Source organism: Schistocerca nitens, chromosome 4 (assembly GCF_023898315.1).
Source record: "Schistocerca nitens isolate TAMUIC-IGC-003100 chromosome 4, iqSchNite1.1, whole genome shotgun sequence".
Lineage (NCBI taxonomy): Eukaryota > Metazoa > Arthropoda > Insecta > Orthoptera > Acrididae > Schistocerca > Schistocerca nitens.
Genome location: NC_064617.1, coordinates 193,652,616 through 194,646,967, shown reverse-complemented (window position 1 = coordinate 194,646,967; position 994,352 = coordinate 193,652,616). Strand labels below are relative to the sequence as shown.

Genomic DNA, 994,352 nt, shown 5'->3' with positions numbered 1-994,352 from the left:
AAAGCAGCACTAGATTACAAGCGCTCTGGTCCTGGACTCTCAGATATTTACATATCGAAAGGCCGGACATTCCACGTGCCTAGCTCCCCAACTGCCACAGAAGGATATATGGCACCATCCATCTCTTCCGAAAGATAAGCTATAATACAAGAAATGACTTTGTGAAACGCCTTGTTTATTTTATTTAAGGCATTGTTTTGTTTAACATATCACTGTAACAGTATTTTGTCTCTGAGTATTAGCCTAAAAGTGACTACACTATGCCAGGACACTTCTCTTTTGACAAAATAATTTGCAGAAATGTTTATCTCATTTAAAAATTTCTTTCGTATGGCATAGTGATGTAAGAATCTTAACTAAACACTTTCATTAAACACATAACTAGCAAAAATTTTTAATTCATTGCAAAATTCAATATATTTAGAGCAATGAGGGACCCTCACACGTTCAATGTTTACAGACAGTAATACAATCAACAATATAACATCGAACATTAAATACATTTTAGTGACCCTCACACCAGTGTTGCCAATTTGGGGGAAAAGTCGCTAAATACCCGGGTGAGCCAGTCACCCAGCAGCACATTAAAATCCTCTACCTAATATCCGAGGCAACAAATTGGACAGGACACAAAACCGTAAGACCTTAACCACAGTCGTTGCGTCGTCTTGCAAAATAGAGGGCAAATCCGGTGGCAAGGAAACCACCACCCTCTGGTCAGAGAATAAAAGACAGTCAAGTAAAATATGGCGGACAGTAATCTGGACGCCACAAGCACTGCAGATTGGGGGGTCCTCCCGCCGGAGTAAAAAACCATGCGTTAACACGAAAACAGCAATTGAGAGATTCATACCTCGTAAATTGGTAAGAGATGGAACTGATCCCCCATGGTACACAAAACAGGTCCGAACGCTGCTGCATAGGCAACGGAAAAAGCATGCGAAGTTCAGAAGAACGCGAAATCCCGAAGATTGTCTAAAATTTACAGAAGCGCGAAATTTGGCACGGACTTCAATGCGAGATGCCTTTAATAGGTTCCACAACGAAACACTGTCTCGAAATTTGGCAGAAAATCCGAAGAAATTCCGGTCGTATGTAAAGTACACAAGCGGCAAGACGCAGTCAATACCTTCGCTGCGCAGTGCCGATGGTACTGTTACCGACGACTGTGCCGCTAAAGCGGAGTTACTGAACGCAGTTTTCCGAAATTCCTTCACCAGGGAAGACGAATGGAATATTCCAGAATTTGAAACATGAACAGCTGCTAGCATGAGTTTCTTGGAAGTAGATACCTTAGGGGCTGCGAAGCAACTCAAATCGCTTGATACAGGCAAATCTTCAGGTCCAGATTGTATACCGATTAGGTTCCTTTCAGATTACGCTGATACAATAGCTCCCTACTTAACAATCATATACAACCACTCGCTCACCGATAGATCTGTACCTACAGATTGGAAAATTGAGCAGGTCGCACCAGTGTTTAATAAGGGTAGTAGGAGTAATCCATCGAACTACAGACCTATATCATTGACGTGGGTTTGCAATAGGGTTTGGTGTATATACTGTATTCAAACATTATGAATCACCTCGAAGGGAACGATCTATTGATACGCAATCAGCATGGTTTCAGAAAACATCGTTCTTGTGCAACGCAGCTAGCTCTTTATTCGCATGAAGTAATGGCCGCTATCGACAGGGGATCTCAAGTTGATTCTGTATTTCTAGATTTCCGGAAAGCTTTTGACACTGTTCCTCACAAGCGACTTCTAATCAAGCTGCGGGCCTGTGGGGTATCGTCTCAGTTGTGCGACTGGATTCGTGATTTCCTGTCAGGAAGGTCGCAGTTCGTAGTAATAGACGGCAAATCACCGAGTAAAACTGAAGTGATATCAGGTGTTCCCCAGGGAAGCGTCCTGGGACCTCTGCTGTTCCTGATCTATATAAATGACCTGGGTGACAATCTGAGCAGTTCTCTTAGGTTGTTCGCAGATGATGCTGTAATTTACCGTCTAGTAATGTCATCCGAAGACCAGTATTAGTTGCAATGCGATTTAGAAAACATTGCTGTATGGTGCGGCAGGTGGCAGTTGACGCTAAATAACGAAAAGTGTGAGGTGATCCACATGAGTTCCAAAAGAAATCCGTTGGAATTCGATTACTCGATAAATAGTACAATTCTCAAGACTGTCAATTCAACTAAGTACCTGGGTGTTAAAATTACGAACAACGTAATGTAACGTAATAGGGGAGAGAGTGTGGCAGATATGATGCGCGAGTTGGGATGGAAGTCATTAAAGCAAAGACGTTTTTCGCCGCGGCGAGATCTATTTACGAAATTTCAGTCACCAGCTTTCTCTTCCGAATGCGAAAATATTTTGTTGAGCCCAACCTACATAGGTAGGAATGATCATCAAAATAAAATAAGAGAAATCAGAGCTCGAACAGAAAGGTTTAGGTGTTCGTTTTTCCCGCGCGCTGTTCGGGAGTGGAATGGTAGAGAGATAGTATGATTATGGTGCGATGAACCCTCTGCCTAGCACTTAAATGTGAATTGCAGAGTAATCATGTAGATGCAGATGTAGAAGGGACTGTGCCAGATGCGGAGGCGAGTGAGGAGAACCTCATCCCACCTGCATGACTGGTAGGACGTACGCCATGACCGTGTGGTGGCCTTGACCAGACGCAGCTTATTTTCACCGACTGCCAGCCACTCCTCTTCCCATTGACGCATAACACGAAAACGCAAAAGGGAGGTAACAGCATGGCGGGGGACGGCACATTCAACAACGTGAGGGAGGGAACATGCATCTTTGGCAGCCACATCCGCCAGTTCGTTTCCCCTAATACCCACGTGCCCCGGCACCCAGCAGAAAGGAACCTCATTCCCCTGCCATTGCAGGTGGAGTAGGGCATCATGGATGTTCTGGACGACCGTATCCGCTGGGTACAAGTGTTGCATGGTCTGAAGGGCACCCAGGGAGTCAGAACAGATGAGAAACTCAAGACTGGGAACACATCTCGTCTGCTCCAATGCCTGCAAGATCGCAAACAATTCGGCATCAAAGACGGTAAACGTCGCAGGAAGCTGTAACTTGACGACTCGATCAGGGAAAACAACAGCACAACCAACAGAGTCCCCCTGTTTAGAGCCATCCGTAAATATTGGTACATGGTTGGGATGCTGGTTTAAAATATCGTAAAATAAGGAGGTAAAAACTAACGCAGGAGTGCAGCTCCTCCGGTACTCTGACAAGTCTAAAAGGACGCTGGGCCTCTGGAGCAACCAGGGAGATAGGCGGGTAAAACCCTGGAGTTGGGGTGCCACACGCTCCACACCAAGGGACTCAAGCAAATGCTTGGCACGAATCCCAAATGGTCTCGTTGCCCTGGGACGACTGGAAAAGAGACGTTCCATAGGCAGTCGGGCAACGGTAGGGTACGCAGGGGAGGTAGGACAGGCAAGGAATTGACACACCCGTCGCACGGTGAGGAGTTTCCGCCGGATGGCGAGCAGCGGTTCCCCTGCCTCAGCACACAGGCTGGGGATGAGACTGGTACGGAAGGCACCAGTGGCCAGCCTGATACCCTCTTGGTGTACTGCGTCAAGAATCTTCAGATACGAAGGCATAGCTGACTCATACATGGTGCATCTATAGTCAAGACGCGATCGGACGAAAGCCCTATAAAACTGCAGCATATGCGCCCGATCTGCTCCCCAGGACCGATGGCTCAGACACTTCAAAATATTCAGTGCCTTCAGGGCCCGCATCTTGAGGTCTTTAAGGTGCAGCAACCACGACAAATTGGAATCAAAAGTGAGGCCCAGGAACCTCACAGTGTCGCTAAAAGAAGAATGATGTCCGTCAGACGCAATTCAGGGGAGGTAAAAAGACGTCGAGAACGATTAAAATGAACACACACACATTTTTGTCTGCAGAAAAGGTAAAACCCGTCTTCGCAGTCCATGCCTCTAATCGCTTTATCGTAAGCTGCAACTGCCGACTAGCAGTGAAAAGACCGGAGGAAGAACAGAAAACAGCAAAATCGTCCACAAACAAGAAGCACTGGGCAGGACTCCGGATAGTGGACGTGATACTGTTAATGGCGACGGCAAAGAGGGTGACACTTAAAACACTTCCCTGAGGAACACCATTCTCCTGCACGTACAAATCAGATAGCACATTACCAACCCGATATCGACAGAGGCGGTGGGAAAGAAAGGACCGATTGAAGATGGGGAGATGGCCACGAAAGCCCCACTGATGGAGTTGATTGAGGATAAGGCGGCGCCAAGTAGTGTCATAAACCTTAATAATGTCAAAGAATACACCTAGACAATGCTGGTTATGTAGGAAGGCCTGCTGGATGGTCGCCTCAAGCAGGGTCAAGTTGTCTATATTTGAACGACATATCCGAAAGCCACACTGAGAGTGGCTAAGGAGCTCCCTGGTCTCGAGCATCCAAACCAGGCGACGGTTGACCATGCGTTCCAACATCTTCCCGACACAGCTTGTCAAGGCAATACTCTGATAACTACTGGGATGCGTTCGGTCCTTCCCCGGTTTGAGGAGGGGAATCAAAATCGCCTCCCTCCACGAGTCAGGGAACGTTCCAGATAACCATATCATATTAAAACAATCCAGGAGAACTTCCTTGGATGGCAGCAACAAGTGCTGCAGATGCTGTACCGGATTTGATCATGACCAGGCGCAGTATCATGAGCCACAGACAGCGCCGAATCCAGTTCCCACATCGTGAAGGGGCAGTTGTGGGGTTCAGAATTTGGAGACCGGAAGTCCAAGTGACCCCTCTCGATGGCAGTGCGGTAGCGGCAGAAATCTGGATCACAGTTAGTAGTGGTGGTAGATTCCGCAAAATGCATGGTCAGTGTCTGGGCAATGTCTCTCGGCGCCGTGAGGAGACATCCCTGATGCAGCAATGCCGTGACAGGTAGTTGGCTGCGTTTCCCGGAAATCCTCCTGATGGCTTCCCATACTTTCGTAGAACTAGTGGAGCGGGAGATGGAGTTCAAGAACGATTGCCACGACCGTCGTTTGCTCTCTTTAATCACTCGCCGCGCCTTGGCCCTTGCCACCCGAAAGGCCGCAAGATTGTCAGCTGAGGGACAGCACTTGAAGTAGCGCAGAGCTGCACGGTGGGCTCGGATGGCTGAGCGGCACCCAGTGGTCCACCAAGGGACAGGACGCCTCTTGGGATGACCTGAGGACCGTGGGATCGACAATTCAGCAGCATGGGAGATCACAGCTGTAACATGGTCGACCCATTCGTGGACGCTGGCACGGTGTTCCAAAACAGCCAGATGGCTGAAAAGTGTCCAGTCAGCTCTGCAGAGGTGCCACCTGGGCGGCACTGGTAATGCCACAGCCTCATCCAGGAGGCGAATCCAAAGGGTGACGTGGTCACTAGAATGGAGGTCAGCAGCAACCTCCCACAGAGCAGACTCTGCGAGTGCTGGAGAGCAAAAGGAAAGGTCAATAGCTGACGACGACCCAGAAGCAGTACAGAAATGAGTGGGAGCACCAGAGTTGAGGATGCACAGTCCTCTGGATGTCATGAGGCTTTCCAGAACGTGACCCCTGGACCAAGCAGTCGTAGAGCCCCATAAGGAAGTCCCCCAGAAGGAGAAATGGGCGGGGGAGTTGTCTAATAAGGTCTGTGAGAGCCTCAGAGTCTATTGCATCTTGAGGCGGTAAGTAAACGGAACAGATTGTGAGCCTTCGCCCCACAAGAAGGTCAACTGCAACTGCTTGCAAGTCCGTAACGAGAGGGAGCTCAGATGAGTGGTGCATATCACGGACAAAAACCGCAACACCCCCTTTACCCTTACCCCCTCAGATCATCTTTTAGATATACGGTATAGCCCCGTAAAGAAGGAGCATCAGTGGCCCGAAAATGTGTCTCTTGGAGACATAAGCACAAGGGGCGCTCTCGTACAAGGAGTTGTAATTCGGCCACATGCGTCCTGAACCCATTCAGCTTCCACTGTAATATGGGAGTCAGCGATCAGGGTGGCTGAACTTTCACCCTGCCTCTGTGCTTTGGAGGAGAGCCCATACTGGCTGGAGATTTATTCCTGGAGCGAGAAGATCGCCCCCGGTCGACATCAATGTCCATCAGCTCCGATGACGACCCAAGGGAGATGTCAGACAGTATGATGACCTCGTCATCGGACTGACCCTGACTAGTCTCCTCAGGTGGCAAAACCTTCACCTTCGGCGTCTTTGTCTTGGGGGGTTTAGAATGCAGAACCTGGTCAACAGTTGGAGCTTTACTCGCCTTGGCAGAAGGCGCCATATGGGGAGGGGCAGGAAGTACCCAATGTCAGCAACCACGGCCTCGTCCGACGTTGTGGGGAGAGCTGCAGGTTGCAAAACAACCGCAGCAGCACAAGTGCACTGGCAAATGCAGGTATTAGTGCTGACACTAGCAACCTCCGTTTGTGTAACAACAGTGGCCAACTGTACCAGTTTCTTCAGACTGGAAGTGAAAGATGCTGTAAACACAGGAGGCTTTATGGCCTTAAAGAGCTTCTTGGCCTCACCATAGGGGATGCACTTAGATGTTTTGATCTCCTGTATCTTCCGTTCCTCGATATAGATGGGGCAGACTCGGCTCCAGACAGGGTGATTCCCAGAGCAATTCACGCACTTCACAGGCGATGAACAATCGGCTCCTTCATGGGCAGGCTGACCACATTTACCACAAATGGTTATCCCATTGCACCCCAACGTAGTATGCCCAAAGCGCATTGGGTTGGGGAAATATGGCTGTACTGGCAAACGTAAGAAACCCACTTTAACATGCTCTGGGAGTCTCGGGCAACTGAACGTGAGAATAAACGAATCAGATTTGACGAGGTCCCCATCGACTCGTTTCATAATATGCTGCACGTCAGCAATACCTTTGTCAGCCCACTCAGATTTCAACTCGTCTTTGGGGATATCCACCAAGTCCCTACATGTCACAACTCCCTTACTATAGTTCAAAGTGGAGTGGAGCTCGGTCTCGATAGTGTACTCTCCGAGACAGGTTGCTTTCCGAAGAGAAGCGACTAGACGGGAACTAGAAGTCTCAACTAACAGAGTCCCATTGCGCAGTCGCATCACAGATTTCAGTGTTCCTGCAATTCCCTCAAGATCCTTGTGGATGTAAAAGGGAGAAACCTTCTCAAAGCTAGCCTCCTTCCGTTTGACAATCAAAAACACATTCTGGTTATCAGCATGTGCTCTGTTACGACAGGCGCTGGAGGACTCGCAGCACGAAGTCGCTTTTTCGATGGGGTGTATTTTCCTACCAGTGGCCCACCCAATCCACTGGTAGGGGGAAACGTAGAGGTCGAAGGGTCCATTGCGGTCCCACGAGCAGCTAGGAAACTAAAGGTCTGCTCAGACAGAGCCCCGCGTGCCTGAGTAAGCCTTATACAACTGGGGTGCGGCAGGTGCCCCAGAGGTCGCCTGATTGCGACTGTTCCACCCCAACAGCCATGCATCTTACAGGCGCGCAGCACACCGTAAGATTGAGGGATTTTTATAGAGGTTGATCTTCCCCACAATCCAGGCGGTCAAGCCAAGATTACCTTTCCCTGGCGCACACAACATTCCACCATCGCGCCATACGGTCGTCGCTGAAGCATGTCCGGGGGTTACGGTGACAGGAGACTGGCGGCACTGACCAGTCCCCAGCTCAGGACCCCTGGGTCGCCAAGCCCGTACTCAGCAAATGAATGCTGAGCCCCTGGGGGCCTGTAACTCAAGACATGCTCGCTGCAGTGTGGGAACACTTTGAGTACTACATTGTTTAATGTGATTCTGTCTGTTTTAATTATTCGGGAGTTGACCGTCTGGTTTTAAACTTTCTTTGCTTTTTGCCTTTAATTTGATTGGGAAACCATTGAGATTGAACTTAACATATACATGGATGGGCATGAGAAATGAAAGGTTGCAATAAATTTCTCATCTGTGATTATTACTTTACGTATTAAATATTCTGTTGCAGATTAATGAAAATGAATTTCTTTGAATAATCCAAAACAATTATTCAAGTTTTACTTTTATTCAAGTACTAAAGCTGTTTGTGCAAGAATGAAAATATTATTGTCCATCGAACTTAGCAAACATTTTCACGTTGCAGTGGATTTTTGTTTTACTGGACATACCCCAACTAGCTTTGAAGCATAAGACTATCTTTACTATATGAAAATGTTTTTATATTGCTAAGCTCTCCTGAACAATTATCCACTTTTAAATACACTTTACGATATGTTCAGAATTTATCACTTTTTGAATGAAAATTTACAAAAGCTGCAGTTTGTATCCAGCTGCGAACGCACAATATAAAGTCTACTATCTCCTTTTATTCTGCGTCTGGAATGCTGTGAAAAGAAACACGTTATTATTTTCGTTCACCTCTACCTGTACCCTTTTTAGGATGTGGTCGTTATTGCGATCGTATATTTAAATCTGCCGCTGCTGCAGACTGCTCGCTCGCAGCGCAGCTCCGCACCGCCAGCGATAGACAATAAAATGCTGAAATTCCTTAAATAAAATGGGTAATGTCCGGTGCGAACATTGCAGTAAATGTGACAAACAGATTTTACTGGATAAATATATTTTAACAGAAATAATTAAAATATTTACACACATTTTACAATCCCAGCTACAAATGGCGTCGATCATCGAGTTATGACAAATGAAGACTACATAAGATCCTAATGCAACGTCACGGGTTCCTCTCCCATTCAGTCCGTGCAGAAGAAAATGGTTCAAATGGCTCTGAGCACTATGGGACTCAACTACTGAGGTCATTAGTCCCCTAGAACTTAGAACTAGTTAAACCTAACTAACCTAAGGACATCACAAACATCCATGCCCGAGGCAGGATTCGAACCTGCGACCGTAGCGGTCTTGCGGTTCCAGACTGCAGCGCCTTTAACCGCACGGCCACTTCGGCCGGCCCGTGCAGAAGACAAGCGATTCTATTACAATATACTGCCTATTTATATCTTAACTAATTCTTCTACAGTCTTTGTCACTTCTCGTTACATGTCATTTCTTCTGTAGTGGTTTTCACATCCTCCGCCACAGATAGTATTTCACACTCTTTGAATAATCATTTATAATAGCAAAATTCGTAATTATACCTTTCCTCACAAAATTAAGCGTCCTTTCGAAATTCAGTTAACAGAAATACATATAAATTATTTGTTACAGTGAGCATTATACATCGAAATGTTCTTTTAACTTTCACTGTGGATGCGTGCTGCCAGAGAATGTTACAATTGGCATATGCGGTGCATCTCATGGGAGGGGGGGGGGCATATTGAATACTATGAAAAGGCAAGAAAAAATACTTTTTGAGTTTCTTGTTCATCAACAAACAAAATTCATTGTATATGTTTATTAATTTCAGAAATATAGATATGCCAAATCGGATGACGGAAAACTTGAAGATTTTTCACTATCACAACCCCCCAATATTTGGTACTTCTATAATAGTTTTTCAGTCATATGGAGAAAATATGTACACCAAATACCTCTTTGCGATTGTGAGCTCTTTAGAAGAAAGAAATAACTTGTTTTCCATTGTGAGAAACGAGTAAGCCTTATTTTAGTGTATTGCTGACGCTAGCACTCATCTTACATGCCAACAATAATCAGTAAAAGCATCGCCGATGGAACGAGCATGATACCTTCCTGTATTGCACCACATATGAAGCAAGAGCAACTTGCATTGCAAACTCCATCATTCTAATCTAAAGAATAAAACAAGTAAAAAAAGTTACAACAACAAGTCTTGTAGAATGCAGTGTACTGTTATGCACTTTGCTTGCAGTGTTGAGTTGAGTTACATTCACTAGAATGTGTCCATGTGCAAAACTGTGCATTTCAGATAGCAAACGCGCAAGAGAACTCCAGTTACACAGAACTAAGTGTAGAGAAATTATCATAAATGTGTTAGCTCTGCTCTTTCCAGAAGTGCAGTGTCAAGATATTAATGAAATAGGATTCAGCTTAATGGTACATGAATCATTAGATAAATCCATTACAAAATTAATCGGCATTTTAATGCGCTATTTCAGTGCATCAATACAAAAAATAGTGTGCAGATTCTAGGGTTTGGTGCAATTAGAACCCGTCACAGCTGAAGCCATTGTTAATTCAATAAAATCGTTATTGGAGTGTCATAAACTTAACCCAGAAAATATGATTTGGGTTGGGGTTGACAATGCTTCTGTACATACAGAAATAAACAATGGTGTGTATGAGAGCCTGAAACGAGATTTAAACTTACCACACATGATTATGATGTGTTGTGTTTGTCATTCATTACAGTTAGCAATCTCTCATGCAACAGAAGAGACACTCCCAAGGAGTATCGACTTTTTGGTTCGAGAAACATGCAATTGGTTTTCGCTTTCTTCAAAGCACCATGCACTGTATGGGTACGTTTATGAAACATTAAATGAAGGGGAAGAACTTTGAAAATTCTAGCTGTGTGTGAGTCATGCAATGTATAGGGACATTTATAAGATATTAAATGAAGGGGAGGAACCTTTGAAAATCCCAGATGTGTGTGAGACGCGATGGCATTCTATTGAGCCTGATGTTACAGTAATATTAGCATAGTGGGAAGAAATGTAACTTCACTTTCAGATTGTCTGACCTAAAGAAAGCTGCTACACAGCAGAAATGCTGTATAATATGTGTTGCGATCTACATCTACATCTATACACGACCTACATCTACATCTACATACTGCAAACCACGGTGAGGTGCATGGCAGAGGGTATGTCCTATTGTTCGATTCACATATGGAGCAGAGGAAGAATGATTGTTTGAATGCCTCTGTGAGTGCAGTAATAATTCTTATCTTATTCTCATGACTCCTACGTGAGCAACACGTAAGTGATTGTATTACATTCCTAGAGTCACCTTTTAAACCCCATTCTTGAAACTTCAATAAACTTTCTCGGGATAATTTACATCTGTCTTTCAGTTCAGTTCCTTCAGAATCTCTGTGACACTCTCCCGCAGATGAAACAAACCTGTGGACATCCATGCTTCTCTTCCCTGTATATGAGTACATTCAATATCTCTTGTTGATGATATTTGGTACAGGTCCCATACACACAAGCAATAGTCTAGGATGGGTCAGACAAGTGGTTTCTAAGTAATTTCCCTTGTTCGAATTATACCACCTGCTTTACCCATGACTGAGACTATGTGATTATTCCATTTCATATCCCTACAGAGTGTTACATCCAGGTAATTATATGAATTGGCTGATTCAAACAGTGACCAATTGATATTATAGTCATAGGATATAATGTTTTTTCGTTTTGTGAAGTGCATAATTGTATATTTCTGAACATTTGAAGCAAGTTGCCAATCTTTGCACCACTTTGAAATTTTATCAGGATCTGACTGAATATGTATGCAGCTTCTTTCAGATAATATTTCATTAAATATAATAGCGTCATCTGCAGAAAGTCTGATAATATTAATATTGTCTGCAACATCATTAAAATACAACAAGAACTGCTGCAAGGATCCCAACACACTTCCTTGGGGTACACCAAAGTTACTTCCACATCTACCAATGACTCCCTAGCCAAGATGACATGCTGTGTCCTCCCTAGCAAAAAGTCCTCAATCCAGTCACAAATATCAGTTGATACTCCATATGAACAAACTTTTGACAAAAAGTGTAGATGTGGTACAGAGTCAAACACTTTCTGGAAATCAAGAAATACTGCATCCACCCGATTGCCTTGATCCAAAGCTATCAGTGTGTCAAATGAGATAAGTGAAAGCTCTGTTTCATATGATCGATGTTTTTTTGAATCCACGCTGGTCGGCACTGACGAGGTCATTCTATTCAAGATACGTCATTATGTTTGAGCTCAGAATGTGTTCTAAGGTTCTACAACTAATTGATCTCAAGGATATTGGTCGGTAGTTTTATGGATCACTTCTACTACCCTTCTTGTAGACAGGTGTGACCTGTGCTTTTCTTGAAGAATTGGGCACAGTTTCTTGTTCAAGGGATCTATGACACATCATAGTTAGAAGAGGGGCTAACTCAGCTATACATTCGCTATAGAATCTAACAGGAATTCTGTGGGGCCCTGCAGCTTTGTTTAATTTTAACAGTTTCAGCTGTTTCTCAAAATCTATGACACTAATGTTTATTTATTTCATCTTTTAAGTAATATAAGGATGAAACTAGGGCACTTTGCCTGGGTTTTCCTTTGAAAATGGAGCTAAGCATTTCAGCTTTTGCTTTGCTACCCTCAATTTCATTCAATTCCTGTCCCTTTCGGTAGGAACTGGACACTAACTTTCATGCCACTAACAGTCTTTAAATACATCTAAAATTTCTTTGAGTTCTGTGAAAGATCATTTGACAATGTCTTGTTATGGTAGTCATTGAAGGTATCGTGCATTGCTCTCTCAATAGCCAAACGCCTTTCATTCAGCATCTCTCTATCTATAGCTTTATGCTTTGTTTTACAACTATTATGCAATAATCTCTGTTTCTCTACAGTGGGTGTACACCATGAGGTTTAGTTTCCATTATGAAGTGCTTTACTGGATACATACCTAACTAGTGGATGGTCAACTATCCTTAAAACTTGAGCTGTAGTTCCTCTATGCACTCCTTCCCTCTGCTGAAAGTTTAAAGTTCCTAACTGAGATATGACACTACTGATTTTGTATCAAGTTTACTGAGCATACATATATTTCTGCTTCATTTAGTTGCCCTTTGTACTTTGGTAATCATTGTTGCCACAATTGATTCACGTCACTGATACCAGTTTTTATGTGGACATCCTCAAAGAGGTGTGATCTATTTCTTGCCATTAGATCCAACATACTCCTATTGTGAGTGGGGTTTCTAACTAACTGTTCTAGGTAGTTTTCAGAGAAAGCGTTTAGTACTGTTTCACAGGATGTCTTATCACTCCCATCAATAACCAAAGTGTAATTTTACCAGTTAATTGTTGGATGATTGAAGTCTCCACCAACGATTACAGTATGTTTGGGGAACTTATATACAAGTGAACTGAGGTTTTATCTAAAGTTTTTGGTTACATCAGGAGACGAGCCTGGTGGGTGATAGAATGCTCCAGTTATCATTTTATGCCCACCCTTTATACTGAGTCTTGAGCAATCTCACATACAGCTTGAATTTCTATCTCAGTGGATTTGAGTTTCTTGTCTACTATGACAAATACAGCACCTCCATTTGCCATTTGCCTATCCTTTCGATATACATTAAATTTTCTCCAAAAATCTCACTACTATCCTGTGAATAAGTTATATTTCTGTTATTCAAAACCTATAGTACAGGAAGTGCAAAAGACAATGAAGGCTCTTCCAATCAGTGAGTAGGATAATTATAATACTTACAGTGAAAGTAGAGATATCTGACAAGTGACACTAAACCTTATATGGAGTATGAATTTAAGAAAATAGTTTCAGAAATTGAACTCAGCTGTGAAACTAAAAATCTCCTTCGTAAATGGTGCATAGATTGCACTACAAAATTCACTAAAGAACTAAGAAATAGACTTCCTAATAGCATTCACATCCTGAAAAAAATTAACATATTCTGTGTAGATAAGATTCTCAATCCTCTTAAAGAATCAATTACTGAATTAGCTGACATGTTTTATTATACTAAGCCTGACATAAATGAATCCATCACTAATCAGGTTCGTAAAGTGGCGCAACACTAGTAATACAGTAGCTCTTTGGGCTGAGGTAGGTGCTTATAAAGATTCCACAGCTGTGAATGCCTTTCAAGAGTTATGGTATCTCCCAATTAAAGTGTTAAGTCCTTCCCATTAAACTGCAGAACTGGACAGGGTTTTCTGTGAAATGAATATTGTCAAATCAAAATTGCGTAATAAGATAAATGGCAATACTCTGAACTTGATTCTTAGAGTAATAAGTGAGCTAAAGAGCATAGGGAAGTGTTTTCATTCATATGAACCATGGCTTCCATGCTGAAGTTCATAGGTATAATGTCAAGTTACACCAGACAGGCTGCTCCTGACAATGGAGCAGCCAGACCTGGTCAGTCATCTTCAAGAATGGAGGAATATGGAAGTGAGGATGAGCACTTAAAATATAAATGTAAGTTTTTAAAAAACGCTATTTTAGGTGGTATCAGATAATCATTATCAATGTTGCATAAATATAATAATACATTTTAAACGAAAATTGATGTTTTATTTTTATTTATTTGTTGTAAATTTGGAGTATTTTGATTAAAATCAGCGACTTTTTAAATGGTTTTTGGGAACTTTAGGTATCACTGAGATGGCAACACTGCCTCATACAATGAACAATATTTTCTAGTGTTGCCAATCATACAATAAATTATCGTGATATACGATAATTACAATCTAAACACAGTGAACGATTGTACGTTGCTAATAATTGTGGAATCTATGGTAGCTTTTGTAATGATTTACAATGAAAATAAACTGATACTTGAAATAACTTTATATGTTAATAACATGTTTTCATATATTTAAGTCCATACTACATTCAGTATTTCACCGATCCATGCCCCTCAACAGTCCAATGTCTCTAAACTATATACTCGCTTCGAGGGAATACCCTTACTCCCAAACAAATTATGTTTCGCAACTGATATGGGCCATTACCCAATGGGTTGTCATCATCAGTTGCAGGTAAAATTGGGACTTGAATGCAGGGGTTGTTGTCTTTGTGCTCTTCAAAGAATATTAATGTTTTTTGTTCTTAAGGGAAATTATAGTGTTCTTTAAAGAAATACTGTATTTAAATATAAATAATTGAAAGTGACATCAGTAATGTAGATTATCCATCGACTCCACAGAAGAAATTGAGGCTACACGGTGAGCTAAAATTAAAACGTTTGAAACAGAAGTTCAGAAAGGAATAGTTGACTGATTTGTCTTGCCTAGAACCTGTTAGTGATGATATATGTAAGGCTTGATGTAAAGTTTGTAGATGTAAATTCAGTGTGGAGTTGACTGAAGTGAAAAATGTTGCTAAATGAAAAAAGCACTTAAGTGGTGTAAAATGTGCCGGGCCTCTAAAAAAGAAACGAGTTTTTATCACAATCAGAATCATCCAATACACTTGATAAGCAGGGCGAGAGGGCTGAAATACTGATATGTGGATTTTTGGGACAACATAACATCTCTATTAAAACAGCCAATCATTTAACACATGTGATTGAAAGTGCCCTCCCCTTTCTAAAACTGTTGAGAACATACAATCGTGTAGAACAAAAGCGACAGGGGTGATAAAGAATGCCATACATAAATGTGATCTGGATGAACTAAATGAAGTCCTATGGATACAAAAGTTCAGTTTCATAACTGATGAGTCTACCGATATTTCCACTACGAAAAATTTATGTATGTATGTGTGGTATTTTGATGAAATAGTTCCAAAATGCATACTAAATTCTGGCAGTTGTTACAGCTTTTTGAAGAGAAAAATGCAGTGGCTGCTCATGAAGACGCCACTGTAATTGTTTGTGCAGTCTCCTACTTAATGCCTTGTCAGTACATAATGTCTCTCTTTAACATTTAGTCGGATTTCCTTTGGATGAGTGCGACATAATGATGAGGAAAATAATTCTGTTGTTAGTCGACAAATTAGAGATTTTTCTGGTATTTTTATACAGAAATGTATATGTCATTCATTGCAGCTATGCACAAGTGAGGCTTGCAAACAATTACCAAGAATACATAAGACACAGCAAGTGATAAATATTCATTCTTTAAGCATAGTTAAGAAATGATTGCCCAGTTTGTGGAATGCCAAAAGTTTTGGCAATATATCGCACCTTACAAGATACTTCTTCCTTCTCAAATCAGGTGGTTGTCTTTGTTAACTGTTGTTTCACGTATTCTAGAATAATGGACTGCACTGCAATTATTTTTCACTTCCAAGTGGGAAGGAGAAATACTGTATGCAGCTCAAAAGTTAGCAATGCCATTCAGGAACAACTTTGTACGTGTATTTTTTATATTTCTCAAGTAGATTCAACCCAAATAGTGTCACTGAATCAACAATTTCAAAATGAGAAATTAGTAATTTCCTCTTTGTATGATACAATGCGCAAACATACAAAGAAATCTTTATCTGCTACATGTCTCCTGATTATATCAATAAAACTAATTTTACAGACGTATATCCAGCAAACCCAGCCCAACATGTGTCTTATACACAAATGTATTTAAGTATAGGAGTGATGGAGTTCATGAGCTAATCTGAAAACATCTCCAAAAAAATCAAAAGTGACTGATTTCCACTGCAGAATGCAACAGTTTCTTGTAGTACCTTCTTGGGAAATAAAAAAGTAGTATGATTTCAAGAATTCTGTTCTAAAAATGTTGAGTTGACTAACACCAGAAATAGCTTTGGCAAAAAGTACTACAAAGCCATCAACGCTTGTTCTACTTATAAAGTCGGTTCAGAGGATTTATCCAAAAGACAAAAGGCTTATGCAAATGACTGATGATTAATGGAGACCATTGCCACACGCAGAAGTTCCCGAAAATCAACGGTGTAAAGATATGGACGAATTTGGGTGTTCATAAAGAAGGCTAGGGAGCTTCATGGTAACAAAGAATTCCTCCAAATAGGAATCTTTGTGTTAGCTATATCAGTTGTAACACATACTAGTGCTGATTGTGAGTGGGTCTTTTCAGAAATGGATATAGTGAAGATGGAATTGAAAACTAAGTGACATTCGGGTACAGTCAGCTCGCTAATACTCACTTCCCAGTGTGTCAAGGATTTTGTACAGTTAGAACCAACCAGTACCACGATTGCATCAGTGAACTCGTCCAACATTTATGCTAAGGAGAAGGAATCTCATCAGGATAGCGATTACGATTTCGTCAATGTGGAGTTCGATTACAATGCTTATTAGGGCGAGTTTAATTATATTATTATTAGTTGTAATTGTATTACATACACAGTGCTATATCTCGATTGGGGTTAGCAAATTTTCCTTTGCATAAAAACTGTGATGCTTTTGGACACATCCGAGTTTATCTGGTTCTGAACATAGATTAGTGCTTAGGATTGCGATTAGAGATGTTTTGGTTCGTAATTCGCAAATTTTATAGCTAAAAATTTTAAGACTAATTTAACTTTAGCATTCGCCATTGAAAACAAGTATTGTGTACTTCATATTATCAGCATTATTGTTTTTGTGTTTTAAGATTTTCAGTATACTATAATTTTAGATAAAATGATAATTTCAAGTACAAAATGCCATAATTTTATTTTCTGAGGTTGGAAACGCTGATATTGTCTTTTAACCAAGATAGTGCCGAATGTAATTTGCGAGTGTGTAAGCTCTAGCAATAAATCTAAGAATAATGAAGAAAACTGTATGTCCTGTAAAAATTTCAGTTTTTATTGGTATCATTATGCATGACATGTTGTGTCACATTAAAAGTAACTGAGGAAAATAGTGATAAATCCACAAATTGTTATAAAGAAACTGCCATGGCGGGAAACGTGCAAGAGTGAATAAACTCCGCAAACAAAGAAATATGTGTGGAATGTAAGAAATTCGACGGATTTTGCGACAGGAAATGTATCTCTTGTTACCGAATTGTGAAGGTTATGGAAAAAACAAGGATCACAGTGTTTGTTTACCATGAAGTTCGTCATACAGCCACGAAACTGCACTTGAAGATGCAAGAGACAGAAGTCAGTGCTTATATGCTAAGAACGGCGTTAAAGGTGTTGTGTGTTTCAAAAGTAAATATGTTTACCTCTATAAATGTGTTAACACGAACAGTAATCAAAAGATCTAGATATGTGGTAAATGCATAAAAATGAACACCAATGACAGCAGGGAAGAAATAATTTCAGTGTTGCTAGAGGAGTTGCAAATGTTAAAATCTAAATGTGACAACTTGTTACACAAAAATCAACGAAGTAAATGTGAAATCCTAGATGAGATGAATATTTGGCTGTGGCCTAAGAAAATGGGGAAAAAATCTAGTTTCTCTACAAGTGAATCGTGGTTACCATCAACCGTTTTATTGCTTTAGTGGACAAAATCGAGTAAACAGAAAAATCCGACCAAATGATGAAACAAGGCAGTCATTATGCACACGCAGCAAAAAGACCGCTTAGGAGTCACCCTATGAAAAAAATTGTTGTCATACGACAATCACTGTCGAAAATCTGCATCATTGTTGAATGACTTCTGTAAAACCTAAGTACTGTGCAACATCTGCTATTAAACGCGATACATGCCTCAGCAGTTTGGATGAAGGAGCGTCAAAACTTCCTAGTGATTTTAAATGTGATGAAGTAGTATTATTCTTGCAGGAACGAATGACAGTCGTAATAAAAGTTTTGAGAATGTGATCTCAAAACTTCATCACATACATGTATCGGTATGTATTATTCCTTACTGTTATGACATACCAGAAGTCAACCAAACTGTGTATATGTTTAATAGATATCTAATAAATATATGATCAAAGTGTGCTAATATGAAGGTAATTAACATCAATCTATTTTTGCAAAGAAGTGACTGTACTAATCATGGGCTACATCTGAACAAAACAGGCAAGTTAAGACTCTGCAAAAACATTGCAACAACAATAGCAAGCATATGGAAACAAATTGACATAATAAAAACACTTACGACTGGCTCTGCCAGAAAAGTCTCCCTTTGGGCTGCAGAAACCACTCAGACCAAGCTATCAAGCAACACAAATATTAATTCAAGGGGTTGTGTCTTACAGCTTTATTCAAAAGCTGTGTTCAGTAGTGATTTAAATGCATCACAAACACCATCTGCAGAAACATCAGTGATACATGTTGCTTCATCCAAAGAGCCTCAAGAACCTGATATTATTTCTGCTCCTTCATGCATAAGTGAAAAGCTGGACCATGAATGTCAATGAAAGGAAGACGAGTTCCAAAGAGAAGCAGTGATTTTTTTTATGGCTAAGACCTTCATGACTACACCAACATCATCAAGTGGTCAAACCCCCACCTGGAATGTAGGTCACTGTATAAAAAACCCAGAGTGAAGTGAAGCAGTGAAATATTGTGTGTATGTAGAAAAGAGCCACTGTTAGAACAGTGAAGATAGCTTCCTATTTTTCACCTAAATATCAAAGGTCTCAAAAATAAATTAGATATTTTGTCTGTAAATCTAGGCGATATGGATCTTTTAAATCGTGCTTACGTTTTATGTCTTACTCAGCACCGTATGACGATTGGTACTGATGGACTGCAGCTAGAGGGATATAATTTAGCTAGGTACTCACTATTGCAGATCAGGTAGAGAAAAAGGTGATGCTGTAATTTCTATAGAAACATAGTTATTTATAAACCACTAGTTTTAAACAAATATTGTACAGGTCAACATTTTGACGTCTGTGGTACTGAAATTACTGCAAAGGACATATTGATTACAATGCTTACAATTTACAGAGCTCAGGCTGGGAAGTTTTGTATCTTTAGAAAAATAAAGTAGAATCTCTTTTGGTTAAACTATTTTCCAAAACCAGAAATGTAATAGTTACAGGGGACTCTAATGTTGACTACATAACAATAACATTTGTGAGACTGACCTCGAGCATTTAATGAATTCTTGCAACTTGACTGCTATGATTAACTTCCCCATGAGACTTACAGAAAACTGTAAAAATCTGGTAGACAAGAATAGAATATACATTGCAAGTATAAGTCAAGCCATAAATGGTCTTTCTGATCATGATGGCTTAAGATCTACAAAATCCATGTGAGTAACAAAGTTAACCAAACCTATCAGTCCTGTAGATGTATAAACACTGAAACTTTTTCAGCCTTTAATCACCATTTGTCACAGATTGTTTGGGACTCAGTGTGTAGGATAACTAAATAAGTGACTGTTTTAATATTTTCTTAAGTGAATTCATCTCTGTATTTGAAATAAGACCATGGATTACTGAAAGAATTAAAATTTTTTGTAGGACTAAGAGAGAATAAATACCTCATTAAGAGTGTCAAACAACCTGCTTGAAAAATCCTATTATAAATTGTACCATGAAGTTTTAAAACGAGTGATAAATAAATCTGGAAGCTTACATATTAAATCCAGATAACTAACAGATGAAAATCAGTTTGGAATGTCATAAAGAGAGAGTGCAGCAAGAACAATAAGAATGAAAATGTGATAGATGTAAGCTATAATGACAAGGTGACACATAATCCTGTAACGATTTCTAACATATCTAAAATCACTTCTTAACTGCAGTGGAACATGTGAGCTGCAAGGGCTCATCAAATATTGCTATTAATTTGTTACAATGAGGTGACCACAACTTAAATGACCCAATTTATATAGCTCCAGTCAACAGTAGTGAGATTAAAAATATAATCAAGGCATTAAAAATAAAAATACCACATGTATTGACAACATTTCATCCAAAATTATAAAGTACTGTATTGGTTATATTTGTCAAGTCCTGTGTCACATTTTCAATCGATCTTTGCAGCAAGATGCTGTCCCAGAGAGATTAAAGTTTGCTATAGCAAAACCACATTTTAACAAGGGTGACAAAACTAGTGTATCCAACTACAGTTCAATATCGCTGTTAAGTTACTTCTCGAAAATATTAGAGAAACTGATGTGTAAAAGAATTATAGACCACCTGAATACTCACAACTTCCTCAACAAAATCCAACTTGGCTACAAAAAATCAACAGAGCAGGCTGTTTTCTCTATAACAAATGAAATTCTTGGATGAATAAATAACAAAATGTCACCTACTGGAATTTTCTGTGACTTGTCAAAGGCCTTTGACTGTGTAGACCACCACATATTGTTAGGGAAGGCTGATTTTTATGGTTTGAATGGTAGCACTGGGAGGTGGATTGAATCATATATATGCAATAGAAAGCAGAAGGTGATACTTGGTGGTAGAGATGGTTGTCCTGTTTCATGTGACTGGCACACATTAAAATGTGGAGCCCTACAAGGCTCCATTTTGGGAACTTTACTGTTTCTTATCTTCATCAACGATCTGCCAGTTTACTTGAATAATGATAACAAAATCAGAGGCTGCATTTGAATCCAACATCGTTCATTGTTTTTAATACATGACATCAAATTGTGTCATCTTGAGGCTCCAAGCGTAACCTGCCATCCATACCTGTTTCCATGTGCAATGAACTGAATTGTATGTGGCATGCCAAAATTAACTGGATTCTGTACCTTCAGTGGCGATAACAATCCCAGCGTGGTCGTAAAACAATACTCAGTTATGAGGTCCGCAATTCCTGCCGATGAAGGATTGTGAAGATTTTTGGTCACAGGCTGATCATGAGACTGTCACCTACACTATAAGCAAAACTCATGGAAACTTGAGAAGAAATAACATCTGCTCTTCAAGGATATATTCAGGTAATTTAAGCAGTATGAAGCGAAAAGTATCCTTTTTTTATGATAATGTGATAAGTTAGTGATAGTGACATACATCTGACAGACATGCACCACATACATTTCGTGTACTTTTCGAAGTAGAAACATTTTATTGTTCCATTTGTAGCGCATAGTACTATTGTGTGATAATTCCACAAAGTAACATACTTTTCAAATTACGCCTTAGAAAACGTGTCAGTAGAAATTTACTGCTTTGGTATATGTCACGGCATAATGGATTTAAGGTGCATTCACATAATGTCTTTTTCGTGTTGAACTTCAGGCATCTACATCGATTTCCGACGCTTGTGGCACTCACGGAAGTATTGCCCGCTTCAGTGACACGTTCATTGGATCTTAAATCACCGAATCTGTTGACTTATTCATATTCGAGAGTTATACCTATAACTTATATATTGTTTATCGATCGAAAACAATGAAAAATTAGTGTACGACTTACGACGTTATGAACCGACAGTTTTAAGCTGATTTTTGGAATCTGCACACTGCATTTTTTAAATGCAGATAGCGGTAATGTTTGCAAAGATTAATTAATTATGCCTGACAGAACCGTCAAAATGATGTTCCCTAAATGTGATGTTTAAGGCTTTCCCGGCGTACTGATTGTTCCCTAAAGATCACTGTCATTTGTGTTTGAAGATCATCATCACTTGAGGGCATAGAACTGATGATAACTTCGTCAATGTCCGCTCCCGTAATGCCATCTCGTGTCCAGTACTCTTGCTCCATCTGCCCCACATTCGTGCAGTAACCCTGCCAGTCATGCGCAGTAACTGAAAGGAAAGCAATATTAACAAGATTCTGCAATATTTCCTTCGACAAGTAACCAGAGATATTGTTCTCCCTGAAATTGTGTTTTATTTTGGCCTATGCCAATGCTATCGGATTTAGAACACAGTTGTAGGGCGGTAAATGCACTACATTGTGGTCTCTGCTCTGAGCAATTTTAACAGGATGTACACTTTTGAGGCTGGTTCGTTTTCCTTCAGTGCAGATAACAGTTCAGCCTTTTTCAAACGATCTAACAGTGTTCAGAAAGGATAGATTAAATACAGCTGGTGGTGGAGTATTTAAGTCTGTTAGATGTAGTTTGCTTTGTAACAAAATTGAAGTAGATAGTTTGTGTGAAATAGTATGGGTAGAGGTTATACCTGACAATCGGACTAAACTATTAATTGGATGGTTTTACCGACCCCCGACTCAGAAGGTATAGTTGCTGAACAGTTCAAAGAAACCTTGAGTCTCATTTCAAATAGTTACCCCGCTCATACAATTATAGTCGGTGGTGACTTCAATCTACCCTCGATATGCAGGAAAAATTATACGTTTAAAGCCGGCAGCAGGCATAAAACGTCATCCGAAATTGTACTGAATGCTATCTAAGAAACTTATTTTGAACAATTTGTTCATGAGCCCACTCGAAGCGTAAATGGTTGCGAAAGCATACTTGACCTTTTAGCAACAAATAATCCTGGACAATTAGTGAGTATTCTACATTCTACATTTATACTCCGCAAGCCACCCAACGGTGTGTGGCGGAGGGCACTTTACGTGCCACTGTCATTACCTCCCTTCCCTGTTCCACTCGCGTATGGTTCGCGGGAAGAACGACTGCTGCAAAGCCTCCGTGCGCGCTCAAATCTCTCTAATTTTACATTCGTGATCTCCTCGGGAGGTATAAGTAGGGGGAAGCAATATATTCGATACCTCATCCAGAAACGCACCCTCTCGAAACCTGGACAGCAAGCTACACCGCGATGCAGAGCGCCTCTCTTGCAGAGTCTGCCACTTGAGTTTGCTAAACATCTCCGTAACGCTATCACGCTTACCAAATAACCCTGTGACGAAACGCGCCGCTCTTCTTTGGATCTTCTCTACCTCCTCCGTCAACCCGACCTGGTACGGATCCCACACTGATGAGCAATACTCAAGTACAGGTCGAACGAGTGTTTTGTAAGCCACCTCCTTTGTTGATGGACTACATTTTCGAAGGACTCTCCCAATGAATCTCAACCTGGCAGCCGCCTTACCAACAATTAATTTTATATTATCATTCCACTTCAAATCGTTCCGCACGCATACTCCCAGATATTTTACAGAAGTAACTGCAACCACTGTTTCTTCCGCTATCGTATAATCATGCAATAAAGGATCCTTCTTTCTACGTATTCGCAATACATTACATTTGTCTATGTTAAGGGTCAGTTGCCACTCCCTGCACCAAGTGCCTATCCGCTGCAGATCTTCCTGCATTTTGCTGCAATTTTCTGATGCTGCAACTTCTCTGTATAATACAGCATCATCCGCGAAAAGCCGCATGGAACTTTCGACACTAGGTCATTTATATATTGTGACGAGTACAGGGATTAGCGACCACAAGGCAGTTGCTGCTGGGCTGAATACCGTAACACCTACAACCATCAAAAATATACACAAAGTATATCTACTTAAAAAAGCTGATGAAAATGCTCTTAATGCCTTTTTAAGAGACAGTCTTCACTCCTTCCGATCTGATCATGTAAGTGTAGAAAAGTTGTGGAATGTTTTCAGAGAGATAGTATCAACAGCAATTGAGAGATATATACCACTTAAATTAATAAGTGATGGTACTGATCCCCCATGGTACACAAAACGGGTCAGATCGTTGTTGCAGAAGCAACGAAAAAAGCACGCCAAATTTAGAAGAACGCAAAATCCCCAAGATTGGAAAAGTTTTACGGAAGTTCGAAATATAGCACGTACTTCAATGCGAGATGCCTTTAATAATATCCACAACGAAATTCTGTCTAGAAATCTGGCAGAAAACCCGAAGAGATTCTGGTCATACATAAAGTACACCAGTGGCAAGACACAATCAATACTTTCACTGCGCGCTAACAACGGTTCAGTCACTGATAACAGTGCCACTAAATCAGAGTTATTAAACACGGTTTTCCGAAACTCCTTCACCAAAGAAGACGAAGTAAATATACCTGAATTCCAGTCAAGAACAACTGCCAAGATGAGAAACATAGAAGTAGATACCCTCAGTGTAACAAAGCAGCTTAAATCACTTAATAAAGGCAAGGCCTCCGGTCCAGATTGTATACCAGTCAGGTTCCTCTTAAAGTATGCTGATAAAATAGCTCCATATTTAGCAATTATATACAACCACTCGCTCACAGAAAGATCCGTTCCTAAAGACTGAAAAATTGCTCAAGTTACACGAATACCCAAAAAGGGAAGTAGGAGTAATCCGCTGAATTACAGGCCTATATCACTATCGTCGATTTGCAGTAGGGTTTTGGAACATATACTGTATTCGAACATTATGAAGTACCTCGAAGAAAACGATTTATTGACACATAGTCAGCACGGATTCAGAAAATATCGTTCTTGTGAAACACAACTAGCTCTTTATACTCATGAAGTAGTAAGTGCTATCGACAGGGGATGTCAAATTGATTCCATATTTTTAGATTTCCAGAAGGCTTTTGACACCGTTCCTCACAAGCGTCTTCTAACCAAACTGCGTGACTACGGAGTATCGCCTGAGTTGTGCGACTGGATTCGTGATATCCTGTCAGAGAGGTCACGGTTCGTAGTAACAGACAGAAAGCCATCGAGTAAAGAGAAGTAATATCCGGCGTTCCCCAAGGAAGTGTTATAGGCCCTCTATTATTCCTGATCTATATTAACGACATAGGAGACGAAGACGATCAAAACGACTTGCAAAATGATTTAGATAAGATATCTGTATGGTGCGAAAAGTGGCAATTGACCCTGAATAAAGAAAAGTGTGAAGTTATTCACATGAGAACTAAAAGAAATCTGCTAAATTTCGATTACGTGACAAGTCACACAAAGCTGAAGGCTGTAAATTCAGCTAAATACTTAGGGATTACAATTATCTACATTGGAACGATCACATAGATAATATTGTGGGTAGAGCAAACCAAAGACTGTGTTTCATTGGCAGAACACTTATAAGGTGCAACAGGTCTACTAAATAGACTGCTTACATCACGCTTGTCCGCTCTATTCTGGAGTATTGCTGTGCAATGAGGGATCCACATCAGCTGGGACTGACGGATGATATCGAAAAAGTACAAAGATGGGCAGCTCGTTTTGTATTATCGCGAAAGAGGAGAGATAGTGTCACAGACATGATACGTAAATTGGAATAGCAGTCATTAAAACAAAGGCGTTTTTCATTGCAATGGGATCTTCTCATGAAATTTCAATCACTAGTTTTCTCCTCCGATTGCGAAAACATTGTGTTGGCACCCACCTACATAGGGGGAAATGATCATCACGATAAAATAAGAGAAATCAGGGCTCGCACAGAAAAATTTAAGTGCTCGTTTTTCCCGCGTGCGGTTCGAGAGTGGAACGGTAGAGAGGCAGCTTGAAGGTGGTTCATTGAACCCTCTGCCAAGCACTTTATTGTGAATAGCAGAGTAATCACGTAGATGTACATGTAGATTTTTCTCGTTGAGTAGATGCAGTTTATTTGCCCATCTTGCAATCACTCTAATATCGCAATTCTGAAATCATATTTACTAGACATTCTGTCGAACTTCCTGTTGTGGTATTGCGCATTATCCAAACAATCACAGAATTGGGTGGAATGTTACTAACGACCACCTTTGCAACTCCCCCCTCCTCCCTCCCATCTACGTCCGCTAGTTTCGTCAAAGTCGAGAAATTCGCAAGTTAGTGGAAACAAAATTGTTAAGGCTTTCGTGGCCACTTGTTGACAAACTGCCTATTGGCTTCTGTCTCATCTAATGAGATGAACGTCGGCCGAAGAACCCGAGGCAGAAGCCATTAGTGGAAACAATTTCTTACATGGAATTTACTGACAGAACTCTGTGCCAGATCGCGTTCCCAGATTCGTGTCTCTGCCTGGTACACTCCTCTGTGGGGTTAAAATTCGTTCTAGTTTCTTGCATCTTGATGCAAGTACTTGTCGAATTTGTCTTTACATGGAATTTGTTCTCGTACTTACATAACTTGTTTGCGTTTATCGCTTGTGCGAAAGTATCGTTGTTGAAAAGGAGTATGCTACAAATATAGTTGGGCCGAAACAAATCTACTGTTGGAACCCAAATTATTGACACCGTCAGTCAAGGAACTGCGAAATGAGTTTATGTACCAGTTTGTCTCACCCGAAGGCAAAGAAGAACGGCAGTACAGACGTCTTTAAATTTTAGTTGATTTTTTAATTTTACTGCAAATATAAATGCATTACATTTGAGGCAGAAGTAGTAAATACTTCTTGCAAAAATCTTAGTGTAATTAAAAGGCAGTCTCTTGGTTGGATACGGCGCCGCATTTTGGTTTCCTGTTATCGAATACTTCATTATACAATAGGCCAGAGATGTTGAGAATCTGCATACGACATCCTCAAAGTTTTTAATCTAATTGAAGTCCACTGATTTTAGTAAACTGAATAGTGTTCCTCAGTAACATCGATATGTACTCTTTTAATAATTTTTTTATTTTTGTGTTTCATCATGATTTTTATTCATTAATAATAATGCAAGAACAATGGCGACTGCTTTGGCTTTTAAGACGAACTGCACTTCTGTAAAAAGTGCTTACTGCGAGTTCCTGAAATAAACGTGCCCCAGTGACTTGAAGAAGTAAACTTGAGTAAGTTTTTGTTCTAATATAAACACCAGCAAGTGCTTACAGAAGTTATTTGCTAGTGGGCTCATGCCTTTTGTATCATTTCGAATCTAGGGGCAGCTTGACGTTGGCAACACTCCAAGACAAATTAATAATTTCAAGTGGTATCGATTTATGTTCCCCTCCCAGCACTAGCGAAATGATCAAGTTATTGTGGCCAAACATTATGTATATGATTGTGTAGTGTGATGAGGTCATGCTGTGAAGCGATTTATGTGCGATAATGTCTGAAGGAAACACATTTAAATTTATAGGTGATTACAGACAAAAAAAATCGTGTGAAATGCTGCTTCTGAAGGTTATTTGAACAAAAATTCGAGATGTATTGCACTGAGCATCAAGTATTAGATAAAAAGTCACCAATCATATTTCTGTAAAGAGAGTATACCGTAAGTTTCGAAGTAGGAAAACTGAGAAACTAAGCCCAAAATTTATGAACAGTATATATGAAAATTTTGAATTAATAGCCATACTATGGCGACTTAAAAGCACAACTGAGGAGTGTGACATCTGAACAAAGGAAGTGATGGGGTATGTATAGCTCCTCAACAAACTATTAAAATTAGAAATGAAGCACACTGATGATGAAAAAAATACGAAAACACAACCTCCGTTCCAGTGGATTCTGGAGTCTATGAAATTCCTAAATTTGTTGAGCCCGAAGTTGTTAATCTACATATCATATTCCATGATTAAATACAAATGGTGCATTGGAAGTATACTAACCTCCACATAACAACTAAGAACCTCCCCTAAGTATTTCTAAGTTTCATGAATAATCACTTTTATTTTTACTTATTAATTCGTGTTCCATTGATCCAGTATGCAAGAGAATTGTATGCGTATAGAATGAGTCATAATTATATATGAGAATAGTATTTGTGGATGCTAATAGATACAAATTGTTGTATTATATAGGAACATAATATGCAAATAATTAGAAGCTTAGGCATTTCCTACAGTGAAAAGAGGTATAAAACGGTCAGATAATAAATTACAATTATTCCACATCACAGGTTAAAAATTGGATAGAATTGAAATGTTTTCTTTTTTTATTCGCCAGTTACTAGTTAACAAAAATTTTTTTACCAGCTTTACCGCTGCAGTTTTCCAAGCAGAAAATCTAAAATCTCGTTCTGACTTCCTCCTGAAATTTGCAGACAGAACATTCTCATGACTTTGTATTTCTCATACCTCTGTTGTTTATACTCTGCTTTAGCTATCATCACTCTTGCGTTTTCTTTTTCTGCCGCCCTTTCATCACAGCAAACTCATTACGAGCTTCTAAGCAAATGAGGGGATTCATAGCAGACTGCTTGCAGAATGAAGCAACATGTGGATACGGGAACATGTATGCGTACTTGCATTCTTTCTACGAATTTTTGTGCATGCCCTTTTATTCCCATGTGCCTGTGATTGCTCATGACGAAAGAGACATTGTCTGGACACACCATAACAATGTATTTTTCGAAGCAAAAGCCGCCCAGATGTACTGCATAGAAGTTTAATAATCGAATGTGTCCCTAGGTTTCTCCAATGAAGCCATTCAAATTCACAAATATTACTTTCCTTGCACAGATGTATTTAACTGTAATGCTTATTTCTTATGAGACATTTCAAAAAACAATTAAATGTGGTAAGATACGATATTACATTCACTCTTGTAAAACGAGTAATTAGATGTTACACTGTCAGGATTCAAGGTAACTGATATAAAAATTTGTCTCAAAAGAAACTGTTTTAATCTGGCACTTAATTTTACACTAAGGCTTCACTGTGCAGCTGCCAAGTGCTTTGCTGTGTTCGTAATTCATCCTTTGAAATGTGAAAAGTTCACGTCATAAACTGAGACTGTAGTGTGCAGCAGACATTTTTCTTTAGTTGCACTTTTCAGTACTATTACTAGGCTGATATTTTTCTGTCTTACAAGTAGACATGTTTATCGCCAAGGGAACATGAAATACAATTTGAAAAAAAAAATTATGTTTGAAAGAATACCAAGGTAAACATAATTTGGGGAAGATTTCAGAGGTTGATTTGTTTCCTTCCACTTATTATCGAAGCTGATCTTAGTATAGTTTTAGGAAACTTCAACTGAGTAACAAGTAAATTAACTTCAATTGTGTTCAAAGGATATAATTTAGGAAGAAATCGTATCTTTACTTATGGGTTATAACATACAGAGCGAAATTATCTATACCACTAGCTGAATACAACGTGGAAACATCTGTCCTGATTTAATTTTTATCGCTTTTTACTTTAAAAAGCGAATGCATTTACTTTGAAATGGCAGTTATCTGCGCCAATTTCTGCAAAAGGGGCAAGCAGGGTAGTAAAATAATATAAATATAAATAAACGTCTTTCTTTACAGAAAATGGAGTACATTGTAACAGACAATTACGTCTTTCTTTACACAAAATGGAGTACATTGTAACAGACAATTACGGCTTTTGCCTAAAGAAACAGTATAAATCAGATACATTATATTGTACCCTTTTCTCATTGACAACGATTCTGCATGAACATACATTTTCATTTTAGACTATGGTAATTCTCTCCAGTGGCGGCTCTTGGCAACAGATGACTGAACCTGAACTGTCACTGTGGTTACACAGGGCTCTGTTTCTGGCTAGTCTCGTGAACACTTCATAGTCCATTTGGGAAATCCGACTCTGTCTGTCCATTTTCCACTTCCGCAATCGAGTTTCGCTCCCATTTAAACCAAGGTGGTTAAAATAAAGCCTCCTTGATGTAAACGCACAACCGCATTTGAAATGTGCTTGGACTGTCATGTTATGTCTTGTTTCCAAGTATCCAACTAATATGGACGGAGTGACTTATTGTGCGTTGGAGGAGAAGCAGAAATATTAGACTGAGCATGAAACAATGTACGTATAATATTTAAGTGATGAGAAATAGCGATTGTGCTGACTAAATCAGGAGCTGTTTTCCATACACCATATTTAAATAGGCAAGCAAATCCAGGACAAGCAAATCCGCTTCATACTTCGACAGAGTCCACGCAGGATACTATGGCCGATGCGCGGTGACCAGTTTCCATCCAAAGTTCTGGCCGAGTTCATTCTATTGCTCGAAATGAGAGGCCGCCAGTGTTTGTCCTCTTCGGCTGGTCAGCGATGACACTCTGCAATCTTTCTGAAACGATTTTACAGAAACTATTAGGTAGAAAATTTCATTTTTGCTTTACTAACAGCTTTATATGTCAGCTTCATGATGATATGCCCGTCACTTCGTTAATAGTGAGCCTTGAGCAGCCGCTGGTGAAGTATCAGTGCAGCAGCAGTGCAGTAGGGAGCCGCATATTTAGCTTTCGTATTTGTTTTGTAGTTTGATTCTTAATTTCTTTCCGAGTGTTTGTGTGTTTGCATATTTAATTACATAAAATCCTCGCGTATTCTCGTATTTGGGAGGAGTTATATTGCTTATTGATAGCTGTAAAGTATAAATTCGTGGAGTCGTTAGTCAGTTGTTTGTTTTGGACAGCCAGTGCTTTCTGTTTATTTCGTAGAGTCAGTTAGCAGCGGACAGAGGCCAGTGCAGTTTCATCTGTGCTTGCAGAGTGACGTGTGCGAGCAGCAGTAGCAGAAAATAGTCGTATATTCAGTTTTTTGTGTTAGTTCCGTAGGTTTAATTCAAATTACTTTGTGTGTTCGTGTGCTTGCGTGGTGGAATTTTTCGGATCTTTGCGTATTTTCGAATTAGAAAGGGGTAGTATCAAATTTTTAATAACGGTAGAGTGTAACATCGCGAAGGCGGTTGTCATTTGTACTGACAGGGGTAGGATCGCATTGTAATATCTGTATAGTGGCGTAGCCGTGGTCATTTGATTGCTTGGTTCGTAAGTAATTGTTCATATATCGCAACTCAATCTGGCGCTGGTGACGCAACTGTGCAGTCGCATATTGCTGTTTTATTTGTCGCAACTGTATACGTCCAGATATTAGCAGTAGGATGGATAGGGTGTGCGCGTGCTGTGTGCGGGCGCAGGAGGAACTGGCCGCGGTTTTCGAGCAGCTGAGCGTGCTGTTGGCCACGGTCAGCCGCCTTCAGGCTGCTGCCTCGAGGCGCAGCGACGGTAGTGGGTCTGGCGCGTCGCTTGAGACACCCCAGGTGTCGCTTGCTGCGTCCGCTGACTCAGCCGCCGAGGCACCTTCTAGTGTACCTGGCGCGTTGGGGCCGCCCTCACTCCAGGGTGAGTGGCGGACTGCAGTGCGTTCGCGTCGCTCGAGGCGGAGGGACAATGTGGAGGCTGGCCGTCTGGCCTCTCCCGTTCATCCTGTCAGTGGGCAGGTGGCCGCTCCTTCAGCAGGGCCCGAGCAGGCACACGGGGGCAAAGGCTATTGGGAGCTCCAACGTTAGGTGGGTGATGGAGCCCCTTAGGAAAATAGCGTACAGGCCGGTAAAGAATTCCAATGTGCTCTCGATTTGTCTGCCAGGGGCCTCATCCAAGATGTGAAGGCGGTCTTGCCTGCAGCTATCGAGCATACAGGGTGCAGTCGTCTGCAAGTAGTTGCTCACGTTGGCACCAATGATGCCTGTCGCTTGGTTTCTGAGGCGATCCTCAGTTCGTACAGGCGGCTGGCGGATTTGGTGAAGACCGCTGGCCTCGCAAGCGTGGTGCAAGCAGAACTCTCTATTTGCAGCATCGTTCCCAGAGTGGATCGGGGTCCTTTGGTTTGGAGCCGAGTGGAGGGTCTCGACCAGAGGCTTCGTCGACTCTGTGACGGTCTTGGCTGCAAATTTCTAGACTTGCGCTATTGGGTGGGGAATTGTAGGACGCCCCTAGATAGGTCACGGGTGCACTACACAAAGGAAGCAGCTACTCGGGTAGCAGAGTACTTGTGGCGTGCACATGGTTTTTCTTTTTAGGCTAGGCAGTAGTGCGAGGTGTCCTGATGAACACTCACCAGTCGACGTGCAGGCAGGGAAATCAGGACGCGCTCAGTGTAAAGACACTTCAGCTATCAAGATATTAGCAGTAAATTTGTGTTCGGAATTAAGTTCCTGAATTTACTGCCCTCCAGGAAGCGTGTGGCACGCAAATTATTCTCGGGACTGAAACCTGGCTGAACCTTGAGATAGGAAGTTATGAAATATTTAGTGAAGGTTGGAACGTGTTTCGGAAAGACAGTTTAGACACCGTAGGAGGTGGTGTCTTCATTGCAGTTGACAAAAATATTGTGTCTACTGAGGTCGAAGTAGAGTGTGATTGTGAAGTTAGCTGGGCACGTTTAACAGGGCTAGGAGAAATAAAGTTAATTGTTGGGTGTTATTACCGGCCACCAGGTTCCACCGTGACAGTTCTAGAACCATTCAAAGGGAGTCTACACTCTGTATCGCAGAAGTACCCGGATCATGCTATATTAGTCGGAGGCTACTTCAACCTACCTAGTATATATAGACTGTGATGTCTATAGATTCATTACAGGTGGTACAGACAAACCGTCGTGTGAATTACTTTTGAACACATTATCCGAAAACTGTCTTAAGCAGCTAAATCGACAGCCAACGCGTAATGGAAATATTTTCGATCTGGTAGCCACGAACAGATCAGACCTCATCGACGGTGTCAATGTTGAGACAGAGATTAGTGATCATGATGTTATCATTATGACAATGGTTACGAAAGTTAAAAAGTCGGTCAAGAAGGCTAGGAGACAATTCTTACTAGAAAGAGCAGATAAGCAGTTGTTAGCATCCCACTTAGTAAATGAATCGACTTCATTTACTTCCGGTACGATGGACGTGGAAGAATTATGGGCAAATTTTAAACACATTGTAAATCACGCATTGGAGAAGTATGTGCCGAAAAAGTGGGTTACGGACGGAAAACATCCACCGTGGTTTAACAGCGCAATTCGGAGAATGCTCAGGAAGCAAAGACAGTTGCACTCGCGGTACAAGAAAGGTCGGGAGAATGAGGACAGGCAAAAGTTAGTAGATATTCGTGCTGCTGTAAAAAGAGCGATGCGCAAGCATACAACCACTACCACCGTCATACCTTAGCAAAAGATCTTGCTGAAAACCCAAGGAAATTCTGGTCTTACGTGAAATCGGTAAGCGGGTCGAAGGCATCCATCCAGTCACTCACCGATCAGTCTGGCCTGGCAACGGAAGACAGCAAAATGAAAGCTGAAATTTTAAATTTAGCGTTTGAGAAATCTTTCACACAGGAGGATTGTACAAACGTACCACCGTTTGAGTCTCGTACAGATTCCCGTATGGGGGACATAGTGATAGACATCCCTGGGGTTGTGAAGCAGCTGAATGGGTTGAAAATAAATAAGTCGCCAGGTCCTGATGGGATTCCAATTGGGTTTTACAGAGAGTACTCTACTGCATTGGCTCCTTACTTAGCTTGCATTTATCGCGAATATCTTGCCCAACGTAAAGTCCCGAGAGACTGGAAAAAAGCGCAGGTGACGCGTGTATATCAGAAGGGTAGAAGGACGGATCCTCAAAATTACAGACCAATATACTTAACATCGGTTTGTTGCAGGATTCTCGAACATATTCTCAGTTCGATTATAATGATTTTCCTTGAGACAGAGAAGTTGCTGTCCATGCATCAGCACGGCTTTAGAAATCATCGCTCCTGCGAAACGCAACTCGCCTTTTTTTCACATGATATCTTGCGAACCATGGAGAAGGGTATCAGACGGATGCTAAATTCCTTGACTTCCGGAAAGCGTTTGACTCGGTGCCCCATTGCAGACTCCTAACTAAGGTACGAGCATATGGGATTGGTTCCGAAATATGTGAGTGGCTCGAAGACTTCTTAAGTAATAGAACCCAGTACGTTGTCCTCGATGGTAAGTGTTCATTGGAGGTGAGGGTATCATCTGGAGTGCCCCAGGGAAGTGTGGTAGGTCCGCTGTTGTTTTCTATCTACATAAATGATCTTTTGGATAGGGTGGATAGCAATGAGCGGCTGTTTGCTGATGATGCTGTGGTGTACGGGAAGGTGTCATCGTTAAGTGACTGTAGGAGGATACAAGATGACTTGGACAGGATTTGTGATTGTTGTAAAGAATGGCACTTAACTCTAAATATAGATAAATGTAAATTAATGAAAATGAATAGGAAAAAGAATCCCGTAATGTTTGAATACTCCATTAGTAGTGTAGCGCTTGACACTGTCTCGTCGATTAAATATTTGGGCGTAACATTGCAGAGTGATATGAAGCGAGACAAGCATATAACGGCAGTTGTGGGGAAGGCGGATAGTCGTCTTCGGCTCATTGGTAGAATTTTGGGAAGATGTGGTTCATCTGTAAAGGAGACCGCTTCTAAAACACTAATACGATCTGTTCTTGAGTACTGCTCGAGCGTTTGGGATCCCTATCACGCCGGATTGAGGGAGGACATAGAAGCAATTCAGAGGCGGGCTGCTAGGTTTGTTACTGGTAGGTTTGATCATCACGCGAGTGTTACGGAAATGCTTCAGGAACTCGGGTGGGAGTCTCTGGAGGAAAGGAGGCGTTCTTTTCGTGAATCGCTACTGAGGAAATTTAGAGAACCAGCATTTGAGGCTGACTGCAGTACAATTTTACTGCCGCCAACTTACATTTTACGTAAAGACCACAAAGATAAGATAAGAGAGATTAGGGCTCGTTCTGTTTGGGAGTGGAACAGGGAGAGAAGATGCTAGTTGTGGTACGAGGTACCCTCCGCCACGCACCGTATGGTGGATTGCGGAGTATGTATTTAGATGTAGATGTAGAATAGTCATAGTTACTCTGATATTTGCATGTAAGCAAGACACTGCGTGAAGTTCGGAAAAGTTTGCAATGAAAAATAGAGGTACCATTGATTTTGTGTTTCGTGCATATTACATAATATGTTGCTATGTGTAAAATTTAGTAACATATTGCAATTTTCTTTAGACTTGGGTGGATGTCTATGTTCGACATCAATCTCGAGTAAATTGATCTGATGTAGCACACTTATATGGGATCGCGAGCGACAGTGACAAAGCCCGAATGAAATACCATAACATTCTTCATATTTCATAAACGGTTTGAGATATGGAAATAAAATTTTGGCAAAGCACACAAAGAGGAAAATATTTTGTCATACGGTTGCTACGCATAACTTTATTAGCTACAGTGTTATCCAACTAACTACAGACTTTTTCAATGAAGGAACGTAATTTTTAAAGGCCATCGATAGCTGCTGAGACTAGAAATGGTATGGATTTTGGAACAACGTAAGTGAAGACATTACACATTTATTTTTGTACAAAGACTCATTTTTCTTATGCTATTGACCTTACTTTACCTCAGTTCCTCGCTTTGTAATCCTAATTAACCACTGTTTCAGAATTCTCTCGCAGCTGCGTCTGTACGATTTGTTAGTGAGGTGACGCTGTGTAAATTTCGTTGTGTTGTGGCAAAAGAAGCAAATTTTAACATGGCAACAAGAGAAATGTGTAGGTCGTAGCAAAAATTCGCCACTTCTGACACGTATATGAAAGTTAGAAATGCTTAACTAGCCAGGAAAAATAAAACGTTGCATTTGGAGCGGAATTCTTTTTAGCTCTAATCAAAAGAGAGGTGATAGATCTTTTTGAATGGTCATGATGCAAGTCTGCACGCGGGAGGGCTCTACAAAACATTTACAAAAAGAAAAAAAAAGAGAAAAAGTGAGCTTAGGCTTCAGTTTAGAATGGCACTTCTTCTCGAGCACAGACTGGCATTTGGTTTGTGATGGAAAAGAATTTAGTAGCATACTGGAAAAATTAAGAACAAGTATAAATATCTCATGCTATGCGCTAAATACCCATTGCAAAGTTATATTGTACTTAGAATGAACAGATTAAACTGGTGATAGGAATTCTTTTTTCGGATGTATTCACCAGCATTCAAACAACAATCTGAGAACCACGTAGTGCGCCACAATAAGTCGATAACACAATATAAACGAAACGGAAAAGGAAGCCTTTATCATTCCCAAATACATGAAAATGTTCATATTCTCCTGACACTGGAGCGTTTCGTGACAACTGGTATCTGCCCTCTGGTATATAACATAATGCTGAGTAAGTTGGAGGGACTCTTGTATCTCTCAGCAGTGTAGCACATATCCAGAATGCCTAAAATACAGGTTATCAGCAATTGTTCAAGGTCTCTGGTTCTCACTTCAGCATGGCTCAAACCTATACGACCACAAATGGTTCTAGAGAGAGCGCTGCTGATTTGGAGGTTTGTCGAAATCCTTTAGGAAGACTGCTTTCATACTTCATCTGCCAGTCGAGAGATGCAAACAAATATTATCTACCTTAAACATCAACAGAATAATAAGTATCTTAATAGCGCCAGGAATAAACTTTGAACTTCTGGACTAATTTAATCATCCTGATATCAAGAATCAAGATGTTTTGGAACTACAATGTACTGTATTAAAAGCTTCAAGACATTTCAAGTACATCCAGGACTGGTCCACAAAAGAGATTATAGAGGCAGGTATCATATTTGGTAGGTAGCTGTACTCAATAACTTCTTCTTCTTTTTCCTACGATTTAGTAAATCTTTTTCCTGCCATTCAGTAAAAAAGGATAGTCTGAAAATCAGGAACCTTTGTGTATAATACCTAGCAATCAAATAACACAATATTTTCCCACATCTGGCTAGGTGCACACTGGGCTGTTATCCACATGCTTTCTCGGTCTCATTATTAGCAAGCATTTCGAAAAAATGTTTCATATCCATGTCCCTGACCATTCACTTCACTTCTGCTGGAATATAGATTCAAAAGCATCGAAGTCATGACAGAAGGCAACAAGAGGCACTCCACTAACTTCAATTTTGCAAACAAAAACTAACAAAATTTTGGTCATGACGTACATCCTACAGAATGATTGTGGGCAAAACTCAGGAAAGAGAAAGTTCATGTCTGAATATTATGGCTGTGTATAACAAACCACTGTGCAGTCAGCTCATGGCACTGCCGATGCATGACAACTGACTGAACGAGCGTGTCTCATATTCATTACTCTTTGAACAGTAAAAGCTCATCATGAACACACTGCTCTGTTAAATATTGTTTATTTTCTATTCTTAAGTATTTTATATAGGAATTTTTCTCAGAGTTCACAAAATATAATAACATAATCAACTAGTGTGAGAAATTGCTCAGATATAAGCAGACATAACACTCAAAGACTTAACCAGTGAGAGATAATATTGATCTTTAATCTTGGTTTACTCTGCAGAGAGTTTAATATTTTATTACATTTGCGAGTCTGCTTTCTACAGCAGCAATATTTTCTTTCTCCGCTGATCTACAAGCTCTGAAAACTGTGATTCATATGTAACGATATGTTTTTCTCTGCCTATAACTTACTTCAAGATGTAGTTGAGCTGCAATATGTTTGGATGCAAGACTTAATATAAAATAAATACATGACTGTAAAAAAGTAACCGCATGTCATTCAACCAACTAATAAGTATGGTGATTGACTAGAGGGCTCTGACACTATCTGTTCATCCCTTCCTAAACCTGACAAATTTGATTTGAACTTGATAGTGTAGAAGATATTCTCAAAAATGTACTGGGCTTAATTGTCAGAATGTATGTTTTTCAATATCTGCAGTTTCTTTAAAAGAAGTTGGATAAGTTAGCAAATATTAAAAAATAAAACTGAAGTTGACCCATCAAAATTAATTTCAGCTACTTATTTACACATCAGGAATTTATGTTGTAACTCAGCTAATTCTCTTTTTTGTGTAAATGTTCTATGTTGTTATTAAATGTAATATGTATTTACAGAATAACCAGTGTACTTCATAGTGATCATTTAACATCTGATGCCGTCCATGCTCATTATATGACCTATCAGACCTGGTAACAACACTAAATGCAATGAACAATAATACACTCCTGGAAATTGAAATAAGAACACCGCGAATTCATTGTCCCAGGAAGGGGAAACTTTATTGACACATTCCTGGGGTCAGATACATCACATGATCACACTGACAGAACCACAGGCACATAGACACAGGCAACAGAGCATGCACAATGTCGGCACTAGTACAGTGTATATCCACCTTTCGCAGCAATGCAGGCTGCTATTCTCCCATGGAGACGATCGTAGAGATGCTGGATGTAGTCCTGTGGAACGGCTTGCCATGCCATTTCCACCTGGCGCCTCAGCTGGACCAGCGTTCGTGCTGGACGTGCAGACCGCGTGAGACGACGCTTCATCCAGTCCCAAACATGCTCAATGGGGGACAGATCCGGAGATCTTGCTGGCCAGGGTAGTTGACTTACACCTTCTAGAGCACGTTGGGTGGCACGGGATACATGCGGACGTGCATTGTCCTGTTGGAACAGCAAGTTCCCTTGCCGGTCTAGGAATGGTACAACGATGGGTTCGATGACGGTTTGGATGTACCGTGCACTATTCAGTGTCCCCTCGACGATCACCAGTGGTGTACGGCCAGTGTAGGAGATCGCTCCCCACACCATGATGCCGGGTGTTGGCCCTGTGTGCCTCGGTCGTATGCAGTCCTGATTGTGGCGCTCACCTGCACGGCGCCAAACACGCATACGACCATCATTGGCACCAAGGCAGAAGCGACTCTCATCGCTGAAGACGACACGTCTCCATTCGTCCCTCCATTCACGCCTGTCGCGACACCACTGGAGGCGGGCTGCACGATGTTGGGGCGTGAGCGGAAGACGGCCTAACGGTGTGCGGGACCGTAGCCCAGCTTCATGGAGACGGTTGCGAATGGTCCTCGCCGATACCCCAGGAGCAACAGTGTCCCTAATTTGCTGGGAAGTGGCGGTGCGGTCCCCTACGGCACTGCGTAGGATCCTACGGTCTTGGCGTGCATCCGTGCGTCGCTGCGGTCCGGTCCCAGGTTGACGGGCACGTGCACCTTCCGCCGACCACTGGCGACAACATCGATGTACTGTGGAGACCTCACGCCCCACGTGTTGAGCAATTCGGCGGTACGTCCACCCGGCCTCCCGCATGCCCACTATACGCCCTCGCTCAAAGTCCGTCAACTGCACATACGGTTCACGTCCACGCTGTCACGGCATGCTACCAGTGTTAAAGACTGCGATGGAGCTCCGTATGCCACGGCAAACTGGCTGACACTGACGGCGGCGGTGCACAAATGCTGCGCAGCTAGCGCCATTCGACGGCCAACACCGCGGTTCCTGGTGTGTCCGCTGTGCTGTGCGTGTGATCATTGCTTGTACAGCCCTCTCGCAGTGTCCGGAGCAAGTATGGTGGGTCTGACACACCGGTGTCAATGTGTTCTTTTTTCCATTTCCAGGAGTGTATATTCTAATGTCCATTCTATACCATTGCAGAGAATTGCAACTCTAACCACACAACTTACTTTTGCGAAAGCTAGACTCTTAGAGCATAAGGGGAAACAATCATGGCTGGCTCAGCAAGTATGTCAAAGACTGAGTACAGTAAATTCATACAAATAAAGTCAGTCAGTCAGAAATCTTAAATGGGTTGCACACATCTACACAAGTCAAAAACATGCTGTGCCAAAGGGCTCAGTTATAGGTCCTTTGTTAGTTCTCCTTTATATAAATGACCTACCCACATATAGGGCATGTCTATTCACTGATGATACTAATGTCCTAATCTCAAATACAGTTGAACCTCTCCAGTCAACAGTTAATAGATATGCAGCCCAATCAGACTCATGAGTTACGTGAGACAAACTACTCATCAGTCCAAAAAAAAAAAAAAAAAAAAAAAAATCAGAGCAGAACTCCCCATGCGCTAACAGTAACACTAAGTGACAGCAATGCCGAATTTCTCAATGAGACTAAATTCTTAATCTTCACATCACTGACACATTCATTTGGAAAAACTACATCGGCATGATTGGTTCCAGGCTAAACAAAGTCTGTTTTATGCTCCACTCAGTGAGGGATGATCTAAATGAAAGCACTTTGACATGTATATATTATCCTCATTTCTGTTTGGTACTATACCATGGCATTACTTTTTGGGGTCATAGTAGTGAATCAATAAAAGTATTTATACTGCAAGAAAAGCAATTAGAATAATCCTCTACAAGCTGCAAACAGAAACCTGTAAACCACTTTAAAAAAATTAAACATAGTGCTTATCCCTAGTCAATATATATTTCAACTGATTTGTTTTATTAAACAAAATGTCAATAAACTCCACAAGAATATGGATGGTCATCTGGTCATCATCATGACATATGGTCAAAAGAACTATTAAGACTAATTTCCCTGTGTATTGAACTGTATAGTAATAATGTTAAATGTATGGGAATAAAACTACATGATGATCTCCCAAAAGAAGTAGAAAATATTCAAGAACCAGCAACATTTTTTAGAAAGACTTTATGAGCACTCCTAACAAAGTATTGCCTCTGCAGCATACAAGACTTCCTTGAGTATGATCTACTATAAGTTATATTATAGATATTGATTGTCTTTCAAAGCTAAACTGTTTTATGGGAAATAATCTATTGGCCATTACTGAGCTTCTGCTGTTTGATTATGACTAGCGTTTTTACTTGAACTTACTCTTATCCTTATGTTATTATGAATACATATGTGATATATCTTCAGTGTGAAGTACACATAAGAAACAATGTTATGTCTGTATATGTTCTCATGTCATCAGTTTGACTTGTCCTATACCATGTTATACATTTCTGCACATTGAATGATTGAGTGGATCAAGAAAGATACAATACAATAAAATACAATGTACATGGCTGCTGATCGTGTGTAGGTGTATGAAGTTACATTGTCATCTTACCTTGTCTTTTGAGTGCTTTGCTTTATTCTGTGAGGCAGCGAATATCGATGGCATGATAAAACAGTGGAAAGGAACTGAAGAAACACAGACAGAACTTGTGCAATCTGACTGCCACATCAAGACTCACTGCTGTGCCTCAGATACTGAAGACTTCCTGGCGCAATTTTGGGCTTTGGATAGGCACTGGATGAGTTAGAAGTATTAATTTACAATATTTACTTTCATGTCTTATCTATTTTTATTGCATGCACATAAAAAACTTTTACAATGATGTATTCTCACATTCAATAGAATCAGGGTTAAGCAAGTTTATTTACTGCTGTAAATGTTTGTGATACATTTTGAAACACGAAAAAGCACAAAAAGTAATGCAGCATTCCTCATAATATTTGCTTGGTCGTCTGAACAAGACGCAGCCAGGGAAATAGCACCACAGGTGCGAAGATGCGAGCTGGTGCCAGTGCCATAGAGACTCGCCACTTGCGCGAGTTCCACCAGCGCCGACATTAATTCAGAACCCTTATCCTCACTCTATCTCATATTCTTGTACTTTATTTTCATCACAAAAATCCTCTCCTAAGGTTTCCTGCTCAATATTTAATTTTTCAGCTTCAGTATCCCAGCTTCTAAACATTAACATGTTTTTCCAATCTATCAATTCAGAGTTAATTATGCGTATTTCAGTTTTAATTTCCTTTCTTAATGCATCACAAGATTTGGTCAGCTGATCAATTTGGTCATTAATTTTTTTTATAGATCTTCCCTTGTTTCTTTTAATTCATCATTGTCCTGTTTGCTGGTTAGTTTCAGATCCCTATGAAATTTTTTTAACAAATCATTTTTATCTTATGAGAATCATTTGACATCTGATTTCTCGTAACATTAATCTGTATTCAGCTTGTGTTAATCCACAATTCTTTTTATTGCCTATGGTTACTACTTTACTTAAGCTATTATTTACATCGTGTTTGCCTGTCACCTTAACTTCAACACTGCCCTTCACTTTCTGAGATGTATTAACTTCAGCCATTGTAGTACATTTATTATAAGTACCCTATTAACATTACAATCAACATTGATGGTATTCCCCTGCGTGGACGTTTCCTTGTCCTTATTCATATCAGCGTTACTCATTTTGCTGAAGTTACTCTATACCAACAGTCCATAAATCATTAGCCCTAAAATGGCACAGTAAATCACATCAGAGTTCTATTAAAAGTTATTATCTTAAACCAAATATCACTTACTTACCAATACACTGTTGTCATACTCAACATCCTGATATAGCTTGATGAAATAATTTATCGTTTTCACTAATAATTAACTCATTAATATTGTTTTCATTTTTAACATAACTCCGCTGATAGGTAATTTCCTCACCCATACTTTAATCAACAAAGTTCATTTTGTCTAATTTAAAATAACAATTACTTAATGAACTATTAATATTGTCCTTATTGTTAGCTACATGTGTTTGAGCGGTGATCTCATCACACATACGAGGTCTGTTCAAAAAATTCCGAACCTTTGTGCACAAACTTTTTCTACACTTACCTTTTACTTATTGTGCATGGTCTTCTTTGAAATACTCTCCACAATTGATACCACTTCTGGAAGCAGTCTTGGTACGCCTGTTACTGGATCGCGTGGAATGCCATCTTTTCTTTAATCTCGTCTATCGTTACGTAACTTCGTCCTTTCAACAGGGTTTTCAACTTTGGAAATAAAAGGAAAGTCCGCAGAGGCCAGGTCTGGAGAGTACGAAGGATGAGGTGCCACACTGATTTCGTTTTGTTTTTGCAATAGTCGTGCACCAACAGAGGTGAATGTGTGAATGCGTTATCGTGATGAAAGAGTCATAAATTGTCGCGCCACATTTCAGGTCGTATTTTCTCGCAGGCGTTGCAACACATCCAGATAGTACCATTCATTAACAGTTTGTGTCTGTGGCACGGATTCATGATGAACGTATCATTCAAAGTCAAAGAAAACTGTCAGCATGGCTTTGACATTTGACCTGACCTGACGAGTTTTTATGATCTTGGAGAACCTTTCCCGACCCATCTTGAAGACTGAACCATGTGCCGGCTCTGTGGCCGAGCGGTTCTAGGCGCTTCAGTCCGGAACCGCGCTGCTGCTACGGTCGCAGGCTCGAATCCTGCCTCGGGCATGGATATGTGTGACGCCCTTAGGTTAGTTCGGTTTAAGTAGTTCTAAGTCTAGGGCACTGATGACCTCAGCTGTTAAGTCCCATAGAACTCAGAGCCATTTGAACTGAACCATGCCCTCAACATCATAACTGTAGACCCACATCTCCTCACCGGTTATGATTCTCTTTAAGGAATATCTCGTTCTCATTTTTGCGATCCAAAAGCTCTTCACAGATTACAAGGCGAAGGTCTTTCTGGTCTTGACTCATGAAGCCGTGGGACGGACTTGGCGGCAACACTGTGCATTCCATGATGCTATATCACGATTTCATGACATGATCCAACTCAAATGTTCTGCAATTTCTCGGGCAGTCAGTCATCGATTGGTACGCACAATTTCCCTGATGTTCCTGACATGCGCGTTGTCGATAGACGTCGAAGAGCGTCCTGAACGAGGGTCATCTTCAGCTTCCGTTCGACCATTTTTAAACCGTGTGAACCATTCTGACACAGTGTACGGCTTAAACACTCCTCACCATAGACTTCTTACATCATTCGGTGTGTCTGTGTAAACGTTTTCTCGAGCTTCGCGCAACATTTAATGCAGCCGCGTTGCTCCTCTAACTCTTCCATTTCGAAATTCGCAGACTCTGTGACATAACTTTCTACTGAAGACAGCACTAAACAGTAACTAACAGACATACGACAATGAAACTTCCAGTAGTTATACACTTGCGTGTGCAGCGATGCAAACCGCATTTCGATTGAACATGAACACACCATTGGCGCGAAATTACGAATGTTCCGGAATTTTTTCAACAGAGCTCGTATTATCAAGAAAATAATTCATCTTGCCTTATTTGGCATGGTAATAATTCACAAGCAAAGTTTACGAATACTAAAATTGTAAGACGAAATCCCCTGAATTTGCAACAGAAGTTCCATTTTGTAATAATTTTGTAAGTGCAACTTACATTAATTACACTATATGGCCATTAAAATTGCTACACCATGAAGATGACGTGCTACAGACGCTAAATTTAACCGACAGGAAGAACATGCTGTGATAAGTAAATATTAGCTTTTCAGAGTATTCACACAAGGCTGGCGCCGGTGGTGACACCTACAACGTGCTGACATGAGGAAAGTTTCCAACCGATTTCTCGTACACAAACAGCAATTGACCGGCGTTGCCTGGTGAACCGCTGTTGTGATGCCTCGTGTAAGGAGAGGAAATGCGGACCATCACGTTTCCGACTTTGATAAAGGTCGGATTGTAGCCTATCGCGATTGCGGTTTATAGTATCGCTACATTGCTGCTCGCGTTGGTCGAGATCCAATGACTGTTAGCAGTATATGGAATCGGTAGGTTCAGGAGGGTAATACGGAACGCCGTGCTGGATCCCAACGGCCTCGTATCACTAGCAGTCGAGATGACAGGCATCTTATCCGCATGGCTGTAACGGATCGTGTAGCCACGTCTCGATTCCTGCACGAACAGTTCGACGACGTTTGCAACAGTAGGGACTATCAGCTCGGAGACCATGGCTGCGGTTACCCTTGACGCTACATCACAGACAGGAGCGCCTGCGGTGGTGCACTCAACGACGAACGTGGGTGCACGAATGGCAAAACGTCATTTTTTCGGATGAAGCCAGGTTCTGTTTACAGCATCATGATGGTCGCATCCGTGTTTGGCGACATCGCGGTGAACGCACATTGGAAGCGTGTATTCGTCATCACCATACTGTCGTAGCACCCGGCTTGATGGTATGGGGTGCCAATGGCTACACGTCTCGGTCACCTCTTGTTCGCACTGACGGCACTTTGAACAGTGGACGTTACATTTCAGATGTGTTACAACCCGTGGCTCTACCCTTCATTCGATCCCTGGGAAACCCTACACTTCAGCAGCATAATGCACGACCGCATGTTGCAGGTCCTGTACGGGCATTTCTGGATACAGAAAATGTTCGGCTGCTGCCCTGGCAAGCACATTCTCCAGATCTTTCACCAACTGAAAATATCTCGTCAGTGGTGGCCGAGCAACTGGCTCGTCACAATACGCCAGTCACTACTCTTGATGAACTGTGGTATCGTGTTGAAGCTACACGGGCAGCTGTACCTGTACACGCCATCCAAGCTCTGTTTGACTCAATGCCCAGTCGTATCAAGGCCGTTATTACGGCCAGAGGTGGTTGTTCTGGGTACTGATTACTCAGGATCCATGCACCCAAAGTGCGTGAAAATGTAATCACACGTCAGTTGTAATATACTATATGTATCCAATGAATACCCGTTTATCATCTGCATTTCTTCTTGGTGTAGAAATTTTAATGGCCAGTAGTGCACAACGAAGTCAAGCGCCAACTCCACGCTGTCATGACACAAGCCGCACGCGCCGAACTGCCAACCCGGCCAGACCCTTGTCAGTCGCTGGTACTGGGCTGACCTCCGTACTGCTCTTGGCCCACCTCGAGGCGCCAAAGCCGCCAACTTGCAGACGCTCCCGACAATCAGAGTTAGCATGCGGCACCGCCTCCTGTCGCCGGTACTGCGTCTCTGAAGCCAAATTCGCGCACATCGTCCGATGATGACGTCGTCTTCACTTGTCCATCTCCAATAGCTGTATACGCGCCGCCATCAAACTGAAGCCGGCCGTAGTGGCCGAACGGTTCTAGGCGCTTGAGTCTGCAAACGCGCGACCTCTATGGTAGCAGGTTAGAATCCTGCCTCGGGCATGGGTGTGTGATGTTCTTAGGTTAGTTAGGTTTAAGTAGTTTTAAGTTCTAGGGGACCTCTGCTGTTAAGTCCCAAAGTGCTCAGAGCCATTTGACCCATTTTTGACCATCAAACTGATATCGTGGAAACAACCATCCATTCACAGTTCATAAAATCCGTTTTCCATCCACAGTTTAAAAATAATGTTCTTCCGTAACATCTGTCATTCGTGACAAATAATTCAGCGCCTTTTCAATAGTCAAACAGCAATCTTTACATTCACTGTTCACAATGTCATAATCCACAACAAAATTCAAATTCACAGTTCTCTTCAAATATGCACTGTTCAAAACTTCTCCCACTTCAGTTAATCACTGTCTTTAATTGTTTACCCGTAATTTCCAGTCTGCAACTTTCATGTACATCTACATCCACACGACTACTCTGCAATTGACATTAAGTGCTTGGCAGAGGGTTCATCGAACCACAATCATACTATCTCTCTACCATTCCACTCCCGAACAGCGCGCGGGAAAAACGAACAACTAAACCTTTCTGTTCGAGCTCTGATTTCTCTTATTTTATTTTGATGATCATTCCTACCTATGTAGGTGAAAGTTGGTGACTGAAATTTCGTAAATAGATCTCGCCGCGACGAAAAACTTCTTTGCTTTAATGACTTCCTTCCCAACTCGCGTATCATATCTGCCACACTCTCTCCCCTATTACGTGATAATACAAAACGAGCTGCCCTTTTTTGCACCCTTTCGATGTCCTCCGTCAATCCCACCTGGTAAGGATCCCACACCGTGCAGCAATATTCTAACAGAGGACGAACGAGTGTAGTGTAAGCTGTCTCTTTAGTGGACTTGTTGCATCTTCTAAGTGTCCTGCCAATGAAACGCAACCTTTGGCTCGCCTTCCCCACAATATTATCTATGTGGTCTTTCCAACTGAAGTTGTTCGTAATTTTAATACCCAGGTACTTAGTTGTATTGACAGCCTTGAGAATTGTACTATTTATCGAGTAATCGAATTCCAACAGATTTCTTTTGGAACTCATGTGGATCACCTCACACTTTTCGTTATTTAGCGTCAACTGCCACCTGCCACACCACACAGCAATCTTTTCTAAATCGCTTTGCAACTGATACTGGTCTTCGGATGACCTTACTAGACAGTAAATTACAGCATAATCTGCGAACAACCTAAGAGAACTGCTCAGATTGTCACCCAGGTCATTTATATAGATCAGGAACAGCAGAGGTCCCAGGACGCTTCCCTGGGGAACACCTGATATCACTTCAGTTTTACTCGATGATTTGCCGTCCATTACTACGAACTGCGACCTTCCTGACAGGAAATCACGAATCCAGTCGCACAACTGAGACGATACCCCATAGGCCCGCAGCTTGATGAGAAGTCGCTTGTGAGGAACGGTGTCAAAAGCTTTCCGGAAATCCAGAAATACGGAATCAACTTGAGATCCCCTGTCGATAGCGGTCATTACTTCGTGCGAATATTGTCCTACAACAGTTCCTGCCACATCGATTAGACACCGCCGCGCGGGATTAGCCGAACGGTCTCAGGCGCTGCAGTCATGGACTGTGAGGCTGATCCCGGGGGAGGTTCGAGTCCTCCCTCGGGCATGGGGGTGTGTATTTGTGCTTAGGATAATTTAGGTTAAGTAGTGTGTAAGCTTAGGGACTGATCACCTTAGCACTTAAGTCTCAAAAGATTTCACACATATTTGAACATTTTTGATTACACACCGCCTATTGGTCGTTTTCTCCAGTTAGGGATGCCAAGTGTAGCGAATATCACATGAGGTCTACAAAAGCGCTTATTTAAAATGTAGTCTTCCGCTTTAGTCACACATCCCCTCAAGCCGGATGAGAGGAGGGGAAGGGGGGGGGCATAAGGGGGTGTCGGGGCAAAATCCCTGGGGACCAAGGCTCATGGGGGGCAGAGCTCTCTCAAAGTTTTGGATCCCTCAGCATGCTAAATTGGCAAAAAGCTGTTATTGTAAAATAATTTTTGTTGTTGTGGTCTTCAGTCCTGAGACTGGTTTGATGCAGCTCTCCATGCTACTCTATCCTGTGCAAGCTTCTTCATCTCCCAGTACGTACTGCAACCTACATCCTTCTCAATCTGCTTAGTGTATTCATCTCTTGGTCTCCCTCTACGATTTTTACCCTCCACGCTGCCCTCCAGTACTAAATTGGTGATCCCTTGATGCCTCAGAACATGTCCTACCAACCGATCCCTTCTTCTTGTCAAGTTGTGCCACAAACTTCTCTTCTCCCCAATCCTATTCAATACTTCCTCATTAGTTATGTGATCTACCCATCTAATCTTCAGCATTCTTCTGTAGCACCACATTTTGAAAGCGTCTATTCTCTTCTTGTCCAAACTATTTATCGTCCATGTTTCACTTCCGTGCATGGCTACACTCCATACAAATGCTTCCAGAAACGACTTCCTGACTTTTAAATCTATACTTGATGTTAACAAATTTTTCTTCAGAAACGATTTCCTTGCCATTGCCAGTCTACATTTTATATCCTCTCTACTTCGACCATCATCAGTTATTTTGCTCCCCAAATAGCAAAACTCCTTTACTACTTTAAGTGTCTCATTTCCTAATCTAATTCCCTCAGCATCACCCGACTTAATTCGACTGCATTCCATTATCCTCGTTTTGCTTTTGTTGATGTTCATCTTATATCCTCCTTTCAAGACACTGTCCATTCTGTTCAACTGCTCTTCCAAGTCCTTTGCTGTCTCTGGCAGAATTACAATGTCATCGGCGAACCTCAAAGTTTTTATTTCTTCTCCATCGATTTTAATACCAACACCGAATTTTTCTTTTGTTTCCTTCACTGCTTGCTCAATATACAGATTGAATAACATCGGGGAGAGGCTACAACCCTGTCTCACTACCTTCCCAACCACTGCTTCCCTTTCATGTCCCTCAACTCTTATAACTTCCATCAGGTTTCTGTACAAATTGTAAATAGCCTTTCGCTCCCTGTATTTTACCCCTGCCACCTTCAGAATTTGAAAGAGAGTATTCCAGTCAACATTGTCAAAAGCTTTCTCTAAGTCTACAAATGCTAGAAACGTAGGTTTGCCCTTCCTTAATCTAGCTTCTAAGATAAGTCGTAGGGTCAGTATTGCCTCACGTGTTTCAAAATTTCTACGGAATCCAAACTGATCTTCCCCGAGGTCGGCTTCTACTAGTTTTTCCATTCGTCTGTAAAGAATTCGCGTTAGTATTTTGCAGCTGTGACTTATTAAACTGATAGTTCGGTAATTTTCACATCTGTCAACACCTGCTTTCTTTGGGATTGGAATTATTATATTCTTCTTGAAGTCTGTGGGTATTTCGCCTGTCTCATATATCTTGCTCACCAGATGGTAGAGTTTTGTCAGGACTGGCTCTCCCAAGGCCGACAGTAGTTCCAATGGAATGTTGTCTACTCCGGGGGCCTTGTTTCGACTCAGGTCTTTCAGTGCTCTGTCAAACTCTTCGCGCAGTATCGTATCTCCCATTTCATCTTCATCTACATCCTCTTCCATTTCCATAATATTGTCCTCAAGTAAATCGCCCTTGTATAGACGCTCTATATACTCCTTCCACCTTTCTGCCTTCCCTTCTTTGCGTAGAACTGGGTTTCCATCTGAGCTCTTGATGTTCATACAAGTCTCTTGTCTCCCAAAAGTCTCTTTAATTTTCCTGTAGGCAGTATCTATCTTACCCCTAGTGAGATAAGCCTCTACATCGTTACATTTGTCCTCTAGCCATCCCTGCTTAGCCATTTTGCACTTCCTGTCGATCTCATTTTTGAGACGTTTGTATTCCTTTTTGCCTGCTTCATTTACTGCATTTTTATATTTTCGCCTTTCATCAATTAAATTCAGTATTTCCTCTGTTATCCAAGGATTTCTAATAGCCCTCGTCTTTTTACCTACTTGATCCTCTGCTGCCTTCACTACTTCATCCCTCAAAGCTACCCATTCTTCTTCTACTGTATTTCTTTCCCCCATTCCTGTCAATTGTTCCCTTATGCTCTCCCTGAAACTCTGTACAACCTCTGGTTCTTTCAGTTTATCCAGGTCCCATCTCCTTAAATTCCCACCTTTTTGCAGTTTCTTCAGTTTTAATCTACAGGTAATAACCAATAGATTGTGGTCAGAGTCCACATCTGCCCCTGGAAATGTCTTACAATTTAAAACATGGTTTCTAAATCTCTGCCTTACCATTATATAATCTATCTGAAACCTGTCAGTATCTCCAGGCTTCTTCCATGTATACAGCCTTCTTTTATGATTATTGAACCAAGTGTTAGCTATGATTAAGTTGTGCTCTGTGCAAAATTCTACCAGGCGGCTTCCTCTTTCATTTCTTAGCCCCAATCCATATTCACCTACTACGTTTCCTTCTCTCCCTTTTCCTACTACCGAATTCCAGTCACCCATGACTATTAAATTTTCATCACCCTTCACTATCTGAATGATTTCTTTTATTTCATCATACATTTCTTCAATTTCTTCGTCATCGGCAGAGCTAGTTGGCATATAAACTTGTACTACTGTAGTAGGTGTGGACTTCGTATCTATCTTGGCCACAATTATGGGTTCACTATGCTGTTTGTAGTAGCTTACCCGCACGCCTATTTTTTTATTCATTATTAAACCTACTCCTGCATTACCTCTATTTGATTTTATATTTATAACCCTATATTCACCTGACCAAAAGTCTTGTTCCTCCTGCCACAGAACTTCACTAATTCCCACTATATCTAACTTTAACCTATCCATTTCCCTTTTTGAATTTTCTAACCTACCTGCCCGATTAAGGGATCTGACATTCCACGCTCCGATCCGTAGAACGCCAGTTTTCTTTCTCCTGACAATGACATCCTCTTGTGTAGTCCCCGCCCGGAGATCCGAATGGGGGACTATTTTACCTCCGGAATATTTTACCCAAGAGGACGCCATCAGAATTTAACCATACAGTAAAGCTGCATGCCCTCGGGAAAAATTACGGCTGTAGTTTCCCCTTGCTTTCAGCCGTTCGCAGTACCAGCACAGCAAGGCCGTTTTGGTTAATGTTACAAGGCCAGATCAGTCAATCATCCAGACTGTTGCCCCTGCAACTACTGAAAAGGCCGCTGCCCCTCTTCAGGAACCACATGTTTGTCTGGCCTCTCAACAGATACCCCTCCGTTGTGGTTGCACCTACGGTACGGCTATCTGTATCGCTGAGGCACGCAAGCCTCCCCACGAACGGCAAGGTCCATGGTTCATGGGGGGAGGATAATTTTTGTATCATATAGTAAATAAAACAACATTAACCCAGCACCGGCAAAATCAATCTAGCTCTTTCTTTCCACTTGAGTTTTGTGTGTCACACAGCCGAATTGAGTACAATTCTATTTCATGTTTAATCTTGTAGCAAGACATTTTCTTTATATTTTGTGCACTAAATCCACATTGTGATTAATTAGAAAATGCGCTTTCTTTAAATGTAGGAAATCCTACCAAAATGTTTCCGCAAAAAATGTACATGGCAACATCTGTGGAACTTTATTATAATTTGGTAGGTTTGACAGCAACATTCAAAGATAAGGCACTTCTGATTCCATCACAAGATGCTTTTACACGAACAACAAGTAAACAGATAATGTTTTGCAAAAAAATGGTTAATATGGCTCTAAGCACTATGGGACTTAACATCTGAGGTCATGAGGCCCCTATACTTAGAACTACTTAAACCTAACTAACCTAAGGACATCACACAAGTCAATCCCCTAAGCAGGATTCGAATCTGCGGCCGTAGCAAATGTTTTGCATTCAAGAGTAAACACAACATAAAATATTTCCATTTGTATATAGTTGTGGAAAAATCGTAAAACTAAAGAAATGAAATGTCTTGAAAGATGTAAAATGGCTATGGTGATGCTCGGAAGAAAAGAGTTAATCTTCTTCTTTTGTTCGTCCATAGCATACCAACTTACATGAGTACTCTTATGGGGCTTGATGTGACATTATTTCCTGATCAGAGGGTTGGCCTTCAGACGTTCACCTCAGAAAACTGAAGATTCAAATAATGAGTATTTCCCCAGAATATGAGAGTTCTTGAGTCACCATGATACAGTGCCTTAGCAAGGTCAGAGACGTTTACAAGTGCTGTATCTGTCAAATGATGGAATGAATTTATTTCTAATTGTGCCCATCACGTCGGGAGTGCCACTTTGGATCTCAGAGAAAATGAGAAGTGTTACTCAATTATTGTTGATGCCCTTCTGATTCAAACCATAATGAACAAACAACATTCGTCCTGCGTTATATTTACTTCAAGTAGGAAATTAATAAATATGAAGTAAATGAACGGTTTTTGGAATTTGTAGATTTTAATCAGAAGACGAGAGTTGCTATTGCACATTTAATTCGATCAATGCTTGTGAAACATTCAGTTCCTATCTGTGAATGTCACGGACAAGTTTATAATAATGGAAGTGATATTAGAGGATCTTATAAAGGAACTCAGACACATTTTCTTCAGTGAAATCCGGTTGCAAAATTTTCTCTGTGTGCTTTTTATAGCCTTATGTGGAGTACAGTTTACTGAAAGTTGTCATGAAGCAGATACTTTTTGTGGAGTGATTCAGCTACTCTACAAACTGTCCAGTAGCAGTCCACAACGATAGGAAATTCTGAAACATTCTGCTGGATGTTCTTTGTATTCCATGTCTGATACGTGTTGGAGTGCTTGGACTGATGCAGCATTACAAATTGCAGCTCACTTGGATAATATTGCCATTGCTATCGAAACCCTCTGTAAGTTAAATTTTGTGAACTGAAACATGTTTTGTGGTACAGAGCGTTTTGGATTATGTGATATCACTTTGCACGACTCATGATGGTTGATATGAGAGAGTGCTGATGTCTATTTACTGAAGGGTGTGGGCAAGGCAGGGAACGAGTGGGAACGAAACACTCCATATCAACGCGTTACTGGCACTAGACCTTTCGTCAATGTTCAATTCAGTATAATACTTAACCTTTTGTTTTAAAATGAAGCAAAAGGAGATTAAAGCAATTCAAAATATAAAATTAAATCGAGCATAAATAATTTAATAATAATTCATTATTAAGTAGCACCTGAAGCCGAACTTGTAAGTTTATAAGTCGTATCAGTTTTCTGCCTTGCCGTGTAGGTCACGATTGAGCTATCATCCAGTTCCTTACCTGTGGTGGCCTTGTGCTCCTATTAACTGTCTTCGTCACTACTTTTCAAACCAATTTATTACTGTTCTTTCTGTCTCCTAGTCCGTGAAAGTGTCATGGCACTAGTACCCTTCTCGACATATTTAACCTTCGCTATGATTCATGACAGGTCCATTAGTTTTTTCAAAGGCACAGTGGGAGACTGGAGACATGTTTTAGGACTGTTTTTTTGTTTTACTACATTCCAAATACATTCATTCTCATAAATTAAGGATAATGCTGATACATGGTGAAACAACGCTCTGGTGGGCGGTTTGCGGGTTTAAATCACCTCGGGGTATGACCATGCGGTGCATTTGACCTTCGGTCGTCGCACGGTGGCGCTGGCAGCAGTCCACATACGCAGAGATGTGTTGGTGTACGGTGCAGCGAATAAGTGTGCAGACGTTTACAGACAAGCTAATGGTGACTGTGTGTTGAAAAAGAACACATATTGATGACGTTATGAGGGATAGAATACTAGGGCGACTGGAGGCTGGTCAAACACGGCAGGTCGTAGCACGGGCTCTCTGTGTGCCACAAAGTGCGATCTCAAGATTATGGCAACAATTCCAACAGACAGAAAACGTGTCCTGATGCTACTGTATGGGACGCACACAGTGTACAACACCACAAGACGACCGATATCTCACCATCAGTGCCCACAGTCAGACACGGAGTACTGCAGGTAGGCTTGCTCGGGACCTTACTGCAGCCACTGGAACAGTTTTCTCCAGACACACAGTCTACAGATAACTGGACAGACATTGTTTATTCGCCCGGAGACCTGCAAGGTGCATTCCACTGACCCCTGGTCACAGGAGAATCCGTAAAGCCTGGTGTCAAGAACACAGTGCATGGTCATTGGACCATTGGTCCCAGGTTATGTTCACAGACGAGTCCAGGTATAGTCTGAACAGTGATTCTCGCCGGGTTTTAATCTGGCGTGAACCAGGAACCAGATACCAACCCCTTAATGTCCTAGGAATGGACCTGTATCGAGGTCGTGGTTTGATGGTGTGGGGTGGGATTATGATTGGCGCACGTACACCCCTGCATGTCTTTGACAGAGAAACTGTAACAGGTCAGGTGTATCGGGACGTCATTTTGCACCAGTATATCCACCTTTTCAGGGGTGCAGTGGGTCCCACCTTCCTCCTGATGGATCATAAAGCACGGTCCCACTGAGCTGCCATCGTGGAGGCGTACCTTGAAACAGAAGATTTCAGGCGAATGGAGTGGCCTGCCTATTCTCCAGAGCTAAACCCCATCGAACACGTCTGGGATGCTTTCGGTCGACGTATTGCTGCACGTCTTCAAACCCCTAGGACACTTCAGGAGCTCCGACAGGCACTGCTGCAAGAATGAGAGGCTGTACCCAAGCAGCTGCTCGACCACCTGATCCAGAGTATGCCAACCCGTCGTGCGGCCTGTGTAAGTGTATATGGTGATCATATCCCATATTGATGTCGGGGTACATGCGCAGGAAACAGTGGCGTTTTGTAGCACATGTGTTTCGGGGCGGTTTTCTCAACTTATCAGCAATACCGTGGAATTACAGATCTGTGTCATGTGAGTTCCTTTTGTGCCTACGCTATTAGTGCCAGTTTTGTATAGTGCCACGTTGTGTGGCACTATACTCTGCAATTATCCTTGATTTATGAGCATGAGCAAAGTTCTGAGTGTAATACACAATTATGCAAGTTGTATCATAATAGATATTACTGGTTTGTCATTTCCTTTAGATCGGGTATTCTGCCGGTGGTCAAAGCATTTCCAACGCGATATTTCGACCCTGCATCTTTCGACGTCTTTATCAGATGTTTCCTGGGATTCAGGGAACACCTGATTGAGACTCCGAGTCACGACGTCGAAATATCGTATTGGGAAGACGCGGACTACAAACAGAACACCCCATCTCAACGAGGTGACCACGAATCGCGGAGAAAGTCTAAGAGATTACACTAAGTGATCAAAAGTATCCGGACACCTGGCTGAAAATGACTTACAAGTTCGTGGCGCCCTCCATCGGTAATGCTGGAATTCAATATGGTGTTGACCCACCTTTAGCCTTGATGGCAGCTTTCACTCTCACAGGCATACGTTCAATCAGGTGGTGGGAGGTTTCTTGGGGAATGGCAGCCCATTCTTCACGGAGTGCTGCACTGAGGAGAGTATCGATGTCTGTCGGTGAGGCCTGGCTCGAAGTTGGCGTTCCAAAACATCCCAAAGGTGTTCTATAGGATTCGGGTCAGGACTCTGTGCAGGCCATTACGGATGTTATTGTCGTGTATCCACTCCGCAGCGGGCTGAGCATTATGAACAAGTGCTCTATCGTGTTGAAAGATGCAATCGCCATCCCCGAATTACTCTTCAACAGTGGGAAGCAAGAAGGTGCTTAAAACATCAATGTAAGCCTGGCTGTGATAGTGCCACAGAAAACAACGAGGGGTGCAAGCCCCCTCCATCAAAAACACGGCCACACCATAACACCACCACCTCCGAATTTTACAGTGGCACTACACGCGCTGGCAAACGACGTTTACCGGGCATTCGCCATACCTACACCCTGCCATCGGATTTCCACATATTGTACCGTGATTCGTCACTCAACACAACCTTTCTCCACTCTTCAGTCGTCCAATGTTTACGCTCCTTGCACCAAGCGAGGCGTCGTTTGGCATTTACCGGCGTGATGTGTGGCTTATGAGCAGCCGCTCGACCATGAAATCCAAGTTTTCTCACCTCCTGCCTAACTGCCTTAATATTTGCAGTGGATCCAGATGCAGTTTGGAATTCCTGTGTGATGGTGTGGATAGATGTCTGCCTACTACATATTACGATCCTCTTTAACTGTCGGCGGTCTCTGTCAGTCAACAGACGAGGTCGCCTGTACGCTTTTGTGCTGTACGTGTCCCTTCACTTTTCCACTTCACTATCACATCGGGAACAGTGGACCTAGGGATGTTTAGGAGTGTGGAAATCTCGCGTACAGACGTATGACACAAGTGACACCCAATCACCTGACCACGTTCGAAGTCCGTGACTTCCGCGGAGTGCCCCATTCTGCTCTCTCACGATGTCTAATGACTACTGAGGTCGCTGATATGGAGTACTTGGCAGTAGGCGGCAGCACAATACACCTAATATGAAACACCTATGTTTTGCGGGTTGTCTGGATACTTTTGATCACATAGTGTATATTACCAGATTTCTGAAATAATAGCGGGCACGAGATTAAACATTTTTCTTAATGCGCCTTCTTGAACTTGCACTTGAAGAAAACTGTATACTATAATATGTGCAGGACTTCATTGCAAACTGAGGGTGAAATTTAAAGCATGATATTACCAAGAGCACATCACACTGGTGGGATACTAGCTGCTTTCTTTCTATGAGATTGTTATAGTTAAATATTTTGCCGTAGCGGTGAGTCTGGCCCGTCCAGCCGGTTAGCCTGCCTATCTAGATAAAAATAAATTGGTGGGATGACGATGACTTTATTCGTTCGTTGGTCAAATAATACAGAGCGTCTTTCAGACGCAGTGTACGCAAAGACAAACTGGATAGAGGACGAAAAAGCCTCTTGTTGATTCGTCACTAAGGACTATGCAGTCACAGAACTAAACATAGAGTAAACATGAGTTCATGAACAAAACACAGTGCTTCTGGTGGCCGGCGCGGACTAATTTGACAGTGCGAGATTGAACATTCGCAGCACGACACACGCGTCAAACATTCACGCAATACACAGTACAAAACAGCTGGCCGCTGTCACTACAAATACGATGGAATTTACGGTAACATTTATAAATGTCATTTAAATTTGTATCTATGGCAGTCTACTGTAATTCTCTGCAGAAATATGAATACAGAGAATGTGCTTGGAAAGAAATTACATACTGCAGGCAGCAAATTTAATTTTTAATCTCAGTTATGTAATTAGGAAGACAGTCATTCATCACTTTCTTAGAAAAACAATTTTACGACTATTACTACTCGAAATTACGTATAAATAGAGGATATTCTGTGACGAACAGTAACAAACAAAATTTATTCGTTCATTGTTTCTGTGGCAGGGATAAAGCTGAGGCAAAAGCATCTACATTCCGAGTGACGAGCACTGACTTTTGTATAGAAAACGAAGCATTTGCAGAATCTGTATTATATATAAGTAATGTTTACATTTTTGTCCTCTACGACATCACAAGATTAGGAACAATTATTCTGACACACTTGTACGTAAACATTCTACTCTGTGTCGGAAGACGTCACGCTATTTCTTCGGAGCCATCCGCTTTCTATATACACTCCTGGAAATGGAAAAAAGAACACATTGACACCGGTGTGTCAGACCCACCATACTTGCTCCGGACACTGCGAGAGGGCTGTACAAGCAATGATCACACGCACGGCACAGCGGACACACCAGGACCCGCGGTGTTGGCTGTCGAATGGCGCTAGCTGCGCAGCATTTGTGCACCGCCGCCGTCAGTGTCAGCCAGTTTGCCGTGGCATACGGAGCTCCATCGCAGTCTTTAACACTGGTAGCATGCCGCGACAGCGTGGACGTGAACCGTATTTGCAGTTGACGGACTTTGAGCGAGGGCGTATAGTGGGCATGCGGGAGGCCGGGTGGACGTACCGCCGAATTGCTCAACACGTGGGGCGTGAGGTCTCCACAGTACATCGATGTTGTCGCCAGTGGTCGGCGGAAGGTGCACGTGCCCGTCGACCTGGGACCGGACCGCAGCGACGCACGGATGCACGCCAAGACCGTAGGATCCTACGCAGTGCCGTAGGGGACCGCACCGCCACTTCCCAGCAAATTAGGGACACTGTTGCTCCTGGGGTATCGGCGAGGACCATTCGCAACCGTCTCCATGAAGCTGGGCTACGGTCCCGCACACCGTTAGGCCGTCTTCCGCTCACGCCCCAACATCGTGCAGCCCGCCTCCAGTGGTGTCGCGACAGGCGTGAATGGAGGGACAAATGGAGACGTGTCGTCTTCAGCGATGAGAGTCGCTTCTGCCTTGGTGCCAATGATGGTCGTATGCGTGTTTGGCGCCGTGCAGGTGAGCGCCACAATCAGGACTGCATACGACCGAGGCACACAGGGCCAACACCCGGCATCATGGTGTGGGGAGCGATCTCCTACACTGGCCGTACACCACTGGTGATCGTCGAGGGGACACTGAATAGTGCACGGTACATCCAAACCGTCATCGAACCCATCGTTCTACCATTCCTAGACCGGCAAGGGAACTTGCTGTTCCAACAGGACAATGCACGTCCGCATGTATCCCGTGCCACCCAACGTGCTCTAGAAGGTGTAAGTCAACTACCCTGGCCAGCAAGATCTCCGGATCTGTCCCCCATTGAGCATGTTTGGGACTGGATGAAGCGTCGTCTCACGCGGTCTGCACGTCCAGCACGAACGCTGGTCCAAATTAGGGACACTGAGGCGCCAGGTGGAAATGGCATGGCAAGCCGTTCCACAGGACTACATCCAGCATCTCTACGATCGTCTCCATGGGAGAATAGCAGCCTGCATTGCTGCGAAAGGTGGATATACACTGTACTAGTGCCGACATTGTGCATGCTCTGTTGCCTGTGTCTATGTGCCTGTGGTTCTGTCAGTGTGAGCATGTGATGTATCTGACCCCAGGAATGTGTCAATAAAGTTTCCCCTTCCTGGGACAATGAATTCACGGTGTTCTTTGTGGTGTCACCGCTAGACACCACACTTGCAAGGTGGTAACTTAAATCGGCCGCGGTCCTGTAGTACATGTCGGACCCGCGTGTCGCCACTGTGTAATCGCAATCCTAGCGCCACCACATGGCAGGTCACAAGACACGGACATGACCTCGCCCCAGTTGTACGGACGACATAGCTTGCGACCAGACCTACCAAGTCTTCCTCTCATTTGCCGAGAGACTGATAGAATAGCCTTCAGCTTATTCCATAGCTACTACCTAGCAAGGCGCCATTTGTATCAGTGCTTATAGCTTACTACTATTCAAGAGATGTATTCCAACAAGAGAATAAAGTTAAGTATATTATTCCAGCTACGTACTTTTCTTCTTATTCATTAATAAGTCTCATGTTCCAGTACTTCACGCCCGTCTGCGTTAGTTTAGCGTGCACTTTCAGCCACTTCGATCTACAAGGTGTTGGCCCAGCTGCCGACACATCACATGGCGACGAGAGAAAGTGTTTTTTCTGCTTTGGACTGATTTGTTCTTTTTCCCTTTTTGTGCTCTGATTTGCTTGTGTCATGGCTTCGCCACAATCTCCAGATGTACTGTCCGAATTTTTTCGCTTGCAGAATCAGCAGACGCAGGCGTTATTGGAAGCCCTTGGACAGCTCGTCCAGGGTCAACGTGCGCTGCAAACCGATGCGGCAGCCGCCGCTTCATCGTTACCGCAGCCACACAACGCTGTCGCACCGCCATTTAGGCCCTTTGAGGCCACGTGCGAAACCTGGACTGAGTGGGCCAGCCAGTTCCAGTTTCATATCGCAGCATACAGAATTCAAGGTAAAGAGCGGCAGCCGTTTTTGCTTTCTTGTGTCGGTGTGTCTACCTACCGTGTGATAGTGAAATTGTTTCCCCGACGCGACGTAGCAACTCTGTCCTACGAAGAAATTTTGTCTGCTTTAGATGCCTATTTCAAAGAAACAGTCAATGTAGTTGCAAAACGGTATACGTTCTTTCGTACAAAACGTACGGCCGGTCAGACTAATAGGGAGTGGGTTGCAACTTTGCAAGGACTTACTAGGGAGTGCGCCTTTGAATGTGAATGTGGCCTCCCATATTCAGATACTATGGTGCGTGATGCAATAGCACAGAACGTTTCTGATGTTCGAATACGGGAACAGATTTTGAAACTCGTAAATCCCTCCCTTCAACAAGTGATAGACATATTAGATAGGCAAGACACACTTGACTTTGCTCAGGAATCATTTGAACCTTCGCCAGCAGTGTGTCACATTAATCGGCCCGCCGGGCCCGCTGCACGGGACGCTAAGCGGCCCTCGCGCCCATCGCAGCAGCGGCCGCCTAGATTGCAAACACGTGCGCCGCGTAAGCAAGCAACTGCAGTGAAATCATGCCCGCGGTGTGCAACTAGACATTCGCGTGAAAATTGCCCGTCACGCCAAGCTATTTGCTTTTACTGTCAAAAGAAAGGACATGTACAAAGTGTTTGCCAGAAGAAGCTTAGATCAGACAATCGCAATAATTCCAGGCCTTTTGCTTCGCGCCGGAATCGCACCCAGGACAATCAGGCTCGTGGACCTTCGCCCATGGACATTAATGTAGTTCATTCCCACCCGTCCAGTGACACTTTAGCTAACAGTGACTGTGTTCGTCCCACCCAAAGTGTGTGTCGACGTCGCAGGAAATCCCGTAAAGTCGCAAGTGCTTCTGTACCTGTATCAGTTCAATTTGCACGTGACAGTCGCTCTTGTCGTCAGCAGGACAATAAACTTTTTGTGGACTTCGCCTTTGAAGGCAAAGTGATCCCATTCCAGCTCGATACCGGAGCTGCAGTTTCATTGATTAATCACGACACGTACAAACAACTGGGCCAACCGCCATTGCGTGCCGCAAATGTTAAGTTACATAGTTACTCAGGACAGCATATACCTGTGTTAGGACAGTGCAGCCTTCTTGCAACATACAAGGGACAAACAAAACTTGTGTCATTTTACGTTCTTCGTTCTTCTACTGCAGTGAACTTGTTTGGCTTAGATTTGTTTCAATTGTTTAATTTGTCTATAGTAAATCAGGTCCTATCAGTGAATCAGACTGTGCCTTCCGCCAGTGTTTCTAGTCTTTGTGAAGAATTTGCAGACATTTTTGCACCGGGCCTTGGTTGCGCTAAGAACTATGCTGCACATTTGGAATTGAAAGACAACGCGCAACCGACATTTTTCAGAGCGCGCAATGTTCCCCACGCATTGCGTGATGAGGTCGCAAGAACATTGGCCGATTTAGAATCTCAAGGTGTAATTGAACGAGTGCAGGCTTCTCTCTGGGCCTCGCCCTTAGTAATTTTGCCAAAACCTTCCGGAAAACTGAGACTTTGTGTGGACTTCAAGGCAACTGTGAATCCACAACTTGTGGCTGCTACTTTTCCTTTGCCCCACCCGGAAGATCTTTTTGACAAACTGTGCCCGGGAAACTATTTTTCAAAATTGGCCCTAGCAGATGCGTACTTGCAGATACCTGTGGACGAAGACTCCCAGCGCGTCTTGGTGGTAAACACGCATCTTGGCTTGTATCGCTTCAAAAGACTGCCATTCGGGTGTGCCTCCGCCCCTGCATTGTTTCAGCAATATTTACAAACTATTTGTGCGTCGGTCCCTACTGCTGCGAACTATCTGGACGATATTGTGATCTCAGGACAGACAGAAGCAGAACATTTGCAAAATCTCCGAACATTATTTCAGGTATTGCGTCAGAATGGTCTTCGCTTGAGAAAGGACAAATGTGTGTTCTTGGCTCGGGACTTACCCTACCTGGGGCATGTCATAAATGCCCAAGGTATACATCCGAGTCCAGAGCACCTCCGTGCCATACAAGACTTACCTGCTCCGCAAGATTTGAAACAGCTACAGAGTGTGTTGGGTAAAATAAATTATTATCATAAATTTTTGCGCAATGCTTCTTCCATTTCAGCTCCGCTTCATCGCTTACGCCGTAAAGGTGTTCCGTTCGTCTGGACGACGGAATGCGAACGCGCCTTTCGCCAGTTGAAATCGGCGTTACTTTCAAATACTTGCCTTACGCCATTCGATCCCCGAAAACCCCTTTTGTTGATGGTAGATGCATCGGATTTCGGGATCGGTGCTGTGCTTGCGCACAAAGATGGCTCGCATGATCGCCCTATTGCCTTTGCGTCCAAATTGCTCTCATCTGCGCAAAGAAATTATTCACTAATAGAGAAAGAAGCTTTAGCTCTCGTGTTTGGTGTTACCAAGTTCCATGACTTCTTGTATGGTCGTCACTTTACAATCATCACGGACCACAAACCTTTGACATCGCTTTTTCATCCGAACAAGCCTGTACCTCCGCGTACAGCGCAGAAATTCATTCGCTGGTCACTTTTTCTCTCGCAGTACCGCTACGATATTTTGTATCGGTCCACTGCTAAGCACGGCAACGCTGATGCGTTGTCCCGTTTGCCTGTTGCTGCGGATAAAGCATTCGATTCTTCCGAACTTGCTTGCATGTTCATTGATTCGGAAGCCGATGACGTGGTCGCATCGTTTCCGATTGATTTTCGTCGTGTAGCTACAGCCACAGCTGCTGACCCTGTCCTTGCTACTGTTTTGCGTTTTGTTGCTACGCAATGGCCCTTGTCAAAGTCACGGATCGAGGATCCTTTGGTTCGCCGTTTTTTTGCTCACAAGGAGAGACTTTTTGTACGACGTGGTGTTTTGTTGTTGCGTTCTGATAATGATCAATCCCGAGTCGTGGTCCCACGTTCGTTGCAGTCCTCTGTCTTAAAGCTTCTTCACCAAGGACATTGGGGTATAGTGCGTACGAAACAACTTGCTCGTCAGCACTGTACTTGGTTCGGAATCGATGCTGCGATTACGAATATGTGCTCCTCTTGCGTGGCGTGTGCCGAACACCAATCCGCACCGCCGCGTAAATTCTTTGCATGGCCGAACGCCACTTCCCCTTGGCAACGCTTGCACATCGATTTTGCTGGTCCATTCTGGAATGCTCGATGGTTGGTTGTGGTCGATGCTTTCAGTAATTTTCCTTTTGTTGTCCGGATGTCTTCCACGACGTCTTCTGCCACAATCCAAGCCTTGTCTGCTATCTTTTGCATTGAAGGTCTTCCGCAGACTCTTGTTTCCGACAATGGCCCACAATTCATGTCCGCAGAATTTCAGTCATTCTGCAAGGCCAATGGTATTCAACATCTGACGTCCGCGCCGTTTTCGCCTCAGTCAAACGGTGCCGCTGAACGATTGGTCCGGACTTTCAAGTCCCAGATGTTGAAATTGAAAGAGTCGCATTCTCGGGAGGACGCTTTGTTGCTCTTTTTGTCTTCGTATCGCTCTCAGCCTCGTGATGGTCGTTCGCCGGCTGAGTTGCTCCATGGTCGATCTCATCGCACCCTGATGTCTTTGCTGCATCCGCCGCATCAGGTTCCTGTGCAGCGGCAGACTCCGGTTTTTGCTCCTGGCGACGTTGTCTATTATCGCAACTATCGCGGTTCACAGCGTTGGCTCGCAGGGCGCATTCTTCGCTGCCTCGGCCGCGCGATGTATTTGGTTTTGGGGGCCTCTGGTGAGGTGCGTCGGCATCTCAATCAGCTGCGCCTCTGTCGTCGCCTGGGTTCTGCCGCTCCCCGTCTGCTTTCAGCGACGGTGCCGTCAGGTCAGCGCCCTGGGGACCCATCTACTGGCTCGCCTCATCCCCAGGTGTTACCGACGCTGCCTTCCATTTTGCCCCATGGCGTCGCGCCGCCGCCGCAGCCGCCGCCGGCGCCGCCCGCAGTGGACGCGTCGCTGCAACCGCCTGGCGCCTCACTGGGTCACGCGCCGCCGCTCGCTTCCCGTGCCCAGCCGTCCTCCGCCATGGACCTCTTGCCCGCTCCGGACCAGATGTCGTCTTCGCCCGTCGGGTGCTCCGACCACATGGAGGTCGACCCTTCTGTCTCATTACGTGCGCATACACCTCATGTTGACGTGCACCCTGGACTAGGTTTGCAGGCGTTTCCTAGCTCCCCTCGGACCGAATGGCCGGGTGCGGGTGGCACAGCCTCGCCTGTTGTTAGGCTCCCCACCTCATCGCATACGTCAACATGGGGTCCTCCCCACGGCGGGCGGAAGCCTTATCTCACGACCGTTCGCCGATTTGCGGGGGAGGAATGTGGTGTCACCGCTAGACACCACACTTGCAAGGTGGTAACTTAAATCGGCCGCGGTCCTGTAGTACATGTCGGACCCGCGTGTCGCCACTGTGTAATCGCAATCCTAGCGCCACCACATGGCAGGTCACAAGACACGGACATGACCTCGCCCCAGTTGTACGGACGACATAGCTTGCGACCAGACCTACCAAGTCTTCCTCTCATTTGCCGAGAGACTGATAGAATAGCCTTCAGCTTATTCCATAGCTACTACCTAGCAAGGTGCCATTTGTATCAGTGCTTATAGCTTACTACTATTCAAGAGATGTATTCCAACAAGAGAATAAAGTTAAGTATATTATTCCAGCTACGTACTTTTCTTCTTATTCATTAATAAGTCTCATGTTCCAGTACTTCACGCCCGTCTGCGTTAGTTTAGCGTGCACTTTCAGCCACTTCGATCTACAAGGTGTTGGCCCAGCTGCCGACACATCATTCTTATTTCAATTTCCAGGAGTGTATAATGCAATAACATGTCACAGTGTGTATAATTTCCCCGAATGTTGATACGTTCTGTATTACAGGATAACACTGCATCCAGGCTCAATATTCACGTGTGTATACTACAGCCCGCTCTGATTCAACCTAGAGGATCTATACCCTAATCCCCCCAAGCCTGTATATGGTATCCATCCATCCCTCTTTTTTCATTTCCACTGTCTCCTCTCTCTCTCTTCCTCCCAGTGCTTCTATCTCCATGGATATCTCTTTCTCCTTTACCGCCACTATCTTTCACTGACCATCAATGTCTCCTCTCTCTTTCGCTGACACTACTATTGTCTTCATTCATCTCTCTTTCACTGTCACTTTCTCTCTCCCATCAACACTGTCTCCGCTCTCTTTCTGTCCCACTGGCAGTGTCTCCTCTCTTCTATCGTCACTGTCTCTCTACTATTGCCTTTCGGCACAAAAAAAAAAAAAACGCGAGTACATTCTCATGCCAAAATTTTTGGTGAGGAAGGCAGAACGAGGATTGAAGCAGCTAGTCCCAAGTTTGTCGGAGTCTCTTCGAGAGGAACATATTTGCCCTCTTGTGCTGTGCCAGGAACATTTTTATTTTTTTCGCCGGTTCCCCTCTTTTCCCTGCTACAGCATCGTTTGTAGCTTATATAAAGCGAATTCTGTAGGTCATTAAATTTTGGCAGCTTACCTATACATTTCGACATGTTTATACAGAGTTAACAGTAATAAAACCGACAAACTGCAGGGACGGATTCCGAATTGGAAATGGTGGAAGGAAGGTTCTATGAACATGTGTCCAGTCATACAGGGTGACCACAAAGTCTTGCCCAGATTATAACATTTTATTACAGAATAACCGTTTGATATAATAATTTAAATTTGATACCGTTAGACAGGTTAGTGTTACTAGGTTATTTTAAGACCACTTACGTTAGTAAACCTCAACGTGTGCTCCCTTGGTAACTCGGAGAATGTCGAGGCGGTATTACAGTTCCCGCCAGGTGTTTCGTAATATGTGTTCTATCACAGTACCCACAGCAGCTTGTATCCTAGCCTTCAATTCGTCGACGTCAGCAACCGGTGTGACGAAGTCTTTGTCCTTGATATAGCCCCAGAAAAAAAGTCAAGGGGCGTAATGTCTGGAGAGGGGAGTAATGTCCGGATCGGTGGATTCGAAGGAACGGTCAAATACCTTGGCCACCCCGCTCTCCAGACATTGACCATTGTCAGCTAGTATAGCGGCGACCTGAGAAGAGGTTCCATTCTTCCAACACTTTAGAGAGGGCTAGGTGGTGTGGGGATCTATTCGGTGTGACTTCAGGTCACAGCCTGCATTGATTAAGGGAACTCTGCCAACACAACAGTACGTCACAGATACCCTGAGCTCTCATGTGTTGTTTCTCTTGTGACGGTTTCATGGTGCCATTTTTCTAGACGACAATGCTTGTCCACACATGGCACCTGTCTCCATGAACTGTCTACGTGATATCTTTCCTTCCCTCCCTTGTTGGTGCTTCACTTTTCTTGTCAGCTAGTCTAGAAATAGAGGTGGAGAGGACATGTAGCCAGGCAGATGAATGGCAGAGTGACCAAGAAGTTGTTTGCAACATTCTAAGATGTAACGAAAGGCTGTGACGACGACCTAAGGAAAAGGTGTGGATTACAGTAAAAATGCAGGTGCAACATGAAGACATGTGGCTGACATTCATAACGCATGACGAAATCTAGATGACGTCTTTATTCAGCAGCAGGTGTCAAATGTGTGACAGTTATTGTGCTACGGTAGAATGATAGACAGGGTATCGTTCCTATGGTGCCGGCACCGGATTTGAAGTTCCTGGCGGTAGTGTCGAGCTGCACCATGGAATCATATAGAGGGTGAGATTGTCCCTGGACTGCCAGAGGCAGGAGGAAATGTGCGGTGGCCGCCTAGTCTGGACTCCGAGGTTTACAGCAGAACAACTACTAGGCACCAAACCCGTGATTGAGGCTGAGCGAAGGGCTCAGGTTTTACCTGGTGGTCAACTTAGAGGTGTTGGTGAAAGTGGTGGAACTACACCACAACAAATATGTATTTACGTACTTGGTGTCGTCATTAATTATAGTGTTAGCGCGTTTCGAGAAATTGTTGAAGTGGTGCTGTTAAAAGAATAATTATTGTGAAATGCAAAGTGTAACTCGATAAAATCACCATCTATGATATATGATCACGTGTTGAAATTTGAATAAATATTTTAATTGTTTATGGCACCTGACATTTATGTTATGTTTAAGAAATATACTATTTGATAAATATTGAGAAACATGGAGCATGTAATCTACCCAATCCTGCCACTCGTATGTTTTGCAGAGGAAAACCAGGAGCAAAAAGTGTTCAGCATGGAATGAATTCATCAGGAATTGAAAACAGCTTGGGGTGTAAAGGTCTTGAAGTTACTCCTGGTCTTGTAGATTCTGTGCCTGGAAGACATAACGACACAGAGCTTCAAGTACTATTACGCTACATACAGAGGCTTTCGTGAGTACAGTGAATTTTACATACACCATTTTTTAAAGCTTTTGACTTCAGATTTTGTGAACACATGACATTATTTACGTTAAAGAAATATGCTAAGTCAGCTGTCAAATACCAGTGTATGAACAAGAAATGAATAAGGCAATGACCATCTTACATACATAGATAGATGGCATAAAACAAAATATGATTGAGCTCCGTCGACTCAGAGAAACTAAAAACTATAGGCACATGTGGTTTTGAACTAAAATATCACAAATGAACGCACGAAGGTAATAAGGAAATTTAGCAAGACACACGTCTCTCCTAAAACCATCTGACATGTAGTTGCCCAACTTAGTTTTATACAACACTATACATCATATATCAAAGTAAAATCCAATTTAGTGTGTGGGTTAAAATTATGAATATGAATGTTTTAAACATTTTTTGAACTATGTGAAAGATATATTTGTCATCATCATCATTATCATCCTTCCAAGTGTTGGGTCTCTTGACCCATTAGTCTCGCCGAGAAGTTCTCCTGTCACCTATTTATTAGTCAACCTAGCGATCTTATAATGTTGAAGTCTTAGGATAGCATGGATTTTGGGGTCCTCTTTCAGCTGATTCGCTGTAAATGTTTCCTCCAACTATTTTGAAAATTCTAAGTATAATGTGAGATTTCCATTTTAAGTTCCTTTTGTGATCCTGTTTGGTGTAACCAGCTGCTCATCTCAAGAATTTCGTTTCGCAGGCTGTTAGTATTTTGCAATTTTTGCCTTTAATGTTCAGGCTTCACTGACATAGCACAGCACAGGTCTTGCTAAGGTCTTATAAAGGCAGATTCTTGGGTGCTTCTGGAATAGGGAAGGTTTCGTTACATCATTAATGATTCCCACTGTTTTTGTACACCTAGTGGCTTTCTCATTTAGGTATATTTCTTCCAGAAATAACAGTTCATACCTGTGTGGATGTGTTCACTACTTCTAGAATTTTATTTTTCAAACAGAACTTACTTTGTACTGCATATTTTCGGCAGGTGGCCACAGCCTTTTTTTTCGGTGTTGAAGTCCATGTTGGATTTCTCGGATATGATCTGTAAACTGTGTACAGAACTCTGCAAGTAATCCACTGAAGATGCTACAAGAGCTAAATCATTTGCAAAAAGTAAAGCATCTACCTTTGTGTTTTTAATGTTTTGAAAGAAGTCACGTGGCATTTGTCTGCACTCTTAGATTTAATTCATTTAAATACTAAACAATAGTGATGAAAGGCTGCATCCCTGTCATTCTCGTGCGTGTATTCTGCCCCACTTCGATAATTTGTCCTCTTTGTTGACAGATATTAAATTTGTTCCGTAAATTTTGTGTGTTTATTAATAGGTTGCTAAGGAACATGATCATCTACTAGAATCTGCAATCATTCGTTACTGTTGACGTTATCAAAAAGCTTTTTTGAAGTCGACGAAGGCAATATGTGTTTCTAAACTGAATTCTCTTTTTCCATTAGAAATTACAATGAAAAATAGCCATCAAAGCATGGTCTTCTTTTTCGAAAGCTATTTTGTGATGGAATCAGAAGTGCCTTATCTTTGAATGTTGCTGTCAAACCTACCAAATTATAATGAAGTTCCACAGACGTTGCCATGTACATTTTTTGCGGAAACGTTTTGGTAGGATTTCCCACATTTAAAGAAAGCGCATTTTCTAATTAATCACAAGGTGGATTTAGTGCACAAAATATAAAGAAAATGTCTTGCTACAAGATTAAACATGAAATAGAATTGTACTCAATTCGGCTGTGTGACACACAAAACTCAAGTGGAAAGAAAGAGCTAGATTGATTATGCCGGTGCTGGGTTAATGTTGTTTTATTTACTATATGATACAAAAATTATCCTCCCCCCATGAACCATGGACCTTGCCGTTCGTGGGGAGGCTTGCGTGCCTCAGCGATACAGATGGCCGTACCGTAGGTGCAACCACAACGGAGGGGTATCTGTTGAGAGGCCAGACAAACATGTGGTTCCTGAAGAGGGGCAGCAGCCTTTTCAGTAGTTGCAGGGGCAACAGTTGGGATGATTGACTGATCTGGCCTTGTAACATTAACCAAAATGGCCTTGCTGTGCTGGTACTGCGAACGGCTGAAAGCAAGGGGAAACTACAGCCGTAAATTTTCCCGAGGACACGCAGCTTTACTGTATGATTAAATGATGATGTCGTCCTCTTGGGTAAAATATTCCGGAGGTAAAATAGTCCCCCATTTGGATCTCCGGGCGGGGACTACTAGAGAAGGACGTCGTTATCAGGAGAAAGAAAACTGGCGTTCTACGGATCGGAGCGTGGAATGTCAGATCCCTTAACCGGGCAGGTAAGTTAGAAAATTTAAAAAGGGAAATGGATAGGTTAAAGTTAGATATAGTGGGAATTAGTGAAGTTCGGTGGCAGGAGGATCAAGACTTCTGGTCAGGTGATTACAGGGTTATAAATACAAAATCAAATAGGGGTAATGCAGGAGTAGGTTTAATAATGAATAAAAAAATAGGAGTGCGGGTTAGCTACTACAAACAGCATAGTGAACGCATTATTGTGGCCAAGATAGACACAAAGCCCATGCCTACTACAGTAGTAAAAGTTTATATGCCAACTAGCTCTGCAGATGATGAAGAAATTGATGAAATGTATGACGAGATAAAAGAAATTATTCAGGTAGCGAAGGGAGACGAAAATTTAATAGTCATGGGTGACTGGAATTCGTCAGTAGGAAAAGGGAGAGAAGGAAACATAGTAGATGAATATGGATTGGGGGGAAGAAATGAAAGAGGAAGCCGCCTTGTAGAATTTTGCACAGAGCATAACTTAATCATAGCTAACACTTGGTTCAATAATCATAATAGAAGGTTGTATACCTGGAAGAATCCTGGAGATACTAAAAGGTATGAGATAGATTATATAATGGTAAGACAGACATTTAGGAACCAGGTTTTAAATTGTAAGACATTTCCAGGGGCAGATGTGGATTCTGACCACAATCTATTGGTTATGAACTGCAGATTGAAACTGAAGAAACTGCAAAAAGGTGGGAATTTAAGGAGATGGGACCTGGATAAACTGAAAGAACCAGAGGTTGTACAGAGTTTCAGGGAGAGCATAAGGGAACAATTGACAGGAATGGGGGAAAGAAATACAGTAGAAGAAGAATGGGTAGCTCTGAGGGATGAAGTAGTGAAGGCAACAGAGGATCACGTAGGTAAAAAGACGAGGGCTAATAGAAATCCTTGGGTAACAGAAGAAATATTGAATTTAATTGATGAAAGGAGAAAATATAAAAATGCAGTAAATGAATCAGGTAGAAAGGAATACAAACGTCTGAAAAATGAGATCGACAGGAAGTGCAAAACGGCTAAGCAGGGATGGCTAGAGGACAAATGTAAGGATGTAGAGACTTGTCTCACTAGGGGTAAGATAGATACTCCCTGCAGGAAAATTAAAGAGACCTTTGGAGAGAAGAGAACCACTTGTATGTATATCAAGAGCTCAGATGGCAACCCAGTTCTAAGCAAAGAAGGGAAGGCAGAAAGGTGGAAGAGGTATATAGAGGGTTTATACAAGGGCGATTTACTTGAGGACAATATTATGGAAATGGAAGAGGATGTAGATGAAGATGAAATGGGAGATTTGATACTGCGTGAAGAATTTGACAGAGCACTGAAAGACCTGAGTCGAAACAAAGCCCCGGGAGTAGACAACATTCCATTAGAACTACTGATGGCCTTGGGAGAACCAGTCATGACAAAACTCTACCATCTGGTGAGCAAGATGTATGAGACAGGCGAAATACCCACAGACTTCAAGAAGAATATAATAATTCCAATCCCAAAGAAAGCACGTGTTGACAGATGTGAAAATTACCGAACTATCAGTTTAATAAGTCACAGCTGCAAAATACTAACGCGAATTCTTTACAGACGAATGGAAAAACTGATAGAAGCGGACCTCGGGGAAGATCAGTTTGGATTCCGTAGAAATGTTGGAACACGTGAGGCAATACTAACCTTACGATTTATCTTAGAAGAAAGATTAAGAAAAGGCAAACCTACGTTTCTAGCATTTGTAGACTTAGAGAAAGCTTTTGACAACGTTAACTGGAATACTCTCTTTCAAATTCTGAAGGTGGCAGGGGTAAAATACAGGGAGCGAAAGGGTATTTACAATTTGTACAGAAACCAGATGGCAGTTATAAGAGACGAGGGGCATGAAAGGGAAGCAGTGGTTGGGAAAGGAGTGAGACAGGGTTGTAGCCTCTCCCCGATGTTATTCAATCTGTATATTGAGCAAGTAGTAAAGGGAACAAAAGAAAAATTCGGAGTAGGTATTAAAATTCATGCAGAAGAAGTAAAAACTTTGAGGTTCGCCGATGACATTGTAATTCTGTCAGAGACAGCAAAAGACTTGGAAGAGCAGTTGAACGGAATGGACAGTGTCTTGAAAGGAGGATATAAGATGAACATCAACAAAAGCAAAACGAGGATAATGGAATGTAGTCAAATTAAATCGGGTGATGCTGAGGGGATTAGATTAGGAAATGAGACACTTAAGGTAGTAAAGGAGTTTTGCTATTTGGGGAGCAAAATAACTGATGACGGTCGAAGTAGAGAGGATATGAAATGTAGACTGGCAATGGCAAGGCAAGCGTTTCTGAAGAAGAGAAATTTGTTAACATCGAGTATAGATTTAAGTGTCAGGAAATTGTTTCTGAAAGTATTTGTATGGAGTGTAGCCATGTATGGATGTGCAACATGGACGATAACCAGTTTGGACAAGAAGAGAATAGAAGCTTTCGAAATGTGGTGCTACAGAAGAATGCTGAAGATAAGGTGGGTAGATCACGTAACTAATGAGGAGGTACTGAATAGGATTGGGGAGAAGAGAAGTTTGTGGCACAACTTGACTAGAAGAAGGGATCGGTTGGTAGGACATGTTTTGAGGTATCAAGGGATCACAAATTTAGCATTGGAGGGCAGCGTGGAGGGTAAAAATCGTAGAGGGAGACCAAGAGATGAATACACTAAGCAGATTCAGAAGGATGTAGGTTGCAGTAGGTACTGGGAGATGAAGAAGCTTGCACAGGATAGAGAAGCATGGAGAGCTGCATCAAACCAGTCTCAGGACTGAAGACCACAACAACAACAATAGGTCTCAGACAGTACTCAATTCTTTCACTAAGCAGAGTACATGGAACGCTCCCTGCCTGACACCCAACGCCTGATGCCTGACGCTTGGCACCTCACCCCTGATGCCCACTGCAATAGTAAAACATTAAAACCACAGAACCGTACAATACAAGTAGATGCTTGCTGACCACTAGATAATACATATACAATGTGTTTCAAAATTACACTGACAAACTGCGAGATGTGGAAAGTGTCTTGAGGAAAAACATGAAGATAGGAACCCGTATCTGGAAGTGCCATCCAGTGATTCTGTAGATCATTTAAGTTATAGGTGTCGGTCCAGTATATGTATGTATGTATGTACGTTCGTATAGAGGGTGGTCCCATGATGATGTTACAAACTTTCAAGGATGATGGAGAAGAGTAAATGTATCAGTTTGAGGTAAGGGACCCTGGTCTGGAAACGAACAAGTCGGAAGTTATAAGCGAAAATCTTCTGATACCTCTGACAGTGGAATACGTGCTTCAATAGTATTGTTGCTAAGATTGTAGGGTAGGAAACTTTCAGAGGCGGTAGTATGGACCAAAACAAGAAAAAACAAGTATGCTGAACATAGGGTCGAAAATGCATACCTGAAGAGGTATGAGCACTTGTTCCTCATCTTTACTGTGAAACACATCTCCTACCCTACAATCTTATCATCAACACTACCGATGTATGTATTCCACTATCAGAGGTACCAGAACCATTTTCGATTATAACTTTCGACTTGTTCATTTCTGGAGCAGGGTCCCATACCTCAGATTGATACATGTATCCTTCTCCGTCATCCTTCAAAATTTGCTACACCACGAACATGACGTGCTACAGACGCGAAATTTGACCGACAGGAAGAAGATGCTGTGATATGAAAATAATTAGCTTTTCAGAGCATTCACACAAGGTTGGCGCCGGTGGCGACGCTTACAACATGGTGATATGAGGAAAGTTTCCAATCGATTTCTCATACACAAACAGCAGTTGACCGGCGTTGCCTGGTGAAACGTTTTTGTGATGCCTCGTGTAAGGAGGAGAAATGCGTACCATCACGTTTCCGACTATGTTAAAGGCGGATTGTAGGCTATCGCGGTTGCGGTTTATCGTATCGCGACATTGCTGCTCACATTGGTCAAGATCCAATGCAGTTAGCAGAATATGGAATCGGTAGGTTCAGGAGGGTAATGCGGAACACCGTGCTGGATCCCAATGGCCTCGTTTCACTAGCAGTCGAGATGCCAGGCATCTTATCCGCATGGCTGTAACGGATCGTGCAGCCACGTCTCGATCCCTGAGTCAACAAATGGGGACGCTTGCAAGACAACAACCATCTACAGGAACTGTTCGATGACGTTTGCAGCAACATGGACTATTAGCTGCGAGACCATGGCTGTGGTTACCCTTGACGCTGCACTACAGACAGGATCGACTGCAATGGTGTGCTCAGCGACGAACCTGGGTGCACGAATGGCAAAACGTCATTTTTTCGGATGAATCCAGGTTCTGTTTACATCATCATGATGCTCGCATCCGTGTTTGGCGGAATCGCGGTGGACGCACATTGGAAGCGTGTATTCGTCATCGCCATACTGGCGTATCACCCGGCGTGACGGTATGGGGTGCCATTGGTTACACGTCTCGGTGTGCATTGACGGCACTTTGAACAGTGGATGTTACATTTCAGATGTGTTACGACCCGTGTCTCTACCCTTCATTCGATCCCTGCGAAACCCTACATTTCAGCAGGATAATGCATGACCGCATGTTTCAGTTCCTGTACAGGCCTTTTTGGATACAGAAAAGGTCGACTGCTGCCCTGGCCAGCGCATTCTACAGATCTTTCACCAATTGAAAACGTCTGGTCAATGATGGCCGAGCAACTGGCTTGTCACAATACGCCAGTCACTACTATTGATGAACTGTGGTGCCGTGTTGAAGCTGCATGGGCAGCTGTACCTGTACACGCCATCCAAGCTCTGTTTGATTCAATGCCCAGTCGTATCAAGGCCGTTATTACGACCTGAGGTGGTTGTTCTGGGTACAAATTTCTCAGGATCTATGCACCCAAATTGCGTGAAAATCTAATCACATGTCAGTTCTAGTATAATACGTTTCTCCAATTAATTCCTGTTTATCATCTGCATTTCTTCTTGGTGTAGCAATTTTAATAGCTAGTAGTATATATATATATATATATATATATATATATATATATATATATATATACTCCTGGAAATGGAAAAAAGAACACATTGACACCGGTGTGTCAGACCCACCATACTTGCTCCGGACACTGCGAGAGGGCTGTACAAGCAATGATCACACGCACGGCACAGCGGACACACCAGGAACCGCGGTGTTGGCCGTCGAATGGCGCTAGCTGCGCAGCATTTGTGCACCGCCGCCGTCAGTGTCAGCCAGTTTGCCGTGGCATACGGAGCTCCATCGCAGTCTTTAACACTGGTAGCATGCCGCGACAGCGTGGACGTGAACCGTATGTGCAATTGACGGACTTTGAGCGAGGGCGTATAGTGGGCATGCGGGAGGCCGGGTGGACGTACCGCCGAATTGCTCAACACGTGGGGCGTGAGGTCTCCACAGTACATCGATGTTGTCGCCAGTGGTCGGCGGAAGGTGCACGTGCCCGTCGACCTGGGACCGGACCGCAGCGACGCACGGATGCACGCCAAGACCGTAGGATCCTACGCAGTGCCGTAGGGGACCGCACCGCCACTTCCCAGCAAATTAGGGACACTGTTGCTCCTGGGGTATCGGCGAGGACCATTCGCAACCGTCTCCATGAAGCTGGGCTACAGTCCCGCACACCGTTAGGCCGTCTTCCGCTCACGCCCCAACATCGTGCAGCCCGCCTCCAGTGGTGTCGCGACAGGCGTGAATGGAGGGACGAATGGAGACGTGTCGTCTTCAGCGATGAGAGTCGCTTCTGCCTTGGTGCCAATGATGGTCGTAGGCGTGTTTGGCGCCGTACAGGTGAGCGCCACAATCGGGACTGCTTACGACCGAGGCACACAGGGCCAACACCCGGCATCATGGTGTGGGGAGCGATCTCCTACACTGGCCGTACACCACTGGTGATCGTCGAGGGGACACTGAATAGTGCACGGTACATCCAAACCGTCATCGAACCCATCGTTCTACCATTCCTAGACCGGCAAGGGAACTTGCTGTTCCAACAGGACAATGCACGTCCGCATGTATCCCGTGCCACCCAACGTGCTCTAGGAGGTGTAAGTCAACTACCCTGGCCAGCAAGATCTCCGGATCTGTCCCCCATTGAGCATGTTTGGGACTGGATGAAGCGTCGTCTCACGCGGTCTGCACGTCCAGCACGAACGCTGGTCCAACTGAGGCGCCAGGTGGAAATGGCATGGCAAGCCGTTCCACAGGACTACATCCAGCATCTCTACGATCGTCTCCATGGAGAATAGCAGCGTGCATTGCTGCGAAAGGTGGATATACACTGTACTAGTGCCGACATTGTGCATGCTCTGTTGCCTGTGTCTATGTGCCTGTGGTTCTGTCAGTGTGAGCATGTGATGTATCTGACCCCAGGAATGTGTCAATAAAGTTTCCCCTTCCTGGGACAATGAATTCACGGTGTTCTTATTTCAATTTCCAGGAGTGTATATATATATATATATATATATATATATATATATATATATATATATATATATATATATGTGTGTGTGTGTGTGTGTGTGCGTAATACAACAGTTATGTAGAATATATGCCTCACCTAAGGCGATAGTCATCTACAGAAAACTGGTTCAGTAGTTAGATTTTTCTCGTAAAAGAATTTAGTTGACATTAGCAAAGATCACAATGTGGTGGGGGTGTACGCACTAGATCATCTGCCTGTTCAGAGTAGTACTCCGAACCTACAGGGCTGGAAGTGGGGCAGTGACATTTTGTTAACGGTAAATAAAAAGTCAACACATCAGCCTGGCATGCAGGTACAACGTGGTGTAACCAGTGGTGCAGCAACATAACTGTGAAGCAGGCAGAGAAACAAGGCATCTGATGTCGCTCCATGGAGGCAGGATCACCTAGAGAATTTTGAGTTAATGACCACGTGATCACTGTAGTTTGCAAGGCGCACGTCGGGTGCTTCATACAAAATTAATGATGCAGTGCTTCTTGTTTCAGTGTATGTTACTGGTTTATTTTTTAAAAATATCACACTGTGCTAACTGTTAGTCATTTGAAATCGTCTGTTTACTTATATATATTAGAATAGAGAAATGGGGCATTTGGAGAAAAAAATATATAGGTAGGAAAAGGCCTGAACTACTACTTTTTTTTGTGTATGAGGTCTGCTCAAAAAATTCTGGATCTTGGTCCACTAACTTTAGCTACGCTTACCTTTTACTTATTGAGCATGTTCTCCTCGGTTGTACTCTCCTCCACAATTGATACATCGCTCTCAACGCCATTTCCACTTCCGGAAGCAATCATTGGTACGCCCCCTGCTGGATCGCGCGAAGCGCTGTTTGCGAATTTTCTTGCATCTCGTGTATCGTTGCAAATCTCCGTCCTTTTAATGGGGTTTTTAACTTTCGAGATAAAAGGAAAGTCCGCAGGGGCAGGTCTGGAGAATATGGAGGATGGGGCAGCACAGTTGTTTTTTTTTCTTTTTTTCTTTTTTTTCTTTATTTAATAATCACACACCAACAGGAATGAATGTGCGGATGCCTTACCGTGATGCAAGAGCCATGAATTGTCTCGCCACATTTCAGGGCATTTCCTACTCACATTTTCTCGCAGGCATGGCAACACCTCCCGATCGTACCACAGATTAATATTTTGTCCCTGACGCACGAATTGACGATGAACTAAACTTTCAAAGTCAAAGAAAATTATCAGCATAGCTTTGACGTTTGACCTGACCTGACGATCTTTTTTCAATCTTGGAGATCCTTTCCAGACCCCTTGGTATCAACATCATAACAGTAGACACATGTCTCATCACCGGTTATGATTCTCTATAGAAAATTTCGTTCTCATTTGCACGATCCAAAAGCGAGACGAAGGTCTTTCTGGTCTTCACTCATGAGCCTTGGGAAGAACTTGGCGGCGAAATGATGCATTCAAAAAAGCTGTGTCAGGATTTCATGACATGATCCAACTGAAATGTTACATTCTTCTGCGATCTCTCGGACATTCAATCTTCGATTGGAACACACAATTTCGTTGACGTTATTGACATGAGCGTCGTCGGTAGACTTCGAAGGACACCCTGAACGACTGTCGTCTTTAACATCCGTCCATCCATTTTTAAATCGTGTGAACAATTCGTAACACCGAGTACTGCTTAAGCACTCATCGCTGTAGGCTTCCTGCATCATCTTACGTGTCTCTATAAAGGTTTTCTTGAGTTTCACGCAAAACTTAATGCAGACGCGCTGTTCCTCTAACTACCATATCTCGTAATTCGCAAAATGTACGACACTACGTTCTACTCTACACACCACTGAACAATAACAGACATACAACAATGAAACGCCTGTCAGTTACACTATGAACACAGGCACGTTCAGGGATGCTAACTGCAATTCGCTCCAACACACCATTGGTGCGAGATTGCGAATGTTTCAGAAGTTTTTGAAAAGACCTAGTGTATTATCGGTATTAGGCAACCCCATCTGTTGATAACAGTGAGAACTACTTACTCGTGGTACAATCAACGAACTAAGGATGATTTTAACAGTCTCTCCCCTACCCTCCTCGACCTCGACAAGTGGCCTAAGTGCTGATGCTGCTGTCGGCGACATATGATATGTGCCGTTGTCTCTGCTGCAATATGTTGCCACACGTAAGAAAGCACTTGCTGACGTCAGCTCATTTTCCACCAGAACTCTCCTTGCCAACTCACTTAGGGGTTACCAAATGGTAGTGAAAGATTCAGTTTCAGGACCTCAAAACACTCTTGCATCTAATGGTTCAAATGGCTTTGAGCGCTATGGTCTGAGGTCATCAGTTCACTTAAATCTAACTAATCTAAGGACATCACACACATCCATGCCCGAGGCAGGATTCGAACCTGCGACCGTAGTGGTCGCTCGGTTCCAGACTGATGCGCCTGGAACCGCTTGGCCACACCGGCCTCCTCTTGCATCTAATATCATACCATCCACAGAAAGATTTCTAAAATAAACTAAAATGGGTAAAAATTATGTAGAGATGTGTAAGAGCAATACGCTCTGGTGTACAACACTATAATAATCTTTGCATGCTGTATGACGCTAAAAAAATCTATAACACGTATGTAAGCCAGGTGATGCGAAATATCTGTAACATCTCAGGTAATATCTGTAAACAGGAGGTGGGGGCACTCAAACGTAGAGCGCTCACAGAAAATACACAATACAGATGTACAAGACCGCAGGTATGCAACATCAGTTCCAAAAATATTTCTTTTTCTGACATACCAAAAGCAGTTTACCTCTATGTTGTGTCAAACGATGTTAGACTATGTCTTTTATTAACGTTATTTTTCTATTATAATGCTTTCAGTAGTATGTACAGAAGACTTACCTGATAAAAACAGCGTATTCTTTTCAATTGCAGCAGTATGTGTAGAATACTTACCTAGTGTAAACAGTGTGCTCTTTTTAAAAATGAGGGGCTTCATTCGTTAGGGGAACATTAGATTTGCAGCGCTGCCCGATTTACCAGAACGAAGACTGTAAGACATCAGCAGCATGTTGGTGAAAGAGAGTATATGTCTATACCCACAGACTACTACACCGTGCCAGTACTATCTGGGCGAGTCTTATGCATGTTGGTAAAGCCATGCATGACGTCATTACGAAGTATACACGCTGTATCGAAGACAACCGAGGCCGCATATCGACTTTTGTGATCGTTCGAGACGCTAAACTGCGGTAGCCATTCTTGCAGACGAATTAAAGGAGCAACTTACATTTTCAGTTGGTGTATTCACAAAAATTTTGGAATCTATTGATTGCTTTATTTTCTTGGAAAATGTGATCCTGCCAAATTTCGGAAAGAATGAGCTCACATTTTGTTCGCGAATGGTAAGTGTGGAGTTTAAAGTATCATCTCACAGTGGCTCAGACAATTAAATGGAGTTATGCGGTGTGAGATCGTACGGAGTCCATATTAAACTCGACAGAAGAAGGGAATTACCTTCAGAAATGATTCAATTGTTAAAACTAAAGAATGAAATGTCTAACGCCAAAGCATATCCTCCATATTGTAGACTAGTTAAACATATATCAATAAATTGCAGAGTTTTGTAATATTACTTATAATAACCCTAAAAGCTTAGGGAGTAACCAATGGCAATGTACGTAAGAAAAGTTGTCTGCCCTGACACACGAAACATAGATGAAGAAGGACAGATCATTCCATAGATTATTTTCCCATATATTCTCAAAAAAGAATTATTCAATCCAGTATTCATCATCATTTGGAAACTCCAGTGAAAGCTCTCCCGCAAATTTTAAAATGTATAGGAAGTAAGTGTCAAATGAGTAACGTTAACAAAACTTTGTATTTTACTCATACAAAGAACCATTTGCAAATATTGTCAGCTCAGTGCAAACACTTGAAAATGGTGTTTGAAGAAAAGGCATTTTGGTCACCTATTTTCAGCAAAAATGCTGTACCAGTCATGTACACAGAAACGAAACGAGAAGTTAAATTTAGCATTAGATGTGACTAACGACTTCCCTGATGTCTCACGGCAAGTATGTCAGACTGCTACCAGTCTCTCTCTGCTAAGATTGAAAATCTCAAAAGTCTTTGGAGGTCAGAGTCAATAATTCTTACTAATAAACTGGGACAACTTCAGACACACTGCTCAAGTTCTTCAGTGGTTTTGTAACTGGTTGACAGTAAGGAGGATATGTTTCGGCGTTAGACATTTCAGTCTTTAATTCTAACAACTGAATCATTTATGAAGGTAACTCCCTACTTACGTCAAGTTTAACGTAGACTCCGTACCACGCTGCTACTTGGCGAAAATTTTCGCATTAAAAAAATTCTTTTAGTCGTTTCGAACACAAGATCTGCGTCTTAGTCTAACTGCCTTTTACTGACTGAGCCAAATTTACCGTTTAAAAACTGCATTATCAGTTCATTTTTCCCCAAAAGTTGGTAGCTTCACAATTTCAAAGAAAATAAAGACATCAATACCTTCAACAATTGCACTGAATATACCAACTTGAAAATATAGTGAGCTACTCCTTTAATTCATCTGCAAAAATGGATACTGCAGTTTAGCGTCTCGAACGATCAGAAAAGTCGACAAGCGGCCTCTATTGTCTTAGATCCAGCGTGTACACATCATATTGCTGGCGTGCAATAAGACCACGGGGGTAAAAAAAAAATGGAGATAGCACTACAGACTTACGCTGTACGTTGTTTTAAAGACAGAGTGGGCATTGCCTGTCACCATTTTAAATAGCCCAAAACATTAGCGGCTATTGTTTACGAGTGCTTCTTGTTCGTTATTTCTGTTGTCTGTGCGCAACAGCTGTTTTAAGTACTAAAAGTTATAGCGCTTACATGAATAACGCAGTGTCAGGAAAGCAATTTCGAACGTTTTTTGTTCTTAAATGCGTATTTGCTCTTGTAATACGGTGCAGTCAGAGTGACGTCACGGGGAAGTGTCACCGCGGTGAAGTATAGGGGTATGAATGCCGTGAACCTAATGTTTTAGGCTAATTAAGATGGCAGACATAGGCTTCAAGTTTGTGACGTAATGCCATCTCCCTTCTCTTTTTACCTCCGTGAATAAGACTCACCCGTACTCTCCGATGTGAGAGACGACATTTTGATTCTGATGTATTTATATGTTTTGTGTTATAACTTGTAGTATACCATTTCAAGGCAATAGTGCATTGAAGATTTATCACAAACACGTCAACCGTATAATTAAATGGCAGTTAACGTCACATCACGATATAAGCCGTCAAGAGATACTGTGATAGCGGACACAAAACACGGTGCCATTTGGCAGCACATCATAGGCGTAGCGTAGTGGTTCAGGGCGTGGATTACAGAGTTGGAGGAAGTAGGTTTGTGTCCCGCTATTTGTTATTTCTTAACACTTTAGCGTTTTTAACACGTTCTACAACTTTCTTAGGAATTTCATACAAGTATTTTGTGCAATATTTGATGTTATTTGTTATTTCCGTCTGCTTAGATACCGAAGGATGAAATAAATGTTTGTCTGTTTATTTACACGCGCAAACAAAGTTGACACTCGGCGCGGTGGCTGATGGGAACAACTGTAAATGGGAAACGCCTCTATGGCCGCTCCCATCAGCCACCGTGCCTAGCGTCAACTTTGCTTGCGCGAGTAATACTTCCGAATACGTGACGTTTTCGAACAGTGTGGCTAGGCACCAAAGAGGACAGTTAAATTGCTCCAAGTGAAACGAGCAGCAATAACATTCTTGCCACAAATGTTTGGCCATTTATTTGCTAGCGCAAGGAAAGACAATAAAGAGACTGATATTTCACATGGTACAGCCGAGGCACTTCCTGCTGGTACAATCTCGCCTCTAACGATGTGTGTGACCGTGTGTATTTTGGCTGTTGAACCGACAGATAAAAAGACGAAATCTTTATTAGGGTATCGTGCAAAAATTTGATGGAAATCGGTCAAGAACTTTAAGAGATTTTTGTTAACTATTGTAAATACCTTTGCACGTTTTGTAGTTCTTTAGAGGATACAGGAGCGAGGAACAGTGCGGCTTGTGAACGGAGAATTCAGATATTACTTTATTCTACATCTAATATCAAGCAGCAAAAGTATTACATAACTTTGTTTACTATAGTCGCAGTTCCTGCCACTAACAGTAGATCTGAATGTTGAAATATCTACAGTTTCAAAGGTTTACAAATCAGTCATTCTTCAATGCAATGACTAATTCGCAGATGACGAGCCCTAACCGCTGTGAAAGTCCGTAAATGGTATGAAATGCAAACACACATAATGGAGCTCTGTGCTTCGATGTTTGAACTTAAGTAGACCCGCCGCTGGAGTTTATAGGAGTGGCTGCTTGCATATAATTGGCAGCGATTAAGCTTTCGTGGTAGCGCTCTCATCTGGCGGTGGCAGCTGTAGGAAATGCGGGAGTATGACTGGTGGCGCGCGTATTTTGCAGCGCAACCCAATCGGATGGCGGCCGACTTTGAACAATTAGTTGTTCTTGTATAGTAGTATAGATTAAATACATTTTACCATATACAAACTGCGACCAGTTTGGAACCGCGCGACCGCTACGGTCGCAGGTTCGAATCCTGCCTCGGGCATGGATGTGTGTGATGTCCTTAGGTTAGTTAGGTTTAAGTAGTTCTAAGTTCTAGGGGACTGATGACCACAGAAGTTAAGTCCCATAGTGCTCAGAGCCATTTGAACCATTTTGAACCAAACTGCGACCAGTGGTAACTTAGATTTATAAAAGTTTCTCCACTGATGTTAATGAGTGTGAACTTTCCCAGCGGAAAAGACTACTTGTATTAGCTCAGTTACTAAAATCGGCAATTTAAGTTCCTGGTTGAATAAGTTCCATAAAGTTTCCTGCACGTCACAGAAGCCAGTCACAGTCACAATACATAATTGTTTCATTACGTTTTTACACATGTAAGGGTGATTCCCCACTTTCTTGTGATTAAAATCTTTTATACAATGTTACGTTTAATTACTAGTGGTATGAGTACTTGTATGCCTCGGCACTATAGTTATTAGCAGTTAGGAATTATTTTATGAGTTGTATTGCTAAATCAGTTTGTTGTTGTTGTTGTTGTCTTCAGTCCTGAGACTGGTTTGATGCAGCTCTCCATGCTACTCTATCCTGTGCAAGATTCTTCATCTCCCAGTACTTAGTGCAACCTACATCCTTCTGAATCTGCTTAGTGTATTCATCTCTTGGTCTCCCTCTACCATTTTTACCCTCCACGCTGCCCTCCAACGCTAAATTTGTGATCCCTTGATGCCTCAGAACATGTCCTACCAACCGATCCCTTCTTCTCGTCAAGTTGTGCCACAAACTCCTCTTCTCCCCAATTCTATTCAATACCTCCTCATTAGTTATGTGGTCTACCCATCTAATCTTCAGCATTCTTCTGTAGCACCACATTTCGAAAGCTTCTATTCTCTTCTTGTCCAAACTATTTATCGTCCATGTTTCACTTCCATACATGGCTACACTCCATACAAATACTTTCAGAAACGACTTCCTGACACTTAAATCTATACTCGATGTTAACAAATTTCTCTTCTTCAGAAACGCTTTCCTTGCCATTGCCAGTCTACATTTTATATCCTCTCTACTTCGACCATCATCAGTTATTTTGCTCCCCAAATAACAAAACTCCTTTACTACTTTAAGTGTCTCATTTCCTAATCTAATTCCCTCAGCATTACCCAGCTTAATTCGATTACATTCCATTATCCTCGTTTTGCTTTTGTTGATGTTCATCTTATACCCACCTTTCAAGACACTGTCCATTCCGTTCAACTGTTCTTCCAAGTCCTTTGCTGTCTCCGACAGAATTACCATGTCATCGGCGAACCTCAAAGTTTTTATTTCTTCTCCATGGACTTTAATACCTACTCCAAATTTTTCTTTTGTTTCCTTTACTGCTTGGTCAATATACAGATTGAATAACATCGGGGAGAGGCTACAACCCTGTCTCACTCCCTTCCCAACCACTGCTTCCCTTTCATGTCCATCGACTCTTATAACTGCCGTCTGGTTTCTGTACAAATTGCAAATAGCCTTCGCTCCCTGCATTTTACCCCTGCCACCTTTACAATTTGAAAGAGAGTATTCCTATCAACATTGTCAAAAGCTTTCTCTAAGTCTACAAATGCTAGAAATGTAGGTTTGCCTTTCCTTAATCTATTTTCTAAGATAAGTCGTAGGATCAGTATTGCCTCACGTGTTCCAACATTTCTACGGAATCCAAACTGATCTTCGCCGAGGTCAGCTTCTACCAGTTTTCCATTCGTCTGTAAAGAATTCGCGTTAGTATTTTGTAGCTGTGACTTATTAAATCAGTTTATACTCCCATATTCTTGTATGTTTAGGATCTCACTCATGTGGTAAAACTTCATTAGTTTCCCTTATTCCAATGACAATTTATTGGCATTTTTTAAATCCTGAATGTGTAGTTGCACAATAATCGTGTGGTACGTATGCTTCAGCTGTTTGTAAGACGACAGTGGGTGTTCAGTCTCCCTCACAGACCACATTCCTAATTAGGAGGTTTGTCGATAAGCGCAATCTCACAAAAACTTACAGAAACTACAAGTCATAAAAGATCTAATAGAACCCAGTAGGCAGTTTTAGAGACTTATAAACCCATGGATGCAAATTGCATAGGTGTCTTCTTGTATACAATTTTTTTCTTCATTTAGACTTGGACCTTGCCGTTGGTGGGGAGGCTTGCGTACCTCAGCGATACAGATAGCCGTACCGTAGGTGCAACCACAACGGACGAGTATCTGTTGAGAGGCCAGACAAACGTGTGGTTCCTGAAGACGGGCAGCAGCCTTTTCAGTAGTTGCAGGGGCAACAGTCTGGATGATTGACTGATCTGACCTTGTAACACTAACCAAAACGGCCTTTCTGTGCTGGTACTGCGAACGGCTGAAAGCAAGGGGAAACTACAGCCGTAATTTTTCCCTAGGGCATGCAGCTCTACTGTACGGTTAAATGATGATGTCGTCCTCTTGGACTGGCAATTGCAAGGAAAGCGTTTCTGAAGAAGAGAAATTTGTTAGTATCGAGTATAGATTTACGTGTCAGGAAGTCGTTTCTGAAAGTATTTGTATGGAGTGTAGCCATGTATGGAAGTGAAACATGGACGATAACCAGTTTGGACAAGAAGAGAATAGAACCTTTCGAAATGTTGTGCTACAGAAGAATGCTGAAGACTAGATGGGTAGATCACATAAATAATGAGGAGGTATTGAATAGAATTGGGGAGAAGAGAAATTTGTGGCACAATTTGACTAGAAGAAGGGATCGGTTGGTAGTACATATTCTGAGGCATCAAGCGATTACCAATTCAGTATTGGAGAGCAGCATGGAGGGTAAAAATGGTAGAGGGAGACCAAGAGATGAATACACTAAGCAGATTCAGAAGGATGTAGGTTGCAGTAGTTACTGGGAGATGAAGAAGCTTGCACAGGATAGAGTAGCATGGAGAGGTGCATCAAAGCAGTCTCTGGACTGAAGACCACAACAACAACAGACTTCTACAGAAAATACGCCTTACACAAGCAGGTGCCTAACAAGTTTTAAGGAAGGGGAAAGACCCAGAGATGTGATGGATGCTAGGAAAGAAAATAGAGCTTCATCACAGATTCATGCGAAGTCAAACCATAGCTTACAAACAAAAGCGGAACGGAGTGAAAATAAGCGTAAGTCGAGCAATGAGAGAAGGGTTCAATGACTTTTTGCTAACCGATGCAACTAAAAACCCCAACAGGTTTCGGTCTCATGTGAAGTCGGTAGCGGATCTACCCAGCCACTCTGGGTCCATACCAGCACCAAACGGAAGACGATAGAGAGAAGGCCGAAGTACTGAATTTTGTTATCCGAAACTATCTCACTGCGAGACGTCGTAATACGATTCCTCCTTTCAATTATTGCACGCGCTGAAACTGTAGATGTTGGTTGCCGTGGTCGATCTGTAAAACTTCTTCTACCTAACGTTTCGTTCTCAACTACGGAGAACATCTTCGGAGGTGAGTCGTTGACTCACCTCCGAAGATGTTCTCCGTAGTTGAGAACGAAACGTTAGGTAGAAGAAGTTTTACAGATCGACCACGGCAACTTAGCCCGGAAGTGTTCATTGATGAAGACGCCGGCCGTGAAAGCCTACATGGAATGATTGTAGATGTTGGGGTAAGTGGTCACGGAATAAAAAAGCCGCTTCATTCGTTTAACAGTGGAAAAGCATCTGGACTGGTTGAGATACCTGTAACGTTCTTCAGAAATTACGCAAAACAACTTCCTGTCTTGCTACCAGTCGTTTATTGTGAGACCCTGGAGCAATGAAGGATAACTAACCACTGGAAGAAAAGCACAGGTCGTTCAAGAAGCATAATAAGACAGATGCACATACACTGATGTAACAAAAATCGCAATACCAAGAAGCATTTGTGCGACATAAACGAAAGTTGGTAGGGGTGTTTCCACGCCTGAAATATGATACCTATTGAGATTTTCCGCCTGTTGCGTACGAGTGGCGCTAGCAGCGCCATCTTGAGGATGCAAATTACGAGGGTCACTCCAAAAGAAATGCACACATTTTTTTTTTAAATCCATCTTTTATTCTACATGTTTGAAACGCTACGGTCGCAGGTTCGAAACCTGCCTCGGGCATGGATGTGTGTGATGTCCTTAGGTTAGTTAGGTTTAAGTAGTTTTAAGTTCTAGGGGACTGATGACCTTAGAAGTTAAGTCCCATAGTGCTCCAACCCATTTGAACCATGTTTGAAAGTTTTACAGTGTGTAGATGCATCCTTTAGGAACAATATTTTCATTTCTCCACATAATTTCCATCCCTCTCAACTCTCTTACGCCATCTTGGAACCAGTGCCTGTATACACGTACGGTAAAATTCTGGACCAAACTGTTGGAGCCACTGTTTGGCAGCGTGCACAAGGGATTCATCATGTTCAAACCTTGTTCCACCAAAAGTGTCATTCAGTTTCCCAAAGAGAGCCAGGTCAGGACTGTAAGGCGGGTGTTTCATTGTTGTCCATCCGAGTTTTGTGATCGCTTCCATGGTTTTTTGACTGACATGTGGCCGTGCATTGTCGTGCAACAACATCCTGCTTTTGCCGATGTGGTCGAACACGACTCAGTCGAGCTTGAAGTTTCTTCAGTGTCGTCACATATGCATCAGAATTTATGGTGATTCCACCTGGCACGATGTCCACAAGCAAGAGTCCTTCGGAATCGAGAAACGCCGTAACCATAGCTTTTCCAGCGGAAGGAGTGGTTTTGAATTTTTTTTTCTTGGGTGAATTTGCATGATGCCACTTCATCGATTGCCTCTTCGCCTCTGGTGGTAAATAATGGAGCCATGTTTCATCACCTGTCACAATTCTTCCAAGAAATTCATCTTCACCATTCTCATACTGTTCCAAAAGTACGCTGCATACCGTTTTTCTTGTTTCTTTGTGAGCCACTGTCAACATCCCGGGAACCCACCTGGCACAAACCTTTTTTTAACGCCAACACTTTCAGTTTTCTGAAATCACTTCCTTCCCCTATCCCAACGTAGCGTGACAATTCGTTCACTGCGATGCGTCTGTCAGCAGTCACCAATTCGTTAACTCTCTGCACATTGTCTGGAGTGTGTGCAGTACGAGGCCTGCCGCTGCGAGGACAATCCTCAATATTGCCGTGCCTGCTTTCATCACGTAACCAGCTTGCCCACCGACTAACTGTACTGCGATCGACAGCAGCATCTCCATACTCCTTTTTCAACCTCTTGTGGTTGTTTCCCACTGTCTCGTATTCACAGCACAGGAATTCTATGACAGCACGTTGCTTCTGACGAACCTCAAGTGTAGAAGCCATCTTGATGACATGCTGTGACGGCGCCACTCACGGGAAGAGGTTGAACTAAGTTTGAAAACAAACGGGAAGGATGTATCTACACACTGTAAAGCTTTCACACATGCAAAATTGTATTTTTACAAAAATAGTGTGCATTTCTTTTGGAGTGACCCTCGTAATTTTGCTTTCAATACACGCTGTGACGGTCGTGAGCGTTAGCTGCCTTTGAGACTGGAAGTGGTGAGCTATGTTAGACAAGAATGCCTTTAAGGCGCTAAAGACGCCATTATCAGCACCTCACTGAGTTTGAACGGAGTCGTCTAATAGGACAACGAGAAGCTGGATGTTCCTTCTGCTGTACTGCAGAAAGACTTGCAAGAAATCTAGCCTCTGTACATGTTTCCTGACCTCGGTGGTCACGAGAATGTACGGTCGCAAGCAGACTTGGCTCCGGACTGCCACATAGTGATAAAGAGAGGGAACATCATCGTGTTCGGTGAATAGCTCTTGCGCATTATACTGCATCTGGGGCAGCAATTTGAGCAGCATTTGGCAACACAATGGCACGGCTTCGATCCAGACGTCCTCTAGCGTGCATTCAACTGACCCCAAACCATCGCCATTTACGACTTCAGTGGTATAATGCGAGAGCTCATTGGAGGGCAGGATGGAGATCTGTTTCGTTTTCTGATGAAAGCTGGTTCCGCTTCGGTGCCATTGACGGCCGTGTGTGGGTTAGAAGAAGGCCAGTTGAGGACCTGCAACCAACCTGTCTGCGAGCTATACTCCTTACGTCGAGAGAAGAGCTCTGACAGCTGGCAGCGCAGTTGCCAGTATTCAGCACGGGTAGGTGGCAAACCAGCAGCAGGGGGAGCGGGGTGACAGACCTTCCCATCCCACCCTTCAGCCTGCGGCAACACTCGGCTCCTTCAGAACCTAGCAATACCGCGTCATTCATTACAGCATTCTTGTAGGGGCAGCAATGTGCTGACGGATGTGTTCCTTGATGGAATATTTTTTCACAGTGTCTGCCACCTTGCACAAACAAACACATAAATATTTTATTTAATGGTGTTGCAGCCATTTGACGGCAACAATTTTTATTTTATTGTTATACGGTTCAGATTTCGCTGTATCTTCTACCAGTCTGATATCTTTTGACATGAAAATAAGTTACTGTACTTGAAAATGGCCTATGGCCGAACTCTGGGTCCTATAACAATGAAATAAAAATTATTACCATCAAATGGCGGCGACATCATTGAAAAAAATTACCATGACTATGGTTCCAACCAAAATAAAAATTACACACAATCAGATTTTCAACATAAACAAGGTAAAGCAAATTGCACAAATGTTACGTCTAAAATATCGAATAAGCACGTTACCTCTGTTTTTGGTGCGGGAGAATGGAAACCCCGAGATCATCGTCGTCTGATTGGTCATCTCTCGTCACGACCACATAGTCTTCGGTATCTTCGCTGCAGCTATCCTCATCGTCTGATAAAGAAATTACAATATTATGAACGGATTCTTCTCTTACACCTTCTTCTATGTTTGACCTTGTAATCTCTTTCCACACGTGGCTCACGAGGTTCTTTCAGTTTTCTGGCGTTACTCGAGTGACAGACTCATTTACCAGCCTCTCTGTGTCTCGCAACGTAAAGGTTTTGTTTCTCTCCGTAACATATGCTTTTATTTGAGCTCAGATGCGTTCAATTGCGTTGTAATGGCAGTGGTACGGTGGAAGACATATAACTTTGTGGCCGTGGTTCTTTGCTAATGTATCAATCACATAATGCGTCTTCTGCGGCTTGTATCGTTTCACTAATTTCAGAAGGTCCGCTTTCCGCATATTCTGTTCAAAGCCTATTTTATTATCTTTCAACCAGCTGACTATTTCCTCTCTCCTTGCAGCAACTATTCGTGCCTTATTTAATTGTACAGAATGGTACGGCGCGTTGTCCATCACAAAAACACTACCATATCTGACGTTTGGTAGCAAACGAGTAACGAACCCGTATTTGAATGTATCTACATTCACCTCCTCGTGGTAGTTTGACTGAAACATCACCATAGCACCGTGCACAAAACCCCAACCGTTCATAGAGCCAGCATGAACTATAATTAGTCGCCCTCCCTTAGCCGTCGGCACACGGACCGTGTATCCGAACGTTGAGCGTTGAGCGTGCAGAGTTTCTGACGTCACAGCATGGAATAGCACGCTCGGACGTCTTTCCGAACGTGCAGAGCAATATCTGGCATGTCAGATATTCTGAGCGTGCGTATGAGCGTTGACCAATGAGATGGCACAACGCAACTTACGTCACAAGCACGCCGTCTCCTTTCAGTACAGAGTTGTGAGGTGCCATATTGGCATTCATTTCAAGCCTATATGTATATATGCCGTTTCTGAGCACCAGCAAATTGAGAATCACTGGGAAACCCGTTGTTAACTGTGTGATTCGTAAAATAAAATAATGAGAAACATCATATTCGTGGCAAAAGAATTATTGTAAATTGCGTATTATGAGAGTAGGCTATTTGAAGGCAGCGACATACTGAAGATCTACCCAAAACGCATTGTTTTTGGTACAATTTGTTATAACTAAGTTTCAGTTAGTAACATATCTACGAATAAGGTTTTTTTTGCAAGTAATATACTACGATTACATTCGGAATACGTGCTGTTTGTGTAGCGTAATGAGTAGCGTCAGTGTCGTAACACGAGGTTTTTTTGTTGGGGCGGTGGTTCACGTCCTGACACAGCCAATTTTTTTCCTAACATTCGCATTTTTATTAGGTTCTGACGTTTTATTATTAGTTTAATATAAGTATAGACTATATATTTGATGTTATGTAAATACAAGTTCACCTTTTTTTTTGAGGGGTGACATTGTTCGATTGGCTTAATCTAAACGACAGCTTGCGCTACTTGTATAAAGATATTTTGCTCCTTCTTCTTTTACGCTTCGTAATTCACATGTTGCAAAGATTCTGCTACTGGGTAGGAACAGTTATCAAGTAAGACTGACCTTGGGGTTTTGCTAAAATGTGGGAATGATGAAATAATGTTTATATTATGCGGAGAAGTATTCCAAATTTGTAACGCACTGTTTGTAATGGAACTTTTATAAGCCTGTGTCCTTATTGATAGGACATGGTACTTTCCTTTTGATGGACGATGGAAGAAATGTGCGTTTTAATAGAGCTAACGTGGGAACTTTACGCACGCCCGTTGAATAAACAGTGTGATTTACGAACTAGAAACATCCCTCAACTGTCTCTGGAGTGCGTTGCGATCGCGTATACCACGTTGGGGCCCACGTACCGTATGCACAAGTCGCATCGTTCCTGAGCGTTCAGCAGCACGTTGAACTTTGCACGCTCAACGTTAACGTTCCACAGCACGGTCCGTGCGCCGACGGCTTTACCAGTTGCCACACTCGTAGTTCGGTGGTGCGTGTTGTCTGACCATGCGACGGAAAGTGCATAACGCACGTTGACCCCTGATTCGTCAATCCATATTACATTTTCCGGATTCACTGCTAGCAACTCGGATGGAAACGAGATCTCCATGCTACAGTGTCTCCGCGTTCCATTAATATCTTTCGTCCTGAGAACTTTTTACAATGGAAGCAAATTTTTTCTTCAAAACAATGGAGAAACTTGTCGTTCTGCCTGTGAACAAAAACCTGTCCGAAAGTGATGCCATCAATTTTTTAAGTATCAGATACTCATTCCTGCTGTGGCACACGTATATGTGTTGCCTGATAGCACTTTCGTCAAAATTGTCTGTTTCAGTCACATGACACGATATCTTCCTTGTCTTTCCAGGCGTCACAATAACAAGGCTCGCAGCTGAATTGGCAGCCTCTTTATCATTTGTGACTCTCTTCACTGTCGCTGTAGAGATGTTCAATGCTTTGCCACTCTGTCGACCACTTTACTCACCGATATCAAAGGCCCACCATTGTCCCTTTCCCTTTCAAAAACAAACTCGCAATCTGTATATAAATTCGCGTGCTTGGGATTTCAGCGTAGCTCGTTTCCCAAAAGCCCTCTTCTCTGCACTACAGGCAGCCATTTTCCACTTATACACACTTAAACCCACTTTTCCACTTATACACAGAGCAAGAAACTCACAGAAGCAGCGGAATGCACATGTATACACACAAACCTGAACGTAGCAGGTGGCGCAACTGACTGAAAGCAGCGGTCGCCCAGCACTACAACAATGGGGCGTTGCCACGGTAATGTAAACAAACGCTCACGATCTGATTGGCCGTCGTGGATGCGCGAAGCACGTGTGCCAAGGCTGCACCAACTGTCAGAGCTCTTCTCTCGCCGTATGGAGTATAGAGTCGCTGGACCTACACCTGGAGTTATGGTCTGGGGTGCGATTTCATGCGACAGTAGGAGCCCTCTCGTCGTTAATCCATGCAGCCTGACTGCAAATTTGGACGCCAGTCTGGTAATTAGACCTGTTGTGCTGCCATTCACGAAAAGCATTGGTTCAAATGGCTCTGAGTACTATGGGACTTAACATCTATGGTCATCAGTCCCCTAGAACTTAGAACTACTTAAACCTAACTAACCTAAGGACATCACACAACACCCAGTCATCACGAGGCAGAGAAAATCCCTGACCCCGCCGGGAATCGAACCCAGGAACCCGGGCGTGGGAAGCGAGAACGCTACCGCACGACCACGAGCTGCGGACACGAAAAAGCATTCCAGGAGTGTTTTCCAACAGAATAACACTCGCCCAAATACCGCTGTTGTAACCTAACATGCTCTACAGGGTGTCGACATGTTGCCTTGGCCTGGTCGATCACCAGATCTGTCTCCAATCGAGCACCTATGGGAGATCATCGGACGACTACTCCTGCGCGATCAACAAACAGCATTAACTGGCCAAGTGCAGCAGACAGGGAACTCCATCCCACAAACTGACAACCAGCATCTGTACAACACACTGCATGCGCGTTTGAATGCTTGTATTCAACATTCTGGAGGCTACGTCGGTTATTAATGTACTGGCACTTCACATTTGAAATGGCTTATCTTGCACTTACAGTAGGCTGTCATCTTGCTATGTTAATGACTTTAATGAGTTACCTAGAGAAACGTTACGAAACTTCCCCTTTGAATGTAAGGAAAGACTGTGCTGGTAAACGTCTACGTTGTTTGATACAGAAACAACTGCGTAAGACTAAACGTACTGAGACTGTTTTCTCTTTACTTATTCTGACCATTTCTAAACTGACACACAATATTTTAGCGCAACGCAAACTGACATTCAATAATCCCTACAAACGAATAGCCCTGACTAACAATAACCTATACCCTTCATGAATCACTTACCTCACAAAAATCTTCGTTACTCGAATTACTGCAATACAGCGAGCGCCAATACTGCCAGCTAAATAAAAGATTCTAACTACTGAAGGCACTAACTACTGATAGGCATAGTTAGCAAATGAAAGATTTTGATAGAGAACAAACAATGTATTTACCTTAGTAGTGCGCAAAAGTCATAATATATGTATCAGTTCATGACATCCAGTCTTACAAATTTCCTTTTTCTGTCGGACACACGTTCAGATCGTTCGCTTATAGTAACCTCTCAAAACTGTGGCATCTCTCTCTCCATATCCACCACTGCTGGCGGCTCACCTCCAACTGCCCAACGCCACGCGCTGTTCACATCCAACCGCCCAGCACTACATAAGCGAATATTCCAACAATGAGTCCAACCAGCCACAGATTGCACACAGCAGAGTCAGTGATTTTCATACAGAGCACTACGTGGCGTTACCAACATAAAAACCTAAACAGCCTACTTACAACGTACTCACGAAATGTCGTTAGTCATTGGCTTAGAAACTCTGATTGGTTAAGTGGCCTGGCTTAAGATGGAAGTGAAAAATTATAAAATACTGGGCTTTTATTGGAAGACCTAAATATGTATGTCAGCTTAAAAGTTCTCTGATTGGCCCAGGGGCATCGTTTGAGAAGTATTTGAATAAACGTAATTGGTCATTAAAACACGGGCTGTGGTTGGGAGGTATAAATATGGGTGTGCTTTCTTAAAAGCTGTCTCACCAGCAAACGTATGGGTTAAGTTTCTTAAAAGTGGAGGGGCATTATGACGACCTAGAATAGCGTGTGGCATGTGACATCATGGTTATTGTACATATATACTGAAAGGTGTAGGTGTCTTTGAAAAAATCATAGACTACTCCCATTAGTAGTGATAAACAAGACCCGATATTTCCAAGTTACACAAAATGTGTAATTCTAATATCCCAGAGAAACATAATGGAAACCCAGTCTGACTCAAAATTTTTACAGAAATAGTCGCACGCACATAATCACTTTCATAAAGTAAATTGAACTGAAATAAATGCCCCTGCTTGCTTATTACTCGTATTTTGAAAGGATATAATATTCGCCATTGATTGTAGAATTTATTTCTTTCACAGATGCAATTTCGGCCTTTGGGCCATTTTCAAGTGGTATGCAAAATATTTTGCTTCAGTACATGTCAGACGCTAAAATCCATGTCGGCGTCAAAAATGAGCTTCTCATTGTAGAAATACAGTAATATCAAACGAGTGCAAAGCTGTGTACATCGTTAAATGATGTAAATTAAGTCTACTGTTACCAATATTAACATACTTCAAATAAATCGCTACAAATTAATGTTCAAATACACTGCTTACAAGTAAACTAGGACCATTGACGCGAAAACGTTCACAAGTCACTTGTGAATCGCATCGTATTTTGCGCCAACGCTATTAGTTCACTTGTAAAGTGTGTTAGAACATTAATTTCTAGCTATTTATGTGAAGGATGTTGATATTAGCAACTGTTCACGTAATTTTCACGTCACGATGTACAGAGCTTCCCACTCGTTTGATGTTGCTGTATTCCTACAGTTCTAATGGTTATTTTTGATGATGACATGTATACATGTTGGAGGATTTAAAGTGACATGTGCTGAAGCAAAATGTTTTGCAGGACCACTTGAAAAATGCCCCAAAGGCCAAAACTGCAATTGCGGAATAAAGAGTATCTATAGCCAACAGCGAATATGATGTCCTTTCAAAAAATTCTACATGGCTGAGACGCCCGAGAAACTGTACGCTGAATTTTAGGTAAAGCAATGTAATGCAAATTATCATTAGCTAATATCCTTGTGAGAGTAATTTATGTTGCTATAATTTGCTTCCTTTCAATTAAGTATTAGCAATTTACGAGCTCCCATTTTACTATGCGTAAGCCCACAGGCCGATTCCTACTCTTGGACTAATCACGATTTAACAATACGAGTCTAGCCTTGGGTCACAATATATACATCTTCATCGTGGAAAATAAACTGAAATAGTCTCACTCGATTCTTTATTCATTGTAGAATCTGTATGGCAGCAAGGATCTCCAGAGACAAAAGCTATCTTCTCTCCAGATATGTAGACACTTTACAAGAATCCAACCGTCCCCGAACACACAAAGACTCGAATGTAACACAGTAATGGAGAATTTGCATTCAAACAAGGAAGATCACATGTGCAGAATCTACGAACGATTCCTATCGGCCTAAAGCAAACCGACGCGCCAGAGATGTAAAATTGCATTAGTTACTATGCAAAGAAGTTGTTACAGTGCCTTGCGTAACTTAATCGAAATTATAATAGCAGATTTGAGTAAAGTATGGCAAAGGTAAATATCGTCCATCTATTACATACAAAAAAGGGGTATAAATGAAAGTGCCAAGTAAATAGGCGCCTTTCAGTATTTATTGTACGTATGTACGTCGGAAAGTAACCTGGATAGGAAAAATTCATAAAAATTCTTAAGTAACAAGACCAAAAGCAGGGAGACAGTTGATTACAAATTTTATCGGCTATACTAGATAGCTGTATTAGTTTGGTACCTTCTCCCCTCTCTGTCACTTATGAAAGTTTGTGTCGTCATCATAGGACACACTGTACATGGAATGAGGGAAGTATGATTCAAGGATAGAGACAGGCTGTAACTTTTCAACTGATTGAGTTCCTCTACTAAAATTTAAATGGACAAGACAAGCCATATTATAGCAGACTTAGAGTCTTAGGACTTATGCCTCATCTGTGAACAGGTTTCTAATCTGACAAAAGGGCGTTGCATGGAGAGCTCAGAAAATAGAAACTTAACAGACATTTGGTCCTGAGGGTATTCATGCCAAAGATTCTTATGGAACTATTAAATGACCTAAGACTGGGAATTGTCAAAAAGAGTTGGAAAAATTCATAAAAAATCTTAAGTAACAAGTCCAAAAGAAGGGAAAATTTCCTTACAAATTTTATCGACGTGTTTCCCACATCAATACGTTGATTGGGTTGCAGTAGTTTAGTGGCATCTGGGGCCTTATACAGGGTGACAATTATTGAACTGTGTGAAAAAAACGTAAATTAATTACCAACTGCGACCTGCACACACTTCATTCAACATGTAAACGTTACTACAGATACTCGGTTTTAGGTATGACATGTTCAATATACCTGCCATCATTGGCGATGATGTTGCGCAGACGAATAGCGAAATTCTGCGTGACCCGCTAAAGTGTCGGAACATCGATGCTGTCGATGACATCCTTAAGGGCTGTTTTCGGGTCAGCCATGGATTTGGAGTTATTGCTGTACACCTTGTCTTTAATATAGCCCCACAAAAAGGGGTCGCATACGTTCAGAACCAGAGAATATGGCGGCCAATCGAGGCCCAAGCCAGTGGCCTCTGGGTAAACCACAGCCAGAATGCGGTTCCCAAAGTGCTCCTCCGGGAAATCAACTACTCTCCTGCTTCGTTGAGGTCGAGATCCGTCTTGCATAAACCACAAGTTGTCGAAATCAGGGTCACTTTGGATAATGGGGATGAAATCGTCTTCACAACCTTCACGTACTGTTCGGTGACTTTCAGTAGTCACCATGTCATCAAGGAATGTCCGCAGCTCGTGGTCTTGCGGTAGCGTTCTCGCTTCTCGCGCACGGGGTCCCGGGTTCGATTCCCGGCGGGGTCAGGGATTTTTCTCTGCCTCGTGATGACTGGGTGTTGTGTGTTCATCATCATTTCATCATCATTGACTCGCAATTCGCCGAAGTGGCGTCAACTAAAAAGGACTTGCAATACGGCGGCCGAACTTCCCGGCCAACAATGCCATACGATCATTTCATTTCATCAAGGAATATCTCACCGATTATTCCGTGACTGGACACTGCACACCACACAGTCACCCGTTGAGAGTGAAGAGACTTTTCGATCGCGAAATGCAGATTCCCAGTCCCCTAAATGCGCCAATTTCGCTTAATGACTAACCAATCCAAATGAAAGTAGATTTCGTCTCTAAACCATCATAATCATCATCATGCCGTGCGGCCAATCGTGCGGATTGAGCGTCCTAACGCAAACCGTTCAGAAGTTATGACGATTTTATGTCATATGGTTCAGTAAGTTCACCCTGTAATAGGAACCAGTAGAATCAGTGATGTAAATAGAATTGACTTCCCAGATAGTAGATGTGGCAGATATAAGCACAGAACGATAATTCTAGCTCTCAGACTCCGTAATTATTTTAATTATTTTTTTTACAGTCACAGACGATCACACGGAATATTCTGCACCCTACAATAAAAACTTAACTCAGAATGTGAAGTTTCATAATGTTCTGTTTTTGGTCCGATCTCATTTGCTACCTTAATACATATCCTAACCCACTCTGAAGGGTCGAAAAATTTAATTAGGCGCCTAAGTACAAGCATACTAAGACCAAATGTAATTATATTGGAAAAAACACTGACGGTGACTGAACAGGATACTACTGTTTCAGAGCAAATGGTGTAAATAATCGCCTCACAAAGACTCATATTATTGAGTTTCAAACAAATAAAATGACGTTCAGACATCATAAATAGACATAAGTGATCAGATATTTAATGAGATAATATGTATAAAATTCGTGGGCCCAGAAGTATAACAACTCGAAACAGGGTCAACATGTATGTAAATGTAACACAATAAAGTAGGACTTTGTTTCTTATCCATTGAAATCACCAGTATTTCTACCATAGTAAGTTGTCTTAACTGTTATCATTTTCATAACTAGGAGAACACACACAAAAATTTGATGTTATTCAGCAAACATTTACTTTTAAGATCCATGTTTAATGAGTCACCTTTGCCTCTGATATCATGCATCTTCAGGTGTGTATGTGATATTATTGAAAACAGCCTTGACAAATAAGCTCCAATAATATGCAGTTAGAATGTGCAAGAGTCTCTATTTTCTTCTAAAACCAACACTTCAAGAGAGGTAATTAATGTACTGACTGGATAGAGCATAGGATTGAGTTGTACATACCTTTTCCTTTCTTCATTCATTCATTTCTTCATTAACTTTTGTTGTTGTTTCGGTGTAGTAGTCCACATCTTGCATACGAGGTGTGGCTAGAAAAAAACCGGACTAGTACTGGTGAAACAATAAAACGAATGCAATAAGGCTGAAAGTCGCGTGGCCTGTCACGTGACTCTCGCTCCGCCTACTGCTCGAGTTTCATCTGCCTCCTGCACTCAGTCTGCCCGTGGCGTCTGTTTTAAATAGTTGACGTTTTGTCTGTGCGTCGGAAAATGTTGAGTGTACAGAAAGAACAGCGTGTTAACATCAAATTTTGTTTCAAACTAGGAAAATCTGCAAGTGAAACGTTTGTAATGTTACAACAAGTGTACGGCGATGATTGTTTATCGCGAACACAAGTGTTTGAGTGGTTTAAACGCTTTAAAGATGGCCGCGAAGACACCAGTGATGACACTCGCACTGGCAGACCATTGTCAGCAAAAACTGATGCAAACATTGAAAAAATCGGTAAACTTGTTCGACAAGATCGCCGTTAACAATTAGAGCAGTGTCTGAGTTAACAGGAGTTGACAAGGAAAGTGTTAGGCAGATTCTTCATGAAAGTTTCAACATGAACAAAGTGTGTTCAAAAATGGTTCCAAAGTGTCTCACAATTGAACAGAAGGAACGCCGAAGAATGATTTGTTCTGACATCCTGGAAAACATTGAAAGTGATCCCACCTTCTTACAAAATGTTATTACTTGCGATGAATCGTGGTTTTTTACTTACGATCCCGAAACTAAACGCCAATCGATGCATTGGAAAACTCCTGGTTCTCCACGACAAAAAAAAAGCACGAATGTCAAAATCGAAATTCAAGGCAATGATGATTGTTTTTTTGACATCAAAGGGATTGTGCACATTGATTGGGTACCAGAGGGACAAACAGTGAATCAGCATTACTACATTAGCGTCCTGGCTACCCTACGTGAGCAAGTACGGAGAAAACGGAACGATTTGTGGACAAAAAAGTCATGGATCCTTCACCAAGACAATGCCCCAGCTCACAGTGCGTTGTCAGTGAAGACGTTTTTGGCAAAACACAACATTCCCATCTTAGATCATCCACCCTACTCACCTGATTTGGCCCCCTGTGACTTTTTTCTTTTCCCTAAAGTCAAGTCAGCTTTGAAAGGAACTAGATTTGAGACTGTTGAAGCAGTAAAAGAAAAAGCGACGGAAGTAATGTATGAACTTACCGAAAATGATCTGCAGCATTGCTATGAACAGTGGAAAATTCGTATGGAGCGGTGTAGAGACCGAGGAGGAGAGTACATTGAAGGAGATGACATGAAATTGTAAATAATTGTAAATAAATGTTTTTTCCAGCATCAGTCCGGTTTTTTTCTAGCCGAACCTCGTATATGTACTAAGTGTCCCCCCAAGAACAGTCAAGCATTGTATATTTGACATATTTAAAGATATTTTCAATTTTTTTACATGTAGGCGCGATCAATGCGTAACGAAGACTGCTCTTGAGATGTTTAATTGAACCTCAAGTATCAGTTGGAAACAATGGTTTGATTCTCCTTAAAAAAAAAAAATCTTTACTTAAAGTAATAACTATGTGAGCGTACTCGACAGACCCACTTCAAGTTACTGTAATGTGATATTCAATTCAAGGATGCTTATTTACACTGAGAAAAATGCGCAGGGTTATCAGTGTTTCCAGAAGCGAGTGAGTACGGCTTCTGCGTCGTAGCTTGTTAAGACATCGAATGTGATCTACGTGTAGGTAATTTAGTGGCATGATCAAGTTTCCTGCTGAAAATTAGCAGCTACAGAAAACAGGGCGGCAGGGAAAGTCTTTGAAACAGTTTTATTACGAAATTCTTCACATTTAAACTGCGAATACAAAATACAATATCATATTCAGTGAGTGTGAAACCTGAGCGGCTGACGCTGAGATGATATGCCGCAGAAATCGGTCCATTGGTAAATGCTAGTAAGAAACACAGCTGAACACACACATACGAGTACAATCATGTTCAGTGCGTGATAGACAAATGATAACAAACACTTGTGATAATGGTTCCGTATCTGTAAATACTGTTCCAAACACTCCTTGTTAATGTGTAAGCTTGAGTTACATAACAGCGCTAATATGTACAGTATATTTTTAACATGTTTACAACATAAATTTTAACAACACACAAAAATTACTATCCAGTTTGGAACATAAACATAAAATTCCAATATAGTTTGAGCACACAAAATTACACGAAGTGCTTATGTACAACACAATCTGTTTACAAACTGTCTTGGTGCAACATCCTTTAGAAAAATCTCTTTACACACAGAATCATCACCGCACAACTACGTTAGTTCCCAAGTTTTGCAACACAAAACAATCACACTTGTTTGTATGAAGAGTAGCGAAAATATCGCTTGAAGCCACAAGGCGTTCTCTTTAGTAAATGATGTATAAATGATATATTTGTGAGCTTAAGGCAATTTGTTCTCATGTACTGTTTAAGTATTTGAATGGCGTCTTTCTTGTGGTGCGCATTAAATGAGTATTGCATATGGAAATGCATACGCTACTATGTAGAAAGTTCTGGACGTCAGTTTTTTGGAAACATATTAACAGTAAAATACACTTACAAATCTTGTCAACATGTGTCTGCGTTGTTAACAACGCTTAAATGCATTTTCTTGCCTGTTTGTGCTTTCGTATAATATACAGCATTTGAGAAAGTCATGATAAACAGAAACTTCTTTACTGCAGAGAAACACGAAACTTTGTTTACAAATGACAAAGCTACTTGTACAAGGAATCTGGAAAACCTTTATCTGATCACAAACTTTATTTAAGTCAAAAACTTGAAATTGTTGGCGACAGCTTGAGAAACTAACCAAGCTTATAAGGTGACGAGTTCATTAACGTAGCTACAGCATAACAGTTGCAGCAGAAGTGTTCATAAACCAGGAAACGTTCATAGTATCCTTGTCCATACTGATACGGCTTTCTCTCGATAATGAACTAACTCCAAAGCCTTAGGACAAAACGAGTTTAACTGTTTTTCATTGAGGTTATGCCTATGGAGTTGAAGCAGACGTTTAAACTTAAACTGAATGTCGGTAAATGTACTATATGCTACAAAAGATGCTCATTCCCAATAGCATTGATGTTTTCCTTGCAGTACATTAAACTTAGTTAATCATACATTTTGAGAAAAATAAATTTAACTTGTATTTGCATAACACTTTTTTGAAAACCCTGTAGGTTCTGCGTTGCTCAATCACTGAAACTCGCGTTGACAAGACGCAGGACTAGTAACATAAAGGAACTACGTAGAGAAAATCAATGCAAAAGAGTTAGGCCCTACTGCTACACTCTGAGAGGAAATGGTACGTGAAAATGGAACATCGATTGCTGAGTGTTCATTCTAAGAAGACTCTCAGCGTGATGGCCGACAGGAGTAGCTTTATCGACAGGAACCGAATGGCCTCGGTCGATATCGACAGCCTACTCGCCCCCTCCAGTCTGGACTAGCAGACGACACGGTGATCAGTGCATCTGTGTACTGGTAAACGAAAGCAGATGTAGCATGTGGAATTAATGATCACATAAATGTTATGTGCAAATTAGTTATAAATTGCTTAGATATATTTATATGTCCAGTGAAAACACTCTTCCTTCATGGTATTGAAAGCTACGGCTGGCAGTAACCGCAAAAGAAAGAATATTGGTCCAAGGCTCCAGTCAGCCACTGAGCAGAGAGTCCTCATAGAGTGAATGAAGAAACGTACTTTGGAAAAATTCAGAGTCATAGAAGTGCTGCTTGTAAATGACTTATAGCAGCTGAATTTGAAGAGCAAGTCGTGCACTAACCGAATATCGAAAAAGTTTCTTATCTCCTTTACTTTCATTCTGGTATCAAAGAAACGAAAAAAAAACTCTATGTACGTAAACGAAAAGGGGTCACTTAGCAACGATTAATCTCCATGACATTATTAGAATAACAGTTTTCTTGTCTAAATTGGTGATTTAATTTTTTTGAAAGATTTCCAATCTTTACAGCTTCCTGAATGAATAGTAGAACTATTATTCTGTCACTCTGAAATGCTTAATTAGAAATATGCAGAAGGGGAACGCTTTGTAGCACGTATGAATTTTCCCCAACGACGGTGGAGGGAGGGGAGGGGGGGGGGAGGTGGATTGACAGCCATCATGTTCCCGTTCTTCTGCCTTTGATTAAAAGAAATTAAATACATAAAAATATGTTGGTACAGATGAAAATAACGATATTAAGCTTGAGGCGGTAACGAGTGCTTTCTTGAAATTTATAACAATTCAGATGAGACTGGAGACGTGCCGATATGAGATGGGACCTAGGTTCAGAATATACTTTTTCTTCAGATGAGTGTTTCTTTGCATGAACTCTCCATCGTGAACAATGGTCATTATTTTTTGAACAATAACGTTTTCGCTGTGACGCCACTATTCGTTATAACGTTTACAATTCCGAAATTTATTTTCAGTCTTTGAGGTGCTGTAAACACGGCAGTTTTCAACATTTACTCAAATAAGCAGAGGCACCTTAACCAGTTGAAAATTACATAAAAGTCGAAATCGCAGTTGTGGAAGTTATTCAGAATCGTGCACTCCATGTCTAAAATGTCGCCGTCAAAAAAAATTCAAGACAGTTACAATTGTATAATGGAGAATTGTCGTTTTTCTGAATCTAGTCATAGTTCAGATGCTATATAGAAAGGAACAGGATAACAGTAAGCATTAAAAATAAAGCCGTTACAGGAGGTTGACTCTAATCATAGGATGTGATACCTTGTTTGACGCTCTTAACTATTGCCATCTGCAACATTCACGCAGATTTGTGCACTAAATCCAAAAATAACCAATAGTTGTAGGATAACTTCTTTAGGGTCTTGGATTTTCTCTGTATTTGCTTCATTTTGGCCTATTTTTCTTGCTAGTGAATTTTTATATAGCTGTTGGAAGGGCATCAGTTCTCAAAGGTTTCGTAACGGGAATGTCGTGAGTGCGTACCCCGTCTTCAGTTCAGGGGCACATGTCGCAGGTATGGAGTTAACAAACAGTTCCAGTAGTTTCTGACATAGTCGCTGTTTCTGATCGAAAATGGGTGAGGATTTTAAATGGAGCTCGGTGTCTCCTGGTGAACTTTTGGTTATGTTCACAACGTCCAATGAGACTTCGAAGTAGGGCGGTTCCATTGGTATGATCTGCATTTCTGCATTAACTCCTTTTTTGGTGAAAAGGATAGATTGAGATTTGCTGACATTTATTAGATCTTCAAAACAAGACCTATTTTTGGGTGTCTTCAAGATTTTTTTACAATTTGGCAGAGATAAATTACAAACTTGAATTGCTTGTGTAGAGATGTGTGTTATCTCCAAAGATTGAAAGCTGGCTTCCAGGTTATCGTGGGATGTCATTTGTGTAGAACGTGTAGAGAGTTACTACAATGACTGGACCTTGAGGTACTTCTGCCTCAATGTGTCTGAGCTGACTATCTGACTGGTTGTCGCTAGTAAAAGAGGAAGGGATTTAGGAAAGAGGAAATGGGTAGTTGTGCTGTAAACAAGGCAATTTTCAACATTACCTTGTGCCACACTTTATTGAATTATATTTTAAAGTCCAGGTGTTGTGTACAATTTGTCAATCTCCACGATGTGCTTAACAATCCTCTTAATTTGATATTTCGTACTGCATTTTTGCAGAATTCTGTTGCCGAAACGTACACGAAGAAATTTTGCAATAATTCTTTCAAGAACCTTTCCAAAGCAACATTAAAGGGACATGGATCAATAATTTTGTGGAAATAGTCGATTCTTCCCTGTTTTCAGAAGTGTAACGACTTTAGCTACTTTCCAATGTTTGGAAAAGTACGAGACAAGTGTTGAAACTGTTTGTGAGAAAATCAACGCTGTTTGGGCGCAAATGTTTAAACTGCAGCGAAACATCAGCCGTAATCTTCTCAAGGAGAGCACGTTGTAACTTAAACATAATATATGAATTTGTGGGTTTTAAGTATGAAGAGGCATACCTGTTTTATAAAAACAAAGCCCTAATGTACAGCAGCCATAGTGGCATCGTCAAATGTTAAATGCAAAACAAGCTGCCGTACAGTAGACACAAGATGTTTGTATTGTAAGCTCACCAGATGTTGCTGTTCAATTAATTATTGAAAACTAGTGTATGCCGACATTAGCGACATCTGGTGAACATAAAACACAAACATCTTATGGCTACTGTACGGCAGCTTGTTATGAACAGTAGTGCTATTGACAACATGACTCGCGCATATGATGTTATTTATATATATTTGACGATTTTTTATAAAACAGGTATGCCTCTTCATACTTCAAGCGCACAAATGCATATATTTGTCAGTAGTACTTTTCATTATGGTCTATTTATTGTTTTTAAGCTGTAGATAGTCTATGAGAGTATTTATGTTTTCCCCCATTTTTTGCTGCAGATCTGATGATGGTCATTATAGACCGAAAGCGGTAATCTGCTAACAAAAAGTTTGTGACCATTGACGTAAATTAAAGGAAACTTAAACATGTATATGTAGATGTAGAAAGACAAGGAGGAGAAAACAAATTGTCTGTGATCGTATCAGAGAAATCGTCTCGGTATTTGCCTTAACCGATTTAGGGAAACCTCGGTGAATCTAAGTCTGCTTGCCTAGACTGGGATGTTGCCCACTCTCACCCCAAATAGATGTGAACAAAGCTTATTTCTGCATTGTTAGTGGAATTGTGCCAAACAATAAGTTTCGGTCAATAACTTGTAAATATCAGGCGACGGTTTTCAGAGTGACAAAAATTACAATAGCTGTTCTGTTGGAGACGTTCTAGCTGCACTGTTTTCATCTTATTATTTAATTTTTGCTAGTTTTCGAATAAGGTGTGAACTTATTGCCGAATTCGTTTCCAGTGAGGAGAAATTATCTTTGATCTGGTGTTAAGGAATGCCAGAATTTGGTAGGTTTGACTATCTGTTCACTTATACCTGTACTTTAGATAGACTACTTGTTTTCGCCTCAGATACGCGTGTGCTGTAGCAGATTGTGGTTTTAAGTCAATTTCCCTTGTCTGTTTGGGAAATCTGTACGAAGATGGATCGAGTGAGTTTGAAATATACAAAAACCAAGCTGTATAAATGAAAGAGAAAACAAAGCAACCCAGAGATAGAAATGGGAAGACCAACTTGGAAATGGATCGAGATCGTAACAAGCGACTAGATCCATTACTGGATAGGAAGGAGAAGAAGGCACAGAAGAAGCAGAAGATGAAGAAGAAGAAGAAGAAGAAGAAGAAGAAAGAAAACAAACGTGAAAGATGACAGTTATAATGCGCTTTGGAATGAGAATCACCACTCTAAACTCAAATTAGTCATTTCGAGTACAACATAATTTTGTTAAAGTGTTCAGAAGAACAGACGCATCCATATAAGCTCTATTTAAAGATGAATTCACAAGAAAATAGTAATATTTTAAGTAATTTAACAGCATCTTATTGGCACAAGCAATCTGGTGTAGATTTAATGCCTTCGTCTTACCACTGTTCACGAGTGACGAACAAACTACACATTCCTGGTTATCACTGCAACTGGAACAACAATTTGCTTTCGTTGTGCTGACTGCAAAAATTGTGGGCAGTGAAACTGCTTTTATAAATGTATGGTTACCTCAGTTGGCAGTAGTTGTAAGGTTCTCAGTGTTGGTTTAAATGACTTTTAACTCTCTGTTTCCAGCAATGTCTGTTACTGAATATCTGTACACACTTATCACTACTTTGTCGGTGTAAAGGTAATCTTATTATAAAGAGACTGTTTACTTGGCTTAAGAAAAAAATAGAAGATTTGTTGGTGATATCTCAGAAGATTCCGCATACAGAAAGTACGATATCACAGTGATACCTGTGGTACAGTACGGAAACCAAGACAGAAAATTTCCCTGACACAATCGTATTTATTTTTGTATATTTATTTATGCATATATTTTTTCTGACAAGATTAGGTCCATATAGCCTCCCTCACACCTAATCAGGTATTCTTCGTACTTTATCATTACATTCCTTATTGTATTTTACTTAGTATAGAAGCTAACGCTTAGAAATAGTAGTAGAAGTAGGCGCGACAGCGGTATTAGCTTCAACACAAAAATATTAATTATTTACATTAATGTCTGAAGACAGAAATAATAGAGATCATTTATAGGAAGGCAGATTTAAACTGTAGCGATTGATGCGAGGGAATAGGATGAAAAGGAAGAGAGAAAGAAACTGAGGGGTTTGGTGAAGTATAGGAAAGATATGACGTATGTGACAGCCGAAGTAGGTGTCTAGTGTTAGACAAGCACTTTGTGTCCGATGCGGAATGTTCAGGGACGCGCACACCGATGCATTAGACTCAGCGTATGACAGTCACTATCTCGTCTGGTACCAAGTACCCTATCAGGGATAATAAAGCACTGGCATGTTCAGAAAGCTGACGTTGTATACTCAATCCATACACTCATTCACGGGTAGTAATAACGTTTCGCACGAGTTGAAAGTTCAATTGTAGCTGCGAAAAAAGCAACTCTAATGAGGAGATTTGAACTTAGCACTTAACTGTCAGAAAGAAACCACTTGGGAAAAAAAGGAAAAAAGCGAAAGGATCTGTGTGCGTTGAAAGTGTCCATTGTACAACCCGGAAGGTTGTACGTGTAGTTCTCGCTAGAACATGAGAAATAATTTATCATCTGCCCCTGTGTTAAGAAATGTTACGAGCAGCACCATGTTTTCTGGCTTTACCGCGTTACAGAAGCTTTATTAGCGGCTGCATTTATCGGAAACAAAGGGCTCGGTGCCATTCATAGCACGAGTAATACAGTTAGATGGCACAGCGAATTTTCACTGAGTGGATGTTTATTTCCACGGTTTTATTTCGATGATTTCACTGCAAATGAATGTAATTTGAGCATTAACGTCAGGTATTATGTTGTTCACCTCGAATTATAGCGAATGAAGTATTATTGGTCGCCACATTCATTATGTCGTACCTGATACTGCTGGTTTTATAGTGTAATTTAACACTTTCTTTCTTCGGATGTAATCGCTCCGTGCTAATTAGCTTAATCCATTTATTTTCCTTGTTTCTGGCTCTAGCGCAGTATTTATTAAAAGCTTACGAGTATTAACACTCTCATTTTGGATCGGACAGTAAATTGTTACAGAAAAAAAGAAGTGCCATTCGATGCTACGTTACATAGCAGTAGCGATGCCAGATAATTGCTAATTCAAACTGTTTTCTGTGGCCTGTGTTGTATAGTTTCAATGTACACTGTGTACAAATGTTAAAGCGGAAAGTAACTTTCGCATACATGCCACTGCCAAGGAACAAGCTTGATCAAACCATAGAAAGAAAGAAATGCTACAGTGTAGTACAGAAAGTAACTAAAACTAAACTCCTCCCGAACAGGCCATGAAGGCCCAACGGTAGCGACCGGCCGCCGTGTCATCCTCTGCCCATAGGCATCACTGGATGTGGATATGGAAGGGCATGTGGTCAGCACACCGCTCTCCCTGCCATATGTCAGTTTCCGAGACCGGAGCCGCTACTTCTCAATCAAGAAGCTCCTCAGTTTGCCTCACAAGGGCTGAGCGCACCCCACTTGCCAACAGCGCTTGGCAGACCGAATGGTCACCCATCCAAGTGGTAGCCCAGGCCGACAGCGCTTAACTTCGGTGAGAGGGTAAATAATAGGAATACGCAATGAGACGAACAGAAATGATACTTTTATTGAAAGAGAATAATTTTATTGAAGTGACACCGATGGACACTACAAAGGCAGGACATGGGTCTTAATAGGGTGTGCGATCACCACTGACGGTAATGTAGGCTCTCCAACTTTATACCATGCTGGCGCAAGGTTGGCAAGTTGTTCTTGTGGTAATGCGTTCCTTCCTCCACCGACGCTGGTGACAACTGATGGATGGTCCTTAGTGCATGTGAACTTGGCAGCAATAAGTCTCCTCTGCACTTCCCTGTTAAGTTGGCGAACGGGCAGGCCGGTACATTCGCATTCGTGGAATATCCTCTCGTTTCAAGAGTCCAAGAGTACATCCACCTGCCCTGTTAGATGCGATCATCCATAAAAAACGAAGTCAGGGCCGAACGCATGCTTGAAAAGAGGCACGTGGCGAAGCAGTACAGTATCACAATAACTTTGACCGGTGAGTGTGCCGTGTTCAATTATCGGGTTGTCAGCACGTCAGTGGAACACAATAATTGGGCCACCAAGAAGATCGTGTTCGACAATATTTCTGGGTGCATTACATATTCCCACCTCTCACCATATGAGGTTACGACGAGCACTGACGAACATGATTTCTTTGGCGGTCCTGGTGTTATGGTGTGGTGAGGCATAATGTTATGGGCGTACTGACCTCCATATCTTTGAACACAGTACACTTACCAGTCAGCATTAGTGTCACACTGTACTCCATCACAATGTGCGTATTTTCAGGGGTGATGTCGGTCCTGACTTCATTTTTATGGATGCAGCACATCCACATGCAGCAACGACCATCCAACAGTTGTCAATTGCGCTGATGGAGAAATGGAACACCCGACGACAAGGACAAGTTACCAACATTGCGGCCAGCATGGCAGCACTTTGCAAAGCGTGCTCTGCCGTCTATGGTGATCACGTACCCTACTTAGAATCCTGTCTCGCTTTTTTAATGCCCATGGGATCGTCACACATCGTGGTGACTTCAGTTTAATTCTTGTCTGTGGATAAATAGAGTCACTTCTGTTCGTCCCATTGCATATTTCTTACAGTTACCTTATGTGCTACACTGTAGCATTTGTTTCTATGTATGGTCCAAGTTTCATCGAGCTTGGCAGTGACATATCAGGCGAACGTTACTTTCGTACTTAAGTTTTACACACCAGTGTGTTTACGGAACGGCATCATGGGGCCACCAAAAGCTACTGCACTGTGCATTTAGCAGCAGACAAACACTTGTGGTCCAGCCCAATCTTCAAATCACGGGTTAACAATACTTGAAGTTTATGGAAGGTTCCTTGGCATCAGATATATTTTGTCTTTTAGTTGCAAACTAGAGACGAGTGTGTAAAATATGCTGCAACAAAAACCAATTATGTACAGAGCTTCACACCAAGAATCTTCAATAAACTTGATGTGGTGTTAAGCCGTGACATGAAGATGGCCGCTTGATCAGAACTAGTAGTCTGTGCATAAATATTCATTGCAGCGGCTTTTGTGACTCCAAAACGCCATTATTTAAATGTCTTGTAACATACCATTTTCTAGCCACAATAGTGTGTTCTTTCTGTTGATATTGTCCTCGACATGTTCAGTTTCCGAGTGATATCTTCAGCATGGAGTTAGTGGACTGGTTCTTCCCTAATCGTCCTAAATGGGTAGTGGTCGGGGATGACTAGGCTATATAGTAATTCCTGTGACAGCCTGTGCCTTTCAACACTCACAGCGCATAACAGAACCGCTTTCAGCTCGAACGGGAAACGTCGCATGGCCCACACTCACTGCACGGGCAAAGATTCCTTCTGACTGTCGGAACTGGTCGGCGGTTTTATTACTTCTGGTCAGAGGCCCGTAGAGAATGGAACCCATTAATGAGGCAAATTTTCTGAGGTAGGTTTCGTCGGATTTGACTGCTGTCATACTGTTAGACTGTCAACAGACGGTAGACTTTCTACGACTTACAGATAGTTACGTCCTTAAGTACAGTTGCAGAGAAATTGAGGACCCTCAGAAAATAAAACGTCCAATTTGTTGTACATGCAGACTGTATCTTGAGAATAAACGAAATGTAGTTCACAATTTATGAATTTTCACCAGTAACACAATAATAGTTATCTCTCTGGAGACTGAGAAGTCAACTGAAGAAAGGAGACATATGAGGTTCATGAAGGTGTGACAATCTGGGCTCAACAGAGGATAGATCTGACGAACCGCCGACGTCGGTTCCACACAGAAAAGACTGTGCAGAGCTTCCTTTTGTCGGAGGGCACTGGTTGGAGGTTTTATTACCTCTGATCAATGGCTGAAAGCTCTTCCCATCTGAATGTCCGACGTACTGATATGGTGATTTTTCTACGCTGGATGCCAGGTAGCCTCAGAGTTGTCTGCCGACAGACTGATTGTCGATTGATGGTTGACTCTCGGTGGCTACAGAGGTTAGGCGCCAGAGATATTGTCCAAGTTTGGACACATTCAAAATGTACAGAGGAAATCCAAAAAAAATGTGCGGAATTCCTGAATTTTCATCAGTAATATGATAATCATTATTTCGTTGGAGACATTCTGCGATCTCTGTCGATGAAATGTGGCACATGAGGTTGGTGAACTTAAGCTCAACAGCTGACAGGTGTAGTCAACTTTGATGCTGAATTCATACTCATTGTACAGACGTCACACATAGATCCGACTGTCCGTGGACATTGGTTGGCAGGTTCTTTAATTCTAATTTCCAACTGGGGTGCGACCCAATAACAAAGTGATTTTCTTTCTTTGCTAGCTTTCGAGGGGGTTGCCTCAGAGTTGACTGCTGACAGACAGTTTGACCTCTGTGATCACAAGAGGTTTTGCCTATAAGAACAGCACCTTACAAACAAAGACCCGCAAGAATGAAAATGCTCAGTTCACAACACATGCAGAATGAACTGAGGAAATATAAAATTTCAGAGTTTCTGAATTTTCGCATGTAATATGGTAATCACTATTCCGTCGGAGACTCACTGCGAACTGTGTGCATGAAACATGGCACGTGAAGTTGATGAACGTGAGGTAACTTGGGCTCAACAGTTGACAGATCTTACCAATTTACATGTTGGGTCCACATCGTTTGTACAGGCAACACAGAGACCTGTCAGTCGTGGAAGGTTCTGTAAGTTCTGACCAGTGGTCTTCACGCGGTGTGACTCATTAGCAGGGTGATTTATTTTTACTTTTGTCGCTTTCGAGGACGTAGCCTCAGAGGTGACTGATGAAGAACTATTTGACTGTCGACTAATCTCTGTGCCTGCACGTTGTTTCGTCTCTATGTACGGCGCCAGACAAACTAAGCCCCTCAGAAATAATAATGTTCAGCTCAAGTCCCGTGCAGAATGTCCTGAGGAATTAAAAAACTGCACAGTTTTTGAATTTTCGCAAGTAACATAGTGATCATTATTCTGTTGGATACTCTCAGCGAACTCCAGACATGAAATGTGGCACGTGAAGTAGATGAATGTGAGGTAACTAGGGCTCAACAGTTGATAGGTCTGGCCAACTTAGATGTTGGGTCCATATTCATTCTACAGGCAACATAGACACCTGTCAGTCGTGGAAGGTTCTGTAAGTTCTAACCAGTGGTCTTCACGCGGTGTGACTCATTAACAGGGTGATTTATTTTTTCTTTGGTCGTTTTCGAGGACGTAGCCTCAGAGGTGACTGCTGAAGAACTGTGTGTCGACTAATCTCTGTGCCTAGACGCTGTTTCGTCTCTATGTACGGCGCCAGACAAACTAAGCCCCTCAGAAATAATAATGTTCAGCTCAAGTCCCGTGTAGAATGTCCTGAGGAATTAAAAAAGTGCACAGTTTTCGAATTTTCACAAGTAACATAGTGATCATTATTCTGTTGGAGACTCTCAGTGAACTCCATACCTGAATTGTGACACTTGAAGAAAACGAATGTGAGGTAACTTGGGCTCAACAGTTGATAGGTCTCGCCAACTTAGATGTTGGGTCCATATTCATTGTACATGCAACACAGAGACCTGTTAGTCGTGGAAGGTTCTGTAAGTTCTGACCAGTGGTCTTCACGCGGTGTGACTCATGAACAGGGTGATTTATTTTTTCTTTGGTCTTTTTCGAGGATGTAGCCTCAGAGGTGACTGCTGAAGAACTGTTTGACTGTCCACTAATCTCTCTGCCTACACTTTGTTTCGTCTCTATGTACGGCGCCAGACAAACTAAGCCCCACAGAGATAATAATGTTCAGCTCACGACACGTGCAGAATGTCCTGAGGGATTGAAAAAGTGCACAGTTATTGAATTTTCGCAAGTAATATGGTGATCATTATTCTATTGGAAACTCTCAGCGAACTACAGACATGAAATGTGGTACGTGAAGTAGATGAATGTGAGGTAACTAGGGCTCAACAGGTGATAGGTCCAGCCATCTTAGATGTTGGGTCCATATTCATTGTACATGCAATACAGACACCTGTCAGTCGTGGAAGGTTCTGTAAGTTCTGACCAGTGGTCTTCACGCGGTGTGACTCATTAGCAGGGTGATTTATTTTTACCTTGGTCGCTTTCGAGGACGTAGCCTCAGAGGTGACTGGTGAAGAACTGTTTGTCGACTAATCTCTGTGGCTACACGTTGTTTCGTCTCTATGTACGGCGCCAGACAAACTAAGCCCCACAGAGGTAATAATGTTCAGCTCACGACACGTGCAGAATGTCCTGAGAAATTGAAAAAGTGCACAGTTTTTGAATTTTCGCAAGTTGGGTTGGGTTGTTTGGGGAAGGAGACCAGACAGTGAGGTCATCGGTCTCATCGGATTAGGGAAGCACGGGGAAGGAAGTCGGCCGTGCCCTTTCGAAGGAACCATCCTGGCATTTGCCTGGAGCGATTTAGGGAAATCACGGAAAACCTAAATCAGGATGGCCAGACGTGGGATTGAACCGTCGTCCTCCCGAATGCGAGTCCATTGTGCTAGCCACTGCACCACCTCGCTCGGTTTTTCGCAAGTAACATAGTGATCATTATTCTGTTGGAGACTCTCAGCGACCTCCAGACATGAATTGTGCACATGAAGTAGATGAATGTGAGGTAACTTGGGCTCAACAGCTGATAGGTCTGGCCAACTTAGATGTTGGGTCCATATTCATTGTACATGCAACACAGACACCTGTCAGTCGTGGAGGGTTCTGTAAGTTCTGACCAGTGCCCTTCACGCGGTGTGGCCCATTAACAGCGTGATGTATTTTTTCTTTGGTCGTTTTGGAGGAAGTAGCCTCAGAGGTGACTGCTGAAGAACTGTTGGACTGTAGACTAATCTCTGTGCCTACACATTGTTTCGTCTCTATGTATTGCGCCAGACAAACTAAGCCCCTCAGAAATAATAATGTTCATCTCAAGCTACGTGCAGAATGTCCTGAGAAATTGAAAAGTGCACAGTTTTTGAATTTTCCGAGCGGTGTAGGGCGCTGCAGTCGTGGACTGTGCGGCTGGTCCCGGCGGAGGTTCGAGTCATCCCTCGGGCTCGGGTGAGTGTGTTTGTCCTTAGGATAATTTAGGTTAAGTAGTGTGTAAGCTTAGGGACTGATGACCTTAACAGTTAAGTCCCATAAGATTTCACACACATTTGACTTTTTTTTTTTTTTAATTTTCGCAAGTATCATGGTGATCGTTATTCTGTTGGAGAGTCTCAGCGAACTCCAGACATGAAATGTGGCACGTGAAGTAGATGAATGTGAGGTAACGTGGGCTCAACAGCTGATAGGTCTGGCAAACTTACGTGTTGAGACTATATTCACTGTAGGTTCAACAGATACCTGTCCGTTGCTGGCGGTTTTGTAACTTTTGATCAGTGACCTCCAGGGGGTGTGACCCACTAACAAGGCGATTTTGCTCGCTTCGCTAGTTTTCTAGGAGGTAGCCTCAGAGGTGACTGTTGAAGGTCTGTTTGTTGGCAGACTCTCTGTGCCTGCAGGTGGTTCTATCTCAAGGTTCAGCCTCAGAAAAACTAAGGCCCCTCAGGAACGGAACGTCTGAGCCCACGACACACGCAGAATTTATCGAGGAAATAAAGGAAGAGGCTCAGTTTCTGAATTTTTCACCAGTAACACGAGAGTCGTCATCTCGTCGGAGACTGCCTGTGAGCTCCAGCGAAGAAAGGTGGCACGCGAGGTCGGTGGACGAGTCTGCGGCAGCCAGGGGAGGCGGCCCGGCGCCTCCGGCCGGCGGCGCGGGGTGGTGGCCGGCGCTCGGGGCGTCACTGGACGACGCAGCGGCCGACGTCGTCGCCGGTGGCGGCGCCGATGCCGACGCTCCTGCGCACGAGCGCGGCGAGGCGCGACGCGCCCCCCGAGCCGGCGAGCCCCGCGTCGCGGCTGCCGCCGCCGCCGCCGCTGCTGCCCAGCGAGCAGGTCTTGGTGCGCATGATCATGAGGTCGGTCCGGATGGAGGGCCGGCGCACGTTGGGCGCCACGACGCCGCACGCGTCGCTGAGGCGCCGCTTGATGGACAGCGAGCACTTCTTGGAGCGGTGCTGCGGCGCGGGCGGCGGCAGTGCGCACGGGCTGCCGAAGCTGGGGTGCAGCCGGCGGTGGTGGTTGGGCGCCATCTCCAGCGGCAGCCCGGCCGCCAGGAACAGCTCGTAGAACAGGTCGTCCACGCGGATGTTGCGCCTCGCCGACGTCTCCACGAACACGCAGCAGTCGTCCTGGGTGTTGGCGTATGCCGTCGCCTCCTCCACCGTCACCGTCCTGCCGACACGAGCGGTTTGCCCCACGTCAGTCCTGCAATCTTGCACAGTCACAGCGAAAAAGTGCTTAGAAATCTGAACCAGGGATGCAAAAAACTGACCAGTTAAAACCGATACCAGTATTTTAGTTATGAATTACCGGGTTCGATTCCCGGCGGGGTCAGGGATTTTCTCTGCCTCGTGATGACTGGGTGTTGTGTGATGTCCTTAGGTTAGTTAGGTTTAATAGTTCCAAGTTCTAGGGGACTGATTTCCATAAATGTTAAGTCCCATAGTGCTCAGAGCCATTTTTTAGTTACGAATTACCGGCATTTTTCGGTTCGAGGGACATTTCGTGAATAATGTACAGGTAACAACCCGCCAGGGTAGGGGTAGCCGAGCAGTATCGCAACTACCAGAAGCACTACGACAACATGCTAAAGATCATTTTTGAAAGAATGGGTGTCGGTTAAATATGTGGATCCACTACAACACCTTGAACGAGAACGAACAGAACAAAATTAAAAGTCACTTGTGTTCTTATTATTATTTGCTATTACCTTGCTTCCGAAACTTCTATGTTACACGAAGAGTTTTTTTTCAATACATTTTGTTCAGAATTACTCGTGTTCGACTTCCAAAGTATTTGTGTGATTCAACAAGAATTGTTAAGTTTTATCAGTGTTCAGTTTCTACTCAGAGAAGAGGTTTCTTTGTCTTTCTTACATCGGAGAATGGGAGTTTTGTGTTAAGATCTCTGCACACTTAGTGCTATGACCCAACAGGGGACATGAAAAAAGGAGTGGGAGGGGTTTGGGCCTCGACGCACTGCCAGTGCCGTAAAGAGACCCCACTGCTAGTGCGGCGAGTACCACGCCCTGAGCTTTTTTTTTTTTTTTTTTAAAAAAAACGCGCTGTTTCCTGGACTCGAATAGGCGCGCCGGCCCCGGATCGACTCCGCCCGGCGGATTAACGACAAGGGTCGGTGTACCAGCCAGCCTGGATGTGGTTTTTAGGCGGTTTTCCACATCCCGCTAGGTGAATACCGGGCTGGTCCCCCCGTTCCGCCTCAGTTACACGTTCGCACTGGTGAAATCGATTTACTTTAGATGCAGACAGCTGGGGTACACTGAATCCGTCCCAGGGGGCACGGGGTGGCGGCAGGAAGGGAATCCGGCCACCCCTAAAACTAATCTTGCCAAATCCGTTCTAACCACACCGACCCTGCGATCGCTGCAGGACTATGGCGTAAGCGACAAAAAGAAAGAAAACACAGGTCGGTAATACTGAGAGGTGGCATGAGCCCCCTCTCATATTTCTATCTTACGATTCTCCTCTCTAGTTGCATGCGGTGGAAGGTTTGCTTTTCCTTAACACGCGGACTTCCCACGCAGCGTCTCTCGTCACCCGGGTGGTCCGGTGACAGGCGGGCTCTGTGGAACTGGAGAGAGTTAAGCCGACGTGTGTGAGGCAGTCGAGTGAATGCTTTGCAGACGCCGACATTGTCAAGAGACACGCCCGCTGGGGTGTGAAGTAGCGGCTGGGCTAGAGGTTCCGTTACTTCGGAGAAACTTTGCGAAAACACTTTCTGGCGGGCTACCAGCGAGGCGTGGGAATGACTTGTGTACCCACGCAGTTGTGGCGGGAAAATTCCCGCACTTTCTGCAAAATCAGCACAGAAATTGGCGCCAAGAATCTCCATTGGTGGAATGGTAGTGCTCCGGCAATGGAGTGGAATTTCCGCCGGTTTTCGAGTTGCTGATTGGAACGTAACCACGGCCACTGTCGTGGGGGTGGGAATGTTCGGTGTTCGGCCTGTACGGGTGCTCTGGGTAGTCGGCAGTCGCCTTTCGGTCGAGGACGTCGAAGCAACCAGCCCTCGCCTGCGGTACGCCAGATCGTGTTCTGGGAGATAAGAAGACAGTTTGGTAATGTACGTCCGCAGCACCGGCAGATAGGGATTTTCCTAGGTGATAATCAGAGCTCAGCAGAGCGCGCCTGTTCATCCTTTTCTAACTTTGTTCTGTCTTGAGTAGCAGCAATTACTGTGGGGTTAGCTGTGTGTCTCTCTCGAGATTTGAGTGGAAAGGAATTGGCTCCACATACCACTTCGTCTTAAACCTCACGATCTAAGTTAGGGACAACTTCACCTTTATAGCGTTTGTTTGTGTTTCCAATTCGAGCCAATTTAATGTATTGTAAATGTGTCATGTGTTTTGGTTTAGTATTTTGTGTTTAGTCGTAATAAATCATATTGTTATTTTGCACAGAACTTTCATTCTGTTAATCGGTAGAGTAAACCTATCATTCCTCACTAGGTTAATGAAACTTGCCTTTATTTAACTTATTTATCAAATTAAATTATTGCAGGGGCCAAACTCTTTTCTACTCCACTTGCAGGGCTGCTTACAGTCAGTGCGCGTATATTTTTTTTCATCCTTGTGCAACAGCAAAAGTCGGAGTTAGAATAGGGGGGGCTCAGAGCATCATTTACAGATGTAGATTCAAGAATTTAGTGGTAAATACACTGCTAGCCCCGGCACCTCGCATAATATGGCGACCCTTAGCCTCGGATCTTTCCTGAGAATCACTGATTAACAAACAGTATTCTTACTACGAATATTCAAATTTTTTTTCTCTAATTTTTTTATTGATTAATACCCAAGTTTTTTCTGGTAGTTCCGCGTTTAGTTTTAAGTAGCGGCGCATGATTACAGTTTTTGTTTTCAGTGTATATATTTTTTTGTTCATTGTTTTTTGTGTTTCGTTGATGTGGTGTCCGTACCACATCGCACTTTGTCGGATTTGTGTGCGGTTTCTGTACCACATAAAATTGTGCTTGTAATTACAGCGTTGGAACAGCGTTGTTGAAATTTTATGTCTATGTGTAAAAAAAAAATACAGGGAGTAGATTATTTTATTGTGTATTTCAGATAAATTTTGTCTCTCATGAATGATCACGAGAAGTAAGGCACGACTATTAGTGAGCGAAGCTAAAACAAAAGTGGATACTATAATGGATAAGGGGCACGTTACTGACGGGGATAGGTTCGGAGGTGAGATGGGCACATTTTTAGCAAGACAGGACGACAGGGTCATTGATGAGGACGGTGATTTGGACGCGATCTTAGAGCAACGTCGCGGCCGTGATTATGAGTGTGAGGTAGAGGATGAAACAGAGACAGGCACACAGGTCGAGACGGTAGCAGAAGTTTATAATCAAACGAACGAGAGCAGACAGGGGCTAGCTCGGCCACGTCAGAGCTCTAGCGCCCAGGTGTCCAGAGTTACATCTCCCACGTTTGAAGAGGATCAAAAAGATGACGTAAACCCAATACTGAGCTTCCTACGATCAATGAAAGAAGAAGATGAGAAACAGCGTAAGGACACTCAGACTATAATTTCGCATATAGGGGAAATTCGTGGGGAATTAATATCAATAAAGGAAGAATGTAGAGAAGCAAAACAAATGTCAATGGCTGCACAAAAAGTAGCAGGCCTGGCCAAAACGGCAGCAATAGGGGCAATGAAAGTCGCGGAAGCAACTTCTAAACTCGCAGGGCGCTTGCGACGTACAACACAATCCCACTCAAAATCCCTAGCATTCTTAAAAACTCAAGGTAATATCGCGGTTGCAAACACCACGAAACGAATGGAAGAAGTAGAGAGTCGGATAGCAAAACTAGAGCAAAACGGGCACACGAGCACTGCGCGTTCGGATACCAATGATGGAATACACAGAATTGTGTCTCCGAGGAAAAGCCCGCCGTGCTCTAGCCCAGTGACAGAGTGCGGAACTAACAATGCACACGCAGAAACAGCGAGTAATAGCCCCAATAATTATAGCCCACCTAGGAGAGTGAATTCTGAGAGCCACTTCCACTGTGATACAGAGGTAGCACATCACAGTTATCAGCAAGATAGAGCAGGACACTCAGCAGACGTGCAAGTATCGGAAACGAGTGACAACACCAGTGCGAGGATCAGACAGGATTTTGATCACAATCACTTCCTGTCGATACTAAAATTCCAGAAGTTCAAAGAAAATGGAGGGTCGATGCATCCGAAGAGCTGGGTGATGCAGTTCACAAATTCATTACCGGCATCATGGCCAACCCAGGCAAAATTAGAATTCATGTGTGGACACATCGAAGGCCAAGCCGCGGAAAAGATGCGGGGTGTGGCAGTGACGTGTCGGACTTATCAGGAATTTGTTAGTGCATTCCTGCGTACCTACTGGTCAAAGCAAACGCAAGACAGGATTAAAGAGGAAATAATATTTTGTCCTGAACTGGAAGTGTCCGGGCATAGGAGCGCAACCAAATTTCTTGATGAGTTACTCAAGAAGAATCAATTTTTAGATAGTCCATATAGTAACGGAGAAATCATTAAATTTTGCTTTTCCAAATTGCCAGTTAGGTACCAACAGACACTTGTCGGCAAGTGTGGATCTGACATAGAAGCATTCAAGAGTCTATTGCGCGAACTCGAAGTAGTCTTTGATAAACAAGACGCAAAGGACAGGAAGAAGGGGCAAAGTAACAAATACCACGGGCCAGGAAGGGAAGACGACAACAGATCGCATAATCGCACTGGTCAGTTAGGAAACCAGGGTTACGGAAGTCAAGGTTACGCTATTCAAGGTTATGGAAACCAAAGACACGGAAACCAGAACGTCAGGGAGCAGAGTCAATCTAGACAAGGAATCTGGGATAGGAGGAATAACGAACGGCAAAGCGACCGTAATTGGAGAGAGCGAAACCAAGGACAACAGTGGAACCAGGAGATTGAAACTAGACCCGCAAATCCTAATGCACGTCAGAGGAGGGGGAGCTTAACAAGGGATTGACGCCAGACTAGTGCGAACACAGGCCGCCGGAATTTCGCACGTAATCTCGGACCTGGCCAACTACGGATGATACATTACGAAGATTTATCAGAAATCCTGCTCGAGGAACATAAAGCAACTCCTCGACAAGATCGGCAGCCTCTTATCACAGTAACAATAGCTGAAAAGAGTATGAATGCGATAATAGATAGTGGAAGCTACATAACAGCAATATCTGAGGCAGCATACAAGAGGTGCTCTCAGGAGATGGACTGGCCTGTTCTATCGGTTAAGAAAACCAAAATAAAAGGGGCATTAGCGGGTAAATGTACGGAGGTCACCCAACAAACAAGACTGGAATTCTCCTGCCAAGGACACAAAATAGAGTCTAACTTCTGGATCGTGCCAAATCTGGCGATCGACATGATAATAGGAACGGACTTCCTAAATGAACATGAAGCGATAGTTGATCTAGGACGAGGTGAAGTGGTTTTGAGGAAAGGGAATCCCGTCCACATTAAGTTCGACGACCAGCTGATCCCAGCTCAACTACCGTCTAACTGTGTACGAATAAACTATGCGTGTCTGAAAGACAGAAAGGAAGAACAGGTCGACGTTGCGGGTAAGGGAGAGGACACGGATGAGAATGAAGTCGGAATAATGGGAGAAATAAAGGAGAAAATAGGAGAAAAAGTGGAAGCAATAAAGAATATAAGGAGTGACCACCGCAAAGAACTTCATAAATTACTAGTAGAACATGCGGAGGTCTTTCTTCCCAAGACAGGATCAATAAAGAACTTCCAATATGAATTTCGTGTTCGTCCGCACAACCAGTTTCGTGTGCCACCCTATCCAATCCCCTTGGCATATCGACAGAAAGTAGCAGCTGAAATTACGCGAATGCTGAGTGAAGGAATAATAGAACCTACGGCTTCAGCCTATAATAACCCGTTAAGAGTAGTCGAGAAGGCAGATGGTAGTATTCGTTTAGTCTTGGACTCGCGACAAATTAATACCATAATAGAACCCGAAACAGACAGACCGGAACGATTAGAGGAACTCTTACAAAACTTCCATGGAATATCAATCTTCTCATCAGTTGATCTAAAATCGAGTTTCTGGCAGATCGAGCTCCATCCAAATTGCAGACAGTACACAGCCTTTTTAGCATTTGGAAGATGTTACCGGTTTCGTCGTCTACCATTTGGTTTGAACGTTTCATCTGCCGCATTCATTCGGGGGCTGGACGGCATACTAAGCGATAATTTGAAACGTCATGTCACCAGCTATGTGGACGATTTGCTGATCGCGGAGAAATCTTGGGGAGAGCACAATTCGGTCCTCGGTGAACTCCTAGCGACATTCAAGGAATACGGAGTGACTATCAATATCGAAAAATCGAATTTTGGGACGTCCTCTGTGAAATTTCTAGGACATATCATCACGGGTGAGGGCATTGCGCCAAATCCCGAAAAGATCGAAGCGATTGAAAAGTTTCCCATTCCTACGACAAAGAAGCAGTTAAGGGGGTTCTTGGGGATCATAAATTTTTACAACCGCTTTATACATGTCAAAACTCAGAGCAGTCCTCGGTTGCATCAACTTACAGGAAAGAAGATTCCTTGGGAATGGGATGAGGCGGCCGAATCCGAATGGAAAGCATTAAAATTCGCATTATTACAAGCACCCATCCTATCACACCCTAATTTAGCAGAAGAGCTTTGCATAGTAACGGACAGTTCATACTCCGGTCTGGGTGTCATGGTGTTCCAGGACTATGTACATGAAGGAAACAGGGTGTGGAAGACAATTGCGTTTGCTAGCAGAGTACTAGCCAAAAGTGAGAGGAATTACTCAGTAACCGAGTTAGAGGCGCTGGCTATTGTATGGGCGTTTGAAAAATTCAGATACCTTCTGTTTGGTCGCAAGACGAGGGTCTACACAGACCACAAGGCGCTCGAGTTCTTGATGACTGCAAAGCTTAATCACAGGCGGCTCATTAGGTGGGCATCATATCTACAGCAGTACAACTTTTCGATAGAATATATCCCCGGCAGTCAGAACATTATTGCAGACGCCTTATCACGGTCACCGATCGGATTTGAGCACAACATGGAAGAAGATCTGGAGGAAAATCACTACTGCCTTTACTATATGCAGAAAGTAGCCTTTGAAAATTTTATTACCTGTAGTATGCAGGACATCAAGAAGGAGCAAGACAAGGACCCTGCCCTAGTGTTATTGAAACAGAAATGGATAGACAGAAGACACGCCACCATCAGGCAGTTCTACCTCTTGCGGAAAGGCATAATTTTCCACCGAAATTATACCAATGACACTGAATGGGGGGTATGCATCCCTGAACACCTAATAAACAAGGTTATATGGCATACTCACCTCAGCTATGGACACTTCGGACCACGCAAGTGCAATCTCAAGCTAAGGACCATGTGTTACTTTCGAAACATGGAGCGTCGAATTCGGAGGGTACTGTCGGTGTGTAAAGACTGCCAAAAGGCTAAGCACACCACTGTGAGCATGCAGGCACCATTATACCCAATCGTACCGACCAAATTAAGACAATTAGCAGCAACAGATTTGATGGGACCTTTGCCAAGAACAAGAAGAGGATATACTTACGTATTAGTGTTTGTTGAGCTAACGTCCAAATACGTTACCTTTACGCCACTGAAGAGGGCAACAGGACGAACTGTATCACGAGCCCTAATCCGGGATTTCCTACCACAGGTTGGTCATGTGAGTAGAATCATTTCTGATAACGGGCCACAGTTTAAGTCAAAAACATGGAAGGAGACGTTGCGTCGATGTAAAATTGATCCCATTTTTATATCTTCACACCATCCGAGCTCGAATGCTGCAGAACGGGTTATTAAAGAACTCGGAAACTTGTGCCGGTTGTACTGTAACAAACAGCACACGACATGGGACGTTTTCCTTAAAGACTTCCAGGAGGTGATCAATGAGGCACCCCATGGGATAACAAAATTGGCACCCATTACAGTACTGAAAAACCGGATTCCTAAGGACTTGATAACCAAGGTCGTAAACTTCCCACCAAGGGCGCGAACGCAGCACCAAGCCATAGTGGATTTGGCTCTCAAGAGGATACGGGCTGCAGCAGAGGTCAGGAAGAGACGTGCCGACAGGGGAGCTCGTCTACGACACTTCCAAATTGGACAAAAGGTGCTCGTTAAGTCTTTCCGACTTTCGAACAAACAAAAAATGAAATGCCAAAAATTCTATTCTGTTTACAACGGCCCGTACCGTATAAGGAGAGCAGCTCACCACAATGCTTATGAATTGGAGACGCTGAAAGGAAAGAAGTCCATAGGACTCCACCACATCTCTCACATAAAGGAGTTCGTAGAATAGTAGTAGTGTAAGAAGTGTACATAGTAGAATAGGCAAATATATGAACCTTTGTTCGGGGAACAATAATCGTTACATTAATAGATTAAGATTGTTAAAGTATTAACACGCTGCGTTGTCTTGCATAAGAATTTACTGCTGCTATCCTCTTTTTGTTTATGTTCGGGATCTCATCTGTCGTTGCGATAAGAGGGACTACCTTTCCATGAGCAATGTTTTTGTCCTTTCCTATCTGGTGTCCATGTTAAGGGATAAAGATGAGTGACGAGACGTCGCACAAACGGGCGCATACAAGAACGTGCTCTTAGAAGCGTTCTGAGAAGTCGTGATACGCTCAATAGCGGCCACAACCAGTTCGTGAAACGTTCATACCAATGCTTGCAGGCACGCGTCAGTGCACGGCAAGATTGTGGTATATTGCGTGATTTCGAGGATGAATATGGGCAGTATAGTTTCTTTTGCAGAGCTGCGCCAGCATCGTTGTCTTGCAAGTCGGGGTGATCCTGTGAGCGTTTGACTCCAATGGTGCCCTAGACGAGAGAAATGCGAGCATAAAGCCTACCATGCCAATGTGCTGGTTGGGGATTTAGCGTGCTGCTCGTGACTGTCACAGATGAATAACCACGGGCTTATACTTGGATATTCGTGACATACTGTGTAGCTGGCGTGTGTTGGGCGACTGAATCCTCAACAGGAACCACCCCTGGCTTGGTCATATTACATTGCTTCTGGAAAGGTGTGCTTTGATCCCGAAAACCGCATCAGATAGAGAAGGAAGTTGCAACTATAAATTTATTGTCGTGTATAGCCATGGCTAACCCAGTCTCTGGAGTTTCAGTGAGGCGTAGTGAGAAATCGGAGGCCATGTCGTACGGCGCGCACATCACTGTCGTCAATAGCGGCGAGCAGCGAGACATCTCAACGTAACAGGAATTATGTAAGAGTATTGAAAAAAAAAGGTAATAATAATAATAATAGAGTACCATATTCTAGGATAAATTAAACTTTAGGATTTTTACAATAACTAGATTAATATTGTGGGGGTTTTCTACCACAAGTGTTGTGTTTGGCGCGCGCCTGTTGGGATGTTATTTTTCAGATCATGAAACCACAGACCCGAGATGGAGGGACGACCGGCGAGCGAACGTACAATAGTTGCATGTTCGAACGTACAATAGTTGCATGTTCTTTATAGCTCAGTAAAACTTCAGCCTGCATAATAATATAATTTATTTAGAAGACATAGAATGTAGATCGTTGGCATATGGTAGTTAATTCTTGAGCATGTCTACTGTCGATCTATATAATTAATAGTAATATTAGTGCGGGCCCGCACATTTAGTTGTTCATCCATTACAAAGCATCAGTTATCACACACCATGTACAATACTGAGATCGGTCTCTACACATATATCAAAATAAATTATTTCCATGTCTAGATTAGATGTTATAATGATTGCCATAGATTAATAACTATAAAAGTAAAATAAGAGTGTCTGAAATGACAGACCATCAATGTTTCATTATGTAAATTTATTATAACATAGAAGGTCATGGGAAAAAGTTAGGCATAAGATTTTTGTAAGAATTGTGCAGATGACGGGGATCGTGGCAATGCGGAGGCCGGCCGGAGCGGCAACAAGAGGTCTGCGGCTACCTGCAAGAAAAGAGCGTCAGCGCGCTACCTGACGTGAAGGGTGCGAGAGCATCCGGTCCTACAGGCTGTCAGTCATGGGGCCGTGTACCTGCGGGATTACGCGGGACCCTCGCCGGGCCACAAGCGAAAGTGAGGCTGGCCGTTGACCCTGACACGCGACCCACACGCGACAGCCTGCTAGCTCTCCGGACGCGGCAGCCGTTTGGAGGGATTCCCTGCGGCAGACCACGTTGTCGTGAGTACACGAAGAAGATCACATATCGTGTCAGAACTGCGCCTCATGTGCCTCAGGACAGAAAGGGACGCTCTATACTCACCTGTTTGGGTTTTTACAACGCACTAGCATTGGCCGATCTGCATACACAAAGCAGTATCGTGCCACACTAACAAATGTATGGTCTCATTTCTTACTTCTCCTCTCTATTAGAGAGCAGTTTTAACAATAGTCGCTCCTAGTTCGATCCTGTATGGATGACCTCACACACTTGTGGAGTCACTCCACGTGCCATCATCCCTCGTCGAACTGCAATATTGGGAAACGTAAAGTTCTGTCCAGCGAGAGAAGAGACCTAGACTAGTGATGTATCCCAACAAGGAGATCTCAGAGACAATTAATCGACGTGAGGAGAGCCTATCACTGTGTCTTCCTACCGTACTGCCGTGATCATATGCGTGGGTCTGACTACAATCTCAACAGCGTACTGCAGACACTCCAGAACACCCTATTGCCGTTGCAACAACGTAGCAACAACACCCGACGTTTAGCCTTATGTGATGTCAGTACTGTAGAATTTGTGAAGTGCTACGGATATTTCAAACAATGTGATTTAGTGCCTCATTCTCAGCACAGTCGTGAACTTTGTGCAATGTGCACGCACAATTTGATGCCCCATGAACCTTGTTTTTTTCTTAAATTTCTTTCTCTTATGTTGTTTTTGTAATGTATGTTATACCTTGTATGCGTTTGTGTTTTACACTGTAATTCTTATTACAGATTACTGTATTGTTCTCCACACCATGTTTTTTTTGTATTTTGTGTTTATTGTTGTGTGTATGCAAACAGTGTGCCTGAAGTCCCCATAAACTGAAGCAGATACCACCACTGTCATTGTGAATGGACCATCAGTGCAGGGAACATTTTGTAAAGGTTATTCTTGCTGCAGGGAGACAGAATGAATCGGAGGTTGTAATTAGATTCTGAAAGCTCACAAAGAGATTGTTAACTTATATAGTATCATGTGTGAGTGAGTTCAGGTTAGTTTAATGATTAAAATTGTTGTAACATCTTGGGCATTTAATTGCGGAGCACTCCAACTCTGATTGTAAAGAATAAACTGCACCATATTTGGCTCAGATGCCCGGGCCATATTTAGAGAGTGAATGTCTGCGTGAATCGGTGTTTGGGAAGGGGCTCCCTGGGTATGGATGTGTGATGTGAGTGTTAGTGTTCCATATTAAGAAGGTGAAGTTGGCTACATCATAAATAATCCTCCCTCTATGAGTTGCATTTTTCAGTTGCAATGATCTTTTTTATAGAGTGCGGTATGTGGAGTCACTTTGTAAGATTGTTCTTGGGCGATTGACTCACTACCTTGCTCCTAAGTGAGCCAACCGCTCACCAATTACAATCTAAAATGGCGTAGGGGCAATGAGAGGTGGCATGAGCCCCCTCTCATATTTCTATCTTACGATTCTCCTCTCTAGTTGCATGCGGTGGAAGGTTTGCTTTTCCTTAACACGCGGACTTCCCACGCAGCGTCTCTCGTCACCCGGGTGGTCCGGTGACAGGCGGGCTCTGTGGAACTGGAGAGAGTTAAGCCGACGTGTGTGAGGCAGTCGAGTGAATGCTTTGCAGACGCCGACATTGTCAAGAGACACACCCGCTGGGGTGTGAAGTAGCGGCTGGGCTAGAGGTTCCGTTACTTCGGAGAAACTTTGCGAAAACACTTTCTGGCGGGCTACCAGCGAGGCGTGGGAATGACTTGTGTACCCACGCAGTTGTGGCGGGAAAATTCCCGCACTTTCTGCAAAATCAGCACAGAAATTGGCGCCAAGAATCTCCATTGGTGGAATGGTAGTGCTCCGGCAATGGAGTGGAATTTCCGCCGGTTTTCGAGTTGCTGATTGGAACGTAACCACGGCCACTGTCGTGGGGGTGGGAATGTTCGGTGTTCGGCCTGTACGGGTGCTCTGGGTAGTCGGCAGTCGCCTTTCGGTCGAGGACGTCGAAGCAACCAGCCCTCGCCTGCGGTACGCCAGATCGTGTTCTGGGAGATAAGAAGACAGTTTGGTAATGTACGTCCGCAGCACCGGCAGATAGGGATTTTCCTAGGTGATAATCAGAGCTCAGCAGAGCGCGCCTGTTCATCCTTTTCTAACTTTGTTCTGTCTTGAGTAGCAGCAATTACTGTGGGGTTAGCTGTGTGTCTCTCTCGAGATTTGAGTGGAAAGGAATTGGCTCCACATACCACTTCGTCTTAAACCTCACGATCTAAGTTAGGGACAACTTCACCTTTATAGCGTTTGTTTGTGTTTCCAATTCGAGCCAATTTAATGTATTGTAAATGTGTCATGTGTTTTGGTTTAGTATTTTGTGTTTAGTCGTAATAAATCATATTGTTATTTTGCACAGAACTTTCATTCTGTTAATCGGTAGAGTAAACCTATCATTCCTCACTAGGTTAATGAAACTTGCCTTTATTTAACTTATTTATCAAATTAAATTATTGCAGGGGCCAAACTCTTTTCTACTCCACTTGCAGGGCTGCTTACAGTCAGTGCGCGTATATTTTTTTTCATCCTTGTGCAACAGCAAAAGTCGGAGTTAGAATAGGGGGGGCTTAGAGCATCATTTACAGATGTAGATTCAAGAATTTAGTGGTAAATACACTGCTAGCCCCGGCACCTCGCAATACTGTGGCTTGTTTCATGCAACAACAATTAAAATTACGTCATATGTAGTTGGGAGTTTAAGGAAGAAGTACATATTTTTGTTTTTTCCCTGTGTACTGTAACATAAAATTGGCAAGAGGTAGAAACGGACCCAGTCGGGGTTTCGGATACTGCGACTGTTCAAGGCTAGAGGTCGTACATCAAGATGGAAACTTTACGCTGCAAAAACCCGACAGAAATCCACAGTTCGTCAAGTGACGTTTGTGGTGAGTTTACAGTAGACCGTAATAGAGTTTGACGTAGGATGAATCGTTTTCGTGTTGGTCGCATGAACATAGACGATAATCCAAGGCCCCGAAGACCAAAAACTACAACAGATGCACAAAGTGTGAAACTTTTGGCAGATGCTCTTGAAGAAGATCGCACAGACGTCTGAGGAAAATTCCTATCATCAGCATTCTGATAAATGAGTCGAAGAAAAGAAACATTTCCACAAGATGGGTCCCACTTGCTCAGACAACGATTCTACCATGAAGGTCAAGGATTCTTGTGTCGAGCTGTCGCTGCTCATAAAACCTGGATTAGAGACTTTGAACTGCAGTTGAAATCACTGTCCAATTAGTGAAGAGCTTCAGAGTCTACACGTCCAAAAAACTTTCGACGCGCTCTATTAAATCAAGCAAATGATGACTTTTGTTTATGAATACCAAGGGATCATCATGACAGGTGCAGTCCCAAGTAGAATAAGTGTCTCATCAGTGCCGGCCGTTGTGGCCAAGCGGTTCTAGGCGCTTCAGTCTGGAACCGCGTGACCGCTACGGTCGCAGGTTCGAATCCTGCCTCGGGCATGGATGTGTGTGATGTCCTTAGGTTAGTTAGGTTTAATTAGTTTAATGTTCTAGGGGACTGATGACCTTAGAAGTCCCATAGTGCTCTGAGCCATTTGAACCATTTGTCTCAGCAGTGTATTCACGGAAATCCTGCGCAGAAAAATGCGCAAAACCCGACATCTGTTGCTCGAGGCTGGGCCGCCCAATCTCCACGACAATGCCAGCCCGCATGTCGGCAATTTTGCTGTCCAAAAATTGCGTGAATACGGACGGGAAGCGTTGCCACATCCTGCCTAAAGCTCGGACATGATCCACCAGGCTTCCACTTGTTCGCGAAGTTGAAAAAAACCCATGCGTGGGCGTCGTTATCTTTCTTTGAAAGAGCTTTCTATCACTGTTACCCGAGCCATTGGGAAAATGAACAGAAGTGATGGTCCGGATGAAATAACAGAGCTCTCGAGACGTTGGGATTCGGTCACAGGGAAGCAGGGAGACTATACTGAAGGACTGTGAAGAGATACTGAAAAAAATAAACGTGTAGGTAAAAAAATTAGTGTGGATTATTTATGAAATGAATTTGTTTGGTCTCGGTTATAGCAGGTGTTTTTTATTTTTCACTAATGGCCGAGTGAAAAAATGAAATATCAATCAGCCATAGGTAAAATTTTTAGTTTTTACATAAGCGTTTTTTAAAAATGAGTAATTTTTATTCGTAAAATTTGCATTGGTTTGAAATACTGCGTTATAATAAAAAATTGGACGAGTGACTAGTGCTGTTTCAATGACAATGTCGACAGAACCGATCACATGGCATTAGAATTGGTAAAGCATTACTGAGAAACTAATGTCCCTTTTGCCAAGAGTCGTGGCGTAAGGTACGCGTGTACACCCACTGTGCAAGACTCTCCCCCACCTGGTCTATGCGGCAGTTTCTCGCTACCATCGCTGGACATCTGTTGTACTGCACAATGGCACCAATCCTAGTCACGAAATACTTTTACCAAGTGACGTAGCAATGAAGTACAGCGCTTAGTTTGCTTCAAAAAATTAAAGATTTGTCTTTCATTTCTACGAAAGAATAAAACAGGAAGGAGATTATGGTAACATTAATAAATTAAATACTTAACAACAATTCATTCACAGTATACGGTAACCGATCTGCTACCTGAACCCGCATAATATGGCTTTATCGGTTGTAGCACTTAAAAACGGACAAATTAACTCGAAATACAGAGTTCTTCAACTTTAGCTTTTACCCTTTAGCGCAGACTCAAATGGAGGTATGATCTCCGATTACAGAATGATTTTTGAGCAGAGTTTCAAAAAAATAGAATCAGTACGAGAATAGTGGCGACTTTTTGTACAATTCCACCACTTATCACTTCTCGAGAACAGCAGCGGAAGGTGGATGGACTAAGCTTTTTTTTTATTTGTCTATTTAATTTAATATTTTGATTCCATTCATCCTGAAACTGAGAGAGTCAGTTTTTTCAATCTTCGTTCGATCTCTACGTTTATTACAGGAAATAATAGGAATAAAAAACCGAAAAATCGATGATTTCCGAAACCAGTTATTTTGAGCGGTTTTAACAGTCAGTTTAAAATTGCGTGGAAAGAAACCGATATAACCGAAAAGCGGTTGTTTCAGTGAGAACCGCCATGCCTAACCTGAACTATTTCAATGGATCGTAACTTCTTTCCGTAAGGTCGTAGAAACGGCAAAGTTATTTTAATGAGCTCAGTAGCTCTGGCAGAATCAGATCCCTCCCGTTGTTGGCGAGTTGATTGTTTCTGCCCAGTGTTTATGTTCTCTCCGGTAGTGGGAAGAGCCTCTGCTACGTTTTTTTAGCTCTATAAGATATTGTTCAAGGAAATACAGTAATGTATTGATCACAAAAATACTGAAAAATATCAGAATAATATTTTAAAATATAATTGAAAAAAGTATAAAAGAATGAAGGTAGGGTGGAACATGCTACAGTGTCCTTATGAAAACTGGTGTCAGTGGTACAGTTTTATGAAAGTCAGCTGTGAAGGGAAGCCTGGAAGCAATGAATCAGATCTGAGAATGAAGTGCTGACTTAAGTCTACTAAGTACTGAGGGAAAATAAGCTCTTCTACGACAATATAATGCTGTTACTAGAACAGTAAGCATTAGCTATGTTTCTGATATAATCATTTGATATGCGGAAAGCTATATGAGGAAAGATATTGAAATAGATGTGAAATAAAATTTACAAGATCACAGATCAATTACTAATTTTAACAGATTTTGCCTTGTATTCAATGAGTTGCGACACAGTAGAGAAAAAAATCCACAGTGATCCAGGAAGGTATTTATGTATTTATTCCAGTTATAGATCACAAACCTTTTTTTTTTACATATTTCTGGTCAATAATCGCATTCTTCAGACCTAATAAGATGCTTCATAGAGTCAACAAGTCCACTAAAACTGTGTGTGTGGTATTTGTATTACTTATAAATACGACGAAGCTTTGATCGCACCATGTTTACATATGCTGACTCCCTATGAATAGAAAAATGTATATTCAGATCTGAAGACGGTAATTACTGATCGACATTAATAAACTTGTGTCAAAAAATTTCTTGACACGTAATTGGAATAAATATGTAAATTCAGCAACGTAAATTCAGAAATGTATTCTGCGACTTATTTTTTACATACAAAATACAGTAGGTAACTTTTGGCTTACGTAGCATTTGGGGCACGTGTTGGTCTCACCGCGGACTTCTAGACTGAGCCACACACAACTGATTTCATCGAAGTGTACAGGCCTGAAGATGGCGTTGACGCAACGTCGAAACTAGTAGCGAAGTAAATAAAAAATCTTAAGTACAGCTGGAGGAATTTCATTTTTAATAAAAATTCTACCAGCTGTGTCCCACCTTGATCCAGTTTAAATATGGATGTACGAAGATTGAATGAATAAAATTTTTTATTGGCTTTTAGGTCTCTTCCCACAGAGTCATCAATATACAATTTCTAACCTTTAATACTTAATTCTTGAAAATCCTTAGTAAGTTTTTTAGCTGGTTTAAGTAGTTCGTATGTATCATTTTTGTTGAATTAGGTGGAGAAATATGACTAGGTCGAAAATTCAGAATTAGACGTAATGTGCTACTGCGTTAATTTAGTTAAAGAAAGAGGAAATTGTGATAAAACTGTAATGTAAGCTACACACTACATACCTAGATAGTTAATAAATTTGCATTGCTAATAGCAGCACTATCAACACAGATGCTGCATAGATCCTACATTAACTCGTGTAATTAACAGGCAAATTAAAATTTACAACTTTCTTCTACTTCATTTTAACAGTAATTCATTGTATATTTTCTCTGACTGCTCATCTCTAAATAACATGTTTAACTTCTCTGCACACCGTAAGAGAGAGACTTCCCTGTGTACCCTGTAGTCCTTGTCGCTAGGAGAGTCAGCGCAGATGCTGAAAGAGAACATTTTAACGCCGCCAGACGCCAAAACAGTGTTACAGATTGTTGTCTTCAACTGCCGCATACAAAGAACAAGTGGTTCACATCCTTCGTAATTCCACATTCACAAAGTTGTGACTCAACAGCATGAACGCAGTGTAGACGCTGTCTGAAGCGTACGTGATTCTGCCATAACAGCTCTTCGGGCACCTAGGTTTGCTTAGTATTGCTGGTGATATAGTGGCATAATGTTGCCTGTTGTTTTCGTGGGATCTGACAATTACTTGCTCCATTCGTGTCTTCTTAGTTGTTTGTGTTTCTGTAGAAAGTCAAGCCAGTACTGTAATATTGCTTTCTTCGTCGTCATATATGTATTACCTGTTTGGCGACACTAACTGCAATTTCGTTTCCTTTTATCCTACATTAGCCATTTATCCATACATTTTGAAATGCCGTTTATTGTTTTGGGTTTCTCTCAATACGTCTGCTATCCTGTATGCTACAAAACAACTATTGTTTTTGCATGAATATCAAGAGCTCAGATGGAAACCCAGTTCTAAGCAAAGAAGGGAAAGCAGAAAGATGGAAGGAGTATATAGAGGATCTATACAAGGGCAATGTTCTTGAGGACAATGTTATGGAAATGGAAGAGGAGGTAGATGAAGATGAAATGGGAGATATGATACTGCGAGAAGAGTTTGACAGAGCACTGAAAGACCTGAGTCGAAACAAGGCCCCGGGAGTAGACTACATTCCATTAGAACTACTGATAGCCTTGGGAGAGCCAGCCCTGACAAAACTCTACCATCTGGTGAGCAAGATGTATGAGACAAACGAAATACCCTCAGACTTCAAGAAGAATATAATAATCCCAAAGAAAGCAGATGTTGACAGATGTGAAAATTACCGAACTATCAGTTTAATAAGCCACGGCTGCAAAATACTAACACGAATTCTTTACAGACGAATGGGAAAACTGGTAGAAGCCGACCTCGGGGGAGATCAGTTTGGATTCCGTAGAAATGTTGGAACACGTGAGGCAATACTGACCCTACGACTTATCTTAGAAAATAGATTAAGGAAAGGCAAACCTACGTTTCTAGGATTTGTATACTTAGAGAAAGTTTTTGACAATGTTGACTGGAATACTCTCTTTCAAATTCTGAAGGTGGCAGGGGTAAAATTACAATTTGTACAGAAACCAGATGGCAGTTATAAGAGTCGATGGGTATGAAAGGGAAGCAGTGGTTCGGAAGGGAGTGAGACAGGGTTGTAGCCTATCCTCGATGTTATTCAATCTGTATATTGAGCAAGCAGTAAAGGAAACGAAAGAAAAATTCGGAATAGATATTAAAATCCATGGAGCAGAAATAAAAACTTTGAGGTTCGCCGATGACATTGTAATTCTGTCAGAGACAGCAAAGGTCATGGAAGAGCAACTGAAGGGAATGGACAGTGTCTTGAAAGGAGGATATAAGATGAACATCAACAAAAGCAAAACGAGGATAATGGAACGTAGGCGAATTAAATCGGGTGATGCTGAGGAAATTAGATTAGGAAATGAGACGCTTAAAGTAGTAACTGACTTTAGCTATTTGGGGAGCAAAATAACTCTTGATGGTCGAAGTAGGAAGAATATAAAATGTAAACTGGCAATGGCAAGGAAAGCGTTTCTGAAGAAGAGAAATTTGTTAACATCGAGTATAGATTTAAGTGTCAGGAAGTCGTTTCTGAAAGTATTTGTATGGAGTGTGGCCATGTATGGAAGTGAAACGTGGACGATACATAGTTAGGATAAGAAGAGAATAGAAGCTTTCGAAATGTGGTGCTACAGAAGAATGCTGAAGATTAGATGGGTAGATCACAAAACTAATGAGGAGGTATTGAACAGAATTGGGGAGGTGTTTGTGGCACAACTTGACTAGAAGAAGGGATCGCTTGGTAGGGCATATTCTGAGGCATCAAGGGATCACCAATTTAGTATTGGAGAGCAGCGTGGAGGGTAAAAATGGTAGAGGGAGACCAAGAGATGAATACACTAAACAGATTCAGAAGGATGTAGGTTGCAGTAGGTACTGGGAGATGAAGAAGCTTGCACAGGATAGAGTAGCATGGAGAGCTGCATCAAATTAATCTCTGGACTGAAGACCACAACATCAACAACAATCCACAAATAGGTTAAAAGCGCTGAAAATGGGGTTGTGATACCGCATACTGAAGATGTCATGGGCAGATCACGTGAAGTACTCCACTGTGTTGGTATAAATCTTGAAGTCGCCATTGAAACACCATCAAACGTAGGAAAGCAGCGTATTTTGGACGTGTAGTCAGAAGTGAGAAATACACAGCTCGCCACAGAAGGAAAGATAGAAGTAAAAGTGGAACTTGACAGAGAAGAGTTTATCATTGTTGCAGAATCTTCGAGAGCGGCTCGACATCTCAGATATTGCCACATTGATTAAAACAGTTGGGAATAGCGAAGAATACTCCAAAATGGTCAGGAAGTGTCTGTAAAGAGACTTGCTCATAGAGGAAGAGATTATGATACTGTGCTATTTCAAAGCATAAAGGTAAAAAGTAGTTATCAAAAACATTTCATCTCTGACACGATTTGTTGTAGTAGAATTTCGAGAAATGGCACATCGCTGGTTAAAAGTAGTACTATAGATTTAAAACATAAGTCTTAGTTGTGAACAGGATCATTGATTTAATCACAGATTTTTCACAGTTGAGGTGTGTGTGGATCTTCATTGATTATGTAAACATGAGAACTTCGAGATGAGCTTGGAACGTACGGAGGAAAACAAGTGACTGTTTGACATTTCAAGTCAAACTATGCGGTGTATCATAGGTTGTGCCTTTGATAATTGACTGCCTACGGAAGGAAGGGGTGTGGTTTCGAGTGCCGATTTTCCACACAATTATAACGTTTCCAAAATGTTCGTAACTGTTGGTTCACATCCGTTACCGCATAATTTTTCAAGAAGAACCCTCTTCTTTGTGTTAAGCGCTATTCCGCCTTCGCAATCTTTTCCGTGATTTTCTTAGCGCATCTTCGACAATCGAGATTAAAGATTAAGTAGCTGTTCGATGCACGTTCATTTTCTGAAACTAATTCTGTGTGGTCTGCGCAGTCTCAAAGTGCCCTTGGAGAGCGCTGTGGTCGAATAATCGCCCTACTGCGTCTGTAGCGTGTGATCTAATGGATCGCTCCTTAGCGTGCTCAAGGTACATCGGGAAATCCTGGCAGTGCGCTGTATGATGAAGTGCGTGTCCCGCGTAAGGAAGGTTAAGGGAAGGGCCCAGAATATTACTGGTCTGCCCTGAACTTCACTTTGCACCTCCACTGATGACAGCCAAACGGATTGCTTTACACGATCTGTACTCATTGTGTACCGAATATTTTGTTTGACATAGGTTAAACCAGGAATAGATGGCCGTAGGCGAGGGATGACCGATGGTTCTAGTTCTCCAGTTACACGATTTACAGCGCTGCTAGTCAGTTGACAGTAAACCATTGTCTGAGGGACACGTCAATGCTTCTCTTGACTCTTTATTTCAATAAACAGTATTTTTCATGATTTCAGTTTTTAATACACCTTAATATTATACAGCATATCAATTTTTTTTCGTTTTTTCTTAAGTGAGACTGTGAGAAGTTTCGAGAACTTACATTTCAGGGCTTGATAGGTTGGGTGCATACCGTCATGTTGTTTCTTTTTGCGTTCTCGTCCACCATGTTTGATGACACGCTATGTACTCTCTCCCTGCCACATGGGAGAAATGGCTATACCTTCTTTGGGACAGTTAGCCACTCCGTAAAAATCTGTTTATTTTTTAGTTTTGAGGGGAATTCACTTTTTTTACAGATGCCAACTAAGTACGTCCCCAAGGCTGGTTCTGCAAGAGGCAGATGGAAAATAGAAGACCTTCAGATAGCTATTAATAAAGTATAAAATGATGGTTATTCAGCCAGAAAAACTTCTGTAGTGAGTCACCTAACATTACCGCTGGATATATTTCGTAAACCACATCAAATACTGACGAATCGATTCCACAGACCGAACGTGAGGAGAGGGGCTAGTGTAATTGGTTAATACGAACCATAAAAGAATGCACGGAAGTATGTTTTTTAACACAAACCTACGTTTTTTTAAATGGAACCCCGTTAGATTTGTTAGCTCATCTGAACATATAAACAAATACGTAATCAGTGCCGTTGGTTGCATTGTAAAATGTTAATTACATCCGTAGATATTGTAACCGAAAGTTGACGCTTGAGTACCACTCCTCCGCTGTTCGATCGTTTGTATCGGAGAGCACCGAATTACGTAGGGATCCAAAGGGAACGGTGATGGACCTTAGGTACAGAAGAGACTGGAACAGCACATTACGTCCACATGTTAACACCTTTTTATTGGTCTTTTTCACTGACGCACATGTACATTACCATGAGGGGTGAGGTACACGTACACACGTGGTTTCCGTTTTCAATTACGGAGTGGAATAGAGTGTGTCCCGACATGTCAGGCCAAAAGATGTTCAATGTGGTGGCCACCATTTGCTGCACACAATTGCAATCTCTGGCGTAATGAATGTCGTACACGCCGCAGTACATCTGGTGTAATGTCGCCGCAGGCTGCCACAATACGTTGTTTCATATCCTCTGGGGTTGTAGGCACATCACGGTACACATTCTCCTTTTACGTAGCCCACAGAAAGAAGTCCAGAGGTGTAAGATCAGGAGAACGGACTGGCCAATTTATGCGTCCTCCACGTCCTATGAAACGCCCGTCGAACATCCCGTCAAGGGTCAGCCTAGTGTTAATTGCGGAATGTGCAGGTGCACTATCATGCTGATACCACATACGTCGACGAGTTTCCAGTGGGACACACTCTATTCCACTCCGTAATTGAAAACGGAAACCACGTGTGTACGTGTACCTCACCCCTCATGGTAATGTACATGTGCGTCAGTGAAAAAGACCAATAAAAAGGTGTTAACATGTGGACGTAATGTGCTGTTCCAGTCTCTTCTGTACCTAAGGTCCATCACCGTTCCCTTTGGATCCCTACGTAATTCGGTGCTCTCCGATACACACGATCGAACAGCGGAGGAGTGGTACTCAAGCGTCAACTTTAGGTTACAATATCTACGGATGTAATTAACATTTTACAATGCAACCAACGGCACTGATTACGTATTTGTTTATATGTTCAGATGAGCTAACAAATCTAACGGGGTTCCATTTAAAAAAACGTAGGTTTGTGTTAAAAAACATACTTCCGTGCATTCTTTTATGGTTTGTATTAACCAATTACACTAGCCCCTCTCCTCACTTTCGGTCTGTGGAATCTATTCGTCAGTATTTGATGTGGTTTACGAAATATATCCAGCGGTAATGTTAGGTGACTCACCCTGTATATATATATATATATATATGTGTGTGTGTGGGGGGGGGGGGATGAGATGGTTTCAATTAAACAACTGACCAAGCGTTGTTATAGCTCAGAGATGATCAAAGATAGTTCCTGTAGCTACAATCGTCTGAAAAGGAGAAACTATTACCGTGCTAGCATGTTGCTATGCTGATGGGTTGTTTCTTCTTTCTTACGTTGTCATGAAGGAAATTAACACGAGAAAAGAATGGAGGTGTGGGTAACAAGCCACCAGATGGTGAAATAGTGCTATCAAGGAAAACTGCCTACGTGATTGCTGAGATATTTCTCCAATCGCTAAGGGATCATTTTTTCCCTTATAAGCCCCTTGGAAATGTTGTGCAATTTCTGGATGGCCATATTTCACACTCTTAACTCTGTATAGATGTTGGGGTTTGCTGAGATGAACACTATCATTTTATTTTGCCTTCGCAGTCGCACTACGCATTACCTGCAGCCGCTGGACCGATGTGTACTTACATATTATATTATTAATAATATTATTTTTATAGTGCCGCAGCAAAATGGCGAAGGAATCATCGAGATCCGACGCCATATAGATTATAATTTGGCTTCTTCGCCGGCCGAAGTGGCCGTGCGGTTAAAGGCGCTGCAGCCTGGAACCGCGAGACCGCTACGGTCGCAGGTTCGAATCCTGCCTCGGGCATGGATGTTTGTGATGTCATTAGGTTAGTTAGGTTTAACTAGTTCTAAGTTCTAGGGGACTAATGACCTCAGCAGTTGAGTCCCATAGTGCTCAGAACCATTTGAACCATATGAACCATTTGGCTTCTTCATGAATGTTGCGCAAAAACAGTGACGCTGCAAATGCTAGATCTGGATTCAAAGCAACGGGGATCCATCCCTTTAAACCAGATGCAATTCCGTACTACGCATTTATATGTGATTCAGATGGACTTGGTGGGGAATGAAACCATCAACCCACCAGGCCAAAGATCGTTGAAAGAGCTCGTTATCTCTGCCTCAGTCCACCACTAGAGCTGACACATATGTTACAGCAGACAAACGCGGTGAAACCTTCCCTGGAAAAAGAGCCCTGTAACCTCAGTCTGGCCCCTCTACCGAAGTAGACGATATTTGGCCTGCGCCTTTCAGTTGAAGAAACTACATCACATCAATCAAAATGCTGAACAATATTTCATCGATATCGACAAGACTAAAAACCCAAAATAGCAAACGTAGAAAAATTAAACCTACATATTTGACGTCAGAAAAAAATATTAAAAAGTTAAAATTAAAAGTTGATGAAAATAGAGAAGAAGGTAGGCCAAATGGAAAAAATAAATCGTAAGGAAGGTTTTGACTAAGAAGGAAGCTAACGTGACTTCAGACAGTTGTGATTCATCAGAGAAAGTTCAGTACAAGGAAGACTCGAGCGATAGCTTTTAGACGATGTGATCCTGCACGGAAGGAGGCACTCTGGTCAACGGACAACTACGCCAACCATGACGTCAGGGCACCTATGAAACGGGATGGTGTTCGCCGGGTAGCTCCACATCCACAGTCGCTGTGAAACAGTCACAAATGGTGCAGTATGACGCAGAGAAGACACCTATCAGGCTCTCTGCGGAGGGGTGCCGTGGGAAGAATGGAAGCAAGACAGTAGCAGACTGATGTGGCCCGATGGCCTAATGTGAATCGTTCTGTCGTTGATCGGCTGTGACGACAGTTTATAGGAATCGAAACTGTATCCCGAAGACCAGCGCGGAGTCGACCACGTGTAACATCAGAAAGAGGGAACTGTTATTTCGTTGTACGATGGCACCACCTTAGTAGTGCACGGCAACTGGCATCTGACTTCGTAGCATGCTCTGGACGTGTTGTATAGAGGCAAACAGTGTACGGAAGGTTTCAGAAGAGTGCCCTTTATTGTCGGAGACCTGCTGTGTGCGTACTTTTGACGCGTCTTCACATAAGGGAACTTTTAGAGCGGAGCCATCAACGTGCCACATAGACTGTCGAACAGTGGGCTAGTGTTCTTTTCAAAGATGAGTCCCGGTTTGATCTGGAGAGTGATTATCGACGGATTCGCATCTGGAGGGAACGTGGAATACGATTTCGGGACCCAACCGTTGTGGAAAGACACTCACACCGAGTATAATCCCTAATGGTGTGGGCAGGGATTATGTTGACTACTCGAACACCTTTACATGGAATTGTTCGATTAAATTGGTGAGGATTAACCGGTGTCAGGTATCGTGACGAGATCTTGGACCTCATGCGCGGTTGTCGCGAGGTGCTGTGGGCCCAGACTTCGTATTGCTGGACGATAGTGCTCGACCTCATAGAGTACGCGTGGTTGACGTTTTCTTGGAAATGGAAGATACTGCACGCATGGTGTGGCCCGCTCTCTCTCCCGGTTTGAATCCCATAGAACACGTCTGGGATGCACTAGAGACACGAGATCCATCACGTCAGCATCCACCAACCCCTCTCCAAGACTTGCGAGCAGCTATGCAGGAAGAATGAGCGTTATTGCCTCAACATGAGAGTGATGGTATCATTCACAGCACGCTCCATAGTTTATCAGGCGCATATTGCTGCCAGAGGTGGTCGCACCCCATACTGAGCCGATTAACCTGTTGTCGGATTGGTGTGTAAATCAGTTAAGTTGCGAGAAACGAGGAACATTTTTGTCTACCGTTATGTATGCTGCAGTTGTTTATGTTCTGTATTTCTTACATTGTTTCTACGTTATTATCACCTGATTAAACTGTTTTGTGATAAAATAAACATAACCTTGCAAAATTTCGGTTTGTTGCTTTAATTTTGGACACTAGTGTATATACCTTTTGGTATATTAGTTTTAAGTTTGTTTCATTTAAAACCATGTAATTGTCTCAGTTTTCTCTGCAATACTTACGTGAACAAGCAGTTCAATAAAAACATATTAACTGGATATTCTTTTAATACGATTTCCTCTTTGTTTTTATCGCGTTTTGTCAGCTGGCCATCTATCCCTTGCATGTCTGACCATACATCGCTAAAACACGGGTGAAACGGCGAAGTGTTACAAAATTAAAAAAGAAATCGTAGTAAATTTGAAATTTGGTCTAACGAACAAAGTCTTATTTTAGTATTAATTTTTTAGTAAACGTGTAAAGCAATATCCGTAAATTTTCCAGTGTTTTTTGCGTATTAGGGTTTCATATTGGCATCTGAAGAAGTCATGGTAGCCTATCTTTGTTTTACCCCAATCTCAGAAAATGTTTTGTTTTGGTCATCTATATCGGCCAAAAACAGTCATCATGAGGACGACTGAAAGGATCATCAGATGATCAGCAAGTAATAAAGGTGAACAATTTTCTTTTATTTTCTGTGATAGTACCAAGCACAATGTTAAGTTTAGTGGGAACAATGTAGTTAGTTACCTTGTAGGCAAAACAGCTCGGACAATGTAGTTAGTCACCTTGTAGGCAAAATAGCTCATCATATACAAAGCAAAGAGGATATAAGAAGCAGATTAGCACGGGCAAAGAGGGCATTTCTGGCCAAAACAAGTGTAGTAATATCAGCGAAAAACTTTAAATTGAAGAAGAAAATTCTGCGAATGTACGTCTGGACGACAGAACTCTATGGAAGTGAATCATAGACTGTTAAATAGCCGGTAAAGAAGAGAATTGAAGTATTACGTAAGCGTGCTGAAAATTAAATGGATTGATGAGTTTCCCGCAGAATCCGTGAGGAAAGGGGCACGCGAATCACTGACGTCTAGAAGCGTCAGGGTGATAGGACATATGTTCAGACACGGCACTAGAGAGAGTTATAGAGGCCAATAACTGCGTCGGAAGACAGAGGCTGGAATACATGCAAGAAATAATTGACGACGTACGGTGCTAGTGATTCTACGAGATGAAGAGGTTAATCCAGGAAAGGGAGTCGTGTCGCATTGCATAAAACTAGTCAGAAGAGTGATGACGAAAAAAAGGTAGGATTATTAGTTTCTAAAGTGAAATAAACATTTATAAAATTTGGTTTATTCACGAACAACAATTTTCTGAATACCGTTGGTGTCAACCTTCCAGACAGTCCCTAGCCCTAACAGCATTTCGCCGACATTAAAGAAGCCAGTGTCACGCGCAGTTTCGATAGCCTGCCGGACTTCCAAATGATGCTTGTCATAAACGATAAATTCGTGAGCTCGACAACGTTTCTTGCCACACGGGGTAATACAGTTCTTTGCCACTGTTGCGACCTGCCAGAACCGAGTCTACGCAAGAGCGAAAGTCACTCACAAAGGGACCATCGGATTTGTTGATCACAGACTTTCATAAATTTTTGGTACGTTGAAAAGGGACCTGTCCTGAGTATCTGGCTAATGGCTTTTCAGGCGGCGACCCATAGTTTCCGAGAAAATCGAGGTTTAAATTTTTTGCGTACCTCTTATGCCTGTAACGTTAGTTATGTTATGGCTAAGTGAGCGTAGTTTCTTGGAAGCTAAGGACCGTCGCATAAAAAGCCACTAGGCAGGTATTCGGAACAGGTCCCTCTGCAACATACTCAATATGAGGCAGAAGCCTTGATGAACCCCTTTCGTGACCACCGGGACATATGTGTCTCATATAAAAATTTAGTTCCCTGAGTTCAGAAGGATACGGATGTTCCACATCTATGTGATGCTGTGATCTAACGTTGAATGTATCATCTGGTTGGAGCCAACAAGCCCGTTGTTTGGCACGAAATGTGCGAGATTTCGTTTATTTTTCCCAGTTGTGCGTTTTGTGGCTTGTGTTCTGCAGTTTCCTCTATCTTTTCCTGTCTGCAATAGGTAAGCTCAGTAAAGGTATTTATTATAATTTTTACACTGCTTACAAGCAATATACAAATTTCTGCAAATATTTATTAATAAGATACTTTTAAATTCGTTTAATGGTTTTGCATTATCGCCAGTGTGTGTAGAGAATTTCTATTTGTGCCTTTTGTTCATATTTTTGTCTAAATTTTTACGTATATTTTATGCGGTACTGTAATCTTATTTCATTTCCCTTGATTTGATAGGAAACGGAAAACCCCACAATTCGCCATAAATTAAAATAACATCTAGTTTTACTTTATTACTTAAGGTCGACATATCGACTAGATGACGGCAAATGTCACAAACCACAAGAAAACAGGTTTTAATGTGGAACCTATGTGAATTGCGTTACATTATGAGAGCAGTTCAGCATATCAGATTAGGAGACACCTGTACACTGAAGATAGAGCGTGCCGTGGTTATATTGGTATATTTACGGCAGAATACAGGTCTGTTTCTTTTGTGATGCATACTTGCCTTCACCTTCTCTTTATATTTATTCCGGTTGGAAGCTGCCTTACAAGAGCAAGGTGGAAAGAAAGTTGGGCACATTTTGCTCCATTATTATAGTTCCACATGATTAAACTGTTTACTACTGCAGCGTCCAAAAGAAAATAAGGAAGGCGACACCGCCATTTGAGTGACCTACTGGCAAGAGTATGTCTTCCTGTCCGTCCGTCGAACCGTTCTACAGCTCCCTTTACATCTGCGTACCCTGCTATGGATGCAAGGGCAGGAAACAGCTAAGGTTGTACGATCTCTCTTTTTCCTTGTGACGAATCTTATATTTGGCGTCTAGTAATTCTATGGAAACATCTTGATCGCTAAAAAACTTTATGACGTCTTTCGAGTAATCATCATCAGATAAAATATGGTTAGGAAAGCACGTACACCTGAACAATACAAGAAAAACTTTCAATCTCATGTGCAGTTGCCGTTAGGCGTATTTGCAAAATATGTTATTTTGAGAGGTACTGAGCCAGACTGAAGACAGCAGATTCCCTAGAGTCTGCTGTGACGTTTCCATGGAATTACTACATACCAAGTTTCGATGGTCGATACGTTACAAATGGAAGGATTCGGCAGTCAAATGGAAGAGTCGTATCTTTCGGGTGGTGAGCAGTTGACAACACTGTAACTGGCATATTAACTTCGAATTGGTCTGACATAGTAATGGTACTTAATTCCTTCTTTTTGCAGATCGTAATCCCTAGCAAAACAGTTATTTCAGATAGGACTTATTTTTCTCGCCGGAGGAGAAAGAAAGTAAGGGGGCCATTTATTCCACCTCGAGTCCAGATGGATACATACGTCCCACTTACAATAATTATAAAACTGTAAATAACAATCGATATTTATAAACATGGCCTCATTCTCTGTTCATTCCAAAAGGAGAAAACAAGTTTTAACAGTGATTTACGGAAGCTTATGTCCACGAATCAGTAGGGTTTTAAAAAGCATTGCTCGTGTGAAACTCAGTTTGCCCTTTTCTCACATGATATACTGAGGACTATGGTTTAAGGCCAACAGGCAGATTCCATATTCCTTCATTTCCGAAAAGCATTTGACACGATGCCCCACTGTAGGCTGTTAACGAAGGTACGAGCATACGGTTCAAATGGCTCTGAGCACTATGGGACTCAACTGCTGTGGTCATCAGTCCCCTAGAACTTAGAACTACTTAAACCTAACTAACCTAAGGACATCACACACATCCATGCCCGAGGCAGGATTCGAACCTGCGACCGTAGCAGTCTCACGGTTCCGGACTGCGCGCCTAGAACCGCGAGACCACCGCGGCCGGCCGAGCATACGGAAAAGGTTCCCAGATATGTGAACGGCTCGAAGACTTCGTCTAGAGATGACTGGGTGTTTGTGTTGTTCTCATCATTTCATCTTTATTCATTAAAGTGGCGAGATTGGACTGAGCAAAGGTTGGGAATTTGTACGGGCGCTGATAACCGCGCAGTTGAGCGCCCCACAAACTAAACATCATTATCATCATCGAAGACTTCGTACGTAACAGAGCCCAGTATGTTATCCTCGACGACGAGTGTTCATCGTAGACAAGGGTACCGTCAGGAACGTCCGAGGGAATTATGATAGGACCGCTGTAATTTTGCATTTATACAAACGATCTGGAGGACAGTGTGAGCAGCCTGCCGCGGTTTCATTACGATGCTTTGGCGTACGCGAAAGTGTCGAAGATGACTGACTGGAGGAGGATACAAGATGACTTAGGCAAAGTTTGTACTTGATACGATGAATGGCAGCTAGCTCTAAATGTAGAAAAATGTGTGTTAATGAGGGTTAGTAGGAAAGACAAACACGTAATGTTCGAATACAGCACTGCTTGTGTCCTGCTTGACACAGTCGCATCGTTTAGTATCTGGACGTCACGTTGCAAAGCGGTATGAAATGGAACGAACATATGAGAATTATGGCAGGGAAAGAGAACTGACGACCTCGATTTACTAGGAGAATTTTAGGAAAGTGTGACTCATCTGTAAAAGGGATCGCATACAGGACGCCAGTGCGATCTATTATGGAATGCTGCTGGAATGTTTGGAATCCGCACCAGGTCTGACTGGAAGAAGACTTCGAAGCAACTCAGAGGTGGGCTACTAGATTCGCTACCAGTAGGTTCGAACAGCACCCAAGTGTTACGAAGACGCTCTGCGAAATCAAATGGGAATGCCTGGAGGTTTTCAGGGGAAACTATTGAGAAAATTTAGAGAACCGTCATTTAAAGCTGACCGCAAAACTATCTTACTGCCGCCAACACACAAGGACCACGGAGATAACATACGAGAAATTAGGGTTCATACTGAGAAGCATTTAGATAGTCGTTTTTCCCTCGCTCTATCTGCGGGTGGAACAGGAAACCAAACCACTAACAATGATACAGAGTACCCTCCACCAAGTATCGAACGGTGGCTTGCGGAGTATGTATGTATATACAGGGTGTTTCAAAAATGACCGGTATATTTGAAACGGCAATAAAAACTAAACGAGCAGCGATAGAAATACACCGTTTGTTGCAATATGCTTGGGACAACAGTACATTTTCAGGCGGACAAACTTTCGAAATTACAGTAGTTACAATTTTCAACAACAGATGGCGCTGCAAGTGATGTGAAAGATATAGAAGACAACGCAGTCTGTGGGTGCGCCATTCTGTACGTCGTCTTTCTGCTGTAAGCGTGTGCTGTTCACAACGTGCAAGTGTGCTGTGGACAACATGGTTTATTCCTTAGAACAGAGCATTTTTCTGGTGTTGGAATTCCACCGCCTAGAACACAGTGTTGTTGCAACAAGACGACGTTTTCAACGGAGGTTTAATGTAACCAAAGGACCGAAAAGCGATACAATAAAGGATCTGTTTGAAAAATTTCAACGGACTGGGAACGTGATGGATGAACGTGCTGGAAAGGTAGGGCGACCGCGTACGGCAACCACAGAGGGCAACGCGCAGCTAGTGCAGCAGGTGATCCAACAGCGGCCTCGGGTTTCCGTTCGCCGTGTTGCAGCTGCGGTCCAGATGACGCCAACGTCCACGTATCGTCTCATGCGCCAGAGTTTACACCTCTATCCATACAAAATTCAAACGCGGCAACCCCTCAGCGCCGCTACCATTGCTGCACGAGAGACATTCGCTAACGATATAGTGCACAGGATTGATGACGGCGATATGCATGTGGGCAGCATTTGGTTTACTGACGAAGCTTATTTTTACCTGGACGGCTTCGTCAATAAACAGAAGTGGCGCATATGGGGAACCGTAAAGCCCCATGTTGCAGTCCCATCGTCCCTGCATCCTCAAAAAGTACTGGTATGGGCCGCCATGTCTTCCAAAGGAATCATTGGCCCATTTTTCAGATCCGAAACGATTACTGCATCACGCTATCTGGACATTCTTCGTGAATTTGTGGCGGTACAAACTGCCTTAGACGAGACTGCGAACACCTCGTGGTTTATGCAAGATGGTGCCCGGCCACATCGCACGGCCGACGTCTTTAATTTCCTGAATGAATATTTCGATGATCGTGTGATTGCTTTGGGCTATCCGAAACATACAGGAGGCGGCGTGGATTGGCCTCCCTATTCGCCAGACATGAACCCCTGTGACTTCTTTCTGTGGGGACACTTGAAAGACCAGGTGTACCGCCAGAATCCAGAAACAATTGAACAGCTGAAGCAGTACATCTCATCTGCATGTGAAGCCATTCCGCCAGACACGTTGTCAAAGGTTTCGGGTAATTTCATTCAGAGACTACGCCTTATTATTGCTACGCATGGTGGATATGTGGAAAATATCGTACTATAGAGTTTCCCAGACCGCAGCGCCATCTGTTGTTGAAAATTGTAACTACTGTAATTTCGAAAGTTTGTCTGCCTGAAAATGTACTGTTGTCCCAAGCATATTGCAACAAACGGTGTATTTCTATCGCTGCTCGTTTAGTTTTTATTGCCGTTTCAAATATACCGGTCATTTTTGAAACACCCTGTAGATGTAGGCGCAGAAAGTTCTGTAACGAAAGGGTTAATAGGCCTTATGCTCCCCTTGTCAGTCACTGTTAGCTTTGCGAACAGCGACCACTTCCTACCAAAAATGACACTACTCTAAGAGTGGCAGCCAAAGAGCCATAATTAGAATATCGACAAAGAAAAGTCACATATTTAATTTTATTCGTTTGTTTGCGTGAGTAGTAAAATCCCGTAGCACGCTTCTAGAAGACCCAAAACATAGGGTCGCGGCCCGTTGACGAAGTGGAGTATCGCGTGGTAATTCCTGTAGTTGGTGGAACTGTGCAGCAACAATAAAGCGTTATAGGACGCAGTGGTTAACTGGCGCAGACTGTTTCAGTGTGGTCAGATAAGCTAGAATGACAAAATGACGTGGCAGACCACCACTCTGTGAAGGTTTGGGAACTGTAAGAAAAGCAGAAATCTTGCTGCTCGAAGACTGGCGTACCACAATCGATGCGATGTTGGGAAAAGTGAAAAATCAGTTATCGATCAGTTTTCAACAAACTGCACGCTGTTTTAAGAGTGACAAAGGTGGGTTCTGTGATTGCTCACACACATTCAGAAAGCCCTCTAAACCAAGACAGCAGCGGAAATGATGTAACTGTGTCAGGTCAATTAAGGTGATGACTTCTTTAGCCGCTTAATGAACGCGGACGAGTACTCGATGCATAACAATGACCCCGAGACAAAGCAGCAAAGCGGACAGGCGAAATATGTGAACTCACCACCAGGGAAAATGCGAAGATCCAATCATAATCGGGCTTGGTGGTGATGAGCAGTTTTTAGGACTGCCAGGGACTGATGCTAATAGATTATGGTCGTATGGGGCAAACCATCACAAGGGATGATTTTGGAGTCAATCAAAACACTGACTTCTGCATCCAAGGCTGCGTAAAGTTATTCACCGTTGAGAAAAATACATGGTGTTGCAGGGTGAATATGTAGGGAAGGACTAACACCGTGTCTCATGGTCGCAGTTTAATTTTTTCGAGGCATTAATAAGAACGTTATGACAACTGCAGATCCGAAACGGAGTGAGTACGTGTCTTATGTTTCGGGTTGCATACTTTACAAATCACGGAGCCGCTCTTTCTGATCAACTGCGAGGTTGACTAGCCGTCTGCTTGAGTCACGACGTCCATTGTGGTGTTCTTACGTCGCAAAGGATGTAAGCAACCTGTTATTAAATATTATCTCTGCTCCTATTAGTTTCTCGTGTGCTCTGTGATGTCTGTAAACAGCAAGCATAGCTTAAATTGCCGATAGAGAAACAAGTAGCATTTATGCTTTTATTTCTGGTTACGCAAATACTTTCCCGTTTACTTCTGAATTGGGCACGAGTTCCATGTGTAGGGTTAGATAGGAACTTAAGAGCAGAATTTAAGTTACTGCGAGAGAAACAGTTAGTGGTTATGAACATAATGCTGTTTCTTACAATTGTTTCACTTTTTTTGTAATGTGGCAAGTTTTTTTCAGAACATAAGTGAAGCTCTCATATGGCCGTGAGTGCAATCAGTTGCAATGCTGTCATTATTTACTGGTTTTTCCAATAATTTACTTTTTTTTTAAATGTGACGTCGTTAGGGCGTTGTGTACATGAAGTCAACTGTTCTTTTAGGTGTCGTGTTGTTGTTAGATGTGGGTCACTCTTGTAGTAAATGTACTTTCTGGTGATGTGGTTTGTTTGTAATAATGATTTAGTTAATTGGGCTATCCTTTTGGTATCGATGCATACGTTTCAGTTAGACTACTGGCCATTTAAATTGCTACACCAAGAAGAAATGCAGATGATAAACGGGTATTCATAGGAAAAATATATTATACTAGAACTGACATGTGATTACATTTTCACGCAATGTGGGTGCATAGATCCTGAGAAATCAGTACCCAAAACAACCACCTCTGGCCGTAATAACGGCCTTGATACGCCTGGGCATTGAGTCAAACAGAGCTTGGATGGCGTGTACAAGTACAGCTGCCCATGTAATTTCAACACGATACCACGGTTCATCAAGAGTAGTGACTGGCGTATTGTGACGAGCCAGTTGCTCGGTCACCATTGACGAGACGTTTTCATTTGGTGAGAAAAGTGGAGAATGTACTGACCAGCGCAGCAGTCGAGCATTTTCTGTATCCAGAAAGGCCCGTACAAAACCTAAAACATGCGGTTGGGCATTATCCTGCTGCAGTGTAGGGTTTTGCAGGGATCGAATGAAGGGTGTGCCACGGGTCGTAACACATCTGAATCGTAACGTCCACTGTTCAAAGTGCCGTCAATGCGAACAAGAGGTGACCGAGACGTGTAACCAATGGCATCCCATACCATCACGCCGGGTGATACGCCAGTATGGCGATGACGAATACACGCTTCCAATGTGCGTCCACCGCGATGTCGCCAAACACGGATGCGACTACCATAATGCTGTAAACAGAACCTGGATTCATCCGAAAAAATGACGTTTTGCCATTTGTGCACCCAGGTTCGTCGTTGATTACACCATCGCAGGCGCTCCTGTCTGTGATGCAGCGTCAAGGGTAACCGCAGCCATGGTCTCCAAACTGATAGTCCATGCAGCTGTTCGTGAACATGGTTCTTGTCTTGCAAACTTCCTCATGTGTTAACTCAGGGATCGAGACGTGGCTGCACGATCCGTTACAGCCATGCGGATACGATGCCTGTCATCTCGACTGCTAGTGATACGAGGCCGTTGGGATCCAGCACGGCGTTCCGTATTACCCTCCTGAAACCACCGACAGTCATTGGATCTCGACCAACGCGAGCAGCAATGTCGCGATACGATAAACCGTAATCGCGATAGGCTACCTTTATCAAAGTCGGAAACGTGATGGTACGCATTTCTCCTCCTTACACGAGGCATCACAACAACGTTTTACCAGGCAACGCCAGTCAACTGCTGTTTGTGTATGAGGAATCAGTTGGAAACTTTGCTCATGTCAGCACGTTGTAGGTGTCGCCACCGGCGCCAACCGTGTGTGAATGCCCTGAAAAGCTAATCATTTGCATATCACAGCATCTTCTTCCTGTCGGTTAAATTTCGCGTCTGTAGCACATCTTCGTGGTGTAGCAATTTTAATGGCCAGTAGTGTATATAGACCTGCGAAAAATTGTGATACTGCTTTTCACGGTTCGGTTTTCGGTTTCGCTGCCTTCGTCAAGGAAAAAACTCGATTCCAACAGTGTGATCTTTGTGACTTTTATGTTTAGTTTATTCCAGATAAATTCGCTTTTATAAAATATCGATTGTCTTGCTTTTTTTTTCTTTTTGTGAGTTGCATAGGTTAAGCAAATTATTCGATTCCTGTTTCATATTTTTCGTTCCGTTTATTCCGGATGAATTCGCGTATGCCGTTTTTCGATGTCTTGGTTGCTCTGGGATGGTGTTATCTTTATTAAGCTTTTTTTAAAGTTAGTCGCCTCCTAAAACCCTCCAGCCCCGCGGTTGCCTCGTTAATTTAATTTTATTTCCTGACTGAAATACTTTGCGTGTTATTGGCATTTATTGATGAACATAATAGTGTATCTTGTCGTCACTATCTTGAAGAATGCAATCGGCCTGCTATTAAACACAGTCTGTGGTTGTCGTATCCGCCTTCTTAGCTGGGTGGTTACGTGCTTGCCTCCCATGCAGCGGGCGCGGGTTCGATTCCCGGCCGGGTTGCGGATTTTCTCCGCTCAGGGACTGGGTGTTGTGTTGTCCTACACATCATTTCATACTCATCTCCAGCACGCAAGTCCCCCAATGTGGCGTCGACTGAAATACGACCTGCACTCGGCGGCCGAACTTCCCCGGTTGGGGCCTCCCGGCCAACAATGCCATACGCTCATTTCCATTTCTTCTGGTTGTCGCAGTAGCTAAGCTGAACGATCATCTTTAGGCGTAATATGACGTCACTGATTAAAGCAGACGGGTGGGATCGGATCTTATTCTATTCACGCTGTTTCGTCAGTGCTATACCGCTTTCCTTTCTTCCTGCCGTAAACGCGAATATTGCGAGTCTGGCGCTGTAGTGGCTTCGTAATCGTCGACCCGTCCTCTCTTGCAGTAGCGTGCAGGAATGTGTAACGCTACTCGTGAGTAAGTAAGGGAGTTGAGTACATGATCTTCCTATTGTAAAGTAACATTGAAAAACAAAATCACAAACGCTATGTGCAACTTCAAATAAAATCAGCATAACGGACATATGTAAATTAACCATCAATATCTATCATTCAACTTATGTGTGAAAGACAAACATAAATTTTAAAAAAAGATACTCTGAATACCTAAACCACTGAAAAGTGGAAAACACATACGTTACATATACCACAGTTGTCACATCGGGCCGGCCGCTGTGGTCGAGCGGTTCTAGGGCTTCAGTCCGGAACCGCGCTGCTGCTACGGTCGCAGGTTCGAATCCTGCCTCGGGCATGGATGTGTGTAATGTCCTTAGGTTGGTTAGGTTTAAGTAGTTCTAATTCTAGGGGACTGATGACCTCAGATGTTAAGTCCCATAGTGCTTAGAGCCATTTGAACCATTTTTTGTCTCATCGAACAAGGCGAGATGATCGACTGCCGGCATCAGATGGCCATGAACGACGCTGTGTTTTGTGAGATTGTAGAGGGTGAAAGACGAAAATAAAATGATGCAGTGTATATAATTGCAAATGCGTTCCATTGGAGGTGCAGAGACATCTCTAATAACTCCATGCTATAGTTCACACTTTAGACGAAGAACATACAAATTTCGTCCAATAGAAACAAAGTGGTTGTATTCTTGTTTATCCACCATCTTCTCGAGAAAACATATGTGCTGCGTCAGACGAAAACTGGGCGCAGAGTAACGACAATGGTATGTTCCTGCGACCAATAAGTGCTATATTTCTATATTCTTTTGGTCATGGCAAATTGCATTTATGGGCTAACAGTGAGCTCTGTAGCTTATCATTCATTTCCGTAATTTTTGTGAAGAGCGATATAAATTTGTTTTAATAATTAATCACTATTTAGAGAACGCACTTCATTCTCGTTTCTTGCTTCGTTGTGCTGTCAACAAAGACTCAGTAGCCCCTCAAAAGTGTGTGTGTGTGTGTCAGGGTAATTGTTAGATATTAAATATTAAAACAAAGCAGGCTTCAAAAAAGTTTTATACTATAGACACACACACACGCACACACATAAACACATAAGTACACAAGGTGATTCACCTTTTTCTACATATTAGTTTTGTGCAATCTGGAACACCTTCAAAAATCACGCGCGAGATTTTCATACTCTCTCGTTCACCACATTCAAACTTTTAGTCCAACAGAAAATATGAACAGTACCTGTTTGTAGTTAATTTAATGAAGTTAAACTTATTCAAGAAAAACGCGTTTGAACATCACTTTTGTCCGTTTTTCTTGAATAATTCGAAGATCACGGCCTCTAGCAAAGAAGTATCCCAACACAAAATTTAACTACATTGGATTTCCTACAAAGACGCCCTATTCATTTTTTCTGCAGGGCTAATAATTTGCACATAGCAAGGGACAGAGTATGAAAATCTTGCACGTGGTATCTGAATGTATTGCAGGTCGCATAAAACCCCTACATGTATAAGGTTTTTGAGCTGCCTCTAGCTAGGGGTTATAAGGTGGCTCAGCTGCCCCTGTCTAGGGGTTTTATGCGACCAGCAACACCTACAAATACGACGTGCAAGACTTTCATACTCTCTCCATCGCTACATGCAAATTATTAGGCCAACACAAAAAATGAACAGAACTTTTTTGTAGCAAATCCTATGTAGGCAACTTTTGTACTGGGACACTTTTTCGTTAGAGGTCGTGGTCTTCGAATTGGGGAGAGAGAGAGAGAGAGAGAGAGAGAGAGAGAGAGAGAGAGAGAGAAAGAGAGAGAGAGAGCAACAAACTCAAGTGACGAGTTTTCAGTTAAATGAGCAGTGGTGGAGATTTGCAAGTTGAGTCTATAACCACACGGAAACTCATGTTCGGAGATGACATCATAGGACTCGCTGGCGAGTTTAAAGTCAGTACACAAAAATAGCTCTGAGCACTATGGGACTTAACGTCTGAGGTCATCAGTCCCCTAGAACTTAGAACTACTTAAACCTAACTAACCTAAGGACATCACACACATCTATGCCGGAGGCAGGATTCGAACCTGCGTCCGCAGCAGCCGCGTGGTTTCAGACTGAAGCGCCTAATACCGCTCGGTCACAGCGGCCGATTGACACCTAGGGAATATAGCGCTATGCCACAAAGTTTTACATTTGTAAAAGTCTGTACTCTTTTCATTGTGAGTTGCCTGTAAACATAAACTTATTTGATATTTCTTGTTGTTGCCTGTGTGATTATTACGATTCATCGTTCTAATCTCTTTTTCTTTTTGTTTTGGCTTATTAAGTTTTACACCACTACAGCAAAGTGTACGAGAAAGACCCAGTGGCTTTACATGTAGCAAAGCTTGCTTGTAACCATTTTATTTAGGGACTTTGTCTGTAATAATTCTATTTTGATTCGTAACATTTACTCTGGGTTATTGTTTCCTCGGTTCCTAGCGATGTAGCTGATGATCATTGTCGTGTATGATACCACTGCATGTGAAAGATGAAATGTAGCTGCTGAAAATAAGTCTTGTTTTCTAAATTCACACGCGAGTCTAGTAAGTTTAACTTTTTCGTGCTAGTGCTTTGCGGATTAGGGTCATAGCAGTACAGGTATTGCCAATCAGTAATTTCTTAACTTTCCCAGTACTGTCTGGCCAGGGGTGCATTAAACGCGCTACGAACAGAAATTTAACAGCTGATTTAGTTTGGAAACGCTGATTGGATTTGGAGGAACTACTAATTTCGCACTCTACTCTTGTCAAGAGACACATTTGTGGCTGTAAATAATTCATGGGGATCTCGATAAGAGAGCACAGCTTTGTTTGAAACTCAGGTAACCTGACAATTCAAAGCCTATACTCTTACAGAAAGAAATGTGAGCTGCGTAGCGACTGATGACTGACGCACATCACAATTACAGTGCTGGACGGGCGTTTGATACACCCCGTGTGTCAGTGACATATGTAGACAAAAGCGCATTTGGTCGCTGCAAAACCGTGGCCAGGCGAACAACAGGAGCTGTTATCTTCAGAAATGTGATACAGACTGGAATATTTCGACCAAAAACACGCCAACTACAAAGGGGACTGACACGCTACAAAACGCTGATAGCAAAACTCTACTTCCCTATTCTTTAATAAGGCCGGAGGGAAGAGGTTGCAGATGACATATTGCAAGCAAGCATAAGACCCACAAACGGATTACAGGCAGGTGATTACAAAATTAGTTTTCTCGACGCTGTGTTACTCGTAAAGTTAAAAATTCAGGGCCACAACACATTGATGCCGAGATTCTGTTGAAAGCAACAAATATATCACTAGCAGTATTAGCCGTTGATTATTTGAAACAGGCTATTGGTAAATGGAAGGCAGTCCTGTGTGTAATGAATCGTTATTTTTATTTGGGATGCATATGAGAAGAATAATCTTTGGAAGCACGTGTCGTTTAACTGTGGGGAAATGACCACATTATGGAAGAGCAACAAACATTGCTAAGAAATAAATCAATTGGCGAGACAAAAAAGCTACGCTGGCGAATTAGATGTATGGACACGACCGTAACAAATTTTAAAGACTGCTAGAGGAATTACGAGGTACTGACCCTAATGGAAGGTACATAAATTACTGCTCAAATGTCGCTCAAGGTTTTGACACTCAATGTAATGAAAATAAGAGAAGAAATGGGAGAATAATGCATACCACTCAGAACGAACACGGATCGTGTTAAAGCCCACTCGTACAGTTCGTTTAAGTTCAAGGGACCATGGTTACCTTGCATAATGGGCATCTGTAGGGTAACGATATTTCAATTAAGAGAGTCAAAGATAGAACAATCATCTAAATCGCTTGCTAGAGTCTGAATTTATACATATTATGGTGGATATGTTAACAAATGATGCCGCAAAGGAATATGGTGTATTCATTTGTTGTAGCCGCCATAAAATCAAACAGAATTTATTAATTAATTATCAAATATCACTTGTAAAAAACTGTAACAGAAGAATTATAAAATAGAGGTTCGTGGAAGTACAGTATAAGGATTTTCATAAAAACGGAATAGAAGATAAGTGTGCATTAATTAAACGTACAAGTGTCGAAAGCGAAAGAGCTGTGGTTCTACAGTTCGAAATAACACTTCTCGCCTGGTATGACCATCAGTCATGCTGCTCTGCAGACCCATACAGGATGTGCAATGAAGACAGGGGACCAAGTAATAATTACAAGACTATTACTATCAAAACAGGTACTGTTTTTGTATTTCAGGGTGGGTTCAGTTTCTAAGATACAATCTTTGACGTAAAATCTTGCCGGAGATCGCCCACCACATTCTAAGTCCGCACCAATCGCGACATGGGGCAAATAAACTGGCCACACTGACAATTCTCTAAGTCTGGTCATCCGCACAGTGTGGCAACAATGGAGGCTGAGGCATTTTCTGGAGGAAGTTTTGTCTTCTGTCTGCATCCGTGGTCTAGCAGTAAACAGCGCATTGCCCAGTCTCGCGTTTGTAACCGCTCATTGCGCATATTTTTATTGCGCTTTTCATCTGACTGCTGAAGTCTTTAGTGTAGTGGTAGCACAACTACAAGATATTTCACTTTCTGATACACCGGTAGCAGCAGTTCCGCCCAATAACATTTTTGCGAAAGATTTGTTGGCAGACTATCTGCCTCTGAATGCCGCATCTGCTAGAACTCTCCGGGGCCGCCTTGGCTGCTGCGGCGGCACCCTATTTCCTCGTACTTTGTAGAGAGCGTCAGCTACCGCACATCTCTTTGGAGATTAGAAAATGCTTTACTACTGTTGAGTGATGGTCCACAAAAAATGTCTACTATTTGCATTTCATGCTCGATAGCAATAGAGGCAGACGATCTGTTTTTATATGATGAGTAATGTACTACACTAATACGCAAGACACAAATACAGCTCAAAATTAATGTTATAGTTTGTGATCCAGTCCGAGTATCTTTCTTCGTTGATTGATGTTATTCTTAATGCTTTATAGCTCGCTTCTTTCTCTTTTATTAGCGATTCTTCATGGAATTCTTTCATAAAAAATTCTTATGTTTTCATAAAGCCATAGTCAGTTAACTGTGATGTGAGGAGTTTAGCTTTCTTGATTTGATTTCTTGCGGTAAACGTATGCGATAAATTGTGTGAATACCTTGCAGGCATACTGCAGATTTTGAGGTCCACATAATAAGGATTCATGGAGAACTCAACGCTGATTGAAAGCGATATTTGGGGTTAATCAGTTAGATTTAAATCAACAAAATTGCCCATTTTTTCAGCTACCCAGGAAGCTGATAAAACGGTATCACAAATGTCTACAAGAGTGCCTAATTGCACAGAGGGACTGTGTTCACTTCATAATTATTCCTTTGACATATGGGTCCTACGAGACAAACAAATCTCAAATTCTTATGATTAACGGCCGAGTCGAAGTTCTTCAGAGACGTTTGTATTGTGGAGAAGCTTGGTATTCACAAAGCAAACAGCTTACTGAGTCGAGCTTGTGAGAAGACTTAATGCGTAAAGGTTTTATTCAGATTTTGTTAAATAATTTCTGCTAGAAATTTGCGGCAGCGTTAAATAAAAAAGACATTAGTCTGCTCCGCGATTAGAACTGAGAACTCACACCGGGTCTGAATCACAAGACAGGTGTGGAACAACCGAGCCAACGAGACGCTGCTAGGAGCAAGTTTCTCTCATCGTAGTATTGAAAGCTGATCCTCATAAAGGTAAGAACAGTTATTACTTACGTTAATCATGAGATTCCTGGAGTCCAAAATTCAAATTTTCTCTTTCTGTCTCTCATCTTACTTAAGGATTATGTAACATAAGTCATCGAAATGGAAAGGAAATTCCAAGTGAATTTAGCAGAACGAAGTGCACTATCATAGGGTTGCCAAATATTTGCAACGATTTTGCCAACTGTTAGCTGTGCTAGGGACAGCTGTGCATCGAAATGGCTCTGAGCACTATGGGACTTAACATCTTAGGTCATCAGTCCCCTAGAACTTAGAACTACTTAAACCTAACTAACCTAAGGACATCACACAACACCCAGCCATCACGAGGCAGAGAAAATCCCTGACCCCGCCGGGAATCGAACCCGGGAACCCGGGCGTGGGAAGCGAGAACGCTACCGCACGACCACGAGTGCATCGAAATGTCTGACGTGCTCGTCTTATATAGGCTCTCATCGGGGAGGCTGAAGCGCGTTTCGTTTTTATACGGCGTTACGTCCTGATACTTCCTAACGTTACATATTATGCGTGGAGAAACATCCAACCTTCCATTCTTCCAGATTCACTGGTCATGTGCATCGGTGTCAATTAGTGATGGGAAAGCTCTTGCGAGTGAATCCAACAATAATAACGGTAACAATAATGGACTAATAGTGAATGAAATATATGAAGTTTATATTCCATTAGAAGAGAATGTCGACAACTAAACATAAAACTATAAGATGATGTTGAGTTGGCGGAATTCAAATGTTTTCTAGCAGTTTGTTGCGTTTTGTTTTTCCTTTGTGGCTAGTTCCAGAGAAAAATACGCAAGTGATACACATCGGTAGTCGAGCGAGATCTAAACCAGCAGCTACCCTTGTTTTAGGCCACGAGATGAGCATGACGTCACGGAAGAGACATAACATTGTTTCGCTTAGTTCTCTGCCACAACTCTGATGGTATGTCGTGCAGACAGTATAGAACACGAAATACAGAATCAGTTGAAATTTAAGAGTGGAATTACCTTCCTAGGGTCGAAAACTTACATTTGTGATCTTGATCTAATATAAGCGCGATGACTGTTCAGACTACTTCATCAGTATGAAAAGAGGCAATTACGTGAATTTAGCAGGATCACTCAGCAACAGTCCCGAAACTGAATGGACGATCATGAGGTGCCAAACACCGTCAATGATATTGCCAAGTCTCCTGCAGTAGCAGTATGAAGAACTTCACGGCTAGCTCAGAATTTCCCCATCCTGCTCCAGCCAGCCCTCGGATCTGCAGTACCAGATGCCGATCTAAGGGACAGCTTCAAACCAAAAGTAGATTACACCACTGAAAACAACAAATGAGTTGCACACTTATCCTGTTCGGCTTGCGGTGAAAACTTATTTCAGCTAAAAATATGTTTAAAGCGACCTTGCCCTAAATGTCAATAAACAGTAAGGCACAACGTACCTTCAGAAGGACTGTATCTATGGGCCAGTCTGCACCTACATCCACGCCTACATGGATACTCTGCAAATAACATTTAAGTGCCTGGCGGAGGGTTCATCGAACCACCTTCACAATTCTCTATTATTCCAATCTCGTACAGCGCGCGGAAAGAATGAATACCGTACGAGCTCTGATTTCCCTTATTTTATTGTGGTGATCGTTCCTCCCTATGTAGGTCGGTGTCAACAAAATATATTCGTATTCGGAGGAGAAAGTTGGTGATTGGAATTTCGTGGGAAGATTCCGTCGCAACGAAAAACGCCTTTCTCTTAATGATTTACAGCCCAAATCCTGTATCATTTATGTGACACTCTCTCCCATATTTCGTGATAACACAAAACGTGCTCCTTTCTTTGAACTTATCCGATGTACTCCGTCAGTCCTATCTGGTTCAAATGGCTCTGAGCACTATGGGACTCAACTTCTGAGGTCACTAGTCCCCTAGAACTTAGAAATAGTTAAACCTAACGAATCTAAGGACATCACACACATCCATGCCCGAGGCAGGAGTCGAACCTGCGACCGCAGCAGTCGCGCGGTTCCGGACTGAGCGCCTGGAACCGCTAGACAACCGCGGCCGACTCCTATCTGGTAAGGATCCCATACCGCGCAGCAGTATTCTAAAAGAGGACGGACAAGCGTAGTGTAGGCAGTCTCCTTAGTAGGTCTGTTACATTTTCTAAGTGTCCTGCCATTAAAACACAGTCTTTGGTTAGCCTTCCCCACAACATTTGCTATGTGTTCCTTCCAATTTAAGTTCTTCATAATTGTAATACCTAGGTATTTAGTTGAATTAACGGCTTTCAGATTAGACTGATTTATCGTGTAACCGAAGTTTAACGGATTCCTTTTAGCATTCATGTCGATGACCTCACACTTTTCGTTATTTAGGGTCAACTGCCACTTTTCGCACCATTCAGATATCTTTTCTAAATCGTTTTGCAGTTTGTTTTGATCTTCTGGTGACTTTGTTAGTCGATAAACGACAGCGTCGTCTGCAAACAACCGAATACGGCTGCTCAGATTGTCTCCAAAATCGTTTATATAGATAAGGAACAGCAAAGGGCCTATAACACTACCTTGGGGAGCGCCAGAAATCACTTCTGTTCTGACTCTCCGTCAATTACTACGAATTGTGAGCTCTCTGACAGGAAATCACATATCCAGTCACCTAACTGAGACGATATTCCATAAGCACGCAATTTCACTGCGAGCCGCCTTGTGTGGTACAGTATCAAAAGACATCCGGAAATCCAGAAATACGGAATCGATCTGAAATCCCTTGTCAATAGCACTCAGCACTTTATATGAATAAAGAGCTATTTGTGTTTCAAAGGAACGACGTTTTCTAAACCCATGTTGACTGTGTGTCTATAGACCGTTTTCTTCGAGGCAATTCATAATCTTCAAACACAATATATGTTCTAAAATCCTGCTGCATATCGACGTTAACGATATGGGCCTGTAATTTAAGGATTACTCCTACTACCTTTCTTGAATATTGGTGTGACCTGTGCAACTTTCCAGTCTTTGGGTACGGATCTTTCGTCGAGCGAACGGTTGTATATGATTGTTAAGTATGGAGCTAATGCTGGTGTCATACACAACTAAAATACCAGGAATACCACCAAAGTTGAAAGATATTACGGATAATGGACTAATACATCAACGTCACAGGGTAATAAATCAAATTGTGGATCCACAGGGAAAAACTAAACGTATGACTACCGAAGCAGAAACAAAAGAAGCGAATGTGCAGATGTGCACATTCATACTATTTCCCGCTCTAGATCTACCATAGGTAATGCATAGTAACAAGCTTGTTTATTGCTTTCGTGATTTATCCCATCTTGTTTGATACGGAGATGGCGAACAAAATACGTATTCTTGTTACTGACAGCTGCTTCGAATCTGTTCAGAGACTGCCTTGTCTTGTTTTGTTGGTGATGTAACGTAGTATTGGCGATGTAGATGACAATGGCCATTTCTGCAAGGCAGGCAGGAGACACATGACTATGCGTCACTTAGCTTCTGACGGCAGCTCATTTAAAGTCGTAGCGAAAGGAAGTGATAAGATACAGCTTTTGCAGAAAAATTGCAAATGATTTCGAAAGCAGCTACCACTTCAGAAAGGCCACACTTTAGAAATATCCGGACAAGGCATTGCTGTAGTGAACATTCTCTCATTACCATAATCGTCGCTAAGGTAGATAACTCGCAACGTGAAAGGTGAGAGCAGAGGTCGCAAATGCACGAAACGACCTTTTTCTAATCAAAAAAGTTTATTAATTCAATGTGATATTATTTAGAATATTTCATCGAGATGTGAAAGAAAGTCCAAGTGTATTTAGAAGTATCAATCAGTCCCACACCGACAAATCAGTGTTATGATAACAGAGCTGACAAACAATGCCTACGGCGTTTCAAAGTATTGACTCGCTAGTGGCAAGAAGAATGTGTGTTCCTAGTTGGAATCGGGCAAGTTCGGACCTGGACATCGAATCTAGTGCGACACACTGTCTAACGTACAGGGTGTTCAAAAAGTTTTTCCGCAGTGCCGTATGATGTAGGCCGTGCGTGCCGTATGATTGTTCACTCTGCCTGTGTTACTTTCCTTCAAGTGGACTCTCCCCACTTCCCACTGTTTCGTTTATCTCAGCCAGCGTCAGTAGTATCGTTGGTATGTGTCGTTACGTGTTGACGTGAACTTTTAAGGTTTGTTCCTTTGTTCGTTCGTTTCGTTTTTGTCACTATTAAAATGCTAACCATTGAAGAACGTGTATTTTTAGACGAACAAGTGTTCAAAGCTGGCGGTAAATACACATTTTCATTTCGACAAGCATTTAATTCAGTTTTCCCGGAGACAACACTCCCACATCGCGATACTGTGCGAGATTTGATTAACAAATTTCGAAGTACGGGTTCAGTGACAGATGCACCGAGAAGTGGTCGTCCTAGTCTTTTGTCTGAGGATAAACTACTCGGTATTTCCGATAAAATTTCCATGAGTCCGACCAAGATGGTGCAACCGCGCATACAGCTCGCGTTTCAATATCACTGCTTGCTCATGTTTTTAATGATCGCATAATTCACAGGGACTTTGGCCTCAACGATCGCCGGACCTAACATCACCTGACTTTTTCTTGTGGGGATGCAGCCAAAGCAACTGTCTATAAAATCGTCCAAAATCTATCGAGGAAATGAAAACTGCGATATCCACTTTCACTGCTTCTATTACAGAAGAAATGTTACAGCTTCTGTTTGGCAACATGATTCGACGAATTAAACTGTGTATTCAGGTACGGGGGGGGGGGGGGGGGGACTTTTAACATTTAATGTGAAAATATGTAAGTAAAAATGAATATTCAATAAATAAATAACTTGTATTTCACTGAGTTTCATTTCGGTGTTTTCACTGCGGCATACGGCACGCGCGGCTAACAATCATACGGCACTGCGGAGAGACTTTTGAACACCCAATATTTAAGATATTGTCTGCTTTCGGATTGCTGTACGGAACAACTAGCAACTTCGACGATTTGATGGTACAGAACAATGAAGGGCTTTCTGCATGAAAGTTCTGACTGCCAAACGTATGAACACTATCCGAAATCAACGAGGAAGGCAAAAGTGAGAGAAGTTCAGAATACATTCATCCCGTCAAGTGACGTGGTGAAGATTCGTCAGAAACTGAATGGGATGTAACGTATGAAGTTATTTTATCGATTACACCTCGATAATAATTCCCATATTAGTATGCCAACATTGTTGTATCAACACTCAGGCAGTAAATTAGCAGAAACTTCAGGGCACTGCATAAACGTTGCTCATGTACAAGGTGGCAAACGTGGTGTTATTGCTATTATTTTATTTCTTTCGGTTAGAAGTGTACTGCAAATTGAAAATCACGTTCGCCAGACGCTGTTAGCATTTATTGGCAAATCTTCCTGAGTGACCATGTAGTAAACATTACATGTATATTAAACTTAGCCTTCTTTTGATGTATACGCATAAACAGAAGGGCAATAAACTATAGGCAGGTGATGTAGATGGAGTTTTGGTATGTTGGCAACAAAATACCTGACGACGGCAGACGTAACATGGATATAAAATGTATACTGACAAAAGTAAGAACAGCTTTTCTCACAATGAAGGTTAGTAAGTGTTTACTGAAAGTAATTGACAGCCAAAAAAATGTTCAAATGTGTGTGAAACCTTATGGGACTTAACTGCTAAGGCCATCAGTCCCTAAGCCTACGGCCGGCCGGAGTGGCCGAGCGGTTCTGGGCGCTACAGTCTGGAACCGCGCGACCGCTACGGTCGCAGGTTCGAATCCTGCCTCGGGCATGGATGTGTGTGATGTCCTTAGGTTAGTTAAGTTTAAGTAGTTCTAAGTTCTAGGGGACTTATGACCACAGCAGTTGAGTCCCATAGTGCTCAGAGCCATTTGAACCCTAAGCCTACACACTACTTAACCTTAATTATCCTAAGGACAAACACACACACCCATGCCCGAGGGACCAGCCGCACGCTCTATGACTGCAGCGCCTTAGACAATTGACAGCCTTTCCGCTGTTATTTAGTGGTGTAGTTTGTTGTCAGCAACCATAAATATTATCACTAGATGAGCGTTAGCCATGATCAGACTCACAGAAATGGGAGAAACACAATTATCCAGTTTTCTACTTCTTTTAGACAACTGGCCACACCAAGTATCTAAAATCTGGAGGGCGCAGTGTCTCATGCTGAATTGGACAGCTTTACTGTCTGGTGACACAACATAACACTCAAGGAGAGGTAGCGCTACCAACATATTGTCTGTAGATGTGAAGTCAAAAAACTATCTGAAAACTGACAAATAATGATGATAAAGATACAAAAAATCTGTTTTAATAATACGAAGTATCCCAAAATATCACGAGTTCGCAGGATAATAGGAGCAGAGGTAGATAGGTAACAAAATACAGTTAATAAATCGTTTAGTGCCATACTATGTCAATACAATTGACAGAAGCAGAAATATCAGGCAATAAGAATTGTGTAATTCAGAAAGTTTTTCTCCTACAGGATACAGAACCAAAAGAATATGTAAAAATCTTGTCTCGAGCGAGATTAGAACCGAAAAGTAACGCGCTTTTCCGCTGGATAGGCGAACACTTTACCGCTTAGCTAGCATACGACTACGTCAAACTACCGTCCTTTGTTGTCCCAGTGACTGCCACGACAAGAGAATTCGCAGCGTAAATAGCGAAGTAAACCGCAGTTTCTGTTGGAACAAGCTTCCTGGACTCAAAACCATAAATCTGCTACCTGTGTGTCATGCCTTCAGTGAGAATAATTCAGAATATTTAATCTAAATGACAAGAAAATACAGTGTGACTTTACTACGATGATCCTACACCAAACCAGAAAGTAAATCGACCTTCACACAGCTGCCAAAGATATTCTACAATGTTGCCAGTTCTCCATCAAACTAGCGACAGGCAGAATACAGCTGCTTTGCCGATGTGAATCTTGAGCTGACTAGCACCGGGAAAGCTCGCCTTTCGAAGGCACGGCGTTGCCGGTGGCACTGCAGAGATGGGAGCAGAAATACCAAATAAGCCAACGAGTTTTATTCACATTTTTCTAATCTAAATCATAGCATAACGCATAAAAATCATAGTTTTAGGTATATATCGTAGTTACGAATAATATCCAGATGAACAATCTGTAAATCGAACATTCTAAATAAAGACGAGGGGAAAATTATTTCGGCAGTTCTCCTCTTCTGCAGCTGTCATAGTTATTCTTGTTTTGCTGCATTAGGCAAGCTAAACTAAAACTCTTATTAATTGGAAACGATTCATTTTTTAGCATCACCAGAGACTATTAACATTATGAGCAAATAACATTCATTTTAATATTATGTACTTTTCCTTAGAGAAAACTGTCATTCATTCCATAAAAACCAAAGATACGAAAAATATCATCGAACTGTAACGGTTTCAAATAACTGCTGCTGGTGCTTTGTCGAATAACAGCAAAAAGCGCCTGATGAATGGGCTTTTCAGTTGTCACAGAGCTTAAGACAGAGAGGAACCAAAGTAACAAGAAGACGTTACGCTAGGTGGTCGTGGGAAGGAATTCCATGAAGTAGTTCGCCGTTGGCGCATTTTGCTCTTATTTTATTTCTGGGTTGTTTCACGCTAAGATGCCTCTAGGCTATCACAACATTCACATGTGAAACACTGAGGTTTAATTGTTAAAACAGACATTATTTTAAACACTATGACACTTGTGGCCGGATTTGACTCAGCGGAGAACGTTAACTGCAATTTCCTTTCATTTTGGATACTATTGGAAAGACTTAATAAGGCTTCAAAGGTACTCACTGCGCACGTCTATTTGTTTCTTGAGACAACTGCTCATCGGTTGTTGGTTGACTAAAACGTTGAGCGTCACATAAACAGCGTAAAGCCAGAAGGAAAAATAGGCATAGAGACTAGACACTTCTCTTTACGTCACCGCGGAATAAATTGAAAAAGTTAAGCATTGGTAAGGCAGAAAATTTAGAGGAAATGACGTTGATGAAGTTAAACATTTCAAGATAAAGCCAAAATCATTCCTTCCGTAAGAACTTCCGTTTTGAATTCGCCCCTACAAATCTAACAAAAGCCAAATACCTATAACTGAAGATCTCTTTTAGTCGTTTTAGACACTTCAGTAACCCAAGGTAACAGAAGAGGGGGTCTGCCACCTGATACTGACGTCATCGCAGTACCGGTGTGATGCAATCCCCAACTAGTAACCTACAATTTCATCGAAAATCTTGGCAGCAAAATATTTTTAGTAAGAGACTGGAACAAAGAGAATAAAAAATTCCACAAATTCTAGGAAATGAAACACGACAGTTCCACGGAATAAGTACCATGTAATCATTAACAAACCTAATTACACTACTGGCCATTAAAATTGCTACACCACGAATATGACGTGCTACAGACGCGAAATTTAACCGACAGGAAGAAGATGCTGTGATATGCAAATAATTAGCTTTTCAGAGCATTCACACAAGGTTGGCGCAGGTGGCGACACCTACAACGTGCTGACATGAGGAAAGTTTCCAACAGATTTCTCATACACAAACAGCAGTTGACCGGCGTTGCCTGGTGAAACGTTCTTGTGATGCCTCGTGTAAGGAGGAGAAATGCGTACCATCACGTTTCCGACTTTGATAAAGGTCAGATTGTAGCCTATCGCGAATGCGGTTTATCGTATCGCGAAGTTGCTGCTTGCATTGGTCGAGATCCAATGACTGTTAGCAGAATATGGAATCGGTGGGTTCAGCAGGGTAATAAGGAACGCCATGCTGGATCTCAACGGCCTCGTATCATTAGCAGTCGAGATGACAGGCATCTTATCCGCATGGCTGTAACGGATCGTGAAGCCACGTCTCGATACCTGAGTCAACAGATGGGGACGTTTGCAAGACAACAACCATCTGCACGAACAGTTCGACGACGTTTGCAGCAGCATGGACTATCAGCTCGGAGATCGTGGTTGCGGTTACCGTTGACGCTGCATCACAGACAGGAGCGCCTGCGATGGTGTACTCAACGACGAGCCTGGATGCGCGAATGGCAAAACGTCATTTTTTAGGATGAATCCAGGTTCTGTTTACAGCATCATGATGGTCGCATCCGTGTTTGGCGAGATGGCGGTGAACACACATTGGAAGCGTGTATTCGTCATCGCCATACTGGCGTATCACCCGGCGTGATGGTATGGGGTGCTATTGGTCACACGTCTCGGTCACCTCTTGTTCGCATTGACGGCACTTTAACAGTGGACTTTACATTTCAGGTGTGTTACGACCCGTGGCTCCACCCTTTCGCCGGCCGTGGTGGCCGTGCGGTTCTATGCGCTCAGTCCGGAACCGCGTGACTGCTACGGTCGCAGGTTCGAATCCTTCCTCGGGCATGGATGTGTGTGATGTCCTTAGGTTAGTTAGGTTTAAGTAGTTCTAAGTTCTAGGGGACTTATGACCACAGCTGTTGAGTCCCATAGTGCTCAGAGCCATGTGAACCATCTACCCTTTCCTGCGAAACCCTACATTTCAGCAGGATAATGCACGACCGCATGTTGCAGGTCCTGTACGGGCCTTTCTGGATACAGAAAATGTTCGACTGCTGCCCTGACCAGCACATTCTCCAGATCTCTCACCGTTTGAAAACGTCTGGTCAATGGTGGCCGAGCAACTGGCTCGTTACAATACGCCAGTCACTACTATTAATGAACTGTGGTATCGTGTTGAAGCTGCGTGGGCAGCTGTACCTGTACACGCCATCCAAGCTCTGTTTGACACAATGCCCAGGCGTATCAAGGCCGTTATTACGGCCAGGGGTGGTTGTTCTGGGTACTGATTTCTCAGGATCTATGCACCCAAATTGCGTGAAAATGTAATCACATGACAGTTCTAGTATCATATATTTGTCCAATGAATACCCGTTTATCATCTGTATTTCTTCTTGGTGTAGAAATTTTAATGGCCAGTAGTGTAAAATTCTGGGAACTTTTAGAACATTTTGCTAATTTTACTCATGTACTGTGAAGGGCCATATGAGCTGTCTTCTTAATAATTGTTTTCCTATTTTAAAAAGTTGCAGCAGGTAATATAATATTTTCTTCAACTAGCGGATACTAACAAGTCATGTGAGCCTATCTACTTAACAAGTTTTGCTATTTTTTAAATGATTGTGGCAGCTCTTAGAAACGTACAGTGAAGAGTCATATGAGTTGTCTGCTTAATTACTGATTTTTACTTTTAAAATGTTACAGCTGTTGGAACCTTTCAATAATTCAATAAAGGAAACTATATTTAATTGTACAATGAAGGCTTTCATGACCGGATGTTTCAGCTGCCGAAAATTCTTCCGGGTTGTATGGCCGTGGTCCATCGTACTCTTCTATCCTTGACGTTTCGTCCAAAGCTACGTTGCACATCTTCGGAGGTGCTCCTGGTTGTGCTGAATCTTACTGACTGACGAGTCGGACGTCGGAGAACTGCCTAAATACCGTGGAAAGTGGTCGTGGTCTGGATTTCACGTGACAGCAGAGATAAACCTTGTCAAAGATAAAATATATCGATCATACTACGTCAAAGATTCGATTCTGTGGCGCCACTGTCCATATATCGCTGAGTTTCATAGCTTCTTCTTTTCTGTTAAAATTATTCCCGCCTACAGTTGAAGAGGGTGGTAATGTGCAATAGGCAGACATCTATCCAGACCATCACACAGGAATTCCAAACTGCATCAGGATCCACTGCAAGCACCATGACAGGCGGGAGGTGACGAAACTTGGATTTCATGGTCGAGTGGCCGCTGATAAGCCACACATCACGCCGGTAAATACCAAATGACGCCTCGCTTGCTGTAAGGAGCGTAACCATTGGACGATTTAACATTGGAAAAACGTTGTATGGAGTGACGAACCACGGTACACAATGTGGCGATCCGATAGCAGCGTGTGGGTATGGCGAATGCCCGGTTAACGTTATCTGCCAGCGTGTATAGTGCCAACAGTAAAATTCGGAGGCGCTGGTGTTATTGTGTGGTCGTATTTTTCATGTAGCGGGCAGTGAATGCTGAAGCAACTGTGTAGGGCTCCAGTCCTTCCATTAGAGTGACCTAACACAAAGTTCCCTCCCGAAATCCACCCTCCATATATCTTTTTCAAATTATACTTTGTAAAATGCACGTGCAATGTTTACTGTTGTAAGGTATAAGATGGCAGCCAGACAAGGAATAAAATTTTATTTTAAAGGCCTCAGTCAAATCTTCACAAGTTTTCTCCCAGGGTAACTTCGGCTGTGCCTACATGACACAAGCTACCTGCCTTTGAGAACGGAGGCAATTCTGTCCAGTTAAAACTGCTGACGAGAGATGCCTTCAGCCCTCTGCCGAAGTTGCTAGCGAATTCTCGCCATCGATTTAGCCCATAGCGAATATGGGAGGCAGGTCATGTGTGTGGACGCTGGAAGGTTCTGGAGAGGAGAGCTTGATTCCTTCTCTATTTTGTGATCCAGACCTCTAATGGAATAGCCTTTTTTTGTGGGCTCTCTGGCTCTGCGAACCTAGACCGGCCATCAACCGATCTTAACATGAACCGCCACTTGTTCCATTTTCCACTCTTTTTGGTTTGCTCAACCTCCTAGACTGGTGTGCAGTTGCTAACTTCCTACCTCAGGCGGGTCCCGTGTATCCCATACATTGAAATGTATTCTCTTTATTTAGCAAAATTTCCTGTTCTGTCGTTCAACGCCAGCCCTGGACGACCATTCCCGAATCCTGACCGCATCGACCAGCTTTACATTGGCGTCAAAAGCGGGAACTGTTCCCACCTTTCGGTCCATAACGCCATTTTCACTTTTTGTTCATACACTAAGTGATCAAAAGTATCCGGACACCCACAAAAACATACGTTTTTCATGTTTAGTGCATTTTGCTGCCACCTATTGCCACATACTGCCTATCAGCGACCTCAATAGTCATTAGACATCGAGAGTGCAGAATGGGGCGCTCCGCTGAACTCACGGACTTTGAAAGTAGTCAGATGATTGGTGTCACTTGTGTCATACGTCTGTACGCGAGATTCCAAGACTCCACTGTTTCCGATATGATAGTGAAGTGGAAACGTGAAGGGACACGTACAGCACGAAAGCCTACGGGCTACCTCGTCTGTTGACCGACAGATACCGCCGACAGTTGAAGAGGTTCGTAATGTGTAATATGCACACATCTATAGAGACCATCGCACAGGAATTGCAAACTGCATCAGGATCCACAGCAAGTACTATGAAAGTAAGGCGGGAGGTGAGAAAACTTGGATTTCATGGTCGAGCGGCTGCTCATAACTCACATGTAACGCCGGTAAATGCCAAATGACGCCTCGCTTGGTGTAAAGAGCGTAAACATTGGACGATTTAATCGTGGAAAAACGTTGTGTGGAGTGACGAATCACGGTACAGAATGTGGCGATCCGATGGCAGGGTGTGGATATGGCGAATGCCCGGTAGACGTCATCTGCCAGCGCGTGTAGAGCCAACAGCAAAATTCGGAGGCGGTGGTGTAATGGTGTGGTCGTGTTTTTCATGGAAGGGGCTTGCGCTATCACAGATCAGGCCTAAATTGAAGTTTTAAGCAAACTGTTGCTTCTCACTGTTGAAGAGCAATTCGGGGATGACGATTGTATCTTTCAACACGATCGAGCCCCTGTTTCATCATGCATGGCCTGTGGTGGAGTGGTTACACGACAATAACATCCCTGTAATGGAGTGGCCTGCACAGACTCCTAACCTGAATCCTATAGAACATATTTGGGATATTTTGTAACGCCGACTTCTTGCCAGGCCTCACCGACCAACATCGATGCCTCTCCTCAGTGCAGCACTCCCTGAAGACTGGGCTGCCATTCTCCAAGAAACCTTCCAGCACCACAGTGAACGTATGCCTGCGAGTGTGAAAGCTGTCATCAAGGCTAAGGCCAACACCATATTGAATTCCAGCATTCCCGATGGAGTGCACCACGAACTTGTAAGTCATTTTCAGCCAGGTGTCCAGACACTTTTGATCACATAGTGTATTTAATGTGGTGTGGCCGGTCAGTGTTCGCTGCAGTTATTCCGCTGCGTGCCGAGTCGGGGTGCAGCAGTGCACCTGCTATACTGCCCGCCAGATACTGTCTGCTCATTCCAATAGTGATGGGGAGCTCGTGAATGAGTCGTTCAGATGAACGCTTCACTCCAGTGAAGTGTGAACTAACCACTCAATTTCAATGAACTGGTACTTCAAATTTTTCACAGATAGCACACTCCACATTTTTTTCTAGTTCACTCACTCTCTCCCCCTCTCCCACTACATCGGCGCTACGTCACTCATCCTCACTTCACTTCAGTCCTCCCTCTACTGCCTGTCGACGAATCGCGCGGTGTTTGTGGGGAACGATAGGTTTACGAGGGGTTGGGGAGGTGAGGGGCGAGGAGAATGCAGCGTCAGCTGCTTCCTGCAGTGCTGACATTTGTGCAGTTAAACTTCGCGTCTACGGGTAGCCTACCGTTGGCAGCGCTTGCAGACAAATGAATATTAAAGATACAAACGAAGAGGCTGGCTGTGTGAGCATGCACAGCCAACATGAAAATAAGAGGTTTGTTAATAACACTGAAAGAGGGATTTTACGTGAAATCGTACCAATGACTACAGGTGACAGTTTACGTTTTGAATCTGGAGGGTTATTATTCTCAACAAAAATAAAATTTACAGGAAAACTTCTGAATAATTACTTAACGTAGGTATATAGACTTTGTGACAGTGGTAAACACACTCATTCTATTTTGGATTAAGTTTTAAAAGGAACATAAAATTGGACTGCATTTCGTTGAATACAACAAATAATGTTTAATTTGGCACATAAAGACTTTTTTGGGCGCTTCATGAGAAAATGTCGAGCAAGATTAAATGTAATACCTTCTTTATATGTGACAGGCTCCTCTGTTTATCTTTCCTTTGTCCCCCTGTAAGAGCGTAAAACGTTGCGTGCACGTTACTGCATAGTTCGGCCATCTGTTGGTAAAATTATGAAGTATTACGAAGCTTTATTGTACGAGCGAGGCGAAGAGAGCGCAGCCGCGGCTGAGCGGCGAACTGGGCAACTTCGCCAGGCTTCCATACTTCAAGAATGAACTACTTCATTTGAACGCTTCACGGCAAAGAGTGAAATGAATGAAGTAGTTCACGGGAATGAACGAGTTCGACCCATCTCTACGATTCCAAGCCTCCGGAGACGAAGTCCAGCCTGCTGCCGCGAGAAGCGACACGTGCGCACTTTGCACCAGCAGGCGTGTCGCTGGGCGCCGTTGACTATCGACACATCTGCGCCGCACCTGTCGCAAAGCCGTCAGGGCGCACGGGGCGTATAAAAACGCTCCAGTGGTCTCATCAAGCGCACAGATGCTGCCGCCGCCCACCAACTGCACGTCGCCCAATACCGCCGCCCTCCGATGAATACAGCGTGGCTCGCCACGCTACATTCCCGCCTCGCTGCTGACCGGCCGAAATGTCCGTTTCGTGGAGGCTTCTGTTGCTGCAGTATAATTGCGCGGTCCACCCGCCGCCCGTCGCTCGTTTTCGTTATCTTGCAGCCCCCTGCTGCTATTTCCGTCTGCGTCCTGGTCTTAACGCCGGGGCGTGTACATTTGCCGACTTGTAGCCAGCAGCCCCTGCCGTCCATGCTGCTGCTAAGGCCGCTATTACACTATCATATTTCATTGACAAAGATTTGATTAAAGATGTGACCAAATATTCGTCAAATTTGTTTGACAAAGATATTTGACGGCGCGCTAAAAAGGGGCATTACACTGTCATCATATTTTCCGTCAAAGTTCAAGAAGGCTGACAACAATAACTTGTTATTATGCGCAGAAATTGCATCTACCACATTCCACTGTGTGCGCATTAGGAAAACAAGCGGGGAAAAAAAGTAACGTACCTGGTTGAAGGCGTGGGTTTTACGACGAGACGATAAAATCATTCAACAAAATTTATGCGAGCTTCTAGTGGAGGACGTCAAGACGTACATAAATTACTTAAGAGTGGGTGAGCATACATTTCAATATTTGCTCAGAGAAGTGTCTCGTCATATCACACAAAGCACAATATTCGTATAAGAACTGCTATATCTGCAAAAGACAGACTCACAGTATCACTCCGATTTCTTGCTACAGGAGAGAGGTACTCTAGCTTACAGTACAGAACTCGAATATCACAGTGCATATTAACTATAATAATACCTGGAACGTGTGAAGCAATTGGTAAAGCACTAAAAGACCGATATCTGAAAGTAAATAAATGTTCAATACACTTTATGTGCATTAAAAAGTGTTTTAATCGCAGATCAAAGTAATAATCACATTTAGTGTCCCACAACTACAAAATTAATAGCAATGTATCAAGCTGACGAGGCGCTTTACAATGTGAGGCATCCTGAGTACAAAAAATAGATTAAGAAGACTGTAGAGCTCAGAAAATTCATATATACACTACTGGCCATTAAAAATGCTACACCAAGAACAAATGCAGATGATAAACGGGTGTCCGCAGCTCGTGGTCGTGCGGTAGCGTTCTCGCTTCCCACGCCCGGGTTCCCGGGTTCGATTCCCGGCGGGGTCAGGGATTTACTCTGCCTCGTGATGTGCTGTCCTTAGGTTAGTTAGGTTTAAGTAGTTCAAAGTTCTAGGGGACTGATGACCATAGATGTTAAGTTCCATAGTGCTCAGAGCCATTTGAACCATTTTGATAAACGGATATTCATTGGAGAAATATATTATACTACAACTGACATGTGATTACATTTTCGCACAATTTGGGTGCATAGATCCTGAGAAATCAGTACCACCTCTGGCCGTAATAACGGCCTTGATACGCCTGGGCATTGCGTCAAACAGAGCTTGGATGGCGTGTACAAGTACAGCTGCCCACGCAGCTTCAACACGATACCACAGTTCATCAAGACTAGTGACTGGCGTATTGTGAGGAGCCAGTTGCTCGGTAACCATTGACCATATCATCACGCCGGGTGATACGTCAGTATGGCGATGACGAATACACGCTTCCAATGTGCGTTCACCGTGATGTCACCAAACACGGATGCAACCATCATGATGCTGTAAACAGAATCTGAATTCATCCGAAAAAATGACGTTTCGCCGTTTGTGCACCCAGGTTCGTCGTTGAGTACACCATCGCAGGAGCTCCTGTCTGTGATGGAGCGTCAAGGGTAACCGCAGCCATGGTCTCCGAGATGATAGTCCATGCTGCAGCAAACGTCGTCGAACTGTTCGTGCAGATGGTTGTTGTCTTGCAAACGTCCCCATCTGTTGACTCAGGGATCGAGACGTGGCTGAACGATCCTACCGCCATGTCGATGAGATATCTGTCATCTCGACTGCTAGTGATACGAGCCCTTTGGGATCAAGCACGGCGTTACCAATTACCCTCCTGAACCCACCGGTTCCATATTCTGCTAACAGCCATTGGATCTCGACCAACGCGAGCAGCAATGTCGCGATACGATAAACCACAATCGCGATAGGCTACAATCCGACCTTTATCAAAGTCAGAAACGTGATGGTACGCATTTCTGCTCCTTACACGAGGCATCGCAACAACGTTTCACCAGGCAACGCCGGTCAGCTGCTGTTTGTGTATGAGAAATCGGTTGGAAACTTTACTCATGTCAGCATGTTCTAGGTGTCGCCACCTGCGCGAACCTTGTGTGAATGCTCTGAAAAGCTAATCATTTGCATATAACAGCATCTTCTTCCTGTCGGTTACATTTCGCGTGTATAGCACGTCATCTTCGTGGTGTAGCAGTTTTAATGGCCATTAGTACGTCGATAAGTACTTTTGCTTTCTGGAGAGAGTAGTTTGAGCGGAGGCTATTAATTTTCTTTCTCTTGTCGTCAGCCGTGCACCTGGGCCTTATCTCACGGCTAATGACCTCCGCAGTTTCTTTGTAGTTCCCCAGACTTCTTAATCTATTTTTATACTCAGGGTGTCTTACGTTGTAAAGCGCCTTATCAGCTTCAGACATTTCTATTAATGTAGTAGTTGACAGCACAGTCGAATTAAACTTCGCTCCCATGTTTACACATTACTGGTGACAGAACGCTGCAGCGATGCTAGTGCTCCTAGAGATAACATTTCACACTGCAATGAACAGAAGATAAGCGACTCTTATTATCAAATCTAAAGCGAGGTCCTACATTTTATCATATTTATTTGACGACAGGCAAGATTTGACAAAGTTCTCTATTACACCATCAAATTTCTTTTACATATATATTTGATATATCAACTTTGACACAGAAATATGGGTGTGTAATACCGGCCTAAGCAACTATCGCGTGCGTGCGTCCGCCATGCGCTGGACCTACCGCCGCCCCCGCACGCCGCAGCTTCGCTGTCCGCCCCTGCTTATGCACGTTTAGCGGGAAGTGGCGCCCTCAGAGCAGACTGGTCTCCTTGTGCACGTTTAGCCGTTTGAGAGCCCGAAACTAGTGTTTTTGTCCCTATAACTTCAGTTCACTGTACCAGACTGTGGTTTCGTGGACCACTTCCGCTGCTGATTGAATTTTTCTCCTCAATAATTAAAAGTAATTAAGTTTCGTATATTATTTACTTATCGTATTTTGTTGGAAAATATCTTTACCTAGAAATGTTTTAGGTTTAGGTAACCTCCCTGATTTCTTTTGTTATGTGTGTTGTTTGGTTTCATACTGAGCCCTGTTTACTTCATTGTCACGTATTTAATTTCACGGTTAGTTGTGATGAGGAGGAGTTTCTGTAGGTATATTTTTGAGAGTTATTGATTAATCTCGAAGGCTCTTGCATCTTGCGAAATACAAGGCGTTCGCAACTGTCCTTCAAATTTCATTTTCTTGTTGCGTTCCATCCTACTTTTTATCTTTACTATCGAGCCCCAGTGGAAACGGTGTTCTGCAGTATAGGCATTTTACCTTCCGAAATGCTTTCACAAAAGAAGATGAAGTAAATATTCCATAATTTGAATCAGGAACAGATGCCAAGAAGAAGATATCCTAGGAGTAGTGAAGCAATTTAAATCACTTAGTAAGAGCAAGTCTTCTGGTCCAGACTGTTTCCTTTCAAAGTATGCTGATCCAATAGCTCCATAACTAACAATCATTTAAAAACCGTTCGCTCGACGAAAGATCCGTACCTAAAGACTGTAAAATTGCACACGACACATCGATATTCAAGAAAGGTAGTATGAGTAATCCACTAAATTACAGGCCCATTTCAGTAGCGTCGATAAGCAGCAAGATTTTGGAACATATATTGTCTTCGAACATTATGAATTACCTCGAAGAAAACGGTCTATTGACACATAGTCAACACGGATTTAGAAAACATCGTTCTTGTGAAACACAACTAGCTCTTTACTCGCATGAAGTGTTGAGTGCTATTGACAAGGGATTTAAAATTGATGCCATATTTCTGGATTTCCAGAAGGCTTTTGACACTGTGCGACACAAGCGGCTTGTAGTGAAATTGCGTGCTTATGGAATATCGTCTCAGTTATGTGACTGGATTCGTGATTTCCTGTCAGAGAGGTTCGTAGTAATTGACGGAAAATCATCGAGTAAAACAGAAGTGATTTCTGGCGTTCCCTAAGGTAGTGTTATAGGCCCTTTGCTGTTCCTTATCTATATAAACGATTTGGGAGACAATCTGAGCAGCCGTCTTAGGTTGTTGCAGATGACGCTGTCGTTTATCGACTAATGAAGTCATCAGAAGATCAAAGCAAACTCCAAAACGATTTAGAAAATATATCTGTATGGTGTGAAAATCGGCAATGAACCCTAAATAAAGTGTGAGGTCATCTACATTCGTGCTAAAAGGAATCCGTTAAACTTCGGTTACGCGATAAATCAGTCAAATTTAAAGTCCGTAAATTCATCTAAATACCTAGGAATTACTATTACGATCAACTTAAATTGGAAGAAATACATAGAAAATGTTGTGAGGAAGGTTAACCAAAGACTATGTTTTATTGGCAGGATATTTAGAAAATGTAACAGATCTATTAAGGAGACTGCTTACACTACGCTTGTCCGTCCTCTATTAGAATACTGCTGTGTGGTGTGGGATCCTTACCAGAGAGATTGGCGGAGTACATCGAAAAAGTTTAAAGAAGGGCAGCACGTTTTGTATTATCGCGAAATAGGGGATACATAATTTGGAATGGACATCATTAAAACAAAGGCGTTTTTCGTTGCGTAGGAATCTTCTCACGAAATTCCAATCACCAACTCTCTCCTCCGAATGCGAAAATATTTTATTGACGCCGATCCACATAGGGAGAAACGATCACCATGATAAAATAAGGGAAATCGGAGCTCGTACGGAAAGATGAAGGTGTTCGTTCTTTCCGCGCGCTATACGAGATTGGAATGATAGAGAATTGTGAAAATGGTTCGATGAACCCCTCTGCCAGACACTTAAATGTTATTTATAGAGTATACATGTAGATGTAGATGTACTGTGAACAGACGTAGGAGCGTCTGACAGGGAACCAAAACAGATCGCTGTGCTAAGGAACAAGCTAAATTGGTTGGTTGGTTCAAATGGTTCAAATGGCTCTGAGCACTATGGGACTTAACATTTATGGCAATCAGTCCCCTAGAACTTAGAACTACTTAAACCTAACTAACCTAAGGACGTCACACAACACCCAGTCATCACGAGGCAGAGAAAATCCCTGACCCCGCCGGGAATCGAACCCGGGAACCCGGGTGGAGGAAGCGAGAAACGCTACCGCACGACCACGAGCTGCAGCTAAATTGGAAATTTGTAGTAAGGACTATGGAACCAAACTGCTGAGTTCATCGGTCCCTAGGCTTACGCACTACTCAATCTAGCTTAAACTAAGTTATGCTAAGGAGAACGCATTCACCCATGCCCGAAGGAGGCCTCGATCCTCTGACGGGAGGAGCCGCGACAGCCGTGACAAGACGCCCTAGACCGCACGGCTACCCCGCGCGTCAACACGCTAAATCCTTTTAACATTGATGGGAGGGTGTTTTTTATGCAAGACAGGCAGGGACACGAAATTCGCGTCTTGGCCTTGTAAGAAGAGCCACAAACAGTAAAGTTTTTTCCAATCGCGGTTGTGTCTATAAGACTGGTAACGGGATTTGGCAGCTTGAGGACTGCAGTCGTAACACGATTAGCGTCTGCTGCCACCGATCCGTTAGAACGCAGTGACCTTCCAAAACCAAAGGATTGAACTTTCTTTGCCTTTTCTCTGTTTTCTTTCTGCATCTCACTACATTTTGTCTCCCTATCTTGAAGTCTTTTTTTGTGGGTGCCTTATGTTTTTCTAAAGTACTGTTTGCTATAACTGTTCAACTTCGTGCACAAAGTTAGGCGATGTACCGTAATCTGTGTTATAATAAATGATAGACTATTGATCTGTTGTGCCCTGTAAATTGTTGAGTGAGACTATGGCTTTCAGTTGCTATCCCCCAGAGGACAACGAAATTCTGTTGAAATGAAGATATGTATGAGGTTGTTTTTATTGAGGTTATTTGTGAGCGTGTCAGAGGTTTAGTGATAACTGTGGTTGAAGGTAATCATGTGCAGGCAAGAGGTCAAAATGGCTCTAAGCAATATGGGACTTAACATTTGAGGTCATCAGTCTCCTAGACTTAGAACTACTGAAACCTAACTAACCTAAGAACATCACACACATCCATACCCGAGGCAGGATTCGAACCTGCGACGTAGCAGCAGCGCGGTTCCGGACTGAAGTGCCTAGAACCGCTCGGCCACAGCGGCCGGTGGCAAGAGTTCCTGTGTCAGTTGTTTCAAGTGGTGTTGTTTCCGTTTTAAAGATAACGTTTGTGATGGAAGACAGGAGCATACCCTTTCTGATAATATGGAGATGACTGAGTGATGTTAAACGCTGTAGTTTATGCTGTCGCCCCCATAGGTCAGAGTAGAACCGTTAACCATGATTCATTTCACTTCGCAGCAAATTTCCACTTGAGACAACCTGTCTTTGAAGTCATTTAAATTGCAGCCTCTGTCACCTGTGAATACTTGATAAGCAGAGGCCACGAGGCGTAAACTCATGGCCAGGCACAGCTGTCGCCTTGCAGTAAGCAAAGCAATATATAGGTTTTAAGTGGTTGTAAGCGTTAATAGTTTTTTTGAAGCGGCTGGCGAGGTGCATACCTGTTTGCGTATTGTGGAAAGTTTAAGTATTTCTGAAGATTATGAGGTGTTTAAAGGCTATTTGCATTACTTAGCTTTGTTGTAGAATTCTGAAGTACTGTGTTTCCCTTGTAAGTCTCTACTGTTGGTGAAAGATTTTGTTTTGTCTTTCGAAAGAATGCATTAAGTTTATTAAAGTATTTCTTCAATACTTTGTCTTCCAGTTCTGCTTTGTTGAGTGTTCTATTTTGCTGTAAAATCTGGATTGTGCAGCCTCTCTTCGTGATGCCTGTTCTGTTTGTCTTGCATTGTTCTGAGGACCATTATACTTCAAATTTTCGTTTAATTTTTGTAACTCATGTTCCACTTCCCTGCAGACGAGCTAATTCCGTTATCGGTTTAGAAGCGTTTATTTCTATATTTTCTCTAAAGGCGCCACTCACAAGAGTTAAAAATAATTGCGCATTTTTAATTACTTCAGCTGAACTGACAGTTTTTCTTTAATCTCTCCTTATAAAATTTTCCTGAGCTATGTCTAGTGAAATTAATATGCACTTTTTTCCTTACCTACGTGTTTTACACGGCATATGAAGTCCGAACTGCACTGCTGTCATCACTCTCCGACCCTTACACACCGATATTTTCATAGCGACTCTCTGTGGTTGTTATGCGAACAACAGATTCCTAAAATGGATGGCCAATGCCTTCTGAATTTTTTGTTTGCTCAAAATCGGAGCAGAGATGCACTCTGTCATCCTATTTCTGCTTCAAAATTAGAACAAGTACAGTTCTAACAATCTGAACTAAGCTTTCTTAGACCTCTTTTATTGTCATATAAAATTTGAGTTCCTTTAATGTAAAAATTTGGTGTCTCTCTGTACTGTTCTTTGTGTTTAACCTGCCGTCTGATAGCATTGTCCTGTTCTGTTTTTACGCGTACTTAGCGTCATGCTGCTTGAGCATATCACCAACTGTGCTTTACAAACCATATGCTTGCTTCACGCTCGCCTTAGCAGCACCGGTGCGTTTCTCCTCTTCTCCAGCATTGCTGCGTATTCGCTCTATGCCCTTTGCCTCGCCTGCCTCTCCGCTTCTTTTTTCACATCTTCAGTAACATCACGCCTTATGCCTTGCGGTGCTGCATTCTGCGCTTTTTACTCACACAGGACGTGCGTTAAGCCGCAGAGAACTCTCCCCCCACCCCTCCACCCCTTCATCAGTCTACTAGAGAGAAGCGCCATGAAGATTTGTTGACGTCACACACGCAAATCTCTCTGACCCCACCGTGCAATCCATGTGCTCTTTTCCTGTCAGTTCAAAGTTAATTCACAAACATGTCGCGCCAAACAACAGGCTAGCCGTGAACTCTTTTGTATTCAGTGAACTGATTAAAGACGCAATGATTCATTCCCTTCCTTAATATATGTAGTTTTATGAATAGGACCGGACTATTTACAGTTGTCTTGTTCTTATGGACACTTATATTTTATTTGCGTTTATTTCTCCAACTTTGTTTTCCAAGCTTATACCATTTGAAGATCCCGTCTAATCTGAAAATTGTAAACTCTAAGAGTAGCTGATAAGACAGATATTTTTCTTGAGCTTTGTCAGCTTAGAGGAAAAAATAAAATAAGATTGAAATCGATCCTCATTTTCAATTGATAATCCAACGAGTGCTGTTTTAGTCTTGCACTTTAGTGTTACTATTTGCAATTTTAATTATAGAGGATAGTTTGTTAATAATTATTGTAACATGTTTGTAGAGCATTGAGGTTGAGTGACACAATTGGGAAAAATATTAAGTTTGTATGTTATACTGAGAACATCTTCTACGAATATCCAATGCACTGTGGTGAGACCTTAAACTCCTGGTGTATTTTCACATTTTGCCGACTTAAATTAATAGCAGTTAGTAATTTTTTGTGTGCTTTCCTGCCAAAGTGACTTATCATGGTTGTAATGGGATAGAGAGCAGTGTCCTTACGTAAGATGATGGAGATTAACGATTTACCACATATCTGTTCTCTCAAGTACTTTTTCTTTGTGTTATCCGTATAACTGTGAAGTAATGAGGTGGCACATGTCGACGATTTTATTATGTGGTTCTGGAAATTCGATAAGCATTCAAGAGAGTATGTGTTTTCAACCGTAATTAATGAGTATGAGTCGGAAGTTTATGATGACTGGATAGCTCTAACGCTACCTGCTTTCGCCCCACAAATATTTATCTTCATACCAGGTCCTCATTTTGCAACTGGACAACATTGTGTCGAGTCTTGACCAGTAACTTATGAAAAATATTAATTATCATGTGAGGCCCTACTTTAATTATTATTGTTCAATGTATGGAAATAATAACAAATACCTGTTTATTCTATGCCTTGATTATTTAATTCTATAGTTTTATCGTAATCATGTATGACAGTGGTATTTCTCCAATGGTTGGACTGTGCGAAAAGCCCACAAATGTTAGCCCCAAAAGACAAGCTATCCTCAAGAAAATTTCATACAGAGTACTTAGACAATTATTACTTTTAGTATTACTATTGGTATCAAATGCTTTAGTGATTTCTTGTCGGCTTAACTGTAATAACATTTTGACAAGCTTGATAGTGTTCTATACTTTCAACACTTAATGTTTTAGGACTGACTGGAAGCTATTCCATTCCTTAACGAATTTCCGACTATCCGACATTTTGTTCGTCAAAGTTGTATACTGGGAAGATTATTTAATTTCAATGCATTTAAGGTGTTGTGGAACCTCATTTGTAATAACTGACCACGCCATGAGAAGTATCATCTGTCTCCAGGTCCAAGCCCTTCGGTAGTAGTAATTGTTGAGTTTACAATATAGGCTTATTCCTTTAAACCCCTGTTCTGATCAAATAGATGGTTAGGTAAGGCATCGGACGATTCTTTGCAACGCTGTTGTCAACCACATCAAGTGACAAAAAATTTCTAAGAAGCTCTGTGGGACTGACATTTTATGCTAGTTTCAATTCGTTCCGCTACTCTTGTAACGAGCCCATTTTGGAGATGAACATGTCCTTAAAGAAGTCGGCCGTTTCAGCATGTGTTCTCGTGCACAGTCCACTTGCACCTAGGGAAGGACTAATTCTGGAATCCCATTTGAAAATACAAATACTAATTTATAAATAAATTTTTAATTTATGGTTTACTGTTCTCCCTACATTTCGTCAAAGTCACTACTTGTTGCATTTTGTACCTTGTCAGTTTTGTTCTTGTGTTCCAGCATTTTCCTCCTGATTAATTACGAAATCCTCTTTCTTCTGAAATGAACTGTGTTTGGCTTTGGGTCTATTTTGCACCCTCTATTTAATCATAGAACGATGATTACTACTTCAAGTGGAACAATATAATTACATCTCTGCTTCTGGTTGCTACACTGATGCACTAGACACAGATACTTTGCATACCTTTTCGCTTAGTCACCGAAAAATTGCCCAGGCGACAGCTGCGGATTCTATTGCCCTACATCCGCACTGGTTGGCCCCTTTCAGCCAGACATATTCGTAGCTCTGTGGTTCGCCGATATTTTCTCCATCGGCATGCCCTTACTGTTCTCCAAGGTATCATTTTGTTCCCCACCAATAATGACCAATCACATGTTGTGGTTCCCTTGGCTCTCGAGCCTGACGTGCCTCGTTTGCTACACCACAGTCAATGGGGCGTTGGTCGCATGAAGCAGTTGGCGTGGCGTCATTGCACATGGCATGGTCTGGATGCGCAAATTGAAGAGCTGACTTCTCTGTGTCAAGCCTGTGTTGAACATCCGTCAGTCCCGACTCAGCAGTTCCTTAAATGGACCAAACCTCAAGCACCTTGGCAACGCCTGCATTTGGATTTCGTGGGCCCTTACTGAATATGCATTGGCTCATTGTCACTGATGATTTCAGCATGTTTCCCTTCATAGTTTCTAAGCACTCTGCTACTGCTTATTCCACAATCCAGGACTTGTCGTCGATCTTCTGCCTAGAGGGATTGGCTGAAGTGATTGTGACTGGTAATTCAGTTTGTTGTCGCTGAATTTGAACACTTTTGCACCGCCTCTGGCATCAACGACAACATGAATGTACTATTTCACCTGTAATCCAATGGTGAAGCTTAATGCTGTGTACAAACATTTAAGCAACAGATGAACAAACTCAGTGCCTCCCACACACAGGATCAAGCTCTGTTGCGCTACTTGTCCTCCTGTAGAGGACAAGGGGTAATTGTTAGGAAATATGGTGCTAAATGGTGATTCAGTGTGTTTCAGTGCGCGATACGACAGCCTCACGGCAAACGGCGGACAAAGACCGGCCAGCGCATTATGCAGGTGACACAGTTTTGCAACGAGCGTCGGTACGTGTGTACATGCACGGCAGCCATCAGAACGCCGCATTAGCAGAATTATGCAGGCGCGGGCCGCGTGTGCCGCGGTTGCATTAGCCAACTCATCGAGAACCTTCTAATAAACATGCCGCCGCGTAACCGGCGGATTCAGCAGCGGTCTGCACTATTTAAGGGCATCAGAGGTGGGCGTCGGCATTCGGTTCGACCGACTGGGCGTTCGGTCGCTGTCACGTCGTCGTCATCAGTGACGCTGTCCCCGAGGACTGGCCGGCGGAGGGCGTTGCCCGCTGCTGCACCGGCGACTCCCGGCGTCGTCACGAGCCGCCGCGTCTGCAGGGGCGCGAGCTGGGCCGGGCCTCGTGCCGCTAACCTCCTACCGCCTGCGCAGCCATGACCGAGCGTGGCGTCGCGTTCCCTGGGCTGCGTGCATCAGCACGTCTCCACCATGGCTACTGGAAAATGTATTGGGAGAACCAACAATAAAGATGAAGATTGCTAAAAACAGCCACCTTCTTCTACCCAGCCACGTCCTACAACCCCGACCACGTCACCCGCTTCGGTCATCCTATTACAAGTGGTGTCAGTTGGGAAACCTGCGCATCACACACTCCTGTTACAATTGGTGACAGTAGTGGTCTTCTCCTTGGATTTGGAGAAAATTGTGGCTGGTAATCGACGAGGGTATGTGGCACGGGAGAAGGACAACAATGGATCAGCAACTCCTGCAACATGACAATTAAGTGCCAATTTTTTGTTTGGTGGTTTGTCTTCCTGTTCTTCTTTCTGGGCTTACTATAGTCTTGGTTCGATAGCTGGTAGTGATGGAGCAGTCTGTGTCAGATGAAGTGGCTATTCAGCAGCTACTGGAGTGAGTGTCGGAATTAGAGATAGAGCTTGCTAGGTCTAAAGAAGCGAGCAAGGAACGGTCACCTGTTAATGCAGTAATTCTTGTCACTAATGCTGCGTCTGGTCACCCCTTTCTCGGGAAAAGCTGGGGAGGATGTTATGATTTTTTTTAGAACCTTAGCACGGCCGCTAATTTGGGAAATTGGGGTGCAGAAACACTTTTGCATGTGGCTAAGTTGAAAGTAACTGGGGATGCCAGAGCGTACGTTACATTCCATGAAGAATTAAGGGATGCTCGGACATTTGAAGTATCCAAAAAAGGTTGCTGGAAAGGTATCGGAGGAAAAATACGTCTAGATATTATCGGGAACAATTGAATAGAATGCATCAAAGGAATGGGGAATCAATAGAAGCTTTTGTAGATCGGATTCGAAAAATTAATGTTAATACCTATGAGCTAACCTATTCCGATATGGTTAATGAAGCCATTCTGCAGGAAGCTGAGCAGAGGGCACTAGACGCATTTTTGCGGGGAATACAACCCGAAACATCCCGCAAGGTTAGGATGGAATTCCCTAAGACTCTCAATGAGGCAGTCGGAATCGCTGTGGCGTTAGAGGAAGTTGAAGCAGTAACAAAGACGCGGGATAGGAAAGCAGTGTTTAATGCAGAAATAAAATGTTTCAGATGTGGTCGGATGGGACACATTAGACGCAATTGCAAGGAAGTGCAGTGCAGGAAATGCAGACGTTGGGGTCATATGGAGCATGATTGCAATGGGTCCTGGCAGAAACATGATAGGAAACCGCAAGGTGGGCCTCACCCCCCCCCCTCAGTTAAATGGGGCAGGGGGTGGTGTGTCCACTGTGCAACACCTCTGGTAAGGATTAATGCTAGTGCAGAATCAGTGGCAGACTTTTTTCTGACCGGCTTGGTGAGGAGCAGACCGTGCAAATTTTTATTGGATACCGGGTCTCAGGTGTCTGTGGCGAGCAGAAATGTACTCGGTAATGCAGAATGAAAACCACCACGCTGTGCGTTAAGTGGCGGCGGTGGGGGACAGATGAAGTCACTCGGATCAGCGGTGTTAAACTTCCGAGAGAAAATGAGGAACTTCCAGGTGAAGGTAGAAGTTCTTCCAGTTGTTGGCAGCAGCTATGATGTCATACTCTGATTGGAATTCCTGGTTGCAAAAGTTAACCTGGAACGGCGTACAGTAGAACTGGACGGAATACAATTTCGCCTAGGTTCTGCGGCCGAAAAACCATTACTGTCGCAAGGAACCGCCCAGACATCGGGTGGGCCACCTAAAGTGCGTACAAGGTCCCTTAGGGTTAACTCGCGGGATACTATACCGAAGGGTACAGGGAAAATAATCTGGGCAGATGTTGGAGCAAGCATGCCTGTAAATTCGTTGTGTGTCGTTGAACCTTTGTCTGAGAATGAGATGCTGGATAAAATGAAGTGTTTTACGCGCCGTAGCGTGTCCTACGTGCGGGACATAGAAGGAAAAAAGGTTGTGCCTCCCAGTATTGATAATTTTGGCCTTGAAGAGGTACAGTTAGCACGAGGTACCGTAATAGCGAATCTGGAGATGATAGGGGAAGATGAACTGGATAAGGATTTCGCAGCAGATTACACAATGCCGGGAGAGTCTGTCAGCTGGTCCGCACTGAGGGGTAAAGTAGCACATTTAGAAGGGCAAGACAGAGTAGTCATGGAGAACCTTTTGACGGAATATAAAGAGTTATTTAATTCTCATGGTCCACTGCCCGCCACACCGTTAGTTCAGCATTACATCCCCGCTGGGAATGAAGCACCGGTGTATAAACGTCCATATCGTGTTCCAAAAAGTTTACAGCCTGTCATGGAAGAATTTATTAATCAACAGCTTAGGGATGGGATAATAGAAACCAGTAGTAGTCCCTGGTCCGCTCCTGTCATAATAGTGGGTAAAAAATCACCTGATGGGGGCAAGGCATTTCGTTTTTGTTGTGATTATCGTTTCCTGAAACAAAAACTGTATCTGATGCTTAGCCAATGCCTAATGGCTGAAACTCTGGATAATTTCGGTCAGTGTCGGTACTTCACGACCTTGGATCTTCGAAGCAGGTACCACCAGTTGGTCGCCCCGGAAGACCGACCGAAGACGGCTTCTTCAACACTTACAGGTCATTTTCAGTATCGGCGAATGCCTTTCGGTCTCAAAAATGCTCTGGCAACCTTCCAACGGTTACTAGATAGCGTGTTACGAGGGCTGAAACCTAATCAGTGTATGGTATATTTCGACGACAGAATCGTTTTCTCAAAGGACGTGCAAGAACATGTGCGCCGTTTGCGCGAAGTTTTCGATCATCTGAAAGTGTCGCGGTTAACTCTTCATATGGAAAAATGTCATTTTTTGTTGCAAGAAGTCCGTTATTTAGGTCATATTATAGGACAGGAGGGTGTCCACACGGATCCAAAACTTGTAGAGGCGGTAATGAATTTTCGGACACCTACAAAAGTAAAAGAGTTGCAATTCTATTTAGGTCTCGACAATTTTTACAGGAGGTATATTCCAAAATTTGCGGAAATTGCAAGGCCCCTCAAGCAGTGGTTGAATAAGGGAGTAAAATTTCACTGGTCAGGAGAAAGCGAAGAGATTTTCAAAAGCTAAAAAATTTGTGAACTTCTAGTCCGGTTTTGGCTTCAGATTTTATAAAACAGTTTATATTATCCTGTGACTCTAGCAATTTTGCTTTGGGTATTGTATTATCTCAGGAAATAAAGGGGCAGGAACACCTGATAGCATATGCTTCCAGACAGCTAAACAATGCCGAAAAAAATTACTCAACAACCGAGAAGGAGTTACTGGCATTAATTTTCGGAATAACCTATTTCCGGTGTTATTTGTATGGACAACATTTCAAGGTGATTACTGACCATGCAGCACTTAAGTGGTTGTTATGGCTTAAAGATCCAACGAGTAGATTAACTAAGTGGGCTTTGCGTCTTAGTGAGTACGATTTTGAAGTGATTCATCGACTGGGTAAATCGCACGGAAACGCATATGGTCTGAGTCGTAAAGATGCGCCATGGAATGCACAGGAATGAATGAGAAGAAATGGGAGGAGGCACAAACCGCCGACACGGATTGTCAACGATTTATCTCGCAGCGACAGTTCGTCGTGGAAGACGGGATATTGTACCGTAAAACTAGGAATCAAAATTTAAGAAGTAAGCCGGCCGAAGTGGCCGTGCGGTTAAAGGCGCTGCAGTCTGGAACCGCAAGACCGCTACGGTCGCAGGTTCGAATCCTGCCTCGGGCATGGATGTTTGTGATGTCCTTAGGTTAGTTAGGTTTAACTAGTTCTAAGTTCTAGGGGACTAATAACCTCAGCAGTTGAGTCCCATAGTGCTCAGAGCCATTTGAACCATTTTTTAAGAAGTAAATAAGTATTTTTTGTTATCCGTAACTATTTTCCACGCAAAAATGAAAACACGGATTTTCTTGAATTACAGCGCCAACTACCCAGAATCAAAACAAATGTTTAAGACAAAATACACGTAGCTTTTTATGTAGAATCTGATTCTGCAATAAAAAATGGGGGTTCCCATTTCAAAATTTAAAGTTGTCTCCCACCGCACCTCCAGGGGGCTTGTGTGGCGGGCTAATTTTAGCTCCAGAAGGTGTCCCCCTCGAAACTAATCAACTTTGGATTCTATACATTTTTTCGTGTGAAGCTTATTTTCGAGTTATTCTAGTTTGTCAACTTAAATTTTACACCCTGTATCTTGCCTGAAATAGCAGCAGAATCTTACATACCTCTTCAAAGCCTGGAGAAATTTAAAAGGAAACAGAGTAAGCACTTGTTTTATTATTTTGAACAAAATACTGTTGGTATACGACATCACTAGTGGTGAGCCTAGGAAAATGGGGATGACAGACGTTACTGTTGAGTGTATACATTCTGGAGTTGCAATGCTGACTGATCACAATACTGGTTACATTTAAGTGCAATTTAAGTTGAACAGAACAACGAGAACTTTGTGGAACCTTGTGCCATTGGACAGCGTTATGTTACTTACTCAAGGATTTTTTTTTTGGTCATCAGTCTACTGATTGGTTTGATGCGGCCCGCCACGAATTCCTTTCCTGTGCTAACCTCTTCATCTCAGAGTAGCACTTGCAACCTACGTCCTCAATTATTTGCTTGACGTATTCCAATCTCTGTCTTCCTCTACAGTTTTTGCCCTCTACAGCTCCCTCTAGTACCATGGAAGTCATTCCCTCATGTCTTAGCAGATGTCCTATCATCCTGTCCCTTCTCCTTATCAGTGTTTTCCACATATTCCTTTCCTCTCCGATTCTGCGTAGAACCTCCTCATTCCTTACCTTATCAGTCCGACTAATTTTCAACATTCGTCTATAGCACCACATCTGAAATGCTTCGATTCTCTTCTGTCCCGGTTTTCCCACAGTCCATGTTTCACTACCATACAATGCTGTACTCCACACGTACATCCTCAGAAATTCCTTCCTCAAATTAAGGCCGGTATTTTATATTAGTAGCCTTCTCTTGGCCAGAAATGCCTTTTTTGCCATAGCGAGTCTGCTTTTGATGTCCTCCTTGCTCCGTCCGGCATTGGTTATTTTACTGCCTAGGTAGCAGGATTCCTTAACTTCATTGACTTCGTGACCATCAATCCTGATGTTGAGTTTCTCGCTGTTCTCATTTCTACTACTTCTCATTACCTTCGTCTTTCTCCGATTTACTCTCAAACCATACTGTGTACTCATTAGATTGTTCATTCCGTTCAGCAGATCATTTAATTCTTCTTCACTTTCACTCAGGATAGCAATGTTATCAGTGAATCGTATCATTGATATCCTTTCACCTTGTATTTTAATTCCACTCCTGAACCTTTCTTTTATTTCCATCATTGCTTCCTCGATGCACAGATTGAAGAGTAGGGGCGAAAGGCTACAGCCTTGTCTAACACCCTTCTTAATACGAGCACTTCGTTCTTGATCGTCCACTCTTATTATTCCCTCCTGGTTGTTGTACATATTGTATATGACCCGTCTCTCCCTATAGCCTACCCCTACTTTTTTCAGAATCTCGAACAGCTTGCACCATTTTATATTGTGGAACGCTTTTTCCAGGTCGACAAATCCTTTGAAAGTGTCTTGATTTTTCTTTAGCCTTGCTTCCATTATTAGCTGTAACGTCAGAATTGCCTCTCTGGTCCCTTTACTTTTCCTAAAGCCAAACTGAGTGTCACCTAGCGCATTCTCAATTTTCTTTTCCATTCTTCTGTATATTATTCTTGTAAGCAGCTTCGATGCATGAGCTGTTAAGCTGATTGTGCGATAATTCTCGCACTTGTCAGCTCTTGCAGTCTTCGGAATTGTGTGGATGATGCTTTTCCGAAAGTCAGATGGTATGTCGCCAGACTCATATATTCTACACACCAACGTGAATAGTCGTTTTGTTGCCACTTCCCCCAATGATTTTAGAAATTCTGATGGAATGTTATCCATTCCTTCTGCCCTATTTGACCGTAAGTCCTCCAAAGCTCTTTTAAATTCCGATTCTAATACTGGATCCCCTATCTCCTGTTTCTTCTTCTATCACATCAGACAAATCTTCACCCTCATAGAGGCTTTCAATGTATTCTTTCCACCTATCTGCTCTCTCCTCTGCATTTAACAGTGGAATTCCCGTTGCACTCTTAATGTTACCACCGTTGCTTTTAATGTCGCCAATGCTGATTATTTATCAAAATTTAGGCAGTGGCGAGGATCGAACCCAGGACAGAAGACGTTTTGATTATGAATCACAGACGCTACCCCTAGACCACGGGTCTTACAAGGATGGATCTACGCAAAAATTTACATATTCTTGCTCTTTGAGGCCAGATATTCCGTAAATTTGTGTACTGTTTTTACAGTTTTAAAATTATGTTAGTGGAATTACTTTGATTTTATAGGAATGAAAGATTTATCCTGGGTAATTGAACTTTGGACTAAACAAGTAACTGGCAGCGACAGGTAATGACATAATGATCAGTGACTAAATGCTAAATGGAAATGACATTCCTGCAGACTGCATACGTTATCTTACAATGAAAGCATATAAAACAAAACATCTTAAAATAGCAAGAGACAAAGATGTCTCCGATAGACGAACTAAACAGTCCAGTCGATGAAAACTGCCTAACCATAATAGTTTAAAAGTTTCTCTATGATCAGAAAATACGAAAAGTGAATGTAGAGACTCACGAAGTTGTTCAAGATAAAAATAATTTTTCAAATCAGTTAGTTACAGAGGAGGCGACTATTTATTTAACAATGGAATTCTATGGGAAAGTCAAACACCAACTGACATTAAAACAAGAACTTTAAAACAATAATGAGTAGCATTATTGTACGTCGATCGAAAGTTTGTACGGATAAATACCAACTAAACTGAAATGCACTAGTGTCAGAGATAGATTTCTGGAAACCTTCGACAATGAAATTAAGAAAAGAAAAAAAAAACCAAGAAAGGAAATAGCACTCCGTCTTCAGGCCACAAGTGGCCCATCGGGACCATCCGATCGCCGTGTCATCCTCACAGTTGAGGATGTGGATAGGAGGGGCGTGTGGTCAGCACACCGCTCTCCCGGTCGTTATGATGGTTTTCTTTGACCAGAGCCGCTACTATTCGGTCGAGTAGCTCCTCAATTGGCATCACGAGGCTGAGTGCACCCCGAAAAATGGCAACAGCGCACGGCGGCCTGGATGGTCACCCATCCAAGCACCGGCCACGCCCGACAGCGGTTAACTTCGGTGATCTCAGGGGAACCGGTGTATCCACTGCGGCAAGGCCGTTGCCAAGAAAGGAAATAGAGTCAGACAAAATGTTAAAAATTCAATTGCTGTTTTTCTTCATCAGAAATAACTATAATGGTATGGGAGGACCAGAAGGACGCCCATAATACGATCATCTAATACACTAAAAGAAAAAAAAGGAGCACCACGAAGGAGTTATCCGAATGGGAGGTAAATCGGTAAATGTGATGCACATGTGGAGACAGAGACCACCTCTGGCACTTATGCAAGCGGTTATTCGGTTTGGTATTGAATGACAGAGTTGTTGGATGTCCTCCTGGAAGATGTCGTGCCAAATTCTGTCCAGTTGGCGTCTTAGATAGTCGAAATCCCGAGCTGGTTGGAGAGCTCTGTACATAATGCTCCAAACGTTCTCAACTGGGGGGATATCCGGCAACCTTGATGGCCAAGGTAGGGTTTGGCAAGCACGAAGACAAGCAATAGAAAGTCTCACCATGTGCGGTCAGAAAATCAAACCCTTAATGGCTTATCATAAAGGACAACAAAACGGTGCGTACAATATGCCTACGTTACGCTGTACCACAAGGGTTTTTCTACAAAATGAAATCGCATTGTGGGGCGCTCAATTGCGCGGTTATCAGCGCCCGTACAAATTCCCAACCTCTGCTCAGCCCAATCTCGCCACATTCTTGAATTATGATGAAATGATGAGGACAACACAAACACCCAGTCATCTCGAGGCAAGTGAAAATCTCTGACCCCGCCGGGAATCGAACCCGGGACCCCGTGCTCGGGAAGCGAGAACGCGGCCGTGAGACCACGTGCTGCGGACCCTTCAACTGGAGACGATTGACTAAATAATCGGAGTGTATTATTCTTGTCTTTCCATTTGTTTACTCACTGCTGCTGCAAGTGAATGAGTTACGTTACCCTGGTTCAAATGGCTCTAAGCACTATGGGACTTAACATCTGAGGTCATCAGTCCCATAGACTTAGAACTACTTAAACCTAACCAACCTAAGGACATCACACATATCCATGCCCGAGGCAGGATTCGAACCTGCGACCGTAGCAGCAGCGCGGTTCCGGACTGAAGCGCCTAGAACCGGTTACCCCTGGTATCTACACCGTGTGCTGGTATAGGGGAGCCAAAGTCAATTTTGGGGTACATGTTGTGATAACATCATGTTTACGTGATAAGTACACAGTGGTACTTCCCTTGAGGGGAAGAAATGGACTGTCTGTTACAAAAATGTAGTATGCTATTTAATAATGACTTACTGTTGTTCATATCTTCATAACGAAACTATGTTATAGCAAAGACAATCACGCTGGTTAATGTCTCTCTGGTAGCTAAATAACATTTTCTTGGTACATTTTTTATTTTGGTCTAGACAAAAAATTGCGCTGCCGGAAAAAATGCAACATCCTAAAGAACTACGTTCAGTAGCACCAGGGCATAATATACACACGCTAAAGAGCTGTACTCGTAGTTTTAGTGATTGATTTGTCACGCCCATCGGCGACGTGATGGCGCTCAGGAGGCCTGCCTTTGCCTCCACTGTTTTGACTCTGCAGGCAGTAACTGTGCTGACTTTAGAGGTGAACCATCTTTGCAACATTCATTACAGGGTACAACCATGCCTCACCGACGAGTACGTACTCATATTGAACAGCTTCAGCCATTTGAACGGCGTCGCATTGTGATCTTGCGGGATGTTGGACAAGCGTATCGACGGATTGCAACACATTTTTGGCTCAATATATACACTCCTGGAAATGGAAAAAAGAACACATTGACGCCGGTGTGTCAGACCCACCATACTTGCTCCGGACACTGCGAGAGGGCTGTACAAGCAATGATCACACGCACGGCACAGCGGACACACCAGGAACCGCGGTGTTGGCCGTCGAATGGCGCTAGCTGCGCAGCATTTGTGCACCGCCGCCGTCAGTGTCAGCCAGTTTGCCGTGACATACGGAGCTCCATCGGAGTCTTTAACACTGGTAGCATGCCGCGACAGCGTGGACGTGAACCGTATGTGCAGTTGACGGACTTTGAGCGAGGGCGTATAGTGGGCATGCGGGAGGCCGGGTGGACGTACCGCCGAATTGCTCAACACGTGGGGCGTGAGGTCTCCACAGTACATCGATGTTGTCGCCAGTGGTCGGCGGAAGGTGCACGTGCCCGTCGACCTGGGACCGGACCGCAGCGACGCACGGATGCACGCCAAGACCGTAGGATCCTACGCAGTGCCGTAGGGGACCGCACCGCCACTTCCCAGCAAATTAGGGACACTGTTGCTCCTGGGGTATCGGCGAGGACCATTCGCAACCGTCTCCATGAAGCTGGGCTACGGTCCCGCACACCGTTAGGCCGTCTTCCGCTCACGCCCCAACATCGTGCAGCCCGCCTCCAGTGGTGTCGCGACAGGCGTGAATGGAGGGACGAATGGAGACGTGTCGTCTTCAGCGATGAGAGTCGCTTCTGCCTTGGTGCCAATGATGGTCGTATGCGTGTTTGGCGCCGTGCAGGTGAGCGCCACAATCAGGACTGCATACGACCGAGGCACACAGGGCCAACACCCGGCATCATGGTGTGGGGAGCGATCTCCTACACTGGCCGTACACCACTGGTGATCGTCGAGGGGACACTGAATAGTGCACGGTACATCCAAACCGTCATCGAACCCATCGTTCTACCATTCCTAGACCGGCAAGGGAACTTGCTGTTCCAACAGGACAATGCACGTCCGCATGTATCCCGTGCCACCCAACGTGCTCTAGAAGGTGTAAGTCAACTACCCTGGCCAGCAAGATCTCCGGATCTGTCCCCCACTGAGCATGTTTGGGACTGGATGAAGCGTCGTCTCACGCGGTCTGCACGTCCAGCACGAACGCTGGTCCAACTGAGGCGCCAGGTGGAAATGGCATGGCAAGCCGTTCCACAGGACTACATCCAGCATCTCTACGATCGTCTCCATGGGAGAATAGCAGCCTGCATTGCTGCGAAAGGTGGATATACACTGTACTAGTGCCGACATTGTGCATGCTCTGTTGCCAGTGTCTATGTGCCTGTGGTTCTGTCAGTGTGATCATGTGATGTATCTGACCCCAGGAATGTGTCAATAAAGTTTCCCCTTCCTGGGACAATGAATTCACGGTGTTCTTATTTCAATTTCCAGGAGTGTAGGTGGTGTGTCCGCACTCGGTCGTGCGGTAGCGTTCTCGCTTCCCACGCCCGGGTTCCCGGGTTCGATTCCCGGCGGGGTCAGGGATTTTCTCTGCCTCGTGATGACTGGGTGTTGTGTGATGTCCTTAGGTTAGGTTTAGGTAGTTCTAAGTTCTAGGGGACTGATGACCATACATGTTAAGTCCCATAGTGCTCAGAGCCATTTTTTATAGGTGGTGTGTCGCTGCTTTCAACGGTGGTCTGTGGATCATCACCACAACTGTAGACCAGGTTCTGGATATCCGCGTAGTACAGACACACGTCAAGATTGATGCATAGTGCAAGCAGCGGTGACCGACCGAACATCATCCAGGGACGAAATGCGGGCACATGCTGCACATGTAGTGTTATCAGGGACTAATGGGAACCGCCTGCTTGCAGCAGGATTACGTTCATGTGTACTTCTGACCAGGCTACTACCGATACCACGACACTGCCAAGCATGGCTACTCTGGAATGAGGCTCTGTTGTACTCAGGGATGAGGGTGCGTTCAGTCTGTGTGTGAGTGATGATCGTACACGCGTATGGCGCAGACCTTGTGAACTTCCCGTTCCAGAGAGCGTTCGCCACAACATGCTAGTCCCATTCCAGCCTTCATGATGTGGGGAGGATGGGAGCCATCTGTTACAACTCACGGTCAGATTTGGTGTTTCTGCAAGGTAAAGTAACATGGCAGAGGCTGTTATCGTCCTACTAGTGCCATTTCTTCGACAGGAAGGTTATGCGATTTTTCAGCAGGATAATGCAAATCTATGTACATCTGCAGTGATGCAACGTGTTCCTCGTCGTGGCAAGCAAGATCACTAGATCTTTCTCCAACTGAGTGATCTTTCTCCAACTGAATGTGTATGGAACGTGATGAAGAGGGAACTTACTCGGTTTTCAGGTCCTGCAAGAAACAATGCCGAAATGCAGCAAAAAGCACAAGATGCTTGAGATTATCGCAGGATGGCCGGCCGAAGTGGCCGTGCGGTTAAAGGCGCTGCAGTCTGGAGCCGCAAGACCGCTACGGTCGCAGGTTCGAATCCTGCCTCGGGCATGGATGTTTGTGATGTCCTTAGGTTAGTTAGGTTTAACTAGTTCTAAGTTCTAGGGGACTAATAACCTCAGCAGTTGAGTCCCATAGTGCTCAGAGCCATTATCGCAGGATGCTGCTCTACGCCTTTACGACAGTTTACGTGTGAGAATACGTATGTTGCCGCCAGAGGGAGGTATGCTGCGTGTTGATGCTACTGTTTGGGTACCATTTACTGTGATATTTGTGTTTCATTTGATCTGAATTGGTTATCGTATACTCACACAAGGGTGGGCTACTTGTCACCTCACTTGTCAATAAGATAGTCTTGTCTTTGAGGGTGTTTTATTATTTATCCTGCAGTATTTTTGCGGTGATCTGGATAAATAGGACACTTTGTGTAAAAATGGGCATATATTTAGGATTGTATTGAACGAGAGCAAAGTGAAGAATGTTGACGAAGTAAGGGAGTAGAGAGAGTATACGCACCGCATCTCCTTGTCGCACTTGTTGCCGGCGATGACCATGGGCACGCGCGGCATGGCAGCCTTCTTGCGGCTGGACGAGGAGCTGTTGGCCGACGCGCAGGCGCTCAGCTTCGTCTCCAGGATCTGCTCGCGCAGCCGCACCACCTCCTCGAACGACTCCCGGCTGTCCATGCTGAACACCAGCACGAACAGGTCACCTGCGCACACCATCACCACCGTCACACTCAGTGCAGCGCCGGCTATCCGCTACATCAGTTGCGGCGCCCTACAACACTTCTCGCTGCAGAATGGAAATCGGGATAAAGTTAAGCTTCTACGAAAGTAATAGTACAATGTCTGAAGCATATATGTATCGAATTTACTTTGAAGCAGTATATACATATAAGACATAAACAACCCATGGCGGAATTACACTACTGGATAATAAAATTGCTACACCAAGAAGAAATGCAGATCATAAACGGGTATTCATTGGACAAATATATTATACTAGAACTGACATGTGATTACGTATTCACGCAGTTTGGGTGCGTAGATCCTGAGAAATCAGTACCCAGAACAACTACCTCCGGCCGTAATAACGGCCTTGATATACCTGGGCATTGAGTCAAACAGAGCTTGGATGGCGTGTATAGGTGCAGCTGCCCATGCATCTTCAACACGATACCACAGTTCATCAAGAGTAGTGCCTGGCGTATTGTGACGAGCCAGTTACTCGGCCACCATTTACCAGACGTTTACAATTGGTGAGAGATCTGGAGAATGTGCTGGCTAGGGCAGCAGTCGAACATTTTCTGTATCCAGAAAGGTCCGTACAGGACCTGCAACATGCGGTCGTGAATTTTCCTGCTGGAATGTATTGATTCTCAGGGATCGAATGAAGGGTAGAGCCACGGGTCGTAACACATCTGAAATGTAACGTCCACTGTTCAAAGTGCCCTCAGTGCGAACAAGAGGTGGCCGAGACGTGTAACCAATGGCACCCCATAACATCACACTGGGTGATACGCCAGTATGGCGATGACGAATACACGCTTCCAATGTGCGTTCACCGCGATGTCGCCAAACACGGATGCGACTCTCATGATGTTGTAAACAGAACCTGGATTCATCCGAAAATATGACGTTTTGCCATTCGTGCACCCAGGTTCGTCGTTGAGTACACCATCGCCGGCGCTCCTATCTGTGATGTAGCGTCAAGGGTAGCCGCAGCCACGGTCTCCGAGCTGATAGTCCATGCTGCTGCAAACGTCGTCGAACTGTTCTTGCAGATGGTTGTTGTCTTGTAAACGTCGTCATCTGTTGACTCAGGGATCGAGATGTGGCTGCACGATCCGTTACAGCCATGCGGATAAGATGCCTGTCATCTCGACTGCTAGTGATACGAAGCCGTTGGGATCCAGCACGGCGTTCCGTATTACCCTCCTGAATCCACCGATTCCATATTTTGCTAACAGTCATTGGATCTCGACCAACGCGAGCAGCAATGTCGCGATACGATCAACCGCAATCGCGATAGGCTACAATCCGACCTTAATAAAGTCGGAAACGTGATGGTACGCATTTCTCCTCCTTACACGAGGCTTCACAACAACGTTTCACCAGGCAACGCCGGTCAACTGCTGTTTGTGTATGAGAAATCGCTTGGAAACTTTCCTCATGTCAGCACGTTGTAGGTGTCGCCACTGGCGCCAACCTTGTGTGAATGGTCTGAAAAGCTAATCATTTGCATATCACAGCACCTTCTTCCTGTCGGTTAAATTTCACGTCTGTAGCACGTCATGTTCATGGTGTTGCAATTTCAATAGCCAATGGTGTACATTCTTTTATAATACGAGTAACGAAACAAGGCGTTTGCATTACCTGGATGGAAATTGGTATAAAGGCACTCACTGTCCTGTTGTGTTATTGCACTGTTAGAAATCTGTCCAATCTCGGTTGTTCCTAAATAACTCAAAAATTCTCTTCGGCGTTAACTTTGTTAGGTCAGAAGTTCCTGCAGTGAAATAGTCGCCCACTCTTCTCGTGTTGCTCTTTTCAGCTCACATACGGCCTCAAATTGACTTCCATTCATCTACATCTACATGTATATCCATACTCCGCAAGCCACCTGACGATGTGTGGCGGAGGGTACTTCGAGTACCTCTCTCGATTCTCCCTTCTATTCCAGTCTTGTTCGTGGAAAGAAAGATTGTCGGTATGCGTCTGTGTGGGCTCTAATCTCTCTGATTTTATCCTCATGGTCTCTTCGCGAGATATGCGTAGGAGGGAGCCCGTACCGAGCTACTGAGCATCTCTTTTGCAGAGTCTTCCACTGGAGTTTATCTATCATGTGTTAGCAGTGCTTATTAAATGTTATTTGTAATGGACACACGCTTGCTCTAACAGCCTGAACTCTTAAATTTTAATATGAAATGTATAATTTGAATCTGATCACTGATTAGTAATGTTGTTGTTGTTTGTTGTTGTGGTCTTCAGTCCTGAGACTGGTTTGATGCAGCTCTCCATGCTACTCTATCCTGTGCAAGCTTCTTCATCTCTCAGTACCTACTGCAACCTACATCCTTCTGAATCTGCTTAGTGTATTCATCTCTTGGTCTCCCTCTACGATTTTTACCCTCAATGCTGCCCTCCAATGCTAAATTGGTGATCCCTTTATGCCTCAGAACATGTCCTACCAATCGATCCCGTCTTCTAGTCAAGTTGTGCCACAAACGTCTCTTCTCCCCAATCCTATTCAATACCTCATCATTAGTTATGTGATCTACCCATCTAATCTTCAGCATTCTTCTGTAGCACCACATTTCGAAAGCTTCTATTCTCCTCTTGTCCAAACTATTTATCGTCCACGTTTCACTTCCATACATGGCTACACTCCATACAAATACTTTCAGAAATGACTTCCTGACACTTAAATCTACACTCGATGTTAACAAATTTCTCTTCTTCAGAAAAGCTTTCCTTGCCATTGCCAGTCTACATTTTATATCCTCTCCATTTCGACCATCATCAGTTATTTTGCTCCCCAAATAGCAAAACACCTTTGCTACTTTAAGTGTCTCATTTCCTAATCTAATTCCCTCAGCATCTCCCGATTTAATTCGACTACATTCCATTATCCTCGTTTTGCTTTTGTTGATGTTCATCTTATGTCCTCCTTTCAAGACGCTATCCGATCCGTTCAACTGCTCTTCCAAGTCCTTTGCTGTCTCTGACAGAATTACAATGTTATCGGCGAACCTCAAGGTTTTTATTTCTTCTCCATGGATTTTAATACCTACCGCGAATTTTTCTTTTGTTTCCTTCACTGCTTGCTCAATATACAGATTGAATAATATCGGGGAGAGGCTACAACCCTGTCTCACTCCCTTCCCAACCACTGCTTCCCTTTCATGCCCCTCGACTCTTATAACTGCCATTTGGTTTCTGTACAAATTGTAAATAGCCTTTCGTTCCCTGTATTTTACCCCTGCCACCTTCAGAATCTGAAAGAGAGTATTCCAGTCAACATTGTCAAAAGCTTTCTCTAAGTCTACAAATGCTAGAAACGTAGGTTTGCCTTTCCTTAATCTAGCTTCCAAGATAAGTCGTAGGGTCAGTACTGCCTCACGTGTTCCATTATTTCTACGGAATCCAGACTGATCTTCCCCGAGGTCCGCTTCTACTAGTTTTCCATTCGTCTGTAAAGAATTCGCGTTAGTATTTTGCAGCTGCGACTTAATAACTGATAGTTCGGTAATTTTCAGATCTGTCAACACCTGCTTTCTTTGGGATTGGAATTATTATATTTTCTTGAAGTCTGAGGGAATTTCGCCTGTCTCATACATCTTGCTCACCAGATGGTAGAGTTTTCTCAGGACTGGCTCTCCCAAGGCTGTCAGTAATTCTAATGGAATGTTATCTACTTCCGCGGCCTTGTTTCGACTCAGGTCTTTCAGTGCTCAGTCAAACTCTTCACGCAGTAGCATATCTCCCATTTCATCTTCATCTACATCCTCCTCCATTTCCATAATATTGTCCTCAGATACATCGCCCTTGTATAGACCCTCTATATACTCTTTCCACCTTTCTGCTTTCCCTTCTTTGCTTAGAACCGGGTTTCCATCTGAGCTCTTGATATTCATACAAGTGGTTCTCTTTTCTTCCTGTAGGCTGTATCTATCTTACCCCTAGTGAGATAAGCCTGTACATCCTTAGATTTGTCCTCTAGCCATCCCTGCTTAGCCATTTTGCACTTCCTGTCGATCTCATTTTTGAGACGTTTGTATTCCTTTTTGCCTGCTTCATTTACTGCATTTTTATATTTTCTCCTTTCATCAATTAAAATCAATATTTCTTCTGTTACCCAAGGATTTCTACTAGCCCTCGTCTTTTTACCTACTTGATCGTCTGCTGCCTTCACTACTTCATCCCTCAAAGCTACCCATTCTTCTTCTACTCTATTTCTTTCCCCCATTCCTGTCAATTGTTCCCTTATGCTCTCCCTGAAAATCTGTACAACTTCTGGTTTAGTCAGTTTATCCAGGTCCCATCTCCTTAAATTCCCACCTTTTTGCAGTTTCTTCAGTTTTAATCTACAGTTCATAACCAATAGATTGTGGTCAGAATCCACATCTGCCCCTGGAAATGTCTTACAATTTAAAACCGCCGGCCGCGGTGGTCTAGCGGTTCTGGCGCTGCAGTCCGGAACCGCGGGACTGCTACGGTCGCAGGTTCGAATCCTGCCTCGGGCATGGGTGTGTGTGATGTCCTTAGGTTAGTTAGGTTTAAGTAGTTCTAAGTTCTAGGGGACTTGTGACCTAAGATGTTGAGTCCCATAGTGCTCAGACCCATTTTTTTGAAACCTGCCAGTATCTCCAGGCTTCTTCCATGTATACAACCTTCTTTTATGATTCTTGAACCAAGTGTTAGCTATGATTAAGTTGTGCTCTGTGCAAAGTTCTACCAGGCGGCTTCCTCTTTCGTTTCTTACCCCCAATCCATATTCACCTACTACGTTTCCTTCTTTCCCTTTTCCTACTACCGAATTACAGTCACCCATTACTATTAAATTTTCGTCTCCCTTTACTATCTGAATAATTTATTTTATTTCATCATACATTTCTTCAATGTCTTCGTCATCTGCAGAGCTAGTTGGCATATAAACTTGTACTACTGTAGTAGGCGTGGGCTTCGTGTCTATCGTGGCCACAATAATGCGTTCACTATGTTGTTTATAATAGCTTACCCGCATTCCTATTTTTTTATTCATTATTAAACCTACTCCTGCATTACCCCTATTTGACTTTGTATTTATAACCCTGCATTCGCCTGACCAAAAGTCTTGTTCCTCCTGCCACCGAACTTCACTAATTCCCACTATATCTAACTTTAACCTATCCACTTCCCTTTTTAAATTTTCTAACATACCTGCCCGATTAAGGGATCTGACATTCCACGCTCCGATCCGTAGAACGCCAGTTTTCTTTCTCCTGATAACGACGTCTTCTTGAGTAGTCCCCGCCCGGAGGTCCGAATGGGGGACTATTTTACCTCCGGAATATTTTACCCAAGAGGACGCCATCATCATTAACCATACAGTAGAGCTGCATGCCTTCGGGAAAAATTACGGCTGTAGTTTCCCCTTGCTTTCAACCGTTTGCAGTACCAGCACAGCAAGGCCGTTTTGGTTGACGTTACAAGGGCACATCAGCCAATCATCCAGACTGTTGCCCCTGCAACTACTGTAAAGGCTGCTGCCCTCTTCAGGAACCACACGTTTGTCTGGCCTCTCAACAGATACCCCTCCGTTGTGGTTGCACCTACGGTACGGCTATGTGTATCGCTGCGTGCCGCAAGCCTCCCCACCAACGGCAAGCCCATGGTTCATATCACATGGTTTTTAGGATTACCAAATTGTCCCTAAGTGCCTAGTAAATGATTAAAATTGCAGAAAGTGTAACCAGGTTATTACAATAAAAAGTATGTATCAGTCTTTATTATTTCTGTCTGAAGAAAAGAATTTTATTTACGTGAAATGTAGGCCTACCTACACTTTCCTTTCCAGTTCCCAAAATGAAGATACATTCCTATGAGGTTTTCAGCTGCTGCATCGTCATAGACCCATTATCGAAGACAAAATATCAAGATAACTGACAAGAAAGGTAAGCGCATGTATAGTAATGAAGATAGGTATAAAGTATAAATACAAGTGTCTTGGTTGTTTTTCTCTGAAATCTAGTCAGCGTAACAAGGTTTGATGTGCCGTACACTTTGAAGATCATTTTGAGGTCTGTCATGTTCCGCCAGTCTGGCGTTGAAATTTTAGACTCTGAGGAAGTGGAAATAAAAAGACAAGAAGATGAATCAAAACCAATTCCATCTGGCACTCCAAAGTAAGCACGGTTGTCATTGGAATTGTTGCGCATTTAGGTCCTTAGAGCGAAAGTAGACGATGATGGTTTTTCGGCTTTTGTCACAACAGAAAATGCGCTTGACCTTGGAGATCACTGAAGCAGAGGAAGATTACTAATTTCTTTGCAAAATAACTCTGAATTTTTCTTGGGTACTTTCGAAAATTAGTGTATACAATAGCTGATCAAACGTAAGCGGGCACATATTAGAGGACATTAGTGTGATGCGCATCCACTCTTCGCCTTTATGAAGAAGTCGACATTCTACCTCATCCCAAACCTGAACTCTTTTTAATTCTGGAGGTATGCATAAAATATCATCCGAAATTGTGCTAAACGCATTCTCTGAAAATTATTTCGAGCAGTTAGTTGATGAACCCACGCGAATAGTAAACGGTTGTGAAAACACACTTGATCTCTTGTTGTTGTTGTGGTCTTCAGTCCTGAGACTGGTTTGATGCAGCTCTCCATGCTACCCTATCCTGTGCAAGTTTCTTCATCTCCCAGTACCTACTGCGACCTACATCCTTCTGAATCTGCTTACTGTATTCATCTCTTGGTCTCCCTCTACGATTTTTACCCTCCACGCTGCCGTCCAATGCTAAATTTGTGATCCCTCGATGCCTCAGAACATGTCCTACCAACCGGTCCCTTCTTCTCGTCAAGTTGTGCCACAAACTCCTCTTCTCCCCAATTCTATTCAATACCTCTTAGCAACAAATAATCCTGAGTTAATAACGAGCATCAAAACCGATAAATGGATTAGTGAACACAGGGTTATCGTAGCGAGGTTGAATGTTGTAATTCCCAAATCCTCCAAAATCATCCGAAAAATATACCGGGTGATCAAAAAGTCAGTATAAATTTGAAAACTGAATAAATCATGGAATAATGTAGATAGAGAGGTACAAATTGACACACATGCTTGGAATGACATGGGGTTTTATTAGAACAAAAAAAAAAAAAAAAAAAAATACAGAAGTTCAAAAACTGTCCGACAGATGGCTCTTCATCTGATCAGAATAGCAATAATTAGCATAATAAAGTAAGACGAAACAAAGACGATGTTCTTTACAGGAAATGATCAAGATGTCCACCATCATTCCTCAACAATAGCTTTAGTCGAGGAATAATGTTGTGAACAGCACTGTAAAGCATGTAAAGAGTTATGGTGAGCCATTGGCGTCGGATGTTGTATTTCAGCATCCCAAGAGATGTCGGTCGATCACGATACAGTTGCGACTTTAGGTAACCCCAAAGCCAATAATTGCACGAACTGAGGTCTGGGGACCTGGAAGGCCAAGCACGACGAAAGTGGCGGCTGAGCACACGATCATCACCAAACGACGCGCTCAAAAGATCTTTCACGCGTCTAGCAGTATGGGGTTCTAATAAAACCCCATGCCATTGCAAGCAAGTGTGTCAATTTTTACCTCTCTATCTACATTATTCCGTGGCTTATTATGTTTTCAAATTTGTACTGACTTTTTGATCACCCGGTACCTATTCAAAAAAGCAGATAAAAATTCACTTGACGCCTTCCTAGGAGACAATCTCCGCTCATTCCAAATTCATAATATTAGTGTAGACCAGATGTGGCTTAAATTCAGAGAAATAGTATCGGCAGCAATTGAGAGATTTATACCGAATAAATTAACAAACGACGGAGTCGATCATCCTTGGTACACAAAACGGGTTAGAACACTGTTGCAGAAACAACGAAACAAACATGCCAAATTTAAACAGACGCAAAATCCCCAAGGATGGCGATCTTTTACAGAAGCTAGAAATTTAGCGCGGACTTGAATGCGAGAAGCTTCCACAGCGAAAATTTGTTTCGAAACCTGGCAGAAAATACAAAGAGATTCAGGTTGTATGTGAAGTATGTTAGCGGCAAGAAACAATCAATGCCTTCTCTGCGCGATAGCAATGGAGATACTATCGAAGAAAGTGCTTCACAAAAGAAGATAAAGTAAATATTCCAGAATTCGAATCGAGAACAGATCCCAACATGAGTAACGTAGAAGTAAATATCGTCGGAGTAGTGAAGCAACTTAAATCACTTAATAAAAGCAAGTCTTCTGGTCCAGACTGTATACCAATTAGGTTCCTTTCGGAGTATGCTGATGCATTAGCCCCATACCTAACAATCATTTACAACTGCTCTCACGACGAAAGATCTGTACCTAAAGACTGGAAGTTCCACAAGTCACACCAGTATTCAAGAAAGGTAGTAGGAGTAATCCACTAAATTACAGACCCATATACTTAACGTCGATATGCAGCAGGATTTTGGAACATATATTGTGTTCAAACATTATGAATTACCTCGAAGAAAACTTTCTGTTGGCACGCAGTCAGCATGGGTTTAGGAAACATCATTCTTGTGAAACACAGCTAGTTCTTTATTCACATGAAGTGTTGAGTACTACTGACAAGGGATTTCTGATCGATTCCGTATTTCTGGATTTCTGGAAGGCTTTTGATACTGTACCACGCAAGTGGCTCGTAGTGAAATTACGTGCTTATGGAATATCGTCTCAGTTATGTGACTGGATTTGTGAGTTCCTCTCAGAGAGGCCACAGTTCGTAGTAATTGACGGAAAGTCATCGAGTAAAACAGAAGTGATTTCTGGCGTTCCCCAGGTAGTGTTAGTGTTAGAGGCCCTTTGCTGTTCCTTATCTATATAAACGATTTGGGAGACAATCTGAGCAGCCGTCTTGTTTGGAGATGACGCTGTCGTTTATTGACTAATAAAGTCATCACAAGATTAAAATAAAATTGCAAAACGATTTAGAAAAGATATCTGAATGGTGCGAAAATTGGGAGTTGACCCTAAATAACGAAAAATGTGAAGTCATCCACATGAGTGCTGAAAGGAATACGTTAAACTTCGGTTACACGATAAATCATTCTAAAAAGCTGTAAATTCAACTAAATTGAGAGGTATAACAATTACGAACAACTTAAATTGGAAGGAACACATAGAAAATGTTGTGGGGAAGGCTAACTAAAGACTGCGTTTTATTGGCAGGACACTTAGAAAATGTAATAGACCTACAAAGGAGACTACGATTGTCCGTCCTCTTTTAGAATACCGCTGCGCGCTGTGGGATCCTCACCAGATAGGACTGACGGAGTACATTGAAAAAGGACGTTTTGTATTATCGCGAAATATGAGAGAGAGTGTCACGAAAATGACACAGTATTTGGGCTGGACATCATTAAAAGAAAGGCGTTTTTCGTTGCGGCGGAATCTTCTCACGAAATTCCAATAACCAACTTTCTCCTCCGAATGCGAAAATATTTTATTGACACCAACCTACATAGGAGAAACAATCACCACGATAAAATAAGGGAAATCAGAGCTCGTACGGAAAGATATAGCTGTTCGTTCTTTCAGCGCGCCGGCCGGAGTGGCCGTGTGGTTCTAGGCGCTGCAGTCTGGAGCCGAACGACCGCTACGGTCGCAGGTTCGAATCCTGCCTCGGGCATGGATGTGTGTGATGTCCTTAGGTTAGTTAGGTTTAATTAGTTCTAAGTTCTAGGCGACTGATGACCTCAGAAGTTAAGTCGCATAGTGCTCAGAGCCATTTGAACCATTTGAATCTTTCCGCGCGCTGTACGAGATTGGAATAATAGAGAATTGCGAAGGTGGTTTGATGAACCCTCTGCCAGGCACTTAAATGCGATTTGCAGAGTATCCATGTAGATGTAGAACCTGTTGGACGTCATTGCCCGTAACGCATTGCCTCACAGACGCTGCTTTGTGGCGGGGTGCGTTGTCACGTCAATACATACAGCCATCGTCTCCAAACTGTTTTTTTGCTGCACACAGTACACATTATAGTAAAACGTGTTCATATCATTCCGAATTTAGCGTTTTCTTAAGTGCAGTAGGAGAACAACTCCCTGATCACGAACAACACACCCGTATCGTAACATCACGTTCTCCGTACTTTATTGGTGTCAACTACACGTGATGGAAAGTAGCGTTCTCCAGGCATTCATCAAACCCAGACCCATCCATCGAATTTCCGCGGGGTATAGCGTGATTCGTCACTCCAAATCACTCGTTTCCTCTGACCAGTAGAGTCACTCTTTACACCTCCTCTAGTGTCGCTTATCATTGTCTACAGAAATGTGGCCGCGCGGGATTAGCCGAGCGGTCTCAGGCGCTGCAGTCATGGACTGTGCGGCTGGTCCCGGCGGAGGTTCGAGTCCTCCCTCGGGCATGGCTGTGTGTGTTTGTCCTTAGGATAATTTAGGTTAAGTAGTGTGTAAGGTTAGGGATTGATGACATTAGCAGTTAAGTCCCATAAGATTTTACACACATTTGAACATTTGTACAGAAATGTGTGACTCGTGAGGAACTGCCCGACCATTGCAGACTTTTCTTTTTAACTTCTGCTCACAGTCACTGTGCTCGCTGGACTGCTGGTAGCACTTTGAATGCTTGACGATCCCTGCCCGCTAGTACGTGTATTATGCCTGGTTTTGGTTTAGCTATTGTTGTTCCTTCGCGTATCCACTTCAATATCACGTGATCAACAGTTGACTCGAGCAGTCTTAGAACGGATGAAATGTCCCTGACGGATTTATTACTCAGGTGTCATCCAGTGACTGATCCCAGTTGTAAGTCACTGAGGTCTCCTGTTCTGCTGTTACTGCTTTCCTACCGACAGCTTGGTACTTCCCCCCTCCTCTTACACTGGCGGGTCAGCCTCTCGTGACGTCTTGTGTGTGTGGAGCCCGAGTAGTTTGGATCAGACAAGGTACCTTTCATTTGAAACGTTAAAATACATAAAAACTAAAAAAAATTTAAAAAAGTTAACTTTGTATTGAGCTCTGTTTGTTGAAATGTCATTAAATGCGAATATTATTGGCACTACAGTATTCTATGTTAACTTTACTTTTGTGGGGTACAGTCTTACTTAGATTTTATCCTTGATTCCTCAATAGTGAAACTTTCGTTGACTCTAACTCGCACTTATTAGAATTTTTTTTTCTGAGGCCGTTTTAACTTCAAATTATCGAGATTCGACTGTATATGGCTACTGATCACTAAATCAAACAAGAAGACAGAATATAACAAACAGAGTAACATATAATGACATTTTAACAAGGTAGTGTAACATGAATATTTGTTACTTGTATTGATCGTAATGTCTTTTATAATTTTGGGGCCAGTTTCGATGGAAGTTTATGATATAGTTGGTAGAACACGAGGAGATCAAGCCTCTGACTGACGTAGTCACGAGAAAAAGAGTATGACGAATAAAGAGAAGTGGGTGTATTCATTTCTCTTTTGTCGATTCAGATCTTTTCGCCATAAGCGAATTTGAATCTATTTCGTATAGTAGTACGCTGAATCCAGTTACCATACAGTCCCAACTTGGCCCCATCCGATTTTCATCTATTTCCAAAACTGAAAGAACATTTTCGAGGACTTTCCATCGATGGAGAGGATGCAGTGCATGCAGAGGTGTGGTTGTGGCTCCGCCGACAAAGACATTCTTCTGTGACGGTATCAACAAACCGGTCTCTCGGTGGAAGAAATGTGTCCATCTCCATGGAGACTGTGTTGAGAGAAAAATATAGATGTAGAACGTTAAAATAGCTTGCTTTATTTAAAAATCTATAAGAATTTCACATAAAAAATTCGGAGGCATTACTTTTCAGCACCCTCTCATGTGAAAATATAAAAGCATTTGCTAAAATGTATTTTTTTTAGATGGCGAGAGTCATAAACCGCACATTTGTATGTGCCTCTGGTATCAGTGACGTGGCGCAGCAGGGCCTGAAAGAAGCTTCAGCGACTTTGCCTCGGTTGGGGAGTCTCCCAGTGCACAGGTCGCTGACGTTTAGCGCGAACAGACGAGCGAGGCAGCCTCCAGTGGCCTCCAGGTCTCTGGGGTGAAGCGAGTTCTGCAGCCGCAAGCCGCTTACCACCGCCTTCGCCCTCCGGAGGCCATCAGGCTTCCAGGCGAACGCGGAGGGCGAAGCAGTCGCGAGAAGATTTACGTACGTATGTGCTTTGCGTTCGATACACGTCACGCCGGGTGTTCCGCTTGATCGCACGTCTCTATGTAAGACGGTGATGTGCTAACAGATGCTAAATACAAATGTAAATCACCTTATTTCGTCCACGTGCGACTGTTTGAAGAAAATCGACAAAGATTAATGAAAACAATCGCCTGTGTAAGTCGAATTCCATTTTTAATATCTACGGTGCGTTTCGATTGCATTCACTCTCATCCTCAGGCGTATTCATTGGTTTACATGTGTGTATTTGTTTGGTGCAGCAAGCTGTCTGTCACGTATTATAGTTCTAATAAGCTGTATAAGCATTCCAGGATCTTATCGCGCATACCGATACAAAGGAATATCATAAATTTCCTTGAGAGGGAAAAGCTTCCGTCCACAGAACAACATAGTTGTAGAAAGCATCGCTCGTGCGAAACTCAGCTTGCCCATTTCTCACGTGAGATGCTGTGAACCACGAATGAAGGGTTCCACATTCCTAGATTTCTGTAAAGCATTTGAAATGGTGCCCCACAGCCGACCGTTAACAGTGGTACGAACATATGGATTAGATTTGCAGCTATGTGAGTGGCTCGGAGACTTTTCAAGTTATAGAACCCAGTATGTTGTCCTCGACGGCAAGTATTCATCACAGAAAAGGGTATCGTCAGAAGTGTCCAGGGCCGTGTGTTACGACGCTGTTTTTTTCTATACGCATAAATTATCTAGCGGACAGGGCAAGCTGCAGTTTGCGGCTGCTTGCTGATGATGGTATGGTGTACGGGAAACTCTCGAAAATGAACGTCTGTAGGATGATAAAAGGTGTACAACGTTGCTTCCGCCGTTTGTCGACAGGTGGCGACAACGGTAAGTAGCGGTCGAAAGAAACAGATCGCAGAAGTCAGGCAGTTACCTTGGACCTCGGTCAACCTCATTCAAACATTACTCGATTTGTGTCTGCATCATAAAGATGTTCTTGACTGAAAATGTCAGTTTACGAGCGTAATTCTCGTCATTTGTGGGAGGTGTTATACTGTTTTGTTCCAATATGAAGAAAACAGCGGCTGAGTCTCATCGAATGCTCTCAAGTACGCATGGTAAGGACGCTATTAGTGAAAGAACGTGTCGTGAGTGGTTTCAATGCTTCAAGAACGGTGGTTTTAACGTCGTAGGCCGGCATAGTGGTGGAAGAAAGTATGTTTTCGAAGATGCAGAATTGGAGACATTGCTGAGTGAAGACTCGCGTCAAACTCAAGAAGATTTGGCACGATTAGTGGGAGTGACACAGCAAGCCATTTAAAAACGATTCAAGGCTATCGGTATTATTCAGAAAGAAGGAACTTGGGTCCCGTGTGAGCTGAAAGCAAGAGACGTTGAACGGCGTTTGTGAACAGTTGCTTCAGGGGCAAAAACGGAAGGGATTTCTGCATCGTATTGTGATCGGGGACGAAAAATGGGTTCATTACGATAACCCTAAACGCAAAAAATCATGAAGATATCCCGGCCATTCTTCCACGTCGACCGCCAAACCGAATATTCACGGCTCCAAGATCATGCTCTGCATTTGGTGGGACCAGCTCGGCGTCGTGTACTATGAAGTGTTAAAACTAAGTGAAACAATCACAGGTGCTCGTTATCGAACGCAATTGATGCGTTTGAGCAGAGCATTAAAAGACAAACGGCCGCAATACAGCGAGAGGCACGATAAAGTGATTTTGCAGCACGACAACGCTCGACTCCACGTTGCAGAAGAGGTCAAAACGTACTTGGAAACGTTAAAATGGGAAGTCCTACCCACCCGTCGTGTTCTCCAGACATTGCTCCCTGTGACTATCACTTGTTTAGATCAATGGCGCATGGCCTGGCTGACCAACACTTCCAATCTCATGAAGAAGTCACAAATTGGATCGATTCGTGGATCGCTTCAAAAGATGAACAATTTTTTCGACACGGGATTCGTACACTGCCGGAAAGATGGGAGGAAGTAGAGGCCAGCGATGGAAAATACTTTGAATGATACATGTGTAACCAATTTGTTTCATTAAAGCCTCAAATGCTGGGGAAAAAACGGCGGAAGCAAAGTTGTACACCTTTTACAAGATGACTTAGACAAAATTTCTAGTAGTTGTGATGAATGGCAGTTAGCTCTAAATGTAGAAAAAATGTAAGTTAATGCACATGAGCGGAAAAACAAACCCATATTGTTCGAATACAGTATTGGTGGTGTGCTGCTTGACACAGTCACGTCGATTGAATATCTAGGCATAACGTTGCAAAGCGATATCAAATGGGATGAGCACGTAAGGATTGTATTAGGGAAACCGAATGGTCGACATACGTTTATCGGGAAAATTTCAGGGAAGTGCGGTTCATCTATAAAGGAGACCGCATGTAGGATACTAGTGCGATCCGCTTTTGAGTACTGTTCGACTGTTTGGGATCCAAACCAGGTCGGATTAAAGGAAGAGATCGAAGTAATTCAGAAGTGAGCTGCTAGATTTGTTACTGGTAAGTTCGAACAATACCCAAGTATTGAGGAGACGCTCCAGGAACTCAAATGGGAATCATTCGATGAAAGGCGAAATTCGTTTCGAGGAACACCATAGAGAAAATTTAGAGAACCGGCATTCGATTCTGACTGCAGAACGATTCTGCTACGGTTGAAGTACATTTTGCGTGAGGAACATGAATATAAGATTAGGGGGATTAGGGTTCATACGGAGGCATATAGACTGTCGTTTTTTCTGTTTGCAAATTGAATGAGAAAGGAAATGACTAGTAGTGGTATGGGGTACCATCCGCCATGCACCATATGGTGGACTACGGAGACTGTATGTGGGTGTAGATGAATGGTGGCAGACTGTCGACCTTATACGTGATTTTGTAAATTTATTACATTCTGCAGAGTGTCTTTTCTCTCGCCGTGTTTTGTCAGACTTTTTATCGTTCCAGGACGAAAGATCGCCCTGGGAATCGATCTGATTTAGTTTTAATCTTGCTTTTATTCCAATTGGTATTCAACATCCTATGTACCTATAACCACTTTTACTAAACACGGATGATTTCTTGATTGTATGTGTGTGAGTGTAACTGCAACCGTGTGAACGTTGATAAATTCAGGCGCGGCAACGCCCGTTGTGCGGTCTCGCGATTGGTTCCTTCAGACTCGTGCACAAGAAAAATGGTAGTTCCGTTTTTAGATGTTGAGTCGGTAGGAAATTGCGAGCAGAGGAACCAGGCGTTGTGTCTGCTGTGTCCTGACTGGAGGAGGCGCCTGGTACCGCTGCGAATTCGATTTGTCGACTGGTCAGTTGGCCACTGCCAAACCTTTTTTCTGTCTCTGTCCACGGAGTTGGGACAGCCTGAGTTTTTTTCAGGGTTAGCATTCGCTGTTCAGTGGCTGATGAGTATTAAATGTCACTACAATGTGCGATTGGAAAGTGAGTCTGGATGCGAGTTAGCAGGGTCGGTTTAAGGACCAAGTGATGCAAGCGTCAAGCTGAGAGGGTAGCCCAATTGCAAGATACATATTACAGCGCGAGCCACAATTAGTAGCGAGAACTAACTCGGGTGAAAGTCTACGAGGGAGAATTGGGGTGTAATGTATGCTTTGTATGGCAGTAAAGAGAAAATGAAAAAGATAAAGATAACTCAATCTGCTGAAGAGTATGCAATGCATGAGTAAAGGTTTGCACAAAAGCGATGGCACGTCGTATTGAATTTAAACCCACACATCAAATAATTACCCTGTTAATAACTTATTTTCTTCCCTGACAAAATAGCCACTGTTTGTCTGATTGATGAGTGTGTCAGGCCGTGGGTGTTGCTGCACGTACCACTGTTTGATAACCGAAATGACCATAAAAAGTACTAATTTAGTTTCCACCTTAATTAGTGATAGTAATACTGATCCGGACGTTGTACTGAAAAGGTGTAGGTTCTGTCTGAAATTATATGCTTAAACAGCAAGACGCGATACGTGATCGGTCTGATGGCTTTCGAACAATGTACGTTACACTTCGTGAAACAGCTTTTCTAGAACAGAAAATACATATCATGAAAATACATGTGAGAAATCTATAGAGGACTGCTTTAATACTAGACAGTTTTTGAATATTTGGTTACTATGCAGAATAAATCGAATCTCTAGATTGGAACATGTATCTACAACTCTCTCAGCCGAAGGAAAAGACTAAAGAAAGTTAAACGGAAGGAGCCTCTTCCTTTGGAAATCTTTCTACTGTCTTTTAACAACTGATAGTTTTTCCTCCTCATATATCGATACAGTTATCAAAATTTATTTAATTACATTACTCATCTTTTTTTAAATTGTTAATCAGATGATAAAAGTTCTTATCTTACATTTGCACAGATACGACTGGTTATGAGAGCAAGAGGAAAAATATTCATATCCCTTAGACGGAGGGGAGGGAGGTGACAAATGATAAGTCGCTTGTATGGAAAACTGTCCTCGAACCGGCCCTGGGAATTAGCGGTTTCGTGTTAGGAAGTCCCTATAATTTCTAGTTCATTTGTCGAAAGCATTTTTGTGGGAATCTCTCGAGTGGTAGTTTTTCTGTTGTTTAAATAGATTCAGTCATAACCGACTTTGTTCCTTATGCAGTCACGATCCACTTCATGCGTCGCGATGTCGATTAAGTTTGCAATTTCTTTCCACCTTCGGTCAAAAGCCCGGTTTCCACACTTCGAACAGCACTAGGTATGGTTAACTTTGGCTTCCATTACCTTCGAGTGTCTAAATTTTTGTGTCACTTGAATATCGATGTTGCGCACCTAAATTAAACTAAGCCTCGCTGAATACTGATGACTAACTTTGCCTCAAACAGATAACTAATAGGGACCATAGAGATAAGATTTTGTACGTATTAAATCCTTTCTGAACTCCAAGAGCTCGCTTCATTTTCGTAAATATATGTAACTTGGAACCAACTTAGTACGCTAAAGTTCTTCCAGATGTGCGCTCCGGCACACTAACCAATTTTGGTGTATCAATTGCTAATATAATTCGATTAGCATAGGCTGATTTAATTGGAATACATTCGGTTGCTTTTGATTCATATTGTCAATATAATAACGGATAAATACTTAGGGCACAGACGCAAAGCAATATGCCTCAGTACCATTACCCAGTTAACACTTGAAGCCTGCAAGCTATATTCGAGGCATGTTCTTTTTTCTTTTTTTTTTTCTTTTTTTTTCTAGGAACCGTTATTACGTTACAACTGAATTAGAAAGTTATCACATGTATCAACTTTCTGCTATGGTTTTGCTACATGTATATGTGATACCAAGTTTGTTTTTACATAACTACTAGGACAATGTTCTAAGTAATCTGCGACTATTTGCTGATGACACTGTACTGTATGGGAGAGGTGCATGATTGTAGGATTATACAGGACGACTTGGGCAGAATTTCTGTATGGTGTGGCGAATGCCAACTTGCTCTAAATGTAGAAAAATATAAGTTAATGCAGACGAGTATGGAAAATAATCGTGTAATGTTCTAACACAGTATTAGCGGTATGCTGCTTGACACAGCCACGTCGGTTAAATATGTCGGCGCAGCGTTGCCAAGTGATATGAAATACAATGTGCACCTAACGTGGGTAGTGGGGAAAGCGAACAGTTGCCTTCGGTTTATTGGGAGAATTGTAGGAAAGTGTACCTCATCCATAAAGGAGACCGCGTACGGAACACTAGTCGACCCATTCTTGAATAATGCTCGACTGTTTGGGGTTCCTACCAGGTCGGATAAAAGAAAGACATCGAAGTAAGTCAGAGGTATGATGCTAGATTTGTTACCGACAGATTCGATCAACGCGCAAGTTGGTTGGTTGGTTTGTGGGGTTGAAGGGGCCAGACTTCTAGGGCCATCGGTCCCTAACAAGCAAGTATTATGTAAATTTTCCATGAGCTCAAATGGGAATCCCTAGAGAGAAGGAGAAGTTCTTTTCGTGAAACACTGTCGAGAAAATTTGAGAAACGGCACTTGCGGCTGTGTACAGACCGAGTCTACTGCCGCCAACGTACATTTCGTGTAAGGTCTGCGAAGACGAGATAAAAGAAATTCGGGTTCGTTCGGAGGCATATAGACAGTTATTGTTTTACTCCCTACCGAGCGAGATGGCGCAGTGGTTAGCACTCTGGACTCGTATTTGGGAGGACGACGGTTCAAATCCACGTCCGGCCATCCTGATTTAGGTTTTCCGTCATTTCCCTAAATCGCTTCAGGCAAATGCCGGGATGGTTCCTTCGAAAGGGCACGGCGAATTTCCTTCGCCATCCGTCCCTAATCCGAGCTTGTGCTCCGTCTCCAATGACCTCGTTGTCGACGGGACGCTAAACACTAATTTCTTCCTCCTCCTCACGTTTTCCTCGCTTCATTTGCGAGTGAAACAGGAGCGGGAATTACTATTAGTGGTACAAGTATCCTCCGCCATGCACCGAATGGTGGGTTGTGACGTATGTAGATGTAGTAGTAGAATATGCTGGTGTGCACGTAAGAATTTGGGTAGTCCGTAGCAACATTATGCCACGTCCGTCTGTGGCGTGCGCTTCAGGATGCACGTGCAACATTCGGCGTTGATTTTCATGTTAGTTTAGGAATAGTGAAGGTATTTAGTCACTGTAGCATTCGTTACGCGTGTCATAAACCAACCACGAGAAGTACTGTGTTAACTAGCGACACTGATAGTGGTTCGCGCGTATGTTTTTTTCTAGTGAGAATCGGAAGCAGAGTGTAGCGGCCCAACGTGGTGCTCACTCACTCGTTGGCAGTTACCAGGAGAGGCAACGGCTGGACTGTGTTATGTGGAAAGTGACAGCGATCACACTGATAACGCTGCAAAGTGTTCCCCATTCTGTTTGCGAAGAATACATAACGCATCCACCTTCTTGCTTCCATATCACTTATAATAGTCGCCATCTTTTCATTCCGTTTATTTAGTTGTAAAAGCTGTTTTGCGACTTAGAGTTGACGTCTTAATTTTCCATAGCGGAGGTGACGAACACTCGCAGGTTCCTACCTGCGTTTCTTACTACACAAATGGTTCAAATGGCTCTGAGCACTATGGGACTTAACATCTATGGTCATCAGTCCCCTAGAACTTAGAAATACTTAAACCTAACTAACCTAAGGACATCACACACAACACCCAGCCATCACGAGGCAGAGAAAATCCCTGACCCCGCCGGGAATCGAACCCGGGAACCCGGGCGTGGGAAGCGAGAACGCTACCGCACGACCACGAGATGCGGGCGTCTTACTACACATCTCTCAGGCGAACTGCCCGCAGCGGAACTGCAATATAGAGCCTGTCTGGTAAGTTTCCATGCGGCTGATGTGCAGCATGTTTCTTCGGGATTTATTTCGCTGCAGCTACGTGCAGAACTCCCTTACGTGGCTCATGAATCAATTGAGCAAGTCTCTTGGCTATGCACCTCTATGACTTCCTTGCTAGCGTCTTATAATCTATGATACTGGAGAGAGAGAGACAGAGAGAGAGAGAGAGCCGGCCGGAGTGGCCGAGTGGTTCTAGGCGCTTCAGTCTGGAACCGCGCGACCGCTGCGGTTGCAGGTTCGAATCCTGCCTCGGGCATGGATGTGTGTGATGTCCTTAGGTTAATTAGGTTTAAGTAGTTCTAAGTTCTAGGGGACTGATGACCTCAGATGTTAAGTCCCATAGAGTTCAGAGCCATTTGAACCATTTTTAGAGAGAGAGAGAAATAAAAAACAGCATGCGCTATACGTGCACGCTAAGAAGACTCTCGTCTGATGGGAGTTAAAGAGTCGCAAGAAGTCGAATGACATCTATCAGTATTGACTGATTGTTTGTCTCTATGGCCTTAAAACAGCCAGCAGAAGTAACAGGCGAAGTTCACGACCGCTGCAATGTTGTAAATTAGTTTGATCTTCAAATGTGTGTGAAGTCTTATGGGACTTAACTGCTAAGGTCATCAGTCCCTAAGCTTACACACTGCTTGACCTAAATTATCCTAAGGACAAACACACACACTCAGCCCGAGGGAGGACTCGAACCTCCGCCGGGACCAGTCGCACAGTCCATGACTGCAGCGCCCAAGACCGCTCGGCTAATCCCGCGCGGCAATTAGTTTGAAATCATGTTCTTAATAGACATGTATGACGTATTAAACACTGGTGGTAGCAACCGAAAGCAAGTCAATACTCGTCGTCATTTTATTTGTATTGATTTAGCAACTCCTATCAGCCAACAAATATTCTTCTTAGTGTGCATGCACAGTACTTGTATTACTCGATAAACGCAGCTGCAATTTTGGTCGTAGTTGCAGCATTGTAATGTTTATTACAAGCCGGCAGAGGAAGCGAGAAGGAGATATCACTAAGCACAAATTATTAACCTTTGTTGTTGTTGCATCTTGTTTGATTCAAGCAAGCGGGAAACCTGTGCGTATTCAATATCATGTTTTACCCAGTCGATCGGAGAGATATATTTATTGTCATTAAAAATTTAATAGTTTTCAAGACTCAAACTGTATTCTGCGAGAAGCGCTCAATAAGTAATGCAACACATTTTCTTCTAGGCGCTTCAGTCTGGAACCGCGCGACCGCTACGGTCCTGCCTCGGGCATGGATGTGTGTGATGTCCTTAGGTTAGTTAGGTTTAAGTAGTTCTAAGTTCTAGGGGACTGATGACCTCAGGTGTTAAGTCCCATAGTGCTTAGAGCCATTTGAACCATTTTTGAACATTTTCTTCTGAAGGCAGGTTCGTTTTATTCAGGATGGGGTACACCCATTACTCCCCACCCTTAAGGCTACAAAACCCTACTTTTCAACAAAATCTCCTTTCAATGCGATGGTCTTACACTACCTTACTGGCGGGCAACGCCCCCCCCCCCCCCCCTTGCCCCTAAAACACCTCCGTACTATTTTCGGCGGAATGCATCCTTCATTGCACCAAACAGGTAAACATGTGGAAGTCGGAAGGTGCGAGATCCAGGCTGTAGGGTGGGTGAGGAAGTAACGTTTTGTGAGCTCTTCTCGGGTGCACACAGACTTGTGTGAGGCCTTGAGCTGTCATGCCGAAGGAGAGAGGACATCAAACAGAATAACTCCTTCAGACTCCCAGAACATTTTCGCCATGACTTTACCAGCTGAGGTTGCCGATTTGCACTTCTTCTTCAGAGGAAAAGTGATGTGGCGTTGATTGCCATTTGTTTCCGATTCCATGTTTCATCGCCTGTGACGATGTTCGACAAAAAATTGTCACGATCAACCTCTCAGTGTGCAAGCAACTCCGCACAGATGGTCTCTCGTTGCTCTTAGGACGCGAGGAACCCAGCGGTCTCACATCTCTGAGCACCCAATCTGGGGGACGAGTGTGTCAGCACTATCAACTGAGGCGTCCATTTGGGCAGCGAATGAGAGTGTCCGCACGTACAACATTGCAAGAGTCACAGCTGCATGCGTCTGGCCGGAACGCGGGAGATCTGACAGGTTTGCGCGACCTTGTTGCGATGATGACAGACGCCTCGCCCAACGACTCGCCGTGCTTTTCTTCACTGCCAGATCCTCATAGACCTATGACCTATGAATGCTTGCAATGCTCTGGTTTTCCGCCAAAAGAAACACAATGACAGCTGCCTGCATGGAACTTCGTTTTCAAGGTTCCGTATAGCGCCGCCACCTATCGGAACTTCATGAAACTATAGGAGCTGAAGTGCGAATATTCCATAATATCCACCATGAAATTACTCCTTTTTTCAACCAAAATTAGCCGAGAAAAAATGTGTTGCATTACTTACAGAACGCCCCTAGTAATATGGATCGTACAGGAACTCTCCGAGAAGGTGGCTAGTGGTGGTTTCGGTGGCGGCGACGTCGGCGGCGGGGAGTTCTACAGTTTGCTCGCTGAATGTTTTATACTGAATTCACAGGAAGAGTTTAGAGCTGGAGTAAACGAACACTGCCACAGATGATATGCAATACCACCACAGATTACCTTTTTCTCAGAACTGAGTATAAGTGTAACACGTAAATTCGAGCCAAAGCACTTCGGTTTTTGCCGGTCACTGTGACCGAGCGGTTCTAGGCGCTTCAGTCCGGAACCACGCTGCTGCTACTGTCTAAATTCGAATTCTGCCTCGGGCATGGATGTGTGTGATGTCTTTAGGTTAGTTAGGTTTCGGGGACTGATGACCACAGATGTTAAGTCCCATAGTGCTTAGAGCCATTTGAACCATTTGAACTTCGTTTTTTCATGTCTATTCTGCCACATTTTGAAACGGAATCTGTAGTGTTTCGATGTTTGTAGCCGTACCACTAAGGTTCACGTCGCCTTTCCCATATATGGCGAAGAAAGTTCGGTAATTTATTTTAATCCATGGCAAATAAATTATGTTCAAAATACTACCAAATGTTTGTGTTTTTTCTATTCGTCACATGTTTAGCAAGGAGCCTTGGTATCAGAGAACTGATCCTCTGGTGCCGTATGCAGACTTTTTGGTGCCGGACCAAGTTATTGTTGACCAAACGCCCACTCGTTCAATTGGCTCTGAGTACTATGGGACTTAACATCTGAGGTCATCAGTCCCCTAGAACTTAGAACTGCTTAAGCCTAACTAACCTAAGGACATCACACACATCGATGACCGATTCAGGATTCGAACCTGCGACCGTAGCGGTCGCGCGGTTCCGGACTGAAGCGCCTAGAACCGCTCGGCCACAGCGGCCCCAACGGCCATTCTTCGAGTGAAGATTTGTTTCGATATGATAAGAAGGGCTCTGATAACGACTAAAAATGAAAAAGAAAAAGTATGATACCAATGTTAATGAAATCTTATATCAGTTTATTTCCAGCCACTTTTCCTGCACTCTTATTAATTAATTTAGCGTCTATTCTCTAACAATAAAACTGTAAAACTGTCGTGCCTGTCTGTTTGAATAAGCCAGTCTCCAAAACTACTGGATGATTTTTTGCAGAGTTGTCGCAGGTAAATGGAGCGTAGCTTGGGACAATATACAGGCTTCATTTCATCAACATCTGAATACGAAAAAAAAAATCGTAATTTAAAGTTTAACTAAAACCTTCTGCTTGGTTTAGTAGTGAGGATGTTTAATCGTCACGGCCTAGTATAGCAAAGAACAAATAGATGGCACTGTTAGTTTTTTTTAAGTCAGTGACAGGAGTATTTGTGTCGGTGACAGAACAGAGCGCCGCAATCTTATCTTTACGAATATAAACTAACAGCGAATGTACTTGGCTCGTATATACAGTTTTGCTGATTTCCCTTAGTGTCTTAAAAGCTTAACGACATTGCTTTGCGTCTATCTATGGGTTTAATTTTTTTCGTTTCATAGGAAAAAGGAATTTATTAAGTTTGCTTTGTGATTTGGGTTTCTACTCATAACATTTTGAATTCGTTTATGAATAAAAATGTCTAGAAAATGGTCGAGTCTTTCTGAATACACCAGACTGGCTGAAAGACTGGGGGCTGCGCGGTCTCGAGGGTCCAATGAAGATCCTTAGGCGAAACTTGCCGCGGCTCGAGAATATCAGGCTTTCACTCACTCTTTGGAAACTCCTTCCGAAAACGAGGCGCGAAGTAACTGATCTAGAGTGCTATGCATTATCTCGCTCCTCAGAACACTTACGGAGGCTTAAGGCTTCTTCACGTCAGTGGAGCGGAAATTTTGATGGGAAGTGGTGCAGGCGAGCGAGTTTTTATAACTTGAATCCCACTTAATTCAAACAATTATCCATTTCATTTTAAGCGTGTACAATTCCCAGTGAGGTTGCGTCACACAATGATCGTAAACAAAGCACAATGCCAGACGCTACATGTTGCATCGCTAGCTGTATGCATCATGATAGTGAAGCAAACTAGCTCTTCGTTCATGTCCCCAGTCATACTATTCCAAACACTGTATACAAAGAATCTTTACAAGTCAAATTTTTGAATTCCACGTGAACGAAGTCTCGGGCATAGCTATAAATAAATACCCGAGCAACGCCGGTTTTCTCAGATACTTTTTTGATACGTGTCAGTTGTCTGTGTATTATTACAATAAATTATTGGAAGTGTTGCAGATTTCTCAGTGGATGTCTGATGAAATGTTATTGAACACCCTTTTAAGTGAAGTGTTTAATATTTGCGTACACGTAGAATTATTCTGAAAGGCATTAGCAATATTAAGAAAAATTATATAGTAAATACGACGGTCAGTTACCCTAGCGCATTTCTCTGATTCTTTAACGAAAGATTCCAATGCCAACATTAACAAGTGTTAAAGTACTGTTCTCGTCTCTTTGAAAACTATCGAACGTCGGTAAAAACAGTACATTGTTACATTTGGAAAAATGCTTACGGAGTAGCTTGATACAAGAGTTAAGAGTATTATTATTCAGACAATGAAATATACAACATTTTTTATTTTTTCCAATATCTGTCACAGTTGCTATAATAGTCATCTCTTTATGGCGAGTGGTATCTGAGCATGTCCACGTCCACGCCACAAAGAGATGACTGTTATCGCAGTTGTGACGGATACTGGAAAAAAAATAAAAATATTTCACACTCAAGTTGCTGGTCCTATTGTCCATTATGCTGGAACTTCATAAAAAATATGCACTGAATAGCCAAAGAAAATGGTAAACCTATCTAATATCGTGTAAGACCCCCCGAGAGCATGCACAAGTGCCGCAACACGACGTGGCATGGACTCGACTAATGTCTGAAGTAGTGCTGGAGGGTATTGACACCATTAATCCTGCAGGGCTGCCCATAAATTCGTAGGAATACGACGGGGTGGAGATCTCTTCTGAATAGCACGTTGCAAGGCATCCCAGATATGATCAATAATGTTCACATCTCGGGAGTTTGGTGGCCAGCGGAAGTGTTTCAACTTAGAAGAGTGCTCCTGGAGCCACTCTGTAGCAATTCTGCACGTGTGTGTCCTGCTGAAATTTCCCCAAGTCCGTCGGACTGGACAATGGACATGAATGGATGCATATGATCAAACAGGACGCTTACGTACGTGTCACCTATCAGAGCCGTATCTAGACGCATCAGGGGTCCCATATCACTCCAACTGCACATGCACCACACCATTACAGAGCCACCACTCTCCTTCTGACATGGAGGGTCGCCGGCCGCTGTGGCCAAGCGATTCTAGGCGCTTCAGTCCGGAACCGCGCTGTTGCTACGGTCGCAGGTTCGAATCCTGCCTCGGCCATGGATGTGTGTGATGTCCTTAGGTTAGTTAGGTTTAAGTAGTTCTAAGTCTAGGGGACTGATGACCTCAGATGTTAAGTCCCATTAGTGCTTAGAGCCATTTGAACAATTTGAACCATGGAGGGTCCATGGACGCATGAGGTTGTCTCCGTACCCGTACACGTCCATCCGATCGATACAATTTGAAACGAGACTCGTCCGACCAGGCAACATGTTTAGAGTCATCAACAGTCCAATGTCGGTGTTGACGGGCCCAGGCGAGGCTTGAAGCTTTTCTGTCGTGCAGTCATCAACGGTACACAAGTGGACCTTCGGCTCTGAAAGCTCATATCGATGATGTCTGATTGAATCGTAGACACGCTGGCACTTGTTGATGGCCCAACATTGAAATTTGAGCAGTTTGCGGAAGGCCTGCACTTCTATCACGTTGAACGATTGAGTCGTCGTTGGTCCCGCACTCGCAGGATGTTTTTTCCAGCCGCAGCGATGTCGGAGATTTGGTGTTTTACCGGATTCCTGACATTCACGGTACACTCGTGAAATGGTCGTACGGGAAAATCGCCACTTCATCGCTGCTTCGGAGACGCTGTGTCCCATCGCTCGTGCGCCGACTACAACACGACGTTCAGACTCACTTAAATCTTGATAACCCGCCATCGTAGCAGCAGTAACCGATCAGACAACTGCGTCAGACACTTGTCTTATACAGGCGTTGCCGACCGCAGCGCCGTATCCTGGCTGTTTACATGTCTCTTTATTTGAATACGCATGCCTATTCTAGTTTCTTTGGCGCTTCAGAGTATTATGCTTATGTGTTTGGTTTTACAGATTATCATTCTAAGAAACGCTGGGTTAAAGCAGAGGGCAAAAACACAGACGCAGCCAGTCCATGTAGCAGTAGGTGTGAAGGCGTACCTAGGCCCAGCAACAACTCGCGCACTAATATAAAAAGGACAACCACAAGAATTGCTGCATTCGACGCAAACGTGTATACGCCCACGTCCCCCGGCTGCAGTCCGGCAGTTCGACTTCGACCTGTGGCTCAGGCGAAGTGAAGCTGTCCGCGCAGCTGCGCCTGGCTTAGCGACAGCTGACACAAAGCTTGTCACACGCAGCTGATGCCGATTCAGTACTGGCGGCGGCGACTGGCTGTCATAACCTGTCACACTAAGCAGGGCTGTTGCATTGCTAACTGCAGGCGTAGTGGTACTGGGGCAGTGGGATATTGGGGCAGACTCCATACCTCGACGTATGACTGCAGTTGACAGATGACAGCTGCCAAGCTAGTGCTGAACGGATGGATGACCCCGTCGCATGCTTTAGTAGATGAATGGACGTATATAAATAGCGCCTCAGAGACCTTGTTTGCAAGGTGGTCGTTATATGAAAAGTGGTCAGTGGCCTGGCGAATGTATCAGCTGTGAGGAAACTGTAGCAATTGGTGCTGAAAGCATATCATACTTTGATGTCCCTTATTCCCATTAATCACATCCTGGAATCTGGTCTTGATTGTCTTACTGAATGCATCACCATCACCATCGGACGGTAGCTTTGTGGGTCACTTCTGCTATCTTTCTTGCAGACGCGTGTGACATGTGCTTCCTTCCAGCAGCTGGGCACTGTGTTTTGTTCGAGGCATCTACGCTAGATTATGGTTATCAGCGGGGCTAACTCAACTGCAACTTGGGTATAGAATCTGGTAGGGATCCAATCGGGCAGCGCAGTTTTGTTCACTTTTAACGACATCAGATGTATCTCAACGCTACTGCCATCTATATCCATTTCACTCATCTTTTCAATGATACGAGAATTAATTTGGGGCAATACTTCTGAGTTTTCCTTTGTAAACTAACTTTTGAGAACGGAGTTAAGCAGTTTTGCTTTTCCTTTGTTACTCTCAATTTCATTTTCTTTCTCTACACTGAGTTACTGGACATTAACTTAATTGTCACTAGTATGTCTTTGAGTTTTCCGTAAGATCTTTCGACAACATTCTGTCGTTACTATCTTGACAGCTAAACGTGTTTCACTCAGCAAATCTTTACTTATAATCCTATGCTTTGTTTTATACCTATTATACTGTAGTCTCTGTTTCTTTAGAAGTTCCTTTACAGTGACTGTATACCATGGAGGGCCTCTCCTTTCACGAACAGTTCTACTGGGTACTGATCTGTCCAGAGCACAGTCAACAGTTCTATTAAACTTGAGCCATACTTTCTCTCCATGCTCTTGTCCTGAGCTATAAGCGTCAAGTTCCTCATAGAGATCTGTTCAATTTGCGAAACACATAAATCTTTCTATTTGGTCTTCTAGCATTTGTAGTTTGGCATTCATTGTTATTATAACTGCCTCGTTGTCACTGATACCAGTTCCGATGTAGGCCTCCTCAAAGTGGTCTGGTCTATTTCTTACCATCAGATGTAATATATTTCCAGAACTGTCTGTTCTAGGTGGTGTTCAGAGAAACCATTTAGTAATATTTCATAGGATGTCTTGTCACACCCAACACTAACAAAACTGTAATTTAGTAATTCCAACAATTTGTTCGTATCAAGATCAGTAAGTCAATATATTTGTAAGTTGTTATGTAAGATTTCCATCAGAGTTGCATATAACATTTTTATTAGTGACTAGTTTCGAACATTTTCATTCATTCTCGGACTACTACCTGCATTTCTAATGTTTTACTTTACATAATAGATTTGTTTTTACAACAGCGCTATATAACAAATAATATTCGATTGTGTTATGCTTCTCTTGCACCAAGAGAGTCACAGTAAACTCGAATAACATTTCTTACATTCATCTGATTAAAAAACAAGTCTATTATGTACAGTCGAACATTACAAATGCAGTTAATGGTTGTCTTGTGCCAAGACAATCGGCATACAATCAATTACATTTGTTATATTGATCTGATGTAAAAATAAAGTATTACGTACAGCCAAACATTAAAGATACAAGCTATGATTTGAGACTGAACAAAAATGTTCAAAATTTGTCACGATTAAAAATATTATATGGAACGTTGACATAACCCTTCTTCAATAAATAACAAAACTGTAAGTATCCCAGTTGGCTCTTGGATGAATGAAGTCTCCTCTGACAATTACAGTATGATTAGAGAACTTACATATAATCAAACTGTGGTTTGCTCTAATTATATCTATCGCTTGAGCCTTGTCCCGCAGTTATGCAGGGTCAGCCATCGTTAATCGGATTTGGCATGTTAATGTTGAAAGGGTGGCCGGCTGCCCTTCCTGCCGCCACCCCGTACCCCCTGGGACGGAATTAGTGTACCCCAACTGTCTGCGTCGAGTGTAATCCATGGAATAGTGCGAATGTGTTCAGACGTCTGCGAGCCGTGTAACTGAGGCGGAACATGGGGACCAGCCCGGTATTCACCTAGCGGGATGTGGAAAACCGCCTAAAAACCACATCCAGCTGGCCAGCACACGGCCCTCGTCGTTAATCCGCCGGGCGGATTCGATCCGTGGCCGGCGCGCCTACCCGAGTCTAACAAGCAACGCGTTAGCGTTCTATTTTTTTTTTTTTCCCACGCTGACCACTTTTCTTTTTTTTCCTTCGCGGGCAAGTGCTCTACCAACTTTTTTTTTTTAGACGCTACCCCCTTTTTATATATTTTGTTTGTTGTAACTGAAAGACGCCTTTTGTCCATATATATATATATATATATATATATATATATATATATATATATGGACAAAAGGCGTCTTTCAGTTACAACAAACAAAATTAGAAAATTACAGCCGTAACAACAACAGAACAAGAGTTCCTTCTAAACTATGAAAAAGAAATTGAAACTAATAGTGTGATGATAGATAATAACGAAAGAAAAATGTAACCAAATCCCGCACGCCATTCCATGTGCATGGCCCCTCGGCGTACAGAATCCATGTTCCAAATTGTTACAACATTTCGCGCCGTGTGGAGCCCCATGTCGGCGGTCATCCTCTGCCCGGTACTCCCCAACTGTGAGGGGGGTTGTCGAAGACACTGCGCAAATAGTTCGCAAATAGCTGTCGGTATCGGGGTGTACACTCAAGTGTGCTCTGACTGTCCTGGAGAAATTGCCAGTAATCAAGCACCATCTTCTCATCATCGCGAAAGAGGTAGTATATGGACATGCCTTTAAACCACGTGAGAGCGTGAGTCTTCGCAGGTGGGAAATAAGTATCCTCTGGACGAAGGAGGAGCCGTGGCTCAATTGTGCGAGGCGCGATACGTAGGTAGCAGGCGAGGATCTTCTGCACTAGCAGCCATACCTCTAACGCCGATCCACATGTTAAACGGTGTTCGTCAGTATCCACGAGGTGGCAACGTGGGCAAAGGGGGGAATCCGTCATCCCAATAGCGTGCAGCCGTTGTCGTGTTACAACCTTCCCGTTCACCACCTGGTACCACGCGGCTCGTAACCGCGTGGGGAGGAACGGCTTCTGGACCGCTCTCCACACTGCCGGCCATAGGGTCGTAGGGCTCTTCCTCTCAATCACATTCCGAGGTATGGACCTTAGCAGCAATCTGTAAACGTCTCTCGCCTTGGGAGTGCGAGTGTTGGGAAGGTCTGGGTGCGCGTAACTATATTCAAGAATAAATGCCGAGAGGTGCGAGAGTGAAGGTGTAATGTGCGCAACCGTGACAGGTGGCAGAAGAGACGCCGGCAGCAATTCCTCTAACAGACGTCCCGTAAGGGAAGCATCTTTGTGGGTCCACAATTTCACCATTGTGCACAAGTATAACGCTGTAGCTCTTGCTCGTACATTTATAAGTCCCAGTCCGCCATCACGCGGAGGGAGGGTGAGTGTTTCGTAGCGGACTTTGAATAGGTGTCCGGCGGTAAGGTAATATCCAAACGCTGCTTGCAATCTGTGTGCCATCGCTGTCGATATCGGTAGGACCTGGGCCATGTGGATCATCTTAGTCGCCACGTGAAGGTTGAGGTATTCCACACGCTGTAGGAGGTCCATCCGTCGAAGTAAGTTCCGGCGAACTTCTGTGCGTATGGCCTGTAGTAATCGTGCATAGTTCATTGCAGCCGTGCGGCGCACATCCTGTGTAAATGTTATGCCCAAGAACCGGATCTTGTTAACTAGTGGGAGTGGGGCTAAAGCGTCCTCCTGTAGACCTCTCCCAATCGGCATCGCTGCCGACTTGGCCACATTCATGAGGCTGCCCGCTGCCAATCCATAGCGATTGATCCATTGTATCACCGATCGTACCTCGTCACCAGATCGGACAAGTAATAGAAGGTCATCAGCATATATCCTGCAGTGAAAGGTGTGATCCCTCAATATTCCCGAGAGCCTGTTTTTCAACCCTCCGACAAGTGGTTCGAGTGCGATCACGTAAAGGATCATGGAGAGTGGGCATCCTTGGCGAACTGACCGTCGGATCGGAAAGGGACCCGCAATCCGTCCATTCACCAGTACACGGGATGCAGCTCCACGGAAAAGGCGCTGAAAGATGTCGAGAAAGTCAGGCGGGAAGCCCATGCGGGCCATAACGGACAGAAGGAACTTGTGGTGAACTCTGTCAAAGGCGCGGTCGAAATCAATGGAGATCAGAGCAGCTCGAAGGCGACAGCATGTGGCGATGGTTATTAAATCCCTGCATTCGCTGGTTGCCGTTTGCATGTTGGTCACTCCGCCCTGTGTCGTTTGCTCCAGGGGCAGAACCTGCTTTATGCGGCTGGCGAGTAGTCGGGCGAAGATTTTATAGTCCGAGTTGAGCATTGTAATGGGCCTGTAGTCCTCGACCGTCCGACCTCTGGAAGGCTTGTGTATCGGTATAAGGAGACCTTCCACGAATGCAGGTGGCACGTGGGAACCGGGGGTCATCAGTTCTTGGTACATGCTGATCCATCGGGGCATCATTAGATCGCGGAAAGTCCGATAAAACTCGAGCGGCAGTCCGTCTGGCCCGGGAGATTTGTTGAGTGCTCCCTTGTTAAGCGCGTCCTCGATGTCGTCCCGTGTAATTCCACCTAACAGCGTCGCCGCTGCTGCATTGTCGAGGGTGTGCGACACGTGCTGCAGTATGTCGTGATCGTCCGCTTCCTCTTCCTCTGTATTCACCTCGTCGTAAAACTGGCGATAGTAATCTGCAAAGGCTTCTGTAACCGCGGCCTGAGTCAGTACGACCCTACCACCTGGCAATACGAGGTCCGTGATCAGCTGCTGTCGGCGTCGGAGGCTGTCGAGCACGATGTGATGCATAGACGGGTTTTCTCCTTCCGCTCGGTCGTGACGTCGCGATCGCACGACGACCCCCTCCAAACGTTTCCTCGTAAGAGACAATATTTGACCTTTAATTCGGCGGCTTTCCATTTGTCGGTTTGGAGATGGTGGTTGGCCGTCGAGTTCGCGAAGCATCGTGTAATAAAAGTCCAACGTGTGACGATGCCAAGCTGCGATATCTTTACCGAATTGAGTTAGCACACGCCGAAACGCTGGTTTTGCACAGTCCACCCACCATGCTAGAGTCGAAGGATATCGGGGAAGACGACGTTCGCAATCCAGCTATGTGTTGGCGATAATTCGACGGCATTCCGGGTCTTGAAGATGTGCCACATTCAGCTTCCAGGGTCCTCGCGTTCTCGGCTACCCTGGTGGGTATGTGGTTTCCTCTAATGTTTTCTGTTATATCAGGAGGTGAGTCTGGTGGTCGATAGAAGGATGCAGTAATAATTTTATATCCTCCATTCATCAAGAATCTTGCTCGAACAAACTCACAGGCAGCTTCACTTCCTCGGTGAATTTGAGTTTCTTGTCCATTGACAGAAATACACCACTTACCGATATACACAGATAAGCCAGAATATGATGACTACTGCCCACCGCGATGCTGGATGGCACCTGGTGGCGTAGCGGGCAAGTAACGCGGTAACAAAAGTATGTAAGCGGAGCAGAGACGGAGGAGGGATCATCCTAGCGAAGAATGGGTTGCAAATGGAGAACCATTGAGATAAACGACTTTGACAAAGGCTAGATTATTACTACGCAGAGCCTGTGAACGAGTATTTCGAAAACGGCGAAGCTGGTCGAATGTTTACGCCCTACTGTCGTGAACGTCTACGGAAAGAAGTAGAAGGACAGTGAAACTACCACTAGGCACTCAATAGTTGGAATTATACGACTTTTCACAGAACGTGGGGTTCGGCGGCTTGTCCGCTCTGCAAAATAGGATGGATGGTGATCTGTGGCATCACTGCAGAAAGAGCATAATGCTGGTACAAGCTCAAGTGTTTCAGAGCACACTGTTGGTTGGGTGGAAGACCAGACAGCTTGGTCATCGGTCTCATCGGATTAGGGAAGGAAGTCGGCCGTGCCCTTTCAGAGGAACCATCCCGGCATTTGCCTGGAGTGATTTAGGTAAATCACGGAAAACCTAAATCAGGATGGCCGGACGCGGGATTGAACCGTCGTCCTTCCGAATGCGAGTCCAGTGTCTAACCACTGCGCCACCTCGCTCGGTAGAGCACACTGTTCATCGTACGTTGTTGGACATGGAGCTTTGCAGCAGACCAACCCTACGTGTTCATATGTTGACCCAGTGACATCGTCAGTTACGATTGCAGTGGGCATGAGACCAGCGGAATTCCACTGTCGATCAATGGAGACGTTTCGGCTCTTCGGGTGAATCACATTTTTGTTACACTAGGTCAATGGTTGTCTCACAAGCGCCGTCGGTGGCTCGAAACAAGCAGCGTGCCGCGGACAGAGGATGGAGAGATACATTCTTCTGCGCTTGCATGGGACGTGTGGCAGTAATCGAAGATAGGGTGACAACTTTAAACCACCTGTATCCCTTCATGCTTTCTTCCCCGACGGCGATGTCATCTTTCAGCAGTATAATTGTCCTTCCTCGGAGACAGAACTGTGCTACAGTGGTTTGAGAGCATAACACTGGACTCACTTTGATGTCTCGGCGACCAAATTCGCCTGATGTAAATCCTATGGAACACATATGGGTCGCTATCGGGCACCGTCACCGCGTACGCAAATTAGCGGTCCGGTATTTACGTGAATTACATGATCTGTGCGTAGAGATCTAAGCGTCATACCTCCACAAATTTACCAAAAAACTGTCGAATCCCTGATACGCAGAATCAGTGATGTATTTCGTTCCAAAGACGGGACAAACAAGCTATTAAGGAGGTAGTCATAAAGTTTTGGCTCATCAGTGTATATTTAAATTTTACCCCAAAATTTTACATCGTGTACCTCGTATTATGTGAGCTACACTGCTTTTTAGGAGCACTTCGAGCTCTGTAACTTTGATGCAACTGCTTCGGCAGTTAATCATTAGGATTTTAATTCTCTCACCTTTGGGGGGGGGGGGAGATGGGGGGAGGGGGCGTTTCTTTGGATCTTACATTCATACTTGCGGGTTTCCGACAGCTATCATTATCCGGATCGGGTGGAGAGTCATTTAATTAAAAAAAAAAACGGTTTGTGCACTCTACATTGAGGCAGCTGTCTGGGTAACTAGTTCTGATATGTTGTGTATTCCAACATGTTGGACATCTGACACGTTTAAGGGAACCCTACAGTTCTCAACTACATGGCGCTAGTTCAAATGGTTCAAATGGCTCTGAGCACTATGGGACTTAACATCTATGGTCATCAGTCCCCTAGAACTTAGAACTACTTAAACCTAACTAACCTAAGGACAGCACACAACACCCAGCCATCACGAGGCAGAGAAAATCCCTGACCCCGCCGGGAATCGAACCCGGGAACCCGGGCGTGGGAAGCGAGAACGCTACCGCACGACCACGAGATGCGGGCCATGGCGCTAGTCTAGGAACTCCCTGCTTAGATTTTCATAGAACTTTCGCAGTCTCTGTTTGAAGCGTTCCATTCAAATTGAAACTGTTCTGAGAACAATCCTGCAGACAGTGGGCTTCGTTGAAACTCCGTGATCAAGGCTGGTGTTCGCAACCTTGTTTGCTGTTCGCTGCAATGACGCAAGTATGACCTAGGAATCCTGACGACAGACATCGTTTGGTTAACCATAATTTGCAGTTGGTTCCACCCAGTTCGCTCAGTGGCTGTTAGAACAGCATGTTCAATACGCTGAATGATGCACCAGGCGTGTACGCTGCTTGTACCTCGAATTCCTTCTCACCCCCTTGTTGCCATTTCCCTAAGGGATACCATCATTTGCCGTATGTTTGAACTACCGGAAATTAATAGACCCCCTACACACACACACACACTCGCTGTCTCTTGACACAAGACATAGCAGGTTTCCCAAGCATCGTTGGCTCAGTTCCGGTTTCAGTGGAGATAGCCGTTCAGACTTGTCGGCTGTAACATCCTCAGTTCTCTCTGGTCCCAGTCTTCCCCCTATAGGACGTCTAGACCTACCATTGACACACCACTCAGTCAGGTGGACGAGTAGTGATGGATCCTGTGTAAAAAATGTGCAACACCAAGGAGGAGTTGTGCTACATAAACGACGGTTGGTAGGCGTATTTTTGCACCTGAAAGATGATGTATATTCAAATTTAGCGCCAGTCGTATAAAATTGGTGCTAGTGGCGCTTCTATGAAGCTGTAACGGCCGTGAGTGTTAGTTACCTTTGATACTGGACGTCGTGATTTGATGTTAGTTGCAAATTCCTTTAAGGCGACAAAGACGCCATTATCGGCCTCTCATTGAGTTTGGAAAATGGCTACGAGAAGCTGGATGTTGCTTCTGCGATCCTGCTTAAAGACTTGGCAGGAATGTAGACATTATATGATTTCTGGCAGCGGTGGTCATTAGAATCTACGGTCGCAAGAGGAACGGGCTCTGAGCGGACACGTGGCACTACCGATAGGGAAAAAATGGTTCAAATGGCTCTGAGCACTATGGGACTCAACATCTTGGGTCATAAGTCCCCTAGAACTTAGAACTACTTAAACCTAACTAACTTAAGGACATCACACACACCCATGCCCGAGGCAAGATTCGAACCAGCGACCGTAGCAGTCCCGCGGTTCCGGACTGCAGCGCCAGAACCTCTAGACCACCGCGGCCGGCCCGATAGGGAAGACTATGGTGTTAGGCTTCTGGTTCTGGCGCATCATACTGCATCTGCAGCAACAATTTGAGCAGCTCGCGACACCACAGTGACACAACGGACTGTTCCAAATCGGCTACTTCAAGGGCAGCTCCGAGCCAGACGCCCTGCAACGTGCTTCCCACTAAGCCCAAACTACCGTCACTTGCGACTTCAGTGGTGTCAAGCGAGAGATCATTGGAGACCAAGGTGGAGGCCTGTTGTGTTTTGTGATGAAATCTGGGTCTGCCTCGGTGCCAGTTATGGCCGTGTGATGGTTAGAAGGAAGCCAGTTGAGAGCCGCCAACCAACCTGTTTGTGTGCTAGACACACTGTACCTACACCTAGAGTTGTGGTATGCGGTTCGGCTTCGTATGACAGCAGGAGCACACTTGTGGTTATTCGACGCACCCTGACTAAAAATTTGTGCGTCAGTCTGGTGACTCGATCTGTTGCACTGTCATTCACGAACAGCGTTTCAGGGGGTGTTTTCCACCAGGACAACGCTCGCCCACATACCGCTGTCGTAATCCAACATGCTCTGCAAAGCGTCGCTATGTTGCCTTGTCCTCTACGATGACCAGATCTATGTCTAGTCGAGCACATATGGGGCATTATCGGACGACGATTCCAGCGTCATGCACAAACAACTTTAACCGTCCTTGTATTGGCCGACCAAGTTCAACTGGCATGGAACTCTATCTCACAAACTGATATCCGTCACCTGTACAACACAATGCAAACACGTTTACATGTTTATATTCAACATTCTGGAGGTTACACCGATTATTAATGTACCAGTATTTCACATTTGCGATGCCTTATCTCGCGCTTACATTAACCTGTGAGCTTGCAATGTTAATCACTTAAATATATTATCTAGACAAATGTATTCCCGAAATTCCATTACTCCACATTAATTATTTTTTGGCGTTGCGATTTTTTCCGTCAGCGTGTTTCCTGCAGAAGAGACACTATCTACACGAGAGGATAGTACTTTCGGAATGTTTGGCATCTGTGGCGAATGATCTTGGTAGCCGTGCCAACAGACCCATTCTCAGCAGCTTCCAATCGCTTTACAGTAGTCAGAGTGATTTACAGCTGCTTACAAATAGCAACCAACTCATCCCTGCCTGAGAACAGCAAATACAGTGGGTCTACAATGTGCAGGGTGCACAGAACAGTAAACAAATAACTTTAAACCAAGCTTGATGATTCTCTTTTAATTTTTGGGGCAGATATGCTACAAATGTTACCAATAACCTTTTAGAACTAAATATGTTAACATCCAAAACGAAATATCTATTACGACAACAGAAAACATGTTAAAATTTTTCTCTGAAACGTTTTTCAAGTTACGGTCATTAAAAATTTCGACAACAACATTAATTTACGATAAACGCAGACATTGTATGCTGGTAGCCCCTACCTCCACGTAGAAAGAATGAAATGACCAATAAATGAAAAAAAAAAAAGATCTTCACACGTAAACTTCAGCTGAATGTGCCAGACTGGCTCTTAACTGAAATATCGAGAGAAAAAGTTAATATCATATGGGTGCAGTGCCAAAACCTCATGGGATATGACTCAGCTAGAAAAAATTTAATCTTTACAACAGGGTCCTTGATGGGAATGGTTATGGCAAAATTTTGTGTGATGTTGTCATTCCTGCATAGAAGCTGCGGAAGACCATTTCTGACAACTGTTGCAGCTCGTCTAATGTGCATATATAAATGTAGTTATTAGAAAAATGTATCTACTTCGGTTTTTATCATCTGTAATAAAACAGTGATAGAAGGGAAATTTTCATATCTGCTGGCGAATCTTCCAGGTGTTTGGTAATGCCATGAAGCGTTATTGTTCTTGATGTTTCACCTTGAGCTGCGTTGCACATCCACAGCAGTGCTCCTGATTCCGCTGTGTCTTGGCAACTGATGGGTCGAATATCACAGACAGAGGTAAAAACAATGAACGTGTGGTAGAAAATTACACGCCATTCGCACCGATAATTCTTGTCAAAGACGACACTTAAGTATCGAACCAACCTCTGTCAAAGTTAAGACTTATCCGTCGATTCTGTAGAGCTACAGTCCATATACCACTTTCATGGCTTCTTTATCTCTGTTAAAGTTGTTCTCATATTTATGTATTTATGTAGGTTCTCTATATAGCCATGGATACTAGTTCATCACTGCAGATAAAATTTATCATTTTGTTCGTAGTGCCAGCCGGAGTGGCCGAGCGGTTCTAGGCGCTACAGTCTGGAACCGCGCGACCGCTGCTGTCGCAGGTTCGAATCCTGCCTCGGGCATGGATGTGTGTGATGTCTTAGGTTAGTTAGGTTTACGTAGTTCTAAGTTCTAGGGGACTGATGACCACAGCAGTTTGCATCTCGTGGTCGTGCGGTAGCGTTCTCGCTTCCCACGCCCGGGTTCCCGGGTTCGATTCCCGGCGGGGTCAGGGATTTTCTCTGCCTCGTGATGGCTGGGTGTTGTGTGCTGTCCTTAGGTTAGTTAGGTTTAAGTAGTTCTAAGTTCTAGGGGACTTATGACCACAGCAGTTGAGTCCCATAGTGCTCAGAGCCCTTTGAACCATTTGAACCACAGCAGTTAAGTCCCATAGTGCTCAGAGCCATTTGAACCATATTTTTGTTCGTAGTTTTCGACTCACTATTTTCCGTACCGATATTCGTTATCTCAAAACTAATGTAAAACCCCTGAAACGTTGGAAAATTACCACAGGAATGATCCAAGGTATTACAATATATCGTGTACATGTACAAGGAGAAAAAATCGTGTTGTTTTCAACGAGATTGAAAGACAAGAGCAGAATGCCTGTATGGCTGACATGCGAGGGACGTTCAGTAAGTAATGCAACACTTTTTTTTCTGAAAGTTGGTTGGTTTTAAAAATGGCTCTGAGCACTATGGGACTTAACTGCACTGGTCATCAGTCCCCTAGAACTTAGAACTACTTAAACCTAACTAACCTAAGGACATCACACACATCCATGCCCGAGGCAGGATTCGAACCTGCGACCGTAGCGGTTGCGCGGTTCCAGACTTTAGCGCCTAGAACCGCTCGGCAACTCCGGCCGGCGGTTGGTTGGTTTTATCCAGGATTCGAATACATCACGTCATTCCTCACTTTTGTGGCTATGACACCTTATTTTTCAACGTAATGTCCGTTGAATGCGAAGGCCTTACACCACCGTACTGGGAGGGCCTGTATACTCGCATAGTACCACTCTACCCGTCAACGTCGGAGCGAACGTCGTAACCTCCCCATCTCCCACCGGAGTGCGTCCTTCCTGGGCCAAACACAAGGAAGTTTGATCATGCGAGATCTGGGCTTTAGGATGGATGAGGAAGAACAGTCCAATGACGTTTTGTATGCTCCTTTCGGGTGCGGAGATTTCTGTAAGGCATTACGTTGCCGTTTTCGTGAAGACGAACAAGCTGTAGTCGTTTCTTCATTTTCGTGAGGATAGCGTAATTCACTCCAGAGCTGATCGTTGCACCATGAAGGAGGACATAAAACAGAATAAAATGATAATTAAATCAAGACCCTAAGCTGCCGACAGGCGTTGATATACATTAACGGGGACAGTTGAAAATGTGTGCCCCGACCGGGACTCGAACCCGGGATCTCCTGCTTACATGGCAGACGCTCTACCCATCTTTTTTTTTTTAATCTCAGTTTGTTCGCTTTCATTCGTTACATCTGCTCGGGGCGGACGTCGTAAGTCACCCGTTTAAGTTCGTCGTTGATCGATTAACTCAGTTTTTTATTACAGAGAGCAGCTAACCCTCTGAGCGAACACGCTGAGCTAACGTGCCGGCTTTCCATCTGAACTATGAGGGTAGTATCTGTTCTGTCCGAAAGAATAGAAGATAGTATCTGTTCTTTCGGACAGGACAGATACTATCTTCGTACAGCTAAGGGTAACCGGCCCTTGACTTTCTTCTTCTGTGCAGATGCACACTTATTGCCCAAACTCTTACGGGACTCGGTAAGATTGTCTGCCGCGAGTAATGAGTGTAATGGGCAGGGGCACTACGAATGTAGTGTGTGGACATCAAGTTGGGAATGTGGGTCTTACAGGGAGCTTACAGTCGCACTATCCCGTGTGCCCTCGGTAGCACAGATTGCCGGCACGGTAGCTCAGCGTGTTCGGTCAGTGTGTTAGCTACTCTCTGTAATAAAAAAAAAAAAAACGGAGTGAACGGATCAATGAAGAACCTAAATGGGTGTCATCGGACGTCCGCCCCGAACAAATTCCACGAACAATCTAGAACAAAATGATATCAACAACTAAAAAAAAAGAATGATGGTAGGGCGTCCGCCATATAAGCAGGAGATCCTGGGTTCGAGTCCCGGTCGGTTTTCAACTGTCCCTGTTGATGTATATCAACGCCTGTCGGTAGCGTAGGGTCATGATTTAATTATCATTTCATTCTAGAGCGCTGCATTGTCACCGATGGTATCTGTTCTTTCGGACATGTCCGAAAGAACGGATACCATCTTCATATATTCATATAAAACAGAATAATCCCTTCAGAGTTCCAGAACACCTTCGCCATGCCTTTACTGACAGAGGATGCGGCTTTGAACATTTTCTTTGGAGGAGAGGTAGCATGGCGACCATGGATTGCCGTTTTCTTTCCGGTTCGGACTGATGAACCCGTGTTTCATCTCCTGTGACGATCTTCGACAAAGCGCAAGTAGTTCCGCACAAATGGTCCTTTGTTGCTGTTTATGGTCTTCTGCTAGGCGGCGAGAAACTCAGTGGGTACACACCTTTGAGTAACCTACCTAGTGGTCGAGTGTGTCAGAGACGTCCAGTTGAACAGCGAGGTGTTTGCTTATGGCCTGTTGAGCAACGCCAATGAGAGTGTCCGAACGTTCCAACATTGCGGGAGTCACAGTTGCATGCGGCCAACCTGGACGTGGGAGATTGGACAGGTTTGCGCGACCTTGTTATGATGATGACAGACGGTTCGCCCAACGGCTCACTGCGCTTTTGTTCGTTGCCAGGCCTCCATAGACATATTTCAAGAGCCTAGAAATATATGCGATGTTCTGGTTTTCTGCCATAACAAACTCAGTTACAGCCCCCTTCTTCGAACGCGTTACAGGCACGATCTTCGAGGCTACGTATAGCGTCGTCACCTATCGCAACTTCATGAAACTATACGTGCTGAAGCGGGAATATTCCACGATGTCTCAGAACAAATCCACATTTTTTTCAACCGAAATTGAGCGAGAAAAAAAACGTGTTACATTACTTATTGAACGCCCCTCGTATCTAAGTAGTACAGCTTATGGGATAAAAATATGTCTGCGCGTAAACATAGTCAGAATTGTGAGGCAAGGGAGGCTACATGCTCAGCTGGCAATTATTTTGAGAGTAGCGGATCTCCAGCGTTGGCCTCGGCCTGTCACGGCGGAGCTTTATTAGAGGCAAACTCGCATCTTGGCGTCCGAGCTGGCCCAGAGCGCCGTTGCCGGCAACGCGATTAAGCGACCCTCCCCAGGGAAATTACGCCGGTCTGCATTCCCTGCCGCCAGATGGCTGGCGTGCAGCAGTCACTCACCCGCTGCTGATGTTGCCTGCAGTGTACGTACAAGGGGCTGGTCTGGCGAACCGTTACCGTGGCCGCAGTGCAGGGTGAATGGTGCTGGTCCAGTACCACCCAGTAGTAATGGCGCTACACTTTCTTTGGAAGCGCTCGTGGCGTAAGCGCTAATGGTAAGACTCCTATAACCTGAGCTGAACTGTCCGTCATGTTTTCCTCAAATGTAGGATATTCATACTTGTTTGCATGTGAGTCAGGAAGCGAGTGGAGATTTCTAGTTAAATGTATTGAAGAATTCGTCGTAAAATTGGGTTGCTGTTCAGCTGTGAACTGCACTAACACTTGTAAAAATTGCTTTTGCATGTTAGGTTTCCAGGGGACTTTGAACGAAGAAAAAGATGGGCCATAAGTTGCTACAGAGAACTGGGAAACAAGACCTAGCGTGCTGTTGTGTATTGTAAGTACATGTCAATTATAGTAGTCATAAACATGAAACCAAATGTATACAACTGTGTTTCTTCTCTCTGTAGAAAACATTACTCAATCAGTTTTTCTCAAAATTTTTCGATTCCAGAGATATTTTCGCAGTTGGCAAAGTCGAGAGAAATATTTATTGTGATGCATTTATATGTTGTTATCGTAAATACACAAACATACTGAATAATACATACACTTCTTATATAGGTACACTAGGACGAGTGATAATTAATATACTTTTATGGTGGATTGCTCATTGTGAGGTAATGTGCACAAGTAACATAATCTTCAGAGAATAAAGTTTTGACCACAACTCAACAAACAACTAATGAAATTATTCATAAAAATACGTTTCACTGTAATGTGAATCTATATTTTTCCCCCTCTTATTGAGAAAAATACTGCATTTCTTAAAGTGCTGACTAATGATTAAAAAATAAACACCACTTTTGCAAGTGGCTACACACAGGCAAAAACTAATAAATAGGCACAGGTTGTTATTGCATATCATTCATATTTGAAGATATTGGTACCGAGTTCTTAACTCATTACATGTAATGCTTACAAGCTACCATGAAGTTCCGAGCCTACATTTCTGTAGCCATGTAATATTACATCCCAATTTTTCTGTTGTATGAAAAGAGCAATCTAAATATCGGTATACACATTAATTACTGTTCTGTATACTTCATGCGTGTAATATCAAATATGTTATAAGAAATATTGTAAAAATTGTGTGAATAGGTTAATCGTCCAAGTCCTCAGAGTTGGGGAAAATATGAAGGACGATTATATAGGATTATACAGGAGCTCTGACTAGGTGTCATAACAGAGCGAGATATGTACTCTCGGCTTTTCCTTCTATGTAATGGTCTGAAGATTGTGAACTGAAATACAGAGAAGAAATTTTAATTGCTATTATTAATTAAACCTGCTCGGGCTTGTAGGGGCAGTTATAATGCTGAAGAAAGAGTCAGTACATACCATTACCCTTGTGATGAAAATGCAAGGGTAAAATGGATAAGATCAGTTCACCCTGATAATATTATGCCTACAGATGTCTCTGTGGTAAGTAGAAGCTTTAGTAAAATGAACCTATTAAATATTTTTATTTAGACATTAACTGGAATTTGTTAACATAACCTATACACGGAAACCATTTTGTGACACTAACGTGACCTAATCCATAATTTTTAACAGGTTTGTGAGCTCCACTATCGTGCACACGATACTTAAAGAAGTACACCAGTATATCACCCTTAACTGTCCACACCTGATGAAAGGCCGGCCACGGTGGTCTCGCGGTTCTAGGCGCGCAGGCCGGAACCGTGCGACTGTTACGGTCGCAGGTTCGAATCCTGCCTCGGGCATGGATGTGTGTGATGTCCTTAGGTTAGTTAGGTTTAAGTAGTTCTAAGTTCTAGGGGACTGATGACCACAGCAGTTGAGTCCCATAGTGCTCAGAGCCAACCAACCTGATGAAAGGTTAGTCGGATATTTATTGACTTTGAGTGAAGTTACATAATTACTGAATGAATCTGCTATACTTACGACTTGCCAGATGATGGGAATTAATATTTATTATGGGTACAGAACAATTACTTTGCCTGGATCTCTTGGATATTTATTCACACCTTCAGCATGAATGGGGCATTCTGAGAATCAGAGACAGCAGTTGAAAATTCCTTTTGGATGTTCTGCTCTAAAGCAAAGTTTGACTAGTCATGAAGAACATCTGAAGTCAATACAATTCTCTTCCCTGACGGAATTATATGATTAGGTTATAGTTGAGATTTTAATGAGTGGATCTGTGTTAAAAAGGAGACACATGTATATTTCCTTTCAGTTAGTGAAGTCCTTTTTCTGCAAGTTCGGTGTCATGTCACAAAGAGTGCAAACTTATGTCCCACTGCCTATGTTAATGATCTACAGACTGACTAAATAGGGCATGTAAAACTGCCAGTAACTCTAAGTAAAACAAAACAGTTAAGTAATATACTTAATATTGTCGAGTGAAGACTTAGACCCTAGCAATAGAGAAGATCACAGTCCTAATGAGAGGACTGATTAAATAAGTTTAAAGGTGATTTTATAAAAAGAGAAAGAAAGTGTATTATAAACATAAGAGAACAAATATGTATTATTTATAGTATCAGACTTCCTTTTTATTTTAGATAAAGTAAGAATTTGATAAACAGAAGTTCAGTCTAGGCTAGCAGCTGCAAACGTCTCTCATAGTAGTAGGACCACTACAGCTGACATCATGCACAGAGTGTACCGACCCTCTTCCTAGGTGACACTGGTTGGTGGTAGACTGTGTTTTCATGAAGCACAGGATTCGCGCTATTTCAGTCGGAGTCAACGGCTTATCCCAGATGCGCAGAAAGTGTGGGAAGTTCTAAAAGGTGGATCGAGCTTTTGTCTTCTTCAGAAGTTTTTGATATATTTGGATGCAAAATATTTGAGAAATTATCGTATCTAGATGTTCTTCCAGTCGAATAGAGATGCAGAGAGGAAGATAACCGTCTAAAATCTACTGTCCCCTTTTGAAAGTATCGGCATTAAATGTACAGATTCATGAGGCTGTCGCCATACTCGTACACGTCCATCTGCTCGACACAATTTGAAACGAGACTCGTCCGACCAGACAACATGTTTCCAGTCATTAACAGTCCAATGTCGGTGTAGACGGGCCCAGGCGAGGCGTAAGGCTTTATGTCGTGCAGTCATCAAGGGTACACGAGTAGGCCTTCGGCTCCGAAAGCCCATATCGATGTCCCTTCGTTGAATAGTTCCTTCGCTGACACTTGTTAATGGCCCAGCATTAAAATCTGGAGCAAGTAGCGGAAGGGTTGCACTTCAGTCACTTTGAACGATTCACTTCAGTCGTCGTTGGTCCCGTTCTTGCAGGATCTTTTTCCCTTAGTGGCGATGTCGGAGATTTGATGTTTTACCAGATTCCTGATATTCACGGTACACTCGTGAAATGGTCGTACGGGAGAATCCCCACTTCATCGCTACCTCGGAGATGCTGTGTCCGATCGCTCTTGCGCTGACTTTAAGACCACGTTCAAATTCACTTCAATATTAGTGATAACCTACCATTGTAGCAGCAGTAACTGATCTAACAGCTGCGCCAGACACTTTTTGTCTCATATAAGCGTTGCCGACCGCAGCGCCTTATTCTGCCTGTTTACATATCTCTGTATTTCAATAAGCATGCCTGTACCAGTTTCTTTGGCGCTTCATTGTTTTTCCTCAACTCATTTTGTGGGCGCCTTCAGTTTGGTGATTTAGCTAAAGATTTTTTTTGCTAGTTTGCATTCCGTCATTCTGAAGAGATGCACATAAAACTTCAGCCTTTTCTTGGGCATATTCTTTGTGATCTGCTCCACCCGTTTGTACAGGTCTTCATTTTTCTTCTTCTTTCACGCATCGTCGTTTCTTTTTTTCGGTCCAAGGACTTCCTTAGTCCCGCTACAGTTACCCAATACGCAGACATTTCGAAAATTTTCGCTCACATTCACATGGATTAGTGTATGGCTCTGAGCACTATCGGACTTAACTTCTGAGATCATCAGTCCCCTAGAACTTAGAACTACTTAAACCTAAGGACATCACACACATCCATGCCCGAGGCAGGATTCGAACCTGCGATCGTAGCGGTCGCGCGGTTCCAGACAGTAGCGCCTAGAACCGCTCGGCCACTGCGACCGGCCGGATTAGTGTAATTTTCAACGTTGTCATCAAACAATTTAACGCACAAAACTCTTCATTTACATGCCATACGTGCTGACAAAACTTCTTTAGAGCACTCGAAGAAACTTTTGCATTTATTTTTTCGTACTGTTTTAATTCTTTTAAAGAGCGGAAGGCATTGTAAGGCGCGACGATTGCTGGTGAACTCAGAAACCACCATTTTGCATATAATTTTACCATACACTAGCAAGTGTTCTTCAGACTATCCAATACACTAACACTGAGGGATGGACGAGAACGAAAGAGGAACATCATCAATTATTTAATTTCACTTGGCCATCCACCTTGGATGATGCAAAGCTCCAAGCGCTGTTTCTTGTATATTTTAAGTCCACATTTGTCCCCAGAAGGATGAAGCACAGTTGAATGAGTTCACGGTAATCATTTTTCAGATTTTATTCTTTTTGTAGTTTTCGGAAGCATTTAAACGCTGCGTCAATTTCGACATCGCTATAAGCCTCAAGTAAATATTCATGACCACCTTTTTTCCATGCTGTCCCACTTTTCTGTAAGTTTATTGTGGAATGTTTCGTCGGGACTAACTACCACTTGGATGACTCACTTTCGAACACGCTCTGTAGCACTAACTCGTACATGTGGTGATGGCAAGGAAAAATACAGCAGCTCCCTTCCTGCTAACTATTTCAGCAAAGTAACAGCTCCTGTGAAACGACCCGTGTTGGATGCAGTGATTTCACAACAAAGAATTTGATCTTGCTCGTCCACCCCACTAACTTTTATGGCATTCGAAACTGCTCGTGATTGTTTTTCCCACTAGAATTCCATAATGCAGCACACCAATTAATTGTTCCTGATTTCCTTAAGTTATTATGACTGGCAGTCTTTCAGTTCTCGAATCTCTGATATTTAGCTTTATTACCAGATTAATGTCGCAATGAACAGTCACAAAACTCCGATCGTTCTCTGTAAACAAATATTTTTTAATATTTTCTTCCTTTTTCTTTCTGAACTGCTCTCGATGTCTTTGAATCGAAGTACGATGATTAATTGCAATATCATCAACGCTGTATCCCAGGGTTTCAGCTGTACTCTCAAGGACGAACACAGGATCTTTCTGACTTAACTTACATCTGTCTAAAATGGCGGCTGGTTTTGATGTCATAAAAAACCTTCCTCCACGTTTGTCTTCCTTTTTTGAAATTTCTTTATTTTCGTCTACGGTTGCAATGCTACGAGAAACTGAAGCTGAACTCGTGGAGGGTTCTGTAAAAATTGAACCACCGTCACAATGACCCACTTCAACGGTTTCTTCATGCGAATCAGTAGTAGTTTCCCAAAACTGTGAGCTGTTATCGCCTTCATCTTCATAATTTCTCTTTCATAACTCTAATCCTTGCCATTCCCTTTTTTGGCGCCAAATTCCAGTCAACACCTGCAAGATAATCTCTACGCCCGGGCTCTCTTTGGTGTAATACAAAGAGTTTATCCTATCTTATTGTTATCATGTTCAAGGAATTTACATGAGCAACATCGAAGATATTACTTAGATTTGCGAAGAACTTACACTCTCCTTTTTGTTAGTGCTTGTCTTTCTATGAACACTTTTTTTTCTTTTCTCTCTCTCTTTTTTTTACTGCGCCTCTCTGAATTCAAGTCTATAAGTTTCTTTTTCACAGTGAGGCAGAGATCTTGCAGGAATCCCAGCCTTCTCTCGCAATATTACACAATCATGCGCGACTAAATTAACACTCACACTAAGAGTCAATTTCACTTTGAGTCTGCTATAAAAGAAGAGCGACCTAACCTGTCGATTGGATAGTGGTTTATGTACACTTACCTGGTGCTTAACTTCACCAATTAACTAAGTGTGTCACTACTTTTTAAACTACTCGCCATGACGTAAATAGACATTCACCGAGTCCTCTACGACGCTCGCTCAGCTCGAGGTAGACAGTATGACAACAATCGACACACGCATAAACAGTTACACCAACACGTAGCGTCATAACGCAGCCTCTCGGCCACTGCAGCACTGATTCCTCGTCTTCATTTTCAACAAAATTTCTCCTTAAAACAAAATGAAAAAAAAGAAAACAGGGGATGTGCCCAAAGAAATACGAAATTGGAAAAATGGGGACCACACTAATACATATACAACGAATTTACAACCAGATCGCAGCACTCGGTGGCACTTCATGCAAGTCTTTCAGACCATCTTTAAAAGCGTGGAGCAGGCAGTTCTTCCCACAGTGTCCAACTGTCAGTTCCCTAGCAACATAGTCACACACAGCACTTTCGCAATAACCACACTTCTTAAAGATGTGATCACATCTCCCTTGTCACATTCGGATGCAGTTGAGACTCGATCATCTGCAATAGGGAATCTCAAACCCTACAACTGTAACCGTTGGGTTTTGGATTAAGTGAGCGTTCTGGGGTGGATGTTCATTTCAGCGTTCATTCCCCTTGACAGGGGCATCGAAAGTAAGATAAGGATTTTTACCCAGATAACATTATTTATGATTTCTACTTTGAAGAATATAGGCGCACCTCATTGATGATTTGATATAGTCGGCCTGATATTGAGAGTTTGACCCCTGAAATATGTGGCTGTATGTTAACATTACTTTACTATGTGTAGTATGCTAATGGATATAAACGTTTATTCAACAGAATCTAACTCAGTATAGTCCATAAAATGTATGATATTAAAATCAGTTGAACTACTTCAGGGAATTCATGTAGCAGTGAAGTGCGCCGCTTTTTCGTTCCGCCGGAGCGAAACGCGTGAATTTGTTGCGTAGTAAGGCCTGCACACAGCGACTCGAGCGCCGCGCGCAGCGTAAATGAGTTTAGGAATTTGTCGACCCTTCCGCCGCCGCCGCCGCCTCTCAGTCTGGCAAACTTAGGGCCGGCCCACGACCGTAAAACGCGGGAAAGTTGGGGACGCGCCGTGGAAGATGGCGGCCGGGGAACAAAGCTCACCAGTCGTGATGTACTGGCCGCGCTGATAACAATATAACGGCACCGAGGGTCTGCAGTTGGAAACTGCGAGAGGTTATTTCAACACCGAGGAACGCGTTTTTGGGAGATGGGTGTGTAACGAATAATTTAGGGAACTTTCATTAGCATTAAAACTATGAAAAAAGATAAGCGCGCGCGCGCGCGCGTGTGTGTGTGTGTGTGTGTGTGTGTGTGTGCGTGCAGAGCTAGGGTCAACAACACGAAAAACACAAGGGGTAGTCACAAACTTCGTACCTTTCGCTGAAAACAGTGCGTGTATTTGAATAGGTGTGTACGCATTGGATGCTCAGATTGTTTCTCAGTTGTCTGTGCAATTCGCTCCGAGTAGCGTCGCTTGGCGGCGTTGCAGTAGCGGAAACAATCAAAATGGCTGCTGGTCTGCGTATCGTGTCCACGTGTTCAGCTTCTTGTTTGCATTTGCAAGGTAAATCGGTGAAGGACGTTCACGATGAGATGGAGACTTTGTAAGGTAATAATGTGCCAGCGAAGGAGACTGTGGAAAAGAGAACAAAATTGTTTTAGTGTGGTGACACAAATCATTAAGATGCACAGACGCGGCATATAGTCTCTGATGAAGGAACGGAGGTTCATCGCAAAGCTGGCAGCTTTGGTTTTGTCTAGCAGGCACACTACCACAGAAAAAAATTGTCAAACAGAGTGGTAGTGTGTGTGTAGGGTCAGTTCACAAGAAACTGTATGAGATACTGCACACGACAAAAGTGTGAGCACAATGGAAGCTTCGTTTCTTGAGTCCCATTCAAAGGAATGATCATATGACAGCTCCAGTGGAAACACCGAGAATGGGCAAGGAAAGGAAGAGGAGTTTTTCAGACACTTGGCCACAATAGGCAATTCTTTTGCTCGCCACCACAATCCGAAAACGAGGTAAAACATCGAACAATGAGAACACATATATTCCCTTCCACCAAAGAGGGTGTACACACAGTATTCCTCTGGGAAATTTGTTTTGCCTGGCAACTAACTGTAATGTACACGCTCAGGCTCATGATCGCTACTTCGAATAACTGCTAAGTAAGTTATTGCTGTAGGGTGTAAGTTGTTGATGCCAACAAAAAACTGAATATTCTTTCCTGAAAATTATTCCTTTACCTAAAAGTTTTCAGTGTGCGGTCTTCGCTATCTATACTATTTTTACTCTTAAGGATTCAAGAAAAGGGAACAAAGGATTCGCCAAATCAATGTAAAGGGCGAATTTTATACACACATCAAAACAAGTTTTGCGTCACCTCGGTTCCGTCAGTTCCGGAACCTCTACAGAAAATTGCAATAGAGATCAATCTGTGGTTTTCATGAGCAATGGAAATGGCGGAAATGATGTTTACGTTGATGTTCTACCATCATACAATGAGACCTTCAGAGATGGTGATCCAGACTGCTGTCCACACCCAGTACCTCTAATACCCAGTAGCACGTCCTCTTGCGTTGATGCATGCCTGCATTCGTCGTGGCATACTATCCACAAGTTCATCAAGGCACTGTTGGTCCAGATTGTCCCACTCCTCAACGGCGATTCGGCGTAGATCCCTCAGAGTGGTTGGTGGGTCACATCGTCCATAAACAGCCCTTTAAATCTATCCCAAGCATGTTAGACACGGTTCATGTCTGGAGAACATGCTGACCACTATAGTCGAGCGATGTCGTTATCCTGAAGGAAGTCATTAACAAGATGTGCACGATGGGGACGCGAATTGTCGTCCATGAAGACGAATGCCTCGCCAATATACTGCCGATATGGTTGCACTATCGGTCGGAGGATGGCATTCACATATCGTACAGTGGTTACGGCGCCTTCCATGACCACCAGCGGCGAACGTCGGCCCCGCATAATGCCACCCCAAAACAGCAGGGAACCTCCACCTTGCTGCACTCGCTGGACAGTGTGTCTAAGGCGTTCAGACTGACCGGGTTGCCTCCAATCACGTCTCCGACGATTGTCTGGTTGAAGACATATGCGGCACTCATCGGTGAAGAGAATGTGATGCCAATCCTCGTCCATTCGGCATGTTGTTGGGCCGATCTGTACTGTGCTGCATAGTGTCGTGGATGCAAAGATGGACCTCGCCATGGACGTCGGGAGTGAAGTTGCGCATCATGCAGCCTATTGCGCACAGTTTGAGTCGTAACACGACGTCCTGTGGCTGCACAAAAGGCATTATTGAGCATGGTGGTGTTGCCGAGTCTTAATCCGTAGGTAGCGGTCACGTACTGCAGTAGTAGCCCTAGGGTGGCCTGATCGAACCATGATGTCATCGACAGTTCCTGTCTCTCTATATCTCCTCCATGTCCGAACAACATCACTTTGGTTCACTCATAGACGCCCGGACACTGCCCTTGTTTTGAGTGCCCTTCCTTGCAGAAAGTAACAATGTGAAAGCGATCGAACCGCGGTATTGATCGTCTAGGCAAGGTTAAACTACAGACAACACGAGCCGTCTACCTCCTTCCTGGTGGAATGACGAACTGATCGCCTGTCGGAGCCCCTCCGTCTAAAAGGCGCTGTTCATAGACGGTTGTTTACGTCTTTGGGCGGGTTTAGTGACATCTCTGAACAGTCAAAGGGACTGTATCTGTGATACAATATCCACAGTCAACGTCTATCTTCAGAAGTTCTGGGAACTGGGTGATGCAAAACATTTTTGATGTGTCTATATGCAGAAGCAACTAATGCATGGGTGTATATTTTTTTTACCAAATTTCGTGTGTTCTTTAAAAGAATTAGTACAGTGACGTGACAATAATATTCACATTGAATATTTTTGATATCTAATGGGAAAAGGTATTATATTGAAGAGGGAGACTGCTGACTCATTGCAACTTACTTCCACTGCCATGTCTACATCGCACCAGTCGCTGAAACCGTCCTGTGCCACAACTTTCTTAATTTTTTACATTTCCTGCACTTTCTGCGAGAGCTTTTATTATATCTTGTATCACCGGCCTTGTATTTTCAAGAGCTTTTGTATACAGGTCAATTTCAAATATCCCCACTTGCTTTGTTATCTCTGTAAATAAAACCATCAACATTGTTACTCAAACAGCGAAATAGTTTCCCGTTTACATACTCTCATTTGTTACATTTATTTTTTTCGTATTTTGAATTGCTCATCAAACATTGGGGTTGTCCACTTCACGTGGGAGAGACAGTGCTGACCCATTACGCAGGCATTTTGGCTCAGACATGGAGTGTGGGACTTCTCTGTTTTGTGAGTAAAATTGGTTTAGATCAGGGACGCCTAAGAATTTAGCACATGAGCATTGCTCTTAGATGTGTGTGGCGCAGCTCTCTGGTCTGGCTGCACACTTACCCTACCACTATGACACATACTGTGTGTGTGAGGAGGGAGCCGAGTGGGAAAGTGCGAAAGCTCCACATTTAAATGGCAACATAGTCGTAAAGCATACCACTTGATTTCATATTTCAAGTCTCTTAACAACACAGATGACAAACAAAACAAATTTTCAGTATTACTAAATTGTATGTAGCACACTGCAGACATGATGTTACTTTTTACCTGGTATAAACTGTTAGCACAGGGACAATGCAGACAGTTCCAAAGATTTTTGCACTCAGGTTGCCATGTAATAGTGAAGTACTTAGTTTAAGATCCTAAAAAAGCCTTCCCCACACATATGTTGATCGAAATATTTTTATCACGTTTGCAACCTCATTATGGAGTCGTGGAAACTCTTCCAAATTAAAGCCACACAGGCCTCCAGGACAGTTTTAATGTAAAAGAATTCGTCTTCTAAATGGAAATTACACTCCAGATCAAGAAGTTCCCATCTGTACGAGCACAGGGGTACTTTCAACTGAAATGGCAAACCGTCTCGAAAACATCACTAATGCAGATGTAAGTCTGGCAGTGTCCTCAAAACATTTAAAAAACTATTCTCATAATTCTTTCACGGCCACAATTAATTCTTCAAACCTCATAGCATGAAATTACGGCAATGGGCGGCGTTTTTCGTCAGAATTTGTCCTCTCCACAATGCGATTTTCTTTTTAAAATCGTTCCCATCAAATCAGAAATAAATTATTTCTCACCTTGCAGTGTCTTATTGTCGGCCGTGTGGAGTCAAGTCCACTTATAATGCGAGGACTGCAATCCATTCCGAATGTTCTAATTTTCGTTCCTGCTCTCTTTTTTCGTTCATAAATACAGCAATAGCGGGTTTTAAATCGAAAAATCTTTCCAAATTTGACCCTTCACTTAACCAGCGTACTTTGCAGTAATAAATAAAGTCTCCATACTCTTCATTCAGTTCCTCCGGAAACTGTTGCAACTTCATAAAATTTACTATTTGTGCCACCAATTTCATCTCGTGCTCCATGCCTGGAAATCTAGCAGAAGTGCCTCTTGATGTACATAACAATGTTTGTGGATCATTATAATTTTTTGCTCTTCCACTGTCAACTAAATCTTCAGGTTCTTTCTGCATGGTATCACAATATTGTTCCATAACAAATTTGCGGTACCCGTCCATTATGCGACTGTGTATCGCGTTAATACTCGTAGATACTGTATTGGTTCTTCTCTTCTGCCATTCACATTCATTTTTAAGGGCTTATGATGATAGGTCACTAGACTGTCTCTCAGTGCAAACAGCCACCAGACCTCAAACTTCCCCTACACCACGAATACATTATGAAGGGTAAACAGTGCCGACACTACAGTTCTGCTGAACTGAAGAAAGTTGTGCCGACCGAAAAACATCCCACCGCAATGCTAAATGAACTGTCGTGCCTTACCGAGTAATTCCTTGAAATGCCAAGCAAAGATGAGTCACGGCGAGCCGCGGCCCACACGCTGTCCCTACATCAGACTCGCCTGCAGTTTGGCACACTGCGGCTGGCACTGATTTAGACAAATCACTGAGGGAGAATTGAACCTTGAGCTTCAGATTGTCTTGGAAACTGGGGAAGACAAGTCAACTTGAGAGTATCAAACAGTAAGAGAACATACAATTTATACCGTGTTGTAACATTCTCTAAACCGAACATTTATCGTGTCTGTTATGTTGCAGCTGCTATACAGTTGTATCATGAAACCTATCAAGCAAAATATCTGAAATTTTTAGGATGACAGGTTTGCTAAAGATAAATATTTGTTATATATGACGGTAGTGTCTGTTCCCGAAAGAACAGTTACCGTGGATGACCATGCAGCTTTGCTAGAAATGAAATGATAATTAAATGGACACCCTAGCTGCAAACAGGCGTTGATGTACTTCATTGGGGACATGTTGAAAATGTGTGCCCCGACCGGGACTCGAACCCGGGATCTCCTGCTTACATGGCAGACGCTCTATCCATCTGAGCCACCGCGGGCACAGAGGATAGTGCGTCTGCAGGGACTTATCCCTTACACGCTCCCCGTGAGATCCACATTCCCAACATGTCCACACCACTACATTCGTAGTAGCATAACGGGAATAGACACTACCGTCATATATAGTTAAAATATGGCTTCCCGGCCATTTACCTTCTTGTGCGAACGCACACGCTATGCCCGAACTCGTACGGGACTTGGTAGTTTAACCTGCCACGAGTAATGAGTATGATGGGCAAACATCTATTAGGTGCACTACGAATGTAGTGGTGTGGACATGTTGGGAATGTGGATCTCACGGGGAGCGTGTAAGGGATAAGTCCCTGCAGACGCACTATCCTCTGTGCCCGCGGTGGCTCAGATGGATAGAGCGTCTGCCATGTAAGCAGGAGATCCCGGGTTTAAGTCCCGGTCGGGGCACACATTTTCAACATGTCCCCAATGAAGTACATCAACGCCTGTTTGCAGCTAGGGTGTCAATTTAATTATCATTTCATAAATATTTGTTGTTGTAGTGAGAAAAAAATCTTTCAGCACTTTTTAATTTTAGTAAATGTATTTTGCATTGTTTTAAAAGAAAAGCACAGAAGTGTATAAATTGTAAACAAGTTTTATTTATAAAATAGTAACTGTTTAGCTGATGTGGCATTGTTAATTCCACACCATTTATGCAGAGCGTATTAAAGCCTACACATTGCCTGGTATCCACGGAAACGACAGCCAAGTCTTAAGAGTTAACAACAGGGGAATGCTTCGCGAGAATAAGAAGGGAAAAGTGACGAGGCAGGCATGCAATAGTGAGCACCAGAGCATGACAACAGGCTTACATAAAACGTCAGATGCTTCAAGTCATTTAGAAGAAAGCCTTTTCAACCAGTGCAACCATAGAGATGCCAGCCACACTCAAGAAATAACACTGTAAGCATATAAATATCATTTCAGAGCGACAGTAAAGGAGGGAAAAGGGGAGAATTGCTGGAAGGGGTACATACACATCATGTGGAGCATATATCAGGTCTAGGACATGGATTTGCAACAGATGCATCCTATCCTCCACTCAGCTTTTGGAAAACGGTACATAATCAGAGCGAATGAGATGGCGAGGGCCTTTCGACATTACGCCAATTCAAGGTCTGGCTGGAGCGAAAAGGGAAACTGATTAAAACTCAGATTGTCCGAACTGAAGCGCCTACAACCGCTCGGCCACAGCGGCCGGCTAGAGCAAATGTATACTGGATTAAGGGTCGTCTCTATAAAGTCAGGTGTAAAACACTCACAGAGTTCGTCATTCAGTACTAATTCCAATCCCCACTTTTTGTAATAAGGGTATTTTAACAACACAGTCAGGCCAAGACTCCCTCTCACTTAAGCCTATCGACTGTTTTCCTTTCTCCTCGAAGCATCTCGCCCAGTCCCAGGCAACACTCAGCTACGGGATACAACATACAACAGGCACACAATAGTCAGCAATAGGCACACACATAGAAAACATAGAACACCCAATTGGAAATTGCTCTGCCAGCAGAAATGAGATCATAAAATGGATACGTTGGAAGAACTGCAGATGCAACAGCATCTCAAAAAGTGTGAAAACAAAATATTGAATGAAAAAATGGAAAGTAACTCAGTAGATTTCTTCAGATGCTTCGACAGTACCCTCACATAAGTAAACAAAATACAGATAGACGTAAGTACCTTTATAAATATATAAGCAAATAATGATTCAGACTGCATACAAATAATACCCTTACTCTGCTGGTGTTGTGTTACGTGATCTCTGCTGACTATACGTAAAATACCTTCGTGACCGAAAAAATTTTCTCCGGTTTCCAACCCTGCCAATGGTTAACTGTTCACGAGGTTCAGGCCGCGTGCTCCTCTGCCATCAAATCGTGTGACTGCCGCTGCCGTCCTTATACACTGATGAGCCAAAACGTTATGATCACATGCTTAATAACCTCTTTATCCGTCTTTGGAACGAGATACTTCACTGCTTCTACGTAACAGGGATCCGACAGTTTGTTGGTAGGTTTATGGAGGTATGTGGCATTAGATGTCTATGCATAGGTCATCTAATTCGCATAAGTAACGGGCCGCTGATTTCCGAATTCGGTGATTGCACTCGATAGTGACCCAGATGGGCTCCATGGGATTTATATCAGGCGAGTATGATTGCCGAAACATCAACATGAGTTCGCTATAATGCTCCTCAAAAAAATATTGACCCAAATATTAATTTTTTCCGCAGATTCGGATAAGTTTTGTTTGTTTCGTGGTCATGAGGCCATTCAACTTTTAATTATCAAACAAATCATCTGACTAGCTAACTAACTAACCAAACATCCCACCTACTAACGAGTGAACTCATTAACTAAAAAACTAACTGACTCACAAACCTAATACGTTTGCCAGATCGCCTGACCTTACCTCGTCAGATTTTTTCTTATGGAGTTATCTAAAAGATATCGTTTATCAGAAAACGGCTACCACTCGCGAAAACATGATGCAAAGAATAAGAGATGCTTTCGCTGCAATTACACCAGACATGTTATCAAGAAGTGTGCATGGGTTTACAACACGAGCCAATAAATGCATCAAAGTTGGAGTTCATCACTTTGAACATTTGATTTTATAAAACAGTGAGATGCAAGGGATTTACGGACAATAAGCAGGCCGAAATTGAGAGGTGAGGGGAATGACTGCAAACAAGCACCCCGAAATTCATTTACTTGCAAGTATTTGCAAATACTCAACAATAAAACGTAACTAATCGTTCCTTTTTAGGATCACCAAATCTTAAACGGGAATACGTTCACCTTTGGTTAGCGAGTGGGTTAGTCTTTTCCTCAGCTAGTTTTTACTTTGTTTACTGTATGAGTTAAAGAGTTGACTCGTTAGTAAGTAGGATGTTTGGTTAGTTAGTTAGCTAGTCAGATGATTTGTTTGATAATTAAAAGTTGTGTGGCCTCATGACCGCGAAACAAACAAAACTTATCCGAATCTGCGGAAAAAATTAATATTTGGGTCAACATTTGTAAAACTTTACTTCCTCTCTCTCAAACCCCACCCTATGGGGAGAGAAGGAGAGTTTTAGTTTTAGCGAATAAAAATTTACGGAGTAAGTAAGTATTTTTTAATTATCCGTAACCATTTTCCACGCAAAAATGAGAAAATGGATTTTCTTGAATCCCCCGCCAACTACCAAGAATCAAAACAAATGTTTAAGACCAAATGTACGTCATTTTTTTATGAAGGATCTGATTCTGCAATAAAAATTTGAAATTTTAAAGCTGATTCCCGCTGGAGTGGCGGGCTAATTTTAGCACCAGCAGATGTCCCCCTCGAAAATAATCAACTTTGGATTCTGCACTTTTTTCATGTGAAGCTTATTTTTCGAGTTATTCTGGTTTGTCAACTTAAAATTTACACTCTGTACAGGGCGAAACTATTTTACGGTTCTCTTTTTTGCCTTGTTTCACTGAAAAGAATTAAAATTTACCGTTTTCTTGTTTCAAAGGTATCGTCATCTTACTCTACGGGATGTAACCATGAATGTCTCCAGTGAGATATGGTAAACAAGAAGAAACTTTTAGATTCTCTTCTTCACTGAATTGAGGCCTTTATTAAGACTAGAGGTCGTTTTAGACAGTATTAGTGTGATGTGTCCGGGGGATGCGTAACTTTCTGTCCAGTGTCGGCATTAGTTCGTTTGCTGATTATTAAGGTCAGTTTTTCGATAGCCTTAAGATTATTCCGTAAGGAATTACTGCTTAATTTCCTCTTGCCGTCGGCCGTTGTGGTCGAGCGGTTCTAGGTGCTTCAGTCCGGAACCGCGCTGCTGCTACGGTCACAGGTTCGAATCCTGCCTCGGGCATGGATATGTGTGATGTCCTTAGGTTGAAGTAGTTCTAAGTCCAGGGGACTGATGACCTCAGATGTTAAGTCCCATAGTTCTTAGAGCCATTTGAACCATCCTCTTGCCCTTTTCCTCCTAGGTAACTAATGAGAGTTACCCTCTACCCGCCGCCCCCTCATCCCAGCTCACACGCTGGGTACCGTACACATTTGGGCATAGCACAGCTTTACTAACATCGCAGCTTAAATAACATTCCACAGACAGTAAAATCCTGTTCATGAAAGTTATATATGACTGTTATCTTTCGCGCTTCTATCGTGTTAGCCGTGTAGAACAAAAAACGGCGATGGCCGTGTGCCGGCGGCCGCGTTCGCATTCTTGCGTCACGCTTGTTGGTTTCCTCGGCAACGGCTCAGAAGCGCTGCCAGCGGCCATAACTCGCTCGCTGGCGTTTATTTCGGACGGAGCGGCCGCATCCTCGGGCGTCGCCTCGTGCGAGGTGTGGCGTGGTTCGTGTGTGGTGTGCGGTGGGCGTGAGCAGCCGTCCGCAACAACAGGTAGGTCTACACACCTGCGCTTGTACCGCTGCCTTCTCGGCGTCTTCGGCCTCTAGACGCGGCGTGCGCTGTCGTGTTTCGTACTGCCACTATGTAACGCTTCTTTGGGTCTAGTGAAGCAGGGGATACAACCGGTCGGCTGTGACCAATGACATCATACATTAGTCATAGATAGTAATGTCTTCACTTCAAGGCATAGATAATAAAACAGTTCTGTGTTCCGGATAAGCGCTATCATTGTACATTAAAATAACTGAATGTGAATTTAAAAGCGATCGCTTGGTATTCCTTAAATTATTCTTCGTTTGATTTAATTAAATTAATTGGTCGTTTCTCATTCAAACGATACTTAATTTTATTCGTAATGATATTGAGGTAATTTGGAGTATTAGTTTGTCATTGTAGAACATTTTTAGTGTCTTATTTTCGTTTATAGGAATGGATTTGTCTGTTGCATTGGATCTTGACCATTTAAGACAAGCTATGGGTGAAGACATGTTGACCACAATTTGTTTCTTGCAAATGTGTGGTCTCATTGCTGAATACGTCCAATGTCGTGAGTGCGGCGAACATATGCGCCTCACCAGTGTATCAAGTCGCCGTACTCACGACTTTGCATGGAGGTGCAGCAGAGACCGGTTATGGCTATCTATTAGGAGGGGAACGTGGTTCGAGAAATCTAAGCTCGCTCTGAGAGACATAATGAAAATCACTTACTGTTGGTGTTTAAGATATCCTGTGTGGTTCTATGTTCATGAATGTCGTGTGAGTAATCGTACGGTAGTGGACTGGTACTCGTTTTGTACGGAAGTTTGTGGGGAATACATGAAATATAGGGGGCCGTGGGGGAGGGGAGGTGGGGGGGGGGGGTAAATAGAAGTAAGGACGTTTTGGTTAGCTTAATTGAAGATCAGGTTGCAGAGAGTTCTATTGTTATTTCAGACGGGTTTTCTTCATATAGGGATTTAGGGGATAGGGGTTATCAACATCGTGAAGTAAACCACAACATTGAATTTAGATCTTTATCACAGGGGCTTGCACTAACAGTGTAGCGGGTTACTCGTCAGCGGTGAAATCTCTTATAGGGAAAGGGCAACGACAGATTTCGACACTTCAAAGCCACCTAGACGAGTATTCGTGGAGACAAAGCATTCCGCGGGCATATTGCCTTTTAAATGTTTTATTAAAGATGTTGGCAAAATGTAACGTCCCAGATATCTCAGCTAATTTCACAGTGGGGTGGGGCGTTTGGTGAATGAGTGTGTGTGTGTGTGTGTGTGTGTGTGTGAGAGAGAGAGAGAGAGAGAGAGAGAGAGAGAGAGAGAGAGGTTTCGTAATGTTGTGTTTGTTGTGAGTGTGGGTATGTGATTTTCGTTAATGTCTGTCTAGGCGAGCTTCGGTTATTCCTCGATAATTCCGTCTGGTAAGCTCACTTTTCCATTTGCTTCTTTTACTATATTTCACTATTTTGATAGATATCACTGTTTTATTTTACCAATATGTGTATTTTCGTGTTGTGAAGTACGTAATAGAAATTTCTCAGATGTCGATCTTCTTTCGTTTCCCAGCACTAGTATCAGTACGACAATTTCGAATGTGCACTTGCTATATTATAGGCGAAACCCCCGCCACAACTAAAATTTGTATCCCGTCCTTCACTTCGCCTTTACACTGACACTATATATGTCAATTGGCGAGCAAGATACAAATGTTGTGTATAGCTATATAGCTCAAATAACTGCACTAAAGCAATACAGTTCGAAAGAGTTTTGAGATACAAGTGACATACATGTAACATGATGTATTCTTTGCCAGTAATATATTTCATTCATTTCTTTCCATTGTATTTTGCGGAGAAATACTAAGATACAAACACGAGATATCGTTAACGTGAAAATGTGAAGTATAGTTTTTCCACTCTTGCATTCCTTTGTTTCTGAACATTCTTCTCAGCTCTTTCATCTCTGTAATACATGCTCTCTGGCCAATTCTGGCGTCATTGGTCAAAGCCGACGGGTTGTATCCCCTGCTTCACTAGACCCGCTTCTTTTCACAACTTTTTACGCTTTTGTTCCGCGCTATTGCTATGCAAATGCGATCCATCAAAATTTAGTCCACATTCACGTTGGCGAAACCATCTTTAATCACAGTGCGTTAGGTTTTTTGGTTACTTTGTTTTTGTAATTTCAACGTAAAAAAAAAATTAACACGAAAATGTTTCGAAACTGCTGCCCCTCCCACTGTCAGCAGCAAGTGGTGTACAGTACCGTACCTTGAAGAGGGTATCGTCAGGAGTACCCCAGGGAAGTGTGATAGGACCGCTGTTATTTCCTATATACATAAATGGGTAATTTCCAACAATGATTGCCTATCGAAGTCGGAGGAGTCCAAACGATACATATCGAACGTGCGATAGTAAATCGATTAGGGAAGTCCCGAGGCGGGCGTTATGAGTATGTTTGAAGTTATCACTTCAAGCAAAGACAAAAGAAGAGCGTTGAAGAAGCACTTGTAAATTCAAAGGAGACGACTTACCCTACTCATCTTCGGTGTTATCGTCTTGTGACAGTCCGTGTGATGTATAAGCTACAGGGGCAATTCCTTTTTTTCCATAGCCAGAGTAAACTCTGCCAATTCTATCTATCGCTTGAGCCTTGTCCCGCAGTGACGCAGGGTCAGCCATCGTTAATCGGATTTGGCATGTTAATGTTGAAAGGGTGGCTGGATGCCCTTCCTGCCGCCACCCCGTACCCCCCGGGACGGAATCAGTGTACCCCAACTGCCTGCGTCGAGTGTAATCCGTGGAATAGTGCAAATGCGTTCAGGTGTCTGCAAGCCGTTTAACTGAGGCGCAACATGGGGACCAGCCCGGTATTCACCTAGCGGGATCTGGAAAACCGCCTAAAAACCACTTCCAGGCTGGCCGGCACATCGGCCCTCGTCGTTAAACCGCCAGGCGGATTCGATCCGGGGCCGGCGCACCTACCCAAGTCCACGGAGCAGCGCGTTAGCGCTCTCGGCTACCCTGGCAGGTAGAGTAAACTCTGCCAATATCGCGTTGTCATATCGGTAGAGTGTCACATGAATCGAATTTTCCCTGCAAACGCAAGTTGTGGTAGTGTAGGTACTGGAACAAGTACAGTTCGTCTCTTTGTCCTGGACACCCTTCTCTTTTTGTGGTAGACTTGATAGACTTCCACAGCAGCTCAATATTCTGGGTGTGGACACTGGCGTCATCCGAAGAGACGAACTCCACAGAATGGTTCACGAATTCGTGGTCGAGCGCTTCAGCTTTTAGAGTCTTGTACGACCGAAACCCGTCTGTGATGACTTTTGTTCCAGGCAGCATGAAGTGTTTCATGAGACCCACTAAAGGCACCTTGTCTCGGGACAATACCCTCACAACGAAACACTTGCGCGACTCTGTTTCTATCCCACCGAATACCCAAATATGATCTACTTCACTTTTAGAAGGTCGTCCTTTCTGCTTCTTTTGTCTAGCAATATAAGATTCGTCTACTTCACAATTTTATTCGCTCCACCAATTCGCACCCCATCATTTGTCACTACCATTAATAGACTTCTCGGCTGTGGTGTCACCGCCAGACACCACACTTGCTAGGTGGTAGCCTTTAAATCGGCCGCGGTCCGGTAGTATACGTCGGACCCGCGTGTCGCCACTATCAGTGATTGCAGACCGAGCGCCGCCACACGGCAGGTCCAGAGAGACTTCCTAGCACTCGCCCCAGTTGTACAGCCGACTTTGCTAGCGATGGTTCACTGACAAATTACGCTCTCATTTGCCAAGACGATAGTTAGCATAGCCTTCAGCTACGTCATTTGCTACGACCTAGCAAGGCGCCATTATCATTTGCTATTTATCTTGTGATGCATGTACCGTCAGACCGATGTTCACCAATTAAGGATTAAAGTTAAGTATTCCAGAAGCTACGTATCTTTTTTGCTAGTCTCTATTCCTTTAACTGTTCCAGACCTCACGCCAGCCTGCGTGAGCTTAAACGCGTGCCTTTCGGCTTCCTCTCATAGTGGCTTGGCTGTCTTGCCAAGTCACAACATCGGCAAAACTCGAAATGGTCACACACGGTATTTGCGGATAACTCAGTTTCTGATGCTGTGGCTTGCTAGGCGTAATCTCGATTCCAGTCCGACACAAGAATTACGCTCGTCTGAATGGATAATTTGGAGGACTCGAACCACGTATTTTTCCTGATGCTGGGTCGCTTTCCGCAAAGTCCGCAATGGAATTGCAACGGTATCTCAGCGTCGACACTTCTCTTACGAAGTTTTACAGACTTCGCAGCACCACAGTCAACACAGTCCTTCCTTTCCTCGTCCGGCAGAAGTCCATATTTGCGGCAAAAGTCCAACATTTGTCTATGCTGGATACGCATGGAGTTAGAGTTTTCCATGTCAGACAATCTGCAGAAGAAATGTGAGAAACAGCAGACATTACACTCGCTATCGACAGAAACCGTGTGGGTTTCTCAATCAAATAACAAATAATTAGGGCGGGAATATGATGTACACGAGCCAAAGGAACAACGGGAAACAGATAAAAATGACGATCACAAATAATTGATCATAACTCCCGCCACGGGACTTCCATAATCTATTTACTATAGCATGTTCGATATGTATCGTTTGGACCCCTCCGACTTCTATAGGCAATCGTTCTGCAGTCTGCTGCTGATTGCCGATGGTGCTGTGAGGTACGGGAAGGTATCGTCGTTGAGTGGCTGAAGGACGATACAAGATGACTCGGACAAAATTTCCAGCTAGTGTAATGAATGGCAGGTAGCTCTAAATGTATAAAAATATAAGTAAATGCAGATGAGTAGGGAAAACAAAGCCATAATTTTTGAATACAGTATTAGTAGTGTGCTGTTTCGCACAATCAATGCGAATGATCTACTTCGGCTTATTGGCAGAAACTTAGGAAAGTGCGGTTCATTTGTAAAGACGACCGCATTTAGGACATTAGGGCCTCCCAATGTTGTGTCTTGTTCGAATGTTTGGGATCCGCGCCAGCTCAGATTAAAGGAAGAGATCGAAGCATCTCAGAGGCGGGCTGTTAGATTTGTTACCGGTAGATTCTAACAACACGCAAGTATTACAGCTTCGGGAATTCAAACGTGGATTGCTGGAGGGAAGGTAACGTTCTTTTCAAGGACCACTATTAAGAAAATTTAGAGAACCGTTATTTGAGGCTGACTGTAGAACGATTCTACTGCAGCCAGTACATTTCGCGTAAGCGCAATGAAGATAATGTCAGAGAGATTAGGGCTCGCACGGAGGCAAGTAGATAGTCTTTTTTCCCTCGCTCTATTTGCGAGTGGAGCAGAAAAGGAAACGACTGGTAATGGTACAGGGTACCCTCTGCCACGCACCACAGGGTGGCTTGCAGAGTATGAATGTAGATGTAGATGTAGATGTGGATGTAGGTATCACTCAGTATAGCAGAAACACTGCAATCCTGTAGCAATAGGGTTTCCTACTACGTGAAGAAATCCAGAGCTTATTGTGTTTTCAGTGGGAAAGATAATACCCAATTACTCATCAAAAGTGGAGTATACTAAATTACTTGTCCTGGCTGTAATAAGTTTTATATTGGTTAATCCGGTAGAGACATAAGCTGGCTGAACGTGAGCGCAGCTAGAGGTTGCAGTATTATGACCCATTCGCTGAACGTGCAGCGAGTGAGAGCACAACTACCATACACAGTCCTACCCTTCATTAAAATAAGAAAGGCCAAAAACTCAACGTGTTGGAAGTCTTGGAAATCAACAAACATCTAGGCCACAATCCTGATCTAATTTTAAATGACCAAACACAGCACAGTACTTCCCCATTACGTCCCACACTGTCTGTTTCTTTCTATTCCTCCGTTTTCCTGTATTTATTTTTATTTTATTACGATTGTCTATGTGCTCCATATTGCGTATATTCTGTTGCTACAATTGTTAATTCCATCTCTTACTCGGTTTCGGTATCATCTCTTCAACCTATTCTTTAGTATTGTTGTCAATTACTACTTTTCTTTTATTGGGATTATCAGTTTAATTTAAATTGTTATGTGGGCTATGTTTTTCGACTTTAGTGTTAATGTTGTTTTCCTGGTTTATTCCCTTTATACTTATTTGTAGTTCAACTTTTTACCTTTTTAATCGCATTACCATCGCACTGTCGAAGATGACATTTACTATGTGTATTTGTCATATGAGTAACGTATTTTTCATGGCTGTTTACAAACAGTGTAGCGTCTGTGATGCCAACAGTCAGTTAAAATCTAATGAGGGCCATGTAAGCCAAAAACCGATTAACTAAATAAATTGATTTAGCAGAACATACACAATATTGCCGCAGAAGAAGCTGAGTAGCACAGTCACCGCGATGGAGTGATTGTGATACCAGACTATTGCATGGAGGGTCGTGAGCTCAAAACTCACATGCACTGTAAAATTTTAATTTCTATATCCGGTTCGAGTACGTTCTATAAGTATCCACAAATGTTAGAATCATTGTACTGGAAAGTTCTGTAACTGTGTATATACCGTATGTGTTCTGGTCGGAGGCAGTTGTCTCTGCTCTCTTGTATGTGGTTCAAATGGCTCTGAGCGCTATGGGACTTATGTTGAGGTCATCAGTCCCCTAGAACTTAGAACTACGTAAACCTAACTAAGCTAAGGACATCACACACATTCATGCCCGAAGCTGGATTCGAACCTGTGACCGTAGCAGTCGCGGGGTTCCGGACTGAAGCGCCTAGAACCAAACGGCCACAGTGGCCGGACCTTGTATGTGCAAGTGCTGAATAAACCATCGTTAAGTGAAGTTAGTGTTCGTAATTCATGTAATTACACCTTCTTCTACGTCACAATATTTAGAATTAATAAAAAATATAGAAAAGTTAAGATGGTGGTTTTAATACTTCAAATGTTCTAATTAGTCGTCCCTCTTGCAATCCACGGAGATGAGCTGGGAGGAAGCTGAGAATCTAGCAGGTGATCGAGTTACCTGGAGTAAACTTGCTGCCTGATACGCTACACACCATTGGAGGAACTACACTGTCCACTCACATTAATGTGACCACCTGCCGGCGGCCGCTGTGGCCGAGCGGTTCTAGGCCCTTAAGTCCGGAACCACGCCACTGCTACGGTCGCAGGGTCGAATCCTGCTTCGGTCATGAATGTGTGTGATCTCCTTAGGTTAGTTAGGTTTAAGTATTTCTAAGTCTAGGGGACTGATGACCTCAGATGTTAAGTCCCATAGTGCTCAGAGCCATTTGAACCATTTGTTAAGTCCCATAGTGCTTAGATCCATTTGAACTATTTTTGACCACTTGTCAAAAGTCTGAATAACCAACTCTTGGAGCGCGGACTGAAGCGAGACGAGCAGGAAGAGAGCCAGAAAGGCTCTGGAAGGTTCCAACAGAGATGTGGAGCCAAGTAGACTCCAGTTCAATAGCCAGCTGCGCTAGGTTCCTCGGCTGAGGATGCATGGTTCGCACAGTCCACTCGAGCTGATCTTAAAGATTCTCGATTGGGTTTAAATACATGGAGTTTGGTGGCCAGTGGCGTATGGTAAACTCATCTGATGCTCTGTGAACCATGCACATATACTGTGAGTTGTGTGACACGTTGCATTGTCCTGCTGGTAGAAGCCATCGTGCTGAGGAAAAACAATGTAGGAGTGGATACGATAAAAAATTGTTCAAATGGCTCTGAGCACTATGCGACTTAACTTCGGAGGTCATCAGTCGCCTAGAACTTAGAACTAATTAAACCTAACCAACCTAAGGACATCACACACATCCATGCCCGAGGCAGGATTCGAACCTGAGACCGTAGCGGTCGCTCGGCTCCAGACTGTAGCGCCTAGAACCGAACGGCCACTGCGGCCGGCAACAGGACACGATCACCGAGGATGGAAACATATTGATCCATTGTATCTTCCAGAATTACCCAGGGAACTCCACGAACACATTCCCCAGGCCATAACGCTCTTTCCTCCGGCCTGGTCCCTTTGCTTTCCGAGGTCTCACAACGTAAACGCCACCAGCCATCTCTCCGATGGAATATAAGACGTGATTCATCTGATAAGACCGCCTGTCGCTGAGTGGACCCCCAGTTGTAGCACTGGTGTGCAAATTCCAACCTTCATCGCTGATGAACAGCACTTAGCATGGGTGAATGAATCAGGCACTCACTGCAGAGGTGCTGAACGGTCGTTGAGGAGACACTGTTGGTAGGCCATTGGTTCACGTGGGTGGTCAGTTTTTCGTCCGTAAACACTTCCACAGTCGTTGTTCACCCCTACCACTCATGGCCCATGGTGCGCCACAGTTGCCTCGGCACCGGTTTTGGATTAGCACCATTTGACCATTCATGGTATATGAAGATGGTGTCTGTTCCCGAAAGAACAGATACCATTGATGACTGTGCAGCTTCTCTAAAATGAAACGATAATTAAATCGAAGCCCTTACTGCCGACAGGTGTTGTTGATATACATCAATGTGGACAGCTGAAAATGTGTGCGTCGACCGGGACTGGAACCCGGGACCTCCTGCTTACATGGCAGACGCTCTATCCTTCTGAGCCACCGAGGGCACAGAGGATAGTGTGACTGCAGGGACTCATCCCTTGCACGCTCCCCATGAGATCCACATTCCCAACTGTCCACAACCTACATTAGTAGTGTTCCTAAGATATATTTGCCCATTCACTCATTATTCGCGCCAGACTAAGCTGACGAGTCCCGTAAGAGTTCACGCAAAGCATGCACATTCGCACAGAAGAAGGTCAGTGGCCGGGTAGCCTTTAACTACATGAAGATGGTATCTGTTCCCGAAAGAACAGATACCATTGATAACCGTGCAGCTTCTCTACAATACATCAAACAGTGTAGGAGTGTACACGATCACCAGGGATGGAAACATACTTATATTGATCCATTCTATCTTCCAGAATTACCCAGAGAACTCTACGAACACATTCCCCAGGCCATAACGCTCCTCCATGCGGCCTGGACCCTTTGCTTTCAGAGGTCTCACAATTCAAACGCCAACGGCCATCTCTGCGATGGAGTACAAGACATGATTCATCTGAAAAGACAGCCTGTCGCTCAGTGGACGTCCAGTTGTAGCACTGGTATGAAAATTCCAGCCTCCATCGCTGATGAACAGGGAATGTGGGTCTCACGGGGAGCGTGCAAGGGATGAGTCCCTGCAGTCGCACTATCCTCTGTGCTCTCGGTGGCTCAGATGGATACGTCTGCCATGTAAGCAGGAGAACCCGGGTTACAGTTCCGGTCGGGGCACACATTTTCAGCTGTCCCCATTGATGTACATCAACAACACGTGTTAGTAGCTAAGGGTTTCGATTTAATTATCATTTCATTCACGATATACTTTAACCACTGGAACATGTTGGGGTTGGGTCGGGTTGTTTTGGGGGAGGAGACCATACAGCGATGTCATCGGTCTCATCGGATTAGGGAAGGACGGTGAAGAAAGTCGGCCGTGTCCTTTCAAAGGAACTATCCGGGCATTTGCCTTGAGGGATTTAGGGAAACCTAAATCAGGATGGCCGGACGCGGGATTGAACCGTCGTCCTGCACGGGAACAGGCGAAAAGTTTACAAACTTAGCAGCCATTTTGGAAATGCTTCCATGCTTGGACAGAAAGCCAATGGCCATGCGCTTTTGGATGCCAGTTTCCGCATTACGACAACGACTGCACTGTTCTCTGCGTCTCCCCGACACGTTTTATGTACCCTCTACTGCTAGTGCTGCCAGGTGCCGTTTGTGAGTGGTTGTTACACGTCGACGTCGAACTTTAGCGGTCGTCAATTTAATATAATTGGATCGCGTAGACCCTCCGACATCGTCAATAACGATTGCAGTCGTCACAGGGTCATCGAGACTGGACTGAGGATCGATGGAAACGAATCACCTGGTCCGATGAATTGCATTTCTTGTTGCACCAAGTCGCTGATCGCGTCCAGATACATCGTCATCCAGGGGAACGGCTGCCCGAAATGTGTAATGCGCTGCGGACGAAGGCCGGTGGCTGTAGTTTTATGCTACGGGCTACATTCTTTGTTCCTTATGCAGAGGTTATCGGCGGCGAGGGTAATGTAATAACTATGTTGTCATGTGATGAAAGGCTACAGTGTTCCACCAAACTCTCCTTAACTGGCTTACTCTGGGCCATCACAGCGTCTTTGTAACTGTAAGTGGACTCCCGTTTCCCTAACGACCAAACCCGATGTTACAACAGACAACTAGCACATGACATATCTAACAATCGCACCCTGCATGTACTCCAACTTTCCATAGACTCACTTAGAAGGCAATCACAGAATAATCCTCAAGAGCAGACTGCCCTTGCCCACGGACTGTTCTCCAAAGCAACTGGTCTGAAGTTACGCGAATCCCAATAGTAACAAAAAATGGTTCAAATGCCTCTAAGCACTATGGGAGTTAACATCTGAGGTTGTCAGTCCCCTACACTTAGAACTACTTAAACCTAACTAACCTAAGGACATCACACACATCCATGCCCGAGGCAGGATTCGAACCTGCGACCGTAGCAACAGCGCGGTTCCAGACTGAAGCGCCTAGAACCGCTCGGCCACAGCGGCCTGCTAATAGTAACAATACAGAAAGTGCCTAGCAGGCCAGCAGCAATGTCATTTACAAATAAAGATAGGTGGAGCATAAAGAAACATAGTATATACAACAATTTTTACGGGTTTCTGCAAATAATCTTCTGAAGAAATACCGTCAGTGCTGTTATGTTAATACGGACAAGTGCTTACATACAACCTTAGCGGGCACACTCTGTGTGGTGTTACTGCTGAAGCTCAACATCGCGCAGAAGTTAACGGCTATCTGCTATTTTTAAACGCCTGTGATATAAATGCGTTTCTCAAAAATACACTCACACAAAAATAACGAATGCTCCCAGTCGTTTCAGGTAACAAACACGCTGATTTCCTTTCTAATTATACTGCACCGCCCGCTGCAAAATAACGCCAGCTTTCACAGATACAACTCAATTATCATCGCGCGTGCAACGTATTAAGCAGCAGCTAACGACGCTACAATTTTTTCATCAAAACCGATTTCCGCCTGTAATCAGAATTCGTTACCCGCAGGCTAATTACGGGATACGATCGCTAATCCCATTCCGCAGAGTCACGCCGTCCTCGCCAATATAAACTCGGGCTTTTCCGAAGTACACTCAGCTATCGAACATTTTGTCATTCAACACACAAACATTTGACATATTTTTTTCGTTTTATAAATACCGGAGTATCTGTAACACGATCAGAAGATACGGTTCAATGGAGCACCTTTCGCTGTCGCGAGTTCGTAGTCAATTAGATTAGTCGTGGCAAGCTACAGCGATAGCTATCTGAGAATAGAAACGCTTACGCCCACATTGCCCGTGTTTTATTCAATGCTTGGCTACAAAGCTCCTCGTCTGGTACCATACAATACACTTTAGTGCAGTCACCTGGAAAAATGTTATTTTTGTCCGCTGTGCTTACTTCACAGAAGAAAATATAATTTATTTATCTCAAAGCTTATTTTTGGTCTCATCTGTGTCCTGCATTTTAAAGAGTAGTCTACATGTTTCGTCGTATCTCTATTGGAAACGGTTAGGTCAAACCCAGATTATAGCACGAAAAATAACAGAGTGGTGAAACAGTTTTATAGAGAACAACTTTATTCGAATTTGTACATGGAGAACTTCGAGGAGGAAGCCCTGTCGTCATCCGAATGGAAACCTACTTGCTTTTTCCGTTACGTGGACGACACTTTCGTCATCTGGCCACATGGTATGGATAAACTCCTTGACTTCCTTACACATCTAAACTCCATACACCCCAACATCAAATTCACTATGGAGACTGAAACGGAGGGTAAACTACCTTTCCTTGACGTCTTCGTCAAGAGAAGGCCTGACGGCACCCTAGGTCATGGGGTGTATCGGAAGACAACGCACACTGATCTGTATTTGCACGCAGACACCTGCCACCACCCTTCACAGAGGAATGGGGTACTTAAAACTCTAGTACATAGGGCGCGCACTATCTCTGCCGCAGAGAGTCTACCCCAGGAATTGGAACATCTGAGAACTGTATTTCGAAAAAATGGGTACTCAGAGTGGCAGATTCAACGTGCTCTCCGCCCAACCACTACAGCACAACCTGTGGATATGGATGAAATCACGAGGGAGGAGGTAGGCACTGCGTTTATCCCATATACAGGCGCACTCTCGGGAAAGATCGCCCGCATTTTGAAGAAACACCGGGTCGGAACGGTGTTTTGTCCTCCGAATAAAACTCGTGCACTGGTGGGGAGCGCCAAAGATGACCTCGGTTTGAGGAAGGCCGGCGTGTACCAGATTCCGTGTCAATGTGGCAAGTCGTATATTGGTCAGACGATGCGTACCGTCGAGGATCGATGCCGTGAACACCAGAGGCACACTCGACTGATGTATCCGAGCAAGTCGGCGGTCGCTGAACATTGTTTGTCGGAAAATCACGCTATGGAGTATGAACGCACGAGGATTCTGGTACAGACGTCGAGATACTGGGACAGCGTTGTTAGAGAGGCCATCGAAATTCGCACCAATGAAGACCTCATAAACCGTGACTGTGGCTATAATCTTAGCAAGGCTTGGGAACCAGCGATTGGGTTAATCAAGAGTAAATCGAGCAAATGTATAGTTGTGACGACCACGGCGGACGGAGCCATCACACCGACGTCATCTCAGACGCCGTCGCAATCTGTTCCACCGCGCGACCGTGGCGCGGGGCGCGGACGGCGGAGTGAGCGCGCCGCGGGCGGAGGGTATTTAAATCCGCCGCCGCCGCGACCGAATCCAGTTCCACCTGAGCAGCCATAGTGTACGGATCTCCGTGCCGGCACGTTCACAGGAGCTCAGTCCGTCAGTTCACCTGATGATGGCGACATGTATGATCGCCGAAATATTGTGCCCGTTGGACACTGTAGACCGGCAGTACACCCGTGGAGATTTTGATTATCAAATACGCCGGGAGAAACTCAAGAATCACAACTTTATTCGCATTTTGGCCAACTATTGAATTCAAGTGACAAATAGTATTCACGTGACATTTTAAATCATAAACAGGTATACTTTAGTAATATTCATCTTGAGGCTGAAGTTATTCTGTCTGTGTTTGCTTAACAACTAGATTTGCTTTTAGGGGCGGGGGGGGGGGGCACCTTGAGCAAAACACAATTTACCTCCTCTTTTATTTCCCAGACATGTTCTGCTGAAGTTTCAGCATCATCAGCGGGCTTTTATTTCCTTTATGTTTGCACAGGAGAAAAGCTCTTTCTCCATTTGTACACATATACACTTGAATTTTTATAGCAGTATTTTCAGATCTGAAAAACAATCAAAGTATTGTATATATACCTTGTTACTACAAGCTGTGCTTTTCATGGGTTTTTGTGTATTTTATTGTAACTGTGTAGGAGTAAAGGAGACGACTCACCGGAAGGCAGAAGCGCTGTGACCACAAATGAAGGGTACAGAACGTGGCTGGCTTTCGAAATGCTCTTCCTTTTTCAAACTTGTATGGAGAACATGCACAGAAACACCAGTTCCTGTCACAGGTCTATCCTACCCCATCAGACACCAGGTCAACCGTGAAAGCAGCCATGTTATATATCAGCTCTGCTGCAACCACTGCACAGCGTTTTACATTAGTATGACAACCAACTGGCTGTCAACTAAAATGAGTGGCCTTCGCCAAACTGTTCCCAAAAATAAGGTGGATCACCTAGTGCTACAACTTTCAGCAGAGAACAACATGTGGGATTTCAATGGCGCTTCGCAGCCCATGCCATTTGAATCCTCCCCACCACCAACACAGATGGGACCTATCCTTACAGCACATTCTTCGTTCCTGTAACCTTCCTGGCCTAAACGTGAGGTAGCTCGCTCCCTCCCCTCTCCCACCATCCCTCACCCAATAGTATGTGAGCATGTGTGTGTGTGTGTGTGTGTGTGTGTGTGTGTGTGTGTGTGCGTGCGTGCGTGCGTGCGTGCACACCATCCCCTGACCCAGTACCCCTGCCCAATTTGTGTTCCCACATCAGCTAGTTGTGCGCTGATATCTCATACCCTGCTCTATGAAATCGCGTTCCCAGTCGTGTGTCACTAGCCCCCTCTACCAGCACCCCTAACTAGTCCACAGACAGCTCCCCACTCTCCCAAGAGCTGCTAGAAGCTTCCCCCTAATCCCCCTCCGTGCCTCCCACTTCTCTCCATCCGTCACCCCACCTCACCCCCCAGTTCTGCCTCACCCCAGTACACTGACTGTGGGCCAGAAAAAAGCTGGCAGTCGATTGAGCACAATGGAGGGAGACAGGTGTGTGCATGTGATTGAGTGTGTGTGTGTGTGTGTGTGTGTGTGTGTGCATGTTTTTCCTACAAGCTTGAAAAAGGAAGAGCATTCCGAAAGGCAGCAAGTTCTGTACCCTTCATTTGTGTATCTACCGACATCACAGCACTTCTGCCTTTCCCTTACCGTCCCCTTTATTCCTACAAAATTCGTAAATCCCAGCCAGAACCTTCTGCACATTGCTATTGCAAATGTGTTTTGCTCAAGATGGACACCCTCCAAAAAATTCAAGGTAATTATGTCTGCTGAATTTCGTAATATCTGGACTATGTTCAGGCTGCAGTTGTGGATTCACACTTCGCTTCATGGATCAGATTTTAAGACCGTCTTTGCAATTCCTCAACCCAGCTCTTCTTAGGTCTCGCTATACCTCTTCCGCTGTCCGGCTTAGAAACTAACGTTGGTTTGGGGAACTGTTAGTTGTCAGTCTTCTGTTCGTGTGTATTTGTACTGGGACTGCGGCATTTCATACGCAATCGGTTCAGCTTTTAGCTCCTACCGCTGCGTTTCTTATGTCATTTGTTTTCGACAGAACAGAATATTGTGGAATATAATATAACGCCGCGCGGGATTAGCCGAGCGGCCTCAGGCGCTGCAGTCATTGACTGTGCGGCTGGTCCCGGCGGAGGTTCGAGTCCTCCCTCGGGCATGGGTGTGTGTGTTTGTCCTTTGGATAATTTAGGTTAAGTAGTGTGTAAGCTTAGGGACTGATGACCTTAGCAGTTAAGTCCCATAAGATTTCACACACAGGTATTTAGTGGTATTAAAAGTCATTTGCCAACAATGACATCCGCACAGTCCACGTAACCGAAAACGCATTCTTAAAGAAGCAGTTCTACGAGCATCCATAGTCACAACTTGGGTATAGAAAAATATATTCCTGACTTCCATGCTACCAATTAAAATGCCTATAATACTTAATAACAGGCAATCGGACTGATCACGTGTAGTATAATCAAATAGGTAATGTTACATAACAGAATCAATGTGTATGTTACTTTAGTCCCCCAAAATACCAAAGATAGCAGAACTAAACCTTAGTGGCTAAGGATACGTAAAACAATTAACGTAGATATCAGTACCTGTTACTACTCCATATAGTCAAGCAATGTTGTCGAAATCACTTTGATTTGAACATCAGTTACAGAAAATAGAAGTGGCAACAATAAAGAAATGGGAGACCCAGAGGTAGTTGGTTGGAGTCCTGGTGGTGGGAAAAAAATTTCACCATCAGTACTGGACCGGCAGGGGGAGTAGAGGTGTAGGAATGAAGTTCCTGTTCACAGGACTTTGGACCATTGTCCCTGTATTAAATTCCGAAGCTCTTTTGGGCTGTCTCTTGCAGTAAAGATATGTGGCATTGTTGACGGTTATCGCCCAAGAATGGGGTCCTTAAGCTCGTTAGCCCTCTTGCTGCAGTTGGAGAGGTGTAGGTTATTTTCCACACTTTCCCTTCTCTCATCATAATCGAATACAACATGATATTGTACTACACACACATTCATTACACTCGCCTACACTCAACAGATTCACTATGTGATCAAAAGTATTCGGACAACCCCAAAAACACACGTTTTTCATATTAGGTGCATTGTGCTGCCACCTACTGCGAAGTACTCCACATCAGCGACCTCAGTAGTCATTGGACATCGTGAGAGAGCAGAATGGGGCGCTCCACGGTACTCGTGGACCTGGAACGTGGTCAGGTGATTGGGTGTCACTTATGTCATATGTCTGTACGGGAGATTTCCACACTCCTAAGCATCCCTAGGTCCACTGTATCCGATGTGATAGTGAAGTGGAAGCTTGAAGAGACACATACAGCACAAAAGCGCACAGGCCGACCTCGTCTGTTGGTTGACAGCAACCGCCGACAGTTGAAGAGGGTCGTAATGTATACTAGGCAGACATCTAGCCAGACCATCACGCAGGAATTCCGAACTGCATCAGGAACCACTGCAAGTACTATGACAATTAGGCAGGAGGTGAGAGAACTTGGATTTCATGGTCGAGCGGCTGCTTATAAGCCACACATCACGACGGTAAATGCCAAACGACGCCTCACTTGGTGTAAGGAGCGTAAACATTGGACGATTGAACAGTGGAAAAACGTTGTGTGGAGTGACGAATTACAGTACACAATGTGGCGATCCGATGGTAGGGTGTGGGGATGGCGAATGCCCGGTGAACGTCATCTGCTAGTGTGTGAAGTGCCAACAGTAAAATTCGCAGGCGGTGGTGTTATGGTGTGGTCATGTTTTTCATGGAGGGGCTTGAACCCCTTGTTGTTTTGCGTGGCACTATCGCAGCACAGGCCGCTCCTGAGTGGAGCACTCCGTGAAGAATGGGCTGCCATTCTCCAAGAAAGCTTCCAGCAACTTCTTGGACGCATTCCTGCGAGAGTGGAAGCTGTCATCAAGTCTAAGGGTGGGCCAAACGATATTGAATTCCAGCATTACCGCGAGAGTTGAAGCTGTCATCAAGGCTAAGGGTGGGCCAAACGATATTGAATTCCAGCATTACCGATGGAGGGCACCACGAGCTTGTAAGTCATTTTCATCCAGGTGTACGGATACTTTTGATCACATAGTGTACATTTAAGTCACCACCCTCACACCTTATTAATTACATAACACAACACTAACTTTGAGTCCAGGATCACAAACTCGTCCACTTGCTGGAGTTGTCAGGAAACAACAGGTTATCAAGATTTAAGTGAGTTATCTGCCTGAACTGTGTGGCACTCCTTTTACTATTTTAAGCCAATCAGGTATTTTAAGTCGTTTTTATAATTGCAGTACATGTTAAATTAAAGGTGTTAAGTGTTTTAGATATTGGAGAGGTGCCTAAGATAACATGGTCGTTCATCAAAGAAATGAAACTTGATCCAAAGAAACTATTATGTATTGTCCATTATCGCACCGAGATGTGTGTGTGTGTGTGTGTGTGTGTGTGTGTGTGTGTGAGTGAGTGTGTGTGGGTGTGTGTCTTTGACACTTCGAAGTGATACATGAAATTGTTTTGTGTGTGTGTGAACTGTTTTATTTCAGTAATGCCAGCGTAAAATAATTCCTATTTTCATTCAAGTAGTTTTAAGGAAGAGGGAAAAAATGTATAAAGGAAATTTTTGTACCATCACCAATGTGTTGCAAAAACTTGTGCTCTGACATGACTCATTATACCGAGGGGATGGTAAATGAAAGCCAGTTTTGACTGAGCATCCCGTGCCACCTTTGGAATTGCAGTCATTTTAATAAACAGTTTTATGCTCAGTAATTGTACGGTAGTGGAAATCAATACAAAGGCATCGGTATTTGAAGGAAAATTAACATTGTCGTGTGGAACAGTTTCGAGCAGTGTATATGCAATAGTATGAGATCCAGTGTACTGACAGAAGAAGTTAAATGATAGCGCGTTTGATGTCAGCAGTCCGATACACAGGGTGTCCTATTTATCTTGACCACCCTACATAGCTGTTTGTCCAGATGCAAATTACAAAATGTTCAAGCAAATGTTCTTTTGCCGTCAGGGGGACATCAATCAGCATGATTGCTTTCGTTGTAGCTTTGTTTTTAACAAGGGCATGAACAGCGGTATGACTTTTTTAAATGGCACCCTGTTTTTTTATTCGGTAATTCATTTCATCTCCTATAGAACTACTCAAAAATGTATCACAGTGTACCATTCACTGAAAAACAACGTTATTAATTACATAACACAACACTAACTTTGAGCCCAGGATCACAAACTCGTCCACTTGCTGGAGTTGTCAGGAAACAACAGGTTATCAAGATTTAAGTGAGTTAGAACATGGTGTTATAGTCGGCGCACGAGCAATGAGACACAGAATCTCCGAGCTACCGATGAAGCAGGGATTTTCCCGTATGACCATTTCACGAGTGTGCAGTGAATATCAGGAATTCGGTAAAACATCAAATCTCCGACATCGTTGCGACCGGAAAAAGATCCTGCAGGAACGACACCAACGGCGACTGAAGAGAATCGTTCAACGCGTCTGGAGTGCAATCCTTTCGCAAACTGCTGCAGATTTCAGTGCTGGGCCATCAACAACTATCACCGTGCGAGCTATTCAACGAAACATCATTGACATCGGTTTTCGAAGCCGAAGGCTCACTCGTGTATCCCTGATGACTGCACGACACAAAGCTTTACACCTCGCCTGGGTCCGTCAACACCGACATTGGACTGTTGATGACTTGAAACTTGTTGCCCAGTCTCGTTTCAAATTGTATCGAGCAGATGGACGTGTACGGGTATGGAGACAACCCCATGAATCCAAGGACCCTGCATGTCAGCTGGAGACTGTCCAAGATGGTGGAGGCTCTATATTGGTGTGGGGCTTGTGCAGTTGGAATGGTATGGGACCCCTGATACGCCCAGATACGACTCTGCCATGTGAAACGTACGTAAACATCCAGTCCGATCACCTGCATCCATTCATGTCCATTTGTGCATTCCGACGGACTTGGCCAATTCCAACAGGACAATGTGACATCCCACACGTCCAGAATTGCTACAGAGTGGCTCCAGGAACGCTCTTCTGCGTTTAAAGACTTCCGCTGTCTACCTAAATCCCCAGATATAAACATTATTCAGCATATCTGGCATGCCTTGCAACGTGGTCCGTCCCCTCATACTCTTACGGATTTATCGACAGCCCTGCAGGATTCATGATGTCAGCTCCCTCCAGCACAACTTCAGAGATTAGTCGAGTCCATGCCACATCGTGTTGCGGTATTTCTGCGTGCTCGCAGGAGCGCCACACTATATTAGACAGGTGTACCAATTTCTTTGGCTCTTCAGAGTATAATGTCGCTCCCTAGCAAATAAGCACGTCCTACTAGTCATGCAGGCGGGATGAGGTTCTTCTCACTCGCCTCCGCATCGGGCACAGTCCCTTAACGCATGGTTTTCTACTCCGGCGGGAGGACCCCCCAATCTGCAGTGCTTGTGGCGTCCAGATTACTGTCCGCCACATTTTACTTGACTGTCATTTATTCTCTGACCAGAGGGCGGTGGTTTCCTTGCCACCGGATTTGCCCTCTATTTTGCAAGACGACTTTGTGTCCTGTCCAATTTGTTGCCTCGGATTTTAGGGAGAGGATTTTAATGTGCTGCTGGGTGACTGGCTCACCCAGGTTTTAGGTAAGAGGTCCGCCAGTCACGATTACCTACTTGTTTCACTTCGATTTCTGTTCTCTTTTCCTTGTGTTTCCTTTTTTAGTGCGTTTCTTCTCCTCTTGTTTTGCCTCTGTATGTGAGGATTTGGAACTGCGTCAGGTCTGTGTCTTTTAGCCGTTCTCCTTGTTCGCTGTCCGTCTTCGTCCCTTCACCGCATGTGTTCCTGTTTCTATGTGTTTGGGCGCTGATGACCATGCTGTTTAGCGCCCGAAAACCTCAAACCACACACACACACAAATAAGCAGTATCCGTCGCTTACGCAGTTTGATAATTCTCACTCCTCTCTTCTGTAATTCCCATTCATTTTAGTGGATTGTGAAGGTAGGTCGCTCTGCCTCTTTTTGTACAAACAGTACCCGGAACTGTGAATGTCCTTCACATCACAAACAAATAGCGAAGGTTAAACAGCGCTGCAGTCACGATTCTGAGAGTTGTACCGGCCGCAAAACGCCGCACCCGCAATGCTGGATGACATGTGGCGCTGTTCCGGGTACTTCCGAGAAGGATCGAACAAAGCCGAATGACAGGCCGGGCTTTGGTCTGCCCGCGGTCCGAAAGAGCTGGCTCGTGAAGTTTGGCACACCGTGGCCGGCCCCGTCCTAATAAAATCAGTGCCGATGAGAAATTTTGACGTAATCAGGAAGAACTAAATCAGTACCGAAAAGAAATTTTGATGTAGTTACGAAAAACTGAGGATAGACAAAGCACTAACAATGCAATAACGCAACAGAACAGTGAGTGCCTTTATACCAATTTCCATCCAGCAAAAGCAAACGCCTTAGTTTGTTACTCGTGTAATGAAAGAAACTATGTAATTCCGTCATGATAGTTTATATCTCATATGTATCTACTACTAGTAAATTCCATAAATGTATTCTTCAGACATTACATGTTGTTTTCGTTCGAACCCTGTCTTCATATTGATTTCCACTACTGTATTAGCTGACGTATTTGTGGAAGTGCGGATGATCGGTCAGCGTTTCCGACCGACAGTAATTGAAGTATCAAAAAAATGGCTCTGAGCACTATGGGACTTAACTGCTGTGGTCATCAGTCCCCTAGAACTTAGAACTACTTAAACCTAACTAACCTAAGGACATCACATACATCCATGCCCGAGGCAGGATTCGAACCTGCGACCGTAGCAGTCGCGCGGTTCCAGACTGTAGCGCCTAGGGCCTCTCGGCCAATCAGGCCGGCAAATTTAAGTATCCACAAATGAGAGCGCCCTTGGTTCATTGTTAGTTTACGAAGCCTGTTACTGTTACATGGGCCGCATTGGATCAATCTCTATATGTATTTGGCTGCTGTCTTAACGGAACCACGCATAGCAGATACTATTCAGTAACTTTGGCCTGAACTGAACTCAGATGACAGTAAAAGCTAATGTATTCAGAATTCATTTGTTATCAGAATACGCACTATAAAAGAAAGTTTCATTTAAATAACAGAGTATGAATTTCACCTCAATGATCTGCCCTCAGGCTAATACAGTCAACAATGCTATAAGACTCTTTATTTTGGAGACTCAAATAAATAATCAGCTTCCCTTGATGTTTCCTTAAGTAGTGCTTGCTGTATGGACTAAAAACACTGAAAATGATTTCCAAAATGTGGGACTGTTCCTTATATTACATTTCGAAAATTGGCTTTGACAAAGGTTTATTTTCTGATAACAAAATAAACACCCTTTGTCCTAGGACATATCGCATAGTTTAACTACTAATCGTGAGAACTGTGTGTGATAACTAGGTCAAGAACAAAAACTATAATTTAAACTACGGAAATTACCAATGGCACATAGTCAGGCGGCTGTTGAAGGAAGTTTTGCGGTGTATACGAATGTGGCTGCTACACCTTTACAGGCTACGAGTGAATGATGCGACGTCTAACAAAGGTTAATTCCTGTTAGCTCTGTGACGTCGTACTTTTAAAACCTGTATTGAATTGCCATCATGAAGTCACCACACTTGCATTTATCTCCTGCAGAAGGAGATACTTTTTAGAGGTATGGCGTTCAAATTCACAACCAGCCATTGAAATTTAGGATTTTGGAGGGTCTCCTACACCAGTTTTTTAAGGCGACCACACAATTGGTCTTTTGGAAGCGACACGGCCAGTTTCTTTCCTCAACACTGGCCTATACGAGCTTGGGCTCCGTCTGTAATGTGCTCGTCGCCGCCCGCATCTCGTGGTCGTGCGGTAGCGTTCTCGCTTCCCACGCCCGGGTTCCCGGGTTCGATTCCCGGCGGGGTCGGGGATTTTCTCTGCCTCGTGATGGTTGGGTGTTGTGTGATGTCCTTAGGTTAGTTAGGTTTAAGTAGTTCAAAGTTCTAGGGGACTGATGACCATAGATGTTAAGTCCCATAGTGCTCAGAGCCATTTTTTTGCTCGTCGCCGAAACGACTTTTGTATCAAATCATACGTCCATCATAATCCGTGATGCACAACGGCTTCCTTGAAAATTTGGTTCATTTTGATTCCACATCTAACAAGTGATTGTAGGACATTTCTTTGCAAATCTGGAGTTTTCCCTCTGGGCTGCATATGTGGAAAAATAAGTTCTAGGGCCGTCTTTCAAGAGAATTCTCCCTGTATGTGAATTTCCATTGTGATATTTTGGACGATGCGATGATTTATGAAGAAACAGAAAGCATTTATAACTGCAACATCCATTATATTATCCCATAAGACATAAGTATCTTTTGGTCAAGAGAATCCACACCTGATTTCGTTTTGTTATAAAATAAAATTATTTCTGGATTCTTCTTCCAGTGAGTCTCGTAAACTGTGGAATGGTGATGCATGGACCTTAGTAGCACAGTACTTCTATTCTTCTTTGGTTCATAATTCACAACTTTCAGATCATCTTTGAATCCAAATTTTGAAGACAGAACCTCTCGTGTCTTACATGGTTTCATTTCAGGTGGAATTTGTGGTTTGTTATGACCAAGAGTACCGTCTGCTTTAATTTTATCGTTCAGTAAATCTTGAAACTGTGACTGGATGAGCTTCTTCTAGGTGTCTTTGCCAGGGTCTTTACCACATGAGCTGCAACGTCAGTTTGATGAGAGTGATCTGGATTTTTTTCTGAGTACACTAGATCATCTATAGTGTATGATATCAAAGAGTTGCAAAACCAGAATATCGTTATTCCATATTTTTTCCTGGTTTGCTTAGTTCTAGAAATCAGCAACGCCCTCTGAAAGACAGTAGCTCCCCATCTCTTGTGGAGTTCTCTCCTGGATGGAATCTCTGTCTGCAGTTGTTTATCAACAGTTCCTACATTGTAGAAATCTGCCGTATTATCGTCTTGGCTCCTAGCTTGTTGGGTGCATCTATCGTCGAACCTTATAGCTCACTTATTTCCTTAAACCTGGTTATAGAAAAAGTTGAGTAGTGTTACCAGTAGAGTTGTGAAATAATTCTCTTACACGAACACCCCAGCTTCTGTAACTGCCGGCTAATAGGAGAATTTTAAAAAATGCTTTGATTTTCTCATTTTTGACATTACACCATGTTTGACCTTTCCCATTGGCACTGGATGAGCATCTTCGAAACGCTCTAGGGCTTAATAATATTTATAAAGATTTTTTAGATCATCCACATTTCTTCTGTTTGTATTACTGATGTTGCGGTGTTCAGTCCGAAGACTGGTTTGACGCAGTGTACCGCGATAGTCCATCCTCTGCAAATTACCACGACATACATCCATTTGAACCTACTTACTGTACTCGAGTTCTGGTCTCCCTACAAAGTTTTGACCTCCAAATTGACGATTTCTTGAGGTCTTAGGATGTGTCCTATCAAGTTACACTACACATTTTCTCCCAAATTCGACTTAGTACCTCCTCGCTATTCGAGCTACTCATCTAATCAACAGTCTTCTGTTGCACCACATTTCAAAACTTATTATTCTGTTCTTGCTTGAACTGATTAGTGTTCACGTTTCGCTTCTGTATAAGGTTACATTCAAGACAAATACCTCCAGAAAAAATTCTCTAAAATTTAAATTTAAATTCAACGGTAAAAAACTTCTTTCCCGAAATGATTTTCCTCGCTGTTGACAGTCTGCATTTTTATCCTCTGTAATTCAGTCACTATTAGTTATTTTGCTGCCTAAACAGCAAAACTTATTTTCTACTTTTGCTGTTTCGTTTCCTAATCTAATTTCTGCTGCACGGACTGATTTAATTCGACTACATTCCATTATTTTTTCTTTTCTTTTCTCCTTTTACGTCACGGCAACACGGGAATGTTATACGAATCTTTGACATTTCACGCTATTTGTTCTGTGATAAAATGAATAACTATGCATTACTTTTGTTATGTTATAGTATTCATTACTGTATCCAGTCACATTAACGTGTCCACTTGCCAAAAGTCTGAATAACCACCATTTGCAGCACGGAAATCTGCGAGACATGCAAGAAGAGAGTTGTATCTATTGTTTATTAACCGGGGGCCTAGAAACGACGGAGAGGTTGCGTCTCCACCGCAGCCGCAATGGTCCACAACCCCACGACGACTACAGAAATCCACTTCAACCCTCCGCCGCCCCACACCGAACCCAGTGTTATTGTGCGGTTCGGCCCCCGGTGGACAGCCCCCCCCCCCCCCTCCTTCTCACGGGGAACGTCTCACACCAGGCGAGTGTAGCTCCCATGTTTGCGTGGTAGAGTAATGGTGGTGTACGCGTACGTGGAGAACTCGTTTGTGCAGCAATCGCCGATATAGTGTAGCTGAGGCGGAGTAAGGGGAACCAGCCCACATTCACCGAGGCAGATGGAAAACCACCTAAGCCGGCCGCTGTCACTAAGTGGTTCTAGGCGCTTCAGTCCTGAACGGAGCGACCGCTACGGTCGCAAGTTCGAATCCTGCCTCGGGTATGGATATGTGTGCTGTCCTTAGGTTAGTTAGGTTTAAGTAGTTCTAAGTTATAGGGGACTGATGACCTCAGATGTTAAGTCCCATAGTGCTCAGAGCCATTTGAACCATTTGAAAACCGCCTAAAAACAATCCACAGACTGGTCGGCTCACCGGACCTGGACACAAATCCGCTGGGCGGATTCGTGCCTCGGGACCAGTCGCTCCTTCCCAATCCGGAAAGCCATGCGTTAAACCGCTCGGCTAACCGGGTGGGCATAAGAAGAGAGTTAGGTTATGGAAGGCATGCCGACTCCAGTGTCGTTGCCAGCTACACTAGCTTTCTCGGATGAAGATCCGTGGTGCGAACAGCCCGATCGAGGTGGTTCAACGTATTGTCAATTGAGTTTAAATCCGGGGAGTTTGGCTGTCAGAGGAGTACGGTAAAGTCATCCACGCGCTCACACTGCCAGCCAAGTGACACGTTGCATTGTCCTGCTGGTGCCGGCCGGAGTGGCCGAGCGGTTCTAGGCGCTACAGTCTGCAGCCGCGCGACCGCTACGGTCGCAGGTTCGAATCCTGCCTCGGGCATGGATGTGTGTGAACCATTTGTCCTGCTGGTAAACGCCACAGTGCGAGAAACAAATTGCATGTAGGATGGACATGTTCTCCAACGGTAGATGCGTACTTATGTTTATATACTGTGCCTTCCAGAATGTCAAGATCGCCCAGGAAATGACACCTGTCACCTACGACCCGTGGTGCATCGGAGTTTCCTCGGCGCAGGTTCTGGATGGCACCATTTTGACATGCGCTGTTTACTTTAACCACGATGGTATGCGAACAGTTTACAGACTTAACTGTTTCGGAAACGCTTCCACCTTTGTCCTGAAGGCCAAGGATCATTTCCTTATGGACGTCGGCTTAATCACTCTGTTTCCTCTTTACAAATACGCCTCCAGTGTTTTCGCATCCCCCACGAAACGCTTTAAATACCCTCCACTGCTAGTGCTGCCACGTGCCGCCAGAGAGTTGTTATTGCACGTTGACGTCGATCACATGCACTACTGGCCATTAAAATTGCTACACTACGAAGATGACGTGCTACAGACGCGAAATTTAACCGACAGCAAGACGATACTGTGATATGCAAATGATTAGCTTTTCAGAGCATTCATACAAGGTTGGCGCCGGTGGCGACACCTACAACGTGCTGACATGAGGAAAGTTTCAAGCCGATTTCTCATACACAAACAGCAGTTGACCGGCGTTGCCTGGTGAAACGTTGTTGTGATGCCTCGTGTAAGGAGGAGAAATGCGTACCATGACGTTTCCGACTTTGATAAAGGTCGGATTGTAGCCTATTGCGATTGCGGTTAACCGTATCGCGACATTGCTGCTCGCGTTGTTCGAGATACAATGACTGCTGGCAGAATATGGAATCGGTGGGTTCAGGAGTGTAGTACGGAACGCCGTGCTGGATCCCAACGGCCTCGTATCAATATCAGTCGAGATGACAGGCATCTTATCCGCATTGCTGTAACGGATCGTGCAGCCACGTCTCGATCCCTGAGTCAACCGATGGGGACGTTTGCAAGATAACAACCATCTGCACCAACAGTTCGACGACGTTTACACCAGCATGAACTATCAGCTCGGAGACCATGGCTGCGGTTACCCTTGACGCTGCATCACAGACATGAGCGACTGCGATGGTGTACTCAACGACGAACCTGGGTGCGCGAATGGCAAAACGTCACTTTTTCGGATGAATCCAGGTTCTGTTTACAGCATCATGATGGTTGCATCCGTGTTTGCCGACATCGTGGTGAACGCACATTGGAAGCGTGTATTCGCCATCGCCATACTGGCGTATCAGCTGGCGTGATGGTATGGGGTGCCATTGGTTACACGTCTCAGTAACCTCTTGTTCGCATTGACGGCACTTTAAACAGTGGACATTACATTTCAGATGTGTTACGACCCGTGGCTGTACTCTTCATTAGATCCCTGCAAAACCCTACATTTCAGCAGGATAATGCACGACCGCATGTTGCAGGTCCTGTACGGGCCTTCCTGGATACAGAAAATGTTCGACTGCTGCCCTGGCCAGCACATTCTCCAGATCTCTCACCAATTGAAAACGTCTCGTCAATGGCTGCCGAGCAACTGGCTCATCACAATATGCCAGTCACTACTCTTGATGAACTCTGGTATCGTCTTGAAGCTGCATGGGCAGCTGTAGCTGTACACGCCATCGAAGCTCTATTTGTCTCAATGCCCAGGACTATCAAGGCCGTTATTACGGCCAGAGGTGGTTGTTCTGGGTACTGATTTCTCAGGATTAATGCACCCAAATTGCGTGAAAATGTAATCACATGTCAGTTCTAGTGTAATATATTTGTCCAATGAATACCCGTTTATCATCTGAATTTCTTCTTGGTGTAGCAATGTTAGTGGCCAGTAGTGTAAATATGATTGGACTGTGTTAATATGTTCATTTTCGAATGTGTAATATTTTAAATTCACGTAATTTTTGCCGGCCGCTGTGACCGAACTGTTCTAGGCGCTTCAGTCCCGAACCGCGCTGCTACTACGGTCGCAGGGTCGAATCCTGCCTCGGGCATGGATGTGAGTGATGTCCTTAGGTTAGTTAGGTTTAAGTAGTTCTAAGTCTAGGGGGCTGATGACCTCAGAGTTAAGTCCCATAGTGCTCAGAGACGTTTGAACATTTTTGAATGTAATTTTTGTCGTTGTTTCTTTACTAAACATGATGAATGTAATGAACTGCTGTATGAGAGGAAGAGGGCTGATGATAAATAGTCGGTAAATCGAACAGCGTCTCTCTGTATCAGAGCAGAGATAGTAGCGAGTAGGTGTCATGTCGGAATGAAACCTATCCCGAGCACTGCCAAGACTTCGCTTTCGAATACTCTATTGGCTTAATATTGCTATTATCAGTGTGTGAAGACAGCGTTAGACTCATTCGACTAGTGTGAGACTCGTTGAGTGCTACAGAATATGCTGACATTGTATACATGGGCAAGCCGTGGTTGTTGTTTGGCTGGACTGCAAGTTAGCGGAAGTGACGTGAACAGGAAAAATTGTTGAGTTTTATAGTTTTCATTTGCAGGCTTAGATTTTTTTGTGGTCATTAAAACAATGAAAGCGATTATAAAATCTCTTTTCCATATTAACCCCCAGACTGGGATTCCGCGGATTTGACACACGTGTGACAAAAACGTAGGAATCCCCATTTTCATATACCACGAGTTAGAGTGATTCGGCAAACTTCGAAACTGTGAAGCTGACATTAATAGCTGTATCATGTGCGCAAACGTTATTGTGGTGCAAATGTGAACGTTAGTGAACTACGATACTAGTTGATTTCGATAATATATTTCCATAGTAACTGAATTCAAGGATCTACGTTCTAACTATTAGCCATATTATTTCCTTACTACCGTAGTCTGAAAAGTTCCAGTTCGATTTAGACTTAATTAAATTTTTGACTTTGTTATTTTGTGTCTTATCGGAGCTCTTGCACCGCCATGTGTGTGCTCAGTAATGACAGATAATTTTACATGCACATGTTTTATAGTTTGTGAAATTTTGTTATATGTTACATTGTATTCCTTCCTTCGCCGATCCTGCGGAGATCGCCCTTAATTCCGTATTTTATGTTCAACATCCTTCTATAGCACAACATCTCAAACGCTTCGATTCTCATCTGTTCCGGTTTTCCCACAGTCCATGGTTCACTAACATACAACTTACATTCTCAGCAATGTATTCCACCGATTTCAGGCCGATGTTTCATATTAGCAAATTTTTCTGGGCAAAGAATGCTCTCTCTGACTGCTAATACGCTTTTAAGGTCCACCCTGCTTCGTCCGCCATGTGCTTCCACTGTAGCAGAAGCTTTAATTTTGTATATTTGATGGTCCCCAATTTTCGTGTTAAGTTCATCGATAATCTCATTTCTGCCACTCCTCATTACTGACGTTTTTCTTTTCTTTACTCTCAATCCATATTGTGTCTGTCCATTAGGCTGATCGTTCCAGTCAGCACGAACTATGATTCTTCTTCATATTCACTGAGGATAGTTAAATTTCAGTCTTACTGTTGAAGTATTCTTTTATTTCCGTCATTACTGTTCGATGTACAGTTTGAACACTAACGGCGAAAGACACATCCTCATCCAATACCGTTTTGAATCCGAGCACTTCGTTCTTGGCTTCCATTCTTGTTGTCCTCTCTTGGTTCTTACGTTATTGTATGTTATTGGTCTTTTCCTACAGCTTATTCATATTTATCTCAGATTTTCGAACATCTTCCACCATTGAAGTCTTGCTTGCATTATTAATCGCAACGTCAGAACTGTCTGACTCTCTTTTTTCTTTTCTAACTACAGAGACTATAAAAGGACAAATAAAGCAGGCAATTTTGAAATGAGAAACAAGGAAGTGAAAGTGCATTTTTGATTGGGAATTTTGGTTTCAATACCCTTCACTTTACGGACACGGGTATTTATTTACGTGAAGGTGGAATGCGAGGCTATTAACAGCGAATGTTGGAAAAGTTTCTCCAGCAAGTGAATGGAAAAAGAGCGATTAACTTTTCTGTGCTTACCGCTCTTTAACACTCCGTCGACAGAAAAGCCTCGCGGATTACAAGCCGCAACTTTCAGTGCGTTGTAAGCGAACAGGAGGAAAACGTAGAGTAATTACTTACAAAGTTGCTTGATGAGCGGAGCATTTGTGTTGGATACATTGCTGCTCGGTGGTATTTTACTCAAAAAACGAGGCGTTACCTCAGGGAGGCGGTACTCTTTGATGTTTTAGACATGGCAGGTGTTTGATTTTGCATTAAAATTCTCCTTCTCCATATCTTGCCCACAGCAATTAGTGTGTCCAATATGCTTGTTGGATTTGATCAAGATATTCTCAGTACATATGTAACTTTCGTAATACAGCCTATATTTTTCGTTTCAATGTTTATTTCATCGTTTAGATCATATGGATTCCATTTTTTGTAATTTTGAGTGAGTGTCAGTTTTTCTTTTACTATACATCGCGTACAAAGATTTGGCCTCTGTTGAAACATGCACTAGGCTGAGTACCTCGAAACAATTTCATCTCCTTGGAACTACACAAATTAATGGAGCTCCTCTCACCAAGGTGGATATACAGGGTGATTCAAAAAGAATACCACAACTTTAAAAATGTGTATTTAATGAAAGAAACATAATATAACCTTCTGTTATACATCATTACAAAGAGTATTTAAAAACTTTTTTCATTCAAAAACAAGTTCAGAGATTTTCAATATGGCCCCCTCCAGACACTCGAGCAATATCAACCCGATACTCCAACTCGTTCCACACTCTCTGTAGCATATCAGGCGTAACAGTTTGGATAGCTGCTGTTATTTCTCGTTTCAAATCATCAATGGTGGCTGGGAGAGGTGGCCGAAACACCATATCCTTAACATACCCCCATAAGAAAAAATCGCAGGGGGTAAGATCAGGGCTTTTTGGAGGCCAGTGATGAAGTGCTCTGTCACGGGTTGCCTGGCGGCCGATCCATCGCCTCGGGTAGTTGACGTTCAGGTAGTTACGGACAGATAAGTGCCAATGTGGTGGCGCTCCATCCTGCTGAAATATGAATTGTTGTGCTTCTTGTTCGAGCTGAGGGAACAGCCAATTCTCTAACATCTCCAGATACTGTAGTCCAGTTACAGTAGCACCTTCGAAGAAAAAGGGACCAAAAACTTTATTGGCTGAAATACTAACGTTTAATACACCACCTATCAGGAGGTTTAACACCATACTTCGTTCGAAATGCACGTTGAACAACTGTCGTCGATTCACTTCTGCCGTACTCAATAACACAAAAAGCTTTCTGTTGAGCGGTCGCCATCTTAGCATCAACTGACGCTGACGCCTAGTCAGCAGCGCCTCAAGCGAACAAATGTACAACTAAATGAAACTTTATAGCTCCCTTAATTCGCCGACAGATAGTGCTTAGCTCTGCCTTTTGTCATTGCAGAGTTTTAAATTCCTAAAGTTGTGGTATTCTTTTTGAATCACCCTGTATATTCCAATCTCTGGGCTCTCGACTACAGTGTGACAGCTATGGGAATGAGATTGTGCGAGCAAGAATCAAGGCGACCTGGATGTGATTCAGAGGCGTCACTGGTATTCTTTGTGATAAGAAGATGCCTGTCCACCTGAAGTCAAAGCTATACTGCACAATCGCGAGAACACATTCGTTATATGGTAGCGAGTGTTGGCTGGCACACGGAAGTACTGAGCAAGTACTAAATCTCGTCGAAATGCGGATACTGAAAAGACTATTTCGCAGCTCTCTGCTTGACCATATCAACAAGAAAATAATCCGATAACTAGCTGTAGTGGTTGTAATCAGTGAGAAGATGCAAAAGTGGAGGTTTTGTTGCTATGTATACAACATACGGGCACCGCCCAGTGCGTTTATCTGCTCAGCCTATCACCTCACTGTTGAAGGCAAGAGTCAATGTGCAAGACCTAAATTATGGTGGATGGACACTATATACGCAGATCTAAGATCAGGAATCTTGAATCCACAGGATCCACTAGACTAAGAAATGACGCATAATGACCCAAAAAGTGAACCTCATTATAATGAGAAGGTTCTAGGAGGAAGAAGATACTACGTGTTAGGAGTATAAGTACAGACAGTGTGATCGTGGCTACCTTAATATCTACCCACTTCAGCCTTCAGTACGTTAACTGTTTTCTTCTGTGCCGCTGTGGTCGAGCGGTTCTAGGCGCTTCAGTCCGGAACACGCGGCTGCTACGGTCGCAGGTTCGAATCCTGCCTCGGTCGTGAATGTTTGTAGTGTCCTTAGGTTAGTTAGGTTTAAGTAGTTCTAAGTCAAGGGGACTGATGACCTCAGATGTTAAGTCGTATAGTGCTTAGAGCCATTTGAACCATTTTTTGTCTACTAGTCTTCCCGCAAACACTTCACATAATTTACTACCTGATATTTCTGCACAGTTGTAACTGTACCGCCAAGTGTACGCCTGTCATATAGACTAACCGTTTTGCGACTACAGTTCAGCACCACTGCTGCTGCCCAGGGGAAAATAATCATTAACGGCTTCCTCTTCCGACAAGTGCTTGGTGTTAGTAACCATCCTAAAAACGTACTACTCCTTATAGCTGTGATTATAAGTCTGTAAATAAAGGAAATACTGCTGTAACGTTGTTCAATACACTTTCCTCAGTCACCAATAAACATATTTGCGCTTAAACCCTAACACCCTGTATATACACTCCTGGAAATTGAAATAAGAACACCGTGAATTCATTGTCCCAGGAAGGGGAAACTTTATTGACACATTCCTGGGGTCAGATACATCACATGATCACACTGACAGAACCACAGGCACATAGACACAGGCAACAGAACATGCACAATGTCGGCACTAGTACAGTGTATATCCACCTTTCGCAGCAATGCAGGCTGCTATTCTCCCATGGAGACGATCGTAGAGATGCTGGATGTAGTCCTGTGGAACGGCTTGCCATGCCATTTCCACCTGGCGCCTCAGTTGGACCAGCGTTCGTGCTGGACGTGCAGACCGCGTGAGACGACGCTTCATCCAGTCCCAAACATGCTCAATGGGGGACAGATCCGGAGATCTTGCTGGCCAGGGTAGTTGACTTACACCTTCTAGAGCACGTTGGGTGGCACGGGATACATGCGGACGTGCATTGTCCTGTTGGAACAGCAAGTTCCCTTGCCGGTCTAGGAATGGTAGAACGATGGTTTCGATGACGGTTTGGATGTACCGTTCACTATTCAGTGTCCCCTCGACGATCACCAGTGGTGTACGGCCAGTGTAGGAGATCGTTCCCCACACCATGATGCCGGGTGTTGGCCCTGTGTGCCTCGGTCGTATGCAGTCCTGATTGTGGCGCTCACCTGCACGGCGCCAAACACGCATACGACCATCATTGGCACCAAGGCAGAAGCGACTCTCATCGCTGAAGACGACACGTCTCCATTCGTCCCTCCATTCACGCCTGTCGCGACACCACTGGAGGCGGGTTGCACGATGTTGGGGCGTGAGCGGAAGACGGCCTAACGGTGTGCGGGACCGTAGCCCAGCTTCATGGAGACGGTTGCGAATGGTCCTCGCCGATACCCCAGGAGCAACAGTGTCCCTAATTTGCTGGGAAGTGGCGGTGCGGTCCCCTACGGCACTGCGTAGGATCCTACGGTCTTGGCGTGCATCCGTGCGTCGCTGCGGTCCGGTCGCAGGTCGACGGGCACGTGCACCTTCCGCCGACCACTGGCGACAACATCGATGTACTGTGGAGACCTCACGCCCCACGTGTTGAGCAATTCGGCGGTACGTCCACCCGGCCTCCCGCATGCCCACTATACGCCCTCGCTCAAAGTCCGTCCACTGCACATACGGTTCACGTCCACGCTGTCGCGGCATGCTACCAGTGTTAAAGACTGCGATGGAGCTCCGTATGCCACGGCAAAGTGGCTGACACTGACGGCGGCGGTGCACAAATGCTGCGCAGCTAGCGCCATTCGACGGCCAACACCGCGGTTCCTGGTGTGTCCGCTGTGCCGTGCGTGTGATCATTGCTTGTACAGCCCTCTCGCAGTGTCCGGAGCAAGTATGGTGGGTCTGACACACCGGTGTCAATGTGTTCTTTTTTCCATTTCCAGGAGTGTACATGGGTCTCGGTTTTACAAGTACACACACACACACACACACACACACACACATATTAGTCTTCTGGTGGCTTCACTTGCATATTTGTTTGTCACAATACTGTCCATACGTCCATCACCCTCACTGTTTTCACCTCTTGCTCCATCACTCTGTCCACTTCATCCTCCCACCTCATCTCCTTCTCCCCTTTCTCTCTGTCTTTTCATCTCCTCCTCCTACCCTTCTATATCACCTCTTCCCTCTGTGTATGTACATCCCACCCTCAAACATCTCTCTGACTATTTCCTCGACACCCCTCCCTCTGTCCATCCTCCCTCACCCCTCTCTCAGTCCATCCCCTCCTCACCCCTCTCTCTGTCCGTTCCCTCCTCACCCCTCCCTTTGTTCATTCCCTCCTTACACCTCTTCATGGTGTCCACCTTCTCCTCAACCACACTCTACCTGTCTCCTCCTTCCACATTCTCTGCCCTTGAGCGCAAGGACAGGCAGTGTTGAAACGTAAGGGTATTATTATACTGAATTCAAACTTGGTAAGGCTTGTTCCCTCTCCCCCTCCCTCCTGCCCAAAACGAAAAATCAGACAACCTGGTGCATGGCTCCTGTGAACGTGCTTCCTGTATATGCCACAAGTGCTATGGTTATTGCCCTATAAAGTAGTATTACATACACATCTGTGAGCAACTGAATCAGAGACAGCTGCTTCGTTGTGTAAATGGGCGCTACTGTCACAGATGCCCTCAGGCGTCGCAGATGGCATAGGCTACCTCCCAAGCAGTCCTACCGCATATGTTCTGCGCATGCCCGAGACTCTTGGCCAACTCTGCCCCCAGACTTCTGGCTGCCTGCAGGGGGGCACAGGAGCTCGAACGGCCTGGTTTAAGAAATAATTAAGCATATCCAAAGCCTTGGATGTCGTGAGGCAATGTACTCAGTGTTGGCAGACAATCGAGCATATGATGGGCAGAATGTGCAATAAGAGCGTATATCTTCACACCCAGGTCGCGGGTGCCTAGTTTTCATTTCATTAGACACTGCAGTCACTTTTACGAACCATTTTGTCACAGATCCACTCTGAGCATTTCGGCTGGGGGAAAACTGACACTGCTGGAGTCACATGCTGTGGGTGACAATGTATCTCCTCCCGAACAGGCCATGAAGGCCCAACGGTACCGACCAGCCGCCGTGTCATCCTCAGCCCACAGCCGTCACTGGATGCGGATATGGAGGGGCATGTGGTCACACACACGCCATTCTCCCGGCCGTGTGTCAGTTTCCGAGACCGGGGTCGCTACTTCTCAATCAAGCAGCTCCTCAGTTTGCCTCACAAGAGCCGAGTGCACCCCGCTTGCCAACAGCGCTCGGCAGACCGGATGGTCACCCATCCAAATGCTAGCCCAGCCCGACAGCGCTTAACTTCGGTGATCTGACGGGAACCGGTGTTACCACTGCGGCAAGGCCTTTGGCTTGACATTGTATGGATGACGTGAATCGCCAGTGACTACTGCAGACTGCAACAGTAGATAGATGCGTTACAATGATGAAGACCATTCACCAATCCGTCAACCAGAACCATGCATCCGCCATACAATCCATAATCGCCCCCCTTTCTATGGGATGCGGAAGCTGCCGTCCCTCACCTCACAGGGCAGTGGAGCTTGGAGCTGACATGGGCTCAGGAACATGGCCGTTGGACACTCGAAGCATGGGAGAAGATCTAACGGACTGATGAGTCCGTTGTGTTATCAAAGGATCTACTGTCCTCGAGTATGACTTTTGTGTACTGGCTCACTCCCACACCTTGTAGTCTGAGGAGCTCGTATCTCCACTCACGCCGGTGTCTTGGCGAATTTTTATTTTGGTGAGGCTTTCGCATTGTGTGTCACTGGCAAGTAAAATAGCTCGATGAAACTTGAATCATAAATAGAAATTCTGCAGTGTAGTACAGGAGGTAGGGCCTAACTGAAAGAAATACACAATGAGACGAACATAAATGACACTTTTATTGAGAAACAATAACTGCACTGAAGTCAACGCTGTTTATGATAGTCTCCTACACATTACAGAAGGAGGGAAATGATTCTTAATAGAGTTGGGTGATTACCACGGACGGCAAACCATGTTCTGCACAGTGCTCCCATGCTGGCCATAAGGCTGGTAAGGAGTTCTTGTGGTCGGGCCTTCCATTCCACCACGAAAGTGGTTGACAACTGCTGGATGGTCGTTGGTTCGTGTGGACGTACTGCAGTACGTCTCTCCAATGCATGCCACACGTGACCGATGTGATTTAAGTCGGACGAACGACACCAGTTAATAAGCCAACCATCGTCTCGTCCAATACACTCACGAAAAGACCCACATGGGGAAGTACAGTGTCACAATTACGTTGAATGGTGAGCGTATCGTATACAAAGATTTGTTGGTCAATATGCGCATGAAACATTATGCCTCGCCACACCACGACACCTGGACCAGCAAAACTGTCATATTGGGTACTGTCCCTGTGAGCAACTTAGGAAATTAGAGCCCCTCTGGTTTAAGATTTCCATACGTGCGTCAAAATCCTGTTTCTCGTAGATATTTATACCTAGATATTTATGCACTTCTTTTGTTTCCGATAGGGTCATTTATTCCGACTGTGTGGTACCCCGCTCTCAGGGACATTAATTGTTGCTGGGGCTTTGCAGTCTCGTGCATCTGTTTGTGGAATAACCTCACAGGGTGTTCTAGAGACACCTGACAAAATCCATCTGCTTCAGCTTTTGAACAGTAAAGCAACCGTAAACTGTGTCCATCGGTACCGTTCGACTGGCATGTCATCCTCAGCGAATGGAATCACTGGATGCGGGATGGAGGGGCGTGAGTTCAGCAGACCGATCTGCCGGCCATTGTTAGTTTTTGTGACCTGAAGCAGCTACCATTCAGGCAATGAGCTCCTCAATAGGCATCATGAGGCTGAGTTTAACGCTTTCCAGTCCTCTCACCAAGGAACAATCCCTGGCAGTAGTGGCAATCGAGCCCTCGTCTTCCGCACGACTATCAGCGGCGCCGACCACTCAGCTAAGGAGGCGAACTTTGAACAGGAAAGCCCATAGTTAATTAACAGGCGCCTCACCTGTCAATCACTGACGTACGTTTGGTCAGGGGTGCTGGAATATGCTGTGCGCATCGTCACTAACTTTTCTGTCCTGAAACCATACTTCAGAGGCGACGTGGAACGACGACGAGTGCCGTGGCACAACTTTCAGCGATGTATAAGTATAGTCTGAGAGCATGGTGTCGTGATGTGTCAATGTAAAAGCGCAGTATAGTCAACGGTGTGATGATGACGATGTTTGGTTTGTGGGGCGCTCAACTGCGCGGTCATCAGCGCCTGTACGAAGTCCCAATTTTTTCACAGTCCAATTTTTCTCGTAGTCCAATCTAGCCAATGTCCCGAATGATAAGGCGGATGATGAAATGATCAGGACAACACAAACACCCAGTCCCCGGGGAGAGAAAATCTCCAACCTGGCAGGGAATCGAACCCGGGATTGTCAACGGTGATACAATATTAAAACAGTTACCAAAATGTCTGTGCCTAGAGGAAGTATTATGATGTCTGAATAAGAATGTACGGAAAGGGAAAGCATTGTTGACTGTAAGCGACGATGAATGTGCGGGGAGAACGTGAGAGATGGGAAAGGACTGGCCAGTTCAGTTCAGTGGAATGAATAGTGGCCTTGGAAAGGGGTTACAAGACGAACACAAATAAAAACGAAAGCAGGGTAGTTTAATGTAGTCGAATTAAGGCGGATGATTCTGAAGGAATTAGAATAGGCAATGAGACACTGAAGTAGTAAGCGAGTTTACATATTTTGGCAGTAAAATACTGGTAAATGCAAATAGGGTATAAAATGTAGACGGACAACACCAAGAAAGGTGTTTCTAAAAGGAGAGAAGTTTGCTAACATTGAACATAAATTTAAATGTTAGATAGTCTTTTCTGTGAGTATTTTTATGGTTTGTAGCCTTATGTCGAAGTGGAACGTGGGCCATAAACTGTACAGACAATGACATACAGAAGCTTTTGAAATGGGTGCCACGAAAGAATGCTGGAGATTACACGGGTGCATCGTAACCGCTGAAGAACCACGGAATCGGGTTGGGCAGAAAAAGGCTTCATGGCACAGCATGACTAAAGGAAAAGAGAGATTGACAGGATACATGCTGAGGCTTCAAGGAAAATAGTTAATTTCGTAATCGAGGGCAGTGGGGTGGGTGGTGTGGGTATAAGAACTGCAGAGGGAAAGCACGCTTTACTACAGCAAGCAACTACAAGTAGATGTATGTTGTAGCCGTAACGCAGAGATGAACAAGCCTGCACAGGGCACTCCAGCGTCTAGAGAGCATCACACCTGTCGTCGTACTGGTGTTTACAATAAATACCCTTTCATTTAGCCACAAACAATCCTGCCGAAGGAACATCCGCAACTGAGCACTATAGCAGAGATTGATGGTACCGCTTCAGTTGTAAGGTTCTTTTTATTTTTCACTTCTTAAAGCAAGATCGGTTTCGGACTCTTAAATGCTCACCATCAGGTGTGATACTGAAAATAAACAGGAGACCGAAGTTAATGATAATTTTTTCACGCATTAGTACATATGAGATAACAAAAAAGAAATCCCATATAACATTTTAGAAAACAGGCTAGGTGCGGTAAAATCTAAGTCAATGACATAGAGACACCAGACAATACTACGAACGAATTCTTGGGTAAAGAAATATGCAATGAATGCCAGGACACTTATACAGGTACTTTGTGCTGTGACCCAGAGGGCCGCGATTGATGAGTGTAGGACGCAGTGTATCTCCAGCGAGCGCTGAGCACGGAGTAGCGTAAGCAAAGGAGGAAGCAAACCGTACAGCTAAAGCGGCGTCGCCACCCTTTCATGTAAGGTAACAATCAGGATGAGTACCGTCTTAATGTGTATAAAAGCCGAAACCGTATACTGTTTTAGAACACGCACATGAAATGTCTTTTGAAGAAAAAATTACTATTTCTTTAAAATTTTTATGGCTCTTTTAGTCACTTTCTTGCAATTTGAGTAAATAAGTATAATTTTATACTGCAGTGCTATTCCCGCAAACTGCGCCGCTTGAGCAAATGAGGCCAGGTGTGAAAAACAGAGGCGCCTGCGTAAGCGTGAAGTTGTTGCGGAGGTTTTGCTTGCCTTCCGCAATTACGGACCACTTAATCTGGATGAAGGGGCAGGGAAGTGGCTGAAGTGAGGGGCGGGGAAAGGTCTGCTGGTTAACAAGTCACCTTACCTTACCCCTTCTCTCCCTCCCACCCTTTCCTCGTCAACGTTTACCGTACCTGCTGCAGCTCAACGCTTGCCTGCAAGTACTGTTTAGTGATGGTGTAGAGCGTATCATTAGTTGACAAAATAATGATATTCTTGTGCTCTCGAACGAGGAGAAAAAGCATGATGCAGTGTAAATATCTTACGAACAAAAATTATATTGGGACACTAAAATGGTATTCCCAACAATACGAAGTTTGTTTTGTCTACAGGTTGTTTCTTTTTACTTGAGACAACTAAATATCCTGAAAACGCCGTGTCATACGAAAAAAAAAACATTCCAAATGAGAAGTTAATATTAGTAAAGGGGCGTCTGTCTGTGCTGCAACTGGCCACGCTTTCACCACCGCTCCTGCGCGGGCTGGGTCAACTTTGTATTTTCAAATGGGAACCACCCATTTTTATTGCATATTGAGACTCTACGCCAAAAAATACGTACGGTTTACTTAAACCATTGTTTCCCGTTCGTAGCAGATGGGACTGTGATCGACAAATATCAAGTTTGCCTGCTTATGTCATTAAGAACCGACGCATTTTTTTCTACATTTCATTTACGATGTAAATGTGAACTTTTGTGTTCTAACGGGTGATATCTACGTTAGAAATTTACTGTAGTCTTGCTAATCTGATTGTACATTACAGTATGGTTAGCCATTTCAATGTATACAAGAAATGTATTCGCAGTAGCGAATATGGGCAACCATTTGGTGTATAATGGAATGACGATAATGAAAATTCGCGCTGGGACGGGACTCGAACCCGGATTTCCTGCTGATCGCCAGCGGTCGCCTGACCATATGGTTATGCGTGCACGACTCACGGCCCGACCCAAACTTCCATGTGTTGTCAACCACATGCATGCAACCTGTACTCGTACGTACATTATGTGTATTCCCATACAGGGTAGACATTTTACTTGAAAGTCGCTTGCTTGGTGTCGGCGGATAAATACGATATTGCAGGGCCTGTGTTATCCCGAAAGTACGGTGGAAAGTTCCTCTAGGCATGTATGCGTGCCTGGAGGAACTTTGCATCGTAATTCGGAATAACACAGGCAGTACAGCATTGTTTCAAAGTCTGGTTGCACACTTCGTTCAGCGTGATCCGAGAACAACGAAGTGAAAATAATAGTTTACTGTTCCCGTCGGGATGCTTGATATGGGTGAGTCCCATTGTCTCTCACAATTGGGATTCTTTATTTCGGTAGGCCTTCTTGCTCTGACCATTAAGAAGCTATTACAGTGGTTGTGGTTTGCATTTCGCCGGTAGCCGTGTAGCGGCAAAAGCGGGAGCTACGGCAATTGGATGGAAACACACACCGAAATCAGTCGCTCTGTTGGCGGGATTCGAGGGCGGCCACCGAAATCAAGTGTTCTGATGGTTTCAGTACTGACTCCAATCAACCCCATAGGGAACAGAAAACTACGTTACCATTCAAGTACTTCGTTTGCCAGGAACGTCAATGCCTAGCTATAATATTTGCGCTTTGCTGTCATATTTGCAACACTCAAGTAACACTTGAATATCAGTATTAACCGTTAGGGCACAAGGTTTACCTTTAAACCGTAAATTAAGTGTAGAGTCAAATGTTTCGGTTCTTAATTGCAAAAACAGACACACTTGATATTTATATCAGAAAGAACAGACACCATATCCATATAAGTATGTAGTTCTGGCGATACCGGCCATGACCGTCTTCTGTGCAGATGCACACATATTACCCGAACTCTTACGGGACTTGGTGAGAATGTCTTCCACGAGTAATGAGCGTGTTGGGTAGGGACACTACCAATGTAGTGTGTGGACATATAAGGTGAGAATGTGGGTCTCGCGGGGGGCGTGCGCGAGATAGTTCCTGCAGTCGCACTACCCTCTGTGCCATCGGTGGCTCAGATGGGTAGAGTGTCTGCCATGTAAGCAGGAGTCCCTGGGTTCGTCACCCGGTCGGGGCACACATTTTCACTTGTCCCAGTTGACATACATCAACGCCCGTCAGCAGCTGAAGGTATTAATATATAATTCTAATTTCACACTTGAGATATGTCGATTAAAGCGCCGCCGGCAGCGGTGGCCGAGCGGTTCTAGGCCATTCAGTCTGGAACCGCGCTGCTGCAACGATCGCAGATTCGAATCCTGCCTCGCGCATGGATGTGTGTGATGTCCTTAGGTTAGTTAGGTTTAAGTAGTTCTAAGTTCTAGGGGCCTGATGTTAAGTCCCATAGTGCTCAGAGCCATTTTTTTTATTACAGCGCCATCTACCACGAGCGGGAAACAATGGTTTGAGTAAACAGTACGTATTTTTTTTTGCGTAGAATCCATGCAATGCAAGCAATAAAACTGGAGAGCTCCCATTTTAAAATACAAAGTTGACTCCGCCTACGCAGAAGTGATTAGGAGGTGGCCATCTGTAGCACATTTGCTAATATTAACTTTTCACGTAGAACATTTTTTCGAACGTTGTGTCGTTTTTTAGACATGTAGTTGTCTGAAGTTAAAATGAACACTCGGTACATTCTTACATTCCTGGACGTGAAAATGTATTTAAAACCAAACCAGATGTAGGGATGAAATCGCACACAAATAGGAAATAGTTCCTATCGCGGTAATATAAAACATCAACAGCTCGGCTAAAACTGGACACAGACGTGCCCATCTTGGCATCCGGTTTTGCTGTATCGGACACGGCGTCGGACAAAGATATTCATAAATTCTGCAAATTTCATCAACAGCAGGGGAAGAAATCACGTTATCTGACCCGTGACTGTTAAAGAGGATAGTAATGACGTGGGCAGACACTATTTTATTCATAGGTAACGTCTCTAGACACACCGATGGGTCCATTCGTTAGAGACTTGGTGTATCCAAGGACTTTTCGTCGCTTCCGATTCAGCTCGAAAAGGCGTAAGACGCGAAGACTGGTTTACCAGAGTTCTCATACCACCGCTAGCCGACAGATTCATATACATTGATCAGCCAAAACATTACGATCACTGACCACCGCAACGTTGGATGGCGCCTAGTGGCCTGGAGGGCGCGTGACGCGGTAACAAAAGTATGTAAGCGGGGCAGACACGAACGGGGGCAGACACGAACGGCGAAGCTATGGGCTGCAAATGGGGAAGTCCATAGAGATAAACGACTTTGACAAAGGACACATTATTATTACGCAGGGGCTGTGAACTAGTATCTCGAAAACTGAGAAAGTAGTCGAATGTTCACGTGCTACTGTCGTGAGCATGTACGGGGAAGGGTAGAAGGACAGAGAAACTACCACTAGGCGCTAAATGGTTGGACGTCCACGGCTCTTCACAGAACTTGGGGTTCGGAGGCTTGCCTGCTCTGTAAAGTAGGATAGATGGTGATCTGTGGCATCTCTGCCGAAAGAGCACAACGCCGGTGCACCCGCATGTGTTTCAAAGCACACTGTTCATCGAACATTGTTGAACATGGAGCTCCGCAGCAGACCACCCCTGCGTGTTCACATGTTCATCCAACAACATCGTCAATAGCGATTGCAGTGGGCACGGGACCATCGTGATTCGACCGTCGAGCAATGGAAACGTGTCGGCTCTTCGAATGAATCACATTTTTGGTACACTGGGTCGATGGTCGTCTCCGCGAACGCCGTCATCGAGGTGAACGGCTGCTCGAAACGTGCATTGCGCGCAGGCTGGTGGGAGCAGTATTATGCTGTGGGAGACATTTTCCTGCGCTTCCTTGCTACTTATGGTAGTAATCAAAGACACATTGTAAATGAGCGTTTGGCGTCATTGGTCGGAAGACCCTTTGCGGGACAGGTCCAGCCGCCTTGGTGCAGATCTTTTTACATTCGACGCCACATTGGGCGACCTGCGCGCCGGATGGGGATGAAACCTCCGACCCAGCCGGGAATCGAACCTGGGCCTGTAGGACGGCAACCCGTCACGCTGACCACTTAGCTATCGGGGCGGACAAAGACACATTGACAACTGCGAACCACCTACATCCCTTCATACTTGATGTCTTACCCGTCGGCGATGTCGTCTTTCAGCAGTGTAATTGTCCGTGTCTCGGAGCCAGAACCGTGCTACAGTGGTTCGAGGAGAAATACAGTGAACTCACGTTGATGTCTTGGCGACCAAATTCGCCTGATGTAAATCCTATAGAACCCCTCTCGTTAGCTATCGGGCGCCGTCACCGCGTACGGCAATCAGCGGCCCGTTATTTACATGAATTACATGACCTGTGCGTAGACACCTAATGCCACATACGTCCACGAACCTACCAACAAACTGTTGGATACCTGATACGCAGATTCAATGATGTATTTCGTTCTAAAGACGAACAAACAACCTATGAAGCAGATGGTCATAATGTTTTGGCTCATCAGTGTAGATTCTATTCTACTGTACATTGCCATAAAAAGTTCCGGAATAGGAACTATTCTTGTAAATTTTGAGAGGTATTCCACCGTAAAATTGTGCATATGGGAAAAGGCTTTCTTTGTTCACCAATTTCCGTTTATTAGAATGCATTTTTATTCTGCAATATTGTGTGCATTGATATAGAACTTCCTGGAACATTAAAAGTGTGACCCAGACCAGAACTTGCATTTGTGATCCGTGCCTTCCGCGGTAATGTACTCTATAGTGTGAGCTTTCTTATTTTTTTAAACTAAAAATCATTTATTGTGGTGATATTCACTTATGAGCTGAAACATTATGGCCACAGTCCACTCCGAGTGCGGATGCCGCCTGTTCAAATGGTTCAAACGGCTCTGAGCACTATGGGACTGAACTTCTAAGGTCATCAGTCCCCTAGAACTTAGAACTACTTAAACCTAACTAACCTAAGGACATCACACACATCCATGCCCGAGGCAGGATTCGAACCTGCGACAGTAGCGGTCCCGCGGTTCCAGACTGTGGCGCCTAGAACCGCTCGGCCACCCCGGCCGGCAGCCGCCTGTTGGAATGAACACGTGACACTATAAGGAAAGTTTGTAAGCTAAGCAGAGGCGCTAAGCAGAGGCGAATGGAGAATCATACTACAAATGATACGTAAGCAGAGGCGAATGAAGAATCATACTACAAATGATACGTGCCACAAATGGGGGAAATCCCTGACATAAGCATCTTTTGACGAAGGGCGAATTGTTATGACCTGTCATGTGTGAACGAGAGTCTCGGAGAGTGCAAAGCTGGTCGACTGTTTATGTGCTGCTGTCTGGATCATCTACGGAAAATGGTTGATTGAGGGCGAAACTACGAGTAGGTGAGAAGGTGTTGGTCGTCAAGGCCTAATCATAGAACGTGGAGGTTTGAGGATAGCCCGCTGTATAAATCAGTTAAAGGCGACGATCTGTGGCAGATATGGCGACAAATCTGACGTTTGTGGCGGCAAAAATGTTTCGGAGCACACAATGGTTCAAATGGCTCTGAGCACTATGGGACTTAACATCTATGGTCATCAGTCCCATAGAACTTAGAACTAGTTAAACCTAACTAACCTAAGGACAGTACACAACACCCAGTCACCACGAGGCAGAGAAAATCCCTGACCCCGCTGGGAATCGAACCCGGGAACCTGGGCGTGGGAAGCGAGAACGCTACCGCACGACCACGAGCTGCGGACGAGCACACAATGCAGCACACGTTATTGAACATGGTGCACCGCAGCGGGCAGTCGTTACGTGTTCTCATGTTGACCCAATGACATAGTCAATTACGAATGCAGTTGGCACCGAATCATTGGGTTTGTACTGTGGATCAATAGGAAACTGTCGCTTGTTCGGATGAATCACATTTACTGTTACATCGAGTCGATGGTCCTGTCCAAATACACCGTCATCCAAGCGAACATGCACCTAGCTACTGGCACAGGCCATGGTGGCATTATTATGCTATGAGGGAAATACAGCTAGGCCTCTATGAAAATTGTGGTAGTAATCGAAAGCTCCATGACAGCCGTGAACTACTGGAACATCATTGCGGACGCCCCACATTCTTTCATGCTTGATACGTTCCCAGAAGATGAAGGACATCTTCCATCCAGAACGTAGCTAGAGTGGTTTCAGAAGCATTATAGTGAACTCACGTTGATGTCTCGGCGACCAAATTCGCCTCGTATAAATCCTATGGAACACAGATGGGTCTCTCTCGGGCGCCATCACCGCCTGTTATTTACGCGAATTGCATCACCTGTGCATAGACATCTACTGCCACATACCTCCACAAACCTATCAACAAACTTTCAGATCCCTGATACGCAGAATCAGTGATCTGTCCAAAGACGAACAAACAAGCTATTATGCAGTGTTCATAGTTTTTTGGCTCATCAGTGTAATGAGCGAGCGTGATTCTTAAAACTCTGCAGTCTTCTTCAGTATACTCCTGAAACGTAAATATTATTTCGGTAAATATTATTTCGCTGAAATCCGTATTGGGCTGTAAATATTGAGCGTGTGAGGACCCCTTAGATGCTCACAGACTTTCAGTACTCATTGCTCATTAATATTGTGTCAATATACGGCGAGGCCAAGAACGGCACAACATTATTGGGCAATATTTGTGCCTAGGACGTGTTAAAACTATCACCTCTTTGCGAACATGTACGACTTGTGATTGCTTTCACTATGTGCTGCAAAACGAAAAGTAAGAGGTAGTTGCGATGGGTGAAAAGTGGCCTGGAAGCTGTTCTATAAATGGCCGTACTAACATACTACAGCTTTCAGCAAAGCCAGATGACTATTGGAATTTTTTAAGGCTGAACGAGGAATCTGTTAAAGAATTGGTAACTTCGTTATACCTTATGTATACAGAAAAAGATACTGTTTATATACTCGTCGAATTTCACTTTCACAATGCTAGAAGTGATAAAAGTCTTTGCCGACTAGTGAAAACAGACAAGTCAGCCATGGCGGATCATGCTCTTCAGTCGGGTGATCACATAGTGAAATTTTCGGAAACTGAAGTTTTTGTGCTATGATGAACTGTTATCCACGACTATATAGAGAAGCCATCGAAATATATAAACATGGGGATAATTTTAACAGAAATGAAGAAGCTATGAAAGTCAGTGATATATGGACTGTGGCGCTACCACAGTCTAACATAACAGTCGCGACACTCACTGCTGTGAAAGTTGTTGCCGTTTGACAGATGGAGCGACACTAGCGCTCCAAGCGGCAGGTAAGGTGAACGTCAGACGCGTCGTAAGCATAATGTTTGTTTGCATCAATTTCCTACGTAATTTCCGAATTATTCTTGCCTCCAAGAGTTTGTGTAGTATCAGAAGGCATATATGTTTCTAAAAATGATTCTAAAATAAGCGCAAGTATGGACAAAAACCATGAATAGAGTGGCAAGCTACAACACATTCGTGAAGAAACACTTGTGACATTGGAAAGAATTGCAGCTTACCATGTTGATATCAAAAGAATATAAACACACAGATTCACATGTAAGAAGCACAGACATGTACCTCTACATGCAAAAGCGATCGGCAGCTCGTTTATCGTTCTGTAGGCCTACTGTGTTTGTCATTGACGCCTGTTATCAAAAGTACGACCTTCATCTTTATATTATTCTAAGTGGGACAAGCAACTGACAAATAGTGGGAGAAATATACTGAAAACATTATAATGAGCTGGTTACATTACATTTCACGAAAAACCAAATGAATAATTTTCAAACAATCTATCTGTAGGCATTTTCCTTGACCCATAATAGTTTCGCTCGAAGTCTAGCGATCTGCACATTCTGACACTTCACACGCTTTTGTAAGACACGAACAGCTGCACTTAATCTGACCACTTCATCGTTAAAGCAGGTCTGTGTTGATGATTCACACGAATCTGGCACTGATACATGGAGAGTTGAACTGGATGCTTCTGTGTCATACGACAGTTTTACAGCTTTAGATTGACTGTAGAATCTTTGTGGCAGTTTCCTCTTCATCGTCAGCTGAGGTGGCTTATTTGGAATGTCAGACTCTGTGGGTACTGCATTCCACACGAGTTTGTTATTGTCTGCATTCATGAACTGGTTTTGTTCGAAATGTAGCGAACAAAACCTAATATTATTATACAGGTAAACTGGTTCTTTCTTCATAAGGTCTTCTTGTCTGCTATTAACTAGCGATTTTCTGCTCCTAAAACGAAACAGTCATCGTTTATACACATACAGTTTGCAAGTGAATCCTGACGATACAGTTTAGTAACATGATGGTATTTACCTCTCAGGATCCTTAGGAAACCTAAAAAAGACAGCTGTGGTGTCTTCTTCCTGTTTCTGCTGCAATTTATTGCACTACAAAGACTCCCGATGATAAAAACCATTGTATAAATCAAAATAAACAATCACTATTCGCTTTCACGATCGCGCCGAACTCACAGTTCAACCTACCGGCCGCTTGGGGCGCTCTGGCGCTGAAGGCAACAAAATCGAGGCGAAGTGTCGCGACTGTTATGTTAGACTGTGGCGCTACAGAATCGATGAGAAGTTTTTATCTTTACCGTACTATGATCGATAGTTATATTTTATCCTTGACAAAGTTTATCTGTGCTATCACGTGAAATCCAGACCACGCCCACTTTCCACGGTATTTAGGCCGTTCTTCTACGTCCGACTCGTCAGTCGGCAAGACAGCACACCAGGAGCACCTCCGAAGATGTCCAACGCAGCTTTGGACGAAACGTCAGGGATAGAAGAGTTCCATGGGCCACGGCCATACAACCCGAAAGAATTCTTGGCAACTGAAACATCCGGTTGTGAAAGCCTTCATTGTATAAGTGATCTATAAACCTGAAAAGAGTAAGATACTTTATTGTAAACGATGGGTAGTAGTCCTGATATATTTTTCTGCAATAAATAATTCAAGCTCCTGAAACGAACAAATAAGCAGTTGCCCTGCTATTCCCTTACACTTGAACACTTTTGTCGAATGTTTCTACAGCTAATCCATACATTATAAATGCGAAAGTAACTCTGTCTGTTAAGCTTTCACGACTAAACCACTGAACCGATTTTGATGAAATTCGTTATGGAGATGGCCCGAACGCTAAGGAAGAACGTAGAAAGTGTCTATTACAACATATTTATTAATTTCAAGAATATAACGCGGAATATGGAACAATAATTACTCTTTGAAGAATCTATTCACTCTTTGACTTTTGAACTTTTATCATATTTGTGCAAATGCTTTTATTGTTTCGCATGTGTTGAATACAATGCTTATGCAGCCCCCAGCAGGGTAACTTTCCTTATCACAAGACCAAAACCGTGCTGCAGTCGTTTGAGTAACATGACAGTGACCTCATGTCGATGTATTGGCCAGCATTCGTCTCATTCGAACCCGATGAAAGCCATCTGGGACGCTATCTAACGCTAGCTGCGCGCCCACAAACCATTGGTCCGCATTTTACGGGAACTGCGTAATGTGTGCGTAGACCTCTGGTGCCACATACCTCCGGAGGCACACCAAACACTTGTCGAATCCATGATGTGGGAAGTCTCTCCTGTATTGCATTCCACAGGCGAATTAACACCCTATCAAGCAGCTGGTCGTACAATGATTAGCCAGAACATTATGACCACCTACTTAATAGCCGGTATGTCCACCTTTAGCAAGGATAAGAGTGGCGACGAGTCGTCGCATGGAAGCAACGAGGCCTTGGTAGGTCTCTGGAGAGAGTTGGTCCCATATATGCGCACGCAAGGTATCCATTTCCCGTTAAGTCCGCGGAGGATGGCGATGAGCTCTGACACCAAGTTCAGTCACATCCCAGATGTGTTCGGTCGGGTTCAGATCTGGCGAACTGACGGTCCAGCACATCAACTGGAACTCGCCACTACGTTCCTCGAACGACTCCATAACTCTCTTGGTCACGCAGTGGTTAGACACTGGACTCGCATTCGGAAGGACGACGGTTCAATCCCGCGTCCGGCCATCCTGATTTAGGTTTTCCGTGATTTCCCTAAATCACTCCAGGCAAATGCCGGGATGGTTCCTCTGAAAGGGCACGGCCGACTTCCTTCCCCATCCTTCCCTAATCCGATGAGACCGATGACCAAGCTGTCTGGTCTTCCCCAAACCAACCAACCAACCAACTCTTGGTCTTGTGACATGGCGCATTATTTTACTGAAAAATGTCACTGCAGTCGGGAAACACGATCGTCATGAAGGTGCGCACGTGATCTGGGACTAGTGTGCGATACTTCTTGGCCGTCATGGTGTCCTGTGCGAGCGCCACTAGACCAATGGGTGTCCACATGAATGTTCCCCAGAGCACGATGGAGCTGCCACCAGGTTGTCTCCGTCCCGCAGTACAGGTGTCAAGGGGCTGCTCCCCTGGAAGACGACGGATTCGCGCACTTCCATCGGTTTATGATGCAGAAGGTATCGGGATTCTTCAGACCGTGCAACGCTTTGCCACTGCGCCAGCATCCAGCGCTGATGGTCACGTGCCCGTTTCAGTTGTAGCTGCAATCTTGTCACATGATGACATGGTTGGAGACCGCGGTTCTTATTTGAAGACAAATGTTGATGGTATTGAGACAGCAACCAGCCACAAATTTATTTTCGGTTCCTTTATACAAAAGGTTCCGTTACCGGTTTCGAATCGTTACGATTAATCTTCAGACGGTTTTCATGCTTTCATTACAATATGTGGTGCGTTTTTTTACAGATTAATTGTCCTAAAATATAAATAATACATAATTATAAGCACGCCACACAGATGGTTGCGTTAAAGATTTGCACTGGATGTGACTTACGTGTTTGTTTTTATAGTTTTCGTCCAACAGATATGAATACATTCCCACTGCATTCTTATCGTTGCGCACGTAAATTTTTCTCACTGAACACTTTAGATTTGTCACAGAATAGATTTCTAACATGCAGTACGAAGTGCTTACAAAAATATGAGTGTCAAAGATGCTATGATATATCGTAACATTATAGAGGTCCTATGTTTGGAAAAAGATCATATATTCACTTATGCAACTGAAACGCCTTTTACACTAGTACATAGAGACACTGATTTTGTGAGTTTTAGAGTGAATACCGTAATATGTCAAAGACAGATTTTTTTGAGTACTGTATAGGTAAGACAGTACATTATTTATTTACATTTATCATCATGAGAATTGTAGTAACATATAAATTTGCTACTTGATCTGCAGATAGGTGTAGGAATATTATTTGCTGTGGAGGGTGGAAAATAATTTTTGGAAATTTTTCAGGAAAGGTATGTTAGCTAACTCGGTTTGTTCCATAAGGATATAGTCTGGGGTGCTGTTTTTTTTGTGTGTGTATTTCTATTTCTTCTTATATAATCAAAGTGGCTCCTTTTTCTGCTAGATCTAAAAATTTTAAGTTGTTCTCGGTGTTTCTCACTGAATGGTTTTCTTCATCAATATGGGCTGCAAATGCTGATTTATTCAAGTTGCCAAGCCTTAAAGCATCAATTTGTTCTTTGTATCTAACTTCAAAACTTCTGCCTGTCTGTTCAATGTAGGATTTTGGGCATGTATCGCATTTGAGTTTGTGTCTTCCTGATTTACAGTAGGGACTCTTGGAGGTATTAACATCGCGGATTACTTTTTCTGTGATTTATTATTTGTGGAAAAACTGATTGTGATTTTTTCTTTTTAAATAAGTTTGCTATTTGGTATGATAGTGGGCCTAAGCAAGGGAGAGCAGCATATTTAGGTTTGGCTTCTGTGGCACATTGATTTGGTTTGGAGTGCATGTTGTGTGGATTGCTGTTAAGTGGATCTGTGGTTTTTGTTTGCATTTTGTTGTAGAGTTTTTCTACTATTATGGGTTTATATCCATTATTATGAGCAACTGTTTGAATTATATTGATTTCATTTTGTTGGTCTGTGTCGCTCATTGGTACTTTTTTAATTCGGTGTACCATGGCTCTGAAAGATGCTACTTTTTGTTGGCGGCAAGATGAGTTGTCAATACTGACATCTTTGGTGGTAGGTTTTCTGTTAATACTAAGTTGATGTTTATGGTTACTATTGCAAATCTTCAGGTGAAGAAAGCATGAAAACCGTCTGAAGATGAATCGTAATGATTCTAAACCGGTAACGGTACCTTTTGAACAAAGGAACTGAACATAAATTTGTGGCTGGTTGCTGTCTCAACATCATCAACATTGAAACTTCCTGGCAGATTAAAACTGTGTGCCCGACCGAGACTCGAACTCGGGACCTTTGCCTTTCGCGGGCAAGTGCTCTACCATCTGAGCTACCGAAGCACGACTCACGCCCGGTCCTCACAGCTTTACTTCTGCCAGTATCTCGTCTCCTACCTTCCAAACTTTACAGAAGCTCTCCTGCGAACCTTGCAGTTTGGAAGGTAGGAGACGAGATACTGGCAGAAGTAAAGCTGTGAGGACCGGGCGTGAGTCGTGCTTCGGTAGCTCAGATGGTAGAGCACTTGCCCGCGACAGGCAAAGGTCCCGAGTTCGAGTCTCGGTCGGGCACACAGTTTTAATCTGCCAGGAAGTTTCATATCAGCGCACACTCCGCTGCAGAGTGAAAATCTCATTCTGGAAACATCAACATTTGTCATCAGTTGTAGTTGCCAATGTGGCAGTGTTAACATTGGCATATGCACGGGTCGTCTACTTGGGAGGCCCATCGTTGGGAGAATTCGGTGCACTGTGTGTTCAGAGAAACTTGTATTCTGCCCACCATTAAAGTCTGATGTTAGGCCCACCGCAGTTCGCCGCCTGTCCTTTTTTATCAATTTACCCAGCCTACGAAGTCCGATATCTGTAATGGGGTGGCTACCCAATCGCACGACTTCTGCACGTGGCTTCACCTTGCCTTTCACCACTCGCTGAAGTCACTCCCCACAGCAGTCCTCGAACACCCGACAAGTCGTGCAATTTCCGAAATGCTCGTGCCGAGCCTCCGGGCCATCACAATCTGCAGTCGGTCAAACTCAGATACATCGCGAGTCTTCCCCATTCTGCAGACGGTCGGCCCGGCCCGCTCACTCATACTACAGGCATCGTGCGTGAGTTTGATTAGCATTTATTCCTCACCAGCTGACGTTGCTATCGTGTGGACGGGTTTGTATCAATAGTAGGTCGGTGGTCAAAATGTTGTGGCTGATCAGTGTAGTGTTTTGGCTAATCATTGTACTGTCAATTGCATTGATGCAAGGTTTAACATTATGATCACGTTCTTCGAATTAAAAGCATGGCTCTCAGTTCTACTTCCTCCAGTACCTCTTCGTCTACCTTCCAAACTGGAAAGACGTGTTGAAAAACCATTTTACAATATTCCATAACTCTTACAGAAAAAATAGAGTTCTCAGGTACATTAGATGTTGCCATGGGATATCTCACACCAATCATTGCAAACGTCTGTCACTGCTCCAGTAGAAATAATGTCCACCATGAAATCATTAAACTAAAAAACAAATCTCATGGTTATGATAAAATATCAAATTAAAGAGTGTGCTTCTGACTTTAGTAACACTAAAGTTATATGTGTAACCAGTCATTTCGTGACTGGTTGAAGTATGGTGAAGTTAAGCCTTTGCATGAGAAAGGAAATAAAAAGAAATACCGTTATATTTCAGTCCAGTTTCACTTTTGCAGCATTCTCTGAAATTTTAGAAAACGTAATATACAGTCAGCTCATTAACCATCTGACGACAAATAATATATAGTCAGAGTCAGAGGCGGTTCTGATACTGACAGGGTTATCTTCACATACAGCGAGAATGTACTGAATTCATTGGACACTAAATTACTGGTCAATGCTATATTTTGCGGATATACCATAGTTTGTGATCTGTCAACGTATTTGATTGTGTGAATGACAATAGCCTTTTAAGTAAATTAGATTATTATAGTGTAAAACGAAACGGGGCAAAATGGACCTTTCGTTTGTAACATTACCAGACGTCAAGTTTGTTTTATTTGCAGATCATACAAATATCTCAATAAACAGAAAATCATGTATAGTCTTAGAAATGCATGTTAATGAAATTTTCGCAGGCGTTAATAAAAGTTTCCTAGCCAATCCTTTATCCAAAACTTTGAAAAAACACACTAATGCAGTTTAAAACTTCGTAGCGGTTTTGTATCAGTGTGTGCCTAAAATATGACGACAGATCTATAGAAAAAAATGTCAGTGTTAAATTCTTGAGAGTAGAGTTTGATAATAACTGCAACTGGCAGGAGCATACCACAGAACTGCCGAAGCGCCTAAACAAACCACTATTTGCAATGCAAATGTTGTCAGACATACGAGAAAATGATATAAAAATAAAGAAGCTATGTTCACTTGCATTCCATAATGTCATACGCGAATATATTCTGGGATAACGCATCAAGCCATACTACAGTTCTTCCGGGTCCAAAAACGTGTAATAAGAATTATTTGTGGTGTGAACTCAAAAGATCCTGTAGAGGTCTGTTAGGCATACTAACTACTGCTCTCCAATATATTTATTCCTTAATGAAACTTGTCATTAGACATATATCTCCATTTGAAACTAACAGCTCAGTTCATGGAATCAATACTAGAAATAAGAACATCTTCACAAAGAACTAAAATCACTTAGTTTGGCCTAGAAAGATGTCCATTATCCAGGAGCACAATTTTCAATAACTTGCCACCACCATGAAAAGTTTAACTACTAATAGAGTTCAGATTAAGAGGAGCATAAAGGATATTTTGATAACCAACTTCTTCTACTTCATTTATGAATTTCTTCGTAGAACCAACGGATTTGTGTGTGCTACTAATAATATCAAATAATGCGTGTATTACATATAATCTGACATTTGCACAAATTCAGTGTGGAATTCGTAAACAAGTCTTATAAAATGACTTTTGTATTTGTTGATGCGTGGATACAATAGCCTAAGAATCTCAGTGTACTGCACAATTACATGTTTTGTGACATTTTGTTTACAATGGAAACAGCAACTCAGCTGTGTACCCGGAACCACACCATTCTGTATACTCTGAACCACACCATATACTCATAGTAGCTTCAAAGTTTGCATCTCAAAAATTCAGAAAGGGAACGAAGATGTGAATTTGAATGAATTTAAAAATTTCCCGGTTTTCTTAAACTGTTTCGATACACGAAAGCATTAAAAAAATCTGACACAAACAGCAATATCAAATGACACCAAAAATGCCAGATCCGTACCCGAAACAGACACCCACGACTTCTGCGAATGTCTTGCTGTTGCAAGTGTTGTTGTATTCTTCAGAATGCTCATAGGTTTTACGCAGCTCACCACTGGAGTATATTTGTGCCCCTCTACTCATGCCTGTATAGCTACAACAACCTAAATCCGTTAGAAACTAATTACCGTATTCGAATGATCATCTGCCTCAACGGTTTTTATCGGTCAGCTTCCTTCCATTGCAAAATTTACCATTCCCTGATGCCTCAGAACTAATCATTTCAACCGAACACATCTTTTAGTCAAGTTCAGCTAATTTTTTTTCTCTCCAGTTCTATTCAGCATTTCGCAAATAATTGCTTGATCTCTTCATGTAACCTTCACATTTCTTCTGTAGTATCGAGTTTCACAGTTTCTCTTTTTTCTGTGGTTTGTATCGTTCATTTTTCATGTCATACATAAGAAACTCTCCAAACAAATACTTTCAGAAGCACACATTGGTATGTAACCTAAAGATATCGGTTAGTACAAAGTAAACTGAGATGGCTTGCTAAGTTTAAGGATAGAAGTGGCATCAAAAATGCTATGCATCTTGAGAAGCCTCCCGGCTGCGACGGAAGTGAAGGAGGAGAACTCGTTCCATTTTGCAAAGGACCCGTTGAAAATGAGAGGTGCTCCAGAATGTGGAGTACTCACGCATCAAGTAGACACAAGCAGTGCAACTTGCCTGTCTTTAATAAAATGCAGAAGAGGACCTTTACACTGCAAATTCCAGAGTAACCACCATCAGACGATGAGGAGAGGGAAAACAAGACGTGTGTCACGTGAAAATTTTTCACAGCGACCGCTATTGTAGTGGGGAAAATACTCTAAAGGAAAAGTCATGGTATAGCGATATTCACATATATAGATGGCAGCAGCATCGCTTACACAACTTTTAAAAGGGCACTGCATTGGCAGAGCTGTCATTTATTCTCACGTAATTCATGTGAAAAGGTTTCCTGCGTGATTATGGCCGCAACGGGAATTAATAGTCTTTGAACACGGAATGGTAGTTGTAGTCAGACACATGGGACCATCCAACTCGGAAATCGTTAGAGAATTCAATAATCGGAGATACACTGTATCAGGAGAGAGCCGAAGGTAACAAATTTCAGGCCTTACCTCTCACCACTGACAACGCAGTGACCGACGGCCTTCACTTAACGACCGAGAGCAGTAACGTTTGCGTAGAGTTGTCACTGTTAACAGATAAGCCATACTAAGTGAAATAACCGCAAAAATCAATGCGGGACGTACAACGAACGTATCCGTTAGGACAGTGCGGCGAAATTTGTCGTTAATGGGCGATGGCAGCGGATGACCAACGCAATTTCCTTTGCTAACAGCACAACGTCGCGTGCAGCACCTCTCCTGGGCTCGTTACCATTTCGGTTGGATCCTAGGCGACTGGAAAGCCATGGCTGGTCAGATTAGTTCCCATTTCACACTAATGGCCATTAAAATTGCTACACCACGAAGATGACGTGCTATAGAAGCGAAATTTAACCGACAGGAAGAAGTTGCTGTGATATGCAAATGATTAGCTTTCCAGAGCATTCACACAAGGTTGGCGCTGGCGGTTACATCTACAACGTGCTGACATGAGGAAAGTTTGCAGCCGATTTCTCATACACAAACAGTAGTTGAATGGCGTTGCCTGGTGAAACGTTGTTGTGATACCTCGAGTAAGGAGGAGAAATGCCTACCATCACGTTTCCGACTTTGATAAAGGTCCGATTGTAGCCTATCGCGATTACGGTTTATCGTATCGCGACATTGCTGTTCGCGTTGGTCGAGATCCAATGACTGTTAGCAGAATATGGAATCGGTGGGTTCAGGAGGGTAAAACGGAACGCCGTGCTGGATCCCAACGGCTTCGTATCATTAGCAGTCGAGATTACAGGTATGTTATCCGCATGGCTGTAACGGATCGTGCAGTCACTTCTCGATCTCTGTGTCAACAGATGGGTACGTATGCAAGACAACAACCATCTGCACGAACAGTTCGACGACGTTTGCAGCAGCATGGATTATGAGCTCGGAGACCATGGCTGCGGTTACCCTTGACGCTGCATCACTGACAGGAGCGCCTGCAATGGTATACTCAACGACGAATCTGGGTGCACGAATGGCAAAACGTCATTTTTTCGGATGAATCCAGGTTCTGTTTACAGCATCACGATGGTCGCAGCCGTGTTTGGCAACATCGCGGTGAACGCACATTGGAAGCGTGTATTCGTCATCGCCATACTGGCGTAGCGCCCGGCGTGATGGTATGGGGTGCCATTGGTTACACGTCTCGATCACCTCTTCTTCGTGTTGACGGCACTTTGAACAGTGGACGCTACACTTCAGATGTGTGACGACCCGTGGCTCCACCCTTCATTCGATCCCTGCGAAACCCTACATTTCAGCAGGATAATGCACGACCGCAAGTTACAGGTCCTGTACGGGCCTTTATGGATACAGAAATGTTCGACTGCTGCCCTGGCGAGCACATTCTCCAGATCTCTCACCAATTGAAAACGTCTGGTCAATGGTGGCCGAGCAACTGGCTCGTCACAATACGCCGGTCACTACTCTTGATGAACTGTGGTATCGTGTTGAAGATGCATGGGCCGCTGTACCTGTACACGCCATCCAAGCTCTGTTTGACTCAATGCCCAGGCGTATCAAGGAAGTTATTACGGCCAGAGGTGGTTGTTCTGGGTACTGATTTCTCAGGATCTATGCACCCAGATTGCGTGAAAATGTAATCAATTGTCAGTTCTAGTATGATATATTTGTCCAATGAATACCCGTTTATCATCTGCATTTCTTCTTTGGGTAGCAATTTTAATGGCCAACAGTGTAGCTGGTAAGAGCTGGTGGTAGATTTCGAGTGTGCCGCAGACCCCAAGAAGCCATGGTCCCGTTAACAAAACAGTGTGTAAGCTGTTCGTGGCTTCTTAATGGCGTGGCCTGTGTTTATACGGAATAGACTAGGTCCTCTGGTTCAACTCACCCAATCATTGAGTGGAAATAGTTCTGTTTGGCAATTTACAGTCTATTTGCAACCATTCATGGATATATGTTTCCAGACAACGATGGAATTTTTTGGATGACAGTGCCCCACCTCAGAAGATTCTGGACAATTCGAGCGAATGATTTTGCCACCCAGAGCGCCCAACATCAGTCACATCGAACATTTATGGAACATAATCGAGAGGTCAGTTCGTACACTAAATCCTGCACCGATATTATGGACGGCTCAGTGGCAGCAGGCTCTAAAGAGGATTTTCAACTACTTGTTGAGTCCATGACAAGCCGAGTTACTGCACTATGCTGGGCAAAAGGAGGTTCGACACAATATTACGAGGTATCCCGTGACTTTGGTCACTTCAGTGTATATAACATTAAAAATAAATTTATCAAACAGGGTACTGGTTGCAACTGGGGTGCAGAATGGCACTATTTTAATACAAACCTATCAGTGGCCAGGCAAAGTCAGATGTTGCTCGATTATGTCTTTAGCGCTTTATTTACTACAAGAGAAACACGATTATTCATACGCGCCGTAACAATCTGTAGCTGCAGCACCTAATAGCAGCACACTCCGTTAACATTCAGTTAAAATGGGCAGTCACTTGCGCTGCCGAAGCCGGGGACATGGCTTTTTAAATCTGTTGCCATCTAATCTTCCATGCTCCACGTGTCCGCGGCTCGTGGTCTTGCGGTAGCGTTCTCGCTTCCCGCGGACGAGGTCCTGGGTTCGATTCCCGGTGGGGTCAGGGATTTTCTCTGCCTCGAGACGACTGGGTGTTGTGTGTCCTTTCCTCATCATTTCATCCTCATCCACTCGCAAGTCACCGTAGTGGCGTTAAAGAACTTGTGGAGCGGCGGCCGAACCGCCCCGCGAGAGGTCTCCCGGCCACCAATGCCATACGCTCATTATTGTTACACTCCACGTCTTACCAACACTGTCGGATTCCAACTTACGATGTATGTTGTTACTATAGCCATCAATAATAACAAACATTTGTTGCAACTCCACTCTCTTAGCGAAGACAGTGCGCGTTTCAGGGAATATCAGCACGACTTCTGAAAAACAAAAGCGCGTCAAACGGCGTAGTGGGCGTCGGGAGTCGAACTCGGCTATAAATAGCGGCGCGGTACCAACAATAGTTCACCGTCTGGCAGGAGCCGTGGCAGCGAGTACATAAAACAGCAAATCTCGCAGCAGCTGAAGAACAAGAATAGGTCGGTTTTCGAAATATTATGCGTAAAACGAAGTCAGCAACTAGGAACATCACCCGAGAACATACCATTAATCACGCCGAGAAGACCTGAGAGATGAAATCATGACATAAAGTTGTACACGTTGAAGAGCTCTGGAATCCTGGTAAACATTCAGATTGATTGTATAATGGTAAGACAGATATTTTGATACCTGATTTGAAATTGGAAGTCATTTCCAGGGGCAGATGTGGGCTCTGATCATAATTTATTGGTTGTTAACTCCAAAACTTGATTTGTCGAGAATCTGAAGAAACTGCAAAAAAGGTCTCAGAATTTGTGTAGATCTCTACGAGCGGGCCTTACTCAACCGAGTAAAGCCGATACGCCAGCTACTAGTGTCAGAGAAACGGGCTAAAGCGTCATAGGCGATCGAAGCCAACTTCCGCTGTATTAGCTTTTACGCAACGCCGGATCCAACTGCTGCGTCTCACGTGAAACACGTTGTATGTATGCGCCTATGCAGTTATAGTTCTGATTCAGATTAATTAGTGAGTATATGTAAATTCATCTTTCGCACTTCTCACTTTTCACAACTCATTATGCACGATACTTCTCGTGGTGTTTAGTTACGAAGAAACTTTTAAAATATCAGAACAGGTACAACGATACAAAATAATTTTCCCTACATTATTTCTTTATACAAAGGCGGGAGCTATTTCAAAATCAAGTTAAACCTTGTTAGTGGCACTCCTAATTTCTCTACATGTTGCAGGTGTTGAGGGATTTGATTTTAGATTGTTCGATTTCCATTCAGTAGGTTGCCCATTCGTTCTGTGACAAATAACGCCCGCAAATTATGCATTAAAGCACGCAGTTACGGGAATACTTTCATATTTATCTACTCGGAAATCGGTAGCGAGTAGTAACAAACCAAAAACTGTTAAATGCGGCGAAATGCCCTGGGAATATCTGCCAATACATGTACTCTCCCACAACATAGTTTTCCTTTTTTATTTTAAGGGGTCGCAAGAAAATCCTATGGAGCCGATGCTGTGGGCTATGTACACTGCCAAACGCAAGGTATGCCCTGTATACATAAACGATGTGACGGACAGGGTGAACATTAATCTGTGACTGCTTACTGATTACGGGAAAATGTTGTCTTTGAAAGACCGTAGAAATATGTTGTATATTTCGTGTGTTGAATGACAGCTTGCTCTACATGTAGAAAAATATAAGTTAATGTAGATGAGCACGAGAAACAATCCGGTAATGTTCTGATGCCGTATTAGTGGTGTGCTGCTCACACGGTTACGTCGATTAAATATCTAGGCTTAACGTTGTAAAGCGATATAAAATGGAATGAGCATGTAAGGTCGGTATTAAGGCAGGTGAAAGTTCGGTGTACGAGGACTGCTCAAAAAATTCCGGAACTTTCTGAACAAATTTTTTCTACGATTACTTTTTACTTATTGTGCAGAGACTCCTTCGAAATATTCTCCTCCACAATTTATACACCGCTCCCAAAGCCATTTCTACTTCTGGAAGGAGTCTTGGTAACATCTTGCTGGATAGTGCGAAATGCCGTCTGCGAATTTTCTTTTATCTCGTCTATCGTTACAAATCTCCGGCCTTTCATCGGGGTTTTCAAATTTGGAAACGAAAAAAGTCCGCAGGCGTCGTGGCTGGAGAGTACGGACGATGATGCAGCACACTGATTTCGCTTTTTTTTTCATTAGTGACGCACCAACAGGGATGATTGTACGAGTGCGTTATAGTGATGCAAGAGTCATGAATTGTCTCGCCATTTTTAGGCCGTTTCCTTTTCATATTTTCTGGCAGGTGTCGCAACACGTCCCAGCAGTATCACTGATTAACAGTTTGTCCCTTTGGCACGAATTCAAGATTAACTAATCCTTCAGAGTCAAAGAAAACTAACAGCATGGATTTGACATTTGACCTGACCTGACTAGCTTTTTTTGTTCTTGAAGAACCTTTCTCGACCCATTGTGAAAATTGAACCTTGGTCACATCATCATAGCCGTAGACCAGTTATAATTCTCTTAAAGAACATCTCGTTCTCATTTGCGCGACCCAAAAGCTCTTAACAGACTGCTGATCTTGGCTCATGAGCCGTGGGACGAACTTGGCGGTAACACGATGCATCCCAAGATGCTGTGTCAGGATTTCATTACGTGTTCCAATTGAAATGTTATATTCTTCTACAATCTCTCGGACAGTCAGTTTTCGATTGGCACGCACAATTTCGTTGACGTTCAAAACTGGAACGTCGTCGATAGAAAGGCGTCCTTAACGAGGGTCACCTTTAATTTCCTTCCGTCCGGCCATTTTTAAACCATGTGAACCATTCGTAACACCGGGTGCGGCTTGAGCACTGATCACCTTAGGCTTCCCACCATCATTTAGTGTGACTGTAAAGGTTTTCTTGAGTTTCACGCAAAATTTAACGTAGACACTTCGCTCCTCTAACCCTGCCATCTCGAAATTCGCAGTGTGCGACACAACGTTCTACTCAATGCAACACCGAACAATAACTAACAGACATAGAACAATGAAACTTCTGGCAGTTCCACATTAAACACAGACGTATGCATTATTGCTAACCACATTTCGCTCCAACACACCGTTGACTCGAAATTACGAATGTTCCGGAATTTTTTGAACAGACCTCGTATTAGGAGAATTCTAGGAAAGTGTGATTCAGTTATAAAGGAGACGAGGTATAGTACACTAGTGTCATTGCTTGAGTTTTTGAAATCCCTGCCATGACGGATGAAGGAAAACATCGGAGCAATTCAGAGGCGTGCTGCTAGATTTGTTTCTGATAGGTTCCATCAGAACGCGAGTAGTACGGAAATGTTTCCTGAACTGGAATGAGAATTCCTAGAGAGAGGGCGGCGTTCTTTCGCGAAACATTATTGAGAAAACTTAGAGAACCGGCTTTTGCGATTCTACTGCCACCAACATACATTTCGCGGAAGGACCGCGAAGGCAAGATAAGAGAAATTAGGACTCCCACGGAAGCATATCGACAGTCGTTTTCGTTTCGCTCCAACTGCGAGCGGAACAGGAAAGAAAATGACTAGTAGTGGTGCAATGTAACCTCCGCCATGCACCGTGTTATGGCTTGCGGAGTATGTATATAGATGTAGACGCAGATATACTCTTGCAGTATGGGATGGTTCTTTTGAAAACAATAAACGTTCCAGTCCACGGTGTCTATCTTCATTCATGTATAAATTGGATGAATTTTTTTTTAAATACCCCGCATTGGAACACGTGAGGCAATACTGACCCTACGACTTATCTTAGAAAATAGATTAAGGAAAGGCAAACCAACGTTTCTAGCATTTGTAGACTTAGAGAAAGCTTTTGACAACATTGACTGGAATACTCTCTTTCAATTTCTGATGGTGGCAGGGGTAAAATACAGGGAGCGAAAGGCTATTTACAATTTGTACTGCAACCAGTTGGCAGTTATAAGAGTCGAGGGTCATGAAAGGGAACCAGTGGTTGGGAAGGGAGTGAGAAAGGGTTGTAGCCTATCCCCAATGTTATTCAATCTCTATATTGAGCAAGCAGTAAAGGAAACAAAAAAATTTGGAGTAGGAATTAAAATCCATGGAGAAGAAATAAAAACTTTGAGGTTCACCGATGACATTATAATCCTGTCAGACAGCAAAGGACCTGGAAGAGCAGCTGAAAGGAATGAACAGTGTTTTGAAAGGAGGATATAAGATGAACATCAACGGAATGTAGTCGAATTAAATCGGGCGATGCTGCGGGAATTAGATTAGGAAATGAGACGCCTAAAGTAGTAAATGAGTTTTGTTATTTGGGGACCAAAACAACTGATGATGGTCGAAGTAGAGAGGATATACACTCCTGGAAATTGAAATAAGAACACCGTGAATTCATTGTCCCAGGAAGGGCAAACTTTATTGACACATTCCTGGGGTCAGATACATCACATGATCACACTGACAGAACCACAGGCACATAGACACAGGCAACAGAGCATGCACAATGTCGGCACTAGTACAGTGTATATCCACCTTTCGCAGCAATGCAGGCTGCTATTCTCCCATGGAGACGATCGTAGAGATGCTGGATGTAGTCCTGTGGAACGGCTTGCCATGCCATTTCCACCTGGCGCCTCAGTTGGACCAGCGTTCGTGCTGGACGTGCAGACCGCGTGAGACGACACTTCATCCAGTCCCAAACATGCTCAATGGGGGACAGATCCGGAGATCTTGCTGGCCAGGGTAGTTGACTTACACCTTCTAGAGCACGTTGGGTGGCACGGGATACATGCGGACGTGCATTGTCCTGTTGGAACAGCAAGTTCCCTTGCCGGTCTAGGAATGGTAGAACGATGGGTTCGATGACGGTTTGGATGTACCGTGCACTATTCAGTGTCCCCTCGACGATCACCAGTGGTGTACGGCCAGTGTAGGAGATTGCTCCCCACACCATGATGCCGGGTTTTGGCCCTGTGTGCCTCGGTCGTATGCAGTCCTGATTGTGGCGCTCACCTGCACGGCGCCAAACACGCATACGACCATCATTGGCACCAAGGCAGAAGCGACTCTCATCGCTGAAGACGACACGTCTCCATTCGTCCCTCCATTCACGCCTGTCGCGATACCACTGGAGGCGGGTTGCACGATGTTGGGGCGTGAGCGGACGACGGCCTAACGGTGTGCGGGACCGTAGCCCAGCTTCATGGAGACGGTTGCGAATGGTCCTCGCCGATACCCCAGGAGCAACAGTGTCCCTAATTTGCTGGGAAGTGGCGGTGCGGTCCCCTACGGCACTGCGTAGGATCCTACGGTCTTGGCGTGCATCCGTGCGTCGCTGCGGTCCAGTCCCAGTCGACGGGCACGTGCACCTTCCACCGACCACTGGCGACAACATCGATGTACTGAGGAGACCTCACGCCCCACGCGTTGAGCAATTCGGCGGTACGTCCACCCGGCCTCTCGCATGCCCACTATACGCCCTCGCTCAAAGTCCGTCAACTGCACATACGGTTCACGTCCACGCTGTTGCGGCATGCTACCAGTGTTAAAGACTGCGATGGAGCTCCGTATGCCACGGCAAACTGGCTGACACTGACGGCGGCGGTGCACAAATGCTGCGCAGCTAGCGCCATTCGACGGCCAACAGCGCGGTTCCTGGTGTGTCTGCTGTGTCGTGCGTGTGATCATTGCTTGTACAGCCCTCTCGCAGTGTCCGGAGCAAGTATGGTGGGTCTGACACACCGGTGCCAATGTGTTCTTTTTTCCATTTCCAGGAGTGTAAAATGTAGACTAGCAATGGCAAGGAAAGCGTTTCTGAAGAAGAGAAATTTGTTAATGTCGAGTATAGATTTAAGTGTCAGGAAGTCGTTTCCGAAAGTATTTGCATGGAGTGTAGTCATGTATAGAAGTGAAACGTGGACGGTAAAAAGTTTAGACAAGAAGAGAATAGAAGCTTTCGAAATGTGTTGCTACAGAAGAATGCTGAAAATTAGATGGGTAGATAACGTAAGTAATGAGGAGGTATTGAATAGAATTAGGGAGAAGAGGAGTTTGTAGCACAACTTGACAGGAAGAAGGGACCGGTTGATAGGACATACTCTGAGGCATCAAGGGATCACCAGTTTAGTATTGGAGGGCAGCGTGGAGGGTAAAATTCGTAGAGGGAGACCAAGAGATGAATACACTAAACAGATTCAGGATGTAGGTTGCCGTAGGTACTGGGAGATGAAGAAGCTTGCACAGGAGAGCTGCATCAAACCAGTATCTAGACTGAAGACCACACACACACACACACACACACACACACACACACACCGCATTGCACAGTTTTACTGTTTGGCAGAAAACATTTTTTTTTATTTTTTTTCCTTTTTTGCTCGTAATGGTTCGTAGAGAATAGCTGAATATTTAGATGCAGAGGACAGGGGAAGTGCAGAACGCCGTACATGTACGACAGAAGCGTGAATGGAGTCGTGCCGCTGGGCGGTGGCTATTGTGGCCTCTGCGGCGCTGGATTATCTGCCCTACGACTCCCAGGGTACGGGCTAGGGCCGTGTTTACACTGTATGACGGCCCTCCCGAGCCGGCAGGACTGGCCCGAACAGCACCCGCAGGACGTCTGCTCCTGACGTGTCCACGCTGACGATACTCGCACCATGCGGAGACAAGGAACCGTATTCATCTGCCCTGCCACTGGCCCATGTACCTCAACCCTTCAGGCGCTTCACGTCACACAAAGAGGATCATTTTTCTTCGGGGAAGTATCCTCTTTTACCCATCGTTATGCGCTATGTCCATGAGAGGGTTGCATTTGACATGATACACTACTGGCCATTACAATTGCTGCACCACGAAGATGACGTGCTACAGACGCGAAATTTAACCGACAGGAAGAAGATGCTGTGATATGCAAACGATCAGCTTTTCAGGGCATTCACACAAGGTTGGCGCCGGTAGCGACACCTACGACGTGCTAACATGAGGGAAGTTTCCAACCGATTTCTCATACACAAACAGCAGTTGACCGGCATTGCCTGGTGAAACGTTGTTGTGATGCCTCGTTTCCGACTTTGATAAAGGTCGGATTGTAGCCTATCGCGATTGCGGTTTATTCGTATCGCGACATTGCTGCTCGCGTTGGTCGAGATCCAATGACAGGAGAATATGGAATCAGTGGGTTCAGGAGGGTAATACGGAACGCCTTGCTGGATCCCAACGGCCTCGTATCACTAGCAGTCGAGATGACAGGCATCTTATCCGCATGGCTGTAACGGATCCTACAGCCACATCTCGATCCCTGAGTCAACAGATGGGGACGTTTGCAAGACAACCTTCTGCACGAACAGTCCGAAGACGTTTGCTGCAGCATGGACCATCAGCTCGGAGACCATGGCTGCGGCTACCCTTGACGCTGCATCACAGATAAAAGCGCCTGCGATGGTGTACTCAACGACGAACATGGGTGCACGAATGGCAAAACCTCAGTTTTTCGGATGAATCCATTTTCTGTTTACAGCATCATGATGGTTGCATCCGTGATGGCGACATCGCGGTGAACTCACATTGGAAGCGTGTATTCGTCATCGCCATACTGGCGTTATCACCCTGTGTGATGGTATGGGGTGCCATTGGTTACACGTCTCGGTCACCTCTTGTTCGCACTGACGGCACTTTGAACAGTGTAGGTTACATTTCAGATGTGTTACGACCCACGGTTCTACCCTTCATTCGATCCCTGCGAAACCCTACATTTCAGCAGGATAATGCACGACCGCATGTTACAGGTCCTGTACGGGCCTTTCTGGATACAGAAAATGTTCAACTGCTGCCCTGGCGAGCACATTCTCCAGATCTCTCACCAATGGAAAACGTCTGGTCAATGGTGGCTGAGCAACTGGCTCGTCACAATACGCCAGTCACTACTCTTGATGAATTGTCGCAACGTCTTGAAGCTGCATGGGCAGCGGTACCTGTACACGCCATCCAAGCTCTGTTTGACTCAATGCCCAGGCGTATCAAGGCCGTTTTTACGGCCAGAGATGGTTGTTCTGGGTACTGATTTCTCAGGATCTACGCACCCAAATTGCGTGAAAATGTAACCACATGTCAGTTCTAGTTTGATATATTTGTCCAATGAATACCCGTTTATCATCTGCATTTCTTCTTTGGGTAGCAATTTTAATGGCCAGTAGTGGATACACCAATAGTTAACTCACAGTTAGATGGTAAAAACCCTGGTCCATAAAGCTCGAACGCTGTCAGACAAGCAGAGCCTCACCGAAGAATTAAAACACGTTCGAACAGCATTCCGAAAGAATGGGAACTCAAATCGACAAATTGCCTGGCGTTAGAGTCTAAATCAGCAACGCCTGAGAGAGAGGCTGAGACTTACAAGTAAATCCACCCAAGGGATATACTTCGGACTTGATTAGTTTTGAATATGTTGCAGTGCAGAGCCCATACGCTTGTTAAGGCGGTGAAACTCCGCCTTCAAAAGAATGGAGTTTATAATTTCTGAGTGAATACCCTCCAAACGGTAACAGATATTAAAAAAATCAAAGTTCTATTGTCTTCATGGTACGCTACAACAGTGCACCCAGATCTGTTGGGAAAGTCAGTTTTTTCTAAATCCTTTCCCCTTCACCATTTTTTTCATCAAACGTTTGACTAATAGCAAAACGTATAGCATCGTTTACATCAAATTCATTCGTATATGATGAAGTGTTAAACCAAGACGAATTTGTCAGAAGTAAGCTAGAAATATCTTTATATCGCTGTATTCACGCTCGATATGTGTCCGCTTCAACGCCAGTTTTCTTATATTCGGCGCTTTAAAGAGTCTTTCCCAGATAAACATATTCTAAATGTATTTTCTAGATATATCATTCTGTACATATTTTTTCTTTTAATGGAATGGAATATAGTATATCTTGTGTTATATTTGCGTTTCTTTTTACATTTGATATGTTTTTTATTTTCAAGTTGAAACCTTTCTAGATTTAATTATGCTATATTTGGACGTGTTTGTGCATTATTGTTATAGCATCATTGTAAATTTATATAATAATGAGGAATACGCAATATTTTTCGAGTCAAAAATGGTGAATGCACTTTGATACAGAGATAGTTCTAGCTTATTTCTGACAAATGCGTCTTTGGAATACCACTTCATCATATATGACTGAATTTGGTGTTTGCGATAAAGAAATGAAAAACTAAATAGTGGGGAGAAAGGGGTTTCGAAAAAGTTACTTTTTCGATAAATCTGGACCCACTGTTGTAGCGTACACTAAAAGTCATAGAACTTTTACTAGAAGTTCTTTTTTTATTTCTATCACCGTTTCGACGATATTAATTCAGAAATATTAAACTTTTTTTCCAGGTGGATGTTTAATACAGCCGTATGGGCACGCATAAAAAATTTGTGTCTCTTATTTTGCTCTACACTGCGACATATTCAAAGCCGGTAAAAGTCGAAGTGTATATCTTGGGTAGGTTTACTTGATAGAAGGAAACAGCAAAGCCACGAAACTCTTATCTGCCTTATGCTGCACCAGTATGAGGAATGATATGTAGTCTCCTACGGAAATATGGCATCCAGTGGATTTCGCTGTCGTCAACAAAGTTGAACGGTCTCCTTCGTAATGATAAAGACGATCTACGCCTTCCAAAGCCAGGTGTACTCGTATATAGAACTCCGAGCAATTGTCAGATGTGTGTGACAGTAGCTCAATTCTGGACTGCATCGAAACGTTCCTGTTTCGTTTGACTACGTCTCACCACCACAAGGGACAATCGCCGAGTCCTGTACCCAGCACACCTTAACCTTTTCAGATCTGCGCCAATCATCCTGGAACATGTAAGGACCCCATGCGACATTTTGTCACAGTGTTGGTCGGAGACTAACAGCAGCCGGACTAACCAATTACCGTCCTACGCATGGGCGAGGAGCACCACAACACAAATGGCTGCACCTGAAATGTGCAGTGAAGGGAAAGTATGGTCTGCTGGTGAAGGGCATCGCATTGTATTCAGCGATGAATCTCGGTTCTGCACTAGCTCGGATGACCACGGTCAGCGGGTATGGCTGTGACGTGACTTTCTGAAGTGGGATTACTGTGTTACTCGTTGCGTCATGGTGTGGAGATGTCTTGCGTCTAGCAGTCCATTAGAACTGTTGAGGCGTAGCGCCGTATACCGATCCTGCATTGGAGGCGGTAAGTGGGAGATGTGTCTCAGAGCTGGATAGTGACAGATGGTGACGCGAGACTGGACGCGCATGTAGTTTATGTATGAGCCGATGGAGGACAGTATTGGATAGGGGCCTGTGATTCAGTTTCGATTGGGGCCCACTAGAGTGCACTAAAGTAATGGAATGTTTTTCATAAACTGTTCTAGTATTTTCATAAAGTGTTATTATGTCTTTTTGTGTATGTAAAATGTTATAAATGTGTTTTAGCAGTATGAATGATGCATGAGTGTGGTTTTAGATTAATATGAAGATAATTGTCTAGCGCGTTATGTAGTGGGATTTAATGTGGCAACAATTTCGAAGAAGTATGGATGTGGACAAAGGGGATTTTTGTAGAGTAGATTTGTAAAGTAAGTTTATGGTAAAGGGAAAGTTAATTCAGGTATAAATAACAATAGTAAATAACTTTATGCGTAAACAAAACTTCAGCATATTAGATAATTACGTCGGTAAAAAGTGCAGTCAATAGGTTTACTATTTTGCGATTGGTTATTGATGAAAAGCGCGGACTGACGCGGGAGAATGTTGTTATGCTATTGGCTGTTCAGTAAACTGACCAATGGTAAAGCAATATTCTTTGCGCGCCTTTCTCTGATGGTAGAGAAAACTTGGAGTATTCTAGAGAGGAGTCGGAGCCTAGCCATGAAACAGTTCGGACGTGTGTAGTAGTAGTTCCGATGGAAATGATAAGTTACCAGATCTAGCAGTGTTTCATACATCAAAAGTGTTGTAAAGTGACGGCATAATTATTCCGATGAGTGTGTAGAAATTTCGAATTTTTAAGTGCATTCTGTGACGAGAAAAGACATAAATTCTGCGTGGCGTTTTGAGCAGGTCGGTGGCTAAAAACTGTGACTGCATTAGGTACCGACAGACTTAATATTTGTCGAGCATTCTCAAACAAAATCAATCCGTATTTTTGTAGCTATTACGTTTTCGGGAAATGCAACACCATAAACTTGCTAACGTGAGTGATTGTGTTAAGACTAGCACGGGCTTGGCAGTGATACTTGTTCACCTAAGTTTCAGAATATATTAATTAAGTACAAAATTTCCAGCCGGCCGGTGTGGTCGTGCGGTTCTAGGCGCTCCAGTCTGGAACCTGCCTCAGGCATGGATGTGTGTGATGTCCTTAGGTTAGTTAGGTTTAAGTAGTTCTAAGTTCTAGGGGACTGATGACCTCAGATGTTAAGTCCCAGAGTGCTCAGAGCCATTTGAACCATTTGAAAAAATTTCCAACCTTTCATTTCGTGTGAAAACTTTCTTCTGAAACGTAGATTAGTGATTTTAGTTGCATCCTGGTTCACGTCGTAGTACAATAGGTTTCGTTCGGCTTCCCTACTGATGATCTGCTGAGACAATGTTCACAGGTAGGTGCAGGTTCGTCGTAAAGGGACGGAAGGAACCCCGCCGCCGCACTGTGGAGAAGAGATGTGAGAAACATCAGTGATACACGCGACTGAAACAACCCTCGTCAATAAACTACCTCGAATGAAATCGTGAAATGCAGTGCGATGAGACAAGTATTGTGGTGCAACACGTTTTTGCAATATCGTGATTAAGGATTACGGTTTATTAACAATTTTTACTTTATGGACCGTCTGACTACAACTGAATGAAATCAGACGGTCCATAAAGTAAAAATTATCAATATACCGCAACTGAGGAAGACAGGACTACAAAAGTTGAAGATCGTGGTTAAGGAGGCTAACGAAATAAAGATGTCGGAAAAACCGATAAATTGGGACGGAGGTTTCAGTTCAAGCAATGCCAGAGAGCCTGCACTAAATTTATTAAGATGTAACCGGCCACCTCACCCATTAGAGGTGGAAACTGCTGAGGGAATGTGAATTAACACAGAATACAACAGCGCAGCCTCCGAAAAACAAATGGTTCAAATGGCTCTGAGCACTATGGGACTCAACTTCTCAGGTCGTTAGTCCCCTAGAACTTAGAACTAGTTAAACGTAACTAACCTACGGACATCACACACATCCATGCCCGAGGCAGGATTCGAACCTGCGACAGTAGCGGCCTCGCGGTTCCAGACTGCAGCGCCTAGAACCGCACGGCCACTGAGTCCGGCCCGAAAAACAAATAAGCATCAAAGAGAGTAGTGGCCGTCCGGGGGGTGGGGGGAGGAGGGGGTTTATCTTCCCCGTAAATAGCGACGCGACTCCAACAATACTTCCCAGTCAGGTTGGGGACCAGGCAGCGAGTACGCACGGCAGCTTGAACCATCTGAAGAACAGTGGGTCAGAAGTAGAAATATTGTGCAGAAGAATGGAATCTACGTCTCGACTGAACACTTACATCATTTATCGTAGCAACCTGTGGTGCTTTTAAGTCTTCAGCCTTTTAACTAGCATGAAACTCTCACAATCACTTTCCAACTGATTTACCCCTTGCGGTTGGTGTCGTTGACAATAAAAATCAGTTCCAACTGAACTGTGATTTGCAAAATATATTGATACAACACCAAAATAATTTTCAAGCAAAGTTTGCTTCATTGTCTAGAGCTCAGAGTGGAGAGATGTACTCTGATGCTGAATTGTTCAATCAGTTCCTATCTGACATATAACAAAAAATTGCGAATCCCTACCATCTCACAAGAAAATTAAAAACATACCTCATTAACCACTTCTACGAATTACACTGCCTGACAAAAAAAGTGGAGCTGCCAGGAGAGGAAGAGGAAACGAAACTTCACGGCTTGAGAGGATATGTGTTGTTACTGTAGTGATTACAAACTTGAGTCAAATTTAAAAAGAACTTGGCAGTGTGAACCCCACTTATCAATACCACATTGCAAACCCTTTGACCTGGATGCATGCACTGATTTGGAACAGTGCCATAAAGCCGTTTTATTCTCTGCTGAGGCAAGATGGCCCACAACTGCTGTAACTGGTCCCAGATATCGTGGATACTGACATTGGGACGGAACTGACGCTGGGGCTGGTCCCATACACGTTCTGTCATGGACACGTCAGGAGGTCTCGCTGGCCACTGGAGTCCATCAATAACACTCCGCACTTTGTAAGAGACACGTGTCGTGTATGGACGAGCGTTGTCCTGTTGAAAAATGGCACCACGATACTGTCGATTGAGAGGTAACAAATGAAGGCAAGGGTGTCCGTGACGTACTGTTGTGCCGTCATAGTTCACGCAGTCACTACAAACCGTGACCAGACATCATACTCAATGGTTTCACACACTATGACGACAGGAGTAACATCGCTATCAGACCCCCCTCCCCCCCCCCCCTCCCCAAAAATAAAAGAAACTTGGGAGAATGGAATCGCTCCCGAGGTCACCGCCACGCTCGCCTCGCCGACGATGATTATCCGAGGGAGGGCAGAACTGCGAGTCATCGCTGAACATAATGTGATGCAGCTCGTCAGCAGTCCATGCTTCCCGGTCAAGGCACGACCCGAAGCGCAGCCGATTCTGTTGTGATGTTTACAGCAGCATGCACAGAAGAAGGTAATTCCTTGAACTGGTCTCCGACCAACACAGTGGGATGACACAGAATTGCTGCACAATACGGCTATCCTTCCCTGTAGTGGTCGGACGTGGTTGACCAGAACCTTCATAACGAGTAAGCCTGACCTCACATTTCATGCAGTCCAGCATCGCCGCACTACCACATCTGAAACCCCCACAAATGTGGATATTCACGGTTCGACCAGCCGACCAAATACTGTCCTACAATGAAGCCCCCCTTCGAACTCTTGTCAGGTGCTGGCAACGCAGTCTCACACGCACATGGAGCATCTGCGTGTCCTTCGCAGTGATTACTCAAATCTGACGCTGTTCACGCCACTTACACTGAGGTGACTCACAAGTCAATGGAAGTTCTCTGCAGAAATATTGAGCCATGTTCTCTCTATAGCCGCCTGTAATTGCGATAGTGTTGGCAGTGCAGAATTTCGTGCACGAACTGACCTCTCGGTTATGTCCCATAAATCTACGACGGGATTCACGTAGGGCGATCAGGGTGGCCAACTCATTCGCTCGAACTGTCGAGAATGTTCTTCAAATCAATTGTGGTCCAGCGACGTGGCGCATTGTCATCCATAAAAATTCCATCGTTGTTTGGAAACCTGAACTCCATGAATGGTCGCAAATGGTCTCCAAGTAGTCGAACATAACTATTTCCAGCCAGTGATCGGTTCAGATGTACCAGAGGACCCAGTCCATTCCAATGTAAACACAGCTCACACCGTATGGAGCCACCACCAGCTTGTACAGTGCCTTGTTGAAAACCTGTGTCCATGGTGTCTCCGCCACACTCGAACCCTACCAACAGCTCTTACCAAATGAAATCGGTACTCATCTGATCAAACTACGGTTTCCCAGTCGTCCAACCGATACGATCACGAGCCCAGGAGAGGCGCTGCAGGTGATGTGCTGATAGCAAAGGCTATAGTGTCGGTCGTCTGCTGCCATAGTCCATGAACACCACGTTTTGGCATGAGTCAGATAAAAGTAGATATCTTAGGTGTTGCGAAACAACTCATATCACTTAAGAAAGGCAAGTCTTCCGGTCCAGATGGTATACCAACTAAGTTCCTTTCAGAGTATGCGGACACAATAGCGCCTTTCTTAGCAATCATGTACAACCGATGACTTGACGAAAGGTCTGTTCCTAAGACTGGAAAGTAGCACAGGTCACATCAATATTCAAGAAAGGAAATAGGAGAAAGCCATTGAATTACAGACCCATATCACTGACCTCAATTTGCAGTAGGATTATGGAGCATATATGTACTGGAACATTATGAATCACCTTGAAGAAAATAACTTATTGATACATAACCAACACGGATTCAGAAAATATCGTTCTTGTGCAACGCAGATAGCTCTTTATTCCCATGAAGTAATGAGTGCTGTCGGCAAGGGATCTCAGATCGATTCAATATTCGTAGATTTCCAAAAGGCTTTTGATAACGTTCCTCACAAGCGACTATTAATCAAATTGCGTGCATATGGACTATCGTCTCAGTTGTGTGACTGGATTCGTAATTTCCTCTCAGAGAGGTTACAGTTCGTAGTTATAGACGGTAAATCATCGAGTAGAACAGAAGTGATATCTGGCGTTCCGCAAGGTGTCATAGGCCCTCTGCTGTTCCTGATCTACATAAATGATCTAGGTGATAATCTGAGCAGCCCCCTTAGATTGTTTGCAGATGACGCTGTAATTAACCGTCTAGTAAAATCATCAGATGATCAATTCCAATTACAAAATCATCTAGAGAGAATTTTCGTAAGGTGTGAAAAGTGGCAATTGGCACTAAACAAAGAAAAGTGCGAGGTCATCCACATGGGTACTAAAATAAATCCCATAAATTTTGGGTATACGATAAATCGCACATTTCTAAGGGCTGTCAATTCGACTAAATACCTAGGAATTACAATTTCGAGCCACTTAAATTGGAAATACCACATAGGTAATATTGTGGGGAAGGCGAAACAAAGACTGCGCTTTGCTGGTAGAACACTTAGAAGATGCAACAAACCTACTAAAGAGACAACCTGCATTACACTTGTCTGTCCTCTTCTGGAATACTGCTGCGCGGTGTGGGATCCTTGCCAGGTAGGATTGACGGAGGACATCGAAAAAGTGCAAAGAAGGGCAGCTCGTTTCATATTATTGTGCAATAGGGGTGAGAGTGTCTCTGATATGATAGTTGAGGTGTGGGGGCAGTCACTGAAGAAAAGGCGGTTTTCTTTGCGACCAGATCTATTTACGAAATTTCAATCACCAACTTTCTCTTCCGAATGCGAAAATATTTAGTTGACATCCATCTACGTAGGGAGAAATGATCGTAATAATAAAACAGGAGAAATCAGTGCTCGAACGGAAAGATTTAGGTGTTCCTTTTTGCCACGCGCCGTTTGAGAGTGGAATGGTAGAGAAGTAGTATGAAAATGGTTCGATGAGCCCTCTGCCACACACTTAAGTGTGAATTGCAGAGTAACCACGTAGATGTAGATGTTTAGCAGCATTGCGTGAATGGATACGTTCGTCGCACGTCCCACATCGATTTCTGCAGTTATTTCATGCAGTGGTGTTTGTCTCTTAGCACTGCAACTTCAAGCAAATGCCTCTGGTCTCGGACGTTAAGCGGAGGCCGCCGGCCACTACGTTGTCTGTGATGAGAGGTAATGCCTGTAACTTTGTATTCTCAGTATACTGTGTATCTCGGAATATTGAATTCTCTAACAATTTACGAAATGGAATGTCCTTGGCGAGTAGCTCAAACTACCATCCCATGTTCAAAATCTGTTAATTCCCGCCGTGCGGCCACAATCACGTAGGAAACCTTTTCACACGAATCACTTGAGAGCAAATGACAGTTCCGCCAAACTGCCGTTTTATACGTTGTGTACGCGATACTAGCACCGTCTGTGTATGTGCATGTCGCTATCCCTTACCAAGACTGCTAACAACACTAAATGTTACATTAGACTCATAGACAGCTTTCTGCAGGACAGGAAACTGTATGTCCGAGTCGACGACAAAAACTCCGAAATGAAACTGATCTCCGCAGGAATTCCGCAGGGCTCTGTCATTTCGCCTCTGCTTTTCAACTTATATATAAGTGACATCCCAACAGTCCCCCTTGTTACGGCGAGTTTTTATGCGGACGATACGGCTTTTCTGACAACTGGACGACACTTGGACCAGCTAATCGCTAGGATGCAAAGGCAACGTGCTTTAATGGAACGCTGGGCGCTGCAAAATAAGATAACGATCAACCCGACGAAGACGGCAGCCGTTCTGTTCACTCGGAGGAAACCAGTTCTGAACGACAGACTCCAAATAGCTGACCAATTTATCCCATGGTAGCCGGGAGTGAAGTATCTCGGTGTCTACCTTGACAAAAAATTACTCTTTACGCAGCATATTGACGACAAGAAGACGGCAGCCCAGAAGATGGCCAGGTCATTGATTCCGTTCCTGAAGAGTAAGGATCTCAACCCTAAGACTAAACTCCAATTGTATAAGGCAACAGTGGAACCCACAATGTTGTATGGCTCCACCTCGTGGGGAACTACGTGCGTCTCCAACTACAACAAACTCCAAGCGCTGCAAAACATTTGCTATCGATGGATCACAGGAGCTCCATGGTGGACAAGAAACGTCGACATCCGCACCGCACTCCACGAGACCACTATACAAGAGAAGGTCCATGACAAGGCTCTACGAGTTTTTGACAAGATCGATGCCCTTAGGGACGAAATTCGACAATTAGAATCGGTAGGAACGGTAAACCCTGCAAGATGGCACAAGTATCGAATACCGAAGTCAATAACGTTTCACCCCCCATAGGCAATCTGTCATAACACGAGGAAGCAGTCACACACAACAGCCTTGACACATTTCACCCTCCACAGGAGATAGACATCACCAAAGACAGCAGGCTAAAGGACCAATTGCGTGTCAAAGCCTAACTGAATGTGTAATAAATAAAGTGTTTTCCTTTTATCCTGACATCCCATCCTAGAAGAATAAGTCATCAAGGATGATCTCTTCAGTCCACACCACACACTATATTATAAAAATAAAATAAAAAAAATAAAAAATAAAAAAACACTAAACATGAACAACACTGATACACTCTGGTGGCCGTTATAACTGTTACAGACGATTGTAGCTCTAATTTACGTACCTGCCGATTGTGCGTACGCATGTGAAGTTACACTGACATCTGACAATCTCTTCAGCGTGTTTCAGTTTTTTTGTCAGTAAGTGTATCCGTATACACATTATTTGAATTAACACGGTAGCATTTACACTGCTTGGTAAATATCGTAACCACTAAGACCAGCTCTTTGGTTCTTCTTCTCCTAAGAACCTAGTGAACGTAGTATTTCCATATCCAGATGTTAATTTGGGCCTAATGGAACAGTTACTCAAAGCCTTCACCAAAGATGGAAAATGTTAGAAGAATGTCAGCGAGAAGTTTTCCCATCTATCAGGAGCGCAGTTAAAAGAAGCCATGGTTGCTGAACCTGACACCTGAAACTGATATTCGATTCCAACTTAAAATAAAAAAAGAACTAGTTGAAGGAGAGGAAGGTTTGGGTATCATACAAGGAGTTTCTTACTAAGATTCACTGTTCGAAGAGTTTTTTTCCTCGATAATTTGTGCGACGTCAGTGGGGAACAAGGTGAGGTTGAAAATTCCCCTTCAAAAATTAAGAATGACAGTGCTGGTAAACTTCTACGTTATTTGATTTTCAAACAGCTGAGCAAAACTGAACGTACTCAGACAGTTATCTCTTCACTTATTCTGATCATCTCTAAACTGACACACAACATTTTTTAGCGCAACGCAATCTGACTTTAAATAATCTCTACAAAAGAATGGCCCTGACTAACAATAACCTATACCTTTCATGAATCACTTGCCTCACAAAAATCTTCGTTACTAGAACTACTGCAATAAAGCGAGCGCCAATACTGCCAGCTAAATAAAAGATTCTAACTACTGAAGGCACTAACTACTGATAGGCATAGTTAGCAAATGAAAGATTTTGATAGAGAACAAACAATGTATTTACCTTAATAGTGTTCAAAAGTCATTATATATATCAGTTCATGACATCCAGTCTTACAAATTTTCTTTTTCTGACGGACACACGTCCATATCGCTCGCTCTCAAAACTCTGGCATCTCTCTCCCCACATCCACCAACTGCCCAACGCTACGCGCTGTTAACATCCAACTGCCCAACACTACACAAGCAATTATCCCAACAATGACTCCAACTAGCCACAGACTGCACACAGCGCAGTCAGCGATTTTCATACACAGCACTACGTGGCATTACCAACATAAAAACCTGAACAGCCTACTTACAGGGTTTTCATCAAAACATGAGAATGAAGGAAAGATAGTACCGCGGCAGCCTGAATACTGTTATGATGGAAGACAACTATTGGTCACGTCATTGAGACGCACAACTGCCAATTCGTCGGTGAAAAAACTATGTTGCATGCCTTAAAACAGGGCCGGCCACAAATTCTGCACGCGTGCGGTGCTCCTGCACATGCGCAACTTCCGGGTCACAGCGTGCACGCCGCAGCCGTCAGTGTTCAAGTAGTGCATGTTTCTACGCACAGATGTCGCTTTATCCACTTGCTGAGATACTCTGTACGGCGCATTCTAGTGCTATTTCCACAGCTTGCAAGCCAACCGTGGGAAGGTATTTCGCGTAATAAACATTTAAAATACTGTCACAGTCTACTCATTGAGACGTCTACTTTTATGTTAACAGTTTAACCCAGTAAGACAAGTAATACAGTTATCAACCGTGGGTTTTTATTAAGGCAGCTTGACTGACGGCACGTAAATACGCGTAAAGTTTTTGATCTAGTATTTAAGAAGGAGCGCACTTAGCGACTTCCAACGAACCTTAGTCATGATTTCAAATAACATTAAACCAATGCAATTACACCCACATAATTTCTGTCTCGCTGACCTCTGAACAGAATGACAAACGCAGACCTCTTGATGATCACCTGTACCATTATTGCTATATCTTTCATCAGTTCCGTCTGAAATCTGCGTAATAACCGACAATTAGATGAATGTTATGTTTTATCGACTTCAACTGAGCGTAGCCCTACACACATTTAAAAAAAACCTAAATGTATGTATACAACAATCGGTTTAATCACCAATTTTCCTGATAATAATGTAACATGGAGCAGAATGAGGCAATAATGCACAGTTAGTAAACACGAATTTTTAATTATGAAAGGAATAAATCCAAACACGTTTATCACTGGTCATGCGAAATGGAGCAGAATGAGGCAATAATGCACAATTAGTAAACACGAATTTTTAATTATGAAAGGAATAAATCCAAACACGTTTATCACTGGTCATGCGAAATGATATAGTTAATATCGGGCACAAAAGCACGGCTCATTGACAAACGCAAGTAATTGCGGGAGATTTTCATCACTGATGCTTGATTGAAACGACCGAGAGCATAGATCTGCCGTCCTTTGCTTTTTCACAGTACCTGCCATTTCTCAGTTCTTCTCTGTTAAGGTTACGGTCACCAGGGGTAAACGAGACTGGGTATGTTGCGCTCTTGCTTGTACCACATAAACAGGGAAGAGGAGCCGACGCCGTTCATTTAGGACACATGTCTAAAAAAGATGTCGCTGTCGCTCGCTGTCGCACACGTGCGCACATGTCCAGCAGTTCTGCACGTCTGCACACTGTGCAGCGTTTGGCCGGCCCTGCCTTAAGACGACGAGAGAAACGAAACATAAGCCAATAGATGCATGATTCACATGTAATAAACAGGAGTTTTCATGTGCAAACTTCAATAAAACCTTCATTAATATTGAAAAATTAAAAGTTCTTTTCAGTCCAGTTACATTTGTTTTGCTAACTTGATAGTTTACAGTAAGGTCGTATGTATGTGATAGAAATAACAGACGGCGAATACGGATTCAGTGAAAAAAATCGTAAAATTATAGAAAGTAAGTAAATATTTTTTTACTATCCTGCGTAATCATATACAGTGCATTACAAAAAAAAAAATGAAGCTGCAATTCTCTGTGAAAAGGTAAAACGGCCACCAGAATGTATCGGGTGATCAAAAAGTCAGTATGAATTTTAAAACTTTATAAAGCACGGAATAATGTAGATAGAGAGGTAAAAATTGACACACATGGTTGGAATGACATGGGGTTTTATTAGAACCACCCCATATTGCTAGACGCGTGAAAGATCTCTTGCGCGCGTCGTTTGGCGAATATCGTGTGCTCAGCCGCCACTTTCGTCATGCTTGACGTCCCAGGACCCCAGACCTCAGTCCGTGCGATTATTGGCTTTGGGGTTACCTAAAGTCTCAAGTGTATCGTGATCGACCGACATCTCTAGGGATGCTGAAAGACAACATCCGACGCCAATGCCTCATCATAACTCAGGAGATGCTTTACAGTGCTGTTCACAACATTATTCCTCGACTGCAGCTATTGTTGAGGAATGATGGTGGACATATTGAGCATTTCCTGTAAAGAACATCATCTTTGCTTTGTCTTATTTTGTTATGCTAATTATTGCTGTTCTGATCAGATGAAGCGCCATCTGTCGGACATTTTTTGAACTTTTGTATTTTTTTGGTTCTAATAAAACCCCATGTCATTCCAAGCATGTGTGTCAATTTGTACCTCTCTATCTACATTATTCCGTGATTTATTCAGTTTTCAAATTTATACTGACTTTTTAATCACCCGGTACTTGTGCTGTTCGCGTTTAGTGTTATCAGCCTTGGCAGGGAATATAAGGTGTGTGAACAGCGTCAGATGTTGAGTGATCATTGTGACTGACGCAGAGAAGCTGCTACATCCCTGAGGAGTCTCATCGATGAAATCTAAGAAAAATGATAAATGACTGAATGAAAAAGAGGGAAATAAGTGTGCCTGAACTATTTTTGTTGTTTATAAGTGAGGTTGTGGATCAGCATGAACTAAGAATTGTTTGAGTCCACTGGCAGAATTACCTGTTACAGTGAGGCGACGTACAGAGTAAGAGACGCTCGTCGCATCGACGCGCATTGCTTTCATAGCCCGAGACTTTCACATCACAATAAATTTGTTGCACTTTAACGTTGCCTTTGAGAAATAGGAAGTCCCCGTGATAACGATATTGGCGAAGAAGGTGTGCTGACAGAACTTCGAATTCTGAAGATACAGTCATATAAAGTTTGGCGTACTCTACTCTCAGTATACAAAGTGTTTGAATAAAAAATGTCAGCTATTTCTACAGGAAGTAGTATTTGTCGACACTAGAAGGGCAGTTCCTGTAATGAAATATCTGGAAACCAGCACCTGTTGGGATATTGGCCACTCTGTCTTCTCATTCCCATCTGTCTGTTACGCAGAAGTAGACACTAAGACCTGCATGTTGTTAGCAAGCATCCCGATACATACTTCAGCCCTTTTGCACAGTGAATCACGCACTCTTCTAAATACACATGGCTCCATTTGAACTGCGTCACGTGCAATAGGCTCACCTTATTATAACGTCTGCACATTGGCCATCGGTTGGGCGTACACCAATGTCTTTAAATGTCCCCATAGCCAGAAATCCAATGATTCAAGTCTGATAAAGGGGGAGACTCGTCGACCAGTTCATCCCACATGAAACGTTGCGGTGAGGTACTGGCGTACGATCCGTAGAAAATAGTGTGGTGGCTCGGCGTGCGTAAGCCAAAGTCGTCGACTTTCTGCAAGGATAACGTTCTCCAATAGCGCTGGTAGCTCATCGTGCAGAAAATTGTGATACACAGCACCTGTAGATCTTGTTTTGGTAAGGAGTATGGCTTTATGAGTCTGTCACCAATTCCTGCAACACACTGATACTGAAACGATTTTGATGCCTCACCTCCATGATTGCTCGAAGTTTTGCATCTACTCACACGTACATATTGTGGTAATTTACTGTGCTGTCTCTTATGAAAGACGGGGACCACCTCATTTTCTACAGATCGTGTGGCGCAAAGTCCCATGGGCGATGTTTTGGTCCGGTGGTAAGGCCTCCCCAATCACTGGATGTGACTCCGTTGGATTTCTAGCTATGGGGACATTTAAAGTCAATGGTGCACGCACAGCCCATCGACAATGTGGAGACGTTACGGTACCGCGTGACAGATGCATGTGACGGAATCTGAATGGAGCCAGGAGTAATTGAAAGAGTGCGTGATTCACTGCGAAGAAGGGCTCAAAGATGCGTCAGGATGCGCATTATGGGAATTTCTAGTTTCGATCAGTACTGTTTCCTGTTGGAACATGCGACACTTTTTTTAAAACACTTTGTATGCATTGCGTCACGTGCTGTAGACAAAGATCACCAAACGGTTTGGAGGGCACTGCAAGTACAATATACAGAAGTTGTTAACAAAAGGACAACGCGATTTTGCACGTCGAATGAAACATGTGCTGTGATTTCTTCATCGAAATGCAAATGATTATGCCTTTCATTCGTGAATGCTATTTAAATATCATCCCTACTTTACAAGTGTCAATTATTTGAACAGTCTGATTAGTCACAGATGGGAATATGAGAACATACATGCGACTGCACTATTTTTTTGCGTTACCTATAAATACGAGACTGGTCATGAATCTCATTGTCAGATGACTAAACCGACTGGAAATAGAAACAGACGAAAACAGTAACAGCCGTGAAAGACGTAGGAGCGACCTAAACTGTTACGAGTCTAGGACTGTTGATATTTTGAAAAATGTCGGGAATCCGATATAGTGATATTAAAATACAGGATTTTACAAAAAGGTACGGCCAAACTTTCAGGAAACATTCCTCACACACAAAGAAAGAAAATATGTTATGTGGACAAATCTCCGGAAACGCTTACTTTCCATGTTAGAGCTCATTTTATTACTTCTCTTCAAATCACATTAATCATGGAATGGAAACACACAGCAACAGAACGTACCAGCGTAACTTCAAACACTTTGTTACGGGAAATGTTCAAAATGTCCTCCGTTAGCGAGGATACATACATCCACCCTCCGTCGCATGGAATCCCTGATGCGCTGATGCAGCCCTGGAGAGTGGCGTATTGTATCACAGCCGTCCACAATACGAGCACGAAGAGTCTCTACATTTGGTACCGGGGTTGCGTAGACAAGAGCTTTCAAATGCCCCCATAAATGAAAGTCAAGAGGGTTGAGGTCAGGAGAGCGTGGAGGCCATGGAATTGGTCCGCCTCTACCACTCCATCGGTCACCGAATCTGTTGCTGAGAAGCGTACGAACACTTCGACTGAAATGTGCAGGAGCTCCATCGTGCATGAACCACATGTTGTGTCGTGCTTGTAAAGGCACATGTTCTAGCAGCACAGGTAGAGTATCCCGTATGAAATCATGATAACGTGCTCCATTGAGCGTAGGTGGAAGAACATGGGGCCCAATTAAGACATCACCAACAATGCCTGCCCCAACGTTCACAGAAAATCTGTGTTGATGACGTGATTGCACAATTGCGTGCGGATTCTCGTCAGCCCACACATGTTGATTGTGAAAATTTACAATTTGATCACGTTGGAATGAAGCCTCATCCGTAAAGAGAACATTTGCACTGAAATGAGGATTGACACATTGTTGGATGAACCATTCGCAGAAGTGTACCCGTGGAGGCCAATCAGCTGCTGATAGTGCCAGCACACGCTGTACATGGTACGGAAACAACTGGTTCTCCCGTGGCACTCTCCATACAGTGACGTGGTCAACGTTACCTTGTACAGCAGCAACTTCTCTGACGCTGACATTAGGGTTATCGTCAACTGCACGAAAAATTGCCTCGTCCATTGCAGGTGTCCTCGTCGTTCTAGGTCATAGGCTGGAGTGTTCCGTGCTCCCTAAGACGCCGATCAATTGCCTCGAACGTCTTCTTGTCGGGACACCTTCGTTCTGGAAATCTGTCTCGATACAAACGTACCGCGCCACAGCTATTGCCCCGTGCTAATCCATACATCAAATGGCCATCTGCCAACTCCGCATTTGTAAACATTGCACTGACTGCAAAACCACGTTCGTGATGAACACTAACCTGTTGATGCTACGTACTGATGTGCTTGATGCTTGTACTGTAGACCAATCAGTCGCATGTCAACACAAGCACCGAAGTCAACATTACCTTCCTGCAATTGGGCCAACTGGCGGTGAATCGAGGAAGGACAGTACGACGAAACTAAAATGAGCTTTAACATGGAAATTAAGCGTTTTCGGACATATGTCCACATAACATCTTTTCTTTATTTGTGTGTGAGGAATGTTTCCTGAAAGTTTGGCCGTACCCTTTTGTAACACCCTGTATATGTATCGAAAAAGTTCTCGATCCATAGATATATCGACGGAAAAACTATCGACATATCGACGAAAAACAGTATCGGTTACCCACTGTAAATATACTGCCAGTTTTTAGAGGTACATATTTAAGTATTGATTTGTTATTAGATATTCTGTACATCAACAAGCTAGCAGCTCACTTATCCCACTCAGAGCAAAAATTTAAAGGAAAACTATGCACTTTCACGCTTGGCGACATTCACTTTGCTAACAATGGTAACTGCAGGGAAGCGGCACAATAAAAGGTGTCCGATGGATCCGTCGTTCGGTTTCGTCACATATCGGGGTTGTCCGGAACACTTCATGTCGACTTCCCTGTTATTTCATTTCTGCAAGCTCCAGCGACCTAGCAGTTGCAGTGTCAAAACTGCGTGGTGAAATTAAACGTTGCAGCTTCTGTTGACAGCACCGATTACGTTAGCATTTAGACTCATACGTCTCCACCCAATGCAAAATCGATCTTCTCGTTTAGATTTTTGTTTATCAGCAACTGTTTTTGAAGGACGCCGATATGAAGAAACAGCACATTAGTTGGGTTAAAATTGTTTTTAACACAACTGGCGTGCTATTTCTTCAAATCAGATATCTTGTTATTCCATTCTGACCGCAAGCCTCCCCCCCCCCCCCCCCCCCGGTGCAATCGGACATCTTCTTTGTGCCATCTATACTCGATTCACACAGTCAAAGAGGACTGGACGTGATGAAAGCTCGAGAAGTAGTAAGACTTCTTCACACAGTGAAAGTAAAATTATCTTGTACTACAATTTCAAAAGAGCAAATTCAAATATTTATCGAAAATTGCGAAAAAATATAATAGTAAATAAAAATACCGGCACTCGATATTGCCATTTCGATATCGATTCGTCGACAAATCAGTGAAAACGATATATCCGATATGTATCAATTTCTCACGGAAAAAATCGATATATCGATATTTTATCAGCGGTCCTAGTTACGACCACATGAAACCACGAGGGGACTTCAAAAATAAAGTTATAGATTATTATGGCAGGCAGGCCTATTAGTTTTTATGGAACATTGCACTATACTTGAAACTGACGCATATACATGACAATATTTTTCAACATAATCACCAAGTGTCTGAAAGCAACGATCGGAAAGTTCTACCAATCGTTCAATTCCTCGACGTAGAAATCAGCTCCTTGATCACGGAACCATTCGGAAACCTCTGTGTGAATGTCTTCTTCGTCGGAAAATCTCATTCCCGCAAATGTTCTTTCAGACTTCCGAAAATATCTGGTCTTGCCGACGAGCGTCAGCAACATCTGTGTGGTATTGGTCAAATTGCTGGTACCACTTGACAATGCCTGGAAGCGAAATTTCCCTTTGGTCCATGTACCGACAGAGTTTAGCGGTGGCTCCGTGTGCAATTTATACGTTTTGCCCACGAGAATCGTACTGTACCGCGTGCTACAACTTTGGAATACATTTCCAGTAGCCACATTATTTCACCCCCTCCCCCTTTCCCTCGACCCTGGTTATCCGCACTGCAGCAGAACTGTGTTTGCAGCATACCCAGAGCACTCTCAAGTGACAATGCGCCTCTCCTGTTGCGCAATGATCTTAGTGTATGTGTGTGTGTGTGTGTGTGTGTGTGTGTGTGTGTGGGTGGGTGGGTGTGAGTGAATTCCTAAGGGACCAAATTGCAGAGGTCATCGGTCCCTAGACTTACGCACTACTGCGTGCGTGCGTGTGTGTGTGTGTGTGTGTGTGTGTGTGTGTGTGAGTGTGTGTGTGAATTCCTAAGGGACCAAACTGCAGAGGTCATTGGTCCCTATCGGTCCCTAGACTTACACGCTACTTAAACTAACCTGTGCTAATAACAACACACACACACACACACACACCTATGCCTGAGGAGGACTCGAACCACAGGCGGGAGCAGCCGCGCAGTCCGTGACATGGCGCCTCAAACCACGCGGCCACTCCGCACAGCGATCTTAGTGTGGAACTACATGTCTAACTTCCTGAAATCCCTACATAGTCGTGGGGAAAGCAGATATTAGACTGACATTCGTTGGAAGAATCTGAAGGAAATGAAATTCGTCCACGAGAGAAGTGGCTTAAAAAGCTCCTGTTCTACCGATTTTTAAATAATGAAGGTCAGTTATGGACGCTTACCATGTTGAATTAATAAAGGAGATCCAACAAAGAGTGGAGCGTGACACCATTGGTACTTCATCTGGATCTACATTTATAATCCACAAGTCATTGTACAGTGCGTGGCGGAGGGTACCTTGCAACGCTATTAGTCATTTCCTTTCCTGTTCCATTCGTAAATAGAGCGAGGGAACAATGACTATCTACAGTCTCCATACGAGTCCTAATTTCTCTTATCTTATGTTCGTGATCATTAAGTGAAATGTACGTCAGCGGCAGTGGGAGCGTTCTGCAGACAACTGGAAATGTCGGTTCTTTCAATTTTCTCAGTAGCGTTCCTCGAAAAGAACTTCGTCTTCCCTCCAGGGATTCCTATTTGAGTTCCCGAAACATCTACGTAATACCTGCGCTTCTATCGAACCTACCGGTAACAAATTTAGCAGCCGGCTTCTGAATTGCTTCGGTACGGTTGGGCTCTCCGAGGATTGTTCGGAAGGAGTTTAGTTTTTTACTTTAGAATAAGTACATCTCCCTGAGGCACTCCCAACGATACTCTGATGATTACTCGCTGTCGAGGACAATGTGCTGGATCTATTACTCAAGAAGTCTTCGAGACGATGACATATCCGACAACCTATTCCGTACGCTCTTACCTACCTTGGGGCACCCTCTCAAACGTCTTCCGGAAATCTACGTATATGAAAGCTGCCCATTCATCCATGGATTTTAGTAAGCTCTAGAGCAAACTGGAGTGTCAGACGCAACAAGAGAGGCGTTGCGTATCACATTGAAGTTTACTATTAAAATTTCGAGAGCGCACGTTGAGAGAAGACTCAACCAACTAACTGGTTCCTCTTACATATATCTCTCAAAACGGCCAATGAAATTAGAGCTTTTGCTGAGGCTTATCGCTAATTCTTTCTTCCGCGCACCATTCGCGAATGGGACAGAACGAAAGGGATGTTACAGTGCTACCCGAGAGCCGTAAGATGGCTTGCGGAGTGTAGATGTAGATGTAGATTCGTAGGAGTGGTTTGTAAATGTATACGACCTGGGGATCGTCAACTTCATGATATGTTATGGATTCGTAAACTGGACGACAATTTTTTTAACAGTACTGACGATGTTCTCTACTGTTCCACTCTCGAACGGCACGCGGGAAAAACGAGCACTTAAATTTTTCTGTGCGAGCCCTGATTTCTGTTGTTTTATCGTGATGATCATTTCTCCGTACGTAGGCGGGTGCCAACAGAATGTTTTCGCAATCGGAGGAGAAAACGTGATTGAAATTTCATGAGAAGATCCCGTCGCAAAGAAAAGCGCCTTTGTTTTAATGATTGCCACTCCAATTCACGTATCATGTCTGTGACACTATCTGCCCTATTTCGCGATAATACAAAACGAGCTGCCCTTCTTTGTACTTTTTCGATGTCATTCGTCAGTCCTACCTGATGCGGATCCCACTCCGCACAGCAATACTCCAGAATAGAGCGGACAAGCGTGGTGTAAGCAGTCTCTTTAGTAGACCTGTTGCATCTTCTAAGTGTTCTGCCAATGAATCGCAGTCTTTGGTTTGCTCTACCCACAATATTATCTATGTGATAGTTCCAATTTAGGTTATTTGTAATTGTAATCCCTAAGTGTTTAGTTGAATTTACAGCCTTCAGATTTGTGTGACTTATCACGTAATCGAAATTTAGCTGATTTCGTTTAGTTCAAAATGGTTCAAATGGCTCTGAGCACTATGGGACTTAACATCTGTGGTCATCAGTCCCCTAGAACTTAGAACCACTTAAACCTAACTAACCTAAGGACATCACACACATCCATGCCCGAGGCAGGATTCGAACCTGCGACCGTAGCAGTCGCGCGGTTCCGGACTGAGCGCCCAGAACCGCGAGACCACCGCGGCCGGCCTTCGTTTGGTACTCATGTGAACAACTTCACACTTTTGCTTATTCAGGGTCAATTGCCACTTTTCGCACCATACAGATATCTTATCTAAATCATTTTGCAATTCGTTTTGATCAGCTGATGACTTTACAAGACGGTAAATGACAGCATCATCTGCAAACAATCTAAGACGGCTACTCAGATTATCTCCTATGTCGTTAATATAGACCAGAAACAATAGAGGGCCTATAACACTTCCTTGGGGAACGCCGGATATTACTTCTGTTTTACTCGATGACTTTCCGTCTACTACTACGAACTGTGACCTTTCTGACAGGAAATCACGAATCCACCACAACTGAGGCGATACTCCGAGTAATTAATCGTATCGGACTGATATTATTTACGACGACACTGAAATACTTTGAAAGTCGAAACCCAGTCCTGTTTAAGCTAATGCTTCCGTCGCTGTTGATTTACTTATCCAGCACTCTAATGGCGAATTTCTTCTCTTTTACTCTGTCCCAGAAGTCCGGCGCGTGCACAATGAAACTGGAACCGGGGGAAAGATAATATCATTAATTCCGCTACGAAGTCGGAAAGTTGTTCATTATATATTCCGCCGACAGAGCTTTAAAAAATCACAAACGGGAGTAAGCTTTTGTGCTACTGGTGACTATGAGCACGCAATGGGTTCAGGGTAGTGCCAGGCGTAATTTTGCTCTCATGGAACCCACGTCTTATTACGTCAGAATCTGCAACAACGCGCTGTCACAGTTAAAAAAACTGGTGGCATCTACACGTGATCTCTTCAAACGACCAGCGCTTCGACGTGAGACACAGAAGCCTTGCCAGCTAGTTGGAGGCAACCACGTGTTGCGCATATTCCTCTTCCACTTGTGCCTGATTGGTTCTCTACACCAGCCAGGCGATACAGTAGTTATCGGCTACAAACATCCATTGCAATCATATTTAAGTGAGATTGGCTGTATGTTTCTCCAGCGGAATAAGTGTTCCATCAAAGCAATTACGAGTATATTCATTTGTGGAGAGTCGTTAACGTTCAATAAAGACTCGCACGCTGTTGCAATCAGCAGTAGATAAGCACCTTTTTTTGAAATTGTTAGTACTTCGATTAAAGCACTTCATTAAATTATTATCGTGAAACAGTTGCAGTAGACATTACGCTACTTTCAGAATGTAGCTATCAGCTGGGTAACATGCCATTAAGCTAAAGTGCACGCCGTTTGACACACACACACACACACACACACACACACACACACACACACACACACACACACGCTTACACACGCACGTTCACACACATACAAATACGCGTGCGCTGGCGCTTATGGATGCATATTCAGAATATCTACATGGGTAATTATAGACACATGAAGTAAACTAAGGAGATAGAAGTAGGCCCTGACTCATAAGTGAGTGATACGTAGCTGTTATAGGAGCCATGTCGCGAAACCATGGTACATTTCAAACGAATCTTGATGAGTTTTACTTAGCGAGACTTTTGAGGAAGGATAATGTTGTGTGTAAGGATTGATACGAAACATTCGAAAATGACCCAGCAAATTGGTGTACTTGTGAAATAAGTGCAGTTGATGGTTATCCATTCAGACGGCAATACACACATTTAGATTCGTTTCATGCACTGCTCGTAACATTTCTGCATGACTTTTTCTCAAAGCCTCTGCAGGAGCTCCACCGTGTTTGCCTCCCGGCAGGGTCCAAGAACAGGTCTGCAGTAAACTGTTCGTGAACTGCCACTAACAGTAAGTTGTTGCAGAACACTGAAATTTGTAAGAGCATCATGTCACGGGTCGCAGTCGAAAAAAATACAAATCCACAATGAAATTGGAACAGCCATATAACATTAATGGCGGGAAGACCCCATCGAGGTTTTCGTCAACCTAGTGCAAGTCCTATTATTTGACGCTATTCCGGCGACTTGCGTGTCGATGACCAAAAAATGATGATGAGCACAACATCAGATCCAGTCCCTGAGCGGATAAAATCTCCAGACCGGACGGGAATCCAACCTGGGCCCACTGCATAGCTGTCAGTCATGCTACGAAGCCGGAACAATTGCGGAATAATACGCTACGACAAATACACTGATGAGCCAAACATTATACAGGGTGTTACAAAAAGGTACGGCCAAACTTTCAGGAAACATTCCTCACACACAAAGAAAGAAAATATGTTACGTGGACATGTGTCCGGAAACGCTTACTTTCCATGTTAGAGCTCATTTTATTACTTCTCTTCAAATCACATTAATCATGGAATGGAAACACACAGCAACAGAACGTACCAGCGTGACTTCAAACACTTTTTTACAGGAAATGTTCAAAATGTCCTCCGTTAGCGAGGATACGTGCATCCACCCACCGTCGCATGGAATCCATGATGCGCTGATGCAGCCCTGGAGAATGGCGTATTTTATCACAGCCGTCCACAATACGAGCACGAAGAGTCTCTACATTTGGTACCGGGGTTACGTAGACAAGAGCTTTCAAATGCCCCCATAAATGAAAGTCAAGAGGGTTGAGGTCAGGAGAGCGTGGAGGCCATGGAATTGGTCCGTCTCTACCAATCCATCGGTCACCGAATCTGTTGTTGAGAAGCGTACGAACACTTCGACTGAAATGTGCAGGAGCTCCATCGTGCATGAACCACATGTTGTGTCGTACTTGTAAAGGCACATGTTCTAGCAGCACAGGTAGAGTATCCCGTATGAAATCACGGCGGTGAATCGAGGAAGTACAGTACATACTGACTAAACTTAAATGAGCTCTAACATGGAAATTAAGCGTTTCCGGACACATGTCCACATAACATCTTTTCTTTATTTGTGTGTGAGGAATGTTTCCTGAAAGTTTGGCCGTACCTTTTTGTAACACCCTGTATAACCAATTCCCACCGCGGAGTCGAATGCCACCTGGTGGAGTTTCGGTCTTGTGACGCGATGGGAAAGTATGTAAGTGGAGCAAACAGGACTGGAGAATGATTCTAGCGACGACAAGGATCGCAAATTGGGGAAATCCACTGACGTAAGAGACTTTAACAGAGGGCACGTCGTTATGGCCCGGCCCCTGCGAACAAGCATCTCGGAAACAGCGATGCCGCTGGGCTATTAGCGTATTACTGTAGTGAGCATCTACATCTACTTCTACATGGATACTCTGCAAATCAAATTCAGGTGCTTGGCAGAGGGTTCATCGAACCACCTTCACATTTGTCTATTATTCCAATCTCGTATAGCACACGGAAAGAATGAACACCTATATCTTTCCGTACGAGCACTGATTTCGCCGGCCGAAGTGGCCGTGCGGTTAAAGGCGCTGCAGTCTGGAACCACAAGACCGCTACGGTCGCAGGTTCGAATCCTGCCTCGGGCATGGATGTTTGTGATGTCCTTAGGTTAGTTAGGTTTAACTAGTTCTAAGTTCTAGGGGACTAATGACCTCAGCAGTTGAGTCCCATAGTGCTCAGAGCCATTTGAACCATTTTTGAGCACTGATTTCCCTTATTTTATCGTGGTGATCGTTCCTCCCTATGTAGATCAGTGTCAACAAAATATTTTCGTATTCGGAGGAGAATCTTGGTGATTGGAATTTCGTGAGAAGATTCCGTCACAACGAAAAACGCCTTCCCTTTAATGATTTCCAGCCCAAATCCTGTATCATTTCTGTGACACTCTCTCCCATATTTCGCGATAATACATAACGTGCTACCTTTCTTTGAAGATTTCCGATATACTCGGTCAGTCCTATCTGGTAAGGATCCCACAACGCGGAGCAGTATTCTAAAAGAGGACGGACAAGTGTAGTGTAGGCAGTCTCCTTAGTAGGTCTGTTACATTTTCTAAGTGTCCTGCCAATAAAACGCTCTCTTTGGTTAGCCTTCCCCACAACATTTTCTATGTGTTCCTTCCAGTTTAAGTTGTTCCTAATTGTAATACCTAGGTATTTACTTACATTTACGGCTTTTAGATCAGACTGATTTATCGAGTAACCAAAGTTTAACGAGCTCCTTTTATCACTCATGTAGATGACCTTACACTTTTCGTTATGTAGGGTCAACTGCCACTTTTCGCACCGTTCAGATATCTTTTCTAAATCGTTTTTCAGTTTGTTTTTATCTTCTGATGACTTTATTAGTCGATAAACGACAGCGTCATCTGCAAACAACCTTAGACGGCTACTCAGATTGTCTCCCAAATCGTTTATATAGATAAGGAACAGCAAAGGGCCTATAACACTACTTTGGGGAATGCCAGAAATCACTTCTGTTTTACTCGATGACTTTCCGTCAATTACTACGAACTGTGACCTTTCTGACAGGAAATCACAAATCCACTCACGTAACTGAGACGGTATTTCATTAGTACGCAATTTCACTGCAAGCCGCTTGTGTGGTATAGCGTCAAAAGCCTTCCGGAAATCCAGAAATACGGAATCGATCTGAAATCCCTTGTCAATAGCACTCAGTACTTCATGTGAATAAAGAGCTAGTTGTGTTTCACAGGAACGATGTTTTCTAAACCCATGTTGACTCTGTGTCAATAGACCGTTTTCTTCGAGGTAATTCATAATGTTCGAACACAATGTATGTTCTAAAATCCTGCTGCATATCGACGTTAACGATATGGGCCTGTAATTTAGTGGATTACTCCTACTACCTTTCTTGAATATTGGTGTGACCTGTGAAACTTTCCAGTCTTTGGGTACGGATCTTTCGTCGAGCGAACGGTTGTATATGATAATTAAGTATGGCGCTAATGCATCGGCATACTCCGAAAGGAACCTAATTGGTATACAGTCTGGACCAGAAGACTTGCTTTTATTAAGTGAATTAAGTTGCTTCACTACTCCGAGGATATTTACTTCTACGTTACTCATGCTGGCAGCTGTTCTCGATTCGAATTCCGGAATATTTACTTCGTCTTCTTTTGTGAAGGCATTTCCAAAGGCTGTGTTTAGTAACACTACTTTGGCAGCACTGTCTTCAATAGTATCTCCATTGTGTTGACGCAGAGAAGGCATTGATTATTTCTTGCCGCTAACATACTTCACATACGACCAGAATCTCTTTGGATTTTCTGCCAGGTTTCGAGACAAAGTTTCGTTGTGGATACTGTTATAGGCATCTCGCATTTAAGTCCGCGCTAAATTTCGAGCTTCTGTAAACGATCGCCATCCTTGAGGATTTTGCGTCTGTTTAAATTTGGCATGTTTGTTTCGTTGTTTCTGCAACAGTGTTCTAACCCGTTTTGTGTACCAAGGAGGATCAGCTCCGTCGTTTGTTAATTTATTTGGTATAAATCTCTCAATTGCTGCCGATACTATTTCTCTGAATTTAAGCCACATCTGGTCTACACTAATATTATGAATTTGGAATGAGTGGAGATTGTCTCCTAGGAAGGCGTCAAGTGAATTTTTATCTGCTTTTTTGAATAGGTATATTTTTTCGCTTATTTTTCGAGGATTTCGGGATTACAATATTCAATCTTTCTGCGACAACTCTGTGTTCTCTAATCCCTATATCGGTTTTGATGCTCTTTTTTAACTCAGGATTATTTATTGCTAAGACGTTAAGTGTGTTTTCACAACCGTTTACTACTCGCGTGGGCTCATGAACTAACTGCTCGAAATAATTTTCAGAGAATTCGTTTAGCACAATTTCGGATGATATTTTATGCGTACCTCCGGAATTAAACATATAATTTCGCCAACATATCGGGGGTAAATTAAAGTCACCTCCAACTATTATCGTATGAGTCGGGTACGTGTTTGAAATCAAACTCAAGCATGTATGGAAAGTGCTTAAAGGAAGGTGAAACCACGAGTAGGCGACAAAGTGTGGACGTCCACGCCTCATCGCAGAACGTGGATGTCGGAAGCTTATCCGCTCTGTAAGGCAGGATTTATAGCGGCCACACACGAGCGGATTTCCGCGACGGGCTGGGACCACGGATCAGTTTTACGGATATCTGTAACGGCTCCGCTCCGCAGATCTGAGGTCCGTCATTTCCCAATAACGTGCAGTCTCCGCTTGTCTGATCTCGTTCTACGATCTGCTCACATGCCGGGTCCGTTCGTGTGTGCGAGCAAATCGGCGGGTTTTCGTGATTTATCCGTGGATACAGGACTGCCTTGCATCCACGATAGGCCAGAGGCGACGGGCGACGGATTTCAGGAGTAGGCGCTGTGTTTCGCCGCAAGTACGTTGTACACTGCGACGTTCTATATGCACTTTATTTACTATAGTCACTGGAACACGTGAGGCAACACTGACCTTACGACTTATCTTAGAAGAAAGATTAAGGAAAGGCAAACCTACGTTTCTAGCATTTGTAGACTTAGAGAAAGCTTTTGACAATGTTGACTGGAATACTCTCTTTCAAATTCTAAAGGTGGCAGGGGTAAAATACAGGGAGCGAAAGGCTATTTACAATTTGTACAGAAACCAGATGGCAGTTATAAGAGTCGAGGGACATGAAAGGGAAGCAGTGGTTGGGAAGGGAGTAAGACAGGGTTGTAGCCTCTCCCCGATGTTGTTCAATCTGTATATTGAGCAAGCAGTAAAGGAAACAAAACAAAAATTCGGAGTAGGTTTAAAATTCATGGAGAAGAAATAAAAACATTGAGGTTCGCCGATGACATTGTAATTCTGTCAGAGACAGCAAAGGACTTGGAAGAGCAGTTGAATGGAATGGACAGTGTCTTGAAAGGAGGATATAAGATGAACATCAACAAAAGCAAAACAAGGATAATGGAATGTAGTCAAATTAAGTCGGGTGATGCTGAGGGAATTAGATTAGGAAATGAGACACTTAAAGTAGTAAAGGAGTTTTGCTATTTGGGGAGCAAAATAACTGATGATGGTCGAAGTAGAGAGGATATAAAATGTAGACTGGCAATGGCAAGGAAAGCCTTTCTCAAGAAGAGAAATTTGTTAACATCGAGTATAGATTTAAGTGTCAGGAAGTCATTTCTGAAAGTATTTGTATGGAGTGTAGCCATGTATGGAAGTGAAACATGGACGATAAATAGTTTGGACAAGAAGAGAATAGAAGCTTTCGAAATGTGGTGCTACAGAAGAATGCTGAAGATTAGATGGGTAGATCACATAACTAATGAGGAAGTATTGAATAGGATTGGGGAGAAGAGGAGCTTGTGGCACAACTTGACCAGAAGAAGGGATCGGTTGGTAGGACATGTTCTGAGGCATCAAGGGATCACCAATTTAGTATTGGAGGGCAGCGTGGAGGGTAAAAATCGTAGAGGGAGACCAAGAGATGAATACACTAAGCAGATACAGAAGGATGTAGGTTGCAGTAGGTACTGGGAGATGAAAAAGCTTGTACAGGATAGAGTAGCATGGAGAGCTGCATCAAACCAGTTTCAGGACTGAAGACCACAACAACAACAACAAACATTACTATAGTACATTTTCGCACTTTCAAAGTAGTTTACGTCTTTGAGAGAAAATATGGACGATGCTAGGAAGAAATTTGGCAGTCACTGGCCTTTTGAGACTGTGTAAACTACAGTAATTCGTAATACCTGTTAAATAATGGGCATAAAATAATTACAGGCAATACCCTACAATAATGAACGTAGTAGAAGCAACATATTAATGGCACTCACTATAATGTTGCTTTATACGACTCACCCCTCCCCGTTTCACGCTTCTTTCAAGAGACCTACACCTTTATGGGATTATTTCAGAAATTATTTAAGGTATTTTAAATCCGTCTTTGCAACTACAAGAAAATGCGAATTTTTGTCACAAAAATGGGTTTCATTTTATTGAAATAAAGCATCGTAAATTATTTGTAATGAGACATGTTTACAATCTGACTTGATTTCTGAATCTAAAAACAGTTCGTTACAAAAGATGTTAATGTCACTTACGAAACATTATGTCCCATTTTCACTCACATCAGGTATGCCGTCTGGTAGCATGTTTTTGAGGTATTCCTTCGTTTGGCAATGTTGTTAGTTTTTATAACACTTTGGTCCACAGTTGAAATACTGCGTAGAAATGTTTCAACAATCACTTTGTACGTCATATTTTTTAATGTTCTTGTTTGTGTAATGTTCGTCTGTCAATTTTCGCAAACAAGGTATTTCACGGTACAGTTGTATAATTTTTAGATGTCATCATTGGTCCACCCCCTTTAAACTATCCTTGTAGCAGCTAAACCTTGCTATAAGCTGAAAACCACTGCCTCAACAGTATCGAATTTCGAGTGTCACTTACTTGCTGCTAGTTTAAAATTTGCCTCTTTTGTCAGGACAAAGTAGAGTTTACACATTATCACTTCGCTAACATCCTAATGCTGTTACAAATGCGATAGAATACTGAAACAGTGCTTTATTAAACGAGGAACTGAGCACAAGTCAGGCCAAAGGCTTACGAAAATCGCGAAAATGGTTCAAATGGTTCTGAGCACTATGGGACTTAACATCTGAGGTCATCAGCCCCTAGAACTTAGAACTACTTAAACCCAACTAACCTAAGAGCATCACACACATCCATGCTCGAAGCAGGATGCGAACCTGCGACTGTAGCAGTCGCGCGGTTCCAGACTGAAGCGCCTAGAACCGCTCGGCCACAATGGCCGGCGAAAGATCGCATCCTTGTGTAAAAATAAATGTGTAATTTCTTCACTTATCTTGTTGCAAAGCCACACTAATTCACATTTAACCAGCTACCGATGACTCTTAAGAAATTATATAATTCATTGCAAAAGTTTGCAGTTACCTGTATATCACGGTGATAAGAAAATTCCGCATGTTTACCTGTGGCAAAATATTCTTCTCTTTGTGTGCAGTCATTTGCCAAAATCTCGTTTCGATATGTCAAACTGTTTCTGAAATATGAGGGGCGTTATGAGTCGTTCATTCCGGTTTTATTGCTAGCGCGCACTATCGCAAATATGCATAGTATATAAAATCAATTTTCTCGAGAACGGTAATAGATTGAGAGCTCCTCCCAAGTCTAAAGGAAAATTCAATACGTTAGCTAAATTTCATATGCAGCAATATATGGTATAATATGCATCAAACGCAAATTCGTGGCGACCTCTATTTTTCATTGCAAACTTTTCGAATTTTACGCAGTGAGTTATTCATATACGAAATATCACAATAACTACGACCATTAGCGAAATGACAGGCACTTCATCGTGGAGCTGGCACAGAAAGGTGTAACTGACGTAAAAACGATTTTTTTACCTAATAATTTCGTTTGAGAAATATTGCGGGGTAGCCGACGTGGGCGCGCCGTTCTGCTGGAGTAGCGCGTCAGCCACGGGCTCGCCGAAAACTGACGCTCTTGGCTGAACGAACAGTACGCGAAGTGCGACAATAAAGTAATGAGACTGATTTTCTTTGCAGGATGTGGCAAACCTGCAGGCTTGCGTAGGCACAATATCTTTGACCTTGGTCTGTAAGCTGCTTCGAGTCCAAGCGGCACATCGATGCAACTGCTCAGTCGTGAGTTGTGCTGTAGTAAGTTAAAATGTGTTTGTGTCTCTCGTCACGGAAATTTAACCGCATAATATTGCGCAGCGGTATGCCATTTCTTTTTGCGTTAAATTGGGTGAGACCGCGACGAGAACTTGTGGTAAGCTTCAAAAGGTTTTTGGAGAGGAGGTTATGTCAAGAGCGCAACTTTTTCCTTGGCATAAAATGTTTAGTGAAGGCAGAACGAATGTTGAAGTTGAAGACCACAGTGAACGCCCATAAAACTCAAGGACGGATGTCAACATGGCCAGGGTGCATGAACTCGTACAATCTGATCGAAGATTATCCATGAAATTGATTGCAGAGGCGGTTCGTCTAATAATAACTGAAGATCTTGGTATGAGAAAGATATGTGCAAAAATGGTCACCAAAAATCTCACTCCACAACAGCGAGAAACACAGAAAAAAGTGGCAGCCGATCTGTTAGAGCAAATGGAAATCAATCCAAAATTGTTGAGCTGTGTGATGAAAGTTGGTTTTTTCAGTACGATCCAGAGACAAAACGCCAAAGTTCGCAATGGTGCTCAAAGGGATCACCAGACCAAATAAAGCTCACATGTCAAAGTCAAAAGTGAAATGCATGCTTGTGTGCTTCTTTGATTCCAAGGGAATTGTTCATAAAGAGTGGGTGCCTCCTGGACAAACAGTTAACCAATATTACTACAAAGGAATTTCAGAAAGACTTCATAAAAGAGTTCTTCGTGTCCATGCCAACATTGCTGATAATTGGATTCTGCGTCACGATAATGCTCCATCCCATACTGCTCTGCCAGTACAGCAGTTTTTAACCTCAAAACATATTTCAGTACTACCACTGCCACCTTATTCACCAGATATCGTTCTGTGCGACTTTTTTCTATTTCCAAAAGTCTAAACGGAGGTCAAGGTACACCATTTTCAAACAACACAAGATGTCCAAAAAGCTGTGGCGAGGGTCTTGGAGGATATTACAGAAGATGAGTTCCAGAAATGTTACCATCAATGGCAGCAGCGCTAGAAAAAATGCGTGAAGTCAGAAGGGAACTACTTTGAAGGAGACAACACTAAACTTGACTAAAACGGTAAGCAACATTTTTTTTCACATCACTCCCATTACTTTATTGTCGCACCTCGTAAGTATTTCGGAGCACGTCGTTCAGAGCACATTGTTCAAAATGGTGTCTGCAGCAGACGACCTCTAAGTGTTCCCATGTTGACCTAATGATGGCGTCAATTGCGACTGGAGAGGGAACAGGATCATCGAGATTGGACCATGGATCAATGGTAACGTCTCGCTTGGCCGAATGAATCACATTTCTTACGACACCAGGTCGATGTCGTGTTTGGATGCGCCTTCATCCAAGCGGACGGCTGCTCGAAACATACACTGCACCACAGACACAGGCCGGTGGGAGAAGTGTTATGCTGTGTTTATCTTGGTTTCCACGGGTCCTGTGGTAGTGCTCGAAGGCTCCGCGCCATCTGTGGAATACGTGAACACTATCGTAGACCACCAGCTCCATGTCTTCCCCGACAGCACTGACATCTTCCACCGTGATAACTGTCAGCGTCGCAAGGTCAGAATCGTGCTGCAGTGGTTTGGGGAGCATGATAGTTAATTCTTTGACATCTTTGGCAGCATATTCGCCCATTCTGAACCGTATGGTAAGCATGTGAGAACCTGTCGGTAGCCAAGTGCGAGCCCATAGACCTTCGGCTTGTAATTTACGGGAATTGCGTGACTCGTGCGCAGACATCTGACACCACATACCGCCGGAAACCTGTTATGGACTTGTCGAACCCATGTCCCGCACAATCGCTGCTGTATTACATTCCAGACAAGGACCAGTTGTATTTGCTTACCGATACGAGCAGTCGCCTTTTTTTCTGTGTAAGCTACAGTACACATAAAAAAATTGGAAAAGGTTCGTTAACAGTGTGGCAGCCGATAACTTGATTTTTTTCCAGTTCCAACTATTTGGAGGTAACTTATAATGCTATCAAATACGATGAAAAATCTCTACAGCTATTGTATATCAGGACAACTAGGATTTTCATACTGTCATTTAGACAGCAGAAAAACACATATGGCGCGTGAAAAATAGCAGTAAAATGCCGTAGCTTCCATGGCAAAGAGATGTGAATAGTGTTGAGGTTTATAACCAGTGTCATTTTAGTCACATTGTAGACGAATGTATAGCACTAGAATAAAAAAAATAGAAGTATCGGGTGTATCATCTAAGTGTACAGCTCTGCTGTATGGTTATGTGATGTCGACATCCTATTGCTTCCAATATTACGGAGGTAAAAAAACTCCTCTCATTCGGATTTTCTGGGTGGTGAGCGGTGGGAGGAGGACTACTAAGAGGATGGCGTCATGAGGAAAAACAAGAATGGCATTCTACGAGCCGGAGCGTGAAACGGTAGACACCTTAGTCGGGTAGGTAGGCTTCAGACATCAGAAAGGGAAACGGACAGGTGCAAGGTAGATATAGAATGAACTGGTGAGCCAATCTCAGGGCTTCCTCCCATTCCATTCACGTACGAAGCGCGTATAGAATGACTGCTTGAATGCCTTCGTTGCATGCAATAATTATTCCCATCTTACCCTCACGATCCCTATCTGAGCTATACGTAGGGGATTGTAGTGTATTCCTACAGTCATCACTTAAAGCCGGTTCTTGAAACTTCGTTAACAGACTTTTTCGGAATACTTTACGTCTATCTTCAAGAGTCTTCCACTTCAGTCCCCTCGGTATCTCTGTGACGCTCTCCCACGGATCGAACAAACTTGTGACCATTCGTGCAGCTCATCTCTGTATACGTTCTATCTCCCCGTTAGACCTGTTTGGTACCGATCCCACACACTTCAGTAGTATTCTAGAACCGGCCGCACGAGTGATTTTGTAAGCAATCTCCTTTGTAGACTGACTGCACTTCCTCAGTATTCTACCAACAAACCGAAGTCTTTCTCCACCTTTACCCACGACTGAGCCTGTGTGACCGTTCCATTTCATATCCCTACAAAGTGTTACACTCAGGTATTTGTATGAGTTGGCCGATTTCGATAGTGACTCACTGACAAGTCAAAGGATACTACGTTTTTTCGTTTTGTGAAGCGCACAAATTTACATTCCTGAACATTTAAAGCAAGTTGCCAATCTTTACAACACTTTGAAATCTTATCAAGATCTGACTGAATATTTGTGCAACTTCTTTCAGATAGTACTTCGATATAGATAACTGCATCATCTGTAAAAAGTTTGATGTTACTGTTAATGTTGTCTGCTAGATCATTAATATACAACATGAACAGCAAGGGTCCCAGCACAATTCCCTAGAGCACACCTGAAGTTACTTCTACATTTGACGATGACTGCCCATCCTATACAACATGCTGCGTCCTCCCTACCAATACACAATATCAAATACGTATAATGCAGGAGTAAGTCTAATAATTAAAACGAAAACGGTATTGTGAACGCATTATCGTATCCAAGACAGATACAAAGCCAAAACCTAACACAATAGTCCAAGTTTATATGACAACTAGCCCCACAGAATATGAGGAAACTGAAAGATTGTATGACGATGAGATACAAGAAATCATTCAGGTAATTAAGGGATAGGAAATTTTATTTGTAATGGGGGTACTGGAACTGGATAGAAGGAAAAAGAAGAGAGGAAAAAGTATTCGGAGAACATGGACCAAGGAAAGATATTTGAGAGAAAGCCGCCAGGTAGAATTCTGCGCAGAGCATTATTTAGTCATCACTAATTTTTGGTTTCAGAATTATGAAAGGTTTAATACGTGGAAAAGACATGGGGACACCGGAAGGTTTCAGACTGATTCCATAACTACAAGACAGAGATTTTAAAATGCAGAACATTTCCAGGGGCAGATGTGTGTTGTAAGCATTATTTGTTAGTTATGACCAGCAGATTAAAACGGAAGAAATTGCAAAAAAGTAGGAAATGAAATCTGGAGGAATGAAACAAATCTGAAAAACTTAAAAGAACCAAAAGTAGAGGAAAGCTTGAGAAGAAGCTTAGACAACGATCAACTGAAACAGGGGAATTGAATTCAATAAAAGTCGATACAACCAACATACCCTCTCTTGCTGCACGAGATAGGGCAGATAACGCCGATAAAGTAGTGAAAGAACTAGATAGTACCGGATTACTATATTGGTGGTACTTCTAGAGCTTATCACGCCGTTTAAATACCTGTGAAACTATATGAAGTGGGACGCACATGTGACGTTGGTAGTGCGAAAGACGAATAGAAGACATTTTTTGGACAATCCTGAAAAATGTGTCGTTCATATTTAATGGAACTTTCATAGACGAGGCTGGTGTGACCTATCCTGGACTACTGATCCATCAAGCTATTATTAAGCAAGTCTACGTAGAGACAGGGAACGAATTCAGAGAGTACGTAACAGGCCGGTGCAGCTCATTCGAAAGACTGACAGACAGACATCCAGGGAACTTAATAGAGACTCTTTGGAAAATAAATGGGAATCTCTGGAATAAAATAGACGTTATTCTCGCGAAACTCCGTTGAATAAATTCAGAGAAACAGTACTCGACAAGAACTCTGCAATGACTCAGCTGCCATCATCGTACACCGTGTCTAGCGACTATGGCAGTAAGAAATGAGAGATTAAGAATCGTACCAAGCTATGTAGACTCCTTCCGCCGTACTTTACTCGAATGGAATAGGAAGGGGTTGCCTTCCCCCATGCACTGTACTGCGAGGGAAAAAATTCTCTCTCACGTCCGATATATGTGCTGAAGTGGCTCAATATTTCGACGTCAAACTGGGACGCCAGCATTAGGCACTCTGATGTACTGAGGTGCCATCGTCTTGTCTGCTTGCGATGGCACCTCAGTGCATCAGATCGCTTGATGTTGGCGTCCCGGTTTGACGTCGAAATATCGTGCCACTTTAATACATACAATCGCCGCGAGAACTGAGAATTTTTCATCAAGGCGTCGGCCTAGGAAGACTGAAGTCTGACACTACTCAGTGGCTTGGGTAGTGAAAGCCTGTATCTAGATGTAGATGTAGATGGCTGCAAGCTATCATTTAAATATTATTAATCACAAATTGTAGAAACTGGTAGTTAATTTATACACAAAACATGAATTTACTGCCTTTTCACTTATATTTTGAACACCACTACGTACTTCAGTGGTCCTGACAACATCACGAAGTGGATTAAAAAGTTTTCACTTCGGGAATGTACTTGTGACATCCATATCTACGGTTATCAGAGCTGTGCACAAACTTAAACTTAAACCTGTCAAAGTAACGGTAGTCAATCGACGGTTCTTATCGATTGAAACACCTCGTCTTTCTGTATTACTAAACCGCAATGATGGCCATATAGTCTCAGTTCCAGGTTGCCTATCCAACGACTTCCAAGGCAACAAAAATTTGATATTTGATTTATATGACTATTAGTAGAATTTAATAATTGAAGTTGCTACATTAAAGTTAGAAACTGTATGTATGTCTCTCATGGCGCGAAAATTCATCCAGTAACTGAGAACGGAATCACTTGGTGACTTCCAACAAACTTACATAATTTACAACCTTGTCGAAAATTTTTCTCGTTGATATATTCCACAAAATAACGAAAGGAAAATGTTTGTCACTTACTATATTATGGCTGTTCATGTAGTGAAACTTTAGCAGCAGGCATATCGTTTTAATTTATTACTTCTTTACTTCTAACTGTAGTGGCAACACATTTTGCTAATAGTATACACATGTAACACTGAATGTGCCTGCAAAATTATATCTTTGAGTAACACGTATTTTAGGAGATATGACGTCGTAAAGATTGAGATGTGTGATATCTAGGTTTTCTCAAAACCGAGTGCAGATTACTCAGACTACACTCATCCAGTGTTTGATAATAACAGCATTTAGCGACTTACAACAAACTTTAAAGATAATTTAAAATTTTTTCTAAACTTTACCCTGTTTAAGGCCTCACGATATAATAAAAAGGATTAGTTTAGCGCCTACTAAATGTTCATCCAGTAAAGCTTCAACATCAGTCATGACGTTTTAATTTATTATTTCTTTACTACTAACTCTACATGCCACCCACTTTACAGACAGTACCCACGTATACCACAGAAGATACCTACAAAATTATATCACTGTTTAGGAGAAAAACTAACTTTTCAGAATATAGTATGTAGTTCTTAATATCAGTTTACAGAGTTAGCTTCGAAGCTTTGTAAATAGCAGTTCGATTATTTAAAGAACTGGGATGGGGGGAATGTGTTACTTATACGTCGCCAGTTTGGAAGGCAGCGATGTTGCAAAAATATTATGTCTTCTCGCACTAGTGAAGAAGCTTTGTTTACATTAACGAAAGGTTCAAAAATGGTGCAAATGGCTCTGAGCACTATGGGACTCAACTGCTGTGGTCATAAGTCCCCTAGAACTTAGAACTACTTAAACCTAACTAACCTAAGGACAGCACACAACACCCAGCCATCACGAGGCAGAGAAAATCCCTGACCCCGCCGGGAATCGAACCCGGGAACCTGGGCGTGGGAAGCGAGAACGCTACCGCACGACCACGAGATGCGGGCTAACGAAAGGTGTTAACACATTCCTAGATATAGTTAGGAACTGCACTTGATATATATATCTCGATACACTTGCTTTACCTTTCAGTAGCATATCACACGCGTTTGACTTAAAATATTATTTCTTTATTTTGGCTTTGGGTTGCAAGGACCATACGGCTAACTACGATTATAAAGTGCCAAAAAAAACATAATGGCAGAAAAGGAGAATAATATACAATTACGAAGTTAGCATACAAACACACTCGTAAAGTAAAATAAAAGGGCAATTAGACAAACTCCAAGACAGCCGGTGGCAGTGATGACAATTACTCTGGAGCAGAATTACAAACAACGCTATACAGTAACATTATGACAAACATGCATATGTTTTTATAGTAAAAGACAAAACATGAAAGTGCAAGCACCGTACGTCTTCCAATAAGTACAACAGTAGCTGAAGGACAAAACTGCAAATAACATCATATAACAACGTGAGAAGTGTAGCATACAGACAGACGTACTTAAAACAAAAGAAAAACCCAAAATGACAAACACAATACATGCCGGTAGAACAGTGACATAAAATGCACAAGAGAGCAATAATGAAAATTTAATGTACAAATAGAGGTCTGTACGCAAGTTAAAACACAAAATTAAGCACCCGATTACGAAACTGGCTGATGCCATGTGAAAATGAAAACCTCGAAAAATCACAAATTAAATTTGGATATCGGGGCTTTCAAATAGCCTGTGAGCACGTTATATTCGTATTCATCAAAACGGTGTAGTAAAACAGGAACATTGGTGGGGAGGTGGTAACCTGTCGCAACCAATTTCTTATACAAGTCTGATTGTGGAGTCGTGTACTTGGAACATGCCTATATGATGTAGTTAAGATCCACTGCTCTCGTTGTATCCTTATCGCAATGTCGAGGCGTGATTATCTTCAACAGATATTGGTGCACGGGGTAACACCCGTGCCCTATCCTCATGCGAATGATAGAAGGTACATGACGTCTACGAAGCTGCACCGAGGCGAACCATAGTCGAGGAGTGATATTAGGTTGTATGGCCGCCAGGTGGCCTGCCTTAGAGTGCTGAGAGACATGCTAGTTACAGTTACAAGCGTGATAAGCAGTCTTCCGTTGACATAAAATAAATCACACAGTATCCCGAAGATTGTCTTCAGTACTATACGCCTAGACCATCGGAGGTGATATGACGTTGCCTTCCAGCAACCTTTGAAATGGGTTACCCATCTAGTTGTAGGGAGTAACAAGGGACAAATTTAACCTCGAACGCTCGGAACCGCATGAAAACATGCTTAGATTAACACTCGATCATAAAACCAACTGCGGTCTCTATCATTTCCATGCAAAACTCCGCACTTGTCTGTTAGCGCCCTCAGACCGTCGTGGCATGTCGTAGCTTTTCTAACAAGTGCTCGAGTTGCGTCAGTGGTAGAGCAGCAGTACGAATGTGTCTCCTGCAGTGTTCAAATGCGGGTTACTGTGTAAACCATGTACAGTGATATCACGAAGAGAATTAATCCTACGAATGTGATCCAAATATTGGGGACAAATTTGGGGCGTGCTGAATGTGGAAATGAAGTTGGGTTCGAGGATAGAGTTCGCGGATGTATTATATAACAATATATTTTATGTATGTAATATATATAACAACATATATTATATAACAATTCAGAAATATAATGGGGTTGACATAGAAATACATGATGATGTTACGCTGGATGGATATACTGATTTTGAAGGACAGGAGGAACCTGAACCTGAAGGTGTCTGTTCATGTAGTACGCGACAGTCATCTCCAGAGCAACAGGAACAGTCCAGTCAAAGTGAGCACGAAATCTGTCCACTCAAACAGTCGAGGCCCAGTGTATTAGAAGATACACTCCTGGAAATGGAAAAAAGAACACATTGACACCGGTGTGTCAGACCCACCATACTTGCTCCGGACACTGCGAGAGGGCTGTACAAGCAATGATCACACGCACGGCACAGCGGACACACCAGGAACCGCGGTGTTGGCCGTCGAATGGCGCTAGCTGCGCAGCATTTGTGCACCGCCGCCGTCAGTGTCAGCCAGTTTGCCGTGGCATACGGAGCTCCATCGCAGTCTTTAACACTGGTAGCATGCCGCGACAGCGTGGACGTGAACCGTATGTGCAGTTGACGGACTTTGAGCGAGGGCGTATAGTGGGCATGCGGGAGGCCGGGTGAACGTACCGCCGAATTGCTCAACACGTGGGGCGTGAGGTCTCCACAGTACATCGATGTTGTCGCCAGTGGTCGGCGGAAGGTGCACGTGCCCGTCGACCTGGGACCGGACCGCAGCGACGCACGGATGCACGCCAAGACCGTAGGATCCTACGCAGTGCCGTAGGGGACCGCACCGCCACTTCCCAGCAAATTAGGGACACTGTTGCTCCTGGGGTATCGGCGAGGACCATTCGCAACCGTCTCCATGAAGCTGGGCTACGGTCCCGCACACCGTTAGGCCGTCTTCCGCTCACGCCGCAACATCGTGCAGCCCGCCTCCAGTGGTGTCGCGACAGGCGTGAATGGAGGGACGAATGGAGACGTGTCGTCTTAAGCGATGAGAGTCGCTTCTGCCTTGGTGCCAATGATGGTCGTATGCGTGTTTGGCGCCGTGCAGGTGAGCGCCACAATCAGGACTGCATACGACCGAGGCACACAGGGCCAACACCCGGCATCATGGTGTGGGGAGCGATCTCCTACACTGGCCGTACACCACTGGTGATCGTCGAGGGGACACTGAATAGTGCACGGTACATCCAAACCGTCATCGAACCCATCGTTCTACCATTCCTAGACCGGCAAGGGAACTTGCTGTTCCAACAGGACAATGCACGTCCGCATGTATCCCGTGCCACCCAACGTGCTCTAGAGGGTGTAAGTCAACTACCCTGGCCAGCAAGATCTCCGGATCTGTCCCCCATTGAGCATGTTTGGGACTGGATGAAGCGTCGTCTCACGCGGTCTGCACGTCCAGCACGAACGCTGGTCCAACTGAGGCGCCAGGTGGAAATGGCATGGCAAGCCGTTCCACAGGACTACATCCAGCATCTGTACGATCGTCTCCATGGGAGAATAGCAGCCTGCATTGCTGCGAAAGGTGGATATACACTGTACTAGTGCCGACATTGTGCATGTTCTGTTGCCTGTGTCTATGTGCCTGTGGTTCTGTCAGTGTGATCATGTGATGTATCTGACCCCAGGAATGTGTCAATAAAGTTTCCCCTTCCTGGGACAATGAATTCACGGTGTTCTTATTTCAATTTCCAGGAGTGTACATGATGATGTTACGCTGGATGGTTATACTGATTTTGAAGGACAGGAGGAACCTGAACCTGAAGGTGTCTGTTCATGTAGTACGCGACAGTCATCTCCAGAGCAACAGGAACAGTCCAGTCAAAGTGAGCACGAACTCTGTCCACTCAAAACAGTCGAGGCCCAGTGTATTAGAAGATAGAAAGACTGTGAAGACTATTACAATCGTGGGTTCGATCCTACAGCAAAGTGATGAGACGCTGTAAGTACATTAATAGCAAATAAAATTGTAGATTAATTCTAAGTTATATGTCTAGCAAAAGGTGAGCAGTAGCTAGTTTCAAAGTAAACAGACTGTCGCAATTACAAACAATGAAAGGTAATAGTTTGATAGAACAAGGCCGTATGGCTGTACAGTTCACTCTTGACACCTGCAAATGTAGCGAATAGAAGGGTCTAAAATGGTTTGCTTGGACAATTTCAAAGCTTCGATTTCTTTTATTGACAATCTTAAGGCTGACTATGGCATTGCTTCCAGGCGTATTACTACATATCGTAAGGATGTAGAAGACGATAATATTATACATCAGAAGGCACAACAGTTTCTGGAGGAACTGAACATGTTCATGACACAGCAGGGTATGGAGAAAGGAAGTGTTTGGAACAGTGACCACAGTCAATTCCAATGTGAAATGTTTTCATCGTCAACACCGTCTCGCAGAGAAAAAAACCACAGCTAGAGTGTAGCAGTATACATATAGCTCTATCCACAGCTACACAATTTATGTGGCTTTACCAGTAACAGGCAGACTAGAAAACATGTTGTATGTGTCCAGAATCAGATTTTCACTCTGCAGCGGAGTGTGCGCTGATATGAAAAGTTTGGAAGGTAGGAGGCGAGATACTGGCAGAAGTAAAGCTGTGAGTGCCGGGCGTGAGCCGTGCTTCGGTAGCTCAGATGGTAGAGCACTTGCCCGCGAAAGGCAAAGGTCCCGAGTTCGGGTCTCGGTCGGGCACACAGTTTTAATCTGCCAGGAAGTTTCAAGTTGTATGCGTGTTTTCAAGAGGCACAAGACACTTTCGGTCCAAATTTTTCAAAGAAACGTGAAACAAGCTGCTCACGAGACATTCATGTGGAGGCACGCAAAACTGGAAAAATGTCTAAAGAACACACGAAGCGTTTTCTAATTTCAGTCCTTGGCGAAAATGTAACAAGTGAAAACAGCGTACTGTTGCGTGATGCCTGGTCAGGTCATACAGATCGTACTCTTCTAGATGCAAGTTTTCCAAACAAAGATGATATGCTGAAGATATTACCATCGGAAGTAGCAAAATATTCCCAGACCCTTAATGTTTACTACTTTCCGTAATACAAGCTCTATATCAGAAGGATTGCTGATTCTGTAAGACTACAGTGTGACAAACACAAGTGCAGATATATGATTGTTGTTTCATCATTAACTTCACTCTGTGAGTTACAATCAATTTTCTGCTCTTAAGTATACGCCTATGTTGCAATGTGCTTGGTAAAATGACATTGACATATCCATATCATACTTTGAAAATGTAATTAGTGTGGCTTCTGGTACTGGACTGCTTGAATGTGAAATTGATTTTGAATTTAAAAACGTGGCTTTAGTGAGGTATGCGCACATTGTTTTCCTCCACTTTGTTTTTACCACTTCATCGAAATTCTGCATCTGCACTATGAGGAGTAATGTAAGCACTATCAGGTGCGTCGGATATGTGTGTTTTCGGCTATTATAATTACTTTAAGCAAAGGACTCTTGGCAGTGTTGATCGAAAATGTAATGATACACTGATGTCATTGAATTATGTATAATTGCCCTTCTATTGTATTAGTACATTGTTACTTTGTTTTTCTCTATTAAAATATCACTTGTGGTAGAATGCAACGTTTTGCATCGAAATGACACAGACCATTACTGTTCTTATGAACGAGTGTTATTCTAATCATGGTTTCGAGCGGCTCAGAGCGTTGGAGGTTAAAGGTGTCCCTTGCAAGAGATTAACGTGACTCCGAACCACGCTGAAACTCGAAATTTTTCACACTAACAAACATTATCAGAGGTGAAAGAAGTCCTCATTGCAAAATCGCAATATTTTACAAGTCTTACATGCGTATACGTTAAGTATCGCGAAGTTTCTGAACATTGGCAGGAGAAACTGCAAAGATACTGTGCTATACTGATGTCATTCAATATTTTAAGTCTACATAATACTGCAGTAGAATGAAATAATTATTTTAGTTTAAGAAAATGACAGTTATGAAACTCAGTAATATGAATCTGCAGATTCTAGCAGGTTTATATTACTATATCGCATTCGCTAGTGAAATTACGAAATATCTTTCTGTGAAAACTACAAGTAGAAATGAAATACGTAAATACTCAGTACTGATTACCACATACAAATATCTGAGAAAATCTGATTCATCTTTTTTCTTCATTTAGTAGTTTTGCTTCAATGAACGTGTTGTATGTCAAAATATCAAGCTCCCTCTATAAGGCCAGGACCGTATAGGCCCAGCCTTAATCCAGATTAATATTTTATAACTTTTTTGTAGCATTAGCTAAATTTTTTTTGGAAATTTGTGGTAAATTCTATGGGATCAAACTGCTAAGGTCATCGGTCCCTAGGCTTACACACTACTTAATCTAACTTAAGCTAATTTACGCTAAGGACCACACACACACACCCATGCCCAAGGAAGGACTAGAACCTCCGACGGGGGCAGCCGCGAGAACCGTGGGAAGGCGTCCTAGCCGCTCGGCTACCCCGCGCGGCTAGCATTAGTTTTGTTTGAGATTTTCATTTCACTGCACGTACTCTGTGTATCGCAGACTTGCCATCAGAGTCCTCCTTTTTGAAACGACGCTTCGGATCCTTATTGGATTTATTGTATTTTAGGCAAATCTTTAAGAGCATATTGAATAACAAAACTCGGATTGTCTGGAGTCTGCCAGAAAACGGGGAGAACAAAACAAACTTCAAGAATTCAAATTCCCACGGATGATGAATAGATATATGAAAACTGAAAATTTTTACCACAATCATATATAAACTGAGTTGTGCATTGTCCTTTAAATTAAATAAGTTTATCAGAGCGCTGGTGAAATGGTAAGAAATTTAGTAGCCAGTGTACAGATTTGACAGTTTTCAGGTGGAATCAGAACAAGGGTTGTCTAGGTGAGTGAACGCGAACTCGAGGGCAGTAATGCATCTGATCACCACTAACGGAATGCCTACGGCACTGTGACACGGTTTGACAGAAAAGGTGGAGTAGCTACAACTTTGCAAAGGAAACCAATAATTTTAACTGGGGGCGGGGGTTGGAGTAAGGGAAGCACTGAGATAGAAAGACACACGTAAATAAGATTAGGCTCAAATAAATCCTTTCGCTTACCCTTTCATGTGGCATAAAGCAAAACAAATTAGTTTGCGAGGAGCGAGGAACTGGTGTAAGCCATATCCTTATTGGTTTCGTCTGCATATGAACTACTTTTAACACGACACACCTTTTGTTCTTACGGAAAACTTAAAACACGTGTATGTAAATGCTAGGCCGTTCCTCGATTTCTGTCGCTGATCACAAAAACAGAGAGAGGTTCTAGGCGCTTCAGTCTGGACCCGCGCGACCGCTAGGTCGCAGGTTCGAATCCTGCCTCGGGCATGGATGTGTGTGATGTTGTTAGGTTAGTTAGGTTTAAGTAGTTCTAAGTTCTAGGGGACTGATGACCTCAGATGTTAAGTCCCATAGTGCTCATAGCCATTAGAACCATTTGAACAAAAACAGAGAAAGAAGGGAACAATGCCATATGTGTTGCTTCATAGAGGCTCGTCAATTCAGAAATTCCGAATGTGTTCACTACATGCAATGGAGACTTTTTACCTCGATAAGGAGCCTCTGGAGGAATGGTGACTTATAAGATACATTTATTTATTGTGTGCAAGTACACCCATTTGTCCCATATCTTTTCCTGTGGACCATTCTGAATGATTGAATGCGTGTGTGAGTTTGTTTTGGAAACCCCGCGGAGAACCAAAGATAACTCATGTATGTCTGACGTTTGCCAGCCCAGCTGTAATTTTGTAGCCAAGTATAACAGATAAGTAAGGTCAGCGTCAGAGTCAAGAGACGTAGTGTTTCCTCATAACGCCACTGGTCAGGGATTGGCCTCCTCACAGGTGATGGATCCGTTTCTCTCTCTCTCTCTCTCTCACTCCCCCCCCCCCCCCCCCTCTCCCGTTAGGACACCACGAACGAAAGACGATTAAAGCGAACGCAGTTTTACTTTTGGGTACGTAAATATGAAGTACTGATCTGTAGAGCGTTACTGTTACATGTGTTGGAGTCGGGTATGGAATTGAGTAATTACAGTACTTAATAAGACTTACTCTGTTTCTTCCAGTGTTGTAGTAAGAAAGTGTTGCATGATTATATTTTCGATTTCATTAATTCACAGTATAGAATACAGGCTGGTTGGACTTTGTTCAGTCGAAAGTGCAACCACATGCTTCCATAGCTAGTTGACCTTAGTCCTTCATGAGTCGTTTAATTATTAATTTCTACACGTCTCTCATGAGTCATTTAATTATTAATTTGTACGCTTCTTTCCTCACGGTGTTTACAGAAATCATTTTTTCGAAATTATTGTCATTTTTAACCCAACAACTGGTCTTTTGAAACTTGTTCCTTTGTCTGTTGGGCTATCATGTGCTGTCAAGATCAAAGTAAATTTAATCCGAACTGACAAAGTGTAAAGACTAGCTCCTTCAGCGGCTATTTTGCGACCGTTTTCCGTTGTATATTTCACGCAAGTTACTATGTATTCTCTGTGTCTGAAATTAATTTTAGTGGACAGTCTATGCCATGTGTCCCTTGTTTGATACCTGTCAGCTAACACCGTACTCCCTCTCGTAATACGCGAAACTATTTGGATAACTTCATACAAAACGGTAAGAAGAGATGGGCTACAGTGTGGTTTGGCTACTGTTGTCGTATGAAAGCTGGACAGAAGCAGAAATGGTTAGCAAACAGTTTATCACAGTAGACGGAAGATTTACTTAACTTGTATTTCTCCAAGCGTACGAAGACTTATTAGAAATAATGCAGCAAGAAACAGAATCCAGCTGTCAGAAAGCAAGGATGAGGCTCTCTGAGCTAAGCATGAACGATAATGTCAGAGCTGTGAAGAAGCGGCGTCAAGGTAGCATCACGTAAGGCCGGTATTACACTATCAAATTTATCTGTCCAATATCTTTGTCAAAGAAATTTGATGGTGTAATAGGGATCTTAGTCAAATGTCGTCAAAATTATTTGATCAGATCTAGGGCCTCGCTGTAGATTTGATCAAAGAAGTCGCTTGTCTTCTGTTCACTGCAATGTGACATGTTACCACGTGGAGCGCTAGCATCGCTGCAGCGTTCTGTCATCTGTAGTGTTTTTATAAACATTGCCGGTGAATACAATTGGTGTGTACCGACAACTACAAAATTAATAGAGATGTATGAAGCTGATGAGGCGCTTTACAGCGTGAGGCACCCTGAATACAAATATAGATTAAGAAGATTGGAGACCTGACCTAACCTAACCTAATCTAACCTAACTCTCTCCTGTAGCAAGGAATCGGAGTGTTACAGTGAGCCTGTCTTCTGCAGATATAGCAGTTCTTAAGTGAGTATTCTGCTTTGTGATATGAGGATACACTTCACTGAGCACATACAGAAATGTATGCTCACCCAGTCTTAAGTAATTGATGTACGACTTGGCGTCATCCACAATAAGCTCACGTAACAAGTTTTGTTGAATACTTTTATCGTGTCGTCGTAAGACCCACGGCTTCACCCAGGTACGTTTCCTTTTTTCCCCCGCTTCTCTTCCGCGTGTGCACACAGTGCAATTGTGGTAAATGCAACTGCTGCAGTTAATAACAAGTTGTTGTTGTCAGCCATCTTGAACTTTGATGAAAAATATGATGACAATGTAAGACCTCTTTTTAGCGCCACGTTATCAAAGATCTTTGTCAAATATATTTCACGAATATTTGATCACATCTTAGATCAAATCTTTGACAAAGAAATTTGATAGTGTAATATCGGCGTAACAAAGAGGCGTAACAAGTCTGAGCGGGCTGTCTGGCTGCCGCCTGCCATCCTATATTGCGGCGGCAATAGGCGCACATAATCCAGAGCCACTCGAGGTGGGGCTCAAGGGATGTGCCCCTTGGGTCCGTTGGATCTCGCACGACCACTATAGGAGTCTGACAGAACCTTAGAATTCTCTTGCCAATTTTGACGCCTGTGGGGTGGTATCGATACGTGATACCCCCAAAATAATTCTTCTTCAGTGTCCATTTATAGATTTTTACGCACTTTTGCTATCATGGTACAGGGCATGAGATATACCTGTGTCCTCTCTTCTTATGCTGCGATGGTCTTCATTGTAATGATTTATGGTGTTTAATATCACCTGTAGCGTCTTATTACGCTCGACTGTGCGAATATGTGCGAGTAATTCTTACTATCTGTGTTCTACCATACTAATTTCACACCCGTATTGAACATGAAGTGACTGAGGTGGCGCAGTGGTTAATTTACTGGTCTCACATTTAGGAAGACAACAGTTCAAATCTGCAACCAGACATCCAGATTTAGGCTTTCTGTGGTTTCCCTATATTGCTCTAGGCAAATGCTGGGATGCTTTTTTCAAAGAGCACAGTTTATTTCCTACCCCAATCTTTGAAACATTCAGAGCTCATTCTCCTACTCTAATGACCTCGATGTCGATGTGACATTGAAGCCTTATCTTCCTTTCTTCCTTCTTTCAAACACAGGGATAACCTTCCTCATGATAGTACCCTTGAGTCAATTAAATTTTGTAGAATCATTCATGTTAAGGAACGCTCTGTTTAATTAAAAAAACAGAATTATAAGAGAAATTACAGCCTTTTTGTTAATAGCATGAATATATTTGAAGTTTTATCTTCTTTCCCTGTGAATATCGATAGAAAACCTATGTTGTTCATTCTTACATAATCTGCCATTCTCTGTAATAACGATCCATTTCTTTTCTTCATGTATCGCACGATTTGCATCCAGATCTGTTTCCACATGTTAAATCCATTCCCAAGACATGATCTGAATGTTGATGTTCTTGAAAAGGGAAAATAGCTGATTTATAATTCTGAATATCACGACAATCGCTGCCACGTCACCTTTCATTACGTTCGTGTGTTAATATATCGGAGCTATTCGTAGTTTATAATCATTTATAATATTTTTAATTGGGCTTATCAACTCTAGTATGATCAGATAATCCGCACAAATTCAATAGACCATGAATATAACGTAAAAACTGCGATAAATCTTTCCTTTCATCTAGGAAAGCCAGTCTAGCTTTACATGTATAGTTAAATATTTATCATAAAACACGCCCCTTTAAAAGATCTGGATTTAAAGTCCCGTCAGCGACGACGCACGACAATCATTACACACCAAGGGGCCAAAATTGGGGAATAAAGAGAACAAAAATTTATATAATCCACTAGCAGGTGATGTATAGGATGCCACTTTCATATGAAAACTTCGCTCGTAAAAAATTCAGCAACGAGAAAGGACTAGTTGGGATGTATTATTCAGAAGGGTGTCTCTTTCACAGCAGCGTTTCAGTACACAAACTCTATTTTTGGACACTCATTTTCCAATACTGTATCCTATCATCACAACGGATTTGGTTGAGCGTCGCCGCATCGCCGATGCTGGTGGCTGTACCATGCTGGTCGGTGATGAATGTTTGATAACTACAGATTGCGTCACACCAATTGGCTTGTCCCATTAATTATTTCCGCGCAGCGTTAACTGGGCTTGCACCTGACGAAGAGAGGTTGATTGCGGATACGATGAACAGGCATTGATTTTCTAAAGCGTATGTCATGAGACACATCTAGTTTGTACGCTTTCCACGATATACAGGGTGTTTCAAAATTGACCGGTATATTTGAAACGGCAATACAAACTAAACGAGCAGCGATAGAAATACACCGTTTGTTGCAATATGCTTGGGACAACAGTACATTTTCAGGCAGACAAACTTTCGAAATTACAGTAGTTACAATTGTCAACAACAGATGGCGCTGCGGTCTGGGAAACTCTATAGTACGATATTTTCCACATATCCACCATGCGTAGCAATAATATGGCGTAGTCTCGGAATGAAATTACCCGAAACCTTTGACAACGTGTCTGGCGGAATGGCTTCACATGCAGATGAGATGTACTGCTTCAGCTGTTCAATTGTTTCTGGATTCTGGCGGTACACCTGGTCTTTCAAGTGTCCCCACAGAAAGAAGTCACAGGGGTTCATGTCTGGCGAATAAGGAGGCCAATCCACGCCGCCTCCTGTATGTTTCGGATAGCCCAAAGCAATCACACGATCATCGAAATATTCATTCAGGAAATTAAAGACGTCGGCCGTGCGATGTGGCCGGGCACCATCTTGCATAAACCACGAGGTGTTCGCAGTGTCGTCTAAGGCAGTTTGTACCGCCACAAATTCACGAAGAATGTCCAGATAGCGTGATGCAGTAATCGTTTCGGATCTGAAAAATGGGCCAATGATTCCTTTGGAGGAAATGGAGGCCCAGACCAGTACTTTTTGAGGATGCAGGGACGATGGGACTGCAACATGGGGCTTTTCGGTTCCCCATATGCGCCAGTTCTGTTTATTGACGAAGCCGTCCAGGTAAAAATAAGCTTCGTCAGTAAACCAAATGCTGCCCACATGCATATCGCCGTCATCAATCCTGTGCACTATATCGTTAGCGAATGTCTCTCGTGCAGCAATGGTAGCGGCGCTGAGGGGTTGCCGCGTTTGAATTTTGTATGGATTGAGGTGTAAACTCTGGCGCATGAGACGATACGTGGACGTTGGGTCATTTGGACCGCAGCTGCAACACGGCGAACGGAAACCCGAGGCCGCTGTTGGATCACCTGCTGCACTGGCTGCGCGTTGCCCTCTGTGGTTGCCGTACGCGGTCGCCCTACCTTTGCAGCACGTTCATCTGTCACGTTCCCAGTCCGTTGAAATTTTGCAAACAGATCCTTTATTGTATCGCTTTTCGGTCCTTTGCTTACATTAAACCTCCGTTGAAAACTTCGTCTTGTTGCAACAACACTGTGTTCTAGGCGGTGGAATTCCAACACCAGAAAAATCCTCTGTTCTAAGGAATAAACCATGTTGTCCACAGCACACTTGCACGTTGTGAACAGCACACGCTTACAGCAGAAAGACGACGTACAGAATGGCGCACCCACAGACTGCGTTGTCGTCTATGTCTTTCACATCACTTGCAGCGCCATCTGTTGTTGAAAATTGTAACTACTGTAATTTCGAAAGTTTGTCCGCCTGAAAATGTACTGTTGTCCCAAGCATATTGCAACAAACGGTGTATTTCTATCGCTGCTCGTTTAGTTTTTATTGCCGTTTCAAATATACCGGTTATTTTTGAAACACCCTGTAAATCTAATTAACCTAAGGACAGCACACACATCCATGCCCGAGGCAGGATTCGAACTTGCGACTGCAGCAGCTGCGTGGTTCCGGACTGAAGGGCCTAGAACCGCTCGGCCACTCTTCGCCGTCAAGCTTGCATCCAGTACTGATCATTTCTGTTTGATGTTCTTTTTTCCTGCAATATTTGTTGCACATTAACAGTTAATCTCAGTGTGGATAGGTTTATTGGAGAATAGCTTGCCGACATGCACCTCGTGCCGTCGAAGAGCGGCACAATGCCGCTATGCTCAGCTGTTCCCGTAGTGGTGGTAACCTAACACAGTACTTTTGCATCTCTACGTAGGCGCCTAGGACAAACCGGATGCTTCCGAGTTAGACTGATTGCATATTACAGTCTTTTTCACTATTATCGATATATTTTCACAGAAACAAAGGTAACTGGGATAACGAACTGAATAAGTTACACTGCTTGACAATTACTAAGGAGCAGCTGACGCTGGTTAAGGAAGAACCGTCAATTGCAACTGAACAATCGGCAATTGCTACGGAGCACACCACCAACGATAGTAAAAAGAAATATAGAGGGTGGCGCGTGTTAACTGCCGCGAGCTCTGTCGACGAACGCTCCGATGCATTCGACAAGACATACTGTACGGTGTTCGACGAAGGCAGTTGTGGAACCGATTAGTGCAACATTCTTGTTGTATAGCAACGTGTCTGCAGGACATCATTTGAGTGCTTACGGTCGTGGGTGAGTAGTTTGCCGGTTCGAAGTGGTCAGTGTGTCACGCCTAGACCACAGTAATGAGTGTCCAAAAGTGTCATCTCGCGATTAAAAAAGGCCGCTGAAGGTGGAAATACCATGAGGAAGCATTCTGGTGGTCGGAGACGGACCATTACACCGCAAGAGGATCGATACATGGCCCTAGTGGCGAAAAGGAACAGATTTCTCACTTGTAGGCAGATCGCTGCAGACCTTGCACCAGTTACCGGTACACATACCTGTGCCAGAACCATTTCGCGGCGATTTAATCTGGCTGGTTTGTACTCTCGGAAGCCTGTTAAATACAACCCACTTCAACCACGCCATCGACAAGAAAGAGTTTGTTGATGTAGGGAGCATGATGGTTGGGGTTAGCGACAGTGGTCCAGACTGATGTTCTCCAATGAACCCCGCTTCACCGCGGCTGTTAGTGTGGAAGGAGAGGGGAACACGTTACACGCCACGGAATGTTACCGAACGTCATCAGTATGATCTAGTCGTTGTGGTGTGGCCAGACATTATGCACAATGACCGAACACCGCTGCATACCTTTCTGCGCTGTACCATTACAGAACTGCGGTATTGCAAGGAGATTACGTCCGTCTGATTTTGGGTGCGATGGGTCCCGTCGTTCTGTTTATGGACGACAATGCCTGCCCACACAAGACCACTGAGGTGTCGAGCACACTGGAAACTGAAGATTCTGAACGTATGGAAAGGCCTACTACTCCTCGGACCTAAACTCTACAGCGCAGGCTTGGGATTTTCTTGCCAGACGTGTTTCTCAACGAACGCCCCGTTCCCGAAACGTGCAATAACTGAAAACCGCCTTGATGGAGGAGTGGGACAACATCTCCCTAGGACTCCTCAACAGTTAGGTGGCCAGCGTGAATAACAGGTGCAAAATGTGCATTAGTGCGCGAGAAGGACATATTCATTACTGAGAATCTGATATCGACCTTTATGTTGGGATTACAACCTGTGTCAAACATGAACATTATTTATGTCTGTTACCCTGTTTTCCCGTGTGGTGAAATCTCAACCACTCTGCATTATAAATATACCACTCCACCTCTATAACGCTTGTACTGTACTTCATGTCGCCCATCATTGCCTGTGATTATTGCTGTTCAACAACGTGTCTGTTCCTTTGCAATTGTCAAGCAGTGTATAATTATGTTAATGCTGTGTCACGAGCTATCAATAACCACGGCTCTCTTATACCAAAACGCTCAGAAAATGTCTCTGAGCAACCTCTGAAACTTCGAGTATCGAGTTCGGCGTTACCCTGTATGTCACAGCAAGGAGGTTCTTCCTTCTTAACATTTCCAACTTTTCTTTCCTTTTTAGTTTAAACACGTCGTCAGTCCATTTTAATCCTTTTCTCCACAACCACATTTCTAAACTGTCAAGCATCTTTTTTCTTTCTTTTCTGCTGTCCATGATTCATCGAGATACGTATAATGCTTCACTCCAGATAAAACACTTTTCGAATGTCTTCTTCTGTCGAAATTATTTTTGTTGCCAACAAATCTTTCTCAGTTTTTCAAAATCACTTTTGCCCCAACATATTCTACTTGTTTTCTCCTCAACACAGCTCCCGTTTTCTGCTGCTAGACTTCCTAAGCAACTAAAAGATTTTACTTGTTCCAAGGATGTTCCTCCCAATGATACTTTGACGGAGCTACCATACTTATTGATACACATCACTTTTGCTTTTCCTATATTTATCTGCATTCCATTGTGGCTTCTCCATCATCAGTTGCCATCCTTTCTCGGTTGCTGCCAACACTACTTGATTATCTGCATACTTAAAGATGTTTATCCTTTCTCCTTCTACTACTACGCGTCTTGCTTTATTTAATGTATTATCTGTTAATTTCTAAGCTTAAATACGGACGAACAACACCCATGTTCAGAATTTCTACGATTATTATTCTCATCTGTTTGCTCCAAACCAAGCCCCACTGTCACTTTTAGTATTAAGTGCAGTTTCTATACAAGCATTCCGTGTTTCCAGCCTATACTTCTAACTTTCAAGATTTTCAAGAAGATACTTGTCATTTCTGTTCAAATGGCTCTGAGCACTATGGGACTTAACAGCTGTGGTCATCAGTCTCCTAGAACTTAGAACTACTTAAACCTAACTAACCTAAGGACATCACACACATCCATGCCCGAGGCAGGATTCGAACCTGCGACCGTAGCAGTCGCGCGGTTCCGGACTGCGCGCCTAGAACCGCGAGACCACCGCGGCCGGCTGTCATTTCTGTCATTCGCCTCTTATCAGTAATCATAAACTCTGTTAACTTCAATGGTATCTTGTGTTCCTCTTCACTTACTGAATCCAAATAAGGCCTCTCATGTTTTTCTCACTTTTGCTTCCAATTTTTTTCAGTACAGGCCCACAGACAGCCTCTGTGACATGGCATATAAAATTAACTGCCTTATAATATTTGTAACATTTGGTTATGTGTTCCTTTGGTAAAGCTAAATACTTATGTGAAATTCTCTCTTTATATAAATTATAGATAATGATATCAGTCGTTCCAGGAACTCTTCTGTTTCCCATTGTTTCTAGTGGCACAGCTGATATGTTATCATAGCTTGTCTAGCGGTCACTTAAAAAGATCCGCATCTACTCCTACACAATGAGTGTACTTTTTTTTACTGTACACGCCTTGATGTATCTATTACCTCACCCATACCTTAGAGAAGGCTAATGAATATACTTATAATACTGTGCGACTAAACGGCTTGTGATTTTTGCAATCTAATGTTCATTACGTTTGTTGCAACTGTAGTACGCAAATTACGTATACTATATAATGCCAAGCCCTCCGTCAAACGAATGAGCCTATTACGTCAAGTGTAAAGCGCATGATGCGCCACGGAAGTCACGCACTGCACGACTAAGCCGACTGTGACACCACTCAGGCTGGCAGTACCATGGCATACCGTGTACCAGAGTCATTTCATAAGCAGTACACACAATATTTTGTTTGCATACATAGTTATTTTTCTTCGTATCTCTTTTAAACCGTCAATGCAGAGCCCCCTTCTTCCACGGCGATCGAGTTACGTTCCCTTATAGTACTGTCGGTGATAGAAGAACACGCCGCGCTGCCTTGGACGCCTTGCCACGGTTGGCGCTCCCCCCCCCCCTCCCCCCCTCCCCCCCCCCCTCCTCCGGAGGTTCGCGTCCTCCCTCGGGGTGTTGCTGTCTTTAGCGGAAGTTAGTTTCAGTTAGATTAAGTAGTGTGTAAGCCTAGGGACCGATGACCTCAGCAGTTTAGTCCCACAGGAACTTACCACAAATTTCCAAATAGGAGAACATAACTGATAGGTTGCAGCACTGTTTCCGGCTTTCAACTGCGAACCGCTAACGGCTGCAAGCGAAAACGATAGTTGTGTGCAGAAGTGCGACAGCACTGAGGCTGTTTGGCGATTTTTCTGTCGTAAATATTTGATCGCCCACTGTCCCGTATCCACTCTGGATTAACAGAGACGCTGAGGCTTTGCTGTTGACGTGTATACAAAATCACGTTACGTGGCTTATTGAGGTAGATGCAGAAAGTAGATGCGCGTAGCAGCTGGGCCAAGCCCAATGCAGCTGTCAGGGATCTTTCGTCGACTCGGCTATAGTAGGTTCGCTATCCTATCGCCGACACCGTCTCTGTTTATGTATCGAGTGGCACGGGTAACGAGGGCAGAAGGCTGTTGCATGGAAGGAAAACATCGTCTACGGGTAGATTGTTTCAACTCCGTACCCAGGTCCAAGTCTGGTGGACTCCAGTCTGTACTGTACAGAGCATGATGTAACATTGACTGTGTTCTGGCAATTCTGTCGGGTCGGCGTCAACAAAATATTTTTGCACTCGAAGGAGAAGATTCCGCCGCAAGTTTACATGTGTTGTGCTGTTTAGTTACATGTACATTATTTCCTGCAAGGAAACAAGGAGGACGAGCCATATCTTCTACCTGGCCCTCTGAATGGGCGCCTGTACTTGAGATCCATCCAAAGAGTTCTACTTGAGTTGTTGGAGAACGCACACTCGGCTGTTCGCGAGGGGAAGTGGATGCAACATGACGGTGCATCGCCTCACTTCAGTGTGGATGTCTGCAACCATCTCAGTGCTGTATTTCCTGGACCCTGGACTGGAAGGGGAAGTCTTATTCCATGGCCTGTGAGGTCACTTGACCTGAATCCACTTGATTATTTCCTATGGGGATATCTAAAGTCATTTTTGAGTGAGACCCCAGTGGATACGGAGATGGAATTACGAGGGTCACTCCAAAAGAAATGCACACTATTTTTTTTTTAAATCCATCTTTTATTCTACATGTTTCAAAGTTTTACAGTGTGTAGATACAGCCTTTAGGAGCAATATTTTCATTTCTCCACATAATTTCCATCGCTTTCAACTGCCTTACGCCATCATGGAACCAGCGCCTGTATACCAGCACGGTAAAATTCTGACCCAACCTGTTGGAGCCACTGTTTGACAGCGTGCACAAGGGAGTCATCATCTTCAAACCTTGTTCCACGAAGAGAGTCTTTCAGTTTCCCAAAGAGATGATAATCACATGGAGCCAGGTCGGGACTGTAAGGCGGGTGTTTCAGTGTTGTCCATCCGAGTTTTGTGATCGCTTCCATGGTTTTTTGACTGACATGTGGCCGTGCATTGTCGTGCAACAGCAAAACATCCTGCTTTTGCCGATGTTGTAGAACACGACTCAGTCGAGCTTGAAGTTTCTTCAGTGTCGTCACAATGCATCAGAATTTATGGTGGTTCCACTTGGCATGATGTCCACGAGCAAGAGTCCTTCGGAATCGAAAAACACCATAGCCATAACTTTTCCAGCAAAAGGTGTGGTTTTGAATTCTCTTTTCTTGGGTGAATTTGCATGATGCCACTCCATTGATTGCCTCTTTGTTTCTGGTAAAAAATGATGGAGCCACGTTTCATCACCTGCCACAATTCGTCCAAGAAATTCATCTCCACGCCGGCCGGAGTGGCCGTGCGGTTCTAGGCGCTACAGTCTGGAACCGAGCGACCGCCACTGTCAACATCCTGGGAACCCACCTGGCACAAACCTGTATTTAACACCATCACTTTCAATATTCTGCAAACACTTCCTTCCCCTATCCCAACGTAGCGTGACAATTCGTTCACTGTGATGCGTCTGTCAGCAGTCACCAATTCGTTAACTCTCCGCACATTGTCTGGAGTGTGTGCAGTACGAGGCCTGCCGCTGCGAGGACAATCCTCAATATTGCCGTGCCCGCTTTCATCACGTAACCTGCTTGCCCACCGACTAACTGTACTGCGATCGACAGCACCATCTCCATACACGTTTTTCAAACTCTTGTGGATGTGTCCCACTGCCTCGTTTTCACAGCACAGGAATTCTATGGCAGCACGCTGCTTCTGACGAACAAGTGTGGCAGCCACCTTGAAGACATGCTGTGACGGCGCCACTCACAGTAACAGGTTGAACTTACTTTGAAAACAAGCGGGAAGGATGTATCTACACACAGTAAAACTTTCACACATGCAGGATGAAAACTGTATTTTTACAAAAATAGTGTGCATTTCTTTTGGAGTGACCCTCGTAGTTGCTAGAATTGTAGCTGCTAGTGAGGTGATTCGAAACACACCAGGGATATTTGTCAGGATGCGTCAGAATCTTGTTCGCCGATGTCATGTTTGCATTGAGGTTACAGCCGTCATTTTCAGCACGTTTTGTAAGATACAGTACGAATAGTACGTTGATTTTGTCAGTGATGTTATTTGCAGATAACTGTAACTGATTTAAATAAAAATGCACACAGTAAAGCGATTTTATTCCTATTATCTCTTTAAGCTGGCTTCTCCGACCCAGGCTCCCTACCTCAAATTGTTCAGTGTGTAAGTAGCCTGTTCAGGTTTTTATATTGGTAACACCATGTAGCGCTCTCTATGAAAATCACTGACTGTGCTGTATGCAGTCTGTGGCTGGTTTGCATTGTTGGAATTTGCTATTGTAGTGTTGGGCAGTTGGATGTTAACAGCGCGTAGTGTTGCGCAGTTGGAGGTGAGCCGCCAGCACTGGTGGATGTGGGGAGAGAGATGGCGGAGTTTTGAGAGCGGATGATCTGGACGTGTGTCCATCAGAGACAGTAAATTTGTAAGACTGGATGTAATGAACTGATATATATATATATATATATATATATATATATATATATATATATATATAATGACTTTTGAACACTATTAAGGTAAATACATTGTTTGTTCTCTGATTTTGTTCCATTCTGTCTAACTTTTGAAGATTTTGTTACATTCTGTCTAACTTTTGAAGCTTTTGTCCCATTTGTTGCAGTAATTGTAATAACAATGCACTGGTGTCTGAAACATGTTCCTCAGTGCTATTCGGCAGTGCATTTGAACCGGCAATATTCGCATTTTGAAAAGCAGAAAATGTGTCTTGACTTGTTTGAGAATACGGTGAGGACGTAAAACTTGAATCTACAGTATTTGCAAGATTGTGTCCTGATATTTCGGAATCCTGAGGCGAGCTGTTGCCGACCGATCGTTCGATAATGCTTCCCTGTTCACTAATTGTTTCACTGTCTACACCATTATTTGCCGCCCGCTCCATTTCCCTACGCACAATTACCAAATTACAATGTTCAAAATTAGTTAATTCATTACACGGTGGCGCTAACACACTACTCTCGTCTTCACTGTCATTTCTCAGTTTGCTTTGGAGCCTAGTATTAAGTTTTTCACACGCCATTATTGTCACAATATTTCGCACGATAACACAGAAAAGCACAATTTGAAGAGCAAAATAAGAAAACACATTAACATAGCACTGAAAATAATATCTAGTTAATTGCAAGCGCAGCTGCGAAATCCTTGGTGCAAATCTACATGTATGCCACAACTATTTTACTGTAAAACAATGAAAAACTACAACTACAAAGGAAATTCTCTCTATAATTACGCGCTAGCATAAACAAAAGCTACACTAATTACACAAACTACAAGAAAAAATCAGAAGATTCCAGTGAGGTATCCTCGGCTGAGGGTAGATATATGAAACGTCCCCTTAGAAAAATTATAAATGACTGTGCTTAAACTGACACACAATATTTTTAGCGCAACGCAATCTGACTTTCAATAATCCCTACAAAAGAATGGCCCTGACTAACAATAACCTATACCTTTCATGAATCACGTACCTCACAAAAATCTTCGTTACTCAAACTACTGCAATACAGCGTGCGACAATACTGCCAGCTGAATAAATGATTCTAACTACTGAAGGCACTAACTACTGATAGGCATACTTAGCAAATGAAAGATTTTGATAGAGAACAAACAATGAATTTACCTTAATAGCGTTCAAAAGACATTATATATATATATATATATATATATATATATATATATATATATATATATATATATATATATATATATAATGTCTTTTGAACACTATTAAGGTAAATACATATATATATATATTAGTTCATAACATTCAGTCTTATAAATTTACTGTCTGTAATGGACACACGTCCAGATCATCCGCTCTCAATACTCCGCCATCTCTCTCCCCACATCCACCACTGCAGGCGGCTCACCTCCAACTGCGCAGCGCTACGCGCTGTTAACATCCAACTGCCCAACACTACAATAGCAAATTCCAACAATGCGAACCAGCCACAGACTGCAAACAGCACAGTCAGTGATTTTCATAGAGAGCGCTACATGGTGTTGCCAACATAAAAACCTAAACAGCCTACTTACAAGTGGAGCATCCCCTTTATCCTGTTAATTTTTGCACGCTCATACGGAAACACCGTGGAAGAAAGACAACTGATTAAATGAGTCACCTTTCACCCTCAGCAGAGATAAAATTAGAAGGCCACGATAAACTGATAAAATCATACCAGCATACTCTCTCATTAGTGAACCTAACGTCATTTATCCACACCCTAATGACAGATTTGAATAGAGCGTCCCCCATAGCAGCTCGGGACGTGGAAACGTCGAGCAGTTGCCGCAGCTGCGGAGCGCGCGAGTAACGAGATAATTTTCGAAGGGCACCGTGGAGGCGGAAGCTACGTGGGGCAAGTTTTGGCAGCTGCTAGGGCGGAGAGCCGCAGACCGAGCCCAGCCGCTAACGAGGCAGGAGCAGCCGCAGCACGGGGGGTGGGGTGGGGTAAGAGAGAGGGTAAGGAAGGCCGTGCACGCGGTTAGTGACGGCTGGAGACGTCCCAAAAAGCGAAGCGTCACGGCGTCAGTAATTAACGCACCGCTAAGCGCGGTTATCTCGGCTTAAAGGGGGCCGGCCGTCCCGAAAATGTAAACACCGCCCACGTGTCGGCGTCCCGTATTGCGAGTAAGCAGGCAGCGAGCCGAATCGTCTGTAAACACGGCGGTTCCTCGTTTATTCCGACAAAATGCGACCGTAGGTCATCTGGATTATCGAACATCCGGATAATCCCGAGTTTCAGGAAATAACGGAATGGCATGTGTAACGTGCCATAAGCACACTGTTACACATTGAGGTGACAAAAGTCATGGAATACTAAAATGCGTATACAGGGTGTTACAAAAAGGTACGGCCAAACTTCCAGGAAACATTTCTCACAAACAAATAAAGAAAAGATGTTATGTGGACATGTGTCCGGAAACGCTTAATTTCCATGTTAGAGCTCATTTTAGTTTCGTTCTTCCACCTACGCTCAATGGAGCACGTTATCATGATTTCATACGGGATACTCTACCTGTGCTGCTAGAACATGTGCCTTTACAAGTACGACACAACATGTGGTTCATGCACGATGGAGCTCCTGCACATTTCAGTCGAAGTGTTCGTACGCTTCTCAACAACAGATTCGGTGACCGATGCATTGGTAGAGGCGGACCAATTCCATGGCCTCCACGCTCTCCTGACCTCAACCGTCTTGACTTTCATTTATGGGGGCATTTGAAAGCTCTTGTCTACGCAACCCCGGTACCAAATGTAGAGACTCTTTGTGCTCGTATTGTAGACGGCTGTGATACAATACGCCATTATCCAGGGCTGCATCAGCGCATCAGGGATTCCATGCGACGGAGGGTGGAAATTTTGAACATTTCCTGTAACAAAATGTTTGAAGTCACGCTGGTACGTTCTGTTGCTGTGTGTTCCCATTCTATGATTGATGTGATTTGAAGAGAAGTAATAAAATGAGCTCTAACATGGAAAGTAAGCGTTTCCCGACACATGACCACATAACATATTTTCTTTCTTTGTGTGTGAGGAATGTTTCCTGAAAGTTAGGTCGTACCTTTTTGTAACACCCTGTATACAGACGGCGGTATTTTCGCGTACACAAGGTATAAAAATGGAGTGCGTTGGTAGAGCTGTCGTTTGAAGACATGCGCGGGAAAACGGGCTAACACTCGATTGTAAAAACTTAAAATTGACATCTCACTTAGGGGTTAGATCAATGTCAGTTTTTATAGTATTGCTTAAAAATAGTCTTAGTTGCAATTTTATTTTTTTTTTATTTTTCAACGTTGCGCTTCGCCTTATTTAGGCATCTTCAGGTTATCTTTTCTAGGCGCTACAGTCTGGAACCGAGCGACCGCTACGGTCGCAGGTTCGAATCCTGCCTCGGGCATGGAAGTGTGTGATGTCCTTAGGTTAGTTAGTGTGGTGTGCGTACTGTAAGACCTTTGGTACACACACCTTCAGATTATTTGACTTGTCGCTCTAACGAAGTAGGCGAGTGTCAGCAACATGTCTCGTGGTCTTATCGTGGCGTGTTTATCTTCATGCCACTTGCACGCTTAGAGTATCAGATTGACAGTGACCAACTTTAAACAGAACTTGATATATTTCCACATACATTTATTAAAATAATAACAAGCATAAAAATTACTTAACTTGGTTCTGGATGCTATTTACAATTGACAATCTGAATGAAGTTCCTTTGGTATTGGTACGTTAATCTTATTCTCACATATATCTCTGATACTTAAGAAAAGAGTCTATACATTTATCTTCATGGCTATGTACAGGAATATGGTAATCTTATTAGGCGCAGACTGAAACTTGACTATAGACTGGTACAGACAAATGTAGAACTCATACAGACTGTTGCAGACAAATGCAGACTGACTAATCGGAGGTCTTTACACTCGTTATAATACCTCGCGCATTGATGTATCACTGTGCAAGTGTAATCCGCAAGGAGAAAAGGTTCTACGTTAGCAGCAATCTCATTGGCTGTGTTACATATTAATACGCGGATCGGCGGAAGCAGAATTTGGTCCGTCTCTATGGCAGCGCCATCTCGTAGTGCGGAGACGGACGAGCGCTGTGCCTCTGCTGTTGTGCTTAGCGGGGCGCGCTCTAGAGGGAAAGTTGTGTACGCGCTGACTACGCGGAACTATGTACACAACAGTTAGGTTTAATTAGTACTAAGTTCTAGGCGACTGATGACCTCAGAAGTTAAGTCGCGTAGTGCTCATAGCCTTTTGAACCATTTGATGGACGCGAGAGGCAACAAGATCTGCATAACGCGTTCCCGTTCACGGGAGCGAGTAACAGAGTTAGATGGGGGCTCAGGTAGTGAACAGGAACGCGTTATGCAGATCTTGGTGCCTGTCGCGTCCGTCTAGAAAAGATAACCTGAAGATACCTAAATAAGGCGAAACGCGTCATTGAAAAATAAAAAACTAAAATTGCTACCAAGACTGTTTTTAACCAATACTCTTAAGCAGTGGTTTGCTGTATGCCACATATGGATTGGAATAATGTCTCAGTTTTGATAGTTCCCGTATCCAGCAAAAAGATGGCAACACTTGAGATTCAGCCTGTTTTTCCGCGCATGTCTTCATTTGTACTCAGGTGATTTATGTGAAAAGAATTCCGACGTGATTACGGCCACACCACGGGGATTGACAGACTTTGAATGCGGTTGATGAGTTGGAGCTATAGTCACGGGACATTCCACTTCGTAAATCGTTAGATAATTCAATATTTTGAGGTCCACAGTGTCAAGACTGTGCCGAGAATACCACATTTCAGGCATTATGTCTGGCCACAGACAACGCAGTGGCCGATGGTCTTCGCTTAATTTCCCTAAAGAGTTGTCAGTGCTAACAGACAATCAACACCGCCTGAAATAACCGCAGAAATCAATGTTGGACGTACGACGATCTTATCAGTTAGGACAGTGCGGCGGAATCTGGCGGTAATGCGCTATGGAAGCAGATGAGGGACGCGACTGCCTTCGCTAACAGCACGGCATCGCCTGCAGTGCCTCTTCTGGCCTCGTGACCGTCTCGGTTGGACCCTAGACGACTGGAAAACCGTGGCTGGTCAGATGAGTCCTGATTTCAGGAGGTATGAGCTGGCTGTAGGGTTCGAGTATGGCGCAAACCACACGAAGCCGTGGATTCAACTTGTCGACAAGGTTCTGTGCAGGCTTGTGACAGCTCCATAATAGTGCAGGCTGTGTTACGTGGAATGGACTGGGTCCTCTGGTCCAAGTGAATCGATCAGTGACTGGAAAGGGTTACTTTCGGCTACATGGAGACCATTTGCAGACATTCATGGACTTCATGTTCCCAAACAACTATGGGATTTTTATAGATTACAATGCGCCATGTCTCTGGACTACAGTTATTCAAACATTATGCACATTTCGAGCGAATGACCTGGCCAACTGGATTGCTGAACATAAATCCCACCGAACATTTACGGGACATAATCGAGAGGTCCCTTCGTAAAAAAAAAAAATCCTGCACCCGCAACACTTTCGCAGTTATGGACGGCTTTAGAAGCAGCATGACTCAGTATTTCTACGGGGGCTTCCAACGATTTGTTCAGTCCATGCCATGTCGAGTTCCTGCCGCCACGATATTAGGAGATATCGCATGACTTTTGTCACCTCAATGTACGAGGGCAGTTCAATAAGTAATGCAACACATTTTTTTTCTGAAACAGGGGTTGTTTTATTCAGCATTGAAATACACCAGGTTATTCCCCAATCTTTTAGCTACACAACACTATTTTTCAACGTAATCTCCATTCAATGCTACGGCCTTACGCCATCTTGAAATGAGGGCCTGTATGCCTGCACGGTACCATTCCACTGGTCGATGTCGGAGCCAACGTCGTACTGCATCAATAACTTCTTCATCATCCGCGTAGTGCCTCCCACGGATTGCGTCCTTCATTGGGCCAAACATATGGAAATCCGACGGTGCGAGATCGGGGCTGTAGGGTGCATGAGGAAGAACAGTCCACTGAAGTTTTGTGAGCTCCTCTCGGGTGCGAAGACTTGTGTGAGGTCTTGCGATGTCATGAAGAAGAAGAAGTTCGTTCAGATTTTTGTGCCTACGAACACGCTGAAGTCGTTTCTTCAATTTCTGAAGAGTAGCACAATACACTTCAGAGTTGATCGTTTGACCATGGGGAAGGACATCGAACAGAATTACCCCTTCAGCGTCCCAGAAGACTGTAACCATGACTTTACCGGCTGAGGGTATGGCTTTAAACTTTTTCTTGGTAGGGGAGTGGGTGTGGCGCCACTCCATTGATTGCCGTTTCGTTTCAGGTTCGAAGTGATGAACCCATGTTTCATCGCCTGTAACAATCTTTGACAAGAAATTGTCACCCTCAGCCACATGACGAGCCAGCAATTCCGCACAGATGGTTCTCCTTTGCTCTTTATGGTGTTCGGTTAGACAACGAGGGATCCAGCGGAAACAAACCTTTGAATATCCCAACTGGTGAACAATTGTGACAGCACTACCAACAGAGATGTCAAGTTGAGCACTGAGTTGTTTGATGGTGATCCGTCGATCATCTCGAACGAGTGTGTTCGCACGCTCCGCCATTGCAGGAGTCACAGCTGTGCACGGCCGGCCCGCACGCGGGAGATCAGACAGTCTTGCTTGACCTTGCGGCGATGATGACACACGCTTTGCCCAACGACTCACCGTGCTTTTGTCCACTGCCAGATCACCGTAGACATTCTGCAAGCGCCTATGAATATCTGAGATGCCCTTGTTTTCCGCCAAAAGAAACTCGATCACTGCCCGTTGTTTGCAACGCACATCCGTTACAGACGCCATTTTAACAGCTCCGTACAGCGCTGCCACCCGTCGGAAGTCAATGAAACTATACGAGACGAAGCGGGAATGTTTGAAAATATTCCACAAGAAATTTCCGGTTTTTTCAACCAAAATTGGCCGAGAAAAAAAAAGTGTTGCATTACTTATTGAACTGCTCTCGTATTTATTTTCACGTAAACACACAAACTATAATCACAAATTATAAACAAAATATTGTAAGTGTTCTATAATATTAATTAATATTGTTAACCCGTTTTCGGATCAGAACCCAGCATCAGACTTTGAAAACCCATCGACCCGTAAAATGCTGCTGAAAGCCTAGTTAAAATTTTGAAGCAAATTTCACCCTGAATTTTGGCCAAATTTTAGGCCTACTTTACTGATAACGACGATGGTAGCACTTTCACAAGCACAACGGGGAATTTCATAGAAAAGGTTTTGAAGTAACCATTTTTAATAGGCTTGGCGCTGTAATTATGTGGAAGAATCTGGTCCGCACATCTCAGCATACTCCAGCTCGGCCACTTAACTGATAGCTGTAAATACTACGAAAGACACCAGGATAATGCATGGCAAAGTGAAGGGAATATCTTTACTAGTATGACGAAATAATAAAAGAAGAGGGCCAGGTACTGTAAGGGAATCCTTTATTGGAATATCCATATAAAACCACGTGGTTGCGAGTCGAAGAGACAAAACCATTTGCTGGAATAAAAGGCGAACGCCAAATTGTGCTAGAAAGAGATTCTAATACTCAGAAATATTATACACGATACGTAGCCTATATGGGTATTTACGAGTTATCAAATACCACGCAAAAATCAACAAAATATCTGTACATCACAAAATCAAAAATGTTACAATAACAACATTCTTTGTGTCTTTAGCCTCAGGACAAAGAGATATAGAAAGACGAAGCTTGTTTATCACCGATGTTAGCGGATATGAGTATCCTACATGGATATCATCAACCACTGATCCACGTGGTGCCGATCTCATTACAAAAAAAAAAAAAAGTACGCTTTAGTCACAATCTGGACGTATACACACTGCGAGAGTTTGTCCCGTAGAAACGTAATTCAAAAGCAACACAATATGCCTGTTGCGAAAGCCATGCGCATAATGTGCACTGGTTTCGCGCGTGACACTGCGCAAGACTGCCCAGCGATAATTGCTAGAGTCAGCCAAAGTACGCTCCCTGATCAGAGGTCTCTATGCTATAAGGATGTCAGACTCCTGTTGTCTGAACCATAGAGTATAAATGTCTATGAAGTGAGCATTCGGATGCGCAGTCTGAAAAATCTGTCTACAACATCTGCTGCAGCTCAAGTCACGTGATTTTGGGACGGCAAATTTTAGCCTGTATAGTGGTTAGCGTATTTTGAGTGTAATTTCTTCGCTGCTACAGATAAATCACTTTCAGAAGTACAGTGAAACTTTGTATAGGCGTTTTACAGACATTTTAACAATATAACACCAAGAACTAAAGTTAGCTTAAAGATGTGAAAGACAACGGTACTGTGCCTTTTCGCCACAGTATCATACCACAGATTCCCCTTCATTTACGGTTTTCCGGTAACGGGATAAGAAGTAACAGCCAACATTATATTTTTACGTTCACTATTGCACTTATTCATATTGTCGAATATCTGTTCTAATTAATTACGTTACAGTGACACAGTAGAGAGCGCCGAAGTGTCACAAAAAGCAACACATTTGAAAATATGAAACTGTTACGGTATACACGGTAAGTGTTTAGCACCACCTGATTGTCAATTATTATTTTCAATTTTTCTTTATTTGCCCTTCTGTTTTTATAGAGAAGTAAAATATCTATAACATTTTTCTGCCATCTCATGAGAAAAGTAAAATCGCACACTATGTACAAAAAATTGAAAATACAAGATCACTGCTCGAATTTTGGGGAAATAAAAGAAGTGACAGCCAACAATATTTTTTTTCCTTTTCTATTGCGCTGAGTCCTATTGTCGAATCTGTTCTAATTAATTACGTTAAAATGACGCTATATGGGAAACTGTCTCATGCAGAAGTACTTTGAAACACACCAGATTCTTAGAACCTGCATCTGGAGGAATGTATCAATTTTATCTGCGTATGAACATAGCACAGATATGCATACACTGACTGGTGGTATACTCAAACACACTTGCAAATTTATTTAGCACTTATATCATAAGTACATTGCCAAAAAATCGCAGGAACTATCTCTACAATATAAGACTTTATAATACTGTGTCTCGATATTTTTCAACATATACAGTGCCTCATATCAATACATTTACAATTACGCATTTGTTGTAGACATCAAAGAAAAATAACTGGTCCACCTTTCACATACTTCTCTTTCCATTCATACCATCACAGCTGTTACTAAAACTCAAATGTTCAGAAACGTATGCAAAACAAGGGGAATACGTGTAATATTATTACTGCAAATTGTAGACAAGCGTCGTCGTCCCAAAATCAAGTCACTAATCCAATTTGATGTTGAGAACATGCGCAGTAGGCTATGATCACTCCATAGATATCTATACTCTATGGTCTGAATGTGCCAGCCAAAGTTGCTCCTATTTCGTTTCATGCCTAATTATAACATGGCTGCCACAAAAAGTCGCGAGAACGTAAAGCGAAAATACTTTCAATTCTCCTCCCACGTCAGCCTTTTACATCGCATATTGATATAAAGTTTAAAGCCATAAACAAGTAAAGAATTCTTAATCATGTACAGATCGGTGGAAATCTGTTTGTCTAACTGCAGTGTGGTGGGCTATGCAGATGACAAGAATCTGCAGGCATGTTGAAACTATGTGCTCTGAGATCAGAGATCTACATCCATGTAGTATATACACTCCTGGAAATGGAAAAAAGAACACATTGACACCGGTGTGTCAGACCCACCATACTTGCTCCGGACACTGCGAGAGGGCTGTACAAGCAATGATCACACGCACGGCACAGCGGACACACCAGGAACCGCGGTGTTGGCCGTCGAATGGCGCTAGCTGCGCAGCATTTGTGCACCGCCGCCGTCAGTGTCAGCCAGTTTGCCGTGGCATACGGAGCTCCATCGCAGTCTTTAACACTGGTAGCATGCCGCGACAGCGTGGACGTGAACCGTATGTGCAGTTGACGGACTTTGAGCGAGGGCGTATAGTGGGCATGCGGGAGGCCGGGTGGACGTACCGCCGAATTGCTCAACACGTGGGGCGTGAGGTCTCCACAGTACATCGATGTTGTCGCCAGTGGTCGGCGGAAGGTGCACGTGCCCGTCGACCTGGGACCGGACCGCAGCGACGCACGGATGCACGCCAAGACCGTAGGATCCTACGCAGTGCCGTAGGGGACCGCACCGCCACTTCCCAGCAAATTAGGGACACTGTTGCTCCTGGGGTATCGGCGAGGACCATTCGCAACCGTCTCCATGAAGCTGGGCTACGGTCCCGCACACCGTTAGGCCGTCTTCCGCTCACGCCCCAACATCGTGCAGCCCGCCTCCAGTGGTGTCGCGACAGGCGTAAATGGAGGGACGAATGGAGACGTGTCGTCTTCAGCGATGAGAGTCGCTTCTGCCTTGGTGCCAATGATGGTCGTATGCGTGTTTGGCACCGTGCAGGTGAGCGCCACAATCAGGACTGCATACGACCGAGGCACACAGGGCCAACACCCGGCATCATGGTGTGGGGAGCGATCTCCTACAATGGCCGTACACCACTGGTGATCGTCGAGGGGACACTGAATAGTGCACGGTACATCCAAACCGTCATCGAACCCATCGTTCTACCATTCCTAGACCAGCAAGGGAACTTGCTGTTCCAACAGGACAATGCACGTCCGCATGTATCCCGTGCCACCCAACGTGCTCTAGAAGGTGTAAGTCAACTACCCTGGCCAGCAAGATCTCCGGATCTGTCCCCCATTGAGCATGTTTGGGACTGGATGAAGCGTCGTCTCACGCGGTCTGCACGTCCAGCACGAACGCTGGTCCAACTGAGGCGCCAGGTGGAAATGGCATGGCAAGCCATTCCACAGGACTACATCCAGCATCTCTACGATCGTCTCCATGGGAGAATAGCAGCCTGCATTGCTGCGAAAGGTGGATATACACTGTACTAGTGCCGACATTGTGCATGCTCTGTTGCCTGTGTCTATGTGCCTGTGGTTCTGTCAGTGTGATCATGTGACGTATCTGACCCCAGGAATGTGTCAATAAAGTTTCCCCTTCCTGGGACAATGAATTCACGGTGTTCTTATTTCAATTTCCAGGAGTGTAGATCACTGTCTTTCACTCGCATTCGGGAGGATGACGGTTCAATCCCGCGTCCGGTCATCCTGGTTTAGGTTTTCCGTGGTTTCCCTAAATCGCTCCAGGCAAATGCCGGGATCGTTCCTTTGAAAGGGCACGGCCGACTTCCTTCCCCCTCCTTCCCTAATCCGATGAGACCAATGACCTCGCTGTTTGGTCTCTTCCCCCAAACAACCCAACTCAACTGCGTTTCACTTCCTACGCTACTCTAGTGAGAGAACAGAAAACAAACGCGCTGGGTGCTTCTGCGCTCAACTGGAAGGAGCCATTGCGAGCAGCCGACGCCTTTCAACTTTAAGTGATTATCGTCGTCAGAGACGGGAAAACTCTGGCGATCGACACTGAAAAAGATGTCAGTGCAGCGGTAACGTTACTGAAAACATTAAAGTAGGCAGTAAATAAAGGGAGCAAGCCATAAAAACAAATATTAACACTAAAATCAAAATGAAAAACAGTTTCTCTCTCCCATTCTGTTCTGTTGCTCTCTCTCTCTCTCTCTCTCTCTCTCCTCTCTCTCTCTCTCGTACACGCAGCAAAACAGCCAAATAGCATTGAAAACAATTTAAATTAAACTAACAATCCCAATAAAATAAAATTAATACAACACTAGGGTACTGAAGAATAGTCTGAAGTGTTATTGCGCATGGATAATGATGCAAAACAGAGTAAAAGATAGAACTGTCAATTGTAAAAAGAAATAAATAAGCTAAATTATATACGACTGGCCTCAAGAATGTCTCTTACTGTAGGGAAGATGTACATATAATAAAGCAACGGAATATATGGAGTACATAAACAATCACAATTAAATAAATAAGTACAGGAAAAAATAGAGAACAGAATGGAAGAGATAGTGTAGGAATAATTTGAGAGATGTGAGGATTAAATGAAGTTTAGAAGAGGGGAGGTGTGTTTAATATTAAATCAGGACTATGGGTCAGATGTTTAATGACTGCCACGGTTTCCAACGGAATAGGTTTTTGACGATTGTTTGGTAAGTGGAGGATATGGAACTCTGTCCCTCACACAATACATGCTCAGCGATTGTGGAGCCAGAACTCTGCAACCTCCAGCTGCGTTCATGTTCAGCCAACCTGCTCTCTATGTCTCTGTCCCACTGACCAATATAAAACTTACAACAACCAGGACAAGTAATTTTGTATACCCCACTATTGGCTAGTAACTGGTTCTTGCTACTGTTAACAAACTGGGTTGTAGTGTTCCTCGCGTAGCACGAAATTCTATAGTAGCAGGATTTCAGTGTTTTTGCTACAATCTGCGATAACTGTTCTAGATATAGTATAGTTAATCACTTCCTGCAAACATTTGAAGGAACAGCAGTGGGACCATGGACACTGGGTATTACTATGTCTAATGTGGTCACTCGGGACTATGTTATAGTCATTGCTTGGGGCGATAAATTGTACTGTGTTAACTCCACTGTGGAATCTTCTTTGGGTACTGTAACAGATAAGATGCGATGCACCTCACTGAGCGGAACGGTGTGTGTTTCAGTGCTATTAGATGTTGTGAGCAAAGAGTTGTAATTGTGCTTGTTGTTCCGTCAAAGACGTTGCCACCTAGCGATCCAAATAAACCATTATTTTGTCCTGATACGTTGTTGTTACTTTGTGTGTCAACGTTTTCAGAGTGAACGCCACCTTGCTCAGCTAATCTACACAACTGGCCATTACAATTGCTACACCACGAAGATGACGTGCTACAGACGCGAAATTTAACCGACAGGAAGAAGATGCTGTGATATGCAAATGATTAGCTTTCCAGAGCATTCACACAAGGTTGGCGCCGGTGGCGACACCTACAACGTGCTGACATGAGGAAAGTTTCCAATCGATTTCTCATACACAAACAGAAGTTGACCGACGTTGCCTGGTGAAACGTTGTTGTGATGCCTCGAGTAAGGAGGAGAAATGCGTACCATCACGTTTCCGACTTTGATAAAGGTCGGATTGTAGCCTATCGCGATTGCGGTTTATCGTATCGCGACATTGCTGCTCGCCTTGGTCGAGATCGAATGACCGTTAGCAGAATATGGAATCGGTGGGTTCAGGAGGGTAATATGGAACGCCGTGCTGGATCCCAACGGCCTCGTATCACTAGCAGTCGAGATGACAGGCAACTTATCCGCATGGCTGTAACGGATCGTGCATCCACGCCTCGATCCCTGAGTCAACAAATGGGGACGTTTGCAAGACAACAACCATCTGCACCAACAGTTCGACGACGTTCGCAGCAGCATGGACTATGAGCTCGGAGACCATGGCTGCGGTTACCCTTGACGCTGCAGCACAGACAGGAGCGCCTGCGATGATGTACTCAACGACGAGCCTGGGTGCACGACTGGCAAAACTTCATTTTTTCGGATGAATCCAGGTTCTGTTTACAGCATCATGACGGTCACAATCGTGTTTGACGACATCGCTGTGAACGGACATTGGAAGCGTCTATTCGTCATCGCCATATTGGCGTATCACCCGGCGTGATGGTATGGCGTGCCATTGGTTACACGTCCCGGTCACCTCTTGTTCGCATTGACGGCACAGTGGAAGTTACATTTGAGATGTGTTACGACCCGTGGCTCTACCCTACATGCCTGCGAAACCATACATTTCAGTAGGATAATGCACGACCGCATGTTGCAGGTCCTGTACGGGCCTTTCTGGATATAGAAAATGTTCGACTGCTGCCCTGGCCAGCACATTCTCCAGATCTCTCACCAACTGAAAACGTCTGGTCAATGGTAGCCGAGCAACTGGCTCGTCTCAATACGCCAGTCACTACTCTTGATGAACTGTGGTATCGTGTTGAAGCTGCATGGGCAGCTGTACCTGTACACGCCATCCAAGCTCTGTTTGACTCAATGCCCAGGCGTATCAAGGCCGTTATTACGGCCAGAGGTGGTTGTTCTGGGTACTGATTTCTCAGGATCTATCCACCCAAATTGCGCGAAAATGTAATCAAATGTCAGTTTTAGGACGTATAATATATTTGACCAATGAATACCCACTTATCATCTTCATTTCTTCTTAGTGCAGCAATTTTAATGGCCAGTAGTGTATAATCACTATCGTTATTGTTCACAGATGCATAAACGGTGATAATTGTCAGAAGTGATAATTTGAAAAAAAAAAAAAAAGAAGAGAGAGACAACAGTTAATGATGGAAGGACAAAGCGAGAATAAATGCAGATACGGAAAGGTGCCCGATAAGGTTTTACAGTATCAGACATTTGTTTAAATCTGTGTAGCGAAAGGGCACTTAAAAATTTCAGAGAAGAATTACAGACAGGTTTGTCATTATACGGCCAAAGAATGGATATGTTAAGATACGCCAATGATTTAACTGTCCTATCTAAAAGCGCTGTAGATATTGAAGCCATGTTACTTAAAATCGATAAGATTACAGGAAAGAATATAATCCGAAAATAAATAAGTCCAAATAAAATAGATGACGTGATAAAGAAGAGAAAGCCCAAGCTGGAATTTACGTGGATATACAGCTACTAGAGCAATTCGACTCATTTTACATGTTAAGAAAGGAAGATCGTAGGGATGGACGGAGAAAAGCATAAGTCATAAGTAGAATTGCTCAAACAGAAATGTCTTTAGTAAGAAGACGATCTTAACTTCATAAAGCACCAACTTTTAAATCAAGAAGAGGTTTCTCAGATCCTATGTTTCGAGTGTGGCATGTTATGGTCGTGAAACCCGGACTTGGTGTACGGAGGAAGAGAAGAAACTAAACTGTTGGTCAAAACGAAGTGGAGTTAGGTGGTTTCAAACGAAGAGGTCCTTAAAAGAGTGGGTGAGGAGAGAAGTGTGTGGAAGTTAGTTGTCGAAAGAAGAATGGAACTTGTTGGCCGTCTAATGAGACATAAGGGACTATAGAGGACTGTGATGCAGGAGTACGTTATGGAAAGAGACATGAGGGATTATGGCGTTAAAGTACATAGACCAAATTACGAAAGATGTGGCATGTGAGACGATGGAGAAATGAAGAGGAAATCGGAAAGTCGCGAAGAGTGGACATCTGCCGACCAGTCCTCGTGTGATCACTATTAAAGAAGAAGAAGGATACTGTTGAGGTTCCGTCACCAAACGAGTTAGCAATGCTTTTTAACTACTCTCCTATGTCCAACCTAACTTTTTGTCCATGGTGAATACCATCTACATTTTCTATGATGTCTTTTACGATCGTAGCACCTTGTTCACTGACACTTTGCCAGATCCGTTTATTGCGGTTGGCTGCATTTAAATTTAATGATCGTCGTTGCTGGAATTGTCAAACAGTAGTAAAATACCGTACAGTTACTTAAAAAAAACATTCGGGATGAATCGGAGGTATCGATTAATGTAACGAGAATAGGGTAACCGAGATCCCACTTGAAATTAATAAACAAAAATTGAGATTCCGCTGTCAAGAGCTGAAAAATATGGACGTTTCTTTTTTTCAGAGGAACCATTCCGGTATTAAGTGATTTAGGGAGACATTGTAACACCTAAATCTGAATGCCCAGACGGTTACTTGCTCTCCATTCCCCCCGAAACTATATCTACAGCGTGGTTATAATTAAAATTTCGCTATTTGAAAGGGCCTCGATGAACAAAGAGTGATCATAGTACAGTTACACTCCATGGATACATTTTTAAGGGCATGTGGGAGAGAAATAACAAATAAACCATCGAAAGAAACACATTTTAATTTCCACACGAGAGGACAATGCTTGTTAATTGCATACCACGTTTACGTTTCAGGTTACATACGTTACTCAATGTGATGAGCATCTGCAGTGTACGCTATAGATACCATTTCAAAACTGTTCGCAGCACCTCTCGAACGGTAGACGATGGAATATTCAGCTCTCATGACAGAGCTGGTGCAGTGCTTGAAAATCGCACATTGCATCCAGCATTCTCAACCATGGCATCACTATTAACAATTCAAATCTTACAGTGCACAGCCTAAACATCATTACTGTGAAGTTCGTGCCGGCCGCTGTGGCCGAGCGGTTCTAGGCGCTTCAGTCCGGAACCTCGCTGCTGCTGCGGTCGCAGGTTCGAATCCTACATCGGGCATGGATGTGTGTGATGTCCTTAGGTTAGTTAAGTTTAAGTAGCTCTTAGTCTAGGGGACTGATGACCTCAGATGAGTCCGATAGTGCTTAGAACCATTGGAACCATTTGTAAAGTTCAGTACCCATACGGTAAATAGTTTTCCGTCCACAATGGCTCAAGTAGCGAAATTATAACCACACTGTACATCCACACTGTGCAGCCCACTGAGAAGTACATGGCAGAGAGTACTTCTCGTTATACTAGTTATCAAGGGTTCTTCCCCTTCAATTCACGTATGGCCTCGGGGGAATGATTGTTTAAAGGCCTCTATACGCTCTGTAACTAGTCCAATCTTATTCTCTCGATTTTCACGGGAGTGATACGCATGAGGTGTACTGCATTCCTTTATTCGTCAGTTAAAGCTGGTTCTTAAAACTTTGTAAATAAACTTTATAGGGAAAATTTGCTTCTATCATCAACTGTCTGCCAGTTTAGTTTCCCTAGCTTCTCCGTGACAATCTCCCAAGGGTCAAGCAGTCTTCTTACCATCCGTGCTGATCTTTTTTACACGTACAATATCTCCTGTTAGTCCTAATTGGTATGGTCTCACATGCTTGCAATGTTCTAGAATAGGTCGCACGAGCGTTTCGTAAACAGTTTCTTTTGTAGATTTATTGAATTTGCCTAATACTCTACCAAGGAACCGAAATCTGCTCTCTGCTTTACCTACTACTGAGACCGAGCACGGGACCGATATCTTAAAGGAATGAAAGAAGGTTAGTGTTTAATGTTCCTTCAGTGACGGGGTAATTAGAGACGATCCAGTGTTTTAAACGCTACCTCACAATGCTCGGCACTAAACACTACAAAATAAAGGAACAGAACTGATATATATAGAAGTTCTGTTGATGTCTCGGCAGAAAACACTTGTACAAGACCACGTCTCTGATGTGCACGTAAACCTCTACATCTGTTCCTCCGTGCGTGTTTACAGCGTCAGAAACAGTGCCGTATACTTGGCGCGGGCAGCAGTTGCTATCTCCACAGTTTTAAACTCTCCAACGGAGACTATCTCACAGCCTAAGCACTTCATTTTATTACACATTTGATTTGTAGGCAGTAAGTAATGATGAACCTAACAGATTTTGTTAGAGAATTTCATACAGGAAATCAAAATCGGCTTGGGTTACACGTCGTATGTGTTGTTAATGTTGTTTGTTGAGTGTGAGAGTAATGGGATTTTTGCGAATGCGATTCTGGCTAGACTGTCAGACTGTTTTGTGTAAAATATGGTTTGGATTCCACGTTAAACTGCAAGCTTTTCTCCTGCACGTCCCTACCTCTCACCACTCATACCGTATGTATTGTTATATAGGGTGTAAATTTTAAGTTGACAAACCAGAATAACTCGAAAAATAAGTCTCACACGAAAAAATGTGTAGAATTCAAAGTTGATTATTTTCGAGGGGGACATCTGCTGGTGCTAAATCTAGCCCGCCACCCCAGCCCCTGGGGTTGGGGCGGGAGGCAACATTAAAATTTCAAATCGGAACCCCCATTTTTTATTGCAGAGTCAGATTCTACATAAGAAACTACGTACACTTTGTCTTAAAGATTTGTTTTGATTTTTGGTAGTTGACGCTGTAATTCAAGAAAATCCATGTTCTCATTTTTGCGTGGAAAATGGTAACGGATAAGTAAATAATACTCATTTACTTCGTAAATTTTAATTCGCTAAAACTAAAACTCTCCCTCTCTCTCCATAGGGTGGGGTTTGAGAGGGAGGAATTGAAGTTTTACAAATGTTGACCCTAACAACATTGGTCAAATGGGTCAACATTTGTAAAACTTTAATTCCACAGCGCCAACTACCAAGAATAATAAAAAAAAATCTTTAAGACAAAATGTACGTAGTTTCGTATGTAGAATCTGATTCTGCAATAAGAAATGAGGGTTCCCATTTGAATTTTTGAAGTTGCCTCGCGCTCCACGCGCAGGAGCCGGGGTGGCGGGCTATTTTAGCACCAGCAGTTGTGCCCCTCGAAAATAATCAACTTTGTATTCTACACATTTTTTCGTGTGAAGCTTATTTTTCGAGTTATTCTGGTTTATCAACTTAAAATTTACACCCTGTATATAAGACGATCCTGAATACAACAATTTTGAAGTGGTCTCTTTAGAAGTTTCTAATTTTTAACAGTCGCTGGGTAAGGCGCAGAAACAAATTGTCTTAGAGATATAATACATCTTAAAATCCAACAAAAATGTTTTCATCACCTGTTGTAAGTTTATATTAGTCATTGATTGTCTAAATTATAGAAATGAAAGAACAAGAAAAATAAATAAGTACAAATAATTTGCGATACGATTGCAGTCCCTGTGTTGTTAAGAAGTAGTATCCAATGTTCCTCCGGACGTGCCTGGATGTCCGAAGAAACACTGCATCGTTTTCTTAACAACACAGGCACTGTGTAATATCACATCGGGGTTTTAGAGTCATAACGACACCCACATTACAAAATTGGCAGATTTTGACATATCTGCTTCATCGATGACTTTATGTTAAGGTTGGGAGATTACTGAATAAATGTAAACAGAGTCCAATAGCCATGAATATGCCGCGCGGTCTGAGGCGCCTTGTCACAGGTTAGCGCGGCTACCCCGAGGGACGTTCCAGTTCTCCCTTTGGCATGAAAGTGTGTCTTGCCTTTAGCGCAAGTTAGTTTAAGTTAGATTACGTAGTGTGTAAGCCTAGGATCGATGACCTCAGCAGTTTGGTCCCATAGGAACTTACCACAAATTTCCAACATTCCAATAACCATAAGATATCATGTTTATCAGCAACGTGAATTTGTTGGTGGCAGTGATAGTGCTTATCCTGTTGCAAAATTTCTCTTGCTTTCATTTCAAAACACGCATTTTGTAGCAACGTTTTTCTGACTCTAAACCTGTCACATTGATCCACCGATACCATGCAGCGACTTTCAGTTAAAATGTCCTCCCACTGTACGGGGATTACGTAATGTGTACGTGTGCAGGTTGTGAGGCATTCACGACGACATATGGAAGTAGGGGTCTGGTCGTGAGTGGTGCACTGATAGCCAAAGCGGTTAAGGTGAGCGCTCGCGTAAGGCAATAAATCCGAGTTCGAGTCCCGGACCGGCAGAAATTTGCGTTGGCGCCATTCCTTAATACAGCCGATGGTTGCCCCTATTCGTAACGACAAATACGTTTCGTGTCACAAATAATGTTCATGCATGCTTTATTCAACAGAATTTTTCTCTCTTACAGCCAAGGCTAATAGTCTGAAATGTCAACCTTTTTTTTTCTCTAATTCACCGATATCATCAATACTAGCGTCACCAATTTTATGTGTTAGGTCCACTTGCTTTACCATTTTTACGTACTGAAACGCACTCGCTTTGAATTATACGCCGGCCGGCCGCCGTGGCCTAGCGGTTCTAGGCGCTTCAGTCCGGAACCGCGCTGCTGCTACGGTCGCAGGTTCGAATGCTGCGTCGGGCATGGATGTGTGTGATATCCTTAGGGTAGTTAGGTTTAAGTAGTTCTAAGTTCTAGGGGACTGATGACCACAGCAGTTGAGTCCCATAGTGCTCAGAGCCATTTGAACCATTTTTTTTTTTTTTTATCATTCAAGTCAAGTTAGCGTCATTAAGTCTGGATTAAGCAGCTATGAACCGCGATCTTGTGTATTAATATGGCTCAACAATGTCACGGCTATGATTGCATCTATTACAATGTTCAACACTCAAAATGATATAGAAATGAAATGAGCTAAAGTTTATTAATTTAGTGCCACTTCATCCGAAACTGACAATAGAATTCGGATGTTGGCGCTAGTTCTCGAACTGCGGTCATTGCATGTAATTACTCTTTTTTCCACTACATATCGAGCGCAAAATGAAACATTTTTCAGGAGGAATAGTAAATATTTTGGTAGGTGGTATATAGAATAGTTCGAATAAAAAAAATCTATGTAACGTGTGTGCGGTTTTTATTGTTTACAGAGATACAGCTGGTTACAGAAATAAATTTTCATTTCGCGTGTTGGTACTCCATTTACTACGGGTTTATTTATCGGCTATCTTTCTTGTTTGGAAGTTGAAGTTGTGACTGAGTTTACACAATTGAATATTTCAACTCTGTTTGTGATTCGGATTTGTTGGACAATTCTACTGTATCGTTGAAGCATGCCACACGCGTATTAAGATGGTGAGTTTGCTTATATGGTATTTAAGTACGGGTTTTGTAATGGAAAAGCTTCTGTTACTTGTAGAGAATGCCACTTCATCCGCAGAGCATTCTGTGCTCGTTCTGTTAGAACTCACTAGCACAAACACGAAGCTGGCGTCATATTCCGTTTTTGTCCAATAGGCGGCAGTGCAGAACTGTATCGAATGGCTTCCGAAAGCCAGGGAACACGAATCCATAAGAGGTGGACCATTGGCTTAGAAAAGAACCAGAAACACTTCGCCTGCCACCGATTCTTTAAAGAATGGATCTCCCACGTGTAAAACAGCTTCAGACATCTGATTACTTTACAAATGAGTTCATGTGTTAACCATTTGACATTCAGCACCTAAAACTTTCATGGCTGAAGACGCAAAACCCTAATTATAAGGTGAAGTCAAGTGATAACGCGACACATGGAAAAAAATTGTCCATTACTCGCGCACGGAGGGTTCCGCACAAACTTAATTATGTATACACACAGTTCATCCATTCTGGAAATCGAGAATCAATACTGTTTTTGCCTGTTACCGACGTTGATATTGGCAAGATTTCGGTTACAGGGATTCCAAGACTTTCGAGAGTGTTTTAATTTCAGGTTTGAAGTTGAATAACAAATAAGAAAAGAAATATTTTTTCGTATGATATAATTACAATTAACAATTTTCTGATTTTTTCCTATATTTCTATTGTGAAATCACATAACAATACGCCGGAAGAGGGCGGACAAGCGTGGTGTAAGCAGTCTCTTTAGTAGACCTGTTGCGTTTTCCAAGTGTTCTGACAATAAATCGCGGTCTTTGTTTTGCTTTCCCCACAACATTTTCTATGTGATCGCCCCAATTTAAGTTATTCATGTTTGTAACCCTACGTATTTAAATCCATTTACAGCTTTTAGATTTCTGTGATTTATAGTCTGACCGAAATTTAGAGGATTTCCTTTAGTGCTCATGTGGACGACTTTACTCTTCACATTATTCAGGATTAATTGCCACTTTTCGCATCATACAGATACCTTGTCTAAATCGTTTTGCAATTGGTTTTGATTCTCTTATGCCTTTACAACACGGTAAATGACAGCATCATCTGCAAACGATATGAGAGAGCTGCTCAGATTGCTTCATACGTCGTCTATGTAGATCTGGAACAGCAGATGACCTGTAACACTTCCTTGGGGAACGACAGATATTAACGACTGCATTTTCCAAGTTCCCTGCGAATGAACGAAAATCTGTCACCTACCTTACCTACGACTGAGGCTGTATGATCGTTCCATTTCAAATCCCTGCAGTTTTTACGCGTAGGTATTCGTCTGAGTTAAATGAAAATAACTACTTGCTAATTTTTTTTATTCCGATAACCAGTTTCAACTGACTCATCTTCAGATCAAAGCAAAGGGGGAAAGAAGGAAAACATGCAATAGCAATGCGACATTAAAACAAATACGAAAAGAAGCATGCAGCTCTCAAAAGTGGCACTGACAGAAACCGCATAACGGAAAACTAGAAATGGCTATACAATAAATGAAACACTGTAGAGACATGTATGATTATTCGAAAGATATAAACCTCATGAAGGGGAACTAACAAAGCTTAGAAGAAAAGAGAAGGAGCTCTATGAATATCAAGAGCTTAGGTGGCCAGCCAGTACTAAAAAGTAAAAATAAGGTAAGACTGAAATAAGGAATGAATTTATGCGAGGACTCTACATAGGAGACAAACTTGAAGACAATATTATGTAAATACAGAAATGTATCAGTTTTACCCCTACGCGACCTTGGTCCGGAAACGACGAGTAGAAAATTACACTCCTGGAAATTGAAATAAGAACACCGTGAATTCATTGTCCCAGGAAGGGGAAACTTTATTGACACATTCCTGGGGTCAGATATATCACATGATCACACTGACAGAACCACAGGCACATAGACACAGGCAACAGAGCATGCACAATGTCGGCACCAGTACAGTGTATATCCACCTTTCGCAGCAATGCAGGCTGCTATTCTCCCATGGAGACGATCGTAGAGATGCTGGATGTAGTCCTGTGGAACGGCTTGCCATGCCATTTCCACCTGGCGCCTCAGTTGGACCAGCGTTCGTGCTGGACGTGCAGACCGCGTGAGACGACGCTTCATCCAGTCCCAAACATGCTCAATGGGGGACAGATCCGGAGATCTTGCTGGCCAGGGTAGTTGACTTACACCTTCTAGAGCACGTTGGGTGGCACGGGATACATGCGGACGTGCATTGTCCTGTTGGAACAGCAAGTTCCCTTGCCGGTCTAGGAATGGTAGAACGATGGGTTCGATGACGGTTTGGATGTACCGTGCACTATTCAGTGTCCCCTCGACGATCACCAGTGGTGTACGGCCAGTGTAGGAGATCGCTCCCCACACCATGATGCCGGGTGTTGGCCCTGTGTGCCTCGGTCGTATGCAGTCCTGATTGTGGCGCTCACCTGCACGGCGCCAAACACGCATACGACCATCATTGGCACCAAGGCAGAAGCGACTCTCATCGCTGAAGACGACACGTCTCCATTCGTCCCTCCATTCACGCCTGTCGCGACACCACTGGAGGCGGGCTGCACGATGTTGGGGCGTGAGCGGAAGACGGCCTAACGGTGTGCGGGACCGTAGCCCAGCTTCATGGAGACGATTGCGAATGGTCCTCGCCGATACCCCAGGAGCAACAGTGTCCCTAATTTGCTGGGAAGTGGCGGTGCGGTCCCCTACGGCACTGCGTAGGTTCCTACGGTCTTGGCGTGCATCCGTGCGTCGCTGCGGTCCGGTCCCAGGTCGACGGGCACGTGCACCTTCCGCCGACCACTGGCGACAACATCGATGTACTGTGGAGACCTCACGCCCCACGTGTTGAGCAATTCGGCGGTACGTCCACCCGGCCTCCCGCATGCCCACTATACGCCCTCGCTCAAAGTCCGTCAACTGCACATACGGTTCACGTCCACGCTGTTGCGGCATGCTACCAGTGTTAAAGACTGCGATGGAGCTGCGTATGCCACGGCAAACTGGCTGACACTGACGGCGGCGGTGCACAAATGCTGCGCAGCTAGCGCCATTCGACGGCCAACACCGCGGTTCCTGGTGTGTCCGCTGTGCCGTGCGTGTGATCATTGCTTGTACAGCCCTCTCGCAGTGTCCGGAGCAAGTATGGTGGGTCTGACACACCGGTGTCAATGTGTTCTTTTTTCCATTTCCAGGAGTGTATAAGCGAAACTCGTTGTAATACATCTGGCAGTGGACCTCTGCTACTGAAAACACCTTGCTTCCCATATTTTTGGAGGAGGCAGTATGGACGAAAACAAGAAAAAAATATCACGTAAATACAGGTTCTAAAATGCATACATTAAGAGCGATGAGCACTTTTTCAGTAGAAGAGATGTGTTTCACAGTAGCAAAGATGAACGAGTGCTAATAACTCAAGTTATGCGCTTTAGAGACCATATTTTCTGGACATTTTTTTCTTGTTTTAATCCATACTAGCTCCTGCCAAACTATGGAAAGCAAAGTAAGTAATATGGAAAGCAAGTAGTCAATTGTCACAGGCATCAGGACGTTTTGGCTTATATCTTTGACTTGATACATTTACCCTTCTCCATCATCCCTGAAATTTTGTAACGTATCACAGAATCACCATGTATAAGAAGAAATAGGTGAATATGTCATGGGAGATATGATACTGAGAGAAAAGTTTGATAGAGCACTGCAAGAACTAAATCAGAACAAGTCATCTAGAGTAGGCGATGTTCCGTGAGAATTATTAAGGTCTTTGGGAGAATCAGTCACGACAGAACTATCCCACTTGGCAACCAATACATCGCAGAGAAGCAAAATGGCCTCGGACTTCATTAACAATGTACTAACACCATTTTCAAAGAAGATAGGTGTTGTCAGATGTGAATATTACCGACCTATCCGTTTAATAAGGTATGGTTACAAAATGCTAATATTAATTGTTTAGAGAAGAACGAAAGATGGCAGAAGCCAAATGGTTCAAATAGCTCTGAGCACTCTTGGACATAACATCTGAGGTCATTAGTCCCCTAGACTTTGAACTACTTAAACCTAACTAACCTAAGGACATCACACACATCCATGCCCAAGGCAGGATTCGAACCTGCGACCGTAGCGGTCGTGCGGTTCCAGACTGAAGCACCTAGAACTGCTCGGCCACAACGGCCGGCTGGCAGAAGCCGACCTGTGGGAAAGATCAGCTTAGATTGCAGTGAAACGTAGGAACATGTAGAAGGAAGGCAAACTTTCATTTATAGCATTTGCAGATTCAGAGAATACTTTTGGCAATGTTGACTAGAATACACTGTCTGGAAATCTGAAAGAAGCGAGGATATAAACACGGAGCGAAAGATTGTCTACAACTTGTATACTGGCTGTAGTACTAATAGAGATAATTTTGAACAATTCATGTAAGTAAGAGTTTCATGAGAGAAAGAAGGTCAGCATCGGTCGTAATATCATCTGTCTTTTTTGTTGCAGATATAGATTCCAGCTAACAGTGCAGCTATAAACAGTGTGTTATACATAGTCTTGTAGACTCAACGTAATTATGACAAAACATATTCCAATATAACTTAAGGTTGTACAAGCATTAGTTGAACCATCTTGCTGGAATAGCGACCGTGGTAGACCATGCTGGATGGTCCCACAAGTGGCTGAGAAACGTCGTCAGCATAATGCTGGCCCGTTAAGTTTCCACGTTTCACAATTAGAAGGGACCAGCTACCGTAGGCTATGACCTTCCCAGACCATTACGCAGGCTGTGCGAGCGGCGTGGCGCGTGACAACGTGCGTGGAACTGTACCGTTCACCAGGCCATCTGAACACCGGTATGTTGTCGTCATTCGTCCCAAACACGAATCGGGATTCATCTCTAAACAACACTGGACATCTGTGGCAGTCCATGTCTTTCTGGCTTGGCACCACTCTAGACAGAGTGGTGTTAAGAGCATTACATGAAAAGGGAGCTTGGACTGCAAACTCGCGTCCTCGAGGTGTCTGAAAATGGTTTGTGGAACAACGGCATCCGTAAATCTGCTTGTATTGTATGTAGGATCCCTGATCACTTGCCACACGACCCTTCGATCCTCTCGCCTAGTTGTCTTCCTGGTCACTCCAGACCAGGGGTGCCATCTCGTGTCCATTGTTCCAACAATGACTGACGGATCACTCCGAACGATCGACCCGGCGAGCCACACGGCATCTCGAACATCCTGCGGTTTTCATCCCGATGATTAGCCCCTCTCAAACTGGCGTAACTGCGAGAAATGTCATCGAACACTTCTACCTGCCTTTCTGTGCCTGGTAACGTGCTTCTCGAGTCGGTATGTGACCTTCATGAGTGGAACTCGCCCAGTCTGCGTCTTTTAATATTGCCCCTGCCCGATTGCAGCGCCACTGTAAGGTCTGTGGACATGCACATTGGCACCACACTTGAATCATCTCCATATCTAATCTCACTGTACTTACGAGGTCTGTTCAGAAAATTCGAGAACATTCACAATTTCGCGCCAATGGTGTTTTGTAGCGAAATGCGGTTGGCATCCCTGCACACATCCGTAGTTAATGCGTAACCGCCGGAAGTTTCATTGTTGTATGTCTGTTAGTTACTATTCAGTGCTGTACTGAGTAGAACGTGTGTCGCACAGTTTGCAAATTTCGGGATGGCAAAGTGAGATGAGTAACGCGTCTGAATTTGATTTTGCTTGAAACTCACAAAACCTTTGCAAAAACTCACCAAATGAGGCAGCAAGCCTACGGTGTTGAGTGCTTATGCTGTACTCGGTGTTACGAATGGTATACATGGTTTGAAAATGCCGGGACGGAAGTTAAAGAAGACCCTCGTTCAGGACGTCCTTCGACTTCTACCGACGACGCTCGTGTCAGGAACGCCATGAATTCGTGCCGCAGGGACAAACGGTTAATCGGTGGTACTATCGGGCTGTGTTGCGACAACTACGAGAAAATGTGAGAAGGAAATTGTAGTGTCTGACAATTCGCAATTTTTCACAAACACAACTTTTATTTATGTACGTTTACAAGGTCGTTGACTGAACAACAAAAGGAAGCTAACAATAACGATGCCAGTAAAAGTCTCCTAATTGAGGCAAACAAAAGTTCACGTATAATTTTCCACAAAGGTTCGTGGTAACACACGCACACTAGTAAAAGTCCAATTCAGAGACGAAGACGTAATCTTCAGCGGTCGAAGTCCACGAGGTCGGCATCTGGAGTGAACTGAACTTTTGGGGCTGGTTCTAGCCCCTAAATAACTGTCTCCAGCCAGTCAGGTTTTGGCGTAGTGATACTTCTCGCAGGCTGTGGCTCGAGCTCCCCCTGCAGGAAGTAGTGCTCGGAATGTCTGTTTCCATTATCTTGTATGTACCGGGTGATCAAGAGGTCAGTATAAATTTGAAAACTGAATAAATCACGGAATAATGTAGATAGAGAGGTACAAATTGACAGATATGCTTGCAATGACATGGGGTTTCATTATAACCAAAAAAATACAAAAGTTCAAAAAATGTCCGACAGATGGCGCTTCATCTGATCAGAATAGCAATAATTAGTATAACAAAGTAAGTCAAAGCAAAGATGATGTTCCTTACAGGAAATGCTCAATATGTCCACCATCATTCCTCATCAATAGCTGTAGTCGAGGATAATGTTGTGAACAGCACTGTAAATCATGTCCGAAGTTATGGTGAGGCATTGGCGTTGTCTTTCAGCATCCCTAGAGATGTCGGTCGATCACGATACACTTGCGACTTCAGGTAACCCCAAAGCCAATAATCGCACGGACTGAGGTCTGGGGAACTGGGAGGCCAAGCATAACGAAAGTGGCGGCTGAGCACACGATCATCACCAAACGACGCGCGCAAGAGATCTTAGCGGCCGGCCGGTTCTAGGCGCTTCAGTCTGGAACCGCGTGACCGCTACGGTCGCAGGTTCGAATTCTGCCTCGGGCATGGATGTATGTGATGTCCTTAGGTTAGTGAGAATTACGTAGTTCTAAGTTCTAGGGGACTGATGACCACAGATATTAAGTCTCATAGTGCTCAGAGCCATTTGAACCATTTTTTAGATCCTTCAAGCGTCTAGCATCATGTGGTGGAGTGTGCCAGCCCCCCCCCCCCCTTTCACTAAATCGCCAGGTAACAGTTCATGATGCCGATGGATTTTGTACGGATAGCATCGGAGGGTACACCTCCGTGCCAACCAAACAGTACTGTATGGAATGCCGGTGCGACGTGCGACTGCACGAGCTCCTGACTTCCCCGTGCATAGACGAATCCGCTACAGTCTCCATTTCTTCCTGAACTGTCTCAGCAGCATTACGTCTTGTGCTCGGTCGGCCACTACGGGGTCTATCGTCTAAACAACCCGTGGCTTTGAACTTCGAAATCATTCTCGCCACAGCTGCATTTGTCAACGGACCTTTACCCATTCGAATCCCCTTCCTATGGTGACAGGATCGTAACGCTGAACTAGCACATTCCTCATTCTGATAATACAGCTTCATTAAAAGCGCCTTTTCATGTAACGTCAACATGCTGCAACTGCTGGCGCATCTGATACTCTCTCTCATTACAGCTCCTTTTATACACGATTGTCATACGCAGTCACTGAAGTTTCGCTGTCCAGCGCCATCTGTCGGACATTTTGTGAACTTTGCTTGTTTTGTGTCTAATAAAACCCCATGTCATTCCAAGCATGTGTGTCAATTATTACAAATGGCTCTGAGCACTATGGGACTCAACTGCTGTGGTCATCAGTCCCCAAGAACTTAGAACTACTTAAACCTAACTAACCTAAGGACATCACACACATCCATGCCCGAGGCAGGATTCGAACCTGCGACCGTAGCCGTCGCACGGTTCCGGACTGCGCGCCTAGAACCGCGAGACCACCGCGGCCGGCTGTCAATTATTACCTCTCTGTCTACATTATTCCGTGGTTTATTAAGTTTTCAAATTTATACTGACTTTTTGATCTAATAAAACCCCATGTCATTCCAAGCATGTGTGTCAATTATTACCTCTCTGTCTACATTATTCCGTGGTTTATTAAGTTTTCAAATTTATACTGACTTTTTGATCACCCGGTAAACAGCCGGTGTTTACCATGGTGCTTTTGGTATACCTTCGATACAGACAACCCCGTCCTCTGTGGTGTAATATGGGTTGCCGGCCCTCAGGGGCTACCTTGGCTCCGGCATAACAGAAACGGCCTCCTGTTGGTGCGTGACTATTGCACAAAAAACGAAATCACCGTGCTGTCTCATCTCCAATACTCTCCAGAGGTAGCCGCTGCAGACATTTTTTTTCATTTCCTAAGTTGAAAACCCCGTTGAATGCATGAAGATTTGCAACTACGAGGGTTGTCCAGAAAGTAAGTTCCGATCGGTCACGAAATGGAAACGACTGGGAAAATCCGGTAAAGCTTTGCACATTTGTGTTGGGCAGTGTCTCTATTATGCCCGTCGATCGTGTCGCATCGCCCTTTTCAGTTTTGAGTGAACAGTGAGCACGTAAAGATGGGTAGGGAATAGCGTCTCCCACCAAGTATGAGGGCCTGGTTAGAGATTTCGCCTGTGCCATGCAGCCCACATAACACAACTGTCGAGCAGTCCCTTCTTCATGCCAATTCTCGGCAGCACACTGCAGGGCAATGAAGACGCTCCTGCAGCGTTCCCGATGAGAAATATATGATCACCCACAATACAGTCAGTAATTGGCTCCACCTGAGTCACCTCTCTGCTCACAAGAACCGCTGGCTATGAAGACAAAATTTTTCCACAGACAACGAGCTGCAGACCAGTGCAGATAACTGATCGAAAGTACAGGCGGCTGCTTTCTATGACGAGGATATTGGAAAGTTGATACAGCACTACGACAACACTCGAAGTCGGAGCGGCGACTATGTAAAGAAGTAGATGGAACGTGTACCTAAGTGTTGCAAATATAACGTTTCTGATTTTCACTGTGGTTTCCAATTCGTGACGGATCGTAACTTACTTTCTGGACAACCCTCGTATAAACGAGATAAAATAAAATTCTCAGAGGCCTCTTCGTGCGATCAAGCAGGAGGCGTACCTAGACTGCTTCCGGAAGTGGAAACGGCATTGGGAGCCATGCACAATAAGTAAAAGCAAGAGTAGAAAAATTTTGAGGACAGAGTTCCGGAACTTTTTGAACAGACCTCGTATTTGAAAGTTTCGTGTTTGTACTCTTCTTCCCTTTGGGTGCGCTATTTTTTATGTTGCTGAGAGTATTTAGTATTCCTCCTCAAACTCCCCGTGTTACGTGTAAATGAATCTGATCTCTGCGCGCTGAGTAGTTCGGCGTCGCCCCAGGCACAGAGGCCGTAATATAATCCCTCTTGCGCCTGCCTAGGTGGAGCGCCGGCCTGTCAGCTGGTGTCGGGAGGTGCAGCCGCCGCAGTCTACGCAGCTGCGGGAACACGCTACGCACTTGCCGTGGCGGTCGATGGCGTAACGTGTCAGCTTCCAGTGCCGCGTGCCGTCTCTGTCGGTTTTAGCACCCATTTCGCAACGCGTCGCGTACAGTTCTACGCTTCTCTCTGTTCCCTGTCAAATTGTCTCCGTGTGACATTTTGCACTTACTCACTTGCTGTCCCCGAAACAGACACACCGGAGGACCGTGTTTCCTTCCACGTATGCTAATTGGACAAGAGCAGGCAGGGGCGATCTTAACGTTAGATTCCGTTACACAGGCGTTCTCAGCACAGTGGAATACGTTGGCGCGTAATTTTTTTACAATAGTGCAAACTAACACGGAAACTTGCGATTTGTTCAGTGTAGAAATAAAATACAAAATACCGTATACAGACGCGCATTGCACAGATCTCCAGCGATTTCACTTCAGTGGAAATCCGCATGATATTTCAATCGAGAATGTACCTCCTCATCTATATTATTAAATGGCTAAAACAGTTACCCGGTTTCAGTTGCTGGATGCCTATCTAAGGACTTCAAGGGATAATAACACTTGATTTTCAGTATTATATATAATTATTGGCCGAATAAAAAAATTTAAAATGCTGTCTTAATCTACTGACTTACGAGTATAATCTGCAGCAATTTTCATATAATTATAAATAGTTTTGGTTTTAAAAAATCAAAATGTTCAAATGTGTGTGGCATCTTATGGGACTTAACAGCTAAGGTCATCAGTCACTAAGCTTACACACTACTTAACCTAAATTATCCTAAGGACAAACACACACACCCATGCCCGAGGGAGGACTCGAACCTCCTATGTTTTGGTTATAACTTTCTCATTATGGCTGAATAGTTCGAAAGTAATATAACTATAAGGGTAGACAAAATGAAAACGAGGTCAGAGAGATCGCAGTTCGTAGTAATTGACGCAAAGTCATCGAGTAAAACAGGAGTGATTTCTGGCGTTCTCCAAGGTGGTGTTATAGGCCCTTTGCTGTTCCTTGTCTATATAAACGATTTGGGAGAGAATCTGAGCAGCCGTCTCAGGTTGTTTGTGAATGACGCTGTCGTTTGTCGACTAATTAAGCCATCAGAAGATCAAAACAAATTGCAAAACGATATAGAAATGATATCTGAATGGTGCGAAAATTGGCAGTTGACCCTAAATAACGAAAAGTGTGAGGTCATACACAGGAGTGCTAAAAGGAATTTGTTAAACTTCGGTTACACGATAAATCAGTCTAATTTAAAATCCGTAAATTCAACTAAATACCTAGGTATTACAATTACAAGCAACTTAAATTGGAAGGAACACATAGAAAATGTTGTGGGGAAGGCTAACCAAAGACTGCGTTTTATTGGCAGTACACTTCGAAAATGTAACAGATCTACTAAGGTGACTGCCTACACTACGCTTGTCGGTCCTCTTTTAGAATACTGCTGCGCGGTATGGGATCCTTACTAGATAGGACTGACGGAGTACATCGAAAAAGTTCAGAGAAGGGCATTGTATTATCGCTTAATATGGGAGAGTGTCACAGAAATGATACAGGATTTGGGCTGTACAACTTTAAAAGAAAGGCGTTTTTCGTTGCGATGGAATCTTCTCACGAAATTCCAATCACCAACTTTCTACTCCGATTGCGAACATATTTTTTTGACACCGACCTACATAGGGAAGAACGATAACCACGATAAAATAAGGGAAATCAGAGCTCGTACGGAAAGACACAGTTGTTCCTTCTTTCGGCGCGCTATACGAGACTGGAATAACAGAGAACTGTGAAGGTGGTTCGATGAACCCTCCACTTAAATGTGATTTGCAGAGTATGCATGTAGATGTAGATGTAGGTGGGAAAAAAGTAAATTAACTCTTCATTGTTCCAAAAGTTATCGGCATAATTTTTAATACTTTTTCCCCGCTGTGAAACAAGATCGTCAGTGCCTTCTCGAAAAAATATTTACTGTTGTTCCGGCACCATGATTAACCCAGGTGTGTCTCTCTTTGTCCGAAACAAATCAACGGCCATGAATTTTTTCTTCAGGGATCCAAAAATATGGAAATCGCTTGGGGACAGACCGGGACTGTATGAAGTATGTGTAACTCGTTCCCAGCGAAACGTGGGCCACATGTTGCCAAGGCTGTTTCGAGTACGCTGCAGGCCGACCTGTGTGGCCGAGTGGTTCTAGGCGCTTCAGTCTGGAACCGCGCGATCTCTACGGTCGCAGGTTCGAATCCTGCCTCGGGCATGGATGTGTGTGATGTCCATAGGCTAGTTGGGTTTAAGTAGTTCTAAGTTCTAGGGGACTGATAACCTCATATGTTAAGTCGTATAGTGGTGGTGGTGGTGGTTAGTGTTTAACGTCCCGTCGACAACGAGGTCATTAGAGACGGAGCGCAAGCTCGGGTTAGGGAAGGATTGGGAAGGAAATCGGCCGTGCCCTTTCAAAGGAACCATCCCGGCATTTGCCTGAAACGATTTAGGGAAATCACGGAAAACCTAAATCAGGATGGCTGGAGACGGGATTGAACCGTCGTCCTCCCGAATGCGAGTCCAGTGTGCTAACCACTGCGCCACCTCGCTCGGTAAGTCGTATAGTGCTTAGAGCCGAGTACGCTGTAGAAGTTTCACCGGGAAGGCCTCACACATCCTTCACACAGTCCCAATCTCTCCCCACGTGATGGCCATATTTTTGGAGCCATGAAGGAAGACATTCGTTCCCGCCGATTTGATTTGGACGACATGGCACGCGCCTGGGTACAATAATGATTATGTAGGCAACCGTAAATATTTTTCCATTGACACTAACCGACTTGTCTCACAGTGGGATAAATGTATTAACAGTTATGGTGATCACTTTTGAAATAATGAACATTTTACTCACTTTCTAGGGTTCCATACCTCAGTTGGTCAAAACGAAACGGTTACAGAATCATTTTGTCTGTCTGTCTGTCTGTCCGACAGTTCAAAACCCTTGTTCTCAGAAACGGGTAGACTTTCAAAGTTTAAATTTGTCAGATACGAAGGTCTATAGTAATTTGGCGGTGTAATAAATGTAAGCCTCTAAGTCATACATTTTGTTAGTCGGAAGCTCACCCATCGAAAGCTGCAGGGTACTTCCCGTTGACCTAGAATCAGAAAATTTTCATCTCAAGATAAATCCAAGACCCTCCAGACTATCTGGAGTGCCAGGCGATTGGCACCCATTGGGTGACTCCGTCTCAGAGGATGAACTTCGAACCTGCAACTATCAACACTGGCTGACACCTTATAGACCAGCGTCTTTGCCTAGTTAAAGACGTTCGTCGGTGAGCCTCACTGCAAGTTCGACTGATGACTTGCGCGGAGTTGTAAAGGTAGAATGCATGGTGCTAATGGAATGCTGCTATCAGCTGAGTTGTACGTATTTCTACTTACTGCGCCCAGGTTTGTTATGACCGGAGCTAGTTGGTTCAAATGGCTCTGAGCACTATGGGACAACTTCTGTGGTCATCAGTCCCCTAGAACTTAGAACTACTTAAACCTAACTAACCTAAGGCATCACACACATCCATGCCAATCACCTGAGTACAAATGAAGACATGCGCGGAAAAACAGGCTGACTCTCAAGTGTTGCCATCTGTTGCTGGATGCGGGAACTATCAAAACTGAGACATTATTCCGATCCATATGTGGCATACAGCAAACCAGTGCTTAAGAGTATTGGTTAAAAACGGTCTTGGTAGCAATTTTAGTTTTTTATTTTTCAACGACGCGTTTCGCCTTATTTAGGTATCTTCAGGTTATCTTTTCTAGACGGACGCTACAGGCACCAAGATCTGCATAACGCGTTCCTGTTCACTACCCGAGCCCCCATCTAACTCTGTTACTCGCTCCTGTGAACGGGAACGCGTTATGCAGATCTTGTTGCCTCTTGCGTCCATCAAATGGTTCAAAAGGCTCTGAGCACTATGCGACTTAACTTCTGAGGTCATCAGTCGCCTAGAACTTAGTACTAATTAAACGTAACTGTTGTGTACACAGTTCCGCGTAGTCAGCACGTACACAACTTTCCCACTAGAGCGCGCCCCGCTAAGCACAACAGCAGAGGCACAGCGCTCGTCCATCTCCGCACTACGAGATGGCGCTGCCATAGAGACGGACCAAATTCTGCTTCCGCCGATCCGCGTATTAATATGTAACGCAGCCAATGAGATTGCTGCTAACGTAGAACCTTTTCTCCTTGCGGATCACACTTGCACAGTGATACATCAACGCGTGAGGCATTATAACGAGTGTAAAGACCTCCGATTAGTCAGTCTGCATTTGTCTGCAACAGTCTGTATGAGTTCTACATTTGTCTGTACCAGTCTATAGTCAAGTTTCAGTCTGCGCCTAATAAGATTACCATATTCCTGTACATAGCTATGAAGATAATGTATAGACTCTTTTGTCAAGTATCAGAGATATATGTGAGAATAAGATTAACGTACCAATACCAAAGGAACTTCATTCAGATTGTCAATTGTAAATAGCATCCAGAACCAAGTTAAGTAATTTTTATGCTTGTTATTATTTTAATAAATGTATGTGGAAATATATCAAGTTCTGTTTAAAGTTGGTCACTGTCAATCTGATACTCTAAGTGTGCAAGTGGCATGAAGATAAACACGCCACGATAAGACCACGAGACATGTTGCTGACACTCGCCTACTTCGTTAGAGCGACAAGTCAAATAATCTGAAAGTATGTGTACCAAAGGTCTTACAGTACGCACACCACACCACACTAACTAACCTAAGGACATCACACACATCCATGCCCGAGGCAGGATTCGAACCTGCGACCGTAGCGGTTCCAGACTGAAGCGCCGAGAACCGCTCGGCCACAGCTAGTGATACGCAGCAATCCCTTGCCTGACTGGCACGTATCAGGCTCTGTTCATAGTTGACTGAAAATATTCTGTCTCAGCTTTGTTCCCACCGTATAATAAAACAGTCAACACTAGTAATTAATAACGACACTGGTTGTAGGAGTAAACAATCTTCTGTTTTCTGATAGCTGTTTTGGCTATAATTTTCTCTGCAGTTCAGCTAGGAATTTGATACGTCAGTTCCGGCACAGTGAGCAGGCTGGTAACTAGATTTTTGGTAACGTTTTCGGGAAACTGCGATTTTGTAAGCTATTTAAAATCACTGAAAAAACAGTCTAGATCGCCATGGCTACGTTACTAAAAAGAACGGTTTCATCGCAGTCTTAGTACATCTCCAGAGCAGCACCATCAGCTGAAGTTCACGATGTCTGCAACAGTCAGTAGACTGGTGTTGTTTTTAAGATGGCGTAAGACTGGCCCGAAACCGGTCATTTTAATAACATAACCATCGCGATCTAGACCATCTAATCTTTTCCAAGATTTTCACCTGTTAGATTAGTGCTGACATATATAAACAATTGATAATTTTCTTGTTCTCTGTATTTCTTGTGATAGAACAGACCCTGTGATAATTCGTTTCTTGATGTATGCTAGAAGGGAACTTTGTAATAATGCGCACCACATTTTTCTATATTTTGTGAGGTACAACACGCATGTGTCATGTTCGTTAGGGCCACCCCTGTCCTAATTGTTACCCACTGTGCGACACCCATTTCATTAATTGCTTTTGGGACGTCTAATAAGTAAAGCAACATTTTTTTTCTGAAAGCAGATTGGTTTTATTTGGGATTCCAGTACATCATATTGTTCTCCATTCGTTTGGCTACAAACCCCATTTTTCAACATAATCTCCATTCTATGCGACAGCGTTACGCCACCTTACAGGGAGTGCCTGTATGCCCGCTTTGTACCGTTCTACTGGTCGACGACGGAGCCAACCTCTCGCTCAGTGACCTTCTCACCATCCACGTACTGCTTCCCGTAAAATGCTTCTTTACTGGATCAAACAGCTGAAAGATGGAAGATGCGAGGTCTGGGCTGCAGGGCGGATGAGGAAGAACAGTCCACTGAACTTTTATGTGCTCTTCTTGGGCGTGCAGGGCCGGCCGCTTTGGCCGAGCGGTAGTAGGAGCTTCAGTCTGGAACTGCGCGACCGCTACCGTCACAGGTTCGAATCCTGCCTCGGGCATGGATGTTTGTGATGTTCTTAGGTTAGTTAGGTTTAAGTAGTTGTAAGTCTAGGGGACTGATGACCTCAGATGTTAAATCCCATAGTGCTCAGAGCCATTTGAACCATTTTTGGGAGCGCAGACTTGCATGAGGCCTCGCGTTGTCATGGTGAAGGAGAAGTTCGTTTGCATTTTTGAGGCGACGAACGTGCTGAAGTCGTTTCTTCAATTTCCTGAGGTCAGCACAGAACACTTGCCCCATGAAGGAAGGCATCAAACAGAATAAACCCTTCAGAGTCCCAGAACACGATTGCAATGGCTTTGAACTTTTCCTGCAGAGGAGAGATGGTATGAAGTTACGCCATGGATTGCCGTTTTGTATACGATTCGAAGTGATGCACCCATGTTTCACTGCCTGTGATGCTTCGGCAAAGAATTGTCACGAGCAGGCTTGTAATGCACTTGCAATGCCGCATAAATAGTTCGTCGTTACTCTTTACGGTCTTCTGTTAGGCGGCGAGGAACCGAGCGGGCACACACCTTTGACTTCCCCATCTGGTGGGTGGGTGTATACGGACTGCATACAGAGATGTCCAGCTGTGTAGCGAGGTGTTCGATCGTGATCCTTCGATCACCTCAAATGAGAGTGTCCGCACGTTCCAACATTGCAGGAGACAAAGCAGCGTGCGGCCGGCCGGCATACGGGAAATCAGCTAGATCTGAGCGATCTTCTTGCGATGATGACAGACTCCTTGCCCAACGACTCACAGTGCTTCTGTTCATTGCCAGGTCTCTGTAGACACTCCGCAAGAGCCCGTAATGCTCTGGTTTTCCGCCAAAAGAAACTCTATAACAGCTTTCTGCTTGAAACGAACCTCCGTCAGAGCCGCCATTTTGAAGGCTGCTCCCTTTCGGAACTTCATGAAACTATAGGCGGTGAAGTGGGAACCTTCCACGATGCCCCATAACAAACTCTGCATTTTTTCAACCGAAACTCCCCGAGAAGAAGAATGTTTTGCATTACTTATTGAACGCCCCTCTTATATGGGTCCATGGGGAGCGATCTGACTATTGGCCAGACCAACCGATGCGTATCATTACGACATCCACAGTGGTGTGTTGAAGGCTCAGCTACACCCTCACATTAAGCTTTCCGTCACGTAGGCGGGTGTGAAAACGCAGGGCTGTGTTACAGCATGTAGCGATCTATTTAATCGTAAACGGTGTTGCAGCGTCCAGATGCAGAATCTGGAAAAATTCTTCAAGCCCCTGTGTACCGCTCCCTTTCTTCTTACTCCGCAAACACGATTGGAATGGGAAGTGTTCACCACGCATATTACAGTGATTAAGCTTATCCGTCACGGACGTTTAAGAAACCGTGAATGTTTATCCAATGTAAATACATAAAACTGCACCCAGTCACTTTTTGGAAATAGTTATTGATTCATTCCATGAACCGGTTTTCGAACCTTTTCAGGCTCATCTTCATATGGTGTGCAGGTATAGATAGCTATGTAACTTCCTGTATACCATCTGAAGATAGCTATGTAACGTCCTATACACCATCTGAAGACGAGCCTGAAAAGACTCGAAAACCGGTTCATGGAATGAATAAATAACTGTTTTCAAAGAGTGACTGGCTGCAGTTTTATGTATTTAAATTTCTCAGTGATTTACAGAGTATGTGGATGTGATGAACACTGTATCTCTTTTCTATGCTCTAAGTGCTTGTGCTAACAGAATGTCACAAGGCACAGTTGCTTCAGCGGCCGCCACGAAAATAAGTACCAGAACGTCATCTTACCGTCTTAACATCGTTGTCAGTTAGTGACGAATTCAAATGTTAGTAAAAATTCCAAAAAAAGTTTTAGACAACTCTATTTTTAGCCTAGAAAGTGATGTAGTACTTTCTAAACGAAAATTCTTTTTAATTAACCAAAATAAAATCTAATATTACAAGAGAATTTGAAGAAAAATAATTTTTTACTTCAAACTGTCGATAAAACAGAGGCACTGACATATTTGGCCCAGAAAAGAAATAGGCGAGTATTCTGAAAGTTTATAAATGTATGTGATACATATTTTATTGTAAAAATATAAAATTATCCCGAAATAAAAAAAAAATACTGTAACATTTGAGAAACTGTTCAAATTATGTAACGAAAAATGTCGCTCCTGATGAATTTACGTCTTTTTTTAAAGGAACACACAGCAATTTGGTTGTTTTATTGTTTATTTAAGTGCAATCCAGGTTTCGGCCTCTCATGCCGTTTGAAGTATTTGATTTTATGTCTTTTACGCATATTTCAGGACTCTTAACAGTTTCTCTTAAGCTATGGCCAACTTTGAGCTTGAGAACATGTTAAGTGTCCAGGAATATATGTTAAAGACATAAAATCAAATACTTGAAAATGGCATTAAAGGCTGGAACCTGGGCTGTATTTACATAAACAATAAAACAGTCAAACGGCGATGTGTTCCTTTAGAAAATATTGTGTGACTGTTGTTCAGGAACATAAAAAATTAGTGTACTGTTGGACGTTGCAGATACTACCAGCGAGGAAGATGTTAAGAAAACTATAAAATTAATTTTGGTAACATCTGAGACGTCATTATTGAACCGTATCAGTTACGAACGCATTTTATTTGCGAGAGGCTCTTCTCGCGGCAGTGCGCGAGTACCGAATTTCCGCCGCCAGGATTTTAATTATGGGACTTCGCCTCAATACGACCGAGAATATTCACTATCTCTCGAAAATATTTTATTTGCAACAGTTACCCATTACCCAAATGACCGATATATGCTATACCGAAGTGAGTATAAGTACTTTCAGGCGATTACTTCCGTTGAAGTCTAGCAAAATATATTTGTGCGTATGGTTTCGTGAACGCCAAGTTTTATCGAAGAATATTATAATAGCAAGCAATAAGTGCAACTGCAATGTCTCTGCATTCCACTAATTTATTTCGTCCATCGTTATACTTTTTGAATCAAAAACCAATTGAGTGGAGAAGACAAATAACGGAGGTCTCTGAGCAAGAATTTTTCTAGTCGTCGGATGCTCGTCGGTTCGGGAATCTATGTATAGTTAGTTCTATGCATTAACTTTTTGTCAAAATCGTCAAATTCCGTAGATTTCTGTTTTCATTTACGTCCCTTTCTTGGTGAGTCAAAATACACGCACACATCTAGAGGTTATGCCCACGTTACTGGACTGTTAATATGAAATACAGTCGATTCCGAAATACCACAAAATTTTGTCGTGATTTTATGAACTTGCGCAAAATTTATATTATTCCTTGTTTCTTCACTGTTAGCCAAGTCAGTGAATTCGATGCGACAGTTTTAGATTGTTTTCGAATGTCTGCTTCTGCGTTTCGCTCATTACTAAACACACGTCAGTGCACCGTTCCACAGACGACTGGAACCACACTTGAACATACGATATTAGAAGCAAACACAGAACAGTCAGCTGACGCTGACTTGATGCACTGTTAACAGTGTACATACGATAACGAAGTTATGAGGCGTGCGAATCATGGCGCTTAGCGCCTGTAGACTGTAGGGAGCGGATGTGACTTTATGTGACTTTGAGCTGTCTAATTTCGTGACGACCACTTTAACAGCAGCGTTTAAAAAAAAAAAAAAAAAAAAAAAAAAAAAAAAAAAAAAAAAAAAAAAAGAACTAGTATCGCCTGTGGTCGACATTCGATCAACTATGTCGATGTCACTAAAATAAAAATGCACATAACGCGGCTAACGTCTAAACATACACTGAAGCCCCAGAGAAACTGGCACAGGCATGTGTATTCAAATACAGAGATACGCGAACAGGCAGAATACTCCGGTGCGGTCGGCAACGCCTACATAATACAAGTGTCTGGCGCAACTGTTAGATCGGTTACTGCAGCTACAATAGCAGGTTATCAAGATTTAAGTGAGCTTCAACGTGGTGTTGTAGTCGGCGCACGAGCGATGGGACACAGCATCTCCGAGATAGCGATGAAGTGGAGATTTTCCCGTACGACCATTTCGCGAGTGTACCGTGAATATCGAGAAACCGGTAAAAATCAAATGTCCGACATCGCCGCGGCCGGAAAAAGATTCAGCAAGAACGGGACCAACGACAACTGAAGAGAATCGTTCATCGTGACAGAAGTGCAATCCTTTCGCAAATTGCTGCACATTCCAGTACTGTGCCGTCAACAAGTGTCAGCGTGCGAACCATTCAACGAAACATCATCGATATGGAATTTCAGAGCCGAAGGCCCACTCGTGTACCCTTGATGACTGCACTACACAGGGCTTTACGTCTTGCCTGGGTCCGTCAACACTGACATTGGAATGTTGATGACTGGAAACATGTTGCCATTTCGTTTCAAACTGTATCGAGCGCATGGACGTGTACGGGTATGGAGACAACCTCGCGAAACCATGGACCCTGCATGTCAGTAGGGGACTGTTCAAGCTGGTAGAGGCTCTGTAATGGCGTGAGGTGTATGCAGTTGGAGCGATATGGGACCCTGATACTTCTAGATACGACTCTGACAGGTGACTCGTACGTGAGCATCATGTCTGATCACCTGCATTTATTTATGTCCGTTGTGAATTCCGATGGACTTGGGCAATTCCAGCAGGACAATGCGACACCCAACACGTCCAAAATTGCTATAGGGTGGCTCCAGGAACACTCTTCTCAGTTTAAACACTTCAACTGGCCGCTAAACTCCCCAGAGCCGGCCGGAGTGGTCGTGCGGTTCTAGGCGCTACAGTCTGGAGCCGAGCGACCGCTACGGTCGCAGGTTCGAATCCTGCCTCGGGCATGGATGTGTGTGATGTCTTTAGGTTAGTTAGGTTTAATTAGTTCTAAGTTCTAGGCGACTGATGACCTCAGAAGTTAAGTCGCATAGTGCTCAGAGCCATTTGAGCCAAACTCCCCAGACATGAATATTACTGAACATATCTGGGATTACTGAGCATATCCTGGATGCCTTGCAACGTGGTGTTCAGAAGAGATCTCCACCTCTTCGTACTGTTACAGATTTACGGACACCTCTGCAGGATTCATGGTGTCAATTCCCTCAAGCACTACTTCAGACATTAGTCGAGTCCATGCCACTTCGTGCGCTGTGTCCGATCGGTTCTAGGCGCTTCAGTCCGGAACCGCGCCGCTTCTACGGTCGCAGGTTGGCATCCTGCCTCGGGCATGGGTGTGTGTGATGTCCTTAGGTTAGTTAGGTTTAAGTGGTTCTAAGTCTATGGGACTTCAAGAATTCAGATGTTAGGTCCCATAGTGCTTAGAGCCATTTGAACCATTTTTTGAGCCACATCGTGTTGCGACACTTCTGCTTACTCGCGGAGGTCCTACACGATATTAGGCACGTCTACCAGTTTCTTTGGCTCTTCAGTGTGTGTCATTGGACCTGACCGATGATAAAAATTAGTCGTGTGTCTTCATTCCACGTAAAACTAGTCTGAAATTTTAGCATCAGAACTGACAGTAGCAGATGTTGCGTTGTAGCTACGAATATTAATGATATAATTCTTTGATTTCTCTTGAACTTTTCTATCATTTGAGGTGTGTCCTTGGCAAAGTGCTTTAAACAATTAATTTTGTGTTAACGTCGACATACTAACGTTTCCCTTATGACAATAGAATGTCAGTGTCGTTGTACCACTTACAGTAATCTGTGATGTGAAATGTTCTGTATTACGAAATCTATAACGTAAATTGATCAGACCGCAATCGTAACTGTCAATGAAATTATCTTAAGCGCACATATGAAAGTACCGCTCAAAAAATCAGTTCTATTATCATTATGAATTCCCACATTCCTGTTACTTACTCTATGCAGAAACTGTGTCTGTCTAGCTCTGCGTTTTTTACTCCGGCCCGTTAGTGTTCCCCTTCTAGCCATAGCGTAAAACAAATATAGTTTCTATATAATAAGGGATGTCGGAAGTCGTAGATTATTCAAAATGAAGACCTTAAAGACGAGGAACATACTCCAAATCTTCTGGTAACGTCATCAAATGATCACAAAATTACTCTTCCAGAATAGTAATCGAAATAACGATGCTAATATATAACGTTATTTACAGACCTCATTACTACGATATTTCGAGTTCTGATGCTGACAACATCGACGTTGTAGCTGTCGCATTGTAGCTACCACGTAATGCGTGCTGCAAATGAGACATCTAAAACATAAAAGTCCCTTGAATGCGATTTCAAGAAACGTTACTTTCGTGTGTCATATCTACTATAGCACCTTATCAGTATACAGGCAGAAGGTGGCAGCGCTTTGGTTTTCGATGTTCACATATTGGAGATATTACTGCCTGACGGACAGGATATCGTCAGACTTATGAATATGAAAGCATCTACTTCCACTCTTACCGGCTACGTACATACGTGATTTTTTTTCTTTGTGCACATCTATGGCAAAATACCTCCGAATTACATGTTTCATTGAGCTCCTTGTATAATTAATATTAAAAATCGGTACTTCAGTTTTCGTGTTCACTTATTAATACTTTGATGACGCGTCGCAAACGAAAGGCGGAAGTTCTGTTTTTGACGTAGCAGTGAATATATCTTGCCTATTTTCTAAGGTGGAAAGTGGAGTTCTGAGGTGGCGGGAAATCCGCTTTGAAGTCGCGGCGGTAGCTGTCCGCGTAGCCAATAGACGCGCCGCGCGGTGTTAATGGTCTGCCCGCGGTTCTCGAACGTAATCGACTGCTGGCTGGCCGGCGCGGGGTTCAGGGGGTGCGCGGGAAGGCCGCATAATTGTCTCGGCGGACAATGGAACGAAATGTAAAGGGCCGCGCTGCCTGCGAGAAGAGACGGGCAGAGAGGAGGGAACAGGGACGGGACGCTAGGAAGAAGCAGCGTTAAAGCGGATGTGGGCAAAGCGGCCCCAATGATAAAAACTGGCCGCTCCTGTAGCGGCGCTACGAGGACTGTGACGTAATAACTTATTCCAGGTCAAACACTACGATATATATCGAACAGCTTGAGACACAGATTATTCGTCTACATATACAATGGAATATTCCGTAGTATTTAGAATTTACATTAGGTAATTATTGCATACAAATCTTTAGGATAAAATTTTCTCGGGTTTCCAGCTGCATCAAGTAGTATGAAGACCACGAGCTTTCGGCCCAGTACGGCTTAGCCAGCGTCAGGCGGTGACTTTCGTGTGGTTGGTGCTATCGTTCTTATTCAGCCACGCTGCCAACTACGAAGTCACTAGTATTGGTTGCAAGTAGAGCTGGTGATAAAATACCGATATTTTTTCCATTACCTATTGGTGTATGTCGGCGATGCTTTTACCACCAATATATCGAGACATCGACATTAAAATGGCTATATCAAGCGCCGAAATTTTTATTTTATATTAGATTTTTTCTGAATTTTCGGTAAATATTTGAATTTGTTCTTTCGAAATTGTAGAGGGTGAGGCAGAAAGGACGGACGTTTTTAGAACAGCTAGTATTCAGGTTCAGGCGGTCGGAGTGGGGGGAGTGATGTGGTAATGTGATCGGTAGCTCCTGCCATTTTGTTTAGTCAAGGTCATGGAGCTGTGGACTGTGCAACATCGTGTGTTTAGCTACGATAATTTTGTACCCAATATAGAGTCTATCGTTGCAGTGCAGCGTGAGTTTCGTCGCCATTTCAATCTCGCTAGACATGATAGTGTCCCGACTCTTAACACCATTTTACGTTGGGTAGAATCATTTCGAACACGAGGATCAGTTATGAACAAAAAACCACCAGGAGCTCCTCGCGCAGTTCAGACACAAGAAAATGTGGAAAGAGTTCGGCAAGCCATACTCCGTAGTCCCGGTCGATCTGCTAGAAGTCGCTCGTCTGAGCTGCACCTCAGTAATCGCTCGGTAAGGCGTATCTTGCATACTAACCTAAAATTTCATCCCTACAAAATGGCCATTGTGCAAAAATTAAATCCAAGATTTTATGAACAGCGGATAAATTTTACCTGGGGAATGGAGGCCATATTTGAGCAAAATGACAACATTATTTTGCTTATGAGCGATTTCCATTTGAATGGAACGGTAAATCACCAGAACTGTCGTTATTGAGCCAGTGAAAACCAAAAACTACTGCAAGAGAAACCGTTACATAGTCCCTAGGCGACTGTTTGGTGTGCTGTGACAGGTACAGATGTTACTGGTCCAGACTTTTTCCAAGACGAGAATGGGAACGGGAACACTGTAACCGTAAGCTCTGAACAATACAGAGAGATGATCACTGAATCCTTCCTACCTGAATTAAGAAGAAAACGTATTCCTATCCGGCGAGTGTGGTTTCAGCAGGATGGAGCTACAGCTCACACAGCAAGATTGACTGTGGAAGCAACTCAGCCCGTTTTTCGTGGTAGAGCTATTTTCCGGTTCGGGGACATTCATTGGCCTCCTCGTTCCCTTGACCTATCCGTGCGTGACTATTTTTTGCTGGGTTACCTCAAATCACGTGTGTACGTGCATAAACCACGTACACTTGAAGAATTGAAGGAAGCTGTTCGTGTGGAAATCGTCCAAATAGACAGCGGCATTTTGCAGAGAATGCCTTCAGAGCGCCTTGAGAAGTGCATCGCTGAAAACGGCCGTCACTTGGGAGATGTTGTTTTTGAGCATTAATTTTGTTAAATGGCAACATTATTTTAGTGTTATTCTGTAATTAAAAATTTATTGAAGCACTCCTAACGATATATTATTCATTTTAAAGCTGTTCATCCTTTATGGGCCACACACTTGCCGCAATGGCTACATCGCTTTCCGTCAGATCACCGAAGTTAAGCGCTGTTGGGTGTGGCCGACACTTGGATGGGTGACCATTCGGGCCGCCATGCGCTGTTCCCATTTTTCGGGGTGCACTCAGCCTCGTGATGCCAATTGAGGAGCTAGTCGACCGAATAGTAGTGGCCCCGGTCAAAGAAAACCATCATAACGACCGGGAGAGCGGTATGCTGACCACATGCCCCTCGTATCCGCATCCTCCACTGAGGATGACACGGCGGTCAGATGGTCCCGATGGGTCAGTTGTGGCCTGAAGACGGGGTGCTCATCCTTTATGCCTCACCCTGTAGTAGAACATAATTTTACTTTCACTGTATGAAGGGGTCTTGCTACTTTTTGAACGTTCATCACATCCACTCTTTCTCTTTGATGGTATGTACCAAATATATGCGACACAAAAGAAGAGATCCTGTTGCACTGAGCGGTGGTGGTGTGAATGGAATAACAAGATTTCCGACGTTAAGAAATAGCACATCAGTTGCTTAGAAAAAATCTAATGCAACTACTGTGCTATTTCTTCACGCCGGCATTCTTCAAAAACAGTTGCTGAAAATGATGAACAAAAACCTAAGTGACAAGATTGATCTTTATGGTGGGTGAAGCGTTTGAGGGGAAATGCTGATGCAATCGGCCCTCGGCGCTACCAACAGAAACTGGAACGTTTAGCTTCAGCACGCAATTCTGACACTACAGCTGCTCGGTCGCTGGCGTTGGCAGAAATGAAAAAAGAGGGAAGCTGACACGAAGTGTTCCTGATAAATCTGACATGTGACGAAACCGAAAGACGTAGCAAATCAATTAAGACAACAACTTCCGAACAACGACACGCACCACCTGCTTAGGCAAGAGGACACATTCAATGTCTTAAACAAACTTACATATGAGATCTCTAAAAAGGGCCTTAAGCCGTCGGCGCACGGAACGTGCTGTCGAACGTTAACGTTGAGCGTGCCAAGGTCAACGTGCTGCTGAACGCTCAGGAACGATGCGACTTGTGCACACGGTACGTGAGCCCCAACGTGGTATACGTGATCGTAACGCACTCCAGCGGCAGTTGAGGGATGTTTATAGTCCGTAAATCACACTGTTTACTCATCGGGCGCGCGTAAAATTCCCACGTTAGCTCTGTTAAAACGCACATTTCCTCCATCGTCCACGAAAAGGAAAGTACCGTGTCCAGTCAATAAGGACACAGGCTAATTAAAGTTCCATTGCAAACAGTGCAGTACAAATTTGGAATACTTCTCCGCATAAGATAAACATTATTTCATCATTCCCACATTTTAGTAAAACCCCAAGGATAGTCTTACTTGATCACAGTTCCTACCCAGTAGCAGAATCATAGTAACTTGTGAATTACGAAGCGTAAAAGAAAAAGGAATGAAATATTTTTATACAAGTAGCGCAAGCTGTCCTGTAGATTAAGCCAAACGAACAAAGTCAAAAAAAGGTGAATATATATTTACATAACGTCAAATATTATAGCATATACTTGTATTAAAGTAATAATAAAGTATCAGAACCTAATAAATACGCGAATGTTAGGGAAAAAAATGGAAGTGTTCAGACACGAACCACCGCCCCAACAAGGACTCACTACTAGACAGAAACGCTACTCATTACGCTAAACCAACAATAGGCTAGTCGTATTTAACCATATTGTGTTACGCTTTGCTAAAAACGTTAATCGTAGATAATTATGTTACTAATTGAAATTTAATTATAACAAATTGTACCAAGAACAATACGTTTTGGGTGGATCTTCAGTGTGTTGCTGCCTTCAAATATCCTACTCATAATACGCAATTTACAATAATTCTTTTGTCACAAATACGATGTTTCTCATTATTTTATTGGAACGAATCACACAACTAACAACGCGTTCTCCAGTGATTCTCAATTTGCTGGTGCTCAGAAACGGCATATATATACGCATATAGGCTTGAAATGAATGCCAATATGGCGCCTCACAACTCTGTGCTGAAGGGAGGCGGCGTGCGTGTGACGTAGGTGGCGTTGTGCCATCCCATTGGTCAACGCTCAGACACACGCTCAGAATATCTGACATGCCCGATATTGCTCTGCACGTACGGAAAGACTCCCGAACGTGCTATTCCACACTATGACGTCAGAAACACGGCACGCTCAACGCTCAACGTTCGAATGCACGGTCCGTGTGCCGACGGCTTTAGGGAATTTCTAAGGAACCATCCATAACAATCATACCGATTTAGACTCTGCCCACCTTCCCTGTTCCGCCGGGCCTGGACTTGGCCAGCCGCTTCACGGCTGGGATCCACCTTGCCTTGGATTAGGGGGGGAGGGTGTACATCACAACCGGATAAGACACGCACAAAGTGAGACGCTAGATTTAAGAAATAGGTTAGCATGTAGAAAGATAGGATAAGGCTTTTAATATAAACGGCATCGATATGAAGTCATCGGCCAGCCCAGAGCCAGGGGCACTCCCACTGGGATTAGCTCAGTGTTCAAGGCCAACAACAATTAGGTTTATAGATCACTGGCACACTTGTAACGATGCAGGTAGCATAAGCTCGTAGAATTAAGTAGATATATCTTAATAATAACAGAACTAGAGAAAAACATATAAAAAATGAAAAACTCAGACATAGGTAGAAACTAAATACTAGAAAATTAGAGAACCCTGTAGTGGTAGATTGATAATAAGGATTTACCTGTAGTGTAGAAATAACAGCTGTAAAAATATTAAGTATGAAATTAGGACCCACTAATGTATTTATGTAATGGGGTAACATGTATAAATATAATAACTGAATAAAGAATTTAAAAAAAAAGTGGTTCTGCTCCTTTGACACGCCTTCAGTGTCTGAAACGGCTTCCGTTCGATGCACCATGGTCCTCACAAGGGAACCTCCCCATCGCACCCCCATCAGATTTATTTATAAGTTGACACAGTGGATAGACCTTGAAAAACTGAACACAGATCTATCGAGAAAATAGGAAGAAGTTGTGTGGAACTATGAAAAAACTAAGCAAAATATACAAACTGAGTAGTCCATGAGCAATATAACCAACATCTAGGATAGCGTGAGCTCAGCAGCGTGGTGGTCCCGTGGTTAGCGTGAGCAGCTTGGGAACGAAAGCTCCTTGGATCAAGTATTCCCTCGAGTGAAAAATTTTAATTTTTTATTTTCAGACAATTATTATCTGTCCGTCCAATGCGATCACTTTTTTGGGAGTCATTATCACATCTACAAGAAAACCTAAATCGGGCAAGGTAGAAGAATGTTTTTACCCATTCGCCAAGTGTACAAGTTAGGTGGGTCGACAACATATTCCTGTCATGTGACGCACATGCCGTCACCAGTGTCGTATAGAATATATCAGACGTGTTTTCCTGTGGAGGAATCGGTTGACCTATGACCATGCGATCAAATGTTTTCGGTTTCCATTGGAGAGGCACGTCCTTTCGTCTACTAATCGCACGGTTTTGCGGTGCGGTCGCAAAACACAGACACTAAACTTATTACAGTGAACAGAGACGTCAATGAACGAACGGGCAGATCATAACTTTGCGAAAATAACAAAAGTAAACTTTCCGCTCGAGGGAAGACTTGAACCAAAGACCTCTCGGTCCGCAGCTGATCCTGCTAACCACGGGACCACTGCGCTCCAGAGCTCAGTCGCCTTGATGTTGCCTATCTTGCACATAGACTACTCAGTTTGTATATTTTGCTTATTTTTTTCATAGTTCCACACAACTTCTTCCTGTTTTCTCGATTGATCTGTGTTCAGTTTTTCAAGGCCTATCTATCCACTGTGCCAACTTATAAGTAAATATGAGGGGGGGGGGGGGGGGCGATGGGGAGGTTCCCTTGTCAGAACAGAACGTTCCGGTGCTGGGCGGTGGCCGCTGGTAGCGTGCATGTAGTGGTCCATGTGGGTGTGTTTTCGGTAAACACGGTGGCTTAAATAAATCCACAATAGTAACTGGAAAAGCGCGTGAATAGTGAGTCCACATATCTCTTTTTCCAAAGCTGGGGCATTTAATTCAACTTATGAAATCGGTCGTATTCTTGATATGGTGCACATAGTGATCCACATGCAGAGTAAGGAGGCTGGCCAGATGTTTCGCGAGTCAATAAAACGGCAATTCAATGGTGCTCGCTGTGGGCAGTAGGGGTGTGTCCTTCTTATGAACTTTGGAACTGTAGGTGGAAGATATCTGAAGGAGGAGATTTTTAATGATACACACTTCCAGTGGAGACCACTTCAGAAGCTTCGACTTCTTCCTCATTATTCTGAATGTTAGGCTCCGTTATAATCTTTACTGCTCTTCTCTTCCGACAGCAACCGAATATTCAAACCATATTCGTCTTATTCCATTTTCATTGCTGCATTGCCATTGTCGGCTGGCGGGACTACGAAGAGGGGATTAGCGCGGAGCTCTCGAAGGCCATCACCCTCAATTGTTCTGCGCTGGCGACTTGGATTTTCAAAAAATGCGACGAATTTCTTATGCAACTTCACTGGCAACTTTGCAAACTACTTGCTCTACAGTACTTATTATGTCAGCGAAAAGGATACTTCGTGGCAATGAAGTAAAGATAAGACTCGTCTTAAAGGGAGGTCCTAGTCGAGAGCGATGAAAAAAAAATGATTTTCTTTACATAATTTGCATCCCTGAAGTATATAGCCTATTCCTGCAAAAGGATTATTTCTTGTGGAAGTGTTCTAGAAATTATAGCGTGTTGAATGGAACCATGCACCCACTGAAATTTTGGCAACTGAAGACGCTCGACGAATTATTTCAAGAAAAGTTTTCTTAAAAGATACAGTAGTGCCACTATGCAAAATGACGACGAGAGCTTTAACGGGTATATTTCGAAACTGCTACCGAAACATTTTTATTGTGGGGTGTTAAAATAGCAGCGCATATCGATGCAGGTATATTCAACGAAGGATATTCATCAATTCTGAACAGCATGAACGTTTTAGGAATCATCATGAACAGCAAAAACTCCGCGGAGTTATCTGACAGGAAACAGGTTGCTCCCGCAAGGCAAGGATTGTCTCAAATTTGTTAAAAGAGTCCGGACTGAAAAAAATGCAGCACCAGTTTCAGAAACAGAGCATGTTTGAGGAAAAGGCGGATACGTCTATGTCCTGTGATCGCAAATTAACCGTAAGTTTTGAAACAACCTTTATTTTTGTTGCTGGAAACTTAAAACGCTAATTTCTCGAAACATTTTCCAGCGCGCAAAGTGCTCTAGAGCCCCGACAGGTTGACCGATTCATTTGATTTTTTTAAATGACACGTAATTAAATTTAAGGGTCTTAGTGAAAGCTTTTTTTATTAGAATTTAAATGTTTTTTAAACATCTGATCTTAGAAAAAGTATGCCAAGAACTTAATATTTTTTCAAATTACTGTCATTTTTTTATTTCGAGGAGAGTTTCAAACTCCCAAGTTGATGTCTCCCCAATTCAATTTAATTTTAGAATTTTCTATTTTCGTGGCTTTCAGGAATACCCAGGAGTCTGTACAACGCATCGCGCAAACCAGGATGCGCCACGAGATGAATACTTTGACAAGGGCTGCAACCAACATTTCTAATGTGTTATGAGATAAAGTATCCGGACACCCCCAAAAATACACGTTTTTCATATTATGTGCATTGTGCTGCCACCTACTGCCATGCACTCCATATCAGCGACCTCAGTAGTCATTAGACATCCTGAGACAGCAGAATGGGGCGCTCCGCGGAACTCACGGACTTCGAACGTGATCAGGTGACTGGGTGTCACTTGTGTCATACATCTGTGCGCGAGATTTCCATGCTCCTAGACATCCCTAGGCCCACCGTCTCCGATGTGATAGTGAATTGGAAACATGAAGGGACACGTACAGCACAAAAGCGTACAGACTGACCTCGTCTGTTGACTGACAGAGACCGCCGACAGTTGAAGAGGGTCACAAGGATTAGCCGAACGGCCTAAAGCGCTGCAGTCATGGACTATGCGGCTGGTCCCGGCGGAGGTTCGAGTCCTCCCTCGGGAATGGGTGTATGTGTTTGTCCTTAGGATAATTTAGGCTACGTAGTGTGTAAGCTTAGGGACTGATGACCTTAGCAGTTAAGTCCCATAGGATTTCACACACATTTGAACATTTTTGTGTATAGGCACACTTCTATCCAGACCATCACACAAGAATTTCAATCTCCATCAGGATCCATTGCAAGTGCTATGACCGTTAGGCGGGAGGTGAGAAAACCTGAATTTCATGGTCGAGCGGCTGCTCATAAGCCACACATCACTCCGGTAAATGCAAAACGACGCCTCGCTTGGTGTGTAAGGATCGCAAATATTGGACGATTGAACCGTGGAAAAACGTTGTGTAGAGTGCGAATCACGGTACACAATGTGGCGATCCGATGGTAGGTGTGGGTATGGCGAATGCCCAGTGAATGTCATCGGCCAGCTAGTGTCGTACCGACAGCAAAATTCGGAGACGGTGGTGTATGGAGTGGTCGTGTTTTTCATGGAGTGAGCTTGCGCCACTTGTTGTTTTGCATGGCACTATCACAGTACAGGTCTACACTGATGTTTTAAGCACCTTCTTGCGTCCTACTGTTGAAGAGCAATTCGGGGATGACGACTGCATCTTTTCAACACGATCGAGCACCTGTTCATAATGCACGGCCTGTGGCGGAGAGGTTATACGACAATAATATCCTTGTAATGGACTGGCCTGCACAGCGCCCTGACCTGAATCCTATAGAACACATTTGGGATGTTTTGCAACGCCGACTTCATGCCAGGCCTCACCAAGCGACATCGATACCTCTCCTCAGTGCAGCACTCCGTGAAGAATGGGATGCCATACCCCACGAAACCTTCCAGCACCTGATTGAACGTATGCCAGCGAGAGTGAAAACTGTCGTCAAGGCTAAGAGTGGACCGACACCATACTGAATTTCAGAATTACCGATGGAGGGCGCCACGAACTTGTAAGTCATTTTCAGCCACCTGTACGGATGTATAATAAAGCGGCAAAACTACAATTTTAATAAAAACGATCCTTGTATGAAAACAATTCTAAACATTGCCCATTTTTCGTGCTTGTCGACGATGAACTCCCCTTAAGTGCCGAAATGGCACCCGCGTCGATGTCTCTCGTCATCATGTTGGTAACGACGCGTTATGTTGTTTTGGGTTCTGTTCCTGTTGTTGCGAAAGTTGACTGATTTTCCATTTCTGCCTCTCCGTGGTTTTCCCCTGTATCGACTTGCCACTTGTGGCTGTATCAATACAGCCCCAATCGAACGCTGAAATCGAATCCTTCAGTTGCAGGAAACGGTAGTAAAATCGCGGCTATTTGTACCCAGCTGATTTATGCTTTAATGTATTTTTTATCGCAGCAGGATGAAGTTGGCAAGGTGAAATATTCTCCTTGCCCTGCTGTGTCGATATGTTGGTTCACGATAGAAAAACGTGGATTGTCTTTTATTCCCGGCAGTGAAGTAGGAAGGCTAGGGGGTTTCATAAATTACTCTTCTTAACGCCTGCCGCTGTGGCCGAGCGGTTCTAGGCACTTAAGTCCGGAACCACGCCGATGCTACGGTCGCAGGTTCGAATCCTGCCTCAGGCACGAATGTGTGTGATGTCCTTAGGTTGGTTAGATTTAAGTAGTTCTAAGTCTAGGGGACTGATGACCTCAGTTTTTAAGTTCCGTAGTGCTTAGAGACATTTGAACCATTTTCTGAACGCGCAACTTGCCCAGGAGTTTAATGCTGCGCCACGCTTTCTACCCGTAAAGACACGTATAGTTGTGACGACCACGGCGGACAGAGCCATCACACCGACGTCACCTCAGACGCCGTCGCAATCTGTTCCACCGCGCGACCGTGGCGCGGGGCGCGGACGGCAAAGTGAGCGCGCCGCGGGCGGAGGGTATTTAAATCGGCCACCGCCGCGACCGAACCCAGTTCCTCCTGAGCAGCCATAGCGTTTACAGGAGCTCAGTCCGTCAGTTCACCTGATGATGGCGACATGTATGATCGCCGAAATATTGTGCCTGTTGGACATTGTAGACCGGCAGTACACCCGTTGATGTTTTGATTATCAAATACGCCGGGAGAAACTCAAGAATCACATCATACACGTAATATTCTTCATGTTCTCACGGCATATTACGAGGTGCATTCAAGTTCTAAGGACTCCGATTTTTTTTTCTAATTAACTACTCGCCCGAAATCGATGAAACTGGCGTTACTTCTAGACGTAATCGCCCTGCAGACGTACACATTTTTCACAACGCTGACGCCATGATTCCATGGCAGCGGCGAATGCTTCTTTAGGAGTCTGTTTTGACCACTGGAAAATCGCTGAGGCAATAGTAGCACGGCTGGTGAATGTGCGGCCACGGAGAGTATCTTTCATTGTTGGAAAAAGCCAAAAGTCACTAGGAGCCAGGTCAGGTGAGTAGGGAGCATGAGGAATCACTTAAAAGTTGTTATCACGAAGAAACTGTTGCGTAACGTTAGCTCGATGTGCGGGTGCATTGTCTTGGTGAAACAGCACACGCGCAGCCCTTCCTGGACGTTCTTGTTGCAGTGCAGGAAGGAATTTGTTCTTCAAAACATTTTCGTAGGATGCACCTGTTACCGTAGTGCCCTTTGGAACGCAATGGGTAAGGATTACGCCCTCGCTGTCCCAGAACATGGACACCATCATTTTTTCAACACTGGCAGTTACCCGAAATTTTTTTGGTGGCGGTGAATCTGTGTGCTTCCATTGAGCTGACTGGCGCTTTGTTTCTGGATTGAAAAATGGCATCCACGTCTCATCCATTGTCACAACCGACGAAAAGAAAGTCCCATTCATGCTGTCGTTGCGCGTCAACATTGCTTGGCAACATGCCACACGGGCAGCCATGTGGTCATCTGTCAGCATTCGTGGCACCCACCTGGATGACACTTTTCGCATTTTCAGGTCGTCATGCAGGACTGTGTGCACAGAACCCACAGAAATGCCAACTCTGGAGGCGATCTGTTCAATAGTCATTCGGCGATCTCCCAAAACAATTCTCTCCACTTTCTCGATCATGTCGTCAGGCCGGCTTGTGCGAGCCCGAGGTTGTTTCGATTTGTTGTCACACGATGTTCTGCCTTCATTAAACTGTTGCACCCACGAACGCACTTGCGACACATCCATAACTCCATCACCACATGTCTCCTTCAACTGTCGATGAATTTCAATTGGTTTCACACCACGCAAATTCAGAAAACGAATGATTGCACGCTGTTCAAGTAAGGAAAACGTCGCCATTTTAAGTATTTAAAACAGTTCTCATACTCGCCGTTGGCGGTAAAATTCCATCTGCCATACGGTGCTGCCATCTCTGGGACGTATTGACAATGAACGCGGTCTCATTTTAAAACAATGCGCATGTTTATATCTCTTTCCAGTCCAGAGAAAAAAAAAAACGGAGGCCTTAGAACTTGAATGCACCTCGTACATGAATAGCGATAAACTTAATATCAAGCACTATGGGACTTAACATCTGAGGTCATCAGTCCCCTAGAACTTAGAACTACTTAAACCTAACTAACCTAAGGACATCATACACATCCATGCCCGAGGCAGGATTCGAACCTGCGACCGTAGCGGTCGCGCGGTTTCAGACTGAAGCGCCTAGAACCGCTCGGCCACATCGGCCGGCTCCAGGAGAGAGGAGCTTGCAGAAGTAAAGCTGTGAGAACAGTGCGCGGTCGTGCCTGGATAGCTCAGTCGGTAGGGGAATTGTTCGTGTAAGGCGAGGATCCTCGGTTCGAGTCCTGATCCGACACACAGTCGTAATGTGCTAGGAAGTTTCAAAACACAGCACACTTCTCTGCAGAGTAAAAGATTCTTTCTGAAATGATTTTTCCCTCGTACATCGCTTTAATTAAGCCCGATAAACGAACTTCTTAAGCCGATGTTCTTGTGTCATATTGATCTTCAAAAATTTGTTGGGGGAGGGACGCATATTCAACATCGATAAAAAAATTCTGTAATAACTAGTTTCAGTAGAGTAATTAGTTTATTTTTATTTATCATTTGCAGGGTCAAACTGTATAATCACATCATCTTCAAGCTTCAACGCGACCCTTCTACGCAGTGATGCAAATACGTCCAGCCGATCCAAATACATAAGGTACGTACAATAGAAGAGTAAAACCAGATCCTTGCCTTAGTCAAGTGCTTTCCTAAACAAACCCCTCAACGTTCAAATGATAGGAGGACTCGTGCAATGAAGATTCTGCACAAACTTAATTATGTATACATAAATAGTTTATTCATCCCAGGAATCGAGAATTTCAGTCTGTTATCGCTATCAATATTGGGAAGATATTGATCCCAGGAATTCGAAGACCGTGTCAAAATCTCTACAGTAGTTTTCCGACAAGATTGGACATACAATAAGAAGTGCGCAGGGGACTTCAATTTGTATATGTATATTTTTATTTACACTCATGCTCATAAATTAAGGATAGTGCTGATACTAGGTGAAGCAACGCTCTGGTGGGCTGTTTTTGGGTTTAAATCACCTCGGCGTATGACCATGTGGTGCATTTGACCTGCGATCGTCGCACTGTGGCACTGGCAGCAGTCCACATACGCAGAGGTGCGTTGGTGCATGTCAGAGTACGGTGCAGCGAGTAAGTGTGCAGACGTTTTCAGACGTGCTAATGGTGACTGTGTATTGAAAATGGCTCAAAGAACACATACAGATGACGTTACTAGTGGTAGAATACTAGGAAGACTAGAGGCTGGTCAAACACAGCAGGTTGTAGCACAGGCTCTCCGTGTGCCACAAAGAGGGATCTCAAGATTATGGCAACGATTCCAGCATACAGGAAACGTGTCCCGGCACTACAGTACGGGACGTCTACAGTTTACAACACCACAAGAAGACCGATATCTCACCATCAGTGCCTGCAGACGGCCACGGAGTACTGCAGGTAGTCTTGCTCGGGACCTTACCGCAGCCACTGGAACAGTTGTCTCCAGACACACACTCTACAGACGACTGAACAGGCATGGTTTATTCTCCCGGAGACCTGCAAGGTGCATTCCACTGACCCCCGGTTACAGGAGAGCCCGTAAAGTCTGGTGACAAGAACACAGTACATGGTCATTGGAACAGTGGTCCCAGGTTATGTTCATTGACGAGTCCATGTATAGTCCGAACAGTGATTCTCGCTGGGTTTTCATCTCGCGTGAACCAGGAACCAGATACCAACCCCTTAATGTCCTTGAAAGGGACCTGTATGGAGGTCGTGGTTTGATGGTGTGGGGTGGGAACTGTAACAGGTCATGTGTATTTTGCACAGTATGTCCGCCTTTTCAGAGGTGCAATGGGTCCCACCTTCCTCCTGATAGATGATAACGCACGGCCCCACTGAACTGCCATCTTGAAGGAGTACCTTGAAACACAAGATATCAGGCGAATGGAGTGGCCTGCCTGTTCTCCAGACCTAATCTCCATCGAGTACGTCTGGGATGCTCTCGGTCGACGTATCACTGCACGGCCTCAAACCCCTAGGAGACTCCAACAGCTCCGACAGGCACTGGTGCAAGAATGGGAGGCTGTACCCCAGCAGCTGCTCGACCACCTGATCCAGAGTATGCCAACCATTGTGAGGCCTGTGTACGTGTGCATGGTAATCATATCCCATATTGATGTCGGAGTACATGCGCAGGAAACAGTGTTTTGTAGCACATGTGTTTCGGGACGGTTTTATCAACTTATCACCAATACTGCAGACTTACAGATCTGTGTCGTGTGTGTTCCCTATGTGCCTGTGCTATTAGCGCCAGTTTTGTGTAGTGCCAGGTCTGCAATTATCCTTAATTTATGAGCATGAGTGTACTTCCTAAAAGATGACTACAACTTACATTTTATGTTTGTGTGCAGTAATGTTCGTCTGTTGTGCTTTTGACTGACGATCAATGTAAGTATCCTGATAAGCCAAAACATTAATAACACCGACCACTGCGAGGCTGGATGTCGCGTGGTGGCGTTGCGGGCATGTGACGCGCAATGTAAATTACGTAGGCGCAGCAGAGACGGATGGGGTATCATCCTAACGAAGATATGGGCTGCAAGTGGGGAAATCCATTGAGATAAGAGACGTAGTAAAAGGACAGATTATTATTACGCAAAGCCTGTCATCGAGTATCTTGAAAACGGCGAAGTTGGTCGAATGTTCACGTGCTACTGTCGTGAGCAACCACGTAAAGATGTAGAGGGAGAGTGAAACTTCCACTAGGCGCTAAATGGTTGGGCGTCCACGATTCTTCACAGAGCGTGGGTTTCGGATGCTTGTCTGCTTTGTAAAGTAGGATTAAAGTAGGATAGATAGTGATCTGTGACATCTACGTCGAAAGAGCACAATGCTGCACGCACAAATGTTTTGGAGCACACCCTTCACCGTACATAGTTGAACAGAGAGCACCGCAGCAGACCACCCCTACGTGTTCACATGTTCACTCAACGACATCATCAGTTACGACCGCAGTGGGCACGGAACCATCGGGATTTAATCGTCGATCAATGGAAACGTGTCGGCTCTTCGGGTGAATCACATTTTTGCTACACTAGGTCGATGGTTGTCTCCACAAACACCACCGTCGAGGTGAACGGCGGCTCGAAGCGTGCAGCGCGCTACGGACACAGGCTGCTGGGAGCAGTATTATGCTGTGGTAGACATTCTCCTGGGCTTGCATAGAACCTGTGGTAGTTGTCGAAGACACACTGACAGCTGCGAACCACCTGCATCCCTTCACGCTTGATGTTCCCCGACGGCTATGCCATCTTTCAGTAGAATAACTGTCCATGTCTTTGAGCCAGAACCGTGTTACAGTGCTTTGAGGAGCATTATAGTGAACTCAAGGTGATGTCTCGGTCGCCAAATACGCCTGATGTAGATCCTATGGGACCCATCTGGCTCCATATTGGGTGCCATAAACGCGGAAACAAATCAGCAGACCCTTATTTACGCTAATTATGTGACCTGTGCGTACACATTTAATGCCACATATCTCCACAAAACTATCAACAAACTTTCGGATCCCTGATACGCAGGAGCACTGATATATTTCTTTCCAAAGACGGACAAACAAGCTATTAAGCAGCTGGTTATAACGTACTGGCTCATCAGTGTATGTTCAGATGGCACAAGATATTTTTTGTGATATAATTACAGTTTAAGATGTTTCAGATGTTTTGCTTTACTTGTACTGTAAAATCTTTCTTCTTACCGAATTCCATGATTATAGGTCAACGGGGAGTATCCTATAGTTTTTGATAAGTGAGTTTGCGACATACATGACAATCTTTTGATTGCAATGACTTAGAAACTTAATTTTTTTACCCAACAAGGGACCATAGAATTTTATATGTGACATGGATTTGAACGTGATATGCGAAACTATCCAGAAAAATGGGGTCGTAAAAGACGGACAGAGAGATAGGCGGACAAAAAAACAACAACAAAAATTTTTCGTGGGATATAATTACAAATTAACAGATTTCGGATTTTTTCTTTTCCTGTGCTGTAAAATCTTGTTCCTTTCCAAATTTCATGATTCTAGGTCAACGGGAAGCATTCTATAAGTTCTGATGAGTGAGATTTCGAGTATGGAAGTATGTGACATACATTGCCATACTTTTTGATTGAAATGACTTAGAAGCTTAAAATCTGTACACCTCCAAGGGACCATAGACCTTAATATGTAACATAATTTTGAACGTGATACGTATATCCGGCTGATAGATAGACAGACAGACAGAGCAGCATCAGAGAGGGTCCGTGTGTGCTGATTGAGGCACGGAACCCTAACCATCATAAAGCAAGTGAAGTCATCGTGAAATTTTTCATACATCACTCCTTAGAAATTGTGTCTCACTCTAGGTCCTTTCACAAGAGTTCCAAACAACTGTACATGATCTAGCTGACTTTGGTTGTTGAAAGCATATATTCTTCACAAAAATTTTTCAGGTCACATAGATCAGTTTCTGTGTTGCATTTGAAGTTTTCTCTTCACTAGACTGTTCCATATCATATATTCAATGCAATTAGCGGAGAATTTTGGAACGCTTATTATGTTCGAATATAATGACTTTTCTGGAGACTAGAAATCTACTCTGTAGGAATCAGCATGGGTTTCGAAAAAGGCGATCGGTGTAACCAAGCTCGCGCTATTCGTCCACGAGACTCAGAGTGCCATAGACACGGGTTTCCAGGTATATGCCATGTTTCTTGACTTCCGCAAGGCGTTTGATACAGTTCCCCACAGTCGTTTGATGAACAAAGTAAGAGCATATGGACTATCAGACCAGTTGTGCGATTGGATTGAAGAGTTCCTAGATAACGGATCGCAACATGCCATTCTCAATGTAGAGAAGTCTTCAGAAGTAAGAGTGATTTCAGGTGTGCCGCAGGGAAGTGTCGTAGGACCGTTCCTATTCACAATATATATAAATGACCTTATGGATAACATCGGAGGTTCACTTAGGTTTTTTGCGGATGATGCTGTAGTATACCGACAGGTTGTAACAATGGAAAATTGTACTGAAATGGAGGAGGCTCTGCAACGAATTAACGCTATAGTGCAGGGAATGGCAATTGAATCTCAATGTAGACAAGTGTAATGTGCTGCGCATACATAGAAAGAAAGATCCTTTATCATTTAGCTACAGTATAGCAGGTCAGCAACTGGAAGCAGTTAATTCCATAAATTATCTGGGAGTAGGCATTAGGAGTGATTTAAAATGGAATGACCATATAAAATCAATCGTCGGTAAAGCAGATGCCAGACTGAGAGTCATTGGAAGAATTCTAAGGAAATGCAGTTTGAAAACAAAGGAAGTAGATCACTTGTTCGCCCACTGCTTGAATACTGCTCACCGGTGTCGGATCCGTACCACATAGGGCTGATAGAAGAGATAGAGAAGATCCAACGGAGAACAGCGCGCTTCGTTACAGGATCATCTAGTAATTGCGAAAGCGTTACGGAGATAATAGATAAACTCCAGTGGAAGACTGCAAGAGAGACGCTCAGTAGTTCGGTACGGGCTTTTGTTGAAGTTTCGAGCACATAGCTTCACCGAGGAGTCGAGCAGTATATTGCTTCCTCCTACGTATATCTCGCGAAGAGACCATGAGGATAAAATCAGAGAGATTAGAGCCCACACAGAGGCATACCGACGATCTTTCTTTCCACGAACGATACGAGACTGGAAGAGAAGGGAGAACCGGCACAGGTACTCAAGGTACCCTCCGCCACACACCGTCAGGTGGATTGCGGAGTATGGATGTAGATGTAGATGTAGGATATTCTCTTCATGTATAGGAAAGAAATGAACTAAATACGATTAGACTGCTACTAACGATAAAGTAAGTACAAACACCTTCAGGATACATTAAAACTATCTCCGTAATAGTTTAGGACGAGAGTCACACATCCCACAAAATTTTAAAAGTGGTGTCTCGTTCGCCTAATTATCTACTAATGTACAAAACCGATCAGATGGTAAACTAACTACTGCCTTTTTGTCTGTAAATAAAATACATTCATTTAAAATCTGTGCACCACGTTTACCACACATTGGACGGTTCTGCCGCCGCTGTAAAAAGCCATGCGAAATCGGATTGTGTCCTGTCCGAAGGCAGGTAAAAAGTAGTGCATGTCGCCTCTGTGACTACAAGGAGGTAGGCCACGACCAAACAGTTAATTTTACACCTCCAACATACTGTCAGCCATTTTCATTTACTCTTCTTCGCACTGACGATTACTCTGTAGCTAACACCGAAGCTGTTGAATATACGAGAACAAGACATTTACCCATATGATTCAAAATCACAAGCTAATTCATTCCCATTGGTTACCTTGCGCCATGATAGATTTCCCAAGCCTATGTAGATGTAGAAAAGACCCTAGACGTTCTTGACATATCTGTCAGCAGGGTACCACCTTCCATTTCGAAAAACCATATAAAACGTAACTCTGGGTATCCAGGATAACGGTAAGAATAAAAAAAATTTCTGACGACTGTAGTTGGTTGAAACTGCTTTCTCTATGACGCATGTTTTCTGTACAGGATAAAAGACCTGACACTAGAACTTTATTCACAAGAACACAAACATTATGGAAAGTGAGAATAGTGATGTTGTTGTTGTGGTCTTCAGTCCTGAGACTGGTTTGATGCAGCTCTCCATGCTACTCTATCCTGTGCAAGCTTCTTCATCTCCCAGTAGCTACTGCAACCTACACCCTTCTGAATCTGCTTAGTGTATTCATCTCTTGGTCTCTCTCTACGATTTTTACCCTCCACGCTGCCCTCCAATACTGAATTGGTGATCCCTTGATGCATCAGAATATGTACTACCAACCGATCCCTTCTTCTAGTCAAGTTGTGCCACAAACTCCTCTTCTCCCCAATCCTATTCAGTACTTCCTCATTAGTTATGTGATCTACCCATCTAATCTTCAGCATTCTTCTGTAGCACCACATTTCGAAAGCTTCTATTCTCTTCTTGACCAAACTATTTATCGTCCATGTTTCACTTCCATACGTGGCTACACTCCATACAAATACTTTCAGAAACGACTTCCTGACACTTAAATCTCTACTCGATGTTAAAAAATTTCTCTTCTTCAGAAACGCTTTCCTTGCCATTGCCAGTCTACAATTTATATCCTCTCTACTTCTCCTTGGGGAGCAAAATAACTGATGATGGTCGAAGTATGTGCAAAGTGGCTAAAATTCATGGAAACGGATCTAACAGGTGAAAGATTCTGCACTTGCCGAGTACGGCGTGGGGATTTAATAAGCTGAAACGTCCGCCCAACGAACGAGCGTATCAAATATTCATGCTCGTGGCGAACTTCCAGAGAGAACAAACCACGAGGATACACGCGAAATAGTAATCGTATTAGTAGACTACCTAACTAACGGCAGCAGAGCTGTGCGATTTTCACCTATTTAACCGAAATCCTTGTGGAAATGAGCTCATAACACTGAGAGGACTAGACAGAGAGAGTTGCCGCAGTGAATGTGGCTACTCTTGCTTTCGGGAGCAGCGGTTCAGCTCCCCTTCTGGATGCCCAGAATTAGGTTTTCCGTGTTTCTCTAAATGGACGACTACACCCAGGAGACAACTGTCTCCAGAGCATCCAGGACTTTTTCTCCGTCTGCAAAGACTGGGAAAGAGGCAGAACCGTACCGAGGTGGGCCTGCCCTCCAGCACAAGCGTCAAAGCTGCCTCTCCCCTCTTCGATAAAATTGTCTTTCTGCAGCTTTTTCTACGAAGACTTAGCCGATTTTATAAATATGTAAGTAATTTTCATAAAGGCCTACCTTGCCACAGTGCTAACACCGGTTTCCGTCCGATCACCAAAGTTAAACTGCGAAATTAGAATTATATACAATACTGGCCATTAAATTTGCTACACCAAGAAGAAATGCAGACGATAAACGGGTATTCATTGGACAAATATATTGTACTACTACTCCAAGAAGAAATGCAGATAATAAACGGGTATTCATTGGACAAATATACAGGGTGAGTCACCTAACGTTACCGCTGGATATATTTCGTAAACCACATCAAATACTGACGAACCGATTCCACAGACCGAACGTGAGGAGAGGGGCTAGTGTAATTGTTTAATACAAACCATACAAAAATGCACGGAAGTTTGTTTTTTAACACAAACCTACGTTTTTTTAAATGAAACCACGTTAGTTTTGTTAGCACATCTGAACATGTAAACAAATACGTAATCAGTGCCGTTTGTTGCATTGTAAAATGTTAATTACATCCGGAGATATTGTAACCTAAATTTGACGCCTGAAACCTCCGACGTTCAGTTGCGTGTTGTAACAAACATCGCGTTTCTACAGAATGATCTGCCAACGTTGCTCGAAAATTTCACACTGGAAACGCGTCGACGTATGTGGTATCAGCATAATGGTGACCCTGCACATTCCGCAATTAACACTAGGCTGACCCTTGACAGGATGTTCGACGGGCGTTTCATAGGACGTGGAGGACGCATACATTGGCCAGCCCGTTCTCCTGATCTTACACCTTTGGACTTCTTTCTGTGGGGTACGTTAAAGGAGAATGTGTACCGTGATGTGCCTACAACCCCAGAGGATATGAAACAACGTATTGTGGCAGCCTGCGGCGACATTACACCAGATGTACTGCGGCGTGTACGACGTTCATTACGCCAGAGATTGCAATTGTGTGCAGCAAGTGATGGCCACCATATTGAACATCTATTGGCCTGACATGTCGGGACACATTCTATTCCACTCCGTAATTGAAAACGGAAACCACATGTGTACGTGTACCTCACCCCCTCATGATAATGTACATGTGCGTCAGTGAAAAAGACCAATGAAAAGGTGTTAGCATGTGGACGTATTGTGCTGTCCCAGTCTCTTCTGTACCTAAGGTCCATCACCGTTCCCTTTGGATCCCTACGTAATTCGGTGCTCTCCGATACACACGATCGAACAGCGGAGGAGTGGTACTCAAGCGTCAACTTTAGATTACAATAGCTCCGGATGTAATTAACATTTTACAATGCAACAAACGGCACTGATTACGTGTTTGTTTATATGTTCAGATGCGCTAACAAAACTAATGGGGTTCCATTTAAAAAAAACGTTGGTTTGTGTTAAAAAACATACTTCCGTGCATTTTTGTATGGTTTGTATTAAACAATTACACTAGCCCCTCTCCTCACGTTCGGTCTGTGGAATCGGTTCGTCAGTATTTGATGTGGTTTACGAAATATATCCAGCGGCAATGTTAGGTGACTCACCCGGTATTATACTAGAACTGACATGTGATTACATTTTTACGCAATTTGGGTGCATACATCCTGAGAAATCAGTACCCAGAACAACCACCTCTGGCCGTAATAACGGCCTTGATACGCCTGGGCATTGAGTCAAACAGAGTTTGGATGGCGTGTGCAGGTACAGCTGGCCATGCAGCTTCAACAAGATACCACAGTTCATCAAGAGTAGTGACTGGCGTATTGTGACGAGCCAGTTGCTCGGCCACCATTGACCAGACGTTTTCAGTTGGTGATAGATCTGGAGAATGTGCTGGCCAGGGCAGCAGTCGAACATTTTCTGTATCCAGAAAGGCCCGTACAGGACCTGCAACATGCGGTCGTGCATTATTCTGCATAAAATTTAGGGTTTCGCAGGGATCGAATGAAGGGTAGAGCCACGGGTCGTAACACATCTGAAATGTAACGTCCACTGTTCAAAGTGCCATCAATGCGAACAAGAGGTGTTCGAGACGTGTAACCAATGGCGTCACATACCATCACGCAGGATGATACGCCTCAATGGCGGTGACGAATAGACGCTTCCAATGTGCGTTCATCGCGATGTTGCCAAACACTGACGCGGCCATCATGATGCTGTAAACAGAACCTGGATTCATCCAAAAAAATGACGTTTTGCCATTCGTGCACCCAGGTTCGTCGTTGAGTACACCATCGCAAGCGCTCCTGTCTGTGATGCAGCGTCAAGGGTAACCGCAGCCATGGTCTCCGAGCTGATAGTCCATGCTGCTGCAAACGTCGTCGAACTGTTCGTGCAGATGGTTGTTGCCTTGCAAACGTTCCCATCTGTTGACTCAGGGGTCGAGACGTAGCTGCACGATCCGTTACAGCCAGGTGGATAAGATGCCCGTCATCTCGATGCTAGTGATACGAGGCCGTTGGGATCCAGCACGGCGTTCCTTATTACCCTCCTGAACCCACCGATTCCATATTCTGCTAACAGTCATTGGATCTCGACCAACGCGAGCAGCAACGTCGCGATACGATAAACTGTAATCCCGATAGGCTAGAATCCGACCTTTATCAAAGTCGGAAACGAGATGGTACGCATTTCTCCTCCTTACACGAGGCATCGCAACAACGTTTCACCAGGCAACGCCGGTCAGCTGCTGTTTGTGTATGAGAAATCGGTTGGAAACTTTACTCATGTCAGCATGTTCTAGGTGTCGCCACCGGCGCCAACCTTGTGTGAATGTCCTGAAAAGCTAATCATTTGCATATCACAACACCTTCTTCTTGTCGGTTAAATTTCTCGTCTGCAGCACGTCAGCTTCGTGGTGTAGCAGTTTTAATGGTCAGTAGTGTACTTGACTCAGAAGTATGGGCTCCGGTCTCGTAAACTGACAGCGGCCGGGAGAGCAGTGCCCTGACCTTATGCACCTCATTATCTGCATGAAGTGGTGCCTATGCGCTAAGGATGACACGGCGGCCACCTATTACCGTTGTGTCTTCAGTACCTGATCTGACAGAGTTTAGCTTTAGTTTTAAGAAACATTAAGCATTATTGGAAAATATTACTTAAATGGATTACGTTGCCGGCCTCTGTGGACGAGCGGTACTAGGCGCTGCAGCCCGGAACTGCGCTGATGCTACGGTCGCATGTTGGCATCCTGCCTCGGGCATGCATGTGTGTGATGTCCTTAGGTTGGTTAGGTTTAAGTAGTTCTACGTCTAGGGGACTGATGACTTCAGATGTTAAGTCCCATAGTGCTTAGAGCAATTTGAACCATTTTTTTGAATTACGTTGATGAAAAATAATGCAGACAGAGCATTGACGTATCATTGGGGTGAACGAATTACAAATTGATAAACTGTCTAAAAAAACTGAAGGTAAAACAAAATCTACACTACTGGCCATTAAAATTGCTAAATCACGAAGATGACGTGATACAGACGCGAAATTTAACCGACAGGAAGAAGACGCTGTGATATGCAAATTATTAGGTTTTCAGAGCATTCACACAAGGTTGGCGCCGGTGGCGACACCTACAACGTGCTGACATGAGGAAAGTTTCCAACCGATTTCTCATACATTAACAGCAGTTGACCAGCGTTGCCTGCTGAAACGTTGTTGTGATGCCTCGTGTAAGGAGGAGAAATGCGTACCATAACGTTTCCGACCTTGATAAAGGTCGGATTGTAGCCTATCGCGATTTCGGTTTATCGTATAGCGACATTGATGCTTGCGATGGTCGAGATCCAATGACTGTCAGCCGAATATGGAATCAGTGGGTTCAGGAGGGTAATACGGAAGCCGTGCTGGATCCCAACGGCCTCGTATCAATAGCAGTCGAGATGACAGGCATCTTATACGCATGGCTATAACGGATCGTGCAGCCACGTCTCGATCCCTGAGTCAACTGATAGAGACGTTTGCAAGACAACAACCATCTGCACGAACAGTTCGACGACGTTTGCAGCAGCATGGGCTATCAGCTCGGAGACCATGGTTGCGGTGACCCTTGACGCTGCATCACAGACAGGAACGCCTGCGATGGTGTACTCAACGACGAACCTGGTTGCATGAATGGCAAAACGTTATTTTTTCGGATGAATCCAGGATCTGTTTACAGCATCATGATGGTCACATCCGTGTTTGGCGACATTGCGGGGAACACATATTGGAAGCGTGTATTCGTCATCGCCATACTGCCTTATCACTTGGCGTGATGATATGGGGTGCCATTGGTTACAGGTCTCGGTCACCTCTTGTTCGCATGGACGGCACTCTGAACAGTGGATGTTACATTTCAGATGTCTTACGACCCGTTCTTCTACCCTTCATTCGACCCCTGCGAAACCCTACATTTCAGCAGGATAATGCACGACCGCATGTTGCAGGTCCTGTATGGGCATTTATGGATACAGAAAATGTTCGACTGCCGTGGCCAGCACATCCTGCAGATCTCTCACCAATTGAAAACGTCTGGTCAACGGTGGCCGAGCAACTGGCTCGTCACAATACGCCAGTCACTACTCTTGATGAACTGTGGTATCGTGTTGAAGCTGCATGGGCAGCTGTACCTGTACACGCCATCTATTCTCTGTTTGACTCAATGCCCAGGCGTATCAAGGCCATTATTACGGCCAGAGGTGGTTGTTCTGGGTACTGATTTCTCAGGATCTATGCACCCAAACTGTTTGAAATGTAATCGCATGTCAGATCTAGTATAATATATTTGTCCAATGAATACCTATTTATCATCTGCATTTCTTCTTGGTATAGCAACTTTAATGGCCAGTGATGTACTTTGCATTTCTGACTTTAAGCGAAGCATTACACTGGTGCTAAATATAGTGATTAGCAAAACAACTTAAATTTGGAAAATGACATATTACCGCCTTGTGCTGCTCGTAAAATGTTTTATTTACACGAGTTACATTGGTGTGACAACAATCAGATTCATAGAAGTACTCACAGCGTTATGTTCTGCGACAAATAAAATCGTTATCGTCAGGTGATAAAACGATCGTTACATCGTAGTATAAATTACGTTGTCAGTCTGTAAAAACTGTGTTAGGTAGTGTGCTCATACATGTTAAAACTGAAGTCGGCTTAACGCTTTGAGCAGATTCTTAAATGAATCTGTTCACAATGTTGTCGCCGATTACAGTTTTAATATGAATAAGTGAGCTACCTATCACAGCTTTTGTAAACTAACGATTTAATTTATGTGATGATACGATAGCAATGCATACTTCATGGTTTTATCACCTGACTATAATGATTTTATATGTCTCCTAACACAATGCTGTGAATGCTTTTATAAACCTGATGATGGTCAGACGACTGAAAGTGGTTGTGTAAACAAAGTATTTTACCAGCAGCTCAAGGTGGTAATATGAAATTTTCCTAACATTTAAGAGCTGAGAGGCACCACGCCTAAAAAGAAACTTACTATATTCGATGCTTTAGCGTGTGTCAGAGTTTCTTTCGCTCTCGAATCACAATAAAATACCTAATACGTAAGTAAAACCTACTTCTAATGCTGGAACAGAGTAGTCGATCGCCAGTGGTAGAGCACTTACGTTTGTTTACACGAAGGTTCAACTTCGATGAACACAATACAGCTCTCTACAGGCACAACGACAAACAACTCCCATAATACTATTAATCAGCCAGAGAAGGCTTATTCTTAAATTCTTTTGCACATTCTTCCTACCCAGCAGCAGAATCTTTGCAACATGTGAATTACGAAGCGTAAAAGAAAAAGGAGCAAAATATCTTTATACAAGAAGCGCAAGCTGTCCTGTAGATTAAGCCAATCGGACAAAGTCACCCCTCAAAAAAAGGTGAACTTGTATTTACGTAACATCAAATATTATAGTATATACTTACATTAAACTAATAATAAAGTATCAGAACCTAATAAATACGGGAATGTTAGGAAAAAAATTTGGAACGGTCACCACCGCCCCAACAAACAACTCAGTGACGCTACTTATTACGCTAAGCCTACAACACACTTTTGACATCTAATCATATTATCTTACCCTTCCTGGAAACCTTAATAATTGCTAATTGAAATTTAATTATAACAAATTGTACCAAGAACAATGCGTTTTGGGTGGATCTTCAGTATGTCGCTGCCTTCAAATAGCCTACTCTCATAAAACGCGAGTTACAATAAATCTTTTGCCACAAATATGATGTTTCTCATTATTTTATTGGAACGAATCACACAGTTAACAACGGGTTCTCCAGTGATTCTCAATTCGCTGGTGCTCAGAAACGGCATATATACATATAGGCTTGAAAAGAATGCCAATATGGCGCCTCACAACTCTGTACTGAAGGGTGACGGCGATCGTGTGACGTAGTTGGCGTTGTGCCATCTCATTGGTCAACGCTCAGACGCACGCTCGGAATATCTGACATGCCAGATATTGCTCTGCACGTTCAGAAAGACTCCCGAACGTGCTATTCCACGCTATGACGTCAGAAACTCGGCACGCTCAACGCTCAACGTTCGGATACACGGTCCGTGTGCCGACGGCTTTAGGGGCCGCAGCGATAATACGTGCCGCACGCACTGTAGGTTTTCTGCACCGTACAAAATGGCCACCGCTTACGGTAGTAATCAGTTCCGGATAGATTACCAAATATCGAGTTAACCTGAAGATGGCGAACAGATGGACAGCTGAAATATTGTAACAAAATGTTAGTGTTATCCGATTGCGGGATCGACAATAATGTCGGCTAGTACAGAGTAGTTATAGTTAAATTACAATGAAATGAATACCTTTAGATGCATACAGGCGTTGATATAAGTCAACGGGGACCAGGACTTGAACCCGGGATCTCCAGCTTACATGGCAAACGCTCTATCCATCTTTTTTTTTTCATTTTGTTCGATATAGATCGTTGCGTTTGGTCTGGGCGGACGTCACAAGACAGCCGTTCAAGTTGATCATTGATTCCTTGACTCAGTTTTTTTTATTACAGAGGGCGAGCAGCCCTCTGACCGAACACGCTGAGCTACCGTGCCGGCTGATCTATCTGAGCCACCGAGGACACAGATGATAGTGCGACTGCAGGTACGTATCTCTGTCACGTCTCCCGTGAGACCCACATTCGCAACTTATTGTTCCACACTATATTCATAGAGCCCCTATCCTCTGTGTCCTCGGTGGCTCAAATGGATAGAGCGTCTGCCATGTAAGCAGGAGATTCTGGTTTCGAGTCCCGGTCGGGGCACACATTTTCAGCTGTCCGGTGACAAGCGGTTTTCGGCAACTTGAATCCGGTGGTCGTCCGAATACATGGCCAACTGCGTCGAATAGAGTCCCAGGGTGACGTCCATCGTTGTCATGGTCTTCATAATTGCTGAATACCCTTCGTTGAAGCTGCTCGCTCCCAGGCAAGTCGCAATCTCCAGTCTTCGCACCAGAGTGCAAATGCTTGAGGTCTTACTTCCAAACACATGCGTTCAAACTTTCATCTGAATTTTGTGTGTTTCCTCCTCCAAAGCACCGGTACAATAACTCGTTCTCCGAAAGAAAAAAACTGGTGCGTGAGAAAGGCCGATATCAGGTAGGTGAATTTTTTTTTGTTCATCTGCGAATAACAAACATTTCCGTTCCGTATTCGGGAAAACCGTTTCAGGGGCGGATTATAAACACTTTTATGGAGCCAAAAATGGAATTTTAAAAATATAGATTTTTTGAACCTTCCCTTAAAGAGGGTGATAATGAAATTCGAAAACACGGGTGAGCTTGGTGTGGTACCTGGAACATGTGAATCACTTGATACTCGATCTCGTGCTCATCAACAGCGATTCGGTGTGATCGGACCACACATTCTTCCATTTCGCCTCAACCGACAGATATATCGCGTCTTTGTGGCACATATGTTGCCAGAACTGCTGGAGGATGTACCTCTCAGTGGTAGCAAAGGATTTACTTCCAGCATTGCCGTGAAGAATCATTTGAGAGCCACCTTCGGATATTGATGAATCGGCTGAGGTGGATCTGTGGCCTGGCCTCCCAGATTACCTGATCTTACGTGTATGGAGTTGCTCCTCTGGTTGCTTATGAAGCTGATGATGTATGAAACGGTTGTGGTAGCAGGTGAAGACTTCGTCGCTGAAATGCTAACGGTGCTGGTACCATTGCGGACATGCTTGAAATCTTCGAACGGACAGAACAGTCAGTGGTATGATGATGTACTGGGTGCATACAGGCCAATAGTAGTTCAGTCGAGCAGTTCATATTGTGAAATAACGCCTCCCGTGACTCGGTAGAAATAATTAATTATTTATGTCAAAGGAAAGATATATTTTGCGTTAACTGCAGCGATCATTTAACACTGATTGTCTTGAGTGTTAATGCCAAGCTTACTGTGATCGGCGCGGCATTATCTCTGTTACTACTATAAATTACGATGCGTGACTGATTTTGCGCCCTCTATTGTTCTAGCGATTTTCTGTTATCCTCTCGAACTATCAGATTCTATCTTGTCAGACATTTTAGCTCTAGTGAGCTCTATTTATTAATATTGTAATTATTATTTTTATCTTATGGCGTATTATTCATCGCAGTTACCGCGATATTATTATTTCCTACAATGGCACATATGTTGCCAGAACTGCTGGAGGATGTACCTCTCAGTGGTAGCAAAGGATTTACTTCCAGCATTGCCATGAAGAATCATTTGAGAGCCACCTTCACGTAACTAATGAGGAGGTATTGAATAGGATTGGGGAGAAGTTTGTGGCACAACTTGACTAGAAGAAGGGATCGGTTGGTAGGACATGTTTTGTGGCATCAAGGGATCACAAATTTAGCATTGGAGGGCAGCGTGGAGGGTAAAAATCGTAGAGGGAGACCAAGAGATCAATACACTAAGCAGATTCAGAAGGATGTAGGTTGCAGTAGGTACTGGGAGATGAAGAAGCTTGCACAGGATAGAGTAGCATGGAGAGCTGCATCAAACCAGTCTCAGGACTGAAGACCACAACAACAACAACTACAATGATTTGCTCTGCTGATGAGCATTCTAATTTCTAAGCAGGGCCGCGGGATTAGCCGAGCGGTCTGGGCGCTGCAGTCATGGACTGTGCGGCTGGTCCCAGCGGAGGTTCGAGCCCTCCCTTGGGCATGGGTGTGTGTGTTTGTCCTTAGGATAATTTAGGTTAAGTAGTGTGTAAGCTTAGGAACTGATGACCTTAGCAGTTAAGTCCCATAAGGTTTCACACACATTTGAACATTTGTTCTAAACAGAAAATATTAAACTTTATTAACGATAACTAATTTCCACCGTAAGTTGGCAAATTCCATTGTGTTTTCTTTGCAGAAGGTGTCTGCCATGAAACTTGTAAATGTACGAAATAACTTTTCTAAATAATAACCTGCATTGTTGGAAAAAAATAGGGTTTCACCAAATTATTTAGGAGTTATTTCCAGATTCTCAGATATTCTATATTTCATCATTAGTCGACCCCACTTCTGGACACTAATAACAAAAAATACTGCTCTTTAAAAGGTAGTCATCATACAAACCAAAAACGATATATTTACCGCTGAATGACTTCTTCCAGTACTTATCTACACAAACTACAAAAAGTAAATCTCATGTTGCTAACTTCACTTATAAAAGTTACTATTTACTGTCAATAGAAGTCATCTCGATTATAAAAATTCTTTCTACTTAACAAGATTTAACATTCTTTCAAGTAATATAAACAGAAAGTTATATTTTACTACGAATGCCACTGCTGTCATTAGCACGCTAAACCATCTTAACGTAAATCGTCCCTAACATGAGAAATTGTCGTTGGAGACCACATGTACCATAACTAAATATATTTGTTGCTGGAGTGAACCTGGAACCGCAAGACCGCTACGGTCGCAGGTTCGAATCCTGCCTCGCGCATGGATGTGTGTGATGTCCTTAGGTTAGTTAGGTTTCAGTAGTTCTAAGTTCTAGGGGACTGATGAAAATGGCTCTGAGCACTATGGGACTCAACTGCTGAGGTCATTAGTCCCCTAGAACTTAGAACTAGTTAAACCTAACTAACCTAAGGACATCACAAACATCCATGCCCGAAGCAGGATTCGAACCTGCGACCGTAGCGGTCTTGCTGTTCCAGACTGCAGCGCCTTTAACCGCACGGCCACTTCGGCCGGCGGGGACTGATGACCTCAGATGTTAAGTCCCATAGTGCTCAGAGCCATTTGAACCATTTTTACCGCCATGCAACAGCGCTGGTCAATCGCTGCTGGAAAATGTACTATTAGTGACGATTTACATTCCAGTTATTGTATTATTTTATTCTTCTTGCTTCTGATGACTACAATGGAGCAAATGGCTTAAACTGTAGGTGCTCCAATAAATTTGCTGTCTGGACTGCACACTGGTATCACTGCTAGTATGATCGTCAATTTATTCAGATACGTAAATCAAAATATTTGCGTTTTCGCTCTCACCTGAATCAAGAGGAATCTATGGCCTATCACACGTACCTGACGCCTCGGTACGTCCAAACTGCTTTTCGCTATTGAGCAGTTTTAGTCGATTTTGTATTCAGTTTATGACAATTTGATGTTCGTGTGATGACTGAAAGAGGAATCATATTACGATAATCCGCAGTGAAACAATATCGGCACACTGAACTCAGAGTTTCGGTCTTTCCTCTGTCATTCGCGCCTGTGCCAGTAGTCATTCGGCGACTGAATAGATTATTTTGATCTGCTTACTGAAATCCATAAGACTAAAAGTACGGGAAAATTTTACATTCGAATTCGATGAACGCTTCCTGCATTCCTCTCTTTACAACCATTTTGTCTTCGTTCAGCATTTGTTTGCCAACTAGACCCTGAATTCGCTTAAATCGGTGAGTAAGGTGTCTTTGCTTTTGTAGTAACTTCCTAACATGTTTTTTGAAACACGGTGAGGTTAAATGCAGCATCTGACGGTATACGAACGTGCTGGTGTTAGAAGGCACGACCCAGCTGAAGATACTGCCTGTAGTTCAGACGGCGGCTGGCGCACACCGCTTTATCATCCACCCACCTGGGGGACCAGCCGACCCTAGAGAGCTCTTCCATCTGTTACGTCTGCGGCTGCGAGTGCTGGTCGCGGCTCGGCAGCTGTTTTTCTTCCCTTTCTCAGCGGGGAGGCAGGAAGACTGCAGCTGACGAAAGGAGTAAGTGCGGGCGCCTCAGTAACTACGGGAGTTGAGGTGCTGAAATATTCAGTTGTCTCCACGTTACCCCAGCATCAAACGTTGTACATGCCAATTCCAGTTACAATCACAGCAAGTTATCACAAATTTTACACAATGTTAAGCCCGCCTCCGTTACTGAGGCCTGTGCGGTGGCGCTTGACTTGGAGGTACGCCGATTCGAGTCCTGGTGGTGAATTAAATTTTCACTGCCAATACTAGGCCGGTTCAAATGGTTCTAATGGCTCTGATCACTATGGGACTTAACATCTGAGGTCATCAGTCCCCGAGATTTAAAACTACTTAAACCTAACTAAACTAAGGACAACACACACATCCATTCCCGAGGGAGGATTCGAACCTGCGACCGTAGCAGCAGCGCGGTTTCGGACTGAGGGGCCTACAACCGCTCGGTCACAAAGGCCGGCTGGACGAGAGGTGGCAGCGTGAAGTTCCAGAGCCCCAGTGTCGTGGGTTAATTTCCAAACCTTTCCGGAATGTTTCTTGGAGTGAGGGCATGTGACCCTGTTGGTGATCCGTCCGTCTGATGGGCCGTTAAGTTCGGTGGTCCTTTTCAGAGGAGTAGGCTACGTGCGGGCACTTGGTTTGACCCTCCCTCTCCTCTACGTCCAAACAATACTAACCCAACACTATACTGTTAAAGCACTCACCAAAGTCATACACACAAACAGATAAACACTTGACACTTCATACCAAATGGGAGGAAGGCAATGGAAAACCACCTACACTAGGATCTTACCATGACCGGAGCTGTAGAATTCTTGGAAGTATGAAATTTCTTTGACCTTTTGATACAATGTTAACTTATCAGAAATACTGAGGTGACAGGTGTATAGGATGCTGATATATGCAGATACAGATGGCGGTAGTGCAACGTACACAAGGTGTAACAAGGCAGTACATTGGCGGAACTGTCACTTGTACTGACGGATTCGTGAAAAACGGTTTCCGACATGATTATGGCTACACGTCGCGAATTAACAGACTTTGAACGCAGAATAGTAGTTGGAGTTAGACGCATGGGACATTCAAAAAATGTTCAAACGTGTGTGAAATCTTATGGGACTTAACTGCTAAGGTCACCAGTCCCTAAGCTTACACGCTACTTAACCTAAATTATCCTCAGGACACACACACACACCCATGCCCGAGGGAGGACTCGAACCTCCGCCGGGACCAGCCGCACAGTCCATGACTGTAGCGCCTTAGACCGCTCGGCTAACATGGGACATTCCATTTAGGACAATCGTTAGGGAATTCCGAGATCCACAGATCCACAGTGTGAAGAGGATGCTGAGATTACCAAACTTCAGGCATTACCTCTCACCACGGACAACATAATGGCCGACGGCCTTCATTCAACGACCGAGAGCAGCGGTGTTTGCTTACAGACTAGCAACACTGCATGAAACATTTGCTTAAATCAATGTGGATCGTGCGCCGAACGAATCCGTTAGGAAAGTGCGGCAGAATTTGGAGTTAATGGGCTACAGTAGCAGAAGACCGACGCGAGTGCCTTTTCTGACAGCACGACATTAGCCGGTCGCGGTGGTCTCGCGGTTCTAGGCGCACAGTCCGGAACCGTGCGACTGCTACGGTCGCAGGTTCGAATCCTGCCTCGGGCATGGATGTTTGTGATGTCCTTAGGTTAGTTAGGTTTAAGTAGTTCTAAGTTCTAGGGGACTAATGACCACAGCAGTTGAGTCCCATAGTGCTCAGAGCCATTTGAACCATTTTTTTTGCACGACATTACCTGCAACGGATCTCATGGGCTCGTGACCATACCCTTTGAATCTCAGACGACTAGAAAACCGTGGCCAGGTCAGATGAGTTCCTATTCCAGATGGCAGGGTTGGAATGTGTCGCAGTTCCCAAGAAGCCATGTATCCAAGTTGTCTACAAGACACTGTACAAGCTGGTGGTGGCTCAATAATGGTGTGGGCTGTGTTTACATAGAGAGGTCCAACTGAGCGGATCATTGCCTGGAGATGATTATGTTCAGCTACTTGGAGACCATCTGCAACCATTCGTGGACGCAACCATTCCCAAACAACTATGTCATGTCACTGGGCCGCAGTTGTTCGCGATTTGTTAGAAGAACATTCTGGACTATCCGAGCGAACGCTCCGGCCAATCAGGTCGCCCGACATACATCCCATCGAATATTTAGGGACACAATGAAGAGGTCAGTTGGTGCGTAAAATCCTGCACTGGGAACGCTTTCGTAGTTATATACGGCTATAAGTGCATCATCGTTCAGTATTTCTGAATGGAACTTCCAACGATTTGTCCACTTACTGCACTATGCCGGACATAAGGATGACTGATGCGATATTTGGAGTATATCATGACTTTTGTCAATTCAGTGTAGATGCTTGATCGTTTTATCAGCTCAAAGACGGAAGTACGAAGCTCTTGCACGCAAATCGAGTGCGCTTTATGTGTGTAGTTCTCACGAAGCCCTCTGAATTTGTTCGCATGTGATACTTGCAGTACCAACTGTGAAATGCACTATTGGCCATTGAAACTTCAGCGCCATGCAGGCAGCCTGCAACATGGGCCAAATTGGCATGAAGTCTACTACATCCTTGAATATGCAAACGATTACTATTTCCCATCAACAACACGAAGTAAGTGGTGGAAAGCCAACTGGAAACGGTATACAGGGTTTTCCACTGTTTTTGTTTCAAGTTCACAGGCGTTATAGAGGGGACTTAGAAGATAAAGTTGTAATCAGGAAATACTGTACGGAAATGTATCTTTTGAATATTAAATAAGTTCTGAGATCAACTTTCAACTCTCCCGCACACAAATTTAGAAGAGAGCGCCGTCTTCGGTCCCCGTTCTGATTAGGGCATCAAATATCATTTTTGTGCGACTACAGCAAGGGCTGACTGAAACTGGACTGGGTGGTTATTATTAAAGCACAGGTACTCCCAGAGATGCGGGCTGCAATTATCGCATCGTAGCGAAACTTGGATAGATATTCTAATGCGTTACTATGGGGAAAATTTACGCTGGAAAAAATATATTCCAAGTTTGGCCACCAGGTGCAAATCTGCCGCTGTGAATGCAAGAAGTACGTATAGAAATGTTCCCAGTATATAGTGCATTAGGAGCGGGACATCCTCAGAAAAGGTCAAACAAGTGAGTAAGACATAATGTTGATGTTATTATTAACCGCCGCTTACATAATTTGTTCAATATGAGCACCGGAGGCGTGGACGAGATGCTGCATCCGTAAAACGACGGAGGAATCTGAGCAATGTGTTCCTGTATACTGCCCTCAGATCATGTAGAGACCGAACGTATCTGTGGTAAAAGCATTCTTTTCGAAAGCATTCTTTTCGTTATGTCCAGAACCAAAAGTCACGTGGGTTCATGTCAAGTGATCTTGTAGGTCATGTATCTGGAAAACCTCTGAAGAACGCGAAAGAACTTGCCCCCTTCTAACAGCCGTGTACCGCAAGTCCCTAGAGGAACGGGAGGTTACAAATGATTGGAGAAGAGCACAGGTAGTCCCAGTTTTCAAGAAGGGTCGTCGAGCAGATGCGCAAAACTATAGGCCTATATCTCTGACGTCGACCTGTTGTAGAACTGTAGAACATGTTTTTTGCTCGCGTATCATGTCATTTCTGGAAACCCAGAATCTACTCTGTAGGAATCAACATCGATTTCGGAAACAGTGATCGTGTGAGACCCAACTCGCTTTATTTGTTCATGAGACCCAGAAAATATTAGATACAGGCTCCCAGGTAGATGCCATTTTCCTTGACTTCCGGAAGGCGTTCGGTACAGTTCCGCACTGTCGCCTGATAAACAAAGTAAGAGCCTACGGAATATCAGACCAGCTGTGTGGCTGGATTGAAGAGTTTTTAGCGAACAGAACACAGTATGTTGTTCTCAATGGAGAGACGTCTACAGACGTTAAAGTAACCTCTGGCGTGTCACAGGGGAGTGTTATGGGACCATCGCTTTTCACAATACATATAAATGACCTAGTAGAAAGTATCGGAAGTTCCATGCGGCTTTTCGTGGATGATGGTATAGTATACAGAGAAGTTGCAGCATTAGAAAATTGCAGCGAAATTCAGGAATATCTGCAGCGGATAGGCAGTTGGTGCAAGGAGTGGCAACTGATCCTTAACATAGACAAATGTAATGTATTGCGAATACATAGAAAGAAGGATCCTTTATTGTATGATTATATGATAGCGGAACAAACACTGGTAGCAGTTACTTCTGTAAAATATCTGGGAGTATGCGTACGAAACGATTTGAAGTGGAATGATCATATAAAATTAATTGTTGGTAAGGCGGGTGACAGATTGAGATTCATCTGGAGAGTCCTTAGAAAATGTTGTCGATCAACAAATGAGGTGGCTTACAAAACACTCGTTCGACCTATACTTGAGTATTGCTCATCAGTGTGCGATCCGTACCAGGTCGGGTTGACAGAGGAGATAGAGAAGATCCAAAGAAGAGCGGCACGTTTCGTGACAGGGTTATTTGGTAAGCGTGATAGCGTTACGGAGATGCTTAGCAAACTCAAGTGGCAGACTCTGCAAGAGAGGCGCTCTGCATCGCGGTGTAGTTTGCTGTCCAGGTTTCGAGAGGGTGCGTTTCTGGATGAGGTATCGAATATATTGCTGCCCCCTACTTATACCTCCCGAGGAGATCACGAATGTAAAATTAGAGATTCGAGCGCGCACGGAGGCTTTCCGGCAGTCGTTCTTCCAGCGAACCATACGCGACTGAAACAGGAAAGGGAGGTAATGATAGTGGCACGTAAAGTGCCCTCCGCCACACAACGTTAGGTGGCTTGCGGGGTATAAATGTAGATGTAGATGTAGAAGATAACACGTTCGTGTAAGGTAGCATTAAGAGGATCTGTCAGTGGACGAGCGACATGAGGTGTTGCCACATTTTGCATGAAAACAGTTGTTTCTACACAGTTGCGCTCTTCCAGAGCAGGAATCACACGCTGTGCAAGGAAAACTCGATAATGTGCATACGTTATGGTACACCTGACAGGCCTTCTGGGTGTATTCTGTTCAAATAACGGACTAAGAATAAAACTGCTTGTGAATCCACACCACACAGTCACAGTCGCTATTGGTGCACAACACGCGGTCTAACAGTACACCAAACACGGCAGCTTTGTGTGTTCCGTCACTATGTAGAATATTGCCCGGCCAAATCGCATCAACTTCAAACTGTGTCAGAAGCCGAAGAGCAATTTCAGAACGTTGCTGCGGATCATGAGGCATCAGCTGCACCGACTGGATATAGTACTGTACTGGTGTATAACACATTGCAAAACTTGCCGTGCTGTTGACCATGGGATGGACAATTCTTGTGGCACTGCACGAGCAGTAGCACTACCCAGGGCACGCGCTGCCTGGTCAGTTATCACAGTAACCTCGTGGTTAATCTCCGCTGTGATAGAACGCCTTTCTCATCCAGATGCTGCACCAAACTCACCCCTGTATTCGAACTTCATTATCATCTTCTTTAAACCGTTTGATTTAGATTTGGCTTGTGCTCACACATTTCAGTCAGCGATACTTTCTCAATGCAGCATTGTAATTGTTGTTGTTCACATAAACAGTTTCACTAACAGCGCACAGTCTCCCTTCTCGACAGCCATATTGTCCACTCATGCTGTGGCTTGGAAAATGACAGTGTGGATGTCACAGCGTCATACAAACAGTGGGCAGAGCCAAGTTTGCACCTGGTGGCCAACATTAGGACTAGTCTAAATCACTTCCGCATTCACGCGTTGGCGTATCTACCAAGTTTCGCAGCCATACGAGGACGTAACGTAGAAGAGAACCCGACGACGAGTAGTCCAGTCATTGCTCATGCTATGGGCTCCTGTAGATCACACAGGTTGTAGCTTATTGTCTGAGCTTTGTGCATACCGCGGAGCAGGAGATTTGAAAATGACCCGATCTTCAAAATTATTTTACATCCAAGCGGTTCATTTCCGGAGACGAGTTTAATATCATAACTGTACCTACTAACTCCCCTTTGCAAATCCTAGAAGCCTGTAATAGAAATTCTGAAACATCGTGTATAAGGGGAAACATTGCGCAGCTCAGTATTGACACGAAAAGACCTCGGGAAGAGGCATAAAGGGCCTCAATGAAACCACCCCTTTCCTTGGGGCGATGATTCCCTTACATTCACGGCCGAAAACGACAGTTCGCAGTGCGATGAGCAACAGGACTACTGTCTTGACAATATTTGACATCCCTGATACCCCTGGACGTTTCAACCCTTCTCTAAGGACACTGTAGGGTGCATCCCCTGTGAACGTGATTGCACTTGTTTGGAGCTCAGAGCGACTACAATGTTTGCTCCTGTGTATAGTTTGGAGCACAACCACTGGACGAAATCCGAACACAATTCGAAGCGGCAAAGAGTGCTTATGCATTTTCAGTCTTTCTGTTTCGTGTCCTCTTGTGGCGTGACAACCAGGACGGGGGTTCGGCAAGGGCGCATGCGTGAGTAAAACAGCAAAGGGTCCCCTAAGACCACGCAGTTCGGCAACAATTTCAGAAATCGCGTTTGTGTATTGATTCTTTGTGGGAAGATCGTGTGCTATGCCTCGTGCTTCTCCCCGCTACGCTGAATTCAACAGCGGCAAGAGAGTGGTCTGTCGAGACAGTTTATTGTTTCCCGATATTGCTGCTCGCGCTGGACGGAATCCCACGGCTGTCACGAGAATATGAAATCGACAAGTTCAGGAATGCCATGCTGAACGCCGTGTTGGATCTCGACCTCTCCACGCGACTGCGGTCTGAGTGGACAGATATAACTGTTCGTTCTGCCGTTCAGGATCCTACATGCACGTAACACACACCGAGTCACGAAATGGCCCTGCTTGCTGCAACGAAGTCCGCTTCCGTAGAGTGGTCAGCGTGTGTGACTGCTAAGCGGAAGACCCCGGTTTGATTCCCGGTACTGTCAGGGATTTTCCCCTGATAGGTGCAGGGAGGACTGCAGCGGGATGCACTCAACCTCGTGATGCCAGTTGAGGAGCTACTTGGCTGAGATTTGACACGTAGTCAACAAGGATTTAGAAAACATCGTTCTTGTGAAACTCGCCTAGCTCTTTACACACACGAAGTGCCGAGCGCTATTGACAAGGATTTCAAATTGATTCCGTATATCTTGATTTCCAGAAGGCTTTTGACATTGTACCATGCAACCCACTTGTAGTGAAATCGCATGCTTATGGAATATCTTCTCAGTTATGTGACTGGATTCGTGATTTCCTGTCAGAGAGGTCACAGTTCGTGTTAGCTGACGGAAAGCCATCGAGTAAAACAGAGGTGATTTCCCACGATAGTGTTATAGGCAATCTGCTGTTCCTCATATATATAAATCACTTAGGAGACAATCTGAGCAGCCGTCTTAGGTTGTTTGCAGATGATGCTGTCGTTGTCATCAGATGACCAAAACAATTTAGAAACTATAACTGTATGGCACGAAAATTGTCAGTTCACCCTGAATAATGAAAGGTGTGAGGTGATCCATATGAGTGCTAAAAATAATCCGTTAAAATTCGGTCACACGATAAATCAGTCAAATCTAAACTAAATACCTGGGAATTACAATTACGAACAACCTAAAGTGTAATGAACACACAGATAATGTTATGGGAAAGGCAAACAAAAGACCGATATATTGGCAGAACACTTAGAAAATGTAACAGATCTACTGTAGAGACTGTCTACACTACGCTTGTCCGTCCTCTTTTGGAGTACTGCTGCGCGGTATGTGATGCTTACCAGATAGGATTGACGGAGTACATCGAAAAAGTTCAAAGAAGGACAGTACGTTTCGTACTATCGCGAAATTGGGGAGAGTGTGTCACTGAAATGATACACAATTTGGGATGGACATCATAACAAAGGCGTTTTCCGTTGCTGCGGGATATTCTCACGAAATTTCCATCACCAGTTTGCCCCCGAATGTGAAAATATTTTGTTGACGCCGACCTACATAGGGAGAAACGATAATCATCATAAAATAAGGGAAATCAGAGCTCGCACGGAAACATATAGGTCTTCGTTTCTTCCGCGCGCTGTTCGAGACTGGAATAATAGAGAGTTATAGTGAAGGTGGTCAGATGAACCCTCTGACAGACACTTAAGTGTGATTTGCAGAGTTGCCAGGTAGATGTAGATGTAGCCCTTCCAAAGTCAAGAGAGCGGCAACAACCGGGATAGCGGTGTGCTGACGTCACGACCCGCCACACCGCATCCAAATGAGAATGACACGGTGGCTGCTTGGTCCCGATTGGCCCATCAGGGCCAGAGCTGGCAGCTTCGTTTGCTGCGAGAAAGCTATATACGCGAACAGTGTCCAGAGCACCACAGGCCGTCCGCAGAGTTAGGTTTAAGTAGTTCTAAGTTCTAGGGGACTGATGACCTCAGATGTTAGGTCCCATAGTGCTCAGAGCCATTTGACGGCGGTGGTTAGTGTTTAACGTCCCGTCGACAACGAGGTCATTAGAGACGGAGCGCAAGCTCGGGTTAGGGAAGGATTGGGAAGGAAATCGGCCGTGCCCTTTCAAAGGAACCATCCCGGCATTTGCCTGAAACGATTTAGGGAAATCACGGAAAACCTAAATCAGGATGGTTGGAGACGGGATTGAACCGTCGTCCTCCCGAATAGAGCCATTTGATTCCACGTCGTCTTTCCAAAGGAGTCCTTGTTCTAGCAGAATAAAAGTTTCTCTTCCCTGGGTGGTGTTGGTGTAGGAACATCTATTTCTGCTCTTTCCTGTTTTTTATTTTTGTTACTTCTTAAATAGACTTATAATATCCTATTTCCACTTCACTAATTGTTATTTAAAAAACAAGTCTACTTGTTGCAGGTTAACTAAAGATAATATCAAAGAGGAGACAAAAGAACTCCACGTAGCTCCACCTTCACATGGTGCTGGATGGGCAACAATGCCCGCGGCGTCAATCCTGATGCGCTGTGGAGGCCGTGCATACGAGCTACGAGGTCTTTGTGGAGCGCTACGATCTGCATAAATTATTAAGATGGGAGGCCCTAGCAGCCATAATGCACCTTGAAACAAAAATCCAGTCCTCGTTCCGGGTGCAGCATCACGACGGATTCATCTGTCTGTGGAGGCCACAGGAGAACCTCTCTCTACCCGAGGCAACAGAATGGTGTATGGTGAGACAGAGATAGTTGCTCATGCGTCTCACTATCGGGAAAGTGTCTTAAAGTGATCAGTGGAAATTAGACTGGCAAGCAATGTTATAAGCCGAGCGGGGTAGCCTCGCAATCTAAGGCGTCTTGCGGCTGCCCCCTCGGTGGTTCGAGTCCTCCCGGGGACACGGGTGTTGTGTTGTCTTTAGCGTACGTTAGTCTAAGTTAGTTTAAGTAATGTGTAAGACTAGGGACCGATGGCCTTAGCAGTTTTGTCCCTTAGCGATTCACATACACACACAAACAATGTTATAAATAGAGGCAACCCTTGAAATAAAATATAGAATCCTGTTTTATCTGATACCAGTAAACCCCACACCCGATTCTTCGAAGAATCTAACTCCCACGTGTAGATCAGCTTCAGACGTCCGATACCTTACAACACAGTTTTTTCCGTAAATTCTGTTAACATTCATACAGTCCATGTTGAGAACTATTTATATTTATCTGAAAATCTAGTTCACCTCCTAAACCATGTTCGTACAGTAATAAAGAGAGAAATCTGTGTTCGAGTCCCAGTCTGACAAAAATTTTCGTTTGTGCCTAGTAAATTGCGTAGCTGTTGTACAACCGTATTCGCAAACTGCGAATGCATTTCATACTTTAATGCGACTGCCAGCATTCAGCATTTTCTGTTCCGTCGGAGATGCACATTCCATCGAATTATATATATTATGTGGTCAATAGTATTCGGACACCCCCAAAAACATGCGTTTTGCATTGTGCTGCCACCTGCTGCCAGGTACTCCATATCACCGACCTCAGTAGACAGTAGACATCGTGGGAGAGCAGAATGGAGCGCTCCGCGGAACTCACGGACTTCGAACGTGGTCAGGTTATTGGGTGTCACTTGCGTCATACGTCTGTACGAGAGATTTCCGCACTCCTAAACATCCCTAGGTCCACTGTTTCCGATGTGATAGTGAAGTGGAAACGTGAAGGGACACGTAGAGAACAAAAGCGTACAGGCAGACCTCGTCTGCTGACTGGCAGAGACCGCCGACAGCTGAAGAGGGTCGTAATGTGCAATAGGCAGACATCTTGGTGTAAGGAGCGTAAACATTTGACTACTGAACCGTGGAAAAACGTTGTGTGGAGTGACGAATAACGGTACACAATGTGGCGATCCGATGTCAGGATGTGGGTATGGCGAATGCCCGGTGAACGTCATCTGCCAGCGAGTGCAGTGCCAACAGTAAAATTCGGAGGCGGTGGTGTTATGGTGTGGTCGTGTTTTTGATGGTGGGGGCTTTCACCCCTAGTTGTTTTGCGTGGCACTATCATAGCACAGGCCTACATTGATGTTTTAAGCACCTTCGTGCTTCCAACTGTTGAAGAGCAATTCGGGGATGGCGATTGCATCTTTCAACACGATCGAACACCTGTTCATAATGCACGGCGTGTGGCGGAGTGGTTACACGACAATAACATGCCTGTAATGGACTGGCCTGCACAGAATCCTGACCGGAATCCTATAGAACACCTTTCGAATGTTTTGGAACGCCGACTTCGCGCCAAGCCTCACCGACCAACATCGATACCTCTCCTCAGGGCAGCACTCCGTGAAGAAGGCTGCCATTTCCCAAGAAACCTTCTAGCACCTGATTGAACGTATGCGTGCAAGAGTGGAAGCTGCGATCAAGACTAAGGGTGGGCAAATACCATTTTGAATTCCAGCATTAGCGATGGAGCGCCACGAACTTGTAAGTCATTTTCAGCCAGGTATCCGGATACTTTTGTTCACATATTGTATATCACACTGTTACCCGTACAAGATGCAGACGACGCAGCAACTGAAACCGCTTCGTCCTCAGCAACGTTCCGAATTTGCTTCTCGGTTTCTGGCACGGATACAAGCTGGGCATATGGCCGGGCAATATTTTACGGAGTGACGACGCTCATTTTACACCACAGGATGCAGTGAATGCACAGAACTGACGAATTTTGGGTCCTGTTAAACCACGTGTTGTGAAAGAAGAGTCATTTCACTCGCCGTATGTGATTGTGTGGAGTGGATTCACGTGCTTGTGCAGCATGCGATTCCTGCTTTGGAAGAGCGCAACTGTGTAGAAACAACTGCTTTCAAGCAAGATGGGGCCACTTCTCATGTCGCTCGCCTAGTGAAAGATATGCTTAATGCAACCGTCCACGAACGTGTAATCTGCAGATGTTTTCCAGATGCATGGTCTGCAAAATCATCTGATCTGAATCCATGTGACCTTTGGTTCTGGGGCCGGCCGGAGTGGCCGAGCGGTTCTAGGCGCTACAGTCGGGAACCGCGCGATCGCTACGGTCGCAGGTTCGAATCCTTCCTCGGGCATGGATGTGTGTGATGTCCTTAGGTTGGTTAGGTTTAAGTAGTTCTAAGTTCTAGGGGACTGATGACCACAGCAGTTAAGTCCCATAGTGCTCAGAGCCACTTGAACTTGAACCTTTGGTTCTGGAGATATGGAGAAGAACGCGTTTAACAGGGACACGTTCGGTCTGCACCTGGTGTGAAAGCCAGTATACAGGAAGACGTTGCTCACATTCCACCGGAACTACTGCGAGCAATTGATCACATGGTTTTACAGGTGCAGCATTTCGTTGACGTCTCCGGTGCTGATATTAAATAAATTATGTGAGCTGTGATTAACAATAAAGTCAACGTTATGCCTTTCTCGCTTGTTTGACCTTTTCCGCGCACGTCCCGTTCCAACCCAGTACATATGGAAACATTTCTATCCGTCTTTCTTGCATTCACAGCGCTAGATAAGCACCTGGTTGCCAAAACTGGAAAATATTTTTTCCAACTTTTATCGGTTCCGCATTAACGCATTAGAGTATCTACAAAGTTTCGCTGCTATAATATAATTACAGCCCACACCGGGCCTCTGTAAGTGGCCACTTTAATTTAATCACCCGGTACATTATTGTAATCGCTGCCGCTAGAAGCTAAATCGTCCGTGCGGACAACTCGTTGCTCGGTGATTCGGTTAGTTTAATACCTGTTTGTGTCACAGGTGGTGATTTGCCACTCTCCCTCCTACGCTATTCTCCTTGCTTTTTAATATTCCAGTCGACTTGCTCATCGGCTGGCACGAGGGAGGTTCAAGGCCGCGCCAGTATTTGCATTCAAGGCGCATCGATTGAGCTCGAGTGCGGACCACCTGACCGGCTTCCGGCCCGCAAACACCTCGGTGCTCCTCCCACATCGAACGCAGCCCAGCGCCACTTTACGGATCGTTTATATCCAAGCCGCTATTTTCACTGCTCAGTCTGACGCCGGTATAATCGTGTTAGACGTCATACTCTGTCGGAATACATGTGTATTACCTCGAAGGTACAGGGCTATTACAAATGATTGAAGCGATTTCATAAATTCACTGTAGCTCCATTCATTGACATATGGTCAAGACACACTACAGATACGTAGAAAAACTCATAAAGTTTTGTTCGGCTGAAGCCGCACTTCAGGTTTCTGCCGCCAGAGCGCTCGAGAGCGCAGTGAGACAAAATGGCGACAGGAGCCGAGAAAGCGTATGTCGTGCTTGAAATGCACTCACATCAGTCAGTCATAACAGTGCAACGACACTTCAGGACGAAGTTCAACAAAGATCCACCAACTGCTAACTCCATTCGGTGATGGTATGCGCAGTTTAAAGCTTCTGGATGCCTCTGTAAGGGGAAATCAACGGGTCGGCCTGCAGTGAGCGAAGAAACGGTTGAACGCGTGCGGGCAAGTTTCACGCATAGTGATGTGAAAGATTCAGAGTTTAAACCTCCTCTACCAAGAAACGTGCCAGAACTGCGAGCTCGCATCAACAATGCTTTCGAACTCATTGATGGGGACATGCTGCGCCGAGTGTGGGAGGAACTTGATTATCGGCTTGATGTCTGCCGAATCACTAAAGGGGCACATATCGAACATTTGTGAATGCCTAAAAAAACTTTTTGAGCTTTTGTATGTGTGCGCAAAGCATTGTGAAAATATCTCAAATAATAAAGTTATTGTAGAGCTGTGAAATCGCTTCAATCATTTATAAAAATGGTTCAAATGGCTCTGAGCACTATGGGACTCAACTGCTGAGGTCATTAGTCCCCTAGAACTTAGAACTAGTTAAACCTAACTAACCTAAGGACATCACACACATCCATGCCCGAGGCAGGATTCGAACCTGCGACCGTAGCGGTCTCGCGGTTCCAGACTGCAGCGCCAGAACCGCGCGGCCACTTCGGCCGGCCAATCATTTATAATAACCCTGTATAATCAGAGAGAGAGAGAGAGAGAGAGAGAGAGAGAGAGGGGGGGGGGGGGGAGAGAGGTACAACTTACAATGATTGTGTAAATTCTAGTATGATAAAAGAAAACAAAAAAATAAGTTAAATATATATCAATTTTTTCTATTTTCATCTGATTATTATGAATATATTGTGTTTCATACTAGAATGTCGTGTTCCCAGTTTGGCACAGCTTTGCCACAGGAAACACGAAAGCGGTCGAAGACGTCCGTCTTCTGGTCGGCTCCTGATCGTTGTCAGAAGGATGCTAGTATTTGATTACGCAAAGGCTTCTATTATTTGGAAAAGAACAACCCGAATTTCTTTACGTAATCAGTATTAATTTTATAATTACCTAAGGTACCTTTAACAATGAACAATAAAAAAATTGCATTTGCAAATGAAATCATTAATGAATGAGGCAGCTATGAGTTGTGTGGAAGACAAGGGGAGGCCTTCTGTCTGCGACCAGGATGCCGCAGTGTTCCCTGCTGTAGTAAAGGCTGTTTGACATTTATAAAAATAATATGGCATGGAGGTAAAAAAAAGTATATATAAAGGAAAAGAATAGAATAAGAAATCTGGTAAACACTAAATATATTCAAACAATTCTCACAACCAATTAGGGCTTATTTATAAATAGTATAGCTTACGTAAGTAATTTTCTAACTGTGTGGTGCGATCAGATTTCATCCTGTCCTGTGCTAGCTTCTTGGTTCACGTTTTGTCACAAATTACAGTCATTACTTTTCTCCTTCCTTCGAGACAATTCTTGCACCGTTCAACACCTTCATAACAATAACTTGCCGGTTTACAGTATTGAACATAAATTACTTGAATTTTATTAATTAATTACTGTTGTCTGCACGCTGGCAAGACCGCTCACTTTCATGGCATAGAGACGACCTTCTTTACGCTTTCATGTTACAAGCAGAAGTACTATAAAAATCTGAAGATGTACAAAAGTTTTTACTGTCAACTTTTATTTAGATCGAAGCGGAACGTTCAGTTCAGCTTCTGTTAAAAATGTTTCTTTGACTGCGCAATCGATGTATTAGCGACCACGCTAGATGCGCATCTTTACAGTTACCGGTACGTAAATTATATAAAACGAATGTCTTTCAAAGAATAGGTCTCATCTCATAAGTTGATCATTTAATATACAGATAGGTGAATGGCTTTCCAAGGGTACCCACAGTTTTCATACGACGGAAATCACAATAGTATTACAAACTCTAGGAAAAATAAACGATCTATAAGGAAACCAAAGAAGAATTTGGAAAAGTAGTTAAAATTCAGGGAGAGGTAATAGAGATTTTGAGGTTTGCCAATGACTTTGTGTTAGAAGCGATCAAAAAATTTCACTTTGAGAACGTTGTTGTAGAGCGTATGCACAACAGCGCGACTCCGACGCGGGTATATGAGCATCGACATGTAGGCAAGGGATTATTGTGGGATTCCTGTGTTTCCGATGCTCTTGTGGATAATCGGAAATGTGAAGTATGGCAAAGTTATTACCAAATGCGTCCAAATAGGATCAACGTGCTGTTATTCTCTTCCTGGCCGCCGAAGGACAAATAATGGTTCAAATCAAATGGCTCTGAGCACTATGGGACTCAACATCTGTGGTCATCAGGCCCCTAGAACTTAGAACTACTTAAACCTAACTAACCTAAGGACATCACACACATCCATGCCCGAGGCAGGATTCGAACCTGCGACCGTAGCGGCCACGCGGTTCCAAACTGAAGCGCCTAGAACCGCACGGCCAAACCGGCCGGCGACAAATAATGCTCGACAGCCAGTGGAGAAAGACGAATGTGTACGTGGCAGCAAGTCTGTCGATGCTGCTGCTTCATGATACCGCACGTCCCAGTATCGCGAATGTTGTAACACAAATGTTACGCCAAACCAAGTGGGAGACACTTGACCACCCGTCCTATAATCCTGATCTCTCTCCATTCGACTATCTCGCTTTCGGTCCCTTAAAAAAGGCCTTGATTTCTGTAGGACAAGGATGAGCAGCAGGCAGTTACAGACTTCTTTAATGCAGCAGGACATGGTGTTTTACCAAACAGGTATCCTCAACCTGGTGCGTCGAAGGATGATTGCCTCAATGCTCACGGCCTGATTGGCAAACCAATTATGCACTGTACGCCGTTGGAAAGGAAACTTTTTAGTCGCTCCGTGTAACTCTGTCACAGCTGGCGAAGGACTTGGAAGGAATGTTTTACGAAATGGATATTGTCATGGAAAGACGTTATAACACGAATTTCAACGCAAGTAAAACGAGACAAATGGAATGCAGTCGAACCGAATCAGCAGATGCTGAGGGTATTAGATCAGTAAATTAAACATTAAAAGTAGTAGATGAGTTTAGTTATTTCGGCATCAAAATAACTGACGATCGTTGGCTGAGCTAGAGAGGATATAAATGCAGGCTGACAACAAGAAGAAAAAGCGTTTTTAAAAGAGTAAATGTGTCAGCATTGAATATATGTTGTTGTTGTGGTCTTCAGTCCAGAGACTGGTTTGATGCAGCTCTCCATGCTACTCTATCTTGTGCAAGGTTTATCATCTCCCGGTTCCTACTGCAACCTACATCCTTCTGAATATGTTTAGTGTACTCATCTCTTGGTCTCCCTCTACGATTTTTACCCTCCACGCTGCCCTCCAATACTAAATTGGTGATCCCTTGATGCTTAAGAATATGTCCTACCAACCGGTCCCTTCTTCTAGTCAAGTTGTGCCACAAATTTCTCTTCTCCCCAATTCTATTCAATATCTCCTAATTAGTTATGTGATCTATCCATCTAATCTTCAGCATTCTTCTGTAGCACCACATTTCGAAAACTTCTATTCTCTTCTTGTCCAAACTATTTATCGTCCATGTTTCACTTCCATACATGACTAAACTCCTTACAAATACTTTCAGAAACGACTTGCTGACACTTAAATCTATACTCGATGTTAACAAATTTCTCTTCTTCAGAAACGCTTTCCTTGCCATTGCCAGTCTACATTTTATGTCCTCTCTACATCAGCTATTTTGCTCCACAAATAGCAAAACTCATTTACTACTTTAAGCGTCTCATTTCCTAATCTAATTCCCTCAGCATCACCCGATTTAATTCGACTACATTCCATAATTCTTGTTTTGCTTTTGTTGATGTTCATCTTATATCCCCCTTTCAAGACACTGTCCATTCCGTTCAGCTGCTCTTCCAGGTCATTTGCTGTCTCTGACAGAATTACAATGTCATCGGCGAACCTCAAAGTTTTTGTTTCTTCTCCATGGATTTTAATTCCAACTCTGAATTTTTCTTTTGTTTCCTTTACTGCTTGCTCAATATACAGATTGAATAACATGGGGGATAGGCTACAACCCTGTCTGACTCCCTTCCCAACCACTGCTTCCCTTTCATGCCCCTCGACTCTTATAACTGCCATCTGGTTTCTGTACAAATTGTAAATAGCCTTTCGCTCCCTGTATTTTATCCCTGCCACCTTCAAAATTTGAAACAAGGTATATTTACATCAAATTTCCGGCGGAACTTTATACCAGATCTGGACTCGAATCTCTCACATTTGCGTTTCGCTGGCGAGTACTCTACCGACTGGGCAATCATTCATCTAATTAAAATCTTTTATTGTGCTGAAATACAGGGGATGATGTAGAAATGTTAATGCGAAACGTTAGTACTACCATCACTCTTTCAAATTATTTACATTAATGAAAGAATAAATCTAAAAAAATAAAAAATAAACTCGCTGTCACAATACATTGTCCGGTAGCACCTCTCTTCTGCGTTCTACACTGAATAGAAGCTCTCCAACATGAGTGAAGGGACGAGTACTCATGTCAGAAAGGATGATGCGGAGAAACGGCTTAGCCACAGCCGAGGGTATTGTTCCCAGGATGAATTTCTACACTGTAGCGGAGAGTGCACTGATTTGAAACTTCGAGGTAGTTTAAAAGTAAAAACTGAAATGAAGTCTTTTCCAAAGATATTTGCCTGGAGTGTAGTATTGTATGGAACTGAGTCGTGGACGATGATCGGTTCATATGAAAAGAGAAGTGAAAATTTTGAAATGTGGTGCTGCTGAAGATTCGTTGGATAAATCGATAGCTTATGAAGAGGTATTGAATCCCGTCGGGACGGAAAGAAATTTGTGGTACTACTTGACTAAAACAAAGGATCGTTTCACACGGCACGTCGAGGAATCGTACGGAAGCGTCAAGGACAGAGGATATATATAGAGAGAGATCAAAGTTTGAATATATTGAGTAGGTTCAAATATATGTAGATTGCAATAGCTATGGAAAGCTGAAGAACATTGCACAGAATAGACTAGCGTGGAGAGCTGCGACATAACATTCTTCATGCTGAAGACCACAAAAGTAACAATGTTTAGGTGTGTGGGCCGATGTTTCTAAGTATTCAACGTCTAGATCCTCAGTAACCGTATCTCAAGAAATCCGAGATGCAATATTTGATCATGTCCCGTATATTTGTACCACTAAAGCTGTTGATACTTTAGCTATATGTATATCACTATCTCAGGTGCTGTTTAGAAAATACGTTACTATAGTCCGATTAAAATTACTTGATAGCTCAGCTTCACACGTTGAGCTGGTTTCCTCCAATCAGAGCGCTCAACGTCACGCCCGAACCGTTCGCCGTTCCCAAACTACCACAGCGACTGGTGACTTCACTTTTAATTCGTTGTCCGGCTTTCTTTGATGTTTTTGGATCCCGAATCTTGGGTCTGGCCCTTTTATTTCGTATTCCATCAAACATGATAATCACAGCAGAAACAACACACACACATAACAATGCTAACGAAATACACATGTTTCGTACATAGCATTAAGCAAGCACTATAGGATCCTTCCGCACAAGACGCGAAGCAACGGAATATATACAGTTACTATAATCACAGAGATCAGCTTCGTAAGATAAACTTCCCACGACACTCTGTGATGCCGAATTTTTGAAGGCTGCAGTTCAGCTTTGTGACCGGACACCGGAGTCATAAATATACAAAGAAACGCAGTGTAATGGTGTAAGACAAGCGTTACCATATGTATCTGATGTGTAGGTGGTTGCAGATACTAATCGCGTGAAATACACCTAAATTTTTCCTTTCTAAATCTAATAAAGAGACTAATTCTTGTTTTTATGTTATTGATTGGTTAAAATGTAATTTTTTATCTGTAATTCTTTGTCACATCTTTTTTTATCATCGTATTGATTTTTTATTTGCTCTTATTTTTATTCCTATCATTTTTTTTTTCGTTTAGAATGTTCCCATGTCGCCTAAAAACTGTAGTCAAGTGCCAACCAGCACTACTCATCGGTTGGTTACGCGGCAGCTCGTGTAGGCAGAGCGAGGATGGTTTCAGGTGTCAAGTGATAGCGCGAAATTATTTCTCTTTTGGCGCTGAAACTTAATTTTTTCTGTCTTGAGTATGCTCGTAGATGTTAGTCTGAACCGCCATGAACAAATCGTTTGTGATTTTAATTCTGCCGCAGACTGTTGACCGCCGCTTTCTCGGATACATTGTACATCACGAGGTTGTGTTTCGGTTGGAACATGACTCATTCAGGGCTACAAAGCAGGTGCCGCAGTTGATACATTGGTGACTTAAAACCAGCTGTCGACAGAGCATCTCACGTTTCTGTCATACCTCGCTGCGTCCGCATCCAACATTGCTCAGCGTTGCACATAAACAGCGTTTGTGAAGTGATCCGCCCTGTTTGTGTGACGCCTATAACCGAGCCGTAGCCGGTAGCCGATGTGGCAACACTGCATCGGCAAGTGACAGACGTCACATGTCAAGCAATTTTAGTTGGACTTTAGTCACTACTGGCTGCGTTTATCGATCATCACCAAGTGACATTCAGTACAACATAACAGAGGTGCAGCATCTTATCTTGGACAGAGAGACATCGATAGATGAAGAACTAACTTTAGGCGTGACCCATGGAATAATGTTATTTTATGACTCTGCTCTTCATATCGTCGGTTAATGGTCTGACACACAACACTAAAAATAACATTAAACTTCTTGGAGATGGTGCAACTATCCGTAATGAAGTACTGTCTGAAAAAGCATGTTTTGCATTCTTGTACCGTCACTGTTGCTTATACTTTAATGTAGGGGACAGTTTTTTTCGAGAAGGATAGTGTACTTAGAAGCACATGATGATTCCTGGTCGGTCTAGTGACCGATTTTAGAATCACTTGAAGAAATGCGCATCAGAAACCACCATAAGCAGTTTCTGTAATTTTTTAGTACCTTTGTTGTGAGACAATGAGGATGTATATTGTGGAGCGTATCTAAATATTACGAGTTCTACATTTTGTGTTAGCAGAATAGCCAACACCGTGTTACGAGTGGAGGCCGAAATGCACGCGTTTTAGCTCAAGCAGGCTAGCGTGAGGAGGGAAGAACTATACTGACGTACGGTCTGGAACATGACAAGGAATGAGAATTCAGAAAGCGGACGTAATTAGTTTGATACTTAACTTTAATCCATTAATGATGAACGTCGCTCTTGACGATACATGAGTCACAATATTATCTGTTCAGAATACATTCTTGAAGATAGTACTTATAGTAACTGAATATGGCGCCTTGCTAGGTCGTAGCAAATGACGTAGCTGAAGGCTATGCTAAACTGTCGTCTCTGCAAATGAGAGCGTATGTAGACAGTGAACCATCGCTAGCAAAGTCGGCTGTACAACTAGGGCGAGTACTAGGGAGTCTCTCTAGACTAGGCCTGCCGTGTGGCGGCGCTCGGTCAGCAATCACTGATAGTGGCGACACGCGGGTCCGACGTATACTAACGGACCGCGGCCGATTTAAAGGCTACCACCTAGCAAGTGTGGTGTCTAGCGGTGACACCACACTACATATTTATGTTCCTGATAATATATTAAAGCTGTCTGGGCGATATTGTTAACCCGCCAGTTACAAAGTTTCATGATGAGTAAAATTGCATATATTTTTAAAACAAGTTACATAACATGTGGACGGTTAGGTTTTTTGTATCCCGCGTGGGAGGCGACGCGTGGGTAAGAAACAGGAACAGGAACAGGTACTATGTGCTGTCACCGCCAGACACCACACTTGCTAGGTGGTAGCTTAAATCGGCCGCGGTCCATTAGTACATGTCGGACCCGCGTGTCGCCACTGTGTGATCGCAGACCGAGCGCCACCACACGGCAGGTCTCGAGAGACGTACGAGAACTCGCCCCAGTTGTACGACGACGTTGCAAGCGACTATACTGACGAAGCCTTTGCTCTCATTTGCCGAGAGACAGTTAGAATAGCCTTCAGCTAAGTTAATGGCTACGACTTAGCAAGGCGCCAATTGTCACAGTGCATGTATCTTACGAGTCTCATTTGTATAGTCAAGAGAGATGTATCACAAGGATTGATTAAAAGTTAAGTATATTCCAAAGATACGTATTTTCTTTATAGTATTCAATACGTATCCTGTTCCAGACTTGACGCCAGTCGGCGTGTGTGTACGCGTGCCTTTCGGCTCCCTTCTCAGTGTGGCGTAGCGAGCTTGTTACGCCACAACATACTAATCTCTCGGTACTGCAAATACGGTTTAAGCACTTTTACTAGTGGATAAACATATGCAAACATATTAAATAACTTGCAAAGTGGTGCGAAGTGGAAGCGAAGTGTCCTGGCTATCTGCACCTGATGAAATGGGCTGAGGCAGTTTCGGAGCTCGTAGGCCTCGACAGCACCGGCTAGAGGGCTCTGTCGTCGGTGTCTCTCGTAGTGCCAACCTAGCAGAGCGGAACTACGTTGTGGCATCATAGCTATCGGTACCAGAAGGTTGTACATCGTTGGTCGTGTACTATCTTGTACCTTGAAATGGACGGCCGTTTTACCATAGAACAGGTGACATTTGTAAATGAACAGAGTTTCTTTAATATCTTAACTATTTTCTCTGTCTCGAAAATGAAAATGTGTGTTAATCGCCAATTACTTCTGTTTCAAAATGTGTTTAACCCTGTCGCTGCTACAGACGTATTCTCCGCACTGCGGACTGAGCGGTGCTGTATTATGGCTGCACGGCTCACCGAATGATGCTGTATGTGCTGAGAACCAGCATTCTGTCAGCTATAAACTACTAATCGTCCGATTTTAAGAAAAATTTCACAGTGTAACATCTTTACTTGATATACAACTGAATGTTCTTCATTATCTATCATAGTTACTGTGCTGCATCATGTTAAGTAAAACATTGCACGAAGTTTTAAAGCATTTGTGAGGTAAAAGCGCAATGCGTAATCTTTGCGTATGGTTGATTTTAGTTCATACATTGTAGTGTAAGAAATGTAGATAAGATGTCGAAATTTTTTATTTAAAATTGAGAGCAGAATAATATCTCATTATCTCATTTCGTTTTTGAGCTGCTAAATTGTATATCGATGGGTGGTCACGTAACGCGGCCTTCCCCATCCTTGCACATAGCGAATCATGTGGCCAGAACAATCGTCATATTTCATGAAAAGTTAAGCTATCGAAATGAAGTTTTTTGCAAATAATAGCACATAAAGGGGCACATATGCCGTACGTTTAATACTCGTAACTTTTTTATTGACCGTGATATTGAAGTAACACGTCCACAGCAGTGAGAAGTCAATGGAATGGGACGCGTAAACACGTCAACAGCGTTTCAGAAAAACCCAGGGGAAACTTTTACAATGGTCCTCAGCAGCTGGGAAGCGAAGAAGCGCGACGAGTTCATTTTTTACAGCATTCAAAGGGTTAACTTATAACTAGATTTTGATAATACTTCTTAATATGATTTCACTTACTGATTTCCGTTTCTAGAAGAGAACAAAATAACACATAATTATTAAACATTGTATTGAAAAGATTTTCTTGATTGCAACACCCACAAATTTGAATGGAATTTTTATTCCTAGGTACATGATCATGTTGCACCTTGGAACAGTTTTTCATATTTGGAAAACCCATGCTTTTCTGGAGCAAATTTTGTAATTTCAGAAAAAGACTGCACACGTAAAGTGAATGCTATCATTTCAAGACAGAGTAAGAAAATATATTAAACTTCTATTAGAGGGCAGGATAGAGGTGGCAATCTGAAAACTCTTTCATTGTACAACACTCTCCACTATATGTAAATCACCGGATCAGCATGTTGCTATATACCTATCCCCACGATGTATTGGCATAAATACGATTGTAAAATAATAAAGAAAAGCCGAACCAAAGTCTGAACCGGAACCCCCTTCCCCCCTCCCTGTAACTGGTTGGGTAAGTGAATTCAAGGGTACCTGCTGTAATTATACAATACCAAGTTAAGCACTGCAGGTTTTGTACAGCTTTGCCCTCATCTTAGTAATCATTTGGTCGTCATGACCGAACGATTTTGCGCTACAGTTAAAATGTATGCGTAATCGCGGTTCAAATACCTTTCCACTATCCTGATTCAGATCTTTCATAATTTCCCTAAATCATATCAGGCAGATAGTGGAATGGTTCCTTTAATAACGATAGGGTTGACTTCGGTTACCATCACTTTCTTTTCAGAAGTTGTGCTCCGTCTCTAATGAGTTCAACGTTGACGGGGCGCTTAGTTCCCAACCTCCACCGTATGGACGTAATTGTCTGTAAATATCATACATCTACACAACGGTCAGTCCTGTGTGACTGCTGTTTCATTTTCTCCTGCTGATTTACACGGTCCACCACATTAATGTGTCCACCACCTATGTTCGACGACCAAGTGCAATAACAACTCACAGAAGGCAGTTGGCAGCACTAGCAGTGGAGGGGTGTATAAGTGATGTCAGGGGAACGCGAAAAACAGTGCAGCCGTTGTTGTAATGTGGAAACGGTGCGATTTATCTGGCGTCCAAAGGGGCATGATCATTCCTTTAGGCACAAGAGTGCAAATATTTTCTAAACGGCTAAGTCTGTGAATTGTTCGCGTGCCGTCGTGGTTACAGTACACCGTGCCTAGCAAAATGTGGCTATCCAAAACCTGTGCCGCAAACTGTGGTGCACGGCGGGCCATAGATGAACGAGGTGAAGGACAGCTGTGGAGATGTGTAGGAGCGAACAGACGTGCAGCTATTGAGCAACTGACCGCCCAGATGAAACAAGGGGCTACCAATATTGTCTCCTCAATGAACGTTTAGAGAACGTTACTGCGTATAGGCCTTCCACAGCAGGTGCCTGGTTCACGCATCTATGCTAAGTGCTGTCAGGCTGGAATTTGCACACCCGTATCGTAATTGAACGTCCATTGACTGGCTACAGGTCGCTTTTATGCTGCATCGGACAGATGGCCGTTGGGTGTACGGCGTAAAACGTCTGCAAGCAATCGTCGGAAGGGTCCAGGCCGGAGAGCATTCGCTGAGTGATCTTGTCCTTCTGGAAGGTATAGTGGATCATTATAAGTATTCATACATCCCTGAAGACCATGTCCACCCCCAAGATGCAATCTGTTTTCCTTCCCCACTATGGCATCTACCAGCAGAACAACGCAACGTGTCACACAGTTTGCAGTGTGTGTGCTTGGTTCGAAGAGCAGGAGGATGAGTTTATTGTACCCGCCTGGCCATCAAACTCCCCGGATTTAAATACAGAGGAGAATCTACGGGACTACCTCGATCGGGCGGTTCGCGTCAAAAAAATGGTTCAAATGGCTCTGAGCACTATGGGACTCAACTGCTGAGGTCATAAGTCCCCTAGAACTTAGAACTACTTAAACCTAACTAACCTAAGGACAACACACACATCCATGCCCGAGGAAGGGTTCGAACCTGCGACCGTAGCGGTCGCGCGGTTCCAGACTGTAGCGCCAGAACCGCTCGGCCACCAGCGGCCGGCGGTTCGCGTCATGGATCCTCAACCGAGAAAACACGGCACTAGGATCAGCATGGCTGCACATTCCTGCCGGTACTTTCCAGAACCTCACTGACGCCATTCTTGCACATCTCGCAGCGGTCTGCGCTGCAAAAGGTATTCATTTAGGTTCAAAATGGTTCAAATGGCTCTTAGCACTAAGAGACTTAACAACTGAGGTCAGCAGTCCCCTAGACCTAGAACTACTTCAACCTAAGTAACCTAAGGACATCACACACATCCATGCTCGGGACAGGATTCGAACCTGCGACCGCAGCAGCAGCGCTGTTCCAGACTGAAGCGTCTAGAACCGCTCGGCCACAGCGGCCGGCATTCATTTAGGCTTTTGACACGTGATCTCATAAAATAAAATGAGATTGGACAGTGCATTTTAAATGGTTGTGCCGTTTATATACAAGGTGTAAAAATACTAGATATACAGGACTTTAGAGTGTTTAGAGCAGAAAAAATAAACAAAATTTATATGAAAACAATGACACAGGTGTACTGTTCAGGTTCTGGCTCTAGTGATGTCCACAATGAGTATTCAAACGGCCATGTGATGAACATTGTGTCAGAGAAATTGCTGAAAATATCGCCGTTTTACATTAATGCACAAATGGGAGTTGCGTGCTAATGATTAACATTTTCATAACAAACAAATGTTTCGCTAATAATAGTGCAGCTTCATCCAAATTGGCAACTAGCTCTTCTGGAGTCTTGCACCAAACGCTTCGTCTCCAAGCATAAACAAAAATCCATGGGAGTGAGGTCGGGAGAACGAGTGGCCGCGATGCTAGCCCACCCCTCTCAATCCAGTCACTGGGGAAACCCTTGTATAGATGTTCTCTAACGTCACCGGCAAAGTGTGGTGGGGCCCCGTCACATTCGTTGCCTGACAACAGGACTAAAATGGTTCAAACGGCTCGAGCACTATGGGACTTAATGTCTGAGGTCATCAGTCCTCTAGACTTAGAACTACTTAAACCTAACTAACCTAAGGGCATCACACACATCCATGCCCGAGGCAGGATTCGAACCTGCGACCGTAGCAGCAACGCGGTTCCGGACTGAGGTGCCTAGAACCGCTTGGCCAAAACCGCCGGCTGATAACAGGACTTTCTCCGACATTTATGGCAAAAGGTAATTTCCTCCACCGAGCGTGTTAAATGGAAGATAAGGCCCAGTCAGATGGTCGTGAAAAATACCAGCACACACATTTATGACAGACCTCTGTTAATGATGGAACAACAATATAAACATGTTGTGGTCAATGTGTTGCATACGAAGAAGTCAAAACAACAGTGAATGTTGGCATAAGATAATGTGCACTTTTATTTTCACAAGTGCGTCTTGATCACATTGGTTTCTTTACACATTACGAGGTGCATTCAAGTTCTAACGCCTCCAATTTTTTTCCCCAGACTGGAAAGAGATAGAAACATGCGCATTGTTTTAAAATGAGGCCGCGTTCATTGTCAATACGTCCCAGAGATGGCAGATCCATACGGCAGATGGAATTTTACCGCCAGCGGCGAGAATGAGAACTGTTTTAAATACTTAAAATGGCGACGTTTTCCTTACTCGAAAGGCGTGCAATCATTCGTTTTCTGAATTTGCGTGGTGTGGAACCAATTGAAATTCATCGACAGTTGAAGGAGACATGTGGTGATGGAGTTATGGATGTGTCGAAAGTGCGTTCGTGGGTGCGACAGTTTAATGAAGGGAGAACATCGTGTGACAACAAACCAAAACAACCTCGGGCTCGCACAAGCCGGCCTGACGACATGATCGAGAAAGTGGAGAGAATTGATTTGGGGGATCGCCGAATGACTGTTGAACAGATCGCCTCCAGAGTTGGCATTTCTGTGGGTTCTGTGCACACAATCCTGCATGACGACCAGAAAATGCGAAAAGTGTCATCCAGGTGGGTGCCACGAATGCTGACGGACGACCACATGGCTGCCCGTGTGGCATGTTTCCAAGCAATGTTGACGCGCAACGACAGCATGAATGGGACTTTCTTTTCGTCGGTTATGACAATGGATGAGACGTGGATGCCATTTTTCAATCCAGAAACAAAGCGCCAGTCAGCTCAATGGAAGCACACAGATTCACCGCCACAAAAAAAAATTTCGGGTAACCGCCAGTGTTGAAAAAATGATGGTGTCCATGTTCTGGGACAGCGAGGGCGTAATCCTTACCCTTTGCGTTCCAAAGGGCACTACGGTAACAGGTGCATCCTACGAAAATGTTTGGAAGAACAAATTCCTTCCTGCACTGCAACAAAAACGTCCAGGAAGGGCTGCGCGTGTGCTGTTTCACCAAGACAACGCACCCGCACATCGAGCTAACGTTACGCAACAGTTTCTACGTGATAACAACTTTGAAGTGATTCCTCACGCTCCCTACTCACCTGAACTGGCTCCTAGTGACTTTTGGCTTTTTCCAACAATGAAAGATACTCTCCGTGTCCGCACATTCACCAGCCGTGCTGCTATTGCCTCAGCGATTTTCCGGACTCCTAAAGAAGCCTTCCCCGCTGCCATGGAATCATGGCGTCAGTGTTGTGAAAAATGTGTACGTCTGCAGGGCGATTACGTCGAGAAGTAACGCAAGTTTCATCGATTTCGGGTGAGTAGTTAATTAGAAAAAAAATAGGAGGCCTTAGAACTTGAATGCACCTCGTATGACCAGTTTCGGCTCATCGCCATCTTTAGATCGTTAAAATATTCTGATACAAATTAGTGGTGAAACTGTGCATTTTTCGTATTTGTGTCACAGGAAGACTTGTTTCTTTTTACATCATACATTTCTTTTTACATCATATGCACCAAAATTTTATATACGTAGTTTTTTACATCCTACATATTCAGCCGTGTCTTTTTCTTACTACTTGTTGGAACAGTCATCACCGTTCTGTTTTCTTTTATAACGTATCGTTTGATCAGCAGTTAGTTGTAGAGAGCTGAAACGGTTCTGTCAGCACTTGAGCTTCACACGAGAAAGCCCCAACGAATTTGGTCTAAACGCGGATTTTCCATCGAAGCGCGATGCCAACAACAAAGCCAGCTGATAAGAATTCCGTATTTAATCGATGGGATGTAGCTATTCGAGGGTCTGATCGTTTCTGAAAATGCATGGTCATTTAAATGTATTCCAATGCGCATATGCATTTTCACGCCACTCAATTTCTCCCGATATTATCGGTGGTGAACAAACAGCGGGTCAAATCTGCCTCTCGAATTCTAGAGCACGCAGTGTATGCTGAATCCTCGAAGAGACTGAGGCGACAGTGAATGTTTCTAGACCTCCCAATAATATGACGCTGTTTTTTCAGTTGTTCATCGAAGCTCATGTTTCCTATGCCCATCGGCGACCGTTGAATTCTGTAGGGTGAATACAAACTCCTATTAGGAATCGCATCTAAGTATTAGTTGGAAAAAAACAACGATACAGTTTCAAGAAAAATCGTTTCGGCACAAGTAATTCAAGTGTCAATACTTTACAGGCCGTATATCATTTCTTTAAGTGCTTACGGATGACTCTAGATATCAAAATACTTCAGGAGTAGGATGCACTGGGTGGTTAAATTGCTTAAAATATGAGGGCACTATCTGTTTATAAGTGACACAGATGGAAGCACCGTACAGCACACATGACTTTAGCGACTGCGGGGAGTGTAAGAAGAATAGCTTTCTGTATCCAGAAAGGCCTGTACAAAACTTTGCAACATGCGGTCGTCCATTATCCTGCTGAAATGTAGGGTTTCGCAGGGATCGAATGAAGGGTAGAGCCACGGATCGCAACACATCTGAAATGTAACGTCCACTGTTCAAAGTGCCGTCAGTGCGAACAAGAGGTGACAGAGACGTGTAACCAATGGCACCCCGTACCATCACGCCGGGTCATACGCCAGTATGGCGATGACGAAGACACGCTTCCAATGTGCGTTCACCGCGATTTCGCCAAACACGGATGCGACCATCATAGTGCTGTAAACAGAACCTGGATTCATCCGAAAAAATGACGTTTTGCCACTCGTGCACCCAGGTTCGTCGTTGACTACACCATCGCAGGCGCTCCTGTCTGTGATGCACCGTCAAGGGTAACCGCAGCCATGGTCTCCGAGTTGATAGTCCATGCTGCTGCAAACGTCGAAGAGTTCGTGCAGATGGTTGTTGTCTTGCAAACGTCCCCATCTGTTGACTCAGGGATCGAGACGTGGCTGCACGATCCGTTACAGCCATGCGGATAAGATGCCTGTCATCTCGACTGCTAGTGATACGAGGCCGTTGGGATCCAGCACGGTGTTCCGTATTACCCTCCTGAACCCACCGATTCCATATTCTGCTAACAGACATTGGATCTCGACCAACGCGAGCAGCAATGTCGCGATGCGATAAACCGCAATCGCGATAGGCTACAATCCCACCTTTATCAAAGTCGGACACGTGATGGTACGCATTTCTCCTCCTTACACGAGGCATCACAACAACGTTTCACCAGGCAACGTCTGTCAACTGACGTTTGTGTATGAGAAATCGGTTGGAAACTTTCCTCATGTCAGCACGTTGTGGGTGTCGCCACCGGCGCCAACCTTGTGTGAATGCTCTGAAAAGCCAATCATTTGCATATCACAGCATCTTCTTCCTGTCGGTTAAATTTCGAATCTGTAGCTCGTCATCTTCGTGATGTAGCAATTTTAATGGTCAGTAGTGTAGATTCCCGTAAAACCCGGAAGCGGTGAACTGTCCAGAAACTGAGTGACGATATACACTGAAGCGTCAAAGAAACTGGTAGCGGCATGTGTATTCAAATACAGAGATATATAAACAAACAAATACGGCATTACGGTCGGCAGCGGCTACATTAGACCACAAGTGTCTGGCGCAGTTGTTAGATCGGTTACTGCTGCTACAATGGCAGGTTATCAAGATATAAGTGAGTCTGAACGTGGTGTTATAGTCGGTGCACGGGGACACAGCATGTCCGAGGTAGCGATGAAGTGGGATTTTTCCCGTACGACCATTCCACGAGTGTACCGTGAATATCAGGAATCCGGAAAAACATCAAATCTCCGACGTCGCTGCGGTCGGAAAAAGATCATGCAAGAACAGGACCTACGACGACTGAAGAGAATCGTTCAACGTGACAGAAGTGCGACCCTTCCGCAAATTGCTGCAGATTTCAATGCTGGGCCATCAACAAGTGACAGCGTGCCAACCATTCAACGAAACATCATCGATATGGGCTTTCGGAGTCGAAGGCCCACTCGTGTATCCTTGATGACTGCATGACACAAAGCCTTACGCCTCACCTGGACCCGTCAACACCGAAATTAGACTGTTGATGACTGTAAACATGTTGCGTGGTCGGACGAGTCTCGTTTCAAATTGTGTCGAGCGGATGGACATGTACGGGTATGGAGACAATCTCATGAACCCATCGACCCTGCATGTCAGCAGGGGACTGTTCAAGCTGGTGGAGGCTCTGTAATACTGTGGGGCGTGTGCAACTGGAGTGGTATGGGATCCCTGATACGTCTAGATACGACACTGACAGGTGACAAGTACGTAAGCATTGTCTCTGATCATATTGATCCATTCATGTCCATTGTGCGTTCCGTCGGACTTGGTTAATTCCAGCAGGACAGCGCGACGCCACACATGTCCAGAACTGCTACAGAGTGGCTCCAGGAGCACTCTTCTGAGTTTAAACACTTCCGCTGGCCACCAAACTCCGCATAAATTATCTTTGTTGAGCATATCTGTGAAGAAGAAACCCACACCCTTTTGTACTCTTACGGATTTATGGAGAGCCCTGCACTATTTATGGTGTCGTTTCCCACCAGCACTACTTCGGACATTGTTGTTGTGATCTTCAGTCCTGAGACTGGTTTGATGCAGCTCTCCATGCTACTCTATCCTGTGCAAGCTTCTTCATCTCCCAGTACTTACTGCAACCTACAGCCTTCTGAATCTGCTTAGTGTATTCATCTCTTGGTCTCTCTCTACGATTTTTACCCTCCACGCTGCCCTCCAATACTAAATTGGTGATCCCTCGATGTCTCAGAACATGTCCTACCACCGACCGGAGTGGCCGAGCGGTTCTAGGCGCTACAGTCTGGAACCGCGTGACTGCTACGGTCGCAGGTTCGAATCCTGCCTCGGGCATGGATATGTGTGATGTCCTTAGGTTAGTTAGGTTTAAGTAGTTCTAAGTTCTAGGGGACTTATGACCTCAGCAGTTGAGTCCCATAGTGCTCAGAGCCATTAGAACCAACATGTCCTACCAACCGATCCCTTCCTCTAATCAAGCTGTGCCACAAGCTCCTCTTCTCCCCAATTCTATTCAATACCTTCTCATTAGTTATGTGATCTACCCATCTAATCTTCAGCATTCTTCGGTAGCACCACATTTCGAAAGCTTCTGTTCTCTTCTTGTCCAAACTATTTATAGTCCATGTTTCACTTCCATACATGGCTACACTCCGTACAAATACTTTCAGAAATGACTTCCTGACATTTAAATCTATACTCAATGTTAACAAATTTTTCTTCTTCAGAAACGCTTTCCTTGTCATTGCCAGTCTACATTTTATATCCTCTCTACTTCGACCATCATCAGTTATTTTGCTCCCCAAATAGCAAAACTCATTTACTACTTTAAGTGTCTCATTTCCTAATCTAATTCCCTCAGCATCACCCGACTTAATTCGACTACATTCCATTATCCTCGTTTTGCTTTTGTTGATGTTCATCTTATACCCTCCTTTCAAGACACTGTCCATTCCGTTCAACTGCTCTTCCAAGTCCTTTGCTGTCTCTGACACAATTACAATGTCATCGGCGAACGTCAAAGTTTTTATTTCTTCTCCATGGATGTTAATACCTACTCCGAACTGTTCTTTTGTTTCCTTTATTGCTTGCTCAATATGCAGATTGAATAACATCGGGGAGGGGCTACAACCCTGTCTCACTCCCTTCCCAACCACTGCTTCCCTTTCATACCCCTGCCATCTGATTTCTGTACAAATTGTAAATAGCCTTTCGCTCCCTGTATTTTACCCCTGCCACCTTCAGAATTTGAAGGAGAGTATTCCAATCAACATTGTCAAAAGCTTTCTCTAAGTCTACAAATGCTAGAAACGTAGGTTTGCCTTTTCTTTATCTTTCTTCTAAGATAAGTCGTATGGTCAGTGTTGCCTCATGTGTTCCATCCATTTCTACGGAATCCAAACTGATCTTCCCCGAGGTCGGCTTCTACCAGTTTTTCCAATCGTCTGTAAAGAATTCGCGTTAGTATTTTTCAGCTGTGACTTATTAAACTGATAGTTCGGTAATTTTCACATCTGTCAACACCTGCTTTCTTTGGGATTGGAATTATTATATTCTTCTTGAAGTTTGAGGGTATTTCGCCTGTGTCGTACATCTTGCTCACCAGATGGTAGAGTTTTGTCAGGACTGGCTCTCCCAAGGCCATCAGCAGTTCTAATGGAATGTTGTCTACTCCGTGGGCCTTGTTTCGACTCAGGTCTTTCAGTGCTCTGTCAAACTCTTCACGCAGTATCTTATCTCCCATTTCATCTTCATCTACATCCTCTTCCATTTCCATAATATTGTCCTCAAGTACATCACCCTTGTATAGACCCTCTATATACTCCTTCCACCTTTCTGCTTTCCTTTCTTTGCTTATAACTGGGGTTCCATCTGAGCTCTTGATATTCATACAAGTGGTTCTCTTTTCTCCAAAGGTCTCTTTAATTTTCCTGTAGGCAGTATCTGTCTTACCCCTAGTGAGATAAGTCGCTACATCCTTACATTTGTCCTCTAGCCATCTCTGGTTAGCCATTTTGCACTTCCTGTCGATCTGATTTTTGAGACGTTTGTATTCCTTTTTGCCTACTTCATTTACTGCATTTTTATATTTTCTCCTTTCATCAATTAAATTCAATATTTCTTCTGTTACCCAAGGGTTTCTACTAGCCCTCGTCTTTTTACCTATTAGATCCTCTGCTGCCTTCGCTATTTCATCCCTCAAAGCTACCCATTCTTCTTCTACTGTATTTCTTTCCCCCATTCCTGTCAATTGTTCCCTTATGCTCTACCTGAAACTCTGTACAACCTCTGGTTCTTTCAGTTTATCCAGGTCCCATCTCCTTAAATTCCCACATTTTTGCAGTTTCTTCAGTTTCAATCTGCAGTTCATAACCAATAGATTGTGGTCAGAATCCACATCTGCCCCTGGAAATGTCTTACAATTTAAAACCTGGTTCCTAAATCTCTGTCTTACCATTATATAATCTATCTGATACCTTTCAGTATCTCCAGGCTTCTTCCAGGTATACAACCTTCTTTTATGATTCTTGAACCAAGTGTTAGCTATGATTAAGTTATGCTCTGTGCAAAATTCTACAAGGTGGCTTCCTCTTTCATTTCTTCCCCCCAATCCATATTCACCTACTATGTTTCCTTCTCTCCCTTTTCCTACTGACGAATTCCAGTCACCCATGACTATTAAATTTTCGTCTCCCTTCAAATGGTTCAAATGGCTCTGAGCACTATGGGACTCAACTGCTGAGGTCATTAGTCCCCTAGAACTTAGAACTAGTTAAACCTAACTAACCTAAGGACATCACAAACATCCATGCCCGAGGCAGGATTCGAACCTGCGACCGTAGCGGTCCTGCGGTTCCAGACTGCAGCGCCTTTAACCGCACGGCCACTTCGGCCGGCCGTCTCCCTTCACTACCTGAATAATTTCTTTTATCTCGTCATACATTTCATCAATTTCTTCATCACCTCCAGAGCTAGTTGGCATATAAACTTGTACTACTGTAGTAGGCATGGGCTTTGTGTCTATCTTGGCCACAATAATGCGTTCACTATGCTGTTTGTAGTAGCTAACCCGCACTCTTATTTTTTTATACATTATTAAACCCACTCCTGCATTACCCCTATTTGATTTTGTATTTATAACCCTGTAATCACCTGACCAAAAGTCTTGTTCCTCCTGCCACCGAACTTCACTAATTCCCACTATATCTAACTTTAACCTATCCATTTCCCGTTTTAAATTTTCTAACCTACCTGCCCGATTAAGGGATCTGACATTCCACGCTCCGATCCGTAGAATGCCAGTTTTCTTTCTCCTGATAACGACGTCCTCAAAAGTAGTCCCTGCCCGGAGATCCGAATGGGGGACTATTTTACCTCCGGAATATTTTACCCAAGAGGACGCCATCATCATTTAATCATACAGTAAAGCTGCATGTCCTCGGGAAAAATTACGGCTGTAGTTTCCCCTTGCTTTCAGCCGTTCGCAGTACCAGCACAGCATGGCCGTTTTGGTTAATGTTACAAGGCCAGATCAGTCAATCATCCAGACTGTTGCCCCTGCAACTACTGAAATGGCTGCTGCCCCTCTTCAGGAACCACACGTTTGTCTGGCCTCTCAACAGATACCCCTCCGTTGTGGTTGCACCTACGGTACGGCTATCTGTATCGCTGAGGCACGCAAGCCTTCCCACCAACGGCAAGGTCCATGGTTCATGGGGGGGGGGGGGACATTAGTTGAGTCCATTCCACGTGATGTTGCGGTACTTCTGCTGCTCGGGCAGGCCCTACACGATAATAGGCAGGTGCACCAGTTTCTTTGGCTCGTCAGTGTACAGAGGGCCAGGTAACCCACAAAACATTTTTCTTCAACACAGCGAACCCGATGCCTGCTACTTAAAAATACACAGCATTTATAGCAAAACTGAAACTGTCAATGTTTAATTCAGGTTCTATTCGAAAACAGTTGATTTGTAACGTGGAACAGAGGGATGTTTTATGTAGTAAAAATAATGGAAACAATAAATTTTTTTTGAATAGTGCTAGAGGACAGAAATTGGTCAAAATAAAAAACCGCAAAACAACTAAACGGGGCTAGTCAAAAAGAAGAAACAGTTTTCAAACATCTATTGCTTCTATTTTACAGAAGATAGAAACACAGTCCCAACGTTCCTGGAAACGTTCAATTTGAGCACCATGTGGTATAAGACAAATATCAAAACGGTGGTTCATTTACTGTCACAACGAAGCAACTGGCCTTTTGGTATCGGATTCACAGCGTCAACAATGTCACAGACTTTAAAGAGTGTCAGGCATAGGGGGTGGGGGTGGGGGATAAAAACGCGGTCTTTTACGTAACTCCAAGTATAAGTCACAATGAGTGAGGTCTGGAGACCTGGGAGGCCACCGGCGATTAAGTTCATCTTCTGCTACTCCTCCAGTCCAATGTTCTGGAATGGTGTCTTTCAGGTAACGTCGACGTGCTTGGAGAATACTAATAGAGGAAAAGTCTACATATTGTTTTAAAAACTTGAAATGTTGAAATTTTTGTGTGTTCAGTGAATTTTGGGGTGTGTGGGTCGACAGGGGTTCGGCTGTAATTCGTGGAAGCTGCCTGCCACACTGGCGAACACAGTACTCTAGTAACCAAACAAGTAATTCTGACTTGATACTATTTAATAAAATCGTACAATTTTTGCAGTGATGATAATTCACGTTGCTAAGTATTACTGCAAGTGAAGTTTAATTACTAAAAAATTAATTAAACTCGTATGTAAGAAAAGATCTTAGTTGACTTTCCAGATTAAAATAAAAGAATATCTTTGCTGTATTGGCGCCTGTATTACATCGGAAACACCGTCACAGCGAGAGTGTAATTAAGCGAGCTAGAACTCTCTGATCACATTCCTTTTTTAAAATAGAGTCGCCTTATCAGAACATTGTAGGAGGAAATGATTGAGTAAAAAAAAGTTATCTTCAAAGTGTTAATTTATTTGTCCTCTATCAATAATCCAAAAGTCAAAATTTGGTTAATTTACAACTACTTTCATCAGGAGTGATTATCAATATGCTTATTATATCAGAGTTTCACTGAACCACCATCGTGATAATATTCAAATTCTGAAAACACTGTGTCCGTGCAGAAGGCAGCTGAAAGCTGTCTCTAAAACTGTAAATTGAGATATAAATCACTTTCAGAAATCTGGGTACCTCAAAGGCGAAATACTGGATGATATTGACTCTCAACCCCAGTATGATACACCACTATCTATAAAAAGCAATTATAAGTTGAGAAAAGACTCGCAAATTATGAGCTTCGCAGGGCAAAAGCAACGTCAACGTTATACGCAACACTTTTCCAAAACACGCAAAGAAGCGCCAGACTGAAGCCAGACACCAAACAGCGACTCTTGAATAGGGAAACTCAAACAGCGACAATGTTGTAGCTCAAGAGCGACTACTGACTGACGCCGTCATATGCTCGACAGTGCTACTGCAGTAGGGAAGGAATCACCAGGTTTCTCACGGTGACAAATGAGAATGTCTCTCTATCTTCGTGGAAGCATGGGAAGCCTGCAGAATTTTGTCCTCGAGCGCTTGTTGTATTCCCTGTTAACTGGCTTAAAGTTGACACTGTATGGGGAGTCACTTTACGACTGGCGGAAAGATGTCAGGGCATGAAAATGCAGCTCGCTTCCCTGCTGTTTACGAAAAAAAAAAGCAGTGGCTCTTCCTCTGGGCTTTTGTGAAAGTCTCTCGGGAACACACGTGGTCCGCACTGCTCTGAAAAGGGCGCTTTTGTGATACTTTGGCTGGGGAGATAGCCAGAGCAGTCTTCTCGCATGCCCACCATCCCTGGAAAGCCTTCACGTGGAATCTCCCCCCCCCCGATTTTCTGCTACTGACTATTGACTACCCAACGCGTAATGCTTGCAGCTGGCCACTTTTTGCCACATTCCAATAACACTGGAAAACACGAGCTAAAACGCCAGAATTCAAAGGCCCTGCTCTTCAGAAAGGTCATGCAAACACAACATGAAATGATTATACGTATGCTCGCTTAGTGACCTGTGACATACCAGTGTTGTCACAAACTATAAAAGATATGAATTTTTTGGTGTTTAAATTAAAAGTATTAAGTTTGTTGATTTTTTAAAATTAAAAATCGAAGCACTAAAAGATAAAAAACAAAAATATGTACACATTTAAAAACACATCGCAGAAATGGAGACATTCTTTAAAAAACCAGGACTGCAATTTCACTTAAAAACTGAAGGATTTGCACTGGGAGAAGAGGATTTTCGGAGGGGAAAATGTATGTTTGAGGGATGTGGGTGGAAAAAATATGGGTAGGTTGTTTGGAAATGGAGGCAGGTGTTGAGGCAGATGGTAGGAAGCAGAAGGTGAAGAGGGCTTTGGTGTGTGGAGAAGGGATGAGGACTGATTGTGAGGTAAAATGAGATGTGAGCTCTGCTGGGCAATGGGGTAGTTGGGAAGAGTTGCAGTTGGTAGGACAGATAAATATTGGAGCCGATCACATTGTCTAGGAGAGGGAGTATTTTGATATTGCATTGTATAGGAGATGGGATTTGTATGTAGCTGTAGGGACGGTGAGATGTTTTTTTAAAGTTGTGGCAACATATCAGGGCTGGTGATCAGAGGGGAGCAATGTGGCTATAGTTTGTAGATGGTGTAGGATTTGCGGTGGTGTTTGATCTGACACAATCATGGTGCCTATAAATTTTTGTTTTCTCTCTACACAAGTGAGTGGATAATGTGTTCTCTTGACTAGGGTCATGAAATTTTATTTCATCGTCTCTGTACCTAAAACATGTTTCACTATGGCGGACTTATCGATTTGTCCAAAGTGATACTTCCTTTTATGTTCCACTAAACAGGTGTTAATACTTCTTTATGTGGTTCCATTGTATCTTATCTCATCAAACTTATCCAAACTTCCCTATGTAATGTGGAATCGACCACCAGATGCCACAAGAGGTGGACCTGCCAGTATAAAATGAGGAGGTGAGTACTGTGTTGTCATCTGCCCCACCAAAGTTCTATAAATTCCTCCAAATCCTGGAACGTCAAGTTCTCTGTCTTGCTTCCCACATTATTTTACCATCGCCAACTGGGTCCTCTACCATCTCATCAAATTTACATCCCTCCTCACACACATTGAATAGCTATGCATCTCCTATACTGTCCACGAACTAGTTTCCAATAACCCCATTCACTCCCATCTGGTCACCAACTCTGGTATGCTGCAGCTCCTTCTTCACCAATACATCCATCCACCAATACACCTTCACACACTCCATATCCCATCCCAACAAAAACTTCAACCAACTCCCTCTCCTAGAAAATGAGATCTGAATTGATATTTATCCCTTCAACCAACTTTAACCTTCCCCATCTACCCCACTCCACATCAGGGCTCCTGTCTCCTTTTCTCTCTACACACAGTTGTATCCCTTTCTTCTTGTGCCACTACTCTCCTCACACATCATTACTCCTACTCACCCTCTGTCCTTTCCAATGTCTGTATTCCCTTCTAACATTCTGCATGGTGTCTGTTTGTTCTATATCGTGTCTCCCTACCAATTTCGCGCAACGACGCTCTGAGCGTGTTTTTTAGGGAATTGACTAGTTTGAACCTGGGACCTGTTGCTGGTAAGGAGACGCCAGACCACACATGACATGTAGAGTTCAGAAGAGTTCAGTGAGACTATCGATGATATAACCAAACACTTAATGGTTTCAGCGTCAGCTCCACTGCACTCCCTGTAAAAGAATCTTAATACTAACTAAATTTAGTGGAAGGGGTTCAAGGCTTTCCTATTTTTAGTTAGCTGGTAAAATAACGTCGAAAAGCAGTTACGTTTACCATTGGAAATTTTATTATACTCACAGAATTGCACTATTGATAAAAGGAAATGTTTTAATACAGGATGATAAAAACCAACTGCGTTCAACAAAAAATGTGAACGAATATTCCCTGAATGGGATTCCAAGTTCTACAATGTATCGAAGGATGACCTATGCCATATCACATCTATAATCTACGTTTAAATTAAGTTTCACAAAAGAGAAAACTATCAAAATGGTCTACAGTGACCCTCAATTATCTTTAGTTACTTATCTAACTTGTCGTAAATTAAAGTGGCTGATGTGGCTTCTCAATATCTATATAACAGAAAAATCATCGCGTTTCAGATTTTTACTTCAAGTGGCAATTGTGAACACCATGAGCTTTAATTGACGATCGACACTAGTATTATGCAAAAAGGGGGTGTAACAGATGAGACTTCTGCAGTTCTGAGTGAAGCTTTATGCGCTCAAATATGCGGCATCGCATGTGTTCATTACCTTGTCGGTGTTCGTCAGGGGGCGGCGGACAGCACAGCTCCGCTCACCTCGCCGTCTCGGAAGCAACTCTCTCCTAACTTCTCCTTACTACAATTTACCGAAGTTGGTTTAAAAAAAAACTATCTGTGTATTTTCATCTGAACAATCAGGGTCTCAGTGTCAACCTTAAGCTCCGCCTACAAAAATTCTGACTATCCAATGAGAAACGTTATACTTTTCGTGGCGGGGAAATGTTTTCAAAGTTTGCATCGTAACAGAGACGCGAAAAAGTCTCACGCTAAAACTTGCAGCTGGTGTGATCCTTTTAGTGTTATCGTAAGATCTATACTGTTCTTCTGGAGGGCTCTAGCTTTTAACATGGGCTGGGGGTGGTCCTGACGTAACAGAGACGCGAGAAAGTCTCACGCTAAAACTTGCGGCTGGGGTGGTGTGGCCCTTTTTGCGTTATCGTAAGATCTATACTGTTTTTCTGGCGGGCTCTAGCTTTTAACATGGGCTGGGGTGGTCCTAGCGGTTAACTGGCGACGTGGGTGTCCGTCCCTTATCGTAGGGCCTTCAGCTTAACACGGTTCTGCTCTCGGCTTCTGTTCTCGTTTCTCCCCTCGGAACTGCGTCTGTCTCACGGTGGGAAGGTATGACATGCATTTAGGCATTCTTGTGTTAGTCTGTGGTACTCCATTTGCTCACTCGTTACTCGTATTACTTTGGTTAATTTAATGTCACGATTAATTCGGAGCTATGTGACATACTACTGGATGTGCTTATCATGTCAGGGTTTTCATGGAAGGTGTTGGATTTGCCTGACACCTTACACCCTCTATCTGCTTCACCTGCTACCCATCATCTTCACTTAACAGACCCGTATCTCCTTCTCCCTCCCCTCCCCCCCCCCCCACCCCGCCCTCCTCCCTTGAACCTCTATGAATCATATTCTTCCTCAGCTTGTTCAGGTCCTTCAGATGTTAAATGAAAGTGCAGTGCTCCAGTGTTTTCTCATAGAAGAATTTCACCTCATCGCAACTGTGTTTTTAAATGATATACACTGCTGGCCACCATAAATGCAACACCAAGAAAGACAAGAGGTAGCACAACAAAATTTATTTAGTAGATAACATGTTGACCAAGTATCAAATGATTACGTTTACAGACGTCTGTGACATGTGGTTCCTGCCAGAATCAGTAGCCAGAGTAGTTCTAGGCGCGCAGTCCGGAACCGTGCGACTGCTACGGTCGCAGGTTCGAATCCTGCCTCGGGCATGGATGTGTGTGATGTCCTTAGGTTAGTTAGGTTTAAGTAGTTCTAAGTTCTAGGGGACTAATGACCACAGCAGTTGAGTCCCATAGTGCTCAGAGCCATTTGAACCATTTTTGAGTAGCCAGAGTAGCCGCCATTGTTGGAGATCACCGCTGTCACACGTCTCGGCATTGAGTCAAAGAGACGTTGGATGTGTTCCTGGGGTACAGCAGCCCAAGCAGCTTCCACACGTTGCCAAAGATCATCTGGTGTGGCAGCTGGGGATGTAATCTGGGTCACTCGTTGAGCAACCATGGACCACATGTTTTCTATCGGCGAAAGATCCGGAGAGCGAGCCGGCCAGGGAAGCAATTCAATCTGGTTATTGACGAAGAAGAAGAACCTTTGGACAATGCGTGCCACGTGTGGTCGCGCATTATGCTGTTGAAATATGGCTGTGGCTGAGCCCTGAAGGACAACTGGCTCCAGCACCTCGGATATGTAGCGCCGGCTATTTAAAGTACCGGCAATGCGTACTAGAGGCGTGCGAGAGTAATATCCAATACCGCCCCATACCATAATACCCGGTGCAAGACCAGTGTGGCGGTGCATAATGCAGCTGTCCAGCATCCTCTCTCCACGGTGTCTCCACACTCGAATCCGACCATCGTGGTGCTGCAGACAGAAGCGTGCCTCGTCAGTAAAGACAACGTCATTCCATTCTGCCGTCCACATCCGTCTGTCATCACACCATTGGCGACGGAGACGTCTGTGGTTCTGCGTTAATGGTAGACGAAGCAATGGACGTCTTGCGGACAGACCACTCTGCTGTAAACGGCGTCGAATGGTACGCGCAGACACTGGATGATGCGTTACAGACGCAATGTGCTGTGCTATGGTTCGGGATGTCACTGAGCGATCCGTCACTGCCATGCGCACAATTTGCCTATCAGCACGTGCAGTGGTGCACCGAGGTGAATGCGATCGACCACGTCGGTCCGTCGTACCCTCCTGCATCCAACGGTCACATATCCGCATTACAGTTGTTTGGTTTCGTCCAACACGACTAGCGATTTCTCTGTATGATAATCCACAATCTCGGTAAGCCACTATCCTTCCTCTGTCGAACTCGGATACTTGATCAAACGATGTTCGCTGTTGTCTACGAGGCATAACTGATCGTCTTGTGAAACAACCACAAGGTAAACACACGTGCCGAACGTACACTCGTCGAAATCGCCAATCCTTAAATGGCGCTATGAGGTGGCGCCACAGGCGCGCGTGATGTGCGTATGCGCTGAAATTCTAATCAGTTGCATATCTCATCGCTGCAAACCCATGGTGTAAATTTCACTTGATTCGGATGCTTCCTTCAGGGTGTTGCATTTACGTTGGCCAGCAGTGTATATTGTTCGTCCTTTTAGCTGTCTGCCATTAATCTTCTTAACTTACAATGTCAACATTCTTCTCATTTTTATTTTCCTATCACCTTTGTTTTCTTTTAGAAGCACTCTTGGCTGAGGTCAGTAGAGAAGCAGTAACAGCAGAGTGGGTCAGTCAGGAGAGCTCACATGTGGACTGCCTGGCAATCAGATAATGTAATTTTTTACGTTTGTGGTACATGAAGTTAATAACCCATACACCAATCAGTTCAAGCAGTCCGACGCAACTCTAAAAAATCCCCCAGAAAATCGACTTTGAAGATTTCCGAGAAACTGTAGTTCACTAAGTTAAGCTTGTACCCGCTGTGCCGTTTCGGCGATGGACTGTGTGACTGACTCGGTAGCGCTGGAGATTAATAAGCAGTCAATTATCGCTGGTTGAAACCTCAGCATGAGAATTTTCTTTCACGTTTTTTTGAATGATCGAATGGCTTTGTCACTTAAATATAAAAGTCTTGAAAAATATGCTTATTAACAAATAACTAACCATATTTTTTTTTATAAAACTGAATTTCTTCTTGTTTTTAATTACATGTCACACACAAAATTCTAATTTTCATTGAAAACATAAATTCTAAAAGATCAATATATTAGACAAGAGCTATACTAATAATAAAACAGTGAAACCGCCCTGCCTATTCATTTGTCTGTTTGAGAACACTAATATCTAAAAATACTACACGAATTTCCATGGGGTTTTCACAGGTAACTTGATTGTAGCTTGGGCCAACATTACGCTTTGTGTCACCTAAAACGGACCGTAGAAAACAAGATTTCATGATTTAAAGTTTTATCTAAAACTTTCATGTCTGCCTTTTTTATCTGTTTGAACACGCAAAACTCAAAAATTACTAGACTAAATTTCAAGGGATTTTCATAGGTAATTTGAATTTAGCTTGGGGCGACATATAGGTTATATTTCACCAAAATCAGAAAAAAGATACATTAATTAAAATATTTATCTAAAATCATCTGCTCAGCTTAGTAGTTTGAATGTTTACTCATTGTGGCATAATACAACAAAGAACAATTAGATGAGATTGTTAATTTTGTAGTATACCAAAAAACCAATAAGTTATGCTGTTAGTTATGTAACTCAGTGAAAGATGAGTTTTCCAAAGTTTATGTCAGGGACAGAATTAAGTGCCACAGTCTTGTCTTTACGAATACAAACTGAATATACTTGGCAAGGATATACGAATTTACTGATTTCATTTTGAGTATTAAAAACTTAACGATATTGCTTCGCTACTGTCTTTCGTCGTTTTATTTACTTTCTTTTATATGAAAAAGAAATTTATTAAGTTTTTCTTTTGTTATTTGGGTGCCTACTCATTACATTTTGATGTCACTTTGGTTACGAATAATAATGTCTAGGAAACAGTCGAGTCTTTTTGAATACACCAGAAGGGCTAAAATATTGAGAACCTGTGGTTTCAAGAATCTAGTGAAGATCGTGAGACGAGAACATCAGACTTTAACTCACACTTTGGTAACTCCTTCCGTAAGTGAGGTGTGCACCAACTCTGAACGAGAGTGTCAGCCGCGCGGAGTGGCCGCGCGGTTTGAAGCGTCATGTCAGCGACTGCGCCGCCCCTCACCTGAGGTTCCAGTCCTCCCTCGGGCATCGGTGTGTGTTGTCCTTAGCGTAAAGTTAGTTTAAGTAGTGTGTATGTCTAGGGACCGATTAGCTCAGCAGTTTGGTCCCTTAGGAATTCACACACACTTGAACATTCGAGAGCGTCACACAGTATCTCGTTCCCCAGAACCCTTCACTCACACAGACTCGAAGTTACTTCTCACTAACCTAACACCATAGAAGCGTTAATTATGATGCAAAGTGGCGCTAGTGAACGAATTTTCATACCCCATATCTCGCTTATTCCTAACAATCTACCATTTTCCTGTGAACATGTACAATTCCTTGTAAGCTTATGTTACGCCATTACCATAAATAAAGCACAAGGCCATACGGGAAATGCTGGGTTTTCCAGCTAGCTTGTCATTTCTTAAAAATTTAAATTTTCTTTATGAACAACACTGTTTTATACAGTACTGATAATTAAGAATTTATGTTTGGAATGCGTACAGTATGTAATTAGAGAGAAGTAGACGTACAATATTCATAAAAATGATGATCAGATGTGTGATAATTGATGAATGTTATATTTAAATGATGTAGATATTCGAACTCCAAGAAAACAAAAAAGCAAAAAGAAATATCGTACCAAGATTCGATCCAGTGATCCACTGATTACCCTTTACTATTCCCCGATGCTACCAAGGGAGCCATGGAGCCCATAATGAATAATTATCTTAACTTTGGTGAATTAAATTTCCTCGGGAATTTTTGCGAGTTGCGTTCAACTGCTTTTGGTGAATGATATTTGAGTTCTGAACTTGAGGTACCATAAACATAAAAAAAATTACCAAAATCCCATTGTCGGGTGGTCGCCTTGTCAGTGAATTCGAACGTGTACTGGTCACTGAATGTCACATGAGTAGCAGATCTCTCAGGGTCATTTCAAACTTTTATAGCTGTCCACGTCGATTGTAGCGAAGTGATGGTGATGTAGCGACTCGAAGGAATGATCACATCCAAACCAACACCAAGCGGACATCATGTACTGACGAACTGGAACCGTTAAGAATTGCGGAGGGCGGTTGTAAAACATTGTATGAAATCAACGGAAGGAATAGGATGCAATGGTCTAGCAGTTCCTCAAATGCCACACACTTTTTCAGTCAGTGCTAAGTGACGCTTGAGGTGGCGTGAAGGGCGAAGCCACTGGATAGTGGATGTCTTGAAACGAGTGGTTACGAGTGATGAACCACGCTATATCCTGTGGCAATCCCACGGAAAAGTTTGGATTTAGAGAATGCCTTTAGAATGTAACGTCATCGTCTGTGATGCCAACAGAGAAGTACGCATGAGGTGGTGTTACTATATGGAGTGATATTCGTGGTTGGGTTGTGGTCCCCTTATAGCTCTTAAAAACGCTAATGCTTAAGGATATGAACACATTTTAATGCATACACTGTAGGAACAATTAGGTAACTCCACATTAATATCCGTTATTATGATTGTATCCGGATGCCATTGATCAGATAGTGTGTACTTAGCAGCAATTTTTTACACATCAGCTGTCATCAACTGATGACGTGTATCTTTTACAGTTCTAATTTATCTATCTTACTTGTGGGCTAAAAATTGTTTTCATCTCATACACCTCCAAATAACAGTAATGTTGTTAACAAAATGAGGGAAAACTTTCCTTGCTGGCTATTGTTCCTCATTGGTATAGAAATTCTTTCTTTCTGACTCCAGCGTTCATTCCACCTCCCTACTGGAGTAAATGTTTCTCTCAAAAATTAAATGTAGGTAACAGCTCTTCTTGAAAGAAAACCATATAGAATATTTTATTTGCCTCATCCACCAAGGTTTTAATTACACCAATTTTTGTTTCTCTTGGATTCATAAGGACCACTTGTCATCTTCAGTCTGTCTCCATCTTTAAGATCAACTGGATACTCAGAATATCAAGATCACCAGATCAGAAGAGGAAAGCAGAAGAACAACAAAATGTGTTACTATACAGGGTGTTACAAAAAGGTACGGCCAAACTTTCAGGAAACATTCCTCACACACAAATAAAGAAAATATGTTATGTGGACATGTGTCCGGAAACGCTTAATTTCCATGTTAGAACTCATGTTAGTTTCGTCAGTATGTACTGTCCTTCCTCGATTCACCGCCAGTTGGCCCAAAATGAAGGAAGGTAATGATGACTTCGGTGCTTGTGTTGATATGCGACTCATTGCTCTACAGTACTAGCATCAAGCACATCAGTACGTAGCATCAACAGCTTAGTGTTCATCACGAACGTGGTTTCTCAGTCAGTGCAATGTTTACAAATGCGGAGTTGGCAGATGCCCATTTGATGTACGGATTAGCACGGGGCAATAGCCGTGGCGCGGTACGTTTGTATCGAGACAGATTTCCAGAACGAAGGTGTCCCGACAGGAAGACTTTCGAAGCAATTGATCGGCGTCTTAGGGAGCACGGAACATTCCAGCCTATGACTCGCGACTGGGGAAGACCTAGAACGACGAGGACACCTGCAATAGACGAGGCAATTTTTTGTGCAGTTGACGATAACCCTAATGTCAGCGTCAGAGAAGTTGCTACTGTACAAGGTAACGTTGACCACGTCACTGTATGGAGAATTCTACAGGAGAACCAGTTGTTTCCGTACCATGTACAACGTGTGCAGGCACTACCAGCAGCTGATTGGCCTCCACGGGTACACATCTGCGAGTGGTTCACCCGACAGTGTGTCAATCCTCATTTCAGTGCAAATGTTCTCTTTACGGATGAGGCTTCATTCCAACGTGATCAAATTGTAAATTTTCGCAATCAACGTGTGTGGGCTGACGAGTATCCGCACGCAATTGTGCAATCACGTCATCGACACAGATTTTCTGTGAACGTTTGGGCAGGCATTGTTGGTGATGTCTCGATTGGGCCCCATGTTCTTCCACCTACGCTCAATGGAGCACGTTATCATGATTTCAGACGGGATACTCTACCTGTGCTGCTAGAACATGTGCCTTTACAAGTACGACACAACATGTGGTTCGTGCACGATGGAGCTCCTGCACATTTCAGTCGAAGTGTTCGAACGCTTCTCAACAACAGATTCGGTGACCGATGGATTGGTAGAGGCGGACCAATGCCGTGGCCTCTACGCTCTCCTGACCTCAACCCTCTCGACTTTCATTTATGGGGGCTTTTGAAAGCTCTTGTCTACGCAACCCCGGTACCAAATGTAGAGACTCTTCGTGCTCGTATTGTGGACGGCTGTGATACAATACGCCATTCTCCAGGGCTGCATCAGCGCATCAGGGATTCCATGCGACGGAGGGTGGATGCATGTATCCTCGCTAACGGAGGACATTTTGAACATTTCCTGTAACAAAGTGTTTGAAGTCACGCTGGTACGTTCTGTTGCCGTGTGTTTCCATTCCATGATTAATGTGATTTGAAGAGAAGTAATAAAATGAGCTCTAACATGGAAAGTAAGCGTTTCCGGACACTTGTCCACATAACATATTTTCTTTCTTTGTGTGTGAGGAATGTTTCCCGAAAGTTTGGCCGTACCTTTTTGTAACAGCCTGTATAATAGAGAATGGTAGGCATGACTGAAATGTAACTACATGAAGCTACTGTAAGGGTCTCCAGTTTGCGCGCAGTCATACGGTACGTAGCACGCGCTCGCCAGCCGACCTGTCTGGAATGCTGACAATTTGCTTGGTCAGTAGACGCGCATCCCGCCGCACTGCAACGCGGACTGCGCCACTGGCAGTCGTCCGCAGCGCGCAGTATTAAGGGGCTCCGGAAAGGCTCAAAATCACGAAAAGTTCAATTTTTACTTTTTTGCGTTTTCTGAATCTGCAGACTATTACCTTTTAATAGATATATAATTTATTCAATTCCGAAGACTACAACTATTTTTAAATTTTTTTTGAAATGTGTTCTACATGGGCGTGACCCACTGTGGCGCTGTTAAACTGCTGTCAAATGGTGTTATTATTAATGTCCGTGTTCATCAGGTACATTTTAGTGATGTGAGATAAAGTATGTGTTGTGGCTAACCTGTGATGGTTCAATATATATCGCTGGTGTGATTGTCGATTGTTTCATGTTTATTTACTCTGTCGTTATCTCGAAAATATTCGTAATTAATTCTGTTTCTTGAGTCTCTGTTTTGTTGAAGTATAATAATGAGTAAAAGTAAAGTTATTAGAAATCCTCTGAAGGCTTTTAAGAAAAGGAGAAATGTTGGAAAGCCAAAGGTATGTGTTATTACTGTAAACAATAAAGACGATGAAAATCCCCAACATAGCTTGTGTCCCAAAGAAGAAGACAGTTGGTGTAAATATAACAAAGGATTGCTAACTGGTGAAGTGTACACTCATAAGCATAGTCTGCCTCATGCAATAATGGAGGTGATAAAACCTATTTTCAGAGACTTAGCAGCACCTGAACTGTTGAAAAAGTGTATTCACGGAAAAACTCAAAACCCCAATGAAAGTGTAAATAGTGTTATATGGTCGAGAATCCCCAAGAGTGTATTTGTTGGACTAGAAACACTTCACTTAGGTGTGTATGATGCTGTTGCGACTTTCAATGATGGCAACATTGTAAGGTGCAAGGTATTTAGAAATATGGGAATGAAGATAGGTTCTAACATGGTACGAGTGATGCTTGCTTTAGACAAGGAACGCCTTCGGGCTGCAGACAGGGCTGTAAAGAGTCTAGAAATACAAGCAAGAGTAAACAGGAGGAGGAACAAGAGGAAGCTGGAGGAGGAGTTTGCAGAGGCTGAAGATAATCCATCCTATGGACCTGGAATGCACTAAAAAGTTAATCCAATCTTTGTCGCTCGATTCCCAAAACTTTTATTTTCTCATACTAATTACACGTTTACTAAGGATTTTCCAAACATATTTGTTTCAAACTTTCAGTAAATGTTACACAGTACCTTCTGCATAATTTAACACAGCCTTTTTCCAAAAAACTGAAATTTCATTACAATTGAAAAAAAATCATCTTTAATAACAGCACTAAAATTTTGTAAAATCCCTGTGTTAAGTTGTAGCCCATATTCCAATAAATAATCTGTAAAAAGTTCAACTTCCTACCTCAAATACTTTGTGAGGAAAGATGTAATTTATAAGCGTTATTTTAACATTGCAAGTATAGGGCGTTCCGGAGCCCCTTAACCAGCGCGGCCTCGGGCGCGATTATCTCTCTTTTCTTAGCTCACCTTGGAGCCCTTCGATACGACCTTAATTAGCTGGTGTTAGGATGTCAGACACAAGGATGATGGGTACGCGTAGTGTGCGAGTTTTATAATCTGCCTTTGTTAATAAAACTGTTTAAACTTACTTCTCGGTGTTCGCGTATTGCCTGCCGGTGTGGCCGAGCGGTTCTAGGCGCTTCAGTTTGGAACCGCGCGACCGCTACGGTCGCAGGTTCCAATCCTGCCTCGGGCATGGATGTGTGTGGTGTCTTAGGTTAGTTAGGTTTAAGTAGTTCTAAGTTCTAGGGGACTGATGACCTCAGATGTTGACTCCCACAGTGCTCAGAACCATTTGAACCATTTGTTCGCGTATTGCCGTACCTCAAGGACCCATGCTTACAAATCCTGACAAAATATTCTTGTAATCATCATTTGGAGCAAAAACACAAACTATTCCCCTTATACTATAGAGAAAAATGAAATGGTCATCTACATGCGTCTGCGTAGACCTGAGGTTTGTCAAGGCGCACACGTACCACCTGGGGTGAAAATAGAACAGTGTAGTAGTAATATATCCAGATGGAGATATAACTATAATCAGTCGGCAAACCACAAGCTCTTCCTAGACAATCAGTAACAGTTGTAGTAATTTAAACTAATATGCATCTAAGACTTTAATTATATAAAAGAATGGCTCTGAGCACTATGGGGCTTAACATCTACGGTCATCAGTCCCCTAGAACTTAGAAGTACTTAAACCTAACTAACCTAAGGACAGCACACAACACCCAGTCATCACGAGGCAGAGAAAATCCCTGACCCCGCCGGGAATCGAACCCGGGAACCCGGGCGCAGGAAGCGAGAACGCTACCGCACGACCACGAGCTGCGGACTTTAATTATATACATTTTCATTGAATTATATTGTCAATAGTCGTTTTTATTTCTGTATTGTGTATTAGAAATAGTTACTGTTATTGTACCTCACCACTATATAATGTAAAACATTACAATTGCTTTAAGTAAAACGGAGAGACAATCCTATTGGTAACACTGGAAACCAACAGACACATAATACCGAGTGTGAGCTTAGAAGCAAATGAAAACATAATTTTCTTTTTCTCCTTTTTTTAAAATTAGGTTTTAGTTGCGCAACACTAGATTGAGTTGTAAATTCAACTTGATTTTTCGTTCGTTGTTTAATATACAGGGTCGCGCAGATACTGTAAAAGTAGCCGATGTAAATATGAAGGAAATGCAGTGAAATTATAGAAACGAAGATCTGAAATGGACTTACCACTTATTTACAATGACAAATAAAGTGAAAAACACATTCATAGAAGATGTTAAAAGTGACCGCTGCAACATCAATACACAGTTGTGCGCGTCTAAGCACGTTCAGGTACACTCGGCGTAAAGTTCGGATATCAACGGCGACAACTTCACGACTGATGTTGCCTTTCAGTCCCTGTATAGTGTTTGCATTTGTTTCGTAGACCTTGCTCTTCAAGTGTTCCCACGGGAAAAAATCACATGCTGTTACATCCGGCGAACGCGGTGGCCATAAATGCTTGTGGATAGTTCCTCAGCGAAGACACCATGGAATCGTTCCAGGAATACCTCAGACGTGTAACATGTTGCCTCATCTTGCTGGAGAAGCAGTATTGTCTTTCATATTCAATAAGTTGAGCACAAAATGCATCAAAAATTTCCATATGTGCAACCGTACTGACGGTATTGTCGAAAAGTACCGGTGTAATGATGCGCGTTCCTCTAATACCGCACCAAACGCAGAGTTTTTCGTCATGGAGTGGTTGCTGACACACGATGTTAGGGTTCTCCGTTGCCCAGTACATCGTGGCCTGTGAATTCACATGACCGGAAAGATGGAGTCATACTTCATCACTCTTCATGTAATGGAAAAGGTCTAACAAAGCATCGTTGACGATATTCAGAAGCCATGTTCAGTGATCTACACGTTTCTGGGTGTAATCCCCCTGTAATTGCTCCACAATCGTTACACGATATGGCTTCAGATTAAGACTTTTAAATGTCCGCTAGTTAACTGCTCCTGCTTACATGCACCTGCTGGGGAAATTTACGTTTAGACTTCTTTGGGCTATCAATAATTCTTCGGCGAATGTCTACAATAACTGTAGGAATTCTCTCTCCTTTTACATTTAGCACAGATCCGGAGGTGCGCAAAGTTTTAAGCAGAGTCTGTATTGCTCTCGTTGCTGACAGCCTTGTGCCCGTATACTTGACCCCGAAAATTTCGCGAGTCTCCTTAATCGAGCCTGTTTTCACATATGTTTCTACAATTTCAATTCTTTCTTCATCGAGAAAGTCGTTTTGCAGACTTCACTGATGTAATAAACTGAAGTGTTGACAGATGAATGCTAACAATCGGTTATTGCATAAACTGCCATTTGTTGTGGCTGTTTACTCTATTTCAGAAGTCGAAATATTGCAATCGCATTTGAAGGGGAGCCACCCTGTATGTCCATATAAGAACTTTAGTCTTCCATTCTTAGAAGGGGAGGCCGCCAATTGTGAAATTCAGATTCGATTCATACTGCGCATAATAAAAGCTCATGGCCAGAGGTGTAATGTGTCAAAGAACCAAGATGCACTTCTCAGCCGTTGTCGAGAAAATCGACAGTTAAAAGAAACCGTTGCGGTGAAATACTCTCTACAGCGTCGTGGCGCAGCGGTAAGCGCTCGGGTTTGTAATCTGAAGGCCGCCGGAACGAATCTCGCGTCATGCAACCTTTTTTTTTAGTATTTGTTTTCTGTAGTTCAAATATATATATATATATATATATATATATATATATATATATATATATATAATTCTCGGCAATCAGTTTTGCAACAATTATGCGTATAATAAGTTGTTGAAAGTCGTTTGTCGTGGAAAAACTGGCGACTTCGAATATCATTATGTTTTCCGCAAACAAAGTTGTATTTCACAAATGTTATTAATTGTCTTCATAATGTTAACCACGTATAGTTAACGGAAGACGTAGAAACGGTATTCCGGAACGAATACGTATAGCGTAAGTCAAACGTTCGAATTAGAATGGAGACCCCACGAACACAAATTTGCTGCGGCAGGTATGAAATATAAACTCCATTACTCGCTCGTTACACTTGAAGGACAGATGTTGAATGGGCCGAAACGAACCGCCGCATAACAGCGTAGTTGCCTGCTAACTTCGGAAGAAGGTAGATGCGGTCCCTAGCGCAACTTATAACATCGTCGAAAATCAGTGCGGACGGGAGAGCTTTGGTACACCCTGTTTAAAAAAACGGAAAAATGGAGGCGGTACAATTGGAGACCGATCCGCCTTCACCAACATGCATAAGCAATTCATTAATATATATATATATATTAGTTTTTTGTAATTCAAATATATATATATATATATATATATATATATATAATAAAAATAAATTGCATGGCGCGAGATTCGATCACACGACCTACGGATTACGAACCCGAGAGCTTACCGCTGCGCCACGACGCTGTAGAAAATTATTATTCGTAGAGAGTATTTCACGGCAACGGTTTATTTTAACTGTCGATTTTGTCGACAACGGCTGAGAAGTGCAACTTGGTGCTTTGCCACATTACACCTCTGGCCATGAGCTTTTATTATGCGCAGTATGAATCGTATCTGAATTTCACAATTGGCGGCCTCCCCTTGTTAGTTAAATATAACTATTTCTGCATTTCATAAAAATGGGATGCTTTCCTTTACAAACACTCTACAAGGCATCATTTTTGTGTCTTTCGTATTTTCTGTATAAATATTGTCTGCGTAAGTCCGTGTTTGTGACATTCCTGACGATGGCCCAAGAAGCCAACATCTGGTACGTGACTGTAATTGAGCACGAGTCGAACTGTTCCAGCAGTTTACGTCACAGTTCGGGAAATCTCGGGTTCTGTTCGATCTTTAGTTCGGGCTGCGATCTAGTGACTTTTATTGGTAATATCGCAACGTCCTGTCTTAGCGTTTTTAATGCACTGTGGATTTTAATAACAAAAATAATTGTGAAACACGGTCTGTGATATCCTCTAGGGTACAGGGCATGCGTAACAACGGCAAATAATAAATAAATAAAAGATTGAAACCATGATTCTGTTCAATTATCAAGGTTTCCTTCGATCTAGTGACGTTGATGGTACTACTTCCAACAGGGGCGTTGCCGCTGTAATTCATTCTCGTGATGAAAACTGGTCACTTTATTATCATCTGTTTCGTTTGTAAGGCATTTAATTCTTAATTACTTGTCTTGATTGTTTCATCTGAATGTTGCCGTGTTGTTTGCAAACTGATTATAAAATCTGATAACGTTTTTATCTGTTCTTCTAGTATGTGAACAGGGACTGAGTCGCTCATCTGCAACGTACTTCGTAAATCATTTCCGTCTCTCATAAACAAATAAAATATGATATTGGGTTCAGTCAAGTATTGCTTTTTGGAGGACAACATTTTCGCCTTTGCCAATTACCTTTACCTAAAAATCACCACAAATGTCTATATATCTGTACATATCTGTAATACATGAGCGGGTCAAACGTCACGTGATTGTTCGAGCAAGATCGATGCTGTATCGAACGCTGCGTCGTATCGGGTAATCTTGAGCCCTTTCCAACGTGAGTATTGTTTGCCTAGCCCTTCTAAATGATTGTAATTCTGCAGAACATTAGGAAGTGTTTGCTGTTTAATATTATTATCATGTTCTGTCGAGCACCTACGGAAAATTCAGTTAATGATATAAAAGCACAGTATGTTGTCACAATTGTTGAATACATATATGACCTGTTTAGTGTTTCCAGGTAACAGGTCCAAAATTTACGACAATAAATTTATTAAACTGATATGAAATTGCCATTTTTAGGTGCTGCGAGCGATTATTTTATCTGAACTCGCTGCGTAGACTACAGCCGACCAACCAGGTGAAAAAAGGAATCAACTCGGCTGAAAACGCGAAATCTTATGATCAACCAATCGGTTTACCATGACAAAGAGCGCAAAATAATACAAAGCACAACTCAAGGCACATTTTTTTCACACTTTGAGGAACGTTCGCAAGTTGTGGACCAAAAAACGCATTCTAAAGAGAAGTAAACACAGCTATTATAGCGGTTGGCAGAAACAGTAAACAAATCTAGTTTTACTTCAAAATCTAAAGCACTGAAAGTTTGCCGAAGTATTGATGCAGATGACGAACTTGTAGACGTAGTAAAAATGTCACCCGAATGCTGTGTTGTTAAATAAAAATCATAATTGAAATCAATAAGTGTAACATTATCTGTAGGTATTAGTTCATACAGTATTAATTAACTTTTATAGTAATACTAGTTGAGAAACCTGGCATTGCATGGGTATTAATTTATAGCTGCGTCCGAGGATTTGTTCAAGTGGAATTAATTTTTGATTTATAAAGCTTCTTTGTAGTATGATTAAGAACATGAACAATGAGCTTGTTTTTTTTATTGACATGGGTAAAAGTGATGTAGAGCTGGCTATAGGAAAAGCAACTGATACTAAGAGTCGCACCAGCAACACACATCGTATAGCATTGTGATTTGTTTATGATTACGGCATAACATAAGATCACAGAAATTGTATACGTTTAAAGCAAAATCGTAAATTGTTAGCAATAAACGAGGTTTGGGGTATAAAAATTCGCTTGGTAGCACCACATCCCATCAAAATTTCCGTTTTTAAGATGTTTTAAGTTGGAGAGAAGTAACTTGAGCCTCTGTGAGTAAAGGGTTCTAAGGAGCGGGATAATGCATGACGCTCTCGAGTAGAGTTTCGTCACATCTCGCTTTCAGTAGGAGTTTCCAAAGAGCGAGATAAAATTTGATGTTCTCGAGCCGTTCAAGTCTCGTCTCCCAATCTTCATTGGATTCTCGATACCAATAATCCTCAAGTTTTTTGGCCGTTCTGATGTATTCAGAAGGACTCGACCGTTTTCTAGACTTTTTTTCGTAAAGAAAACGAAATGAAAATACAATGAGTAGGCACCTAAACTAAAAGGAAACTCAATAAACACGTTTTTCGTAAAGAAGAATGTAAATAAAACGCATCGAAAGAAGTTATGTTTTTAATACACAAAGCGAAATCAGTAAATCCATATAACCTAGCCAAGCGTATTCGCTCTTCGATTGAACTCGCAAAGATAAAATTACAGCACTTAATTCTGTCTCTGATGTAAACTTTCGAAAATATATCTGTCACTGAGTTTAAAAAAAGAAAAACTAACAACGCCAATTTTTTGTTCTTCGGTGCAATACGAAATTAACAGTGCCATATGTTGCTTCTTTGGTGTATTGTACCGTGGTGATTAAACATACAAACTATCAAGCTGAAAAGACGATTTAAAAAAAAAATTTAAATTACAATATCTTTTTCTCCGATTTTGATTAAATAAAGCGTATATGTTATCCCAAGCTATTAAAACCCAATGAAAATTCGTGTAGTAGTTTTTACGATCAATGTGTTCAAACAGACTATCAGACAGACACGATAGTTTAAGATAAAACTTTAAATCAGACCTTTTTCCGTGATCCGATTTTGATGATACAACGCCTAAGCGTTGCTCCGAGCTATGCTACAGTTACCTATGAAAACCCCATGAAAATTGATGTTGTTTTTCTGGAGATTAGTGCGTTCAGACAGACAGGCACGGCGGTTTGACCGTTTTATTATTAGTATACATATAAGATAAAAAAAACTTTTAATAATTAATAGTCAGTATATTCCAAACCTGAAGTATATTCGGCAACGTCTCACTAAGCGTGTGTGTGTGTATGTGTGTGTGTGTGTGTGTGTGTGTGTGTGTGTGTATGTGCAGGTGGGTGTATGGGTGTAAAAACCCGCATGGTTAACACTTAATGGGAAATTCATTCTGTAAAACAACATCGCTCTTTCTATGATACTGGAGATCTGCTTCCCAAAAAATGTGTTAAGAGACGAAAGAAATTAGATTCTGGTTAGTTTATTTTGTCTTTTATTTCTGCTGTAAAGCGACTGTACAGCGTTATAAAAACTTTTGTTTCTTAGAAACCGAGATCTTTGCACGAATCGTTCCCGAAGGGCAAGCAGAAGCAGGATTACTCACGAGGAAGTAGCACAGTTCGTTTTTAATCTCCGTTTGAAACGTTACAGTATTTGAATAAGGAAGTCGTGTTACTGCCGCTGCAGCGCACAAATTCAGCAAAGCAGAAAACGGAAAATCCATCAGCAGCGCTAGACTGATGAAGCTGTCCCGCTGCAGGCTTTGATCACTGAAGGTGGACAGGCATGTAATCCTGGTTTTTGCATTTACGTGCAGTATTTTCTGATGCTGTTCTACTAGTATTGCTATGCGTACTGGGTACCTCAAATAACAGCTTTGTTTTAAGGCGTACCAACAGCAAATATTTTGTTGATTTTTTTGACAGTACGTACATCTGAAACTATCTACACGTCGCAACATATTCATATGTAAACGTGAGACGCATCAGACGAAAATTGTTACTTACAGGAGAGCAGGCACGGCTCTTGGTTTCCATGCTGGGGACGGTTGCGACATTTATCGATGGCAACTAACCTTACAACCTGGATCTCGGGCTATGCTACAGATCAGTCTGTCACCAAAAACAAAATTTCAGGAAGTGGAGGCGGGGGGCTGCGATATCTTACTCTACTCAAACATCTACATTCTGTATTTCCTTTCTGTTTTATAATAAACTACTAAATAGTATCAGAAGCTAACGCCAAGGTAAAATGTATAGCCTATTCATTCCCCAACGTCACATTTCCCGACAGTTTACTGTGGTGTCACCGCCAGACACCACACTTGCTAGGTGGTAGCTTTAAATCGGCCGCGGTCCATTAGTACATGTCGGACCCGCGTGTCGCCACTGTCAGTGATCGCAGACCGAGCGCCACCACACGGCAGGTCTCGAGAGAGACGTACTAGCACTCGCCCCAGTTGTACGGACGACTTAGCTAGCGATGCACACTGACGAAGCCTCGCTCATTTGCAGAGCAGATAGTTAGAATAGCCTTCAGCTAAGTCAATGGCTACGACCTAGCAAGGCGCCATAGCAATTGATAGTTATCGTATGAAGCATGTCTCATCAAGAACGATGTATACAAATGATGGATTAAAGTTAAGTATTCCAGAAGCTACGTACTTTTCTTTATAGCATTCATTACTTATCCTGTTTCAGACCTCACGCCATCCTGCGTGAGCTTATAGCGTGCATATCGGTCTCCTCAAACCACACTGTGTCGGCACTTCTGTCGACACATCATTTACCACAACAAATCGTACTAAAAGACGCGTTTTGCAGATATCTTTAATGCGGTGTATGTTAACTTCGTTGCATGCTTGATGTTTTTGGTATTTTCATTTCTAAACTTCAGGCTTCAATATTTTGTGCTCTCAAGTCGCGGCGTTTTGAGTTTACGTGACGAAACACTGATGCTTCCATGAGGTCACAGATCTTGTGGATGAATGGTTGACATGAGCAACCTGAGCAATCGCCATGGTAATTTACACACAATATTCGTCATATTTCTACTAGTGGGCTACAAAAATTTGCATTTCAAGTGGAATTATAGCACACAAAACCAGTCAGCTGCACTGTACACTGCTCTGTTAAAATTTTGTGTACATCCTTGCCTGGATTTCCACTCTTTTTGTTCTTGATTCATGTTTACATCGTATCTGGGCGCACCACCCTACTTCACTTTCTAACCCCATGTTCCAAATTTTACCTGATAAACTCGCACTGAATTCATATTGCGTCGTTTACGAAATCGTTGTATGTTGATGTTATTTGCAAGAAAGTAAATCTCACTAAATTCATGCGTAATACACTCCCAAAAAGAAACTTGCTAATACCGTACTTAACCCCCAGTCAGCTAGCAAGGAAACTAAAGTAAGACGACATTGGGTTGCGCCACTCGTTGCGTAGAATAAGTTGGACGCAAATGGTTTCATATTTGACTGTAGACACGGCGAAACAAGTTTCGTCATTTTGTGGGTCCCTGAGTCGTGTCTGAAATGAAAGTTTTGGCAGCTTCACGTCGCACGAGTTGTGATGGACTTAAAGCTTGTTGCGTGGAACCGCTGCATAAGAAAAAGATAATAATAAGAAACGTGTTTCAATTCATGACTGGGTGAAGAAAAGACGTCAGCTCGGTTGCTCAGCATCCTTGCTGAAATAATTTGTAATGGAAGACCCAAGAAGTTCTTTTAATTATTATTTAATTATAATTTAATTATCTTAGAATGATGCTAGAACTGTTAACGTTTCTTCTAAATAGAGTTAATTATGCGGTAAGGAAAAAAGATATTGTAATGCATGAAGCACTGTCGCCAGAACTGAAATTATATAACACATTGCATGCATTACAATTGAGAAAACTCGGCATGTTATAAGATGCGGTTTCAGTTGGTGATGACGCGTTTTCATTAATACCGATAATTATTAACAGTAATGATTACTAGCATTAACTGCAGTAATTATTCGAAGCAGGCCGCATCAAGAAGAGAATGATTTGCAAACCACTCTCTTGAAGATAGATCTGTACAGTAGCAATATTTTAAAATTCAAACACATGTGAATGGGGAACACTGCTGCGACGTTTTAAATGAATACTGAATAAAGAATGTAGCTTCTTGATTTATGTAGCCTTCCCTCCTGTCAACAATATTCCTTTTTTCAAAAAAAAAAAAAAAAAAAAAAGAGTCGGCCAACTCTTGTAGACAAGAGCATTTCTACAGCTAGAATTACATTTGCTCGTATTTTTCTTAATTCAGTTGTATATGTGCTCCTAATTCAATAAATTTTGCAGAGCAGCTCAGATATTGTCAAACCACCTATATTATCATCGCACATGACGGTCACAGGAGCAGCAACATGATGCTTATTTTTGTAATCAGCATTACTGAAATTCCACAAACACCTATGCAAAGCATAGATATCCAAAAGCGAACGTTTTCTCCGTTCCCCACTTCATATTTCAGTTTGTTTACACTCTACGAACACACATGCGCAGTGGCCGGTAGCGTAGTTGCTTGCAACCTAGTGTCGTCGTGTAAACTAAACTTAACGGGGCATTTTCGCGCAGGGGTATATTTCGCGCGCTTTTTTTCTCTGATCATTCACGAAGCTCTCGCTAGGTGGCGTTACTTTTGTTAACTTACTCCAGTACAATCTGGCGAGACATTTGGAAACTAATTCCAACGGTGGATAGAATAGCCAATGGCAGAAACGAAAAAAATTATCAAGACAATAATATTAAACGCCGATTAATGACGCATCAAAGCATAGTAGAGATATACGCAGAAAGGGATTCATTCTTTTTTGATGTACGCAATGGAACTTGAAAATTTTGTGCAGGTGGGTAGAACACGCTTAGGCTGAAATACCAGAGCCTTCGGGACGCCTAGAGTTGTACTCCGAACAAGTAACGCCACCAAACCTCTGCTGCTGAACTAAGTGGCATTTCTAGGCGAAGTCTTAACACTAGTTACTACCTGTTCGAAAAACATCGCTTGGTGTCATGTATCAACAGTTCCAAAAACTTTATCCGGCATTGTATATAAATGCGTGTGGGAAATATGCGAAATGCGTTCTGATAATTTAAATTCTGTAACACGTTATTGAGAACTTTCTTTATGGCGGCTCCGCCTTTACGAGCTGCACCTGCAGAGACATAATGCTAACACTGTGTAGCAGATTTCTGCCCTTTAGATAATCTCATTTTGGCGAGGGAGACGCAGTTCACTCACATGCGATACGATATGCGACACGATTCGTTGTAATAAAGGTCGCGAGTTGCACGGTTATCGATGCGACACTCGAGTTCTCGCTGGGGCGATACTATGTGCTATACGATACGCAATACGACCTGCGCTACGACAAACAACAAGACAGCACGAATCACGTTTCTGGTTCAGTTTAAATCATGAGATCTTCCGAAGAGAACGTCATTGTGGCCTATCAATATTTAAAGTTCAAACAACTGAAAAAGAAAAGGAATCACTGCATGCGCCCATACAATCATACAATGCTATTGATATCAAACACAGTTCAGTTGTGGCTTCTCGTGAGCTCTCTCAAGAAGAACACAAATTCCATGAATTCTTCAGAATGAGTCCAGACAGTTTCTACTTTTTGGAGAAACTAGCCTCAATTTTTTTTTATTTTTTATGAATTATAGAGTGCAGCAATCAGTTGTCCTTTTTTAGATTTTATTACGCAAATCCACATTTCGGCTAGTAGCTAGCCATTCTCAATGCACTAGTTTTAATTCTCAATGCGTATAAGTCCCTGTTGTTCGGGCATCAGTCCCAGGTCTTTGAATACAGTATAAATGTCGTCTGGTCATATTAAAATACCCACAGCCACAGATATGGACCAAACAATCTCTTTGCACATTTCTTGTATTAATTGTGTTTTCAATTAACTGAAAAGTAAAGATTTCATGGCAAAATTTCTAGAGTATTGTGGAAACGGAAATAGCGAAAGATGGCGCGAAGATTTTTCGAAATTCTGATACTGAAATTTGGCGCAATAGGAAGCCAGTCTTGGCTCAGGTTTGGCCTGAGACACATTTAGTGTGACTTTTGAAGTAATTAATATCTGTCTTTGATTTTGTGTTCCGCTGAGTTAATCGTTATTTGAAGCAGCGAGTTATAGCAAATAACAACTTACTTTATATAACACTAGCGACAGGCCACCATTTCATAGGTCAGCACTAAGTATATACGAACTGACAGCTTGTCTGGTGTAGCAGTAATAAATTACACACACATATCTTTCACGTGAATCTGTTTATCTATTGATGATATCCGTTTCAAAATCGCCACAGAAATCCTGAGGTTAGCCTTTATATACAGACATAAATAAACGCAGCGGGGGACTTCAGTTTGTACTGCGCTATCTGATCAAAAGTACCCAGACACTTGCTAGAGGACTTTAATATGAGGTGTGTCCACCCTACGCCTTTATGACGGCTTGAACACTGCTGGGTACACTCTCTATGAAGTGTCTAACTGTCTGTGGAAGATTGGCAGCCAATTCTTCCTCAACAGCCGAAACCAGAGAGGGTGAATATGTCTGACTCTGGAGTCTTGAGCGAAGTCACTGGGTTTAGATCGAGACCCTGAGAAGGCCAGTTCATTTCAGGGAAGCTATCGTCCACAATACCTTGGCTCACACAGGGTGTTTCAAAAATGACCGGTATATTTGAAACGGCAATAAAAACTAAACGAGCAGCGATAGAAATACACCGTTTGTTGCAATATGCTTGGGACAACAGTACATTTTCAGGCGGACAAACTTTCGAAATTACAGTAGTTACAATTTTCAACAACAGAGGGCGCTGCAAGTGATGTGAAAGATATAGAAGACAACGCAGTCTGTGGGTGCGCCATTCTGTACGTCGTCTTTCTGCTGTAAGCGTGTGCTGTTCACAACGTGCAAGTGTGCTGTAGACAACATGGTTTATTCCTTAGAACAGAGGATTTTTCTGGTGTTGGAATTCCACCGCCTAGAACACAGTGTTGTTGCAACAAGACGAAGTTTTCAACGGAGGTTTAATGTAACCAAAGGACCGAAAAGCGATACAATAAAGGATCTGTTTGAAAAATTTCAGCGGACTGGGAACGTGACGGATGAACGTGCTGGAAAGGTAGGGCGACCGCGTACGGCAACCACAGAGGGCAACGCGCAGCTAGTGCAGCAGGTGATCCAACAGCGGCCTCGGGTTTCCGTTCGCCGTGTTGCAGCTGCGGTCCAAATGACGCCAACGTTCACGTATCGTCTCATGCGGCAGAGTTTACACCTCTATCCATACAAAATTCAAACGCGGCAACCCCTCAGCGCCGCTACCATTGCTGCACGAGAGACATTCGCTAACGATATAGTGCACAGGATTGATGACGGCGATATGCATGTGAGCAGCATTTGGTTTACTGACGAAGCTTATTTTTACCTGGGCGGCTTCGTCAATAAACAGAACTGGCGCATATGGGGAACCGAAAAGCCCCATGTTGCAGTCCCATCGTCCCTGCATCCTCAAAAAGTACTGGTCTGGGCCGCCATTTCTTCCAAAGGAATCATTGGCCCATTTTTCAGATCCGAAACGATTACTGCATCACGCTATCTGGACATTCTTCGTGAATTTGTGGCGGTACAAACTGCCTTAGACGACACTGCGAACACCTCGTGGTTTATGCAAGATGGTGCCCGGCCACATCGCACGGCCGACGTCTTTAATTTCCTGTATGAATATTTCGATGATCGTGTGATTGCTTTGGACTATCCGAAACGTACAGGAGGCGGCGTGGATTGGCCTCCCTATTCGCCAGACATGAACCCCTGTGACTTCTTTCTGTGGGGACACTTGAAAGACCAGGTGTACCGCCAGAATCCAGAAACAATTGAACAGCTGAAGCAGTACATCTCATCTGCATGTGAAGCCATTCCGCCAGACACGTTGTCAAAGGTTTCGGGTAATTTCATTCAGAGACTACGCCATATTATTGCTACGCATGGTGGATATGTGGAAAATATCGTACTATAGAGTTTCCCAGACCGCAGCGCCATCTGTTGTTGAAATTTGTAACTACTGTAATTTCGAAAGTTTGTCTGCCTGAAAATGTACTGTTGTCCCAAGCATATTGCAACAAACGGGGTATTTCTATCGCTGCTCGTTTAGTTTTTATTGCCGTTTCAAATATACCGGTCATTTTTGAAACACCCTGTAGATGCTGCTTTATGACTGACTGCACTGTCATGCTGTTGCAGGCAATGATCGTGTCTGAACTGTCCCTCTACTGTGCGCTATATAAAATGCTGTCAAATGTGTTCGTATACTTCCGCATTTATCGTTTTTTTTTTTTTTTACACATTAAGTGGACCAGACCCTGCGGCGGGGAGGGTTAGTCTCTCACTATCCTTTAAACAACCAGTCATCCTACCTGGATAGGTTTTAGGTTGTCTGCCCCTTCCTCTGCGATAGTAGATACTGGTTTAGTACCTGAAAGTTAGTCGAACTATCGAGTGTTCGGGATTTTTGCATGACTCGTTTGAAAAATGTCCAAAAATTCCTTTAAGTTGGTTTACTGTCTTTAAAACACGTAAAATAGCAATCAAGTCCTTATTTAATAGATGACATCAATTATGCAATGTTGGTGACTGTATCTGTTCTAAATTCACACCCGAAAGCAGACAGAAGATATTTAGTCCGACCCGATATTTTGACTGTCCTAAACAGTCACTGACTCACGACTACTTGCGAGTTAACACAGTCAGTCGTTCAGTAAGCTTCTTGTTAAGAAGTGCGTGCCATAATGTCTCGTAATCTACGCGAAACACACCACGCAGAGTTCATGTACGACACGAAATGTTGAAAGCGAATATCTCCAAAAATAAACCACTCACAAAGTTCAAATTTTTACGAAATACTCAATACCGTAGTCGCTTTTCGTCAACAGCACGAGAACCGATAAAACGCGAGAATTGTTTCATTTTGCTACCAATTTGATCACCGCGATTCAACATAGGTGTTTGCCAGAAGAGAGCTCCCAAGCGACTATATCGACTCATAGAGCTGAGGCACAAAGCACTACTCGCGTGAAATGCTGAATTCCCATGTCTAGTATGTTAAGCATCCAATCAGATCACTCGAGCGCTTCTATACTCGCGGTATTTCTAATGTCAGATGGTCAGGTTACCACAAGTAATTTGGACTAGAAATCTTTTAATTCCAAAACTAAAACCGACCGCTGTGACCGAGCGGTTCTAGTCGCTTCAGTCCGGAACCGCGCTGCTGCTACGGTCGCAGGTTCGAATGCTGCCTCGGGCATGGATGTGTGTGATGTTCTTAGGTTGGTTAGGTTTAAGTAGTTCTAAGTCTAGGGGACTGATGACCTCAGATGTTCAGTCCCATAGCGCTTAGAACCATTTGAACCAAAACTAAGTACAATTCCTTTCCACAAAATAAATCACTAATGAATTTAATACTCAACGTCCCATGTGGCTGCCTTTTACAAAATCAAGCTCACTCGGACATACAAGACAAATTTCGCTATCGCACAATTTTCTCACGCAGACATTTACATAGTTTTAATAAAGTATCACATTCTCACTTAATGTGTGTCCTCCATTCACGCTTTCAGTCTCTCCAACACACTCATACAATCAAAACACGATGAAATATTAATTTTTCAAAGTAGTTTTAATTACGTCAGAAATCTGTGATAATGAAACTAAAGAAAATTCTAGAAAATTATGTTACGTCAATCTTACGTCTTGGTTGTAGTTTCAGTTGATACTATAGTGCTTAACCCAGTTTCACAATGCCTATACGGCTGTGATACATTTTAGGTAAAAATTTATATCTTCAAAAGTACTGAAGTTATTGTTTTGAAATTTTAACAATTTGGTTGTGTTATACATAAAATTTGGTATAATTAGTATGAAAAAGATCGCTTAATATTTAATAGTACTACTTCAGATTTATAGAGAATACTGTAACGTATTGCACACAGCGTTAGGCAAGTACACAGCTAGCTCGGCCCAATAGCCAACGTCAGCTGTACCAGCGTGAGGACCAAAATCTGCTCTCCTCCTAGTCCTACGGCAAGCTACGCTTTCAATGCAAGATGACAAGTCGTAATAATTTGTTACGTTACAACTCTAACTTCGGAAGACAAACCCGTACTGTAGCACTATCTCCTCCGCACTTCACTGTTGCCACTGCAAATGATGGAAGTTTAGTCTTGTGAGATAAATCTTTTGAAATAGCATATAGAGTTCGAACATTGGCAGGAACTTTAGATATCTGACATTTTATAGGAAACTTGATAGCTGGCTGTTGTGGCCGAGCGGTTCTAGGCGCTTCAGGCAGGAACCGCGCTGCTGCTGCGGTCGCAGGTTCGAATCCTGCCTCGGCCATGGATGTGTGTGATGTCCTTAGGTTAGTTAGGTTTAAGTAGTTCTACGTCTAGGGGACTGATGACCATAGATGTTAATTCCCATAGTGCTTAGAGCCATTTGAACCATTTTTTGAAACTTGGTAACAGAGTCTTGCCATCCCAGACTGATCGTCAATAAATTGCACTGTGCATGTGTGAGTCACTATAATGGTAACAGCCCAGTCGTTTCGATGCACCATAAGGGTAAAACAGTAATGGGAGTGGTCAAAGATCAGAGAAGCAGTTTTGTCCCGCGGGAACATCCGACCAGTGCAAGGGGGCGAGATGCTGATCAGAGGCCGGTGAGTTAATTAGTATCAGCGTGTTCCTTAACCGCCCCCACCCTAAAGCGGCAGTTTGGGGTAACTTGGAGCGGCGGCAACTTGGAGCATCTCCCCGCTGCGCTGTTCACAGTAATTAGGTTCTCGCGGCGGCCAGCTGTTTGGTATGCGTGCTATGCTTGATAGCGCCTGCCTGCCCGTGCAAGCCGCTCCCCTCAGACAGCAGTACCTCAGCACATTATCACATCCTATCCTGCAGCAACACACCGCACGATTTGCAAGGTAATCTGACTGGAACTAATTGTGAAGTTCGCAAAGCAACGTACGAGATTGAATTCCTGTCAATTCTAATCGGAGTATTTTTATATACCCCGAATACGGACATTTAGCGGTCATCTGGCGAATAAGGCAATTGAGCGGATTTTTTAAATTCCTGAAACTGATAATAATAACGTTCTCTTAGGCACAACAAGGAAATGACGTCATGGTTGTTGAAATCAATGTTAAAATGTTGACTCAACCATCTTTCACAGTGCATAAGCACTAAAACTGACGTGTTTCCAAGGAGCAAAATATCGTCATTAGAATTTATTACACAAAAATCTATAAACACGAGAAATAAAGAAAATAAACAAAAATATTAAAATTTCGTGGTCACTTCTTTGTAACTTTGTCTCCCTAAAACGTTCATCTACAGTAGCGTGTGGGTGGACCGAATATGGTGCTGACAGGGTGTAACTCAATACCTCATCCAAAATTACTTAAGATAATCTGACATTATAATGTGTGACTAAAAAATTGCAGGAAATTCGAAGGGATGCATTTTCCTATCGGCTGTATTACTATAATTTGATGATGTCATGGCATTTTCTATAAACACAGCAACGTATGATCGAGTCTCATTGCTATTTACAATTTTAGGGTAATTTGTTACCCTTTTGACCTATTTTCTCCCACTTTTCGAGATTTTGATCCAAAGACAAACGTAAAGACGCGATTTTTAATGTTCAAAATTACCACAGTGCATTATTCACACAAATAAACTGTCGCCACATACCAAGTCTATGATGAAGTTTCCCTGCATTGTCAGTATGTGATGTCATAGTCGAAAACAATGACATTTTCCGTAATCACTCCAATGTACAACCACATCCAATTGCTATTTATAGTTTTGAAGTAATTTATTACAGTTTTTGGCCGACTCTCTCCCACTTTTCAAGATCGTCATCCTAATGCACGCGTAAATATGAGGTTTCAAATGTTAAACAATGAGCACAGTGTGTTATTTTAACAAATACATTGATATCTCCCATTAAAGAATTAGCATACAGCAACAAATACGCTCTTGCTACATACGAAGTCTACATTTCACTGTAAGGAACTTGTCCCCGCATTTTTAGAGTGTTTCAAACAATGACATCAATATAAGGCTGCCTTACAGGAGTCTGACGCTCTACGATTATAGAAGATTTGTAAATAATGGTGGAAAATCCAGGTATGTTCACACACATACGCACACCACAAGCGCCCGCATCTCGTGGTCGTGCGGTAGCGTTCTCGCTTCCCACGCCCGGGTTCCCGGGTTCGATTCCCGGCGGGGTCAGGGATTTTCTCTGCCTCGTGATGGCTGGGTGTTGTGTGCTGTCCTTAGGTTAGTTAGGTTTAAGTAGTTCTAAGTTCTAGGGGACTTATGACCACAGCAGTTGAGTCCCATAGTGCTCAGAGCCATTTGAACACCACAAGCACACTCACATGACATTGCTAAATTTACACTATAAACAATTACTCAAACCCACCAGTGGTGCTAACCACCACCAACGACATACTAAATACCACCAACGGCATAAAAATGACTTCCTAGTGGGTTAACCATTTCGCGGCGGCGAGGGTCAAGCATCTTGACTGCCTGGCCAGCTGAGGGTGGATGGCTGACTAAGCCCAGCGACCGCTACAGGCTACCACTGTTGGCTGATCGCATATTGCCGCGCTCATACAGCCACTCTCCAATAACACTTTTTTTTTAAAATCACACAGTATGGACACTCTGCTCACACTTTCCGATAAGCATGGAGAGCTTCTTAACTAACCATGCTCTCTGTTATAAATTTAGCCTGGTTTGAGAAAAGGTTACATCAGAAAAATAAGAACTGTAACTTGAGATGCAAATTAACAATGCCTGTAAGCTATTAACATTTCAGAAACATCGAACAAATGCATTTTAAGATATACAGTTCTAAAGTGAAAAGTTACTAGCGAAGATACTCAAAACTCGGACAACTCTTACTACAATGATATACAAAAGTAATTATTGAACTTTAAAACCAAATTGTCTCATATAGACTGAAATAAGGTAAATAAATGATTCAATTCATTTTGCGATAGGTCTGTTGGTTCGTTTGTAATAAAAGCCTGTACTCGATTCTCTATAATAAAAAAATCCAGCAGTAAGTGACCAACCTGCTTCGAGCTTGCCGTTTTCCTTTGCAGCTCGTCTCCTTCGGAACGAACTGGCATAGTGGCTTCCGATCGTCATTTTTGACACAGCATTTGGACTGCCACTGGCTGAATTAGGAGCTTTTTATTTTTATTTCTTTCCTTTTCCTTTATTTTTATTCTTTTTACTTTCCTTTTTTTGAAATATACACAGTCACTGAACCTAATATTTCCTTAGTTGGTGATATTTCTGAAAACATGGCTCCATACAAAGAGCAACGATACACTTTTGCACCTCATGCATGTCATTTATCGTCGTGAATTAGCAGTACATACTACAAAGTGTTTCTGAAGAATGTCCTTTTTCTCCGTTGTTCCGGTGAACCCTAGATAATGTCCTTTATGAAATTTCTTCTTCTTGTGTCCTTGGGATCTCTGGTTTACGTGTTAGTCCATGAAATGTATCCAGAGACTGGCGGATTAGTTCCAATTGGAACTTCTCCAGAGGCATCTTCTTCGGCTTTCGTGTGCAAAAATTATTCGTGCATTCAGCATATAAAAGTCAGTCAAATGAAAGAATGCTTTCTCGTACCATTTCACTATCTTTGGGGTGCACTGTACAGAACTCAACATTGTGACTTTCTTGCCGCCGTGCGGGATTTGCCGAGCGGTCTAGGGCGCTGGAGTCATGGACTGTGCGGCTGGTCCTGGCGGAGGTTTGAGTCCTCCCTCGGGCTTTGGTGTATGTGTTTATCCTAAGGATAATTGGGGTTCAGTAGTGTGTAAGCTTAGGGACTGATGACCTTAGCAGTTAAGTCCCATAAGAGTTCACCCACAACTGAACATTTGAACTTCCTTGCCAACAGCAGAGCCTGACTTGTTATAGCTAACTATACAAGAGGGTTTCAATCAATTTGACCCGGTTTATGTTCCTTTTTTTCAGCCTCATCAAAATCTCGCCCAGTTACCGTGGATAACACCTTGACTTCTTTCTTATCCATTCATGTTAATGCCAATAGTGTTCTATGGAACTCGAATTGTATTTCCTCTTCATTCAGTTTTCGAGGCAATCGTGGTAAACTTTTCGTGCTTTTTCGTACTGTTCCTATGACATTGGTGTGTTTTTCGTGGAGCCACAGGAATAATTCAGAGCTCGAATACCAACTGTCCGGATAAATGGCATGAAATTTATTACAGGTACGGCAACTACGAACTCACCACATCACCTGATTTTCCCCAGTCTGCAATTTTACTTCCGAGGCGGTACCAGTGTAAACAACGTAATCTAGTATATACTTGCTTTGTACATCACAAAGGACGCCAACTTTAATGCCAAAATGGTTACGTTTTTTCGGTACACCTTGCTTAAGTCAGAGCTTATCTTTGAAAAGGAGCAAACCTTGACCTTTCATTAAGTTTTTGAATGGAATTTTCCAATGTGCTCTACAATGAGACGTATTTTCTCAAGAACATCTTGAGACAGGGTCGAATTGTCACTAAAGTGCAATAAACGCAGAATCAGTTTGTGACGGTTCCTGGCCATTATGAGGAGAGAAAATATTGGTGCTTGAAGCAAAGAATCTGTCTATTTCTACACCGCTAAATGTGTTAATGACATTGTGGTGATTCTCCGACCCCTACACACATTCTTTTTCGCGATGAAGTTTTGCTTACCGCTTCATCTTTTCCATCTGTATGAGAAGAAACTTCTGGCAAACTTCCCGGTTGTGTTGAAGATTCAGCAGTAGGTCCAGACATATCCAGATCTTCATCCGAAGAAAGGTCCGAAGTAGAGCTATCATCTTCCTCTCTTCTATTCATGAAGATACCCACGATTTTCTTGTCTGATACATTACGTCCTGACTCTGCAATAACAGCACACGAAAATTCTGTTGTCTCACCAAACATGGATACAGGACTACTCAGATGCTCAGCTCTTTAGCGGAAAGGGCTCAGGAGCAGGTGAAAGCATAGCACTTTACGATATTACTAAGAAGAACAGATAACGTCAGCGATGGCAGGAATGTTGAAACACGGACAACAGCGAGTCGCCATTCCATTGTGCACCTAGGCACCGATGAATGCTCTTAGCTGTCAGTCCGTCCTCCCTGCCTGTATAAACGAATGCCTGTAGCTTTCTGGACGTTCCACTTGCCAGGTATACATGTATGCACATAGCCGCAAAAGGGTTAAAACAATGGCGTCACTAACAGGATGCCGTCGAGGAGTCGGACACTATAAGATTTTAGTAGACTTGTAAATAACGGCGGGAATTCCGTGTAGGAGCGTTTGTACAGATAAGTATATTATGTTTCAAAAAAAGGATAAATTGTAATTTCTCCACCTGTTCTGTTGTTACTGCCACCAATGGTATTGGATAGAAATGAAATAAACGAAAAAAAAAACATTTTCTGCTCCTCTCCGTAAGTGTGCACGACCTCTGCACTGTCCGTATGCGCCATACTGCACCAACGGGGTCAGGATCCTTCCACTACAATAGCAATTATGTTACTGGAGTGCACACGGCCACCTTCTGTCACACAGGCAGAAGAGTCCCACCCACATGACAGAGATAACATTATTGGAGAGGGAGAGGGGGGGGGGGAGAGAGAAAGAGAGAGAGAGAGAGAGAGAGAGAGAGAGGCATCTCTTGGCCACTCTGTCGCACGAGCAACGGACAGAAGTGTTCCACAGACCTGACAACGCGATCGGAGAGAGCAAGTGCGATGGAGAATGGTCTCTTGGCCGTTGTCTGCCACATGGACGACAGCTATCAGCGTCCCACAGACTTGAAGCAAGACTGACAGGCCACTAGTACTGAGATATGGGAGGCTTGCTATCAACAGAGACCTTCATAAGACCGATATGCGGCAACTAACAGTTCGCGGGCAGAGAGTGAAAGCTGTGTTTTATGTGGTGATTCTATATTCATTTAATCGGTATGTATTAACAGCGACATTAAAAACGAAAAGAATAGCTAGTACTCCAACATAGCAAAGTGCTAATCAGCTTCCAGAGCGGGAAGGCGTGCCGGTCCCCGTCACGAATCCGCCCGGCGGATTAGTGTCGAGTTCCGGTGTGCCGGACAGCCTGTGGATGGCTTTTAAGGCGGTTTTCCATCTGCATCGGCGAATGCGGGCTGGTTCTCCTTATTCCGTCTCAGTTACACTATGTCGGCGATTGCTGCGCAAATACTGCCTCCACGTATGCATACACCATAATTACACGCAAATATTTGGGGTTACACTTGTCTGGTACGAGACGTTCCCGGTGTGTGGAGGGGGGGGGGGGGTGTCCACTTGCGGCAGAACCGCACAATAACCCTGGGTTCGGTGTGGGGCGGCGGTGAGGTGTGAGGTGAGTGGTCTGCTGCGCAGGAACGCAGCCTCTCCGTCGTTTCTAGGTCCCAGGTTTAATATACAATACACGAATACACCTTACCCCATTTATACAGGATGAGTGCACTCTTGAACAATCAACAAACTATGATAAAACAATTACAATACTAGAAGGTCTGTTTATCTTGAAGACAGTAGTTTTTTTTAAATGACAAGAATATGGGAGGAGGCAGATTAAGAGTTCTCCGGAGTAATGATCAAATAAAAGTCGCTACTGAACCTTTAATTATACATCGCTTTGCGTTTTCTCACACAGTCAAAAAAATGGCTCTGTGCATTATGGGACTTAACTGCTGAGGTCATCCGTCCCCTAGAGCTTAGAACTACTTAAACCTAACTAACCTAAGGACATAACACACATCAATTTCCGAGGCAGAATTCGAACCTGCGACCGTAGCGGTCGCGCGGTTCCAGACTGTAGAACCTAGAACCGCTCGGGCCGGGCCGGCCGGAGTGGCCGAGCGGTTATAGGCGCTACAGTCTGGAACCGCACGACCGCTACGGTCGCAGGTTCGAATCCTGCCTCTGGCATGGCTGTGTGTGATGTCCTTAGGTTAGTTAGGTTTAAGTAGTTCTATGTTCTAGGGGACTAATGACCTCAGCAGTTGAGTCCCATAGTGCTCAGAGCCATTTGAACCATTTTTGTTTTCGCTCGGGCCGGCTCACACAGTAACAAGTTATCCTTGTCATGTCATGTAGGGGAAATGCTGTTTTTATCATTCTATCGTGTTTCGCACAGAGAAATCAAAGAACTGCACTTGACTCTAAGAAATGATGATCAACTACTGTTTAACGTCACCATCCTATAGACGCAGCCGGAGTGGCCGAGCGGTTCTAGGCGCTACAGTCTGGAACCGCGCGACCGCTACGTTCGCAGGTTCGAATCCTGCCTCGGGCATGGCTGTGTGTGATGTCCTTAGGTTAGTTAGGTTTAAGTAGTTCTAAGTTCTAGGGGACTTATGACCACAGCAGTTGAGTCCCATAGTGCTCAGAGCCATTTGAACCATATAGACGCACGTAGATCACCATAAATAGGAGACTTTGTTTTTTTTTGTTTTGGCAGTGTAGCGAATAAGTATCCAAATATGTGGGTGCAAGACATTTATTAATTTTTGCATATATATTTACACACAGAAAACTACTCTATTTGCTTGGCGCAGTTTTATTAACTTATAATTTAAATCTACATCCAAATCATCTAACTCTTTCTTCAGCCAATAACTTGACAAATACAAAGCACGTATATTCTCGAATTCTAATACATGTCTAATTTTTACCCTGCAAATTACCTCTTTTATGGCTTTAACAATTAACTCTCTTCCTTCTTGCAATTATTCTAGCCAAGAGTGTACACTAAATTCTATATTGCCTCTCGTTTCCTGCATTACGCTACTGTTGAAACATTCCACGTCTTTCTGGGTGTATCTTGGCAGCTCCTACGAGCCACTTTCTTGTACAATTTCTGTATAAAACTTTAAGTTCATAATTTTTAAGAGGCCTTCTAATTGCCAGCTGGGACGTTACATTAAGCGCCACCACTATTTATGCTTCCTGTTTAAATCTCCCTAATAGGAAGGGAGTTCGCAAGGCAGTGATAATTGTCAGAAGCAATTGCGGAATATCAGGCTGTGAGTTTTCTCCAACCCAAACTTCTGATTTTAATGTAGCTGGATTTCCTCATTTAGGCAGGGAATGAGAAGTTTTATTGCCCATTAGAAGGGAATGAATTCTTAAGTAATGAAATGCTGGCTCTTGACTTCAGCCATAAGGGTAAGCCAGGTCTGGCAAGTCTCTTGTGGGGGACAAGGGGACAAATGCATCCATCTCGGAAGTCTCGTTCCCCACCAACTCGAACGCTTTGTGAATAGACAGGCAACCTGCTCTGGCTATAGTTGTGCCACTGAAACCGCTCTCTGACAATAGGTGCATAGCTGCATGTACTATGTAGGTGGTCAGAGGCGAGCTGGAAAGTGAGGATCTTCTACAAGTGCCTGGCTGGAAACATAGAGGCAAGACGCCATCAGTTATGCCTCTTCTCATTGTCTAATAATCGGTCCTTTTCTGGTGGCGCATCCTGAAGGCGCCTAGAGAGGAGAAACTGAGAACATAACTCTTCTTAGTAGACACGCAAGCGTAGAATGGTTAAGAAGCTGCAGTCTGGAACCGAGCGACCGCTACGGTCGCAGGTTCGAATCCTGCCTCGGGCATGGATGTGTGTGATGTCCTTAGGTTAGTTAGGTTTAATTAGTTCTATGTTCTAGGCGACTGATGACCTCAGAAGTTAAGTCGCATAGTGCTCAGAGCCATTTTTTTGGTTAAGAAGGGGAGGGAGGAATACAAGTTCTACAACAGCAAATTTCCTAAGAAACTGCGTTCTCCTGCAAAATGGCAGCAGAAAAATTTGTTGCACAAACATCCTCTCTCTCTTGCTCCTTCTCTCCATCTCTCTCTGGTCGTCGCATGTTGAAATTTCCATTAGATCTCATTAGGAGGGAGTGGTAGAAAGTCGTCCTCTCTCTGTCCCACAGGCTGCTCTCCAAAATTTCACCTAGAAGGAATGTGAAATCTACTGATGTTGGACTTGGAGGAAATCAGCTCCTGACGCGTGACAACACTAATTTCAGAGGCATCCCTGATTTCTTGGTAATAATCACTGTTCCGCGAGTTGTGTGTTAGGTTTGGTTAGGGTTGTTCATTTGTGAGACAACGGTATCAAAATGCGAGTTTTCAGTCAGACCAGTTTCGGTAATTTCTTTAAATTGGCAATCACTTCCTGAATGAATTACAGATTAGGTACTCGTATGCCGATGCTTATTCTTCAAGAACTGCTCATAGAAATTGAGAATAGGCGACTTTGGTTCCCTTCGGATGCATGATTAACCTTTATGTAGCTGTAATAATTATAATGATCCATGAAAATGTTTTTGATTCTATCTGATTATACGAGTCTTGTGGCTGTGGTTACTAACGAGGATCCACTACCGCTTCTCTTGCATCATCCACTTCCTCTGATGTCCATGCACAAGTGTGTTTTATATGCTGTACTAGCGATCCCGTAAGGAGATTAATAATCATTTGACTATTTCATTCGTATAACAATGTAACATAAACTGTTTTGTCACTTAAAATCCTATATTAAATGATCAGAAGTAGTATGAATCAATCGTTTCCTTTCTCTAGGTAATATACACGATGTGATCAAAAGTATGCGGACACCCCCCAAAACATTAGCTTTTCATATTAGGTGCATTGTGCTGCCACCTATTGCCAGGTACTCCATATCAGCGACCTCAGTAATCATTAGACGTCGTGAGAGAGCAGAATGGGGCTCTCTGCGGAACTCACGGACTTCGAACGTGGCCAGGTGATTGGGTGTCACTTGTGTTATACGTCTGTACGCGAGATTCCAACACTACTAAACATCCCTAGGTCCACCGTCTCCGATGTGATAGTGAAGTGGAAACATGAAGGGACACATACAGCATATCTATCCAAACCATCACACAGGAATTCCAAACGGCATCAGGTTCCACTGCAAGTACTATGACAGTTAGGCGGGAGGTGTGAAAACTTGGATTTCATGGTCGAGCGGCTGCTCATAAATCACACATCACGCCGGTAAATGCCAAACGACGCCTCACTTGGTGTAAGGAGCGTAAACATTGGACAATTGACTTGTGGAAAAACGTTGTGTGGAGTGACGAATCACGGTACTCAACGTGGCGATCCGATGGCAGAGTGTGGGTTTGGCGAATGCCCGGTGAACATCATCTGCCAGCGTGTGTAGTGCCAACAGTAAAACTCGGAGGCGGTGGTGTTATGATGTGGTCGTGTTTTTCATGGAGGGGGCTTTCACCCCTTGTTGTTTTGCGTGGCAGTATCACGGCACAGGCCGGCTGGCGTGGCCTTGCGGTTCTAGGCGCTACAGTCTGGAACCGAGCGACCGCTACGGTCGCAGGTTCGAATCCTGGATGTGTGTGATGTCCTTAGGTTAGTTAGGTTTAATTAGTTCTAAGTTCTAGGCGACTGATGATCTCAGAAGTTAATTCGCATAGTGCTCAGAGCCAAGCCATCGCAGCACAGGCCTACACTGATGTTTTAAGCATCTTCTTGATTCCCACTGTTGAAGAGCAAATCGGGGATGGAGATTGCATCTTTCAACACGATCGAGCGCCTGTTCATAATGTACGGCCTATAGCGGAGTGGTTACACGACAATAACATCCCTGTAATGGACTTGCCTGCACAGAGTCCTGACTTGAATCCTATAGAACAACTTTGGGATGTTTTGGGACGCCGACTTCGTGCCAGGCCTCACCGACCGACGCCAGTACCTCTCCTCAGTGCAGCACTCCATGAAGAATGATATGCTATGCCCCACGAAACCTTCCAGCACCTGATTGAACGTATGCCTGCGAGAGTGGAAGCTGTCATGAAGGCTAAGGGTGGGCCAACACCATATTGAATTCCAACACTGCTGATGGATGGCGCCACGAACTTGTAAGTCATTTGCAGCCAGGTGTCCGGATACTTTTGATAACATAGTGCAGTTGATGTTGTATTTTAGCTGAATGTCAGGTTAATTTACTACTTCCAGGTCAGAACGTAGAAATATATATATAAGTGATCCTGTCAGGATCGTTCACTTAGTCACAGTACCCTTTCCTGTTTAATATGCACTATACATAGTGACACTTGCTTAGAATCACGATAACTGTGGGAATTCTCTGAGAAACAGGAATTAATGAATTTATTGCAGGAGTCATATATTACAATTGGTGCCTATCATTATTGTTCATTCGTATTACTATGAAGTTTTTACGTATTTTGGGGGCTATTATTCAGGTGTTACAGCGAATTTAAATTTTTTCATGTGATGAACTAAAACAGAAAGGGGAAAGTACATCAGCAGTGAACCTGCATTAGGTTTTGTGAGCTCTGAAAATTTTGTTGTTAGTTTTTGTTCTTGCTGTTGTCGTCTTGTAAGGGTAATCTTGTGTTCCAGTACATTGAACTTGCCTTCTCGTACTCACTCCAAGAGAAGCTCAAGAAGGGCTAAATTAGATGAAGAATATGAGCCAGCAGCAATGGAAACGCGAGAGAACAATTCTGATATCGAATCTGAGACTATGGAGAGCTGCAAAGTCACATTTGCGAACGTAAATACAGAACAGCTAACAGCTGATTCGAATGGTCAGCGGGAAACCGTGTTTAGGGATGTGGAGACATTTCAATGGCGCTTGTGACATATTAAACTTAGGCCGTTCGCAGGCCACTCTACTTACAATAGGCGAAATTTTAGTTAATATGCCTTGTATTCCAACCATGGTTGCCAATGCAGTAGGCATGCAAATGCGCAAACGAACGTGCAAGATAATGAATCTGTTGGCCATCATGCTCCAATGGCGAGAGTAAGCAGTCTCATTCTAACTTGCTGTGTACGTCTTCATACACAACGGTAAGTAAGGGTGGGCTACACACTAGTGCGGCAGCTTGGCCATAGGGATGTTGGACGGAAGCAGAAATGATTAGCGAACAAGTTAATTACAGTAAACATAACATCCATAATCGGCAAAGCAGCGTTTCAGGAATGCAAGGAGGCGGGGACTCGGTTAGCCTTGACACTACAAGAGTGCGATATTTGGAAAAAGTGCGGAAGTTAAAAGGCAAAATCAGGTTGTATTTAAGTGTCATGGGAAACAGTTTGAAGTGAATTTATTCAATGCATCTTTGCTGAATGTAGAAGCGATATTGGGGACTGATTTCATGAATGCCTATGGAGCACTGATAGATTTTGCTGGAAGGCTATGAATGTCGATGGGTTCCCTGTGAAATTGCGATTTGAGGATTATGTTTTGAGGGAAGAATCAGAGGTGCTTTGCCTAGGATACATGCTCGATCTGAATTGAAAATGGAGCCAGAAATAGTCATCAAATGTGTAACAGGACCTTGTCTTCCATTATCTGAGCAAGGACAGAATGAAGATTTTGCTAGTATTGTGAGGGAGAGTGTTGGCTGTGTTGAGGGTTCGTCAGTGGCTGACCATATGTAATTGTATAGTATCTAGCAGCAACATGGTGCAGTGTTTTCTGAGTCTCCTGGTTCCCTCAATGGTTTTATGTATGGTTTTAGAGTAAGGGAACACCAGAAATTTTTTGTGAGACCAAACAAAATACCCTTGGCATATAAGACGAGAGTTGGAAAAGAAATTCAGGAGATTCTGAAGTAAGGTGTAACTTAGAGAGCTGAAGCTCTTATAACAGTCCTTCCTTAGCGTTGCCAAAATGAGATGGCTCTTTCAGCTTGGCTCTGGACTCCAGACAGGTAAACAGTATGATTCTTTCAGAAACAGATAGACCTGAGTGTCTAGATGAAGTACTGCAGATGTTCCATGGCGTGAAACTCCAATGCTCAATTGATTTGTGTACCAGATGTTGGCAAATAGTACTGCACCCTGCAAGCTCCCAGTATATGGCGTTCTTACGCTTCACGACTTGCTACCATTATAGACGGCTTCCTATCAGGCTGAACATACCTTCAGCAGCGTTTATAAGATGGTAAAACACTATATTACCTGACGACTTAAGAGCGTGACTGATACTTTATGTTGATGATATTTTGATCACGGTGGGATATTGGGCAAAACATAATGAAGTGCTGAATCGCCTAATATACACTCCTGGAAATGGAAAAAAGAACACATTGACACCGGTGTGTCAGACCCACCATACTTGCTCCGGACACTGCGAGAGGGCTGTACAAGCAATGATCACACGCACGGCACAGTTGACACACCAGGAACCGCGGTGTTGGCCGTCGAATGGCGCTAGCTGCGCAGCATTTGTGCACCGCCGCCGTCAGTGTCAGCCAGTTTGCCGTGGCATACGGAGCTCCATCGCAGTCTTTAACACTGGCAGCATGCCGCGACAGCGTGGCCGTGAACCGTATGTGCAGTTGACGGACTTTGAGCGAGGGCGTATAGTGGGCATGCGGGAGGCCGGGTGGACGTACCGCCGAATTGCTCAACACGTGGGGCGTGAGGTCTCCACAGTACATCGATGTTGTCGCCAGTGGTCGGCGGAAGGTGCACGTGCCCGTCGACCTGGGACCGGACCGCAGCGACGCACGGATGCACGCCAAGACCGTAGGATCCTACGCAGTGCCGTAGGGAACCGCACCGCCACTTCCCAGCAAATTAGGGACACTGTTGCTCCTGGGGTATCGGCGAGGACCATTCGCAACCGTCTCCATGAAGCTGGGCTACGGTCCCGCACACCGTTAGGCCGTCTTCCGCTCACGCCCCAACATCGTGCAGCCCGCCTCCAGTGGTGTCGCGACAGGCGTGAATGGAGGGACGAATGGAGACGTGTCGTCTTCAGCGATGAGAGTCGCTTCTGCCTTGGTGCCAATGATGGTCGTATGCGTGTTTGGCGCCGTGCAGGTGAGCGCCACAATCAGGACTGCATACGACTGAGGCACACAGGGCCAACACCCGGCATCATGGTGTGGGGAGCGATCTCTACACTGGCCGTACACCACTGGTGATCGTCGAGGGGACACTGAATAGTGCACGGTACATCCAAACCGTCATCGAACCCATCGTTCTACCATTCCTAGACCGGCAAGGGAACTTGCTGTTCCAACAGGACAATGCACGTCCGCATGTATCCCGTGCCACCCAACGTGCTCTAGAAGGTGTAAGTCAACTACCCTGGCCAGCAAGATCTCCGGATCTGTCCCCCATTGAGCATGTTTGGGACTGGATGAAGCGTCGTCTCACGCGGTCTGCACGTCCAGCACGAACGCTGGTCCAACTGAGGCGCCAGGTGGAAATGGCATGGCAAGCCGTTCCACAGGACTACATCCAGCATCTCTACGATCGTCTCCATGGGAGAATAGCAGCCTGCATTGCTGCGAAAGGTGGATATACACTGTACTAGTGCCGACATTGTGCATGCTCTGTTGCCTGTGTCTATGTGCCTGTGGTTCTGTCAGTGTGATCATGTGATGTATCTGACCCCAGGAATGTGTCAATAAAGTTTCCCCTTCCTGGGACAATGAATTCACGGTGTTCTTATTTCAATTTCCAGGAGTGTATGTTTTTGGCCGGCTGCTGTGAGGATAAATTTCCAAAAGTCACACTTTGGCAAATGAAACATTAAGTTTCTTGGCTACGTGATTTCAGAGGATGGGATTCAGCTCAATCCAGACAAAATTAACGAGATTAGGGAATTTGCCATTCCAAAAACGAAGAAACAACTCAGGGGTCTCTTAGAATTATGTCATTTTTATAAGCGATTTATCTATACTGATGTTTTATCTTTCCCGTGACTATGTGCATTTACAGGAAAGAGCGTGGCGTAAGACGGCGGTCAGAAATCACAGCAAGAGTTTGAAAGCATAAAGAATGCCTTAGTAAATGCAACCATGTTGGCATATCCAGATCTGAGCAAAGATTTTTGCTTCATGACAGAAAACTCGTTGACAGGTCTTGGAGCGATCTTATTTCAAGAGATGATCCCTCAGCCGACAAGACCATATCTTTTGCAAGTCATATCTTTCTTTAAAAGAACGGAATTACTCAGTCTCCAACCTCAAGGCACTCGCTGTTGTCTGGGTTTTTCACAAAGTTCCGGTCTTTTTTTATTCAACAGGACAACTGAAATATACATGTATCACTGAGCACTGACGTTTATGATGTCTACAAAATTAACATATAGGAGGTTACCACGATGGACCCTCCTTCTGCAAGAGTACCACTCGATCATAGAGTACATAGCTGATAATAACATTATAATTGCTGATGCCCTGTCATGTTCACCCAGTGGCTTAGGACAGAGTGTGGAAGGAAACCTACGAGAGATTAATTTTAATTTTCTATATTTGATGACTGCCATATTTGAAAATTATGTCACAACGTCACTTGGAGACATCCCGTGTGAACAGGACAAATATCCTATACTGAGCGAGGTTAAGAACGAATGGTCGACATACACAATGTGGCATTGCACCAAAGTTACTTGACGAAATATTATCTACTGTTCAAATGTAAAGATTTTGATGACTCCCAGTGGTCACTGGTGATACTGGATGGTCCAGTAAATAAACTAGTCTGGTACATCCACCTGAGCTATGCATACATTGAAATACTCAAACGCTTCAACAAATTGCCCGAAATATGCTACTTTAATAATATTTTAAAAATGATAAGACGTGTTTTAATGATCTGCAAACCTTGGCAAAAGACGAAGCCACCAACAGTGTCATATGCAGCGACAATATATCCATCATTCCGATGATGTTGTGTGATGTAGTGGCAAAAGACTCATTTGGGCCAGTGACACACACATATTAAGGCTTTTCATTTGTTTTGGTGACTATTGACTTAACCCCAAAGTATGCTTCCTATATATATATACCTTTGAGGAGAGCTAAAGGAAAGACGGTTGCAATAGCTTTTGAAAGATACTTATAACGTGATGTGGTGCCAGTAAAACGCATAGTTTCCCACAATGGGGCGTAATTCAGGTCACAATTTTGGTTGCAAATAGTGAGAAGGCACAAAATTAAACCCATTTTGATTTTCTTGTACAATGTCTCTCCGAATCCTGCGGACAGGGTGATGAAGGAACTGGGGAAGTCATGTAAGCTCAACTGTCATCAGAAACATTGTTTGTGGGCCCTGCATCTCAGGTCCTTCCAGAATATCCTGAATGAGTTGCCAAACAAGGTAACTAAATTACCACCAGTCTTACTTTTAAAGAACAAGGAACCTTCCAGCAGGATTAAAAAGATAGTCTCTTGGCCGAAGGAACCGCGATTACGTTCGTCAGTCATCATTGACACCGTATTACAGAATTTAAAATAAGCTGCAGACCTGAGGAAGGAATCATTTAAAAAGCGTGTGAGGGACGTTGTTTCATGTGAGACAAAAAGTACTAGTACTTTAGCGTAGGCTGTCTAATAAGCGCACAGCTTTGTGCAAGAAATTTGTCAGTGTCTTCAATAGGCCATATAGGATTCGGAGACTTCCAACACCTACATAAACACGTGGAAATGATACAGATTTGGAGATCATATGGGCTACGCCATGTCTCCAGGGTGAAATTATTGACAGAGTGATGGGTAAAGAGCGAAGTGGAAAGAGGAAGGTTGCTTTATCCTTTTGCTGAACTTTCGTAAAGTATTGATAAATGTTGTGAAAAATAAGGTATGGATTAGGTAAGAGATGTTTCAAGTTTTCGCTTAGGTAAGAGATATTTCAAGTTTTCATTTATTTCATATTATTGTGTATTTACCTTCTTTCTTCAGTGGCGCAGTGAAATGGAGGTGGTAAAACAAATGCTAAAAGAAATTTTACAGATTACGGGGAGAGATGTTATGGTAAATGTCATGTTTCAGGAACCATATCACTTACAAAAATGATGGGACAGGAAAGCAATAATGTCATGAAGCAGAAAAGGACTCCTAAATGACAGGAAGCAAATGTGGAGGAACAAAAATTTTACTGTACTGAAACAGAAGCAATGAAAGCAATATGGAGGACACCAATGCAAGATAAATCAACTTAAATGTACTCAGGAGGAAAAGTGAGGATAGTGAATATCACAGACACAGGGAGTAACCCAAGAGAGTAGTCGGTAATCTCAAGAGATATCCCAAAATTAGTGTGGTGATATGGTTACAGTAGTGTGGTCCTCTTTTTCTTTCGCTGAGCATATGCACTAAGTTGAAGTTTACCATACACTCGCAGACTGGCGGAACTTCATTGTTATATGAAGCTGGACCATTTGGCCGCAATGAGATCGCATAATTTAGGACTTTAGTACTGGAACACTTATTACATCAGGTGATCTTTACGTTAGGCCCATAATACGGAACTTCACCTGAAAAAAATGTTTAATCTAATTCAGCACGTTCATGAACTAACGATGGAGACTCCTGCGTAAAGCCATCAGTAAAATAGTTGAACCGCCGCAAACTATGGTCGTAAAAAAATCCTAATCAACAGGGACTGAGACGAGGCCATTTCAATGACAATTAGAAACGCGACAGCAAGTGCTATTGTTGGTGGTTGGTCCATCTGATTCAATTTCCAAGTGAACATCGCGAAGGGTGCTGCATGCAGTTAACATTTTTAGTTGAGTGCGTCCCAAAGGACCATTGTTCAGAGCGACGTATACAGCTGAAAGTCTTCAATTGAACAAAAAATACGGAAACCGGTCAATAATGGATTGGAGGCGCATAGTGTGGTCTGACAGATCGCGGTTTTCCTTCTTATAAGGCACTGATTGCACTGACAGCGCAATCAGACGTTTATCCCACAGTATGTGGAAGATGCAGCCGAGGCCGGACGTGGTCCTATGATATTTTGCGAGTGTTTCTCTTACTACGACTTGGGCCCACTCATTCAGGCTACTTCGAACATTAAAGAAGGATGTTTATTTTCAAAAGATTCGCTGAGCAGACGTTTCTCTTTCTCTTTCATCTACATCTTCGTCATGAGTATGTTATGGACACTCCTGTCTTACAAGATAACAGAGGCTAAAAGGTTGACACTGCAGAGGCAAGAGGATCCGCCTGTAGCGGTAGCAGCAGTAGCAGTATAGAATAATGTAGTTTAGTTTGTGCTTTTTGACGTGTTCCTCCGAAGAAGTAAACTATACCTGCGTATTTTACTGTGTAGACTAGCGTGTAGCTACGTAGTCTCAATCTTAGTTTTTCCGTAAATCTTAGTGCATATCGCTATATGAGGCGGATTCTTCGTGCAATTTTCCGCCGTTCGAAGCACCACGTCATGTCTCTACGTTTAAATCTCGTGTTAGTCGGTGGCATATAGCTTAGATCAGTGCACTGGAGTTTACATATTTATTTCATGCAGTAGCTTTTGGGTACGCAGAGTTTCAAGTGAAAAAGAACACGTAGCAGATGTAGGTTTAACAAACCCACAATGCTAGTGTGCCCAAAACTTAGCTCTCTTTCTCGCAATCCTTTCATTTCTAAATCCCAGTTAAAATTATTATTTACGTATAATGTTACCAGTGTTGGCAACATAATTATTGCAAACGGATCAAATGGCTCTGAGCACTATGGGACTTAACTTCTAAGGTCATCAGTCCCCTAGAAGTTAGAACTACTTCAACCTAACTAACCTAAGGACAACACACACATCCATGCCCGAGGCAGGATTCGAACCTGCGACCGTAGCGGTCGCGCGGTTCCAGACTGAAGCGTCTAGAACCGCTCGACCACCCCGGCCGGCTAATTATTGCACTTAAGATGTGTATTACGGCACCTGATTACATAAACGAGTACAAAATTTAAGCTATATAAACTTGACGGAAAAAAAATTGGAAATTGATTGTAAGATCCTATGGGACCAAACTGCTGAGGTCGTCGGTCCCTAAGCTTACACACTACTTAATCTACCTGAAACCAACTTACGCTAAGGACAACACACACACCCATGCCCGAGATAGGACTCGAACCTGCGACGGGGGATCCGTGACAGGGCACCTAGACCACGCGGCTACCCCGCGCGGCAATCTTGACGTAGAAGGATTTGTATACCACTTGAAATATTTACCCTAACGTTTGTATTGATGAACTCAAACAAAGATCTCCACAATGCTTTAAGACGTACTCTGAAATAATAATGCTGTTTTGCTATTTGTTCTTCCTATTTAGAAATGTTTCTTTTTTTTTTGCTATATGTTCTTTGCACCTAGTAGTTTCCAGACTCCATCTACGTTTAAAAAGTGTGGCAGTTTACATGTGATGTATCACGACAGAGAAAAGAGCTTGTGACCACTAGAAGTATTCTGTTTTAGTTGTTTCATTTCCGCATTTGCATTTACGTTTAGTTTCTCGTAAAAAATACCTCCAAAACAATTTTCTGAAATAGTGTTTTGTTTCTCCACTAGGCCATATATTGATGACTTAATGACCTGTTCGTTGTTACACATAAGGATATCTGGAGCTTTCTAGCGCACTCCAAGACAGGAAATCAGAGACAGAACGCAGAGAACAGGCAAAAGTGGTAGCGTTTAGGTTACCGGAGCTAAAGAGTAACATTAAAGCCCTGCAAATTTCAGACGCTCTGGGTAGCTTTTCCAGAGTAAAGTTACACGTCAGAGAATTAACTGGTAACTCCATCCACCGCCTACATGCTGTTGTAAGGCGCTACAGTATAAGATGGCCACGAAAAGACACGTCTTAGCAGAGGCAGCAAGCTTGATTCTTGCTCCTGAGATCTGCAACGGCAGTGGGTTTACACAGGTTAGAATGTTACTGTTGCGAATCCCACCCACAGAAGGACGGAGGGCGGAGCCAAGTGACGTAAAACACTGTTGTTGTTGGCGGTAATCGGAGTGGCAGAGACGTTTAGCTTTCAGCTGAACGCTGTTGATACCAAACTTAGAGTTTGTTAATGTAAAGTGCAGAAACATCCCTAAGGAGATGGGGGGGGGGGGGGGGGGAGGAAGGAGGAATTTAAATGTGAATGGCCAGAGGCGCCCTGGAGGTGCAGAGCGACTCTGCATATTGACCAAAGCATGTTATTTACCGGTGTATTGGTGGTCGATTACAGGAAGGGAGAAATAGTGCGCCACCACGATTCTTTAAAAAAGGAGTTCTCAGTCAAATCGTTGGGGCCCCGATTCCGTGTCGCTCGTTGTCAGCCTTGGTCAGCTCCGTAATGTCTGTTTTTCTCACTTGGAGTGCTGCTCTCATGTGTTTACTTAACATACTGCTAGTGTTCGCTATTTCTGTCAGCGCCCACCTCGTGGATTCAGACGCTGATTCCTGTTGCGCAACCAGTTGCCTCCTTTGCTTTTTCTAGTTTTTAGAATTAGCCTTCAGTGTAGTGGTTAGTCTGATTGTAAGACGTCGTGGTCTCCTGACCTTCACTGCTTACATATTCCGCCCTCAGAATCATATTCCACACATCAAGACGCTTCACTCGAACCCAAACTCGATAAGATAAAGTCAATGTTGTATGAATTCATGTAAACGGCATGCAATTAACAAGTAAGCGCACCGTGGTTGAAATACTCGAGGCTGGCGTACACACATACATTCCAGACACGACGGTCACATAAGCTTTTAGTTCGGGAGAGAAACCGCACAACAGGACGCCAGTCCCTTCAGAGGACGACCCAGCCTATGTCGGCCGGTGACCGCCCATGTAGCGGACAGCGTGGGCCCAAGTAAAAGGGGGGAACAACCCCATGTTCGGCTTAAAAGCAAATTCCGCTACATTGTGTGGGAGCGGCCAGTCTACGCGTTCTTTACACATATCACGCAGTTTCAGAGATTTTCACAGGAAGACAGCAATCGCCAAATGCCAATGCTACAGGTTTCCGGATTGGTTGCCTTAAACGAAACGTCATTATCCCGTTTTAGAAGAGCAATGCTGATTGGCAGACAATATTTCTGACGCCTTGAGCTGAGGAATAATGGAAGAGACCGAAAGATACACCCCTTCACGTCTGGCGTGGAGAGGCGCCGTTCCGTTGTCGCTCTTGGAGTGAGGAACAAGTCTCTCCTCAGTACTTCACTGGGAGACCACCTCTGTCGAGAGCGAATCAAAGTGCTACTCTATATTGAGCCCTTTGCGATTAAGCATTGTTCACTGTGTTGGCCGACACACTTAATGTGTGGTGTGAACGGACAGAGTTATAGTTAAACGCCTGCAAGCGAATTTTGAGTGGCATCGCGGTGGACTGGTTATCTGACCGGTGTACCACGCCAATAGTTAGACTAGGGGCGAATAGGAATCCTTGACTTCATTAAAGCATAGGGAGAGTTTGATTGGCGAAGGTCAATCCAGATAGAACGAGAGTTATCTTATTTGTCAGCAGCGAGTGGCGCAGACAGCAGTCATCGCAGCTTACGGTATTGTGCGCTACAGCTATTGTGAGCCCCATATTTCCTCCACAACAATACACTTCATTGCATTTAATACGCGACAGCCTCGACTGCACCTAGCAACATTCTAAAGGATAATTATTCAAGTTCAGTAGGCACGCCTCTCAGCCATTCTGCCAAGTCAACAACTATCTTAAACTTTGTATAGAAACTTCATTATCGAATCCTATCCTTGAGAGGTAACTTCACAATCTGAAAAGAACCAGGATATAGCTTGTTCAATTCATAACTAAAAGTGCCATTGTGATTTTTGAGAATTTTTGCAAAATAAATAATAACTTTCGTTAGTTTCATGTTTTTCTTACACTAACTAGCACTACTCCAGTACCCAAGTATCCCACTAGTTACGAAAGAAATTTTGTGAATTTTTGTGTCATTTTCTTAGAGCGGACGACTCCAGAAGATGTTTATTGCTGAAAGTTTTTCAGGCATTTCTCTTTAGAACGTTAGGAGCGTCTGTCTGACTTCTGTAGTAGTGTGGGGGTGGAAATTGCATCTTGCAAGAGCCACAGGGTAAAGGGTACATCTCAGATTAATCCGTTGCGCAGAATAACAGATCAACCCCACACCTCAGATGATTGCAAATAAACAGTGTTAACCAGCCCCCCGAATTCCATGGGTGTCGTGCTGCTAGCATCCTGTCGAGTCCCAGAATCCGCATCTGTCGTAGGTGCCCTGTAACAGTGTTTGGCGCTGATCCAAGTCATCGACCTGCCTTCACTGGGAATTTTCTTTCTGCATTAGATTCTCACCGCTCGGAAATTGCAGACTAACCTGAAACCCCCTGTCTTCCTTCTATCCTGAGTTAGAACACGGCAACTAGACGGTGCCACAGGTTACCCTAAAGTCGTAACTCAACAAGCACCTGTCGTATTAACACGTATAATTCCACTAGATGATGGAAGATTAAACTTTTGAACCGCGTTGTGGATATGAATAAACACCTACTGGCAATAATAAACTTGTTCTTTCATTCGATATCAATAAAAGTCACAGTAAAGCCTAACCTAAAGTGTTTTCATTAAAACGTATAACTGTTGATACATCTATATCAGGAGAGAAATTTATATTTGTTAAAGAGCTTAAGGGTCTTGCGGTCTCCGGCTATACTGACAATGCTGCAGAGAGCAAATTGTAGTGTTTGTTTATTCTCCTCGTTTTTGTTTCGTTTTGCATACACTCCAATCTCAGTAGTGTCACGGTCGGGTAATTTTCTCCTTTTCGGGGTCTGCTAGGACATTTTAACTTGATCTTGAGTGTTCTGTTCGTATTTTTGAGACCTTATATCTATTTTGTAATAATTCCAATCCCAAAGAAAGCAGGTGTTGACAGATGTGAAAATTACCGAACTATCAGTTTAATCTACATCTACTACATCTATACTCCGCGAGCCACCTTACGGTGTGTGGCGGAGGGTACTTATTGTACCACTATCTGATCCCCCCCTTCCCTGTTCCATTCACGAATTGTGCGTGGGAAGAACGACTGCTTGTAAGTCTCCGTATTTGCTCTAATTTCTCGGATCTTTTCGTTGTGATCATTACGCGAGATATATGTGGGCGGTAGTAATATGTTGCCCATCTCTTCCCGGAATGTGCTCTCTCGTAATTTCGATAATAAACCTCTCCGTATTGCGTAACGCCTTTCTTGAAGTGTCCGCCATTGGAGCTTGTTCAGTATCTCCGTAACGCTCTCGCGCTGACTAAATGTCCCCATGACGAATCGCGCTGCTTTTCGCTGGATCATGTCTATCTCTTCTATTAATCCAACCTGGTAAGGGTCCCATACTGATGAGCAATACTCAAGAATCGGACGAACAAGCGTTTTGTAAGCTACTTCTTTCGTCGATGAGTCACATTTTCTTAGAATTCTTCCTATGAATCTCAACCTGGCGCCTGCTTTTCCCACTATTTGTTTTATGTGATCATTCCACTTCAGATCGCTCCGGATAGTAACTCCTAAGTATTTTACGGTCGTTACCGCTTCCAATGATTTACCACCTATGGCATAATCGTACTGGAATGGATTTCTGCCCCTATGTATGCGCATTATATTACATTTATCTACGTTTAGGGAAAGCTGCCAGCTGTCGCACCATGCATTAATCCTCTGCAGGTCCTCCTGGAGTACGTACGAGTCTTCTGATGTTGCTACTTTCTTGTAGACAACCGTGTCATCTGCAAATAGCCTCACGGAGCTACCGATGTTGTCAACTAAGTCATTTATGTAAATTGTAAACAATAAAGGTCCTATCACGCTTCCCTGCGGTACTCCCGAAATTACCTCTACATCTGCAGATTTTGAACCGTTAAGAATGACATGTTGTGTTCTTTCTTCTAGGAAATCCTGAATCCAATCACAAACCTGGTCCGATATTCCGTAAGCTCGTATTTTTTTCACTAAACGTAAGTGCGGAACCGTATCAAATGCCTTCCTGAAGTCCAGGAATACGGCATCAATCTGCTCGCCAGTGTCTACGGCACTGTGAATTTCTTGGGCAAATAGGGCGAGCTGAGTTTCACATGATCTCTGTTTGCGGAATCCATGTTGGTTATGATGAAGGAGATTTGTATTATCTAAGAACGTCATAATACGAGAACACAAAACATGTTCCATTATTCTACAACAGATTGACGTAAGCGAAATAGGCCTATAATTATTCGCATCTGATTTATGACCCCTCTTGAAAATGGGAACGACCTGCGCTTTCTTCCAGTCGCTAGGTACTTTACGTTCTTCCAGCGATCTACGATAAATTGCTGATAGAAAGGGGGCAAGTTCTTTAGCATAATCACTGTAGAATCTTAAGGGTATCTCGTCTGGTCCGGATGCTTTTCCGCTACTAAGTGATAGCAGTTGTTTTTCAATTCCGATATCGTTTATTTCAATATTTTCCATTTTGGCGTCCGTGCGACGGCTGAAGTCAGGGACCGTGTTACGATTTTCCGCAGTGAAACAGTTTCGGAACACTGAATTCAGTATTTCTGCCTTTCTTCGGTCGTCCTCTGTTTCGGTGCCATCGTGGTCAACGAGTGACTGAATAGGGGATTTAGATCCGCTTACCGATTTTACATATGACCAAAACTTTTTAGGGTTCTTGTTTAGATTGTTTGCCAATGTTTTATGTTCGAATTCGTTGAATGCTTCTCTCATTGCTCTCTTTACGCTCTTTTTCGCTTCGTTCAGCTTTTCCTTATCAGCTATGATTCGACTACTCTTAAACCTATGATGAAGCTTTCTTTGTTTCCGTAGTACCTTTCGTACATGATTGTTATACCACGGTGGATCTTTCCCCTCGCTTTGGACCTTAGTCGGTACGAACTTATCTAAGGCGTACTGGACGATGTTTCTGAATTTTTTCCATTTTTGTTCCACATCCTCTTCCTCAGAAATGAACGTTTGATGGTGGTCACTCAGATATTCTGCGATTTGTGCCCTATCACTCTTGTTAAGCAAATATATTTTCCTTCCTTTCTTGGCATTTCTTATTACACTTGTAGTCATTGATGCAACCACTGACTTATGATCACTGATACCCTCTTCTACATTCACGGAGTCGAAAAGTTCCGGTCTATTTGTTGCTATGAGGTCTAAAACGTTAGCTTCACGAGTTGGTTCTCTAACTATCTGCTCGAAGTAATTCTCGGACAAGGCAGTCAGGATAATGTCACAAGAGTCTCTGTCCCTGGCTCCAGTTCTGATTGTGTGACTATCCCATTCTATACCTGGTAGATTGAAGTCTCCCCCTATTACAATAGTATGATCACGAAACTTCTTCACGACGTTCTGCAGGTTCTCTCTGAGGCGCTCAACTACTACGGTTGCTGATGCAGGTGGTCTATAGAAGCATCCGACTATCATATCTGACCCACCTTTGATACTTAACTTAACCCAGATTATTTCACATTCGCATTCGCTAATAACTTCACTGGATATTATTGAATTCTTTACTGCTATAAATACTCCTCCACCATTGGCGTTTATCCTATCCTTGCGGTATATATTCCATTCTGTGTCTAGGATTTCGTTACTGTTCACTTCCGGTTTTAACCAACTTTCCGTTCCTAATACTATATGCGCACTATTTCCTTCAATAAGAGATACTAATTCAGGAACCTTGCCCTGGATACTCCTGCAGTTTACCAATATTACGTTGACTTTTCCTGTTTTTGGTCTCTGAGGACGGACGTTCTTTATCAACGATGATGATGTCCTCTCTGGTAAGCCGTCAGGTATTTTATCGTTTCGCCCAAGGGGGGGTCCCTCTAACCTAAAAAACCCCCGTGTGCACGCCACACGTACTCTGCTACCCTAGTAGCTGCTTCCGGTGTGTAGTGCACGCCTGACCTGTCTAGGGGGGCCCTACAGTTCTCCACCCAATAACGGAGGTCGATGAATTTGCAACCATTATAGTCGCAGAGTCGTCTGAGCCTCTGGTTTAGACCCTCCACACGGCTCCAAACCAGAGGACCGCGATCGACTCTGGGCACTATGCTGCAGATATTAAGCTCAGCTTGCACTCCGCGTGCGATGCTGGTTGTCTTCACCAAATCAGCCAGTCGCCGGAAGGAACCAAGGATGGCCTCAGAACCCAAGCGGCAGGCGTCATTCGTTCCGGCATGTGCTACTATCTGCAGCCGGTCACACCCAGTGCGTTCAATAGCTGCCGGAAGGGCCTCCTCCACATTACGGACGAGACCCCCCGGCAAGCACACCGAGTGCACACTGGCATTCTTCCCCGACCTACCCGCTATTTTCCTAAGGGGCTCCATAACCCGCCTAACGTTGGAGCTCCCTATAACTAATAGGCCCGCCCTCTGTGACTGTCGGGACCTTGCCGGAGAATCGGCCACTGGCCCAACAGGCGAGGCATCCTGTGGTGGCTCGGAAACGATGTCATCACCACTAGGAAGTACCCCGTACCTGTTGGAAAGGGGTAAGGCAGCTGCCACGCGGCCAGATCCCACCTTCGCCTTTCGGCCAGGCACGCGCGAGCCCACCACTGTCCGCCATTCACCCTGGAGTGATGGCTGACCGGTAGGATGCTCACTGCCGGAAGACGCAGCGACATCAGGGGTTCCATGCGATTCCAAGGCCACCGAAGTAGGCATAGGTCTCACCACAGTTGCCCCAACGCCACTACGAGCCGACGCCTGCGCCTCGAGCTCGATGAGCCTAACAGACAAAGCCTCCACCTGCCCCCGAAGAGTGGCCAATTCTCCTTGCGTCCGCTCACAACAACCACAGTCCCTACACATGACTATGTTTACCCTACAAGCGAACGGTGTACTCGCCTTATTAGCAGCAGGAAATCGAAGTGCTCTCTCACTGACGGTCTAACCGACACTGAGCTGTTCTAACCAAACAAACAAAAGCCTGTACGATACGAGGGTCGATAGCAACGGCGATACTGTACACTACACTGTTATTAAAATAAAAGGTTGTGTCTAGTAGGCACTCAAACACGCAAGAAATTACAAAAATAAAATAGTAACTACCCAGATAACTGAAATAAGTTGTACCTGTTTGAAGCTCGTAAAAATGTGTAACAAGCGAACGGTGTACTCGCCTTATTAGCAGCAGGAAATCGAAGTGCTCTCTCACTGACGGTCTAACCGACACTGAGCTGTTCTAACCAAACAAACAAAAGCCTGTACGATACGAGGGTCGATAGCAACGGCGATACTGTACACTACACTTATTAAAATAAAAGGTTGTGTCTAGTAGGCACTCAAACACGCAAGAAATTACAAAAATAAAATAGTAACTACCCAGATAACTGAAATAAGTTGTACCTGTTTGAAGCTCGTAAAAATGTGTAACAAGCGAACGGTGTACTCGCCTTATTAGCAGCAGGAAATCGAAGTGCTCTCTCACTGACGGTCTAACCGACACTGAGCTGTTCTAACCAAACAAACAAAAGCCTGTACGATACGAGGGTCGATAGCAACGGCGATACTGTACACTACACTGTTATTAAAATAAAAGGTTGTGTCTAGTAGGCACTCAAACACGCAAGAAATTACAAAAATAAAATAGTAACTACCCAGATAACTGAAAATAAGTTGTACCTGTTTGAAGCTCGTAAAAATGTGTAACAAGCGAACGGTGTACTCGCCTTATTAGCAGCAGGAAATCGAAGTACTCTCTCACGGCTGCAAAATACTAACACGAATTCTTTACAGACGAATGGGAAAACTGGTAGAAGCCGACCTTGGGGAAGATCAGTTTGGATTCCGTAGAAATGTTGCAACACATGAGGCAATACTGACTCTACGACTTATCTTAGAGTAAGGAAAGGGCAACCTATGTTTCTAGCATTTGTAGACTTAGAGAAAGCTTTTGACAATGTTGACTGGAATACTCTCTTTCAAATTCTGAAGGTGGCAGGGGTAAAATACCGCGAGCGAAAGGCTATTTCCAATTTGTACAGAAGGCAGATGGCAGTTATAAAAGTCGTGGGGCATGGAAGGGAAGCAGTGGTTGGGAAGGGAGTGAGACAGGATTGTAGCCTCTCCCCGATGTTATTCAATCTATACATTGAGCAAGTAGTAAAGAAAACAGAAGAAAAATGTGGAGTAGGAATTAAAATCCTTGGAGAAGAAATAAAAACTTTGAGGTTCGCCGATGACACTGTAATTCTGCCAGAGACAGCAAAGGACTTGGAAGAACAGTTGAACGGAATGGACAGTTTCTTGAAAGGAGGATATAAGATGAACATCAACAAAAGAAAAACGAGGATAATAGAATGTAGTCGAATTAAATCGGGTGATGCTGTCGGAATTAGATTAGGAAATGAAACACTTAAAGTAGTAAATGAGTTTTGCTATTTGGGGAGCAAAATAACTGATAATGGTCGATGTAGAGAGGATATGAAATGTAGACTGTCAATGGCAAGCAAAGCGTTCCTGCAGAAGAGAAATTTGTTAACATCGAGTATAGATTTAAGTGTCAGGAAGACCTTTCTGAAAGTATTTGTATGGAGAATAGCTATGTATGGAAGTGAAACGTGGACTTTAAATAGTTTAGAGGAGAAGAGAACAGAAGCTTTCGAAATGTGGTGCTACAGAAGAATGCTGAAGATTAGATGGGTAGATCACATAACTAATGAGGAGGTATTGAACAGAATTGGGAAGAAGAGAAATTTGTGGCACAACTTGACTAGAAGAAGGGATCGGTTGGTAGGACATGTTCTGAGGCATTAATGGATCACAAATTTAGCATTGGAGGGCAGCGTGGAGGGTAAAAATCGTAGAGGGAAACCAAGAGATGAATACACTAAGCAGATTCGGAAGGATGTAGGATGCAGTAGGTATTTGGAGATGAAGAAACTTGCACAGGATAGAGTAGCATGGAGAGCTCCATCAAACCAGTCTCTCGACTGAAGACCACAAAAACAACAGCAACATCTGCTTTCTACACATTACGATATGGCTAGGGACTGTGCTTGTTGTGATCGACCACGAGGAGAATTGGCTGCTGTCCGTAAACAGCTGGAAGCTGCACTGGCCAAAGTAGACAGGCTTCTGGCTAATGCTCAAAGCTGCTGTGATACTGGGGCGCTGGTGATGAGACATGCGGCACCTTTGGGACCACCTGGACCCCTGGTGACTTGTTTATCGCTGCGTCTTCCAGTACTTAATATCTGACTGGTCCATCCTCACTTGAAAGTGAGTGGCAGACTGTGGTGGATTTGCGTGTCACTGGGTGGGAGGCGAAAGAGGATATGGGTACATGGCTGACTACTTACGCCTTAGCAACATGTACGAGATGCTACCCATTGTTGATAATATGTCTGAGCCACCACGGGATGCTTCTCCTCTTGGTCCAGTAGCCAATGTTCCTGCTTAGTCCGGACAAATGCAGGAGTTCCAACGTTACGTGGGTGATGGAGCCCCTCAGGGAAACAGCATGCCGGGAGGGAAAGAATGTCGGTGTGCACTCTGTGTGTCTGTGAGGGTGTCTCGTCCGTGACGTGGAGATGCACTGACAACGACTATCGAGCACAGTGGGTGCAACCAATTCCATACAGTGGAACATGTCGGCACGAATGACGCCTGCTACGTGGCTTTTGAGGCCATCCTCGGCTCCCTTCGGCGGATGGTTGGTTTCTTGAAGACAGCTGGCATCACACACAGGGTGCAGGCAAAGTTGACTGTTTGTAGCATTGCACCCACGGTCAACCGCGGTCCTCTGGTTTGGAGGAGAGTGGAAGGACTAAACCAGAGGCTCAAACGACTCTGCGACAGTACCAGATGCAAATTTCTCGACCTTCGCTGTAGGGCGTAAAATTATAGAGTTCCTCTTAATAGGTCACTAACCCCAGCAAGCGGCTACTATGGTAGTGGAGTATGTGTGGCATACACATGGGGTTTTTTATGTTGCAGAAGTGCCCCCTTGGGATAGGAGACGAACTGCCTGCCAAAATCGGTTACATCTGCCACAGTGTTCACAGAGAATGCTCGTCCTCGCAGATCGGATATAGAAAAGTTAATATGATTTTACTAAACTGCAGGAGCATCCAAGGATCGGTCGTAGAATTAGTATCGCGCTTATAATGCTCAGATAATTTAGGAACAGAAACTTGGTTGAAACTGGAAGTGGATACCAACGAAATCCTAAATTCAGCTTAGAATACTTATTGTAAGGATAGGTTATTCGCCAGTGGTGTCGGCGTATTCATTGCAGTAAACTACTCGATAATATCAAGCGAGGTTGTCTCGGATCCCGAATGAGAATTAATGTGAGTGAAGTTAAACATCAAAGGTAGGTCAAAAATGGTAATCGGATGCTTTTATAGACCGCCTGGGACAGGAACTGTAGTGGTAGAGCGTTTAAGAGAGAACTTACAGAATATTGTTAGTAGTTTTCCTGATCAAGCTGCCGGCCAGGGTGGCCGAGCAGTTCTAGGCGCTACAGTCTGGAACCGCGCGACCACTACGGTCGCAGGTTCGAATCCTGCCTCGGGCATGGGTGTGTGTGATGTCCTTAGGTTAGTTAGGTTTACGTAGTTCTAAGTTCTAGGGGACTGATGACCTCAGAAGTTAAGTCCCATAGTGCTCAGAGTCATTTGAACCATTTGAACCTGATCATGCTGTTGTAATGGGGGGTGACTTGAACTTGCCAGGTAAAGATTGGAAGTGTCGTGCTACCTAAACTGATGCCAGACATAGGGATTCGTATGACATTATTCTGAATGTCTTGACCGAAAATTACTTTGAGCAGATAGCTGGAGAACCAACTTGTGATTAAAACAACCTAGACTTCCTGGCAACAAACAGATATGAACTTATAGAATCAGTTATCGTACAAGAAGGTATCAGTGATCACAAGGCTGCGATAGCAACTATGACTATAGCTTTTACAAGGAATGTTGTACCTCAACTGTCAGCATCAAATATTTCCTGATGAGGACGATTATGCGGATTTGATGCGATTTATTGCTCATTTAGAGACCTGTTGCCTTACATTCTATAACAGGTCGTCCATTTTACAGCTTTTCATTGCAAAACATATACCATATTACAAAGAGCAGATATTGTTTTCAGCAATTACAATGGAAGTAATAATAAATTAAAAGTACATTACAAATTGATAGAAAAACACAAAAATATTCATATTTTAAGTAGATGATGAGAGATGATAGAAAAGACTTGGATAGAAAGAGAGAGAGAAATGTTACCGTGTCTGAGCCAGCCTGGTCTGAAAGCCTTGGAACTACTACGATCCTTGCAATCCCGGTTCGCTACAGTTTAATTCAGGGATTAATATTCCTAAACACTATTTATAAAAGCATTATAACTATTATGTACATTGTGGAAAGGGCAGTGGTGTGTGGGTGTAAAGTACGTAATTTCTTAGGGTTATTAATTAACCTTCAGTTCCTATGTTATGTGTTTTGAATTTTACCTGCTTATATACTAAGTGTTCAGTTAGAAGTGTTACATCCCAGCAGCGGTACAATGACCGCGGGACGGATATTCCTGCTGTTTAAATTTAACCTAGAACAGGTTTACAGGGTTGATTGCATTACACTGTTCATTATTCTAGATCTTATGTAAGGCTGTTTGCGATACTTGTTGGTGTTTGAGTAAGTGTGTGTTTCGGTATTGCCTCTGTGTTGGTGTTCGAATTGGAACTGCTGTCTTACGTGCCTCGTGTGTGACAGTGTTCTGTTATACGGTCATGTCTATTTCGTCATGTAACGTCCTTGAGACATCACCAGCGATTTTATTTATTATCTCTCACTCGTCTTTGTCTCTTACTGTCCGAATCATGTCATTGCTGTACCGCGTTGGTGTCCGGTGTGCTGCTCTGTATCGGTGACAGTGAAACAGTAAGTGTTCCCCACATGTACAAGTAGCACTCTGGCTCAGGCCTACGTGGTGGAAATGGGCAGGGTAAGGTCCATGAACTGTCAGAAAGTGAACCAGGTCACGGTTGGGAGTGTCACGGCTCAGTCTCAGACTTTGCCTGATGTCCGGGGAGAAATGATACACATTACGGCCCTTATAGCTAGACTCCCATTCCTTTTTCGGGTATCCACCAGCCATTTAACGAGCTGGCGTTTCAAGGTGATGTCCTGTCCGGCAATCTCGATTCCGTATTTCTGGATTTCCGGAATGTTTTTGACACTGTACCATACAAGCGGCTCGTAGTGAAATTGAGTGCTCATGGAATATCGTCTCAGTTATGTGACTGGATTTGCGATTTCCTGTCAGAGAGGTCACAGTTCGTAGTAATTGACGGAAAGTCATCGAGTAAAACAGAAGTGATTTCAGGCGTTCCCCAAGGTAGTGTTATAGGCCCTTTGCTGTTCCTTATCTATATAAACGATTTTGGAGACTATCTGAGCAGCTGTCTTCGGTTGTTTGCAGGTGACGCTGTCTTTTATCGACTAATAAAGTCATCAGAAGATCAAAACAAACTGCAAAACGATTTAGAAGAAATAACTGAATGGTGCGAAAAGTGGCAGTTGATCGTAAATAACGAAAAGTGTGAGGTCATCCACATGAGTGCTAAAAGGAACTCAAACTTCGGTTACCCGATAAATCAGTCTAATCTAAAAGCCGTAAATTTAACTAAATACCAGCTATTACAATTACGAACAACTTAAATTGGAAAGAACATATAGAAAATGTTGTGATGAAGGCTAACCAAAGGCTGAATTTTATTGGCAGGACACTTAGAAAATGTAACAGACCAACTAAGGAGACTGCCTACACTACGCTTGTCCGTCCTCTTTTAGAATACTGCTGCGCGGTGTGGGATCCTTACCAGATAGGACTGACGAAGTACATCGAAAAAGTTCAAAGAAAGGCAGCACGTTTTAATTATCGCGAAATATGGGAGAGAGTGTCACAGAAATGATACAGGATTTGGGCTGGAAATCATTAAAAGAAAGGCGTTTTTCGTTGCGACGGAATCTTCTTACGAAATTCCAATCACCAACTTTCCCCTCCGAACCAGAAAATATTTTGTTGACACCGACCTACATAGGGAGGAACGACCACCACGATAAAATAAGGAAAATCAGAGCTCGTACGGAAAGACATACGTAGGTCTTCATTCTTTCCGCACGCTATAGGAGATTGGAATAATAGAGAATTGTGAAGGTGGTTCGATGAACCCTCTTCCAGGTACTTAAATGTGATTTGCGGAATATCCATGTAGATGTAGATGTAGATGTAGATGCAGACCTTATCCTGTCTCCCCGTACTGAGACAGTACATTGCAGCTCGAAACAGAATGATTATGTCGGTAGTGAAGGTTCCAAGCACCACGCAGAGTGAATCCCTGATGTGGTGTTGAAAGCTACTGATAGCCTTGCCAGGGCACTTCTCTGCCCTCGCCGCACGATGTTCATTTTCGTCACCAGACGTACTGGGTGTGCCCATGCACTGTCTGCGGAACAGACTCAAAGAGCGCAGAAAGGTAAGTTCTCAATGTGTGTAATGGTGCCCTGAACTGTGTTGAGTCTGACCCCTTGTGCGTGATCTTGGCAGCTCTGTCAGTCGTTGTTCTGATGTGTTCGCCCAAGGAGAGTCGTTCGTCGTGTTGCACACCAAGATATCGTGTTTTCCGTTGACTGTGTATGCCGCTGTCTTGTAGTTTTGTGGTTGGATAACTTCTTAGTGTTCCTTTGAGTAGTATATAAAGTGTTCTGCGTACACTCACCCGAAGTTTATTATGTTTGCACTACTGGCTGACACTTGTGAGTAGGTGTGTTGACCGGTGTTCGAGTTGCGCTCTTGAGTCCGCGGAGACCACCACCGGAGGTCATTTGCGTGTGCTGTCGCCCCGTTCACACGGTTTTCCCCATCCGGGTTATGTAGGAGGGGTTCAAAGGCGATATCCCAAAGGACGGGAGCCAAAAGTTTATTCTTTTAATCACTTCTGACTTCCCGCGCGCCATTCAACCACCCTGTTTCTACAGTAGTGTGATAGGGCCTTAGGTACATGTATATCTCTGGATCTTGCAAACATTGCGGGCCACCAGAGATTATCAAAGACGCCCGAAACGTCTAGAAGAATACCCTGCATATTTGCTTTCTGTATTATTGACAGTGGTTAGTACCTTATTCAGTGCGTAACCTACATATTTTCCCGCCCTGAAATCGAATTGGCGTGGACTAAGGCCAAGGAGCTCCCTGTGCGATTGCAAACGATTGCACAGAAATCGTTCCTGGTTCTTGGCCAAGGTGTTAATTAAGCATATACGCCTATACGTTTTTGGATCTGAGGAATCCTTGTCCCCTGATTTTTTAATTATTCTGATTTCCAGATTGCAGGTACATGTCCCAGTCGTAGCGCTTCGTTGAGTGGATCCGTCAGATATGGAACAGTCAGTGGAACGACAACTTTCACTGCCTCAGAGTGGATACCGTAAGGACCGGGGGCTGTTTTGTTCTTGTGCTCACATGCAAAGGGAATAATGACGGTACTATTCTCATAGCAAGAGTTCATTAAGGGGCTCCGGAAAGGCTCAAAATCATGAAAAGTTCAATTTTTACTTTTTTGCGTTTTCTGAATCTGCAGACTATTACCTTTTAATAGATATATAATTTATTCAATTCCGAAGACTACAACTATTCTTAAATTTTTTTTGAAATGTGTTCTACATGGGCGTGACCCACTGTGGCGCTGTTAAACTGCTGTCAAATGGAAAATAATGGTAACAGAGATTTGACTGCAGCGTTCGATGGTACCTGGCATAAACGGGGACACACATCTCTTCATGGTGTAGTATCTGCCACCAGTATGTATACAGGGAAAGTTTTAGATGTAGCAGTAATATCAAAGTATTGTAGATGTCCACAAAAATATAAAGGTACACATGAAAATAATTGCAAAGCTAACTATAGTGGCAGTAGTGGAGGAATGGAAGTGGCTGGTGTTGCCAGTATATTCCAGCGTTCTGAGGCGTGTGATAAAGTGCGATATGTTAATTACCTTGGTGACGGTGATTCTAAAAGTTTCAAACATGTTCAAGGACTGAAGCCCTATGGTGATGATGTTGTAGTGCAGAAATTTGAGTGTATTGGACACGTACAGAAGCGAATGGGAACAAGACTTCGGCGAGTGAAAGCTTCGTACAAAAAACAAAAACTCAGTGATGGTAAAGGGTTGGATGGGAAGGGAAGGTTAACTGACAGTGTAATTGACAAAATACAGAACTATTATGGAATGGCTATTAGGCAAAATACACAAAGTGTCGACGAAATGAAGAAGGCTGTTTGGGCTCTTTTTTTTTTCATACTTCTTCAACCGATGAAAATCCCCAACATAGCTTGTGTCCCAAAGAAGAAGACAGTTGGTGTAAATATAACAAAGGATTGCTAACTGGTGAAGTGTACACTCATAAGCATAGTCTGCCTCATGCAATAATGGAGGTGATAAAACCTATTTTCAGAGACTTAGCAGCACCTGAACTGTTGAAAAAGTGTATTCACGGAAAAACTCAAAACCCCAATGAAAGTGTAAATAGTGTTATATGGTCGAGAATCACCAAGACTGTATTTGTTGGAATAGAAACACTTCACTTTGGTGTGTATGATGCTGTTGCGACTTTCAATGATGGCAACATTGTAAGGTGCAAGGTATTTAGAAATATGGGAATGAAGATAGGTTCTAACATGGTACGAACGATGCTTGCTTTAGACAAGGAACGCCTTCGGGCTGCAGACAGGGCTGTAAAGAGTCTAGAAATACAAGCAACAGTAAACAGGAGGAGGAACAAGAGGAAGCTGGAGGAGGAGTTTGCAGAGGATGAAGATAATCCATCCTATGGACCTGGAATGCAATAAAAAGTTAATCCAATCTTTGTCGCTCGATTCCCAAAACTTTTATTTTCTCATACTAATTACATGTTTTCTAAGGATCTTCCAAACATATTTGTTTCAAACTTTCAGTAAATGTTACACGGTACCTTCTGCATAATTTAACACAGCCTTTTTCCAAAAAACTGTATATTTTTGAATATATAAATAAAAAATTGCAAAAAAATGTTGTGAATTTTCATTACAATCGAAAAAAATCATCTTTAATAACTGAACTAAAATTTTGTAAAATCCCTGTGTTAAGTTGTAGCCCATATTCCAATAAATAATCTGTAAAAAGTTCAACTTCCTACCTCAAATACTTTGTGAGGAAAGATGTAATTTATAAGCGTTATTTTAACATTGCAAGTATAGGGCGTTCCGGAGCCCCTCAAGGTTCGCTCTCCAGGACGAATCTGTTCATCCGACTGTTGCTCGTCTCGGGGAGCAATTTGTTTAGCAGGAATTCAGCAGGACTTCTCCATCCCTCTGTTATGGTACCGTCATCTCGAGCGTTGCTGAGACTAGTGGCGTCTTCAGATGCTCAGTATGTATCTTTATGGGTCCCCCAAAATGGTGGTTTGGAGCTATTACTGCACGTCTGAGTTCTAATATTCTTCTAGTGTTTTTTGTTACTCTTGTTTGTTTTCCCTGAATGTGTGAGTCTGACGTTTCTATTCCTCGCCGTTGTCGCTCGTTGGTATCATTTCTATTTGTTTCTTGGTTCTTCACGCAACATTGCTAGTCTTATAGTCCTTGGTATGTTTAGCTTGGCCGCGTGGGGTAGCCGCGAAGTCTTGGGCGTCTTGTCACGGTTCGGGCGGTTCCACGCGTCGGAGGTTCGAGTCCTCCCTCGGGCGTGGGTGAGTGTGTTGTCCTTTGCGTAAGTTAGTTTAAGTTAAATTAAGTAGTGTGAAAGCATACGGACCAATGACCTCAGCTGTTTGGTCCCATAAGATCTTACCACAAATTTCTAAATTTGTTTAGCTTGCGACCTGTGTCAGCGGTTGTAGTTGCAGCCCTTTGTGCTTTTTATAATAATACAGTCAAGGTGTGTGCTTTATGTATCCGCTGACCCCTCAACTGCATGTAGGCGGGTGGCCTCAATCATATGTCTTAGTTTTGCCCAGTCCGCCTTATGAAATAACAATCGCTGATGTCTGTCCTCTGTAGGGGTGTATATCTGTGTGTCTATGTTAGTGATGACAGCGCGTGGTCGCTGTGAGAAGCGACATCCATGACCTCCCATCCCGTTATGAGTGGCGGTGCATTTGCATTTGCAATTGTTATGTCAACCCTGCTGCTGGCTCCCAACGGCGGTATTTAGGTGAGTGGCTGATTCGGACTGTTGACGATGTAGAGGTTGTGTTCATTTAGGACTTTATGGACTTTTTGTCTCCAGTCATCCGTTGCGTCAGAGTGCCATATAGTCGACCCAGCCAGCATTCATGTCTGCAGCTGTTAGTAAGTTTCCTTTATTGGCATGTGCGATAATGTCTCTGATGTAAATGAGATATGGTTCAGAGTCGTGCTAGTACTGCGCGTATAACGACGATATAATCCACTTGTTTCCTTCGAGCATTATTTCCACTGTTACGAGATGTTCGGTACATAGATGAGCTACCTGTGTAACTGAAGGTTTCCATTTGTGACAACGATCGCAGATTCCGCATTGGATGAACCTGTTACGATTATTTGTCTGTGGTCAAAACCTACTAATATGCCATTCCAACCGCGCTACCGCTGCGGTCGCAGGTTCGAATCCTGCCTTCGGAAATGGATGTGTGTGATGTCCTTAGGTTAGTTAGGTTTAAGTAGTTCTAAGTTATGGGGGACTGATGACCTCAGATGTTAAGTCCCATAGTGCTTAGAGCGATTTGAACTATTATGCCGTTCCTGGTGTAGGGCTCCTGCAAGCAGACCACATCCGCGTGCACTTCATCCGTACTAACTAATGTCTGGTTGTTTGCATTCAGCTGTAAGAGTTTCCTGAATGCCGGGTTTATACAAAACTTTTAGATCTCTCTTGATTGTAATCGAAATATACTCGTCCGTGGGCCCTCGCAAGGTTTTTGTATACATTTTCTAGATGTCGACCACAAATGGAAGAAAATTCGGAAACATCGTTCAATATGATTTAGACAAATATGTTCCAAGCAAGGTCTTACGAGATGGAAAAAAAAACCACAGTGGTTTAATAGTCATGTTAGAAAACTGCTCCTTAAACAAAGAGAGCTTCATCTCAGATTCAAGATAGGTCAAAACCTAGTTGACAAACAAAAGCTGAACGAAGCGAATGTGAGTGAAAAGACAACAATGAGAGGAGCGATCAATGAATTTGAAAGTTAAATTTTTTCAACCGATCTGAGAAAAGATCCTAAGAGATTTACATCTTATATGAAATCATTAAGCGGTTAGAAATCATCTACTCATTCACTCAGAGACTATACTGGCGTCGAAACGGATGATAGCAAAGAGAAGACCGAAAAACTGAATTCGGTTCAAATGTGTGCCAATTTCTAAGGGACTAAACTGCTGAGGTCACCGGTCCCAAGACTTACACACTACTTAAAGCAACTTAAACTAACTTAAACTGATAACAACACACACGCCCATGCCCGAGGGAGGACTCGAACCTCCGGCGGGAGGGGCCGCGCAATCCGGGACATGGCGCCTCAAACCGCGCGTCCACTCCGCGAGGCTTGAATTCGATCTTCTGAAATTGTTTCACTGCGTAAGATCGTAACAAGAGCTGTCCTTTCAATCACTGTACGAACTTCGAAATGACAGCTATTAAGATCACCGTTCGCAGAATAGAAAAGCAACTACAATCGCTTAGTAGTGAAAAGACATCAGGACAAGATGAGACACCTGTAAGATTCTAAAACGATTATGGGAAAGAACTTGCTTTCCTTCTAGCAGCAGTTCATCGAAAATCGGTGGAGCAACGACGGATACTGTAGTCTAACAGGGCGTTGAGGTTCAAGTCCTGTTCCGCTATGTGAAGAATTTGTAGCTTCAGCTGAAGATGTTCGCGACGTTTAAATAAAGTAGTGGGGTCAAACACCGGCACACCTACTTTGTGTTCCTTCCTTACTCATTCATACAGAGAGGGCGTACGAAGAAAGGCATAACAGCAGTGCACGGAAGCTTGGAGAATACTGATTACCTGCAGCGCGTTTGATATGCAGTGCATGGACCCAGAAGACGCACACAGAATAAACGGGATTATGGAATCTCTTAGGAGAAAAACAAATGTTGTTTTATGATTGTAATGTAAGAAAGCTTTTGTATTACTTCAGAACAGGTTTTATTTCACAATCTAGATTCCGGTCTTAGGCCATAATCAAGTATTACAACTGCAACAAATAAAAGCGCAATAAAAGTACAAGTGTCAAATGAAGTATCAGAAAAATAGCAGGGCAAACAATTAAATCAATGTATGGATTGCGTGATTTGTTCTGCTACTTACATGTTATAAATCATTAGACTTGACTAGAACGCAGGTTCAAATGGTTCAAATGGCTCTGAGCACTATGGGACTTAACATCTATGGTCATCAGTCCCCTAGAACTTAGAACTACTTAAACCTAACTAACCTAAGGACAGCACACAACACCCAGTCATCACGAGGCAGAGAAAATCCCTGACCCCGCCGGGAATCGAACCCGGGAACCCGGGCGCGGGAAGCGAGAACGCTACCGCACGAACGCGATCAGCGGACAGAACGCAAGTCATCGTCAACTATATCTTCGGTTACATAAACTAATTCTGTCAAGAACAAATGCGAGAACATTTGTGTAATATGCTAATTACTGGCAATAACACAAATGTTGTAGCATTTATTTTTGATAAAATTCGTTTGTGTAACCGACGATACGTTTGACGATGACTTGGGTTTTACTCAAGTCTAATGATTTATAATAAGGAAGTAATCATGCAGCCCATATATTGATTCAACTGTTTGCCATGCTATTTTTTAATACTTTGTCTGACACTTATACTTTTATTGTGCTTTAAAATGTTGCAGTTGTAACACTTGATAGTGGCCTTAGGCCGAAACCTAGATTGTGAAATAAAACCTGTTCTGCACTCAAATGGCGGTTACATCTTTCAAAACAAAATTTGTATGTCTGTGGCTCCATGCAAGGGTAATATCATTCTGTATTACTGTTAGGTCGGCGGCGCTCTTGTTCTCATAGAGAAAGAATGTATTAGCGCCACGTTAGTGGACTGAATTGTAAATGCAGTTATGCAATAAACATCTCCAAAGAGGTGGTTGAAAGTGAAAATAGTGTTCATTCGTCATTTGATAATTTGGTATAAGTCGTTAGTCGGAAAGCTTTAGCAATTTCCTGAAGCAGAGAAGACGCTTCAGAGAAGTCTGCACGAGCGTGACACAACATAGCTGGTCCACAAAATTCTACAGAATTGCATAAAAGCCAGATTCATCAAAAAAGAGCTAATCCTTTAACCCCGGCGGGGTCAGGGATTTTCTCTGCCTCGTGATGGCTGGGTGTTGTGTGCTGTCCTTGGGTTAGTTAGGTTTAAGTAGTTCTAAGTTCTAGGGGACTGATGACCATAGATGTTAAGTCCCATAGTGCTCAGAGCCATTTGAACCATAATCCTTTAACAGAACATTGTGACCCACGGTACAAGATGTAAGTGATAATAATACCGAGAGATGCCAACCCCAAAATGGATATTATTTATTTTTTCGTCACAGTACCTAGCGGCTGGAAAAAAGCGCAAGTCATTCCCGTTTTCAAATGATATGTTCAAATGTGTGTGAAATCTTATGGGACTTAACTGGTACGGTCATCAGTCCCTAAGCCTACACAATACTTAACTTAAATTATCCTAAGGACAAACACACACACCCATGCCCGAGGGAGGACTCGAACCTCCGCCGGCCCGTTTTCAAGAAGGGCCGTTGGACACATGCACACAATTATAGACCTATGCAGTTGACGTCAATTTATTGTAGAATTACGGAAAATGTTTTGTGCTCACGTTTTTGGAGAACGAAGATCTCTATAAAAATCAATATGGATTCCCCAGATAGAGATCTTGCAAAACTCAGCTCACTCTGTTCCTCAATGAGATCCATAGCGCTGTTGAGAACAGAGCTGAAGTTTATGCCTCTTTTCTTGACTGTCGGATGGCCGTTGGGATCCAGCACGGCGTTCCGTATTACCCTCCTGAACCCACCGATTCCATATTCTGCTAACAGTCATTGGATCTCGACCAACACGAGCAGCAATGTAGCGATACGGTAAACCTCAATCGCGATAGGCTACAATCCGACCTTTATCAAAGTCGGAAACGTGATGGTACGCATTTCTCCTCCTTACACGAGGTATCACAACAACGTTTCACCAGGCAACGCCGCTCAACTGCTGTTGACTCAAACAGATCTTGGATGGCGTGTACAGGTACAGCTGCCCATACAGCTTCAACACGATACCACAGTTCAACAGTAGTGACTGGCGTATTGTGACGAGCCAGTTGCTCGGCCACCATTGACCAGACGTTTTCAGTTGGATTAGAGATCTGGAGAATGTGCTGGCCATGGCAGCAGTCGAACATTTTCTGTATCCGGAAAGGCCCGTACAGGACCTGCAACATGCCGTCGTGCATTATCCTGCTCAAATGTAGGGTTTCGCAGGGATCGAATGAAGGGTAGAGCCACGGATCGTAACACATCTGAAATGTAACGTCCACTGTTCAAAGTGCCGTCAATGCGGACAAGAGGTGACCGAGACGTGTAACAAATGGCAACCCATGCCATCACGCCGGGTGATACGCCAGTATGGCGATGACGAATACACGCTACCAATGTGCGTTCACCGCAATGTCGCCAAACACGGATGCGACCATCATGATGCTGCAAAGAGAACCTGGATGCATCCGAAAAAATGACGTTTTGCCATTCTTGCACCCAGTTTCGTCGTCAAGTATACCATCGCAGGCGCTCCTGTCTGTGATGCAGCGTCAAGGGTAAACACAGCTATGGTCTCCGAGCTGAGAGTCCATGCTGCTGCAAACGTCGTCGAACTGTTCGTGCAGATGGTTGTTGTCTTGCAAACGTCCCCATCTGTTGACTTAGGGATCGAGACGTGGCTGCACGATCCGTTACAGCCATGCAGATAAGATGCCTATCATCTCGACTGCTAGTGATACGAGGCCGCTGGGATCCAGCACGGCGTTCCGTATTACCGTCCTGAACCCACCGATTCCATGTTCTGCTGACAGTCATTGGATCTCGAGCAACGCGAGCAGCAATGTCGCGATACGGTAAACCGCAATCGTGATAGGCTACAATCCGACCTTTATCAAAGTCGGAAACGTGATAGTACGCATTTCTCCTCCATACACGAGGCATCACAACAACGTTTCAGCAGGCAACGCCGTTCAACTACTGATTGTGTATGAGAAATCGGTTGGAAATTTTCCTCATGTCAGCCACCGGCGCCAACCTTGTGTGAATGCTCTGAAAAACTAATCATTTGCATATCACAGCATCTTCTTCCTGTCGGTTAAATTTCGCGTCTGTAGCACGTCATCTTCGTGGTGTAGCAACTTTAATGGCCAGTAGAGTAAATAATGAGAAACACCATCACTAAATTTCATGGGCGCTGTTTGGTTTTTGTCTAGTAAATAGCTAAAACCTTATGACTACTCCTCGTAAGTCGAACGTTATCCAGTACTTTCACCCGCGTAACTGGGTGCAAAATAATGTTCACGGCATCAATAAAGAAAAGCTGCCGAGAAAAAGGGACACGCAGGACAGGGATCACCGTTATGCACGCAGGACAAATCTCGAAAACTGGGCGTGTAAGCGGGCAGATAACAGGCGGATGTGTTATTTTGCTATTAGAGGCGGCAGCGCCGCGAATGCGCGCGCCGTGTTATGGATTTATGGGAGGTCGGGACGCGGCTGCCTGGCTCTCATGCCAAATGCATCGCCCCGGCGCGGCGGTTTCGGTCAGGGGCGCCCAGTCGGCCGCTGCCGGCCCGCGATTCATAATGCACGCCCATATTAGTGTACTCAGTGCGACCACCGCCCCACAGCTCCCGTCCTTATTTATTTTGCTGTCGTGCGGCGCGCTTCGGCCACAGTGCGTGCAGCGGGGGAACTACAGGGTGTCCGAAAAGACTTTCCCTGATCACATAAATTGATAACTCAGGCTTGAAGTAAGATACAAATATGAAACTTGTGTCGAATTGTTTACAACTATCAATGTTTTTTTTCTGTTTTAGGTTCGCAGTACGTAAGTAGTGGATGAGATGCAGTGCCCTATGGTCCCGGTGGAGGTTCGAGTCCTCCCTCGGGCATGGCTGTGTGTTTGTCCTTAGGATAATTTAGGTTAAGTAGTGTGTAAGCATATGGACTGATGACCTTAGCAGTTAAGTCCCATAAGACTTCACACACTTTGCAGTGCCCAAGAAGCCATGTTAAGCAATCAGGAGAAGGCACAGTGTGTCATGTGGTACCATGAGACATGATCACCAACCACAGTGCAGAGACACTTCCAGACAACATTCGGAAGGAATCCACCCGATGTCAAGGGCATTAAAGCCTGGTATGAGAAGTTCAGGAACACAGGATCGGTTGCTGACCTTCCGAGGTCTGTGTGGTGTGCGTACTGCAAGACCTTCGGTACACAGACCATCAGATTATTTGACTTGTCGCTCTAACGAAGTAGGCGAGTGTCAGCAATATGTCTCGTGGTCTTATCGTGGCGTGTTTATCTTCCGCCGTTAGGTCAGACGATAGAAATGCCACTTGCACGCTTAGAGTAGCAGATTGACGGTGACCAACTTTAAACATAACTTGATTAATTTTCACACACATTTATTAAAATAATAAAAAGCATAGATATTACGTAACTTGATTCTGGATGCTGTTTACAATTGACAATCTGAAGTTCCTTTGGTCTTGGTACGTTAATCTTATTCTCACATATCTCTGATACTTGACAAAGTGGCTATACATTTCTCTTCATAGCTATGTACAGGAATATGATAATCTTACTAGGCGCAGACTGAAACTTGACAACAGACTAATGCAGACTGGTACAGACAAATGCAGACTAATGCAGACTGACTAATCGGAGGTCTGTACTCTCGTTATAATACCTCGCGAGTTCAGGTATCACTGCGCGAGTGTGGTCCGCGAGGAGAAAAGGTTCTACGTTAGCAGCAATCTCATTGGCTGCGTTACATATTAATACGCGGATCGGCGGAAGCAGAATTTGGTCCGTCTCTAAGACAGCGCCATCTCGTAGTGCAGAGACGGGCGAGCGCTGCACCTGCGCTGTTGTGCTTAGCGGGGCGCGCTCTAGTGGGAAAGTTGTGTACGCGCTGACTACGCGGAACTATGTACACAACAGTCTGGTCGACCAAGAACCTCAGCAGACAGGGTGGAAGCTGTAGGGCAGGCTTTTCTGCGAAGTCCAAAGAAATCGGTGCGCAGGGCCTCACGTGAAATACAGATGCCAAAAAGCTCTCTCCATGACATTTTACACAAACGTTTATTGTTTCGTGCATACAAAGTGCAAATCGTTCAGGCCTTGTTGCCCAATGACAGTACACGTCGATATGACTTTGCGGTCGAAATGCTATCTCGAGGACGATGATGGTTATCTCAGATGAATTGCCTTTTCCGACGAAGCGACCTTTTTTGTCAGTGGAGTAGTGAATCGCCATAATGTGCGCATTTGGGGTTCACAACCCCCTGGCGAGGTCATGGAGTGCACCAGAGGCAGTCCAAAGGTGAATGTTTGGTGCGTGCTATTGCACGATCGAATTATCGGGTCATTCTACTTCGCTGAGGCTACCATCACATCTGCAGTGTTTCTGGACATGTTGCAACTGTATGCTGTTCCTCAGCTGCTTCAGTATCAACCCGATGTCTTGTTTCAGCAAGGCGGTGCACCGCCTCATTCGGGTTTGGACGTCCGTGCCTATCTAGATATGACCTTTCCTGGGCGATGGATTGGTCGTGATCGGCCAACGGTTTGGCCTCCACGCTCTCCTGACATAATCCCATTAGACTTCTTTTTATGGGGTTCTGTCAAGGACGAGGTCTACCGAACACGTGTACCAGATCTTGAAACCCTGCGGCAACGGATAACCACAGTCGTTGAATCGATCCCTCCAGTGATGTTGGCTAATGTGTGGACGGAAATTGAATATCGCCTAGATGTGCTACGTGCTACCAAGGGTGCTCATGTGGAAGTTCACTGATGTGTGAAAAAAATTTTGATACTTTGTAAACAATTAGACACCAGTTTCATATTTGTATCTTACTTCTACGCTGAGTTATCAATTTATGTAATCAGAGAAATACTTTTCGGACACCCTGTATTTCCTGACCGCTTCTTTCTCAGAGTTTCCGCTTTTCGCGCGACCGCTGCGGTCGCAGGTTCGCATCCTGCCTGGGCATGGATGTGTGTGATGTCCTTAGGTTAGTTATGTTTAAGTAGTTCTAAGTCTAGGGGATGATGACCTCAGATGTTAAGTCCCGTAGTACTTAGAGCCATTTGGAAGTAAGTGACTATGATCCGACTAGTAGTTGGGCACTCTCCCCTAACACATAGCTTCATGCCGCAGCGAGACGATGCCCCAGTCTGTGATGGCTCTGGTGTGCCAGTCACTGCATGCATATTTTTACTGTGTATTCTATATCGTGAAGAGAGGGCAAATGCAAATTTCGGTGGGGATCTGCCCTCTAGTTTAACAGATGACGAGACAATTGTGTTTTGATACATGTTGAGAATCCAGCTTACGATTTTAGGGGCAAGAAGGTGGTGTGTCACAGAGTGGCTGCGTCATTCCATTTTTTCCAGCGATCAGCCAACCACCCCTCTCTGCTGTGTTATTTTAATTCTTCCTCGTGGTGTTTCCTTTTTACTGTACGTTCTCTCAATTCGTGATTTTCGGCGATGTGTGTGTGTGTGTGTGTGTGTGTGTGTGTGTGTGTGTACACGTTCTGAGAGTGTCATTTCTATTATGCTTTGTAGTTTCAGTTTTAAACATTTTGCGCCCTTTACCCATGCTCGTCTCATAAAATTTTGCAATTGGAGGGGGGGGGGGGAGGGAGGGGGGGCTAGAGACCTCGCCGTCGTGCGCCCTCACCAACATTATCATCTTCATCTTCAAACCGTTTTCCACACATCTATTGCTTCAAGAACAAGCAAAGGCAATAATCGCTGGGAGCAAGGTAGAGTGGGAAAAATGTTGCCTGATCCAGTTTGCAAAAAATAGAGCCTTAGGGACTAGTGGGTTAAAAAATCAGTGGGACAAGTATCTGAAGATGGGGACATATGGAAACAAAATGAAAAACGACGTAAATTTTTAGCTATTGGGTAAGTATTTCCTTATAATAAAAACGTGAACTGTGCTGCATATAATATTGAGTAGCAATTGTCTTGCCTGAAGCATTCATCGCGTGGAATGGCGAGATGGGAGCTGAGCCTTCAGGAATGTGACGTCACTTTGTTATACAAAAGAGGACACAAACCCAAGGGCGCCACCTGCCTTTGAAGCAGTCCTTTGGCGGAACACAGCAGCGTGCACGAAATCTCAGCCGTCGCTGCATTAAATGATTGCTGCCGAAGGGAGGGAAGATCCACCAGCACTGAAAACTATAGAAGCCTTGAAGAAGGAGCAAAGACCAAAGGAGAATTCCTATTAATAAACTGAACGTTGTTTAAGAGGAACTATGCTGCAATGGGAAGGAAATGTTTGCTCGTTATTCCACGTCGTCTAGGGTCAGCCGCCCTGAACTGCTTCCACGATGCTCCAACGTGTGGTCATTTGGGATTCATGAACGCTCTAGACAGAATCAGACGCATGTGTCGCTGGCCAGGTCACTATCGACCATTTAGCAACGCCGTTTGAAGCTCTACTACATTCCTGATGCGCAGATCGACGATGGTTGGCTGGTCGTTCAAGGAAACTGAAGGAATGCCAACGTCGAAAGCATGAGCGGCAGTTACCTCTGGGGTGTCTGCTACCAATCCCTCCTGCATCAGCACCATTCCATCGGACGGTTCCCGAAGTCGACAAACAGGAATTGATAGAAAACAGTCTCTGCTGACTACCTCTTAGCTACGCTGTCATCAAACCTGTGCCGAATCTCCGGAGATTACAAGATCATTTGTAGGAGACGCAATTCTGAAGTACAGGGTATCACATGTGATGATCTCTGATAGTCGAAAAGTTTTCCAGTCGAGACTAGTGTCAGTGGTAATTTCACGTTGCGACATCAAAACAGGACTTCTACTCAGAGGCGAATGGCCTCACAAAAAGCGTTGATAAGATGCTGTCAGAATGCTCACGATATATGTTGTTACCGAATATGCAGACTGCGACATAACACTGCCCATCGCGACACTCGAATCGAAGCAAGACACTGCAGACTTTACGCCGTCCTTTTTGGCTCCATTCAGTCGCGAGGCTGAAACAACAATGGATACACTTTTCCTATTTTAACTGGACGATGTTCAGGGTTATTCTAACCGCGACCGGAACGGTCCCGGGGTTGCCGTGAATGAAAGCGCGGCGGGACCCACGGAGCGGTCCGCGAACTACAACACAAACGGAAGAGGACGGACACAACAACTAAGGACAACCGAGTGACACCTGACGAACAACAAGCAAGAAGCAGTGGTGTCACAAGGAAAGCACACGGAACAAAGTATCGTAAATACGCTGCCTGAGGCGAGATGTCAATAGACGCACGCAACGATTAGACTGACTGGTGCAGCTTTTTTTTTTTTTCTTTATTGAGTTTCGATTGCCCCTAAAGGGGGCGGGCTGGCAGCAGCTTATTACGCCGCTCTTCAGCCTATAGAATTTGTTTTAAAAAGATGAAGATAATAAAAAATAATAACAGTTGGCGATAAAATCGGTGACTTAAAGGTAAAATGGCAGAAAATTCTGGAGCTTAAAACATAAAACACAGGGTTGATGATGCTAATAAAATACACAGGAAGCAGAAAAATAATAGACAGACAATTAAAAAACACGGCGACAGTCTGGGTTCTGTTCGCAAGAGATATAAAATGCACACCCAGCGACAGCATGATTTCTGTTCGCAACACTGTGGAAAGACGCACAACACTGAACACTCACTTAAACACTGCACTAAAAAGTTGGCACAAATATGACATACCACACCCGAGAGCAGGTGGGGGGAAACTGGACAGATGACGGGAAAAAAGGGGGGGAAGGAGAGGAAAAGTTAAGGGGGAGGGGGGAAAGGAGCCAATGGAAGATGAGGATCCATAAGAGGGGTGGGGGGTGCTGAGCAGACGTGCCAGGGAGTGGGAACTGGCGCAGCGGGAGGCAGGTGCTTAAATTTGTGATCCGGGACGCCGCTATTGGCCGCTGGGACCACGTGTTCCACCGTGGCGCCCTCACTTTAAACGTGGGGCAGGAAGCACGCGCTGCCACAGCTTACGGCGTGACGGTATAGAGACCTCTAGGGGTCTTCGACGTCCATACCATCTGGCGCGGATTCAAAATCCGCGGCGCGCGGTACCAGAAGGATGACTAAGTCAAACGCCTCATCTCCAGGACCGAAGAAGCAAGGCATCTGCCTCGCATACGGTTCCTGTCCTTGAACGCCGAGAAAAAGGACCGGGAGTGCTATAACGCCAAGCAGCGGCCAGTCAGATACAATCCAGGAGCCTTGCTATGGATTTTTACACCAGTGCTGAACGTAGGGCTATCGGAAAATTTACTAAAGCGCTACTTTGAGTCGTATCGTATCTTTCGTCGCTTGTCGAACGGCACATATGAAATCAACGATTACGACGCATCATTAAGAAGCCAAAGAGACATCGTCTATGTGCCCCGTATGAAGCCCTACATTCCTGACGTGCAGATCGACGAGGGAACTTGTCCTTCAAGGAAACTGAAGACCCACTCGATCCACTCACCTTCTGATGCTCACCAGAGTGAAGAAGATGCGACAAAACGATCCAAAAGCGAGGATCGTCTAGCGCTGCGATACAGAGGACTACTGACAGGATCTGTGGTAAATCTCGGATGCTGCAGTCGGCTCCACTGAGCACTCCTGAAACAACGGGTTGCTGATTTTCCATGAGAGAGAGCAATCTCGAGAGCTGCGCCTTATGCAGTGAGGATCAGTGGTTAACGTCGCCGCCTGACGTGGCGTGGGTCGCCGGATTCAGTCTGATCACCAAACATTTGTAGCTTAGTATTTATCATTTCTAGAAGATTCTAGAAATTTACACTACTGGCCATTAAAATTGCTACACCACGAAGATGACGTGCTACAGACGCGAAATTTAACCGACAGGAAGAAGAAGTTGTGATATGCAAATGATAAGCTTTTCAGAGCATTCACACAAGGTTGGCGTCGGTGGCGACACCTACAACGTGCTAACATGAGGAAAGTTTCCGACCGATTTCTCACACACAAACAGCAGTTGACCGGCGTTGCCTGGTAAAACGTTGTTGTGATGCCTCGTGTAAGGAGGAGAAATGCGTACCATCACGTTTCCGACTTTGATAAAGGTCGGATTGTAGCCTATCGCGATTGCGGTTTATCGTATCGCGTTGGTCGAGATCCAGTGATTGTTAGCAGAATATGGAATAGGTGGGTTCAGGAGGGTAATACGGAACGCCGTGCTGGATCCCAACGGCCTCGTATCTCTAGCAGTCGAGATGACAGGCATCTTATCCGCATGGCTGTAAGGGATCGTGCAGTCACGTCTCGATCCCTGAGTCAACAGATGGGGACGTTTGCAAGACAACAACCATCTGCACGAACAGTTCGACGACGTTTGCAGCAGCATGGACTATCAGCTCGGAGACCATGGCTGCGGTTACCCTTGACGCTGCATCACAGATAGGAGCGCCTGCGATGGTGTACTCAACGACGAACCTGGGTGCAAGAATGGCAAAACGTCATTTTTTCGGATGAATCCAGGTTCCCTTTACAGCATCATGATGATCGCGTCCGTGTTTGGCGACATTGCGGTGAACGCACATTCGAAGCGTGTATTCAACATCGCCATACTGGCGTATCACCCGGCGTAATGGCATTGGGTGCCACTGGTTACACGTCTCGGTCACCTCTTGTCCGCATTGACGGCACTTCGAGCAGTGGACGTTACAATTCAGATGTGTTACGACCCGTAGCTCTACCCTTCATTCGATCCCTGCCAAATCCTACATTTCAGCAGGATAATGCTCGACTCATGTTGCAGGTCCTGTACGGGCCTTTCTGGATACCGAAACTTTTCGACTGCTGCCCTGGCCAGCACATTCTCCAGATGTCTCACCAATTGAAAACGTCTGGTCAATGGTGGCCGAGCAACTGACTCGTCACAATACGCCAGTCACTACCCTTGATTAAGTGTGGTATCGTGTTGAAGCTGCATGGGCAGCTGTAGTTGTACACGCCGTCCAAGCTCTGTTTGACTCATTGCCCAGGCGTATCAAGGCCGTTATTACGGCCAGAGGTGGTTGTTCTAGGGACTGATTTCTCACGATCTATGCACCCAAATTGCGTGAATATGTAATCACATGTCATTTCTAGTATAATATACACTCCTGGAAATGGAAAAAAGAACACATTGACACCGGTGTGTCAGACCCACCATACTTGCTCCGGACACTGCGAGAGGGCTGTACAAGCAATGATCACACGCACGGCACAGCGGACACACCAGGAACCGCGGTGTTGGCCGTCGAATGGCGCTAGCTGCGCAGCATTTGTGCACCGCCGCCGTCAGTGTCAGCCAGTTTGCCGTGGCATACGGAGCTCCATCGCAGTCTTTAACACTGGTAGCATGCCGCGACAGCGTGGCCGTGAACCGTATGTGCAGTTGACGGACTTTGAGCGAGGGCGTATAGTGGGCATGCGGGAGGCCGGGTGGACGTACCGCCGAATTGCTCAACACGTGGGGCGTGAGGTCTCCACAGTACATCGATGTTGTCGCCAGTGGTCGGCGGAAGGTGCACGTGCCCGTCGACCTGGGACCGGACCGCAGCGACGCACGGATGCACGCCAAGACCGTAGGATCCTACGCAGTGCCGTAGGGGACCGCACCGCCACTTCCCAGCAAATTAGGGACACTGTTGCTCCTGGGGTATCGGCGAGGACCATTCGCAACCGTCTCCATGAAGCTGGGCTACGGTCCCGCACACCGTTAGGCCGTCTTCCGCTCACGCCCCAACATCGTGCAGCCCGCCTCCAGTGGTGTCGCGACAGGCGTGAATGGAGGGACGAATGGAGACGTGTCGTCTTCAGCGATGAGAGTCGCTTCTGCCTTGGTGCCAATGATGGTCGTATGCGTGTTTGGCGCCGTGCAGGTGAGCGCCACAATCAGGACTGCATACGACCGAGGCACACAGGGCCAACACCCGGCATCATGGTGTGGGGAGCGATCTCCTACACTGGCCGTACACCACTGGTGATCGTCGAGGGGACACTGAATAGTGCACGGTACATCCAAACCGTCATCGAACCCATCGTTCTACCATTCCTAGACCGGCAAGGGAACTTGCTGTTCCAACAGGACAATGCACGTCCGCATGTATCCCGTGCCACCCAACGTGCTCTAGAAGGTGTAAGTCAACTACCCTGGCCAGCAAGATCTCCGGATCTGTCCCCCATTGGGCATGTTTGGGACTGGATAAAGCGTCGTCTCACGCGGTCTGCACGTCCAGCACGAACGCTGGTCCAGCTGAGGCGCCAGGTGGAAATGGCATGGCAAGCCGTTCCACAGGACTACATCCAGCATCTCTACGATCGTCTCCATGGGAGAATAGCAGCCTGCATTGCTGCGAAAGGTGGATATACACTGTACTAGTGCCGACATTGTGCATGCTCTGTTGCCTGTGTCTATGTGCCTGTGGTTCTGTCAGTGTGATCATGTGATGTATCTGACCCCAGGAATGTGTCAATAAAGTTTCCCCTTCCTGGGACAATGAATTCACGGTGTTCTTATTTCAATTTCCAGGAGTGTATTTTTCCAATGAATACCCGTTTATAATCTGCATTTCTTCTTGGTGTAGCAATTTTAATGGCCAGTTGTTTATTATATTTGTTATGTTTGTATATTCTCAAAGATTCCGCATTTCTATAAATCGTAAGTTCCCCACTATGTGTTTTTGTATGAAATTTAGGACAAATTTATCTCCGACCCTACAAAAGGTATTCGTGTTACCAAAACTATGTCCCCAGAAACTGTTATCGAACTTAAACTCGTATGCTAACATTTCACTAAACAGAACCTAATCTAAATCGAAATGTAACTCGTCGGAATACAAATTGTCTTTATATTAAATGCACCACTGATGTAAAACAATTGTCTGGCCCTAATCAAAATTCCCTTACCTCGCGTCTTGACAACATTTTTGCAGATCTCTCGAAAGCACAACAGGAAACAGCAAGAAGGCAGCGGCTAAGCCAGACTTTTATATTTAAAATGAAATTTCCAAACATTATTTAAAATGAAACTTCCTGGCAAATTAAAACTGTGTGCCGGACCGAGACTCGAACTCGGAAACTTTGCCTTTCGCAGGCATGTAGTCTGTCATCTGAGTTACCCAAACACGACTCACGATCTGCCCTCACAGCTTTATTTTCCCCAGTACCTCGACTCCTACCTTCCAACCTTCACAGAAGCTCTCCTTTAAACCTTGTAGAACTAGCACTCCTGGAAGAAAGAATATTCCGGAAGTGCTAGTTCTCCAAGGTTTGCAGGAGAGCTCCTGTGAAGTTTGGAAGGTATGAAACGAGATACTGGAAGAATTAAAGCTATGAGAACGGGTCGTGACTCGTGCTTGGGTAACTCAGTTGATAGAGCACTTTCCCGTGAAAGGCAAAGGTCCCGAGTTCGAGTCAGTTTAATCTACCCGGAAGTTTCATATCAGCGCACACTGCGCTGCAGAGTGAAAATTTCATTCTGGAATATTCAAACTGTTGTATACCTGTGATACAATGTAATAATGTGTAATGGTAAACCTTCTTTAAACGGCGGGATGGGGAGAGTAACTATTCCTATGAAATGATATTCTAAGACAACAATTTTAGAATGAAGTATGTATAAGACAGAGTAAAATTTCGTATGATTTTCTCACATAACACTGGTCTGAACAAAACTACACTTAACAAAGTGAACAATGATTTAAAAAGAGTAAAGTGTTAACAGAGAATTTCTAAAAAAAACTAAAGAGGTTGATCAGTTGATGTGTTAATGCATGACTCAGAGAAGCGGGGTGATCATTCTGTCAACTCTGAACAAGTAAACAAAGCTAACTAGCTGACAACAGTCACTCCGACAAACTAGCTGTGCAGTGCTGCAATATTACTTCAAGCTTTCTCTGAGGCGCACATCAATAATTTACAAAAATCAAAATGACATGCCTATCTTACAAAACAGCAGCACTCTCTGTCCAGGAATTGAGTTCGGTTCTCTCTGCACGCTGGCGTCCACAATAATCTTGATCACAGTGCTACGCGTTGTCCTCCCTGACGACCCTGCTTTTGGATTTGGTCTTCGTTGTGGGTAGGACGTGACAGTACGTAATGAACAAATATGGTACACTGGTGCAACTGCAGTCGAAAGTATTGTTCTGTCTGCTGTCGGCCACTGTGTAAGTCTGCACCGACACAAACAAGGAAGGAGAGACGTTGCGATGGCCGGTGGCAGGAATCTTAAATGGTTTGTACATTAAACTTAGTGATTAATATAACATTTTATTTCTACAAAGAAGAGAACCATTATTTAACTTTTTGTGCCTTCTACTTGCAAATACATTGACGATCTACACTACTGGCCATTGAAATTGCTACACCAAGAAAAAATGCGGATGATAAAAGGGTATTCATTGGACAAGTATATTATACTAGAACTGACATGTGATTACATTTTCACGCAATTTGGGTGCATAGATCCTGAGAAATCAGTACCCACAACAACCACCTCTGGTCGTAATAACGGTCTTGATACGCCTGGACATTGACCCAAACAGATCTTGGATGGCGTGTACAGGTACAGCTGCCCATACAGCTTCAACACGATACCACAGTTCAACAGTAGTGACTGGCGTATTGTGACGAGCCAGTTGCTCGGCCACCATTGACCAGACGTTTTCAATTGGTGAGACATCTGGAGAATGTGCTGGCCATGGCAGCAGTCGAAATTTTCTGTATCCGGAAAAGCCCGTACAGGACCTGCAACATGCGGTCGTGCATTATCCTGCTCAAATGTAGGGTTTCGCAGGGATCGAATGAAGGGTAGAGCCACGGGTCGTAACACATCTGAAATGTAACGTCCACTGTTCAAAGTGCCGTCAATGCGGACAAGAGGTGACCGAGACGTATAACAAATGGCAACCCATGCCATCACGCCGGGTGATACGCCAGTATGGCGATGACGAATGCACGCTACCAATGTGCGTTCACCGCAATGTCGCCAAACACGGATGCGACCATCATGATGCTGTAAAGAGAACCTGGATGCATCCGAAAAAATGACGTTTTGCAATTCTTGCACCCAGTTTCGTCGTCGAGTACACCATCGCTGCGCTCCTGTCTGTGATGCAGCGTCAAGGGTAAACACAGCTATGGTCTCCGTGCTGATAGTCCATGCTGCTGCAAACGTCGTCGAACTGTTCGTGCAGATGGTTGTTGTCTTGCAAACGTCCCCATCTGTTGACTTAGGGATCGAGACGTGGCTGCACGATCCGTTACAGCCATGCAGATAAGATGCCCATCATCTCGACTGCTAGTGATACGAGGCCGCTGGGATCCAGCACGGCGTTCCGTATTACCGTCCTGAACCCACCGATTCCATGTTCTGCTGACAGTCATTGGATCTCGAGCAACGCGAGCAGCAATGTCGCGATACGGTAAACCGCAATCGTGATAGGCTACAATCCGACCTTTATCAAAGTCGGAAACGTGACAGTACGCATTTCTCCTCCATACACGAGGCATCACAACAACGTTTCAGCAGGCAACGCCGGTCAACTGCTGATTGTGTATGAGAAATCGGTTGGAAACTTTGCTCATGTCAGCATGTTGTATGTGTCGCCACCGGCGCCAACCTTGTGTGAATGCTCTGAAAAGCTAACCATTTGCATATCCCAGCATCTTCTTCCTGTCGGTTAAATTTCGCGTCTGTAGCACGTCATCTTCGTGGTGTAGCTATTTTAATGGCAGTAGTGTATTACTACTAGCAGAACGCAGGCTATTCTTCTTCTTCCTATTATTCAGTACTGATGTTCTCGAAGTCTGGGACCAAACTGGGCCCGACCAGTGATGGGCGGTTGGTTAAGTCAGCGCTGACAGGGGGCGCTGAACTTTTTCTTCCTGTAGGTGTGACACTGCGCGCTCTTTCAATTGGGGCACGTGTCAGCGCTTTCTTCATGCCGCTTCGTGGCGCTGCGCTGGTCGGTGGGCAGTCGATGCTTTAGGACTACACTCTGTCCACCACGAGTGTCAACTTTAGGTTGGTAATAAACAGAGTCTGACACGTCTCAGCACACCACAACCCTACTTATCTACGCGAAAAGAGAAGTCACGGCCGGTCAATGGGCGAGAAGTTGAAACACTGTTAAGAAAACAGCGATGTGGCGGTAAAAATATAAGAATGGAAGCCTGGCGGCTGTTTTCGAAACGTACAGTTCGATCAGGCGCTGAGGCGCCCCTTTATTTCATCGGCTGATCGCGATCTCTTGGATATTTTAACTTTCTCGGTTACCGCCATCGGCGCTTTCAGAAACTAATTCATTCGCTGTCATACACTTGATCATTTTTTAAGCGAAACGCATTATGTTTGGAATAGTTAGCCGTGCTCAGCAGTCGGGTTATTTGGCCACCGCGTAAGATTCTAAAATCGCTGTCTTCGAATACCATTACACCCCCACAATTCGGGACTTTCTAGAAAATAGCGACACTAGATTGGAGGTCAGTAAGGTGAGAGGTTGACAAGTTCTCAACAGAAATTCTGAGTATTATCATTGATGTCTCAAGGTAACCATTTTTGGTACTCTAAACTTTCCTGAAAATTTGTCTTATATGAGCTTTTCCGTGACAATCGTGTAAATAGTAGCGCGTCCAACGCGAGGAAATTCATCTACCAGAGCATTAATCATGAATCGTTGATCAGATGGCATTCTTTAGTCTACTTGTTGCGCGCTTACATCGGTCTGGATACTTGACCTCCACTCTTCATCGTGCACGTTTTTCCGACCACAATTAAAGTCTGGACACCATTGTATACCTTTTCCCTCACTTATAGCTATAGGCCCATAAACCGATGAATTTCAACAGCTAGTAGACACGTTTTGCTTTGCTTTGCACGCGGTAAAGCCCTTATCGACCATAGACCTACTCTAGGAGTCTCTTCCATTTCTTTCTGTCGAGTGCACTGATTGTTGGTAAAGATCTTATCGACCATAGACCTACTCTACGAGTCTCTTCCATTTCTTTCCGTCGAGTGCACTGATTGTCCATTTGGAGTTGATGTTCGACCAATCTGTGTTCTCCCGGATGTTCTTACTCCACCCGACTTTGGCTCTTTCTCTCGTTCCATTTACTATCCTGCTGAATACTATTCTAGGTAGTCTATTTTCCGTCATTCTTGCTATATGACCAGACCAGCTCAGTCTTCTCTTCTTTAACACTTCGACGATGTAATGATGTCCTTACATATCTCTTAATTATTCATTTTTTCGGACACGCCATTCCACGTTATTTTTATCAGATACAGGTCCAAAAATGATTGTTAGCATTTTTCTTTCTAGCAGTAACAATTTTTCTTCATCTTGCTATTTATTTATTAATGCTTCACATCCGTACGATGTTACTGGTTTAGTAGCCAGCTGGTACAAGCGGATTTTGGAATTAGTCTAAATTATCTTTTCTTTACGATGTTGGTAAAAATGTAAAGTGTTTCAGTGGCTGTTGCTAGACGGGCATCTATTTCTATACCCGTTCTATTGTTACTAAAACGTCTCTCTGAGTACTTGAAAATGTCAACTAGTTTGAAAGTGAATCCATCCACTGCAGAAGGTGTATCATTTCGGATTTTTTTAAATGTATGACCAGATATTCTGTCTTTTCTTCATTAACACGTAATCCTGTTTCCTCAGTTATTTTGTAATAACTTTGTATCATTCCAATTAATTTTGCTTTGGAACTACTTCTTAACGCTACAACATCTGCATAGATAAGTTTAGTAATTTTCATCTCTTGCAGCTGGATCCCCTGTGGTTTAGTTTTAGTGAATTCTCTATGGATCTTCTCTAACATGAGGTTAAATAAAATCGATGAAACGGCATTCCTTTGTCGCTGTCCAGTGTACACTTCGATATTTTCAGTTTCTTCTAGAAGTGTCCATAAAGTTTCACCTATACATTTTATTAACTAGGCTGATAACCTTTGAGAGTATTTCAGATTCCCTCATTATATTAGGTGTGTCTGCCGGTGTAAGCTGTCATAAGTCTTTTTGAAATAGTATGTGGACATCGGAACTGAATTCCTTCTCGTTATTTGTCTTAGACTGGATAAATGATCTAATGTGGATCTATGAATTTCCGCAAAAACCGCTCTAGTAGTCCCAAATTAGTTCTTCATTTATTGGAATTAGCCTGTGTAATAAGCAGATCGATAGAATTATTGACATCCAGTAAAGCAATTTCTCTATAGGTATCACACACAAGGGGATCATTCTTCTTAAATATGGGACATATAACTGCGGTTATCCAGTCTGCAGGTATGACTTCTGTGTTCCAAATTGTTTCTGTTAAAGACTCAGCGTATATCTGGTCTTCACTACAAGCCTTGTTACTCTTTAATTTTTTTATTACTTGCTGTATTTTGTATTTTCATCCATTACAGGTTCAAAACTTTTTTCTTAATATTTTTCTTTAGAATATTAACAGATTTTCTTCATTTCTCTCTCTAAATACTAATGTATCACATTCGTATAATGATGCCGGTGCAATATTTGATTGATGGAAGCGAATTTTCAAGTGGTTTGTAAGCTGCTACTATACTGGCATCTATTTCTTTATTTCTGTATTCGTTCTGTTGTTTTTACTGAAAAGACTACGTAAGTATTTGAAACTGTAGAGCGATTTGCACACAAAAACGGAATTACAGCACACACTTCGCAACTGGCAGGAGTAAAGATTTTCGAAGACATAGTTGTTTGCCTTCACCAACAGTCAAAAGAGTACTCAATCAAAACAATGACTTTTGTGGGTTCGTAAACAATCAACACGTTGTGCGCATTCGAGCAATTTTCTTCTGACCTGCCAACATTTAAATACAACGGCCCTTTACTCTCCGGAAAGACCGTTTTTACTGTGAAGTGACTACTAATCACTGCTTAAATGCAGAAACCTAATGAGTACTTACAGATACACAACTCTACATGCTACATGCGAATTCAGTACCTCTCGCTCCATTGTCGAGCGTGACCACTGTTCAGACTGTGAATGAAAACATTTTGCGAGAACTGGTAACCGCTGACAAATGCCACTGAGCAATTCTACAGTAGAAATCGGTCACCGATAACCGCAGCAGAAATGCGACAAGCGGCGGAATTTGAAATGTCATTTGCGGTTAATTCCATACAAATTATTTGGCACACGTGTCGTAGTTACCTCGCACAATAATTCTACGTTGTTCCCGTCATACATATCGCAAATTTTTCAGATTTTTAGAAAATGATCGTAACGCCATACGGCAGACGTCTTCGCCTGAATATTTAGTACTAATTATGTGATTTGTCACTGCTAATACCGCTTTCGATGTGACTTTAAAGAATAACGAAAACACAGGCCGACCGAAAAATATTTTTTTATATATTGTGTTAGGTATCAGCTCAATCTCACAGTATTTCGGACACTGGCTCCCTACCCAACCTCAGGTTTTTCTTTGCTGTACACTTTTATCACAACGTGGTCTCACTATAAACCTGAAAACACATGGAACATATGGAATTGAATGAAAAAATATTTAATTCTTCGGTATGAACAAAGGTTTTCTTGAAGCAAAGCCACCGCATCACCTCTTAAAGTTAAACGAATTGTGTGTCCTTTCTGTCGTTTTCTTAAAGAATCTACTACACCGTTTTCTGCCACGAATTCTGTGTTATACGTCTCCCGTCATATTGGTGTTTCAAGTGACCTGATAAAGTCTTTTCATCTCTCTTATGTTTTTATGGAAGCGTTCACCTTGTTCTTTACTAATATCACACACATTTTCAGCAAAAATAATTGAGATAACTGTTCACAAAGTGAATCATGAAGTTCGCCAAACAGCCTGACTTCCTGAACCCCTCCAGCATGCTGGTTACAACGGAAATGGCATGTTGGTTCTCCTTGTTGCATAAGAATTTATTATAAACCTTCGTGAAAGAGAACCAAGACTCCGTGTTACTCAGTCATTTTTGACTCGAAGTTGGAATCTAACATTGTTTCTCGAATATCAGGTCCCAACAAACAAGTCTTTCAAAGACTAGGCATAATGACTTACACTCTAACAAGGCGGAACAGATAATGATACTATTTTCCTGACCAGGAGCTGAAATTTGTAATAAAAATCGTTCACAAGAGAGTCACTGTAATCCTTAGAGTGATTCACTAACCATTGCCACCAAGAAAAACTCCGAAAGTATGATAGGAGCTGAAAAGTTTCTGGGACAAAAGTTGCATGGGACAACGGGGGCCATAATACGATGTTAATTTTTTGTTGCTAGGTGCGGTCGCGTCAGAGATATGAGGGTCAACTTTTTTTTTAAATGGGATGCTGTAGTTTGGTACTTACTTTCTGTTAGCGGCTATCGAGACGAATCCAATGATGTGAAACAGTAAGGTCTTTCAAGGTCAACGAAGGTCACAAAGAGGGCATGAACGTCCATTTACGGAAGGTGTTCGAGGTGATGACCGCTGGTATCAGTGCAGTGCTACAATCTTCTTATGATGGATTGAGTGGTATTCCTTATCACTTCGGCACTTATTGAAACACATGCTCTGACAATTCTCTCTCGTGTATCTTCAGGTGTTGTTGGAACGTCTTTATAAACAATGTCTTTTACGAATCCCCACAAGAAAAAATCCAGAGGCTTCAAGTCTGGCGAAGGAGCCGGCCACGACACATCCCCTCCGCGTCCAATCCAACGATTTGGGAATTGTCTCTGCAATTCATTTCTAGCGATCAGCGAAAAATGTGCCGGACACCTATCCTGTTGATACGACATTCTGTTACTTGTTCCTAAAGGTATTTCTGCCAATAACAGACCTAATGTTTCTTGCAGGAACGTGGTGTATTTCCTACCATTAAGATTTCTTTCAAATAACTTCCGGGAATTCAGCCAGGTAACACTTTCAGCGACCGCCGATATTTCGGCGGGAGAACACCCCGCCATTGCCCCGTTGCAGTTTGCCTTGAAAATGGCGGGGTGTTCTCCCGCCGAAATATCGGCGGTCGCTGAAAGTGTTGCCTGGCTGAATTCCCGGAAGTTATTTGAAAGTTGTATACGCCAGGAGAAACTCAGGTCTCACATTAAGATTTCCTTCGATGAAATAGGGGCCTATAATTCTGTCCTCCAGAATCCCACACCATACATTCACAGACCACGGTTTTTGGTGTGCAACTTGCCGCACCCAACATGGATTTTCAATTTTCCAATAACGAATGTTATGAAAATTAACATTTCCATGATTTGTGAATGTAGCCTCGTCAGTAAATAAAATTGAATTAATAAATGTGTCATCCATCTGAATCTGAAGTTGAGCCCATCGACGGAATTCAGTGCGATGCGTACAATCCGAACCAGTTAATTCTGGGTGGGGACTGATATGGTGAGGGTGATATTTATTGGCGATGCAGAACACAAACAACACTACTCTGACTCATGCCAGATTCCCTTGCGATTTGACGCGAACTAACACAAGGATCTCGAACCACAGTGGCAAGAGTATCAATTTTCGTTTCCTCGTTAGTAACTTTCCTTTGCCGGATATGTTTCCGATGCGTTAAAGATCCAGTTGTTCTCAATTTATCATAGACATATTTAAATGTACGACGTGTAGGGTGAGTACGTTGAGGATATCTTTCAGCGTATAAGTCTCTAACTCTCACTGATTTACTTTGTCATTCTCCGTAAATGAGAAGCATACCGACTTTTTCTTCGAAGGAATACATCATTCACTTTCGCTTGATTCGACGATACTGGTCTTACAGTTCCTATTAGTATTGTATTGCGAAACCATCGAATGGTGTTTACATGTCAATGGCACGTTAGATGGATATATATTTACTATTTGTACGATATACGAGAGAGAATTGACAGAGCATATACTTCGCTAAGTGCCAAAATCAGAAGGAATATCACTCAATCCGTGATAAGAAGATTGCAGTTCTGCATCGATACCAATGGTCATCACTTCGAACTCCTTCTGTGAATGGACCTTCATGCCACATTTTTGACCTTTGCTGACCTTCAGACCTTTTAAGGCCTTACTGTTACACATCATTGGATTCATCTCTATAGCCCCTATCAGAAAATTAGTACCAAACTATGGTATCCCATTTAAAAAAACAAAGTTGGCCTTCATATCTCTGACGCGACCCCACGTAGCAACAAAAAACTAACGTCATATTATGGCCCCCGCTGTCCCATGCAACATTTGTCCCACAAACTTTTGTGCTACTGTCATACTGTCGGTGTTATTCTAGGCGGCAGTAGTGTTTTACTCACTAGACACTTTAGGTTAGAAACAGCCCTGGTACTTGCTGACTTACTGTAACAGCAGTGCCAATTTATACTCTTATTACGTTATAATGAGTCAGAAATTGCCACAACTGTTTGTAATCTCGAAGTGCAGCGTCTAGTATGTTAAACAACATAGAGATGTATGAGAAAAGTAATGAGATAGATTTTTTATCTACCAAAGCTTTTTATTTTTATTTTTTTAAAAACCAATATTTTCCTCTTCAAAGTAGTTCCCTTCGGTAGTTATACACCGGCAGAGTCTTGTTCCCTGTCTTGGTAGCAGCGCTGAAAGGCTTCAACTGGTGAGGCCTTTTAACATGTTGGTCACGTTCTTCTGTTCTCCAGAGTCCCAAAATAACATCATTTTAAGACATTTTTCAATTTAAGGGAAAGAAAAAAGTCACAAGGACTCCGACCACGTAATCAGGGGGATGTGGAACAACAGGAATGCTTTTTGAGGTCAAAATTCTATGACGGAAGTAGCCGTGTGACATGGGGCGTTGTCATGACGCAGTAGCCACTTGTTTGCAGCGTCCGGTCTGACTTGATCCACCCTTTCCCTAAGCCTTTCAAGGACATCTTTGTAAAACGCTTGGCTGACACTTTATCCTAGACGAACAAATGTGATCACACGACTGGACCACGAATGGTCGTTGGCAGTCCTCTGAAGAAGATCAACGTACACGTTTCTTCGATTGTCCTTCTGTTCAGTTGTGAGGTTTTTCGGCACCACTTTAGCACAAAACTTTCGGGTGTGCAAAACATCGGTCAGAATTTGATGTACGGTGAAAGTGTCACCCATCATCCTTATTGTTAGACGCCGGTGTAATCTCACAAGAACACGCACACGTTCGCCGTTGTTTTCGGTTTTTGAAGTTGAAAGTCGCCTTGATCGAGGTTCATCTTCAACGTGTTCTCGGCCTCTAAAAACCTATTTGTTCCAGCGAAAAACTAGTGATCTTGGTAAGGAATGTTCCCCAGTGGTCTGTTTCAACATTTCAACGGTCGCACTCGCGAATTCTTCTAGTTAAAACAAAACTTTATGGCATAACGTAACTTTATATTCCGTTGTTCCATTTTGGCCACATGCAAAAAAAAAAAAAAAAAAAAAAAAAACACACAACTTCAGTGATGGCGCTCTCAAAAATCACGCGATGGTTGTACGGAGCTGAAATTTGAACTGAGCGTCTGGAAGGGAGGAAGCCACCGACCTACACAAAAAACACAGCGTTGCCAAGGTGGCTTTTTTGGTCTTTGGTCACACGCCTTGTAGTATGCAAATCAAGAAACGCGAAACACGTTTGGGATGAAAAAATTGGTTCCGTTCAGTTATATATAGACGGACCAAACGTGCCAACTGTCAACATAATATTACACTCATAGGAGGAAGACAGAACATAAAAAATTAAAGATGTCGTGAACAATACTGCGGACCACCTGCATCCATTCATCCTTGTTGTCATCCCTGAAGGCGATGGCATCTTCCAGCAAGATAACTGACGGTGACGCAAGTCCGGAACAGTGCTCCAGCGGTTTAAGGAGCATGATAGTGAACTCACGTTATGTTGATGTCTTGGCCAAAAAAATTGTCCTCATCTGATCCCGATGGGTCCGCAGCTCGTGGTCTTGTGGTAGCGTTCTCGCTTCCCGAGCACGAGGTCCCGGGTTGGATTCGCGGCAGGATCAGGGATTATCTCTGCCTCGAGATGACTGGGTGTTGTTGTGTCGTCTTCATCATCATCATCATTCATCTCCATTACGGTCGGAGGAAGGCAACGGCAAATCACCTCCGCTAGGACCTTGCCTAATACAGCGGTGCGGTTCTCCCGCATCGTCCCCTACGCTCCTCGGAGCATGGGACCTCATCATCATCAATTCACACCAGCAAACCACGTGCCCATAATTTACAGGAACTGCGTGACCTTTGCTTAGAAACCTGCTGCCAAATGCTTCTGGAAATCTGCCAAAGACTTGCCGAATCCATGCCACGCAGAACCGCAGCTGTGCGGCGTTACAAAGGTGGATCAACACGTCATTAAGCAGGTGTGTGGGGAGTCCCTTATCAGTCGGCCTTTATTTGCTGCGGAAGCAATTGTTCAGTTCACCGTCGGACCTACTTGAAACCTGAGGGCTTCTAGTTGTAATTATCGCCTCAGGGGGGGGCCCACAGTACCAGGGGCTGAATTACAATTTCCTGCAAATAAACGATTTCTTTTTAATTGTGAACAGACCCTAACTAACTCTGACAAAAGAAAAGAAGTTGACGGTAATACGTTGCTATCTTAACCAGAAGTGGAGAAAAATCCACAAAGTCAAAGAAAAATTCGCCTTCTCGGATTAATTACAATCACTAATTCAATTATCATGGATAATTTAATAAGAATCGCACTGAAAAACACTAATGTTACATATCACGCAGTTCATACAGTCACATAAATATTGTTTAAACTATTAAATCACGTTCAAAGGCAGTTCGTAATGACACAGCTATATTTCCACTTAACTGGTACAAGTACGCCAACAAATACCTGAGTATTCTGAGGGTTATTAACATCAGTCAGAATTCCTATCACGGAAATCTTTGGCGCTGTTCATTACATGAATAGTGACGTAGCAGAAATGTCTCTTTATTTTTCGGTGTTTTATAATTTATATTTCATCTATCTATCTCTGTGACGTCAGTGACATCTATGACGACCGTCGGTTTGAAGCATTGCATGGACAGATCCACGTAATTTCATGTAAACTTTATGCCGCAAAAACGACAGAAAGCACAAAAATGAGCTCTTAGCTATTTATGTACTGTAAAAACTTCAAGTGTAAAGTACTTATTTAAATTAATTTTGTGAAATGAATTTCATAAATAATATTTCAGAGATATAGGGGCAGTGAGCCTATGGCTGATTGCGATCGATTATAATATGTTTTTGTTTGTTTTAGAAAGTAAGTGAAGAGCATTCCTGCTCGGATGTCTGTCTCTTGTCTGTTAGCCTTTAGACTGATAGGACGCACTATGCCACCATTCCTTGCGTATCATTATTAATCTTTCTCTTGTGTAGAAGACAAATATGATGTAAGTGTCATGTATTAGCTTTAAACCATTTGCAATGAAATTAATGTAAATTACTTTTAACAGTTCTCCTAATAAATATACGGTATGATACATGACATGTTTTAAAGTCTTATTGTTACAGCCAACGACCAAAACGAGCTTAACGGATCGTGGCGCGTAGACGCAATGGCCGAATACAATTAGTGTTCTGCCATTTATTCATTTGCAACTTGCTACAGCGTCCCTGAGATTAACTGCCGATCATCACGCAGCATTTTGAAAAATTGAATGCAAGCGCGGAACCTTAAATGATTTGGCCAGAATCTCCAAGCGATGACTCCGTTTCACCCATAAATAACAGATACCGGCCCTACAAAATTGATGGTAACATTAAAAGACGTAATTTTTTCTGAATTTTACAGCATTTTTCTAGAAGTCAATATAGCAACTAACAAAAATGAATCTACCATCAACACTGGCCGTCTGCTCCAGTTAATTTCCAGTGGTTAATTTCTTTCTAGTGAGTAATTTCTATTTCTATTTAAAGTGAAACTATTACACATTTAATAATCTTGCGTGAGCAGACACGTCACGTTATGCGCCGCCAGTGGCCGGATACTCAATCCCCTGTCGTGGCTTACAGCGTTGCCCACAAGTATCCCAGCATACTGTAACTTATTTCATGACGTTAACATAAGGAAATTCTCCCTCAGTATGCTCGGTTGCCCATTTGTACTCATATCATCCAGCAAGGTCCACACTAGAACATCACGTGAATCCGTAATAATATGTCGGCAATAGGCGGACACTTACACAGGCGATCATAAAATTTTGGCTCAGCCCTGTGTAGTTACTGGGCTTAAGTACATTTAAACAGCCGAAGAGAGACCCGCCAGGTTAGCCAAGAGCGCTTATGCGCTGCTTCCTGGACTCGGGTAGGCGCGCCGGCCCCGGATCGCATCCACCCGGTAGCGTAACGACGGAGGCCAGTGTGCCGGCCAGCCTGGATATGGTTTTTAGGCGGTTTTCCACGTTCCACTAGGTGAATACCGGGCTGGTCCCCACGTCCCGCCTCAGTTACACGGCTCGCAGACATCTGAACACATTCGCACTATTCCATGGATTACACTTGATACACACAGTTGGGGTACACTAATTCCGTCCTGGGGGTGGCGGCAGGAAGGGCATCTGGCCACCCCTTAAATTAACCTTGCCAAATACGATTAACGATGCGGACTCTGCATCATTGCGGGAAAAGGCACAAGCAAAAGAAAGGAAGAAACAGCCGAAGAGAAGTCAGACCGGTCGCATTACTAAAAAACTATCCCATGGCGCACTTGTACACTACTACTTCGCTGTGACAAGTTTCCCCAAGAAACGACCAACTCAGTTGCACTGGACGAGGTCCCTGATAAAGTTGTGTAGAATGTTTTACAAAAACCGAAAGGAGGAAGCTGCCGCAAGTTTGTGTGCTTAGTAAATATGTTCAGTTAATGCAGGTCAGTTAATAAATGGAGAAGTCTGATTTTACAGACATTTACATTCACCGCAACCACAATTAAAAATGGTTCAAATGGCTATGAGCACTACGGGACTTAACATCTGTGGTCATCAATCCCCTAGAACTTAGAACTACTGAAACCTAACTAACCTAAGGACATCACACACATCCATGCCCGAGGCAGGATTCGAACCTGCGACCGTAGCAGTCGCGCGGTTCCTGACTGAGCGCCTAGAACCGCTAGACCACCGCGGCCGGCGCAACCACAAAATTTCTCCACGCTGTTTTCCGTGTGTCAGCGCATGAACTGCTTCATTCCCCTCTTCTACATGAACAAAAAACAAGTCTGTAGTGAACATGTGGCGTACATTCTCATATGTAGCCCTTACGTATTTTTTAGTTAGAGTTCAATATTACAGAGGTTCAGACGTTACAATAACAACCTGTAGTTGATGTTCCCACAGAGGAGAGGGCCGAGCAGCGCATAAGACGTGCCATGTGATGTGCTTGGGCAGCAGGGGTGCTCAACACGTCGATCGCAATCGACCAGTCGATTTCCATGGCTTTATGAATCGATCTCACAAAACCTCTGTCGGAAATCTCTTTAAATGAGCTGCTTTTAATATGTTCGTGAAAGACGAGTGCAGGAAAACGTACCACTTCCGCGGTGAGTGATAAGACCAATTTTTGTTGCATTGCATAAAGATACGTATATATGTTTGATAGGAATGCTACTTTAGCCATGCCTAAAGAGTGATTTATAGATAGTCATCTTAAAGCACACCGTCTTCAGGCCACAAGTGACCCATCGGGACCATCCGACCGATGTGTCATCCTCACTGAGGAGGCTCTCCCCGTCGTTGTGATGGATTTCTTTGACCGGAGTCTCTACTATTCGGTCGAGTAGCTTCTCAGTTGGCATCACGAGCCTGAGTGCACCCCGAAAAATGGCGACAGCGCATGGCGGCCCGGATGGTCACCATCCAAGTGCCAGCCACCCCCGACAGCGCTTAAGCCGTTGCCATAGATAGCGGCTGTTGGTAGTGAGTTGAGTACGAAGAAACTATCTAATCTTCAAAGTAAATTACAATCACAGCAGTAGTCTCTTGTAAAGCCTGTACAAAAAGTCTTTCTTCAAACATAGCATCATTCTGTGTGTCTGAAGTGCTGATGAAACAGGCAAAACCATTTGATGATTGCACAGTTGTCAAGTTACGATTTCTGTAAGACTGATTTTTTCGGATTTCAGTGTAAAAGAAGACTTACTTATAATTTTGGCCTTGGAAGACACTTCACGAGGAGCAGACTTTTACAATGCATTCAGAACCTTCCTTTCTGAAAATTATTTGCCAGTTCCGAAACTTGCGTCTCTAACTACTGATGGAGCGCTTTGCGTGTTACGCAGATACAAAGTATTTGTTACCTTGTGTGCAAACGACGAATCTTTCCCGCCTTTTCTTGCACCATTGTATCGTGCATTTTTCAACTTCTTAGTGGACAAAGTTTTGAAAATGATGCATGTTATGGGTATTGTCATAAAAAGTGTGAATTAAATTAGGTCACAGTTACTATAGACAAGAAAGTTTAGACTGCTTTTAGAAGAAGCACACTGAAATTCGATGGCTGAGTAGAGGTTTGCCTCTAAATAGATTTAGAGAACTTCCGACAGCGATAAAGTTTTTGCACACGCCCCCACCCATTACAGATCCTCCACCAGCTTGAACAGCCCTCATGGATTCATGAGGTTGTCTCAATACCCGTGCACGTCCATCCGCTCGATACAATTTGAAACGAGAATCGTCCGACCAGGAAACATGTTTCCAGTCACCAACAGTTCAGTGTCGGTGATGACGGGCCCAGGCGACGCCTAAAGTTTTATGTCGTGCAGTCATCAAAGGTACACGAGTGGTCCGTTGGCCAATATCGATGTTTCGTTGCATGGTTCGCATGCTGACAGTTGTCGATGGCATATCAGTGAAATGTGCAGCAGTTTGCGGAACACATCTGTCACGTTGAACGATTCTCTTCAGTTGTCGTTGGTCCTTTTCTTGCAGGATCTTTTCTCGGCCGCAGCGATGTCGGAGATTTGATGTTTTACCGGATTCCTGATATTCACGGTACGCTCGTCAAATGGTCGTACGGGAAAATTCCCACTTCATCGCTACCTCGGAGATGCTGTGTCCCATTGTTCGTGCGACGACTATAACACCACGTTCAAACTCACTTAAATCCCTATAACCTGCCATTGTAGCAGCAGTAACCGATCTAACAACTGCTCCAGGCACTTGTTTTCTTATATAGGCGTTGCTGACTGCAGCGCCGTATTCTGCCTGTGTACATATCTCTGTATTTGAATACGCATGCCTATACCAGTTTCTTTCGCGATTCAGTGTATATGCTTTTAGTGGGACATTGTCATTCAACAATTTTTAATGAAGAGTTAAGAATTCATAGATCGCTCCCCACTGACTCCGCAGATAAAGCATTGAGGACAGGAAATTTAACATTTTAATCCAAATACGTCGTTCAAAAACTTTGTACTCGTATTATCGTTGAAGTGCTGTGACAGCATCAGATGCGAAACGGTGCGGTGTACTATGCAATAATAGAATGGACGAAAGTACGAAGGCAAAGACATACCAGAAACTCATCCTGATCGTATTTTTTCGAAATATTATGCACAGGTTTGTTAAAGGTCTGAAAGTGGATATAAAGAGTGGACAGGTATTTCTTAATAAGGTATTTACAGCAGCAGTAAGGCTCTAGGAGAGCCCGGAAGATACACGTCGCATAAGAACAGCTTTAATAACGGCCAGCAACGTCAAGAAAGAAAGAACGGTGACCGAGTGGATGAACATACTCATAACGATCGCTGTGGACGGCGTGATATACCGCTTTAATCTCGAGCAAGAATACAGGGTGTACATAAATTCCGAGAACAAAATTTATAACAAAGAACCAAAGCACAGATTCACGTTTATGGACTTCTGAAGAAAAAGCATGTACGTTATTTTCCTATACTAAGACGAGTGTCTTTTCTTTTAGTGACTTTTTTCTATTCGTATGATGCGGTAAACAAGCGAGCTACAAAAATCTATAAACCGGCATGTCGCAATCCAGGTAGTCGTGGCAAATCTGTGTGAGTGTCAAATTGAGTCAGCTTTGCAAGTTCTCCCCTGGTGTTTTACAGGGTGTTTCAAAAATGACCGGTATATTTGAAACGGCAATAAAAACTAAACGAGCAGCGATAGAAATACACCGTTTGTTGCAATATGCTTGGGACAACAGTACATTTTCAGGCGGACAAACTTTCGAAATTACAGTAGTTACAATTTTCAACAACAGATGGCGCTGCAAGTGATGTGAAAGATATAGAAGTCAACGCAGTCTGTGGATGCGCCATTCTGTACGTCGTCTTTCTGCTGTAAGCGTGTGCTGTTCACAACGTGCAAGTGTGCTGTAGACAACATGGTTTATTCCTTAGAACAGAGGATTTTTCTGGTGTTGGAATTCCACCGCCTAGAACACAGTGTTGTTGCAACAAGACGAAGTTTTCAACGGAGGTTTAATGTAACCAAAGGACCGAAAAGCGATACAATAAAGGATCTGTTTGAAAAATTTCAACGGACTGGGAACGTGACGGATGAACGTGCTGGAAAGGTAGGGCGACCGCGTACGGCAACCACAGAGGGCAACGCGCAGCTAGTGCAGCAGGTGATCCAACAGCGGTCTCGGGTTTCCGTTCGCCGTGTTGCAGCTGCGGTCCAAATGACGCCAACGTCCACGTATCGTCTCATGCGCCAGAGTTTACACCTCTATCCATACAAAATTCAAACGCGGCAACCCCTCAGCACCGCTACCATTGCTGCACGAGAGACATTCGCTAACGATATAGTGCACAGGATTGATGACGGCGATATGCATGTGGGCAGCATTTGGTTTACTGACGAAGCTTATTTTTACCTGGACGGCTTCGTCAATAAACAGAACTGGCGCATATGGGGAACCGAAAAGCCCCATGTTGCAGTCCCATCGTCCCTGCATCCTCAAAAAGTACTGGTCTGGGCCGCCATTTCTTCCAAAGGAATCATTGGCCCATTTTTCAGATCCGAAACGATTACTGCATCACGCTATCTGGACGTTCTTCGTGAATTTGTGGCGGTACAAACTGCCTTAGACGACACTGCTGCGGTAGCGTTCTCGCTTCCCACGCCCGGGTTCCCGGGTTCGATTCCCGGCGGGGTCAGGGATTTTCTCTGCCTCGTGATGGCTGGGTGTTGTGTGCTGTCCTTAGGTTAGTTAGGTTTAAGTAGTTCTAAGTTCTAGGGGACTTATGACCACAGCAGTTGAGTCCCATAGTGCTCAGAGCCATTTGAACGACACTGCGAACACCTCGTGGTTTATGCAAGATGGTGCCCGGCCACATCGCACGGCCGACGTCTTTAATTTCCTGAATGAATATTTCGATGATCGTGTGATTGCTATGGGCTATCCGAAACATACAGGAGGCGGCGTGGATTGGCCTCCCTATTCGTCAGACATGAACCCCTGTGACTTCTTTCTGTGGGGACACTTGAAAGACCAGGTGTACCGCCAGAATCCAGAAACAATTGAACAGCTGAAGCAGTACATCTCATCTGCATGTGAAGCCATTCCGCCAGACACGTTGTAATTTTTTCTCCTATCTACGTAATTATGTAGATCTCAATTCGTTCGAGCAATCAATCATTCATGATAGGAAACACAGTCATAGCTCAGTCACTCAAAATGATTCTGAAATTTTACTTGTTAAAATGAAATCAGGCGATGATTCTTCTTCTCTGCAGGCTCGTGCTTTGCGGCAGTCCGCTAATCTGTACAAATAAAATGCCTCGTAATTTTGGGAGCGTTGTATAATCAGCCGGGAAACCTCACATCAAGCGGATATTTGGCTTTGATGAAGTTTAACCTTCCGAAGAAGTAATGGAGCTCTTGGATTATTAAATGCAGGTTCGTATCCAGTCTTTCGGAAGTTCCCTTCTGATTAACAACTACGCAATATATCGATGAATATCATTAATTCTCAAATGTCAGATACAGACCTTTTTCATGAAGGAGCCATATATATATATTTCACTTTTAATCGTACAATTTCGTATCAGTTATCTTCTGTCATAAATCTCAATAATCAGATTACAGTTCTTCAAACCAAGTTGAGGCTAATCGGCACGAAGACAATCTCGGAAGCTCCCTCTTCCTTTTTTTTCCTTTTTTTTTTTAAAAAACAACCACCAGAGAGAGTACTACAAAGAATACTTATGCGCTCATGGCATAGCTATTGTATGAGCTACTTTTCACATGGATTCTGCGAGTATGAAGATAGTAAATTAGTAAACGTCATTCAAGGGTAGAATTGTATCTGAATAATTCATCGAATATAAAGAGATATTACAACGTTGTCAAAGATTTCGGGTAATTTCATTCAGAGACTACGCCATATTATTGCTACTCATGGTGGATATGTGGAAAATATCGTACTATAGTGTTTCCCAGACCGCAGCGCCATCTGTTGTTGAAAATTGTAACTACTGTAATTTCGAAAGTTTGTCCGCCTGAAAATGTACTGTTGTCCCAAGCATATTGCAAAAAACGGTGTATTTCTATCGCTGCTCGTTTAGTTTTTATTGCCGTTTCAAATATACCGGTCATTTTTGAAACACCCTGTAGATTCACCTGATCACATTTTGTTATGAAAAATAAGTTCTTATGCACTAGCTGTAATTGGCACTCACTGCAACCGACGCGGCAACTCGGAGAATTTGATTAAGTGGACGTCGTTCAATTTAAGCAGTTGACATTTGAACGGCTTCAGTCACCTTCTAACTGGACATTCCACAGTGACTATCGGAGTTCACGTGACATTCGACGCAATGGTCTCTTAGTCTCAGTGCGAATGTATCTTCTTACACTATTGTTTGTGAAAAAAAAAAATGCAACGCTAGGAAAATGCGAACCAACCAGAAAGGTATGGACCGAGTGAATACAAACTTGGAAGGCGTGCAGAACAGTTTGTCCACAATAAGTAAGAGATGAGTGTGTGTTTTACTTATTCTTGTCATAATCATCACCACAAGGAAACGAAAAACTTACTGAAAACATAAAGAAAGTTAATAGAAGGGCACAGATAATCTGGGTACTGAGGAATAGAAGATTCACACCATGTATCACGAAAAGCGGAACATCTTAAGAGCATCTGAAGATGCTTGAAATAGATTTTCTTCGGTGAAGAACATGAAACAGAGCCGGCAGATGAACAAGTAGTCCACGGTTTTCTGTATTCGCAGTTGCTTGTGACCACTGGAAATCGCAATTTTTGTTCTTCCTGGACCTCAGTCTTGGAAAGTAGTGTAAGCTGCGAACTAGGGGCAGTAGGTCTGGATGTGCCTATTCTGTCCTGTCGACTTCTTTGGCGTAGGAAGATCGATTAGGACACTGAACATTTTGTTATTTTTAAAGTTCGTTGAGGTCCCCATAAACTACTAAATACCTTCCTAAGGATGTTACTACGGGCCTCCACCTTTAGCCATGTCTTACGGTAATGCTACTTGTCTGTAAAGCTGCGATCCCCTGTAACACCTGTAACAACTGCAGTCGTTGGCAGGAGTTACAGAGTTTAGATGTTCTTGTCTGTGTTTAAAATGGGTAGTACACAATTGGTTCTAAATGAGATTTTGGTGAAGTTGATTGTAATTATAATTCCACGTCGGCGGTGCCTGTCAGTGGAGCTTGATGGAGACTACGTTGAGAAAGAGCGTGTATCTGCCGAGTCATAGAGGTTCTTAGTGAGCATATACAGGTTTTGTATACAGTGGACCATAAAAGACATGAAATGGAAAGTATCTGCTTGAAGGCATGTCGTGTGGACCGATGATAAGCGTGCTGTCTGCACTGCTGTCACGCGACATGAAGACAGTTGAATGGTTTTGGTTTCATGAACACTCAGCCACGCTGTCGCACGTCGATTGGTCCAATAATTGACCCGATCTTAGTTGCGTAGAAAATATATGAGACTACGTGGAAATGCAGATGAAAGATAGCAAACAAAATCCTCACCGTGTCTGCCTTCAGGTGGATAAGGTATAGCAGAAGAAGCTTGTGAATACTGTTACTCCCCAAATTGAGGCCACTCTCAACGGTGGAGGCACTGTTACACGGGAGAGCAATTTTTTGTCCTGTGTGTTCGTGTAAATTAACCAACTATCCAGGGTTACTCATAAGTACCTCTGGGGTTTCATAAGACGGCTGTGTGAAACTAAAAGACGTACTGGAAAATGACACACATTAGTGGATATATTATCTCATCAAGTTTTTAACTCGCACTACATATGCTCCATGTGGATACCATTTTTGACGTGGTAAACGTCGACACGTGCGTGCAGCTAACTGAAGTCGCTGCATTGCTGTAAGGGAAGGCCCAGGCTTTGGAAATTTGTTTAGTGGGTTATCTATTTGCGGGTGAGAACTTATTTGATGTGACGATATGTGTATTTTGTTTATCATAATAATAAACTTGATGTAAACAAACACAAACGCAACGACGGGTTAGCAGCCGTGGCACATGTACACTCGTGTTGTCACGCTCCTGGAAATAGGTACCACTTTATGTATTAGGTATCTTATTACTGCGTTACGATAAATGAAACTTTAAGATATTCTAATGTGTGACAGCCATCAACGTTTTTATAAATATTTCAGAAATATAGGTTTTATTTCAAAAATCGTGTACAATCACGGTATGTTTACTGTTGTGCTCTGATTGCTACGTTGTTAATACTCAATGTGAAAATGTCTGGCACTGCTTTCTGCACCGTAGGGAAACCCGCGTGTGGAACACCGTCAAAAAGTGGCCTGGAAGAAGTCGTTCTCAGCGTTTTGATAAGTTTTCAGAGAAAACCATCTTTGAATTTTTCTGAGGAACTGTATTTACTGAAGTTACGGAAATTTTGAATACATGATACATAGCTGAAAATAAAAAAAATCGGTAGTGCAGTAGAATGATACTCCAGGATAAATCCTTTTATCGAGGGTTCAAAGATCGCCTTGGTTGTTCTTGTTTTCGTTAAATTTGGAATACCTACATCCTTTACATGTAAAGCCCATAAAATATATGATAATTAACAAATATCTAACCATTATTTTAATTAGAAATTGACGTCTTCTTATTTGTAATTACATACTGCACGGAAAATTGCAATTTTTATTGCAAATATAAATTCTTAATAAACGATATTTTATAAAAGATTGTTAATAAAGGTTGTTTAAATTAAGAAATCATTACAGTTTACATTTTAGGACAAAAATGAAATTTAAGTACTCTTTATTTGGACATATCCAGCGTTTTGTAGCACAGGTGCAGTCTCACGCGAGTCAGAGTGATAAGCGTCGTGAAAACACGAAGAACAATAGTTTTCGCAGCACTCAACACACCGTTCAAACGATACATTTTTACGGTTGCCGCCGTACCGCTGCAACAGGAACCCAACAAAACTGATCCTGAGCCAAGTTAAGGGATTTGTAGCGACAAATAACGAGAAATTTTAGCTGCCAGACGTACTGCAACTAACGCACAAAGCTTTGAAACACGTCACAGTCGAACGCTGGTCGGATACAGCACGACAATTCATAAAAGAAGAGGAGAAAATGTCGCGCTTGGTTGGATTGAGTTCTGTTGTTGATCGACTCGTTATCAACGTAGCAGATGCAGTTCCAGTACCGAAATGTTATTCTCGTATTCGGATATGGAAGGAACTGAGAGATTACCAGATGACTAACTGTAAGTTAATACCTTCGGTGGCTTCAATATTTAACTGTACGGTGAAATTTCTGCAGCTTTTGCGTCACATATATCTCGCGCAGAAATTCTATCCTGTTTTTAAGTTACGACTTTTCATCACCGCTGGTTTTAATAACAGTACGAGGCTTATTCGGAAAGTAAGGTCCGATTAGGCACGAAATGGAAACCACTGTGAAAAACCGTTGGAAATTTGCTCCGATGTGTTGGGCAGTGTCTTTAGCGCGCCTGTCGATCTCTTCAAGTCGCTCTTTTCGTTCAGAGCTCAAAGTGATCTCATAGAAACACCTAAAACAACAGTGTCTACCGCCAAGTATGTGGATCTAGTGAGAGATTCGCCTGAAGCTATGGAGCCCACATAACATAAACGTCGTGCGTTTCTTTCTGCAAGACAATTTTCAGCAACATTCTGCAGGGGCAATGAAGACACTCATGCAGCGTTTTCGTTGGGAAATGTTTGATCATCCACAATACAGTTCTTAATTGGTTCAAATGGCTCTGAGCACTATGTGACTTAACATCTATGGTCATCAGTCCCCTAGAACTTAGAACTACTTAAACCTAACTAACCTAAGGACATCACACAACACCCAGCCATCACGAGGCAGAGAAAATCCCTGACCCCGCCGGGAATCGAACCCGGGAACCCGGGCGTAGGAAGTGAGAACGCTACCGCACGACCACGAGATGCGGGCAGTTCTTAATTGGCTTCCTCCGTTGTCCGTCTCTGCTCACATGAACTGCTGGCTACGAAGACAACATTTTGGCACAAACAACGAAAGGCGGACCAGCGCAGAGAATTGGCGCAGAGCGCAGGTGCCTGATTTCTGCGATGAGGGTACTCGAAAGTTTGTACAAAGCCACGAAAAATGTCCTTTTAGGAAGGTAGCTGGAAGGTGTGGTCAACTGTTGCGAATAAAATTTTTTTTTTATTTTCACTGTGGTTTTCATTTCGCGACCGCGATCGGCCCTTACTTTCCGAACAGCCTCTTTCCGAACTGCCCTCATACCATGATGGCTAAGAACGAGAGCATGTTATGCTTTCCGTCTCCTCCCTTAAGAAGCGTGAATTATTGTTGGAAGTTTTGCCGAATATTATTTCATTCTCTTTAAAAACTGAATAACATTGGAAGCTATATTATTTCTCTGCTGGACTCTTTCTACGTCGTAGCTGCAACTGCACACATTACTGCAGGTTAGTTGGACCAACTGACTAACCACTAATGTCCAAGTTAAATGTGCCGGTAAAGCTGTTGTCCCGTATTATCGCTCAGTCAATGTGCTTGTAACGCACAGTATAAAACATATTATTCTTATCGTATTTAACTGTACTCCGAGTGAAACGTAATCCAATGAGATTGCAGCAAACGCGGAAGGTTACATGATGTAATGTTTACATCAGTTTATTCATGTTATGAACACAGTAGGCTATGTCGGGTGATGTGTCTACACGTTCTGAAACACATGCCCCACAGGTCAGCTACTCCACGGTGTACGAATCTAAACCTGCAGACACGTTCTACACTCCTGGAAATGGAAAAAAGAACACATTGACACCGGTGTGTCAGACCCACCATACTTGCTCCGGACACTGCGAGAGGGCTGTACAAGCAATGATCACACGCACGCCACAGCGGACACACCAGGAACCGCGGTGTTGGCCGTCGAATGGCGCTAGCTGCGCAGCATTTGTGCACCGCCGCCGTCAGTGTCAGCCAGTTTGCCGTGGCATACGGAGCTCCATCGCAGTCTTTAACACTGGTAGCATGCCGCGACAGCGTGGCCGTGAACCGTATGTGCAGTTGACGGACTTTGAGCGAGGGCGTATAGTGGGCATGCGGGAGGCCGGGTGGACGTACCGCCGAATTGCTCAACACGTGGGGCGTGAGGTCTCCACAGTACATCGATGTTGTCGCCAGTGGTCGGCGGAAGGTGCACGTGCCCGTCGACCTGGGACCGGACCGCAGCGACACACGGATGCACGCCAAGACCGTAGGATCCTACGCAGTGCCGTAGGGGACCACACCGCCACTTCCCAGCAAATTAGGGACACTGTTGCTCCTGGGGTATCGGCGAGGACCATTCGCAACCGTCTCCATGAAGCTGGGCTACGGTCCCGCACACCGTTAGGCCGTCTTCCGCTCACGCCCCAACATCGTGCAGCCCGCCTCCAGTGGTGTCGCGACAGGCGTGAATGGAGGGACGAATGGAGACGTATCGTCTTCAGCGATGAGAGTCGCTTCTGCCTTGGTGCCAATGATGGTCGTATGCGTGTTTGGCGCCGTGCAGGTGAGCGCCACAATCAGGACTGCATACGACCGAGGCACACAGGGCCAACACTCGGCATCATGGTGTGGGGAGCGATCTCCTACACTGGCCGTACACCACTGGTGATCGTCGAGGGGACACTGAATAGTGCACGGTACATCCAAACCGTCATCGAACCCATCGTTCTACCATTCCTAGACCGGCAAGGGAACTTGCTGTTCCAACAGGACAATGCACGTCCGCATGTATCCCGTGCCACCCAACGTGCTCTAGAAGGTGTAAGTGAACTACCCTGGCCAGCAAGATCTCCGGATCTGTCCCCCATTGAGCATGTTTGGGACTGGATGAAGCGTCGTCTCACGCGGTCTGCACGTCCAGCACGAACGCTGGTCCAACTGAGGCGCCAGGTGGAAATGGCATGGCAAGCCGTTCCACAGGACTACTTCCAGCATCTCTACGATCGTCTCCATGGGAGAATAGCAGCCTGCATTGCTGCGAAAGGTGGATATACACTGTACTAGTGCCGACATTGTGCATGCTCTGTTGCCTGTGTCTATGTGCCTGTGGTTCTGTTAGTGTGATCATGTGATGTATCTGACCCCAGGAATGTGTCAATAAAGTTTCCCCTTCCTGGGACAATGAATTCACGGTGTTCTTATTTCAATTTCCAGGAGTGTATCTACTGATATGTTGAAATCTCCCCATAGAAAAATTTATGAATGACTGTGCTGGTAAACCTCTTACGTTATTTGATTTTCAGACAGCTGAGCAGAACTGAACGTACTCAGACATTTCTCTCTTTACTTATTCTGATCAACACTAAACTGTCACACAATACTTTTTTAGCGCAACACAATCTGACTTTCAATAATCCCTACAAAAGAATGGCCCTGACTAGCAATTAACCTATACCTTTCATGAATCACTTACCTCAGAAAAATCTTCGTTACTCGAACTACTGCAATACAGCGAGTGCCAATACTGCCAGCTAAATTAAAGATTCTAACTACTGAAGGTACTAACTACTGATAGGCATAGTTAGCAAATGAAAGATTTTGATAGAGAACAAACAATGTATTTACCTTAATAATATTCAAAAGTCATCATATTAGAATCTTTTATTTAGCTGGCAGTAGTGGCTCTCGCTGTATTGCAGTAGTTCGAGTATATATATATATATATATATATATATATATATATATATATATATATATATATCAGTTCATGATATACAGTATTACAAATTTACTCTTTCTGATGGACACACGTCCAGATCGTCCGTTCTCAAAATTCTGCCATCTTTCTCTCCACACCCACCACTGCTGGCGGCTCACCTCTAACTGCGCAACGCTACCCGCTGTTCACATCCAACTGCCCAACACTACAATAGCAAATATTCCAACAATGCAAATCAGTCACAGCCTGCACACAGCACAGTCAGTGATTTTCATACAGAGCGCTACGTGGCATTACCAACATAAAAACTTAAACAGCCTACTTTCATAGCCCCCATGCTCTCCACAAAAATTTTACAAATTGTTTTGGGCAGTGCCCCATACAGATTTGAAAAAAAACTTTTCATAACTACAATAACAAAGATATCAAATGCACACACTTATTGACACAGTTGTGTCTGATCAGAAAAAGAAAACGCACACGGAAGTAGTGGATTTCCATGCAGTCTTGAAGAAGTATCAACGGAAAGACAGTGGTGACTCTTGACATGCAGACAGGTAATAGGCCACAACAGAGCAAACCCACAGCAGAGTCAGTCGAAGTTTTGAAGAATATTGGTAGGTAGGTCATCACACAGCAGACCCACTATAGTCCTGGTAGAGATTATGGTATTGGTGGGCTACCAGAGGTGCAGACCCACTGCAGTCCGTGTAGAAATAATGGTATTGGTGGGTCGTCAAAGGTGTAGACCGACTGTAGTCCTTGTAGAGATGGCCAGCAGCCATCTGTTGCGACTGTGCGGCTTCACAATCACCATTAAAGAGTCTTGCAGACAATGTAGCAAGTCCATAAACCACCACTTGTGCACTCACAAACTTTCTGGTATGTCCTTAGAACCAGAAATGCTGTTAACCAGTCCCTTGATAAATTATCAACACATGTGCGACCAGTAACAGTCCCTTCTTTTTCACATATTGTGCATATACTATGACCAACAGAAACGTGTGCAGTGAAATGAAACTTAATTTGAAGAACTGATGTCTATACAATTATAAATTTTCTCTTTCTGATGGACACACGTCCAGATCGTCCGCTCTCAAAAATCTGCCATCTTTCTACCCACATCCACCACTGCTGGCGGCTCACCTCCAACTGCGCAACGCAACGCGCTGTTCACATCCAACTGCCCAACGCTACAATAGTAAATATTCCAACAATGAAAATCAGCCACAGACTGCACACAGCACAGCCAGTGATTTTCATACAGAGCGCTACGTGGCATTACCAACGTAAAAACCTAAACAGCCTACTTACAATGTGTCATTTTTCAGTGTGCTTTGCAGTTCCTGCGCAGTCTCCTTCTCAAACCGAAACCCGTCCGCATAGCCTCGCTCATCAGCATGCCGCTTCGGTAATTCAGGGAGACGTGCCAGCACCGAATGGAGTCCGCTTTGCGGATTAACGAAGAGACCCGGTGTGCTGTTCAGCCTGTATGTGATTTCTACCACATCGGACTAGGCGTATATCGGGCATGTACACGCATCCCGCCTCGGTTACACGGCTCACAACCGTATCGAACACACTCGCACGTGGGACAGCACTAGAGGCAAGCAGATCGGGTGTACCATTTCTGTTTCGTGTGGGGGTGCGGAGGGGTGGGGGAGAGAGGGTGGAAGGAGTGGCCACCCTCTTCCACTAAAGCTGAGAGATCCAGACTAATAACCCTATCCCAAAAGATACGAGAAACGACCAGGGAAAAGGAAGGAGCCGCAGAGGTACTTATGAATTACGCTGTATTCGCCTGTCAACCATATAGATGTGGTAGTGACAGAAAGAAAAGAAGGTCAGGTTAAAAGAAGCTTAATAACTCACTACCTGTTTTCAGCTGTAGAAGTTCCATAACTTATTATATAGCACGAGGGTGAGTCAAATGAAAACCTTCAATATTTTTTTTAAATATTACTTATTGTACAGAAGTAGTACAAAGCTGTATCACGTTTCAACATAATCTCCCCCACGCTCAATGCAAGTCCTCCAGCGCTTACAAAGTGCATAAATTCGTTTAGAAAAAAATTCTTTTGGTAGTCCACGCAACCACTCATGCACCGCGTGGCGTACCTCTTCATCAGAACGTCTTTCCTCCCATTGCGTCTTTGAGTCGTCCAAACATATGGAAATCACTTGGTAATGAGGACTGGCGCTATTACTTGCTCGCTTTCTTCGTTTCCGGTTGGTGGAAGAGAACCCAGGTTTCGTCCCCAGTAACGATTCTTGCAAGCAAGCAATCACCTTCTCGTTCAAAGTGCCGAAGAAATTCTTCACAAGCATCAACACGTCGTTCTCGCATTTCAGGAGTCAGCTGCCGTGGCACCCATCTTGCAGACACTTGTGAAACTGGAGCACATGATGCTCAATGTGGTGTGCTGACCCATGACTAATCTGTAAACATGCTGCAATGTCATTCAGTGTCACTCGGCGGTTTTCCTTCACTATGGCTTCAACTGCTGCAATATTCTGTGGAGTCACAACTCGTTGTGCCTGACCTGGACGAGGAGCATCTTCCACTGAAGTCACACCATTTGCGAACTTCCTACTCCATTCGTAGACTTGCTGCTATGAGAAACATGCATTACCGTACTGAACCTTAATTCGTCGATGAATTTCAATAGGTTTCACACCTTCACTACGCAAAAACCGAATAACAGAACGCTGATCTTCCCTGGTGCAAGTCGCAAATGGAGCGGCCATCTTTATAGTGATACTGCGACGGTATGTGTGCATTTGCACTATGCTGCCATCTACAGGCCATTCTGCACGCTGTTTGTAGCACGCTTACCTACGAATAGGATAACGGCGCGAAATTTCGATTTGTTATTACAAATTTAAGGTTTTCATTCGACTCACCCTCGTAAATGTTTTTTTTTTTAGTGGACGATGTATAGAATTTTTTATCTTATTGCGTTAGTACACATAGAGTGAAATTACATTGTAGAAACACGTAATTACCTCGATAATATCCTTTTTCTATGTGGCTGTTTCGAATTAGTATAGATGTGATGTATTTCTACAGACAAACAAATGATTACAAGTAAATTTATTCAAGAGAAAGAGTTTCACAAATTTAGCAAGTCGGTAACGTGTTGGTCCACCTCTGGCCCTTACGCAGTTATTCGGCTTCGCTTTGGTTGATAGAGTTGTCGAATGGCATCTTGTTCGATATCGTCCATGTCCCGAGATGGTTGGAGCGACCTACGCATAACGTTCCAAACGTTCTCTGACAAGGAGAGATCCGGTGACCTTTCTGGGTTTGGTAAGAACGAACACAGGCAGCAGAAGCGCTAGTTGTGTGCGGTTGGGCATTGTTGTTCTTGAGGTCTCCAGTCCAGAGAGTGGTTTGACGCAACTCTCCATGCTACTCTGTCCTGCGCAAGCTTCTTCATCTCGCAGGCCGCGCGGGATAAGCCGAGCGGTCTTAGACGCTGCAGTCATGGACTGTGCGGCTGGTCCCGGCGGAGGTTCGAGTCCTCCCTCGGGCATGGCTGTATGTGTTTGTCCTTAGGATAATTTACGTTACGTAGTGTGTAAGTTTAAGGACTGATGACCTTAGCAGTTAAGTCCCATAAGATTTCACACACGTTTGAACATTTTTTCATCTCGCAGTACCTACTTCAACCTAGATCCTTCTGAATCTGTTTAGTGTATTCATCTCTTGGTCTCCCACTACGATTTTTACCCTCCACGCTGCCATCCAATACTAAATTGGTGATCCCTTGATGCCTCAGAATATGCCCTATCAAGCGATCCCTTCTTCTAGTCAAGTTGTGCCACAAATTTCTCTTCTCCCAAATTCTATTCAACACCTCCTCAATACTTATGTGATCCACCCACCTAATCTTCAGCATTCTTCTGTATCACCACATTTCGAAAGCTTCTATTCTCTTCTTGTCCAAACTATTTATCGTCCACGTTTCACTTCCATACATGGCTACACTCCTTACAAATACTTTCAGAAACAACTTCCTGACACTTAAATCTATACTCCATGTAAAAAATTTTTCTTCTTCAGAAACGCTTTCCTTGCCATTGCCAGTCTACATTTTATATCTTATCTACTTCGACCCTCATCAGTTATTTTGCTCCTCAAATAGCAAAACTCATTTACTACGGTAAGCGTCTCATTTCCTAATCTGATTCCCTCAGCATCACCCGATTTAATTCGACTACAATCCATCATACTCGGTTTGCTTTTGTTGAATTTCAGCTTATATCCTCCTTTCAAGATACTATCCATTCCATTCAGCTGCTCTTCCGGGTCCTTTGCTGTCTCTGACAGAATTACAATGTCATCGGCGAACATCAAAGTTTTTATTTCTTCTCCTCGGATTTTAATTCCTACTCCGAATTTTTATTTTGTTTCCTTTACTGCTTGCTCAAGATACAGATTAAATAGTGTCGGGGATAAGCTACAACCCTGTGGTTGGGCGTTATCTTGCTGAAATGTTAAACATGGATGGCTTGCCATGAAGAGCAACAAAATGGGGCGTAGAATATCGTCGACGTACCGCTGTGCTGCAGAGTGCCTCGGATGACAATCAAAGGAATCCTGGAATGAAACCAAATGTCACCCCAGAACATCACTCCTGGATGTCAGGCCGTATTAGTATCCCACCGCTGTCCGGGGCATCTCCAGAAACGTCTCCCCTGGTCATCACGGCTCATTTCGAAGCGGAACTCAACACTCAAGACGATTCTACTTCAGCCAATGAGATTCCTGGCCGACGACATGTCTGGTGACATTGTGGACAGCAGTGGGATAGCAATCTTACTATCGCTCACCTACGGCCCGACAACCAGGGTGCCATTTCTTTTCGTACCAGGACGCCTTTGGTTATCATTGACGGCACCATTATAGCACACCGGTACGTGACGATATTACACGTCACGTTTTGTTGCTCTTCATGGCAGTGCATCCGCGGCTTACATTTCAACAAGATGATGCCCACCCGCACACGGCTACTGTTGTAACCTGTTGTAACCGCGACGGGGTGGCCGAGAAAGGGCGGCGGGACCAAACGGAGAGAGGCCCGCGAACAAACAAACGAACGGAACGGACGGACACGAAACAACGACGGACGATGGAAAGAGACCTTACGACGACAACACGCAAGAAGCAACGAAGTGACAGAGACAACCAAACGAATTCAAGACGTCCACTAGTAATGAAAACAAAGAACGGAAAATAGGCTGTCTGTTGCCGAGGCGATATGTCAAGACTCACGCAACGATTAGACTCGCTGGCTGAGCGAGAGGCAGGCGCTTAAGCCGTCGGCACACGGACCGTGCATCCGAACGTTGAGCGTTGAGAGTGCCGATTTTCTGACGTCATAGCGTGGAATAGCACGTTCGGGAATCTTTCTGAGCGTGCGTCTGAGCGTTGACCAATGAGATGGCACAACGCTACCTACGTCACACGCACGCCGTCTCCCTTCAGTACAGAGTTGTGAGGCGCCATATTGTAATTCATTTTAAGCCTATATGTGTATATGCCGTTTCCGAGCACCAGCGAATTGAGAATCACCGGAAAACCCGTTGTTTACTGTGGGATTCGTTCCAATACAATAATGAGAAACATCATATTCGTGGTAAAAGAATTATTGTAACTTGCGTGTTATGAGAGTAGGCTATTTGAAGGCAGCGACACACTGAAGATCCACCCAAAACGCATTGTTCTTGGTACAATTTGTTATAATTAAATTTCAATTACTAACATATCTACTATTAAGGTTTTCAAGAACGGTAAGAAAATATGATTAGACATCAAAACGTTGTTGCTGGTGTAGCGTAGTGAGTACCCTCACTGTTTTGCAAAGAGTTGTTTGTTGGGGCAGTGGTTCGTGTTTCTTGCCCCCTATAAATTTTTTTTTCCTAACATTCGCGTTTTATTAGCTTCTGATACTTTATTATTAGTTTAACATAAGTGTATACTATAATATTTGATGTTATGTAAATATAAGTTCACCTTTTTTGAGGGGTGACTGTTCGATTGGTTTATTCTACAGGACAGCTTGCGCTACTTGTATAAAGATATTTTGCTCCTTTTTCTTTTACGCTTCGTAATTCACATGTTGCAAAGAGTCTGCTACTGGGTAGGAACAGTGATCAAGAAAGACTGACCTTGGGGTTTTACTAAAATGTGGGAATGATGAAATAATGTTTATCTTATGCGGAGAAGTATTCCAAATTTGTAACGCACAGTTTATAATGGAAATTTTATAAGCCTGTGTCCTTATTGATTGGACATGGTACTTTCCTTTTCGTGGACGATGGAGGAAGTGTACGTTTTAATAGAGCTAACGTGGAATTTTACGCGCGCCCATTGAGTAAACAGTGTGATTTACGAACTAGAAACATCCCTCTACTGCCACTGGAGTGCGTTGCGATCGCGTATACCACGTTGGCGCCCACGTACCGTATGCACGAGTCGCATCGTTCCTGGGCGTTCAGCAGCACGTTGAACTTGGCACGCTCAACGTTAACGTTCGACAGCACGCTCCGTGTGCCGACGGCTGTACAGCTTACGGCGCGATGGTGCAGAGACCTCTAAGGGTCTTCGACGTCCATGACGTCTGGCGGGGATTCAAATTCCGCGGCGCGCGGCACCAGAGCTACTTGTTGTCCTCGTGCTTGCCAAACCCTACCTTGTCCAGTAAGGTCGCCGGATCTCTCTCCAATTAACAACGTCTGAAGTATTATTGACAAGACACATCCCTCAGCATTTTGACGAGCTAACGCGCCAGTTGGACAGAATTTGGCACAGTATCCCTCAGGACGAGATTCAAAAACTCTATTAATCAGTGCCACGGTGAATAACTGATTTCATAAAGACCAGAGGAGGTCCTAGTCGTTATTGACTCGCACAAATTGTGAAGCTCTTTCTCTTGAATAAATCATCCAATTTTTTCTTATACTGTAATCTTTTGTTCGGTCCGGTTCGGATAATTTCTTCGTGGTGCGTCGTATTTTTTTGTATTTTTTGTCTTAGATTGTGTTTTTAAATGAGTATAATGCAGCTACAGCCATTTGCATTGATGTCATCACAATTGTTGTGGAGAATCCATATAACAAAGACGATTTTAACGTAAGAAAGAGATTCTCTCCTCCCTGTGCGTGCGTCAGAGAGCAGTTCACTCGGGCAGCCAACTTCATCCGCTCTCACCCAGCACGTCCGCCGCAAACTCAGACAACTCGCCGCCAAGGTCTGCGCACGTTCCCAGCCAGCTCCCTGATGTCTGATGTCTGACGTCTGCAGTCTGCTTGCAGCCGCCGTCTCGCAAAGCCGAAACAACTTCGCGTCATCGCTGCCTGAACCAGCCCTAGGTGAGGACTTCACTCAGCGACAGACCTGAAGCGCCTCTAATCCAACGATTACTCACTCACCGGTTATTAGCCGTGTAGACGATGCACTGCACCACTTCATAAACAAGTACGAGTGACAGTTTAATTCTCGTAACACCTTCTAGACGAGTACGGTAAGTTTGATTGTCACTATGTGGTCGACACTTGACATACCTGTTAACGTTGACCTCTAGTTTAACTGGTCCCTGTTTCCCATCGCATCTGAATACAGCTTTTCCAGCACAAAACGTTTAGTGTGTGTATAAGCAGTTCGAGCTTTCACGCATATAACTTACTAGATTCTCGCAAAAATTCCTTAGTTCTTAACGGATGACTTAAAAGTAGTAAATTTTTTAAAAGTGTTAATCGAACTCAAAGGTCATCACAGTTAGCTCTCTTTTAACGTAAATTCAGTTAACAGATTTTATCAGCTTAACAACTCTTCCACAGGCGTAATGGAGTTTCTTTAGCCGTGGTAAGTAACTTAAATGATTTTAAGACTTACTGTTATCGCTCAGCACGAGCTACGAGTATACGATTATTTATATCGCAGACTTGTACCAGTTTATTATCGCAAATCTGTTCAGACTAGGCCTGTTAAAAATTAACATGAGAGTGCATATTAACAGTAAAACCATTCATACAACGGTATCAAGTCAGTATCCGTAGCAAAATCTACTTACGTAAACTTTTTGTCAATGATATTCCCTCCAGCGAGAATTGCGTTATTTTGTTATGTAAAATTATCGTAGCCTCACAGCAATTTAGCCACAATCCAAGTCAGCGATATATTTTACTACATACACTGGATTTCTTTTATTTTTCTTTTATGGTAATAAGTCTGATTTCTTTTGATTTTTTATTTTTATTTTTTTTTTTTTGCAAAGTGCAATTAGATTTGTAAAATCAGAATATATGTCTTTGATACTCAAGTAATTCTCTTTAAAAATTGTAATTTTTAAACTATATAGTAGTAGTGTATCTAAAACTCTTTGCGTTAAATTTACCGCATTTACGAATACCTGTAGTAAATTGTATATCTTTGCTTGCACTTGAAAGGTCTTTCAGACTATTATTTGTCAGTTGGAAATGGAAATGTCGTGTGGCTAGGGCCTCCCGTCGGGTAGACCGTTCGCCTGGTGCAGGTCTTTCGATTTGACGCCACTACGGCGACCTGCGCGTCGATGGGGATGAAATGATGATGATGAGGACAACACAACACCCAGTCCCTGAGCGGAGAAAATCCTCCGACCCAGCCGGGAATCGAACCCGGGCCCTTAGGATTGACAGTCTGTCACGCTGACCACTCAGCTACCGGGGCGGACATTTGTCAGTTAACATTAGTCTTCGTTTAATAAAACGTTTATTGTGATTCCCATTATATACAGTCCGCGGTGCAGTGGTGTAGACTGTTCTCCGTAATTAATTTATATGTGAAAATCAATTTTTTCTCGAATCAGCCACATATAACTGGTGCTGCCCGCCGTGATCACGCATAACAGGACTTCCGCGCCGGCTTCGACGTTACGCGCCAAAACTACGGCTCTTATTACCGCGCCAGCCGCGTCGGTTTTTCATTCAGCACAGAGGTGAATTACTTACCAGTGCTTACCGAGCCAGCATCAAGTAATGGAGTTATCAGGGTTATGATCAAACCACCGCCTTTTTGCCGACATAACCCTTGTTTTGGTTCGCTCAATTGGAGAGCCAATTCATCTTAGAACATATTACGGCAGATGAAATATGGTTACGTGGTAGCTGCGTTAATGGAAGATCTTGCCGCAGAAGTCCAAGGCATTCCCGCTACGCTTCCGGAAACCGAACGATATGCTGGCATAAAGAATGCTTTGATTATGCGACTGTCACAGTCCGAAACTAAACGTCTGGAAAAGGTTTTAAGAACAGAAGAATCAGGCGACAGAACTCCGTAGCTACTGGTTCGACGCCTGCGTACTCTTGCAAATAATACAGTCAGTGACGATGTATTACGCTACATATGACTATCCCGACTATCAGTGGATGTCCCGGAGATTTGAACGCATTAGCGCAAACAGCTGACGGGATAGCGGAAATATGTCAGACGACAAGTGTCGCGACTATGGCTTCTGCGCAAGATAAGCCGGCCGGTGAGGCCGTGCGGTACTAGGCGCTTCAGTCTGGAACCGCGTGACCGCTACGGTCGCAGGTTCGAGTCGTGCCTCGGGCATGGATGAGTGTGATGTCCTTAGGTTAGTTAGGTTTAAGTAGTTCTAAGTGCTAGGGGACTGATGACCACAGATGTTAAGACCCATAGTGATCAGAGTCATTTGAACCATTCTGCGCAAGATAACACAGCCTCAGCGACTTTCCGTCAATACAGACTCACTTTATGCGAGCTTACAATACAAGTCATACAAAAAGCAACGCACACGTCGACGAACAAGTAGTCGAAATCGATCAAATTGTTCAAATGGCTCTGATCACTATGGGACTTAACATCTGAGTTCATCAGTCCCCTAGAACTTAGAACTACTTAAACCTAACTAACCTAAGGACATCACACACATCCATGCCCGAGGCAGGATTCGAACCTGTGACCGTAGCGGTCGTGCGGTTCCAGACTGAAGCGCCTAGAACCGCTCAGCCACAGCGGCCGAACTCGAAATCGTTCGCCAGTGACACAAACATATGCTGGTACCACAGAAAATTTGGGCGAAGACGCACGGAAGTGTATACAATAGTGTAAAGCGAATCGTGATGCTGATACAGTAGCGGCTGCAATCACGTCCACCGGCAACCAAGTTACCACGTCGCAGCCGCGACGATGCTTGCCTGTGTGCTGCAAATCATACGAAAATTATGACATTCGCGCACGCCACTTTACCACTGCGACGTACCTTTGAGTGGATGTCTACTGTGGTTAATGTATAAGACCCCATACTAGGAGCAGACTTCCTGGCGTTCTACGATCTCTGCAGCGATTAAGCGACGCAACAACAAACATGGCTGCACAAGGTAAGGTCAACTGCACTACTACTACAACAGTCAGAGTGAACGCTGGGAACACGAAATATAAACGACTACTAAAAGATTGTCAGGAGATCGCGAGGCAATCTATAATGTTAGCACTTGTCAAACACCCGACAGTTCATCATATCCTCTCTACCCCAAGCCCGCCAAATTATGCTTGCCCTCGGCGTTTAGCACCGCATAAGGTACAAATTATCAAACAAGAGCTTCGTAGCATGTTAGCTCAAGTTATTTGCCGCTCTACAAGTAGCAAATGGGCAGTCCTTCTTCACGTGGTACCCAAAATGAAGAACGGTTGGCGTCCCTGCGATGGTTTCCGGCAATTACTTGTTATAAAGATTCCGGACAGATGTCCCATGCTGCACATAGAGGATACCTCTGCCGGGATACAAAGCAAAACGATTTTTTCAAAAATAGATTTGGTCAGAGCATATTACCAGATTCCGGTTGCTCATGAAGACGTTCCCAAGACAGCTGTCACCACGCCGTTTGGTTTATTCGAGTTCACACGATTGTTATTCGGGCACCATAATGCAGCGCAGACTTTCATGAACGAGATGATGCGTGAACTAAAATTTTGTTATATATACGAAGGGCTTATTTCAATAGTGGTACAAGTCCATTTTTGTTCATTCTGAGTACAGAGTCCTAAAGTTAAATGAGCGCTGAAAAATCTGCAGAGCTGAGATACCAGAAATATTCAAGTATATTTTTCAGCGGTCATTTACCTTTAGGGCTCTGTATCTCAGAATGAACAAAAATAGACTTGTACCACTATTGAATATATATATATATATATATATATATATATATATATATATATTCAATAGTGGTACAAGTCTATATATATATATATATATATATATATATATATATATATATATATATATATATATACCTTACAGTTTTTCAGATAGTGTGCAGCCGCTAATACAGAGTTCACTGACGAATGAATGTTGGTGGACTTTACGCAGTTCTAGCGTAGAAAATCACTAGCTCTGATAGCAGAGTTCCTTTTCTGTCTATTTGAGCTCTATTTTTATAAGTATTTTAAGGAAAATTTCATCTTTGGAGAACCTGTTATTTACTATTCTTCCGTCTGTATTGGAATATCTGACTAAAAGATTTACTGGTTTCTATTAAAGTCAAAAGACACGTTAATCAGTCAAAACGAAGGCATGTTTCACCTCGCTAAAATTTTACTTGTCATGGTCCTACCGCAGATTGTTTACTTTTATCTTAGTTGACTGAAACAAAGGAGAAGAATACAACAGAAGACGAATGGGTAGCTATGAGTCCTGAAACAGTGAAGGCGTCAAACAGGTAAAAAGGCAAGACCCAGTAGAAATCTTTGCATAACATTGAAAATATTGTATTTAATTGACGAAAGGAGAAAATACAAAAACGCTGAAAACGGAGCAGGCGAAAGGGAATTTAGATGTATAAAAATAAGACTGCGGATAGGTGGCGCTAGGTGAGAATAAAGATCGGCTGGGAGGCGTGCAGAGATAGTCCGCGCAATTGCGATAAACACTGGGTCTTGGTGGCCAGTGGTTAAGAAATGCCTAGTAAGCAGGAGATTCCGGGTTCGAATCCCGTTTCGGCATAAATTTCACTCGTCACCGCTAATTCCGCATAAAGTCCCCATGCAGGTGACATGAATAGTTCCTTCCCTTTCCTTTCTCCTGCTCCACCTTCAACTTACAGAATATGTGTCTGCGTGGTGTCTGTTCTCCCCAAAAGAACAGACACCACGCATTCATATTAAATGTGAGATTGACAGAAATACAACCTAATACGCGGTACAATGGTACTCTCTGCCATGCACTTCACAGTGGTCTTCAGAGTTGAAATGCACAGCACAGAATCTGGCCGTCGGAAATCGCAGCCGCAGTTAAAGCCCCGGACAGTACTGATGTGAATGAAATGCACCATGATATATTTTGCTCTTTACCTTGGGAACGTGCAGACGAGGAACAGCACTTCAAAAATTGCAGGTAACCGAGCTCGTCAGTATTCCAGATATGTTAAAAGAAGGCACAAAACATTTTCTGCAAATACAACATGTATCTGTAGATGTAGTGCTTGTTAACTAAGCAGACGTAAATGGTCACTGTAGCTGAATAAACACTGCAGGCTTTATATGTAAAGTGTCTCGTGTTAGAATGCGTTTGAATCTCTTTCGTTTCCGCCACAAGAGACGCATTCTTCTGGTTCAGCAACTTACTGTCTATAAAGCCCTCCAGTGTATATACGAAACACATTTCGATGATGTGCAGCTAATTTCCCAGATGCGATAGAATTTTTAGTGTGAATCACTGAGAGTCACTTTCGGTGGAGAATGATCTTCATGGAGTGTAAAATTTTAATTTACTACCTCTGTTTGACATAACACTTGAGAATTATCATACAGTTTTATTGATATTATCCGTTAATAGATTGACAGTCTGTCGTGGCGAGTTAGGTCTGCAAACACGCCATTCATTCTATAATAGCCAATGAGAGTGCGGTAGCAAGGTCAAACACTGATCCACATCACTGTCAATCGAATCACATTATTCATACGCCGTGCCTCATCGTCAGCAGACTATTCGTGACCGCGTCATTGTTCTTGGAGAGGAAGCGAACTTGTCGTCGGAGGCTGGGGCGTTCCTGAGCGCACTGCAGCAGCAGATAAAACGTTATGGAGATACTGAAAGGTGTACTAGGTGTGTCGAACTGGGCTTTGGCGTGTAACGACACCTGCCAAGTATAATGAACTTGTCAATACGTCACGGCAAAATCTCTTTTAAACACGGTGCAACTGAAACATTATGCTATGTTTTGGTACGGATTGGTGGACAAGAGTCCACAGCTTGTGGTCGTGCGGTAGCGTCCTCGCTTCCCGCGCCCGGGTTCCCGGGTTCGATTCCCGGCGGGGTCAGGGATTTTCTCTGCCTCGTGATGACTGGGTGTTGTGTGATGTCCTTAGGTTAGTTAGGTTTAAGTAGTTCTAAGTTCTAGGGGACTGATGACCATAGATGTTAAGTCCCATAGTGCTCAGAGCCATTTGAACCATTTTGGTGGACAAGGTTCGGCACTGGTATCGGAAAATCGGACTACTTAGCAAACGTGCGGCCATCAAGGAGAGGTTCCGTGATGATCATCGACTCTGCCGATTAGCGCTTGCCGAGGCCAATGTCAAACGTGATTTTTTGCGACGAACCGGTACTAAAAGAAGCACTTTTTCTGCGAAAAATTGCCTCCAGATTTAAGATGCGTGTTATACTCGACATTAATATAAAAATGTTGAGTGTTTGATTTAAAATTCCCGCCAGTCCTAAAAATGGCCATATATTCGATGCTGCGGGAAACCTATCTCTATCTGGCAACATTAGATTCAAGTGAGCAGCAACTGTGTACCGATGCGACGAACATGAGTTGCTGGGGTTCACAAGTTTGCTAACACTGTCTCCCTCCTATACTGGCATCACATCCCCAGAATCACTGTCTAGCCTACGATGCATCACTGCAGTCCACAGTGTCAATGAACTTGAATTGAAAGTGATATGTGTTATCGGTAACAGTGCAGAATAAAAGGTACTCATATAACGCGGGCTATAGATTGAAAGTAACAGCAACATGCGGAACATGGAAACTAGTAGCTGAGCAGCATTTCGGTCCTCCAGTAAGAATCTTTTTTAGTCTGGCTTTGCAGTCTAAAAGCAAAAAGGTGGAAATGTTATTTTTTAAAAGATGCTTAAAATTAAAGAGAGTCTTATAGTCCGTAGCGTCTTATAGTCCGTGAAACACGGTATTGCCTCAGCGAATAATGGTCCGTACGAGTACAAGGCCCCATATATATCCATGAACCATTTCGCAGTGGCCGTGGCAGTTCGGGGCTAGGTGTATTTCCGTGGACTTGTAATACTCCACTTACTTGATGCTTGACGGTCGATTTGATGCTGACCAGTATACCGACATTATGAGTAACATTACAATCCCATCTGTGCGACAACTACAGACCTACATATCATGAGGGACTAATGTGTTTCCAGCAGGACCAGACTCCTATACACGTGTCTGCAATGGTGGAGGAGTGGTCTGCAGAACAGAATGAAATTTCTCTTCTCAACTGGCCTCCTGCACCAGACGTAAACCCCATTTCTTATAGGCAGATGCAAAACGGACCATGCGAGAAAACTGACCCCGCGCCTGTCCGTCAGCCTAGCTGCCAGGAAGGAGGTGGCAGATGTCGAATGGACATGCCGAGTGCAGTCAGTGATTGAAACTGAAGGTCTTTGGACGGGATATTAAGTGGTAAAGAAGCGACATGCTGTGTGCTTTTGAGGGCTGAAAATGCAAGTACCTATCTTAATAACAGTGAGCCGTGAACCGTGGAGCAAGTTAACGGAGTAAAGTAAAGCGAGGTGTGCTAACAAGGGGACCACGCCTACTTGTCCAAATTGATGGGAGATGCACGGCTCGGCGAGAAATGAAAGTGACGGAAGTGGTAGTTCATATTTGGCCATATGAGCTTCCACTTCCGTCACTTTCATTTCTCATGTGGCCAAATATGAGCTTCCACTTCCGTCACTTTCATTTCTCGCCGAGCCGTGCATCTCCCATCAATTTGGACGAGTAGGCGTGGTCCCCTTGTTAGCACACCTCGCTTTACTCCGTTAATTTGCTCCACGGTTCACGGCTCACTGTTCTCATTAAGATAGGTACTTGCATTTTCAGCCCTCAAAAGCACACAACATGTTGCTTCTTTACCACTTAATATCCCGTCCAAAGACCTTCAGTTTCAATCACTGACTGCACTCGGCAGGTCCATTCGACATCTGCCACCTCCTCCCTGGCAGCTAGGCTGACGGACAGGCGCGGGGTCAGTTTTCTCGCATGGTCCGTTTTGCATCTGCCTATAAGAAATGGGGTTTACGTCTGGTGCAGGAGGCCAGTTGAGAAGAGAAATTTCATTCTGTTCTGCAGACCACTCCTCCACCATTGCAGACACGTGTATAGGAGACTGTTCCTGCTGGAGACACATTACTCCCTCATGACATATAGGTTTGCAAAAAATAGCATTTTTGGCGGGGATCTGACGACACATTGAGCAATTAATGTTAGCGTAGCTTTCTGGTCGCGACTGGCGGAGGGGAAAGAATATTGCTCTTATCTCGCTGAGAGAGAAAAAGAAATCACATTCCTGGAAGACTGCATCAAAATACATTCCACTGTACAACACCAGCTATCCTCGCTGATAGCTGCGAATGATCTTGTGGATGAGATCGGAAGTTCACTGAGGCTCCGAGGTGAGTTACGCTTGGTATGCTGCCAAACTGTGCGATGGTTTATGAATGTAAATCAAGTTGATTTTTTAAAAGAACCATGTAATTGTAAGAATGCGTCGTTTGTAACGTGTGCCAGATACCGAGCAACTTAATTATTCCTCTATTTTCACGATGAATACCACGCCGCACGTGTATAGGCAAATAATGAAGTGCAAAGTAATAAAAGTATCTAATTTTATATACGAAGTTCTCGTGTACGATTTACAATCCATTTCAGGAAATTTATTTGAATTCCGTAATTTTCCTTTGACTTTCCTTTTCATGCCATTTACGAAAATAATAATAAATAAAATGTACTGAGCATTACTTCTATTTTTTTGCAGTGTACGTAATGCAAAAAATGAAAAAAAGGAGTTTTCACCAGAGTGCGCGCGCTCGCACACGCACGTGCACACACACACACACAAACACACACACACACACACACACACACACACACACACACACACACACACACACAAACGCACGCACGCACGCTCGCACACAAAGATGCTAACGAAATACACACGCCTCATAGAGGTACGATACGAAGGAAAGTACATATTTTTTCGTAACGAATTGCCAACAATTGACAGTTTTCGGAGAACTACATTTTACAATTTATTAAAAGAAATATTTATCCATCTGTATCAACTGTAGCTGAATATATGTCGAAATAACCAGCAACTACTTGCATAAAACTGGTTGCTCATTATATCGACATACTGCATTGTTAAAAGAAATGAATTAAAAATGTTCGTCGTGGACGCGATAGCTTGCTAAAAGACAGCGATGACATCATTTTGTGTACGCTGTTCTATGTACGAAGCATTAAATTGTTGATAGATAAAGGAAGATCCATTTACTATTTGGACGAGACATGGTTGAACGTACACATAGGAGAAGTAACTTATGGGTAGATAAAGCCATAAAATTCTCTAAACAAGCGTTTCCGTTTTGTTTATCCACAGGAAACAAGGGCTCACCGGGTAAAGGAAAACGCCTGATTATCACACACACTGGGAAAAACGCAGGTTTCGTCGAATGCAGTTGAGAAGCTTCGAATCCAAGAAGAGGGGACATTATTATGAGGAGATGTGCGCCGATGCGTTCGACAAGTGGTTTCAAGATGTTCTTCCTCGGCTTCATAAAAATGCAATTTTTTCCTTATAACGCGCCGTACTATTCTCGTCGAAAAGAAAAAGTTCCTGATACACATTCCAATAAGCAAGATTCGTCGGAATGGCTAAAACTATCGCTTTTGAAGACAGTATGATGAAGGAAGTAGTACTAGAAACCATTAAAGGAAACAGGGTGGCAGACAATGAATATGCGGTAGATGAAATGGCTAAAAATACATGGAACACTGTTGTTCGAATTCCTTCGTTTCATTGTGAATTACATGCTGTCGAGTTAGTTTGGAACACAATCAAAGGCAATGTTGAAGTGTTGCAGCAGAAAACAGGAAATACAAAATGTAGGAGGTTAAAGAACTACCAGAACAAGCAGTAAGAAAATTGACTGTGGAAGACTGGATGAAAGGTGTCCTCCATCTGGTGGAAAAAGCTGAAACTCAAATGTGGAAATTAGATTTCATTATAGAGGAGACAATCCGGTTTCGTAAACTGATATACGGCCGGGAGAGCGGTGTGCTGACGACATGCCCCTCCACATCCTCATCCAGTGACGACTTCGGTCTGAGGATGACACGGCGACCGGTCGGTACCGTTGGGCCTTCACGGCCTGTTCGGGCGGAGTATAGTTTTTATAGGGTTAGTTTTATCTTCCCTTTAACATTATTGTAACTGGTGTTGTTAGAATTGTTTGTGTTTGAATCTACTATTTGGTTCAAAATGGTTCAAATGGCTCTGAGCACTATGGGACTTAACATCTATGGTCATCAGTCCCCTAGAACTTAGAACTACTTAAACCTAACTAACCTAAGGACATCACACAACACCCAGTCATCACGAGGTAGAGAAAATCCCTGACCCCGCCGGGAATCGAACCCGGGAACCCGGGCGCGGGAAGCGAGAACGCTACCGCACGACCACGAGCTGCGGACTACTATTTGGTCAGTCGGTTTTTTACGCTTTCTTTCATTTAATGAACAAAGTAAGAGCATATGGACTATCAGACCAATTGTGTGATTGGATTGAAGAGTTCCTAGATAACAGAACGCAGCATGTCATTCTCAATGGAGAGAAGTCTTCCGAAGTAAGAGTCATTTCAGATGTGCCGCAGGGGAGTGTCATAGGACCGTTGCTATTCACATTATACATAAACGACCTTGTGGATGACATCAAAAGTTCACTGAGGCTTTTTGTGGATGATGCTGTGGTATATCGAGAGGTTGTAACAATGGAAAATTGTACTGAAGTGCAGGAGGATGTGCAGCGAATTGACGCATGGTGCAGGGAATGGCAATTGAATCTCAATGTAGACAAGTGGAATGTGCTGCGAATACACAGAAAGAAAGATCCCTTATCATTTAGCTACAATATAGCAGGTCAGCAAATGGAAGCAGTTAATTCCATAAATTATCTGGGAGTACGCATTAGGAGTGATTTAAAATGGAATGATCATATGAAGTTGATCGTCGGTGAAGCAGATGCCAGAGTGAGATTCATTGGAAGAATCCTAAGAAAATGCAATCCGAAAACAAAGGAAGTAGGTTACAGTACGCGTGTTTGCCCACTGCTTGAATACTGCTCAGCAGTGAGGGATCCGTACCAGATAGGGTTGATAGAAGAGATAGAGAAGATCCAACGGAGAGCAGCGCGCTTCGTTACAGGATCATTTAGTAATCGCGAAAGCGTTACGGAGATGACAGATAAACTCCAGTGGAAGACTCTGCAGGAGAGACGCTCAGTAGCTCGGTACGGGCTTTTGTTGAAGTTTCGAGAACATACCTTCACCGAGGAGTCAAGCAGTATATTGCTCCCTCCTACGTATATCTCGCGAAGAGACCAAGAGGAATAAATCAGAGAGATTAGAGCCCACACAGAGGCGTACCGACAATCCTTCTTTCCACGAACAATACGAGACTGGAATAGAAGGGAGAACCGATAGAGGTACCAAAGTACCCTCCGCCACACACCTTCAGGTGGCTTGCAGAGTATGGATGTAGATGTAGATTACACTGTAGCCAAAGTTCGTACACAGGGTTTTTCTCACGAGCGACGCACGCTTCTCTGCGACGTCAGGTCGGCGGCCAACTGCACAGTGTGCACGAAGGATTTTAGACACCACTGCTTTCACTTGCCCAGGTCGTAGTCAGTCACGTGAAACTATTTCGCCCCAGCTCTCGGTGAATAGACGTATAGTCATATAAAGGTGAGAGGGGCTTAAGAGGGAGTGGTTCTTGAAAGCGGGCCGCTTCCCCGTACACGGCGTTCAGTATCGCGCGCTTATCGCCGCATCCTGCCGGACCAACCGCGCGTAGCATCGCAGTTGGAGAGGTCGTGCCGACGCCCTTGCCTCGAACTCGCGCGCCGCGGCCCCATTGGACCGCTGCGCGTGTCGTAACTGCCGCGTGTGCGGCCTTGGCTGATAAACCGCACAGCCGGCAGGCTTCCCGAACGGATTGCGTCAAGGCGCGCGCGGTGGTCGCCGTCCGCTAGTTGCTGTGTTGCGGCGCGGTCGCCAGCTGCTAGTCGCTGACTCCGACTCGCAACAAGTGTCTGTGCACGTGGCGGCGGGTGTGTGTGAGCGTCTGTGTTGACCTGGAGAGAGGGCGGGCGTGGGGGTCGGTTCCTAGTGTGAACTCCATAGTGCTGTTAGCACCGAGGCGGAAGGGAGCGTCGGATACATACCGAAAGCGGTTTGCAGCGCAGAACGCGCCAGTGGTGTAGTAGGTTCCTGGCTGTTCGGAATCTGTGCTCTTCAGCTGCTGCTGGAACTACAACCAACACTGTGAGGAACAACGTTGGTATCCACGGCGTACAAAGGTAAACAATTACATACTCAGCTGTTGATGAAAGTAAACTGCATCCGACCACTATCTGCTGATATTTTGGGGTCAAGAGGAATCTTCTATACGAGTCGTCGGCGTTGACCAGTGACGTAATGTTAATGACAGCTGTCACGTCCCCTTTTGGTGCATATATTGTTGTTAGTTGTGGAAGCCAAACGAATTTCAAAAAAGGAAAAAAAAACTGGTTATGGTGAGAGATTGAGCTGTAGGTTACCTCGAGGTACTGGTTAGGTTAGAAAGTGACAGTTTGGTTGTAAACTGGCGAAGCGAACGGTACTCATATTACTGACTGGTCTGTAGCTTAGCCCGTTTGAAAAATCGCCAATAAGATCACACTATAGTCGCCATTTTGTTTACGGCATTTGTTGCATGTTTTCTATGTCATAGGTTAAAGCCGTCGATCCTACTGAACATTCCTGCATATCCACATTTTTGCTTCGCGGCTCGCGTCTGTGAACCGATGGTAGCTCTCACGTATAAAAATAAACTACTACTCGGCGCCGATCTATTGTTGTTTGTGCAGTGTCATCTGCTCGATTTTTTATAGCTGAAAGAAGTGGGTTGAACCTACCGATAAAGAACGTTGGCTTTGACCCGTGACGTGATGATGTTGTGACATGTACAAAAAGGAAGATGGCAGAAGACTGACAACATTTGTTTTGCCTCTATATTAATTTTTGCAGTGTAGTTGTGGCCTGAGGTCTAGGTTAGATTGAAAGGCGACAGTCTACCTGTGATTTGGCAAAGCCACCGAATGTGAATACGACATCATAGTTGTGGTGGCATATTTATTTGCAGTGCGGTCAGAAGTCTACGTTAGGATGGTAGGTGACAGTCTGTGAATTGACGAGGAAGTATCGAAAGCGTGAGTGGACGTGCACGCTGACTTTAACTTAAGACGTAATGTGTAACATCGTAGGGTGCAAACAGAAATGCAACAAAGACAATATTTGTATTGCTTCTAATTACTTTTTGGAGATGTAAGTAGTAGTAATACTGATCCGAAACGCAGCCCAAGGTTTAGGTTAGGATGTAAGATTACAGTTTGGTTTTGAAATGGCTAACTCAATGAATGTGATGTCATAACAGTAGTGAAAATTCTCTCTTGTGTATTGTCAGCTGCTGGTACATATAGCAACCTGTTTTGCACTAGCTTATGGTTCATATTGTTGTTACTCTCGAACTGTAGTCGGTTACTTATATTCTTAGTCGACCGAAGAGTCCGGGTTTGACCTGTGACGTAAGGCTCTTGTGGTGTGTGACGTCACGACGGCGCGAAGTTTAGTTTGTTGAGAGTGGCGTGTTTGTAAGTGTCGTTTTGATGTGATCGGTGATGATCTCTGGTGGCGTGTCAATGTGTTAGGTGATATTTTTGGTTTAGTTTGCGTGTGTGGCGTGTTTATAGGTGGCGTACTGTTGCGGTCGGTGGTTCTCTCTGGTGGTATGTTTATGGTTAGCATACTATGTGGCGTATGGGATTCATTTGCGTGGTAGCATTGCACTTGTGTAGTATCGGTGATGACTGTGTTTTAGCGGAATATTTTTCAGTGAGTTTACGATTTTGGTTTCGTTCTGTCGACGTTTTGTAATTTTTTCCTGTTCGTGTGTGAATTATGGTAAATCGCTTTATGTCTTTGGTAGGTATGGATAGGACTGACAAGGTCAACAATTTTCGGTTGTCGGCGATGATAGGGGACAATGCGTGGCTCTAATAAAATTTCTTCAGCTATTCGGCCTGTTGGCTGAAGTCGTAAAGTGTTCAGTGTGTCGTGAAGAAAAGAGGCTTACTAAAGTTCCGGCGTCTCGGATCTGGGACGGCTGTATATGGAGAAGATTGTGGTCGTTTTATTTTATCGTTTTTGTCGTTTGGTTTAGTGGTGTGTGTTTATTTTTAATTTTTCCCTACTCAAAAACCCCCAATTTACCCCCGCTTATCCTGTTAGTTTCATTATATTTTTGGTGACGTTATTGATCAAAGCAGATGGGTGGAATCGGACGTTTCCATTAACCCCTCAAAATGCATAACTTCATAAACAGATATCGAAAAGTAGGTCGTGGATGAGCACATTATTCTTACAACACGTTTCCAGACAATGAAAACTTTGTCTTAGAGTTGGCATTCCAGAATATTATTCCATGCATAATTGAAAATGTCTTTCCAGTTTAAATATTTATTGTGGAAACAGGTAAAAAACCATTTAAGTTGTAAATAGTTCAGTTCTAAATGGTTCAATCACGGCCGGCTAAGGGCGATTATAAGCCAACTTTAAAGTCCTCCCAAAAACGATTATGATTGAACCAATAAAAATATTTACAGCTGAAGCGATTTATTATCTGATTCTAAGATGAAACTCAGTCTTTTAACCAAACTGGAATGTTTATGTGCAACGTAATTTCGTCGCTACCGACCGCAGGCGACGACGTAGACAACTAAAATGTGTTGCAAGAACAAAGCCTACAACAGTATATCTACTGTATTGTGGAGCATTAACCATGAAACAAGTATTAAGAGAGATGTCAGAAGTCAGTGGCCTGGTGCGGCTGCATTACTTTTTTCCATTAACAGCTGAAGTTCGCCCACAACCTCCTAAAGCGATATGACTGTACTAGACTGCTATTGAAGGTTCATTGGCTTTATAGTTCGGCACGGTAGCATTACCTTACCCGTGGATTAGCTTTACGATCACTTAACGTTCACAGGTGTGGGCTGGCTCGTAACCCCGTTCGGTAATAACTTCCATTCACTAGCCCGGCTGAGCGGCACGTGTTAACAACCGGCTGTAACCAATTTAACGTGCACTTGGGAGCAACATAGTCTCTGCTACTGGCTGCTTGCGGAACCAGGAAGTGAATTTATCTCCCAGCCTTCCTGTTTATCAAGGCAAGGACTGTCGCCGTCCTGTTAAGCACCATCAAAAATACTTTCTAGATCCACCAACATGAAATAAAATACCCTCACCTGTAGATATGTCGTCTCCAGCGCGTCTGTGAGACAATGTGTCAAATCTGAACGCATGGCTTCGTTGAGAGAGCATGTTCTAAGCTGTGTTATGCGCAAAGTTACTTAAAACCTAATCGTTTCCATTAATTTCAACTTGCCTGTCGATCAGTGAGTAGTGGTCCATTCTTTTGAAAGTGACTCCCTTGCATTCTTGGCAGCACGTTGTAACATAGTGGGTTAAGTGACTAAACTTAAGAGCCGTTCACACACTATGTAGTTTAGCTGCTGGCAATGCGCCTCTTTCTCAAGTTGGAGACGAACACCTGTTAACGTAGTAATCGTATTTAGTGGGCGGCATTTCCTTCAAAATTAAAATTAATAATTTCACGAGATATACTAATCTTGATTGTGCGACAAAATGATAGGAAATACTCGCATTGTAAGGAAGGACTTTCTTCATTTTTTACTTTCTCTGCCTATCTGAGTTTGTTGACGTAAACAGCGTTTTTGCACCACTCGTGTTGAAACAGTGTAACATACTAACGGTTTCGTATCAAAGGCGGAACGGAGGTTTTGGGGACGGACTGATCTGTAGCGTAGGCCGAGGCCTGTTACCTTGGAAGGTGATATTTTTCATTATGTTCTGCTTACTTACCTGCAGAGTCATGTGGTATACACAGAGTGGCTCAGGAGGAATGGCCAATATACAGGGATATGACAGGAATGATCATTCCAAGCAAAAACATCTAGCAAACATTGGCTCTGAAATGCTCGCCTTGAGAGCAACGAGCTCTTGCTCAGTGAAAGTCGTGTTTCATATTAGCAAAGATCAACTAATACTCACAGCTCTTAAGATATGCATTATAGGGCCCCTCTTTACTTGATGTTTTTGCTTCGAATGATCGTTCCTGTCATATGCCTGGGAACTGATCATTACTCCTGGTACAACATGTATACAGGGTGGTCCATTGATCGCGAGAGGGCCAAATACCTCACGAAATAAGCGTCAAACGAAAAACTTCAAAGAACGAAACTTGTCTAGCTTGAAAGGGGAAACCAGATGGCGCTATGGTTGCCCGCTAGATGGCGCTGCCTTAGGTCAAACGGATATCAACTGCGTTTTTTTAAAAGTAGGAACCCCCATTTTTATTACATTTTCGTGTAGTACGTAAAGAAATATGAATGTTTTAGTTGGACCATTTTTTTCGCTTTGTGATAGATGGCACTGTAACAGTCACAAACATATGGCTCACAATTTTAGACGAACAGTTGGTAACAGGTAGGTTTTTTAAATTAAAATACAGAACGTAGGTACGTTGAACATTTTATTTCAGTTGCTCCAATGTGATTATGTACCTCTGTGAACTTATCATTTCTGAGAACGCATCCTGTTACAGCGTGATTACCTGCAAGTACCACATTAATGCAATAAATGCTCAAAATGATGTCCGTCAACCTCAATCCATTTGGCAATACGTGTAACGACATTCCTCTCAACAGCGAGTAGTTCGCCTTCCGTAATGTTCGCACATCCATTGACAATGCAATGACGCATGTTGCCAGGCGTTGTCAGTGGATTACGATAGCAAATATCCTTTTACTTTCCCCACGGAAAGAAATCCGGGGTCGTCAGATCCGGTGAACGTGCGGGCCAATCCACCTGTCATGAAATACGCTATTCAGTAGCGCTTCATCCGCACGCGAGCTATGTGCCGGATATCCATCATGTTGGAAGTACATCGCCATTCTATCATGCAGAGAAACATGTTGTAGTAACATCGGTAGAACATTACTTGGGAAATCGGCATACATTGCACCATTTAGATTGCCATCGATAAAATGTGGGCCAATTATCCTTCCTCCCATAATGCCGCACCATACATTAACCCGCCAAGGTCGCTGATGTTCCACTTGTCGCAGCCATCGTGGATTTTCCGTTGCCCAATAGTGCATATCATGCCAGTTTACGTTACCGCTGTTGGTGAATGACGCTTCGTCGCTAAATAGAACACGTGCAAAAACCTGTCATTGTCCCGTAATTTCTCTTGTGCCCAGTGGCAGAACTGTACACGGAGTTCAAAGTAGTCGCCATGCAATTCTTTGAGCATAGAAATATGGTACGGGTGCAATCGATGCTGATGTAGCATTCTCAACACCGAAGTTTTTGAGATTCCCGATTCTCGCGCAATTTGTCTGCTACTGATGTGCAGATAAGCCGCAACAGCAGCTAAAACACCAACTTCGGCATCATTTGTTGCAGGTCGTGACGTTTCACATGTGGCTGAACACTTCCTGTTTCCTTAAATAACGTAACTATCCGGCGAACGGTCCGGACACTTGGATGATGTCATCCAGGATACCGAGCAGCATACATAGCACACGCCCGTTGGGCATTTTGATCACAATAGCCATACATCAACACGATATCGACCTTTTCCGCAATTGGTAAACGGTCCATTTTAACACGGGTAATGTATCACGAAGCAAATACCGTCCGCACTGGCGGAATGTTACATGATACCACGTACTTATACTATTACAGCGCCATCTATCACAAAGCGAAAAAAGTGGCCAACTAAAACATTCATATTTCATTACGTACTACACGAATATGTAATAAAAAATGGGTTTCTAGTTAAAAAAAACGCAGTTGATATCCGATTGACCTATGGCAGCGCCATCTAGCGGCCCAACCATACCGCCATCTAGTTTCCCCCTTCAACCTAGACGTGTTTAGTTCTTTGTATTTTTTTTTTTTCGTTTGATGCTTATTTCGTGAGATATTTGACCCGGTCACTATCAATGGACCACCCTGTATAGTTTGTTTCAGTTTGAGACCACTAAATATCCTCGAAAACGACGCATCGTACGAAAAACAAAATGTTCTAGGTGACAAGTTGATGTTAAAAAAGGGGACAACTGCCCAAATGTTAACCACTCCCCCACCCCTTTCCGACTCCCCATTTTTATTGCATATTGGGATTCGAAGCCAAAAATTACGTACATTTAACTGACACCATTTTTACATTTACATCCTAAATGAAATGTACAGCGAATACGTCGTTCCACTAAAAAAATAGGCCCAGCTGATATTTTACTATTGGAGTGACATCTACCAAGAATGCGAAACCATTATTTGAGTAAACTGTACTTATTTCTGGTGTGGAATCCGAATATGCAATAAAAATCTATTCCGAGTTTGTGCATTTTTGCCCATGTCAACAGCGTTTTTCTCCGACATAGGTTCAGTTGTGCCGTAGCATCTAGTAAGTTGTTAACTAAATAAATAATACTTCCGCGCGATTAAAATAAAATAAAAGTATCGTTAAGCCATCCTAACGAATCAGAATTTCAGCATCATAACTTGCTGTAATTGGCATTACGAACATGTACTTCACTGTTAAAGCGTGGAAAACCCTATCTTAAACTTTTATCGATAAAGTAAAATAACTCATTTCCTTGGGCGTGTCCTGTACATAGTAATGCGAACTTCAGTAAAAATATCGATTTAATCATGAGGTAAAATTAAATGTAATCTTCACGAATTTTTGCATGAACCAAGGGATCGCGTTATTAAAAGAAGTCTGCGGATACCAGTTACTAAATGCTGGCCCTATTTTGATTGCAGATGAGGTTGGATTCGTCCTAAACGTCAGTTAGGGGAACCGAAGATGGCGTACTGGAGCACCGTAACTGGTCGCATAAGGAAAATGAAATTGGAAATACAGACGGCTGAAGATGTTCTTGAGTCGACATTTTATATTGAACAGCCGGCCGCGGTGGTCTAGCGGTTCTAGCCGCTCAGTCCGGAACCGCGCGACTGCTACGGTCGCAGGTTCGAATCCTGCCTCGGGCATGGATGTGTGTGAAGTCTTTAGGTTAGTTAGGTTTAAGTAGTTCTAAGTTCTAGGGGACTGATGACCACAGATGTTAAGTCCCATAGTACTCGGAGCCATTTTTTATATTGAACAGCCGAAGTCCCTCAGCCATCTGTATGAAGGCGGACTTACAGAGATCTCAGTATCGTCCTTTGTTGTGAATATAGCTATTTTCATTAAACTGTGACGTCATGGTGATCTGGTTGAATAGCTTAAGGGAAGGTTTACTATCTTTAGCCAAAAAAAAGCATGTTCTTTAAAAACTTTTTCTCGGGATGTGTTACAGGTAAAATGTCAAATGTGCTCAAAATGTTTATTGATATTTCCTCTACAAACTGGATTTTTTTTCGACCGGAAATGTCGAAGAGCAAAGGCGGAAGTGCCGTCGGAACGAAACAAAATTTCGATGTATACCTCCAAGCGCGGTATGTCACAGTCAGCCGGCTCGTCTGAAATAAGAATTGAGTTGACGTTAGCGAAGTATATAAGATTCTTTAGGAGTTGTACCTCGCGTAAGTTATTTGGACCATAGGAAACAAAATGTCGGCCATTTGAAAAAAATAGGGTTTTTTTCATTGATTTTTCGACTTCGTCGGGTAAGTAAAAATATTTATAGTTGACGGATCGGAATAAAACTGCTACAACTCCTAGACAATTTATTTAGCTTCGTCGGAAACAAAAAATCATGCCAATCGGTTCAGTAGATTTGAAGTTACCATACCGCGCGATAAAAAAAGTCATTCGAGAAAAACGCGTGTGAAGTTATGCAATATTATGCAACTTACGTTCAATCTGCTATTCCGGATCCATAAACTAGTCCTTCTTCCTCTTAGAGGGCGTTCTGCTCGATCTGGGCCATCCTGCGCTGCTCCAGAGCCGCTCGTACGGCCGGTGACGAGCGGTTTTCGGCCGCTTGAATGTGATGGTCGTCCGAATATTTGGCGAACTGCGTCGAATAGTCCCAGGGTGACGCCCATCGTTGTCATGGTCTTCAGAATTGGTGAATACCTTTCGTTGAAGCTGCTCACTGCCAGGAAATTCGCAATCTCTACAGTCTTCGCACCAAAATGCAAGTGCTTGGGGGCTAACTTCCAAACACACGCGTTCAAACTTTCATTTGAATTTCGTGTGTCTCGTCCCAAGTACCGGTACAATAACTCGTCCTCCGAAAGAGAGAGAAAAAAAAACTGGTGCGTGAAAAGAGCTTATTTCAGGCAGGTTCATTTTTTTGCTAAACCGCGAATAACAAACATTTCCGTTCCGTGTTCGGAAAAACTGTTTCAAGGGTGAATTCTAAACACTTATATGCAATTTAAAAAAATCGATTTTTTGGACCAAAAGATAGTAAACTTCCTTTTAATGCAATCAGAGGTACGTCTCGACATTGGAGGACGAGCCAAAAGCGGGTCGATAATGTCCGCTGGATACTTACGGGGGGCGTATTTTTTGTTTGGTTTCCCGTGATCACACACTCTGTAAATACAGGAGGACACAACAGACAACTCTCACGATTTGCAACAGTGTGCTGCATAGTGTCGAGCTGGCTAATGCCCGAGATATATTGTGGTGCAGAAATCGCTCTGCAGCGTTCGGGGATCGGACAATACTGTGTGAATTTCCTCCATTATTTCTTATGTCTCTGCGTATCTGTAAGTGGCAGCTCTTCGTAAGTGGTGGATTTGTCAACTATTCGAAATTCTAAAATGAAGCTATCATGTTAGAGATGGAAACGAAGTCGGAATGCAGAAGTAGAAAAAGACAGAAACCAGTGCTTATATTTTGAGGAGAAATAAGTGATGGATTAAAGCATGGCTCAAGGAAAGAAGAGAGAAACTAAGAGTTATTAGCTTCGGAGTTTCAAGCGCGCGATATCTAAATTTGTCTTTTATGTCTTCCATATACTTTAAAAAATTACTGTATATGAATTTTATTGATATATATTCAAATAAACGGCAAATAGTCCATTTAATACCTGAGTACAGTTTCCTTCATCGATCCATCCACTTGTTTAGTTTGAAAAGTCTTTTTGTTGTCTGCAGAAACCAAACTATTTCAGGACCAGTGTCTCGTGCACAATTTGACACTGTTGGTTTAGTACCAGGGTACCCAGAAACTAGTCAGAGGCGTGCAACGCCTGATCGGTGAAGCGGAAACATTGTACCAGACCCCGCGAAGAAAACATAGGCCGTCAACTATTAACTCTTCACGCACGTGTCGTACAAACGCTGATAACGCGGAGATACAGGTTCGTCGATGCTACCAAAACTGATACCCATAGTATCTCCGTTGTCCTTTAGCTTGCCCGCGTTAATTTAGTTGAACATTATTCCGACGTAATGATGTTTCTCAGACAGGTACTTGCAAGCCTTAAGGCTCGATTCACACGGTGGGCAACGTCACATCAACGTCAGTGACGTCACACTCAAAAATCCACTTGCATTCACACTGGACGGAACGTCAAGCGACGGCAAAACTTCAACCACGTTTTGGCGCGTTATTGGAAACTCGCAGAAGTGTTCACGAGAGAGGATGGCGGACATTATATTTAGTCCTGATGAACTTGCTACGATTGCAATTGCTTTAGATGACGAAAGAGAGCGGAAATTGGCAAGGCAATCAAAACGAACGTGGGTGAAGAAAATGATTTTGAAGAGAATGTGTGAAGGCGAATATCACACATTGTATAGAGAGCTGAAAGAAGAGGAGACGCCATTTTATAAATATTTACGAATGTCGAGACAGCAGTTTTTTAATTTGCTGTCTTTGATAAGCAGCAGCATCAGGGAAGCAGACACAAACATGCGCCGTACAATTTCTCCACGCGAAAAACTAATGGTTTGTTTGAGGTGAGTCTGATGCTTCAGCTTTACCAATTCCTTTGAGTGTTCCTGTTCTGTACCTTTACGTATTTTATAGAACAAAGTATTTATTTTAATACTGCACACTATCAACAAATTGATCTATAGGCTAAACATTCACAATTTATGGCCCCTTGTTATGTAGATCTAAATCTGCTACAGTTCGTCCTGCATAAACTTTGGCACTGCAGAGAACCACCTGCACACTGTATATGAATGTGGAACATCGAACTTTTTACTGCAGTTGTACTTAAATAAGCTGTACCCATACGAAATGTTGAGTGAGACTCAGTACCTGAAAGTATATAAATAAATACTATACATAAGTAAACTACTAGCCAAAATGACTATGTGGCGTAGAATACTCATATTTGCTTCGGAATGATAAGTATTACATATAAACGTGGTCGAAATAAACTTTCACGACTCGCGAATAATTGTGAAATTGGAAAGCAGGAAGGCTCTAACCTCTGCTAAGCGTTTTCACCTCCTAATCGTGAGTACATACATACATAAATAGATGCAGGTGCGATGTTATACAACTAAATACATTACATACAAAATTAATATAATCTGCAGTATGCCTACAATATTCATACACTTATTTACCTGGGCGACCGATAACCAATCCAATTTTCTTCTATATTTCTTCTTTAAACAAAGTGTCGCTGTATTTTTTGCAGCTCATGTCATACAACTCCACATTTTGGCGAACAAGTTCGATTAACTTCTCGTCGTTCATGTTTATATAAAAACATTATATAAATAAAAACTCAGTAGATATTTTCGATGTGGAGAACACTCCTAGCATAATCAAACTCGTGCCATGCGAGCAGCCGCAGAACAGACAGAAAAGTAACAACCAATCGTAAGCAGTTCGCCAACCACGTGACCCCGGCCGGTAGGCAAACTGACGGTGACGTGACGTTGCCCACCGTGTGAATCGAGCCTAGCCTGCATAGAGATGTTTGGGAGTGTGGTTACTACAGAGTAAAGCTGTTACGAGCTTCTAGAAGACCCATTTAGCTGATCTTAAAGTTTTAGCAACCTCCGCATCACTTTTTGTTCCGCTCCTTACAACGAAGGGGAATCAACGCTCTTTTACTCTCGAATCTCTTTGTCTGCATCTCTCAAGTATACGTCATTAATCGATACATAATATTGTTTTAATAGTGTTAAAATTCCAATGTGGGTATAATTTAACTTCCGCTACTTGAGCGAGTGTAGACGGAAAATCATTTACCATATGCGTACCCAACTTTATAGGAATGATGTTCAGACCTTGCGCTGCAGGGCTTACGATGACTTGCCATGAGGCTCCGGTACTGGTACGGCGATGTAGGGTCGAAATACAAGCAGCGTGCATTAAGTTGCAGATAGTCAACATGGGTCTGGACAAGCTGAGCAGGGCTTTACTCGTAAAGCCATTTTATGAAAACAGCGACAGTACTGCTGCTCTTAGCGAGTATCGACGCATTAAAGGAATACGGAGAGGTCCTCTTTCCGCTCAGGGGCTTGGGAATTGCTCCTGGAAGAGGCCGACGGCCAATTGTACGCAAAATGTTCAAGAACTTACTTTTGCCGTGGGACTGTGAAATGCTATCTCTAGTACGGTTCCAGTCTGTCGTGGATGCAGGTGGTCGTCACACTGAACAAAGTTTGTAACCTGGAACGTGAACATTGTACCCAATTAACAAATGTTACACTCTTTTATGGAAATCGAAACGTGTTTCTTTCAATGGTTTATTCGTTATTTTTTTTCCGCATGTCCCTACAAATGTTTCCACAAAGTTTTATCGTTCTAACGATTTGCTTTTTTTTGGAGGGGGGGGGGACGTTCTCAAGTAGTGAAAGGACTTGGAATAAGAGCAGCAAAGAGTGTGTACGTATGTTATTTATTGAAGTTGTACCTGCAACATACGCTAACGGAAGAAAAGCACCCCCAGTGGGATCCTGGAGTCCACTTTCGGCACTTGCTACGGCAGCTTAACTTCACACTACCTGCAACTTTCCCGGTGGGTGTGAACCCTTCACCAACTTGTCTTCGTGAAGCGGCCCGTGTTAACTTGGCCTTCATTCGCTTCCTAAGGACACTACTCCAGCCTCAATCTATCGCCTCCAGTTTCACGACCTTCGCATGGAACTTGGCGATACTACCTTTGAGTACACTGACGGCTATCGGACTGACACTGGTGTTGGGTGTGCATTCGTCATTGGTGCCCATGTCTTTCGATATCGGCTTCCGGCACACTGCTCACTATTTACAGCCGAGCTCTTCGCCTTGTATCAGGCCACGGAGTACATCTGAAGACACAGATTTTTCCGCTGTGTCCTCTGCTAAGACTTATTCAGCGCCCTTCAATGTCTATGTGCGCTGTACACCACCCATCTCTTAGTGCAACGGGTCCAGGAAAACTGTCACTTGCCCACTGTTGGTGGAGCCACTGTGATTTTGGAGATTCCTGGTCATGTCGGTCTGCCAGGAAACGGGGCTACTGACGCTGCTGCCAAGGCTGCAATCATCGTACCTCAGCCCACTAGTTCCTATATTCCAGCGGATGATCTGTGTGTTGTCAGGAGATGGCTTCACCAGTGGTTCTCCTTTCACAGGAATAAGCTCCGGACTATTAAGCCTCTCTCAGCGGCTTGGACGACCTCCTCTCGGCCTTCCCGCCGGGAGGTCATTTTATCTGGGTTGCGTATTGGGCACTGCCCTTTTAGTGATCGTCATTTGACAAGTGACGCTACACCATCACTTTATACATATTGCACCCAAGTTTTAACTGTCCGCCACATACTGCCAGAATGCCCATATTTTAACTATTTACGTTCCCGCTTGGGTTTGCCGTCTGAGTTATTGGCCGTTTTAGCAAATGACGCGAGGGCTGTCGACCGCGTTTTACTTTTTATCCGCCGAAGCAATATGGCGAAGGTCGTTTAGTTTTTAGTTTTGGATCTCCGTTTCTGTATGGTGTCATTTTTAGCCCTTTCTCCACGTCCCTATTTTTAGCTGTCTTCTCTTATGTCAGTTGGGCAAGTGACTCCGCTCTGTCTTCGTATTCTATAGTTTTGACCTGGGACCGTATGACCCCAGTTGTTTCTGCGCCCTAAAGCAAAACAAACGATTCGGGAAAGCTAAATTATTACCATCATGTATTTGTTTCTGGCATTGTCATTTCTGACGACTGTAGTAAAGGAACGCTAAATTTGTATCCACAGTGCACTATTTACTGTAACGTTAAGTGCCACCATCTAGCGAATAAAACGATTAGATGCAATAACAGTGCGAAACCTGCGTCGTTACTTTCAGTTCCTAACGCGATCTTCGGTTGTTAACTGCGTTTGATTGACAAAGTGCGTTATTCCCAAGATGTTGGAGTTCATTTGGACGCTTTTCGCAATGTGTACGAGCTGTAGAACTGTCGAAAATACGTATTTGAAGGGGACAAAAATCGTCTGAACTTCACGACGCTCGACAGTTCTGTCGCAGACACACCAGATACGTATTTCGTACAGAATATCGTTGAAGACAGTGTGAGTAGTTGTTGCCAAGCAGCTGCACCACCGCACACTGGGACACGTCTCATTGTCTAGTAACATATCAGCAATTTAGCCCAGAAGTGGCGTTCCTAAAGTTGGCTAGTACCTGTGTAGTGACATGAGCCACTACTGGCGTTGGAAGACTAGACGTTTGGAGACTGCGCTGTGCAGGTTGGTTGGTTGGTTTGGGGGATTAAAGGGACCAGACTACGACGGTCATCGGTCCCTGCGCTGTGCAGTATGAAAAGATTAATTTTATGTTTCCACAGTTTGTACCTTTAAATAATGCAGTAATGTGTCTGTCGTTCTGTGCATAAGTGAAAGATTACAAATTCTATACTCTGGGGTTCTATCCCCAGACTGTGTAATGATTTTTGGGTCAAGAGGATTTTGCAGGGCTAATTCCTGAGTTTGACCTGTAACGTAATGATAATCGCTGCTCTGATGTCACTTCTCGTAGCGCATTTTCATTTTTCAGTTCTTTATGTTGCTATTTGTTACATTCCCTTTGGGTAAGTGTAATATTATATTTTAAGTCTATGCTGTTTATAAGGAACAAAATATGGCCTGTTTCGTAAGGAATATTATTTTGTGGATTTATGTCTTTTTTAACGCAATTTTTGTATCGTGGTCGCCACTGCAGCTGAGGGTTTTCTTACGTTTATTTACGACAAATATTTCTTTTCAGTCTGCACTGTGTGTCGTGATGTCCATCATAGGTGTTTAGTTCGTACGGTATGTCGTGAGGTCCATTATAATTGTAAAGCTTGTTTTTATGGTACTCATTTCGTTTTCTTTCCAAGAAGTTTCTCTTATTTATATGTCATTGATCATAATAATTCGGATTCGAAGCATTGTTTTCAGATGTAGCAAATTCTAGTAATCAAAACTGCGTTCATTGCATTTGAAAAAAAAAAAAAAAAAAAAAAAAGTCGCTGATGAGACGTTATAGTCGACATATTGTTTACAACGTTCGGCGCATGTTTACATTGTACTCTTCAGAGCCGACAACTAATATCGGAAATTCTTCTTTATCCGATTTTTTCTGTCACTTATCGTTTCTCATTTTTAGCGATGAAATATTAAGTTACGTTGAGGTTCTCAGACGACGTTAAACTGTGAGCTTCCTACAACTAGATGTAGCACACTTTTAGATGTGCAGGATCTTAATTTTCTATAAAAATATTAGTCTTTATTGCAAATTTATAAAATGGTGACCTGTTTAGAATGATCAATCATCTGCAAGTCTACAGTAGCTAGAAAACATGTCACCTTTAAGTTAGGTTTAACAGTTCTTTTTTATATATTGTTTTAAATGTTCTTTGATACGAGAAACATATATGGGACGTTCTAGCGGATGGGCGTTTGCTTCTGTCTTACGAAGTAGCGTCAGAGGATGAACAGAAGTTTTTATGACACAGTATATGCTAATGCCACGTCTGACGAGTCACTCACTGTAACGAGATTTTAATGGGATATTCTCCGCCAGGCTTATATATGCAGTACATACTGCCTGCAGTCAGAACAGCTTAGAAGCAAAGCTTTTCTCTGTATTCTGTTAAGCTGGAGATCGTTGTCTGATAAATAAGAACCGGTCTTGGATTAATTTGCGGCCAATACCAACAACTTTTTTTTATTTGTTTCTTATTTACATTCCACCTAAGGGAGGTGAACTTGACTACGGCCGGATTCAAATTAGAAATAATGGGTTTACGGAAGCAAAACATAAGTTGCTGAAAAAGTGGTATAAACGACGTAACTTTGTTGACCTGAATGGGCTGTTGTTAAATCGCATTTAGTACCGGGCGGTTTTAGTGCAATTACTCACGGAGAACCGTGTGAGCTGCAATTATCGTATGACAGAGAAACTTGCTAGATATGCTAATGCGTTAATGCTAAACCGATTTACGCTGTTAAAAAATTAGTTCAAATTGGAGCCACCAGGTGCAGATCTAGCGCTGTACACTGTGACGATATGCGTGCCATCTACGCTGTCGCCTGCTAAACCATAACGTGAATGAACAGTATGGCGACCGTGCGCCGATAGTGAAACAGTTTTATGTGAAAGACAGCAATTACAGTGCTGCGTTGAGATACGTTCGCCGACGGGAAGATCTTAGGAGAGGCCCGAAGTATTTCAATGGTTTAAAGAAGTTGATAATGAAATTTGAAAACATGGATGAGCTTGGTGTGGCATCTGGAAGAGGAAGGCGTCCTATCCCAGTGGAAGTTATTGACGAGATCGCTGTTGCTGCTGACCGTGTAGCATATGCCTCGCGTATTGCTAGTGCTCGTGTAGTATCGCAAGAATTGTCCATCCCACGACCATCACTACGGAAAGCTTTGCGTCTATTTTACACTGGTACCCATACAAGGAATTCTTTACAGACGAAGGGAAAAACTGGTAGAAGCCGTCCTCGGGGAAGATCAGTTTGGATTCCGTAGAAATGTTGGAACACGTGAGGCAATACTGACCTTACGACTTACCTTAGAAGAAAGATTAAGAAAAGGCAAACCTATGTTTCTAGCATTTGTAGACTTAGAGTAAGCTTTTGACAATGTTGACTGGAATACTCTCAAATTCTAAAGGTGGCAGGGGTAAAATACAGAGAGCGAAAGGTTATTTACAATTCGCACAGAAAGGGAAGCAGTGGTTGAGAAGGGAGTGAGACAGGGTTGTAGCTTATCCCTGATATTATTCAATCTGTATATTGAGCAAGCAGTAAAGGAAACAAAAGAAAAGTTCGGAGTAGGTATTAAAATCCATGGGAAGAAATAAAAACTTTGAGGTTCGCCGATGACATTGTAATTCTGTCAGAGACAGCAAAGGACTTGAAAGAGCAGTTGAACGGAATGGACAATGTCTTGAAAGGAGGGTATAAGATGAACATCAACAAAATCATATCAAGGATAATGGAATGTAGTTGAATTCAGTCGGGTGATGTTGAGGGAATTAGATTAGGAAATGACACTTAAAGTAGTAAAGGAGTTTTGCTATTTGGGGAGCAAAATAACTGATGATGGTCGAAGTAGAGAGGATATAAAATGTAGACTGGCAATGGCAAGGAAAGCGTTTCCGAAGAAGAAAAATTTAACACCGAGTATAGATTTAAATGTCAGGAAGTCGTTTCTGAAAGTATTTGTATGGAGTGTAGCCATGTATGGAAGTGAAACGTTGACGATAAATAGTTTAGACAAGAAGAGAATAAAAGCTTTCGAAATGCTACAGAAGAATGCTGAAGATTAGATAGGTAGATCACATAACTAATGAGGAGGTTTTGAATAGAATTGGGGAGGAGTTTGTGGCACAACTCGACCAGAAGAAGGGATCGGTTGGTAGGACATGTTCTGAGGCATCAAGGGATCACCAATTTAGTATTGAAGGGCAGCGTGGATGGTAAAAATCGTAGAGGGAGACAAAGAGATGAATACACTAAGCAGATTCAGAAGGATGTAGGTTGCAGTACGTACTGGGAGACGCAGCAGCTTGCACAGGATAGAGTAGCATGGAGAGCTGCATCAAACCAGTCTCAGGACTGAAGACGACAACAACAACAACAACAACAACCCATACAAGATCTAGGCGGTGCAGCAACTGAAACCTCATGATCCACAACAATAGATTGAATATGCTCTCGGTTTCTGTCATGAGTGGAAGTTGATGAAATATTCTGTGGAGTGATGAGGCACATTTTACACTACAGGTGCCGTGAATCAACAGATATGTCGAATTTGGGGTACTGTTAAACCATGTGTTTGCGCGAAGAGGCTTTGTACCTTTTTTCTCTGTATTTTCTTTGGAGAGAATGCACCCAGAGAGCCTGTCAGGTGTACCGCGACACCTGCTGGTTATCAAGACCACCTTCTACAATATGTGATTCCTGCTTTGGAAGAAGCAACTGTGTGCAAACCACTATTTTCACGCAAGATGGGGCAACACCTCAGGTCGCTCAGCCAGAGAAACATTTTCTTAATGCAGCCTTCCACGAACGTGTTATGCCAGAGGTTTTCTTGCATAACCTGCAAGGTCACCTGATCTGAAGGCTTGTGACTTTTGTCTCTGGGGATATCTAAAAGAACACGTTTACCAGGGGCACGTTCGGTCTCTACCTGAAGACCAGTGTATAGGGACATGTTGCTCACATTCCACCAGACTGCAGCGAGCACCAGTTGATCACGTACTTTCACGGATGCAGCATCTTTTCGACCTCTGTAGTGTTCACATCGAGCGAACTGTGTAAGCGGCGGTTAATAATAAAATGAACATTATGCCTTTATCACTTGTTTCGCCTTTTCTGTCCGCATTCCGTCCCTAGTCCATTACATTTGAAAACACTTTTATACGTCTTTCTTGCATTCATAGCAGCAGATTTGCGCCTTTTTTCCAATGTAAATCAGTTCTGCGTTAACGCATTAGACTATCTACAAGTTTCGCTGCAGTAGGATAATTACAACCCACACTGGATCTTTGAATGCAGGTGCACTTTATTTATAATTACCCGGTTGTATTACTAGTTCTCAGGAATTGATTAGTTAAGAAGCGAAAGGAAGGTGACATTCATTGATACAGGCTGAGCAGCTTGTTACCGTTTGGCAAGTAAGAGAGGCAGAACGAAATATGGGGACTCAAGTTTACGGAAGACATAGGACTTGCGAAGAAGGTCTAGGTGGTTGCAGAGGTAAAGTAACGACTCAGCAGTCAGCATCAAATATTCGGTGATGAGAACGAAGATGTCGAGAACAAATGGAAAAATCCAATGGCATCGTTCAATAGGCCCAAGACAAGTATTTTCTGAGTAAGGTTTTAAGAGATGGGAAAGATCCAGATCCACTATGCTTTAATAGCAGTTTTATAAAAGCGTTACATAAACAACACTTCATCTCACATTCAAGAGAAGTAAAAACCTAGCTGACAAACAAAAGCTGAACGAACCGAAAAAGAGCGTAAGGATAGCAATGAGAGAAGCGTTCAATGATTTTGAAAGTAAGACGTTGTCAACCGTCCTGAGTAAAAACCCTAAGAGATTTTGGTCGTATGTAAAATCAGTAAGTGGGTCAAAACCATGTATTCACTCTCTTAGCGACCACAACGGCAGTGAAAGGGTTGGTTCAAATGGCTCTGAGCACTATGGGACTCAACTGCTGAGGTCATTAGTCCCCTAGAACTTAGAACTAGTTAAACCTAACTAACCTAAGGACATCACAAACATCCATGCCCGAGGCAGGATTCGAACCTGCGACCGTAGCGGTCTTGCGGTTCCAGACTGCAGCGCCTTTAACCACACGGCCACTTCGGCCGGCCACTGAAGGGGAAAATAACAGAAAGCCGAAATACTGAATTCGGTCTTCCGAAGTTGTTTCACCGCGGAAGATCGTAACACTGTCCCTCCTTTAAATAGTCGCACGAACTTCGATATGGCAGACATTGATATCACCGATCGCGGAATTGGAAAGCAGCTACAATCGCTTAGTAGTGGAAAGGCTTCAGGACCAGATGAGATTCCTACAAGATTCTATAAAGATTATGTGAAAGAAGTTGCTTCCTTTCTAGCAGTAATTTATCGTAGATCGCTTGAGCAACAAAAGGTACCTAACGACTGGAAAAAAGCGAGGTCATTCCTGTTTTTAAGAAAGGCCGTAAGACAGATCCACACGATTATAGACCTATATTATGACGTTTTTGAAAAATGAACATCTCCTCTATAAAAATCAACATGGATTTCGCAAACGGAGATCCTGCGAAACTCAGCTAGCTGTGTTCCTCCATGAGATCCATAGCGCAGTGGACGACGGCGTTCAGGTTGATGCCGTGTTCCTTGATTTCAGTAAGGAATTTGACAGCGTCCCGCATTGCCGTTTAATGAAAAAAATACGAGCTTACGGAGTATCGGAGCAGACCTGCGATTAGATTCAAGACTTTCTTACGGAAAGAACTCAGCACGTCGCTCTTAACTGAACCAAATCGACGGATATAAAGGTAAGTGTAATAGGACCGTTGCTGTTTAAAATATATAAAAATATCTAGTAGAAAGCGTCAGATGCTCTTTAAGGCTATTCGCAGATGGTGCAGTTGTTTATACCAAAGTATCGACGCCAGTAGTAAGAATTTGCAGAACGAGATGCAGAGAACTGATGAATGGAGCGGAATCTAGCAGTTGACACTGAACGTAAATAAATGTAACATATTGCGCACGAATAGGAAAAGAATACCACTACTGGACAGCTACACTATTAATGATCAACAGCCGGAGACAGCGCCTGCTGTAAAATATCTAGGCGTAACTATCCAGAGCGACCTTCATTGTAATGACCACATAAAACGGATAGTGGGAAAAGCAGATACCAGACTCAGATTCATCGGAAGAATCTTAAGGAAATGTAAATCATCCACGAAAGAAGTGGCTTACAAGGCGCTTGTTCAGCCCGATTCTTGAGTATTGTTCATCTATCTGGGATACGTGTCAAGTAGGACTGATAGAGAAGATCAAACGAAGAGCGGCGCATTTCGTCACGGGATCGTTTAGCTGGCGCGAAAGCGTTACGGAGATGTTAAACTCCACTGGCAGACGTTACGAGACCAAGAGAGGCGTTGTGCATCATGGAGAGATTTACTATTGAAATTTCGGGACAGCACTTACCTCACCACATACATCTCGCGTATTGACCACGAGGGGTAAATTCGAGAAATTAGAGCGAGTACCGAGGGCTTACCGACAATCATTCTTCCCACGCTCCATTCCCGAGTGGAACAGGGTTGGAGGGATCAGATAGTGGCACCGAAAGTACCCTCCGCCACACACCATTAGGTGGCTTGCGGAGTATGATGAAGATGTACAGGATACAACGGAGAGAAGATAGTCGCATATGGAGCGAAAGGTCGATTGCAAGTCTTTCGACGATCTTGAGGGAGTGATAAAACTCCAGAAGTGTGGATGTCCAGGTAACATTTGATTAGGTGAGGAGGGGCGGATTATGGGTCCTGTAAGTAGATCATCGATGTGCTAATAATGAGTGGATACTTCATCGTGGCACCTGGTGCTAGTTGTTGGGAACCGCAGGCTGACGCTGTGGAGCGTGATGTGTATCGATTTGTTTCACCCTGCAATAGGTAAGACGTAATCTGGGAATCAGCGCGGGATTAATTCTGTTTTGAAAGCGTTGTTTGTACGCCAGCTGTACCGCAGAGGAAACAGCTAACAAGGGAACCTCCCCATCGCACCCCCCTCAGATTTAGTTATACGTTGGCACAGTGGATAGGCCTTGTAGAACTGAACACAGATCTATCGAGAAAACAGGAAGAAGTTGTGTGGAACTATGAAAAAATAAGCAAAATATACAAACTGAGTAGTCCATGTGCAAGATAGGCAACATCACGGACAATGTGAGCTGAGGAGTGCAGTGGTCCAGTGGTTAGCGTGAGCAGCTGTGGAACGAGAGGTCCTTGGTTCAAGTCTTCCCTCAAGTGAAAACTTTAATTTTTTATTTTCAGTTTATGTGACAAAACTCTTATGTTTTCATCACTTTTTTGGGAGTGATTATCAAATCCACAAGAAAACCTAAATCGGGCAAGGTAGAAGAATCTTTTTACCCATTCGCCAAGTGTACAAGTTAGGTGGGTCGACAACGTATTCCTGTCATGTGACGCACATGCCGTCACCAGTGTCGTATAGAAAAAATCAGACGTGCTTTCCCGTGGAGGAATCGGTTGACCTATGACCTTGCGAACAAATGTTTTCGGTCCCCATTGGAGAGGCACGTCCTTTCGTCTACTAATTGCACGGTTTTGCGGTGCGGTCGCAAAACACAGACACTAAACTTATTGCAGTGAACAGAGACGTCAATGAACGAACGGACAGATTACAACTTTGCGAAAATAAAGAAGGTAAAATTTTCAGTTGAGGGAAGACTTGAACCAAGGCCCTCTCGTTCTGTAGCTACTCACGCTAACCACGGGACCACGGCGCTCCTGAGCTCGTATTGTCCTTGATGTTGCCTATCTTGCGCATGGACTACTCAGTTTGTATATTTTACTAATTTTTTTCACGGTTCCACAATACTTCCTGTTTTCTCGATTGATCTGTGTTCAGTTTTTCAAGGCCTATCCACTGTGCCAACTTATAACTAAATCTGAGGGGGGTGCGATGGGGAGGTTCCCTTGTAAGTCAATACAGTGGATCAGCGAGGGGTCACTTCATACGGATCTCAGGGCTATACAGGTACAGCGTGTGTTAATATAGTGCACAGCAGGCGATAGGAGTAGACCGAGGCGCTTACCTGTGCACATAATTTGGGAAGTCTAATTTGGTGGTGGTGGTGGTGGTGGTGGTTGTCGTCGTCAGTCCGAAGACTGGTCTGATGCAGTATTCCGTGCTAGTGTATCCTGTGCAAGACTCTTCATCTCTGGATAACTGCTACAGCCTACATAAATTTGAACCAGCTTACTGTATTCAAGCCTGGGTTTCCCTCTACAACTGGTACCCCCCCCCCCCCCACCCTCTCAAACTCCCTCCCACTACCAAAATGACAATTACGTAGTGTAGTGCAGCAGATTTCCGTCGTTCGAGGAGTGCTCTTGTAGCCACGGTCGAAGAACTGTGACGATCAGCGTGTGGTGTTCTATCATCAATACAATTTTCAGCACATTACATTTGTCTTTAATAGAAAATCGACATGACATAGAAATGGCCGTTGAAAGTGAATGGAAATTAAATCCGATGTTAAATGACATGTAATGTGAGTTTTGTAATTGCAATACGCCCATAAAAATATCAGGTAATGGTGCACCTAGCAGGGGGCGCGTTGGATGGCTCAATGTTGCGACTGCTCAAGAGACTCTTGAAGAGGTGAACGAATTTAGCCATCTTGGAGGTCGATTTAAGGAGGAAGATGATGCAACATGTTAACGGGACTTGAATTTTACAGGCCAAAAAAGTGAACCACGGGAACAGAAGAATATTGAGACACACAGTCCTCCTTTGGTGCGAAATGTTGACAGTAATTCAAAATTAATGCAACAATTAGAAGCTTTTGGAATGTGGTGTCACAAGTTTGTTGAAGATTAGATGGACTGCCTAATAAAGAGATCCAGTGGAGCATGTTTCTGTCGAAGAAAGGTAAGTAGCATACGGACAGGTCGAGATATCCGTATGTAAGGCATATAATTGATCCTGTAGGATGCAGCAGATGTGTTAAAATGAGGAGACCGTTGTCAAATAAGATCGAAGAACTAGAGACGCGAACACCTAGTAAATTAATTTGTCACTTAAGTGTTGAGGGAACGAACGACGGGTTTGTGAAACGATTGATACGCAAGAAACACTAGCAATCTATTGGAGGTCAGAGTGTATGGAGTTTCCGTGTAATTTATAATTTATTGCACGACAGGAGTGAATCACAGCAGTGCTAAATGTATGGCTGCAGGGTGTACAGACGACACCTGCTGAACGGGAATGTCTAAGCCTGGTTTGGCGTGATGTAATCCCTTCCAAGAGTTTCTAGGGATAAGGGAGCTGACTGCCTAACAGAACACGTAGGGTAGAGTTGTAAAACTACTGTACGCTATCGTAGATTGTCGTAAGTGAGCGTAGACTACGGTAGTTTTTCTAGTAGCTTTGGTCAGTTAAGATCGTAACTGCATTACCTGTCTGTTACGTGTGTTGCATACCTGTCGAGCGTTGCCTCATTTCAATCAGTTAGCTTCTGCAGTCAGTGTCTTACTAGACTCCCCTAGAATCTAGAAGTGGTGAAGTAAACTGTCTCGAAACTAACTGGGATTTATAAAGGGCCACAAAAGTTACGGAACATTTCTGTTATGCATACTTATCCTCATGTGTGTAACTTACAAAGAAACAGTATTTATAGCAAAATTGAAATCGCCAATGCTCAGTACAGATTTTATTCGAAAATTGTTGATTTGTAACGTGAACCAGAGGAATGCTGTAGCAAAAATAAAAAAATACAGATTTATCATACAGGTCTTGAAAAAGCAAAACAGAAACACATCAAACGTCGTTTCAATACTACGTCGAAGTTATACAAAACATGTTTCTGTTATTGCCAAACAACTTTCGCACTTACCAAAAATGACAGGAAACTCTTGCTTTGATTATGGTAAAGAATGTTCTATTGAGGACAAAATAACAATAATTATATAGATTTTAATGCTTGCGCATATAAACTGTACATCCATCAAAAGTGATTGATTGCTTTGGTTACGTAAAAATGTAGGAGCTACGCGATCAGCTAATTATTATTTATAAAACGCAATTTATATTTTTTATGTATATAAAATACACAATGGACTAACAATGGACGATGTGTGGTTCTAAGTATGTGCAAAACAAACGAAGAGAAGTTATCGGTTCCCAGTTCCTCTCTCACACACTCATTTATGGTTCGTTCCCTATCAATGCTACCAGTACTGCCGGTAATCCTGCCATTTACAAAGTCATTTATGCACTGTGTCAAAGCTACGGAACTGTAGTTGTGATTGAGCGCAACTCTTAATTCTGAGACTCAGCGCCACTTGGCGCTCAAACCTTCGATGCTCCTAAAATTCTGTGCGAGTCAGCATCCACCATTTTTCGGAGTTGAGACGGCCGTCGCAGAACTCGTATCTATCTCCACTGGCCAGAACACCTTCACCTTGTACCAGAACGAGGCAGAGTTTACACTGTCTATTAGTCCGTCGCTTCGTGACGGAAGCACCTGGGATGCAGAAGTGCTTTAGTGGCACACATGGGTAACTTTATCTTAGTGTCGAACCGTTGCGTAAAACAGAGGCCAAAAGGAGAAGGCGTCTGAGTGGTAATACGTAAGGTGGCGTATCTGGACTCAACATCAAATCACGTACAAATATGAAAACATAAAGAGCCGCTAGATAAGCTTCTAACGGCATGAAACTAATAAGCGAAACACGTCCACCTACAATCTTAATACAGCTGCGCCCACACAGTCTGCCAGAGAATCGTGGTAGCAGAAAGTGACGTAAACAACTAAACGTCAGAGTATAAATTGCTACATAGGTTAACAATTTCATCTGCTGCTTAACACGGATGAACTAGTTTCAGACTGGTGAATGAATTTCACTTTTCCTTTTTGTGATTTACTACGTTATTGGAATGGGTGACCTAGTATATTATCGGGATCTCGATCTGCTGACCTAACTAATAATGCAACTCTGGAGTCCAAGCAGTCTCAGAGGTACAGCCATTGTGTCTTTAAGAGCTGCTTCCAAGCCTGGTCAACTAAAAATGTGTGCCATGTTACTGAGTAAACAATCGACGTTTTGATCTGCAAAATCCGCTGAAATTACTCCACTGTGCCGAATCTGCTGAGGGTAGAATATCGTAGAAAATTGCAAAATATTACGATATTACATGAAATTTCCAATCATTCGAGTGCGGATTATCTGTGCATAGCTCTTTGATTTTTGAAAAAATAAAAAAAATATAACGACTGATGTATTCTTTATATACAGTAAACCTCCACCAGCATTCTTTAAAGTATCGAACTCACAAGTAGAAAACAGCTTGACATATCTGATTACAAATGAGTTAATGTGTTTAATATTTGAATTAAATTTTTCACACGTCTCAGTGTTTATGACGTCATATCTCCTGAACCATAGGTTCGCCTGACGTAAGTTTGGAAGAACATTCAGGTATATGTGGATACTGTCTGCAAAATGTATTTGGAATAGAATAGCAGTAGTAAAAATGTAATAAATCATAATGTAAAGTTCTTCTGCATGAACAGCGAAAATGTATTAGACGATAAAGTTTTTTTTCCTTTCATTATTTTGTAGGGGATGTCAGTTTCGAAAAGGTTTGGAGTTCTGTGTAAAGTTTGTTCGAAGCAGCTAAGTGCTGTCATTCTCAAATACTGGATGAATATAGGCTGAGTAATTTGCACGCTTTGAGTTAGGCTGTCTCAAGACGTGTACATAATTTATTACTTTTAATACTTCAGGGTATTGCGTTAAATGTAATGTATGAGTATTGACAGATTTTAATTTTTTAATTGTAATTGCAGGAAATCAAATTTTTGTTACCTCTGGAAGCTTAAAGATAGGCAACCTTCTGTAGGAACAGGAGACCGTTTTAGCTGTTTAGTAAAATATGTTCGTTCAGAATAGAAATTTGTGATGCAAAGACCTGGATGACGAAAACATCCGCGGATGGGCAAATAACGACGCCGTTGTACTAAGGTTTCAAACAGTAACTTGTAAGTGACGGGGGTGTAGTGAACAAACTGTGTTCGGTAGAGGAAGAGACCAAAAAGGAGGCAGTGGACTTCAAAGTGTGACACGTGGCATGTTTAGAAAATACAGCAGATAGCAGATTCCTGTGAAAGTGTGTGTAATATCCTTGGTTATCTGTGCAGTCTCGAGTCCACATCAACTCGGATAATTGGGAGGTTCAGTATACTTATATGTTAAAAAAAAAGAAAAGAAAGCACTCCGTCTTCAGGCCACGAGTGGCCTACTGGGACCATCCGACTGCCGTGTCATCCTCGGTGGAGGATGCGGATAGTAGGGGCGTGTGGTCAGCACACCGCTCTCCCGGTCGTAAGATGGTATTCTTGACCGAAGCCGCTACTATTCGGTCGAGTAGCTCCTAAGTTGGCATCACGAGGCTGAGTGCACCCCGAAAAATGGCAACAGCGCATGGCGGCCTGGATGGTCACCCACCCAAGTGCCGACCACGCCCGACAGCGCTTAACTTCGGTGATCTCACGGGAACCGGTGCACCCACTGCGGCAAGGCCGTTGGCATACTTATATGTTAGAGATGAATAATTCTTGTATCCATGCACTGTATTTAAAGATAATTGCACCCAGGTAACTGAATTCATACTGCTGATACCACTCGTTATTTTAAAGAACTTATAGTTCCAGCAGTCTTTCCCTACGGTCCAACTATGACAGCAGCACAACTATTCCTTATACAAGGGCTTGTGCGCACCTCAGCCGAATAATGTTGTATGGGTGTGTATACGTCAATTAGCATTCCTTAAGGCACACGTGCCCGTTGGGTTGTGCCAAATGTCTCCGGGCGCGTAGCCAGTACCCATCCATCTCTATAATCACCGCAAATGCTTCAGCGTCCACGTTTTGACTCGACGGTGGAATGTGCCTTGTTACAGAGAGTGTACGACTTCGTTAACGATTTAACTGTCCAGATGTTGGCATCACAGGGGCCTGTCGATGCCAGACTCCCTGACCCACTGATGGCTCTTCGTACTTATTGCCGTAGTTACGGTGTGACGCTTCCGTGGGGACACAGCTTTGAGGCGGGAGAAAAAATGAGCAAGAGTATAAAAAGAGGACCTTTGGAAGAAGAAGAAGGAGGAGGAGGAGGAAATGGATTGTAGGTCACTAACGTGGTTTGAGAGCGGAGGTTATGAAACGGAATCTCGAGGAGAGTCTAACTGGACTCTGTCGATCAACAATTGCATAAGACCTAACTCTCCCTGGCATGGAAACCCTTGTGTCTTGATTTTGGCTGCTAGTTGGAGCGACTCTCGTTATACCAAAAGTGAGATCGCCACGAAAATGTAGAGTGTAGTTCGCGCTTGAAATTACCGGCAGCGAAACAGTGAAAAAGTTATTGCGTTATTGTTGCCAGCAATGAGACTGGACTTCGTTCTGTCTTTTGGATTGTACTTACTTCTACTGGCCACACAAACCGCAGCCGGTCCTTGGCATCACTCAGTCCAGCCTTCACACTGTCCTGTCACCTGCCTCATCTCCCAGACCCAGTATCTGCATGTCTCCCATGGTATTATCCTTCATTCTCGGCCGTCCCAGTGGTCTCTTTCCTTCAACTTCTGCAGCCATTACAGCCTTTATTACTGTGTCCTCCACTGTCCTCCTCACGTGTCCGTACCATCTTAGTCTCTTAGTTTTCACACTCGCTACGACGTCAGTGTGTATAATTGTCTGACTTCTCTGTTTCTCCTTATTCTCCACTGTTCACTTTCTTTCACTGGTCCATATACTTTTCTCAGTACCTTTTTTTTTTCAAAGGTGATGAGTTTTTTCTCTGTTTTCTTTGTCGGGGTCCATGTCTCACTTGCAAAGCAGACAATTGGCTTGGTGATGGTCTGATATATTCTTATTTTTGTCTGCCTAGGTAGTAACTACGATCTTATGATGTTGTGCATAGCTCCTAGACATCTTCTCCCAGCTTGAATTCTTGTTACTATCTCTTGTTCTATAAGGTTTTGTTGGTTGAAGTTGACACTGAGGTACGTGAATGTGTCTGTATAGTTAGATTTCCGATTTTTAGGATGTTTGGTCCTAAATGAGCTCTTCTCCCTAGTACCATGAACTTCGTTTTACATTCATTTATACTTAGACCTACTTTCTTAGCTTCTTGCATTAGCACAGACCCCATTTCCTCCAGGTCTTCCATGTTCTTTCCTACCATCAGTGTCTGCAGCTCGTGGTCTAGTGGCGAGCGTTGCTGCCTCTGGATCACGGGGTCCTGGGTTCGATTGCCGGCCGGGTTGGGGATTTTTCTCTGCCCAGGGGCTGTGTTTGTGTTCTCCTGCTCCTCCTCCTCCTCCTCCTCCTCCTCCTCCTCCTCCTCCTCCTCATCATCATCATCATCATTATCATTATTTGTCACAGTGGCTAGATTGGATTTGGTAAAAAAAATTGGACTGTATAAGAATTGGGACTTCGTACGGGCGCTGATGACCGCGAAGATGAGCGACCCACAAACCACACATCATCGATATCATCATCCGCAAAAGCCAGGCCAGTTATCTTTTTTCCTATGGTGACGCCTCCGCTTTCACATGTTACTCTCCTCAGGGAGTTGTTGAGGGCCAAATTGAACAGGGTTGGTGATATATCATCTCCCTCTCTCACTCCTGTTATTACTTCAAATGCTTCTGGGAACTCCCCCTGTACTTTCACTCTACACTTTGATTCCATCCCACTCAGCCGGCCGGGGTGGCCGGAGCGGTTCTAGGCGCTACAGTCTGGAACCGCACGACCGCTACGGTCGCAGCTTCCAATCCTGCCTCAGTTGGCACAGTGGATAGGCCTTGAAAAACTGAACACAGATCAATCGAGAAAACAGGAAGAAGTTCTGTGGAACTATGAAAAAATAAACAAAATATACATACTGAGTAGTTAATGCTTAAGATAGGCAATATTAAGGAAAATGTGAGCTCAGGAGCGCCGTGGTCCCGTGGTTAGCGTGAGCAGCTGCGGAACGAGATGTCTTTTGTTCAAATCTACCCTCGACTGAAAATTTTACTTTCTTTATTTTCGCAAAGTTATGATCTGTCCGTTCGTTCATTGACGTCTCTGTTCACTGTAATAAGTTTAGTGTCTGTATTTTGCGACCGCACCGCAAAACCGTGCGATTAGTTGACGAAAGGACGTGCCTCTCCAATGGGAACCGAAAACATTTGATCGGAAGGTCATAGGTCAACCGATTCCTCCATAGGAAAACACGTCTGATATATTCTATACGACACTGGTGACAGCATGTGCGTCACATGACAGGAATATGTTGTCGACCCACCTAACTAGTACACTTGGCGAATGGGTAAAATGATTCTTCTACTTTGCCCGATTTAGGTTTTCTTGTGGATGTGATAATCACTCCCAAAAAAGTGATGAAAACATAAGAGTTTGTCACATAAACTGAAAACAAAAAGTTAAATTTTTCACTCGAAGGAAGACTTGAACCAAGGACCTCTCATTCCGAAGCTCGTTACGCTAACCACGGGACCACGGGGCTCCTGAGCTCGCAATTTCCTTGATATTGCACATCTTGCACATGGACTACTCAGTTTGTATATTTTGCTTATTTTTTCATAGTTCCACACAACTTCTTCCTGTTTTCTCGATCGATTAGTGTTCAGTTTTTCAAGGTCTATCCATTGTGCCAACTTATAACTAAATCTGAGGGGGGTGCGATGGGGAGGTTCCCTTGTAAGTTCTAGGGGACTGATGATCTCACAAGTTAAGTCCCATAGTGCTCAGATTCATTTGAACCATCACACACATTTTAGTCAGCTGTATCAACTTTTCAGGTATCCCATACTCTTCCACTATCCACATTTCCTCTCTTACTATGCTGTCATATGCTTTGTTGAAATCTATAAACAGGCAAAAGGTATCATGATTGTGCTCCCAGTTCTTATCTATTATTTGTCTTAGTGTGAATATTTGGTCTATTGTCGTTTTACCTTTTCTGAACCTTGCTTGTGCAATGTATCATACAGAAAATAATATTTCAAACATGTATCTTTTACGTCATTGTAAAGTCGTGTCGATACCAATAAACGACTAAACAGACTAAGCTATGGTGAAAATCGACAGAAAATGAGATGTTCGCTGGCAACATTCTTTGGGCGAGGGGAGGGGGAAGATGTAAGCGCCAGTTATTGTAGTTACGCCACTATCCTATTGCTTCTGCTGGCATCTAATTCGCGCCATAGTTGAGCGCGACGCTCGGGCAACTTAATTCTGACCGATTGTCTTCACTCTAAACTCTTGTTTGATAGAAGTCGGAACCTTATCTGGCTACTTGGATTTTACGCTTTCCGCAGGGCCGGTAAATCGTTTAAAGGCGTTTACTGGGATGGCTCTTTCGTCAGGACACGGGCGATTTCCTGGTCCAATAAGAACTTGTGCTCCTTCACTACTGACGTCTTCCTCAATGGTACGTTGAACGTAATCCTCGTTCCTTCTTTCTCCTTCCCATTCGGGATGATAGCGGGTGATATTTCTCATTCTGTTATGTGATAAGATCATGAAATGTTGTACCCAGCGCCATTTTCACTGTCTGCACTTTTGGACCGCAGCTTTCTCATGTAGTTTAATGTTGTTGCCCGCAGGCTCCCAGAAGATTCTACAATGAGTTTGGATTTGTGCTTTTTCTACCTAAACACCGTTCCGCTATATATAAATTTGCATTCAATTTCATACGCAAGCCATACCTCGGATGTTACTCAAAATTATGTCCCAGAAAAACTCTAGATACTCTTCATATACAGGTTCACTATTATAGGTACAAACAGGGTGACGAGTTGAAGGCAGTGAAGCAGGCAAATAATACTCTAACATATAGATCCGGAAGCCAATGGTTTTCCCAATACTGTTTTACGATTAAGTACAGAGAATCCTGACTGCAGATAGGTACTACAGAAGAAAAACGGTACAGAAAGTGTTCCACATGGACACCGTAAATGTGAATGCAGGCTTCAGTACGTCTCTTCATCGATGACCGTACGCGTTCAATTAACTCTGGCGTGTTCCGAATCTACTGACAACTATCCGCAATGCGTGCCAAACGTTCCACGACGCTATTAACAGAACTACGCTACTGGCCATTAAAATAACTACACCACGAAGATGATGTGTTACAGACGCGAAATTTAACCGACAGGAAGAAGATGCTGTGATATGCAAATGATTAACTTTTTAGGTCATTCACACAAGGTTGGCACAGGTGGCGACACCTACAACGTGCTGACATGAGGAAAGTTTCCAATCGATTTCTCATACACAAACAGCAGTTGACCGGCGTTGCCTGGTGAAACGTTGTTCTGATGGCTCGTGAAAGGAGGAGAAATGCGTACCATCACGTTTCCGACTTTGATGAAGGTCGGATTGTAGCCCTTGGCGATTGCGGTTTATCGTATCACGACATTGCTGCTCGCGTCAACAGATGGGCACGTTTTCAAGACAACAACCATCTGCACGAAGAGTTCGACGACGTTTGCAGCAGCGTATACTATCAGCTCAGAGACCATGGCTGCGGTTACTCTTGACGCTGCATGGTGTACTCTACGACGAACCTGGGTGCACGAATGGCAAAACGTCATTTTTGCGGATTAATCCAGATTCTGTTTACAGCATCATCATGGTCGCATCCGTGTTTGGTGACATCGCTGTGAACGCACATTGGAAGCGTGTATTCGTCATCGCCATAGTGGCGTATCACCAGGCGTGATGGTATGGGGTGCCATTGGTTACACGTCTCGGTAACCTCTTGTTCGCATTGACGGGACTTTGAACTGTGGACGTTACATTTCAGATGTGTTACGACCCGTGGCTCTACCCTTCATTCGATCCCTGCGAATTCCTACATTTCAGCAGGATAGTCCACGACCGCATGTTGCAGGTTCTGTACGGGCCTTTCTGGATACAGAAAATATTCGACTTCTGCCGTGGCTGCACATTCTCCAGATCTCTCACCAATTGTAAACGTCTGGTCAATGGTGGCCGAGCAACTGGTTTCGTTACAATACGCCAGTCACTACTCTTGATGAACTGGGGTATCGTGTTGAAGCTGCATGGGCAGCTGTACACGCCATCCAAGCTCTGTTTGATTTAATGCCCAGGCGTATCAAGGCCGTTATTACGGCCAGAGGTGGTTGTTGTTGGTAGTGATAACTCAGGATCTATGCACCCAAATTGCGTGAAAACGTAATCACATGTCAGTTCGAGTATAAGATATTTGTCCAATGAATACCCGTTTATCATCTGCAATTCTTCTTGGTGTAGCAATTTTAATGGCCGGTAGTGTACAATACATTGACGCTTTTATGGGTTCACGTTGGCTGACCTGGGAGTCTATGGTACATTACTGGCGAGCCACGATCGTCACACTTGTACGAAACTGCAGTGCACGTGTTGTGAAGGAGTACTTCGTGATTTCATTTTATCAGCCTGCGACGTCTCCACCGTACGGGGGTAAACTTAATGAGATTTATGACTACAAGTATGTCAGTCGGACGACGACATATGTTGGTTTGGGGGTGGTCATGAGTCGCGCTCAGATAGCCAAAGCGGTTAAGGCGACCGCTCGCGTAAAGCGGGAAATCCAGGTTCGAGTCCCGGCCCGCACGAATTTTCATTGTCGTTATTCCATATACAGTTGCAGGTGGGTCATATTCGCAACTGCGAACACGTTTCGTGTCGATGCACTTGTTTTCGAAGATTAGTGCTACGTACCCCGAACAGCCATATGAAACCAGAACGAAAATTTCAGTCTGCAGCGGAGTGCGCGCTGTTATGAAACTTCCCGGCATATTAAAACTGTGTGCCAGACCGAGACTCGAACTCGGGATCTTTGCCTATCGCGGGCAAGTGCTCTACCAAAGGTCGCGAGTTCGAATCTCGGTCCGGCAGACAGTTTTAATCTGCCAGGAAGTTACATCGACATGAAAGTTTGCCGGTGTGCAAATCCTAAATGTATCACATGCGCACACGTTCGCCATAAGGAACATTATCGAACGCAACCTTACGTATTAACTGTGTTGTAACATGGGCACGACTGCACTTGTGCGAACGTCGTATCGGGGAAATAATTGGTCTCGCGACCGGCGATTTCTCGAATTATTTGCTCGTCTCGTTGCCATCTAATCGCTCCTTCTGCCTACAATAGTAAAACACCCTACACCCACTTATCTTAATTTCATCAAAGTTACGGATTACTGATCACAAAGACCCAGAACTGTATCATCGGAATTAAGCGAAACGATGGAACTGCGAAGGCCTGAATATGGCTGAATTCTGTCACGAAAAATTGTTCGGTCCAAATGTATATACAGACTTATACTGAAAGGCACAGAAAGATAGAATAACAATGAAATTACATGTATTTTATGGGAAGCGTATTAATATAGACATAATATGGACATAAATTTAAAAAAATGCGATGTATCATAGTTACATTCAATCAGTTTTTCGGTATGCAGTATGCTTAATACTCGAGAATCACTCGACAAACATGAAAGGTGATTAAAACTGTGCACTTGACTGGGACACGAACTCAGAACCTTGCCGATAGACCGGGCACGACTCAGGAGTACGACCCTTCGTCACAGCTTCAGTTTGCTAGTACTTCCCGAGTTTCTCAGAAGGTCTCCTACGAATCTCAGGACTTCCGGGCATGTATATATTAGCTACAGCAGAAAGATCGTTTTTAGTATTAAGATCACAGGTCGAGGCCACACAGTGGATGAAAGCTGAACTCAGGTACGTAGCGAGCAGGGTTTCGTCCTCCACCCAGTTACTGAAATCGTCGTTTTCTTGAGTACCTGTAAATCGAATTAGGCTAATCCGAGATGGTTCCTTTGCAAAATGAAAAATGCCATAGAAAGAAACCGCCGATTTTCTTGCACATCCTTGTTCAACCTGTGATTATAATCACTCTAGTGGCCAAGTTTTCAATGGAAACTCTAATCTGGGTCCACTTGTTGGTAGTAACATAACAAAGAAAATGCAAACTCGGCACTCAAAATTCCTGTTCAACGTTCCAGTAGAGAAAATGCTTTGTCACAATAAATCATCGTGGAAAGTTCTTCAGTTTGAACAAGATGATTTATTTGCGGACAGTGAGAATTTTAAGTTACATATTGGTAGTTGTAGTAGTACCAGTATTTGTAGAAAACTGCAAAGCTCTTTTCTTGTTCCAGAGGCAACGATGCTGCAATATAAACGTGATAGGTCTCCTCCACGACTCCTGTTTATGACATGTCTTTCCAGGAACCAAAGCATGACTAAGATTTAGTTTCTCTTTCGATACAGAATGTTTTCGGTAACAGTGAAGACATCGTCCTTAATGTGAAACATAAATATGTCTTACATTTTCTAAGTGTAATTTATTCGGATATCAGTTTCTATTTTCTGAAGTGAAGGAACGACGATATGTGCCCAAGGTATACTTTCTCAATGTGCATATAAGTTCAATTTCTGTAACATTGTCAGTGCCTCTTCCTGATAGCCCGGGGACAAAAATGTGTTGACCATCATAAGTACGCATTTAGTTTCGTTAATTAACTTTTTTGTACTTCATGTAAGTTATCTATAAATAGCACAATATCATATCAACACCAAAAATAAATTGCTTTCTTCCCTATAATGGTGAATCTTTTACTGCCCACTCTAGTCTCCAAAATTATGTCACTACGTTGATGAAACAGTTTAATTAATATTTGTTTTTCTTGCTTCACTTCTGTTAAAATTTAGTTCTGCTTTAGAGAACACAGAGTATCAAAGATAAAGGCCATATATGGCTTCATGTTCTTTTCACGAAGATTCCTTAATATTTGATTTATAATGGGAAGATGATTAGAAAAGCTGTTTCTGGCGTAGTCTTCAATATAAAGATAACACGAAAGAGTACATTGAACTACAATCGAGGAAACAGTGTGTCAAAGATCGGAAGTTCAGCTCATCCACTAACGAAAAACGGAAGTAAACTCTGCAAAGGTAATTGGTTTTTAGCAAAGAATTCGGCTGTATCTCCATACTGTGCAGATGGCTTGCTCTCAGATAAATGTGCTATTTTGTGAGACTCTTAAATCACGCACTGCAGGATAGACAATCGTACTGGAACTATACATACGTATTAAAGTTTTTCGTTCTAAAATAATAGCGTAGAAAAGCAGTCATATCCATACTGCAGTAAGGGTCAGACTAAAGCCATATACACACAAAGTCGCATAAAAATGCCTGTGTAAGAAAAGGAAAGAACGATAATATTCGTGTTCGGACAAAAAATGGCTCTGAGCACTATGGGACTTAACATTTGAGGTCATAAGTCCCCTAGAACTTAGAACTACTTAAACCTAACTGACCTAATGACATCACACACATCCATGCCCGAGGCAGGATTTGAAGCTACGACCGTAGCGGTCGTGCGGTTCCAGACTGTAGCGCCTAGAACCGCTCGGTCGCCCCGGCCGACCGTGTTTAGACAAAACGGTGTTACAGAAAACTATATTTGCAGAAGGGGCTGCCAGAATGTGTTCTCGAAATGGAACTTTTCACCTAGCGAGGTGGTGCAGTGGTTAGCACAACGGACTCGCATTCGGGAGGACGACTGTTCAAAACCGCGTCCAGCCATCCAGATTTAGGTTTTCAGTGATTTCCCTAAATCGCTCCAGGCAAATGCCGGGATGGTTCCTTTGAAATGGCTGGGCCGATTTCCTTCCCCATGCTTGACACAGTCTGAGCTTGTGCTCTGCCCCTACCGGCCTTGATGTCGACGGGACTTAAAACGCAGTCCTCCTCCCTTCCTTGGACCACTTTTTGACATAAAGTAGGAAGTGCCAATCGCAATGGGACAGTTAATGGCATAATCTGTAGGCCTTGACACAAATTCGGGAGAAAGAGGAGTTCGCAGCTCGTGGTCGTGCGGTAGCGTTCTCGCTTCCCACACCCGGTTTTCCGGGTTCGATTCCCGGCGGGGTCAGGGATTTTCTCTGCCTCGTGATGACTGAGTGTTGTGTGATGTTCTTAGGTTAGTTAGGTTTAAGTAGTTCTAAGTTCTAGGGGACTGATGAGCATAGATGTTAAGTCCCATAGTGCTCAGAGCCATTTGAACCAACCATTTTTGAGAAAGAGAGGATCCAGCGTTTCAACTTGATATCTTGATTAGGCGATTTTCCTAATTGATTTGAAATTAATGCTGTGTGGGTCCACTGGAAAGGCCAGGCCCATTGGTCGACACTTCGTCCCTGCCAAGTGAGTTAGCGGTCCGTCCGCATGCCAGTGATACCAACAAGGTTTCTAGCTTTCCTTCCTTCCATGCTTGCTCTTCGATCATTAAATATTTCTTTCCTTTGAAAATATTCTTTAGAGCCGCTACCAGTCGCAAACGTTTGCTTGCTTACATGTTTCGAGGTACAAACCTCATCTTCAGGTGGAGAAAGAGAAGGATAATTTAACGTGATCGTTTGTTGGTTTGCCGTTCCCTTTTTTTTAAAATAATCACTCGCTTTATTCATATGCAACAGCCATCTTCTTGTCGTGTGCTCAGTTACATCCATTGTTGTAGCTCCTTGGATTTTGTTGATCGTTGCTTATAAACGTAACTCTATTCTGTCGGAAATTGGCATGTTGAGAACCGTGGCTGTAATACTATAAGGTTTAGAACTGAAATAGGAACTAGCCACAGCTACGGTTCAGTAAGGTTTATCTGGATCAACCCACGATCGGTTTCGTTTTTTTTCCACATCCTTCTTCAGATGGTTGTTACAAGTTTTGCCTTGTTTTCTTGCTGGTTCAAATGGCTCTGAGCACTATGGGAGCACTATCTGAGGTAATCAGTCCCCTAGAACTTAGAACTACTTAAACCTAACTAACCTAAGGACATCAAACACACCCATGCCCGAGGCAGGATTCGAACCTGCGACCGTAGCAGTCGCGCGGTTCCGGACTGAAGCGCCTAGAACCGCTCGGTCACCACGACCGGCTTTCTTGCTGGTACCTCAGTTTATATCCGTTATTGGTTTGCTGCACTAGGATAGAAAGTTTTTGTTCACTGCTTGGTAAAGTTTACGATAGAATTATTTCTTCTGATCTCTGTCAACGGATTTATGAAAATGTTTTGAAGTTATTAAAACGTGAAATGTGGTGAAAACTTACGCAGAAGCATACGGAAGGTCAGTTTTAACCACATTTCATTATTAAAACATTTTTAGAAAGCCTTTGACAGATCGGAAAAAATAATTCTATAGTAAACGTAAGCAAATAGTGAACCAAAATCTTTGTCTATCGTAGTGGAACAAACCAATAGCGCATAGAAAACGAGGCCCCATCAAGGAAACAAGAGGAAACGTGCAACAACCATATGGAGGTGGATTTGTAAAAAAATTCCGAAACCGGTCATTGTTTTGCCCAAATAAATAGTGTCAAACCATGATTGTGGCTGGATGATGATTCTTTGAAGCTTATAAAAATGGCTCTGAGCTCTATGGGACTTAACTTCTGAGGTAATCAGTCCCCTGGAACTACTTAAACCTAACTAACCTAAGGACGTCACACACATCCATGCCCGAGGCAGGATTCGAACCTGCCACCGTAGCGGTCGCGCGGTTCCTGACTGTAGCGCCTAGAACCGCTCGGCCACTCCGGCAGGCTTTGAAGCTTATAGTTTATAAACTTGCAAGGGACGCTTAAAATACTCATCAGTTATCACTATCAAATCTGCTGTAAAGTAAAAACAAGATGGCGGTAAAAAACAAACTTTGTTCCAATTTAACTATCGATTTGTTGATCCTGATCACTGAATAAACTTTTCATATGTTTGAAAATGACACTGTCGATTACCGGTCAGTATAGCTCTAAATTATTTGTGTCTTGTTCTGTTTTCGTGCAGATTGCACGAAACACACACTGCGCCGTTTTCTCGTGCCAGCCAGTACCTGCCGGGCTGTGGCACGTCCTCCTCTGCTGCTGTCTGCTGCAGACAGCCACGTGAGTTCGCTCTCGCGCCCAGACAGCTAGCCTCAGTCTGCCCCGCTTGTTAGCGCGTAATGAGTGCTGCTGACGTCACGGCTGTTTATAAACACTGCGTATGAAAAGGGGGGGGGGAGGAGAATGGCAGGTGACGCGCAGGGAAGGGGAGCGAGCGTATGGCGCAAGTGGGCGGGCGGAGGAAGCAGACGGGATGTTGAAAGTAAACGTCGTTAACCCTGTGGCAACGCTAGTTAATGGCCGACACACGTTTCCTCGGGACCTTTCCGACAGCGGATATTCCGGTCCGGAGAGGACAACAAAGGCGAGCGGATTTGACGGTCGGGAGAAGACCAGGGCGGGACCGAACATGAGCAGTATTGCCACAGTGAGCATATTGGAAAGATTACACTTCAGATGTACCTACTATTAAGCTTTTTTCTTTTTCTTATATATATACACTCCTGGAAATGGAAAAAAGAACACATTGACACCGGTGTGTCAGACCCACCATACTTGCTCCGGACACTGCGAGAGGGCTGTACAAGCAATGATCACACGCACGGCACAGCGGACACACCAGGAACCGCGGTGTTGGCCGTCGAATGGCGCTAGCTGCGCAGCATTTGTGCACCGCCGCCGTCAGTGTCAGCCAGTTTGCCGTGGCATACGGAGCTCCATCGCAGTCTTTAACACTGGTAGCATGCCGCGACAGCGTGGACGTGAACCGTATGTGCAGTTGACGGACTTTGAGCGAGGGCGTATAGTGGGCATGCGGGAGGCCGGGTGGACGTACCGCCGAATTGCTCAACACGTGGGGCGTGAGGTCTCCACAGTACATCGATGTTGTCGCCAGTGGTCGGCGGAAGGTGTACGTGCCCGTCGACCTGGGACCGGACCGCAGCGACGCACGGATGCACGCCAAGACCGTAGGATCCTACGCAGTGCCGTAGGGGACCGCACCGCCACTTCCCAGCAAATTAGGGACACTGTTGCTCCTGGGGTATCGGCGAGGACCATTCGCAACCGTCTCCATGAAGCTGGGCTACGGTCCCGCACACCGTTAGGCCGTCTTCCGCTCACGCCCCAACATCGTGCAGCCCGCCTCCAGTGGTGTCGCGACAGGCGTGAATGGAGGGACGAATGGAGACGTGTCGTCTTCAGCGATGAGAGTCGCTTCTGCCTTGGTGCCAATGATGGTCGTATGCGTGTTTGGCGCCGTGCAGGTGAGCGCCACAATCAGGACTGCATACGACCGAGGCACACAGGGCCAACACCCGGCATCATGGTGTGGGGAGCGATCTCCTACACTGGCCGTACACCACTGGTGATCGTCGAGGGGACACTGAATAGTGCACGGTACATCCAAACCGTCATCGAACCCATCGTTCTACCATTCCTAGACCGGCAAGGGAACTTGCTGTTCCAACAGGACAATGCACGTCCGCATGTATCCCGTGCCACCCAACGTGCTCTAGAAGGTGTAAGTCAACTACCCTGGCCAGCAAGATCTCCGGATCTGTCCCCCATTGAGCATGTTTGGGACTGGATGAAGCGTCGTCTCACGCGGTCTGCACGTCCAGCACGAACGCTGGTCCAACTGAGGCGCCAGGTGGAAATGACATGGCAAGCCGTTCCACAGGACTACATCCAGCATCTCTACGATCGTCTCCATGGGAGAATAGCAGCCTGAATTGCTGCGAAAGGTGGATATACACTGTACTAGAGCCGACATTGTGCATGCTCTGTTGCCTGTGTCTATGTGCCTGTGGTTCTGTCAGTGTGATCATGTGATGTATCTGACCCCAGGAATGTGTCAATAAAGTTTCCCCTTCCTGGGACAATGAATTCACGGTGTTCTTATTTCAATTTCCAGGAGTGTATATTTTTTTACTTCGACATCACGCTCCTCCCCCCCCCCCCCCACCCCCACGCCCTCCACGACATAATCAGTTCAAACGGACCAAAACAGTATTCCCCAAATTAAACTACAGTGGTGGTCGTGGGCGCGCGCGCACACTCTCTCTCTCTCTCTCTCTCTCTCTCTCTCTCTCTCTCTCTCTCTCTCTCTCTCACACACACACACACACACACACACACACACACACACAATCAAAATAAACACTTTTACAACATACAGCACAACAGTTTGAACGTTACATCATTATTTGTTCGGTGGCTAGAGTGTTGAATATGTACGCTAGTTTGTCAACATGTTAGTAATTGCTAACAAACACACATTAACCATGCGAGACTGAACGTCCCCTCGTGGCGATGCAGACTCACGACGGAGGTAAGTACACTACTGGCCATTAAAATTCCTACACCACGACGTGCTACAGACGCGAAATTTAACCGACAGGATTAAGGTGCTGTAATATGCAAATGTTTAGCTTTTCAGAGCATTCGCACAAGGTTGGCGACGGTGGCGACACCTACAACGTGTTGACATGCGGAAAGTTTCCAACAGATTTCTCATACACAAACAGCAGTTGACCGGCGTTGCCTGGTGAAACGTTGTTGTGATGCCTCGTGTAAGGAGGAGAAATGCGTACCATCACGTTTCCGACTTTGATAAAGGTCGGATTGTAGCCTATCGCGATTGCGGTTTATCGTATCGCGACATTGCTGCTCGCATTGGTCGAGATCCAATGACTGTTAGCAGAATATGGAATCGGTGGGTTCAGGAGAGTAATTAGGAACGCTGCGCTGGATCCCAACGGCCTCGTATCACTAGCAGTCTAGATGACAGGCATCTTATCCGCATGGCTGTAACGGATTGTGCAGCCACGTCTCGATCCCTAAGTCAACAGGTGGGGACGTTTGCAAGACGACAACCATTGCACGTACAGTTCGACGACGTTTGCAGCAGCATGAACTATCAGCTCGGAGACCGTGGCTGCGGTTACCCTTGAAGCTGCATCACAGACAGGAGCGCCTGCGATGGTGTACTCTACGACGAACCTGGGTGCACGAATGGCAAAACGTCATTTTTGCGGATTAATCCAGATTGTGTTTACATTTTTTCGGATGTTTACAGCATCATGATGGTCGCATCCGTGTTTGGGGACATCGCTGTGAACGCACATTGGAAGCGTGTATTCGTCATCGCCATAGTGGCTTATCACCAGGCATGATGGTATGGGGTGCCATTGGTTACACGTCTCGGTAACCTCTTGTTCACATTGACGTTACATTTCAGATGTGTTCCAACCCGTGGCTCTACCCTTTATTCGATCCCTGCGAATTCCTACATTTCAGCAGGATAGTCCACGACCGCATGTTGCAGGTTCTGTACGGGCCTTTCTGGATACAGAAAATATTCGACTTCTGCCGTGGCTGCACATTCTCCAGATCTGTCACCAATTGAAAACGTCTGGTGAATGGTGGCCGAACAACTGGCTCGTCACAATACGCCAGTCACTACTCTTGATGAACTGTGGTATCGTGTTGAAACTACATGGGCAGTTGTACCTGTACACGCCATCCAAGCTCTGTTTGACTCAATGCTCAGGCGTATCAAGGCCGTTATTACGGCCAGAGGTGGTTCTGGGTACTGATTTCTCAGGATCTATGCACCCAAATTGCGTGAAAATGTAATTACATGACAGTTCGAGTATAATATATTTGTCCAATGAATACCCGTTTATTATCTGCAATTCTTCTTGGTGTAGCAATTTTAATGGCCAGTAGTGTAAATTCCTGTTGGGCGTCCCTCGTGACCGATCGGTTCTAGGCGCCTCAGTGCGGAATTGCGCTGCTGCTACGGTCGCAGATTCGACTCCTGCCTCGGGCATGGATGTGTGTGATGTCCTTAAGTTAGTAAGGTTTAAGTAGTTCTAAGTCTAGGGGACTGATGACTTCAGATGTTAAGTCCCATAGTGATTAGAGCCATTTGAACTATTTTTGAAATTCCAGTTTCAAAACGCCGTAGAAAGAGAACCACTGCGCTGAATGAAGTCAAACTTAAACAGCATATTATTGACGCAAGGGGAAACGTCATGGGAAAAAATGTTAACGAAAATTTTAGCAATAGCTGGGTCTGTAAGCAACTTAACGTAAATGGGGACGGCTACAAATGACAGATGAATCGCAGTACGGCGGCTACGGTTTGAGTTGCACATTAGTGTATCCGTACTGTTCAATGTGCGTGACTGGTCAAGTTCAGCAGTCAACAGTTGTGACACTGTCAGTTAGGTAGGTCTATCTATCACTACAAGGTCATACTGCATCGAATGAAAAAAAATCGGTTTTTAACTGCCCTGAGACCAAAAACCGAATAAAAACAAAACTTCCGTTTCTACTAGTTGTTTGACTGACGAGTGGTGTGTTCAGTATGCTGTCCACCATTTTCAGCCTCAAGCTAAAAATGAGACACAGCACGTACAAAAAATCACGGTGGCTCGTGGTTCACGTTCAGAACGCGTTGCGCAATGCGTGCCTTTAGTTCAGCTACGTTCGTAATTCGAACACCCAATCGTTCAGATAATCCCACAGACAGAAGTCACAAGGATTAAGATCAGGTGAGCTGGACGGCCAAGTTGCAGGGAAATGGCGGGTGATAAATCTAGCATTTTCGAAATGTGTTCTGCAGCAGCCGCTTCACTGACTGTGCAAAGTGCGAAGAAGCGCCATCATTGTATAAAAGTGATGCTATCCACAAATCCACATTTAGGAGGGTTGGAATGAAGTTGGTGCGCAAAACAATCTCATAGCTTTTACCAATGACTGTACAGGGCCTGCAGGACTCGTCTTCCCGAAAAAAATACGGCTTTACGAAAAACCATGCCCGCAATCCGCACCACACAATCATCTTTGGAGAATGAAGTGGTACCTGTACCGGTACTGGTTAACGTGCATGCGAATTTTCCGTTGCCCAAATTGTGAAGTTCTGCTTGCTGACCTGTCTCTGCAGATGGAAATGGGCTTCGTCTGTCCACAGAATGTTCCGAGGCCATTCATTGTCAACTTCCACATGAGCAAGAAATTCCAGACCGACCGTTTGTCGTGCTCGCAGGTCAGAATGAAGCAGCTCATGAGTATGGGTGATCTCCTATGGATAGCAATGCAGGATGTTTCGTGGGATTTCGTGCAACCTGCTCGGGGTCATGTCCAGCGTTCGGGAAATTCCCTGTGCAGTGCATGTTTGCACACCACCGGTCGACCGTTCTTGCAATGCTGTGGCCACATCTTCGACCGACGTCGAATCACCTGCCTCCTATCCTTTGCCACATTGCACTTCAAAAGAACTTGAAATGATAATTAAATCAAGACCCTAAGCTGTCGATAGGCGTTGATGTATATCAATGGGCAGTTGAAAATGTGTGCCCCGACCGGGACTCGAACCCGGGATCTCATGCTTACATGGCAGACACTCTATCCATCTGAGCCTCGAGGGCACAGAGGATAGTGCGACTGTAGGGATTTATCCCTTGCACGCTCCCCGTGAGACCCTCATTACCAACTTAACGTCCACACACTACAGTCGTAGTGCCCTTGCCCGCTACACTCATTACTCGCGGCAGACAATCTTACCGAGTCTCGTAAGAGTTCGGGCAATGCGTGTGCATCCGCACAGGAGGAAGAGGTCAATGGCCGGTTAGCCTTAACTATATGGAGAGGGTATCTGTTCTTTCGGACATGTCCATCTGTTCTTTCGGACATGTCCGAAAGAACAGATACCACCTTCATATCAAAAGAACTTGTGTTTTAGAATTTAGTAATTATTTTTTCCAGACCGATAGCAGAGATCATACTGATGTTTTCTTTCATACCGTGAATGTGTGGCACTTCTTCATAGCTACTGGCTAACAAATATCGTTCTTGTGAAAGAGCTTTACCAGCAGCGGGCGATCCTTCACAGAGACATTCATGTTGGGCGTCTCGGATGCAAACAGAGGAACAGCTGTGTTCCGCGCGTCTGTTGGTGTGCATATTCTGAAAGTTGTAGCGGCATCTATTGGTAAAATTTTCGTTAAATTTGTTTTATTCCATGACATTTTCGCGTGCGTCAATAATATGCAGTTCAAATTTTTCGTCGTTCTGAGCAGTGATTCCCTTTTTACACCATTTTCAAACTGGAACTTTAGTTATGGACACCATGTAAGCGGAGCAGAGGCGAATAGGTAATTATTTTAGCGACGGTACGGATCGCAAATTGCAAATCCGATGATATAAGCGACATTGATAAAGGCCTGAGTGCTGAACTCTGGCGCCTAGGCACGCGAATCTTTCCCGCTGCTCCCGCGCAACTTCGTGAACATCTATGGAAAGTGATTGAAGAGCGATGACACCAGAAGTAGGTTTTGGACGTCCACGCCTCATCACGGAACGTGAAGGTTGGAGGCTTGTCTGCTTTGTAAAGCGGAATAGGCGGCGACAGGTGGCAGAACTGACGATGGAGTACAGTGCTGGTACAGACACAAGTAATCTCAGAGCACAGAAGTAATATCCGGCGTTTCCCAAGGAAATGTTATAGGCCCTCTATTGTTCCTGATCTATATTAACGGCATAGGAGACAATCTGAGTAGCCGTCTTGGATTGTTTGCAGATGATGCTGTCATTTACCATCTTGTAAAGTCATCAGATGATCAAAACGTCTTGCAAAGTGATTTAGATATCTGTGTGGTGCGAAAAGTGGAAATTGATCCAGAATAAAGAAACGTGCGAAGTTATTCACATGAGTACCAAAAAATAAATCAGCTAAATTTCGATTACGCGATAAGTAACACAAATATCAGGGCTGTAAATTCAACTAAATACTTAGGGATTACAATTACAAATAACCTAACTTGGAACGATCACATAGATAATATTGTGGGTAGAACAAACCAAAGACTGCAATTCATTGGCAGAACACTTAGAAGGTGCAACAGGTCTACCAAAGAGACTGCTTACACTACGCTTGTCCGCCCTATTCTGGAGTATTGCTGTGCGGTGTGGGATCCGCATCAGGTGGGACTGACGGATGACATCGAAAAAGTACAAAGCAGGGCAGCTCGTTTTGTATTATCGCGAAATAGGGGAGATAGTGTCACAGACATGTTACGTGAGTTGGAGTGGCAATCATTAAAACAAAGGCGTTTTTCGTTGCGACGGGATCTTCTTATGAAATTTCAATCACCAGTTTTTTCCTCCGATTGCGAAAACATTCTGTTGGCACCCACCTATATAGGGAGAAATGATCATCACGATAAAATAAGAGAAATCAGGGCTCGCACGGAAAAATTTAAGTGCTCGTTTTTCCCGCGTGCCGTTTGAGAGTGGAACGGTAGAGAAACAGCATGAAGGTGGTTCATTGAACCCTCTGCCAGGCACTTTATTGTGAATAGCAGAGTAATCACGTAGATGTTGAACAGGGGACTTCGCAGCAGACGACCGCTACATGTTCTCATGCTGACCGAACGACTTCGTCAGTGAAGATTGCGTTGGGCACGGGACCGTCGACTTTAGACCGTGAATCAATGGAAACGTATCGCCTGATACGATGAACCGCGTGTCTTGTGCAGCAGATCTATGGTCACGTTCGGATATGCCTTCATCTAATTGGACGCCTGCTTTGAAACATGCACTGTGCCACGGATGCAGACCAGTGGGGGCAATCGCAATGGGGAAGAGTTGCCTGGGCTTCCGTGGGACCTGTGAATAATGCATGAAGGCACATTGACGCTATATGCTTGGTGTCTTCCCCGTGGCGACGGCCTCTTCCAGCACCATAACTGTCCGTGTTGTGAAGGAAGTGTCTGGTCAGCAGCACAAGGTCGACGATATAGTCAGTTCGTAGTAAAAATATTTCTCTTACTGATAAATCAGATATATGTTCAGTATTTAACAATCATCTTCTGAGCATTGCTGGTGAATTAAATAAAAATTTAGTTTCTACAGGAAATTATATAACTTCTTTGGCAAATGCCTTTCCGAGTTTGATGTCTGAAATACTCCTCTGTGGCACAGACAAGGGGGAGTTTCAGTCAAAAATTAAATCACTGAAGACTAAGGACTCTCATGGTTATGCTGGAGTGTCTAGCAGAAAAAGTACTGTGTTGTACATGTTATCCAAGTAATTAGCCATATTTGTAATTTTTCCCTCAGGAATGGTCAGTTTCCTGAGCGATTAAAGTACTCAGTAGTAAAGCCTCTTTATAAAAAAGGGGAAAGGGATAATGTAGATAATTTTAGACCTATTTCTATGCCATCAGTGTTTGCAAAAGTTATTGTAAGGCTGTGTATGTAAGGATAATTGATCATTTCATATCACACGATTTGCTATCAAATGTACAGTTCAGCTTTAGAAGTCGTTTAACAACTGAAAATGATATATTTTCTTTTCTCTGTGAGGTACTAGATGGGATAAACAAAAGGTTTCGAACTATTGGCATATTATTTGATTTAACTCAGGCATTTGATTGTGTTGATCACTAAATATTGCTCCAGAAGTTGGACCATTACGGAATACGGGGAGTAGCTCACAACTGGTTCACCTCTTACTTTAGCAACAGACAGCAAAATGTCATTATTCACAATGTTGAAAACGGCTATGATGTGGGGTCTGAGTGGGGTACTGTCAAGTGGGAGGGGGGGGGGGGAGGGAGGGAGGGAGGGATCAGTTTTGGGGCCACTCCTGTTCCTTATTTATATAAATGATGTGCCCTCTAGTATTACTGGTAACTCTAAAATATTTGTTTTCTGATGACACTAGCTTGGTAATAAAGAATGTTATGTGCAACATTGGCTCGGTTTCAAATAGTGCAGTACATGAACAAAGTTCATGGATCGTAGAAAATAAACTAACGCTAAATCACAGCAAGACTCAGTTTTTACAGTTTCTTACACACAATTCAACAAAACATAACGTTTTAATTTCACAGAACAGGCATATGATTAGTGAAACTGAATAGTTCAGATTCCTAGGTGTTCAGATAGATCGTAAGATGTCGTGGAAAGCGCACGTTCAGGATCTTGTTCAAAGACTTAATACTGCCATTTTTACCATTCGAAAGTTATCAGAAGTGAGTGATCGTTCGACACGAAAATTAGTCTACTTTGCTTATTTTCATTCGCTTATGTCGTATGGTATTATATTTTGGGGTAACTCTAATAGGATATTTTTGTCTCAGAAACGGGCGGTTCGAGCAATAGGTGGTGTAAGTTCACGAACCTCTTGTCGACCCATGATCACGAGTCTGGGTATTTTGACATTGGCCTCTCAATATATATATTCCTTACTGTCATTTCTTGTTAACAATATTAGCTTATTCCCAAGAATAAGCAGCTTTCACTCGGTTAATACTGGGCAGAAATCAAACCTGCATTTGGATCCGACTTCCTTAACTCTTGTGCAAAAAGGTGTGCAGTATACTGCTGCATCCATTTTCAATAAGCTATGACTCGAATTCAAAAATCTTAGCAGTAATCCACGCACTTTCAAATCGAAACTGAAGAGTTTCCTCAAGAGTCACTTCTTCTATTCTGTCGAGGAGTTCCTTGAAAAATTAAGCTGATTCTTATTGTGCTGTTCATTGCGTTTACTTAAACTTATGGAGTGACTTTTTTCGGGTTCGTAAACATTTATTTTTATCTGTTATTACTTTTATGTTGTAATTTCATGTACTGATGTGTTACATGACCTCGGAGATTTGGTCCTACGGAACTTGACGTGTAAATAAATAAATAAAAAATAACAAGGCACAGAATTGTACTATAGCGATTTGAGAAGGATGGTGGTGAACTCACGATGTTTTGGACACCAAAATCTTCGGATTCGAGCCCGATTGAACACATCTGGGACGACATTAGACGCCATCTCCGCGCAACCAAACCACTGGCGCGTAATTCATGGGAATTGCCTAACCTACTCATAGACACCTAGTGCCACATACATCCGGAAAGCTCCAAAGGACTTGTGGAATTGCAGCTGTACTATGTCTCAAAGATACACCGATGTGCTGTTAAGCAGGTGCTCATAATGATCAGGACTATTAGCGTGATTTATACACTGGTGGTTACTTGTCGGTTACACTTCACTAGAACCTGTTGGGAAAGAGTTGTCTAGTGATCAGTGAGAACAACCAGTAATATTATTAGTATATATGAAGATGGTATCTGTTCTTTCGGAAATGTCAGAAAGAACAGATATCATCGGTGACCGTGCAGCTCGTTAGAATGAAATTATAATGAAATGAATACCCCAAGCTGCATACAAGCATTGTTATACGTCAATGGGGACAGTAGAAAATGTGTGCCCCAACCGGGACTCGAACCCGGGATCTCCTGCTTACATGGCAGAAACTCTATTCATCTGAGCCACCGAGGACACAGAGTATAATGCGACTGCAGGGACTTATCTCTGGCACGCATCCATCCCGTGAGACCCACATTCTCAACTTACTGTCCCGCACTATATTCATATTGCGGGAATTGGCAAAAACCAGCGAGTAATGAGTATAATGGGCAGGGGCTCTACGTATATAGTGCGGGACAATAAGTTGGGAATGTGGATCTCATGGGAGGCGTGCCAGAGATAAGTCCCTGCAGTCGCTCTATCCTCTGTGTCCTTCGTGGCTCAGAAGGATAGAGTTTCTGCCATGTAAGCAGGAGATCCCCGGTTCGAATCCCGCTCGGGGCACACATTTTCAACTGTCCCCTTTGACGTATATCAACGCCTGTATGCAGTTAGGAGTATTCATTTCATTGTAATATTATTAGTGTCATCCGTGCCGCACTTGTACGGAGAAGATTCAGTCCATTATAACCGATAAATCAACGATATAAACCTTGCGAGACAGATGCATCAGCGGAGCATTGTGAAAAGATACACGCTACAGTCGTACCACAGATGTGATGGAACTATTTTCGCGCAATGGCGTCCCTTATTTTGATGTGAGAGACTCAGTTTAAGGTTTAACCAACTATAATTTACAGCCGCATGTGTTACGGTATGTCTAAGAGCATAACCTGGTCTTATTTTATTGCCTCATTGATCTTCCATCTTATAATAGGGGCGTCCAATAAAAAATGAAACATTTTTTCTCTGCCGATTTCGGTTTGAAAAAAATGTCGAATTTGGCGTGAGAAATCGTGGAATATTCCCGCTTCAGCCCCTATACTTTCATGAAGTTAAAATTAATAGCCCTCAAAATGGCGTCCGTAACGGAGATGCGTTCCAAGCAGAGAATTGTCATTGAGTTTCTTTCGGCGGAAAACCGTAGCATCGCAGATATTCATAGGCGTCTATACAATGTGTACGGAGACTTGGCAGTGAACAAAATCACGGTGAATCGTTGGAAGAGGCGTCTATTATCATCGCAACAAGGTCGCATAAACCTGTCTGATCGTCTGCATGCCGACCGGCTGCGCCCAGCTGTGACACCAACAATATTGGAACGTGCGGACACTCTCATTCGAGGTGATCGACGGATCCCGAACACCTCGCTGCACAACAGGACGTTTGTGTTGCTAGTGCTGAGACACCTGTCCACCAGTTAGGTTCTCAAAGGTGTGTGGCCGCTGGGTTGCTCGCCGCCTAACATAGGATGATAAAAAGGAACATCCATCTGTTTGGCTCAATGGAGGATGCGCTCCGGGGGAAGCAGTACGTGGTTGATTGGCAGGTTATTGATGCAGCAAGACGTTGGCTCCGGCGTCGACCACTAGAGTGGTACTATTATGAGCCCTACCACTGAGGCGGAGTCAGGCCGTCGCATTGAACGGAGATTGTTGGAAAATAGGGTTCTGTAGACAAACCAGCGGGAAATAGTATGGTGTTTGGGATGCCTGAATAAAACCAACTTGGCTTCAGAAAAAAAAGAAATGTTGCATTACTTTTTGAACGCGACTTGCACAATCTGTAATGAACTGTAAACAACTTATCAGTGTTCACAGTTCTTGACTAGTTGTCGAAGTTTCAACATTCCACATTACATTTACTTGCAGAAGTGCATTTAATGTATGATTCAGCTGCGTGCAGCACATAGAAAGCCGATTGACTGTATAGAGTGATTTTTTGCAGTAGGCATAATCCTAATTAGAAAAAAAATTTCCCCCTGTGTAGAAAATTACTATAATTCTCTCGTTTAAAGAGACAGAGAGCCGATCTAGATTCTCGACACAGAATTGTTCGCAGCATAGATTTTTGGGCTTGAGCAGAATTGGAAGTAACTACTAAAATAACCATGTTTACTGTTTTGTACGTAATAATAAAATAACACGTTCCACACTGGATCCTATTAAATGTTTATTTTGGGTGCTATTCATAAAAAAATCAGTTTCCAACATTCAACATTTTGAAACTTCCTGACAGATTAAAACTGTGCGATGGACCGAGACTCGAACTCGGGGCTTTTGCATTCCGCGGGCAAGTGCTCTACCAACTGAGCTACCCAAGCACGACTCACGCCCCGTCCTCACAGCTTTACTTCTGCCAGTTCCCGAGTTCGAGTCTCGGTCCGGCGGCACACAGTTTTAATCTGTCAGGAAGTTTCATATCAGCGCACACTCCGCAGCAGAGTGAAAATCTCATTCTGGCATTCAACATTTTGATAGTACTGGGAAACCTATTTAGGTATTGCAATGGTTTTCTTTTCCTTGTTAAAATTTCAATGACTTTAAGCAAATCAATACCATTCGTGCTTTGGCACTGTTACATGCAGCCTCAGGTTCTTTCTCACAACCTATTAGATACAAGTATCTCCGTGGGGTCACGCTGTCCATCGCACGTTTGCAGTGTATTCGTTCCTTCGAAATTTCCATCACAGCCGCTCCGCGCTGCAGCCGTGACTCATTAATTTATTGTTCACACTGCGCTAGGTGTAACTCAAATCTAAAATATCTAGGAAACGATGCTACAGTAGTGTGAACTATTTCGCTTGTTTCAGTGAATGTCACGATGTAACCTATGAAATAATGCCCTTTAACTACACTGTCCGAAGGATCGTCCTAAGAAATACCAAATTAAGGTATTTGCTTTTTCAGTATTTGATCTGTTTATGCATGCTTCTAGGTATCCATGTCTGCACAACGCGATCGCGATCCTTAAACAGATGTATTGCTTCTCTGTTTTCTATGTAGTTCAGCCTAGAGATGCCTAAATAAGATGAAACGCGTAGTTGATAAATTAAAAAAACTAAAATTGCAACCAAGACTGTTTTCCACTAATACTACTAAACACTGGTTTGCTGATTCATGCCACAAATGGATTGGAAGAATTTCTAAATAAGTAATAGATTCGTGATACGTATTACGTGGTTGAAACTGGAACACTATTACTAGTAAATACTTTCGCCAATCGCTAACAGAATTTGAGGTGCTGGATCGTGAGGGAGAAAATTTGTCAATAGAGACGAGTCACCTTGTCTGTAAAATGAATTCTTCGTAGGATAAAGTGTGCAGAGTACTAATGGAAATCATCAAAAATATCGCGTGCGTGTAATGAGCCCAAATGATTTTGAAGCCAGTGTTCAGTTTCGCCAGCGGACTACAGTACCGAAAATCGTGCTGTTCGTACTTTTCCCGGATGACACCTTTGCATCGGTGACACTGTTGTCTGCTGGCTTAGTAGCCATAGTTAGTGTTGAAAATCCATGCATCACGCCCGTCTGATCATCGTCAACTATTCTTTATCAACATCTGGACCCTTTTTTTTTGTAAAAGATCAACTAATAAAACTTACGGGTTTGCTGCCGGGTGACGTCGTCGACCACCGCAGATATTTCGACAGGAGCACACCCTGCCATTCTCAAGGCACAACTCAAGGAGAAACCAATGCGCAAGGGAATTTAATACCTCGGTTCACAGATGAGAAACAAGGAAGATACTACACGCAGAACAAGTAACCTTAGAGTCAACACACAATCAAAGATAACCAACATCAGAAATATCGATAGTGACTATTAATCAGCAGGTTAGGTAGCACTAATTCTGTCCCTCTTTTTTTATGAGAGACAGAGCCGGATTGCAAGCAGCATTTAAACAAAATCTACCATCTCTGTTTATAACGTTGCTTGCTAGTTTGATTTCAACAGCTTCATCCCTCACTGGATGGATTGTCACCATCCAGCTCAGCGTGAAGGAGTACTTCGTACCTTGGTTCACAGGGCCCACGTTATCTCAGACCCTGAAGGTTTGGCAGCTGAGCTATCACATGTCGAAGCCACCTTTCGTCAGAATGGTTGTAGTGAGAGGCAGATCAAACGTGCATTGCGCTATCAGACTTCTGTGCAATGGGTGAGTGACGATAGCAACGAAGTGGCACCTAAGTCTACGGCCTTTTTGCCGTACGCAGAAAGCATTTCCAACAGGAAATATGATGTGAAATGTGTTTTTCGATCATCTTCTAAGAGTAGGGGCCTGTTGGCGTCCGTAAAAGATCTTGGTTTGCGTAAGGCTGGGGTCTATCATATTCCTTGCAGTTGTGGCATGTCATATATTGGTCAATCAGGACAGTGGAAGACCGGTGTATTGAACATAAGCGTCACACACGCTTACAACAACCGAGCAAATCCGCTATTGCAGATTACTGCCTTGACACCGGTCATCCAATGGAATACAACAACACGGAGATTCTGTCTTGCACGTCCAGCTATTGGGATAGTGTTATTAAGGAAGCTGTTGAAATCAAACTATCAAGCAACCTTATAAACAGAGATGGTAGATTTTGCTTAAATGCTGCTTGCAATGCGGCTCTGTCTCTCATCAAAAAACAGAGGGACAAATGGTTCAAATGGCTCAGAGCACTATGGGACTTAACATCTGTGGTTATCAGTCCCCTAGAACTTAGAACTACCTAAACCTAACTAACCTAAGGACATCACACACATCCATGCCAGAGACAGGATTCGAACCTGCGACCGTAGCAGTCGCGCGGTTCCTGACTGAGCGCATAGAACCGCTAGACCACCGCGGCCGGCAAACAGAGGGACAGAATTAGTGCTACTTCACCTGCTGATTAATAGTCACTATCGATATTTCTGACGTTGGTTATCTTTGGTTGTGTGTTGACTCTGCGGTTACTTGTTCTGTGTGTGGTATCTTCCTTGTTTCTCCTCTGTGAACCGAGGTATTAAATTCCCTTGCACATTGCTTCTTCCTTGCAGTTGTGTCTTGAAAATGTCAGGGTGTGCTCCTGTCAAAATATCGGCGGTGGTCGACGACGTCACCCGGCAGTAAACTCGTAAGTTATTTGAGCATTCAATTCGCCAGGAAAAGTTAAGGTCTCATTAGTAAAACTTAGTTTCCCGCTAGCAGTTTGAACGGTGCACGTAAGAATGTCACAGTTGTCGGAGACTGTGAGTCTTGCTGTTCACAAAGAGGATGTGTCTCTCAAACGACCGTGAGCTGTCCGTCTTAGATATTACAGCCCAAGACCACATGAACAGCAAATACCCTCATCGTCAGATTGTAAAGGGAAAGTTCACCAGCGCGTTCGGCGGATATAACTTGCTTCTGTTGACTTTTTTCTGTGAGTTGAATGAAGTCGTTAAGGTATGAAACTGGAGAGGAAACTCCCTGATCGGGTCCTATCCTCCTGTCGCTCTTAAAAGAGGGATATTTGAGCGGCAGAAGAATGTTCCCCGTCGTAGTGCACGCAGTAACACTACCGGTCGTCACTTAGAACGGTTGGTATGAGCTTAAGTTGTTGCTGTACGGTTTTTATGCTAATAAAACCGATAATATTCGTTTCTGAACATTATTTCCTTATCTAAAGTACTCAGACTGGCCCTGATACGCTATACTTTCAATGCTTTCACATCTCAGTGAGCAGTGGCTCTCACGGATGAACTTTGTTATGAAAAGTGCGCCGTGTCGTCTGCGAGAAGCCGGCACGGCTTGTGGGCTGCTGGTGCCATCATATATGAATGCGTACGGGCAGGTGGTGTCTTGCATGCAAACGACATCCGGTACGACAGCTGTTCTGTCCATTATCGCTCAGCAAACTATGTGGCGCAATATGTATGTAAAGTCGCTTAGTATGGAGTATTACGACCACACGCGGCAATCATGTCTTTCCGTTCTGAATTAAGTGCTAATTTTCGCAATCAGAAACTGACTCTCCCAGACGTATACCGCGTCATAATGTGAAGCGCTCTTTATCATTTTTATCAGTGTTACTGATGGCCCACAGGAGGACAAGTAAGAATACTCGAAAAGCCACCTTTTCCTTAGAAAACTAGTCGCTCTTACGGCATAGCAGAGTCTTCCTAATTCATGTTAACATTAAATTGTAAGTCAATGCTTCTGGGATGTACACTACTGGCAATTAAAATCGCTACACCACGAAGATGACGTGCAAGAGACGCGAAATTTAACCGACAGGAAGAAGGTGCTGTGATATGCAAATGATTAGCATTTCAGAGCATTCACACAAGGTTGGCGCCGGTGGCGACACCTACAACGTGCTGACATGAGGAAAGTTTCCAACCGATTTCTCATACACAAACAGCAGTTGACCGGCGTTGCCTGGTGAAACGTTGTGGTGATGCCTGGTGTAAGGAGGACAAATACGTACCATCACGAAACTTCCTGGCAGATTAAAACTGTGTGCCCGACCGAGACTCGAACTCGGGACCTTTGCCTTTCGCGGGCAAGTGCTCTACCACTGAGCTACCGAAGCACGACTCACGACCGGTACTCACAGCTTTACTTCTGCCAGTACCTCGTCTCCTACCTTCCAAACTTTACAGAAGCTCTCCTGCGAACCTTGCAGAACTAGCACTCCTGAAAGAAAGGATATTGCGGAGACATGGCTTAGCCACAGCCTGGGGGATGTTTCCAGAATGAGATTTTCACTCTGCAGCGGAGTGTGCGCTGATATGAAACTTCCTGGCAGATTAAAACTGTGTGCCCGACCGAGACTCGAACTCGGGACCTTTGCCTTTCGCGGGCAAGTGCTCTACCACTGAGCTACCGAAGCACGACTCACGACCGGTACTCACAGCTTTACTTCTGCCAGTACCTCGTCTCCTACCTTCCAAACTTTACAGAAGCTCTCCTGCGAACCTTGCAGAACTAGCACTCCTGAAAGAAAGGATATTGCGGAGACATGGCTTAGCCACAGCCTGGGGGATGTTTCCAGAATGAGATTTTCACTCTGCAGCGGAGTGTGCGCTGATGTCTCCGCAATATCCTTTCTTTCAGGAGTGCTAGTTCTGCAAGGTTCGCAGGAGAGCTTCTGTAAAGTTTGGAAGGTAGGAGACGAGGTACTGGCAGAAGTAAAGCTGTGAGTACCGGTCGTGAGTCGTGCTTCGGTAGCTCAGTGGTAGAGCACTTGCCCGCGAAAGGCAAAGGTCCCGAGTTCGAGTCTCGGTCGGGCACACAGTTTTAATCTGCCAGGAAGTTTCATATCAGCGCACACTCCGCTGCAGAGTGAAAATCTCATTCTGGAAACATCCCCCAGGCTGTGGCTAAGCCATGTCTCCGCAATATCCTTTCTTTCAGGAGTGCTAGTTCTGCAAGGTTCGCAGGAGAGCTTCTGTAAAGTTTGGAAGGTAGGAGACGAGGTACTGGCAGAAGTAAAGCTGTGAGTACCGGTCGTGAGTCGTGCTTCGGTAGCTCAGTGGTAGAGCACTTGCCCGCGAAAGGCAAAGGTCCCGAGTTCGAGTCTCGGTCGGGCACACAGTTTTAATCTGCCAGGAAGTTTCATATCAGCGCACACTCCGCTGCAGAGTGAAAATCTCATTCTGGAAACATCCCCCAGGCTGTGGCTAAGCCATGTCTCCGCAATATCCTTTCTTTCAGGAGTGCTAGTTCTGCAAGGTTCGCAGGAGAGCTTCTGTAAAGTTTGGAAGGTAGGAGACGAGGTACTGGCAGAAGTAAAGCTGTGAGTACCGGTCGTGAGTCGTGCTTCGGTAGCTCAGTGGTAGAGCACTTGCCCGCGAAAGGCAAAGGTCCCGAGTTCGAGTCTCGGTCGGGCACACAGTTTTAATCTGCCAGGAAGTTTCATATCAGCGCACACTCCGCTGCAGAGTGAAAATCTCATTCTGGAAACATCCCCCAGGCTGTGGCTAAGCCATGTCTCCGCAATATCCTTTCTTTCAGGAGTGCTAGTTCTGCAAGGTTCGCAGGAGAGCTTCTGTAAAGTTTGGAAGGTAGGAGACGAGGTACTGGCAGAAGTAAAGCTGTGAGTACCGGTCGTGAGTCGTGCTTCGGTAGCTCAGTGGTAGAGCACTTGCCCGCGAAAGGCAAAGGTCCCGAGTTCGAGTCTCGGTCGGGCACACAGTTTTAATCTGCCAGGAAGTTTCATATCAGCGCACACTCCGCTGCAGAGTGAAAATCTCATTCTGGAAACGTACCATCACGTTTCCGACTTTGATAAGGGTAGGATTGTAGCCTATCGCGATTACGGTATATCGTATCGCGACATTGCTGCTTGCGTTGGTCGAGATCCAACGACTGTTAGCAGAGTATGGAATCTGTGGGTTCAGGAGGGTAATACGGAAAACCGTGCTAGATCGCAACGGCCTCGGATCACTAGCAGTGGAGATGACAGGCATCTTATCCGCTTGGCTGTAACGGATCGTGCAGCCACGTCTCGATCCCTGAGTCAACAGATGGGGACGTTTGCAAGACAACAACCATCTGCACGAACAGTTCGACGACGTTTGCAGCAGCATGGAGACAATGGACGCGGTTACCCTTGACGCTGCATCACGAACAGGAGCGCCTGCGATGGTGTACTCAACGACGAACCTGGGTGCACGACTGGCAAAACGTCATTTTTTCGGATGAATCCAGGTTCTGTTTACAGCTTCATGATGGTCGCATCCGTGTTTGGCGACATCGCGGTGAACGCACATTGGAAGCGCGTATTCGTCATCGCCATACTGGAGTATCACCCGGCGTGATGGTATGGGGTGCCATTGGTTACACGTCTCGATCACCTCTTGTTCGCATTGACGGCACTTTGAACAGTGGACGTTACACTTCAGTTGGGTTACAACCCGTGGCTCTACCCTTCATTCGATCCCTGCGAAACCCTACATTTGAGCAGGATAATGCACGACCGCATGTTGCAGGTTCTGTACGGGCCTTTCTGGATACAGAAAATGTTCGACTGCTGCCCTGGAAGCACATTCTCCAGATCTCTCACCAATTGAAAACGTCTGGTGAATGGTGGCCGAGCAACAGGCTCGTCACAATACGCCAGTCACTACTCTTGATGAACTGTGGTATCGTGTTGAAGCTGCATGGGCAGCTGTAGTTGTACACGCCATCCAAGCTCTGTTTGACTCATTGCCCAGGCGTATCAAGGCCGTTATTACGGCCAGAGGTGGTTGTTCTAGGGACTGATTTCTCACGATCTATGCACCCAAATTGCGTGAAAATGTAATCACATGTCAGTTCTAGTATAATATATTTGTCCATTGAATGCCCGTTTATCATCTGCATTTCTTCGTGGTGTAGCAGTTTTAATGTCCAGTAGTGTAATTCAGACGTGAATATTGGTGTTATTTTATTTAAAGATTTGAAATCTTCATGAATGTACTCTTTTTCAAGCTGGGATTTTTGTAATGTTATGCACTCACTCCTTAAGTCTCCTTGTTGTGCAGGAGAGGGCGGTGGGATCACGGAAAAAGTTACCGTTAATATTACAAACTTATGGTTACTCCCTCTAGCGATCTGTGTGGTTCATCTCTCAATGATGGGGAACGATTACCGCTAAATTGCATAATGTGGATTATCAGTTATTGGTTTTGTTGGAATATGGAAACAGAAGAAAACAATAGATGTGAAAGATTTCGTATTATAAATGGAACAACGTTAGTTGCGGGCAAACATTGTGAAGAAATCTCGGCGTTACGTATAAGAAATCTCATTGTAACAAAAAACAATACGTAGTACTTCTTTTTCTATTCATCGTACATCTGCTGCTATGCTGTGTGAACAGTATAATTTGCATTTAAACGTAAGCGTAAGAACCGATGAACGTTCGATAGTTGAGAACAAATTTAAGTGACTGTCATGGATAAAATTTTGATTATGACAATTATCCGCGACTATATAGAGAAGCCATCGAAATACATAAACATAGTGATAATTATAACAGAAAATACGCAATGAAACTTAACGCAAATGCTGTGTGTCTAGGGCCTCCCATCGGGTAGACCGTTCGCCTGGTGCAAGTCTTTCTTGTTGGCGCCACTTCGGCGACTTGCGTGTCAATGGCGATGAAATGATGATGATGATAAGGACAACACAACATCCAGTCCCTGAGCGGAGAAAATCTCCGGCCCAGCCGGGAATCCAGCCCGGGCCGTTAGGTACGACATTCCGTCGCGCTGACCACTCGGCTACCAGGGGCGGACATAAAACATAATGATATGTGGACAGTGGCTGTGTAGAATCGACTGATAAGTTTTTAATCCTTGACAGGCGACAATCGATAGTTAAGTTTTATTTCTGACAAAGGTTCTCTGCTGATCACGTGTAAACTCGACCACACCCACTTTGCACAGTAGATACGTCGGTCTCCAACGACCGGCTCTTCAGTTGAAAAGACTCAGCGTCGTCATGAGCACCTCCGAAGAAGTCAGGCATAGCTCTGGACGAAACGTCAGGAATAGGAAGTTTTTTTGACCGCGGCCATACAGCCTGGAAGTTTCATCAGCGGCTAAGCCATTCTGCGCTTACACCTCAACAAGATAATGACCTCCCGCACATGGCGAGAATTTCTACTGTTTGTCTTCGAGCTTGCCAAACCCTACCTTGGCCAGCAAGGTCGCCGGATCTCTCCACAACTGAGAACGTTTGAAGTGTTACGGGCAGGGCTCTCCTACCACCCCAGGATTTTGACGGTCTAACGTGCTGGTTGAACAGAATTTGGCACGATATCCCTCAGGAGAACGTCCAAGAACTTTAAGCAGTGCAAAACGAATAACTGCTTGCATAAGGTCCAGATATGGACCACCGCGTTACTGAGCTGCACATTTGTGAAACTCTCTCTCTCTTGAATAAATCATACCATTGTTGTGAAATTGTACTCATTTGTTTGTCTTTTCATGCACTTCACGTATACAGATTTCTGTCCTATTTCGATAATTCCGTCGTGGTGCTTCATCTTTTGTCTTCGAGTGTATATAGAAAGAAAGCAGTCTGAGAGGGGATCTTCCCGCTGCTACAGTCTTTGCAGAGGATCTGCAACAGTGAGGTACAATTCTGTTTTACGTAGGATAAGTCTTCTAAACGTTTTTAAGCTTCATAACGTGCAGAAAAATTCGGAGTAGGTATTAAAATTCATGGAGAAGAAGTAAAAACTTTGAGGTTCGCCGATGACATTGTAATTCTGTCAGACAGCAAAGGACTTGGAAGAGCAGTTGAACGGAATGGACAGTGTCTTGAAAGGAGGATATAAGATGAACATCAACAAAAGCAAAACAAGGATAATGGAATGTGGTCGAATTAAGTCGGGTGATGCTGAGGGAATTAGATTAGGAAATGAGACACTTAAAGTAGTAAAGGAGTTTTGCTATTTAGGGAGTAAAATAACCGATGATGGTCGAAGTAGAGAGGATATAAAATGTAGACTGGCAATGGCAAGGAAAGCGTTTCTCAAGAAGAGAAATTTGTTAACATCGAGTATAGATTTAGGTGTCAGGAAGTCGTTTCTGAAAGTATTTGTATGGAGTGTAGCCATGTATGGAAGTGAGACATGGACGATAACTAGTTTGGACAAGAAGAGAATAGAAGCTTTCGAAATGTGGTGCTACAGAAGAATGCTGAAGATAAGGTGGGTAGATCACGTAACTAATGAGGAGGTATTAATAGGATTGGGGAGAAGAGAAGTTTGTGGCACAACCTGACTAGAAGAAAGGATCGGTTGGTAGGACATGTTTTGAGGCATCAAGGGATCACAAATTTAGCATTGGAGGGCAGCGTGGAGGGTAAAAATCGTAGAGGGAGAAATGGTTCAAATGGCTCTGAGCACTATGGGACTCAACTGCTGAGGTCATTAGTCCCCTAGAACTTAGAACTAGTTAAACCTAACTAACCTAAGGACATCACAAACATCCATGCCCGAGGCAGGATTCGAACCTGCGACCGTAGCGGTCTTGCGGTTCCAGACTGCAGCGCCTTTAACCGCACGGCCACTTCGGCCGGCCGTAGAGGGAGACCAAGAGATGAATACACTAAGCAGATTCAGAAGGATGTAGGTTGCAGTAAGTACTGGGAGATGAAGAAGCTTGCACAGGATAGAGTAGCATGGAGAGCTGCATCAAACCAGTCTCAGGACTGAAGACCACAACAACAACAACGTGCGTTTCATATGGATGGTGCATGGGGGCTTAATTAAAATAAAATGCAAATAATTTTAATTTTTTTGCTTTAGTAGCTGTCTGTCCGATTACGAAGTCTCGTAACGGTTGGCCCTGACTAGTATTATTACGCAATCTGACTGCATAGAACAACAACAAAGAATGAAATGGTAATTTTCATTAACACAATTAATTAATTAAGTCCCCAGCAACTATAAAACCTACGAAACCAAAGCACAAGTGTAACTGTTCTGTGTGTGGAAGTATGACTCAACATACGCATCTGGCACGGTTCTTCTTCAATAACACAAGAAATTTTAAATATCATTTATACTGAATTAATTAAAGAAAATAAAAATACCATAATTACTCAAGAAAACCAGAATTACACTCTAATACAAGAACACAAGCCAGATGCTTTGTTGACTGAACCTGTAATGACGCATTATTCAGGACATTGAAATAATGAGAAAGAAAAGAAAAGTAGTTTGTTACCTTAATTTATATTGATGAAAAGCACTCTAGACATTACAATCTCTCCACACCGACTCGCTACTATCACATCTCAACAAGAACTTTTCAGTATCACATCTCAGCAAGCACTCCCTACTAGCACATCTCAACAAACACTCTCTGCTACGAGTTCTTAAAAAGCACTGACTACCACGAGCTCTCCCCAAGCACTGCCCACTACGACATCTCAATAATCACTGCCAGTGGAGGCGGCGGAACAATGCTCTCTAGCGCGATCTCTGGCGCTGTGGCTCAGTGTAGCCACCTTTCAATGGGCAGCAATGTTCCACATGTAATTGTTACGACTGGTGTTTTCGTTACCGTTTAAAAGTCTCAGAGGACTGTTCGTACGTGTATTGTGTTTATGAAATTTGTAGTTCTCACACTGAAATTCATAGTTATCATATTGTACGATGAGTGACAATAAAATATTAACAAAAACATTGGATTCCATGACTCCTTAAACCAAAGCGCTGCAGAGTCATATCGATGAGATGTGTACTTTATAAGAGATATTATACTTGTACGTCAAACTGGTGTATGAATCGCTAGAAGTCGAAAACTGAAAGTTGATGCCAGTCAGACTGCGGCTGGTATACAGTCTTCCATACTAGTTTTCGGCATACCAGTTGGACCAATTACATTTACGATAAATTTAAATCATGTTTCAATGTTCTGGAAGAGGTGTGTATTCAGGAAAAGTTCATGAGTTAAAGTTTCGATAGCAGTTCGCTTACTTTAAAGAAGAACACGTTCACAAAGCCCGATTTCTCTTTTTTATTCTGCTAACTTTTCTCTGTCTGGAAAGCAAATGTAAGAGAGCCTCAGTCACTTCCAGCATTTCGCTTTCGTCCATTTCGCAACAATACTGTGTGGCCCGTTTAATCAATTCTGCCCGGAAATGTTTTGCCGTAAATATTGACGGGCAGCATTGGCTGGCAATATTGTCGGCGTGTTGCTTCAGTTAGAGAGGAGGGCAATGTTGTCCAGCAACATGCGATTTCTTGTTGCCCATGTAAACGTACTTTATGGTGTACACATGAAATTTCTGTTGCCCACGTAAAAGTATCTTATGATCTATATTGCAAGAGGAAAAGTAAGGTTTGTCTTTACACAACAACACAAAAGTACTGCGACGGCGGCCTAGGTCGGGTCTCCCGATCGCGGTCCGCGTTCGTTCCCTTCTCTCGTCACTCCAGTCCTTTCCCCTTCCTCCATCCTTCCGGCCCTCTTCTTCTACCCCTCCTTGGCCCCTCCCTCGCTTGCGGCTGTGCTTGGATTTGTCCTGCGACTCCAAGTTGTCCGTTCGATCTGCCAGTCTTCGTCAACAATTCCTGGCTCTTCTTGCCTCGTTTCGCGATGCAGATGTAGTCTACACCGATGGTTCTGTGGTCGATGGACGCACTGGGTTTGCTTTGATCCACGGCGACTACGTTGAGCAGCATTCCTTGCCTTGTGGGAGCAGTGTTTTCACTGCGGAGCTGGTTGCTCTTTATCGTGCACTCGCTCACCTTTCCTCCTGCCCTGGGGAGTAATTTGTCATATGCAGTGACTCCCTGAGTGGATTGCAAGCACTCGACCAGTGTTTTTCTCGGGACACTTTGGTGCGCGGTATTCAAGATGCTGTTTTTGCTCTCGCCGAGTGTGGTCGTTCAGCGATGTTTGTGTGGACCCCGGGCCACATCGGCATTCCAGGAAACGAACGTGTCGATCGGTTAGACAAGCAGGCCACCACTTCGCCACCCCTGGAGCTTGCTCTCGTGGAAAGAGACATCCGGAGAGCCCTACATCGCAAAGTCCGCGATGTCTGGAGCTCTGAATGGCCTGTCTTGAACACGCCAAATAAGCTTCTCATGGTAAAGTCGTCCACGGCCGTATCGAACTTATCCTTGAGGAGCACGCGTAGGGACTCAGTTATTGTCTGCCGTCTCCGAATTGGACATACGCGGTTGACCCACAGCTATCTCCTTCGCCGTGAGAACCCGCCCAAGTGTCGCTGTGATGCAGGGCTGACAGTGGTCCATCTTCTGATGGACTGCCCCCTTTTAGCCCCCTTGCGGTAGTCCTTCAATTTACCAGCTGCACTTCCTTTAGTTCTAGGTGATGATGCCTCTATAGCTCACTCAGTTTTACGTTTTATCCGTGCAGCTGGGTTTTATCACTCTAGCGTGGGCGCTTTCGCATGATTTCTCAGGCTACACCCACTCCAACGACTTTTAATTGTGACGTGGATACCAAAATAGTGTCTTTTATGGTAACAGGTTCTGTTGGTACCTCTATCAACGCTTTCCAGCTGGAGGTTCTTCGTTTGTAGTTGAGTGGTTGACCTTTTACCTGATCCATCAACCACTGTTTTACTCTAGTCAACTATTTGCTCTGCTCCTTTTAAGTGTCCTCTATTTGTGTTACTTCGGTGTTCATTTTAGCTCTGTACCCTTTGGTGTTCCCCCCCTCTGGGCGCGGAGGTTACGCTTTTACTGTATAGGCCTTTTCCAAGTATGTCTGTTTGGAACTGGGGACTGATGACCTCGATTTTAGCCCCCATCAAACCCAAAAACCAACCAACAAAAGTACTGGCTGACGTAGACATGCAGGTGACCTTGCCTAGACTTAAAATCGATACACTGAATGTTAGACGGTGTACGTAAGACTCCAGCTCTGTGGTGACGCAGTAGACGCTGCTTGAGAGGTGTCCGCTGCGCGTGTGTTTGCCTACCTGTGAGGAAGGATAGGCGACGCATGGCGGGGAACGGGTGGTTGCCGGACGTGTCGAGGATGTCCAGTTGGTGCACCTCTCCGCGGATGCGGTACAGCTTGCGGTGGAAGTCCTCTATCGTCGGCGTGTAAGAGTCCTCGAACTTGTTGTTCAGGAACCTGCGCACACACAACGAACAACCCCTTTCATACACTGCACACATACTACAGACTAGCTTATACAGTTACTTTTGACAGTACCACAAAAGTAATCTCACTAATATGCTGATGGATGAGGTACATTACTAAACTTTGAAAACTTATATAACATAATTGTAAAAAATCTGCTTAAATGTTAAGAAAACTAAATTAAAGGGACTAATTATAGAAATACCCTACAATACAAACATTGCAACAAGAAATAGAGAGAATTTTCATCAACCACTTAGAGAATAAGTTCTTCAAAGGAGAAAATAAACTTGTTCAAAAAATTGTGTATTACAAGAGATATGTAGATGACACACTACTCTTATTTGATGGCACTAAAGATGAACTTGAAGAACTCCTCACATCATTCAACTCACTCCACAATAAAATAAAGTTCATAATTGAACATGAAACAAATCAATCAATAATTTCTTAGACCTCACAATTGTGAATCAACAACAAGAACATAACTTGTACATTTACCGAAAACCAACCTATACTGACATCACAATACATGAATCTTCATACCACCCGAACACACATAAGTATGTTGCATTTAGATCAATGTTGAACAGGGCACATACATTACCGTTGAAACCCAAAGCTCTAACACAAGAAATAGATACTATCAAAACAATTGCAGTAAATAATGGTTACCCTGTAAAATCAATTGATAAACTATCCAGAAAAATTCAGACCAACATCACTCACAAAAACACTGAAAAGAAAACTACCGACACAAAACAAATCTTCACAAGAATTCCATACTTAGGCACAGTATCACAAAAAATAGCTCTTATTAAAAAAAACCAATATTAAAATATCTTTCTCCACCAGCAACAAACTTGGATACCACTTACCTCACACAGTAAACACAAACAAGCCAATAACACAACACAGTGGAACATATAAATTACAATGTAACAGTTGCCCTGCATTTTACATAGCAAAAACTGGAAGAACCTTCCACACACGGTATAAAGAACACACCGATGCCTTTCGACTAAACCATTTTGAAAAATCTACAATAGCTAACCACATGTATATTAATAAACACAGACTTGACGACATCCACAACAGCCTAACTGTACTTCACACAGAACCCAACAGTAAAAAACTTAATCTACTAGAACAATTAGAAATAATGCTACACAAAGAAAAATATTCCGAAAACTTGTTGAATGAACAAACAGAGTTTAACAGCCACAATTTTTTCTACACCTTTAAAAGTTTATTTTTCCTGAGGAATCAAATCTATAATAGTACAAACAGCTGACAACCTACAACATGGTGCCATATAAATATTTTAATAATACCTCTGTACTAGTAATACTATATCATATTATCTTCTGTGAAACAAGAAAATCGATTATATTTAGAAGTAGAACATCTGTATGAACGAGAATCTTTGACATGTTTACGTTCTGCTACTACAATGTGCGAAAAAGTGTGTGACAATGTATATATCCCAGTATGTACTGCAAAATGAAAGATCTGCATTGTGTACACCAACTGCACAACAGAAGCAGATATCATACAATGTTAAACTGTAAGTTAGTTTCATATCATTAACGCTGTTAATCTTATATCTACAATATACCATGTTGTAACACAAAAAATGTAATATCAACAGGCAAGCAACTAAAAAACCGGATGTAAATCACTAAAAAGCACCTGAAGATGAGCCTCCAGGGCTCGAAATGCACAGTGCAATAAATAAACGCAACTTGTGACTGAAGGCGGTTTGTCCTTCATTTTACGAAAGTAAAACAGTCGCGGACGAAGCACTGATAAACAACGGATAAAATTAAAAAAAAGAATATAAAAAAACTGACAGTTGAATGAATAGTGGAGGGGGAGGTGCAGAACTGCTGAAAATTGGGTCGCCTTCCAACATGAAGTGGGCTTAACGCACAGATCTTTGCCTCTGGTATGTAGTGCTGGGTGGCCCTGTTTTTAATAGACGTTCCATTACGAACAGCACAGACGGCATTTCTTAATTCACCGCCGTCCAAAAAGCTTTCTCTGTTTTACGGGTGTGCGTCCTCGGAACCTGAACAGAGGAAACCATTCTTATAAAAATGATGCACTATGTTATTTTGACTTCGATTTCATATACATTTACGTATTTCATTTAGGTACCTGCTTTCATTAGCGTAAAACTGAAGTAGGATAAAATAACGCACTTGGGCTCTGTGCGTCAAACTACCCCAACAAGTGAGGCCTGTATGAAACCAACTTTCCAAACTCGCGCTTTGTTTAAGAGAAATAATACTCACAAAATCGTGTTAATGTCTAGAGATAGGCATAACAACAGAAACTTTTATTTTAATGTAACAAACAATGGCTTGCCTCTTAGAAACTAGACATCAACTATTAAAAGAAATAAAGAACACACTCTTGCTTCTTGCGCCGAGAACTGGCAAGTAAAGTTCCCGCATTCTGTATGCTTATTTGTACAACCGATCACCAGATGGCAGCACTTGTCAGATGAGACTAGCTCTCACAGTTAGACATGTTAAAGTGCATCGTTTTGTCCGCGGCGCCTAATTGCGTTACTCTCCTGTAATGACTATATAACTCATCTGTCTATTTTCTGTCTTATTTTATGTGCCCCAAACACATTCCGCAGCTCAAAAGGCGCATGTCTTCTTGTTCCTGTTTGTTACTTACAATAATTAGAAGCGGGAGGCACTAGTCGGAAATCATCATGTTTACAGTAAGTTCCAAATACTGAATGCTTAAGATTATCCGGTGCCACAATTATCCAGCTCTCCCATAACAGTGTTTTGCTAGAGTGCGGACAGTATTAATTGTAATAAATTGGAATCTTAGGGAGAGAGGCGTTGTTTAGAGAAAAGATATTCGAGCAACAGTGCGATAGTTTATCGGACAATATCGAATCATCGTGTATTTTCCCCTCGTTCTGTGTGCAAAAGGACTGCAACGGAAAATAGTGATGATCGGTAGTAAGTACCCACTACCACCTACTGCATAGTGGCTTGTGGATTTCATCTTCATTAGTATCATGCTTCGTAACGCACGGTGTGTTGCGGAGAGTAATTCGTATGACGTCCGTCAGTTGTTCACGTTCCTCTACCGTACACGGACATGAAGGTGATTTTTAAGATTGTAGGCTTGACGTGTTTCGCACGTATGACAGATCCTCTTAAGGCAACATTTCGAGAGCGTTAGAACGGTCGTCGAGGAAACGCAAAATAATCTACACATTAGCCAGACTTAAAGCTTCCACACTTTTATCTGTGGCAAAAATAAAAACTCGAGGTTTATTAGGAAACACCGACGACTCCTCTCTTATAAGACAGGCCCGTGTTGACTTTAACTCAAGATGAAATTCAGCATGCAGTATTATTTCTCCAGAGTCACTTTACAGTGTGTAGCAACGCTCGAGGTCAACATTTTGAGATCTTTGTATGACATCCGTGATAATAAACACACGAATCTTACTTTACATACGTTCAGTAAAATACGGCAGACGTTTGTGGAAACTCTTCTTTGGATGGCAGGACAGTGGTTTACGGCACTCTTTAAATGGTTCAAATGGCTCTAAGCACTACGGGACTAAACATCTGAGGTCATCAGTCCCCTAGACTTAGAACTACTTAAACCTAACTAACCTAAAGACAGCACACACATCCATGCCCGAGGCAGGATTCGAACCTGCGATCGTAGCAGCAGCGCCCTTCCGGACTGAAGCCCCTAGAACCGCTCGGTCTCAACGGCCGGCTGCGGCGCTGTTATCTTGACACTATTTGACCATATCACATACATATTATGTCGTTGAAGTTCTTTTAGAAGCTTCTTTGGAATACCACAGAAAAAGTTATATAGTTCCATTAGAAAAGTTCGAAGCCTGTGATATAGTTCGGCCACTGCGTAAGATAAAAATTACTTGCAAACATTAGGAAATTCAGTGTATTATCCGCTATAACTTGAAAAAACTGCATCTTGAAATATTTATTATTGTGGATGTATTTCATGTGCTCTGTATTAGTTGCATCACCATGTGTATGGCCGGCCGGTGTGGCCGAGCGGTTCTAGGCGCTACAGTCTGGAACCGCGCGACCGGTGCGGTCGCAGGTTCGAATCCTGCTTCGGGCATGGATGTGTGTGATGTCCTTAGGTTAGTAGTTCTAAGTTCTAGGGAACTGATGACCTCAGCAGTTAAGTCCCGTAGTGCTCAGAGCCATTTTGAACCATGTGTATCTGGTCACACAGCGAGAAACAGAAGTTCGTGTTTAAGTAAATAGATGGCATGCAGTTATTAAAATAACTGCCCAATACAGGTAACCGGTTATTATGAAAACCACTAATACTCAACGTTAGGTTATTCATTGCAGTTCAGGTATTTATAGCACCTCTATTACCGAGGAGACTCGTCTTCGCGCCATGTAAACCTCTTCTACTGCTACATATTTGTAACGCACTTTACCACTCTACGTGTGATGTCTGACGCCAATTTGATTGAGGGCGCCTGCCCATCAGCGTACTTTAATCGGTCCACACTGTGTGTGCGCATGTTAACAGTAAATCGGCTGTTATTGTTCACGGGCTTAATTATTGGAGCTCACAGCAAAGTTAATCTAATTGTAAACTAGCATTAGTGGTGCTAAATTCCCTGTGATTACTCTGGAAATTTTGTGGAGCTCCGCCTGCTAAAATGTATCAAGTTGTTCACCTTAACGCCAGTTGAACATGCGGTTAGTAAAACTGTGAAATTGACGTCCATATTGTCAACGTTACATACAATCATGATTTTCTTACAGTTGTCAGCTTTTCGCTGATGCCTTTATCTACGGCAAGGTAACGTCCTTGAACGATCATAACAAATCCAGAAAGGGTTGGACGACATTTCTAGTCTGTATAATGAATGGCTGTTCTCTTCAAATGCGGATACATGCAAAACTTGTGTATAAAACAGAGTGAGATCTCGATAGTATCAGACTAAAAGATCAATAATGAAGATGTGGAACACGTCACATTGCATAAATATTTAGGGGTAATACTAAGAAGATACATGAAATGATGCGATCACACAAAGTAATAATAAAAATAATAATTTCGTGTGACTAAATAGCCTGGTGGAGGTCTTTCAATTGGACGCGACTTCGGCGACGTGCGTGTCCCTATCCTTCCCCCGTCTTCCCACCGAGGAAAGGGGACCTAAAATGTAAAGTGGAATCCGAACCTGACGAATTTTTTCATAATTCAGAGGTGAACTCTAGGCTAATAAGCAGATCAGACAATCCGTGACCTACCTGCTTTCGGCCCTGTTATCTCTTGGTTCCCAGGCATGCGCGTCACCGATTTTTTCATTTTGTTCGTTATTGTCACGGCGGACGGTAAACGACGCTTCTCCAAGTTCATCGTTGAATACTTACTCAACTTTCTTTTTTCACAAAGGGCAGTCAGCCAGCCAGCCCTTTGACCGAACACGCTCAGCTACCGTGCCTGCAGCGCTAGACCACCAGTCCCTACGTGCAATAATTATGATAGGCAAATGACGAAGACTTTTGTTGGAATGGCGGCGGGAAACCGCGTGAATCTGTAGAAGAAACAGCATACAAGACGCCAGTGCGATCAATTTTAGAGTGTTGTTCTTGAGACTTAAGTGCTTTCAAAGAGCCATGATAGCAAACATCGAACGAATTCAGAGGAACGCTGCTAGAATCAGAACAGGTAGGTATAGCCAATGTGGAAGAGTGACAGAGACGCTAGAGGCAATTAAATGGTAATTGAACAGCAATTCCATTTTCTACCCCGGCTGTCATTTATAACACGATCATCCGATATCGGCCGTTTGCAATTTTCGAGTGTGGACTCATATACTTGTAAATTCACACCATCAGCCTTTTTGGGTGTACTCATACACAGGTCTGTGATTTCATATTCATTATAACATTACTGCTGTAGTGTCTAATCAATCCCAGCAGAGCAACGTTCTGCGTAATATATGCTCTTGGGTACCGAGCACATATTAAAAGTACAGGTGAGCGACTATTGCGTTAATTGTTTTGTAGTGCTAGTTAACAACGAATGACACTCAAAATATATTTGAAACAGTGAATTTTTTGTCGGTGGTATATACGATACCTCAGAACTTATACACACAACTTTAGAACTTCATGTTGCTATATTAAAAAAAAAAGTCATATACATAGCACACATTCCTCGTTCTGCTGTAGATTTCAAGATAGGTCCAAAATACACTTTTGGTCTCGAAACTTTCAACAATTATAAGTAAACAGTTCAAAATATTTATACAAAATGATCATTGCAAAATTTTTCAAAGTATAGTTGCTTTTCTTGGTATTATGACATGGATCAGTATTAAGTTAACGTGTCCTTGCGAAATGTTATAAAGCAATTTCTGTCAGTAGTGAAGTAAGGAAGCAATTTCCACTGCTCACACGGTATAAAGTTAAGGCCTCTGCAACCTTCTGCCCGGCATAGTTGGTTGAAATGGCTCTGAGCACTATGGGAGCACTATCTGAGGCCATCAGTCCTCTAGAACGTAGAACTACTTAAACCTAGCTAACCTAAGGACATCACACACATCCATGCCAGAGACAGGATTCGATCCTGCGACCGAAGCGGTCGCGCGGTTCCAGACTGAAGCGCCTAGAACCGCTCGGTCACAACAGAAGGCCCCGGAATAGTGACCTGGTGTTCTGAACATGGCAGTCAAGCCTGGGAATCAGGCGGGAAAAAAAAACATTACTCAACTTCCTCTAACGTAAACAAAGTTGGCACTGAGTCCCGAGGTATCAGACATGATATCCAAACGTTTAAAGCTTATAAATCAGTTATAGCATTAATTTATAGTTAGCTATTCACTGAGAAATGACTGTAGACATTTAATAAGTTATGAAAACTTGTGGAAACACTTGTAATTAGAACAAATGTCTTTACTTCTACTTCACCCAGACATGCTGTACAGTTGCAGAATCCGAAGTCTGCAGTCAGTGCTGCCGGCTCATGGCGCTCAGTAGGACGACAAACACGTGAGCTGTGGCAGGCACGATGCGTATCGTATATGACACCACAAGTCAGAAGGAGTTCAGCTGCGTACGCGGCCTGAAAAAGAAAGCCTCCAAGACTGAAGAGGATATATCGAGTTTTTATGTTTACTTACGAATGTCACTACGAGTGCCTCTTCATCTCGGAATAAATATTGCAACATACGTCCTTCTGAATCTGTTTAATGCATTCATCTCTTGGTCTTCCTATACGATTTTTATTCCCCACGCTTCCCTGCAGTACTAAATTGGTGCCGGCCTTTCTGGCCGAGCGGTTCTAGGCGCTTCAGTCTGGAACCGCGCGACCGCTACCGTCGCAGGTTCGAATCCTGCCTCGGGAATGGATGTGTGTAATGTCCTTAGGTTAGTTAGGTTTAAGTAGTTCTAAGTTCTAGGGGACTGATGACCTCATATGTTAAGTCCCATAGTGCACAGAGCCATTTGAACTATTTGAAAAAGAGAGCCTGCACACATTTAAACGAGTAGTCAAGAATTGTTAAACTCGTCTGAAATAGTTACTCGCTGCCTGTGCTGGTAAGATCTGCAGTGCCACGGACTATGACGTACGCGCAACAGCCTGGCTTCTCGCGCGCCTCGCAGAAATCTTGAGGCCTGCAGAAAGCAAGCCGTCTTTCAATAGAAGCCCATATTCAAAAATGGTTCAAATGGCTCTGAGCACTATGGGACTCAACTGCTGTGGTCATTAGTCCGCTAGAACTTAGAACTACTTAAACCTAACTAACCTAAGGACATCACACACATCCATGCCCGAGGCAGGATTCGAACCTGCGACCGTAGCAGTCGCACGGTTCCGGACTGCGCGCCTAGAACCGCGAGACCACCGCGGCCGGCAGAAGCCCATATTCGATAGGATTTATGTTACACATTACAAACCATGAATATGTGCTGTTTCTAAGCACCAGCAGATTGAATTTTTCAAGAACGAATTTTTAAAGGTACGATTTGTTGAGATAAAACTACGGGAAAAGTCATATTGGTGGTTAAAGAATTTTCATATTTGGTTATTACCGCGTTGCAACTCGCGTGGTATCAGAGTAAGCGGCTGTAAGGCATCGGCACATTAATGATTCACGAAAAACTTGTTATTGGTAGGATTTGTTATAATTAAATATGCATTAATAACATATCGGCGATCAAAGCCTATAGAAGACTCTAAGATAAAATCAAAAATCTATTACAGCGAAACTGCATCCTAAGGTAGTGTGTAGAGGCACCATGTTACAGTGCACAGATGGGGTCTGTAAAGGGTTCGAGTCCTGTTCTACCTAATATTTTCATTCACCTTCGCGTTTTCCAAAACGTTGCGGGACTTTATTACGATATTAATAGAAATAATATCTATGATACTTAATGTTATGGAAGGCGCCAAGAGGGGGCACTTGCCTCCCCCCTGGAGTACAGAGTTTTTATTCATTACAGAATTCTCACACACTTGTAGAAGTAATTTTCGTGCTTCTGCAAAACATCTCGTGTAGCCAACTGTAGCATTATGTGGCTGGTCTCAGTGAAATAATAGGTGGCGCACCAAAAACCGGCTCCGAGTAGACTGCTCGGCAATTACGCACGATTTGTTGACCGCTACGAAAAGAATGGATAAACATGTAATAATTAGGCATTAAAGGAATAACAAATAAACTAATGCAAACAAAAACTTCGAAACAACAGATGATGGTTGGTGGACTACAATGAGCAGTCTAGTACTCGGGGCCGATTTTTCGTGCGCCACCCTGTACCACTGAAATAATGTAGGAGTTGTCGTATTCTCTTTATAAAATGTGACACCAGAAACTCTGTTATGGAGAGCGGGCTTCATTCGGTTGTAAGTGGGTCTGCCTTCCATAACAATGAACATGCTGTTTTACCATGGATCAAAAAAAGAGGAAAAGGGCCACACGTGTGTGGCGTGCCGACTTCCTTTGCGTGTGTAATACTGAAAAAAACTTGCCTTTTTTTAACTATGACTTTTGATGTTTATCGAAATAATGAAGCTGATATGCGCTTTTGTTACATGAAAAGATGCATGTATTACATATAACGTACTTTTTATGTAATTTACGCAATTATGAAGTACATTTTAATTACCGGTCGTGGACGCTGAATAGAATACGAAAAGAACCGGAAGTCCATAGTTCAAAAATGATTTGAAACAGATCTAGAATGGGTGTGCGCAGTGAACGAAACGAACTGGATACTGAAGTAACTATGAGCAGTCGGCAGTGGAATTGCGACGAGCGGCCACGCGAAGGAGGACGAGTCCGGCCGAAGGAGACAGAGACAGACGGGAACGGGGCCGAGGCTGGAACGAGACCGGCGGATGTGCCGTTGCGGGTTCAAATGGCTCTGAGCACTATGGGACAACATCTGAGGTCATCAGTGCCCTAGACTTACAACTACTTAAAGCTAACTAACCTAAGGACATCACACACATCCATGCCAGAGGCAGGATTCGAACCTGCGACCGTAGCAGCAGCGCGGTTCCGGACTGAAGCGCCTAGAAACGCTTGGCCATAGCAGCCGGCTGCCGTTGCGGGAACGAGACCGACCGTTTCCCGTTCCCGGGAACTATAAGTAGTAAGCCGCGGCGTAAGTGATGAAAGACCGTTCCTTAGAATTCGTTACTCGTTTATCCTTTATCTTGGTGAACCGTTCCTTTGGACCCGTTAGTTCGCGAACAGGCTGATGTCCTTACTGATCCTGAGATATATGTTTCCTTCTTGTCTTACTACATATTCATGGATACTGCGGTTTTTAGCCGGCCGAAGTGGCCGTGCGGTTAAAGGCGCTGCAGTCTGGAACCGCAAGACCGCTACGGTCGCAGGTTCGAATCCTGCCTCGGGCATGGATGTTTGTGATGTCGTTAGGTTTAACTAGTTCTAAGTTCTAGGGGACTAATGACCTCAGCAGTTGAGTCCCATAGTGCTCAGAGCCATTTTTACTGCGGTTTTTATTTATGTATACCACAAGCAGAACACCACCACCACCAGCACATGGCCCAGTGAGAAAATGTGCTGTGTAATAGAGCTAACGTAGAAATTTAATTCGCGTCCATTTTCGTGAACGAACTGTATTGTTTTCCAGCCTAATGAAGCCGACAACTGTCGCTGGAGAGCGCTGAGAGAGCAAGATCACGCTAACCACATCGTCCCGTATGCGACTGTGCTGGTCTCGTGCCGTTGGACATACCATCTGCGTGCACATAAACGTTAGCTGCCTAGTCCCGTGTGCCGATGGCACTGTGTTACCATTTCGTCTGCATAAAGCATTGTGTCGGCCTGTCGGGACTGAGCCTTTGCAGTAGGATGATCGTGTAACGTTCTGTTTCGCATGTGTTGACGATGTGCGATGAAAGTAGGTGAAAGAGGGTCACAGGAGAGACACTACCATACCTGAATTTCAGAATTTTTATGCGATTGTCGTAGGAGATTGTCATGTACCGCAAATTCATTTGGCGTCGAACATATAACTATGACAGGAAGAGAACCGTATATCAGCGGAGTAGTTGCTGTTATGAAGTGTCTTGCTCAAGTAAGCTACGAGAATGCAAGTGGGTGAACTCGTAGACATCAAATGGTTCAAATGGCTCTGAGCACTATGGGACTCAACTGCTGTGGTTATCAGTCCCCTAGAACTTAGACCTACTTAAACCTAACTAACCTAAGGACATCACACACATCCATGCCCGAGGCAGGATTCGAACCTGCGACCGTAGCAGTCCCACGGTTCCGGACTGCGCGCCTAGAACCGCGAGACCACCGCGGCCGGCTTCGTAGACATTACTGGGTTGCATTCCCATACATTATTCGGACACTATGTTCGGTGGGAGAAACTGAGATGTCACGTGTGGATCTTGATTGCAAACACCAACTATACAGATTCGTCATGGTCCTGATAGGGTCAGGGAACAGCTATGGGCAAAAACGGATGGCAACACCATTAAGCAACGATTTATTAATGAAAGTTCGTACTACCAACTTGTGTGACTATAAGCGGATGAGCAGCATAGTCCCTTTCGCGTGCCCTGTCTAAAATTTATCCCTCACTATGTTGCGCCTTAGTTAAACGCAGCATGTCATTCACAATGGAGAGAAGTCTTCCGAAGTAAGAGTGATTTCAGGTGTGCCGCAGTGGAGTGTCGTAGGACCGTTGCTATTCACAATATACATAAACGACCTTGTGAGAAACATCAGAAGTTCACTGAGGCTTTTTGAGGATGATGCTGTAGTATATCCAGAGTTTGTAACAATGGAAAATTGTGCTGAAATGCAAGAGGATCTGCAACGAGTTGACGCATGGTGCAGGGAATGGCAATTGAATCTCAATGTAGACAAGTGGAATGTGCTGCCAATACATAGAAAGAAAGATCCTTTATCATTTAGCTACAATATAGCAGGTCAGCAACTCGAACAGTTAATTCCATAAATTATCTGAGAGCAGGCATTAGGAGTGATCTAAAATGGAATGACCATATAAAATTAATCGTCGGTAAAGCAGATGAGAGACTGAGACTCATTGGAAAAATTCTAAGGAAATGCAATCCGAAAATAAAGTAAGTAGGTTACAGTACACTTGTTCGCCCACTGCTTGAATACTGCTTACCAGTGTGGGATCCGTACCAGATAGGGTTGATAGAAGAGATAGAGAAGATCCAAGGGAGAGCAGCGCGCGTCGTTACAGGATCATTTAGTAATCGCGAAAGCGTTACGGGTATGATAGATAAACTACAGTGGAAGACTCTGCAAGAGAGACGTCAGTAGCTCGGTACGGGCTTTTGTTGAAGTTTCGAGAACATACCTTCACCGAGGAGTCAAGCAGTATATTGCTCCCTCCTACGTATATCTCGCGAAGAGACCAGGAGAATAAAAACCAGAGAGATTAGAGGGCACACAGAGGCATATCGACAATCTTTCTTTCCACGAACGATAGGAGACTGGAAAAGATAGGTGAACCGATAGAGGTACTCAATGTACCCTCCGCCACCCACCGTCAGGTGGCTTGTGGAGTATAGATGTATATGTAGAACTCGGCGGTCTTCTATGTAGGTTGTGTCCCAAATCGTCTGGAGGACACAGCCGAGATAAATAGGAAGGCTTTTTTTTTTCGGTCCGATGTTGGCGAAATGGAAACCACAGTGAAAATCAAAAATGTTAGCTACAAGTTCCAGCTAATTTTCCACGTGGTCACCGATCAGAGTTAAGACATTTGTCGTAACACGGTACTACCTTTCAAATACCAGCGTTACAAAACGTAGCCATTTGTGCTTTCCGACAATTCTCTACGCTGGTCTGCAGCTCATCTATGCCAAAATACTGTCCTCATAGCCAGCGGTTCATGTGGGCGGAGAGATAGGAATTAGAGGGAGCCAAGTCCGGGTCATATGGAAGGTCATCGAACACTTCCCACGGAAAAAGCTACAGACGCATCTTTGTTGCAGCAGCAGTGTGAGCAGAGCATTGTCGTGGGTGAGGACAATGCCTGACTACAGCATGGCTCTTCGCTTGTTCTGAATTGCCCTTCGTAGGCGATTTTCCACTCGCTGAACAAGACACTCGCTTCCTTCCCTGACCACACCTCCGCTATGAACGTTTGACATGCCCACGTCAAAGTTCCTCTACCACTGCCGCGATTTGTTGTCACACATTGCATTGTGTGTCCTGCAGGAAATCATGCGGAACCCGCCAACATTAAGAAACCCAATGACAACACGCTCGTCACACTTGGCGGGAGACACTATAGTTCCAGGCATCTGTACGTAGTGTGAGTTCAGGCCTGAAATCTGCAACGTGACGGGATCGATCGAAGGAACGAAGATTGGGCTTAACATCCCGTCGACATTGAGGTCATTAGAGACAGAGCACAAGTTGTGACAAGGATGGGGAAGGAAATCGGTTATGTCCTTTCAGAGGTACCATCCCGGCATTTGCGTGGAGCGATTTAGGAAATTACGGAAAACCTAAATCAGGATAGCCGGACGCGGGCTTCAACCGTCATCTTCCCGAAGACTAGACCAGTCTGCTAACTGCGGAGTGTTTAGCACACTGGACTCGCATTCGGGAGGATGACGGTTCAAGCCCGCGTCCGGCCATCCTGATTTAGGTTTTCCGTGATTTCCACCTGCCTTAGTGTGTCGTGACGCAATCGACGGGTATAGTACACGCGGTGTGCAACACATATACGCGAAGCGTCGTCTGATTTTCATTCTGGTTTTAATTTCGTGACCGATCGGACTGTGAGGCAAACAAGGGCCTAGTACTTCATATTTCGTACTTTCTACGTTTTAATTATTGAAGGTATTGAAAAAAACTTAGTTTTTCGAAGTTCATACATACCAAACGCAATGCGGTACGTAACACTTCAAAGATCCATTCCGGAGAGAAGTACTATGACATCAACAAAGAAAAAGTATTTCATTCAGTTCCGTGGTATTAGAGATACGACGTGATAAGTTTGAAGCGGTTTCCCAAACTGCAAAATTTCACTTGTTTCAAAAAAATTAACTTGTCTCTTTCCTTAATTAACATTGAGAATAAGATTTTGACTTGCTTAGAGACGCTGTAGATATTTATGATGTACGTGAACGTTGGATTTTTTCATGATTTTTGTAGGATTTAGGGACTTCAAAGTGATATACTGTAGGCGTGGATTGGTTTACTGTCGGCTTGGAGAGCGGGGCGCTGTGGTGGCTCCTCGCAGCAGAGTCGCCACTTCGGACTTTTAATACCAGGCGCCAGGTAATTTTAATCAGACTTAAGCTGTTGTTAAGTCTGAAAACAGCTCATCCTGCCATAACGACCCACCATTCTCTGCCATGTGATTAGTATTGTCGTGCTGCCCCTCCTCCTTAAACAGGAAACACCTGGCTTACCAGTAGAAAGACCATTTGATAATCCTGATCATTAAGTGTCTTATACACACAGTTTTAGCCGGCCGGTGTGGCCGAGCGGTTCTAGGCGCTACAGTCTGGAACTGCGCGACCGCTACGGTCGCAGGTTAGAATCCTGCCTCGGGCATGGATGTGTGTAATGTCCTTAGGTTAGTTAGGTTTAAGTGGTTCTAAGTTCTAGGGGACTGATGACCTCAGCAGTTAAGTCCCATAGTGCTCAGAGCCATTTGAGCCACACAGCTTTCTGCCGTTTGCACGAATCTCAGGATCTTCGTGGTAACGAAGTTGGCATCGGATACGTAGCCAGACTTCCTTAAATTTATTTTGTTGGACCGGTAGACTGCCATATGCCCACCCTTACCAACATTGGCAGCACATTACAAAAGACAAAAGGAGAACGTTAAAATATGAACTACCCGACGAGAAAAAGTGAAGCACACAGCAGACATGGTCGGATGTCGGTGTAACTTCGTACACGTGCGCATCATCGACTGGTACGAAAGCTATTCGGAAAGTAAGGTCCGATCGGTCGCGAAATGAAAACCACAGTGAAAATCAAAATTTTTCTTATTCGGAACAGTTAGCCACACCTTCCAGCTACCTCTCTAAATAGTCGCCGCTCCATCTTAGACATTTATCGTGGCGTTGTACAAACTTTCCAATACCTTCGTCACAGAAAGCAACCGCCTGTGCTTTCCCCCAATTATTTATACTGGTCTGGTTTTCGTTGTGTCGAAATATTGCCTTCGTAGCCAGCGGTTCATATTAGGAGAGATGAACAATGGAGGGAGACAATTAAGAGCTGTATTATGGATGATCAAGCAGGAGCGTCTTCATTGCCCCATCAAAATTCCGCTGAAAATTTTCTTGAAGAAAGGAAACGAATGACATTGATGTTACGTGGAGAGCATAGCTTCAGGCGAAATCTCTCACCAGATCCGCATACTTGGCGGGAGATACTGTTGTTTTAGGCATTTCTACATGATCACTTTGCGCTCTGAACTAAAAAGAGTGACGTGAAGCGATCGACAGGCACACCAAAGACGCTGCCCAACATATCTGTGCAAAGTTCCGTTGGATTTTCATAGTAGTTTCCAATTTTCGCCTAATCGGCCCTTATTTTCCGAACACGCCTCGTATGTAAATGATTAGAATCACAATTCTCTCTAACGGGTGGAACGGCTATCCCGTACGCATCTCTATGAACTGTCTGTGTAATGCTGAGGGTAATAGCGTGACCAGGAAGTTCCCCAGATCTGTCCCCAATAGAACATTTATGGGACCGGCTCGGACGTAAACTCCGTATCCGTGCAAGTATTCAAGATATCAAGGACCAGTTACGACAGTTGTTGGTCAGCTTATCACAGGAGTAGATACAACAGCTCAAATGACGCCCCAGACGAATCAGTGCATGCGTCCAGGCTACTTCGTAAGTGGGCTCACACTGCGAAGTTCTTTATAAATTTGACTCGAGTTTGTGGTCACTGAAACAACAACGCGTACGCTCTCAACCCGCGAAGTTTCGTTTCGTTTCCTCCTCCCTCTCTGGGTCTTCCCCTTTTTTTTTGTCACACAGCGTTATTGCATACCTAAGAAGGGAAACTCCTCAATGCACAACCCTTAGATTTAATGGTAATACGGCACTTCACGAGCTGTACACAGATCAAGGATGGAAACAGGAAGAAGGTGTACTGAACTGCAAAAAAATGAAGCAAACTACAAACAGTGAACGGTCCAAGCTGAAGATGCGCAACATCGAGCGACTTGGAAAAACAACGAAGCGGCATATCCATGTTCAAATCTTCCTCGTGCTCCCCATTTTTTTTTTTTTCACAAAATTGTCTGCTGTGCGTCCGGTCATTGAAGTGCCTGCCCCGTTTCTGTGGTCTTGGCAACTGTCGTACTATACATTGTTGCAGAATATGAGTCATGTGGTAACAATGTATTACCGTCGCATGCAAATGTGTTGAATAATGAGAGAAGACGAGATGCCGCATAGACCTTTCGTAGAAATGAAAACAACAAATAAACGGGTGCGATTATGCTACTACAGAGAAATTTAAGAGCCAGAACTTCCAAAACAGAACGCAAGAGTCATAACAGGTGTTACTATGTAGAACAACTAGGAGGCTGTAAATACGTTTGGCGCCTCATCGTCTTGTAATCATGGGATCCCATTGTCGAGTTCCGGTGAAAATACACAGGATCTCGGAATCAACTTTCATTGTAGGTCCTTAAACCTTGCTCTTGCAAACAGACGTTACACAAATTTGAATACAGCTAACAGACACGTCATTTACCGTACGAATATTTCAAAATTTTGTGGAAAAAAGGGGAATGGTCATACAGTATAAAACTAGAGTTTAATACGTACAGTTATGGTGCCTACTGCAACGTTTTCTTAGCACCATACAATGTACGACAGCGATACCGCTTTCCAGTTTTTGTGATGCAAGTTTAGCAATTTTGAATTACCGCCTTTACTTTAGTTACCTTGTGAGAGGCTGCCACTTTTGCTGCGCGCTTAATGTAGGGCATGAGTCAAAACCATGTCTCTGACAAAAGTTCTCGTCGTATTAGTACGTTCATATTCATGCTTTAGGATCTGACTGGGTTGATATTTCCCGCTCAGCCCGAGTGTCTAGACGGACACGCAATCAGAGATACTCGGTGAGATGAGCCAGCCAGTTATCTGACAGCGCCCTGGAGGGCGTAATCTACGCCTGAGCGGGTCGTGGCTGCTGGCGCGATAAGGATACTTAGTTGCGCCCGCGTAGTCTGAGAAGCACTATCCAACACGGCATACGTGTGTTCAGAGTTTGACCTTCCCTCTTTCAGATTTGTATCGCTCTTTGGACGGACATATCACCTTCTGTTGTAACCATATGTGTATACGGGCCTTCGATACTAGTTAGCCGTTTCCTACGTAAATTCGGTGGTCAATGGACGTACAAAACTTTGTTTGTTCCACTAGTCTTCGCGTCTTCAACTGTTCGAGTGTTTACGAATTTTGTTTCTAGCTATTCGTCAGCAGGATACAAGACGAATGAGAACTTTGTAACAGAAATGCGCGAATGATCGTAGATATGAGATATATGAAACTAGACACGTCGCATATACTTCGTATTCTTGCATTTGTGCTATACAATATTTCACTGTCTAAACTTTTATGGTCTTGACTTTATTACCATTGTATGGATATTCTGTGTTAGAAACGAGACTTCAAACACGCTGTGATGTGAAAAATGTTACTTACTATCGTTGTTCGTATACTACACTAATGGGAATCATTATTTGTGTTTCTGGGAACGTTACATACATACACCGCAAGCCACCGTATGGTGTATGGAGGAGGGTACTTCGTACCTATGGTAGTCATTTCCATTTCTGTTCCATCTGCAAACAGAACGAGGGGAAAACGGACTGTATTTCGCCGTCCGAGCCCTAATTCCCCTCATCTTCGCGGTTCTTACGCGAAATGTACGTTGGCGGCAGTAGAATCGTTCTGTTGTCAGTTTCAAAATCCGGTTCTCAAAATTATCTCACTGGTGTTTAGCCAAGAGAACGTCGTTTTTACTCCAGTGACTCCCATTTTAATTCACAAAGCGTCTCCGAAACACTGGCGTGGTGATCGAAACTTCAAAAATTGGTTCAAATGGCTCTGAGCACTAGGGGACTTGACATCTGAGGTCATCAGTCCCCTAGAACTTAGAACTACTTAAACCTAAGTAACCTAAGGACATCACACACATCCATTCCCGAGGAAGGATTCGCACATGCGACCGTAGCGGTCGCACGGTTCCAGACTGTAGCGCCTCGAACCGCACGGCCACCCTGGCCGGTGTGATCTAAACTGCCGGTAACAAATACAGCAGCCCGCGTCTGAATTGCTTCGATGCCTTTCTCCAAGCCGAACAGATGGCGATCCGGAACACTCTAGCAGTATCCGTGAATGGGTCGCGCTAGTGCTCTGTATCGGTCTCCTGTACAGATGAACGACGCTTTTTCTAAAATTCCCCCAGTAAGCCGAAGTCGACCATTCGCTTTCCCTCCTACCGCCCTTACATGCTCATTCTATTTCATATCACTCTGCAACGCTACGTCTAGAGATCTAATCGATGTGACTGTATCGAGCAGCTCACTACTAATGCCGTATTCGAACGTTACGGGATTATTTTTCCTGCTCACCGGCATTAACTTAAATTTTTGTGCATTTAGAGCAAGCTGCTATTCATCACACCAACTGGAAATTTTGTCTCCGTCATCTTGCATCCTCCTACAGTCACTCAACGCAAACACCTTCCCGTACACAACAGCGTCATCAGCAAACAGCTGGAGATGCCGCTCACCCTGTCCACTAGATCCTTTACACTGATCATCCAGACCGTGATGACCACCTACCTAATAGTCGGTATGTCCACCTTTAGCGTCCGCAGCCCGTGGTCGTGCGGTAGCGTTCTCGCTTCCCACGCCCGGGTTCCCGGGTTCGATTCCCGGCGGGGTCAGGGATTTTCTCTGCCTCGTGGTGACTGGGTGTTGTGTGCTGTCCTTAGGTTAGTTAGGTTTACGTAGTTCTAAGTTCTAAGGGACTGATGACCATAGATGTTAAGTCCCATAGTGCTCAGAGCCATTTGAACCACCTTTGGCGTGGATAATAGTGGCGACATGTCGTGGTATGGAAGCAATGAGGCCTTGGTAGGTCGCTGGAGGGAGTTGGCACCGCATATGCATACATAAGTGACCTAAATGAAAGGGGGGGGGGGGATGAGCTCTGAAGGTACGTTCAGTCACATCCCAGATGTGTTCGATCGGATTCAATTCTGGCGAGTTAGGAGGCCCTGCACTTCAGCTGGAACTGGCCACTGTGTTCCTCGAACCACTCCATCACACTCCTTGCCTTGCGAAATAGCGCATTGTCTTGTTGAAAAGCGCCACTGCAGTCGGGAAACATGATCGCCATGAAGGGGTGTACGTGATCTGCAACTAATTTACAATACACCATGGCCGTCATGGTGTCCTACACGAGCTGCACTGGACCCATGGATGCCCGCGTGAATGTTTCCCACAGCATAATGCAGCCGCCGCCAGCTTGTCTCTGTCCTACAGTACAAGTGTCATGGAGCTATTCCTCTCGAAGACGACGGATTCGTGTTCTCCCATCTGCATTGTGAAAAATGTATCAGGATTCATCAGACCATGCAACATTCTGCCGCTGCATACGTCCAGTGTCGATCATGTACCCATTTCAGCCGTAGTTGCTGATGTCGTGGTGTCAACATCGCATGGATGGGTTGACTGTGGAGACCCATCCTTAGGAGTGTTCAATGAATGTTTATTCAGACACAATTGTACTCTGCTCAGCATTAAAGCCTGATGTTCGTTCCGCCACAGTTCGCCGTCTGCCCAGTTTTACCAATCAGCCCAGCCTACGACGTCCGGCATCTGTAATGAGGGGTGACCGCCCAACCCCACTACGTTTGGACGTGATTTTACCTCAGTTTCGTCACGTGTTGAAGACACCGCAGCATTCATCGAACACCCAACAAGCAGTGCGGTTTCCGAAGTGCTCGTGCTGAGCCTTCGAATCATCACAATGTACCCTCGGTCAAACGCAGATTGATCGGGCGCCTTACCCGTTGTACACACGGACAGCACGCTCACTGATACTGCTTGCACCGTACGTGTGTTTGACTAGCAGGCACTGGTCGTCAGGTGACGCTGCTATGGCCTCGACGGTTTATATCGACAGGAGGTTCATTGTCATAATGTTCTGGCTGATCAGTGTATGTATATAAAGAATAAGAGCGGTCCTGTTACACCCCTCTGGTGCACCCCTGACGATATCCTTGTTTCTGATGAAAACTCGCCATTGAGAACAGCCTACTGTGTTCTATAACTTAAGAACTATTAGAGCCACTCACATATCCCGCAACCTATTCCGTACGCTCTGCAATTCGGCACCGTCTCAAACACTTTTCGGAAATCTAGGAATATGACATCTGCCTGTTGCCCCTCATATATGGTTCGCAGCATATCGTGCGACAACAGGGCGAGCGAGATGTGCTGTGTTTCCCAAATGCTCAAAGCAAGCACATGTGTGGAAAAACAGTTTGAAATTTTCAAGAGAACGTTCTTTATTATTTACTGATATTATCTGCTGGACGTAATAGTCGCATAATTAGTAAAAAATGCAAATTCTGCCTGTGAATCAAGTAAGATTAAATGGTACGACAGCAAGAGATAGCCACAACAGCAAGGATTCCAAGAATGATACGTGTGGATTGTAATTTCTCCCTGTTCGTAGTGGCCGGCCGAAGTGGCCGAGCGGTTCTAGGCGCTACAGTCTGGAACCGCGCGACTGTTACGGTCACAGGTTCGAATCCTGCCTCGGGCATGGATGTGTGTGGTGCCCTTAGGTTAGTTAGGTTTAAGTAGTTCTAAGTTCTAGGGGACTGATGACCTCAGAAGTTGAGTCCCATAGCGCTCAGAGCCATTTGAGCCTGTTCGTAGTATGTCTGTTGATAATACAACGAGTGGGTTCGTGTCGGTGTGCTGTGACATTGGACTAGCGTTCAAACCCCTCCCAGCCACTCAGATTTAGCTTCTCTGCGACTAGTTAAGAAAAGCTGCTCCAGTTGATAACAGTTTCGTTATGTCTGCGACCGGTTTCGGCCTTTACATCAAGTCACATTCAAGTGGACCTGGAAGTGCTTGTTAATGTATAATATGATAGGCATATAAAAATTTTACATAGTAGGAGATGAAAATGTGCAATATAAATACAGAAATAATATGTAACTTACATCGTGCTATACACCAAATGATAAAAAAGTAGGTCAGGTAAATTTGTTATGTGCCCAATTCCATCCTCAGAGAAATGGGCATGTCGAAATTATAAAGACTGTAAAACTCAAAACATTAAAGGTACTGGAACCCTTTAGCTTTAAGACGTTTCATATTCTGACACGTTCGGTATTTCAAATTGCAATATCAATGAAAGGCTAAAAGTAATCGAAAGGAACAACGAGTTTACTGTTACCAGTCGCTGTCTGTTATATCCACAAAGGTTTAAACCTCCATCAGGGATGGGTGTGTGTGTGGGGGGGGGGGGGGCAGGTGGTGGTGGTGGTGTGTGTTGTTTTGTGTGTTTGTGTTTTGTGTGTTGTGTTAAGACTTCGGGGCCGTGGAGAAACAAAACACTATTTCAGAACATGGTTTGAAATGTAAATGTGAAAAACAGAATACCTCGAATGGGAGACTCCTTTCTCTGTTGTAATACATCATATATGAACTGTCACGCTATGTAGACAAAGATGGTGTCAGGAAACTAGTAGGAGCAAAGAACATACTGTAAAACTAACATTATTTCGAAGTACAAAGAACATATAGCCAAACAACACTATTATTTCAAAGTAAACTTTAAAATATTGTGGAGATCTTTGGTTGAGCTGATCAGTACAAACGTTGGACTAAATATTTCAAGTGGTATACAAATTATTTTCTGTCAAGTTTACGTAGATAAATTTCGTTCTCGTATCGCAAATCTCGAGTGCAATAATATGTCGCCAACAGTGGTAATATTATACGTAAATAACAATTTTGGCTGGAATTTAGAGACAGAGGACGAAAGGATGGCGAGAAGGAGAACTAAATTTTGGATATCCTAGAGTTGTGGGTTTGTTAAACTTAAATCTTTTACTTACATGTTTCAACTAATTGTGAGTAAATGCTGAGATAATACACGATGCAGAATTAAAGATATGCAGATTGATATACTCTTAGTAATATAAACAGGTGTATTTAACATCAGGCTAACATGGGGTACAAACTGTTCGTTTTATTTGGGTGTGTCTATTTAGCTTTGTGAGTTAGGCAAGTTATTGTTCATTTGGCAATTCAGATATCTGTTAAATGTTACAACTAAGTACAGGTTAGACTAATACATTGATTATTGATAAAATATGCAGATAATTATATTATTTATGCTATTAAATGATCTACATAGTGTCTCGAGCTGACATGGGTTGGAAGCTGTTGGTGTGTTGGTATATTTGTAAATGAGGCCAGTCCATTGTTCAACCTACATTATTAAATTTGCAAAACACACACACACACACACACACACACACACACACACACACACACACACACACACACACACACACACACACCTCCACCCCCATCTCCGTTTTTAAATTTAATATAAATAATTAGTTATGGTGCATAATATTCCCCAAGTGAACAATGAAATGGCCTCATTTGCAAATATACCAACAAATTTAAGGCCTACTGTGATCGCTTCTTTCTGTACGTTCTGGATAGTTTCAGGAGTTATTATGAGAGAGTTTTGTGTACATGACTTATAAATATTTCGAGCAGACTGGCTGAACTAAGGTGAATTTTTCAACCGCCGCTGTGAAAACGATGCCATTCGCATGTGGCAGTAAACAGCACAACTCCCTGAATCTACAGCTCTGTGCAGCGTGATGTAGCCACGGCCAAACTGAGTGCGCCCGAACTGAGCGCTTCCTTTGGTGTACTGAAAACAGAAGGAATGTGATTGACGCGACGCAGTCAGCGTGGACGCGACTTAATGACACCTTGAAAGTAGAGGATGGAATGGCATTCAAAAATTCCTAGCGGATGACTAGAGAAAATTTCTAAAGGCTTTGGTTGGCGAGCGGGCGCATATCGGAAAAAAGATTTCTATTTCAGACTTTCAGTTGCTGCTTTCCTCACATTTGCAGTGGCATTTCTCGCACATAACTCGCTGCACATTCTTCTAACAACGCATTATGAGTTACTTAACTTTGAAGTGTTGTAAGCAGTTGTTTGAGAACTACAGCACAACGAAAAACATGCTAGGCCAAGATCTGTGGTTTTAATTTTGTGTGCGAAAAGTAAAAGATTTTTCAACAGACTCCTTCAGCAAGGGACGCTCTTTCGATTTCTTTATGTAAAGTTTTTTCAGCGGCGATGGAGATGACTCGACTTCCAGCTCTCTGTTTCCCTTCAAATAAAACCAAGAATCGGACACAATTTTTGCGTGGCAGGGGGAATAAGTTTGCCATAAAGAGTTTCCGACAAATAATTGCTGCATTGAAACTGAACAACGAATCAGTGAGTATTACGGTTTACAACAGGTGTGCTGTCACGGGCAACATAGCTACATCAGGCACGTTCATTTCCTTATGTTTCTGGCCTTCGGACATGGCCCACTCAGCTAGCAACCAATACATGATATGCTACGTACTAAAAGACATAGTCAGCAGCACGAATGAATTATCCGAATGGGACGAAAATCGGTAGACGAATTGTACACGTGCAGACAAACAAATCGTTACAATTTCAGGAAAGTTGGATGATTTATTCAAGAGAAAGAGCTTCACAAATTGAGTAAGTCAATAACGCGTTGGTCCACCTCTGACCCTTATACAATCAGTTATTCGGCTTGGCATTGATTGACAGTATTGTTGAATGTCCTCCTGAAGGATGTCATCTAAAATCATGTCCATTTGGCGCGTTAGATCGTCGAAATTTCGAGATGGTTGGAGGACCTTGCCCATAATGTTCCATACATTCTCAATAGCGCAGAGATACGGCGACTTTCCTGGCCAAAATATGGCTCGGCAAGCACGAAGACAAACAGTAGAAATTCTCGCCGTGTGCGAGTGAGCATTATCTTGCTGAAATGTAAGCCCAGGATAGCTTGTCATCAAGGGCTGTGCTGTAAGGGTGCCGCGGATGACAACCAAAGGGGTCCTGCTGTGAAGAGAAAAGGCATCCCAGACGACCAGTCCTGGTTATCGGACCGTATGACGGACAACACTCAGGTGGATACTCCACCGCCGTCCGGGGCGTCTAAAGACACGTCTTTGCAGGTCATCTGGGCTCAGTTCGAAGCAGAACTATTCGCTGAAGGCAGTTCTATTCCAGTCACTGACATTCCAGGCACAAAACGTGTCTGCTGACACCCCAGACAGTCGTGGGATACGAACCTGACTGTCGTCCACCATATGGCCCGACAGTCAAGACTGATGGCCTGGGATACCAATTCTCTTCATAGAAGGACCCCTTTGGTTGTCACCCCGCCACATTTATAGCACAGCAGTACGTCGACCATATTCTACGTCCCGTTTTGTTGCTCGTCAAGGCAGGCCATCATGGGCTTACATTTCAGCAAGATACTGCTTGCCTGTACACGGCGAGAGTTTCTACTTCTTGTCCTCGTGCTTGTAAAACTCCACCTTGGCCAGAAAGGTCACCGGATCCCTCCCCAGTTGAGGACGCATGGAGCGTTATTGGGCAAGATTTGGGACGATATCCTTAATGAGGGCGTCCAACAGCTCTGTCAATTAATGCCAAGCCCAATAATTGCTTGCATAAGGTCTAGATGTGGACCAACGCGTTTCTCTTGAATAAATCACCCAATTTTTCTGACATTATAATCATTTGTTTGTCTGTATAGGTGCATTACATCTACAGATTTCCGTCCCATTGGGATAAATCCTTTGTGGTACGTCGGGTTCTTTTTATTCGTCTTAGTATATATTTACATTGGTTGTACACACATTAATTAAATCATGTACTCGCATCATTTCCCACCAAACACCAATTTCATATGGAACAGATAATATTCATACCTTTCGTGGCTGATGCTGCTTAAATCATTTCAGTTATATGACACTGATGGTATTAAGTTACGTAACATTGTTCTCAGAATTCTATGAACTACAGTAGCCAGTGGCCCATAAACAAGTTGTCTTGAGTTTTTTTTTTAATTCTGTGTGTCCTTGAAGCGTGTTTTAAAATTCCTTCCCGTTTCTCTGTTGCTGCTAGCCGTAGAATCAAAGCAGTAAATTTCGTATCTTTAATCGTTTTAGCAGAAGTCTTGCATTGTCTTAATGTCGTGCATCAAAAGACGTAAAAGTGAAGGTTGAAATTTATATGCGATGTGAACATTACTTTCTTTTTTTTTAGAAAAATATTACTTAGATTGTATGAGATCTGGCCATAGAAAGTGGTTCGCCGAAAATTATTTATGGTTGATGTCGGGATGTTTCCCACTAGAAATATACACCCGGATTCCAACCATTATACTAGTTTAGTTCGAGCTTGTGCTTCGTCTGTAATGTTCATGTCGTCGACAGGCAGACCCTGATCTTCTTCCCTTCAGTGTAAGAGCATCCATAGAACCAGGCACAGTTTCCTGTTATTTTGGTGTACCGCGGCTGAAGACCAAATCCACTCAATCTACGAACAAAGACACTCCATGCCATGTCGCTTGGTCGGCGAGGGTGGGGATCACGAGAAATACGGGCCCCTCAATGAACTTATGACGTCACACTAGTCGCCTTGTTCGCCATACTGCGCGAACCATCGGCTCTGTGCAGGGCCGACGGTAAATCAATGTCACTGAAAAGGTATCCACTAAAGGTCTCAACTTTGTCGTGTGCTGTCTAGAGTTTGCATGAATTTAAACACAGGGTCGAGATTTGCTAAACTTGTCTGAAATAGTTACTTGCTCCCGCCGGAGATGGCTTCTGGCACTCGTAAAGACCTGCAGTGCGACGTGCTGTGACGTCACGGCCTGTCTTCCTCGTGGGCGACGGGCGGGCATCCGCTGACATCACAGCCCTCGTGACGCAACCAGATAGTGGCTGGTTGCCGCTCTCACATGAGCCGAATTACCTTAACGTAACGATGGCGCAATAAAAATTCGATCGATAGCAGCGCCACGTGTGGAAATAGCAGGCGGCAACTCGTTTGGCGGCCAATTCCGGGCCCACCACGGCGCTACTCATTCGACGTAAACTTTTACTGTCGATAGTCGAAAGGCGCCGTTCCCAGCGCCGATAACAAACTGTGTCACTGAGACCGTAAAAAAAGCTGCAATGTGATAGCAGTCAGTGAGAAAGTAATTTCAGTCACTATAAACGAGGTTTGTTCTTCCAGATTTCATAAACGCTATCCTAGAGATGGGGACAGCAATGTTTTTGAAAGTTATTGGTCGGCCGCTGGCCGAGCGGTTCTAGGTGCTTCAGTCTGGAACCACGCAGCTGCTACGGTCGCAGGTTCGAATCCGGCCTCGGGCATGGATGTGTGTGACGTGCTTAGATTAGTTAGGTTTAAGTAGTTCTAAGTCTAGGGGGCTGATGACCTCAGATGTTAAGTCCCATAGTGCTGAGAGCCATTTGAACCATTGTTTTGAAAGTTATTTGTCAGCTTCAGTCACAATATACAACAACAACACTAATGTATATTACCGTATAAAGACAAGTCTATGTTGTTAAAAGTCTCGAAAAGTTCTTGACTGATACACTTCGAATTTTTACATGATACGTATGGGCAGACATAGGCTACATATATTTAAATAGTGCAATAAATGTCGCATGAATATGGGCAACATATTTTTTGTATACATCTAACTCAGTTTTCAACACGATACTCAAATAAACATCAGATGTACAATGCCATGCACTTTTTAAACAATAATATACAGGTTTTCTGTTAAAACCTTCTGCAAGAAAATGCTGTGCTGTGAAAATTCGCGGTTTCGTTTTCTTTGTCAAGGTCATTTTCAACTACGGTAGCAGGGTAATTAAACCATTAGACTGTTTTCCTTATATAAAGCGCTGTTTTGTTTTCTTTCTCGCAGACAGTTTGTATTTATGGTTTATGGGCTTATGATTAAAATACTACTGCGAAATCTGAATCGTCCGAAACTCTGTCATTCGTACCGGTTTTCAGGATGAAACAGAGAAATTCTCTCATTGAAGCTACTATCCCCACTGAACCAGCAGCAGGAGAGCATCTTTCATACCCTATATTACAATGATTCCAACCGATTTACCCATTTATTTTAAGCGACTTCAATTCCCAGTTAACGGTTCGTTCGTTATAGCAATAGTCACGGCGGAGGTTCGAGTTCTCCCTCGGGCATGGGTGTGTGTGTTTGTCCTTAGGATAATTTAGGTTAAGTAGTGTGTAGGCTTAGGGACTGATGACCTTACCAGTTAAGTCCCATACGATAAAAAAAAGCTATAGCAATAAACAAGGCTCAAGGTCAGCGAAGAGGCGGGAGAAGAGGAAATAGTCAGAGGGGGAGGGCCGGGCTCGGGATAGTGGACATAGAGAGGAGAAAGGTAGACATGGACAGGAATCGGAGGGAAGAGGAAGTGGAGAAAGTATGGGGGGGGGAGAGATGGACAAAGAGAGGGGGAGGAGGAGTAGATAAACAAAGACTGGAGAGAGACGGTGGAGTGGGGTGGGGTGGGGTGGTGGTGGGGGTGGGGGTGGGGATAGGAAAGTAGGATGTATATCTAATCCCCAAATAAATTTAGCAATTGCGAAACATTCTGCGTTCGCTACCTTGTATACGCGAAGCGTCTGTGAAGATCCTACTTCCATAAAATGGCAAATACAGAAATTACAACCTTTTGTTTTATGGGGTGACAAGACTGATTTCATTCGCTTTTGTTCTTGTGTAAGTCAGTAAAATTCTTCGAAAGTTTTATGTGATGATGAGAGTGTGTGTAACAATGTGATTATTACTGTTGAGCATTGTAGTTATAGCAAAAAATAGCTTTAAAAATGTGGTAGAGCCGCTACCTTGCATCTAATAAAAACGGATCAAATTAAAGACGTTCGTAATTTTTTAGGAAAAAAACGTTATACGCACATTTAGTTACACTTTACAAGACGTGAGACGGGTATGCAATATTTTTTTATGATCGTTAATTAACTGTAATAAGTTTCTGTAAATTAAGGAACAACAAATAACGATATGAATGAAAACACAGACTACACTGGTGTAATATTCTAAAATATTATTTTCTTTTCCAAACGATCTGGTACAAAGATAAGTGTAACCGAAATTTTCGTAGGATCAGTGATTTTAAACTAGTTCAGCAACACAATTTTGACCTAGGAGTGAAATTATAGGCATAAATTCAGTAAAAATGCGGTGTAAAACTGGTTAAGATAGAGGAGCGAGACACAATAAACAATGAGCTATATATCAAATTACAACAGTTGTTCTGAAAATAAAATAAATTGAACAATAAACTTTGCTCTAATATTTCAAGAGAGTGGTTGAATAAAATAAATTTGTATTTAACGGGTCGAGTACTACAAGCAAGTTAGAAATGCAAACGAAAATAAACTGGCAAGTGAAGCAAGTGTGATTATATGATGCAAACATTTTTAACAGGACAAGTGGAACTCTAGTAGCTGAAATACAGGAAAAATTGGGCGTTTCGGTGGAGGTGGCATGTGGGGGTGAGTTTTATTTGCAACATGGTCTGGCAGGGGTTGTTATGAGTAATATCTGCAGTTAGAAGTGGCGACTAACGGAACTGCTTCTGATCCTTCAGTAGTAAGCTTGGACGAATGAACGCGTTTATTAATTTCCATACTTTCAATATGAACCGTCTCATAGCGGAAAGGTCGGGGAAGAAGGCCAGTGTTCACTCTGTCTGCTTGCCGGGGGGTCTCATCCGAGATGTGGAGGAGGAGGCCCTGCCGGCGGCGATAGAGAGCACTGGGTGCACCCGACTGCAAACTGTTGCTCATGTCGGCACCAATGACTCCTGCCGTCTGGGTTCAGAGGTCATCCTCAGTTCGTACAGACGGTTGGCGGAGTTGGTGAAGGCGGAAAGCCTCGCTCGCGGGGTGGAATCTGAGCTAACGATTTGTAGTATCGTTCCCAGAACCGATCGCGGTCCTCTGGTTTGGAGCCGAGTGGAAGGCTTAAACCAGAGGCTCAGACGATTCTGCGGAGATCTGGGGTGCAAATTTCTCGACCTCCGCTATCGGGTGGAGAAATGCAGGGTCCCCCTGAATAGGTCAGGCGTGCACTACACGCAGGAAGTGGCTACAAGGGTAGCAGAGTACGTGTGGAGTGCACATGTGGGTTTTTAGATTAGAGAATTCCCTCCCTAGGCCCGACAAGACGCCTCCTGAGACGCGGCAAGGTGGTAGTAGGCAAAAAGCAATAGGGAATAACAATATTAATGTGGTAATAGTAAACTGCAGCAGCGTCTATAGAAAGGTCCCAGAACGGCTCTCATTAATAAACGGTCACAATGCCCACATAGTACTAGGGACAGAAAATTGGCTGAAACCAAATGTAAACAGTAATGAAATTCTAAACTCAGATTGGAATGTATACCGCAGAGACAGGCTGGACAGTGAAGGGGGACGCGTGTTTATTACGATAAAAAGTGCAATAGTATCGAAGGAAATTGACGGATATCCGAAATGTGAAATAATTTGGGTGTCTCTATAGGCCCCCTGGCTCAGCAGCTGTTGTGGCTGAGCACCTGAAGGATAATTTTAAAATATTTCGAGTAGATTTCCCCACCATGTTATAGTTCTGTGTGGAGATTTTAATTTGCCGGATACAGACTGGGAGACTCAAACGTTCATAACGGGTGACAGAGACAAAGAATCCAGTGAAATTTTCTTAAGTGCTTTATCTGAAAACTACCTTGAGCAGTTAAACAGAGAACCGACTCGCGGCGATAACATATTAGACCTTCTGGTGACTAACAGACCCGAACTATTTGAAGCAGTTAACGCAGAACAGAGAATCAGCGATCATAAAGCGGTTACTGCATCGATGATTTCAGCCGTAAATAGAAATAATAAAAAAGGTAGGAAGATTTTTCTGTTTAGCAAGAGTGACAAAAAGCAGATTTCAGAATACTTGACGGCTCAACACAAAAGTTTTGTCTCAAGTACAGATAGTGTTGAGGATCAGTGGACAAAGTTCAAACCCATCGTACACTATCCATTAGATGAGTATGTGCCAAGCAAAATCGTAAGAGATGGAAAAGAGCCACCGTGGTACAACAACCGAGTTAGGAAACTGCTGCGGAAGCAAAGGGAACTTCACAGCAAACATAAATAAACCCAAAGCCTTACAGACAAACAAAAATTTCGCGAAGCGAAATGTAGTGTGAGGAGGGCTATGCGAGAGGCGTTCAATGAATTCGAAAGTAAAGTTCTATGTACTGACTTCGCAGAAAATCCTAAGAAATTTTAGTCTTATGTACAAAGCGATAGGTGGATCAAAACAAAATGTCCAGACACTATGTGACCAAAATAGTACTGAAACAGAGGATGACAGACTAAAGGCCGAAATACTAAATGTCTTCATCTAAAGCTGTTTCACAGAGGAATACAGCACTGTAGTTCCTTCTCTAGATTGTCGCACAGATGACAAAATGGTAGATATCGAAATAGACGACAGAGGGATAGAGAAACAATTAAAATCGTACGCGAAGGAACTTGCCCCCTTCTTGCAGCGTGTACCGTAGACCTCTAGAAGAGCGTAGCGTTCCAAAGGATTGGAAAAGGGCACAGGTCATCCCCGTTTTCAAGAAGGGACGTCGAATAGATGTGCAGAACTACAAACCTATATCTCTAACGTCGATCAGTTATAGAATTTTGGAACACGTATTATGTTAGAGTATAATGACTTTTCTGGAGACTAGAAATCTACTCTGTAGGAATCAGCATGGGTTTTGAAAAAGACGATCGTCTGAAACCCAGCTCGCGCTATTCGTCCACGACACTCAGAGGGCCATAGACACGGGTTCCCAGGTAGATGCCGTGTTTCTTGACTTCCGCAAGGTGTTCCATACAGTTCCCCACAGTCGTTTAATGAACAAAATAAGAGCATATGGACTATCAGACCAATTGTGCGATTGGATTGAAGAGTTCCTAGATAACAGAACGCAGCATGCCATTCTCAATGGAGAGAAGTCTTCCGAAGTAAGAGTGAATTCAGGTGTGCCGCAGGGGAGTGTCGTAGGACCGTTGCTATTCACAATATACATAAATGACATTGTGGATGACATCGGAGGTTCACTGAGGCTTTTTGCAGATGATGCTGTGGTGTATCGAGAGGTTGTAACAATGGAAAATTGTACTGAAATGCAGGAGGATCTGCAGCGAATTGACGCATGGTGCAGGGAATGGCAATTGAATCTCAATGTAGACAAGTAGAATGTGCTGCGAATACATAGAAAGAAAGATCCATTATCATTTAGCTACAATATAGCAGGTCAGCAACTGGAAGCAGTTAATTCCATAAATTATCTGGGAGTACGCATTAGGAGTGATTTAAAATGGAATGATCATATAAAGTTGATCGTCGGTAAAGCAGATGCCTGACTGAGATTCATTGGAAGAATCCTAAGGAAATGCAATCCGAAAACAAGGAAGTAGGTTACAGTACACTTGTTCGTCCACTGCTTGAATACTGCTCACCAGTGTGGGATTCGTACCAGATAGGGTTGATAGAAGAGAAAGAGAAGAGCCAACGGAGAGCAGCGCACTTCGTTACAGGATCATTTAGTAATCGCGAAAGCGTTACGGAGATAATAGATAAACTCCAGTGGAAGACTCTTCAGGAGTGAGGCTCAGTAGCTCGGTATGGGCTTTTGTTGAAGTTTCGAGAACATACCTTCACCGAGGAGTCAAGCAGTATATTGCTTCCTCCTACGTATATCTCGCGAAGAGACCATGAGGATAAAATCAGAGAGATTAGAGCCCACACAGAGGCATACCGACAATCCTTCTTTCCAGGAACAATACGAGACTGGAATAGAAGGGAGAACCGATAGAGGTACTCAAGGTACCCTCCGCCACCCACAGTCAGGTGGCTTGCGGAATATGGATGTGGATGTAGATGTAGATCTCAGTTGACTTAGTTTACTGCATTGATCAAACGTTCCGCGGAGTTTGCGAACAGTCGGTGAACAACATTCACCACATGTAATAAGTTTCCCTACGGCAACGCCTTGTTGCTTCGTGAAGCGCTCCGTTATTAGTCACAGAGGAAACAGGTGAAAACTGTGCAATTTCCACTGAGGCAAACTTACTACATCAAAAATAGTGGACATTTAAAAAATCTTTCACTAGTATCTGAAGTTTTTCTGCATCAGAGGCAAACAGCAAATTGTACCAATAAAGCAGATATTATCGATAACACATTTCTTCTTCGTTTCCCCTGTTTTAAGATGTAAAAGTTTCAATTAGGAGTTTCCTACTACCGTGATGGAGTCTGACAGGAACTGTGGCATTGACCTGTACATCATTATTTAGAATAACATGAGTTGACTATGCAAATATATATTCAAAATCGACAAATAGTCGCCAAGCAAGCTGGCGTAGTGTTCAACACTTTCGATTAGTACCACGAGAGGCAAGGTGCAAAATCTCGTCCACTATCTTCACTGACGATCAATTTGGTTTTCCTGAGCTGCTCAGGCTGATGGCGAGATGCTCCCTTGATCAAGATCACGGCTAATAAGCTCCCCAATCTTTCAGAGTCGAACAGATCCGCCACCTTGCGCCAGGTGTTGGCTTGACTTGGGTAGCCTTGTTTTGCCTTAGCTCTCACGTCCGCTTCGTCCCAATAAGTCAAGCTGCGTCTCGCAATCCGCTGTTCTACTTTCGTGGGCCAGCGTGTTTTGACATGTCAGTGAAAGTTTCTCTTTGTGCCACTACGCATCGGACGGCATTTTGAGTTCTCCAGATGCCACAGCCCTGGAAATTATTTGCTGTACTGATGACGTTGCTCGACCCAAATCCCCGCTCGTATCTTCTCACCTGCATTACTCCAATCAGTATCTACTAGTGCACTAGAACGCTGTTTGCACACTGATCCCGGAAACCGTGTTTGGTGCTGCATTGTTTGCTGTAGCCGAATTACTCCTAAAATCGCTAGGAAGTGCAAGAAGTAGTAAAAGTAACGTTCATTGTGGACAACAGATTAGATACATAAACAAATATGTAGCTCCCTAAATGGCGCGATCTTTCTGATTTGACGCCACTTAAGCGGTTTGCGTGTTCGTTTCGCAGCGTATTTGTTCAAATAACATCTCATATGACCTCACGAGGCTGCAGGGTCCCCACTCTAGATATTTCTGATACAGAAATACACTGTCCAGTCACATTAATCTGACCACGTGTCAAAATCATGAATAATCGTCTTTTGCAGCTCAATCCACGATATGTGAAGTTGTCACTTTTTTGCTGGCAGAATGGTAGAAGATTCTCTTGAAAACCATACAGGACGTGTGTATGTTCATTCCGAGACGAATGTGACCTGTTTTGAATGCCATCGGTTTTCCTACGTCGTATTACGCAAAGATAGTATACTATGTTTGTGGTGTTCCGACCTTTTTTGTCCATTTCCTGTATACAGTTAAATTAAAATATTTTGCATTCGGCCGCTATTAATCCATAAAGATTACTCATACGTCAGTATATTCGCCACATTGTCGGGTGTAAGACATCGACTGATAAACATAGCTCAATACAACTGTGGTGTTAAGTAAAATAAACATGTCAACTGTAAAGCACAAAATGGTAGATTATTGTTTTTGTTAGTCAAATATTATTCGAGCCAGTCACATGTTTTCGAAAACATTCTGCGAGGTCGACTGTCTGATACATTGTCGGTCGCCTTTCGGAAACCTAGGAAAAAGCAATTTACCTGTTCATCTGCATCAACTGTTAGCAAGACGTATATGAATAGAGCAAACTGCGTATCACACAAATGTTTTTCGCCGAATTCGTGGCGATTCGTTCAGAGAAGCTTGTTTTGCTCTAGGAATATCATAAAGTTTGAACCTCGGATATGCTCTACGATTCTGCAACAAAAAGGCAAAGTACTTTCCTAGCTTCCAGTCCGCAGCTCGTGGTCTCGCGGTCGCGTTCTCGCTTCCCGAGAACGGGGTCCCGGATTCGATTCCCGCCGGGCTCAGGGATTTTCACCTGCCTCGAGATAACTAGGTGTTTGTGTTGTCCTGAACATTTCATCAGCATTCATGAAAGTGGCGAGACTGGACTGAGCAAATCTCTTGATGCAATAATTTACCAACACCCGTATCTATTGTAGAAATTTATTTTATGTACTTCTTATATGCTACCATTTTCGGCATTACATTGATGCCATCTTCAGGCCCCACAAGTTATAGCTGTTGCATAGCGATTTGACTCACGGTTCCAGTTATATGGCTCCTTCCGTGTATACTGATTTTACGACTATGACGTGTGGGACCTGAAGATGGCATCAATGTAATGCCGAAACTGGCAACATGTAAAAAGTTCAAAAAATAAAGTTCTGCAATACATACGGCTGTTGGTAAATTATTGCATCAAGAAATACATGCCAGCCGTTGTCTCAGTCCATAATGGATCAACAAAGGACTGAGCAAAGATTGGGAATTTGTACGGGCGCTGATAACCGCTCAGTCGAGCGCCCTACAAACCTATCATCATCATCATGATCATCATCATCATCCAAGCTTCCACTGGATTCTTTGTCTCATGAGGTGTGTATCTTCTGGAAAGTACGACTCTGTCGATCGTTTAAGGTAGTTCACTGGTGCGGTGACTTACTGGTTGCCAACCTTGTGTCGGCTGCAGTGGACGAACATCTGTGTTCGGCCTTATTCGGCCGGTCACTGAGTCGGACGAGTAGTTCCCGATGCACCACTGTGCCAGGTGGTTAGGCTATCATTGCAATGCAGTTAAAGCGCAGCTACTCACGGAGATCGAGCGTGGACTGTAATTACCATATGGCAACGAAACTTGGTAGACCTGCTAATGCGGAACAGATTTACGCTGGAAAAAATTAGTTTCGGTTGTGGCCGTCAGGTGCAGATCTGGCGCTGTACACTGTTTGTATGAGGGTATACCATCCACGCTGTGACTTGACAAGCCATAACGTGAGTGAATAGTATGGCTGTCGACAAGAGAGACCGTGTGCTGTTAGTGAAACTGTTTTACGTGAATGGCAGCAATTACAGAGCTGCATTGAGGGTATTACCGACTGGTAGAGGCCATATAAAATGCTTAAGGATGATGATGATGATGATGATGATGATGATGATAAAATACAAAAACACGGGAGAGCCTGGTGTGGCACCTGGAAGAGGATGGACTGGTTGAAGTTATTGACCAGTTGCTGTTCCTGTGACAGACCATGCAGCACGTGCCCTGGGTAGTGAGTGCGCTCGTGCAGTGTCACGAGAATTGTTCACCACATGATCAACAGTACGGAATTTTTTGCAGTCTACACTGATACCCTTACACGATAGAGACTGCAGCAAGTGAAACCTCATGATCCGCAGAGATGTTCTGAATTTGCTCTTCTGTTTCTGGCACGGATCGTATGGCCGAGGAATATTCTATAGTGTGACAAGGCGCATTTTACTTGTTTGTGCGCGGTGAATGCACAGAACTGTTAAACCGCGTGTCGCGCACGGAGAGCCGTTATCGCTGTCTGTGACTGTGATGTGGATTCACAAGCAACTCTACGCTCGGTCCGTCCTTCTTCGCAGAGAATACACCCAGAGGACCTGTCAGGTACACCTTGGCGTCTGCACGCTATCGAGACCTCTTTGTGCAGCATGCTATTCCCGCTTTGTAAGAGCGCAACTGCGTGGAAGGCAAAATTTTCATTCAAGCTGGGGCAACACATCACGTCACTCGCCCAGTAAAAGATCTGCTCTTCCACGAACGTGTTATCTCCGAAGGTTTACCAGATATCATACAAACTGTCAACAGATGTCCGTACGATCCGGTTCCGCACGGAAGATGGCATTCTAGTCACACGACGACCACACCAGCGATGACGTCAGGGCACCCATCAAATGGAGCAATATTTGTCGGGTGGTTCCACATCTTCAATCGCTATGCACACAGTCTCAGACGGTGCAGTGTGGCACAGAGAAGACGTCTACCAGACTCTTTGCAGTGGAAAGCCACGGGAAGAACGGAAGCAGGACAGTCGCAAACAGATGTGGTCCGATAGCTTAAAGTGAATCATTCTGTTGTTTCCCGGATGCAGTGACAGTTGATAAAGGCCAAAACTGTATCCCAAAGACAGGGAAAGCCCGACCACGTGTGACATCAGAGAAGAGCTTTATTTGGCTGTAAAGGCACAATGGAACCACTTTAGTACCGCAGGGCAACTGGCATATGGCCTCGCAGCATCCGTTGGACGTGTTGTATCCAGACAAACGGTATACAGAAGGCTTCGTCAGAGTGACCTTTATTGTCTGAAACTTGCTGTATTTGTACCTCTGACGCGCCATAAAAAGAAGGGAACGTAAAGAGTGGAGTCGTTAACATGCCACCTGGACGCTCGAACAGTGGGCCAATGTTCTTCTCACTAATCAGTCCAGGATTGGTTTGGAGAGTGAGTCTCGACGATTCATTTCTGGAGGGAATGTGAAATACGATTTCAGGACACACATACTGTGGAAAGAGACCAATATGGAGGAGCATCCCTAACGCTGTGGGTAGGAATTCTGTTGACCGTTCGAACAGCTCTTAATGGTATTGTACTGGTAAATCGGTAAGGTTTAACTGCTGTCTGGTATCGTCACGATATGTTGAGACCTCATATGCGGTAGTTGCGAGGTGCTGTGGGCCCAGACTTCTTGTTGAGGGACAACTACGGTCGACCTCATAGAGCGCACGTGGTTGATGTTTTCTTGGAGACAGAAGATATTGCACACATGACGTGGCCTACTCGCTCTTCTAATTTGAATCCCATATAGCATGTCTGGAATCACAACGTAGGCGGTATGCGGGTTTCAAAAATGTTCAAATGTCTGTGAAATCTTATGGGACTTAATTGCTAAGGTCATCAGTCCCTAAGTTTACATACTACTTAACCTAAATTAGCCTAAGGACAGACACACACAACCATGCCCGAGGGAGGACTCGAACCTCCGCCAGAACGAGGGCGGGTTTCGTCACATTAGTATCCATCAACCACTGCTGAAGACTGCGAGCAGCTCTGCAGGAAGAAGGGGCATTTTTGCCTCAACACGAGATTCATCACATTATTCACAGCATGCCCCGTCGTTGTCACGCCTGTATTGCTGCCAGGGGTGGTCACACCCCTTGCTGAGCACAGTAATAAGTTGTCGGAATGTGCGTACAGGTCTCTTTAAGTTGGAAGAAAGTGAAGGTCATTTTTGTCTACCATTATGCACTTGGTCACGTTCTGTATTCTTTACATTATTTCTACTTTATTATCACCGGTTTATACCGACTGTTTTGTGACAGAATAAACGCAACCTCACAGAATTTCCGTTCTTTGCTTTAATTTTGGACTCCAGTGTATTTCACGTTAAACATGCAAAAACTTTTAACACAACAACTCATTTGCAAAGTAATTAGACGTTCCTGCTGTTTTATATACGGGCTTTCGGTTCTATTAAGAGTCGGTGGGCGGGGCTTGCGGGTTAATTAAGCTGAAACCTACCATACAGATAATACCAACATCAGTCCCTATACCGCAGGACGATCGGAAATGCTAGCAGCAGCAGATTTTTCTCGAAATGTGACGTAAGCTGCTCTAGCCGCTCGCTCTCAAGCGCTGCGATGAAGGCAGTCAGCGTTTCGACTACGTGTTAACTCTAAGACGGTTGAGTTCTGAGGGGAGTGCGGGGAGAGGAGGAAGCAAGCATTGGCTGGCGAGGGGAGGGGACAAGGCACGCCTAACAGTTGCCGTGCTGGCACAACAAATTGCGCGTCATGCTTACACGAAAGCAGACGAAAGGCTTGGAAGTAAAACTCGCATTCAATGTTGTTCGTAAACGAAACTGAAATCGTCATGTACATTAAAAATGTTTGTCTACTATGCGCTCACAAACCAGTCATCCGATTGCAATTAAACTTTGGTGAGTTGTTCTCCGAACGCCCGAAAAGAGTAATGGACAATGTTTTAACAGTTATGTTACTATAGCATGCGTAGAGTAATTGATTAGGTAAAGGCTTGTCATGCAATGGACCCGGGTGCGATTCCCACTCCTCACAATTTTTTTTCATTTTATTTCATTCCCCGCAATGTTAAACTATTAATTATAAAATTTAAATATACTAATTTTGCGAGCATCGTTCCGTAATACTGGTTTCCTTCTAACCGTAGGCCTACCGGTAGAGGTTGTTGGCGACTCCCGAGGTGGCCCAGCAACTGCCTCTTCACTCATTTTGATAATGTTTAGCACAACTGCACAATAAAAACACGCAGAACAGTACAGCGCAAAACAATAACGAAGCAGACGACAATGGCTACCTTGTACAACACAGTCAGCTACGTAATGTTGGAAGCAGTCGAAACTGCGTGCCTACCGAAGCCTCCCGACGTTTACCGACTTCTACCGATTCAGGAGTAGGGACAGGTCTGCCATCTAAAAGTTTACACACTGTACAATGCTGGCAGCGACGCATACGGTTGCTGGGTGTGCCATTAGACACACGGGCAGCAGGTGGCGGCCCTGGGCGCGCGCCACCGCCGACGCTGGTGCCCCGGCAGGTTTTTTCGCTAATGAGCCGGCTCTCCCCTTGCATCTCATTTATCACGTCAGACGCGCTGCGCAGAGTCTAATGGAGTTACCTCGCATACAGCCGCCTCCTTTTTAACTTCAGGCAGCACTTTAGCCTGACGCTTCTTGGCTGTACACAACTTTGGCGGCACTGAACGGGCGCAGCTTAGGACGATCGCCGGAGCCGTAAATGCTGAGTAATTTGGCTCGTCTCTTGGTGAGTATTCTGGAGTAAGATTATTTTTTAATATTCAGTGCTTTCACCGCAGAATGAATTTAACCCCGAATCATAATTTACAGACGCGAGATAGTGGTACTTTGGGACACAGGGATGGACAAAAACATTAAAATACAAGAAACACAACACATTACCGTGACTGATACTATATAGGAAAACCGTTAGCATTGAAATCAGCTTCAAATCCTCTCGAAACGTATAGACACAGGTCCTGCATGGTTCAAATGGTTCAAATGGTTCAAATGGCTCTGAGCACTATGGGACTTAACATCTGAGGTCATCAGAACTTAGAACTACTTAAACCTAACTAACCTAAGGCCATCACACACATCCATACCCGAGGCAAGATTCGAACCTGCGACCGTAGCGGTCGCGCGGGTCCAGACTGAAGCGTCTAGAACAGTTCGACCACACCGGCCGGCGGTCCTGCATCGTTTCCAAGAGAATCTTAAGGTCCCCGTAAACGATCACACTTGTTTGACAACGTCTCTCGTATCTAGCCACTGATTTGTCAAGCAACCACATACACGTTCAAACAATGTTTGTCAGTTTAACCTCACTTTGAAGCAGACGCTATTTTTGTTCGTGAGTACTTTGAGATATCTGTAACAAACGCAGAAAAAACAATCCTGCCTTTGACTTTGACACTGTGTTTGATAAACAAGAAGTAGTATAAAACTATACCGTAGTCCAGGGAATGACTTAAAATGTGGGATCTACCCATGAAAATATGCTAAAGGAAATTATATTCTCAGAATTAGATGATTACATCAGCTTGCTTCGAATGGACAATGAAACATTTTTAAAATAATGTAAAGCCTTTCTAAAAGAGCAAACGTTCCGGTCAAATTCAGTCTTACCTAGCCACGAATACGTCGAACAAACCTGTATGCGTACTAAGAATGCTTTTCAATTTAATCTTAATTTTGAAACACACACACTTCTCGTGCAGATGTATTTTGGCGCTCTTGGGAATGTCTGCAAATTCAAATAAATTTATAGCATTGCCCTTGTCACTGTGTTTAAAGAGCAGGAGAACAAGACGCTGGGAAAGGGAATGGTTTAAAATAAGAAACATACAACTGGAAACCTGTTAATTTCAATGTTGCACTCAGAAACTGATGATTACATCGACAGTGAAACGTTTAATAACTTGTTTAGCGTTACTTTACCCCCACACTGAAAAAGAGGACACAAGAATGCGAAAATTGATTCTCTTCTAGTTGATGCCCTAACGACAGGTCCTTAAAAATGCCGCAGCGTGGGAACATAAAGTCCACATCGTCCGTGAAGGAACCGGAGAACTTCGATTTCTTTAATTCCATTCCACTTCCCTTGAATACGTATTGATTTCGTTCATAACTTCTTCATGCGTAACATATGGCTGGGAAAGATGTGGTACCTCTACCATTTTGCAAACTATCAGCGCTATTTTGTTTTTACACTTGATTGTAGTTTCCGTAGCAGTGGAAACTCACGATGCAGTGAGATAAATTTTAATAAAACAATTTTTCACTAAACGTATGCGGCAAAACATCGACACAAACAACGTCCACCGTCTTGTCAAGCTTCCTGTCAATCAAAATTTCTTGCAAACCCGTCAAACACGATCTATGCTTGATAAACACGTCAAATTGCACCGTACACAGTCAAATGTTTGGCAATCATAGTTAAGTTTGACAAAATGTTTGATCGTTTACAGGGCCTTCACACCATTCTTCAAGCAATTGTGTCGTTCGTATAACGATGATGTGGGTGGATAATGATCATGCACCATTCTCTCCAAAGCAAACCATAAAGACCAAAAATACTGAGATTTGGTGACAGTGGTGGTTAGAGGAGATGAGGCATCTCATCTCCTGCTCACAAAGCCAGGCATCGACGAAGCGAATTGTCGTGTTCCAAACAGCATCAACGTTGGTGATCAAACATTGTACCTCGGAATGAACCTGATCAGACAAAATGGTCTCATAATTCTTGGAAATAATGCGACCCTCCAGAGTACCCATAAGTCCCATGGAACATCACGATGTGACTGCCCAAATAATCATTCAGACCCCACCATGTTTCACTCTTTGGACGTAAACTTGATCAGAAGTTGGAAAGAGTGCCAAACTAGACTTATCTGTCCAAATGACTTTTTTCTGTTCCTGTTCCCGGGTTCGATTCCCAGCGGGGTCAGGGATTTTCTCTGCCTCGTGATGACTGGGTGTTGTGTGATGTCCTTAGGTTAGTTAGGTTTAAGTAGTTCTAAGTTCTAGGGGACTGAGGACCATAGATGTTAAGTCCCATAGTTCTCAGAGCCATTTGAACCTTTTTTTCTGTTCCTCCGTAATCCAGGTTTCATGGCTTCAACTCCTGTGGCAGACGCTGCGAGAGTGCCGTTCTACGTCACGGGGTAGTTTAAATTCTGAGAGCGTGCGTTCCTGTAAGAGTCAACCAATATATTGTTTTCCACTACGTATATCTAGCGAAAGGTCCTGAAGATAAAATCGGAGAGATTTGAGACCCCAAGGAGACTTACCAGCAATCGTTCTTCCTGTGAACCATTTGCGATTGGAACAGGATGAGGGGGAAGTGATATTGGTACACGAAGTACCCTCCACCACACACCGTGAGATGACTTGCGGACGTAAATGTAGGTTTAACGTCCGAACGGATCTCGCCTTCTGTAAATGTACTTACAGGGTGATAATTATTGAAGAATATGGAAACATAGCATAAATTAGTTACAAACTACGTCGAGCAGACACTTTATTCAACATGTAAACGTCACTACAGATCTTCGGATTTGGGTTATGACATGTTCGATAAGCCTGCCATCCTTGGCGATGAAGTGGCGCAAACGAATAGCGAAATTCTGCGTGAGACGCTGAAGTGTCGGGACATTGATGCTGTCGATGACCTCCTGAATGGCTGTTTGCAGCTCAGCAGTGGTTTTGGGGGTTCGCTGTACACCTTGCCTTTAATACTGCCCCACAAAAAGGAGATCCAGAGAATATGGCGGCCTATCGAGGCCCATGCCAGTGGCCTCTGGGTACTCCAGAGCCGGAATGCGGTCCCCAAAGTGCTCCTCCAGGACATCAAACACTCTCTTGCTTCGATGGGGTCGATCTCCGTCTTGGATGAATCACATCTTGTCGAAATCAGGGTCACTTTGGATAATGGGGATGCAATCATCTTCCGATATCTTCACGTACTGTTCGGTAGTCACTGTGTCATTCGTTGAGGCTGAAGAAAATTCTCGATCGCGAAATACGGCCTCAGAGTCACCCAAATGGCGCAATATTGCTTATTGACGAACCCATCCAAATGGAAGCTGGTTTCGTCTTAAAACCACACTTGCATGCATGCGGAAACTAATTCCCATCACGCCCCGGTGCCAGCCGTGCAGCTTGAACGTTCTAACGCAGACCGTGCAGAAGTTATGACGATTTTATTCCATATAGTTCAGTAATTGTCACCCTATATAAGCTGCCTATTGTTTATAAGACATCGGAAACGTCTAAACATTTATAACGAGTTCTTCGGTGGAATGCACTTTTGCCGTAGTCACTGACGAAAAAAAACAGGAGCATTAAAAAATAATTAATGAAGAGTAATGGAAAATGGAAATTCGTGTGGCTAGAGCCTCCCGTCGGGTAGACCGTTCGCCTGGTGCAGGTCTTTCGATATGACGCCACTCCGGCGACCTGCGCGTCGATGGGGATGAAATGATTAGGACAACACAACACCCAGTCCCTGAGCGGAGAAAATTTCCGACCCAGCCGGGAATGGAACCCGGGACCTTAGGATTGACAGTCTGTCACGCTGACCACTCAGCTACCGGGGCGGACTATGAAGAATAATGAAATTTCGGGAATACATTTGTCTAGGTAACATATTTAAGTTATTAATATTCCAAGATCACAGGTTAATGTAAGGTGAGATAAGAAATGCAGGATGTCAGTGTATAGGATGGAGCACCATGTCTGTTGCATCTTGGACGGACAGCACAGTGTTCAGAAAGGATAGATTAAATTCAGTTGGTGCTAGAGTATTTATTGCTGTCAGAAGTAGTTTGCCTTGTAGTGAAATTGAAGAAGATAGTTCCTGCGAAATAGTATGTGTAGAGGTTGTACTTGACAATTGGACTGTTTTACCGACCCCCGACTCAGACGATATAGTTCCTGAACAGTTCAAAGAAAACTTGAGTCTCATTTCAAATAGGTACCCCAGTCACCCAATTATATTCGGTGGTGACTTCAATCTACCCTCGATACGCTGGAAAAATCAGCAAAAAAGCAGGCGGCAGGTATAAAACGTCATCCGAAATTGTACTGAACGCTTACTCAGAAAATTATTTTGAACAGTTAGTTCATGAGCCCACTCGAAGTGTAAATAGTTATGAAAGCATACTTGACCCCTTAGGAACAAATAATCCTGGACAAATAGTGAGTGTTGTGACGAATACAGGGATTAGCGACCACAAGGCAGTTGCTGCTAGGCTGAATACGGTAACACCCACAACCATGAAAAAGAAGCGCAAAGTACATCTATTTAAAAAAAAGCTGATAAAAATGCTCTTAACCCCTTTTTAAGAGACAGTCTTCACTCCCATCGATCACATAATGTAAGCGTAGTAAAGATGTGCAATTATTTCAAAGAGATAGTATCGACGGCAATTGAGAATTATATACCACATAAATTAATAAGTGATGGTACTGATCCTCCATGGTACACAAAACGGGTCAGATCACAGTTGCAGAAGTAACGGAAAAAGCATTCCAAATTTGAAAGAACGCAACATCCCCAAGATTGGCAAAGTTTTGCAGAAGTTCGAAATATAGCGCTTATTTCAATGGCAGAAAACCCAAAGAGATTCTGGTCAAACATAAAGCACACCAATGGCAAGATCCAAACAATACCTTCACTGCGCGATAACAATGGTGAAGTCACTGGTGACAGTGCCACTAAACCAGAGTTATTAAACACGGTTATCCGAAACTCCTTCATCAAAGAAGACGAAGTAAATATTCCTTAATTCCAATCAAGAACAACTGCCAAGATGAGAAACATAGAAGTAGAAATCCTCGGTGTAGCAAAACAGTTTAAATCACTTAATAAAGGCAAGGCCTCCGGTCCAGTTGTATACCAGACAGGTTTCTTTCAGAATATGCTGTTACAACAGCTCATTATTTACCAACTATATACAACCGCTCGCTCACAGAAACATCCGTTCCTAAGGACTGGACAATTGCTCAATTAACACCAATACTCAAAAAGGGAAATACGAGTAATCCGCTGAATTACAGGCCCATATCCCTAACGTCGATTTGCAGTAGGGTTTTGGAACATATTCTGTATTCGAACATTATGAACTACCTAGAAGAAAACAATTTATTGACACCTAGTCAGCACGGATTCAGAAAATATCGTTCTTGTGAAACAGAACTAGCTCTTTATACTCACGATATAATGAGTGCTATTGACAGGGAATCTCAAATTTATTCCATATTTTTAGATTTTCAGAAGGATTTCGACACCGTTCCTCACAAGCGTCTTCTAACCAAACTGCGTGCCTATGGAATGTCGCCTCAGTTGGGCGACTGGATTCGTAGTTTCCTGTCAGAAAGGTCAAAGTTCGTTTTACCAGACGAAAAGTCATCGAGTAAAACAGAATTAATATCCGGCGTTCCCAAAGGCAGTGTTATAGGCCCTCTATTGTTCCTGAGCTATATAAATGACATAGAAGACAATCTGAGTAACCCTCTTAGATTTTTTGCAGATGATGCCGTCATTTACCGTTTTGTAAAGTCATCAGATAATCAAAACAGATCTGCATGGTGCGAAACGTTGTAATTGACCCTGAATAAAGAAATTTGTGAAGTTATTCACATGAGTACTATAAGAAATCCGCTACATTTCCATTACGCAACAAGTCACACGACTCTGAAGGCTGTAAACGCAACTAAATGTTTATGGACTACGATTACAAATAACCTAAATTAGAGCGCTCACATAGATAACGTTGTGGGTAGAACAAACCAAAGACTGCGATTCATTGGGAGAACAGTTACAAGGTGCAATAGGTCTACTAAATACACTGCTTACACCACGCTTGTACGCTCTATTCTAGAGTATTGCTGTGCGGTGTGGGATCCGCAACGGGTGGGACTAACAGATGATATCGAAAAAGTTCAAAGAAGGGTAACTCGTTTTGTATCATCGCGAAGTAGGGAAGACAGTGCCACAGACATTATAAATGAATTGGGGCAATCCTTAAAACAAAGGAGGTTTTCTTTGCGACGTGATCTTCTCATGAAATTTCTATCACCAGTTTTCTCCTTCGATTGCGAAAACATTCTGTTGGCACACACCTACACAGGGAGAAATGATCATGACGATAAAATAAGAGTAATCACGGATCGCACAGAAAAATTTAAGTGCTCGTTTTTCCTGCGCGCAGTTTAAGAATCTAACGGTAGAGAGACAGCTTGAAGGTGGTTCATTGAACACTCTATTGTGAATATCAGTGTAATTACGCAGATGTAGATCTACTTTTAAAAATTGATATTATTTATACGAAGCAAATGGATACTTATAACCGATAATTTAGAGAAATATAAAGTAAGAGAAGATAGGAATTCGAGACGACATTGCCACTGCAGTGGAAGGAAGTGTATGCAGGAAGCGCTTTAGCGAGCGCTGCTGGGAATGATTTTGCACAAGGGAGTCCGGTCACGCTAGCTTCAGCAGCGTGCATCTGCGCCCACCATTTTGGTTCCCACCGACCGTCCGACACTACACTGGGTTTCCACCCGGCATGAGTCAGAAAACAAACGGAGAGCGGTCCGCCAGAGGCAGAGTGGGACTGTGTTATCGGCCAAGTCCCTGCCCGTGTCTGCTAGCAGAGGCCAATTAACGCCGCCTGCAGTTACCGGCGCAGCCTAATGAACAGCTCCATGGCGCAGGGCGCTGAATGGTCCGGCGGCTGCCGGCTACCGGCTACCGGCTTGCGCTCTGGTCGATCAAGGATGTGTGGAGGACCGCTCCGCTCCCTCACTCCTTTCCCGCTCTCCTCCTACTCCTCCCCTCCTGTGTGTGTGTGTGTGTGTGTGTGTGTGTGTTGGTAGAGCGAGAGCGCGCGCTTCAGGCCAATCCTAGTAATGCTCTCTTTCCCTGACACAAGTAATTGTTGTGCTGCTGATTAAAACTGTGTGCCGGACGGAGACTCGAACTCGGGACCTTTGCCTTTAGCGGGCAAGTGCTCTACCATCTGAGCTACCCAATCACAGGTTTACTTCTGCCAATACCTCGTCTCCTACCTTCCAAACTTTACAGAAGCTCTCCTGCGAACCTCGCAGAACTAGCACTCCTGAAAGAAAGGATATTTGCTGAGACATGGCTTAGCCACAGCCTTGGGGGATGTTTCCAGAATGAGATTCTCACTCTGCAGCGGTGTGTGCGCTGATATGAAACTTCCTGGCAGATCGAGTCTCGGTATGGCACACAGTTTTAATCTGCCAGGAAGTTTCATATCAGCGCACACTCCGCTGCACAGTGAAAATCTCATTCTGCAAACAAACACAGTCTGCCGGTAAACTCATGACTACCGTCTTTTGGCATCGGAAAGTGGTATTGTTGGTCGACTTTATGTCCACTGGGACCACAATTAACACTGAAAGGTAGTGTGAGACTCTGAAAAAACTCAAACGGGCAATTCAGAACCGAAGAAGAGGAGTGTTGAGCAAGGGGTACACATTCTCCATGACAACGCTCGCCCACACTACGCTCGGCAAACCTTTGCTCTCCTGCAATAGTTTCAGTGGAACATAATCACCCACCTACCCTATAGTCCTGACTTGGCGCCCAGTGACTATCACCTGTTCTCTAGGTTAAAAGAACATTTGGCCGGAAAGCGATTCAGCTCCGACGACGAGGTGAAAGAAGAGGTTCATAACTTTCTGAACAGCATGGCGGTGAGTTGGTATGACATGGGCATACAAAAACTGCCACAGCGTCTACAAAAATGCATCGACAGAAATGGTGATTATGTCGAAAAATAGCTAAATGATCAAGCTGTAAACTGATGTAAACCATTGTAGAAATACACAGGTCTATGTACTTACAAAAAAAATAGATCTTACTTTTGGGATTACCCTCGTATAAACAAGGTGGCCTAGAAATGTTGCTACAGACGTCGACGGGTTACAGAGGGTGTCTTTGTGTAACAAACCGAGGATAGGAACGCGTGTCCGCAAAACGTCATCCAACGACGCTACAGAGCACAGAAGTTGCTGGCACTGGCGCCTGCCACTAGGCCACCCCTCCAGCAGCAAACGTGGCTTTGTACGCTGGCGTATCACAGGCGGAACGTCTCGCCGTGTTGCCTGTTATTCAGTGATGGCAACTGACTGCCACGATCGCCACTGGAGAAGCTGCTGCGTAGAAAGACCTTGTCTCCTGTGAATGGAATGCTCTGTTGACTCGGTGGATGACAATATCAGACAAGCGTTTCCAACTGCAGTTTATTTTTCTCGTCGAAACCTCCAATATCTCCAGTGCTTTCCGGTATACAGGAGAAAAATGAACTGTCGATGGAACCTCATGTCTGAAGCCATCATCCCCTGACACAACGGAGCATCACATTCGTAGGAGACAAGGACTTCATGCACAACAGCTAGCTCCATCTTCTCCGTTGGCAATCGCAGCAGTCAGACGCCGTCACTGAGTAACAAACAGCATTTTGAGACGTTCCTCCTCTGGTCTACGAGCGTACAAAGTCACGTTTGCTGTCAAAGGTGTGCCCCAGTGGCAGGCGCCAGTGCCTATAAATTCGCCATTGCCAATTCCGCACAGATTGCCCTTCGGTGCTCTTTATGGTCTTCTGCTACGTGGCGAGGTACTCAGGTACCTCAACTGGGGAACGAGTGTATCAGCGCTAGCTACAGAGACCTCCAGTGATGCAGCGTGGTGTTTCACTGTGATCCGTCGGTCGCCTCGTATGAGTGTTTCCACACATAAAAAAAAAATGGTTCAAATGGCTCTGAGCACTATGGGACTTAAACATCTGAGGTCATCAGTCCCCTAGAACTTAGAACTACTTAAACCTAACTAACCTAAGGACATGACACACATCCATGCCCGAGGCAGGATTCGAGCCTGCGACCGTAGCGGTTGCGCGGTTCCAGACTGAAGCGCCTAGAAACGCTGGGCCACAGAGGCCGCCGACTTCCACACATTTCAAAATTCCCGGAGTGCGAGCTGTGTGCAGCTGGCCGGCACGTGGGGAGAGGGCAGGTTTGCGCGATCTTGTTGCGATGATGGCAGACAACTCACTGTATTTGTTCTCTGCCAGGTCCACGTAGACATTCTCCAAGCGCCTTTGGATATCTGCGATGCTCTGGTTTTCCTCCAAAAGAAATTGACAGTTCTCTCCTTGGAACGCACCTTAGTTACAGGCGCCATTTTGAAGGCTCCGTATAGCGTTGCCAACTACAGGAACTTCGCGAAATTGTAAGGACTTAAGTGGGAATGACGTTCCACAGCAAATTTCGCATTTTTAACCGAAATCGTCCGAGGAAAAAAGTGTTGCATTACTTATTGAATGAATGACCATCGTACGTCACATAAATTTTTTTGCCATTGCTGTCTAACATTGCATTAGTAACCTGTCAAAAAGTCAGGAACTTACTGTAGGTATTTTGGTCTGGTTTCAGTAATTGGTACAGTGATTCACGAGGGCGATTTGTGCATATAATTTACCAATACTTCTTGATAATAGGCTGAGCTATGATGAAACGAAGTCCCGTGTCGCTGTGATAACGATGCCTCTGTCACCTAGCGGTGGTAGACGAAAGGCCGCTCTATTACCGCGCTGACGTTGTAATATACGGCATATGTCATGTTCCAAACCAAAGTAATATTGGTAACTGATAAATGATCGCACTTCCATTGTTTAGGATGAGGTTCTGGTATCCCATAATACATTCGTTGAAGCGTTCCACAAATATTTCGACATTTGCGTAACAATAGCCCTACGACTAGCAGTACAGATATTTCTTCGGAGACTTCGATCAAATCTACCAGTAATCGAACCATGAACGGGAGCAGACAAACTAAATGCATCTTCAGTTGCCATTTAAATGGCTCCAAGCACTATGGGACTTAACACCTGAGGTCATGAGTCCCCTAGACTTAGAACTAGTTAAACCTAACCAACCTAAGGACATCACACACATCCATGCCCGAGGCAGGATTCGAACCTACAACCGTAGCAGCAGCGCGGTTCTGGACTGAAGCGCCTAGAACCGCTCGGCCACAACGAATTGCCATGTAACATAGTATGTTATATAACTTCAGAATTAATAGATTAAATGAAAAATTACGATAACGAATGTGAAATAATAAAAAAATTTAAACTTAAAACTTACAGTCTAAATATTCTCGAAAATTCTGGAATTCTCAGGGCCGGTATCGTATCAGTATCGATACCAGTAACGATAACAGACAAAAATCGTCAAGCTTTTCGATACCGTGATGAACTATCCATACTCGTACTTATAAGGATTTGTAGTTTTTTTCTTTTTTATGCTATACCTGACGATCAAATCTCGAAGTCCGTATAAAGTGACAGATGGCTTTTGTGCCAGGTGATCTGTTAAAAATATTTGTAGCCCCCTTAAAATAGTGCGTAGAGTAAGTGAACTGATACGAAATTAAATTAATACAAAAAGAAGAGCGCAGCAGGATTGCTTTTTTCCTCGGATTTCCACATAATTCTCGATACAACAACTAGACTTCGTCACATTCCCAACATATTTACCGGTGTTATTAACTGAAATAAAGTAAATAGTCTAAGGATAGTTAGTGAGTGTGGATAATGGGTAAGGATGATAAGCTCAGAAAGGGATAATACTGGTGTGAATTCATACTGCACTGTAGTTCAAATCACTGTGGAATTTCCACAGAGACAAATGGATTCTAGTCTATAATACAAATATAAGTCAGTCACCCCTCCGTCTCACAGACTTAATGACGATTTATTTCTACGCAGACAAAAAGAAAATGTTGACCACAGGCATCACCCTGATGACACACACATCCAGTATACACAACAACCCAAAACGACCGTCGCAGTAGATGGAACTCTACGGTAACATTCACTCATCCAATATTCACACAATTCTTCTTTATATCCATCTTAATAAGAATATATTTTTCACTAATCATAACGCTGATTGCAGGAACAACACTATTCCGTTACTTGTCAATATCGAGTTTAAAGCTGTTTTCCATACTCTGACGCCTCCTCTGTGGAAGGAATCCCGAAAGAACATTTGTTCTACTTTCTAACAACAGAAGTGAGACACCGAAGTTCTGTGTCAGACGAGAAAAAATTCTTGTCCTGAGCTACGTCTTTCTGCAGCCAACTAGGCAAGCCTAATATCTCAGTACTCACGCCATTTTTCATTGTTGGACACGTTGTGGATTATCTGGCTGTAGATGTTAGTAATAATTGTTCAAAGAGAAAAAAAGATGAAAAGAAGGTCCAGTATCAACCTGAAATCGTAAAAGACCACGAATTAAAGGTTCAGAGTACAAGAATTTCGGTAGAAAGTCTGTTCCATAGAAAAACGTAGGTAAAAACTTCAAACGAGTAATATTGAGATAATGAAGTTTATGTATTATTAAAAGGGTAAGCTAATGTTTAATCAAAAATATTTAACGTATTACTTAAACTCAAAAGTAACATTTATTAACAGTGCTATTACAGTAGAAAACATAACATTTTTGTAGAAAAGTCAATTCCGATTTCATCAGTGTGATTTTTGAGCTTGCATCTTCTGTAAAAGTTTGGTAATCCTGGAGATAATACACTCCTGGAAATTGAAATAAGAACACCGTGAATTCATTGTCCCAGGAAGGGGAAACTTTATTGACACATTCCTGGGGTCAGATACATCACATGATCACACTGACAGAACCACAGGCACATAGACACAGGCAACAGAGCATGCACAATGTCGGCACTAGTATAGTGTGTATCCACCTTTCGCAGCAATGCAGGCTGCTATTCTCCCATGGAGATGATCGTAGAGATGCTGGATGTAGTCCTGTGGAACGGCTTGCCATGCCATTTCCACCTGGGGCCTCAGTTGGACCATCGTTCGTGCTGGACGCGCAGACCGCGTGAGACGACGCTTCATCCAGTCCCAAACATGCTCAATGGGGGACAGATCCGGAGATCTTGCTGGCCAGGGTAGTTGACTTACACCTTCTAGAGCATGTTGGGTGGCACGGGATACATGCGGACGTGCATTGTCCTGTTGGAACAGCAAGTTCCCTTCCGGTCTAGGAATGGTAGAATGATGGGTTCGATGACAGTTTGGATGTACCGTGCACTATTCAGTGTCCCCTCGACGATCACCAGTGGTGTACGGCCAGTGTAGGAGATCGCTCCCCACACCATGATGCCGGGTGTTGGCCATGTGTGCCTCGGTCGTATGCAGTCCTGATTGTGTCGCTCACCTGCACGGCGCCAAACACGCATACGACCATCATTGGCACCAAGGCAGAAGCGACTCTCATCGCTGAAGACGACACGTCTCCATTCGTCCCTCCATTCACGCCTGTCGCGACACCACTGGAGGCGGGCTGCACGATGTTGGGGCGTGAGCGGAAGACGGCCTAACGGTGTGCGGGACCGTAGCCCAGCTTCATGGAGACGGTTGCGAATGGTCCTCGCCGATACCCCAGGAGCAACAGTGTCCCTAATTTGCTGGGAAGTGGCGGTGCGGTCCCCTATGGCACTGCGTAGGATCCTACGGTCTTGGCGTGCATCCGTGCATCGCTGCGGTCCGGCCCCAGGTCGACGGGCACGTGCACCTTCCGCCGACCACTGGCGACAACATCGATGTACTGTGGAGACCTCACGCCCCACGTGTTGAGCAATTCGGCGGTACGTCCACCCGGCCTCCCGCATGCCCACTATACGCCCTCGCTCAAAGTCCGTCAACTGCACATACGGTTCACGTCCACGCTGTCGCGGCATGCTACCAGTGTTAAAGACTGCGATGGAGCTCCATATGCCACGGCAAACTGGCTGACACTGACGGCGGCGGTGCACAAATGCTGCGCAGCTAGCGCCATTCGACGGCCAACACCGCGGTTCCTGGTGTGTCCGCTGTGCCGTGCGTGTGATCATTGCTTGTACAGCCCTCTCGCAGTGTCCAGAGCAAGTATGGTGGGTCTGACACACCGGTGTCAATGTGTTCTTTTTTCCATTTCCAGGAGTGTATTATTAAACAAAGCTACACGGAAATCATCACTTACTTTCAGTGGAGTACTGGACTTGTTTTTAATTTCCAGCAAAACAGAAAATCTTTGTCACCGAGCGACGTGGCGCAATGGTTACCACACTGGACTCGCATTTGGGAGGACGACGGTTCAGACCCGCGTCCGGCCATCCCGATTTATGTTTTCCGTGATTTCCCTAAATCGCTTCAGGCAAATGCCGGAAAGGCTCCTTTCAAAGGGCACCGCCGAATTCCTTCCCTAACCTGACAGGACCTATGTCCTCGCTGTTTGGTCTCCTCCCCAAATTAACAGACTGCTCAAGAGAACCAGAGTCAAATGCTTCCTTAAAGTTTCTATCATTTTGGAATTCAGTGAGCTCGTCCTTGATTTCATCTGCAACTTCTCCTGCGTTAGTGGTAAAAGTGCAGCGAATCAATTTTTGGTCAACTTTAGCTTCTGTTTTGTTGTATTCTGGGAAGTAATGATTGAATTCAGCATTTGGAGATGACCCTTGATGTTTCCTTTTGTTTGCCCTAATCATGTGACACGTGTCATCTTCGACTGATTTTCATGTCGCGGCTGCAGAATAATTATTTTCGTCAGTTTTATCTGTCCGTGATGGGAGTTCGCAAATAACGTGACGAAGTTCACCTTCGAAGACAAATATACACTGGTGTCCAATATTAAACAATAAACCGTTATTTCCACGTCCTGTGTCTAATTCACGATGTAATCATAAAAACTGTGAATGAGATGTCCGTACGATCGTGTTCTGCGTGGATGATGGTACTCTAGTCAACTGACAACCATGCCAACGGTGATGTCAGGACACCTATGAAACCAGGTACGTTTGCCGTGTAGCCCCACATCTACAATCACTGTGTACACTGTCCCGTACTGCTCCGTCTGTGACTGAGGAGATGCCTACCAGACACTCTGCGGTGGAGGGGCGGAGAAAGAAAGGAAACATGACAGTCGCAGACTGATTTGGCCCGATGGCTTAGCGTGAATCGATCTGTTGTTTCTGGCATGTGGCGACAGTGCAGAGAGACCGGAACTGTATACCGAAGACCAGGGCAGGGTCGTCCGAGTGCGCCTTCAGAAAAAGAGGATCGTTATTTAGCTGTACGGGCACAATAGTACCGCCTTAGTATTGCACGGCAACTGGCATCTGAGCTCGAAGCGTCAACTAGACATGTTATATCGAGGCAAACGGTGTGCAGGAGGCTTAGGTAGAGTGGCCTTTGTTGTCGGAGACCTGTTGTATGTCTACCCCTGACGCGTCTTCGCAAAAGGGAATTTCTAGAGTGGAGTCATCAACATGCCCGCCTGGACGGTCGAAAAGTGGGCTAATTTTGTTTTCACACATGAGACTCGATTTAGTGTCGACAGTAATTCTCCACGGATTCGCATCTGGAGGGAACGTGGAACACGATTTTGGGGTCCAAACATTGTGGAAAGAGACGGATATCTAGGAGCATCCCTAATGGTGCTGGCAGGGATTGTGTTTATCATTCGAACCATGAAATTGTACAGATCAATCAGCAAGGTTTAACTGGTGTCAGGTATCGTGACGAGATCTTGGGATCTCATTTGCGGTTGTCGCGAGGTGCTGTGGGCCCAGACTTCGTACTGATGGACGATAATGCTCGATCTCATAGAGCACGGGCGGGTGATGTTTTCTTGGAAACGTATGGCGTGGGTTTCTCGCTATCGGGGTTTGAATCCCATAGAGAATGTCTGGGATGCACTAGGGAGACGTCTTGCATCACGTCATCATCCACCAACCACTCTTCAAGACTGCGAGCAGCTATGCAGGTAGAATGGGCGTTATTGCTTCTACATGAGACTAATAACATCATTCACTGCATGCCTCGTCGTTGTCAGGTCTTCATTGTTGCCAGAGGTGGTCACATCCCATACTGAGCACATTAACCAGTTGTCGGAATGTGTGTGCAAATTCGTTGAGTTGGAAAAAAATAACATTTTTGTCCACCGTTACGCAGCTTGCAGTTGTTTACGTTCTGTATCCTTTACGTTATTTCTACTTTACTATCGCCTGTTTATACTGTTTTGTGGCAAAATAAACGCTTCCTTGCAAAACTTCCGTTTGTTGCTTTAATTTTGGACACCAGCGTATTTGCAAAGCCTCTTAAATGTCTATTTCCTGCCGGCCGCAGTCGCCGAGCGGTTCTAGGCGCTTCAGTCTGGAACCGCGCGACTGCTACGGTCGCAGGTTCGAATCCTGCCTCGGGCATGGATGTGTTTGATGTCCTTAGGTTATTAAGGTTTAAGTAGTTCTTAGTCTAGTTGACTGATGACTTTAGATGTTAAGTCCCATAGTGCTTAGAGCCATTTGAACCATTTTTGAAATTCCAATTTCCTGAACCTTGCAATTGCAACTTTAATTTATTCAGGTGTGCGGAAATATCCACAAGAGGTGCCAAATGCATCTGAGATGTCAGATCAGAAAACTGCTTTAATTTGTTTCTCACCTAGAAACAACTCAACCTCTCCTCTGAGTTCATATAACGAATAAAATTTGAAGTTTTAAATCTATTGGGGACCATATTTTAGCTGCAGCAGACCGCTGGTTGGGAACCTGTGTTCTAGACAGTATTTATCGAAGGTGTAGAGGTAGCTGTGTTTCCCAAGACATGAGCGTACTGGCTGAGCGCATGCGAGACGGTATCTGAGGACAGACCGCCTGTGTCTGTCGCCCAACTAGTAATTCGTTGTGCAGTGTGTGCTCCCAGTTTGCAGGAAGGATGCGGAGCGTGACAATTAGCATTTCCAGCGAAACTCTCACGGTGTGTGACGGCGCGGATGCGGGAATCGGTCCTCCAAAAGCCTCCGGACGAGCGCAGGCGACGGGCAAAGCGCGGCTTAAGCTGCGAACCGTGAAGTGGAAAGTTGCGGCCCGCCGCTATCGGAGAAGACCCCCAGCCCAGTCAGCGAGCAGCTGCGGCCTTTCCCCAGGGTGACGAATCGCGAGCCACCGCCCCTTCTCTCGCCGGCAGCTTTGTTCACCACCGCAAAGCGACACTCCTATTCCAGGCCGAGGCGGAATTCTCAACCCAGCCATACACATGGCGCTGACTTCACTGAATTTTGTTTCTCTTGTGTTGGTAATTGTTGCGTAATAGCGTCACTGAAGTGTTATAATATGCTGCCTATAATACAAAATCATCAATACGTACACTCAGATATTTGAAATATTGTAGCTTATGCACCATCTTCATTTCGCGTGCTACATTAACCGTGAATATCAATTCTACACTACTGGCCATTAAAATTGCTACACCACGAAGACGACGTGCTACAGACGCGAAATTTAACCGACAGGAAGAAGATGTTGCGATATGCAAATGATTAGCTTTTCAGAGCATTCACACAAGGTTGGCGCCGGTGCCGACACCTACAATGTGCTGACATGAGGAAAGTCTCCAACCGATTTCTCATACACAAACAGCAGTTGACCGACGTTGATGGTGAAACGTTGTTGTGATGCCTCGTGTAAGGAGGACATGTGCGTACCATCACCTTTCCGACTTTGATAAAGGTCGGATTGTAGCCTATCGTGATTGCGGTTTATCGTTTCGCGACATTGCTGCTCGAGTTGGTCGAGATCCAATGACTATTAGCACAATATGGAATTGGTGGGTTCAGGAGGGTAATACGGAACGCCGTGCTGGAGCCCAACGGCCTCGTATCACTAGCAGTGGAGATGACAGGCATCTTATCCGCATGGCTGTAACGGATCGTGCAGCCACGTCACGATCCCTGAGTCAACAAATGGGGACGATTGCAAGACAACAACCATCTGCACGAACAGTTCGACGACGTTTGCAGCAGCATGGACTATCAGTTCGGAGACCATGTCTGCGGTTACCCTTGATGCTGCATCACAAACAGGAGCGCCTGCGATGGCGTACTCAACGACAAACCTGAGTGCACGAATGGCAAAACGTCATTTTTTCGGATGAATCCAGGATCTGTTTACAGAATGATGATGGTCGCATCCGTGTTTGGCGACATCGCGGTGAACGCACATTGGAAGCGTGTATTCGTCATCGCCATACTGGCGTATCACCCGGCGTGATAGTATGGGGTGCCATTGGTTGCACGTCTCGGCCACTTCTTGTTCGCATTGACGGCACTTTGAACAGTGGACGTTACATTTCAGATGTGTTACGACCCGTGGCTCTATCCTTCATTCGATCCCTGCGAAACCCTACATTTGAGCAGGATAATGCACGACCGCATGTTGCAGGTCCTGTACGGGCCTTTCCGGATACAGAAAATGTTCGACTGCTGCCATGGCCAGCACATTCTCCAGATCTCTCACCAATTGAAAACGTATGGTCAATGGTGGCCGAGCAACAGGCTCGTCACAATACGCCAGCCACTACTGTTGAACTGTGGTATCGTGTTGAAGCTGTATGGGCAGCTGTACCTGTACACGCCATCCAAGATCTGTTTGAGTCAATGCCCAGGTGTATCAAGACTGTTATTACGACCAGAGGTGGTTGTTGTGGGTACTGATTTCTCAGGATCTATGCACCCAATTTGCGTTAAAATGTAATCACATGTCAGTTCTAGTATAATATATTCGTCCAATGAATACCCGTTTATCATCTGCATTTCTTCTTGGTGTAGCAGTTTTAATGGCCAGTGGTGTATTTGTTGTACGGAACTGAATATACTGCTTTTCCTCGAACCTAACGGAGACTTCTTTTAATAGTGCTTTAATGTATTGCTAGCAGTGTTTTGTTACACTTACCCTAAGACTGTTCTTTGTAACATCTGTCATCTGAAAAAAAAGACCACTTCTATTTTACGTTTATGCTAACATTTCCATTCGCATATGTGAGGACTAGGAATGGATCCTACACTGAACTTTATAGGGCCTTATCCGTGATTTTTTTTCCAATCACTAAAACTTTTCTCCCTCTGCTAATGGTTGAATTATTTAGCTCCACGTTTTTCATTCATTTTGTCAAGTGTGATCAAATCCAGATGTTTCCACTGCCATTAAGTCTATAAAAAGTAATATTTCGTAACGAAATATCTTGATCCAGATGGCTTTAGGTGACTTCCCACGCCTGTTGAGGTGGATTCGTGACCGAAATCGAATAATCGATTTAGAAAGTGTACAAACGAACATTCAGAAGGAAGAAAGAGCTATTCACAAAAGGCCTAATTTAGCAAAACCCTCTACCTAGGTGGCGTCAGTAAGTGCATCAAGCCACATAAAATGGAGCTTTGATGACGAATGACCTGTCAGGTACATAACCTTTCCTACCTACCTACCTACCTACCGAACTTCCACTTGCCCAACCGCATACCATTTCCATTTGCTCTTAGCCCCACAATTCCCATAAATCCCACCTCACACATTCATTAATCCCGTCGTCGTCACACTCTTCTTTACCTACGTGGGCACTTGAAGTACCTTTTCTTGTTAATGCTGAGGTTGGTTTGCAGAACCATGTCATTCCACTCTTCCGTGTGCCTTCTCTTTCATTTTCGCATGTGTGGCATAACAAGTACCTCTTCAAATGTGCAGTATGTATGTCATTCCTAGTCGTCTTTGGTGAGTCCTTCCTTCAGTATTTATTGCTACTGTTCAGGGGAACTGTTGTTTCTCCAGAGAAATCTGCGTTCCTGTATTCCTCTTGACCTTCCTTCATTAGCGACTCAATTTTTTCAATCTCTTCTTAACCCTTGGAGTCCCAACAAAATTATTCTAAAAATTGGCCTTTATCATCGTATTAAGCAACGAACACAAGAACAAATGGGCAAAAATTAAGCAATGAATAGTTGTAAGGTTGTGGTTTCGCTTTGGAACCACTGGGAGATACAGTTTCCAACCAAGCACCATTTCATGAGAGATTTATTTGAAATCAGTTTCGCATTTTTCCTAGACACAATCCCACATCTCGAAGCTTCCATGAACTTTTAATGCCTAAAACAAATTATACTTCTGAGCAACAAGCAAACAGGGCCTAAAAGTTTTTATAAAGTACATTCAGCTCCAGTACCTTCATTTCGAAACCAGTTATAAAAGCAGTCGTACAAATTCAAACTTACGTTACAGTAAATATAGGTACAGCTACTTTCACTCTCAATGGCCACCTTAATATGATCACTATGTAAAACAAAATCTTGTTGCTGTCTCCTAAAATAACGTAGCACAATCTCCGCACTGACTGTCTCTTTGAACGCTGTGACTGCTACGGTGACAAAAGTCATGGGATACCTCCTAATGTCATGTGGGACCTAGTTTTGCCGTCTAAGTGGGTGGTTTCCTATCGTGGGGTTTCCTACAAGGGTGCAACAGGTAGCGAAGCTGTCCCGACCAACCGGTTCCCTAACGAGGTGGTTGCGAACTGAGCCTCCCCCCTGCTTGTCTACCCCAGTCGCTCACCCTCAGTGCAGGTGTTGTCACCGTTTCTCAGACAGTGTCATCGTCGATAGCTTTCGTTCCGTGCGTTTTCCTATACGGCTTCTGTTCTATGCAGTGTACACGATGGAAGTGATAACAACAACGAAAGGAGGCCGTGTCTTATCAAGGATGGTCATCGCTACCGTATTTATAGGAAAAATGAAGAATATACGAACTGGATGTGCGTCAATTATGAACGGAGTAGGTGCAAAGGCCGTTTAAAAATTGCAAATGGTGAAATCGTTGTTCAACAGCAACATTCTTGTCCACCTGATAAAACAAATGTGGAGGTAAAGAAAAGACTACATAGTTGCGGAAAAAGAGTTACTGAAGAAAAGACAGTGCCAATTTGTTTTGCCGGCCCGGACCTCTGACAGGTTTAGTGCGCCACTGCTCGTAGGAAACCCCACGACACCGTTTTGCCGGCCGTAGTACAAATATCTTGACGTGACATCGCCTCAATAAGTCGTTGGAGGAAATAGTGAGCTATGCTGTCACTAAAGCCGTCCATAATAGCGAAAGGATCCCAGTGCAGGATTTTGTTCACGAACTGACCTCTCCATTATGTAGCATAAACATGCGATGGGACTCATGTCGGGCATCTGCGGCATTGTAGCACTCACGATTCTGAGAAAGAAGGGTTCGCCCGAGCCTCCTACACTAGTTTCCGATGGAGGAAGGCAGGGTGAGAGTGGATGGGGCTCGAAACAATTAGGGAGTAGATCGTGCTCTCACTTCACCCTGATTCTCCGCCCCATGGCCATACGATGTTCACATTCAGATGTTGCAGCATCTTTCTCTTTTGGGCAAGCCCTTTCTCATTCATAAGTACAATCGAATCTGGGCAGAGGCCATGTTTCCCAGATGCTGGCGTGAAGCCACTGTCATACCCTTATCCAAGCCTGGTAAGCAAAACGCCTTCCTTCTAGCGACTGCCCCATTTCTCTCACCAGCTGTGTTCACGAAGTGATGGAACGTATGGGTATGCCTGGCTGGTATGGTAGCTTGAGTCTCAATAATTTACTAATTAATACACAATGTGGATTTCGGGCTCGCCGTTCTGCGTTTCACCATCTCGTCACTTTGGCAACCCGTGTCTTGAATGGTTCTCTCCGGAAATACCAGACTATGGCCGCGTTTTTCGATTCAGAAAAAGTTTGACACCTGCTGGAGGACTTGTGTCCTCCGTACTCTCTACACGTGTGGCTTCAGAGGCCGCCACCCCTGCTTCCTTCAGGAATTTTTAAAAGACCGTGTTTTCAAGGCACAAGTGGGTTCTTCCTTGCCAGACACCTTTATCCAAGAAAACGATGTGCCTCAGCGTTTGTTATCGCCATTAATCCTATAATGGCCTGTCTCCCTCTGGGAATTTCCAGCTCCCTTTTCGTTGACGATTTTACAATGTATTGCTGTTCTCCACGGACTTGTCTCTTATCCTGGCGCCTTTAAACATTGTCTCGGTCGTCTTTACTCGTGGAGCATCAACAACGGCTTTCGCTTTTCCACTGACAAAACTGTTTGTATGTATTTGTGGCGGGGAGATAGGTTTCTTCCACCGTCTTTACATCTTGAGACTGTTGCTCTTCCATTCACTGAAACTACGAAATTCCTGGAGCTCATGCTCGATAGGAAAATTTCTTGGTCCTCCCACGTGTCTTTAAGTGGCCGCCCACTGTACCCGGGCCCTCAGTGTGCTACGTGTTCTCAGTGGTACATCCTGGGGAGCGGATTGGATCACGCTCCTCTGTTTATACCGATCCCTTGTCCGTTCGAAACTAGACTACGGGTGTTTCGTTATGCATGTGGACAGTCATACATCTTACGCCGTCTCACAAGGGAACCTCCCCATCGCACCCCCTCAGATTTAGTTATAAGTTGGCACAGGGATAGGCCTTGAAAAACTGAACACAGATCAATCGAGAAAACAGGAAGAAGTTGTGTCGAACTATGAAAAAAAAGCAAAATATACAAACTGAGTAGTCCATGGGCAAGGTAGGCAACATCAAGGAGAGTGTCAGCTTACGAGCGCCGTGGTCCCGTGGTTAGCGTGAGCAGCTGCGGAACGAGAGGTCCTTGGTTCAAATCTTCTCTCGAGTGAAAAGTTTTATTTTTTTTTCAGATAATTATCAAAGTTCAGGCACTCACACATAATCAACTTCGCTCTCCAAAATTCCAGGACATGTTCAGATTTGCTTGGACATATACAGGATTTGACGGTCTACGCATGGAAACATTTGAAAACGTAAAAAACAAATGTTTTGACAGAGCACAAGGAAAACTGTGCGATTGTGAAACTGTTGCATTCATTTGTTGCAGTTTGTGACAAACTCTTATGTTTTCATCACTTTTTTGGGAGTGATTATCACATCCACAAGAAAACCTAAATCGGGCAAGGTAGAAGAATCTTTTTACCCATTCGCCAAGTGCGCAAGTTAGGTGGGTCGACAACATATTCCTGTCATGTGACGCACATGCCGTCACCAGTGTCGTAAAGAATATATCAAACGTGTTTTCCTGTGGAGGAATCGGTTGACCTATGACCTTGCGATCAAATGTTTTCGGTTCCTATTGGAGAGGCACGTCCTTTCGTCTACTAATCGCACGGTTTTGCGGTGCGGTCGCAAAACACAGACACTAAACTTATTACAGTAAACAGAGACGTCAATGAATGAACGGACAGATCGTAACTTTGCGAAAGTAAAGAAAGTAAAATTTTCACTTGAGGGAGGACTCGAACCAAGGACCTCTCGTTCCGCAGTTGCTCACTCTAACCACGGGACCACTGCGCTCATAAACTAACATTGTCCTTGATGTTGTATATCTTGCACATGGACTACTCAGTTTGTATATTTTGCTTATTTTTTCATAGTTCCGCACAACTTCTTCCTGTTTTCTCGATTGATCTGTGTTCAGTTTTTCAAGGCCTATCCACTGTGTCAATTTATAACTAAATCTGAGGGGGGTGCGATGGGGAGGTTCCCTTGTCAGTATGATCCACTATCGTGGCATTTGTTTGGCCACTGGCGACTTTTACACTAACCCAGATCAGAGTCTGTATGCAGACGCTGCCGAAATCCTTCTGTCATACCGACGTGATGTTCTCCTCAGAGGATACGAATGCCATTTGACTGCCATGACTTGCCACCCATCCTTTGCCTCCTCCTTCAATGACTCCTTTGACCGCCAGTATGCGGCGTGTCCCTGTTCTCTGTTACCTCCTTGAGTTCGCTTTACGCTGTTGCTCCAGTAGCTTAACGTCACATTTCCTGCCACTTTCCCGATGGATGTGAACCTTTCACCACCTTGGCTTCGTGCAGCGGCCCGTGTTTACCTTGGACTTTATTCGCTTCCTAAGGACATTTCTCCAGAGTCGCCCTGTCGCTGTAAGTTTCTCGACCTTCGCACAGAACTTCGAGGTAGTACCTTTGTGTATGCTGATGGCTCATGGACTGACTGTAGTGTTGGGTGTGCCTTCGTCATTGGCACCGACGATTTTCAGTATCGGCTTCCGGAACACTGCCCGTTATTTACAGCAGAGCTCTTCGTCCTGTATCAGGCCACACAGAACAGCTGGCGACACAGGCTTTTCAGTTGTCATTTGCTCCGATTCTCTCTGTGCCCTTCAGAGCCTCTGTGGCCTGTACACCGCCTATCCTTTAGTGCAACGGGTCCAGGCAAGCTTTCACTTGTTCAGTCTTGATGGAGCCATTGTGATGTTTATGTGCGTCCCTGGTCATGTCGGTCTGCCGCGCGGGATTAGCCGAGCGGTCTGGGCGCTGCAGTCATGGACTGTGCGGCTGGTCCCGGCGGAGGTTCGAGTCCTCCCTCGGGCATGGGTGTGTGTGTTTGGCCTTAGGATAATTTAGGTTAAGTAGTGTGTAAGCTTAGGGACTGATGACCTTAGCAGTTAAGTCCCATAAGATTTCACACACATTTGAATATTTGAACATGTCTGTCTGACAGGAAACGAGGCGGTAGACTCGAGTGATTTCTATGTTGAAGTCTATCAGCAGGTGGTGTCATTTTGATATCGCCGCTGGTCTTCCGTCTATGGGAACAAGCTCCAGGGAATTAAACCTCTCCCTGCTGCTTGGCCGACCTCCTTTTGGTCTCTCGCCGCGAGATCATTTTAGCTAGGCACTGTCTTTTTTAGCCATCGCCATTTGTTGAGTCGTGATTCCCCATCACTTTGTGCCCATTGTTATAACCTTTGAGGATTGGCCATTTCCTTAGGGAATGCCCTTTTTTTAACCACTTACATTCTAATTTATATTTGCCGTCTGAATGATCGGCCGTTTTATCAAACGACGCGCGTGCTGTTGACCGCTTTTTACTTTTTATCCGTCGTAGCAATATGACTTAGGACCTTTAATCTTTAGTTCAGAACATCCGTTGTCTCTTCGGCGTATTTTATGATACTTTCTCCAAGGCAGTCTCTGTTTCTTAATTGTCTTTCCTTCCATCGATTGGGCTTCATGTATAGTCGCTCTTAACTACTTTCCGTTTTCCTCTTCTACCGTTCTGATATGCGCGCGCATGACAGTTGTTTTTGCACCCTAAAACGAAACAAAACAATCAAGGACTTCCAGCAGTCTCCTATGCAAACCTGTTGCCAAAGTTCAACACCTGCGTAGGGCCACACTCCTCACAATTGCGTTAGTGACTCGTCTCCTTATTTCAAAACTGGTGTTCCTAATGGTGAGGAAGGTCGTTCTTGAATTGCATACAAATTGGGCTTGCTGTATTTTGCACACTGCCACAGTTCACTCTCCTCTCTTCCAATTTTTATTCTTGGAGGTATATACTGTGTTACAGTACTGTATACATACGCTTAGTTGGTGTTCCTCTTGTTTATCTTCCTACAGGTAACAAAGAAGCCTTTCAATCGTAGTGTGGGCTTTACTTACATCTTCTCACGTCTCCTTGACCACAGATATACTATCTGCGTATCGCGGGGTATCTGTATTCTGTTTGTTACGTTTGATCCCTTTCACAGTCGTTTCGGTAACGTGATCTAATTTTCCTCGATATAAGCATTGCAAATGGTAGGAGAAAAGAGTACTGCATTGCCTCGTCTAGTTCCTCCTCCCTTGCAGTAACTTTTAATCAAAGCCACTTTTTTGTTATACAAGATAAGTATCAAGAACACCTGTTGATAATTTAAACCCGCTGATAGATTACAGTATCAAATGCTTTTCTACGGCCTGCGAATAGAGCGTAGATTGGCTTCTTTTTCTGTATTTGATCTGCGATCATAAGCGACTGAACCAGAATGGTCTGCCGTGTTACTAGTCTCCTCCCTAACTCAAACCGATCTGTATTGAAGGTGTCTTCCACCTTCCTTTCGGTTTCCCGCAGATTTATTCTCATGAGAACCTTCAATTCATGTGATAAGAGGCAAACATTCGGTATTGCTCGTATTTTGTATCTTCTACAGTTCTTGGTATGGGAACTGTGATGCGTTTCTTGGAGTCAGATCATATACCCAACGGACGTATGTTATCAGTTTCAACAGCATTACTTTAAGGTTATTGGCAGCATCCGTGATTCTTTCTGCAGAAATATCATCAACAGCCGTCGATTCCTCATAAAATATTCTTGCAGAATGGCACTACTTTGCCAATTCCGTCTACTACACGGATGTTGTTGTTGTGGTCTTCAGTCCTGAGACTGGTTTGGTACAACTCTCCATGCTACTCTATCCTGTGCAAGGTTCTTAATTTCCCAGTACCTACTGCAACCTACACCCTTTTGAATCTGCTTAGTGGATTCATCTCTTGGTCTCCCTCTACGATTTTTACCCTCCACGCTGCCCTCCAATACTAAATTGGTGATCCCTTGATGCCTTAGAACATGTCCTACCAACCGATCCCTTCTTCTAGTCAAGTTGTGCCACAAACTTTTCTACTCCCCAATTCTCTTCAATACCTCCTCATTAGTTATGTAATCTACCCATCTAATCTTCAGCATTCTTCTGTAGCACCACATTTCGAAAGCTTCTATTCTCTTCTTGTCTAAACTATTTATCGTCCATGTTTCACTTCCATACATGGCTACACTCCATACAAATACTTTCAGAAATGACTTCCTGACACTTAAATCTATTTTCGATGTTAACAAATTTCTCTTCTTCAGAAACGCTTTCCTTGCCATTACCAGTCTACATTTTATATCCTCTCTACTTCGACCATCATCAGTTATTTTGCTCCCCAAATAGCAAAATTCCTTCAAGTCCTTTGCTGTTTCTTGACAGAATTACAATGTCATCGGCGAACCTCAAAGTTTTTATTTCTTCTCCATGGATTTTAATGCCTACTCCGAATTCTTCTTTTGTTTCCTTTACTGCTTGCTCAATATACAGATTGAATAACATCGGGGATAGGCTACAACCCTGTCTCACTCCCTTCTCAACCACTGCTTGCCTTTCATGTCCCTCGACTCTTATAACTGCCATCTGGTTTCTGTACAAATTGTAAATAGCCTTTCGCTCCCTGTATATTACCCCTACCAACTTTAGAATTTGAAAGAGAGTATTCCAGTCAACATTGTCAAAAGCTTTCTCTAAGTCTACAAATGCTAGAAACGTAGATTTGCCTTTCCTTAATCTCGATTCTAAGATACGTCGTAGGGTCAGTATTGCCTCAAGTGTTCCAATATTTCTACGGAATCCAAACTGATCTTCCCCGAGGTCGGCTTCTACTAGTTTTTCAATTCGCCTGTAAAGAGTTCGCGTTAGTATTTTGCAGCTGTGGCTTATTAAACTGATGGTTCGGTAATTTTCACATCTGTCAACACCTGCTTTCTTTGGGATTGGAATTATTATATTCTTCTTGAAGTCTGAGGGTATTTCGCCTGTCTCATACATCTTGCTCACCAGATGGTAGAGTTTTGTCAGGACTGGCTCTCCCAAGGCTATCAGTAGTTCTAATGGAATGTTGTCTACTCCCGGGGCCTTGTTTCGACTCAGATCTTTCAGTGCTCTGTCAAACTCTTCACGCAGTACCATATCTCCCATTTCATCTTCATGTACATCCCCTTCCATTTCCATAATATTGTCCTCAAGTACATCGCCCTTGTATAGACCCTCTATATACTCCTTCCACCTTTCTGCTTTCCCCTCTTTGCTTAGAACTGGGTTTCCATCTGAGCTTTTGATATTCATACAAGTGGGTCTCTTTTCTCCAAAGGTCTCTTTAATTTTCCTGTAAGCAGTATCTATCTTACCCTTAGTGAGATAAGCCTCTAAATCCTTACATTTGTCCTCTATCCATCCCTGCTTAGCCATTTTGCACTTCCTGTCGATCTCATTTTTGAGACGTTTGTATTCCTTTTTGCCTGCTTCATTTACTGCATTTTTATATTTTCTCCTTTCATCAATTAAATTCAATATTTCTTCTGTTACCCAAGGATTTCTACTAGCCCTTGTCTTTTTACCTACTTGATCCTCTGCTGCCTTCATTATTTCATTCCTCAAAGCTACCCATTCTTCTTCTGGAAATGTCTTACAATTTAAAACCTGGTTACTAAATCTCTGTCTTACCATAACATAGTCTATCTGAAACCAATCAGTATCTCCAGGCTTCTTCCATGTATACAGCCTTCTTTTATGATTCTTGAACCAAGTGTTAGCTATGATTAAGTTGTGCTCTGTGCAAAATTCTACCAGGCGGCTTCCTCTTTTATTTCTTAGCCCCAATCCATATTCACCTACTATGTTTCCTTGTCTCCATTTTCCTACTACCGAATTCCAGTCACCCATCACTATTAAATTTTGGTCTCCCTTCACTATCTGAATAATTTCTTTGATTTCATCATACATTTCGTCAATTTCTTCGCCGTCTGCAGAGCTAGTTGGCATATAAACTTGTACTACTGTAGTAGGCGTGGGCTTGGTGTCTATCTTGGCCACAATAATGCGTTCACAATGCTGTTTGTAGTAGCTTACCCGCAATCCTGATTTTTTATTCATTATTAAACCTACTCCTGCATTACCCCTATTTGATTTTGTATTCATAATCCTGTATTCGCCTGACCAAAAGTCTTGTTCCTCCTGCCACCGAACTTCACTAATTCCCACTATATCTAACTTTAACCTGTCCATTTCCCTTTTTAAATTTTCTAACCTACCTGCCCGATTAAGGGATCTGACATTCCACGCTCCGATCCGTGGAACGCGTTTTCTTTTTCCTGATAACGACGTCGTCCTGAGTAGTCCCCGCCCGGGGATCCGGAATATTTTACCCAAAAGGACGCCATCATCATTTAACCATACAGTCGGGAAAAATTACGGCTGTAGTTTCCCCTTGCTTTCAGCCGTTCGCAGTAACAGTACAGCAAGGCTGTTTTGGTTAGTTTTACAAGGCCAGATCGATCAATCATCCAGACTGTTGCCCCTGCAACTACTGAAAGGGCTGCTGCCCCTCTTCAAGCACCACGCGTTTGACTCTTCGAAATTGATTTACAATTCGCGTAATCCTAGCGCTGCAATTTCATAATAGGCAAGCAAACGCCAGCATGTTAGGTGCAAGCATCTACACTCCATATACCTAAATTCATTCATCCGAAATTTATTCTATCACTTTCACAAAACGACTGCGAGAAACAATGAAATACTGGGTGTCCGAAGTTCCAGTTTCAAAGATGGCGCTGTAAGCGTCTCTTCGTAAATGGAGTATGATACAAATGGCAGATGAATTGTAATACGTCGGCTACGGTTTGAGTTGCACATCACACCATCCATACTGTTCAGTGTGCGTGGCGTCCAAGTTGGGCAGTCAACAGTTGTGACGGCACTCTTCGTTACGTAAGCCCATCCTCCACAGCAAGGCCGTACTATATCGAATGTGAAAAAGCGGTTTTTAATTGTTCTGAGTAAAAAAAAACGAATAAAAAGTAAAATGACATCTGTTTTTAACTGTGCTGGGGCCACAAACAGCATAAAATCAAAATGGCATTGTTTTCCAATTGACGTGAGAGGGCTCAAGACGTGTTCAATATGTTATCCACAGTTTTCTGCCACATGGCTGAAATTTAGAAACGGCATGTTCTACAACAGATCTGAGTGTGTCGGGGGTTAAGTTCAGAATGTGTTGCATAATACGTGCCTTCAATTCAGCCACGTTCGTAATGGGGGCGCTGAACGTAATATCTTCCAGACAAACTCATAGCCAGACGTCACACGGATTACAATCAGGTGATTTGGACGGATAGGCTGTGGGGAAATGACGGCTGATAATTCTAGCTCTGCAGCAGCCGCTTTACTGTCTGCTGAGGAATGCTATCAAGCATAAAGGTGATCCTACCTGCACATTCACGCTATTCGAGGATTGGAATGACATCGGTGCGCGAAAGACTTCCATAGCATTTACCAGTGACGGTACAGGTAACAAGACCTACAGGACTAACAGCCCTCGGGTGATGTGTGTGAGGATTTTCCGCTACCCGTATCCTGCAATTCTGCGTATGGACAAGTCCTAGGAGACGGAAGTGGGTTCCGTCTGCCCATAGAACCCCCTCATTGTCTGCAAAATAACTCCATAGCCATTCATTGTTCACTTCCATGCGAGGAAGAAATTCCAGAGCGAACGTTTGTCGTGCTGGCAGGTTAGCAGGAAGCAACTCTTGAACATGGGTGATTTTGTATGGATAGCAAACGAGGATACTTCGTAGAATTTTATGCACCGTGGTCGCAGTTATGTTCAGCGTTCGGGCAATTTGTCGTGCACTGCGTATTTACTCACCACGGCTGGATCCCTCTTGCATTGCCATGGCCACGTCTTTGACAGCCGTCGGGTCCTCTGCTTTCCTCCCTCTGCCACACTGCACTTCAAAAGGACCTCTCTTTTAAAACTTTGTAATCATTTTAGACTTAGAGAATTTTTAGACAATGTTGACTGGAATACATGGCTAGATGGGTAGATCACATAACTAATGAGGAGGTATTGAAGAGAATTGGGGAGAGGAGAAGTTTGTGACACAACTTGACAAGAAGGAGGGACCGGTTGGTAGGACATGTTCTGAGACATCGAGGGATCACCAATGTAGTATTGGAAGGCAGCGTCGAGGGTAAAAATCGTAGAGGGAGATCAAGAGATGAATACACTAAGCAGATTCAGAAGGATGTAGGTTGCAGTAGGTACTGGGAGATGAAGAAGCTTGCACAGGATAGGGTAGCGTGGAGAGCTGCATCAAACCAGTCTCAGGACTGAAGACCACAACACCAACAACAATCATTTTCTCCAGACCCGTAGTATACATCGGGGCAATGTCTGCCTTTTTCCATAGCCTTCAGTGTCCTGAACATCTGCAGGGCTACAGGCGCACAGTCACCGTTCTTGCAAACGGGTCTTACCAATAGCGTGCGATTCTTCATGGAGACAGTGTTCGTGGCCATCTCGGAAACGAACTGAAGAACAGCTGGGTGCCGCTCGTCTGTTGGTGTGCATATTGTAGCGCTTTCAGCACCATCTATTGGTCAAATTTTCATTAGTTTTGTTTGTTACCCCTGCGTCAATACATGCTGTTAAAATTTGACGTTATGCTGAGCATTGGTTCCATTTCTACGGCGTTTCGAAACTCGAACTTTAATTACGGCCCCCCTGTATGTAATCCACAAAGGGAAACTGCAACTGTGTGACGAATTCCCAGTACTAAATCAAATGCTACTCATGCTGAAAATTTTCTACCAAAGTGCAACCCAACTGACAGCCTCCTTGTAAGCAAGACAGGGGTAATGGAATTCAGTCGAATTAAGTTATACAATGTTGATTAAATTAGGCTAGGGAATGAGACTAAAATCAATCGAGGTTTTTCTCCCAATTAGCCCGCAAAATAACTGACAACGGCTAAAGTAGAAAGGCAATAAAATACGGACTGGGAATAGCATTAGAAGCATTTCTGAAAAAGAGAAATGTATTAATGATGAATGTAAATTTGAATTTTAGGGGTTTTTTTCCAGAGGTATTCGTCTGTACTGTAGCTTAGTAAGGAAGTGAAGGCTACAAACACTTCAGACAAAAAGAGAATAGAAGCTTTTGAACTACAGTGCAACAGAAGAATGCTGAATATTAAAAGGGTGGATCGGATAATTAATGAGGTACAGAATTGAATTGGGGAAAAAAAAATTGCGGCTCAGCGTGATTAAAAGCGCTGGTGACGCTTCAGCTGTCAAAGGGTATTAAGATTCACAGCAGTGTCGTGACGTCCCTTCTCAATATTAATTACTTTTCTTTTTACGAGTTGTGACATAGTAACGAAAAAGTTTGCAGCGGCCTAGGAAAATATTTGCTTTATTATAATTTCAGTCTTGGATAACAATGTTTATTTGTAATCACGTTGTCAATTTCGGTCGGTAATGACCACCTTCAGAGCTGTGTAAAAACGTGTCACATTACACACATGTAACGGTGTAGTCAAAATTGTTAGCCGTTTCGTCCTCGTCAAATTTTGTTTGACGAAGCGTAAATCACATGTAACTGCATGATATGTGTAATGCAACACGTTTTTACTCAGGTCTCAAGATACCAACGTAATGTTGGAACTACATAACCACATTAATTCTTTCGTAACAATACGACAGTCGCATCATCCTTACAAACTAAATTCACAGAATTTGAAATTGATGTTTGCTCCAATGAATATAGCATGGGAAAAATATTTTGCCCTTATTGAAGCCAAAAACTGCGGACTCCCTTGTTGCACGCTGCACGCAGTTCAATGTCTTGCTACTTTTAAGAAGCTGAAATACTTCCCTCTGCAACCTCATAACATATTTCCCAGAAACTGCCGTATGTGGCCAACTTTCCCTCTGTCAAATGTAGATCATAAAGCCAATATTCTAATTTTCCCCCAGTAACGCTTCTTTCTCTTTTCTTTTCTCCATGAGTCACGCCATCTTCTTTTCTCTTACTTTCTTAACTGTGTGTTATCATGCTTCTATCTTCCTCCCTTCTCCACCCCTTCCTCTAATGCCCATTGCTGCTAGGACCAATAATTAGCCTCTTACAAGTTAGGGTGTCTTAAAGCAACACTCAAAAACACGCAAAGGAGTTATGCCGATTTGTCGAAAATTAATACATCGGATGATCAAAAAGTCAGTATAAATCTGAAAACTTGATAAACCACGGAATAATGTAGATAGAGAGGTAAAAGTTGACACACATGCTTGGAATGACATAGGGTTTTATTAGAACAAAAAAAAGCCACCCCATATTGCTAGACGCGTGAAAGATCTCTTGTGCGCGTCGTTTAGTGATGATCGTGTGCTCAGCCGCCACTTTAGTCACGCTTGGCTTCCCAGGTCCCCAGACCTCAGTCCGTGCGATTATTGGCTATGGGGTTACCTGAAGTCGCAAGTGTATCGTGATCGACCGACATCTCTAGGGATGCTGAAAGACAACATCCGACGCCAATGGCTCACCATAACTCCGGACATGCTTTACAGTGCTGTTCACAACATTATTCCTCCACTACAGCTATTGTTGAGGAATGATGGTGGACATATTGAGCATTTCCTATAAAGAACATCATCTTTGCTTTGTCTTACTTTGTTATTCTAATTATTGCTATTCTGATCAGATGAAGCGCCATCTGTCGGACATTTTTTGAACGTTTGTATTTTTTTTGGTTCTAATAAAACCCCATGTCATTCCAAGCATGTGTGTCAATTTGTACCTATCTATCTACATTATTTCGTGATTTATTCAGTTTTCAAATTTATGCTGACTTTTTGATCACCTGGTACAACAGGTACCGACGGAAAATGCAAACCTGTAAGCTTCGGCGGCCGATGGATAAATATGTGACACTGCAGCGCAATTTCACCGCGTAGCTGGCAAGGATACTGAACAGGAGATGGGTCGATACCAGGGCATAAAGTCTTCGCAAATTTCAGCTGGACGGTAACTATGCCTCGCAGACAGGCACAAAAACAAGACTTGTAGTGGTGCTCAAGAAAGCCGGTTGAGTAATCGGCGAATCGCTGACGTTTGAATAGAAACGACGCCACTATTAGACGATATTGGCAGGAATGGGTGAACCACGAAGGAACACACTGTCAAGAAGGAACTGTCGACCTGGAGAGACGACAGAACGTGCGGACCGAGCAATCACCAGAGTGGCACTCAGACCTCGGATTCATCGTTGTCATCGATCCGACATGCGACTGGTGCTTCAGTGACCACGAGCAGCACTAATAGGCAGCTAACAGAAAGGGAGCTGAGCTCACGGCGCCCGTTGGTCTCTTACACCAGCAAGCCAGTCGGACACATTTGGCCGGGAATGTTATTGATCAGAGTAGAATTGTCTTAGTCATGAGTCCCGCTTCGAAATGAGCCTCGATGACCAGCGAAGACAAGTCTGAATACGCCCCGGACTGCAGTGGGATAGCCGGCCGTTGTGGCCGAGCGGCTCTAGGCGCTTCAGTCTGGAACCGCGCGACCGCTACGGTCGCAGGTTCGAATCCTGCCTCGGGCGTGGGTGTGTGTGATGCCCTTAGGTTAGTCAGGTTTAAGTAGTTCTACGTTCTGGGGGACTGATGACCTCATATGTTAAGTCCTATAGTGCTCAGAGCCATTTGAACCATTTTTGTTAATTTAAATGTTTCACTCAGAACCTGATGATTACATCGACAGTGAAACGTTTAATAACTTGTTTAGCGTTACTTTACCCCCCCCCCCCCCCCACACACACACACACACTGAAAAAGAGGACACAAGTATGCGAAAATTTATTCTCTTCTAGTTGATCCGCTAACGACAGGCCTTTAAAAATGCTGCAACGTGGGAACATAAAGCCCACATCGTCCCTGGAGGAACCGAAAAGCTTCCATTTCTTTTATTCCATTCCACTCCCCTTGAATGCGTATTGATTTCGTTCATAACTTCTTCATGCGTAATATGGGGCTGGAAAAGCTGTTAACTCCCATAGTGCTGAGAGCCATTTGAACCATTTCGCAGTGGGATAGCAGTTTGACTATCGCACGCCATACAGCCCGGCAGCTACGCCTGACGGTCTGGGGTGCCATTTCATTTCGTAGCAAGATATCCCCAAATCGCTTCAGAGAAATCCCGGGATGGTGCGATTGAAAGGGCACGACCGCCTTCCTCCCCCATCTTTCCCTAATCCGATGGGACCGATGACCTCGCTGCTTTGTCATCCGCGACACCCTTACACCAAGGCAATACGTCGACGATACTCTACGGCCCGTTTTGTTGCCCTTTACGGCAGCAGAACGAATCATTGCTATTTCAGAGACATTCAGTGACGTATTCAAGAGAAGGACTTCAGAAATTGAGCAAGTCAATAACGCGCTGGTCCACCTCTGGACCTTATGCAAGGAGTTACTCGGCTTGGAATTGATTGATAGAGTTGTTGGATGTCCTACTGAGGCTAACGTGCCAAATTCTATCCAAATGGCGGTTTAGGTTCTCTGAATCCCGGCTGAGATCGTTTGCAGCATTACTGGCAGGACCCTCCAGTAGTTTCGGGGTTTTGACTATCTGACGCGCCGTTTGAACAGAATTTGGCATGAAAGCCCTTAGCAGAACATTCTATCAATAAATGCCAAGCCGAATAACCGCGTGCATTGGAGCCGGAGGTGGACTAACGCGCTATTGCTCAGTTTCTGAAGGTCTTTTTCTTGAATAAATCATGACATTTTCTCGAAATTTTAATGATGTGTTTGTGTGTACATGTATATCACATGTACCGATATCTGTCCCATTCGAATAATTCCTTCCTGGTGCATCGTTTTTTTCTAAGAGTGAAAAGAAAACCCTAACCATAATTTCTAGTTCTTGTGCTTACCGTGAACGATTACAAGCTGTGTGTGTGTGTGTGTGTGTGTGTGTGTGTGTGTGTGTGTGTGTGTGTGATCTGTACTATTCTAATTCTTAATTTCTAAATGTGGTATAAGGTACCTACTGTAATTATATATAATATATAAACACATAGAATGCCTGAGTAGATGTAGGAAAGAGCACAGTGGCCACAATCTTAGCAAGTTAAACAAATCAATGAATGATATAAATAAAAATGGTAAATAACTGCGATGATTGAAGATGTAAGATCATTACACTGTTGTTTCACCAGAAAGGTTTCATTCTCTTCCTTCTCCAGTCATGACGTTTGTCATTAGCATCACTATCTCATCGTATCGTCATCATATGATATCATGGTCAGTTACACACACACACACACACACACACACACACACACACACACACACACACACAACCTGTTGAAGCTCTGCAGCTAAATATTTACGCTTTAGACACAGCAGTGATAGCCTGCTAATCAATTGTTGCTATTCCATATAATAAAGGACAGTTGTTTACAAGGTTTCGCAGTTCATCCGTCACTAAACTCTCCCCCAGAATTGGCAAGATGGTGATAAAGTACTTTTTCTGGAACAGCCTTGGTCAAAATGAGTTTTTTCATGTAAAGGTAAAGCAACGAGTCTGTGCATTCTAGATGCCTAGCCAATAACAGTTCAAATGGTTCAAGTGGCTCTGAGCACTATGGGACTTAACATCTGAGGTCATCAGTCCCCGGACTTAACATCTGAGGTCATCAGTCCCCTATATCTTAGAACTACTTAAACCTAACTAACCTAAAGAGATCACACACATCCATGCCCGAGGCAGGATTCGAACCTGTGACCGTAGCAGCAGCGCCTTTTCGCCCTTCCGCACTGGAGCGCCTAGAACCGCTCGGCCACAACGGCCGGCTCGCCAATGACAGTCTAGCTTGTTAGCGCAAGTTCTTGTTGGTTTTGTTTTCTGCAGCGGTGGCCGTCCTTGCCTCATCACAAGTTTAGATTGCGAAACTCTTGTAGGCCTGCTTTGCCTTCCTCATTAATGGTAAGGATAGCTGGAATCCCTAAGTAGCCCAAGCAGCGTGGCATACCGGATGGAATAGGGTTTGAGACTCCGTTCCCTTTATTCGCACCCTTTCAGAAGCTGTTACCGTATAATTGTACACGGTCAACTCACATTACTGTAACCACCGCCTATGTTAGACGTCAGCTTGCAGTAACCACTCACAGACAGCAGGTGGCAGCACTAGCAGCGGAGGGTATATAACGCTTGTCGGGTGCGCGCGAGAAACAGTGCATCTGTTGTCGTAATGCGGAAACGGAGCGATTTATCAGACGTCCGATGGGGCAGGATCGTTGGCTTTGGGGCCAAGAGTGGAAGCATATCCGAAACAGCTAAGTTCGTGAACTGTCTGCGTGCCGCAATGGTTAAAGTATGCAGTGCATGGCAGACCAGCGCTATGCAAAACCGGCGAAGAGACAAGTGTGATACACTATAGGCCACAGATGACAAGAGTGAACGAAGGCTGCAGAGATGTCTAACGTGCAACAGTCCAGCAACTGACTGTACAGATGAACCAAGGGGCTACCAATAGTGTCTCCTCAGCAACTGTCCAGCGAACGCTGCTGCGTGTAATCCTCAGCAGTAGGGCCATGGTTCATGCACCCGTACCGACTGCTGTTCATCGGTGACAAAGGCTGGATTTGAGGGCCAGTGCCATAACTGGACGACCTAAGTGCCGACAGGTGGCATTTCAGATGAATCACGTTTTGTACTCCATGGGACAGATGGCCGATGTCGTGTGCGGCGGGAAACGTCCGAAAGCAACAGTTGTCGGAAGGGTCCATGCCAGAGAAGGAGCGTTATGATGCGGAAATGTTTTCGTGCCATTCGCTGGGTTATCCCGTCGCTGTGGCACAGTGAACCAACATAAGCATGGATCTATTCGTGGTGACCATATCCACCCCTGCATGCTGTTTGTTTTACTCGGCGCGATGGGATCTACTAGTAAGACAGTGCAAAGTGTCAGTGTACTGCGTGGTTTGAAGAGCACAAGCGTGAGTTTACCATACTCCTCGCGCCACCAGACTCACGGGATTGACACTCTTTGGAGACTCTGTGGGACCACCTCTATTGGGCTGTACGCGCCACGGATCCTCAACCAAGAAACTTAGCGCAGCTGGCCACGGTGCTGGAATCGGCATGGCTCCACATCCCTGTCGCTACCTTGCAAAACCTTCCTCACACTCGTTCTCGAAGGTGGTTCACCTGCAGATGCTAAAAATTAGAAAGCGGCGGGGCTGTGATCTATTGAGAATCTGAAATTAATGTGTAAAATTTCTAAACTCGTGTTTGTATGTGCCTGGTTCTTATCTGAAAACTCATACGAAACTTATTTTGTTATCGAAATACGTTAATCTCAGTGCAGGGCAACAGAACACCGTTAAATTTTAATTTTGACCGCAAGCATATGAAGCTCTCGCTACACGAAGCATTTGAAATGCAAGCAAATATGCTATTTAATTTGCCTAGCATTAGTAACAGAAGATTATCATTTTGGCGCGCAACTTGCGAAGCCAGCAGCCAATCACGGAGGAGTACCACAATTTAAGCGGTCTTCCTCACGATACACGTACCGAACAAACCATCTGTCATCAGTACATCACACCACATTCCGTCTTCTTGCCACTGTTGCCTTCTCAACTGCTCTAAGAAGAGCATCTTATAGCCGAATATGATGGTTACAAAGGCAGAAATATTACAAGATTACTTCCGCTTATTTAATGCGATTTTTTTATCCTCCGCAGTTTTCGAGAGACCGCGTCCGTCAGTACATGAGACCTGCCTGGCTTCTGTTTACAATGGAAGCGTAGGAGCTTCCCCACACCGATTATATTCATTCTGACAGGGTGTGTAAGGCACTACTAGCACTTCAACATACCTAAACCGGAAGACGCTACTCTCAGCCGTTTTCGAGATAGTTGAGTTTGAAATTTGTCGGCGTCCTTACACACTTTATACGGTCGCTAATATGCAAGGAGTCATCAACCGAGCGAGTAATCCTTGAATTTCTTAAGGATAAGGTCTCGGGATCGACTCTCGCTGCCGATGCCACTTTTTTGTGAACTGGCTGCATGAATATCCGGTGAGTTTCGATGTGCGTGGTACGCCGCTGCGAATTTTTTTTTTTTATTACAGGCAACAATTTATGACTGTAAAACGAGGTTTTTTTGCGATAGACACGTTGAAAACCAAGCAAATGGAAAAACTCTGCATTCGTTATGCCTGAAGTGAGTCGCAAAGATTATTGTTTTCCATGTTTCTACGCTCAGTATCATCCTGATTCTTGCAGTATTCTACAGGTTACAAATTATACGTATCACAAAAGTACATACGGTAATATAAATAAATTGGTAATACAGATTTGATTGAAAGTTCTCATGTATTCCTATTTTGTTTTAAATCTGCTTAAGAAAAAAGAGTTTGCCTTTTTTTAGGGGAAAGACTTCGAAAATTAATAAATGACCGGAAAATATTCATAATTTGCATGTTCATAAACCGGTTGTTAGAATTACGCGGGAATAATGAAAAAAAGCTATCGGCAGCGAGGTTCGATCCAGATACCTTGCTCTTATGAAACTAAGCCCTTACTCGTACGGGTGCCGACTCCACGAACACTAGCTGTCCTACAAAGAATATAAGTTAAAAACCATTCTAAAGTCAAGATCACATAACAAATTTCTTTATTTAATATGACAGGTTTCAACAGTCATTGCTGACATCTTCAGGTCTTTACCAGCTTTTTGTTGTAAAACATGTTCATTTTACACTGAAGCTCACGCACAGCATGTCAAGTGGATAAAACTTGCCACATTATAAACGTTTGTCATCGCTAAAATATTTGAAAACATAAAGCACCTTGTCCAAAAATGCCATGTCCAGGCGGCCGGGGTGGCTGTTCGGTTCTAGGCGCTACAGTCTGGAACCGTGTGACCGCTACGGTCGTAGGTTCGAATCCTGCCTCAGCCATGGATGTGTGTGATGTCCTTACGTTAGTTAGGTTTAAGTAGTTCTAAGTTTGATGACCTTAGAAGTTCAGTCCCACAGTGCTCAGAGTCATTTGAACCATTGTTTTTTTTTTGCCATGTCCATATACATGTTGCTCACAGATGCGTGTTACATCATACAAACAAGGTACACAATAGCACATCTGTTTACATATGCTGGGCACATACTAATCAATGCCAACCCTTAGTATTGCCCTTCAATATTTTGAAAATGAGATAATTCAAAGAATATAAGCACAACTGATTTTCTGGAAAACGATTGAGATTTACATCTTCTTGTTTACATCGTCATAATAGTGCACTACACACCCTGTTAATATGAATCACATCTGTAAGGGGACGTTCGTTCTGTCCTCATGTTAGGTGTGACTGTACACTTCGTTTCGTATCACCAGTAATCTGCTCAGGCAGCTTCAGAAGGGTTGAAATGTCGCTGATGGATTTTTTTGGTCAGGTGACTAGCCTGAGTTCGAAGCCACTGAAGACTCCTGAGCGATCCATTTTGCTGTTAGCGCTTCTCTACCGACCAAGCAATAGTCTCCTTATAAGGCCTGTTGTGAACTCTAGTGATCGGTTACGCATTATATTGGAGTGCCCGGATAATTTTTTATCAGATGTAAGTATAAAAAATATATGTGTGGGATCAGTCCGAAAGAACAGACACCACATACATACAATTAAGCAGATGTCGTGTGACTAGGGCCTCCCGTAAGGTAGACTGTTCGCCGGGTGCAAGTCTTTCGATTTGACGCCACTTCAGCGACTTTCGCGTCGATGGGGATGAAATGATGATGATTAGGACAACACAATACCCAGGCCCTGTCAGAGAAAATCTCCAACCCAGCCGGGAATCGAACCCGGGCCCTTAGGATTGACATTCTGCCGCGCTGACCACTCAGATACCGGAGACGGACATAAGCAGATGTGACCTATGCTTCCTTAAGTGCAGATGCACACTAAGCTCGAACTCTAACCGAATCGGCGAGAGAAGCCGTGAGTAATAAGGCAATGAACAGGGGCACTACATAAATAATGTGTGGTATAAGTTGAACATCTGGGTCTGATCCGAAGTATGCTAGGGCAGTCCGTGCGGTTGTCGTGAGCAAAGTGTCCATATGGCTCAGTGGTCAGCGCAACTGCCTAGTCAGCAGGAGGTTGCGGTTCGAATCTCGGTCCGGCACAAATAATCACCGTACCCGATTGATAAAAATCATTGCCCACTGGCAGCTAATGTCTTTAATTCCTTTGTGTCTTAATAAAAATGGAATTGCTTAGTTTACTGTCCATCCTGGTGCTGTAGATGTAATTGGCAGTCACTATGCTATTCACAGTTAAGTGCCTGGCAGAGGGTTCAATGAACCACTTTCAAGCTGTCTCTCTACCGTTCCACTCTCGAACGGCACGCGGGAAAAACGAGCACTTAAATATTTTTGTGCGAGCCCTGATTTCTCTTATTTTATCGTGATGATCATTTCTCCGTATATAGGTGGGTGCCAACAGAATGTTTTCGCAATCGGAGGAGAAAACTGGTGATTGAAATTTCATGAGAAGACCGGGTCGCAACGGAAAGCGCCTTTGTTTTAATGATTGCCACTCCAATTCACGTATCATGTCTGTGACACTATCTCCCCTATTTCGCGATAATACAAAACGAGCTGCCCTTCTTTTTACTTTTTCGATGCCAACCGTCAGTCCCACCTGATGCAAATCCCAGAACGCACAGCAGTACTCCACAATAGGGCGGACAAGTGTGGTGTAAGCAGTCTCTTTAGTAGACCTGTTGCACTTTCTAAGTGTTCTGCCAATGATCGCGGTCTTTGGTTTGCTCTACCCCCAATATTATCTATGTGATAGTTCCAATTTAGGTCATTTGTAATTGTAATCACTAAGTATTTAGTTGAATTTACAGCCTTCAGATTTGTGTGACTTACCGCGTAATCGAAATTTAGCTAATTTCTTTTAGTATTCATGTGAATAACTTCACACTTTCCCTTATTCAGGGTCAATTGCTACTTTTCGCACCATACAGATAGCTTATCTAAATCATTCTGCAAGTCGTTTTGATCATCTGACGACTTTACAAGACGGTAAATGACAGCATCATCTGCAAACAATCTAAGACGGCTACTCAGATTGTCTCCTATGTCGTTAATGTAGATCAGGAACAATAGAGGGCCTATAACACTACCTTGGGGAACGATGGATATTAATCCGGTTTTATTCGATGACTTGCCGTCTATTACTACGAACTGTGACCTTTCTGACAGAAAATCAGGAATCGAGTCGCACAACTGAGGCGATACTCCATAGGCACGCAGTTTGGTTAGAAGGTGCTTGTGAGGAACGGTGTCGAAAGCCTTCTGGAAATCTAAAATTATGGAATCAATTTGACATCCCCTGTCGATAGCACTTATTACTTCACGAGTATAAAGAGCTAGTTCCGTTTCACAAGAAAGATAATTTCTGAAACCATGCTGACTACGTGTCAATAAATCGTTTTCTTCGAGGTACTTCATAATGTTCGAATACAATATATGTTCCAAAACCCTATTGCAAATCGACGTTAGTGATACAGGCCTGTAATTCATCGGACTACTCCTACTTCCCTTTTTAGGTATTGGTGTGACTTGAACCATTTTCCAGTGTTTAGGTACAGATCTTTCTGTGAGCGAGTGGTTGTGTATAATTGCTAAATATGGAGCTATTTTATCAGCATACTCTGAGAGGAACCTGACTGGTATACAATCTGGATCGGAGGATATCTAGTTCTATGTTTGTCATCTTGGCAGTTGTTCTTGATTGGAATTCGTCTTCTTTGGTGAAGGAGTTTCGGAAAACCGTGTTTAATAACTCTGCTTTAGTGGCACTGTCATCAGTGACTTCACCCAGGTGCGACCTAGGAGTCCATAAGTAATGACGATGTTTTATTCGCTGACTGCAGGCCGTCAGAGGAGGAGTGGGTAGTCCGTGAAGCGTCCTCGGTGCTGCTGGGGCAGCAGGAGTGAAGTTGTTTGCGGGCCGAGTGTCGGCTGGCGCTGCGCCGGTGGGCGGGTAGCGCGCGCCACACGGGCGGGGCAGGCCGCCTGCCTTTACTGGGGGCACGACGGCGGAAGAGGGCAGGCGCGGAGGGCCCTCGGCGCGCCGTCTCTGGCGAGCGGCTCTGCCTGGAGAGCGACTCTCCAGCCGCCGGCTTACGTACTCGCCCTCAGACCCACTCGCCAACCAGCTCCACCTTACGGCCGCTGGTTCCGCGCAGCGACGGCGGCTGTTACACGCTACTGTGTAATCGCCGTGTTAGACAAGGTGGTATTACCTCCGTCTCAAAAGGGCAGGCCACGACATTCGGATCACGGATTTACTTCGGACTGTGCACACGTTTAGTAGTCCATTAAGATAACATAATGTGCAAGTAGTAAACCGTTCTATTTAGACGATTTCGAGAAAATCTCAAAAGAAGTTTTACGCGTCAATACGTACTGGTGCGTTGCTTTCCTGAACATGGGCTGACGCCGGTCATGTGGTTAGCATTCAAGCTCTATAATCGGTAGATTGCTCGGTCGAGTCCCGCTGATCTTTTTTTTTTTTTTTTTAATTTATTCACACATCAAGAAAACCTGTACAGAAAATTGGAAGAGAGATCAACATAACCATTTCTGCCCTTTTTAGTGCCCATGAAAACCACGCATGCCTTTAAACGGCTGCGGGCCCGGGCCCGGGCTCGGCGGTTAATCCGGCCGAGCAAACAGGACTACTGGGAACGATGTATTTCCACCATAGGTTCTCGCACCTCCCCACCTCAGGTGTGGTCGCGGGTTCGGCGCATTTTTGGCTTTCGCCCTCATGCGTCTGTCCCTTGCCTTTATCTTCTGGGTACCGAAAGTCTGGCAGAGTACTTCGCTCGTATTTCCGCGACAGCAGGCTACAGCGCGGAATTCCGCGCCATTAAAGAGCAGGCTGAGGGTACGCAATTGTCGTTTCGCACGCGCCGTTGGGAACGATACAACGTCCCGTTTAGTGAATGGGAGTTCCAAAGTGCCCTTACAGCTTGCCCCGATACCTCTCCAGGTCTAGACCGAATTCACAACCAGTTTCTTCGCCATCTCTCGGTGCACTGTCTGGGTGAATAACTCGCCCTGTTTAACCGCATCTGGATGGAGGGCGTTTTCCCAAATCGTTGGCAGGATATAGTTACCACCCTAGTGCTGAAACCTGGTGCAGATCCACTGGTGGTTGATAGCTATAGCCGTATCAGCCTTACCAACGTTATGTGCAAACTCCTGGAACGGATGGTGAGTGGGCGACTCATGTGGACCCTCGAAGCTCGGGGCCTCCTAGCCCAGCAACAGGGGGGCTTCCGTCAGGGCCGCTCAGCGATCGACAATTTAGTCTCGCTATAGCTTTTAATCTGCGAGAACATCTAGTTGCTGTTTTCTTTGATCTTCGGAAGGCGTACGATACCACCTGGCGCACGAATGGGGCTGACGGGGTCCACTTCCGATTTTTATACGGAATTTTCTCTCCAATCGCTCCTTCCAGGTTAGAGTTGGAACATATTCTAGCTCTGATCATATTCAGGAGAACGGTATCCCGCAGGGCTCGGTTCTCAGTGCTCCCCTCTTTTTGGTGGCGATTAATGGTCTGCGGCTGCGTTGGGCTCATCGGTCTCTTCCTCTCTACATGCCGATGACTTTTGTGCTTATTACAGTTCCCCAAGCATCAGTGTCGCTGAACGGCGGCTGCAGGGAGCTATCATTTTTGGGCATCCAACCATGGTTTTCAGTTCTCAGCCTCTAAGACCCGAGTGATGCATTTCTGTCGTCGTCGAATGGTCCACCTCCATCCAGAGCTCTACCTTCCCAATGAACTCCTTCGTACTGAGGAGACGCATCGCTTCCTTGGCATGCTGTTTGATGCTCAACTTACTTGGACACCTCATCTTCGCAAGCTTAAACAACGGTGCTGGCGGCACCTCAACATCCTTCGCTGCCTCAGCCACACCGTTTGGGGGGCTGCACGAACAACCCTCCTACAGCTCTATAAGGCCTTAGTCCAGTCCCGTGGTGTACGACTCAGCAGCACCTTCAACGTTGCAGATCCTCGACTCGATTCTCCATTGTGGCGTCAGACTGGCGACAGGTGCCTTCCGCACCAGTCCGGTGACTAGCCTTCTTGTAGAAGCTGGAATCCTTCCCCTACGATTCCGCCGACAACAGTTGCTTGCGTCATACATCGCCCGCGTCCATGCCTCGCCTGACCACCCAAACCGCAGCCTCCTTTTTCCATCTTCTGCACTCCCCTCCCCACGACGGCGGACTAGGTCGGGTCTCCCGATCGCGGTCCGCGTTCGTTCCCCTCTCCCGTCGCTCCAGTTCTTTCCCTTTCCTCCATCCTTCCGGCCCTCTTCTTCTACCCCTCCTTGGTCCCTCCGCCGCTTGCGGCTTTGCTTGGATTTGTCCTGCGACTCCAAGTCCTCCGTTCCACCTGCCAGTCTTCGTCAACAATTCCTGGCTCTTCTTGCCTCGTTTCGCGATGCAGATGTAGTCTACACCGATGGTTCTGTGGTCGATGGACGCACTGGGTTTGCTTTGATCCACGGCGACTACGTTGAGCAGCGTTCCTTGCTCTGGGGAGTAATTTGTCATATGCAGTGACTCCCTGAGTGGATTGCAAGCACTCGACCAGTGTTGTTCTCAGGACCCTTCGGTGCGCGGTATGCAAGATGCTGTTTTTGCTCTCGCCGAGTGTGATCGTTCAGCGACGTTTGTGTGGACCCCGGGCCACATCGGCACTCCAGGAAACGAATGTGTTCATCAGTTGCCCAAGCAGGCCACCTCTTTGCCACCCCTGGAACTTGGTCTCGTGGAAAGAGACATCCGGTCAGCCCTACATCGCAAGGTCCGCGGTGTCTGGAGCTCTGAATGGTCTGTCTTGAACACGCCAAATAAGCTCCGCATGATCAAGTCGTCCACAGCCATGTGGAACTCATCCTTGAGGGGCACGCGTAGGGACTCACTTGTTCTCTGCCGTCTCCGAATTGGACATACGCGGTTGACCCACAGCTGTCTCCTTCGTCGTGAGAACCCGCCCAAGTGTCACTGTGATGCAGGGCTGACAGTGGTCTATCTTCTGATGGATTGCCCCCTTTTAAGCCCCCTTGCGGCAGTCCTTTAATTTACCAGCTGCACTTCCTTTAATTCTCGGTGACGATGCCTCTATAGCTGACTCAGTTTTAAGTTTTATCCGTGCAGCCGGGTTTCATCACTCTCTCTAGTCTGGGCGCTCTCGCACGATTTCTCAGGCTACACCCACTCCAGCCACTTTTAATTGTGACGTGGATACCAAAATAGTGTGTTTTATGGTAACAAGTTCTGTTGGTACCTCTATCAACGGTTTCCAGCTGGAGGTTCTTCGTTTGTCGTTGAGTGGTTAACCTTTTACCTGATCCATCAACCACTGTAGTCTGTTTTGCTCTAGTCAACTATTTGCTCTGCTCCTTTTAAGTTTCCTCTATTTTGTGTTACTGCGGTGTTCATTTTACCTCTGTACCCCTTGGTGTTCCCTCCCTCTGGGTGCAGAGGTTACGCTTTTACTGTACGGGCCTTTTCCAAGTATGTCTGTTTGGAGCTGGGGACTGGACTGGTGGTCCAGACTGCTGTACACAACGGTACCTCTGATACCCAGTAGCACGTCCTCAACGGCGATTCGGCGTAGTTCCCACACAGTGGTTGGTGGGACACGTCGTCTGTAAATATCCCTTTTCAATCTATCCCAGGTATGTTCGATACGGTTCATGTCTGGATAACGTGCTGGCCACTCTAGTCGAGCGATGTCGTTATCCTGAAGGAAGCCATTCACAAGATGTGCACGATGGGGCCGCGAATTGTCGTCCATCAAGACGAATGCCTCGCCAATATGCTACCGATATGGTTGCATAGGATGGCATTCACGTATCGTACAGCTGCTACGGCGCCTTCCGTGACCACCAGCGGCGTACCTCGGTCCCACATAATGCCACTCCAATACATCAGGGAACCTCCACCTTCATGCACTCCCTGGACAGTGTGTGTAAGGCGTTCAGCCTGACTGGATTGCCTCTAAACACATATCTGACGATTGTCTGGTTGAATTCATATGCGACACTCATCAGTGAAGAGAACGTGATGCCAATCGTGAGCGGGCCATTTGGCATGTTGTTGGGCCTATCTGTACCGCGCTGCATGGTGACGTGGTTGAAAAGATGGACATCGGCATGGGTGTCGGGAGTGAAGTTGCGCATGATGCAGCCTATTGCGCACAGTTTCAGTCATAACGCGACATCCTGTGGCTGCACGAAAAGCATCATTCAACATGGTGGCGTTGCTGTCAGGATTCCTCCGAGCCATAATGCGTAGGTAGCGGTCATCTATTGCAGTAGTAGCCCTTGTGCGGGCTGAGCGAGGCATGCCATCGACAATTCCTGTCTCTTTGTATCTCCTCCATGGCCGAACAACATTGCTTTGTTTCACTCCGAAACCACTGGACACTTCCCTTTTTGAGAGCCCTTCCTGGCACAAAGTAACAATGCGGACGCGATTGAACCGCGGTATTGACCGTCTAGGCATGGTTGAACTACAGACAACATGAGCCGTGTACCTCCTTTCTGGTGGAATGGTTGGAAATGATCGGCTGTCGGACCCCCTCCATCTAATAGGCGCTGCTCATGCATAGTTGTTTTCATCCTTGGGCGGTGTTTAGCGACCTCTCTGAACAAAGGGACTGTGTCTGACACAATATCCACAATCAACGTCTATATTCAGGAGTTCTGGGAACTGGGTTGATGCAAAACTTTTTTTGATGTGTGTATTTTTCAACACTAATCATACTATTTCGTATGTATTACATTTGGAAAGTATTATGATGAAAATCCACGTGTATCTGTATGAAACTTTATTGAATTCCTTGTGTTATTTGGCTGTTTACTAATTTTTATTATTATAACAAATATTATCCGACTTTTATTTCTGTAGACAAGTTAAAAACCTTATCAGGCGCCTTCAAACTTGTTCCTATTTGAGAACGAACGAGTAACTACTACTCGTGAAGATTCTATTAAATACTTTCAGTCGTACATCGCCAATATTGGGCATCGATATTTATGAAAAGTTTGTGTTATGCATGGTATGGATCCAAATTCTTGGAAGAAAGAGAAATGTTTCGAAAAGTTAACGAGCGTTGTTTTTCTTTAGAAACACTGAAAATACGTTGTGCATGCGGGAAAATTACATTCATTCGATGTGGTGGATGCCTTTTAATTTTTCTGTGTGTCTACGAAAACTATCATTCTGCAATTTGTAATGTCGAAAGCACAAACGACACCCTTATATTCTTGCATATTGTTTGTCTTTGTATTATGGAATAAAGTCATTTACATCTTTATTTATCGATGATTGACTTGGGCTTTTCAGGCGTGTTCTTCGTTCTTGAAACCTTTCTCTGCAGATCGTAACGTCTAGGCGCAAAGCAGCTCTCGGTACCTTACCCAACTGCAAGTATAAGGGATTTTGGAAATCACGACAGGCATACATTTTAAGGAAAGCTTTGCGTTTGGACGTTTACTTGCCTATGGTTATATTTATAATATTTACTGTGGTAGTAAAAATGAGCATAAACCAAATAATATTGGATATTAAATAACGTTCATGCAAATACGTGTCTTTTCATCGTATTACCTTTCAGATCCAATATTTATGCACTAATACAAGTGTTGAAAAAATATAAATAAAACTAACAAACACACAAACATGAGCGGGAAGCGATCCATCAGTTGCGGAACTTGAACGCTAACGACATGACCGCCGCCATATGATGATGCTCAGGGTCGCAACGCACCGGAACATCTCTGGTGCGTAGAACATCTCTTGCGATTCTCTCGAAATCGACAAGTTGTACGCTTTTCTACGTGTACATTATTTTGCCCTAATGGACTACTAAAAGTGTACAAAGATCGAAATAAATCCATGATCCGATTGTCGTGGCCTCTCCTTGTCAGTATGGCGTGGGGCAAGCTTTATCACATGTTCTCTATGGGAACTGGGCGCTCGAGAGCATTTCCACCCAGATCAAAGGTTCTAAGGTATAGAAGTTGCATGTCGGGACGTAGATAACCGTTACAGGGTGTAACGAAACGGTATGGCCAAACTTCCTGGAAATGTTTCTCGCACTCAGAGGAATAAAATTTCTGATATGGACGGAAACTCGTTATGTGTATATTATACCTCATTTTCTACTGCTATTCATAATCACATAAATGATGAGAAACACAAAGAAACAGAACGTGTCTGCATTACATGAAAAGTTTTCTTACATGAAACGTTCCAAACACCCTCTTGATTACATTTGGGTATAATCTACAGTACGTACTCGTGTTGACCAGCTTCAGCCATTTGAACGGGGTCACACTGTTGGTCTGTGGGGAGCTGGTTGAACGTATCGACGTGTCACCGCCCATGCCGGGCACAATGTATCGGTGGTGTGTCCCTGCTTCCAACAGTGGTCTGTGGAACTTCCCCATACTTGCAGAAAAGGTTCTGGACGTCCCCACAGTACAGACGCACGACAAGATCGACGCATTGAGCGAGTACTGGTGGCCTTTCAGAACATCATGCTGGCCAGACTGCCACTAGTATCGCTAACCGCCAAGCATAGCTGTTCTGGTGTCATGAAAGGGCTGACTAGAGGGTGAATAGTGCTTCGTTGCCTTCAGTGATGAGAGTAGGTTCTGTGTGTATGCGAGTGATAGTCGTACCCATGTATGGCTGGATGTGATGAGCTACCTGTTCTAGAATGCAGTCGTCCACGACACGCTGGTCCCATCGTAGCCTTTGTGGTGTGTATATGTGTTTGGGGAGGGAGGGGGGGGGGTGCGGCATAAGTTACTCGCGGTCACATTTGGTGTTCGTGCTGGAGAAGTAACCAGTGGCCACTACGTTGCACTGGCTGTAACCCCAGTGCTTTTACCAGCCGGCCAGAGTGGCCGAGCGGCTCTAGGCGCTAGTCTGGAACCGCGCGACCGCTACGGTCGCAGGTTCGAATCCTGCCTCGGGCATGGATGTGTGTGATGTCCTTAGGGTACTTACGTTTAAGTAGTTCTAAGTTCTAGGGGATTGATGACCTCACAAGTTAAGTCCCATAGTGCTCAGAGCCATTTGAACCATTTTGCTTTTCCCATTTCTTCTACAGGATGGTGATTTGTTTTTCAGCACGACACTATGTTCACATACGTATGCTGCGACGCATTGTGCTCTTCGCGATGTACAACAATGCCGTGGCCAGCAAGATCAACAGATCTGTCGCCAATTGAACACTTATGGGACACGATGAAGCGCTAACTTACGTGTCCTTCAGCGCCTGCAAGAACTATTGCCGAATTGCAACAAAGGCGCAAGACGCTTAGATGATTCCATGACAGGATGCCAATCGGATAGAATACATGCCTCCGTTTCCTCCAGACGGGGTACGTTGTGTATTGACGGAATTGTTTGGGCACGCTTTAATCTGACGTTGCATTTGGTCTGAATTTGTCATTATATACTCCTCCTGTCAGATCAATAGTCAATAAATTGTCCTTGAGGGTGTTGCATTCTTTTCTGATAGTGTAGTTGGTACTTTAAGCTATGCCCTGTTGCAGAGATTAGTTGGGCATTAGCGAATTCATCTGAAAAACTCTTGTAGCTTTTTAAATAAAACAAACATTGTCATTATTCTACATCTTTATTTTCCGTGTCTGCACATTTATTTCTCAACATAGTCACCTTGACGATGAATACATTTCTTCCTATGAGAGACCAGTTTGTTGATACCGACACTGTAGCATGTTTGACTTTATTGACGGAGCCACAACCTCACCTCTGCCTCCACCGCTTCATCACATTATCAAAGTGAAATCTTCGAAGGTGTTCAAGTTTTGGTAACGGGTGAAAATCGGGTGGGGAGAAGTCTGGACTGAATGGAGGATATTGGATGACACTGAAGGATTGTTGCAGATGTCGCAGCGCTCGTGTGTGCTCTGACATCATGCTGAAGGAAAGGGTGCTCCGTGTGTGGACAAACTCTTCGAATTCGAAACTCGATTAAAGCACGCTGTTCCTCATGCACCGACATAGTTACGTTACACACCGCTGAGTTACACATTACAATTAGGAGCCCTCTAGCGGCAGAAAACTGTAAATATTGCAGACAAGAAAAATAAAGCAGTAGAATGCTAATAAAGTTTGTTGTATTTAAAAACCTTCAATAGTTTTCACATAAACAATTCGGAGGTGTTGCTTTTCAGGAGGCCCTCATACATTAGAATCTCTGTTGTTTCACAGTACAGAATGTGTTCTCGTTTGTTTCTGCATTCTGTAGATCGTAATTGCAAAAAGCTTGCGGTAAAAGAGATGTTCCACGGTAGCGTCCATGAATATGTGCTCATAGCTCTTAAGTAACCGGAATCAATTTTGGTCCACACTACCAGCTTTCAAGATACAAAATAACAATCTGTATATTGTGAACAGAAACAACCCTTTCTCTCTCCATTGGAGTATTTCTGAAATTACGTTTACTTCTGTTCACTTTGTTCCTTAAACACTGCGTGTTGATTTCTGTTTGCAAGGAAGTCGTTTCGGTTTAAAGTGTCTCGTCTGGAAACAGTTTGAGTTCTAAAGACGATGTCTGGTAGGTCGTATATCATAATACAACGTCACGAGGAGTAAAGATTTCTATTACAATTACTTGTTGTTTCACTGTACGCCACTTCATATTCTGACATAGTCTCTCCGACCTCCTCCTTACGGAAGACAACTTCTTGTGAATATACCTTTCCGCAGATTTGCAGCAGTATTTGTGCGCAAGCTGAGTCACTGCATGCTGCTTCAGCTGTGCAGAACTGAAAGCGCATGGCTAGCGATGGAAACTATCTGGTAAACGTAGGTACCGCCTGACACTGGCGCTCTGTGGCCTTTGAAATTCGTTGATCCTGGTGTCTGGAGGAATATGAGCAGGACCTTCTGAACTTTAAGATTGTTCCACAAAAAATACACTGATCTAGAACAGAGGATTGAAGAAGAATTAGATGCAACCTATAACACGTGCACAAAATGAATGACCAAACAATGATCCAACAATATCACTATGTGCACTTTCGTGAAACATTACAATTTTGCAACGTGGATGATAATAATAATAATAATAATAATAATAATAATGCTGTGTGGCTGTTACATGTATGTCAGTGGTTTACTGTTGTAGTGGTTGCAGTCGTACAGGGATAAACTGAGTTTATCTAAAATCTGTAGTTTGTCCGGGTCTTCGTCTCGAAGTGACAGAGAACACTAATGCCATTTTACGTCCACCTGCTTAGCTGGACGGTAATGTGCTCGCCTCTCATGCTAGCGGGCACAGGTTCGATTCCCGGCCGGGTTGGAGATTTTTTCCGCTCGGGGACTGGGTGTTGTATTCTCCTCATCATCATTTCATCCACATTACCGGCGTGCAAGTCGCCCGATGTGGCGTCGAATGAAATAAGACTAGCACGTGGCGGCCGACCTTCCCCGAATAGGGGCCCCCTTGCCATCGATGCCATACGCTCATTTCCATTTACCACCACCGATTGAAACCCAGCTCTTTGTAGGGATACCGTTCCTCACAAGCGTCTTCTAACCAAACTGCGTGCCTACGGGATATCGCCTCAGTTGTGTGGCTGGATTCGTGATTTCCTGTCATAAAGGCCACAGTTCGTAGTAATAGACGGAAAGTCATCGAGTAAAACAGACGTAATATCCGGCGTTCCCCAAGGAAGTCTTATAGGCCCTCTATTGTTCTTGATCTATATTAACGACACAGGAGACAATCTGAGTAGCCATCTTAGATTGTTTGCAGATGATGCTGTCATTTACCGTCTTGTAAAGTCATCAGCTGATCAAAATGACTTGCAAAATGATTTAGATAAGATATCTGTATGGTGCGAAAAGTGGCAATTAACCCTGAATAAGGAACGGTGTGAAGTTATTCACATGAGTACTAAAAGAAATCACCTAAATTTCTATTACGCGATAAGTCACACAAATCTGAGGGCTGTAAATTTAACTAAATACTTAGGGATTACAATTACAAATAACCTAAATTGGAACGATCACATGGATAATATTGTGGGTAGAGCAAACCAAAGACTGCGATTCATTAGCAGAACACTTAGAAGGTGCAACAGGTCTACTAAAGAGACTGCTTACATCACGCTTGTCCGCCCTATTCTGGAGTATTGCTGTGCGGTGTGGGATTCGCATGAGGTGATACTGACGGATGACATCGAAAAAGTACAAAGAAGGGCAGGTCGTTTTGTATTATCGTGAAATAGGGGAGATAGTGTCACAGAGACGATACGTGAATTGGAGTGGCAGTCATTAAAAAAATGGCGTTTTTCGTTGCGACGGTATCTTCTCATGAAATTTCAATCACCAATTTTCACCTCCGATAGCGAAAACATTCTGTTGGTGCCCACCTACACAGGGAGAAATGATCATCACGATAAAATAAGAGAAATCAGGGCTCGCACAGAAAAATGTAAGTGCTCGTTTTTCCCGCGTGCCGTTCGAAAGTGGAACGGTAGAGAGACAGCATGAAGGTGGCCCATTGAACCCTCTGCCAGGAACTTTATTGTGAATAGCAGAGTAATCACGTAGATGTAGATACTATATATCTGACATCAATTTCAAATACAAATCTATATAAACTGGCTCTTGATCTTACAGTCTTATGACGATAAATAATTAACAATTTCGGGGTAATTTTTCCGACCTTCCATTCTTTTCAGAACCAATTTCCAAATAACTAATCGCATTCGTGGCGGGAATAACAACTCCAAATAGTTCACAAGTCGAAGATATGTATCTGAGTATTTCCAGTAAAATAAATATTCTCTGTGCATTTGACAACATCGATAAAGTTCTGATTTCATGTAAGACCCTGCTACATTAACACACATTTTTTCTTTATATAATATCATTCTGCTTATTTTTTATTTAAATTGATCGTGATAAATACGAGAATGATTACCTTTTTGGAGTGAGTCTTTTTCTATGTAAATTATACTAAAATCTTTTCATCATTTATGACACTGGTTCAAATGGCTCTAAGCGCTATGCGACTTAACATCTGAGATCATCAGTCCCCTAGACTTAGAATTACTTAAATCTAACTAACCTAAGGACACCACATCCATGTCGGAGGCAGGATTCGAATCTGTGACCGTAGCATAAGCACCTAGAACCGCTCAGCCACAACCGCCGGCTATGACACTGGTGATGAAACAGCAAACCAGAACGAAAGTAATGAAAAACTGACTTTTTGAACAAAATTGCAGATCGCGAGAACTCGATCAAAAGTAGTATCAGGTGATTCATTTACTTAGACTCCGGTGTCTAACGATTTAATTTAAAAGAATGAGACAGCCTTGGGCTGTTGCAAATTCACTCCCCCCCCCCCTCCCCCCCCCCCTGCCGAGCACTGAAAGAACCTAGAAGCTTTAAAAATGTGTAAATTGAAACAGAACATGATTCACGGCTGTTATATTCAAGAAACAAGGTGCCAAGGATCATTCTCAAACCCATAGTCAGTGTCATAGGATGTAGCAATAGATCCTTTACCGAAAGCGTTTTACTATTGTGTTTTACGTGTTATTTTTCAGTTTCTGGAGTCATCCTGTATGTTTCGCATTTCATCAAAGACTCAATTTATTATCCTTTTACCTTTGGTAAGCTCGAGACTGCTACCTTTAAGATCAATATCTATACATGCTCTGTATGCAACTAAACTTGTAATCTTATTTCAGCTTTGCAACTTCAAAATTTCTGCACTATTTGTTATTGTCTCTGACTACACGCATTGTATTTTTGTGCTCATAAGACTGTAATTACTGCCTATATGCTCAAATACTCTCCTATGTGAGCGTCCTATACTCAGGTGTGTACGATAACGCTATTTTGTGCACAGGAATCACTTTTAGTTACCCGTGTGTACTATAATCTTATCCTCGGGTAAAATTTATGCCTGCATTTCCTCTATTTGCCGAATGCAGAGGTAGAGTGCTCTGTTTCCGCCGAGAGCAGTAATTCTCCATCAGAGTGATATTTATAGTGCCCCTATCAGCTCCGCAGGTGCCATTAACCTCTGGATAGCTGCAGCAGTAAAATTCATGACACTTTCAAATTCTGAAAATGGCTTCCAGACATAGCTTGCAGCTGATTAAGTCTCCTCTGAGGGAATTTGATGTCTCGCTGCTACTGTGTTATAATGAGGAAAAAAAAAAAAAAACTCAATCGAAAGCGACTGCAACAGTTGTTTGTCTTAAGGGCTGCTAATTCAAAAATGTCTCTTTTGAATCGGCTCATTCTTAGAACCGACTGCGCAACATGTGCATTAATTCTAATACTTGGGCCGGCCGGGATGGCCGAGCGGTTCTAGGCGCTACAGTCTGGAATCGCCCGACCGCTACGGTCGCAGGTTCGAATCCTGCCTCGGGCATGGATGTGTGTAATGTCCTTGGGTTAGTTAGGTATAAGTAGTTCTAAGTTCTAGGGGGCTGATGACCTCAGAAGTTAAGTCCCATTGTGCTCAGAGCCACTAAAACTACAATAGATTTTCGTCACGATCGTGGAAAATTTGTAATTGAAAGGACAAACACGGTGAATCCATTCACTAAAACGTCTTGTCCTGACCTCTGAAAAGACGTTCTCCAATCGCCGAAGGCGTCTACCTAAAACACACTTTGACTTTCGAGTAAGTTTTCTTGTTTGATTCAGGTACAGGGGTTTAACAAATGATTAGTACACTAAATACATTGAACATGAGTTTAGTTACAGTAAGATAGACATCGTTTGTAATCAATATAATGAAAAGAATGACGAATTATAATATGTAAATGTGAGATAGTAGAGGGCGACAAGTAGACAGTCACCAGATTCGAGAGTAAAAATCTTGAAAATTAAATTAATAATTCTGAATAAACAGTGTGAACTCCCAGAATATGTTGAGATATGAAATAGGGATGAGATGCAATCTACACACTGGAGACCATTCGATAAAGTGTACTGACTTAAAAGTTGAGTACGACGAAAAATTAATGCGTTCCTTGCCCAAAAATGAGAGTATGAGGATTTTCTAATTTTTATTTCGTAGTGAGGGCGACAAGTTGCCTCTGCATTGTGACTTTCCAAATAACGTGACAGAGAATTGCAGCGCTATTTCTCTCTTTCTCTCCCGTGACAGAGATATGTGGAATGCTTTGTGTAGACACCTGGAAGAGGATTTTACGTAGCGTCTCAGATCCTAGGTTTGAGAGACTTTGAGGTAATGATGAGACATACTTTGTGGTAATGAAGACGTACCCGATGAGTGGTACAATAATTGTCTCTGCTTTCTGTTGACTTCGGCTAATTACCTCACAGGCTTCAACTATTATGTACATTTAAACTCCAAAATTAAATGTAGAATACCGCCATTTAAGGCAAATGGCATTTTTCTAGTCCTAGACCGGTTCATGGCTTTAACGTGTCACAAAAATTGTATTCAGCGAACAGTCTTTATGTCCCAGGATGTAAGCTGAAATATATTTTGGTGAGGATAGCTTTGGAATATGGGACATTAGGACAAGAGAAATATAAACTGGAAGTTTTAAGTCAGTTTAAGGAGCGTGCGTGGATGGCTCACTCTAGTGCTGCAGTCACAATCGATAGTACAGTCCATCTGAGAGAGAGACATTCGTATTACACTGAAGCGCCAAAGAATCTGGTGTAGTCATGAATATTCAAATACAGAGCTATGTAAACAGGCAGAAATACGGTGTTGCAGTCGGCAGCGCCTATTTAAGACGAGTGTCTTGCGCAGTTGTTAAACAGGTTACTGCTGATACTATGGCAGGTTATCGAGATTGAAGTGAGTTTTTAACGTGCTGTTATAGTCGGCGCGCGAGCGATGGGACACAGATTTCCGAAGTAGCGAAGAAGTGAGGATTTTCCCGTACAATGATTTCACGTGCTTACCGTGAATATCAGGAATAAGGTAAAACATCACATCTCCGACATCGCTGAGACCGGAAAAACATCGTGCAAGAATGGGACCAACGACGACTGAAGAGAATCGTTCAACATGTTAGAAGTGCAACCCTTCCGGAAATTGTTGGAGATTTCTACTGGGCCATCAACAAGTGTCAGCGTACGAACCATTCAACGAAACATCATCGATATGAGCTTTCGGAGTCAAAAGCCCTCTCGTGTACGCTTGATGAGTGCACGACACAAAGCCTAACTCCTGGCTTCCGCCCGACATTCGACTGTTGATGACTGGAAACATGTTGCCTCGTCGGACGAGTCTCGTTTCGAATTGTATCGAGAGACAGCCTCATGAATCCACTGATCCTGCATGTCAGCAGGGAACAGGGGACGGCGCAGCGTATGCCAACTTCCTCAGACGAATTCTTCCTCTGGATGAAGTGCCGCTAAGAACCAGAATCATTCTTTCATTCAACGAGTGCACAAGTGTATCGGTGTCCAGGGTCACCACTTCGAGCACCTTTGAATGTTCTACTCCTGGGCTATGGTACAGGAGAGTCAAAGTCAATTTTATGTTATGTTTTTACTTGGTTTTCATTTGTTTTGTGACAACTCCAGCAAGTGGAAGAGTTTGTGATCCCGGACCCAGTCAGTGTTGTGTTATGTAATTAATAATGTTGTGTTTCAGTGAATGGTATACTGCGATACATTTTTGAATAGGTCCTTAGGAGAGGAAATGAATTACCGAATAAAAAATACGGGACTGTGTCAAATGCCTTACTAAAATCAAGGAACACGGCAAAAACCTGAGTGCCGTTGTCCACTGCGCTGTGGATCTCACGGAGGAGCAGAGCGAATCTAGTTTCGCAGGATCTCTGTTTGCGGAATCCATTTTGATTTTTATAGACGAGATGTTCATTTTCCAAAAACCTCATAATTCTTGAGCATAAAACATGTTCCATAATTCTATAATAGATTGACTTTAACGATATAGGTCTATAATTGTGTTGCTCTGGAATGACCTGCGCTTTTTTACAGTCGTTAGGTACCTTCCGTTGCTCAAGCGATCACTTTCAAGAAAAATGTACCCCCATCGGAATTCCTTATAAAGCTTCGTAGTACTGTATGACATGATATTCGAACTGACACATTTGATCGACACGACTACTGTAAAAAGCTAGATCAAGAAAGGTATTCCGCAGATCAAATTAAAACTTACGTTACAGCACAGGATGTACCAGCATTAGAGAAAAAAAGTGGAATTGATTTTAACGCAATGTCTCTGAAACACTACGATATTTGTGTTTGTGACGTGCGTCATCTGGAGTTTTGAAGGAATTTACTTTTTGTTGCTGCATTTTTTACTTTCGTAGATTTTGCGGAAAAAGCATTTACTCTGCTATTTCATAACGGTTTGCTTTCATTTCGTAGTGCGTTTTGTTTTATTATACGCGACTGAAAAGTCGCTTCAGCTGAACACACCGATATTGGATGTTGGCTTCTTCTCGTAACGGAATGACGATGCGGCGTTTGAAGTCATACGTCTGTAAACAGAAAGAGAACAGAACACTGGCACTATTTAATTTACGTCTACATGCGTTTTTGCAATGTAGATTGGGGAGATTGTAGCCCGACGTCTAGGTTGCGATGAAAGGCGACTGTCTGGTTATGAGGTGGCAAAGTGTGATATTGAGCGCTTCAGTTCGCTCTTGAGTTTAACTTTTACGATAACTCTGGATTTCGGTAGACGTCTGTACCCTTTATATCTTATGGACATCGTCTACATTATCTAAAAGTGGGCTGAGGTATTTCCTGTTGGTTGCTTGGCTGTTTGGCGCAAGCTGTGGCAGAGTTGGGAGGGTCTGTGACCGGACTCGTAAAATTCGCCGTCAACTCTGGGACAGAGTGTGATCAGCTCGTTATCGCCCGTTACTCTCTACAGCGCAGAGTTCCGCGGTGGCGTTAACTTCCCGCCCCTGAAACTCGGTAACTCCTTACTCCTGACCGAGGTACACCTTCGCTTAATATTAACCACCAATACATCAGCTCATCTCAGAGTATGCTTATTTCGAATCCACTTGCATTCCTTTGTTCTGCTGACATTCTTCTATCTTAATATGTCGTGGTTTACCATCTGAACACCTTCATATTGTTATAGCTTATAACTCCAGAACTTGTGTGTTAGGTGTACTGTAGTACGTATTTCAAATTTGTTTTAGCTGCTAGCTGTCTTTAGTTACATTAATGAATCATATTATCACATTCTGGGGTCCATTTCTTTACTCTTTTCCTTTACTTGTCTATTTGTAATTGTTTTTCTCGCAAGCTTGTCACTTCGCTCCTTCCTTTTTTCCCCTCTTGTTTCTATTATCTTTATTCCCTTTCCTCTTTTTTCTGCCTTTTGTTTCCTTTGTCTTTCGTTTTTATACACGACTGGCAATTAAAATTGCTACACCAAGAAGAAATGCAGATGATAAACGGCTATTCATTAGACAAATATATTATACTAGCACTGACATGTGATTACATTTTCACACAATTTGGGTGCATAAATACTGTACCCAGAACAACCACATCTGGCTGTAATAACAGCGTTAATACGCCTGGGCATTGAATCAAAGAGAGCTTGGATGGCGTGTACAGGTACAGCTGCCCATGCAGCATCAATACGATACCACAGTTCATCAACAGTAGTGACTGGCGTATTGTGACGAGCCAGTTGCTCGGCCACCATTGACCATACGTTTTCAATCTGCAAGAGATCTGGAAAATGTGCTGGCCAGGTCAGCAGTCGAACATTTTCTGTACCCACAAAGGCCCGTACAGCAGCTGCAACATGCGGTCGTGCATTATCCTGCTGAAATGCAGGGTTTTTCAGGGATCGAATGAAGGGTAGAGCCACGGGTCGTAACACATCTGCAATGTAACGTCCACTCTTCAAAGTGCCGTTAATGCGAACAAGAGGTGACCGAGACGTGTAAGCAATGGCACTCCATACCATCACGCCGGGTGATATCCCAGTATCGGGATGACGAATACACGCTTCCTATGTGCGTTGACCGCGATGTCGCCGAACACGGATGCGACCTTCATGATGCTGTAAACAGAACCTGGATTCATCCGAAAAAAATGACGTTTTGCCATGCGTGCACCCAGGTTTGTCGTGGAGTACACCATCGCAGGCGCTCCTGTCTGTGATGCAGCGTCAAGGGTAACCGCAGCCATGGTCTCCGAGCTGATAGTCCATGCTGCTGCAAACGTCGTCGAACTGTTCGTGCAGATGGTTGTCGTCTTGCAGATGTCCCCATCTGTTGACTCAGGGATCGAGACGTGGCTGCACGATCCGTTACAGCCATGCGGATAAGATGCCTGTCATCTCGACTGCTAGTGATACGAGGCCGTTGGGATCCAGCACGGTGTTCCGTATTACTCTCCTGAACCCACCTATTCCATATTCTGCTAACAGTCATTGGATCTCGACCAACGCTAGCTGCAATGTCGCGATACGATAAACTGTAATCGCGATAGGCTACAATCCGACCTTTATCGATGTCGGAAACGTATTGGTACGCATTTCTCCTCCTTACACGAGGCATCACAACAACGTTTCACCAGGCAACGCCGGTCAACTGATTTTTGTGTATGAGAAATCGGTTGGATACTTTCCTCATGTCAGCACGTTGTAGGCGTCGCCACCGGCGCCAGCCTTGTGTGAATGCTCTGAGAAGCTAATCATTTGCATATCACAGCATCTTCTTCCTGTCGGTTAAATTTCGCGTCTGTAGCGCGCATCTTCGTGGTGTAGCAATTTTAATGGCCAGTAGTGTACATTCTTGCCTTCATACCTATTTTTACACTACACTACACTACCCAAGAAGCTAATCTGCAACTTTGAAGCTTCTGTTGTAAGATCTGGAGCAACAAACTCCATTCATAAAGGGTAAAAGACAAATATATATTTGTAAGCTAAAGAATATATTGATATTGTACCTACAGAATCTATCAGCGTATTCATGTTCCTACGAGAGACTGATGTTGCTAGAAGGGGAAATACATATATAGCCTCTGCCGCCTATTGCCAACCGATAAAGAATGAGCACCTTGGACCAATGGGGAACAGAAAGCGTTACCGACGCCCTTTCATAAGTGGGACAGTTTTAGACGACAACGTTAAAGCAAATTCCCTGCTACCATCTTCCATCTACGAGGGGACTACAAAAGCTAAGATACACATTATTATGGCAGGTTAGATAACTTTATTGATTGCTATACTACACTTCAGAGTGAGACATAACGGGGAGGGGGAGCGATAAAAATATGGAAACAACAAAAAAATGGTTCAAATGGTTCAAACGGCTCTGAGCACTATGGGACTTAACTTCTGAGATCATCAGTCCCCTAGAACATAGAACTATTTAAACCTAACTAACCTAAGGACATCACACACATCCAAGTCCGAGGCAGGATTCGAACCTGCGACCGTAGCGGTCGCGCGGTTCCAGACTGTAGCGCCTAGAACCGCTCGGTCACAGCGGCCGTCTGGGAACAACAAAAACACAACATATCACCGTGCTTAAAACGGTGTAGGAAACCCATTGGCATTCAAACAGCTTACAACTGTCTCAAACTGTATGGTTTTCAAAGGAATCTTATATCAACCTTGCCGCAAAACAGTAGGAAGTTCAGGTGACGATGGTGGAGGTGGGTAGCGATCACGCACCCTTCTCTCACTACCAGGCCACCACGTAGGCTCTCTAATATTGTGTTGTGGTGACTGTGGTGGCCAGGGGAGATCCGACAATTGATTCTCGTGGTCATCACAAAACCAGTCCCGGGCTATGCGTGCTCTCTGTATGTTCCAAGAGGACAAGCCATTGTTCAGTCACCACTGGGGAACAAACATTGTCCCATGGATTGGACTGATCACCCAAAATAGTCACATAATCCTTGGCGGTAATGCGATCTTAGAGTAACCATGGGTCCCTTGGAATATCACGATATGGCTGGCCACTTCATCACCGAACCCGCGCAATGTTTAACTCTTCGGACGTAAACTCGGTCAGAAGATGGGAACAGTGTGTAAAAAGACCGATAACTTTCTTCCATTGCTTCATAGTCCAGGTTTTATGGTCTTGGCTTTACGTTTTCCTGTTTCGGGCATTTGCATTGCTGATGATCCGTTTTGGAATTCCTTCTCTCCCAGCAATTTATTGCTTGTGGTGCTCCCTTCGTGTTGTTTTGGTGCTGACGCGGTTCGCGTGTGCAACACTCAGGTCTGCAGTGACTTTTGCAACTGTGGTCCTCATGTTTTTCGACACAGTACTCTTCTGCGACCGCCCGTCATGAGTACTGAACACTCAGTGTCGTCCGCTTAGTGGATGATGTTTTTCCACTGCCCCTGTGAACGGTATAAATCTTATATATGATGCCTCTTCAAACGCCAAACACTCTAGTTGTCGATGTTTGGAAGGACTCACCACATACACACCATCAATCTGCCCACGTTCCAGTTGACTTGGCCCCGACATAACGCATCACAACTACACAAAACACTGCATGAACACGACTGATACTTGCAACGTGTTGACCCGCGCGGGATTAACCGAGCGGTCTCCTTGCTTAGGTGTTTGCCGTTACACTACCGCACTGGCATAGCTAACACAGCCACACTGACTGTCCTTGTCCAATGCCGTCCCTAACAAAACTTCAAGTCGCATCTTGAACTTATTTTCCTCTCCTTGACGATTTTGTTCAGGAGAGCGTTCGACGAGGGTATTCCAGGCAGCTCTATTACTATGCCACTGTGGTGGTGTAATGGCTAACATACACGCCTAGTAAGCAAGGAGACCTGCGTTCAAGTCATGGCTGTAGCACAAATTTTAATTCATTTCTTGAGCTTCAGTCATCATCGTAGATAAAGATGTGACTCAAAGGTCCCAAGGAAAATTTAGGTATATCAGATCTATATTGATTGAACTCTTTGGTACATGCACGCTCGAAATTTTGACAGTATATCTCACCATGATCCACAATGGTCATCTTGTAGTGTCTGCTACCAGAGTCTGATGAGTATCTTCTTGGCGGTCTCGCCGTTGTTGAAGAATCCAGTGACGAAACACGCTGCTCTCATTTGTATCTTCTCCAGCTCCTGTATTTATTCCACGTGGTAAGGATCCCAGACCATCTAGCATACTCAACATCGATCGAACATGTGTTTTTTTAAGACCCTGGTCTTGTGATGAATTAAATGTTTTTAGGATTCCTCCGATTTGCTTTTCTTACCGTCTGCCACAATTATATCGGTATTGCTATACATTCGGCGCCAGCTTTTAAGCGTTGCTTCTAAATAAATTTTGAACAAGATCTGAGCCAAACCGGCTACTCGTGAAGGAACTCCTGCCAGGTTCAGTTTTGGGTCTACACATATTCCTTATATGATGTGAATGACCTTCCACTTAACATTCATCAAGCAGAATCTGTACTTTTTCCAAACGATATTAGTATAGTAATAAATTCAGTTACCCAGAAGAGTTGTCAGTAAGGTTTCTCAAACAATTATTACGTCGTTCTCTGAAAATGGGCTCTCACTAAATTTTAATGAAACACTGGACAAGTAACAGAATCAGATCAAAGATAGAACATGAATAGGTCTCAGCAACCAGAAAAGACTGCTCTAAATTTTGGATATACATAGTTTTATTTAATCGTATGGCTAGGGCCCCCCGTCGGGCAGACCGTTCGCCGGGTGCCAGTCTTTCAATTTGACGCCACTTCGTCGACCGGCAGTCGATGATTGGATGATGATGAGGACAGCACAACACCAAGTCCCTGGGCGGAGAAAATTCCCCGACCTAGCCGGGAATCGAATCCGGGCCAAGAGGATTGACAATCCGTCACGCAGACCACTCAGCTACATATACATAGTAATGAAAAATTTCAACTGTAAGAAGCATATAACTGAGCTGCTCAAACAATTAAGTTCAGCTGCTTTTGATCATCGTATAATTACTAGTCTTGCAAAAAACGAATCAACCTCATGACATATTTTACATATTTCCTCTAAATAATGTCTTACAGAATAATTTTCTTGGGTGACTCATCACTCTGAAAGAAAGTACTGATTGCACAAGAGCAACCACTAAGAATAATACGTGTATTCAGACACGGTCGTCATATAGGTACCTCTTCAAGGAGTTGAGCATTTTAACTGCACCATCACAGTACATAAATTCGCTAATAAAATTCGTCATAAATAATCCGCCACAATTGCAGAACAGTATGTATGTCCATACCTACACCACAAGAAGAAAAACTGATCTTTAATAATGGAAAATAAAGTTGTCAGTGGCTCGAAAAGGAATTCAGTATGCAGCGAGAAAAATTTTTGTCCCTTTACCCAACAACATAAAATGACTGACAAGTAGAAAATCTAGTTTTAAAACTAATCTAAAAATTTTTCTCTTGGATAACGTCTTTTACGCCAAGGACGAATTTTTGTTTAAAAACTGGTAGCCTGTAGAAAAACTTACGCTGCACGAATAGGAGTAAAACATATGTTCGCTAATAGTTCTAGCATTCACGTATACGTATCCTGTAAACTAACTATTTCTACAGTATTTTGATGAGAGATTCGTTCAGATGGTCTATGGAACATGAAACAAACAAACAAACAAAGTAAGTTGATAAGTGCATGCACGACTTTCTGCTGGTAAAAACACGAATTCCACAAGACCCAGCGAGGTTCGATCAGCGATAGCACCAGATTGACAAGGAAATTGCGTCACACTACGCCGCATGGTATTCTGCAGAACGATAATTCGTCAGTGCCGCAAATCCACAGCACGATAAGCTATCTGAGGCTGGCTGTGCTGCTCTACACACGCCCAGCGGCAGTTGTCACTTTCAGACAGTCCTCTCTCCGTAGCGGCGAATGTGTGCTGGCAGTACACCGGAGGTGTGGCGCGAGGAAGGCGTCCCTGTTTGGAATTGCACGATAGATGTGGCGGACGTGCAGTGAGTATATGGTGCTTTTCTTTTGCATCTTCGCAGCTGCCAGCGAACATTCGAGCCACTACATTACTGTCTGTAGCTGAGGAGAATGCGCCTGACACAAATGAAGTGGCGCAGTCGAAAGCGGAATATTACATGCCGTTCTAAAACTATTGTTAATGTAACGTCATCAGCATAGTGTGACTGGTTTGTTTATATACAAGCGCCGCAGATATATTAAACCATCGAACATCTTCAGCGTGTTGAGAATTCCGGAATAATAACGGTTTAAATTCTTCATTTATGCGGCTATGGGCTCAGTAGGTGATGTGTCAATAGTTTATTAAATTGACAGTGTGCGTGCAACTGCTGAAATGCATTTTTTGTCACGAACGTGTTTCTTCTTAATCAGTTAGAACATCGGTTGGACCCTCTTGTCTGTTTCTTGCTGGCACTGATATATCTTTTAAGTTGCTTTCATAATAAAAGTTACCTTTGGCGTTGACGCTTCAAATAAATAAATAAATAAATAAATAGACAAGAATATCAGTGTCAAAGGAAAAAAATCGTGTAAAATTGAAACTTCCCCTTTGTATGTAAAGAATGGCAGTGCTGGAAAAACTCTTACTTCAATTGATTTTCAATGAGCTGAGCAAAACTCAACGTACTCACAGTTCTCTCTTTACTTATTCTGAACATCACTGAACTGACACACAATATTTTTAGCGCAACGCAATCTGACTTTCAATAATGCGTATAAAAGAATGGCCCTGACTAACAATAACCTATACCTTTCACGAATCACTTACCTCACAAAAATCTTCGTTACTCGAACTACTGCAATACAGAGAGCGCCAATACTGCCAGTTAAATAAAAGATTCTAACTGCTGAAGGCAGTAACTACTGATAGGCATAGTTAGCAAATGAAAGATTTTGATAGAGAACAAACAATGTATTTACCTTAATAATGTTCAAAAGTCATCATATATATATATCTCAGTTCATGACATCCAGTCTTACAAATTTCCTTTTTCTGGCGAACACACGTCCATATCGTTCGCACATAGTAACCCCTCAAAACTCGGGCATTTCTCTCCCCACATCCACCACTGCTGGCGGGTCACCTCAAACTGCCCAACGCTACGCGCTGTTCACATCCAACCGCCCAACTCTACAATATCGGATATTCCAACAGTGAGTCCAACCAGCCACAGACTGCACACAGCGCAGTCAGCGATTTTCATGCAGAGCGCTACGTGGCGTCACCAACATTAAAACCTAAACAGCCTACTTACATAGCCCCCATGCTTCCCAAAAAAAATTTACATATTGTTTTAGGCAGTAGCCAATACTAACTTTCTACATTTTTTTGTATTCACGATAACATATATCAAATGCACACACTTACTGATACACTGTTGATCAAAAGCAAAAATTGCCCTCACAGTCCATAAAGACAGTCCTGATCATTCATCACAGTAAAATTGCAGTGTTTTTCTCAAAGGCTGAGCAGTAAAAGAAAATGCACACGGAAGTAGTGGATTTCCATGGTCTTGAAGAAGTAGTGTTGTCCTTCCAACGGAAAGACAATGCTGACTCTTGACATGCAGACAGGTAATGGGCCACAACAGAGCAAACCCACAGCAGAGTCAGTCGAAGTTTTGAAGAATATTGGTAGGTAGGTCATCACAGAGCAGACCCACAGTATTTCTCGTAGAGATAATGGTATTGGTGGGCCATTAAAGATGCAAACCCACTGTAGTCCTTGTAAAGATGGCCAACAGCCATCCGCTGCAACTGTGCAGGTGCGCAATCACCATCGAAGAGTCTTGCGGATAATATCGCTCGCTGTATTGCAGTAGTTCGAGTAACGAAGATTTTTATGAGGTAAGTGCTTCGTGAAAGGTATAGGTTATTGTTAGTCAGGGAAATTCTTTTGTAGGATTTATTGAAAGTCAGACTGCGTTGCGCTAAAAATATTGTGTGTCAGTTTAGTGGTGATCAGAATAAGTAAAGAGAGAACTGTCTGAGTACGTTCAGTTTTGCTCAGTTGTCATGAAAATCAAATAACGTAAGAGTTTTTCCAGCACTGTCATTCTTTACATACAAAGGGGAAGTTTCAAAATGTGCTCCATTGATAAGATCACTCCTGTATCGTGCATGAATTAACAGAAGTCTATTTGATGAGTTGCTATTTGCAGTGAAACGCACCACATTTTCGCTGTGTCAGAATTTACTGTATACACGATTGTCCTCCCAAGATTCATTCCAATATACGTTTCCGTCCTGGGAACGGAGATCTCTGATGGCCCCCTAAAGTGCAATGGTGTGCAGAATGTAAGGACGAAGTAACATACACTACTGGCCATTAAAATTGCTACACCACAAAGATGACGTGCTACAGACGCGAAATATAACCGACAGGAAGAAGATGCTGTGATAAGCAAATGAATAGCTTTTCAGAGCATTCACACAAGGTTGGAGCCGGTGGCGACACGTACAACGTGCTGACATGAGGAAAGTTTCCAACCGATTTCTCATACACAAACAGCAGTTGACCGGCGTTGCCTGATGAAACGTTGTTGTGATGCCTCGTGTAAGGAGGAGAAATGCGTACCATCACGTTTCCGACTTTGATAAAGGTCGGATTGTAGCCTACCGCGATTGCGGTTTATCGTATCGCGACATTGCTGCTCGCGTTGGTCGAGATCCAATGACTGTTAGCAGAATATGGAATCTGTGGGTTCAGGAGGGTAATAAGGAACGCCGTGCTGGATCCCAACGGCCTCGTATCACTAGCAGTCGAGATCACAGGCATCTTATCCGCATGGCTGTAACGGATCGTGTAGCCACGTCTCGATCCATGAGTCAACAGATGGGGACGTTTGCAAGACAACAACCATCTGCACGAACAGTTGGACGACGTTTGCAGCAGCATGGACTATCAGCTCGGAGACAATGGCTGCGGTTACTCTTGACGCTACATGACAGACAGGAGCCCTTGCGATGGTGTACTCAACGACGAACCTGGGTGCACGAATGGCAAAACATTTTTTCGGATAAAACCAGGTTCAGTTTACAGCATCATGATGGTTTGGCGACATCGCGGTGAACGCACATTGGAAGCGTGAATTCGTCATTGCCATACTGGCGTATCACCCGGTGTGATGGTATGGGGTGCCATTGGTTACACGTCCCGGTCACCTCTTGTTCGCATTGACGGCACTTTGAACAGTGGACGTCACATTTCAGATGTGTTACGACCCGTGGCTCTACCCTTCATTCGATCCTTGCGAAACCCTACATTTCAGCAGGATAATGCACGGCCGCATGTTGCAGGTCCTGTACGGGCCTTTCTGGATACAGAAAATGTTCGACTGCTGCCCTGGCCACCACATTCTCCATATCTCTCGCCAACTGAAAACGTCTGGTCAATGGTGGCCGAGCAACTGGCTCGTCACAATAGGCCAGTCACTACTGTTCATGAACTGTGGTATCGTGTTGAAGCTGCATGGGCGGTTGTACCTGTACACGCCATCCAAGCTCTGTTTGACTCAATGCCCAGGCGTATCAAGGCCGTTGTTACGGCCAGAGGTTGTTGTTCTGGGTACTGATATCTCAGGACCATTGCACCCAAATTGCGTGAGATTGTGAGTTCTAGTATAATATATTTGTCCAATGAATACCCGTTTATCATCTGCATTTCTTCTTGGTGGAGTAATATTAATGGCCAGTAGTGTAGCTCGATGCAACTTGGACCATACGTAGAAAGGACTGTTACAGTGTTGTACAAAACGTAGCTGAAAGAATTACGCAATTAGACGAACTGAAATAGCACTTTTGCTCAAAGACAGTATGTACATTGTACATTGAAGTCATCCAGATTTATTATGGTCTCCTGGACGCTACATAATGCGGGACGTAGATCTAAACTGTGTGTGTGTGTGTGTGTGTGTGTGTGTGTGTGTGTGTGTGTGTGTGTGTGTGTGTGGGCGCGCGCCATGGACTGCAATGCATGCTCTTCAGCACGCTGTCATGCTGGCCACAAGGTTAGTACGGAGTAGTCGTAGAGCGTTCCATTCCTTCACCAGAGCGGTTGATACCTGATGGATAGTCGTTGCTACATGTGGACGTGCTGCAGTGCGTCTGCCCAACGCATCCCTTACGTTCTCGATGGGATGTAAGCCGCGGGAACGGACAGGCCAAGTCATTCCCCCAAATATCCTCTCGTTCAAAGAGGTGTTAAATTTGCGCTGTTCGATGCGGTCGAACGCTGTTTACCATAAAAGTCAAGTCAGCTCAAAGAGGTGAGGCCAGGACGCCCATTAAACATTATGTCTCTCCACAGCATAACACCTGGACCACCAAACCGTTGACTTTCGACAACGTTCCTTGGTGCTTACGTATAGTGCCGTATAGGGTCCATCCAGAATCATTACCCAGGCTGGATCTTGTCTCACCCGTGATGAGCACGCGACCCCACTCCCCATTGGTCCAGCCTCAGTGTTCCTGGCACCATCGCAAACGGCGCAGCCGATGTGGAGGTGTCAACGGAATACAACCCACTCGTCGGCAGGCAGTGTGCACAACACTGTGGAGCGTGAGTTTGTGTGTGTATTGCAGTTCAGTTAAGTGTAGTTGCAATTGCATCCGCTGTTTGACGAAGGCCCCTTCTTGTCTGTTGCACAATGTAGCGGTCATCTGCTGCCGTAGATTAACGTGGTCGACCATCTCCCCTCGTCCTGGCGTTAGTGTCTGTGGTTCGAAACGCTCCCCACACCCGCGAAGCAGAGCTGTTGCTCCTGGGCTACACTCGTCACTGTCCGTCCTTCTTCCAGTTCCGCAACGATTATCCTCCGTCTGAAACCGTCCATGTGTTGTCTCCGAGCCATTATTTAATGAACCCCAGTACAGTGTACCGTAACTGCTTGATGATTGACTCATACTGTCTTTTCGCATTCCTTCGACTGCTTTGTGTTCCGGGACAACAGCATTCGACGTTATATCACGCTGACCTCACGCCATTTCACTTCCAACTGGGAGGTTTCTGGTAATATGTAACCGCACTTTAATTCATTTCCACCGGGTAGTCAACACACCGTGTTACTTTCGCTATTCCGTTATTAATATTTGCAGAGCAGTGTATTTTGCTGCAATTCATCGATGAAATCAGGAAAAAAACCGAAAACATCGCATCGTTCTTCATCACAACTATGCAGGGATGCACACTGCACGTCAAACGATTGGTCAATTAGCGGAGAAAAAAAATTTAACGTCTCATTGCTGGTACTCTTCTGATTCATTGCTAATTCACATACATCGAACAGAAAGTGCGTGGACAACAACTTTTATTAAAAAAATGGTTCAAATGGCTCTGAGGACTATGGGACTTAACATCTGAGGTCATCAGTACCCTAGAACTTAGAACTAATTAAACCTAACCAACCTAAGGACATCACACACATCCATGCCCGAGGCAGGATTCGAACCAGCGACCGTAGCGGTCGGGTGGTTCCTGATCGAAGAGCCTAGAACCGCTCGGTCACAATGGCCAGCCAACATTTATCAGCACAAAAAGTTGGTCGAGTCGTCCCAAAACCAGTTATTGAGGTATTAACACCAGAGTGGAAAAATGTTTCCAGCATTGGTTCAAAACCCACGCCAGAGTGTGTAAGTTTCAAAGGCGAATACTTTGATAAATAATATAAAGGTTACATATGTTTCTGGATGGGGTCCCTCTTTAGCAAAACACAATCCTATTTTTTATCCCAAACATGATTCACTGAGGTGAAACATGTTTGGGATAAAAAAATGGTGTTTTGCTAAAGGCAGACCCCATCCAAAAACATATGTATTGTTAAAGCAAAAGAGCTTCAACCCCAAGGTGAATATAAACACTTCTGAAAAGAACCAACTCAATTGTTTTTGTGAAACCTTAAATGGTGGTACTTGTATGAAGCTCGTGGGACAAATTATAAAACTGTAGTCTAATTGCGGCCGTATTCGCTGAATACAACGACCGTGACTGTCACGAAATATTTCTTACACTGGTCCCAACCACATTAAAGTCATATTACGTTTTAATTAAAACACATACCAATGGGTTTCGAGCATGTTTTGTTCGCCGTGAAGCAGATAGGCGTACGGATAACAGGTAGTACCAAAGCAAAAGGTGCATACTAGTGGAAAGTAACAAATTTCGAAAATCGTGATGATGGGAGCGATCGATGTTGTATAGTGGCTAAGGTACTGAACTAATATTCTGGAGAGCGACGGGTGAAATCCCCATACGGCCTTCCATATGTATCGGTTTCCGCGGTTTTCCTAAATCTCTGAAGGTGAATGCCGGGATGGTTCCTTTGAATATGAACCTGGCGATTTCATCCATCAATATGAACTAGTTTTCAGTTTCTAATGGCCTCTTCATCGCAGAACGTCAAATCCCTACACATACGTACTTCGTTTTGGTGGCGAACCGCACAATAACCCGGCAAAATACAGGAATGAGGTCATTCTTCTAGCAAAATCTGGGAAACTTATTCAATAAAATTTTTTGAGTTACGTGATTAAGCCCTACATGCAGGAGAACAAATTTTCTCAATTAACTAATAGGGAGAACAAACAAATCCACAATCATACGACGACTTCTTTAGAGATGAAGAAGGATTTTCATCGCGCAGTGCTCAAGTGATTCCTCGCAGGTGCATTTCGCAAGGGCAACTCCGCTATGTCTGTTTTTATCATAATGTAAATAATCTGATCGAAAATGTTCAAAACTGCTCTTATTTCATCCAGACAGAAAAGGAAATGCGGTCTCGAGAAGACTGCCAACAAAATACATTCCACTGTAAATCACAAGCTGTTCGCTGGTATTTGGCGTGATTTGCTGCCAAATTCTGCGATGTGGAAGAACACTTTTGAATGTAAACAAAATTTGTTTTCTTTAGAAACTTTAAAACAACCAGGTTATAGCAAAAATATGACGTTTATAACATGTGCGAATTACCGAAAAAGTTACTGCTTCTCCTGCTTTCGCTATAAGTATCACCCCAGTACGAGTAAATGAACAACTTGAAAATAATAAAAGTGATTTTAAACATTAAATTTTGTGTACGTCATACAGTCCCTTCCTGAAAATTTATTTACGATGACCCATTTTCCTAGGCCTTCCCTTTTCGAGGCTTTTATGAAAATATTAATAAAGAAAATACAGTGAGCATAATTTCGGCTTGTCTCCAGTGAAAGTAAGGTAGAATAAAACCAAAAATTGGGTTCCTTAGGGAGACTCGAAACTAGCAATTTCTGATTATCGCCATCTGCTTTCTCCGCCGCACCAGCCGCTGCTTGGATACAACGCTAACATAAATGATTCCTGCGTTGCCAGACAAATGCCAAAATGCCATTTTTTCGAAACTCTCGGCCATCTGGAGTTTCCCTTCTGTCACTTTCACTTCTAGGCAAGCCCTACCTGTACCATAAATTTGGACGAAATCGATGAAGACGAGTAATTGCGGTCGCCTTGTTAGTGTAACAAACCTGAAGGTTTGCACTGATTTTTGTCATCAACAGTCGGCACACTGGTTTAACGCGGCCCGCCACAATAACGTACAATTGAAAGAAGAGTTAAATCGCTGGGTGCAAGATTGGGACCTGACGATAGCGGCTCAAGTATGGACGTTCGTTTGAATTTCTTTGCTTCCTTAGTTGATCGGAAAACATTTGCACACAATATGCGAGGTCTTCGATTCTCCTTGACATTCCTGAAGGCAGCGGTGCGTCCAACATAAGGAAATTCAAGAGCCAGAGTACAAGTGCCCAGTAGTCGATGAGGCGGCAGTTTTTGGCTCCGTTGTTGCACAACTTCGCCAGCCTGGATACTGGACCTTGTATTTTCCTCTTCATCATGCACAGTTCTGCGGCCACTATTGAGTTCTGGAGACCACTGTCTGACCTTTCCTTCACTAATTACTGTAGGCTCATAAACTGGACACCACTCCTGATTCGTCTGGTATTACAGCTCGTTTTGCACACTGCAGTCGAATTGCAGAACGTGCTTCGAAACTGGCTGGAACAACGATTTTCAAAACCAGTGTCGTTTGGTTTGATCCATTCGCAAACGACTACCGAGAAAGAAACGAATGAGCTCTGTCACTTTGAATAGTAAGTATGTGGCGCTACGTTCGTACAGCTTCGTTCTAAGCTGCCAACGTGGGCAGGCGTGTTCTCAAGAAATGAAGGAATTAAAGACATTAGCTGCCAGTGGTCATTGATTTATACGAATGGGGAAAGTTGAAAATTTGTGTCTGACCGGAATCCGAACACAAGCCTCTTGCTTACTGGGCAAATGAGCTGACCACTACGGCATCTGGACACAGTAGTCACTACAGCCGCACGGACTACCTTAGCATGCCTCCCGTCGGACCCAAATTCTCAACTTACACCACACATTACATACTTAGGGCTCCTCTCATCAGCCTCATTACTCGCAGCATCTCGCAAATTCCCTTAGGAGTTCGAGCTTGGTTTGCATCTGCAGGCCGGCCAAAGTGGCCGTGCGGTTAAAGGCGCTGCAGTCTGGAACCGCAAGACCGCTACGGTCGCAGGTTCGAATCCTGCCTCGGGCATGGATGTTTGTGATGTCCTTAGGTTAGTTAGGTTTAACTAGTTCTAAGTTCTAGGGGACTAATGACCCCAGCAGTTGAGTCCCATAGTGCTCAGAGCCATTTGAACCATTTTGCATCTGCAGTGTAATCGCATTTAATTCTATGTGTGGTGTCTGTCTTTTTTTTTTTTTCGGACTTGTCCGAAAGAACAGACGCCACATATACAAACGTGGCTTCATTAATGAAAGTCCGTTCAAATGGGCTGTCAAGCTATATTTGTGACTGGATTCATAATGTATTGGTAGGGACGAGGCATCATGTTACCTTCCAGAGAGCGCCATTGACAGGTGTGGGAGTAACACTAGACGTTCAACAAGCGAATGTGCAAGAACCTTTAACGTTAATTTTTTCTATTAACTGACCTGGCAAGCCACATTAATAGTTCCCTTAGATTTTGTGCATATGACAGTTACTTGTAATGCAGTGCTGTCTTACAAAAGTCGCGTAATATTCAGTAAAATCTTGACACTATTTCAACTGGTGCAAAAATTAGTAACACGGCCCAAATGGTTAGAAGTGTAGAATTTTGGGGTTCACAAAACGCAGAAACATAGCGTCCATTGCATCACAGATGGGGTCAATCAATTTATACGAATACCTGGGTGCATCACTTTGTGTAGGTATATAGTGGCCTGTCGTAGGTAAACAACTGGTAGACTTCGGTCATTCGTAACTTTCTGAGAAAATGCCATCAGACTGCAGACGAATTTGCTTACATCCATCCTACACTATTGTTAAACTCACATCAAATGAATTCACAATTGCGAATAAGAACTATCATCAGCTGTGGAATGGAATGACAACAACGAAAATTTTTACTTGACCGAGACTCGAACCCGGATTTCCAGCTTGTCGCGCGCAGTCGTCGTACCATTTGGCTATCCGCGCACGAGTCGCGGCCAGACCCAAATTTTCACCTGTCGCCAACCATGCGTCTACGACCTGTGCTCGTACGTCTATTATGTATATTCCCGTATCGGTCAGACGTTGTTCTTGAAAGTACTTGATGTATCGTGCATCCATTATGTGTATTCCCGTAAAGGTCAGACGTAGTTGAAAAGGAACTTTACATCGTAATCAGAATAATACAAGACACTGCAATATGGTATATATCATTTTTTAAAGTCTCTGGCACCATACCAAATAGCACTAACAGAAAGCCGAACGTAGACAAAAGAAGGCAGCACGAATGGTCAGAGGCTTCAGAATGAATTTTTTACTCGACAGTTGAGTACGCGCTTTTCATACTCGGGGATGAAAACTGTGTGCCGGACCGGGAGTCGAACCTGGGAATTTGCTCTACAGACTGAACTACCCAAACACGTCTCAAAAGCAAAGGTTCTGGTCTCGAGTTTCGGTCCGGCACACAGTTTTACCTGGCAGGAAGTTGCGGTCACAAGTGTGTTCGACGCAGGGAAGATCGTCACGAAAATGATGAAATCCATAACTGAGAGACTCCTGAAGACAGACGCCAATTAACTGACGCACGGACGCTTATTAAGTTTAGAGAACGCGTATCAATGTATCTAGTAATATACTATAGCTTGAAACATATCACTCCCTAGGGACCGGGAAGAGAGGATTAGACAGACTACGACGAGGGTAGAGGCACTTCAACGGTTATTCTTACGATGTTTCAGATACTAATGCAACTGGGAGAAACCTTAACAAGTGGAACATTGGAAAACTCATCTTTGCGATACACTCAGATGAAAAAAAATCGCAACACCAATACATAATTAATGTGGAGTAATGAAATTTCGGGAATACATTTGTCTCCATAACAAATTTAATTGACTGACAACGCTGATTGACATCGCAAGATCATAGGTTAATGTAAGCGCGAGATAAACCATCGCAAATGTGAAGTGCTGGTGCATTAATAACCAATGTAACAGCCAGAATGTTGAATGTAAGAATGCAAACGTGCATTGTGTCGGATGGTGTTCCATGCATGTTGTACTTGGTCAGGCACTAATGGGACGTTTAATGCTGTCCCACATGTGCACGATTGGAGACAGATCTGACGATAGAGCAGGCTAAGGCAACATGTCGACACTCTGTAGAGCATGCTGGATTACAACATATGTATGTAGTAATAGCGTTATCCTGTTGGAAAACACCCCATGGAATGCTGTTCATGAATGGCAACACATCAGGTCAAATAACCAGATTTATGTACAAATTTGCAGTTAAGCTGCGTGGAATAACTAGGAGAGTACTCCTGCTGTCATACGAAATCTCAGCCCAGACCATAGTTCCAGCTGTATGTTCAGTGTGTCAAGCACGCAGACAGGTTGGTTGCAGGCCCTCCATTGGCCCCCTTCTAACCAGAACAAAGCCATCACTGGCACCGAGGCAGAACAACTTTAATCACAAAACACAACAACCTACATCCTGCCCTCCAGTAAGCTTTCTCTTGACATCACTGAAGTCGCGAATTGCGGTGGGTTTTAGGCCAGTAGAATGCACGCTACAAGGCGTCTACCTGGGAGCTGTCCTTAAATACTGATATGTGACAGTTCGTTGTATCACTGTGGTGCCAACTGCTGCTCAAGTTGCTGCTGCACATGCAGTAAGATGCGCCAGAGGCCGGTCTTCTTGTGATTACTGCTGCCACCAATAATCTGCCGTGCCTATGTTCCTGCGAAACCTTTCTGCAGCATCGCAGTAGGAACGTATAGCTTCTCGCAGCCCTGTTATACGACCTTGTTCAAACTCAGTGATTTGTTGGTAATGACATCTTTGTCACTTTAAATGTATTAACTTAAAGCAACCGACCACGACCAATCTCAAAGGTAACTAACGGTCATGACCGTTGCAGCGTGTATTTAAAGCAGACCTGGTTTGCATCCTCATAGTGGCGCCACTCTTACGCGACTGACGTGAAGTTTGAACAGACATCATCTTTCAGATGTAGAAACACGTCCACAGTCTTTCATTTACGTTGCACAACTCCACCTTTGTGTAGCGATTTCTTTTTCCGTCAGTGTAGTTCACAGTGTAGCGCCGAGTGTAGATCTGTGTTCTGACATTTCGTACAAAAACGAAGGAAGCGCTATTACGGTTTCTCTTACTAAATAAGGTCCCTTAGGGAAATCCTAGCAATCCCGCACCGCCGCGAGAAAACCCAAAGCGATTCTGGTCGTATGTAAAGTACACCAGTGCCAAAAAACAGTCAACACCGTCACTGCGCGATAGCGATCGAAATGTTACCGATGACGGTGCTACGAAAGCGGAGTTACTAAATACAGTTTTCCGTAATTCCTTCACGAAAGAAGACGAAGTAAGTATTCCAGAACAGCTGTTAGCATGAGTGACATAAAAGTAGATGTCTTAGATGTTGCGGAACAGCTCAAATAACTTAAGAAAGGCAAGTCTTCCCTTCCAGATGGTATACCAATCAGGTTCTTTTCAGAGTATGCAGACACAATAGCGCCTTTCTTAGCAATCATATACAACCGCTCACTTGACGAAAGGTCTGTTACTAAAGACTGGAAAGTAGCACAGGTCACACCAATATTCAAGAAAGGAAATAGGAGTAACCCATTGAATTACAGACCCATATCACTGACCTCAATTTGCAGTATGATTTTGGAGCATATACTGTACTCGAACATTATGAATCACCTTGAAGAAAATGACTTATTGACACATAGCCAACACGGATTCAGAAAATATCGTTCTTGTGCAACACACCTTTCTCTTTATTCCCATGAAGTAATGAGTGCTGTCGACAAGGGATCTCAGATCGATTGCATATTCCTAGATTTCCAGAAGGCTTTTGATACCGTTCCTCACAACCGACTATTAATCAGATTGCGTGCATATGGAGTATCGTCTCAGTTGTGTGACTGGATCCGTGATTTCCTCTCAGAGAGATCACAGTTCGTAGTTATAGACGGTAAATCATCGAGTAGAACAGAAGTGATAGCTGGCGTTCCGCAAGGTAGTGTCATAGGCCCTCTGCTGTTCCTGATTTACATAAGTGATCTAGGTGATAATCTGAGCAGCCCTCTTAGATTGTATTGTTTGCAGATGAGGCTGTAATTTACCATCTAGTAAAATCGGCAGACGATCAATTCCAATTACAAAGCCGGCGGGAGTGGCCGAGCGGTTATAGGTGCTACAGTCTGGAGCCGCGCGAACGTAACGGTCGCAGGTTCGAATCCTGCCTCAGGCATGGATGTGTGTGATGTCCTTAGGTTAGTTAGCTTTAAGTAGTTCTAAGTTCTAGGGGACTGATGACCTCAGAAGTTAAGTCCCATAGTGCTCAGAGCCATTTGAACCATTTTTGAACCAATTACAAAATGATCTAGAGAGAATTCCTGTATTGTGCGAAAAGTGACAATTGGCACTAAACAAAGAAAAGTGCGAGGTCATCCACATGGGTACTAAAAGAAATCCGATGAATTTTGGGTATACGATAAATCTCACAAATCTAAGGGCTGTCAATTCGACTAAATACCTAGGAATTACAATTACGAGAAACTTAAATTGTAAAGACCACATAGATAATATTGTGGGGGAGGCGAAGCAAAGACTGCGCTTTGTTGGCAGAACACTTAGAAGATGCGACAAACCCACTAAAGAGACAGCCTACTTAACACTTGTCCGTCCTCTGCTGAAATATTCCTGCGCGGTGTGGGATTCTTACCAGGTAGGATTGACGGAGGACATCGAAAAAGTGCAAATAAGGGGAGCTCGTTTCCTGTTATTGCGAAATAGGGGTGAGAGTGTCACTGCTATGATACACGAATTGGGGTGACAGTCGCTGAAACAAAGGCGAGATCTATTTATGAAATTTCAATCACCAAATTTCTCTTTCGAATGCGAAAATATTTTGTTGACACCCACATACGTAGGGATAAATGACCATCATAATAAAATAAGAGAAACCAGAGCTCGAACGGAAAGATTTAGGTGTTCCTTTTTCCCACGAGCCATTCGAGAGTGGAATGGTAGAGAAGTAGTATGAAAATGTATCGATGAACCCTCTGCCAGGCACTTAAGTGTGAATTGCAGAGTAACGATGTAGATATAGACCTTTTGGTGTTAGGAATACCAAAAGAAATCGCCGAGATTTTGAAGGGCATGTCGCCTCTGAAGCCGCGAGCCACGTAGCACTTCAGACAGCCACGCTTAGTGGCAGAGATGAGAGTCGTGTTTTCGATAATCCACGTTCAGAGCCCCTTTTTTGTGTTTTAGGTGCAATAACGTATGCGTTTCTAGAGGCACGTAACAGCGCAAGAGTAGTTTTGTCTCCACTGCGAGTGCGCCTTCCTCGATGGTGCTGTTACTGTTGTAGCGTTGGACGTGCACGACACAACAGCTATAAAAGCTTATCGACTCACGCGAATGGCTCTCTGTGGAGCAATAGAGCGCAATAATATTCTTCTTTGTGCATTTAAATCCTAGTGGCATTTGGACATACAATTTATCTTGTTCTTTTCTTTTAAAATCAGTCGTACAAGCCAAGTTCAGCAGCCTCGAACATCAAGCAGCACCTATCCAAGTTTATTTAAGGTGGAACGGGAGATCAAATCCAGCCGTGAGGATGCCAGAAGTCAGACTTTGCAAGAATTGTCAAGACTGACGGCATAGACAGACAGGATTAAGAGAAGAGCTGCTCCTTACGTCAAGGGTTTCTTCAGTCAACGTGTCAGTAGAATGTTCAATGAACTGCAATGGGACACGATGCGGGCAAAAAAAAAAAAAAAAAAAAAAATCCACCGCAGGGAGCCGTTCTCACAAAATTCGAAGCTACCACTTCCTTTCTTTTTTTAATTGAGGTTGTAGCATGAAACACGTCGTTACATGATATTTACCACAGAATCTTCCAAGTTAGCTGCAAATAGTTTCATGTGTTTCGCACAATAGTCCTATTTAGGCAGTATCGCCAGTGTCAACTACGCTTCCGAATATTAAAGTTGGTAAATTGCATTTACTTTTGCGGTATTTGTATTTGGAGCTAAATGTACATTTTAACTTATGTATAGCTGGGCGAGATGCACATATTACATCATTGATGAATCGTTTTGTCAGTTGTCACAGTTTTTATGATGGTAAAATAAAGTCACGCAGTAATTTGACATCTAGTTGAGAGTTCACAGTGATGTTGCAGGTTTACCAAGTGGTTATAGCACAACATATTAAACGAAAAGACGTACTTCAAACTTAAATATTACGTAGAACATGTTGTTGACATTCTGGAACATGGGAACATGACAAGGGGTAAAAAATAAACAACCAAAGATTACACAAACAACTAAATTATCCACAACTCAAACAGTACCGCCGACTAGCTATAACCACTTTGGAGACATACAACATTACGACGTGACTTTATTTTACCAACATACAAACGTAAACAACTGACGAAAGGCTTCTTCAATCATGCTATATGTGCGTTTCGCTTAGATATACAATTAACTCTTTATACAAATGTCGGAAAAATAAATGAAGTTTACCAACTTCAACATTAGCAGGTGTACTTGACAATGGCGGTACTATAGAAATAGGCTTACTGTAGTAAGCACCACAAAGGAATTATTGGAATGGGACGGAAACTGGTGAAACTGATGTGCATGTACAAACAAATTGGATGATTTATACACACACACACACACACACACACACACACACACACACACACAGAGAGAGAGAGAGAGAGAGAGAGAGAGAGAGAGAGAGAGAGAGAGAGAGAGAGCGAGCGAGCGCTTCTCAGACTGAGCACGTCAATAATGCACTGATGCACCTCTGGCTTTTATGCAATGAGTTATTCGGCTTGGCATTGATTGATAGAGTTGTTGGATGTCCTTTTGAGAAATATCCTGCCAAAATCTGTCCATTTGGGGCGTTAGATCGTCATAATCCCTAGATGATTGGAAGGCCATGCCCATAATGCTCCACACGTTTTCAATTAGGGAGATAACAACCTGACCATCGCCCGCCATATGACCCAACAACCAGTAGTAACGGTCGGGGTGCCATTTCATTTTACAAGAGGACCCCTTTGGTTTTCATCCACGACACCCTTACAGCACAACGGTACGTCAACGATATTTCACGCCCCGTTTTGTGGCCCTACGCTGCAAGTCATCCTGGGCTTGCATTTCAGCAAGATAATGCCCAACCGCACACGGCGAGAATTTCTACTGCTTGTCTTCTGTTTCCCAAACTCTAGCACGGCCAGAAAGGTCACCAGATATCTCCCCAATTAATAACGTTTGGAGCGTTATGGGAAGGACTCTCCAAATAGCTCGATATTTTGAGGAACTAACGCGCCAATTGGATATAATGTGGCAGATATCCCTGAAGACAACATCCAACAATCTGTCAATCAATGCCAAGCCGAATAATTGTTTTGCACAAGGACCGAAGGTGGACCAATGCGTTACTGGCTTGCTCAATTGGGAAAGCTCTTTGTCTTGAGTAAATCATCCAGTTTTTCTGAAATTGTAATCATTTGCTTGTCAGTACATGTTAATCACATCTACAGATTTCCGTTCCATTCGAATAATTCCTTCTTGATGATTCGTTCCGTGTTAGTGTCTATAATAAAAGTATCAGCAACTAACTTGGAAGATTTAACTTAAAACATTTGTGAATTAATTGCGAATATGTGGTTAGGAACCGCCGCTGATTTCCGTATAAGGTATTGCCCTAGTTAGTACAGAACTATTTGAAATTCTCTCTAATTTGATGACTGAGTCCTTATCTTACGGGACTGAGAAGTCAACGGTGGTCTGTGATTAGGGAATGAACCACTCACATGATGAGGCACCAGCTCTTTATGCTGCTGACGTATGGCGACAGCTAACGCATCAGTATGGTCAGAGTTGGATAATTGGAGCACAGCCTGTACCTTGACCTCACACAGAAAGTCCGCAGGATTGCCGTCAGGTGATCTTGGAGGCCATGTCGAAAGTGAAATGTACGGCACTCCATTTTACTAGATTGAAAATTGGGACAGCAACCGTCTTGTTAATATTTACAAGATGATCAGAGAGTCTTTAAAAGAATAATGAGTGTAGTATTGTATCAAAAGCCAATGGCGACACATGGAACACCCCCTTTGACAACCGCGGGAGCACAGTAAATTGTGACATGTAACATACTGCTCGTGGTCTTGTGGTTGCGTTCTCGCTTCCCGCGCCCGTGGTCCCGGCGGGGTCAGGGGTTTTCTCTGCCTCGAGATGACTGGGTGTTGTTGTGTCGTCTTCTTCCTCGTTCATCCCCATTACGGTCGGAGGAAGGCAATGGCAAACCACCTCCGCTAGGGCCTTGCCTAGTACAGCGGTGCGGGTCTCCCGCATCGTCCCCTACGCTCTATCAAGGAGTATGGTACTTCATCATCATCATACTGAAGCACAACTGTATTTTTTGATCAGATAGGCCACTAGTGAAGTTTGAGCTCAATTAGATGGCAACTTAAGAGAAAAACTTAAATTTCAAATACATTTGTAATAAGTAGGATATTATTTGATAACGAAATCACTTGCGTCTCGTAGGCTGACATTCGCAACGTTTACGGACCATGTGTACTGGAAATTTTTCTTCTGTTACGGTCTGCTCGATCTTCTCTTTGTCAAAGTCGCTCACATAATGGATTAGCACATCTGCGACCCGTATCATTTCTAGAAGATGTGATTCTTGAGTTTCTCCCGGCGTATTTGATAATCAAAATATCCACGGCTGTACTGCCGGTCTACAGTGTCCAACGGGCACAATATTTCGGCGATCATACATGTCGCCATCATCAGGTGAACTGACGGACTGAGCTCCTGTGAACGTGCCGGCACGGAGATCCGTACGCTATGGCTGCTCAGAGGGAACTGGGTTCGGTCGCGGCGGTGGCCGATTTAAATACCCGCGCCCCGCGCCACGGTCGCGCGGTGGAACAGATTGCGACGGCGTCTGAGATGACGTCGGTGTGATGGCTCTGTCCGCCGTCGTCGTCACAACTATATGTTTGCTCGATTTACTCTTGATTAACCCAATCGCTGGTTCCCAAGCCTTGCTAAGATTATAGCCACAGTCACGGTTTATGAGGTCGTCATTGGTGCGAATTTCGATGGCCTCTCTAACAACGCTGTCCCAGTATCTCGACGTCTGTACCAGAATCCTCGTGCGTTCATACTCCATAGCGTGATTTTCCGACAAACAATGTTCAGCGACCGCCGACTTGCTAAATGGCGATTCCTACCGGAAGATCAGCGTTGACCCTACAAAGAAGGTTGACAACAAGACGAGGTCGCTTCTCAAGGACGCAGATTTACCGGAGGGTGACGCTAAGAAATTGTTACCCCAAGGTCCGGTACCGCCTAGACTATATGGACTCCCGAAGGTTCACAAAGAGGGGGTACCATTACGCCCCATTGTCAGCAACATCAGGGCACCTACGTATTTGTTGGCCAAATACCTGGCGGGAATATTAAGTCCTTATGTGGGTAAATGCCCTCATCACATCCGTAATTCCGTGGATTTTGTTAAACGCCTTGATAGCTTCACGTTGGGTGAGTCAGATATCATGGTGAGTTTTGACGTCGTTTCCTTGTTCACGAGGGTACCCCTGCGAGAGTCACTAGAAATGATTAGTCAGAAGTTTGACGAGAAGACCACTGAACTTTTTAGGCATGTCTTGACTTCCACGTATTTTCTTTTTAATGGAGAATACTACGAACAAACGGAGGTAGTCGCCATGGGTAGCCCACTCTCACCGGTGGTAGCGAATTTGTACATGGAGAACTTCGAGGAGGAAGCCCTGTCGTCATCCGAATGGAAACCTACTTGCTTTTTCCGTTACGTGGACGACACGTTCGTCATCTGGCCACATGGTACGGATAAACTCCTTGACTTCCTTACACATCTAAACTCCATACACCCCAACATCAAATTCACTATGGAGACTGAAACGGAGGGTAAACTGCCTTTCCTTGACGTCTTGGTCAAGAGAAGGCCTGACGGCACCCTAGGCCATGAGGTGTATCGAAAGACAACGCACACTGATCTGTATTTGCACGCAGACAGCTGCCACCACCCTTCACAGAGGAATGGGGTGCTTAAAACTCTAGTACATAGGGCGCGCACTATCTCTGACGCAGAGAGTCTACCCCAGGAATTGGAACATCTGAGAACTGTATTTCGAAAAAATGGGTACTCGGAGTGGCAGATTCAACGTGCTCTCCGCCCACCCACTACAGCACAACCTGTGGAGATGGATGAAATCACGAGGGAGGAGATAGGCACTGCGTTTATCCCATATACATGCGCACTCTCGGGGAAAATCGCCCGCATTTTGAAGAAACACCGGGTCGGAACTGTGTTTTGTCCTCCGAATAAAACTCGTGCACTGGTGGGGAGCGCCAAAGATGACCTCGGTTTGAGGAAGGCCGGCGTGTACCAGATTCCGTGTCAATGTGGCAAGTCGTGTATTGGTCAGACGATGCGTACCGTCGAGGATCGATGCCGTGAACACCAGAGGCAAACTCGACTGATGTATCCGAGCAAGTCGGCGGTCGCTGAACATTGTTTGTCGGAAAATCACGCTATGGAGTATGAACGCACGAGGATTCTGGTACAGACGTCGAGATACTGGGACAGCGTTGTTAGAGAGGCCATCGAAATTCGCACCAATGACGACCTCATAAACCGTGACTGTGGCTATAATCTTAGCAAGGCTTGGGAACCAGCGATTGGGTTAATCACGAGTAAATCGAGCAAACATATAGTTGTGACGACGACGGCGGACAGAGCCATCACACCGACGTCATCTCAGACGCCGTCGCAATCTGTTCCACCGCGCGACCGTGGCGCGGGGCGCGGGTATTTAAATCGGCCGCCGCCGCGACCGAACCCAGTTCCCTCTGAGCAGCCATAGCGTACGGATCTCCGTGCCGGCACGTTCAAAGGAGCTCAGTCCGTCAGTTCACCTGATGATGGCGACATGTATGATCGCCAAAATACTGTGCCCGTTGGACACTGTAGACCGGCAGTACACCCGTGGATATTTTGTTTATCTCTAGAAGATAGTTAATTAACTCGGCACGTGGCTGCAACGCTGGCATTTCAGTCTCGAGTTGATTGGCTCTTCAATGTATATATCTGGTGGTTATAATTAAAGTACAGGTACTCACAGAATGGTCCCGGCGGAGGTTCGAGTCCTCAAAAATGGTTAAATGGCTCTGAGCACTCTGGGACTTAACTTCTGAGGTCATCAGTCCCCTAGAACTTTAGAACTAATTAAACCTAACTAACCTAAGGACATCACACACATCCATGCCCGAGGCAGGATTCGAACCTGCGACCATAGCGCTCGCGCGGTTCCAGACTGTAGCGCCTATAACCGCTCGGCCACCCCGGCCGGCTTTCGAGTCCTCCCTCTGGCGTGCGTGTGCGCGTGCGTGTGCGCGTGCGTGTGCGCGTGCGCGTGCGTGTGCGTGTCTCGTTAGGATAATTTAGGTTAAGTAGTGTGTAAGCTTAGGGACTGATGACCTTTGCAGTTAAGTCCCATAAGATTTCACACACATTTTTTGTACTCACAGAAAGTGAAACTTGGTAGATATTCTGATGCGTTAATGCGGAACCGATTTACGTTGGAAAAAATTAATTTTGGACAGATACGTACAGAGAAACTCACACTGACACAGGGCTCAGCGTGTCCAGGAGTATGTGGAGTACCTACCACTGTAGGAGAACTGTAGTAAAGGGGTCATTCGAACTATTAAAAAAAAATCAGTAATCCGAAACGCTGTGGTTTTTTGTACCTACGATAATGTCTGTACAAAGCCATTCAGAAAATTTCTTTTAAAATGTCAGGCTTTTTGATACACTTCACACGGAGGTAACACGTGATGGGATAGAAAGATGCACATATGTAGATGGTGGCAGTCTCACGTAAACTGGGTGTAAAAGGGCGGTGCAGTGGCGGAGCTGTTTTTTGTGGTCAGATGATTCATGTGAGAAGGTGGCCGACGTGATGATGGCCGCACGACGGGAATTAATACGCTTTAAATGCGAAGTGGTAGTTGGAGCTATGCGCATGGGGCATTATACTTCGGAAATCAGTAGGGTATTCAACATTCCGAGGTCCGTAGTGTGAAGACTCTGCCGAGACTACCAAATTTCAGGCGTTACCTATCACCACGAACAACACATTGGCCAAAAGCCTTCACTTAACGACATGAGCGGCAACCTTTGCGTAGAGTTTTCAGTGCTAGCTGACAAGCAGTACTGCGTGAAATAACCGCAGAAATCAATGTGGGACGCACAACAAACTATTCGTTAGGACAGTGCGGCGACATTTAGCGTTAATGGGCTATGGCAGCAGACGACAGACGTGAGAGCCTTTACTAACAGTAAGACATGGCCTGCTGTGCCTCTGCTTGGCTCGTGAGCATGTCAGCTGGACCCTAGACGACTGGAAAAGTGTGGCCTGGTCAGATGTGTTGACTGGTAATGGGCATGTTCGGTTACTTGGAGACAATTTTCAGCCATTCATGGAGTTCATTTTACCAAACAACGATGGAATTTTTATGGATGACAATGCGCCGTGTTACTGGACCAGAATTGTTGGTCATTGATTTGAAGAACAATTTGGACATCTGGAGCCAATGATTTGGCCACACTGATCGCCCGACATGAATCATCTTGAACATTAATTGAACATAATCGAGAGGTCAGTTCGTGCAAATAATGCTGCACCGGGAATACTTTCGCAAGTATGGAGAATGAGTTAGTATTTCTGCAAGGGGACCTCGACGACTTCTTGAGTGCATGCCACGTCGAGTTCGTGCACCTACGCCGGCCAAAAGGAAGCTCGAAACGGTATTAGGAGGTTTCCCATGAGTTTTGTCTCTTCCGTGCATAGTTCTGGGTTCATGAGCCACTGAAATTACTTCTGTTTGTTTTTGAAGTTGCCTACTATTCCTCTTCCTCCTCCCGCATATTATTCCCAATTTATCCCTTTGCTCCTTTTCGTCCTTCATCCTAGTTCGTTTTCCCGTTTGAGGAGAGTTCCCTGTTTCTGTTCCTTGGCGGGGCATTACTTAGACGGAGCAGTCCCAGTCGTAACGTTCTGGGTTCAGTTCCGTACGGCTACCCACGTTTAGTTTTTCCGTGCGTTTCTAAATCGATTAATGGAATTTTATTTAGTGTATGGCATTTCAGTATTGGATTGCGTTAGTCTTCTTTACATACATTATTCACAGACAAACATCTAGTCCTTGTATATATTCAATGGATTTCTGGGATGCCATGAGGAATTCTTCAAAGTCTCTACTGAACGCTCTGACACTGCTTTCTCCTCTGATGTGCTGGATGGTCTGCTTAGACGCGCCGCAGTCACATGCTGGCGAAGACAGTTGTCCCCATTTGAAGAGTGAGTCAGCACATCTTCCGTGCCCACTTCTTAGTCGGTTCAGAGTTGACCAGATCTTGCGGGGCTGAACTGGCTCAGTAATACAAGGCATTAGGTGGCAAGTTGTTGGGGTATTTTGGAGCCATTCTTTTCTCCAAGAGTTGATGTCAACCCTAGTAAGGCTGTCGAGAGCAAGAGGAGGATGTCTTGAACGAAGCCTCTTGATACTCTGATCAGGTATATCGTCGTGTACCGGTAGTTCAGGGTTTGCTTCGATCTTGTTGTATTCCCTGACCAAGGCTGCTTCTCGTCGTATTTTTGGGGGTGGTATATGACTCAAGACAGGTATCCGTATGTTAGGTGTAGACCTTAACGGTTCCTGAAATAATGCGCATGGTGTTGTTAAGTTCGACATAGATTTTGTTCACAAGACTACTGATTAATGGAAATATAGTGATGATTCCTTTGGAGAGGATACAGCTGCTTTCCTTCCTTTCCCAATGCGAGCTTTTTCTGCATCTGTAATGATCTCAACGTCGGCGGCACATTAATCCCTGATAATTTTCCTTCGCCGGCCGCTGTGGCCGAGCGGTTCTAGTCGCTTCAGTCCGGAGCCGCGGTGCTGCTACGGTCGCAAGTTCGAATCCTGCCTCGGGCTTGGATGTGTGTGATGTCCTTAGGTTAGTTAGGTTTAAGTAGTTCTAAGATGTTAAGTCCCATAGTGTTTAGAGCAATTTGAACCATTTTGAAGCATTTCCCTTCCTTCGTAACTATGAATGCAACAATTGTATAAGGGACAGTCAGGTGAAAGCGAGGCAGACGGAGGAAAGGTAAGAAAACTGTTTATTATTTCAAAAGTAATCGCCGTAACTGTTAACACATTTATCCGATTGAGAGACAAGATATTCATTGCCTTGGGAGAAGTGTACGACAGCTCCGGGAAAGTCATCATGGCCTCCTCCTTTGGCTGCAAGGGCCCGCCACTAATTGACTTCCTGGAACACGGCGCCACAAGTAACGCACAGTGGTAAATGAACACTTTGCAAAAAAAAAAAGTGAAAAAAGACATTCGTGCTCGTAATATTCTTCGGACGAAGAGGTGCACTCCTGGGTGCAATCATGGTTCCGTAGGCAACGGCAAACCTTTTTTCATGAAGGCACTGACCGTCTTACAGTTGGATAAATGTACGCAGTAATGACGATTACAGTTGAAATAATACGCAGTTCACTTAGTTTTTTGCCTTTGTCTAGTTATGACTGATCGTTATCTCTCTAGCGACTTCTGGACGGAAACAAACAGTTTCCGTCTGTTTGTTGACGATATGTTACCAACTTTGCTTAGTTGTCCAAGCATCTGTTTGTTGTTCAATCGCAGGTTGTTCGTGTTTTTGATAGTGGAGTGAGATGCTGCTCTTAGGAAGTGTACGTACTAACCAGTTTGGCGTTCAGTTCATGTATTTTGATAGCTGTCTTCATGATGTTTCACTCACGGTCAGTCTGACACTGAATGAACAATTCGGATAAGAGCTTCAATAAATGCGGATATTAATGTGGATGCGGCCAAAACCACGATAAATTTGACAGTACAGCCACACCTTTTTGTTGCGTTTATGAAGTAATAATGGTTGGAAGAATACTTCTTCTGACTCCTATGTGGAGAGATGAGCTTATAGATGTGATGGACGTATAGAACACGCAATGTCGGGAGGTCTCGGTTAATTAACTGAGGTGGTAATTTCCTAGAAGCATCTCGCTTGTGTGGCAACCGCGCACTGGTTAGGTGATCAGCGCTCGACGGGGAGGATTTGTGCTTCCTGTGACACGGATTGTGGGTTCGAATTAGTGTGATACCACGTAACAGAGCTGCGGTGGCGGGGATGCAAACGGATCACTAATGATGGGATACAGAGAAAGACAGGTTCGCTGATTTCCCCTCTGTGTTTGTCAGCTATTATGTTTCCTCAAAAGTGTTCAGTTCAACTTTTTTTTTGTTTAGGCTTTCTGCTTTGTGAAAGTTCCTCATCGCCAGTATATTGTAGAAAATCGAAACTTCCTGCCGGATACTCTTTCCTCGGTCTGCCAACTTACTTATCATGAATTATTACTATTTCCTCCCTATGACAGAGGGCCGAGCGGAGATACCTCTGCATGAAGTCAGGATAGGTGTTACGATCATTATTAGACTCAGTTATTTCTTCGCAATATTGACAATTCGTCGTCCTTCCGCACCAGCCTCGGCTGTTGCTCACTCAGCCGCGTGTTGGATTCTAGCTGACGTCGGTCGAGTCAGCTCAACGTTTTCACGCCCAGCGGGTGACTTCAGCGATCCTGGCGCCTTGTCGGATTGCTGGATCCTGGAAGTACTGGAAATTAATGCGTAAAGAGAGACACTCCCCGAGGCCGTAGATAGAAAAATATTAACTTGGTACTGCCAACTCCAACGAATGGATGGTAACAGATGGCCGAAAGGAATCTGTAAATAGACATCTGTTGAGCGAAGAAAACTTGGAGAATTTCCTGGAAGATGCAAGATGTTAAAGAAAGATGTTATGAATTGAAGGGGTTTCAGGAAGAAGATTGGACAGATGGGAAACTATGGAAGTTGAGAAGGGGAAGTCGGCGCCTGACTGTGCCACAGGCTACACCAAAGTCGTACACGCCACACATACATGTCTTATTATTGATCGATATAAATCGACATTAGGATGATGAGGGGTCTGGTGGTGGTGGTGGATCCCCTAGAACTTAGAACTACTTAAACCTAACTAACCTAAGGACACCACACACATTCATGCCCGAGGCAGGATTCGAACCTCGACCGTAGCAGTCGCGCGGTTCCAGACTGAAGCGCCTAGAACCGCTCGGCCACACCGGCCGTTGGTGGTGGTGTGACTGTTAAAAGTAACTTTTAGTTTCAGTTGATGGTTTTGATTTTATATTATTTGGAAAAAAAGTTTGATGAACAAACATGCTCTAAACACTATACTTTGTCAGATTTTTATTTTTCGTTTTCTTCTTGAAGAAGTTTCAGTTCTGTTGGAATACGCAAAGGACCCTAAAGTTCACATGTCTATGGAAGCAGAAAGTATTTTTGTAAATGCTGGCAGTGTAAGTATAAAAGGTAAGAATACACAACAACTTTTATGCTCGCACGTGAAGAAGGAAAGCGTGAGGAAGGTGGCGGATGTTGGCATGCGGAGAATCGATGGAGTGTCGGGGCGATATTGTGGGCTTTCTTCGGTGCCACGTGTCGCAGACAGCTGCCTACGGACCGGCAGTCGCTTTTCGTTCCTGTGTGCTCCACAGCGGAAGGGAAGTGGCGGTGGGGAGGGGGAAATCTGGAGGACGCTGTGCTGTAAGCCGCTTACAAGATCAGAGTCCCGGAGCTGGTGGACCTACAGCGTGCTGGTAGCGTTGTGGTGTGCAAACCATTTGATGCCACATTTGCGCACTGCAGATCTTTGTGGATTTATTGACTGATTAAAGATGCCCGTGGATGAATTTGTGAGTCGAACCGTACCAACAAAGCAGCTTTGGAATCACATGCGCTGAAGAACTCCAAATAAACATCATAAATCCAGATAGCGGGTATTTCAAAAAAGTTCATCCGATTTCACAAGACTATTTCTTCTACATAAATGAAGATAGAAACACAGGATCAACTTTAACTGTTACGTATGTCAAGAAAATACTTATTTTCAAAAGAACTATCGGAATTAGCATGGGTGTATATTTTACATGTATACCCATAGAACCTTCAGGTGCTTTTCACAATTGAGTACACAATCAAAGTTTTAATTTATCTTTATCAAATTTTCAGAGTGCGCTCCACTGTACCCTCTACAACCATTCAGACAATAGTCAATCTGCCCCGTACTTTGTCAAGCATGTCTGGAGTACTGTATTCACCGTTAATGTTATGCGATGTTACAGTTCGCCCGAAGTTCTTCGAAGGGTTGGCACATGGACGGAGCCCATTACTAAACCTCGATATGTGGCTGAGTGTGTCAGTTAAAATATCAGAGGAAGGCAAGGGCATACCACCTCAGATAGAGCCATACTTAGTAAATCGCAATGGCGTTCGAACCAACCTTCAAGTTGACGGCAAACTTAGAACGTTTTACAGTTTACAACCTGGTACATACAACAGTCAGTACGAAGAAACAAGCAGTCTTCGTTGCAGTGTTGAAATCTTTCTGTTATTTCCCAAGGACGCGTTTCACGTTTATTTAGGCATCTTCGAATTGGCTTGCGGAAAAAATAAAAAAGTTTCATAATAGTGGCGTGGCCATATTTATTGTCATTACATTACAAAGAAAGTATTAACTTTCTGAAATTTGGTAGCGATGTTACATGGGACGCCGCGCATAAAATAACCCAGCAGGTAAATACCCGTTGTCAAAGTTTTAAAAACATTTCGTGGTGACCTATTAATACGCAATACACCTCAGACATGTTTATGATGTAAAGCTTTACTGTAGGCTTGATTCCGTATGGTTTTCATTGGACTGCGATACATGCCGTAATAAAGAAATCTTCTGCCTCTTTGTTACTTCTAGTGTGGGTTGTCAATTTAGCAACAAAGCAGGTTACATTTTTCAGAAAAATACCTTTTAGTCATCTGTTTCATTCTATTTTACACGCCATCTTGCAGTATTTTTAAAGCTTTGACAAGAGGCATTTATCAGCTATGATGTTTTATGCGCGATATCCCTTGTACCCATTTTTACCAAATAGCAGTAAGTTGTTTAATGTTTTCTTTGTAATCCAGTGTCACTAAACGGGGCCACGTCACTATTTTGAAATTTTATATTTCTTCCGGAGATAAATCCGAAGATGCCTAAATAAAGGTGAAACGTGTCATTGGGAAATAATAAAAAAATATAATTGCAACAAAGACTGCTTGTTTTTGTTTTTCATATGATAGCAATTTTTATTAAACAAAATTGTTTTATGCCTAAGACGTGTCCAATATGAAACATTAATTGCGCGCTTCAGGAAGACTGTAGTTGAGGTGGTCGATAGGAAATGTGAGAAGCTATAAATAGTTTCCAAAACGAAACGCTGTTTCTATATCTCGCAGAAAATCCAAAGAGATTCTGACTGTGTGTAAAGTACACATTAGCGGAAAGAGATTATCAGTACTTTTAATGCACCATAACTATGGTAATTTTAATGCTGACATCACCAGCAAAGCGGTGTTACTAAACATGGTTTTCCGAAGTTTCTTTACCAAAGAATACGCAGTAAATATCCCAAATTTCAGATTGAAGAACAGCTGCCAACACGAGTAACTTGGAAGTAGATCGCCTTGGTGTATCGAAGCAGCTGAAGTCGCTTAACTGATGCAAGTCTCCATGTCCAGATTATGTACCAGTTACGTAACCTTCGAACTACGTTGACGTGATAGCTCCGTATTTAGGAATCAAGTACACCTGTTTGCTCGACGAGAGATCTTTAATTAAGGACTGGAACGTTACTAATGTCTCCCTAATACATAAAGACGAAACAGAAGTAATCAGCTGAATTATGACCCAAATTATTGATATCAGTTTGTAGCAGGATTTTGGAATATATAGTATGTTCTAAGATTATGAAATACATTTGAAAATAAGATCTATTGACACTCATGCAGCACGAATTCAGAAAATATCGCTCTCGTGAAACACAACGAGCTCTATGCACACGAAAGTATGGACAGATTCAGTATTTTTAGATTTCCAGGACGCTTTTGACACATTTCATCAGATTGGGTGCCTGTGGAGTATCGTTGGAGTACTGCGACTGGATTCGTGATTACCTGTCAGATAGGTGTCAGTTCGTTGTAACTAACGTAAAGCCATCTGACTGGCACAGAAATGATACTGGCGTTTCCCAACGATGTGTTACAGGCCCTCAGCTGTTCGTAGTTTACATAAAGGATTTAGGAGACAATATAAGTAGCGTTGTTAGATTTTTTGCAAATGATGCTATTTTTTACCGTATAGTAAAGTCGTCATAAGATGAAAATCAATTACAAAATTACGCAGACAAAATGTGTTAAAGGTGCGAAAAGTGACGTTGACCTTAAACAATAAAAACTGTGCGATTCTTCATGTGAATACCAAAAGCAGTCCAATAAATTCCGGTTGCGTGATGAAGCGTACAATTTTTAAGCTGTCGAAGAAGATGCTACGCATCCACTAAAGAGACTGCCTACACAACGCTTGTCCGCCCTATTCTGAAGTAATGTCGCTACGCGGTATTAGATGGTATCGACTGAGGGCAACGAAACAGTTCGTTTTGTACTATCGCGAATGTGGCCGAGCGCTTCTAGGCGCTTCAGTCCGGAACCACAAGGCTGCTACTATTGCAGGTTCGAATCCTGCCTCGGGCATGGATGTGTGTGATGTCCTTAGGTTAGTTAGGTTTAAGTATTTCTAAGTCTAGAGGACTAATGACGTCAGATGCCGAGTCCCATAGTGCTTAGAGCCATTTGAACCATTTAACCATAGTCCGCTACCCAAGCATGACTCATGGCCAGACCCAAACTTCATATGTCGTCGTCTATAGTCATACCAGTACTCGTACATCCCATTAATGTTATTCCCGTACAGGGCAGACATTTAAAGTCGCAATCCCGGTATTGGCGGATGAATGCGAAATTGCAGTGCCTGTGTTCAGAAGAAGTTCGACGCAATGTTCCGTCGGACGTGCATGCATGTCCGAACGAACATAACATTGTACTAATAAAATTTTCTGGGGCTTCCAGGAGCGTCAGGTGGTTAAAATCCCACAAGCTTTCGGCCGAGCTCTCCTCAGTCATTGTCATTCTTACCACGTGACAATGGCTGAGGAGAGCTCGGTGGAAAGCTCATTGGGTTTTAACCACCTGACGCGGCTGGAAGCCCCAGAAAATTTTATTAATTCATATCGCCCGCGAAACCGTGAATTTATGGTTCAAATGGCTCTGAGCACTATGGGACTTAACAGCTATGGTCATCAGTCCCCTAGAACTTAGAACTACTTAAACCTAACTAACCTAAGGGCATCACACAACACCCAGTCATCATGAGGCAGAGAAAATCCCTGACCCCGCCGGGAATCGAACCCGGGAACCCGGGCGCGGAATGCGAGAACGCTACCGTACGACCACGAGCTGCGGACAAACCATGCATTTATACTTTGTACTTATTCACAACACATATACTGTTAGTTTCATAATATGTTACAGTTTCGTGGCTCGGAGCTTCAGTGGTAAAGTGCAAACCTACGGACTGGAAAGTCTGGAATTTGATCCTTAGTTCAATCGCAAGGTTTTCATCTGTCACTTATTACTTGTTTCACCTTTGTCAGTATTAGTTAATGTGAAAAACACGGAGTTGCTACGTTCTTAGGTGTCCTTGTTAAGTTGTAGGTCAGCCTATATCTGGCGGAGTTTAGTCCGTTCTAAGGTCAGAGAACGGCAACTCCATATCACCTGCAATAGGACCATGCCTACTGAAGCATTGTGTTTCTTCGCCTTCTATGCGGTCCCGTCTCATTCCTCTGATTACGTTGAGACTTACGTGAATTGTCTGCGCGCCCGGAGTTATAAGAAATATTTTATAAACACAACTCATTATTTGTACAAAAATATTGTTGGGGGAAATACATAAACGTACGATAACAACCCATCACGCCTAGAATTGTCGCAGGGGTGGAAGGGGCGGGGGGTGCAGTGGCAGGACGTATCAGTATCTCTCTCTCTCTCTCTCTCACGCGTGAAGAAATTTCTACCAAAACTGGCACACATCACTTGTTGTTATCTGGGAAAAAAAAAAAAAATTACTGTGACAGTAAGACACTTCTAGCATCCCTATGAATTGGCTGCCCGGTTAGCCGTGCGGTCTAACACACGACTTTCCGGAACAGGATGGAGCGCCTGGTGCCCGGCACGAATCCACCCGGCTGACTTGGGTCGAGGTCCAGTGGGCCGGCCAGTTTTTAGGCGGTTTTCCATCTGCCTCGGCGAATGCGGGCTGGTTTCCTTTATTCCGCCTCAGCTGCACTATGTCGGCGATTGCTGCGCAAACTAGTTCTCGACGTGCGTGTACACCACCATTACTCTACCACGCAGAAAGGCACTATAACTCTGAAAGAGCGGTTCGGTGTGGGGTGACGGAGGGGTGAAGTGGACTGCGGTAGTCGTCGTGGGGTTGCGGACCACTGCGGCTGCGAAGAGGACGGAGCCTCTCCGTCTTTCTAGGCCCCCTGTTAACGTACATACATACCCCTATGAATGAGAGTTTGGATTGGAAAAGCGTGACATAAAAAGATAACCCAGGAACGTCTGCAGCAATTTCAACAAAATTTGATAGACACGTGACTCACTATTTGCATAAAAATACTGTTGGAACAATAGACTCCCACTACCGGTAGTGTTGGTGGTGACAATGAGGACGAGTGACATGTAGAAACGTATCAAAATGACGTGTCGGTAGGCGGCCGGTTTGGCCGAGCGGTTCTAGGCGCTTCAGTCCGGAACAGGGCGACCGCTACGGTCGCAGGTTCGAATCCTGCCTCGGTCATGGATGTGTGTGATGTCCTTAGGTTAGTTAGGTTTAAGTAGTTCTAAGTTATAGGGGACTGATGACCTCAGATGTTATGTACCATAGTGCTCAGAGCCATTTGAACCATTGACGTGTCGGAATTTATTTCCTGTAACTGCTTAACTTTGAATACTTTATACGTCTGAAGCGCAGTCTCTCTCATATTTAAGTTGTTCATGGCGGCAACCATACTGTGAGAATGAGCGCTGTAGCCAGCCAATAATACTGACAGCGCTATTCGGAGCCAAACAGCATGCCACACGGGTCTATACCACAGATACATTTAACGTTCTCTCTAGAATCGCGTGGCACAAAAAGCTGAGAATCAGGCACTGACCAGCGACAGTGGATTTTGTTGAAACAAAGATAAATTGCTGGCAGAGTTAAAAGTTTCCTCAGAATTTAGATGAAATTGCTGGGTTGAATTTGGTAGAGGTACGGATAAAAGAGATACTGATAGAAAAATCGCGCAGTGCCGAGGAGGAGTTGAGAGACATGAACGAAAGTTTGTAGGCGTGTTCTGCACCTGAAAAATGGTGTCTCTTCAGATTTAGCGCCAGTCGTATAAGAGTGGCGCTAGTAGCTCCACTTTAAGGATGCAAATCAGGTTCAAATGGCTCTGAGCACTATGGGACTTAACATCTATGGTCATCAGTGCCCTAGAACTTAGAACTACTTAAACCTAACTAACCTAAGGACATCACACAACACCCAGCCATCACGAGGCAGAGAAAATCCCTGACCCCGCCGGGAATCGAACCCGGGAACCCGGGCGTGGGAAGCGAGAACGCTACCGCACGACCACGAGATGCGGGCCTGCAAATCAGGTTTGCTTTAAACACGCGCTGTTACGGTCGTGAGCGTTAGTTACCTTTGAGATTGGACGTGGTGAGTTGGTTAGTCAAGGGTGCCTTTAAGGCGACAAAGAATCCATTAAGCTTGATTCTCTTCTACGATACTGCAGAAAGACGTGGTATGAATGTAGCAACTCTACATGATTGCTGGTCAGGAGAATGTACGGTCGAAAGATGATAAGTCTCCGGACGGCCACGTGGCGCTACCGACACGGTAGACCATCGTGTTTGGAGTACGACTCTGGCGCATCGCACTGCATATGCAGCAGCAATCTGAGCAGAAATTGGTACCATAGTGACACAAAGAACTGTTACAAATCAGTTACTTCAAGGACAGCTCCGAGACAGACGCCTTGTAGCGTGCATTTCACCGACTCCAAGACACCGCCATTTGCGACTTCAGCGGTGTCAAGCGAGACCTCACTGGAGTGCAGCGTGGAGGTCTGTTGTGTCTTCTCTGACGGAAGTTGGTTCTGCCTCGGTGCCAGTGACGTTCGTGTTTTGGTTAGGAGGAGGTCAGCTGAGGGCCTGCAACCAACTCGTCTGCGTGCTAGGTACACTAGACCTACAGCTCGAGTTATGGTGTGCGGCGCGATTTGGCATAACAGCAAGAACACACTCGTGGTCATCCCACGCACTGCGGCTGCAAATTTGTAACTCTGGCGATTCGACCTGTTGTGCTGCCATTCACGAACTGCATTCCAGGGTGAGTTTCTCAACAGAACATCGCTCGCCCACATACCGCTGTTGTAACTCAACATGCTGTACGGAGTGTTCACATGTTGCCTTGGACTGCTCGATCACCAGAGCTGTCTTCAATATAGCTCATACAGGAAATCATCGGACGCTAACTCCAGCGTCATCCATAAAGAGCATTCATCGTCCCTGTATTGACCAACCAAGGGAACCGGCTTGGAACTGACATCAGGCAGCTGTCCAACACACTATATGCACGTTTGCATGATTGTATTCAACATTATGTGGTTAAGCCGGTTATAGTGTACCAGCATTTCACATTTGCAACGGCATATCTTGCGCTTACATTAGCCTGTGATCTGCAATGTTTATAACTTAAATACGAGGGTAATCCCAAAAGTAAGCTCTCTCTCTCTTTTTTTTTTTTTTTACGTAGACCTGTTTATTTCTACAATGGTTTACATCAGTTTACAGCTTGAACATTTAGCTATTTTTCGACATAATCACCATTTCTGTCGATGAATTTTTGTAGACGCTGTGGCATTTTTTGTATGCCCATGTCATACCAGCTCGCCGCGATGCTGTTCGGAAAGTTATGAATCTCTTCTTTCACTTCTCACCTTACTTTTGGGACTACCCTCGTAGATTACTAGAAAATGTATTTCCGAAATTTTATTACCCTACATTATCTTTTATTGTGGCGATTTTTTTTCTGTCAGTGTATGACCAAATCCGTAACATACACGTACATTGACTAAACCTCCGAAAAAGGCCTTTGTTTTTCACAGAAGATGGAAACACCAAAAACACTACATATCCCCAAATTCTGAATAAACAATTAAAAATTTAATTTAATGCGCAAAAATCATTCTTTCATCATTCTGTTCATGCAAATGTGTCTAATTTGTATATACGTACCTACTCACAATAATAGATATTGCAGCGCACGGCAGACACAGCTAGTATTTACAAATATTCTAGTGTTGGTTAAAAACAGTCTTGGTTGCAATTGTAGTTTTTTATTTTTCAACGACGCGTTTCGTCTGATTTAGGAATTTTCAGCCAAAGGCTGACTAAAGGATTCTTCTAAGAAATACCAAATTAAGATAACGTCAAGATACCTAAATAAGGCGAAACGCGTCGTTGAAAAATAAAAAAACTACAATTGCAACCAAGACTGTTTTTAACCAATACTGTTAAGCACTGGTTTGCTGTAAGCCACATATGGATTGGTACAAATATTCTGTCACCCAATTTTAGCAGTGTTATTCGACCTCAACACAAATTTTTTTTCTTCGCAGGTGCCTGAAGTCGGCAGATGGCTGTTAATCGTAGAAGTGACTGGAGGATCAGACAGTGAAATGAAACCAGGAAGCTTTTAACAGGCGTAACTTGGAGTGCTGATTGAAGACAAAGCAGATATCAATCTCAATAACTGTACGATGTCGTCACTGGTGCGTTTGGGGTCGAGGCTGCACAGGATCCCAAAACGGTTGTTGGGCACAGCTGCAGCCAAGAGCTACAATGCCGGTAAGCGTAGGGGTGTCGTGGCGGTCACTGCAGCGTGCGCCATCGGCAGCGCTGCGGCTGTGTACGCAGCGAGCCGCACGGGAAAGCTGGAGGCTGCCAACGCGGCGAAGCAGCCGAAGCAAGAGCAGAAGGGGCCGGTCAGCGGGAAGCTCGCCTACCGCGAACAGCGGTTCATAAAGTTCGCGTCCGTCGAGTTGGACGGGCAGGTCTACATGACGCCTCAGGACTTCCTAGAGTCGGTGCTGGACCAGGAACCGAGGCCCCGGCTCAAGAGGCGACAACTGAGCGAGGCGGACGTGGTCGCCTTCCGCGAGGCAACTCCTCCACTCCACGCCGGGTCGCCAGCCATGTTCCGCACCGCTCGCGACCGGGGACTCATCTCGTACACGGAGTACCTCTTTCTGCTGTCGGTGCTCATCAAGCCCCGCAGTGGCTTCCTCATCGCCTTCAACATGTTCGACACGGACGGTAACCGGCGTGTCGACAAGTCCGAGTTCCACATCATCGAGGACATCTTCATCCAGACGTGGAGGGGCAAGAAGCAGCAGTTCTGGAGGGTCAACGGCAACAACAATAACAACTTCCGTCGGCGGCAGGCGTCGCAGGAGGGTCACTCGCAGGACGACAGCAGCAGCGGCCACGCCGTGGACACCTTCCTCACCGTCCACTTCTTCGGCAAGTCCGGCAGAGAGGTGCTGCGCTACGAGGACTTCGAAAAGTTCATGGAGAACCTGCAGAAGGAGGTCGTCGAGCTGGAGTTCCACGAGTTCTCCAAGGGCGCCGACCGCATCTCCGAGATGGACTTCGCCAAGATCTTGCTGCGGTACACCTACCTCGACTCTGCGGAGTGCAAGGCGTACCTCGACCGCCTGCTGCTCAGGATCAAGGAGGAGAAGGGGATCGGCTTCGACGAGTTCTGGGCCTTCTGCCAGTTCCTCAACAACATCGACGACTTCACGGTGGCGGTGAACATGTTCAACGTGGTGGGCCGGCCCGTCGCCGAGCAGGAGTTCTTCCGCGCCGTCAAGATCTGCGGCGGTGCGGGCGTCAGCCGGCACCTCGTCCACACCGTCTTCCAGATCTTCGACGTGGACGGCGACGGCCGGCTGAGCCAGCGCGAGTTCGTCGCCATCATGAAGGACCGCCTGCGCAGGAGATTCAAGGCGCAGCCCACCCGCGAGAAGTGGGAAAGCTTCAAGGCCTGCATCAAGAACGAGATGAAGACGATGGTTTGATGACGTCTGCATCCCTAACACCAAATGGAATGAGAATGTGATGAGGCCAATGGTTTGATGACGGTCTGAGTCCAAATACTGAGCTGCTCCCGACTTTTTACACCGGGAAATAACATTGTATGGATAAACAAGAACTAAAATTATATTTTTTGAACCAGAAATGTAACTAAAATTTAAGAAAATGTTCTGTTGCAAGTATGATATACAGTGTTATGTTTGCTGAAATGGTGTCAAATAACTAATTCGCTACAGGAGACTCAGGGCAAAGCCCATCATGGATATTTGGTACATCTTCCGGGTTTCCACAAGAAGAAACTGGAGACAATTGTCTGATGTTCATAACTTCTAAAAATGTATTTGTAACTAAAAATGTACTTCTTAACTAATTTATACACTTGCAAGCATTTAAGTTCATGCCATTTTTTCGAACCAGTTTTGTAATTGAAATACTGAAAATATTGTGATGTAATAAAGATTTGAACAGTTAGAAGGCTGCCCAAATAAAGTCAGTAACGCACCTCCTGTACGTCATAAGAATGTCTTTCAAGGGATGCAATATGATTTGGCACATAACCAGATGAAGTAAAAATCAGTGCAAATTATGTCAACCTATAAGAAGAGACTCAATGATCTTCGCAACTTTTAGCTATAAAGGTTTTTCAGAGACCGATACTATTCCCATTCGTTATTTTTTTTAATTTTATCTTTGAACCGACATATAACATCAGGATCAGCACAACGATAGTTAAATCGAAACAATCTGCACTTTGACCGCCAACTTTTTCTGTTACAGAGTCGAGTTTGTTGTCTTAACCTGTTTTAAGTATCCATTGCAAGTTCATGAACGGTGGTTAATAAGTTTCTAGGTACAGCAACAATGGAGCCAACTGAACACACCACAAGAAGACAGTATTATCACACAGAAAAACTGATTATTAAGAAAAAGAAAACATTGTGAACAGCTGACAGAAAAACGAGGTGACTACTCTCCCTTCTTGGTCAGCATTCTCTCTGTCGCGGAGAGACCACGATACATACAAAGGCTGTAAAGAACAACTTTAATATCCACGTGTAATTTTATTAAAAGTTTACTGAACTGTCATTCTAGCCTGAAAATATATTTCTACCTCTGCACGTGTAGCTCCATCAAATAATTTAGGAAAACAACAAAATTTTGTGACTTGTGGCGGTCTCTGAAAGACACTTACATATTTTTGAAGCAACCACAGTGGAGTAGTAGTCAATATGGTTTTAAACGGTCATCATTTGTAAGTTGAAAGAAAGCGTGACATACGTTGCGATATTCCTTGATGAAACGTCACCTTAATGAGTCCGCAGAAGTAGTCCCGTTATGCTCCTGCTTTCACCTGCATTAAAAATGCAACTGAGCAGGCTCAGACATGGTAACTGGATGTCTCTATATGCCCCCTGGCTCAGCAGCTGTTGTGGCTGAGCACATGAAGGATAATTTGGAAAATATTTCGAGTAGATTTCCCAACCATGTTATAGTTCTGTGTGGAGATTTTAATTTGCCGGATATAGACTGGGAGACTCAAAAGTTCATAACGGGTGGCAGGGACAAAGAATACAGTGAAATTTTTTTAAGTGCTTTATCTGAAAACTACCTTGAGCAATTAAACAGAGAACCGACTCGTAGCGATATTAGACCTTCTGGTGACAAACAGACCCGAACTATTTGAAACAGTTAACGCAGAACAGGGAATCAGCGATCATAAAGCGGTTACTGCATCGATGATTTCAGCCGTAAATAGAAATATTAAAAAAGGTAGGAAGATTTTTCTGTTTAGCAAAAGTGACAAAAAGCAGATTTCAGAGTACCTGACTGCTCAACATAAAAGTTTTGTCACCAGTACAGATAGTGTTGAGAATCAGTGGACAAAGTTCAAAACCATCGTGCAACATGCGTTAGATGAGTATGTGCCAAGCAAGATCATAAGAGATGGAAAAGAGCCACCGTGGTACAACAACCGAGTTAGAAAACTGCTGCGGAAGAAAAGGGAACTTCACAGAAAACATAAACATAGCCAAAGTCTTGCAAGACAGACATAAATTACGCGAAGCGAAATGTAGTGTGAGGAGGGCTATGCGAGAGGCGTTCAATGAATTCGAAAGTAAAGTTCTATGTACTGACTTGGCAGATAATCCTAAGAAATTATGGCCTTATGTCAAAGCGGTAGGTGGATCAAAACAAAATGTCCAGACACTCTGTGACCAAAATGGTACTGAAACAGAGGATGACAGACTAAAGGCCGAAATACTAATTGTCTTTTTCCAAAGCTGTTTCACAGAGGAAGACTGCACTGTAGTTCCTTCTCTAGATTGTCGCACAGATGACAAAATGGTAGCTATCGAAATAGACGAATAGAAACAATTAAAATCGCTCAAAAGAGGAAAGGCCGCTGGACCTGATGGGATACCAATTCGATTTTACACAGAGTACGCGAAGGAACTTGCCCCCCTTCTTGCAGCGGTGTACCGTAGGTCTCTAGAAGAGCGTAGCGTTCCAAAGGATTGGAAAAGGGTACAGGTCATCCCCGTTTTCAAGAAGGGACGTCAAACAGATGTGCAGAACTATAGACCTATATCTCTAACGTCGATCAGTTGTAGAATTTTGGAACACGTATTATGTTCGAGTATAATGACTTTTATGGAGACTAGAAATCTACTCTGTAGGAATCAGCATGGGTTTCGAAAAAGACGATCGTGTGAAACCCAGCTCGCGCTATTCGTCCACGAGACTCAGAGGGCCGTAGACACGGGTTCCCAGGAAGATGCCGAGTTTCTTGACTTCCGCAAGGCGTTCGATACAGTTCCCCACAGTCGTTTAATGAACAAAGTAAGAGCATACGGATTATCAGACAAATTGTGTGATTGGATTGAAGAGTTCCTAGATAACAGAACGCAGCATGTAATGCTCAATGGAGAGAAGTCTTCCGAAGTAAGAGTAATTTCAGGTGTGCCGCAGGGGTGTGTCGTAGGACCGTTGCTATTCACATTATACATAAATGACCTTGCGGATGACATCAGAAGTTCACTGAGGCTTTTTGCGGATGATGCTGTGGTATATCGAGAGGTTGTAACAATGGAAAATTGTACTGAAGTGCAGGAGAATCTGCAGCGAATTGACGCATGGTGCAGGGAATGGCAATTGAATCTCAATGTACACAAGTGTAAAGTGCTGTGAATACATAGAAAAAAGATCCCTTATCATTTAGATACAATATAGCAGGTCAGCAACTGAAAGCAGTTAATTCCGTAAATTATCTGGGACTACGCATTGGGAGTGATTTAAAATGGTATGATCATATAAAGTTGATCGTCGGTAAAGCAGATGCTAGACTGAGATTCATTCGAAGAGTCCTAAGGAAATGCAATCCGAAAACAAAGGAAGTAGGTTACAGTACGCTTATTCGCTCACTGCTTGAATACTGCTCAGCAGTGTGGGATTCGTACCAGATAGGGTTGATAGAAGAGATAGAGAAGATCCAACGGAGAGCAGCGCGCTTCGTTACAGGATCATTTAGTAATCGCGAAAGCGTTACGGAGATGATAGATCATCTCCAGTGGACGACTCTGCAGGAGAGACGCTCAGTTGCTCGGTATGGGCTTTTGTTGAAGTTTTGAGAACATACCTGCACTGAAGAGTCAAGCAGTATATTGCTCCCTCCTAAGTATATCTCGCGAAGAGACCATGAGGATAAAATCAGAGAGATTAGAGCCCACACAGAGGCATACCGACAATCCTTCTTTCCTCGAACAATACGAGACTGGAATAGAAGGGAGAACCGATAGAGGTACTCAAGGTACCCTCCGCCACACACCGTCAGATGGCTTGCGGAGTAGGAATGTAGATGTAGAGTTGATGTAAATATGTTAAAAATTACGATAGTACTTAACGCTTCCCATTTTTTCCTTCCGTAGCACTGACGCACCTTTGTTGAGACCAAAAAGTGTCATGTGTAAAAATCAAACTGATTTCCCCGAGGGTTATCATGCTGAGCGGAGGTCGCTTTGCTCACAGTTAAATCGTGAGGGAGAGGGGGGGGGTGGTGTAAATAAGGATTACATAGCTGATGCTGTGTTCCCGAAGGCATGCATACTACTTCATAATCGTCTGGTAAATACAGTACTTGTTTGTGAATCAGATAACACGTGGTTAGACTGAGGACATCCTCAGCTCGTCGTTGGTTAATGTGACAAAACAGCAAGATTTAAAAGTAACTTCAGGACTAGCCCAAGTGTGTGTTAAAAGTTCGCTAGTGTTCATAATGTTGGTAGATGACCTGGTAGATAACGTTGGAGGCTTCTTAATGCTGCTTACAGTATATGCGCGTATATAGGTCTATTCCGTGTTGATGATACAAACTTTTAGGCACAGTAGAGAAGGCTAAAGGTAACAATATGAGGTAAGGGACTCTGATCCGGAAGCGGTCGAGACTAAAGTTCTAAGCGAAAATCGTTCTGATATCTCTGACAATGGGATAAAGGTACCGATACTGTTGCTAAGATTGTATTGTAGGCGACTTCCAGAGATAGTAGTATGAACCAAAACAAGGAAAATGTCTAGTAAAGATGGGTTGTAAAATATATACTTTAAGACCTATAGGCATTTGCTCAGTAGATGTGTTTCACAGTGGCGAACGTGACCACGTGCCAATAGCTCTTAAGGTATCTATTTTAAAGGCCATGTTTACTGAATTTTTTCTTCTTCTTTTGATTCACTACCACCACTTCTGAACGTTGCCTACCCTGCAAAGGTAGCAACAACAGTACCAGTACATGTATTCCACTGTCAAGTGGTATCGGAACATTCTTCGCTTGTACATTTAGACTCGGCCGTTTCCTGACGAATGTCAGTCACTTCAAATTGATACATCTTCCGTCTCCAAGATCCATGGAAACTTGCAGCTTTGCCACAGAATCACCCCGTAAATAGGGAAGTAACACTGCCAAAAAATTTTAACGAAATGCAGGAAGGCCTGCAGAAGCCAGACGATGAATGCAAAACATGGCAGTGGACCGTCAGTATCAACAAAAGGTTTGAAAATGAACAGGGGGAGGGGGAAGCACATTATTGTCCACCAGCACGATTAGTAATGAACACTGGCAGCAATACCAAGCATAAAATGTCTGGCTTGTAATGGTATCGACAATGCGGATACTATTATCAGGCAGGATAATGGCGAGCGCGGAATCAGAAGCTGGGCTAGTAATAACAGTATTAATTCTGCAAGACTTCCGCACAAAGGTTGTTGACGGCGTTCAGGGGCGTGTGCGGTCGTCCAGGCAGCAGGTAGTGACGAAAGCATTATCTATTTTCCATAATTTCGACCTGAATTTCGATTATTTATATCCAAAAGAACCCATTTACCCGTTTCACATCCCAACTTAACGAAAGTAGCCACGTCAGAGTATGACAACAAACACAAACAAGAAGATATAACACGAAAATCGCACTCTCTTTAAAGGCGGGCCGCTTAAACTTATCGGCCCATTGAGGGGTTGGCAGAAGGCTGTGTGGTTTCCTCTGCCCAGACCGGGCTGCGGGTGTCTGGGCTTGGTGGTCTAGCCCGGTCCTCACCCTATATTCTCTTTTACGTTTCTCCTGACCCCCGCCCCCCCCCCCCCTCCTCACTCCTCTCTCTCTCGTGTGGTCTGTTAGACATGTTCATGTTTCATCTCTCAGTGCTTCCCTTGCCCTTTCCCTGTTCCTGTTGCCAGTCTTTTTCCAAGGAAATCTCTGAGGGGTGTACCTCTGGTAAGTGGCGGAGTCTGGGGAGATGTATGTCCCCTCACTACTCTCTGCTTTCAGGGGCTTCTGGCTGCTCTCTACATGGTCACCTTGCCTGCCTTTCTTTCTCTGTCTCTTTCTTCCTTTTGTGCCCTATCTCAGCGTCGCTGACCCTTGGTTGTCCTTGGGGTTTCTTCTCCTGGTTTTTGCGTGGTGGGCTATTTTGATCTACAGTCGTATAGACTTCTCTCTTAGAGAAAAAAGGGGCCGACAACCCAGTACATTGGCCCCTTTAATCATGCAGCCAACCAACCGCGAAAGCTCCCACAAAAATTCGTAAATAATTAAGGAATCCATTATTATTTTTGTCATTTATAATTGACAGAGCTAAAAAAACTTGCATTTGGTAATGGGAATGCCGTAATATGTCTTATTGAAAGAAAACGCAAGCTACGTAGTTGACAGCTATCAAAATCAAACTTTCCGCCCACTGCGTGCCTTGCACCAACAGCGAACGAGCAGCTTTGTTATGATTGGTCGGCGCCCACACTCTAATGGCGGACACTGGAACTTACGTCGGTTGGTATGTACCACAACAAATCGCGTAAATATGCGTGAAAAACACTGTCCACACGCATGGAAACACACGCTCTAAAAGAATACTTGAAAAACACATGCAACGACAACAACAAAACAAATGAATAAGTCAGAAAATAACTAGTAGTAACTACTGTTATGGGTGGGCTCAACAATATCAACACAAATTTACGAACACACCTTACAGCAACTGACTTCATTTTTAAGGAAAATAAATATTGAGAGAAGTTGGGTACAAAAGAAAAAGAAACTACAATTTAAACAGTCTGAAACGCTTTGGGTCGTTATAGGGTGGGAGGGCTTGGTGTTGCAACGTATCTGTTTGTAGACAATGCGTAGTCGTATCAGCGGCGGTTTGATGATGCTGGCGGTGTAATTATTGTATTTCCATCAGTAGCGAAATTCCCATGGGGACATCCTTCACTTAGTACAGGCTTTTGCAGGAGGTAATATTATCGTTCGTATAATACCTTTGGTCTTAGGCCGGTTAGACGTAGTTGTTGTGCACATCCAAGTTCCTATGTACTCGTCAATGACGTCTCTTAACGTCTCTTACACTCATGGCTCCGTTACCAACGTTATACAGTTTCAAACCAGCATAAAATTCACTTTGACTCGCCCATCGCGATAACACAGTCCGTCCAGTTATTGCGTGAGTGCCACGATCGTGAATACACCGTTCTGGCGGGAAACGGTACCACACGTAAGAAACAGTTTGAAACTCTTCCGCGACACTTAAATGTTAACGTGCGTGGCAGGTCATTAAGTTGCAAACGAGGTAGTAACTCGAAAGTGTATTAGTTTGTACAGTTCGGTTAGCTGCAAACACTTCATCGGTTAGCTGCAAGCAGTTCAGTTCTCACTACGACAATCACAATATACACTCCTGGAAATGGAAAAAAGAACACATTGACACCGGTGTGTCAGACCTACCATACTTGCTCCGGACACTGCGAGAGGGCTGTACAAGCAATGATCACACGCACGGCACAGCGGACACACCAGGACCCGCGGTGTTGGCCGTCGAATGGCGCTAGCTGCGCAGCATTTGTGCACCGCCGCCGTCAGTGTCAGCCAGTTTGCCGTGGCATACGGAGCTCCATCGCAGTCTTTAACACTGGTAGCATGCCGCGACAGCGCGGACGTGAACCGTATGTGCGGTTGACGGACTTGGAGCGAGGGCGTATAGTGGGCATGCGGGAGGCCGGGTGGACGTACCGCCGAATTGCTCAACACGTGGGGCGTGAGGTCTCCACAGTACATCGATGTTGTCGCTAGTGGTCGGCGGAAGGTGCACGTGCCCGTCGACCTGGGACCGGACCGCAGCGACCCACGGATGCACGCCAAGACCGTAGGATCCTACGCAGTGCCGTAGGGGACCGCACCGCCACTTCCCAGCAAATTAGGGACACTGTTGCTCCTGGGGTATCGGCGAGGACCATTCGCAACCGTCTCCATGAAGCTGGGCTACGGTCCCGCACACCGTTAGGCCGTCTTCCGCTCACGCCCCAACATCGTGCAGCCCGCCTCCAGTGGTGTCGCGACAGGCGTGAATGGAGACGTGTCGTCTTCAGCGATGAGAGTCGCTTCTGCCTTGGTGCCAATGATGGTCGTATGCGTGTTTGGCGCCGTGCAGGTGAGCGCCACAATCAGGACTGCATACGACCGAGGCACACAGGGCCAACACCCGGCATCATGGTGTGGGGAGCGATCTCCTACACTGGCCGTACACCACTGGTGATCGTCGAGGGGACACTGAATAGTGCACGGTACATCCAAACCGTCATCGAACCCATCGTTCTACCATTCCTAGACCGGCAAGGGAACTTGCTGTTCCAACAGGACAATGCACGTCCGCATGTATCCCGTGCCACCCAACGTGCTCTAGAAGGTGTAAGTCAACTACCCTGGCCAGCAAGATCTCCGGATCTGTCCCCCATTGAGCATGTTTGGGACTGGATGAAGCGTCGTCTCACGCGGTCTGCACGTCCAGCACGAACGCTGGTCCAACTGAGGCGCCAGGTGGAAATGGCATGGCAAGCCGTTCCACAGGACTACATCCAGCATCTCTACGATCGTCTCCATGGGAGAATAGCAGCCTGCATTGCTGCGAAAGGTGGATATACACTGTACTAGTGCCGACATTGTGCATGCTCTGTTGCCTGTGTCTATGTGCCTGTGGTTCTGTCAGTGTGATCATGTGATGTATCTGACCCCAGGAATGTGTCAATAAAGTTTCCCCTTCCTGGGACAATGAATTCACGGTGTTCTTATTTCAATTTCCAGGAGTGTATGTTCGTGGAAGCATCGTCAGTACTGTTTATATTGCTCCTCAAAACTCTTGTCACTCACACAGTCTACCATTTCGTATCATAAGGTCCACTTCGACGTTTAGTTTCAGTCGAGAAAAAAGCAAAAAAATAACAAAACGCCATGGATTTTCGTGTGATTCTGTCTAGCACCATTGAACAACATAAACAGCGCGTACGCCCCGACACTGCACCAACCCTGACTGTCTTCACTGCCCGCAATGAACGATCGATATCGCTATCGCATCACAGTTCATACAACAGTGCTGCATATCACATGTGGTTTTCACAGCACATTACGCCGCCTTCTGTGGCCGAGCGGTTCTAGGCGCTTCAGTCTGGAACCGCGCTGCTGCTACGGTCGCGGGTTCGAATCGCGCCTCTGCCATGGATGTGTGTGATATCCTTAGGTTAGTTAGGTTTAATTAGTTCTAAGTCTAGGGGACTTATGAACTCAGATGTTAAGTCCCATAGTGCTTGGAGCCATTTGAAGCACATTACGTGTAAGCATAACGAAGAAAATGAAACGTATTGAAGCTTTTGCATACTCTGTTAAAACGAGAATCATGTAGCAAAGCAAATTAAACAAGATTTTGGCACATCTAATATTACAGAAAAAAATAGAAATAACATTTTGGGCCATCGAAGATATACGTACAGAGCAAAATGAAGCAGTAAACAAGAAAGAAGATAAAGGAAAAAAAATCTTTAATATTCAGGAATAACTTCAGACGTTGATACTCAGAAAAATGAAACAGAAGAAAAGAAAGAAGATAAATAAAAAATTATCTTTGTTAATTAGCAGTAACTTCAGAGGTTGCTACCGCAGCCTGCTCGGTTTGCGGAAGTGCGCGCGTACGCAAGACAGTGGTGCTGCCTCAGTGTAAGTACGTGGCCGGCGCGGTGGTTGTGCTGACATAGGGAAGGCGCCTCTGGCAGTCAGCAGGCTTATGACGGAGTGGCCACGAACGGCAGGCCAGGCACAGATGCCCTGTGCTGAACGCAGGACGCATGGACTTTCCTGGTGTGTCGGGCGAAGACAACCTGGTTGTAACCATCCGATGACGCTGCTAGACGAAGTTGCTGTTTGGTCGCTTTTAGGTCCGTCACCGAGAGGTGCTACTGACTACTAGTGAAATGAGCGAGTGCCACAATAATTGTTTATTGACGTTGTAAAAAAACAGAACTCAGACTACTGAAGTACAGACAGACGTCTCATTCCTAGACGTTGCCTGGAAAGTGCTTGCACGATGACGTCAGTGAGTCGTAGTATGCATCAGAGGATAAGAGGCCGAGGATGATGTACGGTAGGATCCAACCTGGCACGAGCAGTTTTCCCTCGAGGACGACCGGTTTCCAGTGCGTTAGGCGTGGGAGGCGACGGCTCGACTACGGTAACTGCCAGTGGGTCGATGATCCTTCCGGATTGTCGGATGTCGGAGGCGATGGATTGACGGCGGTAGTCGATGACATGACTTGTGGCGATGAGTTGCACGTGGGAGAGCCGCACGGCGATCCAGCATAGCGTCGGCGACACGTGCTCACGGAGAGGGCGTGATTCCGGTCGGAGGGCTGCTATTGCGTCTGGCGTGAAGCTCGGAGTGGTACTGTAGCAACATAGTCAGACGGCAGTCCAAATACTCTCCACCGGATGGATACCAGCGAGATGCTGAGTGGGCACGTGACGTGGCATAAGGAAGTGGTGCCCAGACTTCAGTGCCATCTGCCGCGATAGGCACGCAGCCTGTCGGCGAGATTGTCACTGCTGGGCGCCGTGGAGATTGTGTGAAGCTACGAACTAGACAGCCCGAGCCGCGCGTGGCTAGGCTTGTTAACAGATCGGTAAGTGAGGATGATGTAAGTTGTTTGTTCAAATGTGTGTGAAATCTTATGGGACTTAACTGCTAAGGTCATCAGTCCCTAAGCTTACACACTGCTTAACCTAAAGTATCCTAAGGACAAACACATACACCCATGCCCGAGGGAGGACTCGAACCTCCGCCGGGATCAGCCGCACAGTCCATGACTGCAGCGCCCAGACCGCTCGGCTAATCCTGTGCGGCTGTAAGTTGTTTATTCGCAACCTCCCGGAGAGGCGGCAACCCACAATACCTGCCTGGTCCCAGGCAGATACAGTAGACCCACAAGGGACCGTCAGCTAGCGTGGAGAATGTTATTGCTTTGGTTGTAGTCCGAAGTCCCGGAATAAGTTGTAACATGAATGCAAGTACTGCTAAGGGCTGAGCGTAAAATATTTACAGTCGCTCTGCCCAGCTATTTTGTGACAGGAGCCTGTCTCTCGTCACGCAGGTGACGACGAAAGTGCGTGCTGTGCCGCGGAATGAAGAAATCCAGCCCACCCGCAAGGCAGACTTGCTGTAGTGCAGGGCAGTATTTTGGCACGCGTTGGCAGAAGTTTGTAGACAGCACACCTGCATGGCTCTTTGTGGGTTGCGAAGTCTGAACTGCGGTTGTTGCCGCAACAAGCTGTATTTGTGCGAACAGTGCTAAAGTGGAACAAATACATGAAAGGCATATACCTGAGCGGTTTGTGGAAGGTTTATAACTAAATCTAACACACATGGTAGAAGCAGCTTACAAAAATTTCGTTTTACTGGTTGTTAGCTCAATCTTCGTTGTTATGGGAGCATTACCAGGCAGATTTAACAGACTACGGCCAAAGAGGAGTTTTGATGCGGGTATGTGTAGTTAGTGAGGAAGCGTCTTGAAGATGTTCATAAAACCCCGGAGGCAGTCACTACAAGAGAGGCATTGGGTGTTCCCGGAAGAGTCCAGCAACATATTTCAATTCCTCCCATGTACAACTGGCGAAATGGCCGTGCCGGTAAAATGAGAGGGATTCGAGATCGTACGGAGGGGATGGCCAACAACCACGCACCAGTCGCAAATTGAACAGGAGAAGGACGATATGATAGTGGCGTCTTGCACTGCATGTTTCAGAATGACTTGTGCAGTGTAAATGGACATGTTTCATATGGGGCTAGTAGTTGTCCGAAAATTCTTCGTGCCATTTTTCCTCCTCTGTCGTGTCTACGATTGAGATGGCCTAATACCGCAGCCAGTCTTTGCATCGTGTGTTGTGAAGTCACTATCTATAATGCAAGCTGACAGTGATAACGTAACTTTTCGGGCTTATGAGGTCCAACAGTTCATTTCAACTTCAAACAAAATCCAGAGTCAGCAACGTGTTGCCTATTTGTCCCTTCCAATTTGCGCTTGCTCCAACTGGTTAATCACACAGATTTCGTGGTCCTGTGCGAAAGAGATCGGAAACTCAACATCTATCAGGAAATAAGACTATATCGACATTGTAAACTGTGCAACACACATATGTGACAATTTGTTCCAGACTGTCGTCAAGGACAAAGTTATCAATATTGTTAATAGTAGTGTGGAATCACAACGAAACTTAAAGGAACAAAACGTTCACAGCAAGAAGATAGAAAAGATAAATTTAACCGCAATATAAGTGTCGCCAGTCGACACTAACAATGATTTACAAAATTTGGAAGCACGTGCGCACTATGAAGCTTAGCTAAGCCACGTGCATAATGAACAATAAATGTCCTAGCACGAAATAAAATACTTTAAAACGTTCAAGGGAAAAAAAAACTGCCTAACTACCGAAAATAAAGCACTATATTCCGACAATGTAATTGATTTGCTTGACATTGATGTTCAGAGTAGCTATTGTACATGATGAAGTCTTAAGTCAACACACGGTAACTATGGTTAACCAAAAAACATGTAAAATAAAAAAGGGAGAACAAGAAAAATGTCAGAAATATTCTTTCCATTACCATTAAGCAATACACAGCAATTGCTGCTAATACGACTACATCTATATCCACACTCCGCAAGCCATCTTACTGTGTGTGGTGGAGGCGGGACCGGTTCAAGATCATTTTACCACACATGCAACTTATCATTTGGTGCCCCCCCCCCCTCCTCACCATTTTTCCCTCGCACACTTCCACCAGTGTCAGTATTCGCTACTGATTATGATATGCACTGTATACAAATCTTGCTCTTCGGCGCCTCTCTCAGCTTGGCGCACCAGGCGGTGACTTCTGTCACTTGGGTCTTAAACAGGCTCTGGGTGAAGGGTACAATCTCAACGTCCAGGTAAAAATTATCAATCGTTAACAACAGAATGAGTATTACCTTTTTGCCGATAAAACACAAGAGATTAATGCAACAGTTCTATAGAGCAGGCTTGAAGGTAGACTTAAAAAATCTTTAGTAATAAAAGTAAAGTAATGTACATTTAACATAAACGTAAAACCGTAATACAAACCCCATGAAGTCATAGAAGTGATTGATTACTTACTGTAATTACAGCAGTTGAAGATAACAGATAGATCAAGGATGATCAACCTTTCTTTACCTACCGCACACTTTTGTATCTTTGTTAGTAGTCAGTTTTTCTAACCACTCATCGGTTCCACAGTAAAGATGATATATACACTACTAGCCATTAAAATGCAGAAGATAAACGGGTATTGATTGGACAAATATATTACACTAGAACTCACATGTGATTACATTTTCACGCAATTTGGGCGCGTAGATCCTGAGTAATCACTAACCACAACAACCACCTCTGGCCGTAATAACGGCCTTGATACGCCTGGGCATTGAGTCAAACAGAGCTTGGATGGCGTGTTCAGGTACAGCTGCCCATGCAGCTTCAACACGATACCACAGTTCATCTAGAGCAGTGACTGGCGTATTGTAACGAGCCAGTTGCTCGGCCACCATTGTCCAGACGTTTACAATTGGTGAGAGATATGGAGAATGTGCTGGCCAGAGCAGCAGCCGAACATTTTCTGTATCCAGAAAGGCCCGTACACGAACTGCAACATGCGGTCCTGCATTATCCTGCTGAAATGTAGGGTTTCGCTGGGATCGAATGAAGGGTAGAGCCACGGGTCGTAACACATCTGAAATGTAACGTCCACTGTTCAAAGTGCCGTCAGTGCGAACAAGAGGTGACCGAGACGTGCAACCAATGGCACCCCATACCATCACGCCGGGTACTACGCCAGTACGGTGATGAGGAATACACGCATACAATGTGCGTTCACCGCGATGTCGCCAAACACGGATGCGACCATCATGATGCTGAAAACAGAACCTGGATTCATCCGAAAAAATGACGTTTTGCCATTCGTGCACCCAGGTTCGTCGTTGAGTACGCCATCGCAGGCGCTCCTGTCTGTGAGGTAGCGTCAAGGGTAACCGCAGCCATGGTCTGCGAGCTGATAGTCCATGCTTCTGGAAACGTCGTCGAACTGTTCGTGCAGATGGTTGTTGTCTTGAAAATGTTCCCATCTGTTGACTCAGGGATCGAGATGTGGCTGCACGATCCGTTACAGCCATGTGGATAAGATGCCTGCCATCTCGACTGCTGGTGTTACGAGGCCGTTGGGATACAGCATGGCGTTCCGTATTACCCTCCTGAACCCACCGATTCCATATTCTGCTAAAAGTCATTGGATCTCGACCAACGCGAGCAGCAATTTCGCGATACGATAAACCGCAATTGCAATGGGATACAATCCGACCTTTATCAAAGTTGGAAACGTGATGGATGGTACGCATTTCTCCTCCTTACACGAGGCATCACAACAACGTTTCACCAGGCAACGCCGGTCAACTGATTTTTGTGTATGAGAAATCGGTTGGAAACTTTGCTCATGTCAGCACGTTGTAGGTGTCGCCACCGGCGCCAACCGTGTGTGAATGGTCTGAAAAGCTAATCATTTGCATATCACAGCATCTTCTTCCTGTCGGTTAAATTTCGCGTCAGTAGCACGTCATCTTCGTGGTGTAGCAATTTTAATGGCCAGTAGTGAACATTAGGTGACTTTACTTTACAAAATATATAAATCAAGGTTATAGCAAGTTAAAACTTATAACATTTTGTCAAAATTTTATGAAAACCTGATGAAATTATTTAAAACCCTATCGCCACCAAAAAAGTTGAGACGCCGGATTGGGGGCTGTAGGGACCGGGTTTAGCACCACTGCTCTAAATGGACAGCTGGAGAAGTAAAAAGAAGCGTAAAAACGAAAACTGCCTGGAATGCTTTTGGTAAACCAGTTTCCAAGCCTAACTTCTGGTGTACTTGAAGTGGTTAGACTTACCATCAATTTTCACTTTAGGCAGACCTGGGCTTGTAACATGAAACTTTTTAAAGCCCTTTTACTACCAATTTTTTCGGAATGAAATATATCAGTGTTTATTTTAATTACTGTCGTAGTCAGAAGTAACTATACGAAAAACAACCTTTACTGGTTTTCGTCTTGAAGCGAGGGGAGTTGTAGGACATACTATTTTATTCATAAATAACCACCTCTCCCCACGGGGTTTCACAAGATGACTGCACAAAAACAACATGACATACGCGAAACAGACACACAACAGTGGGTAGAGCATCCCTGAAAAGTTTGTAACTCACATTAGAGGTACTCAGAACGGCCACTGTCCGTGACGCGGCAAAAGCCAATATGTGCCTCTGCAGTTCATTGACACTAATTGTCCGGGAAAGCGTGACAGCATCTCGCTTTCCAAATCTGTTCATTGGAGTGCCCATCTGCAGGCGCGAACTAATTCTGCCCGACAATACGGAACGGAGAGTAAACAATGAAACTGAAAGGCTGCACACACTACAGGTGCAATCTACAATTACTTCACTTTACAAGTAGGATATTACATAAATAACAATAACACGCAGTAAAAAAATGGTAAAAATGGCTCTGAACACTATGGGAGTTAACTTCGGAGGTCATCAGTCCCCTAGAACTTAGAACTACTTAAACCTAACTAACCTAAGGACATCACACACATCCATGCCCGAGTCAGGATTCGAACCTGCGACCGTAGCGGTCGCGCGGTTCCAGACTGTAGCGACTAGAACCGCTAGGCCACCACGGCCGGCAGCTCGTGTTCTGGCATGATGTCTACACTTGTTGTTTCTCTGCTTTATACTAATTTTGTACAGACACTGTGATCCACATGACCATGGCATTTTGCTGTATATGCATCTTATAGTTGACAAACAAATAATGCGATAGGTATAACTTTCTGAAGAAGGGCAGTAAGTGCCCGTAACTGCTAAAGAATTTAAAAATTCTGTTATGCAACTGGTTGCTTATTATTTCTTCATATTCGACTACAGTTGCTGAGGATGGATAAAATACTTTGATGGAAAGTATCCGGGCACGTATTGTGACTATTAATGGCGGCTTCGTATCATAGCTTTATACATCACTCCAAATCACAATTTTCCGTTCCACTGGCCCGCTCTTTAGATTATCCGAGCGTCGCTTCGCATTGACTATAGAAATGTATGTGTTATGAGGAGCTACTCGATCATTGCACACCATTGTTTCTAACGCCCTACTCACAGCCATTGTGTAGCTAGACCGCTGCTAGCACTTTGGAACTCACGAGTGACTGCTTCCGCTGATTTTATGCGATTTTGTCAGCCACCGACCTCACAGCTCGACTGCTCCTGTCCGACTGTACAAAAAGTCTGTCTGCTTTACCTGTGGTTATTCCTTTGGCTTTACACTTCGCGATCACGTCGTCAACAGTCGACTTAGGCACCTTCAGATGGGTTGAAATGTCTCTAATTGATTTGTTACTCAGGTGGCATCTAGTGACTAGAGCACGTTCGAAGTTACTGATCTCTCCTGACGGACCCATAATGCTGTCACTGCTTCTCTACTGACAACAGAACACTCCCTGCCTCCTTTTATACTGGCGGGATCGCCTCTCGTGACAGTTAGTGGTCAACTGCGTATTGCCTAAGGATCCAGATACTTTTAATCAAATATTGTAAATGCACAATGTTGACTGGAATACTCTCTTTCAAAATTCTGAAGGTGGCAGGGGTAAAAAACACGGAGCGAAAGGCTATTTACAATTTGTACAGAAACCAGATGGCAATTATAAGAGTCGAGGGGCACGAAAGGGAAGCAGTGGTTGGGAAGGGAGTGAGACAGGGTTGTAGCCTCTCCCCGGTGTTATTCAATCTGTATATTGAGCAAGCAGTAAAGGAAACAAAAGAAACGTTCGGAGTAGGTACTAAAATCCATGGAGAAGAAATAAAAACTTTGAGGTTCGCCGAAGACATTGTAATTCTGTCAGAGACAGCAAAGGACCTGGAAGAGCAGTTGAATGGAATGGACAGTGTCTTGAAAGGAGGATATAAGATGAACATCAACAAAAGCAAAACGAGGGTAATGTTTGTTGTTTGTTGGTTGGGGGAAGAGACCAAACAGCGAGGTCATCGGTCTCATCGGATTAGGGAAGGATGCGGAAGGAAGTCGGCCGTGCCCTTTCAAAGGAACCATCCCGGCATTTGCCTGGAGGGATTTAGGGAAATCACGGAAAACCTAAATCAGGATGGCCGGACGCGGGATTGGTACGTCGTCCTCCCGAATGCGAGTCCAGTGTGCTAACCACCGAGGGTAATGGAATGTAGTCGAATTAAGTCGGGTGATGCTGAGGGAATGAAATTAGGAAATGAGACACTTAAAGTAATAAATGAGTTTTGCTATTTGGGGAGCAAAATAACTAAGGATTGTTGGAGTAGAGAGCATATAAAATGTAGACTGGCAATGGCAAGGAAAGCGTTTCTGAAGAAGAGAAATTTGTTAACATCGAGTATAGATTTAAGTGTCAGGAAGTCGTTTCTGAAAGTATTTGTATGGAGTGTAGCCATGTATGGAAGTGAAACATGGACGATAAATAGTTTGGACAGGAAGAGAATAGAAAAAAAATGTTCTTATGGGTCTGAGCACTATGGGACTTAACTGCTGAGGTCATCAGTCACCTAGAACTTAGAACTACTTATACCTAAGGACATCACACACATCCATGCCCGAGGCAGGATTCTTACCTGCGACCGTAGCGGTCGCGCGATTCCAGACTGAAACGCCTAGAACCGCTCGGCCACAACGGCCGACAGAGAACAGAAGCTTTCGAAATGTGGTGCTACAGAAGAATGCTGAAGATTAGATGGGTAGATCACATAACTAATGAGGAAGGATTGAATAGGATTGGGGAGAAGAGAAGTTTGTGGCACAACTTGACTAGAAGAAGGGATCGGTTGGTAGGACATGTTCTGAGGCATCAAGGGATCACCAATTTAGTATTGGAGGGCAGCCTGGAGGGTAGAAATTGTAGAGCGAGACCAAGAGATGAATACATTAAGGAGATTCAGAAGGATGTAGGTTACAGAAGGTACTGGGAGATGAAGAAGCTTGCACAGGATAGAGTAGCATGGAGAGCTGCATCAAACCAGTCTCAGGACTGAAGACCACAACAACAACAACATTGACTGCACAGTGCGGCACAGGATTTTGTCTACGTATTACCTCTTTTCATGGAGCAATGCATAAAGATCCGTTACAAATTGCAGAATACAGTGACGAAGACCCATGGGAATGTTGTCTTACGCATACGGAAGCTGTTAGCAAGAATTACGTTTACGACTGGTAGCCTTGATTTTTCAGATAGACCGTCAGGTAAAAATACCTAACATGTCCACACACAAAATGAAGCAATATCGAAAACTGATGGGACAATACCGGTGACTAACTGTTTGACTGATATCGAAAAAATGAAAGTAAAGATGTGGGTAAGCGAGAGATTTCCTATTAATCATATCCACTGAGTAACGTAAGACAATATGGGTGGAAACGCTGCAGATTCCACTGACACATGAAACGAAATCTTTTACGCAAGTAATAACATGGTAGCACCAACTAGACTCGACGACCGAGCGACAATAAACGATATACTATTTACTTGCTTCGCCCCGTTTGAGATGAATTTGCCTCCAAAAAGGATATAACGCGCTGAATGTTAATCACCTTCTTCAAGAGCAATGGCCTAAGGAGCCAAGATTTTCCACCTGAAGGTCAAACCGCAAATGGCCAGTTGTATGTTATCGCTGTCACCTGGATTCATCACCGCCGGTCATCACGCGGCCTGTCTTTCGTTTCGACGCCTCCGGTTCCCTGAAACGTCCTTCCTGACAGCGTCGTTAGCTGCATCCGTAGCCAGTGCATGTTTGTCTTCCCCTTCACTAGGAGTTCCCTTTGTTTCACCTCCTGTGTTTGTGCTGATACCTTCTCACTACCAATCGACGAAATAACGAGTAATGGATCTTCCCATCGACACTACCATCCAGTGATTTCCACGAACCTTCATTAATGTCGTGGGCTTTCCAACCGTGGGTTTTGCGACACGTGACATCAACGAGGTGTTTCCCAAAACAAATATTTTAGCAGTGGGTTTTACGACCGTCCAAGGAAGTCGCAACAGTGGGGGATGCTCTGCTGACCATTTTGTAATAAGAATATTTCTTCACCTTTTACACAGGACTGGCTATGAACAAGGTGTGTAAGCATCTTTAAATAGTTTTTTATTTTCAACTTTTTCTTCTTTCTTTACAGCAGCAAATGATTAAACTTCTTCTCTTATTTTATGAATTTTAATTTCTCACTGAATTGTTCGTAAGAAATCCATAGATTCTAAAAATCTTCTAACCCCCCCCCCCAACTCGTTAAATATTGTTATGTTTTTTAATTTTTTTTCAATATCTGTGTACCTTCTTTTTTTCTTTAATCCGTACGTATTATAACAATAAATCTCCATCGGCTTATCTGAGTGGTAACGTGTTTGCCTACCATGCAGCGGGCCCGCGTTCGATTCCTGGCCGGGTTGGGGTTTTCTCCGATCATGAATTGGGTGTTGTGTTGTCCCCATCATCCTTTCATCAGCACCACCGACACACAAGTCGCCCATTGTGGCGTCGACTGAAAGAAGACTCGGAACCCGGCGGCCAAACTTCCCCATTTGATGCTAATATTTGTGTGTGTGTGGGGGGGGGGGGGAGGGGAGGGGGTTTCCCACATTTGCTCCTAAGCCACTGGCCCGATTTCTACCAAACTTGGTACACATATCCCTTGCTGTCAAGCTTAAGTCGCTGTTGGGATAAAAAGCGCCTACCTACCATAGTTCATGAGATACGACATCATAAACATTGAGATGTGTGAAAAGCTGCCGCATGTTGCATGAAGTTTAAATTTATTACTTCTTTGCTACTAAATCTACAATTTGCAACGTTTGTCGGAGGCAGTACCGATACATGTCGCTGAATGTACTTCACACATACATGATCATGCGACGCATAGTTCAAGAGATATTACGTCATAAGCACTTAGATGCTGCATCATGCCTGACGTTTTAATATAACCACCCAAAAAAAAAAAAAAAAAAAAATGCATCACCTCGGTTCCGAGAGTTCCGGAACCTGCACAGAAAATTGGAACAGAGATAAACATAAACATCATTTCCGCACGTTTTATTGTTTACGAAAACCGCACATTGCATGTTGTACTACCATACAGCGGGATCTTCAGAGGTCGTGGTCCAGATTGCTGTACACACTAATACCTCTAATACCCAGTAGCACGTCCTCTTGCTTTGATGCATGCCTGTATTCGTCGAGGCATACTATTCACAACTTCATCAAGGCACTGTTGATCCACATTGACCCATTCCTCAACGGCGATTCGGCGTAGATCCCTCAGAGTGGTTGGTGGATCACGTCGTCCGTAAACAGGCCTTTTCAATCTATCCCAGGCATGTTTGATAGGGTTCATGTCTGGAGAACGTGCTGGTCACTCTAGTCGAGCGATGTCGTTACCCTGAAGGAAGTCATTCACAAGATGTGCACGATGGGGACGCGAATTGTCGTCCATGAAGACGAATGTCCCGCCAATATGCTGCCGATATGGTTGCACTATCGGTCACAGGGTGACATTGCCGGCCGCGGTGGCCATGCGGTTCTAGCCGCTCAGTCCGGCACCGCGCGACTGCTATGGTCGCAGGTTCGAATCCTGCCTCGGGCATGGATGTGTGTGATGTCCTTAGGTTAGTTAGGTTTAAGTAGTTCTAAGTTCTAGGGACTGATGAACACAGATGTTAAGTCCCATAGTGCTCAGAGCCATTTTAACCAATCTGATGACATTAACGTATCGTACAGCCTTTACAGCGCCTTCCATGACCACCAGCGGCGTCCGTCGGGCCCACATAATGCCACCGCAAAACAGCAGGGAACCTCCACCTTGCTGCACTCGCTGGACAGTGTGTCTAAGGCGTTCAGCCTGACCGGGTCGCCTCCAAACACGTCTCTGACGATTTCCTGATTGAAGGCATATGCGATACTCATTGGTGAAGATAACGTGATGCCAATCCTGAGCGGTGCATTCGGCATGTTGTAGGGCGCATCTGTACCGCGCTGCGTGGTATCGTGGTTGCAAAGATGGACCTCGCCATGGACGTAGGGAGTGAAGTTGCGCATCGTGCAGCCTATTGCGCACAGTCCTGTAGCTGCATAAAAAGAATTATTCAACATGGTTGCATTGCTCTCAGGGTTCCTCCGAGCCATAATCCGTAGGTAGTGGTCATCCACTGCAGTAGTAGCCCTTGGACGGCCTGAGCGAGGCATGTCATCGACAGTTCCTGTCTCTTTGTATCTCCACCATGTCCGAACAATGTCGCGTTTCACTCCGCGACGCCTGGAAACTTCCCTTGTTGAGAACCGTTCCTGGCACAAGGTAACAATGCGGACGCGATCGAACCACGGTATTGAACGTGTAGGCATGGTTGAACTACTGACAACAAGAGCCGCGTACCTCCTTCCTGATGGAATGACTAGAACTGATCGGCTGTCGGACCCCCTCCGTCTAACAGGTGCTGCTCATTCATGGTTGTTTACATCTTTAGTGACATCTCTAAACAGTCAAAGGGACTGTGTGTGTGATACAATATCCACAGTCAACGTCTTTCTTCAGGAGTTCTGGGGACCAGGGTGACGCAAAATTTTTTTGACGTGGTTCAAATGGTTCTGAGCACTATGGGACTTAACTTCTGAGGTCATCAGTCCCCTAGAACATAGAACTACTTAAACCTAACTAACCTAAGGACATCACACACACCCATGCCCGAGGCAGGATTCGAACCTGCGACCGTAGTGGTCGCGCGGTTCCAGACTGTAGCGCCTAGAACTTTTGAAGTGTGTTCGTATATTCTTTACTACTAAGACACTCCTATAATCGAGTGAACTTAAGGAAATACCTGATGTCTGGCAACACTTATGACAGCTTTCAAGAACGAAGCGCAAACGGATGTAGGCGAAAACGACAGCCTTCTAGAGAGCTATGAAGAGGCATTCCCATAGTGACGGTTACAAAATCGCGTTGTAGATGCACGAAGCAGTTGCTCACAGCATATGGAGACTGTCCAGTATCATGTCTCTTAGTTTGGATACTGTACTTATACATCTGAACATTATATATATTTCTATGTACGAGTGTTTAATAATTTCAAAGTTGTTTCCACGAAGACATGGAAATTTAATTTTTTTCGATACTTTACCACGAACACAATTAATTTTTTGTTTTCGTTTCTAATAAAGAATCGACAAAATTAATACCTGGTCTAGAAAGGGGTTGTCAGATAGTTTCAGATATAGCATTTACTGTTTCCTCCTTCAGCTTATAGCTTATGTTTCAGAAAATATACGTTGGGATATATATATTGTGGTGTCACCGCCAGACACCACACTTGCTAGGTGGTAGCTTTAAATCGGCCGCGGTCCATTAGTACATGTCGGACCCGCGTGTCGCCACTGTCAGTGATCGCAGACCGAGCGCCACCACACGGCAGGTCTCGAGAGACTTACTAGTACTCGCCCCAGTTGTACGGACGACTTTGCTAGCGACTACACTGACGAAGCCGCGCTCCTTTGCCGAGCAGATAGTTAGAATAGCCTTCAGCTAAGTCCATGGCTACGACCTAGCAAGGCGCCATTAGCCTTACATAGGAATTGATACTTATCGTATAAAGCATGTCTCATCAAGAACGATGTATACAACAAGGATGGATTAAAGTTAAGTATTCCAGAAGCTACGTACTTTTCTTTATAGCATTCATTACGTATCCTGTTTCAGACCTCACGCCATCCTTCGTGTGTTTATAGCGTGCATTGCAGTCCCCTCAATTCACACTGTGTCGGCACTTCTGTCGACACATCATATATATATATATATATATATATATATATATATATATTTTAGAGGAGTTTAGTCTGCTGTGCGAACCTTCGCAGTCCCCTCAATTCACACTGTGTCGGCACTTCTGTCGACACATCATATATATATATATATATATATATATATATATATATATATTAGAGGAGTTTAGTCTGCTGTGCGAACCTTCGATAGTATTCGTGGTATTGTAACACTGGTTAAAATGATTCCATATTTCAATTGGTATGTTAGTATTTTCCACCCATTTACTGACCGTATAGACAGCGAATTTCATGACCTTTTCTCCACTGGGAATTTACTGCATTATCCGCATCCACGCTTCATCAACACTGGTGAAAGATGTTCCACTGGGGCTCACATGCGGCAAAACAATCCCTCTATTTGTCCATAAATCCCAGTTCTTGTATTTTCTTCGACAGACATTGGTTGAAGTGGAAATGGCAAAGGGAAGGTTGGTTGGTTGATTTGGGGGAGGGGACCAAACAGCGAGGTCATGAGTCCAATCGGAGTAGGAGTAGAGAAGGATGCAGAAGGAAGTCGGCCGTGCCCTTTCACAGGAATAATCCCGGCATTTACCTGAAGCGATTTAAGGAAATGATGAATAACCTAAATCAGGATGGCCGGACGCGGTTTTGAACCGTCGTCCTCCAGAATGCGAGTCCAGTGTGTTAATCACTGCGCCACCTCGCTCGGTCAAGCGGGAAGTGATGTTTGGGGAACGCTATTTATCGAGCTTTAATTGAAGGTATTTCAAACTAGCACTGCTGTTTTTGCTGACCATCCAGGCATCTGACATTTCAACCCAGAAAAAAGACTTTCTCATACAGGGTGAGTCACTATCCATTGCCACCAAGAATAACTACGAAAGTATTATAGGAGCTGAAAAATTTGTGGGACAAAGTTGCATGGGACAACGGTGGCCTATATATGACGTTGGGTTTTGTTGCTAGGTGGGGTCGCTTCAGAGATATGAAGGTCAACTTTGTTCTTTTTTTAAATGGGATGCTATAGTCTGGAACTTTTCGGACGCTCTGCAGAGCACGTTAGGTTACAACAGCGGTATGTGGACGAGTGTTATCCTGTTGGAAAAAACCTTGGAATGCTGTTCATGAATAGCAGCATCACGGGTTGCATAACCAGATTGACGTCCACTGTATCAAGCACGCAGGCACGCTGGTACCAAGCCCTGAACTGGGCTCCTTCTGTCCTACACACGGCCATTACTGGCGCCGAGGCAGAATCATGTTTCATCAGAAAACACAACAGATCTCCATCCAGTCCTCCAATGAACTCTCGCTTGGCTCTACTGAAGTCGCAAATGGCGGTGGTTTTGGATCAATGGAACGCACGCTGCAGGGTGTATGGCTCGGAGCTTTCCTTGAAGTAACCGATTTTTGACAGTTTGTTGTGTCACTGTGGTGTCAACTGCTGCTCAGATTCGTGCTGCAGAAGCAATACAATGCGCCAGAGCTGGACGCCAAACACGACGGTCTTCCCTCTCGATAGTGCCACGTGACCGTCCGGAGACCGGTCTTCTTGAGACCGCACATTCTCTTGGGCACCGCTGCTAGCATTCACGTACAGTGGCAGGAATCTGCCGAGTATTCCTGCAGTATCGCAGAAGGGACATCCAGCTTCTTGTAGCCATATTACACGAACTCGTTCAAATTCGGTGAGGTGTTGATAATGACGTCTTTGTAACCTGAAAGGGATTGTTGACTAACATCAACTCACCATGTGCAACATCGAAGGTAGCTAACGCTGACGACCCATACAATGTGTATTTAAAGCGAACCTGATCTGCATCCTCGTAGTGGCGTTACTAGCGCCATTCTCATGTGAGTTACGCGAAATTTGATTAGACATCATCTTTCAGATGTAGGAACACGCCTACCAACTTTGGTTTACGTCGCACAACTACTTCTTGGTGATGAGACTTTTTTCCGTCAGTGTACAATCACAGGAAGACAACAGCCTTGCCGCAGTGGTAACACCGGTTCCCGTCAAATCACCGAAGTTAAACGCTGTCGGGCTGGGCTAGGACTTGGATGGGTGACCATCCGGTCTGCCGAGCGCTGTTGGCAAGCGGTGTGCACTCAGCCCTTGTGAGGCAAACTGAGGAGCTACTTGATTGAGAAGTGGCGGATCCGGTCTCGGAAACTGACATACGGCCGGGAGAGCGGTGTGCTGACCACATTCCCCTCCATATCCACATCCAGTGACACCTGTGGGCTGAGGATGACACGGCGGCCGGTCGGTACCGTTGGGCCTTCATGGCCTCTTTAGTTTTCATAATCACCAGAAATTATGGTTGGCTGGCCATTTACCAAAAACATGGATAATCCACCCATCTGATAAAACATTAAAAGCGTTGTCCTCGATGGTGAGTGTTCATCGGAGGTGACGGTATCATCTAGAGTGCCCCAGGGAAGTGTGGTAGGTCCGCTGTTGTTTTCTGTCTACATAAATGATCTCTTGGGAAGGGTGGATAGCAATGTGCGGCTGTTTGCTGATGCTGTGGTGTACGGGAAGGTGTCGTCGTTGATTGACTGCAGGAGAATACAAAATGACTTGGCCGGACTTCTGATTGGTGTAAAGAATGGCAGCTAACTCTAAATATAGATAAATGTAAATTAATGCAGATGAATAGGAAAAAGAACCCCGTAATGTTTGAATTAGTAGTGTAGCGCTCAGCATAGTCACGTCGATTAAATATTTGGGCGTAACATTGCAGAGCGATATGAAGTGGGACAAGCATGTAATGACAGTTGTGGGGAAGGCGGATAGTTGTCCTCGGTTCATTGGTAGAATTTTGGGAAGATGTGGTTCATCTGTAAAGGAGACCGCTTATAAAACACTAATACGACCTACTCTTGAGTACTGCTCGTGCGTTTTGGATCCCTATCAGGTGGGATTGAGGGAGGACATAGAAGCAGTTCAGAGGCGAGCTGCTAGATTTGTCACTGGTAGGTTTGATCATCACGCGAGTGTTACGGAAATGCTCCAGGAACTCGGGTGAGAGTCTCTAGAGAAAAGGAGGCGTTCTTTTCGTGAATCGCTACCGAGGAAATTTAGAGAACCAGCATTTGAGGCTGACTGCAGTACAATTTTACTGCCGCCAACTTACATTTCGCGGAAAGACCACAAAGATAAGATAAGAGAGATTAGGGCTCGTACAGAGGCATATAGGCAGTCTTTTTTCCCTCGTTCTGTTTGGGACGGGAACAGGGAGAGAAGATGCTAGTTGTGGTACGAAGTACCCTCCGCCACGCACCGTATGGTGGATTTCGGAGTATGTATGTACAGGTAGCTGTAGAACTTCAGGGAAAAAGATGGACAGTTCACAAAATTTTAAAAGTCGTAGCACTTTCGTTTGTGAGTCAGTTAAAATAGGGGGCAAATCTGTCGGCAAATGAGCTGCCGTCCTTGGGCTCGAAAATAAAATAGAATTCAGTGAAATGTGGCACATTGTGATACGTACCCCACGCGCACCACAGATTGCAGGGTCCTCTTGCCGGAGCAAGAAGCCATGCGTCAAAGTCTGTGGCGTTTGCGACAACGAGTAAGGAGGACCTCGTCCCACCTGCGTGGCTGGGAGGAGGTACGCCACGGCGGTGTTGTGGACACTACTAGACGCAGATTATTGTCTGTCACCTCCAGCCACTCTTCTTCCCATCAAGGCATGGCTCTGTACCTCCGCAGCGGGGTGGCAAACTGAACTAATTTACATCATAATATGACGGACTTGGCTAATGCGGAGGTGATAACTTGAGCGCGCGCAGTCCAGCGTTGCTTGGAGCATTATGTCGCATGTCAGATAGTATTGTGTGTGACGTACTCTTATGAGATTTTCCTTTTGAAGCTTTTGGTCTTAAGCATGGTGATAGCCAGCATGTGTATATGTCTCGTGCCACACTTGCACGCAATATTCTGGACTGGGAGCAAGGAAAACTACGTGGCCCTGTCGGTAGGAAAAGACAACATACAAACCACTGGGGATGGTTTGAGGACAAACAGAGCTAAGATGAAACTGAAGAAGAGTAGTAGAACGGAGAAGAACGACTTGCTTAACACCGAAACTGGGAATGATGCCTTAGTGAAATACCTACACTGTGGTGACAGAAGTCATGGGATACCTCTTAATACCGTGGCGGACTTCCTTTCTCAAGGCGCAGCCTCGACGTGGCGTTGACTCAACATGTTGTTGGAAGTCCACTGGAGAAATAATGAGCCATGGTGCCCCTACCGCCGTCCATAAATGCGAAAATGTTGCCGACGTAGGGTTTTGTGGACGAACAGATGTTCTGTGGGATTCGTGTCGGGCGATCTGGTGGTCAAATTAGTCGCTTGAATTGCCCAGAACGTTCTGCAAACTAATCGCGAAAGATTGCGACCCAATGACATGGTTTATTGTCATCCATAAAAGTTACATCTTTGTTTGGGTACTTTAAATTCATGAATGGGTACAAATACTCTCCAGGTCGTCGAACATGACCATTTCCAGTCAATTATCTATATTCTATACAGTTGAACAAGAGGACCCAGTCAATTTCATGTAAACACAGACCACACCACTATGGAGCCAGCACCAGCTTGCACAGTGCCTTGTTGACAACTTGGGCCCATGGCTTCGTGGCCTCTGCGTCACACTCGATCCCTACCATCAGCTCATATCAACTGAAGTCAGTGCCCATCTGACCAGCCCATGGTTTTCCATTCGTCTAGAGTCCAACCGATATGGTCACGAGCCCAGCAGAGGTGCTGCAGGGGATGTCGTGCTGTTTGCAGAAGCACTAGCGTCTGTCGTCTGCTGTCATAGCCCATTAACGTCAAAATTCACCACACTTTTCTAACGGATACGCCCCTGGTACGTCCCACATTGATTCCTGCAGTTATTTCGCGCAGTGTTGCTTGCCTGTTATTGCTGACAGCACTACGCAAACGCCGCTGCTCTCGGTCGTTAAGTGAAGGCTGTCGGCCACCGCTTCGTCCCTGGTGAGAGGTAATGCCTGAGATTCGGTATTCTCGACACACTCTTGACTCTGTGGGTCTCGAAATACTGGATTCCCTATCGAGTTTCGAAATGGATATCCCATGCACTTAGCTCCAACTTCCATTCCACGTTCAAGGTATGTTAATTCCCGTCGTGCGTTCATATTCACGTCGGAAACCTTTCCACGTGAATCATCTGAGTGGAAATAACAGCTCTGACAATGGGTTTGATATCTTCTGTACGCGGTTATTCCGCCACCTTTGTCCCATTACTTTTGTCGCCTCACTATGTATCATCAAATATTCGCAATGGTCACCCAAGCTGAATTGCAGGTTGCCTATATACGAGCTTTCAGTGGCAACAGATATTTGATTTTCAATGTTTCACTGAATTTAAAAATTTAAAATTCTGTTGTAATTTACTGATTAACACCAACAGTCTTACATTAAAGGTTTAACACAGTAAGAAATATATTCAGTATTTGAAAATAAGTGAGAAGGAGAGCATTTAGCCACTTCCAACAAGCTTTACACATAATTTGAAATTTTACGAAATTTTTTCTCGCTAAACAAAGTTTAGCGCTACAACGTTTTCGCCGTTTATTCGCAAAACGTCAGCATCAGGCAAGACATTTTGCAGACAGTATTCAAACATACCACGGAATGTACCAACAAATTTATGTCTTTGTTCGACACATAGTTCAAGCGATATGATTTGATGAACACTACGATGCATTAAAAAGTAGGTTTTCTTAAAACGGAGAGAAATGATCGAGGATATACTCATCCCGTGTTTGATAATGAGAGCATTTAACAACTTTCAACAAATTCGTTTGCTGGTCCTGTGGCCGAGTGGTTCTAGGCGCTTCAGTCCGGAACCGCGCAACCTCTGCGGCCGCAGGTTCGAATCCTGCCTAGGGCATGGATGTGTGTGGTGTCCTTCGGTTAGTTACGTTTAAGTTGTTCTAACTTCTAGGGGGCTGATGACCTCAGATGTTAAGTCCCATAGTGCTCAGAGCCATTTGAACCATTTGACCAAACTCGTTTCTAAGTAAAGAGACGTTTGAAGATTTTTTTTATTTTTATAATCGAGTACGACTCTTTAAGGAACAGGGGTGGAGAATAAGTGGTAGTAGTGTCGGTGAGATATATTATCCAGGAAGCAAGAGTACAGAGGACGGTCGAATCAAGGAAGACTTCATAAATAGACTGCCTCTGGCGAAAAAAAAATGGTTCAAATGGTTCTGAGCACTATGGGACTCAAATGATGTGGTCATCAGTCCCCTAGAACTACTTAAACCTAACTAACCTAAGGACATCACACACACCCATGCCCGAGGCAGGATTCGAACCTGCGACCGTAGCAGCAGCGCGGCTCCGAACTGGAGCGCCTAGAACCGCACGGCCACCGCGGCCGGCTCTTCTGGCGAAGAAAGCCTTCTTAAGGAAAAGAGCTGATTACTTGTGTCCATATGGAGCTGAGGGATAAAAAAAATTAACTGCCAAATGTTTTGTGAAATGATATCTCTGAAAAGAAGAAATAAAATATATATTTGACGTGCATTTGAATAAGGCTCAGAATAATATGCAGTAAATAGGGTGTATTACGTTTTGCTCTAAAAAATAACTTCACAAAAAATCTGACGATTTTTTTAATTATGAAGTTTTGTAGAGAAAGCGCGAACCTAGTAACAGTACTGTACTGTAAATGCGTAAGTGTATTTGTTTGTTACCTTTTCACGACTAATTTACTGAACCGATTTTGATTAATTTTGTTAAGGAGGTAGCCTGAACGCTGAGGAAAAATATAGCCTACTTTAAGAAGTGTGTAGTACAAAATATTGATTAAAAGAGTGTTATACGAATTAGGGAAGAATATTCACTCTTTGAAACAGTGATTTACTCACCGATTTTTGTACTTTATCAGTTTGTGGAAATGCTTTTATTGGATGCTCTGTATACATAATACGATTGAACGTAATGAATAGAATGCTAGAACAGTCCTCAGCGTGTTTAATCCATACTTCTGTACTATAATATGACAGCATTACAAGTGCCAAAGGAACTGTATGTTACGTTTTCACTGTTAATCGATGAATCGATTTCGATGAAAATTGATATGGAGATAGCTTGAACCCTGAGGAAGAACATCAGCTACTTAGGAAATTAAAAAAACAAAAAAGAGGAAAATTTACCCCAAAGAGAAAGAAGCAGGGAATGCAACTTCTTTTTTTACATCAGTGAACATAACCCATCATTAAAATTATTAAACATGCTGCATAATGTACACACTGCATACAGTAGAGCTACTTAACAGCACACTGCACAGATACATGCTCCTGCCCACGCCCATCTTACCAACAAAACTACTGATGCTCGATTGCAGCTGCAAGTAACAGATACTATAATACTTGTATAAGGGGTGTTCAAAGAGAAACGAGCCGGAGGCATAATTATAGAAACCAGTACCTGTATGTTAGAAGTATTGACCCTGGCTGTTGAGACACTTGTCCCACTGCGACACAAGGCGGTGAATGGCTGTCTCATGAAATTCCTGGGGCTGCGATGTTAACCAGTTCCGCACGCACAGCTGGACGTCGTCGTCCCAGGTGAATCGTTTGCCCCTCTTCTTTGACCAAGATGGCCTTCTTCTGATTCACTTCCTGCAGCACGGGACAACAGTGAATGTCCAGCGTTACTCGCAAACCCTGACCATCCTTCGCCAGGCGATCAAATCAAAACGACGAGGCAATCTCACCCCTGGGGTCATTCTGCTCCACGACAGTGCAAAGCCTCATACGGGCAACACTGTCGCGGCAATCTTGCAGAAATTCAAATGGTAGGTTCTCGGCCACCCTCCATACAGTCCGGACATCTTTCCTTGTAATTACGCCATTTTTTGTCTCCTTAAAAAGGCTCTGAGGGGCAAACGATTCACCTCTGACGACGACGTCCAGCTACGTGCGGAACTGGTTAACATCGCAGCCCCGGGTATTTTATGAGACAGCCATTCACCGCCTTGTGTCACAGTGGAACAAGTGTCTCAACAACCACGGGCAATACTTCTAAAATACTGGTACTGGGTTTTGTAATTATGCCTCCGGCTCGTTTCTTTTTGAGCGCCCGTTATATATTAAAATATCGAACGGTATTCTATTGTTACTAAGAGTACACAGATTAAGAAAGAGAGGAGAGATCTTTCAGCTTATGCAGTAGTTGGATATTTATTTTATTTTTTCAACATGAATGAAAGAATTCCACAATTGCTGCATCAGTGTAACTGCCTATGCGTAGAATAGCTGGGCGTTGAGGCGTTGGACATTTTGACGCTCAATTTACAAAGCTAGCAGCAGCCAAAAAATTCCTGACAGTGTACGTATGGAGCAGAGCATTGTACAGAAGTGAAATCTTGGTCTAAAATCTGGAAGATAGGAAGTGGAAGAATATGAAATGTAGTGCTGTCGACGAATGTTAAAAATTAAGTGGGCAGATGCCGTATCAAATGAAGAAAAGCTAAAAATAATAAGTGAAGAAAGAAGTATTTGGAAAAACAAAACCGGCCCTGATAATACATTAAACAAAAAAAAAAAAAAAAGCAGCCACCGACGTACCACGAAGGAATTATTCGAATGGGACGAAAGTCAGTAGATATTATGTACATGTGCAGACATACAAAGGGATACAACTTCAGAAAAAGTGGACGATTTATCCAAGAGAAAGAGCCAAATTGAGCAAGTCAGTAACACTTCGATCCACATCTGACACATACACAAACAGTTGTTCTTCTAGGCTTTGATTGATGGAGTTGTTGGGTGTCGTCTTGAGGGGCATTCTGCCAAATTCTGTCCAATTGGTGCGTTAGACCTTCAAAATCACGGGAAGTCTGAAGGGCATTGCCCTTTAATGCGCCAAACGTTCTCAACTGGGGAGAGATCCGGTGACCTTTCTGGCCAAGGTGGGGTTTGGAAAGCAGGAAGGCAGGCAGTAGAAACTCTCGCCCTGTGCGGGTGGGCGTTATCTTGCCGAAATGTAAACCCAGGATAGCTTGCCATGAAGGGCAACAGAACGAGGCGTAGAATATCGTCAAGCTACCACTTTGCTGTAAGGGTGAGGCGGATGAAAATCAAAGGGGTCCTGCTATGGAAAGAAATGGTACACCAGACCATCACTCCCGATCGGGCCATATGGCATGCGACACACAGACTGACCAGGGCATCTCTAGATACGTCGTCGCTGATTATCAGTACTAAGTTCGAAGCGGTACTAATAACTGGAGACAATAATGTTCCAGTCAGTGAGATTCCAGGCCGAAAACGTTTCTCGAAACGTCCTGAACAGCGGTGGGATCCCAGTGTGACTGTCGCCCGCCATACTGGTCGCCACCCAGGAGTTCAAATGGCTCAAATGGCTCTGAGCACTATGGGACTTAACATCTATGGTCATCAGTCCCCTAGAACTTAGAACTACTTAAATCTAACTAACCTAAGGACATCACACAACACCCAGTCATCACGAGGCAGAGAAAATCCCTGACCCCGCCGGGAATCGAACCCGGGAACCCGGGCGTGGGAAGCGAGAACGCTACCTCACGACCACGAGCTGCGGACGACAACCAGGAGTGATGGTCTTTTGTTGCCCTTCATGATGAGTCATCCTGGGCTTATATTTCAGCAAGATAATGCCCACATGCACACGACAAGAGTTTCTGCTGCTTGTCATCGTGCATGCGAATCCCTGCCTTGGCCAACAAGGGCAGCGGATCTCTCCCCAGTTGAGAAATTTGAAGAATTATGGACAGGACCCTTCAATCAGCTCGGGAGTTTGAAGATCTAACGCGCCAATTGAACTAAATTTCTCATGATATCCCTCAGGAGGACATTCAACAACTCCATCAATCAGAACTAAGCCGAATAACTGCTTGCATGAGGATCAGATATGGACCACTTGTAGCGTCGCATGTTGTTCCGACCGAACGTTTGTTTTAGGATAGCTTGCTGCATGTAACTTCGGGGACTGACATCTAGCGGCCTAACCGGGAGACACACGAGCGGGTCACTGGCTGCCGTGGGAAAACTATTCAATGTCTCTTACTGGAACCGTATATTTATGCCACCTATGAACCTAAATAAATAATATTAAATATTATTCAATCATTTTCAAAATCGGTACACAACCTTTTGTTATTGGGGAGAAGATTGTATAAAAAATTTCAACATTGTAACTATCATAGTTTCGGAGATAAAAAAAATTGCTAAAAAAGTCAAAAGCCGACGCTTAGGGAACTAAATTCAGTTAGGAAATATAATAGATTATCTTTTGGTATAGTTGGAAATTATAAACAGAACTCCACAGTGTGCATAATTAATTAACTGAGATTTTCATATTAAAACTTTAATTATTTTTCGTTTTCGTAATATAAAAATCAGACAAAATTATTATTTATGTCTAATATTGTTGTGGGAATAAATGTGAGTAAATGAGAGTGTGTACGTGGGACATTTGTCAGATTTAAATGTTGCATGATATACCGTCTTAAGTAACCTGCTAGAGTTACATAAGCCTGTCGCGGGAAAATGATCCTAGGGGATTTACCCGCTTTGCTGATGACGTATGTCTAGGTTTGATTGCTATTGTAACAGAGCAGCCATTAAGTCAGCTGCAGTAAAATCTGTATCTAAATAATATTTTCAGAATTATTGCCTTTTCGTTTTCGTTCATTAAACATTACTTTAATATTTGCATGTCAGACTGACGCAAATGCGTCTGTAAATAAGGATTGGTGCAGGCCAGTTTTGGCGCGAGTATGATCATGAGTGAGCATTTTGATTGGTAGCGAGTATGATCAGCCAATCAGAATTGAGACGGTTCCCGCTCGTTGCCTGATAGTTATACTGGGAGTGAGGGTGCAAGAAGGAAGTCACTCGCTAGCTTTAAATGCGGACGGTCATGTTTCTAGTGTCAGTCAAAATAATGTGTAACATGAAGAATTATTTAGTGTTTGAGATATTGGTGAGCTAAGTCGAAAGCAGTTGCTGTTGAGGACTGCTTGGCGAAATTTCATAGATTGTGACAAAAATCTATTGGACAGATATTCAAGTGTGAAATATTGGCCTTCATAGTATCTGCATGCCATGTTTCAGTATTCAACCACTGACCATTTTTGGCGAGCAGTTTCTTTTTAGAAATCCACAAGAAGGACCGAATGTAATAAATCATGTTAGTGGTGGAATTAATTACTATGAAAACGTGGTTTAATTCGGGTCAGGTTTGGACAAATTTATTGCTGCTGTGCTTGTGAAATGTATGTATGAATCACGAACCGGAAGGCAATAGCCAATAGTTTAAATGTGGACTGAATAGTACCGTTTCTTGGGCTATAAGGACAAAATAAACATTTTTGTGTGGAAATGTCGTACATTATTCTCCAGAAGCCAATCCATTTTCTTACCGCCCGATAAATTTTTTTAATGGCAGCTTTTTACAGAACTTTATTTCATTACTATAGTTGCCTGCCCCCTGTAATTGTAGATTTTAGATGGTGTTTTTTATCAACGCTGCTTTTACATCATCTTGTAAGTACCGGGTGATCAAAAAGTCAGTATAAATTTGAAAACTGAATAAATCACGGAATAACGTAGATAGAGAGGTACAAATTGACACACATGCTTGGAATGACATGGGGTTTTATTAGAACCAAAAAAATACAAACGTTCAAAAACTGTTTGACAGATGGCTCTTCATCTGATCAGAATAGCAATAATTAGCATAATAAAGTAAGACGAAACAAAGACGATGTTCTTTACAGGAAATGCTCAACATGTCCACCATCATTCCTCAACAATAGCTTTAGTCGAGGAATAATGTTGTGAACAGCACTGTAAAGCATGTAAGGAGTTATGGTGAGCCATTGGCGTCGGATGTTGTCTTTCAGCATCCCTAGAGATGTCGGTCGATCACGATACACTTGCGGCTTCAGGTAACCCCAAAGCCAATAATCGCACGAACTGAGGTCTGGGGACCTGGGAGGCCAAGCACACGATCATCACCAAACGACGCGCGCAAGAGATCTTTCACGCGTCTAGCAATATTTTTTTTTGTTCTAATAAAACCCCATGTCATTCCAAGCATGTGTGTCAATTTTTGCCTCTCTATCTACATTATTCCGTGGTTTATTAAGTTTTCAAATTTATATTGACTTTTTGATCACCAGGTATATACGTTGTCGAGTGAAGGGACATGGAGCATACGCCGTTCTGAGGTAGGTGAATTTTAATTTGCAGCCTGCTTCACTCAGTGCTAGCAAACAATTATTAGCCGGCCGGTGTGGCCGAGCGGTTCTAGGCGCTTCAGTCTGGAACCGCGCGACCGCTACAGTCGCAGGTTGGAATCCTGCCTCGGGCACGGATGAGTGTGATGTCCTTAGGTTAGTTAGGTTTAAGTAGTTCTAAGTTCTAGGGGACTGATGACCTCAGATGTTAAGTCCCATAGTGCTCAGAGCCATTTTAACCATTATTGAACAATTATTAAAACTTCGCCCCGCCGCACACTGCGTTATTGATTCCCTCAGTATGTGAAGCTCATCTCTTGAACAAAGCATTCAATTTTTCTGAAACTGTACTCATTTGATTGTCTATACATGGACATCATATCTACCAATTTCCGTCCCGCTCAAATAGTTCCTTCGTTGTGCGTTCTGTTTCTATTTTTTCCCTCTTCTCTTAAAATGCTTCGGAATGCGGATGGTACAAGTTGGTTTGCCTGTCTGAAGGCGCATGAAATATTATCCGGGCAGTTTTATTTTGCCCAGCGCGTGGTGGAGAAAGATAAAAGATTAGAGTACGAAACACAGATTACAGAAGGTGGGTAACGTGCCTGGGCATTTGTCTGTATTCTGCAGGAAGCTCAAAATTATTCATGGAGCAGCGCACAACAGGTACAGCGATGTGTGGTATGTAGGTCACAGCGGCGGTGGTTGCCGTTTCAGCTGTCAGCGCAACCCTGAGTCATCCAAGGGATTTGTGGGATGTCCGTGGGGAAGCAGACACGTGGCCAGTCGCGATGTAATTAATTTCGCTGCCGCAGCGGAATTTTTACCGTGGTATTCGGATCATCTGATTAATGGCTTTGCAGACGTCGATAACGAAATACTGCCACTTGTAGTCCGACTCACGGGGCTACGCTGCGCCGGAATCCTGTCCCAAATGATTCGGTCTGCTGCTTTCCCGGTTCTTCGTGTTTTACACACATGTGTTTCACTTGTAGCTTACATATGTGTTAACTATCACATGGTAATGTCTTCTGCCAGTACGGTAAAGTGCGAGGGCGCCCTGAAAAGTAATGCTTCCGATTTTTTAATGTGAAAACACAGTTTTTTAAAATAAAACAATATTAACATTCTGCATCTTTATTCTTAATGTCTACATATTTATATCTTAACGTAGCTTCCTTGACGACGAATACATTTCTCCCAATGAGAGAATGTAGAATGTCTGACTTTGTTGACTGTGTAGTGATAGTGTATTAACAGTAATAGAGAATAAGAGGAATAAAGCGACAGTGAGAGGAGAGTGATGTAGTAGGACAGAATGAAGGGGACTGTGACTATGACACAGGAGACAATGACAGAGAGACGCAACGAGATAATGCCAATTAGTTGGCCTGGATGAGTGAGTGAGAAATGGCAGCTGGGAGTGTATGTGTATGAGCAACTTACAGCAATGGACTTGTGGCTGTGAGTGAGTTACAGTTAGAGGAAGTTGCGGGAATTTGAAATGAGTTGCATGTTAAAAAAACGTACCAACATGTTCACATGCGAAAATTTTTCAGAAAATATTTCAAGGTGCCGAGGATCGTAGAAAGAGGTAGCTAGCACCACACTTTTCAGTCAGAGTCTTTTAAATAAACAGGGTCATATTCATAAGCTTTGTGTTCCGATAGGAGCACTTTTGCGATGGTTCTTGCTGTTCCTCACCTTTAGTGTTTTTATCCTCAGTTAGCACTGGGTGCTAAGTGTGCGGTCCATTCCTTTCAGATGGTCTACCAGGTCTTTCTTACATCCAGCCTGAAGTGCTATTCCGCCTTCGAACCGTAGCATTGGCATCTGTTCACATTGAAGTTTTATTCCATGAGGGAAGTGTTCTCTTAAGTTAGCTTCGAAAAAAGTATATATGAAGCTGGGCATCGACGATGCCATTTTGCCTATGATAGTTAAAAGTGTCTTATGTTAAAATTTTTCATAAATAGTTTTAGCCCAAAACCAGTATGCAATGTCAGAAGCCCTCTAAAAAGCCTTTCTAACGATAGCTCATTCATCCCTGTACGATTAGTATTTGTCGAGAAAAAGGCATGGTGAACTGAGAAATAATATATAAGACAACAGTACGACAGGGAGGGAATAAGTGCTGTTTTACTATTCACAGTAACAAAGTTCTTGTTTAATATGATTCTCTTTTGGAATGCTACTTCACTTGGCTGCAATGTTCAGACAGTAGTACTTCTTCGATGTAGATGTTGAATAGCAATTGTGATATGGAATTTGGGGTGAACATCATTAAAACAATGGCGATTTTCGTTGCAGTGGGAACTTCTCACGAAATTTCTGTCACCAACTTTCTCCTCCGAGCCGCGCGGAGAGGCCGCGCGGTTTGAGGCGCCATGTCACGGATTGCGCGGCTCCTCCCGCCGGAGGTTCGAGTCCTCCCTCGGGCATGGGTGTGTGTGTGTTGTACTTAGCATAAGTTAGTTTAAGTAGTGTGTAAGTCTAGGGACCGATGACCTCAGCAGTTTCGTCCCTTAGGAATTCACACACATTTTCTCCTCCGAATGCGAAAATATTTTGTTGACGCCGACCTACGTACGGGGAAACGATCATCATGTTAAGGGAAATCAGAACTCGCAATGAAGGAAATAGTTGTTCGTTTTTTCCGCGCGCTGTTCGAAACTGGAATAATAGAGAATTATATTGAAGGTGGTTCGATGAACTCTCTGCCAGAGACGTAAATGTGATTTGCACAGAATCCATGTAGAAGTAGATGTCCATGTGGATGAAGATGTAGATGTAGATAATCTGCAGCCTTTTCTTACGCCGTCCTTAACGAGAACTTGTTTTACTTGACCTTTCACTCGGTGTTTTGTGGAAGGTAAACATAATTTGCCTCTGTCTGACTTCAGCCTCAATCTTATGAGGGTTTTGAACATTTTATCCAACTTACAAAATCGGTTGCTGTCTGTAGGTTCAAAAATGCGAGGAAAGTTCAAATGGTTCAAATGGCTCTAAGCACTATGGGACTTAACTAAAAAAATGGCTCTGAACACTATGGGACTTAACATCTGTGGTCATCAGTCCCCTAGAACTTAGAACTACTTAAACCTAACTAACCTAACTGCCCGAGGCAGAATTCGAACCTGTGAGGAAAGTGTTTTGACATTTCCTCAGTCTGACTTCCATTACGAAGCGCAATGTCACAGTTGCTTCTCTGGTACCTTTTCCCTTCCTGAAACAAAAGTCATTTTTTTCTAGTTCAATTTTAATGTTTATTTGTATTATTCTGCATAATATCTCTGTCATCAGGTCACACACATGAACTGTCAACCTGATTGATAATTTTCACGTTTATCGGCGAACCCTTTTTTCGGCAATTTGATAAGAACGTTTTACTGTAAATCTGGGATGGAGATTTGGTAGCAGCAAAACTTTTCTCTGCGCTCTTAGAAGACGTTTATTAAAAGCCCTCAGTAAAAGTCGATGTCAAAGCGTTACACTAGGTGAGTGATCTTGTGATTACAGGAAAAGCATCACATACGAAATAAGCTTGCTAACTTGCTACGGAGCGAATGATAATTTACATAATACGTAATTTGCTAACAGAGACAATCTTTGATTCCCAGGCTGAAAAAAACTGCGACACATTGCTGCCAAACCAATTTCACAAGCAAAAAACAAAATTTTTAAGACGCATAGAATACTTAGTTGTAAAACAAATTGAAGCAACAAAATGCAAAAAGTTATGTATCTGTCATTACCAGGACAAAAGAATAATATTTGCAAAAAAATGACGTCCAATAGTAAGTCGTCGCTGGTAATATAAACGGCGCTATGTATGCAAGATTAATAATGTTCTATACAGGAATTGAGTGACTCTTGGGGGGTGTTTAAATATGAGGGCATCTACAGGGAGGTCTTACAGGAATGGAATACGTGTTTAAACTCATTTTCCTGTCTTCTGAAAGTACGGAATACAATTGGCCGTGCCCAGGGCAGAATGACAGACCATTAATCGGTCAACATGGACGTGGAAAGATGTAATTCTGTCAGAAAAAAAATCCGACATCAATCAGGAAAGGCCTGGAGCAGAGAGGCAGCATCCTGTCTTGGGTCCACACTCCGGCTGCATTCTGCAGGCAACACCTGAATTCTTTCCCACGCTCCTTACTGCCTGTTTAAAAACCTATTCGTAGGGGAATGATTGTCAGCGCATTTTGGAGGAACAAATATCCTCTGCTGAGGTGCGATCCGGTTTAGCATGTGGCCTCAATGATTGGTACTTGAATACTACAGACGAAAATTGTAAGTGAAGAAATATTGGAGTTAAGAATAAAAGTTCACGATACCTCCGGGGTGGCTAATCGATCTGCATAGTTGTCACTCTGCCCTGGACAGCTAAGCGCTGGGAATGTTTAACGACCGTCGCCTAAGTCCCTTTCTCTAGTTAATTGCGGGTGTGCTAAACTTTCGCACTTTCATAGTTTGAAATATTGACAGTATTTGGAATCGTTGGTATAAGGGTAGTCGTGGGAGTGAGGAGAAAACAGCTTCAAAAAATTAACCAAACCACGTGAAATAATAATAATTATGAATTTATGTCACATGATACATTTCCATGTATCCAAAAAAGTGTTTTGCATTCGAAATGGTTTCCCGGCTTGTACGACGGGCAGAAATGAGGGACAGTCAGTAGGGCCACGTAACTTATGACTTTAACTTGACAAACATTTTCAATTACAGTAAGCACGTTAGCCTGCAGTAGCAATACGTAAACCAAAATTCAAGGCGACAGTGATAAATATGTTTGTCATTTCGGAAAGCATATTCGTATAGAAAAGTCGACTTGAATGACGGGCAAAGATAATGTATAACCGCAGTAGTCATAGTTATTATCATTGACAATGCTGCATACAAAATATCCAGTTAATAATTACTTGAAAACAAATAAAATGGTACACGTAATAATATGAAAAGGGAGTCTGTTATTCGTGATTAATAAGTTAGCCTAGTAAAAAGCATATGGGCATCCATGATGCCATTTTGACTATGATAGTTATATGTCTCTTATGTTAAAATATGTCATAAATAGTTTTAGCCCGAAAACAGTATGCAATATCAGAAGCCGGCTAAAAAGCTTTTATAACGATAGCTCATTAATCCCTGTACGATTAGTATCTCTAGAAAAAGGCATGTTGAACTGAGAAGTAAAGTACGACATGGAGGGAATGAGTGCTATTTTACTATTCAAAGCAACATAGTTCTTGTATAATATGATTCTCTTTTGGAATGCTACTTCAATTTGCTGCAATGTTCAGACACTAGTACTACATACACACTAGAGTCTCTTTCACAGTCAGATCACACAAGTCTAGAAACTGGTTTATCGTGGGCATAATTATGTTTTATCAGTCGTGACAACCACTCAGTTCATATTAAGATATCACAATATTAACCAGACGATCAGATTACATCGCAAAAAGACAAAACTCTCGCGTTTAATCCTTGTGGTCCAGTTCACATATGAAAGCACACGCAAAGTAGATGTTCACGATTACATATCACTTCCAGCTCGAATTGTTTCAACAAAAACATTGAGCGGACAAACACACAAGCTCTACGCCTGTATCGTTACGTGGTGTACTCGTGCACGAACCACCAGACAATAACTTATCACCGCCGTGGTGGAAATTTTTATCGCCATGCTCTGCTCCACGCTCCGTAAAGCGAGCCGCCTAAAAAAATGGTTCAAATGGCTCTGAGCACTATGGGACTCAACTGCTGTGGTCATTAGTCCCCTAGAACTTAGAACTACTTAAACCGAACTAACCTAAGGACATCACACACTTCCATGCCCGAGGCAGGATTCGAACCTGCGACCGTAGCAGTCGCACGGTTCCGGACTGCGCGCCTAGAACCGCGAGACCACCGCGGCCGGCAGCGAGCCGCCTATTCTGATACGTCTCCCGCTGCTTTTGCGCTGTAACTCTCTAAACGCGCTCAAACAAAAGGCTCGCTACCGGCGCGTATATTAACTCATAGAACTTGAAGGAATTGGTTTCTTCTATAAAATGCAGCTAGCACGACCATGCATCGAATATAAGCTACATTCTTCTGATTTTAAGTCAGCGGTCTAGGTTTTAGTACTAACAACGTATACCGGAAGCCACACCACAGTATCTTCTTGCGGATATATTATGATCAGCAATCAAAACTGATCACTGGCCACTTACCTGTTTACGTAGCAGCATCTCGCGTGACGCGGGTTTTGTCTTCTGATTTTGAGTTCCTAAACATGCAGACAGCGCTCGTGAGTCACTCAATGTTTGAGGTTTCGTAATGTGACAGGTATTATTCTCAGGAAGCTCACTGAAACTCCGAACATAAGCAATCTCCATTCGACATAGGATCAAAACGTTGCTAGGGAACGGCACGCATCGTGTAGCGCAATTCTTCATCGTTGAGACTGTCGCCAGTACAGGCGTCGCATCTCACTGAAGCATGCGTTTTACGCACCGTACACCTTTGTTTTACCTCAATACTAACTGCTCACAAGAATAGCACAGTGAATTACAACCAAAATAAGAACTGATGATTTCAAATTCTAATTGAATAAATGTTCAGCCTATGATGATGATTTAATAGCGATCACCACGACTGTAGAAGAAACTAAATATGTAACAGAAAAACTATCCAAGATAACTTATAAGAATACCCGTTGTATGGAATATCTGCTTCGAAACATGGTAAAGTTCCGCTAAAGATGAACAATGGGACAACTTTACAGGTGTACTCTTTCAAATGTTGCAATTTGGAATGGACAGTAACGCAAACCTAGAAAGAGCTATGCATCTTCCTAACACATTCCGAATCACATGGTATGACTTATAAGAAATAAACAACGCCGTGCAAAGTGAAACTATCTGCCGGCCGAAGTGGCCGAGCGGTTCTATGCGCTACAGTCTGGAACCGCGCGACCGCTAAGGTCGCAGGTTCGAATCCTGCCTCGGGCATGGATGTGTGTGCTGTCCTTAGGTTAGTTAGGTTTAAGTAGTTCTAAGTTCTAGGGGACTGATGACCTCAGAAGTTAAGTCCCATAGTGCTCAGAGCCATTTCAACCATTTGATTTGAAATTATCTCGTTAAAATTCAGTTCTTCTTCCGCAAACACGAAACGCAACAGAAAATAAATGTTGGCTATACTAAAGTAAGAGAAACTGAAGTAACAGTAGCGTAAAACTCTAAGGCAAATACACTAAGGCGACAAAAGTGATGGTATTTCGATGTGCACCTCTACATATGGCTGCAGTATCGCGTACACAACGTATAAAATGGCAGTGCATTGGCGGAACTGTCAACTGTACTTAGGCAAATCATATGAAAATGTTTACGAATGATTATTGCCGCACGACGGAAATCAACAGACTTTGAACGTGGAATGGTAGTTGGAGCTAGACGCATGGGACTTTCAGTTTCGTAAATCGTTAAAGAATTCAATATTCCGTGATCCACAGTGTAAGAATGTGCCGAGAGTACCAAATTTTAAGCATTACCTCTCACCACGGACAACGCAGTTGTCGACGGTCTTCACTTAACGACCGAGAACAGCTGCGTAGAGTTGCCAGTGCTAACAACAGCAACACAGCGTGAAATAACAGCAGATATCAATGTCGGACGTATGACGAACGTATCCGTTAGGACAATGTGGCGTAATTTGGCGTTAATGGACTATGGCAGCAAACGACCGACGCGAGTGCCTTTGCTTACAGCACGACATCGCCAGGGCTCGTGACCCTACCGCATGGACCCTAGATGACTAGAAAACTGACAAGGGGAGGCCGCCAATTGTGAAATTCAGATTCGATTCATACTGCGCATAATAAAAGCTCATGGCCAGAGGTGTAATGTGGCAAAGCACCAAGCTGCACTTCTCAGCCGTTGTCGTGAAATACTCTCTACGATTAACAATGTCCTACAGCGTCTTGGCGCAGCGGTAAGCGCTCGGGTTCGTAATCCGAAGGTCGCCGGGTCGAATCTCACACCATGCAACATTTTTTTATTATTATTATTTTTTTGTAATTCATATATATATATATATATATATATATATATATATATATATATATATATATATATTATTAATGAATTGCTTATGCCATATTGGTGAAGGCGGATCGCTCTCCAATTGTACCGCCTCCATTTTACCGTTTGTTTAACAGGGTGTACCAAAGCTCTCTCCACCACACTGATTTTCGACGGTGTTATAAGTTGTGCTAGGGACCGCATCTACCTTCTTTCGAAGTTAGCAGGCAACTACGCTGTTATGCGGCGGCTCGTTTCGGCCTATTCAACCATCTGTCCTTCAAGTGTAAGGAGCGATTAACGGAGTTTATATTTCATACCTGCCACAGCAAATTTGTGTTCGTGGGGTTTCTATTCTAATTCGAACGTTTGACTTACGCTATACGTATTCGTTTCGGAATATCGTTTCTACGTCTTCCGTTAACTATACGTGGTTAACATTATAAAGACAATTAATAACATTTGTGAAATACAACTTTGTTTGCGGAAAACATAATGATGTTCGAAGTCGCCAGTTTTTCCACGACAAACGACTTTCAACAACTTATTATATGCATAATTGTTGCAACCTTTTGCCGGGAATTATATATATATGTGTGTTTGTGTGTGTGTGTGTGTGTTTATACACACATTTGAATTATTACAAAAAACAAATACTAAAAAAAAAAGAAAGTTGCATGGCGCGAGATTCGATCCGGCGACCTTCGGATTACGAACCCGAACGCTTACCGCTGCGCCACGACGCTGTAGAAAATTGTTAACCGTAGAGAGTATTTCACCGCAAGGGTCTATTTTAACTGTCGATTTTCTCGACAACGGCTGAGAAGTGCATCTTGGTGCTTTGCCACATTACACCTCTGGCCATGAGCTTTTATTATGCGCAGTATGAATCGAATCTGAATTTCACAATTGGCGGCCTCCCCTTGTGGGTCAGATGAGTCCCTATTGCAGTTGGTAAGAGTTGATGGTAGGGTTGGAGCGTGGCGCAGACCCCACGCAGCCATGGACCGAGGTTGCCAACAAGGCACTGTGCAAGGTGGTAGCGGCTCCATAATGGCGTGTGCTGTGTTTACGTGGAATGGACTGTCTCCCTTGGTCCAACTGAACCGATCCCTGACTGGAAATGCTTATGTTAGGCTACTTGGAGACCATTTATTCCCATTTATGGACCGCTATAGAGGCAGCATGCCTCAATATTTCTGCAGCGGACTTCCACCGACTTTTTGAGCCTAGGCCACGTCAAGGTGCTGCATTACCCCGGGCAAAAGGAGGCTCAACACTATATTAAGAGGTATCCATGACTTTTGACAGATCAGTGAATATAACCACACACAACTAGCTAAGTTTACTAGCACAATATGCAAGAAACACTTGTAATTCTATCGACAGGTTTCCAAAACTGATAGCAATAGACTCACCAAAAGAATATTCAGCATTACTAATTCATATGAGGTCAAAATCAGGTGGTCAAAAGGAACTATTGAAGATTTATAAGACTTAAACATCATAGATGAAATCATGCGACGTCGTCTAGCCTTTGAAACACTATTAACGAAGCACACTTTCATGGAGAATCTTAAAAAGACGACTGGTGAGAAATTGACAGAAGAATGGAATAAGAAAAGATAGTGATTTTGGGAGTATAAGAATGGAGAAACTACCTATTGTACTACCAAGTGAAAACAACTTCGCCGGCCGCGGTGGCCGTGCGGTTCTGGCGCTGCAGTCCGGAACAGCGGGACTGCTACGGTCGCAGGTTCGAATCCTGCTTCGGGCATGGGTGTGTGTGATGTCCTTAGGTTAGTTAGGTTTAAGTAGTTCTAAGTTCTAGGGGACTTATGACCTAAGATGTTGAGTCCCATAGTGCTCAGAGCCATTTTTTTTTTTTTTGAAAACAACTTCTTTAAGTTAACAAAACGAGGCAAGAAGAAGGAGGAAACTAAACAGAACAAAATAAGACAGTCTCTGAGAAGTAAATATGGTTTATTATTTTAAATTGTAGATATAAAGATTCTAAAGATGCCTCTTTCAGTCTTATTTGAGTCAGGAAACTGGTCGTCAAGTTGGGCACTCAATCACCGCACATGGTAACCGTATCTGGGTGTCACCATTCTGTGCTTACTAAAAGTCTTCTTTGACATTTCTACTTCATTTTAATGTTATTTAATTAAGAAAAATGTGTGTTAATTCCTAAGGGACCAAACTCCTGAAGTCATCGGTCCCTAGACTTATCCACTGTTTAAACTAACTTATGCTAAGAACAACACACACACCTAAGCCCGAGGGAGGGACTGAGTTAACTAAGACTTATATTCTTCTGTATGGCAGCGAATCTGTTATGTGAACTTTTTTGTTAAGCGAACAATTTTGTAGTTTAATAGTAGCTTTTCGTTATTTAGATGACAACAGGAGAATTTAAAAAAGAAAACAGTCATCAAGAAAAAAACAATGTTGTTCTTCAGTATCACTCGGTGCTTTAATACCGTAGTTTATTATACGCAGTATGACTGGCTTAAGACCACACTGCTGTTTGATGGGACTGAATGTCTGATCACTGCTAACGATGGTACTGCCTAGGTATCAACTGAATTAAGAGGAGAACACCGAGAAAATGTTTCGAGAAGTGTTGTTCCTCATTTTTCTGTAGGGTTTAATTATGAAATGGTATTTTTTCAGTAGCTCGAAAATTTTGTCGTATTATTCCGTGACTGTACAGATATATGCTTATTGGTTGACAGGAACAAACTTTTTTGTATGAAGTCAAAGAAGTTTCAATTTTGGTCTGCTTGTTTAGTGAACGCGTTTCGTTTATTGACCCATTTGCTAATCTTGTGATACACAGAAAGTCTTCTGCTGAAACTGACTATGAGGCTCCAAAATTTGCAAAAAATTAAAAATAAGGTGAATCTTATTTATCTTTTGAATTTACACCAACCGGGAGTGAGTAAATCTAGCAAAACAGTACCTCGGTAGCAAAAAATTACCGATAAACATGACTCTAATACCAGCGAAATTTAAGGGCGCTTTTTGCGAAGCAATCACCTTGGGTCATGAACGATGCAGGCACTGAAATAGTGAACTACAAGCACTAGTTGCTTGGTCATTCATTTAATGAGTGTGATCCAAATTTCAGGATCATCAAGAAACCTAGATGCTAGATGGCATTGCCAGCAAGACATTAATCTTCCAGAGCAGTAGCAACGGGCAGTTAGTATCGCTTACGACGGATTAACTGCCGCAGTGGTTGAGAAGACGGACTTCAGAGCAGCTGAAATACTGAAACGGTGCATTAAGCGTATATTGATAGGAATGTGGCAGCAAGCAGTGGAAACTTTTAAAGAAACGAGAATCATCAAAACTGTTTTATTAGCAGTCGGTGGACACACTGCTAGATTTGAAGATCTAAATCTGAATCTACAATTAATGAGGAAGGATAGCCTAGTTGTCCACCCAAAGACAATCTCTCTCAAACCCATCTTCAGTCAGTGGGTAAGCATGTTAACTGCAAGAATTCACCAATCTGTCATCCATTTTACATAAATCTACCTCGCGATGAGAATCGAAGTAGTCAGTAAAAAAATCAGAAGTTATGTGATAAGGGGCACTTCTATTACGGTTGCATCCAAGGATCTTCTACATCCGCCCCCCGCTCCTTCTTGCCACCCACACCCCTAGATTTCAACACCGATGATACTATCTGTATATATACCGCTAAAGTCTTCTGTTAATGATGTGCATAGTTTTACTTTTTCATTATTTTCCAAGTCTTGTGTCTCGAAACTTTGTGAATGATTTTGTGTGGTTAATGAATAAAGCCTGATTTTCTATGTTGAATCCTCATACATTTTGTATTATTATTTAAATGGGAATACAGATAGCGACCAGAATATGACAGTCTCGTATATGGCTTTTGAGACACACTGAGCCAGAGTGGTAGGTGCTTCATAAATGTAAAGTTGTGTTATTTCCACTAATTTTTGTGAAAATGTAAAAAAGATTCTGTACTTACTTACTTTGTATTGCCTCGTTATGATGTAGAACACAGAAGCCAAAGATCATTGATGAGCCCGTAGAGATGGACAAAGCAGTACATATTTAGTGGCTTTGTGTCTGTGATATATATAGAATCAATGGAAACATGAAGTGGTAAGTGGTGTTCACATCGGATTAAAGGCAGCGAAAGAGAGTGTTTCAAGCTCAACTTCGCGCTTCATTTTCACAAAATACGGTAAAGTGCACCTATTTTTCTTGGCTTATAGACGCATCAGTTGTAACTGATAAGTAAACTCGAGTAAAATCTTAGAGATAAACTCGATTTGATACTGACTTTGCCTGCTAACAAATTAAATATCCTCAATTTTGATCCTCAAAAGAATGATCCAGAGTACTTGTGATACCCATTAATTAGAAATGAAACTGGAAAGAATGAAGCAGTTATAGGGACTTAAGTCGATAAGCACCGCCACATAATGTCTCCGTCAAAATTATAGTTAGACATCTAACACAAGCAGGAAGTCTCTTTTAGCAGAAGAACATGCAGAAGAACGTCATGGTTTCGGGAAAGGACATCCTTATAATGACTCTGTATTCCCATTGAAATAATAATACAAATGTATGAGGCTTCAACATAGAAAATCACGCTTTATTCATTAACCACACAAAAGCATTCACAAAGATTCGAGACACAAGCTTTGGAAAACAATGAAAAAGTATATGATTAACAGAAGACTAACGGTATATATACAGACAGTATCATCGGTGTTGAAATCTAGTGGTGGAGGTGGGAAGAAGGAGGGGGGGAGGCGAGTGTAGAAGATCCTCGGATGCAACCATAAACAGAAGTGCCCCTTATCACATAACTTTTTTAATTTCTACATTACCCAGCAATAACGCAATATGAAACATTTTGATAATGACAACACAGTGTTGAAAACAATTTTGTTTCGAGAAGATCAGGTAATACTTACAGGCAAGGGGACTGACCTACAATTGGCCACGCAGAAACCTTTCTTCTCAGTTTCAAACTACAACCTACAGAAATCTCTCAAAAAATACAGGATGTTAAAATAAGTATTCCATATTTTAAGAGGCGGCAGTGTGGACCAAAACAAGAAAATACGTGCAGTCAACATGGGCTCTAAAATGCATAAAGCCTACTTTAAGGGCTATGAGCACATGTTCAAATTCGTTACTCCGCAGCGCATCTCTTCTAGTGCAAGCTCTTTGCTATTACGAACGGCCATGTTTTGAGAGGTGTTAGTATGGACCAAAAAATGAAAAAAAAGTATAGTAAACATCGACTCTTAAATGCATAGCGCCTACCTTAAAAGCTATGGGCACTTCTTCATCCTCGCTACTGTGAAACGCATCTCTTCTACTGCAAGCTCTTTGCTGTTGTGAACGACTATACTTTGAGAGGTGTTAGTGATGATCAAAAACAAGAAAAAATGTGGCATAAACAAGGGCTCTCGAATCCATAGGGCCTACCTGAAAAGCTATGAGTACTTGTTCGTCTTCGCTGCTGCGAAACATCTCTTCTACTGCAAACTCTTTGTTAATACTAGCAACGTACAGAACGCAGTAAACAAATGGGTGAACGAATGAGAACACATTATTGTGATATTGTGAAAAGCAGAGCTTCAAATGTCTTCTGCTTTGTATTACATATGACCTGCACTTATGTGCCTTCGCTACAGGAGATGCGCAATACGGTCTCCATTCATAGTAAGGTTTGCTTCTTTATGGAATTACGCACTCTCTGGAAAGCTCCAGGTTGGTCACGGGTACGTTTCATAAACTTACCAAAATATAAACTAATTCCATCATCACTAAAGTATGCATTACACTTTCCCAAAACTGTGAAGACGAGTACAGTAACAGCACTAACACATGTTTACTGCATCAGTATTTGTCGAGCACAATGTTATTGCAACTGGGAGAGTGGGTCCTTCGTTTGCCTTATCGAGAGTTTTTATCGTGATGTTTGACGAGGCAAGGCTGAACCACTTGACAGCATACGCACAACAGTCTTGAAATCATTCATAGTGAGATGCGGTGTCCTTAGTCACCATTGTACTTGCTTACTGCAACATCACCGCGAGTTTCCGTTAACGGCCACGGGAGACCAAGGGCAGTAATATCGTGGTCGGATAATATCCACGAGGAATAACAGACGAAGACGTTCTTACTCGTTTACTGCAATCTGTAACAGCAAAGCCCTTGCCGTAGAAGTGATGTATTTCGCAGAAGCGATGATGAACAAGTGCTCATGACTCTTGTGGTATGAATTCTAGGGCTCGTGTTTACTGGAGATTTTTGTCTAGTCCTCTTTTTTTGTTTTATCCGTAGTACCAAGTCTCAAAACATGGAGCATTTTTTAAGACCCTAGAAAAAGTAATAGAATTGAAGGGGAAGTATCAGATCCATTCAGAAATTGTAAACGAAAATAATGTAATTGTGCCGACTAAGAAGCTTACTATTAATATCAAGATTAATATCTGAGAAGTAAATCAAACAAATTTTAGCCGAGGTGCAACATTGCGAACTGATGATTACCAATAAAAAAAGAAACGACGCACAAGAGAAATGGGCTCTGAACAGAAAACGAAGGAGGGCTCCTCAAACAACAGAAAAGAAATTACTGAGAAGTGCGGCTGGAAATAAGAAACTTACCTAACAGACAAGAATGAATGATATATAATATAAACGAAATGATAAAAGAACTAAAATGTAAATTGTACGAGCAATTCTTATCGAAGGACCGAGAAAAAGCTTTGTTCTACGTACCGATTGATCGAAGAGAAGTCGGACAATAGAGGAAAAGTTGAGAGGATGACCTTGGTATTTCTGCTTGAGCGGTACGGATTGCATAATGCCCTATAAAAGATGATGATTTTTGAACAACTACTGAGTAATTATTTGCGTCCTGTGTCGTTCCACCAATGAAAGCAACTTATTACAGAATACAGAGCTGTACCGAGTTTCGATACCGTTGCTTCATGCAACATATGTAACTGTAAATAACGATTCTGTGGTATGTTAAACACACATTTCTCTTCAAACTGTGCGGCGCGAGATTTCCATAATACTGAACCAGTTACAAAGGTGCAAACGGATCTGACGTTCCGTTTTGATGAGTCCGTACTCGATGCTGGGGTGAGGGAATCTTTTCGGAAAGCGAGACAGGTTTTTGTAAATATGGTGTTACAGCGAAATGTCAAAATAACATTGAATAATTTGGTTCCACTTATCTTTACGTGAGGAAGGGAGACAACATTTCTGACAGTATAGAACTCTGAATATTTTCGCGCGCAGTAAGGCTCGCAGATGAAATGAGATTCATGAGCTTCACTGCGAAAGTGGTGCTGTCTGAGCGAACCTGTGGATTAAAGGGGATCTCGCACTCATATGCAATAAATTTCTAACGGAATTCGAAAGGATACCTCCTCGGCGAAAGGAATAAAATCCTCTCACCCTTGGCCTTCACACACCCGTAAAAACCTCTGTCGGGTGCTGTGATTTCTTCACACTACGCTTCTGTGCTGAAGTTCGTGTTACCGGTTTTGCTGACAGTGCTGTTTGCAATAACAACAAATATTTTTCATGGTGAAGTCATAATTTTCGACATCGATGGAACTGGGAGAGGTGACGTAATGGTTAAAGCTCTAGACTCTTATCAGGAGAGTGGAATTCAAATCCATGTCCGGCCATAGTCAATCAGATTTCGTGCGATTTCCCTAGATCACTTCAGGAAAATATTAGGGAAGGTAATTTCTGCAAGTCAGTGACATTTATAGCCACAGCATGAATTTGTTTTGCCTCGAACCTGATGTGAGCAATTTACACTGTTGTCCAGCGGGATCCAGGTTCTACTCTTTATTACACTATTCCGACTGACGAAATCGAAATCATCTGGACGCTGGTCAGGAACGTTTCGAAGCCTCGTCTTCAACCAAACTTAGGGATATTATTTATTACTTTCTCTTCCTATATTAGTAACCGACAACGGCCATAATGATGATATTGAGTTTCACATTCTTTAAAGTACAAAACATACATGGACAAAAAGAATGACTCGAAACAAAGTAACCTTGACTCATTTTGAGGAGATTTCTGTATGAAAGACAGGTGACGCTCCAGTAGATTAATTACAACGCGGTCTAGATGCACCATATATTGCCCAACTGATTTCTGCAACAATGGCTGCCAGTGGATCTCTTTACATTGTTTTCATTACCACAAAATTTCGGATGTGAAGCCATTTTCAAATGTAGTGTAGTATAACCCTTGAAAATGGACGTAATTTGACTAGAATCAAAGCCCTTATAAAATCACACAAATATCAAGAAGGGTGGAATTGCCCGGACTTCACAATTACAGACGTGAAATAAAGCGTATCTTTAACATTTGCCAACGAGAAGCAATCGTAAGCATTACTTTACTGGTGTTATTCCACAACAGATGGATCGCTTTGTGTAAAAGTCAGGACACAGTTGACATTAAAAAAATAAAGAAAACAAAATATCAGACTGCAGAGGGACAGTGATTTATTTCAACAACACGCAGACTGTCACATTACATGGCGATCCAGTGATTATAGAAAATTAGTTGCAGTCAACGTTCGATCGCTGTGTCTTCCGCTGTGTCCTCAATAAACAATATTTTGCGAACGGACGACTTTACCTTTCTGACGGCTTTGGTATCGTCCACACAGAATTAAAAAAAAAAAAAAAACTTGGTTCGGTGAAACCTTGAAATTAGTTATTATAGAATGCAAAGCAAACGAATAAAGATTTGAGTACTAATTTATTTCTTTATTTATTTACTCTTCGGGAACATAGCTGATTCGTGCCTCCTCTGTCCATAATAAAGTCAGTTCTATCACTACGGTCCAGAGCACAGTTGGTATTGTTAGACAATAACAGGCCCGTTTTAAGACAGAGAGAGTGGCACGAATTTTAGCGTAATGGACCTGTGGTTAGAAGGAGTGGGGTTCATATTTCTGTCGAGATACAATGAAATAGTGACGAGTGTAACCTAAATTTATCGTCTCGACATTTTTTCATAACTAGCCGACAAACACGGCATTACCCGAGTATTCATTTTGCCAATTTGCTATTAGAAATGAAAACAAAAAATGAACTGTGGTTATAGTATAATTTCAAAAAAAATTTCATTTCCATTTTCTCGTGAAAACATTTTTGAAATTTTGAAACAGGCGTAGGAGAATATGCATAATATACAGATGTATAAGTATAGTAACCAAATTAAGAAACATAGTATGCAAAATATAAAGTCTTTGTAATTTATCTAACTCAGTGTTTATGACGTAATCGGTATAACAATTGTAATTGTCGTAGCTGTGTTGGGAAAGTACCAGAGCTCAAAGCGCTAATAGAAAGCATTAACACTTATAGTCACTGAAAGATGGCTAAAACCGGAGATAAACTCAGCCGAAATTTTTGCGAAGAACCTAACGGTGTCCCGAAAAGACAGGCTACAGACGGTTGGCAGTGGCGTGTTTGTTGCTGTTAGAAGTAGTTTATCTAGTAGCGAAACTGAAGTAGATACTTCCTGTGAGTTAGTGTGGGCAGAGATCATTGTTGGCAACTGGAGTAAAATAATAATTGGATCCTTTCACCTTGCAGATGGTACAATTTCTGAAAGGTTCAAAGAAAACTTGAGTTTGATTTCAAACACGTACCCGACTCATACGATAATAATTGGTTGTAACTTCAATTTACCTTCAATGTATTGGCGAAGATACGTGTTTAATTCCGGAGGTTCGCATAAAACATCATCCGAAATTGTGCTAAATGCAGAAATATTTCGAGCAGTTAGTTCATGAGCCCACGCGAATAGTAAACGGTTGTGAAAACACACTTGACCTCTAAGCAACAAATAATCCTGAGTTAATAACGAGCATCAAAAAGGCTACAGGGAACAGCGAATATAGGGTTGTCGTAGCGAGACTGAATATTGTAACCCCCAAATCCTCCAAAAATAAACGGAAAATATACCTATTCAAAAAAGCAAATAAAAATTCACTTGTCGCTTTCCTCAGAGACAATCTCGACTCCTTCCAAATTAACAACGTAAGTGTACAGCAAATGTGGCATGAATTCATAGAAATGGTAACGACAGAAACTGGGAGATTTATACGAAATAAATTAACAAACGACGGAGCTCATCCTCCTTTGTACTCAGAACGGTTAGAACACTGTTACAGAAACAACGAAACAAACATGCCAAATTTGAACAGACGCAAAATCCCCAAGATTTGATATCTTTTACAGAAGTTCGAAATTTAGCGTGGACTTCAATGCGAGATGTTTATAATAGTTTCCACAGCGAAACTTTGTCTCGAAACCTGACAGAAAATCCAGAGAAATTTTGATCGTATGTCATGTTAGCGGCAAGACACAATCAATGCTTTCTTTGCGCGATAGCAATGGAGATACTATCGAAGACAGTGCTGCCAAAGCACAGTTATTAAACACAGCCTTTCGAAATGCCTTCACAAAAAAAGAAAAAAATTCTAGAATTCGAATCAAGAGCAACTGCCAACATGAGTAACGTAGAATTAAATATCCTCGGAGTTGTGAAGCAAATTAAATCACTCAATAAAAGCAAGTCTTCTGGTGCGGAATGTATACCAATTAGGTTCCTTTCAGGGTATGCTGATTCAATAGCTCCATACTTAACAATCATATACAACCGTTCACTAAACGAAAGTTGCACAGGTCACACGAATATTCAAGAAAGGTAGTAGGAGTAATCCACTAAATTACAGGCCCATTCCATTTACGTTAATATGCAGCAGGATTTTGGAACATGTGTTGTGTTCGAACATTATGAATTACCTCGAAGAAAATTGTCTATTGACACACAGTCAACATGGATTTAGAAAAGATCGTTCTTGTGAAACACTACTAGCTCTTTACTCGCATGAAGTGTTGAGTACTATTGACAAGGGATTGATTCCGTATTTCTGGATTTCCGGAATGTTTTTGTCACTGTACCACACAAGCGGCTTATAGTGAAATTGCGTGCTTATGGAATACCGTCTCAGCTATGTGACTGGATTCGTGATTTACTATCAGACAGGTCACAGTTCGTAGTAATTGACGGAAAGCCATCGAGTAGAAGAGAAGTGATTTCTGGCGTTCCCCAAGGTAGTGTTATAGGCCCTTTGCTGTTCCTTATCTATATAAACGATTTGGGAGACAATCTGGGCAGCCGTCTTCGGTTGTTTGCAGATGACGCTGTCGTTTATCGACTAATAAAGTCATCAGAAGATCAAAATAAATTACAAAACGATTTAGAAAAGATATCTGTATGGTGTGAAAATTGGCAATTGACCCTAAATAACGAAAAGAGTGAGGTCGTCCCACATGAGTACTAAAAGGAATCCGTTAAACTTTGGTTACACGATAAACCAGTCAAAATGGTTCAAATGGCTCTGAGCACTATGGGACTTAACTGCTGTGGTCATCAGTCCCCTAGAACTTAGAACTACTTATACCTAACTAACCTAAGGACATCACACACATCCGTGCCCGAGGCAGGATTCGTACCTGCGACCGTAGCGGTCGTGCGGTTCCAGACTGTAGCGCCTTTAACCGCTCGGCCACTCCGGCCGGCAACCAGTCAAATCTAAAGGCCGTAAATTCTAATAAATACCTAAGAATTAGAATAACGAGCAACTAAAATTGGAAGGAAAACATAGAAAACGTTGTGGGGAATGGTTACCAAAGACTGCGTTTTGTTGGTAGGACACTTAGAAAATTTAAGTAGCACTTGCAACCTACGTCCTCAATTATCTGCTTGACGTATTCCAATCTCTGTCTTCCTCTACAGTTATTGCCCTCTACAGCTCCATCTAGTACCATGGAAGTCATTCCCTCATGTCTTAGCAGATGTCCTATCATCCTGTCCCTTCTCCTTATCAGTGTTTTCCACATATTCATTTCCTCTCCGATTCTGCGTAGAACCTCCTCATTCCTTACCTTATCAGTCCACCTAATTTTCAACATTCGTCTGTAGCACCACATCTCAAATGTTTCGATTCTCTTCTGTTCCGGTTTTCCCACAGTCCACGTTTCACTACCATACAATGCTGTACTCCAGACGTACATCCTCAGAATTTTCTTCCTCAAATTAAGGCCGGTATTTGATATTAGTAGACTTCTCTTGGCCAGAAATGCCTTTTTTGCCATAGCGAGTCTGCTTTTGATGTCCTCCTTGCTCCGTCCGTCATTGGTTATTTTACTGCATAAGTAGCAGAATTCCTTAACTTCATTGTCTTCGTGACCGTCAATCCTGATGTTAAGTTTCTCGCTGTTCTCATTTCTACTACTTCTCATTACCTTCGTCTTTCTCCGATTTACTCTTAAACCATACTGTGTACTCATTAGACTGTTCATTCCGTTCAGCAGATCATTTAATTCTTCTTCACTTTCACTCAGCATAGCAATGTCATCAGCGAATCGTATCATTGATATCCTTTCACCTTGTATTTTAATTCCACTCCTGAACCTTTCTTTTATTTCCATCATTGCTTCCTCGATGTACAGATTGAAGAGTAGGGGCGAAAGGCTACAGCCTTGTCTTACACCCTTCTTAATACGAGCACTTCGTTCTTGATCGTCCACTCTTATTATTCCCTCTTGGTTGTTGTACATATTGTATATGACCCGTCTCTCCCTATAGCTTACCCCTATTTTTTTCAGAATCTCGAACAGCTTGCACCATTTTATATTGTCGAACTTTTTTTCCAGGTCGACAAATCCTATGAAAGTGTCTTGATTTTTCTTTAGCCTTGCTTCCATTATTAGCCGTAACGTCAGAATTGCCTCTCTCGTCCCTTTACTTTTCCTAAAGCCAAACTGATCGTCACCTAGCGCATTCTCAATTTTCTTTTCCATTCTTCTGTATATTATTCTTGTAAGCAGCTTCGATGCATGAGCTGTTAAGCTGATTGTGCGATAATTCTCGCACTTGTCAGGTCTTGCCGTCTTCGGAATTGTGTGGATGATGCTTTTCCGAAAGTCGGTTGGTATGTCGCAAGACTCATATTCTACACACCAACGTGAATAGTCGTTTTGTTGCCACTTCCCACAATGATTTTAGAAATTCTGATGGAATTTTATCTATCCCTTCTGCCTTATTTGACCGTAAGTCCTCCAAAGCTCTTTTAAATTCCGATTCTAATACTGGATCCCCTATCTCTTCTAAATCGACTCCTGTTTCTTCTTCTATCACATCAGATAAATCTTCACCCTCATAGAGGCTTTCAATGTATTCTTTCCACCTATCTGCTCTCTCCTCTGCTTTTAACAGTGGAATTGCCGTTGCACTCTTAATGTTACCACCGTTGCTTTTAACGTCACCAAAGGTTGTTTTGACTTTCCTGTATGCTGAGTCTGTCCTTCCGACAATCATATCTTTTTCGATGTCTTCACATTTTTCCTGCAGCCATTTCGTCTTAGCTTCCCTGCACTTCCTATTTATTTCATTCTTCAGTGACTTGTATTTCTGTATTCCTGATTTTCCCGGAACATGTTTGTACTTCCTCCTTTCATCAATCAACTGAAGTATTTCTTCTGTTACCCATGGTTTCTTCGCAGCTACCTTCTTTGTACCTGTGTTTTCCATCCCAACTTCTGTGATGGCCCTTTCTAGAGATATCCATTCCTCTTCAACTGTACTGCCTACTGCGCTATTCCTTATTGCTATATCTATAGCGTTAGAGAACTTCAAACCTATCTCGTCATTCCTTAGTACTTCCGTATCCCACTTCTTTGCGTATTGATTCTTCCTGACTAATGTCTTCAGCCTACTCTTCATCACTACTATATTGTGATCTGAGTCTATATCTGCTCCTGGGTACGCCTTACAATCCAGTATCTGATTTCGGAATCTCTGTCTGACCATGATGTAATCTAATTGAAATCTTTCCGTATCTCCCGGCCTTTTCCAAGTATACCTCCTCTTCTTGTGATTCTTGAACAGGGTATTCGCTATTACTAGCTGAAATTTGTTACAGAACTCAATTAGTCTTTCTCCTCTTTCATTCCTCGTTCCAAGCCCATATTCTCCTGTAACCTTTTCTTCTACTCCTTCCCCTACAACTGCATTCCAGTCGCCCATGACTATTAGATTTTCGTCCCCCTTTAGATACTGCATTACCCTTTCAATATCCTCATACACTTTATCTGTTCATCTTCAGCTTGCGACGTCGGCATGTATACCTAAACTATCGTTGTCGGTGTTGGTCTGCTGTCGATTCTGATTAGAACAACCCGGTCACTGAACTGTTCACAGTAACACACCCTCTGCCCTACCTTCCTATTCATAACGAATCCTACACCTGTTATACCATTTTCTGCTGCTGTTGATACTACCCGATACTCATCTGACCAGAAATCCTTGTATTCTTTCCACTTCACTTCACTGACCCCTACTATATCTAGATTGAACCTTTGCATTTCCCTTTTCAGATTATCTAGTTTCCCTACCACGTTCAAGCTTCTGACATTCCACGCCCCGACTCGTAGAACGTTATCCTTTCGTTGATTATTCAATCTTTTTCTCATAGTAACCTCCCCCTTGGCAGTGCCCTCCCGGAGATCCGAATGGGGGACTATTCCGGAATCTTTTGCCAATGGAGAGATCATCATGACACTTCTTCAATTACAGGCCACATGTCCTGTGGATACACGTTGCGTGTCTTTAATGCAGTGGTTTCCATTGCCTTCTGCATCCTCATGTCGTTGATCATTGCTGATTCTTCCGCCTTTAGGGGCAATTTCCCACCCCTAGGACAAGAGAGTGCCCTGAACCTCTATCCGCTCCTCCGCCCTCTTTGACAAGGCCGTTGGCAGAATGAGGCTGGCCGCCAATGCTGATTATTTATCAAAATTTAGGCAGTGGCGGGGATCCTGGGACCGAAGACGTTTTTGATTATGAATCAAAGACGCTACCCCTAGACCACGGGTTAGAAATATGTGTCGTACAATGATATATTTGTGTAGGTACATTCAGCGGCATATGTGGATACTGTCAGCGAAATTTGTTCCGAATAGAGTTAGTAGAAAAGTGGTAATAAATTTAAACGTCATGCACAATATGGCAGTTTCTCACGCGGATCACAGTTTATAACGTCATACCTGCTGAACTATGAGTGGTATCGTGATATAATTTTGTAGGCACATCCAGCGGCATATATGGATACTGTCTGCGAAATTTATTGTTAATAGAGTTATCAGCACAGAAGTAATAAATTTAAATTTCATGCATGATGCGGCAGTCTTTCAGGCATCTCATAGTTTATGACGACATATTTCCTGAACTATGAAAGGTAGGTGGTTCTTACCCCAAAAACAATTGTTGGATGACAGAAAGGGAATGTGGTTGAAATCGGTCCCCTGGTTTAGCAGAAGCCGTGGAACACACACACGTACGCACGCACATATATCCATTTTTATATTGTGCATGGACGCATTATCTGGGGAATGTATTTATCTAACATTATTTGTTTCATAACTGAATAAAAGAATAATTTTGTTTGTGAATAGCGATTGATTTACTGAGATACGTCTACATTAGACGAAAAAGTAATGCAGTGGAATATGCTATCGTTAACTTCATATTAAAGCTCACGATTAGGAATCAGGTTGCTACAAAGTGCAGAGTAAGAGCTTTGTGAAATATTTCCGGAAATGAAACAGCAGATAAGAGAACCACAGCAGTCGAAGAAAGGGCACGCACAGGAGTACCTACTGCAGATGTTTTAACCGTTCCGAAAAATGATAATCTGAGAAAGTGGAACGCAGAGTGGCAAGCGTCAATCAAATAAAAAGCAGAGATTATACCAGGTGCTGGTGAACAGCGCCTGGCACGATAAACATCTAGGCTCTAGAGGATTCAAGAACACGTTTACGTCCATCGCGTATAACTGCCGCTGCTACAGTAAACGCCCACAAAGTACTGGACTAATGTCATGCCCATTACGCCATTATACGACTGTGGGTGGAGAAGGTTGCTAATCACATCTACTTCTGTGTCCAATCAGATACTTAACTGCAGCTGAACTATCACAACACATTCTCACCACGGATATGCCTTTTACTAAATCCATGTTGCTATGCCTTCATATACTTCAGAATATTACTTGTTAATCGAAACAAGAATCTATTATGTCCACAACTATGCTTCCGCCGTTTGGCAATAGACCGCAATAACGGCAAGTGGGGTTCGGGTGGTCGGTCATACGTGAAACAGAATAAGCTTACAATGAAATGAACACACTTAGCTGCTTACAGGCGTTGACATACGTCAACGGGGCAGATGAAAATGTGTGCCCCGACCGGGACTCGAACCCGGGACCTCCCGCTTACATGGCAGACGCTCTATCCATCTGAGCCACCGAGGACACAGAGGATAGCGCGACTGCAGGGATTTATCTCTGGCACGCCTCCCGCGAAACCCACATTCTCGACGTATTGTCCCGCACTGCATTCGTAGTGCCCCGCCCATTGCACTCATTACTCGCGGCGCGTTGCCGATTCCCGTAAGAGTTCGGGTACTGTTTGTGCATTCGGACAGAAGAAGAAGATGATCAAGTGGCCGGTGAGCCTTAACTATACAGGGTTATTGCAAATGATTGAAGCGATTTCACAGCTCTACAATAACTTTGTTATTTGAGATATTTTCACAATGCTTTGCACACACATGCAAAAACTCAAAAAGTTTTTTTAGGCATTCACAAATGTTCGATATGTGCCCCTTTAGTGATTCGGCAGACATCAAGCAGATAATCAAGTTCCTTCCACACTCGGCGCAGCATGTCCCCATCAATGAGTTCGAAAGCATGATTGATGCGAGCTCGCAGTGCTGGCACGTTTCTTGGTAGAGGAGGTTTAAACACTGAATCTTTCACATAACCCCACAGAAAGAAATCGCATGGGGTTAAGTCGGGAGAGCGTGGAGGCCATGACATGAATTGCTGATCATGATCTCCACCGCGCCGAAAATTCAAAGCGTTTGACTTTGTCATCGGGTGTCAGGGCTTGTAGCAATTGTAAACGGTAAGGCTTCTGCTTTAGCCTTTTCCGTAAGATTTTCCAAACCGTCGGCTGTGGTACGTTTAGCTCCCTGCTTGCTTTATTCGTCGACTTCCGCGGGCTACGCGTGAAACTTGCCCGCGCGCGTTCAACCGTTTCTTCGCTCACTGCAGGCCGACCAGTTGATTTCCCCTTACAGAGGCATCCAGAAGCTTTAAACTGCGCATACCATCGCCGAATGGAGTTAGCAGTTGGTGGACCTTTGTTGAACTTCGTCCTGATGTGTCGTTGCACTGTTATGACTGACTGATGTGAGTGCATTTCAAGCACGACATACGCTTTCTCGGCTCCTGTCGCCATTTTGTCTCACTGCGCTCTCGAGCGCTCTGGCTGCAGAAACCTGAAGTGCGGCTTCAGTCGAACAAAACTTTATGAGTTTTTCTACGTATCTGTAGTGTGTCGTGACCATATGTCAATGAATGGAGCTACAGTGAATTTATGAAATCGCTTCAATCATTTGTAATAGCCCTGTATATATATATACTAAGATGGTATCTGTTCTTTCGGATATATATATATATATATATATATATATATATATATATATATATATATATATATATATATATATATATATAAGCTTAGGCATGTGTAAACATAATGCCATAAAAATATTAGTCGATTTGTGATTGCATCATAAGGGTATTCTCGATGAAGTACGTCAAATTACGTATCCGTTTCTCGCCATTCGCGGGAAGTTTTTATTTTCTGCTTTAACATGAAGAAATCTGCGGCTGTGGCTCTTAAAATGCTGGGTAAGACCAATGGTGAGGGAACTATTAGTAGAAGAACGCAAAGAGAATGTTTTCAACACATTAAGAAGGTGCTTTGATGTCGAACGTTTTCGTAGCTACTGAAACAGACGAAGACTGTCACAGGACACCATCATCAAAAGCAACTGATGCGTTCGAGCCCAGCACTGCAACACAGACGGCCACAATACAGCGATAGACACGTAAAGGTAATTTTGCAGCAGGTCAGTGCTCGACCCCATGCCGCAAAACCCGTCAAAATATACACGGAAACGTTGAAATGAGAAGTCCTATCCCTCCCGCCGTATTCTCCATGCGTTGCTCTCTCTGACTATCACCTTTTTCGATCAGTGGCATACAGTCTGGCTGACCAGCACTTCCGATCATACGAACAAGTGCAAAATTGAATCGATTCATGGATCCCCACAAAAGACGCCCAGTTCTTGCGCCACGGGATTCGTATGCTATCCGAAAGATGGAAGAATGTAGCGGCCAGCGATGGGCAATACTATGAACCATAATTTTTTAAAAAGGTTTTTCACAATAAAGCCCCGAACTTCGAGAAAAAACGGCGGAAGCAAAGTTGTAGACCTAGTAAATAAAAACAGACTGTACGGAAGTATACGTCTTTGCTGAGCTGTGAAATTAAACGCTACGGTTGCTACATTGTCAATATCACGTTGCTGCACCCCATACACTGCCACAAGTTTGGACCCTTCTTGAAATACTTTTTACAAGATGATAGATACGTTGCCGTCCAAACATGCCCCATTCTTCAAAGGCGGACAACCTGAGATCATCCAGTGTACGAAGAGAGTTCCGTACAGGACACTGCAAGTTTCAACTGGTCACAAGTATTCTCAGCCGGATTCATGTGAGTAGATATTGCAAGCCAGCCCATTCTGTTGATTCTTGTCTCATGGAGTAAAGTGACACACGAATCCTTGGCCTAAATGTTGTCTCTATGATAGGACACGGGTTGCAGGTTCATCTCCCTGAAATTACTCTCGACAGGCATGAGATGTTTCCGAAATACGCACCTGATCCTGGCACACAACATGACTGACCCACTTAGCTGCTGCCTTGCGTTTACGTGCCTGAGACGTAATGAAATACCTTTATATTTACTCTTTTTAATGTGTTGTTAGTAAAATCGATGACTTATGAACGATAACATTGATAATCATCTTGGGGTTGAAGCTCTTTTCTTCCGTGTTTGCTTTAACAATACGTATGTTTTTGGATAGGGTCCGCCTTTAGCAAAAAACAAAATTGTTTTGTTTTTTAACCCAAACATGTTTCACTGCAGTTGCAGTATCTTCAAACACAACACATCAGAAAAACCACACCAAGTGGTAAAAAGGTATCAGTTCGTAATTTATGTGTTTTTTCAAATATCTGTAATTACGATTTAAAAACTAATAGCTACATGTATACAAACAGCAAAGAACACTCTTTATGTTTAACAGATAAAAATAAAAGCCAACTGAAGATGCTGCAACTACAGTGAAACACGTTTGGATTAAAAAACAAAATTGTGTTTTGCTAAAGGCAGCCCCTATCCAAAAAGATAACATGGATGTTTTTGATACTGTGAAAGATACCTCATAAGGCTGCTGCGTAAGTATTTTGCAATTAGCAACTAATTACAGTATGACAGTGGACAAAAATGTGGAATCACCGCGAAGAGTGTACGCTTGAACATAAATGAATATGCTAGACAAGCCTGCATATTGCACTGTTGTATTTGACCACGAACGTCATCTGTGCAATGTGCTGAGTACGTTGCACGTTTCAGTCTCGATCAGAACCGTGTTCTGTGTAGTTTGAAGCGAAGTGACTTCGAATATGGGCACATTGTTGTCTCTCGTATGGCGGAGGTTAGCGTAATCATTGTATACGAAGTGTTCAGTGTTTGAAGATTCCCGTATCGAAGATTTATACCCCATACAAGGAAAGCAGAAAAACACATCTTCCGCTAAGTCACAAGGCGGACGGAAGTGTGTGTTGAGTGATCGATTCGGGCGATCATTGAAGAGAATTGTGACGCAAAGTAAGAGGATGACAGCTACAAAAGTCACAGCAGAACTGAAAGTCGCACTAGCGAACCCTGTGAGCAGCAAAACAACGCGAAGCTTGAGCTAAGAACTGCAGATCGACCTGGAATTCCAAAACCACTCATCGGTGATGCAAGTGCCTGTGACAGAACAACGTGGTGCCGAAGCCATAAAAACTGAACTATAGAGGAATGGAAGAAATTCAGTCGGTCGGATGAGTTGTTTCACACTGTTTCCAACTTCTGGTCGAGTTAACGTCCCAGGTGATGATTTGGTCAGCCATATCGTAGTATTCCGTGGGCTCCATGGTCATTCTGTAAGGTCACATTTCTGGCAAGTATTATGTGAACATTCTGAGGTGGTCAGATCCACCCCATGGTACAATGTTTGTTCGTCAGTGGTGATACTGTTTTCCAAGACTACTGGGATGGGCTGCTCGCATCGTCCAGGACTGGTTTTGTGAGTGCTTGGGTGTCTTGTTGCACCTCCCCCTGTCTACCACAGTCACCAGATCTCAATATTATTGAGCCTTTGTTCTCTGCTTTGGAGAAAACTATGCGTGATCGCTGTCCAACTCCTGCAGTCTTATCTGAACTACAAAGTCTGTTCAAAAAATTCCAGAACGCTTTCAACGTTTACCTTTTACTTGCTGTGGATGGTCTCCTTCTAAATACTCTCCTCTATAATTGATACACAGCTCCCCGCCGTTTCCACTTACGGAAGCATTCTTGGTAAGCCTCTTGCTGGTTCGCGCGAAGCGTCCTCTGCGAATATTCGTTTACCTCGCCTATCGTTGCAAATCTTCGTCCTTTCGACGGGGTTTTCAATTTTGGAAGTGAGCAAGTCAACAGGAGAGTCCGGAGGGTGAGGTAGCACAGTGATTTCGTTTTTTGTACAACAGTCACGCACCAGCAGGGATGAATGTGCTGGTGTGTTATCGTGATGCAAGCCCCACGAATTGTCTCGCGACATTTGAGATCATTTCCCACGCAAATTTTCTCGCAGGCGTCGCAACACATCCCAATAGTAACATCAATTAAAACTTTGTCCCTGTGCCATGAATTCACGATGAATGAGCGAATGTCGTGTGACTAGGTCCTCCCGTCGGGCAGACCGTTCTCCGGGTGCAAGTCTTTCGATTTGACGCCACTTGGGCGACTTGCTCGTCTATGGAAATGAAATGATGATGATTAGTAGGAGTGACAGTCTGTCACGCTGACCACTCAGCTGCCGGGGGCGGACATGAATTCATGATGAACTAATGCTTCAAAGTAATTCAAAGGAAAAAAAACTTAGCTGTGACATTTGACCTGACCTGACGAGCTTTTTAGGATTGGTTGAACCTTCCTCGACCGTTTGTGACGATTGAATGTCGGTCTCAACATCATGACCGTATACCCACGTCTGATCACCAGTTGTGGTTCTCTTAGGGGACATCTCGTTCTCAATTGCGCGATCCAAAAGCTCTTCACAGGTTGCGAGGCGAAGGTCTGTCTGGTATTGACTCGTGAACCGTGGGACGAACTTGATGGCAACACGATGCATTCCAAAATGCTATGTCAGGATTTGATAACATGATCCAACTGAAATGTTAGATTATTCTGCAAAATCTGGAATTGTCTTCGATTGGCACGCACAGTTTCGTTGACGTTCCTGACATGAGCGTCGTCGGTAGATGTCGTAGGGCGTCCTGAAGGAGGGTCACGTTTAACTTCTGGCCGGCCATTTTTGAAACGTGTGACCCATTCGTAACACCGAGTCCGGCTTAAGCACCCATCACCGTAGGCTCCCTGGGTACTCATTTTACTAAGGTTTGAAGCTCCTATTTTCGTTCTTCCGTGTTTACAATTTAAAAACTGGGTTGTTTTGGGAATCAGCCTTATGCAAACACAATTAGTTTATTTTTATAATTCCCCAATGTGTCATCTTCTGTGGGTTAAATTTTTATTTTCTGTAAAGTACAATATCACATTTGTAATAATTTGACTACTGTAGGCCTAAGAAATACAATATTTGCAATTTGCTTCGATTTGTTTGGACAGTCACCTTAAAATTACATCACTAATTGAACTGTATTATTATACATCGATTTTAGTGATCGTTTTCGTCGTTTTTTTATTTGACAACATGTCATCTGAAAACTAGCCATTATATATCCTGCATAATTTGATATGTCTCCGTAAAGGCTTTCTTGAGTTGTACGCAAAATTTAATGCAGACGAGTTGCTTCTCTACGTTTGACATCTCGAAAATCGCAAACTGTGTCACACAGTGATCAATAACTAACAGATATACAACAACGAAACTTCGGACAGTCACACATTAAACACAGGCGTGTTCATGGATACCAACCTATTTTCACTCCAACACATCGTTGGCGCAAAATTACGAATTATCGGATTTTTTTAAATAGGCCTCGTATTTTGGAGGAAGAATGGTATAAGATTCCCATGATCTTTATTTAGGTGTGTCGAGACGATTGGAGGCTGTTTTGAATGCCAGAGGTTTTCCTACATCATGTTAGCCATGGTAAGGTGTTGCATTTTTTGTGTTGCTATGTTTTGCACAACCCCTGTACGTGAGTGGCTTGAAGACTTCTTAAGTAATAGAACCCAGTACGTTGTCCTGGACGGGGAGTGTTCATCAGAGATAGGGTTATCGTCAGGAGCGCCACAGGGAAGTGAGATAGGACCGCTCTTATTCTTTATATACATAAACGATCTGACAGACAGGGTGGACACCAGTCTGCGACTGTTTGCTAGTGACGCTAGAGTGTACGAGTCCGGGCACACTGGAGTTTGCGATAGCGGTTACCGGTCGAGCGCGTAGAACTCTAATACACTACTGGCCATTAAAATTGCTACACCTCGAAGATGACGTGCTACACACGGGAAATTTAACCGACAGGAAGAGGATGCTGTGATATGCAAATTATTAGCTTTTCAGAGCATTCACACAAGGTTGGCGATGGTGGCGACACCTACAACGTGCTGACATGAGAAAAGTTTCCAACCGATTTCTCATACACAAACAGCAGTTGACCGGCGTTGCCTGATGAAACTTTGTTGTGATGCCTCGTGTAAGGAGGAGAATTGCGTACCACCACGTTCCGACTTTGATAAATGTCGGATTGTAGCCTATCGCGATTGCGGTTTATCGTATCGCGACATTGCTGCTCGCGTTGGTCGAGATCCAATGACTATTAGCAGAATATGGAATTGGTGGGTTCAGGAAGGAACGCCGTGCTGGATTCCAACGGCCTCGTATCACTAGGCATCTTATCCGCATGGCTGTAACGGATCGCGCAGCCACGCCTCGATCCCTGAGTCAATAGATGGGGACGTTTGCAAGACAACAACCATCTGCACGAACAGTTCGACGACGTTTGCAGCAGCATGGACTATCAGCTCGGAGACCATGGCTGCAGTTACCCTTAACGCTGTATCACAGACAGGAGCGGCTGCGATGGTGTACTCAAAGACGAACCTTAGTGCACGAACGGCAAAACGTCATTTTTTCGGATGAGTCCAGGTTCTGGTTACAGCATCATGATGGTCGCATCCGTGTTTGGCGACATCGCGGTGAACGCACATTCGAGGCGTGTATTCGTCATCGCGATACTGGCGTATCACCCGGCGTGATGGTATGGGGTGCAATTGGTTACACGTCTCGGTCACCTCTTGTTAGCATTGACGGCACTTTGAACAATGTACGTTAGATTTCAGATATGTTACGACCCGTGTCCCTACCCTTCATTTGATCCCTGCGAATCCCTACATTTCAGCAGGATAATGCACGACCACATGTTGGAGGTCATGTACGGGCCTTTCTGGATACAGAAAATGTTCGACTGCTGCCCTGGCCAGCAGATTCTCCAGATCTCTCACCAATGGAAAATGTCTGGTGAATGATGGTCGAGCAACTGGCTGTCACAATACGCCAGTCATTACTCTTGATGAAATGTGGTATCGTGTTGAAGCTGCATGGGCAGCTGTACCTGTACACGCCATCCAAGCTCTGTTTGACTCAATGCGCAGGCGTATCAGGGCCCTTATTACGGCCAGAGGTGGTTGTTCCGGACACTGATTTCTCAGGATCTATGCATCCAAATTACGTGAAAATGTAATCACATGTCAGTTCTAGTATAATATATTTGTCCAATGAATACTCGTTTATCATCTACATTTCTTTCTGGTGTAGCAATTTTAATGGCCAGTATTGTAGCTAATTCTGGCACTTGTGAGCTACCGACAAACCCACACGTTGCTAATTTAAATGGGCCTAGCAGCCCACGCTCTTGGCATAGCGAGCTAGGAAAAGCTGACAGGACAAGTAACGGGAAGCAATCTTGCTCGTTCCCCTCCAGTAGAGCTGCATCAGAAGCGTAGCTGTAAGTGTATAACTAATCGAGCTTAGGGGTTCAAAGCGTTCGGTCATGCTGCTATTCTGTCTGCGTCTTGAACCAGAGAGAATGACGGGCCTTTGAGTTTTAGAGAAACCACAACCCACATTTTTGGTGATGAGGATCGGCTGACTTGCTGCAGTTGACTGATTAATCGAGTTCCGCCGAGGCACGCCTACCCGTGGCATAGCGGCCGCAGGACTTTGGAAAATTAACCGATGCGGGGATCTGGTGTGCAGCAAGCATCCGCCTCCTCAGGGAGTTGGGCCACCGCACTGCAACTTGTTGTGATGTTTAAAGCTTTCCCGGCGTACTGATTGTTCAATAAAAACACGGGAGAACTGCCGGATATCAGTAACGTCCTGCCACGATATTTCGGCGCAGAGTCTTCTGGCCATCTTCAGGTGAGTGCCACTGTAGTAGTACTGGCGAGTACGCGCTGAGCTCCGCCATTTAAAGCCTTCTGAGGTGACATTGCGCATGCGCTGCGCCTCGTGCCCTCCACGGTGAAAGCCTGGCGTATCGGTATCAGGTCGATTTACATCTTTATGCAGATAACTACGTCGACTACGAAGTTTCTCTATAACACGATTCCAAGCAGAGTTTATATGATAACCGTTATTTCGATTGATGAGAGTCTCGTTGTCAGACAATCTTATTTCATCAGATTCATTGATAATCGAGCTCCAAAAGTTTGAAGTATGGGACAAAATTTTTGTGTCGTCGTAATTCATGGAATGGTCTGTGGAAATACAAAGTTCGGCGATTGCGGACTTGGTGGGTTGGAGAAGGCGAGTATGCCGTTGGTGTTCCACAGTGCGTTCCTGCACAGTTCGTGTTGTTTGCCCTATATAAGATTTGCCGCATTCACACGGAATTTTGTAAACACCTGGTTTACGCAGGCCCAGATCGTCTTTAACGGATCCCACCAGTGATGAAATTTTGGAAGGGGGGGGAGGGGGCGAAAGATGACTCTCACTTGATACTTTCTCAATATTCTGCCTATCTGTGAAGAAATATTCCCAATAAATGGTTGATAAATAGTCGACCTGAAGGTCTCTTCCTCTTCCTTGTTCCGTCGTTTGTAGGTCTTCATCACACTGTTCACTTGCCCAGGTGAAAAGCCATTCTTCAAAAATACTTTTTGCAGGTGTTCCAGTTCCGCTTGAAGACTGTCGGCGTCAGAGATAGTATGGGCACGGTGGATCAAGGTTTTGAGAACGCCCATTGTTTGTGTTGGATGGTGGCAACTAGTAGCTTGTAGATACAGGTCTGTATGAGTGGGCTTTCTGTACACCGAGTGACCAAGTGTGCCGTCACTCTTCCGTCGCACCAAGACGTCTAAAAATGGCAGATAACCATCTTTCTCTATCTCCATGGTAAACTTTATGTTTTCATGTATGGAGTTTGTAACACTCCCTTATAATTTTGTGTATCCGCTCGTTCGCGGATCTGAATAGCAGCCCACATAAGTATTAATTAATATGACCGTGTACCTAATGGGGCTGGCAATCGGATTGGACTGCTACGGAGTTGTTACATTCCATTCTGTCCTTCTCAAATGCTGTAATAATGAAATGTCTGGTGGCAAGAGAACAACAACACAGCTTCACTAATCAAGACCTATATTCTTCAGAAACACCAAAATAAGGAGACAGCCACTGCCTTCGTCAATACACTGTTAATAACGGCTAATCTCAGCACAGGTTTCTTCGCTATTCATTATCGTCACACGCAAATTACAATCACTGGAATCCAACACTGATATCCAAATAATGCCGGCGCGGTAGACGCGGAATCTCAATAACGGCACACAAATATCACTGAATCACTCTAATAATTATACTGTTTCACTTTCCCGTATAATACTAACACAAAGGGGTTAAACCGCGGCGATGGCCACTCCCTTTGTCGGTAATTTCTATCAATTGCTGGCTTCTGCACAGCTCTCTGCCCGCCTCGCGGGAACCTACCACAGCACACACTGCCTACTGACTGAACTGACTCTCGCTCTCGCGACCCAACACACTATCGATAGTTGCCCTGTCGACCTGTGCTGACGCAAACTTAGTAGTAAGGGCCTGCGGACCCCTTACATCCCCGCCCTCGAAAACTTCTTTAGAGCCGCAGGCGAAAAAGAATCGGCAAGGGAATTAAACATTGCTACATTTGAACAAAACACACAGTGTAAATAATGAAAGAAATTACAATTCATCAAAATAATCCCTCGACTCCGGTAGTGGGCTGCCTCCACAATAATTTCTACAATAGGTTATTACATCACATAAATGTGGTATTGTCCAAATTACAATTTTTATATCAACCAGCAATGGTCCTCTCTAGTCCAATATTGAATGAAACGCACAACATATACACCCAAAAATTATTACTTAAACACATGACATATGAATTACTACACTACAAAATAGTTGTTAAAGATTTTATACCTATTCTGAGATAATCTTCGATATGAAACATGCAATTCTAATTGTAATACAATACAAAACACAATGTAAATAAACCTTTCTCTCTTTTAAATGTCCATTTTACAGCTAAATGTTCTAAATATCTTAGCAGGTTTATTCGGGTCCTGGTAGCCCTCACTCTTGACCGGACCTCACCTGGAGTGTCCTTCAGTTTTCTTCGGTTCCTCCACCTCTTCCTCTGTAATCAGATGAATGATTAAAATGATTCCTTGGGTCATTACTTCCCTCTTCTATATGCATTGTGTCATTCATTCGCCTATCCCATCTTCTCTCATGATCTCTTGGTTCTTCACTTCTTCTCCAATCATTTCTCCATTGACGTTCACCACCATGGTTCCTGTACCTATGACCACCACCTCTTCCTCTATAATTAGACGAATTACCAAAATGATTCCTTGGGTCATTACCTCCCCCTCGGTTTTGATCATTAGGTTGATTGTGTCCCTGTGATCGAACAGATTCCAACTGTTCCAGTATTTTCATCAAGGCCTCCCTATCTTCAATTAGGCTCCCAGATACAGTTTCTTGCATTCTCTGGCTCATTCTTCTTTTTATCGCTGATATCATTACGTCATCACTCAGGGGTTGTTCCAAGGTCTCATTCAATTCCCACAAATGTTCGGCAAACTCTCTCAACGTTCCTCTCCATGTACTAAGTGACTTGCGATGGAGTAGGTCCTCAATTGCTGCACATTGATGGCTTTCGGACCAGTATTTCTTCAAGAATTCCTCTTCAAACTGATCATAACTAGTAGTCCCTTCCTTCTTCCTGACTCCCCAAGTGAAGGCCTCACCTTCCATTCTATCTATTGCAAATTGAATCTTGTCTGAGTCCTTAAGATGTGCTGGGAAAACTCCTTTTAGCCATTTCATAAATATCATTGGGTGCAACCCTCCTTTCGGTCTATATTTCTGCCCTGTATTACTTTGGATGCACCGATTATCACTGCTCATCAATGTAACGACCTTACCTCCCCCAATGGCTAAGGTGGCATTGCTAATTCGTTTATCAATTTCTTCTGCCTTGCTCTCCAATTGCTGCACTCTCTTGTTATCCTCTTCTCGTTGCACGGCTATAGCATTTCTCAGATTGATAGCCAGTTGGTTTTGCCTATCTCCTATTCCCTTAACAGCATCGTTGCATTGTTTCTGCATCTGCGTCACCTCTGCGATTCGATGATTGCAATTTGTTTCCACTTCGTTGATTCTTTCTCCCAATTCGGCTTTCGTTTCTTCAATATCGTCTTCTACCTTTCTTGTTAACTTTCCTTCCACCTTTTCCACGTCTCCCTGGACTTGGTCTATGCTCTTCTGTAGCTTCCTCTCTCTTTCGTCGATGTCCATCTTCAGTCGTTCTTGTAGCTCCTGCATTTCCTTCTTCAAATTATATTCCATCTTCATTTGTGATGTTTTGATCTCTTGTAAATCTTCCTTTAGTGATTCTCTTGTTTCTTGTGAACTCTTCTCTAATGATTCTCTGAGACTTTTCTCTAATAATTCTCGGGATATTCTTCCCTCTTCTCTAATTTCTTGTAACTCTTCCTTTAATGATTTGCGGAATATTTCTTCCCTTTCTCTAGCTTCCTGTGAACTCCTCTCTAACGATTTGTGGAATTTTTCTTCCCTCTCTCTAGTTTCTTTTAGCAAGGCTGCCAACATCGATCGCATATCCGCATCCTCTGAAACTGGCCTAGCTCTCATCGTTTGTCCCGGTGTCTCAGGATAACTAGTTGAATGTGCTGATGGGCTTCCTAATGACAATCCACAATCACTAATTCCTGAATCATCTCTGTCTTCCTGTCCTATCCCTTTCCTTTCAACTACTGCCTACATACCTGCTTATCTTCAGTAGACATGTTTGGTTAATTTTTTTTATGCACAGGCAAGTAATACAAAATAACCTCTAGTAACCCAAAACACTCCTAATTACCAAGAACTAACCAAATAGTACCTGCAGTCTTTTCAGTAAATCCCCAAAATGATACAACATGCATGAGTACTGAACATAACAACCCTCAAAATCTAATAATTTTCAAATAACAATTTCCACATCCACAGTTTATGTAAAAATGTTCCAAACAAGATAAATCACATCACTCACAAAATCTATAAATGTAAAATCCCCAAAAACAATTACCATTTAGTCAGTGTAGTGTGCATAAATAAGCATGCTGTATTTCAGAGTATGTTTCGCAAATTTTTCGGAAATTACCGCAATTTAGCACTTTTCCTATTGTAAATATCAGTTAAAAACTGTTTATTTATCGCGAATACTGCACACTGCAATTTACTGTTATGTCAACCAGTCGTCTTCACTCACCAATGTCGCGATGTTTTGACGTTTGAGGTGGGCGTGGCGCTGCACTGCGCCGAAGCTCGCTTGAAGTTGAAGATCTGCTACAAGACGATGTAGTTCTCCGTCGGCCGCTCCGTGGCGCTGCAGGCGGGCGTAGTTTGTGGTTTGGCCGCTAGATGCCGGGACTGCGCTCGTTGTCTCGAAGTCGCGTTGCCCCGTGGTAGGGTGTCGTGTGAAATCACCTTGCGGATCGAAGCTCTTTGGTGCAACTGCTACACGGGTCTGCGTGACGTCACTCAATAATTGCGTCGCCACAACACATTGTCGTCAGCATAACAGTTTATGGGTCCACACGAAACCGTCCGATTTTCACTGTTCAAAAAGCAATTTCAGTCGAAATACTACCGCTAAACACTTTTTTAACAACTTTTGTGACGAAATCTTGGCTCGTTTCGCTATTTTACTGTTCACACGTGTCTTTCTTTAGTGTTCACTTTTCACAGTTTTTCGTGCGGATTTACGCATTTGCACATTATAACACAGTTTATTGGCACTATATTCTTATTTAATATGGCAAGAAAAAAGTTTAGTCACAATCGTAAGATATTACTACTTCGTATTGTTCAAAAATGCACTGTTCCTTGTCGCGATTTTAAAGTTTATGCTCTGTCCCGATCCAATTGAAAAAAATATTCTCTTGCGTTAAGCACGGTAAAATTACCTATTGTTCTTTACTATTCGTCCGAAAATTGCACTTGTCCTTTCACGGTAAGCCAAGGGTGTAACACTCCCTTATAATTTTGTGTATCCGCTCATTCGCGGATCTGAATAGCAGCCCACATAAGTATTAATTAATATGACCGTGTACCTAATGGGGCTGGCAATCGGATTGGACTGCTACGGAGTTGTTACATTCCATTCTGTCCTTCTCAAATGCTGTAATAATGAAATGTCTGGTGGCAAGAGAACAACAACACAGCTTCACTAATCAAGACCTATATTCTTCAGAAACACCAAAATAAGGAGACAGCCACTGCCTTCGTCAATACACTGTTAATAACGGCTAATCTCAGCACAGGTTTCTTCACTATTCATTATCGTCACACGCAAATTACAATCACTGGAATCCAACACTGATATCCAAATAATGCCGGCGCGGTAGACGCGGAATCTCAATAACGGCACACAAATATCACTGAATCACTCTAATAATTATACTGTTTCACTTTCCCGTATAATACTAACACAAAGGGGTTAAACCGCGGCGATGGCCACTCCCTTTGTCGGTAATTTCTATCAATTGCTGGCTTCTGCACAGCTCTCTGCCCGCCTCGCGGGAACCTACCACAGCACACACTGCCTACTGACTGAACTGACTCTCGCTCTCGCGACCCAACACACTATCGATAGTTGCCCTGTCGACCTGTGCTGACGCAAACTTAGTAGTAAGGGCCTGCGGACCCCTTACAAGTTCATGTGACGTAAAAATTCTTGGAGACGGTCCAGACCATGAGGCCACACTATAAAAGTGTCGTCAACGTTCCGCCAAAATACTGTCGGTTTGAAAGTGGCAGAGTTTTGACTCTGCGCCGAAATATCGTGGCAGGACGTTACTGATATCCGGCAGTTCTCCCGTGTTTTTATGGAGCACTGCAACTTGTCTGTGATCGATACGCCTGCGGGAGGCGCGCTTTCGTGGCCTCCTAGCCATCTAGACGTCATTGGCCATTGTCCTGGTCGCTCCCTAGGGTGGGAAAGGGGGGGGGGGGTGGCAGGAGTGATGGGGCGTTGCTGTTAGGGAACGGGTATCTGATGTCGGCTACTGCACACAAGTGCTCGACATGATTACTAGTAACCGCAAGGGTGTGCGTAGCCAGCAAGACTCCGGAGAATCTGGGCGGGCCGCTCTCGTTCTTCAGCGCTGGCAGTATGCCACCCGCGACTCAGGACAACGGATCGGAGCATCAGCGCATTCCGCGATCGACTGCGTCTGCAAGTAAGGCGCGGCCGTGAGGATTGTTAGAATGCTGTATAAGGCTACTTGAATAAGCACCCGTCAGTCTATAAAATAAATAAATAATAAAATAAAATAAAATATTAATTATTGTATGTGTATGATAGTGATTGGTTGTAATTAATATATGCTTATCTAGAACGTGGACGTTTAATTATTTGGTATCAGACGCTTGAAAATGGCTTTTTCGTAAATGCAATGTTATTCGTAGTTGACCGTGAAATGTAACTCAAATAATCAGACTTCGTATTTAAATCGTTTCCAAAGACTGCTGCGGTTGGAGCGGACTCAAATCTCAGTATTAGAATAATTTGCCAGCCATGTCAATACGTCGTACAGAGGTGACTGTCTACTAAACATAAAAAAAGTTTACACAGTTAGTTAAATCAGATATATTCAACGAATAAGCCTACAGTTAAATGATTCAACTTACTTTCATAAATACAGGGTGATACAAAAAGGTACGGCCAAACTTTCAGGAAACATTCCTCACACACTAATAAAGAAAAGATGTTATGTGGACATGTGTCCGGAAACGCTTACTTTCCATGTTAGAGATCATTTTAGTTTCTTCCACCTACGCTCATTGGAACACGTTATCATGATTTCATACGGTATGCTCTACCTGTGCTGCTAGAACATGTGCCTTTACAAGTACGACACAACATGTGGTTCATGCACGGTGGAGCTCCTGCACATTTCAGTCGAAGTGTTCGTACGCTTCTCAACAACAGATTCGGTGACCGATGGATTGGTAGAGGCGGACCAATTCCATGGCCTCCACGCTCTCCTGACCTCAACCCTCTTGACTTTCATTTATGGGGGCATTTGAAAGCTCTTGTCTACGCAACCCCGGTACCAAATGTAGAGACTCTTCGTGCTCGTATTGTGGACGGCTGTGATACAATACGCCATTCTCCAGGGCTGCATCAGCGCATCAGGGATTCCACGCGATGGAGGGTGGATGCATGTGTCCTCGCTAACGGAGGACATTTTGAACATTTCCTGTAACAAAGTGTTTGAAGTCACGCTGGTACGTTCTGTTGCTGTGTGTTTCCATTCCATGATTAATGTTATTTGAAGAGAAGTAATAAAATGAGCTCTAACATGGGAAGTAAGCGTTTCCGGACACATGTCCACATAACATATTTTATTTCTTTGTGTGTGAGGAATGTTTCCTGAAAGTTTGGCCGTACCTTTTTGTAACACCCTGTATAGAGTCTTTACAGAGTCGAGTGCCTAGTGAGATTGCAACTCGCAGTGTTCTTATATAACATCAAATATGGCGGTGTGCCAGTTAATAAAATATACGTGCTTCCCGCACCAGCTATTGTACACGACCTACTTCTTCTTAATGAAACATAAGAGTGTCGTAATTGTATTTTTTTTATCAGCGGCATAGCGCTGCAGTTCTGTGCCATAGGCTTTATTTATTTGTCAGAGATTAATTATTTAATTAAAATTTCGCGTTTCGGAGGAAACTCACGCACGGCATGCAAATGTGCCTTTATAAGTCCTAGCACTGTTTGACTGTATGCCCCGGTGTAGATTAGTCCTCTCCCCCAGCATTTCTCTTGTAACCTCCCAACAGAAAAAATATAGTTATAACATTCACATTCAGTGTAACCTCGCAACAGTTTATTATTCTGTAACCTTGTAATAATAACGTGACTAACCTCTGAATAAAATTGTGGCTCACTTATAATCTTTCAATAATGGACTGTGAATCTAAAACTGATAAATTTTGGACGTCAGCAGTGCTGCGTCATGGCCCTGAAAGATCATTCTGAATAAATTGAAAATTCTTACCTCAATTAAGTCGCCGGATAACGCGTATATATCTGCTTCTATAAGAAATTTTTCTGGCACAGCCTAGTGCAATGCTGTCCGCTAGATTTGTCATGTATAAAACGAAACGACTGATTTTTCTTTACGATAATCGGGATGACCATGGATTGCAGAAATTAGTAAATTCTTTAAATTCAGATGAACTATTGTCAAAAAGCTAATTTTATGAAAAGGATTGAAACATTTACATGGGACTTGATATAACAATAGTACAAATTTTGTTGTAATAAACTACATATGCGCGCGGCTGCTTTTACCTTATACTGCACCACTCAGGCACCGCCATCGCTCCCCACGACCGGCCCAGCCAACTGCATACACACGACTGCTAGCTACTACTTACTCCTACTGACACTGCTCTTACTGCAGCCAACACTGCTCTCTGGTCTGAGATTCTCTTATAGCTTACATATTGCAGGCAGCGCGTCGGCAATCCAACGAAATTGCATTTGCTCGAATGCGCTAGCAATAAATTCCTTCGTCATGGACCTCTTACACTCTCACCCACCCCGATGCGCAGCGGTCCGGAATAGGCCAGGTCGTTACAGTGTACTGAATGTAGCCGCTTGTGAACTGCTTCTTGAATGGATTTGCATTTAAGGCAGGCAGGGCGTGCAGCAATGTGTGTTTTGAGAAAGAGCAGGCACAATTGTGTCAGTGTGACTAAGCAAATTAAACAGAAGTCGACAGTCTTTTACTACGAGCATGGATCAGTTGTTATTCGGTGAGACTTTAAGATGCGATTGTGTACTGAATTCTTATTACTGAACCAGTGGTCAACTCCCGTCCTTTGAGATTTGTTATTGCCTTGTATTTCATTGTATTGTATGTTAACTGGGGCCCTAGAAACGACGGACAGGCTCCGTCCCTGTCGCAGCCGCAGCGGTCCACAACCCCACGACTACCACCGCAGTCCACTTCACCCCTCCGCCGCCTCACACCGAACCCAGGGTTGTTGTGCGGTTCTTCGTATCATGGAAGAAGTGCAACTTTGTGTGTTGAGGAGTCCTTCCGACAACATTTTTTTTTCGATTTCTTCATATTTTTCTTGCAGTCATTTCGCTTTAGCCTCCGTGCACTTCCTATATATATTTCATTCCTAAGCGACTAGTATTTCCGTATTCCTGAATTTCCGTGAATATTTTTCTACTTCCTTCTTTCGTCGATCACTTGATGTGTTTATTCTGTTACCCATGGTTTTCTAGCGGCTGTTACCTTCCTTGTACCTATATTTTTCTTTCCAGCTTCTGTGATTGCCCTTTTTAGAGATGTCCATTCCTCTTCGACTGAACTGCCTACTGATGTATTCACTATCACAGTGTGTATACCCCCAGAGAACTTCAGGCGTATCTCTTCATTTATTAATATTCCCTTATCCCACTTCTTTGCACATTGTTTCTTCCTGACTACTTTGTTTAACTTCAGCCTACTCTTCATCATTACTTAACTGCGATCTGAATCTATATCTGCTCCTGAGTACGCCTTACAATCCAATGTCTGATTTCGGAATCTCTGCCTTACCACGATATAATCTAACTGAACTCTTCCTGTACTTCCCTGAATTTTCCAATTATACCTCCGCATCTTGTGATCCTTGAACAGAGTATCCGCTAGTACTAGCTGAAATTTATTTCAGAACTCGGTTAGTCTTTCTCCTGTCTCATTCCTGCTACCAAGCCCGTATTCTCCCGTAATCCTTTCTTTTGTCCCTTCCCCAACTACTGCATTTCAATCCCCCGTGAGGTTTTCATATCCCTTTAGGTACTGAATTACCTATTCAGTATCCTCATATACTTTCTCTATCTCTTCGATTCCGACATCGGCATGTCTACCTGAACTATTGTCGGTGTCGGTTTACTGTCGATTCTGATGGGAACAACCCTATCACCGAACTGTTTACAGTAAGTCACTGTCTGCGCTACCTTCCTATTTATAACCAATCCTATTCCCGTTATGCCATTTTCTGTTGCTGTTGATATTACTCAATACTCATTTGACCAGAAAGCTTCTTCACTGACTTCCACTATATCCACATTAAGCCTTAGCATTTCCATTTCCAGATTTTCTAGCTCCGCCTCCATCCCTCCACCGACTCGTAGAACGTTATTCATTCGTTGGTTATTCGATCTTTTTCTCATGGTAGCCTCCCCTTCGTCAGTCCCCTCCCGGATATCCGAGTGGAGGACTAGTTCGGATCTTTTGCCAAAGGAAGGATCACATCATGACACTTTTTTAATTACAGGCCTCATGTGGGTACACATTATGTGTCTTTAATGCAACAGTTTCCATTGCCTTCTGCATCCTCACACTATTGATCATTGCTGATTCTTCCGCCTTTTAGGGGCAGTTTCTCACCTCAAGGACAAGACAGTTCCCTGAGCCTCTGTCCGCTCCACCGCGCTCTTGTCAGATAGCTGGCAGAACGATCGTGAATTCTTAAGCCGCAAGTGTTCGGCCGCTATTGCAGATTTTTTCTTCAAAATTTAGTCAGGGGCGGGAACCGAACCCTAGACCGAGGAAGTTTTGATTACCAGTCAAAGACGCTACCCGTCTTTCTCTTATCTGAATTTGTTCGTTATTGATCCTTGCATTCGTTTGAGGCAGACGTCCAATGACACCCATTCAAGTTCATCTTTGATCCGTTCACTCAGTTTTTAATTACAGAGGGCAGCTACCCTCTGACCGAACATGCTGAGCTGCCGTGCTGGTGCTGTAGACCTCGGGTGCTACATTGTATTCGCACGCGAGAGGCCGAACATAATATGAGGTACTACGTAATTTATGAAAGAAGTGCTTTTTTGCACAGTCCACCGATAGTTAGGTTCTTCATTGTGTCCTTTAATAACTTTAGATGGTTTCTGAGATGATCCCGTTGAAAAGAATATTGCAGTTTCTGTCCCCTGTTCGTTCAAACAGAGCTTTTGCTTCACGTCTAATTATATTGTTTCTGACCATACTTGCAGTGCCAACAATAACCCACAAGAGACGTTAGTCTTCAGAATCCTCTCTACCTCCTTCCTAACTTCTGTTTCTAAAACAATGTTCCCAATCTGTTCTTGTCTAGTTCAGTGTTTTGGTCTAAAAGCTTGTACTTAGTAATACTAACCATTTCCAGTTGGTTCAAATGGTTCAAATGGCTCTGATCACTATGGGACTTAACATCTATGGTCATCAGTCCCCTAGAACTCAGAACTATTTAAACCTAACTAACCTAAGGACAGCACACAACACCCAGCCATCACGAGGCAGAGAAAATCCCTCACCCCGCCGGGAATCGAACCTGGGAACCCGGGCGTGGGAAGCGAGAAAGCTACCGCACGACCACGAGATGCGGGCCGATTTCCAGTTGTTTTGGTTGCTTTCCACCATATTGTTTGATAAAAATAGAAGAGAATAAGGACTTTCTGTAAATTCTGTTTTACATGTGTTCGCTTATTTTTGGTGTGCATTGTCTGATGTTTGTTCATCTTTCAGTGAAAGGCCCACGAACAGAAAGCGGTGTAGCTAAATGTGTGCGGCAGCGCTGGTTTGAAAAAAACTTCATACGCCACTGTTACGATTCAGCGGAAAGCTAATACGATGTTTATTTAAAAACCGTTCCGGCTGTGTCTGCGCGAAAAAAGTAACACCGCAGATAAATGCACTTCAGAAGTGGGAGTTGTAAGAGAAACAATCAGTAGCCTTGGAATGGAAATGAATCTAAGGGTGTAATTACTGGCAGACGTCTCTCAAACAGAATTCACCTTGATTGCGTAGCATTTATAATCCTCACTAATAACAAACAAAAGCAAACCAATGTGTAGATGAAGTTCATTATAGCAAAAACCAGTCGAAACTGATTTTTAATCGCCAGATTCGAAAAACTTGTTAAAATGGATGAATTTAAATATTTATGTTGAATTATTGAACCGGCAGAGTTAAATCGGGAGAGTAACAAGAAAACAATCGAGAAACTTCAGTAAGCACGCAAAGCCAAGCGGTACAGAGGTAGCAAAAATATCACAGATGGCTATAGTACGGCATTATAACACAGTTGTTAACGAATGGGATACTGTAAGAACTGGTGGCAGATCTAATATCAATCACACCTATAAACTAGAAACGAAAATGCTGAGGAAAATTCTACAACTAAAATGAGATAATGGAATTTAAGTGGACAAAAAATTAAAGGAAGTGTACCAAGATACAAAAAAAGTAAAAGCAGAAAGATTCAAGTAGGAAATAGAGATTTTAATTTAAGACTAAAAACAGGTTCACTATGAAAATTCTGGACTTGGCTTCTTCACTGAAGAGTCGAAACAACTAGCTACTAAAATTTCGTGAAGACCTAAAGGAAACTAGCTGCTGTGAAGATATCATTGAATGTAGAACAAAATTCAGGAATACAATTAACAGTCATAAATTTGCTGAGATCCCCATCGACAAAATAGGATGAATAGACGACGGTAGAAGGAACACATCGAGCGGGTGAAGAGGTATTTACAGAACTATGCCATATGCTTTGCTTCTGGGGTGTACAGCAGATAAGTCTTTACTTATCACGGATCAGGCTCTTAGCTCAAGTGCACATGAGATAAAAAAGTCCGAAATGTTCAGGACGCACTACTCGCACAGCTTGTCATTCTGCTGGCAACCAGACCAGCGGCTGTCAGTGCAGAAGAATTGTCAGCCACAGCAACCAGTAGTGCATATGACATAGTTAAGTAGTTCCATATCCCATACATAATTTTCACTGTTTCTGCAGTAACGATGTGGAGATATTAACTTTGCATCTTACATATGAATGGCTTATTTGTATAGTTGGATTAAGTCTTGTCATTCACAAATTGCTGAGTATCACAGGGTTTAATGTTAATAAAAATGAACCTATTAATGTTTGAAACTACTCTGAAATACACTTAAAATTGTGAGTAAAGTAATTATCTTTCTTTTCCATGTTACTCATTCTACTAACTTTTCATGAAATATACGCAATTCAAAATGAGTTAGTTCTTACAATCCACTATAACTATATACTGCACAGCTATACGTTCATAAGTATTACAGAGAATGTAAGATAAATGTAAAAATTTTTAAATGCTTTGTAGGTGTTCTGAATGACTCCCATTGGTCCCGCGAGAAACATCTAAGCGATAATCCACTGGACGACATACTTTCTGAAGGGTACTTGCAGTAATCGATGCGTGGGGACTGGAAATGATCATTTTGATTCTTAGAACTGTTTTCCATAGGGGAGGCGCATATATAAGGTTTTTCACATGGCTGAGTAATACTAAATTCATGAGTGTCAGGTCTGGGGATCTATAGAGTTGAACAAACGGTATGGTAACACCAAAACCACAACAGATTACCCTGCCTAATACAGTCTAAGGAACCCGTTGGCATTCAGAACAGCTTCCAGCCCAACCAGGAATGGATAAATATAGGTCCTGTATGATTTTCAAGGGAATCTTGTCATATTCTTCCAGGAAAACAGTCGCAAGTCCAAGCAGCGGTGATGGTGGCCATTGTGCACTCTTCTGTCCATAGCAGACAGCAAAGACTCAATAATATTGAGATCTGGTGACTGCAGTGGCCAGGACAGATGCGACAGTTCACCCATGTGCCCGCAAAACCAGTCCATGGACGACGCGAGCAGAGCGAAAAGGGGCGTCACCATCGGGAAACAAAGGTTATGCCGTGGGATGCATCTGAATAGCCAATATTGTCACGTAATACTTGGCAGTAAAGCAGCCTTGCAGAGTAACCAGGGGCCTGTGGAATTCCACGATATGGTTGGCCAGATCGTCACCGAGTACCTTCCGTGGTTCACTCTTGGGACGCAAACTCGTCGACATGTTGGAAACAGTGTGAAACAAGATTGATCCGAGCAATGACTCTCTTTCATTGATCCGTAGTCCAGGTTATATGGCTTCGGCACCACGTTTTCCTGTTACGGGCATTTCTATCACAGATGATTGGTTTTGCCTTACTATTCCCTTCTTATGCAGTTCCCTTAGTGTTGTTTTGGGGCTGACAGGATTCGCGAGTGTGACTTTCATTTCTGCTGCGACTTTTCCAACTGTCTTGCTCTTACACTACTCGCCATTAAAATTGCTACACCAAGAAGTAATGCAGATGATAAGCGGGTATTCATTGGACAAATATATTATACGATAACTGACATGTGATTACATTTTCACGCAATTTGGGTGCATAGATCCTGAGAAAGCAGTACCCAGAACAACCACTTGTGGCCGTAATAGTTCAAATGGTTCAAATGGTTCTGAGCACTATGCGACATAACTTCTGAGGTCATCAGTCGCCTAGAACTTAGAACTAATTAAACCTAACTAAGCTAAGGACATCACACACATCCATGCCCGAGGCAGGATTCGAACCTGCGACCGTAGCTGTGGCCTTAATAACGCCCTTGGTACGCCTGGTCATTGAGTCAAACAGAGCTTGGATGTCGTGTACAGGTAGCTTCAACACGATATCACAGTTCATCAAGAGTAGTGGCTCTGAGCACTATGGGACTCAACTGCTGAGGTCATTAGTCCCCAGTGATTGGCGTATTGTCACGAGGCAGTTGCTCGGCCACCATTGACCAGACGTTTTCAATTGGTGAGACATCTGGAGAATGTGCTGGCAAAGGCAGCGGTCGAACATTTTCTGTATCCAGAAAGGCCCGTACAGGACCTGCAACATGCGGTCGTGCATTATTCTGCTGAAATGTAGGGTTTCGCAGGGATCGAATGAAGGGTAGAGCCACGGGTCGTAACACATCTGAAATATAACGTCCACTGTTCATATTGCCGTCAATCCGAACAAGAGGTGACCAAGACGTGTAACCAATGGCACCCCATACCATCTCGCCTAGTGATACGTCAGTATGGCGATAACGAATACACGCTTCCAATGTGCGTTCACCGCGATGTCACCAAACACGGATGCAACCGTCATGATACTGTAAACAGAACCTGGATTCATCCGAAAAAATAACGTTTTGCCATTCGTGCACCCAGGTTCGTCGTTGAGTACATCATCGCAGGCTCTCCTGTCTGTGATGCAGCGTCAAGGGTAACCGCAGTCATGATCTCCGAGCTGATAGTCCATGCTGTTGCAAACGACGTCGAACTGTTCGTGCAGATGGTTGTTGTCTTGCAAACGTCTCCATCTGTTGCCTCAGGGATCGAGACGTGGCTGCACGATCCTTTACAGCCATGCGGATAAGATGCCTGTCATCTCGACTGCTAGTGATACGAGACCGTTGGGATCCAGCACGGCGTTCCGTATTACCCTCCTGAACCCACCGATTCCATATTCTGCTAACTGTCATTGGATCTCGACCAAGGCGAGCAGCAATGTCGCGATACGATAAACCGCAATCGCGATAGGCTACAATCCGACCTTTATCAAAGTCGGAAACTTGATGGATGGTACGCATTTCACCTCCTTACACGAGGCATCACAACAACGTTTCACCAGGCAACGCCGGTCAACTGCTGTTTGTGTATGAGAAATCGGTCGGATGGCTCTGAGCACTATGGCATTAACTGCTGTGGTCATCAGTCCCCCAGAACTTAGAACTACTTAAACCTAACTAACCTAAGGACATCACAGACATCCATGCCCAAGGCAGGATTCGAACCTGCGACCGTAGCGGTCGCGCGGTTCCAGACTGTAGCGCCTAGAACCGCTCGGCCACTCCGGCTGGCAGAAATCAGTTGGAAACTATCCTCATGTCAGCACGTTGTAGGTGTCGCCACCTGCGCCAACCTTATGTGAATGCTCTGAAAAGCCAATCATTTGCATATCACAGCATCGTCTTCCAGTCGGTTAAATTTCGCGTCTGTAGCACGTCATGTTCGTGGTGTAGCAATTTTAATGGCCAGTAGTGTATTTTTTGTTGCAATCATCTTCAACATCCATATGTCACGATCACTTAACATCCATTTTCGTCCGCTTTGTCACGTAGCGCATAATCTCTTTCTGCTTTCTCTCTACGCGGTACAAATCTTCGGCATGGTACCTCTTGAAACACCAGACTTCGGCTGCCTTGGTTACGAAAGCACCCAACATACAAACACCATTCATTTATTTGCGATACAGTTCACTCAGCACTACACAGAACACTGTTCTGACCACACGACTGGTACATATAATCTACTGAGGACATCGCACAGGTGCCATTCGTAGTCAGATACAACAGCGCAACCTGCAGACTTTTCTAGCATCTGCATTTATATTCAAGCACGTATTTTTACCGATGTTTCCATATTTATGTCCAACCTGTGTAGGTGGACAAGTGTACCATACAGCGTTATGTCCCGTTTTGCTGATCCACCGCTTTGGAAGATGTTGATTTAAAAGTGTTGCAGTACTCTATCTTGCTGAAAGACTCCATCCGTAGAGTCCGTATCAAGCTATAGTATAATTCATTGTTCAAGTACGGGTAAATGTTTTCTGAAGCACGTAGCTCAATAAAGAAAATATATTCCTTACTGCTTCAAACAGCAAGTGACGTATTCGAATGTTGTTGACATTTGGAGCTGCTTGGTTTTACCGCTGACTTAATCTTCTCTGCACTGTGACGACAGAAGGATAGTAGTTAAATTCTAACACGCATAATGGCGCCTGTATGAAAACCACCATTTTCACTTATGACGCCGACTTAAAATTCGCTGGCAGCGGTGGCCGATCGGTTCTAGGCGCTTCAGTCCGGAACCGCGCGTCTGCTACGGTCGCAGGTTCGAATCCTGCCTCGGGCATGGATGTGTGTGATATTCTTAGGTTAGTTAGGTTTAAGTAGTTCTAAGTTCTAGGGGACTGATGACCTCAGATGTTAAGTCCCGTAGTGCTCAGAGCCACTTGAACCATTTTTGAGCTTAAAATTCACTGCGCCTGCGCAACGGTCGAAGTTTTGAACTTTTCTTTAAACTCTCTGTAAATCAGATAGTTGTTTCGCTGTCTATTAAATTGTTACAGTCATTTGTAATCGCTATATTCAGTTTCAAGCGACCTTTATTAATCAACTGATTAGGCGTTGATTTAAAATGTTCCGTTTAGCCATTTTGCGTTATTGCCACCAAGGAAGCGTTTAGAGTACTTGCCTTAAGCCCTAAACAAACATAGTGGTGGTAAGTTCCTATGGGACCAAACTGCTGAGGTCATCGGTCCCTAGGCTTATACACAACTTAATCTAACTTAAACTAACTTACGCTAAGGACAACACACACACCCTTGCCCGAGGGAGGACTCGAAAACCTCCGACAGGGGGAGCTGCACGAACCGTGGCAAAGCGCCTCAGGCTAGAGACTGGCAAACTCGTTCATCCTTGGTGATCGCTCCTTTTTGGGAACCATTCATTTTTACTCGTTCACCGTTCATTTTTGGATGGTATATGGCTCTTATAAAAAATTTAAAATTAGTAGCGTAGGTGAGTGAACGATGGAATGCTCCAAGAGGGGCCACTTACTTCCCCCCTGGAGTACAGTGTTTTTATTTATAACAAAATTCTCACGCACTTGTAGAAGTAATTCCCTGATTCTGCAAGACCTCTCGTTTAGCCAACTGTAGCGTTTGTGGCTGATCGCAGTGAAATAATATAAGGCGGCGCACGATAAACCGGACCCGAGTACAGACAGCTCGCCAATTACGCACCATTTGTTGACCGCTACGAGCAGAATAGATAAACTGTAATAATTAGGCAGTAAAGAAATAACAAATAAGCTAATACAAACAACAACTTCGAAACTATAGATGACGATTGGTAGGCGACAATGAGCAGTCTAGTTCTGGGCTGCTTGTTCGTTCGCCACCCTGTACCACAGAAATAATAATATAGAAGTTGTCATACCCTCTTTACAAAATACGGGACCAGATACTCGATTATGGAGCGGAGGCTTCATTAGGTTGTAAGTCGGTTTGCCTTCCATAACAATGAACTTGCTGTTTTACCTTAGGTCGAAAAGAGACGGAAAATGGCAACTCACGTGTGTCGTGCCGACTTCCTTTGCATGTGTAATAACAAAAAACTTGCCTTTTTATGAGTATGTCTCCTGCTGTTTATCGAAATAATGAAGTGTGCTGATATGCCCTTTTGTTACCTGGGAAGATGTGTGTATTACATACAACCCATTTTTTATGTAATGTACGTAATTATAAAATACATTTTAATTACTGGTCGTGGATCCTGAATAGAATACGAAAAGAACTAAAAGTCCAGAGTTCAAGAAAGGTTTGAAACAGATCTAGAATGGGCGTGCGCAGTGAACTATACGAACAACAACTCGATACTGAACTAACTAGGAGTAGTCGGCAGTGGAACCGCGACAACTGACAACGCGAAGGAGGACGAGTCCGGCCGAGGGATACCGAGACGGAGATAGAGACGGGAACGGGACCGAGGCTGGAACGAGACAGGCCGACGTGCCGTTGCGGGAACGAGACCGACCGTTTCCCGTTCCCGAGAACTATAAGTAGAAAGCCGCGACCGAAGTGAACTATGACAGACCGCTACTTACAATTCGTTGCTCTCTCCTTCCGTCCATCTTGGTGAACCGTTCCTTTGAAACCGCTAGTTCGAGAACGACCCATCTCTACCTCAGACCGCGCGACTAACAAACATAGTCTGGAGCGTATAGCCGCGCGGGGTAGCCGTACGGTCTTAGGCGCCTTGCCACGGTTCGCGCGGCTCCCCCCGTCGGAGGTTGGAGTCCACCCTTGGGCATGGGTGTGTGTGTTGTCCTTAGTGTAAGTTAGTTTAAGTTAGATTAAGTGGTGTGTAAGCCTAGGGACCGATGAGCTCAGCACTTTGGTCCCACAGACCTTGCCAGAAATTTCCAAATTATTTTCTGGAGCGTGTAAGTACTCGGCTATTCGTGTACTAAATGGTTGTCATCTCAGTATCACAGCCTACACCACAAGCCTGCGACGCCAGCAGCGACATCCCGGAATGCATTACGGGGGCGACTGTTCGACCACGGAATGGGGCAGCCTGCCCTGAGTCGAAAGAGCAGCCACCACCGATTGGTCACGGCCGCCTCCGTGGTATCATCAAACTGCTCCATCGTGCTGTCATCCCGGTTGCAGCCGGAGATTTCACAGACAGTGGTATTCAAATGACACCACACTTGGCACTGCTCTTTGCACTGTCAGCAATGCCTCACATCTATTATTTTGCATGAGAGGCAACTGGACACCTCCACCGAGCAGCTCTGATGTACTACGGCCAAGGGCCAGAATAAAGAAGTTAATTAAATAAATCTACTGCTGTTCTGATGTCTTGTTTCACTTTCCACAGGTGACAATCCGAGGGACATCTAACACTGTGAATGGCCAGCTCTTTCTTTGTCATGAAAGACACTGTTTTAAGGTTACTGGACAAATGGTGTACAGTGTTCACATCAATACAGTCTCCATAAATTGCTTGCACTTTCTAATGAATTTCCTTTGGGATGAGGCCTTCAGCAGTCAAGAATTCAGTGAGAGCGCGTTGCTTAAATTCCATTGAGCGAGGATCCATTCCTCGTCCTGTAATAACAAATCAATTCTCTTCTGCAGCCCCCTGCCAGCTTCAGTTGTAAAGGAGAGTCTCATGGACAACCCAGTGCCTGCTGCATACCAGTGCTACCATCTGCTAATGAACTGTGGAGATGGAGGCATTTCTTTTCATTGAGCCCTCGTTTATTGTAGCTTAGCTCTGGGCTTCGGGGACTTTTTCAAACAAAGTTAGTATGCATATTACTTACATATCTGGAAGAAATGCTTCTTGGTTAAGACATCTATAGTAAGTTAAGGGATGAAGTAAGGACGCAAAAATAATCTGAAGCAAACTGTCTTCCACAATTCTTACAAACGCAAGTGGTGAAAATGAAAGGAACTTGCCTCCGTTTGTGTACGTGGTAAATGTTAACATTCCGCTGGGATTTTGAATTGATTTTCCATACAATACGTACATAATGGCGTCGGCAACGTTCCTACATGCACGTGGCTCTCATTTTTTGGGGACTGGGAAATGTGGTATGATATCACAATTCTAATAAGAAAAATATAAGGAGTAGAAATATTACGAAATTAGGATAAAGCAAGACACAATACTTTTCTAAGGGCAGTATTCACTGACGTTACGCAGTGGTAAACAGATCGGAGCACTCGTTTTGAAACGGCAGATGGGTGTACAGAATTGCGATGAAGATGGAGAGAGGGTACTGAACCAAGAGAACAGATCAAGCTGAAAAGAGGGAAGTTCCGGTGAATGTTACCACATGGCTGACGCCACACGGTTGCAGTCGTAGCGCGAGATATTTGAGCATGTCGAGGAAATGAAACGACGTGCGTAATTGAGTAACATTGCTGTGTTCTGTTTAAAGTTAAGAACAGCTAGACTCCTAGGCAAGGCAGTTAATGACTGTAGGAATACACGTCCGCAACAGTGATCCACTTATACCTGTTGGCCTGACTCTAAATTCAAACTGACGGGTGCAAGATGTGGCGACCGCCAGATCTTTCATGGCTTAGCTTGCACCAGACTCACAAACTGTGCCGTTGCCAAGTACGTGGGAGAGCAGGTTACAAGTCTCCCGGCTGAGATGTAGGAGCTGAGCACTTCTTTTTGCTGACAGAGGTTTCCTATTCTGGCTCAGTTCCAGACGTCTGAACGGCAGTTATCGATGTATCCGTATGCTTCCGCGAGGAAGAAGAACGACGGTTTAAAACTAGTTTTTAATGGTTTTCCCCATTCTGAGCATTTTATCAACTCCTCTCAAAATGACGGTAGCCGAAATCTGTTTCCAGATTTGTTTCCTCAATGTGCTAGCAACCATAATCGTGAAGTTCCTTTTCTCTCAGTATTTTAGTTAATGCTTTAAATTGAGACTAAATTTTCCAGGACCTCGAAATAAAATTGACAAGGACGTTATGGATATACTAGCATGCTCGTTACTAAAGGGGCTTAGATCTGTCATCTGACTTATTACTTACTGATTTCTACTCGAATGTTACTTTGTTCGCGGTGTCGTGTGGCTGCCCATGCATATATCTCGTTAGGTGCTGTCCAAGGAAAATTCATTATGCTACAAAACTGTGGATACATTTCATCGCTTGTCCTAACTGATATAAGATTCAGATGGATGCGTAACCGAGAAACACTGGGTAAACAGTTAATCTGTACATAATCTCGTTTTAATAGTCTTACATAAATTTTACAAAGTAATTTCGTACTATACATTGAATTAAAACTTCTATTTCCTCTAATTTTCAGACTCCTCTTTAGTTTGATGTGACTGTTTCGACTGATGAGGCGCAAGTTATTTCCAGAGCTTTTCAGCACCCTTTGTAATAACAGTGTTGAATCTGCCACCACTTAATGATTACTCTTACTCGCCTGCTGACAAGTTGATCGTGCTCGAGTATTGTCTGCACTGACGCACGTAAACGCCCGTCATTGACTAGTACTCGCCTTTACACTGCTTGTTTAGCACGATATGCAGTCAGGTTATAACACCTCAGACTTTTTTCCTCACAAACTGATCACGCGAAAACTGTGAAACTTTTGTAAGTTATCGATGTAATCTCCCTGCAGCTGTAAATATTTTTCCAAACGTCAACGTCATAAATCCATGGCCACTGCTAAAGCTTCTTTAGGAGTCTGTTTTGACCACCAGAAAATAGCTGACGCAGTAGTGACACGGCTAGTGAATGTGCGACCACGGAGAGTCTCGTTCATTGTTGGAATCAGCCAAAAGTCTCGAGAAGCTAGGTCAGATGAGTAGGGAGCACGAGAATCACTTCACAGTTGTTGTTACGAAGGAACTGCAGCGTCTCGTTCGCCCAAAGCGCTGGTGCGTTGTCTTGGTGAAAGAGGACACGGGCAGCCATTTTCAGTTGTATGTCAAGCAGTGCACGAAGGAACTTGTTCTTTAAAACATTTTGGTAGCACCTGTCACCATAGTTCCCTTTGGAATGCAATGAGTAAGGATTACGCCATTGCTGTCTCAAGTAATGGCCACCATCGTGCTTTCATCGCTGACGCTTACTCGAAATTTTTTTGTTGGCGGTGAGTGTGTGTGTGTTTCTATTGAGCTGACACGCGCTGCGTTTTAGGATTGAAAATCGATATCCGCGTCTCACCCATTATCACAGTCGATGAAAAGAAAGTCCCATTCATGCCGTTAACACGCGTCAACATTGCCTGGCAACATGCCAAGCGTGCAGACCTATCGTCATCCGTCAACATTCATGGCATTCACCTGGAGGACACTTCTCACATTTTTCAGGTCTTCCTGCGGGACTGCGTGCACAGATCCCACGGAAATACGAACTTCTTAAACACTCATTCGACGATACTCCAAAACAACATTCTCCACTCTCTCGAGCGTGTCTTCAGACTAGCTGGTGATAAGCCGACGTTTTGCATCCTTTGAACTGTCGCACCCACGAACGCACATTAGACTCATCCGTGCCGCCATCACCACTTTTCCCACTCAACTGGCGATGAAGTTCAGCCGATGTCACACCATGAAAGTGGAGAAAACGAATGATTACACGCTGTTCTTGTAATGAAAACGTCGCCATTTTAAGTATCAAATCAGTCCTAACTGTCGCTGCTGCCGCTAGAGTTCGTTGTGCTGTATAGTGCTGCCATCTCTGTTACCCACTCACAACAAGTGTATGTGTATTTTAAAACAAACCGCATGTTTCTGTTTCCGGACTTGACAACACGATCGGAGAAGTTATAACGCCATTACACCCCGTATCGGACTACATCACCAACAGCCAGACTCGTGCTGCGACTCAGAGCAGATGCAAGACTGCCTTGGTCCAAGAGCCTTTGCGAACGCTGCAATCAAGGTCGTTACGAGAGCCTCATTGAAAACTTGTATACAGCACTCTGCTTACGTCTCAGTTCACCGCTGTCACTTCTAAACAAAGGAACAGACCGAGCTGGCGCCGTAGTAGCACTGGCCCAGTTATAACCGCCTGAACTGGATGTCGAACTGCTACTGTCTAAGTATCCCTAACTACGAGGGGCGTTTGAAAAGTCCGTGCAAAAATAAAAACTACTTACGTGTTTGGGGCAAACCTTTTTTATTTTTCAGCATAGTCTCCTCTTAGAATTATACACTTCGTCCAACGCTGTTCTACTTTTTTGATCCCTTCTGAATAATAGGAATTGTCCAAGTCTGCAAAATAGCTATTAGTTGCTGCAATCACCTCCGTTTAAATAAAATCTTTGTCCTGTCAGCCATTTCTTCAAATTGGGGAGCAAATAGTATTCCGAGGGAGCCCAGCCTGGAGAACAGGGGGGGGGGGGATGTGGTACGAGTTGGAATCGTATTTCCATTAATTTTGCGACCACAACTGCTGGGATGTGTGCTGGTGCATTGTCGTGATGGAAAATGACATTTTTGCGGGCGAATCGCCGGCGTTTTTTTGCAGCTCAGTTTCCAAACGGTCCAATAACGATGAATAATATGCACTTGTAATAGTTTTACCCATTTTCAGATAGTCGATGAGGATTATCCCTTGTGAATCCCAAAAGACAGTCGCCATAACCTTTCCGGCCGAAGGAATGGTCTTCGACTTCTTTGGTGCAGATTCTCCCTTGGTAACCCATTGTTTGGATTGTTGTTTGGTCTCAGGAGTACAGTAACGTATCCATGTTTCATCCACAATGACGAAACGACGCTTAAAGTCCTGCGGATTCTTCCTGAACAGCTGCAAACCATACTTGCTACACTTCAGACGATTCGGTTTTTGGTCAAGCGTGAGCATCTTGCGGATAGCTTTCTCATGTTCAAACGGTTATGCAAAATATATACCCGTTCATTCGAGATGCCCACAGCACTAGCAGTCTCACGCACGTTTACTCTTCTGTCACAAATCACCATATCATGGATTTTATCAATGATTTCTGGAGTCGTAACTTCCACAGGGCGTCCAGAACGTTCAGCATCACTTGTGCCCATATGGCCACTCCGAAAGTTTTTAAACCACTTATAAACTGTTCTGATCGAAGGTGCAGTCACCGTAATGTTTATCAAGCTTGTCTCTAGTCTTCTGAGGCGTTTTGCCTTTCATAAAGTAATGTTTAATCACCACAATAAATTCTTTTTCGTCCATTTTTTTATAATCAGTCGACTTCCTTGATTCACAAGAATGCCAAACACAAAGAATTAGACCAATATGGCTGAAACTTGGTGTGCGTTCTTCCCAAAGATCCTACTAACTAAACATGACCTCGATACGCGCCGGTGGTGCCAACTCTCGGACTTTGCACGGACTTTTCAAACGCCCCTGTACGTTCAACACAGTGAGCGCCAAGTGTTAGGGGCAAGAGAAAATACTTTCCCAGTCTCCACCCTCACGAACCTATTACATCGAACGTTTCAAAATTCTACTGAAGAACAAAGCGAGCTGTTGCAAAATAAGTGCGAAAAGGGTGACAGTTCTGCTGTATCATTTCACAATTCGAGTCTTATTTTGGCGCTGACAGGCACATCATGCCACTGACTCTGCTTTGCTTTACTTAGAGAGGGTGGTCAAAAACACAACACATTACCATGCCTAACACAATGTAGTAAAACAATTGGCATTCAAAACAAGTCCTATTTGGTTCCCAAGAGAATCTTACAACATTCTTCCTGCAAAACAGTGGGAATTTCAAACAACGATGGTGAAAGTGGATAGCGATCGCACACCAATCTCTCCAACGAATATCACAAAGGCCAAATAACATTGAGATATGGTGACTGCAGTGGCCAGAGAAGGTGGGACAAATGTTCAAATGTGTGTGAAATCTTATGGGACTTAACTGCTAAGGTCATCAGTCCCTAAGCTTACACCCAACTTAATCTAAATTATCCTAAGGACAAACACACACAGCCATGCCCGAGGGAGGACTCGAATCTCCGCCGGGACCAGCCGCACAGTCCATTACTGCAGCGCCTTAGACGAAGGTGGGACACTTCATCCTTGTGCTCATCAAACCAGATCCAAACGATAAGAGCTGTGTAAACAGGGCCGGCCGTTGTGGCCTAGCGGTTCTAGGCGCTTCAGTCAGGAACAGCTCTGCTGCTACGGTCGCAGGTTTGAACCCTGCTTCGGGCATGGTTGTGTGTGATGTCCTTAGGTTAGTTAGGTTTAATTACTTCTACGTCTAGGGGACTTATGACCTCAGATGTTAAGCCCCATAGTGCTTAGAGCCATTTGAACCATTTTTTGTATGAACAGGAGCCTAGTCGTCTCCAAAAACAACATCACCATTGGGGAACAAACATTGTGCCATGGGATCGGCCTGATCATCCAGACTGTTCACATAATCCTTAGCAATACTTCGACCTTGAAGAGTAACCAAGGAGCCAATGGAGTACGACGATATGGCTGCCCAAATCATTACCGAACCTCCGCCATGTTTAATTCTAGGAACGTAAACTCGGCTAGAAGTTGGAGGCAGTGTAAAACAAGACTCTCCGACAAAATGAATTCCTTCCGTTGCTCCAAAGTTCAGATTTTATGTCTTCGGCACCACGTTTACCTGTTACGAGCATTTGGGTCGCAGATAAGCGCTTTTTGAATTCCATTTAGCTCTGCAATTCTTAGCCTAAGGAGCTCCCTTCGTATTGTTTTGGTACTGACAGGATTCGCGAGTGCGGCATTCAGTTCTGCAGTAATTTTTGCAGCTATCATCCTCTAATTTTTCGTCACAATCTTCTTGAATGACCGTCCGTCACAATCAGTCAAAACACAGTTTGGTCCACGGGCGTTGTGACTTACCGAATGATCTTTCTCGGCTTTTCCTCTACGCAGTTTCGGTGTTCGATGTGGTGCCCCTTGAAAAACTAAACACTTCGGCTGCCTTGGTTACGGAAGCACCCACCACAAGAATACCAAAAATTTACCCACGTTCGAATTCACTTAGCTTCGAATTCACTCACGAGTACACAGAATACTATTTCGACCATGACTGACCCTTGCAACATATTGAGGGCACTGCACAGGTTGCGGCTGTGACCAAATAAGACATCCCCACTCGCAGGCTTAGCTGGAATCTGCATTTATGCTCAAATATGTATTTTTAGCGGTGTTTCGAAATATTTTTGTCCAACTCCGTATCCTTTACTCATATATACTGCTGTGTTCAAAGTAACACCATGAGACCCAGGGGAACTGGGTAAACTACTACATTAGCGAAACTTCTTTGTACAGGGTAATTATGATTAATCTTTCAAAACGCTGTAGAAATAACACTACAGGTTAGTGTGATGTCAAATTGCAACGGAATATTATTGGAGCAGGGGAAAAACGTATGGCAGAAGAAAAACGTATTGTGAAAATTGATCAATAGATAGCTTTGTAAGTGTCAGAATACACAGAATAAATGAAAAAACCTGTCACTCGCACGACCTATTGAAATTTTTATAAACACTCCTGGTACACGGCTTTTCCTCCTTTCGCGTCTGCGACGTTCGCCATGACCGTCTCAATGCAGGATCGAGCTCTGCTTGTAAAGCTCTATTACAAGAGTGAAGACTGCACACGTCGCTCTGCAGAAGTTCCGGACACCGAAGGGTTTGAAAAAAAGGCGTTGGTCCTATAGCAGTCGTGGGTCTGGGGAAAATTATGCGGACATTCTAAAAGACGGGTTCTTTTGGTGTGCGGCGTGGTAGAGGGAGGAAACTAATTGATGCGACGTCAGTGGAAGCAGTGGGCACAGCAATGCAGACGGAGACGTGTGGTGGTGTGCAAACGTGTAGTGCACGGAGAATTGCCGGAATATTGGACATACCCGTGAGCAAGGTGCGTAAAATTCTACGAAACATCCTTCTTTGCTATCCATTCAAAATTGCCCATGTGCACGAGTTGCTGTCTGTTGACCTGCCAGGAAGAGAGACTTTTGATTTCGAATTTCTTGCTCGCATGGAAGTGGATTATGACTGGTCGTGGAAGATTTTGTGGACAAACGAAGCCCACTTCAATGTGACAGGATATGTCAATACACAGAATTGTCGAATATGGGCAACGGAAAATCCACACGCATATCAACCAGTACCATTTCTTGTGCGGGTTTACGGCATCATTTATCACAGGGTTTACGGCATCATTTATCACAGGGCCATATTTTTTTGGAAGAGACAGGTGCTTACCGTCACTGGTAAGCGCTATGAGTGTCTTTTGAGCAACAACGTCATGAGAGCTCTCCAACAGCGTAGATGTGTTGCCGGGCTCATTTTTATGCAGGATGGCGTACCTCTGCACTCTGCAAATCCAGTTAAGCAGCTGCTGAAGCGCCATTTCAGAAATGCTAGAATTATCAGCCGCCATTTCCTTACAGCCTGGCCGTCCCAATCAACTGATCTTAATCCGTGTGAGTTTTGGCTGTGGGGCTATCTAAAAGACGTTGTGTTCAGTGTTCCGATCGCAAATATAGCTGCATTGAAGGTGTGCATTGCGCAACACATTCTGAACATGACCCCGGAAACACTTCGATCAGTTGTGGAACATGGTGTTTCTCGATTACAACTTGTTGCAGAAAACGGTGGTCAGCATATTGAGCATGTTTTGCACCAGTCACACGGAAATTAATCGGACTTGATTTGACTGATGCTCTTTATGCGGTTTTTGGCCTCAGGACAATTAAAAACCGAGGTGATTGATGCTTTTTATGCGGTTTTTAGCCTCAGGACAGTTAAAAACCGATGTGAGTGATGCTTTTTATGCGGTTATAGGCCTCAGGACAATTAAAAAAACCGGTTTTTACCATTCGATGTGATACGACCTTGCCGTGGTAGATGAGCTTACGTAAATAACAGTATTTCACCTGTACACCCATGCACACTGAGTAGTACAGTTTGTTTAACGTCAAATCTACATCTTATGCATTGTTGTACGATTCATTTGTCATTTGCAGTCGACTATTATTAAATTATGATGCTTAAAGTGCCATCTATTGCTACATTTTGTAACTATCTGTTTTTCTTCTGTCATATGTTTTCCCTCTTCTCCGATAAGATTCCTTTGCAATTTGGCGTCGTTCTGACCAGTGGTGTTATTTATATAGCGGTTTGAAAGTTTAAATTTAATTATAATCACCCAAATAATGTTTGCTCACATGTGGCTTTACTGATGCGAAAAATTGCAAATGAACTGAGTAAATAATGATTTCGCGCAAATTGATATTAAAATTTGAAAAGAAGGTATTTCTCCGGTCAAAGGTATGCATGTGAAGTAACGCATTCCTTACTAGCATTTATGTTGCAAGATGACAGACGACTGGTTTTGGAAAAAAATTGCTGAAGGATATACACAGTAATTCTGGGGGTAGCAGGGGTAAAACACAGAGAGAAAAAAATTGTTTACAACTTGTACAGAAACCAGAAGGCAGTTATAAGAGTCCAGGGGCATGAAAGGGAAGCAGTGGTTGGGAAAGGAGTGAGACAGCGCTGTTGCCTATCCCCAATGTCATTAAATCTTGACACTGAGCGAGCAGTGAAGGAAACTAAAGAAAGATTTTGAGTAAAAATTAAAGTCGAGGGAGAAGAAATAAAAACTTTGAGGTTTGCCGATGACTTTGTAATTCTGATTGAGACAGCAAAGGACTTGGAAGAGCAGTTGAACGGAATGGACAGCGTCTTGAAAGGAGGACATAAGATGAACAGCAGCAAAAGCAAAGTAAGTGTAATGGATTGTAGTCGAATTAAATCAGGTGATGCTGAATGAATTAAATTAGGAAACGAGACACTTAAAGCAGTACATGAATTTTGTTATTTGGGCAACAAAATTACTGGTGATGGCCTAAGTAGGAAGGATATCAAATGTAGACTGGCAATGGCAAGAAAAGCGTTTCTGATGAAAAGAAATTCGTTAACTTCGAATGTAGCTTTAAGTGTTAGGAAGTCTTTTTTGAAAGTATTTGTGTGGAGTGTAGCCACGTATGGAAGTGAAACATGGATGATAAACACTTCAGACAAGAAGGGAATAGAGGCTTTTGAGATGTGGTGCTACAGAACAGTGCTGAAGATTAGACAGCTATATTACAGAAGTTAGTAGAAGGTACTGAATAGAACTGGGGAGAAAAATTTGTGGCACGACTTTTTGTAGAAGAAGGGATCAGTTGATAGGAGACATTCTGAGATGTCAAGGGATCACCAATTTAGTATTGGAGAGTATTATGGGGTGTAAAAATCGTAGAGAGAAACCAAGAGATGAATACAAAAAGCAGAATGAGAACGATGTACGTTTCAGTAGTTTTTCGGAGATGAAGAGGCTTGCGTAGGATAGAGTAGCTTGGAGGGCTGCGTCAAACCAATGTTCGGACTAAAGACCACAACAAGAACAACATATTTTTATTTCTGCAGTGTAAAACAAGCTATGCACCAACAGAGTTTCTTTACAACCATTATTATTAATACTTGTGAAAGCTTCAAATCTTAGGCACCCTTGCTAATGTTCAGGCGTGTGTTACATCACACGGTAGACTATTCATCTGTAGGTATGTCAAATTACGTTTCATACTTCCAGTGCCTCAAAATTTATACAACAGATAAAGATCTCCTACTTAAAGGGCTACATATTGCCCTGTAAAGACTAACGTCTCTGATAACCAATACTGGCTTCGGGCAAGTAATTAATTCACAATCCAAGTTCACGATCGTTGTTGAGCGCCCCACAAACCAAACATCATCATCATCACACTCTTTGGCAGTGTCCTAAACCTGTATTTGTCATGCTTGTTACGATTCTCGCATCTGTTTCTTGCTTTTGGTACATACAACGTAAGTTTTTTGCGCCTTAATTTTGGATGGAAACTAGGCAAACAACTACTGGATGGCCACCATATTCGTAGCGTTCTCGCACTGGATGACGTATGTAGACAAACTAGGAATAAAACAAACGGCGAATTATTTTTATGCTCCGTTAAATTATATGATAAGTTCCTAACCCGTATTAGGCATTAAAATAGGACCTTGTTTGGCCTAAAAATCACAAGAACAAGACATGAATTGAGTTCTAAATAATACCTTTCGACATATGCTATGGCTATTGCTGAACTACCAGTTTACTGCTGTTCAAGATTCGTAAGTCATTTTTTTTCCATTTATCTCAAGACGTATGTGAAGGGTGCTACATATTGCTGAGCGTATTATAACACGCTGCCTGTGCCGTTCATTAGCGTCAGTAGGTCGAATGGCTGGCTGCAGATACGTAAGAGAAAGACACAAAAAGGTATAGCAAGTATATGTACGTCAAATGTAAAACAAAGTGAAGGGAGCACACAAATACATCCTTGACAGTAATGTGGTTCCACTCTATAGAGCGTTGCTGAAGAAATAAATCTGAAAATACAGTTTTATGTGTTCCATGAAACTCCACAGAACCAACCTGTTCCTCATTAGTTACTTACAGAAAACAAAAGAATAAGCAGACAATATATGTATGTATGTGTGTGTGTGTCTGGGATGTCCTCCAAAACCCCTAGATAAACTTAGCACACAAACAGCAAACTTCTCGAGTATAACCGCTGTAGGGTTTATAATGCCCTAACTCCAATAAGAGATACAGTCATAAACGTGGTCTATAGCTCCTGCCAAATAGACTGCCCTGCATGACATGTGTGTTATGTGGTAATATTATCATCCGACCTTATCAACCTGCTTTATAGAGGCAAGAAACAGTTTACCAGCCCTCCCATGCAGGATGCAGGCTGTCCTGCACGACAAGCTTATTGTGTAGGAGTAGTACCGGCCCGCTTTACTCCAGCCCCTTACATGCAAGCTGCCCTGCATGATAGGAATGTTGTATAGGAGTCGTATCTGCCTGCTTTATCGAACTCTTTTGCATGACAGCTACACATCACTGGCAAAGAATAGTTTTCAAGCCCTAGAAGTGTCAGGTCCCATACACGACAGGCATGTGTGTAGTATCAGCCTGCTTTATCGAAGCTTTTTGCAGGGACTACATATGCAGATGGCCATGGCTGAACAGAGAGACGGAGGGTGGATACGGTAGTGCGGGAATGGGAAGAATGAAGCACACAGAGAAAATTAGAGGAGAGGTGGACAGAGAGGGGTGATGAGATCGTGCATAGAGAGAGGAGGTGGAGGGGATGGACAGAGAGACGGGGAGGATGAGATGGAAACAAAGTGTAGGGAAAAGGGGTGGACAGAGAGTGAGGGGAGGTGGCTTGAGGTGTGGGTAGTTTCAACATGCCTTACAGGGGCTACATATGCTGATGGGCATGACTGAGCAGAGAGATGGGGGAGGTAGGAGACAGATAGAGGGGAAGGAAGGACAGGGATAGTGAGAGAGGGAAAATTTGCAGAAAAAGTTTTTGATTATTGTCTACAAGAGCAATCTGGCTTATCCATCACCCCTATCCAGGATAAGGTTTCTTATAGGATCAATATATATAATAATTCCAATCCCAAATTAGGTGTTGACAAATGTGAAAATTACCGAACTATCAGTTTAATAAGTCACGGCTGCAAAATACTAACGCGGATTCTTTACAGACGAATGGAAAAACTAGTAGAAGCCGACCTCGCGGAAGATCGGTTTGGATTCTGTAGAAATGTTGGGACACGTGAGGCAATACTGACCCTACAACTTATCTTAGAAGCTAGATTAAGGAAAGGTAAACCTACGTTTCTAGCATTTGTAGACTTAGAGAAAGCTTTTGACAATGTTGACTGGAATACGCTCTTTCAAATTCTGAAGGTGTCGGGGGTAAAATACAGGGAGCGAAAGGCTATTTATAATTTGTACAGAAACCAGACGGCAGTTATAAGAGTCGAGGGACATGAAAGGGAAGCAGTGGTTGGGAAGGGAGTGAGACAGGGTTGTAGTCTCTCCCCGATGTTATTCAATCTGTATATTGAGCAAGCAGCGAAGGAAACAAAAGAAAAATTGGGGATAGGTATTAAAATCCATGGAGAAGAAATAAAAGCTTTGAGGTTCGCCGATGACATTGTAATTCTGACAGAGACAGCAAAGGACTTGGAAGAGCAGTTTTATGGAATGGATAGTGTCTTGAAACGAGGGTATAAGATGAACATCAACAAAAGCAAAACGAGGATAATGGAATGTAGTCGAATTAAGTAGGATGATGCTGAGGGAATTAGATTAGGAAATGAGACACTTAAAGTAGTAAAGGAATTTTGCTATTTGGGGAGCAAATTAACTGATGATGGTCGAAGTAGAGAGGATATAAAATGTAGACTGGCAATGGCAAGGAAAGCGTTTTTGAAGAAGAGAAATTTGTTAACATCGAGTATAGATTTAAGAGTCAGGAAGTCTTTTCTGAAAGTATTTGTATGGAGTGTAGCCATGTATGGAAGTGAAACATGGACGATAAATAGTTTGGACAAGAAGAGAATAGAAGCTTTTGAAATGTGGTGCTACAGAAGAATGCTGAAGATTAGATGGGTAGATCACATAACTAATGAGAAGGTATTGAATAGAATTAGGGAGAAGAGGAGCTTGTGGCACAACTTGACTAGAAGAAGGGATCGGTTGGTAGGAGATGTGTTGAGGCATCAAGGGATCACCAATTTAGTATTGGAGGGCAGCGTGGAGGGTAAAAATCGTAGAGGGAGACCAAGAGATGAATACATTAAGCAGATTCAGAAGGATGTAGGTTGCAGGAGGTACTGGGAGATGAAGAAGCTTGCACAGGATAGAGTAGCATGGAGAGCTGCATCAAACCAGTCTCAGGACTGAAGACCACAACAACAACATAGGATCAATATGTATTACACATTAAAATTCTGCTCCACGTTTTCTGCCTGTATGTAAAGGTCAACATCAGCATCTTAATAGTTTTTCACTAACAAAGTAGATATACTGATTCACGAGAAAGGACTGTTAATGTCTTTATGTGTGGATCCACAGTCTCGAAATAACATCTGTATGATGAAACATTAAAGAAGAGGTGCCTTTATAGCATACGGTCCAGTCACTTCAATTCGACCACCTGCCAAAAGCCTGAATAACCACTTTTACGGTGTCCGCGTTTGGGAAGAGAATCAGTGAGGTACTGGAAGGTACCGACAGGGATACGGAGCCATGATGATTCCAGTGCCGTAGACACCTATGCTGACTTCGCGGTTGATAATTTATGGGGAGAACAACCGGATTGAGGTGATCCGACAGATCCTCAATTGGGCTTACATCAGGGGGTTTGGTGGCCGGGGGTGTAGGAAAAACCCGTCCTGGTGTCCTTAGAGTAACACGCGTACACTACAAGTTGTATGACGCGTTGCATTGTTCTGCTAGTGGATGCTACCGTACCAGGGAAAACCAAACTGTATGGAGGAGTGGACACTGTCCCCAAAGGTAGATGCAGACTTGTGTTGGTCCATTGTGCCTTCCAAAACGACGAGATCACCTAGGACATAAGACGAAAACATTTGCCAGACCATAACGCTCCCTGCTCTGACTTGGACCCTTCTGACGATTCTTACAGAGCTCTATACGCCAACGGCCACCTGCCCGATAAAGCATAAAAGTAATTTATCTGAGAAGACCACCTGTTCCCACGCAGTTGACGCTCAGATTAGATTAGATTTAGATTAGATTAATACTAGTTCCATGGATCATGAATACGATATTTCGTAATGATGTGGAACGAGTCGAATTTTCCAATACATGACATAATTAGGTTAATTTAACAACATACTTAAGTTAATATAACAACTTTATTTTATTGTGTTTTTTTGTTTTTCTTTATTTTTTATTTTTATTTTTTTTAATTTTTTTTAATTTTTTTTGTTAATTTATATCTAAAAATTCCTCTATGGAGTAGAAGGAGTTGTCATTCAGAAATTCTTTTAATTTCTTCTTAAATACTTGTTGGTTATCTGTCAGACTTTTGATACTATTTGGCAAGTGACCAAAGACTTTAGTGCCAGTATAATTCACCCCTTTCTGTGCCAAAGTTAGATTTAATCTTGAATAGTGAAGATCATCCTTTCTCCTAGTATTGTAGTTATGCACACTGCTATTACTTTTGAATTGGGTTTGGTTGTTAATAACAAATTTCATAAGAGAGTATATATACTGAGAAGCTACTGTGAATATCCCTAGATCCTTAAATAAATGTCTGCAGGATGATCTTGGGTGGACTCCAGCTATTATTCTGATTACACGCTTTTGTGCTATAAATACTTTATTCCTCAGTGATGAATTACCCCAAAATATGATGCCATATGAAAGCAATGAGTGAAAATAGGCGTAGTAAGCTAATTTACTAAGATGTTTATCACCAAAATTTGCAATGACCCTTATTGCATAAGTAGCTGAACTCAAACGTTTCAGCAGATAATCAATGTGTTTCTTCCAATTTAATCTCTCATCAATGGACACACCTAAAAATTTGGAATATTCTACCTTAGCTATATGCTTCTGATTAAGGTCTATATTTATTAATGGCGTCATACCATTCACTGTACGGAACTGTATGTACTGTGTCTTATCAAAATTCAGTGAGAGTCCGTTTACAAGGAACCACTTAGTAATTTTCTGAAAGACAGTATTGACAATTTCATCAGTTAATTCTTGTTTGTCAGGTGTGATTACTATACTTGTATCATCAGCAAAGAGAACTAACTTTGCCTCTTCATGAATATAGAATGGCAAGTCATTAATATATAATAAGAACAACAAAGGACACAAGACTGACCCTTGTGGAACCCCATTCTTGATAGTTCCCCAGTTTGAGGAATGTGCTGATCTTTGCATGTTACGAGAACTACTTATTTCTACTTTCTGCACTCTTCCAGTTAGGTACGAATTAAACGATTTGTGCACTGTCCCACTCATGCCACAATACTTGAGCTTGTCTAGCAGTTGCGGTACTGGCTCGAAAATTTCATTCAACGTCATCAATGAACAGCAGTCACCATGGGTGCATCAACCAAGCGCCTGCTGTGGAGGCCCATACGCAAGAACGTTAGCTGAACGGTCGTTGAGCCGACACGTCGCCTGGTAGTAGATACATTAGTGCTAACCATGACTAACTGAGGGGGTTCACTAGTCCGTGATAAGGTTTTGCAGTTACAGATGACTTGCTAGAACATTTAGTTATTGAAAACACTGCTTTCCCGTCATATGTATTTAAACATGTCTGTAGTTTTGTTCTTAATTAGAGGATGTATTTGCCATGTTCTGTCTAATTTTATTTCAGCTTTTTTTTCAAGCGCGACAAGATAGTATTTTCGGATCCTCGCATTCATACCTCGTTCGTTTTGTTCATTCTGTTACCTTGTCATTACCGTGTATGTTGCTGCTTGCCTTCTCCCATATGAGTAAAATCTTCTTTCCGACAACTTGCATTCTCCTTGCAACTCTCTAAACACTGCATCCATCAGTATCTTCATGATTACACTTAACTAAAAGACGGCATTACGCTGTTATGGAGGCGCCAGAGTCACATCCATATTCTAGTCATCTAAATAACAGTCTATACCACAAACTTTATGTTCTCGACTACCAGTTTCAGGAGGTATAGCCCATCTTTAGATCTAAAGACTTGTCCCAGCAACTGTTGCTCTTTTTATTCAGACAATTATACTTCAATTGATTTTCTTAGCAGCCATAAAACTGAGCGAGAGTCAAAAATTATTAGGATAGTATATTTTGATTTACTTTCCATTTATTTCAGCGTTTAGATGATTGCCACCTGTGTAAAATCCAGCCATTTAATTGAAGTTGTTGAGTGACGGACTTTAGAGTTTGTCTTAGTTCTTCTCCTCGTCTTCAGTTTCTTTCTAAGACACAATTAATTTCCCTTCCAAGAAAATAGAGGGCATGACGCTGCACGCACCGAACCGAGAACATCTGCTGGAAGAAAGGAGTAAATGGTGCTTCAGGAGAACATTGAGGCCATTGGCCTGCTGTGGCGGTCTCCGCTCTTCTGTTATCTCGCCTCTCGGCTCGCTGCTAACTTCCTTCCGGCGGCGCGAGCGGAAATATAGCCCTTCTTTCTCGCGCCCAAACAAAGGGCTCACAGAAGACAGCAGGGCACAAGGTGACTACGGAATGCCGAACGCCTTTCGCGAACCCCTACCGTCACCAAAGATGCAACCCGCTGCACATCCACTGTGCAACCTCACATCTCTTCCGGGATCACCGCATACACGGTACGCACATTCTCTGACCTGAGATCATGACCCCTTGAGTCTCGATTACATTATTTGGGCGTTCTCCTTTGCAGACTAAAATACTTGATCAGCACTCCTTCACAGTGAAGGAAATGTTGACTTCATGAAAATGAATGGGGGCTAGCATTAATCAGCAATAATTATTTACTGTCAACTACTTTAATAGTACTAGATACAATTCAACACGTTTCTAGAGACAATGTTCTCATCATCAGGTGGTTGACACTAAGTTTGTGGTGTTCATTAAATAACATAAAATAAAATAAAGTAAAAAGCACATTGCTCTGCAACTCCTATTGTAACACAAAATCGTCCACTTCATAAATGGTAACAGCGCAGTAGACCGCATCCTTGGTTGTAGAAGCAGTTGTGAACTGCTACACCAGAGGTCTCATAGTCCAACGTATTTTTAAATTTAGTTTAATTTAATGAACGCTGTAAACTGTTCGTCAACAGCATTATGAGGTGAGCATTGTCTTTTGAAATGGCTATTATTGAGGGTTTGTAGTATTAATTATATATCTGGAGCATACAGGTTTTCCGTAACGTGCAGTATGCTCCGAAAATGTGTTGCAGAATGATGAAGATTTTAAGTTTCTGTTGTTCTTCTGATCTTCTGTCCAAATACTGGTTTGCTAGAGCTCTCTGCACTAGCCTGTCCTACGTAGATCCCTTCATCCCTGCATAAGTATTGCTCCTAAATTAATTTAAAACTGATCTCCCTTTACAATTTTTGCCTTCCACACTTTCCTCCATTACCAAATCGACGATTCTTAGGTATCTCAGTATATGTTCTATCAGCCGATTCCTTCTTTTGATCTAATTGTGCAATAATTTTTTCCACCAACTCGATTCAATACCTCCACATCAATTATTCAAACTACCCATCTAATCTTCGACATTCTTCTGTAACACTAGATTTCAAAAGCTGTTATTCTGTTCTTGTTTGAACCACTTATCGTTCCTGTTTCACTTCGGTGCCATGCCACATATTAGACAACTGCCTTCAGATAGCACTTCTCAACACTTAAATTTATATTTGCTGTTAACAAATTTCTATTTTTCTAAAATGATTTCCTTGTTGTTGTTAGTCTCCATTTTATTTTCTCTGTAGTTCTACCATCATCAGTTTTTTGTTGCCCAATTGCCAAACTCATCGACTTCTTTTAGTGTCTCATTTCCTAATCTAATTCCCATAATACTACCTGATTCGTCGGGCGGAGTGCTCGCGCGGTTTGAGGCGCCATGTCACGGATTGCGCGGTCCCTCCCGCCGGAGGTTTGAGTCCTCCCTCGGGCATGGGTGTGTGTGTTCTTCTTAGCATAAGTTAGTTTAAGTAGTGTGTAAGTCTAGGGACCGATGACCCCAGCAGTTTAGTCCCTTAGGAGTTCATACACATTTGAACATTTGAACCTTATTTAATTCGATTACATTCCGTTACCTTTATTTTACTTTTGTTGGTGTTCATCTACAATCTCGTTTCAAGACAACGATAATTCCGTTAAACTGATCTTTTAAGTCTTTATGGTCCCTGGCCAATCTCAAATTTTTTTAGTAACCAATACTTCACGCTTTGTAAGTAATCTTTTGCTGTGTAATATGAATTATATTTTAACAACTTATCTGTAACCACAGATGTTAAATGTGTTGGTTTTAGTCATCTCTTCCAGAGGCTTGTGCAATTTATTGTACTGTTTAATTACTTGGTATAAAATACTGTTCTGAGTTTCTTGTTTACTTTTTTCCGTTCTTGTAATTCAAGTCTGTCTCTTGCTCCACGATCGTGGATACAGTCGAAATTATAATACTTTCTGACCTTCTTCTTAACGTGCGTAATGAACTGGGAAGTGTACTCTGACGGTACAGTTAGAAACGCCAACTATTTAAACATATTTCTACAGTTAGCCCGACTGTCGTTCTCGGTTATGAGTGGTATGTACCTTTTCAACAGTTTTAATATTGTGCCCATATTGTGTGTACTTGGTCTCCAAAACAAAGACGTTTGCACAGGGTAAACCTTCTTGGTGAGCTGCAGCAAATCAGTCTTCGGTCTGATGACTACAACGCTCTCCACAAAGTTATGACACAACTAAGAACTGAGTGTACGTAGGAATAGTGTGTAACGTACTCTTATTCGTACTTGTACACTCGTGTTAGGAATATGAAGGCATAATATGTCAATTAGAATCTCTCAGCAAGTATCTTTTTGCCGTTATTGCACTTTAACTGGCAGTCAGTACTTGTTACCAGTGTACCAGAGCTGAACACAGAACTGTTTTCATATAACACAAACAGTGGTTTCCATTATTATGGTTCAGGTTGCACGACAGTGTTGTCATTAGCACCTTTGTGCAATTAGATAATACATATCACTGAAGGATATGTGTAATAGCACTAACTGGCGCAATAATACTTACAAAAAGAGACAGAGTAGTAAACAGGTGTTTAAAATTATAAAGATATCGTAAGTGAATCCTAAGTTATGAATCCTTAAGAACGAGAATTTTGGAGGCAATGCCCCTATCTCAAGTTGGGATTTCGAAGAGAAGTAACATATATTTTGAAGCCATTTCTATGCTTAGGTACGTTGTCTAAAGTATAGGACAAGTTCTGATCCAAACTACCGGGTATGATTTCATTATCAAAACTGTATATTGCATGTGGCGTATTGACATTCGTATCCCATGAGCACGGTGCAATTGTAGGTCTTCCACTGCAAAAGCACATATTGTATGCCGGCCGCGATGGTCTCGCGGTTCTAGGCGCTCAGTTCGGAACCGCGCGACCGCTACGGTCGCAGGTTCGAATCCTGCCTCGGGCATGGATGTGTGTGATGTCCTTAGGTTAGTTAGGTTTAGGTAGTTCTAAGTCTCGGGGACTGATGACCATAGATGTTAAGTCCCATAGTGCTCAGAGCCATTTGAACCATTTTTGAACATATTGTATACAGAGACAGTGTGTAGCCTATAGACATGTTAAGAGGACTTCGTTTCTCCTCAGTGGTTGGAGGAATTCCCACCAGGACGAGACACACAGTTCGATTGACCGTATTGTATTGTTCATTTGACTATGTAAGGATAGAACAGGAGGACATGTCTGAATCACCTTCTTTTTTTTGAAGACGTTCCACTGGTTGCCTTTAGTGCAGATAGACTTCAATGACGAGTCGAAGAATTTAACGCAGGAAGTTCGGACTCAGGCCAGAAAATCAATTACAAAAAGACACAATCAACCCTTGAAAAATGTATAGCGCATATTAACAATGGAACCATTGTATTATATTATGAGTTGTTGTATTTAGGACAGTGAAAGAGAACGACAGGATGAAGAGAAAATAAAACCGACTGTAGTAAAATTCGTTTTGAGGTGTGAGTTTACAAACAGTACGTGTTACCAGTTCTTATTTATGGTAGTGAGACATAGACAGTCTACGAAAATAGTCAAAAACTGACGGCTACCCTGCGAACAACGAGGAGATGAATGTTAAGAATTATTGGGAGAGACAGAAAACTAACAACAAGTCAGCATCACATTAGAGTGGAAGGTGCAATTATTAATGCAATGAAAAAGAAGTGGAGGAGCGGGGAACTTGTAGACAGGCAAATGGATGACAGATGGCGACAGAAAAATAGTCTAGGTTTCCTGTACGTGAAAAAAGAGCAATACATTTTTAAACCAGAGGATTCGATCCAAATCATAAAATCGACCACGGAAAATGAACGAAAATTCACACTTTAATGAGCAGAAAGAATTTATTTGTCTCAAAAGCCTCGAAAGGTGTATAACTGATAAGGTAGTAAACACTCATAGACAACCTGTAAATTGGATAAACGGTCCTTAGATCAATTATAAAGGCTCGTCCTGAAATATTAAATACAAATAAAGTCTCAACGAACTCTGTAATTTATTCGGAAAGTGTAATTTTGAGAAAAAGGGTTAAAGTAGCCCTTTGCAAACTCTAAGAAGCGAGTATCAAGATTTACTTTATCGCTCTCGAAGACCAGTGTTTGAGCAGCAGAGAGAAGATATGAAATTCCAACCATGAGTGTTCCCAAAATGTCCGGTGTATTTCAAAAACATTCCAGCATAGCCGACCATACTGTTCAGTGCTGTAAGTTTAATGTGTGAATATAGGGACGTTGACGTTATTTTTTATCACTAGACTGTTAAGAAACACTTAAATATCCTGTTGTGACAAATTTAATAATAATACAAGTTTCCTAACGAATGTGTGTATGAAAACCGAACCAAATTTGCTTATTTTGTGATAGAAAATCGACGTGGATCATAAATATTTTCGTAAAAGATTCACAAGCGAAGGTAACGTCGCCCATTAAATCGTTAAAGCTCTATTAACAGTGGCAACGAAATAGTTTATGTAATACCGCATTACAGTTGATTTAAACGCTTACTACACACACACAAAAATTGAAAGCAGTTAAAACTGTGCTGTTAGTTAATTCAGGCCGTTTATCTTTTTAATCGGGTTTCAGAAACTAAGTAGGGCTATACTTTTTTACGCTCTAGCCCTTTCCAAAAGACCTTAGCTGCGACAGACTACGTACATTTTTTTTTCTTAGAACTCATTTTTGAACATCCAAAAACACTGATGTAGAAATCATTTGGATTCGCCTGAACAGAGCTGTAATGTCTCTGCTGCTGTCAACAACGCTTTACCACACGATACTTCACTTAATGAATGAAGTGTGCAATTTTGGTTTGTGCTACGTTATTATGATACGGAGATTTCAGTGTGCGCCAGGACTGCAGACACGCACCTCCAAGCAAACAGAAAATAAATTACATAACTTTATTTTTTTTGTGGTGATAATATCTTATGACCATCGATCGCAGGTGTCCCACTGTACGGACCACCATGTTGGCAACGATGGTCGACAACAGTACTTGATTATATTGCATAAGATATTTGACAAAATGTAATAAGATCGTAGTACTCGTGTAGGCAGATATTTGAAATGACTGGATTAACTGGCTGTCTTTGCGTTCTTGTTAGCCATATTTACGCCGATGAAAGTAGCAGTCCCTCTCATATGGAAGTTTGACGCCTGAGAGGCCGTTACTGCTATTACGGCGACCGAGCGCGCGAGTGAAGCGGCTGGTCTGTGATCTGTGGGGTTCCCCCCACCCCTACCCCCGCGCCAGGCGCTCTAGCGGCAGCCAATCAGGCGGCGCGACGCTGCGCACGCCCCCGGCCCTACTTGTTACTGGGACAGGCTGCGACAGGACGGGACGGGCGCACAAATTGAATCTCCCGTCACGAGCGCCGCGTCTCAGGAAGACAAAAATCCGACGGCTCGCTTTCACCGCCGCCTCTTATTCCCCGAAATTCGCTAAGTTGGGTCTCACGTCTTGTGAACGTCATAAAGAGCTTAGACTTCTGCTCAGAAATAATACTGAAAATATAAAGCCAACCATATGACGAATTAGATCTACCTATGAGCAAGTAAGGGCTACAGCTTGCCCCTACAGTATTTGACGCTTATAATTAAAAGATAAAGCGCAGAGTATGTTCAGGAACTGAAACTATTTAAAGAATACGCTTTAATATAGTGCTGGTGAACAAGATGTATGAGACAGGCGAAATACCCTCAGACTTCAAGACGAATATAATAATTCCAATCCCAAAGAAAGCAGGTGCTGACAGATGTGAAAATTACCGAACTATCAGCTTAATAAGCCACGGCTGCAAAATACTAACGCGAATTATTTACAGACGAATGGAAAAACTGGTAGAAGCCCACCTCCAGGAAGATGAGTTTGGATTCCGTAGAAATGTTGGAACACGTGAGGCAATACTGACCTTACGACTTATCTTAGAGAATAAATTAAGGAAAGACGAGCTACGTTTCTAGCATTTGTAGACTTAGAGAAAGCTTTTGACAATGTTGATTGGAAGACTCTCTTTCAAATTCTGAAGGTGGCAGGGGTAAAATACAGGGTGCAAAAGGCTATTTATAATTTGTACAGAAACCAGATGGCAGTTATAAGAGTCGAGGAGGACGAAAGGGAAGCAGTGTTTGGGAAGGGAGTGAGACAGGATTGTTGCCTATCCCCGATGTTATTCAATCTGTATGTTGAGCAAGCAGTAAATAAAAACTTTGAGGTTCGCCGATGACATTGTAATTCTGTCAGAGACAGCAAAGGACCTGGAATAGCAGTTGAACGGAATGGATAGTGTCTTGAAATGAGGATATAAGCTGAACATCAACAAAAGCAAAACGAGGATACTGGAATGTAGTCGAATTACGTCGGGTGATGCTGAGGGAATTAGATTAGGAAATGAGACACTTGAAGTAGGAAATGAGTTTTGCTATTTGGGGAGCAAAATAACTGATGATGGTCGAAGTAGAGAGGATATAAAATATACTGGCAATGGCAAGGAAAGTGTTTCTGCAGAAGAGAAATTTCTTAACATCGAGTATAGATTTAAGTGTCAGGAAGTCGTTTCTGAAAGTATTTGTATGGAGTGTAGCCATGTATGGAAGTGAAACGTGGACGATAAATAGTTTAGACAAGAAGAGAATAGAAGCTTTCGAAATGTGGTGCTACAGAAGAATGCTGAAGAATAGATGGGTAGATAACATAAGTAATGAGGAGGTATTGGGTAGAATTGAGAAGAGAAATTTGTGGCACAACTTGAGTAGAAGAAGGGATCGGTTGGAACAACATATTGTGAGGCATCAAGGGATCACCATTTTAGTATTGTAGGGCAGCGTGGAGGGTAAAAATCGTAGAGGGAGACCAAGAGATGAATACACTAAACAGATTCAGAAGGATGTAGGTTGCAGTAGGTACTGGGAGATGAAGAAGCTTGCACAGGATAGAGTAGCATGGAGAGCTGCATCAAACAGTCTCTGGACTGAAGACCACAACAACAACAACAACGATTGTGCTACTTGATGATGATGTGTAATCTCAGAATTGTGGGGCATGATTGCCTCCCACAATAAGCTCCGCTCTCATGTCGTCTCCCACTACTGTTGTTTGAACATTTCAGTGATACTTGAACGACGATTGAAAAACGCTGGCGATTAAAAACACTGACTTTAAGTCTTCAGTTAATTTAATTTGGTATCTGTCGAAGAACGATCTGAATGGGCCGAACAAGGGATCTGAAAGCGACCTTTGCCACAGATTAATACACCTCGTTAGGCGTATTGCCTCTAGGCTTCCGTCTCGGATTTTTCTGCAGACGTTTGTTTAATGTTTCTCGACCTCCGCTATCGGGTGGAGAAATGTAGGGTCCCCCTGAATAGGTCAGGCGTGCACTACACGCCGGAAGCGGCTACAAGGGTAGCAGAGTACGCGTGGAGTGCACATGTGGGTTTTTTAGGTTAGAGAATTCCCTCCCTAGGCCCGACAAGACGCCTCCTGAGACGCGGCGAGGTAGGAGTAGGGAAAATGCAACAGGGAATAACAATATTAATGTGCTAATAGTAAACTGCAGGAGCGTCTATAGAAAGGTCCCAGAACTGCTCTCATTAATAAACGGTCACAATGCCCATATAGTACTAGGGACAGAAAGTTGGCTGAAACCAGACGTAAACAGTAATGAAATCCTAAACTCAGATTGGAATGTATACCGCAGAGACAGGCTGGACAGTGAAGGGGGAGGCGTATTTATAGCGATAAGAAGTGCAGTAGTATCGAAGGAAATTGACGGATAATCCGAAATGTGAAATAATTTGGGTGAAAGTCACGGTTAAAGCAGGCTCAGACATGGTAATGGATGTCTCTATAGGCCCCCTGGCTCAGCAGCTGTTGTGGCTGAGCACCTGAAGGATAATTTGGAAAATATTTCGAGTAGATTTCCCAACCATGTTATAGTTCTGGGTGGAGATTTTAATTTGCCGGATATAGACTGGGAGACTCAAGCGTTCATAACGTGTGGCAGGGACAAAGAGTGCAGTGAAATTTTCTTAAGTGCTTTATCTGAAAACTACCTTGAGCAGTTAAACAGAGAACCGACTCGTGGCGATATCATATTAGACCTTCTGGTGACAAACAGACCCGAACTATTTGAAACAGTTAACGCAGAACAGGGAATCAGCGATCATAAAGCAGTTACTGCATCGATGATTTCAGCCGTAAATAGAAATATTAAAAAAGGTAGGAATATTTTTCTGTTTAGCAAAAGTGACAAAAAGCAGATTACAGAGTACCTGACGGCTCATCACAAAAGTTTGTCTCAAGTACAGATAGTGTTAAGGATCATTGCACAAAGTTCAAAACCATCGTACAATATGCGTTAGATGAGTATGTGCCAAACAAGATCGTAAGAGATGGAAAAGAGCCACCGTGGTACAACAACCGAGTTAGAAAACTGCTGCGGAAGCAAAGGGAACTTCACAGCAAACATAAACATAGCCAAAGCCTTGCAGACAAACAAAAATTACGCGAAGCGAAATGGAGTGTGAGGAGGGCTATGCGACAGGCGCTCAATGAATTCGAAAGTAAAGTTCTATGTACTGACTTGGCAGAAAATCCCAAGAAATTTTGGTCTTATGTCAAAGCGGTAGGTGGATAAAAACAAAATGTCCAGACACTCTGTGACCAAAATGGTACTGAGACAGAGGATGACAGACTAAAGGCCGAAATACTAAATGTCTTTTTCCAAAGCTCTTTCACAGAGGAAGACTGCACTGTAGTTCCTTCTCTAGATTGTCGCACAGATGACAAAATGGTAGATATCGAAATAGACGACAGAGGGATAGAGAAACAATTAAAATCGCTCAAAAGAGGAACGGCCGCTGGACCTGATGGAATACCAGTTCGATTTTACACAGAGTACGCGAAGGAACTTGCCCCCCTTCTTGCAGCGGTGTACCATAGGTCTCTAGAAGAGCGTAGCGTTCCAAAGGATTGGAAAAGGGCACAGGTCATCCCCGTTTTCAAGAAGGGGCGTCGAACAGGTGTTCAGAACTATAGACCTATATCTCTAACGTCGATCAGTTGTAGAATTTTGGAACACATATTATGTTCGAGTATAATGACGTTTCTGGGGACTAGAAATCTACTCTGTTGGAATCAGCATGGGTTTCGCGCTGTTCGTCCACGAGACTCACAGGGCCATAGACACGGGTTCCCAGGCGTTCGATACAGTTCCCAACAGTCGTTTAATGAACAAAGTAAGAGCATATGGACTATCAGACCAATTGTGTGATTGGATTGAAGAGTTCCTAGATAACAGAACGCAGCATGTCATTCTCAATGGAGAGAAGTCTTCCGAAGTAAGAGTCATTTCAGATGTGCCGCAGGGGAGTGTCATAGGACCGTTGCTATTCACAATATACATAAATGACCTTGTGGATGACATGGGAAGTTCACTGAGGCTTTTTGCGGATGATGCTGTGGTGTATCGAGAGGTTGTAACAATGGACAATTGTACTGAAATGCAGGAGGATCTGCAGCGAATTGACGCATGGTGCAGGGAATGGCAATTGAATCTCAATGTAGACAAGTGTAATGTGCTGCGAATACATAGAACGATAGATCCTTTATCATTTAGCTACAAAATAGCAGGTCAGCAACTGGAAGCAGTTAATTCCATAAATTATCTGGGAGTACGCATTAGGAGTGATTTAAAATGAAATGACCATATAAAGTTGGTCGTCGGTAAAGCAGATGCCAGACTGAGATTCATTAGAAGAATCCTATGGAAATGCAATCCGAAAACAAAGGAAGTAGGTTACAGTACGCTTGTTCGCCCACTGCTTGAATACTGCTCGCCAGTGTGGGATCCGTACCAAATAGGGTTGATAGAGGAGATAGAGAAGATCCAACGGAGAGCAGCGCGCTTCGTTACAGGAACATTTAGTAATCGCGAAAGCGTTACGGAGATTATAGATAAACTCCAGTGGAAGACTCTGCAGGAGAGACGCTCAGTAGCTCGGTACGGGCTTTTGTTAAAGTTTCGAGAACATACCTTCACCGAAGAGTCAAGCAGTATATTGCTCCCTCCTACGTATAGACCGAGCGAGGTGGCGCAGTGGTTAGCACACTGGACTCGCATTCGGGAGGACGACGGTTCAATCCCGTCTCCGGCCATCCTGATTTAGGTTTTCCGTGATTTCCCTAAATCGCTTCAGGCAAATGCCGGGATGGTTCCTTTGAAAGGGCACGGACGATCTCCTTCCCCATCCTTCCCTCACCCGAGCTTGCACTCCGTCTCTAATGACCTCGTTGTCGACGGGACGTTAAACATTAATCTCCTCCTCCTCCTCCTCCTCCTACGTATATCTCGCGAAGAGGCCATGAGGATAAAATCAGAGAGATTAGAGCCCACACAGAGGCATACCGACAATCCTTCTTTCCACGAACAATACGAGACTGGAATAGAAGGGAGAACCGATAGAGGTACTCAAGGTACCCTCCGCCACACACCGTCAGGTGGCTTGCGGAGTATGGATGTAGATGTAGATGATTTTCCTGACATTTCGTCAGCGCGAGTGCCTGGCGCTGTCAAAGATTCACTCGCCATTGCTGGTGGCGGACTGCATTCAAGAGCGCGGCCGGACATTATACAGAGTGAATCACCTAAAACGTGCTCCGCAAATATTGCGGGAGTGGGGAGTGCTATTCAGGCGTCGTTTTCACGCAATGAATTGGTAGGTAGGGTCTCGTATTGTTAGACAATCTACAGTCTGTAATAATACTTAGAAAGTATATTTTTGTGCAAACATACACGTTGTAAAACGTAACCTTGCCTATTGACATTAACAAACTAAAAGTAGGGCAAATCAGTTTGTCCGTGGAATTTGTTACAGGATTCTAGTGCGAGTCGTTTACGAGATATAGCTTTCTGAAAAGTTCCCACACCGAAACTTGTACAATGGCTGAGGTAGCAGACACTAAAGAACAACACAAATGCTTACACTAGTCACCGGGATTCAGACCAGTAACGAAACAATTATCCATCTACATCTACGTGATTACTGTGCTATTCACAATAAAGTGTCTGGCAGAGGGTTCAATCAACCACCTACAAGCTGTCTCTCTACCGTTCCACTCTCGAACAGCTCGCGGGAGAAACGAGCACTTAAATTTTTCTGTGCGAGCCCTGATTTCTCTTATTTTATCGTGATGATTATTTCTGCCTGTGTAGGTGGGTGCCAACAGAATGTTTTCGCAAATCGAAGTTGAAAACTGTTGATTGAAATTTCATGAGAAGATCCCGTCGCAACAAAAAACGCCTTTGTTTTAATGATTGCCATTCCAATTCACGCGTCATGTCTGTGGGACTATCTCCCCTACTTTGCGATGGTAGAAAACGAGCTGCCCTTCTTTGTACTTTTTCGATGTCATCCGTCAGCCGCATCTGATGCGGATCCCACACCGCACAGCAATACTCCAGAATAGGGTGGACAAGCGTGATGTAAGCAGTCTCTTTAGCAGACCTATTGCACCCTCTAAGTGTTCTGCCAATGAATCGCAGTCTTTGGTTTGTTCTACCCACAACATTATCTTTGTGATCGTTCCAGTTTAGGGTAGCTGTAATTGTAATCCCTAAGTATTTAGTTGAATTTAGAGCCTTCAGATTTGTGTGACTTATCGCGTAATCGAAATTTAGCGGATTTCTTTTAGTACTCATGTGAATTAATTCACACTTTTCTTTATTGAGGGTCAATTGCCACTTTTCGCGTCATACAGATATCTTATTTAAATCATTTTGCAATTCGTTTTGGTCATATGATGGCTTTACAAGACGGTAAATGACAGCGTCATCTGCAAACAATCTAAGACGGCTACTGAAATTGTCTCCTATGTCATTAATATAGATCAGAAACAATAGAGGGCCTGTAACACTTCCTTGAGAACACCGGATATTATTTCTGTTTTACTCGGGGACTTTCCATCTGTTACTACGAACTGTGATCTTTCTGAAAGGAAATCACGAATCCATTCGCACAACTGAGGCGATATTCCATAGGCACACAGTTTGGTTAGAAGACGCTTGTGAGGAACGGTGTCGAAAGCCTTCTGGAAATCTTCAAATATGGAATCAATGTGACATCCCCTGCCGATAGCACTTATTACTTCATGAGTTTAAGGAGCTAGTTATGTTTTGCAAGAATGATATTTTTGAATCCGTGCTGACTACGTGTAAATAAACCGTTTTCTTCAAGGTACCTCATTATGTTAGAATACAGTATATGTTCAAAAACGTTACTGCAGATCGACGTTAGTGATATGGGTCTGTAATTCAGCGGATTACTCCTACTTCCCTTTTTGGGTACTGGTATGATTTGAGCAACTTTCCAGTCTTTAGGTACGGAAGTTTCTGTGAGCGAGCTGTTGTATGTAATTGCTAAATATGGAGCTATTGTATCAGCATACTCTGAGATGAACCTGACTGGTATACAACCTGGACCGGAAGCCGTGCTTTTATTAAGTGATTTAAGCTGCTTTGTGACGCCGAGGATATCTATTTCCATGTTTCTCATCTTGGAAGTAGTTCTTGATTGAAATTAAGGAATATTTACTTCGTCTTCTTTGGTGAAGGAGTTTCGGAAAATCGTGTTTGATAACTCTGTTTTAGTGGCACTGTCATCATGACATCACGGTTGTTATCGCGCAGTGAAGATATTGATTGCGACTTGCCATTGGTGGGCCTTATGTATAACCAGAATCTCTTTGGGTTTTCTGCCAGATTTCGAGACGGAGTTTCGTTGTGGAAAGTAGTGTTCAAAATGACGACCGACAGTGGCATTACATGCTTCCAGTGCCCACATCTCGTGGTCGTGCGGTAGCGTTCTCGCTTCCCACGCCCGGGTTCCCGGGTTCGATTCCCGGCGGGGTCAGGGATTTTCTCTGCCTCGTGATGGCTGGGTGTTGTGTGCTGTCCTTTGTTAGGTTTAAGTAGTTCTAAGTTCTAGGGGACTTATGACCACAGCAGTTGAGTCCCATAGTGCTCAGAGCCATTTGAACCATTTTGCTTCCAGCTTAGTACGGAACTACTGCTGCACACGCGCTAGCATATAAGTGGAAATGTCTGAGCAGGCTGCCGTAGTACGTGGTTGCGTATCATCAGGCTATAATTGGTATGTCCTTGTAGACAGCGTCTTTCAGCTTTCCCCGAAAGGAAATCTACAGTCGCTAAATCCGGGGAACGGGCTGACCAAAGTACAGGTCCTCTGCGTCCAATCCAACAAGTGCTGAAGACATGCTGTAGTACGTCTGCACCATGGGCTCGACAGCCATTATGTTGTCACCACAGGTTCCACCTATTCTAGCATCTGTCAAAGGTAGTTTGTTAGGAGGCTGCGATACTAGTGCGCGTTCATTGTTCCGCGTATGAAACAGTAGCCTACGAGCTGATGGTTCACCATTGTATACGACACGTTTAGACTCCATGGACGTTGACGTTCCACCTGGCAAAGCCAACAGGGATTGTCGACAGACCAATAGCGTATGTTTCGGCGGATGATTAGGCTTCTACACTAAACAAGATACGTCATACATCTGGCATATCCTGTTTTAATGCCGATATACAGAAGTGAACACGATTTTCACAATTGTTTCCATGTGGCTATTGATGGGGACGGATGTGATAGGGATGGAACTTATGTCGACGGAGAATGCGTAGGACATTTATGCATGTCCGAAGGAACATTGAATCGAATTATACAGACGCTATAAAATACAGACACTGTATTACTGTATTTCATGCCAAAGCAAGGCAATGTGACGAGGAAGAGAAAAAGTCCATTCCCGTGCGGGAACCATACGATTTGCATGCGAGCACTATGGTACGTAGACACCAGGACATATGGAAGTTTGGGTCTGGACAGTAGTCGTAGGTGAAAGGCAAAAGCAGTAAAGGAAATGGTTCACGTAAAGTGGGAAATCAGGGTTCGAGTCCCCGTCTGACAAAAATTTTCATATGTTACTAGTAAATCGTATAGCTGGTGTACAATCGTATTCACAATTTGCGGATACATTTCATAGAGGACAAATTATTATGTCCCACAACTCGAAAAGAAGCATTTCAGATGGCCCGCTCTTCAGGTGCTGTTATCGTCAGCATCCATGGAAAGTTGTTGAGGAGTGCGACACCACTAGCAGGCGACAAGGTGTTGGACGTCCACCGCTCATTACTGAACGTGGGTATCGGAGTCTGGCTATCTCTGTATATCATGCCAGGCGGCCATCTGTGGAAAATCTGATGACAGGGTACTATGTTGGTGCAGGCACAAGTGTTTCCGAGCACACGTATCAGCGCGCGTTATTGAATGTAGGCCTACGCAGCAGACAACTCCCCTGTGTTCCGATGTTGCCACAAAGAAATCTCCAGTTACGATAGTACGAGGTGCATTCAAGTTCTAAGGCCTCCGATTTTTTTTCTCCGGACTGGAAAGAGATAGAAACATGCGCATTGTTTTAAAATGAGGCCACGTTCATTGTCAATACGTCCCAGAGATGGCAGCACCGTACGGCAGATGGAATTTTACCGCCAACGGCGAGAATGAGAACTGTTTTAAATACTTAGAATGGCGACGTTTTCCTTACTTGAACAGCGTGCAATCATTCGTTTTCTAAATTTGCGTGGTGTGAAACCAATTGAAATTCATCGGCAGTTGAAGGAGACATGTGGTGATGGAGTTACAGATGTGTCGAAAGTGCGTTCGTGGGTGCGACAGTTTAATGAAGGCAGAACATCGTGTGACAACAAACCGAAACAACCTCGGGCTCGCACAAGCCGGTCTGACGACATGATCGAGAAAGTGGAGAGAATTGTTTTGGGGGATCGCCTAATGACTGTTGAACAGATCGCCTCCAGAGTTGGCATTTCTGTGGGTTCTGTGCACACAATCCTGCATGACGACCTGAAAATGCGAAAAGTGTCATCCAGGTGGGTGCCACGAATGCTGACGGACAACCACATGGCTGCCCGTGTGGCATGTTGCCAAGCAATGTTGACGCGCAACGACAGCATGAATGGGACTTTCTTTTCGTCGGTTGTGACAATGGATGAGACGTGGATGCCATTTTTCAATCCAGAAACAAAGCGCCAGTCAGCTCAATGGAAGCACACAGGTTCACCGCCACCAAAAAAATTTCGGGTAACCGCCAGTGCTGAAAAAATGATGGTGTCCGTGTTCTAGGACAGGGAGGGCGTAATTCTTACCCATTGCGTTCCAAAGGGCACTACGGTAACAGGTCCATCTGAAGAAAATGTTTTGAAGAACAAATTCCTTCCTGCACTGCAACAAAAACGTCCGGGAAGGGCTGCGCGTGTGCTGTTTCACCAAGACAACGCACCCGCACATCGAGCTAACGTTACGCAACAGTTTCTTCGTGGTAACAACTTTGAAGTGATTCCTCATGGTCCCTACTCACCTGACCTGGCTCCTAGTGACTTTTGGCTTTTTCCAACAATGAAAGACACTCTCCGTGGCCGCACATTCACCAGCCGTGCTGCTATTGCCTCAGCGATTTTCCTGTGGTCAAAACAGACTCCTAAAGAAGCATTCGCCGCTGCCATGGAATCATGGCGTCAGCGTTGTGAAAAATGTGTACGTCTGCAGGGCGATTACGTCGAGAAGTAACGCCAGTTTCATCGATTTCGGGTGAGTAGTTAATTAGAAAAAAAATCGGAGGCCTTAGAACTTGAATGCACCGCGTAGTGGACATGGAAAGTTTCTTGTTACTGCAGGTCGATGGTCCTGTTCTGACACACTGTCATCCAGACGAACACCTTCTCGTAACATGCGCACGGCATAGCCGTAGACCGCTATGTATGCTATGAGGGACGTTGACCTGGGCTTCCATTGTTCCTGTGGTGCTAGTCGAACGCACCGCGATAGCTGTGGATTACATGAACGTTACTACTGTTTACCTGCATCCCTTCATGCTTGATGTTTACATTGACGGTGGTGGCGTCTTCCAGCAGGATAACTGTCCTTGTCATGAGGCCAGACACGTGCAATAGTGGTTTGAGGAACGTGGTAGTTAACTCACGTCGAAGTCGTGGCCACCATATGCGCCTGATCTGAACCAGAGGGATCACATTGGGCCAAGCTATCTAGTGCCAGCTTTGTGCCCACTAACCATCCGTCACTATTTTACGGGAACTGTGTGCCCCGTGCGTAGACATCTGGCGCATATTCCACTGAAAACCTAAAATCAACTTGTCGAACTCGTACTACACAGAACTGCTGCTATTAGACACGTGGCGACAAGACTGGGGAGGACCCTTAGCGCCGGTGTGACGTCAGCCGACATCACTCTGGGCCTTTGTCTTGGAGTGAGATGTTTAAATCGTTCAAGTGACCTGTTAAATCAGCAATGAAAGCTAAATCACAAATCTGGATTTCTTCCTGCAACTGTAGAAGAAGCTGATTTTGATTAGTCGTGAATAATGATATTTCATCTCTTGACTCAGAGAACAGATATGACACCATATCCCAGCTCAACGAGTGCTCATTACAACGATAAGGGAGATCACCGTACTGACTGCCACATCCTTCAAGAAAAATTTTAAATTGTCTATTTGTAAAGCTTCTTCACGGGATGGAATCTGTGTTTTGTTCTAAGGAATCCTTACGATTTTTAACTTTCATGTACTTGGCGCAAAGGTTCTGTTGATGAAGAACGTCGTGAATTTCGGTGAGATCATGTGCTACACCACGAACACGTTTCATACGTTCTTTCATCCGTGTTATGAATCCAACATTCACGTCTACACTAGACGAAGCCTCATCTGCTGCGACAGAAACGAGCTTATTCCACCTCAGGCGAACATTTTCAACAGCTCTTTCGATACATCTGAAAATGTCCAATCCTGTAGTGGTGCCCTTAAACAGAATTAAATCGAACAATTCTTCTAGGATGTTCAGTTTCTCATCGACGACCCTAATAAAAACTGCCAACTGCGCAGTATCTGATATGTCACGACTCTCAGCGAGAGCAAAGGAATAATGTACAAATTACGTGCCATTTCCTCTGGTATATCTGCAGCCATTTCCTAAATACTTCGCACAATAGTCTTAGGTGTCACACTTACTCTTTCAAACTCTTCTACCAAATGTAGACACGTTTCTTCAGCGGGCATCGTAATACTTTCTTTCGCAAAGTCTCCTTCAATAAATGGCCTTTCTTTCTTGGCTGTATGAAAAGCTATTCAGTTGCTCAGACGGATGGACGCTTCGCTACATCGATACTCCTCCAATCAACATGTTCCATTAATTCCCAGATTACTGCGTCACGTTCTTCTCCTTGATATTTCTCACGCTCATTTTGGTGGCACACAGAATAATGAAATTTTAAGTTACATTTCATAATATTCCGTAGTTCTTTGTTACATACTAATCACTTTCCAACTTCACGCATCGCACAAATAGAAAATGATTTCCCCATATACACTGCTGGCCACCGTAGATGCAACACCAAGAAAGACAAGAGGTAGCACAACAAGATTTATTTTGTAGATAATATGTTGACCAAGTATCAAATGATTACGTTTACAGACGTCTGTGACATGTGGTTCCTGCCAGAATCAGTAGCCAGAGTAGCCGCCATTGTTGAAGATCACCGCTGCCACACGTCTCGGCATTGAGTCAAAGAGACGTTGGATGTGTTCCTGGGGTACAGCAGCCCAAGCAGCTTCCACACGTTGCCAAAGATCATCTGGTGTGGCAGCTGGGGATGTAATCTGGGTCACTCGTTGAGCAACCATGGACCACATGTTTTCTATCGGCGAAAGATCCGGAGAGCGAGCCGCCCAGGGAAGCAATTCAATCTGGTTATTGACGAAGAACCTTTGGACAATGCGTGCCACGTGTGGTCGCGCATTATCCTGTTGAAATATGGCTGTGACCGAGCCCTGAAGGTAAGGAAGGACAACTGGCTCCAGCACCTCGGATATGTAGCGCCGGCTATTTAAAGTACCGGCAATGCGTACTAGAGGCGTGTGAGAGTAATATCCAATGCCGCCCCATACCATAATACCCGGTGCAAGACCAGTGTGGCGGTGCATAATGCAGCTGTCCAGCATCCTCTCTCCACGGTGTCTCCACACTCGAATCCGACCATCGTGGTGCTGCAGACAGAAGCGTGCCTCGTCAGTAAAGACAACGTCATTCCATTCTGCCGTCCACATCCGTCTGTCATCACACCATTGGGGACGGAGACGTCTGTGGTTCTGCGTCAATGGTAGACGAAGCAATGGACGTCTTGCGGACAGACCACTCTGCTGTAAACGGCCTCGAATGGTACGCGCAGACACTGGATGATGCGTTACAGACGCAATGTGCTGTGCTATGGTTCGGGATGTCACTGAGCGATCCGTCACTGCCATGCGCACAATTTGCCTATCAGCACGTGCAGTGGTGCACAGAGGTGAATGCGAATGACCACGTCGGTCCGTCGTACCCTCCTGCATCCAACGGTCACATATCCGCATTACAGTTGTTTGGTTTCGTCCAACACGAATAGCGATTTCTCTGTATGATAATCCACAATCTCGGTAAGCCACTATCCTTCCTCTGTCGAACTCGGATACTTGATCAAAAGATGTTCGCTGTTGTCTACGAGGCATAACTGATCGTCTTGTGAAACAACCACAAGGTAAACACACGTGCCGAACGTACACTCGTCGAAATCGCCAAGCCTTAAATGGCGCTATGAGGTGGCGCCACAGGCGCGCGTGATGTGCGTCTGCGCTGAAATTCTAATCAGTTGCATATCTCATCGCTGCAAATCCATGGTGTAAATTTCACTTGATTCGGATGCTTCCTTCAGGGTGTTGCATTTACGGTGGCCAGCAGTGTATATAGAAAAACTCGCTGCCCCGATTTAGTCGTGCTCGCCAGGTTGTTGTCATAGAGAGCGCTACAGCTGAGTGAATCCTCCAGTTCCATACTCACAGGGCCGTTTCTCTAAGCAAAACTGCAGTACACGGCTCTCGCCTGAGCTCACACGAACTGACACGGGGCCAACGAAATACAGGCGGTGGCGCGTACGTCACAACACCTGACACTATAGGTCATACGTGTGTAAGCAGCCGCCTCCGGCAGGTGACGAGTAACTATTTCAGACGAGTTTAATAATTCTTGACTGTGCGTTTAAATGCATGCAAGTTCTCGACAGCACACGACAAAACAAGACTTTTAGTGGGTACCTTCTATATAATATATTTATTTCTCGTGGTCCCTGCACGGAGTCAAGAGTTCGTCAAGTGTGCCGGACAAACCGACTAGTGTGATGTCACAAGTTCGTTGCAGGGCCCCTACATCTCGTTGACTTGGAGCTGACGGGCTTGATCTTCGTTACGACACGTCACACCGCCTGAGGTCGTCCTCTTGTCATACACTACTGGCCATTAAAATTGCTACACCAAGAAGAAGTGCAGATGATAAACGGGTGTTCATTGGACAAATATATTATATTAGAACTGACATGTGATTACATTTTCACGCAATTTGGGTGCATAGATCCTGAACAACCACCTCTGGCCGTAGTAACGACCTTGATTCGCCTGCGCATTGAGTCTAACAGAGCTTGGATGGCGTGTACAGGTACAGCTGCCCATGCAGCTTCAACACGATACCACAGTTCATCAAGAGTAGTGAATGGCGTATTGTGACGAGCCAGTTGGCCAACATTTTCTGTATCCAGAAAGGCCCGTACAGGACCTGCAACATGCGGTCGTGCATTATCCTGCTGAAATGTAGGGTTTCGCAGGGATCGAATGAAGGGTAGAGCCACGGGTCGTAATACATATGAAATGTATCGTCCACTGTACAAAGTGCCGCCAATGCGAACAAGAGGTGACCGAGACGTATAACCAATGGCACCCCATTCCATCACGCCGGGTGATACGCCAGTATCGCGATGACGAATACACGCTTCCAATGTGCGTTCACCGCGATGTCGCCAAATACAGATGCGACCATCATGATGCTGTAAACAGAACCTGGATTCATCCGAAAAAATGACGTTTTGCCATTCGTGCACCCAGGTTCGTCGTTGAGTGCACCATCGCAGACACTCCTGTCTGTGATGCAGTGTCAAGGGTAACCGCAGCCATGGTCTCCGAGCTGATAGTCCATGCTGCTGCAAACGTCATCGAACTGTTCGTGCAGATGGTTGTTGTCTTGCAAACGTCCCCATCTGTTGACTCAGGGATCGAGACTTGGCTGCACAATGCGTTGAAGCCATGCGGATAAGATGTCTGTCATCTCGACTGCTAGTGATACGAGGCCGTTGGGATCCACCACGGCGTTCCGTATTACCCTACTGAAGCCATCGATTCCATATTCTGCTAACAGTCATTGGATCTCGACCAACGCGAGCAGCAATGTCGCGATATGATAAACCGCAATCGCGATAGGCTACAATCCGACTTTTTTTCAAAGTCGGAAACGTGATGGTACGCATTTCTCGTCCTTACACGAGGCATCACAACAACGTTTCACCAGGCAACGCCGGTCAACTTCTGTTAGTGTATGAGAAATCGGCTGGAAACGTTCCTCATATCAGCACGTTGTAGGTGTCACCACCGGCCCCAACCTTATGTGAATGTTCTGAAAAGCTAATCATTTGCATATCACAGCATCTTCTTCCTGTCGGTTAAATTTCGCGTCTGTAGCATGTCATCTTCGTGGTGTAGAAATTTTAATGGCCAGTAGTGTAAGACGCGTACAGTCATACAACGCTCGTTAAGAGTGATGTTGACCTTTTGGGAAAAGTGGCTGAGAAACATACTGAAATTAGAAGGTTAGGCAAGCAGAATGAGCTAATGCAGTGTAAACGCCTACAAGTAATTTTGTCACTCTAGGCTCCGTCGTTATATGCAGCAGAACGATAGGCGTATGTTACTAAGATAAAACGCATTTCCATTTGGTCCTACCTGATATGACAGAGATAAGACGTCAGCAACAATTGTTGTAGATGGGACTATTTGCTAAATTGTAGAGTATTAGAAGGTGCTTGTGAAATATAAGCTGACGGAAAGAAATCACAACACCAAAAAGTAATTAGAGTCATGAAATTTGGAGAATACATTTGTCTAGGTAACATATGTAAGTGGTTAACAGTGCAATATCACAGGTTGACGTAAGTGCCAGATAAGCTATTGCATATGTGAAATACTGATACATTAATAACTAGTGTAACCGCCAGAATGTTGAATGCATTGTACTGTACAGGTGGCGGATGTCAGTTTGTCAGATGGAGCTCCATGCCTGTTCCAAGTGGTTTGAAAATAGTGGGATGGTTAATGCTGGTTGTAGCTGAAGCTGGAGTTATCGCCCGATGACGTTCCATATGTGATCGATCGAAGACAGATCTGCTGATTGAGCAGGCCAAAGCAACATGTCGACACACTGTAGCGCATGTTGGGTTACAACAGCCATGTGTGGGCAAGCATTATCTTGTTGGAAAACACCCTATGGAATGCTGTTCATGAATGGCAGCAAAACAGGTCGAATCGCCAGATTTTCGTACAAATTTGTGGTCAGGGTGCATGCCATAACCACGAGTGCGCTCCTCCTGTGATACGAAATCACATCCGAGACTATAACTTGAGGTGTACGTCCAGTGTGTATAGCACGCAAGAAGTTTGGTATGAGGCGTTCAACTGGCCTCCGCCTAACCAACACACGGCCATCACTGGCACAGAGGCAGAAGTAGCTTTTGTCATAAAACACAACAGACCTCCATCCTGCCCTCTAATGAGCTCTAGCTTGACATCACTGAAATCGCAAATGGCGGTGGTTTGGGGTCGGTAGAATGCACGCTACAGAGCGCCTGGCTCGGAACTGAGCTCGAAGTAACCGATTTGCAGCAGTTCTTTGTGTCACGCTGAAGCCAACTGCTGCACAAATTGCTGGCGCAAATACAGTCCGATGCACCACAGCTATATGCCGAACACGATGGCCTTCCCTCTCGGTAGTGCCATGTGGCTGTCCGGAGCCCGGTAATCTTGCAGCCGTTCATTCTTGTGACCACCGCTGCCAGCAGACATGTACAATATTCCTGCCAAATGTTTCTGCAGTATCACAAAAGGAACATCCAGCTTCTTGTAGCCCAAGCACACGACCTCGTTCAAATTCAATGAGGTTTTGATAACGGTTTTTTCTTCACCTTAAAGGGTTTCTTGACTAACACCAACTCACCACATCCAATCTCGAAGGTTAATAACGCTCACGACCGTTACAGCGTGTATTTAAAGAAAACCAGCAAATGTGATTTGCATCCTCACAGCGGCGTTACTAGCATCATTCTTATGAGGCTAGCGCGAAATTTGAATAGACACGACGTTTCAGATGTAGAAACAGGCTTACCAACTATACTCGGAGTCTTTCGCGACGGTTTACATGAATAAAACGTTCTCGGTTTTCCAGCCGCGTCAATTCGAATAAAATCTTGAAACGCGTACGTTTCATATGTATTCATTACCAGCGATGGCGAGGCATGACAGAATCTCTGACCAGAGAGTTATTTATCGTGGCTAGTCTGCGCTTGACCGCGCGAGTGTTCAGTTGCGAGTTGCACTCTGTCTGCTGTAATAGTCAGTCGGCAGTTGTGTGTGGCGAGTGGGCAGAGAGAGTAGACAGTTGGATAGTTGTACTCAGTCAGTGCTAGTGTGTAGCGAGTCGGCATGCGTCCGCGGTGTGCTCTGCCCACGAGTCTGGTCAGGAATGTGGTGGACGATATGTATATTATTGTAGAAGGTAATGAAGCAGCATTGCGCTCAGCTAATAACGTATGTTAATTGTAATTAATTTGTTCAAAAAATGATGCCCCAATAATAACTTTTCATAAAGTAACTCATTTAAAGAAAAAGATTCATTTCAAGCTAAATAATATTTCCTATGCATTCCCTCTAAGAATCAAAATTAAATATACGCCAGCATTGCACGAAGCTATGCCGAAAAATAAGAGCAGATATAGATGCAGTTTTACTGAGGTAAGAATTTTGGTTTAATTATTTCACAGGGCCGTAGGTCAGCGCTGCTGTCCTTATAAAATTTATCAGGTTTAATTATTTGTGTTGAGATGTTACATACAGTTCATGGTTCATTATTTAATTAATATTATTGTGGGTTTAATGAGTAATCTTCATTAGTTAATGTTTGTAGGGAGTTTACATACGATCATTATTATTCTTTAATTTTGCAAGGAGGTTACGCTTGGCTCACTTTATTATTCAGTTAATATTGACATACATTAATGCGGGGAGATTACAATCTTCGAGCTTTCGACAACCATCTCCGCTATCGTCGTCAGGAGTTCACTGACTGCCGGGGCTGCTACGGTTTGACGCTTATATAGGCATGATGACATCATCAGCAGCCAATCAGATCGATCCAATGTGGCGCGCGCGCGTAAGTCGACCCGGGCAGCTAGCGGAGCTATTGCCCGTGGCAGCACCGGTAACGTCAGGTGGCGCCAGGGATAGGCGCCACGTTTGAAACTGCCGCTCCTGCGTCGCGCGTCTGTCTTTTCCACGGGCAATAGCTCCGTAGAAGGCCCGGCAGCCAGTGATCTCTTGACGAAGATGGCGGCGGTGGTCATCGAAAGCTCGTGGATTTTATTCGAATTGACGCGGCTGGAAAACGAGAACGTTTTATTCAGGCTAACCAACTTGTTTATGTCCCACAACTCCTTCTTGGTGTCGTGGTTTTTTTCCATCCGTGTATTTCAAATGTGTGTAAGTGAACAACTTCTGTGGAAACACAAAAATTCTCCAAATGAAACTTCCTGGCAGATTAAAACTGTGTGCCCGACCGAGACTCGAACTCGGGACCTTTGCCTTTCGCGGGCAAGTGCTCAGATGGTAGAGCACTTGCCCGCGAAAGGCAAAGGTCCCGAGTTCGAGTCTCGGTCGGGCACACAGTTTTAATCTGCCAGGAAGTTTCATATCAGCGCACACTCCGCTGCAGAGTGAAAATCGCATTCTGGAAATTCTCCAAATGTTTGCCACGACGACAGAACCTGGCACGAAAGCCTCACTTTGCAGTGTTTAATTCACAACAGCCGGTTCCGGCCACTTCTTTTTCATCTTTTAACACATTTCTCGGATATTCTCATGAAAAGTTTCAACACTGATAGCGTTATGTCATTACAGGGCAACGGCCTTGCCGCAGTGGATACACCGGTTCCCGTGAGATCACGGAAGTTAAGCGCTGTTGGGCGTGGCTGGCATTTGGATGGGTGACCATCCAGCCGCTATGCGCTGTTGCCATTTTAGTGGGCGCACTCAGCCTCGTGATGCCAATTGAGGAGCTACTCGACCGAATAGTAGCGGCTTCGGTCGAGAATACCATCATAACGGCCGGGAGAGCGGTGTGATGACCCCATCCTTTCTCTGAGGATGACACGGCGGTCGGATGGTCCCGGTAGGCCACTCGTGGCCTGAAGACGGAGTGGTTTTATATCATTACACTTGTTTCCTCAAAGCTTTCGAATGGCGGTACATTGTTCCGTTAACAAAATAGTAGTTGTTCCTGTATCTCAGTTTACAGGGTAGTTAAGTGGATTACATATACAACAAAACTACGTGACCATCTGCTTGTCATCATTTGCCGAATACCTCGTTTTGCTATCTGGAGCTGTTCACGAAATAAGTAATGTTACGTCCTTTACACGTTTCAGCCAATATATATCTGCTAGAAGCGATGCGCCAACGGGAGCGGAATTCGCAAGAGGAATATAAAACGCAGAGGAGAGCAGCCCAGCACGCGGACCAAAGCGATGTGCATGGCTGGCTGGCTTGCTGCTTGTGATACGACGTAACCTCTACGGGGAACGCAGGGACGCCAGCGGAATACTTGATAGCGCCAGGCATGGAGATCGCTGTGGCAGGAGACGTAGCGCCGCCAGCCAGTCACCCGCAGGGCTAGCATGCGCTGTGAAATCCGACTGTTAAACACGGAACAGGAAGGAAGTTGTTCCTCACTGTCTGTCGGCGCTGATGGTCGCTGTAATCAAACTGCGGAGAAAAGAGCCGTCGGCTTGACCTCAAATGGATCGTCGTAAAACTAGGGTAGGATCAAAGTCGAATGGGCTCTACAGTGCGAGCCTTTCACAGCGGGCAGTTGTCGGCGGCAGCGATGGGGAGCGCAGATACTCCGGTCTCACTGCCGAATTCTCCAGGCTTACCGCTGTTTTACGGTCCAGGTTTCAGCAGTTCTTCACGACGCAGTGCTAGAAGATTGGAGAGGCTCAGTCGTAAACCGGCAAGAGCTTCTCTAGGGTGAACCTGCGAACGCACGTCACCCAAAGTACATCAACAACGAGTAAATCGGTATGCGGTTTTAGCTACGTTATAACGGACAATCCGACGAATTTTCTAACATACGTTAAGTACACTGAAGCGCCAGAGAAACTGGTATAGGCATGCGTATTCAAATACTGATATGTGTAAACAGGCCGAATACGGCGCTGCGGTCGGCAACGCCTATATAAGCCAACAAGTGTCTGGCGCAGTTGTTAGATCGGTTACTGCTGCTACAATGGTAGGTTATCAAGATTTAAGTGATTTTGAACGTGGTGTTACAGTCGGCGCACGAGCGATGGGACACAGCATCTCCGAGGTAGCGATGAAATGGGGATTTTGCGGTAGGACCGTTTCACGAGTGTACCCTGAAGATCAGGAACCCCGTAAAATCTCAAGTCTCCGACATCGCTGCGGCTGGAAAATGATTCTGTAAGAGCGGGGTCAACGACGACTGAAGAGAATCATTCAACAGATGTGCAATTATTCCGCAAATTTCTACAGATTTCAATGCTGGGCCGTCAACAAGTGTCAGCGTGCGAACCAATGTCGATATGGGTTTCTGGAGTCGAAAGATGATGCCTGGTCGGACGAGTCTCGTTTCAAATTGTATCGAGCGCATGGACGTGTACGGGTATGGAGAGAACCTCATGAATCCACGTACCCTGCATGTTAGAAAGGGACTGTCCGAGTTGGTGGAAGCTCTGTAATTGTGTGGGACGTTTACAGTTGGAGCGATATGAGACTCCTGATATGTCTAGATACGACTCTGACAGGTGAAACGTACGTAAACATCCTGTCTGGCCACCTGCACCCATTGATGTCCGTTGTGAATTTCAACACATTTGGGCAATTCCAACATGACAATGCGACACCCCACAGGTCCATAAATGCCACAGAGTGCCTACAGGAACACTCTTCTGAGTTGAAACACTTCCGGTGGCCACCAGACTCTCCAAACATGAATATTATTTAGCATATCTGGGATGCCTTGCAACGTGCTGTTCAGAAGAGATCTCCACCCCTCGTAATCTTACGGATTTATGGACAGTTTTGCAGGATTCATGGTGTCAGTTCTCTCCAGCACTATTTCAGACATTACTCGAGTCCATGCAACGTTATGTTGCGGCACTCCTGCATGCTTGCGTGGGCCCTACACGAAATTAGGCAGCTGTACCAGTTTCTTTGGCTCTTCAGTGTAATTTTTAACATTCCGAAATATTTCACTTATTTTGCCTTTTTAAAATTAAATTGTAAATTGCTGGAAAAAGTACGGCAGCTTGAAAGACGATGTGGATTTCGATCCGATGACAGAACATGGCACCTGGTGGACGTTAGATCTACTGACAATGGCGGAGGCCGTCGCTGCAGACACTTTTCGTGCTATTGACTCATGTGCGCATTGATTAGCACTTCTCTGTCTCAAAGAACTTTTGGTCGTTTATCCGTCTACTAGAGCAGATTATCTTTAGTTGGGACGTGCAATAAATTAAGCAAGTCGCCCAACTCTTGAGGTGAGCCGGTCAATAGAATTAACTTATTGGCAGAATCCCCCGCATGGACAGTATGCAAAAGGACACGCTGCTCTTCCGCTTGCTGCTGTGAACACACTCTGTACTTCTGCCTGGTGTCGTGAGGTTGTACTGATCTGTTTAGTGCAGACTCTTCATCCAGTGATAAAGAAATGGGCACTTGAACCGACGTCGTTCTAGATCATGGTGGCATGGATGCTTGCTTGCGCTGTCTTTGCGTACGGTAATTGTTATTTGTGGCGAAGTTGAAAGTTGCTTATCCCATTGTTGTTCCACTCATTAAATATTTCAAAAAATGGCTCTGAGCACTATGGGACTTAACGGCTGAGGTCATCAGTCCCCTAGAACTTAGAACTACTTAATCTAACTATCCTAAGGACACCACACACATCCATGCCCGAGACTGAAGCACCTAGAACCGCTCGGCCACTCCGGCCGGCCATTAAATAGTGTTATACGAGTTAATACTGATACATGCTGTTTTTCCTTGCCACGTGGGATTAGCCGAACGCTCTGAGGCGCTGCAGTCATGGACTGTGCGGATGGTCCCGCCGGAGGTTCGAGTCCTCCCTCGTGCATGGGTGTGTGTGTGTTTGTCCTTAGGATAATTTAGGTTAAGTAGTCTATAAGCTTAGGGACTGATGACCTTAGCAGTTAAGTACCATAAGATTTCACACACATTTGAATTTTTTTTTTGTTTTTCCTTGTCTTTGGCAAACATAGGGTTGTGTAAAGTCATGTTGTGTCCTGAAGAGAACTTGTACGTGATAAATGAGATTTTGTATTCATTTTTTGATGAAAGTAACAACATATATTTAATATTCATGTGATTTGGAATTCTTACGAACTTATTTTTTTACTCCTCTGATTTTTAATGAAATATTTACTTGTATTCAATTCAGAATTACGTTATCGACCTACTTTTCGATTTCTCTACGTTTCAGGCAGAGAGAGATTAAACTGTCTTCAGCAGTATTTTTAAATGAATTTTTCAGCTAGCCACGTACGTTCGTGTTGCAACAGAACTTCATGGGACGTCCTTGCTGTGACGGAGAATTTGATATTTAACTTTGAAAAGAGCTCAAATCTCTTCAGTTTATGAGAAGTTATATAATGTGAAAAGCAAACACTTCTGCAATGCACAAATTGCACGTATAAAATTTAATTCGGATACGCATATAGTGAAGCGCTTCATGAGACATGAAGTAATGACTGTAGTTTCACTTTGTCCTCATTTAATTTGTGTTGAATCCCCTTTACTTACTACGCTCCGCCGTGAGGATGCTCCGTGTTGTTGTTGTTGTTGTTGTGGTCTTCAGTCCGGAGACTGGTTTTATGCAGCTCTCCATGCTACTCTATCCTGTGCAAGCTTCTTCATCTCCCAGTAACTACTGAAACCTACATCCTTCTGAATCTGTTTAGTGTATTCATCTCTTGGTCTCCCTCTACGATTTTTACCCTCGACGCTGCCCTCCAATACTAAATTGGCGATGTCTTGACGCCTCAGAACATGTCCTACCAACCGATCCCTTCTTCTAGTCAAGTTGTGCCACAAACTCCTCTTCTCCCCAATTCTATTCAATACCTCCTCATTAGTTATGTGATCTACCCCTTCTAATCTTCAGCATTCTTCTGTAGCACCACGTTTCGAAAGCTGCTATTCTCTTCTTGTCCAAACTATTTATCGTCCATGTTTCACTTCCATACATGGCTACACTCCATACAAATACTTTCAGAAACGACTTCTTGACACTTAAATCTGTACTCGATGTTAACAAATTTCTCTTCTTCAGAAACACTTTCCTTGGCATTGCCAGTCTACATTTTATACTCTCTCTACTTCGACCATCATGAGTTATTTTGCTCCCCAAATAGCAGACAGAATTACAATGTCATCAGCGAACCTCAATGTTTTTATTTCTTGTCCATGGATTTTAATACCTACTCCGAATTTTTCTTTTGTTTCCTTTACTGCATGCTCAATATACAGATTGAATAACATCGGGGATAGGCTACAACCCTGTCTCACTCACTTCCCAACCACTGCTTCCCTTTCATGTCGCTCGACTCATATAATTGCCATCTGGTTTCTGTACAAGTTGTAAATAACCTTTCGTTCTCTGTATTTTACCCCTACCACGTTCAGAATTTGATAGAGAGTATTCCAGTCAACATTGTCGAAAGCTTTCTCTAAGTCTACAAGTGCTAGGAACGTAGGTTTGCTTTTTCTTAATCTAGCTTCTAAGATAAGTCTTAGGGTCAGTATTGCCTCACGTGTTCCAATATTTCTGTGGAATCCAAACTGATATTTCCCGAGGTCGGCTTCTACCAGTTTTTCCATTCGTCCGTAAAAAATACTAGTTCCTTGTCAATACGAAATCCAAAATAAAGTCATTGATATTGGGTTACTAAGCTTTTGGCCCATACTACGTATAAAGGAGTAAAGTTCCAGGGCACTGAAAACCGGAGTGATAGTCTTTCATGATCACACAGGTTAAAAATTAAAGTAGTGACAGGCTTTCGATGGTTTCATCGTCATCCACCAGCACATGGGGTGGCGGCATAGGTACGAGAGCGCTATTTGTGTTATGCTTTACACTGAGGTTATAACAGTCGTGTAATGCCTTCTAATATCGTGTCGGACCGCCTTTCACCCGGTGTAGTGCAGCAGCCGAACGTGACATGGACTCAACAAGTCAATGGAAGTCCCCTGTAGAAATACTTAGCCATGCTATTTATATAGACGTCCGTAACTACCAAAGTGTTGTCGATGCAGGGACAAACCTGTCGATCATGACCCATAAATGTTCTATGGGATTAATGTCAGGCGATCTGAGTGGCCAAATCATGCACTCGAATTGTGTAGAATGTTCCTCAATCCAGTCGCGAACAATTAGGACCTAATGACAATTCCATCGTTCGGGAACACGAAGTCCGTGAATGACTGCAAATGGTCTCCCAGTAGCCAAACATAAGCATTTTGAATCAATGATCGTTTCCTTTGAACCAAAGGATCCACTCAATTCCATGTAAACACACCCCACACCACTATGGAGCCATCACCAGTTTGCACAGTGCCTTGTTCACAACTTGGGTCCATGGCTTTGTGGGGTTTGCGCCACGCATGAACCCTACCATTATCTGTCACCAACTGAAATCGGGACTCATCTGACAAGGCTACGATTTTCCAGTCGTCTAGGGCCCAACCGACATGGTCACGAGCCCAGGAGAGGCGCTGCAGACGATGTCGTGCTGTTAGCAAAGACAATCGCGTCGGTCGTCTGCTATCAAAGCCCATTAACGCCAAATTTCGCGGCACAGTCATAACGGATACGTTCTTCCTACACCCCACATTCATTCCTGCGATTGTTTCCCGCAGTGTTGCTTGTCTGTTAGCACTGGAAACTCAACGCAAACACCGCTGCTCCCGGTCGTTAAGTGAAGGCAGTCGGGCACAGCGCTGTCCTTGCTGAGAAACAATTGCCTGAAATTTGTTCTCGACACACTATTGTCCGTGTAGGTAAAGAAGTATTGAATTCCTAAATGATTTCCGAAATGGAATGTTTGACGCGTGTAGCTCCAAGTACCATTCGCTTTCAAACGATGTTGTGTCTCTAAACCTTATGGAAACACAGCATCTTTATTATAGGTAGTTTTCCAAAAGCCGTTCACAGATGCTGGCCCCTGATGGAATTGTGCATACGATTGGAGTTAACCCCATCAGAGTCAGTTAACGCCTGAAGATGATGTACCGAAGCAATGGAACTGGTGGCCATATAATAAATAACATACTTTTAGAAGTACGCATTTTCACCTATATCTCTTTTAAACTTTTTATTTTCGTACCAAAGCAATTGCTTTTATTACTCGATTCAATAAACACATTATATAGCGCTATGACAGCAAGAATAACTGTAATAAAAATTACGTACAGGCATTGAACATTACGTTGTGATATCTATGAGCTAGTACTCATTTCGATTAAACTTGAACGTGGCGGGGGTTGTGGCCGAGTGGTTCTAGGCGCTTCAGTCCGGAACCGCGCTGCTGCTACAGTCACAGGTTCGAATCCTGCCTCGGGCATGGATGTGTGTGATGTCCTTAGGTTAGTTAGGTTTAAGTAGTTCTAAGTCTAGGGGACAGGTGACCTCAGATGTTAAGTCCCATAGTGCTTAGAGCCATTTGAACCAAAGCTGAACGTTGGTGGGACATCGTCTATTTCATACCACAAGAATAATCTTTCACGCAAATTGTTCAACCAAAAAATAAAATAACTTCAGCTGTTTGTGTGTGAAGCCAAGTATATTCCTCTTGGGGTAACATTTTATAAAAGTCTTGTAAATTCCTGTATTGGACAAACAGGTCGTTGAGCTGGATGCTCCATTGTACGTATATCGTCTCAAGTTGGAAATAATGCGGTTCATTAAAAGCGTAAAGTGAAAATAGTCTGACACATAAATAGAAATAAATCTTCAGTCGTGCAATGTCTTGAAGTTTATTGTAGAACTCATGATGAAATGTTTCAGTTACTGAAAAAATATGCAGTCATGTGTGGCTCACATATGACTGCCCTGAGTTATGGGAAGTGTTTCACGTCATGAACTCGAAGCTGATTTTTCCACAGGATTAATTTTTGTTTGATAGGATCAGTCTTGCCCGCCACATTTGTTACCACATGATTATTCCCTTGAATTAAGACATTTAAGAAATTCAATCAACAATAAAAGATTTTGTGACCACGCTACTTGCATCTAACTCAGTTTTATTCCATAATGGCTCTTTTCATTTCATCCAGCTTTCGCCATCGTTCACCTGGAGAAAAGTGTATGTTTCAAGGAATGAAATATACGTGTGTGTCTGGTGTTGTAATGACGTTCCACTAAATGTTTTTCCAGTTCATAACAGTGTGAGGGTATAATAAACCTATTGCCTGGCCTTTAAATGATACAAAAAGTAAGGCAATTCCCATTCAGCAGTGAACGAGTGGCTTCTCCACTGTTTCTTTTTTGAACAACTGCGTACACGCCATAGTACTCCTAATGCAGAACATAAATCTAATTTAGCGCGAGTGGTACTGTCTTCAAATTGCTTAGTGTCTGACAAAGCGACTGGTTTTCTCTAGCGGCGTCCGGCCGTGGCTTTCCTCTTTCCTCGCCACTCATTCCCCCCCCCCCCCCCCCTCCCGCGCCACTGCGCTCGGAGTGTGAACAAAGTGGTCGCCCTGGCGGAGAGCTGTTTGGACAGGCATGTCTTAGAAGAAAGGTTAAAGAAACAAAAACCTACGTGAAGAATCCGTAGTAGACGGAACTAAACAAATTTTCCACAAATATAGTTTATTTAAAAAAATAGTATGCCTGTCTGCTCTGACTATCCAAACACAATGAACACTCAAATGTGACTGACAGTCAACACAAAGTCGCGCACTTGGTCGAGTTTTGCACAAGAGTTTACTTTTAGTTCGTGCACAGTGATCCCCGGAAAAACAGAATACAGTCAATGTTCTACCAAAGTATAAGAACCAGTTTACGACACACAACCATGGAGAATGGACCGGCAGACACCAGACTGTGTCCGTCGAGAAGACAGCTGATCGGTGGGAGCCAGTGGCGTCGTAGTGGAGCGGATGTCCGTCTGTAGCTCCGGCTCGATGTTAACTGCCTCTGCCACGCGGTGCGCGGGCCTAAATAATGTTGCAGGAACTATTTTTAGGTCGCGTGGGTCGTGGATGCAAATAGGTCCCCTACGGTCCGCGACCCCTGGTGGCGCCGCGTTGGCCGCCTAGTTGAGCTGCTGCAGAACTGTTTTCCGATGCAGAGCGGATGCCTGACAGGTAGGCAACCCGCTACGTTATTGTGCCACATGAGTTGCCGCCCGGAACACCGCAACATGACGCTTGTAGTTAGCGAATGCTTTTGACACTTTTCATTGGAATATACCCTTTGAAGTTATGAAATTGGCAGAGATAAAATACAAGGAGCTAAATGTTTAACTAGTACAGAAACAAGACTGCAGTTGTACATAGAAAGACATGAGAGAGAGGTGGTGGTTGAGAAGGGAGTGAGACACAGTTGTGCCTATCCCCGCTGTTATTCAACCTGTACATTGAGCAATCAATGAAGGAAGCCATGGAGAAATTTAGAAAGGGAATTAATGATCAGGTCGAAGAATTATAAACTTTAAGGTTTGTCGAAGACATCGTCTGTCAGAGATGGCAAATGACTTGGAGGTGCAGTTTAACGTAATAGATAATACGAGGGTTGTCCAGAAAGTAAGTTCCGATCGGTCGCGAAATGGAAACCACAGTGAAAACCACCAACTTCTCTACATAGTCACCGCTCCAACTTCGAGTGTTGCCGTAGTGCTGTATCAACTTTCCAATATCCTCGTCATAGAAAGCAGCAGCCTGTGCTTTCGGCCAGTTATCTGCACTGGTCTGCAGCTCGTTGTCTGTGGAAAAATTTTGTCTTCATAGCTAGCGGTTCTTGTGAACACTCAGGGGAAGCCAATTAAGGACTGTATTGTGGGTGATCAAACACTTCTCATCGGAAGCGCTGCAGGAGCGTCTTCATTGCCCTGCAGTGTGCTGCCGAGAATTGACATGAAGAAGGAACTGCTCGACATTTGTGCTATGTGGGCTGCATGACACAGACGAAATCTCTAACCAGGCCCTCATACTTGGCGGGAGTCGCTATTCCCTACGCATCTTTACGTGCTCACTGTTCTCAAAACTGAAAAGACCGACGCGACACGATCGACGGGCATACTGGAGACACTGCCCAACACATCTGTACAGAGCTTTACCGGATTTTGCCAGTAGTTTCCATTTGGCGACCGATCGGAACTTACTTTCTGGACAACCCTCGTATACTCAATATCGGTTAGAAAAAAAGATCAACAATTGTAAAACAAGGGTATTGGAATTAAATCAGGCAATGCTGAGAAAATTAAAAAAGGAAATGAGACAGTAAAACTAGTGGGCAGCAAAATGACTTATGATGGCTAGGTAGAGAGCATATCAAGTATATACTGGCTATAGCAAGTAAAGATTTTCGAAAAAAAAGGGTTTGGTTAACATAAAACATAAATAAAATATACATTTTAGTGGTAGTAAATCTTTCCTGAATGCATTTTTGTGCAGCGTAGACTTGTACGGAAGTGAGACATGGATCATAAACCGTTCGACAAGGAGAGATTAGAAGCTCTCGAGATATGCTACTACGTAAGAATTGCATAAGAATGTTGAAGGGTAGGGGGGTAGATGGAGTAACTAATGAGGAGGCACTGAATCAAATTAGGAAGAAAAGAAATTTGGGGTGCAGCTTTAGTAATAGAAAGTATCATTTAGTAGCATACATACTGAGGCATCAAGGCATCGTCAGTTTTATAGTGGAAGGAAGTGTGGAAGAAAAATTGCAGGGGAGGCCGATGGTTGACTACAGTAATTATATTTTCAAACGATGTAGGTTAGAGTACATGCGTAGAGATAAAAACCTTGCATATGATAGTGTGTAGAGCTGCACCAAGCCCGGCTTTCGACTGAAGATAACAACAATAACAACAATACGAAATAGCTCTGCCAAGGATTGTATATGTTTTAAAGAATAAAAGTATACTTCAAAACAACGAGTTAGATACAGGAGATCGTAATTCCAGGCATTCAGTTTGTTTCTTTGTTAATAACAGGTGCGGCTCGTCATTAAAGGCTCCGACACGGAGCCGCCCCAAAATACATATTAAAATAAATATCTCAATAACGTTTTATAGAATTTAAATTACCAGTATGCATTTAGCATGTTTCCCTCACCGATTTAAATAATGCCGACGAACGTTTGTGGAATTGTTGATATGTGATATCAAGCTATATTTTTCGAAGAACCCCGTAGTAGCTAGTCTTAAGATTCCGCCTTAAAATGTCGCAGAGGTTTGCGGGCGAGGCTTCCTCGCAGTATAGCTATTATGGGCTTCCTAAAGGCTCTGGTGTTTCAGCCTAAGGGTGCCCTATCAACCTGCTAACAATTTTCATGCTCCAATGCTTACATCATAACGGAATGAACAGAGTTGCTGAAACTTCATTATCGAATTCCTGTCTCTCTATATTTGTATTACGCTTTGATGCGTAATTAGTCGTCGTTTAGTATTATTGTTTTGTTAGTGTATTAGACAGTTTTTGCCTTTTGTTTCTGGCATTGGCTGCTCTATCTACCGTTGGAATAAGTTTGAAAATGTCTCGCCTGAGTGCACTAGAATACGGCAACGTAAATGTCACTACCTAGCGAGAGTGTCACGAATGATCTGTGGAAAAGGTGCGCGAAATATATTCCGTGCGCGAAATATGTATCGTTACTTTAGTTTCCTAGCTTGCTGGCTGCGGTAACGTGATTTACTAGCAAGTTTCTTTTTGCGAGAGTATTATGCTTGGGTTTAGCGAATTTTACTTTCTTGCAAATAACAGCAGCATGCCACCAGTTCTCAAACAACACAATATGAATTCAGCGTGCAATGTATCAGGTAAAATTTTGGAACATGCTGTTAGGATGAAAGTGGTGGATGTTGGTGTGCCCAGACCCGATGTAAATATGAATCAAGAACAGAAACTGTGTAAATCCAGGCAAGGATATACACTAAATTTTAACAGAGCAATGTACAATGCAGCTGGGTGATTGTGTGTGCTTTATCACTTCGAATACATACTTTAGTAATACAAAAGTATAAATACAGTGTTGAATTACCATAGTGATTGCTCGAGTTTCACATGTCAGTCAGTCACAGCACAAGATCCGCGACATCATGGAAACATCGCTGTTTCGGCACGCGAAGTCATAAACGCCGCAGTACTAGTACGCCATACGTTAAACTTCTGAAGTTTAGAAATGAAAATACGTAAAAATTATACACGTAGAGAATCTACGTGTGACGTGGTGCAATAAATAAGCTAGCTAGCTATAGATTTTATCTTGGGCTTAGCTTTCGATGTTAATTAGTAGTTGATTATGAAGGAGAAAGAAGATACAGTATGTAAACGTTTGGCTAGTGTGTAATATTGCCACCCCCCTCGACCCTCCTGAAATCTTAGATTTTAGTTGTGGCGGCAGATCGATCTGTAGTTGAGCCCATTGTCTAGGTTAGTTCCAATCGATAAATGTCGGAGCCTTCCCCAGTATGAAAACCACGAGCGTAATTATGCTGCATTCCCACTGCCGCAGCCGGCCGGTGTGGCCGAGCGGTTCTATGCGCTACAGTCTCGAACCGCGCGACCGCTACGGTCGCAGGTCCGAATCTTGCCTCGGGCATGGATGTGTGTGATGTCCTTAGGTTAGTTAGGTTTAAGTAGTTCTAAGTTCTAGGGCACTGATGACCTCAGAAGTTAAGTCCCATAGTGCTCAGAGCCAACCCACTGCCGCACTGTTAACACCGGTTACCGTCAGATCACAGAAGTTCTGTCGGGGTTGGCTAGCACTTAGATGGATGACTGTCCGGTTCTGCCGAGAGCTGTTGGCTAGCGAGTTGCACTCAGCCTTGTGAGGTCCACTGAGGAGCTACTTGAGTGAGAAGCAGCGGCTCCGGTCACGACACCTGACGACGCTGAGAGAACGGTGTGCTGACTGCAAGCTCCTCCATATCCGCAACCAGTGACTAATTTCGTCTGAGGATGACTCGGTGGTCGGTCGGTACCGTTAGGCCTTCGGAGACTTGTTCAGACAGGGTTTAGTCCTTTTAGTTTCCGTTTTCGATAGGGGCGCAGCACGGAAACATCAGTTTTGTCGTGTGACACAATTACAAAAGCTGGCTCGGTTCTCTCTTTTTTTTTTTGGCATTTGAGAAGTAGCACGGGGGCTCAGCGGGTTGGAAGCTACTAAGTACCTATTCTTCGTATAACGGTATTTACAGTTTTCAAAACCACGAGGTGAGTTTTAATCATCACTGTTGTTATTACGTTAGGATGAACGATGGCTTCGAGTACAGACATTTGAAGTTGAGATATTGGTTTCAGATTGTGTAAAAAGCAATGTTTCGAGCAAAGACTTCCAGTAACAGGAAATTAGAAGACGGCTGAAGGATCTTAAATGAACACTGGCCAGAGGAATGGCTTTTTGTGCAGCATGAGAATAACCCACTTAGTTTAAAGTGTGAAGGAAGTTGGTCTGTTTTGAAGAAATACAATTATAAGAAACTTTACGAATATCTTCATTTAAACAAACATTCGTCTCTTACTCCTAGAAGTAATATTAAATTTTATATGTGAATTCTTTGTTCTGCAGAGCTATAAAAATCGTAAACATTTCTCTGGAATAATACAGTAATTTGTAGACATTCAGAACCTTTTATTCATTAAGTTACAGTAAATGTTTCATGTTTAGCTAGTTTCTAACGCTATTACAAGTAAAACAAAAAAGGCTTGAATTTTAACTTAATCTGTTTTCAACACTTTTAAAACCATTAAGCTGTAATCATGAGCCTTCTCTGAGACGACCAGGTTTTGATAATGCGGCCTCCAGGCACCAAACTTTAGCCAACCCCTGCTTTAAACCATCATATATAGTAGAAACTGAAATGTTACTACTACAAATTACAAAATTCTACTACACAATGCGACCGTGAACAGTATCATTTGCTAATTAGAGTTGAAAATGAGGGGGAGCAAGTCGATGGCGGCGCAATACCCGTACATCCCTCATGAGAAGCACCCAGTTAGGCCTATAACTGCACGTACAGCACAATCATTGTAATTGGATGTTATATCCAAATTCTTTCTCTCGATTCCAGCAACACTGTCAGGAATAATAAAACATTTCAGAATGTCTGGTGACTTCTGAAAATGTTACAGTGCTCCTAGTACTGGGTTGTGACTGCTCAGTTCAAGACGGGTAAAAGCGTACGATGAAGGGCGAAGAAAGCAATAGTGAATATGAGAGCCAGATAGCAGTAGATACCGGGGCCCAGGTTGATGCCATTTTTTTGACTTCTGGAAGGCGCTCGATGCAATTCCGCTCTGCCGCCTGACGAAAATATCAGACCATCTGTGCGTTTGGACTGAAGAGTTTCTAGGAAACAGACCATAGTGCATCGTTCTCAACGAAGAGGAAACTTCACACGTAAAAGTAACTTCGAATGAATCTCAACGGAGTGGTTTTTACGATAATGATCGAAGCAGACGAAATGAATTAAAATTTGTGCTGCCTCCGGGATTCGAATCCGGTCTTCTTGCTTGCTAGACAAAAATGCTAACCATAACACCACCGCAGTAAAATCATCAACATTCCTTCACGAACTATCCCTCCCCAACACAAACCTCAATTCATATCTTCTGCTTATTTTCCCTTACGTTGTCACTACTGCCAGGGCTCTCCGACATTGGAATAGCACCCCAGCGTTGGAAGTAACGGGAAAGTCCTGTACCATAGGAGATCTTATGGAACTTATAATTAAATGTTTCCCTGAGACATTTAAGTCTCTTCATTATCTACTATAATAATCGAAGGGGAAGAAAAGAATTAAAATTTGTGCTGCGGCCGGGACTCGAACCCGGGTCTTCTTGCTTGCTAGGCAGAAACGCAGCCTGCAACGAATTCCTCTCCTGCGCCAAACTCTTCATCTCTATAGTTCCCTCTAGTACCATGTAAGTTATTCCACGATGTCTTATCAAATGTCATAGCATCCTGTCCCTTCTCCCTGTCAGTGTTTTTCACATATTCCTATCCTCTCCGATTCTGCACAGAACCTCCTCATGCCTTACCTTATAAGTCCGCCTAATTTTCAACATTCGTCTGTAGCACCACATCTCAAATGCTTCGATTCTCTTCTGTTCTGATTTTCCCTCAGTCCGTGTTTCACTGCCATACAATGCTGTCCTCCAAACGTATATTCTCAGAAATTTCTTCCTCAAATTAAGGCCTATGTTTGATATTAGTAGACTACTCTTTGCCAGGAACGCTCTTTTTACGTGGTAGTCGCCTTTTGATGTCAAAAAATGTTGAAATGTTTCCAGAATGAGATTTTCACTCTGCAGCGGAGTGTGCGCTGATATGAAACTTCCTGGCAGATTAAAACTGTGTGCCCGACCGAGACTCGAACTCGGGACCTTTGCCTTTCGCGGGCAAGTGCTCTACCAACTGAGCTACCGAAGCACGACTCACGCCCGGTCCTCACAGCTTTACTTCTGCCAGTACCTCGTCTCCTACCTTCCAAACTTTACAGAAGCTCTCCTGCGAACCATGCAGAACTAGCACTCCTGAAATAAAGGATATTGCGGAGTCATGGCTTAGCCACAGCCTGGAGGGATGTTTCCAGAATGAGATTTTCACTCTGCAGCGGAGTGTGCGCTGATATGAAACTTCCTGGCAGATTAAAACTGTGTGCCCGACCGGGACTCGAACTCGGGACCTTTGCCTTTCGCGGGCAAGTGCTCTACCAACTGAGCTACCGAAGCACGACTCACGCCCGGTCCTCACAGCTTTACTTCTGCCAGTACCTCGTCTCCTACCTTCCAAACTTTACAGAAGCTCTCCTGCGAACCATGCAGAACTAGCACTCCTGAAAGAAAGGATATTGCGGAGACATGGCTTAGCCACAGCCTGGGGGGATGTTTCCAGAATGAGATTTTCACTCTGCAGCGGAGTGTGCACTGATATGAAACTTCCTGGCAGATTAAAACTGTGTGCCCGACCGAGACTCGAACTCGGGACCTTTGCCTTTCGCGGGCAAGTGCTCTACCAACTGAGCTACCGAAGCATGACTCACGCCCGGTCCTCACAGCTTTACTTCTGCCAGTACCTCGTCTCCTACCTTCCAACCTTGGTTCGCAGGAGAGCTTCTGTAAAGTTTGGAAGGTAGGAGACGAGGTACTGGCAGAAGTAAAGCTGTGAGGACCGGGCGTGAGTCGTGCTTCGGTAGCTCAGTTGGTAGAGCACTTGCCCGCGAAAGGCAAAGGTCCCGAGTTCGAGTCTCGGTCGGGCACACAGTTTTAATCTGCCAGGTAGTTTCCTAATGTTCAAATGTGTTTGAAATCTTATGGGACTTAACTGCTAAGGTCATCAGTCCCTAAACTTACACAATACGTAATCTAAATTATCCTAAGGACAAACACTCACAGCCTTGCCCGAGGGAGGACTCGAACCTCCGCCGGGACCAGCCGCACAGTCCATGACTGCAGCGCCTTAGATCTCTCGGCTAATCCCGCGCGGCCTTTTGATGTCCTCTTTGCTCTTTTCCTCGTGGATTACTTTCCTGCCTAGACAGTAGAATTCCTTAACTTCATTTACTTCTTCACCATCAATCGTGATGTTAAGTTTCTCGCTATTCTCGTTTCTGCTGCTTCTCGTTACTTTCGTCTTTCTTCGATTTATTCTCAATCCATATTTTGTACTCATTGGACTGTGCTCTCCACTGAGCAGTTCGTGTAATTCTTCTTCACTTTGACTCAGGATAGCAATGACATAAGCCAATCGTACCATTGATATCTTTTCTCCTTGAACTTTAATCCCACTCCTGGACCTTTATTCTATTTGCATCATTGCTTCTCCGATGTACAGATTGAACAGTAGGGGCAAAAGACTACATCCCTGTCTTACACCCCTCTACCGAATGAGCTACGCAAACACGACTCACGACCCGTCCTCACAGCTTCAGTTCTGCCAGCACCTGGTCTCCTACCTTCCAAACTTCACAGAAATTCTTCTGCGAATCAAGCAGAATATTACCCGGCACTCCGTATAGGTTCCAAACCAACAAGTTCACACAAGATGCACATTTGTTTGATGTGTACGTAAGTTGTTTTCACTTTATTCCCCTTCGTCATGAAATATCCTTGGGATGGTGGTTGTTTCTAACATCGTCTGTTTTACCGTAGGACACCACCACCCCAAGAGTATTTCACCACAAAGGGGAATAAAGAGGAAACAACTTTCGTAAACCACAAACATATGTTCATGTTGTGAACAGCCGACTAAGGATGAACCTCTCAAATGAAACAATCTACCGCGCTGTTTACTTAAATAAATAACGTTATTAATAGCAAAACAATGAGTGTGGAAAACCGGAAAAAATAGGATCGAATCATCTGAGATGTGGTGCTACAGAAAAAAGTTGAAAATTAGGTGGAGTGATAAAGTAAGGAATGAGGAGAGTCTTCGCAGAATCGGCGACGAAAGGAATATATGGAGAACAATGTCAAGAAGAAGGAACAAGGCCATAGTACATCAGTTAAGACACCAGGGAATAACTTCCGTGGTACTAGACGGAGCTGTAGAGGATAAAAATTGTAGAGTAAAACAGAGAATGGAAAGCATCCACCAAGTAACTGATTATGTAGGTTGCTAGTGTTACTCCGAGAGGAAAAGTTTGATGCAGGAGAGGAATTCGTGAGGGGAAAAGAAAAAAAGTGGCTGGTCGCTGTCTTTGCTGTTGAATGAACCTATATTTCCAGTACTGTTATGTGCCTCCACTGGAGAAACTGATATATGACTATCGCATATATCATTTCTCAATCGTATGTTTTTGTACGTACGCCATATCTCCCGTATTACTTCATGAAAGAATTCTTTCAGCAATAATAACGAAAAATACCAAAAGGCAGTTATTATTTTTTACCAAAAAGACTTTACTTTCAAAAAATTTCGATAAAAGCAATATACAAGATGCCATCTATTGACAATCTTCTTAACTAACATATACGACAGTTGCTGCAGTTGTATAGATTCTTTACGCAAGCGCAGCCTATCTCGCGATTTCTGTCATACACGTCGATGTAAAGAATTCAGAAGGTTCTACTATTGACAGTCTACTGACAGCGGATTCAGTTGTTTATTTTCTTTAAGCAAGCTTTGTGTACTGCGCGATTAAACTGAATTATTTGAAAGTTCATCCTCACGCGTAAGTACCCTTTACTTTTAAGACGGTTGCCCAGAAAGTAATGCACCGCATTTTTTTCTCAGACGAAAACGATGCTACGAGTGCGAAACGGTACGTACGTATTATGTGAAGTCTCCTGAGTGAGTGCGCCAAGTTTCCGTCACTTTCGAGAAATAGCGTCGCTGTAGGACAGTTTTAAATGGCGTCTGCAGGTAATGTACATCACAAGAAACGTATCGTCATTGAATTTCTCACTGCAGAGAAAGAAACTGTGGTGAATATTCACAAACGCTTGTGCAACGTCTATGGAGCATCTGCTGTCGACAGAAGTACAATACAGTTAGTCGCCTGGCACGAAGGGCAAGGTCATTAGGGTTCGGCGGAGCTCCACGATTTGCAGCGGTCGGGGAAACCATCCACGCCTGTCACACCTGACATGTTACTGAGAGCTGATGTTGTCATTCGTCAAGACAGACTCATTGGTGGAAGATAAGTTTAGGACGATGAGAAGGTGATCCACACAGTGAAGCACTGGCTGTGCGACAAGACAAGCATTAGTACCAACAGGGCATACAAACCCTTGTTTCGCGCTGGAGGAAGGATATAGAACGGGTTGCAGATTATGCGGAAAAATTGGGTGTGTAGATAAAGCACCATTCTTTCGTGTGTGTAAATCACATTATGTTCAGTAAAGAATTTTTGAAAAAAATGCGGTGCATTTCTTTCTGGGCAACTCTCGTATTACTTAATTTATAGGTTGATTTATTTAACTTTTAATTTATCATTAGTCTACAGTGTTTGCAATGTCGCGTTACATTTCTCCTAACCTCAGTACCATTAATCTGCCTGCCTTATCAATTTATTTTAAGGCAAAATTCTATTATTATGTCAATTAGATATTTTGACTCTAATCATGGATTAATTAATGGTAGACGATTAGCAGTAACTCACTTAGGTGAGTACATCGTGACTACTAAATTCACTGACTCCAATAAAACTGTGCTCATTACCCGCAACAACCTCCCACTTTCTGAACCAACCATGCCTTTCCAAATGACAAGAAAACAATTCTCCATAAAAGTAGCCTTCGCTTTGACCCTTAACAAAGCACAAAGTCAGACGCTTCAGAGGACAAGATTCTATTTAGCATAAACTGGTTTTTCGCATGGACAGTTATACGTAGCTTTTTCAAGAGCTCACACTCAACCAGAAAGTAAACAATGATCGCGTTATTACTGTTAACATCGTTTTCACAGACCTTCTGTAAAATATAGAAGTTTTAAAAAGTAAAACAAATCTGACGAAAGATCCATACCCAAAGACTGGAAAGTTACACAGGTGACACCAATGTTGAAGAAAGCTAGTAAGAGTAATCCGCTAAACTACAGGCCCATACCGCCGGCCGAAGTGGCCGCGCGGTTCTGGCGCTGCAGTCTGGAACCGCGAGACCGCTACGGTCGCAGGTTCGAATCCTGCCTCGGGCATGGATGTGTGTGATGTCCTTAGGTTAATTAGGTTTAACTAGTTCTAAGTTCTAGGGGACTAATGACCTCAGCAGTTGAGTCCCATAGTGCTCAGAGCCATTTGAACCATTTGAACAGGCCCATACCATTAACGTCGATATACAGCAGGATTTTCGACCATGTATTGTGTTCGAACATTTTGAACTACCTCGAAGAGATCGGTCTATTGACACATAGTCAACGCGTATTTAGAAAACTTAGTTCTTGTGAAACACAACTAACACTCTACACATACGAAGTGTTGTGTGCTATTGACGAGGGATTACAAATTGATGCTGTATTTCTAGATTTCCAAAAGGCCTTTGACACTGTACCACACAAGCAGCTGGTAGTGAAACTGCGCGCTTATGGAATATCATCCCAGTTATCTGGGAGGATTCGAGGTTTCCTGTCGGAGAGGTCACGGTTCGTAGTAATTGACGAAAAGTCATCGAGTAAAACAAAAGTGATTTATGGCGTTCCCCAAGGTAGTGTTATAGGCCCTTTACTGTTCTTTATCTATATAAACGATTTAGGAGAGAATCTGAGTAGCCGTATTAAATTGTTTGCAGAGGCCGCTGTCGTTTATCATAAGATCAAAATATTAAATTGAAAAACTATTTAGAAAAGATATCCGAATGGTGCGAAAATTGGCAACTGACTCTAAATAATGAAAAGTGTGAGGTCATCCACGTGAGTGCTAAAAGAAATCCGTTAAACTTCAGGTACACGATAAACAAGTCAAATCTAAAGACCGTAAATTGAACTAAATACCTAGCAATTACAGTTATGAGCAACTTAATTTGGAAAGGACACATAGAAAATGTTGTGGAGAAGGGAGGGATAATTAGAGAACTGTTGATTAGCGTAAAAAATGAGAAATCGAATTAAATGCAGTCACTTGAGGGAATTTAATATGTTTCAAAGTGACATACTTTTACCAAGTTTGTGTGCTAAAGATCGTGACGCAGTAATGTTACAGTGTGTCGTATTCCTCAACAACTGTGAGAGCCATGTAGGAGAGCATAACTTGATGGACATGCTTAAGAGGCACGGCCGTTATTGCTACGTCGATAATTTAACGCTTTGTAACTTAATTACCAAAGAAACGGCAAAATCAGTCATTTACTATCACCTCGTGTGCTTGTAGAGCGGAAAACAATATTATTAGTTCAGGTACACGCGCTGTCAGCGAACAGTTGCCTTTTTTCGGCTTCTGGCGGCTCCAACAATTTCCTCCAGGCCGGGAAAATAAATAAAGCAGGAATATAATTGCCTCATTGCAAAAAAGAGCTTGCTATTGTTCGCTCCATTAAAAAATGAAGTTCGACATTAACAACGTTCTTTAATTTTAAAAACTCTGTCTCTTTTTAAATTCCGGCTGTGCTTTACACAGTTCTGCTGATGTACACTGCAGTATGCGTACGCCAAACGGGCAATTTCTACTCCATTCTTTAATCGCGAATGATGTACACATCTCGTGATAACGTATGTTTAGACCGAAGTAGGCCGCATCCCTTTCTGTTATTGACACTTGCGCATAATTTTATTGTCTGTAGAGAGCTATGTACCGAAGAATTAAAATTTCACGTCTAATGTGGAAAGAGAAGCATTTTAAAAGTCATTTTAATTTCTGGATTACTAAATATTTTGCTAAAACCTTATCTAAGTACAAAGATAACTGCTTGTAATAGGTGAACGTAGCTACTGGTCATCATGAGATACATTATTTTTGTTTCAGTACTTAAGTTGATGAAATAGCTGTCAAACCAGATGCTGTAGATACTTTTGCATTTCCTGGTTTCTTTCGCAAGTTGCCTTATCGAAAATGCTTTGTTCGAAATAGTTTTGTTGCTGTCGATGCCAGTGTCTGTCTCCAGACATATAGGACATTAACGCCCCCCCCCCCCCTCTATTTTACTAGTCTGTCTACTACCAAACAAATATACAGGGCGTCTCATAATTGTTTATTTGAAACACCTCTCAACGATTACACCTGGCTGGTTTTTGAAATACACAGCAGCAACATTTTATGTTCTTATGTTGCATCCTGTCAGTTGATATTCTTGCTCTTGATGGAGAATAATCAGTTATATTCACAGTTTTGTAGGAAATGAGAAAAAAGTGCTTTGCGGTTAGCTCAGTGTTTTCGCAATAATAATAGTAAATCTATATCAAAATGAGGTTTCTGCAGTCCCACCATGAAAAGAAACAAGGAGTAGTAAACGAAAATATTTAGAATCTTATAGTGTTCGCAATACAAGAGTAAAAGGAGAAGCTTATGTTTCTTGCTTTGGCAAAGAAGAACCTCAGAAAAACAAGCCCAACATTTCCGTAAGCTCTTGGAGTACTTAGATTCAGACTGACTTTAATGAGAAACTGAAACTTAGTGCAGATGAGGAGAAGAAGATCTCAACCAAGAGTTAAGCAAGGAAAGTGTACGTATATATGCATAATTAAGACACCTTTAAAAGATGAAATTATAGTGAAATCCAGACCATTAGCAGCTTCCAGGCGAGGATACATATCAACGTGGACAGTTGAAAATGTGTGCCCCGATCGGGACTCGAACCCCTGATCTCCCGCTTACATGGCAGACTTTTTTTTTAACCTCATTTTGTTCTATCTTGTTCGTTGAATTTGTTCGTGGCGGACGTCCGATGACATCCGTTCAGGTTGTTCGTTGATCAGTTCACTCCGATTTTTTTTTTTTTTTTTTTTTTTTTTTTTTTTTAACAGAGGGTAGCTGAGCACTCTGACCGAACAGGCCGAGCTACCATGCCGGCAATTTATCCGACTGAGCCATCGAGGACTCAGAGAATAGTGCGACTGCAGGAACTTATCTCCGGCACGCTCCCCGTGAGACGCACATGTCCAGCTTACTGTCCGTACACTACGTTTGTGCCGGCCGCGGTGGCAGAGCGGTTCTAGGCGCTTCAGTCCGGAACCGCGCGACTGCTACGGTCGCAGGTTCGAACCCTGCCTCGGGCATGGCTGTGTGTGACGTCCTTAGGTTAGTTAGGTTTAAGTAGTTCTAAGAACTAGGGGACTGGTGACCTCAAATGTTCAGTCTCATAGTGCTCAGAGCCATTTCTGAACTAAATTTGTAGTGTCCCTGCCCTCTATACTCATTACTCGCGGCAGTCAATCTACCGACTTCCGTAAGAGTTTGAGCAATTGTGAGTGCATCTGCATTGAAGAAGATCATTGACCGGTAAGCCTTATCTATATGAAGATGGTATCTGTTCTTTTGGACATGTCTGAAAGAACAGATGCCATCTTCATATACTTGTAAAAGAAATCATTCTTATAGTTATTATTTAAAGACTTTCGGTGTACCAAAAATCATGTTCCCATGAAAGTGTTCGTGGAAATCTATGGTATTTCACGCGACAGATTAGATCAATTGGCTAGCTGTTATTTCAAAATGCTACAAAATAGCACCCATAAAGACACTAGAGGCCAGAGAAGGAGTGGCAATGTCATTTATAAAAAATATTTGTGTAGGTATCCATGATCATGTCGTAATGTTTGAAGTTTAAAGAGACCCGTTATGGCGGAAAAAATTGTATTTGTTCTAGTAAGTAAGAAACGTATGAAAATGCCGATGAAAATACTACCGCTCTCGAATATTCCTACACATTAAGTTTTTTACATGAGGTTTTGACATCGTTTGTAGTATCTATGAAATGGATAGCAATAAGTGGAAAGTGGAGGTAATAAGTCTATGTGTAGGGGGGATGGGGGGAGGGGGGGGGGCGATGCAGGTTTTATTGAAATAAATAGAGACTGAGGTATTCAAAAGAGCAAAGAAACTGTTCCTATTTAGTAATGATCCATCAGTACAAACTAATTACACACAACTGTTAGATTTTTGATGAAACTGTGCGGCAAATAACGATTTGACACTATTATCCACAACTTCCATGTTCGTAGAGTGACTAGTATACGCCGTGGGACAGTATCTCCTGAAAAAAGTTGAAAGAAATTATACACAAAATGAATATACGAAGCTTATACCGAAGCCAGTAAAACAAATCTTTTTACTGTCTACGTAGTTTCTTTACAAGGTATCAGAAGCATCAAAATATGGTGGTCCCATTCATACTAAACGCTTGCAAACTCAGACGAAACCGCTGGTAGTGGTGTTGCCGTAGATCAAAAGAAGAATTGCAAGATATCCACATACAAGAAATTTTGTTATAGTAAGTCCAGTACTGGCAAAGTGTTAGTGAAACCACATGTTGATGGAAATATTCAGTCGAATTTCGCTGTGCTGTGAACAGATATTTCCCTATCTAACCCATCAAATTCGCCAACCCTTCAGAAACAGTAAGTTTATAAATGTAATATAATAGGTATACATACAAAAATACCACGCAAGATACACAATGTGGCGATCCGATGGCAAGGTGTGGGTATGGTGAATGCCCGATGAACGTCATCTGCCAGCGTTTGTAGTGCCAACAGTAAAATTCGGAGGCGGTGGTGTTATGGTGTGGTCGTGGCTTTCATAGAGGGGGTTGGCACCCCTTATTGTTTTGCGTGGCACAGCCCTACACTAATGTTTTAAGCTCCTTCTTGGTTCCCACTGTTGAAGAGCAGTTCGGGGATGGTGACTCCATCTTTCAACACGATCGAGCACCTGTTCATAATGCACGGCCTCTGGCGGAGTGGTTACATGACAATAACATCCCTGTAATGGACTGGCCTGCAGAGAGTCCCGACCTGAATCCTATAGAACACACTTAGGATGTTTTGGAAAGCCGACTTCGTGACAGGCCTCACCGACCGACATCGATACCTGTCCTCGTGTACCACTCCGCGAAGAATGGGCTGCCATTCCCCAAGAAACCTTCCAGCAACGGATTGAACATATGCCTGCGAGAATAGAAAGTGCTATCAAGGCTAAGTGTGGGCCTACACCGTATTGAATTCTAGCATTATCGATGGAGGTCGCCACGAACTTGTAAGTCATTTTCAGCCAGGTGTACGGATTCTTTTTATCACATAGTGTATATTTTGGCCACGCTCCATTCATGTTTCGCTCTAAGCTCTTATTCCTTCATTATTGGTTCGCACCAATATCGAGAAGCTATGACATCTAAATGTCTCAAAACACTACCTGGTGGGATATAAATGCTTAAATGACAGCGTTTTACAGTGGGTTACTTTAGCGGCAGAACGTGCTACGGAGATATTTGTGATGACTGGGTAGCTTCTACGGTGATGAGCCTGAATAGCTGAATATTTCATCTCTTTAATTGTGTTATATTAAGAATTCAGTAGTCTGATACAAACAATATAATTAAACATTTTGTCCTTTTCCCAAACGATGATTTTTAATTTCAGATCTCATAAAATAGAGAACTATGTCACAAAATATATTTATTCCACTTGTTTACAGCAGACACTTGTTCAATGAAAAACTTCTCAGTTGTGTTTACAGTAACGTTGAAATCCCGGGAATAATTTTTCTTCGCTAAAATTGGTTCGAATATATACTACTTTCACCAAAAAATACGAAGGAGAATACCAGAACATTCTGTAATGCTAAACATTTTCGAAAACTTGATATCATTGATGCAAAGCCGGTTTCTGGGCTAAAAGATTCAATTAGTAGCGGTAACTGATAGAGATAAAGGTACACTATAATTGAAACGTCCCTTTTGAACAATTATACATGACTGTGTTTAAACTGACACACAATATTTACCGCAACGGAATCTGACTTTCAATAATCCCTACAAAAGAATGGCCCTGACCAACATTAAACTATACCTTTCACAAATCACTTACCTCACAAAAATCTTCGTTACTCGAACTACTGCAATACAGCGAGCGCCACTACTGCCAGCTAAATAAAAGATTCAAACTACTGAAGGCACTAACTACTGATAGGCATAGTTAGCAAATGAAAGATTTTGATAGAGAACAAACAATGTATTTATCTTAATAGTGTTCAAAACTCATAGTGGTGGTGGTGGTGGTGGTGGTAGTGTTTTAACGTCCCGTCGACAACGAGGTCATTAGAGACGGAGCGCAAGCTCGGTTTTAGGGAAGGATTGGGAAGGAAATCGGCCGTGCCATTTCAAAGGAACCATCCCGGTATTTGCCTGAAACGATTTAGGGAAATCACGGAAAACCTAAATCAGGATGGCTGGAGACGGGATTGAACCGTCGTCCTCCCGATTGCGAGTCCAGTGTGCTAACCATCAAAAGTCATAATATATATAGCAGTTCATGTCATCCAGTCTTACAAATGCATTGTCTCTGATGGACACACGTCCAGATCATCGGCTCTCAAATTTCCGCCACTGCTGGCGGCTCACCTCCAACTGCGCAACGCTACGCGCTGTTAACAGCCAACAGCCCAACACTACAATGCCAGACAACAATGCAAACTAGCCACACAGCACAGCCAGTGATTTTCATACAGAGTGCTACGTGGCGTTACCAATAAGAAAACCTAAACAGCCCGCTTACATAATGTAAGTGAAAGCGTTCCAGTAAACTTGAGTCCTCAAACGAGTTGTCTGCAAGATAATTCGAATGTGTGATTACGACCTGCCACAGACATTAGTATGAAATGTTGTTCTAGTACAGTTATACTGTCTGTCCCAAAGTAACTTATCTGGGCACCTATTACTGGAGATTAATATGGGGTGTCTCCAACTTTCGCCTTTATGGACACTGGCAACACTGTCAATGAAGTGTCTGAATGCCTGTGGGGGAATGGCAGCCCATTCTTCCTCAAGAGCCACAGCCACAGAATGTAGTAATGTTAGTCGCTGAGGTCTGCAACAAAGTCGTCGATCTAACTCAACCAAAAGGTGTTCCATTGGTTTGATGTCTGGACTCTGGGCAGCAATACATGTCAGGAATGTTGCTGTCTACAAACCGTTGCCTCACAGACGCTGCTTTACGACAGTGTGCATTGTCATGCTGATATAAACAATCATCGTCTCCGAACCGTTCCTCTACTGTACGCAGTAAATAATGCTATAAAATGTGTACATATCCTTCCGCATTTAACGTTTCCTTAAGTGCAATAAAGGGTGTCACACTCTGACCACGAAAACCACATCCCAATACCGTAGCACCACCTTCTCGGTACTTCCCTGCCGGCACTACGCAGAATGGCAGGTAATGTTCTCCAGGCATTCGCCATACCCAAAACCTTCCATCAGGCTGCCACATTCTGCACTCCAAATCACTCGTTTCCAGCCATTCACTGTCCAGTACCGTAGCTCTTTGTACCACATCAAGCGTCGCTTAGCATTGGCTACAGAAATGTGTGGTGTGTGAGGATCATTACTCGTCTGGATACCCGAGCGCGTGAAAGCGACTGTTTACGGAATTGGGAGGCGCACCTTGAAAGGTGGCTACACTGAGTCACAGCGCCAGAGATTGCGCCAAAGATTATTATTCCGCCACCTACACTGGGCGCAGTAGTAGTTCAGAGGATGTCGAGAGCAGTCGTTGTTCTGTTGGGCGAGAGAGTAGACGATCTGAGTGTTGACTGAAATGTTGTACTGTTCGGTTGGTGTAATGTATAGATGGAAGAAGATGCAATTGTCAGAATATATTTGAGAAAGGAGATGGGCTTTTGATTTGTGATGCTGGTGTAATGGAATATTTTCGTTAATATATAATGAGGTAAAAAAAACACGTGCAAGGGGGCTTCATTAAAAAGAAATGCGAGGGGGCTTAATTAAAAAGAAAAGACTAATATTAATGAATAAATTCAATAATTTTGCTAGCTGTGAGACTTGATAACCGGTTGGCCCTGACTAGTATTAGCACGCAATCTGACTGCATAAAAGAAAAATAAAGAAGGACAAGGAATATCCATTAACACAATTGATTAATTAAGTCCCCTGCAACTATAAAAGTTACGAAACAAATGGTTCAAATGGCTCTAAGCACTATGGGACTTAACAACTGAGGTCATCAGTCCCCTAAACTTAGAACTACTTAAACCTAACTAACCTAAGGACATCACACACAACCATGTCCGAGGCAGGATTCGAACCTGCGACCGTAGCAGCAGCGCGGCTCCGGACTGGAGCGCCTAGAACCGCACGACCACCGCGGCCGGCAAAAGGCTACGAAACAACAAAGCACAAGTGTAACTGTTCTGTGTGTGGTAGTGTGATTCAATGTACATGTATCCGGCTCGGTTCTTTCTCAATACGACAAAATATTTTAAACACCATTTACAATGAACTAATTGAAAAACCAGAAATACTATAATTCCAGCCCGCATCTCGTGGTCGTGCGGTAGCGTTCTCGCTTCCCATGCCCGGGTTCCCGTGTTCGATTCCCGGCGGGGTCAGGGATTTTCTCTGCCTCGTGATGGCTGGGTGTTGTGTGCTGTCCTTAGGTTAGTTAGGTTTAAGTAGTTTTAAGTTCTAAGGGACTTATGACCACAGCAGTTGAGTCCCATAGTGCTCAGAGCCATTTGAACCATTTTGAACTATAATTCCACATAGAAACCAAATTACAAGTCTAATAAATGAACACGAGCCAGATGCTTTGTTGACTGTACCTGTGAGCAAGAGGGATTGTTATTAAAGAAAACTGTAATACCTTTTTACCTCGTGATATATTGACGAAAATATTCCATTACACCAGCATCATAAATCAAAAGCCCATCTCCTTTCTCAAATATATCTGACAATTGCATCTTCCTCCATCAATACATTACACCAACCGAACAGTACAACATTTCAGTCAACACTCAGATCGTCTACTCTCTCGCCCAACAAAACGACTGCTCTCGACATCCCCTGAACTACTACTGCGCCCAGTGGAGGCGGCGGAATAATAGTCTTTGGCGCAATCTCTGGCGCTGTGACTCAGTGTAGCCACCTTTCAACCTGGCCGGGTTTGAATCTGTCAGGTGGATTAACGACTTGGGCCAGTGCGCCAGCTAGCATCGATGTGTTTCTTAGGTGGTTTCTCACATACCATTGGGTGAATACCGGGCTGGCATCAACATTCCGTCTCAGATACACGCTACGCAAACATCTGGAAAACTTTCTCACACTTCTTCATAGAATGTATTCTCGACCAGGCAGATGGGGTTCACTGATTCCGTCCTGGAAGTGGAGGGGTATAGGGGAGTAATGACCTTAGAAATTTAGTCTTCGTAGATCCTTAGACTGCAGTAGCATCGACCATTGTACCTTATTTTGTTTAACTTCCCAAACACAGTTATTGTGCTAGCTGGACTGCTGGTAACACTTTGGAGCTCCTGAGTGATTCCGTTCCCTGATTTCATGTGAGTTTTTACATCCACTGTCCGCAGTGTTCGCTGGTCACTGCCCGTCGGTATATGAGGTCTGCCTGGTGTTGGTTTATCTATGGTAATCCTACAAGTTTCCATTTAAGTTAAAATCTTCTTGGTTATTAGGCGGCGTCATGTTTCTTCTAAAATGTTCGACGTTTCGACCCCTCTGCTGGAATCTTCCTCAGGATCTTTTGGCTTTTACTCCTAGAACACTGTCAGAGACGAGTGTCGCGTCCACTTATAAAGGGGGAATTTTCTGGCGTCGTGCTGGAGTAGAGATAGTATTGGTTAAAATTCATATGGCTACCATTGGTGGGCCATAGTCATAGGCTAATGCAGAAGAAAGGGCGTTGGTAGCTCATCTCCTGTGGATACCACTGGCGGTCATCGTCATTGGACAGAAAGGCACTATTCCACACTTATGCTGGAGAAGGGTTATTGGTTGGAATGTCTGCTACCGCTATTGGTTGGTCGTCATCAGTGGCAAGATTCGAAACGGACAGAGCAACATAGGGGGAATGTTTATCCAAAAAGTGTCATGTGGCTGCGGCAAAGTGTGTATAGGCGAAACGGGAAGAACTGTTAAACAACGCATTAAGGAACACGAACGGCACATGCGGCTAAAACAAAGTGCAAAATCGGCAGTGGCGGAACATCACGAGAACTGTGGCTCTGACATCGATTTTAATAACGTACGAGTACTGGCTAAAGAAACAAATTTATAGAAGAAAGGTCCGAGAAGCGGTTGAAATTTCTAAGAATGTATCTAATTTCAATAGACAGGACGGCTATAGGCTTCCGGCATCGTGGCTCCCCGCCATCAAGGAAGTAAATACGCGGCCGCGGTGTGTGAACGGCATAAACAACGCGCTGCAAGTCACCTCGGCGGAAAATAATATTTTGGGTAAACATTCCCCCTCTCTTGCTCTGTCCCTCTCGAATCTAGCCACTGATGACGACCAACCAATAGCGGTAGCAGGCGTTTCAACCAATAACCCTTCTCCACCATACGTGTAGAATAGCGCCTTTCTATACAATGACGATGACCGCCAATGGTATCCACAGGAGATGAGCTACCAACGCCCTTTCCTCTGCATTAGCCTATGACTATGGCCCATCAATGGTAGCCATATGAATTTTAACCAATACTATCTCTACTCCAGCACGAACGCCAGAAAATTCCCCGTTTATAAGTGGACGCGACACTTGCCTCTGACAGTGTTCTAGCAGTAGTGGACACCAAAAGATCCTGAGGAATATCCCAGCAGAGGGGTCGAAACGTCGAACATTTTAGAAGAAAGATGACGCGGCCTAATAACCCAGAAGATTTTAACTTCAGTGACAACGGCCACGAAAGCCTGCATACTTACACGAGCTTCCGCTTCACACATCACAGTCACACCCCCAAGTCGCCTTGGCAGATTCAGAAGGACTGGAATGTGTCTGATGGATTTGTTACTCGGGTGACTTGCCCACGTTCAAAGCTACTGAGCTCTCATGACCGACCTATTGTGCTGTTACTGCCTCCCTACTGGCAACGCAATATCCCCGACTCCTTTTATACTGGCAGGTGCGCATTATGTGACATCTAGTGGTCAATTCCGTATTACATAGGAGTGTCCAGATACTTCTGATAAGGTAGTGTATATCTGAAATGTACTCTTTTCGATTAAGTCCCAATCTAAATGGGAACAAATTTCACCCATGACCTACTTCGACGAGATATACGATACAAGTTTGTCACTTTCCATGTCACAATTTACTGTAAAAATTGAAACTGTTAAAGGATGGGAGTTTCCAGCTGTTGCAACCACCCGCGTATTATCTAGTAAAGTTTGATGAGACTGTACAGTTTGTTGCTCCAGTGCTGCAATTGTAACAACAGGGGAACTACACACTTCACTTTTGACCTCAGATAGAAAAATCCAGAGGAGTGAGGTGAGGTGCTCTTGGAAGTCAGCGTCCAGGCCCTGCTCGGCCTACTGATCTTGGACGGTATTGGCGTGTTACATGCCGTCTTAAATCAGCAGCAAAACGTGTTGATGCCCCGTCATGCATGTACCCTGTTTCTCAACATTGGCCTCGGGTGATATCCTGAAGCAATCACTGAAGACCCGACGCAGAAACACAATTTCCCTCGTCCGTCAAGTTTTCTTGGGAGACTGTGTAGCCTATAACCTCTAATAACAATCTATTGACACCCGCTACTGATGTGATGACTAATTAACAGCGTGTTGGTTTACGTCAAATTTGACACCAAATGGATTGGGACTCAGTCGACATTCAAAACGTGTGATCTGAGGTTTTCCTGCCGTACAGAAATCTCGAAAATTTCTCGGGTATTCAGCCGGGTAGGGTCGTCCAAAAGGCGCGATATTTCGGCAAGCCGACTTCTTGCCATCTTCAGGGGTTCTTGGTGTCTGATCTCTGATGGATGCCGACTTCACCACCCCTCTCCCGCAGCCTCCGTCAGGGCGCCTCCAAGACTTTCTACAGCATCTGAATACGCTGCACCAGAATATGAAGTTCACGATGGAGGTAGAACAAAACAACCAGCTTCCATTTCTGGATGTGCTCCGTTTGGGCGCTTCCAAGCGGTCCGCGGTCGGTGATGGGGCAAGGGCGACGTTGGGTGGTGGGGGAAGCGCGGCGCCACGCGACAGATCATGGGCCGCAGTCAAAAAATGGTTCAAATGGCTCTGAGCACTATGGGACTTAAGCCGGCCGAAGTGGCCGAGCGGTTAAAGGCGCTACAGTCTGGAACCGCACGACCGCTACGGTCGCAGGTTCGAATCCTGCCCCGGGCATGGATGTGTGTGCTGTCCTTAGGTTAGTTAGGTTTAAGTAGTTCTAAGTTCTAGGGGACTTATGACCACAGCAGTTGAGTCCCATAGTGCTCAGAGCCATTTGAGCCACTATGGGACTTATCTTCTGAGGTAATCAGTCTCCTAGAACTAAGAACTACTTAAACCTAACTAACCTAAGGATATCACACACATCCATGCCCTAGGCAGGACACGAACCTGTGACCGTAGCGGTCGCCCGGTTCCAGAATGTAGCGCCAAGAACCGCTCGGCCACTCCGGCCGGCGGGCCGCAGTCCTTCCGCGGCTACGGCCGCTTGCGGAACTCTGCCGTCGTAGTGGCAATGCTTCTTCTTCTTCTTCTTCTGCAACTGTCCTGACAGGAGTGGATTTCCGTGTAGACTGTCGTTGTGTTTTAATCATACTCAAAGCTGGATCCCAGGCTTTGCTTAACTGGAAACCGCTGCCTTTATTTATTAGTTCGTCATGCAGCCGGATCTCCACTGCCTCTTTGAGGATACGGTCCCAAAAGGTGTTCGATTGCTGTAACACCTTTGTGCCATTGTAGTTCATGTTATGTCAGTGTGAGGTGCAGTGCTCTGCCACGGCGTACTTGGTTGGCTGTGCGTTGTCTGTGTGGCGTTTATGTTCACAACATCTCTCCTGTACCGTCCGGATGTTCTGGACTATATACATTTTCCCGCACTGGCAAGGGATGCTGTAAACTCCCGGTTTCCGGAGTCGTAAGTCGTCCTTGACTGATGCTAATAATGTTTTCGTTCTGGATGGAGGGCGAAACAAACAGTTGACTTATTTTCTGAGTATTCTGCCCATCTATCTTTACCGATGTGTTCCCGACGTAAGGTATGATCGCTGTCGTAACCGGTTTGTCTTCGTCCTGGGAAGGCTGCGGTCTCGGCTTTTTCGGTCTGAAGGCGCGTTTCATCTGCCGGTTGTTGTAACCGTTCGTGCGGAACACGGCTTGCAAGTGCTGCAATTCAGCTACTAGGCTGTCACGGTCCGAGATATCGCGTGCTCAGTGCACCAGTGTGTCCAGAACACCCTCTCGCTGTGAACGAGCATGACAGCTGGAGGCATGCAGGTACAAATCTGTATGTGTCGGGTTACGGTAGACGCTGTGTTCTAGTGTGCCATCTGGTCATTGCTTGACGAGTACATCCAGAAATGGAAGCTGGTTGTTTTCCTCTACCTCCATCGTGAACTTCATATTCTGGTGCAGCGAATTCAGATGCTGTAGAAAGTCTTGGAGGCACCCAGACGGAGGCTGCGGGAGAGGGGTGGTGAAGTCGGCATCCATCAGAGAACAATCAGACACCAAGAACGCCTGAAGATGACAAGAAGTCGGCTTGTCGAAATATCGCGCCTTTTGGACGATGCTACCCGGCTGAATACCCGAGAAATTTTCAAGAGATTCAAAATATTTTTGTTCTAACTACTACAATATTTCGTAACGTATCAGTGACGGCTCTTAATCATACAACATAATTATCTCTCGAACAGCTGGTTTGCCGACCCAACTTTATTAGAATGTTTTCCCTTTTTCATCCTATACTTTCAGCTATAATGATATATTCTGTATAAAGTGATGCAAGTAACACAGATTCGTAATAATTAATAAACAGTACAAGTATTAAAAATCAATTTCAGCGTTTAGCAGAAGACAAAAGATGTAAATTTTTTCTGTTTACGTTGAAAGCAACTGTAAGAAAATATCTTTCAAATTATGTACATTACGTAAATTGTGAGCTACTCACATGGCTCAAAAACTTCATGCTCTCTTCTGCTAGAGAAGTTGTATATTTGGTTTGATAATGAGTAGCACACACTGATAAGCCAAAACATTCTAACCACTGATCACTGCGACGTTGGCGGCATCCTGGTTGCGTTACGGGCACTTGAAGGGATAAAAAGGTATGCAAGCGGAGCAGGCACGGACGGAGGATCACTAGCGAAGATATGGGCTGCAACTGAGAAAATCCATTGAGATAAGAGACTTTGACACATGGCAGATTATTACTATGCAGAGCCTGTGAATGAGTATCTCGGAAAAGGCGAAGCTGGTCGAATTTTCACGTGCTACTGTCGTGAGCATCTACAGAAACAGGTAGAAGGGTATTGAAACTACCATTAGATGCTAAATGGTTGGACGTCCACGGCTGTTCATAGAATATGCAGTTCGGAGGCTTGTCTGCTCTCTTAAGTGGGGTAGATGGTGATACGTGGCATCTCTACCGAAAGAGCACAGTGCTGGTCCGCGCACAAGTGTTTTGGAGCACACCGTTACTGTGCATTGTTAAACATGGAGATCCGCAGCAGACTGCCACTACGTGGTCACATGTGGACACAACGACATCGTCAATTACGATTGCAGTGAGCACGGGTCCATAGGCATTCGGCCGTTAATCAGTGGAAACCTTTCGACTCTTTAGGTGAATCGCATTTTTGTTACATTAGGTCAACGGTCATCTCCACAAATGCCCTCATCGACGTGAACAGCGGCTGGAAACACGCAGCGGGCCACGGACGCAGGCTGGTGGGAGCAGTATTATGCTATTGGAGACATTCTCCCGTGCTTGCGTCGAACCTGTCGTAGTAATCGGAGACACGCTGAAAGTTGCGAACCACCTGCAGCACTTTATGCTTGGCATCTTCCCCGACGGCGATGTCAGCTTTCGGCAGTATAACTGTCCATGGCTTGGAACCAAAACCGTGCTACAGTGGTTTGAGGAGCATTATAGTGAACTAATATTGATATCTCGGCCACTACATTGGGCTGTTGTAAATCCTACGGAACCCATCTGGGTCGCTATTGGGCACCATCACCGCGTACTCAAATAAGCGTCCCTTTATTTACGCAAAGTATGTACATGACCTGTGCGTAGACATCTAATGCCGCAAACCTACCAACAAACTGTTGGAGCCCGCAGGAGTACCCGTGCTTTTCTAGGCGCTACAGTCTGGAGTCGAGCGACCGCTCTGGTCGCAGGTTCGAATCCTGCCTCGGGCATGGATGTGTGTGATGTTCTTAGGTTAGTTAGGTTTAATTAGTTCTAAGTTTTAGGCGACTGATGACCTCAGAAGTTAAGACACATAGTGCTCAGAGCCATTTTGAAACTGTTGGATCTCTTATAGGCAGAATCAGTTATGTATTTCGTTCCACAGACGGACAAAGAAGCTATTAAGCATGTGATCATAATGTTTTGGTTCATCAGTGTATTTACAAGCTGTACTTGGAGCGTGGAGCTTTGTCAGGAAATCAGGTCGCTTGACGCAGAGTTTCAGGTTCTAACAGGGCCATGTGGACACTCTTACACTCTTCCTGTGGTCGCCTCCTTGGGTAATGAACATCGTTCTGACTGCGGACAATCTGTTTAGTTCAGACGTTTCATCTTGTATATTACTGTATAAACTGCAGTTTTCAGGCTTTGTGGTGAGAACGTTGCTTGCTGGCATTATATTGGCATAATTCTGTATTACATGATTTTCATATTTTCAGATGTGTATTTAAGTGAGAGAGATAAGACCCCTCTTCGGTCCGTTTCTTTGCGTGGTTTAATGATGACTAGTATCTAGTTTTGCTCAAGCCGTCTGCATTTTCAGTTTCTTTTCATTTTAGTTTCTCACACCACGGAAACATGAAAGCGTATGTGGTGAATTTTCTATTTTTGTGAATGTGTTATACTGTATTTCCACGTGATACCTTGGACGAGATTTCTATGTACTGTCCGTGAACCTTCCTACGTGCTTACATGAAAGCGTGGTTTGTGTTCTTTCGGACATGTCAAAAATGGTCAAATGTGTGTGAAATCTTATGGAACTTAAGGGCGAAGGTCATCAGTCCCTAGGCTTACACACTACGTAACCTAAATTACCCTAAGGATAAACACAGACATCCATGCCCAAGGGAGGACTCGAAGCTCCGCCGTGACCAGCCGCACAGTCCATGACTGCAGCGCCTTAGTCGTACATGTCCCCTGCTGTTACTATTGAAGAACGGCAGCAGCAAATAGTACACTCTCGTCAAGCTTGACGAGCTAATTCGGGGGTGGTTGCAAAAATTCGAAACTCTCATCCATCAGCAGTTACAATTTTTACAGTAAATCGTGACATGGAATGTGGCAAACTCGTATATCTCGTTGAAGTAGGCCGTGGGTGAAATTTGTACTCATTTACTAGGCAGTTGCGTTAATCACAGTGTTTATCGCCACCGAGTGGTCTATATCGGCACGTCTCTCGTGCGAGGAACATTCCCACCTAGCACCACCTATGTTCAGTCCCCGTCCATGTGCTGCACCGCCACTGCTTTGATATTCCGGCAGGAGATCGGAAATAATTGTGCATCCGCCCTGAACGTGGTGGTGTCATTGGCCACCGAGGCGAATCAGTTATATAAATTGCAATTTTTAAACCAGACATGTTAAGTTTGAGTTGCAGAGAACTTCAAGACACGTGTTGCAGTCCTCAGTACATATAGATTTTGCGTTTTTTGACACATGCTTATTGTCGTTACGTATTAGGCAATAAACGATGTAGTCACATCTCACGCATCGTTCCTACAAAAAGAAAAGTATCTATAACTATAGGTTACTTCATAACTGTTGAAAACCTTACTTGTGACAAGGGTTCATTTAACATATGATAAAGGTCCCTTTCACACGTTTCGTTGCACTGTGAAAGAAGGCTTATGATGAAATGGTTCGTTAACAGTAGTCAGGTTGCACTTTTGTTCACTCATGGGTCAGACATTATAAGAATTTTGTTTTGAGTGCATTAATTTCTTACCTCCTCTGATGCCCGCCGCACGACATCCCTTTTTACGTTGTGGTTTCGCCGGTTGCATAACCAGCAGGCGCGGCCTTTCGACAAGTTTGACAGCGACAGCCGCCTCAAGTGGGCATCACAGCTTGTGGAACTACTTTTTACGCTTTCCGCAGACGCCAATCACCCGTCGGATGACATGACGTTATATGGAGAGCCGACGAACAAGTAGCTTGTCATGCTTGCCAGTGGCAGCCAATCACGAGGACTGAGAGTACTCATCCACTTGATAACATAACCAGCTAAATCGGGTCTCTACTGTCGGTTCATAGCGAGTTCACAGCGAGTTCGGGGCACGATCAGTCCACAATCGGTCTGTGCTAGGAAGCCATCTACGGCAGTCATCAGTGAGCCGTATCGCCGCCAACACAGTGGAGTCATATTGCAAGATGTAGATACGGACTTGCGAGGGTATGTAACATGCTTGTACTGTGTGTCAAGTTGTGGACTGGAAGTTACCTTTTTCAGGGAGTGCTATTCGTATTCAGTAATACGAGAGCTCTACGTTCCATATGAGTGTTCTAATAAATGCAGGTATTGAACCTGGATAATTTATTTGCACAGTGGTCTCTGACACTAAAGTGTTACACTCGTTAACAGACGTTCCCACTTATCAACGTATAGCCTCGCCTGCGATAGAGGACCAGCACGTTATACCGGTGGCAGTCATTCACTGTGGCAGACGTTTCGACAAACATTAAACTTTTCCCATTTAACACGTTATAACACTAAAATAATCACCTTATGAGTACCGAACTTGAATGGCAAGCACAAGGGGAAGAGAAATAATGCAAAATCAATTCAATTGAAACACTTTTAATGTGCTGCTATGGTACGTCATACCATTACATACCGGTACCATTACTGCTACAAAAGGGGCTCAATGTGGCGCACATCAGTGTCCAGAAGAGTCTGAAAGCGCATGACTGCCTTCTGCACAGCAGAACAAAGCATGTCCGTAGGTATGCTGGCTACCTCTCTTGATATGCTGCGCTTCAGACCACCACATGTGTGAATGTTCTTCAGGTAAACCCTGTCCTTCAAGTAGCCCCACAATTAGAAATCACACGTTGTGAGATCAGGTGACCGTGCCGGCCAAGCATTTGGAAATGATTAGCTGATAATTCGATCGTTTCCAAATGTGCTTCGGAAAGCAGGTGAACTTATGGGTTGGGCCCCATATTGTATGAAAACTTTTAAGTTCAATGCGTCTCTCTCCTGCTGGGCGGGTATGACACGCTGGCGAAGCATATCTCAGTAACGCTGGCCAGTCACACTGCACATCTTTAGTACTCGAGCACCAACCTGTTCAAAGAAGAATGGCCAATGATGAACCTAGCCACGAAACCACACCATACGGTGACACGTTCGCTATACAGAGGAACTTCATGCATAGTGATTGGAGGTGAAGATCCCCACACTCGGAAATTCTGTGTCAAAGAAAAGTGAGCTTCGTCTATCCATAGGCTGGTCCAGTGCCAGCCCTCGTCAACTTGAGCCCCTGAGAAAAAGTGGAGGGCGAAGTCGTCGTTGCGCGTTCTGTGGTGCAAGCTGCTGTATGGCATGGATCTTGTAGGGATATCATTTGTGAATGGTTCGAAGCACCTTCCGTACAGTGGACCACGGGATGTTCAACTGTCATGACACAGCACGCGTGGTGCCTGATGATCGGGAATTGCACGCAGCGTTGTCCGCCATAGGAATAGCATTTCATCACCCACCTGTGGTGCAACAAATCATTGGCCGCTTCCCAGAGCGACGCCCAGTTCTCCAATTGATTCGAATTTCTTCCCCGCACAGCAAGTGGAGAAAGAGAACCCTTCCGTAATCCTTTCAGACAGCGATGCTCTCGAAGTGCAGATGCAGTATTACTGTTGTTAGAGCTTCACCAATAATGCCCTGCTCCTTTTGTCCAAGCTCATGCTGACACATCAAAAAGTGTTGTGCGACTGGTCAGGCGTGTGAGACAATGAATCACGATGACTGATCACGGCATATGGTGGCCATAGCTGGAACTGGACAGTAGCACTGTGACGAATGGATATATAGCACCGAATACTCTGGACATTAATGCTACCAAGTTTGGTACACGTCCGGTAATTAGTTTCCGTATTATAGCGTGTTAAATAGGGAAAGTTTATTATAACCAGCCGGTAGTAGTGGCACAGTCGGTATGTATACAACAAACACTGGAGTCATAACTGCTATGCTTTTCTGTTAGACTGTAACAGGTAGTAGGTGGCTTTAACTTAGATACCATATCTTTTTTGTCTATGTACACTACTGGCCATTAAAATTGCTACGCCACGAAGATGACATGCTACAGACGTGAAATTTAATCGACAGGAAGAAAATACTGTGATGCAAATGATTAGCTTTTCAGAGCATTCACACAAGGTTGGCGCCGGTGGCGGCACCTACAACGTGCTGACATGAGAAAAGTTTCCAACCGATTTCTCATACACAAACAGCAGTTAACCGGCATTGCCTCGTGAAACGTTGTTGTGATGCCCCGTGTAAGGAGGATAAATGCGTACCATCACGTTTCCGACTTTAATAAAGGTCGGATTGTAGCCTATCGCGATTGCGGTTTATCGTATGGCCACATTGCTGCTGGCGTTTGTCGAGATCCAATGACTGTCAGCAGAATATGGAATCTGTGGGTTCAGGAGGGTAATACGGAACGCCGTGCTGGATCCCAGCGGCCTCGTATCACCAGCAGTCGAGATGACACGCATCCGCATGGTTGTAACGGATCGAGCAGCCACGTCTCGATCCCTGAGGCAACAGATGGGGACGTTTGCAAGACAACAACCATCTGCCCGAACAGTTCGACGACGTTTGCAGCAGCATGGACTGTCAGCTCGGAGACCATGGCTGCGGTTACCCTTGACGTTGCATCACAGACAGGAGCGCCTGCGATGGTGTACTCAACGACGAACTTTAGTGCACGAATGGCAAAATGTTATTTTTTCGGTTGAATCCAGGTTCTGTTTACAGTATCATGATGGTCGCATCCGTGTTTGGCGACATCGAGGTGAACGCACACTGGAAGCGTGTATTCGTCGTCGCCATAATGGCATATCACCCGGCGTGAAGGTATGGGGTGCCATTGGTTACACGTCTCGGTCACCTCTTGTTCGCACTGACGGCACTTTGAACAGTGGACGTTACATTTCAGATGTGTTAGGACCCGTGGCTCTACCCTTCATTCGATCCCTGCGAAACCCTACATTTCAGCAGGATAATGCACGACCGCATGTTGTAGGTCCTGTACGGGCCTTTCTGGATACTGAAAATGTTCGACTGCTGCCCTGGCCAGCGCATTCTCCAGATTTCTCACCAATTGGAAACGTCTGGTCAATGGTGCCCGAGAAACTGGCTGGTCACAATACGCCAGTTACTACTCTTGATGAACTGTGGTATCGTGTTGAAGCTGCATGGGCAGCTGTACCTGTAGACGCCATCCAAGCTCTGTTTGACTCAATGCCAAGGCATATCAAGGCCATTATTACGGCCAGAGGTGGTTGTTCTGGATACTGATTTCTCAGGATCCATGTGCAAACTGCGTGAAAATGTAATCACATGTCAGTTCTAGTATAATATATCTGTCCAATGAATACCCGTTTATCATCTGCATTTCTTCTTAGTGTAGCAATTTTAATGGCCAGTAGTGTATATATTTATGACTTGGGGCTAACGGCTTGATGCAAGCCTTTATATCATGTTGTATTCATTAATTGTGATTATCTGCAAAGCTAACGTGTTGCTTTTATTGCTTGTTAGAAAAGAAAACTTCTTAATGACAGTATGAAGATATGGAGAGAGGAAAGCGTAAAGCCGATGCTTGTTGAAATTTGAACTGAGAGTTTACGGAATGGTCATAGTTGATAAAAGTTGCAATTCGAACTGTTATTTTCCCTAAAGAATGTATTAGTTATTAAAACTATACGTTTAGTTTATGTTTCAAAATATCATTTTATGGCAGTATAGTAGTCATGTTGGTTACATCGTTTGTCGCACGTTGATTACATTACTGGTCACAGAAGACGACTAGTATCTCGGTTTTTTTCTTCATATTTTTTCAATTTGACGTTTAACGTAACTTCTGCATTCTTGGGAAAAATTCGCCGCAAACTTTTGTATGTATCAATTTATTTTAATTTTCTCCTGTTTTTACCGAGCGAGGTGGCGCAGTGGTTAGCACACTGGACTCGCATTCGGGAGGACGACGGTTCAATCCCGTCTCCAGCCATCCTGATTTAGGTTTTCCGTGATTTCCCTAAATCGTTTCAGGCAAATGCCGGGATGGTTCCTTTGAAAGGGCACGGCCGATTTCCTTCCCCATCCTTCCCTAACCCGAGCTTGCGCTCCGTCTCTGATGACCTCGTTGTCGACGGGACGTTAAACAACCCTAACCTAACGTAACCTAACCCTCCTGTTTTTACAACTCTGAAATTCCACTAGAAATTCCTTAACTGTACTAAAAATAATTGTGCGGTGTGTCCTTCGTTACAACTGTAGATAAAATAATAGCGAATATTAATTGTACTCTAACCGTTATGTGGTATAAATATCGTCTGGATATTTTTAACCTTTTATTTATTTATTTATTTATTTAATCCTATGGCTAGGCCCCCGTGGGGCAGGCCGTTCGCCGGGCGCCGGTATTTCAATCTGAAGCCACTTCGGCGACCTGGACTCGATGAGGATGATAAGATGATGATGAGGACAGCACTACACCCACTCCCTGGGCGGAGAAAAAGCCCCGACGCAGCCGAGAATCGAACCCGGTCCCAGAAGATTTACAATCTGTCACGCTGACCATTCGGCTACCGGTGCGGACTTAACCTTTTATGGAATATTATGGATGAACACATTATGGCTGGCCGCTGTGGGATATGGCTGAGCGGTCCTAGGCGCTGCAGTCCGGGACCACGAGGTTGCTACTTTCGCAGGTTCGAATCCTGGCTCGGGCATGGATGTTGTGATGTCCTTAGGTTAGTTAGGTTTCAGTACTTCTAAGTTTAGGGGATTGATGACCACAGATGTTAAGTCCCATAGTGCTTAGAGTCATTTTTTGACATATTATGTACGAATCTACGTCTACATCTGGTTACACGCTCCTGAGGCCACCGTATGGTGCGTGGCGGAGGGTAACCTGTACTACTACTAGTCATTACCTTTTCTGTTCCACTCGTAAATAGAGTCAGAGGAAAACAGTTATTTATATGCTCTGTAGGAGTCCTAATCTCTCTAATCTTATTTTCATGGTCCTTGCGCGAAATGAATTTTGGCGGCAGCAGAATCTTTTCGCAATCACCCTCAAATGCCGCTTCTCTAAATTTTTTCAATAGTGCTCCTCGAGAAAAACGCCGGATACCGTTCAGTTCAGTCCCATTTGAGCTCCCGAAGTACCTCAGCAATACTTGCATGTTGTTCGAACCTACCGGTAACAAATGAAGCAGCCCACCTCTCAGTTGCTTCTATGTCTTTCTTTAATCCGACCTAGTACGGATCGCCGGCCGCGGTGGTCTAGCGGTTCAGGCGCTCAGTCCGGAACCGCGCGACTGCTACGGTCGCAGGTTCGAATCCTACCTCGGGCATGGATATGCGTGATGTCCTTAGGTTAGTTAGGTTTAAGTAGTTCTAAGTTCTAGGGGACTGATGACCACAGATGTTAAGTCCCATAGTGCTCAGAGCCATTTGAACCATTTTAGCCTAGTGCGGATCCCAAACACTCGAACAGTACTCAACAATGGGCCGCACTAGAGTCCTATATGTGGTCTCCTTTACAGACAAAACACACTTTCCTAAAATTCACCCAATAAATCGGTCGATAATTCGCCTTCCTTACTACATTCCTTAGATGCTCATTCCATTTCATATCGCTTTGCAACATTTAATTTAAATGAGTTTGTCAAGCAACGCACTAATAATACTGCATTCGAAAATTATGGGTTTGTTTTTCCTATTCATCTGCATTAACGTACTCTTTTTTTACATTCATCACACCCTCCAGAAATTTGTCTAAGTCTCGTCTTGCATCCTCCTACTGTCACTCAACGATGACACCTTCCCGTGCACCACAGTGTCATCAGCAAACAACTGCAGGTTGCTGCTTACCCTGTCAGCCGTATCATTTATGTATATAGAAAATAACAGCGGTCCTATCACACGTCCCTGGGACACTCCTGAAGATATCCTTGTCTCTGATGAACACTCTCCGACGAAGACAACGTACGAGGTTCTGTTACTTAGGTCATTCCATCTTCTATAACTGTTTGGGTTAATTTGCTTTGAATACGAATTAAATTATATTAATTTCATGCTGCAAGTCTACTGTGATATGACGGAAACCATAAGTTGAGATCTGCAACACAACGTAGTTTGGCCATTGCCTGACCTTAGCGATGTCATGACTGCCACTTTCGTAAGGCGGAAATTACAGCTAGGCATAGTTTGACTAAATGGTTCAAATGGCTCTGAGCGCTATGAGACTTAACATCTGAGGTCATCCGTCCCCTAGTACCTAGAACTACTTAAACCTAACTAAGGACATCACACATATCCATGCCCGAGGCAGGATTCGAACCTGCGACCGTAGCGGTCGCGCGGTTCCAGACTGAAGCGCCTAAAACCGCTCGCCCACTCCGGCCGGTCATAGTTTGACTGCCTCAGTTAATTTGGACTCCTGTTGAAAATCACAAACACTGAATACGTACAAGCAGCCATACTCCAAAAAATTTCTAATCCAAAGCACACAGTCCAGCATGACATATTCCTATACCTTGTGTGTCGCCTGGAAATTGACGGCATCATCAGTCGTGATGAGAGAGCTGAATTCAAGGCAGCCTGTTTGCAATAGAGAGAGCTTACCAGGATTATTTGTGTAAAACAAAAGTCGATGCAGCTCAAGCCCAAAACATGCGGTGTGGCCCTACTGTAGTAGTGTACTGTGGGAGTGCAGGGAAATAGCAGTGATCGCTGAATGGAATGTTAATGTTGTGAAAACACGTCCAACCCTTAGATAACAGGAATTTTCCTACTTGTTTATGTCTCCAACGATACTACCCGACACAGATTTGGCAAACATCGCGTAAGGGGAAAATTTAGCGAACGCGGCTTGGCTGACATGACCACATCGTCCTAGATTTTCCACATTTGCTCACAAACCAGTGGCAGGCGACAACTTGAATGGCATGAGCAGAGATGGTATGCTATCATTGACAAGAATATGAAGATTTTCAGTGTCCATCCGGAAGGCCGGCCGCGGTGGCCGAGTGGTTCTAGGCGCTTCAGTCCGGAACCGCGCGACTGCTACGGTCGCAGGTTCGAATCCTGCCTCTGGCATGGATGTTTGTGATGTCTTTAGGTTAGTTAGGTTTAAGTAGTTCTAAGTTCTAGGGGACTGATGACCTCAGATGTTAAGTCCCATAGTGCTCAGAGCCATTTGAACCATTTGAGCCATCCGGAAGACGCGAGACATCAAGAAAAGTGCCATGTTTGTGGGATACGCTAGAGTGAAAAATAAAAATAAAATAAATTACAAAGCATGTTGGTCTATGAATTCTACATAATTTACTGCACCATAATTCTCAGAGTGTATGAAATACTATTAGGCTGCCAGAACGGGAAGATGTACAATATGCTATCTACATTTCCAACACAACTTGTGTAGCCGATGCTTAAGTCGCCCACCAGCAAGGGTATGATGTTGGCTACAGTACATCGTTATTCGTGTCGACAGCCGTAGCTATGTATTGGTGCTTCGTATTTTAGCATACAATATAGAAAATAACCGGTACGACGTTCCTTAATGTCTATTTAGAAAGACTTACGTTATTTATTAAGAGTAATATAAATATAAAAATTTGGAAATGGATACGGTAATGGAAAGTGCTGGTGGAATGCAAATACTGTAAAGAGAAAAGGCGACAATTCACAGAAAAGTAGAGACGCTGAGTTGCCGAAGGGCACGTTAACAGGCCTGAGACCTTTGCTAGTTTTCCGGAGCGTTTATTTGCAAGGAAACGAAGAAGAAATTCGGAAGAGGATTTAAAGTTCACAGAAAATTAATAAAAATTTAATGTTTTCTAATGACATAGTAATGCTGGCGAAGATGGGGGCAAAAGTCTTGGACGATCAGTTAAACGGAATAGACTGTGACTTGAAAAGGGTAAAATGAATATCAACAAAAGTAAGGTAGGGATGATGGAGTGTTGCTGAATTAAATGAGGTGGTACTGAAGGAATTAGGTGAGGAAATGACACACGAAATGCAGCAGATGTATTTTCTATTTGGGCAGTGAAATAACAAAAGTGAAGAGGATATAAAATGCAGGCTGGCAATATCGAGGAAACATTCTCTGTAAAAGGGAATTTGTTAACAGCGAATATAAATTTACGAGTTAGATAGTGTGGTCTGAAAATATTTGTATAGAGCGTAGCCTTACATGAAAGTGAAACGTGGAGGATGAAAAGTACGCTACAAGAAGAGTGCTGAGGCTTTTAAAACGTGCTATTGCAGATGAATATTGAAAAGAAAATGTTTAAATAGGATAACAAATGAAGATATACTGAATCGAGTCGAGAAGAAAACATTTTTATGGCACAACAAGGTTTGATAGAACATGTCCTGAGGCATCAAGGAACACTTAATTTGCTAATAGTGGGCGAGGTGGTAGGCGTTGTTAACACTGCAGAGGGAGGTCACGTTTCGACAGTAGTTATGCTTTTTAGGTGGATGTAGGCTGCAGCAGTTGTGATGAGATGAAGGAACTTGCACACGATAGGCTAGCACGGACAGTTGCATCAATCCAGTCTTCGGACTTAAGACCACAATAACAACGAAAGTGCTTCCTGCTCATGTGTCTTGTGGATGCCCGTTCATCTCAGCACAGCTACTGCAGCCTATAGTCCGCCTGCTTAGTTGAGTGATAATGTGTTCGCCTACCACAAAGCGGGCGCGGGTTCGATTTCCGGCCAGTTTGGAGATTTTCTCCACTTGTCGGGTGGGTATTGTGCTGTCCTCATCATTATCTCATCATCACCGACACGCAAGTCGCCCAATGTGGTGTCACCTGAAATAAGACTTGCAAACCGGAGGCCGAACTTCCCCATATGGGGCCTCCAAGGCATCAATGCCACACGATCATTTCATTTTGCTTTTTCAGCCGACATCTACGTAAAAAGGATTGTCTTGACCTCTCTGTATACTTATAACATTAATCTACATAATATTTATTATAGCTACTAAATATATTATGTCAGTACAGCGACACAACTGTGTCAGGTTTGACTAGTTCCGACATGCTTTTACACGTACGACTAAACGTATCTGACAAATGTCAGAAGTACTGGAATGCCAGTCTCCATAGTAGTTGTAAATACTTATGTTTTTACTAGACTGCGTAGTTGAAAGTCACTGGTTTATAATGACACATTATATTTATTCTGTGTACAAAACGAAAATCACAACTCTTTGCAAGCCAACATGGCTGATATGTTGCGTAACGTAAAACGTCTAAAAAAATTAACTAACAAATTGTAGTAACAGACCTCAGCACATACCGGTGTTCTGCCTGAAGCATGCGAAAACCGCATTAAAACATGAATAAATTAAAAAACTTAATGGAAAATTAAAATTGTGCGGAATCGAGACTCGAACTCGGGACCTTAGCCTTTCGCGGGCGAGTGTTCTACCAACAGAGCTACCCAAGCACGACTCACGACCCGTCCTCACAGCTTCACTTCCGCCAGTACCTCGTCTCTTACGTTCCAAACTTCACGGAAGCTCTCCTGCGAAACTTGCAGAACTTGCGCTCCTGGAAGAAAGGATATTGCGGAGACATGGCTTTGCCACAGCGTGGGGGACGTTTCCAGAATGAAATTTTCACTCTGCGCTGATACGAAACTTCCTGGCACATTAAAACTGTGTGACGAACCGAGACTCGAATTAGGGACCTTTGCCACTCTTGGGCAAGTGCTCTACCAACAAAGCTATCCAAGCACGACTGACGACTTGTCCTCACAGTTTCACTTCCGCCTGTTGATAGAGCACATGCCTGCGAAAGGCAAAGGTTCCGAGTTCGAGTCTCGGTCCGGCACACAGTTTTAATCTGCCAGGAAGTTTCCTATCAGCACATACTCCGCTGCAGAGTGAAAATTTCGTTCTGGAAATTCATAAATAAATTGTTTCCACTTAAATGTTGTCGCTCGCAGACTGTCAGTCGTTTTACAAAGGATTACTGTTCATAGCTATTAAACTGTCTTGCATTTGCAAGAAAATGAGTGTCATTCGAAAATAAAAACTACATTTCATAAAATTTAAAATTGTCAAAATAATTTGCTAATGCATGCCATTAATTTGTAGTTTGGGTGCAAAATTTGTTTCTGGCACTAAAATTTTCCTTTAGCGTGTTTTCATGTCTGCCTGGTGGTCTAGTGGTAATGTGTGTTCCTGGAAACCGAGCACTCCAGAGGTGGATGCCTGGTCGGACCACGAAAATTTCCAGTCTGTCTTTAATGCAGCCTTCGCCTGTCAACGACGTGATGAGTTGCCAGCTGGTTTGGATTTCGTGTGAAAGGGTAGGTCCTCTTTCCTCTGGTCGATAAACGGGACAGATTAGAGAGACACAAGTCACCGAAGTGGGTGCCAATCGAAAAGCTTGCCCTTCTCCCACCCCCACTGAGCCATACGCAATGTATATGCGTGAATTAATTACTGTCTTCATACATTTAAATCAAAACGCAGCCTTTTGCCTCCATAATGTTGTGGGTTCCGAGGTAGTTAGTCTTTTGTCGTCGATAATGGTGCGATCACAACGAATTGTGACATAATGAAAATTATGCAAATCACCATCCATCATAAGTAATGAGCAACTTTAATGAAGCAGTCACCCAATAGACTTCGTGCCATTCAGTAAATGTTGGTACAATTAATCGAGTACACGAAAGAAAAAGCTGGATGTCGACATTGGATTCACTCACACATATTCACACTAGGAAAGTTATTTTGTGTCTATGAAGCTAGACAAATATAAAGATAAAGATAATAGGCGCGATAGGCCGAGTATTACGTGAGGTGCCGCGTAACTAATTAATCAAGGGTTACGTAACCACCTAAATCCTCCTCCGTCGCCTCCGTAAATCGCCTTAGGCGGTTACTTGGATTATCCCGTTGAAAAGAACGATGTCTTTTCTTTCCCTTGTTTGTCCAAACAAAGCTTTTCCTCCATCTGAGCTGTATGTCGATGGGTCGTTAAGCCCTTATTTTCGCTCCTTCGACAGACATTAGTCTCCAAGTTTCTTTTAAGATCGGCGATCTTTTACAGAAGTTCGAAGGTTAGCGCTGACTTCAATGCGAGATGCTTATAATACTTTTCGCAACGAAACTTTCTCTCGAAACCTGGCAAAAAATCCAAATAGATTCTGGTGGAATGTAAAGTATGCCAAACAGCAAAACACAATGCCTTCTCTGCGCGATAGCAATGGAAGTACTATTGATGACAGTGCTCCTAAAGCAGAGTTACTAAACACAGTCTTCCGAAATCCCTTCACCAAAGAAGACGAAGTAAATCTTCCAGAATTCGAATCAAGAACAACATGAGTAACTTAGAAGAAGATATGCTCGAAGTAGTTAAGCAACTGAAATCACTTAATAAAAGCGAGTCTTCTGGTCCAGATTGTATATCAGTTAGGTTGCTTTCAGAGCATGCTGATGCAATAGCTCCGTACTTGACAATCACATACAACGGCTCGCTCGACGAGAGTTCCGTACCCAAAGACTGGAAAGTTGCGCAGGTCACACCAATATTCAAGAAAGGCAAGGAGAGAAAGCGACTAAGTTACAGGCTCATATCATTAACTTCGATGAGCAGCAGGAGTTTGGAACGTATATTGTGTTCGAACATTATGAATTACTTTCGTAAAATAAAGAACAATCGCCTTCAGTCGCAATCGCGATTTTATTTCAAACCACAATGTATTTCAAGGCCTAGTGGTTCATCTTCAGCTGCTTTGGCAGTCTTCATTGATTTTTTTCCAGATTGAGGTTAATTCTGGTCCTAGTAAAATTGCAATGGTTTATTACAGAGAGGAACATTGTGAATATAAGTTTACACATCTAATACAAATCGAAAAATAACTTAATGCTTCCAGTAGTGGTTGCATGGTTTTGAAGCACATAATGAGGAAACATGTGTATGTACATAAACACACTTTTCATTCTACAACATATTTTGTAAACACAACTCAAAGAATTTCGCAAGTAAGGATGCTGCATTTCTAAAAAAACACAGGTGTTAGTATTTCAAAGAAGATACAAGACAATAATAGTTAGTTATATAGGATATCGTTTACATGACGAATATTTTTAGATGTGACAAATGTGGATCATGTTATCAAATGATTCCACTATTAAATACTCGTTTCTGTAGGCAAAAATTAACTTTTAAAATTCTTGTACAAACTATCTTCATTCAATATGTTTTCAGATTTTCCTTCGTGTAAAATTATTTCTAATTCTTCTAGTACATCAAGTTTTTTACCATGTTTCTTTGTGTGGAGTACTGTTACTCTGTTACGGCTGCCACTCAGTCTATGCCTGTTAAGGTACATGTTTTGGTTACTTTGGTTTTGCCAAGGTGGTTAAGTTTGAAAGCATCCGCGTATTGGTTACAACCGGAAACAGCAAGTTATTTTCCATTTGTATTAGTTTTGTCAACTTATATTCACAATATGCCTGTTTGTAATATAGCACTGTAATCTTACCAGGACAAGAGTCAATCTAAATTTGTAAAAAAAAAAAAAAAAAAAAAAAAAAAGAAAAAAAAATCAATGTAGACTGTCTTAGCAAAATGGTTCAAATGGCTCTGAGCACTATGGGACTTAACTTCTGAGGTCATCAGTCCCATAGAACTTAGAACTACTTAAACCTAACTAACCTAAGGACATCACACACACCCATGCCCGAGGCAGGATTCGAACCTGCGACCGTAGCGGTCGCGCGGTTCCAGACTGTAGCGCCTAGAACCGCTCGGCCACCCCGGCCGGCACTGTCTTAGCACCTGGAGATGAGCCCCCAGGGCTCGAAATGCATCGTACATTGAAATAAAATCACGATTGTGAGTGAAGGCGGATGTTATTTATTTTACGAAAGTGATACACTCACGGAAAAAACACTGACAGCAATGGATAAAATTAAATTATGAAGAACCTCGCAGAGAACGGTCTATTGACACTTAGTCAACACCGATTTAGGAACATCGTTCTTATGACATACAATTAGCTCTTTATTGATGGAAGTGTTGAGTGCTATCGACAACGGATTTCAGATTTATTCCGTATTTCTAGATTTCCAGAAAGCTTTTGACACCATACCGCACAAGGGCCTTATAACCGAATTGCGTGCATACGGAATATGGACTCAGATATGCGACTGGATTCGTGATTTCCTGGCAGAGACGTCACGGTTCGTAGTAACTGATGGAAAGTCACCGAGTAAAGTAGTGATTTGCGGCCTTCCACAAGCAAGTGTTATAGGCCCTCTGTTGTTCCTTATCTATAGCATAAATGGTTTAGGATACAATCTGAGCAGCCGTCTTACACTATGTGAACAAAAGTATCCGGACACTCCCGAAAACATATTAGGTGCATTGTGCTGCCACCCACTGCCAGGTACTCCATATCAGCGATCTCAGTAATCATTAGACTTCGTGGAAGAGCGAATTGGGCGCTCCGCGGAACTCTCTGACTTCGAGGGTGGTCGGGTGGTTGGGTGTCACTTGTGTCATACATCTGTAAGCGAGATTTCCACACTCTTAAACATCCCTAGGTCCACTGTTTCCGATGTAGTAGTGAAGTGGAAACGCGAAGGGACACGTACAGCACAAAAGCGTACAGGCCGACCTCGTCTGTTGACTGAAAGACCCCGCCGACAGTTGAAGAGGGTCGTAATGTGTCATAGGCAGACATCTATACCGACCATCACACAGGAATTCCAAACTGCATCAGGATCCACTTCAAGTACTATGACAGTTAGGCGGGAGGTGAGAAAACTTGGATTTCATGGTTGAGCGGCTTCTCATAAGCCACACATCACTCCGGTAAATGCCAAACGACACCTCACTTGGTGTAAGGAGCGTAAACATTGGACGGCTGGTCAGTGCAAAGATCGTTGTGTGGAGTGACGAATCACGGTACACAATGTGGCGATCCGATAGCAGAGTGTGGGCATGGCGAATGACAGGTGAACGTCAGCGTGTGTAGTGCCAACAGTAAAATTCGGAGGCGGTGGTGTAATGGTATGGTTGCGTTTTTCTTGGAGGGGGCTTGCACCCATTGATGTTTTGCGTGGCACTATCACAGCACATGCCTACATTGATGTTTTAAGCATCTTCATGGTTTCCACTGTCAAAGAGCAATTCGTGGATGGCGATTGCATCTTTCAACGCGATCGAGCACCTGTTGCAATTGCACGGCCTGTGGCGGAGTGGTTACACGACAATAACATCCCTGTAATGGACTGGTCTGCACAGAGTCCTGATCTGAATCCTTTAGAACACGATTGGGATGTTTTGGAACGCCGACTACGTGCCAGGCCCCGCCGACCGACACCGATACATCTTCTTAGCGCAGCACTCCGTGAAGAATGGGCTGACATTCCCCAAGAAACCTTCCAGCACCGGATTGAACGTATGCCTGCGAGAGTGGAAGCTGTTATCAAGGCTAAGGGTGGGCCAACACCATACTGGATTCCAGCATTACCGATGAAGGTTGCCACGAACTTGTAAGTCATTTTCAGCCAGGCGTCCGGATACTTTTGATCACATAGTGTACGTTGTTTGCATATGATGCTGTCGTTTATAGACAAGTCATTAGAAGAACAAAATCAATTGTAAAACAATGGTGCGAAAATCGACAACTGGCCCCAGATAATGGAAAGAGTGAAGTCATCCACATGAATGTTAAAACGAAACCGTTAAACTTCGGTTACACGATAAATGAGTCAACTATAAAGGCCGTAAATACAGTGAGATACCTAGAAATTACTTTTACGAACAACGTAAGGCCAGTTCGCATTCAAAATGGTCGAAAAACGGTTTTTATTGCGTTTTTTGAAAGGGACGTGTGTCTAGAATGTTGGGACGAAAAGGTTTTTAATCCGTGCGTTACAAAAGTTTCTACAATCCATTGTTCGAAGCAGTGTCACGGCCGATGTGCGACGCTGTGAGCCGGAGATGTCCGGCTCGGGCAGAAAACTTGTCGTGCTGTGACGCATCTTCCTAAAATAGCTTGTATTGCACCATATACGCAAACATATTCGCCAAAAAAGCTGACGAACAACGTTTGCAGGCAAGCGAACGCTGTATACCTAGCTCAGCCAGACCGGCTTTTCTCGCAAAGAAAAACAAGGGAATTGCTCGCCAGCGATAATTCGAGTTGGAGGAAGGGTCGGTATACGGTCCTGGAATTGCAGACTAAACGAAAGTAACGAAAACATTTTTTTTCGGGCAAATTATGGTCAAAGTCAGTCAAAACATATTTTTTGGCCCGCCGTATTGGATTAGTCATTTTGAATTTCGAAAATTTGACTTCAGCTTTGTGTTCAGCGACATCAGAAATATATAATAACATATAGTTTTTATGAAAATTGGACTAATAGTACATATAGAAGTTTTCCCTACATTTTAAATAGGTTTTTCTCAGGAAACGATTTTTCAAAAATAGCATCAAATAAAAACGATTCAATCTATTGAATTCTACCTTTGACCCCCGAAAAGTAAACATTTTTCTTGAGACCTTATAGCTATAATATAGGAAATTTGTTAACACTAACTATTTTTTGTAAAGATATGAAGATTGAAACAAACCCCCCTAAAATCGAAATCATAGTTCTAATTAGCACCATATCGTTATATTTACTGTTATTTAATTATGGTTAGGTATAAGATTCGATAAAACTAACGTAGTATCGACTGATTTTATCCTTTTTTGATTTCAGATAACTCCTGAGGACTACACTGCACGCAGTCTGCGTACTTCAAACTCGCATGCCCTTGATCAAACCATAATTACGACCGCAATTTTGTTTTTTGTATAGAAGATCTAGAATAAGGTTCAAAGTATGATCCGTCAAAATCCCTCAACACGTTCTTTGTATGTCTCTTTAATGACTCTGAACACGAAAATATGTTGTTGGCGCCGACCTTATCGGGAGAAACGATCATCATAATGAGATAAGTGAAATCAGAGCTCACACGGAAAGATGTAGGTGTTCATTTATTTCGAGCGCTGTTAGAGAGTGGAATAACAGAGAACTGTTGTGATGGTCTGTAACTTCCCCCTCACAAATCGGTCTACTGGACTGCGATATAAATGATAGTGATCGCGTATGCCTCATGAAAATTTTGCAATGACTAAGGCTAACGTTACCAAAGAAAAGTAGTATCGGTTATTAGGATGAAAATGTACAACAGTCTTCTGAAAGAAGAATCTATTCTAAACCTAATCTACTTATAATTCTGTAATGCGTAGAATATAGTGCAATCTCTCACGAACCACACGGGGAGGGGTGGGATGGGGGGTGCGGGGGGTGGGAGAGGATACCACGTAATATATAATATAAAACTCATTATCAAAATGGGGGCGATTAAACGGTCGCCAGCTCACTAGGGCAACGAATATCCAAAATCCTAAGAAAGGTAATAGCAAAGAGAATTAAATAAGTAGTCGATGGTGTGGCACTGAGTTAGCAGTTATGTATTCTGATACACTAAATTCTAAAAGTGAAGTCAAATGAAGATGCTAGTTAAGTAAATGACTGACTATAACTGACACTTTGTTACGTAAAAAATGACCTTCAGTATCCTCGACGTGACGTAATGCAAAGTTTGGAATAGGACAAGAAATTTACTTTTAATTATTTAAAGTTTGAATTGAATTTACTTTAAGCAAATGAGCAATTGATTTACGAGGGTAATCGCAAAATTGAGATCTCCTACTTTCTTATAAGTACATAGACCTTTTTATTTCTACAATGGTTTACATCAGTTTACAGCTTGAGCATTTATCTATTTTTCGACATAATCACCATTTCTGTCGACGCAGTTTTGTAGACGCTGTGGCAGTTTTTGCATGCCCATGTCATACCAGCTCGCCGCCATGCTGTTCAGAAAGTTATGAACCTCTTCTTTCACCTCGTCGTCGGAGCTGTATCGCTGGGACCACAATTAACGCTGACAGGTACTGTGAGAGTCTGAAAAAACTCAAACGGGCAATTCAGAACCTAAGAAGAGGAATGTTGAACAAGGGCGTACACATTCTTCATGACAACGCTCGCCCACACATTGCTCGGCAAACCGTTGCTCTCCTGCAACAGTTTCAGTGGAACATAATCACCCATCCACCGTATAGTCCTGACTTGGCGCCCAGTGACTATCATCTGTTCCCTAGGTTAAAAGAACATTTGGCCGGAAAGCGATTCAGCTCCGACGACGAGGTGAAAGAAGAGTTTTATAACTTTCTGAACAGCATGGCGGCGAGCTGGTATGACATGGGCATACAAAAACTGCCACAACGTCTACAAAATGCAACGACAGAAATGATGATTATGTCGAAAAATAGCTAAATGCTTAAGCTGTAAACTGATGTAAACCATTGTAGAAATAAACAGGTCTATGTACTTATAAAAAAATAGGAGACCTTACTTTTCGGATTACCCTCGTACTTTGAACATAACAACAATAAATTACGTACCAAGCCAGCATAAGTTACTCGCTAAGCTAACTACCGAATAAATGAAATTTCTCGCTCTTAATTTGTGCTGTATCTTTAGTTATTAGTTTCGCCAGTGAAATTTTACGTTACATTAAGTGAGTGAAGTCAATTCTAAAAACTGCAGATCAGTTATGCCTCTGTTATTCAATGCAAGTCCGATCATTAATAAACAAACAAAGCAGGCAGTCAATGGTTAATCAGTTTTCATGTTTTTACGACACTCGGTGACTGCATGGAAGGGAAACGGACCCTGCTTGCTAATAATGTCTGAGTACAATGAAAACACAGGTGCCCTACAAGTTTCAACTATTTCTGGTTATCGCTGAGGAGAGTTATACATTGTAGTTTGTTAAAGAAATGCCACTGGGTAATTCCTGTACAATATTAGTTATAATTTGTCAGTTAACAGTCTTACGATGTTGCAGTTGTGCTGACGATGAAGAATGTAGCGGACGACAATGCTGAGATGCTCCTGATTGCGAAGCACGAATCGTTCTCAGCGCCACTGATAATTATGGGACATGCAATAGTTTGAATTGCAGCGTCCTCCGTCTGTCCACTCCGACGGAGCTTTCAGTACTCGGCGATTAGTTTAGTAGGTGCGCCTACACTGACGCGATCATTAGTGCACATCACGTGTGCGGGACCGCCCAACAAACATTTCCGCACTCTTTCGAGACTCGAGTTGCTCTGCCTCGTCTCTGCTCGCAGCGCGATAGAGACTGTCGACACGCACTGATAAACGACTGCGCAGCTGCTGCCATTTCGTTGTTACTATCGATACATTTAAACACAGTTCCCTTGGCGATTACCCAGCAATTTACAATAGTTACATCATAATAGCAATCAATTACATACATTCACAAATTAATACACTATTAGATAGATTACATATTAAATATACACTCATGCTCATAAATTAAGAATAATGCTGATACATGGTGAAACAACACTCTGGTGGGCCGTTTGCGGGTTTTAATCACCTCGGGGTGTGACCATGCGGTGCATTTGATCTGCGGTCGTTGCACAGTGGCGCTGGCAGCAGTCCACATACACACAGGTGTGTTGGTGCACGTCAGAGTACGGTGCAGTGAGTGTGCAGACGTTTTCAGACGTGCTAATGGTGGCTGTGTGTTGAAAATGGCTCAAAGAACACATATTGATGACGTGATGAGGGGTAGAATACTAGCGCAACTGGAGGCTGGTCAAACACAGCAGGTCGTAGCACGGGCCCTCCGTGCGACACAAAGTGTGATCTCAAGATCATGGCCACGATTCCAGCAAACAGGAAACGTGT

General features: G+C 43.7%; 2 protein-coding genes, 1 non-coding gene and 3 pseudogenes across 8 annotated transcripts; 2 read left to right on the top strand and 4 right to left on the bottom strand.

Annotated features, from left to right (window-relative positions):
• Positions 1–114,252: 114,252 nt before the first annotated feature.
• On the bottom strand, positions 114,253–673,723 carry LOC126252201 (GTP-binding protein Rhes). Its single transcript, XM_049953071.1, has 3 exons — positions 673,641–673,723; positions 194,432–194,627; positions 114,253–114,745 (listed from the first exon to the last, which is right to left on the bottom strand). Exons 1-3 carry the CDS (start codon positions 673,663–673,665, stop codon positions 114,253–114,255), a joined length of 714 nt encoding a protein of 237 aa, XP_049809028.1. The 5' UTR covers positions 673,666–673,723.
• On the bottom strand, positions 248,224–248,298 carry Trnat-ugu (transfer RNA threonine (anticodon UGU)). The gene has a single exon. It is a non-coding gene; the product is annotated as a tRNA-Thr (tRNA).
• LOC126252287 (calcium uptake protein 3, mitochondrial-like) lies at positions 252,604–811,429 on the top strand. Of its 6 annotated transcripts, XM_049953162.1 has the most exons (3): positions 252,604–252,711; positions 430,473–430,563; positions 809,476–811,429. In XM_049953162.1, the coding sequence occupies exon 3, from the start codon at positions 809,617–809,619 to the stop codon at positions 810,937–810,939; it is 1,323 nt and encodes a 440-aa protein (XP_049809119.1). In that variant the 5' UTR covers positions 252,604–252,711; positions 430,473–430,563; positions 809,476–809,616; the 3' UTR covers positions 810,940–811,429. The 6 variants fall into 6 exon arrangements, with proteins under 6 accessions (XP_049809119.1, XP_049809123.1, XP_049809122.1 ...); XM_049953166.1 differs by lacking the exon at positions 430,473–430,563 and having other exon boundaries at positions 252,631–252,711; XM_049953165.1 differs by lacking the exons at positions 252,604–252,711; positions 430,473–430,563 and adding an exon at positions 598,378–598,419.
• Positions 287,332–287,449, bottom strand: LOC126253973 (5S ribosomal RNA; annotated as a pseudogene).
• On the bottom strand, positions 636,607–636,724 carry LOC126253734 (5S ribosomal RNA; annotated as a pseudogene).
• Positions 811,430–835,723: 24,294 nt separating the features above from the next.
• LOC126254121 (5S ribosomal RNA) lies at positions 835,724–835,841 on the top strand (annotated as a pseudogene).
• The last annotated feature ends 158,511 nt before the right edge of the window (positions 835,842–994,352 follow it).

Coding starts and splice junctions, on each gene's coding strand:
- LOC126252201 (XM_049953071.1), bottom strand. CDS start 673,665: ATGCGTCGCCTATCCTTCCTCACAG. Junction 194,628..673,640: donor TCGCCTATCCTTCCTCACAG/GTAGGCAAACAC, acceptor TGGTGTGCGCAG/GTGACCTGTTCGTGCTGGTG. Junction 114,746..194,431: donor AAGTGCGACAAGGAGATGCG/GTGCGTATACTC, acceptor TCGTGTCGGCAG/GACGGTGACGGTGGAGGAGG.
- LOC126252287 (XM_049953162.1), top strand. CDS start 809,617: ATGTCGTCACTGGTGCGTTTGGGGTCGAGGCTGCACAGGATCCCAAAA.